The 1,153,433-nt window shown below is 40.4% G+C and overlaps 22 protein-coding genes and 1 pseudogene across 28 annotated transcripts; 14 read left to right on the top strand and 9 right to left on the bottom strand.

Annotated features, from left to right (window-relative positions):
- The first annotated feature begins 6,556 nt into the window (after positions 1-6,556).
- srd5a2b (steroid-5-alpha-reductase, alpha polypeptide 2b) lies at positions 6,557-9,812 on the top strand. Its single transcript, XM_084736321.1, has 5 exons — positions 6,557-7,022; positions 8,160-8,323; positions 9,111-9,212; positions 9,295-9,445; positions 9,562-9,812. The coding sequence occupies exons 1-5, from the start codon at positions 6,607-6,609 to the stop codon at positions 9,626-9,628; spliced, it is 900 nt and encodes a 299-aa protein (XP_084592447.1). The 5' UTR covers positions 6,557-6,606; the 3' UTR covers positions 9,629-9,812.
- Positions 9,813-9,880: 68 nt separating this feature from the next.
- mkks (MKKS centrosomal shuttling protein) lies at positions 9,881-13,469 on the bottom strand. The gene is made up of 4 exons (XM_084736320.1): positions 12,321-13,469; positions 11,252-11,436; positions 10,866-10,976; positions 9,881-10,772 (listed from the first exon to the last, which is right to left on the bottom strand). The coding sequence occupies exons 1-4, from the start codon at positions 13,291-13,293 to the stop codon at positions 10,344-10,346; spliced, it is 1,698 nt and encodes a 565-aa protein (XP_084592446.1). The 5' UTR covers positions 13,294-13,469; the 3' UTR covers positions 9,881-10,343.
- Positions 13,470-15,345: 1,876 nt separating this feature from the next.
- Positions 15,346-63,153, top strand: slx4ip (SLX4 interacting protein). The gene is made up of 7 exons (XM_084735886.1): positions 15,346-15,432; positions 24,937-25,026; positions 25,734-25,860; positions 44,281-44,358; positions 46,782-46,870; positions 61,308-61,414; positions 61,510-63,153. Exons 1-7 carry the CDS (start codon positions 15,406-15,408, stop codon positions 62,252-62,254), a joined length of 1,263 nt encoding a protein of 420 aa, XP_084592012.1. The 5' UTR covers positions 15,346-15,405; the 3' UTR covers positions 62,255-63,153.
- A 2,089-nt stretch (positions 63,154-65,242) lies between these two features.
- Positions 65,243-102,134, bottom strand: jag1b (jagged canonical Notch ligand 1b). Its single transcript, XM_084736567.1, has 26 exons — positions 101,786-102,134; positions 101,202-101,507; positions 91,592-91,643; positions 88,341-88,595; positions 87,230-87,290; positions 84,596-84,726; positions 84,379-84,498; positions 81,919-82,032; positions 80,797-80,910; positions 80,591-80,704; positions 80,110-80,156; positions 79,462-79,635; positions 78,868-79,018; positions 76,695-76,859; positions 76,491-76,604; positions 76,239-76,352; positions 75,943-76,056; positions 74,919-75,035; positions 74,173-74,200; positions 72,936-73,021; positions 72,232-72,345; positions 72,024-72,133; positions 69,514-69,753; positions 68,768-68,899; positions 68,415-68,556; positions 65,243-67,167 (listed from the first exon to the last, which is right to left on the bottom strand). The coding sequence occupies exons 1-26, from the start codon at positions 101,840-101,842 to the stop codon at positions 66,692-66,694; spliced, it is 3,648 nt and encodes a 1,215-aa protein (XP_084592693.1). The 5' UTR covers positions 101,843-102,134; the 3' UTR covers positions 65,243-66,691.
- Positions 102,135-201,017: 98,883 nt separating this feature from the next.
- LOC146315186 (uncharacterized) lies at positions 201,018-217,911 on the top strand. Its single transcript, XM_084736631.1, has 16 exons — positions 201,018-201,912; positions 203,448-203,498; positions 205,402-205,502; positions 205,781-205,910; positions 206,246-206,295; positions 207,422-207,527; positions 208,747-208,905; positions 209,001-209,118; positions 209,196-209,257; positions 209,370-209,495; positions 209,594-209,688; positions 210,287-210,448; positions 210,545-210,741; positions 211,092-211,221; positions 214,652-214,845; positions 216,387-217,911. The coding sequence occupies exons 1-16, from the start codon at positions 201,048-201,050 to the stop codon at positions 216,628-216,630; spliced, it is 2,790 nt and encodes a 929-aa protein (XP_084592757.1). The 5' UTR covers positions 201,018-201,047; the 3' UTR covers positions 216,631-217,911.
- A 37,341-nt stretch (positions 217,912-255,252) lies between these two features.
- On the top strand, positions 255,253-263,077 carry btbd3b (BTB (POZ) domain containing 3b). Its single transcript, XM_084736122.1, has 4 exons — positions 255,253-256,239; positions 257,886-257,976; positions 259,926-260,044; positions 260,687-263,077. Exons 1-4 carry the CDS (start codon positions 255,929-255,931, stop codon positions 261,717-261,719), a joined length of 1,554 nt encoding a protein of 517 aa, XP_084592248.1. The 5' UTR covers positions 255,253-255,928; the 3' UTR covers positions 261,720-263,077.
- A 67,663-nt stretch (positions 263,078-330,740) lies between these two features.
- sptlc3 (serine palmitoyltransferase, long chain base subunit 3) lies at positions 330,741-360,428 on the top strand. 2 transcript variants are annotated; one of them, XM_084735631.1, is made up of 12 exons: positions 330,756-331,054; positions 333,522-333,713; positions 335,521-335,675; positions 337,730-337,878; positions 342,871-342,995; positions 345,004-345,097; positions 349,356-349,461; positions 350,705-350,924; positions 355,671-355,797; positions 358,124-358,259; positions 359,801-359,930; positions 360,052-360,428. In XM_084735631.1, exons 1-12 carry the CDS (start codon positions 330,953-330,955, stop codon positions 360,163-360,165), a joined length of 1,650 nt encoding a protein of 549 aa, XP_084591757.1. In that variant the 5' UTR covers positions 330,756-330,952; the 3' UTR covers positions 360,166-360,428. The 2 variants fall into 2 exon arrangements, with proteins under 2 accessions (XP_084591758.1, XP_084591757.1); XM_084735632.1 differs by lacking the exon at positions 358,124-358,259 and having other exon boundaries at positions 330,741-331,054.
- A 7,378-nt stretch (positions 360,429-367,806) lies between these two features.
- Positions 367,807-384,787, top strand: ism1 (isthmin 1). 2 transcript variants are annotated; one of them, XM_084736250.1, is made up of 6 exons: positions 367,807-368,807; positions 377,387-377,602; positions 379,646-379,916; positions 381,475-381,618; positions 382,815-382,904; positions 383,331-384,787. In XM_084736250.1, the coding sequence occupies exons 1-6, from the start codon at positions 368,670-368,672 to the stop codon at positions 383,846-383,848; spliced, it is 1,377 nt and encodes a 458-aa protein (XP_084592376.1). In that variant the 5' UTR covers positions 367,807-368,669; the 3' UTR covers positions 383,849-384,787. The 2 variants fall into 2 exon arrangements, with proteins under 2 accessions (XP_084592376.1, XP_084592375.1); XM_084736249.1 differs by having other exon boundaries at positions 367,808-368,807; positions 377,384-377,602.
- A 6,479-nt stretch (positions 384,788-391,266) lies between these two features.
- tasp1 (taspase, threonine aspartase, 1) lies at positions 391,267-420,744 on the bottom strand. The gene is made up of 14 exons (XM_084736340.1): positions 420,576-420,744; positions 418,573-418,780; positions 418,400-418,467; positions 416,872-416,940; positions 415,650-415,770; positions 414,828-414,912; positions 414,662-414,741; positions 414,456-414,562; positions 411,641-411,760; positions 410,459-410,537; positions 404,760-404,870; positions 402,859-402,966; positions 401,700-401,773; positions 391,267-393,386 (listed from the first exon to the last, which is right to left on the bottom strand). The coding sequence occupies exons 2-14, from the start codon at positions 418,733-418,735 to the stop codon at positions 393,294-393,296; spliced, it is 1,278 nt and encodes a 425-aa protein (XP_084592466.1). The 5' UTR covers positions 418,736-418,780; positions 420,576-420,744; the 3' UTR covers positions 391,267-393,293.
- Positions 420,745-432,345: 11,601 nt separating this feature from the next.
- macrod2 (mono-ADP ribosylhydrolase 2) lies at positions 432,346-983,383 on the top strand. The gene is made up of 19 exons (XM_084735639.1): positions 432,346-432,554; positions 438,164-438,265; positions 440,986-441,099; positions 586,284-586,313; positions 651,093-651,209; positions 803,032-803,153; positions 840,043-840,073; positions 855,434-855,507; positions 935,077-935,155; positions 945,083-945,121; positions 946,842-946,901; positions 955,242-955,280; positions 955,706-955,750; positions 956,053-956,061; positions 957,759-957,905; positions 959,410-959,478; positions 978,111-978,149; positions 979,126-979,197; positions 982,034-983,383. The coding sequence occupies exons 1-19, from the start codon at positions 432,518-432,520 to the stop codon at positions 982,054-982,056; spliced, it is 1,248 nt and encodes a 415-aa protein (XP_084591765.1). The 5' UTR covers positions 432,346-432,517; the 3' UTR covers positions 982,057-983,383.
- flrt3 (fibronectin leucine rich transmembrane 3) lies at positions 525,456-535,791 on the bottom strand. The gene is made up of 3 exons (XM_084735623.1): positions 535,521-535,791; positions 529,622-530,341; positions 525,456-528,643 (listed from the first exon to the last, which is right to left on the bottom strand). Exon 3 carries the CDS (start codon positions 528,599-528,601, stop codon positions 526,649-526,651), a length of 1,953 nt encoding a protein of 650 aa, XP_084591749.1. The 5' UTR covers positions 528,602-528,643; positions 529,622-530,341; positions 535,521-535,791; the 3' UTR covers positions 525,456-526,648.
- On the top strand, positions 710,705-710,850 carry LOC146315180 (5.8S ribosomal RNA; annotated as a pseudogene).
- A 39,071-nt stretch (positions 983,384-1,022,454) lies between the features above and the next one.
- kif16bb (kinesin family member 16Bb) lies at positions 1,022,455-1,064,006 on the bottom strand (the record flags this gene model as incomplete). Its single annotated transcript, XM_084736535.1, is given in 24 exon segments — positions 1,022,455-1,023,450; positions 1,023,453-1,023,725; positions 1,023,728-1,025,198; positions 1,027,281-1,027,371; positions 1,028,189-1,028,362; positions 1,033,683-1,033,771; positions 1,038,556-1,038,638; positions 1,039,987-1,040,124; positions 1,040,229-1,040,280; positions 1,041,323-1,041,442; positions 1,055,408-1,055,467; positions 1,055,546-1,055,577; positions 1,055,580-1,055,601; positions 1,055,701-1,055,849; positions 1,055,852-1,055,866; positions 1,056,057-1,056,185; positions 1,057,244-1,057,409; positions 1,057,715-1,057,857; positions 1,058,305-1,058,420; positions 1,062,263-1,062,360; positions 1,063,364-1,063,480; positions 1,063,620-1,063,730; positions 1,063,814-1,063,877; positions 1,063,960-1,064,006. Coding segments are annotated over 24 exon segments (4,278 nt in total), but the record flags the coding sequence as incomplete, so codon positions are not given.
- Positions 1,064,007-1,065,269: 1,263 nt separating this feature from the next.
- Positions 1,065,270-1,070,258, top strand: mad2l1bp (MAD2L1 binding protein). Its single transcript, XM_084735995.1, has 3 exons — positions 1,065,270-1,065,699; positions 1,066,787-1,067,091; positions 1,068,496-1,070,258. The coding sequence occupies exons 1-3, from the start codon at positions 1,065,285-1,065,287 to the stop codon at positions 1,069,021-1,069,023; spliced, it is 1,248 nt and encodes a 415-aa protein (XP_084592121.1). The 5' UTR covers positions 1,065,270-1,065,284; the 3' UTR covers positions 1,069,024-1,070,258.
- On the bottom strand, positions 1,069,962-1,075,416 carry ephx5 (epoxide hydrolase 5). Its single transcript, XM_084735994.1, has 9 exons — positions 1,075,090-1,075,416; positions 1,074,760-1,074,973; positions 1,073,742-1,073,922; positions 1,073,441-1,073,650; positions 1,072,625-1,072,754; positions 1,071,439-1,071,653; positions 1,071,129-1,071,237; positions 1,070,883-1,071,008; positions 1,069,962-1,070,490 (listed from the first exon to the last, which is right to left on the bottom strand). Exons 1-9 carry the CDS (start codon positions 1,075,110-1,075,112, stop codon positions 1,070,289-1,070,291), a joined length of 1,410 nt encoding a protein of 469 aa, XP_084592120.1. The 5' UTR covers positions 1,075,113-1,075,416; the 3' UTR covers positions 1,069,962-1,070,288.
- A 1,082-nt stretch (positions 1,075,417-1,076,498) lies between these two features.
- Positions 1,076,499-1,079,005, top strand: cst3 (cystatin C (amyloid angiopathy and cerebral hemorrhage)). The gene is made up of 3 exons (XM_084736314.1): positions 1,076,499-1,076,778; positions 1,077,999-1,078,109; positions 1,078,608-1,079,005. Exons 1-3 carry the CDS (start codon positions 1,076,581-1,076,583, stop codon positions 1,078,683-1,078,685), a joined length of 387 nt encoding a protein of 128 aa, XP_084592440.1. The 5' UTR covers positions 1,076,499-1,076,580; the 3' UTR covers positions 1,078,686-1,079,005.
- A 1,623-nt stretch (positions 1,079,006-1,080,628) lies between these two features.
- On the top strand, positions 1,080,629-1,084,511 carry LOC146315174 (glycine N-acyltransferase-like protein 3). The gene is made up of 5 exons (XM_084735912.1): positions 1,080,629-1,081,071; positions 1,081,184-1,081,291; positions 1,081,393-1,081,513; positions 1,083,575-1,083,707; positions 1,083,819-1,084,511. The coding sequence occupies exons 1-5, from the start codon at positions 1,080,997-1,080,999 to the stop codon at positions 1,084,216-1,084,218; spliced, it is 837 nt and encodes a 278-aa protein (XP_084592038.1). The 5' UTR covers positions 1,080,629-1,080,996; the 3' UTR covers positions 1,084,219-1,084,511.
- An 805-nt stretch (positions 1,084,512-1,085,316) lies between these two features.
- On the top strand, positions 1,085,317-1,088,208 carry LOC146315173 (glycine N-acyltransferase). The gene is made up of 5 exons (XM_084735911.1): positions 1,085,317-1,085,494; positions 1,085,680-1,085,793; positions 1,085,889-1,085,997; positions 1,087,576-1,087,702; positions 1,087,809-1,088,208. Exons 1-5 carry the CDS (start codon positions 1,085,423-1,085,425, stop codon positions 1,088,206-1,088,208), a joined length of 822 nt encoding a protein of 273 aa, XP_084592037.1. The 5' UTR covers positions 1,085,317-1,085,422.
- Positions 1,088,197-1,092,248, bottom strand: mgme1 (mitochondrial genome maintenance exonuclease 1). The gene is made up of 5 exons (XM_084735910.1): positions 1,091,552-1,092,248; positions 1,090,060-1,090,297; positions 1,089,840-1,089,972; positions 1,089,610-1,089,740; positions 1,088,197-1,088,478 (listed from the first exon to the last, which is right to left on the bottom strand). Exons 1-5 carry the CDS (start codon positions 1,092,060-1,092,062, stop codon positions 1,088,454-1,088,456), a joined length of 1,038 nt encoding a protein of 345 aa, XP_084592036.1. The 5' UTR covers positions 1,092,063-1,092,248; the 3' UTR covers positions 1,088,197-1,088,453.
- A 737-nt stretch (positions 1,092,249-1,092,985) lies between these two features.
- snx5 (sorting nexin 5) lies at positions 1,092,986-1,104,111 on the top strand. Its single transcript, XM_084735938.1, has 13 exons — positions 1,092,986-1,093,146; positions 1,095,045-1,095,149; positions 1,095,269-1,095,379; positions 1,095,818-1,095,939; positions 1,096,073-1,096,196; positions 1,096,596-1,096,691; positions 1,096,793-1,096,898; positions 1,096,995-1,097,070; positions 1,097,256-1,097,295; positions 1,097,405-1,097,491; positions 1,099,593-1,099,752; positions 1,099,869-1,099,954; positions 1,102,527-1,104,111. Exons 1-13 carry the CDS (start codon positions 1,093,111-1,093,113, stop codon positions 1,102,575-1,102,577), a joined length of 1,200 nt encoding a protein of 399 aa, XP_084592064.1. The 5' UTR covers positions 1,092,986-1,093,110; the 3' UTR covers positions 1,102,578-1,104,111.
- A 6,335-nt stretch (positions 1,104,112-1,110,446) lies between these two features.
- Positions 1,110,447-1,132,830, top strand: rrbp1a (ribosome binding protein 1a). Of its 5 annotated transcripts, none has more exons than XM_084735573.1 (27): positions 1,110,447-1,110,642; positions 1,115,042-1,115,987; positions 1,117,885-1,118,039; positions 1,118,142-1,118,264; positions 1,120,315-1,120,467; positions 1,120,651-1,120,769; positions 1,121,501-1,121,654; positions 1,123,098-1,123,236; positions 1,124,049-1,124,230; positions 1,124,339-1,124,373; positions 1,124,462-1,124,537; positions 1,126,521-1,126,558; positions 1,126,669-1,126,750; positions 1,126,860-1,126,897; positions 1,126,996-1,127,074; positions 1,127,166-1,127,255; positions 1,127,350-1,127,445; positions 1,127,788-1,127,877; positions 1,128,088-1,128,180; positions 1,128,273-1,128,323; positions 1,128,416-1,128,496; positions 1,129,063-1,129,146; positions 1,129,394-1,129,471; positions 1,130,936-1,131,019; positions 1,131,145-1,131,243; positions 1,132,066-1,132,209; positions 1,132,302-1,132,830. In XM_084735573.1, the coding sequence occupies exons 2-27, from the start codon at positions 1,115,060-1,115,062 to the stop codon at positions 1,132,338-1,132,340; spliced, it is 3,330 nt and encodes a 1,109-aa protein (XP_084591699.1). In that variant the 5' UTR covers positions 1,110,447-1,110,642; positions 1,115,042-1,115,059; the 3' UTR covers positions 1,132,341-1,132,830. The 5 variants fall into 5 exon arrangements, with proteins under 5 accessions (XP_084591699.1, XP_084591698.1, XP_084591697.1 ...); XM_084735572.1 differs by having other exon boundaries at positions 1,127,163-1,127,255; XM_084735571.1 differs by having other exon boundaries at positions 1,126,857-1,126,897.
- A 3,175-nt stretch (positions 1,132,831-1,136,005) lies between these two features.
- cfl1l (cofilin 1 (non-muscle), like) lies at positions 1,136,006-1,139,739 on the bottom strand. The gene is made up of 4 exons (XM_084736335.1): positions 1,139,585-1,139,739; positions 1,137,100-1,137,386; positions 1,136,873-1,136,949; positions 1,136,006-1,136,754 (listed from the first exon to the last, which is right to left on the bottom strand). Exons 1-4 carry the CDS (start codon positions 1,139,585-1,139,587, stop codon positions 1,136,624-1,136,626), a joined length of 498 nt encoding a protein of 165 aa, XP_084592461.1. The 5' UTR covers positions 1,139,588-1,139,739; the 3' UTR covers positions 1,136,006-1,136,623.
- Positions 1,139,740-1,144,761: 5,022 nt separating this feature from the next.
- Positions 1,144,762-1,153,204, bottom strand: LOC146315168 (calpain-2 catalytic subunit-like). Its single transcript, XM_084735317.1, has 21 exons — positions 1,152,889-1,153,204; positions 1,152,066-1,152,135; positions 1,151,355-1,151,473; positions 1,151,004-1,151,137; positions 1,150,743-1,150,911; positions 1,150,561-1,150,644; positions 1,150,207-1,150,292; positions 1,149,239-1,149,313; positions 1,148,243-1,148,403; positions 1,147,935-1,148,104; positions 1,147,004-1,147,015; positions 1,146,646-1,146,857; positions 1,146,506-1,146,542; positions 1,146,344-1,146,409; positions 1,146,187-1,146,244; positions 1,146,009-1,146,073; positions 1,145,639-1,145,707; positions 1,145,463-1,145,541; positions 1,145,213-1,145,329; positions 1,145,066-1,145,124; positions 1,144,762-1,144,977 (listed from the first exon to the last, which is right to left on the bottom strand). The coding sequence occupies exons 1-21, from the start codon at positions 1,153,123-1,153,125 to the stop codon at positions 1,144,954-1,144,956; spliced, it is 2,103 nt and encodes a 700-aa protein (XP_084591443.1). The 5' UTR covers positions 1,153,126-1,153,204; the 3' UTR covers positions 1,144,762-1,144,953.
- Positions 1,153,205-1,153,433: the final 229 nt, after the last annotated feature.

Here is a 1,153,433-nt window from a genome sequence, read left to right as displayed (position 1 = left end):
TCAGCAACCGTTTGTAAAATTGTTTTAACAGTCCATAAAACAGAAACAAACTTAAAGTGCACCTGTAGACTGCAGCCATTGTCCAATAAGTCCCGTCAGGTGTGAACTAGTTGAATGCCTTGACTAATTAATCCAGAGACAAAGAAGAAAACACAGCTGCCACAATTCTGCAACGCTCTTTTCTTGAATGTTTATTCACCTGTTCATTTTCACCAGAATAGCATGGCAGCAGGGTAAACACTCTACTGTTATACTCATAGGTATCTTCGGCAAGGGGGATATGGAAGAAGTACCTTCAATACTACACGTGTGAATGTATAATTAAAATAATGGTTACAGTGCTATAAATGATAACCTTAATTCTGTAAGTCCAAATTCAAAAGTTTCAAATTCTGTTGTGGAATTATTACTGCTGAAATATGCTGCATACTGCACATAGTAAAGTATGAAAGCTTAAAAAGGAACACAAAATCAGCACAGTGAGTTAATACAAATAACCCAAAAATATAATGTGTACAGTAACCACGGTAACACCCGCAGCAGGAAAGAGGAACACTGTTGTTACATTTAGAAAGCGAGGAACATCTGATGAAAATAAAAGTCATTGTAAGAAGTGTAATGGCATTATTAAGTACTACTCGGTATCAGCAAGTACACACGTGTAAGTACTCGTACTCGGTCTGGAAAAAGTGGTATCGGTGCATCCCTAGCTACAGAAATGTAATCAAAGCTGGATATTGTGTAAATTACTCCCAACACTGACACCTCTAGTCTTTGTTTACACTGCCACCTTGAATCTGTAGTCGATGAATTATCAGTATAGGAGACCCGAGTGAAGATTTCTTGTTCGCTTGACTTTTTTGTTACACACTCAGTTCTGTAAGAGCAGCGAAGCTTTTGTTTTGGCCTGAACAAAGTGGCGAAGTGGTAGAAAAGGACTGGTTGAATTGTAGGAACTGTTATTGTATCTGTTTACTAGGTAGTAATTTACATGTTTGATTTAAGAATGCCAAAAATTTATCGGGAAGATCCGAGTTCTTCATCTTTATTTGAGGTTTCTGTGTTGCAGTTTTGTTGCCTCAGCGTATTGAGTTTACTTCAGAATTACTCCAGAGGCAGTAGCTAAAACACGTAATAGATGGCCTGAGTTTTAAGATCAGCACAATGTCATAATGCTTTGCTCGAAGGTTTACTAATCTAGCCAGAAAAGTGACAGTTGTTGCTCCCCGCACATTTTATTGGATCTGATTCTGTAAAAACAAAAAAAAAAGAATTTGTATTTTGAAACGTCAAGCATGAGGATCACAATTATTACGAAAAAAAGATAGTTTGTAGTGTGATGTAGACCTGCTGCCTGAAATATTCCTAATATTTCCATAGATTTACAAGCTGCATACAGAAGCTGATTCATAGTGGCAGTAAAGGCTTTCATTGACAATATGATATAGGCAGCACAATGTCTGCTGTCCTGTCGTTTGATATTTCAATATCACTGACTGACTTTTGCTGCTGAAGTCAAGTATTCCCACTTAAACGATGCAGTCCTCTTAACATCCCTCTTGGCACCATAAGAGGCGTCGCACTTAGCATTAAGCTACAATGTCTGGTTGAACCAAGTGGGCACAGACTGACGTTAATTTAAGGGAAACTAGTAAAGCATGACACACTGTGCTATTGTGCCTTTTATCACTGTTGCACATATACATTGAAAGCGTATTCTCACTTTTAGTCTTATTTTAGAATGTGTTCTTTGAGTTTTCTTTTTGTTTTTTTTCCCCCCACATGTATCCTTCCCCTTTTGCCTAGTGCCCAACAGTGTCTCCAGCTCACCTAGCACTCCAGGAGTGTGTGACCTGTCCCCTCCCTCATCATCTGTTGGTCTGAAATGGCACCAACTGTTATCTCCTTTCTCCAGCAGGGAGTGGTGTTCTGTTTTCTCCACCTCACCTCATTCCTGTAGAGAGACAAAGGCTGAACCTCAACACTGTTCGTTTTCTGTTAATGGATCTTTGTTTGTCTTTTAGAAATTGTTTTTGTATTATTTTTTTTCTTGCTTAGAGAAAAGGAACTTACACGTCACAAACCTAAAAAAAATATACTACTTAACTACTCCCTAAATGGAGTTATTTTTATCTCAGGTTCCACTGACAAAGCATCCCAAAAGGCTCTTCAGATGAGGCCGTGGATTCATGTTACAAAACAAGTAAAATGTACTGAAAAGCATGTCTGCTCTGGTGTCTTGTTCTTCAAGTATTTACAACCACACAGAAAACTTTTGACTTGGTGTATGCATTTCATTTTTTAATCACTGGATTTAATGAATATTTTTTTATTCCTCCAAAGCTGCACTGGATTAGTAGCCTGTTTTAATTTTAGCAATGCATAAGATGAAGCGTTTTTCAGCACAGACTGTCTACTAATGTAGACATCCCAGGTGTAATTATTTAGCTAATCATTATTTTCATTGTCGATTAATCTGCAGATTAATTTCATGATCGACTTAATCGTTTAGTCTATAAAATTATAAAAATAATTGTGACAGTTGCTCTTAACAGTTTTCAAGAGCCCAAATTGCTTTTTCCCATTCAATCAAAAGTCTAAAACCCAAAAAGTCTTTATTTACTGTCATAAATTAAAAATAAAATCAGCACATTCTCACGTTAAGATGCAGCAACCTGCAAATGTTTGATATTTTCTCTTGCAAAATGACTGAAACGATTAATGGATCATCAAAACAGTTGGTAACTAATCTTTCTAGAGCTGCAATGATTCATCGATTAGTATTTTGATAAGCTATTAATCGGTTTGAGTAATTGTTTTTCTGGTTTCTTTAGTCTTTTGTGACAGTAAACTATATGTTTGGGTTTTGGAAAAAGAAGACATAATCTTGGGCTTTGAGAAACACTGATTGACTTTTTTTTTCCTACCATTTTCTAACACTTTATGGACCAAACAATTAATCGATTAAATAATCAACAGATTGACTGTAAGTGAAAATAATTGTTAGTTGCAGACCTAAATCTTTTTTTTTAATTCTTTAGATCAGCTAATCGATTGATCTGTAATGAATTCTGTCTTCATTAAGTGTCACTTCACAGTGGAGACATTTAGAAATGTGACCAGCAGAGAGATCCAGGTGGTTTGAGTTAAATAGTAAAATTAACTTACTGTTTTTTTTTATTTCAGGAACTAAAAACTGTCCAGATAGTATTAAATATATATGTGTATGTATATACATTCAGTTTCTAGTTTATTAGGTACACCTAAAAGTAATGCAGTCTAATACAACAATCCTGTGATCAATTCTACCTTCATGAATGAATTATCCAGAGATGTGTTTCTGTCATTTAATCTACTCTCGTAGATTTTGATTGCGTGGACAAAATAATTGTTAAACACAATACAATTCAGCAGCACCACAAACTTTATCCTCTAAAATGATGAGAAAGTTGAGTCAACACCTCTGTAAAAACAGAGAATTAAATTCAAAGTGAAATATAAAAGTAAAAAGGTAATATTGCACCTGATAATGAACTCTTATTTTGCACATATTAGACCTAATATTGTACATGATATTAATACTGAAAAGTAAAGTTCATGAAGGGAGGATTTATTGCAGGAATCAGAAATACTTCATTGATTCCAGGGAGAGAATAGTCATATTACTGATGCACCCGTCTACAGTGTAAGAATATAGCATAGAGAAATTATAAGAAAATAAAAAGAATGTAAAAATATGTACATTCTACTACAATATATAACAGATAATATAGCAATAATGTGACAAAATATATACAATTAAGAAGTACATAAAAATGTACCTTATTCTCCAGTGTGTAACAGAAATATAGAAAAAACAGAAATGAAATAAATGTAGGAATTACGTACAAAATGTGAATCATGCTACAATATATAGCGGTGTAAATAATACTGTATGTATTGCACAGATGAATTAGTATTTCTCTGTTCAGTTATTGCACAGAATTATTGTAAAGTCAGTCAGTAGTGCAGAGTTGAGGTATAAATAGAGAATAAATTGAGGTTATTGTTGCTGACATACTTAATAAACTGGCAACAGAGTGTGCTTGTGTGTATTTACACAAAACTACCACAGATGTTGTTACTTCACCTACTTTATTTCCAGCCTTTCAACCAACCACTACTGATGTCTAATTAAAAACAGGATAATAGACTTTGTTAATAAAGCGTATCTACGGCTGCTGCCACTTGATTAATGGATTTGGATGCAGGGAAAACATGCTTGAGGATATACGATAAGGCCAGCCAAATACTGCTGCCTACCAAATGTCCTCAGCTGATGTTAAAAGGACACGTCACCCCAAAATCAGAATTACATATTTTTCCTCTTACCTGTAGTGCTGTTCGTCCATCTAGATAGTTTTGGTGTGAGCTGTTGAGGTTTGGAGATATCTGCCATAGAGATGGTCATGATTTCATGTAAGAGACATTGCTTTTCTTTTTCTTTTTCCTTTTGGTACTTTGTGCACTACAAGTGCCACCTAGTTCCATTACATCAGAGAGGAGACCGACATCTTCAAATTTCAGTAACTCACACCAAAACTATTTATCTTTGATTTTGGAGCGAACTGTCCCTTTAAGAAACAGCTTAGCTAACAAAGCATGTTGGTGACTTGTAGAGTGAATGTATGTCAAACACAGTAGTAATTCACTTCTCATAGCAGGGCTCTACTTGATGCTTATTTTAATTATCCATTGATCTGTCAATCGTTTTCTCGATTAATCCATTAATTGTTTTGTCCGTAAAATGTCAGAAAATGGTGAAAAATGTTGATCAGTGTTCGCCCGACTAAAGAAACCAGAAAACATTCACATCTGAAAAACTGAAATCAGAGACTTTGGACATTTTTTCTTTAAAAACTGAGTCACAACGATTAATCGATTATCAAAGTAGTTGTGACATCTTTCACATTATGCATATTCACATGTCTCAGATTACAGACTCTCCCAGAGATAAGTATCAAATTATTGCAGACACTAAATAAGGCTCCAGCAATAATCAGTTTCAGGATACAGCAATTACTATTTTAAGATCCTATCAGCTGCTGTGTAATTTCAGGGTCATTTAAGGTGAGTCAGTGCTCAGATTGGGAAATTACACTTCTCATCTACAGTTACACTATGTTTTTGGCCTGTGTTTGATTTTGGCACTCCTCCTTTTCCTATTAAGACTGAAACTGCTGGGCTGAATGTTTAGATCATATTAATTACACCAATTGCAATATAATTATAAAGTTAACTGGATTATACAACCCCAATTCCAAAAAAGTTGGGACGCTGTGTAAAACATAAACACTTCAATTGAAGACAGAACAAAGACGAGATACTTAAAGGTAAAACTATGAAAGTTTGTTTTTTTGTGAATATGCACTCATTCTCAAACTGAAAGCTGTGACAGGAGCAATGAAAGACTGGGACACCCAGTCTTTGGACACCTGGGACACCTGTTGGGAACATTGAACAGGTAAACAGGTTAACTGGTAACAGGTGACAGTATCATAAAAAGGCTCAACCTCGATAGGCTTGATGGGATGAGGTGAAAAACTGTGTGGCCAAATAGTCACATAATATCATTAAAACACTTAGAGGATCCAGAGAAATCTATGTATGTAAGAAGCAAAGCTGAAAACCAGCATTCAGTGTCTGTGACCTTTGACCCCTCAGGCAGCACTGCATCAAAAACTGACATGATTTTACTGACAAGATATTAGTACATGGGCTCAGGAACACTGGAAAACTTTTGATGGTTAACACAGTTTATCACCTTATCTACAAATGCAAGTTAAGACTCTACCCTGCAAAGTGAAAATCATACATCAACGTGCAGACGTCTCTGAGCCTGAACTCACCTGAGATGAACGGACGAGTCAACATTTCAGATTATTTTCAGAAATCACTAAAGTGTCCTCTGGGCTAAAGACAACAAGGACCATCCAGATTGTTACCAGCGCTAACTTCAAAAGCCAGCATCTGTGATGGTATGGGGGTGTGTTAGTGCCCATGGCATCATTGGTAACTGTCACAGTGATGCTGAAAGATACACACAGGTTTTGGAGCAACATATACTGCCGTCCAGATGATGTCCCTTCTTATTTCAGCGAGACAATAGCAAGACACTCTGCACGTGTTCCTGAAACTATACATATGTATTAATAACGTAAACAGTGTTTGAGCTGCATCTGGACGTTGATGATAAGTTATGGTGGGTTTGGTCAGTTGCCTCGGCCCGTCTCTAAACCTCTCACTTATTCCACCCACTCGTCTGGAGAAGCTCAAAGCCAATTTGCAAATTTGCTCACACATTTAAGAAAATGTTACAGATATTAAAAAAAAGCTGCGTAATTTGAGATTTGGTTGCTGTGTGTCTGTAAACCAGATGGGCAGACGGAGGAGCCTCTCTGATTGACGTCAGACCAACACAGATTTTCAGCAGCTGACTTCATGCAGATTTTTAATGCAGTTCTCTTCACTGCTACTGTAGCTTTGAGAAATTCAGTGCTGTGCATTCCAAGGTGGAGCAGTTAATCATATCCTCACCTCCAGCGATGTTTGTACCCACATTGAAAAATGGAGCACTCTCATGTTGCAGCAGCCTGGCACACCTCTCTTTGCTTTGGGAGGAGACAGAGAGCCTATTTACATCCATTTAACTATTTAGTTCATAAGAGGACAAGATCACTGCAGCACCCAGAGACGCAGACCTGCGACATGCGCTGCTGTGGGGACTTGGTCAACTATCTCAGCTGTGGGATGATCCTGACAGGACTGGGGCACCTGGTCCATCACAGTAAGGTTCAGCTCTCCTATGGGCGCCACATGGGACTCTCTCCTCCGGTTCGGACCGTCCCCGCCAGACTAGCCTGGTTCCTCCAGGAGATGCCAGCTCTCCTGATCCCCCTTCTTCTAATGCTCACCTCGCACAAACCCTCCAATCTGGGAAAATACCTGCTGCTTGGGACCTTTTGTGTGCACTACTTTCAAAGGTAAATACAGAGAGAGAAGTCAGGTTTTTGGTCATATAATGTGAGGAGAAGATGAAAATGTAGTTAAAGATGTACAGAAGGAAGGTAGACACCCCCAATCATTCAAAATACATGCAACTATATAAGATTAACCTGTCAGCAGGATAGATTTCTCACATTTAATTTGTTTTTTTGATAAGATTTATGGTTTTTCACCATTTTTTCTTATATATTTTTTTTCTTATATCTATAGTGTTACATCTCACATTTCTTATATTGCCTTATTTTGTTTTATTGCCTCGTTTTACTCATCCTGTTTGTGTGCAGTATGGACGTCTGACAGCATAAGGATTAATGTATTTATCAGGGATCCACACTCCTGGAAATAAGGGTTCCAGAATTTCCCTGACGGGTTGAGGTTCTAACCAGGACCATTTGCTTTTGAAGATCCCTTTTTTAAGAAACATTTTCTCAAGGATTCTTTAAGTCTAACGCTTCCATTAGGAACCCCCTTTTATCCATAGAACCCTTTTTGGAAGTAAGAGTTCTTCAGGGATTATTGAAAACCTTGAAAAACCTTGAAAACTGAAACTCTTTCATGAAGGTTTGTGTGCTCCGTAATATGAAAGGGTTCTCAGTATAACCCCCTGTAGTCTCCCATGGAGACAAGCCAAAGAACCTTACATGGTTCTAATTAGCACCTGTATTTTTAAGAGTGTAGTTGCATTCATTACAGAAGAAAAACAGGACTTTCAAGCAAAAAATGTGCTTTTATCATCTTTTTTTAATCATAATTTTGCCATTGTACTAATAGACACTAGATGCACAACATGTGTTCAGACACTTTGTAAGCGAAAGTAGGAGCCAAATTACACACTTTCAGATGGAGACACTGAAAAAGTGGTTTTGGAAAGCAGATATCCTGCTGCTATAATCTGATGGCTGAAAACACTGTTAGGAATGCACTGGTAACCAAACCTCCCATGAAGAATGGAGCTTAATGGCGCCTTTTTATTCTCTGCACTCATGCTAAATCATTTGTACAAAACCTCTCTGCCTGGTCGTGTGAAACATGTTATTTCCATGTACCAACAGGGATAAAAATGCACTATTATCTCTTGCAAACTGCTGTATCTACTATTTCTTCACCAAACACAGGACATTTGTCTATTCACTGCTGACCAGAGGAGGGCCGTACCCACTGGGTGTGATGGTGTCAGCAGGTTTCTTCTGCTCTCTCAATGGTTTCCTGCAGGGACACTACCTGCTGCATTGTGCCCAATTTGACGATGAATGGTCAGCTGGCTATCGCTATAACACTGGTGGGAACTGTTTATTTTTTGCATCAAAACGTTCGATTTTTAAAACGTAAAAGGCCAAGATTGGGTTGCACCAACAAGGACTTAACCCAACCTCACTTTAAATCATCACAACTTCTAAGCTAGCTTAAAATGAATAAAGTTTAAATTTAAACCTATGAAGTTTTTTTTTTTTTTTTTTTTTTACTTTTTAGCTAGCTAGGAAAGAATGTAGCAGTTTGTTAACTTTTAAACCAGCTAGCAAACATTCTGTTTTTTGTTTTTTACTTTATAGCTAGCCAACAAACAGTGCAGTGTTTTAGAAATATTTTAGTTGGCTAGCAAATATTGTAGCATTTTTCTAACTTTTCAGCTAGCTAATAAACAATGCAATGTTTTATTAACTTTTTGGCTAGCTAGGAAACAATGCAATGTTTTTTTTAAAAACATAGCACCCAAAAGTTAGCAGTTTCCCCCGTCCTTAATGCTTACTTAGTCGTGACAGCACTTGAATTTATTTTTAATATATTAATTTATTTTAATTTGGGTAAGCAAGCATTTCTATATTTATTAAACTCTATTTAATTTAGGTTTACATTACTATACTTTGTTTAACTAAACTGAGATTAATTTTAATTGTGCAACAGAGATTTAGTTTTAAATCTGAATTCACTCATTTTAAACCAAGTTTTGCTAAACTCTGATTAGAACTAATCTTAGATTAATTTATCTTTGTAGGTGTAACCCAGTCCTGAATTGTATAATTTCATATGCCTCATACCTTGAATTTATTTAAGATGTTTGTTTCTAGGTTTACTTCTGTTTTATACTGGAATGACCATCAATATACATAGTGACTATATTCTACGTAATTTGAGGAAACCAGGAGAAGTAATTTACAGGATTCCTACGGGTAAGAAACTGAGATTGCACTGAAATAACCTCTCTCAAACTGTGTGCTTGTAGTAGCATGTGGTTTTCTTAATCTCCTGCAGGAGGTCTGTTTGAATATGTGTCTGGTGCCAACTACTTAGGAGAGATAGTGGAGTGGTTCGGCTATGCTGTAGCCACCTGGTCCCTCCCTGCACTCTCCTTCGCCGTGTTTACCTTGTGTTTTATCGGACCAAGAGCGTATTACCATCACAGGTACTTGTAAGATGTTAATGAATAGCAAAACAGTCCTGACAAGGAACTTGATTTTACCAACATTACCATCTGCCATGTCTGAGTAGCATATGTTATGTTCTGCTCCTCTGTTACAGGTTCTACAGAGAGAAATTTCCAGACTATCCCAAGTTACGAAAGGCTTTGATTCCATTCATTTTCTGAGAGAAAAAGCGCTTTGCTGACATCTTGTAAGACCAGACAATAACGGAACCAACACTAGAAGAGAAGCACAGGAACCTGCACTACACTTGTTGTGATTTTGTTTTTGTTTTGTTGACTGTTATAACAGATTCATTGTTTAACCCTGTCTATACAAACTACTATGGAATAAACTTGCAAAAAGACACTGATGTGTGACAAGAAATAAAAGTTGTTGGGTTTTTTTTGCAAATACTAAACTACAACAACTACAACTTATATGCAACCTGTTCAGATTTCAACAGACATAGTTTGTTCTAAAACAATGTGAACAACAGGATGATGGATAAGAGCAGCCTATCCAGTTGTTTTGCTCCTGTGTCCTTCCACCCCTATTTGGGTGAAAACAACCACTCCGATCGGTCAGTACAAGTCCTGAGGTCTTTGTCAGTTTAAACAAATAAAATAATAAAACCATACTGCTTTTGAGCTGTTAGGAGCCCGAATCCTCCGGCCAGTCTGGTGAACAATTATGCTATGTCTTTGATTATCACCAATCAGCACCGTTACATTGAAAAAGACAAAGAAGTAGGAGTTGATTAGTGTCCTTTCAGTTCAAGTGGAAGAATGTCCCCACCAAGTGCCTGAAGTCAATATAACTTCTGAAAAATAAAAACGGGATTCATTCCTCATTTTGAAACCAAACCAGAGTTCCACGCTGGATAACATGCCTTTTCTGCTAATTCATATCTTGAATTACATATCGCACATCCAGTGCAAGATTAGCAGTTTCTACAGCAACTTGCAAGGCATTGAGTTTAGCCGTGAAGGAGTCAAGCACACGTGGTTGCAGAGTCGTGTCTGTAAGCAGTGGTGCAGGAGAGAACTGTGGGGATTTAGTGTTTAGATAAGTCCATGTCTTATTTGGGCCGCTTTGCACCAAACCACAGCCACAGACACTCGAGCTATCCTCCATGTGTTCTTTCATGACATCTGCGGGGAGAGTCCAGTGGTGAGCGTGAGTCAGGTCCATTAAAGAGTTCCCACCGTCATGCTCCAGCGCTGCAGCCACAGACTCCAGAGAGCGGCAGAACCCCTCCACGCCACGAAGATACTCTGTCTGTGAGCACCCTAACATCGCTACTGTCTCTGTCACTTCATTCACACTCTAAAAATACAGCACAATCAAAGCTTGTTTTAATGTCAAGGTATGTGGAATCAACAATAATGAACTGGATTAAAACTTAACACTGGCTCTCACCTTGTGCCTGATGTAAGCAGACAAGTGGGTCTCGGTGCACCCACCTCCGAGCAAGGCAGATGGTTCCCTCAGGGTGAGCCGCAACACATGTTCTGCCTTCTGACACGCCACCTTTAACAGACACACAGACGGAAATGAACACGTCAGTTCATCTGTCATTCCAAGCTGATGTCTGTGTGAAAAAAGAGTTAAAAGTTTTTTTAAAAAATAACTGATGCCAGTTGAAGGATGCAGAAAGGAGAAGTAAATCTCTCCCCCTGGCTGTGTTTGTGAAGCACTCTAGCTTTATGGAGCCATATATTATTTAGCATATTTATGCTTTACAGAATGAAGTGAAACCCCCTGAGGTCAACAGAACAGTCCCAACACGCCTCACTTTATCTTACCTTCAGCTCGTTTAACATCGTCTCGTTCCTGTGGCAGACAATCATCGTACAGATCGCTGACTCCTCAGCAGGAGGGTGTAAATGCAGCATTGTCTTGGATCCAAACCGCCTAATACTGAGATCCCTCACCTTCCCATAGGCCTTTACTGGGATTGTGGTATGTAATGTGGCCACAGGCTGAGCACCTATTTGTTAAAGAGGACAGAAGTGAAAGAGGGGGACAAGGATTAGATTTATTCAATCTAGAGATGCACAATTAATATTATCGAAATCGAAATATAGTCAAGCGCAATATCTAAACAGTTTTTGAGTGAAGATGAAAGATGCAAAAATGATCATAAGTTTTTACCATATTGTGCAGCATTAGTACATTCACAATTTCACATCAAAAAGAAATTGCAAACCTCCATGAAAGCATTTACTGCAAGTCTTAATGCATTTACATACATTCCAGTATTCTAACCCACAATATTCTTTTTTTTTTTTAAGCGGCTTCTCTGGCTGTATCACGACATTTTATAATATTGAAAGTACCGAAACTATTCTAAAATTATCTGTGCTCATTCAAGACCAGGAGTTCAGTTCAGTCTTTGTTGTCCTGCCTAAAATGTGGCTTGTAGCATCACAATAACAGACACTGTTAGATGACTTTTTTCTGTACCAGCACTGTTTGCAGGTTGTACTACATGATTGTTGTAGCCAAAGAATTAATTCAGAATTCATAACAATATTATCACAATATCTTTAGAGAATTAGAAAAAAACAAATGAATGCTATCAGTCAGATTTATCTTTAACTTTGTTTATTGTGCATCTTTTTTGGCAAATGAATTACACTCAAAATATGAGCTTAGGCAGGACTACAACCATAAATTTACAAAAGCGTACAAAAAGTGCGATTACATTTAATGAATAGGGAAAGGGTGTGTGTATAGGGGGCTTTGGGGGAGACAGATGAAGTCTATTATCTTATTTAAAAGTCCTGTGGTATCTAAAGGCTTGTCTAAATTATTTAAAATTTGAAATAATGGATCCACCCTGGATTTAAGTCATTTAAGACAGAGGCCTACCTGTCAGCTGGGTGAGTGGCTCCATGAGAGTGATTCCCAGTCTCTCGATCACAATGACACCATGACTCCTCAGGTATTGCTGTAGGACTGGGTGTATGACCCTCTGGCACACAAACAGCTTCACCCCATCTTTAACCACCTGTTTGCCGAGCTCCAGGAGTCCATCCAGGATCTGTGAGTCTGTGTCTACACCTGGGTGCACCTCAATCATCCCATCTCCTAGTTCGGAAAGGTCCCCAGCAAGAGATGCACTGAACAACGCCATCTGCAGTGGATCTGAATGCAGGTTCTCCACCTTGACATCAGGCAGGTCCAGCAGTAAACCTGGAAACACTGCAGAGTTCAGCACAGAGTGGCCTTCAACAGAGACAGTGACTGTTCTGCCCAGTCTGACTGTACCTGGGCTGTTACAGGGGACAGAAAGCAGAAAAGCTTGTACTGCCAACCTGCTGATGTGCAGTGCCTCCGCCTCTGTGAGCACACATGCTGGTTTGCTGGAGATAATACTGTGAGCCAGTCTGATCAAGTTCTGGCTGCTGCAAAAGTCCAGCTTCACTTTGCAGCCACAGTCCTCTTGTTGTAGGTAAGTGGTGCACACACCCAGTAGGTGCTTGTTCACTCTGATGGCCACGTTTCCTCTGAGACCAGACTGCTTGGCTTGCTCAATGAGGGACAAACAAAGAATGGCAGCAAACAAACCGCAGTCACTGAAGCGAGAAACGTGGTTGAGGATGGAGGTTTTGATCAGATTGATGAACGGCTGTGAGGAGGAGATGGCTGGAAGGAGAACTGAGGAGGTCGAGGTGGTTATAACCTGCCCCCCAATGTTGTTATGAACTTGTTTTAGTCGACCTGTCGGACCAAAGCAAGATCTGAGTAGCTGCAAGAGCAAATGAAGCTTGTTACAAATATCAGTGTTGTCCAGAGGTAGATCCGTGCAAACGGATGGAGACTTCTTGACGTGTCGAGACATCCTGAAAACAGGCTGTCGACAGCCAAACGTGACAGAAGTCGCTTTGTTAAAGGTTAAATAGTGAGGCTACATTTTGACCGGTGGCAGTAAAACGACTTACAAACGACTGTGGTGTCATTTAGACTGTTTGTTTAGCGAAATGTAATAGAAAACGTTACCTCGCTGCTTCCATGTTAAGCACACGATTGGATAGTGGGATCAATACCATTGCCTGACAAAAAATCAACAAATTCTCGATGCAGCTTTTATCATAGTGAACTAAAAATAATCAAACATTACTTGTTTTATATCATAATGGATATTGCTTGATTACAATAAATTCTGAATAAAATTTGCCGAAGTATAATGTCGAAATTGACACAGGCTTTTCCAATATGCAACTCGTTTCCATGGTAGCGGTAACAGCGTCGGGTCCTAGTGGGGTCCTATTCTATAAACAGTCACATTCTCTCAGTGGTCCATAGAAATAAGCTGCTGTCACGACAGAAAATCAACAGAAAACTCAATAAGTCTACAACCCTTGTACTGAGATGAACAATCACTTTGCTACCGTATTTTACGTAAAAAAAAATCATCCGCTGAAACCTCTGACTCTTTGACGTTATTGGCCGTGTCTAGAGAGGAACCCTTAATTTGCGCAACCCTCGCGAGATTTGTACGCGTTTTAACGCAAGATCAGGTAGTTTAGGGACAAACATGGTTTGAGTTAAAACGTTTAATCTCGCGAGATCTTTCGCGGGTCTGGGGTTCTCTTCTTCACGCAACCGGTGTGATCATACTGCAAACTGGATGTGACGTCAGTTCCTGGCGTCTCATCGTTTTGACAAAAATTCAAAATTGTTGGCGGTACAGAATCTTGTTAATTTTAATGTACTGAACGTTACATAACGTTATATCAACCGACTTTGCTTTTTTGCACTTTTGAAGAGCCATTAACGTGTTATTTGCTAGTGGTGGCTAAACGTTAGAGCCATCGTGTTGTTTCTTTGAACGCTAATCATTCGTCTTGTTAACACAGCTGTTCAAATTAATTGAACCGACAGCCAGCTGGATAAACCCGTACGTTACACAAACCAAGCTAAGTTAGTTAATTAATAGTAGTTAATTGTTCAACGGCTTTAGCTTTAATGTGCATTATTGTGTTCAGGGGAATGCTTATAGGAAATTAAGAAGAAGAAGACAAGAAAGTAAATATTGTGTAAGTAATAACAAACGTACCAAGGTAATGTCAACAGATGAATGAGGTCACTGTACACTTCCTTAAAGGGATTGTTCACACTAATTCAAAAATTCTAATTTCCCTGATACCCGTAGTGCTTTTTATTTATCTAGTTTGTTTCTGAATGCTGAGTTTTGGGGATACTGGCCACAGAGATGTCTGCCTAAAGTAATAATTTAAGTCTTTTTTTTAAAATGACAATTTGGACTGGACAATATATTGATATCGTGATACAAGACTTTATATTATCTTATACTTGGATATGTGATAAGATATAAATTGTGTTGTCTTTTCCTGGTTTTAAAGGCTGCATTACCTTTACCCACTTAGTCATTATATCCACATCACTGATGATTATTTATCAAAAATATTAGTAGTTTGAGTTCTTCAGATCCTGTCAATGAAATACAATGACTATGATTCTTAAAATCTGAAGTGGTAGTACTGATCATCAGGAATTTTATTGTGAAGCCAATTATAGTTTCAGCCCTGTTTTGTTCATATTGCCCAGCCCTACTTTATGTCATGTTAAATCAACTCAATCAACTTTTTTGAGAATCAGTGCTATTGTATTTTGGAGAAAATGTGTTTATCAAGATTTGTATGATATGGTATAGCCTAAAAATGCTGAGATATAAATTCTAAGTCATATTGCTCGGTCCTACTCCAAAGCAATGTCTCTTTCCAAAAATCATGCCCTGCTCTGAGCACCACAAACAAGCTGGACAAGACAGCTAGAGTAATTTTCTTCAGAAGGTGGTAAAGAAAGCCAGCCAGGATTAGCTACACATTATCTACCATGTTTGATCATTGTAGCGTGTGTTTGGCCACCCTGTAATCCATGCTTGTGCACTTGTTTCAGGTGAAACTTGCTGACTGCTGTGTTCACTACAATGGCTCCTCTCAAATTTGTTATTAAGGTGAGTGAAAAAGAATGATCAAGTATACAGAAACTTACAGTGCAGCGTTGTGTTATAAAAAATACTTAAATAGCAATGTCTTCTTTTAAAATATTCAATATTGTTTCCAACAGCAATTTAAACTTTTGGTGGTACATTAGTTTTTTTGAACCTACTTTTTGAATAAAGCTGAGCATGAACATATAGAGGAAACTGCAGGTAAGAGTTAAAAAAATTCAGATTTATTAAATATTTTGAAAAAAGCATATAGAAGTAGTAAGTTTAGATTTGTGATAATATATTATAGCTCTGCTGTGATTCATCAGTTATTAAATTAATCTCCAACAACTTAATAATCGATTTATCAGTTTGAGTCATTTTTAAGGAAAAAAGTCAAAATTCTGATTCCAGCTTCTTTAATGTGAATATTTTCTGGATTCTTGACTCCTCTATGACAGTAAACTGATTATCTTTGGGTTGTGGGCAAAACAAGACATTTGAGCTCGTCCTCTTGGGCTCTGGGAAACACTGATACATGTTTTTCACCATTCTCTGACATTTTATGAACTTAACAACTAACAATTACTCAATTAATCTTGAAAAGAGTCATCAGATTAATCGATAATAAAAATAATCTCAGTCAGTTCTGTACCTGTTTTACATTGTAAAAGCAGGTATCACAAAAAACTGATGACCAAAAGTAAAAAGTTATCATCTGAACCCATGATGGCCACGTTGTGAACATATACGAATGTCATGTGTTGGAAAATCTTTTGTTTCTGAGCAAAGGAGTTCTTGGGTGCTTTTCACAGGCCACAAAGCCTCATAATTACTTTAAACAAAATGTTTCCCCTCACAAAATGCATACTAGATACTAAAGAATGAGTGACTGAATCTGCATTTGATTAAAGCTTTTCAGCTTTTGTCAGTGTTCATGATAAACAACTATGTTTGTGTTATTGCCAAACAGTAGAACTGCTACAGACACTACTTCCAGAAAGTGGCTAGAGTTATTATGGTCTGTGCTAAACCACTGAGAAGCTGTTGTGCCGTAGGGGAAAATATGCAATACAAGGGAATACAGTATGCATGAGACATCTTCAGAGTATTCACTGCTCTGTTCCTCTCTGCGACAGATTCTTTGGCCACTAGGGGGAAGTACAGATACACGTTTGAACTCTTTTGCTTCCACATTCTGATGTTGTTATTCATCCCTTAGCGCAGATTATTCAGAGTTTCTGGTCACCTTTTGCAAATCTCAACTGACTGCCTCCCTGAGAGCCTTTTGTTAATGGGCAGAGCCATACAGAGGAAACTCATTCTATTAAAAAGCCAAGCTGTTCATCCTCAGTCTGATGCTCTGTCAGGAATAATGCACATCAGATGTTTTTGTTAAGTGCAGGAAAAGCCACTGGTTTCTCTTTTGTTGATGTTTCATTTATTGAGAGTTTTGGACGAGGGCTGCAGACATTCGCACTGATCTCTCACATCCTCCGTAATGCCATGTGTGCCTAGTTGACCAGATATTGCATTCACTCCCTTTATTTGTTTCATATGCATGCCTGCGTACAGGCTACCCCACCACCACTCCCCTCAGTTGGTTGTGGGAGAGTAAAACCCTGGAGGTTCACGGAAGGTTCCTTCCCACTGGGCACATAATGATACTGTTGTGTTACTCTGCCTGAGAAAATGCACACAGCCTCTACCAGGCTTAACCAGCTAACCACAAACAAGTATGTTAGAAGGGATCAGTCCAAACAATAGCATTCAAGGCGCTACCCTGGGCTCCTTTGTCACAAAATGAACGCCACTGCCACCATGATTTCTAATGAACGAATTAACTCTAATTAAAGTTACAAAGGAGTTTTTAACTACTTATGAAACAGTCTCAATTTATTACTGATGCCTCCATATGACCTACATAAGTTAATGAAACCATCCAATGGAAGACTATTTCTGTACAGTTATATTTAATTCCTGCCACTAGGTTGGATTCTTCTTGAGATTCATTTTATTTTTGATGTTATGTACAGACCCACGCAGAATCTGAACCGTCAAAAATTGGTGACATCTCAGCAGATTTTTCTCAGGTGATTTTATTTTTAAAGTTATATGCAGGACCACATGGAATTTTGACGACATTTACACAGATTTTCCGCAGATTTTTCACTGATTTTAAATAAATAGACATGCTCAGCTCAGTGTTATCAAGCACATTACCTTTTATTTATGTGTTAATTTATTTGTTTTTGTACTGTATATGTTGAAGTGGTGATTGTTGTGGGATGAATGATTAATGGTTAAAGGTTCTGCAAATGACCTGTTTGTGGTAATTTTTGGTTGTTTTGATGTATTGTATGCTTATGTTTGCTCAAAAACGATCTCTGTTATGAATATTGTCTGTCACAGTCTAAGCAAAAAATTTCTGCAGATTTTCTTTCTTGGTCATGACTGAAAAAAAAAATAGTTTGGGCTTGATATGTTGTTGTTATTGCTGTGGAAACACTACCGCTTTTGTCCACAAGGGCCTCCAAAATCAACTTCCCTATAGTAGCTTTAAAGAAATCTGAACAGAGGCATTGTTTTCCTAAATGCACGCTGTAAACTCTGCCTGCCAGCTTGCACAGAGGGCGAGGATTATTGAAGCAATTATGAATTACGTTCCTGGATTCACCACGCCATGTTTAGTAGGCCATTCAGCAGCCTGTTTTATGATTCTTTCTCCTAAGATCTTTTCAAAGCAGCTCCCTTTCTGTTCTGTGGAACTGCAGGAGGTGCTGGTATGCTCCTTCTTAAATGGGCTTAGACTATATAGTGACCTGCCACTTCTCAGACCTCCCGAAAAGGGCCTGCAGGCTAAAACACTGATCCACTGAAGCTGCTCACTGTCTGCCAGGACATTACCGCTGCAGAGCCCTGCAATCTGCCTTCTATTAGCAATATGCACTGCTGACTTTCTAACCATCTAATGTCGTCGGTTGAGACAGAGTTTTTTGGGGAATTAAAGATTGAGGTATCACAGAGCAATGTAATGTCAGAGGTTTATGTGCTGTTTAGTGTTGTTGTCACTGTGCAGATGAGCTCATATCAGACCACACATCATCATTTGTACATGCAGTCTGAAACATTTTGACATTTTCCAACTTCTTTCAGAAGACAAAATGACAAGGGTAAGAAAAAAGCTCCCTTTCATCTCAGCGCTACAGAATTCACATTTGCTAATGAGGCCAAACACTCCTCAGCCTGCTGTTTCTCTCTATCTACCAACTTCTCAAGGATGTGTCTGCCTGAGTTTTGTTTGCTGAGTGTTACCTGGAGATATTCCTGTCTGTTCTTGCTGCTGGAATTCCACTCTTGGGTTGTGTCTCTTTTTATCATCAAATAAAGAGGACTCAGGTGTGCTAACATTCACCTGAATGAAGGGAGCTTTGCACACAAAACACTTCCGCGCACTATCTGTAAATAACATTCGCCTCAATTATAATCACGTCTCAAGCTTCGCCGCTCAGTCTCTGGCAGTTTGAAGAATTGGAGGAGAAACATTTTTTTTAAAGGGGGAAACCCAGGTGACTCACAGCACAGAAAGAACTGGGAATGAGGCAAATAAAGCCTGAGAGCGAGGTTGTCACACCCACAGATCTAAAGAGCTCCCCTGGGTGCTCTGCAGACTTGCAGAAAGTCAGAAAAAGAGAGAGACAAAGGGAGAGTGGGAGAGATGCAAGTTTTATTGAGTGAGACCGCATCTGCTGCCCCTTCTCTCCCAATGTAAACATCTGCGGCTGGTTAGTGTTAGCCTCTGAGCTAAGTGCAGTCCGAGAGGGTCTGGTTCTTATACGGCGCGATAGCAATGGCAAAGGGCAGCGAGGTGGGGAGGCGGGTGAAGCTGCTCGAGGAGTTTTGGGCCCGGTGCCCAACTCAGAGCAGCACAGGCGGGAGGATGGAGAGCCGGGTCTGGGAGAGAGATAAGGGAAGGTAGAGAGTGTTTTGGGAACTGAGAGTGATATAGACCAGAGCCCCGAAGACTAGAAAGGGAAAGGAGCCGTCAGAGAGTTTGAGTCAGGATTTGTTTATTTACAGACAGAAAATATGAAGGAATTTTCTCATGTTTTGCTGTGGACTGTGTGGCCAGCCTCGGTCTCAAATGTTTCTAATGTTTTTTTTTTTTTTTTTGTCTTTGTTAACTCTTTTATTCCTGCGGGTCATGGATATCAGATTGGCAGTGGGGAGAATTAGGATAGAGAAGTTGAGCTTAGCCTGCAGGAAGACTCAGTCCCATTCATTCACTGTGTGACAGAACACAAAAGATGGCACAATAAAGGATTTGGTATTAAGTAGCGCTCCTTGCCGCCTCTCTTTCAGCACTGAGCCTCTGTTCATGACGCTAAAAAGCCCGAGCAAGACACAGAACAAAGCGGTGCTGGCCCACTTTAGTATGTATGAAAAGAGTAACTTCCTCTAGAACTTGGCCCTTTATCAAACCTTTCTTTCCAACAACAGCGACAGTTGCTCAGAGTATTGCCTTAAATGTGTCAAAGCAAAGTACACAAAATAGGATCGCTCATGAATATGTCAGGTTCATTAATTCCTATAGGGCCCTGCGAATGATACTGGTGAGATTGTGTTACAGAGATAGTTATATGTGGTTGGAAATCTGAGTGATATGTTGCTGAAAAATCTGTCACGATAAAATATTTAATTTCAGTTGATATTGTTGTTACGTCTCGCTCCTTTAATCATAACATAATTCAAGTGGTTGGTGAGAAAACTAGACTTCTGTTCCTCCTCTTGTTTTCAGGCTTTAGAAAATCCAGCCCATGACACACACAGTTTGATAAGATAGTTGATTGTTGAGTATTTCATGACCTGCACGCTTAAATCGCGGCCTGTTTCGAGCCATTTAACCACTGTTCCTGCAAGGCTAAGCTTATATACATTAGTCAAGTATAACTGAGCATATGATCAAATCTTTGACTTTATGAATGAATGTCATTATGTTAAGAATATTACACGGCAGTCAGTCCACATGAGCGTCCTCTCTCTTTGTCTCTGTCATTCTCTCATTGTTGCGACTGCGAGTCTGCATCGCACTATTTTAATCAAAACAACTGTGAAAAGACACCTCACTGCAAAAGCTGTGGTCTGTCAGGGACCGTTTGCTTTGGTGATGATTCAATTTTCAATCGCTTAGAAAAACAAATTATGTGAACTGAATATTTTATGTCCTCATCTGGAGGAAAAAAGCAGTGCACCTTTAATGACCAATTTTTAATAAATGCCAGGAGAAAAAGCTTGAATTTTACTACTTTTTTTTAGATTTTAATCATCTCACTTTGAATCTAACCACTTTATTTATCAATGCACACATACTCCCACGTTGATGGCACAACACACCTGTTAAATGATTTGCTGTTTGCGTGTCACTCAAAGCACGCTCCATTATCAAGGGATACGATTGGCTGTTTTTGAAACAGGTTGTATTCGTAAGGTGCTTTCATGGCGTCGGTTTGCATTTACTGTGTTTAAGTGAAACTACTGAACGTTTTATTGCATAATTTCTTGTTGCTATTGATGAAATGTCAAATGCTGAACTGCAGTTTTAGGCATATGTGGTAGCATTTGCTAAGAGGACTGTTTCAAAGTTGTTTATCTTATTTTTGGCTCACTGTATTTTTAGGTACTTTGCTCAGTGTTCTTGTGGTCTGTAGTATTACTGCATCTACATAGTAGGCTGCTTGCAGAGATCTCTCTAAAGAGGGGCCGTAGCTGGGCTCTAAGGGGGGATACATGGAGGTCATAGTTCATGACAGAGTTCAGCTTAGAGATCCACAGGTCACTCTTTGTGCTGGGACTTGACAAATTTAGACCACATGATGTGATTGTAGTCAGAGCCTTTGTGTAAAATTAGATTCCGCTGCTTTTTTTTTTTTTTTTTGTCTTATCTGCCACACTCAACACAAACATCCTTTGTAAAAGCTCTGATAGCTGCACCTCAACACTGCAGCCTTGACTCAGAGATTGACACTTCAGCAGGAAATTTGCGTCTCCACCCAACTGCCAGTTTTGCAGAGTGAATTAATTGTCTTCTTATTAGTGTGATTGCATTAGTTTGCATTCCTGACGAAATTCCCCCGTTTCTGAGAAGGCCAGGGAATCACATGGTGTTTTTGTGTAAGGGGCAGACCAATGTTTAAATCATTAATGTCCAGTTCCCAGTTGAGTCTTGTCTGCTGCTCTAATGTGATAAAAGGAAGTTAGTCTAAGGCTTGCTAGATGTCTGGCGTTAAGCCCAAAACAGAGACTCAATCAGAAGCTCAGTTCAGGGGATTCACCCCGCTGTGTCTCTCCATAAGGACTGAGCAACTCCCTATACTGCTCTCTTTGTTCCAGGATATTGATCAAATTAATCTTGTGTCCCTCTTTAGAGCATTAGCTTGTAATTTTGAGCCATGCACCCTGGAAGATTGATCTTGTGGTCCCTGACAGGATTTACACGCATAAAGAAAGAACATTAGAAACACCTCTCATTATATAGCAGTCCAGTGCCACACCAGCATTAACTATGACATCATAAATCACCATGAAATAAATGAAAGTTTAACAGTATGTGTTTTCCAGGATGTACTGCAGGGCCATCAAACCCGATTATAATAGTTCCTGTACCCTAAGGTTGTCAAGAGTATCAAAAAACTTTCCTGATACCACATGTTTAAAAAGATGAAATATACAAAAAAAAGTGCTTGTTTAAAGCAAAGTAAAATACGAAAACCCATCCAGCATGTGTCAAGTCCAACCCCAAGAAACCACCGTGGGGCTCGTCTACCAGTCCATCCCTGTGTTTTGATTGACAAGGTCTGACCTCCTGTTGCTAGGCTTTCCCACACACTGGTAATTGTTGGAGGCAGTCAGCTGAGGCCACCAGTCATCCGTGGACCGCTGAGAGACAAAGGGCAGAGGATGGAGAGAATACTGATCTGCAGGGACGAGCTGATACTGACAGGCAACGTGCACACATTTTATACATGAGGGGCTTGCGATAAGGGGGGGGCTCTGATCTGGTCCACAGCATTCTTGTCTTTGTGAAAGCGTGTTTTTGTTGAAGTACTTTTGTTCATATTTTTGTGAAGGTTGAGCAGAGAATTTTCTATTTGTGGTCATCACAGCTTGATGTTTGGACTTTTTTTACTGTCCTGTTTTAACATTTTGAGTTGGGCTGCACAGTTAATTGAAATATTATCAAAATAAAAATCTGGCCAAGTCGCAGAGGCTGATGAAGGAAAATATGTGACAAAACATTGAGGTCTTTAAGAACCGCAGAGATGCCTGGCTTACAAATATTGTTCACCAGATGTATATAACCTGATAACTATTTTTCTTGATTAATCAGCTGGTTATTTGGTCAATAAAATGTCAGAAAATTATGAAATACATGGACCGATGTTTCCCAAATCCCAAGATTATGTCTTGTTTTGTCCTCAAATATATTCAGTTTACTGTCATAGAGGAGTCAATGAACCAGAAAATATTCACATTAAAGATGCTGGAATCACAGAAATTTGTCCATTTTTTTTCTTTTTAACTACTGGGTAAAGGCAAAGAATAGAACAGCTGGAACAGTCTGGTTAGACAAGTTTACAAGTTCTGCAGAAGAACAGAACAGACTGTGACTGAAATTGATTTAAGAATTTACTGATTGGTCATATGGGGGCGCCCTCTCCTCCAGTTGGCCTGCAAGTTAGAAGTAAGCAAGCAACTTCACTTCCAGCATTATTTGCAGGAAGACAGCAGAGAAAAGAAAAATGCTCTCATGTGAAACTTGATTTGCCAAGAGCCAGTTTTTAACCCTTTAATGTCATTTGATGGTTCCTGGCCCAACTTCAGTTTCATAACAGTGTATAAAATGTTCTCAGTCTCCTTCTTTGACCAAGAAGATAACCCAACTACCCAGTTTGAAGAAGCAGAGTGGCACCAGTATGGAACTAAGCTCTGTGTCCAGGGTAATCAGCAAAAGGTATTATAGCCACTTATAAAAGGTGCACCTAAAAATCAATATAAATTTAATTGTATTATATATTTAGAATACTTTCACTATTTTGCTTTACTGTGAGGCAACCTTTTCTAGCAGGAAACCACTGTTATATATAAGGCAAATATTGCTCTCTCCAAACCAACCAACCTCCATAGGTGAAATCACTAATTTGTTGACATTGATTATTTTCAGATGGATCTTTTTAAAGTGGCTAAAATACCTTTGGTTGCTGACCCTACATACAGCAGTTCATTGCTGAGCTTCTGTGCTGGTGCCCCTCTCTGCATCTCCAAACTGGAGGCGTGCCGGCTGGCATCTACTACTGGTTATGCATTGATAAGTGCCTTGTTCAACCCCGCATCAAATAATCCGAACTATCCCTTTAAACAAGAGGAGGAGACAGCTGAAGAGAGTTTGGAGTTGGGAAGTGTAGGCTTGTGTCTAGAATTAGGACCTAAGCAGTGGGGGCCTTCCCCTGCACACCCTGTTAATTCATTCTCTCGCGTCATCCTGAGAGCGAGGCTCGAGGAACATCCCTCAAGTCTGGGTTGTAGTCGAGTTTAGTCATTCTGTCTGCGATACTTCAGCCCAGGGGACAAGCTTGGCCCAAAACAAAGCTTTTAGTGTGCATAAGTATTCCCTGTTACTAAATGAATAACCTCTCAAATCTGTGCCTGGTTTTGTCTTCATGTGTTTTTGCTACCCCGTTCAGTTCAGTGCTTTTCGCTGCATTATCACTCCGGGCTTTGGGGCAGTACTTGTTGCTCCTCTGTGTCGTGTTGTGGGTGGTCTCAGTCCATCCATTACTTCCTTGTCCAGGGAGAGGCGAAGTTCACACGAGACCCACATCCATTTGCTCTCTGCAGCGGGCAGCTTTTGCACTCATGTGTAAACCATAATCAGGCTAGCCTGAGAAAGATGTAACAGCAACTTAACCAGCCGCGGCATTTCTGGCCTCCCTGTCCCTTGTAGCTTATTGTCATTGACACGATGACGTAGTGCTGCAGGAATCCACTCTGCAGCCCTCTGCTCAGTTTTCTTTCTACAGCACTCTAAAGATAGTGTGCAGAAAAGTGCAGAAACACTGAGTGCTTTAGGGTAGGTCTACAGAGTTTTATCACCACTCTGATACAAAGTAGGATAATCCTCATTTATGTGGTGCATCTTGAGACTTTACTGTGTGCAGCCTGTGTGACCCGAGGCTGTGGCTGCATTGCAAAGCTTATAGAACAAGAAAATAGTTTTTTACGCTGAGATAGGGGAAATTTGAGGAGACAGACAGGGCTGTACTTTTTGTGTAAAGAGATTGGTAAAGAGATGGCTAGACAGAGAATCAGGAGGGAGGGAGCTGCCGAGAGAGGCCTGGGGTGATGTTTGAGGACACAGGGGGTCGTTGTGGTTTGTCTCGCTGTCAATCACCCACACTCTGATTTCCTTTGTTGTCTGTGAGCTCAATGGCCCTCAGCAACCTGTGGCTGTCCTTCCTCTTTGTGTTACAGTGTGGGAACTTTGCCGTGCTGGTGGATCTCCACGTTCTGCCCCTGGGCGGCCGAGCGGACGCCAGCTGGTTTACTACGGACCACATCGAGGTACAGACACAGGGAGAAGGGCGTGGGGTGTGAATAAGTGTGTGAGCAGTGAATATATGGCTTCTGTTCGGCTGGGGGCCTTTTCAAAAGCGAGCAGCAGCGTGGAATCTGAAATGACTTTGAGCCTTCTGTCCATTCTTCTCAGGGGTTTTCATTGTTGCATCTCTCCACCTAGCCACCTGTGGAGTTGCCTTACTGGCCTTTCACTTGAGACTGCTACTGTCCTGTTGAACGCCTGAGTTCTAGGGGTACCACAGTTTCAATATTAAATCAGTTGAAATGAGAGGAATAGAATTTAAATCAAAATCAGAATTGCAATTCTGTATTTATTTGTGTATTTTTAACAATTTTACTGATTTCTCATTAAACCCACCATGCATTTGTTTGCAGCTTATTTTGGAATTCAAAGTATACACAAGCATAAAACAGCTGCATTATTCAAATAATTACAATTATAAAAGGGTAGCCATCCCACCCCAACCCACCGACTACCCTGAAGTCTAAACCTTCACAAGGATGATTGTCATTTTATCTAAAATAACATACTGTAAATTCTTTCTCCTCACAAAAAATTAACACGATATCCAAAATCTAGGAATAATAATATCAATATATTGCCCGGCTGTAGTTGGGAGGTGTCTCATAGTGTCCTCTCAGCAGCTGGACAGCATGTTGCTGTACTGAAATATCTGCACGCTGTTTTGTAGGAGGTTACAGCCCTGGTTCGAGATGCTGTGGACCAGAGGGTGAAGCAGTACACAGAGTTCATTCACAATAGAAGACAACCCAAACAGAAGAAGACGCTGGAACCTGCTTCAGCCTTTTCTGTGCAAGGTAACTGCACCCCCATCTTGTGTGAGTTCAGAGTTTGAGGTCCTTCTTTCGGAGATCCATAAATGAAAGGGCATCAGCAGTTCTCATTAGGGAACCTGCTAAAGCAGAGGAATGAATGCTGTTAATGCCACCTGAGGGTCACGCCGTCACTGTAATAAAGACGAAATGGTGCGGTATGAAAATGGCTTAAAAAAAAAAGAAGTCTCGTCCCAGTAAGGTGAGCGATGACTGCAGTGGGAGGAGGGGGTCAAGGGGAAGATATACAGCCAATATGCCTGATAGTAGGTAACAGCCAGTTTAATTTAATGAGGATAGACTTTGTGTCAGTTTAGAATTATATTATAATTTGAAATTTAGTCAAACAAGATCATGTCAGCATAATTTTTCAAACTCCAAATGTCTTCAGACTGATGAAATATATAGTCATTAGTGAAAAAACTTAGATAAGTTTAGATAACAGCAGACTAATTGCTCATGATTCATACATGTCTGGACCACTCATAAATTGTATTCATATCTGAAAGAAAATTCAAAATATGGGAAAACTGATGAATGCAACAAGTTCTCCTAAATCACTCGCATGTAATACTTATGAACAAATCTTTTCTTACATGAGGCCCATTACTTCTTCATATGTTTACCTGGAGCATCACTTTAAGTTGTTATTTAATGAATCCAAACTATATTTATTCTGTTTTGATTTGACTGTTGCTCATGCCTCTGGAATGCAGTCATCTTTTTGTCTTCCCTTCCCTTTTCCTCGTCTTAGGTGTGTCCATCATTAGCTCTTGAATAAGTAAAATTGTTTACTTTGGCTGTGAACTCAAAACCATTATTTATCGTCTTGGACCGCAGTGCAGAGATACGGCCATGAGCGTAGAGGTGGGACACTGAGGTCTGAGGAGGATGGGAACGGAGTTATAAAACAGTCTAAAAAGTACTGCATGGCTACCTTTTTGAGGAGAGTGTGGGAGGAAAGACAACAGAACCAGTTAGGACACGGTGGCGCTCTACGCCCAGGGTGTGACCTGGAGGCAAGAGCTGATAGGAGTTTTTATATTGTGTTGCACTGTTTAACTTGGCACAAAATGTCCACTAAGTTCATTAAAATGGCTAATGTTTGTTGACCTGTTTAATGGTGCTGGCACACCTGTGTTTATCTGTACTTTTAGCTAACTGGATGACACCAAAATCAGTTGCCCTGACACATCCACGTCCACATCCACATACATCCATATACACGGAGAGAAAAATCAATAAATTATGTGCCAGTGTAAATAAGCCAATTCAGTTCACTCCTGTTTATCCAATGCAAGTACATTCCTCCAGCCACCCACACGCATGCCTTTGAAGCAGCGTAAGCCTAGCTTCAGAGGAACCCCCAGCTGCGTGTTGTAAGGCAGACAGGTTTGTCACAGGTAGCAGTTAAGGGCAGTTAAACTGGGCTCACTCAGCGGGGCAGGCCTGACTGTGAGAGTGGGATTACAGGGCAGTCGGCCCCATAAAGTTTCTCCTGTGGCTGCAGCTCTGCCTCTCACGCTACTCCCCTCCACTTTAGTCGTCTCGTCCACTAAAACTGCACGTCGTCAGGGCTTGAAATTAACTTTTCTCCCAAGTGTCCCGCGACCGTCCCGAATTCTACTTTGAGCTGTCCCAGACTTAACAACCATTGTCCCAAATTGAGGTTTTTTTTTCTCCTACATAATAGATATAGTTTAATGACTTTGTTTTTTTACTTCGCTGACTCAATCTCGCCCACCATGGAAGTGGTCCTAATAAAACATTTAAAATCACTTTGAGTGTTTGTTGACAGTCATTATTATCTTAATCATTGGTTGAGTTATGTTTCTAGTTTATTTCTTTTTGATCAGTAAGTGCATCACTGCCAAATGCAGTGCTAATTAGGGGTGTAAAAATATCGATTCACTTGCATGTTGCAATGTTATGTTTTGAGATACTGTACAGATTCTCAAAACACTGTATACCTTAATACATGCAATGATCCGTGGCAGTAGTTCTTTCTGACTTGTGTTAAAGTGTTGTTATAAATCAGTGCCAAAAAATATCACTTCTTGATATTATGATCACCTGCAACAATTTTGTAAGACCGGGCTGTATGTTTCTTATTGTTGAATCAACTGGATGGTGACACGTAGTGGATGTAAACGGGTGCATCTTGTTTTACGTTTTAAACTTGTATTGAATCTTGTATCTTGAATTTTGGTGAGGATGGCTGAGCGCGAGCGACTGAAGATAGCTGGCACCCCCTTGCTTTGAAACTAGCATATAGAAGCACTTTGGCCTCTCTGAAATTGAAGGGAAAAGGCACCTGGACAAGAGCCACAGTATATGCATGTTGTATTTAACTAAACTAATTATGGATGAAAAACGATATGTTTTAAAAGTAGGACATATGCATAACCGTTTCATAATTGCATGGTACATCAGAATCAAATTGTGAGGTGCCAAGTGATTCCCAGCCCTACTTAAATGCCCGTACACAACAGAACCAGTGAGAATTAGAGGGAGCGACAGTGTGTTGCAGAGAGATATCCTCCCCCTGGGCTAGGTGTGAACAGGCTGACAGTGTAAAGTTACTGAAAAGCCTGTCTCATATTGCCCATGACAGACTGAGGAGAGACAGACATCTCTAATGATGGAGATCACAGACTGAGGCTCCACACACACACACTTGCATGCACACATTCGCTCCACTGTGTGAACAAGGGGACTATCAGTATTTCAGCAGTGAAATATGCATGTAAAAATGATTAAGCTCCTCGCCAAAAAGAATGTAACCAGTGGAACATGACTCCACACCATATCGGAGAATTTCCCCCCTCTCAGAACATGAAAAGGTATAGCGCCTAAAACAGGCCTACACAGCTCATGTGCTCTTGTCCTATTAAAGGTCTTAAGTGAGTGTAATGACATTCTTGGTCTTTTCATTGTCCCATGTGAGGGAGGCGGCAGAGCAGTAAAGGTGGAGACTGCGGCTGTGAGAAGTAAGCAGGCAGGCAGGAGCCATAAAAAGGGGAGGACAGACTATAGGCTTAAGGAGGGAAGTCCACCAAACCTCAGGGTGGGTATTAAGTATAGGGGTCGTCTATTCTGCAAGCAGGTCAAACGCTAACCTGCTAATCCTCACAGGACTCTCAGACTGTCCATAGCAGGGAGTGGAAGCTGGTTTTCTGCGTCTATCTGTTTGACCTATTTGCATCTGTGTGCGTCTTTGTACAGCATTGTATTCATGGTTAGTATGGGTCCTGGAAATCCTTGAAAACACTTGAATTTTGATATGATGGTTTCAAGGTTTGAATAGTGCTTGAATTTCAGATAAGGTGCCTGAAAGCGGTTGATATTGGGTTTGCATGACTTTTATTATAAATTGCTATCTGTCTGAATAATTCACTTTTTAAATAAAGAAATGAAATAAGTTGTAGAGAGCCGAATTATTTTGTCTTCCGCACAAAAAGAAGACAACTCTGCTCAAACTTCACTTGCCACTGAGTCTGCAACATAAAAGATATTGTTAAGCTGTAGTTAGGAATTTTCAGTTAGGCTAAAGTTATGCTAAACTTGGCTATAACTTTGTGTAGCTGGCAGATTCACAGGCTATATCAATTTTGTGGAGGTTTTGAAGCTTTGAAGAATTTGATCATGAAACGTCAATTTTTTTCAATTTTTTTTTTTTCTAAATGAGGTGAAATAACCATTTTGAGTAGATATTTGTTAAGTAGATTTAAATTAGGGGTGGGGCAAAAAAAATTGATTTTCTCAAGTATCGCGATTATTAACGCGCTTAATCCTTTAGCTCCATGCTAACACATAATGGAAATTCCCGTTGATGCGCTAATGCACTAATTATCTTAACAAACCCATCCATTTTACTTAACATGCTTAACATAGAACAATATTCGAGCTCGTACTTTGAGGCGTAAATTTAAAAAAAATTTTGAACTAACTGCTGGTGCTGCTAACTAGCTGCTGCTGATGTGCAATCTCTAGAAATGTATGATTCCGCTTTTTCCTGTCTCATGTTAAATAAACAAACAAAAGTCGCAATTAACTCTAACGAATCACAATACTTGTAGAATCACAGTACTTGCTTGAATTTGACTTTGGAAGGTGTAGGAACCCTACCCGTTACTTGAGAGCCGAATTAAGCTGGATATCCTGGAGGGAGACGTGTATGTGCTTGAACACGTGCATGTTGTTGCATATAGAGAAAGGTGTCGGGCCGGGTGTAGCACTGATGTCTGGGCCAAGAATAGGCGGATGGAGTGTGGTGCTATGTGTGGGATGGTATGGGAGGGGGATTGTGGGTCTTGTATGAGGCGGTGTTTGAGCTGGTGCCAGTGTGAAATCACAGGGGCTTCCGCCAACAGACAGCAGTAAGAACAGCGTAACAGCCTCAGCTGTTGGCACTTCAAATGAGCCATCAACAGCTTTTAACATTCCAAGGTCCTTCAGTGCAAGTGTTTGTATCTGAGTTATCTCTATGGGTTTATGTATTTATGTATGTATGCTGTGTTGGGTGCACATGTGTGTGTATATAGCACCCAGTGAACATGTCAGAGCAGGGCTTATCCCATGTCTTCTGCCAACATAAATCCAAGCCATTTCTTCCAATCTCAGCTGCAGAGGCCGATTTCCAACTGTCAGCCCCTGCCCCCCCCCCCCCCCCCTCTCTTTTTTTTTATTTTTTATCCCGGCTACTTGAGACTTCATGATTAGCTCATAGTGATGTGATTTATTTATGTTTTTAGAGAGATGAACAGAGGGAACTTTTCCCACCAAACATCTTGGCGCTGGACAAGCAAAATGGACATGCTAGACTTTAGAAGCCCAGGGAAGGGGAGCTTGGGAGAGGCCTCATGCATTCTCCCTGGTAGACCGTGTTGAACACACCCACATTTCTCAGAGTAATTACAGATTGAAAATGAGTGCATAATGGCTTCTCTGTGCGTGGAGGAATACATTTTTGTCATTTGATATGATATTTGAGTAACTGAGCTGCTCTGTGACAGCAAGAGTGTCACAGTTGTCTTCATGAAGATGACACTTCTTTGCAGAAAAACTGCTCATCTCAGACATGGACATGGTCCTTTTTGACAACACAACATGCTATACACTCTTAGAAATAAAGGTGCTAACCAGAACCATAAAGGGTTCTTTGGTTTGTCCCATTAGGATCATTGTTTTGGTTTCTGGTAGTGTTTCACCCAGAACCCCCTATGGGCTCTTTTGCACCAAATAAGCTCTGGTTCTTGTACCGGTTCCACTCACGTTTCTTGGAAACGTGGTGCTTTCTTGTGGCCCAGCTTGGTTGTCAACAAAAACCTTTTATTCTTTTGGTTTGAGCTGGGAACCAACTTTACAGGTTCTGATTTTATTTTTGATGAAAATGGCCACCAAAAAGCAAAATTAGGTGCTTGAATGTGTGTTGGTGAAAAAGGCTCTACAGAGAACCCTACTGTGGTATAATGGTTCCACTAAGAACTCCGGTCTGGGTGTTCTATCCAGAACCTTTCCACCCTCTATGGGTGCTAACAAGAACCCACCCAGGGGATTCCATCAAGAATCCTTTTTATATTATAGCAGTTTGATTTAGAACACTCCCAGTGGGTTCTATGGAGACCCCTTTTATATTCCTGGGGTTTTTTATCTAAAACCTACTCAGGGGGTTCTACTGGAAAACCCTTTGATATTACAAGGGTTTTATCTAAAACCCACCCATGGCCTTCGTCTGAGAACCCTTTTAATTACAAGGGAGTAATGTTGAACCCATCCAGGGTGTTCTACTGAGAACCTTTTTTATAGTATAAAAGTTTGGTCTAGAACCCACTCAGGGAGTTCTGCCAAGAATACTTCATATTCCTGGGGTTTTAGCTAGAACCTGCATGGGTGTTCCACTGAGAAACCTTTAAATATTCCAAGGGTTTAATGTTGAACCTAACCTGGGGGTTCTACCAAGAACTCTTTTATATTATGGTACAAAGGACCCTTGACGAAAGAGTTCTTCAAGGATTTCAACAATAGCTTAAGAACTCTGTCTTCCAAAAAGGATTGTTAATGGAACCCTCGGTCTTACAAGGAACCCTGGATAAACCCTTCCTTCAAAAGAGGGTTCTTCACAAGCACATAGTTTTTAGTGGAACGTCAGCCCTTAAGACAGAACCTCTTTGGAGCTCTCATTTATAAGAGTGTACAGACTGGTCATGAGATTGTTTGCCAGACATTACTAATACACTTGTACTTTTTGCATTAGATTAGATTGTGTTTACTTAAACTACTGATTGTGTGCTATCTTGATTTTCATTTGCTCTTAGTCGTGTATTGTTTTACCTTCAGGGGATATTGATGTTGTACTCCATAATGGTGTATATATTTGTGTGTGTGTGTGTGTGTGTAGAGTGTAAACTGAGAAGGCCCATTTTACACGGATTTAGTTAACATGCCATTTCAAACTGCCAAAGCACATTACCAGATGTCTTACGCCTACGATTAGCATTGATACAGACACATTGATCTCTCCATGCGAGGCAGAGCTCTGGTGTGGTTCAGCTTGGTGTTTCAGAGTCTTCCTACCAGTCCGGGGAGTTAGAGGAGCCTTGGCAAAGTGGTACCTAGAATCCATGGCAGAGCTGGTTCCTTCTTCCTCTCCCTGCACAGGTGCCAGGGCTTAGGGGGAGGGAACACCTGCCAGCCTGTTTCCCCATGGCCACGGCAGGCTGGAGAGGCATTTTCCCAGGCTCCCCAGATGAATGGTCACTAATAGCCGTGGGAGAGGGCTTTGCGAGTGCTGCACAGTGTACCACTGACTCCTCTTGGCAGCCCTATGAAGGGGGCTTAAGGCAGCCTGGCCACGGCCATTGCGGGAAAAGCACAAGTGTTGCTGGATAGCTTTACTGTTGGAGAATGTGTTTACGAATGACCATCTCCCTCCCAGCGAAGAATGTGGAGGATGTGTAGAGACCAAAAGGGAGATGGTTAATTTTTGTACTGCGCAGTCATAGATTTAGTTTGTTTGGATTCTCTGGCTCTTTGAAGTCCTACGGTCTCAGGCTGAAACAGTTTTGGAAAACTGTTCTTTCAAAATGTGACTTTCATGTATCACTGATTCTTGAGAATTGGGACAAAACCATATTTTGAGGGGGTTCTGAGTTTTATTATGCTGGGAAAATACATTTCAAAAGATCAAACTTTGGGATATTAAACCTTGTAAAGGGCCAACCTCCTTATTTAAATTATGTTTTTTATTAAATGTACATGTCAGTGAGTTGACAAAATGTTGCATTTTTTCATTTAACAGCATTGTCGCAGTGAGTAGCTGTTTTATATTTTAAAGTTGCTAAGAGTTCTCTTAATGCTAATCAAGATAGACATTTTTAAGCCATAATTCTTATTTAATTTTGATTTAGAAGGTCTACAGACTTGACATGTTATGCTTTAGACACAACTGATAGCAATATTATTTAATGAATTAGTTGAAAAATAGACCAGTGCTTGAGCAATATTCCTGCCTTTTTTAGACCAGGAAGTGAGACATGTGTCTTTGCCTGATAAAATCATGTTTTTGTAAAAATCTGATGGAGTTGATGGAAATCTGGGACACGATTTTAAAGGGCCAACATTTTCATAAAAAAAAAAAAAGATTTTCAAGCAAAGATGATTATAATAGCACATTTTTATACCTACCGTTATATACTATAACGTGTGCTGGGAGTCCATTATAGGGAGAATGAACACATGCCAACCTATCAGCCTCCTACTGAGTCAACTCACAGCACTTTTCTGAAGACACAGAAGCATTTTTGTGGTGACAACCTGTATTAACCCACCATGTTTCTCTTCAGTGCTACCACCGCTATTACTATTTACAGTATGTGAGTGGCTGCTATGTGGAGACTGGTCTGTAAATAGAGAGGCATGCCTGTGGCAGAGTTACCTGCCCTGCTCTGTGTTACTGGGCGTGAGGCAGGCCTGGATTAAGGCGAGGGGGAAACGGAGACCTGTGACAGGAACAAAGGAATTCCAAGGCCCAGGCTGGAAATGGATCCTGATCAGAGTAGCCACTCCAGCCAGCCTGCCCCTCTCTCTGCTCACCCTCCCTCCCCTGGCCCCTGCTGGGCAACCCCCTTCCCCCTGGTGCTTTGTGGTGTTGCTGTGGCTCTTTAAATCCTTCCTGAAAGCCCCTGGCCTTACTCAGCAGCAGCACATAGGACTGTCTGACTCCACTGTTAACCCCCCTCCCTATGACTGCACACATACACACAGTTTCATTCTTTTTCTTTTCATTTATGCACTCTCTCCTCTCCTTGCCTTGCCAGTGCCCTCCACGTCTGCTCCTCTCTCCTCTCCTCATGTCGTCTCTTTATGTTTTCTCACTTTCTCTCCTTCTCCGTCTCCGCAGGGTCAGCTGCAGTCTCTTAGGACACAACCGCAATCCCCGCCATAGCTGTCACACCACACTCTTTTCCCATATAATTAGGGCCTGAGCCTGAGCCTGAGCACGGATCGCATTCATGTGACTGTTCCCCTTTACCACAATCTGGTCTGGGAGATGGCACACACTCTCTTGAACTCATGCTAAGTGTTCAGCCTGACCAGAACGCCTTGTTGTAGGAATTACTGAAACGTTTCGGAGGATGTCGTTGTTTTTCTCTGCTCTTTGCTTTAAGAAGTGGGCCTGTGTCATGTGCTCTTGTGAGGTTTTTCCTGTGGACAGATGTCATTGACTACATTTACATGCACAAAAATATTGTTTTTTGCCCTTATTTCCCCTTAAAAAGCAATTTCCCCGCTATTGTACCAAGAACCCTATTTATACGCATCTAATATAATTACATATGCCCATTGTCTTATATTTCATATCCAAGACATACCAAAGCATATTCAAAAACCTGTTGATTTCCAGTTTCTTCATAATGTTTAAAAGTATGCATGCATGTCTACCTCAGCCTTGCATGCTGTTGGCTAGTTGGTTTGTTTACAATGCACTGAGCTGACCGTAAAAAGGCAAGAGGCTGTGTGTCGCAAACTGCGGTAAAAAACCCCAAATGAGACACATATTTTGAATGCGCTGTACACTTCCAAAGAATGCTCCTAAAACCCAAATAATATCAGCATATTCAAAATGTTTTATTGAAAAATGCAGTGTTCAGAACAAGGTCAAATGTAAGATGTTTACACGATTCTCCAGATCCCAGGTTCAATTTAACTTTCATTTTTAATGTCACGCTTTGATCCTACCTTTGATTTAAACTTTTTTTTTTTTTTCAAGTCTGACAGCCATGCCATTGTGAGACTATCGAGTCTTGATTTGTAAAGATCTACAGTTCACTGGTTTTATGTCCTGACAACTGTCATTTGCATCTTTAAAAGCCTTTCAAATTGCTGGTGCCAGGCTGTTGCTGCAGTCACAGAAAAATTCTTCAGGCTATAAGGGGTAATTAAGTTTCATGAGTCAGGTGTAATGTGGCTAGATAAGCATATAATGATAGTAACTGAGAGGTCGTGTATTGTGTTCGCTGTTACAGAAGAGAAATAAAAAGTCCCTGTTCATGCAATGTGTGCAAGTGAAAACACTGCGACTAACGGCTGGATAACTGTAGTGACGGTGGACAGCAAAGGGTCACTCAAAGACATGGGTACATCTCTGACATGTGTGAAAAGAGCAGCTTTGATGTATTGTTTTGTTTCTTCAGATATATGCTGGATAGGGGTGACACAATTCCCCAAACCCAAAATATGATTTGACATTTGATTGAATTTTTTTTTTTTTTTTACTGCTGACTGACTATGCCATTGGTAGAATATAAAATTTTGGTTTTATGCCATGAAAACTGCCATATACATTTACAAGTGCAGCTGCAGTCTACCAGTAAGCTCTGCTGCGTTGTCTTTAAACCTTTATTTTGTTTTTTCTTCGGACACTTGCCAGACACGAAGGGGGGGCTGGAAAAAAACAGCCTGGGTGAATCACAGATCCTGCTTTTGATTTCAATCCGTTTTCGATTTAGGTCATTTAGATCAATTTTAATGTTGAAATTATGATATTCTTTTTGCATGACCTGTATCAAATTCAGAATATTGTCACATTTGGAATAAAAAAGGGATGTTAACATACATTTAAACAAAGTTATAGTAGCAAAATTTCCCTGTGTTGCCAGGAAAGGCTGATCTAGGATCGCCAGTGTGTTACATCGCTCAAACATTTTTTTGAAATGCTGAAATAAAATTCAGAACTTCAGTCAATTCAACACAGATTTTTCCCCTTTTTCTCACAGCCTTGACCGCCAGTTATCATTACTCACTAGTACCAAAACCTAGATAGCATCGCCATGTGTGCCATGGTTCATCTATTTGGATCTATAAACACAGGCAAGCAGATTTGCAGAGACAGCCTGCTTCCAATGAGACCTTAATCTGAGTTTTAAAGGCCAGCACCGTGCATAACTCAAGTCCACAAACTACTTTTCACAACATTAATCCAAAGCAGCTTAATGCAAAATAAGCAGTTTGCATCGTCCTCACTCTGAATGCTCTTTTAATACAAACAGTGGCAGCACTTAGAGAGATTTGTGGCCTCTTGGGCTAATTAAGCTATAATGATGATTAACTATGACATTTTGTATTGTGACTGCATTTCTCTCATCAGATTATGTTTCTGAGAACTGGATTTTTTTCCCCTGATAATTGTTCTGCGCTCCAAAATGCTCCCCACCACTTTAGTCACATGCTGCATTATGGGTTGGCCTGAGCTACCATGCTGCGGCGTATTTTGTAACTGCGATGAAGGGGTCACCCAAATGTTAAATTGAACACTCATGTGCAAATATTGTTTCAGGTGGACGTTGTGCGGGATGATAAGGCACAGTGCTCCGCTACGGCCGTAGTTACAGTTACACACAGAGAGTGATGTCCTTCCAGGAAAGCCCCCACTTACATATGGGTAACTTCCTCATGCGCTCTCATCCTTCACCACTCCACCCCTCTCTCTCGCTCTAAGCCCCAACTCTCCACCCACACTTGAGGACAGAGGGAGGGGGTCCACATCAAAGCAGAGATGTCAAAAGAGCAGGATTCTCAGGCACTGATGTCTGACTGTCCTGCTGATTCAACTCCTGTTCATAAAGGGGTTGCGTGGGAATGGCAGTTCTCCTGACATACAGTCACTACGTTTACATGCTCACTAGAAACATGGTTAATAGGATAAATTGGGTTACGGCAGGAAATCGGAGAATGCCTTTACGTGCACTGCAATAACCAAGTTACTGTTAAAATCTGCGTTTACATGCAGCTGGTGGGTAATCGGGTTTCTCTCCCTCTCAGTGCCATGTTTTTGAAGCAGTGCTGGCATAATGTAAGTGTATTAATGATACATAATACTGCAGCCTGGAGAGTGTTTTTCATTTTTAGTGGAAACGTTTGAACTATGGACTATTTTTTCCCTTATTGTGCACATAAGCCTGATTTAAAAAAAAAAAATCTTCCATTTATCTGTGGAAACTGCCTCATTTAGACTTATTTATTATCCTTTTAACTTTAGTCAGGCTTTGGATTTAACTACTTACATACAAGGATGGATTGCATACAAGTTATGATCTTATCTTCCATCTGAGTATCGGTACTCGATACCTTTAAAGTATCAAATAAAATAATGCAGTATCAAGTTGTATGGAGACTGCTCCAGTCAAATGGCTGATATCTCCAAAACTCACATAGAAACAATCAATATATTTTGTATTTTCAGGTGAACTGTCCCTTTGAAAGCCCTGGAACAGCTGTGGTCAACCTGATGCAGGGCTGCCCAATGGGGTCTGCAAGCCAAAGCTGGCCTGCCATAACTTTCGATTTGGCTCAGGAGATGTTTCTGGCAAAAAAAACCCCCAAAAGAATTTAAAACAGTTATGTAATGGAATCAGTGTGCAGAGTGATGGGGAGCTTAAATCACGCTGAAGGGTTTATTTGGTTATAATGATGCATTAGTTGTACATCATCTTGCTTATTGCTTGGCTCTTACTAAAATCAATAATTTGACACAAAATATAGATTAAAAAATTATTTTATAAATTTAAAAAAATGTTTTTATTGCTTTCACTGAATTCCTCAGAGTCTATGGGCAAACTGTGTCCATAGCCGTGGTCAGTTATTCATAGCAGTGGTCTACTATTCAGAAATAACAAACCATAGCATGCCATAATTGACCAATCAAATAAAATAAAAAATACTGTTAACACTGGTTTATTTTTATGAGGTACAAATGATATTTAAATATGTAGGATCCCTTATTATTATGTATTTTTCATAATCTGAGTATGACGGCAGAGTGACACTTTACACACATTGACAATTAAGGGAACTTGGCATCCTGGTACCATTTTGCATCTTAACAATAAAATACAAAATAATACAATATGGTTGTATTTTCAATGCATGCCCCCCCCCCACTGAAATTTCAGATTTGCCCCTCCAAGGGAAAAATTTTGGGCGCCCCTGGCCTGATGAATGGCCAGGACCTGCCAGGATTTTCATATCAGAGCAGAAATTCTTATGTATTCCTGCAGGAGTCACGACAGCATGGACTGCCAGGAATGCGGATGGCGAGAAGAAGTCGGGTGTGTTTTCTATGGCTGTTTTAATGATCTCCTCAGGATATGACTGAAGTTAATGAAGTCTGTTCCATGGGGGCTTACCTTTGACCCTGGTGTGAATGCCTCTCACCTCTGTCTCTTCCATTTTACAGTCCCAGTCACTCTGGATGCCTTTTCGTTTGTTGACTTTTCTTTCCTCTCATTGTTTTCCCAGGAAGCGGTGAAAGCTGCAGGGATATGTGTGTGTGTGTGCGTGCATCTGTGTGTGTCTCTAAAGTACAGTATTGTAGCCTTGGCACCAGACCTGTGGAGTCTGTGTCTTTTTTCTGCAGTTGTCCTGCGGTATGTTACAAGATGTAAAGGGCTCCATACAAGCCGTTATAATATTATCTACCACATTTCTAAAAACATGGCATGCTGGCTTGTTTACTGTTTGATTTGACCTGTCATAATATTGTTGTGCATCGGGTTTCAAAACAATTAAGCAAGACCATCTTCCCTTGTATGAAGTACAAATTAAACTCTTTAAAGTCTCCTCTCTGCAGATTGGGGTATTGCACCACTGTGGGCTGCAGTTGCCACAGAAAGGGGCCACTCATTCCCAGAGGAGGCACTAGCAAACTGTTTGTGAGAGAGAAACATGAATGTAAGCTTAGCACGAGAGAACCCGGGCAGAGGGCCAAGAGCAACTCTGCGCTGTGCAGGACGTTATAAAGTTGGAGCAACAGCTGATGTCTCGGGCCACGGCGTTGCACTGGTTCCCAACTCTGTGTCCAGACGTCCCTGTCAAACTTGTCCTGGGAATTGGCAAGCTCAAGCCACCAGGGAAAGCAATGAGAATAGTTGCAGAGTTAGACATGAGGCTAAAGAGTCTAACGAACTAAATCAAAGCTTCTAAAAACATAGAGAGCCATCAATGTGCAATGAAAGATGCTTTCTTCCTCGTCCCTCCTGGACCCAGAATGGGCAGAGAAAACAAAACAGAGATACAGATCTGCATTCCTCTCTCGGTAGACATCCAGAATGAGTGATGGATCATCACCGCTTTGCTATTTAAAAAATAACAGAATATTTGATTTTTTTCCAATAAAGGAATGCTGCTGCTGTTAACTATGAACATGCTCAACATATCATACTGCGTGTTAATACAGTTTCCCTTTGAGATTAATAAATCACTCTATTTAAAATGGGTTGCTGTATCCAGTATGATTTATGTACAGTAAGCATTGAAGAGACAGACCCTCAAGGACCCCCAGCTCCAAAGACAGTCTCACATTAAAGGGATAGTTTGGAGCTTTTGAAGTGGAATTGTATGAAGTACTTATCCATAGTCGGTGTATTACCTGCAGTAGATGCCAGCTGGCATGCCTCCAGTTTAGAGATGCAGAGAGGAGCACCAGCACAGAAGCTAAGCACTGAACTGCTGTGGACTGGGTCAGGAACAAAGTGTGTTTTAACCACTTTAAAAAAGGCCCACTGAAAAAAGTCTAGCAGTTTAAGTGTGCTCTATATTTAGAATATTTTCACCGCAGAGAGAAAGTCTTTCTTGACGGGAAACTGTCGTTACATAAGCCAAATATCGCTCTCTCCAGACTCCTTTGACAAAAACAGCAATTTTACCTTGGATAACTCAGGGGTTGCACTTCTACCACTGTCTTGATCTGCTGTTTTGTTTTGTTATTGTGTGAATTTGGTGAATCAGAACTAATCTTTTAAACCACCGAAGTCATGAAATATCACACACAAACTAACAGATCGAGGCACCGGTAGACAAGCAACTCCTGTGTGCTGCAAGGTAAATTGTCCATAAGAATTTTGACAGTGACACATTTTTGTTTTTTTTTGTGTTGTAAGTGGTCGTGTTCACTTGCTAACGATTGAACTTAAGCCCTCAAACAACCAAAAACTAAAGATGACTGCATTAGAGGCTGAGAGGAGCACTGTGTGGGACCTTATCAAGTTGATGTCAGTGGTGTTTACCCTTCAGGTATTCATTGACTGCAGAGGATTTGCAACCAAAGTATGAAACTTTTTACTCAATATAGGTTTGTTTATTTGTTCAACTACATTAAAGTCTACAAGTTCTACACAGTGAATCAAAAATAGATGTTAAGACCCTCAAATTAAAACTGAAACTTGGCATTTAGCCAGTTTTCCTCCAAATTTAATGTGACGTAGTACAGAGATAACAGAGTAAAACAGAGAAACAGAGAAAATGTGTCATTAAACTTACAAACTTTGCCGTATTTGTAGTTACCCGACCCCTTGGTTGACAAAAAAAGATGAAAAATGATTCCTGTAAATCCCAATTTATCATTCTCATGCCTAAAGCTGTGACAAGGCCGCTCTCTTGGCCCCGTTGCTGCAGGACAGGGATTCCCAATCTGAAGCCCCTAGAGCCTTACTGGTTTTACATCTTCAGAGCTGCATACATGCTGTGAGTTAGTGTCCTACTTGTAAGTCAGATTAGATGGATAGAATGAAAAATAGTAGGGCAGAGAAACAATCACTGACACTGACCTAAAAAGAAGCTGGTAAGATGAGCTTCTTTCCTGCAGGGACTTATACCCTGAAGAATTTTGGCAAAGACCCCCACAATAAATTTGATCATACATATAGATCGACTTGATCTGATTCCATAAATGTGTATTTCATGAGTTGATTTAGTTTTAATGTTTATTCATTTTATTGGATAAATAATATTATTGTTATTCGCGGTCAGAGCCTCAAAGTCATGGAACGAGCTGCCTGAGCTGCCTCTTCTTAAAACATACTTTAATCTCATGGCCTTTCCTGATTTTACTTGATTTCAATTGACACTAATTTTATCTGTTTTATTTGCTTTGATTTTCACTGACGGACCCTGTTTGCTCGTTTTATTAGCTTGTGTTTCATTATCTGTCCTTTTGCAAGTTTTATTTGTTGGCTTGGATGTTGTTTTTATGATCTGCTTGTTATGAAGTTGCTGCCTTGTGTGAAGCACATGCGATTAGAAAAGTGATTTATGATGAAGATTATTGCTACTATTATTATTAATGCTTGTTTATTAATTGGCCCCTGGCCTGTCATTTTGCAAAGGTGGCCCCTGGCTAAAGTAAGTTGAGTAGCTCTGCTCTAGACGTGCATGGGAAGTGCACATGCAAGAATTATCAGTTGATGTCAACTCTCACACAAAATGAATGTTAATTCCTGGTAAATCTCTTTTTTACTATGCAGATTAGAGAGAGATTTTAGAGAGATTTTAATGTATTTTCATAAATCTTGACTAAGCTGTCTTAACGTTGTCTAATCTGAATTTTGCCGGAGGCTAAATTTCTCTTTAATAGCTTTTGAGGATCAGACGCATTCCCATATGTGCTAAACTGACAAGTGTTTTAGCCTGTCACCTAGGCAACAATTATACCCTGTGATCCTCAGAAAAATATTGATTGTAATTTCTTAGTATCATGGTAACAAACAGGTATCCATATTTCAAAAGCTGTAACAACCCATTGATTTCTCACTTTAGTTTTATTTGCACTGGATTTAACTTTTAATTGTAGGGATTTATTCTGAGTTGACTGAGCTTGGTTTGTGTGACAGAGCGCTGATGGACTGTTTTATTAATTTATTCCTTCATTTATTTATGTATGTTTTGTGTATTTTTGCCAGTGTAAACAGTGTTTGCTAAAGTAGTGAACCTGGCTGCTAATTCAGCCACAAGACCAGAGAAAAAGAAAGCAGAGGTGGTGCCATTAATCACTGGCCAGTGGACTTAAGCCTATACCTGTGGCAGTTTTGTGGCAAACTGTCTCTCTAATTGCATGTCATTATCCAAAGAATCACAAGACTGCTCCTTTTTGAAGACGATAATTAGACGCTTTGAGTCGGTGCTGAGATGACATCAGCTGAACAGAGAAAGGGGGATGTTCACAACAGCCCACTCCCACTTGTGTGTGGGCCAATGTTGTTAACATGCCATGTGCTGTATGTTCATGCTGGTGCAGTGTGGAGCATATTTGTCCTAGGTGTAGGTCAGCTTTTAGAGGAGACCTGTCTACGTTTTATTGATGAGTGTCTCTCAGTGTTGTTGCCGACGGGTGAAAACCTCCCGTCTTCCAAAATGTCAGCTTTTAGAGACAAAACACTTATCTTTATCTTGATGACAGTGCATATCTGACATTATCCAGGGAGTTCTGAAGGTGCCTTGAGTGAAAGAGGTTAAACTATAGAAAACATATAATCCTTAAATTGGAGTTAAAATGCAAAAAAATCCCCATAGTTAGCAGTTAATGAGGTTTTCACACGGCAAGAGCTACATGAGAATGCCAAATAAGGATAAGAAATAATAGAGATGTGCTGGTAAAATGAAGCAGGGTATAATTTTACGGTCACTGCATCAAGGAGAGGAAAAGTGTACGAAGTAGGTTTCAGAGGGTGAGCATGCTCTGTTAGCTTCCCAGCACTGTTGTCCTGTTTACAAAGAACAACTGGATAGCGTGTTAGCCAGGCCCTTGCTTTAAGTCAACAAATTCCTACCAGATTAGGCAACAGGCCACTGTTTCTGCCCAGCACATCTTACATACCATGACAAACATTCCATGACAAATAGAGCAGAGGCCCGGGCCATGGTTTCTCTGAGTGTGCCAAACTGGGAGGTCACTTAAATTAAAAAGAGAGAACAGTTTCTCACACCATGAATGAGCTGGCTGGTTTTGTAGTATGCTGGCCCTCAGACTGACCGTAAGATTATGGTTTAGAAGGAAATTGATGGGATTTTTTTTTAAGCATATAGAGCCAACAGTGATGTGTAGAAATGGGTTGTGTTTTTTTGTTGGTTTAAAGGAAGAGGAGCTGCTGTGTTCCTACAAGTTTCAACTTTAAAGGTCCAGTGTGTAAGAATTAGGTGGATTTATTGGCAGAAAATGGCAGAAATGGAGTATAATAATCACAAATATGGTTTCATTATTGTGTAATAATTGTATCATGTATAATCTCCTGGAAATAAGAGTTGTTGTGTTTTTGCTACAGAATAATAATAATAACAATAATAATGAGAATAGTGATACATTTTATTTATATAGCACCTAAATGAAATGCAGCCCAAAGTGCTTCACAAGAAAAGGAAAAAGAAAGAAAAAACACTTAAAAATACATAAAATATATAAGAGCACACAGAGTTACATGAAGCATTAAAACATGCAAATTTGTTAAAGTGGTCACATGTAAGATAAAAGATATATAAAATATTAAAAGACTAAGGGCCAAGGCAAAAATAAATAAATAAAAGGATACAACAAATGAAAGAAGATCAGATGAGAATTAAATAGAATAGTTGCATAAAATAAATAAAGCGCGGTAAAACAGACAGACTAAAAGTCTCAGACAAAAATACACAAAATACAACTGCACACCTTCTGAATTGAATTCTCACTCTCTTACTGAACTGAGACGAGCTGACTTGCCTTGTTCACTCGTTGAAGAACACACTTCATTCAAACTTGGCAAAGAAACAAAATTAAACTCACCTTAACAATCTTGGCCAGTCTTTCCACTGTTCCAGTAGTCACCAACTCTGGTTAGGTCAGAATAAATCCTTAATTCACAGAATTAGACATAAAAATATTCTGGCTAGTCTAGCCTGCTTCTACAGTATGTGATGGAAGTAGCGCCAGTTGTGAAATGAAGCACTTCATATTGGATCAAAAATATTTGCATAGTTTGTCCTTTGATTAACCACTTTATGTCACTAAAGAATATATGCATGACCAAAAACGATTTCTGCTCGATTTCTGCTCTTTCACTGTTAAATGTTTTGTTTTGTTTTGTTTTTTTTTTATAGGGAAATCCTTCAGCCTAGTCGCCAATTTTCTGAAGCGGCACGTCAACCTCAGATGTATTGCCAAGCAGCTCTACGGGGGTATGTAACCTACATGTTTATAATAAATCAATTCCCAGTTAAATGAATCAGAAATAGACATCTCAATGACTCATGCTCAGCCAAATTTCCCACAGAAGGAGCAAGTCATCTGTGGTCTGCATGTTGATTTTTCTCCCCCTCACTTGTTTTTATGTCCTGTCCCTACCTGCTCGGGGTGTTGTTGAGAACAGGCGGCCATTAAGTGGTTCCCTTGAGAGGCTACTGAGAGTGGGAGAGAGAAAGATTGGAGGGCCGTCTATGGAGGGCAGTGAGAATCTATCTCCATGGCCCATCTAGCGCCTGTGACCCTTGGCCACCTTTTCATGGGACCAACATGGCTCTCTTCCTGTCAGTAAAGTTAATATCTGCTCCCTCGGGGCTTGGATGTTAAGGCAGCACTGACCTGCTGCAGACTGAGATGACGGCTTCTCTCAGCAGGTCCGTTACACATCAAATTAGAGCCAGTCTGCTGAGGTCAAAGGGTGTGTAATTTGGTCCACTGAATTACCTGTACATAGTAATTAGGCCATGTAAAAATACCAATTAGCTATAAAACAAATTGTTACAAGTCTTTATTCTGATTGGTTAATTATATATTGCAAAATGGCAAGTTTTTTTAGTCCTGTTAGAGAGAATATGGGGTTAAATATTAGACTGTTAATATGTTTAGTCAGATCTCCCAACAGCACAAAACTATTAAAAGGAACAAACAACTTAGTAACAGGTTTTCTGTTGTCAGTGAGGCAAAAACAGTAATGGTTGACATTACAGGAACAGGGTTTATTTAATTTGGTGGATAAATGTGCTTAGCAAATTTCACGGTAGTCTGTTTGGTAGATTATGAGACATAATTTGTGTAAACTTCAAATTTTGACCTGGCTGGGGTGGCTCGAGTGAACATCTTGTAGAACAACAAAAGGGCTCATCCCCTGCAAAGCATGACTTTGCTCGCTAAAATTAATTGCAATCTTTATGTCAGAGTTTTATGCCTCTTTAAAGGAACAGTTCGTAAGATTTACAGGGATTTATCGGTAGAATATTGCATAAATGTAATATGATATTCAGAAGTATATTTTCATCAGTGTGTAATCATCTGATAATAAGAGAGTAGAATGAGATGTTTATGTCTACAGAGGGAGTGGGTCCTCTTTAACATCCACCATGTTGTACCACAATGTTCCTAAATCGATTCATTCTTTCTATAATTAGCCAGTGGTCATATGATTAACTAGTACATAGTCCATTAGCCCTATGCTAACACATAATGGGAATTCCCTTTAAGGCGCTAGCAGCAAGCAAAAATTGCAGTAAATTATAATATTGAATCACAATACTCGAAGAAGTGCAAATATTTAAACATCGAATTGGCACCCAAGTATCGTGATAGTATAAAATCGGGAGATAAGTGTATCGTCCCAGCTCTAGTTTCTGTAGGAACAAACACTGGCTCTAGATATGGCCTTTTCGCAGCCACCAAGGTATTTGCAGTCTGCAAGCTCACTGCTAGGTGCTACTTAATAAACACTCCTCCTTTAAGTGTAAATGTTGGCTTAATAGTGGCCTGAGGATTAATCCCCATAGACCAAGAGTTTCTACAGCAAATTTCTTGTTAATCTGGTGAGTAGTTGTTGAGAAACCAATCACATGATCACCCTTAGTCAGCTTTGTTACACACTCCACACAAGCTATGCGTACATTAATGCAAGCATGTGATATATGCTAATTTTGTGCCTGCTTGACGAAAGTGTGTTCAGCTGTGTTTATAAACCACAAATCCACACCGCTGAAGCAAAACCAATGTTTTTAAAAAATGCCCACTGAGGGAGGAATCTGAGCTTTTACGGACTCAGTTCAACACTACTGTAAAAACCTTTACACAATGTGGTGGCTAAGTGGATCAAGTGTGCAAGATGAATATTTTGTCAGTGCTTCTGTTTAGTTACTTCATCATTATTTTCTGTGGTATCAGTATGGCAATGCAGAAGATAGAGTAATAGAGTGGATTTCCATTGCTATGAAAGTTGTATACATACAGGAGGCTCTGTGCAGAAACAACCATAGGTCATCAGATACTGGCCAGCAGTGGAGGTCATTCAGATTTATTATTATAATACATGTAATAGTATTGTTTTTGTCAATGGTCTTTGCCTTTGAAGCCGATGAAACGGCCATATGACTCCCAGAGGCCATCGTTAACATAAAACTTTCTAATATTTCATGCTGCTAACGCGGCTCATAAAGCTCAGCAATTATCTGTGAACTGCCATTTTCTCCCCGGTTTGAGGGATAGTAAATACTTGGTGCTTGTAGATGTAAATTCAGACCTCCACCACAATTCCCTCTGTCTGACTTTGACTCACAATTAGAGGTGAGCCCACGTTATTAACTAGCATGGTCTGTGTTGTTTCTTTGCCTGCCTTCAGATTTGCGTGTGTTTCCTGAACGCTGTGTTGTGTGTGTGAGCTGTCCAGAGGATGCCTCAGCACACCATGGAAACCCGAGCCTGGCCGCGGTGAGTGCTGTTTATACTCCTCTATTTCCTCTTCCAGTCGCCTGGCAAAAAGTCCTGCATGGGTCTGTGTGTTATTATAGGGATGTGTTGCCAAATTGTGCTCTCACTTTATACTATATGCTGATCCTCTATACATGAGGGACTGGGGGGGGGGGGCAGCTCTTAACCTGCCAGGTTTTTCAGAGACAGTGTGGGGCATCGCAGGGGGTTGGGGGTCCCAATCGGCAGAGTCACCCTTTCTTTGAAAAGTTTTTACTCCCACATTCTATCAATTCACCACTGCTGCAAGTTCTTCTTCGTCAGACTCAAACATGGGATTTTTGTAAACCTCAACATTAATGGGTAGTCAGAAATATTTCCAAAACTGATGTTGTATATTTTAGTTCTTGAGAAAGTCTAGATACTTGCAGAATTTTCACACACACATGATCTGTTTTGGAAAAATGTGGCAGGGAACAGGAAAAACAGCATTTTGTGGCACTAAAGTCATTGTCAGAACATAATATAGTCTCTATTTGATTTTACTCTGTAACCACTAAATTAAAGGGATAGTTTGGATCATTTGAAGTGGGGTTGTATGAGGTACTTCTCAATAATCAGATGGCTACAGTGGATGGTGGTCGGCACGCCCCCCAGATTGGAGAAGCAATAGGACTCTTAGTGGAGATAGTTAAGCAATGTATTAGTTTGGACAGGGTCAGCAGCAAAACTTATCTTAGCCACCTACAAAAAGGCCCACTTAAAAAAATCAACACAAGTTTAAATGTTCACTATATTCAGAATATTATCACCACTTTACCTTGCGGTCAGTTGGCTTTTTCTAATGGGAAACGGCCGTTATATAAACCAAATATCGCTCTCACAAAACCAACTCCATTGGTGAAATCATTTATTTTATCTTGCAGAAAAGAGGAGCTGCTGGTCTATCTCTGCCTTGATCAGTTAGTTTGTTTATGTTATTGTGTGAATTCAGTGAGTCTGAACTAACCTTTTAATACACCAAATTGATACAGTATCACAAACAAACTTACCGATCAAGGCCGTGGTAGACAAGCAATCCCTGCGTTGAGCAAGAGAGAGCAATACTAGGGTACACTTTGTGTAAGTACATTGCTTATCTTCCATACTGGTGGTGTGTGAATGATCAGTACTTAAATACTTTATCAATGCCACGTTTAAATACAATGAATAATGCACTAATCATTTTTGATAGTATTGCAAGTGCCAAATCTATAAAAAAAGATCTAAGTGCTCATTCAAGACCTCAGCTCAGTCTTGTTTTTTCTGCCTGAAATTTGGCTTGCAGCATAACAAAAACAGAGTCAGTTTTTTCTGGACTTTTCTGCTTGTTTAAAAAAAAAAAAATTATACTAGTTTGTGTGCCTAGAACATTTTTCTTTTTGCCATGGTATTGAAAGAGGTATTTATTATAATTTTTTATTTTAGTGCTGTATTGAAGTTTAACATTCTGCTGTTGTGACAACCTGCCAACCTGAATTTCAGCATACAAACCCCACTTCAAATAATTCCAACTACCCCTTTAATATATCATATTTTCAATGATACATTTACATTCATGGTTTAAAAGGGCTGCAACAACACTCCTCATCGTTCTGTTACACATACCTTGCTTGGGTTTTTAAGGAGTATTCAGTTAATGTGATTGTCTTCAGTTAAACGTCATGTGCCATGATTGATTGGACTCGGATAAAGTTGTGTTCAGTGGGTATTTCCCAGTGAGAGTCCGTGCCGTGTATATTATGTTGTACGCTCGCCCATGTCATGAGACCTACTACTGTAGTTCTTTTTTGCTCATTCACATTACAGACAGCTATCCTTTGGTCAACGCTCATTTGATCCCAAACTCCCCAGAGTATTCTGGGAAATGGTGGTGGAGCCTCTCACCTTGGCACTCACATCAAGGACAGACATCTCTCCCATCACATCCCATGATCAGTGGCCTGCTGTTTTTCTATGGGGTTTTTGCTATTGTTTCCCTTTGAAACGTCTCTGCACTCTCCACAGTTTGGCTTCCAATGAAAGCAGTGATTGTAATATTTTTAGTGGAGCAACACAGTCGTCAGTGAAAAGTTCAGATTGTGTAACCAATTTTCCAGTTCAAGGAGGCATTGCTGTCGATTGCGTTCCTCTCCTCAGGATGTGGTTCTCTGGGCTCATACAGTACAAGCAGAGGGAATTGGAGGGTGGGAGTCTTGTGGTGGAGCTCTCACTAGCCCAACCTCGAGCGTGGTTTGTAAGGGAAAGATACCAGACAGCAAGGCTAAAGTTTTTCACATGACAAAAACAATTATTTGTTTACGTCCCTCTCTCTGTTTTAATTTGTCACAAAGGGAGCGTTTTCAAGAAAATGTTGCCAAAGCTGGAACTCTAAATGAAAAAAGTTTATGCTGTGAGTCACATTTGATGTAAAGCATATTAATGCTGCTGTCTAAAAGTAATGGAGTTCTGTGTCAAACTTGGTCATGTGTTCTCGAAGGGGTCTTTTATCCCACAACTCTTGACAGCACGAGCCTGGCAGTCCCAAAAAAAATGCCACGTTTCCCCTGTATTTAGGGAGGTTTCGGTTTTTGTTGTTAGGATTCAGTTTGTGTGACTTGTTGAACAAAAATCCTAACCGCAGTGGAAATGTAGACTCATCAAATTAGCACTTCTCACAAGGTCAGGGGGTTATGTTATGAAGGGAACCAAGGTGACATCATGGTTGGCCTTTTGTCTTGTGAAAGCCAACGTCTCTCTCCCACACTCGAGCGTGTTGTATGTCTCCTGTACACTGAGCACTTTTATTAGTCATATTTTCAGCTGTGGTTCGGTTTGAAGAGGAGATGGTGAAATTTAGTCATTTCCAGGAGGGTAGACGGAACTAGGATACCAATATTTATTGATTTTTGGTACTCGGGCTACAGTTTGTAGATGTTTTGTGCAGGTTTACCACATCTTAGGCTGTATGAAACAGTATTAAGGGGAACTAAAACACATTGCAATCATAATTTTCTCAACAATGGCTCAAATGGCTGTGTAATGTGGAAGGGGGCTGCTTATAGTGACAAACCCACTGAGCATTACCATTCTCCTCAACTTAATCAAGTCTTGGTCTATGCAGTGTCTTTCAGCACATTGGGCCTCATGCAGGAACCCCTCATACAAACAGATTTGTTCTTAAGTGGTTTCTACAGGTGATTTGGGAGAACCTGTTGCATTCGCCAATTTTCTTGTATTTTTGTATTGTTGGGGAGTTAATTATATTAATTTACAAGCCAAGTAAGTCACTCAGATAAGCAGAGATGTATCATTTACGCAGTTATCTGAAGTGTTTGCTGTATTTGATGTGGCATGTTCGTGCAAACCCTTAATAAGACAAAAGAAAGAGAAATTTATAATAAGATGCAAAGACAATTTTATTGTTTTGGTTCAGTCTTACAACTCTTATCAGCACCATTTCCAGCAGCTGTGAGCATCTGTTTTTAGCAAAAAGCTCTGAAAAACCCACTTGACACTACTTGCCCAGCACCAAAAAGCAGACAGATAAATTTAGTGACCAGCTCTGTGAACATATTGGGCCGTCTAGCAACAAAGACACCAGATACTGTAGATAATGAAGGTATCAAGGTTAACCACACCTTTAAGCAGACTGAAGCAAATTTAAATTGATTTTTAAAGTAGGGGTAGTTATGAAAAACAATCCAGTTAGTATGATATGCTTTCCAATCCTACTGGAAGACAGGAAGGCGCTGGAGTGAAAAGCCTGCTGCACAAATTGTTCTATCAGAAAGCACAATACTGGATTTTTGCCAATATCCGACATGGTGATAATTCCCAACTCATTTTGTTAGATTACTATGCCTGATATAACCACATATTTTTTCTACCTAATTGCAGAGAGCATCAAGTCCCTGCTGTCGTGTTATTGACATATTATATGCCGACTCCTTTTATGATGGCCCACTGGCAAATGCAGGCATAAAATACAATGCTTCTCAAAATGTGCACATTCACTGGGCAACATAAGAAAGTTACTGTACCCGTTTCTTTTTGTGCTTCACAAATTTGTTGTATTGATCGGAACAACAGCTCTTAAAACGGACAGTTAAATTTGTAGTGTTGATGGAATATGGCTCTTCCTCACATGAGCGAAGCAAATAGCAACTTTGCTATCCGTTTCGGACACCTCAAAAAACCTCCACACTGCAGAAATTCATTGTCATAATGTCCTTACATCAGCAGAAATGTTCATTTCTGTCTGATAAGATGTTTTATTTTAAAGCTTTTATTGGTCAACACCAATGATGTGTCAATATTATCATGCTTCCCTTGGTTGTACACAGTGTGAAAGAAATGGTCATGTAAATGATACAAAAGAGAGAAAAGAGAGGTTAAGAGAAAAGTATAAACCCTGTTTCTTTTCTTTCCCTCGCAACCTAACCTAGTACTGCATGAAATCAGCGTGATTGTTGGATTTTAAAAGGTTACAGAAATGGTTGGCTTCAATGCCTGACTTGTTTTTGACATGTGGGAGGGAAATATAAAAAGAAGCCATTGTTGCTGTTCACTGCACTATGTCTCCATGTCATGTTTACTGTTTTCTTTTTAAACATGACTGAAGTCACAGAGATGTGGCGCTGAGACAAAAACCCTTTTAGACCTAGCACCGATATCATCATCCGTTACAATGTGTCACTGCGGACATAGTTGTTTGGTTAACATCAATCAACCCTATTGGAAACTAATGTGGGAGAGAGTTTCAGATCCTGTTCGACCATCAGACAAGTGCTTTGGTTTGGGGTTGGTTGGTTTGGTTTGGTGCATACTGACGCCATGATTATCATGTCAGTAGTTGTAGACATCCTCCACATCCTTGGGGGCAACATAACTGTGTGATTTTTGATCTATTAAGAGACTGATGTATACTCCTGATACCTGATGAAGTCTCAGTTCTGTTACAACCTATAAATGTTGAACTGACTGTTGCTCAGCAGGGGAGGGCCATTGAAATAACTACGTTTTTATGAGGCCGTGGGAAGCAAACAAAAGGCATCTCAAAATTGTCATTTGTTCCCTTGACATTTGAAGTTTAAGTCTCATAAAAAGTTGCTCCTATTGTGAGTCAGCACCAACAGTGAGGAGGGCAGCATGGGAAGGAAGAGCTAGTGTTTAGGATTGTGGCCGTTGTTTTCTAGTCAGGCACAGAGTGGGCAGCTGAGGTGAGTGGCGTGCTGGGCCGCAGAAGTTTGGATCAAAGGCAGAGCAGATGTGTTTCCAGTCCCCCCCTCTTCTGAGCCCTGGACGAGCCTGTGTGTTTACTCATGACCTCAGCGCGCCTCTGTTCTTCACAGCTCGCAACAGCTAGCAGCAGTGCTTTCCCAAGCGTCCAGTGTCTGCTGAACTCCTCTCCACCAAGGCCCAATACACGTCTGTGATCTTTTAACAACACACGATCACTCCATCCTGTCCAAAGCCGCTCTCATTGATTTGCACGAAGTGAGTCTAAACTGTTAACAGCTTGTCTTAATCCTCACACATGGGTGGATCCAAAAACCTTTGTCATTGTTCAGGGATCAGAACTGTCCTCTATTTTAGACAAGTATGTGCCCATGCATGTTTGTTGACTTTGTTGCAGGGAAGATGTGGTGAGCTTAGACAAACAGGGCATGTTTCCTCTGTGGGAGCAGGGTGGGTGGGTGGAACTTGTGGACTAGTTTCACGAACATCTCTGCAGGAGGTATTTCTACCCTGACAGTGAAATATTGTTGTTGTTTCTTGGTGCCAGTTTAAGGATTTTGTATACTTAGCTGTGCCATCACAAAGCTCTTCAAAGGCTCTTTAGTGGAAAGAATAATTCCATTTTTATAACCCGAATAGTTTTAGGGATTCAAGCATTTCAAGTGGTATAAATCATTATTTTGAGACAGATGAGTGAATCACTGGCTTTGTAAGATGACATCTAGCTGGTTTTGTGTGTGTTAGGTGAGGTACAAAGACAGAGTAACCCAAGAACAAACAATCTGGCTTCCACTGTGGCAGATCACAAGCAAGTTGATGGTTGATCGGAGCTTTCCATGCTGGCATGTTTTCTGATTTGTCATCTTGGGGTTTTTTCCTGGTAATTTTCATGTTTCAACTTCAGCTACAGTTTGCAATGTCTCCATGATGGCTTGAGAACGGTCTGTGACCTCTTTGCCCTTAAAAATCCTTGCAAAACCCGTTGGATAAACTAAAAATTGCACGGTCTGCAAAAAAGCCTGTTATTCTTGGTTCCTGAAAAACTGAATGTTTTTACCCAGTGAAATTGTTATTGTATTGTACAGATGAATGACCAAGGGCATTCATGTAGATTATATAGAGTGAAGCTCTACTGTATGTCAACATAGCATGATACTAAATAAGCAAGTCTTTGGATAGCAAGAGGGGTTTTGTCATCCAGTGCAGCTGTGGAGTATTTTAGACTATTTGGCCATATCAGTGCATTACTTTCAAGTGCAGCTGCATTAGAAGATAACCAGCATAATCTTCCTATCTGTGTCTCTACCTTATCTTTAGATGGCAGAAGAGAAACTGTTCATTCCCTGTATTTTATGGAGCCTGTAGTTGGTTATCTTTTTGAAGTTGTTTCCAGGAGTCATCCAGAGTTGGGGCAAGTTATGAGAACCTATACTGGTATCCTTTTAAACCAAATGATTCATTCTCCCTGCTCTGCTGCCCTTTTGCCAGGCTTATCTCTGTAATCTGACATCCAGATGTGCTGTCTTGTTGCAGCTCCCGTGGTGGAGCCGTGTTGTTTTGGAGGCTCCGGGGCCGGGGAGGGCACTGTTGGTCTGCGCTACAGAACGTGTTGCATCACAAGAAGTGTTTTGCAGCCTTGTGTGGGGGCGAACAGACTGGCTGGCGGCGGGGGGGTTAATTCCTTGCTGCAGAGGGAGAGGTGGTGGCGGTGGCGACGGCGGGTAGAGGTTCTTATTTACCACCGTCCCTCCCTCCTGTTTCGTGGGACGCTCTCCAGCTATTGGGAGTTTGCATCATTCCGAACAAGATTAAGCCACCTCGGTTCCCACACAATACTTACTGTTTTATCCACAGAGCTTGTGATATTTCCAATGTTGTTCATGCACCATCTCACTCTCTCCCTACTGCTCCATCTTTGACCCCTCTACTTTCTTCTCTAGTTGCTAAATGCAGAAAGGCAGTAGGTGGACAGCACTTGGACAGAAACAGTGCATTTTGCTTAAGTGATAAACTGAAAATGTTAACAATCAGTTAATTGATTAAACAGACATCCAAAAAATGAGTACTGCAGTCCAAATAGCGAGTTGGAGCCATAGACTGTATATTAAATAGGTTAAAATGCTATATATTTATACGATCTATGGTTGAAGCGAGTTTTCCCCCCGCCTTCTCCTCCCCAGACACGAGGAAGGTCTGCAGGAGCTTTACAGGAGCACAGGATGCACACAGCAGCGTAAATTGACAATAACAAGCAAGAACGAGTCCTACACTGTAAGATGATCAGCTGTTTATAACTGTCAGTTGTCTGTCAATATAAAGTTAAGCCTCTTACCCTGAAAACAAAAGCCTGCTGCTCTGAAAATACACACAGTCAGTGACTGCCTGCCAGACGCCTTTAACACATCACTCAGTTTAACCATTATAAACATCTACAGCTTCTAAGCATTGTTAATGATTTTTTACAACATACACATAGACAGTTACTCGTTTGGTAAACATTCTGCATCAATTTGAACTGTAATTTACATGAAAAAAAAAAAAAGTTAATCCAATGAAGTTATCTCAATTTAACGTTTCTTAATCTCTTATGACATATCGTGATAAATTTATGATTTATTACAGATTTCTCCTTTAATCATTACTACCCAATAAAATACAAAATGCCCATTATTTTCTCAGTTTGTTTTATTTAAACAGCTCCAGCAACACATTAAATACGTGGAACATTCATTCATGAAGTAAATGAATTATTATCAAACAATTTAAAGAGACTAATTAAACAATGAGCCTCTTGTCTGTCCTTTTCCAATAAAAGGCTCAAACAGTGTCAAATGGGGTGCCATTTCTGTACTACCAAGGCAGTGCGCAAATCATGCGTTATTGGTTAATGAATTTTAATTGGTTAAAGTTATTACAAGGAACAAGGTTTCAACTGTTTCCTCTGCAGTAACAACCAATTATAACATCAAAAATGAAATTCTCTAAATAAAAATCTCCTGCTTCCTTTTACCTGTCTGATGTTCTTCTCTCTGTAACTCTGTAACACTGTGAAAATGTAAATACAGGATTGTTTCATCTGATATCAAGGACACTCCGACCCCGTGGCAGACATTAAGAATTACTGTCACTGTCTGCTATTCCAGCAGATGGTCTTGTTTGCTTTTGTAGCTCATATGGAGGCATCAGTGTTAAATTTAGACTTTAATAAGCAGTTAAAAGCTCTTTGTTATAGCTTTAAATTCTTGAATGGCAAATAATGGATTAAGGATAAATCAATAGCATCCCAAACAAAGACTTTGTCATGCCATGGAAATTTAAAAATAAAGGCATATCTTAAAGATGAATATATGGATAAATGTTTGCACTTTGCATCAGTGATATTGGATTTATATTGATATATTGATCCAGATTAGGGATGCAAATGTTGTGCATTTTCCTGAACCAATAGTTAAAAATATTAATTGCGTAATCAATTAATGCAGTTACTATAATTTCTACACTATTGATTAGTTATGGATTAATACATTTTAATCTGTTAAATTCTTGAAGTCGAGCAATCAGTTAAAGATCAATCATTAACATCCCTAATCCAGATTGATCATTACACCGCTTGTCACCAGCACATCAAATTGTTCAGTTATCAGTGAATTATCCGAACATCTAATTAATGGATTGGCACAGTTTTTGTTGTGTCATGGTTCCCAGAGGACCGATCTCACTGACTTTGTTATCCTCTTACTTTTCCTCTCGCGCCACCCTGAAGTTGACATTCAAGCTTTAGAGTGAAATGTCTCAACATCTATGGGATGGATTGCCATGAAACTTGATACACACATTCCTGTCCCCCTCAGAATGAACTTTAGTAACTTTTTCAGAGTTTGCATCATTCCGTACAAGATTAGGCCACGTCGGTTCCCACACAGTACTTACTGTTGTATCCACAGAGACTGTCATAATACTAGTGTTGCTCATGCGCTGTCTCGCTCTCTTTCTCTCCCCCCTCTCCATCTTTAATCCCTCTTCTTTCTTCTCCAGTTGCTATATACAGAATGTCCAACCCCTGGACCCCTGCTGATAATAATTCATGCACCATCTCTCTCTCTCTCTGTCTGACTTTCTATCTATCTTTCTGCTTCTACTTGCTATGTATATCCAACCTCTTCCTCTTCCTTCATGCTTCTTCCTCTCCATCAATCTGTTCTTTCACTCTCTCGATCTTTTGAAGTTGTGCCGACAGGAACAGAAAGGCACTAAACTTTCCCAGAGAACCTCCCATTGGCTTCTTGTTGATTTTTCTTTCAAGTTCATTTTCAAACAGCATTTATTCATATTAAACAGTCGAGAATACATATCAAGGCATTACGATGCAAATGATGGCACCCACATCTTTCTCAGAATTGTTGTTGTTGGGGGTGGGTGTGAGAGTGCGTAGGCAAAGGAAAATTTGCATGTGTGTCACTGTCCCAAATCCAAAGCTGCAGTTGTAGCTCTGGATATGAGCGTAAGTACTGAACCTCTGCCCACATTCGAGCATGACTCCATCTCTAAACAAAGGGCAGACTGTGGAGGACTTCCTGTGTGAGGATTCTTGCATTTGTGGGCAAGCTGGAGAGACTGAGGTCAGGCGATATTACTCTGGGGGGTGCCTCTTCTTTTGTTGTCCTCCCCTCTCTAAACGCTTTCTATTCTGTAGTATCTTGTCCCTTGTTTCTTGTCGTCTCCGCCTACTTCCCTGTTGCCCGGCCTCCTTATTCACTCCCCTCCCTACGTCTGGCCTCTTTATTCCGTCCACCACAGACCAGAGTGCAGTTGCTAGGTCTCAACACCCAGTACAAAGCCACAATGCCCCAGCTTGCCCCTGCAGCTTGGGACAATTACTTCTTCCCCCTTGTGTGTCGGGTCATATGTTGTCACTGGTATCGTGACATGTGGGAGAGGACATTAATGATTTTTGCTCTGTGTTCGCAGTGACTGGTGGATGCCAGAGCTCACCACATTGGCTTTCCCCGTCTTAGAGTGCACATTGATCATTTTACCAACCAGTTTATGGAATAGTAATGATCTGAGAAATGGCTGATATTAAATAAACATAGTGGCCACAACCTCAGATTTTCCAAGATTTTACTTCTTTCTGGTTGTTTTTTCCCACTGCAAGAGTGTTTTTAGCCATGCTTAGCAGCCTGACTCTGTGGATGGCAGTGTTAGTCTGATTGCCATGAAATTTGGTACAGGGTAGTGATAGACCGACTCATTCATGTGGAAAAGATTGGTTTATCACTAGTCTGTATCTTGCATTTTCAGATAAATGAAGAAATTTAGGCAAACGTTTACAGTGGGATGCATGAGATTTCCAGTCACCGTCGTCTTTTCTAAATGTTAACATGTTTCACCCATGTTAAATGACAGCAAATCTGATGTAAAACTGATACTGGCTAGTGTTAAACATGTATTATGTTATAATGTTTAGAATCATGCAGATTAATTATGTCACTGCTGACATACTCTGCCCATGGGCTGAGCAATCAATCGAAATTTTACCGTAATTGCAACATGCCCTACTGCAATTTTCAAATCACAGGAGGTGCAATACTTTTCAAAGTAAAAATATGCTGTGAAGATTTCTGCAGACTTTCAGGTAAAGATCCCCACAAAAATCACACCATGATCATTTTAAAATGATTTTGTTTGGGTTTTTTGAAGTGAGATATGAGGTACTCATCTATTGTCACTGTTTTATCTACAGTAGATGCAGTCGACGCCCCCAGTTTGAAGAAGCTGCAGGACCACTGGTATAAGAAGTAATGTAATTCTGTACAGGATCAGCAGCAGAACATATTTTAGCTACCTAAAAAAAGGCAGACCTAACAAAATCAATATTAGTATACACTGTATTTAGAATATTTTCACTGCTTTACCTTGCTGTCAGAGAATCTGATGTTATATAAGCTAAATTTCACTCTCTCCAAAGCCACCAGACTCTTTTGGCAAAAACAATAATTTAACCTTGCAGAACACAAGAGTTTGTGGTCTTGATTGGTTAGTTTGTTTGTGTAACTGTGTGACTTTGTTTTTTTAGAGGATTAGTTCAGATTTACTTAAGTCACACAAAAATAGAAACAAACTAACTGATTGAAGAAGGAGTAGACCAGCAACTCTCATGTTCTGCAACGTAAAATTACTGTTTTTGTCAAAGCAGGCTGGTGGCTGTAGAGACAGCGATATAACTTGAGTTTCCTGTCAGAAATTGGCTGTCTGACAGCAAGGTAAAGCAGTGAAAATATTCTAAATAAAGCATACTCTTAAACTGATATTGTTTTTTTCAGCTGGGCCTCTTTTTTTAAGTGGCTAAAATACATTTTGTTGTTGGCCCTGTCTGCAGCAGTACAGTGCATAGCTTCCATGATGGTTCTCCTCTTTTTTCTTCTCCAAACTGGGGCGTGTTGACTGACAGCTACTGTTGTTAATACACTGACTATGAATAAGCACCTCATACAGCTCCACTTTGGATAATCTAAACTATCCCTTTAATTTTTCACCTAGTCCCATTATCCATCCAAAATATTGATGTCCTCCAAGCGGAGCGGTGCCCAAGTACAGCCTCACAGATTTTAGTCTAGTTTTATTAGTTTACAGTGTGTTACTCAGATCATGAATCTCTTCATCTGAATGCTGCTTATCCTGGTTAAACGAGTACACTTACCTCGACTCAATCTCTAATCCAGACGCGCTCTGATATTCTCTCGCCAACTTTTTTTTTCATGCAATTAATTTACAAAAAATTGACAGGCTCTCAACATTTAAGTTCTGCTCAATTTACCACCAGCGTCTCTTGTTCTCTCATAAATCCAGAGTCTGTCTGAGGTCAGCCAGGGAAAAGACCTGTGATTAACCTTCATTAGTGGCCTGTTGAGGGCACATGTTGGTGAGATCCAATCTTCAGCCTGTTCCCTGCTCTGCCTCAGAGGGTCCCCTTAGTATGTGGTTTTATTGAACTTTCAACCCACAGTCAACCATTTTAGCCAACAAAAATGTGCATTTTACAGAGTTGTCACAATACCAGAACTTTAAACTTTGATACAATACTAGAATAAAAATTGATACTCAATACTCCTTTGATAAAATGGCCAAAGGAAAAAAAGTCCTCGTAATACAAAACAGGATTTTTGTTTTTTCTTTTTTTTTTTTTTTATGTCAACAACCTGCAGACAGTGCTGGTTCAGAAAAAGTCACTGAACACTGTCTAGTTTTGCTGTGCTGCAAGTCAAATATCAGGCAGGACAGTAAAGACTGAACTCAACTAATGTCTTGAATGAGCACTTAAATTATCTTTCATAGCTTCAGTACTTTCTATACCATAATTTACAGGTATTGCATTATTTTAAACGTGTATAGTAGCACATGGAGTAATGGTTTGACTCGATTCATTATTCATACATGAAGCCATACAGTTTCAAAATTAAGTAGTTATTGTGAGTGAAGCGACACTGTCTGCATTTAAGTCAGTGTAAATGCTTCTACAGTCTACTAACCATGAGGCTACTTCCATTATATTGTTTTTATCTTACAAACTTAAGTTCCAAAAAAGTTGGGACACGTAAGACATAAATAAAAATATAATACAATCATATGCAAATCTTTTTCTACTTGTATTAAGTTGGCTACAGTATGAAGACAAAATATTTAAAACTGCTAAAATTACACTCATTCTGAATTTGATGCCTGCAACACGTTTCCAAAAAAGTTGGGCGGGGGGCAACAAAACACCTGGAAATTTAACTAGTAACAGGTGACAGTGTCATGATGGGCTGTTAATGAGGGATCCTCAAAAGGCTCAGTCATTTGCAAGCATGGATGGGGTGATGTCCGCCGCTTTGTGAAAAGCTGCATGGGCAGTTTAACATTTCTCAACATAATTGCAAGGAATTTCACCATCTACAGTTCATAATATGAGTGAAAGATTCAGAAAACCCAGAGAAATCTCTGCATGTAAGAGGCAAGACTAAAAACCAACATAGAATACCTGTGACCTGTGACCTGTCAGGCAGGACTGCGTCAAAAACTGACATGATTGCATAAAGATATTACTACATGGGCTCTGAAACACAGCTGTTTTTGGAAACGATGGACGTTGTGTCCTCCAGGCTAAAGAAGAAAAGGATCATCCAGATTGTTATCAGTGCACAAGCCAGCATCTGTGATGGTATGAGGGTGTGTTAGTCACATCTATGAAAGCACAATAAATACTCAAAGATACATGCAGGTTTTGGAGATTAGGTACTTGACTGGCCTGCCTGCAGTCCAGACCTGTCTTTCACCCAAAAAAATGCAGTGCATTATAAAGCGCAAAATACGACAGAGACCCCGGACTGTTGAGCAGCTGAAGTCGTATATCAAGTAAGACAGGAAATAATTTCACTTTCAAAACTCCACAATTCATCAAATTCAGAATGTGTGCATATTTACAAAAAACAGTAATTAGTTTGAACATTAAATATCTTGTCTTTGTGCTTTAGGTTGACAATTATTCGCAAATTGTGTTTTATTTATGTTTACGCAGTGTCACAACTTTTTGAAATTGGGGTTTGTATCACCTTTTCTTTGTAATTTTTCCATTCACGTGTCTCGGTCATATTTTTCCTCTACTTTCCTCCATCATCGTATTAATGATCCTTCTTTAATCGCTGTTTTAACTTGTCAACATGGTTTCACCGTTTAGTAATTCTGCCTCAGCCTGCAGGCACTCCAAGCCTCAGACAGCAAAGACTACGAAAAGACACGTCACACCATGACAAGCCGATGATTGTTTTCTGAAGCCTTTGAGGTGGTTGCTTTGGACAGTATTAAGTGGGGGACTAATTCTTCATGCCAGCTGGGGTGTTACTAAGTGTCTCTTAAGGCATTAAAGAGAACATTCCTCTTGTGCTGTATCATAGATCAAATAGTGAGGCGACAACACTATTTGAAATTCAGGAGGCTCAGAAGATTATAAACTTATATAAACTCTACTTGTTTATCACTTTGGATTATTTTGTCTTTTATTTGTATTCATGATATTATCATTTTCACAGCAGTCTAGTTAATGTTTTTTAATTTCTGACAATGCCAAAAGATGACAGCAGTCTGCTGTGCGGCCAAACCTTTCCAGGGGATGCCAGGAATAATATTTTTTGTTTACACCGATTCTGTTTGTCCTCTCTAGACTGAGCGGAGTGAACAAAGCAGATCGGAATATTTTTCCAGAGTGGGAGAAACCCAAGAGCCTTTAAACAGCCCCACAAAGACAAAGAAGACTGTGCTTCAAAAGATGTGAGTATGATCTAATGTAGAACTTTCCAACCCCGCCAGTCAGAGAGGACACTCGAGTATCTGTTCATATCCTCTCATCCTTTTAACTTTTTCAGAGCCAAACAAGCCGGTGTCCAGCGAGAGATTGACCAGAGAGCCTGTCTCAAAAATCAAAGCGAGGATCTTAGAGCTGGAGAGTCGGAACCAAGACCGGAAGAGACCAGCTCTGGACAGACGGTCCTCCCAGAGGCAGACCACAAGGTGCCTTCCCCCAACGCCTTAAAGGAAGCCGTCACTCAGATTGCCACTACTCGAAAGCAGGAGCAGCAGCCTGAGAGCAGCCCTCCAGACGGCATCAACCCAAATGGGGCCTCATCGGTTTTCTGCCAACATGAATTCAGCCAGGAGACGAGCAAGAGCAAGAGGTGCAAGCCGAGCGACGCAGGGGAAGACCCTCACCCGCAGAGGGCCAAGAGGACGTGCCTTGGAGGACCTCCAGCCGCAACGCAAACTCACTCCACCGAGTGCTGCACACAAACATCCAAGCATGACCTTCCTCCTCTGCCGCCCCTTCCTCCAGCCGAAGCCAAGGCAGAGTCCAAGGCTTTCCCAGTCTCCGAGTGCAAGAAAACCACACTGGAAGTAGAGCTGCTTACTCTAGGGAAACGGGCCCAGAGGCTCCCCCTCACAAGCAATAACACGGCACAGACAAACCAAAACAGGCTGGCCGCAAGTCTGAGGGGCCTATCTGTCAAGCCTGCATCCTCAGGCTCCTCTATTAGTTCCAGATCCACACTCGGAGAGGAGGGGAGTGAATATGTGCCCAGAACCTCGAGATTACGACGACTGAAGAGGTCCTGAGGGGGAGAGACGGGCTACAGTAAAGATGCTTGACGCCACAGAGATAGAGATGATATTGTGTTGGGCTACATGTTTACCCCATGCGGACTCCTCAGATGACACGTGTCACATTTTACTACGCCGTCTATTCTTTTCACATGTGCTTCGCATATACATACACTGCACAAACACACACACATCAAATGATGAACAAATTATGGCAATTGATACATGAGCGTTTGAATTACGCTTTGTCAAATACTTGAAACAGACTTTGCCTCCACCCATAAGTAGTGGTGGTCAAGAGAGGCTCGCAAATGAAAGTCAAAAACCTTTAATTGGAGTTTAGATTTGGTTTTGTGTTAAAGATTGGGGATTTCAGACAGGCAGGAGCCATGCAGTACGTCATGGCTCTCAGTCTGAAATACTGGCTCCTACGTGTCTGAAAACTGTCCAGTTTCCCCCGCCGAAGCTCTGCTGTGATTGATTGCTGTTTCCAGATTTATTTCATCACCCCTTTTCTCAAAAATGTACTCTTGTAGTTAGATTTCATTCATATACAATTTGCTCAGTGCGAAGTTGCAAAGCACCTGAAATGTATCTTTAAATTCGAGGGTATTATGCAGCTTTTATGTTGAACCTGAACCAAATATGTGTGGGTGTAAGAGCGGTATTGAAATATTAGTGGTTTTATTTGGACGTCTACAGTATCACAGGTTAAAATGTAGCTGCTGTCGTCGCCCCAACACTCGACAGGGCTGTTCATATCATTCAGCTGGCCACGACCCAGAGAGAACAGGGCAACTACAGGCCAACAGTCCCTCAAACCCCCACGTAAAATGAATATATTACTTATTTTTATCTTACTGGAAAGACATTTTACGATATAAATAAATTTGTTTTTCCCGGGGGAGAAAAAATCTCTCTGAATCTTTGTGGAAATATGTAAATAGGCTGATAATTTTCGGGGATCAGCCAGCATGAAATAACATGTAGACCCCTGCACATTGTTTTGCTCACACTCGGTCCAGACTGGCTGATGCTCGTGGCAATCTGACAACGAAATTCTGTCCAACAACAGTGATGTTAGCCCTGAAATGATTTCTGTATCCTGGGGGACCCAGTCATTTAACAGGCTGTGGGAGGGGGGGGCATTAAGTCTGTGAACTTTATATCATGAGAGAGACAAGTACGCAGGTCATGTGACTTCAAGCCAACATTCAAAAATATGCTCATACCGTAATTTGTATCCAAAATACAAAATGGCAGCGGACATCGACAGAGACACACTGGCCATGATGTAAGCATAGTTACTTATTCATGTTTTGTTTTAGAGTTTCACAACTTTGATAATCAGGAATTTAATATCCGTATCCAGGAGGAAACACTGTCCAGATAAGGGAATAAAACAGGAATAATCACCTATTTTCAGGCGGCCAAAATTGATATTGCAAAATAATATAACAGAAAGCAGACAACCTATGCAGTATTAATGTTTAATCCCTAAACATGTATTCTATCCATTTCATAGTCATTGTTTACTCAAAGCTAGTAACAAGAATGCCAAATGTCATTGCTCAGTGCTCGTGTTACTTCTTGTGTTTGCACACCGACTGAGCCAAGAAATTTGGAGGAAAGTTCATCTGAGTTCGTGATAGCAAATGCCAAATAAGATGCTTAATGGTGTGTAGGTGTTTTCGTGACCTCACTGGGCGTGACACTGCCAGTCATTTTACTGGAACAGGAAAAAGGACTGTCTGGAATCTGTTCCAGCGGTGCCTTGACCTTCTCCACAACTTTAGTGAGAACGAAATGCAAAGTTAAGCTAATCTGTCCTTTGCAAAACCGTTTGTATGCAAACTGAATGACCCCAAACCAACCAGGAGCTCTATCCAGGTAGTTTGCTGTGCCCCGTTTTAGAAACTGAAAACCAAAGTTAATACTTAACCATCCAGAGAAAAACTGTCAAAACTGCCCTAAAGAGGTTGCCTCAAATGTGTCCTTTACCATAATGTTTACAAATATATTACAATAATATTCAAAATAACTTTCCTTAATCTTTTATCTACATTGTTTATTCTTAAATGTGTATTGATTAATTCACCAATGTACACATTTTTGCGTAATCACTGTTCGAAACACCTCTTTTTTCATTAGCTTCCATTGTCACGTGTAGAGGAACTACAGAAAGATGGTAGAATCAAAACAGGAAAAACAGTGCGTTTATGTGGTGTTGAAGTAATCGGATAAAAGATTTTCAGACGGGGATAATTCACGCACCCTCAAGTCAGAAGAGCAAGTATATAACCTATAACCTTAAAATCTACCTGTAGTGGCATCCATGTTGTTTCCACTTAACCTGTGCAATGTATCTCAGGAGATGAGGCTAAATTGGAAACTAAAGGTCATATTTAAAAATAATAAATTATTTTGACAGGTAGCAATTAATTTCCCTAAATGTTAAAATGTGCTTGCCCATTTAAGGGTTAATAATCCAGTGCTCGTTCCCATTCTCTGTCAGTATCAGAGGGTGTAACCCGAGAAGACGAGCAGAAGCCAACTCTGTTCTTATCAAGACGACGACAATATGGTGGATTAGTGAAACTGACCCAACTGTTTAAGTCCTAATAAGTTTAAGGTGGTAATAATCTTGGCTTTAATCCTTTTAAACAGATTCTGCAGGGGAGTAAGTCTTAAAATCAGCTCCACTCTGCAACTTCTCAGGCCTAGCTTGAAAGGTTTTAGTTAAGCTTTAGTTAAACCAGACCAACAAGACCGACATTGTGTGAGGATCATGAGGAGCGAGGGTATTTTTGTCTCCGGGATTTGACTTAATACGAGGATGGCTTGCTACAACGTAATTAGCTGTAAACACATTTGGACAGAGACCTTGCTCAAGTCTATGATGTCTCTCCAGCAGCGGTTCCCACGCCAGCTGCATGAGAAACCTTTCATATGCTCTGACATGTTTGGCTTGATGCATCACAGACAGACGCGTCACTCGCTCTCTCCAGAACAAAGACAACTTTAATTCTCTTTTCATACAAAATATTTAATAAATATGACTTTCAAAAATATATTGCCAGATCAACACATAATTCTCAAGTTCATAACACAAAGTCAAAAAATAGGACAAAATGTTGCCATGATCTCAAAGGGTTAACAAATGAGATAAAACATGTTTGTCTTTAAGAGCCTCATTTTTTTTTAAAAAGAAACAAATGTGCACAGAAACAAAGCAGATTCTTGCCAAGCAAGGCAGTGTATTTGTTCTGATTCTACAGTGTTCCCATCGCCCCCCTACTGTTCAAGTACTCGTGGTCTAGCTTATGATATTACGCTGACTAAAGCAGATGGGAATTCTGGTGTGTCATGTCGATGCGACTTGCCTTGCAAGTTGGTGGACTTTGACAGCCTTTTGAAACGTGTCAATGGGTTAAACTGGAGCTGCTGAAGGATATTTTGTTTTGTTCCCTTAAGTATTAATCCATTAGTGGCAAGCAATATGTCTGCCACCATGTCCGTCCCTTGCAGCAGCCGTGATCTTTTGTTGTCCTAACCTCACTTGCCTTCAATCAAGGTCCTGGCAACAAATAATGAAATGTCAAATGTGTGGAAAAAAAAAACAAAAGAAAAAGTCTTTCTTTCAGGCGAAAAAGTGCCCATCCTTTGTCTTCTTTGAAATTTTGGCTTTTATAGAATGCGTTGAAAAAAAAATTAAGTCATTGAAAGAAATGGTAGGCTTCCACAGCTATCAAAACCTTCAAACTAGACAGAACATATAAATAAAAAGGAATGATATCTTAAGGCTCTTGATTATTAAGTTAATAAATCAAATATACACAATGATTAATAAAAAAATGTACATATCTACATGTTCTAAATCGACACATAAATTCTTCATATTGGCAGCAACTGCTGACATTGAACCCTCCCGTCCCCCGCCCACACCCCCCCCAAAAATAAAAATAAATAATAAAGTTGATCTTTTTTTTTCTCATTTGACAGTTGCTGAAGTCTAAAGCTGAAAAGGCACTTTCTCCAAACGGAACTAGAAAGAATTCAAACACATACTAAAAGTAATTAGCTCTAGTGTTGAACACGTCGGGTAGTTTTTAGTCATTGTACAACAATTACACCAGGAGCCCCTTCCATGTGTCCACTAAATTAAAAAAAAAAAAAACAAGGGAAGTGAAATGCAGAGGAGGACACTTTTGCCACTAGTCCTACAGTGAAATGTATACCAGTGCCTTGTGTTTCCAGCCAACCAAAGCAACTGTCACTGCCAGTGTAAGCCAGCTTGTCAAAACTTAAATTAACACGGGGAATATCTGAAAATACTGTGGGGTCACGTCTGACATGACAGTTTACTAACTACTCATGCCAAGGCTCCCCCGTTTCACCCACCACCGGGGTGTGAAGGCATAAGGCTTGGTTGCACAGCAACACAGCTGTCTGCTATACAATGTAGTCCATCCTGTTTATGCTGTTTGCTGTCTCCAAGTCTCTGTTGTCCTGTTTATTAGTCCAATTAGGGTTTTTGGATGTGGAGTTGGGATTGGAGATGGGCGTCTTCTCGTCCCTCTCCACCAGTGTGTATGCTGGCTGTTTGGCAAAGCGGCCCTTCTGTAAGTGCCTCTCCTTGTCGTCCTCATCCCCCTCGGGATGATTTGTCCTTATTTTGGCAATGATGGAGTTCTTGTTTTCGTAGTCTTTGATGGCCACCGTGAGGCCCACGTGCTTCTCTATAGGGTTCTTGATCTGGTTGAGCTGCTCCCGCACGTTGTTGGTTGTGTTGTCCTCCGAGCCGGTGGCCGACGTCCCGTTGTGGTTGCTCTGTTTCCGCCGGCGGCGCATGCACCACAGCAAGATGGAGACCAGCACAAGGACCCAGATTACTATAAAAATGGAGCTGAGAAGTGGCACTAGGTAGTCTGGTGGCAGAGAAGAGGAGGAACATGGGTCAGAGAGATACAGCAAATGTAAAAGAATCAGTTAAAGCTACTACAAGGAACCCCAGTGAACAAAAGTGGTAGTGTTTCTACCACAAAAACCACAAATTATAACAACAAGAGTAAAATTATCTAAATAAAAATCTCCTCCTGCTTCTTTTTAACTGGCTAACCTACAACTTACTATAACTGTGGCTGTAAATACAGGCTTATTTCATTTGATTTCTTGGAGAATCCAACCTGGTATCAGGCTTTAAAAGAGCAATATGTAGCAATTGCAATGATGAGTCCTAAGCTGTACGCTGTTCACCTGAAAACAAAAGTTCCCTGGTCAGAGAAAACACTGGAGTTTTGGTTCAAAACTCATGTTATTCATTAAACATCTACTCCTAAAACAAGATAATTGATATTTTGTTATGACTTGTGTCATTCGGCAGACTACTGGGCAATAATTTGAATTATAATTAACGTGAAACAGGCAACAAGCACAGGTCATTCTGGCCTGGAATAAAAAATTCAAAGGAGGGCACCATGGCTGCAGCTCTGATGTCATTATCTTTGTCATTTTCCGATTTATTACTGCAAATATGACAGATTTCTCCTTAAGAATAACTATTTAGAAATAGCAAATCATCTTGTAAATGGTCTTGTTTGCTTATGTAGGTCATATAAAGACATCAGTAAAGACATCAGTAATAAACTGACAGTTTCATAACCAGTTAAAAACTTCTTGTAGTAGCTCTAAACAATACACAAAAGCAAGGTTGCTAAATCATTAGCATGCTTTTGCCAGTGCAACCTGACCTCTGAGCCCTGAACAGGGGAGGAGGCTGCTTCTATTTGGCCGCGGCGGCAGTCTGCTGTCACTGCGTTGATGAATGGTGGACACATGCGGGAGTCTTACTAGTCCAGCCAGTCACAGGACGAGCCAATCTAAAGCCATGTAGCCAAGCGGCTCTGCTCTTTCCATTGAAATGTTGGCTAGATTCTTTTTAAGCTCCATTACAATCGCGATGATGAGATGGCAGACCGGGGTGGCCCGAGTTACGTGGGAGGTTAGGAATTATTTCACACATCCACGATTTTCTTTGGTAAGCGGCACTGTTGTCATACTCAGTGCTTGGCTCTTATCACATTTTCAAACCAAAAGAACAAAAAAGATTTCAAAACATGCAAGTGTGTGCAAGTCTGGAAAAATTTCACGGGCAAAGTGTGGAGGCGGTTCATACCAGGTTTGCTGGGGCTTGGCACGCGCGCCTCTATGATGGCAGCGATGATGGTGTTGTTCTCGTTGCGTTTGCTGACCAGGTCAATTATCCTGTCTGTGATCTCTTTAATCGGGCTCCGGTCCAAGCGATGATCCTCAGTAGACTGCAAGTGACAAGAAGACAGTAACGTTTGAATTTTTGTCTCCCTTGATTGTGTGTACTTGCTGTCAAGTGATGACAAAGCAACCAAACATAACTCCTTGCTCATCCCATTAGAACATGTCTTAAGGCTATAAAGCAAAGGTTTTTTTTTAGCATGCATTAATAGAGGCAGACAAACATATGGCAGACTGGGAGTGGGAGGAAGTACTTACGATGCAGACGTGGATCTCATTGCTGTTTGAGAATGAGGGGTCACAGGTTATGGACACAGAATGCTCCAAGGAGAAATTCTTCACTACGTACAAGCGCCTCAGCTGCTTGCACACATCCTCCACAGTCAAGCCCTGCACACGAAGAAGAAGAAAAGAAATGTTAATGCACATGGAAAAAAGAAAGCGGGCAATCAGGAAGAAAAAGGAAGCGCTGGGACTGCGTTGGCAGTAGGTTCAACATGCTATCTGGTTGGGATCCACCTCATTTAGATTAAAGACCACAGGCTCATATGCTTGTCACTATCTGCTGTCATGCTTGTTAGGGAACTGGCGAGTGATGATCCTATGTGGTGACAGAGTCGCCAGTGGTCCTGTTCAGCTCGGATCCATATGATCCTGAAATTAATCTTGCAGTGCGGTCGGGTTAAGAAGGGATTGGCATGAGCTGCAAAGTCCTGAATGCTTGATTCTCATGAAGACAAAAAAAAATTTGGATGCAGTCAACAAAAACAGAGAGGAGAGAAAAATATTCCCACAGTTTTTCCTCCTGGAACATTTGGATACGTGACTGAATTGTCTTAAGACTAGAAAGCCTTCTGGCCAGGACGGATGGCGGAGCACTTCTGAAAACCTGATCTTTCACAGTTTGCTGCTCCCTTTCATTTAAGAGTGGTGGTGGTGGAGGAGAGGCATGAAAAATGACCCTTTAATTCAATCTGTCTCTCCCTGGTGCCTAGGTAACTTACTCGAGGCATGGTCTCCTTGTTGAAGGTGAAGGTGATGTTGGCGCAGCTGTTGTCCTGGTAACTGCAGCTGGGGTGGCATTTGGTGGGAGGCGGGGGAGGGTTGGAGCGCCAGCACTCGCCGAGGCCGGTGCAAGACTTGACGAAGCAGTGGCTCTCCCTGATGGGGATGCAGCTCTGGCCTGAAGGACACCCACCACGACCTTTGGCACCCAGGTGGCAGGATGTAGGACCACAACGCATCTGGAGAGGAAAAACATGAGGGGAAACAGTGTTGACATGATGGCATGCACTTTTCTTTGACGCTACTACAAGAATCTTTCATATTGTGTTGATTTTGGAGGCACTGGTGGACAAAAGTGGTTGTGGTTCCTTCACCATGACCACAAAACATAAAATTGTCAAAAGAAAAATCTCTTTCTAATGTATTGCTAACGTACTATTCACTGTGCTACTCAACTTTACCTGGGAAAACAGTTTCATCTGATTTCATGGAGAACAAGTCTTAACGTCTGTCTGTCCATCAGTTTTGGCCCAGACTGAAGTATCTCAAAAACTACTGCGTGGGTTAACATGAAACTTTGTACAGGCGGTCAGAATTCCCAGAATAAGCATGGGTTGCCAGTGACATTCAGTAGACATTCATGTCCCCCTCAGGATGCAATAAATTCAAATTTCACTTAATGACCAAATAATCTCCAAAACTAATGGCCGCCCCGTCATCTTCTGTTGTGCATAAACATGGAAACCTGCTAAACATCAGCATGTTGGCAATGTCTTTGTCAGTCCCTCTAGGAAGTTGGGATGTTGCAATCGCAACGATTCACAAATTGAGTCTCAGGACAAATTTGCAAGGTCGTGCAGAATTCACTATCACTGAAACTTTTCCACAGACTTGACCAATCATAGCAGTTCCCTGTGCAAACATTCGTGTACATCATCTGTTTTAGTATTAATCTTGTATTTGTCTTTTCTTTTTTTTTTTTGAAAAGAACAGGTTTGTCATTGTTACTGACATTTATCAATGCTAATCTGTGCACTTATATCATTTATAATTTTGTGCTTGCTTTTTTGACTTTGTTTGAGCTCCAAAAAGATTTTGCTTCTTTGTGAAATACTATAATAAATTTTTTACTTATTCTTTAATCAGAGTTTCTGATTACATATGAAAATTTTGCCAAACTCTGGCACACAAATGTCACTTTTATGGTCCTGACTGAAATGCCCCTGTAGCACTGAACACCAGAGATTTAATGCCCATCTCTAAACAGGACTGTAAACAGATTAGAAAAATCGAATCAATGGCACCGGTTTTCCCAGTCAGGCATAATAGTGGCTCTGTATAGATTCATTTCTATTGCATGTCAAGATATGCTTCTGTAATATGCAGGAAACACACGAGCCACTGTTAGCAAAGGTACGTTGAAACCCACATAATTTTGTTCCCATATCAGACCATGTTAACATGCTACCTTACAAGCCAGTGATCATTTTCACCCCATGATGCATTTCCCTCCTGAGGGGAGCGGGATCAGTGAGGCACCATTGTTCATCAGGTGGTGAGACGAGCAGGAGAGTGATAGCACTACTTCAGGCCTCTGCTGTACATCATCCAATCTTTACCCACTGGAACTTTGGGAAATTCTGAACTGGCATCTGACACCTATTTCTAAACAGTGGCTTTGTGTTTCTTTTCAAAACAAACTGCATCATCTCTGCATGGAATTTGACACTCCCAAACCAACACCACCCTGTGTGTGAGACTGTTGTCTTGTGGCCCGACGTGGCACTACCTGCAATCTCTAATGACAAGGAAGTTTAACCACCCACAGAATCTTTCAGTCTGTAACCATTTACTGCATGGCTCACCTCCACAGCCCTAAACAATGACATCATGTGCTTCACGGCTGCACAGAACCCCCGCAAATACTTCACCTAGACATCGTTTGTACATATAGACTGGGTTGCACCAACAACGATGAATTTATTCCAAGATTAGTTCTAGTCAGAGTTTAGCAAAACTAACTAAAATGAGCAAATCCAGATTTAAAGTTTAGCAGGGCTCTGTTGCGCAATTAAAAACTAATCTCAGTTTAGTATCTCTATTTGATCTACCTAAGCAAAACAGGCGTTGGCATTAACTTTTGGCTGCTCTGTATTCCTTAACAAAACACTCCACTGTTTGCTAGCTAGCAAAGAAAATATTAAACTTATAATTACTTGACATCTATTTAAAAAGTCAACTTAACATTGTTTGTCAGCTAGCTAAAAACTTATTTGGCTCTCATGATGGCTCAGCAGAGAAGCTCTCATTTCTCCTCCTTTGAGAAAAACTTTTTGGTTGACTTAAGAGAGACTGCCTGGCAGCAACTGACAGACACATTTAATGGATCTGATGATTGAACGGCATCATAAAACTCATCGAGTTTTGCTCAGTCCATCTCAGCCGAGGCAGCCCTTGTTGGTGCAACCCAGCCTTAGTGCGTATGCAGAATTAGTTTGTTTAAATTTACCTTTGTGCACACAACTTTTCCATTCGAACAGTGGCAAGTGTTGCAGTCTTCGTCCCATTTTGCTCCATCAGGGGTGACGTGTCCATTGACAGAGCAGGGTTTTCTTGTCACTGTGTGAAACACAACCACAGTGTTAGAAATATAACACAAAAGGTGTGGGGTTTTTTTAACGTGGATTTGTCCTTTATGATCTAGTCAAGACTTGTACCTTCTTGACAGTGGGGACCGGTCCTGTCTGGTGGACACAGGCAACGATACGCGTTGATCTCATCCACACAGGTGGAGCCAAAGGCACAGGGAGAGGACTGGCACTCATTAATATCTGTCACAGAGGAGAGGGGAGAGAGGTAAGAAACGGCTCCCTTTTGGGATAAAGAGCACAGCCAGACAGCACACAAATATTGGGTTAAGCAGTCGGCACACAAATCTAATTCCTAAGCTAAATTCACTGAGGTCATGTGTCATTTGAACAGTACATACACATACACGCCAGTTAATAAAAACAAGCAAACATGCTTTAAATCAGCCCTGGACGTTTTTGCCCCATGCAGCTTTATTAAAGGCAGCATCATTAGCAGGTATGCAGGAGCTAAGGGCTGGACTTAGCAGAACAAAGGGTTTGCAATGGGAAAGAATGTGGCCATCTGAAAGCCTTTAAGAGGGAAAACAATCTGTGTAATCAGTGTCAGAGAGCATGGCTGATTAGCTGTTGGCCTGCTAAGCCGGTTTCCCCCGGGGACAGCAGCAAGGCCCGGTGGAGTGACACCGAAATGGCTCGGCCTGGCCTGCAGCCCAACGCACAGATAATTGGCCGGCTAGACCTTCCATTTGGAGCGACTGCGACTGTCCCGCGGCCGGGGCCCGACTCAAACAGGGATCAGGGAGGAGCGGGGAGGCAGGGTTAATACTCACTGATCCGACAGTCTGGACCAGCGAAGCCTGGGGCGCACTCGCAGCGGTACCAGTTATCCCCGTCGACGCAGGTTCCGCTGTTGTAGCTGCAGAAAAAAAAAAAGGTTCACTTTGTATTTCAGCATCCCCACCCTCAGGCTTGTTTCACAGACGCTGCTTTACTATGAAACCATTTCAGACTCGAATTTTCTCTCCAGTCAACATAATTTCTTAAAGGTAATTAAAGGGGAATTACAAAACAAATATATTAAATTTTTAATCAGATGACGGCACTGGATGAAAAGTTAAGGCATAGTTAGTATTATTTGAAGTGGGGTTATATGATTTATGATAGTCAGTGTATTACCTCTACTGTGTACGGCCCAGAAGCAGGAGTACCAGCGCAGAAGCTAAGCTGTATGTACGTTAAGTGTATGCTATATTTAAGATACTTTCACGACTTTTACTTAGCCATCAGCCTCATCTGACAGCAAACTGCTAGTACATGAGCCAAATATTGTTCTCTTCAAACTAACCAAACTCCATAGGCAAAATCAGTCATTTTACCTCATAGAATACAAAAAAGTTGCTGGTCTACCGCTGCCTCAACTGATTAGTTTGTTTGTGTTCTTGTGTGACTTCTGTGTTTTAAAAGGTTAGCTTGGATTCTCCAAAGTCACACAGTAACCAAAAAAAACAAATCAATCTGGGCAGTGATACACCAGCAACTCCCATTTTCTGTAGGTAAAATGACTGATTTCACCTATGGAGTTTGGTTGATTTGGCTTATCTAATATCACTGGAAAAGGCTGACAGCCAAGTAAAGCACTGAAAATATTCTGAATTAGTGTAAACTTAAACTGATAATGATTTCTTTTAGGTGAACCTTTTTGAAGTGGCTAAGATATGTTTTGCTGTTGGAGCGTGCCAAACATCAATAATACACTGACTATCGATACAACCCCACACCACATTGTCTGACTATTCCTTTAGGGCAATCAGACCTGTTTCTTTTTATTGGTGCATGACTTTGGGAGTTAGCTCCAGTGGTGTGTGGTTAAATAAGAGACGTGCCAGGGAGTTCACAAAAGAGTGTTAACTGATTGCATCCTAGGAATGACGGGGATGGGTGTACGCCTGGTTCTCAGCAGAGACATGGCGAGAGAGAGAAAGCCTGCAGGTGAGAAACTACCGACGAAGGAGGAGCGCCTTGTTTACATCTGTCTAAATCTACAGGAAATGTTTGGCTTCCACTTACCATGGGTGGGGACTGCAGTCGTTGGTATCTGAAAGAGAGAAAAAAAATCAGGGAAAGGAGGAGGGAGACAGAAAGTAGTGAGTGTGTTGTTTTTTTCTTCTCTTTAATGTATGACTGTTTAGCGCACATGACAGCAAAGAGCACGTCTGAGCTTGCGTGTGCAGAGGCGTGTTGGGCTGGACGCCGCACCGCCTGATTACTCTGCCTTATTAACAACATAGAGCAAACAATCAAAATTGAGTTCAAGTACCCCAACCACCATCACCACCGACAACACCTCCACACCCAGATTCCCACCCCGGCTGTTTCTCCCTCCCTTTACAAAAGTCGGGGAATTTATGTTTTGGAGAACATGCATACAGGGAAGCCAGGGAAATGGAGGAGGGCTGCAGAACAAGCCGACATGTCACTGTTTGGACAGGAATGCAGCGACGAGAGGGGAGAGAGGGGTGTGTGTTGGACAAGGAGGAGGAGGGTGGGGGGGAGAAACATCTGTCTCCACTTTCCTGAGCCCCTTTCTCCCTCCTCCTCCTCCTCTTTCTCCTCTCATGGCCGGCAGCAGCCCGGGAGAGAGGAAAGAGATTTAAAAAAAGAAAAAAGGTAGAGATCAAGAGGGGATGGGAGAGTCTGATTTAATCAGATGCAGGACTTCACCTCTGCACTGGGTAGCAGGAGGTTTATCATCATTTAACAGCAATAACTGTCCATCTTTATCCCATCCACATTCCCCTTTAAAGAACACTTACTCTGCGTGCATGTGGGACCCTCCCAGCCCTCTTTGCAGACGCAGGTGAACGACTCCCCGGTCACCACACAGGTACCTCCGTTCTCACACGGGTTTGGAAGGCAACTTGAGTTTTTGGCTGAGGAGGAGAGAAACACAAAGAGAAGTTTTGTCAACAAGTTTTCCCACCCATTCTTGAGAACTGGGACAAATCATGTCCTGCCAAAAAAAACCCTTAAAAAAACATTACTACTTACACTCTTAATTCCAGGGGTGAACATTTATTCTTTTGCTTTAATTTTTTTTTCTAAAGTAGAAAACCCCCGTGTCCCAGACAAGAATTCATAACTTCGAAAAATTTTAAAATCAGTTAAAAGCGTGAATACTGCTTAAACATGGGTAAACTTTCTATTTTTAAATAAAGTCATTAAATATTAAATCATGCTATCAGATGTGTCATAACATGTAAACTTTGTTAAAAATGAGAGAAGAGAGCTGATGTCAACAAAAATCACTAGGACGTTGGCCTGCTACAAGGTTTTAATAGCAAAGAGTTTGAGCTTTTAAAGTATATTTTCTGAACATAATTGAGTAAAAATCAAAACCCTTAAAAATACTTTTTTCCCAAATTCTCAAGAATGATAGAAGATTATCAGTTAAATCAGCGCTTTTGAACCTTAAATCGTCACACAAAACTGCTGTTGGTTTGTCTTTTTTCCACCAGGTTTCCGTTTTCTCTGAGGGAATCTGCATTCCACGTCTTTGAAGTGTATTGTCAGTGCAATCAGGGATTTTAAGCGGATATCTGTCAGCACTCACATGAGAGGGAGAAATGGGCGAGGAGCAAGACGGGTGAGGGGGGAGCGTTGACAGAGTGAAGGGATAAAAACTGTTTGTGGATCTCGTGGATCTGACAGATCTGATTAATATTGGAGACGAGACGGAGCTCTCCCACTCAGAAATCTTCTCTGTGGTGTGTGTGTGTGTGTGTGTGTGTGTGTGTGTGTCAGACATGAAACCAAACCGCCGTGACTGTGTTGACTCACCTATATTGCATGTCGTACCCTCCCAGCCTGGGGAACACTTGCACTGGAACGTGTCGCCCTCGTCGTGGCAGGTGCCTCCGTTGTTGCATGTGGCTTCATCACACTGACTTTCACCTGAAGGGAGCATTTAAAGTCTTAAAACTTTGCTTTTAAAGCTGTGAATTCACGTGAATCTGACTAAACACACACGTATTGTATAGAAGATGGGGTTAATTATGTACAGCCATAAGCACATACCATGAGCTTGCACAGGCAGACTACATGGGTGTGGAAAAAAACAAAAATAGGGCTCTTACGGGAGTGGCACGTCTTTCCCTTCCAGCCATTCTTGCACTCGCAAAAGAAATCAGTCACCAGGTCTCGACATGTCCCTCCATTATGACAGGGGTTGGTGCTGCAGTCGTCGATGTCTGATGGAAACATCGGACAGGAGTGTGATTTATGGGCTGTACATCCAACACATCATCAAACAGACTATTTTATGATGAACAGTCCCATGAAGGAGGCATAGGTTTGTTTTAGGTCACAGGACAAATAGTCCTACTCACTGATCTCGCAGTGGTCGCCCTCCCAACCGTCGCCACAGATGCACTGGTACACGCTCACTTTGTCGATGCAGGTGCCTCCGTTCCGGCACGGATTACTCTCGCAGTCGTTGATGTCTGATTTTTTTAAAACACAAGTGAAAGATCAGATAAATGGGAGATTGAGAATGTTTTTTGTGATTTGTATTCTGTTCTGCGGGGTCTTACTCTCGTGACAGTAGGTGCCTCTGAAGCCCTCCTGGCACTCGCAGCTGAATTGGCCCCCAGCCTGGCTCCGGCAGCGGCCGTGAGGTCCACACACATTCGATGAAATGTAGCGCTCTCCTCCTGGTGTGCTGTTTGACGCCACGGCAACAGTACAGCTGTCAATCACTGTGAAGAAAGTGAAAGAGTATTTAGAAAGTGAAAGAGGCCTGTTTGAACAACCATTTGTTCCAAATCATTGAAATGCGGTTTGTAACAAGGGGGGAATTTAGTTTAGCAAGTTCTACTGTGCCACAAAAAGAGGAAGACGAGGACCGACTGTACCACGTGCTCAGAGCAAGTACACCCTGTGTTCGGGCAAGTGTAATGCCTCATACAACTGTCCAATCAGGTAAGTGAAAAATTAATGTCATGTCTTTATCTACTTTCCCGTGTTTCAGACTATATTGGCAGCTCTGATCCCAAATGTGCTGTGCAGTGGAATAACAACCATTGTTTTTGGCTCACGATGTTCCTCCAGCCACCTAAAACTGTCCAGTGTTTCTGTTACATTTATTGCCGCCGCCGCTGCTGCTCCTCCAGACTTTTATGAAATGCCATTAAGTTGTAATTGTACGACTCTGCAGAGCTGTCTGCTTCAATGAACTCATAGCTAGCTAGCTAGCTAGCAACTATGAAGCAATAAAATATCTCACACGAAAACGGGATAGATATGCTTATCCCTCTGAAATCTATTTGGAAGGCCATTTTTGACTTTCCTCCTTCTCAACCGGGTGCTTGTGCTTTAGGTGGTAAAATTAGTTTGTTGAATTGTCTCTTTTGTTGCATCAGTCTTCTTGCACGTCTTGAATATTGCTATGGTTTGTTGTACATCTAACCTTTTGTAACAAACCACTTCCACAAAGTGGTTTGTTGGGTCAAACCCATTACTCAAGTAGACCAGTATCAAGTAGTATCAAAACTTCTCCAGTCAAACAATATCTATATTCAATACTTTTTGTGCAAAAGGGAAAAGCCAGCTAGTCACTGCAAGTGTTCTTTGATTTACTGCAGCATTTAAGCAGCTACAACCCATACACTCCATGATGTGGCAGACTTATAAGTTTAGCATGCTGAGATATGACCAAAATGAAAGAAAAGGTATTATTAGTGTATAATCACCTAAAAATAAGAATTGTGTTTTTGTTACCTTAGATTGAGCCATTTATATCTACAGAGGGAGCAGGTCCTCCTCCATGGAGGCTGCCATGTTGCGCCACCATGTTTCTACAGTAGCCCAACATTTACAAACCAAACACTGGCTCTAAATACAGCCTTTCACGTTTTGCACATGCTCTGCTGCCACCACAGGTTCTCCCAACGCTTTGGAGGGAAGAGTGAGATGAGGTGTTTGCAATCCGCAAGCCCATTGCTACATACAACTAAATTCTAAACAACTGGTCCTTTTAAGGATGGCAGTCTACAGGATAACAAGCTTTACAGATGAAAACGCCAATGAACTGTTTGAAACTTCCCATCCGGTGAGAAAAACAGTATCTTTCTGAATGATAGAAGAAACAGCGATAAGCTGTTCTGCTTTCATAAGCAATTCAGAGTGATCTTTTTCACTATGCTCTGAAATCCCTTCCTTTCCCCCTGTCTGATCAGGTTAGGCGAGTGGGGTGAATTTGCTCCCCTGTAATCACTTAATTCTTGCCAAGAGCAGAGAGAATCTCACCGTCTGGTATCTGACTCCGTGGTTGGTCCACTCACTCAATTACACACACAGAAAAATGTGCACATTCATTGAGGGGGAAAAAGAAGAGGTAGCCCACCAAGTCATTACCAAGAACACACACAGTGCTATCAGCCTGTTGCCAGATTTTCAAGGAACGCAGAGGAGGGGGAGAATCACTGGAAAAGCTTCGCTGAGGAGATGGAGGGGGGCATCCATCAAGGGAGCTACACTCACAAAAAAAAAAAACTGCTCACCTTGGCCAAGAAACTTCAGTGCATGAAACTAAAACATAGGTATTGCCCTCATGGGAAAAATGTGGGCAAAGTGTTCAGGCAAATGGTGAAGACCTGGCCTTATTCAGCATTTTACTGCAGCACGCTACACAGATCACCTTACAGAAACGCTCTGGAAAAAGACAAAGAGCGAGAGGCCTGCGGTTCTTGTCGGCAGGAGACGTACCTTTACATGTGGTGGTGCGACAGTGGTCTTTGAGGTGGGAGCAGTTTTTGCCCTCGTAGTCCTCCGGGCAGGCGCAGAAGTAGTCTGTGGCCAGGTTGAAGCAGGGCGCCCCGTTCTGACACGGGTTGGGAGAGCAGTAATCGATATCCAGCTAGGGCAGAAAGGTATTGAATAGAGAGCGGTGAACCTGATAGCTGACATAGTTTCTGCTACACTAAACAGAGCAAAACCCACAGCATCCTCCCTACAGGCTGTGCCAGGAAACAACACACGCACAGCACTTGGAGGAAGGGGAAAAACAAGGCAGAGACATAGGAGCCGTCCTCTGAGTCTGGGCTTCAGCACTGAGGAATGTATCCCGCTGTAGCCAGGAGCAGCTTCAACAAAGCACTCCCTTTTAAAAAGGAGGACTGTGGAACAACAGCCATTTAAGAGGGTGGGGCAGGAAAACTTTACAACGAACCCAAAGATACAGCACTGCTGGCAGAAAGGGGACTAAGAGGAGGGCAAGGGCTTAAGATGCTAAATGATAGCAGGGAGGATGCACACGTGTGTTTAATTGTGTCTGTGATAACGGTGGGAGAAGTGTCTCACCTGGCAGAGGTTTCCTGAAAAACCAGCCAGACACAGGCACTGGAAGCCGTTCACTTCGTCCTGACAGCGTCCACCATTCAGGCACGGCGAGCTCGCACACTCGTCGATGTCCCTCTCGCAATGCTCGCCGGCGAAGCCAGGCGGGCACACGCAGCGATAGCCGTTCACCAAGTCCTGAGAATGAGAGAAACCGGGGTTAACCTCACGCACCCGCAAATTTGATTAACTGCTCTGACAGGGCGGGGTCCAAACAATAACTGTCAAACCAGCGAGGCTGAGAGGGAGGGGGAAGGGCTGCGACAAGTTTGGAGGAACATTATCACAGCTCTGCAATTATTTCAACACATTTTCCTGGCACGGGCTCAACACAATAATGTTTATGGTAATTCAATCTAGTGTGGTCAAGAAACTTGTGTGTCCCTCCCTTAGAAACCCCTCTGAACCCACTCCCCTCAGATTTGATTTCAGAGAGGAATTCCACAACAATTCCACTGTCGGTTTGGAGAGAACAGTTTACAGCAGCTATTTATATAACCGCTGTAAATGTCTCAGGCTAAGAGAAAAAAAGACAATAAAACAAACAAACAAGCTGGCAAACAAAAGCAGCGATACCAGATAAAGCTGGATGGTTTTTGACCCGACACGTACCTTGCAAGTTCCCCCATTCTGGCACTGCTCCTTGCAGTCGTTTATATCTGCACGAGAAAACAAATCTGAGGATTAATTCTCAACAGCTTGACTAAATAGTCCGTCTTTGAAAACAAGTCTGTGCTTTATGTTTCCCATGCTAGGGGCCTTTAAAAACATTGTCGGAGCTACAGAGCGCTCTGCAAGAGTTGGATAACGGGGCTGCAGAATCAGTGCAACACAGAGTATTGAGCAATCCCGTCTGCTGCCAAGTGAAACTAGTCCTGGGATTGTTTTGAGCCACATCTAATCACCGCGGGCCTTGGCCACACACAGGGCTAATAATGATACAGCAGATTCATTTACACTGCAGGAAAAGGCTGCACTTGTCCAACTGTTTGCTTCACGCCTTCAATTCAGCTTCATTTGTACTGAATGAACACAGACAAAGAAGGAAAGGAGGCAGGCGCTGGACAGCTGCGGCCGACAGCCTTCAACTCACTGCTGTCGCAGTTCTGCCCCGTCCAACCAGGCACGCACTCGCAGAAGTATCCACCAATCAGGTTGCGGCATGAGTTGGCATTGACACAGGGCTTGCTATCGCATTCGTTGGCATCTAGAGAGGGAGAGAAAGGGTTTGTGGCATTTGCACGTGCAGCTGACAGGCGTGAAGTGGTGGTAAAGAGGAAAACGGGCAGTGTGGCTCACCGATCAGACACGTCTTCCCCGTCCACTGTGAAGGACAGTGACACTTGTAACCGTTAACCAGATCCTGGCAGGTGCCTCCGTGATTGCAGGGGTTTGGAGAGCAGTCGTCAATATCTAAGCAGAAGAAGGCAAATCTGGTTATTCAACATCAAGGTTCAAAGTAGATGTTTCTTTTCCAAAAGTCAATTTTTACATGTCCCTGTACAAATTGTGCCATTTATGAGAAGTTATCGAATAATAATAAAGACTTAGGTTAATTGTTATGTTAATCTAGGGCTGCAACATCTATAAAATGTCAGACTCCTGCAGGACGAAGGGAGGAGGACTCTGTTTTTACATGGATGATGCTTTGTGTTCAAACAGTCAATGTTGATGGACAATGTTTCCCAGTTGTTGAACTTTGTGTGTGTGTATGTATATATGCATTTATTTTGTTTTATATTTTTACTGGCTTCTCTTCCATTCTGAATTTAATTAACGGTCTGTATATATGTTTTATTTCCAGTGTATTATGAAAGAACTACAATTCTAATTTTATTGAACAACCCTATGTTGTATAGTGATAATAAATATCCTTGAATCTTTGATGCCACTTTTATAGAGTTGCATTAAGTTCAATACATTTTTTCCTCCAATGACGCATTTAAAAGCAAGACTGATCACTGTGCAGCCTGGTCATATTTATCAAAGCAGACCCAGCTGTGGTGTGTAGACTGACACGGTATCTCCTCTCATAAGAAAAATAGCTACGTCTAAAAGTAATAAGTTGAAATTGTTTCTTTCATCTTATATGGATTAAGTGCAAGTTCTGTACGGATGTGAAACAGTCTTAAAAGTCTTAAATTGAACTTGTTGAAACCTGCAGAAACCCTGTAAAGTTTTATTCACATTTATGCACACACTCTGACGCATTACCCATTTTCCTGGAAGTTACAGCAACTAACAGCAAATGCACCATTACCTTGAATAAATTACTATTTCTCTGCGTTCAAACATTTTTGGAAACATTTGGGATGACGCAAGTACACAGCTCAACAAAATATATAACATATGTCTAGAGTTTTTAGACATTTCAATGCAGAAATTATAGTTTTAATGGGTGCAGGTTGAGTGAAGTCTTACTGATAGTGCAGGAGGGGCCGCTCCAGCCTGGCGCACACTGACATTCGTAGCCTTGACTGGTTTCTGAACAGCTCCCTCCATTAGAGCACGGATTGGACAGACAGGCATGTTCCGCTAGAACGAGAAAGAACATTTTTGAAAATCAGGTCACACACACCCTTGTGAGTCATTTGAAGAGGAAAAATACACCCTTGGATAGACCTTTGGTCAATTTATGACACTTATTTTATGATCAAATTTGTAAAATGTACCGTGTTGGACGAACTTTCGCCTTTTTGGCCGATGACCTGATATTTAGATTGATGCATTTTTGCTTTTGTAGCTGCCATGAGTATATTTCTCTGTGACATCATGTGGTCTACAATTGCTTTATTATTCACAAGAAAACAAATCAGATGCAAAAGCGCATTTCAGCTTCTGACTCTCGTCCCTCGAAAACCTCACTCCTCTGCACAGGACCTCTGTCTGCAAAGCACACACCCAGGGGTCGACTCCTTCCCTCACCCATCACCTACCCCCTCCTCCTCCCCTCATGCCCCAAAAGCCCGCTCAAAGTCCCCCCCATCTCACTCTCATTACCCGGCCGGCAGACCACACTACCAGGAAATCATCTTTCATGCTAAGTTGACCTGACCAACGCACCGTGACTTCCCTCTGACTCCCCGCCATTCTTCTTCTGAGAGGCGGCACAAGATGAGAGACTGGCGGGAGGGCGAGCGGGAGCGGGGGGGGGGGGTCTCCTTTATGGACGAGTTCAGGATGAGTGGGTCCCAAATGAATCAAAAATGAATGATTCACTCATGGTATAACTAGGCAGTTTGAGGTGTTCGGCGGACAGCTCTCGGTGTGGAGGAGGGGGGGAAGAGGATGCAGCGCTGCAACCCCGGGCCTCGGTGTTACAATAGCCTGACGTATCCCCTGGTCGGAGGACCTCCTGTTATGAAGGGCACGGTTTCCTGACATCTCCGCAGTTAAGCTGTCAGCACCCCGCGAGGCTCAGATTTAATGAGGAAAAAAACATCATCTCCACGGTAAGTGTTCGCAGCAGCTGAACCTTCGCACCACACCCATCAGTCTTGAGTGCCGGAGGAGCAGAGGGATGACCGGCGGCCCCTCAACCTCAAACTGGTGGATTACCTGACTTGGGGGCCACTCGCGCTGGAGTGGAAACAGATTATTACCGAGTTACCACCTCCTCTGATTACAAACTCAAGGCACCTCTGACCTCTTGTCTGTAAACTCAGTGAGCCCCAACCCTATTCCACTTGACCCCATGAGATTAAACCATCTTTTAATTTTAATTTTTAACGATCGAAATGAGCTTTTAACGGAAATTAGATAATATTATTTTAACAAATGGGTCCATTTTACTTCACATGCTCAACATAAAACGACACGTGTGTTCAGAGTTTCATGTATAAATTTCCTCTGATTTCACTTTGCTAATTCGATCTGTTACTCTGGCTTCAACACGCCACACTGACCAGCTACAGCAACCTCAAAAGGGTCAAAACTCAAAATGGATTTTAAAAAAAAGTAACATGATAGTGTCAAATCAGGAGATAAGTGTATTGTTCCAGCCCTAATACCATATAGACTATCTTTTAAAAGAAGAAAATGTAAAAAAAAAAAAAAATTGTTCTCAGAGCATAAAAACAGTAATCTGTTGATCTTTACAAACCAAAACTCAATAGTCAAACATTTGACATAGCCATTGGTGCTAAAAAGAAAAAAATGATAAAAATCAAATCAAGACTTTAAAATCAAAAGTCAAATTGAATCTTATGTATTAATAAATAAAAGGAAGGGAATCTTGGAGCTACTTTGCTCCATTTTCGTTGCTAAAAATAATTTTAAAAAATATGATTTAGCCAGAAGAAGCAGCAGGAGACAACATATTCTGACTTTTAGTCCCTCTTATGTGTCAACATCTAAAAAGACTGGTTTCAGCATTCCCCATTATGCAACTCGATCGCCTCCCTACATGGTTAATGTCCACATCTTTCAAACACCACACAACCCCAGTTCATAATGCAGGTTTCAAGCTCAATCCAAGATACCCAGACAACATCATCAGGGTTATTTTCTCAAGACTTTAGAAGCTCCCTACAGAACAACAGAAGACATTAAAGGTAGAATCAGAGGTATTTGCCTGAGGTGTAAAGGCAACAGAAAGATGGTTTATTGTCGTGTCTCATCCCCCAGGACGTCAAATACCAATGTTTTGGGTTGGTAAAGTCTCCTGAGCACAGCAAAATAAGAAAATACAGGCAGAGGGCAGAGTCTCTGCAGATACAGCCACCGCCACACACTTACAGTGGGTCATAAGTGGTGATTAAAAGGGGATATATTTTTATGAATCTGTACATTGTTTAAAGTAAATTGAATCTTATCTGTAAATCAGGGGAGTGGCCCTTTAAAGCTTGCTAGCAAAAAGCTATCTTGCAGAAGATCACTGACCTCTCTCACAGGTGGCACCAGAGTAACCCTCAGCGCAGGTACACTGGTACTTGTCGGGTCCCGTGTTGATGCACGTCCCTCCGTTCAGGCACGGCTGGTGAGTGCCGCAGTAGTTCAGATCTGGGAAGAGGAGCGTTTCACACAGCTTTAGTTTGTTTTCACACAACACGGGCCGCTCCTACGGCCACTGCAACTGAAATCAGAGACGGGAATTAACCTTTATCGCAAAGGTGGCCGCCCCAGTTGGTGTCGCACAGGCACTGCCAGGGCTCTACACAGGTGCCATGTACACAGCCAGGGTGGGGGATGCACTTGTCACAGTACTGGCCCTGCCAGCCATACAGACACCTGCAAGACACACAGAGAGCCATGCTGTCAGCCTCAGAGGTGGGACACATAATCACTCGCTCTTGAGAATTGGGACAAAACTGTATTTTAAAGGGCTGATATGTTATGGCTGAGATACATCTGATAGACTCATTAAATAATATGACTATCAAAAAAATTACCAGTGCTTGAGCAGTATTCCCACCTTTTTTAAAAAACCAGGATGTGAGGCAGGGGTTTAGATTTTTAGGTATGCACAACAATTAAATTAAGAGTATTGGTATTGGTTAGGAAATGATTTGAACCAATTCTCAAGAATGGATGAAATAAAAATAAGCCCAAATATACGAACACATGCGACAGAGACACATGCAGAACATTCAGGCAAATTCACAAAAATCACAGCAAGGTCAGATAATCCCTGTGGTATCTGAAAGTGCTAAAATCCTAATCTTTTGTTTATTCCAAATTCCTTCACAAGCAACACGGCGATAATCTGAACTTAATGAACCACACTCTCACATATACAGCATGGAGCTGCACAAATGAAACAAACAAAGAGGCAGTATTCTCGCCCGCACAACTGGGCTGCGTCTTAAAAGACCACAAATGAATCTTAAGTAGCAGGGTGTTTATGCAACAGCTTTTAAACAATACTTGGGGACAGGGAAACAGAGGAGTATTTAGCATTTTACCAAACAGAAAAAAACAAAACACTAAATTACAGTTCCATTGGGACCTTTAGCACAGCTAACATTAGCATGCGGCCAGACGCTCCCTTTAACAACTCTGTGCCTGTGGCTTGGCAGTAGCGGCAGAGAGGAGTGTTCAGCCCTCCTCTCGGCTGTTACACTGCAGCTCATCCTGGTTCCCATGAGTCAGGAGTCAGGCTCGTGCCCCAAGGCTGAGGAGGGGAACGACACAGCTTGGCTGACCACTGAAATGTCCAGGTCCATAATTACACTGATAATGCTGCCCCTTTTTCTTCCTGGGCTCCATAATTAAGACGGCAATCCAGCCTGACTGATAAGTCCCCTCTTTAAAAGGTGGCGAGGTGGCAATACAGTTGCTGCTGTGGAGTCTAGCGACAGGAAACGCAGTGTCCCTCTGGGGGAGCGGCGCGCTGATTAGCCCCAAGAAACGGACGGACTGTAAAAATAAACGCGGTGGTTAAGTAAACCTCAGTCTGTGATTAAAGAGGCTATTCTTAAAAGTGTGCTAATCCTCTCCATGAGAAGCAGAGCAGGATTCCCCAGCAGGATCCCAAATCATTTACAGTTATTACACAGCCAAATTACTAGGGAATGTGACATTACATTGTGCAGCACTGCTGATGCACATAAGGATCGTAACCCTGTTAAGAAGCTGCATGTTGTGGCTGCACAGTTTTCAAACCAATTGTCTACTGTGGCAATCCTGGTCCACAGGTGCACTGTTATTACTCTGTTGGTAACAATGAAAGCTGAGGGTATCATTAAAAACTCCACTGCTAGAAGAAAATCCCACGGTGCGTCATTAGCCGTGGCTTTGCTGACATGAAGTTAGTGACAAGGAGGCTGCCCTAGCCTGCAGCCAGTGTTGCTATGTACTGCTGTTGTTGAACTCTGCAGCAGCCCAATGATGGGAAACTACTCACTAACTACAACAGTAGTAGAGCTTGCTGGGAGAGTTTGTTGGCAGAGCGCACGTAAAACAAGTTAAACCCAGAGCTTTAAATATAGCCACACCTGTACAGAGACTAAAGCAATTGAACCTCTTGTTCTGCCAGTGGCCACACAAGCTCTTACAAGAAACCTGATGATGTCAAAAGCTTGGGAAAAACAACAAAGCTGCAGCACAAAATGAACAAACCTGATCGTCCCTGCGCTTGATTTGCAGCCAAATCAGACAACTAAGAAAGCAACCAATGCCTGCGCTGTGGGAAGAGTTGGGCAGTGCAGCGGAGGGCCTCCTCCTCCTCCTCCTCCTCCAGGATGAGAAGGAGATACAACTGTTGCTGCACACAATGCCCTAGTTCTGATATCCATCTACGCCTGGCTTTTCCTCTGGCTGTGTGCATAAACAGCATTAGGAAGCCATTAGCTACACAAACAATACACTTTGAGGCTCATCCGAACGTTACACATGATTGGACTGATAAGGCTCGACTCATTAGAGGGAAACACATAAGGCTATATTTCCAACATGGAGTCTTGGCAGTCGAGCCGCTCCTTCTCTCAGACTGGCAGCTCCGGTCCAAAGCTCCACGAGAGATTTGCAGCTCAGCCTGCGTTTCTGCTAAAGCCCGGGTACTGATAGTCTCTTGGCCGGAGCACCAGGCACGTACAGGGGGAGATCCATGCCATGACAGACAGAACTGGTGCTTGGACACAATCCCTACATATCGGACTGATCTGCACCACATGCTTCTGGCAACGGCCTCCTTGAAAAGTAAAGGCACTTGAACAAACCACGTTTGACATTTTACACAGTAAAAATTCAGTAAAACCATAATGAATCACACAGAGCAGCCTGGGTCACTTACTTGCATCCTCCTGGCTCCTTACATGATCCATGTTCAGTGCTGCAGCCTTGTCGACAAATAGCTAGAAGAGGAGGTAGAAGAAAAATTACTGCCTGGTGACAAGATTCAAACTTAGCTCCATTTTTTAAGCATGTTTTAATTATAGCAATAAACAGGGTTGGGAGGGCAACTTTAAAAATCTATTCTGACACAATTACCTGTTAAAAAATCTTGTCAATAACCTTATTCAACTATCACAATATCACAGTAATTTATTTGATTACTTTAGCGCAATATAATATTTTCTGTTTGGTGCAGGTTTATTAATTCCTTCCTTTGTTATGGACGAATTAACGTTTAGATCAACAGCAGTAATTGTGCACATTTAAATATACTTTACTAAGTAATGTTGTGCTATTCACACTTAACACTCACCAGCTACAGTCCAAAATATTTTTCAGTAATAGTAATGACGGTTAGGTAGCTAATTAGATTACTGTGTACCTAAAGTTTACGGTTGGTGCGTGTAGCTCACATTACCTAATGTACACATGGTAGTGTATCATTTTTTTATTTAAAAATGTATTTTAAGATTGTAATCCTGTTAATTATCCCTATTTATTACTAAACAGACCTGTAAAACAGTTACATTTTTCTGTATCCTAATTATATAGTCCCATTATATGTAATCATTTACTAACTAAGCCTAGTAGTAAATGATGCAATTGCGACCCTCTGACATTTTAACCTGCGAGGATGAATACTACCATCGACAATCAAACTTGACCTGCCATATAACACAATAATAAGAATAAGAAACTGTCTACTGCCCAGGCTTATTTCCTGGTAATAAAAGTTTACTCCTGGTCATATAGGCAATGAAAAGCTTCATTTGACTGGAAAAGGAAGGGGAAAATTCAGTGAGAGTGCAGACAACAAAGTCCTCCATTCAATGCAAACCACGCAGCAGACAGCGTATCAGCATGAATCACAGATTACAGTCTGGCTGTGAGCTTTAGAGGACTCATTCACAGCCATAAAATAGTAATCCAAGTGTCTTAAACTGCTGTCTTGATCAGTATTTCCATTTTGAAATGATGTCATCCATCACTGTATTTGAGCAGGGCCTCACCTGTGTTGCAGTCAGGTCCAGACCAGCCTTCCAGACAGGTCTTGTTTCCATTGTAGTCGCATGTGTAATGCCCGAAGAACTCGTCCCGGGGCCGACAGAACTTGTTGCAGCCGAATCCGTAATAGTGCTCATCGCAGCTGACCCGAATCTGGTACTCGAACTGGGCCACAGGGCCGTTGTGAGTCAGCTTCTGCCAGTGCGGGCTGGGGTTGATCATGCCGGAATGAGAGGCTTTCTCTATCAACCCATCTGCACCTAAAATGTCAATTCACACAAAGACCGCAGAATTCTTGTTAAAAAATCCAATGTAGAGTTCAAATGTTTAAGCCAGAGAGAGAGAAAAGTGGAATGTACATTATGCACTTGGGAGTTGCAATGTTCTCCGTGATCACACAGTGGGAACCCAAAAATGCCCCAAAAATTTGGACACAAATTGCAGAAGATCTCTTAGATAGCAGATTATATGTAATTAAAGCAACTATGTGTGCTGGAGAGGAGGAAAAGTACAAGGAGGAAATGCAGAAAAAAGGAAAAGGCTGCCTGTAATGAGCACTCTTAACTGCTTTTTTTCTCACGCTCCCTCTCCAACTCTCCCTGGTTGGTTTCTGATTCTCAGGTTTACAGCTTGAGGATATTACTGGTCTCAGATGCTGCCCTCTGCATCTGCTCAGGCGAGGACAGAACCGCAGCCGCCATAAATTACAGCGTGAGGACACCGATGCCACAGTCACTGCTGGGAAGCCTGCCAGTGTGCCATCAGCACTTTTTTCTCACATACATTCTTGTGCTAACAGCAGTCAAAAAGAGGTCTTGAGTCAACTCGTTTTCACACAATTACAAGCATCTATGTGTACTTCAGATGGAGAGCCCAGCCAATGTTTTGATTATGCAATACTTAAAGGAGAAATCTGTAATATATTTACTGTAATAAATCATAAAATTACTATGATATGTCATCAGAAATTAAGGAAACATGCTAAGTTGAAATACTCGCAACTCTGACAACAACGCTACAGCTGGTGGTGAAATTTCCATATCCAATTAGACTTGACCCATTTGGCAAACATTCAGCATCTGTTTATGAGTCATAAAAAAATAATCAAGAATCTTTTAGAAGGAGTAAACATTTATCAGGGATGTATGTTAAAGGAGTTTGGCAAGCAGACTGCTGGCAGTCACTGAACTCAAACTCCTTAGTCTGTATTTTCGGAGCAGTGGGCTTTTGTTTTCAGGATAGCAGGCTTAACCTTACTTTGGCAGAGATTTAACACTTATAAACAGTTACAGCTATGACTGTATCCTGGCTTGTTATTGTCAAATTATAATATTGCACTCCTGCAGCCTGCCTGAGCTTCCTCGACTCTAAGGGAGCACAAGGTAGGGGGAAATAACTTGCTTCAGCCATTAACTGTATTTAATATTCAGGGACTCCTGTACTCCTTTAATGAGACTTAAAGGGACAGTTCACCCCAAATCTCCATCTCCAAAACTCTGCAACTCACACCAAAACAATCCAGATGGATAAACAGCGCTACTGGCCAGTAGAAAAATACATATTTTTGATTTTGGGGTGAACTGTCCCTTTAAGAGCACAGAGACTTAAACCCAGAAACCAATTTATTTTCATGTCAAACATTAGGGGGTCACGGCTCTGTCAAATGAGCAAGGACTGACCTGTGATGACACCCAGCGCAAACACACTCAAAGTGAGCAAACACCTCCAGACACTACACTGTACACATACATTAACACCACTCATTCACTCGCACACGAAGCCCTCGCTACTCCATATCTAAATCTTCCACCTGGGAGAGAATGAAAAATATGTCACAGCTGTTATTTACTGCACTCACATGAGCAGAGGTGGCTGACCGCTGGGTGAATCGCTCCTCTGTGTAGTATGATGCAATGTGGGGGGACAGCCTGCTGTCATTTATTTACTGTGCTGTGGTGTGTATAGGGGGGGTGGGGGCGTCGCACTGAATTCACAGTGCCCGGTAACATTTCACAGTGGTCTGGAATCCAGAGCTTAGCCGTGTGGCATTTCTCTACCGACCGCCGGCCTGCAGTGTCAGGAGTAGCACATCCTCGCTACCTGCTGCCTGGCTCGGAGATAAACATAAATCAGACGAGCTTTATAAAGCTGAGAAAGGTCATCTTGGAGCACCAAATTCACTTTGTGTGAAATCTGAACTTTTGAGCTGTAAGAAAAAGAGCCACTTTGTCCAATTTGAAAACAATATTGCAACCAAATTTATTTAAAACTAATATCAAGCTTTTAAGTTTGATTAGGACAGAGTTGCTGTTTAAGTATTAGCTGTGCCATATGAAGCTTTCAGCACTGTGAGCTCGTCTGGTAGAGCTCAGAGGGGCTTAACCAGCGTCGACTGTGTACATTCAGGCGGCTTTTCACACCAATGCCCTAATAGCTCTCTGGGGAGCGGCAAATACAGCAGAAAAGACAGAAACCTTGTTGACCTCAAGCAGACCTGCATAAACAAGCATGGGATAAGACCCTCCCCTGCAGCTGGAATCGCCACGCTGTCGCCAATCTGACCGCCCTCTAACAGGAATCCCAAATCTGGCAACCTGGAGTTTAGATTCAGCATGTTAGCACGGGAGGAACGTCCACAGTCCTCAGTGTACAGCCCACCTGTGCCAGAGGTAACGTTAACCTCATGGCTCAGAGGACCCCCCCACACACACACACACACATACATACATTATGGCTGCAGGCTGGACGCAGCGCTGGGCCGGGCTGGGCTGGGGCGGTCAGATGAACTCTGTGTTTCACGCCTCAGTGACAGTGAGACAGTGTGACCCCGACCCTGGCTGGCAGCACCTGCCATCAGTCATCGGCCAAATGAAAACATTTTCATAGGGGGGGAAGCGCGGCCCCCTCTGTACTCATCCCCTCCTCTACCTCGCTAAACTTCCTTCTCTCTGTCTGCACCTCCCCACCCCCCTCAACTCCCCGCCGTCTGTCCTGTCCCCGCTTCTTCTTCTTCTTCCCTGTCCTGCTCTCCCGCCTTACAGGCACCTGTCAACACACTTTCTTAGCAGACGCACACCCAGCGGACCATGTGGAAGGGGCAGGGAGTTCAGGGAGAATAAACTTCCTTTCCTGACCTTCAACACAACTCCTCCCAGACACTGCCGCGAGGGAGGGAGGGAGGAAGGGAGGAAGAAGGATAGACAGAAAAGAGAAGGGGAAGGGAAGATGGAGATGCCAGACAAGGACGAATACTCACCACCGGTTTCATTGTTCAAGTCCAAGGCTTCCACTATCAAAGTGTAGGACCTCTGAGGAAGACAAGATAGAGAAAAAAAAAGGAGCATTAGCCAAGAGGAGGACCCATCAGGAAATCACTGTACCATAAAACAAAATTAGAAACATTAACATTTAATGATTAAGTGACAAATGTTTTGAAAAACTGGACAGTTGATATACTTTTGTTTGTTAGTTACCATACAAAGTAACTTGTGCCTGCATGATGTTTGTCCCTTTAACAAACATCACATGGCTCAAATAAACAAATGAACATATTTCCTTTTCTAAATTTATCATTTTCAATACTTCAAGTTAAAAAAAAAACCCAAAAAAACCAAAAAAACTGACTTTCCGGTTTCCCACGACCTCGCCAGCCTTGCCAATGAAGTTTCATCTCCCTCTCATTGAGTGAGCTCAAAACGAGGCAGAGTTCAGAAGCTGCTCGCTGTTAAAACTTATAACAATGGTCCCGTTGGTCTGATTAAGACAGGATAAGCTCAGAGGTCTCTGCATCACAACGATTAGGATGACAGACACATGGGCAGTGATCTGGCAAAGCTGGACACCCGAACAGCAGGAGGGTGTCTGAGGGACCAAAAACCAGCCAGATACAGCAGGGCTGCACAGGACAGACTTGAATAATGACTAAAATAAAGTCAAAATTTTAAGTAATGGCACATAGAGAAGGATACCTCACCCTACAGTGCCTAAAATATGGCTTAATCTCAGCCACGGCAACCTTGCTCTCTCTACAAACATTTTTCCATGTTTACAAAATGTGGCGAGAGAAGTCAGGGGGTGATTTCCAGTGTTCTGAGAAAGCACACGGTCAGTGGTTTCGCAATGTATATGAGATTAGGGCCTCAACTAACAATTAGTTTCATTGTCAATTATTTTCACAAGGAATCGATTAGTTGTTTCTTCTTTAAATCATCAGATATTGATGAAAATTGTTTCCCCAAAACCCAAAATGATGTCCTCAAATGTCTTCTTTTACGGTTACAAATGAGTAAAGAAAATATAAAATAAAATATGTACATTTAGGAAGCTGGAATCAGAGAATGTTATCCTTTTTTTCTGAAGAAAAAACTCAAAGCAATTAATCCATTATCAAAATAGAGGCCAATTAATTCAATAGTTGATTAATAATCGATTAATTGTTGCAGCCCTAGACTAGAATAAGTCAAAACCTTAAAATAAGGGCACATAAAAAAGGATACCTCATCCTGTAAAGCCTAAAATGTCTTCATCTCCGTCACGGTAACTTTGTTCTCTTTAGAAACATTTTTCCACATGTTTATAAAATGTGGCAAAAGAAGTCAGTGGATGATTTCCAGTGTTCTGAGAAAGCACACAGTCAGTTCTGTTTTGCAATATATATGGGATTTTCAATTTTATGTCGATTCATATAGTAATTATTTATGCAAAAATTGCAGAAAATGCTGCTTTCCTGCTTTTCTCTGTTTATGAACATATTGAACTGAATATCTTTGGATTTTGACAAGACAAAACTCCATTACCTTGGACTTGAAAAGACTGTTATACACATTTTTCACTGACACTGCAACCCTAGACTAAACATGACAATTAACTTTAGTCCTTGATGTTATTTGATAACCACTAATAACAATAATACATTTCTGACCCACTTATCCGATCAGGCAAGTAAAAAGATATTAATGTTGGACCTTGTATAGTTTAGGGCTGCAACTAAGAATTATTTTCATTGTTGATTCATCTGTTGTTTATTTTCTCAATTAGTCAATTAGTTGTTTGTTCTATAAAATGTCACAAAGTGGTGAAAAATGTCAGTTTTTCCAAAACTCCAAGGATATTCAGTTTACTGTCACAGAGAAGTAGAGAAACCAAGAAATAGTCACATTAAGAAGCTGGCATGAGAGAATTATGACTTTATTTTCAAAGTAGTTGGCAATTAATTTAAAAACTCGATTAATGATTGCAAATCTATACAAGATTTTCAATTTTATGCTAATATATAAACCTTTCTAGTGCCATTAAAGCTGTGAACAATCCAAAGTCAAGTGCTGAAGGACACTGCTTTTCAGGCAAAGTCAACACAGGCAGAAAAATGTGTCTGTAAAAGTATATGTGATGGATGGAGAGGCAGGAAAAATCGCATGGAAGGAGAGACCGAGAGAGGGTGAATGAGTGCTACACTCTGGAGGGCCTGTCTTGATTTCAGCACTCCCCGAAAAACGCTTTGTCCGATTCAGGGTCGGTAGCGCTCACACCGATATCAGCTTACACATTCACACTGGCCTGTGCCACAGTCATGAGGGAGCAAACAATGTGTCTGCGAGAGAGCGCGCATGACAGACTCAGAGAGAAAGTATGCGATTGTGAGAAAGTGTAGTCCACTTACAGTGCCCGAGCATCCACTAGAAACACCTACTTGTTATATTCACACACACGCTTGCCCCTCGCAGCGCTGCGAGGAGGCATTTCAGACATTCTGTGGCCCTCTTTCTGCTGCCGCGCTGACTTCACGGTAAACAAACCCGCTTGAAGGAAACCCCCTGTTCACTTTCCATAGAAAGAAAAAGGGTATGATATGACTCACTCCTTTTTTTTTTCATGGCTTCACCTTGTTTTGTCAGCCGTTCAACTTTCCATCATTCCAGGAGACATTTGTCTCATCCTGTGCCAACGTTTCGCTGCAATCAGGGCAGCTATTATTTGGAATGCTGGTCTCATCTGCAACACAGGGTTTTACAGTACATACTGACTCACAACTGGCTGCAATCACCTGACACAGAACTTGAGTAGGTGAGTCAGTGGTAATGTGATACCTAATCATCTACCACTGTGACCAATCCTAACAACAGAGCTGCAACAATTAGGAAATTAATTCATAAGCTGATCAAAAGATAATTAGCTGCCAACTCTTGATATTTGATTATTGTTTTTATTTTTTAAGCAAAAATGTCAAATATTTGCTGGTTCCAGCTTATTAAATGCGAGGATTTGTCGATTTTCTTTGTCATTTAGGACAGTAAATTAAGACTCTTTGGGATTCGGACCGCTGGTTGGACAAAAGAAGCAATCTGAGGACGTCATTTTAGGCTCTGGGAAATTGCGATGAGCATTTTTCACAATACTGTTGGAAATCATTGACAGATTAATCAATAATGAAAATAATTGTTTGTCGCAGCACCAATTAAGACTAAGAACAGGAGTTCTCTGGGCTCTGTTAAACATCAAGCAGGATCATGTAGAGCTGCAACAATTAATCGATTATTAAATTATTGATAACTGGTGAATCGTTTGAGTGATTTTTAAGAAAAAAAAAAGGTCAGTAAAATGATTGTAGGCAAAACAAGACATTTGAGCGCCCCATCTTGGGCTTTGGGAAACCCTGACATTATATAGACCAAAACTAATCGACTAATCTAGAAAATAATCAACACATTAATCAACTATGAAAATTAGGGTTAACTGCAGCCAAAACATGATACTAGGGTCGCAACTAATGATTATTTACCTTACAGATTATTTTCATTTGCCTGTGTTTGGTCTTTAAAATGTCAGAAAAAGGTGAAAAATGTTGATAGTAATGTCTTGTTTGTCCACACGCTAAAGATATTCAGTTTACTGTCAGAGGACTAAAGAAACCAGAAAATATCAATGTTTAAAAACCTCACTGTTGAGAAATTGAAACCAGAAAATTTGGGTATTTTTTCCTTAAAAAAAAAAAAAGACTAAAAATGATTAATCAACTATCAAAACAGTTGATTACTTTAATAGTTGACAACTTATCACTGTTACAGCTCTAATCATGTTATTGCTTTGATGTTCACCTCGTGTTGCTAAAGGGCTTTAGTGTTAAATTCCCCTTTGTGGGAGTCATTTTCCCAGCCTGTGCAGCTGCACCTGAATGCATCATTCCAGTGTCTGCACTCCCACCTCCATGCCTACACAGACTTCTGACACATTTTTTGGGTCGGGACAAAACTATCTAAAGAAGACAACCCAAAACACAACCCACATACTGAATGAGACAGTGCGGTAAACCTGGTGAGGTCATCCTAAAAACGGGAACCCAAACGCGACATGAACACACATGAATCGAGTAGGATGAAATTTTAATATTAGTCAGCATTGCAACATTAAATTGACGCGGTTGTGACTAATAGGAGAAGCTGCGAATAAGAGAAAAAAAATCTTGTATTACAATTTGAATTTTACCACACTTAAGTCACCCTTCAGTGACCCTGCAAACTATCCGAACATTTTGAACATTATCACTTTACAGGCAGTTAAGAGGAACAATGGATCCCTGCCAAATAAAAACATCAACCAGCCCGGTTCACCTGCTTCACCGTGAAACTTCCCACAGCGTGCACAGGGGAAAGAAACAAATCATTAAATCACTGTGTGGATTCTTGTCAGGAGGAATAAAGTTTAATAGGTTACTGGCTGATTCCTTTCAAGGCAAATCTAAGGGAACATATCAACACACCCATATCTTGCACGAATTGGGCTTGCCTCAACATGGTAGCTATTGCAGCAGTGTGATCATCATCACCATGGACTGATTGTGTATTAGCACTACATAAACACAATCAAGGCCCACACCATAAAAACACATAGTAGCTTTAGATAACAATGTTTACTATTCGCCTACTTGTCTGAAAGTTGCATTGAGTTCACGTCTTAAGATCTACCGGCTTTATTTTATCCAAAAACAATTTCATAATGGTTTGATCTAACAAGTAGCCTCGCCATTATTGAGATAGTTTAGTTCCAGACCAAATAACTGCTTCCAGAAAGTGAGATACTGCCTGACTCCTCATTCACTAACACTCCATAACTCCCCGGCGGTTATCAGCTTGGAACCGTCTGCCACTGCCAGGTTCACTTTTCCCAGGCTCCCAGCTGACTCACAAATTCTCTTTGAACTACAGCGCGCACACACACATACACACACACGCGCACACACGTCCAAGTGCAATAAGTGTGGCCATATGTCTTCTTATCTTTCCTGGCCAAGCAGACACTGTCCAACAGACGAGCAACATAAGCGATAAAGATCATTCCAGTTCGAATCACAATCACTTGCCAAAGAACACTACTGAATCCTCTCAGTAGGGGAATTTTCCCAATACTCATCCCACACTCAACTGAAAATGGAGCCATCTGATGCGCCATTACGGTCTAATAAAATAAAAAGAGGTATGTTCCACGGAATAACAGGCAAAAGTCAAAGGTCTAAACAAAGGCAAGGCCCGTCAGATTAGGCTGATCTAGGCTTGCACTCAGCAGCACAGAGGAAATGTCAACAGTCCAGTCAAAGGGATGTTGACCTTCTGTATCAGTTTTCCTGAGTCAATCACTTCTATGGTATCAAACTGAGATCTAAACCAATGATTGGGACTGCTAAGTAGCACACCCTGTTTTGCCATGGCTCAAGCATGAAAAGACAACTCTCATAACCACTTTCAAAGCTGCACTGATGGACCAGGAAGGAAGGACTGTTTGCCAAGAGATTTTCATCATCAACAAGAGCTATTGTATGATCAACAGTTTATTAAATATACTGTAAAGAGGTATGACAGGCAGAGGATACAGCAGAAACTCACCCCGATTAAAGAATTTTCTCCTTTTGCCAACAAAAACAAGATACACGGCAAACAGATTTTGGATCCCTCGCAAGGCAAACAAGATCAAAACATGAACCCGGCACAGGAACGAACGTCACATCAAGCATTTAACTAAACAAGCAGACAGTCATCTGTCTTTTGCAGGGGTCACTAACCATTAAAGGAAACAAAAACAGGGCACAGGTGATCCAAATTAAATGTATTTGAGATGCATGTGGTGCTTGAAACAACTCTGATAAGCTGCAAAACCATTATGTAACGTCACACTGCAAAGTACGCTGAGAAAACCCGTGTTAAAGTAGAGGACAGGGTGAGGTGGAAAGAAAAAATGGAAAGAACACATTTCTTTTCCCTCTTTCACTTGAGTAATTTGCACTTAACTGCCACATCAGAGCAGACTATATAAAACAAACATGTCATTACTCCCACAGCCGCTGGCAGCGTTTTGCCCTCAGGACTGCTGACTATTGTTCTGCGACTCACCTGATCCCAGTTCTCAGACAGCTCCGACTTGTCAACAGTCGATCACAGTCGTGCCAACAGGTCTAAGAGGACACACCAGCGTGACTTAAGTGAAAGATGGGGGAAAATTAGGCTTAGAAATATGGGCGAAATTAGATTACTTGGGAAAGGACCATGTTGACATGCGAGCAGATAAGTGCTTCTAAGGGATCGACCCAATCCAATTTTTTTAAAAATGGTCTTGTCTTCTTTCCTTGTGTGCAACATGGATAAATATGCTGAGGTGGCCACAGTCAGCCTGAGAGAGCCAACTTCATCACTGCTGAGTCTACTACAACTGCTTCCTGTTGCTTGCCCTGCACTGGCATTACAGCTGCACTGCCTCTATTATGCTCTGTAATCCTCACTGTAGTCACTGAGGGCACACCATTGTCCCTGCTTGATACACTGTGAGGGCCCTCACTTCTCTGTGGAATAAAAGCATGCAGACGCAGACATGGGTGCATCGACACGGGGGGCTCTCTAAAACACTGACACCGCTATCGTTAAAGATGTCCAGCCCGACGGCATTCAGCTGGACGCCTGGCTCTTGCCCCTACCTGATCTGAGCACATGTGTGTAGCCTCATTAAGTGCAGCAGTTACTGTGGGTGGCAAGGTTAAAGCGATGAAATGCCTGGGGTCCAACCGAGCGTGACTTAAACAAAGCCCTTGGCCTGGACAAGAGGCCAACTTCATGCAGCTCACAAGAGAGGATGAAGGGGAGGTGGGTGGGGGGGCTTCGTGAACTCAGAGTACCCAACAACCCAATTGCACCACACTGCCATCTGTCCACAACAGCCAATCAACTGATGAAAAGGACAAAGAGTGATATCATACCTAACCTGACGATTGTGAATGTGCACTGAAGTAAAGCACTTGAAGTGAAGGATAAGAGAAGCTAACGAGCTCGTCTCAAATCTCACCGTGGGCGCTCAAAACTCCTGTTTTCTACAAAAATAAATTCATCCACACGTGAGATTTCTTAATTGAAACACAGACACAACAAAATGGAAATAACCTCATCGTTTACTGCAAGTTTCTACTGGTAAGGTAATCCCCTAGTTTTGGTACTTCAATGCAACTCCTGCCAAGAATATGTCAAGAATATCCTCCATTAAGGACATATAGGCCATTTAATATTTCATCAACATGTCAGAAAAGAAAATAAGTAAAGCAAGCCAAGTTTAGAGCTGCTATAATTAGTTGATTGAAAGAAAAGTAGATGCCAACTTTTTTAATAATTTAAGTAATTAGTTAAGTAATAAGTAATAAGTAATAATAAGTTCAAGTAATTTTTCAAGCCATTTTGCAAGCAAAAATGTCAAATTATTGCTGGTTCCAGCTTCTTAAATGTAAGGATTTGCTGCTTTACTTAATCATTTATGATCACAAACGAAGAGATTTTGGGTTTTGGACTGTTGGTTGGATAAATTTGACAATATTAAACATGTCACTTTGGACATTTTTCACAATTTTCAACATTTTACAAACTAATCATGCAAATAATCTACAGATTCATCATCGGTTGCAGCCATGACTGAGTCCTCAACCTTCAAATGGCAATAGGTTTAATTTCAATGTCAGCAAGCCCTGTTTTTAAGCAAGGGTGATTTTCAACCAGTAAGATGAAACTAATCTGGCTCAGAGTGTTCATGCCAACTTAGTGCTGCCATAGCGTGAAAATAAACAGAAACCTTTGTCTTTTAAAAAAAGGTGTGAGGCGCCAGTGTCTAAGTGGAGAGCAAATAAAAAATACTGACCATATCAAATTGCATGCTACCCTGCTGAGAACATTGTTTCACTGGCTGTGGGATCATAAGGAAAACACAAATCTAAATGATCTGTTCTGCCTTTCAGGTAACACACATAATAAAAATGAAAGGAAATCGCACAACATCTTCCAGTTCTTTCACTTATTCAGGCTGTCTGAGGCCACCGCTGTGTACAATGCTTGAAATTACAACAAGAACTTCCATCAGGATCGAGGTAAAAATAGCCTTGATGTAATTGGACACACACATACCAGCGGACTGTGCCTTTCACCCATCAGGCACAGTGGAGGAGTTTGCGGGCCAAGCTGTGGGGCCAGTCAGTCTGTGCTGCACAGTCCTGCTTTTTTCACTACATCGAAATGTGCTCCAGCATGGCAAATCATATCTCTCACAGAGCTACAACACTCCCACAGGCCTGTCAGGCCCATTTATTTACTCTGCGAAGAAGAGCTGACACTTGAGGAAACCAGAAAGTAGGTTTTCACTCTGAAGTTACTGTACTGTGCAACATGAGCAGCTGCCAGCCAGGGGGGCAGAGGAGGGGAAAATCTGGGAGAGTGCCGCTCACCCCCAGCTTTTCATCTCTCAACTTTTTATTTGTTGGATCAAGCCAGCCAGACATGGGAAAAATATTTATGAGAAACACTTCATGAATGCATCGTAAAAAAGTCAATTCCAACTGGATTATAGTAGATAATATAGTTTTAAAGAGGAGTACATTAAAACTCTGGGATCTTTGTCTTAAACTATGCAATTTTTATTCATAATAACGGGGGTCTACTGTTTCTTTTAACTGTAGATCATAATTTGCCCTCTTTTTCAGATTTACCACTGAACCCTGAGGTTTTATGATGTTCTAATGCAGGGGTTTGCAAACCTTTTCATGTCGAGCACATCAGACCACCCCCAATCTGAGATGATTTCATCTTCAGGAATCCCCTCTGAGTATTTTTTTAATGTTTAGATTTAAAGATAATAACGTCTTCTTGGTCAATCAATGATCAAACTGGGATCACATTGCTTCCCTTGTTGCTTCAGCGTCCAAAAAATGTGATAAAAGTTAAAATATTATATTCTAATTTTGGTGGGGACCCTCTACAACCCACTGAAGTACTTCTGTTGGTGCCCCTGACCCCGGTTTGAGAACTGCTATGCAAAGCAATTTAGGTTTAAAGATAATTTTAGGTTTTAGGATAATAAAATCTTCATGGTCAATTATCAAACTAGGATCACTTTAAATTACAGTCAAAACAGCCAACCCTACTTATTCCCCTGTTCCAGCTTCCAAAAATAGACTAAAAGTTTAAATATTCTTTTGCCTGGGACCCCTTACCAGCCATTCAAGGACCCCTGTTGGTCCCCGAACCCTAGTTTGAAAACCACTGTTCTAATGCAAATCAGGTTAAACGTTATTTAGACAGAACAGACAGGTCTGCTGAAGAAAAATACCCGCACCTGGTTAATGGGCGCAGATAATGAGGAGACCAGGGGGTCCTTCCTCTGAAGGATAATTCAATCGACTCATTCTTTGTTTGTTGTGTTTTCTATCCACTTTTTGGGGAGTGAGAATGACTGACGGACAGTAATTGCGCAGAATTGCCCTGCAAACAGACATTTTCTCCCCCTTTATTTGCGCGTCGGGAAACACAGACTTTTTTTTTTTTTCTTTTAGTTTTTCGAAGACTCCAACTCACCGGCCAGGCAAAACTGAAGGGCAAAACTATCCTGGATTTGTCATTCCTGACAGAGCTCTTGAAAGAAAAGGTATTCCCTCCGAGGACAGGCGTAGTTCCCATTCCGAAGCTGCAGGGCCCTGCAGCAGAAACCCTCGACTGGTATTCCTTCAGGCAAACTTTAAAAAACGTATCGCACTCGTCCCGTGTGCACTTTCTATCCGCCGTGCTCCTTGTGCCGTCACAACACATGCCGTTCAGCAGCTCTCCGTTCACATTGTGCATCGATAAGATTTGCAACTCGAATTGTCCAGACCCCTCTGACACCTGTTGGAGACAGAACAGTGAGTGCAATGGAAAACTTTGACCTCATTATATCAGAAAAGTTGCTACATTTTATACAACTAAGTTTTTTTTAAAGAAGAAGACGATGTAACACTAAACATTACATTGTTACATTAGTTGCACTTGCAGCAGGGTAGGTGGACACAGTGTTGCATGAGGCACGGTTACATGTAATGTTAGCATGGCCGCGCACATATTAACGCAATCAAAGTGAATCCAAACAGCTGAACTGAGTGACCCTTGCCCGCTCAAAGTCATACCTTCGTGAGAAAGCAGAGTAAAAAGGCAGCAACGACTGAGCCCCGTCTCAAAATCATGCCTCCGGACTGCTGTTGCCACTCGTTTGTACTAGTCGTCTGGCCGACACACGGCACCAGAGCTCTCCTCTGGTTTAAACATGCACGAGTGGGAAACAACACTTTGTTGAGCGGAGCACAAGTTCCACATTCATAGAAGAAGACCTCTTCCTTGTATGTCCCTCAGCCTCTGCGAGCTCTTCTTCCTTTATCCGACAGTTTCCACTTGTTGAGGAAAAGTTTTCACACAGTGGCCATGCGGCAGCCGAGCCCACTGCTCACTGACTGACTGACTGACTGACTGACTGCTGGCCCGAGCTGGAGCCGAGCTGCACAAGTTCAACAGGGAGGGAGTGTCTGCAGAGCCTCCATATTCATGAGGCAGGGCGCAGAGAGCCCGCCCCCTCACATTATGAGGATAATCATACACTCACAGATTGTTTCTCTGGCAGCAGGGATGTGGTGGAAAATAAGAGTGGAAATTATCTATGACCTGCAGTCATATTGATAATCATAAGTCATCACGACCACAAACCTAAACATAAATGAATTATATTCTCAGACGAGAATCAATTTATACCTCTGTATCCTCTTACATCCTGCGTTAACTGCAGTGCATACTGCACTCACCACAATTTAGACTATTACTTTACCTCATAAAGATTTATGTCAGCCTAAAAGGTGGGTAGACCGAGTTTAACTGGTTTTGCTCTCCTCTAAAGTGGTGGTTTTCAAACTGGGGTCCGGGACTAACGGGGTTTATATGGGTCCCCAGCAAACAAAGCAATAGAATACTTTAATTTTTATGACGGACGTTGGAACTAGAGGGCAACATCTACATCAGTCTAGATCAGTATCAGTATATATGTTGTCCAATACACTGTAAAAAAAAAACAAAAAAACACTTAAATTTAACATAAATATACAAGTTCTACTTATTCAAGTTAATTAAAAATATTTAGTATTTCTTTCCAAAACTCTTCAGAATTTATAAACAGGAGTTCTTCTAAGTTTTGACTTGAAATGATGAGTTGAATAAATGTGTTACAGAGTTCAATATTAAGAAACACAATCAGCATGTAAGCAGACTTCCCAGCATGCATTGTTTGAGTTAAAACTCTTCTGAGACCCTTCTTTTACGTAGTTTGAAGAACACATATATAATGAAAACTTTTTGTCTCTAATACACCTTAAGTTAGGTCATGGTTGAATGTTTTCATGATAATGAAAACACTGCAAAAAAAAAAAAATTCTGAATTCAGCTCCTGCCTCATTACGCTTAAAATTTAATAAATTTGAATTCTTTGTCTGAAATGATGAAATGACCCCTCAAAATGTAAAAGGACATCGAGAGAGAGAGAGAGAGAGAGAGAGAGAGAGAGAGAGAGAGAGATACATCCTGCACAAGTGTGTGATAAAACATTTTGGCTGTTTTGAGTTTTGAGTTATTTATAGTGATCTAATTTGATCATTGATTGACTATGAAGACTTTATTATCTTAAAAATTGGGGGTCCATGTTCTAATGTGCATCTATTTTGGGGGTCTTTGACATGAGCAAGTTTGGGAATCCCTGCACTAAATCCAGAGGTGGCAAAAGTATGCACAATCTTTACTCAAGTGGCAGTACAGATACTTGACTCTGGTAGAAGTACATTTCTGTGCAAACCTCACATTTTCTCCATGCTTGAGTGTCCATGTTTCATCTTGTTAATCTGTTATGTCATTTTTTTGTCTTGTTGCATCTGTTGTGCATGATATGCACTGATTGATACACCAAGGAACTGTCTTTTCTGTGTGTTACTGTTCCAGATATTGAGGTTGAAATCAGTCTTGATGTTGGGAAGGCAGCGTACAGTGATACAAAATTACAATAATCAACAATTTCACTCAAATGCATCAACACTAAAATAACAAGCCTGTTTTGAAAATGTAAGACAGAGAGAGTTCAAATATTTGTGTTAAAATGTAGGAAGTAAGAGTAAAAATAAATACTCTAGCAACGTACAGATACCAGAAAATTCTTCTTAAGCACAGTAACCAAGTATTTGTACCACTTCTGACTAAATCATCTGGATTGCAAAGCGAGCATCAAGGCCAGCAGCTGAGTTCAGGGTGTTTTGTTAAATGCACGGTATGTCAGACATCTTTCCTCAAGCCTTGACTAAAGAACATTGAATTCCATAGTAGTTGCTCAATATCTGCACATTTAAAAAAACAGTAATAATAATTTTTGGAATTTAAATAAGCTCTTGAATGTGAACCCAAACAACATGATGTTTTCAGGAGTGCACACAACAGTGCCCCAGAGTGGCAGACCTGCAGCTTTTATGCCTGCCTGAGGAATGTCACACATTTTAAATGACTTGCAATCTAAGGCCGTTTCAAACAATCAACCTCCAGTTTACAGCCAAACATAATGCCTGCATGGATATTAGTCTGAATGAAACCCCCGCTAACCGCATTTATAGCTCAAACACCGAGGAATACACTGAAATGATTGCTGAAATTTCCTCAAGTGTCCTTTTTGGTGTCGAAGGGCAATTGCAGCCTCTGCGAGACGGTAATCTGTGAACTGGATCAGTGACTACACACACACACACACACACACATACAGCCGCACACAAACATTCATATGAGAGGATGGGAACCCCCTCTGCCCCTGTGGTTAGTGATTTGTGTGGACCAATTACACAGGTCAGTCAATGGGTCACAATCAAGGAAACACAGTTGGGAACTGCGGCATTGCACAGAGAGGAGCGTATCAATCAGTAACCATGTAACGTTTTACCATCACACTTTATAGTCCTTTATCAGGGTGTCACACGTCTCTCCTGTATGTTTGTAGCTGATAAGCACACAGGTCTGGTATTTATTTATTTTTTTTTTGTTTTCATCAGAATCCATACAATGACCCAAGGTCTAGTTCACTGTTTTCACTGAAGCTTACAACAGCTTATCTTATCTGTAGATGCCAAGATGCGCATGGCAACTTCTGCAGGGATTTGTCCTCGGATATTTGTCTTCAAACACCTTGTTTGGGGTGAAATGTATTTACATCAAAAGAGTGAAGCGTAGACCATCTTAAATGGCCACTGTCACTATTCAGATGTTGCGTTTCCTGTGGTTGAACTTCAAGATGAAAGGTACGGCTTCCTCCCCGTCCTCCTCCCTCGCTGGACTGATAGACATCTCAGGTTACAGGCCTCATTGAAATGCTTTCTCAGGGTAATTAGGGTTAATTGGAGAAGTTTTTAACCCTAGGGAGATTTTTTTTTTCTTGCCTTGATGGGAGCAGCCAAAATTGGGTCTAGAGAGGGTGGATGGTTTGAGGGGGGGATGTGTGACGGGAACCCGTCCGCCGTGCCCCCATGACCTGCCCAGAGGTGATGCTTGTGTTGGGATGATGACAGGGACAGGGCTGGGAGAGAGCGGTGGTGGCACTCAACATCAGTGGGAAAAAAAAGACCACGAGACATCCTGTATAATCCTTTTGGATTAAAGTTCCAGTGTGTAAGATTTACAGGGATTTATTGGCAGAATATGGCAGAAATAGAATATAATATTCACATGCTGTCATTAGTGTGTAATAACCTGAAAATAAGAATCACTGTGTTTATGTTACCTTAAAATGAACAGAGAGAGATATATATTCATAGTCGCCACATTAGCCTTTGGACCATACCTCAACGCTATTTTTGTTTGGTCAAGACTGACCAAGATCTAGAAAAGAGTAAGAGAGGTTTTTTTTTTTTCTAACTTACTCCACAAACATCATAATTTGTTTACTATAACACCACTCATTGAAATCGGTTGAGAAACAAATGTTATAGTGTTTTTTATCTAGAAAAAACACAGCTCGCTGAAGGCACAGCGGTCAATGTGGTGTCTATGTATACATGTCTGTTGTTGAGCGGGTCGTCTTTCAAGGAGGCCGCCATGTTGCACCGACATGTTTCTGTTAGGGATGCATCCAAATCATTATTCAGGAAAGCAAAAATAATGTGATGGAAACATCCTTTTCCTGTCCAAAGTTGCTTGTTATTATTCAGGAAAAATAATTTCCAAAGTGTAACATTAAGAACACATAAATACATTTTTACACAATAATTATTTTTACATTATTATATACTGTAATATTAACATAAGTAGTAATAGTCTAGTGCTGAAATGCAGTATGATATGAGGATGTATAAATATATTTCATAATTAATTATATGCCAAATTATATATTAAATAATTTTTGATGCTTTGCAGGCACAACAATAGGCATTTAATGCAACTTTCTGTATAAGCCATACCCACTTCTGGTCATCTATCTGAATACAGATACAGGTACAGATAATGACGTCTCCATTCACCTCTAGCTTCTAAAGTAGCCCAGAACAGTAAAACCAAACACTGGCTCTGGATTGGGCCTCTGTAGGTTCTCCTGCATGCTGGGATGGGCAGGGCAAGACGAGGTGTTTGCAACCTACAAGCTCACCGTTAGATGCCCCTAAATCCTGCACACCGGACCTTTAAGATATTGGACTGCAAAATGAAAGCTTTTGTTTACACATTCACAGAAAACGTGCAAAATGTACATAATCAGTTTTTAAAAAGTGTCCTTTCTTAAGCTGATGTTCTATGTTTGCTGTATTTTTGGAAAAACTAAATTTTGCAGAAAGAAGCAGCTAAAGAGGGATGCCTCCTTGCTTTATCCAGCTCTTCCACTTGACTGCCGGTTTGCCCGTCTGTCATACAGCTAATAGGTATCCGAGCAGCGTGTTCACTGTTCCTTGTAAGCATGGTCTGTAGTCGTCATGGAGCACAGACAGGGTTTCTCCTCTGAGGCCATGGTGCTAATCTCCTGCAGCCTTAATGTGATTATGGTAATGATCACACAAATGACCCCTGGGCTTTGGGGGATCCGTGGTTCACACATCCTCGCACAGCGGCTGCACAGGCGCCGTGACTCCACTGGCCCGCATACGAGACCACCAGACTGAGCCAGTCCTGGTGGCCTGCCCCTGTTCTTCTGTCCTCGCCGGGCTCGGAAGAGTAGAGTGAATGACCAAATAAATTCCAGCCGGCAACAAAAGAGCTGAACAGCCATGAGAGAGATGGATATCTTTTGTTGTCTGACACTCAATGCCGTATTCCAATCCAATTACCTCAGCCTTTTGCAACCCCTCCTATCGCAGTGTATGGCATTGAAGCCTGCCTGAATTCAGACTCGGACCCCTAACAAGAATGTGGTGGATTAGGTGCTTAGTGAGCATTCCCTTCCCCCCTACCTTTACTAAAAATCTGTGGTGCACTCTCTCCTAAAAAGATTTACAACCACCGGCTTTCTATTTTAAATTTTATCCCATTTACTTTAATGTCATTATTGTCTGGCAAGTGCTGCGATTGGTTAGCTGGGCTGCTTGTGTGTTCTCTGACATCTCTCTGCATCCAGTAGAGACTGTTGATAGAGAAGACAACATGAAGCAAGTAAAAGGACAGATCTGTAATACATTTACTGTAATAAGTCATAAAATGACCGTGTAATCAGAGATTAAAGAAACATGCTAAGTTGAAATTCTTTGACAACAACAGCTGCAGTGTTCTCCTTTGAAATTTCTTTCGTTGTGTTATTGTTCGGCCATTTCACATTAATTAGAGCTCAAATTAATGCAGAGAGTTTGCCAAATGAGTAACTGTCTGTCTATGAGTCATAGCAAATCACTAATAATCTTTAGAAGGAGTAGAGGTTTATAACAGTTAAACTGAGCAATATGTTAATGGAGTCTAGCAGGCAGTGAGACAGGCAGCCACTGAAGTTAAACTCCAAATTGTGTATTTTCAGAACAGTGGGGTTTTGGTTTCAGGATGACATGCTTAGCTTTACACTGACAGACAACTGATGGTTATAAATGGCTGATCAACTTACAGCGTAGGACTCATCATCATTTGTTATTGTCAAATTACGATGCATGCTCATCCTTTCCTTTTCCATTCCTGCTGTGTTTCTGCATACCGCTGTCTGACTACAAGGTAGGTGGCTAAAATATGTTTTCATGCTGACCCCTGCCACAGCAGTACATTGCTTAGCTTCCTACATCGGTACTCCCTTCTGCTTTTCCAACCGCCATATTGTAGGTAGTACACTGACTACGGATAAGTGCTTCAGACAATCCCGCTTCAAATCATCTGAACTAACCCTTTAAAACTAGCTCCTCGACCGACTCCATCAGCACAATGCTGCATCGATGCATTGTCATGTATTAGAGAATATCAGTCACAGGGGCAGAAGGAGTACTTTAACTTTTCATACTTTTATCCTTTAATTGTAATAGAGTATTTTTATAATGTAGCACTGATAGTTTTGCTTGAGGATCTGCGCACTTCTTCCTCCACAAATGCTGAGCAGATACACAGTGCATTTTGTCATCTAATAAAGCTTTTTCCAGTGAAAACTCCACCCTTGCTACATTTGCATTTAATAAAGTGAATAAAGGAATATGAACTCATTGAAAAACTGAGTATAAACTATAAAAATCACTTGAAGTTTACAATGAATGCACAACACGGCCCAGTAATCTCCAGCTTAATGGTATTAATGCGGTTCTATGACAATCAATAGCTAAACTGATGAATTATATATAGTTGAAGCATCAAGAAAGCATCAAGAAATACAGTGAGTAAGTGAATTTCTATGGCAAAGTCCGTCTATGTGCGTGACAAATGTGCGAGGTGAAGAAGTGCATCTGACAGGGAGAGCCTGACGTGAGAGTTTAGTCCACTGAAGAGTGAAAAGGGAGGATGTGTCTGTAGTGTTTGGCCCATTTAAGAGTATCACAGTGTTTACATGGTGTGTTTATGGGAGCTGCTTTTACAGAACGTGTCACAGATGGTATCAGCATTCGTCGCTCAGATAAATATTATTTTCCACTGTTAAAGGTGGCCGCTTTGTTATTTTCAACGTTTATTCGAGAGCCCGTTCTGTGAGGTGATGGTGTTTTGATGTCTGGCTGTGTATGTGGTGAGTACCTCAGTGCGGTTAGTGTGCAGGGAGTCCAGCTGCTCCGTGGAGGTTAAGTAAAAATTGGATTATAGAGGGTTAGGTTGAGAGCATGGGTTTTGATTTTCATTGGTTCAAACTGCGCCTAATTGCTGTGGTGATGCTGTGGGTGACTCATTTATGTCATGTTTATTCTAGTTGTCTTGCTTTCATTTTTTTTTTCTTCCCGAAGCGGTGCTGAGCATGTCAGTGACACGCAAGGGAAGTACAGGGGTTTTACTTTGCGTGCGCATCCCTGGATCAGCACTCCGCACGAGCACACACGTATCAGGTTAAGAACCTGTGAATGGATCATCAGTCTGTGTGTGTCCTCCTCAGCGCACATCCTTAATGGCCAGGGAGGTGTTTGATCCTCTGAGGGGAGGGGAGGCCAAACAAATCAGATTATCCCTGCTTAGGCTAGTAACCTACTACTCACCAGCGTAGCGTTTCCACCTGGCTAACAATACCGGGGCTCATACTGCTGAGCTGACCCTTGTGATCATGTGATTAAGTGATTTCTGTGTGAGTGCGTAATACCGTATGTCATAGCGCGGCTGATCCACTGTGGAGAGTCAACCCTGCATTTGATAAGATAAGAATACATGACTATATCTACTATACCCAGGGGTGGAAGTAACTAATTACAACTACTCAAAAGAATGTAATCAAGTCCTTTTTTTGGCGTACTTGTAAGTTTGGTAGTTTACTGGTGCTGTATGTATTTTTTCAAATCTGCAATTTTACTGTCAGTAAGTAATCTACTTAGTCACTTAGGCTACAAACAGGTCAGTGAAAGCCATGACATACAGGTGGAAAATATTTTAATGTATCTGGCTGCTATGATAAAACTAAAGGACACCATCTATTTAAAAAACTGCTTGATAATAAGCTGGAATGCAGAGGAACGCTTACGGCTCAAATCATTGATCAGTGTGACAGTGTCTCAGGTGGGAGGTTGCAAACTATTCAGGCAGGAAGATTAGATCCTTTGCCCTTCATCACATCATCCGAGGTGGTCTCTCAAAGTTAGGAGGGCCTGTGTGTGTGTGTGTGTGTGTGTGTGTGTGCGTGCGTGTGCGTTGCCCTCAGGATCAGTGAGTCAGAACAGTGCTCTCTTCAAACAGGATATTGGCCCTCACTTGAGGTGAGTGCGGCTCATTACCTGAACATCCTATCTGGAGGAGGTGACACTGATAAAACTCTTCCTCTCTGTTGTTTCTGTTGTTTGTCGATCACATTACACTCTGGATCATGTAAGTGTGTTTCAGAGGAAAGAAGGAAAAGACAATTATTCATCTTGATGCAAACTCTCAGAAAAACAACCTGTAGACATGTCGAGAGGGACTTGATGTACATGAGCAGAGGCGGCAAAACTACACACATTTTTTCACTCAGGAAGAAGTACAGATAATTGTGTAAAAAACAATTTTTTGTCTTTGTGTTGCATTCAACTGAATATAGATCAAAAGGTTTTTGCAAATCATTGCATTCTGTTTTTAATTACCTTTTAAATCAAATCTTAAATCATTTTTGTCTTCTTACACCTTTTATGTCTCACTTTTACGTCAGTTTGTCTTGTTATGTCTTTGTCCTGTTTTGCCTGTTTGGTTTTGTTACGTCTTTTTGTCTTGACACATCTTTTAAGTCATTCGTGTCTTATTACGTTTTTTAAGTCAGTTTCGTCTTGTTGCATCTGTTGTAAGTGATATGCACTGATGGATACACCACCTTTTCTATGCATTATCGTTGCATCCATTTAGGCTGAAATCAGTTTTGATGTTGAGAAAGTGGTGCACAATGATGAAAAATAAAATAATCAATGATTTCCCTCAAATGCATTAAAACTAAAGTAACTAGCCTGTTTTGAAAATGTTTGGTGTGGAGAGTACAGATATTTGTGTTCAAATGTAGGGAGTAACAGTAAAAAGTTGTCTGATAAGTGAATACTCATGTAAAGTACAGATACTTGAATCAGTATAGTAACAAACTATTTGTACTTAGTTACTTCCAACCTCTGTAAGTAAGCCCAGTCAAAACGACATCCATTTGCCAGCCTTGAGGGAAAATATTGATGCTGGCAAAGTCTCGACGTCCCTTGCACCATGACATAGCGGTTTTTCCATGACACATTTGATGATTGCTTCCAAATGGGCCTGTCAGTTTTAATACAGGCGACCCCTGCATTTCACTTTCCTCTAAAGTAAACAAAATCCACCGGCTCTCCCACACACACCCACACACACACACACACACACACACACACACACACACACACACACACACGTATAGAATGTGTGATCACACACCAGGAATGAGTCTTGAGATAGAGCAGGCATTCGCGAGCTGATCTATGTTTTCATGTTCAATCTTCTGACTCTTGAGTGAGCCAGTTTGAATTGATGTTGTTTTTGTAGGTTTTGCAGATTGAAAGCCACAATGTTGTTTCAGGATGTGAGTCCATGATATGACATTAAAAAGTAGTATGTGGTGCGAGGAAGTAAAAATATGACCAATACAAGATTTAAATCCAATCGAAGAAGCCTGTCAGAATGTTTACTTTACACTTTTCCTCACAGCAATTAATTAAAACACAGTCCAAGTGAGCTCTGTTAATCTTAAATGACAATAAACTCATTCCTTGTCATGTCTAGTGCTGGGCGTAGACCCAATGCCAACATTTAGTGAGTCAATATACTGACAATTAGATTATACAGTGTCAACTAACAAGGGAAGGACAATATTCAGTTTGTTTATAGACGTGTGTCAGAGTGCGCTGCAGGAAAAGTGGAGCGGTCACAAAGAACATGGAGATATGTGGGAACAACTCACTCACAGGACACATGGCAAAGCTGAATAATGGACGGGTCCACTTCACCGGAGCGTGTCAACTACCTGTTAATGTTAAACTAATGAGCCCGCTTTCATTCCCATTGTGAATGTCCAGCTGGTTTAAAAGGTCTGACGCACGATGTAAATCACTGCGTACGGGTGTAAAAAGTAGAACAGAGCTGACTCTTTCTTTATGAGTTTTGATCGTCAGTTTCTTTTGTCTCAACTTTTCTGTACTGAAACACTCATCTACCATAACTTTCAAGAAATTGTTTGACATTTTGGGAAATACGTCTGATCTCTTTCTTGGCAGAAGTTAGATGAAAACACTCATGTATTTTGCTAAAAAAAAAAAAAAAAAGTCTGATCTAGTAGCTTAACTTTGTATAAAACAAGGGAAAACAGGTCTGTCCAAAGAGGAAAAAATCTGCCTGTCAAACTGTCAGTTTTACATTTGTCTTTATGTAGAGATTAAACAAATGATAGCAAATGGCTAAAGGGCTCCACAACAAGAACAAAAACTAACAATAACAGTATGAGCATCCACACCGATGAATGATAACGTTCTGTAAACTGTATACTGTGCAGAGAAACAAAGAGAAAACCAGAAGGATATGGGTTCATGAAATTCTTCAAAGACCAGAGAAGTTAGGAGAATTATGGGAGTTGAGAGTTGAGACAAATTTTGTTTGTAGCTTTTGTATGAGTCAACATCAATTTGAATTTTTTTTTTGATATCTTAGTAATGATCAAAGACAGCAACAGTACAGAGACCCCATCAGTGCTGAAGACCATTTGGCAGTATGTCTCAGGTAAAATGACATTTTTTAACTGCAACTAGCAGCTCTGCAGGTCGCTACGTTGGTCAGATGGACCACAAAAATTTTCCACCCCTTTGGTGGTCAGGTGTGTATTTGTGTGTGTGTGTGTGTGTGTGTGTGTGTGTGTGTGTGTGTGAAGGTGTGCGTTTGTGTTCATGCTAACTGGATAAAAGAGGGTGTGACACATAACTTCCAAACGGATTCACAGGCTCGCACAAGATTGAATGGACAGGTTGGTCGTGAGCCAAAGGACAGCTGATCCGCTGCTCATGCTAGCTGCCAAAAGGGGGCGTGGCAATGGGTGTGGCCTATAACAAAAAGTTGCATAACTTTTGTTTATGTAATGTAAGTTTTTTTGTAAGTTTTTTTTGTTTTGCAATTACTTTTTAGCTGCAAAAAAAAAACCTCTTTCATAACATAAATTTGCAGGCCGGAAAACCAAAACAATAACTGATAATTATTGATAATAATAGTGATAAATTATCTGTGGCTTCATCTCTACAGGCAACACCTTCATGTACAGGTAGTCATGGGATGCACTGTCAGTATAAATATTGACTGTAACTGCTTTAAATGTTTTGTTTGAGCAGTCATTTACACAGCTGGCAAAATCTGCTTCCCAAAATGTTCTGAGAACATTTGTTTTTGGTTCTGAGTATATTGATTGAAAGTGCACAACGTTACCTGGATTTTAAAACAAGTTCTTCTGTTGTAATACCAACATTATTGGTACGTTATTAGATTGTTCTTGGAATGTTAGCTACATGTTCCAGGAAGGTTACTCAAACATTTCTCATTAACATTCCCTTAAAGTTATAATTATAAGTTTGCCTTATAAAACTAACATTATGATAATGTTTCCACAATGTTCTGGGAGGACTGGTTGAATATTCAGGAAAGGTTAATTGCTGGAACAAACCTGAAAGTAATGTTGTGGTTATATTCCCAGAATGTTCTCCTCTGCCAAAAACATTATTTCATGTGGTTATTAGAACATTTTGGGAACATTAATTCCACATAAACATTTGTGCTACGTTCTTAGAGAGTTGTGGGAAGATTATCAAATAGAAACCTATAAAGAACGTTCTGGTAATGATAAGGGAACGTTAATCTGCAGCTCGGGGAGTGTGTTTGTGTTTCTACTTTCAGGATACTGTGACCATAGTTCCCCGATGTACTAATAAAACTATTAATACAATTCTAATCTGGTTTTAGTATGACACCAGGCCAATAAGGAAAAACTGATTTTAATTTGATTTTACATTGTGTCAACAGATGGGAGCGCGCTATTACACAAACTGAATAAAGGGCAGCCTCGTCCAAGTTTTGCAATACCAACATCTGACTGTTCATTTTTTTGACTTCAGCTGACAGACTCAGACTTTTTATGCTGTTACCATATCCTGTACAATAGACAAATTTTATATTTTTCAGACAGTTTGTGAAGACAAAGAAAATGTCACGCTTCTGTTATGTCTGTACAATAGGAGCCATGACACACGATCAATGGTAAACCTCAGTATGGTTAAATTTCACTGTGGCTTAATGGGCAACAGGAGGGTTTTATTGCCATCTCTTTTTTTTCTTGGCCATGACTCTCAAAATGCTGTGTGAAGTAGTCATAAAGCTGTCAGTAGGAGCAATATTTTCCACACTGCATGATGACAAATAGCATGTAGGCAATGCATGTGTGGGTGTCGTATACAGACAACATACTGAAATGTGTAATATTACAGTTTGGCTCACTGAGTTGTAGTCTGAAGGCTGCTATTAGGAGAAAATAACAAATAACTATCTGGTTAGACTATCTGGAGTATTATATTATGGCAGTTTTCTTTCTTTTCTTTCTTTCTTCTTTTTGTTTTCAGGATAACAGGCTTAGCTTTATACTGACAGACATTTAACAGTTATAAACAGCTGATCAACTGACAGTGTGGGACTTGCCATTGCTCATTATTGTCAATTTACAATATTGTGCTCGTCTTGTGTTCCTGCAGTGTTCCTGCAGCCTGCCTGAGCTTCTTCATGCTTGAAGAGGAGGGAACGGGGGGAAACAACTTGCTTCAACCATAAATATATACAGTCTATTGCTCCAACTCACTATTTGGACTGCAAAATCACACAATTGCTACATGTTGTTTCTTTAAACTAATCGTCAGCATTGCACAAAAGACAAGTCTATCTTGTTCCCACTTCTTCTTTAATTCTACATTTTTCTTGGAAATGTTGTTCAACTGTCATTTTTTTCAAGATAAAATACGACCAGTGTGTTTATGCTCAAGAAACCCTCGATGTTTCTGCAGTTGGCTACATAACTTTGTTTCCTACATCACGTGAAGGCAGGGAAATTCTGTGCACAACGGCGCTGCATCCAAGACATCATGAAAAGTGAGAAATGGGAATGTTCAGGCTCATAATTTCCTTCTTCCTCTAACTCAGAGCATTCCAGTGGTTGAAGTGGGAATAAAATAGACACTTAGGAAAAATGCTGCATTTGTTTGGCTGCTTTTAGAGTGTACAGGTACCCATATCCTGCGCTATTAAGTATCTTGAATTAAGCCAAGTATATAAAGCTGAAAGTGTCTAACAATCTGAAATAGGTTGCTGTTTGTTCGTTTATAGCACCATCAAGCTAAACATGCAATCAGCTTTAAGTGTGAGAACAAGTCTTGCCTTTTGAACTCAGGTCAGAAAGATGAAACCTCTACATGGTTGGCAGACTCACAGTCCTTTGAAGAGGTGTCAGTTTGCAACAAACTGGCATCTCTGCCTGGTTCTGTCCTCTTGTGGATACTCCACACTTAACGGTCCAAAAATACTGAAGCAAAGTGTTCCAATTAGCAGCAAACAAGACTGGGAATAAACTTATTAAAATAGTGATCAGCAAAGATAATAGTCAACAAGGCAAAATGTGGCAAAGGTGCACATGTAAATAGAATGAGTCAAAGTTTTAAAGGGATATTTCAAGTTATTTGAAGTGGACTTGTATGAGGTACTAATCATTAGTCACTGTGTTTGCTACAGTTTAGTTTGGTGAAGCAGACAGGAGCACCGAGAAGCTGAGCAATGTACAACTGTGGTTGTGTTTCATCCCTCCAAATAATCAACATCCTTTTAAGAGTACACTATATTTAGAATATTTTCACCTCTTTACTTTGCAGACAGGATTTTCTGATTTGCTCTCTTCAAACTAACCAAACTCCATAGGCAAATTCACTAATTTTACTTTGCATGATGCAGGGGGTTGCTGGTCTACTGCTGCTGCTATTTGTGTTACTGTGTCACTTATGTGACTCTGAACTGATCTTTTTAAAACACAAAGTCACATGACAACACTAACAAAGCAACAGATCGAGGCAGCTGTAGACCAGCAACTTCCGTGCTCTGCATGGTAAAATAGCTGATATTCCCTGTGGAGTCTGGTAGGTTTGGAAAAAGTGATATCTGGCTTATATAAAGGCTGTCTGATGGCGAAGAAAATATTCTCAATACAGCATACACTTAAACTGATATTGATTTTTTTAGTTGGCTAAAATACCTCTTTTTAGATTAAACTTTCAAGTGAAAATAGTTTTGGAAAGAGGAGCTGAAAGATGAGGGCTGTAGATCAGAAGGAGGACGACGCATGGAGGAGCTTCAGAAATCATTCATCAGAATAAATGACTGTTGACTAGGCTTGGCTGCTTTGTTGCCTTACAATGATGAGATATATTGCTCTCTTAATATATTGCATATGTTGTTGTCATACACAACAGTACTGTATACATAAATATGCGAGTGATGTTGAAGATGACTGTAACCTTGCCTTGCTGCACGCTGTCTGGGGCCGGCTATAGGCTGGCAGCAGCAGCAGACAGTGTTTTGACATGAGGGTGCCTGTCTGTCACTGGCTGAGTCGACTTGCGCTGAAAGAGAGCGAACCGCTGGCAAGTCTCACAGGATCAGTGAATCGAGGTCGGCGCGGCAGAAGGGGCCCAGTGTTTTCTTAATTCACTGACAGACACAGCTAACTCTGTTTATGATGACGGCTAAACAAAAACAGTCTGGAAGCCATGGACTCTGAGCATTGTTTTAATTAGTTTTATTTGATAATGTTTTTCATTCTGAGCTAATCAGAATCCCTGAACGCGTTTTAATGTGGTGTGCAAATGCTTGAACGTCTCATCTCCCTCGGTGCATTATGCTGTATGTAAATCAAGGGGAAAAAAGAAAGGGGGATCTTTTGTGTCAGCACATCTGACATTCCTTTGTGCTAAGTTAAAGGCTTGTCTTGTGAAATCATGCTTCACTGCTATTGTGGACTTGTGGTTTGTGCGCGTTCATTATGAGGAGCTTACGAGTGACATTATGTTAGTTCTTAGGGTTGAAAGTGAGAGGCTGTGCTCATTAGCAGGGTCTGAATGAGTCCTAGTCTGTCAGGTCTATAACTATCATCCACCACAATAATGTCTGCTATGCAAAAAGTAAATTAATGAAGGACAGCATGAACATTTAGTCATGGTTACTGGACTCTACTAACAAGTTTCCTTGCCAACTCATAAAAAACGCTAAAAACTTCATATTAATTCTGGCTCAATTAATACGGAGTGCATTCACGTTAACCAGCAATCATTACGCTCCAGTGATCTAAAGGCCATTGTCACACAGGCACTTGAAGAAGTCTTTTGTGTAACAGAAGAATGGCAGAGTGACCCCCGGCAGTGCAGAGCAAGGCCAGGGAGACATTTTCTTCAGCCCCACCGCCCGCTCCTCTCAGCAGCCCGGAGTACAATTTCAGGGTCCGAGTGGCCCTGAGTGTTGCTGAGTGATCGGCAGAGAGAGGAGACCCTAAACCCAATAGCTTTGATGATTGAAACAAAACACAGAGTCCCCCCGAGACTACAGACCTGCAGGTCTGTGACTAAGCATGCGGTCATGCATGTATGAGGGCTGCAGCTCCCTCAAAGTTTAAGTATTCCTGCTTCTTTTCTTACTGTATGTGTTTAGTCTACATGTGTGTACATTAACAACTCACTCCCAAAGCTACAGAAACAATACAGGCTCTAATATAGAGTCCACTGTCATCAATCAACACGTGTTGCAGCAGCTTCACTGATGGCACGCCGATGACCAGACAGTCCTGACAATGACAGTGATTCTGTGAGGTCAAAGGTGCATCTGCCGGGTCACAGTTCTTTGACCTTTTATGAAATAAAAAGACATTTCTGTGTATCAGCTTCATCTCTCCCATTCACAGGGAGTAAAGCACATTCAGAGGCAGCCCCATCTTCTACATAACACATCTGTATACAGCAAATTGCTCTGCCAAGTACGTTTTGGAGGACATTGGATCAGATTCACCAGTAACATTTTTCCAACCCAGAGAGTATGATGTTCTTATACTGCAAAGATTGTAAGGAGGTGGTACAATCTAACACACTCATCACTGGCATTGGAAACCCGTGTTCCAAGTGTTGTTAGGTTAAAGCTATTTAACTTTTTCAGCCATGCACCTGCTTCTACATTCCAACCAGGTTGACACAGCCCTAATCCCCCACACCTTAACCTATTCAAAGCCACACTGAATGCAGGTCATTCATAAATTGCAGTAGTTTGAACTAAACTGCAAAAAAAGTTGCACATAATCTGACATGCAAAGAACAAGGAAAAGGACAAGTGCATATCAGAAACAGATACAGTAGGCTCTCACACAGATTGAAGACAGAGAGAAAATGACACCATTAACACAGCCATTACATTTTTCCTCTCATGCACCTCCTACAGGCAGCTGGTGCTCCTCACTTTGGGAAACTTGTAGAAGGGAAAACAAATGAAATAAGTGCTGCAGGCTTGTTATGAACCAAGATTATTAGAATGAACTAAAATGAAACTAAATAAATCTAGGTGTTTAAAAAAAACACTTTACATAACTGAAAATGAAAACTAGACTTCAGGAAAAATAACTGAAACAACACTGTGAACTTAAACAACTGAAAGTAACACAGACAAGTGGTAAGCAGCAACAGACTGTCATGATGTACCAGAGATGCAGAGAAAATACTTTTCTTGGTTTTGTTGCTACTCCTTCTGAATATTTAACAGTATGTTTGATGCATTTTTTTGGCTTGTGAAATATTTGTTTACCCAACACATGGATGTGGACAATATTTCCAATATTTTGAGGCACAAACCATGTCCTGTGGGTGTGTTTCCTATAGGTGTGGTGACCAGCAGTCAGATGGGTTGTGGCTATTGAGGCTAGTGGCCACAGAGTTGGGAAATTGGAGCACAATAACACATGCAGAAAGTAGTACGATGTTTAAAAAAAAAAAAAGAAAAGGCAAAGATTAGCATGTCTTTATACTTCAGCCTTCAGGCTGTATGCTGATTCAACGCTGACAGCTTATCAAGATAAGTGGTGTGTTGTGTTGGGGGGGGTGATGTAACGATAATAACGTTAAGGATCTTGCTGACTCACAGTGAAAAGCTGGATATTCTTTATACTAAAGCAATCTCTCAGTTTCTCACAGAAACTTGTCACTTGTTACCAATGTTTTTTGTACTTTTGGGTAATTTAAGATGGTAAAAAGACACAAACAACAGCTACCCTGTGTCACTGACAAATGTCGGTTTCTTCCAAAATGTATTTGATCATTACAAAATGATTTATGTGACTGTTTTATAATCTGCCGCAACTATATTTAAGGTTTGGTGGAAAAAAAACCTTCCTGGTCATGTTTAAAAGCAGAATTACTATACAAGAACTACTACTACAAAAAAAAGTTGAGACAACTCTAATTTTCAAGGCTTTTAAGTTTTGAAATAAACTTTTAAAAAAGTTTTGCTGACCTATAATCTTAAGTTGAGATAATTTATTTTTTCTTCTTTAGATAAATTTCAAAAATTGGTCACAGTGTGCTGTGAACCTTATTTGTCATTGTTTGTTTGCCTTAACATTAAATCGTTTTAATTGAAAATATTAAAATGTTAGCCATTATTCACTTTCATTTCAATGAGTTTACTCGTTTATTTTTAAAATGACATTTTTATGGTTTCTAAAACTCAAAGATTCAAGTTGATCTAACAAAGAAAAGTTAATTATCTCAACAAAAGATAAGTAGTGGGTAAAACCTTTTCAAAACTTAAGAGTTTGAGGTGGGCTCAAAACTCTGCCTTGAAATTTTGCATTTTCTCACCTTTTTGTTTTTATAGTGCAGCTTAGGTAAAATTGACTGATGGCAGTCAGTCAGAAATTTCAAAAATTTTGTGTTGGAACAGCTTGCACATACAGGGGCAATATGGTTACAAAACAAAACAAAATGCAAACTATTTTTTAAACAGTTTTCAAGGTTTTTTTTTAAGATAACACTGATTAAACTTGTATTTTTTTGTAGATTGCAGCTCTTTAAAATGGTTGCAGTCTATATTCTGTGTAATTAAATGACAAATGTTCAACAACAAAGGCTCAGCAGATCAGAATCTCTTTGAACGTGGCTTTTGCCTTAAAAAAGAAAATAATTCTGTGAGCCTTTCAACTCTGCTGCACGCTCCACGTCCTCAGGATGTGTGTGAGAGAGAAAACATCGGCCGGTCGCATGTTCCAGGTTCATGGGATGTGTTTAAATCTGCTGTTGCTCAATCAAAGAGCAGATAGCGGCTCCTTCTCATTTTATTACCCTTTAGAAACATACTCAGAGTATTATGTTATCAAACTGGGGAAAGGGAGGGAGCGCACAGACAGCTGAACAAAGGCAACGCAAACAGCTGTGCCAGTGCAAACAGCAGTCAGATTATTTGTGAGTGAAAAGTTAGGCAGGCCTCCCTAACATAATACTGCCATCAAATCATAACAGCCCTAAAGTGCCGTTCAGCTGCGTCTGTTTGTAGATTTGGTGTTTTTGTTTTGTCTGAACATTTTTCGAGAGTTGACAGTTGTATTAAGTTGAGATCGGTCATTAATCCAGATTTCCTTGGTATCAAACCCTGATTAGTTCAATATCCCACTCAGCTGAATGACAATGGCTTTGCCTCATGTCTGCTCGACTGCACTCAGAGGACGGTTCTCAGACTGGTTTCTCACTTGAGGTGGCTGGCTGCAGTAGGAGGACCAGTGTTGATACAGCTGATCTCTGTTATTCCAAGTGAAATATATGGCCCTGTTTGTTTTCAGAGATAGACCCAACGCTTTGCTTCAAGTTCATATTTATCTATCGAGGGAAATATGTCAGTGCAGATCCAGATTTTGCTTTTTACACAGACTCTTCTCCTCATTATGCTACTGGAGAGGAATAAACCTGCCTGTTACTTTATTACATACACTGACATATGATCCAAAAGTTGGCCAATGTGTCACATATGTTAAAGGAGCTATATGTAAGATTTTTAGTTTAAAACACTCAAAAATTAAAGCTACTCAAAGGAGTTTTTAAGTGGTTATGAAACAGCCTCAATTTAATACTGGTGTCTCTACAGTATATGACCTATATAAGCAAACAAGACCATCCACAAGAAGATTGGATGTCACCAACTAACTGAGCTAACCATAGATGTATTAGGAGAACTGGATACAGTGTTGGAGGCAGACATCCCTTCATTTCTATAAGAGCTGGTCAATGGTGCATGAAGCCAAGTTCAGTGTCAGAGCAAAGCAAGTGCAGTAGAAACCAGTTTAGCATGATAAAATGATTTAATCACGTGGCTCTTCTGGACTTTCCATATGTTACTGGACCAAAGGAATCAAATTCTAATAGTGAAAAGTCATTTCATGGTGGTTACAATGCTGTATATGCTATAGTTACCTCTTTCACAATGTAAGTCTATGGGGAAAAAGTCTTTTTGGGCTGCGCTGCTTCATGTGACATCATTACATGGTTTGGTCACTATGTTAAATTGGTTTTAAAATACACGTGAAATTTCCCTCCCTGGGGGCTTGAAGCTAACTAGCCAATGACAGCTGAGTTAGCAGCCGTTAGCAGTCACTTTATCTTATCTTCCTAGCGATATGCTGCCATCTATTTGTTTAGAGTATGAATTCAGCAGGTGGCCAATTCTTACATATAGCTCCTTCAATGGAAAGGACTGTATGTCAGATTCTGTTTAAACTGTTCTCACCTTTCTTCACATCCTTTAATCCCTAAAAATAGAGTAGAAGAACTACACTAACATACTATCGTGCCCCTGTGAACCACATATGATGAGAGGTAGTGGATTTTATGAGCCATGTTTCAACAGACATGAACATTGTTGCCTACAGCGTTCTGGGCCTTTTAGAAATGACACCCCTCAACACCCCGAAGGTGTTGAAAGAGCGCCAGTAACAGTGGATAGCAGTAATTTTAGAATTGCGTGCAAGAGACAATACCTCGTGGAGCTGCTGCACACCCATGTGATGGATTTCCCCTAAAGAAAGTTTGATTGGTATCTATCGGAGAAAAACATGAAAATGACTAAGAGCATTGTTCGATCCTCTTGGCAGGAATTCGAGGTAATGCTCTCTGTTGGACAACTCTCAGCAGACTAATGTTACAACCAGAGAAAGCTTTGCTATGGAGCACCGTGAGATGCATTTTGATGCGACAGTAATCCAAGAATTATGGAAACGCTATTGGTCTAAAATTTCTTGGGACAAATTAGTCTTTCATACACTCTCACACCATGAGGTTTGGACACTCTTAACAATATTCAGGTTAGACTTTGCAGCATTTGGTTGAAGTAATGATATTACCTCAGTGGTGCATGAGGCAATACAGTATTCCTCTACGTCTTTGGAGGGAAGGGGAAGTCCCCACGTCTGTGTGCTGTTTGACTGGACTGCTTGTGTAATGCAGCCCTGGGATTAGGTGGAGCAGCCTCACAGCAGCAAACCCTCCCTCACACTGATCTGTCTGGACCCACACAAGCGAATGGTTGGATCAGAACCACAGCTGGCCTCCGTCTGTCCACTGTGTCAGACCATTCATATACTAGTCCTAAAGCTGGAACATGCAGATTTTTTTGTAAAAACGTAAAGTCTTTATAAATGAACACATAAACAGGATTTACAATATATGATCAACCCTTGCCAAATAAGTATAAGAGGACATGTGTTTGCCATTTGATTTATGATCAGTGGCTATGTTTGGTCCTCATGCTGGAAGTGTAACATTCTCATACCTTTGAGAATTTGTCTTCACAATAAAACATGTCATCGCAGTGCTATTTCTCGCAAAATGACAATGCAAATTAGCTGATTATGAACATAATTTTTAGGAGACGGAGTTGACGTTAATGTGCCATGCCTCCGTGACTGTGTGTGTACATTTCTAACTCCCCTGTCGGTCATAAAAAACAGTGAGTTTCCACCTGTTTTATGAGCATTTTAAATTTTGTGTAAGAAAATCTGACTGCAAATGCCAGTCAGGTTGTGAGGACAAAAAGTTTGCATAAATTAAATTTGCAAAAACAAAGATTTGCAGAAATACGTGCAGAATGTGAGTCAAGAGAGAGTGAGGGTGCATTTGTCACTGTTTTTTATGTTATTGAGTAAAGTATATAAAACATAAAGTAACATAAAGTAAATATGGAGAGAATAACACATACCCTGGATGTTTATGAAGCAATCTAGAAACCATTTAATGACTTTATTATTTTTTTTTAAAAAAAGGAGATAGAAGAGCTTCTAGAGGAGGAAAACTTGGAACAGGATACTTGGCACTGGCAGACCCCACAAGGAGAAGGATGCATATTTTTTAAAAGTTGAAGAAATGTTGGAACTTTTGCCTCTGTATATATTTTCTTGTATGCTTTATCTTGATTTGTGTTCTGAATGCAAGAGAGATGCTAAGACAGAGTAAAAGTGGATGTGGGTGGAGATACGGGGGAAAGTAAAAGTTTTTACTTTAAGTAAAAACTTGCAGTAAACTTATCTCTCTTCAAAGTGCTCACTGCTAAAGAAAGCTCTGGCTCCACGTGTTATTGTTCTTCTATAGTGGGAAAAAAAATGCTCTTGATAGTTTGTATTTCTCTGAACTGATCACAGTCATCTTGGGCAGAGCTTAGCCCAGGACGCAGCGATGGTGCCACTACCGAAGAAGAGTCTGGGGAACTTTTTTGGTGAGATATTTGCAAGTTGGAAGTTGAGCCCTGGAATTAAAATGTTTAAATCACTGCAAAGGAAAAGGTAACAGCTGCTAGCTGTTACATTCGTACCATTAGCTTCCCAGGTGCTAATTTACCAGTTTCAACGTGTGGGTTGCTGTCTCAGAGGTTGTTTTTGTGTCCCGAGGACTGCAAATGCAGATGCCAATGGAAAAAAGTCGTGCAAGGGCAGGCTTATACCTTGAGTTGAGTCAGACTACAATGTAATATATTGTATAATAATGCGAATAACATATATGCAATAAAAATCAACAGACATGGTTCAAGAAAAGACAAGCTTGGGAAAGTTATTCAGGAAGTGTAATAAGTTACGTTTTACGTATTACTCCTTTAAAAAGTAGTAATATTACTTCATTACTTGGTATCAACAGTAATTTGTCACATTACTCGATATATTTCTATATTACTTTTGTACTTTGTTGGCGGCCTTGTTGCACTCCAAAGCTGAACTGCTGATCCGGTGAATTCTTTACTCTACTTGGAAAGCTTTTGTTGTTCGCTGGATAGATGTCGGCTGCGGTGGAAACAAAGCTCTGAATGTGGCCTTCGAATCAGTTCCCATTTCCACAGATTTTCTCTTTCGAGGAGCCAAACAAACTCAAAATAATGGCAATACTTCCACCTGTGGAAAGTACGCCTCCCTCTCCCTCATCCTCCATCCTTTGTTTGGCTTTTTGGCTGCAGCTGACGTGACCTGCCCTGACCTGCCGCATGTACAAGTCACGGGACAGTTTATCTAGGTCAAAAAGTTACTCAGTAACTCAGCGTTACTGAAAATAGTGACTGTAATATAATTACTGCTTTGGAAATTGTAATCTCTTACTCAACTTGCTACTGGAAAAAGTAATGCTATTAAAATAAATAATAGGAGAAAAGGTTCGGATAGTAAATAGTGAACTTGCAAAAGCAAAGATTTACAGAGCTGCAAGACTTTCAATCTCTCTGTTTTTTTTTTTAGCTCTGAATGTTTAACATAAGTTGATGGATTTTTTTGGCTTGTGAAATATTTGTTTACCCAACACATGGATGTGGACAATATTTTCAATATTTTGAGGCACAAACCATGTCCTGTGGGTGTGTTTCCTATAGGTGTGGTGACCAGCAGTCAGATGGGTTGTGGCTATTGAGGCTACTGGCCACAGAGTTGGGAAATTAGAGCACAACACATGCATAGAGCAGTATGAAGCAAAAAAAAAAAAAATGAGCAAAGACTGACACATCTTCACCTCAGCGTCACGCTGATTCAAACTTGACAGCTTATCAAGATAAGTGGTTTCTTAGGGTGGGAAAGAGGAGGAGGAGAGCTAATGATTACTTAGATGAGGATCTTGAACATTCTTATGTCTCACTAAGCATTCTAGCTTATCGTTGCCTTTCCCACAAATGAAGTAATTTGCTATCAGTGCTTTTGTACATTACTTTACATGCTTTGGTAATTTAACACAGAAAAAAAACAGCTACTCTAACTGTATCAAAGGCCATACGTAGACATTTTTGTGGACTGACTCTCCAGACTTGCTCCTCACAGAATGTGCCCGGGCCTCACCATATCAAATCTAATATGACACGGAGCACTAATTTGGTTAAAATGAATTACAACGCTTCATTGCATCAAAGCGTCAGAATAATATCAGTGGCAGAAAAACAACTCACTGTGTAATATGTCAACATTAAATCATTAGACAGATGTTGAGGGTGGCAGTTTAAATGCACAGTTAAAACATGATTAATGCTGGGACGTGACAGAATGAGAATTAATGAGCAATCCAATCATATAAGCGGTTAAACAAACTGCCAGAGATAGAAAACACCCCTCATTTAGTGTTGAAAGACAGCAGCAAATATGTGACAACCCCCTCCCTTCTTAGCCATCTGCACTGCTATCTTGCAACATCTCAATGGAAAACTAATCAAGCTATAATTTACAAATGTATAATTGTGTTTAAAAAAAACTGTTTGGCTAATTACAAAAGAAACAATTAGTCTGTGAGACAAAGTAGTGGGTAGGAGAAAACTATGCAAGCTTCTTGATGAAAAGCTTCATTATTTGATTGTTTATACCACACCACTGTGACTTGTCACTTACTTTAGTGTGATACTGAAAGCGGCGAGGGCTGCCCCACTAACTCTGCACCAATCAGCTGTATGTAACATGGTGGAAATTGGCTGTATATTATCAAAAGATTACAATCTAAGCAGTGCGGTGTGTGCATGTAATTCATGCCATATCCTGCGAGGGCCCGGGGTTACAGGCAGACTAAGCTACATGAGTGTGACTTCAATCACAGCGAGGCCCCGACAGGATAAAGAGGAACATTCGCTGCTGGCAGCAGTCGATCATGAATGACTTTAGTTTAGATGGAAATGGAACAGCGGTTATTGAGAAAATGTGTTAGTCACAGTTGGTGGAGTTTTGGGTTTGAGGGGCGTTTTTGATTAAGAAATCACATTTTTATTTGACATTTCAGTATTGTAGTGACATGATGAGTTTATCAAACATCGGAAGCTGTGTTTACATGGACAATACTTCTGCAATTCTGATTAGAAACTCCGGCTTAACTGTTTACATGGCTGAATGAAGTGATCTGATGATACATGCTGTGTTTACATGCCCAAACTGGTTCTGCCCGCTGTGAAGCATCTGATCTCCCGGATATACAACACAAGAAGAAGTGGTTCTGTGTTGCCAACTGCCGATAAATGAAGAAGAACCCTGCGTTTCATTAATAGTTCCACTTCCCCTCATTCATTCACCCTCAGCCCTTGGTATGACGTACCAGCGTGCGTTGCCAAAAGGCCTCTTGGGGATTTTAATGGAATGTGCTTGCCTTTGTTCAGTGCTTTAGCTTAGCACTACACTTCTTTTTATTAATCATCAGAAATACTTGCAGACTCATTTCAATGAGGCAAACGTGTCTTCTGCACTTGCTGATATGCTGCATCGGTTTCACAAATGGAATCACATTTATGATGGCGGTGGGGACTGTCCGAGGGCAAGTGGTGAGGGGAAGTGAACGAGGGCATGTTGGACAACACATGAAACGCAGCGGAAGAAGAAGAAGAAGAAGTAGTAGAACAAGAAAAGGAAGTGTTCCTGCCCCGGTATTCACCAGGGACCAGCTCTGTGTTGCCACCGCAATGTTTCTGTCCCTCCTGAAAACTCGTTGGTGACATGTCACCTACACCAACATGGGACAGACGTGCTGAAAGAATATCTTTATTCCAACTTTATTCTTTTTTTCCAGAGAAACCATCAGAGTAAGGTTTTACATGGTTATTATTTTCCTTTTGATCAGATTATCAAAGGTTTACACCACCACTCTCAGTAGTTGCATTTCATGAAACCTAATATTCTGAAAAGTTCCTTATAAACACTTCAGCCAGAATAAACAGGCCCAAACTGATACTGAAATTTCAATCTGTTGCAGATGTGTAGTTTAAACCTTTTCATAAACAAATAAAAAGAATAATTGTACCATGTGAACGACTTAACTTGGCAACTTTGTGACGCAAATGGGGTCTTCCAAGTTAAAGTGGATCTGTGTTGGTTTGTTTTTGACACAAACCCTTAAAGAAATTAACAATAATAGACAGTCAGACTTTAGGAAAATAAGAAATAGCAATCTTTTCAAATAATCCACAAAAAAGCTGGGATTGACCAAAGTGCGGCACAATTTAAAAACCACTGGAACATGCTGAAGCCCTCTTTTTACAAGGCTAAATCCCAAATCAACAAAAGTGGATCCGATTATGACGTATTCATTAATTCTGCAAGTCACACAGCTGTTCCAATTAAATGTGTGGGCCTCTGTTAACACCAGACTGTATTAGATCACATCCTGTGTAAACAGTCGACCTGAAATTTGAAATTGGAATGATTTCATTCAGAATAATAGAAAGTGTGTGTTTAACTCCAGCCATTAAGACTGAAAATTCATTACGGCCAAATCGGATCAGTCTCTTCTGGTTGAGGTGTTTACATGAAGCACTTTTATTCTGATCGGACTGTTATTCTGATTGTAAAGGGTTCGTGTAAACGTAGCTAGTGAGAGCAGGGGAGTGACTATTGGGATGATGGATTGTGTGTGTGGCACACAGCTGGTTCGTGTGCTTCCTCTGAGACGGCAGTGGCAGCCTCTCTGGGGTGTTTAGTGTCCTTGGAAAGGCTCACATGGACTCCCACATTCAGGCCCAGGCTTTAGTCCCAGCATGCAGCGGTGTGGAGTGACAGATTGAAACGTTGAGGGAAGTGTTTAACCCCTACCACCCCTCCAATCAGCCAACTTGTGTCCCATTTCCTAAAAGATCTTGAGAACATATTTATTGGAGAGGAGCTTTATTTGGGCATGAAAGAATGAGATCAGTCTGTCCTCACTAAAGCTCCATCACAGTGCAAAGGAAGACATGCTGTTAAACCTCTGGTTTGGGTTAGTAAAAAGGAGTCAGACTTAAACTGGTTTAACCTGCTGCAGGTGTAGCAGAATTCATTTAAATGTTGAACTGAAATTTTAATTCTCCTCACTTTGTGTGTCAGACAATATAAGCACTAATAGTAGTACAGCTATTGTTTCCCATGGCAGTGGCTGACTGACATCTGGGGGCTAGCATTGTGAGGAGACACGCTGTCAACATCTGTGCTGCTCTATTGTCTGGAGGCCCTCACACTGATATCCTGTGAATGCTGATACAAGGCATTTTTCTCCCTTTTCTCCCCAAAAAGTACACTTACTGATGACTATCGACTGTCTCTCTATCAACAGTCAACATTTTTATTTAAGTTAAAGTTCGTATTCCAGCTGCAAAATGGAAGCTAGTTTGTAGGGGTGGGTGAAAAAATTTATCCTTAGAAGTATCGTGATTCTTTTTTTACAATCCAAAAATCGATTTTTCAAATTTCTGAGTAGGTTTTTTCATATATACAGATATAAATAACTAGTGCCAGTCTGTTAGCTGGATGCTAGCACATGATGGGAATTCCCATTGATGCACTGATGGAAATTAGCATAATGATCACAGCGATACTATCTTAATAAACGCACTTTACTTCACATGGTTAACATAAAACAACCTGTCCACTCATTTGTTAAGGGATGTATTTCCTCAGCTCAATGAAAACAGACTCATAGTCCACACACTGAAGAGCTACAGCAACCTCAGAGGGTCAAAACTCCAACTGAGGAGGGTGAGGGATGTTAATTTAAATGCTGACATTTGTGCATTTTGCAGGATCAAATTTTGCATAACATCGTATTATTTTGTCATGGTCACACATCACAAATTTTGTGTCTGCAGTTACAGAAAACATGGAGGGACCGGTGAACATTCTCTCTTTCATGGATCCAGACAATATGTTTCATGAATGTGCTAAAGGACTGCATGCATGCAACATGCTCATGTTTTTGGTGAATGTCTCAGGCAATTAATTTAAAAAAAAAGTGTGAGCCAGACTCACACCAGAGAGAGAGCTCAAGAGAAAGAGTGCATATGGATGAGCGAGAGAGAGGGAGCGTGTGAATAGAGACACAAGTGCCATCATGATATACAGCCTTTCTTTGATCATGAAACTGAATGTTATGCTCTACAGCTTTGTAGAGCTCTGTGGTTTATCAGTGAAGTGTATGAACTACACTACAGACTGGAGTCTCTGATAACAGTAAGAAACAGCCAGATAGATCTGTGTTATATCATCTCATCTATGAAACATCTGTATCCTCACTGCACTGCATTAACAACAAGATGTAAGTTGTGGAGATCTATTGGCAGAATATGGCAGAAATGGTATGTTTTCATTAGTGTATAGTCACCTGAAAATAAGAATGGTTGTTTCTACAGTAGCCCAAAATGGACAAACCAAACACTGGCTCGAGATGCCTTTCGCATTTTGCCTGTGTTTCGCTGCTGCTGTAGGTTCTCTTACATGCTTGGAAGGGGAGGGTGAGACGAGGTGTTGAGATGCACTAAATCCTACAAACTGGTCCTTTAATTTCAGTTCAGCTTTAAAGAAACTTCACTTTTGTTGCTTAACAAAAGGGGATAAAGATAAAACTACATCTTTCACCTGATCTCAGAGTTGCCACTGACAACAGTAAGGAGGAAACACAGTGGTGTTCAGGGATAATGACCCTTTTCTCTACAGGTTCTCCAACCTCTTAAAGGCTCCCAAGCTGCCAATCAGCACCTGATTAACACCAAAGGCCTCCCCTTTCCCTTCCCCGCTTTCATCTCTACAGTGATCTACCCTCTCAGTGAAATGGAGACTGCGGACTTGTCAAAACTGAGTCTGTGGACAGTCTGTGTCTTGTTATTAGCACCTCAACAGGTTTTACCAAAGCCAAGAAGGAACAAAACTTGGACGTGCTCAGTCATCTATGTGTTCTTTTTCTTCTCCATTCAAAGCTTAGAGCGGCAAGGAAATGATCATTATGCTTGATCATAACCCCATCGTGGCTCTTTTGAAAAATGTTCAAACCAGCTCTTAAATTTGGTTATTTTCTTGGACCTTTCTACCTACTCGACATGATTGCTTTGAACTTGAATGTCAGAAAAGGAGAAATTCAATCTGACCCACTCAAATGCTTTTCACTGACAACTGAAGAAAATCCTCCCAGGTTAACGATAGGTCAGCGCTGAATGGAGGACTTAGGCCTATACATTTACCGAGTCCCAAGAGACGAGCTATCTGATGGTCCATCTGGTTAGTCAGTATAATAGTACTGGGTCACAGGTGAGCCACAGATGGTGGAAGTATGTGTATCAGTGTGTCTAAATCTTAATGGCCCCAGTGATTCATAAACTACTGTTGGAGTGCTGTAGGGTTATATTTCAACAAAAAGGGCGGCTTACAGTATTTTACTTGTTTTTTTAGCTTCACTTGGACCATACATTATTTAAAATTACACCAGGGTTACTGATAATTTTTATTTATAGTCTTTGCGCAGGAGAAGCAAGTAAAGCACATAATCAGATTGAGATGAAGGACATAATATGATAAATAAAACTATAACCTATAACCCAAAACATAGGGTTGATTTGAGTCAGAGCCTTTTGTCTGATCTCAAAGCAGAGAGATTTTCAGGCTTTCTGATGCCTTTTTATCTATTTCACTTTGTCACAAACAAAGCCTGCTAGATAACCTTTGCCCTTGTCATCTGTAACACTCTGTATGATACTTCTTCCAAAGTTGCACCAAAATAATACTTAGAGCAAGACGATAACTTCTGTTGAAAATTAGACACAAGTGACAATTCTAGGATAATGTTAAAACCTATTGCAACAGTGGAGAAAAGTCAGACACTAAAGTTTGCTAACATTAACTAACATCAGCCTCTAATTAATTATGCTACTGGTCATGTTAGACTAGTTAAGGCTGTGGTCACCTGGTGTGTATTATACAGAAGTAGGAGTAAATCAAACATGTACAAGTTTCAAGCAAGTCCCAAGTTACTGTGGTGAGAATCAAGCAAATGAAAGTCAGTGCTCAGGTCAAGTCACAAGTCAACTCATATTAAATTCTGATGATGAGACAGAAGAAAAGAGGGTGAGATGGCTTATAATGAAAAGATGTTAGCTTTCTAGCTAACCTTTTACCAGCCAATAAGTTAGATAAGGACACATTCATGTGCCTTTCTTTAATGGTTTTGTAGTAAGGCACTGGAAAATGGAGTGTGGGGTTTGAGCAAAAGCGCAGTAGACCCTGAGAAGATTGATAAATGCAGTCTGACCAGCAGGATGCATCGCAGCGGACACCCCAGGAGGAGAGGAGGAGAGTGGGGATAAGAGCCATGCTACAGGCGGGACTTAAGGCAGAGAAAGAGGTACAATGGCTCGTCATGAAAAGACATTAGCCTTTTAGTTAACATTTGACGTGCCAATAAGGTAGCTAAAAGGACTCCTCACCTCATTTTATTGTTTTTGGATTAATGTTAGCCCTCTTTGTGATAGCTGCTCTGCTGGTCTGCTGCATCCTAGTAGTTTGTGTGCATTGCAGGAGAAAACACCCAATCATGTTTCAAAGGCTACATGTAACTTCTCTCTATATCAAGTCAAGAATATCAAGTCAAAGTCATGTCAAATTGTTCATCAGTGTTAATCAAGCAAGTCACAAGTCCTCAAATTTGCGACTCAAGTCTGACTTAAGTTAGGTCACATGACTTAAGTGCTCTTCCTCTGATATTATATTAAGCAAGGGTGCATATGAATTCAACTTTTTCATCTGTCAGAGGAGGACTGTGTTGTTTCTTCTTTCTTTATTTTATACAGTCTTGCTTTCAAGCTAAGAAACAACGGATCACTATTGATATTGCACTACGATCAAACTTCAGTTGTTTAAGATTAAGATTAATTACAGGTTTGTTTATGCAGCTCCACTGACATCCAAAGTTAGAAACAGAAAGTTTTGCAGAAAGAAGTCATGTTTTGTCTGCTGTCTACATTGTAGTATTTCCATGTGTGACGTCTACTTCAAAAAAACCTCTTAAAAGTACGTGCAAGGATGTAGGAACACGCGGAAAAACACACAAACTGACTGATATTTCTGATGACAGGGCACTTTCTGTAGGTTTGCCACATTCTGGTCTATTAGGAGCATGTTTATTTGACTCCAGCTCAACAACACATGCATATAGTATTTTATTACTAAAGCATCGCCATAGGACTTTCAGGGGGGATTTGGGTTGTGCTTTCAGGAAAACACAACCACTTATTAAAGTCTAGACGCAACATAAAACCATCAGAAGTCCTGGTGTAAGCACTCACAGGCTCTCATGGACAGAACTGTCAGTGTCTGCTCAACCACGCTGGTTTTCTGCCGCTGTCTGTGCAGTGTTAGGAGAGATTTAGTGCTAACATCAGTATGTTGATTGTAATGTACTGTATGGTGACAGAGTAAAAAAGCACAAACAAAACAAAGCTCTTGGTGGTCTTATCCACCAGTTCATGATAGAGGATTTAAGACACAAAACAAAAGCAAATGCAGAAACATAAGTCAATTTTTCTTGAAGATTACCCACGTAGATTTGTAATATTTACAACTCTAACTGATTTTTTGTAACTAATGGCTTCCTTCGCAGCAGAGCCAAGACATTCCACAATATCCAGAGGTCTCCCACCTGCAGCACAGTGAAGATATCCAAACTAGATTTACAAGCTCTGAAATTGTGTTCTGGTGGCTGAACCTGCATGCAGAAGAAAATAAACCTGCGGGCAAGACTCAGGGGAGCAAGAAATTTTTGGTTTTAAAACAATTTCCTGTCCCACCATGTCCTACAGGTAAGTACACGGACAGCTATGTCATACACGCAAGGGATTCTCTCATAAAGATAAGCCCACGAGTTTAAACAGATCATCCTAATATCATTAGAATTAGTGAGGAAAGGAGGAACTTAGTTTTGAGTCTCAGCTGAGGGATGCAGTCGTTCATTTGTGAGCTGCTTATGCAACCAAAACACTGAGGTGTCCTTATTGGTGATGCCAGCACATTGCAACCTAAGGGTCACTTTACAAAAGAGCAAAGAGATTATACTTATATATACACTGAAAGTGATCACAGGACAGAATCATTCCTGTACAAATGTTGTTTAAATAAACTGTTCATAGTAATCAAGTAGTGAGGTTGCAGTGTTCACTTTTCATACATGACAACATGGACAAAATAAAAATAAAAATACAATAATTCACTTTTTTCCATGATACTTGCTTCACAGTAGCCTGTCTGCTTTTGGATGGCTACCTGAGGCTGGTGCTGCATGCACATTAAAATCGTGATATGAAAAAGAAATTAATTTTCTCTTAATGAAAATTTAAACCTCCTTGACACTTGAAGCTTAAGTACCGGCCCAAACGCAATCTTTGTTTTCAGTTTTCAGCACTGATCCAGAATGAAAACCTGTGGAATTTAAAATAAACACGCAATACATTAAAGCGATCTAAAATAACTTAAAATATTTGGTAGATTTTGGTAGAAACCTTTGAATTTTAGGTTTTATTTCATTACCTAGTGTGAACATTTTTTGGAAAAGTCAGCCACCATAAAATTTCGCACACATGGCTAGTAAAAGGCAAGGTTTGTTGTGGAACAGAGAAAATTTGCAAAACCATTTGTCATTCATATCCCAACAATAACCACTTCAATACATAACGAAACAAACAGATTAATGAAAAACTGAGAAGGTGCTTGATAACATTCTGTGTTTAAAAGCGGCATCTATTTGTTTAAATTCTGCAAAAAAAACACGTTATGCCCCCTTTCAGCGGGCCGTTGGTGAGGGAAAAATAGCAAAGCTGTCCCTTTGATTACTTAATATAAAGATAACGTGACAGCTCCCCAAACGTGAAGCCAAACATCTCGATAATCCCCTTATGGCTGGCTGCATTATAGGTCCTAAACCCCGCCCCTTTCATGTTAGTAGATTGGACGTGGGCCAAACCAAAACACAAAAGTACATGTCAAATATGGTTTCTGTCATTTTAGGAAGTTCTTATCACATTGATGTATGTTCAAGAGTTATTTTTTTTGGTTAGTCTTGGTTTTAAAAGCAGGTTTCATGTAATGATTGACATCTGAGCCCTGCACACGTCTGAGTTGGACAGTTGTTGCTCCAACCCTGATGATTACTGTGCAGACTCTGGCTCCAGATGATGTCACCAGAGTAAGATGGCAGTGCTCATGTCCGGGATATTTTGGCTTTATTTTTGTACAGTGGGAGGAAATGGAGACACATTGTCCATCTTTATTTGAAGTCAACGGTATGAGTCTTGTCATTTTGCACTATGACTCACCATGGCGGTAACCACAACTTGGTGACCTTTAACAAAAGAGAGGAGAAGCTCTGAGGGCTTTTGGCTCAGCCTCGGCCAGTATCTTGACATTCAAAGAGAAATCATGAGCACTTTTGGAATGAAAGCATTTCTCTAATCTTTTAGCGAGACATTGAGATAGAGAACATAGCAAGGTGAAAGGACTGGGGCTGCCTGTGTCTGTGCACAGGAACAGGTCTCAGGAGTCCGGAGGTCTGGCCCACTCTTCAAATGGCACAGTGTTTGTTGGGGAATGTGCAATTATGGAGGCCAGGCCTTTGATCCAGGTTTTCCATCAGGGCTAAATTGTCCTCACATTGAGCGCTGCAGTGTATCCTTGGGCACTCCTTTATATTCTGCTGCTCTTTCATGTGCACCCCTCTGGAACTCAAAGCATCCCCTCTTGAAAAGTGAGCTTTGGCCTGTCCATGCTCCAGTGCAGGACGAAAAGGAAAAAAAGTCCAGTGTGTCTGTGTGTGTGTGTGTGTGCAACTGACCAAACAGTATGTAAGAAGTCATCTTACAGAAAGAGTTCAGAGTTTGTTTGTGTAAGAGGCGAGTTGTGCGGTAAACCAGGATATAAAAGTGCTGGTGTATATGGACGTGTTTGGATGGGTTGAATTTCATATTGCGTGTGTTTAAGTGTGTGGAAGAAGTGTTTGTGACAGGAAGTTTGTGTGCCTGCGCTTGCGTGTGTTTGAGTCCGCGATTGTGATTCTTTCCACATGCTTCCATGTGTTATCTGTGCTCCTCATAATAACTACCACCTCTGTCAGATTAACCAGAGGGACTTTCTTTCTGCTTTCTTTCTTTTTTCTTCTAGATAGCGACCTCAGTTACTCCTTTTTCTCTTAACATCAAGGTCCAGTACTTCTTAAACTTTTCTTTAAAGGATTTCTTCATACACTTCATGTGAGCAAACGCAGAGGCCCTGCGGTCACCTCAGATCATTAGATTGGTTCCATAACAAGATGGAGATTATGTACTGTAACTCTCTGCGTGTCCTCATGTGACTTGTACAGGCAGTTCACTCCACAATCAAAATGCATATTTTTCCTCTTACCTGTAGGGCTGTTTACCCCTCTAGATTGTTTTGGTATGAGCTGCCAAGTTTTAGGAGATATCGGCCATAGAGACGTCTGCTTTCTCTCCAATATAATTGAACTAGATGGCAGTCAGCTTGGGGTGCTCATGTAGAATCTTTCTTTTTAGTACAAATTCCCAAAACATTGCAGAATGCAATTATTTGCAAATCCTTTTTGACTTGTATTCAGTTGAATACAGTACAAAGACAAGATATGAAATGTTCAAACTGTCATGCTGTCAAAATTTGGGACAGCGGCAACAAATTGGATCATGGGTAAGTATCAAATCTGTGACGGCACCATTGATGCTGAAAGGTACATACAGCTTTGAGAGCAACATATGCTTTGTCAGAGATGTCCCTGCTTATTTTAGCATGACACATTCTACATGTTACAACAACATGGCTTCGTAGTAAAAGAGTTCAGGTACTAGACTGACCTGCCTGCAGTCCAGACCTGTCTCCCATTGATACTATGTGGCGCATTATGAAGCACAAAATACGAGACCCTGGACTGTTGAGCACCTTAAGTCTTACACAGGGCCCTACTTTTTTGAACTGGGGGAGTTTGTAGAGAGAAAGTAGTTCCAGTAGATTTCTACATGAAACTGCACACAACAATTTTTTATGGATTATCTTGAGTAAAAGGGTCATAATTTTTCAAAAGAGACATCGCTGTTGAGTTATTTTTCAACACAAGCCAGTGCCATCTAGTGCCATTTTATTATAGGTAAGTCAGACATCTCTACAGCCAATTTAAACTTGGCAACTCGCACAAAAACAATCTAGATGCATAAACGGCATTACAGGTAAGAGGAATAACATGTACTTTTGATTTTAAGGTGAACTGTCCCTTTAATCGTCCAACATGACAGTACAAGTAAGGCTCTATAATGATCAACTGGAAAGTGATACCAGATGTTTTGTAAGGAAGTAAAATAACATTGCCAACAGAGGTGTTTCACAGGAATGTTCTATGTGAAGCCTTCCTGTGAATTTTCAGTGTTTTCATTTACAGTCACAATCATCTGCAGTCTAAACTTGTTGTAACTGTGTGTGCATTGGAGTACTCCACTCTGAAACACTCATCAGCCGAGGAATTAAAATATTTCTTTGGCCCAGCGAGCCCATAATTCAGAGTTTTACTATTTTAAGTCTTAAGTTTGACATTGACATTCATGGTCCCCAGTGGATTAATATGAGGGCTGTACCCAAATCAGAATTTTGTCAGTTAAATCAGATTTAGCTGTTTAACACAAATATTCAACAGTTCCTTTCTTTTTTTCAGTTCAAGTCACAATAAACTACTATATCAGCTAATTTTGTCAGATATACAATTACTGTATTTGTACTAAAATTTAAACTGTGCAAAACACGATCATTAATTCATTAAAAAACGGTTGGTAATTTTTCCATTACAACGAGCCCACAATGAAACCTTGTTTGAGAACAGCCAATCACATCACGCCACACTGATCAAGCAGTGACACAGTGTGTAGATCTTGTTTTGACAGCTAATAACTGAAGGAGTGATTGTGTAATGGGCTGTGATTGACTGTGTGAAGCGATACACGGGTGCCGCCCTCTTCAGACGACAGACCTTCCATGTAATATGGTGGACATGGCATAGTTTTGCCATTCGAAACAACCATGTATCATGGTCCCTTCCTAAGTTGTTTCAGTATATATGATAGTTTTTGTTACAGTCGCAGTCCATCTGGTGCAACTCATGTCAGCCTACATATGTATCTCTTACCAGTAAGACTTAGTTTTGCCTTTCTTTATCATCTTAGGTGTGAAAACATCCATCCTCGTGCTCTTAGTTCAGGTAGCCTATAAAAGCCCAGTGCACCACCAAATGTGCAGGTGTCGCTCTTTTTCCTGTGCTTCTATCACTCTTCTCCACTTCCATCACAATTAGTTTTGTGGTTTGTGGTGATTTTGAGACTTGTTTGTAAAGTTAACAGCCTGCTGTGCTGTTGCATTGCTCTGCGTACAATGATGCAGCTAAAAAACAAGAGAAGAGAAAACAAGAAACTTGTTTACCGGCCACTCGTTTCACTTTTTCTCACCAGTGCATGGTGTCACGTGGATGTTTTATATAAGTGCACCACCTATTACATGAAAAAAGATTGCCTTTATTTACAATTTGAAATGTTAAAGAAACAGTATTCTTAGTAATAAAGCTTTACATGAGGCACCTGTTTGTCTGAGGTATTATAGAACGTTATCCTCTACATTTTCATTGTGGAATCAATGGCGCACAAAACCTGTCATTATTACAAAACAAGACTGAAAATCACGTGCAAAAGAAAAAAGAGCTTTTATGATGTTTTTCAATAGGAGTGTAATATAGATGCCTGCAAGGTTCAAATGTGACAAGCTCCTACTTGACATGGACATAAAAGACTTATGCCGACATTCAGACTGCTTATATCTGCAATTTTATAGATGAGCGCATTGTGCACCAGAGGTGCGGCTTCTTGGTTTGTGATCACAGTTTCTAGTGATTAAAAGTCTTTCTGTGTCCCACTGTTATCTGTCAATTTTCTCCTCATCTGCTGATTCTTTGCAAGTCTTAACAATGAAATGACAGATAAGTAATGGTGTCTAAAATTTAGCAAAAAGACCTGCTCAGGAACGCACAGCGCAACAGGAGGTTTGGTGAAATTACCAGGTTTCATATTTCATCTACTTCCTGTGGTTAAGGTAATAGCTTAATCCCACAGCCCCCCACACAGTATCAGCCTTCTGCACCCCGACCCCAACCAGTTCAACTGCTCTCGCAGTTTGGAAGACCTCAGCTGTTGAGCGGTGTTGAGCCGCTGTGTTAAATAGCTGCAGGAATGTGTTTTAAGTGGTCTCTGCGTTTTGGATGAGGCGAGGCCAGGCTCCGCACTTAAAACCCCCTCTTCCCTCTCCGCTGGCGAGGGGCCAGGCTCTGCTGCAGGGTGGTGGGTCCCCTCTGAAGGTGATGGTGTGAGAGTGTGTGTGCATTACGAGCATGTTGGTGGGGGCGAGCATTCGTTAGTGGCTCCCACTGTGGTGGGGAGAGCTCTGACGTGATGTCTCCTGTCTCTGAGACTTCACAGCCTTCGCACTAGTGTTCACTGTCACTCAACTCCAAAATAAACATGTATCTTCTACATACCCAGAGACCACGGGTAACCTGCACCATGTCTTAGAATATCCACTTGGCCCTTTAATAGATTTTTACTGTGTTTTATCCACCGCCAGACGCTTGTTACACTCTCCACTTCTGCAGGAGTCAAGATGAAGAACTTTGTTTTATCTCTCAGGGGAATAAGCCACTATGACTGGGTTGCACTGGCAAAGATTAATTTAAACTAAAATTAGTTATGACGAGAGTCAACGCGACAATTAATGTCGCTCGTTATAACGAGAGTCAAGAGCAAAACTAGGTTCAAAATAAGCAGGTTTAAAATTGAGCAGAGCACTGTTGCACAATTCAAAACTTATCTCAGTTCAGTAAATGCAAGTTTAGTGATTGAAACCAAAAATTAATCAGTTTGTTATGAGTTTAATCAATATGGATACCCACATAAAAAAAGCTTACCTTATCACAATGTTGCATTGTTTGCTAGCTAGCTAAAAAAAACAAATATTACAATGTTTATGTAATGATGGGTCAGCAGAGCAGCTCTGAGTTTACCTTTAAGAAAAAGTTGACTTAATTATCATATAAACAAGAGCCAGCTGAGTCTGTTTCCCTCAACTTAAACTTGATTGTTTTGCTCAAACTTTCTCAAAAAGTATAACCTGCTCAAGTTTAAGTTCAAAGTTAGTACTGGATCACAGAGTTTTGGTGCAACAGAATTACATTTAATCTAGGTTTAATCTAGATTTAAAGAGGTGTTTGATTTAATCTTTTTTAATTTTAAGCTACTTTAAAAGTTTGGTGCAACAAAATTGAACATTAAACCGTGGTTTAATCGGGTTTCTATTAAATCCTTGTTGGTGCAACCCAGCCTACGAGTAAAAAATAAAAAATGAATGAACTGGATATCCCTTTCGTCAAACAAACTCCAGACAGCCTCATCTTGTTTGAATTTACCGACGCAGCCACACAGACCAAAAGAGCTCCTCGATGCCTTTGGTGTTGTGCTGAAAGTTTCAGGACGGGTGAGTAGAAAGAGATATTTCAATCCTATGAGACATAGTCCCCTCTGATAAAAATGTACTACCACAGACAAAGGGAGGCGCTTGGTAGAATTAGATCGGACTGGGACTGGTGCCGATGAGAGCTTGGCTGGCTGCCCCGGAAAGCCACACATGAGCGTATTTAATTGCCAGACAGACCAGAATAATTCTTCCATAATCTGAATTTATACAGTCACTTGAGTGAGGCCATAACACGCTGACAGTGTGTGTTGGGTATCAAGACAGAGTGCCTGGCACACATCAGTCGAGGCAGAGAAAGAGGGAGACGGATAATGTGGGTATTGTCGAGACGAAGGGCCCCATCACTGTACCAGCGACCGTAATGGCTGTGAACAAGCACTCCTTCAGAGCCGACCTTCCACGTCTCCGTCAGACAGCGGCAGGGAGACATAAAAACGGCCCTCAGCCCTTGACAGAGCACACTTGTCTGGAGACGGCTTTTCAATCCGGTTATCTCGTGAAATGCAGACATGCGAAGGCCTCTCTGTGCCCTGCAGAGTCAGTGGTAGGAGGGAGAGCGGCCTCGCTTCCTCTCAAGGGTCTTCGGAGTGCCACATTCATTAGAGACCTCCTGTCATGAAAAGAGGATAGACAAGTGTGTGTGGGGGTGATTTCTCAGTGCATGTTCGGGCATGTGTGCATCTGCCTGCTGAGGTGCCAACATCTTCAGTGAATGATAGATACCTCCAGTAAGGTCAACACTTCCCCCCTCCTTCCAAGCGTCCCTGTGTTTTTCCTTGACCCCTCCAAGAGGTCGTCTTGCCTTGTTGCATCTGTCCCACTCTGGAGACACTCAAGGAGAGCGGGCGCATTTTAAAAGGCAGAGTGCAAGGCTGGGCTTCTCCTCCAGTTGTAGATCTTTCGTGCCTGCGTGGCCACGGCCTTGAAGAGCCGTGAAGGATTATTCTGTGTGGTCCAAACTTTCCCTGATGGCACGTCTGTCAATGCAACATTTCCTCTCGGTTCCTTGAAGTGCATTGAGACGAGAATCTCGGGGCAAAATTTTAAAACAATTTTAAACTAATGCTTGGCTAAAGGCATGTGTTCCTCATTTAGACTCAGTGATATTCAGTGATAGTCAAAATCCCACCTGCTGGCACTTCCGAAACCCTGAAAGACTTCTTTGAGGGCCTTGGAAACATTCTTACTTCCTTTAAAGCTTTGGTTATTTGCATAAAGAGCTGCAGGAGGACATTTATATCTAACAGTAAACACAATTATTTAATCATTCCTAGTTTAGTTTGTTATGAATTTCATTTCAAGCTGGTTGGAAAGCAAAATGCCTCAAACATAGCATAGATTACTGCAATTAGATTTCACATTTTTGTCATGCATCTGCCTTTTTTCCGATTCTCTCTAGTCAAAATAAATTTGTTTGATATAATTTTGCCAGCTATCTTCCAAATGCAATTTCACTGATCTTTTGCTGCTCTACAGTGCAATCGAGAGTTCTGAATCTGTGGGTAAATCTTGTCATCTGGAAAGTACATAATAGAGGTCCATCTGCAGGTCCATCTGCTATCTACATCCAGCCTCATGCACGACATTAGATACTATCTTCCGGATGAGCTGGATGTGTTTTGGGTTTAAAGGCAATCTGATGATTTTTTGACTTACTGAATGTATTCTCTCCTTGACCAGGGGGTATGTTTTCATCCATCCCTCTTTTCCGTGTGATGAAGGGTTTGGCCCCGAGTGAGCAGTTAGACGTTTAGCTGAAGGCGGTGTGCGGAGTCTACAGCCCATGTGTTCAACTGAAGGTGAAGGATAAACAAGCATGCATGTACCTTCCCCCTCATACACTTTCAGTACTAATCTGTCCCCTGAGTATCAGTCCTAATCAGAGTTTACTACCTCAGCTTGCCCATCAGTAACATAATCCCATCCACGATCACAACTAATTGAAGGTGGGTGACCAGAAGGGAATCTGACACTCAGCTTTTCCAATAGAAATTCATTTAGCCTACCATCAAGCGATTTACCCTTCACTAAGCCCCGCCCTCCTTAGTTACTGTTGCTATGCAACCTGCTAAAACAACCTGAAACACAGATGCTCCATCTACCAGATTTATTGAACATTTTCGGGCATGTTTGATCCACCAGAGCCAGAGGATGGTGACAGGATGTTTTTTTTCCCTTCTGTGTCGGGTTCTTGGAACTCAAGTGAGCTGAAGTGAGCTGAAGTGAGCTGCTGGGCTGATTTGGACTGAGAAAGTCGCTGATGTACTTTTTGTAACTGACTGATACTGACAGTGAGGGTAGGGGGGTAGGGGTCGTTTGTGTGGTGCTTCATGGGGCTTATATAGTGTTGGGGGAACCATGGCTCCAACATGTCACCGAGCCAGCCTTCAAAAAAATCCTGAACACAGAAATCATGAACATATAGTCTACCTGTCTACTTCCCCTTTTCTTCTACAAGACAATTACATCAAAAACACTCTAAAGGTGTATTAAATATGTAAAGTTACATACATGGTGTAATATTAATATTAAAAGACTGATGCTAAAGCCAGCTTACAACAACCACTGGTTGGCTGGGGAAATACAACATGTACTGTATATGTATGTGATAGATGACAGAAATACACTCATTAACATGTGAATATGAGGCGCAAGGATTAGATTAAGTGCTGCAGACCTTGAGATGGTCACTGAGCCAGACCAGTCACCCGAGGAGGAGAACCAGGATGAGAGCTAAGCTAACCATACCCAGACCTAAGAGATGTATTGTCATCTTTTAATCTGCACCAGCCCACATCGTCCTCCTCAGACTCTCCACAAATTCAATCCCAATGTATCCCCTTCAATAAGCCATGAGTTTGGCAAATGCAGCAATGTCTGTTGGCTGGGGGTAACATTACTGCAGGTGGTAAGCTAGCATTAGTTAGCTGGAAATGCTAAGGTTTGCAGCATATGTCATGTTTGCACTTGTGTTTTACATTTCTGAAGGACTACAAAAAAGACACCACCATCCTGACTTAGAGTCCCATGCACACCGCTTCAGCATGTAGAGAAATGCAAAGCTTGACAGGCCTGCGGTGCCCTAATTATGGTTGCTAATTTACGATTGGATAGTTGCTGTTCGCAGGAGGGTCTTGGCAAAGGGTCAGTTGCATAATAAGAAACACAACCCTGACAGCTCAATAACAAATTCAATTGCAAGCTCTGCATTGCCAAACTCTAATGATACAACTCTGAACATATCAAGTATACCAGATATTCTTATTATTCTATTATTGTGGTTAGCCATGAAATTGCAAACTGTTTCACAGAATGTTCCAGGGTTGTACAACTACATGATAAATGTGGCTGACACATACAATAGCTTGGCTCTTGGAAACTTCCATGCAACATCAAGCAGAAACTTGAGGCCTCGGTCGTGCAGCGGTGGGCTGGACGCTGTAGAGGAACCCCCTGCTTGGAAGAAATTAAGGCTGAAGAGATGCGCTCTAAATCATCTGTCTGTGGCCTCGGCATTAGCAACGATAGCCTCTCAGTGTCCTGACCCTCTCATCTGTGCAGAAATGTTTCTGACTTTCTTTCTCAAGCTAATAATAACACAGAGAGATTTTTCTTTCCTGTATTTGGGCTGTGCCATGAGGCTGCGTGTAGAGTGCATGAGTCAGCATAAGTATTAATGTCGCTCGATGGTAGAAGGATCTCCAAATAGAGAATCAAAATCTCATCTACCGTGAGACTAATAGCCTCCATTTGATTTGTTGAATTCAAAGACAGCCGAGACAAGAAACGACAGCGCATAGAGGAAGAAATAACACATAAAGGATTGAGGAATGTTTTAATTACAGTAATTTGGATGAGGAATTACATGTGGCTACTGCGCTCTGGGTGAAATGTATTGTATGCACTCCATGGCTAGGCTGTCATTAGTGAATGTGTGGGAGGACCTTCACAGCACGGAGCTGACCTCACACTGTAATCAAATGGATCCATAGGTTAATAAATATTCACTGCCTCTGAGCAAAACAAAGGCGGTTTGCAAGCTTGTAAAGCCACCTCTAAATCCTTACTTTATCATTATGGAAACTGTTTGGTTTCTTCTGCTGTAATAGCGGTGCCACAGGCTTTTACAGCACCACTGTGTTGTATGTGGCAGTGTCAAAGTTTAAAAACGGTCACAGGATGTCAGGCTGTGAGAAATCTGCGTATGAGCGAATACTTGAAAGCAAAGCAGGGTGCTGTGGTTCACAAAACTACATATTGTGATAGAGATTGAGAGAATGAGGACACGAGCGAGGAAATGGGAAAGAGGAGGGGAGAGTTCAACAGAGGGAGTTAGTGGGGAGGGCAGAGGGAGGGATAAAAGCAGGAGGCCCAGACAGGCTAGAACAAGAAAGCAAAGAAAAATATCTAATTGGAATCAAGTGTCCTGACAGAGTGCGTGGGCGACTGAATTCCGCAAAGCGTGCTGCTTTTCCACTTGCAAAAAAAAAAAAGAAGTACAAGAGTGTAAGAGGGAAAGGAGGAAAAAAAATAAATTGAAAATCCCCTTGCATTTGAGTAATTTTATTTCTGGGCGGGTTTGGTTAAGACAAATGATAGAAGGGTGTGGAGGTCGGCCACAACAGCATTTCCATTTCAAACTCCTTTTTGCTAACAGGCGTTAGCGGTGTCTAATGCCTGTGTGGTTGGCTTTCAGACAGAGGAAATGCTACCCGATGACAAACTGAAACCACTAATTAAATTTCCAATTTCTAATGAACCCTAATTGGTAATGAGGGTATGGAGCGTGTGTTTCTGTAAGTGTCTAGAAGTGTGTTCCTGTGAGGAAGGATGGAAAGGGTCAAAGGGCACCGCTGCCTTTTAAGGTTTCAGTTTCAGAGATTTTCTGATTATATACTTGCTGCTACTCATCATGACAAAAGATGAAGAGGTTTCTTTTGTAAAGTTATTCCTGGACACATTTTTGAAATAAATTTGTAACTGCATGTGGGAGACAAAAAATAATGACAAAAAAGAAGCAGTGCGCCAGAACATCGATATTGAGCCATAAAGGGCCATCCGCACCAAGAACTATAACTTTAAAAATAACTATAAATATATCGTTTTAAGAATCATTCTAACCCAATTGGATGGAGGACTCCACACCACAACAATAAAGCTGCGGTCCGTACTCCACCATTCACTTGATTTAGAACGATATTTAATGCTATATTTATAGTTATTGTCATGGTTATAGTTTTTGGTGTGGACAGCGCATAACTCCTCGCACACTAAACTACTTTCTTAAAGGAACAGACCAACATTTTCGTAAATATCCTTGTTTGGCTTCTTTTCAAGAGTTAGACGAGAAGATTGATACAACTGCCATATCTGTACGGTAAAAATACGAACCTAGTGTAATTAATGTTATACTTTGTTTGTCCAATCTGTGCAAAAACCAAATGTGAAGACAACACTTTGTGGTGTCCTGGAGTCTTCGCCACAGCGGCACTCTCAGAGAGTGTTTTCTCTGATTCTATATTTGCTGCTGCTCGTCTGGACAAAAGCTGAAGAGGTTTGAGTTGTAGTATTATTCCTGAACCCATATATCCTTGGAGTAAATTCGTAGCTGCATGTGGGAGACACTATTTAAACCAGCTGAGCCAGAACATACAACGCACTGAGCCATAACTCCTTGCACACCAATATATTTACTTAAATGAATAAAACAACATTTTAGGAAATGCCCTTATTAGCTTTCTTTTCAAGAGTTAGACTGGAAGATGATACTACTGCCAGATCTGTGCGCTAAAAAAGAAGCTAATGCTAGCAGCATCAGTAGCTTAGCTTACTAAAAAGACTGGAAACGAGGGAAACAGCTGGCCAGGTAACAGCCAACCAGCATCTCTGAAGCTCGCTAATTGGGAAACTGAAGGGGTCAGTCATAACATTTTGGAAATGTCAGTATCTCTGTCTGGTTCGGTCATTTGATATTAACAATAAGACAAACTGGACAGGACTGTAAAAACAGCAGGAAAGACAGGCAGCCAACATAAATCATTGGATGACCTTTACAGAACAGCTGTACATAAGAAAGCTTTGTCCGTCATTGGTGACACTAAACACCCCCTGCACACTAAGCATGTGTCGCTCCCTTTAGGGCGACGCTGGCAAACGAAAAGATCTATAAGGGATCTTTTGTTCCTATAGAACAACACATTTCATGAACAAGCTGCATTAATCTGCACATTTATGTGCTGAATGTGCAACAACGAGTATTGTACAAATGAGATGAGATTTGTGGTATTATTGTAATGTGATGATTTTATTGTATGTGGTGTGACCAAGGTGATGATCTGGCCTCAAGTGGACAATAAAGTTGTATGTATATTCTGTTATTGTTATTGTTTAATCTGTGCAAAAACCAAAGAAATTATCTGGCACAGAGCCCTCTGGATAACAAAAGCAAGATATGCTAATTAGAAAGTTTTAGAAGTGCTGGTGGGGTTTTAACTGTTAGGGCACTGTCAAGCTAGCTGTTTCCCTTTTTTTTGTCTTTATGCTAAGCTCAGCTACCCAGCTGCTGGTGCTAACATCATAGTTATTGTGCAGACATGACAGAGGTATCAGTGTTCTCATCTAACTCTTGGCTAGAAAGCCTATGAGTGTATCTCCCTTAATGTCAAACCATTTATTATTTATAAGTCATGGTGAATGAATGTTTAGGGTGTTTTCACACACACGGTCTGGTTCCTGTTCACGCTGACATTTTACAAACCAACCAAGAGGAGGAAACATGAAGTTGTACAGACTGACAGGTAGCTCACTGATTGGACAGTTACTGCGATTGTCATCCTGCATCATCAGGACCCACGTGGAGAAATATAATTCTGGTGACTGACAGAGGTTTATACAGCATTCTCATACTTTTGATCTGAATATTTATGTCCTTTGGTGTCACAAAGAGCTCACAATGAAATAACCACTCATAAGCATTATTTGTGTTATTAGACTACAAATGAATCACACCTTATGAATAATAACAAACAGGTAAAGACAGGAAGAAAAGGTGGTGTCTTCTACAGTAATGATTAAGTGATAATTACTGTGGGATAGCTGTCACATATTCTTTAGTCAAGTAGAAGTGCAGATATTTGTGTAAAAAAAAGTCAGGTAAAAGAAGAAATGCTGATTCAGCTTGTTTTGTCATGTGAACAATGTTTTTGTCTTGTTATGTCTGGGTTCATCATTTTGGCCTTGTTATGTCTGTCATGTTTGATATGTGCTAATGGATACGCAAAGAAATCAACTTTTTTTTAATGTGTGTTTTGTGTTTTGGGAGGGCGACATGCAGTGACACAAAATAAAAATAATCAATAACTCCCCTTAAGTTACTGAAAGAGAATAGTTCTCTTCTGTAAGGGGTAGAAAGTACAGATATTTGTGTTTGTGTATATATAGGAAATAAAGTAAAAAGGGTTTATTAACATGCTCATAACAAAATACAGTAATAAACTCTACTTAAGTACAGTAACTGAGTATTTGCACTTAATTACTTCCCTCCTCTGTGTAAGATCGCCTCCTGAACAGATTTCACGATCAGCTCATGGATTTATTAGTGGCTAAAACCACACATCAGCTATTATAAAATCATGTGGTTGGTTCGTTTGCTTTCACAACACAAATGTTATTTGATTCACACCAGGGTCGGACAGGCAGCTTTCACACCGGCCCAAACAAACTGCACTAACCGGGCAAATGCACCGGGGGTTCATTTAATCAAACCTGAACAGGTTAGGGCAATGTGTGCGTGCATATAGATGGTCATTGCTGAGCGTATGATCCGTCATGGCACATTCATAGGTCTTCGCACATTCAAGGTTCTGAGCTGCACACCACGGGTGTGGAAGTGATACGTCATTGAAAAAGGAACGATCTCCTCTCTGTCCGCTGACCTTTGTTTGTCCAAGGTAAAACTTGCAGTTTGCGTCCAAGTCCCAATGAGGGACTTGGGGGGGCGCAGACACTCTGCCTGACCACCAGGCAGAACCACAGGATATAACTTTACACATGACATATCACAAAGGAAGCCAGCCAGATTTGAGCATGATATGCACGCCAGTGTTTTTCTTTTTTTCTCCGGGTTTCTGTTATAACTGCTGAAAATCAATCCGTGGATGTTTTCCCATCATGCTGTACTGTACTGTTGTTCCTGCTGTGTGGGCTTCCCCTTCAGAGTCCTCTGGTGGAGCAGCGTGGTTCTCTGGTTTTGGAGTCCAGACACAATGCTCTCTCTCTTTGTCTCTTACTCTGTTTCTCTCTTGAACACAAAGCTCCTTGAGAGGGAAGTTTGTGTTCTACTTTGGTGGCTTGCTGCGCCCCCCAATAACACATGTAGTACAGATGAGAGTGGAGAAAGAGAAGGGTGGGTGGGACTTTATTATATTGTGTACCCAAAGACCCCCCCCAAAGCAACACAGGGCCACCCGGGCAAACGCCAACAGCAAGGTGCCAGAAACTGACAGTACTGATTCAACTTCTTTATGCAAGTAAAAGCGGAAAAGTACAGGCTCTGAAATGTACTCCAAGTATAAAAGTAAAAAGTCGCCTCCTGAAGATCATTTCTACCAGCTGTTTCTCCTTCAGCCTTCCTTTCTTTTTTGTGTCATTATGTCTTTTACTTCTTGTTATGTCTTTTTTTGTCTTGATGTTTTTTGTTCTTTCTTTATTTGTCTTCTCACATCTTGTTACATCTTTTTTGTCTCATGTCATTTTGTCATGTTGTTTTTTTATCTTAATCTTTTTACCTCTTTTACATCTTTTTAAAATGTTTTTTGTTGTGTTACATATTGTTACATGTTTCACATTGTTCTGTCTGTTACATCTTGCTATGTCTATTTTGTCTCATGACTTTTTTGTCTCATTACATCTTTTATGTCATGTTATGTTTTTTGTCTTTTTTCTATCTTTTTTTTTGACATTTTTTAACCTCTTTTACATTTTCTTTTCTTTTTTGGTTTTCATCTTATTTAGTTTTTGCTTTGTTACTTCTTTTACATCTTGTTACATTTTTCATGTTATCTTATTACCTCTTTTCATTTTGTAGCATTATTTATTTGTCTTGTTATGTCTTGTTACATCTCTTTAGTCTCCTTCTGTCTTTTATGTCTTGTTACTTTAACGTAAAAAACTTCAGTAACAGGCCTGTTTTGAAAATGTAAAGAGTAGAAAGTAAATATAAAAAGAAAATAGAAATAGAAAAATAAACACTAAAGTAAAATACAAATACCTGAAAACTACGGAAGTACAGTAATAAAGTATTTGTACTTTGTTACCTCTCACCGCTGATTATCTGTGTCAACGTCAGATAAGTTTTAGCTTTTAAACACCATGAAAATAAGGAGCAGTCTTTGAGTTCTAAATTTACCATATAATGTGTGAAATTCAGTATAATGACAGCCGACTGTATTCTCTGGTTATGCTATGTGTTAATTAGTCCCCCTTCTGATGAGGGGCTTAGCTGCTGTAATTAGTGGTTAGGAGCAGAGCAGAGACATTGTTAGTTCGGGGTGACGTTGGCGCAGTTGGAGTTACGTCTGTAACCATAAAACATTCCAAACAAATAGGGCTCACAGTGACTTTTTCCCACATATTTCCTAAATGGAACACCAGGTTTTCGCCCCTCCGCGTACACCTGTGACAGGGGGAGCGATCGGGGACCACTTTGAGAGTGTAATTGAAAACCTAAGGCTCTCTCTGCTGTGGACACGCTATTTGAGGCTCACAGGGCACAGAGGGAAACTTAACTCCAGTTATTGTTCGCTGTATAACCATAATCAAGGGAACACCCTTTCTCACTATAAAGTCAAAAATAGTGGCATGAAGTGAGAGTCCTCTGCTGATAAAATGCATTATGTGCAATATAGAGTTATTTGTGGACCTTGTGGTGAGTCTGGAAAAGACAAGGAATGGAAATGTAGTGTATTAGTGCAGCTCTGTGGGGCCGCTTGTGCTCCAGTCGCAGACAGGAGGACATTTTTCATTAGAGATGGTGTTGCCACTGCATTGTTCTGCAGCGTATCTGCACTTGACATTCAACTCTGGCCGTGAGGCAGGGTTTACCTCCCTCTCTCTCAAAGAATCTCAGCCGAAACGCTCTCATCCTGACGCACCCCTTAAAGCATAAACACCACCGGATTCCAGGCTGATAGCGAGACAGCACTTCTGAAAAGGCCGTCCTTCACAGGTCATTCATCCTGTTCAGTCAAAGGCCGAAGCAAAACCTTTGGAGGCCAGCTGTAGGTCATGTAACTTCAGAAAGAAAAAGATGTCTAACAGTTCATTCAATTGCATATTGCTTATTTTGTCAAATATTATACTGCATCAGAGTGAAGTAAAATAAATATTCTGTTTTATATATGATTAGAGTTATTTGTGATTTCATTCGGTCTCTGAACACCTGAAGATTTTATTCTTATAAGCCAAAAACATTTTCTGGATAAATAAATTATTTGCAAAAATGGCAATTTACACACAGACCTACTATATTTATGAATGAAATTGTAGACTGAAAAAAAAATCTTGTTTATAATACAGCTCATGTTTTCATTTGCTCTGGCAGAAACATCTGACCCCCTTCCATTCAGACAAAAATCAACCAGCCTCGAATCCAGATCAACCGCATCTATTTAATTAATAAGGAGTGAGTTCTATGCAATGATTGACAGAGGAGCATCATCGGTCTAGATTTGAAAAGCCGCTTGTCACACATTTCGCTGCTCTGATTGATTGTAGGTCTGTACAATTACAACCAGTCAGGTCTGCCTAGAAGAATGCCTCAGGCTCCTGAACCTCAGATCAAACTGAGAATCAAATATGAATTCAGATTCTGTGACTACATTGCCTATTTCTTGCCTCAGATATTTTCAGAAACATATATTGTGCCGTTTAGCCTATGCATGAAGTGGCATGATTCCAGACAATGCAATAACTTTTTAAAGCCGTGTAAAACTGTGCCACTAAATCCCACACAGTGGTCCATTAAGCCATTCAGGTAAAAATAAATAAATAAATAAAAACTGCCATCAAGGTAGTTATTTCATGCATTACTCAGTGTTTCATGCCCGTGGTAAATATTATTTAGGCCACCTGAAGTGTGCCCTCAGGACACACACAGCAGTGCACACCGGCTCCATACAGTCTAACAAATGTCACCTATCCTGTGGCAACATGTCATTGACCAGCCCATGATGCTACACTGACAAAGAGAATTACACGCCAACGTGTGAGGTGTTCAAACGTGTTGCTGTTGAACAAAGAAACATTCATTCATTCCTCAGAATACCTTTGTCACTTACGTCTTAAAATTAACTTTGACCCTAATCCCTCTCCTGTAGTACGTCATTCTCAATTCTATTGGCTTATTATGGTGTTTTTTTGGCATCTGAAATTCCTAAATATGTGTATTACAATTTAAAGCTGCTTCTAGACAAACTTTTATAGACTACACCTTTCTGATGGGAAATCCTTTAGTGGTATTAAACAAAGTGACTTCTGGGCCAGTTGCATAAGGTGTTGTAGTCAGGATCACCTAAATCAAGACCAAGTCAATACCAAGACCAGAGTGTATCGAGCCAGAGTCAAGACCAAGACTTTGATGGTCTGAGACCAAGTCAAGACCAAGGCTGCAGCCTGTAATGTTGATGTAACATAACTTAATACACATTAGCAACACAGTGTTATGTGGCCTTTCTCATCATTGCTTATCACAAACAAAAACATAACTTAGCTAGCTGCAGAATTTCTTTATTTTCTCAGACTGTGAAGTGGGCACAGAGGGAGGACAGCCGGTAACAGCAACAACAACTTCAAATCAGTAATATGTAAAGGTATTGGTTGCACTTGAAGCAGGAAATTTTTACATCCAATCACATTGCTGATTTGAACTAATAAACTGCACAGAGAATGCACAGACAGACAGATATCCACGCAGATTTGGTCTTCACAGATGTTGAAACAAAATCCAGAGTCCTCTTTGTCCGAGACAAGACCGTGTGAAAATGCAGTCGAGACTTTTTATTAAACCATCCACTTTACTACGATGCTGCAAGTGTAAACTGATTGGTAGAGCTGTTGCACAGTCTAATCTACATATTTCCTACATATAAAAACACAGTTATGGCATGTTGTCAATTGATAATCTAACAGTAACTAACTTTATGGAAGCTCAACTATATTTTTATGAACAGAAACTTTTCAAACCAACCCTTCAACATTTCACACAACTTTGTCCAAGCATATTAAACAGTCATGCATCACCTCTTGCAAACTGTGAACCAGGCTGCACTCATCATGCCATGGCACATAAACAAGTATAATGTTTGTTTTCTGACCTCTGAGAGGAGAGCTCTCAGTGTCTGTTACTGTAACTAATGGCAAAGAACTCGCGCTGCCTAGCCCCTAACCCTGTCCAGATGGGACGTCTGAACATCGGTTTGGAAAAGTTAAAAATAGTCCACAAAGTAACACTTCATCTATCACTCTCAGCCCCGTGGCAACCAGCTGAAAGAGAACAAACCACGTCACTTTTTCTCAACAACGAAGGAGATGCTGGAAGAGCTCTGACATTTACAGAGATGTTGTTTTCTTTTTTGTGGAGCAAAGAAAAGAAATACTTCAAACTTTTAATTCAGACCATCCCTCTTTTAAAATGTCAGACTCAAGCATGTAGAAACATAGAGGCGTTTGTTCCAGTGCAGCGCAGCGGACTAATTCATTAAATTCAACATGGAACAGGGATTATTTTTCTTTGTCGTTAACACTAACAGCTTGTAGGGTGAAGCACTGCTGCCAAGCTGATTATATTTAAGTAACTGTTAAATTACATGATATTCTGAAAGGGAAAATGAATCAGGAGTGGTTTTATCCTCAAGCAGAGGGGCTGTGCACACGGGAGTTTCACAGAGGCTCTGGTTTAGCTCAGGTGTGATGTGCCTCAGGCCCAGAAGTATTTTCAACAATGTGCATGTCGTGACATATTTTTGGTGCTCGGCTGGTTGGTTCTACATGCAAAACGGCTGCTGCAGGTGCGTGTGTGTTTCACGTGTGGGTGTGTTTTAACGTGTTATCTTGCAAGCGAGAGCGAGGGAAGAGAAAAAGGAAGTGAGAGGGGGAAAAGCGCGAGTTGGATGGAGCTCAACACGGTTCACCACAGATGGTTATTGTTTAGAATTCCAGGGTCATGATCTCATGCTGCGCTCTCCCTCTATCTCACAGACCCTGTAGGCTATGAATTAATCAAACGAAACACAAGCCTTGATATTGTAAGTACTCTCCTATCAGATTACAGACTACAGCGCCTGTCAACAGAAATCGGATTACTCCAGCAATAGGCAGAGACACTTGTGATTACAGTTGTAGCCAGCAGCGCTAAGAAGGCAAGCCTCGCCAAAGTTCAGGAACTAATCTTTTATGCATCTGCAAGCGTCTCACCTCCAGTCTATGTGACAGAGGTAGACTTCCTTCTCTTTCTACTGTGTTTACTTTGCTGTTAACCGGGGGGGGGGGGGGGGGGTTGGGTGGATATCCTGTCGATGCACAGTCTCTTTCTTCTTTCTCTGTCTCCTCAGCCAATCACGGTGAGGATGTCAGCAGGAGAAGCCTCTGATAGATAAGGCTCCCCCAAAAAAGCCTCTTTGTTTGCACAAGACGCCCGGCAAAAAAGCCTTTGATGGGATGAAGTGTCCCTCCCATTGCCCACCGCCTCACACCTCCCATTATCTCCGTCTCCTCCTCCCCGTGTGTGATCCCGACGCGGGACTGAAGCATTTAGCTGCTGTCAGTCAGCGAGAACAGCGCTGCGGAAGAGGACGTAGAGGAGCTGTCTTGGTTGACTGCTGGCAAACGAGCCACAGAGGCCCCATTACTTTCCCTGCTTGTCAGGAAGGAGTTAACCCCAGGGGGGGAGGCCAAACATTAGGCTCAATGGTAACTGAGTGTGTAATTAATGCCGCAATGTGTCCAGTCCCCAGGACCTTCGCAACCTCGGGACCCTTTCTCAGACTCTGGAAGAGAAGGAGAGGTCAGCAGGAGGAGAGGGGGGCATCCGGGCCCCCCCCCCTTATGCCACTGCATCTGTCCAGAGTAGGGATATAGTCTCCACCGGGGCCTCGGGCGAATGACCCTTGTCAGCCATGAAGTTATGGGAGACAACAGATTGGTCTCCGATGACGGATGTGTGGAAGGAAAGGACATTTCATAGTCTCGTGATTTACACAGACTTCTTCCTAAAACGATTGATGTATGGCAGAAAAGAGATTTAATAGCTTGACCACTGTGTAATTGACCCAATTAACTCCCTTTGGTAATTGTTTTCTTGTTGCTGCTTGTGAAACAATTTTCAAATTCCAGTTGCTGTATTATTTATGTCAGTGTTTAATGAGCCTTGTAAGGAACAAGCGCCATTTTAAGAATGTCCGGTTGCAGTATGAATGATGGATCCTTATAAAAAGTTTGGCACAATTGCTGAGGGTAACAAATGAGTTTGGATCTCCATACACTTTTGATCTTAAAATAACAGACAGCCAATCACTGCACCAACAATCAGGATCAATGTTTTTCTTATTTTCTTGCCCTACTTAAAAAAATGCAAACTACTGAGGAGAGTGTGCAGATAGCTGATGGGTGTTATGTCTTTGGAAATGGTTCTGTTTAAATGTCTTATTGATGAATGCCCTTACAGCTAACACTGATGTTATCAAGGCTCATATTTAGTTTGGCATCTTGCACAGATTCCTAGACTTCTTACTTGTTCGCTTTTTTGGCCAAATCCTACATTTCTGGGCCAGCTAGCCATGTCAGAGTAAAGCGCAGCCCCATGGAGGCTGTGAGAGCATTTCTGAATTGTATAAATAAATATGGACATTCATAGAGTTACACTCGATCTGGGAAATATTGCTGTCCACCATGTCATTCCATGTTTGTTTCAGATGCTGGTAACTGGTGATTAAGTGCATTTTTGGCCCCGACCGAGATCAGCCAGCCAGTAAACAATAGTGTGATTGGTTGCTTTGTCGGAGTTCGGAGTAAACAAATAACACGCTTTAGTAAGAGATTCGAGCCAGAAAGGAAACTGGCAACCACGGCTTCGAGTCTTGAAGTCAGATGGCCTCCTATGTAGCTCTCCCCACCAGGAATCTTGATGACCAAAAGCCATCTAACTCTCTTGTCAATGGTGGTGAGAGCCGCTCCACCACATGTGAGCATTCCTGGGGCACCACGGCCTCGCCACAAGCTCATATTTATCGTGTGTGGTTAAAACGCCACAGAGGAGCCCACAGCCAACACATAGCTCGATGAACACACACACACACACACGCTGTATACTGTCTGGCCTCGCTCTGCTATGTCTGTCCAGATCCTCTCCTCTGTAATATAGACAGAATCAGCAATATTGTCAATGTCAGCAGTCCGACTCCTGTAAAACAAGTCTGCGAAGACGCCTGGCAGCCGTTAAGTCACGACATGAGCGGCCTCCCATCAAGAGCCGTGTACTGTAACTTGCTCAAAGGGTGACCTACCTGGCTGGCACGGGGTAATTACTGCCCTTCTAAGTCTTTTGTATTTTAATTAACCCAAAGTTAATGGAGTTTAATCACTAACACCGAAAAAGTTCCCTGTCTTTACAACGCATGGAGTGTGTATTATACGAGATATAACGACTGTTAGATAGGTTGTCTGTGACACACACAGGCCATTAGCAGCCAGTAAGAAGTGCGGGGAGTCCTTCCTCTGGGCCCTTTGATTGTGGACTGTCTTAGTAGTTTTAGTGGTGCTCGGCTATTATCATCCTCCAAGGTAACATGCAATGGTGCTTTTATGTCTTCCCTGAACTTTGGACCCAGCTGGATGTGTTTAGAACTGTTATAATGTAACAGAGGTTCAAAAGATTTCACTACCTTCCATTTAGCTCTCCTGCTGACACTGTTGGGCCACTTTAATATGCTTCCACACAGAGTCTGGATCTCATCAAGGCCATATGAGGGAAGGGGGAAAGGTGGGTGGGTTGACAGAGGGGGCTGGCTTTACAGGGAGAATCAATGTGATAAAGTACGGATCCATTAGCCGCAGTGGTGGTGAAGCCTGACAGACACAACTGGTCTGTGGGCTGATTAGAACAAGTCTAGAGGGCGGCATCACGTGAGCGGCGTTATGTTGTGATAATTGCTATCAAATGTGGCACAGTCCTTTGTTTTGACTGCATTTGAGCAGTTTACTTGCGCTTTTAAAAGGATTGTTTGGATTATTTGAATTGGGGTTGTATTTCAGTCGGGCATCTTATAAAATATAAAGAGTGCTCGGGTTTGTTCAGGGTTTGTTATCACTAGTAGAATCAACTTTGAATAAAATGCTTAAAAAATTAATGCTGTGATATTTTTGGCACAGACTATAACAGTGTAAAGTATCAACAAATGTCACAAATTAAGACTGAACCCGCTCATTGTATCTGGTGCCGTATTTTGGTTCCCATCATGTAATGATTTTTGCAGAATACATTGATTTGACCACTAGTTATGTCGTTTGATGAAAGAATGTGACTTTCTCACATATTTTAAATGCTTTGTGAGTGTTGGAGCATTTTGCAAAACAAAATCAGTCATTTTGACCAGCGACTTGCGGTTTAGGCCTGTGTGTGAACTGTTTTGCAAATGTAACTTCTGAAGTGTGTTCGAATGAGAAAATATGTACCTACAGTAGAAGCTGGTCAGCACGCTCTCAGTTAGGACAAACAGAGAGGAGCACCAACATGAAAGTTAAGCAATGTACTCACGTGGACAGGGTCAGGAACAAAAGGTATTTTAGCCACTTAATAAAGGTCCACCTAAAGAAAAAAATAACATCAGATTATATGTAAACTATATTTAGAATATTTTCACTGCTTAATCTTGCCATCAGAGAGACTTTTCTGGTGTGAAACTGTCATTACTTGCCAAATATGACTCTTTCCAAACCAACCAAACTCCAGTTTGTGTTACCGTGTGACTTTGGTATTTCTAAACTATTCTTTTAAAATACCAAAGATGAAATGACTGATTTCGCTCATGGCTTGTTTGTCCACAGCAGTACATTGCTCAGCTTCCTACACTGCTACTCCTGCTGCTTCTCCAGCTGGAGGCGTGTCGACCACCATCTACTGTAATTAATACACTGACCACACCTCATACCACCCAACTTCAAACTATCCCTTTAAGGTGTGATATGTGATGACGGTAACATTTGGAGTTGCTTGAAAGGAAGGCAATATCAAAAACTACACTTTCACAGTTTCATGATACCTCACAGCCCCCCGACTCTACTGCACCAGAGTGTCAGCCCAGGCATGAGTACAGAGTATTTTCCTAGGCTATGGCGTCACTTTCCCCTGGCCTCTCTGGAGAGTGTGGTGGGACGCTGTAAAACTTTACTGAGGGGAGTAGTGCGACATGGGAGTGTCTCACCTCCATTAAAGTCCTTGCCAGGGTGCTGTGGCATTTAAACACTCATAAATAAATAACGGTGAGATCTACAAACCCCTAACACGGAGATCCCCACTCTGAGGAGGAACAGCAGGGGGGGGACCACGACAGAGAGGGAAGGGTCAGTGGAGGCGTACTGGTCTGATACCAAACTAAATGACTCCCAAAAAAACTTTACAGTAACCACTAATACCCACTGGCCCTCTGTAGTCGCACAGAGCCTCAGCCAACCCTCCGCTCCCTGGGAGAACGAGGCCACCAATATAGTCATCATAACCAGGGTGTTTTTCTTACTCTTGTTTTACAGGCGAGGGGTTAAGTCACCAGCATCTGGAGGCCCATGCTGCAATTGAGGGGAGGTCAGCGCAGGAGCATGCTTTTTCAATACTGTGAATTAAATTGCTGAACCAAATAGAAATGTTGGAGTGGGTGAGGGCAGCTAGCACAATGTAAATTTCAGTCAGGTATGACATTAATAGCCTATATCCCGCTCTTGGCAGTTTGTGCATTTTGTTGGGAAAGTGATGAGTGTGTGGTGGGGAGCCGCGGATTAATCTGCTGGCAGGATTGAAATAGAGAGTGAGAGGCAGAATTGGGAGCGAGTGGCAGAAAGCTGTTAGCAGCAGAGCCGGCTGACATCACCCGAGCTGATACAATCAAAGTTCTGGTTGTAAACGAGCCCTCCAGTCCAGAGCGGAGGGGCTGGGCTATGTCAGCCTCCTGAGGTAATGCACACTGCTGTGAGTCCTGCTTGCTCTGCATGGGGAGGATTTGGAGGGATTTTGGGTGGGCCTTTCGACGCGGCGTCCCTCTGGTTGGTGTCTAGATGGACAGCGCTGGTGAAGTGAGATTGATATGTGGGTTGGAGCCTGACAGTTAGCAGGATGAGGAATGAAGATAAACCTCTGCAGCAGCCAGGGATTTTAAATGGATACACACAGATATTGCTTTCACACCAAAAGTTGTGCATATATGCAGTTTTTTCTCAACCGCAGGTAAATCCAGAAAACCTGGAAAGCTGAGACTCGACTCACGTGCAGGAGAGCGGAGAGAAAGATGTTTTTAAAAGTGTCTGTGTTCAGCTGTCAGTACTTTTATAGGTCTTCACCGATTCTCTGTGGTATGAAGTTTCTCTCTGCATCGCTGTTTGTAATTTCAGGTAATCTGCTTTATTTACTGTTTCATGTTTGCTTTCAGCTGACAGGAGCCGTGTTAAGTTACTGCTGATAAAAAACAAACTTTTACTGATTTTACTATTGTTCTTTGAGACCACAAAATAACAGGGGACTTTTATTATGGAGAATTTTTAGGAAATAAGATGTCGATCCACCGTTCAGATGCTGGACTAAAGAAGAGCATGTAGTAGCTGAATATAGATCTTTAAGTAGGTGCAAACTCTGCTGTGCTGGGCTGCAGCACTGACTCAAACCGAGTCAAGTAAAGCAGGACATTGCATTGATTGCCTCCACTGGAAAGGGCTCAAAAATTAGCGTGTCCATTTCCATCACTGCCAATCGAACCTGGAGCCGATAAATATCCGTGACCACTGCAGAGTCATTTGACCCGGGACTGAATGCCGACTGTACCCTTTCCCACTGAAGACAAAAGCCAGATGTTAGAGGGTGTTAGTGGGGTTTTCTGTCCAGTGTAAAAGGGGCTAGAGAGACTGAGAGCGAACAGGACAAGAGCTAGAGCATGGTGTGTGTTTACCCAGGTGTGTGTTGCAGCTTGCCAGCTGCTGTGGAACAATATTGAAAGCAGAGTGAAAGCTAAGCTGTATGCACAAACCTGAGCGAGAAGAGCGTGTCCTTTACAAAAATGGCTTGGTTTATTATTTTCTGAAGTTAAATCAAGGCTTGGCTCTCCATCAGAAACATGCTTTCCTTACAACCCCTGCTCCGCATTCCCATACTCCTACCTTTCCTTATCTCAGTAAGGGAAATTTTCCGCAATTGAGATGATTTAGATATGCATGTTAGGAAAGGAATTGCAGTAAATTCTGCATGAAACTGAGTGCAGGCTGCTTTCGAAGTATTCACAGGAGAGACATAACTGAGTTGTAATTTCAATTAATCCAAGCAGTTTGGCCCTTCATTTTAAAAAATGTTCCAGCCGTGTTATACTTTTCCACAGAACATGTATTAACACTTAAAGTTGTTCATTGAGTTAAATAGGACCAGAAATGCAGAGGTGGTTTTGCAGAAAAGTTTCTGGCTTGCCTACTTAGTGTATATCTGTAACACTGTGGATTCATATTCCCAACCCCAAATTTTCACTCTGCATGAGAGAAGTATTGCAACAGCTATTGGCAAAAGGGCCCGACTACAAGCTCTTTTTTCACTTCAGTGTATAAAAGTATTAGTATGGTCGGCATGCCAGGAAAAGTAAATCCTCCAGAGCTCTGTGCATGCACATACAAGCGTGTGCGTGCACATTTGCACATGCACAAGTGTGTACTTATATATGTGTGTGTGCAGACGCAGACAAAATCAATCTCATCAATTCAGTGGGGTATTTCCAGCAAGCCCACTGCTTCTAATTACAATAGACCTTGCAGTCATTGTCTATTTTCTCTTTCTTTCATTTGTCTGCCATCAGCTTCATATGGTTGTAGTTTGCATTAATTCATATGTGGTCCACATTTGTGTTTGTAACCTCAGTAGTTTAATCTCAGCCCAATCACAACAGAAAGGTATGTTCCGGATGCCTCTAAGAGCCATCCCACCCCTGCCCTCTGGATATAGAGAACTAGCTATATTTTCACATCCCTATGCAATAATAGTATAATCATCAGCACTCCATGCTAGAATACAAACACACCCACACTGTTTTTCTGATATATATTTGGGCACAACAGAACTAAAATAGTTTAAAGACACAGACATAATCTATTTGTGTTAAAAGAATGTTTTGCATTGCAGAGTTTGAAAGCTGGAAGAAGATCATACCATCTACATTCAAAATGACCTTTACATTTAAAACAAACTTCAGTGCAGGCAGTTTATTTGGAAAAATGTGACTTTATGAGTATTGCATATAGACAATCAACAAAAGTATAGATGCAGCACTTCTTCTATGTGCACAAGAGGTTTATTTCTCTCATACTGTGTTCACAAATCTGTTAAAATCCTCAAAATGTGCAGTTTTATTTTAAAAAAAAAAAGACATTTATTAGAGACTGAGCTTTAGCTGTTTCATATTTTCTCACATGAGGGCAAAGTCATGGCTCGCCCTGCTGTGCTTCTAACTGACTAAAATTCATTGCCTCCAGTGGCTGGGTTGATTAGTTTTAGATATAAGGTTAGATAATTTTGACTTTGCCTTCCTGGAAAATACATTTGGTATCTATATGCCTATTTGAAATAGACATTTCTGAGCCTAAGAAATGTCACCTGTCCAAGTCACACCTGTGCAATAATCATGGTGTTTAATCAGCATCTCTGTCAGGTGGATGGATTATCTTGGTGAAAGAGCAGTGCTTAGTTACATGTATTTTAACAAAGAGAAATAAACCTTTTGTCGTCACAGAGAAGTCTTAGATCTTTTATTTCAACTCATGAAAAATGGGAGCAAAAACAAAAGTGTGTTTCATTTATGTTTTTGCTGAGCGGAGTGCGGCGTATAGTATGTCTTCTACATCCCTGCATGCAGTATGTGAGGTCCGACTGTCCTTGTTCTACTGTATGTCTGTCAGTATGTTCTGTTAAACTCTGTATATTGTCCATCTGCCTCTGCAGTAATAGCGCCAAGACAAATTCCTATGCATTTATTTTCCTTGGCAATTAAAGTGTCTTTGCTTCTTTATTCAGAAAGTGGTAGTCATTTGCAGCCCAAGCCAAAAATGGAATTAATACTCTGGCCAACAATTGAATTTGACAAAGAAAAGAAAATGCAATATCTGTATGATTAGCGGGCTTGTAGGGAGTCAGTTCATTTTATTGCTCTCCTAATGAGGGCCAATCAGGGCAATAATGAGAGCTGGAGCTGGTGTGGTGCCACATGCTGCAAATGTGACAAATTGGCTCTTGTAGTCGGTGCGGTTTTCCACAGAGATGATCTGACTTGACATTTGAGAGGGTATTCCTCCTCTGGCAGGGATTGTGGAAGATAATGACTGCCATATTACATCAACATAGTGCCATGCCAACAGTTCAACTGATGACACATCCCATGATGCAAAGCTTTAATGCGCTTCCCGTCAATGGCTGTCATACGGCTCTCAATATTAGTTATTTCTCAGGCTGTGCTGTTAACAGATAGTTGCACAATGATTCTATTTTAAAGTGCACAGAGGGAGCTCTAAAGGGATTACAGAGACTTTATTATATATTTCATGTCTATTTAATTTGTCTTTATTAAAACATGTATCAATATTAATGTGTCAGCCTTATAAATCTCCTATGACACGTCTGCATCAAGTTACCTCATGTGTGGTCCAGAATGAGAAAGGAACCATCAGCAAAAAGAGACCCAAGAGATCTCACATTTATCTAAACACAGATCCACGTTCTCGAGAGAAGAATTCGTCAATCTGTTTCATAGCCCAATTTTATGACTTAGTATAAGGTAAAGTATTTTTGAGTAAGGTAAATAAATTACATGCTTGAAACAAGAATCTTTCCTTTCATTTATCGCTACATCACAATCCCGGATTTGCACTGATTGAGAGTCCTTCCAGTGGAGAAAACACAATAAAGTGCCCTCTCGAGTGCCCTCCGAGAGAAAACATAATAAGTTATGATAATAAAGTAATAACATAGTTGGTCTGCCACAGTGGAGCACAGTGATTATTCCCTATTACAATACTACAAAGTCCTTGCTAGATAAAAACGTTTTGTGTGTAGTAACTGCACTGCTGTGATGCTGGTAAACAGAATCTGAACTGAAGAGAGTTTATTTGAGGTCTTTTTCCAGCCTAGAGGAACTGCGCAAAAGAAGATTATTCTATTTACTTGACCACATTAATCATCCCTGTGCCCTTGTTGGACTTCTTCTGCTGGAAAACTCCTGGAGTCTGTCGATCAGCATGTTGCTTCCTCTCGTGAGCCAGACCGCCATATGTTGTTTACTATTGTTAGAGCAAAAATATCCCTCAAACTCCGCGGTGAGTTGTTAAACAGTTATCCTGACTTTTCAAGAGTGAGTAAAAATCAAAAAGCAAATCCCTGTTCACTTTATGCCTGCCTGTTTTTTTTATTGGATATTACCCTGGATTGTCAGGTGTGGGTGGGCTTGGCTGTTCTTCAGCCTATTAGCTTCAAGCCACAGACTCCCATCTTGCCAGTTTATAAGTCACAGCCAGCCAAGACAAGGTGGTGGTCTAGATTTCCAGAAATCAAAGCAGATTGTTGTAAATCGTGATCATCACTTCCTTTCTGCATCCAAGGAAAGCAGTTTGGAGGTGGTGGGAGATTATTCTACCAGACGCTGGTGTAATGTAGTATGTTTGGCTTTACCTATCCATCTGGAACACATTACACAACACACAAGGTACACACTGTCATGGCAACATGGGCTACATGGTCCAAGGACCACAGCCAGATCATCAAGGTCGACGCTCAAAGAAAACCACTGATGTCACCCTCAAAGTGTCGAACATGGATGCCAGGTACATTTTAGATTAGTGAGAGGATCAACACTTGTGCAGATGCTCATACAGTGAGAATGCAAGAAAGAAGAAATGGCATCAATTCAATATCAGTATCAGGGCCAAGTATTGATGTAAGGCTTTCATTGGGTATCGGACCCAAACATTAGTCCATATTTAAATCTCCACAGTATCTCATCTTGCCTTGCACTAAGCAGTGCAAACTGAGGCTTAGTAGCACTTTCCACTTTCACTCTGCATTTGCATAATCCAAGGGAAACTTTCCAAACTATGGTGCTATGACACATTTGGATTAAAGAAAAGTACTGTATGAGCTACCTCACTCAGAGTGTAACAATAAACCACCACAAAAATCACAATTACCAACATAAGCCACCATACAACACCATGAACAAACAAATTACAAATGCATGGAAAAAAAACAGTACAAACGCTAACAAACAGTAACATTTCCATTTTGGAACATAAAATAGTAAGCTTAAGTTCTCAGCAATGAATCATGGGATAGTTATGTAAATCAGCTGCACAAGTGGATGCCACAAGCCAGAATACCGCAGCACCCCACAATGGTTGAAAGGCACCATTACACAAGTTACAGTACACAAACTGTACAAACTTTCCAGACTGATGTTCATTTTCAGCCTCATCCACTGCTACTACTACTACTACTACTACTACTACTAATAATAATAATAATAATAATAATAATAATAATAATAATAAATAATTATAAACATCAAGAAAAAAAGAGAGCTGGGGTCGTTACACCATCGTATCGCCAAATATCCAAATTTAAATATTCGAATGGGATCCGAACCGAAGAAAGTGGATTGGTACTCTACAAGAAAGTACTGCAAAGCTGCACACAGCAAAGACTGGCTCTCTTAGCTCAGTGGCTGTGGTGAGTGGACTCCCTGCTGGGTACTGTTGGGAAGGGGCCACTCTGTGGTTAATTAGCGGGCAGTGATTTGGCCCCAAGAGGGCCAGTTCGGCCCACCAGTGAGCTCACTTCCCCTCGTCTTCACACTCACATGCACGGCCGCTCCCCAGCTATGAGTCAGCCCACGAAGAGTCAGAGAGCAAGAGGCAGAGCGAGAGACAGGAAGTCATTTTACCCACATCGGGCCCATCTCCAGTCTCATCGCCTGCCAACTCTGAGTAGTGTGATTACAGGCGAAACTGATTAAAACAAAACAACTTAGACTCGTACCCCCCTACTCCTCCACACGTATACAGTACACACACACACACACACACACACACACACACACACACACACACACAGTCAGGAGAAACAGGATGTTAGCAGGATCCTGGACGTGATCTTTTTAGACTCTAATGGCATCCTGATGGAACACAGGTGCCTCCTGAGAGTTGCAGCACTCACACTGAATACACATGAGATGACTCAGTGCCCGCTTTCCTGGTTTAATCATTTAATGATTATTATGTATTTAGGTATTTCCTCATGCTCATGCTTTGGTACCACTCAGGAGCTCCAGCCTGGTCTCTTACAGACGGAGTTAAAAGACTTGATAATAAAGTGATGAGAAAGCAGGTCTCCGTGGCAGCCACATAAACATGCCTCTGACTTTTAAAGGATTTTCCCTGAGACATCGGATGCAGGTGCTCTGCAGAGATCAAAGAGGCCAAGTAAAACCTCCTTAGTTTGAGAACTCCAAGAGAGCTGATTTATTCAGCCAGTCCCACTGTAAAAAAAAATGCCCTGTAGTTTGGTTGAGAACCTTGAGCTAATGATGTTGTATTTACATCAGAGCAGTTAAACAGGATGATGCATTTTCTTTCACTGTAATGGGAAACAAATTCCCACGCGGGAATCTGCCGGTCACCTGTGTTGGGTTTCTAATTTTTAATAGCTGTAATTTTGGGCGTTAGATCTGATACCTTGTTGTCTTACATTTTCTTTGAAAAACACAGTGCATCATGGCACACATGGCTTTAATTATGGGTTATGCGGTACTTAGAGCATGCATCAATATACTACAGTACCTATCATTGCCATGTGCTCAAGACCGGGGAATTTTGCATTTTGGAAAGTAAATGGAATGCACTCAGTGAACGCAAAAATGTCACACACTTCTTTTTTCATTATGTCTCCAATGACCCCACCACACCAGCTACAGTATGTTGTTTTTAATATGGCATTTTAGCTTACACTGTAGAGAGGGGAATTGGGTCAGAAATGGACCGTTTCCAAAACGCAGCGAACATTTGCTGTTCGCTCATCAAATCCACCAAACATGTGAGTCCAACCCAGGGCAGTGAACCAGTGAGGGTGAGGAAACCATCCGGCAAACAAATAAGGCTTTCACTGTAAGAGCCTCGCCATTGCCATGGGAACTGTGTGTTTTACTGCGCAAATCAAACATAATAAAGTATAATAAAGTGGGTTAACACAAGTGTGCAGTACTGAAGGAGAGCAGAGTGCATCAGAGAAGGGCAGAGAAGGGGCAAGGAGAGCCAAACAGGTTTGGGTTTAACCACAATGACACATTAAGTTCACACAGGGTTTGTCGCACTGAAAACACAATGCGGAGGTGAAAGAATGTCAATACAAGCAAAAATCCTTGTGCAGGTGCTACTTTCGCATAAACATGTACACATCCAACTTGCTAGGCAGTTGCATCTATGTTGAAATCCTGCATTGTGTACGCTGCTTCTCGAAAACCTTCCGACTAATGTTGCATGAGAAGTTAGACTCTGACGCCAACGCTGTAATCAAAAGGACCCTAAAGGAAATTAATCACATAATAATGATCATCTGTTATGCAGTCCCATCCCTCGGGTGATACTGCCATGCCAGTAGTGACTTCTGGTTTTGGCAAAAGTTGATGCAATCATTTTTGACCTGTCACTACATGCTAGATTTTCCACTGAATCAGTGGATTTACTGTCTCGTTGTATCGTAAGCAGCAGGAGGCTGAAAATGATGGGAGAGTTTAGGTTCAAGCCATGGTGGCACTGCTCAATCTACGTTTGACCGCATTCTCAGAAATAAGGGTCCCAAAGGGTTCTACCCGGAACCATTTGCTGAAGAAAGGGTTCATTATGTTACAGGGGCTTCATTAAGACCCATGTCAGCATTTTCAAAGGATTTTTGAAATCATTGAACTCTTACATCAAGGGTTCTTTCTACCATAAAACAAGAAGGTTCTCAGTAGAACCCCCTGGGTGGGTTATAGATGAAACCATTGGAATATCAAAAGCTTCTTGACAGACAGACTTGCTGCACTATTTTTTTTTTGTCATTTTGAGTCCAATTCAAACTCTGAAGTTTTGAAAAAAGTTTTTTCCAACTACTCATCTTAAGTTGATATAATTAATATTTCTTAATGGAAGAAAAGCAGACATGGGGGGTACACAGAACCCTGTACATAGACCCCCCTACATGGAACCCTGCGCTCCCTAGACATGGAAAGAATAATACCAGCTTAAGAGTCCAGGGCAGTGACACCCTAAAAGTCACGGTGATGTTGATCGTCACCTCTAATATTTCACTGTTGACTTCTCTACATAGTATATTTTTACATTGTGATGTCCTTATGTCTGCTTTTTCCATTTGTGTGTGTTTTTAGCAAACTGCTCATTCACAAAATGTCTGTTTAAAGCTAACGTTCAGAGCTCCCTGAAATATTCTAAACAATGTCTCTCATTCTGTACTGAAGAGAAATCCTCTCACTGTAATGTTAAGCAGCTTTTTGAACTGGGATTTATCCTCTTGGTATGTTTATTCCAAGTGCTTGGAGTTGGCTTCCGTGTACACAGTTCCTCTATGAGCATCTGTCAAAGTGGCCATAAATAACATTTATTCAGTGCTGAAACAGATTTTCCTCCTGGAGGCCTCTAGTAGAGATAAATGTCTTACAAAAACTCTGAAGCAGTGACATGTATGAACACAAATGTGAACAAACACACGGTATGCGCACACACACACACACACACACACACGTACCTTTACTTTCACCTGTGTGATCTCCACCCAACACTCACACATTTCACTCAGTGTGCTCACAAATCTAGATACACCCTTCTTCGCATATCTGTATTGTAGCGATAATGGAGCTGGACAGATTCCAGACACTCCTTCAACAATGCTTGATATTGTACTCAGCACTACTATAGAGAGCAGTTGAGAGCATGAGGATCTAAACAGTGCAAACATAAATGAGATCAGTCCCTATGGATGACATGCACACAGTCATTATAGAGCTTATGGGTTACAGCTTCAGCTTTGTTCCCTTGTCATGGTGTTTTAAGGCTGAAATCCTCAAGACCGTGAGCTGTGTCTTCTTACGAGGCCTCTTCACCTTCAAACATCACCCTGTCCTATATCACGTCAACATACCACATCTAATGGTCACCACAGGGATGAGTGGATTTTCTGCCTGGTTTGTCCCCAATGCAGCCTCCTGTAACTGCTCGTATCCCCGCTGAGTGAATGTTTCACAGACATCCTCAAAGGGAGTTGACACAGGACGACACAGAGCTCGCAGCACAACACGAACTGTTTTACAGTGAAGGGGCGAACCAGAGGTGAAGCACTTCTCAGAGAAACGGGGGTAAACAGGGGACACAAAGCAGCAGCTAGCAACGCAAATATTGTGGCGAGGAGGAGAGGAGGCTCACAGGATCATTACCTGCAAGGATTGAACTTCTTGTTTTGACACGCACAGTACAGAAAGGAGTACTGGTGACATGAGGGCAATGGTGAAGGCCGGAGTGATTGAGCACCTCCAACTTTGTACAGTCACCTGAGTATACATGCAAAGCCTTCTGCGGAGTGTGCAGTAGTCTTTTATTTACGGCCTTTTGTCTGTCTTTTTTTCTTAATGGTCACATTGTACAGGTTCATGAAGATTTTGTCTTTGCAGCAGATACTCCTGTATCTCTTTCCAGACAGCAGCACCGTGAACAGACTGTGGCTGCGCTCGGTGTCTTTTAATATCCTCTGGGCTCTGCACAGGCACCTCACCTCCCCGATATCGCTGATGCTCGGTCCTGGACCGCGCACATCCCGTGCCAGTTTTTTATGTTTCAGGTACTTTTACTGCTCCTCTGTAGAAGTTAACAAGGAATTTTGCCTTTTCTTTAACAAATACGGCCGTTTCTAAGCCTTCTTTACCAGGGTGGAGATGTTATTTCCATGGCAGGTTCTCTGTGATATAAATTCACAGGAACCTAAAACTGTTCACCTGCTCCATCTCAGCTCAGCGGGTGTAAACAGGGGTGTTTGTCTTTGCCTCCTGACTCTGAAAATCAACAATCAGCTCCTTGGTTTTGCTGATGTTGAGTTTGTGAGCTGATCTCACTTCCCCACTCCGTATGTATGCTTTTTTTTTTTAAGCTCATGAGCAGGATGCACACTTGTACGTCTTCTGACTGCTCCACTGTATATGCAAAAAAAAACATGTTTGCAAAATGCACAGTTGTTAACATGCTGGGTTAAATGCACCCAATGCTTTTTACACAAAGGAAGAATTAACTTCATGCATAACATTTGTCCAATTTACAAAATGGCTCACATAATTAAGAATTTGTCGTAGACAGCGCTTCACAATGACTGTTACGTTTCCCATCACTCAGCAACTGTCAGAATTATGTGATTTACGGGAGTCTGGGGATACTGAGGTTAATTTCGTGTTTACAAACATCCGCTGCTTATCCTTGCAAGGCAAGAGAGGCCAGACGCTTAATCTGCATTACATTGAACCAAACAATGTACTTACAGGACGTCAGCTGAGTAGGCGGTCTTTCAATGTGGCCCAGGACTCATTGCATACACCCTGCTGAAAGAATGTGGTCACATGCGGGCCAGACCACCTCTGAATGTGGTCTGAGTAATCAGATCTCTATGTGTCCTCAATGTGTCTTGGGTGCATTAACCCTCAATTCATCACTCATCTGTATCTTCCATATGCTTGATAACTGCCAGTTGTGATACACCATGTAACTACTGTGATACTCCTGCCATATTTATCATAGTTAGATATATAATATAGTGCAATTAAGTTGTTAATGTACCTTTTATGCTGTCACACAAACAGCAGCACTTAAATCTGTACCATATGTGACAGACATATAATCTCAGCAGCAACAACACAGTACACAGTCGAAAATACTGAACCTACAGTGTTATATTTGTATAGTATGTACAGCCAAATGTTTCTTCATACTGTACATTGAGTATATATTCCTGCACACTAATGGTGTCCTGTCCTGTGCCATGTGCAGCCAAATGCTGTAAGTTGTTGTAATGCCAAATGTAAGCACACACACAGTAGATGGCAAATAAACAGCGTTAGGAGTCTGTGTTTAATTCGATGTGTATCTAATCAACCAACAAGAACATATTTAAGTGACAAATCTCAAGTTTTGAAATGGTTCGCCTCTCATTCCTGCATTCCCTGCAGCTATCCAACTGAGGCTGGTGAGGGGGCTGAGGCAAGAAAATTCAAAATGTAAAGTTTTACGGAAATATATTTTGTCTCCTGAATCAGCTTCATTGTAATGCATTTCTTTGACACCGGTGAAGTGAAAACATCAGAGTTTCACACAGTCAGAGAAAGTAAAAGTGTGTGTCCTCCTATAGTCCAGTGCACCACGGAGCGTCTCTCTCCGGGCTTCTGCAGTTGCTGTCATGTGTCACATACCCAGTACACTTTGCGCTCCTACACACGGGGAATTAAGGATTTATTTCAACCAAAGTTGGCAATTGTTGGAACAGTGAGTTTTATGAAGCTGAATGAAGCTGGCAAGGATGATGTTTAAATGACAGTTTTTCAAAGGTTAGTCTGGTTAGTTTGAGGGGTTTCCATCTGATTCAGTCTTCCACTTTCAGGGGGCAGCCCTAATGTTTAGTCTCTAGTTTTCTAATTAGCACTTATTTCATTCCACCATTGGTAATAGCCTTGGTGCCCTATATTTAGGCTTAATTTGAGGCCTGCATGTGCATCTGCTATTATATATGTATGTGTGTGTAGGTGTGTCTTAGCACCCAAGTCACATTGCTTGTAAACGTGTTCTTGGCGCATGTAAATGATTCTGGTTCTGTCTCTACTGGATTGCCTTTATTATGTTTTGTAACCAGATTACAGTAATCCAGTTACGTTAACTTCACAGCTCTGAGAATAAGAATAAAGGAGACTTTATGGCCTGAATGACCAGCAGCCTCAAATGGGACGTAACGACACACACTCGGGCTTGTTTCTCGCGAGTTGTGAAACACACACAGACCCAGAGGATGCAGAGTATAGGCTTAATATCCAAAGAGACTGGGTTTGGCTACAGCCACTAATTTGTACTATAGTGGTCATTAGTGAGAGACAGCAGCCAGCTGTGGTGTACTGCTGCTTATCTGGAGGTAATGAGAGGTAACATGGGTGTAATGTGGTTCCATGCGCACATATTTGTCTCCCTATCCAGAATGTCTCTTGACTCTCCCTCTTTCTCCTTGTCAAATAAATCCTCTGTGGCTGTTTTGAAAAATCCCTCCACCTTTTTTTTTTTCTATGCCAAACATTCTTTCACCCTCTCTTTCTCCTAGTCCTCATTAAAACTTGCGAAAAAGAAAAAGCGCGTTCAGTGCGAGCTCAGGGGGCCCCCCGGCTCAGTTGTGGTGAGGGAATTGTAACGGTTAATGGAGGGAGGTCTCACCCGGGGAGAGAAGACACCCACATTCAACACACACACACACACAGATCAGAGAGCAACAATGTTTTCGTGTGATGTCAAAGGCGGCAGATGAACAGAGCGTGTCTGGAGGAGCAGCGGCGGCCGGGACTCCTGATGGGACTCAGGTGATGGAGGGGAGAAGGAAGAGTGGAATAGCCCAAGGAGACATGGCGCTTGTCTGGCCTGTTTCCCGGCCTCCCGTGTTGGAGCATGAAAAGGAGCAGGTCGTTTACACCCCAGTGAAAAAAAGCCACCATAGCCACAGCAGCACCTGGATGTTATTTGGGCTAATGGACTCGGGGCTTACTCAATAGTAATCAACTTGGGGGGGCTTGTCGCTTTGTTTCACGCGCCACCTTTCTCCAGCACTCCCTCTCTTTGTCTTACACAATGTTTTTTCTCCTACCTGCTCCTAATGGCTCCCTCCCTGTCCTTATCTCTCCCCACCCTCTCCTTTCTCCCTCTCGTGTGTTTATTTTATTTTTGCGGAGAGCTGTGTTATGACAAAGACTTCACTCCCCGGATGTATGCAGTCAGAGCTTGTGTCATGCCCTTATGAGGTATGGGGGCCCTCATGAGCTCTGCCAGCCCCACCCGGCCTGCCCTTCCCAGGCAGAAAGGGCCGGGAGGAGGGGCTGGAGCAGGGTGGAGGGGGTGACTCCTGCCCACACCCTGTCCTGTCCTGCCCGGCGTTGATGGAAACTTCACACACAACCACACAAACAGATATACACTCTAAGAAATAAGGGCACCAAAAAGGTTCTTCCTGAAGGGCTGAGGTGTTACCCAGAACCATTTTACTCTGAAGAACCCTTTGTTGAAGAAAGGGTTCATCAAAGGTTCTTTGTAAGACTGAAGGTTCCATTGAGAAAAGTTCTTAAAAGAAAGTTCCTCAAGGATTGTTGAAATCCTTGAAGAAATTTTTCATCAAGGGTTTGTCAAGGGTACCATAATATAAAAGGGTTCTCTGTAGAACAACCTGGATGCATTCTAGATAAAACCTTTGGAATATTTAATGGTTCTTGGTATAATGTTCTGGATGGGTTCTAGATAAAACCTCTGGAATATTAAATGATTCTTGATATAATACTCTGGATGGGTTCTAAAAAAAACATTTGGAAAAGTTTCTCAGAAGAACTTCCTGAGTGGGTTTTAAGTAAAAGTTTTAAAATGAAAAAAGTTCTTGGTAGAATCCCCTGGGTGGGTTCTAGAATAAACCTATGGAAGAAAGAAAGGTTCTCTGTAGAAACCTTCAAATGGGTTCTAGGTAAAACCTTTGGAATATGAAAGGTTTCTCTGTAGAACCCCCGGGGTGTTTTTTTGTTAGCATCCAGAAGGTGGAAGTGTTCTTGATAGAACTATTATAGGGGGTTCTGGGTGAAACCATTGCACCAAAGGTTCTCTGTAGAACCTTTCATAGGTTTTTCTTTGGGGGGGGAGACCTTTCACATATGGTTCTAGGTATAAGCCTTTGTGTTGAGCCCTAGGTAGAACCCTCTGAAAGCGTTCCAAGTAGAACCTTAATATAAAGCAAAAAGGAGGAGCAACCAAAAACAGTTTTCCTATTTTCCTATGAGGACAAGCCGTAAAACCCTTTATTGTTCTAGTTATTTCTAAGAGTGTTGGATAGCTGTATTTGCCCAGCAGGATTAGTTTTTCTTCTTCTTCTTCTTCTTCTCCTTCTTCTTCTTCTTCTTCTTTTGTTCTCATGGACAGTTGAAAATGCTGACATGAGACTTCCTGGCACGGTCCATTTTCCTGTCTCGCTGCTATTACCTCATTCATACAAGTTTCAGGATTGTTTACCATCCATCACGCAGTCCTGGAGGGCTAAAACCTTTAGCTGAAGTCATGTAAGGCTCGATAGCTGCATAGCACAGTTTATCATGCAGCAGACTCATTTATCCTCTGCTGGCTCTTTTCATTCACATCACCAGAGGGTTGGTTTTGAGTGAGAACGCATGCCTCTGCTGTGGAGTGTTTTCTATTACAGCATTTCACTCTCGATGTCTATCTCTTTCATCCTCCTTGACAAAAATGACAAACACATTTCTTTGTTCACCATGAAATTCGCTTCATTTGTCATATCATGTAAGAATCTCTCACCCCGAGACAAAGAGCAGAGTCAAGGGGGATTTCTGGTCCTTGCAAACAGCAACTTATGAATGGATTCATGTGGAAAGTTGAGGTGAAATAATAATATATTAAATCCCCCAAATTATGCAGTAAAAATATTTTGTTTCTCACGTCTTCCTCGCTTTACTGGCGAGACAACTGGTTGATCTTAAAACCAAAGATGCCACCCAAGACATACCACTTGACATGGACTCTGCAGAGAGCTGTTTAAGAGGAAAGAAATGGGACTGTACATGAAAAATAAACCCAGTATGATAAAAGTTGTCAAATGTGTTTCCATGCGTCTCATCTTCTCTCCCCTTTGCTTAAATGTGAAAAAGCCCTCAGCAAAATGTTACATTTCATCATTTTTCCATTCTTTAATTTTCACCACAAAGCCTGACATGTTTTAAGAGGTGCAACCTAATATTGCCTGAACTCCAGGACCTACCACAAAGATCTCTGGGTAAATGGGAGGGAAGGAAGTGCACAGACAGGAGGACGGGCGTGGATGGAAAAGTGCGCAGCGACTTGGCTGCAGCACACCCTTAAGTAACAACACATGGCAGTGGAGGAATTCCACATTCGCGGACACTCTACATGAGCAAGGATGGGAAAGGCTGTCCGGCTGCTCACACCGACCGGTTCCGAATGGGAAGCTGATAAGGCTCTGCCATACCTAATTCCTTTCCATGTTCTCATCCTGGGTAGGCATCACAATGGGCATGATTCATGGGGGTAATTCCGCCAGCTACTGACTTGGCTCCTGCCTGCATTTGGGAAGAATGTGACCTCACAATACGCCTCTTTCAGGCCCATCCCTGTCTGACTTCGACCAGCCTCTCCTTGAAGCCCTCTTCTGTTAGAGACTGCAGACAGGGGACAAGGGAATGCAGCAGGAAGGCAAGGAAGAGAGGCTAAGTTGAGGGGGGGGGGGGGGATCTTGCAAACACACTCCTCCTTCTCCATCTTCTCTCTTCCTACATCACTCTCTCCCTCCCGGTCTAATAACTAAATGATGTACAGTAAGGAGGGGAATTTAAAACAATGAACTTGAAACTCAACCACCGTGACGACCACAGAGACAAGCCCTGATTGCACGGGGGGAAGTTGTAGGTGTGATGCCTGTTTCATGTTTCCATATGTCAGCCGCAAGGACTACCACAAGTCTAGCCTAAGTGATGATCTGAACAAGAACACGTGACGCAAAGCAGTGTTTTGTAACATGAGACCTCCAAAGCCCCCCTCCTCTATCTAGTGCTTAAACAAACTGCAATCATCGTGGGTAATTATTTAGCTGTATTAGGCCATTTGAAGCTCGGTTAATTCCTGGTTACATTCCATCTGTCACAGACACAAAGGCTCTTGTCTTTATCTGCAGTCAGTGCTGAAATATAAATTACACCACGGAGTGGCTCAGGCAAAAGTAAGCTTACAATGGATGGAACATAAAAGTGTATAATCACAATCACTGCCAATAGCGAGTTAAGAAAACATGTGGTCTACAAAGGCTTTAAAAAATGATGAAGATATAATAATTTTCTATAATAATACAGCCAGAGCATTGTTCATTTTTTAACAAGATTAAGTGAGCAGCCGGAGGACCTGTGAAGCTGAACAAGGTATGCATTTGTCTTTTAAATGTATCAAGACTTTAGGGCCAAATATGAGGCAATCACAGGCAATTTAAACTGAATAAAGGAGTGCAAGAATCTTAAAGGGACACTCCACCCCATAATCAAAAATGCATATTTGTGCTCTTACCTGTAATGCTATTTATCCATCTAGATTGTTTTGGTGTGAGTTGCAGAGTTTTGGATGTCTGCCTTCTCTCCAGTATAATGGAACAAGATAGCCCTGGGCTTGTAATGCTCGAAATACATTTGAAAAACTCAACAATAACGTCTCTTTCCAGAAATAATGACCCAGTTACTCAAGATAATCCACAGACCCTGTTTTGAGCAGTTTCATGTACAACCCAATTTCCAAAAAAGCTGAGACACTGTGTGTCACATCTGTGACGGCCCTATTAAAGCTGAATGGTGCATACAGGTTTTGGAGCAACATAAGCTGCTATCCACAAGCCTCGTGTCCACGAGTAGATGTGTGCTTCCTTTTGCATGGTAAGATGACTGGTAGTAGTTCCTACATGAAACTTCTCACAGGAGGATCCACAAAAATCTAGAAGGATTATCCTGATTAAATGGGTTGTGATTTCTGGAAAGAGACGTTGCTTTTGAGTTCTTTAAATGTATTTTTGGTGCCAGTTCCATTATATTTGAGAGAAGGCAGACATCTCCACAGCCAATATCTCCAAAGATTGGCAACTCACACCAAAATAATCTCAAGCAATAAATACAGGCCAGAAGAAAAATAGGTATTTTTAATTTTGGGTGAACTGTCCCTTTAAATAATGAACATTGTATCCTCTAATGTAGAATGTATGCAATTTGCAAGCCCTCGGGCATAACTGCAGTCATCAACGGCTTTTTCTTGGATCTAGATCCCAGAAATATGAGTTACTCTACCTCTTTAAAAAAGTTCAGAGAAAATAGAATGATGCCTCCGTGGTCCAATAAATCTCTGTTTTATTCAAGCAATTCACCCCTTCCCCATTTAACTTCGCTACAGAGGAAAATGTCTTCGCAGACCTGCACCATCATCAAACGCTGAACACACACGATCATAAACACATACAATCTGGCACGAGTGACGCTGGCACACACACTCTCACACCACACACATAAAAAGGGCGTTGACACGTACACGTTCGTAAGCAGAGGTGGTTTTGTCATGTCACCCTCCTTAACATCCTGCAGCAGTCCGCCTCATAGGAGGAGAAAATATGGTGTGATGTCACCTCTGGCATGGCCCCGGTGTCTGCAAACTTTTCATGCGCCGCCAAACGAATGAGAGGCAGACATTACTCAGAATAAAAGTGGAGACTATCTGTTCTCCACAGTTAAAGCTGGTATTTGTTAGCGTGGCTCACTGCCAGAGCCGGGCCACTGTCTGTTGACTGCAGATCAACACACAGTGCAGATCAGATCGCTTAGACTCCGCAAAACATCCTCAGTATGTAGCTGTGCCACTCGCAAGTCTTCCCTCCGTCACTCTTACTGGCCGGGTCGCGCTGCTGCCGCTGCTCCACCAGCTCCACTGGCACTGTTAAAGCAGCCCGGCGGCACCGTCTGAAAACCACCAAGTGGGGTTAGTCATAATAGAGCTTCATCTGGCCATCAATCTTCATGCTCTCCCCCTGTTAGCGGCACGGACCGCGTCTTGTGTTGCAGTTAAAAGCCTTGGCACCGCTCTGCCAGGCCTGTGATAAATTGATTGCTCTATGAAGCCTGTGTTTGGAGATCCCGATCCATCCTCGCTGTTTGTCGCTGTGCATTAGCAGCGAACGAGGGGATTCCTGAACCCTGACTCATAAGCTCGCTGGGCAAGCACCTTTCACATGAAATTTAGCAAGGAACAGGCGACTGGAAATGTAAATTACAGCCCGATTTAGAGTGTTTGATATATTTTCCAAAAGTTTGAGTGAAAAACAAAAGCCAGAGGAATTTTGGGCAAACAGTGTGTCAGCAGTTACAAGAAATAGACTATTGAAGGACCAATAAAATAATAGATTTTGGGCAATTTATCAAATGCACGCACTCCCTGCTTTTCATCACTGGGAGAAGCAAAGGAGAACGCTCACCCAAGTCTGCTCCTTTCTCTTGTTTCTGAAATCGGTTTTCTTCCAACTAATCTTCCCCCACAAAGTAAATCTTTTTATTTGGCAAAAATAAACCCAAGTCGACACAAAAAATATGGTGGTGACATTATGCTTGCCTCAGTTCTTTGATAATACATGTAGGGCCATCCAAAGTGTCACCACTGTTTTCTGTGTGTGAACGCTGTTTATTGGTTTTCTTTTATCAGTAAAACGACACAGACAAACAGTGTTCCCCTCCCCACAACCCACTTTCCTTGACCCTTCTCAGCATGCAGAAACTAATTATTACACTTACAATGACTAACAAAAGATGAATGTGTGACATAAACCCCCAAAAGCACAGCAGTATCAAAATAAGTATACCAACAAAGACAAAAAATAAGGTAAAGAATAGATGAAAATTGTGTCTGCACTCCAGGTAATACTCTTAATGTCATTCTTGTCTCAAAGGTGATTATGTGGATCACTTTATAAGAAACTATAACATTTCTGCCTTTTGCAGAGCTCTGTAAAGAAGCCAAACACTTGAAAACTTTGCAAAAACAAGAACTCAAGTAGGGTGGAATCACCTTAATTACAGATAACCGTCCTCAGCTTACGGTAAGGAAGTGAACACACACCTTTGTTTATCTGTGATGAAATGACAGATAGCCTGCAGAGAATATTCCCAGCCCGTATCTCTGAAGTGAGATCTCAAACCACTACATAAATATTATATTTTAATAAGTACACCAGGAAGTAAATAAAAGTAGCTTATCTTTTTACCGTGCATAATTTGGTCTGCAATTTTCTGTTATCAAGTTACACTAATGAGCATGAGTGTTTTGTACACAGCTCTCATGAGCTTGAATATTTAGTAGTAGAAGCTTTGAAGCATGACATACTGTTTGCACGTTATTAAACTCGCTAGCGTTTAACACAACAGACATGCTTCATGCTTCATGCTTCCTGCTCTCTGTCAGCTCAGTATCAGCACGGTACTTCAGACCGCTGCACTGTGCACTGTTAGCTTGTCCGTAAATATTTGCTGCTAACTAGTGCTATTTGAAAGCCATGATGTTGATCTTAGCTTCAGCCATGATGCTGCTTTGAACGGAGTGATGTGGAGGCGTGGCTCCGTGACGAGACCTCAACGGATAATGAATGCAGAATATTTAAGTGTAATGATTTTTCTCTAAAAAGTCAGAGTAAAATGCTGCTGTTGCTGCATTAAAACTTCTCTGATAAGAAAAATTTATCCAAAAAACTACTGTAACAGAGTAAATGTAACTTGTTACTACACACCTTATATGAGGCCTAACATAAAATCACTTAACAGTGGGGAAATACATTTGTATTTCTGGGGTTTCAAGAACACATTGTGTCTATTGCTCAATATGTAAGTTATCCTCTCTAATACCATACATGATGCCATGTCATGAATCTTTTATTTGATACTTGGACTTGTTTGTTTTCTTCCAATAAAGATTTGGCTTGCAAGATGTTTTTAATATACACAATCACATGAAGCTTTTATTTTTCACTTAAACATCTGACTTTAAACCGGCAGTGCTCCATTATCCTCAACAAATATCTCAGTTCAGTGTTCCAGGAATGCCTTCAAATCTCGATCAGATATCACTGTTATCTCACCCGTTCTTATTGCTGTATCAACATTGCTATTCCAGCTGACTGGTCTATTGAACTATGAAGTCAAATAACAGAACAGAAGAGTGCTTTTTTTTCCCTCATGAGAAAGTACACTGATCCCGTGGGTAGGACAGAGTTGACACTCAGCTAAATCCATTCAGTGTTTCTATTTTGGTGCGACGTCTAGACATAAAAACATTTTACTAGGGACTAAAAGCCACAGCCGGGTTCTGCAAAGCTGGACTTGACTTGGACCGGCCAGAAAACGCTGAACCACGGTACATGTCGGATAAAGCAAGTGTGTGCTATTGAGTTCCTGCCAAGCACCTTGCAGGGTGTATGTTCTACCTCCAGAGATAATATATAGATGATGAAGTCATGTGTTTGCCTCCTTTAATGCCTTTGTGCTGGAGAAAAGATTGTCTGCAGTCATAAAATGTTTATATAAGTGTCTTTTATGGGATGTTCCTCGTATACATAATTGTTCGCAGCATCATAAAAAACAAGGCCGACAAAGTGCAAATTAAGAGGTTTGTGGGGGTACTGACCACCTATTTTCCACACTCCGAGTCACAACATCTGTAAACAAAGTAAAAGTCTTCAACCATCAACACACACCCATGAGTGTGACCACAGATGAGGTCATTCTCGGGTAATGAACAGTTAGAGCGCGGAACAAAAGCTGTGTATTCAATTAAAAATGGGGCTGCTTATTATTTTCATTTAAAACTTTTGTCCCCTTCAAATTTATTATTGGTACAATAAAGAAAATATGCCAGGACTCCCACAAATAACAAAATTATAGTAATTTAACTTCAAAATGTAGCTTATGTGAAATACATGGAATGTCTCATACTTGTGATACACAAACATTTTCCCATTACAGAAAAACCTTTACACTATTAAAAGCTCATCTCTCAGTGATGATGAAATAGTCTGGGTGCTTTTTTCTGCAGCTTTTGTGAATCATCGGTACGATTATGCCGACTGCATCACTTCCCTTTTGGGGCTTCCTCTGTTTCCTGCAGCTGCTGAGTGAATCTCAAACGTCAGCATCCTCTGATCTTCCACTGTACACTTCCCCATACATGCATTCATAAAGTGGCACCATTCATGCCTGATGGGGCCACGATGGACGGAGGAGTATTGGACACGTCAGGCCCTCAGTGTGCTTCAAATTAAGTACTTGTCGATTGTGTCAGGTGCTTAATTTGAAGCATACAGTGTGAGATAGCATCTTCATTTGTACCATTCCTTGTATCAAGATGCAAAAAAAGCTCTTATAGAGAGATTCTGCCTTTGAATGTGCCCATTTAGAAGCAAAACCCTTCTGCTCTTAGACATTATCAGAAAACCTGCCATGTAAAAATAGCTTGTTTTAAAGGGATAGTTCACCCAAAAATGAAAATTCAGTTATCTACTCACCCTCATGCTGATTGAGGTTCATGTTTATTTTTTTAGTCCACAAAACACTGCTGGAGTTTCACAAGAAACGAGTGTTACAGAATCTCCCAAACGATGGAAGTGAATGTTGATCAGTTTTCAAATGGAAAAAAACAACAGCATAAAAACATGCTGCTCATCTGGTGTAATCCAAGTCTCCTAAAGCCCCAACATGCCAAGTTGAATTAAAAGGCATCATTTATACCATGTTTTAGGCTAAATCTTCACTGTAGAAATTCAGAGGATCACCAAAGTCATTAAGATACATAATTTGGATATGAGGCAGTTTTCAGCTGCTGTGAGTAACAAGTATTCCATATACTGATTTACAAAAAAATCTTACATTTTGTTGAATCCTGTTGTTTCATTGTTTAGTAGGGGCTACCAAAGTCAATGTCCAAACTCAGGACCTGAAAATTAAACAAATTATTTCCAGGTCTACTGCTGTGCTCAACATGAAAGACACTGACTGATTTCTTTCCTCCAGGAGGACAAATTCTATTTTCTTCTAATCTTGGGGAAGCATGTTGGTCTGAGCACCCTGGTCCAGCACAACAAAAACCACTGAAAAGCCCGCCTTGATTAAAAAGACGACTAAATTAAGCCACAAGAGTCAGCAGGAAGAAAGGACCTCCATTAGCCTCCACTGTAGCCGCTGATGATTGATATGATAGCAAGCCCATTCAAACGGCAAATTTTACACATGATTGAGGCTCTATTGGATGTAATGAAATGGCCTTCCTGAATATTGCACTTGAGTGACTGTGTGACCACCAGCACAATAGCTGCTATTATAGTTTTGGGCCCTCAACCCATTTTTCATTGTACCAGGTCCACCGTGTTATTATTGCAGAACTCGGAGTGAACCCGCGGCTTTGGTTTCTTGCTGTTACGGATGTGACCGTTCTCTCCACCGGGAGCAATTCACAGAGTGTTAATTGACCACCGCAATCACTCAGCAGATTTATGGAAAGTCTGAGGGGTCACAGGAGACTTCCAGGGGAGGCCGTCCAGGGAGCAGAGCCGGCCCCGGAGCTGCGGCTGGGGAATTTCTGGCCTTTGTAACAACACTACAGGTTCATAAACTCTACCTTCCTACAATGACCTCAGAGGAAACGGAGATTATATAGAAAAATGATATTTAAATGGGCCATAAAGGAAAATGAAATCATCTTGTGGGTGTGTTGATTAACATGTAATCGCACTCTAATAATTCTACAGCAAAGACCAGGATGCAGAAATGTGAAAAACAAACACTGTACTCACATCTTTTTCACATACAGGCATGACCCAGATGTGTAGTCTTCACTGAGGGGTGGGCTGCTGACAGACTGGGCGTGGGCACTGGGGTCCATCTGGCCGACTATAATCAGCTTTAAACAACAGACCTACAGACGGAGAAATGATACAAAGCGCATGTGTAAAGACAGATTCAGCTGTTAGCTACAGTAGCTAGCACCTACTATTTTTATTAACATGCACTGACTTGTGAATAAACAGTGTATACATATGATACAGTGGACTGATGGGTATCGCCTCAGAGTCATGAGATAATGATAATGGTTTTGATCATTGTTTATCCTTCGGTGCGGTGCCTGTGTCAGTATGTCGAAGTATTAGTTTGAACGAATGTGCATGCGGCCCTGCATCTGGACACTCTTAATGCTGTTTAATCCCTTTTCTGTCAGCCAGCCAGGCTTGTCCTCATGCCAACGCACAACCTACAGTGTGTCACTTATCTTCAAACACAGAAAGTGAGGGCTGAATAATGTCTTCAGTTTAACTCTACACTCCGGGAACAGTGATTCTCTAAGGCCTTCTTGCATTAAGGTAAGAGAGAAGCTTCTTTTTCACTTTAACGATACATTCGCCTTTTAATCCAGCCTTGAGATGCAGAATTGTTGCATTTGATATGTGCAGAGAGGAGGCAAAAACAATGCAGCCAGTTTTATATGGAGCGGGTGAAGGCAGCACACTTCTCCTTATAATAAGTTGCAAACACTGGCATCATTTTTGCATTTAATGGATCGTTTTTGTGGACAGAATGGTTAGGAAATTGCTGCTACAGTTTAACATGAAGCAGTTGAGAATAATTGCCTCGGGCATGCCAATAATTTTACAGTGATTATGTGATAAGCTGTATCATTTCTTTTGATGAAATGAGTAGCTGCCTTTTGGTGCGTGTTGCCCAGACCTGATGATTTACGAGGGCCATAAGTCTGTGTTTTGCTGCATGGAGCCTGCATGGTGCATGGAGCCTGAATGCCATGCTTGCTTACACAGAAACGCTGCACTAATGGGTTTGTGTTACATTGCTAAATCAAACCTTTATGATCCATTAACCACCAGGCATGGTTTTGCCAGGGTGACCGTGCCAGCTGGCAGAAACTGACGAGCCTGTATCATAAGCGGCCTCTGCCAGCGATAGCTTTACTGAGGTTTGCAGAATTCCCCCCGTTCTCTCAAGCTGATTACATACATGTTGTTTTCTCATTAGCCAAGGCTCCTCGCGGTCCTGTCCCGCGGAAAGGCTTGATGGAATGAAGGTGAACGCAGCGTGCACAATATGTTCGACTTGATGTCTGCAGACAGCTCGGGAAGAGAGACAAGTCTGTGGAGTGGTTTGAGTTTGGGTGGAGACAGCAGCATTTACTGTAGAACTGCAGACAAATATGCATGGACCCCACCCTAGGCGAGTGATCAACTCCTCTGTCATCAGTGTCTTTATCACGCAGACAGAGATTGATATCCGAGGATCAGATTCCTCGGGATTCCTCTTGCGAAAGAAAGTCCCATTTTTCAAACATTTGGAAACCTGGAAGATTTCTGTAGCGCTCTTTGACTGTTTTATTGTGTTATTCATGAAAGCTGGCAGCGCTGTGCAATATCTACACACAAATAAGCTCCCACTTTTCCAAGTTGCCTTTCCTTTTTCGACAGTTGTCAGTGCATGGCTTATTTCTGAAAATGCATAATGAAATTTTTATGACTTTTTTTGCGACCATGCAGTTATGAGGCTCTTATTGTTAAATATTGCAATCCTATTTGCCAAGCTTTTCTCCTGAGTACACTTGTATCTAAGCGCTTTGTGGATGACTAATGTTTCATGGCTCGTGTTTAATGGGTGAGACAGGGGAGGAGAAAAGACAATAGAACTACAAAAGGCATGTATGCAAAGAATGAGAAATTTATAGGATTTTCTTTACATTGTCGTTTATAATCATTTGGATTACATGTAATCCTGTTTCATGTCATCTCTTATTCCCAAATCCTGCTTCTTCCTCTGAAGTGAATGTGATCTACCTACACGCCCAAGGTTTTCAAACTGTTTTATGACCGTGCAGTCGGACGGATGGAGGGGAATTCCGAGTAGATTTTTATCAGATTAAAAACACTGGTGAGCCGGCATAACGGCTGTTACATCTACATGTATTCAATGTGCAGGCGCTGTTATCTAGGTCACAGGTAGATGAGATAGGCAAATCAGAAATTTCCTCCCACTTCAGAACGAGGCACTTTCACTCAGTCGAGATATCAGGAGCAGAGGAGGAGCAGAGGAGGAGCAGAGGGTCGCGGTGGGCATGAGCAATAGAGGGAAAGAGGTTGACAACAATAGTTCAAAGCCTCTCAGTTTGTATTTGATCCATTGTCCCCGCTGGTCTTTAGAGACCACCACCAACAAGGCATCGTCTTACTCAGGTTGACAGGTTTTTGTATGGCTGAGATGCCCTGTGAGATTAAGTTCAGGTGAAGCCCAGAGTCACAGGAGAGTGGGAGGAATGGTATTTCGTCAATGTTTAATGCTTTTCCTGTGAGAGCAGAAGATAGTTTTGTGAGACTGCACTTGTTTAAATGATAGATTTTGAGTTTTATCTGCAACGGAAGCTGTAATTACACACAATGTTTTGTTAGATGGCAAGAAAAAAAAACTGTTTAATGTGAAAAGCCGCCCAGAAAGCCTGATAAGCAAATGGCTGTTTCTTTATCTGATAGGGACTGTAAATCCCTGCTAGAGGATTATCACAATGGCCCATTTTATTCCTCACCAGATTTCCCCCCTGTGTAATTACCATTCTCCTCTATCTCTCTCACAGTGGCAAAATTGATGGGTGGAATATCTTGAGAAATATGTGAGTAAAAGCCAAAGAGGGAAACATCTCAGAGGCACACCGCAATGAATGAGAATTTGGTGGATGCTAATTAAACAATGTCATGATTTATTGCCAGTAACAAAACATTTACTGTTTCGATCCCAAAGGCTTGGCTTCCTGGAAAATGTATCATTTGGTCACAGCTCTGTTAACATCTTTGCCTCAATTTTAGTTGTAACTGAGGCTTTAGGAAGTCAAGACCTCCAATATTATACAGCTTGTATCAGGGGACCTACAACCCCAATTCCATTATTAACGTAAAGAAGAACAAAACACAATGACTTGCAAATAGCTTTTGACCGATATTCAATTGAATATAGTGCAAAGACAAGATACCCAATATTCAAACTGATAAACCTAATTGTTTTTTGTAAATATAGTGATTCTAAATTTGATGCCTACAGTAAATTAAAAAGGGGGCGACAAAAGACTGGGAAAGAATCCTCAAAATACACCTGTTTGACACAAGTAAACAGGTTAATTGTTAACAGCTAACAGTAACATGATTGGTTATGAAAGGGGCATCCTCGAAAGGCTCAGTCATTCACAAGTATGGATGGGGATACCTACAAGGAATTTGTGGATTTAACCATCTACAATCCATAATATCATTGAAAGATTCAGAAAATCCAGAGAAATCTCTGCAAATAAGGGGCAAGGCTGAAAATCAGTAAAGAAAGCGTGTGACCTTTGACACCTCAGGCAGTAATGTAGTAAAACCCCACAAAATTGTATAAAGGATACTACGTGGGCTCAGGAACATTTTGGAAAACCGCTGCCCGTAAACACAGTTTGTCACCGCATCTACAAATGCAAGTTAAGACTCTACCATGCAAAGAGAGAGACATATATCAACATTCAGAAACACTGCAGACGTCTCTGGGGCTCATCTGAGATGGACTGACAGAGAGTGGAAAAGTGTCCTGTGGTCTGAAGAGTCCCCATTTGAGATTGTTTTTGAAAATCATGAATGTTGTGTCCTCCGGTCTAAAGAGAAGAAGGACCATCCAGATTGTTACCAGAGCTAACTTCAAAAGCCACAATCTGTGATGGTATGGGGGGTGTGTTAATGCCCAGGGCATCATGGGTAACTGTCTCATCTGTGAAGGCTCCATTAATGCTGAGGTACACACAGTAGAGTTTTTGGAGCAACATATGCTGCCAACCAGACGTCTTTTTCAAAGAGTCAGGGGTCTGACTGTTGAACACCTGAAGTCATATATCAAGAAGGAATGAGAAAAAAAAATCACTTTCAAAACTTCTAAATTAGTGTCCTCGGTTCACAAACACTTACTGGGTGTTGTTGAAAAAATGGTGATGTATCACAGTGGTAAACATGAGCCTGTCCCAACTTTTTTGGAACCTACTGCAGGCATCAAATACAAAATGAGTGTATATTTACAAAAAACAATCAAATGAATCAGTTTAAACATTTAATATCTTGTCTTTGCACTGTATTCAATTAGATATGGGTTAAAAAGTTTTTGAAAATCCTTGCTTTCTGTTTTTATTACACATCATCAATAAAAACAACTATGAGACAGATTATAGCCTCTAGGTCTCTATTAACAACTTGCCAAGGCTGTGTTTGGATGTTGAGAAACAGTTCAAGATAAGAAAATCAATAAGCAACCACAGAAAGTCAGGCCAGTTTAATAAGCCAAATTAATAACGAGCTGACTGAACTTGTTACTGTTGGTAGCACCTTTGTCTAGTGCCGCATATTTATACTGAAAAGACTTCCTAGAAAGCTTCTCTGCATCAACATGTGCAGAACCCCGGCTTCAGAACACAGGCTTTTGGCCGGCTCATGAATGCACAGGACAGAGATGTTATCCGGCCTAAGGGAGGATGTTTGGGGAGTGGGAGTGGGAGGGCCGTGGGGCTTCAGTGTGCTAATGCAGCTAACAGCCAGGAAGGCAGAGTGTTGACTCTGCAGATTTAAGCCAGCTACTGATGGCTATGGGGCTAAATACTGACCCCATGGACTAATAAAGAAAATCACCTCAGGCACGAGCCGCAGGGGTCAGAGGTAACGGCATGGCTGGGAAAAACACAGGCCGTGGCTTTCGATCACTACGCTGCCTAATTGAAATGACAGTTGAAGACCGGTGGGGGTAACAGTGTTTATTTACTTCTTTGTTACGCGGTGAGCAAGCACAAAGATATGCCTGGCCCGGCCAGGGATGACATCGCTCCCGTATGCTGTCTGGCTCCGGGATCTCTGCGCTAGTACAATAAGGACTTCCTGTCTGCCATCAGATTCCCCTGCATTCCACCCAGGCCCGGGATGAGGCGAGGGGGCTGCTGGGGACAGGGTTTTGTGAAAGGGTATGAGTCCTAATCAAACTGACAATATGGACCCGTTCCCTCCTCTTGACCCCCGAGCTGACCCTCAGTCTGAGCTGCCGTCTGTCAGGGAGCTGGAACAGGCTGCGGTTTGATGAGGCTGTAGAGAGGTTTGGGTTTCCTGTACTTGAACATATGTTTAAAGATGATGATTCAACCCGATTCACAGTGCTGACACCAGCTATTTCTGTGAAAGCTGTACGCGCCATCTTGTTGGAGGGCAGTTACTGTACGGCTTATAATACTAAAGTGAAGTACGACGACAGAGGTGAATAAATATACATTTAATTGGGTCCAGAGTACTAATTTTTTTCATGATTAATATCACTTTTATTATTATTTAACATCTATTTAAGAACCAATGTGTTGCATTTGGTGGCATCTAGCGGTGAGCCTTCAGATTGCAAATACCTTGCCTCAACTTCCCCTTCCAAGTGTGTAGAAGAACAAAGCGGCAGCCTGCAGTGCAGAAAAGTGAAGTCAATGCAGAAGTGCCAAAAACTGCAGCTCCTCAAATGGCCACTTGAGGCTGGCTGCATAAGCGAGTCAATCCCCATAGACTCCCCTATTAATACGCCAAACTCTACAGCAGAAATAAACATGTTTACAGCCTGATACAGAAAAAAAAACGGTTGTGGTCTCTACAGTTTATTTCCCTGTTTATGATAACTGTACTTGGGTGACGTAATGGACGTTACACATTATACTGTCTATGAGGGGAACCTATGGTGGTCGTAAAACTCGCAAAAACCCAAAAGGACGTACGTTTGGTTTGTCGTGTTCACAAAAAAACATCCCACCACCACAACCACACAGCAAAACACAACACAAGGCAGGACCACGCTCTAGTCACAGAAACCAACATTTTCTACAGAGATATAAAATACAAATGACTCATATTTAAGTTATTGTGCAGGCCATGGCTTATTTTAATCAAAAACAGAAACAAAATGGGCTTACAGAAAAGCCTCCAGGCGCTCCAAAGATCTCTAAAAAGGTTTCATGGTGCGTCCATCATTGCACAGCGTCATTTCATTATAGTGACCCACAGAAATATTACATAATAAGACGTATAATTGAACTATATGTATTCTTGTAGTATATGATTATATATTCTTTTAAATGTACCAGCTAATTATCATTAGATGAGGAGAGCTGTTTAGTCAAGTTAAAGTGACTTTTACTGTTTCCTGAAAAATATGCATTATATCACACCGTTCCTAAACATACTAGGCTTGACTTAGTGTTCTTATTCTTATCTTCAGGTGAATATACACTGATAAAAACCTACTTGAATATTACAGTACATTTCTGCCATATTCTGCTGAGAGATCTCACTAAATCTTACACGCTGGACTTTGTGATTTAGTGTGACAAAACTGCATTACAAAAATAGCAATAACATAATAGTACTGGATATTTGAAGACTCAGTTTATAGGAAATATATTTCATATTTACTTTTTAAAATTTTCTTGAAAAGATATTTATTATCAGGACACTGTGACCATGTGGGTAGTCTTTTTTTTCCTAGTGTCATGTCAAAAAATGTCTACCAGTAGCTCCTAATGACCCAAAACTGTATCGCTGATACAACAAACAGTGGAATATAAGACGGCTACACCGAGTAAGAGGCTTAACCCCATATTGCTCTCAATAACAACCAGAGAAAACACAGAAAAGAGGCAAAGGATAAAAAAAGTAAAGAACAACAAATAATGGAAAGTGATACATACAGTAGGCAGATATATTGTGATTATAAGTTCTGTTGAATACACATAAATAAGCCTTCCGGTTGCTTTGACCCCCCTGTAAAACAAAACTCCTGATGTTGCTATTTGAAGAAATGGGGGAAGACAGTATTCAAGCTCTCCTGTTTCAGTGGGGTCAAGGTGAGAGAGCAACCTTCAGCAACCTGAGTACTAAAACAGCCCGCTGCTGTCTAGCGTGACTAGACATGCAGCATTAATGGCCTCCTGAGAGGACCGTCAGCACAGGAGGAAAAGAACACAAATACTCCCCTCTCACACTCCAGCAGCAGCATGGAGGACAGGGGAGATTATACGTCCCTGACAGCAAAATAGAAACACGTGATTTAAAGGATTACAGAAAGATTTTAAAAAAGGGTCAACTGGTCAACTCGTCCTTATATCTTTCTTTCACTAGTAGATCACTGCGTCAGATGCTCCATGCTAACACCTTAGTAGACTTTTTCAATGTGTTATTGGCAACGGGACATGAAAGGGTTAATTCGGATCATTTGATGTGGGTTTTTTGAGGTATTTATCCATAGTCAGTGTCTTATTACAGTGGGGTTTTTTTTCCACAAAAATAATTTAAAAGTATTTACTGTAGTGACATATGGAGTCCCTCAGGGCTCTGTCCTTGGCCCTTTACATATCTCTTTAAATATGTCACCACTTGGCCAAATTAGCTTTATGTGTCTGTACCGGACAATCACTCCCAAATTACAAATCTAGAGGCCTGCTTGTCTACGGTGAAAAAGTGGATGTCATGTGATTTGCTGCTCCTAAATTCTGATAAAACTGCGATGCTGGTCATTGGCCCTCCTTGACGTAGATACACATTTGAACAAGTAACAGTAGCTCTTGGTAACTGTGTGAATCCGAACTATCCCTTTAAAACACTGATGTCACACAATAACACAAACAAACTGACAGATGAAGGCAGCAGCGGACCAGCAAGTCCTGTGCTTTATGAGCTAAAATTACTGCTTTTGCATTTGGAGTTTGGTTGGTTTGGAGAGCGTGCTATTTGGCTGATATAATTCAGGAAAAGCAGTAAAAATACTCTAAATATAACATGCACTTGTTGAATTCTTTTTGTAGGTGGACCCTTTTTAAGTGGCCAAAATTAAGTTTGGCTGTTGACCCTGTCCACTGCAGTATTTAGCTTAGCTTGCACGCTCATGCCCCTCTCTGCTTCTCCTAACTGGGGGCACTCTGATGTCATCTACTGCAGATAATGCACTGATTATCTATAGGAACCTCATACAACCCGACTTCAAATAATCTGAACTATCCCTTTGAGAGCAAATTGTATCTCATGGCGCAACGTACATGGCTGCTGAAAGAAAAGATAAAATTGGTCGTGATGAGTAAATGGTATTTTTAAATGAGTAAACCACCAGACAGAGCATTTACATAGATAGTAATTTCCTGTGCGAAATGACAGGAATGTAATTTCTACAAATAGGACCATTACATGTTCCTCACAGAAACAGCACTTTGTGTCATGCAAATTCTGATAATGGTTAGGGGATGAATAAGCTAGAGGTCATTTCAAAAGTCTATTCAGTGCAGGAAATGAGCAACTATTGTATTCCCTTTTTCTAATTTAGTTCCAGAGAAGGTTCAGGTTTCTGTCCACACTTCATTCAAAGAAATTAAAGGATCACGGCCCCACTTCCTCAAATGTTGGCAATCTGCATGAACATTGGCGTTTGTCACAGGTGACTAATAAGTATACAGTACGTTTGATCCCATTGTGTTCCCAGGTTTTATTGTCAAAGTCATTCTAAGCGCTGAGTGACATTACGTGTGATACTATACTCTCAAAGGTGGCCTTTGTGCCATCCTGCGTCAGCACTGCCAGACCTTCGTAAATAGATTTCTGTGAGTGATGGAGGAAGGAGAGAGAAATGAAGTGTGTGTGTATGCGCCTTTCCTATTCATTTACTTATCAAATCCAGATTTTTCCAGTCTCTGGTTTGTTTTCCATTCTTGAATGGGCTTCCCTCACCCTGAGATATATCCAGATAGGCATGAAAACAGACAAATGTACACACTAAAACAAAGTGTGTGTTGGATGTGATATGCTAATGTGATGTGATGTGTTTAAAAATCAGTTTTAACATCCTCTGGATGTATTTTGTTTGAAAATGTCACATTTTTTCTGGAGCTGATGATTGAAGTAGCTAAAAAGTGACACTTTTCGCTTCCTTCTCATTTCTGTTGAAAGCTGCGTGTGCACAGTATTGATTGGCACTTCCCCCCGCCATGCTAGCTTTATCAGTGTGTCACCATCTTGCTGAGTACGGCTGGACTGGAGAGCCTGGCCAGACCGAACCAAACAGAGCCTCTGAGAATGAAGATGGCCAGTTTGACGACAGGGAATACAGTACTGAGGTGGTCTGTCACTGGGTTTGGCTCCCTAGCATGGTTGAGTCAGCTAATTAGACAGCTAGCTTCATGGCTAACCAAGCTAATTAGCTAATGCCATCTACAGATAACAGCAGACAACAGTTAGCCTACTTTAGCAACACGTAAACTACCTAACCGCTGTCTGTCCATCAGGTAACTCACTAAATCAACTTGGTGCTGTACTCTGTCGTTAAGCTGGCCATATGACATTTAATGACATCTTTATGACAAGCCCAAATGGAACCACTTTAGTTTAAGTCATTAAATTATTCATGACACTGTTACAAAAGCATTTGTCAGTATAATAAACTTAATGACAACTTTATGACAAGTCCAAAATGAATGACATTACTTGACAACAGAGAAAAAAAAAATCATGAAATACTTATAATGTTCTCATGACAGTGTCAAAACCAACCACATAAAGCCAAACGAAGCCAAGTTTTTTTAAGTTCATGTCAAGTTGTCATAACAAAGATATTACTGGCTTGATTGATGTCAAGCTGTCAGAATAAAGACATCAGATACAATGTCAACTTTGCATTAAAGATGACAATTGACCGAATGACAACAACAGTCATAAAAATTCAGAAAGACTCCATTATGTTCATGACAGGTGTCATTACATGGTGATGACAGTGTAACGACAGTCTTATGCACCCTTCACATAAAGTGTAACCTAATCTATATCAGTTAATAAATGTAGATGTTATGGGAATTCATGATGTATTTTTCTAAGTTTGGATCCTGATTTCTCTTTTGGGTCTGGAGCTGAAAAAGTCTGGGAACACCTGCTGTAACATTCAGCACATCACACCAATCAGACAGGTTGGTGGAGAGAAGTGGATAAACAGGATCAAACGTCCTCTGTGACATGGTACATTTATTTTTAGATCTGATTTCGGTTACATGTGAACAAAACAGTGGCAAAGAAAAATCCGCCTGTAGTTCTCTCTTCGCTTTAACTCTGCAAATTCTTCTCTCTTACTGTTGCACACACACATATTTTAATAGCGTTGTTTGTGGTGAGAAATTACCTGCATAACACAAACATAAATTATTTGAATCATATATTCAATACCACTATTTTGCAGCAATTAAAGGAAAAATTCACCGTAAACCGTCCTCTTACATGTAGTGCTATTCATCCATCTAAATAGTTTTGGTGTGAGTTGCAGACTTTTGGAGAGATCGGCCATAGACATGTCTGCCTTCTCTCAAATATAATGGGAGTAAATGACACTCCACTTCTGGTCAAAAGAACAGATTTTGAACTCTCTCTTTCCAGAAATCATAACCCCGTTTGTCAAGATAATCCACAGACCTTGTTGAGAGCAGTTTCACGTAGGAACCACTTCTTTTCTTGAAGTCGTTCTGGTAGATTCTACCGCAGAGATAAGATAGTTCCTACATGAAACTGCTCACAACAAGGTCTGTGGATTAGATCAAGTAACCAGTGCATGATTTCAGGAACGGGACACTGCTGTTGAGTTTTTCGAATATATTTTTTGCTGCTTTGAGGACCACAGTCCAAGGGCCATTTGGTCCCATTATATTTGAGCGAAGACAGGCAGCTCTACAGCCGATATCTGGCAAACTCGGCATCTCCAAAGCAATCCAGATGAATAAAAAGCACAACAGAAAAAAGGAAAATGTATTTTGGATTTTGGGGCAACCTGTCCCTTTAAGGGCACAGATACAAAGCCTTTTACATAAAGGTGACTGCCAATATCTGCAGGCACAGAGGCTGACATTGCAACTGCTCTTTGCCTTTCCTTAAGCACAATCTGCAAACTACTTAACACCAGTCTATGGACATATGGCAGTGATACACTACCAAATGTTGACAATAATGAGCGATGATCTACAATAAGCATTAGACTAAAGACTGTTGCACAGACTGCTGTTTATATGTCAGCCACTGCTTATTACTCAATTTTGGCCTCATGTTAAAGAAATGCCAAAGACAAAGGGAGCTAAACACAGGACAACAGCTGCTTTATAAACCATTGTAAACCTCTTCAAAGTCTTTTAGATAGATGTCTGTTCGAACCCTTTGAATCTTTCTTTACTTCTTTGCTTTTTTAGGATTTCTCCCTGGTCCCATTTGTTTTACTCACGGCTATTTCCAAAAAAATAAACACATTCCCTTCTCACTCAGCCATGGCATGAATCTAACAAGAAATTTAGCCTGTGTTCCCTCAAAAGGGTCACTGCTTTTCCAAAAGATCAGATTTATGTAGCCTTAAATGGAGGCAATTTATTTGCGTTAAAAAACTTGGTCTCCATTCAAATATGGATCTCACTCTGCTCCCATAGTGGCAGCCAGCAGACAAACTCAGACTTGCCTCCAAGTCTTTGTCTTCATAAATTTCTCCCATGAACTGTATAAACTACAAATTAGTCATCTCATGACCCAATCAGAAACAATCACAAACCCTTGTACCTTGTAACTGTTCAGGCGCTTTTTCTTTTAGCTCATGATTCATAGCATGACAGAAGATAATTTCTCCTGACTGACCTACATGCTGACGTGCATAAATGTTGGCCGACCATGTCAATACTTGCTTAACATGAACTGATATGCAGCAAAAGAAGTTAAAGGATGTAAAGCATATTTCCTGCGCGCACAAAAAAAATCACTTTCTCCCCCAAGAATCAAACTGACAAAATGCAGGCAGACAAAGCAAATCTTTTATGGAAGGGGTATGGTGTCAGAAGGAGTTTGCATAAAATATTCTGACGCTTTGGACCTCTGTCATGTCTGTAATGCTATTGACCTGTTGGCAAGCTTCACCTCCTAGTGCTAACACTTCAATGAAAACCTCATGAGGCCACGGTAAATTTGTCCCAAAGAAAAGATGTCCATGAAGAGTGGTGATCGTGGTGAGGCCCGTGACTATTGTTGCCATCTGCTCACTATTTCCCTCTGCAAAGAAGATAATTGAATCTGAAATCACTTTTCTCTCTCAGTTTAAGAGTGAGGGTCATGTCTGTCACTGAAGTCTCCACCACAATGGTTTGGGTCCTTGTTTGTATTCTTTATAGAGCTATTTCCCCTGGCTGCCTCTTGCAACATCTGCCCCCAAAACTCAAGATCAATATGGACCTTCTAATCATCTGCCACACTTAATTAAAACCCCATCGCTGCCTTTATGAGAGGCATCAAAGAGCACCGTACCCAAAAGGGGTCATGCAGATAAGACTTCAATGGTGTGCTTTGCAGGGCCTTTTGCACAATAGAGGTTGCTAAAAAATCTTTAAGCTGGTTTGGTGAAAATAGGTCAGTGTTGGCAGCTGTGGGTAATGTGTTCCAGGCCTGGCCTGTGGTCCAGCATGCTGCTCGCCATATTTAACACCCTTTGTGCCATCCTATCGGCACTAATCTGTCTTTTCACCGAGTGTTAAAATTAATTTGCAGTGATTTCTATGAGGGCACAGGCATCGTTAGGAAACCTCAAAGGGGCTACAAAATGGACAAGTTGCCAATAGTCGGCCTTTGTCCTTGGTCTGCCCCTTTCTAAATACCCATGACAGCAGCTTTGAAATGCCTGTCTGATGAGGCTCAGATGCTCTGGCTGCGGACATCACAGTGACCATACTTGTCTGGCTGTGAAAAACATCTCATGACAAAAGACAAACCCAGAGCTGCAAACAATACCACGGACTGCGTTTCCAAACTGCCCAAGTCAGAGTCCAGCCTGCATTGCTCGGTGATGTATCATGATAATCCTTGCTGGCTCTGAATTTACAGATAAAACTTAATTTGATTTTGCTTTATTTCTTCAAAGCTATCTGAACAGCGCTAGTCCCGGAGGAGAACATCAGTGAAAAGAGATAACCGTATCACTTCAGAGTGCTTGGCATCTACACAACATGGTGTTCCCATGGGAAAATTGTAGACACAACTGTTTAGTTGAAGCCTTCCAGTGGTGCTCATAATGCCATTAATTGTGTGCAGGGAGAGTTGGAGAAAGGGCTAGCCACGGAGAGCCCCGGAGGAAGCCACATCTTGTAAAGCAGGTTTGTTTGAGCTTGCTGCAGTCTACTGTGCAGTCTGGAGTCAGGGCTGCTATAACCCTGCTACACTCTTAGAAACAACACTTCCAAAATAGTTCTTGCCGAAGGGGTGGGGTTTTTGAAGAAAGGGTTCGTCAAGGGTTCTTTGTCAGACTAAGGGTTACATTAAAAACCCTCTTGATCCAAACAACCCTTTTTCATTCTTCAAGGATTGCTGAAGGCATAAGTGTTACAAAATCCTCGCCCTCAAACATTCAAATGTTTACCCATGTTTCAAAGAGTGTTTTTAAATGAAGATGTATCTGGAATCTCCTTAATCAATTCACTACACTTACAATATGGTTCTCTGTAGAACCCTCAGAAGAGGGTTGGTAGGTGTAAAAAAAAGGGCATTTTTTAATTCCCCTGGGTGGGCTCTAGATGAAACTTGTGGAAAGATTCTCAGAAGAACCCTCTGGATGGGTTCTGAATGAAACTCTTGGAATGTAAACTTTTTTTTTTGGTAGAACCACCTGAGTGGGTTCGTGTTGGCACCCTTATAAGGTGGAACAGATCTACATAGGACCCCCAGAGAGACTACTGGGTGGAACATTACACCATAAAAGGTTCTCCATATAACCTCTCATAGGAGGTTCTGGTTGGAACCTTTTACAGATGTTTCTAGACACAACCCTTTATGTTGGGTTCAATGTAGAACACCCTGAAAGGACTCAAATGATTTTCCTATGGGGAAAGGCTGAAGAACCCTATATAGTTCTAGTTAGCACCGTTATTTTTAAGGGTGTTCTCTTACTCACATGTTGTCTTTTATTCTTTCTTGCTCTTTTATCTTTCTTTATTTAATCTTTCTCTCTGTGTTTATCTCTCTCACTCTAAACGGTCTCTCACTGTCTCACCACCGACCATAAAACAAGACGGGGGAATTAATGACACAAACATTTCTGACGTCTGCTGGAGTGTGGGGCCCTTTTCTATGTCAGCCCCACTCTCACTCTATAAAAATAAAACTTAGAAAACTTAAAGAAGAGAGACAGAAGAATCAGAGATGGAGAGAAAAAAGACGAGAGCCAAAGAATAAAAAGTGAGAGGGGGGCAGTTGTGGGTGGGTGTGGTGGGAGAGTTTCTCTCATCAAATTAAACTTCACTCACTGTCAGAGACACACTCAGATTCCAGCGAGCCAATCAGCCAATCTAAGACAAATGATTTTGTTGAGCTTTCCTGCCACACTGGGCGTGGGAACAGCACAGATTCTCATAAAATAAGAGCCTGTAAATTATTCCCCCCCTTCTGCTTCAAAGTCCTGAACAACTAAAAAGGTTTGTGTTTATGTGTGGTGTTGTCTTTGAGCCTGTCGGTCTCGGCTGGTTTCTACTGTGCATGTGCGAGTGTAAACAATATTTGGGCTCTACAGCTGTCCGCTCACGTGCGACAGTCTGAGAGACAGAACACAAAAGGATGTTGTCTTTCATTCTTATAGATAAATAAAACTGTTCAAGGGTCATTTAAACCAGGGGGGTCCTGTTGCGTTACGCTTTTCTCAAGGCGGCGTTTTGATCAAAGCCGTTTGCAGGACCTCTTTCCTCTCCTTTTCCCCCACGCGCCACCCTCCCAGCCTCCCACATCCCACACTTCCAACCCCCAAAACCACGTCTGCCTTGCTGCTGCTAATCATTGGTGGTCTCCTGACTGCCAACAGTAATTGATTAGGGAGCACAGGACTGGCGTTTGAGGCGGGGGTGGAGGGGAAAGTTCAACCCAGAAGTCCTCAAGGTCACTGCCCTCTCCTTTCCCCCCGCCGAACTCCTTTTCTCATGCTATTAGGTATCAGCCACAGGGGAAACTGCAAATATTTGGCACACTTAGTCTGACATCCAAGAGGTTTGGTGGTGGCGAGCACAAACAGGAAGACCTGTGTAAGCAAAATGGACGCATCTGTTTAAAGTGAAACCCGGCGGTGAAAAGGCTCAATTCGTGATGTGTTGATTTATCTGCTGAGTCGGGGGAACTCAACATCCTCGGTTGAATATGCTTATTTTTGTAGACCCCCCTCGCTGCTCTAAGAATGCCGCCGCGTTGTTTGGCCCTCTGCGGTTGCTCAACATCCTCGACGATATAAAGACGGCTCTGAATGTTATTCTGAAGTAATTGCTCCCTCCATTCCTCCTGGTTTCACAGGAAGAGGTGACATTCCTCTGCCCCTGGAAAGTGACTCATGCCGCTGTCTTGTTTAGTAAATGCAATTACTGGCTGGTTGATGCATTCTCCTCTTCTGTGAATTAGAACGGAGAAAAAGCCTCTATTTCTTTCGAGTGTGTGTGTGCGCCTGTGCGAGTTCTCCGTATGGCCAAACAGGGTCACGCTCACCACAGAACCCGGAGTCTCGATGCCTATGGAAACATGACTGTCACAGGAAATGTTCAACATGTTTAACTGCGCTGCAAGCGAGCAAGAGGTGAGAGTGTTTCAGAGAGGAGCCCTCCCAGAGCTGAGGGCTGCTGTTGATGTTGGCTGCACGGCCGTCTGGGGGCCGTCCAGATCCTACCACTCGGAGCATGCTCAGATACTCACGGACCTATGTCTGGACATGTATGCAAACTAGCGCAAATGAAGTCCAGTGATGTAACTTCACGAATGCATAGAGAAAGTCAAACAAACCCGAGAGTCTAAGTTACAAATACAAATAATTAGAATAGTTTAAAATTTACATCGTCACTCAGAGAGTGCAGACTTGTGGGTTCTCATGTCTGTCTCCGTCATCTCTCCCACAAACAGCCCCAGGCTATGGCAGCTGTGAGGCATTCATCTTTGTCTGCTCTGTCACTTACACTGTCTCTCAGCATTTATCATAAGGAACTAATTTTTCATAAATCTGCCAGTAAGGTCGCAGATTTTCAGCTAATTTCAAACATATCCCATATAAAGGAGACGGAACATTAATCCTACATATATCTTTTCGTTCCCCTACCGCTTATGTATATTCAAACAACATGTAAAAAGGATTACGACCAAACTTGATATTCTTGCAAATACCAGATCAAGATATCATGAAAGCTGGCCTCACTCGGCTGCGAATGAAAAGCACTTGTGTGGTTTAACTTTATCCAGACTTGTGAATACCAGAGGAGGTCTTTCTAAGAAGTGGTGGGTTCTGTTTTATGTCCTGTCAGTGCTGTGCATCTGCTCTCTACTGCCCCCCGTTGTTGGCCACGCAGTATTGACCAGCATTATGTCACAGAACCCTACTTTCAAATTCCCCCTTTTAAGAATATTGCACAATGTTTATTCTCAACACTGCAGAATCACACAATTTACATACATTATAGAGATTTTCTCTTGGACACTTGATTCCAAAAATGGTTTGCAGCTGTTTTTAAGTGGAGGGCAGGTTTCCTTTTTCTAATGCATGTCCTCTTTCGCCTCTCCAAATGCTCTGTGGCTCTCAGCTTGTGTCTTGGCCTTTTGGCTTTGCTGTCATGTCACGCTCAAATCTAAGGTAAACTGAACCCAAATAGCTTCTGAGGCCATGTTGTTCACTTCAGATCACCTCTTCTCCCTGTGGAGACCATCATGTGGGTCTCTGAGTGACATGGGTATAAAAGCACTTTTCACTCCAATACAAAGAGTCTCAATAGTCAGCTGGCCTCCCACTGAAATCACCTCGAGGTGCTGTAATTTTGTGCCTAGCAACAAAGTCTCTCTGGAACTTTATTACCTGAAAAGCTCAGGGTATCTAGACAAATACTGTAGAATTAACTACTTTTGCTCATATCTGCTGCCAGTGTGCAGAAATTATACTACTGCGCGCCAACAAATTGTTTAGCCTAATTTGAGAACAGTTACTGTGTCTGAGGTCAGCTTTTATTTGGGAAAAAATAGTCAGTGTTGTTAAATCTCCAATTATGGCAACCTTTGTGGTAGATTTTAATTTAAACATCGAGCTGAGTTTTCCATATGAGTGTGGGTATAATCTAACTCATTGGCACTTAGTTTTATGATAGAAGAAAGCTATGCAGAGGTGGGAAATAACAAAATACTTTGCTGCTGTTCTTAGGTAATCTTCAGGTATCCGTACTTTACCTTTATTTATTTTTCTGACAACTTTTTAGATGACATTTTAACACAAATATCTCTACTTTCTACTCCTTACATTTTCAAAACAGGCTTGCTACTTTTGTTTCAATGCATTTGAGGAGGATTTTTTTTTTTTATTATCTCTATTTTACATCATTGCACACCGCTTTCCCAACATCATGACCGATTTCAACCTAAGTGGATGGGACAATAACACACAAAAAAGATGATTCATTGGTGTTTGTATCAGTGCATTTCATGCATGACAGACTAGGGCTGGGTGTCGGTACTCAATACCTTTAAAGTATCAACTGAAATAACCCAGTACCAAGTAGTATCGTTTGCAGACAATCACCACAAGTGTTCTTTGATTTAATGCAAGGTGTTATTGGCCGGCTACTGCATCTACAGCTACCAGCTCCAAAATTATAATTGAGTAAATTGAGTCTGTATCTGTATCTGTACTTCTACCTGATTTAAGAAAGTCTGTTTTTAGCAAGAGGTTTGAGGATTTGTGTTGTACATTGACTTTAAATTAGGTTAAGTTAATCAGTATTTCATAGACTGCAGCAGGTAAACATCTTGCCTTTTGAAAACTGGTTTATAAACTCAGGAGTTAAATTTCTTAAAACAGAGAAACAAATGCTGATGGGGGTAGAAATGGAAGAGACTGAAGAAAGTCATATTAAAAAAACAAAAACAGAAGCAGCTTCCTTTCACTCCAAAGAGAAACTGCAAGGTGAGAGGCAGACACTGGCGGAGGAGTAATTATTCCCATCACTCTGCTGTCACTTCATGGGCGTGAGAAAAAAAACATGGATATCATCTTTTCATACAAGCCCTCAATGTGGGTGGTGTGGCAAAATGGTTTTAAGCTGAAGCTGGATGACTTATCGTGTAGCAGCAAACAGGACTGGGCCTGTGAAATGAAGGAAATGTCATCTGATGCCATAGGGGTTGTATGAACTAAGCATCCGCCAGCCCATATTCTCACCTGTTTCCATACACACTGTAAAGCCCCGACAGATGACCCACAGAGAAATTGAACACTGAGTTGTAATAAAGTAATCACATTCACGATCATGCAGGGATACATGCACCAATACACACATGCTGTCGGGTCATACAAATGTTTGACAGCAATTTATGTCTCTTATTATTTACATGCTGTAAAAACTTTGTTTTAACTTCAAAAAGTAAGTTGACGGAACTGAAAACATTTGACTGAACTTTTTTCCGTTTCTCAGTTTGAAAAGCCAGTTCTTATCTTAAAATGTATTAGAGACACAGCAAGTTTTCTACGTTTTTTTCAAACTATAAAAAAAAGGTCTCAGGAGTGTTTTAACTTTCAACCAATGCATGCTGGGAAATCTCCTCTGATCATGTTTCTTGAGAAACTTAATTTAATAGTTAAGTTAATTGGACAATCAGTCAACTCATCAATTTAAGTAAAAAGACTTAAAGTTAGAAGAACTCATGTATATGAGTTCTGAACTGGTCTGAAAATAAATACTAGAAATTTTAAGTTCAATCAACTTGAATTAATAAAACTTGCAGTTTTATGTTTAAAGCTACTATAAGGAACTTTCATATTGGGTTGATTTTGGAGGCCCCCGTGGACAAAAGCTGTAATGTTTCTGTCATAGTAACCACAAAATATATGTTAAAGATAAAATAACCTAAAGAAAAATCTCTTCCTGTTTCATTTCAGGGGTTGTGTCCACCAAAGCATTTTTTCCTGTGGCCGGAGTATGTTTTGAATTATCTCAAATGGTAACGACGCAGAAACGCCTGCAGCCTGATGAAGTGCTGAGTGTCTATTCAGAGTCTATATTGCATTTGGTGTTTTTTTCTGGTCACCGAGAGTGGATAAATGTTCAGCTTTGCGCTCGTCACAGTCACTTTTTAATCAGCCATCCAATCACAGTGGAGGAGGGGCGGGACCAACAGGCTGCCACAAACTGTGTGTTGCTGTACTTCTTGAACCGGGCTCCATCTGTCTGTCTACAGCTCTTGAACCAAACAATGGTACTCACCTTTCTGCCTTGACTGGGTTTGCCTTGGCAAATCAGTCCAGCATAGCAGGTATTTAAATATCCGTTTCAAGAGAGCTACTTACTTGAAAGGTAAATCTTATAACAAAAGACAAGCGTAGCTCAAGTTGAGCAACTGTAAAACATTTGCTAAAAACTTTTCAAGAATTTCCAAGAAATTCTTAACAGTAAAAGTCCCTGTTGTTTTGTGATTTAAAAGCTTTTGTGATGAACCAGCAAAATCAGGAAATGTGTTTTCTTCAGTAGTAACTTCACACGACTCCCATACAACCGAAAGCAAACAAACAGTTAAAAAAGCAGATACCTGAAAGTACAAACAGTGATGCAAATTTCTAACCAGATTTCCAGAGATGTTTCCTCACGCTCAAAATCTCATGAACCCACACAGTCCGTCCCCTGTCCCCATTTCTCAGCCTTCCCTTCATCCAAACAGGATTAGAGCAAACTAGTCTAGCATGTGCCAACATTTTTACATTCAGTTCGTGTCGATAAAACAAGCTAGGATTATAGCAAGCAGAGTGTTTCAACTGATCGGGCATTTTTTTGGCCTTTTTTAAACAGTACAATACATATATTTTATTTTGGCAGGGTATTGCTGTCTTATTAGAGCCCTTTGAAACCAGAGCTGTATATACAATGATGCTGCTTAACATATCAAAGCCCCGCATTCATTTCAAGTGTTCACCTGACCCACAGAGCATGAATTGGTCCATTTTTTTCACCCCTTTCCTAAGCAACACGTTGCAGATGAGTGTTTGTGTTGTGTGCAGATGCTGTGGCTTCTATCACAGGGCAGCATTATATCTCAGAGGTGTGGATGGCTGTTTCTCTTCTTTTCAATCTGGAGTTTATCTGATCAAACTGTACAATGATGTATTTAGCAGTATAGCAAGGTAGTTACTGGTATGGCGAGTACAAATGCAGAGAAACGGCTGCCTCGTAGGCGCCCGTGGAGAAAGAGCACTCAACGTCTTTCAAGACGGTTGTTCTGCTGTTCGTGTTTGCGAGGTGAGGAGACGGATCCTCTGCAGGAGCAGGAAAGGAAGATTAATGGGGGCCCTCAGCATCCACACTTGGATCAGCGGGGATCAGGTGAGAAGGAGGCTATCCAGATTACAGTGGAGGATCTGGGGATAGTTAACGCCGGCTTCAGCCTGTTCGAGGAGGAACCCCTGACCCCGAGGAACAGCATGGCCCGCTCAGCAAGCTCTGTGTCTGCCTGCCCCAGGGCTCTGAAAAAGAAACGCCTGAAGCCTCTGTCTTCACTCCCCATACAGCCCCACACCACACCGGCCATCACTTGTACGAGTGGAGAAGATGAAGAAGAAGAGGAGGAAGACCCACTGCTATATGCAAGTGGCACTACTACAGGTAGCACGGCAGCTTCTGGAAGCCTCCTGACACCACCTGTCATCAATCTGATCCCACCCACTCCCTCTGACGTGGCTGACGATGATCAGTTCTTTGACATTAATTCAGAGGAGAGTGTGGCACATACATCCGGAAGTGATGGAAGCTTTGCTGCGGGTGACCAGGAGAGTTTTGAGGAAAAGATGGAGAGCGTGGAGGAAGAGGAGTCAGTGCAGGAGTTCACAAAAGCTGGGAAAAAGGTCAGTGATAGTGCAGCAGAGCCAGAAGAGGGCCTACGTGATCAGTTTGAAGAGAAAAGAGAGGCTGTGCCGACCAAAGAGCGGGATAAAGAGAAAACAAAGCCCAGGTTCTTACGTAGCGCCTACCAGGTGGCTCCTCTCCCTGAATACCCTCAGAAAAGTGAGTTTAACAGTGATAACATCTCAAGTTCTGTTTCACTGAAGCAATACTCAAAGATCTTTTGGGAAATGTGGAAGTTTGCTTGGTTACTAAGAGAGAGATAAGAAGATTCATGTTTAAATAGTTTCTATGGGTTCAATAGCAAGGTAGCTCCATCAGACTCCCTAAAAACTTGTTATTGCACCCGGATGGTGGTGGTTTTCCATGACACAGCAGTGCACATTTCAGCAAACTGTGTGACCGACTCACCCCATGGCCTGTGTTCTGAGTACACATTCAGTTTGTGCACAATTGAGTGTGAGACAGTTAGTCTGGTGCATTTAGTGTACATTACCACTTCTAATTTTTGATGCAAACACTTGAATGTCATGACATGCGTCTCCTATCAATTGCAAAAATCTGAATTATTATGTTTTAATGAAAACGAGAAGCTGGTTTTAGTGTCACAGCATGGGCTAGTGTTATTCCTAAAGCTTGGAAAATTCATCAAACTAGACCTCCACCCCCAAAACACTGTCCAAGAAGCTGAAGCATTGTTTGCCCCAGCAGCAGCGCAGGTCCTAGGGGCTGTGGTGTGAGCAGCCTCACTGTGTCTTGGCTGCTGTAGAGATCCGGAGACTGCTCCACTCACTGTGCCTGGGCTCTGTGGCCAGGTCATGATATTCTCAGACCTGTGGATCTGCAGCTGAGCGGCAATGTTTTCATATTAACACCATCTTCTTCTGCTGCTCAGTTTCAGTGGTTCCCTTCTTCAATTGACAATTTTTTGTCTCCTACTGTCTAAGCAATTGACGAGTTTTCTCGTCAATGACGGGGAAAGAGTTAATCTTGCTTGATCTTGAGGTTATGGCAAAGATTAGGTTAATAAACAGCATTTTAGGTTATGGTTTTGCTGGCCTATCCAAAAAGTGACAAGGTGACCCAATGCAAGCCAATAAGAATGAACATCAGGCACATGACACCTGTTGTGATGCAGGACATACGGTAAAAATACCATGTTTTTAGGGAGTCCCATAGCTCCATGTTTAGCTTGGCTTTGAAAAAACACTAGCAGCAGCTAGCTTAGCTTTTACATACTTAATTGCCAACAAAAGCTGTCCTATTTAGTGGTTGTGTTTTTAACTACTGTAAAAATAGTAAATGAGACATATTGGTTTAACAAGTTGTAAGCAGCAGCTGGTCTCAGTGACTACATACAGTAGCAGTATTAACCTAACTATTGCAGATTATACATTTAAACTAAACAAACCCATTTAATTATTAGTGTATAGCTTGTTAGCTATATTAACGAGGCAAACCTTGAGCTGCTGCAAAGCACAATTCCTACTTTTTATGGAGGATAACTGCTAAGCTAGGCTAAACATGACATTTTTTGCCACTTTGACATGCAATAGGAAAAGTGCAGATGTAAATGATGAAATTAATAATGTCTTAATTCCAAGTATATTTCCCAAAATGTTTGAGTTTTTCTTTCTTTTCTTTTATATTATTAAAAAGAAATTGCTCTCCCAATGGTTGTCTTTTTTCCGTCGCAGGAAGCTTCAACACCGGAATAAATCTCTTGTCATTTACTGAGCACAACCTGGGTGAGTTTTCTTGAGGTAAATTTGCAAAGTATTTCAATCTTTCTCTCTCTCTGTCTTTAGGCTACTCTAGGTGAGAGGTAAATGGCACCAGATGAGGGTTCGTTCCATCCAGCTGTTGAGCTCATGTGTTGCCTCTTCGTTTTGATCTCAGTTCCCCATTCAGATGAAATTGCAGCCATTATGTGACATGGCTACAGTACCTCGAACGCCTCCTTTGGGAGTTGCAGAAGTTCCCCTTTGTTAGAATCCCTTTTTAGCCATTATGTGTGTATTCCCAGTGCGTGGCTGGGCAGGCGGTTCCCAGGTTTTGGGTTCCTGTGACTCAGCATGCTCTCCTCCCTCACTCGTCTCTCAAAGAGCTTAATTTCTTTTCAAACCAGAGGAGGACAATAATACTGGCAACGATAAGCATCGCTTTTGCCTATCCATTACATAAATGTGCTGAAAAGTTTGGACTCTAAAGCTTTGCTTTGTCATTAACCCTCAGTGCGTCTGTGTGTGAGTGGTAGTCAAACTTTGTCATGCAACAAACCTCAATTGCTCAGAGTGTCTCTGTGTGTGCATGCAATGTGTTTGTCTGTATTAACCAGTCAAGGGTGAAGGGACTCACTCATGCTTTGACTTGTTCTGAGTGAGCCAACTCAGACTGGGAACGATGTCCATATCTCCGTTACTGGTGATTTCACCCTTTAAGGCAACATCAGGCTGTGTCCCTAAGCCTGCCCAAAATTTCATGTCCTTCTTTGTTTTGATTGGGCTTTTCCCGGCCGTGTAAAGTCTGAACATCGCTGTGGTAGGGTGGGTGTACTGCTACCCTCCATTAGCGTTCTCAGACAGCTCTCCATCTTGTGTCCCTTCTCCCATGCATGGTGAAAAGAAGTCACTGAGTGAGATTGGGCGTGATTTTCCTCTGGATCTCAAAGACGCTCTGTTGTGTCTGAGGTCAGCTCAAGGAGTGTGCTCCTACATGTCTTCAAGACTCATCGCTGTGCTCACTTGACTGTTCTAGTCAAGACAGTTGTGTTTTGCATTTGCTTAGCTGTAAGCCAGACATTATGATCCTCTGCAGAGTGACTCACAGGCCAGCCAGGTGATGAAGAGAGTGCCAGCTCGCTGCCCCCCTCTTTGTACTCCACTGTCTCTGCCGGACCCAGACAAGATTCCACTGCTGACACACATAAACCAATTACACTGTCTTATCTGATTCTGACTCCATCTAAACTCCCGTCCATGTCAAACCAGCCTTTCAGAGACAGGCCCCTGAAATGAAAAACATGTGTTTAAGAAATTAGGCTGAATTTTTGTTGGGTAAACTATCTGAAAAGACTACTGTTTGTTTGAACTTAAAGGGAGTCTCGATGCTTCAATCTGTGAAGGTATAAAACTTAAAGTAGTTACAACGCAGAACTGCAAACATTCCAACATCTATGACTATCACATCACAGCGCTGTGTTGCATGAGAAAGCCGAGTCCGAGCTTGGATGCCGAATTCTCTGCCTCATTCGTCTTGCTTGTTATGATAGCAGAAAAAAAGATATCTGCTCGCTGACCAAGTGACATTTGGAAAATGTAAGAATATGGGCTTTCTGTGGGAAAGAACTTGGGTTGTCAGAGAAGTATGTCATCAACCAGACGGACATTAGTGTGTCTAATGGGTTGCCAAGCAACCCCATCTAGCTGCGTCCAGTATCAGCACCAGCTAATGTGCTGCAAATAGACCTGGTGACCTGAGTGCCAGAAAAGGGCTGAGAAGGCCTAAAACCAAAAGAATCGAGTGGCTTAAAAGGGTGAAAACAAGGACTCCATTAAATATTTTGTTTCCCAGACGGACAACCTAAAATAGGACCCACTAGAATGTTTTTTTTTCTGAATTTATTAACTTGCTGTTTCTATTACTATGCAGATGACCTGAGCAACAGAGATGTGAGCTGCTCCGACATGCTGAAAGCTGAGCTTTGTCTGCTTCCTCACACCACAAACATGGACAAATTTACTCACCAGCGGGTATGAAGAAGACCATGCAATGAACTGTTTTTCCTCAACAGATTTTCTCATGATCTCCTCGTACTGTACATCACATGCTCCATCTATGGCCAACAGGGCCCACACATGCACCTCTAACGTATTTAAAGGTATCTACAGAGAGTCACCACACATTCCAGGAAGGGCTGTGCTTTATCTGATTTAGACTGCGGCTGTGTATTACAGTAGTGAACATACTGACTGACTGTGAATTGATTAGACCGGGCTGGATGTTAACCGAAAACTGTATTACGTGACAGAAGCCAATAACTCGCTCCAGCAGTCTTGGGGACACACTGACCAGGAGCGCCACTTTCCATGCTTTAATGCAGACAACCTCAGACAACCAGGAAGAGGAGGGGTCGCCACGACAACGACGCATAACTGTTGGTGAGTCTTTAAAAGCATTTATTAAGCAAAAGTTTTATAAACCATCCTTAAAGTTTGGTTTTCTCTTCAACATGCCAAGCACAAAGTAAGTAAGAAGGTTCTGCTGGGTACCAAGCTTGCTCAACTGATATCAGTGCACAGGGCAAAAAAGTGTGGAACTTAGGAAGGGTCAATTATCATTTCATTGTTTGTTGACAGTGAAATAACTATTATCTAAAGTTTAATTAACCATCAATTATCCATTAATGATGATGTGTTTCTAATAGTACTTCTCCGGCTCATACACAATTCAAAAATTACCTTACAAGTCTCTGTTTTTTCTGCCCTTCTTGCAGCATCATATATGCCTCAGTCTACGGATCAGAATGGAAACTTCGCCGAGAAGGTACTGTAAACCATCAAAGCAGGGCCTTCAGGGTGGCATCAGCACACAGCCCAGAGCTGCTGCAATTACAGAATATGCTCTGTTTATATTTCCCAGCTCCCTTGATCTGTCAAAGCAATGACTCTGCAAATAGTCTCAGGATTTTAGTCTTTGTGTCCAGGATTTGCCAAGCAAGATTGCTCGTATCCTTAGCGATCCATGTGTTAGCTGAAACACAGAACGGAAAGATTTTTTTTTATTTGTAAAGGCAAATTGCTCACGTCTTGCACTTATTGTCTCCATGCATTATCAACTGTTTTAGTTTCCTCTGGCCAATTACATACGAGTAATTTATGCAACATGTATTTTGAGCAGTGACGCCTTACAGTGGAGCCCCACACTGGGACCCCCTTTCAGACAAAATGGCTGAAACTGGATTATTTATATGGTTTGGGTAAACTATGATCTAACAGTTTTTTTTTATCTATAAATCTTTCTGTCTTATAACACAATAGTGAAATCCTAAAACAAGGCAAACTCTTACCTCATTTTATCTAATCACTCCACAGTTACCTTGTAAAGCTTCTATTGGCAGCAGCGAACATTGTAGTTTTCTTCCCAGGAACACCATAAACAAAGAATTTGTGACTAAGGCAACGATAACATAGAAACCTGTGTTTAGGTTCTCAACTGAAGTAAACATTTCTTTGTCATTTTTAAACATTTGTTTACAGTCAAACACACAAATGTGTTTGCTTGCTGTAAGATGTCGAAACATGGATATCCGACGCAGTCATAGTTACTCTGTATGAATCAGTGACACGGATAATGACAAAGTGCTTGGGAGTTTAACCAGGTTTTGTCTTGATGCCTCTGTTGTGCCTCCTACTAAATCAGTTTTCACATGCAGATGTTTGAGTCATATTCATATTGAATCATATTTGTGTGTCATGTCTCTCTCGTTGCAGTTCCCAGGCTTTGCTTACTTTATGGATTTAGAAAAAAAAAAAAAAAAAAAAAAATGTCTCACATCTCAAAACAATGGTTTAAAGATTGTGTTGCTTGTGCATAAAGCACTATTACATAATGATATAGGACGTTATATACAGCGGTTTTGCTCAGGTATGTAACATCCCCTTGTTCCCAGGACATGGACAGGCAAGTGGCCAAGTCTCTTGGGGAGCTGAGCACAGAAGAAATCTGCCAGTGGTTTACAAGCATTGGACTGCAGAAATGTCTCCCTTTCATCAGAGGTAAAACACATTCTTCTGACTGTCTCCTCTCCCAGCCCTGTGGTTGCATAATAAAGTTAGACACTGCCAATCTGATTTATCTTTCCCGCAGATCAAACCAAAACAGTTGTTTATGAATGGCAATAAGCTGGGAGGAAATGGAGATGAGGATAATGTAAGATTAAATCTGACATTATTATTGCACAAATCATATTTCTACTGCAACATGCAATAGCTTTATGCAGTTACAAACTTGTCTTGGTATTCTTAAAGGGAAAATTCTGTTCGTGTGTATATTCACTCAGTGTTGATGGCAAATTTAGTCAGTTTAAACAATGAATTCCTCAGTGTGTGCTGTATTGAGCAACAAAGATACGTTCTCTAATTTGCGGAATCATGCCAGCAGTGCCTACATGTACCATGATGCATTGCACTGCATACAGACAGCATTCGGACTCGTCATTTGCTTTTAAACAAAAATGCCTTCTTTTCGTTTGCCAGGTCTTTTTCAAACTATAAAATTTCTCAGATGCCCTAAAGTATGTAGGAGTATGACTAAATGTCGGGGTAACGGAACGAACATCTCTGTGAAGAGCAACTGAAGCTGTCACAACACCTCGAGTGAAATCCCAACCGTGACTTTGGGCATTTTCACTGGCGTAACTCTGCAGCTGTTAAAGAAACACATCATATGATTGTGATATTTATTGAAACTTTTGCAATATCTCCTTGCTTAACCTCTACAAAGCTCCTCTCTGCTCACCGGTGCAGCTCCGTCTCTGTCTGTCTGTGACACAGTGTCTCTGTGTTGATTGGCTGTTACATGTGATTTTTAACCAATCAGACAGTGCTGTGGGTGGGACACTGAGCTTGACTAATAGTATAGCAGTGTATTATACTGTAAAGTGTATAATTATCTATTATAGCATGTACTGTAGTAGGCTTTTGTATTTTAATATACTGTATAGTATTATTTTCATTATTATTATCATGTATTTTCTATTATATATAATTATTATATATGTTTATAGATTTATTATCATTATTATTATATTACATCACTGTGATAATAACTACAGACAGTGAGAGATCAAAGGCAAGTGCATTTTTAAAATAATTTAACTCTAATCCCGCCTCTTTTCTTTCTTGCTGATCCAAAAAACGAGCCGATCCAAAATATATGATCCAAATATTGAATTGTGTGATGTGTTGCATCCCTAACTGAATGTTTCCCTTTCAGAAGCAAAGCTGTGTGGAGCAGACGTGGCTTCAGTGGATGTGAACACTCTGGACATCCTCCATATCACCACACTGGAAGACAGGGAGCAGCTTCTGTCAGCCATTTATAACGAGCTACACCCTCCGAGCACCATCAGCCAGAGAATCGACTCTCTGCTTGGTACACTTTTATCATGACCACAAGACAAACAAACATTTACATGCACTGTTTGCAAATGAATTAAGTCAAGGAGATGCTTTGCTTTTTTTCCACAGAGTCCCTAGGCCCTAATAACGTTGAGACATTCACTGCAACATTGGTGTCAATGAGCAAGTCCAAGTCCTCGCCTCATGTGAGCTGCCTGAGCATGAATCGGCGCTCCCTCAAGCACAGGTACAACCTCTCATATATACAATGAAAACAAACAAAAACAAGCTTCATTTTCACCTCTTGGCCTCTTTCCACTTTAGAAACAACAGCCAAAACAGCACGGTACAGAAGAATACGCAACTAATAGAAATTACTATTAATGGTGAGTCAAGGTTACAGCATATAGTTGATGTGACATATTACTTAAATTGTGGATGAACATGTGAGAATAAATCAGTCGATTTATATGTCTTCTGCTGTGTCATTTATTGCAGCATCAGAGCGGATAGTTCATCTCAGAACCCCGAAGGAAACAACGGTGGGAAAAATCATGGATTCTTGTATCAAAATGTTGGGGATGACAGAAGATAAGAGCCTCTTAATACTGAAAGAAACACAAGGTACGCAACACATGATGCACAGCATATCATGTAGACTTAATCACAATAAACCCCCCACACATTTATTTCACATACTCTACATGTATTCTGATTGGAAGGTTCATCAGAGGAGCTCCCACCAGATCAGCAGATTGGGAGTCTACTGACATCAACATCGGAGAGAAGACAACTGGAGCTGCACTTGTGCAAAAAAGTAACATACATATTAACATTAATGTGAAAAATACCAGGGTTTAACTGATGCATAATCTTTAACAAGATACTGACTGCTACATATGCACACATCATGTGCTGTACATAGGAGACCGAGTACTGTGTATGCACCAAATCAGCCTAAATGCAGGAAGTATTATAGAAATCATAACCAATTTTTAAAAAAGTGTGATGCAGATGTGTCGAGTGAAATAGAGAGAGTGTACAAGTATGGACCAAAGTGTTGTGAGGATATAAAAACATTCTCTGATCATAAACGTTAACCTCTAATTCTGTGGGGTACCAGTGAAGTGTATGAACCGCTCTGCAGACTGGAGTCTCTATTAACAGGGAGAAACACTGGTCTCGTCTCTGAAAAGTCCGTCCCCTATGGAAGATACTGATTAATTAATAATACTAATATTGAATAATTAGTATCTCAAAATATTGAGTTTTTTTCCTAAAACAATATATATATGTCATTTTGAGATACTGACTCATTATATTGAAATGCTGTATCATTATTCTGACATAAGTAAGTCATTATTTTGAGATAGTGCTGCAAGCAAAGACCCTTTTCTTATGCTTTTGCACTGCAGGAGAAGTCATCAGGTACTGCTTCACCAAATAATCAAGACATCAGCAGCTCTGATGAGAACAGCAACACCAACAAAAATGCCCAGGTGAACCAGCCGGCTAAAGAGGAGAGGATCAAGGAGCTAAACCAACAGGTGGACTCACTACAAAATGTCATCCTTCAGGTCAGTATTTCTCTTCAACTACAGCAATGAAGTTACGTCACAGATAAAATTTGCACTGCATTTAGTGAATATAATCATTGCTTTTGACCCCATCAGGTCCAGGAGCTCCACCACGGCCTCGTAGCGTTTTGCTCCGAGTTAAAGAACATGGACGGAGATGTGGACGTAGACAGGCTCGGCTCTGCTGAGCTGAAGCAGCGGCTGGAGTTGGTCCAGAGCCAACTCAACGACAAGAGGCAGAGCCTGCAGGCACTCAGAGACAACATTAACAACTCTGCTGCTCACAAGAAGAAGTAGGTGGACTGCCTCTCTTAATTAGTAGCGTGTTCAACAATGCAGAAAACTTCACAAAGAGAAAATACTGTACATGTCAGAAAATACTGTTTTGTTGTTTTTGTTGCCTAAAGCTACTACAAGATGTTTTTAACTGGTTATGAAACAGTCTTAATTTAATGCTGATGCCTCTGTATGACCTTTATAAGCAAATAAGGCCTTGCACAAGGAAAATAAACAAAAAAACTGGTATGTTTATTTCTCCAGTGAAATTCACATAAAACCCTGGCTATATTTGAACTACATATTTCATAAACTATGAATGCATGTGCATGTGACCTTATCTGTAATGTTGTCTTTTTCCAATCAGGCAGCTGGACGTTCGTCTTTTGGAAAAGATGAAGTTGAACTGCCAAGTGTTTAAGGAAGAAATTTCCATGGTGCATCTCAACCGACAGGTGGCTCACCTCCAAAATGCTTTGCAAGACAGCTACATTAAGGTAATATTCATCAATCAATTCATCAGATTATTAACGCCTGTTGTGTATTATTTGTACTACTGCAAGTACGCAACAGTACTGCAACAAGTTGAAGGCCTGGAGCTCAGTCAGTGGAGTTTAATCAACAGCATGTGAAACATGGTTTCACCAATATGTGGGAACGCTGTATGGTCTGAGTCAGAGAATGTTTTGATTGCTAAAAATAAACAATGAGAAACTGAGATTTGCACCAAAACGACGTTAGTTATCAAGAGAAGCATGTGTGGTATGGGATACTAAAACCAAACTTCAGCTAAAAAGAGAACAGGGTCAAATTTGGACAATAATGTCACAGGAAATGTTATGTCTGTAACCATGTTAGCACACTTGTGAACAGGATAACTGGCCTTTCCTCACTAATGGAAACCATATTGTGATAATAAGAGACCGAGTGGATAAATGAATCTACAGAACATGGGAAGTTCATATATTTATTCATATAATTAGCACACACTTGGAAGGTGGTAACAGCTTCCTGATGTGGTAGGCCATTACTTGACACCATTATGTCCATCATCTTTGATCTGGTCTTCACTGTTCTCCTGAGTGACAACACAATGCTCCATTCAGTCGAGTCTGTTTCGTTAAGCTGTGCAGTTAGTCCCGTCCTGAGAGTGCCTATACAAGGCTGAGTGAAGTCCTTTGGATGAACATGCACTTCTTCCGAGAAAATGATGTTTAGGGCTGACATCCGAGAGCCTGTGACCATACCAACAATGGAATGTGTGTGACAAAAGCCACTGGGAGAGTGCAATGGAGAAATGGGCCAGCGTGTGTAAAACTATCTGCATCTATCCCCGGAGGAGCCCACTTCTTTTTTAATGTGGCTCTTTTATCCCGTTGGAGAAGCCCTAACGAGGTGCCATGAAAGGACACACGCGGCTTCAGCTTTGAAAGGTGCCCCGTGTCACGTTGCCGCCCCGGGGCCACGCTTTTTTAGGTGCTGAGTTTGTGGGAAAAGCAGCAGCGCTAATGTTTATCATATGACCTAATCAGAGTTAACACACAGGTCAGAGCTGAGGAGCAGCCTGGGAAACTGATGGAGCTGCTGCTCTAATAAGGAGCAGACCGCCCCGTGTTTGGTCTTGTAGGCTGCCCCGCATTACAGACAATAAGGAAATATTTCATCATCGGCAGTCTAATCTCCAGGATCTATTGCAACTGGAGAGCATCAATAAAGCAGCCGAGAGGGAAGGAGAAAAAGAAACAGAGGGAGAGAATGGAGGGAGGAGGGGAAGGACAACAAATGGCGGAAATTATTTTAAATAAGCATCTCAAAAACTTCAGACAGACTATTAAGAGGGGAAATTAGAAGAATTACTGTTTCCCCACTTTTTAGTCACACATGTCTGTTGAGGATGGATTGAGTTGTGAGAAAAAATCTGCCACCTCTTTTCCACTGCATGCCCCTGAGCGTCAGAAATGGATAGGGCGCCTCCAGTAATGATACGAGTTGTAGCTGATCAATGTGGTCAGATTGTCTCCCATTACTCTTTCCTCCATTTTCTACCCCAAGGTTGACTGTGTTAAAGATCTCTGCTGTTGGAGCAGCCAAAGCGTCTGCATGCACAATGACAGCACTGAATTCACAACTACTAACACCCATCATTATAAAGGAAATACAATCCTTTCCACTTAGCATCTATGTCTGGCATGTCAGTGAATCATTTCTCACACTGGGTCCTTTCACAGATCATGCTGTAGCCCCCTATGATGGTGACTAGTTATTGTGTTTATTAAATTTGTAACTTATATTCTCTTTTTCTTTTGAGAAAATGCTAGCAGTCCACTGGTTGTCTGGTGTGTATGTGGGATATGTGCCCTGTGTCTGGCCCAGGTAGGTTAGGATTTGATCAGATCTTGCGGATAAACAAGAAGAATATGAAGAGAAAATTCCTTGGGCTCTTGGCATGCGTCCAACACTGAGGCAAACTAAAAGGGAAAATGATGCGCATTAGAGGGTGTTTCTCAAGGGGCTTCGGCTGCGTTTCCGTGAATATATCCTGTCTGGCCTACTTGTCTGAGGAGAGAGAAGCCTTAGCTTTGACCCCTGACCCGGGCAAGGCGGCATCCATTGCTGCAAGGCATTCACATGCCACTCGTGGGGGGGGGAGGGGGGAGTATGCCAAGAGGCTGGATAAGGGAACATTGGAATTCAGTGGTCAGACTCACAAGTTTTTTCTGATCCCTGCAAGCTACTTGTGGCGTGATCTTTTCCAAAGCTAATCATTACATCTTGGTGGTCTTCTGGTTTGACGCAGCCTCAGACTTATCTCTTGGGGACTGACTACGACACTGACTGTCGTAGTGGTATCTGTAATCTTTAAGGTTTCATTCCAAGAAATAAAGATACAATTTTATCTTGAGGAAATGATAACCGGTTAGTTTCATATTTCAGAGGCACTGAGACACATACTGAAAGTTTTAAAGGTCCTTTGACCGCGTGAAAGATTCTTTTGAAGAGGCTACACTCGGGTACTTCTGAATCTATTCTATCTGCCATACAGTAAGGAAAAGTTTTGTATTTTGGAAAATACTCTCATACGTTCAATCGAGACCACTCTCATATCTGTCTGTTAAATTAAGCCAGGAGATGGGTCGTGTCTAGAGAGGAACTCTATATTTGTTAGATTTGTGCAACTCTTACTAGATATGTGAATGCTGTTCCTTTATTGTGCACACCTTTCTGCAGGCTGTAAGCACATCCAAAGTCTTTTATTGTATTTAAACTCAGCAAGACAAGAATATTTTGGAATGTCACAGGGAGCATCTTAGCTTAGTTAGCTTAGCTAAGTATAAAGGCTGGAAATAGGAAATCAGCAAGTCTGGTTCTGTCCGAAGGGGGAATTTTGGCCTACCGGCACCTCGAAACTCACTCATGATCACATTACATCTGTCTGTTTAATCTGAAGCTACAAAAAAAAAAGTTTTACAGGGGCTTTGTGTCACCACTGTGTGGTGGTGGTGATAAACCTACAGGAAGTCACTGCATCCGGCCGAGAAATAGTCTCTAAAACCTTCAGTTTTGATACTGAACAAACAAAACAAGATATAGCATGTTAGACCTTTCCAGTCTTTATGCTAAACTAAGCTAACCTATGTTGTATTTCACAGACAGATATGAGAGTGGTATTGATCTTATTATCTAACTCTCCAAAGAAAATGCATAGGTGTATTCCCCAAAACACTGAGCTATTCACCTAACTTTACTTACTGCAAATATATTTTGGATGAAATGGTATTATATATGGTATGAATATCAGATTTAAGTTAACATTACTTGGACCTATAAAAAATACCTCTCATGTCACATGGTATATTTAGCATGAAGCAGCCTTGCAGACTGATTTAAGCTGTCATTGAAGCAGTCTGTGCCTTTGCATTCATTCAGGAGAAAGAACATAAAAAGAGCCTGGCCATTGGTAGCCTGAGCCAGCTGGTGTCCCTGCAGTCTCCTGCCATGCTGCTGGTTGTTCAGGAGAACCACGGCCCTGACGGCCGCTACGGCTTTATGTGCCGCTACAGGGAAGGCGGCGGACTCATGGTGGTCAAGGTGGACAACTCTCACCTCTGTGTGGGTGACAGGTAAAACATGAACACATACAAATGATGTCTAGACAAAATAATTCAATCAGACTTAATGGCAATTACTTGATTAGTGTTCATCAAGAGTGAGCTTTAGTATCTCACTCATCCCACGCATTTCTTTCATCACTCTTATTTTTCTATGCTTTGTAGCCATGGAGACCATCAGATATTAGCCCCAAAACAAGCAAACACTGTAATTTAATACCTGGACACTGAAGAGAGTGAAAAAGAGCAGATAAAATAGTTTCATATAATTAAGCAATTACCGCATTACAAAAAGTACATACAGTACTTGGATACGCAGCACTCTCAAACACGTGAGTATTCACACTCACAGTGCAGTTGACACCCCTTCTTGAGACGGTCCTGCCAAAGAAAGACAAGTCGGCATGACAGAGCAGAGACACGACCACAGAAGCTGTGAAGTCTTTGAGCTTCACTGTGTGTGTTCACTTATAACAGCCTCTGTGCCAATGCTCTTTACACAGCACATGACAAAACACAAAGCCGTGCTGTTTCCCTGTCAGTTTTATCTGGGTAGCTATAAATAAAAACTAATGAAGGGAATTTCTAATGAGCTCTGTGCAAAGGTGATGTTTTTAATATTTCATGCTCTGTGATTTGTGAAGTTCTTTGATATTATTTGTTGCTCATTATATGAGTATCGCGGAGGCTCTGTCTTTACCTGTAGAGAGACTCCTGCCAAGTAAACATCTGATATTTTGGAGGAGCTGAGAGAGAATTTCCCCGTCAGCTTTTCGGTTATCCAGTTTAAAGGTGGGGTGAGCGATTCCAGAGAAAGACAGTTGATTGTTGAGTCTCATCCCGAGGTTGTCGGATAATGACGCTTTGGGTTGGGTTCATTGTTGTGTGTCATTAGCTGTGTTTACATGGACCATGTTTCATCAGATTAAAATCATTTTGATTAGCAACTTAAACCTAAATGTTCTCATAGACACTAAATAAAGGGTGATTACACACCGTAAAGCATTAATCAGAATATCACTTTTTTGAACTGCATAAACTGGTTCTGGCAACTGTGCATCTGATCTGCTAGAAATATTACAGAAGAAGAAGAGGTAATTGTTATTGTCCTTGCAGGTTATTGTCCTGCCTGACATTTGGCTTGCAGCAAAAGCAGACTGTTCAGTCATTTTTTCTGCACCAGCACTGTGTGTAGATTATTAATTTTAACAGAGAGAGTAAAAAACATATCTTGACTTGTTTTACCTTTTTGCCACGAAAGAGGTTTCAAGAATAGTATTGTTTCAAAGTTTAAAATTAAGATATTGTGACACATGTAAGCATTTTTATTCGGATTGTTTTTGGAATATTAGATTCCAAGTAAATACAGCTATTGTTTTGTTAGGTTCCTCAGCTCAAGCCACCAACCTTTCTAACCTTCAGTCTTTCTAACTGATGACCTGGGAATGACACCTATCTTTCTCCAGAACCCTTCACCCCATCTTTAATACAGTATTCTACTTTTCCTTACTGAGATGATTCTAGACTCAACTGATTGTCTATCTGCCTTGTAGACTGGTGGAGGTGAATGGTGTATCGGTGGTCAACTCCACACAGGAGGAGCTGGCTGACATCCTTCTGCAGGGTCCAAGCGCTCAAATTGTTGTCCTTCGCCAGCCGCCACCCACTGCCACCTCCCAGCAGCACCCTCTGCTCCTGCAGCACATGGTCAACCCCAATCCCATGCAAACAATCTGCCCGGAAAGGGATGCGGTCACCATGGAAACCCCTCCACGAAGGAAGGTGATGGCCATCTGATGATATGAGAGAAATAGACAGCTACAGAGAAGATGTTGGAGATGGAGCAAAGTTTCTCACTTTTTTTTTTTTGTCTTGACCGCAACAGCAGAGCCAGCCCTACAAATGTGACTGAGTAGTTTAGTGATAAAGTTAAACCACTGGTACAGCTGGCTGAGTCTGAGTTTCCCCACCGGCTGTTGCTTTTCCAAAATGAATCAGTGCAATGGCAAATATCAAATCACATTTAACTAGTCTGCTTCAGCTAGAGAACTGCTGGAGAGCTACTGTAAATAACACATGCAAATGACTTAACTACGTTCTGAATATTCGTCTGGTTGGTTTTCAGTCATTGTGCTGCAGCTGCATCTGTACGGTGGTCATAAAACGCAAAATGAGCTGTTTTCATCTTGACGTTTCAATATAATCAAACATGCTTAATACTATCTGATGGCTGCAGCGCACCAAACAGGAAGCAGCAAGCTGGGTAGTTACTATGGTAACAGACAGAAAACCTCCTCAAATACCATCACAGATGCGACAGACATTGAGTTAGCAGTGTTACGAATCAGCGTTTAAAACGGCGTGAATCTCATCCACCAACAAGCACTCATTTTAGTGAGAAATCTTTTTGAAACAGTTCGCTTCTCATTCCCACCGTCTTCTCCCACTACAACACCACAGTTTGTAGAGTTACTTGTTTTTACAGGCACGTAAGAAAATGTTATTATGCCATATTTCTTAAAGGGAATTTGGTGTAAGTTTAATTCAGACAGCTAATATGTATATACTTTTCAATGTTTTGACTACTATAATTAAAATATGTTCTCTTTCAAATCAAATATCCCAAAATATGAGTGGAAAATATTGTACTTAAAAGCTTTTGTGGACTCAAACATGGCTTAACTATGTGATAGACTACTTCAGTACACTTGAACAACAAATGTGACCATATGCGGTCCAGCCATATACTGGGTTTTGACCTGGTTTTCTTAAGTGATGTCTGTAGAATGACCCATAATGTGAAATGCCATGTCATCTTTTGTTAATCGTTTACCTCTTTATGTGAACATGTTTACTGTATCGCTAAAATGTTCTTCATAGATTGTTGCCAAATGCTTTTTAGTTTGAAACGTCAAATAGTACCATGGCTGTGTTTTTATGTTTCGATTTGACTTTATTCTAATGTAAAGCTTCGCCATGTGCACATAACTTTGTTCTTGATGTTTAGTCCATATTGTTTCAATGTATGCACCCATGCAAACCATATTTCCATAAAGAAAAAAACAAAGCACAAACAAAGACTACATTCATTCTTTTTTTGTATTTGGATATCTTCCTGTTTTATATCATATTTGTGGCATGAGGGATAATGAAAAGTAAAAAAAAAAAAAAACAGAGAGATAGATTTGCTCCACTGGATATGTGATAAGCATTTTTTTTTCAGCATCCTGCACAGTATAATTCCTGAGGGTACAACAATGTAAGCTTGATTAGGACTCAGCATGCCTCACCTTTTTAAAGCACAGATAGGACTGGATAGAGTCAGAAAATATGTGACATGGTGAAAAGACACGTCTGAAAGCTTTGTATCCCATCTGCAAGCTTTTTCCTTGCAGATTAGACACTAAGATGGTCTGGAACAGTGTTCAGAGCAGGAGATTTCTTAAAAAATGAGTCACGTCTCCACTTTAAATGTTGTAATGTAATCCACTGTGCTGTAGGAATAAACCCCTGGGCCCGGAAATGCCTCATTTCTCAGCCTTGTTCTCCCTCGTTAAGTGGCAGTGGATCATGCAAGTCTGACAGAAAGACAGCACAAACACTACCAAACCCTGACCCAGACCCCCGGGGTCCAAAGAGCCTGAGAGGAGAAGTGATGAGACCGGTTTCGCTTGTCACTTGATGAGAAAGGTCACAGGTCAGTCACCAATGCATTTGTGAATTAATAGTTTTGCAATCAAAGGCAAATGAGCTCCATATAATCCGAATGATGAGAGAGATGGCATTTTCTGGTTGCCAAACAGGGAGGGAGGGGTGTGATACTGGCAAGCTGGAGATTTGGGAGACTTAGTCGCAGACATGGGAAATTTAAGTCAGCCGTGCCACAACATGTTCATTTACCCACTGACATAGATGAACCATAATGACATACCTCAGGAAGCTTAACAATATGGCGAGAACTTCTCCAAAACCGCAACAACAATGCAATAGCAGGGGTGTAGACACATAGATGGAAGGACACAGAGAGGAAGAGACACAAGAGAGGAAGAGACAGAGAGAAACTGACAATGATGATGATGCTCATTGTCAAAATAAGCATGCAGCAGGGACCGAGGTCAAGCCGGTTTATTCTTCCATCCAGCACAGAGAGAGACAGGCAGAGAAATTCACAGCTCAGTCAAGTAAAGCCACACAGAGACAGAAGGCAGAGGAGAGAATGTGTCATGGCTGCCTTTATGGAAATAAATTAACACTGGAGAAAATGAGACAAAATCCTATAAACACTGCTGCTGGCAAGACTAAAAAGACACTGCGGGATTCCCAGTGACCAACACACCCCAGAACACACACTCGCAGGCTTTGATACTCCGACTATAAACCACTTGCAAGTTGTCAATCTAAAACGCAGAAGAAATCCATTGGCGTTAGTAATTGAAGTGACACCATGAAACCTTCAAATGTTTTCAAAAGATGCTGTCAAGTCGGGAAGACGAACCGCAGGACCCGACACTCTACAGTAGCATCTGCAGCGAGTTTGGACTGTACAGTGGCGCACCGAGGCGCCTCAGGTTGACCCGGCCCGTACCTGACACGCAGTGGCACAGAGCGCCCTACGCTGCATCTGGTTTGCCTTAGCAGCCTCGGCAAAAGCTACATCCAGCACACACTGATAAGCTCTGAGGCCAGCTCCTCCGGTGTGGCTGGATTTCTCTCCCCGGCTTCTCTCGCTCCTCAATCCACCCCCCCCCCCCTCTACCGTCCCTCCCACCTCCTTCAACTCTCTAACCACCCCATGACATTTAAGGGTGCCTGGCATCCGTTTGAAGTGGGAGAGGGGGCATTAGCTCTGGTTTCCTGCCCAAATCCCACACAAGCCAATAAAATGCATGCAGGTCTGAAGCGAACCAAAGGAATTCCTGTCCACTAAACATTAAACAAACAAGATTAACATTCAGCCTTATATCACACTGTACAGCATAAACAATTGTTGCTTCATAAACTACACTATCATCTTCTTTTTCACCCATTCATGAGAATTAGAACAAATCATGTCCTACCAAAAAGGAACTTTAAAAATATAGGATTTATATTTATGAAATATTTATTAAGTGTTCAGGTTCACTTTATTTTATTTTAATTTCTAAACTTTCTCTGTACCAGAAATTAGGTATAAAATGTGCAATTATACTGTACATCATCTTTGTTTTATTTATGAAAATGTTGGCACTTTAAAGTTGCGTCCCACATTTCTGTCAACTCTGTCAGATTCTTACAAAAACATGATTTAATCAGGCATAAAAAAAGTTAAGATGTACCCTAAGGACCCCTGTCTCATCTCCTGGATTAAAAAAAAAGTAGGAATACTGCGCAGGTGCTGGCAAACTTTCTAATTTTCAACAACTTCATTAAATAATATTACTATCAGATGTTTTAAGCATAACGTGTCAACTCTGCAGCCCTTGGTTTAAAAATGTGTATTTTGATTAACATTTAAAGAACTCTGAGCAAAAAAATGGCTGCTCACTGCAACTATGCTGTGCAGTGAACTGTTTAATTTGATTTCTTAAAATATATTTTCCCATCATAATTGAAGAGCAAAAGTCAAACGCCCTAAAAATACGGTTTTGTCTCAAAAATGAATGTTGTATAATAATCCCTTTGTGCGTTTGTGTCTGTCTGCTCCAGAATCTAAATTACAGTTAATGAGGTAGTTAGTGAGATTTTAATTAGAAGATAATCCTCATTAATATACATACATGATCTCACATTTGTATTTTCATGTAGCGTTGTGCTGTAAACCCTTGTGTAGTTAACTCAGCCCTACACCTTCCAGCCTCTTATATTTCAGTAATCACTCAGCAGCGGTGAAAGCCAGGAAGGTCACAGTCAAATCCCAGGGGCTTCTGATTTCATTTTGCTGAGGTGGAAATAGGACTTCTGCCTTTTCCTCTGGCAAATCTCACACTAAGTAGCTGCACAAGGCACTTGAGAAAGTCCCGGGAGATATTTATGTGTTGACCCTCTCCTGGTCAACAGTGCTGTGTTATGTGACCTTTGTCCCTGGTACATTCTCACTGCCGGTGCAGACAGGCTGAGGACGTACTGCCATCTACTGGCCGTCTCACAAACTCCACAGCATTGTCTTGAATTTGTGTACAGATGAGAATGCCTCTTGGGGTTGATTATGAAGTGATTGTGATTAGATCCTATTATTCATACAGAGCAGAGCATGTCTGGATGAATACCCAAGGATGGAAAGAAATCGCATGCTAAAAACTGTAATCAGTGATGTAATCCTGACGAAGATTCATCTGATTAAAACACAAACATTCTTCTTGTCCAGCTACTGGGTCCAAAAACTGTAATTTCTACAAGACATTGTTACACTGTTAAACATCCTTTAAATGTTATAATTTATTACATGATGAAGAGTTTTATTTATCTGTTTTCTCTTGGTTGATTAGATTTTTGTGTCTCATGTTCATATATTCTTCAGTTAAACTCTAGGCAGCTTTCTAGTCAACAATATACCATGCAATCCAAGCTTTTCAAATTGTATTTAAAATAATATAGAACTTTATTAAGCCTGAAGGAAACTGTTGTGCCAGACTGCTACAAAAATTACAGTAACATTAGAATCAATAATAGAGTATTAAATAGAGTGAAATATAAAATATAAAGTGTATTAGGAGTAAATGTAAAGAAATGGTGCCTAATCACATAACAATACAAGTAAAAGTTAGAATACAAAAAGAAGAATATTGCACCATATAACGAACATAAAAATGGTGCATGATATTAAACATCATACTGTACATGAAAATGATAATGAAAAGTAATATTCTACATGATATTAAAACATGATCATTAAACGTAGCATAAAAAATATTTCACATGATACTGGACATGATATTGCCCACGATATTTGAAAAACAATATCGCAAATGATGATTATGCATTATATGTGATCAGAGATGCAATGATTAATTAATTATTAATTGACTCTTAAATTAATCACCAGTTACTTTGATAATTGCTTAATCATTTTGATTCCAATAAGAAATGTCCAATATCTGATTTCACCTTCTAATTTTATTTATATATTTAATTTAATTTATTTATTTATTTTTATTCCTCTATGACAGTAAAAAAAAAAAAAAGTATAGATTATATTTGGGCTGTAGACCAAAAGAAAAAGAATTTTTCACCATTTTCTGACATTATAAGGATGAAATAACTTATCAATTAAGAGAAAATAATGGATTCATCAGTAATGAAAACAGTTGTTAGCTGCAGCCCAATATGTGATGTTGGATATTTGTTTTTACGGGAGTTGTGCTAAACAGCAGTCAGCATTTTGTAATGAGATTATTTTAAATCCTGCTATTAATGTAATTACAGTATCTTCCCCCAGCCCTGTAATACACACATGGCTGATATGCAAATGTGAGCCAGACTCTCTCTTTCATTCATCAGGTTATTTACTGTGTCACATGGTCAGATTGAGAATAAAACAGGGAGAACATGCATGATTGATGACCGCGCCTGGAGGTTAACGTGGGTTTAACTGCCCCAAATTAATGTGCATAGGCTGGATGTGACATCAGGCTACTTTTCAAATGCTGCTGAGAGACATTTTAACACTCTCCACGCCGCTCAATTAAAAGGCTAATGAAAAGACCATTAGGATTAAGTCTAAGGTGTGCTATGGATGAGATAAATATGTTGGTGAAATTGCTTTGCGTAGCCTTGCCAGGAGCCAGCGATTGAGAAAGGTCAGCATAAGGTATTAGTCATTTTCCAATCCATTCTCTCTGAAATATAGAGAGCATAATGGCCCGTGTCTCTGTCCAATAAAAGGTTTAATTAAAGCAAGATGAAAATGGTGATTAGAAAAATCATTGCGAAACACAATCAGCAAAGAGTGGCAGGGATATTTTGGATTTTGTGGTAGAAGCGAAGCGCAGACTACAAAGGAAGAAAAATTCATAACAAAGAGGAAGAAATCAAATGAAAAAAATTAGGTGGATAACACTTCAAAAGGGTTTTAAGCTTCTGATGATCCCTGGCTTTCTCTTTTTTTGATAGCTGGTAGTGGGTTATTTGTGTAATAAAAAGAAAAATCTTCCCACACTCTGAACAACAAGTAGTTCATTTATAAACCTTCGGGCAGTTTCTGGCACTGGAACCGTTCTGGCATTACTTCTGTGCTGTGAGGAGTAGGCTCGTCTAGGAAGGAGGCGGAAAAGCAGCAAAAGAGAAAGTCCAGAAAGGAAAAAATTGAAAATCATATTGTCTGTTGGAGCAAATGCTGTAATCAGCGCATTTCAGACTTTGGAGAAGTAAATGAACAGATGGGGTAATTATGCAAGTCTGAGCTGTGACCTATGATGTGTGCATAAATATAGTAGAGCTCTTTCATTTAGTGTATGACATGCAAATCATTTTGGTACAGTAAACATCTTTAGAAATCCCTTTTATCCACCCAGCTCCTTCTCTCATGAACCGGCTGCTATTAAACTCTAGATGGCAGTGTTAGTCTCAGCATTGTCCCTGCCAAAGAGGCACCGAACGCTCTTCAAAGTCTCTTGGTGAAACCCAACACTTGCAGAAAAAGGATGTTTCGCGAGCATCCACGTTTGAGAGGCTGCCAGGCAAATCCTCAGCTCGGGCTGATTATTTGCTCCTCGACGGTTTGGAAAGTAGGGCAGGGGAGACACCACTAATTCTGTTTTGCAATAAAGGTTTGACACGAGCGACAGACATCAAATGCATCACGCAGAAAGCAACACAAGAAGAACATGCAGATGCAGCATATTCCTTTCGATGCCATGGATGTCACACACAGTATAAAGGCTCATCATCCTCTTGCTCAGCTAATTTATTTTAGAGACGTTGCCATCTAATGGAGCAGCTAAGAGAGTACAGTAAATGCTGTCTGGCTCGTACGTGTGCAACTAAATATGTTGTTGAATCAGACAGCAAAGACTGTGGCTCTTACTAGGGCTGGGCAATATAAAGTTACTATCTCAATATCGAGATATGAGACTAGATATTGTCTTAGATTTTATGTATCGTTATATGGTGATATGGTATAATGCATTACAATAGAGTGAGGTAATTTTCTGAACTTAACAGACTGTGGACATGTATTTAACTTTGTCCATACCCCTACTTTACACACAGGGTAGTTTAATCTGCAGCAATTCATCATACTCTATATAAGATCTATAAGATCCTCACCATTAGAGAATTTCTTGCCTGTTATTATAGATATTATTATTTAAAAGAAATAATCTATATCCACCAGCCTAGGAGCAGATGTGAAGTTGTCATGGAGGACATCTAGATACTTGTTGCTTTCAATACACAATGTAAGAAATGATAAATACAACCATAATTTGCTGCCCAGACATGAAAATAGATTTTATTATGCAGCTCTGGTTGTTTCAAACTGATTTCACAGCCCATTTTACTGCACAGCGTACACTGTGCATCATCCTTCTTCTGAGATAATATTATGTAGTCACACTAACACACTTAAACAAGCGACATGTAGAGGCAGCTTACATCCGATAGCATGCATACACTACACAGTGCTACATCTATGCCTATACAATACATGCTGAGGCACAAACGCACGGACACAAATAAAAGGTTTTATGGAGAGTGGTTGATGGCGAGTGAACAGGCCAGAGGAGATGGAAGAAGCACACCGGGGGGAATGATGAGAGGAAATGATGCGCATGATGAGTGCTGAATGGTTGGCCAGTGGGACAGACCCTGTCAGACTGTCTGCTAAAGGGGTGGAAGACAGAGAGAGAGAGAGAGAGAGATGACTGCAGAGAGGACAAGAAAGAGAGATAGAGCATGAGGAGAAAAATGATGATCGATGTCAAAATACTATTACCCTGTGACAACCAAGGTTTTCCCTGTCGCGTGCTTCGTGACCGGTGCACTTCTCTGTGATTGTGCCGCATGTCTCTGCCAAGCAGCCATCGCCGACCAATGGATGATTACTAACTTGAAGGGTTCAGAGATAGAAAAGCGGGCCAGCGGCATGTTTTATTCAGCTCTTATTACATAAATTCTGTGTTGCAGTTCCGATTCCTCCTTTGCATGAGTATTTTCTGTAGCCCAGAAATGTCTAGGGCTCCTGGTGCTGTATTGAGCGTTGTTTGCTCCTCTTGTCTTCAAGCTTTTCATCTGCAGAGCGGGCCCCTCACACACAGAAACAATGATGACCCAGTTCTGAGTTTGTCTCTGTCTTACAGCCAGTTCTCTTCTGTCCTAATCATAGTCCCTCAGCTCCAAGAGCTGCCGCGCTACCAAGACAGGGGGGAGAGAGAAAGAGAGGGGGAGAGAAAAAGAGAGGGGGGGGGGGGGGGGGGACAAGGAAAGATAAAAAGACAGAGCGAGGCAGAAAGAAAGTCTGCATGAGAGAAAGGAAAGAGCGCTAATCTCCAAGGGGGAAGGAGAGAAAGAATGACAAAATATAAGGATGGATGGATGGATAGATGTGTTCACAGATAGAGAGACAGAGAAAGACAGAGAAGGTTAAACCGCAGCACCTTCTCTGATTCGTTCCCCATGGAGAGCACATCTAAAGGCAGGATTGATTCCATGACAGGTTGCAGGAGAAGGGAAATGGAGGCCCGATGCACCGCGCTCCTTCATCTGCACACATGTCTCTGGGGAGACAGGAAATCAGGTCATTCTGTTCATCATCAGGTGTGACTATACATTTGCTAGCAGGGTTGAGGAACCCTGTTGTGCTTATGTAATAAAATGTTATAGGACCACGCGCTTCCAGTGGCACACCCGAATATCAAATAAGCACATCCGGCTACGCGCTCTGATCGGTATGAGCTGTGAAAAAAAAATAAAGATGTTGGAATGACATAAAAGGTTGAAACGTCATAACCCCACTGATTGAAATCAATGGATTAAGGCTGTTCTTGGAAGCATTTGGTGTGAAAAAAGTGCACACTGAGCAAGCTAATTTCACACTTTTGTATCTCGATAATCTGCTCACACGGGTTACATACTGCAGCAGGTCTTTGCTAATTTCACTGACATTTAACGGGTTTATTTCAAAGAGGCCCGTGAGGAGCAGAACAATGTGGAGCGACACAGGAACACAGAGTCCCAACCCTCTGTAATAATATGCTGTGATGAGTTGAAGTGTTTGGCAAGTGACAAGATGCGACTCAACATGCATAAACACACAACCAATTCCCAATTTGTGTCTCAGAACTTCAAAGTCGAAATGTGTTTGGAAAGTGATGGAACTCTACACTGTGTAATGGGGTTATGGCTCGGTTTTAGGAGTACTTCAACAATTTAGAAATACACTTATTTGCTTTCTTGCCCAGAGTTAGATAGTCCTTTAAATATGAATCCACAACCAGGGGATGGTTAAAGTGGAAACAGACAACTTTCAGCCCCCCACTGTTTTCAAGTGGTTTTACTGATGTGCTGCTCTGGCAAAGACAACAGGTGGTCTGTTCCCAAGTCTATATGTGTTCCCCCTCACCTTAATCTGCTACGCCTAACCACAACCTACCCCTCAACCCGCAGAGGGCAACACCACGGGAGATGCTATCTGACAGAGGGAACACATCGGATCGCTTTCTGTTTCCTCAGAGCCTAGCTTCATGAAGAAATGATCAAACATCGCTTTGGAAGTAAAAGAGAAAAAAGAAGCACGTTCATTCAAGATGTACATTAAAATTGTCACAATTTTACACTGAATTTGCAAACAGGAATAGTAACATTATTGCTTTGCACAAGCAAGTAACAGCAGGGGTTGGTGTCAGGGTGGAGTGGGGAGTAACGTTAGAAGAAAACATCAGGAGAAAAAGTGTGAGTTTGGTCATTCATGTAGCCCAGTGGTGCTCAGAGTGAACTGCGGCGTTATCAAAAACAAAGCAGTGAATCAGAGTAAAAGAAAAGAAAGTTATTTCCTAATTGTTTCACAGCGGTTACGCTCTAAAGCAAAAATAAACACGCCCACACCTCTGTACAACTTTGGATTTTGTGCAAATGCAACTGAAGTGAGCCTTCATCTTGTTGCTGTGTCCTTAGTCTGCTCTGCCTGATTTCTCACCATTATGAGAAATTTTCTTTGCTGAGAGACGTCCACAAGATTATACCAAATTTTCAAACCTTAAGCCTAGATTAAAAACTTGCACTTCTCCTAAATGAGAGGACAACAGATCCTCTCACAGCTAAATATGTATTCATGAGTTAAATGGTAGTGTACTTATAATAAGATAGACCCCACAAACATGTATTTGACACCTGTAAACTGCTTTGGCAATAACATGTTTTTGTTCATGCAAATAAAGTTATTTGAATTCGAGCAGGGAAGAGAGACAGACACAGCCACGTAACTGTAACTCGCTGTGTTTTTGTAGAGCGTGGAGATCATGAACTGTGTGCTGTTATTGGCTGGGGGCTACACACCGCTGCCAAGAGGCTGACGCACAGAGATGTCCTAGACACAGCAAAAAACTATGGGGTCATGAGTGATGATCGAGAAGGATTCTCTTTTATATGAGCCTATGCACTGATTCTTAGGAAGATTCTGCACAACATGCCTTTAACGTAGCTTAGCATAAAGACTGGAAGCAGGGGAAACAGCTAGACTGCTGGGCTAGAAAAATCCACCTTCCAGCGTTTCTAAAGCTCACTAATTAACACGTTGGGTCTCATTTGTTAATCCATACGAAAACAAAAGGGGTTATGTGCTAGTACATTTTTTTGGCTGGGCTCCAGGAAGTCACTGCACTTGGCAAAGAAATAGTCCAACACATAACCCCCCGTAAAAACCCCTCCTTGTCATTATACTCTTATATGCTTTAGGTACAGTTTTGTACTTTGGACACAGCCTTCTGAGCTTTTTATCCCAGCTTCTAGACTTCATGCTAAGCTGAGAATTCCTCTCATCCAACGTTCTAATATGCATATTTCTCAAATGTCATGTCATGTAGCATGGACGACGGTCAGAGAGTAAATGTCATGAATGAAAGGTCCTCTTACATACAAAGACATTGTGTGTACATGCTTGCACTGTACACACGTGAGCTCATGCATGCATCACGTGCAGAATCTGGGAGAGGATTTCCAGGTTAACCCACCAAAAAAAAAAAAAAAAAAAAGCAATACCATTCTGTGACAGTGGCTTCATGTTGATGTCACTCAGGTCTACTGTTGGTGATGCAAATGGACAGGGGAGTAAACACTGGACAAATTGTGCATCCAGCATGAAAACGTCTCCCTCTCCCAGACACCCTTGTCACTGGGGTTAGTGCCAGCTGGGGACTGTAGGGATGGATTTGACCTTGCCTGTCTCCCCTTATCTGGCACATTACCCAGCGAAAGGCTGATATTAGATGATAAAAAAAACGTGGTTTATTGCGGGAAAAAAGAGGAGAATGTGAGTGACTCAATTTGAGAATGTAAGATGTCCTATTTTATACACCTTAAATGTGACAGTAACAGACAGGATGGTTCAAGCAGATGTGAACCTCACACTGCCTCACTGTATCCTGTGCGTCTGGGGGAGGGGGAGGTGTGAAAGAGACAGAGTCAACGGTCAAGGGTGCCAAAGCTGGAGAGGCACAAGAGTTGGCATTGTGCTGGCAAACGAGCTGGTATAGGGGGAGGGGGAATCCTTGCCTGGCAGTGTCTGCCTATCAGAGTAAAGGGACCACATCTCAATGACTCCTAAGCTGTCTGTATTATGCTAAGACATGTATCCTTGAGGGAGCATGGCTTGGAGTTGAAAGTCGCACAAGGACGGAGATTTAGCAGGGCCAACAAGACGATACATGTTCCGGATGACATGCGGTGCTGCATCTGCATAAATTTGTTTGAAAAGCAACATTTATGTTGGTTGATATTATTTCCCCTTATTAACAAATCAATACGAAATGATACTTTTTATGGTGATGCAGTGAAAGGTGGAATTTACTACAATATATGATTCATGATAAACAGAATCGGCAGTGTTTAGATGCATGGTTTAACAGGCTCATAAATATAGACATCTGTGCAATGTTTGTGTTTGCGTTATCTGTGAGTTTAACTGCATGTGTTTCGATTTCTACCCCGTGATATACGTCTCTGACACGAAGAGATGAATTACACCCTCAACTCATTTCCTCCTCCTTCACAACCTTTACACAAGGTGACCTTGAGCGTAACATAATTTACAACTGAATGACATGTTTGCTGTTCATGGGGCTGCCAAGGCGCATCAACAGAGCTTGTGTTGTGACACATTGCTTAGCCGCTCTGTAGCACTAAATGGTACAATTCAATAAGGGGGGAATAGTCTTTGCTTCCATATGCCTTCCATCTGCTTTGCTTACACTGATCCGTTCTTTCTACAATGAGACTGCAAACAGTTATGGCATGTATGGGTGGATAAACAAAGCGCAGATGTCATTTCAGTGTGATAAACAGCCTCCGACTCATCTTCCCGCAAATTGTGAACTGAACTGCCAGAGACCAGAACGAGTGAATGTGGAAACAGTGCTGAAACTGAACCGTGGGTCATCAATAAGGTGCCCGAGGCAAGTAAAATGTCATGTTGGGCTTGTAAATTTAGCAACTAACTTTCCCAACTGAGCAAGTGGCAAAAAATAAACATTGTGATTATCAGTTAATCATTGCATACGAATGCAAAAATGGCAGAAATGCTGTTTTCAGCCTCCGAGATATGGAGATTTCCAGCTTTTCTTTTCACAGTTGGTCCCCAAATCAAAATGACATATTTTTCCCCTGGCCTGTTATTTATCCATCTAGATTGTTTGGTGTGAGATGCAGAGTTTTGGAGATTTTAGCTGTAGAGATGTCTGCATTGTCTCCAATATAATGGCACTATATGGCACTTGTGGTCCTCAAAGCACCAAAAAGTACAAATCTTAAACCACTCTCTGTTTCCAGAGATTATCCACAGACCTTGTTGTGAGCATTTTCACGTAGGAACTACTTTTTCTGCAATTTAATCTACCAGAACTACTTCCAATAGATTCTAATAATTTCTGTAAAGAGACGTTGGTTTTGAATTTTCCAAATGTATTTTGGTGCTTTTTTGGTGCACCACAAGTGCAATTTAGTCCAATTATACTGGAGAGAGGGCAGACATCTCTGTGGCCGATATCTCCAAAACTCTGCAACTCACACCAAACAAATCTAAACGGATGAATAATACTACAAGCTAGAGGAAAAATACACATATTTTTGAGGTGAACTGTCCCTTTAAACTTACTAATCTTTGGTTATGGACTGACAAAACAAGACATTTAAATACATCACCTTGGACTCTGAGAAGCTGAAATGACATGTGGACAAATGGACATTTTTCCATTGAAACTGTAGAATAAACATGACAATTAACTTTAATCTTTGTTGTTATTTAATGACCTGTAATCATTGAGCCAATTTGTATTCAGGAAAGTAGATTTCAGAGAAAAAAACCCCACTAAATTTGAACCCTGAGAAAGAAACACTCCCTAATGATACCTGGCTTTTGATTACCTCCACAATATCTATAGCTCACGTGTGAGATGCACCTCCACCAAGCCTTAACTGGACCTGCCCGGCTCCTCTTGCGGTCGAAATCAATGACAGTATTGGCCGCACCTCGTCATCCTGTCCCCGTGCTCCACCAACCAGTGGCTGATGATGTGAAATATTGATTTGCATGTCCACCCATATCACCAAGCCTCGGCTTTGCTGTCAAGTTCATTTAGAAGAAGAAGCCTTTTTAATGGCCTTTTGATGCCAGGCTTGTGGCAGTAGCCAGAGCAGAGGTACAGAAGGAGGAGGAGGAAGTCCCTGAGGAAGGACGACACAATGCACACAAGAAAAAGAAAAACACACACAAGTAAAAAAAGCACAGTCCTGTTTAGAGATTCTCATTATCTATCACTGGGTTTAAAATCAACAATACACTGTCCTCAGTGGTGTAGGAAGCTGCACACAAATGCTGTATTCAGGGTATGAACCTGCAGTTATTCATGCAAAGGGAATAAGTTGCTTGGTGCATCAAATGAGCTTGTACACTATATTTCCCAATTAGTCATTTCAGCATGAATACACTCTTCTGCTTCATATAAACAGCCAGCAGCCTTGCCTGAACTTGGATACACACACAAACAGGGATACACGCATAAATGGAGACACACAGGCACATACACACACACACACAGAGAGAGGGGGAGAAACACTGGTTTATGAGTTGCTTCAGAGACAGGATGGCCTTTGCAGAAAACATGAGGTAAAAGGTTACTCTCCCGTTACAGAGTGAGGGTCAGTGTTACGTCCCTGGTTCGGTGGTCTATAGACAGATTTCAGGATGAAAAAGAATGCCCCATGAGACCGTGTGAGACATAACGAGGTGACCTTTTCATGTAAAGGATCTAAATGACAAATTGATGTTAATGCCTCGACTCAAAACTCTTCTTCCAAAAGGTTTTCGGCTTCACTTTTCTTAACGCCACAGGGCGACCACTACAGCAGCCCAGGCTGTGAAAGTTTCACACAAATCATTTTGCTGTTGGTAGTTGATGGGTTTGTTTTCCACTCTCCCTCAGTGAATTTTAGAGGTTGCCTCACCCAAGACAGCGACAGTTCATCATGAATCGAGAGAAACCAGTGGCCTTTATTCTCGCTGCCATGGTCCCTGACATCCTCTGAATGGCAGAGTGAAGAAGAAATCTACTAAAACAACAGACAGGGGGTGGGTGGAGGAGACAGGCAGAAAAAAGAAGACAGACAGACACGGTCTAGGGACGGGATGAAGGAGAAAGGCCACATCACCGTCAAAGTAAGACAAAGACTCCAAAAACCACCTTGCGTCAGTGTCCCAGCTCTTGAAAAATACACCGCAACATGAAAGCCGGGGCTTCTCTCTGCTCTCCTGACGAGCTCAGAGAGAGAGAGGTGAGTCACAATATACACTTGAACTGGGAGAGGCCAATTCAAACACAGCCATGCTGGGACAGATAGAGCAGGCGGCATTGTGGGATATATTGATTGTGGGCGAGGAGGAGAGGAGGGGAATGAGTAAGACAGGATTGGTCTCCATTACGCTCTCAGTGTGAAATTCGTAGTCTTTATTGTTATAATGTCATTAGCTCATCCTGTGTCCCACTTCTGAAGATTTGCATCATCCTCCCTAAACCCCTGTTTATTTATTTATTTGCATGGAAAAAATATAGGTCACGCATTCATACAGACCATACATTTTTAATAGTTCTGCAGCTTTAATTCAAATGTCTGCAAGCCGCCCCTGTGAGCCTATCTGCCACAGACGCTGAGTATGAATTAGGCACAAACAACACACACAATGCGCAGCAGTGCAGGGTGTCTTTTCAAAGGCCTGAGGTATTTAGAAATACCCCCGCTAATACGTCGGTGCATTATTAAAAACATCCTCCTCTCAAAACGCATGTTGCGATATTCAAGGTGACGAGAGGACAGAAACCTCTGCTTCTAACTGCGGCTGATTAACAAACCTCGGGTTCCTCTTCCTCATCAGCAGAGACGTGTTGCTTTTAATGTGAGTCGCTATGGATGACAAAAATTAGCAAAAACCCGAGCAAGTTCAACAGACAGGGGCAGCTTTAGTGATTTGGAGGCCCCAGGCAAAGACCAGTGTGAGGCCCTGCTCCAGTTTGCTCGACGCAATCAAAGCTAGTAAACAAAAACTAGAGGCAGCACGTTTCAGTTAACAAGGACAAACCCGACTGAGAATTCTAACAGTTTTAACTGAACAACTTTAATAACCTTTATTCTGTTAGAGGAAGAAGGCAGGAAGTATTTAATTTTTGACAACCCAGTACAGATCTGAACAGAAGGGAAAGACAAACAGCATGCTTGTACATTAAGAATTTTCCCTCTACTTAAAATAATCAACCCTACACACATACTGCTTTTAGCTGCTGTCTTATCTGATATCATCTAAAACTATACAACTCATTAGTGTTCAGCAGTGGTGGAAAGTAAATAAGCACATGTACTCAAGTACTGTAAGTGCACAATGACCTACTTGCACATTACTTGAGTATTTTCAGTTTCTGCTACTTTGTATTTCTACTCTGCTACAGTTCAGAGGGAAATTAAGCACCTTTTTTTTTACAGCAGCTCAGTCTGTAAGGACTTGGCTTGGAAATCGGAGGTACAGATCATGGACTGGTAGCATGAAAGGTGCCAGATCACCTCCTGGGCACTGCTGAGGTGCCTTTGGGCACAGCAACTAACCCCTAACTGCTCGGTGCGCCTGACTACATGTGTATGTGTGCAGCTCCGTCACTCTGACATCTGTCCATTAATGCATGTCTATAGGCCCTGTTTGTGCATGTGTGTTTATTTCGTGCCTGTGAATGTAAAAACTATGTTAAACTACCCAGCAGTTTTCATGTTTTTGAATTGCCGGGATAACTCGTATCTACAGACAGCGACCACTTAGCGGCGCTGCCATTACTGTGGTGACATGCCGTCATGTCTGTCACTCAGTGTCTGCTGGTCGTGTCTAGAAGGGAACCCAAGATTTACGAGACTCACAAGATTTCCTCATGGTTTTGTTTAAAATGATCACTCTCACAAGATCTTTCGCGGGTCTGGCGCTCCCTTCTAGACACCTGCTGTGTCTGCTGTTGCCTGCTGTGACAGGATGGATAATTGGGCTCTCAGTAACTGATGAAGGTTCCTTTTTGCATGGCGATATAAATTTTCTTCACATTTTACATAATAAATGTTAGTTGTGACAATAGCGGAAACAGAGAATGGAAAAATAAAGAAAAGACAGACCACCTCCATCACATTTAAATGACAAGAGGTATTGTATAATATACAAATAAATCTAAAAATTAAATAAATATTTTTATATATTCAAGATTTTGAGGAAAAAAGGTCCTCTCTGCTCTTGATCCACTTCTGGCAAACACCCAGGGAACCTCTGTAGAGTGTGTGGTCTCAGACAAGGACACTTAAGAAAAAGCTTGTGTATTCTGCATTCTGATTCATTCAAAAATGTTTGCCACTGTTGGCTCTTCCCAATTTCCAAGACACCACTGTCAAAAGTAATGTTACATAAGAAGTACATGTAAAAGTAGAAAACTGCTCACTTCTTATGGCAGTTCAAATTGTGTGTGCACATTGTAGGGAGTAGAAATGGAGGCATGTTTACTTCTGATACTTGCCTGAATTTGTGTAAAATTATTAACAACGATGCAACAGATGCATACAGATGTATAACTGCATATAAAGGGAATCAATCTGTATTTTTCACACTGTTAACAGAGACTACAGTCTGCAGTGTAGTTAATGCACGTCACCGATACACCAAAGAATCATGAAGAAATATGAGGCTTTGTGATCAAAAAAGTTTTTATATCACGTCAACACTTCTGTCCATATTCACACACTCTGTCTCTCTTTCACTCAGAAGTACACTTCCCTCATCCATGAGGAAACACAAATTCATGAGGCCCTTTCTGTGGATGAGGACCCCTGCAAATGTCTACCTATGTCATATGGTATAACCACCTATGTCAACAGAAATGTACAGCATCTATGGAGCTTCATCCTGCAAACCAGGCAATAAGCCAGCGATCACATGCAATGAAAAGACATGGGGACAAACACAATTTTGGAACACAACCACAGATTATTTGATCAGTGCTTGTGTTGATCAGTCGAGCTCCATTTCTAGGAGGCACAAGGAAGCCCAGGGGCTGTAACTGGCCTTTTCCTTCCCACACCACGCTCTTTCATTTCCACTCTTCTATCTACCACTGAAGAGAAATGGAGAAAGGGCACTTTGTCTGTGTCTTCGTCGGCAGAAATCGCCACTGTGATTATATGAATCGGACATGGTTGCTCAGTCAAATAAGCACCCTGAAACTGACAAGCTAAGAAAAAATATAAAAAGACAGTGTAGAGGACGTGTTATCTTTGAATGTGACACAAAATTTTATGTTATTAAAATTCTGAAAGTCATAGAGACTTTTTCAGGCACGGGGTCTGCTTACATTTTCTATCTCTGTCATTGAATATGGCCTGAAGAGCAAGAAGCAAAATGCACCAACCAATTTCACGTGGTAGATCAGACACGATAACAGCTGAAGCGTGTGCTACCAGAACAACATTTCGGCAGCATTTTGGTGGAAAGAAAGAAACGCGATTGATATTGTGGTTCCACTGGTTCATTTGAGTCTGATTAGACTGTGATGGGAACCCCTCTGAGAATGAGGGAATATTGTCTTCACTTTTAAGCAAGGTTTCCTCTGGGAGGCAACTAAGCAATAACTGTTTCTTGGATGTTCCAGAGGATAAAACGACAGTGAGAGGAAGACGTTGAGAACTATTTGATTCTCCATTTATTCATTTTCTCAGATCAGCGGTTTGCCACATGATGCTTCATTTCAATTACCACTATTTCCCCCTTATGGTTAAAACCCATTACTTTAAATGTCTGCCAAATTACACCAATTTCTGTTTGTTGCTTTTGATCTCAATGGATCTGAACTGCATCTGTTTAAAACTTGTTTGCTTCAGTGTGTCTATTCTAATCATTGTTGATTGTATTTTACTACAAATCCTGCAATGCATGCAGGTTTTAAAGTCAAATGAAATGCACAACTGCAGTATTTACATTAACAATTCAACAGGTTCTCTCGCATCTTTATGCAGTGAGAGCCACTACTTTTAGACAACCATCATCCAACTGTGTTAAAAAATGCTCCAAATGAAATGTAAGCTGTTAGTTATGCTTGATAAGAGAAAGATAGACACGTTCCTCAGCCGAGCGGAGCCATAGTATTATTTCTTGAATGCATTAAATGGGCAAAATCAATAAATGTCTGCACTGTCAGCCTACCAGACCGGAAAAACACATTTTTTTATTTCACGCTCTGTCTAAAAATGAAATTGCCAAGAGAACAGAATTTAACCATGGTTAAGTTAAGACATTAGAAATGGTAACTTTGACTGTGTGGCCACGCTCTCTGCCCGCCAATCCTCTGATTACAGCCTCCAGCTCGGCTCTTCGAAGCGCATAAGAGGAGAAATATGACCACACAATTTCAGAATTGCAAATGATTACTTAGGCCTTGAAAATTCCTACTATAATAAATTCTAATTTTATCATACTATACACGTGGGCATTTATCTTGAATGTTTCCTAAATATTTCTGGAACAGTAACAGAAGTGTAAATATACATCTGAAAAGGAACTAACCTCCAGAAAAATCATTTATGTGGCATGATGACATAAAAAAATCATCCATCCTACAGTATGTGTTCCAATATTTGTACTTTTTAGCCCCATTGACACTGAAATTATGGTGCTGTCCAGTTCCTCCATCTCATCTGAGCACCAATAACAAACTTTCCCCTTGTTTAACAGTTAAGTTTAAGGTATCTATGGAAACTAATTAGCCACAGCTACAGCTTAATGCTGACAAACCATGCTACCATGCTACAAGTTGTTGTCCAAGCACATTACAAGACAAACATGTTTACAGCTGAGTGCCCAACAGAGCACATTTTCAGACAGTGTCTCCAGTCGCCAGTCCAGATTAAACGGCATTTCAGGAGTATCTAGCTTCCACATCGTGACTTAATTATTTCAGACACAGAACTGGCAGGCAGGACAAAATGTTGGAATGAATCTGATTACGGCGTTGAAAAGTGAGCATGTCTTCGTCTTGAATCTCAGCTCTGTGACACTAAAAGTTCAAGACTGATTTATGGGTGGACGTCATGTCATTATTAGTTTGTTAAACATTTTGTTTAACAGGATTTTGATATAAGAATACAAGGAAACTGATTTTATTGCACATGTTAGGCAGGGATGAGATCTAAATGTTATCATCATCTTTCATTTCATCTCAACTTTAATGGAGAAGACACAGGCCACTAATTCTGACATTAATGTTTGCATATTTTAGCATGACAGCATGCTAAATGCAGGATTCAGTGTTAATGATCTTTTTGCTTGCTCGGTCAGACAAGCAGCTCAGAAATCTAAGTGCTTGAAGTCAATTTTTACTTTCTGTACTTGTGTACAAACTGTGTCATTTGTTAGCGGTTATCAAGTAACAACAAAGAAATAAAGTTAATTGTCATGTTTAATTTAGGGCTGCAATGTTCATAAAATGTCAGAAAACAGATAGAAATGTCCATCCCAGTTTGGTGATGTCTATAAATGGCTTTTGTGGGAAATCTCCATATTTGAGAGACTGAAAACAGCACTGTCTGACATTTTTGCATGAAAAATTACTTAAATGATTAATTGATAATCAAAATAATTCTTTTTTACTACTAGTTAGTTGCTAAATTTACAAGCCCGACATGGCAGTTTACTTGCAAAAGCAGGTGGGCAATTCTTACTGTGGAGTCCTGCTAAATTGCAGGTAATAGCACAACTTTTCTTCTACTCTCAGCCCAAATGTTTCATTTTTTGTCTTACTAGCAGTAAGAATCTAAGTATAGGAGAAGTATGTATCATTTTTCATCCACCCAACACTTTTGTTGAGAATTAATTACCATGTCATAGAGCTCCTACCATTATTATAGACTTATAGTCCTTCCCAAATGGTCGACACATGTATCTACAGCTCATTTCAGTGTCCGTCTTTTAACAGAGTCCACCAGTGGCCAAATAACAATGGTGTCTGTATCATGCTCTCTTAACAGAAAATGCACTGAAACATAAAACACATAGCATCAATACAGTAGCATCTCTTTGCAGTATAATTTGTCTCCCTGCAGCTCTGACAGAGAGCAGCGTGTAACAGAGAACCAGCAGTCAGGAATAGCACTGAGTGTTCTGGTTCAGCGCCTGTGTTATTTATCCAAGAACATATTTTTCTTTCTTCTAGACAACCAGCATTATTTAACCAATGAATCATGTTGTTATCCTTCTTATTCTCAACTTGAAAAAAAATATGCATTTAGGTAGATTTTCTTTTTTGGTTTTCATGCATTGCTCTAACGGCGTGCTGAGTATCCAGTACACGTAGCATCCCAGCTGTTCTAAGAGCAAAATCAGTTTTAGCCAGCTGGGTTCACAATTTGCCGGGTTACAGTATAATGTCATTATATCATAAGTTAGTGGGAGCAGCTGGAGAGGAGACATCAGCAAAAGGGTAGAGGGAGATTGCACAGATGAAACACAACACTGATGCATTGTTGAGTCAGTGCTCTGATTAGGTGTGCTCTCGGTCTGAGAGTAGAAATAAGCATCATCCTGTGAAACTCATTCACTCAAGAAGGTTCTCATACGTCCCTCGCCACAAACCGCTCGCAACTTTCATGTGCAATTGCAAAAGTATGAACAGTGAATTTGAGAAAAGCTGCTTTTTTGTGTGGCCATTCTAAAATTTGTGGTGAAACAATATTTGGTTTGTTTTTTTCTGTTAACTTTTTGTGGAAAATCCCCAATAGTGATCCCTACAATGAGGCTTTGAGGCATTGGTCACAAATATCAAGAGATCTGATACTGCGCAACCCTATTTGAGAATTTTTGGCGTTATTTTAGAGAAAATGTTTACGTCTTTAATGGCCTAGAAAGTCAAGATATTATAAGCCACATCGCGTGGCCCCATTACACGCTTGGAAGGGGAGTTTTTGGTATCTGCAAGCTCACCACTACTTCACACTAAATCCTACACACTGCAAAAAAGGAAGTAATCACATGCTATGTAAAATTTGTGATTCATAATATGGAACACTGGTGTTCATGCAGACTAGATATCATACAGATCTTAAGACATAAGTGTGGGAATTATTGTAAAAGGTGCTGTGTGATACAAACAAGAGGGTGTAAAAACTGTAATTATTTTCATTTTTATTCTACCCTAATTAAAACTGTACCTGTTTTGTTGTTTGTTCAGTTTGTTAAAACACTAATATGTTGGGATGGATGGAATAAACGATATAGAAAGTACACTGGGTATGAATTTTGACTAAATTATTATATTGTGCTGACAGGTAGAGCCTTCACTCTCAAAAAAAGCGTAAACGAAACAACAAGCAGAAAAAGAAAGTGGTTACAAGCGGGGGTTATACATCATATACTCACTTCTTTTGTGTATTATTCCATTTTTGCACATTAAATATTCTTAAAATACCTCAGTGTGAAATATGTCCTAGTAATAAGAGTGCAGTAATAGCTGCCATTGCATTTTTCATACTAGTATTTTACCCCTTCAGAAGCATTTATATTAAAATTTTCAATGAATAAACTGTGAAATCAATTTTAGGCCATACCGCCCAGCTGTGCCAATATGATAACAATTTATCAAATGTTTATGGTCATCATGTCCTTGATGGATCTATATCAGACACTGCTTGTGTCTATTTTAGTGAAATAAGTTGTCCATTAATTCCACAGGTTGTGGGTTGACCAGTATCTGGCTGTAACATCACCACGGCTATTCTGTTTTTCTTACAATTTTACATCAATTCATCATGATTACAGCTCAGAACTGGCAAGGGCAATGATGTATTTCATTTGGTGAATTTTGCGTGTGGGGGAGCCCGCGTGTCAGCATGTGTGACTGCGTGGGCAAGTGTGCATGCGTGTGTATGTTTTCGTCTCAGTGAGCGCTGCAGTGAAACAACGGGGCTGACAAGCGCACCATCGGCCCTTGGTGGCACATCAGGGACAGCTGGATGTTGTCAGGCAGCCATAACGCTGATGGAAATGGGCTGATTGCAGCTCACGGGCCCCTCCCTCTTATAAATCAGCTTCAGAGCACTCAGGGGTGGAATACAGCAGCGACAGGCTGCACCACACCTACTGTACAGAACAAGAAACCCTGCAGCAAACAATGTGTGCAAATGTTTGTTTTACTCTCCTGGCAGATGGATGCCAGTTCCTGCATCAAAGTAGCTTTAGTGGTGCCATAAATATTCTGTAAAAATGCACTTTAAATGTGTTTCTGATAGATGCTTTTAGCACACAATAAATTGTAATTTCTTTAAACACCCAAACAGTTAAAACATAAATAAAATGATATGTTAATATTTTCTGACTCCATACTGAATAGTACGTGTGTTTTAGAGATTAGATGTGAAGTATGTTATTCTTACTTGAAAGAAATGTGAAGCCTATCCTGAGAGATTTATTCTATGACATGTAAAATACAAATTCTTATAGCATGTTATAATATGACAAAAACATTCCACTTTTGTAATAAGTATGTTGCAGCCGTTTTCTGGGTTTGTTGGATGTGAGCTGCCAGGCATTTACACCGCCCACATGGGCCGCACCACTGTCAGACAAATCTGAAATTAGAAAAGCAAAACTGTAGCATGCAGCTCCAAAAGCAGTATCATTCCAATTAGTCAGCTTTGGCTCCTCTTCAGAAAGAAATTAAGATGTGAAAGGTCTGAATACATTGTTTGGACCCATGGTGGCACCGGATTTGATTGACATTAGCACTTTTGAGAATATGATGGTTTTGCCTGAGGGTAACATCACTTGTTATCCAGTGTCCCTAAATCTATTCACAGTCAGGAGCATAAAATAGCATTTTAATGTGCAACGGAGCAGCAACACAAACGTCTCAGCGAGATGCATGCTGTATGAGCAAATACATCCAAACTATTTAATATTTTGCACCAGGTAAAGAGGATGCTGGAATGCATTTGTATTGACTCACTATCTCACTTTCAATCGCATCACAGACAAAAAAAAAAAAAAAAAAAATCTTAATTAAAACAAGCCATAATCCATCATTCACTGCTGACCTTTCAACAAAGTTTACTCAAATTAATTGTGCTGAGAAATTACCAGATGCCCAGGGGGTTAGCACACACAACAAAGCAGGAAAAGCGTAGAATCTTTCAGTTGGCAGTCTAATTGGCACTTTTCATATGTTTGATTTGCATGCATGTAAAGGTTAGTCTCTGATTGTATAGTGACATCCCTGCCTCTGTTGGTCAGGCTTCTAAAAGAATATGCAGACTGCTGTAAAGCGTCAAGAAATATGAGACTTAACTCACCAGAAAAACAACAGCATTGTTTATTTGTCTAAATGCTTGAAAGAACCTGTGATTATCTGACAAGTGCCTCTACAAACTATCACTGATCAGATGCAAAGATACAAACAGTGTTGACCCCAATATTTCCATAACCTTATCACCTAGTTTTAGTGCCTGATTCTGTGATCCTTGAGATGACAGTTCAGAAAACACAATATCATACATCACACAATGCCGTATGGATTCTTTTTGTAGCAACCGTTTAGCTTTCGGAAGACACTGACAAAAGATGTTGTTCTGCCAGTGAGGACAACAGGGAAAACTCTCATTCTGGGTTATTTTGGAAGGCAGCGACAAATGACCTATTTTAGCAATTAGTCTGGAGGACTTGTTGGGAGACTTTCTCCATCTGGGCAGTTGGCCCTCAGGACTTTTTAAGTGTTTCTAATCCTCCTTCCAGTTCTCCACCGACTGTTTGGCTTACAGTAATTCTTCTTTTTACTCAGCCATACACCGCCATCATGACTTTCAACTCAAGCTGACATACTCTTCGACTTTAGTAAATAGGTTAAAAGTTCACTATGCAGGATTTTCCTGAAAAACCATTAAACCCCTCCATCATCTTATGACCCAGTAGAAGTGTCTGGTGGCTGTATCTGCCCAGATTTTCTTATACTCTAAAAATTTAGCAATGTTTGAGATGTCCTGAGCTTCAGTATGTTTTGGCAGTGATGTGTAGCCCCCAGTCAATACAGTATGCAGGTTTTAAAGGGGGCAACCCAGGGTTACCTTGCATTCTCCATCTCTCTCTGCAGCTCTCTATCTGTGAGAGCTGCAGAGAGAGCTACACACTAAGTTGACGATTTGCTTAAACATCGCCACCCTCATTAGTCGCCACCAGAAATTCTAGTCAGTTTAATTATTTAGCAATATTTTATTCATGTACAAAGCAAGTTAACTGTTGCCTCTGTTGCCACACACCACTAGGCAGGGCTGCATCTCCAGCAAACAGCAGCCCTCCTCTCCTCTTGCTAATGCCTGTGCGTTCAGCACTGATATTAACCTGCAAGCAGAGCAGGCTGCTGCACTGCTAATGTTAGCCATGTTGTCTGGCAGCTAATGTCAGCCCCGGGTAAACAATGTTGTTTTATTTTCAGAGTCTGTGATCCTGTGTGGTCTGAAAAATTGACACATTTAGTGAGCTGCTGCCACGCTTTGAAGGATAATGTGTAATGTCTATAATGCACGCTGCAAAGTGCCACACATTTCAGCGATGTTTAAGATTTGTTTGGGATATTGTAGAATGTGATTAACAGCTTCAAACGGCTCTTAATACAGGAAGTATTTTTTTGGACAATGACTATAAATTGTGCTCAATTTTAACTGTTTGACTGAGCAGACTAAGAAGAATTTGAGGACAGAGCACAGAAGGTTCATTTCAGTTGTATTCACGTAAAATTGAGGGTTGATTGGGTTGTGGCTTTAGAATGTAACTGCTATGAAATAAGCAGAAAATAACATTTTATTTCATTGATTCACTGCCACTCCCTCACTTTATTCACTCTCTACCTCTCTTGTTCTTTGAGCTGGGGAGGCGGGGCCAACTTTGCATGGTGCATTTGCAAACAATCCTGCATATTCTAACTTTAATTATAAAGTTCAGTAAAATCAATTGAGCTTGTGTTGCATCTCTCTGTGTCCTTTGGCGAAATTGTCATATAAAGCATGGTTGTCAAGGGAACAAATGTCCTTCTGTCTCAGGTAGCCATTATTTTGTCTTTACCAGGAGCAACAAACCAAAGGCTGTCTTACAGATAACACTGTCTGTGGCTGGATGGAGAGACAAATCAGCAAAACTTCAAAATCATCACAGCAATCTCTACAAAAGGTTTAACGCTTCAATTGTTCAAACCCAGTGAATATAACACATTGCTTGCAGGCTGTCAGGGAACATATTTGATGTCAAGAAACTCCACCACAAAACAAACAGAAACATATACTGAAAATAAAGCCAAATAAAATAAATGTTTCTATATATGGTCAGTTCCCATTTTTGTCATCTATTGCCGAAAATTGAAATGGAATGAAAAGCTTTTAAAAGGTGCCACCACATTATCCTGATTAGCGTCATTTTGTTTGTGTTGCTGATAATAAAATTGGAAAAGGTCATATTTTGCCCCTGTGGGGGCTGGGCGCGGCTTCGGAGAAATCATGAGAAATTAGCAGTGAGAAGGTTAAACCATCCACTCCCATCCCAGCAGTAGGTAATTAGTGTAAATGAATAAATCTAGGTGGTCGTGGCATACACTAGATTCAAATTGCTGTGAAAAATTTAAATGTTAATGCAGTGTCAGAGATTAAACTGAGGGAAGGAGAAGGGAGGAGGTCTGGGGGTAGAAAAGGATTAAGACTGAGCTTTGAAGGGCTTTTCCCATGTGCTCCACAGAACCATATCTCACTTTTTGCTTTTCCACGGCTTTCTATAGGGACTGTTTTCACCCAGTTCAGAAAACCCAATCTCCTTTCTGACCTTCTCTTGCCCGGCAGTTTCTGTTGATTAGCACACATGCACACACACGTACACACACATACACGCCTGAATACAATTTTATGTTGCAGTATGTAACATTGGGGTCCCTTGACAGCATCCACATTGCAACAACCTACAGCATCCGACCACAATGCTGCAGCATCTTATTATTAGCGGCATCACAATGTGAAGTAAATCCAGTAGGGATGTAACAATACCACATTAAAAATAATCCACGATATTCACTGCAATGTTTAAAAAAAAGAAAAATGCTGATTTTATTAAAGCTACTACAAGGAACTTTCATATTTTGCTGATTTTGAAGGACTGTAAGAGAAGACAGTCTGTAGAGAAAACTGTTAGTGTTTCCACCATAATAACCACTAAATATACCATCAAAATAAAATTATGTAAATAAACATTTCTTTTTTTAACTGACTAACATACTGTAACTTTGGCTGAGAAAATGAAAACAGGCTCATTTCATCTGATTTAAAGGAGAATGCAACCCAGTGGCAGTCATTAAAGGGATAGTTCATCCAAAAATGTCAATTTTAATTTGAAATGGGCCTAAACAAATTGTAAAAAAAAGTTTATTTCACAAAATAATTTATAATCATCTACAAATTACCAATATTTATACAGAGTCCTGATGAGAACAAGTCCCTACACATTAAGACCTGGACTAATCAGAGTCACTGGACTCATTTGAAGATGAAACTGGGGGGCGTAATGTTACGTTATTAACATTAATGTTACAAACATTAGGCTGTAATACTGGTTGGGCTCTTAACACCTCTTAGGCGAGCAATGTATTACATTATATGTTGACTTTCTTGTCTTATTTGTTTGTTAATTTGTCAAACTGTAATCAGAAATAGTCCGGTTTTCCAGTGGTTCACAACAGGCTAGAAACTGAACCGACTGTTGGTTATTTGTGCAGTGTTTCAATTGATGTTGCCCAGTAAGAATGCAGAATCTCAAGAGAAGAAGAGCAGAGGAGAAAGTGGTGAAATCGGCTGGAGCATCAAGGCCACTGTGGCCTCGGGGCTTATACATTTTTGAGGGACATGAGGCCAAACTGAGGGGGCACAGCGTCCACAGCCTTCATGGCCTCCATGAAATTCCTGCCGTGGTTAATGCTGTAGATATGTGCTGTCTTTAAACATGTTTACGGTATGTTTACATTTTGCTGTTCTCTGTCAGTCGCTCTTTGTACAAATGGTATGGACATGATCCAGACAGCTGAGGACATCATTACTGTTATCCCACTGCCATCTTCCAGCTTTATTAAGACAGTAAGGAGACATCCCCTCCTTCCTCAACAAAAGGACCCTCATTACAAACTATCTCTATATCTCTTTTCCATCTGTCTGCTCTCCCTCCCTCTCCCTGTCTTTGTTTTCCCCATGCCTGTATGTGCCTGGTCAGCACTCTGCTCCTCTGGGGCTCCTTTGGTGCAGCTTGAACACATAAGGAGTCTGTTTAGATACTCATATACATATTTATCACAATCCAAGACAATACAAGTCCTATGGTAATATGCAGTACAAAAATGTATACGGTGAAGATACAGTAAGGTGTACATTATGACTGTGATTCTTGTGTAAATACAGCAGCTCCTGCATCTGCATGGGATGCAAACATGTTACTGTAAATCACATCACAGGAGGTACCATATGGTCAGATTTTCCAGCATCCGCAGGACTCCTGCCAACACTGAAACAGCTTCGTCAACACCTGCTTTACATATTTTAGTTATAGCAGCGCATGGTACTGTAGTGTGCTGCAGGGACAGACGACCATGTGCCATGCAGGTCTGAGAGCGTGCAGGTCTGAGAGTGTGCATGTCTTCGCTACTAAATTTCAATAACGTTTTCTATAAAAAAGCCCCTGCTGTCTGTTGGACGTCATTCTAATTAGTGGACTCCTCTGCTGTGATGTTTGCTTGGCAAGAAAACCTGCATGTTTTAAACCGTGTCACTGCCTCAAACACTTTACATGTAACAACATAATGACGGACTAGAAATTTTTTAAGCCTGAAGGTGAGCCAGCTGAAGTCCTGGACACCGCCGGCTGTGGGGAGGGTGAGCGTGTGTGTGATGAAAATCATATGCAGATTTAGCATACAGTATAAGCAGGGACGTTGTGATGGGTTTTTGGTATTTGCATTAAAAAGGCAAAAACAAGCAGATTTGTTAAATTATCTGAGAGAAACCACAGAGGCAGAGGGATTGCACTGATTGGAAAAAAAAGATTTGAGAGTAACCAATGCAAGAAAGGGAGGTGTGGAGAATAATTCAGATTTAATCTCACGAAGAATCAAGGTATCAAGGTTAGTTATTATCACGGGTTGCATGACACAAAGAATGTTTTAGTTCCATCATGCTACACACTTTCTAACATATATACAGATAATTAATATCCAAATAGACTAGGATAAAATATATGATGAAATAAAACAAAACCATTTATAACACATGGAACACCCAGGAAATAATTCTATACTGCGTTTTTGGATTTGCATCGAGTTGAATGCAAACAGCAGCAATTAGATGTTGATTACAGTTGGGCAATGTTTACTGAACTGGCACATGATGAAGGCCACAGGGAAACATTGTGATGATGATGATATTATGTTGCGAGCTCTAAAACAGTCCCTGCATGTGTCCAAAGCTTCCTGCTTATTCTTAATCAGCTGCTGATGGGCGTTTACTTTTCAGCTAACCAACCAGATTTAGCCACGATCTTCATCAGACAATCGCGTCGTTGCTGTCAAACTTCAAATCTGTTCTCCTCTCTTCCGCTGTCCGCTGTCATCTCAGCGTGGAATCATTGTGACCCTCCTCCACCCTGTGCACCATCAGTTCTTCATGTCCAGCGCCCTGGTTGAGCTCATCAGAAGTTCACTCCTCATCACATCCAGATCATCAGCTGTCCCTTCATCACCACCGGTGTCTAGGCTCCATTGTGGGGGTTTCCTGTATGAATCTCAGCTTCACTACCCTTTTATACATGATGTCATCACAATGGAGTCTAATCGCCAGAGACTTTCCACATTTCTAATCCTGACTGTGCATTTGTCACATCTCTATGGCAACTCTAAAAGGACACACTACCTCAAAGGTAGAGCACTCAGTGCTTGGTGGCTTTGTCCATCGGCCCGACTCTAGTGATGATGATTATATGGCACAACAGTCTCTGATTTCCTGTTGCCAAGGTGGAGCCACATTTCAGTGGTTTCATTTGGCTGACCGGACATTAGCCAGGAGCAGCCTGGTCCAAGCTGTCTTAACACGGCCCTTGTTTTCGCTCTCCTCCACTCCTCCTGGGGTGGTCCACGGCGGTGCATCCGGCTGATCTGGCTGGGTGGTCGAAAGATGTTACGCGCATTGTTGATGGTCTCAAGGTCTGCTGCTCTTTAATCCAAACCCCGTGCTCCTATTTAACTCCTCTCTTAATTCAGTCAATCGTCCCCACAGCTTTCAAGACTTCCATGGTTAAACCTCTGCTCAAGAAATCCAACCTAGATTACTCAAAGCAATTACAGACCCATGTCTAATCTACCTTTCCTTTGCAAACTTTTAGAAAAATTTGTTTTTAATCAAATACTTGTTCATTTAACCAACAACATCATTTTAAAGAAGCTCCAATCTGGTTATCGAGCAAACCACCACAGCATTCTTTCTTAAACATTTTACTGTTTTGTTGAAATTTTATTCCTGCAAAAATTGTTTTTATTTGTAATTCTATTATTCTTTGTTTTTATTTGTTTTCTGAGTTGAGTTTTCCAAAGCCTACAGGTGCATTTCTGGCATAGGTGATACGTGTTCAGCAATAAACCAGTAAAAACAACAGATTTAAACAGAAATGTAGCAAATGTGAAGGAGCTTCCAGCCGCAGCATCCGCAAAAGCTACAGCGAACTAAAAGTTGTCAAGATAAGAGGCAGCTTATAGGAATACAAAATACCTAAAATTCTCAACTTGAGGACTTCTACTTGAGGCACTTACAATCACATTCAAATGAGGCTAAAATAGACCCTCAGCAAACCATGGCTGCACCTGCATTTCTGTCTGTGGAAAATTGTTCCCTCGACATGGCACCAACTTTGAATAAGCTTCACTGAGAGCTGAATATCTTAAAGCAGCTCTCGCTCTGAGTGTAAAAAAGGACTGGGTAGCTCCCTGTAACTGCCCCCAGCACTCACACTCCAGTGGCATCTCCTTGTGGATGTCTCTGGGAACACAGTACCTGGTCTGACATCAAAACTTAAGTCAACAGAACATCAAGCATTTCCACGGCAGAGCTCTGTTACTGCCTCAGTGATCTATGCAAATGAGATAAGCCGTGTCCAATCTGGATTAGTATTGCAGGACAATCAATGTTGGTTATGTTATTTAGTACATTCCACGTCAGTGATTTTAATGAACGATATGGGCTCATAAAGTAGTACTTTATTGCTCTCGTAAATTAGTGAAGAAGCATATACTCGCAGTCAGACTCCAGAGTAAGTCGACTGCCAAAAGTATTTGAAATTTATGAATCATATATTGATCTGGGTGGTAGTAGAATTAGAAAGAGGATAAGAGAGTCTAGAAACGTTATGTCAATATGTAAAAATCACAAAATATCTTGATCTTCACAGGAATTAACTCACTGAAAATCACAATAAATGTCCACACTGCTGGAGTTTTCTAGTGCCACTAAATGGCATTCAAGGGAGGACTTTTCACACACACACTGCCTACTGAGCAGGTGTGTCTGTCAGGATTTGTCCAAAGTGTTCAAGTTTCCATTTCACCTTTCAAAAATGTCCCCAGACAAATCTCAGCGTATCCCCGTCCCCACCGAGAACTATTCTGCCTCCTACAATGGTTAAAAACAGTATTTAAGTGTAAATATGGCCTTTCCCAGGATATAACCATTGATTTGAATTGATCAAAAAATGCACAGTGATAGTAAGGTCATGATCAGAGAGGCAGCAAGTGGTAACAGTAAAGCTTCAAGATGCAGAACAACTTTTAGTCAGTAATATTTTGCTATAAAAAGCTTCCAAACCCCAACTACCTGTTTTTAAATCACAATCAGAATATTAAGTTTTCACTACACAAATGAAACACTGACATAAACAAAGATATGAGTACTAAACTACTGACACTTTGACTGTCAGATTTACTTTTCACACACAAAGAAAAATCCAAGCAACGAAACTAAAATGTAGAGGAGAGGAGGCTGGGAAATTAACTGGTCAGATGTGAAAAGTAAGTAAATACAAGAAGACAGTCCTGTGTTCTGGACTAGCGTATATTTCTGAGAGAAACACTGTTATGCAATTTAACATGGAGCAGCAGCAGCAGTGGTGTTTGCTCATAACCGTGGTAATTATCTGGGTGAATACAACTGTATCAAGCAAAACTAAAACAGCAGATGCACTTTGAGTAAACATACTATACTGCTTCAGACTTCAGAAAAAAAGCAAGCTGCTACAGTTTACATGCTCTGCCGCATCCCAGAATGCAAAGCACACCTGGCTGCAGGAGCCGTGTTGCTAAAACTTGCGAAGTGCACCAGGTAGTTGGGTCGGATCACGCTCCCACCACAAACTAACCGCCCCAGAGGTCATTTGGGACCAGACCAAGAATACCTCCTCTCAAGTGTCTTGGTGTGGTTGTTTTGACAATTACTCTATGGTCCAATTTAACCAGACTAAAAACCCTTTAAATCCTAATCAGGGAAAGAGGCTGCGTGTGATAACAAAGTTTATCAAATAAGTAAATAAACCTCCAATCCCACAGAATAATGTGGTTAGCTAATTACATGCTGTTTGGTTTTGGAAATAATGCTACATAAGCATTACTACTGTAATAAATTGGGGAAGACATTTTTAATCCATTCCTGTGGTTCCCACGTTGTGGCTGGGCCTCCCTGGGGGTCATAGAGCCACTGCATCCTCCACATCTGTAAAACCCACATCAGTTGCTTCCCCAGTTACTGTTAATGATTAATAATTATTGAAGGGTGTGGGGGCATGAACCTTTTTTCAGCTTCTGAAGGGGGGCATGCCAGAAAAAGTCTGGGAACCACTGCCTTACACATTTGCATTTTTTTTTCTCATTTCAGAGAGGCTATAAAACCCACCAATGTATAATCAACCCTCAGCTCAAACTCATGAACCTCTTTGCAACTGAAAATTGCATTTCTTGTGAATTATCTGTAACAGACCTGTAACACAGTTTGGTTTCAGCTCCTCCTAGTCTGATCCTTCCAGTGTCCCAGCTGCCAACATAAATGTTGTAATCTTTTACTACAAATGTGCAGTTAATAGGTAATAATTAGATGTTATGCACATGGAAACCAAGAATAGGCTTGGCTAACTCCCACGGTCAATGGTTGACACTGATTTTTTTAGGGGGTGTACCAAACTACTCTCAAACAAATGAATCGAATTAACCACAGCACGGTATACGTAATGTGTCTGCAAAAGAGCACATCATGCCACGTGCAAAACATTTAATCACACTGAAAATTATGGATATCAAGTTGACAGCAGCGAGAGGGCGATGAGTGAGCAGTGGCAGAAAGTGTGTGGGAGTCAGCGTGTGAGCATGTGGTGGGCTGGGGTTAGAAGGTCTTCTCTACACTGTCATTACTGTGTCCACGCACTCAGCAGCACGCACTCACACACACACACACACACACACACACACATATGCACAGCTGCAAGATAGATATTTTAGATAGATTAGATACTGCATGTGTGGGGGACGTGCGTCTATTTTAAAACGTTTGCTCTTTTGCATGTAATTCAGAGGAGTTTTGAGGTTCTTGCAGCCCTCCTACCATCTCTGGCTTTTCTGCGCTCTCTAGGCAAGTAAAATTACCCCCATACATCTTCTCACTGTGACACATTGATTGTGAGCAGAAGGAGAGGCTATCATCTCATCTATGGTGTTGTTGTCTTCTCTGGTCAATTGAAGAGTGCTCGGCTATTTGTAGGACAAGACATTCTTAAAAATCATGTTTTTTTTTCTAATTAAATGTTTATCCTGTCATTATTCAAAATTCTTATTCAAATTCTGAAAAGCTGATTATACAGCTGAGACAATTGGCTAAATTTATGCAGTTATGGACAAGCAGAAAAGAAAAATGGAGAAACAGTGCAGCGTCAGAAAAAGAGTTTGGAAAAACTACAAGTTTCAGCCTCATAAACACACATCAATTTGCATACGGACACTTAATTTCACACACACAGTCACACACACATTCACGTGCACACACATAACAAACACTCACACTGTTCTCATGCATGACTGCCGGCTCCCTCCCAGACCCCGCTGACTAACAGTTCTCTTTTTCAGGAGTTCTAAGCTCCGTCTCTGGGCAGACGCCATCACTTCCGCCCCTTCCACCTGTCAGGTGCCCTTGCTTGCTGTAATGGTGGCAGTGTGGGGGGGGGGGGGGGGGGGGGGGGGGGGGTGGACACTGGACGAGATGCTGGATCCTGTCCCTGCCTCTATGTGCCAGGCCTGCATCACAGTTCATTTCCCAGCCTCCTCTCTCCTCCGCTGTGCTCAGCCAAGCCTCTCAGCAGGTGTCTCGCTGCAGAAGAGTTCTGCCACTACACAAGGCCGCATCTCTTTGCCCAAACTCAGAATGGCAAGCAGTCACCTCCACAGCATAACTGACGACCTCTGCATCCAGTGAGTTTTGGAGGAAACTGACTCAGATCTTCCCAACAAACTCCATTAAGATTAAGTCTCTTTTTACTACTCAGGCTTTTAGCACATCATTTTTTTGTTTGTTGTTGCAAAATGAGGAATTACTGAATGGTAAGCACAGGTCAGTAATTATATTGTAATTTACTGCCTGAAAGCCACAACTGCATTTTTTATTCTGTGATTACAAATAATATCTCATTATTCATGAATGAGTAATTTAGGGTGGAATCTTTTTTGACCCAACACTCCTTGAGCTCTTTCTTCGAAATGATAAAACCAAACATATGCTGGTGTGAACAACAGCAAAGATACAGAGTCCAATTTGAGGTACCTGACTACTACGTTTTCTACCTTTTGTGGCCTGCACCAGCTGCAGTTACTTCTTAAAAGATGAAGGTGTCCCGGCATAACTACTTTGAAGATAAAGGTGTTGCAGTGAGTACTGTCATCAAGAAGCAATCAACAAAGGCACAGCTGGACTTCAGCTGCGTTTCAACTTCGCCGTTTGAAGTTAATACGCTGAGGCTGGGGTACTGCCAGACACTGAAATACCAGGGAACTATTTAAACTGTGTACTTGCATCAGAAATTAAAATGACCTAATATTATATCACTATAAAGGCACAGTTTTAGTGCTATTTTCTAAAAATCGTAAAAAAACGACAGTTGAGATTTGCTGAGCTCTATCTTTAAGGAGCAATATGTGACAGAGTCCTAGGCTGCAGGATGATCAGCTGTTTATGACTGTCAATTGTCTCTCAATGTAAAACTAAGCCTGTTATCCTGAAAGCAAAACCCACTGCTCTACACACACACCCTGTTCAGTGACTGACTTCCTTCTGCCTGCCAGACTCCATTAACGTTTTGCTTAATTTAACCATTATAAACACCTACTCCTTCTAAAAGAGTTTTAATGATTTCTTACAACTCATAAACTGACACTTACTCATTTGGGAAACGTTCGGCATAAATTTGAACTCTAATTAATGTGAAACGGGCAAACAATAACACAACTTACAGATCTGAATAGAAATTTCACAGGAGGATACTGCAGCTGTAGCGTTTGTTGTAATTTCTGATATGGTAATTTTAGTATTTATTACAGTAAATACATTACAGATTTCTCCTTTAAAATATTTTTTAGAATGAAGTTATTTAATTTTTGTTTCAGCCTGTGACTGTGTTTCTCTCTACTTTGCTTTCTCATCGGCGGACCAACAGTCTTTGTCGACCACAATGCAGACTGCCGTGCTACTACCGTCGCGCTAATGTTTTCCTTTTCCGAGAAAATGTGTGATTATGTGATGACAAAGTGTGAGACAAAGGTGATGTTGACGCTGTGACAACACCATCATTACTTCCTCCTCTCACTCCTACCTCTGAATGTGTGAATAACGCGATTACATTTTCTGCTGATGAATGGAGAGAAAATGCAATTAAAGAAAGCAGGGAGCCATTCAGGGTGATATATAATGACATCCTATTTATCATATAGGCTGCAGGAGCTTGATGCCAGATAAATCAAAAAACTGTTGGTTTAACATGTGTATTCTGTCAGCAGTTATCATGGTTCCTTCTTAAACCTTGTCATTTTAATTTAGTGGATAGTAATGACACAGAATTGTTGTAGAATAACAGAAAATCACAGTACAAATTATTTCTAAATTAAGGTTTCTTGCAAAGTCAAAAGATGCACAATTATATTGGGACTTTTCCTTTACTATCATCATTGTTGTTATGTCTCTATACTACATTTCTGTCCTGCTGCTTCTAGTGGATGTGGTTACCAAGGTAACATCTCTAGTGGCCTGCAATTTGAGAGTATGGTGCCCTGTAATGTTGGCTCCATGTTACCATAGCAAATTTCTCTGTTCCGCAGCACACACTGTATAAGGGAGCTTAGGGGGCTAATGCTCCTCAGCGCAGCAAACACTAAGACAGTTAATTAGGGTTTATGAAAAAATCAATATTGTGACAGTGGTTCAAGGAAGACATTCTCAATTAAATTTATTCACCTCATCCAGCTCTTTTTGTCACTTTGATTTTCACTCTTACAAATATAATACCATAAGCAAATGAACTGCTATTAATAGTAATAACAGTGCAACTTGGGTCAATACTATTAGCAGTGCAAGGTGCGCAGCTAGCAGCAGTAATATTACTAAATAGAAAAGAAATGCACCAAAAACACCAAATTAGGGTTGCTCTGATTATATAATAAATCAATTATTAAACAACTATTAAATAAACTATTTTGTTAATTAATTTTGAGTCAATTTCTAAATAAAAAATCTTCTAATTTTCTTATTTCAGCTTCTCAAGTTTCTGAATATCTTATGGACAAAACAAGATGTCATCTAGGATTTTCTACACAGTGATCAATATTTTCCACCATTTTCTGACATTTTATAGACCAAACAACTACTCAAATAATGGAGAAAACAATCATTGATTGAGAATGAAGATAATCAGTAGTTGCAGCACTAGCTCTGATACCAAAAGCAGCATCAGTATTGGCCTCAGATACCAACTAAAATCTAGCATCTGTATGGATGACTACACATGTCAATGCACTGATCTGATACAACGCAATTTATTTATCCTCAAAACCGGAACCTGCTTCTATCCAGCAGCATCTCTTGTACCATTTTTTTCTACCCAGGTTCTTGAAGTCATGTTCTCTGGCATTCTTTCTCTGTATATATTTGTTTATTTGTTATAAAGGATTTAACCTGGACAAGGTCATACAACAATGATACAAAACATATCACATCTTACAGAGTGAGTGCTATACAGCTGTTAAAGAAAATGAGTAAATATGTTTTTTAATGCACTGGTATCAGATCAGTGTTCTATACTGGACGATTTGCAAAGCTGAGGTATTAGAATTGGTATCGTGAAGGAAAAAATGGCATTGGAACCAAATTATTATGACATCAAATACGACAACATTTCATAACATTTTAAACCAACCACCACCAAATAGCTAAATCATCCCAAGGCTTTAAATAGTATACCCACTATTCTCAGGCCCAAGTAGACAAGAAGAGCAAAGGAACTGTATGCATTATACATAGTGCAAAGAGTGCATTACATTTATAGCCCCGTGTACTCTCCTGAAGAGATGACTTAACAAGAAAGCTTTAGCACAACTGCATGTTCTTGGTTAGGACTGGAAGCGGTTGGCTTCTCAAAAGAAAGGCACGTCTATGGTTTTCTGCAGCAATTTCACGTTTACAATTCAAAAACTCTGCATTCTTTCATATCTAAAATATTTAAAGATACAGGTATATTCACGCATTGCAATAAAATAAGATAGGGCAGAATTTTATTAATCCTAAAGGAAATTCTTAGAACTGGTGTGAACAATGGAGCCCTGGCTCGCTTCCACCAGGACATGGATCTCAGACAATAAAAAAACACATCATTCTACTGGCCAAACAATTTACTACTCAGATTAAAGACACCTAGAAGAAAGTACAAGATACAGAAAAATATAGAAAGAAGGCGTAGTAAGCTACCTGACCTATCTACCTAACTACCTAATTATGCCTTGTTTTTGTCTAATTTGAAACTAAGAACAGCTTGTTGTGTCTTATTAGTGTACTGTAAAATAAAGTGTGACCTAAAATTCTAGTAGTAAGAGACATTCATTCATTTGGACATTAAAGTTTTGTCCATAAATCAAATGCAGACTTGTGCATCTGTAGTGGTGAAACTTCAGAGGTCAGAAGTCCAATCAAAGCAGCAAAGACCAATGAATTGCAAATTCAACTGTTTGTATACATTTATGAAAAGCTCATTAAAAAAGGAAGTATGGCTGTCAGAGGAAGCATGAATTAAGCAAATTCTGCCCTTAAGAGGAGCATGTAGATTTGCATTGCCCTTTTGAATTATAACATGGAGTCTATATTTACTGTGGTGCAAACCGAATGCTGTGGCTCCAGGTAAAGCAAACACACAAAGCACAACCATAGATGAATATATCATTCTTATGGGGCAAGGCTGTCACTTTAATTGAGACGTTGACTATTGCATATTCAAGTATGTGCTGCACTCAGCCGCTTTAGCCAATCATGAATGCTGTGCACTGCCATTGGCTGAGCTGCAGAGAGAGCTGTGTACTGTGCTCTGAGGGGCGGGCAGGGGGGCTCTCTATCTCCTCTGCGCTCTCCCATTCAACCTCTGTAGTCAGCAGAACGAGAGGCTGAGCGGAGCAGCAGCATCCACGGCTACAGCATCCTGCAGATGACTCTGCTCCATGGAGGAGTGGGAGGGAAGAAAAGAACAAGTGCCGGAGAGAAAAGGCTAGATCCGCAGATGGAGAGAAACTGAAAGGGGAAGAGAGACACAGGAGGAGTGAGAGTGGGAAATGAAAGGAATTGAGTAAACACCGCTGCCTGCCTGAGGACCACTGCAGCTGTACTAAATCTGGGGCTGTCAGGCCAACCCTCAGCAAAGCAGTGAGTGAGAGAGGCGAGGGAGCAGAGGAGGAAAAGAAGTGATTTCAAGAGCTGATCTCATCACTCCACACAAGCAGGGATGGGATCCCCGAGAGCCTCCCCGTCAGCAGATCAAACTTCACACAGGAAAAGTGCCTTCGGATCACCAGTCTGAGTCTTCACAGGAGTGAAGAAAACAGGAAAAACAAGAGAGTTATCCTGTTGGTTCCCGAAAGGTGAAACCAGGTACAGGAACTTTGACTACTGCACTGCTGAGTACAGCCCAGCTGCTGTCCTCTTCCCAAGTCCCCCCTCGGTCCTCCCTCGCACCTGCCTGCTCCTGGTGAATGTCTTCTCTGTGTGCACTCCCACTGCTCGGCAGTTGAACACACTCATGGTCGATGCCAAGGGAAGGAACATGAAATGTCTGACTTTCTTCTTAATGCTTCCCGAGTCGGTGAAAAGCAAGTCAAGTAAGAGCTCCAAGAAAGGGAATGCCAGCGGCGGCTCCAAGCTGCCCCCAGTCTGTTATGAGATAATCACTCTGAGGAGCAAGAAGAAGAAGAAGATGGCAGCGGACATTTTTCCAACCAAAAAGCCGGCATCCACCACCACAGTGCAACAGTACCAGCAGCAGAACCTCAACAACAACAACACCATACAGAACTGTAACTGGCAAGGACTCTACTCCACTATAAGAGAAAGGTAGGTACAAGCAGCAAGCCTCTTTCTGAATCATTTCTGCTGCTCTCAACTGTTTTAATCATCATTACATTCAGGGAAGATGAATTTAAAATTTTAATTAGAACATTTTTAAAAGTTGAATACATAAGAACTGCAAGTTTGACTGTATTTTAATTGCCAGTTTCAAGAACAGAACATAATTTAATTGAAAAAATGTATCTCAAAACATTTACGTAAGGTCATTACTTGTATATTGAGGTCATAGCAACATCAGGGGACTCGCCTTCCTTATGGGGACAAACGCAAGTCCCCTTAAAGCAAATCAGTAAATTTTAGGGAGAAGACTTGGGTTAGGGTTGGGTTTAGGATAAGGAAATTAATGTAAATTAATATAATCCTCTGAAGTGATGGAAATGCCGCTCTGTGTGTGTGTGTGTGTGTGTGTGTGTGTGTGTGTGTGTGTGTGTGTGTGTGTGTGTGTGTGTGTGTGTGTGTGTGTTTATGTGCGTGTGGGTGTGAGTATGGGTGGGTGTTCCCGCTGCCCTGCCCTCAATCTGCTGGGGGTATCTCTGTTTACACCCTCTCCCGCTCTTGCAGACTCTGCCGCTCTGACATAACAGAGGGCGGACAGGCACCGGGTGCGTTTGATATGCACAACAGGCAGAGGCTGCTCTGGAACTAAAAGCAAAATATTTACCTTGGCCTATCAGTAAAAGACCCCAGCTGTCCAGAGCAAAATGTGTGCTTTCCGACCTGGCTTTGTTGTCTCTCCAGAACATCATGGGGCTGTTTACCCACCCCTGTGACATGTTCCACTACTCAATAATATATGAACGCAGCTTTATTGTTGGTCCCATTCTTTCACAGTGGGGATTTTCCATTCAGTGCATTGTCTAGTTAGCCTGGCATCACACATAGATATAAAGAGTTTAAGGTGAAAAATGACTGACTGTTGTTTGTGTTTTATTGTGCAATGCAACATTTTTAAATCAATAAAATATCCTGGTTTGGCCTGAAGCAATTGGAACATTTTATACAATTATAAAACTCTTGTTTTCAAGTTAGCAGAAAACATAAATATACCCATAATTTACTATTTTGGGATGAACATATGCTACAGACTCTGGCCACTCATTAGTGTGAGTTTTATTCTCATAAAATACACATACATGAGTTCATATGCATTGATTCTCCTTCAAATCTGTTATGAGGCACTTACATATTGTTGATTCCGAAGGTCCCTGTGGACAGAGCAGTAGTGTTTACACCTCCACGGCCACAAAATATAACACCAAAAATAAAATTATCTCTATAAAATTCTCCTTCTGCTTCCTTTTAACTGGATTATGCAGCTTTCACTGTAACTTTCCCTGGGAAAAATGTAAACACAGACTCATTTCATCTGATTTCACTGAGAGTCCGACCCAGCGGCAGGCAGCAAGAATAACTATATAACCAATCTTCTTGCGGATGGTCTTGTTTGCTTATGTAGGTCATATAGAAGTGTTAGCATTATACAGAGATGGTTTCATAACCAGTCAAAAACTCCTTGTAGTAGCTTTAATCTAAATTGCATCTTCTCCTCTTCTTCTCTCTTGAAACAAATGTAAAGAGTGACACATACATAATTCATTTTCTCCTGTCTTTTTGTTTCTTTCCCCTTTTAGAAATTCAGTAATGTTCAACAATGAGCTGATGGCAGATGTTCACTTTGTGGTGGGTCAGCCTGGAAGGACCCAGCGGCTGCCAGGACACAGAGTAAGAATTTTCATCAACCATCAAAATCGCAGGGAGGAAATTAACAAACGAGCAATCAGGCCCAGTGTTGTTCATATCATATCAGCATAAAAATAATCTTCCTCGTTGCCAGCGGTAATGGAACTAAAATCCTTTGTGCTCCAGTCTCACTTCCGCACCATGTGTCTTTTCGAGACAGTCCTCAATTATTTATGTAAATGAGGCTGAAGGATGGAGGCACAGAGTGAGCGAAGGAGGAAGGGATATCCTCTTCAGCAGTCATCTCGCACAGAATGGATCGCCTTTGTCTCTGATTTAGCTCAGTTTTTCAGAGAATGCTCTGCAATTACTCAACTTTTTGTCACACACATCCAACGGCACATGGTTACAATGACGAGTTATGGATTAAGGTGCATTCAACTCTGTCTGCCTCTCACATCCTGGAAATACTTCTGTACTCATTCGTTTGATTATCTTTTGAATTTGAATGACAGTACAATGAATCTACTATAAAAAGATATTATTATTATAATTGGGCTCATATTTATCCTGCAGCTGTAACCTGCAGGTCGACATGAATTTTTTGTTTAATCCGCCCTCTGACCTCATTGCCTTCTCAAGATGTTCACATAAATGATTGATTACGGTTTAGAGTTGCCTCGACTATGCGCCTCATCTAAAAGCACATCATTATGTCTACTCTGTTTGAGTATGATTGCAACATTCACATTAAATCTGCTAAGTGATTCTGCAGTCATGAATTTGGCTCGGCTATTCATTCCACATCTAAACTGTCGGATGAACCCTGCATGGGTCATCTTTTTTGTTCTTTATATGGGACCCAAATGTATTATCTATGATTGGTAGCTGCAGAGCACTTTGAGCCTTTATAGAAAGCAGTTATGGAAGGACACTGAGGATGACTTGACTGCACTTTATGCTGGGACATTATGCCAATGGGATATAATGACGTTCAGGGCAGCAATCTTTATTGTGTCCATTTGGCAGGCATTCAGATATGCATCATGATTTAATTTATTAGTTATATCCGTACAAGATGGAAGATGGAGCACACAGTTAAAAGCAGTAATTTATGTGAACATCTGTAAAAGACAATGGGTCAAAAGGTGAGACCAATCTTATTCTAATATGCACTATTTATATACTCGTCTCTAAATCCACATGGTAAATAAGCTGTCTTTGAGCTGACCTCTCTGTATGAAAAAAGTGTGTAACAACAACAACAGCATTGTTTTCAAAAACCCTTATTTGCATGGTTTATTTTAGACTGGGTTCACAGCAATTACCTGAGAGGAAGTCTGTGTGCCTTTTTTGAGAAAATTTATACCACCCACAAACCCACCTACACATACTTTTACTGCGCGTGCACACACACACACACACGTGCACGCACAGACCTAAAACAAAAATGTACTTGAGTATAATTACAGAATTCACAGCCTTGCTCATTACTGAAATTATTAGCAGCATTGTGTTGCGTCTGATTTCATCATAATAAGTTCGGATAAGTCATTAATTTCAGTAAATTGAACTTATTCTGCACTCTGTTCACTTGTGTTATTAGGATTTCTTGTTGTGTGTGTGTTTTTTTTTTTTTTTATCAGAGGCAATCTTATTCATTAGAAATCTGTCTCCCTGCCCTCGGGGGAAATAGCAACTGGCTGAGTTCTGCTCATTATGGGAGAAACTCAACAGGTTCAGTCCCTCCAGTGATTAGAATTGAGGCATTGTTCAATATCCACGAAGAGATTTGTGCTTTTACGTAAAGAGAACTTCATGTGGACTAATTACATTTACTGCAATTCCCATTTCAAATAATCTCTCTCTTTTATCGACTCTCACCGTACTGCACATGTCATGAGGTTTCCAGCGAAATAACAGATGAACTTGGGCTTGTTTTCATTTCTCTTTTCACTCCGTCGCTCTGTTTTCTCTTCTTCTTCCAACAGTATGTTTTGGCTGTGGGCAGCTCAGTGTTCCACGCCATGTTTTATGGCGAACTGGCCGAGAACAAGGATGAAATCCATATTCCAGATGTGGAACCGGCAGCATTTCTGGCTATGTTGAAGTAAGGATTCTCCTCTGTCTGAACTCAACATAGAGTACTTCCTTCAACTGTCCCCGTTCTGTGATCTTGTATTGCCTTCTTTAAACAAATAATGTCATCTTTATGTGCCCAACAGCTATTTCAATTTGATATATTGATGTGATGCACTCACTTATATTGCCAGGCAAATGGAATAAAGTGTTTCTTCCTCTATCTCGGAGATAGATTCTCTACCTATCTGTCTATTTTCATTACGTTCATTTCATTATATTTTCACGATGAATCATTCCATATTGTTCTCTACCTCCTCCTGGCTTTTCCTCCATCACTTTTATTTCTGAGTTTTGTTTTCTGTGTCCTTGCAAGCGAGCTACAGTAGGTGGTAGACGAGGGTGTAGGAGGAATACTATTTGTTGGCTGGTTTGATTAGTTTGCACAGAGATTTCACTGTTTAGAATCTCATTTAATCATTTTTTGACATGGTTTTCAACCACAATCGACCACAAACATCAAATTAAGATATTTTTGTCATATTTATCATGCTCTCCGGCCTGCTTTTACAATATAATTATGTTCTTAACAAACATGTTTACACCATGTTGTTTTACTTGTCTGTTTGATCTGTTGTCTATGAAGCTGAGAGTCACGTTTTTATGTCAACAGGTACATTTACTGTGATGAGATTGACCTGAGTGCTGACACAGTGTTGGCCACTCTTTACGCTGCCAAGAAGTACATTGTCCCTCACCTGGCACGTGCCTGCGTCAACTTCCTGGAGACGAGCCTGAGTGCCAAGAATGCCTGTGTGTTACTCTCCCAGAGCTGCCTGTTCGAGGAGCCAGAGCTGACACAGCGCTGCTGGGAGGTGATTGATGCCCAGGCCGAGCTGGCGTTACGCTCGGAGGGCTTCTGCGACATCGACGCCCAGACCCTGGAGAGTATCCTACAGCGGGAGACACTCAATGCTAAAGAGATAGTGGTATTTGAGGCAGCGCTCAACTGGGCTGAGGCTGAGTGCCAGAGACAGGAGCTCACCTCGTCGACTGATAACAAGCGCAAGGTTTTGGGCAAGGCCATGTACCTGATACGTATCCCCACAATGGCTCTGGATGATTTTGCCAATGGAGCGGCCCAGTCGGGCGTGTTGACGCTTACTGAGACCAATGACATCTTCCTGTGGTACACAGCAGCCAAGAAGCCTGAGCTGGAGTTTGTCAGCCAGCCTAGGAAGGGCCTGACACCCCAGCGCTGCCACAGATTCCAGTCCTGTGCCTACCGAAGCAATCAGTGGCGCTATCGGGGCCGCTGTGACAGTATACAGTTTGCTGTGGATAAAAGAGTTTTCATCGCTGGTTTTGGACTGTATGGATCTAGCTGTGGCTCAGCAGAGTACAGTGCCAAGATTGAGTTGAAACGTCAAGGAGTACTGCTGGGACAAAACCTCAGCAAATACTTCTCTGACGGTTCCAGCAACACCTTCCCAGTATGGTTTGAGTATCCGGTCCAGATCGAGCCCGACACCTTCTACACTGCCAGTGTGGTTCTGGATGGGAACGAGCTGAGCTACTTTGGACAGGAGGGGATGACAGAGGTGCAGTGTGGGAAAGTGACATTTCAGTTCCAGTGCTCCTCGGACAGCACTAACGGCACCGGTGTGCAGGGGGGACAGATTCCTGAGCTCATCTTCTACGCCTGACAACCCCTGCACACACATTTGACTTGATTTTCAGAGCACTTACGGAAAATATCAAATATCACTTTGTGCATAGTGTCACTTTCTGTTATTTATTTTTGTCACAATTGTTAAAAAAAAATCTAATCTCAGACCTCTGAGAGGGTCTTGTGTGTTTTTAATTTCAGTAATTGGTCCACTTGAGTAGGACCAGATTTATGTTTCAAGATGTTGAATTGTCCAAATACACGGATAAACAAAAGACCTAAAAGATTAAAAAATATCTTGCACTAAAAGTGCATGTATATATGAATATATGTAAATTCTGAAATGTATATGATGCCACAATTGTGGCCAATGCTGCCCACAAAGATATCTTATATGATGAATATGCTACAGTATGTTTATTATTTCTATGCTTGCATAGAATGCACATATATAGCAGCAATACTTCACATTCTATATTCTACAATAAGCATTTCATGTCATGACTCAGTGAGGGCCATCAGCATTATTAAGGAAGTGAAAAAGGCTGTATGATACTCAACATCAACATACAGTTTCATTAGGCATTTGTATTCGAGTGGTTTCAATTGAATCTGCAGCTTTTTGATACTTTGAATCTAGTACCGGGGCACTTAAACAGGGCTTGAGGGGTCTTAGATTAGGGAGCACTAGATATAATCAGACACATAACCCCTACAGTATCTCTCTGTAGCATGTTGCTCTGCACCTACACTCATCTCAGTCACTCCAGCAAGGCTTCGTTCAGATCGGTCTGATTTTGTTTACAGTGAAAAATTTACTTTAAGTTATTTCCATTCACCACCACACGGTTGAGTGAAAGATTTCTTTGGTTTCCTACCTAAATCTGTCTGCATTGCAGTTCTTACAGCATGGGCAAAACTGTTCCACTTCATCTGACATGTAGTACTAATTGTTCTGGCGCCTTTGTTTTGTTTACAGCAAAAAGATCAATGATTGATTCAGTGTAAGAAGCTGTTTATCTTATGGACTTTTACTTCTCTTTGTTGAAAACCCTGTGCACTCTGAACCGCTGAGCACTCCCTCCCAATGTGATCATACAGCATCAATATTTGCAGAAGCATACTGTATATGCTACAGAATTGCACTGATGTTGGTTTGTATTTGAATTTGTTATTTTGTTTCGGTTGTTCTTTTTAATGAGGCAGAATTTTTTTTTATTTACTGTGCTACTGAATATTTTTTTCTGGTGTAGGATAAACATCCACAGGCTTGTCTGCTGACGACAATGGATGGACAAACTGGTGTTCATGTCCTGTGTTTACGTGCTACAGTGCTGGGAGACCAACGAATGTGTATGATTGTTGATGATGCAAATAAACAAAACAAGTGGTACATATCGGTCGTACATCCCATCTGTAAAACGTGATAACGCCAAATTCTTTGTCTGAAATTAGGAGATGGGGCCAGATGATGCCCTTCGGCATGGCAGTGATTTACAATGCCAGGAAGAGCTGTCTGTTGATTGATGATCCCTCTCTTCATGCCACTTACACACCCTGCTTTTTGTCTGTCAAACTCAAACACTATTCTGCATCCCACTGAACTACACAACGTTACACCTCCCCCTCCTTCATATGAATTTTAATAGGCTACAACTCTTTAATATGGCTTTTTTATGTGCAGGTGGGAAGACATTGACAGCATGGCAAACAATCTCTACAGTCTTGAATTCTTAAAGAGTGCAATCACAAAGAAAGCCTCCTTGACGTGGCTATCATGTTTTAAAGTTTCAAGAGATAGAGAGTGAATGATACTGTCTAAAAACCCTAAAGTGTGTAATTCCCTGCATGCCACGCTGGCTGTCTGACCCAAGGTCAACTTGATATGTCTGTCTGCTGATAAAAAAAAGGTCACAAAAGAAGATTTCTGCTCCTGTCCATATCTTTTACTAAGAAATACTGTCACAGAATGGCTGCACTTCTGTTGTAGATGAAGTTAAAAATTCCAGTCACAGACAGAATAGCTCACGCACCGACAAAGCACTGGATTAACAAAGACACTTCATATATTTTTTCAGTTTTATAATACTCGAAAATAAAATGAGTCATTTACAGAATCTCAAGACAAATCATATCTCTTTGTGAACTGTATATTCAAAAAGATAATCACTCCTGGGGGCTTATGGCAGGTACTTGATTACCAAGGCATTCAATAACACCAAGACCAAGTTTGACATCGCCAATGAGCATGAAGCCCTTGATGAATTGAACTCAATATGGTGGGGGACTCGGTGCTTCAGCGCGATTTTTCATGATTGTGGCGCTAATGTTGTAAGCAAGATCATTAATTGCACTGGAGGCGGCAGGGGACTGAAACGTGCCAGGAGTCAGGAGCAGGAACACAACACATGTACACACACACACACACACACACACACACACACACACACTTTCATTCCACAAATGCAACTGATATATGGCAGCAAATGTACAATTAAGGTACAGTAGAGATACAGTGACAATACGAAAGAAGTTAAGAACAACTGCATGCAGATGTGTGATAAGGAATTGTGTCACCTCAGAACAACAAAACACAGAATTCTGGAGAGACCTTTCAGGGGTAGACGCTAATAATTAAAGAACTGGCCCTTTATGTTGTATGTTGTATGTAATTTAATTTCTCTTGTTGTTGTTGAGCTATTTCACAGATTTAATTTTTTAATTTTTGAGTCACTGAGCACCTTAGAGATGAGCCAGATGGAGCGGGAGTCATCCTGCATTTTGTCAGCTTTTAGCAATGACTTCATACCGCACTGACTTCATTTATGGACCGGCCCCCGTCAGAAATAAAAATAAAAGTTTGTGGTGTGCACAGAGTGTGCGCCCTGACACATTCTGAGCTCACCACCAGTCCTAGTCTCGCACAGCCAGACTTCTCTCCACAGCGCTCAGCAGTGGAGAAAGGTATGGCTCCCTGCCTTGTTTGCACTTCTTTAAACCAACCACAAATGTCTTGGGCGTTGCTTAGCCCAAGATGCACCGACAGTACTGCGCAAAATGGTGTCAAGGGGGAACATTTTGTGGTAGAACATTTGCACATCAGGAGCTCTGGTATTAAAATGACTACATCCCTGCAAAAGAAAAGGGAACAGCTGTTAGCTTGTTTATGTTGGTACCATTAGTGTCCCAGGCACTAATTTGTCATTTTCAGTGTGTAGGTTGCAACTAGGAGGTTGTTCTTGTTTCCCGGGGTTTTGAAAATGTAAATAGCAGACACGGTGATGCTACTTGAAAGAAGCGACCAATGGCAGGACTTATAACAGCAGTGTTCATCTGGTGAGTCAGACTACACCAGCCCTAACAACTTCTCTAAGGGAAACCCTGCTACATGGAATATTTGGTGGCCACAGAGTAAATGCTTGTGGCCATTCTTAATGTCGAGCCTTGATGTTCCTCATTTAGCTGTCCTGTAATAGGGCTGTCACTTTTTCCAAAAATCAAGTTTGAAAAAAAAAACTTTGAAAAATCAAATTTGAAATGGCAATTCATTCAAATTAATTTCAATACTGTTGAAACATTATTTTCACGATTTTATTAACTTTACATTACAGCAATCCAAGGTAACAGGTGACTGTGCAGATTTGTTGTTGTTGTAGAGACAGCTGGTCTGTACAAAGTCAGCTAACCCTGTTAGTTAGTTTGCCGTCTATGGTGTAAAACCAAAAATACTTCCACACACTGCTTCTCAGATGCTTTGGTGTTGTAACTGTGCGCTCAAGACGGCTTGGCTTGCTAGTGTCCCCCACTTCCATATCAAACAACATAACTAGCTTAGTTTACTGACATGTCAACAGAGCATCTGCTGCATCACAAGGCAAACAACTTCAAACGGTCTGCTGCAAACTTTTTCCCAAACATATAAATGAATGTTCAAATGCCAAATGAGAACTGACAACCCTATCCTGGAACAATCGCTACTAAAGCCTATATCTACCTGCCATTTTTGGTTTGGTTTGTTGGTCACAGTCGGCCCTGAAAGCAGGAGCGCTGCCACAGGCTACCAGCTCACTGCCAGAACTGTGGTGGGAACAGCCCTGTTCGTCACGAGGCACATTACCAAAAACAACTGTTGCATCAGAAGCAAGACAATCAGCAGTTAAGATGACAGCTTTAATCATTTTCTATTACAAAGTAGATATTAGTCTTCCAAAACCTTTTAAGATCACAGACTCATTATGTGGTTAGGCTATACTTACTGCTGTAAAAACACTGTATTTTTTATTTTATGAGAGGTGACAATTATTGAGGCAAACCATTTTAATTCCATGAATGAAATGCAATTAAATCCTGTGGGGCTAAGAATAAAATGCATGATTAAGCATCTAATTATAATTATTTTGTCAGTAAAGGGAAACATAGGCGACAGTGTAATGCTGATAAGGAAGTCAGTGTGGTGATGCAGTATTTTCCTCCAAATACTATAAGTGAATGATAAATATCTCCCGCAGTTTCAAGGATCGCTCACTCACATATACAGTGCTGGCATCCTGTTTGATTTTTCCACTGGAATCTTAATATATAATTCAAAGTGTTTACAGTGTAACATCTGTTTATCAGAGTATAGAAGAGGATGACATGTATTATTCGTCATTAATCATGAATGTGACTGTGAAGTCTGTACGTAACATAGACGAGCCCAGGGGAAGGGGAAAAGGGGAAAAACAGAGTTGGTGAATACCCAGACAGGCTGGGCACATATTGCCCAGGAAAGTCTCACTGAGGGTTTAATTACTGTTCAATACGAATTAAGGATGAAAAGATTCAGTCTGACATGAGGGAGGACTGTGGATTACCACTGATCAACATTCTTAATGCTCTGTAAGATTGATTATCCAGAGTGCAGATAAGTCTGTGAACAGAACCAAAAGGCCCCTCGGTATCTAATAGATGGTGTTGTTTTCTTACTCTATGGTTAACATGCTGCACAATCGATCGCATCACTGAATATTGGGCATATTAATGTGGCGTGGAGTCAAACCAGATAAATATGTCTCTTAAATCCGATCCAATAGTGAGAGGAACCTTGTTCTGTTGTTCCGTCGTATCGAGCGTCAGCCTGTTCACTGCAGGCAATCACATATCCACTCCTGAACATCCTGATAATTTCCATCCTAGCAAAATGTCAATGAATTAATAATGGCCAAAGAGGGGAGAGAAACACAGCTGTGGGTTTAAAGAATTCATCAAAGAAAATAATTTAAAAATATGTTTTTTAATTCAACAAATCTCAAAAGAGTTTGTTTTCCCCTGCCTCCCCTTAAACCATATGTTCTCTCTAAAGGTATGGGCTGGGCGATATGGCTTATAAATAATATCTCCGTAATTTTAGGCTGTGCTGCAATTATGATACATATCTGGTTTCCTCTGAAATAACATGCCAGAAATGTTCAAATAGTGCTAACATATGATGAGCTTATATAATGTGATGCATTGCTGTAAATTAACTACCTGACAATAGAGCTAGAAGACATGGACAAAATCAAGTATCATATTATTTTTGACCACCTCCCCAAATACCTCTATCAATATTGCATCAGTAATGTAAAAACGACTACTGGGCTTTCACAAAATATCAACATAATGAGACTCTTGATGAACAATCAGCAAAAATGTGGATATAAAATGGGTAAAATCAAATAAAAGAACATCTGGAACATCTGGAACATCAGGGCTCAATAATAAGGAGTGCTTACCAGCCCACGACAAGTATAATGCCATGTTGCTCTAGTACATCTAGCAACAAAAGGAGAAATCTGTAATATAATTACTTTACTATAATCTTGTAAAGGCATAGATGTTTATAAAGGTTAAATTAAAGCAGTATGTTAATGGAGTTCAGCCGGCAGTGAGACAGGCAGCCACTCAAAGTCCAAAGTGTGTATAATGGGTGTAGGATAATGGGTTTCACGTTACATTGACAGATAATTAACAGTTATAAACTGCTGATCAGCTTACAGTGTAGGTCTTGTCATCGCTTGTTATTGGCAATGTGCGATATTGCACTCCTGCTGCCTGCCTGAGCTTCCCTGAGTCAGAGGGCGGGAGGGAAACAACTTCAACCATGTATCAAATAGGATTTCAACCTATTTATTATACAGTCCATGGCTCCAACTTTCTATTTGGACTGCAGTATTAATGCACAATTTCCACTTACTACTCCTTTAAACTTTTAAACTATTTTGATAATCCAAAAACATGGCAGACGAGGCTTTTTTGGTTAGCCTTTCAATATGGAGATTTCCTGCTTTTCTCCATTTATTAGTTTTGAACTGGCAAAACAAGACATTTAAAGACATCACCAGGGACTCTGAAAAACTGAGATGGACATTTTTCACTATTTTGTGACATTTTATAGACATTGCAGCCCTACATTAAACATGACAATCAACTTAAACTCTGTGTTGTTATTTGATAACCACTAATAAATGGTCTTATATCACAATATTGATATAATATTGATTTATCTCCCAGCCCTAATCTATGTAACAGTATTCATTGCAGAACTTACATAACAGTACAAAAAATACTGGTACATTCTAAGTGAGAAAACTGCCCAGTAAGTGTTATGAAAGCATCTGGCAAGGGCTGCTGAAGGTTACAATGAATTGCTGTAATCCTGACAGATGTAAGGGTATCTGAGCCCCCCACCTTATTGCACAGCACACTGGCAGCCAGTCAAGCAAGAACAAGGCAGGGGGCGAGAGGAGAATGACAGGGACACAGGCAAGTGGCAAATCTGGCCTGACTAGTATTCAGGTAAAGCAGTCACTCCCTTGATAATTATCACATAGATTATTAGTGGACAGTCTAAGTAGCAATTAATCACACGTGAGAATGGCAAAAGGTCACAAAGTTCAGATGCGACGTGCAGGTGGAGGTAAGGAGAAGACAGGAGTGACTGATGATAGCCACCTTCGCTTCTTTGTCATCTCTGTTCCCCATCCCTGCGGTACTAAAGACCTGCAGAATGTATGGGATATTATTCTCAATAAACTCCTATCTCAGAGCCGTTGCCTCCAGTCGCATGCGGTTGGGATGCACGGCAGGATCGAGCCTGCGATTGTGTGTCTCATTTATCTGTTTATTTATTCATTGGTACAACCAGGCAGAGCTAAATCGTTTCAACAGGCTGGGGCATTGAAAGGCCAGCTTTTATGTTAGATTAGCCTGTTTATAGCGATGTTGCTCAGCTCCAGATGGATCAATATGGCTGGGATTTCTGGAGGTAAGCGCTGCGCGTGTATCAGGTGAATTATGATTGCTGAAAAGAGTGGAAATACGCTTTTGGTGGACAATGGGAGCTGCAGGGCCCATTCAAAGCAGCCAAAAATACAGACAACACGGTGACGGAGCATCGGGCGTACACTGGAAGTAAATTATATTACCTTCAAATGGTGCAGAGGTAAATACCCTGTTTACATAATTGTGTGTTTGTCCTATGAAATACGATCCCAGAAGGTGTATGAATACTGCACTCAGCCAAAAAGTAGTTCTTTCACGCGGCGCTCTGAAAGCTGAATTTGTTGGTGATGCATTATGCTAATGAAGCTATTTATTCCCACAACTATGGTCTCGTATACCTGTCACCCACAGCCATTACGGCAAGGCTTGATCAAAACCTTGAATGTTGGCAGCTTCCCACTGAGAGAGGTGATGAGGGCTGAGCATGCTACTTTTTGTGTGTACTCTAGAGCCTCTATTCATACTGAAGCATGTCCTCTAAGGCAGCTCCATGGCTTTGATAGTATGGAGTGAGAGGGCCCTTCTCTCCCCAGGGTCTGATATAATGAGAGTGAGCTTACTAAACATGATCTGCGGCTCTCTCAAATAAGCTACTTGAAACAGCTCGAGCCTGAAACAGTACAACAAACAGCACTGATTCATTTGTACACATGCACTGGCTCTCTCTCTCACTCTCTGTGAGCTGTATGAAGGGGGGGTTAATGTGTTTTAATGTGTGATAGAGAGTGATACAGAGATGGAGAAAGAGCACACAGAGGCATGGGAGCTTTGTGAGCATCCATTCAGAGCTCAAACACAGGAAATGTGGCTTTCCAGTTAAATTATTTCCTGTAAGCACAAAGAAAATGTGAAGCGACAGATTTTAAAATGATTGCATTCATGATTTGCATTTGTACAAGCATGAATAGAAATGTACTGTATAGTTATTGCCAGAATAATGCTTTAACTGTGCCATTTCTCTTATCCAGTCATTATCCGTTGTAGGATCTTATCACTTGGCAATGGGACAGCCTGGTAATCAACAGAGACATTATACTGGCAACAAGGTATTTCTTTTGTCAAACAAATCAGAAATATCAACTAGACCGGGAGTCAGCACAATTTAACAGCGGTACAGAAATGCATTTCCTGTCCCTGAATACACATTTCCGTGAGTGAATTATATTTGCTGAATGCCCATTTTCTCTCTATTTAACCTTAAAGTGACCAAACATTTTCCCACCCAGGGAATTTCTGTCTGAGTTATTGCACGGAGTATAATAACAGCTATAGTGGAGTGATACTGCGCCTGAGTTCTTTGAAATCCAACAGAGCCCTACCAGCCTGCTTTTGTGGCCTAATTTAAGAAGTAGAGCGCTAGCTCCTGTTCCTCTGCCCTTTTTCTATGTCCTGCTTACCACTGGGAAAACCAAGTAATCAAGGAATCAAGGCAATTTGCACAATACAATAATGCGACAATAAATTTCACTCAAAGATGGTTTCTGTCATTTTTGGTTGCTCTTATCAGGCTGATACTTGTTCAAGTCTGAATAGTTTGGTTTTAATTACTTATTTGATGACTGACAGCTGAGCTCGGCTTGTTATTGAGTCAGCCGGCAGTGTGGTCAGAACTCAAAAGCATGGCTGCAACATTGTTCACCGCTGTGCAGAGTCTGGCGTCACCAGTGCAAGATGGCAGCGCACTTAAACGCAATATTTTGGCTTCAGTTTTGTACCGTGGGAGGAAGTCAAGAAACATTGTCCACCTTTTATGTTCATTGTTGGTGTACACCCAGGAAAAAATTCTATTCCACATTTGTTAAATTTTTGCATCTGGATGAATGTAAATAGCAGCAACAAGATGGTGATGATGACACAGCATCTGGGAAACACATCAATCCATCAACTGTGTCATGAAGCATCATGTATGTAAACACAGTGTTTGCCTCCCCTCTTCCTGCCGGAGTCCTGTGTGTTGCATCCTGTCAGCTCTGAATACTCTCTGTATCCATAATGTTGGGGATCTCTGTAGAACGCGTTAGCATGGGTTTCAGGGTTAGCATGGCTCTTATCCACTCACCTCCTCTCTTCTTCGGGTGTCTGTGGTGATGCGACCAGCTGATCTGACTGCACGTTCAAAAGATGCCGACTGCGTTTGCTGATTGTCTCAGGGTCCGCTGCTCTTTAATCCAAACTCCACGCTTCATTTTCCAACGCTCACGAGTGTATTTTCGTCATAGTTAATGCATTTCACCAATAAAGCCGAAGAAGTAACACTTTGAAAGAAAAAAGCAGCAAAGTTTGAAGGAGCTACCGGCCGCTGCATCTACATGCACAGCCATTTCCATAGCAACATTAGCCAGTTACTGTATCTAATAGTCTGTGCAATTAGCATTGTTCAAAAAGATATTACCTCAGCTATTCTGTCCTTATGCACACTCTAGAAGCTATAGTCACACAATTCATTATAACTTTGCAGCAGAGATTCAATGTTCAATCAAAGAGGGATTGAGAGTAATACACCTGCATTCACAGCAGCCCTGCAACTCTGTAATCTGTCTACATAAACATCCCCACAGCTGCATGATCCCAGCCTAATTGTCAAGCAGATGATGAATCTGATGTTGGTGAAGCAAAGAATCTTTTCTCATCTTACCATTAACTGAGATAATTAGCTGCAGCTGCCTGAACTGTCAGAAAGAAAGCCGGTTTCAAAGTTGCTCTTAAGCATCAGAAGTGGTCTCGGATAAAGGAAAATATCAGTCAAAGTTTAAATGCACAGTAACATGAAATGCTTGCACTTCAGCAGCAAAACATGAGACAGATATCTTGTCTAATTGGCAGGTGAGGGGGAGAAATCAGCGTTCTCTAACTTTATATCATGTCAGAGATTTACAGGAGCTGCCATCAGTGTTCATCTGACCTAACTAAAACTCTTTCTGCCGATGCTTTTTTTGAGTCAAGCCCCAGACTATTCCTTCACTGCCCTCAATAATGGCCTCAATTTAAGCTTTACTGTGCCTTACCTTCCCCTTATTTTCTTTTCCCTTTGAGATACCAAAGCTTTTCTCGCTCTAAGCTGCTGGAAATAATCACAGGACATGAGATGAATAAAAGTGCTGTGTTTTGTGGAAGTTTTCCTGGTCTGACTTTGTGTGTTTTGTATTCTTGTGCATGTATTATACATGCTTTGTACAGAAGAAAGCCAGGTGACAGCTCTGATAAATGCAGCCGCCTATACCGCAGTTCCTACGAAAATAATGAAATCATGTGTGAACGATAGATAAAGACAGCATCAGACTTTTATTTGAAGCAGTCATCCCAAACAGACCTCCTGTCTGTATGACTGTGAGTAATGTGTGTTTACACTAGCAAGCAATCATACATGTACACAGGCGTGGGATGAACATTATAGATTCATTTGAGGGAGGTGGAATGCACACTTCATGTGTTTTTTCACATGGTTGTAAAGGAGGAGGAACACTATACATGACTGTCAATGTGTGGGCAGGTTCAATGGCATTTCCACTCAACCTGTGATGCTGTCATGTGCATCTAGTAGATGGTAGTGGTGGGATGAAAGCTAGAATAACAATGAAGTATATAATTACATTTGTACACCACAGGGTGAAAGCGAGATTTACATTTATGAGAAAGAAACGGGATGAAATCTATGGATTCATTACATTACATTAGTTAACAAAAGAAGAGCACACAGAAAAGCCTACATGTGTGTGATTTGGTTAAACAGATCATGTAATTTTTCCCAGAGACAGAACCTAATACATATTTGGTGAAACAGTAAGATATATAATAGAGATGCACGGACTGCAGTTTTCTTGGCCTGAACGTGATTCACATGATCTCTTGAGAAAAGAGATGCAAACAAACTAGAGACTGACGCAATGCAACAGTTTGCTGTAGTAAAACAACAACATGTTGTTCATTCTTAAGCTAGAACTAAAGGTGAGATTTGAACTATCAGTCTGTGAACAGTAGTATGCTGCTGGCTAACATTAGCCAGAAGGGCTTAAGGTTGATCTGCAACACCGTCAGCTGTCTTCTCGTAGACTTTTTCTCTTCTCTTCTTCCTGTTCTTGCTAACGCCGACTTCACGCAAGCATGTGTCTGTGTTTGGGACCAGCGCTGCTGTGGCTGTGATGTTACTGTCTGTGCGCATGACGTGACCATTGTGCAGAGCATGTGTATGAAGTTGACAGGTACAGAATCGGTCATTGTTCATGGCCAGTCACGCTGAAAAGCGGCTGGATTCTCGTGTTTGTAAACCAAAGCATAAAAGTGAGGGTGATTTTTTAGAAAGGAAATAGGAGAAATCCTTTGGGTTCTCAGAAATGTAATAACAACCAACTAATGGTGCAGCTAATTCCAACAGAATATATTAAACTATCAATTATTATCTTGTCACTCAAGGCAGCACAAAAGCAAGCAGTGCAAAAACAGAATATTCTAGGTTAGTCTAGAGGTTTTCAAAGTGGGAGATAGGGCTTCACGGGGGGAGCTCCAAACTCTTTCAGGGGAGGCTTAGTGAATGAAATGCCTTTGGACAGACCTTTTTTATGTATTTGGTGTAACAATAAAGTGCATAATCATGTTTATAAACCAAAGCGTAAAAGTGAGATTTACATTTTTGAAAAAGAAATAGGATGATTCCTCTGGATTTTCAGAGAGATAACTGCCGTGGAAGATCTTGACCACCCTAAGGCAACAAACGGAGAGATGTAATAACAACCATCTAATGGTGCATCTAATTCCAACATAATATCTTTGGCTATCAATTATTATGTTGTCACCCAAGGCAGCGCTGAAGCAAGAACAGAACATTCAAAAGCATCCGCTGCTAAAATGCTGTTTGCAATTCTTGCAGAATTAGCATTTGTGAAAAAAGGTGGAACAATAGAAGGAAGTTAAGTATGCTCAAAATGTGCAAGGTAAGGAAATGTGCATTGATACTGTAAGCAAGATACTATGTGAATAATTAATATCTTTCATCAAGTACTACTGGGTTCATTTAATAGGCACAGTCTGTAGTTTCTTCTCTTACTCACACAGCCACAGAATTCTCAGTTTACTGGGAAATTGAATGGGTTTGAATATAGGTTTGACTGCTCTGACAACCCCCCTCAGCATCTCCCTGCCCATCCTTCTACTGCATAAAAGAGGCACATGAAATATAAAAAGGCCAAGTACGTCAGCTCAACAAGATTGGAGTGGAGGGGATTTTCCTCCAGCATGCAGCGCTGCACCTCCAGCAGCACTTATGACCACAGGGAGGAGGAGGGGCAGCTGGAATTCCATTTCTCAATGATGAAATTCTTTTCATCATGCCTCCTTTGCATAACAAAGGTGCATAAAATGCATTATATATGGCAAAGTGTAACTGTGAGCCGCCACAAGAAGGCTGTCTTTCCAACGCGGTCCTCTATTTCCAGGAACAGAGGCAAACGCTTCCACACAATATCTGCCATTGCCTTGGAGAGGTTAAAAATATCACCGCCCACCGCCACCTCGACACGACAAGTGTGCACAAGTCACTAATCATACATTTAATGTGATTAGAGTGCTCATGTAATTTCAAAAGTAATTTATCCAATGACTACAATATGTGAGGATTGCAGATACTCTGCCATTTCCTGATGTTATTCATATCTATTTGAATACATCATTTAATTTGCTATATCATTAAAGTCTCATGAACCAATGACTTGTTTCTTTCGACCTCACAGAGAGTTCAGTGAAGCACAGAGAAGGAGCTGTAGGTTTGTAATATTTCATCAGAGGTCTATTATGCTGATAAAAGGGATGGGATGAAAAGAAGGGCCATTACAGCTGAGGATCCATGCCAGGTGTCAGGATAATTTAATCGAGCCACTAAAGACAAAGAGGCGGCCTGAGGGAAGCCTCTCAATAACAGGCCTGACTGCAGATGACAAGTGGCACAGTAACCTGTGATTGAAGGCACAGGCAGGAGGCTTTAGGGCAGCCTCACCCTGCACAAATGACAACACTCGAAGGACTAAGGAGCTCATAGATACACAACATGTTTTTCTGTGGATCATCACAAATAAAAAGTAGAATAATTAGATTTAGAGTAACAGATCTGCATTTGAAAAAGTAGCAAGCGGGACAGTGTTCATTTGTTATTCCCTCTGAAATCAGCGCACGCAGTGTCACAGCTTCTAAACACAGAGAGGAGGCAGTTTGTTTCCATGATAAACATTAGCGGTGTGGGAGGTAGAGCATATGTGCAGGATTTTCTCAGCTCTTGATAATGGAGATAATTCACGTTCTCTGTGCCGTACTGGATTTGTCTGTGGCTGAACCAACTGTGATCAATAGCTTCTGATGTTTCTCTATCTAAGTGTGCATCGCTGCTGTTTAGATCAAGCTGATACCTGATAAGGTCTGAACAGATGAGAGGTGCTCTGCATAATATAGTCTTGGCAAAGGAACACATGCTTGAGATTATTTCAAGTGAGCTTTAATGTGTTTGCTGTGTGCATCATTTAAGATAAAAAAAAAACTATTATACACTATTGTGTAGCTGTTAGTAATAACTGTAGTTAACTGTTAGTAGAGCTACAACGACCAGCTGATTAATTGTTTAGTTTAGTTTAGTTTAATTTTAGTTTCAAAGCGGGAGGCAGCCTCCTCAGGGAGGCTCCAAACTGTTTCAGGGGAGGCTCAGTGAATAGATTTGAAACAATAATATCAAAAGGAGCACAGAGAACAGCCTAAATGTTTGTTATCTGGTTAAACAAATAGTTCAGAGATAGAATATTGTGTATTTTTAACTGTTGTCCCAAAGCCAGACGCTAATAAATGCCTTTGTCCAGACCTTTCCTGTGTATTTGGTGTAGTACTTGTATGAAGTCGACAAGACAAGCAGAACATCTTAGTCAACTTAGTATGTTTCCTCAATCTCTGATGGCACATCATGGTCATTGTATGACAAATTACAGTAAATATACTACAGATTTCTCCTTTAAGTAACAGAATCATAATCCCTTAGACATCTTTGTCTGAAGGGAGGCTCACTGTCTCAGACTTTGAAAACCCCTGGATTAGTTTTGATTGAAAGAAAATTTGTTGCCAATTATTTTGATAACTAATTCAGACATTTTTCAAGCAAAAATATCAAACTCCATTAACATATAAACTTCTCAAATCCAACAACTCTAACTGACGTGAAGCGGGCAAACTAAAACAGTTATTCATGCCCAGAATAGAAATAAGACTTGTTGTCAGAGAAGTCAACATTTCAATTTAGCATGTTTCCTTAATTTGAGATGACATATCATGGGCATCCTTTCATTCTCCTCTCAAATGTGAGGATTTGCTGCTTTCTTTGTCATTTATGATAGTAAATAAAATGTCTTTGGACTGATGGTTGGACAAAAGAAGCAATCTGAATATGTCACTTTGGTGTCTGGGAATGTGTCATCAACATTTTTTGACATTTTACAGACTAAACAATTAATTGTGAAAATAATTAGCAGCAGAGTAATCGCTAATGAAAACAAATTTTAGTTGCTGCTCCAGCTAGTAGGTTAAATTTAAATCTGCTGTTCTATAATGATAGCTATATTAAGAGCTGGCAGAAAAAAATCCAATATTATTTAATTATCAAAGATGCTACTGTTAAATCTGGCTTGGTAGTTTCTGTGAGCTGAATTTCAGCTTTGCCAATACTTTTACTGACTAATGGGTCTATCACAATATAGAAAGTGGAGGTAAGAAGTTATTAAATAAGTATTTGGATATTAAGCTAATGAGAATGATAATAAAATAATAGAATATCTCCATTAATATTAGAAATCTGCATAGGTTACTACAGCTTGGACTACAAGGTCTGAATTATTTCAGTACAAATGTGAAGATTAGGGCTGTTTTGATGTATATTTCAAAAGTATTGCTGTATTTCTGACCTCAAGTGTGTATATCACCAGCACTGTATGTGTGGCTTTAAACTACAACCTAAATCCTGAATCCCCCTCTGGGGGATCAATAAAGGTTTATCTTATCTTAAATCAGCTAACTTGATAAATGTCCTGTTTCCCCCATGTTAGTCAGGTGAGGTCCTCCATGATACACAAACACACCCACTTCGATGGTCACCACCAACAACATGGAGGACAGATCAAAGACCTGCACTACACCTTATTGAAGTTCCATCAATCTGACCTATGAAACCACGTGTGGACGTATTTTTCAGTTTCAGTTTCCCCTGTTCCTTAGTGTTGAATCTCTAAAAGGAATGTGCTGAATGTCTGCAAAGCAACTTTCAAAACTTTGAAGGCACAAATCTGCCTCATTCGCAACTCATCGCAAACTGACGTTTTCTCATGGCCCCTCTGCAACTCACACAGACGTGCACAGTGCCAGACAGCAGCTAAAAGAGACGCGCTGGGCTTTCAAGCGACTTGAAGGAAATCCCCTCTGCGTATGTATGAGACGCACCAGGATTTCAACATAGGGAGAAAGTCTGCATCCGGAGGAGGTGAAGTGGATGGACGGCTTCACCCAGTGTTTGTGTCCGACGTGAAAATCAAACTGTACATATATAATGTTAGGTGTGTCAAATGACTTTGGTCATGTGGCTTCAGTGACGTCACATGACGTACGCAACATAATGCACTTATTGTAATGCCAAAAATGGCGTTACCCTAAATTTACCCAGGTAGTATTTGTGTCTAAACGTACTCAAACTGCATCACAACTTTAATTTTCCTAAAAAAAAATAATGTATAGACTCATATAAACATAATTCCTTCAACCATGACATGTGACCTACTAGAAGTGTGTGGTTGTGTCTGTATCTGAGACCCTGCTGTCTGCCTTTATTTCCTCATTTTGCTGTGTTCGGGACACTCGGGACCAACCCAAAACATCGGTATTTGAAGTCCTGACTTCTTTCTGGTGCATATGGGAATAGCTCAGACGAATCCTACCGCTTCTACCTTTAACCGCATGTTAAAAAGGCTTACTGGCAGCATCTGATACAGCTGCAAAAGGGGCAGCGACAAAACATTTGAAAGTGACGAGTTGGGGTGAGAACACTGCAAACGTAAGAATAAAGCGATTATTTCACATATTCAAGTCTTACTTTTAAATTTTTGTTTTAATGTTTTGATACGTGACGTAATCAAAGCCCATACTAAATGGACACTGCAGCTAAGTATATCTTGATGGAGGAAAGGTCGACTGATCTTGAAAAATCACCGGGCACTAGCAAGAATGGATGTGGACACAGGGAGACACATTACATAAATTATGCTTAAGCAGTGCTCTCCGAGTCATTCAGATATTCAATACAGCACTTCAGGACCTCAAGAAGATTTGCAGGATTAGAGGTTGTAAGCCGGGCCAGCTCGATATATTGATTCCCCCTCACCCCCTCTTCACTGAGAGCTGCATTCAATTTCCCAACAATTAGATGCACCTGAAGGTTAATATGGTGCTTTGTTAATCTGTTGTGTGTTGTGTTGTCTAAAACTAACTCTCTCCCTCTCTGCCTTCCTCTGTTTTGTTCCTCACCGCATATGTTGGTGCCCCTCTGCCAATCTGTTTGGCTGAAAGGGTCAGATTTCTGGCAGGGCACGATCCATACTGGTTTCATGGAGGTCATTTTGTAATTAGTAATGCCCTGATATTAATGCATTAGAGGAGAGGCTGCCTCTCACTGCTAGATAAGTACTCCAGATCATTTCTGGGCAACATTACTGGCTGAGTAAATTAGGTTGGTCCCCATGATGACCTTGTAACCACACTAACTCCTCCCATGACCACAGTATGTTTTTAATAGATCTGCGCGTTATACCCAGTGGCAATTTTGTTTCCATCTATCCCCGCTCGCCGATTTCATATTCTGAGGATGCTGCAGGACTTATGGCCGTGTGAGAATGAAATTTCTCTCATGGGATCTGGGGGTTATTTCTCTGGTGTGACATACATTGGGCTCCAAGAAGTAGAAATGACAGCAGCATTACATGGTTGAAATGAAACCCCCCATAATATTATCCATTTTTATTCATAAGGAGCTATGACATGCCTCTCGTTGGTTTCTGTGTATGAATGCAGAGTGGCGGAGGGGATTTTGTAGCAATTTTCAGTTATAAATCAGTGACAACCGAGAATTATGGGGTCAACAGAAACATAAAGTGGTAGTGCATCCCGCACACGGCTTGGTACAAGGCTCACATGTGTTCATTTTATACTACTACAGCCTCAGCCAGCCCAATGAATTCGTACATCCTAATCTCTGCTGAAAGTGAGCGGCAGAGCGAGGAAGGGGCTGATACTGACCAACGAGGAAGGAGGAGATTAGCTGCAGAGGTTTTTTTGCTGCCGTCTGCTATTTTAGGGGGAAACTAATGGCAGCCGAAAAGGGAAACAATGACTCCAGATCTGGAGTGAAAGTAGCTGAAGCAGACACGGGGAAAAAAGTCCTTCATTCAATGTCTTTGCAGCTGAAAATGTAAGATAATGCTTGTAGTTCCTGTCACAAATGCCCTTCTCTATAATTCTTGCTCTGGATGCATTATCACCATTAAGCCAAGTGCACCTAACTTTTCCATCAAAGAGCCCTTTTCCATCAAAGCTGATATTTTAAGCAGTTGGGACTAAGAGAGTGTAATAACTGGCTGTTTTAAATCTGTTCAGAGACAGTGAAAGGGTTTTACGTGGCAGCTGTGCAGAGGCCACAATCATCTTGAGATTCCATGCTCACTGTGCAAGCTGGGAAATGATGAAGAAATTAGGCCTGATGGAGAATCTGTTATAATCGCTATCAATTTTTTGTTCTTAAAAGCCTCGGTTTCACGGTTGCTGTGGCACGGCTATTTGTCCTCTCTCGTCCTGCTCAAAAATGCACCTTCAGTGTCAAACACTTTGAACGTGTCATTGTAAAGAAGTGAGAGTGCTGCTTACTAGTAGAGCTAGTGTTCATGTTGTTTTTTTTCCTCCTAGAACAACATTAACCTCCACTCCAATCAGTGAAAAGGTGACGGTAAATCCAAACCACTAGTCCCCTCTCCCTGTCAGGTTTCAGTCATTTTCACCTTCACCATCCTCCCCTCAGCACCGGCATATTGTCACCTCTGCTACAGCTGATTCTGCAAAACTGTGAAATTAGATGGAGTGTGAGCATGGTTTTACTGTGTGTCTATGTGGATGTGTGTGTGTGTCTAGCTCTGTGTGCATGTGGTAGTAATCTGCAAAGTGTGTATGTTGCAGTGGACATTACAAACTCAGATGTCTCTTTTCAGTCAATATTTCAATAAGATTGATACCACTGCTTTGCCATTTAAAGGCTGCTGTGCTGAGGTAGCCAATGACTCAGACAAAGAAGGGTAAATCCTGCATGAATGTATGACATCTATATGTTCCCTCAAGGCTACTTATTCACACCATATCCTGCTTTAGCTGACATCACACTGCAGTTTTTACGGAGCAAGATGCATGCAAGGGTTCCCCTTTGGGGAAGTATTTACTGCAGCATATGTTTGTCCATGTGTGCTTCAGGCAGGCAGTAAAGCTACTGTACATCCACAATATGTTTTCTTTTTTAAACATATATACATATTTCTGGGGGGCTTTTATGCCGTTAATCAATAGGTCAGCTGAAGATTTGACAAGAAAGTACAGCACATGGGGCGAACGCTCTATCGATTGAGCTACCAGGCCACCATGTTTTCTTTTTAAAGTGCATACCTTTTGCTACGTTTCCACCTGGTGTCCACACTACCCCGGCATTTCAGAAGACCTAAAATGGAGACGTTTAGAAACACTGCTGGCCTTGTTTTGGATTTAAAAGTCTGGAGTTGTGATTCAGTCTGGACTGGCAGAAATGGAGACTTTTGGAAACAATGGAGCAGACACCTGGGTGCGTCTCCCTTACAGACACTGTGAGGCTAGCTGCTGCTTGTTTGCTTCAGTTCTAACACAGCTTTTTTACATTTAGTTTTAATGTTTTTTTCCATTCTGTGGTGAAGATGAACAATTGACCAAAAACACATCTACAGCTCGACATCACTCTTGGACTTACTGGATCTGATTCCGTCAGTTTTGAGCTGAAGACAGCTGCAGTTTGGACACCACAACACAGCTAATGGAGCTAACTGCTCTTTACGAAGTTAGCATGTTTGCTGTATTACCTGACTGACGAGAAAAGACTCCAGAAAACTGCAAATTCATCTGCACTGTTGTTGTTGTCATATGTGTAAATAATGGACTCATTTTGATGCAGCAATGTTTGAAAGTTTGCTATTATATTTTAGCTGCTAGCTTTGGTTAGCCTGCTGTGCATTCAGCCACTTTCTTTACACACAAACGGACTGAAAATACAGTGATTGAAAAGACAAAAGCTGATGTCATTGCCATTGTTTTGATAAATATGGCATTATCTGAGAGGATTATATGAAGACCAGTCCTGTTTTCTGAATGCTCCCTGTGTACAACAGCACATGTATGCCCAGTGTATATGAATGGTCATGTGATATGCCTTTTTAGGCATGTCAGTATGGATGGAGATTACGCCTGAAACTGTGCCAAAATGCCCGTCTGGACAGAGATCAGTTCTGTTTTAAAAAGCTGCACTAAAACAAAAAGGTAGTAGTGCGGATGTAGCTTCAGACAAAGTCAGTGTAAAGTGAATACAACAAATACCCCTCACCTTCAATTTTACACTAACCTGTAGGACTTTTAATTCAAACCATTAATTCAAACTCACACTGTTCTCCCTCTATTCTCTCCTAACACACCCTCATACTTCCCCCCCTGGTGGCGGACGGAAAAGCAGTTGGGGGTACTGGCTCGGTAATTGGAGAAGCCTTCTGAAACATGCAGATGAAGCGGGGTGAGATGGAGAGGAGTGAAAATGGAAGTGGAAAACGGACCAGATTCCTAATTATCCTCCCCCTTTTCTCCCATTCCTTCTGTCTTGCTCTGACAGGGTTAGCATCGTATAGCGGAGACTCCTTCTGCTTCTCACGTTGGCCTCGGCATAATTAGGTGCAGTGTACGGGGCTGAACAGGGATTGATGATCACATAAAGGCCCGGGTGTGGAGGGGGCTCAGAGGAAAGCTGGGGCTTTGATGGGAGGGTTAAGAGCACTGTCAGCACTTTCACACTTACACATGTTACAAACGAAACACCCTGTCAGCTGACACACAAGCTGCCTTACACGAAATTTGGACACACAGACTCAAATGACATGTGTACAGCGAACTTGCAGTCTGAAACATCAAATGCATTTTTGCATGAAGAGACCTTAAGGTAATCAGAGGCCAGTGCTGTTCAGCGCATTTTCAAAACGGGGGAAAGAATAGGCAGCCACAAATAGCACATAGACATCTGAAATAATATTACTCTTTGCAATGAAAGAGACCCAATTTCAATGAGGTGACATTCATTTCCTTTCAGGTGGTGAGAGGAGGATGAGATAGGCCGTCTGCTTTTTAATATATCTAACAGTGTCAGAGCCCCGGTAGCACACAGCAGAGGCAAGAACATGGGGAGATATACCGTAGTCGACTACATTTTTCAAAGCACCGCACAGAAATTGTTGTCATTTGCATAAACATATAGTCCAATGTGGATGAATATCACATTGCATGTGAGGTGTCTTTGTGAGTGTGTTTTGCTGTTTGTGTGCTTGTCTCAGTGTGTACAAAGGCTACTCATGCATTATGTCTGAGGATGTTAAACTCAGGATGCAAATTTCCTTTTGCCTTAAGAGACAACCATCATATACCAACTGTTGCTACAATTCAGTGAGCCAGGAGGAGATGCAATTTTACTTTTGATTGTGCATAAAAGTGGAGATGCCAAATTGAATCGTGGGCATGAATTACCCAAATAAGAAAAATATACCTATTACGTGAGCAGAGTTCCAGACAGTGAAAATGTAAAGTATATGACCCCTGACTGTGGTATCAAATCTGCTTCAATCCAAACTCTCATTTTTCAGGATGATATTGCTTTTTTTTTTCTTCTACAAATTGAAATGCAGTTTTGTTTTGTCTGCAGATGACTCGACGGTATATACTGCCCTATTTTTTATCATAATGTTTATTTCAATTGCTATGTTTACATACAAAAAAATATTCCAGTTTTTGCCCTTATTCCAGAAAAGATAATATTCCTACAAGGGCTACCACTGACTAAGATATTTTTTCAGTCAAATCAGATTTGGCCATTCAATATGAATATTCAGTTTTAATGTCTTTCTTTATTATTGTTGTGATGTGACACAATAATTCAGTTAAAAAATCAGTGCACCACAGGCTTCTCTCCTGCATGATGCTGAAAGAGGCAGCAGCCACTGTCCAGCTATTGTTGTAACAGTGAAAAGATGAACCAAGACATTTTTGGTGGGTTTTATTTTGGGTAAACAAAACATGTTTTTTTTTTAAAAAGAGTGTCTCTCACTGTAGAAATTCTTTCCATAATGTTGTCAGCGACTGAGAATAATAATCCGAGCCTGTCAGTGGCAAAAAACAAACACAAGCAAACAAGCGTTACCTCCCCTGTGCACTCCGCAGTGCGCTGCAGGTGACGTGGCTGACAGTGCGTGACCTGCGCTCCGTTTCTCACTCTTCTCCGCTTCCATTACAGTGAGTTTTGTTGTTTGTGGTGATTTAGAGACTGTAAAGTTTACAGCCTGTCATACTGTTGCACTGCTCTGCGTACAATGATACAGCTAAAAAAACAAGAGCTGAAACTTGTTCACCAACCAGCCATTTCAACTTCTCTTAGCGCATGCTGTCAGGAGGATTTCTTTTTTAATAAGTGTGCCAGTTAATACAAAAATATTTATGATTCTCTTTATTAATAATTCATTCAAATGTTCTCTCTGTGCATTTTTGTAATCTTCTATTTATTTTATCCTGTTACTGTAATGCACACTGACTGGCAAAGGGGAAAAAAACGCTAAAAAAAATCTCAGTCAACTGAAGGGTCTCCAGCTGATTCAAATCTTTGACTTTCAGGGCGCAACCCTAATTCCTGCTAAGCCATTTACATTACTAATGAATACAAACATTCCACTAATATTCCCATTTACATGCAGCCATGCATATTCCGATTATGGAAAAATGAAACAGCTGGAGCCACAGTATACTTAGAAATAACCTAAAATTCATAATTAAAGATATCCAAATGGAATATGCTGTTTAAATGACATGAAATAATAGTGGAAAATTTGTGCATACATAAAACTACTCACTGCCTCTGTCACTGCAGATATTTTGACAGCCAAAGTTTGGTTTATTTTTTCCCAGGCTATTTCATCTTTCATAAACATAGACACCTCTCTGCAAAAGCTAATTCCCACTGAAATGATGAGAGCAAAAGCTCTGTTGAGCATTCTTCCCGTGGTTAAGCCACCTACCGCAGCAAAAGGAGACTCAGCGCTGCCCCTCTTGCAGGGCGACGGGCTGCTCTTATCACCCCACCACGAGGCCGGAGAGGGGTAATAGGATTGTGGCTCACAGAGAAAGTGCCACGCTCACCAAGCAGGGGAGGGCTGAGGCACAAGTGTGAAGGGCCTCTGCGGCTGTCCAGCATCATGAAAGCAGAGAGGAGCAGGCGGGGAGGATGTGTTCTCCTCGCTCCATAAATAACCCTGCTAAATTGCAGGCTTTGGAGGGTCAGTGGGACACTGGTCTGCCAGTGTATATCTGGAGGCCTGGATATAACCTGTAATCCTGCAGCCCAGAAAACGAACAGCACAGCAGTTACGGCAAAATGTCTTTTCTGCAAAATGGAAGCCTGGGTGTTTATGAGCTTGGAGAGAGCTAGTCAGAGAAAGAAAGAGGAGAGAGCGAGGGAGAGACGAGGCAGGGTGGGGGTGATTTTATAGTTTGTAGTCAGTGTCTGAGTGGTAGACTCCTTCCTTGGCTGGCTGGGTCCCAGCAGCAGCACAGCATTCACTTTGTACTCAGAGGAAGAAGATGAAAGCAGCACTGGGTCAAATTGGGATGGAGAGGGGGGGTTGCGGGGAGGCAGATGCGGAGGGGCTTTATTTGACAGACAGTCGGATCACTTTGGTTTCGGATGCCGGCTGGATGTGACTGTTACCATTCAACTCTCGGGGTTAAGCAAGCATCCAAAGATTAAATACTGACTTTAAAAGTTGCACTGATTCTCTGTGATTATTTGAAAGCAGAATCCTAGGGCATCAAAGTGAAACGATGTTTTTCCGTTCGCCCCTCTGCAGCGCGTTCAGTGCTGCAGGGAAAACCATTCCACCTGTCGGCAGTTAGGTGAGTAGGTGTGTGTTTTTAGTTACATCAGCGCCCTGGCGCTCATGGGAAGGGCAGTAAAAGGCACCGCAGGTGGTGGAAGACCGAGATGGCCGTGCCCGTTGTTTTGATAGAATATAAGTGGCCTGAGGCAGTGAGCAGCAGATGGAGGGCTATAGTGAAGATTTAGGGTTATTATTGAGAGGCAGGCACAGTGTAACACTCACACAGGCATGATGCACACAGGTATGGGCTTGATATCTGTATCAGATTGGTGAGATACGAGTCATGCCCTCCAGGAACGATTACTTTATCTGGGAGGGCCATAAAGCATACAACAGGTAAAGACGGCATAGAGCACGGTAAGAAATATAGCCTACACTAAGATTAAATGTGCAACACATTGGATTTTTCATAAAGTTACTGCAAAGAAAATAATATATGTTCACTCTGCCTTTCTTTATCAGATAAGCAGGATGAGATCCTAATGTGTGGATATGATTGAGAATTTGGCAACCATGCAAACACCAGCATATGGTAGCATGGTCATAGGCACACAAGCAAGGAAGTTTTTTGATTTGGTTGAAGTGGCATCTCATCTGCATGCCATATTACATAATGAGCTGTTGCATTGCCTGTCTTATTTAGCTTGATTGATGGTACTGTTTACTGCTCACGCTCCCATCGGGATGGTTTCATTCATTTCACACACTCTGGATGGTGGCAGTCCACTAGCCGATGCTAAAAAAAAGCTAAAGCAAACGTCTGTCTATTCCCCATCTCTCGAATAAAGGACATTTTTTTTGGTTTTACTGGGCGACAAGACATCTATCTCAAAGAGTGGCTGAAAAAATAGAATTTGGAAACACAGAGAAGACTCGAGCTAAAGGGTTCATCACATTGAGTTTAAGAGTTCAACAGTGTGCATGACCAGGTTTGCAGAGCTGCAGAAACAGCTACAAGCCACAGCAATGAAAGATCACGGGAACAGGTAATCTAAACTGGAGACATTCAGGTTTCTCAGGAACACTGGGCCTCATTAATTAATGTTTTTCTTAATTTTCTCTTATATTTGTTCTTGCACAAACCAGTACTAGGAAAGTACAAAAATCCCTACATGGGATTCATGTGCTGTGGTGTCAACTTTGTCGAGCACATGACACATCCATAGTGTCCACAGCTGTTCGTAGACACATTCTGTTGGGAGTAATCCAGCATTAATACCAGATAAAAGAGTGGACTGGGATAAGCCATACCTATCACCAAACTCACTCTGGTAGCCAGAAAGAAATAGGTGCTGAGTACTTGCAGAAGAGGTAGTTAGATAATTTTCTCTCTGGTCTACATTGAGGTAAAAGTAACGTAAACTTTAAAAAATTTTATTTTATTCATAACTATTGATATTTCACACAATACAAGTTGGCTTTTTGTGCGTGTTGCCTTCTATGTGGCCCACAAATTTCTGAAATTGTTTGCAATACACATAATTTAAAATCAGTTCTGTGCGTAGAAGTGATTCATGCATGAAAACCATTGTCTTCAGATCACCATATTTCTGTGGTCAGATAGTCTCACTGACTGACATGTTTAGAGATGTTTGACAACTGAGGATTACAAGCTGCGTGTACCACTTTAAAGTGACGAAATCCAAAATCCCAAGTAACAGAGCATGGGGATCACCCCTCATGAAATCTGACCTACATGCAATACAACACCTGCCAACCAGCCATCACTACTGAGTTCATCATCTGGAGCTTGTTTCTAATAACCTTTTACCTTTTGATAACTGCTCGCTTGCCATAACTCTTTGATCCGACTGTTTTCTCCATGTCGAGTCTTGCTTTTTGACATACAGTGTTACAGACTGTTTTAACCACACCTGCTGCGCTTCCTGGTCCAATGCAACAAGAAAAGGACCATTAGACTATTTTATACTGCTGAGAACATGTTTCCATCTTTAATTTGACTAAATACAGAATATTGTCATGCAAGAATTTGAGAAATACAGGAAGGCTTCTTTAAAATACACTCACTACTATCATTACTGTAAAATGTGAAGTGGCAATTCAGTGGCAATTACATTTGTAATATATGTCACATCAACATGATGTCGTTTCATTTTTCATCATTTGAAAGGCAACAGCATTTTATTATCAAACCAGAGCTGTGCATCAAACTGGAATCAATCTCAAAATGCACATGCATGAAATTATAGAAGCATTTATGGCTAAACAAGATTGTCAGCCAATGTCACGTGTGTCACGAAGGACACGGCTGCGGTTTTCCCTGCGTTTGCTGTATTCTAATTTATTTCTTGACAGGCTTGATGAGATAAAGTGACGAGTGGTTGGAGGTGGTTGTCAAGAGGAGACAGGATCTTTCTTCTGGCTGCCTTTTGGTGGCTATCAGGGAGCCTGATCTGGCTGAGGGCATGCCTGCCACACGGAGAGGGTCAATAGCCCTCACAGTGCAACAAAACCTGTTTTTGTTCTGTGACTGACACTGATTCGCCACACATACAGTCGCTGTTCGGTGTATAAATGTCTTAATGGGGAAGAAGGTTCCCCTTCTGGTGATGAAAAAAAAATAATAATAATACACAAAGAGCAAGCTGAAAAGGAAATGTATGATATATGAGGTAAAGTGAGAGATAGTATTCAATGTGACAATGGTAGAGGAGGTAATAATAAAAGACACTGATTCAGATGCAGCCTGAGAGCTTTTATCTACTAACAGAAATGACAGGAAGCCCGATACAGTACAGACAGACAAGCCTCATGTATATAATAAGTCATATCAAAAATATGCACTGTTGCTTGGGCTGTGTATTGGCATGAATCTGGCATTACGATACGTACCACGATAAAGAGGTTATAGTTAGGTCTGTCATGATAACTTTAATATCGCTATACCATGGTCAGGTGACGCCTACTGCAGGGTTCATCACCGTCATCAATGCACATTTTACTTTAACTTCATTTTAAGGGTCACTGCTATGAATGCATGTATCATATCATAATATTACAATAGTGTTTTTGAGAAGTGCATCTTACACCCTAACTGCAACCGGTGGAAGTTACAGACTCATGAATTTACAAGCAAGCAAGCCTGCAAAATCAAAATGTGTCAGTGTGTTTTTATATGTATATTTTTGGATGTTAAAATGATAAATAAGCTGTCATGCGGTAGCTACTATCACATGCACATTTTAATATGCAAATATACCCAAGTACACAAGTCTGTCTGAAATTTCCGTTTCTAAATTCTGTTTCTATTTTGCACAGCTTGCAGTTATTGGTGGTCACTTGACAACCAAAAGGGTTTTTCTGTCATCAAAGAATTCTGCTTTCTTTGCACAAAGATCTTCTCTTCCCTGTTAGGGATAAATCCTCTCTTTTCATTTATGTCTCCCAACTTGTCACATGAAAGGCTGTTATATCTTCCTCTTCTAAAGTTTCTTCTGTCTAATGTCTGAAAGATGCACTGGTCTGATCCGTGGGGTTACAGTATGACGTTGATCTCTTTTGTACAATCGAATATTTCCGATTGTGACGTTTCCCTTGATATACTGCATCTTATATTCATTCTCCTCTTCCTCCCACTGGTTTTCTTTTCTTGTCAGTCCCTCTGGTTCTCTCTTCTCTCTTGTGAGCAAGAAGTAGACATACTGTACTTTGTCACTGGGTGAGCTTATGCTTCAAGACACACAATCCTGTTAGGAATTGGCACGGCAACGTCCATTTGATGCCAGTCAAAATATTACAGTCTGTTCGCTGATATAATGAGCAATGGCCGTAATGAGGCTTGTTTATACGTCTACCTGCTGTAGTATGTGTTGGAACAATGCCAGATTGGTTAACCACCCAAATTTGTTTTACAGTTCTGTGTGTGTTTGTGTGTGTGTGTATGCGCGCGTGTGCATGCTTGTTCCTGTTTGAACCTCAGCAGCAAGGCGCGGATGCTATCGTGTCGAAGTGACGGGTTTTACTAATGTGAGCCAACAGTCTGATCAGGATTCAGCAGGTGTTCTGCGTGGAGGAGACTGACGTCTGCTTGGGACCATCCATCAGAGCTAAATGGCAGATGGTCCTCTCTGCGGCCAGGCAGGAAGTGCACTAACACAATCGCTGGAGAAACACAGGGAGCACTCTACCTGCTGATAATCCACTTACGCACAGACAAAGCTGCTTTAATCTGCCCGCTCCTTCCCTGCACACCCCCACGCCACATGACAAGGCCAGGCTCCATGCTGGAGAATCACCATTGATCCACTGCACACATGTACACAGGCTGAGCACTGACAGGCCATGTTATAATGAATCCCTAATCACTCTCATATGTGCGAGGGGGATCACGGGCAATAAATCACTTAAAAATAATCAGAAAATTGCAGCTTTTCTTGTAATAATTTTCTGCAAAACTCAATGTCATCACCTGGTTGAAGTGATGGAGGAACTGAGGGCAGAGACATGTCAGTATTCAATTCATTTTTTTAGTCCAAAATATATTTGTATAGCATCATTTCATGGAAAAGCGGTTCAGGTTAGTAAGGAAGCATAAAAAACGAGTATAAGCAAAAGAAGAAATCAGGTGCAATACATTAATTTTCCATCTGCTGTATTGAAACACAAGACCCAAATATTGAAGATGAGTTAAGCATCACCTTTAGAAGGTTTTGCTTCTCACCATAAAAGTTGCATATTGAGCTGATGCTGATCGTGATTAGCCACGATCGGTGACAGTGCCAGGTGTCCAGTTCCATACCAGTAAAATTAACATGCATGCTCCACAGCCAAATTTAACGGCGCTGGTCAAAAGCACACACACATGCTAGCATCTCGTTTGCATTACGAGGAACAAAAGACTCAAATAACAGGATAAACATCAGCTAGAAGCATACTACTGCTGACAGACAGTTAAAATCTCATCTCATGTTCAGGCTCACGAACAGACATGGCTTTTTGTCAGTGCAAAGCATTACTACAACAACATGTTGCACCACATCAGCTTCTGTTTTGTTTACATATGCTTTCCCATGAGATCATGTAAGATCACGTTCACCATGAGCTTGTAACCAAGTTACAAGAATGTTTGTGTATTCTGTTAATTATAGTTCTTTGAAAGAAAGAAAATCGCAATGGGACAAAATCAGAATTATCGGAATCGACCAAGAAAATTGGAAACTGTGCATCTCTTTTATTTATATTTTACTCACTTTAAGGTGAGTGAACAAGTACACTTCATACAAGCAACCACAAGAACTGTGGAATAGTTCAAACATAAATAAATAAATTTACATTTTATCTATCTTCTTTTCATAATAACAAGCTTATGTTTGCAACTGTGAGCATAAATGTGCATGAATCTATGTGTTCATGCATTCACACAATCACAAAAATTTGACTTCCGTGGCAAATTTCAGCCTCATAGATAACTGTGTGGATGTGTATGTCTGTCTGTGTGTCGTTACGTGTGTGTCTTTCTGCAAAGTTTCTTCATGTTATGTGAAACCATTATAAATTAGGCCATGCCCACACACTGCCACACCCCCTTTGTGTCAGTTAGCATGACCAGTTAATTACCTCTCCCTTGGCTGATGACCAACTTCTCCACTAAATCTTGTGCAAATCTGTGAATCCATTTGGAAGTTGTGTGTCCTTCTGTGATAGGCCAGTCACGTTGCCAAGCCCCATTTTAGCCAATTGGTATGAACACAAACACACCTTCACACACACACACACACATACACACACACACACACACACACACACACACACACACACACACACACACACACACACACACACACACACACACACACTTGAGTTCCTTGAGTTCTCTCTAGACTCTTAGGTCAACAACTGTGGCCACCAAAGGATGAGGAAATTTTTGTGGACCAACAGAGTGAGTTATAGAGCTGCCGGTTGCTAAGAAATTGCTAATCCTGAAACGGAAAAAAAAATCTGTATCCACACACCACAAGCACAACAATGCACACAACACATTACTTACACTACACTGCCATTACAAGAGCAGCCTACTGTACTGTAATGGAGTGTAAATAACAAAATGACACACTATTTGATGAGAAACTGACATGAGCAAAAGCTACAGTCTCTTAGACAACTTTTAAATAATCTTTGAAGTATGATGCATGTGAAAAGCATTAAATTTATTACTTGCATGTTCTCTTTTAATGAGAACAGATTCACACTTGGGTCCAGGATGCTTATTAGAAAAGCCGGACATAGAGCTGGACTCCGATGCGCATCAGGCCAGGACCTTGAAGTCCCACAGGGGGTCATTAGATAAGAAGATGAAGTTTGATTGAGATCTTTTGCCAGCTTGTTCTGGCTGATTGGGATTCATTAAACAACATAGATGTACTGAAGATGAGGAGGGGGATGTTATGTTTATCATTCTGGCACCAGAAAAGGTCTGCTGTGCTGAAACTCTGCCCAGATCAAAATGGATTTATAGCGGGTTTCACTGTTTCTGTATCCCAGGATGCAGAACTCTTCTTGCTCATGAACTCATCTGTTTAACAGTTTGAATAACGAGTTGTCCTCTTTTCTCAAGGCGTGAGCACCGGAGCTCTACGGGGAGGAGGTGTCAGAGCGGAATAAGAGGGAGAGAAGGAATGAACAATTAGTGTGGAGTGGTGGAACAGCTCCACGACGAGGCAGAGGCGAACGAGGAGGGGGAGGGAGCCTTGAAAGAGGCCAGGTGCAATATCGCATCCTTCCTGTCAGAGGGCTTAAAAGGAGAGCGGAGGAAGAGCGTTTAGCTCCGAGGGACGCATGTGGAATGCTGACCACAGGTTGGAAGAATCGACTATTCAGTGTGCGTCTCTTCCATGTGCCCTATCGGGTCGGGGAGGTATCTGCCAAGTAAAAACTGTTGCCAGCATCTTCTGAGGTGCTTGGAATACCGACAAGGAAAATCAGGTCTGGAGGATGAGAGCTGACCTTGATCACAACAACTGTGATACTCTGCTGAGACTGCATGCCAGCCAAAAGAAGCACGAGACACCGCAAATTTGCCACAATTTCCTTTTAATGCTGGATATCATGTTTTTCAAGAGCATACTTCTTCCTCTATTTCTAAATAGAGAAAAATACAATAAAGAATAAAAACACCTACGAAGAGATGAATTGGTAGCGCCAATTTGCATCATACAGTTTGCTTCTATACTGATCTCCCTGCAATAGTCGTTTCTCTGTGCAACCACTGCTGCTTTATTTATACTGTATTTCATAAAAATCAATACAAATTACGTTTCTAGTATGTCAGCAGATATGCTATAAATGTTTTTTCATGCCACTCAATTGATGACGAATTGCTGCTATGTTCTACTACACTACATCTCTGCTCCTACTTCCTGCCAAACTCACATTCAGCTCAGCCTTTCATTTCCAGACCTATCTTGATACAGCATTAGTATCCCTGAGGGAAATGTTTTTGTGGTATTTTATACATTATGTATAGTATGAACTGAATATTTGCGTAAAATATTCAAGGAGAAACTATAAAAATATTGCCTGAGTATCTTTAAACAACTAGCAGCGACTGATACTTGAAATGTGGCAACACGTGAGGATGAGAGGGGAGGGAGTGAGGTAAGTGAATAAAACAGGCATGGATAAAAGGCTTTTTACAGCTGTCCACTTCTGATGAGTCAGACCGGATCTTTTTTTATTAGATATTACTGCCAACTGCCTCATCAGGACAATTGTTTACAGTATCGTATTATTTCTTGTTTTACGCTTTATTCATATATTGTGAAAGAGTAACATGTCCTAATTCAGTTCATATGTTTGGGATTATCAGGCTTCTACATATAAGGTTCTATGATGCATCCGATTTGTATCACAGGACTCAACAATAGGGTGCCAATTCGGTCTACTAAATCTAGCATTTCACTTGTCTGATTGGGCAAGTTCTAAAAAACGATTAAAGGGATAGTCCAGTTTATTTAAAGTGGGGTTGTACGAGGTACTTATCAATAGTCAGTGTACCATCTACATTAGATAGCAAGCAGAGAGGCTCAGCATTGTTCTGCTGCAGACAGGGTCAGCAGAAAAACGTATTTTAGCCACAGAAAAAAAGGCCTACCTAAAAGAAATCAATATCCATTCAAGTACTTTATATTTAGACTATATTCACTGCTTTACCTTGCCGTCAGACAGCCCTTTACTTTGGCACTACATTTGTTCGTACACACAAGAGCGCCTGCCTGTGCTGCCACCGTATTTCACTGCAGATCAGCTGTCTGAGTCAGAAAGCTGCAAGATCAGACTGAAATCAAAGTTTTCTATAGATTTCCAAGATGGTGCATGAGTGTTTTCAGTGTCCTGGTCACCATATATATTTGACTGTGTCAGTTGAGTGATAGCAGCTTTAGACAGCTGTACAGAAGCTGCAAAGAATCTAAAAAACAGCTACTGAACACACTGGTACACAGTGAACAGCATTTCATTGGCGCTGTCACTCATTTTTATTTTCTTGTGTTTGTTGTCTTTTCCAAAAAAGGCTGTAACTCTGACCCAAACGCTGTTCTGTCACAATTAAATATATATTTTTTGCAATACAGACTGAAAAGCACAGTTGTTAATTGGAAACCCGACCAAAACATTCTCCGAGCCGTTTCCGATTCAAATTGTGCTTCACTGGCAGACACTGTAAATCTCTTTCCTATCTACTCTGCAATGACCATGAGTCCAAGTAAAGGCTAAAACCTAATGGTCTTTTAATTTCTGATTGCCTGTCTCTTTGATTGGCCTTAAGTGCTACCCAATCTCCTTTCTGTGGTGATTACTATGGGAACTTGTCAGACTGGTTAATTGGTTCTATTAGTAGACTTTTTTCTTTGAAAGCGCTTCCTGTTTTTCCCGGGGGGCAGCAGGTGTCGAAACAACCGCACTGCAGCCTCTTGTGCCAGAAGGGCCACTCCAAATTACACTCATTAAGGCAATTCAAATATAGGGACACTTACATAATTATGTGCCATTAAAGAACTCAAACAAGTTTGAGATCGGTTTAAAAAGACTGAGTCAAACTTGCTGCCATGTTGGAGTTTTAATTGTACTCTCAAGCTGGGAAAAGATGCAACTTTGTCCCTTGAATGACAAAGGAGCATTTTTGCCTCTTAATCATCGATGTGCTTCAAAATGTCAGTGGCATCTTTTATTTCTGTTCAGAGAGACCACAGCATGTCCTTGCTTGGTCTCTTTTGAGAAGCAAAGCAAAGTCCCTGCTGAGAATTCTTGGTGTTTGTCCATCATTGATTAGGAGGTCTGTTAACAGCATGCACTAACATCTCAACTCTCTGGCGACATGAGTGCCAGGTTCAATAACCACCCTCAGCTCTTATAGCGAGAGTGTCTTTTGCTTGTCACAAGTATGCAAAGAATTGTCTTTCAGTCTTCATTGACATTTGTGTTCCAAAGTCAATATAAGCCACTTATTCACTCAGTCACAAGTACAGAACAGGTCTAGTGGGTAAAAAGAGATATAAAGCAAGGACACAATGTTCTTTCAAACTTTTGTCTTTCGAGGCAGCTGAACAGTTCTTGTCATTTCTAAAAATGCTTTTCTTTCCTAACAATCGAGGGTGAAAAATAGAAAATAGTGGTACTTTCTACAAAAGAAACGTCACTTTCATGGCACAGCAGAAATAACAACAACCGAGCGACAGAATAGTGGTGCCAAGTGCGACAGCTGACTAACCCACACTCTTAGACAGACTTTGTTCTCCTATTGATTAGTTTGGGGACCTTAACCAGTTCACCAATACGGACTGGCGAGGCGGAGGACACGTTCTCGCATCAGACACCGAAGGACACTTGACTCTGGCCTCAGTGTATCTCATTAGTCTACTATTTTGGACAACAAATGTACTGTTTGTGACGCCTCCGGGCGGCCCTGTCCGTCCTTGAAGGACTTTCTCTTCACATTGTTTTAAAGGTACAACGCACTGGAAAGTTTTTGTTAGGATGGATGAACTGTGGCCTATTAATACTCTAAGCAGGTCATACAGACTAATGACCACATTGACTTGAGATGGGACAAAATCACTGCTACTCTAAACCTCTAAGAGCGCCTTTGTCTGAGAAATTAGGACATCATTTGGACATAATGGGTAAAAGAGCTGATGTGCAGAGCCCAATTATGCAGTTGTAGTGACAAAGGGGTTGCATTTTTCTTTTTCTGCAGGTGGAAACAATGCCTTTTAACAATAAATGAAGTATTGCTTGGGTGTTTGCCTCAGTGATGTGCACTAAGTATTGAGGACTTAAGAGAATCAGTGACACGTATGATCCACTACTAAAAGGAAAGTCAAACTGCCCTGTCGATCAAAAACAGCTCATTTTTGTGTTATACAATGGTTCTGCTGTGAATGGCAAATATGTACAACTCAAGTGCCACTTGGATGCCACTGTAACGAGCAGCAAAACATGAAAGACATTTTTTTTCAGCAGCAATTGAGGTATCCACGGATGTTCTTTTGGGCTCTCTAATGAATAAATGGTCGGGCAAATGCCGTTTGACTTGGGAACATGCTGCTACCCGGCTCCAGAGTTAAAAGCCCAAAGTGAGATTAATCGCTGCTGCTGAGGGGGATGATATTCTTTGTTTCTGTTAATTTATGGTCTCTTTACAACCAAGACCCCGAACCAACATCACACCTCTCACATACTGTACATACTCTGACACTAATCATCACCAGCTTCTTAGGCACCTCTTTAGCAAATGTTCACAGCGACAACAAGATGAGTAGGGCATAAACAAAGATATCAGTGCTAATACGCTGTTGCTTCTGTGAAAGTAAAGGTGCTCAAAGCCATTATTCCGTCTTCCTTATTTATTTCTATCTATCTATCCAAGGATAGCGCCACAGGCCACCTAAATTAATGGAAAAACAATACATAAAAGGTATGTTACGCAATGTATGTTACGTGTGTTACGCAACTCGCCACAGTTCTTCTTCAAGACACAATATGTAAGACCTGCCACAAGGGGTCTCTATCACATTAAAACAATAACAAAAGACACAGTTTGATGAGTTCGTGAAGTAACATGGGATCATGGGAGTTGTCATCTTCACTGTCAAACAACCACCATTGCTAATAAAAATTCATCTGACATGACACATTAAAATTTTACCCAAGTTACATTTAGTCACGTTTTCCGACTTTCCTCCTCATTCTCTGTAAGTTATAGCACCTAGCAACTAGCCAAGAACCATGAGCAGGAAATGCACAGTTACCTTGGATAAATCACGGATTTCTCTTGGTTTGAACATTGTTGGAAATATTTGGGACACTTCAAGTACACACCTCAACAACATAAATAACATATGTAGCATTTCATACTGCATTCAAACTGAGAAAGCAAAATATAAAATCCAAACCCACTCAAACGGTCTTTCTTAGTCGTTCTGCTGTTCCAACAATCATCAAGTAAAAATAATTCTTTAATTCACCATGCTAGGGCTCTATAAAAATCAACCTATCTATCTATCTATTTATCTATCTATAGTATCATCTCATTCTGGACTTATCTAACACAAGGTAGGAACCAGCAAATGCTGAAGTAAGACGGAAAGAGACCAGAATAGCATGACAGAAAAGAGTTGTGTATATGGAAGCAGCTTGGCATGAGGAGAGACAGCTTTTAGTCAGGAGGCCCGGCAGAGGATCAAAGTGAACAGCAAGTCCTCTTAGCCAGGTCTGATCGGGGAACAGGATAGTCAAGCACAGCTCTCCCTGCAGTCTGAACATGACTCATGGTATAGTGAATATTTCATAGCAGGCGTCACAGAGCTGACAGTAGTTCTGGCCACAGGGCAGCTCTAATAGACAGAAGAAGAAGTGTGTACAGAGGGGTACTGGGGGGGATGAGGGGTATTAGTATTCACAGGGATGAGTGTGTATCGGATATACACGTGCACACCACATAGAGTTAGACACATACAGCTATCATACCATAGTATATTATGTAGAGTGATTTCATCCAAGTTTCTTTCCCGGCTTTATATGGGAGCGGGGACATTGAGCAGCTTTTTAGACAATATACAAAAATTCCCCTGCAGGCCCATTAAAGAGCTTCTCTTGAAAACATTACTCCTCTTGAAGGCAAAGTACACAGCACAGTGTAACACAAAAACATGCCATATCTATCTGGTTAATAAGGTGCTTGGTTATGTACTATTTCATTGTCACCCACACATTTTTGTTTAACACAGGGCTTACATAACTGCAAAGCATTAAGCCAAACCATTAAATGCATTGTTGATCTTCCAACATTTTTTAGAAGGCAGCATTCAGCGTTGTCTGCTCTATGACAGGCTCTCTGGAGAGGCCGAATCATGTAGTCTTATTATAGAGGAGACAAATCAAGTGTACCAAAACCCTCCCCTCCAGCCCTACTTTCTCAAGGTTATTTTCAAAGATAGCTCATGTCTTGGTATAGTATGTGGGTTGGGCTTTAAGTAAGCCCTGCCACTAGAGACATGGTGTAACCCTATGCAGCAGAAGTGAGAGGGCTTCAGAGGCCACATGAGGGACAGGGGTGTAACTAATTTAAACCCCTGGGAGGCCCCGCACGGGCCCTGGCTTTTGCCCCGGCGGAATAAAAGCATGCGACTTTAGTTCTGGGTGCTTCACACACCGCAAAGACACTGTGGACTCGTGCGTTAGCATTATAGCACTTAAAGGTAATGAGATTGAGGTTTTCTGTATCTAAAGTATGACTGCCCTGACAAACCCTTGAGACAGTGCTGCCCATGTTCTGCCTCGGAGCACAAAACAGACTTACATCATATCAGAATCACCACATTCCACAGTGAAATATGATTATGGACTCCAGAGAGGCATGCTCCTTCTGTCAGTGATATTGTAGCCGTCCGACAGTATATCTCTCAACTAGCTCCACTTCCGCTCGCGGGAAAGAGTGCCACTTTTATAGCTCGCTGAATACAAAGAGATGAATCCCTGCAAACACACTACCCACTCTGATAAAGATGTTCTTATTTACTCAATTCAGGAGCGTGCATCAGCAATATCTCTTAATAAAAACAGTCACATTCTGTATTTCCAAACGTACTGCACTGTGGATGTGGAAGTTAGCAGACTGCTGCAGCTCTGTACAGTTTCCCTTTTGTTGGGAAGCGAGGCATTACTAATATTGATTTCTTTTATTTCATAGTGCAGTATAATGAGCTACCTTCAGTCAAGATCTGTCACCGTGCATTACTGTCCGACCACACCAAATGAAAGCCATGCTGCCTTTCGGGCACTTTAAAATGCAGCGTCTAGATGACTGTATGCAGACAGGCTGGAAAACAGGCACACTGTGCAAACAGCTTGCATTTGTTCATCTCGGCTTCTTCATCTCATATGATCAAGATCTAATATTTATTCTGTGTCATTTGTTCCATACATACATGTATGAGAAGCTATTTTGAGAGGAAAACTGAGATAAAGGATAACTCCTGAGGGTGAGATGTATACGGATGTCCTGTTTCTAATATTATACCACAACTTCAGCTGTGGAACTGAGCCTGACTTCAGTCTTGCTCTGAACACGCAGTATTAGTGATGCAATGTTTAAGTGTATGTCTTTAAACAAGTTAAACAAGTCTTTAAACAAGTTATCATCTTGTTCCCTCATTCATGTTTTGAGCATTAGCATATTTCTCTTCATTAAGTGGATATCATTTTCCTTTCCAAGAAACGACTTCATCATCAGAGACTTGAGAGATGAAATTGGTTGCAAAAGGTGGAGAGACGAATAAATGTGATGAAGAGAAAGGTGTATTCATTAGGACGCCATCAAGGGTGGTGATGCCAGCATCACTTGTGGCACAAGAGTTTAACTTTCGTGAAGATGTTTAAGAGAAGGAAGTTCTCCTGAAAGGTGTGAACACACGAAAACAGATGGTTTCAAAATGTGGAGGCAATGAGCATCTTCAGTGCCTCTGTTACATAACTCTTACATAAAGAACAAAACCAAACTACGCAGCATCTAGATTACAGCAGGGCAGCCCTTCACATCGGCCAATCTCGCCTGAGGCTGAGATCAGGAAACATCCAGATGGTAAGTCTTCCTCTCTCTTTCCTTCTCTATTTCTTCCTACTTCTCTGTTTGACTCCTGACTGCTGTTCTAATCTTATCTGGTCTGTCGTCCTTAATAATAAAGCCAGAGTGAGCTAAAACAGTACAGAAAAGACACAATATAGTAAATGGCAGAAACTTTTTTTTTTAAGGTCAAAACTGAAAAATTATTAGAAGGGAACTCAGGGAGCACAGACTTCCACCGAGGCCAAGTGTCTAGTGTTCTACCATATGCAAAATATGCTAATCCACAATAACCTTTAAATAGTCTTATCGAGCTGGAAAGAAACAGTCATGTCTGAGGTATCTGGGGTTTTTTTGTTTGTTTGTTTGTTTTTTATGTTTTGTCGCAACATACCAGTCACTTTAATTGCAAGTATGACAACCTTAGCTCAAGTTACACCAAGTTTCATGAAAATTGGGACAGTAGTTTTTCCATAATCCTGCTGACAAACAAAGCATAACCTCCTTGGTGGAAATAATAATGCAGCCACCCATTAAAATGTTCTAATTACACGTGACATCATTATTGCTGCTGTATTATATTGAACTGTATTATGAAGTGTAACAACAAATATATATGGCATTGAATGTTAAAACATTGTAATGCAAAAGGATGTATCTGTATTTGTTCCACAACAAACTGAACTGACCAAATTAGACAAACTGACAGAAATGACACTGAACGGATACGTTTGAGGTGCAGTGTGTCTAACAGCAGCTCGGTGGATGATATTGGTGTGTGTAGTACTCGGCCTCGCAGCAGATGCGCTGGCCTCTTCACGTGTATGCACTAAGCAGGAGTAAAGAATCGCCATCCAGGCAGGTAATTGGCTGCTGTTTACATTGCCGTTGGCGTCCCCCTCCTCCCCTGCTTGACACATCTGTAGTGTTCATTAGAGCTGAGGAGCTCTGTGCTACACCGTGTTATCAAATCTGGACTCTCAGGCTGTTCACTTTGCAAGTCGCCAGCTCAGTGCTGAGTGCAGAGTGCTCAGTGCTCATGTTCATGCTGGGAAAATCAAAAAAAAAATTAAATAAATCTGGAAATGCAATAGAAAATGCACCAAGATTGCATTCAAGCTGCAATTCAGACCTTCTTGAATGTAAGATTTGTGTTGAACCTATTCAGGAATAGGTGCTGATGCTGATTTGTTTGTTTGTTTGTTGTTGTTTTTTTTTTAAATATGTTAATGCTTTGGTTGAAATCCACACGGGGGGGTTGGGAACCAGGAGATAGTGGAGAAGCAGAAGAAGAGGGAAGAAAAACAAAGCGTACAAAAATGGAAAATCGGTTTACAGAGGGAGACCTTGGTAAGGCGGGGAAAAGCAGTTTGTAGAGGAAGGCTTACCCCAGGTGCTCAAACGCCAGATGGAGAAACAGCTGAATCAAGTCCAGGGAAATAGACTCGTCATCAGCTCCAGCCTCAGAATCTTCATTAAAACCTTAACCAAAGTGAGATAGGCAAAGTGAGGGAGATGGGTAGATGTAAACACTAAGAGCAGCTCATGAAAGGACAAATTAAAATTCAAAGTGGTTTCACGGCAGAGTGGTTTGACTCTAAAATCCAAGGCTTACTAGATTAAATCACAGAATTATGTGCATGCCAACCTTTCTATTAATTACTGATTTCAGAACATATTCATTATACAACCACAGTCAGTGAGTGTGCAGTAATTCAAGGAGAAAGAGATGAGTGCTCTTTATTATCTTCATCATGGAAGTTAGGATATTGTTCAGCCAATGCATCCCTTAATGAATTACAATATGTATTTCATATCATTAGGGGAATTTGTCACACAGCATTCCCTCTTGCTTCTCTGGCTAAAGCATCATCTGCATTCTCACAGAGGTGGCAGTAATTTGCTTATGAGGAGAGTGATAGAGTTTTGTTTTAATCGTGTTACAATTGGATGCTAAGCAATCTCAGTGTCTGTAGTCGTGTGTGTGTGTGATAGTCTGAGCCATCATTATACTGCTGTTGAACTCTACTTGTAGTTAGACATAAAATGATTTCTTGACACATGTCTTTCCTAATTACTGCCGTTTATCTGAGCCTCCTGTTCTCAGGCTGCTCACTGTGATTATTATCACCACAAAGGTGATGCAAAGGGTATGTAATGCAGACAAGTATTATTAAATATATAATGGCTCATATACAGTCACCTACAGTATGCTTAAAAAGTAGGACACAAGATGGAAATAAAATTATATGAGATGCAAAACAGATCTGTAACTATAGAGTTGTTACTGCAGAGTTGTTATAGAAGCTAAGGAGGCATTGATATTTGAACTTGCTTATATTATTTCTCTGCATGAACAGATTTTTTTCTTTATTCCCATCTAACTGACATCACAATCTGTATATTTATCCTTAATATAAAGTACTGAAACAAACAGCCACACTATTTTTCTCCTCACTAAGGGTCAAGGGGGCATTATGTCTAGCTTCTCAGCTGGGCAGCTGGGTTATCACGACATCTGCGAGAGCCAAGCCTCCCTCTGGAAAGTTTCCCAGAAGTTGGCTCTTGGGCAGGATCAGGCAGTGAAATGGCTGGCCTTGTGCTAGCTGACTGTTTATCTGGCTGGAGGCTAGCAGTCTGGTTGCGTTCTGGCTCTAGAGCAAGGTCTAGCAGAAAGGAGACCAGGGGGCTGAATGATATGGAGCATGAAGACAGGGAGCCTCAACGACTTCCAGAACCTTGCTTTCTTGTAGGGGCGTCTTGAAAGCTAGCCGGATTCCCCAAAAAGTGGACTCCAGGAGTCTGCAGAAGGAAGCAGGAAGCTAGCCAGCTCAGGAACTGGCTGATGGCTGGCAGGCATTCTAGCAGGTCAAACTGAGGCCAGAAAGCTAACAAGCTGGATGCTAGCAGGCCGAGGTTTAGAATGGATGTAGTATGCTGAAAGCTAGCTGGTTGAGAAGTATGCTGGAAGGTAGCTGGTCGGGCTGAAGATGGGAAGCTAGCATTTCTTTTTTTCCCAGATGGATGGTCACTAGGGAACACTGGGAGTTTATCCTCACACTGAAATGACTCCCAGCAAATTGCCATCAACCGAGAGGCCAGTAGATTGACTCACCATCCCGGCCATTAGGATGAACATGATGCTTGAAAGCAGGTAGCTGGCGGGTCTCTGCTGAGTCTGTCACGGAAAGATTGTACCGTCATATCTTCAGTAGACACAAAGACTCAGATGCAGAGACACTCACAGGAAGCAAGGCAGAGTTCAAAACAAAAAGTCTTTACTGAAGGTCCAAAAGTCATACATGGACAGGCAGTCCAAAAGAAGGAGAACAAAGCTGGCAGGGAGTTGGCAAAAAAATCCATAAGGGCAAAGCAAAAAAAAAAAAAGACACAAGAGCAACACCAGGAACTAGGAAACTAAGAACACACAGGGGAACAAAGCAGAAAATCTGGCAGAGGGATACAAACAGGTAGGTATATCCAGGGTTGACAAAGAGGACGATAAGGGGCAGGTGAGGAATTGACAACACGTGAAAACAATCAGAAATCAAAAAGGCAGGCAAAAGAACAAAGGCAGGAAGACAAGACACAGAAACAATTGGGAAAAAAACAACAACTACAAAATAAAACAGGAAATGACAAACAAAAAACCCAAACCATGACATTATATTATTTTAGTGACTGTTATTTTTTTATCATTGTACCCATTATCACAAATAAATGAAATTTGTCTGTCATTCATTTTAAATCACTATTACGTTGCTTGTGGTTACACTCCTCATAGTGGTGATGAACAAGATTAAGTGACTGGATATACAGTTTTTGGAAAATCTTTTGCACTTGCACACACAGTCTTTTAACTCAGAGATTAACAGACATCTGCATTCAGTCTGATAGATTTCACTGAATTGCTGTACATTCTGTTTAAAACATACTGAAAATTCTCCTTTCTAATTCACAATCTTTCCTCTCTAATACGCAAACCTTTACCACTGACAAGAACTACTTTGTCTGATTTACTTCCCCTACACACCTGTCTATCACAGTCCATTGGTATCTGAGCTACCTGGTGGGATATTATTATTAATATATCTTTGATGAGTTACACCTGTAGCTTGTTTTTTTTTTTTTTTTTTTGCTCTATTAAATTACAAACTGACCACTCACTAATTTAAAGGTAAGGCTGTGCAGTTTTAATTGGACACAAACACAGTTTTAGTGTAAACAAACAGGATTTTTGACAAGTCCTTTCGCAGCACACATTTTAAAGCAGTGGACTAATGCCTTCCGACGACAGGCAACACTGGCTTGAGCACGTCTCATTATGTACTGAACAACGGTTCCTTGGCCCACAACAGGTCCCCATATCTTTCCTGTCTCCCTTCAACCTCGCTCCAATTTAAGCAAAATTATATGCAACAGGCCACTGGGAAATTATTTCACTTGTGTCTGTGGGAGAACAACAATGGGCTGTAATAACACATGACCTGCAAGGTGTGCGGTGATGCAGTGTGTGTGTGTGTGTGTGTGTGTGTGTGTGTGTGTGTGTGTGTGTGTGTGTGTGTGTGTGTGTGTGTGTGAGAAAGGGGGGGGGGGGATGAGGGAGATTGGAAAAGAAAAGAATGACATTTTGAAGACATCATGTTGAGTTTTAATTAAAAATAGCCATGTTTTTTTGTTCGCACGTAACGTTTGTCACTAACATGAGGTGTATGCATCTTGAAGGTCTCACAAACACACTGACTGCTTTGCCTACCTCATAAAGCAAAGCCTTTGTTTTTAAATGCGCTTAACTTTGCACTGTTTACAACGACTCATACTCTTCTTCTCTTTTATTGGCGTAATGGTACTTTTGCACGTATTAATGTAACACACTGGTAGAGGACGTGATACAAACAATAAACAAACTATAAATAGACTGCTCCACAGCCTTGGTAGCAGTCAAGATTAATTTAGCCTTAAATAAGCCAAATAAGCTCAAATTAAGAAAATCAGAGGGTAGGTGGAGTAACGCAATGAATGCAGATGCTTCCATACAGCACAAGGGATCCCTGAATGGTTTGATGAGAATATAAATGATGTAAATTGTGTGATTTGGCCTTTGCATTCACCAGATCACAACTCACTAAACGCCCATCATCATCAAAACACCAAATTAAAGATGTAAGAATGGTGCAACATGTCCGTCTTGAACTGCTGCATAAACAGGGCTTCAGACATGTTATTGTGTTCCTTCTTTAGTTTGGCACCCATATTATATTCAACCATATCCAACCAAAAGTCCACCGTTTCCCATTTGGACACTTTTAGAAGACGTTTTAGGTTCCAAAAGATATTTCAGCCAATTTGCGGCTTGTTCTGTCTCTACAAGGACAGTTTACCTGCAAGTCCTGCTCAGATGTTGCTCATTAGTGCTACGAGGCCCCTGAACAGAAACCAGCATACGCTTAATGCCAGAATATTGTTGCTTTCTAACAGAGGTCTGTTTTGCAATGAATACAGACATCTGTAATACAAGTTTAACTTGTGAGGGCTCAAATTCAACCATACATGCTACAGCTCTAATGTCATATGTGGTGTGTGTGTGTATTTTTACCACACCAGTAGATTTCTGAAGCCACATTTGAAGCCGTTCTCTAGACCAAACAATTTATCCCATAACAACTGTGTGTGGGGGGGGGGGTAGTTGAGGAGGAGACATTAAATACTGTCCCTGAAAGTCGGTCCCAGTCTGGCCCCATCATTGCTATGTCAGGGCCTGGACAGCCCCACTCAGGGACCTCTCATTCGTTCTACTGCCTTCCTGATTGCCATGGGAGATTAGCTGACCTCAGGACCTGAGAGGAGCTAGTATTACTCACCTTGACCATGCCCTCTCTGCTCTGCAGGTTTCCAATCAGAACTGGCGCCAAGCTCCTATTCCCCAGCAACCACACTTGGAGGTCATGGTTCTCTGAAACATCTGCTTGTGACAAATAGCTGCTGGAGGGTTGGCCCACAGAGACAAGATGAGAGGGTCTGCGTGATGGAGAGAGGGAGAAAAGGTACAGTATGTGAACAGGACAGGCCCACAGTGTGTGAGAGAGCCCCCAGGCAGGGGAACTATCCTCAAGGCAGCCCTTGTACAAAGCTAAAGAGAGGACACATTGTCATAATTGTAGAATATCACACTGAGCAGTGCTCGCAGGCAGAGTCAAAGTAAAAAGTAAAACACAGGATGCGACTAAAGTTGTGCTTTTTTACTCAATTGCTATAATCATCAAATATTCATTTTATTTTTGGGGATTCAGGCACCAAAAGTTTTTATTCTAAGCCAAAAGATCTACAATTTCAACAACATCAACAAGCGTTGAATATCTTTTCTACGGTCCAACCTCCTGACTCTCTTTGATCATGCATGCATCGTGTGCTCACTCCTGAGAATTTCTGAAACAGTCCTTTCTGATTACCATCTTAGCGTATGTCTTACCTTCAGTTCACCTCAAGACTTTGAGAAAACACACTTAAGGAAGGAAGTAGAGAGAAAGGCAGGGAGTGGAAGAGAGAGTCCAAAGATGTTTTAAACATGAAGGGGTTTTGTTGCCTGTGTTTTGCTCACAGCCATAATTAAATTCTTAATTAGCGAGCCCTCTGGAAGAAATACATGAAGATGAAATTCAATTTAGAGCTCTAACTCATTTGGCCAACAGTAAAGGAGAAGACAGAGGGGAAGAGGCAGGGTAGAGGTAAGGAGGCAAACCCAGAGGCAACACAAGAGCACGTTGTTTTAACTTTATCTTGCTGTGTTAATGCAACTCCTGCAAATATATCTATAGCTACAATATCCTGATGAAGATCTTAGTGGCTTCAACTACAAGACAGGAAGGGGATGTCATTATTTATTTGTTATGCCCTTGGACCTTATTGTTTGAACTGAGGATATGACTGTTATTACAGTGCTGAATGGATGGACTACTTGCTGTGCACCAGTCCTGTCCTGCTGTGCAACCCCAATTCCAAAAAAATGTAAAAATCCAAACATCATCTGGATGGCAGCGTATGGTGCTCCACCTGTATGCACCTTTCAGCATCATGTCACAGATGTGACAGTCACCCATAATGCCATGGGCACTAATACTCCCCCATACCATCACAGATGCTAGCTTTTGAAGTTAACACTGGTAGCAAAGTGGATGTTTTTTTTCCCGCACAGAGGTCACAATGTCCATGATTGCCAAAAACAAAGTTTACTGACAACGGTGTTGTTCTTAAACTGTTGAACTATTTGTCCATGCAGATCATTGCATTCTGTTTTTATTAACACAGCACAACAACATTTTTGGAATCGAGGTTAACTTTATCAGAAAACTAACTTTAGGCAAAAAAAAAAGTAGTAGTCTGAAAAAAGTGCTGCACTTAAAATGTATTCATCACAACTAGGCTGTCATACACGTCTTATGATCCAGATCATCTCTCTCCTGAATCCTCAGAGTTAACCATGCCGTGCCGGACCAGGAAACCATCAAGCTCTACCCACAGGCTGGCCTGATAACTTTAACTCATCGAAGTGGGAAATAGAGAATCCATTTTTTAATATGTCTGCTGAGGTCTTTAGTCATGCCTGGCCTCTCCCTGTGCCTCGCTGGCCTACCCTGGAACAGCTGTGACATAGCTGTGAGGCTCCGAGGAGGAGTGTGGATTTGCCGCAGCCCTTTGATGTGTCAGCAGTGCGTTGGCGGCACACCTCTGTGCAATATTGAAATGTGATGCAATGACGATAGGTAAGGGTGAAGAACTGCCAGCGGCTAATTGAATATGCTCTGCCCTGCATGGTATTCCTTGCCTCTAGGTCCTCGATTCACCCCTTGAAATTGCAGATGTGTTGTGTGTTTGCGTATGTGTGGGTGGATGTGGGTGTGAGGGTGTGTGTGAGTGCATTTGTGCAGATGTGTGTGATTGTACTACAAATGAGTGCATGTTTGCATGTCAGTCTGACTGTGCGGGAGTTCAAGTGCAATGACCAAAACACTAAGTCCAACTGTTCTTTTGACCCGTTTTCATTCTAAAAATAAACTGATATATAAAAATAGACACATTTATTTAGAAAAATCCTCACTCCAGTCAGGATGCGCGACTCCATGAACTGATGGTGAGCTAGAGGGTCAACTCCCAGGTGATCCAGTGAACACGGAGGCAAGCTGACAAATTTACTTATGGTGCGACCTTCTTGGGCACTGCGAAGCTCTGCTGATCTGGAAGTAAGCAGCCGGCATCCTGGGAGAACGGAGGCATCATGGCCGGTGGAGTGGAGCTGAGAGTGAGGGGGATGATTGTGCAGTCAGATCAGCTCTGCGGAGGCGAGGGTTTAGAGGCTTTAACGTGTACGCAGCACATGTAATCCCCGAGCCCCAGGGTAGGACTGTGTGCCAGTAGGATTCTCAGCAGCGCTGCCATGCTGACAAGGACTGAGAAAAGATATTTTATCGTAAGAACATTCACTTATTCAATTCCCCATATTCTAGGGTGTCTTCTTCTTAGTCTCCACAAAGTCCAACAGACTCAGAGTTTTGATGTTTATCTTTCAGCTTTATCATAAAATGCCCCTGGAGGCACAATGTGTCTGCTTGCATCTCAACATATGAGTGGGTTTAATTCATCAAACAAAATCAGGAGATTTAATGATTGTGTTTGGATATCCTGCTACTGCGTAACAGTGTGCAGCTCTGCATGGTTACCTCATCATCTAATCAACTTATTAGACATGCTATTCAAAATATCAGGGGTATTAGATTAGCAATTCTTCATTTCCTCGACAAAACCCGGAAATTCTGATCACTAGATGAGGACACTGATCTTATTGAAGTTTACTGTGTTCTGTGTTCTCCGCCTCCTCTTTCTCCTGTCTCTACCCTTCCCTTTCCTTGGTTCACACCTCCCAGAGGGAGAGTGAGGAAACCACGCATCAGCACTGCCGCATTGTGCAGGAAAAAAACAGGAGAAAAAAGGCTCTTTGCAGAATATTGCTGCCTTGTGATACATAAGCATGGAAAGAGTCATTATTTTGTGCAGTATCTGTGACAAAGTAGGCAATCTGTTTCTTAAACTTGGTGTTTAGAAATATCAGCATCAGGTTGAATATCACAAATAAAAGCTGCAACTTTCAAGATGACATTTTGCACATGAACCAAAAAAAAATCATAATTAGTTTCAGTTCATGAAATGAAGTATAGGAGATCTGATTGCATGAATGTGTTTGTAAAAATCGAAATTTTTCCACCCACTGTTAACAAAATTCTTAAAACTGCGCCAATCAGCCCCCGAGGCTGCATTTTCATTTATTTTAACCTTATTGTGTGAAACTAAATGAGAATTTGAGAGGCCTAATAACAACTAAGAGTGCTTCTTGAAATCTGTGGAATTTAACTTTGGTGAGTATGATTAATCATTGTGTGCAGTTGCTAATTTCCTTTTCAAAGTAGCATTACTTCTCCGCCTGAAAATCAATCAATCCTCATTTCATACCCTTGAATTAATTTTTCCCTTTTCTGACTGAGCAGGCACTTCATGACATACTGTGAGCATGTGAGCAACAGTTAATGTAACTCATAATTTAAGCAATCAGATACATGCGTGAGCTACAAAGAGGATCTTGATCTTCTAAGAGGTCTTCAGAGGAAATCAATCTCATGAGAACGTGAAAAAAGTGAACAACGACTATGACTCTGATCTGATCAGATAGAATGCACATGAGTTAACGTCGGCTTATTATCATAATAACTACAGCATCCATAAGCCATCCTGCAGTTTTGAAGAAAAAACACGTACTGCATTTCCACACTGATATGCATGAACAAATGAACAGTCAAATTAAAGCAGATTATTAGATTAAAGGCAAAGTGTAATCAGGATCTTACGCCTTAGTGAAGAAGGCAGCGTGTGATGTGTGTGTGTTTGTGTGCTCAGTCAGCTCAAATGAAATGAGAGGAGCTGTTTAGCCAAAGGAAAATTGCACCTTATAATGTCTTACAAGTGGCTATGTGAGCAAGAATAAAAAGAGTCTCAGTGTCACGCTGCCACAGAAGCGAAAGCCACTGTTTGGGGCATTAATTGTTTCCCTGCTATTGAGTAAGTGATACTCATCTCAACAAGAACACAAGCTCCTGTTTTCTAGAATATATGTGTTTCTTGTGAAGTACCTGTCAGCCAGGAGACTGCCTTCAGACAAGCTTATTCATTCCATCAGCCGTCTACTACATTTCTCTGAGCGTTCGCCTTGTGTGCCGCCAGCCTGACATGCTGCAGGGAGCCCATGATATCTCCCTCTATTAGGAACCCGACTCGAACATGGGGAGCAGCTCTGTGCTGACACGCAGAGCAGATTGATGGGTGTTGTGCTACTTTTAAATACAATTTTCTGCTGGTTTGAGGGGGTTAATTATATCTAGGTCACTGTTTTTTTGATGAGATCTTAGGATGTGTACCAACCGACACAAGCAAAAAAAAAAGCAGTGTATAAGCAAGAACACAAACACAAAAAAGCATTTGCATGTATGCGTGCATGCGCAGACAACACACACACGCACTGCAGAGTGAATCCACAAATACTATATTCAGAAGCCTCCAGAGCAACTAAGCCACTGGATGGATGCCTGGAAACTGGGTCATCTAAAGCCTTAAATGCAGTCTTCTTTTTTTCAAATTCCAAGTAATTCTTTTAATCTTCAACATCTTGCATTTGCATTTGCGTTAGATGCTAAAGAATATGTTGAGCTGTGTAACAAGCAAAGACTGGCTCAGATTACAGTCTGTGCAGAACTGGTGGCCCCGCAACAGTGACGCACTGTGTGACAGAATATTATTATAAGATCACAATGTACAGTATATCCACTGCAAAATAAAAGACACCTACTGATACGCATAAATCTACACCATCCTCCAAATATTGCAAGGTAAAGCTAAACTATTAAACACTGAGGCAAAAAAACAAGTAAATGCCAATCTTTCAATGTGCTGCTTCTTGCCATCTTAATTTTTCTCAACACCCCTAAACACCTGTACTGTATATTTAATATAATCAGCATACTTGGAGCAGCTTATTTGCAACATGACCAGAATGAATCCCCCTTGTCAACCTGCCTTCCCCCTTCTCCATCCCCTAGTAGCAGTGGGAGTGCAGGTGCAGGGGGGATGTTTAGTTAAATATGTTGGTCTAGTCTGTCTGATTCATTGATCCTTTATCTGACAGAGGTTTGTGCAAGTTACAATCTATGGCCCCGACCATGACACTGAAATATCAGTAGCCTTACGGTGCTGTGTATGGATAAATCCCTGGCGCTGTCCATGGTGCTGAAGTAGCAGTAAGACTTTTTCTCTATTTTCTTTCAGTTTCATCTTGGCTCTTTAATATTCTTTAAACTATATAGAAGTGAAAGAGTCATTCATGAGTCAGTTTGCTAGACGCAGATGAACAAAATGGACCAGGTCCACACCCCCTGTTAATAATAAACGAATTGCCCACTGTACTTGTCCATCTAGACTGTTTTAGTGTGAGTTGCCAAGGTTGGGAGATATCTGCCATAGAGATGTCTTCCTGCTCTTGAATATAATGGAAATACATTTGTAGATGGCACTCGGCTTACTGTCCTCAAAGTGCCAAAAAAAAAAACTACATCTGAAAAATTCAACGGCAATGTCTCTTTTCAGAAATCATGACCTGATTACTCAAGATAATCCCTGAACACTGTCAGCAGTTTCACAAAGGAACTATTTTATTCCAAAACTTTTTATATTCACTTCATGACAAACTTTATTACTATTACCTAGATGGATAAATAGTACACAAGCCAGAGGAAAAATATGTATTTTTGATTTTGAAGTGAACTATCCATTTAAGTCTAGATGTGAGATCTGTTTTCCCACATTCATAAAAAGCAGAACACTGTACTGAACTCTTCCCCATGGCACGCTTCCTTTCTGAACAAACTGAATACATGTATGCCCCACACTGTGTGGTCTCCGCTGTATGATAAATGTGCGGTCCTGCTGTTGTTACACGACAAAACCACATATTTTTTTGAGCTATCGCTGTGATCCTGCACTGATGTCACCAAGATAAATCCAAGTTCATCTCTCACGCTGGGCAAGTGAATTCACATTCTGATTAATGAAAGTCAGTACTTTTATGTTCACTTGAGTCATTTTTAAAGAACGTCTTCCCACTTGCAAGCGGGCAATTTTTAGACATAAGAATAATGAGTACAAAGATCTGTGCTTTAGGGTAGCAAGACACATTGTTCTGGACTGTACCTGATCAAAATAGAAACCATCTATAAAACTTGCGCTGATAGGAAATGCCTTCACCCGTCTAATTGTGGGAGAGGACCGTGGTAAAGGAAAGGTTGTGTGTTAACTTTGAAACAGAGAGCAAGTATTGGATAAGGAAAAGTAAATAAGTGCTATAGGTACTGATTTTTTTAATCTTGTAACCAAGTAATTATCTGATGCCTGGGAAAAAAAGGCCTCAGGGACACCACAAAGTCTGTGGTGTAGTTTGTCACAAGTCCAAATGTTATCAGAACCATTAGTAAATTGGGAGATAACTTTAAGCACAAGCTCTTGTGGATATTGTGATACCATAGAGAGATAGCCAGGAGCTTACTTTGCTGGGAAAACTTAAAATTAGCCAACTTGAAGTGCCTTCTCAATATATAGCACGGGCAGAGTTTGCCAAGGAGCGCATTTACAAACTCTGAGAAAGTGCTTAACTGGCATGAACACCGGAGGAGGTTAATTGGGAGTGCAGACAAATCATTTTGTAGCCTTTAACCACAGTTCGGTCCAAAGAAAACAAAGTGTAAGCACGATTCAGTCATTAGAGAGGTACAGTTGTACACTCACTCTTCCCCTCGCAGAAAAATCATCATAGCATTTAATTTCGCAGCACCGGCGCCCGTTTCCCCAAATACTGATCGCCAACTTCATCAGCTGGAACATCATTATGCAGATACTGTTCCGAATTCCTATCTGCAATTTTCAGACGCACCCTGGAGTGTTGCATTATTAGGCTGCTGCTCTGATTTATTCTCACTGATGCTGTAGATCAATCTAAATGATGCCTTTCATTTCATGGGTTGTTTGGAATGATGCATGTTAGCACTCTTTAATTGAGATGTTCAGCCCCTCCCCAGTGTCCCCTCCTGACATTTACGGGGGGTTTCCGATGAAAAAGAGAATTTGCATATCAAACACTGGTTAAACCATTCTGCTGGGAACGACTTCTTCTCCCATATAGCACAGTTGTTTTCTCTGTTGTTTGTTTATCTATTATTTTGCGCATCATGATTATTTGATTATTTTAAAATGAATGTGTCAGGAATGTTTACAGAGCGAGGGTAGGTGCGAGAGGAGTTAGGAGGATCTGAGAGTTGCTGTTTTGAAGTTCACTAAATATTGGGATACACGTGTTGGGAAGAGGTCTCTACTTGAGTCCAATCATAATATTTGAGAGGGCAGATTACACACCAAAAACACAAATTTCACAGAACAAAAACATCTGGTTATGTCAAACAGCGAAGCGGGCATCTCAGCAAATCCATGAATGTTTCCTGGTGATTAGATTAGAACCAGGGTTGTTCCGACACTGGTATCAGTATCAGATACTACTTAAAATTCTGGTACTGGTATCAGCAAGTATGCCAGTCTATGTATCGATCCGATAACACACAGTTCAGCCCAAAGTCAAAAATACACATTTTTCCCTGGTCTGAAGTGCTATTTATCCATCTATACTGTTTTGGTGTGAGTTGCAGAGTTTTGGAGAGTTCTGCCTTCTCTCAAATATAATAGGACTAAATGGTGGGTTTCATTCCAAAAATCATGATCCGGTTGCTCAAAATAATCGACAGACCTTGTTGTGAGCAGTTTCATGTTGGAAGTACGTTCTTTCTGCAGTAGAATCTACCGCATCTACCTGAGTAGTTCCTACAATGCATGGAGCAGCACAGGACTTGTACCATTTAGTCACACTGTGTTTGAGAGAAGCCAGACATCTTTATACCCAATAACTCTGCAACTCCGCAGCTCACACCAGAAAATTCTAGATGTTATAGATAGCACTACAGGCCAGAGGAAAAATATATATTGATTTTGGGGTGAACTGTCCTTTTAACTCTGGAACTGAACCCTGTTACTAACCAGCAGTGAGCCGCAAGCAATTTTTTCCTCAGGGTTAACAAAGTCATGCTCTTTGGCAGTCATTATCTGTAGGCATTTGTTTAATCAATTATCGCCTGAAAATAATAATGGTTGCGTTTTCATTATCTTAGAATGAGCTGTTTATATCTACAGAGGGACTCTTCCACAGAGTTTGCCATGTTTCTACAGTATCCCAGGACAGCAGTGTTGGGCAAGCTAAGCTACAATAAAATGACAAAAGTAGCTTAACTACATCAAAGCTATTTTCTAAAGTAAAAATAAAGTATCTATGTATCTGTCTGTCTGTGTTTAGTAGTATATTTATTTGCCCCCTCTTGTCCTAGGAGACATCTACACAAATATCAAAATATTTATTTAAATTGACCACAACAATTTGGTTTTGTAGAGAAGTTTGTAAATAAAACAACTGCAGAAATAATATTTCTGAGTAACATAACCCAAAGTTATACTTTTCAGCTTCTCATTTTTCCTACCTCTTTCTGCCTAAATTCCCTTCACACACACACACACACACACACACACACACACACACAGTTTGCTGCCAAAGGACATGTTGCTAGCTAGCGCCATGTTAGCTGTTGGTGTTCGCTGACTGAATTGTGATGATTAGCTTAGCTAGCAATTGTTGTGTTAACTTCGGGAAATACCTGAATGTGTGTCCTTAAATTTGTGTTGGACGTCTTGGATGTTGACAGGAGCTTTTCTGTTGGGGTTGCAAAGCAAACACCGGAACGTGTAACTGTTAGTCGATAAGTAACATGAACTTGTTAAGGTTTGGCCACGGAGATTCACGACACGTACACGTCTCTGCCCCCCCTCCTCTGCCACTGTCTCCTGTCGCGCGCGTTCCATTTCGCCCCGCTGCGACAATTCGCGGCCACCTTTTTCTACACAGTCTATAGCGGGCCTCAGCAGGAGGGCAGGTACGTGACGTCACACGGAAAAGACGCATTTAAGGTTTAGAAATGCGTGGGGAAATGTAGCTTCTGTGGACGCTACCGCGTTAATCGATCACTACAGTAGCTTCACTACTGAAAAGCTCCTGAAGTGGTTTTCCGCGTTCTGTGCAAGTGTCGTGCAAACTGTAGGTTCTCCTGTATGCTTGGAAAGGGAGAGTGAGAGGAAATGTTTGCAATCTGCAAGCTCACCACAAGATGCCACTAAATCCTATGCACTGGTTAAATGTGAATATTTACTGCTTTTTTAGTCCTCTATAACAGTAAACTCGGCATCTTTGAGTTGTGGGAAAAAAACAGGACATTTGAGGACATCATCTTGAGCTTTGGGAAAATACTGATTAACATGTTGCACCATTTTCTGACATTTTATAATCCAAACAACTCATTTGCTTAATCGAGATAATAACTGAAAATGAAAATAATCATTAGTTGCAACCCTTATCACATCCATGCAGGGTTAGTAGCATACAGATCTTTTATTAAATGGTATCAGATGAGTACTCAGTATTGGCCAATATAAGGTTCATGAGGTATCAAAATCATTATCAGCAGGGAAAATGGTATCAGTATCAATCTAATTAGAACTACACCAACCAAAATCTTTTCTCTTACAATAAGAATGCCCCATCACATGTGGCAACATCCCCCTCTCTTCTCCCATCGCCACCACTAGCCTTCATAAATAATTAAAGATTTAATCTGTGATATTTTCAAAGGTCAGAGGCACAACAAAAAGAGAGAAATGCCAGTCCTTCCTCTGCAGGAGCACATTCGGTAATCACTCCACACTGGGTTTATGTTTTCACCTGAAAGCTCTATCAAGTGGGCCAACAGATATGAGGATTGGGGGGGGGCACCACCATAACCAAACAATGTTGAATCCACCATTGTCAAAAAGACACCTCATGAATGTTTCATCCTTTTGTCTGGAACTGGGCAGAAGCGATGTCTGGAGGGGGCGGCCGTTGTGTCCCTGAGACCCGAGCCACTGTGCCTGGTGACAACCCGGGGAGGACAGGCCCACTTAGCCCGGCCACAGGTACGGAGTGAGAGGCCACGCGCACTTTCATGCATAAATGTCTGCTTCATGCATTAAATGGATGTGGTCCCTGATGGATTTCTTCTCCTGATGCATTATCAATGAGAGCCGCTCTCTGCATCACAGCCCCGGCCCAGACAGAGAGGGCTCTATCATCTATTTCCCTCTTCAGTGCTTCTCTCAACTGAGAACCAATGGAAATTTAAAGAGACGCCTCAAGGTGAAGTGAGGCATCATTGAATTGCTTTAGGGTCTTGTATGTTTTGCAATTTGAGAGGGTAAATTATAATTAGAAACACTATCTGCTGCTATCTATCCGTATATCAGCAAGTACAACTGACTGAAGTTGAATCTGACCTTCCAGATCGTATCCTCTTTTTACTGTTTCCCTTTCTTTCATAAGACATATATTATGCTGAAGTTGTGAAGCTGTCAAACTGAGTGGCCAGAGTGGGACTTGATGAATATGTAAGAGCTCTAAAGTAGACGGTTTTTATTAAAATCATATCTATATGCCGTCCACTCTGTTAGTGCGGCTGACTCATCTGCTTGTTCTCCCGCTCAGATTTCAGCTGAGAGCTGAAGGTTTTATCTCGTCATGCCACCCCGGCAGTAAAAACGTAAGACTTCACTGGAGTAAAAGTTTCCCTACACTTCCGTGGCGCTGAAGGTAGCCGCCTCAAGTCTCTCTCTCTCTCTTTCTTTTCCTCTCGCGCACACACTCACACTTCATGACACACTTGACTAATATTCCCTTTGAGCTGTCTGCTCCATATAGCTGGAAGAGTGGGATGCTGTCAGACAGATATGAGAAGCTGATTGTGTTTATCTTGCAGAGAGTGCAAGACTTTGATTTGATTTGATGTTGTTTGTGCCTTTATAGTCAAACATGGCATCAACAAACCGGTGGTGGTTTTGTTTCAGCAATGCAATGTGTTTTCTTCATAAGTTAGGTAATTGTTATCTGCATTAATGTCCACCTGCCAAACCAGCACCTCTCGTCCACACATTTTCTCCGTATTACACTCATAAACCCAGTTATATTTCCAATGTTATAATTTCTTTCTGCCTCTTACTATTGTCTTTTTTTGTTCTTATTTCAAGGTGTTTTATGTCTTGGGAGGATGTGGTGGTAGGTAGGAAAACAGGAGAGAAAAAGGTGTCAGGGGATGCATATTATGGGCCAGACAGTAAAGAAGACACTGTTGCGACAAGACCTCGCCAGCAGTACATCCTGTTGTTCCTGTTCTCTTCACAGTGCCTCTCTCGTTCCTCATCTAAACTTTTTTCACTCTGCCTGAGCTTCTTATTCGCCATTCTAAAAATCTAGCAAACAATTTAGTGTTCTTGAGTGATATCTGGTGGCATAAATGTATTAATTACATGGGTCACGGTGCCTGTAAGAGCTGAACAGGGCCGGAGATCCAATATGAGAGATAAGATGTGAGATCAAAATGTGTGAGTGTGAGAAAGACAAAGCGAAAGTGGGAATCTGTGTTTGCGTGTGTCTGTCTGCATAATTGCATCCCTTATCTGATACTCGCCTACTTGCTGTGGGTCTGAGGGGTGTTTACTTGTCACAGGTTGTCTGGTGTCCTTTGTTTGTAGCACTCACTGTTTTTAATCTCCACTCTGCCTTTGAGTTAGTATGTTTCTGTCAGGCAGCAAACCCAGCTTGGCAGGCCCAAAACAGCCAGCCTTTCCATTAAACATTCATGAACTGCGGTGCAGTGGCACCAATGCAGAAAGGTCATTCAAGACTGATCGGTTTAGTCGAGTATAGCTCGGCGCATCAACACGCCTGCCTATAATAAATAAATGCGTTCCCCACAGGCCTGCACCTGGTAGCCCATTCCCTCCGTAATAGAAAAAGAAAATCTCATTGTTGCGTGTTGTCGCTGCTGAATGTGGTATTGAGGCAAATGATGTGACAGAGCCAAATATAAGCTGCTCACTCCAACCCAGCACCTGTGTTTTTGAATGGTGGGGTCACTGATTGTACCATTAAAGGGGCAGTTAACCCAAAACACAACAGAACTCCTTTTTCCTCTTATATTGAATGCGATCTATCTGTCTGGGTAGTTTTGGAGTGATTTGCTGAGGTTTGGAAATATTGACCATTGTGCAGTTTGGTTTGAACGGACTGATAGGCATTTGGTTTGTGGCAATCAAAGGTCCAGAAATATACATTTAGAAATAGCATTGTCAATGTGTCGTTCCAAATGAAATGACACAATCAGCAGAAATGAGTCACAGACCTCGCTATGAATAGTTTCTTCCCTCTACTCTGGGCTAAACTGCTGGCAATCCTGATTTCATAGTCTCAATTAAAAGATCACAATTAGGTCTGAGTTCTGACAGACATGCATGTTGACTTTTTCTAATTTAATTTCTTTGGTGCTTTGAGTGCCAAAAAGAGCACATTACATTGGGATGAAGTACTTGTGAAGTTACCAGACTCCTCCAAGTCACATTGTGCGTGCGTGAGGTGCGTAATGATGTTCAGCGAATGATGCTGAATGATGCTGAATGATGCTGAATGATGGCTGCAGGCATTTAATGAAGTGAAGGAGAGGACTCTTCCAATGTAGAAGCTAAAAGTGTGAGGGAAAGAGGCAGAAATGGTTCAAATAGGCTTTTAGGATTTGTAATTGACCCAAAACATGACCTGGTCATGTTGCCTTTAGCCTACAGTTCATTATTTCACCTGCAAAACTCTGTGGGTCTTGTAAGTATAAAAGTATGGATGTGCACCAGATGCAAAGTCATTGTGCCAACATCAGCTCTTTGGCTTTGCATCTGCTTAAAAAGAGTCTTTGTGTTTAATGACAGTTCACTCAAAGGAGTATTTTATTTGAAGAGGGATTATATGAGGTACATCAGAGTATTAACTATATTAAATGCCTTTTGTTTGTTTGGAGAAACAGAGAGGAGTAAAAGCACCAAAGCTCAGCAACATATTGTGGTGAGTCAGCAGCAAATTTATTCCATCCACTTAAAAAAGGGTTCACCTAAAAAAAACATTAATATTAATTTGAAGTGTGTGCTAAGGCTGCGCAATTAATCACAATATTGTCAAAATCACAATATGGCAATAGTGCAATATCCAAATCGCAGAACCATAACCAAATCACAACTTTTTTTTACCATCATGTAGCCCTAGCATACATTATATTTAGAATATTTTCACCTTTGAAGAGACGGAAGTCACACAAGAACACTCCCGAGTCTGGTTGGTTTGGAGAGAGGATTATTTGGTTTGTACAACAACAGATTCCTGTCAGAAATGGCTGTCTGATGGTAAAATAAAGCAGTGCAAATATTCTAAATACAGCGTAGCTTAGCACTGATATTGATTTTTTAGGTGCACCATTCCTTAGGTGGATAAAATGCGTTCTGCTGCTGACCCTGTCCACAGTAGTACATTGCTTTGCTTTGCCAACAACCATCTACTGTATGCAATACACTATCGATAAGTACCTCATACAACCCCACTTCTAATAATCTGAACTATCTTTTTAAGTTAAAAAAAGCAAGCAAAAAGCATGGTGCAGATGCAAATGGTTCTGTCAGCCCTTTGGCTTTGCGTCTGCCAGAAAACAGTCTTTGTGTTTAAGGACAGTTCTCTTAAGTACACTGCAGTGGTGCTGTAAAGACAGGATGCTTAAATGGTTATTCACTTTGCATGGTGTCACTGCAGCATTAACCTTATCATTTTATCTTAGGCAGTTGCAGGTTGTTTAAAGCACACAGATGTGACTGAGGCCATTAGAGAGCAATCGCAGGGGATCTGATTCAATGGACTGGGAAGGACTGCTTGAAGGGCCAGCAAAACAAATCACATTACACCTCAATTAACACCAGGGAGGCCTCTGGAGTCCAGTTTCATTCTCAGCGATAAAACTCTGTGTCTCTCGCTAACACACCGTCTGCATGCAAATAATCTACATACTGTACATCCGATGAGAGCAAGAGCAAACAGACTACAGAGGAGAGAGACATTTATTATGTGTATGATCGCAGCCTCAGCTGAGCTAGTTACAGTACAAAGCTGCTGCGTCTCTCTCTGACCCCGCTCGTCTCACTTGGTTAATTATGAAATGCTGCATCTGGCTCAGAGGGCAGCAAGCTGATAAGTCCACCCTGTGGAGCGGCCGGTGTCCCCATCACAAGACAAGGACAGTCCCACAGAGCGCCCACTGTACAGCTCAGGACCAATTACCCACCTGCTGCATGACTGCAGCTCAGGGGTGTCACATCATGCTAATATCAGTCCCATAATTGCCGTTGTTTTCCCAGTTAGAGGGTTATGGAAATGAGATCTTAGCAGGTTTTAAAAGCCACTCAAATTACACCATATAACTGGTTGGCTTTGTTCGGGTCGTTAGATTCAAGAGCAGGAATTACTGAGAGGAGACACTGCCAACAACTAGTATTAAACAGCCATTAAAAAGGGACTAGGAACTTTTGGTAGCATATTAATCTAATTATATGGTAAATTAAGCTTAATTATACCTGTTGAAACTTAGTTTTCCAGCTCTTTGAAATCATTTTTTAACGTGTGTGAGAGAAAGAACAGCTAAAATATTTTTTGTGTGTGTGTGAAATTAAATCATCTTGTCATTTAACTTAGCCTTTTAATGTGAGTGAAATCATCAACTGAAAAGGCACACTGTTATTCCACTGCTCTAGTCTATGTAAAAGAAAGTGGTAAACACACATAACAGTAGGAAGAGCACTTACCATTTCATTACCTGCTTCGTTATCGCTGTCACTATCTGTTTTTCACACTGGTTCAGCAGCGTGCTGGAATAACATGTCTCCCGTTCATTTCACAGTCAATTCTAGAGGGTGCATCCCATTCTGCTCCTCTCTGCCATCATTTCCCTCAGGACGTCACACAAAGATTTCTGAAAAAAAGGGAACAAATCAAGGTCATGGGGATATTAGACATGCTGGAAGGCCAAGACCCGTACTCTATTATGACCATTATGACATTGCTATTGTTACAGGAGAGGCATACTGTCAGACACGATGTGCAAAAGAGAAAAAGATGTCGGTATAAGGCTTGGTCTCACCGGGTTGCTCTCTGAAATTGCCTTGCAAATTAAATGTACAGATGTTCAATAATTAAAGTAGAGTGCTTTGTGTTCAGCAGCAGTTTGGTACCAATCTTATAAGTACAAGAGCTACCTCCAAAAAAGATGTTTTTATGTGGAGATGCATCCTTCACTCTGCTGCCCCCCGACTCTTGTGACTAATCATTCAGCTCCATGCTTCAGCTGGCTTTTGCCTCCAAACATATTAGTGAAGATGATGATGAGTGACAGGGACTTTTACATCTCGCCCCAATTAGTGAGCCACCCTTGTTCCCCCCACAACAGTCGCTATAGGAGGATGGCTGACACATGCCCATCAGTCACCTCTCCTTTTCCACTCCCTCCGCCTGCATGCGACCCTCCCCCCTCGCCTCCAGACACATAGGCCTGTTGCCACCAGTGTCACAGCCAGCCGTCATCAATCTCAGTGTCCCGTTTTTCCTTTTTCAAATGCACACTGAGACTCAGCATGGCCAAATCAAGAGAGTGTAAAACTCACCACATGCCAGAGTCCAATCAGAACTTATCTAATTAAAAATCGCTTTATTCATTAAGTTTTAAAATTAATTCCACCATTGAATAGGTGGAGAAAGTTATGAATAGATGTCAGTCTTAAATGGATTTCATTTGCATGTTTTCTTGCTCTCCTAAAAATAAAACCGCAAAGGACAGACTGAAAACCCCCATGTTTCTGGCATGAAAATAGTTAACACCAGTGCATCAGTACAGGAGGCATCAATACACAATATCAGCAGCTTCAGCCACAAAATATGTGTGTAGTAGTCTGGTAGATATCCATTGCGATGGTAACATGAGCAGACACACTGCAGGAATGCAATTTCTCAGGTCTGAGCAAAAAATCACGGCATTACTCAATAAAATTGGTGGAGGTTTTAGCACCTCAGCTTTTAGCACCAAATCAGAGGCAAGATTTGAAAAATATCACCTAATGGTGTGATTTTGTTCTATGCAGCTGTGACATGAACCACCGTCAACCACTGTGAAGTGATGCGATCACAGTGAATTGAGTGTTTTTTATGGTATTGTGGAAAAGAAAGCTGTTCAGTGAATGTGTTTAACCAATTCAAGGCTTATTTTATTAACTGGCAGCAAGGCCAGTCTCCACTGTGTTTTTCTACAGTCATGCCAGACATTTGAGAAATTCTTAAATGCATCCATTTGTTTTATTGATCTCTCTTTCATAGGGTGAAAGTGAAGCATTAACTTGCTTCTTAGCTCTGGGAGTTTCCTGTATCGACCCGATCTTCTCCAGGAATCTTCCAAAGTGAGAGTGCTGAAGAGTCCAGCCAAGTGAGACACCGGAAAGTCCAGAGACGAGCAGAGGCCTTTAATCCCATGTCTGTGTTAAAGAAATTTGTTGTATATTTACTGTAATAAATCATAAAACGATCCGGACATGTCATCAGAAAGCAAGGAAACAGCTCTAACAACAATGCTGCAGCTGTGGTGTCCCCCTTTGAAATCTATTCCTGGCTGTGATATAACTGTTTTTGTCAGCCCATTACACATTAATTAGATTTCAAATTGATGTCAGTTGTTTGCCAAATAAGTAAGTGTTTATGAGTCATAAGAAATCATTCATGATCTTTTAGAAGGAGTAGATGTTTATAATGGTTAAATTGAGAAATATGTTAATGGAGTCTGGTTGGCTGTGAGACAGGAAGTCACTTAACTCCAAGTCCAGAGTGTGTATTTTCACAGCAGCAGGCTTTTGTTTTCAGGATAACTGGCTTAACTTTACATGGACAGATGACTGGCAGTTACAAACAGCTGATCAACTTACAGTGCAGGACGCATCTCGTACGACTCTTGCAGTACTTCTGCATCCAGCCCAAACGAGTCGGGGGAACAAACACAGATAGAATATCAAACAGGATTCTCAACAAACATTTTGCTTCAACCGTAAACTGTATATTAAAGATTTTAATACACAGTCAATGGCTTCAGCTCACTATTTGGACTGCAGTACTCATTTTTGCATGCATGGTTCCTATATATTGCTCCTATAAACAAAAACTAAATAAATAAAAAAGCAGATCTAGACTTTCTGCTGCATTTGAAGTAAATGAGAGGAGCTGATGTGAGTGGCCTTTACTGCCAGAGCTCCACCTGCTGCGACTGTCTTTATCCTACTAATAATGCATTCACCCAGCACTGGCCTCATCTCCACATTTCAAAAGCTGCAATAATTACTTAGTTGCAGGCCTGCACCTCTGGTTTGCACTTGCGCCCAGTTTTAGGAAACTAAGAGACACGGGTGTCAAGCTCTCTCCCCATGTGTTGCCTCACACAAGGCAGGATAAAACCTGCAGTGCAGTGACAAGGAGTCAAAGCTCTGCATGGCTTATAAGGCTTATTAACATTCCTCTCCAGCTGAAGCTAGAAGAATAACAAATATTGAATGTGACTTTTAAATACAGTAACTGTGATATTCCCATTTGAGGACTGACAGCGTGCTGTAAATGAGTGGAACAGCAGTGTGTCGTAATGTGGATTGATACTCTCATAATAACTGTGCTCGACTAAGCAGGCTTTGAAAAAAAAAGCCCCTTCAGCTATCTGTCTCTCTTTTTATTTCTCTTTCACTTTTCATACTAATGCAAATGTGATTGCACGGCAGACCAGCTCAAAGCACAACCGGTCCCACTTTTCTCATGGACTGACACGCTGATATGCATGGTTTTGAATGAGTGTACGTAATGAGTTTTTCTCTATATGCTTTATCATTGTTTCATATTGTTACATATTGTACACATTGTCACTTTATTTTCATGTTTTAATCTACTTTTGTTGAGCACACAATGCTGGTGTGGGACGAATGGCCCTCTTCCATCCTCTCGATCATTTCATCTCAGTTTCAGAAGCCATGCATTGATTTGAAAAGCGTTTAATTTGCTTTCGGACAACAACGTAAAAACAAATCGATATTTCAAACAAAAGGCGCTGAGACAATCAGCACCTTTTATCATCAGACCCTCTCAGCCTGCAACAAAGCTCAATGGAACATTTTACATCTCAGTCTAATTCAAGTCCTTTAAAATGACCTTTTCAACATAAAGGAAGTACAAAGCGCCAAACATCCTTGTAACAATAAAGTGGAACGCATGCAAGAAAAAAATTCAACAATTCTCTCAGTCAATCAGCTTCTTACATGAAAAACAAGATTGCACACTTATTTGTGAGAACTGGAAACAAATGGAAAGTGAAACATCCACACACTCATTGATCGTGGACATTGTTGATGCTCTAAGCCCTCTGTTCTCCTTTGTTCCTATTTCTTACTTTTTCCAAGATTGTCTATGAATTTTTCTATCTGGAACTCTCTTATTTTCTGCTGTATTAATCCTGCATTCTTTGCAAAAGAATCACTGACCAAACCAGCTGTAATCAGGGTTCCTTTACATTTTCCATTTCAAAATTCTATACTTTCCCAGACTCAAATTTTCTTCTCTTCTCTGTAGAGTTTTCAGATCATATTTGACATTGAGTTTCCTTTTCCCAATTAAATACCTTAGCTTCATATCTGGCATTGTCAAGCCAGGCTTGCAAAACTTGCATTTACCCATCATGGTCGTTTCATCCTACGTGAAAAGTTGGACAGTGTACAAACATTTCTGCCCAAATAGGAGGTGAACCAATCGGTGCTACCTAGACTTGTATTATTTTCTTTTAACATATTGGATAAATAGTATTATATTACTGTTCCTCCATAGTTTTTGTCTTTGTTTTAGAAAAAGGAACTGAAAGTGAGTTGGAAAAAGTTAAATTATTAAGTTTTCACTGTGCAACTTAATCAAATTTAACCATAACCATAAGATATGATCTCCTTCAGCAGAAAAGATAGTACGTCTACTTTTGTGATAACTTCATCACTGCATAACTCAAACAAACAGGGCTTTCCACAGGGATGTGGAGTAGCCGGCATGTGCAGAGAAAACTTTTGGTGGCCTCTGGTTCATTTTAATGCCACCCCTCCATCACTGATTTTAATTATTGTTTAGCTACCTGGTTGTAAACATATAGCGAATTATTCAAAAGAAGATGAGGGGTAATAGTGTGGACATGCTAATATTTAAAATCAAATTCCATACTTTTCCATTCTGTGTAGGAGCCCTGTTAAATATATGTACACTGATATAAAAACATGCAAAAGAACAGTGCTGAACATTGGGGTTTTAGCTAGCACCTTCGTCCACATATTCTCATTTTTTTCTTTTCTTGACATCCCAGCTCCTATAAACTCGTCCTTTTTACAGCAAGAAAATGGCTGTCTGCGCCATCTCATCAGCCGCGTGTCCGTGAGACAACATTTTCTCCACCCTATCCTGAACACGGCAAACTCCAATCTATCCTCCCGGACACATTTGCCCGGTGTGACAATGACTTCAGAGCGGCGCAGTGTGGGAGGAGAGACCATCCGTTAAAATCAGCCGGTGTCGGTCCATACATCAACCACCCTGGAGAGGAGCTCGCTTCCAGGAGGCCCTGCCTCTTCCTGGCTGTCCGGCACCTACCTATCTGGATGGCTGACTGACGACATCAAGGAGATTTAGTGCGGAGTCTCAGTGGGCCTGGTCAGGACAATCCCGTAGATAGGAAACAGTAATTACAGCTGAGGGGGGAGAAGCTCACTGGGAGTACGGAGCCTTGCAGAGATTCAGTGCCATGAGGCCAATAGATTCCTGGGTGCCTGGAACAAATGGTTGCTTCAGCTGTCAGAGCAGAAAAAAGAACTACAGATTTGGGCAAATTTGACTTCAGAGGAGATGATTTACTGGTTTAGCTGTCTGCTTAGTGACATAATTTTACCCAGATGGGAATATTAAGACTTTGAGTTCACATTCTGACTTATGTATGAGCTATTCAACATTAATAACGCTTCAGCAAAGCCCATTTTACTTCCACCGACTATGCTAATAAACTCAGCTACCTATATTATTTCTGCAGCATATGAATATTTCAAATTCTCTCATGGTATTAACAATCTGCTCTTAGAATCAGCACATTAAAGTGATGTTTATAGACCAAGGAGGGGCTGACACAGTGGGGAAGTAGCGAACCTATAAATGCAGGACATACCCTAAGAAGATATTTCTTCTAGCCCTTCAGTGACTCATTCACAATATCTGCAGGACTTAATTAGGGTCAACACAGACAATAAAGGGCCAACGTGACCCACAGAGAGACAGAGATTTACAGCGGGGTCCACACAGCCTCTGGTGATGTCTGCAGCATCATCCATTTCTAAATCTCCCCGCTTCATCTTTATTTCCCCCCCATCTCCCCGTTTCACCCGACAACTCTGTCATTCTCCTCCTCTGTCATTCTGCCGCTCCCTCTTGCTTTAACCTTTCAAGCCACAATCTCACTTTCTCCCACTCTCTCTATAAATATCTGTCTCTGAGTCTGTCGTTTCCCCCCTCTCCCGCTCGCTTCTGAAGAGAACAGGGGAATCTTCCATCCCCTGTGGATGTGAACACCCACACAAGGTTAGGAGTACTGCAGCTGCAGGAGCTAACAGACCAGGGTTTCTACTGTCTCGTGGGACTAATTGAAGATATTTGTACAGTCCGTAGCATTAATAGCCCATGCTGTCAAACGCAAACTCACTCATCTGCTGAAAAAATGAAGAAAATTTTAATTTTAAGATACATAAGGTTCTAACACAAAGCAGTGTTTCAATCCACCCACTCTCGTCCCCAAAATAATAAAGTGAAAGAAGTTTTATATCCTTTTTAGCTCAGTGAAAAACACTCTGTATTCTGATCCCTGACAAAGAAAAAAAATAAAAAACAGCAATAAATGCAGCCATTTTATGCATCAACCTTTTATTATTTTCTCTTGGTGGTCCAAATGGATTGCACGCTTTGTAGAACTATACATAGCCGTGCTTTCAACTCTCCCTCCTGGCAGCTGACACAAACACACAACACATAATATCACGCTGCTGCCATTCCAGCATCAAAATGTAAGGAATTTGAGCCTTTTCTGCTTGTGAGTCTCACATGCTATGAATGTCTGCAAAAGGGCTCAAATATAAAATGTAAATGTGAGACAACACAGTAGATACAAAATTCAATATTCCTCTTTTTAGTGTTTTTTCTTAATGCTGTCTGATGTGGGTATTAAAATGAGGTCAGCCAGGCCTGATGAAGAAATTACATGATTTAATGGCACCCCGGGGGAAGTTTAAATATAGCTCTGCTCTGCATTACAACTGGCCTCCGACAGTAAAGCATGGCAGGAGTTCATCCATAAACACTTAAATCCCGACATAAGCACATAAGTATTAAAGTGAGCAAATAGTACTTGTCAGAGAAGACCTGTCCATCTGCTCATCACCAAGTATTTCATTATAGGGAAAACATGGATGGTGTAGAAAGTGGGGATGGAGCTGTGTGTGTTGTTGTCAGCTGAGGTGCTGTTCCCTGCACTGCCACTAGGTGGAGGGACAATCCATATCTGCTGTAGGCTACTCATCAAAAATCTATTATTTCTGTGAGCACTCTGGACTAATGTTTTACAAGAAAGTGTTTTATTAACTCATATAACTTTGTCTTTAATTTAATAAACATCCAAACATGGAAATACACCCATGAGGCACATAAAAAGAAAATTAAATTAGCAAACCACAGAAAACTGTGAATATAAGTCAATTAAAGATGTGCAAGCAGATCAAATGGATTAGTATTCATCATGTATTTAAGGAAAATCCGTTTTACATGACATTCACATGAAAGCACTGTAGATGAAGACTTCCCACTGGGCGCTCAGGGCAGCTCATTCCCTATATACACCGTTTCACCATTCATTTGTATTCAAGGTAGGAAACCTCTTTCATGGAGGCTTCAAAATAATTTTCCCCATCACATCTTAAAAAGGAAACCTGCGTTTAATAATTTTAAATGCAGAGGAGAGAAACCAGGCTGAGAAATATGGAGATCAATCCTGTTAGGAAATTAAAACATCAATCAATATCAAACAGGAAGCAAAGAAATGAGGTCCAACGCCGAGTCGCACTGAAAGATGCTTGCTGAAGTGTAAAATGCAGAGTTTCCCTCTGGAGGCTAACCTAATTTTGTGATCCTCCTTAAAAGCTGATCAACTTTATTTAAACTCAACCATCAACCATATGATAAAGCACCATGAAAAGGTCAATGCTGGAATCTTCAAATTGCAAATCATAATTGCCTAAATGTGCAAAGTGAATAGAAGAATTTAAAAAAAACATTTGAAAAGTCAAAATGAACAGTGCTTTCCAGATTGACATAGCTAATGAAGCCTGACAGATGTAGGTTACATCTGGTCCCGCTGGTAGAAAGCAATCCTGTAGTGAAAGCAGGGAGGCACCGGCCGCTGTGACAGCTCCATTCAAGACTCCAGGCTGAGCTAAGAGGAGGTGAGAGCCGCGGATACCTTTAATTTACTAAGACTGTGGTGTGCTCCCCTCCATTCAATCATTCTTTCTGTAATAGTTGGATGCAGGCTGACTAATCCAGACTCACGATAGGTCCTCTTCACTCAAACTCTCAGTACCCACGGTCTCCCGGCATTCCTCTGTCAGCCCTCCTAGTTTACCCTCATGCAAATGTCACCCTGCGTTTCACCCCTCCCTCCCTGACAAGAGTCTTGAGTTATTAGACAACACCAACCCTCATCAGTTAGTGTGAAGTGAGGGCAGCTCTGAAGTGATAGCGCATGACACGTGTCATCCCACAGAGAGTGTTTGCAGCCAAAACATCACACAATGCATTCAAAGAGGCCCTGATTCTACCAGCTTTGCAATTCAAATGAAGACTTAAGAACTCCAGACACATGTCAAAGAGAAAGTGCAATTTCCGATTACGGTGGGTTGGGAAAGGAGGAAATGATGTCTGTCAAATGGTGAATGGTTGTGACGGATAGTCTCCTACATATAGTGATAAATGATTTGTGTTAAAATGACATGGAGCAGCATAGCCCAACAGAAAATAAGCAGAGAGTGTATAGCAGATACTGTCATACCAGCGTTTCCTAATCTCACAGCATAATGTTCAGACATGCACTTGCATTCCAAACTTCGAGTTCTCTTAAACATTACCACTTGGTCTGTCTGCTTCAGCTTGTGCACGCCTACCAGGAGACAACCTCTCCAAAACAGCAACAGGGCAATGTCAATAAGTAAAGAAAAACTCTCAGTGGACGTATTGTCATAATACCAGCCATACGATTTACTCTGCACCCACAAACTAAGTGCACCACAAGACCACTGTGTGGGCGTTGACCTTTTACTAACAAACAATCTCTTTGTGTTTGCCCGGAAGGGAAAATATGAACAACGCATCCAGAACCCAAATTGTCAACAGCCCGCATGCAGAAGTAAGTTTATGAGGCTTCTTTGATTCAGCCTATGTCAATAACAATGTATCTGATTTATGACGCTTCAGTAAATCATCAACCAGAAAGACTAACTGCAGTGACTGCAAATTGTAGCACAATTTCCTGCTCTAAAACTTTCTGTGCTCAGCAAAAACAATGGCACAGTAGCTGCAGGGGGGCGGAAAGTGTATCATTAGCCTGAGCTGGACTGATACACATTAATACTTCAAGCTGTAAACTGAAATGTAAACTACTTGGCTGCATATAGTCAGTGTTATGTTGTTTTTTTTACTCATTGTCTAAGTTCCTGTGTTAGAAAGCATCTGCCTTCTTGAGGAGACCTTGAGTCAGATTGATCCACTATCTCAGCTCCAGATGTAGCACAGAAGCTGCCCTCTGACCTGTGAAAGCATGAAGACAGGTTCACTAATATACTGTGCCACAGTATATTACTGTGTACTACAGAGGTGGAAGTAACAAATTACAAATACTCACAGTACTGTAATTAAGTCAAAAATAAAAACGCTGCAGCAGGCACAGATTTGGAGAGGGAGGCGACGGTGACCTTTTTTTGTTGTTGTTTTTTTTACTTGTAGTTGAGTAATATTACAGTAATGTAACAGTATTTCTACCTTTCCACCAGCAATTTTACATCAAATCAAGCACGCATACCCTTAAATTACTCAATCTATACTATGTAATCTAAATGTCAGATTGTGTGAACAGCGTGACTGGGAGGATTATTATTACTCAGTAATCACAGTACTGTGAGTGTCAAACCATGCACACTGCTGCTGCTGCCTTTTGGTGTGTAGTGCTACTGTATCACCACAGGACTGATCGTACTGCACTATGAGAGACATGTGAAAACAAACCCAGGGCAACAAGTTTCCTACGCTCTCAAAACATTCATTATTTAGGTGCCTGAACTAAAATTTGGTGAAAAAAAACCAACATAACTTTTTTTTAAAGTAGGACAAATACCTCAATGTAAAAATACTCTCTTAACTGAAGTTGATGTCTTGTTTTTTAGCAACAGTAAAAATACAGAGTATTATTAGTAAAATGTACTTAAGTGTCAAAAATATTAATTAATGGCCACTGCCAGTAATATATTACTGGACTGATCATACTATAATAAAAGACATCTGAGAATAAATCTAGAGTTTGTCTAGTTTTGTCTAGTTTTCTCCCAAGCCATTCATTATTTAGCTGTCTGGCCTAAAAATTGGTGAAAAAAACAATATGAACTTTACCTTAAGTAAAAGTACAAATATCTCAGTGTAAACGTAATCTTAACTTTCAAGTTAAACTCCAGTTTTCAACATCTTACTGCAGTAAAAGTACATAAGTATTATGCAGAAAAAAGGTGCCTGTGAGTTCTCCATTATTCTATATTATATTATTTACACAGATGTGTTCATCTGTAAATAACATTTTACTGTTGCAGAAGGTCAAGTTGAAGGGAATTCAATTTAAGTACATGCAAGGTAGAAGGCAGAGTAAATATAAATAATCAAATATAGTACTCAAAACTCGACTTAAGTACATTTTTTTAGTAAATGTACTTACTTACTTTTCACTAATAGGAATGTGAGAATACAATCTGGACTTTATATTCTAATTAGAAATTATATCCAAGGAAAAATAATATATTATGATTCAAACTAGATAGTGTGATATGTGGAAAGAGTTTTTTTTTTTTCACAAAGACCTCAACTTTCACTTTTGAATAAAGGGGAAGAGAGAGTTGGCACATTGACACGATATCGAAACAGTGGGTTAACTGAAGTGTGACTGTTTGTGGAGAAGCCTTTATCACAGGCCAGCTTCTCACACACCAACAGATCATGAGAGGCTGAGCCAAAGCGGCAAAAAGGAGGAAGTCACCTTTGTAAAGTTCAGTAAAAGCAGCACCGGTTGTGTTACCTGACAGTCACACAGAGGAGACCGTCGCTGCTGTGCTCGCAGGATCATGGCACGAACTGCGGCCAACGGCGACCTGAAGACACAACTGAACCAGAATGGGCTGAAATGCGAAGATATCAGGAAAAATGGCTTTCACAACAAGAGAGAGGTACGTCTGTCAGCGGCTGGATTTGTCTACCAAAATATTTGTGCACCAAATTATTTCTTGCACCTGCATTTAAGGCTTTGAATCAAGTCTTTCACTACTTTCCGGGAGAGATAATCTTAAATCTGTGTAAAATGTTGTTTTCATGAGGGCGCTTTACCTGAAACCACCTCTGTGACGTAGGCAAACTTGGAGACTCACCTACTGAATATAAATCGCAAAAAAAAAATCACGGCAATACAATATCATACCCACGCTGTCATGGGTAATTTGCGCGTAAATATAATTCTGGCATTGTGTTTTTGCCAACTGTAGGAGCTGTCAAAAAGTTGTACTGTCATTTACAAAGGAGTTGTTTAGTTCCTCTACAAACACCACGGCAAAGGGCAATAAATGAACCACATGACCCCGCCCTGACATTCTTTCTGTTTCTTTGCCTCCCGGCGGGGAGCGAACGAGATCTCTGGATGTTTGTCTGTGCGTCGTAGCTCATGGATAACAACCTAACTAGTACTGATAGGTGAGTGGCTGATTATTAGTTATGACGCAGGTGGTTTGTCTTTGCAAGTTAAATCAGTGGTTTGTTGAGGCTGCGAAGTCATTCTGGTTTTCTTAATATATGAATATCAATAACGACCGCTTAGTGGTAATAAAGAAAATAATACGCCGCTCCAGTTAGTCCAACAACTTCCTGTTAACAACAAACTCTTACTGAAGTGATGGAGTTAAGTTAAAGTGATGCAACTGGAGCTAACTGCAGAATAACAGTTCTGCATGATGTATTTGAATTCCAGGTATTGAAGCTGCAGGTGTCCTTAATCTATTAATCTGTGGATTATTTTCCTGATTCATTGATTAATAGTTGTTTGCCTATAAAATGTCAGAAAATGGTGAAAATGATCAAGATGACAAATGTTTTGTTTTGTCCACAAAATGTATACAAATTATTTTTTATAGAGGAGTAAAGAAAACAGAAAATATTCTCATTTAAGTCGCTGGAATCAGAGAATTTTGATTGTTTTTTCTTAAAAAAAATGCTCAAGTCAGTTAATCGATTATGAAAATAGTTGCAGATTCATTTAGTAATCGGGTAATACTAGATTATTTGATTGATTGTTGCAGCTCTAAGTGGGTATAAAAGTTTGATTTTAGATCTGATTGATTATATAGCTAACAGTTAGCATCACTGCATCAGTTTTTATGAGGTATCAAAACCCCAGCTAGTTACTTTTAAAATATGTTACATCAAAATAATACTGTCCACCACACTACAGCACAACACTGAAACATTTACCACCTTTTTAAAGATGTTTACACAATCTTCAAAGACCCCTATGTAAAAACTGACTAATGTATATATATTAATGAATATATTCCATCTACTGCACAAAAAAGTTTAGTTGTGTCCAGATGGGAATGTGGAACCTCAGAGCTACAACCATTTATACAGATGTTCACTAGCTCTGCGACTGCAAACATCTGCACCTCAGTCTTTAGAAATGAACTCTGTTGAATGGGGTAATGTAGGGATTTTTGTAAACTCTTTCACAAGTTGAATAATTTCAACATTTATGTCCGGAGTTGCATTTGACTGATTGATTAGTTGACCAAAAGAAAATCTGTTTCCAACTATTTTGATAATTGTTTTATCATCTTAGTAATTTTTCAAGCAAAACTTCAAATGTTTGCTGGTTCCAGCTTCTTAAATGTAATACTATACTGCTTTTCTTGTCATTTATGACAGTAAATGAAGAGTCTTTAGTTTCTGATTGTTGGTTGAACAAAAGATGCAATTTGAAGATGCCCCTGTGGGTTCTGGGAAACAGTGATGAGCGTTTTTCTTTTTTTATAGACTAAACAATTAATCACCCTAATCATGAAAGTAATCTGCAGATAAATCAGTAATGAAAATAATCATCAGCTGCAGCCTAATAAAGTCCTTCCACAATTAAAAATGATTGTGCAGTGCAATCTCTGTAACTTAACAGTAATATTTTTTGCATTTTGACATTTTAATCATGCTCCTGAAAACCTCTCAACACTGTAATCCCTTTAAACTTCTTTTAAACTGTTTTTTTACAGTAATAAATTTAGAAAATACAACAATTGGCTTTTCATCAAGTACAGGCATATCAATTATGTTAGTTTATATACACAGAATCAGCATATGCACAAAATTACCTCTTTAAGTTAATCATATGAATGTTAACAATGCAAAATGACAATGTTTTTGCAGCTTTTATTGGGTGTGACATTGTTATTGATAGTCCTCCAGTTTTTCCTGCTTCAGCGTTGTTAGTGACTTTTGTAAGTGCGCCAGTAGGCCGCTGTGTCTCCTTTTAATTTAGATTAATCGGTGTGTCAACTACAATAAATTGTTTGAAATCAAGCCACTTTTATTCAAACGGTACTGCTCTCTCTTGTCTTGTCTGCAATGTAAGACAGCTTATGTGGGCCTCTTGTTGTATAGAAAAATGGCCCAGGGACTGGCGTCGCCTCCAGGCAGCACAGGCAGGAGTCCTTTGAACAGGCGCCCATGTACGTGGCTGTCATGACATACCTGGGCTTTGGCATTGTCACGCTGTTTGGCTACCTCAGAGATTTCCTCAGAGCTGTGGGCTTAGAGAAGTGCCACCTCGCCCGGGAAAGAGAGGAACAGAAGGTAGGTAAAACATGCAATCAGCACAACCACAGGCATATTTTCGCACACACACACACGCTGCAGACACACACACACACACACACACACACACACACACACACACACACACATGCACCCAGACAGTTGGAATATAGGAGCATGTATGCCTTGGGTGTCAACAGATTTTGTTTCCCCCTAATTATTTCAATTTTTGCTCTTAAGCTCTCTCTCAGCCTTCTTCCTGCATGTTCCTCTGCACTATAATGTTGCCATGGGTGAGACAGGACACCACAGAGAATATCCGCTGAAGACCTAATTAAATCTCAGAGGATTCAACTTCTTCCTTTGTTACTGTGCTTTAGATTCCAGATAAGGGCCTGCCACATAAGAGCCATTATATTACCATAGATTTGATTTCTTAAATTCGAAAATTGTGGTTAACGTGAGTTTGAACGAGTTAATGATTCAGTTTTTTTTTTGTGGCTCATATTAACAAAAGCTATAACCATATAAAAACAAATGTCATGGCCATGTTTTGTTGTTATCTCGGTGAGGCAGTGTGTCCGTAGGCAGAGACAATAAAGCAGTCTCTGGGAAGAAAAACCAGGCACTCTGCTCCCTATGTTTGTCATTTACTGTATGACATAAAGGGAAGAGGAGCTTTACAGTATGTGGGTTCTGTCGTGATGGTGGTTTCAATGGCGCAGACACACAGAGACGGGAGTAATGAAGGCAAAGGCTCAAATAATCTTGGTAAATAGCGTTGTCAGGGGACACAGGTGGATACAATATAATGAATGCCTGTATGGTTGTAGAGGGTTAGGGCATCAAACATGAATCATTTACTACACACCGCCTGGAGGAACCTCTGCTTGCCTGGCACACTACATCGAGAAGGTGGGCAAGAGAATGTATCTGGTCTTGATGTAGATATAGTTTGGTTGACACAATATGCCCCCTGCCCCATGTTTCTGCTCCAACAGAGCCCCATCCTGATACCAGTATTACCTAAACAGTTACATATTTAAATAAGGGTTGCACAATATGATTTTTTACCAATACAGATAAAAGATAATTACCTGCTACTGTATTTTATGCACATCTGAAGGAAAGAAAGGCCAAGATCAGCCTTGATATTTATTGTGCATCTCTACTACAAATAAATTTAATGTGAGAGAAATCATAGGCGAGACACATAAAAAAAGAGAGCTAAAAGAGATGCAAGAGTCATATTTTCTGCCCTGTGAATAAGTATATATTCTGTGGAGCTGCAATAGTAGCAGAAGGTGCTATGGGTGAGTCCAGAACATCAGAAAATCTTTTAAATATTAACTTCCAGAAACTATTTTGTTTTTGACAAAACAGAAGTGAGTGTGTCTGGTGCTTGCTTGCTTCACTCACACATACAGTACGATCAGCACAAGGTGTGACCTAAGCTTTAAATCAGGAGTTGTGAAACAAAAGAGGAATGTATCCTATCTAAAACATCATCAAGAAACTTTGCAACCAAAATTTCCTCCCACTGATTCCTCAACAATGTCAAGGGTTCGAGGTTACATATGTGTATTTATAATCTCAATTTTCAAATAAAAAATGCAGAGCCATATGTTTTTGAGCGAGATTACTAAGAAGTTGCTTTAATTTAGTTCAACGATAGCAATCTCTTTGTTTGGACATGGCTTGTTTGTTTTGTTTCAGAGCTTGTGTAGCTTTCAGTTTGACCCGCATGATCAGAATTCGAGAAGTCACTTTTCCTGCTCTTATTGCCACAACGCTCTGTGACATCCTGCTCTCAACGTACTGTGAAAACGTCTCTCTTTGCTTTCAGGATTTTATACCTCTATATCAAGATTTCGAGAACTTTTACACTCGAAATCTGTACATGAGGGTACGAGATAACTGGAACCGTCCCATATGCAGCCTGCCGGGACCTGTCTTTGACCTGATGGAGAGGGTGTCTGATGACTACAACTGGACTTTCAGGTACTTTAATCCAATCATTTATGATGTAGATGAGATAAACTCTAGGCTCAAAGATCTACAAATGTTTTTCCACCTCAAGACAGGCCAGCAAGTGTTTTTGAACAGAATTATCTCACTTCTGCGGTTAGAAGCTGTACCACCAAGATTTAAATGAGCTACAACTGTGCACCCAGAAATGAGTATTGCAGTCCAGATAGCAAGTTGGAGCCATAGATGGTATATTAAATAGGTTGAAGTCCTATTTAATATACAGTCGTTCAGTCAGTAGTTGAGGTGAGTTGCTTCCCCTGCCTCCTCCTCCTAAAATTCAAGGAAGCTCAGGCAGGCTGCAGGAGCACAATAAAAGTGCAATATTGTAATTTGACAATAACAAGCGGCGCTGAGTCTTACACTATAAGTTGATCAGCTCTTTTTTAGTCCACAAAACACTGCTGGAGTTTCACAGGAAAACTGTGTTGCAGAATCTCCCAAACAGTGAAAGTGGAGGATGACCGGTTTTCAAACATGAAAAAACAACAGAATAAAAACATAAAATGCCTCCATACTGCTCGTCTGCTGTAATCTAAGTCTCCAAAAGCCCCAACATGCCAAGCTGACTGAAAAAAATGTTATTTTTACCATGTTTTTAGCCTGTAGATCCTTAGCTTGGAGCCATGTTCTTGTGCACATGCACACTGTCTGAACTGGATGTGTGTGGTGTGACGGCGTGCAAACGACATGTCGGGGGTTTAGGAGACTTGGATTATGCCAGATGTGCAGTATGGAGACATTTGATGTTTTTTTTCCAGTTGTCTTTTTAAGTCTGAAAACTGGTTACCATTCACTTCCATTGTGGATTAACAAAGTAAACCCTCGATCGGCACAAGGGTGAGTATATAATGGCTGAATTTTCATTTTGGGGTGAACCTTTAAGCCTGTTATCCTGAAAACGAAAGTACACTGCTCTGAAAAATACACACTCTGGAGTGGAGTGCAGTGATTTCTCGCCAGACTCCATTAACACATTGTTCAATTTAACTGTTATAAACAACTACTCCTTCTAAGAGATTATTAGTGATTACAAATGACTCATTAACAGGCACTCAGTCGAACATTCAGCAATAATTTAAACTCAAAATAGTGTGAAACGGGCAAACGAGAAGGAGGACACAGCTGTAGGGTTGTTGTCAGAGAAGTCAGCATTTCAATTAAGTATGTTTCCTTAATCCCAATTTAAAAAATGTTGCAGATTTCTCCTTTAATTGACTAGAAAAAGCTCTTCCTCTATGAGCTGCTGGGGAACTAAAGCACATGGGTGTGCGTCATCAGCAAGGGTATGTGAGTCCTGACTGAATACAGCTGAGAAGTTTCTGTGCTGCACAAGGACATAGACTATATTCAGGGGATATATTATGAATAGGAATATTAACAGAGCCATGGGGAGGGGAAATGACACGATGAATCTGCAAAGAGGGGGAGGCGTGGATTACATGTTTAAAGAGGTTTAATGTGACTAGAAAAAGTAGAAATGGGGCAGTCGGCTTGTCTTTTGTGGTGACGTGTGGTGAATGCGTAAATATGGGGATGGGTTTTATAGCGGGGTGCAGGTTTTACATGAGCAGTGAGGAGAAGTAGGTCAGTTGGAGTGGAGCAGTTCTTTTAAAATACTGATGTACAGTGAGTGGCCATGTGAACTTGGTGGCAACTTGCCTTGTATCACACTCGCAGTTTGTTCTCTATGGAATTCAATGTGTAATTGCATATTAATGGGCAGCATGATCTCTTGATTCAGGCTAAAATTAGTTGTGAATATTTTATTAAATGCTTAAAAAATGTCCAAGGAAACAGGAATAACAAATGCTGCTCACACGTGCAGTCACTGCTGTTTACCTTAAGTAAACACTGTTATAATTGTCCCTCCTGAACAGAACTCCACCGGTGAAAAACAGGTTTATGTGTAGCAATTATGCTTAATTGAATGTTGATTACTTTTTATAATATGTAATTAATTCTCAAGTGTATTTGTCGACAAAAATAGAAAGCCCAAGTGATTCCAAATGTTTACATGATTGCAGGTTAACTGGGAAGACGATACACAATGTCATCAACATGGGCTCTTACAACTACCTCGGCTTCGCTGAGAACGACGCTGATTTCCTGAAAACAGTGGCAGACAAAACACGCCAGTATGGGGTTGGTGTTTGCAGCACAAGGCAGGAAATAGGTGAGTCTGTGGTCAATCTGCAGTTTCACAGATTGAAAAAAAAAAGCTGTGTGCTACTTGTCCTCTTAAAGGGACAGTTCAACCCAAAATCAAAAACTTGTCTGCCTTCTCTTGAACACAGTGGAATTAGATGGCACTTGGCTTGTGGAGCTCAAAGCAGCAAAAAAATTGATTTAAAAAACCAAAACAGCATTGTCACTTTCCAGAAATCATGACCTGGGTACTCAAGTGAACTCCGGTGTCCACCTATTCATGGATGAGAGCTTTTACCTCAGCCTCAGGAGGAAGGCATTAGTGTTTACGCCCCCCACAAGTCTCTCATCCATGAGTAGATGCACGCCTCCTTCTGTGCAGTGATACGATGGCAGACGGTAGAAAGAAAGTAGGTCCTACATGAAACTGCTCCAGGGGCGTTTCTAGTGGGGAAGCCTGGGGGTGCACTGGAATCTAAACAGCCACCCCAAGTTCACAAGTATTTTTGAACGTACATTCCTATCTTTTGCATGTAGCTGACTTTTAATTCAGTAGGTTAATCGTACGATCGATATTCGGATAAACAGCACTAAGAGGAAAGAGGAAAATATGTATTTTTGTATGAATGAAAGCTGGTTTGAACAAGGGCATTGATTTTATCTTGAGAAGAAATGTCAAGGTAAATCAAGCCTCCAAGTTTATCTGTGATATGAAATCATATAAAGTACAATCACAGTGAAATGTGGTGGCGTCTCTTTTACTTCCTCTTGCAGTGCTCCAAATTTCTTACATGTGCATCTATTTTAAAAGTCTCTGGCAGACCCTGATGACACTGAATAGGTTTAATATCAAACTGGAAATAAAACTCCATCTCCCTCATCACATATGCCATCATTTATTATCTTTCTCGTGAATTATACTGCCCGCGTGTTTAATTATCTTTCGGTGGCTGCAATGTAATATGAATTATTCACCCTTTGTTGAATAATGTACCGTTTGGGCTCAAGCTGAGATCATTACATACTGGTTCACGCTGAGGAGTGGGAGAAATGATATCATAGTGGGAAGTAACATTATGAAACACCCTGGACATTAAGCTGGATGCGGGAGGAATATATGTGATGGAGCAGCAAGGATCAGAAAGTGGGATCTGTGGCTTCAGATGAATTTTAAATGGTGTTTCATCCTCTGAACTTCAGCCAGTAAGTGACTGCGCGGGCCGGGATCACATGTTCTGGCATAGAAATGCTTATTGGCTAAAACCATAAACATTAAGGTGCTCAGGGAATAGGCCAGACTTAAAAAAGTTTACCAAAGAAAAGTAAGTTCTTTTCTCTCAGTCAACGATGTTAAGTTTATGGCACTTCTGACACCACTGTGCTGTATATCTCCTGAGAGCAGGCTAGCAGAAAGTGAGCTGACATACAAGCTCGGAGCGGGCTGAGTTGCTGCGTAGCGTTGCATGATATCAGCAGTTTGACAAGAACAGAGAAAACTGAAGGAATTAAAGGGCATGTGATCGTTAGCTATATGTATGTCAGAATGCAAGAACATGCCACACACACACACACACACACACACACACACACAAACACACTCTTCCACACCATCCATTATTCATTTATGTGATTTATTTATATGTTTATATCTCTTTCAAAATGGGACTGTTTTTCCTTGGGTTTGTAATCTGTGTTTCAGCCGGCTCACCGAGAGGGTTAAGGAATAACAAGCATTTCTCCCATGAGACCTTATTAAGCATCAATTATTAAAGACCCCAGTATCTCTGTAGCAGCAGTGACTCCGCCATCACCAGCGTTTTTAGTTCACATGCAGCGATTCGTATTGATGATATGGAGAAAATCTTCAAAATGAAAATGTTCCTGGATGAGGTTTAAGTGAATTTACCAGCACTCTATTTATTCATACGATTCATCTAATCTCTCCTTCTACATTAAAGCTGCTACAAGGAACTTTTATATTCTGTTGATTTTGGAGGCCCCTGTGAGAAAAGCTGTAGTGTTTCCACCATAATAACCACAAAATATAATGTCAAAAATAAAATAAGAATAAAAATCTTCCTGCTTCTTTTTAACAGGCTAACAGACTACTCACTATAACTCTGCCTGGAAAATGTAAACAGGCTCGTTTCATCTGATTTCAAGGAGAATCCGACCTGGCAAGTATTAAGAATAACTATACAAAAATAGCTAATCTTCTCACTGATGGTCTTATTTGCTGACGTAGGTCATATACAGGCATCAGTCATAAATTTAGACTCTTTCATAACCAGTTAAAAACTCCATGTAGCAGCTTTAAATACATACTATTGTCACGTTCAGTTCAGTTGAGTTCAAAAGTCACCGAAAATGATAAATCATTCTCCCACAAATAAGTAAATGCATGCAAGTGCACAGAGAGGGCAATTTCAGGTATTTTTTTATTGTTGTGAATGTAGATACAAAGTGCACTGAAAGCACGCCCTGTGAATAAACAGACGTGTCAAACATTCATGGATTTGTATTAATGGATAGCTCGCTGTTCCTGCTTTTCCTGCAATCATTAACATATAGTAAATTAGATAATGATGTCATTCAAATAAAAAAAAACTCAAATGACCAAGCTACCAAGCGCATAGTAGAAAGAATGTCATAATGTGTAGACTAATCAATGTAATAGGGCTGTTTTCTATGTTAAAATGAAGACATAAATGCTGCTCTTGTCTGTTGAGACTCCAGGCGAAGCTGGTGATAGAAATGATTAACTCTTCCAGGCAGGGTTTTTTGGCTTTGAAGATAGAGAGTTTCAAGAGGAAAATAGTGGTTTAAATAAGGGTTTAACTTAGAGATGTTCAAGCACAGTCTTTATTGTCTTTCCACAGTAATGATTAGCAACCTTGGCAATCGATAAAGAGCTTTTTTTTTTGTCAACAAGCGTTGGCAGAAAGGTGACCATGGTGATTCAGAGGGCAGTTGACCAAGTTTAAGGAGATGCATATGACAGTGAAGGCATCATTTTATTTCAGCTCACTCAGGTACGCAGCGTGCGTGAGATCTAATAAGAGCTCCGCTCTCTTTTACCTGAAGAGTATTCAGACTCAGAGTGGTGTTATGAGGTTAGCATATCAATAAGGAGGAGGCAGGGCATCTCTATGAAGCCACAGCTAAGTAAAATGTTCTATACAGAGAGCAAATGCCGATGCACTCTGATCAAAAAAAGCTGAACATGCCAGCAGGGGCTGTGAGGCTGAGTGGTTGAGGAAATGTGTGAATCGATTTGACTTGGCGCAAGGCCTGATGGAAAGCACTGCATGGGAATCACCATAAAGACAGAGCTGCTTCACTGTATTATGGTTTTATACACATCAGTCGATACTCATTTTCCGGTCCTTCCTCAAACATTCAGTCCGTTTGAACTTTTTAATGCCTGCTCTCTGTGGTTACTGATAGTTATTGATTATGACCACAGTGATTAGTATCCCACATACATGCAATTAATGCACAGTTTTTGCGTTTTCTCATGAGGGGTGCCTTAATGATTAATATCTTAAAACCAGACTTCAACTTTATTTGCATTGCTGATATTGATTGAATTAATATATATTTTCATCTTGTAGTGTTTTTTCCAAAGTGCTAGACAAAGTATGCTTTCATAGACATCTTTTAACTGAGTTTTACTGTATTTCTGTTGTGACGTTCCCAGTTTTATCTTTACAGTAACAGCCTCTAAAATACTGAGATTGAATGGGGTGAATTATTAAAGTACTCATTATTGTCTACAGTGGGGATTATGCGATTGCTTGTATGTGCGTGTGTGCCTGCATACATGCATGATCATTTGACCCACAGCTTGTCCGCAGCCAATCTTGAATACTACTGGACCAATCAGCCATATTTTGTGCACATTCATGATTGTATACTGAAAGGCCTCTGTGATTCACAATTTTCTGAAGACCTCAAATAAACTTTTTCTACGGCCCCATGCTGGCCACAGGCATCAGCCTGTGTTTTCAGGTCATCCCATTCTTGTGAATGCAATATCTCAAGAACGCCTGGAGGGAATTTCTTCAAACTTGACACAAATGTCAACTTTGACTCAAGGATGAACTAATCAGATTTTGATAGTCAACGGTCAAGGTCGCAGTTACACATTTTTAGCCATAATATAAGAATTCATATGCTAATTATGACAAAATTTTACACACATATCAAATAAAATAATAAAATGACGAGGTGATGACATTTTATATCCAAAAAGTCAAAGTTCAGCTTTACTGTGACAACATAATGTTCCGTAATTGAATAATGTTATACTCCATTTCTGCCATTTTATCCCTGAAAATCCTACGCACTGGACCTTTAACTCTCTCATAACTGTACAGGGTCATAAATGTATTGAACACATACGTTATAGTATATTTCTACCTTATATATTACATTTCCCAGGGACAGCAGAAATAAAATACACTATATGAGCCTTTCTCTGCCTACCTCTCTCCCTGTAGCTCACAATTACAACAGTAATTGTTTTTATATCAGCTGACCACAAGGGCAGTATTGAAAGCTCCCGAGAGATACCCAAAAACCCAACTTTTATTGCACAAAATAGAAAAACACCATGTCAGTTGACAGATTACAATCTGATCTATTTTCTAAACGAATTCTGGTCCCCACCTGTCACATCGGGTTATAACAAACTGCCTCGGCCCCAAAATGTGCTGCAGAACCATTTTAGACCTTTCACTTGCCTTGATATTACCTGGGATGAAAAGGGGTAGTTGAACTAAATTACAAATTTGCCACATCTTGAATTTTTATAAATCCCTAGAGAGTGTAGGGTGCTGATACATTTGGGGCTGGAAGTCCAGGCTTTTGGACCCTGGTCTCTTGTTTTTTATTAATCTCTGTCAAAACGTGTGATTGGATGACAAAGACCAGAGAACCCGTGGGCAGAAGGAGTCCCAGACAAACCTGCAGATACAGTGATTCTGTCATGGTGAGTTTTGTGATTTCTGACTCGTAGGTAACCTGGGCATCCATGAGGAGCTGGAGCAACTTGTGGCCAGTTTCCTTGGAGTGGAGTCCACCATGGCTTTCGGGATGGGTTTCGCCACCAACTCAATGAACATCCCAGCAATTGTTGGCAAGGTTCGTGATTTTACACACTGAATGCAGGCTTCATAAGGGACCTTGAAAACTTACATTTTAATATTGTGTTTCCAATGTATGTAAAGCTCTTGGGTTCTGAATCAAGTGCTTGAAACTGCTGGAAATTGTAATCCCATTACTTTCATAATAAATTGCTAACTGACTGAACAGCTTGCTTTTTAGGTTAGATTAAGTAAGTCAGATATTAGTGCAGCCAGTTTTATAGGATGCCAAGTCACCCTTTTGCAGATTTCTATCACAAAACATAGCGTTGGTCATTTGAAGCACATTATGAAGGACTGAAACAATCTTGTTGAGTATATATAAATTGAATGGACTTGCATTTATATAGTGCTTTTATAGTATATTGACTGCTCAAAGTGCTTTTACAACTACATGTCACATCCACCTGTTCACTCAAACAATCACACACACATTCACACAACAGTGCAAGAAACATCAGGGCAATTTGGGGTTCAGTATCTTCTATTTTCCCTCTCTACCTCCTGCACCACAGCTGGCCAAATATGTAATATATAATAGGTAATTTACTGTAAGTGCAAGGTGCTGGAAAGGCTTGAAAATGCACCTTCTTAAAAAGTGCTTGAACTGACTTGGGAAAGGTGTGGGAACCCTGTAAATGCCACACACTGTATGTAGGAAATCCTACTGTATATGGGTGTAATTTTCACAGCGCAGCAGAAATTAATCTAATTAGCCCCAGCTTTTGTTCCTTTCTTGCATATGGCCTAAATTAATGAATAACAGTCAACTAAACTCAGCTGCGAACAACTCCCGACCCACCCCCATTAATTAAAATCATAATTAAACATTACAGTAGCCAGGAGGACGAGGCTGTGGGCATAGCTGCTTTCAGACACATAGACAAGGACGGGCAGGTTTTGTTAAGAGCACCACTCAAGGGTATGATTACCCATACTCTGGCCTGTTGGCCCACCAGCCTGGCTCACACAGACAGCCGTGGGTTACCAGGGGCAACACACAGCATGAATATCTGTGATTGGACTGGACAGGAAGGAAGGGGAGGTTGACTGTTTAAGTGATGAGGACGGGGTCGTTTATGCGGACCAAGAGGTGCAGCAGCCCCTTAGGCCGAAGTCCCCACAGTAACCCTGCAGGGGCTGGGGGTCAAACCGCACTGCCAACTGTATCCTACAGGGACGGGCTGTGCCAGCACACTGCCGTGCTGCGCAGGCAGAACTACATTAGAGTGACAGCTGCTGGTAGACAAGGGACCAGGCCAGCTGGACCCCCGGCCAAACCTAGTGTATCTGTCACTGAGACGGTGTCAACATACCCTCTACAAGAGTTCATTCAAACTAATGCAGTCAAATGCTTAGAGCTTCAGTGTTAAATATGCTAATGTACTGGAGAGAATTTTGTGGAAAGGCTGAATTAATTTGCATACTGATTTGTATATGAAGTGCCATATTCTCCATTATGAAAATTGTGAGGTGTCTGTAGGTAGAAACGTCATGAAAGAAGTGAAAAATGACTAACATGTGCAGTACATACAGCTATTATCATACACAGAGGCTCTAGATAGACATGATCATGATTGAGGCATGGGTCGGGGCAGGGCAAAAGGAGTGGGCTGACATGTTACTGGCCTCGAGCAACTATTACTATAGAGAACATTCTGCAAGGACACAAAACAAAGCAAGTAATCGTATGTCGAAATGCATAAAAAACAAGCTCTTTCTATGTCTCAGTAAACAGATAAAATTGTATAGGTGAGTGGCATATATTGTTTTTCTGATGATAGTATTCACTGTTTACAAGCTAATTAGATTCTTCTGAACCTATGGGAAAATCTAATTTGTATAGACCATTAAATCCAAAACACAATCATATATTCTCTATGCACATTTCATAATTGAATGTGGATTATTGTGGAAATTGTTTGATTTCACAAATGCAGGAACATGTTATGGAGCTGTTGCACTGGAAATTTGAATAAAGCTCTTTTCTCTCTGCTGATTTCCAGGGTTGCTTGATACTGAGCGATGAACTCAATCACACATCTCTCATCTTAGGGGCCAGACTGTCAGGAGCAACTATCCGTGTCTTCAAACACAACAGTAAGTCCAGTAACTTTCTTGTTCGTTCATAAGTCGTAGCACCTCTGCCTCACAACAACACAGTACACTGTACTCTCCTTCCCCTCCAAGCATGTAGGAGACCTATGGTGTCTGGCAAAGTTGTGCAAAACACAAAAGGCTATCCAGTCTTTGGTTTAATCTTTTCTGGGCTACTGTGAAAACATGGCAGTGCAACGTGACGGCCTCCAAGAAAAAGGACTAGTGTCCTCTGTAGATATAAGCAACTCATTCACACAACTGGAATCCATGGGTCACGGATGCAACGTGTCACAAAGGCGGAGTGGAGAACGGTTTTTGCTGGCTACACTTTTTCCATACATGCACCGACCTGGTTTGACTCGACACGTCAGCAGAGACTTGCTTCGCTATTACAGGTTATAGAAGTTATTCACAAAAAATATGTTATTTTGTTATTCAGTTTTCATTATGAAGCAGCAAAGTCAGAAAATGATGGGTTTTCATCATCAGTAATTTAGTCATATATAACGAACATGAAACAGTAAAATAAAGCAGATACCTGAAAGTACAAGCAACAACACAGGAAAAAAACTTCAACTAAACTTCAAACCACAGAGATTCAGTTATAGGCTACAAAAATACTGAGAGCTGAGCACACAGAGACTTTTAAAAAACTCTTTTCTGTCTGCTGTCCTGCACAAAATGAGTTCAGTCTCACAGCACTGTTGTTTGAGGGAGAGAAAGGGGGCACGTCTCGGCAAGGCTTAATGTGTTAAAAGTGGTAATGGAAATGCAAATCAGTGCTGCATGGTTTTAGCCAAAAGTAACAATGGAAAAGCCCCAGCAGACTGTTTCTGTAGCGTGTGGGTGCATGCCAGCCGAGTTTTGTGAGGATATTTTTCCACATAGATGATCAGCTTCACTGTGTGCATACTGAGTTTTGCCAAGTGATAATACAGTTGGCTATGCAGGGTTTGGAAGCGTAGGCTACTACTGGTAAATTATCATCCTAATTATCTACACCGTTTTAAGTGCAGCATCATTAACGTGCAATGTAAAAACACCCACAAAACTTCTCAGCTGTGTTGCATTACCTCTGGTCTACAATGTACAAGTGTATCTTTTATTTCTTTTAAACAGATTGTACTTGTTTTTTACAGAAAAAAAATAGACCAGCCGCACCAAAATAGAAATGCTTGCACAGTTGCACGTGGCCTCAGCTGATTATAATGGACATACTCTGTAGCAGGCATGCTACAGACATTTCGCACCACGTCTGTGTCCCATGTGTTTTGGCCGTAAAGTGACAAAGACACAACAATTCTTACTTTCAGGTGATTATACACTAACTAGTTTATTAGTTGTTTATTAGTTATTAGGATTCCCATTAGCAAACGCCATGACGCCAGCAAGTCTTCTAATGTCCACTAATGAAGACATACGTATGAACAGTATTTTCCTTCCGTAATCTTCCAATAAATACCCCCAAATCTTAAACACAAGTTATAAGCAATGACATCTGTGGTGTTCCAGTTTGTCAACATCTTCACGTTCATTGCCTCTCCCAGTGAAACTTTGTTGATCGCACTGCCATCCTGTAGATTATCTGCTGATGACGTTTGAATTCCTGTTTGTTCAGCCACCACTGCTCACATTAGCCAGTTTTTCTTGTATTCATTCCAAACTGTTGCTGCGGTGAGAGACACATTACTTTCTGTGCAGTACAGGATTTGCCTTCGGAAAGACCTACTTAACATTCAGTGTTTAGAGCAGCAAATGTAAAAGCTTTAATGAAATGGGTTCAGTTTACAGCCACGACTGTGTTTTATCCAGCAGCAGCGCAGCAAAGCAGTTTATTTATATGAAAATGTCATCTCACTTAACCAGTCTTTTCTCTGTTATATTGTCAAATTACATATTGTCAATAGATGATAAGGGAGGATTATTAAGCATGAATGATACAACATTCATCGCGCTGGCAGTGGAAACATCCACTGCTCTTTCAGGAGAGACAGGACAAATGAGCCGGTCCTCTGGCAGCAAATGTGTCCTGACAGGTACAAGCAGAGTCAGTTATGGGTTCTCCAAGCAGATCCCAGAGGCCTGTCTAAAGGCAAAGAGCCCTCAGGCCTGAATGCCTGACCCCTCCCTGTCTCTATACCACCAGTGCCAGCCACTCATGAACTCTTTTATTAGCGTAAAGCCAATATTTACTTAGAGGGTTACACCAATCAACTCAACCACAACAGCAGATAAGTTTAAGAATAGTATCAGTGCAAAGTCTGCCTAAAATGTCTGACATCCCTTGTTTATGGTACTTAAAATGTTTGCGTGGTGTGTCTTTGACACAGATGGAGTTTCATACCGCAGACTTGATAAACTGGTTTGTCCAGTCTTGCATTAAGGCTTGTTTGTATGGACTACTTCAATTAGTCACTGACAAAAGAAGGCTCCTTTTGAAGGCTGCCACTCTTATTCTTTCAATAATGAAATGTATTTATTAGAAGGTTAATCGAGTAGCGTTTGTGCAGCCCGAGGGTCAGTGTAAAGATAAAAACAGGCCATGGATGTTCACAAATGTCTGCACGTGTCTCATCCTCCTCCGCACAGTGACGCAGTATCTCATATCAGGCCGTGGCTTATCTTAAATCAGTGCTTAACTGTGAAATAATCATCCCCTCCTTCTCGTCTGCACTCACAGCAAGCCGCTGTGGCTTGCTCCCTCCCTGCCTGCCTCTCTCAGTGTTGATACTGGTAACACTGGGTGTACTCTGCTCTGTTGATCTTAAGGAAGTGGTTTTTATCAGAAGAGCATCTGCTGCCTCTTAAGTAGACCCGTTTTTGTGCTGAGGCAGCGATATTGATCATCTATGACAGATTATTAGCTATGACAGGTTGACTCCCTGCTCAGCTGGAAATTGGCTGGATTGCAGTCATACTTTGAATAACGCTGCTTATTAACTACAGCTATTCAATACTGCCATCTGCTGGTGTGCAGGATTAATAGTGTCAACATTACCTGTTATGAACTCTAAATGCCACTGGGAAACTGTTTTGCTAAAGCCAAAATTTCAATCATGATTTTAAGCAACCGTGCAGCCTGCACTGAAGAGATCTTTGGCCAAGCCCACATTTAGCTCGGTTAGTAATCCTCTCTGATACAAACATTGCAGGTGTTCATTATACTGCAAAGGTATTTCCTATGTAGAGTTTGTGGAAGGTGTTTCTGGCTGATAAAGTAGTGCCTTGTGTATTCTGTGAACTGCCCTGCCCTGTGGAAATTATGACTCTACTTACTGTTGTTTGCTTTTAGTTGGTCTTCTTTGCAAGTTATGGTCTGAGTATTGCTGCATCTTATATACTGTATAGTTTATACATATAGAGAGTTTGGGTGTATGTGATTTTATACACAAGCCTAAACTACTATTGCAAACATTTTCTATGTGCTAAATTCTTTGTTTTTGCCTTAAAGGTCCAGTGTGTAAGATTTGCAAGGATTTACTGACAGAATATGGCAGAAAAATTGAATACAATCTTGATAAGCGTGTTTCCATTTGTGCACAATCACCAGAAAATAAGAACTGTTTTGTTTTTGTCAACTTAGAAAAGTTGTTCTCAATCAGCGGGAGATCATTTCTGGAGAATAAAATTAAATAACATAACATGGCAAGCAGCATGGAATGAGAGTCAGGAAGCAGTTCTCAGTGATGTTGGCCTATAAGATATTCAACATCAGGGTCAAGCACCCAAAAATATGCAAGAAATCCAAGAAATATAACAGCCGCTGCACTAATTAGGACTCAACAATAAGGATTTCCCACTTGCCCAGGGCAAGTAAAATGCCATGTCAGGCTAGAAAATCTTACTCAACTGGGCAACTAGTTAAAAAAAAACTGACTGGGTAAATGAAGAAAATTATTAACTTTGAAGCCTCTTTGAATGTTTTTCGAGGTTTGTAAAGAGCTTGGAATTTGGATAAGGTGCTTGAAACGGCTTGAAATTGCATTTGCATCACTTTCATAATAAATCACTACCTGACTGAGTAGTTCACTTTTTAAATAAAGAAATAGAATAAGTCAGATATTGTCAGACGAGTTTTGAATTTCGTGCTTCTTTCGTGTTTCTTTTACACACTTAGAAGGAGAGAGTGAGACGACATGTTTGCAATCCTCCAGCTCACCGCTAGATACCTAAGGACCGTTAATAAGGTTTGAATTTAGATTAGATTACTGTGTCCTCGCCCACGTTTTAACTCCCTTTGTGTGTGTTTGCGTGTCAGACATGCAGAGTTTGGAGAAGATGCTGAGAGAGGCGATTTGCTCAGGGCAGCCACGGACCCACAGGCCCTGGAAGAAGATCCTCATCATGGTGGAAGGCATCTACAGGTCAGCACACAAACACACTCACGCACACATTGTTGTAATCACTCTCTCACACGCACATATCTCTGGTCAGTTGAGTTGTTGTATCAGTCTCTGTCAGAATGGGCTTCCAGGTGCTCAGACTCAGGTGGGATTCTTCATTCGTAACCTGAGGAGAGCTTCCAGCCTGTGTTTAGCAGTTTCTGTAATAGTCTCTTTTCCAATTGCTTCCCTCTCTACCCTTGAATAATAGATAGTGTGTGTGTGCGTGTGTGTGTCTGTGTACGGTTGGGTACTGTTTGATTACTGGAGAGAGGAGAAAGGTATTGTGTGTCTCTCCCGGCAGTGAGCTATCCCGAGTCTTAGTGACCCTCTCCATCTGCTCATTAGCTCCAAATCAAGGCCAAATGGAGCCACAGAGATTGACTTGGCTACACCCCCAGCTCCAACTGTTTATCACGGCCATTTTCTTTTCTCCTTTCTTCCCTCTTTCTGCCCTCAATCGCGCCCTGCATTGCAGCCCCTCTGAACCAAAATATGTCTTTTTCATTGGGCTTTTAGTCAACATGTAATTTTTCCTCAACACATTTATTCACAGTCAGTCAGCTGAGAAGTTTACTGCATTGCTTTATGACAGTCCTTGACAATCCTTGAACATGGTCATCAGTTGGTATTAATTAACCATTAGCTCCACAACAATGCTGGTAGTTTGAGAGACAGCTTAATTGCGCATCATTGTGCTGCCTTTATCAGGCAATAATGCCTAATGTGAGGCTCAGACATTAAAGAAATGCCTCCCTGTAACATCAAAAGGCTGGGATAAAGAGTAAGCAAGCTTTAGCTACATCCTGGGCCCGCCTTTGATGTCCACATCGGTCCTGGTGAAACCCTGTCTTATGTCATTTGGGCTGCAGACGTTGTCAGCCATAGCGAGGATAGCAGGTCTGGGATTGCTCTATTCCCCAGTCATACACTCACTCATGCTGTCTATTTGTAGCCTTAAAAGGCTCACATCAGACGGGCGGAAGAGATGGGAGAGAGGTGGGAGTAAAGTGAAAGAGGCCAGCAGAAAGATTCTTGGAAGATTGGGACTTGTCAAATTATGTAATATGCATTTACAGATGTACAGATTCTCTGCAGTGGATAAAGAGAGGTCAGGGTCAGATTCTTTTTCCTTTTGTACTCAATTACTTTAACAGCTTGGTTCCTAATTAATGAAATGTGTTGTTCGGCTATGTTCTTCGTTTGTGTGATTCTTTGTCATTAGCATGGAGGGCTCCGTGGTGCGACTTCCAGAGATCATCGCGCTGAAGAAGAAGTATAAGGCGTATCTGTACCTGGACGAGGCCCACAGCATCGGAGCAGTGGGGCCGTCAGGGAGGGGTGTGACCGAGCTGTTTGATGTGAACCCAGCTGACGTGGATGTAATGATGGGCACCTTCACCAAGAGCTTTGGGGCTGCTGGAGGCTATATCGCAGGGAAAAAGGTTCCAGTGGATCTTTGAACTTTCTGTTTCAACTTTCTCTGCTTTCATTTGATCATCTGTAGTTAATATTCATATACCTTACAATAGTTTTGTCATTATGAATATATCCAAGTATCCGAAATTCAGAGAGCCCAGTGTATAAGATTTACAGGATTTCTTTTAGCAGAATATGGTAGAAATGTAGTAAAGTATGTTTTCATTAGTGTACAATCACCTGAAAATAAGAATTGTTGCGTTTTTGTTACCTTTGAATGAGCTGTCTACAGAGGCTGGTCCTTGAAAGTAGAAACGTGGCGGTGCAACATGGCAACCCCATTTTTAGCTTAAAACGAAAGCACAATTCTTACTTTCATTTGAGCATACACTAACAAAATACTTCTGAATATTATATTCCATTTCTGCCATGTTCTGCCAGATAAATCCCTGTATATGGACCTTTAATTTTTCCACACATTTATTTTTAAGTTAGGCCTACTCAGGACACTCTGACACCTAAAGGTCATTGGTTTTGGTGGATAGTTTGCAGTATAAAGTGAGTAAAAAATGGCACCAAATTTGTTATCGTCGCTCAGACATCATATGTACACATGGTCGCCAAATGTGGTTGCAGTAGCACAAAGCATTCAGGAGATGCGTCATTTGTGTGATATAAGCCCTGCTCACAGCGTTTGAGCAGACTTTGATGGCCACGTACAGCAAAAAAAAAAAAAGACATATGGAATATCAAAAAAGTTTCCAGTGTGGTCCAGAGATATTCTGTACCAAATGCATATGGCTTATAAAGATAGATTTGTCTAATTTGGACCAATTTATTTTGACCAGTACAGCAGATGTGATAGGATTTACAATACTACAGAGAATGATCATTTTTCCTGATTATTCTTATTTTCATTGAAAAATATATTAAAATGATAATGGCTTGATTTTGTGGGCCAGGGCAGGATATTTCTGCAGCAGTATTTCATTTAAATGTAATTTTATATAATAGTATATATAATAAGTTGACACACATTTTGCCTTTAACAAAAAAATTGCACCCCCTGCGACTTGAAAATTGCAGTAGGCAACTGTTGTTCAGCCCAAACCCACAGAATCCAGGTGAAGAATAATTGTTTCTGCGACTTACAGTTCAAAACTTGTTTGCCGGCGTGTGAAGTTTGTTGTTGTAGCTCTACTACAAGAAGAGATTTAATACTGTGCTCCCTTGTTTCCTCAGCAGTACACACAATAGCGTGAAGTTGATCTGATGAACAGCTGTCGAGACAATGGAAGGACAAACATATAGACAAAGCCTCCCTTTTTCATAGTTAGATATAATTAGATAGATGGTCAGATGAAATGCATAGTCAGCGTAGAAGTTTCAGCTTTGATTAAGAGGAACTGAGCGTCGGAGGAGACGTGAGGGGAGTTATGATATGAAACAGCAGCCTGTTCTGGCACATCAGCTAACAGAAAAGACAGTGCAATCTTTTTGTAATCTTATTTTCAAACCAAAACAGAAGTATGTTGTTACACTTCTTAACAGCCCTGCCTTTCTTAAATTATAGTACCATCCATCATCACTGTTTCCATTTCTCTCAATATCACCAGGACTGAACTCATAAAGACTGCAGTAGACCTGTTGATTTTCCAGTCAGGCAGAAACTAGTCTGGTTGCTATGCAAAAATAATCCTCCTGGACCCAAACAGCATCAAGATAGATTTCAAGATATATGTGGGTGGGATTAATCACACAGCGACTTTTCCAATAGCCTTGGGTGTGTTACTGTTCTCAGAAAATCAAATAACTGAGCAGACTTTCTGACACTTTCCTGACACTGGCATTTTCTCCTGTAACAACATAAACCCGTTAAAACACACCATATAAAGTATTTTCAAGAACTATTTTACCCAGGTCTGTTTTTAAAGATGTAAGGGACTCCCCACCTCCCTCGGAGCTCTCATGTGTCCAACAAATGTTCCCCAGGCTGTGACTCCGGGCCTTTGTAATTCCTTTTTACTCCGTTAAAAAGTACACTTTAGTACATAACCGCACCGCTTTTGTAGGAGTTGATTAGAAACCAACAGAGGAAACGGACATGTTGCTTGAATTAGGTATTCAGAGAGGGACCCTTCCTGCCATCGCCTCGTGTTGGCGGCTCAGCCCTGCTCTGCCATAATAAGAAGGTAAAGCTGGCAGAGGGCCAGCCCCTTCTTGTGGCAGGCGTTGGAACTGCGCTCCAGATTTAACAGGATGACTTTTAACAAGCACGATGATGTTTGAAGTATGAACACTCGGCCTTGTTTGACAGCTGGCTGTAGTAAACTCCTGAAAGACACAGGCGGGAAAAGAGAGAGAAAGCCTTTAGATTTGACGTATTTGTTGTTGTGGTGAAATCCCCCAAATCCTACATTAAGTGGATTTGGGCCGACCGACAAAAGACTCTGCAGATGGTTTCTGGAAAACAGTCATGTTATAGCTATTTTATGAGCGTACCAAAAATAAATACCCCAATAAATACACTCCACGCTCCTTCTAATTCACTTCAAGCTTGCGTGAAGGAGGCTTCATTCATTAACTCTTTTATTCAAAGACTGGATCTCACTGAAGTTAGAGTATTAAATGCATCCGCTGAAGAACCGAGTATGCACAAGTGCATGTGCTGCTCTGGCACCGCTCCTGCTCTGTGGCATTGTGGACGAGTATCACCATCATCAGTTTTGCGGCCTCCGTGTGGCTGAGGGAACACTCTGAGCTGTCACTCCACGCCGCAGACGTGAGATGGATTTCGGACATGTTCTCTTAACTGGTTTATCTTGGTCGCACTAAAATCCTGCGGGGCCCTAAAGCGGTGAAAATCCCCTGCCTTAAACGAAAACAGATGTCAGGTTGTTTCAAGGTTCTTATCCTACGTTTGAGCATTTCCCCTAAAATCCCTTCCCCTCGTGTGTGTGTGAGGAAGCCGCAGCCGCCGCCCAGTGGGGACAGATGGCGGTGAGTGGAAATGGTGGCCAGACAGCATCTCCGGCTACGTGTCATCACCCCGCACCCGCTGGCCACCACGCAGCCACCGAGCAGCAGCAGCCCATCACAGCTCCAGGCCCGCTCCCAACCTCAGACCACTTACACACACACGTGCTCCAGGGACCCATGACCGAATCGGTTTCCTGAAATCCTGCTCTTCTCCTGACAAGCACGAGCAGAATTAATCTCCTGCTGACATTTAGGAATAATGAGCACGACAGTCTTCATTCTGGCTCGTTTCAGCGTTGGTTCTTTCTCAAATTAGTGCTCTGGCTCACTCAGAGCGGAGAGCAGGAAAGGATCCAGAGCTGTTTCACAGGCAATGCCAAGACAGTCATAGTGACAGAGAGATGAGTCGAGGTATTTTAATTGATTCTCAGGTGTTGACTATACGTGAGCTCGCTCTAGTGGTGCTAAAATAAAAGTGCAGAGCCACGTTTCTGACATTAATGCTTTATTTCTGTAGATACATACGCAATGAGATTTTCTCATTGTTTTAACAAAAATAGATTATAAATATACTGTAGAATAAAAAAGGAGGAAGGTCCAAGACAAAAGCCTTCATTCAGATGGTTATTTCATCACGAAATTCAAAAAATAAATTCTGAGGCTGTGCAATATTTTGATAAATCGATATCATGATATGAGACTAGATATGGTCTGAGATTTTATACTGTGTTTAAAGGCTGCATTAAAGTAAAGTGATTTTATGAACTTACCAGGCTGGTCTAGCTGCTCTATTATTAGTCATTATATCCACATTACTGATGATTATGAAAAAGTATTTTGCAAAAGCACCAACAATCATCTGAACAATATTGTCAAAAACATTGGATATTTGATTTTGTCCGTATCACCATAGCTCCTTGCTCTACTTCAGATACTGCTGGGGAGTTTAAACTACAGAAGTTCATCATATTCTACAAGATCGGAACAATTTGACAATTTAAAGCATGTTATTTTAGAAAGAATGTATATATCAAGCCCAATTTGAAATCTGCAAATCCTCTCGATCTTCTCAACTGTGATCAGCACACAAGACTAATCCTACCAATGATGAGATATATGATAGATTTCTGTGTTAATGTGATAGAGACTTATAAAATTTAAACTTAAAAATCTCTCAAGGCCCACCTGCTGGGTCTTCATGGCTCACACTGTGGAAATCACTAATGTAGACAAAGCTTGTACATGTTAAAATGGAGGTAGGTCACAACCCACGTGTAGCGGCACAAAGAGCTTTCTTCAGGGCGTAGCGCTCAACACACAGTTTCCTCTTTAGTAGATACGGGGTGATTGCAAACACCTGAACCTGAAGCCAGTGAACTCACAATGAAAAATACAAAGTCTGACCACTAAATGTATACAAAAAAAGAAGAAAAAATAATGAGAATTAAAAAGGAAAACATCGATGTACAAACCACAGTAAAGAAAAACTCATACAGTACATAATAACAACAAATAACCACCAACACAAAATAAAACGGGCTGAAAAGTGTGACTGAAATATTTGATAAGGAGCAGTAGACTTACAGGATAACAGCTCAAGAGGAACAATGAAATTTGGTGTATATAAAAAGTTTCTCAGTGCATTATTTATTTCAGTTGATCACCACCAACTTAAATTATCTCTCTGATGGTTTATTTGCTTTCATCTGGATCGCTGTTATGTACATAATAAAAATGTATACTCTGTTGTATCTCTGCTGATTTTCTGTGTGACACTGTGTCCTGTATTACAGGAACTGGTGGACTACCTGCGCAGTCATTCTCACAGTGCAGTGTACGCCTCGGCCATGTCCCCTCCTGTCACCGAGCAGATCATACGTGCCATGAGGTGCATCATGGGAAAAGACGGGAGCACAGAGGGTGAGTGTCTGAGCTCACCGGGGCTCCCTCCAGTGAATGTCACCCTCAATCTCAGTTTTATTATTCACACACTCGCAAAACCCGGTGCTCTCTATGCAGACAAATATTATGTCTGGCTTATAAAACTTTTTACACCTTTATATAATTTTTATAGCAACAATAGCAAACAGAGTCCAGAGGACAGTACCAATGTTAACATTAGGAGTAAGTCCAGACCTGTGGGGAAAGACAAACAGCTGCTTGGTCAGAAAATGTGGTAGCAATTACCGGGGTCTGCAGTGGTAGAAGGAAGAGGGAGGACGTGCAGTCCCTGAGCACACGTGACCCCAACATGGAGGAAATCATTTTCATGTGTGTGTTGTGAGGAACTCTGTACCTCTGAAAAGTTTCTGCTTTAATGGCATCAGACACAAGGGCAGGGAAGTAGTCATTACCAGACCAGTCGCAGTACTGCCAGAGCAATTCTTCTTGAGTTATTGTAGTCGAAGCTCTGCGAGAAGTTGTAAGTGAAGGAGTTTTAGTACATGTATTGCTGGAGGTAGTAACGGTACAGTAAGTAAAGGGAAGATACTTACACATACTCAGGGCAAGTAAAATGCCATTCCAGTCAACTAAATCTGGCAAATAACTTACACAAGTAGGCAAATGTTAAAATTTTCATTTATTATCATATTAAACTGAACATATTTGGGTTTTAGACTGGGGTTTTCACTATTTTCAGCCCTAGATTAAAGATGAAAATTAACTTTAGTCTTTGTTGTTACTTGATAATCACTAATAAATAAAATAAACTGTACAGTAACAAGCAAAAATTGACTTTCTGACCCACTTGTCTGACTGGGCAAGTGAAAAAAAAAGAAATTACATTGAACACTTTGGTTAAAATCGGTCTGGATGTTGGGAAGGCAACACACGATGATGCAAAATAAAAATTGATTCATCTCCAATGCATTAAAACTGAAGTAACGAGCCTGTTTTAAAATGTAACAAGTAGAAAGTAAAGATATTTTGCTTAAAACAGAGAGAGTAGAAGTAAAAAGTCATCAGAATAAATACTCAAGTAAAGTTCAGATAGCTGAAAACTCTTTTTCTGCTTTGGTCTAATAACAAAGTGCAGTAGGATATTTGTTCTTGGTCTCTGTAAATTGCTGTAATTGGTTAATCACTCAACAGATTAAAGTCTGGTGTCTTCTGGCTGAAGTATATTGCAGTTTCACGCAGAGATGAGTAAGTTTCTCATCTGGCTCTGAACCAGACATGCTTTGCATCTGACGTAGCCCGGTGAAATAGCTGTTGTGGAAAAATCAGTCTTGACCTGTCTTTTGGAGGCGGGGGAGCGCAGCAAACAGTGCAGTCTTTCAAAACATCAGCTCTAATGTCCTTCACGGCGCTATAAAAGCCCACTGTGACGAGAAACGTCACATACTTTTTGCATAATATGCCTGATAAGTTTTCCTCTGTCCCGCTCATCTTTCTCGCTGATGTTGAATTTCGCACTTTAAAGCAAACTGGTAACAAACAGCTCTGAAATGGGGAAAAAAACCTCACCTAGTCATATGATTTCTGTGGCTGGCAGCAGGTTTTTGACCTCCGTGCCCTCTATCTGAGCAGAGAGGAACAATTTACAAAATGGGGCCTGTGCTTTTTGGCAGATGCCCGAATGTTATGTTTTTTTTTTTTTTTCCCTCTCCCTCTCTCTCTGCTGAGATAAGGGGATTTAAAGTGCTCTCTTACATCCCCATGAAAGAACTGCCAATCTGTTCCCAGGTAATCAGAGGGAAACAGAGCTGTGTTCCAAGGCTGGGCCATGCCAAACTCTGCAGCAGCCGCACAGCACCAGGCTCCCCAGTGATTCACATCATTTGGAAACACAAGGGGTTAGCGGGGCAGGCCGACTCTGCAGCCTTTGATTTGTTTTCTAATACGTTCATGTGAAATACATGTGATACTTAAGCATTATTTGTATTCCGCTTCAGTCATGGCTACGCTCCAGTGGCGGTCCACAGTCACTCATTTTGTGCGAAATCCATCGTATCCAATTTGCAAACCCTCATTTTGGCAACGTGTGAGCGCAGATACCAAAACTGAACCATCTGCTGCTGCAGCTGAGTTGCAATCACGGGCAAGTTCATAGCGGAGGCTGGAACGGCCCAGATGGAGGCGCAGGACTCGGGATGAGATGGCATTGCGGAGAGCTTGCACTACATTAGCTACTACTGACAGGTGATGTCGCTCCCTGCAGGGGACAGTGGAAATATGGTGAAAAAAAGCAGTGAGTCGGTGCTTTACTCATGTACATCTGGTGGTGTCCTTGTTTTAATTGGAGGCATCAGACGGATCCGCCAACTGGCAGAGAACACCAGATACTTCAGGGCCAGACTGAAGGAGATGGGCTTCATCATCTACGGCAATGATGACTCACCTGTGGTTCCAATCCTGCTCTATATGCCAGGCAAAGTGGTGTAAGTGCACTTCAACTCTCAACAAAAACACTTGACTCTTTAACAGTTAGATTACCAGTTCATTCTTTGTGCACTGGCTAAATTTGAAACAGTAAATATTAACCTCACTCTGCTTTGTCATCAGTTCACTATGTCTCATCTCTAAGTGATTTGGATGGCTGCCATAATAAACACTCCGAAGTTTCCATGAATCATTAGTGTAGACTGTGTCTGTGTAGACTGGGTTTCTGTAACCACTTAAGAGACAACATCATGTATTGATTAGCTATAACCCAGGATTGCTTAAGCCACTCAGGTATAATCAATTGGGTGTAAAGTGTCTTTCAATGCTAATCACTGTTAATATCCATGAAAAGGCTGTACTTTTAGATTTTACTTATCTTGGTCTTATCCTTGAAAATCATGTTGAAAAACTGAAATTTCCAGAACAATAATAATGTTGTTTTTTTAATGATTTTTTTTTTTAGTCTTGCACAATAACAACACCAAAGTGCATTTATTGGGCTTTTCATAACAATTGTATGAAATGAATGTATCTGTAGCTGCTCTACTATATATTTAAGGAGAAATCTGTGATATATTTACTGTAATAAATCATAAAATGACCATGATATGACAACAACAATGCTGCAGCTATTCCAGCCTGTAACTTGTGTTGTTGTTTGCTCATTAATTATAGTTAAATTAATGCCGGATGTTCACTGAATGAGTTAGTGCCTGTGTATGAGTCGTATCAAATCATTAATTACCTTGTAGAGGGAGTAGATGTTTATTAGTGTTAAATTGAGCAACATGTCACTGAGCTCAAACTCCAGAGTGTGTACTTTCAGAGCAGTGGGCTTTTGTTCACAGGATAATTGGCTTAGCTTTACATTGACAGACAGCTGCCAGACATGTTTGGAGTGCAATTAATAGATATTGCTCCTTTGAATTTACTTTGATTGTTTTTGTTATAGTTTTTGAACCGCCATTTTCCTAACGGCTTATAGTAGATCTTAAAGATGCTGTGTTAGATGGAGGTTCTGCACAAGCATTTGTACAGAGCGCTGCACACATATCAATAATCATCTCAAATATACAAAACTGAGAACATCTGCTGTGCAGCAGATTCACTAAATCATCTTTAGAGCACATTTTAAGGTTTGAATTCTCCAAGCTGTCCACTTGGCCACAAAATGAAGAGTTATTCACTGCCTCATTAAAGTAAAATGTCATCAGAGATACGCCGCTTCCAGCCCCTTAAAATTGTTAGCTATGTGCTCTTTTTAATTGATCATGCTTTGCAGAGATTATCACATAATTCAGGATTTGGAGGGGCTCGAAAGAGCAGCGTTTCTCATGAGTTTTAATGAGATGAGGCAAAGCAGCAAATGCTTCATCATTATGCGGCGGTTTGTGGGGTCACTGCACATTTTGGAGACTTCAAACCTTAAAAATGTGAGGCGTATGGGGGATAAGTTGTTGTGCAGTTTTACATTTTGTAGGTTGCTCTCTGCACTAGAATTTATACACACTGATCATTGTTTTTTGTTCCCGGCCAGGGCTTTCTCTCGAGAAATGCTGGAGAGGAAAATTGGTGTTGTGGTGGTCGGCTTTCCAGCCACGCCGATTACGGAGGCCCGAGCTCGCTTCTGTGTGTCTGCAGCGCACACCAGAGCCATGCTGGATGAGGTACACACACACACACACACACACACACACACACACACACAAATTTACCAACATGAAATTTTTCTCTCAGGGTTTAGAGTGTGTCTTTTTTCACCTGAATCAAATATTCTCGTGTCCTCAGGTGCTGCACCATCTAAACGAGGTGGGAGACGCTCTCTGTCTGAAGTTCTCACGGCGGAAATATTCTCCTCGCCCTGACCTCAGTGATGAGACAGACTTTGAGCTGGACAGCTGATATGACCCCATGACACCTTCGTTTCACAGTGTGAAGACTAAGTCTAAGCGTCCACGCTGCGGCAGACACGTAAACGCTGAATGTAGAGTAACACCCAGCAGAGGAGAGACCAAATGTTTGACAGCTGCCACTTTTTATATGTTTGTAAAACATTGTGATTTTACGGCACTCTTATTTGTTATTTGTTAACTCTTTTAATATTTCTGAATACATTTATTTGGTGGTATGTACATTAAATGATTGCACAAGTACTGTGTAAAATATCTTAAGCTTATTCGATGGAGACAGATCACACCCAGGTTTGAAGTTCAGCTTCACTGCACTCACATTTGAAGACAGTTTTAAATTTACAGATCAAAAGAGTCTTTTTACACAGTTATTCTAATTACTTCTGTCTATATTTAGACGTTGAAAACTTTTATGGAAGCATTTTTTGCTTCTCATAAATTAATAACAGCCACCGTTTATTAAAAATGATGGTGGTATTTCTTATTGGAGTCCCATTAACTTCCTTAAGATGAAGTTATAAGCGTGGAAATGGTATTTGTAGTTTGAAATGTTTTCCTCTGTATGTGTTGCTGCATTGCTAAAAATTTGACTCTGGTGATTTTTATTTTATTTTGTTCCAATGAAATGCAAATACCCTCGCAAATAAACTTCCTGAATGTGTTTAGGAGTAGAAAAGTTGATTGATTACCCAAATGACAGGCTTCTAATTGTCCCAAACCCTCCCTTCAGGAAGCGCGTTCATTTCCTGACACATGATTATTTACACTACTCACGGCTGAACTGAATGAGCAAAAGATGCGTTCCAAAGTGAACTGTTTTTATAAAAATCTCCTTGGTGTAACACCACTTTCATCTCCACAGTAAATGATAACCTGCCTGCAAATAATAGATCATGCAGCAATTACTTCTTTGACATGCCGTTAAATCTCAACAAGCCCCACGCGGGACGAAAAAGGTGTTATGGCTTGTTTTGTGGCGAGACTGCTCACATTCACCAAGTCCTAACAGCTTAATTGTTGATGTTTTAAAGACCTGCTGTTCTTTTTCACACAGAGACTGCGTAAGACTCGAGAAGGTAAGCATGCAGAGTATGCAGCACCTGAGCCAACAGAAACCTAACCTAGCAATTAGCGCTGAACTCTAAATTCTCGTGGTATGGGGTAATCATTTGATTAACTCAGGAAGGATTATAGATGGATGATAAATGTGTTTTCACAATGTGTCAGATTGGGTCTAGTTGACACTTGTTTGGCCCCAGGAGGTTACTATGTTTGTGTTTTTTTTCGTCCCCATAAACAACCCGGTGATAACATTTTACAAGACAGTCCTTGGGAAAAACACGCTGGATGAACTGCAGACACAGACGGAAAAAGGGTTAAGAAAAGTTAAAAAGAAAAACTCATTTTCCCCTAAAGGAGAAATCTATGCTCTATACTAGATCGCTTTGTTCTGTAAGTGAATATTCACATCTGGCTCCTATAGCCAGAAACAATAGAAAACAGTTTGGTTAATCCTCAAATCTGTGATGTCATACCAATGTACTGTTCCACAAAGATCTGGAGGAGACGGGGGGGAAAGGTGGCCTCAAATGTTGAACTGGGGTGCACGCCGCTGACGTCCTCGAGATCTCTGTTATTAATTTGTGTTTACTTTCACCTTTAGTCTAAATGTGAACGTTGTTAAATGCATTGTGGGTTTATGGCAGAAGACAGATGTGTGCAAAAAAAATCTTGAATTCGTTCTCAGATAAAACCCAGGATCCCCTGTGATTACAGAGAGAAACAAACGCTTAACTTGTTGAGATTTGAGATCAACAGTTTAAAACAGTTGCACGGCAGGAAAATGCTTGTTGAGAATGAAATTAAGAAAATATCAAATATGTGGTTCACTATTCAGACTCAACATTGTTCAACTGAGTCTTATTAGGCCTAAAAAGAGCCTTATTGTGAAGTGCAAAGCAGAGCGTGCTGAAAATGCCAAGGAAAACCATGTTGCCAAACCCTGTGTGAATCTGGTCATTTTATACATTGAAGGTACCTAAAGGGGTTATAACTGGTTATGAAACGTTGTACTGATGCCTTACATGACCTCCATAAGTTTACGAGATGGCTATTTCTGTATAGTTGTTCTTAATGGCCGCCACCAGGTTGGATTCTCCATGAAATTAGAGCAGTGAGTAGTACGTTAGCCAGTTAAAATGAAGAAGAAAGAGATTTTTAGTTACATAATTTTAGTTTTGACGTTGTGTCTTATGATTATTTTAGTGAAAATACCACTGCTTTTGTCTACAGGGACCTACAGGGACCTTTCATTTTTGACGTTATATTTTGTGGTCATGGCAGAAGAAACACTGTCGCTTTTGTCCACAGGGGCCTCCAAAATGAACACAATATGCAAATTCATTGTAGTGGCTTCACCAGGTACAAAGAAATACAATGAACATTAGGGACTCATTTTGAACCGAACCGAAGATTGAGCTGAATTGAATTTTCCAGATGATGCCCTCAAGTTGCACCTAATTTTCTGCAGGTTTAAGAACATCGGGAGGTCTTGAGTCATAGAGGTGATTTGGGGGCAAATGGTGACTTCGACTCCAACAATATTCCTCTACATGTTAATAAGGATGCAACGGCAGCACTGTCCTTTGTCTTCTTCCTGATTATTTGATGACACTCCACAAATTGTCGTCATGTGACATGTTACATCTGCTGCAGGTATCTGTGACACCGGAGTCTTCGATCGGTAAAATAGATGCGATGGAGAAGCTTAAATTGTATCAGACTGAGCCTGAAACAAGACGTTCTCTCATTCGCTCAAATAAACACACCGGCCCGGTCATTTTCATTTTGCCAAGTTTATCTTCCCAGTTTTATTTTATATATTGGTTGTTATTTTTAAACTGCTTTTTGCTTTAGTCAGTATTCAGACTTGATATGGTTCCGCTGATTTAAGTCTTATATAAGCTGATAAACCTGGTTATTTAACTGCTAATTTTTGGAAAAGAAAGCTCAAAATGTTTTTTATAAGATACAAAACTGAAAATTTGGTCAAGTATATCTTTATCCGTATAAATTCTTCATATTATTCTTATTATCCTTCTTCATTATTAACTATTTCATCGGTCTTTGAAGAAATAATTTGAAAGACAAAACATAACTTTATATTTTCATAATCAGAGGAATCAGGTTTACAGCTGAGTAGGTTTTCACATACGAGGAGTTTGGTGCAGTAAACAGTAAACATAGTAAGTGGAAAATATAAAGAAAGATCAAACACAAATACTGTAAGTCAATAAGCACAAATAAAAAATAGAGATTTGACAGTAAAATAGAAAAATATTATTAAAATATGTATTCAAAAAGGGAGAAGGAAGCACTGCATCACTCTGATGGCAGCTGAAAGTACAAAAAGACAACAAGGTGCAGAAAGTCTTGCTTAATATTAAGTCATTCAGACAAACATGGAAAAAAAACTGAGGTGAGATGAAACTAACTGTATTCTTTGAGCACAGGCAAACAAACAGACCAACATGTGTTGACTCCAGGTCTTCATCAGGCTCTGAATTCACTGAATGAATAAATTTATCTGGTTATTTCACCGGATGACGGGCTGCCTCAGCTTTTTGTTTGTTTTGTTTTCCATGGCTGTCTGCACGACCTAAAGATAGAACTGTTTGAAAACGCACAAGGATGTCAAAAACCGACGTTCTGGTGTGTTAAAGTGTCCCAATCACAGCACGATAGTGAGAAAAATAAGGAAATACAGGCCGAGGGCAGGGTCAGATACACCAGTGCTGCATTTTATGCCTTCAATATTTGGCAAGACTCCCTGAATCTTCTGGTCTTTTTTCAAAAATTATGAATAAATATGACAATATGTTACTTAAATGCTCTGTCAATCAGAAAAGACACACACCAGGAAATGAAAAATAAGCATTTAAATGTAAGACAAATGATCAAACACTGAAATATGACTCACTATCTTGTTTTGAAGAGTGATAGTTTGGTTTGACAGACTGTTGATATAAAGTTTGCTGAAATATGATGACACTCTTCAACACATTCACTCCTCAAAGGTACGGTGTTGTCTGAACAAGTCAATCAGACAAACAAACATATAGAAAGACTTTTAATGTTTTTAAAATTTCAAATGGAATAATTTGTAAACTGGTGAGGCAGTTTAATATTTTCCATCAGTACTGCAATAAATTTTGCTCAAATGTTAATCTACAACTCTCTTTTTTCATTTCTTCCCATTACGGTGCAGCGTTGCTTGAAGGTAACACACCCTAAAATGCACCCTGAAAAATCATTTTTGAAAATTTCCTTTAAAATCTATTTTCTTGGTCTAATTTATGACAAAAGCCACTGCACAGTTGTACAGTATATTGTGCAGGAATGTTCAAATCATTTGCCAGGGATGGATGGATTCTGATAAATTATGAAAGACACGGTCATCAAAATTTGCGTGGATCTCCTCCAGAGGTGTCCACGTCTGGCCAAAGAAGCAAAATGTCAAATTATGGTAATACACACTGACTGTCGGGCGAGGTGGGAAGCACGTGTCCTGCCAAACCTCCCTCCAGTCACGTCTAACTGCCCTCGGTTTCAGCAGAAGTGGCAAATGGTCGGCGCTGGCATTCAAAACATCTGTGCAAGCAGACTACTGGTGGCAAGGCCCCAGAGACCTGCCTGCCTGCACCAGCCTCTTTTGAACTGCAGATCCAAATACACTGCACTTATTGGAATGGCATGTAGCTGCTATTCTGAAGGGGGATCCTCTGCTACGCCTTTGATGTCCACCACTGTGTCCAAAGCAGGCAAGCCATTCTCCCTGCTCTCTGTTTTCCATTTAGACAGAGATTTTTCTATTCTGGAAAGGGATTTTTGAAGTGAAGCAGACAAAGAACAGATTTACATGGTTTAGACAGCCATGCTCTGCCTGGAGTAGACTGTAACTGAACACTGCACTAAAGCTGTATACTGGGAGCTACTTCTTAACAGAGGACATAATGAATAGTCTATTTCATTAGCGCAGAGGATGCCCAGGAGCGTTAACTTGTATATTTCAGCTTAATTCAGACATTTGATCAGCCTCATCAGTGTGTGATTGAACATTATTCAGGATATACGGGTATTAGATCCTTCATCAAAGGTGCTGAATTACTTCATGCCACTCATCTGCTGCCACTGGATTTATTTCAGATAAAAAAAAAAAAAAGTAAGCTGCCTCTCTGACCGCATTGACTCACTGTGCTTTCTTGCACACATGGGCATCAGATGGGCACATTGGAGTCATGTCTCAGCTGAAGTTAAGTTCAGGGCTGGAGTTTACCAAACTTCTCAGAATTACTCCAAGGGATCGTGGACAGTGAAAGATGTTGTTTTCAAACTAGGATGGAAACCAGCAGGAGTGGGTTGTGAGGGAAAAGAGAAATAGAACATTTTAACTTTTAACTAATTTTAACATTTAAAATAGGAATGACAAGGGAAGAAATAGGGTTTGATTATTGATTAACTATGAAGATGACTATACTCAGAGGGGATTCCTTGAGACAAAAATCCTCTTAAAATGGGGGTCTGTGGTTAAATGGGCGTCTATTGTGGAGGTCCCTGACATGAAACCCCTTGTTAACGACACCCACAGTTATAAAATGAAATTAATCATGACCCTTTGTGGGCTTTCTTTGGCTTGTACTCAGCATTTTTTGTTGATTGGGCTGACAGAAAGATGTGATACAGGAAAATTTAAATCCAACGAAGAAAATAACATCACTCATATCACATCCCAACTTGTTCATTTTTAAGTTTCGTTTTTAAAGCAGTCTAAATATGGTAGATAGTGGTGGAAGAAGCACTCAGATCGTTCACCAAAGTAAAAGCAGGAATACCACAGTGTAAAAGTTCAAGGATTCAAAGTTTTTACTGTCAAATGCAAAAATAAACAAGTTATCAGTGCCATGAAATGTCTCTCTACCTCGTGCAGTCAATGATTCTATTTAAAAATATAGAAAGTATAGTAGAAACTTAAGCTTCAGAAACAAACAAGATGACTGAGGCAGACAGGGTGATAAACAATACAACACAATGACTTGTAGTATAAGACAGTATGTGCAGTATAAAAATGATATGTAAGTCTGTGCAAAGGTGAGTAATGTCAGTAACATGATAATAAATTATAAGCTGTGCTAAAGACAGTACAAAATAGTTTGTGCAGTATAAAAAAAATATAGAATAGTTAATACTTTGTTGCAAATAAAAGCCCACCATTCAAACTTTTACTCCGGTAAAAGTTCAGAGGTTTTAGCATCAAAAATTACTTTTTTTATCACTAAAATACTTATTACTAAAATACTTAAGTTACCAGACGTTAAAGTACTCATTATGCAGAATAGTTCATTTAAGAATAATGTATATTAAAGCTTACTGGATTGTAATCACAGACAGATCAATGAACATGTCACTTTAATGTTGCATCTGGTAAAGGTGGGGACTAATTTTTAATTACTTTATATATTGCTGTGGACTTTAATCTAATATAACATATTTCACTTGTTGATGATATTTAGTACTAATAATCTGAATCTGTGAAGTAACTAACAACTAAATTGATCAAATAAATACAATGGAGTAAAAAGTACATTATTTCCCTCTGAATTGTAGTGGAGTAGAAGTATGAAGTGACATACTTCAAAATTGCAGGCTACTTAAATAGAGCACTCGAGTAAATGTACTTGTGTAGTTACTTTCTACCACTGGTAGCAATCGACTTTGGGACATTATTTGGAACTGCTGCTGCTGCTGTTTTGTCCTGGTCCTGGTGGAGCTGTGCGTTACGGACCATTTGGTCATAACATCAAGGATGTGTGCGCACAACCGAATGATCAATGCATGTTGATACTGCGGATTTGAATTTATCACCAACTAATCTTTCAAAGTGATTTTATGGGAACTGCTATGACAGTAACCAGGTAATGAGAGCTTGTTAATCATTACCAGCCACATCATCTTTCCACTTGTGCCCAAACTGACTTCAAAGGTAACAGATGATTAAATGATAAGATGCAGGTCTGTTCCTTCACTGTCGCCCTGCTAAAGCAGCAGCATCCTTTGCCTGGTGAGTAATTTGACACAGAGACCTGTCTTCACTGTCCTTTGATGCGGACAATAAAACGCCTCAAGAGGTCTAATCACATTACGCACCATTTGTCTTGCTTAAGTGAAGTGTTGCGGCACCTTCCGCAGCGGCGTTTTAATCACAATTGACTGAGACGAGGCTGCTGCTGCTGCTGGACACATGTCAACAGGAGAGACAGGCAGACCTCCTGTAAAGCGCCTCCGGGTGTCCTCTTCCTCTGCGCTGCGCTGCGCCTCGACGCGCCCGTGTGCCCTGTGCGCCTCCGGGGACCACCAGGGTTACTGAAAATTGTTTCAGGGAGTCCTTATGATCCCATCCCAAATAATAAAGTGTGTAGGTAGAAGTTAACCAACAATCCCTGTTGAAATTGGTGAATTGTATAAATTTTGCCATAAAGTTCTCAGAGGTATTTTGCTGTTTTTGAAGATAAATGTGTCATTTTGATTCTTTGACAAGAAAGGACTTCAAAGTATCTCATCTGAGGTATAATCTACTTTAATAACACTAAGACTGACCACAGTTTGGGGAGGACTGAAAGAGTTAACCAGGGGGAGGGCGCCTGCACAGGGGCGTATAGTATAAAACCACCTCAAGAGCGCACAACAGGAGCAGCGTGTCTCACTGAGTCGTAGTTTGATGTGTTTGACTTGTTTCCTCCTGCAGGACTCGTTAGAGACGCGTCTTCACTTTGGTGGACTCACGCTCCGCAGCAGAATGGATGAAGACTGTCTTTGAAGCTCCACCGTGAAGTCTGAACTGAAAAGAGATTTATTTTTTTTTAACTACCTGGACTTTTTTTTTTCTCCAGAGGTAGTGTCGTCGAACAACGCGTTGGACGGCGCAGAATGAGGACAAAACAAGACGTAAAGCGTAAAGCTGCTGAAGTGGACGTGAGGAAAAAAGAAGTGTGAGGCTGAGAATGTGGCGGGGACACCGCGGAGCTGCAACTTTCCTGAAGCTGGAGGTTTGAAGAGGGCGCAACAAGAGCGGAAAGTGTTCATGCTGCCCGGCAGTACTTACTACTTCATTAATTGTCAGATCAGCGCATTGACTCTTATCATATCTGGTTTAAAATCAAACTATATGAGCAATCAGTAAAATTTGGGAAAATCCCACAGTTTGCAAATAACTCCCACTGGATCCAAATTCATCTCCAGCACTTTTTCCAAATTATTCGTCTGCCCCCCTCCGATCCTTTTCCCTTCGTTTTTGCAATTCTGATTCCCGAAGTGGCTCCGAAGTGGTGTTGCGGCTCCTCGTCCCCGGCGGATCCGGAGATTGGAGTCTCTGCACCGGGAGGAGGCGGAGTCGGAGCTCCGGCCACACCGCAGGCTCCCAAGAGCGGCCGCGTCAAGAGGATGGTGCGTCTGGCGGCCGAACTGCTGCTCCTCCTGGGACTACTTCTCCTCACCTTGCACATCACGGTGCTGCGGAGCAGTCCGCTGCCGCAGGGAAATGTCAATGTGAGCCTGGATCAGGACACAGCACTTACAGAGGTGAGTCAGGAGGAAATCTGTCAGTAAAGAGGCGCTTTGATGCAAAATCTGAGGGGTCTTATTGGTCCCAGATGGGTTTGATAAAAAGCTCTGGTAAAATAAAGTCTCCACTCTCAGTGGGCCCTGTGAGTCTGTAGGGATTGTTGACATACACACGGATGTGGACTCCCTAGGGTGTCCCCCCCAGGAGTGGCAGGGAGCCAGCAGAGGGATGGAGGATGAGGCAGGGTCAGAGATCAGCCCCCTGCGACAGACGCACCTCCCTATTGTTGGGGGTTAAATGCTAGCTGCAGGCACTTCTCTGTCATCATTGGCTCATCACTGTCATCCAAGCTTTCAGTTGATGAGGTGGGGGGGTCAGAGCTGAACCCCTCAAGGTGCCCCCCCACCCCCTCCACCAGCACACATGTCCCCAGAGTTGTGTTTGGAGAAGAGTCTGGCATCAAATTGACTTGCCCTGCTCCAGATCAAGCCTTAAGCCCAGCTTGTTGTATTTGATCCTACACTGCTGCACATGAAAAGTTCACATATTAAAGGAGCAATACGTAACATTTGAAAGAAAAATGGTGCACAGCAGTGGAGCCTTACACTGCAGTCCTACACTGTAAGTTGATCAGCTGTTTATAACTGTTAAAATTGCCCAAAACAAAAGCCCAATGCTCTGAAAATACACACTCTGAAGTTTGACTTCAGTGACTGCCTGTCTCACTGCCTGCCAGATTTCTTACAGCTCATAAACAGACACTTTCTGATTTTGGCAAACATTCGGCATTAATTTGAACTTAATTTACATGAAACAGGCAAACATTTCAAATAAATCTAATTAAAATAGACATTTCAAACGACACCACGGCTGTAACATTGTTGTCAGATGAGCGAGTATTTCAGTTTAACATGTTTCCTTGAGCTTTGATGACATGTCATGGTCATTTTAGGATTTACTACACTAAATATGTTACAGGTTTCTCTTTTAATTAATTAATCATAATAATAAAGATGTTGGAAATATTGATGTAACCTGGTAAAAATGCAGTTTTGATGATACTTTTCAAGGTAGTGGTCCAGTTGAGAGCGTGCCTCAACAAAATCTCACAAGGAGGGAGACATTTGTCAACATGACACCACTTAAGACAGGTTTAAAAGTTTAACAGCCCATTTTAACATCAGCATAAAGCACACAGACTCCAGCAGAGCCCCAAGTCCTGACTCGAGGGTTAAGACGGGTCTGGGATCAACAGGCCTTTTTAGAGCGTGTTAAGCATCCTTCAGCTGCTTTTTGGTGTATATTTAGCATGCTACTGAAATACTTTCGTCATGTCCTGGTGATAAATGGGTATTTATGCCTGCTGGAATGGTGTCCCTTCATAAATTCTTTATTAGAGCTTGTGGGAGATGAATGGAAAGAATTTTTTAGTTCAACAGAGCATGGTGAGGGTAATTTCTCTTATCTGCACCATCGCTGTGTCCGAACCTGTGTATATGCAACAGCAGTCCTGTGTTCAGTTGGATATTAGGGCATGCAAAGCTGAGGAAATATTCCAGGAATTTATCGAATATTTGTCAAACAGCCAAATGTTGGATCAGATGAGCGGAGTTGAGGAGCAGAAGGGAGTTTCTCCTGAGTGAAAAATACTAAACACATGCCAGCCATTCCAGCTTCAACATCCCTTTTGTCACAAATTTACATAAAGATTCTGGCTTGTGATGAAAGAGCCCAACGTCGCTGCTCCTGCCCCATGTTGAGAAAAGCGCTGAAAGTTTTTTTTTTCTTTTTCTCATGAATGCTCCGACTATGTGTGGACATGCTTCACCGGTCCGCCACTGAAGACGGTGATGTCATCTTTCGGCCGGGCTTGTCACGGCCCAGGGGGTGTATTGTCATGCCAAGGTGTCATATTTAAAACGCCATTCACGGAAACACAAATGACAGGATGCGGCTCTGTGCACCTGTAGTGGAGAGAGAAAACGCTGTGGTCCAGGGCACATCGTCATCATCACTGACCCAGGAAGACACATTCATCCACTGTGGCAGTGTGAAGTTAGCACAAACAGTATCTGTGAGCTAAGAAGATACACTGTACTTAATAATTACTTGATTTTCTGCCTTTTAAAGAGATAGTTTGGATTACCAGGCAACAGCAAAATGCATTTTAGCCACTTAAAAACTCCCACATCAAAACAAATCAATATCAAGTTTAAGTTTATGCTATATTTAGAATATTTTCACAGCTTTAACTTGGTGTTGGACAATGTTTTCTGATGGGAAACCACTCTTATACAAGCCCCAAATCACTTTTTCCAAAGTTCCAAAGTTGTTCATCTTCCGCTTCATGGATCTGTTGTATGACTTTGGTCAATCCGAGCTAACATTTTAAAACACCAAAGTCACACAATAACACAACCAAACTAACCAATTAAGCCAGTGGTAGACCAGCGACTCCCATGTTCTTTGGGGTAAAATGAGTGATTTTGCCACTGGAGTTTGGTTGGTTTGGAGAGAGCAAATTTACATCATCACAGATGTTTCCAACATGACCAATTCCATCAAAGTCCGTAATGTATTCGAGATGACATTGCGACTTCTACCAGCCGCTAGTTGCTATAACTTTCAAGAAAACACGAGATACGTTGGACATGTAAGAGTGAGGATGGAAGTCAGCCGTTGTGACTACACATATCACCTCGTCCATGAACATGATTTCTGCCTGAGTCATGTCAGACAGATTTTAATTGGCAATAGAGGATGTTTAGAAATGACAACAACAACTCCCATGATCCTTCTGTTTTTTAAGTCGTTAAAATAATGCAATTTTGTTGCTGACCCTGTCCATAGCAGTACATTGCTTAGCTTCCTCCTCTGGTACTCCTGCTGCTTCTCCAAACTGGTGGCATGCAGACGTCCATCTACTGTAGATAACACGCTATTGATAACCAAATAATTCAAACTATCCTTTTAACCTTATTTTCTTCTTTTATTTTCAAGATTAACTCATTTGTGAGTTCATAACTTCTTTATAGAACGTATCCTCTTAGTTTGATCCTGTAAATAAACACATACACACACCCAGTATGAGGCGTGTGACAGGGGAAGGGTAGTTTTCTCTTCCACCTACATAAGTGTAGTGCTGAAAAGCATCTGGCACAATGTGCACTGCCTTCATTTCCTGCCAGCCTCCCCGGGGGAAGGACCCCTGAGTTGCTCCCAATTGAAAATGGAGTCATGCCCCTTTAAGCAGCCCTCACAAAGTGAAAAAGGGGGAAGCGGGAAAAGAAGAGGAGATACTGTGGGGAGGGAGAGGGGGGGTGGCTTGTGTGTGTGTGCAAGTGTTCATTCATGGCTTTTGAGAGTGGGGGGTGACATCCTGGGAGGCCCCAGATGAACTGAGGAATGGTGTGTCACTTTTGATCTCCAAATTAAAGCGTGTTCCTCATCGAGGAAGATCGCAGATGAGCGATAGCGACTGTAAAGCGGCCTCGCCACCAAAGGGGAACACTGCTGGTTTTTAAATATTTAAATGTGTTACTCCTGTGCACGGTCACAGCCTGGGCTCTATTAGAGGAAAATAAGGAAACCGCATGTTTTTCTCATTAGGTTGTGTTAAAAAGCTCCAAGGAGAGTCATCTGGAAAAGACAAAGAGAGGTGTTTATGTTGACGTGATCAAGAATTGATGGACTTTACACAACTGATGCACAACTGCCATTCCTTTGTGATGACTAACTGCCATGTTGTGCGTTCTTTCCATCATTTTCAAGTCTACCGATTCTCTGAAATCACTCTGCTGAAATACCGATTGAGACAGGAAACATTTTGTTATTTGGATGTATAAGATTTCATGGTTTGTCCTTCAAACCGCTGAGCTCCCAGATGGAAATGTAGATTTAGTGAAATCTCAGTGCTTTATGGGGAAAGGCAGCTTAGATCTCCCTGCTTCTGTCCAAGTGATGGACTGTTTTCAGCAGCTCCATCTCACAATTTCCCTGTTGTCAGTTCAGCTCAAGGCTTTAATCAACAGCATTATATTTAAGGCTGACATTTGTCCATGTTTTGGCAAGACTTTGGTGTATTTACTACAGCATCTGTCTTGCGAGACAGGTTTGAGTGCTCAAAGGCTGAGAATGAAAATGTTTATTTAAAATAAAATACTTACTTTCAGTGAAGTAAAAGATTGTAAAGTATCTGTGAGGAAAACAACAAAAATTGTCATGTGCAAGACAAATATAATTGGATTCTGCACACTGTCAGGCTCCAAATAAATATTTAAATGATCTTTTATGACAGTGCCTGAGGGAGATGTTGTTGATCAAAATGTTGCGTTTAATGAGAATGTCCTAAAAGTGATTTAAGATATTTATTTGGAGCCTAACAGTGTGCAGACTTTTCTCCTGTGTATTCCTATGTTTGCAATAACACATTTCCCACAGCTGCATCAGTTTGTAGTGATTTTAAAAAATCTGTTCATGGTGGTGAAACAGATTTGTACAATAAACAAATCTGCAGCACACCAGAAACTCACTGAAAAAGAAGTTTTAGGTGGTTAAAGTGATTAATGGAAGATTTGGGGAATCAGCTTGGTTCATGTTGCTTTCCTGTGTTGTTTTCTGGATCCTTATCAGTTTGATGCCATGTTATTTCTTCTGGTTTTATTCAAAGTTGCAGCACTTCTGCAATATATCTACTTCTGATTTAAAGCAATATTACAATGGTTGATCATCAGTCGGCCCAACCCTGGTTTTCTAAAAGCTGCTGGTTGCTGTAACTTGTGCAAAAACACGGGATACATCAGATACATCAAAGAGCGAGGAAGGAAGTCTGCGAATGTGACTAAACATAACTTTAATGCATTACCTCGCCCATGAACGTGATTTCTGCCTGAGTCACATCACATGGTTTTTCATCTGCAATAGTGATCATTTTACAGTTAAGACAGCAACCCCATGCTACATCATTCATTGCTTTAATATGAGAGAGACCCCAATCAGCAGAATTACATATTGTGTTTTAAAAAATAATCACCAATCCTCCCTTTTGTTGCATTCTTACCCTTCTGTCTGCAAGACAATCAATAGCCTGAACATAAAATCGCATTAGCACTAAGCTACCAATATTTGCTCATAAACTGATAAACAGTCTGTTTACATGCAGGCTTCCCATATTGAGCCGAACATCATCATCATTGTCAAGTGTTGCCCTGGGATCAGAGGGCTTTGAAGTTTGACTTTAAATAAACCAAATTTGTCAGGATTAGATAATCTGCCTGCCATGTGTAATACAGCATAATATGACACAACAGAAGATTCAGATGGGATTGGACTGGATAAAGGAGGATTAATCTGCCGGCAAATACTGGGACTGGGTTTCCAGACCTGACAGTCTGCGAATTCTGAGACTCTGAGGAGGCATCTGCTTTCTTTTAATAGACCAACTCATGAAAAAAAAAGTAGTAAGTCATACCTTAAGCAGCCGAGCATTTATGGATACATTTGCTTAAATGACAGGTGTTGTGAATGAAAACGCCTCACGGTCTTGTGATGGGAAATATGATATATGATTGTTTCATAGTTTCATAAAACAATAATGTCTGGACTGAAGAGCAGCTGCAGTTAGATGCTAATATAATCCATTAAAAATGACACTGTATCGATATCAGCGCTCTTTTTGTCTTGATGTTTATGATAAATCATTATTAATTACAATTATTATCATTAATGGTGATAGAAGTAAGCTTACATGGGGCCAGAACTGAATATAATGGGACTAAATGGCACTCAACTAGCATAATACTATCTATATTATAGAAGGCAGACATCTCTATATCAATATCTCCAAAACTCTGCAACTCACATCGAAAGAAACTACATGAATAAATAGCACTACTTGATTTGGGGATGAACCGTCCCTTTAAATTTGCTATTTTATGTTCCAAAATGCAAATATTACTGTTTGTTTGTGTTAATAATGTGTTCGTCATTCATCTAAAATTTGTTTTTAACATGGTGGTTTATGCTGTAATTGCTTATTGTTGCTGGTTTATTGTTACACCATGAGTGAGGGGGCTAGTACATTTCTCCAGCTGTATTGCTGCTTAGAAAAATTCATTCGTGTTTACAAATGGAAATCATGTGGTGGTCAAAACAAGTGGCTAAAAAGAGCATTGTAGGAATTAGAATGGTATGAGGACAATGTCGCTGGTTTGATGCGCATCTTGATATTGGATAGGACTGGGCCCATCTCTATTCTACACTGTGACTGAAACTGTACGTGTTGTGCAGGGCCTGATCCCTAAGCGGAGCTCAATTACTGCCACTGAGTGACTTCTGAGAGCTGAGAACTTGAAAGACAGGGTTATCACGTGGGCATCTCAAAGCTTAAGTACTTGTGATAGAACCAAAGAGGGTCCTCTGATGTTCACATCAAGGGTCGATAGCTGATGCGCAGACTAGGCTGTACTGAGCCCTCAGCTGTAATTGTTTGGTTATGGAAAAGACGTTTGAGGTTTTTAATTGAAATCTGCTTTTTCAGAATCTTTTCGCCTCAAATTTTATGATTTTGAACATAAATTCTCAGAAAAACTCATCATTTTATCTACAGTAAAACCTCTCCTGCCTCTTATTATTTGGTGGCCACAGGCAAAATGCAGAACCACCTACTCCTCTTCCTCCAAATTATGGCCAATTGTATAATCATTGTAATTATGGCAGTAGCTCACAATAAGATATGTAATGTGAAAGTTGTAAATTCTTTGAAATGTATTGCATTATCATATTAACTCCCATCTGGTCGGCTGTGGTGGTGAATTAAGAAGAGTAACGCTAAGTGGATTTGCGGTCGCTGTCCCCTCTGTGGTTGAATTTAAGTTACATGTACATTTATAATCCTTCCTCCCTCACTGTGCAGCTCCATTTACAGCGTCTATATTGTCCCAGAGTGCACCTTGGCTGGACACAAACAGCTCCACTGGGGGCTTTTATGCCCACCACAATGTGGCTGAGCTGACACTTTGTCTGTGACTGGCCACCGCAACCGTACAGCACCGCTGCCATATTCTCAGGCCTCGGCCCGGCCACAAAAACACAGGGGAGGAAGAAATGGGACATGAAAAAAGAAAACAAGGAACGTGATTGATGGCTCTCTTTGATCTTATTTTCTGCCACCCCAGAATGGATGATTGCTGACTACTTATAGCTGTCTGTCCAATTGAGGAATAATTGTTCCTTCTGTGCATACCTGACAGGAGACATATGCCGTAACTGTCCTTTTGGGACGAATTTACAACTCCCTCTGTCAGAAAACCAAATGTTTTTCTGTCTTCAAGAAGGCAGATGTAATTATTTTGCAATGTTTGTTTAGGTTTTTCTGTATAGCTCCAGTGCAAAAAAGCCTTACATCGCTCTTTTCTCCCAGCCAACATGCTAAAAATGTCCACATCATATTACTATGGTAAAGCAGCAGCTCATTCTGTCAGTTAAAAATGGAAAAACATACAGTCTAACTGTGACACTGGCTCTGAATGCGTGCTCGAGACAGATTATATTTTGGTGGAAGCAGACAGAACTCAGCGTGATGTTTGTCCCACGGTTTCAGCGGCTCCTTCTCTCTGGGCACCAAGTAGTCAGGAGTCCAGGATTTATGACAGAGGTCACGGCCACATGAACCTGTGTCGACATGAGAGATCAATCTAATGCTGCTGAGTGTGCAGACTCTGTAGATGCCAAGTTACAGACAGGGCCCTTAGTCTTAAAGGGATACTTTGGATTATTTGAGGTTGGGTTGTATGAGGTACTTATTTATAGTCAGTGTATTAGCTACAGTAGATGCTGGTCAGAAGCAGAGAGGTGCCAGCATGAATGCAAAGCAAGAACTGCTGTGGAAGGGGTCGGCAACAAAAGGCATTTTAGCCACAAAAATCTGTATTAGTTTAAGTGCAGGCTATATTTAGAATATTTTCAAGGCTTTACTTTATCATCAGACAGCCTTTTCTGATGGGAAACCACCACAACTGAGCCAAATACAGCCAAATGTTGTTCTCCCCAAACCAACCAAACTCCACTGGCAAAATCAGTGATTTTACCTCACAGATCACAGGAGTTGGTCTACCGCTGCCTCGATCTTTTAGTTTGTTTGTGGTATTGTGTGACTTTGGTGAATCAGAACTATCCTTTAAAACACAAAAGTGACACAATAACAAAAACAAAGGAACCCATCAAGACAATAGTAGACTAGGAACTCCCATGTCGTGAAATTACTGATTTCATCAGTGGAGTTTGGTTGGTTTTTGAGAGGGCAATATTTGGCTTGTATGATGGTGGTTTCCTGTCAGGAAAAGGCTGTGTGGTGGCAAAGTAAAGCAGTGGTTAAAGTGGTTAAGGGGTTAAAATACCTTTTGTTGCTGAACCTGTCCACTACAGTACATTGCTAAGTTTCCATGCTGACTCCCCTCTGCTTCTCTAAACTGGGGACATGCTGACAGGGCATCTACTGTACAAAATACACGAACTATCAATAAGTACCAATAGTCTTATATTGTGAACATTCAAACCAATGATAAATTCATATTGTGTTTTTTTTTCTCCTCAGCAGAACAATATAAATGCAAAAAGCAGCTCCTCTGCCCAGCTGGCTCCTGAAGACCGCAGGTCTGGTCCAGAGCACCGGTTGACCCACCGGCCTGCCACCCTCCCCTGGCCACAAGGCAGCAACGTACACAGGGACGGCCCCGGAGCTTTCCTCCTGGATCTGCACAACTTCCCCGACCTCTCCAATGCCGATATCAATGGCCAGAATCCCAACATACAGGTGATCATGTGTGTCTGTGCACCTGTCCGCGTGCTTTGATGCTTTCACCCACTCGTAAGACATGACTACTCAAGCACACAGGACAGGAAGAGCAAACAGGAAGAGGGAGAATAGTTTGGTGCACATCACTACCCCCTTTTTCTCCCCTTTCCTTCCTCCCCTGTCCCCCTTTCACACTTCCTGGCTCGTAGTGAAGCTTAAGATAGACACTGAGGTCTTGTGTCCATCATAATGACAGCTGAAAGGCAGACGCTAACCAGCAATGCTTCCCGACTAACCCATGTGCAGGAAGACAGACGGCAGCTTATGTAAATGTGCGGCGAGCCCCTTGCCCAGAAGTCCCCCAGTAGTGCAGATGGTCGAGTAACCGCTGCCATGTTTAAATCATTCTCCTGTCTAATCCAGCGCGGGGGTCCTTCCATTTCTGAGAGCATCGCTGCTAAATCCGAGCACGAACAAAGTGTATTAACATCTCAAGATGTGGGAAGAGAGCAGAGCAACCAATTGAGCAAGGGCGTGAGGCTGTGGGAGAAGGCGGGGGAGGCGGACGGGGGTGTCTTTGATCCTGGGATTCATCTGGCTTTCATGGTCTGGAGGAGGCTGAGTAGCCCTTTGAACTTTGTGTTTAGGTGGAGAGAGCCTGAGAGGTGGGAGGGTGACTGTGGGGCAGGGGTGATGGTCCCCCCTCATCTGGGAGGCACATGTGTTAGGACAGAAGGGGGGGCAGCATATCGTGTGTGTGTGTAGCGGTTTCAGAGTGTGTCACCTCACCGCAATCGATCGATTCGACCGTTCTGACCAAAAATGCCCTAAAAGTCTCGTCTTTGACGAACAGTGGGCCTTGTGCAAGAACCACTTGTAGGAACAGATTTGTTGTACGAGTGATTTGGGAAAACTTGCCGCTTTCATCAATTTTCTCATGACTTTTCGTGAATTTTCTCAAACACAATTTACAAGTGGTCCAGACCTCTCATAGTAGTCCTGCAATCAGTCTGTTTTTCACTAATGGATTGTATATTTCCTTACGTTGAAGAAATTATGAATTATAATGTAAGAATAGGATGACCAGATGAAAATTGGGACAGGAGAGTCTGATGTGGACGTGTCATGTCAGAGGGATTGAAATGTAGAGAATAATTTAGAGTGACATCAGACTGTAACTGATAATTTGTAATTACAGCATAGTGGCTGTGTTTACAAGACAAGACATTTTAAGTGACTTTTCAGCAGATAAGATCGTCATTAAGCGAGTGAAAAAACATCAGTAATACTGAAGGCAAACAGGACTTTTTGAATAAACCAAAGCAGGAATTATAGCCTACAGAAGTGGTTTGATCAGAATATTTTCACAAATTCATATGTTGCTCTTATCTTTTACTGTGACGATTAACTTCCATCTCCATCATGAACTTCCTCATCGATCGCCTCACTATGGAGAAATGTTTTTTCATATTGAACCATCTCTTCTTTATTTCAGTGACAGAACAAACCTCAGGCAACACAGCATTCACAACATTTCACTAATTCCACTGCTGACGCTGTTAAAACGATAGACTTTCATTTGTGGATCTCTGAAAGAATGACTTTCATCTCTGAACTCATAAAGTTGTTCTCTTTAATCTGATGCTTGAATGATGAATGAACACTTCATGATATATGGAGCAAGACGCGTAGCCTTATATTGTATAATTGGGGTGTTAATTACAATTCTCGTAGTCACGTGCAGTCAAATATGCACACTATGCACATAATTTACACACTTATCTGAAGTTAGGAACGATGCTGAATCTGATGTGACACACTTGTTCAAAGTCACTGTACAAAAAAATAAGACAAAGTTAAAGGTAGAGTAAGTTGGATCCTTCAGTTGCTGTTTATGAAAAAAAGAAGGAATGGGCAGAGGGCGGAGTCTCTGCAGATGCAGGCGCCACCAGATGTGAGCGATGATAGAGAGGAATTGTTTTTGAATGAGTCTAAACATTGTTTTTGGAGGGGAAATCCCGCATATTTTGACTTTAAATTGCCTTCTGTTCTTTAATCCAGGTGACCATTGAAGTTGTGGACGGACTGGAGGGCCACGAGCCAGAGAAAGGCCTCCGTAAGGAAAGCAAACCCAACTGGGCTTCTCCTAACTGGAGAAACTGGTGGCCTCACTCTTCTTCATCCTCCTCCTCTTCCTCCACCACTCATCAAACAGAGGAGCACGACCGCTCCTACGGCAGCAACGGCGAGGACAGCAACTTCCTCAGGCCGCCGGCAGACTGGGACAGGAGAGGAGGCACCGGGGGAGGAAGCAAGGCTCAAACTGAATATGGTGAGAGTGACAGTCACACAGGAGGGTGTGGGTTTGTGTGGAAATGAGCGCACAATGCACACTGCAGAATACTTAGCCGGGTCCACAGGCTCTTATTTGAGCGCCGGTCTCCAGCGTTTCCACAGATGGCCATAGTCTGATGTGGAATCTGTAATTTGCAGATTTGCTGATTTAAACTGTCACCATAATAAGTGCAGTCATCCCGGGCGAGCCTCTGGGAGCCCCTGATTGAAGCCTTTAACACTCTTTTACGAGATGGATTCCTCTGTGGCGTGGAGCTCGCTACGTGACACAGTTTAAACGCCTCACTACATCAAAGTTGAGCAGCAGGAATGGGGCCAGAAGCACTGTTTGGCTGCCACACCATTCTCACAACGCTCTCCAAAAGTAACCCCACAGATAAATCTGCCGTGGAAGAATTTACACTCGCTGTCATACAGTATGCGTCCGGCCCGTGTTGTAACATGCCCAAACCAACATGGTCGGGCAGGAATGCGTGCGCTGTGGTAAATATCATTTTATCCACTTGCACTGCAGCGGTGAGGAGGGCGATTTTATCATCCTTTTTCTGTCAAACCATAGGCCATGTTTAATGCTTCTGGTTTATCACTGTGGTCAGCTCTTATTATGGATAAGGAAATATTTTATCATCATTACTGTCCTGGTTTGAGACCTAATAATCATAATTGTGGACAGGCAGGGAGGGTCGTCCATCACAGGCCACTGATAGTACGCAGTTGTCTCATCTGTGGGCTGAGGGCAGGTTATTATCAAGTTTTCTAAATTCTCAGTCTGAGCTGCCACCAGCTCTTTGGCCTTAGTAAGCTACGGAGGAGGGAGGGGAGCAGCGCTAGATGGCTATCTGGCCTGCTTGTAATGAGGGGCAGATGGCAGCAGAAGGGGCAGAGGGAGGGGTGTATAGGAAGGTTTGGAGTCTGGCCAGAAATACTTCCATCCCAACATGCCCACATTAATTCTCCTCATTGATGGAGTGCTGCTTTCAAGATGTGTGTGTTTGCATGAGGTAGTCGTAGAGTCGAGTGTAACCGTTTCCATGTAGACCCATTACACTGATCTGCTCAATGATAATTGGAGTTAAAGAGGATTTCTTGCCATTTCACTTCCCATTTTCAAACCGATGAATCACAGATAGAGCAGCTGAACGGTGTCCAGTGCAACTGTGTCAGGAAAAAAAGTTCTATTTGTATATTCCCTGTCTGATCCCCTGTTGCTTTGTTGGAATTTGCAAAGTGCTTCCCTGTTACTTCGCTAACCGAACACACACACCGCGCCCTTCGCCTTGGACTTTTTGGTTCAACAGCTCCGCGTTTGCATGTACAACATCATGTATGCATGTGTGCGTGTGTGTGCAGACAGGCTTTCGTGGTATCTGCTTTGAGGGGCAAAGTCAAAGAGAACTTTGAGCTCCCCCACTTCCCCTTTCATGTCCTCCCCCCCACTTATTATTAGTGAGGCATGCTAACAGGCCTGAGTAAGTTCAGCATGTGGCCTGCATCAGAGCTGACGATCTCCCTCTGCTTCTTTCTCTCTGATCCAGACTACATGGACGGAGAGGGAGACTGGAGTAACTGGACCGCATGCAGTGTCACCTGTGGGAATGGCAACCAGAAGAGAACCAGGTCGTGTGGTTATGCCTGCACAGCCACCGAGTCCAGAACATGTGACATGCCCAGCTGCCCAGGTAAAGATCACCTCACAAAAAAAATTAAAAGGGACAGTCTGGATTATTTGATGCCAGATTGTATGAGGTACTTATCGACAGTTAGCGTATTATCCTCACGCCCCCAGTTTGGAGAGACAGAGAAGAGTACCAGCACAGAAGCTAATGGATGTACTGCTGTGGACAGGATCAGCAACAAACTGTATTTTAGCTACTTAAATGTCCAGCTTTTATTGGCAAAATATGGCAGAAATGCAATCTAGTATTCTTGAGGATGTTTTCATTGATATATAATCACCTGAAAGTGGGCACAGGTCCTCATATTGCACCGCCACGTCTCTACAGTAGCCCAGAGCAGACAAACTAAATATATCCTCTAGATATGGCCTTTCGCACGAGCTTCAGAGTCACCACAGATTACACATACAGTGTTTGCAATCTGTAAGATCACTGGGAGATGCCACTAAATCCTACACACTGGTCCACCTAAAACAATCACAATCTGTTTAATTGTACACTATATTTAGAGTGTTTTCACCATTTCACTTTGCCATCAGACAGCCTTTTCTGACAGGAAACTTATATAAGCTGAATATCACTCTTCCCAAACCAACCAAACTCCATAGGCAAAATCTGTAATTTTAACTCACAGAACACAGGAGTTCCTGGTCTACCATTATCTCAATCAGTGAGTTTGTTTGTGTTATTGTGTGATTTCAGTATTTTAAAAGGATGGTTCATATTAATTAAACTCACACAATAACACAAGCTAAGCAACTGATCAAGGCTGCAGGAGACCAGTAACTCCAAAGTTTGGTTGGGTTGGAAAGAGTGATATTTAGCTTGTATAACTGCGGTATCCTGTGGGAAAAGGCTGTCTGACACCAAGGTTAAGTGGTTAAAATATTCCACATATAGCGTACACTTTTTTAGGTGGACCTTTTTCTGGCTAAAATCCTTTTTTTTTTCGCTGATCCTGTCCACTGCAGTACATTATTTAGCTTCCATGCTGGTGCTCCTCTCTGCTTCTTCAATCTGTCAGCGTGCCACCCACCATCTACTGCAGCTAATACACTGACTATGGATAAATACCTCATACAACCCCACATCAAATAATCCAAACTACACCTTTAATGGATAGCTTGTAAGTGCTTGTGTTGATTTAGTAGTCTTTCATCTTTTGATCCACCTTTCACTGTGCATTCATCTCTCTAAAGGTATTGAAGATGCCTTCAAGACAGCAGCTACTGAAGTGAGCCTGTTAGCCGGAACAGATGAGTTCAATGCCACGGAGCTCTTTGGTGTCGGTAAGATTCTGCCTACTCTTGTCTTACTGCAGACTATCCTTCATTCAGATGTCCTTACACTGTCAAAGACAGTTCATCCGTCTGACAGCGGCGTTCCTTCACACACCGAGCAGCATTCCTCATACTCGGGCTGCACTCCATTACTGTGCAGAGAGGAGAATGTGCAGCAGGGCAGGAAGAGCACAGTTTGCCCACTCCCTCTCTGCCTGTCTGTTCTTAATCAACCCAACAAAAACACACCTTCATGTTTAATATTACTTCTGGTTTGATTTTCTAATGTTGCTTACTTTTGCACTTACCTTATTATATTTCTTTTGTTGTTTTTCTTATGTTACTGTAGTTTTTAAAGAAATCTGGCTCGATGATTTCTTTTGGGATTAATACAGTTCTATCTTATCTCATTGAATCTCATCTCATTTCCTTCAGACACGGACAGCTGTGAGCGATGGATGAACTGCAAGAGCGACTTTTTGAAGAAGTACATGACCAAGGTGGCGAATGACCTTCCCAGCTGCCCTTGCTCTTACCCGACTGAGGTGGCGTACAGCACGGCGGACGTACACGACGCCCCCACACGCCGAGACTTCCGTTGGAAGGACGCCAGCGGGCCGAAAGAGAAGCTGGAGATCTACAAGCCCACCGCCCGTTACTGCATCCGCTCCATGCTGACGCTGGAGTCCACCACGCTGGCGGCGCAGCACTGCTGCTACGACGACAACATGAAGCTCATCACTCGCGGCAAAGGCGCCGGCACGCCCAACCTCATCAGCACAGAGTTCTCCGCCGACCTGCACTACAAGGTGGACATCTTGCCCTGGATCATCTGCAAAGGAGACTGGAGCCGCTACAACCAGGCCAGGCCGCCAAACAACGGGCAAAAGTGTCCCGACAACCCTCAGGACGAGGACTACTACAAACAGTTTGAAGAAGCACGGGAATTCTAGCCTGCTGTACAATGAACGGACAAAAAAACACTGCTTAAATATTCAGCTAAACCTCAGAAATGGTGCTGAAACCATTTTTCATTCTGTTTTAGGTCAAATAACACATGAACTTTTAGGCTCTGAGGAACGAGACTTACTGCTCTTTTGAACCAAGAGGAATAAAAATCCAACAGAGTCAGAACGCACAAGGAACTTTTCTTGACTTCACCAAAACCAGGCACAAAACTTTTCTCTGTTTTTTAATATTTTTTTATACAAAATATGCCTCTGGATTAAAAAAAAAAAGAATGAAAATTGTGCCAGTAATTGTGTCACCGATCGTAACTCAAGATTTGGACGCTAAAGGGAGAACTGAGTTTATATTCTTAAAAGGGAAATTTATTATTCTAGGAATCTTCGTTTAGATTGTGTCCATGTTCGTCTCCATAGATTGTTTATGTTTGGTGAATCTGAGAAGCCTGTGGTAATAGAATAATGAGATTCTTCAGGAATGTGTCTGGGGGTTTGGAGAGAGGAGGGGGAGAGAGAGCAGGGTTATCCGGTTTTCTCCCATTTTTGTCATTCACAATATCCAGGTTCTCATGTAAGCTTGTGAGTTTATTTAGCATGCACATTTTTTTTTATTTTCACCATTAATTTACAACCATGTCCCTTGTGTCTCTGAGGCAGATCTTCATTGTAAAAAGCCTGCATTATTTTTGTAAAGTATTTATTAAGTTGTAGCTGCGTCTGAGTTGGGTGTCTTTGATTGTGGTTTCTGATTCACATATGGCTGAATGCTAACTTGAGATTCCTCTCTGGCTCAAACTTTGTCATCGATGTGCTTAACCGTTTCTCAAGTTAGGATTAAACCGTAATAGAGCGTAAAGAATGTGTGAATTCAAGTGTATGGAAAGATGTTTGAGATATAAATCTATGAATAAATTTTTAAAAAGTCAATGAATGTGTTGCTAGGAAAACAATGTTTGCGTGTCTGATCTACATCATAAATATCACTCAAAGGTGTAAATTAAAGGGATAGTGCATATTATTTAATGTGGCGTTGTATGAGGTACTTATCCAAAAACAGTGTGCTACCTACAGTAGATGCCAGCTGGGGAGCAGGGAGGAGCTTCAGTATGGAAGCTAAAACAAACTGCTGTGGACATAAATGCAATAAAATGTATTTTAACCACCTAAAAAACAATATCAGTTTAAGTGTACACTATATTTAGAATATTTTCAAAGCTTTACTTTACCATCAGACAGCCTTTTCATACAGGAAAACATTGTTATACAAGCCAAACTTTGCTCTCTCCAGGTCAACAAAACTCCATGGGCGAAATCAGTAGTTTTACTTTGCAGAACAAAGGAGTTGTTGGTCTACCACTGCCTCAATCTGTTACTGTCTGGCTTCATTGGGTCCAAACAAGAGGTATAATATTGATATTGAATGGATTCTGAAAACACTGATGTGATAAATGCAAAGATTTTGTGGGAGTTGTTCATTTTGTGTTGTATTTAAACCCTGAACGTCAGGTAGCAGTGCTGTTATTCATCTTCACTATGGACGTAACAATACCAAAAACTATGCTTAAAAAAATCCATAACATATTTATCAGATTTAAAAAAGAAAAAAAATGACAACTTGAAAAAAATTACCTTTATAAAATAATAACTGATGTGTACAGCATTTTTTGTTTGTACAAAATTAGTTTTTCTTTTGGACTCAAAGTGCTTCTGCTTTCCTTTTTTGATAAAATAAAATAAAAGTAGCAGCTATGACCTAAGCATGTGCAAAAAAAATGACACAACATAACACAAACTAACAGACTGAGACAGCGGCAGAACAGCAACTACCATGTAGGTAAACTTGATTTCATCCATGGAGTTTGGTTGGTTTGGACACAGCGATATTTGGCTTATATAATGACAGTTTCCCCTCAGAAAAGGCTCTCTGGCCTTTTTGTTTTGTTGTGTTTTGTTGCCGACCCTGTCCACAGCAGTATGTTGCTTAGCTTCGGTGCAGGTGCCTCTCTAAACTGGGGTCGTGCCAGTCTCCATCTACTGTAGTTGATGCAGTGACCATCGATACCTCATACAACCCCACTTCAAACAACCCAAACTATCCCTTGAAAGTTTCGCCGGCTGCTATTAGATTTCTCTCCTGCTGTCAGAGGAAATTCATCTGCAGGAAGAAATCTCATCTCATCAATTAAACTCCTCCAGCAGGCTTAAGCCAGTGCACAAGACTTCCATTAGTTCCATCCAGTGTGGCTCTCGGGCCAGGCCTTTTGATGGGATTGTGATATTTCTTCAGAGGAGGCAAGGAGGGTAAGGTTCCCTTGAATGTGACTCAAATTCTTTGTCTTTGGCATGTATCCTCACATTCCTGAGTAATTTCTCAGTGTACACTCACACACACTCTCTCACACACACACACACAATCAATGCTGCCTGTCCATAGCAAGGACCTCTGACCATTCCCTCTCTGCTGAGTGCTGCAGTCATTGTCACACAGAGAAAGCCATTCATGGCGCTCTCATTCCTGCAGTCTTGTGTGCGGCACAGCTGGGCCGGGTGCAGGGCTCGTCTTTATAATGCAGCAGGCCCCAGCACGTTCCATACCCCTGAGGCGCTACTTGCAACCGCCTAGCTGCTTCACTATTCATACAAAATTCCTCCGCATGCGTCCTTCGACCCATTTATCCCAAACAGCCTTTTATCAACAACCCGCCCTCAAATACTCGCTGTAAATCGCACAGATACACTCTTTTAAAGCGTGGACACAGTTCTCCCTCTGTACTATCAGACCCACAGTGTGTAAAAGTTCTCTCTTTTAAACTCTCCTGTCCTTCTCTTCAGTAAAAGCATGGTTGGAGGGTAAGATTACAGTAACCGGCATGGATCGTTATCTTAGCAGACCGTCTGCTGAACAGGCCATGAAGATCAAAGTGAGGTGTTCGTCTTTATTTCGAGACATTAGGGCCAAGCTCAAATTGATGACATACCTCCACACCCCCCCCCTGCCTCCACCCTCCGCCCCCAGTATCTCTTCTCCAGACAGGCTCCACGTGTCTTGAGAGCAGGCAATTACTCGTACACCCTCCTCACTTTTCATCTCTCGTTTCTTCTCCCCTCTCCTACAAACACAACCTGATTCCTGTGCCGAGGGAGGCGCAGGTAGGAATCCAAAGATTTAGGGGCCGAGTGAAACTGGTGTGAAAATGGATGAGAGGGCAGATGTACCATAGACCAGCGAGCACGGAGTACGGAGAAAACTTGTGGGGCGTCAGTGAGGCCTCGCTTTTGTGTTACTATTTCCAGGCCTTCCACTCTGGTATGTTTCAAAGGATGCAAAGCACCATATTAGTGGTATATTGTCAAGGATTCGAAAGGGCTCATTAAGCATCACCAAGATATGATTGTTGGTATTTTGCCTCTATTTTTGTTATGAGAAGGAAATTATGTACAATGTGCTTACACTGTTTTAGACCCAGTTTGACAGGGCTGCCTCTGGGGTTTCTCAGTAGATCTCCACAACTGTGGGAATAAGAAAACAAGAGGAGTCAAAAAGAAGAAGAAAGCAGTGGAAACTTGGATGTTGTCATAGATGAACAGAAAGCTCAGCTGCTCTCTGACACTTTTCTCTAGAAATATTTCACGTTAAAACAAGTCCAGGTGGTTTGTTGTCCATGCTGGAGTGCACCGTAGAGCTTCTAGTAGGTAAATAACCGTGGTGCATGGCGGCAATCAGGCATCTCTTTGTTTTGTGGTGTGTTGCAGATGTGGCAGAACCATTTTTAGCCTCACTTTCTTTCACTCACTCCCTCGCTCTGCTACTTTATGGGTGGTGTAGCACAATGCAGGAAGTGTCTGCACCGCAATACCGCAGGGCCCTAACAGCACGGCAAACCTAATTAAAAGGTTTTCTTTGGTCTTCTAATCTGGAGTAGCTGACCTGGACCAGGAAGTTGCTTATCTTGCCGCTCTACCTACCCCGCCCGCTCAACCTTCGCCTACTGGCAAAACAGGAGCAGGGACTGCCGGTGCTCACCCCTGCCATAGGCGTGCATCTTTGGCACAGCAAGTCAAGGGAGGAATGGGTGGTGGGGATGGGGGGGGTGAACATGTGCCTGGGTGTACAGCTGAACAAACAGGTCAAGTAGCTGTGGAACATCTGAAAGGGCAGAGTGCCTTACTTAACCCCTGCTGCCTGAACATCGCTGAGATGCTGCACGGATCTGCAGCCACACCATCTATGGCAGAACATTTTGCTCTAAAATTCATATTATTGGATTTTAACCCTAAAGACCTGCAGAAAACCTGTTGTTAGATGGGTATAGTGGCTTGAGTGGCACCTGCTCCTGCCTCATGTTTAGTTCAAACAAAATAACATGTACCCGCTCATAAATCTACACACAGAAAGCTGTTGGACAAATTAGGACAACAGAGGGGGAAAAAACCCTGTTTTGCCCCCTCATAAAAGAGTTATTATATTCAGTCATGCTTTTCATTGAGCTAAACGTATGACTAATGTACCACCACATGTTTTATATGCCCTGCTAGCATCGCATGCTAGTATAGGCTTTGCAAATTGAGTTTTAAAGAGGCATACTTTATTTACAGTTCCAAGGATCATTAGATAGCATAGACAAATAATTAGGGATGCATGATAGAGGGTGACACAGGAATGGGTTTTCACTCCATCCCCACAAAAACAATCTGGTTCTGTCCCAGAAAAATGATTCCCATCCCGTCTGTTCCCATCAACCCGCAGTCCATACACATCACAGACTGGTCAGCCACTGCAGAACTGCATATTTATATATAAAAAAACTGATCTATTGCCATTATGAGTCCCGTCCCGACCGCCACCGTTGACTTTCTCCCTGTCCCATCTCATCCCAGTCCTGTGATGAATAATGAAACCGACTCCCATCCCACGGAATCCCAAACTTCTAATGCCTATATCCAATATTTTCTGACTAATGTCGGGTGATTACAGATAGCGTTATATGCACATATTTTTAAGACCTAACTGCAGGGAACATCAAGTCTCTCCTTATTATGCCAACTGTTATCATGATGGCCCACTGACAAATAAAGACATAAAATGCAATGATTTTCAAAATGTGCAGAATCACTTGGCAAAATAAGAAAGCTGCTGATGACACAAATTTCTCATTATGATTGCTATTACGGCTCTTAAGATGGGAAGTTAAATTTTTAGGGATTTGGCTTTGCCTCACATGACGGATGCTGAGCAATCATTACAAATAGCAACTCTGCTATCCATTTCAGACATTTCAAAAAACCTCCACACCATATACACAGTCACGTCACATGCACCTCAGTAACCTGCAATCTTATCAGCCGGTAATATTGGCTTGAAATGTTCATTTCTGGAGTATGATGTTCAATTTTAAAGCCACTATGAGCTGATACATAATGAATGATATAAAATAAAAATATTATCCATCCACCATGCACACTCTAAAGATCACTGAGTTTATCATGAGGAATAAAGCAAACAAAAGAGGCTGGAGGCAATAAATCACTATGATACCACTGAAATGCTCAACTAGCTCAGCGCTCTAACAGTGAACTTTACAAGAGAGGATCCTGATCATCAAGGTGAGAAACGTCTGGCTCTTCTGACTCCTCAGGGTCAATTCCAGCCTGGTCTGACAGAGGCAGCCCCACACACTGTCTGATTTTAACCCTGTGAGTGTTGATGTGAGACACTGGCACAGAAGGGCTGTAGTGGTGTCAAGGGGTTTGGCGGCCCTTAGGTGCTGAGGGAGGGAAGGGGGGGGTCAGCATGAGCACGGAAGCTGCACGGCCGTGATTCACTGTGACAGCAGCGCCTGGCATGTGAGGACAGCAGGCCATGCGGGCAAGGCTGCTGCCTTTGATCTTTATTTGCTCCACCGTCTGTTTTGCATTTAAGAGCCTTGCTGAGCGCGAGGCATTGGATACACCTTGAATGGCTCAGGACCCCGTCCACTTTTTAAAGACCCAGGATCCTTTTTCAAAGCTGAGGGGATCCACGACAGAGAGGGATGATGTTTGAAGGGGAAGGATCTGCGCTGAATAGGGCCGAGGGTCTCCCAGCAACACAGATTAGCTCTGATGAAAAGAGAGCGCTCCGTAATAACACATGATAATGGAGAATGGTGTGAGGGTGGGTGAGGGGGAAGGTAACATACATCTCCTTTTAGACGGACCCTCAAGATCAAACTGGGGTCAGGAGGCTGCAGAACAAAAACAAACATGCACGGCACCTCCCCGACCAACCTTCTGCTGCTCCTCCTGACCTGTCAAATACATTCTGACGTCAAAAGACCGTGACATCTTACACCTGAGAGGCGAACGGGCTGGATATCATCAATATGTGGTCCTATCCCACAAGCAGGCATGATGCACTGACAGGGAGGCATCTTTCTCTCTTCAAACGGCGAATATATTTATCCTCTGCAACATCTCTATTGCACATTCCTCTCAGACACTACAGTGGCCACGATCCAGAGCCGGCAGCTGTACAGTACTTGCTCTGGAGAATGATACAATTGATATAAATAAACGTCCTCCACAAACATATATTCATGAGGAATCAAATCAACACAACGCAGAAAAAAAAGGTCGCATTTTATTTTACAGTACGCTAATAAGACAAGCTGTACTTTGCATTAAATTAAAAAAAAACTATGTTCTGTATTAGACCATTTATTAGACTCTACTAGAATTTAATTTTGGATACGTCAAGACAACTGTACTGTAAACTAAAGTGCAATGTTTCCTGTTGCCTCTTACTAAACTTAGAGGGTAATTTCGGACACATTACAACATAACTGCAAATCTACCCTTGCAAATAAAGTCTAATAAGGGTAATACTGTCAAATGTGAAACATTATTTCTAGTTTTTGTCTGATTTGATACAAAGAATGATTTGTTAGATATTATTAGGTTTGTAGAATAAAGTGCGACCAAAAAAACCCAATGGAGAAATTGAGAAACACAGGAAAATGGAAAATTTTGGTTGCGTAATCCACGCTTTTCAAATATGAAGAAAAGCTGAAGTGTCAAAAAAAACAAACAGTGGCTCAGAAAGGGAACATCTTGTGTGTTTGTTTGACTGTGTGGGAGGATCGCACAGAACACAAATTTAACAGTCATCAAGATTCCTTGACAAACACAGACTTCAATATTTCCTCTCTCATGTTGAAATGCTTCAGCACGCTCACAAGCCTGTCTGCAGAATTCTTTTCCCACTCCAGTTACCGTCCAGCATGTAATTTATTCCCAGACTATACATTTTTGGCTGTCCACAGTTCAGATGATGATATTTATGCTGTCTGTTAGGGCTGTTAGCAATGTATGTCTTTTTCTGAAAAAAAAAAAAAAAAAGTTAAACAGACCAAAGATAGATGCAGAAATGTAGCAACATAGATTTTATTTACTTTTTGAGCACTGTGGAGAGCTGTGCACATATTACCATTTCAATAGCTTATACCATTTTATATTAGATGCAATTTCAAGTAAAGAATAAACAACCTCTGTTATGGTTTTGTTGAGACTGGAATTCTTAGTAGTAACTGAGTGAAACAGTAAAACCAGAGAAACTGATTATCCCAACAGAATTCTCAATTTAGACTCTTTCAAGTACATTTCTTAACAGCACCATTTCAGGGGCTTGATGCATACAAATGAGTTTTTAGCTGTCCTTTTTTTCAGCAAGAAAATACACGTCTCTGTCAATGTGACTATAGAAATATAAATTGTGATTTTTAAATGAGGACTAACAGTCATGTTTGGCGGAGGGGTCAAATGCTGCTACCTGAGCACTATATATGTATCAGCATCACTCTGGAAGTGCATAGCTTCCTGCTTATAGAGGGTAGGTGCTGACGTCACTTTCCCACCGGGACACACCCCCTGAGTGGGACTGAGTGGCAAAACATCCTGCAAAAAGGCTGCCTTTAGTAGGGAAAACTGTGAAACCAGGAGTCAAACAAACAATTATCTGCTTAAATTAAAGGCAGCTGGACTCCAAAGTGATGCTTACAACTTAACAAAGGCACAGCGGTTCATCGACATTGTGATGTGGCTAGAAGTCTGGTTTCCTGACATTTATATATGCCAGATTTTGATGCTGGGTAAATACAGAAAGCAAAAAAGGCATACAAAAGCTTTGACTCCTGGTCATAATGTTACTCCAAGACAGGATTTGTTGGTGAAATTAAAGTGACAAGGACACCACCGGATATTCTGTTTAGATGTAGACAGGACTGTACAGATCTTTATATTTTCATTAATTACTGGAGACATGTTTGCATGCAGCAGCATTGATTGAGTAATATTAGTCGATACAATATTTAACTTAGGGTTACAATTTTGTCCTTTGGTAAGTTGTGAGGATCACTGTCGAGTCACTTTAATTTACACAGATAATCAACTGTTTTACTCCTGGTTTTGCAGTTTCCCCTCCTAAATGCAGCCATGTTGCAGAATGTTTTGCCACTCTGTCAGACTGAGGGAGTGTACCCTGGTGGGAAAGTGACATCAGTGCATACCCTCTACTGATCAACTCTACCTCTGTCAGACAAAGTGGCTTACTGTAGATTTTGTACATGCAATAGCTATGTATTCACATTTTAAAACAATCAAAAGCAAAGCATTTCTATGGCTGAAATGATTATAAAATTCATCATGATCTAAGATGCACATTATGCTACATTATACAGTATGCTGGAGGATTAATAACAATATGTGTGCACGAGTACATGAACGTTGATCTGTATGTGTTAACACTGTAAATAGCTTTTATCATCACTGTTCAACTCTCACAGCTATAAATGCTTCATTCGTAACAATTATCTTGAGTAGCAGGCATTCCACAAGGTGCAATCTGACATCTTTTTAAACTCGAAAAGTATTTCAAGAACAAAATAAGGTCTTGCATTTAAAATTCCTAAACGTTTCGAAAATAGTCACATCTGTTCAACGATACAAAACGACATGAACATCCACCCTGTTTTCCTAAATCATAGCTTATATACAAAAGGAAGTACGCCACTTTTAGTTGGAAAAGAGTAACAAAGAATAAATGGTACATCAAGGCAATGGTGCATCAAGTCTAATCCAGGTGACACTGGAGAGCTTGGGGGGGTAAATTGGCATAGAGTACATGCTGGAGGCAGACAGTGGCAAAGGGAAGTCCTGTAAGTGCACTAAGTAGAAGCTAACACCCCTCCCTCCTTCCTGGGCACCTGTTAAAACAGCTAAAGCTTATTACTTCTGGCATCACAAAGGTGGTGGGAAGGTGTGTGTAGAGTGTGTGTGTGTGTGTGTGTGTGTGTGTGTGTGTGTGTGTGTGTGTGTGTGTGTGTGTGTGTGTATTTTGGTGGAGGGGTTCATATCAGAGTATTGCTAAAGAAGCCCAGAAGGAGGACGAAGGCGGCTCTCACTCCACTACGCTCATCAGTCGACACACACCTCCCTCGATGGCCAAACACTGTCCAGGAACAGTACCGGGTGGTAATCTGGATATGTGTGTCTGCAGGCAACAAAAGAACAAACAGACGCGATGAGAAAATCATCGAAGGAAAGATACACACACTGAAGCAGGGCTACATGGGGAAAAGGAAATGCTGACAGGGTGTTGAGTTCTTAGATTCCTGTAAAAATTTCCATAAGTGGAGCAAGAATTAAAGTGGAAAGAGTAAACTTTTCAGCTCTCCCCCAAGCATTTTCAAGTGGTGTTATTGTTTCTGCCTCGGTCGCAAAGACAGCACCTATACACAACAACATATCGCTTTCTGATTCCTCAGAGCCTACCTCCTTGAAGAAATGATCTACACAGAAGACAGAAGAAAGAAGCATGTTCACTGAAGATGTAAACTGAAAGCTAATCTAATGCTGCTGGTGCTTTGCATAGTAAAAACAGAGAGTTTGGCATCTGGGTGGAGCAGCAGCAGTAACATTAGGAGAAAAGGCACAAAGTTGTTAATTAATTTAGTTGATAATGGGGACGTAATTTTTCTGGGAAAAATCATTCTCATGATGTTACCTTAAATTTTGTTAAAAGTTGAACCAGGTTTAGCTTTAGTGTCAGCATTTTCACTGGACCCATTTTGCTGCAGGCCTTTGCATTTGGACCCTCGCTGTGCCAACATTGTGCTCTCATTGACATGATCGAAGAGGCCATGTTTTTTCTTGCTAATATTAGCTTAACCCAGCCCTACACTCCTACTGTTACTCTTTAAATTTAGCTGTTCTAAAACTGAACTTCCTTGTGCTAGCATACCCCTCGAGGAAGATCTGACAGCACAGCTACAAAGTCAAACATTAATTTTTGGTCTAAAGTGTTCTGGAGCCAGGAACAGTCATGAACAACTGAATGCTCAAACATGACCAGTACAGAAAGTCCCAACAACCCACTCTTTAGGCTGTGGTCAGACAGCCTCTTCCTCCCAATAAACCTCATTCAGATTTCTATTTTGTTGCCAGTGGTTTAAGTGATGGTTTGTATTATTTGAACTGAGGTTGCATGAGGTTCAGTTTACGTGTACACTATATTAAGAACACTGTCACCGCTTTACCTTGCCGTCAGACAGCCTTTTCTGACGGGAAACCACAGTTCTATAAAACAAATATCGCTCTCTAAAAACTAACCAGACTCCTTTTAACAAAAACAGTAATTTGACCCTGTAGAACATAGGAGTTGTTGGTCTACCACTGCCTCGATCAGATACTTTGTTTGTATTAGTATGTAATTTTGGTGAATCTCAACAAAAATTTTAAAACACCAAAGTTACACAACAATATAAAGTAGCTATCAGATCGAAGCAGTGGCAGACCAGTGGCTCCATTGCTCTCTGGGGTAAAATTGCTGTTTTTCCTTAAGGGGTGTGGTGGCTTTGGAGAGAGTGATATTTGGCTTACATAATGGCAGGTTTCCAATGGAAAAGGCTGTCTGATGGCAAGGTGATGCAGTACCAGACTATACCCGGAGCCATTGTGCCTTGACAACGCTCAGCTCCTCAGATTGATAAGTGTGGATTTAGTGTTAAAACCATTTAAATATAATTTTAATAACTCAGTGTAACAGATGAGGGTGATAACTACAGTGCAACAAGAAATTTCAGTGCTTAAGAACACACATAGGGTCACTACTGTTGCATCATGAGCACGTACCCCTGAAGGCCGAAGATGCCATGTGAGTATTTATAGAGAGACAGGGTAAGTAGATAAAGGGAACAGACTGCTAGTGTTTTGTGTTTGAGCAGAGACACAGAGGAGGAGGGAAGGGGCAAACACAGCTGTGAAGACAGGAGTGATACTTCAACCAGGGGATCAAAGGTGACCGACTCTCTCTGTGCCAATAACGGCTGTCATCCTCCTTCCTGTCTCTCTCTCCCTCCACAGAGGGTAACACTGGCTCCAGCCTTGGAGGGGAAAGAGTCCATCCACTTATTGACCAGGCCGCTGAATTGGCCTGACATCACTCCTCAAGTCGCAGGCGCCTTCGTCTCTACTGGACTTCTTTTTTGTGTAGGCTTGGACTACGGCCCCTGGCACCCCGAGGGCAACTGTCACTACAATGGGACAACAGCCAGACAAGGCCATGCACACATGGCAACACTCTCAGGGGCTATTATGTCTCCAGGACTCCTTTCACTGGGTTCATCTTCTCCCCTTCATCTTCTAAAAATGAGGTTAAAGAGAGGCCTACTAGTTTAAACTGTTTTGAGTGAAGGTGCATAGCTGAGTCATAATCAACTAATGGTGACATGCTAAATGTTCTCCTTTTGATGTCTGCATGTCAGAGGGAAAGAGCTTTGCAATGTTCTTTTAAATCCCTACCACATTGAGTACACAGCTGAAAATACACTACTGGGCACAATTAAGTGGCTAGCTGTATGACTTCATATATTTTGCAAGAAACACATGTCTGACAATGACACCAATGTGTCCTGACCCTCACCCCTACATAAAACCTTGCTTCATATGTTAAGCCCTTAATTTTTACTTCAGTCTGGCAGAATGGACAACATGAGTGAGTAAGCGGGAAGAGTAAGAGGCTCTCTAAAGCAAACAAGTGAGTAATTACACCACCGCCGTGCTAAGAGCATGCGTGCTTTTCACAAGCTAAGGAGCAGCTTCTTAAGTTCAGGTTACAGGGACACAGTGGTGAGGACGAGAAGCGTTTCAGGCTCAGAAGTCACACAACAGATGTCCTAACACGTCTGTGACATCAAGTCTGGTTAGCGCCAGACCAACAATGCTGCAGCCTTATGTGTAAACACTAAATTACGAATTCACATTCACAGTTTTTGTGTCTATGTCGTGCCAACGTTTACCACCGCCACTCTGCTTTTATAGTTTAATTATTAGTCTGCTGCAGGTATTTGATTCACAATAAGAGAAGCTTTTAAATCGTCTGGTGATTCAGCTCCATTAGCAATATAATACAGTACAGTATCAAATAGAGCTGCAATGATTAATCGATTAATCAATTTTGATCCCAAAACTCTCTGATTTTAGTTTCTCAAATTAGTTTGTCCAGTTTACATGTTTGATGAATTCTTGCGGTGGAATCCATGTTTACAGAAGCAGCGGAAACTACTTATAAAGTCGCCAGGGATGAAAGCAAACAAATGTAGAATTATACAATAGCTGGGCTAAATAGGCGGAAAAAAATTGACACGCACAAAAACCTACAGTGAGCCCGTTGTCAGCTTGATACTCAGTGACTGAAGTGACCACATGACAGGAGTACGGCTGAGTCAAAACATAATGTCAAAAACACAGTTCCATTGTATCTGCCGGGGAAAAACAACATTCTTTGGTGATATGAATGCGTTTAGGAGCTAAAGAAGCCGCACATTAACACCACAGTGTAGGCCAACAGATAAATTTAGCTCTATGACTATGCCGCTGTTTTTGTGTTGTGGTTTTCACATTCTTTTCTTTCAAAATAAAAAAAAACAATCATATGCTATTTATTCTCCTTGCAAGATGGAAAATAAAACCAAAATGCGCCATAATAAAAGACAGTTGTCATGTAATACACAAAGCAGACAATAACCAGGAGGCCTGAATTGCATGCCCTTTTGATTTTCTCTGGCCTTACACAATTTGAGCAGCAAAAGCTTTATAGTGGTAATGATGTCCAGGAGGAGGGAACTGAGCCATGGTGGTGGTGCTGTGGATCCTACACTCCTCTTTCATCTGTCCAATCATGAGAAACAATAAAACAATAGTCTAACTGTTTCAGAAGCGCCGCCACTGGCCTGTCCGCGTAGCTTTGTGCAGCTCTGTAAAACACGGCTCGATGTTCTGATGTCCTGTCCAGTGCAAACACAGGTGAGCGTTTGAATAAAACCAGATGCTCTCCCCGCGCAGCACTGCTCCTTTATAGCTATTTTACAGTCTAATGTCAAAAGGATTAGGATACAGACTCAACTTTCCCCAGAAACAACATCTGATCGAAAAGTAAGGAAAAAAAAAACAGAGGAGCTGCCAGCAGAGTGTCTGAGAACTGGCCTGACATCCAACACATTTTGGATTGAGCTATAGCGTGCTTCACTGTTCTCCTGGGTTTAACAAACTGCCATTTGTCAGACAAAATATACAAGTCCAGATCTGAGGAGTGAGACACTGTGAAAGAGAAGGAGACTACAATATAAATCCAGTCTGACCTCTGTCCTAAATACTCCTGCTACTGTGTATCAGCCCTTTCATGCCCTTATCACAGAAAAGCAGTGGAAGATGGACTCTGACTGGCTGGTTAGAAACGCCCAGTGGGATGCTAATAGGAATGGGAGGAATGTCTGTGGAATAGCAGCTGAGGTTGTGGATGGCTCTGGCTTTATATGCAACTCAAAATGTGCCTGTGCTCAAATCAGGATGAATTATTCAAGTAAGCTATTTAAAGCGCAATGGAAACACTAGTTCTTATCAAGTTTTCTTCAGCAAGAAGTTATGACAACACCGTCATGGATGCCCGTCCTGCTGTCGCTTTTTGATTGAGTTGTGTTTGGTGAAAATTGGGGTGAAAAGTGAGATTACGGAAGCACTTTTTCTACCACTTTAGGATATGAATTATTTATTTCTACTAAACGCTTGCTGTTGAGTTCAATTGTTACTTTTGTTTGGGCTTATTTTATTTTTCTATATTCCATTTATTTCTCTTCGCATGTTTGAAATAAAATCTAAATCCTCTCCCCGTGCTACGGTGCGAGAAGGCAGGACGACAAACACTTTTCAGGAGGACTGAAGTTAAAGGGTATTTGTCTGCATTATTTGAAGTGAAGATGTATGCGGTACTTTTCCATACTCAGTCTGTTAGCTGCAGTTGATGTCAATCGGTACGTCCCCGTTTTTAGAAGCAGAGAGGAGCACCAGCATGGAAGCTAAGTAGTGATCTGCTGTGGTCCGGGTCAGCCACAAAAGGGATTTTAGCCACGTAAGAAAAAGGGCCACCTAAAAAAAATTTTGCCTTGCAGAACACGGGAGTTGCCGGTCTACTGCTGCTTAGTTAGTTTGTTTGTGTTACTGTGTGACTTTGGTTAATCCAAACTAACGTAGAAGTTACACAATAACAATCAAACTAGCAGACAGGTTGTCGTAGACCAGTTAATCCTGTGCTCTGCAAAGTAAAATTACTGTTTTTTTTCGCCTGTGGAGTTTGGTTGGTTTGGAGAGAGAAATATTTGGCTTGTATAACAGTAGTTTCTCATTGGAAAATTTGTCTGACAGCAATGTCAAGCTGTGAAAACATTCCTAATATAGTGTACACTCAAACTGCTATTGATTTTTTTGGGTGGTTAAAATCTGTTTTGTTGCTGAGCCCTGTCCGCAACAGTATTTTGCTAAGCTTCACTGTGGGTGCCTTTCTCTCCTTGTTCTATCTGGGCGCGTGAGAAAACAGATGCTCCGTGTGGCAGACCCTCAATCGTCAATATGTTGGCAGCGAGCGGGTGGGTAACTCCGGGCCCAGCTGGGAAGCATCGGGTGAAACCTTGTTTTGCACCCAGCGTGGAGCCATGAAGGACAGAACAGCCAGCTCCTCTGGTATGCAGATGGTGAGAGCAACGGAGGCACATGGGAGCTCTGAAGCCTCGGCCCCACAGCTAGCTGCTCAGGGGAGCCGTGTGAGGTTTACTGGAGCAGCTGTGTTCTTGGTTGCACTCTCCAATATCACTGTGTCACCAATGCCCCGACGAGTGGAAGTTGGATACCAACTCCCAGAAGATCTAGAAACCACTACTGACAGATGATATTCCCAGCTCTGCACCCAGTGACCACATTAACTTTATAAAGAACATTTCACATGCCTAAATTAATTAAATGATTATAAGGCACCTGGTTCACTGAAGTTCATCAGAAAGTAGTTTTAAGACAGTAAGGACACTGTAGAGAATTTTATGTAATATACCGATATAATATCAATATCATGACATGAAACTAGATATGGTCTTAGATTTTGGATTTGGTATAATGTGATATGGCACAAGTGCTGCATTTTCCTGGTTTTTAAGGCTGCATTATAGTAAAGTGATGTAATTTTCTTACCAGATTGCTCAAGCTGTTCAGTTATTTGTTTTGCCCACTTAGCCATTATATCCACTTTACTTATGATTATTTATCAAACATCTCACTGGGTTAATATATTGTGAAATTACCAATAGACATGTTTTGGGAAAGTCACAGCTACTGGAAGACAATCGGAGACAGCATGGAAAAAAATGACAAATCAAGATTAACTTTTGTTTTCGGGTGTTATACTCGGGTAAGATGCCAACACAACAACTTTTGCTTTCAGATTCAAAACTTTTGGAAACGATGGAGAGCTTCTACACACAAATTTGTTTCTTTTATTAATCTGTTTGTCTACATATTAAGTCTATAATGTGAGATATTTTGCACCTGCTGACTTTTTACTTGAATAAAAAGGAAATTTCTAAAAAAAAAAAAAAAGAAAACATATAACTCAATTTCGACACTGAGATGTTTTTTATAAGCCATATCGCCCAGCCCTACCTTAAACTATAGGTACACTGTAACAATGTAAACAAAACAAAAACTTCCAAACAAAAGCAAAGTTTAAAGATCGAAAGTGCCCCTGAACTGCACACAGTTCACTGTTCCCTGTGCTCTGCTCACCTCTTTACGTTGGCACAGGCGTGAAAGGGGAGCTTGCATGCTCACATTCCACCACAAAGCCCAATACACAGAGCACATCTGACAAATATGCAGATTGATACTGATATCCCCAGCGGTGCGTGACTTTCAGTACAGTTTATGGTACTTTAGGACCAGGTAGGGCCAGAGACGGGGAGTGAGGAGAGAGACAGACCAAGAGACAGGGAACAGGGACAGGGTAGAGGGGGTGGGGAGGCGGCACGGAGGGCAAACACTTTGAAATCTGAACCAGGCTTGAACAACAGTGCCCTCTCTTTATACAGAGTGACAGAGATACATTAGCCAAACAAATCAGTCTGAGCTGAGACCCCATTTAGAGCCAGGAGACCACAGCATTAAGTCCTGTTGCTTAAGACGACCCACTGACTGATTCAAGTCACACAATTTATGTTCTTCAGAGTTTTGCTCCTGGAGGAGGATCACAGACCCAGCTTCTAACACTCATGATAGAGTCGTCTGTAAAGTTGAAACTGTGATGTCTACTTTAAGAGTTCTGCAACAATCTTCAGTTCCATGATGCTAAAGCCAAGGTCACCAGCCGACTGCATACCAAGCTCAGGTGGTGCAGGGGCAAAATTCTTGCCTACAACCGCAGGGACCTGGGGTTCAGCTTGATTGTACCTTCCACAAAACCTTCAGTGTTTGCAGGAAGGAAGTCAGAGAGGGATTCTGTACTTTTGTACTGGTTGGGAATGAGGAGAGGGACCAGTTAGAGATGGCGTGGACCTGTGCATTATAACAGAGACACTCAGCGCCAGTCAACACGTGAAACAAGTCCTCTGCTGTTTTTTAAGCACACGTAGAGCTCATCTTTATAATCACCGCATGAATTAAAAGCTTTTCATGTGGTCTTCGATGAAAAAACATGCTACTTCCTTACTGTCTGTCTTGCCTGCCTGTCTTTCTCCCTCTCTGTAGATACAACTGAAAAATATATGGAATAAATTTATAATTTCAAAAAGTACAACCACCAACAGCACTGATGCTATTTCTGATGAAAATTGTGGATGGGCAGATTTTCATATTTCATCGAGGGGGGTGATGAGGAGCAGGAAGAGGAGCAGAGAAACGAAGTCGAAGTCCTGTTTGGTGTGATCTTAATTGCTGCCTCTGAGGTTTACTAGGTGCAGAGGAGAAACAAAGGCACTCAGATTAATAAAGTAAACTCTTTTTTTAAACTGTGCCCAGTGTGTCTCCCTGAATCCCAGAGGTTCCTCTCAGTTTACTGGTAATGTTGAGAAAGTACAAAAATTACAAGTGATATTCTTCATTCATATATCAAATGGACAGTGTGTCAGCCACTGTTTTGATACTGGACCAGATAAAAAGGATATTTATGGCCTGAGACAGATGCGCCGATCAATATATCATCATGAGTCCTAATACAACAAATTAAGAGGGATGAATGTTTTCAATTTTTTTTTTTCTAGTTAACTAATTCATTTACATAATACAATAAAACACAAAAAGATCTGATTAAATTTAAAGAAAGTGTCACTGGTCAGAGAAGCAAGAGTTTATGAACCTGCATCCATGCCTGTACTGTCTTAAAGTTTTGTTAATGTAATAAAGATTGTTACATTTCTATATAACCAAATGTAGGTGTGTTTGAAACTCATGCCAAGACATTCTGCTTTGTCAAGCTGACTGGGAAACTCACCTTTGCTTTGCTATCTTGGGCAGACATGTAGCCAACACACATGCTCTCTGTGGTGTGACTCCATAGGAACTCCACTGTGAAAATAAACAGATAAAGAGGTAAATTACAGAGTGAACAGGGGAAAATCAACACATGTATGTAAAGATAATACCATAAATACAAAGAGCATCTGGACGGAGTGAACAGACCGTTGTTAAAGTGACTAAATTGAGCAAAAATCAACAGTATTTCCGTCTGCCAGAGGAAAAAAAATTGGCAGGTGACTCAGCGAGCTAAACTGCGGTAAATTCTGAGCATGCATCATGAAAATATACGACCTGCAGTTGTGACATAACTGCAGAGGAAGGTAGGACTTGTGATTTAGAGTAGAAACTCAATTACAGCACCCAAAGGATGTGGTTGACACGGTGTTTATTTTTGTAATCAACACAGGGCCCTTTGCAGTCCGCAGTAATCTGAGGTAGTCCACATAATGCACAAGGGCTACGGTCCATAAACAGCATCAAACAGGGCCTGTGCATCACTGTGTAAAGTGATACTTTGGGATATATTATTATTCAAGCAGTCATAAAGAAATAGCACTTCACTAGTCATTTGCCAATCATCGTCAATTTGAAATCATCCCCTTCTACGCTGGAGAAACATCTGCTCTGATTTGTCAGTGAACTTGAACTCATCGTTTGGCATCTTTGAAACTGAGAGTTCAACATACAGCATGTTAAAACTGACACAGAGGTCAAACAGCAACATTAAAACCTAGTAGTAAATCAAACAGATCTCTGATTAAGTCAAATTCCGTGATGATAGCTTTGTAAAAGGAAGGATCATTTGCGGAAGCTCCAGGTAGAAAAACCAGATCCCCCAACGCAATCAGCAAAACTGGGCAGTATTTACAGGGCCTCCACTTGTCAGAAGATTAGCTGTTGATTCCATAGTGGGAGGTCTGCGTTTGAATCCGAGATGAAGGGTGTGAAACCAGAGCCTGATTGTTCGAGTTAAAACACAGACCACCCGCGAGGAAAGCCACAGTGCCTCCTCCCCTCTCCTCCATATCTATCTGACGATGGATTTTTAAATATTAACAGCCAAATCTTTGCCTACTGTAAGCTGTAGCGTGGAGGTCTGAGTGTGATCAGGCTTGAAATTATTCATGTCTTACCCAGTATACCCTGAATATTTTGAGATGGCGGAGCTTCCACACATCTGCAGCAGCGCAGGACAATAACTCCACCCAAAACACGATCTTCGCTGGCCAGAAAGGGTGAACCTGGACGCACAAAAAAAAACACAACACTTGAGATGATTAAATGAGGCGTAAACATTGTAAAAATGGCAGGTTTCTCTGCAATCAATAAAGTCTTTTGTATGCTTTCGGTTCTCCACCCTAACACATCGAACCAAGGATAACACATGAAAAGACCAGACAAAAAAACACAGCCCTTTTAATCGAATTACGGTGATCTATGAGAAAAAAATCCTCCCATTCAAGTTGTTCGCCTTTCTGGCCAAGTTAAACAACTGAAAGCAATTATTCTGTCCGGATGTATTTATTTTATTTAGTAAAAATATTTCACTCCATTTGTATGGGCAGGGTTTTAGCACATAATAGCTTAATGACAGGTAGTGTCATTTTTAACTCCCCACATTGTACACACACTATTTCATTCAAAGAAAACATCCAGCTACATAACTCTCAAGGACCTTTGAGCTTACAAGAAACCAAACATGAAAATCAATGGTGTGGTATGAGAACCTTTCCTGCTCCCTGACTAAACTTCAGAAGAGGCTTGAATGAGGTGTTGTGTTTACAAAAAAAAAAACTTGGATTGGCTGATTAGTGTGGGGCAATAAAGGAAAAAAAAAGCTTGGTTTGGAAAAGAACGAACTATAAACAGCTACAGCGTGTCTTGAAATGTCTCAACACATCAACAAGTAAAGGGAAAAAAACGGGACCAACTGGTGCATTTGATGGAAATATTGTTGTGTCTGCATGCCATTGTTTCTTTGTTGCATTTCACACCAATTTTGGTTCCATGCTGTAATGTTTCCTTCACTCTATAAAATATTTTTTTTCATGCAGCTTGGACAACATTCACACAAAATGCTGGTATTTGTTCTACATTTTAAAAAGGCTTTTAAATTTCTTTTGATAAACCTTCCATAATACGCATCAGCAGTTCAGTTATTGCCTTAATGTCCACCATGATTTTACCAATACCAATAAAAGAAGAATAAACTAATTGGATTAAGCTAATTTGGAGTGTAGATCTTTGTGTTTGCATGTGTTTGGCAGGTGCATCTATACAATGAGATCTAAAAATACTAACAGTGTTGTCATTAAGGATAGTCTATTTAGAGAGTCTTACAAATGTATCATGGAAGTTGAGTGAGAGGCTGCCACATCACAGACACTGTCATCATTGCTCTTGCTAAAGAAGGATTTATGGAGCTTTGTTAAACTTAATATGCATCTTGAAAGGAAAAAAAACAGAAGAATTAACTTCAAATTGACTTCATTCAGCCCGTCCAAATGTCTCCGTGTTACAGATGTCCATGACAAAGCCGAACTGGGACGGACTTCTAAAGGGAGGCCAAAACAAGGCAGAAACCACCACGTTTCCACATGTCCTTTCTTCCTGTGCTCCGTCTTCTCTGAGCAATCCCAGTGGTCATTCACAGGCGCAGCAAACAGAGTTAACAAGACTTTCTAAAACTGACCACTTCTGAGAATATGGCCAAAAAATTACATCTTCACATGAACTTTCAACAAAACAATTATGTCTTCCAAAATCGTCTGTGGCTGTCAGCTATGATGTGTGGAACATTTGAAGAGGCTGTTTAAGCAGTGAAAGGGATCCATAAATCACAAAGCTGTCTGTTCTGATTCTATTATTTCCAGTGTTTTCCAGTCGTTAGCTCAGTTCTTATGTTATGCAACATCTGTTTGTTAGTTTAATTCTTTTCGTGCATAATTGTGGTTTTTTCGAACACGTTCTTGGCTGACAAATCAAATGTGTGTATGGAAAGGAGTGGGAATCAGGCATCGTGTGGGTGACTCACTGATGAACTTGTTTTGCATAGCCTCCAGCAGCGCTTGGTGGGCATCTTCAGACTGCATGGCAGCAGAGCATTCCCGTGCCAGCATGGTGCGAATCAGATGCTCTCCACAGCCTGGCAAAAGACACAGAGACACAGAACTGAACCTGTTTGCAAGCCTTCAATCAAATTTTGGTCTCAAGAGTTGACTTTGAGAAACTTGTAGCACATGTAGAGCAAACACTTGCACTCAAGAATTCAAAGCGCACTAAATAAATCTGACTTTTTAAACATTAGTTGTGTATGGTATTAATCACATCTTGATGTTAAGTGAATTTTAAAGAGATCAGTATGTTTAAGTATTTCCTGATTGCCATGTGTAATACACTTTGCTTTGATATTGAAAACTGAAAAAAATCACATTTTTCCAATATATCTGATTATTAAGTTACGTAATGGAAAATATTGCCAAATTAAAGGATTTTCAGCTCTCACGAAAGATTTATTGCTACTGCAGTTATTTTAGCAACTTTAACCTTCATTATTTCAGATAAAGACGACAGCACAGAGCGGCTGCCAAGTACAGCTGCCTTGCTCAAGGGCACACTGACAGTAATTGGTGAAGGAAGGTTTGTGTTTCTCATTCAGTTTCCCCCTGCCCAAATTCCCAGCTGGTCTGGGAATTTGAAAGAGCAACCACCCAGTATTAATTCCACTTCTGTAAACTCTGAACTGAGCTAAACTACAGTATGAGCATGCATACTCGCAACCTGCATCACCATTACACATTCGTGCATTCATTTTATGTTAATAGGTTTTAAATGGACATGTTATCAAAATGTGTAGTTTTAGAAACATCATGTTCCCAGTTAGGCTTAAACAGCTTAAGTTATCTAAACTTAAATGTGGAGAGTAAACAAGAAGGAACTACTTTTATTATACCTCCAAGGCTGGGTTGCACCAACAAGATTTAGTTTTTAAACCAGATTAAATTAATCGTTTAACTTTAAATTATGCTGCATCACACTCTAAACCTTGCTTGAAGGTTAACAAAAATTGAATTTAAGATTCTAATCAGTTTAGTTTTTACTCTATTATTATTAATTATCTATTAAATCTAATTCTGTTGTCCAATTAAACTGTGATTCAGTATTAACTTTAAACTTACCCTTGAAGAGGTTTAACTTTTAAAATAGCTGCCGTTTTTGAGATGGGTTGAGAAAAATAATTCTCTGATGATCTGTCATGAATAGGCTAACTAGGCTTTATTAACTTTCGAACTACCTAGCAAACAATGCAATTTATTTTAATATATTCATTTTAATTGAACAGAACTCTGCTTAATTTTAAATCTGGATTTGCTCATTTTAAACCTAGATTTGCTAAACTCTGATTAGAATTATTTTTAGATTAAATTAATCATTGTTGGTACAACCCAGTCTCAGTATGGAGATATAGATGACTGCATGCCAAATGTAAAACTAACAATTTTATCTGTGTCCACAGAATTAAAACTGCATTAAGTTGTGTGTTAAAAGGTGTGTGTGTGTCTGCGAACATTTGATCCTCAGAATTAATTCAAATAAAATCAGAGAGGTGCCAGCAGGGTGTGCTCCAGTTGGCTTCAATTAGCACCTGAATCTGTCTGATGCTATTCATTAATGCAGCATGTGGTATGTAGGAAAGTCCAGGGAGAGAAACAAAGCATTTTGTGAAGCATTTAAGCAAACCAGGAACCATAAAAAACGCGGGCAGCCTGTACAAATGTCTCACCTTAACCTCTATCACTTCCAAGTCAAAACATAGCAGGTGTGCTTTTTTTATATCTTGGATAATATGTTACTTACTGAGACTAACAATAAATCCAATACCTTGCTATTGCTTAGGAAAATACAGATATTGAAAGCATGCTTACAATATGGTCTTTCTCAAATGTAAAAGTCCGCCTGTACTTGGGGAAAAAGACAAGGAATTTAAAAGTGAAAACAAAATACATCTGGCAAAAGCTCCCGTGAAAACCCATAAAGACTTAAGAATATAGCCGTGTTGTTTCTGTAAACACAAATGAAGGCCCCATAAAATATCAGGTAACTACAACAAAACTGAATGCAGGTCGGTTACTGTGGAGACCAGATGCCTGGAGCGATGTGAAGCTCTTTTTTTTTAACAAGAGCAGAACTTCAGATTGGCCAGGTACTGTGCCTTTTGTAATGTGTTTACCATAAACCGCTCTGTCCCAGGGGACCTTGATATCATGGCAGCACAAGCACGGCTGAAGTGGAGCTGCAGCGAGAGGCCCAGGCTAAAGCAGCAACTCAACGAAAGAGAAATGCAAGAAACAGAGGCACGGTATGTGACAGCCAACAGCGGCGAGAGTAAACAGTGATGTTTGTGAGCTGTTCTCTCGCTGGCCACAGGACAGTAAAGGCCAGGCGAAGCAGTCAACACACATAAAACAAGGAGCCACATGAGCCGCACATAACACAACACATTAGAATGGAGGGGGTGGGAAGGGAGGGAGGGGAGGAGGGAGGGGAGGAGGGAGGGAGGGAGGGTGGAAGGGTGGATGAATGAACGTGGTGGTCAGGTGAAGGGAAGAAAGAGTGACATATAGGGTGAGGATCATACTCCTCGTGACCAACTGAAAATGACTGTTTTTCTGTTTCTTTTGATGGGAATGCCTTTCATGTTAGGAAATTAAAAACAGGTGTTGTACTGGAACACACATTATGCGCTCCATACCCATAAGGAAACATCAAAGGCAAAGCCACAATATGGGAAAACAGGATGAGGTGAAAATACATACAGAGCAAACGTCTACACTTCATCTACTGGGATAACTCATGAACAGGAGACTAATACCAAGACAGGGGGGACAGTCACACATTAAAGGCAAAATCTATAATATATTTACTGGAATAAATCATAATATGACCACAATATGTCATCAGAGATCAAGGAAACATGCCAAGTTGAAATTCCTACTTCTCTGACAATGCTAAAGCCGCGGTGTCCTCCCTTGAAATGTCTATTTCGGCCCACGACTTGTGGTACTGTTTGCCTGTTTCATGTTGATATAGTTCAAATTAATGCTGAATGTTTGCCAAATGAATTAGTGTCTGTTTATGAGTTGTGTGACTGAACTCCAACTCCAGAGTGGGTATTTTCAGGGCAGTGGGCTTTTGTTTTAAAGATAACGGGCTCAACTATACAATGACAGTTATAAACAGCGAATCAACTTACAGTGTAGGAGTCGTTGTTATTTATTATTGTCAAATTACAATGTTGTGCTCGTCTTGCACTCCTGTAGTATTCCTGCAAACCTGCCTGATCTTCAGGAAACAAGTCAATTTAACCATAGGCGGCATATTAAATTAGATTTCAGCATATTTAATATATTGTCTATGGCTCAAGTATGCTATTTGGACTGCAGAAACTTTTTTTTGGGGCAAAAAACCCAGTTCACTTCCATTCTGTGTGAGCAAAGGGACAAATACAACATTTGTTTCCCATAGAAATGCAAATTTGCATCTTTGCTTAATGGGGAATTCAAGCATGGTGAACTTTGACTGGTGAAGTTGCAGACCCAACCAATAGCAAAGAAGTGCGTGTGGTTGACCCCACTTGGCTTCATCCTGCACTGACCACATTCAGCATGACAAGATATGAATTTCACCCCAGCAGGCTTGCACATGTGTGACCGTGCACTTCCACTACTTTTTTCATGTAATGCACAACAAATCAGTTGAAATGGGTGAGACTACTTATCAACCCCGAGCTCCAGACCACAAGGAAGTTACAGACCTTTACCACCAAACTAGCATCTTGTGAGCGTAGATTCAAATTTAGAGAACATAGTTACAGGCACTATTAACATCTGAGGCTATGCCGAACACGGTCAACATTCCTGCCTACAATCCTTTGCAGCATGTCATTCCCCTACTCTCCCCCCATTTCCTGTCGTATCTTCAGCTGTCCTATAAATTAAAAGCTCCAAAAATATTTTTAAAAAGTAGGAATAAAACATGGTGATGCTATATCTATGCGATATGCGATCTATAAAGGAGATTTGTTTTAATGTTTTGTTATAAATAAATAAGCCATGAATGTTTAAATTGCCATTGAAAGACATTTTTGGGGCCTTGTAGATAGCAGATACTACATATATTGGCTCCTTCATAATTGTAGCTATAATTACAGTACAAAGCGCTAAGAATTGTTTTATATAAAAATAATAATAGTGTCAGTGTAACTGTCTTTGTTGTTACACTGCCCTAAATTCCTCTCTCACTGCTGGTGATGATGTATTCAGACAAGCTTTAGCGGTGCAAAATGGAGGCTATCTCAGTGGTCCAAGTACATTTGACTCAAGCTTCAGCCTGTCTGATCAAATCAGCTCGTCTGCACTGACATGCATTAGTCTACACATCCACATCAAAAGGCTTTAATGTCCCCCAGAAGCTATGTCACAGACGTACACACATGTTAAAGCAGTAACATAGCCTCTCTACTTCACATTTGAAACCATAAAGCTCACAACCAGCAAAGCTGCCTTCAGCTAAAAGAGGTATGCCCTCTCATGTTTGGAAACGCTAAGGCATGGTTGTATACGTTGTATAAATATGTTCAAGAAGAATGCAGCTTGTTTTGAAAAGGCAGATTGGTCCTGAAAGGAAGGGATGTCTTTGTCCAATTGACTCCCTGTGTTAGTTAAGAGTCAGTGCTTCAGGAGATACCCTCCCTGCTCCTGTGTGCCGACAGCAGAGGATAGGGGGTTACTTTAGTTTCTCTACATGCAGACTTGAGATGAAAGCTGAAGCATTTTTGATCACAGAATTCACAAGGTTCTTCTTGCCATTAATGGAAAGGTAACTTGCCTTTCAGTAGATGTGCAATAATTGTCTACATTAATGTAACTGGATGGATATTGGTCTTTAAGTATTAAAATCTCCTCTGATAGAGCAATGCTGAAAAAGTAAAAGCAAATGTAAAACCTCTGTAAAGACAGTTTAAATCAACCATATGTTGTGAGTGTAGATTCAAATTTAGAGAACATAGTTCAAGCACCATTCAGTTTATGTTTTTCATTTAGTTGCATTGTTGGATGCATTTTTTGCGTCAAATGTCCAAAACTTTCTTTTGTCTATTGTAGTTGTGAATTTATGAAGACATTTGTGGGTGATCTTTGTTTGGCTGATGAAAAAAAGACCAGCCGACTTATCAAACAACATACTGGATATGCATAATTCTTCATTTTTTAACATAAACATAGAATACTTATTGTAAGGGGACGTGAATTTTAAACAGTGAAAGTCACTTATACTGTACCAGTAAAGTTACGATCTAGATAACTGCACTTGAAGTTTATAAATGTACCGTTTTCCCGCTGCACCCCGTCCATCATATCTACAGCAGGTGTCCCATGTCAAATGTCACTGCAAATCCGAAGAGCTCTACAATGCACCTGGCATGCAGCTGACTAACAAAGAGCGGAGAGAGTGATGACTCAATCAGCTGAGGAAGTGACTGATGAGAATCACTCAGCGGGAATGGTTGGAGGTCATCGGAAAGTATTATCAAGCTTTTTGAAGCTTGACTCACTGAGGCTCACATCAGATATCTGTTTCTGATTCATATTATCTCCAAAACACAAGGCAGGCTGGTGGTAAACATGAAAAGAGGGAGGAAAAGAAGTAGGTTATGGCGAGCGTGCTGTGGTATACCTGAGGTACTCACTGCTGTAGAGTAAGGGTTCATATTACAGGCATTTTCAGCCCAGCAGCCACATCCATAATGAGCAGCCTGAGAAAAAAAAAGAGAGGAAAAGAGGATTTCTTAGATCCAAACAAGTTTTGCTGTTGTTTTAGTTCTAATATTTCTGTTTTGGAAGTGCTGAAATATATCATAAATTCTCAAGTAACAGCTTTGACTAAAGTATGTTCATAGCCAAATAAAAGGATTTGAAACTTACACCACAGGCTCGGGTGGTCATCTCAGCCTAATTTACTTTTCCACATCATTAACTACACGAGAACAGTGCGCCACAGTCCCCGCTCTAATGCTCTGCGCTTTGAGCTTTTAACAGTAATAGTGTTAATAAGGTCAAGGTAGTAAATCCCACTGATTCATTCATTCTGTTCAGGCTTCATTGTTAAATTGTTGGTTTTTTTTCCCTATTAAGTTGCTGTTAATGCAAACTTAAACCTTCCAGTAGCTGTCTCAAAGTTAAAGTCTTCCAGCATAGTCTATTGAACATTTCTGGGACCAAGTAATGGCATTTTCTATGAACTTTTATGATTTAAATATCATCTATAGGGCCAGTGGATAAAATTCAACTTGGCTGCTAAGAGTTGTATGCTGGGCAGTTTGTATAATTAGCATAATTAGCTCATTATCAGGTAAAATAGAGATGAAAATAAAAAAATGTCTCAGATTTCCTGGAGTAAGTTCATTTTAATAATAACAAACTGCATAGTGCATATACAATACAGTATGAGAAACCTTTTTAACCCTATTCTCAGGCTCTTATTAGAATATTAATCATTAATAACAACATCACGTTTAATGAAAAAAAGCTTCACTTGAAATTAGTTTTTACAAGGATGGTGGTACTTACTATTATGTTACTGCAATACCAAATCCATGAAAGTAAAAAATTAATAATAGCCTAAAACAAGCAAAAACCTATCTTTGCATCAAGGAGGTTAAATTATGCCTGCAGTTGCAATCATAGCTATTCATGTTGGCTAACTAACTGCAAGCAATAACAAAAAACAGAAGCTTTTTGTAATGACAAACACCAGGTAGCTTATTTAAGTTCAACCTTTACTGGAGTCACATTAAAATGTATTATTTAAAGATGTTTTGCGGATAAGACTTGGACAGAGAAAAAAGGGCCCGAGTACCTGGCCGACTCTGCCGGGATGTTTCATGGCCAGGCCTCCGCTGGACACCGCTGCAGCTACATTCCCCTCCAGGTCTACCACCACGGCTCCCACCGTGTCGAGGCACCCTGAACCATTTTCCTGCATCACAGCAAGGAGAGGAGTCACATTAACAGAAAATAACAAATATAATCAAATAGACATTTTCAAATGAGAGTTATTCTCAGGTACGGATTTCAGGCAACATAAAGGAGGAGAAATGTAAAACTTTCACATTCTGAAGCAGAGACATCATCTTTGACTGAGGACATTTCCAAAATTAAAAATGCACTGCATGAATTTATGAATCACTCTTCCTTGCCCTTCACATTTCATTAAAAATGTGGTGCTGTGATTATAATCAGCTCTTTTCCTTCCCTGATTGCAGTTTGCTTTGGAAGTGGCTTGTTTGCGATCCATCATGACTCAGACTGCATGATAAATAGAGTTCTACAGGGTAGATGTGCAAAATGGCATCATGATACATGATCAGAGCTATACTCCTACCAGAAACTGAAAATCTTCATTGAACCCTGGACTAAAAAGCCAGAGCACAAAAAGGCAACAGTGTTTCTCATCTGTCTTATGCGCTCCTAAATCAGCCCTGTCTCCAGGCTTTTGAGGCCAAAAAGAACCAGAGCCAGCTATTTCAAAAGCTACAAAGACCATCCTGTCATTCCTTATCATTGTCCTTGACTGAAAATAAAAATCCACAGTAAATAATGAATGTAAACTTGAGGGCATCTGTGGAATTATATTGATATTATTTAGATTTTCCCTAAACAACACTGCAACTATACACCGTCATGAGACAGGTGCCTAAATTGCACTGAAAAAAAAAAGAACAGAAAGATTTTATTACTTGGCAAAAAGACAAAGGCATAAAAAGAACATTGTGTATGAAAATTAAAACCAGACCTACTTGCTGCAATAACACTTTATGTTGTACCCACAAGTCAGTAATAGCCATTCTTGATACAAAAGAGGTTATTTCCTGTTAATTGGCTTTATATGTCAATGGAAGAGTAAAAGACAAAGACAAGGTTGATGCCAAATTCCTGTAAAATACTGTAAAACTCTGAACAAGGCGTGCATGTGAACGGTCACAGTGCGAGTGTCGGGTATGTCCAAATCAGAGGTAGCTCAACTGGAAATGGTCACATATTAATCCCTAATAGGTCAAGCAGTTTTGTGTAAACACATGAGAGACAGATGAGAGCAGAGGGCAACTCAAACCTGAAACTCTCATTAGGCTAACAAGCAATTTGACACGAAAATCAATCATTTAACCATATATCACACTCCCGAGTCAACAAACAGTCAGTCTTAGTGGTTACTCTTTCCTTTTATGGATATATCATTAATATTGAGGACTGATGTGACTGAACTAAATAAACAGTAATGCTGTTCAAAAACCGGACCAATGAAGCATACTGGGCTATGGCCGTTTACAAGCTTTGCTCCATTTAACAAAATTCACATCCGAACTAAAATAAACTCTCCCACCCTCTGCCTCCTCCGTGCTGCTGCCGCGGCCACCGACTTTGACTGAGTCTGCTCTCAGCTGCTTTCAACTCAGCTCATCATCAGGCCTTTCTCCAGTTGTGCTGCTCAGGGCACTGAACCGTTTGCACCAGCTCTTGTCAACACTTAAACCGTTTCTTGGAACTCTCTCCAAAACCTGGCAATGTCGTTTCCTCCGCCGACAATGCGAGATCCTTACTGGCAGAATATATCTTGACGTCTCAGTTGTGGAGAGTTGTTAAATGTCTTCTTTGAACAAAATACAATATTCTACTTGATGTTTCCCAGATTTTTTAAAATTCAGTTTGATTCCACACATCCCCATGCATAACTGCTCACTAAGAATCTGCAGAGTGGCCTGTAAGAGTGATAAAACGGACTATAGGACCACACTAATTTCATCACTAATAGCAGCTTCAGTAGAAGTTATGTAGTTTCATTTGAATTCTGAGTAAGAAATGTGTGACTCTAGTACTTTCTACGAAGGAGAAACACATGCTCTTATAGTTTCTACTGCTGCCCCCCGGTGCCTGCATTATAAGTCTTCAGCTTGAAGTCTGATTTTATATGTCAGATGTCTGAAATGTTAACGCCTTGGTTTCTTCCCAACACACTATCCATCCTGGTGTTTGCTGCATTATCTTCACTGCACTGTTCATTCTGTTCCTTTCTAAACCCAGCGACAAGTGTTTTCTGTGGACCTTGCCTCGTCTTCATTAACTTATTTGACAACACCTCTTGCTGTTGCTAAACAGAGTGAAATCCTACTTAATACACAATCTATGGTTGAACCCCCTCCTCCCCAGACTCGGGGAAGCAGGACCAAAAGACATGTGCAACATCATAAACTGACAATAACAAACAAGGATGAGTCAGCTGTTTATAACTGTCAGTTGTCTGTCAATGTAAAGTTAAGCCTGTTACCCTGAAAACAAAAACTCACTGCTCCGAAAACGCACCGTTGGAGTTTGAATTCAGTTACTGTCTGTCTCACTATAAACATCTACTCCTTCTAAAAGATTATTACTGATTTCTCGTGGCTCTTAAACAGACACTTACTGATTAAATTTTGAAATAAGAATACTAAATATCAGGAATTTTATCGTATTTTATTACAAAACCGGTAATCGGTTCACTTGGCCCATAGGCAGTTGGCTGTGTATCCTACTACAAATTATCACAAAGGGACGGGTCTATTCTGATTCATGTGGTGCAGCTGAGATGGAAGACACACTTGATGGCATCTGATTTCAACTGATAACACAGTACTCACATTTTCACTTGATTGTCGTCTTTTCTTTGCCTGATTATGCCCAGTCTCCATTTTTTCTGCCAGCTCCATCTTTCGCTTGTTCCTCTTGTACGCAGATAAACTGAACTCTGTGTGTAAAAACATTGTGTGTTTTGATTCAGATTTACAGGTACACAAAATGAATTTCTCAGATGAAGCGATTTCCGAAACGGTGCAATAAAACTCACTGGTGGCCATTTTCTCTGAGGGGCATGGTGGTATTCCATGGCTGACTGCCCAGTCATGCGCTCCTCGCCCCACTAAAAAGCTGACAAAAGAAAAAAAAAAATTGCTATGCATGAAAGGTGATGTGGTCACATTAATACAACATTAATTAATAAGCATAATAATCACCAGGGGGGTATTCTGCCAGCTGATAGTTTCCCTTTCTGTGCTTCACTCAGTAGACGATTTGCAGCTAAGACTGGGTTCCTAATACCTGAAGGAAAAGTCAGAATTAATGTTATAAAGTAATACTTTAGATAGATTAAAATGGGTAAAAAACTTTGTAGCACAGGTGAACTGAATACAGTTTTTGTTTTTGTAATATCTATTGGCTTTATTTGTGCAGTAATATCTGTTTTGTTCACTTCAAACGGCAATCCATCTTATTGGGTTTGCTATGTAATGTTGTGCATTTTCATTATCTTGCACAGTTTCTTGTACACATGAATGCTGGTTTGCTTTTGGCCTATTTAAACACGTCTTAAACCTTCTGAAAAACACGGGTTGGCAGGTATACTTTTTACACGTAAGCCAACAAAGTTTCATTCATCATGTACAAATTATGTGGCTAACTGTTACATGATGCAGACTTGGTAATAAAAACAATCTGTTGTCTTTTGGACTAAATGATTATGTGCCAGTTTCACCCCCGGGCTATTTGGAATAAATCGTGAGTTCTTTAACATAAAATTGCTTTTGTTGAAAGCCTTCTAGGAAAACTCTCTGTGAGTATGCTGATGTGTACATAATAACATTTCTTGGTTGTTCTCCAGGTAGAAAGTGGGTGGTCTCCCATTGTAAGCACTTAATGATGCTAATTCCCTGTAGTAATCTCTGTCTAAAAAAAAACAAACAAACTCTGAGATGGTAGAAAATTAATCAGGTGACTGAGAGTTAGAGCAACAACAACAGAGCAGCACACGATAAATATCAACATGTGTAGTCACTCACCACTAATAGCCCCTACAGCACCATAATGCAGCGACTTCCCATCCATGATGCTCGCATCACATTCAATTTCCCCTGACAAATTAAGGTTGGAGCCCATGCCCGCGTTTGTAAAAGGAGAGTCCTGAGAACAATTAAAAACAAGGAGAGTCTTGAGTAAAGCGAGGTTTGTGATGAACTATTGTCACTGCTAATATGCTGAAGGAAAGTCAGTCTTTTTTTTTTAGTTTAACTAAGACAAAGGGAACACTCTTTCTTGAGGTCCTACTATGTCCTAATATGTACTGTAGATCTATATTTCACATGAGCAACTTATATAACTGCCTTACTGAATGCACTTGTACTACATTTGTTGTTATAATAATAATAATAATAATAATAATAATAACAACAGCACAAAACACTACTTTTGAAACAGCTCTATCAAAAGAAAACTATTATTATCTCCATAACACAACAACAATCAGATCCTGAAACATTTATGTTGTTGTCGTTACGTATTTTTTCTACCTGGGACAATAATCTTGACATGATATTCGCATGAATATTCAAAACAGAATTGGCTTTTGTCACATGAGTCCTTTACAGCTGTGTGTTTATTTGCTTGTTGCTGCTGGCTTTGGCTTATGTCTTACTTAATATATAGGAGGCTGTTAATTGTTGAGCAAGTTCGTGTCTTTGTTTCTCAATATCTCTTGCGCTATGCCTCATGCTTTGGCAGCTTTCTTAATTAAACAAACGGTGGCTTTCTGTGTTCAAACCATGTCAGTAACTGTGGAGACTCTAATTTCAAAGGGGTAATAACGGTGACAATAACTTTCTATGACTTGTATTTATGTATACAATAAATTGCTGTTCTAATCTAGCTTTAAAAACAGAGTGCTTGCTGCAGTGCAGTATAGTTTCTGTACATTTTTGCAGCTGCAGAGAGCTCATCAGAAACATTGTTCTTTATTCCAACCCTGCCCTGAGGAAAATCAGCCCTTACATCATCCGACAGGATGTACGTACACGCATCAGAGTCTGGAGCAGAATAAAGCTGTTTTGGATAAACACATACACATGTCACATTAACTTTCTTATCCTCATAGGTTTTTTGGATGTTGTTTTTACAAGTCCAATCTGGGCCATAATTGTCTTCTATGTTATGTATGTGGGATGTTATTAAAACTAAGGTGGTAAAGGTTGACTTTAAATAATCAAACATGGATCATGATCAACAAACCTCAAGTTCAACCAGTGCTGCAGCCACTGCCTCCACTGCAAGCGCCCCAGCTTTGAGACGGTCCACCGCCTGGAAAAGATGGACAGTGACACCTTGTTGAAAGCAAAGCAGCTTTCCAGTCAAAGTACCAAATTCAGGTTTTTTTCACTTCAGCCTTTGTACAATGTTTTCATTATATTCCTTCTTTGAACAGCATGAGAAGATATGGACAGAAATTAATTAGATGTACTCTCTTCATGCACTTATTTTGTTTTCTGGCCCCTACATAATCACACTACAGTGAGCAGAACATGTACATGTCCAGCTAACTAACCAACACTCATAATAGGAGAAAAAAATAGATTAAAGACAGAAGAAAAACATGCAATTATTATCCTGAATTGAAACATTAAAGTCCAGTGTGTTGAGATTTACAGGGATTTATTGGCAGAATATGGCAGAAATGGAAAATAATATCTTTAAGTATGTTTTCATTAGTGTATAATCACCTGAAAATAAGATTTGTTGTGTTTCCGTTAACTTAGAATGAGGCATATGAAAGACTGCTGGCATAAAAGCAAAACACCTCTTCTAAAATTGAGCTGTTTGGCGAAAGTGAAGTACAGCATTCAGCAGAAACTGGGCACAGCTCATCACCCACCTAAAACCATTCCTATTGTAAAGCAAGGGTGGTGGCTGCACCATGACATCCGAAGGATATAAGGAACGTGTGGGTATGAAGAGAACAATGAATGAAACTTAATACAAGGATATTCTTGAGAAAAACCTGCTTTGGAAAGCCAAAGAACAAAGACTTCCCTTCCAACAGCAAAATGATCTTAATAAAGCCAAATGAAAACTGGAATGACTTCAAAACAAGCACTTTAAAGTGCTTCAGTGGTACTGCCAAAACACAGATTCAAATCCCACTGAAACTATATGGACTGACAGCTGTTCACAGATGCTCTCCATTCAACCTGAGCAAAGTTGAGCAAACTTCTGAGAAAGTGCATGAGAAAATCACAATATCTTACTGATCAATCTGGTCCAGATGAGTTTTTAAGACGTTTGCTAAACATTATGCAACAGGTCAGGTGGCCTAATAGAAAAATGAGGTTGCTCCATATATTTTCTTAAGACAGTAGATTCACTGATAGAACAAGAGCAGAAAGCATTTGCATGCAAATATGTAGAAGAGGGAAGTTTTGTAGAGTCAGAGAAAGGAAACTGTTAACTATTAGAATGACTGACAAAAAACAGTTACTTCTGATAGATATGGGGGTTTCAGGAGAATACTTTGGTGTTATCAATAAACAAAGTTTCTATATTTTCAACTAAAATTTCATAATGAATGCCCTGAAATGTTACTTCTATTGATGATCAATGTCAATTTGCTCTCTTATTCTGTATTCAGAAAATATCTAATACATTAAAATGCCAAATCCTCTTGACTGAAATCATACGATTGCAACATCCCAAGGTTATGTTGCTTTTTTGCACATACATACACATACAGTTTCCTATAGTAGAACTTATTAAGTAAACTTACTCGCTGGCAGGCTCTTTTGCACACATGCTTGTACTCCTTGGCCTTAGATTCAGAATGGTATCCTGCTCCTGAAAGCAAAAAATAGGGAAAAAATGTGTTTGACTATTCATAAACTGATGACTGTTTCTACAAAGCTCTTAATTCTACATGGTAATCATGGTGTCTGTACATACCTGCATGCACTAAAACAAATCCACCAACAAGTTTTGGCTTTTGATTTTTGCTTGAGTCCTGTTTTTTGGACCACGAGTTGGCCAGAGGAGAGGAGGGTTGCTGCTCTTCAGCAGAATTCATTACACTTTCCATAACCCCTGCATAACTCAACAAGCCTATCATGGCCTATTAGACAGTGGTGGTGAGGAAATCATTTTCATGGCACATCTGTGACAGAAAAAGAAATACAAATATTACCATACAGGGACAATACAGGTGAACAATAAATATCGGGGCTGATAAACTATCATCTGATCACAGGAAATTTATATTATAATCTATTATTCCAATAGTTAACTTATAGCCAATAAATATTGGCTACAGAATATCTAATCTGACAGATTAGACAAAGCATTTAATTCAAATAAAAACAAGTCTCTTTGTGAAGTTTTTGATGTACTTCTGGCAAGAAGTAAATCCAAAATAAATACATTCGAAAAATCTGAACTAATGATTTCGTTGTCAATAAATCTGTCCATCATTCAATTGTTTAATCGATTAGTTGTGTAATTGATGATTGTTTTCCAAAGCCAGAGGTGACGTCTTCAAATGTCTTATTTTGTTCACAACCCAGAGATATTCAGTTTACTGTCAAAGAGGACTTATAAATCAGAAAATATTCACATTCAAGAAACTGGAATCAGAGAATCAGTATCAGAGGCTTTTTTCTTCAAAAAATTACTCAAAATAATTAACAAAATAGGTGGTGATTAATTTAATAGTTGACAACTAATTGATTAATCAACTCATCATTGCCGCTATAGTCAGAGCTGTTCATTATTTTTTGTTGCAATAGGGATGTCAGCTCAATTTAGTCTGGTAAGAACAAGGGATGTGCCATAATGTATTGTTCATGATATGTTATTAGAATTTTTTCATGATGAAAAAAAGAAAAAATCTGATCATGATCATGGCAATGTTATGGTGGAAGAGTTAGTTCGAAACAGGGAGGCAAATTCAGAAGCGTGGAAGCAGTTTGGTTGCGAAAAATCAGATGTACAATAAACCAGCATAATATGTAAGAAGTGCAAGAATGCTGTAACAGCAAAAGGGGGCAATACAACAAATTAAATTCACCACCTCAAACAGAAACTTGTCAGAGCTATGAAATATTAAATCATCTATCTTTGCTCACTACAGCTTAGCCTTACTTACCCACAGATGTCCTTAAACTACAGGCTATATTAACCTCTTAGTACATTACAACTATGTGAAATTATCTTATAGAAGCATGTAGTTATTGGTTATTAGTATCGGCTGAGACAAAATCCTTAATGTGCATCTCTAAATACAGGATAAGATGAGATGTTGCTGATGGACACTACAGAGGCAAAGAACCTCTTGCAAAGCAACATGGTAGTTCTCAGCAAAGTACCACTGAGACCACAGAGACACCGGCACAAAGTGGGCAGTGGACAGGTTTTCACTGCAGCAGCAGCAGCAGCTGATTTCTCTAACAATTAATTATGTGGTTGAATGGATGAATCTGCAAATTCTCAGTCTTGACAACACACAGCCTCCTTGAGTTGCTACTCAGCTCTTCACTTACCCTGCACTACAATTATTACATTTATTGCAACTACTAACTCAGGTACAAAGACCATGTAACTAAAATCTACCTTGTAGCTAACGCTATCTAAAAACATGTTATTCATAGTCCTGATCCACAAGACTACAAATCACAGCTTGCACACAAAATTAAGGTATCACCCATCACGTTAACCTAAATGGACGTTATCAACTTTCCAAATAATGTTGTTAATGTATCGTTACGCATGTCAGTTTAAAGTGTGCATTATTAAACAAGCGTTGATTGCTAAATAATACATATGTTTAATTGATAGAAAGGGAGAGTTCATTAAAGGCAAGTTACTTATCTTAAGTCAAGCTAACAGTCTTGTGTTGTCGTTAGCTTGTTAGCTAACAGCTCGCTAACACAACAACCAAAACAATCTGAACTTACAGTTTTCACTCCTCTCCTACCAGCGACACACGTGCCTGCTGACCACGACGTTACCTGACATGTGTCCTATACACATGAACGGTAACTCTAACTGAGACAAACTTTGCTGCCACACACTTTCACTCCTCTCTGCTAACTGTGCTAGCTAGGTAGCTGTAGCATACAAAAGTACTTCCTGGTTCAGATACACGTTGCTAAGGAAGTGCCTTCAGTGCAAACACTGGTACACGTGGGTGAAGCCGCACAAAATAAAACCGCTAAAGGGATCAAATGCAGCTGCACATCCTGTGTTCTTTTCTTGTTGACATGCATAAATAAAAAATATACACAAAAAATGAAAAATATGTAATTATGAATCTGAAACATGACGAAGAAATCTGTATTTTTGAAGTTAATATTACAATTTGCACCTGAAAAGTCATCATCAGTGCATATCTGATATAGTCGAGTGAACATGAAAATGAAAATAACACGTTTTTTAAATAATCAAATTTATTTATTTTAATTAATTGACATTTACATTTTAATATTACAATACAGTGATAGTACAGCTCAAGATTTTAGATTATGACTGTAAAGTTACAACAGATGAGCAAACCTCAACTGAAGACCTACTTATTCAGGTAAGCATTTAGTTAATGTAGTGCATTTCTACATAATTCTACTGTCAATTTTACTTGTGCATGTCTTTGCCTTTAGTTGGATTTTTTTTTTTTTTTCATGATTAAAGAAAAAATTCTCCTGTTTTTAATGCTACACGGCTGATTTTTAATATTTCACTCTATTTTATAAATTTAGTTTTTTCTTTGCCATGTTTTGACCTCCATATTATTATTATTATTATTATTATTATATTATTATTATTATTATTATTATTATTATTATTATTATTATTATTATTATTATTATCCTTGTTGGTTGGTGATCAATAATTTTCAGGGCATCCTTTGAGGTCTCATATGCACTTGCAGATGACATTGTTAATTAAATTTTAATATGCTTTAAAGGAACAGTTCACCCCAAAATCAAAAATCCAATTTTTTTGTTGTGCTATTTATTCATCTAGATAATTTAAGTGTGAGCCGTCGTGTTTTGGAGAGATCAGCCATAGAGATGTTTGCCTACATTAAAAAAAATTCAAAACTTTCTCTAGAAATCATGACCTGGTAAACCATGATAATCTGCAGACCTTCCTGTGAGCAGTTTCATGTAGGAACGAGGTAACTGGGTCATGTACCACCTTTATGTGGTGGAAAAATAACTGAGAAAAATAAGACCTGACTGCAAAAATTGAGATGGACAAAACTAAATGTATGGTTGGTATAATTTCTCTAATGTATGTAGGTCTTATAGATTTTATTTAAGACTGTTTCATAACCAGTTACAAACTCTTTGTTGTAGCTTTAATGTTGGTTACGCATTGTCCTTGTTCACATAAAAAACAAAATGACAATGAAGACATGAAATATTTGACAAAACATGAAAAAAGACACTTGCTCAGTTGCTGAAAGACTTGGTCCTTTTAGTGACTGCCTGTGTAAAAGATTTCTTTATTTGTCTCAGTGCAATAAGGATAAATTGAGGCTGGTAAAATTTAACTTATCATCATGGTTGTCAGCCAGCATACTACACTGACTTGTCCGTCTGGTTTGTGAAATTAAGAGACGTTGCATTGATTTAATTGTGTTTAAATTGCATTACACAGTTGTCAGTTAAGCTAACTGGCCAAATAATTTCTAATATAGTCCCGATGGCAGCTGCACAATTTTCTCAAACACACTGTAGTCTTTTTTTTTTTTTACACTGCAGATGCTTTGTCTTGTCAGAGCAGGAAACACACAGGTCTAACTCATTCTCTTAATGATAGCTCAGCTCCATTAGGCTGTCATTAATGTTAATAATTACACCTATGTTTTTCCCCTGTGACATGCCAAACTGTCTGCAGACTTACTGGCTATTGACTGTGAGGAAACTGGTGTCCCTTGTCCGTCTGTAATAAATATCTCGCTTTGTGGGTTTCAACGTCACTGAAAAATGGTGAGAACAAAAACACGCTCTTTGTCTTGGAGTCTGATGTGGTAACACAAAAAAAACTACATGTTTTAAATAAAGAAAATTGCTCTCTTATCATGTATCTAGATGGCTCCAAAGTCAAAGACTTACCATATAACTGTGACATCCCGTGTTTAAGTCTGGCAGTGGAGATTTGTTGGGTGGCATCCCTCTGTCTCCCTTTGTCCCTTTGTTTCTTGTCCCTCAGTGCTGATAAACTGTCAAATAAAAGGCAAAAGTGCAGAGAAATGGTCCCTACAATAGTGAGAGTGTTTGAAAAGAAGAAAAATATCCAAAGTAAGGCACCAGCAGCCTTTTGACACTGTTATATTATCTATTCAAATTTATCCATTCTTTCCAGCAAGCCACGCTCTCATATTGTCTGTTATCAGAAAGCTCATTTGCACCAGTTTATTGCTGCATCTGACATTATGATAATGCCCTTCTTTGGTTGTGTTTTGCTTCACATTCTTGGATAAATCGCACATTGTGTGTCAGATTAGATAACTGAGAACTTTTAATCAGAGGCCATCATTCGCTGGGGAGATATTTTTAGTGCAAGTTTAGGTCCCGCAGCTGCGAATCGAGTCCACAGTAATCGCTTCGCCTTCTCCGGAACAATAGTGAGGAGGTATAGGGAAAAGAAGAGGATGTGCTTTTCTCAAGATATGGCCAGTCTGACAATTTTGTGCTGAGCCTGTCGGGCAGCTGATAATTAAACCCCGAAGAGAAACATTCAGTTCTTGCCTCAGTGTGAAGAATGACTCAGTGTTGCTTTAGACACAGACAAATACACAGCCTTAGTGGCTATGATTAGCTCTTTAGAAAAGTTTATAAGCCAGCCCCTGCCGTGCAGTTAGAACTCTCTCACCATTTACTGCGAAGGATATGATGCGTTCTCAACATTGTTGGACATAGGCAAAGATTATTGCTCCTTCTAATACAAAAAATACTGTTTGAACAAACCAAAAATCTTTCACTGACATCATCTATAACAAAGTGCAGGGAAGATTTATTTATCATTACAATACAAGGATATGTGGCAACATTGAAATGTAGTTCTCTTTTTGCTGCTCACAAAAAAAAAGTTTATTTATAATGCAATAGATTGGTTGAATAGGTAACTAGTATAGTGCAGATCTCCACCAGACAACCCAGAAAGTATATCTGGATGTAACCCCAACATTTTCATTAGTAACAGTGATTGAGTCACAGTAACAGATTACAAATACATTTATTTTGTAATTTAATTACAAGTATGTATCTACTGCTGCTGGTATCATATTAGACTTTTGTGTGAAATTTTGTCATAATTGAAGGATGAATTCCTGAGTTATGGCCAAAAATGTGTTTTCTGATGCCACATCCTTTTATCTTTGGCCACCAAAATCTAATCAGTTCCTCTTTGAGTCTAAGTGGACATGTGTACCAAATTTGGAGAAATTCCCCTGGAGTGTGGGATAGACATGAGGTAAGAGTGAACTTGACCTTTGACCTTTATCAGTGGACGCTTTCTAAGTTTGATGAAGTTCCCTTGTTCTTGAGATATCACATTTTACAACACACCCAGGACCGTAGCTCTTCTTTTTCTTCTTCTTCTTCTCCAGGAGGAGATTTTTATTCAGATACATTTATTTTTGATGTAATATTTTGTATTGGAGGTGCAGTATTTGTCCACAGGGGCCTTCAAAATAAACAAAACAGAAAAGTTCCTTGTAGTGGGAAATGCAGCCGTTTCTGAGCCTTGTTTACCAGGGTGGAGATGGGTGATGTCCATGACAGCTTCTCTGTGATGTTGATTCTCAGGATCCTAAAACTGTTCAGCTGCTCCACCTCAGCTCCACTGATGTAGACAGGGGTGTGCGTCTTTGCCTCCTTTCTCCGAAAATCAACAACAGTGGTTTTGCTGAGGTTGAGAAGTAGGTTGCTTTCGTGCACCACTCTGCAAACGTTGATTTCCTCCTAACATGTGGTCTCAATAAACTAATAAACTAAAAAGTAAAAGTAAAGGACATATCCTGCTCATAACCCTGAATTCAACCAATATCATCGCTGATCTGAAACAGGCGCTTTTATGTTTACTGCCCAAACAGAAGTTGTATGGGTGGACCAAAACAAGCACATTCTTTAATCATAATGAGCAGCGTAATGTTGTTTTCTTTGGATCAAGTCAGCAGAGATGAAAGAGTGCCATTGAGCAATTAATAGAAAAAGAGAGCGAGAGCGCTGGGGCCGGGATGCAGAGTGCTGAAGAGGATCCAGCTCGCCTTCAGGGGGTGACTTTAATATCACATGCCATCAAATCTCTGTGTAAACTTCTTCTTGCTGTTGTTGATGGTGTGCAGAGGAAAACTGCCAGTCCAGTTTAAATAGATGTGCTATCTGTCATGACCACACAGACCGCAGACATGAGTCATTCAAGGCCTTCTCCGCTTTTCATCTTGAGACAAATTCACACTTGCACAGGCTATTTGTGAGCCAAAGTGAGCTGTACTGTAGCTATAAAACTGCCCCAGCATAACCTTAACATCAAATATCTGAACATTTTATTTTTAGAGTGCTACATACACCCTTAGAAAGAGAGGAGTTCTTCCTGAAGGGCCGAGGTTCTGAATAAAGGGTTTGTCAGAACAAAATTTTGCAGCAACGGAATTAAATTTAATCTACGTTTAGTGTCAAAGCTTAACTCAAGTTTAAGGAGAGGTTTAAATTTAATCTTTCTTAATTTTATTCTACTTTAAAAGTTTTGTACAACAATTTAAAGTTAATCCTTGTTGCTGCAATCCAGCCATAGAGTTATAGTATATACAAAAATTATTGCACTGGAAAAAAGGAAATGTAGCAAGACATCAACGGTAAATGAGCAGAATTACCCTGCAGAAAAAACTGTTGATACATAGAAGCCATAACGGTTTGGATCACTTCTGTGCATAATGCTTTGAACATTTGAACATGCTGAACATCTATCCACACTAAATCTATTCGGCTTGAGTTCAGCCAGCGATCAGGAAGGAATTCCTGCTGCTTTGAGCGGGCAGAGAGCAGGCACGCTCTGGTGTGAAGAGACATGCTGGATGGGGGCTTTATTAAATAGAGTAAAATAAACAGAGGGAGCCGCTGAAACACATTTTGCCAAAGCTACAACCCACAGGAATCCTGCAGGAAAAGAATACTCACAGTGTGATGCTTTTTTAATCCAACCCCAAACCCATTTTAAGGCTGCAGACTAAACAATGTACCACTCAGTAAACCACTATATTCACTTCAGTACATCACAATGCCTCTCATGACAAATTGCTCTTACAGTTGAATTACAGGCCGGAGGAGACTGTGATCTACAGTAAAACAATGCTTGAAATCATGAATAAAACAGGTGCCACAGGCAGGAATGAGAAATTAGAAATTAGAATATAAGACCATAATGTCTAATTCAGAGTTACGGGACAGTAGCCTGTGCACTTTAAACATGTTGTACTTCTGCAAAGTTTCAGAAATAAAGGTTCTGGTCTGAGTCTTCATCACAAATTCAAAAATTTCCTAATCTTTTTTAAATCATATTTACGCACGAGGGCAGTGAAATATAATGTGAAATGAACTATTACCACACTAAAACATGAAATATGGTGGCAACAAATTACTGTGCCAGTTTCATTTCATTAAAAACAACTTTTCCAGCATTTTACAAACCCAAATAAACATAGTGCTCATAAGATGTATAGAGGTGTGTATCAGAGTAAGTCTGTGCACAAACGAGCTTGTCTCTACGGCACTTCTCTGGGTTCCTTTCGTCTGAATAGCGAGCTGCTGGTCACATCTGTAGAGCAGATGAGCATAATACATGACAGGACACAATAGATGATATGGGCAGACAAATGTTTGATTGAGAAGGTTGAAAAGAACCCACACAAACCACAGAACTATAGTGTTTTCATGTTCAGGGTAGGCACTGCGTCAAAGTCAGCGCTCAGAGATCAGAGTGCAGAGTCTCTGACAGTGCGCTGCAAAAATATTTCCAGCTCTACTGATTATACATTAAAACTATTTTGCAAACTATTCTTACACATGTATGTGAAAGAACAGCAATGTGTTTACGTGTGCGTGTGCAGTTAAGCAGAGGAACTGTTTTTCTTTGCTCTGGAGGCTCAACACTCACTCAACACTCACTCAACACGTGTCATTTACTCATCATTAACTAATCCATGATGAGGAGTTTGCCTTCCCCACGACAGGAAAGTGACGTATGCGGCTTCCATTACATTTTTTCAGAAGCTGAGCAGAGCAGACTCATCTCCTCCACCCAATGCCACAGAAATACTCATATTCTGTGTATTTTAGATTTTCATGCTCAGGTAATTGCCCCTAACAAGTTTGCAACTTGCCTTGCTGTGACCCTAACCTTAAAATTGTTGTTGTGTAATTGTTTCGATCCCAGCAACGTGGGGACAATATTGATGATGATTTTGGCCCGTAGCGCCTGACGTGACTATTATTGCGTGACTTTAATAATTGTCAGTAATCACACAAAATGTGAATTTAGTTTACATCTATAGTCTTGAGCTATCAATAGACCTTTTTAAACTGCAGTCATATTGATATTAAAATGGTTTAGATAACAGTCAATAAGCACAGGTGTCACCAATGATAGTAATCACGGTCCTGTTCCATTTAGTGTAGCAGAGCCTTTTCAACAAGCCAACATGAATGATAGCAGCATCCTAACCTGAATAGACAGGAGCTAATTAGTATCATTGGTAACACCTGTGTTTATCCTGCTATTTCACATCAAAATGGCTGCTGTGAAAAAGGTATTTTAATTTACTAAACCTTCTATCTAATCTAAACTAACTGTCATTTGGAGTCGACTGAGGACAGACATGATGATCTAATCCCTTGACAGAAATGTACCAAACCAAACAGGCACTAAAAACCCATCAAAGGACTTATGGATATTGACATAAGAACACATATAAACAACAATTTCCATCATTATAATTCCTGTAGCCCCTGGCTCACTTTAAGTCAGGGGTAATTTTGTGCGTTTCTCTGCAGATAATTGCGTTGCTGGCTGTAATTACGTTGCTATGATCACAAGTGGGATATGAAAAACATACATATCAGGCCAACAAGAGATTAGACGATGCAGCGCTCTCGCTCGTGACTTGTAGGTAAAGCCGCCGGCTTAATCTCCTTGTGCTGTAACCATGACAATAACAATTGCCTACGCAGTCTTACACAAATAGATCCTTCCCTGTTTGGAGTGTACAGCTTGCCCTGCAGAATCAACTGTTCACCCAGAACAGCCAGCCAAGTTTGATCTTTTTGCTGCTCGTCAGACATCATGTTGTCTGCATTACACTTGTTGAGCAATGACTGAACCACAACGATCCAATGAAAATAAACAGAATCCAGCAAATATGATATATGAAATTACGTTAAATCATCCTCCATTAAAACAAACAAACAAACAAAAAACAGACAACATGGTATCTGTCTTTAAACGATATGATAGTGACTGAACCAGGGAATCAACAATCCAATTTCTTTAAGGCCCTGCTCACCCATGCAGATGTTTTTAATCACCCTGACTGAAATAATGTGATGTCACAAAACTCTGCGGACCAATCAGAATGATGACCAGTGTATTCTGTCCTGCTTTAACAGGGACAACAAACAGGAGAGCGAGGCAGCTGCTAATGAATCGTCAGTTCAGTCCCAAGAAGACAGTGTGGACTGTGTTTGTATATACCACTTACATTACTTCTTTTTTGCAGACTGATGCTGCAAAACCCTGGGGACACATACAGTACATGAGAGAGAGAGAGAACATTTTGAATAATGCTTTGAAGAAAGTGGATAACAAAGAGTCAGTATATTTTTTTTTTGGCATCCCATTACTCCTGTTTTCTACTTATTGCCAAAGACGTGTAAAAAATTTGGAAAGTCCTCCCAGTGGACCTACTGCAGCAAGTAACAATTCACTGTCCGAGCCTTTAAAGGCTGTGTAATAACACCGCCATCATTTGTAGTGGACACTGAAGATGTTTTGAAACAGGTGGTGGACATCACTATGCCTGATAACTTATTTTTTAGTATCTTTTTATGTGGAGAGTTTATGTAGTCAGATTCCTCATGATGATGGATTAGAAGCTGTGAACTTTTACCTCAAATTGCAGAAAAATGCACTCCCAGTGTCGCCTAAAATCTAATGTTTACTTGCAGTCTCAAGAGACGACTATGAGGTCACTATCTGCTCTTAACTACGCCGATTAGACAGACATATATTGAACAACACCCCCTTGAGGTGCTGGGCATAAGACTGTCATTAGAAACAGGAACATGGATTTTGCCATTGCTATAGAAAAACTTCCCTTAAATTTATCTGCATCGAAAGAGTACGACCCAGTCCAAAAAATGGGGTAATTTCATTAACCAGCGCTTAAGCATTTTGGCTTCATTAATTGAATATACCTATATACATCTGTGGGTTTAATCAGACAGGTTTTGAGTTGTTTTCTGTGATTTATATAAAGACAACATGAAGAAGCCACAGGTGAACCACATTGTTCACTCTTAATAAAGTCCCAGTTTTGTTTATTGTGATATTTCTCCTAAGATGGTCCCAAGATCAACCAGCACCTGATCCCTTATACTGGCTGCGCAGTTCTCTTTTGGGATAGTTTGACCCAAAATCAAAAATACACATTTTTTTCCTCTGGCCTATAGTGCATTTTATCCATCTAGATTTCTTTGGTGTGAGCATCAGAGTTTTGGGGATATTGTCTGTAGGGATTTCTGTGTTCTCTCCAGTATACTGTGACTAAATGGCACTTGGCTTGTGGTGCTCAAAGCACCAAAAACTACACTTGAAAAGTTCAAAACCTGTGTCTGTTTCCAAAAATCATGACCCGGTTACTGAAGATAATCCACAGACCTCGCTGTGAGCAGTTTCATGTAGGAGCTACTTTCGTTGTACAGAAAAAAGAAAATAGACACTGGTTGTGCGTCTTTGCTTTGAGAACTGCAAGCTGTGTGCCATTTAGTCCCAGAAGAGAAGAGAAGGTAGACAGCTCACGCCAAAACAATCTAGATGTATAAATTGCTCTACAGGCCAGGGGGGAAATCAGTATTTTTGATTTTGGGGTGAGCTGTCCCTTCCTTTATTGAAAGGTCAGAATGAAGGTCAGAGGTCAGGGCAACCTGCTTTGAATTTTGCATCCTTCACAAATACACTACACCGCAGCGAAGCCTTGCTGACAAAGAGGTTTTGAACCTCTCAAACTCACTCTTGAGTGTTCTGGTTGAAGTCCAGTCTCCTTAATCTTCAAAGACAATTGAAAGAAGAAAAAACTGCATATTAAAGCAGGAATGGCTAAAAACAACATTCCCTACATGCTTTAGTGAAATATCTGCAAGTCTTTGTAAGGTCAGTTCAGAATCACAAGCCTCTTTCCAGACTTTACTGAGAATCGAAACAGAAACACCCTGAGTGTGCTGCTGCTGCTGCTTATAATGTTGCAAGGTTGACATCTAGTGGTTTACTTTGAATAGTACAGCCACTTTATATAAATCTTATCTTTGTTTAAATATTGGGTGAAGGAAGATACTTTAAATTGCTATTATCATTGACTCTGGCTGGGGAGGTCCTGCTGCAGTTTCAAACAGAACAGACATTGATGCAATATTCTAACATTTTGTAAATCCATATTAGGTAGTTAGAGGGGAAACTAATTATGATATTACAAGGACAAATTATGAATTTCTGTGCCAGATGTGTGCGATGATTACTTTGTCTTAATTTCCTAAAAGGGGCAGCAGCTCAATTAGATAAAGATCTTTAATTTGACTGTAATATGAGACATCTGGTGAACACAGGGAGAGCATTTTGCCACATTGCTCCTGAGAAGAGTGAATCCTTTGCAATGGAACAGGAACACAGCTTCCACCTATACTGTCAGTTTGCTGTTAAGGTTATTAATGCATTTATGCAGGCATGTTTACGGAGCTGCAACGGCTGAACTGCTGACACGCAAACTGGATCTATTTCAATAAAATAATAAACCCCAGTTTAAAAAAAAAATCTGGATCTGGATCAGAGTACAGCTTGGATGAAAGATTTTTTTTCCACTCTCAGATAATGTCAGTGGTTTCAGGAGCAGATGGGTCTGGACCAGAGCAGAGCGAACACAACAGATGACAGACGGTGGTCTCTGGAACCAGCCTCTCACATATGACAGCCTGACTTACTGGTCTGATCTGGTCTATCCTGTCCTCTGTCATAAACAAGGGCAGGTTACCATGCTTCTGTGTTCATTTGTGCGTTCAGTGACAGTTATTTAAGTCACATAATAATAATTATGTCAGATACTGGCCAAAATTATCCTTAAAATGGTCCGCATGTTGCTAAGACCCAACAATGACACAACATGCATATCATATATTATAAGCCAGAGTCACAGCAAGGCAGGAGCAGTTACCTCGTCATGAAAATCTGAGATATGAAAGTTTTTATAAATAATGAGAAGTTTAGTCATGATCAGTCAAGAGGTGCTACTAAGGCCAATAACTCTTTAGGGCTAATCTTCTATTGAAGGTTGATTTATGGCCATTTCTGGATCCAAATTTAAGTGCGTAATAAGGAGAATAATCTAATGTTGGACTACAGTACAAATATAGCCCACTGTTATTACACATTATATCACTGTACGCACCAGCATCCTACACTTTTCACTGCAATGGGATCAAAAAATTAACAAAGCCCTGCATTGAAAATGTTGCTTGAGCAAAAATATGGAAGTATAATTAGGAAAATGTACTTAACGTACTAAAAATCTAATAGCTCCTGTGACTGTTATAGTATTATGTATTATATCATTCAATTATTACTATTCATGCATTAATGTATAAGCCGGATTTTAGTGTTGTAGGAAGTGCTGGAGGTCATTTGAACTATTTTGTAACTAATTATTATTTTCATGGATGATTGATCTGCTGATCATTTCCTTCATTAATCAGTTGTTTGGTTTGTAAAAATTTTCACAGACATACAAACAAACATATTTGAAGACAAATGTTGTATTTTTTAATTTTTTACTCCACTACGTTTATTTGACAACTTTAGCCCACTAGTTACATTGCAGATTCAGACTATTAATATGAAATGAAAATCAAATAATAATTATTGATGTATTTATAATAAAAAAGCTACCCAACAGCATATACAGTAATTAAAAATAGTCCCTCCTTTACCAGCTGCAACATACATTCATAATTAGGCTATTATTCTGAAATGATCCTGTACTTTAACTATTTTTTTTTATAATACTTTTGTACTTTTACTCAAGTAAGGTTTGAATGCAGGACTTTGTACTTGTAGCAGTATTTTTACACTGTGATATTGTTATTTCTACTTGGGTAAAATACTTCTTACATCAAGTAAAGTTGCATGAAAAGTATCTCAAATCTCTACTTGAGTAAAAGTACTTAGTTACATCCCACCACTGATGAAAGTGGACTCTACTCTCATCTGTTTGCATCCCAGTGGCCCAGGCACCTCACACGCCAGGAGGCTGACCCGCCGCAAACAACCTACTCTGCCTCCGCGGTGCGTGAACCTCCTCTGATTGACGCGTCAGCCCCACCAATCACGCGCCGACTTCCGCCTTTCCGCCAGCCAATCACTCGGCCGGGATTCGTACACATAATTTACGGCGCAATCACGGTAGGTTGAGCCGCCAGAGGTCCATAGAAATTTGACAGCTTCACAGGTGAGACAACCCGTCCAGAGGCTGTTTCACTTTACATTTCAGTTTTTTCCCGGAACACTATTCACTGTGAGCCTGGGGTTGCCACAGTCAAAAAACAACCATTCGAAGTCAAATCATTCCGGCAGCATGAGCAAAAAGAAAAAGGACTGGAAGACTGAAAAAGGTAAGGCTTGTTTTGGGGGGAATCAGGCTATCATCATCTCCATGGCAGACAGCATGAATTCTAACCATGCCTGGAGATTGACAGCCACTCTGCGTGTCTTCTCCGTGATGCTGCGATACTTCTTCATCTAGACTGTTCTTTAATCCCACACGGTGACTGTACAGATGTTATAATGATGTTGCGCCTCTGTTTGGCTGCCGTAATGCATGTTTGACATTCGCAACAACACTGTTCATATATAGTGCCTCTTGACTGCTTATTAGCTTACGTTTCCGCTTGTCGCTGATTTTTCCAGAGTCCTTATTTACCTGTTGAAGTGCTCCTAACTAAAATATCCCACCTTCCACCTGTGTGATACCCAGGCAGTAGCTCGCTGAGTTTCAAACCTGCAAACACATCCCTGTAGCCAAGTCACACCAAACAAAAGAAACGGAGTGTCTAATAGTTTAAAACGTGGTTATTAATTATTCATCAGAGGATAAACATGACTTCTTGTCTGTTTCAAACGCACAGTGGACGATGCGCAAGATGCTAGCAAAGGAAACTTGTTTAATTGACTCCAAGTGGTTTCATTTTCAGGCACATGTAGCGGGACTGACCTGTTGTGCACAAACAGGAAAGGCATGTTATGTGGTTATTAAAGGAGAGCTTTTGCATGGTCGACATTTTCACTTTCATTAGCAGGCAGGCTGCAGCACAGGTGCAATATACTCTTTTCACAGCGGCCATACTGATATCAAACAGTAGGGTAAACACAGGTGTTACCAATGACACTAATTAAGGTCCTGTTATATTTAGTCTAGCAGAGTCTTTCCGGTGAGGCAGCAGCACAATAGCAGCACCCTGACTCTGTTTGACCTGCATGGAACAGAACCTTTTAAGGCAAGATATAAAGGATTTAATATATAGATTCATATAAACATAAGCTCTCTAAATAATCACTTATGACAAGGGCTGCATGATATGGCAAAAAAAAAAAAAAAAGCGATTATTTTTGACAGGTATTGGGATTTCGGCATGATTCATGAGTAATTGGAAATGCATCATAATTTTTATTTTCACTAAAAAAATCCCCATTAATATCACGATGAGACGATCTTACTTTATCAGAAAGTTGCATCTTATGTGATTTGGATGTTGCACTCGGCCATACTGTGATTTTTATAATATTTCTAGTAGTTGTGCAGCTCTATATATGACCCTGCCCTCTGCCTGTATTTTCATTATTTTTGCTGTACTTGGGACAATTCTGCACAGTTTGGCAGTGGTGCATGGCCCCCCAGCCAAATACAGCATGCAGGTTTTCGGGACTCTATAAAAACATAATGACCTGCCGTTAAATTGCATTCTCAGTCCCTTTCCTCTGCTCTCTGCCTGTGAGAACTGCAGAAAGAGTTTTACACACATACACACACACAGGCAGAGCAGGCTGAGGATTGCTTTGGGTGTGTTCACACAAATACAGCATTGTACAAAGATGTACGTTTGTTTATTTGTGTTTTAAAACGTAACAGTGGTCAAACAATCAGAAAACAATTTCTCTGAGTCGCTGCTTTGCTCTCATGTGCCTCTTGTTTGTTGAGGAGGAGCCAACTTTAAATGGTGCATTTACAAACAGTCCTGAATGTTTTGCTTTTAATTAGTTTCACTGGTAATACCTGTGTTTACCTTACTATTTCATGTAATTAATTAGTGGTGGCTACATTCAGTTTATCCCATTCTTTGGGGCGAAGTAGTTAGCAACAGAAGAGGGGTTGTATGTGACTGTATTTCTCATCATGTGATAAAGACTGATGTGGGCTACTGGCTCCAGCCTTCACCTCTGTTCAGCAGGAACTGGGCCCAATTAATGGAGTGAAACAAGGATTGTTAGTAATCATTTTTGACATTGTTTTTGGATGGATTTTTTTGGTGAAAAATGGCAGTTCAGTCGGTGTCGTGAGCCAAGCCCGCTGACTCACGACTAATTCTTTGGAGTGTATGGGAAAATTCTCATAATGGTTATTAAAATTCTCTGAGTAAAGGTAATAATTAATCTTAGCCAGCTGTCTCCAGTTGGAGCAGGTAGCAGCACGGAATAAACATCAAAGTAAATCAGATTTCATATTCCGAGCGTATACCCCTCTTGTTCAAATTGCTTTAAGAGGAGATCAAGGCAAGTCGAAATGTGAAAGAAACTCTGAAACTTAAGGAATTTAATGTGATTATTTTTTAAATAGTATTTTGACCCAGACGTCTTTATGGGCTGGGTAAAATTATAACGTGTAGTGCTACCAACAAAGTAGAGTTGTTGTAAGGGGGCTTTCACATTAGGAACCCAGGTCCCGATCTGAGTACGCTTGATCCCAAAGTCCAGTTTGTTTGCTTAGTGAAACCGGGGACGTGGACCGCTGTCTTGCGACCGGCAGGTTTCTCTAAACCGCAACAACATAAACAAATGTTATGCAGGTGATGATGCAAGTGTGGTGGAGTACTGAACATTACTAATGTGGAAGCTGACTGACGTGGGAGTGGAGAGTGGGGCAATAGTGCTCAGGCACTGTACGAAGACATTGTACCTAATGTAAAAACACCCTAAGTCCTGTTTGCACCTTTGTTTTGTTCTCGGCAAAGACTAGTTTTAAAACTGGCAAAAACATGCTGAATGTTTTCCAGGATGTAGACTATTCTGAAGTTGGAAAACTTCCTTAAACAAAATTAACTAAATAAGGAAACATGAAACAAGAATATAAATAGTATTAAAGACTATACAAAATGAGATTTTATGTGACAGGCAGTCGCATCTCCTTTAGTTTTGTTATCACTAGAATTTGGTTCAGCGATGTTTGCAGCATTACAGTGACTGGCCTTCCCATCCAGAACTCATCAAGTCAAGATATGGGGCTCAGCATCAGCAGTGCCGTGGCTCCTGTAACACAATCTTGTAGACACTCATATTTAATAAAGCACATTTTGTGCCCATCCTGCTCTCTTGGCATCTAAGCTAAGATTTGAGATTCTTCAGTGACTAAAAGTTCAGCAGAGTGACGAAGCGCTTTAGTGTAGTCCAGAGAGCTTTGTTGTGTTCCACCTCAGAACAGCCTTTTTATTCATCCATGTAGAATAAAAGCAGCCTTGGGAATGACAGGGGTGGGCAAGAAGGAGAGAAAATACACAAGGGACGGAAGGGATACCCCTACTGCAGAAATACCTTTAATGTAAGCCTGACCTACTGTGGGATGTTGCCAAAAGATGACTTCTGGAACCTTGCCTTTCTTACCAAAATATTGGCCCCTACTGCGTCAATATTTTTGACTTTCATTTGCATTAGTCTCATATCTCATAGTCCCTCTCAAGAAATAGTACAGAGTCCCTATGATGCAGGGTGTTGTTATATGCTAAGCATTAAAGCCTAGACCTCAACATTTTGTTATAAAAAGAGCTAAATACAGGAAACTATTGTTATGCTTTTGTGTAGTTAAAAGTCATATCACCACTAGTTTGCTTAAACTGTTTTAAAGTGGTGTTGTTTTAATTGACCCAAGTCCCCACTGTGTACACTGGGGTATTTGCTGCATGTGGCAAAGATTTTCCCAGTGAAGCATAATTAAGATGAAACTTGTTTTGCAGAACAGCCCAGTGCTGTCTGGAAAAAAACAGTAGAAAGTTGAGGCCTCTTTTGAAGTCAGCGGAGATAAACATGAAGACACAAGCTGTGAGGGCCCCAGAGTGGTACAGCAGTACAAAGGTTAACAAGCAGCTGTGTGATGCTCTAATGTAAGACAATTATTTTGGGAATTTATTGTAAAACCAAACAAACAAAAATAAACAAAAAGTACTGGCACTGAGGGAGCAAAGTTGACACCAGCCACCATCCAAATGCTGGTAGCCAAGTGGCTTGTAGATTAACTTCACTCCCCAGAAAAAACAAAACAAAACAAAGGTAAGATATGCTTGGCTGTTAAAATGTGATTATTAACCAGTCATGGGCACAAAATTTTGCACTCTGGATGAAATGATATTCTGTTTCATAATATACTGCGATAAATTCCTGACAATTAGTGATACCGGTTCAAATTTCAATAATCATAAAAACTGTGTTTGATTACAGCGCCTTGAAAAACTTACATTAAATATTGTCCAGCATCAACAAAAATCTCCCAGACGCAAGCTTTTTCATTTAAAATTGAGCAGCAGCAGCAGCCTGCTCTGCTTGCAGGTTGATGTCCTTATCTGTGCTGAATGTGGTTACACATTGCTCTAGTCAAGTGGTTATATTCCAGTGTAGTCTGACACAGTCTATGTTCAATCTTACTTTGAGTTTCTAGATCAAAACACTGCCAAACTGTGCAGTTTATGAGTTGTCATCAGTCCCGCTTCGCTGATAACAACATCTGGGGCTGGGTGGACCATAGGGGCATTTGCACTGGACGAGAGGGGCTGCTGTCGGACGGGGCCGCAGCCCTGACAGGCGGCTGCATTACACCTTAGAGGCAACAGTGATCTGGCATCGTACATGAATAATGATTATAATATGAAATTTGGTAAAAGGTTTCCAGTGTTTGTTTCAGCGTTTTATGAACAGTATCAGCACATTTTAACAACACCGTGATAATACTGATAACTGTCATAGTTTTGGTCACTATTATCATGATATGAAATTTTTATACCTTTTATATTGTAGGATTTTAAATGTTTAAGTTTTAAATAAGTGCATATACAGTCCCAGTAGCCTGTACAATTTAAGGTTGTGGGCAAACTATTAATAACAGTCACATAAGAGTTTTTGTGGGGGCAGAGCAGAACAAGAACAGAGCCACAGCAAACAGGACAAACAGTTCAGAGTGCAATGAAGCTTAGGCAACAGGGTGACATCAGCTGAAGGCCATGGAGACACAAAAGTATGCACTTTTTCATTCCAGCCGATCCACACAAAACAGCCAGTTTTACTAATTAACACTCACCACCAAAGAAGACGGACTAATGAGTGAAATCAGCTGGTGGTGAGGTGTCTGATTGGAACAAGAACCTGCATTGTTTTGGGTCTACATGGCTCATAGCTGAGAACCACTGACGTATTAAGAGGAGAGGAGAGGACCGCCATTCAATCCCAGTACTTGTGTTCAGATGTCTTGGATGGCAGGCAGCTACCCGACTCAAGTGTGTTTAAGCAAGACTCAGAAGCTCCAGGGGTGATCTGTTACTGCTGATCCTGCACTGTGACCCTGCAAGCTAAAAGAGGATTTTAATGCATGATCACATTGTTAAAGATCACATCATCAGGGATCACATTTTTCATAGTTTAGAGAGCCAGGGAGGTGTGGAGGGAGCAGGACACGACTGATGATGGTGATAGCAGCACCAGCTGAGCAGTGGAGGAGGAGTCTTGTCATGAACCAACCTCAAGCGTCTGCTGCCGACCGTTATGGGTGCTGGTCACTGGGACATAATTTGGTGTGAGATTAAGGGAAGAAAACGAAGGAGGTTTAACCGAAAAGTTTGTGGCTTTCACTGGAAATGAATGTTCCACTTATCTGTGCCAGTATACAGTTTATTCTTCGTTATCTCTTGTATTCTTCAAAACGACACATTTAATTCACTCTGAAATGTATTGTTATTCTCTTCCACAGACAGACTGCTCCGTCTCGAACGGGAGGACAGACGTAAGGAGTATCGTCGTCAAGACTTCATATCTCTGGACAAGATCCCAACCTGGAGAGAGGAGAACAGATGTAAGAGAGACAGCTTTTTGTTTGAGGCGCTGCATGGCTTTTAAGTTGCATATGGCTTATAAACTGAATAACAATTTTTTATGCAGCTTCAATGATTCTAGTGTCTACATTAGTTTTATGATTCATCTTTAATATTTTGCCAATTCTTGTGCATTTAGTCACACTTTCACTTGCATGAAAATATGGAGACAGCACTATAATTCTGCATATACTGTATGTACTGTACATGCATTTGCAAGTTTGCTGGTGCTTATATTATATTGGTAAAGTTTTCCTAAAGTTGCAACTAGGTTATAGTGTATTTTATCAAACATTCAGTGAAAATACATCAAATGCTTTTGGCTCCTCTTTTTGCTGATATTCGAACCAACATTCTGATGATGAACTTTCCTTTATAGGTGAGATAAAAATAACAGTAAGCATCTTTAATATGAATTCTCAGGATGAAGACCTAAACCACACCTGTACATGTATCAACAGAGACTTAAATATCAGTGTTTCTTGTGCTATTAAAGTAAGCTTTTTTTTAAAAGACATATTATTTGAAGATGATTTGCTAATGTTTGTAAAACAATAAACAATTTGGCACGATATTCATTAAACCAATATTGCCTCCTAAATTTATTGCAGAGCATAGCCTAAACTTTGAAAACCAAACCAATGAAAACTGAAGTCTTGTAGGTTTAAGTATGTTGGGGCTATTAGTTTAAAAAAATACTGACTGTATTCTTAAATAGTTTTGATTATTTATTTTAAGTCACAGCTAGTGAAGCATAAGTTATTCTCCTTTGAAGTAAGTTGTTAAAGTACTTCTGCAGTACCCACTTTGAGATCATCCATCAGCATTATGACTTGTGCCACAACAGTGTTGCAGGTCTCTTCATGAACAATAAACAAACCTCATTTGATTTGAAATTAGGACTGGGCAATGCATTGATATTGTGATATGAGACTAAATATCTTTGATTTTGGATGTTGTTGGGCCCGCATTGTGCTGTGGCATAAGTTTTGTCTTTTTCTGGTTTAGAGCTGTAGTGAGTAGAAAGCCTAGAAAAAACAGCTGATTGTTGAGTCTCATCTCAAGGACATGAGTTAGGTTTTGTTTTCTCCGTCCTGAGCCTCTCCTACCAGCTTCATGCACACATGCAACAGTTTTCTGGGGCAAACGTAAGCTAGCACGGACTGTGTTTGTGTATTAGCCTCTGATAGAAGTCACCGGAGAAGTCCATTCTTTCCTTTATATCACCCTCATGTATGTCCCCCTTTGCCCCTTTTGTACTCTCACAAAGCGACTTTCAAATACAGTCCTCCTCCAGCCAGCAGGCAACATGGACAGAGAGGCTAATTCGCTTACTGTAAACAGCATGTTTAGCTCTTCTGTGGTTGCTGCTGCATACAGGTTTACAGGCAAGTGTGAAGATAAATGAATATTTAACATCCAGAAGTTTAAAAAACCAATGCTGAGTTCTCGTCTGACCGGTCTGTGCATCCATTATTTTTTTGTGGATCGAGGGGTCGGGGGAATGAAAATATTAGTCAAAAATGAATCACTTTCTTTTTGTGATCAGTTCTTCATTGAATTGGACACATGTAGATCATACACAAAACATGAAAAACAAGAGTTTTCATTCCTAACAACTGTTTAGCACAAACTATATACAATTCACCATAGCCTTGCAAAAAAAGAAACTGAAAAGAAAAAGAAGAAAAAGCACAGAAAAACAACAACACAAAAACAACAACAACAAAATTCCTTTTTTCCCAATTAGTGGCATGTTTTTGTCATTAGATTCTGCAGGATATTTTACACATTTCTGCCTTTAAATAAAATGTTTTAATTAAGTAATTTGGTATAACATAAAAAATAAAGTTACTAATGAGAGTAATAATTGAAAGTTTGATGTACAGTTTGTGTAGTTGGCTTGACATGTAATATGAGTACTATGATGTGTACCTAATGTTGCATGTAGGTCATGTGCAGAAAAGAAGGAAGTAATGTATTCAAGCAAGAAGCTGTTAACTTTAAAACTTACAGTAGTTTATTGTTGTGGCACTTTGTGTGACACTGATATAAAACCAACTAAGTCTACAGTTGATGTTCAGTGAACTGAGGTAGAATGGCAACTTGTTTAGGAGTGTTGGGTGATGTGCACACATCTGCTATCGTATTTTTTCTCTACATTAATTTAAACAAGGTATAATAACATTTTATGGCAGTTTCGGGGGCCCCGTAGCTGAGGTATTTTCCTTAAGAACCAAAATGAAACCGGACTGCTGATTCACAGCTTCAAGATTATAACCATTTATTGGCTCAGCTCTTAGAGGAAGTACAAATCTCTACAAATAGCCATGGATAAACTGGTCTGGCTTGTTATCCACAGAGCATACTGCTTCCTAAAAAATATTAAGAAATTACATCACACATATACAAGAAGGAAGATATACAAATGACTATGTAAATGTATGCAAATTCACAGGGAATATGCATGTAAAAACACTCTCAGGAGTCCTGATAGTACAGTGTTGTTTATTTTTATGTTGCATAGGAATAATGAATGAATTGTTTCTTGATGACTTCATCTCATAATTGTCATCACATTTAACTGAAGATGTTGTGATTTCAAGTACATTTCAGAACCATTCCTGAACTTGCTCTGTCCCTGTTCAGATAAACGAATAATGTGTGTATTTGTTAAGTAAGTTATCTATTTTTATTTCAGCTAATGAGAAAGAAGAAGGGAAGGAGCTGACAGGTGGAGGAGGGCTGAGTGATAAAGTATCCCTCTACAAAGGAGACATTACTGTCTTGGAGGTGGACGCCATCGTCAATGCTGGTAAGGATCTGATCTGCCTTTTGAGCTTATTTGGGAGCTGCTGGATAATGTTTGCGGCTTAAAGGCAGCTCAGTTTTTTAAATTGTCCTTGGCTGCCCTCTGCTGTTAAGATTCAGAAAGTGCTAGTTCTCAGGGAATTGCACAAGTGATGGGTGTGATCGAGGCAAACTGATGATCTGCTCTTGTTGATCTGACTTCCTACTGGCTGAAATACAGTGAAATTTTAGATTAGGTTCTTACTTAACTATTAAATGCAATTCTAGCTCTTTTTCATTACTCGTGCCAGTGTGAAATGGTTAACGACAGAATAAATGTTCATTTCTCGGGCAGGTAGTCATTTCATTTGACATGGATGTGGCATGTGTGTGCTGTAATGATTAGTGGTCCAGAATTTAATGTTGCTGTAGGGGAAACTTGGCAGAGATTTGTATAGTGAGTGAAAGGGAGCATGTAGAGAGAAGAAGGTTAGCAGAAATGCCTTTTTTTTCAGATATTTGCGCTGCTGTTACGTAATTTTCTGCAGTCACAACCTACACACTCAGTCAGAGGTGTTAGAAGATTGCTTTACCTGTTGCTCCTGCAGCTGATGCTGTGGATCATTTTTGCTGTTATTCAGTTGATAGACCCACACCATAGCTGCATGCTGCATGCACGTGTGGTCTGCTTGGGCTTGATACAGTTTCATAACTTTTCCTTCCTCATTCAGTGTTTCAACACACACACACACACACACACACACACACACACACACACTACAGTCTACTAAGCAGTGTGCATCTCGTGTGAAATTAATACTCTTAATTTATGCGAGATTAATAGATGTGAAAAACAGACTGCTCAGTTGGATAAGGCTAATGAATTTAATCTATTATGTAAATATGGATCCTGATGAGGATAAGGTGACATGACATTCTGAATCATCATCAGCATCATGTAAAAGACAAAGATGCACACCTACTGTAAGAGAGACCTGAAACACACTAAAATGCCTGAAGTCTAAATGTTGCTTCATCATTTTTCTGCATGTGTGAATTGCTTCGTTGCATGCTATTTAAATATATTCAAGCTATATGCAGGTAGAGATTAAGTTAGGATTAGTATTTTATTTATGGTAAGAGTCAATGAGACCGCCTACTGGTGTTATATAGTATATATCACTTTTGTAGTATTGATTGAGAAGCATGAAACCCTCTTTAATGTGAATCTATGTCCTTTAGAGGCAATATCTTAAACAAAGCAAGGTTAAGGCCGTGGGTAAAGTAAGCGGTCTTTCTATTAAATGACGAGAGGAATGGGGAGCATGAGAAATGAGTTTCATGAGGGAGCTTTTCGTGTTTTTGTTTTAAACTGTTGAATGCTATTGTAGCAAAGGCGGGCAGTTTAGTCCGGCAGTTAATCCTGCCAGACGTCCTGGCTGTGATTGAGCTACATGTTGGCTAGGAGGCAATTCATTCTGTTTAGCAGGCTGTCAGAGGGTCTGAGAGGTTGAGGGAATTGCTGGAGCCTTTTATAATTTTCAGAAGGTCTCAGCAGTTGGCCCACTGCGACTCTATTCATACTGCAGCAGGACTAGTAGTCTTGGTACCGGTGGTTGCACTGATAGTGGTGGACTGTGTTTAACAATAGTGTTATCCTGTGAATGTAATGTTCCAGGCAATGTATTTTTGTCATTGTTAACAAAGGACTTTCATTTTACAGTATGCTTTTGTGTTATATAAATAATGGTTCCAAACATGCCCAGGCTGTAGTGGCTCTTGTCCAAATTTTGGTGAGTAACACAGTTCTTAGCATGTGAACAAACAATACAGATGTTGGGCAGTTTACCTTGATAAGATCTTTGGATAGTTTGTTCAACTTCTTGCCTTTCAGCTATTCACTGCTTCCAATCTCTAACCTGCAGTGCTTCCATTTTCTCATGGTGTTTTTCATGTAGACTTGGCACCAGTAGACAGCTGTCCGTGAAGTGTGGGACTTTTTGAGCGCCGTGAAAGTAGTATTATGAAGGTTAATAAACAGTCTGAATGTCTTTTTCTCATGTGAGTCAAAAATGAAATGCAGGGATATTAATTATGTAGCTTATATGATTACTTGTGACAAAAAACTTGATTGATTGCAGTTAAATGTGAAGATTGGTGTGTAAAATGTGTGGAAAATCGTTTGTTTAGGTGCAGTGGATTATTTGCAAATGCCATTACAAGCTCTAGGTGGAGTGAGAAGAAGCAGATTTTTTCACATATTATCTGTCTCATGTATGTTTTATAAAAGTTAGCGTACTGAACCTTTAATGCTATTTATTGTACCCTTCTGTGTGTTCAGTTGACACAGTACACCCACGCTCACAGGAACAGGATGTCTGTATAATTCTGTGCCGTCCTCCAGAGACTGTTAGGTCCTGCAGTTGAACTAGACAACTGGGCACGACAATAAGGATTGCCTGCTTGCCCGGGCAAGTAAAACGCCATGTCAGCCTGGTAACCTCTGCAAGCTGTTTAGCGATTTGGTTTAGTTAAGCGCATTTTATTTAATTCAAAATTGGCACAAACTTTTGTTTTCAGCCTTTCAAATATGGAGATTTGCTGCTTTTCTTACCACCATCATATTGAAGTGAATATCTTTTGGATTTTGGACTGACAAAACAAGACATTTACACACATCACCTTGGACTTTGAGGAACTCGGATGGACATTTTTCACCATTTTCTGACATTTTATAGATGTTGCAGCCCTAGATTAAACATGAATAAACATAAATTAAATTCTGACCAACTTCAGTTCTAGTTTAACTGCCAATCTCCTTATCTTTAATACTACATGAGCATTATGGTTTTCTAAATGCATTAACTCCAGTTCATGGGAATGAACAATGACTCTGATGTCAACTTTTCAGGAGCTATGTAAAGCTGCACTATTTCTGCTGTAGCTTGTTTGCAGCTGACGTGTGTTGTTTTTATTTTAAAGCATAACATTTTGAATTTACTGTAGTTTATAAGCCAAAGGCACATTGGAAATTTGTGCAACAAGGTTTTGTCATGACAGCAGCAATATGTGGGTTGCAAAGGAAAAATGTCTGTAATTTCAGAGAACACGGGCCAGCTTGGTACTGCTGTTATGGTGGCTGCCTATAGCTTTTAGAGGGTGTCAAGTTGCTTTATGTCCTCCATTAAAGTTTAATTATTAGGCTCATTGAGTTTTTAATTCTTCCTTAATTCTGTTTGGCTGGAGGTGGGACAGGAGGTGCTCAAACTGTCACCTGGGTGAGAGCCTGGGGAGAGTGGGACCGGAGGGGCTGCGGTGACAACGGGTAAACTGCAGGTGTGGAGGGCAGGATGGCTGTAACATGACAAGGTGGGCTGCAGCGTCCAGCCTCGGCAGACGGCCAACATCAGCCTATTCTTTACAGTGAGCTTGCATTGGCCTTCTAGTGCTCTGCTTAAAATGTTGTTAGACTCATACTCCCTGTAACAATCTTCCAACTGTTTTCAAGCAATGGAAGCGACAGGGAGGCATGTGTATGACAACCTCTTCAATAGTGGATCTCATTTTTTACTCGGCACACTGTCTACATTTTATTTTGGGTGCAAAGAGTGCAGACTGTTTTGTCCTGGGTATTGATTCCCTGTGTATGGACGACTTTCTGCCCAGACTCCTGTAGTGCACTTTTCTCTCTGTACAGCAGCTGTAGAGCATTCAGTATACAAACAACGATGCTGTGTTGCTCCGTAATTTTGACAAATGCCCAACAATTTCTCTCATCCTATTGTCGCCAGTGTCTTTGGCATATATCTTTACATCTGTGTGAGACAATGATGGATGGAAGGAAGAGATGATTGCAGTTAATCAAGGCATGTTTTATAGAAAATTGCAGGGTTGACTTAAAGTTACAAGAATGCTTAAACTGGGTTTTAGATTTAATGCATGTCATTGCTGTTGCTTTTACATTGCAAACACAAGATTATGTCTTCCATTTTTCTCCTTGTCTTTGTGCATGGAGTTCATGCAAGTGTCACCATCCCTCTCTCACCAGAATGAGGTCGTAAAGATAGCTGTGCGAAGTGGAAAGGACTTCTCTTATCATGATGACTGCGGTAATTATGCACAGGGGTTGACTCCTAATCCATTACCCGCTGTAAACCTTTCCCATCTTTCTGTATTAGATCATTTTTTACAGGAGCCAATTTAGTGTGCACAGGGAATCTGGTTATGAACGCTATAAAGAACCTGAAGGGGTTGGGATGAGTGCGAGAAAAGCAATTGGTATTCAGTTGTATGGAGCTGCTCGTACTGCAGTCATCACAGGTTTGATGAGAGCGGTGACCCTCAGAGGGCAGAATACTACGATCCTGGGAAGATTGACTTTTATAAGTTTTTTTGATATGCAGTAGAATCAAACATTGTTTGCCTGTGGGGTTGCTTGGCACGTTGTTTACCTTCATGGTCATTCACGCATAATGTACAGTGCAAAAAGGCCACATGCCCTGGTCTATACTGAATGGAATACAATATTTTTTTTTGTGCTCAGAGCAAGATGTATGTCACGTAGAGGTGGGACTGGTTTTTGGGTAATGGCAGTCATCATAATATTTAGATTAAATCCTGACCAGTTTCCTAGCCATTGATGGACTCTCAGAATTCCCAGGGGTTATGCCAGGTAAAAGTTAAAGAAAACAAAACTAGTTTCAAAACCACTTATTTTTAGGGATATAACAATATATTGAATATTACAATGCTGCAAAAATATTATTGTACCATAATAGTTTTTTGTATCATTGCATCTAATTTAACATTGTTGAAAAAGGTTCTTGAACTAAAGTTATTTTCACAGTATTTAATTATTAGTGTAAATGAAACTGGAACATGACCTGGATTGTGTTATTTCTGCTATTTCAGTTGATATTTGAATAAAAAGAACAAATGAAAAAATATTATTAGAATAAAAAAGTCCACAATTTGTATCATTCAACATTATTGATGTTGTTATGAAAAACAGCAGCTACAAGCAACCTACCTTCCTGCTTACTGCTGTGTTCCAGTCAAAGTCAGAGGTCGGAATTTTCCAGTTGAGATGTCCAACTTCTGTTCCTGGTGCACGACGCCAAAAGTGAAGAAAAAACATGGCAGACTGTGACAAATTTCTTTGGCAAGTGCACACACACACACACAAAGGAACTATCAGCTGTGCATGCTCCCTGCATATAAACAAAACAGAGGGGGACCATCCTGCTTCCTAATAACGGTGGTGACATATTTTGATACCAACTTACATGCAGAATAGGTAGTACTGTGTCTTATTATTATTATTATTATTTATTTATTTTTATTGATGTATTTTGAAAGACACATTCAACCATTGCGCAGCTTCTTTTCCTTACAAACTGTTACTTTGTTTTTTTTTATTGACCATGCAGAACAGTAAGAAACACAAAACAAAAAGAAAATAGCCTGGTAATTACTTCATATGACTAGACACCATTGATATCCTTGATAAATATAATTAAAGTACCAGAATATCAATAACAGCAACTTGTACAAACACAAACAGACAACATAAAAACAATTCATTAAAAAAACAAAACAAAAACAACAACCACCAAACCACAGCTCAAAAAACAAAAGGGATCCTTTTGACAAGCTGTAGTAATATGTATTATTCAATTAATTTCAGACAAATATAATTTACTTTGCCTTTTAGTTATTTGCCATTGTTTGATTTACCATTAAGCCCTTTTCCTGCAAATTGGGGCTGGTTCTGGAACTGGTTCTGCACACGATTCTTGGAAGTTTGAGGCTAGGTTGTGAACCAGCCTGCGTTTCCACCAGTTTTGAACTGAGGCATTGTAATTAAGGATCATCGTCAATAGAGGGCGCTGCACAATGCACAGCAACCTGTATATTCTGACATGCTCACTTTGGTTCCCAATGAAAACCTGATATTTTTCTTTCCAGCTGGAAATCAACTGTTTGAGCTGTTGTTGGTGGAAAAAGCCTAAATGTGCACCTTCATGGTTGCTGCCATTGTTGTGTGACAACTTTTTATTTATAGAATTTATATGTAGATGGATTTGTTCCAAGTTTACAATTAGTAACTCCAAGTTTGTGTGGCGCTCAGTTGTACTTTTTTTAGTAGGAGGTTGTAAATTTTGGGGTTCGGTGTTATCTGGAATGCAGCATTAGCAACGTGGTAGATTTTTAATTGTAAGACAGGAGCTCTTTTTGTGTCTCTGAGGGTTAGGAAAGTGCGTGGTGGTAGTGGTTCATCCGTTTCTGCTTATTGAAAACCTCAGTCGTTGTGGCAGCACAGCAACAGTGCAGGATAATGGTGTGTAATGTCCAGAGAATATTATATGCTTCTCTGAGTCACAAGCCTTAATGGAGAGCACTGCCTTATTTATTAGGGAATGACTCTCTGAGTGCTCTGGTAATATTTTAGCCTGCAAAGCAGAAGGCTTTCCAGAATGAAAAGTAGATGTGGCATTTTTATTCTCTCGCTGAGCTCTTGGTATATAGACAGACTCTAAACAGACAGACTTTTCATTGTCACGCTTCCCAACTTTAGAGTTATTTTAAAGGTCTAGTTGTAGTATATGACAACACATTCGCCTTTTATACTCTGTGAAAGCCAATACTCTCTTGTGAAAATATATTTGCTGTCCAAATCTTTCTTTTATTGCATCTGTCTAAAATGTTTTTGGGACATTACATTGCACTGTTATGGAATGGAGACTTTTTTTTTTAGTTGTTACTGAGTATTTTGTCTGAACAGCACAGATAGTCTGTGGCATGAAAAGCTAAAGAAAGGCGTCAGATTTACAATTCACTTTTTACTTTTCCATTTCCCTTAATGATTGATAAAGCCTATGGCTTTTGGTTTTGCTTTCCACTGTTCCGGGATCTTGTCAGCATAGACTCTTCATTAGATTTTCTGTCAGGCCATGGATGTGCTGCACAACACACACAGCCCCTGGAGAGTCTGGCTCGATGGGTTTATCTGTCTCTGCAGATTCACACCCTGTGCCATAACCTCCCTGAGTGATGCAGCCATGCTCCCAGCAATATGTCTGCAAATCAGGGTCTCTCTCTCTCTCTCTCTCTCTCTCTCTCTCTCTCTCTCTCTCTCTTCTCTCTCTCTTCTCTCTTGCACCGTGCTGCCACTTGCATATACATACATGCAAGTACAAAATGATAGTGACACACAGACACAAATGCACACAGTACATTAAAAAACCATGGCATGCGACTGGTAACTTCTTGAGCAAACTTGTGATTGTTGCACTGTCACACCAAGAATGAAAATCAATGCCTCTGGCTGAGAGAACTTGCTGCTCTGTTGAACAGTGAAATGACTCCAGTGAGTGGGTTGCATTGGGTCCTGCACTAAAAGGTCCAGTTAATCGTATCAGCTCTGAGAGAGATACAGCACAAGGACAGGGTTTTCCCTGCCATCAGGGTGTAAATGTGAGCCTAGGTGACAAACCAGCTGGTGAGCTTCCCCTCCTTCTGATTTCAGCTCGATTTCTCTCCTCCCGGTGTCCAGATTGTGAGAAGCCTTCACAGCCTGCCTCAGTGTTTGGTCAACGTCAACATTGTTTACCTAATCTTCGTGGCCCACAAGGTGCCAACATGGCCAGATAGAAATAATTTTTCACGAGGTGTGGCTAATGGAAAGTAATCATGGGAATCTGTGCTGTCAGTGTGTATCCGGCCGGCACTTAGAGAAATGTCTCCCATTGCTTGGACTGCTAATGGTCTATGACCGTATTGAGTGTTGGGGGAAAATGTGCCTCTCCTTCCTTCCCAGTCACACATTTGGTGGCCGAGCCCACACCTTCTTCTCCCTCTTTAACACTAACACTTGAAAACACAAACACCACACACACACTCAAAGCGATGTTTAGGCCATGAAACTGATGCTGTGTCTTTGGAGACAGTTGCTGGGGCTCACGAAGAGGTCCGTCATTCAGGTCAGGTCCTCACTTGTCACCCTGTGGACAGACAACTCAAGTTATCGCTTTCAAGGTCAGAAAGTCATTGTTTGTATCCCTGTGTTTCTTCCTACCCGCTTCCTCTTGCGTCTGTTCCACTCACCCCCCTCCCTGTCCTGGAAAAAAAAAAAAATTCAAAACACCCTGCCTTATGCTGCACAAACGCCAGATCTCATCCATCAGGCTTGTTAGTAATTGAGAAGGTATTCAGACGGTACCATAGGGAAAGAGTCTCTCACCACCTTCTGTTTCTCTTTTACTTTGTCTCACACAAGTGAGGTGAAAGTCTTGGATAACGGCAATAACCATAGACCATAGAGGTCATTTAAAGAGCATGGACTGGAAAATAAGTAGTATAAAACAAATATATGCATTATTTCTATTAATGTATAAAATGTAACCTCATAAGTTTATCATTATTGGTTTAAGGATGTTCATAACAAAAACATACAACAACATAAATGCTGTCTGAGTCGATTCTTCGAGAAGGCCTGCCTGTGTGTGTGTGTGTGTTTGTGTGTGTGGCAAGGGTAGATGAATAAAATGTTTGCTGCAGAATAAAGCAGGCAACGCTTTCATTTAACAGATAACAGCAGGCAGACAGGCAGATGAATGGATCCAGTACTCGTGCAGGCTGTATATCTGTTGACCTGTAGGGGGCACTGTGGCTCTACCTAAGTATCGCAGATTTCTCTGATAGCAGAGTAAGTTTGAGAAGTGGGATGACTGGGCTGCTTCTGCATTTCAGATGGATAAATCTCTTTTTTCTGCTTCCCCTTCACAGATGTTTCTTTAGAGCTGTTTGAGGTGACAACTGGAAATTCCAAGGCATCTTACATATTTCTGCTGCTCCAACTGCCTTGAAAAACGTCCAATATTGTGCTGTTTTTGGAAATTGAAACAACATTTTGGAACAAAATGAAATGGTTTAAAAACAGAAGAGATGCTGATTTTGGAGCCCGGTACAAGGTTTCATATGTTGCACTATATAAGTACAGAGGAAGTAAGAGCGAGGCTGTGCACTTCTTTTTTAGCTGTGGTGGAGATGAGCACGTTCACAGTTGTGTAGTTGTATGCACAAAAGAGGGGCTGAGTTCTTTCATCTGTAAGAGAATGTAGGGAGATGCTGGGTGAGACTCTTTACTGGCAGAGTGAAGCACGGGTGAAAGGAGAGGGTTGGTGAAATCAACCCCTGACTGCTGACTGTTTCTCTGCACAATCCCCAGGCAGCGTGCCCTGCATGGTCGCCAGCAGGCGATTCACTGGCCTTCACAATGCCCCTCTTTGAACACCAGTTCATTCTCCCTGCTTCTGTTCCCCCCCGTGTTTTCCTCAGTTCCCTCATTCTAGTTTCAGTTTGTTTCAGTTAATCTCTAGTCCTGTGCATACTGTAAAGCTTTGCAGAGACAAACAAATGCAAGCTGTGTACACCGAGAGCCCAGAAAACTGTGCACCTTAGCAGAAATACTGATGAGCTACTTGGTTACAGGCCTGCAGTGGCGAGGTTTTCTATAATGGCTTCCTATGTATAATGGCTAGGTAATGGTAATGGTGTAGATAATGAGCAACATAATGTTACAAGTAAGTAAAGGAATATAAAACACATTTTGGTGAGGGTATTTTCTTTGAGGGATGTCATTTTCTTTCATCAGACACTCCATTTGATAATTTAATACTCCTGCTTCACAGTCCTCCACAGTCCGTTTTCTTTAGAGGGGATGCAGTTGTTAAAATAAATTCCTGCTATCCAGAATAGTAGTTGTGTTACAGCATTATCTAATGCAGCGTTACTGTGACTAAATCGCGGTCAGAATTTCACCTAAAACATCAGCACTTAATAGGGATATGAAAGTGTCCTTCCCATTATTTCTCTGTTTGCTAAACAGAAAAATCACTCCATATAAGAGAGTCCTATAAGTGACTGAACTGAAAGGCTGTGATGTTTGCTGCGTAGCTTTAAATGAGAATACAATTCTTATAACCCAAGGCAGTTCATTCAATATTTCTGAGCATGTACAAGTTTCTCTCTAAAGCTGAGGAACGAGAGGCAGCGTTCATAACAACAGCTCTCAACTTGCCACTTTGAATGCATGTTAAAATAGCTGATGTTTTCCTCCTACATGTAAAAGTTTTACAAGGTTTGCTTCTAACTAAGAAATTAGGGAGTAAATATTAGAGGAAGTGCCATTTCACTCCCAAACTTCAAAAATATTTCTCTCAGAGAACTTTATAAGAGAGATAGCTGGAAATACTCAAGCATGTACAGTGCTTAACATTTCAGCAGTGCCACAATTATGATGCTCAAAAGCCTTAATTTAATGTAGTTAATTAGGGAGAATCATACCAATGTGTTTATATTCTCAAATCCAAGATTTATCTGCCTCATAAATCTAAATTGAGCAAAAATGTTCAGTTAGCAGCAATCTTTTCTTTCATTATTTTAAGACTTAATCAAGCAGTTTAACAACTGATCATTTATCCAAAGTATTATCTTTTTTTGAAACGAGTAATTTTGTTGTTTAAACTGTAAAGCTTAGTTAGTCACACAGTGATTATGGATATTGATAGAACGTAGGTTGTCAGCTGTCACCTGCAGGCTGACTCATATATCATTTGCTGCTTTCATGCTTGTTATAAGCAGATGTGCTAAGATTGTGGATATTTACCTTCTTCATTTATCCAGTATGTATCATAAAACAATGCCACACACCACAGCATTTATAGCCTATAATTTGCAAAGTAGGTCCTGACATGGGCCTTTTTAAATACATAAAGCTCAACACTAAATATACCAGAGACAGTATAAAAAAATACTAACTCAACAGTAGTAGAGACAGAACAATACAAGACACAAACTACAATACAATAAAGCACCATTAATGCATTAGCACCCAATTAAACAGCTGCATTAATATCAAGAAGATGAGTTTCAAGTGTACATTCAGAACAAAACATCTTAAATTTTAAAAAGTATATTCTTGTGTGTATGGTTATTTATTTATTTTTTTTAAGGTTGCAGTAGGCATTTTAGTATTTCACTTACTTTCGTAATCTTAAAGGGGCAATCCATTTAAAGAAATCAGTCAAGTTAGACACATTATTTATAATTCATTGTAAATCATATACTGTATCTTATCATATATGCTTATTGAAATTAATAGTCTTGTAAGTTGGCTGTGTATAAAGAACAGGAAGGAAAAAATAATAATAGTTTTAAAAGTAATATTTATATTTTTTCACTTTCTGCTGGCAGTTTATATGCTGCTTTGTCTGCTAAAATAATGGTTTCATTTTTAAACATTAGTCATCCTTTACATTTTTTAGCCTCTTAAAAGTTCAACTATGTAGCTACTTTTATAAGACCTTAAAATAAACTCAACATACTCTTGGTGTCTGCTGCTAGATAAAATATGCTATCAGACAGCCATCAGCAATCTGTTAAAATGTGAAGCCTATTGTGCCAGAAGTGTCTATGGACACAGAATATTTTTAGACTGTTTATACCCAAATTATGTTTTATGGCAGCACTAGCAGCAGTGAACCAGAAAACATACACATTATCGTAGAAAATCACCCCAAGGTACTATCAGAGAAAACTTTTCCATCTTCTATAATGAACCTGGTTCATAACTGCGGCCTTTCCTACATTAAAACAAATAAGGTATAAAGTCAAAAGACTTTTGAAACCTTGCAAAAATACAAAAGGTATTGGCAAGGAAAATTTGTTATAATGCTTTTAAAGGTAGTTGACAATGACTGTAATGGTCCTGACCTTAAAGAGCACTGTTGAATGCTTGCTAATAGAAATCAGACTGTCCGAAAGAAAAGATGCTGAGAGTTGGGTTTTTTACAAGGATGTGTTTAAGGGAAGTAGGGCTGGGTATCCTTTAAAAATTTACAATACAAGGACCAGTGCCAGAGATGTTCACTTGATTCCTTTTTTCTTTCCTCATTTGTTACCCATCATGTGAATGGAAGCATTCCTGAAATAATCCTTCTGCATTTTTTGCATTTATTTTCATCAGATGCCACAGGTGTGCAGTATAGCTATACTTTTGCTACAGTGCCCTTGAGGCAAATGGTTGTTTTTTTCTTAATCTGGTTAGGAAAAGCATGATATGCAGGTATCATTAGACTGGAGAATTTTGATGCTACTTGGTACTGAATGCCATGAAAGTGTCAACCAAATAACTGATACCCAGTCCTAATGTGAACTAAACAATTCTTGATCTTATCCTGTCTTATGAAGTTCCTTATTAGTAACAGAGAGATGGATGAGTTGCAGAAATAGAAGCATTTTCTCATACTGTTTTTACACCAAATGTGGCTAAACCCGCTAAAAACAGGTGATTGAGTCTTTTCCCGCTGGCAGTAGATGAGTTTGCCTTACTGCTTTTTCCTGATGTGGGCTGGAAAACTGACATTCAACACGTGTGCTGACAGAAAGATGTTTTTAAAAGTCTCTGTGTTCAGCTCGCAGTACTTTTGTAGCTTCTAACTGAATCTCTGTGGTGTAAAGTTCAGTTTTCCTCCTGTGTCGTTGTTTATACTTTTAGATATCAGCTTTATTTGACTGTTTCATGTGCAATTTAAACTGATAGGAGTTGTGTTAAGTTACTGCTGATAAAAACCCAACATTTCCTGATTTTGCTACTTCATAATAAAAGCTTTTAGAAAACAAAATAATTAGTTTTTTTTTTTTTGCAAATAATTTATATATAATAAAATGTTTATCCACAGTTTTAGAGCTGCTTGACTTAAGACAAGCTCATCATTGGTCACCTTCAAGAGGATGTGAACTCTGCTGTGCTGTCAAACTGAGCAAAAGATGGAGATGGATACAGGTAGAGGTGACAAGCCTTCATTGTCTCTGTCAAAAAAGGGATGAAAATCCGCTTGTCTGCCCGGCTGTCATGTGTCCATCACTGCTGATTGTAGCTGGAACCGATAAATGCCTGTGACTACAGCAGAGTCATTTGACCAGGGAACAAATACCCTTTCCCACTGAAGACAAAAGCCAGATGTTAGTGGCTGTTAGTGGGTTTTTTGTCTAGTGTAAAAGGGGCTTTACTCTCTCCGTGTCACAGCAATTTGTGTTGTCTTTACATAACTTTGAAACATGCAGTTACAAGTTATGGTGCTGGAGAATTGGTAATATGTCATTGTGATGAACTGACCTGTGATGGTGTTTTAATTGAACACGCTCTTATCTATTGTACGGTCATAATGAAAATACTCTCTCGGCAAATGCACTGAACTCCAGCAATCAGCAGCCGCTCTCAGGGGCTACGTGGCTGCACAGTTGTTGCCCTTGTGTATGGTAATGAAGCACTGACTGGACGTCCTGATGAAATGGATTTCCCTTCTGTTGACACAAGTGATTGTGTGGTTACTGTAGGGCTTAGGGAATGTGGACTCATTATAGACAAAGACCTTCGTTCAGCGGAATGGTAATAGAAACGACGCTAGGTTCTGTTGGCTATGATGAACGGTAAGCTTTATGTGAAATGTCTGGGAGATATGAGTCTATTAGGCATGATGGAGTTATTATTTTGAAAGGTCTTACAGCTTACAAGCCAGTGTTTGATGTAACTACCCTGCAAACAATGGGTACTAATGAACTCCATCAGTTTTCCAAAAGCAGAACCCATTTGGGCTCATTTATGACGAAATGATCCCAACACTGTTTATTGCGGACTTTGTTAGGAGAAGGTTCTGTATACCGAAGAATTTTATTTCGTCAGTTGGCCATTTAAGACTGTTATTAGCGTAACGAGCCGTTGCAGAATGAGAATATTCAGTCAGATGCTTGACATTTCATACTGTGTAACAAACCCCCCAGAAGAGCAAAGCGATTTTAGGTTGACCCGAGAAGTTAGATTAGATTTTATTTCCATAACAGGGTGCTGCGTGAGAAGAAATTTCCAATAAGAGGAGAACAGGACGAGACTGAAAAGAGGACGCTCATATCTTGAGTGCCAGTGAGTGAAGAGGTGGTTAATGCAGCGGGGTTCAGAGGGTTGCTTATATAGAGTAGTTATAGACAAGCTGATGATTTGTTGTGATGTACAGGGGGGGAGCAGCGAGACCTGAGGTAGTGCGACCTCAAACAAACTGCATTTGTTTAACCTCGCTCAGCTGTGGCGCTATAATGGGATGATGGCTTCTGCCATTAGCATGATGAAATGGACAAATAAGTGACTTTAGTGAAACCCACTCAAGTAAGGGGCTGCAATTTGATTGGCCTTTGATGCTTCAGTTGGCTATGGAAACAATTTAATCTCTTTAATAGAATCTTTGTCCCCCGTCCATGCACAAACAAAGCAGATTAAGGTCCCCAAAAAGGCGAAGACTGCACAGTCTTTGTGATGAAACTGAATTCCCGATACTGTGGGTGGCATTGGGGTTTTTGTCTGCTGTGTGTAGACACAGGCGAGGAACTCCCTCAACACAGAGCCAAAGCTGCTCAGTTGTACTTATCTTGTTTTATTCAATTTATTTAACCGGGGTTAAGATCTTGGATCTCTTTAATCTGGCTGGGTATCATTTAAAAAATTATGACACCAGTAGCAATACCAGTGCCCCTAAAGTGATACCAGTACTAGGGATGTTCGTGATTAATCAATTAATTGTTTTTTGATACCCACCAGTTGAATGGAAGTGTTCCTGAAATAATCCTTCAGCATTTTATGCATTTGCATTTGCAGTATAGATAATATTGCAATTAGCAAGTCCTGTTTACAAGGGACCCCATCAGGTTAACAGTAGCCCATAATATATCACATAAAGTAACAGAGAGAATGACGAGATAGACGGCATAAAATACATAAAACCTACAATACATTTATACGCAGATAAATTGATGCATATTACCTTGTCTGCAGAGCGGTGAAATCTCCCTGAACTAAAAGTTATATCTAGGTTACCGCATTATTGTGTTGTGCTTCAGCACGATGGTGAAGCTAATTATATCTCAAGTGGCTGAAACTCAGACTGTTGTAAATAGTAAGCCCTGAGACGTTTCTCCACGGTCCTTTCTTTGATATGAGCACTAAGGCGGCGATTCTTCATCTGCCTTTTCTTGCCTCTCTTGCCATTAGTAGGTGTTGATTGATTTGTAAGAACATAATTTGCTGTGGATGAACGTGTAAGACGAAAACATAGAGTATAGAAGAAAGTCTTTTGTTTCTTAGCTCAGTTTTTTTTTGGTCATGGGTTGTGCCACTTAGACAACATGAAGACAAGGTGCGGAGACACTGTATATTAATAGGTATGGTTTGAATAGATGCTAGGTGAGAGGGGAGAATAGGATAGGAAGATAGGAAGAAGTTATGACAGGCAGGAGACTCAGCGGAGGATGTTGTGTACTCTCAGCAGATTTAATTTCTCATGTTCCCTGGATAATCAGGCACCACATGGACATCCTCCAGCCACCACAGTCCCCCATGGGGCTGCGCCGCGTCGTTGATGAAACACATCACATTACAGTTGATACAGGTGCGGTTATCATGTCGTAGTGGGTGTCTTGACGAGTGGCAGAAAAGACGGAAGAAGTTACCTCTTCACTGTATTCTAAAGGCCTTGCAAACTTGTGACCAGTAAACATAATTACCCCTTTAATTACCCCTTTAATCACAGGATATTTATTCAGAATATACAGTAAGCACAGAGGGGAGATGTTCAGATGCTGCTGGCTCATACATATATTTTTGCTTGTTAATTAAAAGGAAAACCAATGTGACTCTCACAGCCTCAAAACGCATTGATTATATATGTTGATGTATTCAGATTACATGCAAGTATATCTGCAGGTTAGTAAGAATTTTGATCGACTGAAGTGACTCAGTGATTGTGCCATCAGCTGCAAATATTTCTAGCTTTTTACAACTTACTCTGTAGCTCACAACAAAAATTCACAGTTGACATTTTAAGTTGTTTCCTATGTGCTCATCTGTCCTTCTTCACTTCTGCTCCTTTTTGCAAAGTTTTCTTTGGTTGCACAACAATGAAGAGTAGAGTCATGAGTGATCTACCGGCTAAAAATCCTTATTGTCAAAGCAAAAAAGAAATGACAAAGCAGTATTATTATTTTATCTTTTAATTTCATGATATAGGCTATTGCCTCTTCAGTAAACATTTTATTGGATCTCTGCTCTAATAAGCTTCTTTGAATGTCTCTGGTGTTTTTAAGTGCGACTTTATTGTTTATGTCTGAACTGTAGCTCAGGGGAGTTGCAGGGCTGAGAGGGTGACAAATGGTATAAAACAACTATAAAACAATGCATTCAGTGTCTAATTGCTCATTCAGTCATTTGAATGGAAGACTTAAGTGACAAAATAACCAGGCTAATTCTAATTTTGGATAGGTACAATAAGATGCACTTATTTCTGGCACTCTTTCCACATTTATAGCTGTAGGTTAGGGCACAGGCGTTTAATTAGTCATACAGTTATTCATCACTGCATCCACAATTCATACAAAATTCCACTAAGCCGACAAAAAAACTTATCACAGTTTATGCCTGGGAGAGTATATCATAACCCTTTTCATGGAATTTCATGGATTCGAAGCAAAAAGCAATTATTTTACCTCCTCTGTAAAATATCACATTTTACTACTGACTAGTCTTTGTTAATCTCTGTTAATGTTGATGAATTGCAAATTGAAATCTAACCATTGAAACAATACAAATCACAGAGCAGTTTGTTCTACCCATTTTGTGTTAAGCAAATAAACTTTTCTGAGCTTACCATCTGATGCAAGGCATTGCACGCAGTTACAGAACAGGTAAACATATTTAGGAGACTTTATCAAACTTGACTGCCCTTTGAGCTTCAATATTGCAAAGTAGTGACTCTGACACCCTCCCTCCTTCTCTTCCTCTATTCTTCTTGAGGTGGTCCCCTCTACACAGAGAGAACTACCCGTCACACACTGAGAGCCTCTCCAACACAGAGGGCAATATTAGTGTGTGTGTGTGTGTGTGTTAGTGAGAAAGTCACAGTGCAATGAATGATCACATAGGTTACCTAAGTCATGGAGTCAGTTTCCTCTTTACAGTTTTACATCAGAAAGAATCGAAAAGAGTAGCTCTGCTAATCCTAATCTGGCACTGTTGTTATGGTATTTGAATGAATTAAATTATATTCAGACACCTTTCTAATATCATGTCAACTAATGCATGTAAATGTGCATGGACAAAACACTACAAACACTTTTTAATATAAAGCAAAGCAGTATAAAAGCACCTAGAACTATATCTACATGACACACTGTCAACAAAAACTCTCCATTAAGTTTCACAATGGTTTTTATTGCATGGCTGTTTTATTAGATTTAATTAGATTTAAGATTTCTTAAAGCTGCTACAACGAACTTTCATATTTTTATTTTTCATTTTTGAGGCCTTTGTGAATGAAAGTGGCAGTTTTTCCATCAGTATAACCATAAAATATAATGTTAAAAATAATATGATCGAAATATAAATCTCCTCTTGCTTCTTTTTCACTGGCTAAGGCACTGCTCACTGTAACTATTGCCTGGAAAAATGTAAACACAGGCTCATTTTCATCTGATTTCACAGAGAATCCTACAAGGTGGCAGGTATCAAGAATAACTATATTAAATAAACAGCCGATCTTCTCGCTGATGGTCTCATTTGCTCATGTAGGACCTATAGAGGCATCAGTAATAAAATGAGACAGTTTCATAACCGGCCAAAACCCGTTGTAGCAGCTTTAACTTAGCTTTGTGTAGATATTAGGGCTGTGATTGTATGGATCTTTTTTCTTCTGCAACATATTCAAGCAGGAGGGTGGTTTTCCACTACTGCTTAATGTTTTATTGGACTTTATTTAAGCATACTGTCATAAGTGTTGCATAGCTCCTTTGTGCAGCATGCAAGTGAGTGAAAGCGAACAGCAGACTGAGAGTGACGGTGATGCCCACAGCGGAGCAGAAAGCTGTCACTCTGGCTGTAAATGTACAGCAAAGGTCACAGTGTATCAGTTCATAAATGCTGCAGCTTCTCAAGACCATGAAATGTCTTGTGTGTTTTTTCTCAACATCTGGAAAAGGGAAGGAGGTTAGAGCTGAAGTAAGCTGAACAGTCGAGGCTAAGATTAGGCTAATGCTAACGATAGTGTTGTACCTTTGCAACGTCAACTCAAGCGTGATTGTATCCCTTGCAGAAGCTTTTAGTCCAGCGTTTAAGCGCAGGAGACGTGGTAAAATAAATCTGCAATTATAAATCCAACACTGAATATCTTCTGTGATTATTTATCAAATTTCCGTGTTGAAAACTTTGCTGATCGATTGATGCATTAATAGATCCATAACCTCAGTATTTGTATTTGATTTCACTGCAGCATTGTTAGAGTAATGTGGATATCGTAACATGTGATAATCGTGTGTTTTACATCATACAGTTAACATTAGCAGCTTCACAGGGTAAAGTCCTGCTACACAGCTACACAGTGATTTCCATTTAAAAGACAACTCAATTAACTGTGGGCCAATTAATGCTGCCCTTGCTGCTGAAATTAGTGAAGAGGCATGTCAGCGCAGGCTGGCAGGATGGAAGGAGAAGCAGAAGGTCAGGCGGTATTTTCATTGATGGTTTTGTCCCGCGTGACGCTTTGTCCATTGATTATTTGTAAGCAGGATGTGTTGAAAGAGGAATCTAAAATCAAGCAAAATTAGACTTGAAAAAGACAAAGTCTTGTGTCTGTGATACAAAAAGGCAATTGTAGCTTGGAGTTCGGTTAATCTCTAAAATAAAATAGGCTCTGCCTCAGACAGCACACAACCCTTGGGGTGCAAACACCATGTATTTTTTACCATTAATAAATTGTAACTTTATCTGTATTCTAGGTGTGTGAAGAAGCAGGATTCCACAGTTCGCCTGAGGCAGCTGCTAACTTAAACACAACTCTTCTGTGGGATTCTGTTTTGGGATTTGCAAGTATGAAAAACCTGTGAAGTGGATTTTGTGTCATGGGACACAGCAACTTTTTGGTATTCCTCTGATCTTTTAAATTCTTTATTAAAAACAACCTCGCCGTAAGAAGTTAAGTTTGACTGACTGGGCGGGCCATCCCCCAAATGAGAGGGCTGGCTTTGGGGGACTTAAACTCTGTGTATGATGAAGTAGACCTGAAACACAACAGTCAGAGATGAGAGGCAAGTTGAGGCTGTCAGCTGGCAGACAATTGATGTGATTCAAAACAATGAGTTAAGTCCATGTTCCTCTGTGACAAGTCAGCACAGCCTAGATTCAAAATGTGAAATAAAGTTAGAGTTGTAGGATGCTATCGTTAAGGGCAGAGAGGAGCAGGGCACCATTGTTTTGGAACAGATACTGTTAACACTTGCTGTGAGCCACAATAAGGCCATTTTAATTCAAGTTTTTTTTTTATCCTAACTGTCTTGGAACAGACTTTGTCTCCTTAAGAAGCAAGCTCTAAACAAACAAATAAACTATGTCCAACAGAGGGAGGGCAAAATTATGTTTACCCATCCTCAGACAATTTGGCTACCCCAAATGAAGATTTTTCGTTGTTGTTTTGTCAGACTCGGAAAGTTGGCATCAAATCGTCAATCATTTGTTTAGCGGAGTCCTTTCAAGCTGTGCAAACACACCCAGTGCCACTTTGTAGTTGCGACCAGGGAGATCTTGTGTTTGTCCCAAAAATCTATGTGTGTACGTTTCAGGTTTGGAAGTGTTAAGAAGCCAAGTGAAGCATCATGGCATGAGAAGAGCATTGCCTCCCTCTGAGAGCTTCATTATGGTAAACTAGGTTTAGGCTTTCACTCTAAACACCAGCTGGCGTCTCAATCACTACCGTCTGCTGTGGTATGTCAACATATTTAGATGTTAACACTTTCTTATACAACAGTTTCTTTCCTTTTTTGTCGCCAAGATGGCAAAAACCTGGTATAGAGTATGGAATTTAATCAGCTTTACAGGTATTTTGCATTCTGAGAGATGTTAGTTTTGTATACTGCCGAATTGTTAGACGATTCAGCTTGACAACAGTCTGTTAGGAGATGCAGTCAATGTCAACAGAACACAGACAAGGATGAGTAATTGATTATTTCTCTACAACTTTGTCTAATGAGTTACTATTGAATTTCCTCAAAACTCCAGACAGCACTGTTGACTATATTGACAGTATTACTGATGTTGTTAATGCCTGAATCTGCTCAATTACTCCTGCATTGTGAAGGCAATTATCTTGTATGTCATCGAAAGCAAGGCGTAGCAAAATCCAATTTCATTTGATATCCCTCATTTATTCATGGTTTTTGAGTCAGTTAAGGTCAGACAGACCTCAGTCTGCGCTGTGCCTGCCGCAAGACTGAGATTTGTCTGTTTGTTTTCATTTGACCCACGGCCTTTGAAGCTGCAATGCAGTCATGAAATGAGCAGTGGTGAAAGAAGAAGGGATGCTCCTGGTGACTAATTTCCCTCTCAATTAAATGCAAAATTGAATTTAGACTAGTCTAACAGTAAATAAACACTCAGAAGGCAGTTAAAATTGAGAAAATTTATTAATTAATAATGTTAAACACTTTCCAAAAAAAAAAACTGTATTAAGGGCCGTTTGAAGCCGTTAATCACAGTCTACAATTGCCAAATTGTATTTTAAATGTCACTGAAATGCGTGCCACTTTGTACTGTGCAATAAAAGCACTGCACATTAACCTACAAAACATGACAACTCACTAAATGCTTCACCTTTTCAGACTGAAGAGGATCACAGTCTCTGCAGCTAAACAGCATTGTTTACCTGGAGCTGATGTTAGCTGTCAGCCTGCTACACAGTGTGGCTAACGTTAGCAGTGCTAACAGCAACAGCTGCTCTCCTTGCAGGTTAATGTCCATGTCTGTGCTGAATGTGGTCACGTTGCTCCAGTCGAGCGATTTGTAGATTTAAACACTGCCAAACTGTGCTGGTTTCACGAGCTGTCAACTGTCCATCTTTGCTTATAAAAAAACTTCCGGGGTTGCCTGAGCCATCGGGACATACATGCTTACGGTGTATGGCAGGAGGGGCTGCTGTCTGATGGGCCCGCAGCCCCGACTAGTGGCGGGTGGCTGCATAACATCTTAGAGGCTACAGTTAACTGGCATTGTGCATGAATAAAATATTGATAAATAGTTTAACCGACTAGTATTTCTGGTGCCGACAACATTTAATTGTGTACTCGACACATCCCTAGAAAGAGGCACTCTAATGTTTATTGAATCTGCAGAATACAGTAGTGCTGTTGTTGGATTAAAAACTCCACTTCCATCTCATATCCTGCTTTCTTGAATGCCCCCATGATGATGGGTGCAATCTTTTGCTGATAGTCTTATAATTTAAGGTAATTTTCAATTGCAATATTTCTCAACAAAACTTTCTCAAACTTTTTTTTTAATTTAGCTGCTGGCTTGTTTATTCCCCTCTTGTTTCCTAAAGGGAACGGGGATGTTTTCAGAGGTAAGGCAGTGTTTCATATATGAGTAGCCTGGATGGAGTTTTGTTTTCACTTTCGTCTTCACTTCTCAAATCTGTGTTTGCTCCTTTCCTCAGCGAAGAATGTGCTAAAGAGCCTTGTCCTTGTCTGAGACATGTTCATTGTATGGTGTTATGTGTGTGGAGGGTGAAGAAACATGTGCACACATTGTTTCTCAGGCTTGTTCCCAGGTTCCTGCAACCAGAGGGTTGATGGAGAGATCTTGAAAACCCGTGTGCTTGGAGATTAATCATCATAAAAGACAACAGGCCTGTGCTTTATACTGCCAAATGGTTCATGGGAGAATGCACCACACCTGCCTGCATTCGCTGGCTGCGTGTTTTATTAACTTCTTTTCCTCTCCCCCACCAAAACATTTGTAAAAACAAGCTTTGTGGGTTAAAAGTTAAGCTAAAAATCAAAACAAAGGAATATGTTGGCATCTCACGGCGTCTCAGAGGCCAAGGAGCACACATCACACATGCACATGCATTGTATTGTGCATAGGCAAGCATTAGGGTCAGGTCTGGGCTTCATTAGGGAAATGCACTCAATTGCAATTAGCGGTAAACATATTCTTCCGTGCACTTACCCTTTGATTGCATTGTTATTGCACAAAGGCAAGATAGATGGCTGTAAATTTGACGCTGTGTACTTTTTCAATTAGCAAAGTTTTCTGGGTCTGTGACTATGTGTCCCACGGGCACGGTACGTGAAGCACACAACCTGAATAGAGCAAAGTTAGGTTTGAATTCATTAACAATTAGCCTAACTAAGAGCACATTGGATGTTACAAATGAAGATTGGATAGTACAAATGGAGGATTTTGTGGTTTTCGCCCAGTCTTTTTAGTACCAAATTCACAAACTCGCTATATAACCAGCCTTCAGGCCCGAATAATTTAATATAGAGGCTTGTCCTTCAAGAGACTGCAGCGTGGTGGCAAATCTATTTTTGACAAATGTGACATAATTATTTAATCTTCCAGAGCATGGGAAGCAAAAAGCATTCAATATGAAGCATTTTTCAGCAGTGGCAGCGCTAATAAAACCATTTGTTGTAGTAGCGGTGGCGCGACAGGAGATTTTACCCATTCATTTGTACATTTATGACTGTGAGGCAGTGTCCTCCCAGTCAGGGCCACAGCAATAGGCCAGGAGGCGGAAGATGAATACCTGATAGCTACACTCCCTAGACATTACTAAATGAGCAAACTGGCAGTTTACAGCTACCTCTCAACGTAACCTGCATGTTTTATAGATGAGAAGAATCTGACTAACTGTCAGAGAATGAAAGCACCTCTCAGGATGGTGCCATAATGGCCTCTCAGTAAAATGAGACAGGGCTTTATGGGTGTTTATCATTGCACATTTCACCAACTTTCTTTTACAGCCCAAAAGGAGATGGCAACAAAGCTTGGGTGAATGTTGAAGCTTTTATTTCATTAGCCAATATGTCAAATTGATCAGAGAGCATGAGGAATGTTCCGGTGTTTTATTATTCAGGCAGCAATTAAATCGAGAGCACTACTGTAAAAAGATCAAGTAAATACCTACTGGTGTCTACTAACTGCTCCATTCCCGGAGGATTTTTAATGTTATGCTGGTTTCAATGCTGTTTACGTGTTCATGATGGGAAGCCTTGGTGCCTTTCTGTTTATATTGTGTTCATCCACCCTGTCACTCCTCTCTTGACTTTACTTTGCATTTACTAGTGATGAGCAGCAATATTAGTCTGCAAGTGGCATTGGGTTTTAAAAGGTGATGTTAATAAAATTGTTTTTAGACTAAATTCAAACAGTAATTCAGTAATTGAATTGAATTTGCATGTCAAATATGCAGATTTTGTACCTGAACAGTTTTGTTGTTGAAGTGGAAAAATAGAAAATGCATCAGACCTTGAGGAAAAAAAAACTCTGAAGAGCTTTGTCAATCGAATTAATTTTTTTATGGGTTTCAGTATAATGTAATGGAACTGGATAAGAAAAATAAGACACTTAAGGCATTTTTTTTTTAAATCTACTGGAGAGATTTAACCTCAGATACTAGACCTTTCTGTCTAGAAACATTGCAGAAATGGTCCAAAGGTTACAGGAGAAGTGGTCACAAGTTGTCAGCCAAATCATAAGGTTTCACTACATTTTTCTTTTTACCACTGAAAGGTCGTTAGGAGCTCGAATGCCTGCAAAGTGCTGACTTAGCTTTGAGTGGACAAAGATGGACAATTTGCATGTCAAACATGCAGATATTGTCCCTGTACTGCTGTCTTATGGAGGTAGGAAACGGCATCAAACCTTGAGACAAATCTTTGAAGAGCCCTGTCAGTAACAGACTAATTAAAACTAAGGTTTTCAAGACAGTGGTATTGAACTGAAGATGAAAAATTAGGCTCTCAAAGCATTATTTCATAATTCACCATAAAAACTTAACCTCACATATTGACCCTTTCTGCCGAGAAACGATGCAGGAAGGACCCAAACGTTACATCAGACACAGTCATAGGTTTCCAGCCAAACCACAATGTTTCACTACATTTTTCTCCTTACCACCGGGAGGTCATCAGGAGCTCATATGCCTCAGAAGTGCTGAATTAGCTTTGAGTGGACAAAGATGGAGACTTGCAAGGAATTAGCAAGCAGGTAGAACAAAAGGGCTTACTTGGAAGCTAACAGGGCTCATCAGTTTTCCCAATTAGTTGGCTGCTAGGAAACGGCAATGGAAACGACTTTGGCAAAGAGGTTTTATTACAGTGACTTCGATGGCCAAGAATGTGGAGTCTTTAGAATTCATATATTATCAGATTCTGGTGCAATAAAAGTATAATCAGTAATTAGGTTGATGGTATTACTGTACTCCTGCAAAAATCAGGTACTGTGTGCATGCAAGAGGAAGTATGGTCAATACAACTCAGACGTTGTGCAAATTGTAAATAAAAACAGAATGCATCGATTTGCAAATCATCTTCAACTTGCATTCAATTGAATACAGTACAAAGACAAGATAATCAATGTTCAAACTGATGAACCTTATTGTTTTTTGTAAATATACAATCATTCTGAATTTGATGCCAGCAATAAGTTTGAAGTTCACCTCTTTGTGAAAAACTGTGTGGGCAAATAGTCCATGTGCTGCCATCCAGACAACGTCTTTTTCAGAGACGTCCCTGCTTATTTCAGCAAGATGATGCCAGGACACCCTCTGCATGTGCTAACAGCGTGGCTTTGTAGTGAAAGATTTCAGAAAAGAGACTGACCTGCCGGCAGTCCGGACCTGTCTCCCAGTGAAGCTGTGTAGTGCATTTTGAAGCAGGAAATACAACAGCACAGACTGTTGAGCACCTGAAGTCATACATCAAGCAAGAAAAAGAAAGAATGTTGCTTTCAAAACCTCAAATAAGTGTCCTCGGTTCCCAAACATTTACTGACTGCTGGTACCATAAAAGGTGATGTATCGGTGGTAAACATGCTCCTGTCCCAGCTTTTTTTGAAACATGTTGCAGGCATCATCAAATTCAGAATGAGTGTATATTTACAAAAAACAATAAAGTTTATCAGTTTGAACATTCAATATCTTACCTTTGTACTATTATCTATTGACTATAGGTTGCAAAGTTCTTGCAAATCATTGCTTCCTTCTATTATTATTTACATTTTACACAGCATAACAACTTTTTTGGAATTGAGGTTGTAATTGCTAATGTCATATACTTCTTTTCTATAAATTTCTATTTCAGGGCTTAACTCTGCCTTCTAAGATTTATCTGTTTTCTTTCTTCTTTTTAGAGGTCCTCACTATTATAAATGACTGACTTTTTAAGCAGTACGGTCAGCCCAGCATCTGTCTTCTAGTGCCAGTGGGAGTGTCGTGCGTGAAGACTGAGATTTGGATCGACATCAGTCCTAAACCGTTGTCTTGGAGTCAGTTGTGAGAGGGCAGGTGTCACACGCCTGTGATGCAGACCAGGCACCGGTGGGAGAAAGACGAGAGCTGTTGGCCCTCTTATTGCCTTACAAATGCCTCAGGCCATCAAGCAAACATGCGCCCCAGCCCTCCCCTTCGCAGTAACTCAATCGCTCTCTCCACACCACCCTTCAATGTCTCAACACCTTTCCAAGGTTGAAAAATGCCTCACACCAGTTAGCTCCCCAGGATGTTGACCCGGCAGTGCAGGTCGTCACTCTGAGACAAAGAGATTCCTATCAGCCCCGGTCGCCCTCTCCTCACACACCTTCATCCCCTGCCCCTCACACAGTGAGCGAAGACTTCTCTGAAACCTAATATCAGTGATATCATCAAGGTGCTTCTTTACCCCTCTCCCAGGATTGAGAGAAGTGTTGAGAAAAAAATACAATCAGGCACTTGGCTGACGGAGGGCGCCTCCAGGGAGTGTTGGTCAGTTTGGTGCCATTAAGCAATGTGTAATACAAGACTGAGAGAGAGACAGGCAGACAGAGACAGGGAGAGAAGCAGGGGGATAATTGTGAATGAAGAGGTTAATGCTCCATAACTCATTTTCCTCTTTTCTCCCCCCCAGTAATTCACCAGCATGGAGAAATTACAAGCTGTCCTCCTTCTAAATCCATTACAATTTCTCATTGAAACTGTTTTGCATTTTTAGTGTAATTCTTAGCCTTACCACTCTATTTTAAAGCAAAAAAAGGCGAGAGTTTCCCAAAGTGAATTAGGTGAAGTCGTGTATATTTTACAAAAAGCATATGTCCTTCATTGGTGGCTATCTTTTTTTTTGGGAAGCCTGTAAGGATCCATTTAAAACTTACAGTATTCCTGTTCTCCTGTAGCAAAGTTAAATATTACCATCGAATATTACAATAGCAAACAAACTGTGCTGATCATAAAACCCAGCAGTAATTGGGCTAAAGTGTTTACACGCCTCAATATACCAGATAATACCCCAGCACTTATGTTCAGCCTTCTAGCAACTGGGATATGATCTTAACTGGGTTATTATGAACAGGACATGATAGTTGGCATACGTGAGCATCCTAAATATTCTAGAAACTCTGCCTTGCATGTAAATGTATCCACCAAAGCCTCAGTTAAATTGCATATTTACAAGGATTTTTCCCCAGTGGTGCCACTCAGACGAAATTATTGCAGTTGGATTACTGTTGTACACGATTAAGAAAAATATGTGTGGATATAGAAAATCTTGTGCTGATGATAGCCTGATAAGTACGATTGCTACTCTGAAAGAAAAATAGCTGGTGGTCCATTGGTAAATGGAGACAGTCCTCTGTCCTTTATAGTAATCTCACTCTGTTTTGCATGGGTAGCAAAGGAAAATGCAATTTGCCATTCACTTTAATGAAGATAAGATGTGCAGGCTACCTGCCACGGACAGGCACATTTCTCTCTTTGTTTTAACATTACACTTTCATCTCCTTGCACCAATTAAAATTGCAGTTTGCTTCTTTAGTGATGCAGATTATATGATCAGGTTAATAGTAGGAGAATGTGCAGAAACGAGGCAAATATTAAAACAATATTTGTCCTCTGATGCATCCGTCTGCCTCCACTGTGCATTACCTCTACAGAATATGCACATTTATATTCAGTCCCTCAGAGTGTATTCATAAAGTTTTCATGAGGGGTGAATTAATTTGATCCCTGAATGCTTAGCTATTACAACTCATATTGTGGCTGTCAACATGCATCGAAAGCCTGGACAGAGGAGATGTCTAAGAACCCAGGCAACCTCATTACAAACCACTGAGAGCTCCATTCAGAGATATTGTTTTTATTGCAGTCATTCTCAGTCGCAGTATGAGATCCATATATATGTGTGTGTGTGTGTGTGTGTATATGTATGTATATATGTATGTGTGTGTGTGTGTATATATGTATGTATATATGTATGTGTGTGTGTGTGTGTGTGTGTGTGTGTGTATATTACAGAATGCACCAAAATATTAAAAATTAATTGATAATAAATCTTCTAAATAATCAACTAGTGGCTCGTTGTGACATCAAAAGGAACTCTTTTTTTTTTTTTCATCTCTGTTCACAATCACTCACCTAATCTGATGAGCACTGTCTTCCCAGTCAGTCAGCCAAGCTCACAGATTGTGTGCTCAATATCCACTCTGCTTATCAACTAATCACAACAGAGTGCTATAATCAAATAATCAATGAGCCATTTGACCAGAGTCAATATTCCACCATCCAAAGCTGCCAATTTAGGTTTCCATTTATCAGCCTGATGTGACGCTTAGGTCAATAGAACATCCTTTCATACTATCCAGCCTAATTATATGATCAGTTTTCTTTAATCTAGCTATGTCTTCTGAACAGATTACAGTCATTATATTACCACTTTGTTCTCTGGAGAGCTAGGAAAATGGACAGTGTGTAAAAATTGACAGACTACCATTTACCCCTGAGGATCAGTGTAATGTATTGTGGATGAGCAGCAGAATGAGCATCTACATAGCTGGCATTTAGCTGTCACACTTATCTAGTGTGACATACAGCGAGGAAAACAACAGCATAAGCTCAAACGGCTTGTTTGGCAACATCATGGGCAGTGCAGTATTATTAGAGAGGAACGGTCAAAGTCATAGCCTGCAAACTACAGATCAGACAAATATACTGGTGTTGCAATATTCATGTATAATGGTACAGGGGGAATAAATAAACGCAGGGTAGAATAGTGATATTATTTCTTTTATCTTTATGGATGGAGAGAAAAGTTGCAAAGGACATCAAACACAATGCATATTATGTCCATAGGCTGTTGTGAAATTGAGGAAAAATAGCAGGCTCCCCGTCTCTAACAGCTAGCCTCAGCTGTCTTTTCGCATGGCAGGTCTTGACATTGGGGTGCCTCCACTCCCTCATAATGAACACGGCTGTCTTCTTTGGTCGTGGGCCAGAGGTGGTGTGGTGTGGATAGAGAGCCGGTTTCATTAGCAGCGGTGAATAGCCAAATTTCAGGTCTCTGATGGACTGTGACATGGTAGGCCACATTTTCTTTTTGGGCAGCGCAGGGACTGAACTCTGTGGAACTAAGCCGCTGTCAGTCCAGATGGGGTCTGGCCACAGCAGATTACCACTCCTTCACTGGACTGCTATTGGCTCTGCAAAATTATTCAGGAAAGTAATACAGTGTAATCCCTCACTTCACCACGACATTTGCCGTTCATGGCACACAATCCCTTTGACACCTGTCAACAGTCCCCTAAACACGACACTGTTGTACAGAATGCAGCTTTAAAGATGGATGTGGTTTTTCTGTTGTTTGAATGGCAGCATAAGAAGAGACAGAAAGTGGTAATGATTAATACCATTTTCATATATTTTATAACAACAAGGCCTTTTAAATTTCTGGACAGGTATTAATAGACCTGTGAGAGTATAAAAGACACGCTCAAATTACTTTCCACCAGTCATCCTCCCATAACAGCGACAAGGATAATAAAAAACAGCCCTGGAAATAAGACTCAGATGTTCATCATAATAACCAGTGCACAGTCTTATTAGAAAAATCTCTTATTTCATAAAATATTTTAATGAAGTTAGGGTTTTATCAGAGGGATAGTCTGAGGCACTGAATCTACTAGCTATTACCTTTTCTTCTGGGTTTATTCAGCCTTCCCACATGCATGTTCCACCAAAAATATCCAGTTGGAATTACTTGTGAGATTAGAGGGAAGGATAATTTTTTACATCATTACATCATTATCCAACAAAGATGTTTTCTTAAGGCTGCAGAATATGATGTGTATTTTGACACACTTTTTGACCTTAAAGGGATAGTTCACCCAAAAATTAAATTCTGTCATTATCTACTCACCCTCATGCTGATTGTAAGTCAGGTTTAGTTTTTTTTAGGTCACAAAAAACATTGTTGCAGAATCTCCCAGACAGTTTAACTGAACGGTTGCCAGTTTTCAAACTACTGAAAAAAAGCCCCATAAATTACCTCCCTACTGCTTGTGTGGTGTCTCCTAAAGCCCTGACATGCCATTCATTTGCACGTGAACGTGGCTCAGAGCTAAGGCTTCTACAAACATGGTGTAAATGACGTCTTGCAAGTCATCTTGGCATGTTGAGGCTTTAGGAGACTTTGATTACACCAGATGAGCAGTGTGAAGGCATTTTAAGTTTTATTTATTGCGATTTTGATCAAAGTTTGCTCAGTTGAACAGTCCTGTTCTGCAGGACAAAGTTGCTGCACCCTGGACTCCGGCTTTGGCTTGAAGATAGGCCTGGTTATGTGAGAATATCTAAGGCTTTGGTTCACAACCTCTGGTCCCGCTCTGCTCTGAGGTCCTCAAAATTAGATTTGCATGTGTTAACTAAAATCACTACTTATGCAAAAGTCTGCATATAAAAAGATGCATTTATTTGTTGTCAGTTAAAAATAGTTGGTTGCTTTGTGGGCGGCTTAGTAGACCACAACTCTGTGACCTCTCCAGCTCTGTGATAATGAATCATTCTTGTTCTTTTGGTAAAGATGAGTATATAAGAAGCTCTGATGGGTTGTTAACAGAAAAATAGTCAGCTTTCCTTAGATACAAGTAGGGGTCTAAGGGACGACACAAAAACCGGAATGTTGAGAAATATTTTCTAGCTTGGGTAGATGCACTGGAAAGCCCCTCAGGTTGAGTGGCTCATCCGGGAAATTCCCATTACAGATGGCCTGTCCATCCCTATTCAGTACAAAGTGAAACAAGAATTTCGAGACATATGGCTCATCTCTAGTAAATGCACTAAGCAAAGATTGAAGCATGAGCTAGACAAGCCTCACTGTCCCCTGAGTGGGCGCTGTTGTTTGGTTTTCTTCTTGTCACCAAACACATCCAGACAGTGGAGGAGTGTCTGGGGTTAAGCTCTTCAAAACAGATGGCTAAAATCTGCTCAACTCTCGGGGTTAAATACCCTCTTTATTTCCTCAGGTACCCTAAGTGGTATTTGTGTTTTACAGAAAGCTAGTGACTTTAGGGTCAAACTATAGATGAGATGGGTGTTGGTAAATACTTTGACGCTTCAAGTTAATCTCGGCATTTACCTCCACATCTCCTTGTTCCCGGAGCCATATGGCCAGGGAGAAGCATCTGAACTAAATCCACAAGAATAAGTGTGAGGATGCCTTGTACCCTGAATAAATACCACCCATAATCTTGTGGAAATAGAAAGCACTGACCACGTCTTTAGGGAATTGTGGGAAAGCATCTCTTCTTTACAGAGAAGGGGAGCATGGAAGGGTGAGCAGCTCAGAGAGCCAGAATAGGAACTAGTTAAGGGGGTTAGTGCACAAGGGAGGAGGGAAGTCATGGAGGGCGTAGATGGACTTTTACACAGCCTGGGCTTAAAGAAAAGAACCTGGAGGATTTCAAAGAGGCTCCTCCACATTGAGCGGTTCAGTGCCTCTCACTGCATCTCCTTGTCATTCACACAGCAGAGCAACTCGATGGACAGCTGGGCTTCGGCTCAACCAGTAGCTGGGAATGAGATGGGCTGTGAAAGCGATGGGCTGAGTCAGAGTCGTGCCGCGGCACAGGGAAGAAAAGGAGGACAAGTAGAAGAATCAGAGGATTTGTTAGAGTGGCCATTAGGCTCCATTGAACTTTTAGTTTGTCAATAAGCATGATTACTGACTGAGATATGACAGGGCTGTGACCTCCTCAAACTCCTTGTCTCTTACAGGATACACAGCAGTGCATACTCAAAAACTCTTGTTTGACTTTCTTGTCAATTAAATGAAAATTTTAATTTGCAAGTTTGAAAACACTCGGAAAACAATTCAAAATTTAGCACAGTTCATTCATTGATAAGGTTTTAATATCATCTGAAAAATTTAAATTGTTAATGACATTCTTCAGTAAACAAATCGCATCTTAAATGTCAGTGAAATGTGACATTTTGCATGCATTATTAGATTATTATTATTATTATAACATTTCACATTGTTCTACAAAACATTACAACAGCTCACTAAATGTGTTATATAGGTATGTAAAAGATTAATCATGAATTGATTAATTACCATTAAGAATTTAACCAATTCAAAAGTTAAGAACTGATAGAAATGACAGTTTGTGCCTCATTTGACATTATTTTGTCTGGCAGAGGCATTCGTTGAATAAGGAAACTTAAACTTAAAAAAGAAAAGGAAAGGAGAAGACGATCGATTGTTAGAATTTTCAAGTACTGAGGAAAATGCACAAATTTTGCAAAGTTATTTCAGACCGAACAAGATCACAGCATCCATGGGTGACCAGTGTCATATAGGACATTGTTTACCTGCAGATAATGTTAGCTGCTACATTAGCAGTGCTAACATCAGCAGCCTGCTCTCCTACGCTTTGCACCAGTGAAATTATACGCCTGTTCATTCGGACACAGCCGACATACGACTTTATTTTCATTTTGTTCTAGATCAAAATACTGCTAAACTGCAGTGGTTTTACAAGATGTCACTTTTGTCCCCCTTTCCACCTTGCTGGATTACAAAATCCAGACATTACCGCAGGGAGAGGTGGGCTGCCTTCTGCCAGGGCTGCAGCTCTGACGAGTTGCTGGAAGCTTCACAACATATCAGAGGAAACTGTTGATGGCGTTTTATATTAATAAGATATTAATATATAGTTTAACTTAATAGTATTTCTGTTTCTGACAAGCAAAGGTAGTAACATTTAATCATTTAGTCAACTAACCATGCACATCCCCAGTTTTAAAGGAAAACTTTGTCTCTTTTCATGTGGATGTCCAGTCAGTGTTGATAGTTGAAGCAATAAATTCTTCAGTGAGTGCTATTTGACCAAGAAAACTGATTTTGTCTGCTGCAAAATCTGTTGTTTATCCTTGCATCTAGTAATGTCACTGGATGCAGGAAGAACGACAGGCTATTTCACCTTGGATTTCTAGTTTCCTCCTCTGGGGATGTGCTAGATGAGTATTTTTGTCATCTTTTGCTGTGTTCTGGCCAGCAAAGTAATAGCTATAGGCTAGGGTGGTGATTACATGGCAACTTGGTCGTGGGTATCAGAAGTTTGCAATGCATCATGGTACATGTAGAGACTGCAGGCACTGCTCTGCGAGCAGGACAACTCAGATTTCTTGGCCAAGATAGCACACATCAAAGAATTTTCTGTTTAAGTCAACATTTAGTTTTCACCCTTATGTTAAAAGCAGGTAGGTTTGCTGAGCTCTAGTTGTCTTCTAGCAACACCTTGCTCCTCTTTTGCACAGCCGCACACAATCACACCAGGAAGCATCAAAGTAAAACCAGTGTTTGTATGTCCTACTGTAATTTTGTGCATTTTCCTTAACCAATAAGTTAAGGAAATGTTTTCTAATGTTCAGTAAACAGTAGAAAAAGTAGTGGTAATTCTTGGCTTTATTGCACCAGTCTTGGATCAACACAGTTAGTATTTGGGCATGAACCTGTTTCTTCAACTTGTAAGCAAACCACTGAATTTCATCTTAATATGTGGAAAGGTCTTCATGCTGTTTGTAGTTCCAACTTGCTCTATAGTTTCATCATCATAAATGTCCCTGTGTTTGTGTTTGTGTGTGTCTATGCATGCGTCTGTGTGTTCGCTGTACCCCTCTGTCACAATTTGTCCATCACTTATGTCAGAAGTGTTCAGTGGGAAGTGTGTGTGAGGAGGGCGATGCTAATGTTTATCCCCCTGATCAAAGCAGACCCGAGAGAGGGCGATGTGAATGATGCAGGAGAGTAATCTGTCACGGAACATACATCATGTCCAATGTGGTCCTGACGAATGTCAGACTGGCACAGCTCGAGAGGGAAAAGTAAAAGGTTGTCAGGAAAGGTCCCTGCCCGGTGAATTAAATAAATGTTTCATGAATTTTAAACAGCTTGCTGTTTGTCCGCCTGCAGTTTTAAAAGACCAAAGGTTTAAGAAAAAAAACAGAGTACAGGCTGATAGAAGGAATCTGCATATATTTGCATTCATTTCGAAACACGTTAATTTGCCTCCTTCTTTTAGAGGTGCATTTACAGTGTTCGTGTCTCTTGTGCTTCTTTCTCCACTGTGCCTCTATATTTGAACAAAATAGTCTTTCTAGCATGCAATTTTCCTCTCTTAATCTTAGATCTTTTAATGTATTTAGAAAATGAAATCACTCTCCACTCTGTCTTTTATTTGGCTGTTTTTTGTTTTTTTTTTTGAAAAAATGAAGTTATCTCTTTCTGGCAAGGTAAAATCCTGGTTTGGTCATGGAAGAGGTGCACAGTTCTAGCGGCAATTAAATTTGTTTTATTCTGCCTCAGTCTTTTTAATTGCTTTATTTATTATGTTTTGTAAAATCAGATTCAGCCATTATAAGAAATAAACTGTAATTCGTTTCAGTTGATAATTGCAAATCTGCTCGGATCTTTAATCTGGAACAATTATTGTCCCGTTCCTTGGGTTACCATACGGACTCATTAAATGTCAAAGAAACAGATGCTACTGAACTTTACGCTTCATGCTCATACCCAGGGCCTCCTCCATCTTGCTTATACTGGCTTAAAAAAATTCATGTTGCTTCTTGCCATCTCACCTTTAGTGAGGAATTCAAGCTCTGTGACCTAATTTAGTTTGAAACATTGCCTGTCTATAGCCTGTTCTTTCCCATTTAAGGGAGGCTCTATTCTTGGAAACTTGGTGTAGCCATTAATTTACTTTCTTAATGGTGAGGTCTAATTAGATAATTTATAATTTTTGTAAAAATACTTAATTAACCTAACTAGAACGATTAGCTAGTGAGTAGGGAGGCCTGGGTTCATATCAGTGGGTGTTGGCTGTGCTGAAGCATCCCTGAATAAGACACTAAATCTATAGAAGCCATAAAGATGCTGTTTTTCATGCCTTCTCATTGGATTGGAGAGTCAAAACCTGAATTACTAAAAAGCTAAACTAAATCATAACATGTACATAACACTTATGTGAGAACACACGTCATTATATATGTAAAGACAGTATATGATTTGGTGCTGAAGATGCCAAAAGCTCCTCTTCATGTTCCTTTTAGTAGTCAGATAGATGGACGGGTGTGACCGTGGTGACAGCAGCGTGGGGGAGGTCGACGCAGGGTTTATACTGATTGCTCCTTGATTAAAAGATCTGCAGCAGGTGCAGATGAGAGCGCTCATTTTCTGCTTTCTTGAGTCCTCCCAGAAGCGGTTTAAATCATTAATAGCTATATTTACATGCACAGAGAATTCAGATCTTTAATGTGTTACTTTAGTGACATAGTCTTTGGTCTACACTTGTAAACATGTGAGTGGTGCGACTCGATCTGAGCTGAAGGAATATTTTTGTATTTATTGCACATCCAGAAAGACTTCATATACTGCTCTACACGACTGAAGAATTAATACTCTTTTGAGTTTGGGGGCAGATAAAACAGTAAACATCCCCATATTGGCACTGGTTACTGGCATTGGAAGCTCTGCAAAAAGTTAAGAAAACTTATAATTTCAAGGCAGCTGCCTTCATGAGATTTTCAAGTTTTTAATCAAACTCATTGAAATAAATTACGTTTTACAACCTATAATCTTTTGTTGAGATAATTTACTTTTCTTGTTTAGATAAACTTGAATCGTTGTCTTTTGAACGAAGTTACACTTCAAAAGTCGTTCAAAGTGAACTGTGAACCTGATTCGTCAGTATTTGGGTACTTAAAGATTAAACGGTTGTAATTAAAAATATTAGATTATAAAAATACAATTGGAGAATCTAAAGCTCCAGTTTCCCTAAAGAAGAAAAGTAAATTTACCTTAACAGGACATTATTAGTTGGTAAAACTTTTTCAAAAATAAAGTTTGAGTTGGGGTCAAAAATAAAAATACTATTGAAGTAAGTTCCCTTGAAATTTTGCAACTTTTTCATTTTTATGCTAAAAATAATGCACAATATTAATTTATTAGCAAATCAGCACAGTGTTTCCCCGACCACTACCAACTACTTGTTATTATTATTGTTAACCCAGTGAGACAGAGGCCTCATTTTTGATGGTGGCCTGGTTATATACAATACATTTTAAATTATGAAAAGATAAGAAAAACAATGAAACATCAATACATGAACCCCCACCATCAGTAGCAGCATGTCGTTCAATAATTCCAGTTAAAAGATAGTTAAAAACCTACATAAAACATTCACTCAACGTCAAACTCATTACAAATCTTTGAATGTGTCCAAGGACATGAGGGCATATAACTCCTCCTGAAGCTTATTCTTGGCTCTAGGCACACAATAGCTGAAGGCAGTTTTTCCCAGTTCAGTTTTGACTTGTGGCACCTCAAGGACTAACCAGTCCTGAGATCTCGTCTGGTAGAGATTAGAGCGTCATGTAATGAGGGATGTCAGATAACTGGGCAGCTTGAAAATGATTTGGTTTATAAGCGTACACAAGTAAATGCTGCCTTCTCCTATCAGCCAGGGATGGCCAGTTAATTAATAGGTGATATGTTAAGTACACAGGTGTGTGTGTGTGGGGCATTAAGGTTGGGTATATATGTGGTTTTGGGAGTAATCTGCAATCGAGCTATTCTGTTGTGTAGATATGAGGATATGTTGAAATTCTTTATTTCAGTTTACCAAACTAAAACAGGATTAATTGCCACGTTAACTCAGTAAAACACTTCCCTCAAAATTCAACAAACAAAAACAAATTAAAACTCACCAAAACAGTCTTGGTCAGTCTTTCCACTGTTCCCACAATCACCAGCTCTGGTTTGGTCAAAATAAATCCTTAATTCACAGAGTTATATATGAAAATATTCTGGCTCTACAGGCTGTTTTCCTCCCACTCGTTTCCTGGGCTCAGTGGGCGTGTACTGCGCCACAGCTGAGCAGTGGCTCTCCCTCATTCAGACCATTAATTTAACAAAATAAAATGTCAGAAATCGCCCCCAAAAATCATCTGGCAGTTTGCTGAATTCATATATAGCCAATATATTTATCAAATCGTCCTACCTTACTACTTGTCCTCAAAAATATGAAAATTTGTGAAATGTTTAATTCAGAATCTAATCGGGCCAAAAAGCCTGGCTTCTTCTGTCGTCTTATTAAGTTTAATGTAACTTGTGTCGCACTTCTTGTCAACATTACTGTAGCTCAAGTTTGTCATGTTATAACACCATGCAACACTACAGGATATGCGAGTACAGAATTTCACAAATGACAGTGATACAGCAAAATGTAATCATGGCACGAAAATGATTGATTGCAGAGGGAGAAATCAGTTGTCATGTTAATCGGTTACCATGACTAAGCATTTAGTATCAGAGGTACAACATTTTTATTTCCATTATCTGTAATGGCTCAGAAATATTCATGTGCATGGCGTACGAGAATTGACCTTCTGCCCTTTGCTAAGTTCGTTCATCAGATGAAATTGAACATTAACTCAGCTTTGTAATGACATAAAATTGAAACTAAAATTGCTTCATATGAGCTCATGCTGTAGGTTGGTTTTTGCACTGGATTTAATCGTTATGTCTTTTCCTCTGCCCGCGGGACAAAGGATAAGACTGAGTCGGCCACATTGAACCCTGACACATCTTACTCTTATTGGGTAATGGCTTGAGACAGGTCTTATTGACCTGCCTGAGTGATGCAGCTCCACGAGGTTTTCATTACAAATCTTCCAGCTTACTAAACGGTCTTTTATATTAGCCGGGACTCCACCTCTATTTGAGAGACATTCTCGTAATAACTATTTGAGGGGAAATAACATTGCTTTATTGAACCACGGGTTAATTCAGTAGCCGAGTGTTGACAGAACCTGTAACTCCTGTGTCTGCTGATGACCCGAATATGCTTTAATGCCATCCGCTGTGAGTATTCATGTTGTACAAGAAGTAGCGAACCATTTTGTTGGTCTTTTGACTGCATGATTTCTGTTGTACATTACACATTATTAGATTGACTCAGTTTGTGTTCCACTTCGTATTCTCAGATGGATACCTGGGAAGGCAAACTTGTAGGGACTCAATAAGTTTCAATTCAGCTTTTGCTCCGAGAGATGTGATGAAATATGATGTGATACATTACAGCATGATTTAGTTAAAGGCGTCCCGGGCGTCCTGAGCGACCTGCACTCACATGCTGTTTTTCAAATGATTCCACTGTCAAATTGGCTCGCCCAGGAGTCACAAAAGACAACATTACTGTCAGGACCAGCCGAGTTCAGTGCCCTGCTATGTCCAAAATAGTGAGCAAACCAATTTACTATCCATCTGTTTTGTTACTGGCCTTGTTTAGCATTTTATTTTGTTTCAAATTATACGGTGAAAAAGCCAGTAACCTTTGACAACACCATGCACTTTGTTGTTGTGATTTGTGCTACCAATTCAACAGGGGACTTTTTAGAGCATCTGTTTAAATGCTAGGGGTGGGAGAAAGAAAAAAGTATATTCTCTTAAGTATTGTGATTCTTACTTTTATGATTCCTGAATTGATTTTTTTTAAGTGCTGAATCGCTTTTAAATATATAATTTGTCAGTTAGCTCGATGCTAATGTATAATGGGAATTCCTATTGACCTGCTAACTGAAATTAGCATTGAGATTGGCTCCATTATACTTCACATCCTTTCAGGCATACATTTCCTCTGATCTGTGGAAACAAACTAATAGCTGCTCAAATCACATTGCTTACTCAATCTGTCTGGCTTCAATATTCTGCACTGACCAACTACAGCAACATCAGAGGGTCAAAACTCAAAATTCACATTTTCAAAGTTAATTAATTAACTTAATTTAAATGCTCCTTTGGTTGCCTGCAGTTGTCAGGGGCTCTATTTATTTTCATGACACTAGCTTGATAAGCAGCAACAGTTAAATATAGCTGTTCACTTCAAAAAGTATTTTATTTACTGCTTTTATAAGCAGAATAAAAACAATGCTGCTCAAATAAACCTAAAAAAACAGGACTTATGCTATACAGTCTCTAGAAATCTATGATTCAAATCTCTCCCATGGCCTAGTGTTTGAATATCAAATAAAAATTGCAATAAATCGTAATATTGAAGCACAATGCTCAAGAAATGCAATACATATCAAATTGGCACACAAGTATCCTGATAGTATTGAATCAGGCGATAAATGGTCCCAGTCCTATTAAATGCACTGGTACTGATTAGGTCTACAATAAATTTAGCTCTTCAACATTAAATTTTACTTGTGAATTTAGTGCCGACACATTATTCCATTTGTAATTTTCTTTGCATGTTTGCTTCCAATGTTTAGCAGTCGATTTTAAAGCTGTGAGATAACCGCACTGCGTATATTTACTCTCAAATGACTCTGGCATCACCACTCGATTTCAAAATTTTGAAACAGAAAATATGTGCCTTTGCAGAGTTCAGTTCAAGGAGATGCCAGAGATGAAAGTGAAGTGACTTGTGGGGGCTTATGGTATAGAAACATCACAGATGTGAGAGAGGATAATAGTGGAGTGCAGGCGGAGTGCAAGTGTGCGTGTGAGAGACTGCCAAATAGAGCGGAGGCGGAGGGGGGGGGGGGGGGATTACAACCAAATGCACAGTTCAATAATGTCTGCTGTAGTGCCAGTAAGGTTGATAAGCTACTAGCCATGTGACTTCAATTTTATTCGCTTTTGACATGACTTTTTTTTGTCTGGTGCATTACACCAAGACTGACAGTAATGTTTGATATTTCAGCAGTGAAGCAGTCAGACAAGGGAACGTCTTGTAATATGAGCAAGCATGACCATCTTAATAAAAATACCACTATTTGCTTTAATTGATATGAGCTATTTCTGATATATATTTACTTAAACAAACTGAAAAACAATACCTACCTACCTCTTCCTTTCATCTCTGAAGTTTTTCGTCAGTCTGCTGCATAGTAACACCATTAACCTTTTGCCAGACTCATCTGTAGGTTTGTCCATTTAAATTCACGTTGTGCATATGATCATTGTTCATACTCACAATTACACTGAAATTTATGCAAAGAGTTAGTGCCTCAAGCACCGGAATAATATTAAATTCTCAAATGACCTGTGCAGTCACATTTTTAATTTAATTGCTTTGTATCAGTAACAAAGTACCTTCAAACATATGCACAGCTTTGTGGAACTTGTTTTCTCTTAAGTAACCGCATTTTGATAGACGGACAGATGGTCTGTTCGCCAGTATTACTGCAGGATGGGTGAAGTTCTGCTGCCCTAATTTAATTCCCCATAGTGTTTTTTTAGAGCCATTAAAAGAAATCAACCATTAATCAGGCATTTGTATCTCTGTAACAGAAAAGAAGTAAGTGAGAGAGATATAACACATCTAAAAATATAATCTTAAGACACATCTACAATGGCCTACCTGAAGTTAACTGTTTAAAGTCTGTGAAGGGAATATAGAAGATTATAGACGTAGTAAACAGTACTTTTTTTTACGGTACTTAACTCTCTCTGTAATAACAGTAATGTCATTTTTGTTGAAAAAAAAAATAATCTGTCCTTGCAACCTGCAGCCTTTCAGTCTGAGCCCAGGGCATTTAGCACTGAATTTAGGTTTCAGAGGGGGCACATTATATCATTCTTGTTATGATGTTGTCATTACTACAGCACCATAGTGATTCATACTGTAATACTTAAACATTAGCAATTCACAAATATTGGTTTTATACTAAGGTTGTGGGCATACTAATAAATCTATCTATTTAAATGCACTAAATAGCATGTTGGTAAGGTATTTTGGATGCAGCCGGTGGCTGTCTATATCTACTTGATTCCCCTTTAAAATGAAGTCATTCTGCAGCTATCATTTAAAGCTATAATATGTAACATTTCCGCATTAAAATGTCTTAAACGCTGGACATTCGTTACATATTTTGACGAGTTTTGTTCTTACATTATCCAAAATGTTTTAAACAATGGTCAAACCCAGATACATCTGTCATTTATTGTGTGTTTCCTACTAACCACTAGATGCTATAACTTATAGGGGAACACAGGATATGTGGGATACATCAGTGTGAGTGATGAAAGAAGTCGGCGAACATGACTAAAGTGAACATGAATTAAACTTTAATACATTACCTTGTCTTTGCCCAGGGCCTTTAATACTGTTGTCTGGGTCTTGGGGGATGTACGTGATATCCTTCCTTTTATGTTATTGTCATAACTGATTTGCTTCATGCTGTAATATTTCCCCATCAGTAGTATGCAACTCTTAAATACTGATTTCTCACTTAGGTTTTGGGCATACTTAGAAATCCCACCATCTGTCTGTCTGTCATCTGTCTACCCAACAAGCTATTTAATCACCTGAAAATGCTGATGAAGTTGTTGATGTCTCACTTGAAGTTTTGTTGTCCGTGGAGGATTAAGTTGCACTGTTTCGCTGCAGGCATGCTAACATTACCCTCAGCTGCTGATGGGGACTTGTCTTTAAGGCTGTGGAAAAACAGTGCATTATTTAGCTTTTAGATGTACTGTATTTTGTGTGGTTAGACTCCCTCACTCAGATGCACTCCTAGATATCAAAATTTGGCACCAGTTGATTTAATCGGTACTCGATTTAATCGCTAGTACTGACGTAATTTGGTTGGTACCCTTAAAAGTACAGAGTTCGTCACCCAACTCCATATGAAAGTACGCTTTTGCATGAGTTACAGTGGCACTGATACAGTTATGGGTTGTAACCTAGAGCACAGTGTGAAAAGACAGGAAACTGCAGTCATAGAGTTTTTCTCGGAAAGAACTGGTACAACAGGAGGCAGTGTTTTAAGGCACATTTGGTAATAAAGGCAAAAGGAGACAGCAGGTGTTAATGAGACAGAAATGTGTCTTGTCTCTTCTGCCTCTCAGCACCGTAATTGTAGGAGGCCTTTTGTTGACAATCCCTGGAGGAAAATTGCAGGCACTCTCTGACGCCTGAGCAGTCTGATCCTATTACCTGACTCCATGCTAACATCAGCTTCAATCTGCAGGTAGAGCACTACCACATACGAGTCTCATTCTACTGCTCTTTTGTCTGAAAGGCCTGATTTTCTCTGCAGAGGAATAAGAATAGCCTGCTGTTAAAATCTACAACCTACAAAACCTGTAGTTCCAGACGTTTTACATCATCTGGCATCATTAGTTGATTTCTTGTGCATGTTTTGCACCTGTTAAACTCAGGTAATAATTCATGCATTTCCCTTACCCCAAAATTTTACCTAATTGCTAACATTTGCCAAGTGTGTGTTTTTAATGATGGCAAAAACCAAACCATTTTTACACACAGATAAAAATAAGCTATGTAAAAACATGTTGGTCATTAGGCCTGGGAGAGGTTTCTAAATACAATCTCAATATGCTCAAACTGGTCAATATGGGCAAAATCAAATATCATAATATTTTAAACAATAATATTGTCAGGATGACTATTGGCACTAAAGTAGCAAAACAGTAACACAAGATTTTTGATAAAAATAGTTAGTAATATGGATATAATGACTAATTGGGTAACAGCAAATTTAGTTAAGTAAAGTAAGTTAAGTAAGTAAGTTTAGTAAAGTTAATATACAATAAAATCCTTAAGAGCTAAAAATTTGGATGATACTAGGGATGAAACCAAGTAAATCATGACTTAAAACAATTTCCAAAGATATGAAACCATAAAATAACAATAAAAAAGGTAAAATTAATTAAAAGTAAGTTCATAAAAGTACGTTTTGAGCCGTTTCCTAAAACTCTCAGCTGAATTTGCTTGTCTGATATGTGGTGGGAGTTTGTTTCACAGAAAGCTGCTTCATCATATATGTTTGTCATTCCAGTCATTTTTAGCGTTAATGCTGCCTTTAAAAACAAGAAAAGACAACACAACACAGCCAGGTCAACATATTGTACCCTGTATGACTGTATATCTCACAATAAAGTTAATCTATACCTTTTAGTCACAATATAACAATATCCAAAAGTTTTTATCTAGTCACTTATCACAATATTGATGTAATATAGATATTATCCAGATCTATTAAGTCATGTTTAAATTCAAAAGCAGGTGTCTGATAACTTATAGTCCACATGATTTCTAGTTTCTCAATAGAATGTAGGTAGGTACAGCAAACCTATGAAAGTGTTTAGCTTTTGGTTAACAAAAACACGCAAAGATTATTTAGCTGTGTGCGTTACAGACGGCACCTTTTGATGATCCCTTCTCGTGCCTTTTTGTCTACTTCATATTTGTTGGATGGGAAAGTCAGAAAAGTTGCTCAGTTGCAGAACCGTATAACTGCGAGTTAGATGACAGTTTCTCCTCATTTTCTTCCCAAGCTGTCACATTTGATTTGTCAGAATACTCAGGGAAAAAAAAAAACCCTCAAAACACTCTTTTGCTCATGTTATGTAAAGCTTATATAAGAGAGCGATGGAAGAGGCTTGTCTGAGTAGGTGACTCTGCTGTGGGATAGAGAACAATTTAAATGTCCCTCCTCATGACTCTTCCAAATCCCTCCATTAATCATGAGCTCCCGTCATATGAAATATTAAATGTGAATGTAGTTCTGAGTGTTAGAGCAGAACTACCCGGCTTTCCCTGGGCCCCTCTCCTTTGTTATCTGGTGCTTACTAGGCACAGACGTCCGAGATGGTTCGAGACAAATGGACCAAGTGGGAGGCCAAGTAATCAGCCGTGAATTTCAGGTTTGAAAGAGTGAGCTCTAATTAAATTTGACTTGGCCTGATAAGAAGTTTAAGTTCAAGGTTAGCATGAAGAATGAATGGTGTAAAAATAAAAACTCAATTTCTCCCCCAAAGCCAAAGGCAGATTTTAATACAACTGTTATGGGTGTGAAAGAGCATTTTTCTTCTTATCCTATTAAATATTTTCAGAAGTGGTAATAATAGCAATGTGATGAACTAGATCTGATTGATGCTAAATCTCGTTTTAAGCATATTGTCGCTAAGCTGCCTTCTGTGGGCCGTGTGTACACATGCAAAGGCCTACTCAGCCAAGAGACAAATAACGGCGTTGCGGTTATTAGACAGACAATGTGGTGTGTGTCATGTGAAAATGCATTTCTCAGATTGGTTGTCTTGGAAATATATGGCTTCTTTCTCTCTGTGCAGCGATGAGTCAGTTAGAACCGTAATGAAGTTATTTTTCCACAGAGTGAGAAATGGGAGAAAGAAAGGGAAATCAATAGTGATATCTTGAAGCTAGAGTCTGCCATCTAATCTCTCAGTGGTACTGGAAGTGCTTCATTTGGCCTTTTTGATGCTTCCCCACCCACACTCTGCTCACAAAAACACCTACTCCCCAGTGTTTCTTATAAGTAAACATGCATAAATGGACCTCCTACAAGCTCAAAATATCAGCTTACCCATGCAGTAGAAATTTAGGGAAGTGCAGACAAGTTTCAAATGGAGGTCCTGTAAAAATTCAACACAGATTGGGTGCTAAAATATGAATTCTTTTTTTCCCCCTTCGTTAATCATATTTTATTTATTTGCAGTGTTTCCACTTTACCCATTTTTGTGGCTTCCTGCAAAATAACTTATGTCGTATTATCAAAGGATTTTTACACATTCAGGAAAAGGGTGTAGAGAAGTTTGACGGCTGTGGTAAGTGACCTGGCATAAACATGTAGGTCCTGTCTTCTGTGTGTTGATTAACCCCTTCTCACACATATTACTGGCTGCTTGTGAAGAACAGGCATCCGCACGGCTCTGGTTACAGCACGGAGCTAGCTGAGGAATGTAAATCAGGAGTAATGGATGAGGGCCCATAAAAGCACCTGCACATGTGATGTTAATGCTCTGCTTCACATGATCCAGCATCTGAAAGGGTGAATCTAAAGGCCATGAATAAATCACGCTTTCTGGCAAGAAGATCTTTTGCTTTTCACGTTTGCTGGCCTTTTTCATTGCAAGAATGGGCAGAGTTGTTTTGGTTCTCTGCCTTCACACAAACCATATAGCGGAACCGCAGTCTTGGGGTGAGTGTCTGGTTCGAGCTGAGGCGGGCGGCCAGCATCAGTGTAGCCTTCAGGTAATATGACACGAAAAACTAGCAGATTCTTTCTTAATCTTTGTGGCAGGGGTGGTTGTGGTGTTGGAAGACATCAATGGCTGTATCATAATCAGAAAGCTTCCTGAGCTCTTCAAGAGCTTATTGCCACTTGAGCACTTCTACCTCTGAACTTCACTCCAAAGCTGAAAACACTACAACCATAGCGCAGCGGTGCATCATCTGGTGCTCGTAACACAAATACCAGCCATAGTATTTTTTCTCTTTGGTCCTCATCTGAAGAGCTTCCCACTTATCAGATAATGTCTTTTTTTAATATCATTTTTATAATGTGTGGGTATAGTGTGCATCGTAGAGGTGTTGTTCTTTTTCTACCTCAAAGTTTCATCTTGTACACTGCGACAACTACAAGACATGTATCGACTGATGAGGAGAAGTAAAGGTATGGTTGGATGGCAAAGCTTTGAAAAGAACCCTGCTTTTCTGATACGCCGTCACTGGAAAATGGTTTGTTCCTTTGTAGACTCACAATCCAGTCTCTAAATGCTTTGTTCAATAAAGACTGAGGACGGTCTCCCATCTTCCATTTCTAAAACTGGGTGGAAACTAAACTACAAGAGTGCACTCAGTAGAGTGCAGACCCTGTCAGGCAGAAAGACGGTGAAGCACCTACTGCAGTACCACTACAACTGTCAGAGTCAACCAGTATAGATTTGCAAAGTTCTGCCAACATTAACATGACAAAAAATTTCAACCTGACACAGTTGTTTATCACCAGTTAAGAAGTCAGCTGTCAGGGGTCGTATAAAACAGAGCAGCTGAAAAATAAAAGTACTGTGTCACAGTTGTATGTCTCCACCAACCAGTCAAGTAGCAGTTTGTCCATGTCTGTCATGACTCATATAATTAATGTAGTAAAGTCTGAAGGAATTTAATATGGAACTTGCCACTATATTGACCTGAACTTTGTCATAATTAGCATAATATGAATTCTTGAGTTATGGCCAAAAAGGTATTAAGTGATGTCACAGTGACCTTGGCTTTTGACCTTTGACCACCAAAATCTAATCAGTTCATCCTTGAGTCTAAATGTTTATTTGTTCCAAGTTTAAAGAAATTCCTTCAAGGCATCTGTGAGATATTGCATTCACAAGAATGCGATGACCTGAACACACAAAGCTTTAGGCCACCAGTGCCTCCTGTGTGAAGCCATAAAAAAGATTTTTCAAGAATTCTGAATCACAGAGGTCCTTCAGCAGACAATCAGAGATGTGCACAAAAATCCCAAACAAACTGAGCAGTCCAGTAGTGTGCAAGATTAGCTGCAGACAAGCTTTGGGTTGATCACTCATGCATGCAAGCGATTGCATGAAACCTCCATTGTGGCACCAGTCCAAAGTCTAGTCCAAGCCCTTCATATTGGTGGTGGGTTGGGGGGGGGTGGGGGGTGGGGGGGGGGGGTGATATGCAGAAGTACTGAGGAGACCAGCGGGAGAACATCATTTCCGGTAAGGCGTAGCCTTGAAAAAATAAAAGGGTAGGCGTACGTTTGTTAGCGGCTGTTCTCACCGCTGCTCAGGCAGCTATCCTGCATTTAGAAATCCCCAGACGATGTGTAGGCGGGGAGATCTCTGATTGTCTCGTATCATAAGACTAGTTCCTTTGTGGTGTGGTGTGGCCACTTGGCCAATATGTGTCTTGCCTATTAGCGATGTGTGGGTTTACATGAATAAAAATAAATGCTGCTTAAACTAAAGGTTGTGTGTTCAGGATTTGCTATCATGTCCATCTATAGCCTTTAGTAGAAAGAGAAGTGACAGAGTAACACACAAAGATGTCCTAAAGTAAGCAATTAAACATTTTATTGTCTCTGTTAGTCTTAATCAAACTGTCCTAAGCTCTGTGCAAACACAGTGAGCAATTGTTTGCTCACCTTCCTGCTGTTTTTAGTGGTCATAATTCACCCTCAGTCCAAACCCCTTCTACTGTCACAACAGTTTTGGATGTACATTCCTCTCTCTGCAGGAAATACCCCTCTTAACAGATACTGTGAGACACGAACAGGAAACACAAAAGAAAACACTCCTGGAGACAAAAGTCACCGCAGATAATGTCCCTGAGGGGCTCACAACAGAGAGACCATTTACTTATTTTCAGATCGAATGGTAAAGATCATGTAGCAGCCACATCAGAGTCTCTCTTTCAGTGTTGGACGCCAAATACAAATTGGACAATTCGGTCTCTCAGTATATTAGGGACACAGTTAAGAGTTCTCACTCAATGTGAGGCGCTTTTGATTGCTATGTAATTAGTTGAATCCAATGTTCCGTTTTGTGCATCTTGATAGAGCCAACAATCAAGAAACAACCTTTGGCAAAAATGTTATTCATAGACCTAGAGAAAGGGCAACTTTTAATTGTTTTCCCCACCTTATGTTTATCATTATTCTCCACAAGGTGTTATTCATCCGAGTCGGTCGACTCTTGTTGTCTCTTGTTTCTCACCTTATGTCTGTTATTTTCAATCTAACAAGAAAGACACATCTTCGAGCCAACTGGAAGGTGTCGGTGGACAAGGAGGATTTTATCTGCCATGATATACTGAACCGAACTAGAATTGTGTGACTAATTGCTTGGCAAACAATCTACGTTCAGACAGTGACAGTTGGTGTCCACTCATTCATCAGAGGGAGAGCGGCACGAGTGAATGATATCAGCCGAAGCAGGATTACTCGGCTCAGAAGGGGCGTACTCCAATCTGAACAAAGGCGGCCTCCTCATTACTGATTAGGTCCACAAGCTGTCAACTCAGTGTTGTTCTTCGTGGGGTAATGTTCATGTCAGGGTCAGACTAATATCTTTGCTATTTATCCAGTGACAGTTTAATTTCTTAACTACGCTTAATGGAAATATCATAATGTTTAATCGATTATTCAGTGCAAAGTGCTACTGTTATTCAAACACAGCCAAATTAAATCCTATTATAATTACTGAAATGAAAAAGGAACTGAACAATCAGCTTGAAGGTTTTGCTCTGGCAGTAACTGCCTGTGGAAACTTATTAAAGGATAATTTCAGTATTTTTAACCCTGGGCTCTACTTTTTTTTAACTTATTTTGGCATCTAAATGACTAAATAGGACCAAACAGTTTTAGAATAAATCACCTCAGCCAGCAGCTGGGGCAAATTCATCCATCAAATTATGTCCACTAAAAGTGCTTGTTTATCCCACTCCAGAGATATACCTTTTCAGACAGCCTTTTCTGATGCAGAACTGAGGCTGTAACATCACTCTCCTTAAAGCCAGCAGACTCCTTGGACAAATATTATTTCACAGAACGCAGGAGTTGCTGGTCTTCTGCTGCTTTGATCGATTAGTTTGTTGTTTGTGGTTATGTTGATGTGTGTCTTTGGTGTTTTCAAGGGTTAGTTATTATCCAAAATAACATGTTAGGACTGTCTGAAAAGGTCTCTCTCTGGGAATCCTTTCCATAATGTTGTCAGGCGCTTAGAATAATAATAGTCTGAGCCTGTTGGTGGCAAAAAACAAGCACTTTTAGTGGCTCACATACTTTGATGGGTCCATTTGCCACCAGGGATTATGTTGCAGCCATTGCAGCCCATGTGGCGGCGGCCAGCTGAGGCGATCTACCGGACCAAACCTTTTTGTACCTGTTCCAGATTTTACATGAACCATGACTAGATGACGTGTGACCACAAAAAGTAACTCTGTGGCCACCAAGTTTGATCCCCTGGCAACATGGCAGTTACACAAACATCCTGATACCTTTTCAGCATTCTGTAAAAACAGCAGCTTGTTGTTGTAAAGTTCTACACAGAGCCGAAGGGATCTCTGTAGAATCCCCTGGCTGGGTTCTACATTAAACCCTTGGAATATAAATAGGTTGTCAGGTTGGTTCTCTCTTAACATCCTTTAGAAGGTGGGAAGATTCTTGATAGAACCCTGAGAAAGGGTTCTGAGTGGAACCGTTGCACCGTAGAAGGATTCGCTTTTAGAACTTCTCATTGGGGTTTTGGGCGAAACCTTTCACAGATGGTTCTAGGTGTAACCCTTTATGTTTGTTTCTAGGCAGAAACACAAAAGGTGGATTATGAAAAAACAAAAATGGCAAGGATATGAATCATCTAAGGATGTTATGTGAAGTGGTGTGTGGCGCCAGTTTCCTCGTGTCTAGCAAAGAAGTCTAGCTTGTTTTTCATGGGAAAGAATTTCTTCAGGAAACATCATATCGCGATTCATGAGAAAAGCGGAACACAAGTGCCTCAGTTAAGGAAAGCTGTTTAAATTTGGCCCACAAGCAGCAAACTTCGGCCACCAAATTTCGTGACTTCGTGGCCAATGGGGCCAGTACTTAAAAATATTAGCTTCTATCCCTGCGTAGTAGTTTAGACCCCAAAATATGTAAAATAAGGGCCCAGGTTTAAAAATACCAGAAAAACCCTTTGACGCATTTAGAGGAGGAAAGGCTGTCAGATTTTTCTGTACCTGTCGTATCCGGCTCAACTTTACTGAGCCTGCCCTTTCTCTCAAACTATCAGGGCTTGTTTTCAAATCTTAGAGACATTTCAGTGGCAGAGGAGCTCTTACCCACTCTGTATGTCAAGGTGACGTAGCCAAGCATCAAGCAGAGGAAATGAATAGAGTGTAGAGCTGAATACTGCACATTACTATGTGCCGGTCTTCAGTTAAATCTCCACGCCCAAGGGAAGATTTCAGACACTCAGAGTGAAGTGAAGTCCTCTGCCTCTCTTCATCCCCCCTCCCCAGCTCCCTTCCTTTGCGTTTTCACTCACTCCACCTCTTCCCTTCTCTTCTCTGGTTGCTTGGTCTCACAAAGTCCACAGATTCAGGTCAGGGGGAGCTGACAGTCTGCCTTTAGCAGCTATTAAAGTAAAGTTCAGCAGATAAAAGCCTCCAAGGATAGCCATCCATCAGGGAAGGTAAAAGTGGGAAAAGTCAGTTTTGGACTCTCATTAGAAACGTGGTCTTGGCGTTTAGGAAAAATAGAATTTTTCAGTTTAACTGCTTTGACCCCCAGAGTTTTAATACTTAAAGCTTTAAAACCCATGTTTCTCCCACCACCTCAAACCCAGTGGACTATACATTTGAATGTCATTATGGTCCGATCCACTGAGCTCCACGTCTCTGTCTCTGAGGGGCTATATGCCTTAGCCAGGGTTCTTGAGGACTTTTCCTCTCTACCCATGGGACCCAGGTGACTCCTTCTTTTCCTTCAGGCCACATGTTAACTCAGCTTCTCTATCTGACTAAACTCAATTTCCTCCTCCACTGCCTCGAACTGCATCATCAGAATAGGGCGCAGTAGAGCCAGAGCGTATTCCCAATGGCCAGATTTGCATACGTGCCACTGTACAAAAATCCACTCTCTCCGAGTTTCAGAGAGAGGGGCCTGTACCTCTGAGTCTTTCATTCCACTAAGCTGTCTTTTTTCCCGTCCTCCTTCATTTCCCACGTCTACAGATTTATCTTATGGGGAGCAGATTGTGCGTGAACTTTCATTTATATGTTTTTATATCTGAAGCCAATTCATGGCTGCGCTGCAATGACCGCCATAACAGGAAGGAGACGGGCAAGCAAACAGCAAAACAGGATGTAAGCCAATATGAGTATACAGTTTTTACAGGTGCCGCGTTAGAGTGAGAATGTCTGCTGGCCACTTGCCTGGGAAAATACCAATTAACAGCTGCTTTGTTTGTGCTCAAAGTGGCTAAAGTCGCAAGCATTTTATGGAACAAAAGAAGGCCAGGTCACTACCAAAAGCAGAGACTTACACTAATTCCTGTAACGTTTTGTAAATCCAAGCTGCACACACAGTGGAGCTGCTCTGACAGCCAAAACCTAAACAAATCAACTTAATCCCCATTGATCATTACAGTAAAGTCTGTTTTAATATGATTTTGATGTGCAGGAAATGACCAGCATTAGACTGACAGCCTTTTCTGTTGCTAATGCCTTGTAAAGGCATTTGCACTTGATTGTTGTTTTGATCCTCTCACCTCTACTGCATGAGACTAATGTAATTTCAAAAGGAGGATGCCTTTCCAAGAGGCAAAGAGGCATCCTTTGAGGCAAAATAAAATTTGATAGAGCATAAAGGGTAATGCGATTTCCGCTAAGGAGCTATCAATTTTGTTCATCTCTTTGGAGTGCTGGTAGCTCTGAGCATCTTTGCAATGGGTGAAGGAAGCACAGATCTCCAAATAAACATGCATACATCGCGTTTGTGACAGAGCAGGGTGTCTGTGGGAAGCGGCGAGTATCAAGATGAGCACATGAGTGATGTTTGCGGCCTTTGGTGCCAGACCTCACAGAGTGAATGTATATATCTGTATGCAGAAAGTAGAGAAGAAGGGGGGGCAGTGACAGGATATGGAGATGGGACGGTAGCAATGGGATCAGTCTTTGACTGCCTCACAGACACAAAAACACACAATGCTTGCTGCATGGGTGGCAGTCCCAGGCGCACTCATATTTTTACAGCTGGGCCCACATCCCATGGCTCCCATAGATGCTTCAAAGCACTTTTCAAAGCCTCCGTTGAGGAAACAGTTGCATGTTTCACCAAAGGCATCCTATACAAACTGCGGCTGGATGTGTATTATTTTCACTGTTAATTGCTGAATATGGATCAAGACTATATAAAAAAAATCCTGTCTATTGAGTGAAACAAAGGCTTGATTGATATAGAACTGGCTATAGGATATTTTATTTAGTTACATTTCAAATTGCTTGGCAATGCAACTCGGAAGGACATATTTGAGCTTGGACTTGCTCATTGATTCCGCTGAATAATTATGCTGCATCAGGCTCTGTGTGTTTCCTGATATCTGACCGTGGGTGTATACCTGGATGTGGCCTGTTGTATTTAACAAACTCCCAGGCTCTCTCCCTCAGCGGGATTTGAGTGCAGGCAGGGGAGACCGAGATATGAGCTCATAAGAGATTAAAGTTTAGTATATTTGATTGTTTCTCTTGTGTGGTGGGGCTTTTACAAAGGGTCCGGCCAGACGAGTTCAGTCTGAATTAGCCTTAGCAGGAGGGAGAGAAGGGGCGCTGAGAGGGGCCGCAGCTAATCCCAGGATATTGAGCAGGATTCCTAGGATGAAGCTGCGCTCCTTTGCTTTCCCAAGTGTGACGATGGGGAGTGTTGGGGGATGAGGGAAGAGGGAGGATTTGGGGTCTCTTTCTCTCCTCAGTCCCTATTGTGAGGAGAGTTTTCACAGTTTAGGGGCACAGTGTCTGGGATTCTCTGTCCACTGAAGTGAGTCTTTTTTTGGGGGGGAAACGTCCAGGCAGCGCCGGCCTCTGAGGATTAGGCCCACTGGGATAATCAGGATCAGTTCACAGTGTCCTCGAAGGGGGTCTTAGTCTATGTCCAACAGAGTAGGAGAAGGGACGCCACTGTCCTGTGTAGTTGCTGGCTCTGCCCACATCCCCCTCAGACCCTAATGACATCTGCTTCTCTCCTCTCCCCTTTTCTGCGTCCATCTCCTCTGAAATCAAGTCTGGTTTGGATCCATAATATTAGTGCTGTCTTCCAGTGAATCTGATAAAATTACATGGTAAAGTATATTAAAGAGGTATTTTTCTAGGCCTGCACAATTAATTAATCGAAATGTTATTAAGATGGCAATGTGGCCGAGTGCAATACCCAAATCGGAGAAGCTGTGATTAATTTTTTTTGATAAAGGACAAATGTAAAAAAACAGCGTTATAATGAAGCACTGCGGTGCTGCAGGGATGCCCTGGCCTACAAATCTTGTTCTCCAAACAAGTTTATTTTGTACAGACGAGGGATGTCACAATGTTAAATAACAAATTGAAAATCAATCAAAATGAGCTTACAGTCCCAGAAATCGTAATCAAAGGCAGAATCTCTCTGAGTGTAGCTCACCAGCTGTTATTATCACACTTGATGCCATTTAGACCATCTTTTTGAAAACGAGAATCATGAATGTCAGGGAATAAAACCAATGATCTGTTGATCTTTATAAATCAAAAATCAAAAACGGTTTAAAATCGAATAGAATTGAATTGTGCTTTTGGAGGACCATGACACTCCTTGTGCGCAACATATTGTGATTTCGATAATATTTTGATTAACTGTGCAGCCTTAATTCCCTCTAATTGTGAATCATACCCCAACTGCAACATCTGTGAAAATAATAATGATGATGATTTTTCATCATATAGTGCAGCAGAAAAATGCTATTTTTTTTTGTCACCTGAATTCAAATTTCAAACTTTTTTTTTTTTTAAACATAAGTACAGGATTTTTACCTTTTTATTTAGAAAAAGAACAAGAAATCCATGTCATCTGTTTAGAACAATAGTCTTTGAAGTTCAGAATTGAATATCCTGTCCTCTCCTCTAATTATGATTACACATGTTATGTTCCTCTGGGACTTCTGTGTTGTATACACTCGTGCTGTCTGGGCTGAAAAAGAGTTGCATGAGTAAAGGATCCCATTTTGTTAGCAGCCACATCTGCTTTTCATATTTATCCATACCTTTTTATGTCCCCTGTGACAAACTCTACCCAAACAAAAGCCCGGGAAATGGGTGGAACTGAACAAGACAGTCACTGAGTGTATACAATAAATGGAACGCTGACGCAAACGGATACCCAGGTGGTGCAACCATTCTCCCTTCATGTAGCACACGCAGCTAGAAATAAAGCAGGAAAGTACACCTTTTTGTATGGCACCATTGTTTTTTTGTTCTAACCCGAACTTTAAACACGCACACACCTTCTCATGGAGTGGGAAAAATCTCATGTTTTCACCGGCAGTCTGTTACATTACGTTAACAATTTTGTTTTCGCTGAGACAAGCAGCAGGCTCCGCTCTTTGAATGTGTCGTCCTCAATTATATCTACAGTAAGACCCTCCGCAAATGTTGCTCGCCTTGTGCTGTTACCAAGATACGAGTGCTAACAGATGCAAGTATGCGGGTGAGCTGGTGAGCAGCTCCAGCACGCGCACAGACAGAGCAGTTCGCTGCACAAAGGCCAACAAATAAGTGCTTTCATATCTACCCTCCCCCTCCTCTTTGGGACAGTTGAGGGGTTGAATGGAAAGCAGGGTTGCGGGTGTGGGGGGTCACTGGGTAGTATAGGGAAACCAGTGTTTGGAACATTGTGTTGTTGGATTTCATGGCTCTGTGTTCATCTTCCCTCTTTGGCTGCATGTCTGTCATGATGAAATCAAGTTGTCCGTGAAATCTTGTTTATCTGTTTTACATCTTTGTCAGCAGTCAGTTGCCACCATTATTCAGTGTTAATCATCTTTCAAAACTCAGGGAGTTGACATCTTCATGCACAAATGTGTTGTTTCTGACTGAGGGTGACAACAATCACACTGTGTGGCATTTTGTTGTTGTTCTTATGACACCAATTTATGTAGCAACTAGGGCTGCATGATATTAACAGATTTCATGATTAGTGGGAATGATCATTTTTGCAACACAATTTTCATGTTCAGTGAAAAAAAACTTGTAAAATCATGACAATCAGACATTTGTTGGGGTTTGTATCAAACAGACATGTTTTCTTACATCTGGGGAGGAAGATTTGTAAACCAGAGCATCTCTGCAGCGCTACAATGCTTCATTATAATCCTGTTATGTCACATTTTATCTTTATGAAAAAAAAAAAACCCAAAAAACCCTGCAGCTTCTGTGATTTGGCAGCATTGGGTCAGATATCTCTTAAATGTTACTGAATTCAAATTACATGGCAGTTTTTGTAATTAATAAGTAATCCACTGGATTGCAAAAAACTGTGATATAATCTGAATACTTTCGGATTACTTTAAAATCACACATTGGAAATATTGTACCTTATAATAAAATGAAAACAAAACAACACAGCCACAAACATTCATTTTTCTCTCCAAGCATCTAAATCTCAATCAGCAATTTAAATCAAAATAAAATGCACTCACAAAGACATGTTTCTTTCATTATTTTCTGTTTTATTGGCCAATCGTGCAGGGACTTAATTGATGAGAGACTTAATTGATGTCAGTCTGTAAACTACTATAAACAGAAGAGACGATGACAGTAATTTTGTTTTATTTTCCTGACACTCTTAAGGTGGCAGGAGGATTTATCTGTTGTTCTATCTTGTTTGTTTTTTGCTTTGCCTTATTTGAAACTGTAAAACATGTAAAATGTTGTAAATTTTGGATACTGTATTTGTATCTAGGTCTCCAGTAATAACACTACATAAAAGAGACAAAATCATGTATCACAATTGACATAATTTAAGGATATATCTAAAATATAATCAAGTAATCCTTGATTAGCCAGCCATTACTAGCCAACCCTGCAATATTGCAGCAGTGATGATTATTTTATTGATGTTGTAGCTCAGTTTGGATTTTTACTATGACAACTTGAAATCAGGCATTTTACTTTCACCTTATCAGACTTTCGATACGGTTACTGTGTGTGTAGAAGATTTATTTGACATAATAATCTTCTAAATTGTTCTGATGTGATTTTGTCAATGGAAGAATAAAACAATCCCACTTGAGTATCTGATGCATTGAGAGACTTTAAAATGTTGTTTTAAATGGCTTTAAGCAGAAAGTGAATCACATGAGTGCGCTACTTGTTGCGAGTGTCAAATGTTTGTGCTGCATTTTTTTTGCCAAAATGTTGCAACGGTACATCTTGTGGTGTAATATCTTAGCAGTATAGCTACCCTTTGGGACAGGTGTAACAATATAAGCAGAAATGGCAGCATGCTATTAGTCTTATGCTCTTCTGGCAGGCACTCTGTCTCAATAGACCCCACTGCAGTCAGACAGTGTAGCTTATGCAGCATTGAGAAAAGGGTTGGCGCTCCCCTAACACACAACATCTATTCTATTCCCTCTGCTTCACAAGACCAGACCCACTTACTGGGGGTTGTCAGACTCACAACTCAGAGCATTGCAGTTTTTAAATGCGGTACTTTTTCATACTTTTGGGTAATTTCATGATAAACAACACTGCCAAGGTCATTAAAGTGAAACATTACATGTATAATGTATTACTTCTTTTCAGCCGTAATAAATTGAATTACATTAACCACATTGCTCCTTGGGAAAAGTACTTGCTTCTTTACTTTTTTCCTGCTGATAGAAAATTTAAAATAATGTCACATATCCGCGCCCTTCAATTGTTACCACTTCTGTCACTGTCATTTCTTGTCCTTTTCATCTCACTGTCTCTCATGTCGTACATGTATCCTCTCTGCTCTCGCTGTTTGTGCATGTTTAAACAGGAATAAGATGAAAGGGAAGAACAGGCTAAATGAAAGTATTTTTGATAGTACGATAACAAGAGCCATGTGTAAAATTTTAATCTACAGGCCAAGTAATGGGGCTTTGATATTAGTTGGCCTCTAACTGTAATGCGATTTTGCTGCTGAAATTCAAACAGTAATGCCTTTCATTATTCCACTACAGGAAAGTAATTTAATTACATGTTCTTCTTTGTGTCTTGTTACTCCTCTGCTCTGCTAATAACTCTCATCATCGGGACACACGAATCGTATATCTTCTCTTCCTTCGTTCCCACGAAGGACGACGAGATTTCATATTTTTTATGTAACATATTCCCCAAATAATATCCCTCATTCTTGAGAAATGAGACAAAATTTAATTTTGAGAGAGTTTTGATTTTTGCTCTGCAATTATGCTGGGAAAATATACTTTATAAGATCGAACTTTTCACTATTTAACCTTTTAATCGACAGAATAGACCATCAGACAGAAAATGTGATGGACAGAATTGCGAAAATGTTGCCAAAATTTCTTCATTGCACAGCGTAGATGTAATGATTAGCCATTTTACCATGCCATATTTTACTAGGTTGCCCGGAGTCCTCTTAATGCTAATCAAAATCAAAAATTTTTTTTTAAAACCATAATTCTCATTTAGCTTTGATTTAGAGGGACTTTAGAGTTTTAAACCAGCGGGACAGGGAAGCTCAGGGTATAGCTAATGCTTTTTATGCAGAGCTAAAAACTATTTTAAAAATTACTAGAGCAGATTTTTATAGCTGTGTTGTAGAAGGTATTGTTAGATTTAGATAATAAAATTTAAAGGCTTTTAATACATTTTTAATTTGTTCAAAGTTGTGAATTCTTCTTAAGGAAAAGGGTGTTTTCTGTCAGACAGCAAGTTTAGAAATAAAAAGAAGTAAAGCAAACCAAAACATCTCATAAATTACATATATTCTATATGTATAGAAGACATTCTCACAAAATGGAACTAGAGTGTTTGTATAAATATTTTTTTTGTGCCTGTTGTCAAGAATGGGTGATATATTTTTAATTACTGTTTGCGGTGTCGAGCTCCTCTCTTGGGTACGCTGTAGGCAGCAGCATACATTTCATCTTGTAAAAGTAGTTTTGGTTTGTCGTTCCCGTCCTTTCTCCCTCAGTGGAAATAAGAGAGAGGAGCAGCTTCGGTGCTGGCTGGCCTGTGATGCACAGCTGCTGTACTGCCGCTTTATTAATGGGATTCAGGAGCTCATCTGAGCGTTCCGATAATGGAACAATGGAGGACCCCGCTTTGACAATCCTTCATCTCTGAGATGCTACAATTGATCACCAATTCAATTGCTAACTGTAGAAAATTGAATTTCTAGCCCTAACATTGTTCGTTAACCACGGTGCCGATGAGATGGCCATCCAGATTAATGATAATGGGAGGCAGAGATGGCTTCTGAGACGGCCTGTGAATTTGATTAGCTCCAGACGGCTGTGGAGACAAAGAGCAGCCAGTCAGACTCTTATGTGGAAGTACTTAATGAAAACCCTGCATGGAAGGTAATTGGGAAATGTTTGTCTGGCTGCACGCTTCTCGACTTACTGTACTCAGTCTTTAAACTTATCTCTGTCTTCAATCTCACGCTCACTGTTGCTTTTACACACACACACACACACACACACACACACAGTCATAGACGCACACTTTGTATTAATTTCCTCTAATAACATTATCTTGCTCATCGAAAGTAAAGAAGCTGCTATAAAAAACATCACCACGTAAACAAAATGCGTCTGTTTTGAAGCCCTGTTGATAGGTTTAGCTTTCATGCTCACTGGCCAGATTATTTATGGTTCTCTCTAAATAGATCCCACCGTATAAAGAGTTCATCTTTTACAAACTTAGCTTGGTTTTTCAAGCTTCTTAAATAGGGGCTATACAAATAAAATGTTTTCATATGTGCCAGGAAAAACAGCTGACAGCATTACTCTTGTTCCCAAACAAAAATCATATTTGGAGCATTTTGGAACTGTGTGTTTTCCTACATTCTTCCACACCACTGCAGTTTTTCTCTGTCTTAGCAGCAGCTAATTTGCCCTGCAGTGCAGTCCTTGTCTTTGCTAACCCCCACTGTTTGCCTGGAGAAAAACATGTTCCTCCTCCGAAGAACATGGAGTCATGCCAGTTGCATCCTATCACCTGACAAACGTGTGTGTTGTCTCTTGTATTGAGGGGTTATACAGTGTGGGTCCGCATTGAGTCGTCTGAATCAGGGGTTTCAGAACTCTTTCCTGGTAAGGACCCCCACAGTAGAAGCACATCAGATCACAGACCCCCAAGTTTGAGAGGATTTGTCCTCAGGCATCCCCTCTAAATATTTGTCATACTTTTAGGTTTGAAGGCAATGAAGTCTTCACAGTCAATCAATGATCAGAGATCACTGCAACTTTCAACTTTCAGAAAATATGATATAAAGCAAATTTGTCATACCCCCTTTTGCCCGGGAACCCCTATAACCAACTGAAGTGCTGCTGTTTGTACCATGACCCCAGTTTGAAAACCAATAAACCAAAGATATCTGTATCATCTCTCATAGCAGCGACCATCAAATATTGCGTATTTTTGTGTGGGGAAAAAAAGACGTAAAGGACCAGTGTGTAGAATTTAGTTGCATCTAGAGGTCAGCTTGCAGACTGCAAACACCTCATATCACTCTCCCCTTGCAAGCATATAGGAGAACCTACGGTGAATGCAGAACTCGTGAAAAATGCAAAAGGTCCAAACCTGAGCCACTGTCTGGTTTGTCCATTCTGGGCTACTGTAGAAACATGGCGGCGTCTGCGGAGGGGGACCTGCGCCCTCTGTAGATATAAACGACTTATTCAAAGGTAACAAACACACAATTCTTATTTTTAGGTGATTATAAACTATAAATTGTAATGGAAACATACTTATGAGTATTAGATTCCATTTCTGCCATGTTAAATCCCTGAAAATGTTACACACTAGTGCTTTAACAAATTTCTCTATCAAAATATTTAATTATGTGTTTTTTGTTTATCACCTAATCGATTAAACAGCATATCCTTGCAGCTCTATTTGCAGCAGAATTGAAGCTGGAATAAATTCTTCATTGAGCGCATTTCTTCATGCTGATTTTTAAAAATATTTGCTAATTTCTGTGTTTCTCATGTAATACTTGATTATTTTAATTAATATAATCTTTTGTCCAACCTTTTTCTTAGACTCATAAACAAAAAGCACTTAAGAGTGTTTTCCCCCACTGCTTGACAACTTGTTTTGTTAAGTTGCACTTAAAACAAGTGGGGTCTGTCTTATTGTTCTTTTGAATTTTATTAGCGTTTGTGTACAACACAAAAAGAGTGACTCATGTCCGCGTAGCGCTCACCAGGTCTCCTTGACAGTCCTACTCATGTGTCTCAGCACTCACTGTTCTCCCCTGGTGTCAGCGGTGCAAGTCAAACACTGCCAATTAAGCAGTGGTAGAAATGGCTCATATTCCCTTCCCCTCTCATCAAAATGAGACTGACTCATTTAGACTGCTGAATGGAAGGATAGTGTTTAATATGGTAATTTCTACCACTCCGTTTGACAGGGCAGAGCAGATATCCCCAGTGTTTTGATGTGATCTCAGTAGAGTGTCATTTCATGGTTATATTTGGGGCGAAGTGGCTATGAAGAAGAAGGGCTTCTCTTGCATCTAAAAGACAAAATCAAATGTCTATACATAATTTATGTGCATTCATACCAAACACCCCATAAAGCGTGATGACATTGAACGTACTGCAGCAGAGATAAACAAGTTCACGGCCATGACTGGTACATGTTTCTTTGACCCTCGATTATTAGAAAGACAGGAGAATCTCAGGATTGGAGATTAATTGTCTTGTTTAATTACACCTTAGTGATTAGAGGAGGGAGGAAGTGAAATCCCTGCTGCTGAATCTGTATAATGCATGCTCCCTCAAAGTCAAAGCCTGCATTTTCAAGGATACCGTCCTCCTAAATCTGCACTTAATTGACAGACAAGGCTGCAGTCAGCACCTCTGAGAAGCACGCAAGTGTGACATGTAAGATTGGGTTCGTTTACATGACTGTGTGTTAATTAGGCCTGCGTGATATAGCTGAAAAATTTATCACAATAGTGAAGTTTCATATCAATAATTACTGGTCTTGTTGGATGAGACTGACGACATGCTGTGTAGTCCAAACGGTGGAAGGTGATTAAATGTTTGTCGTGTCACCAGTCTTGGTGGGAAAGTTTTCCTGCTCAGTTTACACACGACACTGGTGTCCATCCATTTTCTTCTGCTTATCTGGAGCCAAGTCGTGATGGCAGCGGGGTAAGCAGGGTGATCCAGACGCTGTTTGATGAGTTGTTTCTTCCTTTTGGGGCGATTTTTATCGTTTTATTTTGCCTATTTAATGATCTGCATGAGTGACAGCCGTTGCTTCAGGGGCAGAGTACAAAACCCACTGAGCCGGAGCTGGAGAGGAAACCGGCATGTGGAGCCAGAATATTTCCACATTTAACTTGGATATGTGGATTGAATTTGACCAAACCAGAGTTGCTATAACAGTGGAAAGACTGTTTCGGTTTAGCTTTATTTTTCTGAGTTTGAATTAAGTGTTTTTTAAGGAGTTAACAAGGCGATTAAAGCATGTTCTAGTTAGGTAAAAGAGAAGGTGATCTGTTTTATTTTTCTACATTTTGTGAGTTCTTGTTGTTGTGTATTTATTGGACAGATATATTTAGGATCTGCGGTTGCTGGGGCGACGGTTTGCAGTTTGAAAGTTTAAAATTAGCCTAATGCAACTCTGAGCTTCCCCTGGATTTCTGAACTCCTATCCCCCCGATGGTCATCCGACTTTAAAAAACACAAAGGAACAACACGCCTGTTAAATGATTTCCTATTGGCGCGTCGCTGGTAGCATGCTTCATTATCAAGGGATATGACAGGCTGTTTATGAGCCAGAGTGTATTCATTATGTGCTTTCATGGTGGTTTGCATTTTAGGCATTAAGGTGAAACTATGGAACAGTTTCTCAAACTATTTTCTTGTTGCTTTTGATGATGTGCCTGTCACTGATACATATCACTATGTTTTATCGTCTGGGCCCAGTTTTCATTTTGTGTGCTGATGGTTCAGATGAGATGCAGAGAGAGATGAAGGGGGTGGAGGAGGGAGGGGTGCAGCTGCTGATGGACCCCCTATTGGTGATGAATGCCTGTAGATAAATGGGCTTTCTCTACTGAGTGGGATTCTCTCACCTCAAGATGGGACACTCTGTACATTGTTGCTGTTCTCTTTGTTACATGCGTGTCCAGTTCCTCTGTTAGAGGCTGCATACCAGCTGTGGTTTGACCATCGGGTCATTCGACTCCAGGGGAACAACCAGGGGATGTGTATCCTTACCGTTTCTAAAGAAAAAGTGTCCTGCGGTTTGGAGAGAAAGTGTTCAACTACTTTGTTGTCAAGGCACAATACATGTTGAGCGTCTTCTCTAAGCTCATGAATAGTGTTCTAGAGCCAAAAATTGATTAGAAACCTGTTACATTTTGGGTGCAAAAGGCAGCCAAGGTTAATTTACTGGATGAGGAGGCCGTTATAACCCTCCCTTTAGCGTGTCTCTTCATTGGCCTATTTTAAATCCCCCCTGAAAACAGGAGTTAATTAGGAACGCCAACAGAAGAGAAATCCAAGGCAAGACACCAGCTTTTATTTTAGACTGAAAAAGCACAAATGCATCCACACTCAATTACTTGCCAATACATTTTTGAAGTGCTTGCCTTGGACAGTGTATTTTTGTGCTAATTCATTTACATGGGGCAATATTATTAAAAAGTAAACACAATAGAAGCTCTTTGTGAGGTTAAACCTGCCTCTAATTAACAAAAAGCGAATTTGAAACGCGAATTAGTCTATGAAAGGGAGCTTGTTAATGAAGTGTGTGAACAGAATGAAAGAAGAAAGCGTGCGGCCTACCCTGCTGGAGAAAGGTTAATGACTGTATGGAGCAGACCAGGAGTGTCTTTCCTCTTGCTGTGCTCTGGGTCCTGATCCTCTGGGTCTTCCTGCTTGTTGGACCTTTGTTCTGCAGAAAATGCCATAGTTTCAAAACACCACATGTCCAATTACACTGCTATCATCATAATATTAATAATGTGGCTTCATTATTAAATTATATATTTCTCGAGCTTTCAGTTTTTATATGCATTTCAGTAGCAGAAAGGGTCATATACTGCTCAGAGTGATACCCTGGCATGCTTGCATTGCTAGTTTTTACTTTCAGGGTGCAGAACTACAAAAGGAATGCACATATGTCTTTAGATATGCTGAAACAGCTTCCCCAAGGACAAAACCTCATACTGTATGTTGTTAGTCATGCTGGTAATGTGGCTCCAGGGATGGCAAACTTGGTCAGTCAGTCCACCACTTTGGTTTGTGCTGAAATATCTCAGCCAGTATTGCATCTGTATTGCAGCATCCTCCAAACTTTTTTCATACATTCATCGTCTCCAGAAGATGATTCCTAACAACTCTGCAAGCAAGTTAACAAGTTAACATTAAGTTTATTTTTTTGTGAAATGTCTCAAATAATTGGATGGCTCTCCATGAAATTTGGGTCAGACAATCATGCCCTTGCGGGTTTAGGATAGAACAGTGTTTGGGGTTACCATGACTACGTGATGAAAGTCATGTGATGAACGTCGGTCCATTTCTGGACTTTCTCCCTCTTTATACTTCATCAGCTGCAGCCGCAGCATCTTATATAGCTGTGGATGGGTTTACACTGAAGTCAGATGAAAAGGCTGCTGCGTCAGTTTCAGTCGTGTCTGCCGTGTCAAAGTGTCTCAAGTTTGTCCTTGGACTCATCATCATCAGCCCGCAACAGTTAGTCAGCTTGAAAACTTGAGAGCTGATGCTGACATTATTGATATTTCTTATATTGTTCAGCCCTAAATTAGCATATAGCTCAAAGCACTGTGGTACAGCCTTACTGAGCCGCTAGCATTGCTGTAGGCTCATAATTTTGTTTTGTATATGAACCTCTGATTAAAAAATGAAATACGACAGAAGCCTTTACCTGTGACTGTTCGAGACAAACCCAAACAGCTGTCGCCAGCTCTGGACATGCTCCCGTACACATCACTACATCATTCTTGCTTCACATCCTCACGTTCACCTCATGAAGCAAGAATGATTTGGCACAGTCTCATTTCCATGAGTTCATTATGCACATTATAGCACATAACAAATTGTTATTAGGTAAACTGGATTTTCAGAAATATGAAAGGCTTTGTTATGTGCATAAATGAATTACCTAATGGTCCTTGTAGATATGAAAATGCCATGTCTGTCACAATAAAACAGTGCATGAGGCAAACTGTGGTAATGCCACTGCTCCCCAGTCTCCTTCTAATACTTCGGCTTCTAATATTAGATTGTAAAGGGTAAAAGGCTCTTAGAGGAAAACAAAACGAAATCATTAAGACTATTGGTAAGACCCAGGGGATGTTTAGATTTGTAGCTGCATATGAATGGTGTCCTTGTAAATTATGTTTTTGCTGTCACCTGGAGAGACTAATTCAGTGACTAAGAAAGGGAAACAAGGGACCATTTTACTGTTAATATTTTTTTATGTTTTGCTGATGGCAAGATAGGTCCTGCAATTACCATAAATAAAAAAAAACTACTGTCATGGTTCACGTGTCAACCTATTCCCCTTCCACTGCATTAATTCCACATTTCTTATGAAGTTGTTACAGTCACTGTTTTTTAATGAATGCTCACTGTCAAAACTTTGCTCATTTGACTCCACCACACTGTCTGAAGTCATGCCGATTGATTTTAATTGTCCCTGACTTGGAGATGGAGCTGAACACAGACAAAGTATTGGATTTTCATCCTTCATTTCAAACAATATAGAGCCACTGGGGTGTAGTTTTCATTAGGATGGTGATTGATTAAGGCCAGGTGTCACAGCATAAGTGAGGATTTTAGTTGAACTTGTCTAAATGTTTGCATATTTTACTAATTTGATTTAACACCCAGCGCTTTATGTAATTAAAATATGATGATAATATAATTATAATGGCCTTCATGTATAATATTTCTTCACATCCAAATTACAGAAATATATTACGCAGTTTGTACACCAAAGTTAGCACACATATGCAGGTTTTTTTTTTAAACACAGGTAAGCCTGCTGAAAAAAAAGCTACTGACAACTTTCCCCTTGTCAGTAGACCTGTTTGCCTTCCTGTTTTTTTCTGTTGTGCACTGGAAAGCTGAGACAGAGCTCATGTGTGCAGGAGAGCAGAGAGAAAGCAGTTAGTAAAAGCGTCTGTGTGTTCAGCCCCTAGTACTTTTGTAGCTTCTAACTGAATCTTTGGTTTGAAGTTTAAGTTCCCTGGACTGGTGTTTGCACGTTCAGGTATCTGCTTTAGTTTAGTTAGTCTGCTTTAGTTTCATGTTCGCATTCAGCAGCTTACCGCTGATGAAAACCCAATATATCCTGTCTTAGGGCATTAAATTGATCGCAACTGGACTGGTAAAATTGTCTTGGAAGACGTTTCGCCTCTCATCCGAGCAGGCTTCAGCCTGGATATGACCTGGATGAATGAGAATATTCACAGGCACCAATATATCCTGATTTTGCTGCTTCATATAAAAGCTTTTAGATGACAAAATAACAGGGGAGCTTAATTGTAAAAAGATCTAGGAAGAAAGATGTCTATCAGCTGTTCGGCCACTGGACTGAATACAAGTGCTTCATTAGTAAATACACAGAATGAGTGAAGCCAAGCCAGTGCATGTGCATAGAGTTACTGGTGTAGCGACAACCATTCATAGCTTTTGCTGAAAAGGAGTGAAAATTAGCGAATCTGCCCTGGTGTCATATTTAAAACATGCCAATTGTACCCTTCTCCACTGAAGACAAAACTGAGTTGTGGGTGTCAGTGTTTTTTTTCCCCAGTGTAAAAGGGGCTTTAGAATTTCGCTATGCACCTTTTGCACCTCTGCTTAAGTGTTACTCATTGCATATTTTTACATCTCTGATAATTTAGTGGAAAAATGTAGGCAATGAAATACTTTGCATTTTATCCACACATACAGATGCTGAATCTGGCTCTCAGAGAAGGTACAGAAACTTTCTACCTCTTAAATCCAAGCTCCCCCTTTGTTTAGTAATGGTTAGGAACTGATTTAGTAGGCTAATAAATCCAAAAACAATTTTACAAGAGGCAATGCAGGGGAAAAAAAATTCACACTGTTAAAAAAAAAAAAAAATCCCAGACATTCAGGAAGTTAACTTATGACAAAATAGTCTGTTTCTGTAATACACTCCTAACAGAAGCAGGGCCGCTGTTGTTTTTTACTGCACATTTGCCAGCAGGCCCGAATATTCCAATTTAACAGATGTCAGTACAAGACATTCTTGGCCATTCTTATAATCTCCTGATGATAGATTAGTCCTTTACTGGTATTTCACAAATTTTTGTCTTGTTTCACATCTTACTTCCAAAGCCTCTTTTGGATCTTATCCATGTAAAGAATTTTTGAAGTCTTCATTTTGGCAACTTATAGCCCTGAGCTTAGTTTCTTTGTCAGTGGGTTTGATGTGCATAGCCACTGACTGGAGACTTTGCCTTTACCGCTGTGGATATTGTATCACACACTGATGTGATAGCAATGCTTTCAGATGAGGAATACTCTCTTTAGTTGAAGAGATGATTCAAGGGTTTTTGAGTCCATCAAAGAGCCCTTTAAAGACAAGATTTCATCTTGAGAGATTGGAACAATCTCCTCTTTGTATTTGTTAGAACAGCTTTTGTGGCGGGGTATTAACCATAACTGTTAAAACTGCATGCATGCTATTCCCACACGCTCAAATGTTATGCATAAAAGAAGCCACAGTGTTAGAGGGAACACCTGTAAAGCTTCGCTCTGGATCCTTTCTTCCTCCTCTCTCCAGCTGGCCTTGATGCTCTTGCTGAGGCCAGGCACACTCTCACCCCGGCTTTCCATGTTGGCAGGGACTTTCTTGCCTCTTTCAGGAGAACACACTCACAAACTCTGGCTGCTGGGGCTCAAGGCTTCTGAGGTTTCACTTGCATCTTGGCCCACCTCCTCATCAACCCCTTTGCAAACCAAAATAGACTCCATATTTCATCCCGACCAATCCAGCAAGAATGTAAATAAAGAACAAAAGTTGCCTGTTCTACACATATCAGAGGGCCTCTTCGGGAATAGAGCTTTCTTAAAACTGATCCTGCTGCCGGCCTGACCCCGGCCGTTTCTCTCCACTCCATTTTCTAAAGCAACAGTGCAGGGCAGTGCGCCACAGTGTCTGTGCTGCCCTTATCTCGCATTGGCAGACACTGGGTCTCCCCGTAGTCTGGATTTCCGTCTGAGCCTGAGCTCCTGTGGCCTGGCTGTTCCTCTCTCATCTGCATGGCCATCTCCTCCTTCAATCCGCCTCAAACTAATTGACTTTAATTTGTCTTTTTTGCCCTCCTACGGTGAAGTGTACCTTCTGAATTCATCGGTCGTAGCAAGTGTCAATTAAAAAGGCATCACCCAATAAAATTTGTGAACAACGGATGTTAATTAATATCAGAGGTTTATGGCGCGTGGTACAGGTCCCGGCATGGCTCTAAGCACTTGATAACCATTTGGCCATGCAGTCTGAGTGCCATTTTGGAGGCTGAGACTAATGAAGCTTGTCGGCTAAAATGAAGCCAGACTGTGAAATGGCCTCATCAGGTACATTATCTTAACACAATCAGAGCATTAGCACCTTCATTTGGACACAGTCTCACTTTCATTTTTTGAATGCCATCAAAATCACAGGACACATCATTAATAATGAGAATATAAAAAAATGGCTAATCAAATTTGTGTAGAACATCATCCAAAAATGTAATGTGGGCTGAGTGCTTACTGTGTCATATAATAAATTACATGGATTTTTTTTGTTTTTTTACAGATACTTGCTACTCCTTCATTACTTTATTTTCTGCTTAGTGTCCGAGAGTTGAGTAAAACTTTAAAGGAGCACTTTTTACCAGTTTGTTTCAGTTTTTAAGACTTAAGGCCTTTCACGCAACAACAGCGATGTGAATAGACGGCACAAAATTGGAGAAATTTCAACGTGGTTGACTCTTAATGTCAAGCATACAATTATGACGCCTCAAAAGAACTCGCACTGCCAGAAAATAGACGTAATGAACATCAAGCGAACATGACCTGGGTGTCCTTTTACTTAATGGAAAAAAAAGGTACATCCAGTATTGAGAAAAAGAAAAGAAAGCTGAAAGGATGCATTTCAGGAGCACTGCTGCAACAGGTGGCACCAAGCTTGAAGTAGCAGAAGAGTCATTTCAGAGAGCTGATTGACCCACAGCAGCGGCTAGCTGTAAGGAAGGGGTATCATGTGATTTGGAAACAGTTCCAGGTGTGTGCAGTGCACTTTTGATTCCTTCACACTTGCTTGGGGTCACCCAGTTTGTTTTATGGCAACTGTTGAAGCTTGATATACAAACCGTTGTCGTACTGTAGCTCATTTGCTATTCCTCACGTTATCTCTGTAATTATTTTTCTTTTTATCCCTAATAAAATGGAGTTTCATGAAACAAGCGATCTGCCATGTCGTATGTTTTGAACGTGACTTTGTAAACAACATGCGATACTCACACATTTTGGAAGTGAAACTTTGTGAAATCAAACTCCGTCCAAAAAACATAAAAGCCACCGTGTCGCTCGTTGATGTGAAAGCTTGCATTGGCTGCGTAAAGGTTCAAAAAATATTATTAATGTGTGAATTAATCACGTGAAAATAAAAAGCATCTGGTGTGAAAAGGCCTTAAGACTGCCAAACTGGCAAAGGACAGGACAGACTCGACATGTCAGATTTCCTTAAAGTCTGATTGCTGATTGCCCCTGTGGCCACCAAGTTTTATCCACATGTGAAATAGCAATGTTATCAAGTGCTCATGATGCCCCTGCAGGCCTCATGGAACCTGTATTTTGCTCTGGTCTGCCATATTACAACACCCCCTAGTTTTAAAGCCCCAACATAAAAAATATATACTATTACTGGAACAATTCACAAAGCCATTCATAATATTATAAGAAACATAATGCCCATGTAGAAAAGTGTTAAGTGTTAGTTTTAACCTCGGTATAGAATTACTGCCAACAGTTGACATGCTTGAAAGTGAAAGGGCTCGACAAAGAAGTCATTTAGAGAATTAAATCTTCAGCTTGTGTTGAATAACTGATGAATTTGCATGTAACCACCTAGACAATATAACAGCCTTTTTCTTTTCATTTTGCTTTAGCAACACAGCCTTGAAACACCACGCTAATATTAACACACTTTAACAGTTAAGTCAAAAATACACACTCATTCAAGAATAATGGGCACTGCATTGTTCATTCACAATAAATACCAGAGCGTGTGTGTTCGTGTGCTTCTGCAGCAAGGCCAAGATGAGAAATTTTTTATCAAAATTATCCATGAAAGGAAAATATCTGCAATCACTGTAGCTTTCTAGCAATTTGTAGTATTTTGCCTGCTGCCAGTTTTAATTTTGATTATTTCCAGTTTTGAGTTTGTACAGGTGCAGTTGGTGCTATAGACATGTTCAAATAACACACCTTAATAGTGAATACGGCTGCGGTAATTTTATGTTTCATTATACTTGGATTATTATGATGAATTATGAATCAGTCACGGAGGGTATAATGAGTAATTTCATTCACGGTGCACAATGTCATCCATAGAAACAAGGTCAACTGCTTCTCTTAGCTCAGAGTTCTGTTCATTCTTCAGCAAAAGTTGATCTCAGCAGCTTCTTGAATAGGTCACAACGCGGACGAATAATAGAGGGATAAAAGAATAAACCGGGAATTTGCCATTTAGGTGAAGTCCTAGCGGTAAGATAAACCCTTGGAGTTTAATGTCTTGCCAGCTTAACATTTTGAAGTGTGTATGCCTGCAGGGTGAAACAAGAGTGACCACCTCCAGGGACATGTGGTTTTGTATTCACTAGTCCCTGATTTGATGTATCAGACGTGGCTTCTTGGGTACGCCACCATGTGTGCTGCCTCAAGTTCATATTAATACTGCAATGCATTATTTTCTTTATCAATGGGGTTCATGTTTGTAATAGTATCCATATTGTTGCTTCCCTTTCTGTGTGTGGCTGCCTCCATGCTGTTCACTTCTGTTAACATCTTTTGTCATCCTCTCACCCTAGCTGAGTGTGTACTCACTTGTGTGTTTTCACACAAACACACTCACGTACACAAACATCCCTCGGTGGGTTGTGCACTGTCTCTCTCTTTGACAGGTAAGAGTCAGGAGGGGAGGCTGTACGGAGTTGTAAAACTAAATTGTCTCTATTTTGATACTCAGATTTTCTTCTCCCGGTTGTTCTTTTCCTTCCTTTCTTGGTGTGCAGTTCGCATGTCCGTGTCTGTAATATTTACACTCAGCCGAAAATGGAAAGAAACACCACTCTGTACTATTTTGTTTTGAATAGATAGACAGAAGGCTGTGGCTTTTAACAACTGACGAAGTGTGGAGTCTTTATGACTGTGATGATCACATCGTGTCATTACCAGATGGGTAGTTAGCAAACTGCCAGGCTGTTAGAAATATCAAGTAAAGTGTAATATAATGTCATAATGTAATTCGTGATTCTCCAAATCCATGATTCAGTTTGCCTTTGCATTTTAAGGTCACAATTTGATTCGATTTTCCATTTAAACGTTTTTTGTTTTTTTTTAACACTGCTATGCAAATGTTAGAGCACAGTCTTGATTTGTAACCATATGATTTGTTGTGAATGATATGGATTTTTGAGACTGATTTAGATGCCGATTTTAGAGTGAAGAATGTTACATATTACTGGCACAGTGGCCGTTACAGGGAAGGTTTGAACTGGAATGAAAATAGAATAAACTTTTGTAGAAGGTATGCAAAGATACTCAGAGACCAGAGCCTTCTCAAACAATAAGTATCAGAGAATATTTAAGTTAAATATTCTTTAACATGTTAGGAGTCAGAGCACACTCTGCTGAACATCATTTCTAAATCACCCCAATCATCATTTTCTGCATTGCAACTTAGCTGTTACAGACTCATATCAGGCTGATATTGGACGAGCTGTCGGGCTCTAGTAGAGACTAATAATGTTAGTGAGCATACATGATACAAACTCATCTTGATTAATGTGAACCACCAACATAGGCCTGGAGTTTAACGCAGGCTGTCATGTTATTATTGGAGTTAGATGTTTTCCTCAAGTCTTAAGTCAGCCTTGGCACTTGTGCTCAAGTTGGCATAACCTCTTTGGTTTTACTCTATCTTTTTTGTGTGGTTGATGGTCTGTCACTCCGTCTGTCCTTGTTTCCCTTTCTGACAATTGTTTCTTTTCTCTTCTAATCTCCTCTCTGTAGATCTTTTGCGTCGTGTCTCCCTTTCTCTGTTCTTCTGTAGCTCAGAATGCCGCCATGATCGTGTGCTGGTAGTATGAAAGAAGCACTCTGACTGTATTGTAAACTCAAGCACTTGAGCCTTCGAACAAAAGATGCCTTTACCACAGACATTCCTCCGTGTCTCTCTCATTTCACAACAGCTAAGCGAGGAACCTTGCTCCTTTTCAGCAGCCTCTGTGATCCGCTATAAACTTGCTAATTGCTGTCTCTTAAATGACAGGCATCCAATGAGGCCCATTGTCTTGGTTGAGTATCCAGTCGATACTTGAGCCATTTATTCTGCTGATTGGCAGTCTTGAGCGATATTGCCTTGTGCCCTGTCATATTGATGTATTTTTCTGTTATAATCACTGGCCTTATTGCATATGACCCATGTATATTTCAATCTAAGACTGAAAGACAGACATTATGCAGCCTTGGAGGCCAAAGGGACAGACGTAATACATTTGAGTGCTGGACGTGCTTAAGAGAAAAACAGCAACAGCATTCGTGCAGTCAATTTCAATCATGCTGTTGACGAGCAGAGAGTGAAGTTTTATATTTTTGCTCATACGCCCTTTTGTATGGCTCGTTCTGTCTGTTGGCACAGTAGCCGATGTCCTGTTGACCTTACACTGTGTCCATATGTACTGTGAAACTTTGCAATTTCTAATTTCTTCACACTGATAAATATGTCACCAAGACAAATTCTTCTGCATTTATTGCATTTATCGATTAAAGCAAATCTCATTTTGACTCAGAAATACGATTTTCTCATCGGGACATGGTCTCACTGTTCACCTTCACAGTGTTTAGTATTCGAGCTGGACGTGATTAAGCATGGACAATCCGGCCCACAATGAGTTTCACCGCCATCGTGTGCAGTCACCCACCCCGGCCCACTCCGGGGCATGAAACAATGGCGGTCACATTAAAGGTTTCAATTAATCACCCTCAAAGAAGATTTACATTTCTCAAGGATTTCTTTAGATGGTGTAAATGTACGACCGACTTTATATTCAAATCACACTTGGTGTGAAATGTGAGCTCAAATGGTCATTGAAATGACAAATTTCACAAAGCAAAGAAACCAATGGTGATAATACATCTTCTACGCTCTGTCAAATACACATTAAAGCTGCTCAAATTAACTGCACCTCAGGACAAGACCAGAAGTCAGAGAAACGAGCAGGCAATCTAAGCAAACCGCCAACCGGTACATTTTTACCCTGTAATAGAAGAGGCTCAAACATAAGTAAATGTTTGGTTTTATTGTACTCATTAAATATTCATAACATTTACCGGAGTCAACTGAGGCCATGTGTTTCTCCGTTTCTGGCCATGCGGGTCGGATTTGTGGTGACAGACGGTGGCTTTGTGTGGTTAGGGAGTTGGCGGGTGACCCCACATGGAGCACCTGTCCAAGAGTAGACCTGCTGCTCGCTGTGTTGTGCCTTTTGGTGGGTTTGGCATTAACCCCACTGTCATGTTCCTCCTCCTCACCACCCTCTCACCCCCAGACCTAAGTCATACATAACCTGCCAGATCCAGTCTGTCATCACAGGATTAATTAAAACGCTGCACAGCAAAAGCACTGGATCCCTTTGGGGCTGTGGTATATGCATGAATGACATACGCACGTGTAAGCCCCCCCAACGCACACGCACACAGTCCTGTCTGACATATTGCCAGGTGGTTTTGTTTGGTCACCTCAGGGGACATAAAACCAGATGATCACCCCTAGTGATGGATGGACAGATCTCACCTCTTTTTTTTTCATGTGTTGTCCAATAATGCATTGGCCATATTTGTAATGAGAGACATTACTTATGCCTGACTAAGAGAATTTGCCCAAAACTATGACCATCTGGCTCACGCTGATGATTTGCATTTGCATGGTTTTTTCTTGCAGTGACAACTATGTCATCAGAAGTTCCAAATTACCGACTTTCATTGTCCTTTTTATTCATGCCTCTCTCACAAGGCGCACTATTCATTTGAAGGGATTCAAATAAATTTAGAAGAAAAGGGGGGTTACTTATTTATCCCAGACCTCAGTGATGCCCTGGCAGAGAGACAATAGAGGAGAGGGATACTAAATGAATTCTGTTGTCCTGTGTGCTATCCCTGGCTATCAACATAATTTGGTTAGTGACCTGGTAACGGCAAATGTGTGGGGACCTCTTCATTCAAGTCCATTGGGGCTCCCGGGGCAAGACTCCATGTTCCAGGGCTCAGCCCCCTTCCATTGCGACCCTGCCCTCGTGTCATGTATGCGCACAACCAAGCGACCGGGTGATTAATGACCAAGCTCGTGGTGCCATTGACAACTTCTGGTGACTCCACACAAAAGCCATCACCCTTGTCACATTAGCACCAGTCTGGGAACATTTGGTCGTATGCTGCTGCACTGAAACACAGGGAATATGTGCTGGACAGATGTATGTATACAGAGCATGTTGCTCAGTATCGTCCATGTCCCGTATTGTGATAGGCCAGATATTGTCTTAGACTTTGGGTATCATTATATTGTGACATTGTGAAGTATTGTCTTAGTGAAGTGATATTAAAAGTTTTAACTTACCAAACTGGACACATCATACATGTTTGTGTTAGATCGACCTGAACTGTGGTGACGCAACGGAGCCATGGTCCTCTAACGCTAAAGCCCCTTGAACTGACTCATAAACAACACAACGCATGTTTCTGTGGTGTCCCAACCTCAGAACACACATTTATTATTGATTTACACAGGCTCTGATATTATGGTATTGTCGCAAATATTGAGAAATATTGATATAGAGATATTTGGTCAAAAAATATATGGCTGCAACGAATGGTTATTTGTATTGATGATTAATCTGCTGGTTATTTTATCTATCGATACTTGTTTGGTCTATAAAATGTCAGAAAAGGGTGAAATAGGTTGATCACTGCCCAAGGTGCAGTCCTCAAAGATATTCAGTTTACTGTACTGGAGTAAAAAAAACAGAAAATATTCACATTTAAGAAGCTGGAATCAGACGTTTTGGACATTGTGTTCCTTTAAAAATCACTTGACTTAAGTCTTCTGCGGCGGTCGTGGATTCAGTTCCAGCCTGTGACCCTTTTGCTGCATGTCGTCGTCCTATTCTCTTTCCCCGTTTCCTGTCAAATCTTCAGCTTCACTGTCTGAATAAAGGCATAGAAATATTTTATTTTGTCCCTTCGTTGAGTAGTTTGATCAACAGTTATGCATCATATTCTCTAAGGTCATCATATGTTTTCACTATTTGAAAATTTCCAGTTTGCATACCCTAAAAATATTAAGGTATTATTTATAAACCATATGGCTCAGCCCTACATCTTCTCATTATTTCAGTTTTTCTTATATTTCCCTTAAACGCTCCAAGTTTTGGTTGGCCCCTGCACCACATACAGTAGAATCCCTTCATATTAACATCATCTGCTCAGCGTGCATTTCCCAGCATCTCCTGATTTCATTAGTGCGCTACCTCCATCAATGTATGTCTTCTTCGTCAGTTGTGTCTCCAGCTAATAATAATCCACCATAATTAGAAAATGAAGAATGGGCCTGCCAGCATTCCCAGCAGTGTTTTCTGAAACTGGAAACTTTCCTCTTCTGCCTAAGTTTTTGTTTAAATGAAATGTCTGCATATTAAAGGGGATGAATAATTAGTAGCCTTAAAGCTCCTGATTATATTAAATTTTCATCTGACTCCTGGAGAGCTTTAATTTGTGAGGTGTGCACAATCTTTGGTTTATTGGCTGGTAAGGGGAACAGTCTCACAAGTGGAGGAAAAAAAAGTGGATGTCATTTATTGAGTGTGATTATTTTTCCCAGATGAAATAACTGCCAAACTGAGATCACATACGTGCGCATGCTACTTTCCAAACTTCCACAGTGCGTTCAGATCTATCTGCCTTCTACAGGAAGGCAGTGAAGTGTGAATTAATAAGCCCCATTGCTGTCTTCCTCTTCTGCAGTATCCTGTTTTCACCATAGCTATCACCTTTAATAAGAATTGTTGTTAATGACATCTGTGGCTGGGGTGTAACCTTTAGCACTCCAACCCGCTTGCTGTATGTCTCACTCTCACAACACTAAGAACAAGTGGGATGTCTTTGAATATTTCCCCAGACATTTTTATTTTACTTTTCTACCTCACTACAAATGCACTCACTGAATCTACAATTAAAGTCCTTAAAAAGTGGAGGCATACTGTAAGTGCTAGAATCTGAAAACTCTGCATATGGCTGACACATACAGATGTCAGCTGGCTGCTCTGCCTGGTTCTAAAGAGAATGTTAAATATGTTTAACAGATTGTAAATTGTGCTTGCATCATATGCTGCTACATTTTTTACACAAAATCATGTATTTTTCAGGACTATAGTGCTTCCACCTGTTATGCTCAACAGCCAAAAGCTACACCTCGGTGAACCATTCTGACAGCTATCTTGGTAGCAGCTGAAAAACACATTGGACTTACCTGAAAAATAAAGATCAATCCTAACAATCGGTGCAACCGTTAGATCATTATTGCAATATTCTTTCAAATAATTTTTAGAAAACAACCAAGAAAAACTCCAGCATTGCTGATCCTAGACATTATAATTAAATATTCAGTATAACTATATAAGTAGTGTATAGACTTGTTAATTGACTATTAAATTAAACACCGACTATTCTGATAAAAATTGATCAACATTTTTAACCATGTATGGATATTTTAGAGACCAAAGATCTAATCAACAGATTGATTGACAGTTTAAGTTGCAGCCCTGTAGCTTATACTGTGAATAAAGGGGCTGCAACTATCTGTTATTGCCATTATAGTTTAATCTGTTATATAATCGATTAATTAATTGATAAACTCCCAGCAAAGACGGCTTACAATTGTTTTATTTGGTCCAAAAGATAAGACATTTTTAAAGGGATCCCACATCATCAAAAATACATGAAATGATTTTAGAAAGAGACACTGGTTTTGAAATTTTTCAAATGCATTTTTTTTTTAGCTTCGAGCACCACAAGCCCAGTGTCATTTAGTTCCTTTATAATGGAGAGAAGTCAGACATCTCTATAAGGGTGATATCTCAGAAAAATCTGCAGTTGACATCAAAATTATCTACGTTGATGAACAGCACTACTGGCTGGGGGAAAAATATGTATTTTGATAATGGGGTGGACTGTTCCTTTAATGGTCAAAAAAGCAGATGGAACTAGACAATATTTGACCTTTTTTGCTTAATAAATAACTAAAATGACTAATTGATTAGGAAAATTGTTGACTAATTATTGCAACAAGTTAATAGTTTCATACTTTTACTTTTATAGCTTTATAATTTGTTACTTGATAATAGTTTCAGTGTATCGTTGCAACAAAAGGGATTACTAAGCATCCCAAGAAATAAGTGGAAAGTTAGATATGGTGGCATTGCCAGATGTTAGCTTAAGCTGCGTGAGTGTCATAGTAGGCAGCACACACACACACATCACCCTGTTAACTTGAGCAGGTTTTAAAGCAGCGGCAGGCTTAGGATTACAGTGGCTTAGATCCTTTGACCTCTCCCTCCCACCAGCCCAGTGTATCACTCGATTGAAATAGATTCAGCAGACTTTTATTCAAAAACAAAAGAATTTGGCCTCATCCTTCTTCTCCCACCCCCTGCCCTTTTCCTTCCTTTTGGATTCTCAGATTCCTTGAAATGAAAAATGATTCTCTCTTTCTTGGTATTTTGTACAACAGACGGTCCCATTTTGCTCCCCCCCCTCAATGGGGAGGAAATGAGTTGTGGGAGCAGATTCCTCTCACACAGAGATCTCGGTAATCGTGTGGCTGCGTGTCACCAGCACACCACAGTGACAGCAGCTTTTAATTAATCCCACATCCCACCACCCTGTCCTGCCCATTGGTGGCTTCTCCCCCAAACTTTCTACTCCGAACTTTCTTCTGTGTGTGTTTGACTGTGTGTGTCTGGATTCGGGGGTGGTGGTTCCTCTCACCACAGTCTCTCAGCCCGCTGCAGTGTTGTGTGCATAACTCGTATAGTTACAGGATGACACTGCTGTCACTTTTCCACACTTCTGAAAGCGGGAGACAGCCCACTAACTGCGTTCACGTGTTTAAACTCTCCACTGTCAGCTCCAACAACCATCTCCAAGAGTTTGGTAGCTGTGTCTGAAACAATGCGAGTACACCGAGTCCACATGAAATGTTAACAACCCATTGTGGTGGTTGGCCCGCTCTGGGTCAGGGATGGTACCCCTTTGGTGCACTGCAGTGATCTTATGTCGAGGTGCTTGAGGACAGCAAAATAATGAGGCCTTGAAGTGTCTGCGTTCTCCTTCTGGTGCCCTGATGAATGGTGACAGGTTGTATTTACAATCCTAAAAGGTGCTGACACTGCTGAATTCTGCACCTCTTGGAGAAGTACCAAAACATTGCTACCCTTGAGCAAATGTCTATGTGTTAGCTGCGGCTGAGATGTGGTGGAGTCGCTGTCTAAGTGAATGAGGGGCACGATAGACTTCTCTAGAGAGATGGACTGAGCTCTCGCCTGAAGGTCAGACTGTCAAAAGGGTAATATCAGACCTGCTGAGGTGCTGAGGTGAGTTCTGCCCTGCACAGGCTACATCCACACTGCTACATTTTTGTTTAAAAGCTGCATTTTTTGCATCTCCATCCAGATAAGCGTTTTGGCAGTGTTTCCAAAATAATCTCTGTCCATACTACAATGCCTGAAAATATATATTACATGACCCATTCATGTACACGAGCCATGTTGTGGTGTCCACACAGCGGATGTTAGTGCCTCAAAACTGCCAGAACCCGACACAGGAAATCGATGAGTGATGCTGAATTGTAGATATGTTGTTGGAGGGTTGTTCAGCTTCACTGCAGAATGGATGAATGTCTGTTTTCTTGGTAAAACACAAGCAAGGTTGACGTTGGCTGTTGACTCGGCTGACAGTCCAGGACGGTGTCATCGAGGCACAGATTAAAGATCAGTTACGAACTAGACATCCAGAGACTTGAACTTAAAATAAATGTAAGTTACATCAGTGTTATTTAGTACACTTAGTTTAGACAGTGCTGTTTGATAGTCAGCATTAAAACGTTTCCTGTCATTACTGATGAGCTGATTATGCAAGCTTGCTGCGTTTTCTGTGTTTCCCCCCTGAAAGCCAAAGCGAATAAGACAGCTGCAGATGAACACTGCAGATATGAACCTTGGCTTTCTATTCAGTATGACTCGGCTGTAGCAAGCATTAGGTTAGCAAAGTGGGCTAAACTTGCATGCGATTAGGCTGTCAACATCTGAAAATAATGAGCTGCAGACAGAGCCACATTGGCATGCAAATATTGTACTGACATTTAAAGCTGGCTTAACATAAATGAGAGAAGAGAATGGATCGAAGAGCAGCTTTGGCCTCCCACTGCAGAGCTGCAGATCTACTGGGGGTAATGGACAAGTTGGACCCCTCAGAACCTTTAGGAATGAAATAATTATTCCCCTGCATCAGACTTCTTGGACAAATGGGACTGAGGGTCGATTAAGTTCTAAGGGGAACGTGGTGTTGATCTCATAAAGGGCATCAGGAGATGTATGGCCTCTTACAAGATCATTTAAACCACTTAATGGAGGACAGGAATTAATGGCTGCCATAGAGGAGAGTCAATTATATGGATATTTTCATAACATATTGTGTATAATTCATAGTGTAATTGCACAGACACCAATCAGGCCCTCTGCTTTTGTTTTGGTTATAGCCTGTTTTAAATGAGGTTATTGACTCTGTATTTTGGGGTATAGAATAAGTTGCAGCCTTCATACAGTGATATAGATGCGTTGTCATTGTCTGCCATTGTGGGGTGGCACAGTCTTGATGGCAGTGGCTCTTGTTAATTTGTATTAATGTCAGATAATTTAGAGTTGCGATGGATGTATGTGCACGCCTTGTGCTCTCAGGCAAAAAATTGGATTCATTAAGAAGACGGAGGAGCTGGTTAGGTTTTTTGGCCCCGTGGTTTCAGGTCACTGAGTAATGTGAAGAGATGGAGAGGGTCTTGGCCTGGAGGATGGGGGGAGCTGGTCAGAGACAGAGTGGAGAGGACAACACCCCCACACAGGAGCACATCACTCACACTGACATGTCTCTCACCGGACACGCTGTTTTCGCCCCTCCGCTCTTTTACAGCGAGAACAGACTGTGCTTGTGACTGAGAGCGACAAAGTCACATGACAGACTTGGGACAACTGTGAGGAAGGGAGTAGGTGGCTTTAGGTTATTCTGCTTGCATGCATATCAATCAGTGAGATCTGTTTTGTGTTCATTAGATGTGTGAACAATGTGCACCGGTTCACATGACAGCACAAGTAATCATAACTACTGTAACATTCATAATTACACATTAATAGACAAAGCAGTCTCATTCATGCAGACATTCGCTTGGGTTAGCATGAGGCTCTCATTGTCAGACGCAATCAGGAATGGGTGATGAAGATGGCTTGAAAATCAAAAACATCCTGCCTCTTTTGTTTAAGACTCAGGTTATCAGTTTTCATGGCCTTTTGTTCAGTGTAACATGTACAGGAATGTGGAGGATCCCCTCCTCAATCTGCAGCTCTCTGTCTGTCTGTGACCACACAAAAGTTAATATAGTTAACTAAAACTAAACTAAAAGGTAAAACTAAGTTAACTAAACTTAGTTGACTGAAATAAAAATAAAGACTACACTTTAGGAAAAAACTAAAGTGATATTAAACACTGAAACAATATTGTGCACTTACAAAACAAACTAAAATAAAATAGAAATAGGCAGGAATTGTCTTTAGTTTTTGGAAATGTGGTCAAATTTTTGAACACAACAAGCATGAGGAGACATTTATGCATGTGTTCATTGAGACAAGGATATGTATGTGACTGTGAGTCAATTGTCTTCACAAAGTGTTGTGTCTGTATTGTAATACCTTTTCTGAAAATATTCTAAAATGTTGCTCCTGACAGATAATTCACATATAATAATAATAAAAAAACGGAAAGTAATAAAAACTAAACTAAAACTTAACGTTTTAAACAATAAAAAACTTAACTGAAAGGTGCAAACTCACTCTGGAAACAAAAATGAAATAAAAATAAAAACTAATACAAAATACAAACTATATCCAGGGAGTCAGATTACTTTAAAAAGTAGTCAGTTACTGAACGCAAATTACATGGCAATATTTATAATTACTAACATAATCTTTGGATTGAAAAAAAAATGAATTTTATCTGATTCTGAATACTTTCAGATTATTCCAAAAACATTAGAAATATCTTGCCTTATAATAATAAATGCTACCAAAACCTGAGTTCCACAAATATTATTTTTTCTCATTTAACATTTCAAAACATTTCCCCTGCAAATAAATAAAAGGCTTTTTTTTTTTTTTTACATCAGGTTCTTTTTTCTCCTGTCAGATCTGCCTTCATCTAGAATTCCTGCATGTCAGATGCTCTTCTTATGAGTTAATAGATTATTAGTGAACATGAAAACAGTACCTTAAATTTATAATTGTCATGTTTTAAAGATGTAATAAAAAATGTAATCCTTGACAATGTAACTAGAATTTAATGGCATATCTTTAAAATCTAATCTGTTTGTAGTCGCTTATGTTTTTTATAATCTGATTGCATCATCCCAATTACATGTAATCTGTGCCAGAGGGTAAATGTGGAGTTCTTCATGACCGTAAACTGTTAGCATTTATTTTCTTTTTTTTATACACCATAAACATGAACACACACACACACACACACACACACTATATGCAAATTTTACACACTGGCAAAAGTGCAAACTTTGTGGGAGGCCCTGAGCCTTGGTTTGGCTTCTGACCTCAGCACCGCTCTGCTCAGCATTTAGAGGCCATTAAATCATGGGTTTGTTGGGTCTGTTTGATGTGCAAGCTGTGTGCAGCAGGATGTGAGGGAGAGGGAACAGCAAGCACCCCTTTTATTTTTGTTTTGAGTGTGTGGTTGGTTTTGGCTTACCAGCCCATGTGTCGATGAAGCACACTTTACGAGCGAGAGTTTAAAAACAAGGGGCTTTTATTCTGTATTAAACTCCGTTTCTGTTTTAGAACAAAACATTCAATATGCTTTTAGGATTTATAAGACTTCTTCTTCGACTGTACACCATTATGTAGTATGCGACCAGAATATTTAAAGTCCCCCTCCACTCACAAAATGTGTTTTCCTATTTGTTCCTGCTGCTGGATGTTTGAGCTTCACTGTGCAGAATGATGTATGTGCAGGAAGCTGTTCATATTCGTCTGCTGAAAGTGGAAATTTAGTCACTGAAATCTGATTTTACATGGTGGGCCTACAAGTGTTGCAGGCTTGTGACAGCTAGTGTGTGTTGAGGCTGTCAGTGCACATACACTGGGAATGTCCAGCAGAAACTTTATAAATGAACAAAATTTGTAGGGTTTTCCAATAACAATACTAGTAATACTAATACTAGATTCCTCAGACACTGCCGGTATGTGAGTCAATGCATCAGTTTGACACCATGTAATTTATTAACCCTGAAATGGGACCCTGCTACTTCCCAGCAGAGTCCTGTGCACCTTTTTTGCCCTGCAGGATGATGAAGTCATGTTCTGTGCTCTTTTTTCTTCTGTATGCATTTGTTCATGTGTTACAAAAGATTCAACCTAAGCCCGGTCAAACAATAATGATCAGTCACTGATCTTCTCAATTAATCAATGAATTGTTTGGGCTTAGACATTGTCAGGAAATGGTGAAAAATGTGGACTGCTGTTTCTCAAAGCCTAAAGAGGGATCCTCAAGTGTTTTGTTTTGCCCAAAAACCAAAGATATTCAGTTTACTGTCATGAAGAAATAAACAAACCAAATTACTGACATTTAAGAAGCTGGAAGCAGAGACATTTTTTTTCTTAAATAATTACTCACTTGATTTATCAGTTTCCAAAACAGTCGGCATTCATTTAATAATAGATTCGTAATTGATTAATTGTTGCAGCTCTAATCCATACATGGTTAGTGCACAGCTATTCAAAAAAAAAGTTTACACATATATATATATATTTAATGTTTGGTATCATTAAGAAGAAAATGGTATCACATTTGGAACATATCTAAAAATTTGCAGTCTGTAATTGGAAATGAGGCAGAAGGACTAGATGCATTTTTACTGATTTTAATGTGGAAATTATACTTTTTTTGTGGAATAATCTTATAAGACACACATTATTGTTCCAAGCAGACTATTTGTATATATGTCTAAGGTTTTAATGCATGTCTGGAGGGGATCTTTAACTTTTATAATTCATAATGCTGACACATGGCTGTTCATTTGTGTTACCCTTATGTAACAAGCAATTGCTCTCATTTTGTGTAGTTTATTAAAACAACCAGGCTGAGCGTGCCTAATCATGTTGATAAACCATATCACTTGAAAATGGCACACAAATAAAACTCCTGTCCTCTCTGTATCAGCTTGGCTTAACCTTATGTTGTGAGCCTCTGCATGGTTCTTAGGGTAATTAAGTCATTAGTTAAACATCTGACCTTTTGTTTGTAGTGTTTTTTCCCGTTATTTTTCAAGCGTCCCTGCTAAAAATGCCCAGTAATGAATGCCAGGAGGTCTCTCCTGAGCGGAGCGTCCCTGTGGTGGACAGGTTGCCTGTCCGAGTCCCTGATGACTGGCTATGTTTTGCGGGCACTGATATGCATCCATTTTTCATCTGCTGAGATCCTTGAACTGAGTCTGACCTTACCTCGCTGACCTCTAATCAGTCAAAGGGTCACCCCGGCCTGCGTTTTTTTTTTGATCCCGCTAATGGTGCTGATGGAGAAGGACCATGCCCAGTTTTTGGCGACGGTGAGGTCATCCGGGGGTGCTTTGATACGAGCATCTATAGGAATGCAAATGTGACCGTCTGCCTGACCAGTACATTACAATAAGAATAACAGCAGCCCGGGGCAGACAGTGCAGCTGCCCCCATTAGTTTTATTCTCTGGGTTACATAAAAGACAAACATAATTAGGTTCTGTGTGTGTCACACAGGAGACAAATGCATGTGGCATCTTGTGTTGTTTAAAGACTTGTCTGACCTCAGTGAAAACATGAGAGTGATTAAAGAATTGTTTAAAGGGGCAGATGAGTCAAGGGTCATGAGTGATAAGTGAGGTCACACGGGGTCGTCAGCAGTCTGGTTCATTAATTTTACCTCATACTTGGGTTCAGCCAAAATGCACAAAGCTGCTCTGGTTAATGTATTATTTTTAGTGAAAGTCACAACAATAGCATGCTCCTTTCACCATTTGGCCAAACTGTAATTTATCACACAGGTGAGAGAAAATGTGAGAGCCGCTTTCTCATTCTCCGAGCTCTAAAGTGGTCAGCATACTTCAGTTACTTCAAACCCATGTGAGTAATTTACTTAATTCCAAAAGCTAATCAATAACACATAAAAGGCTGCTGTTTTAGCTCAAGAAATTGCAGTGATCTCATCGATGTGCTATGTTTGGAGTCTCTCTGGCTCAAAAATAAGACTTTTTAAGCGGCTCTTGCAATTACTAGACATATGGACGCTCTGCTCAAACAATAGAGTGCTTTTCCATTTCTCAACATTTGTAGAGCTGCCTCATTCATCAGCGAGAAGCTGATGCTGTGAAGCCAGCTGAGATCTCTGCTTACACATTTTCAGCTAGGCCGAGAAAATCCCACGGCTTTTTATTTGGTTTAATTTACCTAAAAACAGTTCATAACACGTTTTATTATTTCCTTTGTGATTCTGTATAAATTCACACTGGAAAATATGATAAATGTTATCTCCGATGAGGACGCTTTGCTCTCGTAAGTGTCATAAAAGAAAAATTACCTACTTTCCAAGGTTTTATCACATACTTTTCTGTACTCAAAAAAGATAGGACTAAGGCTGAAGAGTCGAAGACCAGCATTCATATGGAAACTATTACTATTCAGTATCTAAAAGTAGCCTGTCTGTTTACTTTAATTCCAAGTTAATGTGATATATATTTAGTGTAAAGGGCAGGGTTAGTGTATACTTAAGGTTTGGATAGCTCATGCAGCTTTTAGCGGCTCCCCTTACTGTAATTAAAGCTTTCACTGTGTTAAGAGGTTGTGGGTGTTTGAATGTGGGTCTGTCATATTTTTTGTGATACATACTGAATACTTGTGTGCTTTTGTGTGAGAGTATGGTCAGTCTAGTGAGTAAAATCTGAAATGCATTAACTTTGTGTAAGCTTTCACAAGGTAGTCTGCTGCATGCATTTGTAAAATGGGATAATAGACTATTTTACTGCTTTTGCATGTGTACCTTTTCATGGGCCCTTGCCCGGGTGAGCTGCAACCATGTCATTAAGTGTGCTGCCTGGAGCCCGGAGCAGTGTATATATACACACTGTCCTCTGCAGGGACGGGCATCCCCATCAGGGTCTGCCTGTACCACCCCTCCATATGGTGGCTCGTCATTAATTTTCCGTTGCCCGGGTGCCTGGGAGGTTCATCAAACCCTAGAGTCCAATCTCTCCACAGCCCTGTTTCTACTCTACTGTGACATTTCTCTCTCTGGCCAATCGGATAAGTCACACATGGCTTCACCACACGAAAGAACAGCAGCAGCCTCAAGCAGATGTTGCTCTGCTGACTGCCCGTGGAGTGGAAAACTGGGTTTCAAGAACAGTACCCGAGTTATTGTTAAAGAGTTCACTGTGTCTTGGAGGGGCCGATGTGGTTTTAAGGCTATGAGTCAAGATCTTTGTGAAGCATAAAAAAGCGATAGATTAGTTTTTTCATTTCCAACGGCTTTTAGATTGTGTGGCTAGACGGTAATTTGAGATATGAATGAATAAAACAGCTCCCCTGTAGCCTTCTTTTTTACTCCGGGCCAGTTCACAATTATACAAAGATAGAATTCTCTTGAGTAGAAAACAATTAATTGAGCAATCACAGAAAAGTATAGCATGTGTGATAAGAGTAATTGAACAGGACAATAAAAAACAAAGCATTATTTTGAATGGGGTTTGTTGTACTCAAGGTAAGGAAGAGCAAGGTTATTTTTGTTCACTTTTATTCTGTAATATGACCAATATTTTTCATATTCAAGTGTGTATGAAAAAAAGTCACTGGTTTCTTAAAAAGCTAAATACAATAAGCATTGGATCAAGGCACATACAAGACTGGCCAAAGGGCATACAATGCACTTTGGTTTTCAATTGTTAAGAACAGTTAACTTCAAATTGTGGAAACATAAAAGTGTGTTCATTTGGAAAATAATACAAAATAATACTCATAACAAGAAGTTGCTGCCACTGTGGTAATTCTAATGAAAGCCAACACGTCTTGTCTTTTTGGCCTGGTGACTAGAATGACGTATGGTACATGGTACTAAAGAATGCCGCCATTGTCGTTCGGCCATTGTTGGCTTGTACAAATAGAGATAGTGGGGGGTCCTCTGTGTCAGCCTGTCCAGTCTACTTGTTTTGAGGAGCAGAGAGCTCCTTAAGGTCGGTGTGCTTTATCTGCCCTGTGCTGTGGCCTACAATCCTATCAGAAACACCGGAACCCTGCTTGGGTTGCTTTGCTGTGTTTCTTCTTCTTGCAAACAGAAAAAAAAAATCACACACGGAACAAAGCAGAGAAATAAAGCATGGCACCTCATCTTTAGTTATTTGAACTCCATACCAGGTGAACACGAGAGCAAGACTCTTGGTCCGTAGTAATGTGGAGACAGCTACTGACTGCTCATTCGTTTAGAGGGCAACACGCCTGCTTTGCGAATTAGTTGATCAGCTGTGCCTTAGTTTACTTCATGTAATTTTTTTGCCTTTTTGTTTTTCAGACAGCCACAAAGTTAAAAGAATGACCTGTGCTTATACTACAAGGTTTTCTAAGGTCTGATTGTTCAACACAGCAATGAAAACCCACTTTCACAGTTGACAAGTCATCATATCTCAGTAGAACACAGAGTTTCTTTTAGTTGGTCGATAACCTTAAGCAAAGGAAATACAGTACAAATTACTACAAATCCCTAAAATATAGAATTGCAGTTAGTTACAATACCCACTGATGGTTCAGTGATGGCCTGCAACTGGAACGTTCTCCGTCTTCATAAAATGTCCTTAAATATAAATTATATGGCAAATGTACAGAACATTGCTTCCTTAGTCTTATAGATCCAGTGTTTTGTAAAAGTCTTGCCACTCTGTTTAAGTCGCGCACTCTTCACGAATGGCCATGCGCAATATCATGAATGGGAATGGTCTGAATCTGGTATTCCACTGTCTCTGTAGCTCCTGTTGTTAAGACTGTTCTCGCTATGTGGGCTTTTGTATAAACTCAGGCCATTAGGTGGGAAAATCGTGTGTATCACAAACTCCTCCTTGGACACAGGCAGGTGATTTATAGGTATCATTTGAAAAGAAGTCTCTCGTATTTCTAGGATGGAGTTGTCCTTCTTAGTGCCAGCCTCAGCATAGTCGTCCTTTCTCCGACGGCCTTTGTTGTAGGTGCAGTTCCTGGAAAAAAGTGAACCGTTCCTGTGGACATACCAACACACCAGAGCCAACATGATTATTGCCAAAAGAGCCACGGCCCCTCCAATGATAGCAGCCAAAGGCAGACTGGAATTTTTGTAAGGCTCTTTCTCCTGCTCTCTGTTTAAAGTTGTGGTTGGGTTGTATGATTTGTGAGAACCAGTCTCTGTCTCTATGCAAACAGGGGTCTCGTCTGACAGGTAAATGTTGCTGGTCTCCATGGGAACCATGCATATCCTATAGGAAGACTCTGGCTCCAGTGCAGTGAGCAGGTACTCCTTCCTCTCCCCCTGCACAATGGTTTCAGTGATGGAGCCAAAGGCAGGGCTGTGTCCCAGCTTTAGCCAGCTGAGCCGCAGGGCAGTCATGGGCTGTGACACCCTCCACGATATGTGTATTGTATCTGCACTACTTGACTTCACGCTGATGGTGATGATCTTTCTGCCTGAAGACGTGGTAGTGCTGTGGTAATTCTTACCGATGTCAGGCCCTTTTACTACAGGCCTTTTAGTCACAAACAAGGGCCACTGGGGCTGTGAGGGGCGCAAAGTGTTGGAGACTGTGCTTGTCTCATACGTGGGCATGAGTTCTGAATCTGTGCAGTCAAACATGTCTGTAGTTAGGTCTTTAATCGCCATGCCTTTGACCTTATCAGGACCCTGGCACATGAAGCCACGTACATTCACTTTAGACGGCAACGACCGCAGCCAATCACGCACCCATTTCATCCGGCAAGTGCATTGCCAGGGGTTGTTGCGTAGCAGGAGCTGTGTGAGATTGTCCAGATCTTCAAATACACCCTGAGGGAGGCTGCTCAGGTTGTTGCCAGACAGGTCCAGGCGATACAGCTGCCTAAGGAAGGCAAAAGCCCCAGGCGGCACCCGATTAATGTGATTCTCTTGTAGCTGCAGCTTCTCCAAACTGGTGCCTGGCAAGTTGGCTGGCGGTGATGTCAAGGAGTTTCTCACTAGCGAGAGCTCAGTCAGGTTCATCAGGTTGATGAAAGCCATCTCCCCAATCCCACGGTTGTTGAGCAGGTTACCATCCAGGATTAGTCGCTTAAGGTTGATGAGATCTTGCAGCGACTGCTCTGAGATGGAGGAGATGCGGTTGTCATCAAAGCGCAGCTCCTCGATGCTCATGGGTAGGCCTGAAGGGATGGTGCTGAGGTGGTTTCTGGAGAGAAAAAGCAGTCTGAGGTGATTACTGTCCCTGAAGGCCCCCTCCTCTATGCTGACTGCTGATACTGAGTTATCATCCAGGTGCAGTTCTTCAATGTAGGGAATTTGGGCTAAAGAGGCATGGGTAATCATCCGAATGTTGTTCTCCTGCAGGTGGAGCTCTTTTAGCCCAAGCGGAAGGTTAGTGGGGAACTCATCCAGATTGTTGCAGTAAAGGTAGATCTTCTCCACATTTGAGAGCCTGCGGAGCTCTGCAGGAATGCCTGAACTCTTGATGCGATTGTTTTGCAGAAAGAGCACTGTAGCGTCCTGGGGTAGGCCAGTGGGGATGGAAGTCAGTCCACGGTCATTACAGTAGATGAAGGTCCCATCACAGCGGCAGGCTGAGGGACATGAGGCGGAGGTCACCAAGGGGTTAGCAAGACCCAGCAGCAGCCCGATCCTGATGAGGAAGAGGATAAAGGCCTTGCATTGACGCACCATCTTGAAGCTGTGTTGCCTGGCAGTCTAATCACTCAAGAGCCCCTGGAGAGAAGACACAAGGGTACATTTAATGCACAAGGCCTTTAAAGGAGAGCCAAATTCCTGTTCTCATAATTGCTGGGTGTTTGAAATGCTGCCTGCAGCACTTTCTAGATTAAACAACTGCTGAAAGAATCAGTTTGAATTCCTCCTATTAAACTGATATGAATTGATTATTAGGCCAGACAGTGAAAATAAAGAGAAACTTTTTTACAATAAACATCGATAGATTTCTTAGGGTTAGAAATTTAAAAAGTAACTGCATTCGAAATTGAACTGCTTTCTGTTTTCTTATTTTTGATAAGAAATGTTCCAACTTGTGAGCTCTGTGAATTGAATCCCTGTTCCTCGGCTTTTTGGCCCTCACTTGTGAAATGTAATAGCTTTCCCTAGTTGTTTTACACGTTTCTGTATCTCAAGGCTGCCTTTCATCGCTACAGACCACGAGGGTGAACAAAGTCAGGCTTTGTTGATGAACTGTTGTGGAACCGACATACTCTTAAGTCCTGTTAGATCATTACCCATGCCTTTCACCATTCAAATTCTGGGGTTTAACTGGCTCCTTACAAGGTAGGGAAGAAATCTCCCTCCTCACAGAAAAGAGGTTTTATAAAAGTCTTCAGCACATTAAGATTAAAGCTTGTTTTTGAGTTTCTTAGAAGTTACAAGATGAAATTTGTTATTTATCCTTGCACAAAATTAGGTTAATGATCTTTTTTATCTTAATTTGCAAAAATATAGATTACATTTCATACTTAATATAGCCTTGAAATGAACAAAACTGTGGTGCAAAGCAGAAGGTGCCAACCAGCTGTCTGTCTCTTTTACTATCGATGTGTAGTTACCTTTTAATTAGGCTAATTCTGATTTATTGCTTTAATTATGCATTCCTGTCATGACCTCTCTTCCTGCACGTCTCATTAGAAATCGTGGTGTGGTCAGTGAAGTGGAAAGAAGCAAAGCCATCCGTATTTGTCATACCTGATTTATACGATGTGGTAAATCCTTTCCAGCCACCAAAAATCCAATCAAGATTTCCTCTTGAATTTGCTCTTATCCTTTCTGAAAGGAAAAGTTTGTCCGAGGGGTTTCGGGTGATATCCTGACCTGGTCAGTGTTTGCTGAGCTGATCCTTGTTTGGACGATGACCTCCTCTGTGTTGTCAGAGGCTCATGCTTTCAATGCCTTTACCATGGCAGATAAGCCTGTAGAAAAAGCATCCCCTCTCACTGACAAAGCGTGCGCTCTCAGGTAATATTAAAAATCCTAATGGGTGTTGAAATTGTCGAGCTCAACAGCCATAACTGCAAATTAGATTTTTTGGGTGTTGTATAGTGATCCGTGCGTAGGACAGGGTGAGCTTTCGCAAGGGCTCCTCTTTATGATCAGGCCCGACAAGCATGATGAGTTGACACAAAGCTGGTCTGAGCCATGCCAATCCCCTGTGCCACAGGCTCAATCCAGGCCTGTTCACTTGTGTACTCCAGTTCTTCAGGTAACCCAGAATCCTCTGCTCCCTTGTCGAGCCTGTGTGCACATTAATCCAGGGCTCTGGTCCCTTTTTCCGAAGCAGATAACCAATGTTCTCCTTTCCTCTACGGAGCAAAACGGGGCGAGGTGCTTATCCTTGTGGACCCAGCCTCCCTCATGCATCTGCAGCTTGACTCATACTGTTGGCCTCCTCACACCTGGGACGATGCTCTGAAAAATAACAGAAGACAAACATATTTAGTGCTCACATTCAGTCTGTTTTAAGGCAACAAAGAAGAAAGTAATCTTTCAGGCTTGATAAAAGACATCAAAAGAAATCTAATTAAGTTCAGGAATGTCTTTGATAATGAACTCCGACCTCCTTTACATTTTAATTCTTATTTAGAAATTCTTCTGGCCTATAATTTAGCCTGTTGACCTTTTACATCCCGTTACTCTAATAGATGACATTTCTTTTCTCTGGTGATACAAGAAAGAATGCCTGTGCATACGAAAGACAACAGAGATCTAGACCCCAACACAATGGCTGAGGGTGGAGCCCCTATGCCCTTCTCAGTCCAGTTCACTGCTTAACTGAGGTTTTGCTGTTTTACAAGAGAGCCAGTCCCTGCGATTAAAAAATGCAGTCTCTGCTGGTTTAAAAACAAGACCAGTCCAGATTCCACCCATGAGAGGAAAGCCGGGATCCAGCCGGTGTTGAATTACGTTGTTAAAAAGCACTCATGACAAATGAGGGCCATTTGAATTTTGTATGGAGAAGAGGGTGGCCGTTGCATCCATCCCTGTCACTGCGGCCTCCTCTCTGTGACCCCTCACCCCCACCCGTCGTCTCTTCACACTCTATGAATGCCGTTTCTGTTTGTAAAAATAGAATTTCCTTTGCCAAAGAAAATGTTATGTTTCCTCCTGCAACACAATAGCTTGCCGTTCTTGTATGTAAACGTCCATGTGACCTGCCGGCAGCCACCGTTAGCTGTGAAACATGTGAAGGTAAATTAGGAACAAGAGGCCCGGCCATTTAACAGTTGTAGCCCATGACAAGGAGAAGATTAGGGAACTGAGAGGCTTGTAACTCGATTACAACTCCTGAGATGCTGTCTAATAATAATGCCCCCCCTTCCTTCTGTTCCATCTAAACACGGCCCCTCAGTCCAGTATTACGTTAGTAGTAGATTAGAGTCTGGGGAAAAAGCACCAGATGTGACCTCTACTAACTTCTGGAATAAAGGAGACTGACAAGGGAAAAAAAAAAAGATGAAATTCAGTAATGGAGTTTTAGAAAATGGTGGGATGATAGAGGGATATGTGCTGTCTGTCTGTTGGAATGAACTTTTAATGCAGCACTTAGTCAAGCTATTTCAATTTTAAATAGCCCTTTTCACCTCATTTTGTAAAGTTCTCCATCGTCTGAATATTGTTAAGTATGTAGTCTTCATTTGAATCCTTGAATTCTTAGCATTACATAAAAGAAAGTAATAGGCTCTGCATTTCTGTCTTATCACGGGGACCCGGCAGAGACCTATCTGCACTCGGAATAATAGGCTTTTAGGGCTGTAAGACGGGATGATTTTCTGCATAAATAGGCCCCTGCATGATATGGCACAACATTTCTAGTTAGTTTGCCTTTCTGTGGTCACTACATCTCTGTTACCTGCTGAGATAACAGGGTCTGACTCTGTGTCCACTGGAAGGGGCAAGGGACGTGATTATTTGTGTATGAACGCTGGTGTAAATATCGTCAGAAAGAACAAAAGCATACTGCAGCATAATGTATCCTAGGCCTCAGTGTGATATTATATTGTGGGCAATTTATCGGGCGCCTCCTTTGAACCATGCACATCTTGCTAACTTTACGAGGAGCATAGTCAGGCCTAGATGCCTGGCTGTTTTTTCTTTCTCCTTTTCTTTTTCCACGCTCATCAGATTTCAGGAGAGTGGCCCCTCTCCATTGTTCGCTACAAGGCAAGCATGTGGACCTTGTAGCCTCAACAGAGGGGGTTTACGTATTAAAACATTTTATTCAGGCAATTTGAAAATTCCTCTAATTTACACAGCTAATTTTGTAAGCCTCTTCCATTGAATTTACTAATAACACATACTCACGCCAATGTACACAGCCACACACACACACGCTATGTTCCTGTGCACACAATCATTTCGAGAGCAACGGAGGCCGAGTTTAACATTTTTAGTGATGGATGTCTTTCTCCATCGTTGTAATAGGCTCTGCCGGCCGACAGGAGATTTCTCGAGCAGTCAAAGTGGCTTCTGCTTCATTTAATCCGAACTGGCAAAGTTAAATTGAGCATCCTGGTAAAATTGTGTGTGTGTATACAGCCAGTTACCTTTCAGTGGAGAGCGTGGGAGGCTCACACAAAGCTGGACACTGATAGCCATTGTGAGCTCAACACGCATAAATGCACATTAGTCTGCAATAACAGAGCCCAAGACTTTGTGCCCTCTAGTCATACACTGCACAAGAAAGGCTTTGGAAAAAACTCAAATAGAAACAATTTCATGCCTGTCAAAAGTATTGCAGATTATAATGACTTTTAGTTCCGTAAAATACAGAATAATATTACAGAGGCTGCATTTAGAGGGGGAAAGAGCTGTAGAAGTAGTAATGGCTGGCTGTTAAATTATTCATGAGCCCCTGAAATTAATTTTGAACCACAGTAGAGCTCTCCATTGGGAAATCAATGTTGTTTGTATCTGCTGTTGATTATTCATTCTAATTCATAATATAGTTTTGAATTATGATTGATTGCACACAGGATCATTATTTTGGGTTATATCTTTTTCAGATTTTGGACCCGAAAATGTGCTTTCTTTGCAGCGTTGCTGGGCAGTTGATAGGTTTGAAGCAAACACTTTAATATTACTGAAAAAGGTGAATGATTGTTTGATTATGCAGATAAATATACTTATTCTAGTGAAGGACAGTTGAGGTGAGCAGAATACAAGCAAAATGTAGTGTCCAAATCTATTGTACTTTTGTTTCATGAGTCTCTGCTCTTATCCAAGGTGAGTTTTTGTCAATTTTTGTGTGCCATGAAACCTTGTGTGCATCATTAATTTACATATTAGTAAGTTGTACGTTAAGACGCCGGGCAGCGGCCCGCTGTGGTGCACAGACACAATGGAACATTCATGGTCACATCTGAATTCACAGAGACACAGAACACGTTTCAGATTTGGTATGTGGCCTCCTGGCGCTGTCTTTAGATGGGCTGAACAGATGATACTTTTGCTGGGCCATTAAGAGCACAGAGAGGCCTGGGACACACGGGGGTCTCTCTTTTGTAACAGCCTGAAAGGAGAGATCTGTAGCAGCTGCAGTGGTTTTTCCCCACATGGGGGTGGTAGGCACTGCAAAATGAAACGTGTGTGTGTGTGCGTATGTGACAAGCAAACACCAAAACACCAAATACTCATGTTAAGTTCACACACAGGAGCCCATCTCAGCACAGGCCAGACACCTACCTACAATACAGACATTTGTTAACCTCCCTGCTGGCCCATTTACAGTTTTTCCTGAGTCATATCGTTTGCAAAGGTTTCTCCTGCAATATTTATGCTTTGCAGCCATGTTTACACCTCCGTTTCAGTAACCAATGTGAAACGATTCGCCTCTTAAAGCTCAGAATAGATGGTAAGAAAGAGATCCCACTCTGTGGCTAAATAAATTATGAAAAGAACTGAATTAGGCCTCCTCAGAGTACAGTGTTGAATCTGAAATATGTCTCGGTAGTTATGAAAGTCTTCTTATTACTTTTCCCCCCTAACACAGTCATTCATATTTGATGCTTTTAACTTTTCTGGGGAATAGAAGATTCTGTCTGTAGTGACCTGGTTAGTTGTTAATCTGTGATGTGAATTCCCTCTGAAAGCAATTGACTGGGGACTTTTGCCTCAGGCAGTCATCACTGAAGACAATTGGGTCTGTCCTCATGTCTACCATGTTTAACAGGCTATTTATTTCTGTCTCTCAAACACGCCTAACAACAAAGAGCTACCATTACATTGCCTGACAATTGAAGTCAAGTTTGCTTCCACTATTAGCAGGATGCTGTAGCCTATAAATACATAAGCTATCAGTCATTGTTTAAAGCCTGGATGACCTTATCATCTCATGAAGATAAAAGGGGATGTTAAATTGGATTAACAACTGGCAATGTCCTGGTGTTGCCAAGAAGACATGCAGCTTAGATACACTGCATGGCCACTTTATTGCGCTGGTGTAAAGGGATAAATATAGAGAGAAACGAGCATTAGAATAGAGAACCTGCTGTCAGTCGGCCACATGAGCAGAAACCGCGTTTATTTCTGCAGGCTGATTAATACGACAGTCATATCAGAGCTGCAGCTGCACGTAAATGTCACATACTTGTTTTGAGGCGCTGTTAATGTAACGTTACAGTGTGTTATCTGGTGCGTATGAAACTTCGATGCATTTATTTTGTGCATTTTATTTTAGGGGACCCTCATGACTGCGCCCTAAAGCTCTCACAGCGTCTGATGTTTTGTTAAGGGGAGGGGGGGGTGCGTCCGTATTATCTGCAGACAAGCTTACAGTTGCACAGTAAATTTCAATGCAGGATATGAATAGGAGCTGGTCCGAGTCGTCCAGACAGTGATGCCGCGGAGACGCATTTAGCGGAGTTTCTCCAGCTGCCCCCTTCATGTCCAACTCCGCGGGATGTGCACTGCAATTTTCAGCTGCACGCCGGGGTGTCTTCTCGGGCTGCGACACCGAGACTAAATCACACAGTCTTCCTAATCCTATCAAGTTTGCGTATTCACCGCTGACTATTTCTCAGAGCCCGAAATAAGGAACGAGGAGATTTTTTAGACGCCCCTGTTGCTCTCTTAAGTGTATTTCACATGTTTTGGAGCAGTGGGGCTGAATGTGATCGAGGAGCCAATTCAGCGTGTCGCAACAAGAAATCCATCTCCTCATACAGACAGAGTGGAAATAACGGGGGAGATGTGGCATTTGTGGTTTGTGTTAGATTCACGCAGAATAAAAGAGGGACGCAGCAGAGGATCGAAGCAGCAAGTTGCAGGCATGAGAGGAGCTCGAGATGACGAGATAGATGAATTGTCTGTGCGTAAAACTAACGGAAGAGCTTAATTTGGATGTTTGGAGAAAAAGTGCGCTGACGTTTTTTTTTTTTTATTACTATCTCGTAGAGAAGCACAATATTTTTCCGCCTGGACTGAGAATTTAAAAAATAAAGGAGAGGTAAATAAAAAAAGAGGGCATCTAATTAGATACAAGCAACTCCTGAGGATTCCGCATGACTTTGAGTTCCTTTTGCCAAAAAGAAGATCCAAAAAAAGATGAAAAGGATGCATTCCCAACCGGACCAGCAAAAAACACACTTACCTCTATAATCAACCAAAAAAATGGAAAGTAACAGGTATCCTCTTTAAAATGGGGGTTCACAACGGGGGAAAAAATAATCCAATCCAGGCTATGAGGATTTAAATTCAGATCCAAAAAAAGAGAAACTCCTCTCACTCACAAGGCTAGAGCTATCTGGAGTTTATCTGTAGCAGCACTGCTATGTTTACTGGTGCCCCCACACACACATACACATCTGTAGGCTGTGCAAAGAAATAGGTGCACGGGTAGATCTCAATACTAATGTGGAGTTGTGTTTGCCCCTAGCTTCAGTACAGCACTGATGTCATCTGGAGGAGGGGCCTCTCTCTCACTCTCTTTCTCTCCCTCTCTCTCGCTGTGTTTGGGAGATGTATGTGAAAGATGCAGTGTTGGATGGATACACTAGGGGGAGTGGAGGAAAGGGGAAAGGCACTCACATCCTTGTCAGATGTGTGCACTTAAGAGGAGCGAGCAGGCACTGGTCGGAAAGCAATGCTCACTGGCAGGAAAAGAGAGGAAAACCGTAGAAATGTACAGTGTGTGTGTGTGTGTGTGTGTGTGTGTGTGTGTGTGAGAGAGAGAGAGAGAGAGAGAGAGAGAGAGAAAGAGAGAATGGGAGATATACAGAACCTTTTACTTGCAGCGGTTTGTTTAAGGTGGTATTGTGGTTTTGTTAACACTATTTACATTCTTATTTGCATATTTGTTTGAGATCTCTCAGAAAAAAATTTGCACCTATATTGAGTTGATTACAAGACAAAGACAAGATATTTAATGTTCAAACCAAGCAACTTTGTTGTAAACTTTTTGTAAATATACTTTACTTCTTAAGTTGATGCTCATGCAACGTGTTCCAAAATTGGTGGGATATCAGCATTTTTACAACTGTGATACAACCTTTTCTTTTAACAACGCTCTGTAAGCGTTGGAAACTGACAACACTTGTTCAAGTTTAGAAAGAGAAATTCATCATCATTCTGACTTTATATATGACGTCAGTGGTTCAGGGTCTCAAATTATTGCATTCTGTTTTTATTTACGTTTGCTATTTTCATGCTTTTTATGTAAAGAAAATGTGTTTTCTTTTCCAAAAGAGAGAAATGTTTCACAATAGTAAACCCAAAATATTTTGTCCAAGCAAGTGTAAAAATTCTAATCTAAAAAAAATCTAAAATGCCAAAAAAACATTGCCTTTTACTGTGTGAAGCACATACCAGACACGCATTTGTTTAAAAATGTTGACAGGAGATGAATATTTGATGATGTTGTCACAGTGAGGCAGAATAATTTATAGACTAACAAGAATGTAGATTGTGTTCATTCCTAATGTGTCTTCCTGTGTGTGTAGCTGTGCACTTAAATTTGTACATACTAGAGCCCGACTGATATATTGGTTGATCAGTATTATCCGCCCATTATTGGCATATCACAGCTATATTGCTATTGGCATACATGTTGTCTGATATGGGCCTATACAAAAACTTCCTAACAGAATATTCATTGCAAAAAATGTGTGTTTATGCATAGATTCTATAATCTGTATGAAGAATATTGAAATATTGATACTGGAAATTTTTTACGCCCATATATCAGTATCAACACAAATCCAGTATTGGCCCGGGTATATCAGTAAATCAGTATCTGGCCCTGGCACATACAGCATGTGTGTTGATGCAGGACTGACATGTGAGTTGCTCTGACACACATGAACTATTCTGACTTTTGCACCTCCTGCTTTCTGTTTGACCCTCTTTGATTCCATGTTTAAATGAAGCCAAACAGTGGGTTTGCTCCCTTCCAGGCCCACAGCAGCAGCGAGTCACCCTGTTAGTCAAAGGGCTGACCCAGCCAACACTCTCCCCTGCCCTGCGTCATCTCCAGTGTCTCCCCCTCCGGCTACCCGACAAGGCAGACACCACAACCCTGGTGCACTGAGCTGCAGTGGACCGGCTCTGTTCATCTGTTGTTGAATATCTGCTTCCTGTCGATGCCAGTGGCTCACCGATTAGATCTGTGTGACGTCTGCAGCTGCCTGTGTAATGTGCTTGAGACTCCTCTCTTGCATGTCATTCACTAAATGCTACTTTTTGTTAATTACCTCAAGCCTATTATGCTATTCAGTTGTGAATGCCTGGAGGGTCTGCATTCATTTTCAGTAAACAAACAGGTTTGTTAGAGAGGTGCTATTCACTCATTTTGGGGATACTAAAATATGTAGCTGAAATTCATCATGTTTTCTGTTTATCAAGAGGGTGCAGCTGCCCAGTGGTGATTAATGACAGTTAGAAAAGTAAAAGAACAAATTCTCAGTAAACTAGCATTAGAGACCCAATAATATTTTTCTTAGAGCAGGTGAATGTAAGAGCCACACTGCAATATTCTGCAAACGACCCCTGTTTACACAAAGTGATAGAATTTAACATGCTTAAAGTTCCCATGAAACGGCTAGCAGAGTGCTTAATGCTTACATGTTTCCTGTAGACCAAAAAAAGGCAGCTAGGGAGGACTTGTCATGGCCATCGATTGGCATTTACAGTAGCCAGTAGTGCTGAAAGTTCATTATGACCCTTGCCACGCAGCTAAAGTGGTCCATGGATGTCGAGACCAACTGAGGCCATTTTGACAACACAGAACAGGCTACAGTAGTGAGTTGATTTTTGCCAGGTTTGGGTCCTGTTACCCCAGGCTGTGTCATAGCCCACTGAGCTAACTTTGGTTAGCTTCTTTAGCAACAAGTAAAGCTATCTTTCCCAACATGAAACTCCGTAAATGACAATGTTACTGTACCCCCTGTCAAACTCTGACTCAGTTCCATGGCTAGTTAATATCAGCTAACAGTCACGGTTAGCTTCTTTGGCATGAGTATGCAGCTAAAGTGTAAAGAGAGTTGAAGCTCAGCAGCTGGAGGAAATCAGAGGGTAGACCAGAAAATATTTTCTCCATAAAATATGATCCACTTTCACCTAAATCAGCGAATAAACTTTTAAACTTGTGCTTTTGTACAGTGACTCCCGGCCCCCAGAAACACTTCTGTCTGCCCTGAAGCATGAATGTATTCTCCTTCCCCGCTCCGGTGGTGCCATAAGTGAGAAAGCTCTTTATTGGATGCAAATTTCGTGTACGCCTCTGATTGCAGAATGAGTCATCAACATTTTTTTAATCATTCTCCAGGAAAAGACAAATCGTGAAGTACCATTAAAAACACTCAGATATCTGCAAAACAACTTTCTTTGTCATTGCCAGTGCAGATACTTGGCGTATGGGTCAAATGTAGCGCAATGCACACGTGATAAAAACACTTGAACTTTTCACTTCACTGGAAGTTTAAAGAAAATGCTGCTCGTGGATGTAACCTGCTGACACACAGACAACAACACAACTCGTTTAATATCCCCTGTTACACTCCATTTCTGTTTCTGTTGTCTGTTCTCCCATTGTCTGCTCATGAGCTGATAGGGACCTCTACTCCGAGCAATTGTTATTGCCTCATTAGGATGGTGCGCACTACACAAGAGTGACTGTCTAAGTGTCTGACCACCGCTGACATCCCATGCCCAGTTATTTTGCCTGGACGGAACGTGTTCCAACTCTGGCCTGAACACATCGGCACACGGTTGAACCGTGATTGCCATCTTAACTGGAGTGGCTAATTGAACAGACACTTAAGCCTGGAGCATCTGCCAAAACTACTTAGACCTCTAGTGGAGTTTTTCGGATTTGTTTGCTTTCCAGCTGAAGTGGCTCTCGCTGTTGTTTGAAACACAATGGGACTTTTTGACAAATGTAAATTGTCGTCCTGTATGCTGTTTATTTGCAGGCAAAGCATTCTGAAATAAACTTTCCATTGTGTCATGAAGTTTCCACTGAGGCTGAATGTTCTGCTGCTTTGCTAATGAGCTTAACTATCTTATCATATTAGTCCAGGTGAGAGGTGAGAAAAGGTCAATCTCGGACATCCTGGCTTGATCCTTGTCTTCCCTTCAGGGGAAGAGAGCAGAGAAGCCTGTGCCTGACCTCACCGTGGCTTCCTCTGCTAAATCGACTGCAGACACATCTGTCAGCGGCTGTTGATTGACCCCCTCTCAGACGTACAAAGAGCCCCACTGGAGGACCAGGGTGTTGGGTTTCTGTTATCTCAAGACCTGCAGAAATCTCCTGCGCTGTTCATTTTTTTGAAGGGGTTGGATACCCGTTGTCTGCCCAAAGATGCACTCCAGTCTGTCTGGCCAATTTCAGTGTGTTTAGACAACAGGCAGGTTCTTTCCTACTCTGCTGTGTGTGCTTTCAAAGATAGCTAAATATATTAAGCCACTTGACTTTGTTAAGTGATATCTAAAGTAGCTTTTGCCTCTGGTGGCAACAAAACAACTGTTAAGTGTGTGCTTGGACTTGTTGTATATCAGATGGTCATGTCTGTCATGGTCAACATTCGTCAGATAATTGATTTACTCTTTTTGCTCTGGTGGTCAATAGATAGATAGGGCTTGCAGTTGGCAGAGTGCGGTGCCCTACTTTCTGGACTGTATGCCAAAACTTGCACACACAGTCTGATTGGTGCAATGTAAGCTAGGTTTTATGGATTTTATTTTATCTCCTTCAATTTTCCGTTTATCTGTCACTTAAGCTTAGTGTGTGTTCAGTGAAAGGCTTGTGTGAAATACAATAGGCCCCAAAACTGCTCAGGGGCTCGCAGGGGAAAAATGGAGACTGATTTCCCCTCATGTCTGCTTCCTTTCTCTGACTGGAATTCATTATTGATAGATTTTCCGTGTTCTTAACCAATGCCAAATAAAGGGGAACATGTAAAAAGGCTGCTGCCAAAACCCCCCGCTTTGTTTTTCATTTACCTTCTGCTTTATTTGCATATTCATCCTCTACAGGCAATCAGCAGCGATCTTTGCTGTGGGCCTTTCATCTCCGCTCTGCCATCCTGACAGGCAGCTTTTCAGTATCACAACAGTTTAACTAGGATTTGTGGATGAGAGGTGCTGTTGGTTATTCACATTTTTTGATTTGCAGAGGGTGTAATGTGTGTGACAGGGATAGAAAGAGGGTTTATGGAAATAAAATATAAATCAGCGGATGGGTAAATATGTAGACAGATGTTGTATTTCATTAGTGTGACTGTGTATGGATGTAAATGCAGGCATCATGGTATTACTCAAAATGGTTGGCAGGAGAAAGCTTTGACTGATGGAGCTTGTGAGATCTTTATGCATATGAATGCAGATGTCAGTTACATGAGGCAGGGCCCTACCACTGCTATTAAACGATGCAGTAAGGTAAAAGACTTTTCTGATGCAGATTCCAGATGTTAACCCATTCATCTCTTGGGACTAGGATGCAACCCAGAGAAAGGAAAGCGCCAACAACAACAGAGACTAAAGGGGCCGACATCCTGCTGCTCAGGCAAGTCCAGGGGCCTCGGTCAGTAGTCATTTAGGCCTTGTGTTTGTGAGAGAATGACAAGCCATGCAAAAAGCCCCGTCGGCTGTTTTTCCCCTCGTCTTTTGTTTTCTTTGGTTGTTTGTGCTTGCTGTTGTGTTGTCTGTAGAGACAGAGGAACTCAGGGATGAGCGAGTTCCATAAAAAAAGGTAGAGGGGGGTAGGAGCTGACTTGCCAACCTTAGGACCTCCCATAGGTTAATGACCCCAAACACAAAGCTCTGTGATCAGATTAGATAGAGCACCCCCACACCCCGCTGCACTAATCAGCACAATAAAGGAGATAAAAGATAGAATTACCATACAGTGTTTTCACAGTCCAGCATACATCTCTAATGTAGCTAATTGAAGCCCTTCTCTCTTGCTTTGTAACCGGTTTACTATCCATGCACTAAATCTGTAATTAGCCAACTTAGCATCTTTTCTCCTGCTGTAGTTAAATGGTAGCATTTATCTTTACAATGGACTCTGTATGCTTGTGTAAGCGCCGACAGGACCTTAAAGACAAACGGGCAGCTTTCTGGCAGCACATTCCTTCAGTATACGGGTGAATTTAGCGCTTTTGGTCCTTCAAGATTAGGAGTTTGAGTGTCTTATGAAAGGGTCAGTCAGGGTTTACAGCTGTAAGGAGAGGAAGTCAGGGCTAATGTTATCTAGTGAAACAAACCAAGTCTTTGCTGCTCTAGATAAGATAAGATAGAATATATAAGACCTCAAGGTCTGTAATGGCCCTGTTGATTGGAACATGCACAGGAAGTACTGTTCACAGGGAACAGTATTTTGGGTAAAGACGCGGGGGGAGCACTAAAGACAGGACGTCTTGTCACACAGAGCTGCCATCATCGTGATCAAAGTGTTCACTTATCTGTGCCAAACACTAACTCTGACTTTGTTTTCTCTATGATCTGGATGACTTTGTTTACTCTCGCGAGTCATATCTAAAAATTACCCCTTTTAATGATTTCTTAACTCTGTTTTTTTCCCACTGCTGAACACAATAAATAACTGCTAGGAAAGTTCAAAAGCAATAAGAGATGTTTACATGTTCCTTGTGTGTTCTTTAGAGTAAACCCTCTAACATCAGCACACTCAACTCTGAACTGATGCTTCAATCACTTGCTTAAAATACATCCTCATTATCCCGGTCCACACATAATGTGGTTGTTAAGAATAGTGTGATTTAGTTTGTGTCATTTTGTTGTCATCTGTCAATGCTGGGTAGAGTTATGTTGACATTTTGTCATTGTGGTGGCGGTGGTGAGAAGCATCTTAAGTTCAAAGTATTGTGAATAATAAAGGAATTGGAGCCACTTAATTGGGATTAAACTCTGACTGAAGGTGTTTTCAGGTAACACCTCCAACCACCCCAACAACAGGGAGGTGTCTACACCTCAGCGTCTGACACCAGTTCTTCGGCACTCATCCTAAGTGACTCGAATATCGGATTTCTTATTCCTCTGCAGCTGGGAGCCACATTCAAAGAAGCCTGTAGAAAGTGATGACGGGGGAATAAAAGGACCGGTTGAGTCAAGGGGACATTTATGACTTTCCTGAAAGAAGCACTCGTAGACTGCCGACCCCCCTATTAGTGCAAGAGTGCGAGGTGCTTGTGGTGGAGTTGTGAATGACACGTTTTGGGTAAAACTAGGAGTAACTGGAGTAGACCCTCTTTATCCCACTCTGTTGCTGGGGTGTTTCTGAGGTTAACCATCTGCAGGAAAAGGTGTATATGTGTGGCGGTGTGTATTACATCGGTGGTGATGGTGATGAGGGGAGGATTCAGTGGACTGGAGGTGTTTATGTTTATCTTCTACATGTGCATAAAATCAGGGAACCAAGGACGAATGACAAGTGATAATTACATTATATGAAGACAAAACAGTTTGAGCACAATTAGCTGATAATAAACCTGATCAGCCAACGTCTGTAACCAGTTCAAATACACATTATTATACTGTAAACCATTAATTAAAACAACAATTAACCACAGTCAACATCAGACAACCTTATAATACTTTAGTAGTTATTTCAGCAGTTCTTAAATATATAGTATTAGCAGTTTGAATCAATAAAACCTAAGCTCCCTGCATTTTCCAGGGAAAATTATTTGCCAAACTCCCTTTTATACATATGTCATATCAACAGTTTCTTACATGTTGGCAAAAACTCTTCACTCTAGAAACACAAGATAAAAGGCGTCCTATGTTGACAGTCTTCTTTAGAAAGATTTTTAAAAATATTTTCATGCCTCAAACCCCTCACCAGCCTCCACTTGTCAGCTGTGCTATTTTAGTGGGAGAAGACACTGAATCATTAAAAAAAAAGAAAAAACTATAAAAACGTGCTGGTTGGTGAATCAGACACATGCCAAATTAAAAGTCTTGTGATTACCAAAGTAACTAGTTTGCTGCTTCCTGTTTGGTGCTGGTAAAGTAGCAGCCTTTCAGATCTCACAACAAGTTATAAAGTCTGTGTATGTTCGTAGTTAGCCAACACTATACAGCAATATCCTGGTAACATCAAGACACATATAGGCTACTTACTGCTTTGCACAAACTTTTAATGGTTACCTAGTGTTAGCTACCAGGTTAGCTGTTAATGTTTACACATATTTTAGGGAGTGGAAGAAGTGAGAGAGTGAGTCTGTTTATTTGCTGCTGCATCACATGTAGTTTAAAACGAGGAAATCTACAACTTTCTTTAATTTAAGGACTCAATAGCCAGTTCATAAATGTGCATGGAAAACCAGCCGTGTAGGTTTTTAATTTTAGAAGGGTCTGTGGTTTAATTCCTGCCTTGTACTTGTCAGTGTCATTAATATTTTTATAGTTGATAACATCCTTCATCTACATGTGCATAAAGTCAGTGAGACTTATTTTTGTCAGTGTCATTAACAGCCTCTTCCTAGTTACTGCCATGCAAACTGATTAATTCAAAGTATAATTAGTGGAATGAAGTTGTATGTAATATATCAGTTTTGTTAAAAATAGTTTACATAAATACCTTAATGACAAAAGTGACACTTCCCCCGCTCGTTTGAAAATTCTCCAAAACCCCTTTTGGAGGAGAAATGGAAGAAAGCCTTGGGAAAAGATCACACAAGGTCTTACCTTGCTTCAGGGCTGATAGGTGTCTGTTGCACAGCATGACAAAAGCAGATCGTTGATATAAATTAAACATGACAACAAAAAGTGTGCTTGAATAGACATGGTTATAGTATTTTTCTGCTTACATGTATAATTCAGTGATAATCACTATTAAACATTTTTATTGCTTGTGAAAGCAGGTTCATGTTGAAATTTTGAAGTCTTTGAAGTATGTCTGTGCTAACAGAGACAGAAGCAGAAAAAGATTTTTAGTGTATTTTAAGGTAAGGGCTCTGGGTCCTGGAGTAATGCTTTTCTTCTTACAAATCATAGCCTTAAAATACACCTTTCCATGCTCCAATTTCACAAATGAACAATAAAGACAAAGCTGTGACATTTCACAGGCCAGTAAGAACTGCTCTAAGCTGACCCATCAAAGACGACCAGTAAAAGGTAGAGGAAGTCAACCAGCAAATCGCCGATAGAGGAGATGAGTAGATGTGTTGGGTAAATAGAAGGAGTGCCATTATAACCAACATCAATCACGCGGGCAATAACAGAGCTGTGAATTTATACGCAGCGATTGGGAAAAACACCGGGGGCAGGAGCTGCCAGACTTTGGCAGCCGCTGATGCTGTCTCGGTGTTGGTGTGAAAATGGCTGTGATTTGAGATGGAAATGGTTCTTTCTCTGGGTGGTGTTATCGGTGAACAGTTCTTGTGGTGAATGAATCGTAGCTGCTTGCATCAAGTTTGTGCATACCATTGCAATAGGCTCTCGGAAAAGAAAAGCCTTCTCCTCTCTGTAAAGGTCACTGTTAATGCGGAAAATACCAGCATTTCCTATTTGGAAACATTCGTCACTGTGACTGTATCATTTGAAAAAGCTATTCTTTCTATACCCATTTAAGCAGTTTACAAAAGACATTTCCACATATTTTTTATGACCATGTGTGCAGCTTATAATGCATTTTTGCATGGGCTGGGGTTCTGCATAAAATCTTTTATATACTTTAATATACTGTAACTGATAATATAAACAGCTACAGAGCATAGGTAGGTTTGCTGTTCCCCGACTGTGCTACAGCTTCTAACCTGCAACGCATGCTGAGTTATTATTTTTATCTACTGCAGTGTTTCAACTATGTTCTCTTATTGTGCTTGTGAATTGTTTTGCATTTAATTCTCTTCACTTTCTCTGTTTTTATCTATCACTTTCTCTCTGCTGTTCCAGTGACCCAATTCCACCACTGTGATCATTAAAATTTCATTATCATTATTATCATAAGCAGAAGCATGTCTCTTATTCATGCCTATTACCTGTGTGTCTGCCATGGGAAGCCTTAACTGTGAGCAGATATGTACCCCACATGATTTGCTTTTGCTCTTTCAGTGTTGCATGTTGAGTTTTGAGCAGGAATTCCTTTGCATAGTTTGTAAAAGTTGAGCCAGAATTCTGCCAAATACATTAAAGTTCTGTGTGCGCTGCAGCAGCAGCCGCCCCCAGCTCTCTCAGGATAGGGAAACCCCAGTGGAGGCTCCATTTAACCCCTAAGGATTAGTGCTCATGCCTACTTTAGCATTGGTAAAAGGGAAAACGTCTCAGCACATTGAGTCAATAGGGACTCAGACCCACTCTACTGGCTTCCCACACAAAAACGGACAAAGAAAAAAAAAGTGAAGCTCCAGCTCCGATTTAAATAGGGCTCGATGTTTGCCCAGCGCGCTTTACCATTTGCCCTTCCGCTGCCTTCACAGTACATTACCAGACCAAAAATACGAGGCCGTAATCTCAACAACATATTCTAAGCGAGTACTTTTGAGCTGGCCTTGAATATTTTGTCTGCATCGGTTAGTCCACTTAAAACGGAAGGAAGATTTCTAATTGTGTGTTGTTTTTTCATACCAGCAGAGTGCAGAAATGGACACATTCTAGTTGTACTTGCTCAGTAGTGTGTTTAGACAGTGTTTATCCTCTGCCTTTTTTAATCCTGTATGCTGAGCTGACTCGCCTCTGCTTGGAAAGGAGCCCGGCTGTGTTTCTTTATGAGCTTGTTTTTTTTTTTTGTCTCCTTCTCTCTGCCTCCTGAATTCGCATTCTCCTCACAGGTCTTAATACTGTATCAGAGGACGTAGTTGTCCCCGTGTGGAGGTTGGTGGAGGGAGAGAGAGAGAGAGAGAGAGAGAGACAGCGCGGTGCTGTGTCGAAGGGCGTGGCCTCTCTCACAGGGGTCCCTGGCAGAGTCGAGGCTCTGTCTGTTGACTTTAGTTCTCCGTTGACATTCCCTTGTGTTTGTCTAGGCTTTCATCATGGCTCCGTTCAAACAAGCACCAGCAACTGATAAAACACATGCTCTCACTAACTCACAGTGAAGCGCACACTCACAGACACACATTGTGACACATGGTCAGACTTCTATTTGACTTCATAGCAACAGGTGATGAGGTTGTAGCTATAGAAGATGTATTGTGGGAGTGTACTTGTAAAAATGATTGGACTTTTAAGTTTGAGTGCAATAACAGCTGTTCATATCGTAGAGTGATATATCTCTTGCTGCCAGAATACAGTAGCTCGATGTGTCTGTTTGATAAGTTGATTCTGGAGAGTACTGGAGTAAAATATCAGAGGACTGGTTATGTCTTTCATTCTCAAGGAGGGAAAGAAAAGCAGCTGTGTTTTTACATATGGCTCCGTTACTCTGCCTTGTACATTCTTTTCAGTCTGAGCTGAGGGGCTGGAGCCAACCGACAGAAATTTATCTGCCAGTCAAGCAGGAAGAGTGTCTTCTCCTGGTGTGGATTGCCGTCTGTTCACTTGCGTTGATGGCTTCCCAGCCCGCCAAATTTCACGCCTGCACCGGCGCCTCGGAGGTTCAGTAGGAGGAGGAGCAGAGGAACACAGGGTGTTGAGTCTGTAGCAGTAGGGGTTGCAGGCCGAGAGTGACGTTGTAGCTGCAGAAAGGGAGAGTGTTATCATCCCAGTGTGGCTGCGACATAGAGAAGGGAGGGTTTTTTCAAGAAGCCAGGTGCAACCTACACCTGCGTGTGTTCCTTCCACCTTGCTTAATTAGAGTTCAGTATCCTCCTAATGAATATTCTTGCTCTTGTATCTTTTGTGTTTGTGTATGTGCATGTGCGTGTGGGTGGGAGCCGATGGGCTCAACAGGGAATTATCTGGCGTTCCCTGGAGAAGCCCTCTTCCTCCTCTCTGTTTATCCACAAGAGCATACTCTCTTCCGAGTTAGCTGCACTGACTCAACAGCTCATTTCTGATCTCCTGATCTATTGTTAAAATGGAATCTGTGTGAAAGCGTCTGAATGTTTCCTTTTGATCATAATATTCTTGTTTAAATGCCAATGTATTTTCAGACTCCACTGAGTTAGTAATTAATGCCTTGCATAAGTGAGCTACAGTTGCGTAGTCAAAGTGCTTTCGCTGTTGTTTTCTGTGCCAGCAGGAGATTCTCATCCCTGCATAAGCACAAGTGCAGGGAGAGAAACAGTTCTTTTCTGTCACTGGGTCTGTCAGCGGGTTGGCGGAGATCAGTCACGTCATTCGTCAGATCAGAAGCTGAATGTGTCAGGAGTAATAGAAGAGTATTCATTTTTCCCCTTACTGTAGTGTAACAGCGCTGTGTGTGATGTGCAGTCATCTGCTGGGTTATAATTGGGGCTAAGGCTGCTGAACCTCTGTCTGCTTCCTCTGAATGCAGTGACATGGACTCCTCCACGGAGACTCAGTGTGTGATTTTTCCCATAGTCTGACAGGCATTTGAGGCTTCTCACATATCCAGCCGTCAGTTTACCTGAGCCACTCTTTATGTCTGTTTTTGTCAGTGTGAGACTTGTGTATGACTGTGGGGATACAAGTGTCAAGCATCGGTTTATGGCACATAAGGTCTGCTAGGTGCTCTGCTCATGATGTCAGTAAGCTACAACAAAAGAAAAGTTTTCTTTGAATGGCTCCACTGCTCACATTCAGTAGAAGCAACATGAGGTTATCAAACCAAAGAAGTTCTTTTATTACTTTTCATGCAACCAGTCTGCCCCTGCACCCTCTACCTCTGATTGCTGCCATTACCACCCACATCACATGGCCATCTGACCTCGCCCCCTCCATGTTTAACAAACTCTCTGCCTTTGTTCATTCAGCCATGTTCCCATGGTGACCGGGCTGAGTCACCCCAAACAGCATGGACATGCAGCCGCTGAGGGCCTGGCTGGTCTAGCAAAAGTCAAAAGTGGTTTCACAATATTCTTGGGAAACGGTGTCGTTTTAATGCACTGAGGATGAGACACATCAAAGCCTCATAGCACAGTCAAACAGTACCAAGCGCACTTTGAGATATCCCTCTGCATTTGATTGCTGTCTGGAGACCAATACCATGGTCAGCTTTGTTGTGAGAGAAAGAATAGCAAAAACCAGTTGTGTTTATGGTCTGCCCAGTGAGCAATTGCCAAGCTGTTTGCTTAGAAATGTCCCTACTTCTCTCTGAGCCAGGATTTCTTTGGTCATTTGAATGGTGCCTCATGGAATATGAAACAGGTCACACCATGAATTTAGAGCCCCACTGGCTCATCTATTTACCCACTGCCAGTGGGCCCTTTCAGTCATACTGAAGCACACACCAGTCTGAATTTCTCTCAAGCTGGAGCTCCCTCTGCCCAAAGAGGTGTTAGCTGAGACTGAGGACCTGTCAGGGGAGCGCACTGTCACTGTAAAGACAGTGTGCTGCCCTGACAGGTCATACATACACTGGCCACAATGCCAGAAAGGAATGCCAGTAACACACAGGCAAGCTACAGCAGCTGGGTTAGCCAGCTAGCTTAACACTTTGCGAAGCAGTCTAATCACTGAAATGAGTCCTTACTAATTACCGTGGTGCATTAAACACACTTAACGTCAACTAGACAAAGCAACACCATTAACAGCTGAGAGAGAATCAAGTTAATGTGCATCATGAATCTGACAGCACATCATCAATGACTTGTGCACTTAACGACAGCAGAAACATAGCAGAGAATGAGGGGATATACAAGGACGTGGAAACAGGTCTATCAAACATCCCCCTCACACCAACTGTTTCTGATATCCATAGATGAGTTGAGAGTGATTATAACATGCCAGATGTAATGTTATGTGTCAAGGCTGGCTTGGTTTAGCCATGTTAAGCTTAGTTTAAGCACCCTCATGTCAGGCTTTGATTAGCCTACAAAAGAGTTGTCAAAGTCATGGGCCCTGGGCTTGAACCAGCCTGCCAGAGTTGTCCAGTGCAGCCCTCTGGATCACTTTTCTAGTAAACAGAAATTGTTGAGATATTGTTGAGATTGCACCCATTTTCCTCAGACATCTCAGGCTTTAAAAAGGGGAAAAAGTTGAATATATTGTCATTTAAAGGTTACTACGCAATAGTTTGACTAGTCCAGCCTACTTGAGATCAAATTGGACAAATTGGGCTGTATGTAGCCCATGAATTAACATGAGTTTGAGCAGGCACTTTCAATTCATAATTGTAGTGACTGTCGTTCAGCTTAGTATTCATAACACACATAGACAGCGGGGGCCAGTAACCGGTGTATACCTGAACACCGTGTTACATTGGTAACACCTTATACTGCAGCAATCCTAATGCCAGACAGGGAAAGGATAATTTGAGCACGTACAATTCTGCTTCATGTTTGACGAAGACCTTGAATCTGTTTTTGTAAAAGTCATGCCAGCAGTCTCACTTGCAAGGACCTTTCCACTTCAGCACAGCACAAGCTTGAATTGAATGTCGCCACATTAATACAAAGGCTACAGCATGTACAAGGCTAAATCCACAGATGAGAGAGATATTAAAAGGGCTATCTTTGCCTTCTCTCCACACAGCACTGTCATAAAGTCTCATTTGTTATCATTTGGAAATAAAGCCAGTTTAATAAAGCATGAAATACTGTAAATGAGCCAATTTGAAGTTGTAAAGGAGACATTCTTCTCGCACCAGGTGAACCTATTTTTAAAAAAATGTGTTTTGATGAAACCTTTCACATTAATCATTAGCCAAGTTCCCCTAATTTTTCAACTTTTGTTCATGCCAGCTGCTTTTCGGATAAAACTCCAGCAGAGCGCTTTGCATACAGTGTATGAGCAAATACAGAAATTCACCTGGAGCCATAAATTATATTTGAGCACTTTGTAAAACAGGCAGCAGAAGTGGAACTGTCATAACTAATAAATGTTGAAATTGATGAGAAAATGTTTAGGGGGAAGTCTACTTGGTTGTGTACAGTGTGAGGAGGGCGAGCCTCCTGCAGCGCTGACTTTGATCAGTTTGTTCAGCTGCAAAATAACTTCTCAAATCCATCACTGTGTGCATGCACTGCAGCACTGTAACATCCAGAAATGTTATGAATTCCACATCTGAAAAGGGCTGTGGGGGTTACAGTTATGTTTTCATCTCTCTCAAACTAACTCATTAACCAGTGTTGGGTTTTGGACAGCATGAGTAGCTGTCAACAGTGAATAAAGCTAAAGACATATTTGTATGGCATGGCAAATATTTAAACTACAAATATTTATACATTTACTTTGAGTGAGTTATTCATTTGTCTGTGTAACAACCACAGTCAACAATATAAATAATCATTAATTAGAGCCTTCAATATTCTATATTTTACTCTGCTCAGGTTAAGTAATTAATCAGGCTACTGCTCAAAATTGTGCTGTTTCTCCCTTCCGAGCAAACAAAACCCTGATTAAAGATCTCAGTTGGAGAATTTTCTGCGCTTTAATGTTAAGTTATTTATATATTTGCCATTTAATAATGTTTAAAGACAATTCTGAATTGATTCAATAGTCAATTAGATTTGATGCTACTGAACCCCAAGCCTAACAGTCTCTGTTGCTTTCAAATGCACTGAATTAATTGACAGCATGATGGCTTTTACTATAGGAAAATGATTTTGCATGATGTGCTCTGAGATATACAGCCTAACTATGCTGAGAGACCATTTAGTGTTCAACAGTCTTTCCAATTTTACACTTTTGATTGTGTTGCTCGTCCGCTTTAATTCCACCAGGTTTCACATGGAAATTGCAAAAGAGACCGTTTTTCTCGTTAGCTTGTTGGAGTTTGTGCACCACTAAACTAGTTGCTTGTTTGCGGCGCTTCTGCAGGTGTGTCTTTGGCTTCACGGTGGCCGTGGTGAGATTGGCTGTGTGACTGTAATTACTAATTTAGCTAAAGTGCGGGGAAAACAAACAGAGCAGGAAAAGCTGGAATGATCAGACGATAGCTCCCTCCAGCTGCCTCCCTCTCTAATCTGCTCAGGTAATTCTCCTCAAACCCATTGATTCCATGCAAGCGATTGAATTTCAATGCATCCCTGATGAGATGGGGAGAAAAGACAACCTACCTGAGCACTCAAATGGATTGGCAAGCAGATGCTCGGTCAAAGTGACAGGTGATAAGTGCTTTGGCAAGCTTTAAGTGAAATCTTTATGCATTTCTTGCTGTATGGAGCCGCGCTGTCACTGCCCATCTTTCATATGGTCCCTCTCATTTGCAGTCCCTCTCGGAGCGTTTTCTCAGCTGCAGAGCGAGCCTCCCTCCCAGTCTGATAAGCACCTGTGACCTTTCAAATGAAGTGTTCTGTTTATTTAAGTGACTGCTTCACAACTGTCTACTTCACAAGATGGTGCATAGAGAAATAAAATAAGCAACTCCCCTACCTCTGGTACTTCATCAGCACTGACCCCACTGGCCCCATATGCTAATGTCTTGTTGAAATGGACTTTTAATCTATACTTTTCAGCAAACATAATAATTCCAATCAAAGGCAGTAGCAGGCATTTGTTGTCATACAGAATGTAAAAAGTAAAGTGCAGTTGGATACAAGTTTCTGTGTTGGTGCCAAAGGTTTGCCTGGGTCAAGACCTTTGAATCCTCCCACTCCACGGAGTTGTCTGATTCTCTGCTCTGCCGTTGTGACACTGTAACAGCGATTTCCTCAAGTAAAAAAATAAATGACCAATGAGCGTTGTGTGGGGGGATGATCACTAGCCAATCAGTGCGCTGTCAAGCCGTGTACCAGCACCAAGGAGAAGTCGTAAGCAAACGGCCTTGAAAGCAGCATCAATCTTTTCCACAGTGGTCACTATTAAGACAACTAAAGAAGAGAGGTGTGTAGATAAGCTCAGGCTGCAGCATTACAGTTACTGAAAGTCTTTGTGTTGTGTTTGCTGTCACAGAAAAGAAATAAAAGTGCCTGTTTATGTCAGGTGTTCATGCAGCAACAGAGCTAGCAGTTTACTGAATTAGCAGCTACAAGCTAACTTCATGTCGGCTTGCAAACAAAAGAAAATGTGATCAATCCAGCACTTGGGACAAAAGCTGAAAAGTTATCTAGCTTATGCTTATGCATCGTAGTTTTCCCCCTCCTTGCCTCCGCCTGCGAATTCCTGCTCGTCCTTTAGACTTTACGTTGTTTCCTGTCAGATTTTTATCTCCTCTCTCTACTCTAGGAAAGTTTACAGGCGTCTCTTTTATAATGGTGACTTAAGGGGAAAAGACTTTTTGGTTCGGAATTTTGCTGCTGCAATGCTGCAAGTGGCCACTGGAAAAATCGAGACCGATTTAGGTGCAGGCAATGTCAGACTGCATATGGAAATGCAGTGTAACGAATTGACAGTTCAGTCTGGTATAAGGCTAGCCAGAGGTGAATATGAAAAGAAATGTGCTGTTGATCCTGTTCAATTTAAAAATCAGAAAGCTTATTGAACTTTACTTCATGTATCAACTACTAAGCTTTTTTTCTGTACCCTCAGAAGCCAGCAACCTTAATTTGTAGCTGCCCTGACTTGTATTTACTGTAAGAGGTAAATGTAGTCCTTTATCACTGTAGCAGCACAGCTTTACTGCTTGTGCATGCACTATACAGTATTCTCCGCACTCTGCCTCAGGATTCAGTGCGGAACAGGCTGCGTTTTATCGTAAAGGCTGCATCCATTTTATTAGAATGCAGAGCACCCGCCAAATTTTACACCTCTTATGGAACAGTGGTCAGTTAAGATAACACTTTGTCTGAGGAAAAAATAGAAAAAAACCCAATACACATTTACTTATTGGCACCCTGACTTTAATCTTTGAAGTGTAATGTGCTGTAGTGTATGTACTCAAACAACCACACGTCTAATAAACAATCCTCTCCCTGTCTCCTTTGACCATTACTATTCCTTTTATCTGTGTTTTCCCTGGTAGTGGTAATAGTGTAGTGTTCCAAATAACACCCCTCTCAGAAAGCTCATTTTGCATTATTTAATCACCTTTCTCCCTGTATTTGCCATGGCACCAGCAGGCTATGCAGCACATACAGAGCAGCTTAAGATGCTTTGGCCCCACATTTAGCCTGTTGTGTATAGTAATGTGAAGCCCCCTTAATTGGAGTCCAGGGGAGAATCTCTGGGAGCGCTCTCTAAGTACTGCCCCACGATTGTCTGCAGGTCAGAGGTCAGCGTGCAGATTTGCATGAAGCTCCATGCCAGAGAGAGCGTTTAAGCCGAGCGTTTCATTTAAAGCTGCAGCAGAAGCAGTTGGAATGCGGCGCAATATCTCCTCATTCCCTTCACGAAAATGGCCTCGGCCACCTTCATTTATTTCCCTCCTCACTTCATCTTACTGTATGCGTTTTCATCTGGTTGGATCGGGGGCGGTTCTTTCACGGGGGTCTCCACTTGCATGCACAATCACATCATAACAAATCTCTGCGAAATGGACAACTCAAGGCGCTGTCTCAACATATGAAATTGATGGCAATCAGTAAATTGCGGTCTTAAGTGCAATGGCAGTGCATTAGTAATGGGTTGTGATCATAACCAGAGAGCTGTGGATCAGAGTAGCTAAGCCTATTGTCTCTAAGGACAAAGCCGAGCTGGAGCAGGCATGAGTGACTATTCTAACTCCTTTCACCTCAGCTCACAAAGTTGAATTTTCCTGACTCAAGGGTCTAATCCCCCTTTTTCCCAGTGTAGTTCTCGCTCAGTCAGCCATCAGGCCTGCTCTTTTTTTTTTCTTTTTCTTTGGACACTCTGGCTTGCATAGCATCATTAGCTGGGGCTCAGTCCTACCCCGTCTTTAGCCCCCCCTGTGAAGTCCCTGTTGCTCTTTTTTAGGAACGGTCACCATTTCCAATAGCATTAAGTCTTTGGCTGTTGGACTGTAAAACTCTAATACCAGCATCTTAAGGAGTTTTTAATCCTCTTGAGCAAAGACCCATAAAACATGGTGATGAGACAGCCCGTGCGCGTGTCCACACAATTGCCTACAATCCTCTACTGTAGCAGCACAATTATTAAGAGTGAATAAAAACTACTACTTCTCACTTATTCAGAATTAATACATGAGGCAGATACATTAACACTGCTGTTTAATAAGGCGGGGTGATATGGACTAAATCAAATGTCACAATGGTTTTGACCAGATACCTTGATAGTAATAAAAACAGTCATTGCAACAATATTGCAGGGATGACTGTTGGTGCTTTCACAAAATATCAACACAAAATCAGATGTTTATATAGCTGATATTTAACATCTAATATACACCAATACTGATATATCAATAGAGCTGGATAGGCCAATATCAGCTGATAATTTATTGGCTCTGATATTTATTGTGCATCCCTATCCAAAATCTAAGACAAAATCTAGTCTTATCTTTTAAAATAAACGCCAGTATGAAATTGTCATTTTCATGTTGTGATTATACACTCTTCATAGCATTGAGCAGAGATTGAGTCATGATAATGTGAATATATATAGAGAGAGCATGTAAAGTTTTGCACAGTGTTCATACTTCTTGAGTAAATCCAGTAAAAATCAATAATCGGAAATTTAAAACCCAGCCGGGCTGTAGGTTCCCTACAGCTGAACAAATTAGGTGGTGAAACCTAACGGACATAAACGTGTGTCGTGTCTAAATTAGGCTATTTGTTGCTTTTCGGTGACAACGGATACAATCTGACTGGCAAGCATTTTAGCTTCTATAAGTTGAAAGGAAAAGGGACCACACTGTATGAAAGATGTGTCTAACTAAACTAATTATGGATCAGTTTTAAACGTAGCAAGTAGTCACACAGTGAGAAAAAATAAAGTGAAAATTTTGATGCATTGATAAGTAATATAAAATATATGAGATTGCATGATGCTAATGATAACCATGACATGCAGACTGAATGGAAAATTCAAATGTTTGATTAGAAAAAAATACAGTATCTATCTTGGTCTGTTCTGGATTTGTCTAAGCAGCTATAATATTCTTTACAGCAGAAAGGCAGGAGCTCTCAGAGGGCATTAATGCTAAATAGAAATTGGATTTAACAGCAACACATAGATGTTCTTTCAGGACGATTAGGGCCGCAGCCAGGCATGGTGTCCTTCTACACTCGCCTGTTTAGTGCGCGATTAAGCCACTCAGAACCTGCACATTCACGTTCGCTTCCTCCGCCAGAGTGTTTTTTTGGAATACCTCTTCTGCCTTTACTAAGAGGTGGAGGTCATTAAGGAGCATGTTGCTATCCAAATGAGAGTGGAAATGAAAAAGTGCAGTGCAGAACACACAATAGCTCCTCAGAGTTTAGAGCTGCTTCTCTTGAATTATCAGATTTAGGCACTTTGCAAAGTGATACTCTTAAAAGTTCAAGAGACACATTTTTGTTTCAAGTAACAAAGTAGTCATTCATTTGTTAATGGTTACTCTCATTCTCTTTGGTTTGTTCTTCTTCCTTCTGGATTCTTGTTTTTTTCAGTAAAAATCTGCATGGAGACTTGTGCTATAACTGCAACAGTTTTTACTGCTGCCAAGAGCTCTTATGTTAATACTGTTTTTAGCAGTTTTCATCAGGTGAAGAGAGTGTCGCCACATATTTGCAACATTTTCACATCTGTTAAGGACTTTAACAATGAAGGTGATGCACTTACAATGAGCCGAGCTGTAAATAGCCTGCCCATATTGGAGGTGGAACAAACGTCCTGTTGTACTAATTCACAATCTGGCCTAAAGCATTATTTATGTAATGTAATCATTTGAGAAACAAGGACATGGAGCCACGTGGGTGGGCGACTGCAGAGCTGTGTTAGCAGCACAAATAATCAAAAGAATATGGCAGAAGTTATTTGTTCATTAGCTGGTCATTTTGAAAAATCAATGCAGTGTTTTAAAAATGAGATGTGGCAAGTGCATTATCAACAGACAGGAAATTAGACAGCATGCAGCAGCATATTGATCGATGGAGAATACTTTTTATAGCCAATTCCTTTTAATCACAAGAGGAGTCTAGTTATTTAGTGATATAGTCTGATGTATTGACATATGTATAACATTATGCATTTTAGGGTTATCACAATTCTCCAAAGCCATGATTCGATAAGGTTTTCCATTTTAACTTTTTTTTTTATTTTTGCTCTGATGGATTTGTCATTGTTAGACTGTGGAGTTTTGATTTGTAAAGTTCAACAGATCATTTACCATGACAACTGTCATTTAAATTTTCAAATTCTTCCTTAAAAAGATGCAGTGAGGTTGTCTGGTAGCTCAGTTGGCCCACGGCCCTTTGCTGCATGTCACTACCCCGTTGTCCCCCCCTTTTTTTCTGTCATATCTTCAGCTGTTGTGTTGATTAAAGGCATAAAAGCCCCCGGCACAATCTGTATGTGAATAACAAAAAGGATGCAGCAAGTATGCAGGGGTAGAGAGAAAAAAATAGCAGTTTGATTTTTGCAGTCGAAAGCTCATTCCAATTGATTTTTGATTTAATATTGAAATTGTGATACCCTAATGTATAAAAATAGGGCTGTTACAGTATGGATTTTTTCTGACTGTGGTGAACATTAACATATGATATGATATATTATCGTACATATAACTGTTATTTATTATATTATATGGCATTTAAGTTTTTTTAAATACTTATACACCTGTGAGCACAATTAAAAAACACATTCTTTTGTATCATATTGTAATTATGTGTTTGCCACATCACATCCTGTTCCCATCAAAGTCCCATTCATTTGGACGGAATAGGAAACGCAGTGCAACTGCAACTGTTTATCCAACAGCTGATGTGTTTATCGCTGCATGGGAAATCCTGGCTCCACGGTATCACTTCCATCTAAATGGAACCATCTGCATATAGAAATACTGCTAACAACAACACTATTGCTGGTACAACAAAGTTGATAGATCGTACAGTCCCACAATTTGCCTTTGCAAATCACAAATATGTCTTTATGCATACAGAAAGCTGCTGTGGACTGTTTATTCAAAAGTGTATAGAGGTTTCTTATTGCCAGAGTAACCACCCTTCTGCCTTTCTATAATAAAGACATGACATAAAGTAAACAATCACGCTAGACTCAATTTCCTTCCTGCTTTGCATTGAGGATCTGCTAAGGCCTAATTTCCAAAATTTATAGAACAGGATCCCGCAGAGGGCCGATAATATGATTCAGTAGTTAAGTTTCCCTCACTGAGTAGAGTAGAAGCGGGCACCTCGCCTGCCTATCTCACTCCTGTGCCTGTGATGGAAAACAATTTACGTGCTGGATTTTACCCCGACGCTTTCAAGCACAAACCCTGCTCCATCTCCAAATAGACCTTGAGCTAGTGTGTATTTTGAAAATTGAACCTGATGCAGCCAGATGAAGGGGGGAACAAGAAGGGGAGTGAAAATACCTCCAATGTTGCCCCACTTTGTCAAAATTCCATCACGATCTTAAGAGGCAATTAATCTCAGTGGAAATAATTGAGCTTGTTTTGCCAAAAATACTCAAGTAGGACTTGAGAGATGACACAGCTTGCTGGAGATAATGTTCCACAGAGTAGGGTAAACATGGAGGCTGATGGCTTGTGCAGTCATTAATTAGGCAAGGAGTTGTTATTTCTCAAAAGCAGAAGGCATCCGATTTATTTAAATCCTTAAGTTAAACTCCAGAGATTTCAACATATCAAACAAAGTGGCATGACTTTGTTGGTTTTCAGCATCTGATAATGGCCATCTCATAAGTACAGAAAAGAGTGACGTAACTTTCTTAGCTTAACATTTAATCCATTTTCAGCTGATTTTATGTCTACATATAACATCTGGCAGTCATCCAGAATTCATTGAACTGTAGTTACTGTACGCATGTAACTGTCTGGCATCGGCTTTTGTTTCACTCGCACGACCTGAAGCAATATTTTTTTGCTGATTGACTTTAACTCATAGTATTTCAGCTGTGTAAGATGTTGCCAGAGGAACATGAGAAGTAGGAGGCAGACTGAGGAGGCTTAGCTGAAGGTCTCATAGGTGGACATTTATTTAAACATGCTTCCAGGAAATGTGTGTGGTCAAGTCCAGTGTAGTTTGAGGGCATGGCGTACCAGGAAACATGATCTAGTTGTAGATCTTGTGGAGATTTCTGCTGTTCTAGAGGACAAAATTATTGGATTTACTTGTTTTAGTTGTAGTGAGTGTTAGACTGAGACCAGGATCAACTGACAGTGTAATGAAGTGACTACACATAAAGTTTGCTGACTAAAAAAGTAGATGCAGAGTTAAGTTACTCTTTTAACTTTAGTTGTGACACAGACCTCATCCTTTGCTAAAAGGCCTTAAGTAAATGCTTTACTCTGCATCACATGGTTTTTCAGGGCTGTTTTCTATGCATTAGTTGGGAAAGTAATGCATATTGTTAACCTGAGCCCTGCTGAGGGCAAGATGGAGATGGCTGCAAACTGTAAAATGCTGTGCGGAGATGTGATCTTTCTAGGTTAACCACATACGTAGATCTGACCCCTGGTTCTCTGCCAAATGTGTTGGAGTCGCGTTGTAAGTCTGTAAACCATGAAAAATCTGGAAATAACTATTCACAGTACATCTGTGATAATGCCAACTCAACAGGGTGCTTGATTCTGTGTAAATAGTTATTCAGTTATTACTGCTGTTAATGAGCACAGTTTTACCAAAGTTGGGAAAAAAATGTTAGCAGAGAGATAATGATCTGCTGATATTCAGGATTCTTGAGTTTCTACACACTACCTTTATTGACTTGGTGTCAGCTGCACCAATTCTGAGGAGCTACACTTTATTTTTTTACTCCTCTCTTAAATACACAAAATACAGTGTTTGGTACATTGCCCCCATGTTCAGAAGCTGAGATGTTGAGTTTCAAAAAGCAGAGAGTAACTATCAGAAGTTTTTGTACATTTTAATAACAATATATTTCAGGCACTGCATGTTGGGCAATATGTTGCCATATTTCCCATTTTAAACATATACCAGTTTTACACCAAAATAAGTGTGTATATGTAGGTTTTCTTTAAATTTGGGTAAAGCTGGTATATGTGAGAAATTGACTCCTTTCCTTTGCCAGCAGACAAGTTGCCCCTCTTTTTTTTTCTGATGCTTCACTGGAAAACTGAATTTCGTGTGTGCAGGAAAACACAAAGAAGGATGTTTTTAGCTTCTAACTGAATCTCTGTGGTTTGAAGTTTAGCTTCTCTCATGCATCACTGCTTGTGCTTTCAGGTCTCTGCTTAATTTTACTGTTTTCATGTTAGCTTTCAGCTGGGTAGAAGACATACTTAGTTACTGCCCATGAAAATTCAGCATTTCCTGATTTTGCTGGTTCATGATAAAAGCTTTTACAGAGCAACATAACAGGGGACTTTTACTGTGAAGAATTTATAGGAAACGCTTGTGAAGGAAGAGTTGCAGTAGTTGCAGACTGAGGCGACAAATCTTGCACTGCATTGCATCAGAAAAAGAAAATAGTGTGTCCACCGGGGTGTCATGTTTCTATCACTGCTGATCAAAGCTGAAGCCAAACTGTGACTACAATAGTCATTTGATTTGAATGGTGATTGTACTCTTTCCTATTGAAGATAAAAACCATATATCAGTGGGTGTTTTTTTTCCAGTATAAAAGGGGCCATATAATGCATGGCTATAGTGACCAGGACAAATTGAATGCTGCACTCAACTCTTTCACTCCTTCAGCCTCCAAAATTATTAACTGGATATTATTTATTTGACTGCATCCACAGTGTATTTTAAATCATGCATTTTTGAGTTTAATATGTAGGCCATGAATCAGGGCCAAACATATGGAAATTGCAGGTTTGTATACATGATAAACTTGATTACCAATACTTCTTTCCTAATCTGGGCTGCCTGAAAGCTGCTGAGTAGGCACACTGACCAGCTGCTTCCTGCTATTGTTTTTTGATGAGTCTGTACATGTGTACAGCCATGATAAATCACGCCCATCCTTTTGATAATCGCCTTTGCCCACTTACTTGAAGTACAGGCACCTATGAAGAAAATTATTTTTCAGCATGTATAGCTCAAACTCAAATTACTTTTCTGCATTGTTTTGCTGTTCTTGCTGCTTCGTAAATGAAACCGCATGATGTGACGAAGCAGACAGACTCTGTAGGTCGTTGTGCGTTCACGGAGCTGATGGAGGATAGATTTCTTTTCAAGTCAAATGAAATTGATTCATCTTGGTGTCACAGCTGTTCCATCTACCCAAGGTGGAAATAATAATAAAAGACAGTTAAACGGAAAGGATGCAGCCCAAACACATGCAAAAAGTGCAACCAATCACATGAAATTGCTGGTGCACTGGGAGCTGATGGGTGACAATCAGAATCAGGTTTATTGGTCACATAAGAGGAATTTGCTTTTTTGTTTGCATGCTTGACAATAAACATAGTAAGTTGAAAAACATAAAGAATATAGATACAGCTGAAAAGTAAGTACTCGCTTCTTAGTGTCTGTGCATATTGTGGCAATTAAAGCTCACAGCAGGGCCTCCTTTTCTTACAAATCTACCATCTTACCTGTGAGAATACACCAGATTAGATTTCAATTTACAGTAACTTAACTTGTGCCAATTCAAACCCACTTTAAAGAGACTACTATTTTAGCTAATTACAGGACAGATCCTCAGAGAGTCTAGCGAACAGGTAATATATCACAATCCAAAATACTGCAATAATAATATTGCTGTTTGATTTGCTTTTCCTGGCGGGAGAACACATTGTGCTCTCAGTCGCGTTGAGATTGTGTGTGTTGGGATGCCAGACGCTAACTCGTAGCGCCACACTCCATCAAAGAGTAGTTGGATGTGTTTAGGGGAAGGAGTTTTCGGGGAGGTAGATGGGGATTTGGGAGTGTCTTGAAAATACAATTTGCAGGCAGAGTTTGTGCCAAAGCAGAGCAAGGGCTGGAAAGTGAGTTTTAAAAAGGCCAATAGTCTCTGCAGGTAGAAAAGTAATCATTTGTCATTCATATTGATCAGCAACTCCATCAAAACCCTAAAAATACTATCAGATATTAGATGCTGCAAAAAAATATTTTTATTGCCCTCATACATATGAAAGAAGTCCTATAAAAGTCATCTGTAATTGCACTATTCTGATGTTCAAGGCATAGTTCAGATTATTTGAAATGGGGTTGTATGAGGTTCCTCTCCTCACTGGAGGTGTGTCAACTGCCAGCTGTAATACACTGACTGTGTATAGGGACCTCATACAGTCTGCCCCCCCAATCAGATAATGTGAACTATGCCACATCTGACAAAAACTGTTCTACTCACAAAGGCACATGGCTGGATACTTGATTAGAAAATGACCTCATGGAGACATGACATAATCAGTGTTTACAGCTCAGTTTTGACAGGAGTGATGAACATCCATGGGCATACTTCCCGTTGAAAGCCACTGAACTATGGCATTATCTGATCAGATTTGCCGAACTGAACATCCTTCCTCTGTCTTCCTAAACAAATAACTGTCATTTGGTTTCTTACCGGACCTCCTCTCCTCTCACTTGGCAGCCCATTTCCTGGCTGCATGCACTGCTGTTTCCTGTTCTCTGAATCAGAACGAACAGTGAAGTGTTTCTGTTGGAGCGGGTATAAAGAGATCTGAAGCTACAGCCTACCGGCTCTCAGGAGTTAAACAAGTAAAATCAAATCATAGCTAAGTTCATTTTAATAGCTCTGGGAATCACACACGCAATTAACTTGGGCTTTGTGTTCGGTCATTCCCGCACCTTTCTTTGGTTTGCATTAAAGTGTCTACCCTTAGGTGGCTCCAGCATTTATACAACCTCACCACGTATTATTTACATGTCGAAATCAATTCATTATATACACCATACCCCATGTTATTACCACCCAAAGCTCTCAAAAATACTGTAATCATCTAATTCAATCAGCCTTCACTGTGATTTGGACAATGAAATGTTTCAAGCCAGACGTGTTTATTATATCTACTGAATAACAGCACTTTGATTTAATGTTTTGAGAACAGTAGCTGTTTTTTTGTTTTTTTTTTCTTCCAGATATTGATGTTTGCTGAGCCTTTTGCACCTCCTGTGGTTTCAGAGTTAAGCATTTCCAATTTCAGTTTGATACCTAATATATCACATACATTTCAATGAGGAACTTTTAACGGCAAAATCAATAAACTGTAACCTTCCGAATAGTCTCGTTGATCTCAAACCGAGTTTAATAAACATTTAAAGTCAAAGGCGTGTCCTGACTTGAACAGAACAATGCGAGCGTCAGTCGGTCGTGTGAGTCGGGGAGTGTTGCTCCAGCGCTCCAGATGGGGTTGTATCTGCTGTTAGCGGGCTCGGAGGCACGAGGCCTGTGTGCAGCCTAAACAGATGCTGCTCTTTAAATGAGACTTCTGACATTAACAGCGGTTAGTGCACTCCTGCGAGGCCTCCCTTTACAGCTGTTCTGAGGCCATTTCGTCTTTTAATTGGGATGGGAGAGATCATAGATTACATTAGTCGAGCAGGAGACACTGCGGGCCAATGGGCTCCCACAATGGGACCCCTCCCTTTTTTCTCGTCCTCTGGGCTGCTAGCTTGAATGTAGCCTCCTGCTTAATCAGCCTCCCATACGGAGCATTGGCCCTCACAGACCAACCCAACTATTAGTGTGCTTTATCAGAGGGTTTTGCAGAGGCAGCCTGTCTATTAGCTCTCTGTGTGTGTTGGCAATGGGAGAACACATGCTTTTTTAAAAACATATTGGAAGCAGCTCTTTATTTCCTCCATATTTCTGTTGCAATATGCCCCCCTCCAAAAGAGAAAATGCATAAATACATGTAATTTTTCTCAGAGCTACTATGCCGTCTGTCTAGACTGGGTGGCTGTAACCAATACCTGCTGTCTGGCCTGCAGTGACATATTATATATTTGCAGGAGACAATCCCTGTATTTATGTATGAGTTAAATATGCCCAGGAGACACCACTGGAGATTACATATCTGCAACCGGAGTGCTAGAAAAGATTGACATACGGCTGTTAACTCGATTCAAACTTGATTAGGCCAAATTGAAGGATGAATGCTCCCTCTCTTTGAGCAAGTAGGGGGAGGGAAGGCAAAGAGAGGTATTGACAGGGTATCAGTGCTCCCTGAGCAGGCCGCGGAGCTTGAAGAGTGTGTTTTTATACCTCAAAGGCTTCAGGGAAATGGGTCAGACTTTGTAACTAGAACATGCAGTATATCCACTGAGGTTGTAGAGTGAATGTTGTTAGATAAAAAAGAAAAAAAAAAAAAAAGAACATGTCAAAATATCCAGTCCTATCAGTCAAGAGTGCTCTCCCAGTTCTCTTTCACGTGGCTCCAGTCCCCGCACACGCTCTCCCCGCCTAACAGACGTACCAGCACACCAGAGGGCAGTGCATGTGGGCTGATCCATTTCATTTAAGCGCAGAGCACTTGGAGAGGTTAATCCTGCGCTACTTGGCATTGCTCTTAAGTTTCCGTGTCTCCTGTTTGTCATGTGGTTGTAGAGCTGCCCCCTGAGAGTCGAAGATTTGAATCATCAGTCAGAGACCCAACAGTCCACTTCAAGTTGAGCAGTCTTTTTTTTTTTTTTATTGCACACGCATAACATTTCATTGCGAGATTGTAAATAAGGGGAATCATATTTAGCTGGCGAACTTATTAAAAAAATCCATATGACAAGATTCGAGGTGTCACGATTCGATATGACTTGGGATTAGTGTTGTCACAATGTTGGAATATTTCTTATTTCAGTACTAAAATATTAATATTCAATAACATTTTCAATACCACAGGGAAAATTGTCTCATCATTTTGACATAAAGTTTTAGTTTTTCATTAAACGATAAATATAAGAAGGCTAAAACATGGCAAGACGTTCAGTTAGAGCAAATGAGACAAGTGACAAGAAGAAGCAGCAGAGTGTGTGTGTGTGTGTGTGTGTGTGTGTGTGTGTCTGTCAACTCGCTGTCAGTGTTGATACTGCAAAAATGAGCATCGAAAGCATTTTTAAATATTCAGTATCAATATTTTGGTATTTTTGGCGAGCCTACTAGGCCTACCTACTAGGTCACAATTCATTTTTTCAATTGAAAAATTTTAATTTTGATGGTTATGCCATCGTGAGAATGTAGTCTTGATTTGTGAAGATCAGATCATTGGTTTTATGCGCTGACTGCTGTCATTTACATGTTCAAATGTGTTTTTTATAAAGATCTAACTGGTATCGAGTGTGATATAATGGCAGGAAAGATACGCTGTGTCATCTTTGAAGTGTTGTTTATTTTCCTCAGGCATGCGTTGGATGCTACATGTAGGCTGGGGTGTTGAGAAAAACAAATACTGGGAGAATTGCAGATTCTGTATTTCAATTTGATTCTCATTTAGATCAATTTTTGATTTAATATTTAAATTGTGACACCGTTAAACAAAGTGTACTGGTGAAACAAGGGGTTGGTTCTAGTTGCACCAGTGTACACAGAGCAATGCAGCAGCATGGCAGACTGTAAACTTTACAAACTGAGTCTCCAAATCACCACAAACACCAAAACTAATTGATGTAAGTGGAGACTGAAGCGGCGCACAGGTGACATGCTTCAGTGGCTTACACACTGTCAGCAGCCCAGGAGATGCTATTTGAATTATATGAGTGGCAGACTGCACACTTTTACTGTTTCTGACTGTGTAAAAATATATTTCAACATCGCAGATTATGAAGAAATGCATGAAAACCTAAGTCTTACTTGTAAAACATACTTATATAGGCTGATATAGGAATTTAGTGTGGTGCTAAAGTGCACAAAAAGAAAACAAACCATCAAATCTTTGTATTGAACAGACAGACATGAGTCGGGCACAGCCCTTGTGCTCTCTTTTTCTCTCTGTGCCTCTCTTTCGTGAGGCTTTGTCTGAGGGACTGACAAAACCAACCACAAAAATAACTTGTTACAGCCCTAATGGTTCGTGTATATCACTTTATCACACAGCCTCTATTCCTTCAGTATGCGCAGCTCGCCGGGCCTGCATCGTGTTTTAGCGATCCTGCTTCATCCTGCATCAGATCTCATTAAAGATGGAAGTGAAGATTAAACCACATCCTCCTTTGCACACTGCGGCACTGGGCAGGAGGCATCCACTTTCCTTGTATGACTCATAAATAAGATTGAACAGCCAGTTCCTGCAGTGGCAAAAATAATGCTTGTTTGCCACACCAGTGATTGGGTTATTTCAAGCTGACAGATGCTCTGGACACTGTTATCTGGACTTTTCTGCAGCAGCTCAGGAATTTAGTAGATTTTTCAGAGAGACATCGAATGAATCATGTTAGGATATAAGCTTGTGGTGGGAATTTAATGAAAAATGTATTTGAAAGGTTTTCAAGTGGTACCGTACATATTGCACCACATCTCTAACTCATTCTGGCCTGGGGCTAATTAAGTGTGTTTCTTTTCTGCTGCCTTATGTTTTTTAATAAATTCTACTTTTTCAATCTAAATTCATATAATGCCAAATATCCTGTCTGGCTGATTAATAAAAATGTGATTTTGCTGTGTGACACAGACTTGTGCGGGTTTGTCAGATAGCGCTCCTCTGTATGAGACTGGAATTATGTTTCTTTTGTGTTTCTGTGTAGCAGAAGGGGAGATAAGCCAATTAAACGCTTTGGAGGGTTGAAACTGTAGTCCAGCTTCATAAATGATGAACACTGCGAGAGCTCGCACTGGTCCTTTACTGGTGGCTCCTCAGTAATTAGAACTTCCATTAATGATCACAAAGTCCCTCTTCTTTGAAGTGGTGCCTTAATCCAGACAGTGTCACATTCTTTCAGTGTACTCAGGGAGAAAGCTCAAAGACACTAATCTGATGCCAAATCTGAATTTAGCAGTGTGACCGTTATTATGCTGTAAAGAGATGCCTCCGTCTTGGCGTTTAATTAAAAAGATTGAAAGAATTTGGCTCTGCTTTCAGTAATCTTATCAGAGTTTCTTAATATTTTGTGTCTTCCATTTGTAACCGAATTCTTCATGTTACAACGTGAAATCTGTGTGCGGTAATTGCATCCTTGGTCTTATCGTCATCTTAACTTTTTCCAGATTTTTAACCGGTGCCAACTTTGACACTTTGAGACAAATCGAAAACCCACTGATGGACGCCGCTTTACTCAGAGTCGGTCTACCTGTGCAGCTGCCGATTCTATTTAGGTCATTCATCCATCTCAACCTCCTAACTGAATTGCATTTTAATCATGTGCACTTTTAGCCATCTGTGGCTGCAGTTGTCTCTCTTCTCCACAATGCACTCACATTTACTATTTGGAGAAACATAGATGGGGTCCTTTTTGCTCTCCAACTTGTGGTTGAGGTAACCTTGGAATACAGATAAATCTCTGCCACTAATAGAGGTCACAGAGACATTTCCATCCTTCAGCTCTCCAAAAAAGATCTCTCACGTAAATGTTTCACAATTAGATTGTATTTGTCAAACATGAGACTGGCTGACCTGCAAGATCTTTTTAGCAATTTGTCATGTCTGCCTCCTGCCCTATGAGCAGGTAAACACACACACACAAAAAAAAAGGCAGCGCGAGAAGTGCCGCGTGGTTGTGTTTCGGGACTTGGGACCTGTCCCTGCTCATACTCCATGATTGGTTGGTGACAGGAAAGACTAGCTGAGGTTAATTCTGGAAAAAGGATATATCACAGCAGCGTGGCACCCAATGCATTTCAAATGATGTGTCCTTGGGATGCAAGGTTACTGCTGAGTCCTTCTTCTCCAGCTAGAAGCAGCCTGTGTAACTATAGGTATTATTGAATCGGCCCGACAACAAAAAGGTCCTGTTGACTAGTACGGACTGTGTGGTTACACAGAGGGTCTGCCTGCCCTCTGACATTATTGTTGGGACGAATTTTCTTAAGATCATTTCCTTGTAGTGACTCAGCTTATTAAGACTGCCGCTACAACAGCTTTTGTGTCCCTTACAACAGCATTAGAGCAGGAGTCTTAATCCCCTTTTACACTGCACAAAAATCCGCTAACATTTGTCTTTTTTGTCTTCAGTGGGAAAGCGTACAATCTGTGACAATAACCACGATCATGTGATGCCCACCGTGGGTTGTAGCTTATTATTGTCATCACCACAAATTTTATTTTGAAGGGTCATTCCACTAAAAAAAATGTGTTTCAGATCAGCGCATGGGTCTGTTAATACATGGCCAATCAGAAACACAACCGCTGATCGGTTGACAAGTCAGGAATGGAGCCCCTGGTTGGTTAAAAGACTCGACCGAAGGCATCATGGGATTGCCAGTGGATGGCTAACAACGTGCTAACAAAAACAGCAAATATTTTCAGCTTGGAAAAATAATTTTCAGAAGAAGTGCTGGATTTACCATCATGGATTTAGTGTACAAAGTCTCCCAAAAGACACTTCAGATGATTTCACTGCACCTAACTTTGTTGGCACAAAACTAACCCCTTTCATTAGGGCGACATGGTGGTACAGTGGTTAGCACTGCGTCTGACAGCAAGAAGGTTGAAACTGGTCTTTCTGTGTGGAGATTGCATGGTCTCCCTGTGCTTTGCGTGGGTTTCCTCCTGGTGCTTCAGATTCAACATGTGTGCTGGTTCAGTGCTGTTGGCCCCTGGGCACCACACAGTGACTGCACACCGCTCCTGATACCATGATAGGTTGAATGCCGAGACCAAATCTGACTGTATAATTGTATATGTCACAGTAAAAGTGACCTTTACTTTCTTGAGCAGATGGGAAATAACAACTGAGGTAAATAGAATAAGGTGATAACAATGAGATGATAATTTTCTTGGTCTTGATAAGCTGCAGCGTTCATTAAGTTACACACTGTCACCTGTGCTGTACATTTGCTGCCGGATTCACAGCTTATTGCTCCACTATGAGCAGCACCTCAGAAGAAAACAGCAAAAACCAGAAAGGCAAGCTATAAGTTGCAGCAGGGTTAGCCTGCATATAATACCGTATTAGGGACAGCTGGTTGATTAAGTGACAAACAACACTGAGGCTCAGACTGCGTCTTCAGCCACATTGGATAGTGGGAAATGGTAGAGTGGTGCAGTAACTACTAGCATGATTGATCTTGGGTATTATGATTATGACAGTATTACCTTTATGTAGCTGACGTGTCTCACAGCCCACCAAAAAGTTAGTTTCCAGATTACACAATCATATCCTTCATGCCTCCTTTTTCATTTCACTCAAGCTGTCTTAAAGCTGGTTTTACCTGCCTGTGAAATGTCACTGCCTTTTTTGATCTTCCAGTATTAAAGTGAGTATGTGTATGTGTGTGTTACATTGGATAACAAAATTATATGTCTTACAAGGTCTTTTTTTTACCTTGTAAGTTGTTGGAGAGAAAAAAGACTTGGCACAGTGCAGGCTATTCTTATAGAGTTCTTCTCAGCAAAACAGGAGAATTAATCCTCTGCTTCTGTCAGTTTTTCTTCTTCCATTTTTGGCCTCCCAATCTGAATTACAAACAAATCCTGTACACCTCTCTCAGCTGTTATTTTATCACTTCTTGTTTGATTTAATGCAGAATTCCTCTACAGGCTGTCTGCAGCTTTCATTTCATCCTCTCCCCCAATCTGCTGCTTTTTTTGGGCCAGATTCAGGTTTCTTCTTCGTTCCCGAGCTCCCACCTGCTAGACATTTTTGTTAGCATAGTGTAAGGGTGGATTTATATTATTTTACACGGGGTTCTGTGTTTTCAGGAAATGTCCAGCCAAAGCCATTGAAATTGAGTCAAGTTAATGTTGGGTTATTCATGCTGATTTCACGTTGCATACTGTTCCTTACTCTTGTAATAAATGGAAAAATGGCAAAGGAAACATAAAGGTAGCGAGTTAAATAAATCTGCGAGGGGTGCCTCCCCCGTGTTTTCTTCTCCTTTAACTTTCAGCTCTATAGTCAGCCTCGCAGTATGTGTGCCTCAAGAAACCTCATTTTCTTCAGCATGTGTAAAAGCCACATAAATTGGCTCTCCAGAAGTGACAGGCCCTTCACTGTGTAACCGGTGTGCTGGCATGATTTAGTGTTTGATTGGTGTTTTGGAGCTGCCAAAGTGAAGCAGCTCTCTGTTCACTGCTCCACCTCCTATTGTAGAGGCTCTAACACAGGAACACTAAAGCTGACAGTCTCATGTTAAACTGGTTTGGTTTGGCCAGTAGGACCGCAGGGTTTGCTTCTCGTTATTACCCACATTCTTTCGCTGCTCACCTCTAATAGCAGATGTGAACTGTTGAGTTAGTGCTATTTTAGAAGGACACTTTGGAGTCTTGTACCGCACCTTCCTGAGAAAACTCCTGTCATCTGTCAGCGCTGGCACCTTTACTTAAACCTCCTCGATGGGAATGCCAGTAGCTCTCACAGGCGTTTTTAAAAAACCAGCAGGAAGCCCTAAAGTCACACTAATGCGAACTCATTTATTTTCCACACACTCGTAAAAGTACATCCTTTTCATCAGTGCATCAGTGGGAGGAAAATCTTGTGTAAATCTTGGCTTTAGCAGCACACAAGCCAACATCAAGACGGCTACACTGCATGTGTGTCGGGGTTCAGCAATGAAATAAAAGCTTGGAGGCAAGCCAATTAACGGCTGCAATTAAGCAGCACTGCAAAGTTCAGCAGGAGGACGGCGATATCATTTAGAGAGATATAACCATTGTCAATCTATTCTCCTAGTTAAGTATCCCCATGATAACTATTTCACTCTCTCAGCCTGCAACATGTCTGTCAATTATTTAGTTTGATGTGGTTGATTATGTGTCCCATTCTCCTGTGTATGTTAGGGGACGACTTTGTGCTGCAAAAACAGACGCAAGCTGATGTTCTGAAGCAAGATGCAATATGTGTATAAAAGGGTCATGGTAGGCTAACTGACTTTATCCAGTGAAAATGATGTGTAGTTAACAAGTTCCTTGTCACGCCTATAGTTTCTTAGAGTCTGATGAGTACTTTCAGTGGATGATTTCAGTGGATAACGGGAGACTTTGCATTATTATGTGGCTAATATCCTCTGATGAGTTAGAGAGGTTCTATTAAGCCAAACCGTGTCCTCTGTTTAAATATCATTAAAGGGTAGTCAAAGAAGGACTTCAGACTAGATGATGAGGCAAAGAGAGTTTCTACAACAGGATGAGCGTCAGCTGGGCAGGATGTTTTCAGCCCAGCGAGAGGTATGGGGCTGTAAACTTGATTTGAGCCGACTGATGGATTGTATCGCTTCAGCTGACGTAAACAAATGATTACCCGAGCTGAGCACAAAGAACTACAGTGCTCACAACAGGGAAAGATGGTGGGAAAAAAAAAGATGAAGCTTTTAATTCTTCTTTTCTCTTCATCTTGCCAATTCACTGTTTTATTCAGATTTATTTGGTGACACTGCCAAGAGGAAAACACTCTGCCTGTCTGATTGTATAATTCTCATAGTGTCAGCAGTGTGTTTTACTATTTCATAGGACGCCTGTTTGAAACCCCCTTGAAAAAGCAATTGAAACAGGTTGTCTTTTTGTTTTGTTGTAACAAAAGGCTGCAGATACCAGTGAGCGGGAAATTATCCTGTGGGATTCTGTGTGAATGTGTTTGTGGAGTAAAAAAAAACAAAACAGATGCTTATTTGAAGATGCACTGAAGTGAACATGGTGTGATCCATAGGTGCTACAAAAGGAAGGAGCTCAAAACAATATTACGCTATTATTGTTGCAGACCATGACATTTCTGTTGTTCAAAAGGCGGGAGCTGTGAGGTATTTATGTATGTGAAACCCCTCTTTTGCTGTTAGTGTTGTAGTACTTACAAGCTGCTATATCTAACAGGGAGATAACAGAGTGTGATATCAATGCACAGTTGTCAGTCCAGTCCCTTCTTTTTTGAGCTACAATGACGGTAGGGCAGGAAAGTAATAACCCTAACAGCTCTGACTTGCATTCAAAAGCCTGTTTGTACTGTAAGACTGCACTGTTTCTGTTGCCTAAAACTGTGGCGTGTGATTGGTACAACTGTGAGCTGAGCTGGCACAATGGAAGACATTGTCTTTGAGGTGCAAAACTGCTTTATTTCCATTACAAAGTATGGGGAATAAATAACTGTCTCAAAGTAAATACTTCCCATTATGATCAAACCATTACAACTGTCGCTATTAATGTTAATACAGGTATGATTATTTATGAGATCGTCTCTCATCCAAGAAGGACTGGCTTATCTTTGTGAGAGCTTTCATCATGTACTTCAGTAGACCGAACTGACGTGTCTCCATTTAGACTCTGTTGCACTTGATTTAGGAGCTTCAGTTTCTGTGTAGTTAAGCAAAAGGAATGTCTGATATTTCTGCGCCCCACGCCTGCAACAGTCATGGCCGGAGGTATTATTTTTTTGGGCCGTCTGTCCATCTGTCCTTTGTCAACTCTATATATTAAAAATGCCTTGAGGGAATCGCTCGGCACAAATGACCGCCCAGACTCAATGATTACATGTTGAAGGTCAAAGTTCAATTTCACTGTGACCTCAACTGTCCAGTTCTTGTGATCGTGACATCTCAGGAACACCTGGAGGGAAACAGTCCACTTGAGCTGTGTTTCATTAGCAGTTCAACATGTTCCCGCCTCCATCATAGCGTCTAAAGAAATTGATGCGAACATGGAGGGCTGAGAGAGAGAGCCAGCAACGATGCATTGCAGTCATGCATTTGGAGCAAAAAAAAAAAAAAAACATATTTATTTACGTATTTACCAGTGACAATGTCTTTTAATCAACATTTCAATTATAGCAGTTGCAACTAACTACTTTTTTCACAGCTGATAATCAGTCGATTATTTTTTTTTTATTTATCGATTAACAGTTGTCTGCTCAAGAAAATGTTAGCGTAAATGTATATACTGTATTAAATCAGTCTCCTGTGATTGAGACCATTTATATTGCTATGATTTACAAAAAGAAAGTAACGATTTTCACCTCGCCGATTAACTGCCTCTTTGAATCAACACACAATCCGTTTTAGCCTCCACGCTCAATAAGCAGAAAAAGAGATGCCTCCTTGGAAATGTTCTTTCACCATGGCAACGTAAATAATATGGCGCGTCTCTTCTGGACTTTAACAAGCCTGATTGCTGTTGGCGCTCTAGGGAGATGAGTCTCTGTGACATGAAGCGAGTTCTGCTGGAGCCAGGGCTCTCTTCACACATCACCTCAACAATTACACCGCTGTGATCAAATAGACGCTGGTGGGAATGGATTCTCTTAAGTGCCGGTTAAGTGCATTTTACTAAGGAAGTAAGAGAAGTTAAAATACATTTAGTGTTAAAAAAGACAATGCACTCCTCCGTAATGCAATGTTCTGCACTTAAGCGGTATAGAGTCTAACTCTGACTGTATATACCTTGGCCTGGCTATCAAGGGCAAGGCCCTCAGTTTCACGCTTCTATTTTCTGCAAAGAGAAAGCAGTGATATGTAAGGAAGTCGATTCAGAAACCACACTTCACTTGCTGAGGATCTCCAATTTAATGCTGCCCTGGCTCTTCCGTCTGGAGAAATCCCAGCCATGTTATTTTGGATATAGTGAGGGGAACTGTCTGGCCGCCCAGCGGGTACCTAGCTGGGGGTAGTGGACTGTGAAGGCCCTGAGGAGCCATGCGGGTCTTTACCATACCAGCAGGCCTGATCACCAGTAAGGAAGAGGCTACATTAATGCGAGGCCGATAAATCCAGAAATGTGACTGGATAAATCCATAATATGCAGCTGCTGGCCCAAATCCTGCCAGAGCTCCGCAGTGACACTGGGCCCTGTGAAGTTTGCAGATAACCTATTTCATCTCAACTAGAAAATGATAGTGCCTCTTCAAAGTTGGCACACACACGCACAGGGCTGGCGAATATCAGTTGAAATATCTTGCTGGGTTATATAACACTTTGCTTATTAAAACTACATTTTGTCCGGTGAACACAGTTTAATGTTGATATAGCCTGGCTTCATTTTTTAATGGATTTTTTTTTTAAAGCGTGCATTAGTCACAGAAATGTCTCATGTATTGTTGGTGTTCTGCAGGGTCGCCGGAGGCCTGTGAGCAATGAGGTGCGTGGAGATGTCAAGACATACATTAAAATATAACATGCTGTGTGTCATTAACTTGTTTAATTTGTGTATTTAGTAGACATTATTTAATATTAGTTGGTAATTGGGGTGGGAAACATTAAGATTCACTGCTGAATTATTTTTTGGTGTGTGCGTCTGCTGGTGAGTTATGCCTGTTTTTGTTATGGAATAAAAAAAATATTGATGAATCAATTTTATATATATATATATATATATATATATATATATATATATATATAGATAAATAGATAACTACTGCTTAGTCCATTAGCTCGAAGCTAAGACATAATGGGAATTACCATTAATGTGCTAAATGTAGCCCTTTGTACTTCAAAAAGTATATATATTTTATTCCATTTTACATTTTATTCACCACTTTCATCTGAAGTCAAGTACAGGGTTTTGAAAAGACGGTTTTCAAGTTCAGTTTTAAATGTGAAGGATGTCAAGTTAAAGGCTCACAGCTGTGCTGCGTGCAGGCTTCAGGTGCTCTGTTCATATTGGCGTGTATTTCATCTTACTGTGTTTATTATTTTGTTATGGCACCAACTTTCTAAGCAGGAACAGGTAAATGTAAGTTTACTTTAAAAAAAAGTATTTTATTCACCACTTTTATATTTAGTATAGCAATGATGCTGCTGAAATAAGACCCAGAACAACTGACTGACATGTGCGTTGTTTTTGCAAATATGAATCATAATACACACTTCCTAGAAGTGTATGGCAAAATTTTTCCCCATAGTCTGTTATTAAAAAGCAAACAAAAGTTGTAGTAAATCATAATATCAAATTGCAATATTTAAAAATCACAGTAAATATCAAATTTGCATCCAAGTATCGTGATATTGAATTGGTAGATAAATGTATCATTCCAGCTTTAGTTGTTAAGTTAAAGATGTCTTCTTCTGTTTTTTTTTTTCTTCTTCTTCTTCTTATTGTTGTTATTATTGTTACTATTATCATGTGGAACTCAGTTTCACCTTCTCCGAAATGTTCTAAATTCAGCTATAGTCCTGCTGTAAAATGTGGCTGAAATATAATAGAAAAAATGAATAATAGAAGATGTTGTTTTTCTTGGATTGTGCTTGTGGTTTCTCACAAACCGCAGACTTTTTTTTTCTCTTGTTGTGACAACCAGAGTGCAGCTGTGATTAAAATAGTGGGAAGAGATAGAAACAACTTCATCTAATGAACCCTGATCTCTCCACTGCCCCCCCTGCATCATGCCGTCAGAGCCCTCGCAGCGAGTCTTTCTCATTCATGTTAATAGGCTGCGTCTTTAGCGTTCATAACAATTATTAAATAACACTTCAGATGTTGGGAAGTTGTTTTCTGTGTCTAACTTTGGTGGCATTGACTTTCCCTTGGTGTCAACTTCAGAAGAAATACAAACTTGCGCTTTGCAGAGCCCACCTACAGCTTTATTTTCTTGTAATTTCTCCAAGCTCCCTTCTCAGGATTGGGGGTTGAGCAGATGCAGGTAGATGTATATTTATGAGGGGGATGTGTATTTCAGGGAGAAGCAGTGTTGTGAAGGGTGACCTTGTTAGATAAAAGGAGGGCTCGGAAGCCAAATGATGAAAGAGAATGGGATCATCCTGGGCTCATTAATGTGGATTTGAAGGTCAGGTAATTATAACAATAGACGTGTGGGCTGGCTTTGGCATCTGGTATTGTTGCTTTGTTATGAAGGTGACAAGCCTGCGGAGGAAAGGGATTAATCACTGTGACACCAGCGTGTTGTCACATTGATACATTCAGACATCATAACACTACTGGTGTAGTTCTAAAAAGAAGGTGCAAAAACAACATAATTTCCACCATCTGTGGTATGTGACAAGTACTGTAAAGAATATGAATCGGTTTAAGAAGCTACCTACGGTCGCCTGATATCGTAATGAGTCTTTCAGAGTAAAATCCAACCCAAAAAAGACGCAACGTCATAGTTACTCCAGTGATTTTGAAAAGTTAAGCCTTGGTTTTTGACACATGAGCAAGTCTCTTCCAAAGGTGGTGGCGCTGCAGCTTCACGCAACATCAAATCCATATTGCTGAGGTTGGTATGGTAACCAATCTATGCAGCAATGAAGGTAACCACAGAATCACACAGCTATAGACTGCATGTTTTTGAGCCAGATGTGCTTTTAATATCTTGAGCTGAAAATACAGTGTGGCAGAAAGTTCAGCCCATCATCCTACCTAATGGAAATTTTGTTTGTGCTGAACACTGACACAGTATCAATACACATGAGAAATGAGACTGGCTTTATGTTACCTGCACCAAATCAATTTAATATAACAACCCAATGAATGGCAAACAAGGTCTGCAACAAGGTCCTCTTAAAATTTTACAAAGCAGAAAAAAACCCTGTAACATACTGTAAGCTGACGTGGAGGACAGGGGATATAAGGCTGGCTGTTTTAAATTGAATTTCTCATGAAAAGGTTTGTGTGTCACGGCAGAGGCGGGCACGACTTTCAAGCGTTTCATAACAAGGAGTTTTCACAGAGTGAAAGTGCAATTAAACAAAACTATGCAAACACAAACCAATCACATGTAAGTTTCCTACCCACCCTGCACACTGCACTTACTAAGACCAACTGAAGCACTTCTTTTTTGGCTACAAACCTGCCCTTTTACCTGTGCCAAACTCTGTTTGTTTTGAGTAGACTTTCATATTTATGCTTTCACACTTTGGACCGTGAAGTAAGATGAGTTTGGCACCCTTGATCTAGACACATACAGCCCAGTTTGATTTCAAGTTGGCTGAAAACAACACCTCCAAACTGGTTCCTTTTTTTTTTGCTGATTTGAAGTACAAGTACAATCTGAAAATGTTCATAATCAATGAATGATAATCAATGAATCTTATACACAAGTAAATTATTTTACAAATTGTAAATGTTAAAATTTATTCATTTTAAAAAAAAAATCATTACACAGTCCGGTTGGTGTCCACATCTGATCTAAAAGTAAAAGTTTACCTCTTATTATCAAGTCAGTTTTTCTAATGCCACACTTCAAGGACTCTCTTTAATCCATTGACGAGAATTAGGTCTCTGAATATCCTTCCATTTTAAAGCAATTAGCCATTTGGCTTGTATCAGACAGAAGTTAATTAGTTTGCGTTTTCTTACATTTACAGAAAAATCTTCAGGGTACACGTGCAATAAACATATTTTAGCTTCGACGGGAATAACACTTTCTGTCAATTTATAAATCAGCTCAAGAACTCTGAAGTGTTTGAAACTCCCACATACGATGAAACAGGGTACCAGTTTCTTCATTGTATTTAGTGGAAATGTCAGGAATACTGGAATTAAAATGGTGCAAATTAACAGGAGTAATGTAAGTCCTGAGGAGCCATTTTTACTGCAGCAGTTTACGTCTGATATTTACAGTTTGGGTTAGAGCCAGAGGACGTCTTATCTAGAACAGTGTTTTTTTCCAGGCATTCCCTCTACTTTGTAGTAATTGTGGCACCACACAACACCAACTAAAGTGGAAGCTAATGAGGAAGAAGGTTATTGCCTCCTTTACAAAGCATTCACAAATTCAAGATTTTGGCAGTGCTTTTGCAAAAGGGCTCCACCACTATTGTTTTAAGATAGAAGTCTAATACAGGTTATTTTATTCCAAAGCTGCTGATTGACAGGTCTTCATATATGTAGGATTCAGGTTAATGTTTTTATTTTCACTTGACCAGTGAGGCCAGTGGATCAGAAATCTATTTGATCAAAGTAAATTTTTACTTGCCCCTATACAATTTGTGTTATTAATTAGCTGTTATGAAATAACAACAATGACTAATGTTAATTGACTTGTTTAATTCAGGCCTGCAATGTCTATAAAATAGCAGAAAATAGTCCCAGGTGATGTCTTTAAATATCTAATTTTTTCAGTCTAAAACCCAAAGTTATTCAGTTTCATATGATAATAAACAAAGAAAAACAGGGCATCTCCATCTTTGAGAGGCAAAAAACAGAATTTTCTACCATTTTGCATGAAAATTTGCTTTAATGATTATCAAAAAAGTAACAGTATCATAATAGTCTAAATCTTATTTACCATTTCCCCAGTCAGGCAAGTAAGTTGCTAAATTTACTAGACCGACGTGGCAATTTACTTCTCCTGCTGGTAAGTGGGCAGTGCTTATTCTTGAGCCCTGATATGACTGAAATAAATATTGTTTTTTAGACAACTGTATTCAAGTCTGGAATTAGTAAGTTTTTACTCTTTGCAAAGTCATCCAGTGGGCCGGATTGGACCCTTTGGTGTGCTGGTTCTGGCTGGTGGGCCATACATTTGACAGCCCTAGTCTAGATTCATGTGGGCAGCTTCACATCAGTGTTTTTCTTGTGTATGTTATTGCTCTCACAGTTTCCCTCACCAATCAGTCTTATCAAAAGTATGTGGTTAATATTTCAGTCAATATTTTGACATTTCTTGAGATAATGCTCTGATAGGTGTTGATGTTGGTATTAATTTGTCCATATTGCACACTCTTGTGTGGAGTAGAAGCTTGGTTACTTGTTTCAGTCACAGTTGCATCATTTTGAGTCCCCTGCATTTTATTCCACATGAAGCATGAGCCAGGCTTTAGGCTTTGTGTGTGTGTGTGTGTGTGTGTGTGTCTGTGTGTCCGTGTGAACGTGCTGCTGGGATCCTGCCACCTCTGCCACAAGTTTGTCTGGCTCAGTCAGGCTCCTCAGGGACCACTAGAAGCTATAAAGAACAAAAATGCCAACCAGTATTATCAGGCGAGGCAGCATGTGTGGTGTAGCATGCATTTTTAATGTGCCACAAATAAGAAATACCACTGTTGCCTCTGCTCTCTCATCCCACAACTGTTGGCTCGTTTAAGTTTTATTTCTATTTGTGCGAATTTCGGCAGCTACTAAAAGAAAAAAGGGCCCACGTCATTAAAGGTTCGAATTGCCTCAATTCAACACAGAGCTCCACCGACATGGGTATGGGTTGCTCCAGATATTAAATCCTAGTAGTGCACGCACATGCACGTGTGTGCTTGTGCATGCGATTGTGTGTTTGTGTGTACAGGCCCAGTAGCAATGCCTGTTAGGAAGATTGGTGGAGTGGAAAAGTGTCTGCGTGTGGAGCAGCACATTATTCCTCTCAAAAAGAATTTGCCAAAGTCCTTCACTCCGCTGACTCTTTGAACATCGGCAGTGTCTGAGCTGACATGTGAGACATCAGAACACTATGAGGAGGAACATTTAATGACCATCTAAGTGTCAGCCGAGTCTACAAATGATCGGCTTTTTGTTTCTCTGATCTATTTTTTTCATCATTGTAGGCCATCCATTTGCAGTTCATTGTGTAGTGGATGCTAATTTGTGCCTGTCAAATTAGCTGTGAATATGATTTCTAATTAAAGCAGAAGAATGGAGAAGAAAGTGATGTGACTCGCGGTTACAAAGAGCAGCTCTATTGACCTAGTTTGTGCTTTTATCTGGGACAGTTTGTGTGTTTGGAATCACGTTTGCTAAAATCAGAATTCCTCTCTTGTGGACAGGTAAGACACGCTTCAAAAGCAGCAGGGAGTGATATTGAAATCTGCTGATAGGAAGCAGTGTACAGTTATAGAACATAGCAAAGAGCGTCCCTATCGCAGTTAATTTGACTCAGATATATTTACTGAAAATCCTTCTATAATGCCAGTAAGATTTGCAGACGCTGATAGGATGGTAGCATTATATTGCAGTGGCGGCACGGTTGAAAAATAGCGCCAAGATATTATTTTTTTGATTCAGCAGCCAATCTATTTGCAACACAGCAGGTAACCTGAACCATAAAACTTTTTTTTTTATTAGTTTCTGTACCCCACCTTTTATACCAGAGTCACAGCAGAGTACACTATTAACCTCTGAGCTTATTGAGAAGTGTGCAAGGGGCTGCTGAGGATAAGGCAAGTGTGTATTTGACGGAGCATATTTAAAGGGTTCAGTTAAGGTGGCAGAGACCGGAAGGTAGACAGTGGATCTGTTTACTGCCTTGAGGTTTTGTGGTTATGCGCTAGCACTTCCCATTTAACGGCATGATCTAGGGCTCTGCTGACGACACGCCACACATGCAGCCCAGATCCACGCCTCGCTGCCCTCTGCATGCACACAGGACTCACACACACCGAAGAGCACACGAGACATTTTTATAAATGCTCTGCAAATATGTGGACACAGTGAGACAAGGGGGTAGTTTCAACATTTCTTTTTCTCTCTGTTTTTGTCTGCTTCTTGACGCAGTGCCACGATCCATAAACCGTGCCTGTCACACGCTCCGGCTTGGCTTCTGTTATCAATATTTCCTTGCTGCGAAAATAAACAGCGGCTGCCCCACCGCATTGTCATTGGTTGAGGGATAAATGAGGTTGCTGTGGGGGTTAGGAGTTCAAAGGGCAGACAGGAAGTGGGTGCTCCCACGGTGACAGTTCAGGCATGTGTTTGATGGGCCGGCCTAACGCCGTGGACCAGAAGTTCCTAATGACCTGCCATCTCCAGGCAGTCTGGGGAGCGCTTCCACTGAGATTTATGACCCATGTTGTGGTTACCACCGGGATGACTCTCAGCAGCCCTCCTGACGAACTCCAAGTCCGAGCCTACTCCTTTGGCTTCACTCTTTCCTCTCGTTAACTGGGTCATTGCAGACCTTCAAGGCTTATCTTTACTGCTACAAGAAACATTCAGGTGGTTTTTTGAATCATTAAAGCTCAAAGATCACTGCGGTAGTTTGTCTAATGTGATGGGATCCTTGTAGTTGCTTCAGAGATGGAGATGTGGTCCGCTCTGCCCTTGAGGAAAAATTGATCTACGATATTCTCTAGAGGGCACACGCCAGCGGATGCTAAAAAGGATGGCAAAGTCAAAAACCCATTAAACATGCATTCAAAGAGACAACTCCACATGTACGCGCTCAGCCACTGTAGAAGAAACAGATAATGGTCTTCTGATAATACTAATTGTTGGCTCTCCCACTGCTTCCCTGAAGGCAGAAATGTGTTGATCCACCACAAGATAGCCAGACCGAGCCGAGGGCAGGCACAAACAGCAAGGAGAGCTAGTTTATAATTAATACACACACTATAAAATATGCATTATGGGGTGGATGTGGCCAAATATGGATTTCTGCTTTGATTTTCACTCAGGATAATTGAAGCACTTCTCAGGCAAGTCATACTGAATAAGGGACAAGCTCACAGACTTTGGTGCCAAGAGTGTAGGGAGGGCGTCTCTGCTGTAGGTTAGCGTCTCTACCAGCTGTTTCTTATTTGTCTCATGCTCCGAGACGGATTGTTAAAGCAAGTCCCCATCCATTTTGGGATTTTTAATGTCTCCCTTGATATGTATCGCTGTGGGCTGAGCTCACTGACTCTGTAGGTTACGGATATTTTGTGTGCACAAGCAGCACAGTGTGCTTTAAGATAAACTGCCAAAACATGCTTCATGACATTTTGATCATTAAAAGGAGAGGATGCAGGGAAGAGGGAAAATGAAAAGGCATAAAGCAGCATTTTTACCCCTCCCCACTTCCATATTTATCAAACCCGCTGCAGAGATGAGATGGTTGTCGAACGCTCTTCGTCTCCCAGTGGGCTATTGCCGTGATCCCACCGAGTCACATGTGGTTAGAAAGCATCGAATGTCTCAACCCCCAGACTACCCCTGTTCACTACTACCACTACCCCACCTCACACACACACACACACACACACACACACACACACACACACACACACACACACACACACACACACACACACACAACCACCCAGAGGAGAGTTGTGTCAGACTGATTAGCAACCACATCTCCAATCTCTGATTAGGTGTGGAGTAAATGAAGCACCCCCCTCAGGTATGCATTTCCATAATGTCAGGTAATTAAACCCCAGTGTTTTAATAGCTCAGGAATAGGAAGACTCCCCAGGAGACTAGACAATGATGATAGACTTTTCTGAAAACTAGCATACTATTAGCTTGCTTTTAACTGGCACTGAAACTATTACTTTCATTGTGCAGATAATAGATAAACCACAACAAGCTGAACAAATTTACATGATAAGAAAAGTTGCAGGCATTTCTTTTGCTGCATGTTTCTGAGCATTTACCCTAAAGTCAAAGGTATCTCTAGTAAGAAAACGAGGATGAGAAGTGTTAAGATTTTATTCATACCAATGCCATTATTGATTCTGCTTATTGGTCCCATTCTTTATTGATTCCTGATCAATCTTCTGTGTGTGGGGAAAAAAGTAAGCGTTCACAGGTTTTCATTGTCAACACAACAGCTTTATTATCTCTGAGTCTGAACACAGTGTAGAACCACTGTTTAGTGGTTTTCTGTCTTTAGCCATTGTTGTTTTAATTAATGTTTGTAGTGACTGACTGTCTGTTTCTGTTTTTTTGTTAATTTCTGTGGTTGTATTAGAGATTTTTATCCCTTAGAAGCCTAATCAGGGACAAGACTGCAAATTAGCTACAGCTGGAGGTCCTACATACATGGCATTGGTTATTTTTTTCTTTTTTTTACTTAAATATAACAATGCTTGAATAAATAAATTTGTAGAAAACTGTAGAAAAAAAGCATGCATGTGACCCAGGTGTGCAGAAGCTCCACTGTAATGCTGCAGCGGTCTGCCTGTCAGCATCTAAAACAAATGAAATGAGAAAACATTTTTTGCAGAATTTTTCATCATGCTTTTTAGAAAAAAAAATAGTTAAACCTTCTTGCATGGCGCTAATGTTACCAGAACATTTATAACATAGGATATTTACCCTCGTAGCAGACTTAAGGCAAAAATCTGGCATATTATTATATATATTCTAATGCATTGTGATACTGTCGTGTAAAGTCTAATTTTAGGAAAACTGCCATAGTATAAAAACACACCATATGCATGAAATCTGATTTGAAAATGTTATGCAATCAGAACAGTAAAGATAGATAACAACTCAGCTATCTAACAGACACAACACAAGATGAACCACTGCATATATCATGATATCACACTGGTGTTTTGAGAATCGGTACAGTATCACAAAACACAATACATCGTGATATTCAGGTTTAGCAGTATTTTCTTAGACTCCTGAATGGAAGTGCTGCTCACTTGAGAAGCTGTGTTACTCCAGCTCAGAGTGTCAAATCCAGCTGGAATTGTTGTCATCTTTCTCTGTGAAATGAAGCCAAGCTTTGGACCGTTTCTTCCTCTCCTCCATGACTCCCTCTTTTTGCAAGTTTCCAGCAGTGTGGATGCATGAGTTTGATATCATTGTTTTGAACTGTCAGGAAAAACAAATCAAGAACGCCAGCATTGTTAAAAGGAGGGAAGAATGATAAGCCCGGAGGCATTCAATTACGACTGATTGGACAATTTGGAACCAGTTCTTAACCGGGACCATTTCTCACTTCTTATGTCTAGAAATAAAGGCTTTAAAAATAAACCACAGTTTTACATGCTTCTGAAATATGGACGGGAAAGTTTCTGTTCTGGAAATGCACATTTGAGTTGTGTGCTTGCTGTTGATAGCTGACAGATTCCAGAGCTAAACAAAGGCTGGGAGAGCACAAGCATCTTTTTCATCACAGAAAAACCTGGAGAGGTGCTATTGTAAACATGACAGTGGATTGTCAGTACATCCCTGTTTGAGTTGTTGTTTCTTGTGTGTGTATGTTATGCTCATACAGTATGCACACACACACACACACACACACACACACACACACACACACACACACACACACACACACATACACACGTAACAAAAGCTCTTTGATGAGACAAATTCTGCAGTGGGAGAGCTTTCTTTGTCCCTGTGCCCACTCGTATGTGCGGTGCTCAATGAGAACAATGCGCAGCCATAATGGTGCCACAGAAAGGTGTGGAAACTGAGTGAACTCCAGAAGTCCCCTTACACATAATCAGGGAAAAAATAATAACAGCCACAGGACCGGGCTATGATTGGAGAGCTCTTCCCGACACCACATGTTCATTATCTGTTGCTTGTGCACCAAAACGTTTTTGAGAAATAATAAGCTTTTAATGGGGTAGTGTTCACTGCTAATGATAGCCACTGCTGTAGCTGGAGCTGAAGATCATTAAAGGCATGTTGCAGTGTATGATTTTTCCAATGCCCGCTGTATGAACTGCACTTCAAACGCATAGGCTACCTTCTTTCAGTAACACCCAAATTAACAGATGTACTTTAAATCCTCTCTAATCTTTCTCCTCTCATGTGCAACGGATGTCTCTAACTGACAGCAAAATGAAAATGAGTTCATTTTTAATGATACACTCTCCACTTAGATAGCATTCTGACGTTACCTTCTGTTGAACCACTAACGGTTCAGGTTGGAGATTCACATGAACAACGAGGGGCTCGGTCATACTGCGAGTGTTTCTCGATCTGTCTTAAAGCTGACGTCAGAATGACAGTGAGCTTAAGCTTTGCTCTGACAGCACTCTGCACGCCTCATTTTTACCACATGGTACGGCACAGTTTGACCTAACTCGCTCTTTTTTGGTTTTCCATTGGCTTAAGTTGTGGCTAGTACCTGGTAACTTTCTTTTCTAATGATTTCCTTTTGATACTACCTAATAAAACTATTAATTTTCCCCAAATAAATATCAAAAACTTGTCTCATCAAAGGTACTACAAGGAACCAGTCTTCTCCCAAATGGTCTTGTTTCCTTATTTGGGTCATATAGAGTCATCAATATTAAATTGAGACTGCTTCATAACCAGCGAAGAACTCTCTGTGGTAGGTTTAGTATTTTATTCAATCATCATTCTGAGAAAGAAACACATTAAACACATTAAAATAATTTTCACTCCATTTAAAATAACCTATTTGTCAGATGACTGATCAGAAAAATACTGGACCTCAAATTCAAAAGCATTGCTGTGACACATAAATGAATTTAATCGCTGTACCAACCCTTTTCCTTGGACTGGAGAATCTGTATTTTCAAGTGCTTGACTTCAAACTTAAACTGATTAAATATGACACAGATTTATTTCCTCACTGGAGTAATATGGAGTTAAGATTGATGTATTTTTGCATCAGTGTGGGGCAAGGAAAATAACCGAAAGGCTTTACAGACTGTAACAACAGTCTTTAACATTAGTTTTACCCATTTTCTCAGTCATACATGGCTGATAAAGTAAACTAAAAATATAAAATGGCCAAATACTAACATTAAATGACACGTGGCGTTAACAGCAATGGTGAAGAAATTATATTCAACATTGGGTGATGAGGAAATATGTAGAAACTAGAAAGACACTCAGTGTGTTGATAATCCTAATGTATCATGTCTGGGTGGGGAGAAGAAGTAAACAGGACGGTGCTGTTGCTGCTGATCTTACAAAGTGCTCTGGTGCTTTCACTTCAAGTGTTCTTGCAGAGCAGTTGCAGCCCACCGCTGAGATAACATTCAGCTATGTCCAATTTGCAGAGCTTAGAAAATACCACGTTGTTCGGTGTCTGTCTAAAGTACTCGTGTACAAATGATCTTGGACAAGGATTTTTAGCTGCAGCTTGTTCTTGAGGGGGAATCCATGCTTTGACTGGGTACAACAATCGCACATGGTATGCATATATACGTCAGCAAATCGGTAACAAGTGTTGTCATGATAACGGAAAGGTTTGTGTGTGTCAGCTCGCTGTCAGGGAGAAGAAAGACTGAGAGAGTGCAGCTGGTTCCAGAGTACGGATGCTGCAAAAAATGAGTATTGAGAGTATATCAAATTGTCAGCACTGATATTTATCACGTTACCCGAAACTGGTACTTTTTGTTTTTTGGTATCACTTTGGTCAAAGTTCCAAGCAAGCTGAGCACATACTGAAAGTGGGAGTGAATACGCTGCAGGCCACTGATTGATCAGAGAGAATAATCATTGAAATTGAAAAAAAAAAGAGTTGGTTCAAGCTGCGCTGTACCATGCAGTGAAAACGAGGCGTGAGAACATGTTTTAAAATCACAGTTCCTGCACTGAAGAGCTCCTCTCAACATGTCCAACGATTTGTGCTCCATTAAGAAACGACCCACAAATCCACGGTGAAAACCTGTATTTCCCCGTTACAATTGTCTGAAACTCCAGGCCACTGTTAATTGCTTTTAATGAACCACATGTTTTATTGAGCATAACCTCTGTCATGCTGCCAAGGAAGAAATCTGCCAAGAAGTGTATATCGAAATTAGCTTCTGCCTGACTCACATGTTTGTTGCCAACTCGCTAATTTAATGTTCAAAGAAAGACACTGCTACACACAGTGATCACTTTGTGTCTATTGGAGACTATTGGATGACATTCTTGTTACCTTTGGATGACTGTTGGTGTTGTTTGAAGCTGCCATTAAAATTCAAAATCTTGTATTGCCAGCTATTGAAATGTGTGATTACGGGTTATACTGAGAAAGCGAGACCAAAAAAAAAAAAAAAGAAGAAGTAAAATAACCACATAATCATTCAAGCCAATTTCAGGCTCTCCTTGGCTCTTCTTGCCAACTGGTTTTCTTTTGAGGGCTGTGAAAATAAACTGAATGTTTTCATGAATTATTCTGAGCTGTTGTCAATCTCAGTGAAATTTTTAATTTGTAGTTTTGTTGATTAGATTATTTTAATGAGTTTAGATAGTCAAATAGGTGTAAAATTATTCTTGCAGAGCAGTTGAATAATCCAAACTTTAATGTCAAAATATTGCTGACTCTAGTGAATGATCCATATTTGAAGCTTACTGACTCATTGTTTTTTCCTCTCTTTTCAGCAAACTCCACTCTTCTGGGAGGAGGAGGAGGTAAGTGAACACCTTTGTTTTTCATTATATCATCTTGTTGTTTGCTGCTATGGTATTAAAGCAATTAAAGTTGCTCTCGTCAGATCCAGAATATTGACACCTCTGTATTCCACTGTGGATTCGTGGCAGACTTTGGTGTCTGTTTCGTTCCGAGCGTCTGTGTTAAATGCGGCTGAATGCAAGGCCAAAACATTAGAGCACAGTGCGGAGAAACCTTGCGCCGCGCCACACCGAGAAACGGCCATTACTTTAGTGGCCTGCCGAAGAACATTATCATCAAAGCAGCGGAGGAAATCTGAGGCAGCCGAGCGTGGTGTGGGAATAATGGGTAGGGAACTCCAGGAGAATGCTGCAGCCCGATCGTGCTGTTCGTCTTTTCTGAAATTTGACTTTTATTGTGACATGATTGAAATAATCATTCTTGGCCACAGCACGATGAGGTTCGGGTAAAAAGCACCCAGTCAGATCTGGAATGTTAATTTTTAGTCCGAAGGGGAATTTTTGATGATACGTTGGAATTGTATGACAGTGAAATAAGGTCACTGCTTCAGCCTGTATCTGTTTATCCATCTGTGTTGGTTGTCACTTTCATTGTGTCACTGTGTTCTGACAGCCTTCAGTTGTAAATACAGTAGTGATCCCAACAAGGACATTATGCATTATGTGCTTCTTATCCATCTGATACTGTATCTCTCATTTATCTGATATAATCTATACATCCAGTCAAGTCAAATTTTATTTAAATGTAGCGGTATCACAAATCACAATTTGTCTCGGGGGGGCACACTGTACACTTTTCTTTAAACCCTTGATTTGGATAAGGAAGAACTCCCCCTAAAAAATGGAATAAACCTCAGTGAGAGCCACTGAAGGGATGCTTCTCTCAGGATGTGCAGACATGCAATAGATCACAATTATTCAGCTACTTTTTTTATTTAGAAGAGCCAGATTTGAAAAAAGGTAAAGTGCCAAGGGGCCGGATGTTTATATTTGCTATGTATGACCTGTAAACTTAGGAATTTAAATGTATAAAACAATGCATTTGGAAAAAGTTGGAAAAGAAATATTATGTACAAAGGTTCAGGAAAAAAAACAATGCACCTTTGAAATCCTAGATTAGAAGTAGCCAGGTTTGGCTCAGATACAAGTTACATGGCAGTTTTTAGAATTAAACTGAATATTTTTGGATAAATTCAAAATCAAGCCTTAAAAAACATCTAATACTAAACATTTTCAGTGCCAATAAAAAGCGTTTTTACATCAGTCTCTTTTTGTGGAGAGGTTGTCTAAGGATCCTTGAATGTCAGATGTCCTTTTTAGGATTTATATCACTGGTTATCATTAAGCATTATTTAAAAATGCATTGCAGTGTTTAAATATTCTACTGTATATTGTTACCTGTCAGACATTTCCTCCAAATTACTTAGTCCTTCTATAGAGTAGTTTTAGACATTGATTTAACAAAAAGGCAGCATTTTAGGGCAGAATTACAAACTTTGCAGGATAGCACTTCTTTCTGTGTTTATTTATTTATTCATTAGGATTTGAACACCTGGCATGAGATATGAGTCATCGGAGACGAGGGATGTGCACAAAGCAACATCAAAGCTGCAGCATAGTTAACTGCTCAGTGTGCACGGTGTCCATTAGGGCGCACGCAGAGCTGTTGAAAATCTTATTCACACCTAATCATACGGCCTGGAGTGGCCCTCATCTCGTCTAATACATGGTTAAGATTGCAAACTTTCCAGCCGTTGTTGCGTCGCGGTTCAGCATCCCAATCTGTGTTGGTGACATGGAGAGGCCCTCAACGCACAACCATCTGAAGAACTTCTGTGATTGAGATCAGAGGTCACGAACACGCGTCTCCGTAAGCGCACCGAGCCTCGTAAAGCAGGGTATACCGTCTCCCTGATTGGTGTCTTTCTGTGCTGCAGTCGGCTCTCAGTATTCATTTGCCACGTACAGAGAAACAATAGAAGCAATTTTCTTTGCCATTATGTTTTCATTATTGTTATTTTGTGGCAAATCACCTTTTCACAGTTCTCCGAGTCTCAGAACACGCAGTCTTGTTGATTGATCCAGGGTCTTCTTCAGCTAATAATAGGCGTTAAGGTATTACAGATCGCTCGGTTTCAACACGGCAGCAGTGAAATATGAAGTCGAATGTGCGGCTGTCAATGCTGAAACATGAGATCTTATGTGTCGATTAATGTCATACTTGGCGAGAAAACATTTCAGTTGATTGTGACCTGCAGCTGTGCTTATTAACTCCAGAGGAATTCTAATTGTAGCTAGTGCCGTTTTTTGAGAGCAAAGCCTCCTTTCATTCTTAATTGACTTCCAGCGATGCTATTCCTGCCAAGTTACTGGCACAAGATACAAGGTCAATTAACTGTAAAACGCTAAGACTCACACTTTCTCGTGTTAATAATGACCACAACAGGTCCGTGTTATTTTATTGTTTCTCATGTGTGCATTCCTGTGAAGCTTGTTTTTGTTGCTTCGGCCAAGTAGATGATTATAACCAGGGAGAGATTACCATTATCTACCAGAGAGCTGAAAATGTTATTTTTTTCCTCCAAAACAAAGCTCAACACCGTTTGTCTTTTATCTGCACGAGGCCAGGAGGGGTTTTATCTTCCAGTGTCTTTATCACTAGAAGGTGGCTGCTAAACCTGCAAAACTGCTCTCTCTGTTCTCACCCTGGCCCTCCTTCCACTTCTATCATTTGGCATGTGAAGACCTCCTGCCTTGGTGGCAGTGAGGATCGATGTGAAAAGGAGATGTGCTCTCATACAGGGCCGGCCTTATCTCCCAGCTGTCTTCTCGGGGCTCTGCGGAGGGGCGGCTTCACAACAGGATGATCCATCATGCTGGCCTCATGCACCTGAGCCATGTTTAGTTCTCGCTGCTCTGGAGGTGAGCCATCTCGCCAGTGTGTGAAAACCGGACACGAAGTTTTTACTTTACGTATGAAAAGTTAGTTTACCACCTACACACTTTTAGAAGTTCTCCCGGCTTTATTCTTTAGGAATTTTTGCTCCTCCACTATATGTGTAGGTATCTTTTAAGAGAAAAGTTTCACCTCTCTGTGTCATATCATTAAAGGAGCAAGATATAGCAATTGCACATGCAAAACTGAGTATTTAATGTACGATCTACGGTTGAAGCGAGTCGTTTCCCCCATCCCCTCCTCTTCAGATGATATTATGAGTCATGTTCACAAAAGCTCATTACGTCTGTCAGTTGAGTGCATCATTTCTGTACTACATATAAAAGTGGTTAAAAAAAAAGTTGTTCCTGCTCATCAAGGTGGTACCATAAAAAAATGAATTAGACCAAAATGAGTAGAGCCACTGAAAATGTACACAGCACAGATGTGAGCCTTTAAATTAACATCCTTCACATATGAAATTTTGAGTTTAAGTTTTAATCTTTTGAGGTTGCTGTTGCTGTGAGTTTTGAAGGCAGAGTAGCAGACTGAGTTAGCAGCCATTAGTTCATTATCATTAGTTCGTTGCATGTGAAGTAGACATGGATCAGTTCAAATAATATTGCAGTAATCATGACGTTAACTTCTGTTAGCACATTAAGAGGAAATTCCCATTATGTTTAGCATCGAGCTAACAGACTAAGGGCAAGTTATTTATGTATAAACAATTAATTCAGAAGTCATTAAAAAAAGAATAAGAGGATTGTTTTCTTTTTGTCTCACCCCTACCATACTGTACATAACTAATTCAACTGCTAAAAGCTAAGCCGGTTATCCTGAAAACAAAAGTCCACTGCTCTGAAAACACACAATTTAACTGTTATAAACATATACTCCTTCTAAAAGATCATTAATCATTTCTAATGACTCATAAACTGACACTAACTCATTCTGCGAACCTGTGGCGAAGGTGGGGACACAGGAGCGAGTTTTTCAACTTAACGTGTTTCCTTGATCTCTGATGACATATTGTGGTAATTAAATGATTTATTACAGTAAATATATTACAGATTTCTCCTTTAATTCAAGTTTAATATGTTGGCCACAGCTAAGCCTTGTGCTGTTTTCTTGGCTTGCAGCCAGAGCAGTGTGAATAAGTGAAAATACAGCTCTGGGTGAGATTTGTCCTGCGCCCAAAAACCACATTATTATATCCCTAGCATTAGTTATGGAGACAAAAAAACTCGAGAAAAGATTCTTATGCCCTGATGCTCTATTAAATCCTTAGAAATCACTGATGGGAATTCCCTCTGGGTTGTGTGTCTTCCCTATTATGTACACAATGGGGTTAACCAAAATAGCACTGTTATCTACGGTAGACATGTTGGTCTCACTGGGATTCCATACGTACATAGAGGGAAATAACAATGATCTCTGATAATGGCACGCTAAACGAGGCCTCTGTGAATAGAGGGTAATTATGAATGGTACCAGGTTGCTCGTGTGATGTGTGTCACAGCATGGCTGGATGCTGGCACAGTCCCAAAAGAACAGACCTAATGTAAACATCATGTTGTCTATCTCTCCTTTACCCCCCCCTCCACCCACCACCCCGTTTTCACACACACACACACACACACGCTCTTAAACACACACAAAAACACAAGGATGTGAGCGCACACTGAGCCATGTAATGATACCATGAAGCCCTGTGTAGCCAGAGAGAGGGAGCTCCTCTCGCCTTTGATGTCTCCATCCAGGAGGGGAATTGGCTCATTAGCATTCTAACCAGAACCGTTGCCCATTTAGCAGTAGGCTTTAACTAGACCACCCAAACAAATCGTTCTTCTCAGGTTGGGCCTCCGTTCTCGGCTCCAGTCGAGCAGCGGGGCACATGCATGGTTGTTTTGTACGTCCTGACTCGGGCTAATTTGGCCACGGGCTGCTAACGCTCACTGAACTCACCAGCTTTTGTCATTGCTTACATAACATAGGCTGCAGCGCTGCGTGCCCCCGGCTCCCCTCCCTCGTAAGTTTCCTAAACAGTGGCGTGAGTCATGGCGAGTACCAACACATCCTAATATATGGGATTAATTACGCTTGCTGTGATTATGCTTGGCTGTGGCGGTGCTCATGTGGTTGTTTGCCTTCCTCCTCTGCTGCTAGAGATGTCACCGGATGTAGACTCACAATGACATGACAAGGCAGTTCTCATTGGCTCTGCTGAGAAAATGGTTTGTAGACAAAGGCCTGTAAATTACTAATCTAATTAACAGAAGCAGTATATGTCCTGCCTCTGACCTTTGGGTGAAATGTGAGAACTTATAATAAATTTGTCTGACCACAGAAGCACAACAACAGGATTGCAATTTCAGTAGAACAACGCAGCAGTGATTAAAGCTTGACCAATACTGGATTTCTGTGTCAAAAATGTTATCAGTGCACTGAAACAATAAGCGTTCACTGCTATTTTTAACAATTATATATAACTATGATTAAAAACAAACCCTGCCAATGTATGATTTTCTCATGATTTAGTTTTGTCTGCCTTGTTAGTCTAGAAATAATGGTAATTATGGCCTTTTTGATATAGTTTTGTTTGGCGGAGCCCCTCGTTGAATAAGGAAAGGCGAATAAGAACAGCCATTTGGGCCAGAGCCTTATTGTTTTATCATTATGTTCATTTAAGTTATTTGTTCTTCATGAATTAATGTTTCAAAGGACTAATGTGTTGCTAGAATCATTTGAATAAATGTTAAAGTCACTACAAGGAACTATAGTGTTTATCATGGAGCCCCCTGCTGACAAAAGTGGTAGTGTTTCCTCTGCCACAACCACAAAATATAATATCAAAAATAAAATTATTTAGTTAAAAATCTTTTTTAACTGGCTAACGTACTGCTCACGGTAACTTTGCTTGGAAAAATGTAAACACATGCGCGTTTCATCTGATTTCAGGGAAAATCCGACCCAGTGGCCGATATAAAGAATAACTATATAAAAAATAGTCAGTTTTATAGTGAATGGCCTTGTTTGGTCCTTGTAGGTCATAAAGAGGCATCAGAATTAAATTGAAACAGTTTCATGACCAGTTAAAAACTCCCCTTAGTAGCTTTAAACTGAGAAAAAGCAATGTGTTTTGTATCTTAGTTATTAATAATTACTCAATTATCAATTGTTAATGTGTTCCAACTGTTTGTTAAGGAAAATGCACAAGATTTACAGCCCTACTGCCCAGTAACTGCAGGACTGGCTCTTGCAACAGACTGCTCCAACATGCTTAAGAAAAGAAAATGTATCCAGTTTCGGACATGTTTGGATAATCCTTTATCAAGATTCCTAAGTGCTTCACTGTGCTTATCTCTATCTCCATTCGTTATGCAAAGAGCTCTGTTTTCTTTTCCTGTCACCTCCAGGTGAACCATTATCCTCTGTCTGGGTCCTGCCCGAGGCTTGTTTATTGAGCAGATTGGAGGGGACCTGTGCAGGGGGGGAGGGGTATAGGTCGAGATACAGAACGGTGTTGTGTGACGCTTTGAGCTGGATGTCCTCGTGTCCCTGTCGCAAAGCATCTCACTCGCACCCTGGAAGCCAGAGAACTCCCCTATATGATTAATCACTCAAAGATGACGTATTATTCTCATAACTCATAAATTGCACACTATGCTTGACTGATGGTCCTCGGTTCACAGATGGTAGTAACAGCCATTAGCATAACTTATGACAGAGATAGTGTATTTCCCCGTGGAGTAGCCTAAATAATGTAAAATGATAAATTGAATGCAAGGATTCCTCAGTCAGCACCGTACCCTCGGGATTTACTTATCTCCTCATATTTAGTGGGCAGTTAGTTACACTCTGATCTAGGTCCACCTTGTATTTGTGCTATAATGTTCCACGTGCTTTTTTTAAAAGTGTGTTTGAGACAGCGCTGATATAAATGCATGTCTGTCCTCCTCTCTGGGATAAGCCCTGCAGTTAAGAACTATTTACGAGGCAAGCTCGCAGCATAAAGACATTTGTTTTCTCTTTCTTCGTCTTCGTCTAAGTATATATACCCGTCATCCCAGTAAGCACCTGGCTTTCTATTTTGTACTCTTGGTCCTTGCTTTTCATAGCACCGTCCAAATAAGGGAGTGCCCTCTTGCACAGGCTTGAGCCAGTGATATTCATTTAAATAATTAAACTTTAAAAAAAAAAGCTTATTTGAATTGGCCTAAGCAGAGAAGTCATTTTGTAAATTGCACTTACTTAGTCAAATTATAAAACAACTTTACGCTACACATCCCAAGTATAATGCACTTCTAAGTGAGTTTGTGCATTAACATTGTACTGTACGCGACCACCCAAGTGTTGCTTTGCTTTTATTAAAAGTGTAACCCAGTGTACTCACTGCATAATAAGCAAGGGAACCACAGCGCTCCACTTAACCCCATTGACAAGGAGTGTATCAACAACGTGTTTTCTGTATTTTACAGGAAGAGTATGATCTATAATATCTGTATCTAATCACTTGCATTTAATTATTTTTAATGGAAGGTTTGCTCTGACAATATATTAGGGATGTAATGTTACTAAAAACAAACGGTACAATAACAGCATGATTAGAGTTGCAATCTTTGTGCATTTTCCAATAGTTGAAAACGCCAACAACTGATTAATCGATGAATCATTAATGAGGTACAAAAAGCATGTTTTTTTTTTTTCCTATTTTCATTTTTTTTTTCTCTTTTTAAGTTTCCTTATTCAACAAATGCAACAAATGTAATCGACTACTTTGTAAAGTCCATGATATAATTTCTCGCAATTTTTAAAAAAAACTTGAAGTGCTTTTGCTTTCTGTCTTTAATAAAATAAAATAAAAGTAGCCAGCCATGACCTAAACATGTGCAAAAAATTGGCATGAATTGTCTTTGCCATTGAATGATTGAATCAGTGTACAATAGCAAAACAAAAACAATGCAGTAGTCCGTAACAGTCTTTATATAGAATGAAATAAAAATAATAAAATAGTTAACCATGTAATATAATGATAGATATTGTCACAGTCTGGTATCATACTGAGACATATTTTATTGCGATATTCGATATATTCTGACATCCCTTCTATATATACAATCATGTCAAGCACAGTGACATCTCAGTGGAAACATCAGTCATTACATTAAAAACAACCCTGTCAGATCATTTCACCCACTTATTACAGAGATGACGTAATCTAGAGGGCATCCACTGAAATTAGCATCGTGTGGACTGCAGTTCGCGGTACCCGAATAGTGATGAAAATTACATTTCAGTGTGAAAGCCCTCTCTAATGCCATCTCTGGCTCCCTCCTGCCACCATGGAGAACAGTCACCATGAACCCCCCCCCCCCCCTCCTCCTGCTCCCCCTCCAATCAGCAATGATGGATGGACTAATTGATAGAGAATGATTGGGCCATTCATTTTAGCCTACAACAGTGGGTTCCATATTTAGGATTAGCTTTGCATTATAATGGGAAGGGAAGAAGAAATGGTCAGGGAGTCACTGAACACTAGAGGGAAAGAGGGACAGTGCTAAGAAGAGTTATAAAAAAAAAAAATGTAGAGACAATAGGAGGGGGAGAAAAACAGAGCGATACGGCAAGAACAGTGGTAACAGGACTGGTCAGTTGTGTAATGCTAAGCTTATGAGACATAAGAAAGTGCTCCAGGGGATTTATGAAGAGGTGTGCATCTGCGAATAAGAGCAAGCGAGAGGGGCATATAGCCGCCACGTGTCCTGGTATCCCTCTCTTAGCCTATGAATCATTCATCTCTGTCCCCATGTATAAATCAAGCTGCCGGCCGTCGCCCGCGGCAGTCATGTCATTAGCTAGTTGACGGCATCACTTGATCTCTGGCACCGCAGTGCGGGTGAGGGAAAGGACCTAACTTTAAACAGCACACATATCAGCATATCAAACTGTTATGAAGCTTTCTGTGTCTGGCTGTGGAGTAGCCAGGTTCGTGCAGCTAACCAGGACCACACAGAGTCACACTCGTTCAAAGACAAGTTTCTCTTCTGACGCTCGTAGTTGCACTTTGCTGTCAAATTGAGTTTCCTGGGAACTACTCTACAGCATCTCTATTCGTAAAGTAGAACTTTCAGAAACTGTTGTGAAAACTTGTGACATGTAAAACCTGAATAAAACAGAATGCAGTGACTTTCTAAAACTTTTTAACCTCTGCTCAATCTAATACAGAACAAAGACAAGATATTTAATATTCAAACAGGTTAACTTATTCTGAATCTGATGCATGCTGCATGTTCCAAAAAAAACGGGGACAGGGTCATGTTTACCACTGTGATACATCACCTTTTCTTTTAACAACACTCTGAGGAACTGAGGACACTAATTGTTGAAGTTTTCTAATTAAAATTCCTCCTCATTCTTGCTTGATATACAAGTGCTCAATAGTCCAGGGTCTCTGTTATCGCATTCGTAATGCACCGCACATTTTCAATGGTAGACAGGTCTGGACTGCAGGAAGGCCAGTCTAGTACCTGAACTCTTTTTTTCATGAAGCCACGCCGCTGTAACTGGTTGCAGAATGTGTTTTGGCCTCGCTGAAATAAGCAGCAACATCCCTGAAAAAGATGTTGTCTGGATGGCAGTATATGTTGCTCCAAAACCTGTATGTACCAGAATGATCCACACATGTGTTTTTGGAGCATTTAACAAGCATTTCCCAGCTTTCCCTTGTTTTTATTTGTGTTGTACATACATATGTTGTGCGGTTGTACAGTCACCTTAGCAACTTAGTGTTTTAGTTTGTTGTTGATTGGACTTGACAGCTGGATTTACCTGCATGTGTAAAACAGGACAAACATTTTTTTTAAACTGTCAGTTGAATGAATTGGTGACACTGCACATGTGCTTTTGATTTTTGAAAACATAAGTTGACTATAAGGCTATTGTTACAGGTTAAATGTGCATTTTTTTTTTCTTTTTCTTAAGCCTTAAAGAGTATTGAAACAAGAAGTTTTCTGGCTGTCTTGGCTCACAGTGGATTTAAAAATATGAGGGGAAATGGGGTGTATCTCTGTGATGAGAACTGCACCAGAGATTCTCAGTACCTTACCCTACCTATTCAGTATAATTTTCACACTCACACACTGCCTTTCGCCACTGAGGGGTCATTTGAGGTGTAGGACTTCACTCCTCCAGAATCTCTCCCATCGTATATTGAACCAGGGGACTGAGAAAGTCTGGAGCCTTATCAGTTTGAAATGCTAGCTCTGCCAGCTGCAGCTCAAAACCTCAAGGTAGTGGCCAAGCCTGGAGGCAGCTGAGGCTAGGGAGCCTCTGAGTGCTGTTACACTTTGGCTTACAGTCTTGTTAAAGTACTAAATGTTTAAAATTATCCTAAAACTGTTGTATAAGCAATTCTCACTGTTTTGAATGTCCTCATATGTGCATTTGTGCAGATATATTTCTGCTTTTCATAGTTTGCCTGCGAGGAAACAACACAAGCATACAGCAGGCCGTCTCGTCCTCTCAGAATCATTTAGTTGAAAATAAATATATGTGATATGGTAGTTGGGTCCTCTTCTTCCCTCAGGGTTGCTGCTGTAAACATATCGCAGCTGCTTGTTTTCCTTTGTGTTCGACCTCTGCAGCCTCTCTCTCAGAGGAGACGAAGGTGGCCTTTGACTTCAGTCAGGGGACATGAAGAATGATATTCTGCAGTCCCTCAGCATATTGTGCCCCTTATTTATATTTCAACCACTTAGTAATTCACATGCTTTTGTACAACAAAGGACTTGCACCCCAGTGTTAGGATGGTCCTCCTTATTCTGTCTCCCCTTATTGCGTACAGAGTGAGAAAACCACCACAGGGCCTGGAGAAGCAGGCAAGAAAGTGTCAATTTAGTTCTCTTTCACATTGCATCACACACAACCCGCCCCCCCCCCCCCCCCCCCCCCCTCCCCCCTCCCCCGCACCCCCAAACTCCCCTCTGTGCACCAGCATTTCTGGGTCAGTTGTTGAGCTTTTAGACAACTCAAAGCATTACCAACCCCAATGTCAGAGCACATTTGTGTCCTGCACGGCTTTATTGTGGCTGTTTTTCGGGGTAGATCCCGCGCTCGGTCTGTCCATTTTCTTTTGCATGCATGTGTCTGTGTGTATTATGTGTGTGCATCCGTGTGACTGCGTGCTTGCATGCCAGTGTGTCTGTCTGAATTTGCAAGTGTGTGCGAGTGTGCTTCTGTGTGTGTGTGTGTGTGTGTGTGAGAGAGAGAGTGTGATTCTTATTCCGGGATAACTGGATGCTGAGCTGTCTTGTCAGTTGACTCAGTGGTCAGTTTTGGTCCCGCTGCCCCCAGCAATGCAGGATGGAGTGATGAGATCTGACAGACGGGGACAGTTCTTAGCAGGGCACTACCCCATCCCATAGTCTCACCAATCACGGCAAGGCTACTACAAGGACATCGCAGGAGGCTCGGAGAGCTCAGCCACATGCTCACAAATGATTCAGATGTGATGGTTGACATGCCAATACACCAATCATATGAAACCCTATTATTTTCAGAATGTTTCCTCAGATTGCACGCTGGAGAAATCCTGCAAAGTATATTATTAGGAAGACAGGACACTACCAATAACACAGCTGGGATGACAGGTAAACAGAAATTGAGAAATACACATTCAGCCATTTAAGAAAATCAGGTTTTCTGATGTACTTCCTGAACCGAGCACAGAGGCGGAGATGTTTAGAATCAAAACTACTGGTTGTGTTTACTTTGCTTTGAAGTTTAATAGAATTTCATTCCTTAACACAGGAGGTCCCTGCATGCCATCTGCTCTCTATATCTAACAGTGGTGAAGGTAATTGAGGAGCCAGTGCAGATCAATGGAAGAAATTAGCAGGACATTGCCATTAAGGAAGGCCATTTAATCAATAAACAGCTACCAGGCCAGGCAGAATAACCTTGTCCTAGCAGCCATTTAGTTTAGACAAACTAATAGTTTTACTGTTTTTAATTGTGGATACTGTATATACTACTCACACATATAATTGGTATTTCAAGTACTCTGCTCACAGAATTTTTTCACACATGCAGGCCTTACTATACCGTGAGAATCAAGTCAGGATCCGAATGCGTCCTTTCACACGTGCAGAACGCACTGGAAGTTTGTCCGCGTCAGACGTGGTCACACATGTCTGTACGCCATTGAGCGTACAGGAGGAGGAGGAGGAGGAGGAGGAGGAGGAGGACTCATTCGTAATGACAGTTTTTGCTTTGAAATCGATATAAACTGAGGCTCAAAATGAACTAACTGTGATGGAAGTGGAGAAGAGTAAGAGAGAGAACAATATTAGACTCATCTAGGCTGATATTGTATGAAAACAAAACCGTCAATGAATCAATTAATATACAGGCGAGCAGCTGCACACCGCCTGACGTCAGCAGCATGTCACTGGGTTCTTCAGGACACTGGCCTGCTCTATTCACACATGTGGCTCACCCAGACTTTGGATTAGGGAGTTGGCAGGGTTAAGTCCAGGCCAACTAATGCAGACATTTGTGTTCACATTTCCAGGTCCTCCGAGCAGTAATTGGAGAGTTGCAGTGCATGTGTGAAAGGGATTTTGGTGTCCAGCTGCAGTTTTGAAAATTTGAGACCACACGCAATTGGTGAGAGGGAAGCCGCACAGACTGTTAACACCAAATAGTTTTATTTAAGCACAACAGTTACTAAATTAGTCTCCATCTTGAGATATAAATGTACCATGTACCATTCTGGTATGCTGACCATAACTGCCTCACAGATCTTTACTTACTGCTTGCTTTGCAGCGGAGGTACACATGCACACTGCAGGGCTCTTGGGGCTTTGTGCATTGCCATAATTCCACTAACCACTACGCCTCACAAAGGCATAAATGAACAAGCATACAGAGAGCTGATTGCTCTCAAGTACTTAATGTTTACAGTACTGTTTGGGCGGCATATAGATCTGAGGTTTGAGTATGTGACAGTGCACAGATAATAATGGGTCTTTGAACTAGCTGTGAGCATAGACGCAGGAGAATATTCATGTGAGCATATCTGAAGAGCTGGTTGTTTGTGATTAGTGGCACTTCTTTGACACTTTCTGCTCAGAGACTGACCTGCTACAGTGGCCTTTTGCCAACTAGTAACAAACTGTCAAGCTTTCTGCATCTCTCATGGGGCAGTCTAGTTAGCTGTGTCTGACAGGCCGCTTGCCTACAAGTGAGGTTTGAGCCCAGGGAGGGCAGAGCAAGCTCCAGAGAAAAGCTGTCATCTTTTTGTCAGACCACAGGGAAGAGGAGGAGTTTGTCTCTCCCTCTCTTCCTCTGTCTCTTTCTCCCACTCTCTATCTATCTTTCTCTCTGTGTCAGCCTGTTCCCCTGGTGCAGATCTTCACTTTCCCAGTGCCTGTTATGCTTCTCTCAGCCTGGCTGTGCAGAATAAACAGGCGGGTGTCAGAGGATGAAACTCTCAGGCGTCCCTTAGGAGCCGGGCCTGTCGTTGCGTTAACCCCCTCGCTGTTGCCTCCTGAGGGCCACAGCAGCCATCCCCGTATGCTAGCTGAGAGTGACATCGAGACAGCCAGCTGGACTGAGGTGGAAGACGCTCCATGTGTCCTTCCTTAGGGAGAGATGAGCGTTTATACCGCAGGGATGATGCCCACCACTCCACCTAATCCTCTTTTCCCAGACACTTCATTATCACCCGCACACTGCCGCCACGGTATGTGTGTGCCGACAGACCTCTGAGGATAGCCACAGAATCTCATGTAAAGATAGATAGTGAGAGAGAGAGAGAGAGAGAGAGAGAGAGAGAGAGAGAGGAACGAGGTAGAAGAAGAAGGAAAGAGGTGAGGAAAAATGAGGGAGGAGGAAGGTGGTATGAAGAATGACAGAGGGATTCGCAGAGTAAAAACTGTGGTGGAGGTGGAGAACAGATGTCAGACGTAGTGGGTGGTAGTGAGAGGAAAACAGTTTGCGTAATGTCTTCTCATTTTCCTTTGCATATTCATGTATTTTCACTACAGAAGCAAGTAGCAGGCAAAACTGAAACGGAGTCAAGGGAAATCATGTCCTCTCTTCATCAAACACCACACTTTATTAAATATAATGTACAGACTGTTTTCTTGATTGACTGGCTGAACAGTTAAATAATGAGCATGTTTTGTAAGTTGAAAAATAACAGCAGTTTTAGTCAAAATATACTAACATGCCATGCAGGAGAGATGTCACAATTTCAATTCTGAATGGAAATTTAATCAAAATGAGCTTTCTATTTCAATATGGAAATCAAATTTAAATTAAAAGCAGGATCAGCACTTCTCCCAGTATTTTTCTTTTTCTTTTTTTTTTTTTTTGCAGGTTGACCCGGTGGCAGACATTAAGAATAACAATGTTGAAACAGCCAATCTTCTCTCCGATGGTCTTGTTTGTGATTGAAGGTCTAATGGCATCAGTAATAAATTAAGATTGTTTCATAACAAGGCTGTAGTCAAGCAAAGAAAATCTTCTACTCGACCGACTTTTCAACCAATCGATTGGTTGATGGAGGGAAAAAAGAGCACATTATTTGTAGATTAATTAAATCAGCCACAGTGCACTGAGTGCACTCTACCTGGCAGCCTTAAATGGTGCTAATCAAAGTTTTCACAGCGTTGCCAAGCAAATGAATTCCTGCAGTTGGAACATTTCATTTTCACATGTAGCTGTATTGTTACCTTCAGGGCAAATAAATTAAACGTTACATACAGCAGCAATGAGGATCACAGAGCAAAAACAGCCGGCTTCCATACAACACCACAGCCAACGCAGCTCGCTGCAGCATAAACCCCCACAAAAAAGCAACGTGAAAACATTAAAGAATGAAATGAATAAACACTTACAGCATCTGACCTACTATTCCAACTGTTTAGTTGGCTTTAAAATGACGTTTACCACCCAAAAATAAAAAATACCTGTTTTTTCCTCTGGCCTGCAATGCTGTTTATCCATCTATATTGTGACTTGCCTAGCTTTGGCTATATTGGCCATATAGATTTCTGCTTTCCCTCAAATATAAGGGAACTAAATGGCACAAGTCCTGTCTCGCTCCAAGCACCAAAAAACATTCAACAAACATTCAGAAAATTCTAAACAAGTGTCAGCTTGGCAGCAGAATCAACTGGAACAACTTTCTTCTAGAAAGAAAGTAGTTCCTACATGAAACTTCTCTCAAGGTCTTTAGTCGCATTATATAGGAAAAAAGGCTGATATGGCTGATATCTCTGAAACTCCGCAAGTCACACCAAAAAAAATCTAGATGGATAAACAGAAGTACAGGCCAGGGGAAAAATATGTATTTTTGATTTTGAGGTGAACTTGCCCAGCAACATCACCCCAGCTCGGTATTTATCCATCACTGAGCTTAAGATTTTGTCTGGCAGACGTTCATTCATAAAAGTGGATGTCAGGTGGAGTAAAATCCACACACACACTTTGTCAACAAAAAATCAACTTTTTATACTCTCAGCTTCTCTGTCTTCTGAGGCTGGGGGCCCGTGCAGTGATTTGTGCTGCTTCCTCGGCATGGTGTCAGATAGTTTGGACCAAGTAAATGTTCAGTAAATAGCCTGTCACTCAGTAAAATACAGCAGGTCCACACAAGTCCCGCCCCACAAAAAAAATGGCTTAATAATCACTTGTCCCACCAATGAGAATTTGGTTGGGCAAGAGGAACCAATCGACCAACTGACTAGGAAGTGTCAGCTCTAAAAACAAATGTCAATTTTAGTTTAAACGTGTCTACTAAACATGCCATCTGTGTTTAGAATCACGTGCATTCAGGTTTTCAGTTTACACAAACAAATTAGCATCTGTGCATGCGTTCCTTTCTGTGTTGCATGTGGCATGTGCAGAGGTGTCTGCTGGGAAGAAGATTTATTTCTGAGTGGGAGAGTGCAGCAAAGCTATTTGAGCCCACGGAAACATGTTGGCTCTCCACTGTGAGACTCGCATTAGCACATGCCATAATTGATGGAGGAGCATACTTAGCAGTAATAATGGGCATTATAGGGGGTGGTATCAAGACATTATTTTCAGAAAGCTCTAATTAAGCTTTCTGCTGTGGCTTTGGCGTAGCACTGACTGTCCAGTATCATCGGGAATGATTTCTAAGCTTCCTATAAACACGCCGCTTGCCAATCAGTTTGTTCTGGGCCTCCCATGCGCAGGAAAAATAAACAAGTTCATCAAACAGTGAGAGACAGAGCTCCTCTCCACTGACTCCAGTCCTGGCCCTGATGAAACAGCAATCAGCTCAGTACCATAGGGAGCCATTGTGTTTACAGTCGGTGGGTGGATAGACTGCTGCTAGCTAGGGGAGATTAGACCTTTGAGACCAGCTGGGACATTCCCAACACCAGCCAGCCCTACTTGTGAAATTGCAAACAAGACCCTTTTCCCGTCCCCTCAACCTCCACGGCTGTTGGAGCGATCGACGCCACACTGACACTTTCTCGACGCTCTTCAATCAGCAGAGCGTTGGGGGAGTCTGAATGCACGTGGGGGCGTGTGACTGCGTTGGTGGTGGGGGCACGACGAGTTACACACAGCTGTGGTGCTGATCTCTGATTGTATCTAAAGTGTGTGTTTGACCCTCCCAGAAGGTCAAGATGTGAATGGGTTTGGGGTAAAGGGGCAGATGAAACAGTTGATCTTGATGTAGGTGTGGACAGGATATTGATATTGTATCAATATTATGATATTGTCTTAGATTTTGTACCTCGTTTTAAAGGCTGCATTACAGTAAAGTAATGTAATTTTCTGAACTTAGCAGACTGTTCTAGTTGTTCTTTTATTTGTTTTTACCCGCTTAGTCATTGTGTTAATATTTTGTGAAAATACGAAACGTCATCCCTACAACATTGGCACAATATTGGAATATTTGGTCAAAAACATTTAATTTTGGCCATATCACGCAGCCCAAATGCATCATTTTCTATAAGATCATTCTGTTTGCACTATTTGAGAATTTCTGGTAAGTTTAACAATTACTGAGATATCATTTAGAAGTCATATTGCCCAGTGTGACACCATTTCTCCAGCAGCTTTGCCTTCACCTCCCAAGTTCACCTCCTCCCTTATCAGTTGTTTGAAATTTAGCTTCTTCTTCTTTTTCTTCAAAATAAGTTTCCTCGCCAACAATGCCCCAAAGATTAGGCACACGCGCTTTTCCACAGTAGCTGTTTTCCTTCACAGTGCTCTGTGCGCCACATAAAAAGGTAAGCCTGAAGGAAATACTGCAGGATGGAGTGTGAATGTGAGCCTCAGCTGACAGCCCCTGGAACGTGTTTCTCCCCCTTGGTGGGCAGCGGAGAAAACCTCACCAAGCGTGACAATAACAGAATGCCAAAACATGGATTGGGCCAAATGAGCTGTGAACGCAAACAAAGTAGCGAATTTGTTCTGTGGCGTTTGGGGTGGACATGTGTCCCCTCAGCATGTTAAATACTGCACACAGCCTCACTGACAGGCAGGCAGGCAGAGCAAAAGGAAGAATAATTAAGGAGAGATAAAAGACAAGACAGAAAGACAGAAAGTAAAGAGAGCAAAACAAAACAATGATGACGATGTCAGCCCAAGGATGTGTATGTTAATTGTTCTAGCACTGCAGTGCTTGAAAGCGTTTGTGTGGGTACGTTATTTGTCTGGAGCCCACCTGAGATTTGTCATGCCTTATGGTAAATTTTTGAAGCGTGAGCTACGCCGGTGGAATGGTTGTTCTGTTTTGTCTTCCCCCTGAGAATCTGTCTTTTTTTGGTCTCTTTATAACTTCTTATTAAAAGAGCAATGAGTAGCAATTATGTGTGGAAAAAATAAGTACTGCAGTCCAAATAGCGAGTTGGAGCCATAGACGGTGTTTTTGTTCACATCCAATCTCTTGCATCAAGACCTGCACTTTCCAAATAATAAAACCCAACAGGGCTAATGCAAAATGTTAGCCCAGCCACACTTAAAAGAGCCAACTCTTTGATTTTGCACAATTTAAAGCTAAAGGCATCAATCTGGAGCATTTGAGAATCAAATTAAGCAGCTATCTAAGAGGAACTTTGTGATCTTGTAAACAGTTTAATTGGTTGTATATGAGTGGTGATGATAAAAAAAAGTCACACCCACAAGCATGGTAAACAAGACCAGGCCTGGGTGCAAAAGCATTGTTTGGGGTTAGCAAAACCATCTCCACTCGCTGCATGGCTTAGGCTCCCATGGAAGTGAGTTGTTTCCCCCCTGCCCCCTCCTCCCCAAACTCAGAGAAGCTCACACAAGATGCAGGAACACCACAGGAGCACCGCAGGAGCACCGCAGGAGAACAGGATGCGCACAACATCGTAAATTCACAATAGCAAGTGACGACGAGCCCTTGCCTGCAAGTAGATCAGCTGTTTATAACTGTCAATTATCTGTCAGTGTAAAGTCAAGCTTGTTATCCTGACAACAAAAGCCCACTGCTCTGAAAAGACACACTCTGGACTTCCAAGTTAAGTGGCTGCCTGTCTTACTGCCTGCCAGACTCCATGAACGTATTGCTCCTTCTACAAGATTAGTAATGATTTCTTACGACTCATAAACATACAGTGCACTCTTTCAGCGAGTATTCAGCATTAATTTGAACTCTAATTAACTTGAAACAAGCAAACAAGAATAGTTATTCCAGCCCAGATTAGAGATTTCAAAGGGAGACTTAACATGTTTCCTTGATCTCTGATGACATATTGTGGTCATACTCTAAAGATATTACAGATTTCTCCTTTAATTCATGAGCATTTAATAGAGGTTCGCGTCTGATTTATCTCTGGGTGTCTCCGTTTCTATGTGCTTTGTGTGTTATTCCTGGACCAGGCTGAACTGTCTCTGCAATCCGAGTCTGGCGCAGCTGTTAAATGTTTTATTTACTGAGCCTTGATGAGATAAGAGCCGAGTGTTTTGGAATGTCTGTCTGAGGACATCAGCATGCCTCTCCGTGTGTGTATGCTGCTTTTAAGTGCTGATTGGTCATTTGGCATCCATCCCCCAACACCTAAATGGACTCTTAGAGCAACTCAGGAAGGCCATAAACATAAGCAGCCGATGGCAGGGCTAGTCTGAAACAAACAAAAAGAAAAAAATCCTAATAATACACAACTCTTTTGAATCGTTCCACTGGGCTGTTCTACAAATGGATTTTCAAACTTTTAAGTGTGTTGCTGTTTAGCTAGGAGCTTCGCAGTTTGCAGGTCTGGACCGTCGCATGTGTTACGTTGTTTTACTCCCTCTCTTCCTCCATGTGAGACTAAGGCAGACCAGTTAAGGAATCAAAAGGGCCAAACTGCATGGAAAATGGATCTGTGCTGGGTGGCTTGTTAATTCCCCGGCGTGCCTCCTGAGGTGAATCGCTCTCGATGCGGACGCTGCCTTTGATCATTCACAAAGCATGTCGCAGCAAGGTCTGCACCGGCACCCAACAGATGGTCATTAAATCATGCGTTTTATTTTACTGGAGCTTTTTACATTCCTGCAAGATCTGTGTGCTTTTATTGCTGCCATTTAGGATGGCTTCCATGCTGATTAGAAACATGCCGAGGCTTTTTGTGAGTATGCCAATAGCCCTGATGGAAAAACAATGTGCACACTAACATTGCATCAATTCTAACTCAACAATGTTTCCCCTTTGTGTGATTTATTTTACTCTCAGAGCGCACAGAGGCGTAGGTGTTCGACAGGATTAGCCTGTGAATTTTTATTGATCACCAGAGGTACTCTAGTATGAGTTCTTAACATTTTTTTCCTTCAGTATGTGTGGTAGTGTGTTTAAGGTGTATACTAGTGTGAAGTGCAGCTCTGAGGAGGGTCACGGCTTCACCGCAAAATCGAACCCCACAGAACCTAGTTCATCATCTGGGCAATAATGGCAGATTTCTCACCTCCAGTCAACTGTGCTCCACAAGCTTGTTAATCTTAATGTCAGTCAGCGTCATGGACACAGCAATGCCTAATTACCTTTGCATGATTGGCTACTGAGCAGAATAGGAAATCCAACCTAATGATATATGTCATCTGGTAGCCATTTAAATCTCTGGCCTCTGCCGGCTACCTCAGTAAGGCAAGAAACAAATGATCAAATCTCCTCAAGCTGACCATGGTCTGTAAGCATAGTGGAAAGCTAGAAAGTACAACTAGGTCAATTATAGGAGATAATAAAAGAATTTTAATACAGACACTTATTGTATTATCTGCAAACTGAGCCGGTGGTTTTGCGGTTTAGTGGGATTTAGTGTTGTATAAGATCAAACTTGGTATTTCTAATGGATTTCTTCAAAATAGCTGTTTATCTCAGCATATAAAGAAAATTTGTTTTCTCCTGCTTCTCAGTGTCATGGCAGAGCAGGATTGTTGGTTTCTCCTTTTCAGACACCTATTCACTTTGTTAAAAGAAGCTATTTGAAATGTTTTGCATCGGCTGCGTGTAAGCACGGTTTATAACCATCTGTTCATATTCATGTTCATCTAAAGGAAGATACATGTGTACCTCCCTCCTTTAACCCGCTCCAGTTTGAATATGCATTCATTTGCATCAAAAGTAAATCTTTATTGCAGTTCAATCTCCAGCAAATGAAATGTTCTGAAGCAAACACCCACACAAACTCCCACGTCAGATCATATTGTTGTTATTTTGTAGCCAGAATTGAGCTGCACCATACATCCTTTGCGACTCCTTTTTATATTAACGGGTTAGATGAGGGACAAAGGCTCTGTATTATATCGGCATGGAGGCCAAAGTTCCTGACATGGCAATTTGCTGTCTTTTTTTTTTGGGTGAGTGGCGACAATAGGCCGCTGTAGACTCATTCGGGTCCCCGTGTACCGCAGTGTGAAAGTAGCTTGGCTTTTTGCCCCCAGGGTCAGTGCAGGGATCTCAAACACCACGACTGATGAGCACTAATCTGGCCTCCTCGGCAAACACAAGCCTTTCTCTGTAACCTTCAAGCCGTGAAACACAATTTACAGAGGTGGCGGGGGGTCGAAAGGACCATGATGTCAACAAGCAAACGGGGGAGGGGTTTCACAGTGTACACAAGACACAGTCAGGGCATTTACATGCACCGTGGCAATCTAATGACTCCCTGCTTTCAGCGGTAATCTGATTTTAAAAATGTCAATGTAAATGACATACCCTTTTTTCTTATTTTTTGTGTTCAGGTCTGCGTGACTAACTTGGATGTACTGTAGGACGAGGCGATATATTGATATTATATCAGTTTTGTGACGTGACACTAGATATCATCTTCGATTTTAGGTATTGTTATATCATGCTATGGCATTAAAGGTTTAAAGGCTGCATTACAGTAAAGTCATTTAATTTTTTTAACTTACCAGACTGTCTTAGCTGTTCTATTGTTTGCCTTTACCCCTTCAGTCATTATATCCACATTACTGATGGTTATTTATCAGAAATGTCATTGTATTAATATTTCAATATATGCACAATATCCATAAATGTCAGTCCCGAGGTGTTTGGTCAGAAATATTGGGCTGCAACTCATGATTATTTTCATTGTTCATTCATTTGTTGAATATTTCCTTGACTAATAGATAGTTGTTTGGTCTATAAAATGTCACAGAAACGGTGAAAAAATGCTGATCATTGTTTCCCAAAGACCAAGATGACGTCCTCAAATGTCTTGTTTTGTCCAGAACCCAAAGATATTCAGTTTACTGTTGTAGAAGACTAAAGAACCCAGAAAATATTCACATTTAAGAAACTGGAATCAGAGAATTTGGTCATTTTTTTCTTTAAAAAAATGACTGAAAATGATCAGTCAATCAATCGATCAATCTGTTAATAATTACAGCTTTAATTTTGTCCCCATCGGCCAGCTCTATCAGCACGTTTGCACCATGTAAGAATTTACAGTATGTTATTTTAGATAAAATGTGTATATGGAGATATATATTGTATATCATGACATAGCGAAAAAATATCAAGACATTGATATTATCTTGATTTGATAGTATATTGATTTGTAATACATTTGTGAATATATTAGATTATTGTTGGACAAACCTGCTTATTTGAAAAGAAGCTTTGTAGCAGATCTCTCATAGTATCCTGTTTGGCAATAATCATTTAGCAGTTATCTGTAATTTGCAAAAGTGGTTGCTGATAGGAGAATAAAATGTAGTTGTTACAGAAGAGAGTAACATAAAAAACATGTTTAATCTCATAAAGTCCAGTACAACACCATTGCATTACACTGTAAGACATTTCTAATACTCTCCCCCTCCACATGCACAAATGAGGGTGGGCAAAACTTTATAAACACCTTCAGCATACCTTGAGGTAAAATGCAATTCTATACATCCCCATGGTAGTGTAAGTTTCACATGTATTATTTATTGCAGGTGGTATAGATTGTATCCCCTGCGAGCGGTATATACTACATGCTATATATGGATTTTGTTTTGCATTGTCAAGTAAAATAACAAATAAATATATTGTCAGAATACAGAAACAGACTGAAAACACTCCAGATGTTCTGTAATAAAACTTTCCCCCCAAATATCTGTTAATTAGAGTAATATATGCAACCTCTGTAAATATATATTATTCAAATGCAAACTATCAGTTGTTTGGAGAACCTTTAAAGGACCAATATGTTGCAGTTGGCCATGCAAAAATGAGTACAGCAGTCCAAATAGCAAATTGGAGCCGTAGACTGCATTTCAAAGAGTTTGAAGTCCTGTTTATTATATAGTCTATAGTTAAAGCTGTAGTAGCTCAGCTGTATATAACTGTCAGTTGTTAGCTGTTTGTGATCTACACCTTTTACAAGATTACTGGTTATTTTTTGCGACTTATAAACAGACACGCATTCTGCGAACATTCTGCATTGCTTTGAACTTTAATAAACGTGAAATAGGCAAACTAAAACCGTTATTCTGGTCAGGAATAGACATGTCAAAGGGGGACACCGCAGCTGCAGTGTTGTAAGCAACTGAAAATGGGGTTATTTTATGTTTTATTACATTAAATATAATAAAGATTCTCCTTTAATTAAAGATAAAATGTTCATGTTCTGGGTTTTGCTATTGTGGTTCAAACAGATAATCTTCAGCATGCTATCAGAGGTTAATCCTGACCAGGCCTGATTTGTCTTTTTTGTCGTAACCATGTGGTGAAAGCTTTATGTTAACTCCTCATTTGATATTCATGGAAACGTCTGCACCTGTATATATCTGTTAGGAGCAGCACTCCCTTCATGCAGCTAATACTGAAGTTGATTAAAGAATTTAAATGGTCCATTTAACCCCTAACGCAAGCGAGGCCTACCTGTGTGATTGTACCATTACTTTGCAGTAATTCCTGCAGGCAGCAGCTCGAATTGATCCCCTCTCAGCCATCAGGAAGTTTTAGTGCTGCTATGTGTGCGCACAAAGCCCAGTTTAATAAAGCTAGCCGGTCACGAGCCGTTAAAGCAGAGGAGAACAATAAATAAACAGACCCGCTCTGTCCTGCTTTACTCCTGCCTCCCACTTCCTCCTCCGCCCCACACCTCTGACCAACCACGTGGTGGATGCAGAGCGTCCAGCATCTCGTCATGGCTGACTTAGAGCTGGAGGCAGGCACCGGACCCGTAAGTGCTGGCGTTCAGATAGCACAGCAGGGTGCTCACCCTTTAAGAGGACTTGATTGTCTCCCTCGGGAAACAGACACACATCATATTATAATAAAATGTTGTTTTTTTTTTTATCTATAATGACATGCTGCATAGAACATCGATGTTCTTATTATTATGCATAAGCAGGGTGGTAGGAATGTTTTACGAGACTGCCGCCACAACACAGGCCATCAGCAAGGCAGATTGATGTTGAGGGGCCTGGCCGATGGAGATAGAGTTTATCTGCTGCAGGCTGGGATATGAAATCTAATCACACGAGTGCCAGGTGAGGAAGTGCAGCCACAGATGAGCCGCTAACGCACACCATCACACTTGTATTCAACAAATGGCGAGGAATTTCTCTCTGCAGGGTTGAGACAGGCGATAAGACAGCCTCAGACAAGGACTCTCTCGCTCCATAGATCTGTCTGTCAGGGAGAGCAAAGAGAAATTGAATGAAAGAGGACGGTGAGAGAAAGCATTAGAGAGAGGGGAGGAATGAGAGGTTGTTAGCTATGAAAAATGTGAAAGAATTATATGAAATAAAAGAGACAGCGGCCCCAAATAATGAACCTCATTGGCCTGTTTCTTTCATTGTTGATTCTCCGCACGGTGATTGGAATCCTGACCTTTTTTCTCTTTGTGGTCAGCGAGTGGCTTCCGAAATCACAACACTATGCGGGATAAGTGAGAGTTATCAAACCATTTTCATTTTTGAATAATGGATTTTTGTTTTAATTACATCTTCCCCACAAACACAAAGCCCCTACCTCTCCTCTATATCTATGCGTTAACCCAAGGTTCACCCACAGCTCCACTAGCAGTGCAGCTGGCTGGGCTTCAGTCCTGTGCACTTCAGTTGTATTGACAGACACTACAAATGAGATTTTAGTGCTCTTCAATCTCAAGCACTAGTCTAGCCTACTCTTATATTATTTGAATCAAACAATGGGAACAATCTGTTTTTTACATCACCTGCATGCTGTGCTACATTTTTATTTATAAGTCAATACAACATCGTAACTGAGATATTTTTTAAGGGATATCCCACTACAGCTCATAGTCCTTTCGCTCTTGAGTTGGAGTCTGTCAGTCAGTGCTCTTTTTCAAATCCAAACTGATCAAGGCTCATCACTCACAGGAGTTTACACTAGTTTTTGCTAACCCTCTATGTAGTGTTCTTCTTCAATTTTGAAGCTTCTGACAGCTGTAGAAGCAGCACTAGACTGCAACAGCTGGGTTATGGTGCACTGACGCTCCCCTGCTGAGACACACACACACACACACACACAGATCCTCTCTGAGCCGCTAGCGTTAGCTCAGCTAGCTACAACACAGGCTAAACAGAGAAGCTCTTTCAAAACAGGCCACAAATTCACTTCGAGCAACCGTCAAAGGTCTAGCGGACTATCAAATGATTTGATTGTTAAATTCATCGCGTACTATTTTGATAATTGATAAATTGGTTTGAGTAACTTTTGAAGAAAAAAATAGTCCCTCTAAATGTGATAATTTTCTGTTTCCTTTCTCCTGTACAACAGTAAACAGTAAACAAAACATCTGAGGATGTCATCTTCATCTCGATCAACATTTTTCAGCATTACAGGTAATTGATAAGTCAAGAAAATAATCAACAGATTAACTGACAGTGAAAATAATAGTTAGTTGCAGCCCTAATAACAGTAACAGCCCGTGTTTGACAGCTACACTCAGTGTTCGGGCTGTCTCTCTGCTCTGGTGTCACATTTTTCAAAGTGATACAGTAGGTGGAGTAGACTCAGACCTGGAGGGCTGTTACACTTTAATTGTGCAGCCGTATTTTGGATTTTTGATGTTAGTTGATGGGTACCTGACTGGTAAATATATTAGCCCATGAACAGAAACTCAGGCAGGGGGTCTTGTGGTTGATCTTGCAGGCAGCAGGCTGCACACAGGCATAGACATACACACAGAGGTGATTTTTGTTTTGTATTCCCCCCCATTTTTACCACCCAAATTAGAAATGGAGGACTGCAGCCCTCGTGGCCACTAAAACTCCCACTGTCGGCCTGTGCCATATGTAGACCGCCACATGTTTTCCTCTGGTATACATGTAGCTGCCAGCTGCTTCAGCTGTACCAGGAGGGTGTATCACGTTCAAAAAGGTTCACGCCACACTCTCAAGATCCCATCACACTCTGCACGGGGGCCCTGACCAGCCAGTGGGAGATACAGTGCAGTGCCAAGGACATGATCCCTCTCTGGCTTCCCACCCACAAATACTGCCAACTGTGTTCAACGGAGCGCCCAGCCAAGCCAGAGGCAACAAACACAAAGTTTTAATCCCCGATTCCCCCGTCAAATCTTCCCGTGTCTTAAAACTTTGTTATTTTTTAGCAAGCCAGTTCATTACCACATACTGCAGTTACTTTTATACTTTATAGTGAGCCCTGACAGGATGTTTTGGATGGTAAAAAAACATTTTGTAGCTCAAAACGTTTTTGTGCTGTTTGTCATTTGTGGCTGATGAGATAATTTGAACATCACTTAACAAAAGACTGCCCATCTGTGTTCTTTGAATAAAGAGACATGATTAATGGTCCGTAATGAAAAACTAAAGTAAAATCAGACCTTTGAACTGCCCCTTTAACCAGTTATATACAATTGAAGATGGTTTGATAATGCAATATGCTGTTGTATGAAATGTGCAGCATGTATACCCAACAACAACAAAAAGAGCACATTCTCATATATTGGTGCAGTAAATCACTTTCAAGTAGTCCTCCATAATTTGATTGGAGCATGGAGTTACCTCATTATTCTGAATTGTAAATGTGCCTGAAGATTACAAGATTACAAATATTAAAATATGCAGTAAACCAGCATCTCTTTATGTTTTGGACACATATTATCTGCTGTATTTTAAAAATCCTCTTTATTGTAATGTTAGAACACCAGTATATACAGAGGCATATGAAAAGCTCAGGAGTAGCCCTTATCAAACACACTGTACTTGTTTTCAATAAGCGCATTTCTCACTGAGGTCTCCATTTAACAAGTTCTGAATCTTATCCAAGGAATATTATAGTAGGACTATTTATAGTTGGACTGCAAGGATATTAAAATGCTGCAAAGCACTTATATAAGATGAAACTGGGTGAAAAAAACACTAATGGCCAAGGACAGTGGTTTTTCAAAATCTAAATTTTGTACCGGTCGGTTAAAAAGTTTGCTACCAAGCAGCAGACATGTTATGTAACAAACTCAGACTACTCATTTAATGACAGGGTAATCGTTTCGACAGGACTTTCAGATCAAGCAGGACGGGAAAGGGCTATAAAGCTGAGAGAGATGATCAGCAAATGGAAAACATCAGCTTTACAAAGTCACTATTTTAATTCCTCCACAAATCTTATACATGCGGTTGTAACAGGACAAGTGGCGTCTGTCTTTAAAGTAAAGAATGCAACTAAAATAATTATTTAAAGTTCGAAAAATCTGAATTTCAGTGCAGCATGTTTCATGATGAAAATATGCCGTCTTCAGGCTTCTTATAAACAGGGTTGCGTGACATTTTCTCATGTCTTCTCTGCTCTTTTTCCCACTGCCACCGAGCAGTGCAGCAACAAGACAAGAAGCAGAAACTGAATGGTCCTCTATGTCTTCAAAGTGCTGATTGGCTCACAGTTGGAACCTTATAGAACCAAGTTTGACTTTGTGGATAGAATCTTTTTGTTTTCTAAATAAAAAGTCTGAAAATGCATTTAACTTGAAAAACACCAGACATAATAAGTTGACAGAATAATGTGAATGACTCAGTTTTGCCAAAAATGTCAGAAGGACAATATGCACACTAATTTAGGACTGTCCCATTTGTCAAAAGTTACTGTACATAGAGTTTACAAAGCGAGGGAGTGTTAGAGGGCGTGAGAGTGGCGGTGACCTCTTGACCTGATAAGAGACAGAGCCATCAGATCTCTCTAGGGGAAGGCCTGCTGGACACATCTCTCTCTCTCCACTGCCTGTTCAGCATTCCTGGCCTTCACGGCCCATCCACACATCCTCCGGGCTCCCGCTGAAGTGATGACCCCGGAGCCGGGGTGCTGCGCCATCCATTTGCCAACAGGGAGATTGTTTTTCAGCCCTTGAAATTTTAGCCAGGGAAGATCAATGTTGCAGCTGGTCTGAGAGATCCCAGCTCAGGGCACAGAGGGCCAAGAAGGGGGGTGAGGTCAGGGTCTTCTTCCAGGCTCCCTGTGGTGTGTTTACGGAAAGACAGGACACTCTGAAATCACTCTCTTCACTGACAGCCAGGGTTTAGTCTTCAACCACGGCCTGATAAGGCCAACAGCTCTGGTTGATATTATTAGTTCCTTCTAGTCAGGCAAGGCCGCTTGGCCTTTGGTGTTGTCATTTTTTAACGCACATGGGTCAAATGCCAGGGCAGCAAGGCCATTAAATAAAACACTGATTTTAAGTCTATGGTCATAATGGATTCAATTTAAGGGTCTAGGATGATTTTATTTTTATTCAATTTTTTTGCTGATTTGTTAACACTAACTACAGGGACACTGGAAGTCAGCCAGAGGTCAGTCTATATGACGCACTAATTAGTGTGCAATATATAATGAGTTAGTTTCTTGAAATAATGAGAAGTTTCTCATAGGCCTTGGTGATGTGGCTGAAAAGCGTGAAGTTATTATTATCGCATGTTGACAGGGCAACCAAACAACACACCTGTTAAATTAATGTTTTTTGTGTGGCAGCTATGGATATGGTAGGTTGTCTATGAGCCAGGGTGGGAGCATGCATGGGGTTTGTCTGTTGGATGACTGGCTGTTTGTGCGTAACTTTTTTTTTAAGTTTTCATTTAGATTTCTCATTATATACAATAAAGGCTTTCCACAGTAACAAAACAATGATGCACAAAACAAAAATCAAAGATGGACCAGTAGACAGAACAAAACCAGACTTACACAAACACCCATCTACTGCACATAAATACATAAGCTCAACATCTGTGCAACAGCTTCATCTTCCCCAACAAAATGATCCCTCAGATTGTGGCCAGTAATCATTTCCTAGGTGTCATTATTGTCTACTTATCCTGCATTGTAACAACACCACAAAAAAATTAAAAATAAATAAATAAAGGACATAAAACAAAACAAAACCTCAAACCAAGTCCAACTCTTGTTTCTTCCTCTCTGTATGCACATAATGCTTGCAATATTTCTCCCCATAAGATTTCAAACTGAGTTAATTTGTTCTTTTCCATGGCTGTTGTCTTTTCCTCATTACATGTTTTAATGGTGGGTTGCATATAATTGAAACTATTAAACATTTTATCAAACTACTTGTGTTAATCACCGATAGATATCGCTATTGTTTTATCGCCCAGGCCTTGTTTCTCATTATTCTGAGATACTAAGTCATTATTTTGAGAACGTTTGTCATTATAATCACTTATATTATTGGTGGTAATGGGCTTCCATATAGAGACACAGCAGATTCAGAGGATGCGAGGAGATGAAGAGGAGTAACGATGATCTAGCTGTTTGTCCAGTCTGCAGTCTAAACCACAGAATTGTAGAGCGACATTAGGTTTCATGATCAAAGAAAGTTTATATCATGTCTGTGCACCCTCTCACTCTTTCTTTGTCGCAGTTAAATATCCTGGTTTTCCAGTGGTTCATACAAGGTTTCAGGTCTAACTCACCACTGGTTACGTGTGCAGCGTTTCACTTGATGTTGTCTAATCAGAATCTCAATAAAAGGCACTGGTGTCAGTTTTTTGACGGGAATAGGGCCAATGTGAGGGCGCACTCATGCCCTGCTTCAAGCCATCAACTGTTAGCTGCAAACACTGGCACATGACCAACTCGGATGACGTCTCTGACCACCCAACTGTCCTGCCTTGCAATAAACAATTTAATATAAAGATTTTTTAACATTGCTTAGGCTGGCCAATTCCCAAGCACTGTCCTCCCCTTCTCATTAACTAATTTGTGTAGTCAGAGGGGATGAAATTGAAGAATCTGCCTTTGCTGTACCATCTTTCTTTCCCATTCCACACCCATCCCCCCACATGTGCTCTTATACACACACGCACATAGGCACACACACACACACGCACACACGCACACACACACACACACATTTTTTCTGCCTCAACAAAACTGGACTGAAGCAGAGCGATTTCATGCTTTCAGCTTAGTAATGGCATTATGCAAAATACCATTACCCTGGAAAGGACACTCCAATGTGTGGAAGCAGGTCAAGTGCTCATTTTAAAAGGGGGAATCTGTAGAGTTGTACAAAACAACACAAACAGCCATGTCTTCCTTACTCTCGGCTTTAAGAGCCATTTAAGAGGGAGACATTTTAGCTGGAATGACGGTCAGCAAAAGGTTTCTTGTAACTAATGGTCATTGTTAGTTTTGTTTAAGAAGCACACTAGACTGAAACATTTAGAGCGCCCATACAATATTTCCCTTTCTTCTTTCACACTCCTCCCTTCTCTCTGTCTCACACTCTCAGCGGGTAAAGGTGCTGTCGAGATTTTGGTGAATATGGCATAATGGAAGCTCTTTGTTTGCTCAGGTGCCGATCCTTCACAATGGGTGGATAATGGAGGAACACTTTAGGCACAGATGTTCCCTCTTCATCACACTCCTCGGTGTGACCCTCTTAGAAAGCAAAGGGAGGGACACAGCGCAAGATCACTTTAACCAGCTAGTCTGTTGTCAATCCCTTTTCGCTAAAATGAGCTGTTTACATCTGCAAACTTTATTCTGATGAGTTATTTACATTTCCAGAAGGACCCGGGGACCTTAAAATGGTCGTGTTGACGGCACGAATTTGAATAAATCAATCAGCCTTTGTTTGCCACAGTAAATGAAAGGTATCCTCACAGCTCAATAAATGTTCAATAACATAAACATAAACATATACAGCCACAGGCCTGGACAGCAGCAAACCCAGAGGCGTATTTTTAGGTTGCTGCATGGCACACTTTTCCAGGAGTGTTTATTAGTTATGGGTCACCTTGAAGGCAGAAAAGTGGATGGAGGGCAATCAATAGCTAAGCCAATAAGGAAGCAAGAGGCTAAGGTTAAGAGGGTAATCCTTGATGGTAAAGCAGGAAATCTATAAAATAAATGATTTCTCCACTCCTGCAGGGTGGAGGAGGCTGTTTATTGGAACAACTTCGGGCACACACACTGGGCTACACCAAAGTGAAAAAGAAATAGACAAAAGCTTTGCAATTCAACCTCGATACACGGCAATTTGCAGGAAGCAATACAAAAACCATCACACCATGTCTTTCCAAGTCCTTCACAAAAATTTCAGCAACAGCCGGTCAGATAGTTGGAACTGGAGGGAGGTTTGATGTAAGAGACCTTGCCTGTGATTCTGGAGGTAACGATTTCAAGCTGCCTCACCTCAGTAGATTTTTACACAACAGAAGCAACAAAAAAAATGTTTTTCTGTTTTTGAAAACATTGACCCTGATCTACCGCTTAACTTGATCTCCAGCCACAGTTTTTGTAAATTAATAAATGTTTGCTAGGGGGGTCGCTCGTAGCGATGAACCTGCGGAGAATTAGCGAACTCCAGCTCATTGATTACCTGTCTGGAACCACAACTTTGCTGTTTTGGTTCACTCTCAGTCTCGCTGCTCTCGTAGTGTCGTTTCCAGCCACAGCGGGCAGCTGTTTCCAGAGAGAAAGCTCTAAAAGATCAGCACCAAACACTAGCTGGTGAGCATAGTGGTGCAAAATATTTCCCTCAGGATGTGGCGGAAACCAAAAACAGAGGAACTGAAGGAGAGTGATTACTGGACTGGAAACATGACTCCAAATGACTGAATGATGCTCTCAAAATCCCAATGTATAAACAAGAAACTTTGCTAACAAGTTCACCAAATCAACAGCCAACAGTTACATCATATTCTCCATGTCTTTCCTTTGCTCTTTATCTGTGAGAGCTGCAAAAAGAGATATACACATATACTCACACTGTAGAGCAGACACTGTAGTCACACAAAATCCAGCATTGCCATTACTTTAATCATTAATCAATTATCAAAATAGTTTAAGTCCTTTTTATCAGTTGCTAGATTTACTAGCCCAACATGGCATTTTACTTCCCTTGAGCAAGTTGGCAATCCTTATGATTAAGCCCTGCATGTACTTTCCTGTTTAGCTCTGATAATATGTTTCATCTTCACATTCATGATGTGGTTTTTGATTCCCACTTTAGGCACTGTGCTAAATAAATATACAGTATGACCGCACAGAAATGTAATCAAGCATCCACCCAGTAGCACCCATGCAACGAACCAATAAAATACCATTCGTGTGCTGCTGGCCTTTCTCAGTCCGTCAGGGAATGTCACAACGCTGCTCCTCTAACCTTGAGACTGCTCCTCCCATGCTAGAAAAGTGCTTTCCAGTGCTTTTAAGCCCCTGTGAGCACTAGTTTTTATGAGCTTGCTATTAATGCCAGCATGAGTACATGTTTTACTGACAATTATCAGCATCTGCCTCTACCTATTTAGCTAAGTGATGATGTGTGTTACACAACACAGTCTTAAATGTCTCCTGTCGAAAAGTGAGGTGTCTTCTTTTTTCTTTTCTTTTTTTTTTTTTTTTGTTTGGTACTGATGTTGTTATACTGAGTTTTTAATTGAGCAGCAGGGATGAGGCACTAATGGTTTTTTCAGCGGCATACGTTAAGTGTCTCAGTATTTGAAGTCTGACCTGTCAGTGAAAGCAACAGGGCAACATTTTCCTCTGTAAATAATTAACATCGCCATTCTCCCTTTCGCTCTGCTTTATGCATATTGATACAGGCAATTTGTTCCCTCATCTAAGCACTCAGGTTTCTTCAGTTAGAGAAACACATGGTATACTCAATGCATAATGGCCACGGCAACAGCTTGTTAGAGGAGCCACAGAACCCGTTTCTCCTCTTTTTTCTTACACGACACGTTTGCAAACAGCCTGTGACATGCAGATATTGCAGCCTTCATCACACCGCAGTCTCGAAATAACATTTTTCACTGTATCCCGACTGGTGTTGTAGTAACAATATTGATTGACGACAGCATGACTAAAAACGATGTGTTTTCAAGTACACAGGGAGACATCATGAGTCACAGCAGCTCACGGCTTGTTGAATAATTGAAGTGCTACAAAGAATGACATACCTGGACATATCAACACACTAGAAACAGGATAAAGGTCCAAGACATCAGAAGTGATTCATTTCCTGTGATAGGGATGCACACATGTGCTCTACAACACTTTTTTTTTATCTTATCCTGTCAAAATCCTACAATGGCACTCAGTTACTTGTGCCAACCACATATCCTATAAATGAAAGAAATCATCAAATAGTACCAGCGTGCTGGCATGGATTTCATGTCTCTGGATAGTAATTAACAACTCTGAAATTACAACTGTGGCACAAAAGAACTGCAGCTTTCTTCTGTCTCTGTCAGAGGAGGGTGTCACACACTAGACAAGCCTTGTCTTGCTGTCGTTTAAAAAAGAAAAAGGAAAAATTCCTGTCTTCCCATCCAGTCGCATGTGTTTTCCGTTTTACTTCTAGAGCGGTGTTTTGTTGAGCTGGCCGAGTGGCCGGCCTGTAGCTGACTGTCAGCTCGTGTCAGTGGCAGCATCAGTGAGTGGCTGGGTGTCTTTTCGTGCTCCAGTCGGCTCACTGTCTGCGACGGTTGCTTCCACTCCACAAAGCCTAAGCTCTCAAACATCCCATTAGCACCTGCTAAGTCAACCTGAAACTTTTTGAGGCCAGTCTGACTTTGTGCATGTAATTAAGCTCTCTTTTGCTGTTAAAACCCAAAGACCTCTTATTCCCCGTAAAGGCAATTGGCTAGGTCATAGAAGATTACTGACTTAACTTTCTCTCTCATTCATTAGCAAAGCTATTCAAATGAAACAATGCCTCAGACTTGAGGCTGACACTTCTTCTGATTTTGTTTTCCTGCTCACTCCATGTATAGAAATTAAATTCAGTGTTGAAGTTATTTTAACATACTCTCTATGGTATGCTATCTACTCTTTTATAGCTTGTTTTATAGCTCTGTTTGAATGCAAACGCTGTGAACAGATGTTGTGTAGACTTGTTTACTGTTATCTTTTAGCTACTTTGCAGTGCTGTGGTGGAACACATTCCTCTCTGCAGGCCTTAGGGATTTGTACCTGTCAAATCAGCTTCTCCATCAATTGATAAAATGATAATACGCAAGGCTGTGGTACTAGTCATTTATACTGCATGAGATATGCAGGATCTGAATTTTTAAGTGTTTTACTGAAACTGAAATGATAAATTAGTACTTGAAAACCCAGTTTGTGAGGTAGATTGCCCTCATTAGATAATAACAGACAGATAGGTAAGTGTTCAACACCGTTGTTTAATTGCTAAAATTATCCTAAAATGAAATTTAGAATAGAGCCTGATCGACATGGGTTTTTTTGAGAGTGATGGCGATTTAAGAGGAGACAAATTACAGATGATAGTAAATTTTTGAACTGGAATAAAAATAGACCTTTACTCAGTGGATTGTGCACTGAAATTACTGTGCAAAGCTTAGAAGGCTGTTGTCTTAAACAGATTACTTAATATTATATATTTTATTTAACATGTTATATAATTTAACATATAGATATGCGTACAAATTGTAGAGAGGAACAGGAAATAGGCTTTATTTATATTGCACTCTTCAAAACAGCAGTTGCAAAGTGTTTCACAGTTAATAAAGCAAGTAAATTAAAACAAACAATAAAAGCAATACAACAAGAAAAATAGTGCAAGTAAACAGAATACACAGTAAACAGCATTGATAACGGATACAGATACTGGACCATAAAAGAAGTGTAACAAAACAATTAAAAGAGATAAAACCAGCCAAGCTGCAAACTTATAAAAAGATCAGCATATACAAGTGGATTCTTAAAAGTTTTTTAAAATGTGGCACAAATTCAGCTGACCTGACAGTGAAGGGTGGGCAGTTCCATAGTGTCGGAGCCAAATAGCTCGCTAAACATCAACAAATAGCTAAAGAACCATCAGTATTGTTCAGTGTCAGTCTATGGCTTAATATTTTAATACTGTCAGTCAATTTGGGTCAAGCTGTAAAACAAGAAGCAGCTTCTCAGCAGTTACATCTGCCAGGGGGCTCCTTTAAGTCCTCATAAATGTTCTCCGTGGTACTAAATATAAATCACCCCAAGCACCATTTTCTGTATTATATGTTCTGCAAAAATATACGTCAATACAGATCATCAACAGGCTCATATCAGGCAAATGTCAGGCTCTAATTATTACATTATATTAAATTGTTGCTGGATGATTTCGTTCACAAAAGTGGCTGCTGTAGAGGACTGTGAGAATTTAACATTTTTGCATGTTTTATCTTCATTAGCTGCTCAATTTATTGAAAGAAGATTCCTGTTTGCATGCACACACGGCTTTTACTTCCACCCTATCTCTCCTAGTTGTGCAAGCTTCAGACTACCAGGCTTTGGATTTTACAGAATATCCTCGCGAGCGATGGAGAGAACCACCAATCTACTTGTCATGGCTAATTTTCCTCTCATTTCTATCTGATTGAAAAAAAAAATGCTTGCCAGATGCGAGCAGTCTTTTGACACATGATTTCAAATGATGCTAAATGGCCTCATGGGCTGATGTGTGCAGGGGTTAAACAGGGTTGTCCTGATCAACCTCTGACACCGGGGTCATACATAAGGTTGTGCTCCAGGCACGGCTCCATTGAGAAGGGTCATTGAAAGGGTCATCCTCTCTCCCTCTTTACTTCTATCCAATTAAAGCATCAGCAGCTGAATCAGTCCCGGGTGTTCATTGGAACATTAATTGTGTTCATTGATTGGCATGTCGTTCAACTAAGTGTCCACAGAGCGCCACACAATGACAGGGTTGTTTTCTCATCTCGACCAACACTCATCCAGTTGTCAGCTCTGACGTAAAGGCTTGTAACATGGGTACTTGAAAGCATGTGCTCAAAATCAGGTGCACAGTGAACTATGAGGACGCACTCATCTATTCTGTGTATTCTGTGTAATATTAGGTTTCATCCTGGCTGGGATACTTTCTTCAGTCCAGGTGAGTGGTTGTCTGGCATCACTTTGGAGTGATTGCCAATCATCCACTCGATTTACAGGCCATGGGGGAGTCGCAACCTGTTATTGTACCCCTCACTGGAGCACATAGTGGGATTTAAAAAAAACAAACAAACAAATAGGAAGCATAGTGTTAGCACTTAGTTTAATCATTTTTTAAAAATAGGAGTGCAAATATATTTTAAAATTGAATTAGTGACCTGTGCACTTCTCTCCACGCTCCTCAAATTTTCATTTTTTGTTAATTTAACATGAGCTGATAGTGTAGGATCCATTTTTTTTTTGTTTGTTTCACTAAAGAACTACAAGGCGTCACTTTTTCAGTCATAAATGACACATTACGTTTTTTGAGACATGCATTGAACTGCAAGTCAACTTAGCAAGGAAGTGACATGCTGACAATTTATTGTGAAGAGCTGCAATGGTTAATCACTTATGAAGACATTATTGCATTTTTTGTTTTGAGTATTTGTTTAGAAAAAAAGGTCTAAATTCTCTGATTACTGTGTCTTAAATGTACACATTTTTGGTTTCTTCATTCCTTCATGGCAGTAAACTGAATATCTTTGTGTTGTGTGCAAAACAAGATGTTTGAGGAAGTCATCTTGTGCTTTGCGAAACCCTGATCAATATTTTTTTTACCATTTTATAGACCAAACAACTGTTATTGGAAGTGCACTGGATCAAGTCTGTCCATAAAGGCATCCAGTGAGCCCAACTATATGTCTGAAAGCTAAACAGTATGCAGAGGAGGTGAACTAAGATGACATTAAAATCAGAGCGGTAAAGGTTTTGCATACTAACGACACAGTGGTTGCAGTGTGACATTACACAGGATATTACTGGTGTATCTCATTGTTCATGCAGATGGCTTTCAGCTTGTTTTCACTTACACTTCTCGAGCTTATTAAAATGCGCAATTACCATGTATTTTAGAGTAGCCTATACACCCAAGCTTTTAAATGCAACTTCACAAAGACTGTTCTGTTTCAGAACTGGGACAACACCCCCACCCATTTGAAAATCTAATTAAACTAAACTAGTTTTTATCTGTTCTAAATGACTTCAGAGAACCCATTCATTATGCCTGCCCTCCAGTCCTGTCACAAATATACTCCAATATTACATTTATTTAATAAATAGGTTACTAAATGCTTTTTTCCCTTCTCTTCCTTTTTGTTGTCTTCTCTTGTGTATGCTTTTATTGCACTGAATAACATATTTCAGCCTTTATAAGCACATGGGACGTGGGGACTCTTTACCCTTGATGTCACCGTTTTTTATTGAACCTTTTAATCTAGCTTGTTGTGAGGCCACCAATCCAATAACACATTTCACCTTAACCACCAGATATGATGAAAGTATAACCAAGTGATCAATGAAGGGATTTACACTTTGCCTCCCCTTTTTTTCTTCTGCACTGCAACCATAGCAACAGGACCAGGATAAATCTACTACTTAGTGAAACGACACAAGAATCACCCTTGGATTTGATCATCTGCTTTGCTCCATTCCTCCATTTCCCCTCCGCCAAGCTTCAGCAGAAATGATCTGAGAGACAGATAGGAGAAAAGGAGAAATGAATCGCTCGCCTCATACCTGGTTTTAGTAAATGCAATGTGAATGGAAATGGAGATGATTACCATTTAGCCTGTAACCAGGAAGCCTGGCTCATCTTTTGCTCTGCTGAGATGGAGAAAGATGTGCACATCATTTCTCAGAATAGAAATATTACAGTGGGGGCTCAGTGGCAGGTGTTTCAACTTTGTTGTGATGCTCTGCATATTATTTGAGTGGCAGACACACGTAAACTCCCATGACGCAATTGGTGTGATGTTCACGCAAGGCTCGATTTTCAAAAAAACATAAAGTTCACTTTCTGCAGAGCTGAAATATCAGCATTGTTCAGTTTTTGAAGAGCCAAACGTTTGTTGGTTCGACTCTCCTCGTGTGTCTCCTTTGTGTCAGGTTTGTGCATGAAAGACATTAACCCAGAATGTCAGAATCAGTTTTACTGCCAAGCAAGTTTTCACATACAAGGAATTTCTTGTGGCATAGAGGTGCATAACAACTCTTTAAATAAAGATTAAAGCGAGTAGAGTAGAAGTGAAGTAAAGTAGAAGTGTTATATACCTGTATGGACGGTGTATCATAGAAATAACTTTTTTTTATTTGGAGGTAATAAAATATTATTAAAGGTCTTTCAATTTAGGGTGGTTAAAAAGCTTGAGGTTTTAGCCTCCACACTTAAAGTATCTTGAAGATGTTTAGTGAGCTTCTTGTAACGAACTTCAAAATGCGGACAAGCTCTAACAACCTCGTCCCTTATGTTACCATAGGTGGATCTCACAAGGATTGGTCATACACTGCCTGTTACAGTGGACAACCTCTGAAAAAGAAATCAGGGTTTAGAGCACCCTCCTTTCCTCTGATTGAATTGAACTGGTGGTGTTCCTGTCTTCCATCACACCGCTGCTCTGGGGATCCCCGTCTAATTAGAGCGATGGCGATGAGATGGCCATGGCACCTGACAGAGAGGGATGGCTACTCGGGAAAAAAGTGATCATTTCAACACTGACTGCTCACAGTCAGGCTGTTCTGCAGTGCTGCTGCACTGGCCACACACTGTTGATTGATTTGCATTGCAGATTGCATAGACTTGGAAAGGACCTGGCCAGCTTTCCAGGCTGTCTTAAACCCAGCATAATCCCTGGCTGGCGGCCCAGTGTGTTGCTAACCCTTTCATTAATATGGGAGTGCCGGTATACCTGGCCACCGCACAAACATTTGAGGCAGCTTCAAATGAAGTGCATTGGCTGTGGCGTCTCACTGGTAAATGGACTGCTGACCAGCCGCTGACATTTGTTCTCTCTGTTTGGCTTTTTATCTCCACAGTAACCGTTCTGTTGCAACTTGCCCAGAGTTTTCCTTTTCCTAAACACAAAATTATATGGAGGAAGGCATTGTTATTGGCTATGACCTCACAGTTCAACTTGTTCTGATGTATTTCTACTACTTGCACTGTTACTACTACTATTTACAAAAGCAGCATTCATGAGAAATAAAATTATTCTACACTCAGTTATCAGTCAGGCACGCTCTGAATGTACAACATCGGCTTACATAGTTGGATCAAAAGCAGTAATAATGTGAATATTAAAGGAGAAATCTGTAATATATTTACTGTAATGAATCAGAAAATGACCATGATATGTCATCAGAGATAAGAGAAACATGTTGAGTTGAAATACTTGCTTCTCTGACATCAACACTGCAGCTGTGGTGTCCCGCTTTGAAATTTCTATTCTGGGCTGCAATAACTGATTTAGTTTGCCTGATTTCATGTTTATTAGGGTTCAGATTGATGCCAAATGTTCACTGAATGAGTAAGTGTCTGTTTATGAGTCGCAAGAAATCATTAATAATCTCATAGAAAGCCGTAGATGTTTATAATAATTAAATTAAACAGTATGTTAATGGAGTCTTGCAGTCAGTGAGACAGGCAGCTACTCAACTCAAAGTTCAAAGTGTGTATTTTTTAGTAGCAGTGGGATTTGGTTTTCACGATAATAGACTTACTGTTGCATTGACAAACAATGGATCGACGTACAGTGTAGGACTTATTATTATACAATATTGCATGCTTCCTGCGCTCTTGCAGTGTTCCTGCAGCCTACAGAGTTACCCAGAGTCTGGAGACGAGTGCACAGGGGAAAACAACTCTCTTCAACCATAGGTCCTATACAGTAATCGATAGGATTTCAACCTATTTAATATTTACAGTCTTTGGCTCCAACTTGCTATTTGGACTGCAGCCTTCATTATTTGCATGCACAATTGTTAGCACAAAAACAACATCAGATACAACAACACTGTGGAAACACAACGCAGCGAGTTGCAAATTAAAGTGTAGGAGTGAGAAAACAAAAATGTTATTTACAGTTTGTGATGAGTAAAAGTATTTGAGGCAGTCGTCTTTAGGGTCGGTTTGTGTGGAGTTGTGAGGCGCTCCAGAGCCGGGGTTTCCAGAGCAGAAGGTTGATAAACTCATTGCACTCAGAAGGGCCATAGGGATGAATGAGGCCAGCTGAGGAGGAGTGTAGAGGGCAGGTAGGATGAATCCCCAGAGGACGCATGGTTGGATCGACAGTCTCTATATAGTTGGTGTACAGTAAGAACAAGAATAATGTACTCATTCATTTTGTGGTTTCAATACCCAGAATTTATCTGTGTATATACACATTATACTCTTCATTTTAGCAGTTTCCAACTCCACATTCATCTCACAACTGATATGGAACATCTTTGGAGCAGTGGACAAAGATTATTAATCAGTTATTAAATTAATCGGCTGCTATTTTGTTAATCAATTAATTGTTTTCAGTAACATTTTTAGTTAAAGAAGTGAAAATTGTCTGGTTTCTTTGCTCAACTGAACATCTTTGGGATCTTTTGTGGACAAAACAAGAAATTTGAGGCCGTCACTTTAGGATTGTGCAATGGTGAAATTTTATTCTGCCTCCTCAGAAAATATTGAGCTCTTCAAGCACCACCTTTCTTTAGGGCCGTTTGGTGCCAGCACGTGCTGTGGAGTAGCCACTAGCCACTTGCGCTTCTTAAGTTGCCACGAGCATGAGGTCCACTTCATTTTTTATTTTAATGATTGCTCAAATTAGTCTTCTCCTGATCTGCACCTCTCTTTGTCAGAGTTCCCTGTTGGAGCCACGATTGCAGTGTTTTTTCCATTTTCATTTTTTTTTCACCTCTCCTCACTGTCTTGCCATCACAGTTTATCATAGATGATGTGTCCATGCTGCGTACATGATTGTGACTACACAGCAGGCTGATACTGAAATAAAACTGTCAGGAAGTGCAGGAAAGACAAACTGTATTTAAATCAAATTTCAGTGATCTCATTTTATATGTTTTCATTTGAAATTTTGTGGTATTTTGGTAGTAGTATATGTTTTAAATTTAATTTATTTCATTTAAAAATATCTGACATTCCTCTGTTTACCACTAGGGACAGCTTATGTACCATCAGTGGTACTTGCACCACAGTTTGAGAACCTATGCTATAGGGCATAAATGCAGATATCAGTGCTGTGTTTTCTTCTGTATGCAGGATATATTTGTATATAGACATTTCTTTAAAAAAAAAAAACCCAGTTCCAATAGACAGTTTATTTGTATTAATTTGTAATAATGGGGACTGCTGGGGAAAGAAATACAAAAGGAATATTAGACAAATAAAAGATGGTGACACTTCAAATGTTTTATTTGCATCTTTGAGCACTGTATGTAAAGCATGCTGTCATCTTTGAGCACTGAAGTTAATTTCATGTGCTATTTTTGTGCAGCTTTTAAAGTTAATTATTCTTTCCCTTACAGAAAGAAATATAAAGCAGATAACAAACAACTCAGATATGTCTGATGGTCACAGCATTAAAATGCAAAATTCCAAGGAGTGTTGGTCCTTATTCAACAATCATTCAAAACTTTTTCATACAATGAGTAATTCTGTGCCTGACTCTTTTCATGTCAGTAATGGGGTAGGCGAGATGAGACATTAGTGCAAAAGGTAAACTTTGACATGTGCGGGTGGTAAAATGCTTGTTTTTCTTTTTTTTTTGCAAAACTTTTGGGAATGTCATAATTAATCATTTTTAAACATGCATATGTGTTCGTGCTCCACAGCAGCTGAGCATGTATATTTTCTATATGGTTTTGGCTTTGATATCAGATTCAGTGCCAAAAAACACCCACTCACTTCACATGTACTCTGCTGATGTGCAGGCCCGGCTGTTCTCACTGCATGACCCAGTTCACTGTTTACCTGTGTTCCAACCATAGAACGAGCACTATGGAAAGACAGTCGCTTGTAGTGATCCTTTGTGGGTGTTGTTTTGTGTGCCAAGATCTTATTATGCTAGTCTTATTTTCAGCAGCATTAAATGTGCCCATATATCAGAGTGATAAATAACCTAATGTATGAAAGTATGTGCAGACTGAATAAGCTAGAAAACAACATAACAGATGTATTGATAAATCCTACCAAAAGCTGCAAAGGTTTACTTAAGAGATTTTGAAACACTGAGGCAAGACTCTATTTGTGCATATTTTGATTTTAATATGATTTTCAACACAACATTGCCAGCTTAGGGACAGTTTCTCAGCTTTTTGTGTTATTTTTACCATTCCCTACTCCTCTGTGTTGTTTTAGAGTGTAAATATTTTGAAAATGTCACTGTATAAATACTAGAAATTGCTCCCAGAAATGAAAACTGCACTGATTTTGAGCCATAACTGTGTAAAATTGAGGTTTATTTTCTGTCTAATTTCACGGACTAAAGCCGGCCGAAGTGTCTTGCTTTGGTATGCACATTGGCTTGAATGGGTTGTGTGATTACCAGAAGGCAAGTCTTAACATAACAGCAGAGGAGCTTAATATCAGCGTTCTAGTGCTACCGCAAAGTGCTATTGTTGGGCTCTCGTTCACACTGACTAATTAACTTTACAGCTGACATCTCTGGAGTCGGTGCCATGGTGAACTGAGTGAGACTGAGACAGCTCAGGGTGTGTGGAAAAGTGCAAACAGATCCACTTTTAATGTCCTTGCAGGGGTTCAAGGTTTATCTTCATATGTGCACATCCAGATCTCTGCTTGATGTTTTATTCATGCTGTACTGAGAGCTGCAACGATTAATCGATTATTATTCTACCGTTGAATTAACTGCAGACTATTTTGATAATCAGTTAATCATTTGTAGTCATCTGTTAATAGAAAATGTCCAAATTCTCTGATTTCAGCTTCTCAAATGTGAATATTCCCTGGTTTCTTTAGTCCTTTATGGCAGGGAACTGAATATTTTCAGGTTGAGGTCAAAAGAAGACATATGAAGACGTCACCTTGGTCAATATTTTTCACTATTTTCTGAAAATTTACGGAGAAAACAACTAAATGATTCAGCGAGAAAATAACTGACAGATCAAGAATTGTGAGATATCTCAAAGATGCACTACCATGCAAATATGGCTGGGTGATATGACTTATAAATAATATCTAAATATTTTTTAGGATAAGCTGAGATATACAATATAAACACACTAATAAAATTCCAGTTGTGATATTAAATCTCATATAATATCGATAAATTGCCCAGCCCTACATGTGATGAGTAGCGCGAGTGAAAAGTTGACCTCTTTGTGTTTGAGTCGGGCTCAGTTTTTGTGCATTGAAGAGCAGCTGGTGGCAGAGTCTCATAGTGCAACTTTATTTGGGTATGACCAACAGGTTTTCGTGATTTTCTGATTAGCAGTGTTTGTGTAGCCGAGGTGCACCTGCGGCGCTGTCGGAAGGAGAGCTTGGAGACGTAGGAAGAAAATATCAGTTGGTCTTGGTGCCCGGCAGCAATTATGGCCAATCAAATTACACCCTGACACTTCCTTCAAAAGCAGGGGACTCACCCCGTGCTACTTTATTTATATTAATACTCCCCTCAGCCGCACTCACCACCAATTTTCTGTCATGGCGAGCCAAAAAAGCATTAAATGATACAGATGTGAAAAATAACTTGCCGAACTAAAATTACAGCTTTACTGTCAAAGACTATGACTCATAATAGTAAGTGACCTAGTGCATATTATATCTGAACAACAGTTTGCAGTATTTTTCCTTGAATACTAGACTATTTTGTGAGAGAACCCACACTCAAACTACCCTCCCCAAGGAGAGAGAAAAGAGCCAAACCTCTGGTCTCTGTCTGTGAGCTGCACCGGCACTTCCAGTGTGATTGGTGTTTACCGAGGTTGTGCCAGGTCTCTGTGCCGGCCAGCTTTGTGTTTGCCCCTTTCTCTATTGACTAAGTCCCCAGGTGTCTGCTAAATGCCAAATGCATGGGAAAGGCTGGTTGACTTTGCATTAAGAAGAGCAGTGCACTATGCTACAGAGTACTACATGTGCATTTCACTGAGGGTTTACATAATAGCAGGACACTTAGATGCTTCTACCATTTTTAACCCAGGTATAAATAGATGATTGACTCTTTTCCCATTGTCAGTAGATGAGTTTGCCTTTCAGTTTTCTTGATGTGTCGCTTTGGAAGCTGAGATTCAACTCATGTCTGTGCTGGAGACCAGAGAGGAGGACGTTTTTAAAAGTCTGCGTGTTTTCTGCTCTCAGTATTTTTGTAGGTTCTGGCTGAATCTCTGTGGGTTGAGGTTTAGTTTCTCTCCTGTGTCATTGTTTGTACTTTAAGGTTTCACTTTATTTTATGTGCTTTCAGCTGGATAGCAGTCTTGTCAAGTCGCTGCTAATGAAAACACAACATTTTGTGATTTGACTGCTAAATTGTAAAAACTTTTAGATTCAAGCAGGTGCAAACTCCGCTGTGCTGTCATGACGCCCCAAGTTGAACTGAGTCAGGCCAAGCAGCACATGCTTATGGATGGAAAAGGGGCAAAAGAGTCACCGTACCCTTTCTTATTGAAGACAAAAGCCAGCTGTTAGTGGGCTTTTTTGTCCAGTTTAAAAGTAGCTTTAGAGTTGCAAATGCAGATGGATAAAGTTTCAAATCTTTTTCCGGTGTTATTTTGAAGTATATGTGATGCATTTAATACTAGCTTGGAGGCTGTGTGTGCATTTGTTATCTGCGAGAGGAAACATTAATGCAAGGTGTAAAGCCTGTGCGATCTGAATATTATTCAGTCTGCCAGATCACTTCCAGAGTTTGTCTGGTTTGCATTGCACTAGGATCCCAGCCAGGTGTAAATTCAGTCTTGCGCAGAGTGTTTGTCTTGTGCATAACATATCATGACTCATTGTGTTGTTTGCCATCCACTCAGCTACTGTGTACAGATGAAATCCAGCACAGTTTTCTCCCACTAACTCTTGTTGTTATTGTACATGTTGTTTCCTGCAATGGGAAAATGGAAGTAATGAGTAATGTTTTTCCGTCTTGTATTCAAATTAAGTTCAGTCTGGTCGTAGTGTCAGCGTTGCCTGCTCCTCCTCACCACATCCCACGTACTTGCCCATGTTTAAGTTAAGCATGACCAAGTCCAATTTGGGCATCAGATCAAGCGGCTACGGCAGCAAATGCAAAATATCAGATGGCAATGCACAGAGATGATCATGACTTGATCGTTAGCCAAACACTGCATTTGGACACACATTATATCGCAATGCCAAATCTAAATGGTGCCAAACCCATCTTGTATGTCCCCCAGACATACATTGAGTAAATAAATTGGCAGTCTTCAATTCTGGCTTCTGGTTGGATTGCACCCAACTTGCATGATAAACTTTTTTTGTCCACTGCCCCAATTTCTAGTGAATATTTCAATTTTACCAGCCACCCCATAGATTACTTTTGTTGTTTTGGCTGTTGAGTGAAGCTAATCTACCAGCCACTTGCATATTTCACCAGCATTTGACTTGTGGCTGGTGCTAATTTTACACCACGCTCACCAGAGATCTTATGAGCAGAAACCTCTTCACTCTGGCAACTTTCCAACCAACCTTCTTATAGAATTGTTCAATTCACTGCAAAAGACAAAGAAAAAGCAATGTAAAAACACTTGTTTACCCACGCTGAGGTTAAGCAGTTCATCACCGCTTTCAGTTTCCCTTTTTTTCCATCCCTTGCGTGTGTGTCATATTTTTAAGGTACATTCAGCCTTGATATGCAAAATAATCTGATTTTAATAATATCATAATCTCCTCTTTAATGGAATCAGCAATTATGCCATAAATGGATTTAATATATCCTGTCTTTGTATAAGACATGAAAAATGGATCATAACCTGCTTAAGAGGCTGTAAGAAAATCATCAGATTAGCTCCAAAACAAAGAATGTAGCCCGCTGTTCTTTTAACATCCATCACCGCTGCTCCGCCGCTTGGATGACATATATGCTGACCTGCGAGATTTAAAGGCAGAATTGATAACTAATATTCTCAGAGGTGACAGTGCACTGTATTGTAAGTCCACATATCATCTCTGGAAGGTCAATGGCTTCCATCACAGCTTCAATAACTGATATCTGGCTCTGCCAGCTTGTGATACAGAAAGTGGTGCATGATGGTGTTTTTTTTTTTTCATTAAAATGTGCGATGTTTAAATGTAGCAACAACTCCTTTTTAATCCCCAAACCATAAAGTTTTGACACTGAAATGTTATGTACTTTTTATTATTTTAACTTTTCTCTAGATTGATGTGAAGTACATGTACTCAAACTGAGTGGAAAATCAGAAATGATGTTGACTCATCGTGCCCCCCCCCCCCCCCTTATACAGTAAAATGTTTTGCCAGGACAATGCCTTTTGCCTCCAAATGACCATATCCAGTGCTGTCTCTGTTCTTGCTGGTGTACATCATAAAAACGTTTTGGGTCGCGTTCATGGGGGGTTTAAAATTAATGGGCTTTGAGCCAAGCTGTGAACAAGCAGCTATCTGAATGCTGTCACCATAGAGGCCATTATAGTGTTCCATTTGAATTATAAAACCTCCCCAGAGCGAGGTGGGTGCTGCATGGGTGCGTGACAGCCCACCGGATAGCTAGAGATAGGTCCCTTCAGTGAAATGCTTGAATGGGGAGGTGACCAGGCATTTCCCTCGTTATTAGACGTGTCACTGTCACTCACACCGGCGTGAGTGACAGAAGACCCTATTACCCTCCCAGATTCACCTCCATCCTTCAGAGATAGGCCCGAGACAAAGAAAACGCTCCAATGGTCACATTATCATACACACGCCCATGAATGTTTGTCCAGGGTTCAGTGTTAATATCTTTTCTCACTTGCCCAGTTGGGTTAGTGCTACACGCCATGTTAGTTGTAGTTCTCTTACAAACTACTTACAAAAAAACCTACACAAAAACTGAAGCAAATGGGTGGAAAAATAATAAATCATAAAATAAAACAATTTTTCGTTGTGAAATGCTGAGGATGAATTTAAGAGTGTTGCAGCCAAAGAGGAACAACAGAGGTACAGTTTATTTTTTAGCACCTAAGTAATAAAGTATTGAAACCTTGGTGCCACTCTGTTCTTTTGTGGTTGGTAGGAGTCTTTATTTTTTAGATAAAAATTGTTAACGTTAAAAATGTCCCACTTTTGTGTGCGTGCCATCCCTGCAGAAGTCAGTGCCCCACTTGAGCCAACCCCAGTCCAGAACAAAGCCTGGACATGCCCCTTGGGTTGCAATGTCTACAAAATATCAGCAAGTACTGAAAAATGTCCGTCCCAATTTTTCAAAATCCAAAGTGAGGTCGTTGTTCTGTCAGTTTTGAACTCAAAGATATTCAGTTTAATATAATAATAAACAAAGACAAGCTGGGAGGCCGAAAATGCCATTTTGCATGATAAATTACTTTAACTATTACTCGATTATCAAAAAAGTTTAATAGTTAAGTCTTTTTTTTTTTTAACCACCTGCCCGGGTGGGTAAGGGAGTTGCCAGATTTTCTTGCCTATTGTGGCACTTTACTTGGCCCAGGCAAGCAGGCAACCCTTATTGTTTTGGGTATGTGATAGTATCTCATACCCACAAATGTGATTGTATGTATTAATTCATAACAAAATAATGGTTTTGATTAAGAAGATCTTTGCCACAGTTCTGAGAAAAGTCCCCTTTTGAAATAGCCGGTAAGTATGTTAAAGCCGGTGCTCCCCAGAGGAAAATTATCTACTTAATTAAAAGGACCAGCAGGAAAGGCCTGGAATCATGACGGTATAATTATAAAAGACCCATTTCTGTTAATCCTTGGCTCTGCAGCAAGGAGCCTCGCATGGTGGAGCCAGGCCATGGCCACTAGTTAAGCACTGAGACCACACAGGGCTTTTACAAGTAGAGGCAGTGGGAGGACGGCGGGCCTTTAACTGAGGATGTGGGGAGCCGAGAGCGAGCCCAGAGGTCTACTAGAGGCTTTTTACTGCAACGGAGCCTGGGGAGAAAAGCACAGCAAGATCGTTTATGAAGGACAAGGAGTCAAGAGGCAAATCATAGGCATGTTTATAAGTGAAGTCTTTGAATAGTGTGCCAAGAGTTGATGCATTGTTTGACCCATAGAGGAGCAGAGCTGTAGTGCTGCAGTCGTGGTTGTTGTAGATCAAAGCAAATATTCTTGTTTATCACCCAGCATTAGAGCTAATCTGAATCATCAGTGAATTGTCAGAATGTATCAGATTTGGTTAGCGGTTATGATCAAACATTTTACTGGAGATACTTCCCAACGAGTAATCATGGCAGTGCATTAGTGCTGAGCTCTGTGCTTGTGTGGAGGTGGGCTCTGCGTTGTGCCGGTTCGTCTCAGTGCCGGGGCCTTTGATTTGTGTCTCACAGCTGGGCCTGGGGAAGACGTTTCAGTGGGCAGCTGCGGACGCTTAATCTCCCCTGCGCTGACACAGGCTCAATTAGTAGATAGCACACTTTGGGATTCTGCAAGAAAGTTGTCAGGGCCCCGTCAGATAAATCACTGGAGAGGATTCCACGCTGCTCTGGCCCCAGTGGCCTGTTTCTCTTTGTTTGCTTACTTTGAGTTACAGAAGGATAATGATTTTATAGCAGCCAGGCACACTGGGGCTTTTTTTGACAAGTGCTTTGATTACCCTGAATTATGAGTTCCAGTGAAGGGAGTCTCCATAATTATGTATTTGTTTTTCATGCAAAAGCAATCAGTGTAATTGTTGAGAAACACTTGAGAACTTAATGCATTTTGAATTCAAACTTTAATACAGTAATTTTAGACTTTCATACCTCTGAAGTTAACATATAAATCTGTGGAGATCACAAAATCCACTCACTCCTAAAACACCTTTCGTTGAGGATCATAAAAGATAAATAATCATTTTGTACCCACCAGCAGTTCTCTCTGACTTTATTCAATTTTGCTCCTTTTAATCATCTTGTTTACAATTTCACCATAATGGAAAATGGATAATCACCTGGAGAACTGTGGTAATCTCCTTTGAAAGAAAAGAAAAACACTTGCTTATGATTGTATTGATTACGAAGCTTAACCTTAATTCTTTGGGCTTCTTTCCTTTTCAGGCAGACATCACACTGATGTATATGATGAAACACTTACTCTTATTTAACTTTAGCACATCTTCAAATCCAGCTTTTTTCCTCGCTAGCTATGCAGAAAATGAGTGTAAGCATTAAGCTACATGGAAAAACTAAATTAAAATGAGAAAGTATACAGAGAAAACATTAGTCCACAGCTTGAAGTATATTTTATGATATTCTAATGTCTGATTGCTGTCAGTGAACACACAGCATGTCTTATTTAATGCAATACTTTTTTAGCATGACTTCTGTTTTTTTAGCCCTCGGTACATGAAAGGATTTATTTTCTGCTCCACAGTGGGATTGATATTGCCTCTCTTTCTTGTATAATGTATGTCATAATGTATTTATGTGTCTGTCTTCTATCTTAAAAATGTATAACCTTGATATTGCAGAGTTATTTAACTTTCCAGAAGCCAAATTGCACTACCCTAATTAATATAGCTCTTGCACTGAATTAGCTCCTATCACAGACTGGTATATTAGACTGTGTCTTGTTACAATAAGCTCCTGAACCACAGTTATCTCATCACTGTAGGAATTCAGTAAAGGCAGCCAAGTGACCCGTCATCCAAAGGTATGAGAGAAGTACAGTCTTGTTGCCAACACAACAACAAGAAAAAACAAGAAGAAATGCTGGATGTAAACGTTAATAAAGCAAGGATAACTCAACCATGACACTAATTTTCCACTGCTTTGAATAGCAGAAATTAACAGTTAGGCACCATTTGTTGGCTACTACCACAGGCACGTCAAATAGGGATTCACAATATTGGATTTTTATGGATACTTAATATTTTCCAACTCATTTTGACCGATTGCCAATGCCGATGTGTGCAAATATATACTTTTGCCTAATTTCAGAGACCATCAAGTCTCTCCTGTAGTGGAATTGACTCTTATCATGAGGCAGATGCAGTGATAAAACAATGCTTTTGTCTTTTTGCTGGGGTCTGTTTCTCTTTGTTTCTCGCAGATTTGTCAAAATGATTGGGATAATGGCTCTTAAACAAAAGGTGGGCTTTGAAGGTGGTGTGTGCGCCATTTACCTTGACTAGAGGTCGCAGTGGACCAAAACCACTGCATGCTTTGTTTACTCAATAAAAATGGGACAAAAAACTAAACACACTGCTCTGCCACAGAGTTTGGACAGTTGCAAAAATATGTGTATTATCTCCAGTCAGTTCCACAGCCTCTCCAGCGTGATGGTGAGGACCCTTGAGTGGTCCTGAAGTATCTAACCTCACGTTTCCAGTCAAACTCCCTCCACATCGAACTGTGTGTGATCGGATTCATATGTTATAGATTTTTATCCACACATTTTATGATAAGGGAGCAGGTTGTTGGTTGACAGCAGTGAGGAGAGTAACTAGAGTGTGAGCTTGGATATTAATGCTGTAGGCTAGTCTATAATTAGTTTCAGTGCCAACAAGTCAAGAGGAAATAGCGCTGTTATAAAAAAGCTATTTGGTTTTAATGTTGCCAATATGTTTGGTTCAACAGCAATAGAAATTTCGCTAAAACGCCTGGATTCCCAGGTCCTGATATAAACCATGATTGTTCCAGTTCTGTAGTCCTGCATAATGTTTTTGTAGTCTTTTATTTTCTTCACTTGAACATGAATTCAAAAACAGCCTCTGCTTTCACAGGTAAAATAAGGTTAATGATCAAGAAAAGCAAAACTGCGATGACCTTTTAATTCTATAGCTCTCTGTGGTTTTGACATGCCTCGTGCTACTTTACAAATGTTAATGTATTGTACGAGGCTGTAGGCTTTGCTGAAGAAGCGCCTTGCACCAGCAAACCCAAAGAACCATGCATAATAGCAACAGCTGTTCATGCATTTTAATCCAAAGCAGTGGCCTTTCATTGAATGGCTCCATCTTTCTTCATTTCCGCAATTACAGACTTGCCAGAGAGTTTGGCCTGAAGATCCAAGAGGCTGAAGCAGCAGCCATGCTTGCTTTCCCTCCTCACCAGCCTTAGAGCTCGCAATTCAGATTGCTCAATAATTACATGCATTTGTCTCGTCCTGTCTGCTGCTGTGGCTTCTTAGAGCAGCGTATGCGTCGAACAAAGTGCTTCTGTTCCAACTTTCACCTCTAGCCAGTTTGTTCTTGGAAAAGCCATCCTTTACCATCCTGCAGCAGGCTCTCCTGGGTGACTCAAAGATGAACTTTGTGCTGGGAAGTAATTTATGATGAAATTGTCCGGGATCCGCTCTGGGGGTTGTGTTTTCTCGACATGTTTTCTCAACATTAGTGTGTCCCTTATTAACCCAACTTCTCAAAGAGGGCAATTTCTTCAGGAGGCGACATTTAATTATGTCTGGATGAAAATGTGTGTGTGTTGTATTGATTCCAAATAGTCCCTTGTCTGAGGAGAGCCAGCCGCATTTTGTTAAGGAAGAAAAAAGATGTGTCTGACTGATTCAGGTTTCTGTCATTAAAATAATGCTAATATCGCTCTAAAACATGAAGGACTCCATGAGGCAATCGTGGGGGGAGTAGAAGGTCTCTATTAATGTTAAACATGATGTATCTAATCAATAATTCACATCTGGCTCTGACTCTTGATCTACTCCAAGGGGAGACCTTACTGGTCAGCAGCGGGGGACTTTCCTTTGAAATTAGAAAAAAAAAAAAAACATATTTCATGTTATCATCTCTTGCAGCTGATTCGCTCCTCACCCACTGAGCTAGGTGGCGAGCTTATTGATAGGAGACGCTTTCTGGTGTTGGTGGGTTACATGTTGACTACCTTTGTATCAGAGATGCACGGCTGTGGTAAAACCCCCACTATGAGAGCGCTTTGATGTCAGGATCCCTCGCAGGGAGGAATTAACTGCATGTCATGTTGTTCTTGTTAATAATGCTTCAAGTTGTTCAGAAATGCTTTGATTCCTCCCAGGAGCCCAAAGAACCAATGCGTTTAAGTCTGTAAACAGTTTGACTCATAAACAATTATTACATGCAGGACATGAATGAGAAATGGTAATTTTTGTTTACATTATGGTGTGAAGCCACATTTACAGGAGTCTCAGTAACTGAGGTTCTTCTACGCGCATATGAAATACACTAATGCACAGGCACAAGTGTGTATTCACCAACTCAAACGCACAGATTGGTTTTGCTGGGAGAGGAAGATCTGGGAGTCTCTCATGCCGTATCCTCTCCCGACACTCTCCTTCGGGTTCTTTCTTTTTCCGGCGGCAGTGATGGTAAAACTGGGGTGCCAAAGGTAATCTAGCCTAGGAGACGAGGCGATAATAGCCACATTGACAGAGTTCTTGTTTATAATAAGAGACTGGATGAGGAGTCAAAGGTGAAAAATGAGTGTGATATTGAAGGAGGGAGAGGAAGCTGTAAGAGGAGGTTTGTGTTTATCTGTGATTATTAGGGCACCTCACGCCCAGAAATGAAAGAGAGTCTTGAGACCTAGATAGAGTAGAAGACAGGTAGATAGAGTTAGGGGTGGGCGATGTGACCCTAAAGTAATACCACGATATTTCAGGGGATGTAATGATATTTTTAACAATATGACAAAATACTGTTAAATATTTTTGGTTTAGAACTCACAATAGCTGTCGAGCTCTCCTCCTGGGGATTTTTGGCTCTCCTCACATGTTTCTGCTTGAAGTGGTAAGATTATTTTGTTGTCACAGTATTCCTCCACTTCTTAAATATATTGAACATATTAAAGTAGTTTATTGTAAACCTGATCTTTTGTAACAAAATCACGTCCACAGTACTGAGGACACTTCCCTTTTTGTAACTAACTCCTGTACCTGCCATTATCATGATTTGAATTCATATTGTTCCAATATTGCCATTACCACAATGTGAATTTATGATTTTTTAATATTGCCATTATCATGTTTTTTATCATAAAAGATATACCAGTATATCATGAATGATATGTCACACCCCTAGATAGGATTTCATCACCAGTGTTGCCAGGCTGGGTGGTTTTCTGCCTAACTGGGCTGTTTTGTGTGAGATAAAATGTGTTTAGGCAGGTGGGCTGGTTTTACATTAAACATTACAGAACATTAAAAAATATACTAACCCTTACTCAACTTTGATATGGAATCATTTTTATTTATTCTGCCGTGAGAAGATAAGAGTTACCGTTATTACCACTCACCCTGCCTTACTTACATATGAGGTGTGATATTTTTGCAGATCTATATTTTCATTGTAACAGAAACCTCTGTGCTTGCAACATAACTGAAAACATTACTTGTCTGGCTTTTTTATTGCATGGTATTGTGTGCACTTCTGACTTTCTCCCTCTCCATCTTCAAGTGTGTGTGTGTCTAGTGGGATACACTGTAAGTTGGCATACTGTCAAGGTTTGTTGTTGTTTACGTAGTTAGATAAAATCTATTTTTTTTATTATTTAAGCTGTGTCTTTATTTTTTTAAGGCAGAGGGCAGAAATGGAAAAATGTTCATAGTTGTACTGTAGCCTCCTGTCTGCATTCTGTGCTCTTGAATTGTTTTTTTTAAGCATGTCATAATGAAAAATTGTGACATCGGGCAGCAAACACCTGCAAGCAAGCAGCTGTGGTCATGATCTGTGATATGGGGACGATGTCCCCGTTCAAATGACAGGAATGGTGTCTTGAAAGAAGTTGGTCATGGTGGCAGCTTGATGATATGCTGGGGCCCTTTTGCTGGACGCCTGCATGTCCAAAGAACCAGTCATTTCATTATAACAACAAATTGGAGGGTCACAAGGAGAAATTTATTTGTATTTTGCTTTTCACAGACATGGGTCTGTTTGACAAAAGCTTTCAACAATATGCCAAAGAAAAAAAATCAATTAATGAAGTGACCACTGCTGTCACGTGATGAAAATGTACAAAGACTAAAACACAATACATAATGAACAAGGCTCAGTACACAGTAAGAAAACACTAAGTGCATAAAATGCAGACTGGGTCCATGCAGGTTACCCAGTCGCCTGTCTAAAAAGGTATCTCTTTAGCTGCTTTTTAAGAGAGTCCACAGAATCAGCAGACCGCAAGAGTGCAGGCGGAGCGTTCCATAATTTAGGCGCTATGGCCTCAAAAGCTGGGTCACCACAGGTCTTAAGGCGAGAGCGTGGGACGGCAAATTTAGTTTGTTAGACCTAAGAGGGCGAGCTGATGTGTAGGGTTGAAGTAGTTCAACAACATGTGCACTTAAAAGACAACACAGAGTAGCTAACCAGCTATTATATCACACTTGATAGCATACAGGCTGTCTGTTCAAAGAAGAATTTAAAAATGTCAGTGACAGTTATCAGGGAATAGAACCAATGATCTGTTTATCTTTATCAAGACTTGATACTCCTGCTAAATGATATGTTTAAATCGGTAAGTCGAATTAAATTATGACTTTAAAATCCAAAGTGGATTTGGAGGATCGTGACACTGCTGACAACAATGCAGCTCAGCCAGAAGCAGACAACGTAGTGCATGCATGTCATTTTGGGTCTGTACAGTTCCACAGTACTGTGAGGAAATACAAATCATTATAGCTAAGGCATGCAAACTACAAAAGAGACCTGGAAATCACACTGGGCAGCTTGTCACACCTAATTTGGATAATCCTTTGTTGATACTCCATGTCCTATCAACTCAGTACAATTTCTCACTTGAAAGTCTGTGGACTTTATGGTGAAACTCAGATCGTCAATGCCGGGGCTCATTTTAGACTTGGATTCGAAATGGGGTCAAGTTTATTAGTTACACTAGGGCAAAAACATGTTTAAGCGTTTATTTAACAATTTCCCCCTGGGGATCAATAAAGTATTTCTCACTCTGATGTGATTATTTAATAGCCACAGTGAGGCGACTCAGTTCTGGACTAACCCAGAGTTGCTGTTAAGACAAATGAGCAGTGCCCCTGTCATGTGAAGAATGCAGACAGTACACTTCAGTTTCTTTAGGACAGAGTGACTCCGTTCCCTCAGACAGGGAACGCTGCAAAAACAAGACAGAGGAGTTAAAACAACATCTTTAAACACGATGGCCGGTGCCGTCACTATTGTCCCAGAGGGTTCAGCACGGCTGGAGTTTGGCACCGACTTGTCCGCAGCTGTCAGACTTCAGGTTTCCAACGACGCTGTCACATAAGCTGCGGTAACCTAACCTGGCATTCCTTTACGGCCCTGGGAACAACAGCAGGAAGAATCTGTGCTCCACAAACCCAACTCTAGTTTTTAAAGCGGTTTTAAATTGTATACACACAGTCATGACATTATTACACCAGCGTTTTGACCTTTTAAAGTATTCTTATGAATGGATAAATAATTTATTTTCCTCACTAAACATATCTGCGAGCATGATCAACAGATCAACATGTGGCATAAAATGCAGTGTAAAAAGGGTAACTTGGTGCCATGGTAACGTTAGTGCAACTTACTTTTAAATGGTTGGAAATGATCAGAAGTGCTGTGGTAGTCTGAAAGTAACTCTGACTAACACATGATCTGAGAATTAGTGTCAGCAGGAGGTGGAAAGTTGCTGTGAATGTTGCCATGAGCTCTGTTTATAACCAGCTGCAATAAGCCTCGCCCTGTTAGTCTAATATATTAGTGATATTATAAAAGAAACATTAATAGGAAGAGTGAAAAAGAGTTTGTTGAACTGAAAAAAAACATTTGTTATAATAAACCGGGCTTAGTTAAAGTAAGTTAATGTAGGCTACATTAATTAGTGCAACTTTTTTTTAAACAATTTTTATAGTTGTTATAGTGACAGTAAATTAAGCAAAAAGTGCCTTAATAAGTGTGAAAGAAATCTGACGGAATGAACCCTGACCCACTGAACCTAAAATACAAAATAAATAAATATCATTATTTGCAAATGTTTTTAAAGGCGACGTGAACTGGCTCAGAGGCATTTGACTTGGCCACCTTGTAGCGTAAAATTTGAAAGATGCAAATTTCCTCACTGACTCTGTGATTAAATGTCTCAGCGCCTACTTTAAAGCATGTTGCCCGGTTTTCTACACAATACAGCACCACTTAAAACACTGTAAAAGGCCAACACCACACATTTAGCTTCTATCTCACCACCTGCGGGTGAATGTAATGAAGTAAATTTACTCAAATACTGCAGCTATTTAGGTACTTGTGCATCCATTTTATGCTACTTTATGCTTCTACTCCACTACATATCAGAGGCTTTCGACTCCGCTCCATTTATCTGACAGATGTAATTACAAGTTACTGACAGGGAGCATTTTTCTGCACAATGACTAATTTTACTTTTCATTCTTTAAGTACATTTAGCTGGTAGTTATTGCATACTTTACTCCAGTAGGGTTTGAATGCAGGATTGTTATTTGTAGTGAAGGACCTGAATATTTCTTCTACCACTGTTCACCCCTGTAACTACCCTCTGAAGTTCACCTGCTCTCAGTATGTAGTGTTTCTTGCCCAGCTGCTGCTGGGATACGCTGCTGCTCTGTTTTTTTTTTTTGTTTTTTTTTTTTTACAGAGAGAACATCGTCCTCCTCTGATTGTTGTTGAATTATGATGTCGGGCTGATCAGGTTTAGGCTCTCTGACTTTGAGCTTCTCTTACAATGTTCTCCTCTCAAAAGACATTATTTTTAAACACTTAACTGAGTCTCCATTCTAGCTACAACTCCACGATCAGAAACATCCCATTCTTGTGCTTTAAAGGTCAGCTGGACCATGAGCCTTTCGCTCTGCACACAGAGGCTGGTGGTGTGTAAATCAGCGGTATTCAGATAAATGCTGTGCATCCCTGCAAGCTCCTGTCGCTTATATTGAGAGGAACAAACTGTGCATGTGCAACTTATAATGAGAATCAGTGGGTAAAGAAAGTGAGCCTCAAGCTGCAAATATCCTAAAAATCCTATCAGTATCTTCAGACAACAATAAATAAGCATTTTACTGCAGATTATATATTTTATTCACTAATTCCACAATATTAATTTTGCTCATTCTAAGAAATATACAGTATAAATTTCAAAGTAATTAGGTCTGATTCACTGAAGTTCTCGGATGTGAGGAGAGGTGGAGCAGCGTGTTAGCACCTTCTGTTTGCCAGACGCCCCTCACTTAAAATTAAAGCCATGAATTTCTGTGGGTTATCTAAGAAGTGTGAACTGTTCAGTGCACGTAATTTTTTTTTAGGGGTTTGTTTTTTTTTTTTGCTGCTTTGCAAGTGGTGAAATGCAACCTAATTAAAATCACCTCTGAGAGTTGATTTTTAGGTCAAATAGTTTTTTCTCTTAATCATTAATTTTAAACACACACCTGCTTGTCACTCAAACGTAGACACATTTACAGCTGGGAGATGTGCAGTACGATCCGTGCCTTGCTTAAGGGCACCTTCCTGTTACCACTTCATGTTTCTTAGTGCTTGTCTGCATATTCAAGCTTTAATCTGCATGTCCAGGTTTCTTAATAAGCCTCAAACTGCTCTCTTATCGATTTGGCCCACAGTATAGCCTGAAACTGTAACCTGCTGGGTTTCTTTACGCCATTTCAGAGAAACGCTTCCAATCTTTTCTGACATATTTGTCAATTTAGCTGAACTATAATAATAATAACAACAGGGTTTCCGCTTTGTTGTCGTAGAACCCGTGATTGTTGTGTCATTTATTCTGGTTCCTGCTTGCATAGTGGTGTCAGGGGAATTGTGAGTCATGTAAAGCCTGAGGTATTTTATGTCACTTTGGAGAGTAACATCTGTGACTATCTGCCTGGCATTCTATTAGTCCAAATCCCTTGTTTATCTTGGTATTATAGGTAAAATGGAGATTATTATCCCTTTCCTGGGAACTCAGTTACAGTAGAGAGCGATCTCTGGATCCCGTTGCATCCAAAATTGCCGTGATTAGGACACATAATCCAGCATCACAAGGGAGTAACCACAATGGCTCGAACATATTCCACCTGACATTTAGTTCAGCCAGATCTCTGATTGGCACTTGATTAGCAACTAATCCATGTCATTATCTCCTTGAGTGAAATTAGTTGAGTAGAAAATGGTGTCGTAAATCACAGAGGTGGAATCGTGGAGGGGCTTTGATCAGTGTACAGCTCTGAAAAGCGCAGCGAGGGGAGAGGAAATATGTTGTTGCCATGGATACTACAAAAATAGGTAAGAGGGAATATATGGCTTAATAGTTTCAGGAATATGTCGGGTTTTGTGTGGAAACTGCAACTCGTCTCCCGCTGCGAGAGAGGATTGATAAAAGTTTTAGTTCCTATCGGCCGACCTGCCCGCAAGAAATGTTGGCGTTTGAGATCTCAGCGGATCAGCACGTAATGCCCTCGTAGGCAAGAGGTTGAAGTTTAGGTCTGCCTCGATATCTATTCCCCTCTGTTAGAAAGATTATGGACAGATATTCAGACTTCCTGCCAGGTAGAATCCAGCTCACCCCCCCCTCCTCCCTCCTGCCCACTACGCACTGCCTCCTCTGGCTCCAGTCCTGAACCTAACCCTCAGAGGAGTGGAAAATAATTAGGAGAGAAAATTGCAGCTGACACTATTTCTGAAAAGCAGGGTATTGTAATGAGAGCAGAGCAGGTATTCATTGTGTCTGAGGGAGCGATTGAAAGCCCTTGGTTTTCGGGCTGCCCAGGGAGAGTAAGCAGAGCTTTGCTGAGTCCCTTAATGCATGTGGGAACGGAGCCTTGAGAGGACGAGGCAGAGGTGTCTCCAACAATGGCAGGAGCCAAGGTTACAGCTGAGTAACTAATTCAAACTGCTCTAGACTGACACACACACTCACGCGCGCGAACACTCGTCTCCTTTGTCTCTCTCAATATGGCTCCCCCTCTGTCTCTTGCTCTCTCCTTGTTCCCATTATGAGTTCAGAGGGATGCCGTCCAGCCACCGCTCAAAGTTATCTTCATTAGCTGCGCGGACTTGCTGGAGTGGCTGCTCGGGGAAGCTTTCTCTGAGCAAGGCACTCAGAGAAGATGAATAAATGTTTTGTCCCACATAGGCCCAGCCTAAAGCAGTGGCAGGCTGCAAGGAGAGATAGATGAGGTATTAACTGTTATATTTTTCAACAAGGGGCTGAGGAAGCCCAGCAGTGGGGTGGACAGAAGCAGATGCTGCCGTCTGAATATTAAGCCTGTTAAATGAAATGTCCTCCATAAAGAAGTCTTAACAGGAGTTGAAATATAACGCTGGGCAGCGCTGATTGTGCATCACGTAGCCGGGCACGTGTGCATCTTTTGGCTTCAGCTGGGAGATGAGAGAGGGAGGTCGCTTTGATCACCTCTCAGAGCTGTGATGCAGGTGCATCATCAGGATGGGCACACTGCTTTTTCTTTTTAGCATCTGAATGTGATTATTGCCTCTAATTAAAGTGGAGAAGGGAAACAGATATAATGGCATTCAGTGATCCTATTGAAACTACTCAAACACATGGTGCTATGGATAATAGCAGAGCTGCAGACTAGAGCTGGATGTCTTAAACATAATATCCCAACAGTTTTAGGCTATTCAACAATCTGCAATTCCTCTCTTGACATACACATTTTCTCTAAAATAATTTAACTAAAATGCCCAACAGTATATAAAGTAGCTAAAATAAGCACAACCACAAACATCTAGAGCAGTAAAATGCAACATATACATTAATGCAGTGGTAATATTGAGTAATTCTTTTACCGTAGTAAAGTTTAGACTGTAGAACTTTTGCTTGTAGTGGAGTATTTTCAACGAGGGGTATTAGTACTTTTGCCTTTTAAAAAAGGTGGGCTTGTGTGTAACATGTGACGGAGGTCTAGAGGAGTTGGATAGTTAGCCACTACATGTCTAAAGACAGTTAAAACTGCCTAAAACTGAAGGTTTATATGTTTTGGAGCTGGAGGCTGCAAACCCAGCCCTACATTAGACACATGAAATGTACTTACTATAGATTTTGACTCTGTAACTGCAAAATTTCAGTTGAATAATGTTGACCTGATAATTGAATTAAAATCGCAGACAATCCAGATATGAAACTTGTAATCAAAATGTGCAAAATAGAGAATTGTTTATGATTGTCGAAGCCTCTGTGTCTTCATGGGAGACTGAGATGACATGTCCTCCTTTCTGAAGTGAATGTAAATGCCATTCTTAGTTAATGAGAATCTGAGGCTGCCTTTGTACTGTTGCAGGCATCCATAATGTAGAAATCTGCAGGGAATAATACTGAAATCCCACTTAAATGAGAAAATAAATTAATGGCCAAATTGCATGTGGGTCACATCTCCACTTGTGGGAACTCAGATCTGCTTTTAGTTGCCTAAATAACAGACACGGAAAAATGTAGTCACAATCGAGTCTGCAATTAAATTTGAAATAACAAAGTACATCTTGAACCCTTTTTGTCTCGCTATGCTTCCCTTCTCTTTCTCAAACACACAGTATTACATACACATTCTACCCACGATGCATCTGCGGTACTCCACCCATTCCGTGAAGCAGTCTGAGTAAAGCAGGTAAATTAAATCTGTAGCGGCAGCATCCAAGATTCTGGCAATCAGCCAGATCAGTTCAGCATCTTCCTCTCCAGTTACGGGCACCCTGAACAAATCTCCAGGCTTGTAGGCAGCTGCTGACACTAGAGGCACAGTGACACACTCGGTAGCATCAGAAAAAGAGTTTTCACACTCACTGTAGCTTACGCAACCATGAACAGGTGGAGCTGCGAAATGGAAGCTGAAAGTATTATCTGCAATCTTATTCTTCGGCTACTGAGATGAAACACAGAACCCAGAATGCTGTTGCTCGCTGGGTTCCCAAGGTGCTCATAGGTAAGAGATCAGCCATACCTGGTAGTGATGAGGAGGAAGTGTCTGGGGAGTGTGGACTCCTGTGGGAACACTGCAAACTGGAGGGAGGGCATTATTAAATTTAACCCGGCTGGCTTTATATGACCATGAAAAGATAGACCCAGTGTACTTTACACCTGTTCAAGAAAATATTTTCCTGCTCTTGGACTGTCCATTCTACCTGATTTCAGGCTATACCAACATGTTTTTTATTCAAGGGAACGTGTTGTGGGGTGTCTGGGTGTCGAGGTCCACTGCTTTAATCTAGTCCCTGGGTGTCCTTTCCCCATGTTAATGAGTGTATTTCTATCCTCTATTGTATACGTATTCGTCTCGTATTTCACCATCTGACCAATAAGGACAACATTTTTAGCCCCACTGTGAAATTTAAAGTTGTTTTTTTTTTACTTTTCCCAAGTGCTTTTTTTTAACAGAGCAAGGAATTTTCAACATAGCATTTCTAAACATAATAGTTTTCTTTAGAGAGCATAATTTGTTTCTATTTGCACACAATAAGAAAATAAGAATAAGAAAAAGCTAAAATTACCAGGGTCAGTATTATCAGCCCACTTAAGAACTGACCTTTTTTATTGAGCCATAGCACAAACCACTAGTGTGCAATGATGTGCTTTAACTTTGTAATTCTCAAAGCTTGTAAAATCAAGTTAAAACTGAGATTATCTTCCAATTTACACACAGTATAAAAACTTCACTAAGGGTTTGAGCTGTCACTTGAGAAAGCATCATGCCAAAAACAAAAGAAATCAGTTCAGACTTGAGAAAATTGTTGATGCTCACAAAGCGGGAAAAGGATATACAAAGTTACGACAGTGTTTCCAAGTGTCAAGAACTGGAGTGGGAAGTATCATCGAGAAATTCAAAGAGAGCCACACAGCACAGAACAAGCCTGGCAGAGGTAGGAAGAGAAAGATTTCAAAGACACTGGAAAGAAAACTAGTGAGAGATGTGTCAAAAACCCACAGAACTGCCAACACCAGTGAATGACTTAGCCAAGCCGGGAATTGTAGTCTCAAAGAAGACAATCACTAGAGCCCTGCACAGGAATGGACTGCGAGGTTGAACACCAAGAAAAACTCCACTTCTGCAGAAGAGACACCTTCAAGCCAGACTGAAGTATGCTAAGGACAAGCTGGAGGAAGATTATGCACACAGGAAGCGTGTCCTTTGGCCAAATGAGACGAAACTAGAGCTCTTTGGTAATAGAGATGTTGCTTATGTTTGGAGAAAGAAGGGAGAGGCGTATAACCCAAAGAACACCGTCCCCACAGTGAGACACGGTGGTGGGAGTATTATGCTGTGGGGATTCTTCAGTCCGTCTGGAACTGGGAATCTCGTCAAGGTGGAAGGAATCCTGAAGAAAGAAGGATATGTGAAGGTTTTAAAAGAAAACCTCAAGCAGTCAGCAGCTTGGGTCCAAAACTGGGTCTGGGTCGTCGCTTTGTCTTCCACACCAAAGTGAACGTTGCTGACTGGCCTGCACAAAGCCCTGACTTGAATCCCATTGAAAATCTGTGGGGTGAACTGAAAACAAAGGTCCATGTAAGAAGACCATCAAATCTGGAGGAGCTTGAGAGATTCGCCAAAGAAGAACGGACTGGGATTCCTCAGGAGACGTGTCTGAGACTTGTTGAAAACTGACTATTAGGATCTGTTTAACGGCACTTTGGAAATACTTAAAAAAAATGAAATTTTCATAGGGGGGCTACTAATTTCATCCTCATCTACACCTGAAGGACAGCTCACAAGCCTTGTTGAAAGACTCAATCTAATGCACTGCATTTAACAAGCAGTTCAGTCAGCTAGATCAGCCAATAAAATGACTGAATGAGGATCTTTGAGCAATTAGCACTTGAAGGTTTTCATCTGTGGCAAAGACGTTACGTGATGCGCAACCTTCAGTGCCCATTTTTTTCTTAAAGACCTTGTTTTAGTGATGAAAATGTCTTAAAATTCATACAAGATGTGCATACTCATTGAATGAAACTGCTGGAAGATAGTTTGCAAAATGTTTTTAAACTGCAAAAACCCACAGTACAACTTATGGCTTCATCATAGCCCTTATATGAACTTAACTTATTTTTCTGTTCCATATGACATTGGGAAGGGAAAACTATATTTATACGATATATCCAGAGGCATGAAAGTTACTATCAAAATGCTTTTAATGCTTACATTAATGCTAGATTACATTATAACAAATATACTGTATGTATTATGCATATTATGTAAAAACTATATATAAAACAAGACAGCAATAAAAGGAAGAATTAATGAAGAATTAGAGATTTTAATTAAAACATTTCAGCTTATATTAGAACTTCACATGAAGGGTCATAAAAACTTAATAACGCTGAGTCCTGGGGAAAGTCTGATCAATTCACCCTAATAGGCAAACACTGAACACTGTTGGTAGGAATAGAGACATTAAAAATATTGACTGGCCTGTCACTGCTGCAGATGCAACATCAGGTGAACACATTTAGGGACTTAAATCTTATTAATTCAGGGCTGTAAGAAAGCACAATAGAAAAAGGCAGCTTGACTTTATGTGTACATAAATGAGAAGCATGCTTATAGAGCTTTCAGTTCAGCCCGTGAATTTAAGTAATTCATGTTTGTGAGATGCTGTGGAGCAATTATGATGCAAATAAGTGTGGCTGATGATCATGGACAATCTTGTTTGCACAGTGGATATTATGAAAATGCCAAGCCTACAGCCTGCACTACATCCGCTCCGTGCTGTGTTAAGTAGCTTTCATTGTCACCAGAGCGATACCTCCTCATATCCACATCACTGTCAGACTCGTGTTACTTTTTCGAAAAGCCATCAGGATTCGTCTCTGTCAACTGCCTGTCCCTCAGTCCATTAAAGATGATTGATAGAGCTAGAAAATCTTCCGCCCAGCTGTTGTCGTTGACTCATCCCTGAGAAATTGAAAGGAGCTCAGAAAAGGACCGTCCCTCATCAAAAGACCTTTTGTCTGTGTTGACGATGTGAAGTATAGTACATTTCTGAAGATAGTGTACAACCAATCTGCAGCCCTTTTTTCACAGTTCTTTTTTTTCTTGGCACTGTATGGGAATAATTATTACATTACAGATGAAGATAGTGATTAAAGTCACATTTTGTCTTTTATCAGGAATATAAATTCAGATATTTTCCCTTTTTATCTGCCCTTCAGTTCAGAATATGTAAACGGTTATCCTGCTAGCTATCTTAACTCTCTATCGTTTTAGCTTTGAAGGATAAAACTTGAGTGAGAGACTTATTCTCTCCATCGGCCGAGTCTTTACAAAGCGAAACCAAAGAAAAGACACGTCTGTTAGTCCAACTGCCGCTGCTACTGTTATCCTCTAATGGCTTGTGAGGATTTTTACAGGACAACTTGAGGAGGATTTTATGATGTTTCAGTGTGATTGATAACATGCTCTTGGAGGGATGTCAGGCTTTCAGAGACGGATAATGTGGATTTCTATCTCTCTGCCTTCTTGTGTAAGACATGCCATCAATCAAGTGTATCGCGGCCTTAACCCGGTAAAATTAAAACCTTAGGGGGGCGGGGGGGGGCCCGGGGTCTCTGTAGAACCAGGACACACACACATCAACAGGGAGCGCGACAGAATCAGAACACATATCCACATCATAACAGGCTCACCACAGAGAACGGGACAGATATAAGATTCCCACCACAGGGCAGAAAATACAGTTAATGATCCGACTGTATATCGCTGTTGACAGTGGAGAGGGATTACGGGAAGAACAGTCTCATTTTCACTGTGTGTGGACGCGTTATTAGATCCTGGCCCAGCTAATTTCATTCCTAAGCTCGTCAATATTTACCAGCAACAGGCTCAGCACACTATGGCGGCCCCAAACTCCCTACAGAGAGGAGAAACAGAGCTAGGGAGACAATTTGAGTACGTAGAGAAAATCAAACTCATGTACATAATTCTCAGCTTGTTCTTGGTCCTGTTCCTGTAAACGCTTGTTTGTTTTGACATGATAAAGCACACAAACCGCTAATTAGCCCTGCTGGTTTGAGACGTATCATGAGTCATATGTTTCTCCTCAGGTAAGCCTTCAATTCTCTTTGTATGTCTGTTTGTGTTTCAGTCGATGGCTGCATACACAAAGCGGCAGGGTCCTGTCTGTATGATGAGTGCCACTCACTAAATGGCTGTGAAACCGGCAAAGCCAAGATCACCTGCGGCTACGATCTCCCTGCAAGATGTGAGTATCAGTAATTAATATGTTTTTTTTCCTTTGTTGGGTAATGTGTGCACCAGTGCCTTGCAGGAATATTCTCTAATCAAAATTGCTGCCATTGAGGGCTGCATCACCTGACCATTAGTGAACATGAAGATTTAGTGGTAAACATTAGAGCAGTGAAACATTGCACAATCCAACATTAATCTATATTGTTTTTACAAAATAGCCTCATTTATTCAAACCTAAGGCTCCTGAAGCAGCTGGTGAACGGCACTGACATTGTACTGATGCAGAAAATCACTGGCACTGAAAAAAATATGCAGTTTTTGCGTAGCTGCTGGATTTTGCAATTCATGTGTGCACATGCATGATACTTTGAATCAATGTCATAGTCTCTAAGAACTTTGAAAAAACATGATCATATTGAATGAAAGGCATAGCCACTACATTGCTATTGTATAAACACTGTGATATGAGACTAGAAATCGTTATATTATGATATGGCATAAGTGTTGTTTTTTCCTGGTTTTAAAGGCTGCGTTAAAGTGAAATTGTGTTTTTTTTTGAACTCACCAGACTGTTCTAGCTGTTCCATTATTTTCCTTTACCCACTCAGTAATTATTTCCACATTACTGATGATTATTTATCAAAAATCTCATTCATATTTTGTGAAAGCACCAACAGTCTTTGCCACAGTATTGTCAGTCGCAATATTGGTATGAAAAATAACAGGATATTTGATTTTGTCCATATAACCCAGCCAAACTTTGGATTAATATTACTGCTACACTATTGTTGCATTTTACTGCTGTAGATATTTAAGATTGGATGTGTAAAATTTCAGTTACCTCACCTACTAGGGGTGGGAACATCTTGTTGGTACTCATGATTCGATTCTGACTCAGAGGGCTACAAAGCAATGATGACGTGATTCTTGATGCATCTTGATGCTTCAAAATTTCAAGCTTTTAGGCCAGGGGATGCTGCAGGGATTGCATCCATCTACAGCTGCTCACGCTCAGCCATCCTTACCAAAACTCAAGAAGCAGCATGTCATAACATATGTGTAGAAGTAAACATGACGCACATGCTACATTAAGGTATGGAAATCTTTTTGCATGTCCATATTCTTGGTTGTATTCCACTGAAATACAATATGAAACATCTGGCCATTGAATGGTCTGCAGCCTTTTTATTTTCAAAAAGTTAACTGCATTAATTAATGAGTTAATCAATTTGAAAGCATTCTACAGTCTCATGTCCGTATGAGAATAACAAAACGAGGGGATCGGGGAGTGCTTCGCTGTGTTAATGTTACGTCTTCAGCGGTGGAGAGCAGCCCCTGTGCTGCACCGTTATCCATCGCTGTCCAAAACGCAGAGCAGGTGCAAGACTTCTGAGGTGAACCGACTGACCAGAGGGTGATTTTCTTCACCAGTGTTGGTTGAAGTTGTTTGATGCTGCAGTGTGTTGGTCAGCTGCTCTGCAGATGACCACTACACCAGTCCGTTAACATCTTAATGTTAGTCTCTAGGTCATTGCGTCCAAAATATTAACAACACACTTCACGTTTGTGTTGCAAACACAATTATTAAGATTAATTTATTATTTAGCATGTGTGGTGTAAACTGTCTGTGTACTGCGTCGCCCTCGCTCTGTCAACATCATATTATCAGGTAACATTTAGAAAATTTATTTTTGAAGTTTGTAAATCGATTCATCATCTTCCACGTCTGCATCGTGATGCATTTAAGAATCAAGTTTTTAATGTTGGGTAGTTTAATCTTCAGCAATGCATCATATTCTGTAAGATCATCATATGTTTGTATTCTATATTGAGATATATATCATCTGTGACAGCATAAAGCTATTATTTCTGAGTTATATTGTGCAGCCCTATTGCATACTCTACTCTACATAACTCTACACACACATGCCCACTCATATATATATATACATATTTATATGCACTTAGATACCTGCACATAATGGCTGGGGTCATTAGCTTCCAATACAAAACCAGAGTGGGATTCTTTTGATGTCCAAAATAAAAACACTTTAATCATAATTTATTAGTTTTGGAAACTCATTTGTAATAAATGGGGATTTGTTATTTGGAGGATAATTAATATGATTGGTGCTCGTTGTAAGGCTGGATGGGAGTGTCATCTGCACACAAACAAAGACATTAAGGGAGCTATTAGTTGCTTAATTTGATTGATTTTTCATCCCTGATTTATTCTGTTAACGGATCACATAACTCTTACTGTCATGCCATAAGTGATCAGAAGTGGGACTGCACTGTTGCCTTTGTTTTTATCTCCATCACTGATGTAATGTTTTCTTATCAGGCCTCCTAAAGTTTGTGGTTTGTGCATGTGTGTCACCTCCTCTCAGAACTTTCATGATCCAAATTTTCCGAGCTAATTTCTTTTGATACTTGTCAGTAATACACGTGTCACTTCCCTTGCAAACTCGAAATGGAAAACACGATGTGATGGAAGAAATGTCACTTGGTGTAATTCGGTCGAGACAAACGTCCCAGCAGTCCTAACCTAACCCTGAAGGATTTCCATGAGACAGCCAAGAGAAGACATTGAGGCCCAGATGAAATTAGGTTGTGTTAATACGGTATGTCGTAAAGATGTCAAACAAATGGAGCAGATAAACTGTGAGTCAGTCTTGTGGGCAGCCAGTTCAAGTGTGTGCACGGCCAAAACAGGGTGCACCATGACAATTTAATAACCTGCGGTGTCACCTGGGAGCAATCACACTGCCAGTGGGTGCTGTTATTGTAATTATCTCTGGGCAAAACACCTTCTCTGTGCTGATAACTCGTAATAGATTGTGTAGTTCTTTACTGGGAACAGTCAGTTCTTTCTTGAACGTGATGTTATTTCATATTAGAGCTATCTTTACTTCCAGCCGGTATCATCTTCTTATCTTCCAACTCTGATCACTGTCACCATCAGAGTTGTCTCTCTCTCCCGTCTGCTTTTGGAAACTGACAACCGCTTGACTTTTCTTTGTGAGCGCTCAGCTCTGACAAGAGATCTCACTCGTTCCCAAAGTCTATCCACTGTTCGGATTTTGTTCTTTTTCCATTAATTTTCGTCTCTGACTTATTTGTTCCACCTACACACACATTATAAAGCTGCCGTGACTGCAAACAGCAATCTATTCGGTTTATGAAATCTCAAATAATAGTCTGTCCACCCCCTCGCGAATGAACAAAGTAAACAAACAAGACAATGCACAGTTTTCACATTTTTGAATTTCCCTAAATTCTGGGATGTAACATGTAGGCGTAGCAAGAAAGCCCTCAGTGAAATGGCAGTGTATATTAGATTAATTGAAAGTTAATGTTATGTTAATGGGCCGCTGTGGCAAAGCTAAATGCATACAATGATTAAAATTGACATAAAATTAATTTTAATATTTGTATAATCAAATAATTAACTTGAGCAAACAGTCTTGCGTAATTATTCAGAGTAGATGGATCATCAGGATAATTGACAGTGGTGGCTATTGAAACTATGAAAAAGTAGTGTTATGTTCATACTAAGCAATTAAAAAAGCTAAACACCAGCTTTTTCTACTCATAAAGAGAAACTGAATATGTGTTTGAGAGGAAAAACAGCCCAAATGAGAGCTACGCTGAGAGCCGGCTGTGGAGTTAGTTTTCACATCTCATTGTCTCGTCTGTCAAAAGAGTTAGACAACTGAAATATTATTACCGTCGTGGTGGGTGTCTGGAAAATAAAGCATTTGTTGATGTTGTTTGTGCTTTTACAGATTGATTTCTGGAGCCTGTCAAACGTCGCATTCAATGACTTTTAAATTGTTAAACAATACTATCAGATGTTGAGGTGTCAGCATTCAATTGGTGAGACAAATAACGCATGAGGACCAGCTTGGTGTCGGCCGGGAAGTGTTAGCACTAAATCTCCACCCTGTAAAAGAGTGTGAACACTACTGTAACTTTATAATAACCATTATTAATAAATTGTAAATTTATAATAAAAGTTATTTCACTGTTGATAAACAATGAAATATTCATTAATTATGGTTACTAATTGTAACTAGTTTTTCAATACAAAATAATTAGTCAATGGATTATATATTATACCAAGGTCAAGGTCAAGTTTATTTATATAGCAGATTTAAAACAACCAACCATAGCTGATTAGAGACAATCACAATTACATTCTGATTAAATTAGCAAGTTTGTTACACACATTATAGCATTTTATATACTCTCACGAGTATTTGTTTATGACTACCAAATGGTTTTTAAACCTCTGAGAAATCCTTTGTTAATAATCAGTTTATAAACTGTCTATAAACACTATATAGATGGCTATTATAAAGTTGCAGCTGATGATTAAAATACCTCATGTACTTGCATGCATAAGTTACATGTAACGTACTAACTGAAAGTATGATATTTTCCTAAACCTACCAAGTACTTTTTGTGCCTTTTATTTTTGAAGTCTGCAGGGATGTTGTGTATTTTTTATTGCTAAATTGACCACAGAGCTCTGCACGGACACAACTGACACTAGAGGGGTATCTACAGCATCATAGTTTGAATCTCACAGGGCCACAGAACACATTATCAGGATGGTTATTGTAAAGTTTATGATGGTCATAAAAACTTTGCAGTTGCCTAATAAATACTTTATAAAGCACATATGAACATTATTTGATTGTTAAAGCCAAAATAAGTATTAACTGGATATTAATTAACAATCAATTTACCATTTATCAGTGATGATTATCATAAAGTGTTCCCCTCAGCTTCATAAATACAGTTTTACATTTTCAACAGCATAGAGGATACATATTTTAAAATCTGTGCCATTAAATAAATCCAAGTCTGCAGGCCTCTGTGTACTGTACACATGTGGACTCACAGTCTCATTGCATGCAGAATCGCTTCTGCTGACGCATATCTGCAGATGGTGGCTCGTCTACGCTTCCAAGAGTGAGAAGAACACAGACAGATGGGCCATTTACCGTTTACATCTTGGCAAAGCCCAGTATTTCCAACTTGGGCATTCTCTTCCCAGTTTTGCCTGCACACTGGGCCGCTTTTCACAATTTTCTATAAACACATAAATCTCTCAGAGGATTGAACTCTTCTTTGGGGACCCCCTCTCTCTGAAATCCATTCTACTGCATATAATTGGAAATAAGTAAATCTAAACCCAGAATAATGCAGAGCAAACTGTAAATCACTTTGCTTTTAATTAAATTTTTAGGGATTTAGGCTTGGCTTCAAACTGAACCCCCAGCAGTCATCTCATGACTTTGCCAACAATGCATGGAAATAAGCCATCCATCATACGATGAATTTAGCCATTTCTCTTGATCTCACAGCATTTTTGGAGTCTCAAGTGTTACTTGAATATATCACTCGCAGTGTTTTGTGTTTTGTTCCACAAATGATTGTGCTGGTCAATTTTGTTATTTGTTTAAGAAATGGAGAAATTGCAATTCGACCGTGATGCTCAAAATAACTGGTGAAGCAATAAAGCGTTTCCTCGTGTCCTGGAAAACTACTTATTGCCCGCAGGGAGAAGAACAGTTGATCTGAAATCAGAGTTGTCCTTGTTTGGAGACTTGATGTGCTGAGGCAATGGAAAATGACCGGGCTAACCCACCGCATCTCAGCCTTTTTTTTTTTCTTCTTCCTCAAGACAAGAAAATTGCTCTCCATTACATCCCACTAAGCAGTTTAGGCTGTGAATCCCAGTGGCAAATGAGCCTTTCCTTTAAGAGGGCCAAGCACATGTGGGACTGATTATTATGGGGCTGGCCCAGGATTATTAATCAATGACAGTAATTACCCACCTACCATAGCGGAAAGACTCCAAAAAAAAAAATTGTCTGTTACATCAATATGACAAGGAAATTGTCTATTTGCCCTCATGTTAGACAAGTTACTCATCTGTTCGTAGATTAATGATCAAATGAAAATATGATGTCAAGTGTAACAAGCTAAGTCACATATTTATGACTAAACTACTGAGGATGTGTCGCAACATTATCAGTGATTGTTCCATTAAGTCAAGTTTAAGTATCCACTATTCTTAAAAAGTGACCAAGTTATTATGTTTGGATGTCTTTTAAAGGGACAGTTCACCCTAAAATCAAAAATATTCATTTTTTTCTCCGTCCTGTAGTGCTAGTTATCCACCTAGATTGTTTTGGTGTGAGCTTGTGGTGCTTTAAGTGCCAAAAAAAACTCCAAAACATTTGAAAATTATGCCAAATAGTAAAGGAGGCTATGTTTTGGGCCACAAAGATAAGTAATAGATGTGTTTGGTCCACTTCAGCTGTGAAAATAAGATCATTTGAAAGGTTGAAGTGTAAAAGAAACTTTGTAGATTGCGCTCATTCTGGTGTTCAGATGTCGACTTGGATTGAAGTTTATTTTCCGTCTAAGGGTGAGCAGTATTTCCTCTAAATTCCAGAGGCCATCTACAGCACATATGCTTGTCGCTTTACCACCTGCGGTTGTTTTGCACCACTTAAGCTGCTGAAATCTTTATACAGTAATGGGGCTCATTATACTGTGTGCATCCTTGTCCTCTGTTGACACAGACATCATTAAGTCACCTGTGAATTTTGGCTTTAGGATAGTTTTTTTGTAAGTGTTGTAAAGTGCATTGGGAGTGTTGTGTCTGAAAAGAGACTTTAATATAAATGGCTTTTAAAAAAGCATCTTTATAACTCTCACCTGATGAGATGCACTGAATGAGTTGAAGTCTGTCCAGTACCTTTGCTGGCACAGTTACCTCTGTCTGTGTGCACAAAAAAAACAAAACATTTTGGATGGTGATTTCATTTGCGTCGATTCCATTTTGTGTTTTCTGGCCAGAAATTTGAGAACATTTAGTAAACAGGGAAAATCGATTGTTGATATTGTGAAATGACTGCATCCAAAATTTTTCTGAAGCGAAAGAAAGTAGAACGAAAAGAATCCTTCAGAGGATTTTTCACATAATCATCCTGCATATTAACATTGATTTGGTGGAAACTTTATTTATTGGATGATACTAAACGCAGCTCTGATTGTACACAATATATATAAAAGCTTCATTATATCCATGATGGAAACTGACTGCAGCTTTAATCTTCTCCAAACAAATCTAAGCAGATTGGCAGCTGCTTAATTAGAGTAAATATATGAAAATGACTTAAATAACTTTATTTCCTCCTATAAATTATTGCATTATTATTCTTCTTGATCTTGTTTACTGTACATAGTAAAACACTATTTACCCTGTGTGACAAGGTGTTATTGTAATTTAAATGTGTGACACATCTGAGGATGATCTGCACTGACTTAACTCTACAACAGAGCTGTCTGAGCCTCATCATTAATATGCTGGTCCACAAGTTCACACTAATAACGTTTAGCAAAGACCTCACGGGTTAATCTGCACTTGCACATTTCAGCCCTGGCTGTCACAGCAGACCTAGAAGGTATTTAGAGTTCAAACCAGAGGTCTGCTTGAGAAAGTTAATGTCCCAGAGGAACCTTTAGATAGACGTCGGGTGTTTTCACTCTCCAGTTTCATCTAAAATCTTTTACCCAGTTTTGTTTTTCTCCCTAGGGCTACATTAGATTGACAGTTCAAAACGTTTGTACTGTTTATTGTTTTGCTTCTCTCCCCCCATCCATTATTCTCTGAGCTCTAAGTATATGCTTTAAATAATGAATCCTATTTATACAAGAAATAAAGGCCAACATTTTGTTTTATCATGTTGCTGTCATAAGAGTGGCCTGTTTCTATTTTAATCTTTGTTAATTATATGTGAAAAATTTGTTTCTTGAGGTTCAACCATACTGTTACAAGGAAGAACGAGCTCTGCTGTTACATGTATGGAACAGTTTGTACTGTGTGCACTGTAGGAATACTGTATTCATGTTTTATCTATAAATTGAGCCTAATCTCATTGAGCAGATAAACAGTTTGGTGTGCTATTTTCCTAACTGGTCCCTCCAGAGAAATAGCGCTCATTGCGATTCATACAGAACTGCTTTTCACTCTGACTTATCTGTTGTAAGGTTATAGATTTCAGCCTTTGGAGTATTGCCTCCATCCAGCCCACTCTGATAGTGTAGAGACACAAGCTTATCCATGCGCCATCGAGACGCTGGCAGACCTTTGATTATACTCTAATCTAAAACTGGATGCTAACTGTTTTGAGCACACTCAGCCGGCTCTCTGTCTCTACAATGACCGGGCACTTCTACACACTTCTCCAGTGAGCGCTCAAGTTTCGGTAGAACAACACACGGCTCTGCCAATTTATTTTTTGCTTGCTGCTGCCGCAAACGCCCGCTGGCCTCCTGTATTCAGTGAATTTATACGTTGTCTACCATTGTAACCATGGGTGTGTTCCCTTCACTGACAGTGTCTCTGCTTATCCTTGTGCACACTGTGAACACCATCGATTCGCGTTTCCACCCAAAGTACAAAAAGTTCCTGTACTTTTGGAAAGTACTTGGAAAGCAGGGACTTTCTTGAGGTAAGATAATGTTGCCGGAACCATAATTTAGACCCTGGTACCGGTGGTGGAAACATACTGAGTTCCTCCAAAGGTTCCTAGACCCTTGAGAACATTCCCGTGGTGCAACACAGCTGTTGTAACTTGCGGCAGTTCAGTCATCTTTTAAGGACCTTATTACCTTAAAGAAAAACTTAACAGTTATTGGAAGCACATTAATATAAAGTGTTACTGAATTTTGTTAATTTAGTTCAACACAGTATAACCCAACACTTTTAGTCTTGCTCAAAACACAGGAATAAAACTCCCAACATTACAAAAACAAATACTCAGACTTATCAGCATGATGGATGATGTAGACTTAGAAATTAACTCGGTACAAACCCGCTTCACACCTCCTGTTCCTGTCTGAACCTGCTGTTTCTTCATCATCCCTGGAGTCAGAATCCTGGTCAGAGTCACTGTTAATCACCTTGGTGCTGTATTCCTGGACTTCAAACCTGCCGCCGTTAGTCTCGGAGGCCGTGTCCTCACTAAGAGCAACAATCCCCCGACACTTTGGTCCCCAGCCTGATGGCGAGGAGCAGCTTCCAAATGGAGTTTGAGGTGTTTTTTTTTTTGTGTTTTTCTTTTCTGCAGCTAACAGATAATGAAAACTTGGCCGCCTGAAGCGTCTCACAGTTTAATTGACTATTATGGTGCAGGCTTACTGTAACATATATACTCTTTGTGTATTATGTATATTTCAAGTGACAGTATATGTGCCAATATTATAGACTACACAGTGGCTTCAGGTTTCTTTAGATATTTTACATAAGCTGCTGAAGCACTCATCTGCTCATCGCTCCATCATTTGCAAGTCTCACTAAGCTAAAATGAAGGTTATCAGTGTAATCAATCAAGGTCATGCAAATCCACTCATAACAAGTGATGTATTAGTGAATCTGTATCAGGAAACTTCATGCCATTAGATTTTTCTGCTTTCATAATTTCACTGAGCAGCAGACTACTTAACATTTCCAAGGATATGATCTTGAGACATCATCACATCATAATTCTTTAACATAATAACTCTTGAACTAAATGAACAAGTGCATTTTTAATATTCCTATTTCTGGTTTTCTTATTTATAAATTATTGTGATCTGTGTATAGCATGACAGCTACGTAGTATGACAGGCATAGGCGCGCACCTTACAGCCACACACCCAGAGCTGTGGTTGCTCAGGCTTTGTGGTAGAACTGTAACTGTAACAAAAACTGTATTTTTGGTTGCGAGCTTCAGTGGAACTTACTGTACCGTAGTTAGACAAAACACCTTTGGGAGATGCACCCCAGTTCAGTTCAGCTCCTTCTTTATCTGCTGCTCCCTTTCAGTGCAAAGTCTCTGGTGTTTACTGTAACTGCACCTGTGCTAATAATACTAATCATCAGCCGGTGATAAATTCTTCTCCCTGATAGCGTGAGGAATCTTTCCCATGGCCTATTTAATCTGGGAGACCAGGCCGTCTGTTCCGTCTCTCTCCACTCAGCAAACACAGATAAATCACAGTAAAGTACCCACTATTAGTAAGTGACATATAGCCCATTCTGATTAAATTACCCCCGAGAACATTATCATTCTGCTGAGCTTGTTTATCGAAGCAGTCTCTGCCCCATCACATACAGCGGGGCTGACACTTTCAGACGGCCATTGGATCGCCCGTAATTTGTTAATTTGGGTACAACTTGTTGTTTACAGTTTGGACTTTATTGTGTTAATGCGTTTTTTTAGGTGTCCTGCAGCCAGGGTGCAAAATTAGCACCAGCCACCAGCAAAGTGCCGGTAAAATATATAAGTGACTGATAAATTTGCTTCACTCACCAGCCAAAGAATAATGGGAATCTACTTAGTGGCTGGTAAAGATTTGAACATTCACCAGCCATTTAATTAACTAGAAAGCCTTACAGGGTCTGTATGAAACCTAGAAATGTTGTTTCCTGTGAACTTTTTAGGCCTTATGGATTAAATTTAGCTGGGTTGCTAGGAGTTGCATGTTGGGCAATTTGAGTAATTAGCTTAATGTGCCAATTAACTGCCAAAAACATTGAAATGGTTATGATTTTGCTTCTTGTTTACTAGAATGGTGGTCTAAGAGTCCATGTTTGTAATGTCCAGAAATTTAAAAAAGATTTAATGAACAGTGATCTGCAGTCTGTCCTCCATTCTTCCACTGGCATTACCTGATCAGCCAGTGGTTTTCAAATAGTGGTCCGGAGACCCCCAGGGGTCTGTGGCACTCTGCCAGGGGGGTCTGTGAAATCTTTTCAGACTCAATTATTTAAATTATCATGACGTATAAAAAAGGCTTCATTATAGCCTGAATTTATTGTATAATTAGACAAACAGTTTCCTTTCCAAAAACAATTTATACGTTATTTTCCATTATTCACATTTTATATATATTAATTTTTTTATTGTATAAAAAGTAATCAGAATCAACATTTTATTTATGCACTAACAGTGAAATACACTCAATGCAATACAATGTATGTGTTTGTATATTATGGGTATTTATAAATGAATAAACTCTCATATCATGATTATTTATATTTCTTAAATTAAAGAATCTGAAAACTTTTAATTGACCCCCTACCAGCGTGCTACAGACCCCTGGGGGTCCCAAGAACCACTATTTGAGAACCATAGGCATAGCAAGTGATGTCATTGGGAGAATGCAGGGGGACGGAGGACTGTACATCATAGCTCATAAACTTTTTTATTACATTTCTGGATATCACAAACATAGACTTGGACTCTCAGAACAACTTTCTAGTTTAAAGAATCAAAATCAAAGCTTTTTCCAGTTTTGGCAATTCATCAGCTCGTTATACTAATTACTCAAGTTGCCCAGTAATGCAACCCTGAGCAACTAAGTCCACTAGGCCTACACATGACATTCAATTATAAAAGTTCACAGGAAACAAGAAAAGAAGAAACTTCCAGCAGACTAATTTGACAGGTGGACAAAGTTGATCCCTGCCTGCAGCATTAGCAACAGATTTGCAATCGAAGAGCGAAAAAGTCAATCAGATAGGTGGAGATTCTTCTGAAAGTCTTCTGTCTGTGACTGTTTATTCTCACATATCGCGCTTCAGTATTTTAAGAACTATGAAAACACCTTTTGTTTTTAATGATGACCACTGTACATCTTTGACTTTATCTGCTGTATTTTTAAAGGGTCCCATAATCCCAGGGGTTTGTTGAATTTTCTCAGGCCACAGAAGGACTGTAATCCTTTAAAGCTGAAATATGAAAATAACACATTTTTAGGAGATTTTCCTGCAACAGAAGTGCATTGTTATCATTGTTAGCCTTGCTTTTTTTATAAATGAAATGGCTAACATGGCAGACGGCTGAACAGACTGTATTTTATCTCCACATAATGGATCAAATAGACACAGTGTGACTGTTTCAAGGTGGATTTTTTTCCCCCTTGTTTTGTATTCAAGGCCAGAGTGAAAGAAATCCTTTGTTGCAGTAGATAAATTAGTGGGGCTTAACTCAACCCTGGTGGCCATCAGAGTCGTAACCACCAGACACGGTGCTAAGTCAACATCTTCTATACTGCTCACTGTTAGCACTCACATCATAAATGTCACTTCATCACTTCAAGCGCACTTCATTTACCAGACAGGGTTCTACTTAAGACTTTCTCAGACGGTTTAGATTGTTTTAGTGTTTTTGTCTGGTACCTCAATCACTCAGTCTGTCTGTCAGATATTATGGTATTAGGTAGTAATAGTGTTGAATATAAAAGTTGTACTTTTTGTTGTAGTAGTAGTGGAAGTGCTGTTTAAATAATGATAATGTTTCATGTTTAGCATTAAACTTGCAAATCATAGAATAAAACAAAAAATTAAATCAAGGAAGGATTTCTCAAATACACTTTTTAGTAAAGTAATAACCCTTTCATGCATAAAAGATAATCGTCAGACCTTGCTGTTGGGATGAAATTTTAAGCTGTTTGTGATTATAATCTCCAGAATTTCAAGATGAATTAATGATTGCATAAATTGAGTATGAAAAGGAGGATCGGACATCAAGGAGAGGCCAGATGTTTTTTAGCATTATTTATGAGAGAAAAAGTGCCGCTGCTTCTCCAGACTAATCAGCTCACTCTCTGGCTCCTCATTGGCTGTGATGTGTGAACTCTCAAGGAACAGAACAAACCTAATTTCATTGCTCGTCTGTAAAGGCCCAAGAAGCCCTCTAAGTCCCTCTCTTTTCAGATATTTGTGTTTCCTTTGTTGGCTGGCCTGTCAGTCTTACAGGCCTCTTGAGGACTGGAGTAATTTGGTAATTTTGCCTAAACGGTGATACTGTAATTATGTGGCATCAGCTGCCTAGCTGTCAGTGAGACGGCCAGCGGTCATTCATCACCAGGAAACTAGAGGGGGGGGAGCTGGCATCTTGACTGATCGGGTAAACACTAGTAGAAAAGAAAGTGTGGTGGTCTCACCCAAAAAATGGCTGAAAATAGGAGGTGAGAGGCCTTTGGAGTAATGGGGTGCAGGAGCAGCTTCAGTCTGTGTGGCGGGTTGGTTGTTTGGCTGAGGATGGGGGGGGCGGGGGGGCAGCAAGGCATGCCTGAGCCCCAGAGTGACAGTGATGCATCAGGAGGGGGCCTGTGGGTGGCAGATGAAGTGGGACCACTGGAAGGTCAGGTTTGAAGTGGAATGTGGCAGCAGCTCTAATGCAGTCCTGCCTTCCCATCTGTCCGTGAGTAAGCCTGGCCTAATGAAGGCTGTCGTTATAAAGGACTCATCACCCAGTGGTGGCATGTTCACACACACACACACACGCACGCACACACAGAAACACAGAAACATCACTACTGAAGCGTTGCGGCTGCCAAAGTCTGTTACCTTTTTTTGTATTATTTTTAATGTTGAATAGTAAAAGTAACATGACGTCCTGTGGTTGGGGATCACATCACAGATTTACCTTAGATTATGGTGAAATAATCTACAGGTCTGCCTCCAGAAGTTTGATCAGTAAACTTGACGTCATCAGCCATACCGCCATTAGTTTTGTCACTTGTGCCCCTTTTCGATACTCATCGTTGTAACCCCCGCCCCAATTTATGCATTTTACGTTCTTTTCATTAACGTGGTTACCTCAAAAGTCTGCACCTCCTTTGGCCCTTTCTCATTCCAGTCACATGTGACGGAAGAAAGAGCTGCAAAAGAAGCTGCAAAAAAGAAAAACACTCCATTCTGTTTCCCACATTCAATAACCAGTGGTGGAAAAAGTACTGAAAATCTGTACTCAAGTACAAGTAGTGTTACATTGTTAAAATATTACTCAATTACAAGTAAAAGTACTGGTGTTAGAAATATACTTAAGTAAAAGTACAAAGTGTGAGTATTAGTTACTTTACTTTTAACCATGTTGGCACCGTCACCTCTCCAAATTAGGGTTGCAAATTTTGTGCAGTCTAAGTTTAAGTTTCCTTATTCAACAAATGGCTCTGCCAGACAAAATAATGTCAAATTAGGTGCAAATTACTGCCAAGACTATTGATTAAATATCTATGAATACTCTTCTAAATGGTTATATTAATCAGTCAAAAAATTACTTAATTACAGTAATTTGAGTATTTGTAATTAGTTACTTCCACCCCTGTCAGTGACTCATCATAGATAATTGTCTCTGATCACTGCAGCTGCTTCTTAATTTGCTTCTCAGGATCACTGTTGTTGTATTTACTGTATATATTGTGATGTTTTAATTTTGTATGAGATTGTTTTCTTGTTCTAGACACATCTATATTTTATTGTCTTGTATCGACTTGCCTCCTTCTGCTGCCTTTTGGCCTGGTTGTCATTATAAATGAGAATTGTTTCTCAATAAAATTATCTGGTTAAATTAAGGTCAGATAAATAAAATAAATTGCAAAATACCTCATCTGAATTAAGGGCCTTTTGGGTCATTTTTATACCTTATTTTCAGCAGTGCTTTCCTTAAATTATACAACTGAAGAATCTGGGGAAATGAATTGTCACCCAGGTTGAAACACAAGAACAACAGTTCAGTCAGGAGCACTTTGATCAGAGATTTAACCATTTATTGCCACAAATGGAGATATGGTTTTGCTTGGTGCTGAAGGCTTCACTCTAAAGATGCTCCCTGGATTAGCCAAGCAGCATGCTAATCCAAAAACAGGCAGCATAATGCAAAGCCCGTCCCAAGTGTATACAAGAGTGGGAAGACATGAATATCATTTTATCTTTGAGCCGTGTTAAGACTCTGAACAAGAAAGGTGGAGGCTGGGGAGGTGGGGACAAATCTTTGCAAGCAGAAGCAGCTGCGGTGAGTGTGACAGCACTGCTGTAGCAGTGAGGATCAAATTTAAATGGACCGCCTTGTTGTGAGAATGGACTTGGATTGGTGTGAGAATATTTAGATAGTGATTCAATCAGGCGGCTGTCAGCTGATAACAGCTAGAACACGTGAAGCAATCGCGGAGAATAAAACAGAACAGATATGATAGCGTAGTCGTTCCATACTTGGCTAGAACGTCTGACAAACTAGACTAAAGTAGACTAAAAACTATTGATAATTTGACTTGTTCCCATGCTTCAAAGCCTCAGTTTTTTTGTAAAGAGAATGACTGAAGTGGGTCTTTCTTCCTGCTGCCCACACTTGCATCATCAGGTGAATCATTTTGAAGACATCAGGGGTTCTGAATAGAGCCTTCCTAGGAAATGCAGTGTATTGACAAGTGTAATGCTTCATCTTGACACCGGGACAACTAGATAGAGCTGAGGGTGAAATTTAACCAATCTGAAATTGATGCTTGTGGTAAAAAATGTTGCTTGAGAACTTACAAAAACATGTTTTAGCAAAGTAAGGTATAATTTTCATTTGGGTGCTAAAATTTGTTGAAAAACAAATACCTCATATCTAACTTGTGCTTTTATCTTAACATGATATGATGCGATTTACAATATAAATCTCTTTGTATTGTATATTTGATGTTTTCAAACATTTCCACACAATTTCTAATCTAATTTTAGTAATTTGCTAAAATAAATGGTTTCTAAAAGCTCCCCAGAAAGTGACATTTGATGGGGTTCATACCAAACAAACATGTTTTCATAAATCTGGAGAGCAAGATCTGTTGTCCAGCGCCTCTCCACAGCACTACAGAACATTATTATAAAGGTGTATTGTATGTATGTGTATATTTGTTTAATTGTGCACTCCTATGCAGTGTTTGTGTATTTCATCTTACATGTCTGTGTTTATTACGTCAAATAAGACAAAAGAAAATACCGTGTACACTTCAACCTTCAAGAGATATTTCATTTTTATTTGACATTTCTGCCGCTATTTATCGCCTCATAGGAGCTCCTGAGCAATCTGACCTTAACTCGATCAATAGTAAAGTCTTTCACAAATGGCTGCTGAGTAATGTGACTGGATGTGAAGTCCAGTATAGGAAGACACAGAGTGAAGCTGAACATAGGAATTATTTTCCTTGTTAGGTGAGGAGCTTGTTTTCTGTTGTTTGTTTTTTTTTTTGTTTTGTTTTGTTTTTTTTGTGTGTAACACTTACACTGATCCTCCTCAATATCTAGCTGTCTTTATTCAGATTTAATTATATGCTCCATTTTAGAGATTGACTGTCTCTCTACAACAACAGCACCGTGGTATTAAGCAGGGCTTCAGGCTTCCTGATACTGTGACTAAGACCAACACACAACACTGCCACTCATTCCCCAGGGACAATAGTGCACGGTTTATGGGTAACACTGGCATGTCTCCTCAGTCGACAGTGGTGTTGTCTCGGGAAGAAAAGCAAAGTTTTAATCTGATGGCTTTGTTTACCTCTCATCCAAGACTAAGGATAAAAACTAATTAAGAACAGACTCCTGTAGTGCCATTTTCACAGCTAATTATGCATGAATACAGCCTGCCTAAATAGTTGCTCCCTAGTCTTTGATGTTCTTTTCACTAAATTGCTATGGTTACTTCCGCTCATTAGGCTTTTAAGATTGTAAACGTTGACAGGTTTTGTCCTTTTTTTTTTTTTTTTTCCTCACTTCACATCCCAGAATCCGTCTCTGGAAGACATGAGGGGACGGAGCCATCGGTAGCCAGTTAGTAAAGTACTACGCTACTTCGTTCTTAAATAATGTCATGTGACCCATGTGTATATCCCAGGTTGCCATTCTTAGGTTTAATACTGTGGATTTAGACCTGCACTGTGGTCCTTAAAAACCATTAACCTCCCCATAAAAGTGCATATGGCTCCCTATAAACCCTAATGGGGAATGAGACCAATACACGGGAGCCTATGTGTGCTTTCAGGGGCACCGCTTTTGAAAAATACGGAAATGAGACGCCATAAAAAGGCAAATAAAAGTTCTTTTTGATAACATTATGGTGTCGGTGTGGAGGGGTTCCCAGATTTGTGTGTACCTTGGTTTAAGTGCTGTCTCGATCAATATGTTCCCAGGAAATTAAAGTTTGTATACCTGTGGAAGATTTTATGGCCCGAGGCTGCTGGAATTTCTAACCTTTAATTCATTTCTTTTTATTTCGCTGACCCCTATTATTGGCCACACCACACTGAATAAAACATTTTACATCTGTACAGCTTTATGTCTTGAAGCAGTTTGGTTTTCATAGTAATTAAGTAATTCGCCTGTGTGATAATTTAGCGCTGCACCTTACCACAAAGCAGCATGGGGGAAACTAATCAGACATGATGGGGAGGTTTTACGGTAGAATGGTGTAGTGTAAATGTGCAATATCATACTCTCTCATTTAGTGTTCAAGATACATTAGATTTGAAAGATATTATATAATCACACTTAAAAACAGTCGAGGGAAAACTGAGAAAATAGTAATTTTTGAAATAGCTTCTACCCAATTAAACATGTAATTGTTTCTTTATGGTATCACACATATTTTATTTTATTTTTTATTCTATTTTGCAGTAACTTTAAACAGACTATTGACTGTAGTAAAGCTGGACATGTTTGCTTTTACGTTTTTATGACATATGTTGGCCCGAGGTGCCGGTGTTCCTGCCATCATGCTGCCTCTGTTTCCCAGGTTGTTTTAAAGGCATTGCAAGGTGAGAAATGGCTCTGTGGCAAGTAGTTTTATGGTGATCACCTTGAGTCGTTTCTCTGGCCAGGAGACCAGTGAGTGTAATGGATCTGCTGGGAGCCCTCAGTATGGATTTATGAAAGTGCAGGGCTGGAGGGAAAGATCGGTCACCTGCCTCTGTTTTCCGCAGACCAAGAGACACCAATGAATAACGTCAGGGAGCTAATCCAAGGCGACAGGCTTTTGACAAACAATACACAGAGACTGTTTCTGGCAGTTCTTACTGATCCACAAAGTTTACTTATCCAGCACTTCTAGCAACTTTTAAAAGTCCAAGCGATGAGATATTGTTTAATTTTTAATTGGGGGAAAAAAGCCACTGCTAGTGCGGCATTGCCTGAGAAGTTATCTCTCTATGAAAGTTTCCAAATAATTGCCGCACACAGGCACACATACACACATACACACACAATTCGGCATGTTATGCAGCATGTGGCTGTGCACCGTAGGGGACCAGGACGTGTCGGTAAAGGTCCCCTCCATGTGCGTGGTGGTTAGGTTGGCAGGGCAAGCAGGGGAGCGTCCGGATCAAGTTTCCCCCTCCTGCTGTCTAATTATTGACCCATCTGGTATTGTCTTTTCAATTGTTTCAATTATGATGGCACTGGTGTTGCTCAGCACCCTGGCGTCAAGGCATGCATAATTCATGTGCAACACCCTGGACTCCACTCAGAGCTGTGGGTTTGAGCTGAATGTCAATACCGCCTCATGCCCCCCGTGGAGCAGAGGGTTGTCTGTATTGACAGCAAGGCAGATAAGGAGAGCAAAAGCAAGTGCTGCCAAAGACAGTGGATAGTGATGCTATCATGGAACGACGGGTGAAAAGAATTTCTGTGTGCGTGCGTGTGTGTCATCGAGAAGTGAGCTGTCTTCACAGCTTGTGCTTGCTGTCGCCTGATATGTGACCTCATTACTGTCACCCCCAGACCTTAGAATCAATAGTGTTCAATTACTCATGAACCACGACACGGCGCTGCTTACTAGGTAATCAGAGACAACCGATAGTTAACTCTCGCATCTGAGGTTTGACTTCAGCACAGAGTCCTGCATGGGTCCAGTCTTGCAAACCTGCACCCGCAAAGCTGAATACAAGAGCTGATCCCGCAATTATCTCCAAGTCAAAGCCACACCCACCTGGAACAGTGAATATAAGTCCAGTGACACCTGTGATTAAACACTTCTCAACTGGCGCAGAACCTGTGCTCCTGCAGCTCTGTGTTTCCATAGAAACGACGAGCCTAGCTTACGGCTATCAAAAGCTAAAAATCTGTATACAAGCAGCAAAGCCACTGACAATATTATTCTCATAGTGCACCAAAACATCTGAGATTTAGCCTTCGATGATGAATTATCCACATGTTGGTTTTCTCCACTGGCAATGTTTGCACTTTATTTCATCAGTTTTAGCCAGCAGCTAGTCTTCGTCGCTGTCAAATCAAACAGTAACAACCCATTGTTTGGAGTCAAAGGTTGTGTCGTAGACTTTTACAATAAAATCCTGATGTCACTGTATTAGTGGATATAAATGTCAAAAACACTACAAAATCATTGTAATTTCTCCAAAAAACATATCATTGTATTGTATGTGTTCTGTTATTGCTTTCACCTGCTGCCTGCCTGCAATTAGTTCAGTTTTAGCTGCGCCCACACTCATGAATTTATAGAAAAATATTTTTCACCCTTTGGATATCTGCAGGTACCTGACTCGGTGCAGGACTCTGCATCAGCACCCAAATCACAGCTTCCATCACGGCTCTGTACAGAGGCAGGGAAAAGCTAAAAGTCAATCAAGAGGAAAGAGTTCAGGGAGTGTGACTGTTCATTAACGGGTGTGAAGATGAAAGAGAGAAGGGGTCACATTTTTTGACACCCCGCAGTAATGGAGGTGCTTCTGGGAAGGCAGTACATGACATCCGTGAAATGTGTCATTACTAGATGCCACTGGCAATTGTTTACCCACAGATTGGAGCTCAGCAGATGATCAAAAGAACCTCATATTGTTCACAGTGGCAGCGTTATCCACCACAGTCTTCTGACAAGACATTTTGTTATGACACATGAGACGGCGGAAAAAATTTATGTTAATGCAGCCGGCGTGAGCGCTCAAGAGTACCAACACCATCTGTATTGCTTTTAAAATATTATTTAACAGATTAGAATTGTGAGCTTGTTATTTTTGTTTTTTTATTCCCAGTTGAATTCGAGGTTTATTTGCATATCCATTTTTCTTTTCCATCATCATGGTCATGAACGACTCATTGATTCAGTGCTTGTGGACCCATGTGACTCATTCAGTATTCATGCAGTGACCTCACACAACAGCTCACCTTCAATTGCAGAGGTGCTCTCGTTCACACTGGCCTACTGGCCTTCAACTCTGTCTCGGGTCTCCCTGCAGTCATGTGCACGGAATAAGCTGTCAGAGCCATAACAAGACAGAGATTTCACTTTGCTAAATGCATCTCTGAAGACCTCAGCCTGCAAGAGCTAAATGATGCCCCTGCCTTTAGGGGAAAACTCCACGCTGGGAATATTAACCCCCTGCACCTCATTCAAGGACATTTGTTTAAGTGAAAAATTCAATTTTCTTGTGTGTTGACATCAACAGACATGAGTGATAATGGAAATGAGGAATGCAAATTCAGCTTATATTAAAAGGTTCCTGCTGTTATGAAAGATGGAACAAATGTTGCGAGATTTTAAAACAATAGCCAGTTTTCATTTCCTGTAGGAGCAGAGCCTAGCTGACACCAATTGTATGACTGATTAACTAATGAATTTTATTGATGCAATATGTTAATTTAAAATGGATAATGTGCAAATTACCGTCAGTTTTTTTGCTGTTTGTCATGCAAGCTGCCCATCATGTCCACTGGACCTTTGTGACCACTGTTTTACACGCATGTCAGGGACCTTGTTGCTCTGAATTAAACCTCTCCGATGGCTCTTGCTCCCGAGCTGTTGGCTTAGGAAGAAGCTGCCTGAGACACTCTGCTCTGGGCAGAGGCATTTTGTGTAGTGTACTGTCCAAAAAACACTTTAGTTTGATAAGTGAGAGGACCTAGCCTGCAACACTGCCATGACAAGGAGATGGGTTAGAAAGACAATATTTATCTTTGGTGCTTTGATTTAACGCTGCTGGACACCTCACAGAACTAAAGTGGGTCTTTTTTTGTGCAGGTCTTTGCGCAGTTGACATTAGCAGGGTTTGGCTGGAAATCCTTGAAACAGGTGTCCTGGTAGCTCAAGTGGTAGAGCCCTCGCTCCATATGCAAGGGCTAAGAGTCCTCAGCAGCGGCCATGTTTTTGATTCCAGCCTGCAGACCTTTGCTAATTTAAAAAAAAAAAAATCCTTGGAAACATTTAAATATTTATGTGATGTTGTAAAGGTTTGAAAAGATCTCAAATAAAGTTAAATTGCATCGGCATAAAATGAAATAAGTCTGACATTGGCTCAGCCGGGTTATATGGCACGGCAAGTCGACTTATACTCAGATGACACATTTTGAAACATGAAACTTTGCTGTGTTTTCCTTTGATTTTCCATCCCACAAGGAGTTCTTAACTGGTAATGAAACAGTCTCAATTCTCTGTGAAATCACATGAAACAACTCTGTGTTGTGTGCTTTTTCCCAGGCAAAGTTACAGTGAGTGGTTTATTAGCTAGTTCCAGTGATGCAGGAAGAGATTTTTATCATTATTTTGTTTTTGACATTATTATGGTGGAGACATTGCTGCTTTTGTCCAAAGGGGCCTCCATCAACAATATATTGAAGTTCCTTGTAGTAGCTTTAATATGATGAAGAACTTAAATAATCATTTTGAGTATATGTTTATAAACATGTCATTTACCACAGATGTAAGATTGAAGATGAATTTGACTTTGGAAAAGGTGTAAGAACCCTGCATTCCACAAATGGACGATGGGGACAGAGGGACAAAAACTTTGTCCTTTAATTTAATTATGAAAAAAAAAGATGAGAAGTGTGCCCATCTTGGACTTGTGTTCATCTTCGCTAATTAGACTCAGAAGAATGTATTTGAGATGTTGCGTGAAATTTTTAATATCTGTCAACTCAGACGAAAGAATCCTTTTCTCCTCTTTTGACACTGGTCTGTGGGACGTTAAGATCAGAGCTTTGTCTTTTGATTTGTTCTCACTGATGTTTGGTAGTTTTGATGTTGGCAAAAGCTGATGGGCATGAATTTTTCAAAATGAAGCTGACTGTCAGTCTGTTTATTCTCTGACTCAAAAGGTTTGTCCTGTTCTATGAATTCTAACAAGGGAGGCATATTTTTATCTGTACCTGTGTCTGAAAAATTCTCTGTGATATTTACAGTAGAATGTCTCTAGCCGGTGTTTTTTCGTAGATATGTGAATGGCACATACTTTAGTCTGTGTGACATTTACTGCATGGATGGTGTGTACATGGAAGAAATGACAGGAAAGCATCTTGTCTATGAAAGGAAGCTTCTGAGAAGACCCACCAGTGAAGACTCTAATAAGCTTTACCTCAGTAGTTACTCATGACAGGAAGGCTCAGACACACCACAGGAAGGCAGAAATAGCTAAAATATGGAGACAAGACAACCATTCCTCAAACCATTGTGCTCACTCCTGTGAAAACATTATTTTTCTGTTGATGTAGGACACAGAGCCAGGCTGTTGTCACCCTCTCCTGGCATGGCGACACACGCGCAGCTGCACACCCCACCCCTCCGCTCATCCGCCTCCTGCTCCGGGGCCATCGATCGGGAGCTGTCACGCTCTCGGGGGGGGTTGTATGGGCTTCTTCCCTGGCACAGCGATGCCCTTCCTAGGTAGAGTCGCAGAGCGGCAGGGGGGCTCGGGGAATGGAGGTTGCAGTGGGTTGTAAAGGTGGGAAGGGGAGCGTGGTGGGGGCGGTGGAGTTGCGTGGCGAGCAGCTGCTTTCCTATGGATCACTTCATTAATATCCCAGGGCAGAAATTTGAGGGGCCGCTGCAGACTAATTAGCCCTGTCTGACCCTCCCGTCTCAGAGAGGTCGCTCCTTTCCAGTTCCTGCAGAAACAATCCAAAGCCAAGTAACCCCCCACTGCCTACCCAACACCCATCCACCGTCACTGTCAGGTCTTTTTTTTTTTTTTTTAAACGGTGCAGAAGCAGAAAAGTCTACCCAGCCGTTGTCTACTGCATCACAACTTGTTGAAAGTTGAACCATTGGAGACTCGTATAATGCTGTTAAAGCAATAGTTTGGATTATTTGAAGTAGGGTTGTATGAGGTGCTTATCAGTAGTCGGTGCATTATCTACAGTTGGTGCAAGACGGCACACCACCTGTTAGGAGAAGGATCAGCAACAAAAGGTATTTCAGTCACTTAAAAAAGGTCCACCTAAAAAAATCAGTATTGGTTTATGTGTAAACTATATTTACAATATTTTTGCCACTTTGTCTTGCCTTCAGACAGCCTTTTCTGACAGGAAACAGCTGTTATACAAGCCAATTATCGCTCTCTTCAGATTTACCACACTCCATAGGTGAAATCAGTAATTTTACCACACACAACATGGGAGTTGCTTCTCTACTTCTGCCTCGATCTGTCAGTCTGTTTGTGTTGTTGTGTGACTTTGGTGAATTCAAATTATCCTTTTAAAACAGTAAAGACAAACAATAACACAAATAAACCAACAGATCAATGCAGTGGTAAAACAGCAACTACTGTGTTCTGTGAGGTAAAATCACTTATTTCACCTATGGAGTTTGGTTGGTATAAATATTGCATATTATTACTTTAAACTGATATTTTTAAGTGTCTGAAATACCTTTTGTTGCTGCCCCCGTCCACAGCAGTTCATTGCTCAGCCGCCATGCTGTGTTCCCTCTCCGCTTCTCCTAACTGGAGGCGTGACCGCATTTTCTGCAGCTAACACACTGACTATTGATCAGTAGCTCATACAACCCCACATCAAATAATCTGAACTATCCCTGTAAACCGTCCCATGTCATTGCGTTCCAGTCTTTATCCATCACTGTGGGTGTGTTTGCGTAATGAGAGGTGTCTGTGACTTCCAGGGGGCAGCAGGGACAGTGTCGCACAATGGGAGCAGTGTGTGCGTGTTCGGTGCCAGGAGACAAGGAGCCATCCCTCATTAGTATCACCTGTTTTCCCAGATGGCAGGGTCAAAGTAAGAGGGAAGCTTGATGAAAGGACTCGTCCTGCAGGGTGACACTCATTCTGCCACGCGGCACTCACTGCAGCTCCCGAAGCCAAGTTCCCAGCTCTCACAGGTGATACCAGGGCTTTAGTGGGATTCGCAGTCTGAGAAAGAGAGGTTCATGTTCTCAATCCTGCTGTACAGCCATGTACCCACCCTGCAACCTGATGAGCTTAACAAGAGAGATACAGAGAAGAGGAGAAAAGTTAACTCAAGAAGGTGACATTTCAACTTGTTACTTGAAAAGCTAAAAAAGGATTGCAATTACTTTGACACCTGCTATTCTCAAACACAACTTTACTTCTCACCTAAAATATTTCCCTCCAACACGCTGTAATGATTTTCAATGGCTCATTAGAGTGGAACCTGGGTCCAACAAAAAGCCAGGAAGCCCTGTGTCATCGCGGCTCAACACTGCGAACGAAGGCGGAAGCCATCTCTGCCACGGCCTGCAAGGCAGCGGCAGCTTCTGCGAGACAGAAAGGATAATGAGTGCTTTCACATTTTACCTTGAAAACTCACCAAATGGCCCTTATACCAATTAAGAGCTTGTTTTTCAGTGGAGTGGCCATTATCAAATCTGACCTTCCAATTATTTTTCTCATTTTCCTCCTGATTCTGTCACCCCGGTGTGCCTGGTCGTCCCTCAGAGCCTCAGAGGATGAACAAGGAATGGTTAATGGTCCTCCAAGCTGAGATCCAAAGACCAGAGACACTGCTGCCATAATGCCACTGTGTCTCTGCCTTGTTATTTTTATTTTCTCACTATTTTCAATTGAAAAAACACACTTGACTTATCTTTTTACACACCCAGTACTGTTTGATTGAATTTTTTATCCGTTCTTTGATTATTTTTAGTATGCTGAGCTTAAAGGAGCAATATGTAGCAATTGCGTGTCCAAAAATGAGTACTGCAAGCCAAATAGCAGTTCGAACCGTAGAGTGTATAGGCTGAACCCCTATTTAGGAAAACTGCAGGAGTGCAAGATTGTGATTTGACAATAACAAGCAAAGACGAGCCCATTACCCTGAAAACAATAACCCAAAGCTCCGAAATTGCACATTAGCACTGTCACAGAAGCGAATCTTCCAATTTAGCCTGTTTTCTTAAAAATTTTTGGAAAAGCTGCAGTCCAAGTGAAATATGTAGCACTCATATAACAGTTGGAAACTTTTGAAACTTTGAAATGGCTTCAGTTTGTGCTGAATTAAGGATTAGTGGACAGCGAAATGTAAGAGAACAGGCCGTTTGTTTGTTTTAAGATCCGTGTATTTCTTTTGCCTTTCATGAATGTGTCTGGAGTCCTGCTGGTGTGCTCACCTGATGGTGACGGTTGTTGAACAGCTGCAGCAGGGTCACAAATCCTCCTATCTGTCATTGGATACTCCTCAGCCCCCATAGCTCACCCCAGACACACACACATACACACACACACACACTGAATAACGCATGTGACTCCACATGTTGCCGGTGATGGGGAGCAGGCTTGGAAAGATAAAACTGTTTATAGTAAACAGGGTTAAAGACTTGAGGGTTAAATGCAAGCAGTGCAGGGATTTCAGTTATTTGGCAAAGCTTTTGCTGCTTAAAGATTCGTTTTGATTCAATAACGCACTGATCATAGCAGGATGTCGCGCTGAGGGTTTGATGTCACCTTTTCATCTCTGGTTACCACTTCTGCCAATCTTATAATGACATCCCCACTTATTTGATTATTTATTTGTTCATTTTAGAATCTTGAAAAACAGGAATAGAAATTTTACCCCTCGCAAGATAGAAAATATCCCAGCCACCCCCTCATATATGTAGATTTTTTAAACTTGTACTGCGTTTTGTAGAACAACACAAGAGAAATGTATTAGAAAGACAAAAATGTGTGCAACAATGGTACAACGTGGCAGCCTCTGTGGAAGGACCCATACTGTCTGTCATGGCTCATTCTGAGGTAACAAGAAACACAACACTTCTTATTTTCATTTGTTGAAACTCTAATGAAAACATGCTTACAAATGTTATATCCAATTTCTGCCATATCCTGCTAATATAGGTCCCTAAATCTTAGACATGGAATTAAATAATCTGAAAACTTTTTAGGGAGCCGCCATCCTTTGTCAGGGTTAATCTTATTTTATTCTTCATCATTATTATTCTCCTTCAGACTCATTCAAACTCCAGTGATACACTTGAAGAATCTGAAGTGTATAGAGTTGTGATAATATGAGGCTTGATATATAATAACATTCATTTAGAATGAGATAAATAATGATTAAATGCCATCACAAAATGAAATTTATGATATTTAAAGATAAACTGAATACCAAAAAAAAAAAAAAAAAGAACCAAACCGTGAGGTGAAAACAGTTGAAAAAAAGCTGTGAGAATTTTCCAGTAAATGACCATAAGCCAATAATGACTAGTTTTTCTTTTCAAAAGCTGCAATTAAAACCAACCACAAAGACTCTTACAAAGCCACGCTAACCATCCCCTGTTTAATTCAGATTTAGACACGGGACTTTTAAACTGTTCTATCACCCCGTGCTGTGAAATAAAATCGTAAATTCGAACTCAGATGAACACTTGACCCATGGCTGTGTTTCTAATGCTTCAGAGGTCATCAGAGTTCCACTACAAGAGAAGGCATTGTTTAATTCATCATCCCTGGATCATTGTTTCTGTCAGACTGCAAGTAATGACTCCATTAGCATTTTCAGCAGAGCAGCGGATACAACCTGGGATCAAAGGCAATAAATGCTTAAAACCAACTATTATGTGCAACATTGTAGACATTCAGACTAAACGGTATGGCTAAAGTTTCACAGAAATAAACTTTTAGTATCACTGAATATTAATATCCATAAAACAGAATGGCAAAAGGGTGTAATTAGCTTTGCTTTGTATCCATTCATATCAGGATTCATAAACAAACCACAAAACACTAAGCATCATTTTGGGTAAAAATCCTACCATATTCTTAGCTGTAGAGTGTTCATTGAATATATATTATGCAACACAGAAGTCCATAGTAAGAGATCAGTAAGAGGGCCAGCTTATCATCTGTCTTTTAGGCTTTTATGGCCAGATTTCACGAGGCGTGGCTGCGTCACATGAGCCAAGGCTGATCGCTGGCATTCTACACAATGCTTGCGATTCCATCAGCGCCTCAGTGCGTCCCAGAAGCAGCTCTGTCCGAGTCTATTTTTGACAGATGCTGCATCAATCTGCACAGAGCCGATCAAGCTGGGCAGGAACAGAAAAAGCAGAGAGAATCCGGTGGATTTTCAAAATAAAACACCCTGCGCAGACTTGCGTTCATGAAGACAGATAAAAAATAAAATAAAAAAATTGACTGCATAACCCACTCATCCAGGATAGAAGCACAAAAACTAAGGAAAGAGAACCAGATCAGCCAAGCTGACATAATCAGGCAGGCAAAATGCTGCGCTGCTGAAAAGCCTCTGAAATGCTGCTGGTGGGGACATGCAGCTGTGTGCAGGACGGATCAATCCTGTGGCGCAGACGTGCCGGTTATTTCACGTAGCTCTCACCAACGACTAAAAACCAGCCTGACATTAAATCTCGTCTGGCGGCTTCTTGCCCCTTTCCGTTGCCTCCTCCCTCTGGCAGTCCAAAGCTCCTGTGCTACCCATGTAAACACCAACTCTGCCCCAGTGCTCTAACAGCCACGTCCGGGCAGTATGGCTAAGCTTCTTTACTCTCCACCAGGAAGCTCACCAAGCAATGAGGAAGAGCAGCCGGAGGACTTCAGAGGGAACCCCAGAAAACATTTTGTCTGTAACACATGATCCTGTTTTACTAAAATCAGTGACATAGTTGGTGGTGTGTGACTTAGTGCTGTAAAGCTTTACACATTTGTCCTGACACAGCCAGAAAAGATTCAGGGCACAGAGTGGGAATGACAGAGGCACCATTCAAACTATTACACGTCCATGCAAAATAATTTGAAGCTGCTATGTTTAAGCAGAATAGTGACATAATATTGTCGGGGATCAGTGACTCAGTCAGTGTTTTCATGTTGTCCTGCCGGTCATATTTTTTTCTTTACAGAAGAGGGTTAATGTTGTCTCATCCTCAACATTTTTCTACTTCCAGATAAAATCAGCATTTATATTTTATATTCGCAGCCCTGAAAAAAAGATTACACTTGTTTTCAGCACCTTCACTTGAACCTGTCTGTCATGGGAAATCTGAGAGCACAGAGTCGGGGCAGGTCATGGAATTAAAGAAACAGTCAAGATATTTCAATACTCTTTAATATGAAAGAACTGTTTTAGACTATACTTATTGGAAAAGACTGAAGCCGCTGCGGGTGAGATGAGGGCACACGGGTCTGATTGTGGTGTGGGGGATGAGCGGGAGATTAAATGAAAAGATCTGAGAGTACTGTCAGACATGTATACTTGAAGAAGTACCTAGAGGTATTTATATCGATTTCTTTCAGAGTAAACCCAGCCGTCTCATTGTTCATGGCTGCTTGGACTGATTGCGAGACAGTGAAGGGAATTTAGAATGAGCGATGTTTCTGTTTTTGTTGATCAAGAGGACAGCTTTAATAAGAACCGGACTCTGTGTGTTCATTTGTTTACGTCAGCCTTTCTGCCGTGTGTGTTCCTCATGGAAATTACAGTATATAAAGACACTTCACTCAACCCACCAATGCCTCCATGTGAACAGGAAACATGCTTGCACTGTATATACCAAACAACCTTAAAGAATTGCAGACGCTGGTCAACAGCACTTGTTTGTAGTAGGTATAGCCGAACACATGCAAAATGCAGGCAAAGATAATGTACGTCAGATGGATGAAAAACAGCAGCTGAGCTTGTTCTGTTCTGTTTTAAAGGAGGTAATACACTAGCCGCTCTTTGTAAACCATTGCATGTGAACCATCTGCTGTAGGAAAGGTACCAGGCAAGAAAAATAATCATCCTAGTTGGAAGGAGGTTCGTCGCACTCACAATCTATTTGCTTATTTTTGTTTCGCTTTTGCATTTGACAAAACCCCAGTGCATTATTTTTGATTAACACTTGAAATATTTAAAGCTGAGCGCCCAGATTCGGGCAGCTTTATAATTCTGTTGCATATGCAACAGACTTCCAATTCAGTGGAGTACATTATGAAACAGATGGTCCCTTAGCAACCAGACACTTTGATGTTAGATGATGTCTGGTCTCTGACTAGCTATGTCATTTCAATGAATCTACTGATGTGAAATGCACCAGGGCCTCCGTAACTACCTCATTCAGACGGATTGTACCTTCTTTTTGACTGAGCGAAGAAGTCGCTCCTAGCCAGAGAATAGATGTGCACACTGCATATAATTAGTCTTACAGTATGAGTGTGTATTCACAGGCAGGATTGCTCATTTCCTGGCACCTGAGGATGAATTTAACAAATGAGGTCATAAATGTTAAGAGTTGTAGTTCTACAGTTGTGGTGATTCAGCGATGCATTATGGTGATTCTGGTTTTATGGGAAACGGAAAACGCAGAGAACATGATGCGCTGTAGGAAAGTAAAAGTAGAGGTACTGACTCAACTTCTGTACTCAAGTAGCATGAAGAAGTACAGGCTCTGAAATGTACTCAAAGTATAAAAGTATACCCTCTGAAAGAGATTCTGTGTACAGCTAAACGAACCTCACCTTCTCTCCGTGGTTGAGTCTCCCTGTCCGTCTGTTTCATCTTGTTCCATCTTGTTCCATCTTTTACCTTGTTTGCATCTTGTTAAATTTTTGTAGCCTTATGACGTCTTTGCGTCTTTTTTTTTGGCTTATTGTGTCTTAAGTCTTTTGCATAATTCTTCGTCTTGTTGCATGTTTTCCCTGTCTTTCTATTTTACTTTTACTTGACAGAACACCAGTACACCATAGTTAAACAAAACCTCAAACAAACATCATATCAAACAAAGCAAAAGGGGGAATAACAGATTTAAGTCTACAAACACAAATATTTCTTCCCTTAGATTAACCCAGGCTGCACACATTATGGCTCCAACATGAGACATAGTCATGTACAAAACAGCACTCCATTACAAAAAAAGGGGAAAAAAATGGCCAAGAGTGTACCAGTTACATCTGAATCTACCAGTTCATTATACTGGGTGCCAGTACAAATTTAGTCAGACATGTACTCTATTAAGGCTAGAAAGGAGCCCCAGCCATTTTTCTCATCAGCTCAATCCATTCCTTAAAAGGGCATGAGCTGGACGATTTCCATTGTTTTCATCTTGTCACGTCCGTCGTGCATGATATGCACCACTGAATACGGCAAGGAATCGTCTTTTCCGTGTGTTTTGTCCAATCCATTTAGGCTGAAATCAGTTTTGATGCTGGGAAGGCAAAATAAAAATAATCAATGATTCCAGTCAAATGCATGAAAACTGACGTAACAATCCTGTTTGGAAACTGTAAGGAGTATAAAGTACAGATATTTGTCTTTAAATATAGGGAGTAAAGGTAAGAAAGTCGTCATGAAGATAAATACTCAAGTACAGATATCTGAATATTCTACAGTAACAGTAACAAAGTATTTGTACCTCTAGTTATTTTAGTATCTGCATTTCACAGTATTGTGCAGCATTGTTCCAAGATAGTGCCTATTGAGAACATGTCAATATTTTTCCATCCAACAAAAGGCGTTTCAGGCATGTTTTCAATGTGATTATTTAAAAGACAGATAATAAAATAGCAAAGCGATACTCAGTATGGATTTTTAACAAGAGACTATTTTTACTTGTGATATGCATCCAAGCGGATATATTGTGCCATCGAACTGGCCAGCAGCCACCGCGGAGGAATCGTTCCAAGGTGAAATCCTCCTGGCGGCCCTCAGTTTGTCACGTATTTAGCGCTGACAACATTACCCCCTTTAGTAAACCAGTGTGGATGGAGATCAACGTTATTGCTGGTCAAAGCACTTCTCGAGAACTTTTATTTCATTTCCGTTCAGTTTTATTGTGTTATCGATGGAATTATATGAAAGCAATATCTCTCCCTGACTCCTTGTGCGGTCTTTGTGAAAGATGAGATTTTGGCATTAAACCCACCTGTTTCGCCTCGAGTCAGCACGTGCGCTGTGTGGGTGTGCGCTCTGTCTGTGTAAGCGCACACATTCGTATATATTTGTATGTGTTAGTAGACATTAGAGCAGGCATGAGTGTGAAATTGACCTCAGCCCCTGGGAGATCAGTGTGGATTATTTGCCCCTGGAGAGATGGAGTGGCCACCCACATATCAGCCAACTTCAGTGAGTGTATTTTAGTTGACAACAAAATTAGCTGTTTAGTTCCAGTCTCTGACTCAACACATCCACTTTAGCCTTACCTTATTATTGTTTTGGGATTGCTATTGTTAGAAGGGCTGATTTGTTTAGACTATTTTTTTCCCTCTTTTTTTTCATGTGTTTATTTTTGGATTGTATTTTTTCCTACCTCTTCTCTCCTCACAGGCTTTGATGCATTGTTTTTCAATTACCTCCATTAATGAGACAATTGTAAGCTGCTAAAATTGCATCAAAAAGAGCAGGAGAACAGAATTTGAAGTGCGAATAATAACTCACATGCCCGGTCACTCCCACGGCGTACACCTATTCATAAAGAAAACCAATCCTGTATAGACGCACAAAGAAACGAGCAGGTTGAATCAGGAACGTCCTTGTATAGAAAAAGCTGTTCATGCCTCATCAGACATGCAAAAGAAACAGCTGCTTATTGACCCTGGCCTGGTTGCCTTTGCTTTCTCACCGTTATGTTGCACCGGCTCAAGGTAGAACTACTTTATCTGTCGCAGACAAAAGTGACATCAAATGGATTTCTTTCATGTATTAGCAGACAGCCTCAATCTGGATTGACAGATGGTGGATGGCTTGATTACACGTTTGAAGTACTTTCTAAGTGGAATTAAAGGAATACTGTCTCATCTGCGACTTCTCCCCTCTACGCAAAAGGTCTCCAGTTTCGAGGCCTTTGAAGATGGTCAGAATGATCAATGCACTGCAGTCAAATATCCCTGTTGTCGCTATTTATTGTTGTTGACATGCATTGTTACTGTGCAAGCTCTCTCTTGATTAGGTTTAAGTTGAGGTATCAGCGTGTCAAGGTAGTGGATTAGCGGTAAAGTCAGTGTGTTACATCACAGGAGATAATCGGAGGTGTTTGTGTTTCTTCTGTGTTGATTGCATGTGATATTTATCAGCTGTTAATGAGATGTGTTGACCTTTCATTAATCCCTGAAATTAAAACATTTTACCTCAAGTGGTCGGTGTGGCATTAAGCAAATCATTGCAGTTTTGATGTTAATTAATTAATTCAAAAGTGCTTTTATGGAATAGTTATACTGAATTGGTGAGGTAGCGTTTCACCAGTCAACAGTTCTAGGTAGTGATTTAATAATTCATCAACTGGAATATGCCTGAAGCAGGGTTAAATTTTCATTTAGAGGGTATTCATGTTCGCTTTATATTTATTTGCGTGTCTCTGCACACCTACATGTGTGCGTGCTCACAATACGAATGCAGGGCGCGTGTGATTTTAAAAATCCATTGCATTTTGATTTCTTATGACTTATGTGTGAATGTATTCATGCATAAGTGTTTGAGATTGTTCCATCAGTTCCATTCTGCACATTTCTCTCTCTGTTTAATTTGGTAGCCACTCTGAATTAACCGGATTTTCTGCAGTGTTCGTTGAATTTCTTTTGCTGTCTTTCACTGCAGTGTGAACAAAAAAAAGAAGAAGAAGAAAACAATCCAACTTTGTATTTGTCACTGTAGAGCTCAACAGTGACTGTCTGATTCTTCAGAGTGCTCCGGTTCCGGAAATGAGTTTCCTGTTGATTTACTCAATTGAAGTTTCAGAGGATCCTTATATGAAGAGTTTTAAGCCTGGAACTATGAGATGAATCATGAACATTTGTTTCAGTATAAAACAAAGCAAAAAAAATTGGAAAACAGAGAGCACAACTGTGTGTACATAATTATTTTAAGAGTAACGGAACTACTCGTCCTATAATACATTATAAATGATATTGCTTCTTAATTTTAACTTTTGTCACTAGTATAGTGTTTATATTGTTTTGTGTTTTTTTCAATATTTTGGGCTTTTATGCCTTTCATTTATAGGACAGCTGAAGTTATTAAGAGAGTGGGGGGATGACATGCAGCAAAGGGACGTAGGCGGGAGTCAAACCTCATGTTAGCTAATGTTAGCCGTCTATCTGCTACAAGAAAACTAAAGAAGGAAGAGACATTACATCACTGCCAGACTTTAGGGCAGGCTCTATTGAAACTTACCACTGTTATTCTTTAGGATTGTGGGTAGTGTAGTACTTCTCCCTGACACTGCGATATCATACAGACTTGTACCTTCTACCATTGTTTCACTCTCTCATAGCTCGTGGTAAATCTACCTTGAATGGTTACGACATTATGACTAATAATCTAAATCCTATTTTCAGACAATGATTGGGATTTTTTTACTTCCCTCCTTCTTCGTTTTTGGTTCACGTCTGGCCCTGGCAATTTATCGAAATTCTCAATTCTGGAGTTTTCATCTGCATCACCTCGGAAGTTACATAATAGTTCATCATTGTCAGGCCTGGAGTATCATCACCAATAGGAGAAGGCATTCAGTTCACCATATTTCCGGTAGATTGCCGCGAAGATGATATATTTTTCATCAGCAGCTCTCACGGAGCATATTAAGGCAGTATCCCTGAGGGATGGAATCGCTTATTTCTCTGATGCTATTTTGAACACAGTAGGATTGGACACGTGGCATGTTGCTGGTTAAAGAGGCGGATTACCCGTGGAGGTATTTCTGTGTTGATTTCTCCTCCATGAGAAGCCATTAGCCTCCGGGGGCAGCGGCGAGGTCTGCCCATTATTCAGGGACAAGGTGGTGGAAATGGAGAGGGATAAGACACAATGTGCTCAGGGCCAAGCCGCTCACTCCCCTGACCTGCTTCTCAGATGGCTTTTCCACACTCTCATAAAAGCCATTGCGCTGCATTTTAAAGAATAATAGAATTGCTGCCTCCTCCCCGAGAAACTATTTTAGCTTTGTAATTCCTTGGCACCGGGGCATTTCTTTGAAGGTGACTTCACAGTAAGTTTTCTTTTTACACCTCAGAAATGCCTATAAGAAAAATCAAATGATGCCTTAAACAAGGGCAGTGTGAACATTGCTGCTTTTGTCGCAACATCAAGCTATGTGAATAAGGCTGTGGAGGAAACGAATTGCGTCAATGTCTTTGAAAAGCAGAGGTCTGTGAGGGGCATGTAGAGGAGTTCTGCATCTCTGTGATGCTTTCAGCACTATTACACTTGAACTCTGCGTTGCAATATCCTGTGTGCTTTAACACCTTTAATTCATGGCATCTGAACCTATCAAGGTACAAGAAAGAAGGTTCATTTATTCATCATTCTATAACACAGGGTTGTAAAAGGAAATGAAAGCTGGAATCCCTTGGTGCTACTTCTTAAACAAAACTCATATGAACAGATGACTAAATAATGAGTCATAAAAACAAACTGCTAATAAATCTAGCATTTATCGTTCTTTTTGGAGGTGCAAAAGTAACACATTTTTCCATGTTTCATATTTTCAAGTAAAGCAAAACAAAACATGCACAACAGACAGAACAATAGATACTTTAATGATGATGCAGACAGGTTTGCAAAATCTTTTAGCACACCCAGAATGTGATGGTGATGAGGGTGATTCAGGCTAACAGAATCCTTCAGCAAGGCCTAAAGAGTTGTGAATGCAATCCTTTTGTTTAGTATTCGAAACTGAGATGAAACTACAAAATTTTCAGAACTTCAAAGATGGAAATTTGTGGACTCGGTTCATTACCAACCCCTAAGACATCTGAGAGGGTTTCTTTGAGATTTTTGTCAGGTTAATTGAGAATTATGGCGGTTTAGGTGAAGCAAGGCTTCAGAGCACCAGGTTACATTCAGAAATGTCACATCAGAGCAACACACTACCATTTTCTGCATCTTGATTGTGTTACTGATCAGTGACTATACATAATACAGGGGCTGGACATTATGTTAAAAATTTAAAACTGACAATTGCTGATATATTTGCACAGTTATGTGTGTCATTAATCCCTGCGCCCCTCTTCACAAAATGTCAAGGAAGGATATATTCTCATTTATTTTCCTTATTAAGTCACCCTCAAAATAAAAGTTTCTCTCTTGCACAGAACTAAAATGAGCTTTAATTGCCTTTTTAACTTTGTAAAACACACTTCATTCAAACTCTACGGAAAGAGACTTAACTAAACTCACCAAAACCACTGAATAACAATCACCAGCTCTGGTTTGGTTGAAATAAATCCATATTTCACCACGTTAGATGTGAAAATAGTCTGGCTGTAAAGGCTGTTTTCCTCTCACCCGTCCTCTGGCTCAGTCGGTGTGTGCTGCAACACATGCAGACCATTAAATAAAAAAAAAAAAACAGATATATTTGTCCAAATGCCTAACTCCACTAAGTCAAAAAAATCTTACAACATATTACAAACCATATGAGTCATTGCTGTGTCAAGTGACTCACTAAAAGTCATGCATGTTGTGTACTTTTTATGATTGATTACTGTGTTACAGGCTGCTCTGTGTGTACAATGTTTGGTCACATCAGAAAAACCCATATCTCATATGACTGTTTGACCTCAGTTTGAACAGTATATAGCCTACAGCCACATAAACTGTGTGAGCCATCCCTGTTGGGAAGAATAGCGTTTGGTCTTTGCCTTTTTCATGGCATCATCCGCCGCTGTCTGCTGACCTGAACTGGCCTGCACATCAGAATTTTGGGATTGCTTTGGCACAGGAGAGTTGTTGTGTTTTTTTTTGTGAGAGAGTTGACAGTTCATTTTATTGTCACCACAGGACTGTGTGAGGGAGAGTGTTTCGAGAGCTCTGACCACACTAACCGTCACTGCTAACAGGTAGATGGCTGTCTGCACAGTATAGCAGGTGCTACATGTTGTTAAAACCTGATTGTTGTGATACTGTGGCTCTGCTGTCTGACACACTTTCTCACGCACACTTTTTCTTAAGCTGGTTGTTTCCCTTCTGGTAATTGATATTTAAGAAATTAAAGGGATATCTAAAAATGCAGACATATTTGAGAGTCACGCTGGTGTGTCTGTGCACCACCTCTCAAAATCTGATAAATTGCAGTATTTACGGGCCGTGTGAAGAATTCTGCAAGGATTCTCACACCTGAGTGAGAGATCGCCCGCTGGGTTGAATGCATTGTCAAGTGCAGGTTGGTCTTGACCAGTTCTTGGCCACTGAGATATATTTTCTTATTTATTGAGAAATGATTGCAAAATCCTTGCCCCCTTAAGCTGCAAGTGTCGGATATGGAGCTTAGGCAAATATCACCTGCTGCTTTCCCTCCTTCTTTCTATTCTAAGTAGCACACTCACTGTGTTTATAACAGAAAACACACCACTCTTTTTTTCCACTCTAATACCAGGGGACCCTGAAATTGCTCTTATTAATCAGAGCAGTGATAATGAGCAGTGAATAATAACCATGGGTGGAGGCCTACTGAATGCAATGAGATGGAAAAAAAGGGGGAAAAAAATACCCCACTCCCCTAGAGAGGTGTTTATTTGAGATTTGAGGATTTGAATGTTTCTGCGGTTGTCCCTAGAGACTCAGTGTGGGTATTTCTGCCACTGACCTTATCCCTCACAAGTGTAGTACCAGCTGCCATTCCCCTCCTCCCCCACTCCTCCCTCCTTTTGCATCTTCTGCAAAGCAATTTCCTTACTCCGGCTCTGAAGAAGTAAGTTAAAGGGTTTTACAGTAAGACTCTTCATGCCTTTGACCTTTCAGTTAAGCCTATGTCACGGAAGACCTGAAAGGCATGGTGTGTATTTAAAAAAAGTCAATATCGTATGGTAACTGTCCTGAGTATATCTTACATAGGACAGATATCATATGATATTCAAGTTTCCATTACAGGATTTGGGCTGGTAAGAATTTCATAATGTTAAAATGAGAAAATCAAGAACTATCTGATCAAAGAATCAGTAAGAAAAAAAAGTGCCAAACCCAATAGATGACAGATTTTAATATTTTGTTCTAATTCATTCACTGCTCAAAAAAATTCAGTAACTAAATACCTATGTTTCAAATCGATCAGCTGTAGCCTGTCCATTTATTGCATATTGTACAAACCCCATTTCTGAAAGGTACATACAGGTTTTGGGGCACCATATGATGCCACCCACACAGCATGTTTTCCAGGGATGCCCCCTCCTTATTTCAGCAAGACGATGCCAAGACACATTCTGCACGTATTCAACATTCAACAGCGGCTTCGTTGAAAAACAGTCCAGGTACCACTAGACTGCCCTGTCAGCAGTCCAGACCTGTCTGCCACTGAAAATGTGTGATGCATTATGAAGCTCAGAATATCAGAAAAGAGACCCTGGACTTCTGAGCATCTGAAGTCATATATCAGGCAATCATGCAAAAGAATTTTGCTGTCAGAACTTTAGTGACAATTAGTGTCCTCACTTCCCAAACCCTTACTGAGTATTACATGTCCCTGTCCCAACTTTTTTAGAACATGTTGCAGGCATCAAATTCAGAATAAAAAACAAACAAACAATAAAGTTAATCAGTTTGCACCTGTTCTGTATTTTTTCTCACTTTGCATTTTTTCGCATTTTGAGACTGGCAGGAATGAGCCATGCCTCTCTTTTTACTGGTTTGATCAACAATATGGCCTGATGTCCAGTGTGCAACCCCTGCCCATGAACTGTTAACCAAACTTTGGCCCCGACCAACACAAGTTGCTCTCATGCCAGATATCTTTACTGAGGGATTCATCGATGCAGAGTTTACTTGGCTTCAGGGTTGTGAGGCACAGTGTGGAATAACGATGCTACTTATGGATGATGTTCCAACTCCTGAGGGTTCAAAGCAAAACACATGATCCTGTCTTTATCTCCCAATGTGAGTGGGTGAGTGGACTTTTTTGCAGCTCACCCCCTTTTTTTTTTACCTCTATTGTGAAAGAACAGACATCAAAATAAAGCAAGTGCTGCCCACAATATGTGTTTTCACATGCTGGGAATGAGAGGGGCAGAAAGACAGTCATCCACTGTTCTTGTCTAAACCATTATTGCAGACCTTTGCCCGGGCTTACCTCCAATCTCCTTCAGACTGAGCTCTAGAGATGGTAATTGTTATAATAGCCACTTTGAGCAACAGCAGTACTGAACTACTTTCTCATCAACTAAATATTCTGCTTTCTTCTACATAAAGGGAATCATAAACCATACAGGCAGAAAATGATCTGTTATCTCTCTGTAAAATTAGTTTTTGATTGAACTCGCCATTCATACATGCTGTATACTTGATGCCCGCCCTTTTTTAGTTACATCTGTGCAATCTAATCTTTAAGAAGCTCATAATGTTTAGTTTTTTACATTGTCATAAATGTATATGTTTATTATTTACAAACATTATTCTTTACTGGATTGGACACGGCAAGTCAAACCATGCTGCTCTGATTTGCATTTCCATTACCACTTTTGAGGCACTGAGCCGTGCCGAGTCGCACCCAAGATTGATCTTCTCTGGAGTGGGGCCAAAGCGTGCCCCAACCCGCCCTCAAGCTGGCTGTGTTGACGTCTCGCCAACTATGGTCAACCTATAAGGACGACCCCTCTTCCTTCCCCTCAAACAGGCCTGTGACTGAACTTGCGTGCAGGAGAACAGAGAGAAAGATGTTTTTAAAAGCTCCCTTTGTGTTCAGCTCTCAGTACTTTTGTAGCTTCTAACTGAATCCCTGTGGTTTAAAGTTTAGTTTGTCTCCTGTGTTTGTGTTAGTACTTTCAGGTATCTGCTTTATTTTAATGTTCCATGTTTTGTCCCAGCTGTATAGGAGTCATGTTAAATTACTGTTGATGAAAACCCAACATTTCCAGATTTTGCTGCTTCATAATAAAAGCATAAACTAGCAAGATGACAGGGGATTTTTATTGTGAAGAATTTGTAGGAAACAGTGTTTATCCACTGTTTTACAGCTGCTCGACCCAAGCTTAGGTGGTCTTCAGTTACAGACACTCCTTGAAGCGGGTAGCCCTGTTGTAATGGAGATGCAAATCCCTGCCGTGCAGGGCTGATGTGCCAAGTCAAATCAAGACCAGACAAGCCAAGCCAGCGCATAGACAGGGGTATTAGTAGGCTGTTGTGGCACTAACCTGTTGCACAGACTTGTACTTCATCCTCCTGTTGCTTTGAGACACAAATTCAACACCATTCTTATGAAGATGGAGGGCTTGACAGCCAAAACATCTGGATCATCCCCCAGTGGTTGGCTGCAGTATAGGACATGGGCCAAAAATGTCAAAGTCAAGGTCAAATAGGTTTTCTCAAAGATGGTTTCTGTAATTTTAGGTAGTTGTTATCATGCAGATGTTCGTTAAAGTGTTAATTTTTCAGATTAGTTTGGTTTTAATTAGTTATTTGATGCCATAAAAAACTGGGTGTCATGTCATGATTGACAGCTGAGCGCCGCTCACGTCTGAGTCGGGCTTTTGCCTTTTTTAAAAAATCTGTAAAGTGCCTTCTAAATCCGTAATTGCAATCATCTATTTCTGTTTCTTATTCATTGCAGCCAATTTTGTTTGCTTTAGTCAAAGGCATTTCTAGTTACCGTTGGCTCCTTTGTAATGCACCCCCACTGGTGTGAAGTGTGAAGAAGTAAACAAAACAAAGCTGCTGTCAGCACGCACAAAGTTATATGTGGCAGCATATGTGCTTCTTGTTCAGTCAGTGGAGTGCGACTAGTAACACATAAACACACAGACACACTCACACACACACACACACACACACTGTTGCTACTCTGACTGTATTTTCATCTTAAATAGGGGTATTTTATGGGTCTTATTAACATTTTTGTACAATTTTATATTTTCTTCTCTATTGTTTCCATGTTAAGCATTTATTTTGGCATGAGTTCTTGTGTTTTTTTCTTCTTGAGTACATTATCACTGCAAATAAACTAGAAATGGAGAAATGTGTGATTCATATGCTCATTCCCTTTATCTTCTCCTCATCCAATCTCCTGCCTTGATCTGCTGTCACCTAAACAGCCTCATTCCGATGACTGTGATGATGAGGTTTAGTGAACTGTACTTGCTCTGTGCAGCTCTGTCTTTATTCTGGCAGCTTGTTTATTTTTTTTGATAGCACATGATTAAATTTAGCTCAGGTTTTGCACCAAGGCTCCCTCCTTTCACCTTTTTTCACCAAGAGCCGGGGAGCGTGTGAGGCTTTTTTAGATGCAAGCTGTGATTGATGAGCTTTTGATTGGAATCGTGAATGAGACACTTTCATTACTGTCTGTCGAAGTGCATCCTGTTAGGGGCAGTAAAGTCTATGGGTGTCTGTGAGTGTGTGTCTGTACGTGCCACGCTTGTGTGAGTTGTGAGCGAGAGAGAATGGCATCACTCGATGATGAGACCCACTTAATGACATTTCTCATTTGGCTTCTACCAAAGCCACGACTGCACAGAGCCTAGGGATCTGGAGGCCCAGATCACTTCTGTAAATTAAGCGTCTGATGACTGAGTTCTGACTAGCTTTTCCTCTCACTCATATAGACAGAAATTTGGCCAATAATCTCCCCTTCACTCACATTGAATGAAACCATTAGTTGAAAATCATACACACAGCAGGTGGATGGGTGGAGACTGAGTCTGTGTGCTGGACATGTGGATGTGAATGAACAATGAGTCGCAGATTGCATGAAGGGTATTGTCAAGTAGCAACAGCAGGAGTAGATAAAGTTGTCTTCACGTGCTGTTGCCTTTGTTATGCTAGCAATTCATTTTTCACTTAATAATTAAAGTCCAGTGAGTTCATTATGACCCACAGGGAAACTTTAAGAAGTGTAACTTCAGCAGTCAAGTTGCATGACTGAAAGAAAGAGAAGATATTTTAATAAGATGACTTACTTTTTCAGGTCTAATTTGATTATGCTTTGTAATTAAATTAAGCTACAATGCAAAGGTCCCTTGATATACCTCTCAGTTTGTGTAAGGGATTTATTATGCCTCTTGCTGTGATCAATTAGGTTGTCAAGACAAGTTTTATGAGATGTGCTCACCTCATAATCACCACAACGGGAAACAGTTTGCATCTGCTCACTCATCTAGTCAGAGACCAGTTGCTGGTTAGCAATGACACACATGCGTTGCAGGAAAACTATTGATTGTTTTCCACCTTTTTAATAGTAGTGGTGCCAGATTTATTTGCAAAATAGCACTCATCATTTCCTCATATTGAGGAAGCGTGACAGGCCATTTTGCTCCTGGCAGCGTCCCTATTTCATGTCACATTATTTCGTGTTTTGTTCGGGTCACCTTGGCACTAAACAGGGAAGCAGTGCCTGCAGCAGCTGTGATTAGAAAAATGTTTATCAGCAAATGATGTTTCTTCAACAGAAACAAACGGCACATCGCGATTACTGCTCAATTAGTGGGAGCCAACTCATTTATTTTCAGGTTTAGCCCGAGGGTCTTTTCTTCGTGTAAGTCGCTTATTAAAAAAAAGAGAACAAAAGGCTACAACTCCAGTGTAAAAAGACAATCAGTGTGTCCCAACTCTATGTTATAAACTAATACTATAAAGTGTCATCACGCTTTGTGCTTATCTCTGTTTCGGCAGTTAGTGTCCAAGAAATTAACCTACAACCTGCCAATTTGTACCAACGGGAAATGATGCAATGATGTGCTGCCGAACTTCGTACCAAACAAAACACAGATTTTATTGAAAAATTACCACAATATAATTACTTGTCCTGCATCAGTTGGAGGATTTAACCAAGTAATTTAGTTTATTTGCTGATACACTAGCTAAGTTAGCTGCCAAGTTGAATTTAGCACTATTGTTTTCTACTTTTCCTTCGTTGCCCGGCAATTTAGGTAGAAATTTTGGCACTTTAGCATGTACTTAGTTTTCTTTTTTCCAGTGCCAAAATAAGTACACAAAACACGGTTAATATTTGAGTACGGTATACAATAAAATCATGTTGCAATTATTTTTGACAGATGTTGCAATTGTGATATGATTCAGACTAGTGAGAGTGATCAGTTTTGCGTCACAATTTTTAATTTTCACTGAAAAAGAATCGTGATTATGTAACATTTGTCAGGGTCTGCACCAAACAATGTTTTCTTACATCTGGACCACAAGATTTGTAGGCCAGGGCATCTCTGCAGCACCACAGTACTTCATTATACAGATGTTTGATCACACAATTTTCCTTTATCTATAAATTGCAGCTTCTGCGATTTGGATCCTGCATCTTGCAGTTTCGATAATATTTTGATTAACTGTGCAGACCTGCTGAAAATACAACACAGCTGCCAGTCACTGTGCAGTGCATCGACATGCAAACATGAAGTAAAAAATATTCTGATTCTCAATTGTGCTGTGAGAATTGACTGATAGAGACAGTCAGTCGCTCAGTTAATAATCGTCACAGTCTGATGTGACTTATCTCTGTTTTGCAAACCAACTAATCTTTTGTTCAGAAGTGGAGAAAACAGTGGAAGCGTATCTGTGCCTTTTGAGTTTAGGCAGTATTTAGGAGTTGGTTTGAAGCCTGTGTGAGCATCTTAGCACCCGCTTTTCATAGCGCTCCAATCAACAGAAGATTGCACAGCTCAAAGGCACAATGCCCTCATTGCTAAATGATACCTGCAGCATGATTGGATCTGTTGATTTAGATTAGACTAATACTACGGTTCAGATTACACACAAATTTGCAGTCAAACACATTCAAGCACACACACCCGGCTCCACCCAGAGTAATTCCTGTGAAAATTAAACGGTACAGTATGACTGACATTTTCAGCTCGACATTCCCTTGGCCTGCTCTCATCCTGTTTCATCGATTAGCTTTTCCAGAGCTTCCTCTTCTGTGTTTTTTTTTTGTACTGAAGCTCAGAGCACTTTGCATGTGTGAAACAACATGCATTATGTGCACAGGATACGTGAACCTGGCCTCCAGCCATGTTTTTTCTGTATTGGATACAGGTGTTTTTGTGGGTGTTTTCGGTGATTCATTTTGTCAAAGGGTGCAGTGTGCGACCTGCATCTGTGTCTGCAGAACACAAGCAGCGTCCCAGTGGTTCTCTCATCCCTGCCTGCTCTCTGCACGGAAAAATGAAAGCACATCTCTCCTGTTATCACTCCACAATGACAGAGCACCAGGTAATCCCTGTTCATGAATGCTAGATCCCCTTGCGTCATGTGCATAAAAATGATTTCATTCCCCATTTTTCCTCTCCCTTTCTCCTCTGATGAGTTGTATGACTGCAGGCTTCTGTGTGTGCCTCTTGTCATGTTGGAGTGATGCAATTAGGTTTGGTATTCTCTGCGGTCTCTGTTCTTTTGCAGGAGAGGATTGCTTATAAAATACCTGTCTGTGCAAGCCGCTCGCTCTGTCTAATGAGCTGACACCAGTGTTGGTCTTGGATAGGTGACATTTTTAGTAAAGCAGACATCTCAGAAAAGAGTATTTGCATCTCTTTTAATAAAAATATAGAGTTAAACAGAGTTTGAATGTTTGGTTTGGGTTGGATGGATAGCAGATAATAACAAGACCACTTTTGCTTTATACAGCTGCTCCTATAAACTCCACTAAGGGCTCAGCATAGCTCTTTTTTCCCTTTCCCTGCTCCCTTCCTTAACAATGTGTGTGTGGAAGGCTCCAACAGTAGTCTTATCAGAAGCATCCTGCCAGAGGAGGTCAAGGCTGAGGGCAGAGTGTCAGAGTTTAACTAGCTCATGTCCTAATGGGTCTTCTCTGCGACTTGACCTTAGAGTTTTGGTGTGTTTAGCATTCCCCGCATGTTGGGGTAGCAAATCCACCTCGGGAGCCAAAAAGCAGTGCCGTTAAAAAGACAGAGTGCTCTGTCGGAGCGCTGCAGGGTCACCAACTACATCAGTGTGCAGAGATTAGACGCTTGCAGATTACTCTGAAAATGGCTGATGACAAGTCATCAGTCCTGACAAATAATGGTATAAAGACTGAAAGACAACTCTTTTTTAGTGTCTGCAGAGGTTTTAAGTTCACCTGTGCAGTGGTTTTGTGGAACAAAGTGTTGTTTCTTTACTGATCTGTTGCACAACAGCAACATGACTTGAGTTGTCACACTCCACCTGAACTGGCAAGAACAAACATTGCCTTTTTTCCCTTACCAAGTGGTGATATATTAAACAAGGAGACCAGCGTTTGTGCCCCTGCTGATGTTTCTGTATGACTCTAATTCTTCAGATCTACAGGAGGTTGGTACCCACTGTGAACTCTCTCATGCATGTGAGCTTTCTGTCGCATGTGTCCTCTGCCTCCCTCTTCCCTATTTCCCCTTTCTATCAATCTCTCGAGATTGATCTTTCTCTCTTGACCTGCATGTGGGCACCATCTTTCTCTTGCTCCATCACACTCGTCTATAGATGTGTTGCATTGTGTGGTCAGATGAGTCATCAAGATCTTATCATGTATCCTATTGTGCTCTCTGAGTCATCAGTCTCTTGCATGAATAGGTACAATTATCGGTCACAGTTATTTCATAGTACAATAATGAGACATAACAAGCCATACTTTGTATCAAACTAGACAAAAACTAGGCATAATATGTTCTTTATTAGACGGTAAACAGACACAACTATACCCTAATTAGACCCGCTACACCCGATGATAGACTAGTAAGACATCACAAGCCGTACTTTGTATCAAATTAGACGAAAACTAGAAATAATATGTTCTTTATTAGACATTAAGCAAATACAACAATACCCCAATTAGACCCCATACACCCAATGCTACATTTATAAGATACATCAAGCTGTACTTTGTGCTAAATTAGACAAAAAACAGAAAAATGTTCTGCATTAGACAGTAGTTATACCCTAATAAGACACTATACATCTAATGGTACACTTATAAAACACTAATAAAACATAACAAGCCATAGACAAAAACTAAAAATATTATGTCCATTACTTGACAGCATTAGGCCCTTTATTAGACCCTTATTAGACTTTCTTAGTGGGTAATTAGAGAAACATTACAAGAAAACTGTACTGTGAAATCACTTATCTGCTGCTTAAAAAAAAAAAAAATCTGTGAACCGGGTCTACCAAGTAAAGGCCAGAATTATAGAGGTAGAGGAATATTTTGTCCCTGGGTGACTGCACAGACTCAAAAACATGTCTGCTAGGTCAATTCTCCTGTCAGTGCCTGTGACCAAGGTGCTGACTTAGATCTGTAGTTGGTCTCTGGGCGCTGCACAGTGGCTGCCCACTGCTCCTAATTCTTGGATGGGTTAAATGCAGAGACTGAATCTGACTCTATAAATGTGTGGTTGCACATGTCTCGATACTGTAATACTGTAGGCAGATAATGTGATTTAATCAAAGAAGATGGCATTGGTCTGGTTACTATGCCAGTTTTATGGGACCAGCCAAAGAAGGTGTGTCTGAAGTAGCAGATATGTGATTTAATATGTCCGTAATTACCTTCTAATGAAGTGTAATTAAGGTGTAACCGTGGAGAATAATACACTTTAGTTTACAGTTGTAATGTGTCCCAAATGACTCTCTAAGATAAGGGCATTGCACTGTCTATTAAAGAACATATTATTACTAGTTTTTGACTAATATGATACAGTTTGTTAGTGTACTGTTAAGTGTGTGGTGTCCAGTTGTGGTATAGCTGTGTTTCTTTACTGTGTACTAAAGAATATATATATAGTTTTTGCCTAATTTAATACAAAGTATGGCTTGTTATGTCTTATCATTGTAAAATAAAGTGCAACCAAATTGCTTAGAGTGAATTAACACAAATATAGTATCAGTACCCTCTGTATCATCTTACTTTTCATCTTTTATTTGAGTTTTTTCCTGTTTCTGAGCTACAATTTAATAACCTGTTTCACTTCATTGTTATAAAGATGCTTCTTTCCTCCCCAAATAAGAAATAAAGCCATCATATCTCCTAAGCTGGCTTATTCTTACTATCTGGCAACACGGGGTCTTGCTCCAAAACCCTCCCTAAGATAGTGTTGATTCCCCAAATCCTCTAAACGATATCCTCTCGACCGGCCCTTTCACAACCTTTTCCTACTGGTCAGCACATTGCTCTTTGCCCAGAGTGGAAGAAGCCATTCTGCCGGCTGTCACCCCACAGACAGATTCTGTGCGGCTCTTGTCGGGATGATGGATCTGGAGTAGTCAAAGAGTGCTGACTCCTCACTGACCGCCTCTCCCTCACCAACACGTGTCGACTCCTTAGCCCACCACCAAGGGCCGCCATGATGGATAGGGCATCCATCGCTCAGTCTAGCCCGCCTCCCTCCCCCTCCTTCACCCTGCGGGGCCTTTGTCAGTCAGGCCTCCGGTGGCAGCTCACGGCTTGACACGGCGGAAAAAAGACAGGCAGGTAAACACGGCAGCCATACTGTTCTCGGCTTTCCCGCTGTCATCATTCTGAGGTCATTTACAGTTTACCAGCAGGTTCAGAGAGAGGGTTGCAGATGCCTGGTGATGGTTGCGTTTTTTTCTTCTCTTTTCTAGTGCGGATCTTTCTTTAACTTTCTAAAGATAAGACTCTTGAAAGGGTTTCTATTAGTTTTATGGTATGGCTCTGATTAATACCATGTTTAGATAGGAGAAGGCTTAATGAATTTCATAGTGCATCTGAGGTCTTCTGCCCTCTTTGTGCTCTTAATTATTTAAACTGAGCTCAGTCCTAACATCAGTCCTGTTAGGACCAAGTTCTTTTCTTTAATGTCTCTTACCCTAACCCACCCAACAACACATCAAACACTCTGGATTTCTTTTGTTTTGTCCACTGGCTTGAAACCACGCCAGATGGTAAATTGATTCAGGTTGTTTCAGTTTCCATCAGGAAAGTCAGTAGAGGCAAAACACAAAGAGAGGCCTGGATGAAACAAACCTTGAGCAATTAAGTGCTGCTGGTGGCCCGATAAGCTTGTTGAAGTGGCTGATTTCCATTGGAATTGGAAAAGACCAGCAGCTATCACCGTGTTTGTATCAACTAAGCAGATAATTTGTGTATTTTTCCTCACAGGCTGTTGCTAAGAGGAACTTCTATACAATAAGCTGGTCTCTTTTAGCCTGTCTATCAGTGTAATCTACATTAGCACTCATGAATATGAGCAGCATAGTTCACTGATCTCTGCAGTGAGGACCCACAGTAAATCTGGCCTCTTCTGTCTGGACTGTTCTCATATTTCCTGTCTGTTCTGTGTTTTCCTCTCACATGTTTATGCATGTGTTTAAGTATCAGGTAGAAAAGGTATACTAGGATTGGGTGGGAGAGTGTTACCATCACATGGTGTTTGTGTGAACAGGTGAGGCTGCAAACTCGTTTTTGCATGATTCTTTACATGCTACAGCCAGACTTAAGACCTGGCACCCTAATAAAGGATTTAATTAGAGATGAAACGGTATGAAAATTTCAGGAACATAGTGTCCAAAGTGATCACCGTTTTCAGTATTAACACAGTTTTGTTAGAGTGTGTCGAATGTGTGATGTCAGTCTTTTCACTGGTGCAAAACAAACCCGGGGTGTTGCTGCACCTGCATCAGGGAGACTGTTGCTAACTATGGTTGATGCTGGACAGTATTTAGCACAAGTTTTTCAAAACGTGGTAATCAAACAAAGTTTTAATGATCATTAAAGCTTGAAATGGTAATACTAATCATTGGGAATTTTTTCTTGGTTCATCCTGAAACCAGTAATTCTTTCATCCCTAGATTTAGCCTCTGGTTATGTTTGTGTGTGTGTGCACATATTATGTATTTGCATGTGTGTTTGTGGGATTTGCACTCTGTTTTGTCTCAGTCATACCACATGACTTTGGAAGATAATGGTCTGACCATTAATTTAGCCATACTTGGGCCTGTAATGACCACTGGATGTTTGGGAGATATATACTGAACAATGAAAGGATCAGACTCAATCCTCTGCCAGATCAGACTCTGCAGCTTTTTAATGAATCTTATACGAATTTGAGATACGTCCCATTTACTGTGTATTAATAAGATGGTAGCATAAAACAGAATGTCCTCGTTCCTCCAGGGTGTCTCACCAGGAGATGTTATTCTGCCGAGGCAAGGTAATTCTCACTTGCAGCACATCCAGTCTCTCGGTTTAATGCAGGCAGCAGCCTGTCACATTGGCTGTTGATCACTCAGGACTTCTTACCCCTCTGAAACAATTAATGTGGAAGTTAAAGTGACACTTAATTGGTCTGTTACCAATTTATGGCAGTCAGCGTCAATTACCAGGCAAGAATCAAGACTGACTGGTGCTGTCTTTGATTTTTCAAAACGTGACATAAAAGTGAAACAGCCAATGACTGCTGCATTTGCGATTTTTTCTGAGAGACCCAATCTCAGTCCAGTAGACGTTTAAGCCCGAGAATTATTACCATAGATAGTCGATATCTTGCAATAAACATTACAATACTTAGGTGGAAATAGCTGTCATACAGACAAAATTATGCCCTCAGTGTTGTAGTTATGCGGGAATAAATCAGGTTTCAGTCTGGGCTTAGTTTTTGTGGTCAAAGTGTGGTCAGTTAAAGCTACTACGAGGAGTTTTTAACTGGCTATGACTCAGACTCAGCTTATCTACATAAGTTAACCAAACTCTCCCCAAGAAGATCGGCTCTTTCTGTATTGTTTTTCTTAATGCTGAACTAGGATTAAACAACCCTGTTTTTACATTTTTCCAGTCAAAGATACAGTGAATAGAACATTAGCCAGTTAAAATAAAGTGGGAGGAGCTTTTTAGTTAGATAATTTTATTTTTGTTGTTATATTCTGTTGTTATTACAGTGCAAACTGACCTCCTTTGTACACATTGGTCTCCACAATCTGTAAATTATAAAAGTTTCTTGCAGTAGCTTTAACTATAAATACTGATATATCTGTACCTGGTCTGCAGGCGCTGCTCTTCTTCAGTACACACTCGCTGTTTTACTGCATAGCTCACAAGTTTGCTCTACAGTGAAGTCAGTGACAAAATTCAGTAAAAATGATGATGGCAAAATGAACATTATGCAGCGGTTTGGAATAATAATAAGTTTTATCAGAAGAAGTAGGAAATAAACCTTGTAATGTTTAAGTCACCAGTAAAAAAAAAAAGTAAACCGTGAAAATCTGTGAGTCTTTTACATTAAGAGTTTTTCTTTTCTGGGTTACCAGGCCATAGTAAATCTCGCCTGAAGCTCTGCGAGGAGGAGGAGGATGTAAAAAGAGATAATGATCGGCAGGGAGAGATAGCATGAGAGAGGGAGGGGGTTTGCACACTCATCACTGCTTTTTAAAAATAACACTTTAACCAGCGCATACTTAATTAGAAAGAATTCTAAGTTAAGAGCCAAAAACGTATTGATGCAGTTTGAAGGAATGGCCCTGCTGCGTGGCAAGGAGGAAGAACATGAGGTTTACCTTATTTATTGACTGCAATTGTCCATGAGATGTCGGTTGGTGAAAAGAGATTCTGGGTTTTCTCTCTGAATAGACGCCCCTTCAGTTTTCATATTGAGTAAATTACTCCCTCTTTAAACTAGACAATTCCACCAAGTGTTTTTATGGAAAAGGCAACCCATTTAATAGCAGATAAAAACGAGCCCTTCAAATCGATGTTGTTTTCACTGCAGCCATGTGAAAATTGAGCGAAACCCTGTTGATGATAGCCATAAATAAATAAATAAATAAATGAAACATTTTGTTTCTTTTGCTTAGGCTTTATTTTTGGGCTTAGTGCTACCTTTGAGAAAAACCAAACCAAACCAAAACCAAATGTTTTTATATAAAAGGAGTAACTTATCTATATTAAAGGAGAAATCTGTAATATACATTACTTTAATAAGTCATAAAATGGCCACGATTTGTCATCAGAAATTGAGGAAGCATACAAAGTTAAAATACTTTTTTTCACTGACAACATCACTACGGCCAGCGTGTTCTGTTTTGAAATTTCCATCCCAGGCCTCAATTGTTTGCCTGTTTCATGTTAATTAGAGTTAAAATTAACGCCAAATGTTCGCCAAATGATTAAGTGTCTCTTTATGAGTCATGAGAAATCATTAATAATTGTTTAGAAGGAGTTATAACGGTTAAATTAAGCAAAATGTTAATGGAATTTTGCAGGTAGCGAATTCCAGAGCGTGATATTCAGATCAGTGAGCTTTTGTTTTCAGGTTAACGGGGTTAGGTTTACATTGAAGGAGAATTTACCATCATAGACAGCTGATCAACTCACAGCGGAGGACTCGTCCTTGCTTGTTGTTGTCACTTTACAATGTTGCACTCGTCTTGCTCTCCTGCAGCGTTCCTGCAGCCTGCCTGAGCATTCCTGAGTCTGGGGAGGAGGGGGCGGGGAGAAACAATTTGCTTCAATCATAGATTGTATATTAAATAGGGACTGAAGCTTTTTAATATACAGTCCGTGACTCCAACTCACTATCTGGACTGCAGTGCTCATTTTATCACATTCAGTTGCTACGTATTGCTTCTTTAAAGAAAATTGATGCAGCGAAAAAGCACACCCAAGCAGGTAATATATTGACAGAAAAATCTAATTTAAAACTTTTTAATGAAATCTGTTTTCTACAAAAAATGTTTTTAATTTTTTTTTTTTTTTGCAGTTGCCCTGGTTGTTCCAATCAGAGAAGGTAACATTGGAAGTTGAAAAAGTCTATGAAGTGTGTAATGAGGTGACACCTGATATTCTCCTGGGTCTGTGTTGCATCGGGCTGTAAGGCCTCCATCTGTCAGGGGCAACCAGTGGCTAATCTCCCCCTGCACACTAGGAACTGATCCCACTCACCTCCAACCTGAATTATTCATTATTCACACACAGACTTTAGCCCACACTGAACTCTATTTAGTCGGAGAGGAAAATGTCCTGTTCGGCTAGACAAACAGGAAGGCTTACTTAAGTGTGAGGTAGCAGTTTTGGCTGTCTCTGTCTCGCTGCACTTCTTTACCTCTCTTTGATAATTCACACCTTCTGCTGCTCCTTTGTGCTGTTCAGATGACTAAGTGGGGAAATGGGCTGTGGAAAATAATCATCAATGCAGCTGGCCCGCTGACAAGAGAGGACCATTTTCTCTTTGGCTCTCAAGGAAAGGAACATCCATTCAAACGATTCATTGTGGTCTTTATTCATTACATGTCTCTTTCTGTGATTGTTTAGATTTCTAAAGATATGAGTTTTTTCTGCATCTTTGGTAATTTTATACATAATCTTTTTACAAAATATTAAAAGAGCAATATGTAGCAATTGTGTGTCCATAAATGAGTACTGCAGTCCAAACAGCAAGTTTGAGCCATGGACTGTATGTTAAATAGGTTGTGTCCCTATTTAATACACGATCTATGGTTGAAGAAAGTTGTTTTCCCCAGCCTCCTCCTCCTCCAGGAGCTCAGACAGGCTGCAGGAACACTGAAGGAGCACAAGACGAGCACAACATTGTAATTTGACAACAACATGCGAGGAAAAGTCCTCCACTGTAAGTTGATCAGCTGTCAGTTGTCTGTCAATGTAAAGTGAAGCCTGTTATTGTGAAAACAAAAGCCCACTGCTCCAAAAATGCAAACTCTGGAGATAGAGTTTAGAGGCTACCTGTCTTACTAGCTGCCAAACTTCATTAACATATTGCTCAGTTCAACAATTATAAACATCTACTCCTTGTAAAAAGTATTTAATTATTTCTTACAAGTCATAATATTTATTCCCTGACTATTCAGCATTCATTTTAACTCTTAATTAACAAGAAACTGACTAACTTAAACAGTGATTCTGGACCTGAATAGAAATTTCAAAGGAGGACTCTGCAGTTATAGGGTTGTCGTCAGAGTAGCAAATATTTCAACTTTGCATGTTTACTTAATCTCTAATCACATATTACAGTAAAAATATCCCAGATTTCTCCTTTAACATAATGAGATTTTTAATAAATAATCATTGGTTATGTGGTAATGTCTCAGTGGGTAAATATAGCTAGACATTACATCACTTTTAATGCAGCACTTTTATATATTATGATATAAAACTACCTGAAATCTAAGACAATATCTTGATCTATATCAGTATACTGCTCAGCCTTAGTAGTTGTCGTGTTTCATATCTTATTCAAAGAAATGTAGAATTCATTAATAGTTTCATGCATGAATCACAGAAAAAAAAAAAATAATTAAAAATAGATGCTGCCAGCCATGAAAAATCCTAATTGCTGTATTTAGTTACTCTGGCTTACAATATCATGCATTCTCTTGCTCTCCTGGATTTCTCCCTCCAGCACTTCATGAGAATTTCCACATGAATATACATCTTCGTCATATTTCAGAGCCAGGTCCCTTAGCTGGTGGTTGGACAGTGGTGTTGAGGGTGTTCTGGAACCACGGTTTATTTTTCAGTTATTCTGCTGCTGCTGAGGCTGTTCGCTACCAGAAACAAAAGGAGCAATTTAAAATGATAATGAAGCGTTTATTGTCTTATGGGGATGGGAAATGTGGCGTGTGGCACGCGCTGGCTCGTAAATCTCTGGATGTCACCCGCGGCGTGTAGATGGATCTCCTCTCCTGTGGTTGTCTCCAGACCCATAGAGCGCAGCTTCGGCAGACTAATGAACACGGAGAGCCTTGAGAATGGTAAACAAGTGCCTGATTAATTGGCCCTCTGCTTCCATTATTTTAGCAGTGGAATACAAAATGTCCTACAATGGAATGTTTCTGATCAGTTTTCATTTTTTTGTATTGCGGTATCAGCTGTGTGGCCACTCAGTGAAGAATAGTGTGTCCCAGTACGCTCTGTCCCGCTCAAAGACTAGAAAATACACTCAAACTATTGCAACTTAATTACATTACAAGAGCAGTCTTGGCATTTTAAACTGCATGAAATTTAGCCCATTTAGAAAAATAGGCAATCTCAGAAAACAGCCAACTGATTGTAGTTCATTCATCAGGAGTCCTTTAATCTGCGCCAGCTTTTTTTTTTTTTTTTATTCAAAGGCAGCACTTGTTACTAAATTAAGGCATGAAGAAACATTTGAACCCTGAAACGTCCACCGCAGTTATTTAGGATATCAGTCAAACACAGCAACTTTGAGACAGCCGATCAAAAGATGAACCACATTCGATGTCTCTGGCCGTCAGAAATCTTTTTGGATCATGATTTATTGAATTATCTTCTGATTTTTGTCTCATGAAAATTGTTATGTAACCATCTTCTTGCCCAAAAAAAAAAATCCACACTCTTCCGTGTAGTTTCTACATGCCAGGCCCTGTTTACATACTCAGCAGTTGGTAAACTCGCATATTCCTCACAGACACCCACGTCTTGCTCCCTTATCAGTAATTTGAATGAGTTTGGAAACAGCGATTTCAGGAGTGAAGATTGTGAGCGCCTGCAAAGGCCCCGCTGCCTCCAATCCTGCTTTAGTTTACTGAAATTTTAAAAAGGCCCAAAGAGCTCGAGCTCTTGGCTGTCTCTCCCCACACTGCTTGCTGAATCATTGAGGGGCCATTGGATTATCAATGCATGAGAAAGTCCTCAGTACCAGCACTTTAGAGAAAGCCTTAAAAAAAAAAGAAAAAAAAAGCAAACATTCAACATCCAAACAAGTAAGACTCCACTGAATGTGTCTCCAAGAATATGAGTGTACTTCTGTGAGCTTTAAGGGTGCTTCTGTGTCACAGTGATCTGACAGCTCCTGTCAGCGTGAAGCCTACAGCGCACACATTCTTCCAGTGTCATTGCTTGGGAGTGCCTCTTTATTGTATTCGTCCTTGACTGTTGTTTTTCTTTTCTTTTTTTTTTTTTTAACATCACGTCTCAGTTTACTAGAATCGCTGTTTAGTTTAACTCATTCTCTTTGGTAATAATGTGAGTGTTTTTGCAGACGCACGAGGTGAATTGACTTGAACTTTCATTAGCTGCCCGCTCGGCTGCAACAGGTGGTCGGAGCTGACCTTTCTGCGCGGCCTTAAAAAATGTTATGTCTTCATTTCTGATTGAAGGAGAACGTGAGCCCCTCCAGATAGATCATTTTTCAGCTTTATAGCTTGACACTCTAGAAAGTGAGTAATACTCTGGCATATGGACATGATAACTCTGAATCTTTTTTTTTTCTCTTTCAACAAAAGCAGCTGGACCATTGTAAATACTTAACAGGTTGTCTGTGGTACAAAGGATGGATGTTGAAAGGAAGAATGATCAAAATGCAGGCTTGCGTTCAAACCTCTCATATTAATTTTGGCAAGAATATTCTGGCACACAGGAGACATTGTGTTTTGAATGTGCTGATCCCCCTCCTCAGCAATATTACACACTGCTACAAAAATCCACACGTTTCAAAAAAAATCACACTATTGCTCAAATTTTCCACGTCTGTCATTTATTTGTGTACACATTGGGCTGTAAATGTCACTCAGAATCACGCTGCGTTTTTTTTGGTTAGTCATTTCATTTTTGCATGAATAATATGCTATTTTCTGACATATTTTCCATTTATTTGAGATGTTTTTATAATAAACATTTAAACTTATGATCGATAGTTGGTAAAGCAAGAGTGCATCTGTAAGTCCTGTCAGTTTGTTTGCGAAGACCGTTGGGCTTCTTTTGATTATCAGGAGCCTCGTGCATTCGAAGAATGAACATGCTTTGGGGCTTAACAAGATGCTTTTCACCACAGTGATCCACTGTGGCATGAAGCCTGCATTTTTATCTCATATACCTCACACTGCAGCTGCACTGGTACATCAAAATCACAGCAGACATGCTATGTATATCAAATGTATCCAGCATACCCTAATGATAAAATCATAAATCTCCTCAGGCTTGTAGATAGCCTAGTTAAGCAGCAGTTTGAATTCATTTTATCTTGGGACCCATCCCTCTTCAACCTACCTTGCAGTGTCTCTATTATGCTGAAGACTGCCTTGTTCACAGCGAGTTAAACATATTGTAAAACAGTGATTATTTTGTGAACTCCTGGTGATTCTGTGAGGTTGAAAGATCTTCTGGGTATACCACACTGCTCAACAAAGGCGCCGGAACAAGGACTTTTTGAATATGTATGGTTGTTCTGTTGGGATTACTCTTATCTTTTGTTGAACCACTGAAACATATTCCTCGGGGGACCTGTCTTTTCATGATCAGAACCAGCATCTGAACACGGCGCTGAATGGGAAGGTGAAGTCTGACTGTAATGCAGCATTATTGTAGCAGGTGTCTTGAATTTCAGTTCTTGGCAAACACAGTCTCGACTGCTGAGCACCTCTGATGGATGAAGAACAGAGGGCTGGCTTTCTCTCTCGCTTCCTGTGAGTTTGGAAGCAATGTTTGTAGTGCTAATAAGGACACTCCAAAGAATGGATTTTTAGCATTTTTAATGGGAGAAACAATCCATTGTGTGGAGAATTTGATGAATCAATTTAGTTAGCTTTTTTGCATGTTAGTATTAACTGTGTGAAACTTGTGTTTTCTGGCAGACACATGCAGTATGTGACTTTGTTGAGTGTTAAATATATGACCTTATTAACTCTTATCTCATTCCTCTGCTCATGCACAAGCTTTAGTGCAGCAGAGATAATCGGCCTTGTCTGATTTGGAAGCGCAGCGATTGATTGGTGCTGTGTTTTATTCAGTGTTTTTGCACCTCGGGCCATGTCTCTCCCGTTATGCTGTGGGATTCAGCAGCCCAGGCTGAGTATCATTATTCAGTTCTATATTAAGACTATTGATTATACTGTAACTGTGGTAGTGAGGCCGGAGCAAGTGACTGGCTGGTGATATTATTGTTTAGAATTATACAAGTCTAGTTTGTTAGCAAGTCACAAACCTCCATAGTGCTCCAGTTTTATATAAATTACATTTATGTGACAGTACTAGACGTATAACAACACCAAAAACTCACTGCATGACTACACCACGATTAGAAGTCCATGATACCATATTTATCACCAAACAAAGAATAAAGACACCCTAAAGGACAGTGTGTAGGATTTAGTTGTGTCTACTAGTGAGATTGTAGATCGCAACTAACTCACCTCACCCTCTACTTCCAAGGGTGTAGGAGAACCTACAGTTGCCACGAGACTCGCAAAAGTAAACGTAAAAGCTCTGAAGTAGCGGGAAATGCTAATGCTAACACTAGCGTTAAAGCTTTACAACGTCATCTCTGGTGCAGTTATCCCTTTCAGAGGCTTTGCAATCAACCCTTGACCTGCAGTGTCTTCATGGTGAGACATGGTAAAATAAATCCAACACTGTAAATCTGTGTGGTTATTTATCAATTTTTCCATGTATAAAACAGTTGTTGTTGTTGTTGTTAACCAGCCACTGGCAATCCCAAAATGCCTTGGGATTAACTGCTGTAATGCGGTTATTGTTGTAGTCCTACCATTTTATACACGTATACAGTAATGTTGCAGTTTTCTCCAGTCTTTCCCTCTCAAACCGCTATGAACGAGCCAAATAACGCCACCGTTTTATGTAACTGCTGTAACCTGTATGGAATATTGTGCATTGACAGCGATGCCTTGTCCGTCTGTGCCGAACAGATGCCGATATTCCCTGCAGCCCTGTTGATTATGACTGGTATCATAGTAATTGAGTTGCTGTCACACTGTTGTGCCTGTGCTGAACTTCCCGGCCTGAGTTGAGTCCGCCTCTGTCACACAGCCTTGGGCAGGAGGGGGGTGACAACTGACAGAAAGGACAGAGAAACAACGGCGGCACATCAAACAGCACCAATTAGGCTCGTTTGAAACATTTATGATGCCCGTTGTTTTCTCGGAAAGCTGGAGGGGGAAAAAAAAAGTCCACAATAAACACTTCACGTCCTCTTCACTGTAATTTCTTCTTCTGCAAGTTTAACCTGGCTGCTGCTTCCAGGAGAGGCCTGGACAGAAATGTCATCCACTACATTTATGCTGCTCCTCCCTCTTGTCCCTTGAACAGGTGCCTGTGAGTGCGTGAGTCACCCCTCTTGTGTGCTACAACAAATTTTGAGGAGGGAGCAATGGCTGTTAAGAGCTTCACAAACATATGCAATGCAATTATGCTCAATTATGGGTGATCAACATTTGCATAATCTTTATCCCAGCTACTCCTTAAGAACCAATCAGATGTTGTTTTTCAGCACGAGAGTCACATGAATAATTTATATCAGCAAAATATATCTATTCTGTGGGTCTCACTGATCTCAGTGGCTATTCAGCCTCCTCAGTTATCTATCATTTATGATGGAGAGAGTTAGGAAGGCTCCCTGATTGAGCTAATGAATGCAAATGCAGCGCGAGACTAGCATGGGTCAGTGGCCGCATTCCCTCCTCCCCCATACGTGTTTTCCTCACTATCAATTCACTCCAAGCCCATAAACAAATGTGGCATGTCATTTACTGTGGCCGTGAAACGATTAATTTTCATAAAGAAGGGAAGAAATGGCCATCTCTTAGGTACTCGGGGCACCTGGTTGTGTTTTGACAGTGACGATAAGCGTACATGGCAGCTCAATTACGTTCTCAACACTCGTTTTCTGTTTTATTTAGGTGATGGGAATCCTCTTCGTGAGTGACCCTCGTGGTTAAATACATGGAAGGCGGCGTTTATGGTAGCACCTGTGCTATTGCCGGTTTCCTTCGGCACCCTAGTGTGTCACGTGGTACTGTGCTGTTCGCCTACATACATGAAGAACATCTTTAAGGAATGGAGGACAGATGCACATGCTGCACTGCAGGATGCTTCATGAATATATGCTGTCATGCATCTGTTTATGTATTTGCCAGGCTCGCAGAGGAGTAGACAGAATCACGGCTCCAGGAATTCTTTCACTTTTTATTTTTAAATACATCAGCAAAAAAAATCTAATAAATTATTAGTTAAGTATATTGCATGTCAGCTAAATGTCAATAAGTTATGCTGTTTGAATTATATGCCATATATTTATGTACCATCAAACTTTTTCTGACGTCAAATTAATTTCCTATTAGGTTAAACAATGTCAGAGAATTAGTTAATTCATTTTCAGTGACAATAACATGAATTAAGACAAACAAATACTTCACTTAGACTTAGAGAAGAGTCTTTGCTCCAGGAATTATGATTAGTTGTTAATCTTTTCAGACCTTTAAAATAGTATAATGCATGTCAGTTAAATGTCTTCAAATGACTTCATATTTTCACACGCAGCATCAGATTCTCTTTAGCTTCACTTTACAGCAAAAGTTTCTGCTAAAGTCGTTTTGCTTTCATGTATTAAAACCTTTTTTCTTTTCAACATGAGACTTTAGATATTAAGTATGCACTGCTGTTCAGTTTGTTTTATTTGTCTACATGGGATATATCTGCAGTTGCTGTTATTAGTCTTCTAAAAGTTTTGTATTGTCTCTGCTTTTTTTGTACTTTTATAAAGCAACTTCAATGGCAGCAGACACTTTAAACCAAAAATCGATGCTCTTATTGTTTGTTCTACACCATCACAGTGAACAGGAAGCATCAGTTACTGTAAAATCTGTTCTTGATCTCGGTCACAGGTGAAAAAGAAATTATATTTCTCATCTTTATCAACACTGATTGGTAGTTGAGTTTGTGAGCGGCGCTGAATAAGAGACTCCCAGGATTCCCCCCAAAGCTGTTAGACTTTTTTGACGTGGGCCCAGTGTGGATCAGCGACAGACTGATGGCAGCATTCAGGATAAAGGCAGGGCCGTATAGTTTCTGTGACAACATAATCACTGCCAGCATTGCAGAATTGAGAAAAGCCATAACCCAGATTTCATAGGACCTTACATTAATAACAATGACGACGAAGACGACAAGATTTTCCAAACAACAGTTTACAAAGTGCTTTGACAGACAAAGCAAAAGTAGGATACCTCAGAAGCAACATAACAGAAAGCCAAACAGTGACACCAAACAAAAGTAAAACAAAGTTGAGCTAAAATCGAGGCAAAAGTAAACAAACAGAAAAACTCACAAAAAAAAACTGCAGAAAAAGACAGAAAAATAAAAGACATAAGCACAGTAAAAACAAGAAAAATGTGTCAACTTAAATAAATAGAAATTAAAAAATAAAAATAAAAATGTGTATTTACAATCAAGTTAGTCCTAAAAGCTGCCTGGAGATTTGAAAATATTACTACGTGATTTGTTTTTATAAACAAGCCATTTATTTAATATAATTAATTTTCTAAAAAAATCATCAACTAGAGTTTTACAAAGAATCTGACAGACATGCTTTTTTTCAGCAACAACAAAAAGAAATTATATTGTGACTTTTTCGACTTGTGAAATTATCTTTTAAATTTTCAAATGTCACGCATGTGTAATTAATGGCACAATTAATTCATTCATGTGTCTCTCATCTGTTTTCTACCGTGCATATTTTTTCCAAAATAAGGTCCTCTCTGTAGTGCATTCACATTTTAATCAACATTACATCTTTTAAAACATTTTATCCACGTTATCAAGTTGTCTACCTACCTTCTCTGGTCTAAACCAAACAAAACCTGACAACTCGTCGGATCGCTTGACTCGTGCGTCGATGAAGAACACGGCTGGCTGCGAGAACTAATGCGAGTTGGAGGACACATTGACCATCGACACTCCGAATGCACCTTGCCTGCCTGAGGGTCGCTTTGGCAACATTTGGAAATGCCCACGTCACCACGGCAGGGGCAGTCGCAAGCATCGGTTGCCTTCATCTCCCCCGAGTGTAGCTGTCCAACCATTACGTGTTTCCAACTGAAAACGTTTTACAAATACATCACTTGAAAATAAAATTCCCCAATGCCAAGGCCGCGTAGGGGGTCAGCTCAGGTCCGGTGGGCCACCAGGCTTGCAATGTGGAGGAAACCCTAGTTTGTGTTAGGTGATTTTTCCAGTTTTGCAACAAGTGAAACGTATAAGTTCTTTTTCATATGCTTTATTTGTCTTCTTTAAACTTTGGCTCTTTGTTCGGTATTGTATTGCCCTCAGTGTCAAACAACACAGAGGCTGAATCAAAGCTTAGAAACATGGATTGACCCAGGTCTTGTTGTAAAATTGCATCTGAGATTCTAAAGTCTCAGTGGAATTTGGTCAGAGAGGTAAGACCCGGACCTGACCATTACCGCTCCTGATGTTGTCATCACAGTAATATGTCTCGGATGATCATCATGGTTTCTGAGGTATTATCCGCTGTCCTTCATCTGGATCTTTGATTTTGATCAAAGGAATGATGATGATGAGCATCAAAAGCTTTGTCTGGTGCAGAAAATATCTTGTGGCTCTTAATGGACAGTGTCTTTTCAGTGCACAGCAGTGACTGGTTTTATTGTTCCTGCTTGTTTTTAGAAAGGACACATAATGGACAACTCGTGGACATTATTCCTTCACTCTACACTGCAGCGCTTTTATGCACCATATTCATATATTTTAGCCAGAGCTGAAACACCCGCTCCTAAATACAAAGACTGAGTGACATTATCTGCTGGCAGTGGTTATATCCTTTTTTCATCCCAAGCTTCCACAGCTTTGACAGCACAAAGCACCCCCACTCCACACACACACAAAAAAACACACACATACACACCACCACCTCCTTTTCCACACGTCCAAATGTGAAGCTCGACTACCAGGGTTGTCAACTATTGCCAACATGGCCCTACTTTTTTTTTTCCCCTCAGCAGGCAGCCATCAGAGTCTGTTCTGACAGCTCCGCTTTTGATATTTATATTTCCACAGAATTTTAATTACTTTGTGCTTCAGCTTTCATGTCTCTCCATTGTTAGCGTGCCCATGGCCACGTGCAGTTGTGTTGTTTTACAATGTGGCTCACAGATATTGACTTTTTCATTCCTCGACACATGCGTCCCCCTCTAAGTGTTTTCATCGGGGCATTAGCATGTTGTGTTCAGCTGGCTAACAGAGCGATGCACACTATACCATAGATACAACACGCACAGCTTGCTCTTTGACATTTTTTTGCTTTTATCCATTTCCTGTCTCTGGCTGGCACGCATGTAGAGGCTGCTTCCTCTGCAGGTGAAGTACAGACACTGTTTGGAGCAGCAGTACATCTGATTTCACGTCTATTGTTATTTATTTATTCAGCTTTGTTGGCTTTTTTTGGTCAGGGTCTGACTTAGAACTTTGGATATGCATTATTGCTTTAAGAAAGGGATAATCCACAACAAGGTTTACATTGAATGCGCAATGCAAAGAGGCAAAAAACATCCGGCTAGAAGCGGAGTGTGGTTCTTTGAGTGTGTCATACTGTATTGCATCTATGAGTGCATTGTGTAATCCTTTAACACATGTCTCAGAATGGATTATCCTGCTTACACCCTGGTCACTTGGCCAAAAAAAAGGACCTTACTTTTGCTTTTCAACATTTTAAACTTGGAAGGTTATGAAACAAATGCTCCTGATTTCAAAGCTTTAAATGCTACTGCTTTTTTTTTTTTTTTTTTAAACACTATTTCATTTTCGATCATAGCCTTGAGCTGCAGGAGAGGGAAAGAAACAACCAACAACAAAAATAAATTAATAATATAGAATATATAAAAAGGAACTATGGTCCCTTACAATATCGTACAAAGGACACATCTGCACTCACTATCCCTCAGTGATTATTATGTATAAGCAAATCCACTTATGATATTTGTTACATGGAAATGTCAGGAACCCTCCCATCCGTTTGCTGACTGTTTTATCATGTTGCCATGGTTACATGTGATGATTAGTACTTTCATGGGGGATATATGAATTTAAAAGAGTGATTAAACTTAAGCCAACCCCAATGTTAAGCGATTACACCCACCAGCCAGTCAAACTCAAGAATAAAGCAAGCTCATGGTTTTTAGCTGGATTGCCTTCTGCTTTAACTGACCACAGCAATGATACCACAGTTTTTCACTGGGATGTTGGCCAGGTTTTGTGTTTTTTTTTTTTTTTTTGTGCCCCGGCCAACTGACCCTGACAGAAACTTGTCTCGGTGAGATCCTGTCTCAGTGTGATGTTGCTCACTGATACAGGGTTGTGAAGTAGTACAGATAGTAATGGCAGTGCTTTCGTGTTTTTAACCACTGACAGTAAAGTTCTAGGGCACAGATGCATAAGCTACACTATATCAGTAGAGTTGGGTGTTGTTTTATTGTTGGTGATTAAGTTCTAAACCTGATTAAATCATGGTTTAACTTTAAATTATGTAAATGAATACAAAATACTGCCCTAATGTAATGCTTAACAGTAACAGAGTTTGTATTCTTGTGCTCCAATCTCAAGCTTTAAACCTCAGCTTTTTAGCTAATCATCAGCAAACATGTCGTATCTAGTGTTTCATATCTATGTTCCCACCTCCGTGGCCACACTGCCGACTGATGAGCTCGTGTTTATGGTAGCTACTAGCTAATGGCAGGTTAACAACACGTCACCTGCTGCAGCGAGAGCGAGTGCTGGGTAATGTACGTAGGCATGTTCAGTGATGTGTCTGTAACATCTACAAAATAAGGAAATGATATCAATTAGCAGCTCAGGTGGACTGGTGGCGCCGAAATGAGGCACTCTATCGAAGATTCCTGCAGCAGGACACTGTGGGCAGATGACTAATATGCCTTCTGGCTGAACTGGTCTCTATTGCTGCTGAAGTCTTTATTAATCATGACCTGATGACAGGGTTGTGCAGAAAATGAAAGTGTGCTGGATAGAGTTCCAGTTTAAATAGCACTGAGTTAAATAAAACAAAAAAGGAGAATTACTTCCAAGGGAAAACCTCTATTAGCATTTACATAATTTCACAGGTCACGTGAAAAATAAACAGTGAGGTAGAAACAAGAATAGTAACGCAATCAAGACTACAGATTGCCTGCTTTCAACAGAAACGCGGCTCCATGGAAAACCGAACAGTCTGCTGATAGTTTTCCCGTGGGAGGCAGCCTGAGCTCGCAGGAGGAACATTTCACTGCGTCTGAGGAAAGGATTGAGTTCGGCCATGAGGGGAAGCGTGGTGAGAGTCTGTGTCCGAGCTGCCACAAACAATGTACTCTGACATGACAGACCTGATACTATGCACGCCTAACCCGAGTGCCCATTACGTCCACCCACGGGGTTGTCAGGAAATTTAGTATCTAAAAACAAACCATCGCATCATGACTGACCGACAAGCTTATCATATATCTAAACTCTGCATATAATTAGATAAATACTGTTTTGAAAGCTTTAACACAGCTCAAACCACATGCATGTATTGAGTAGAAAAACACAAACAGAAAACATTCCTCTATATTTTTACACTGTATAATAGGCACTTTGAAAGCCAAAGAAATGTGTTTAAATGAAAAATGCCACTCACAATTTTCACTCATAATTACTTAATGCTCTCTCTTTCTCTAAATATATGTGTGTATATATTTGATTGATTCTCAGAGGATTATGGATGTGTCAGGCTAAACTGCTACAAAAATGTCACAATGGTGCTAGAAATCTGTAGCTTAAAGGTTTACAAACTGGAATTTACAAAGAACAAAAGCCAGGTAACAAAACATGCAAATCTTAGTGGATTAACTGGAATCATGAAGTGGTTTCTCACAGGACTGCAGTATAGAGGTACATAGCCGGGACTGATGTGCTTCGAAAGTGTTACTTCAATTATGTTTGTTTTTCACTCATTAGTAAAGTGTAAAGATTGATCACATCAGCACACAGGCAGTCGAGCGGGGGGGGGGGGGGGGAATTCATAAATTGGCTTGTTGTGATTACAGTTGGCTGCAATTATTGAAAACACGGAGATGAATTCAACAAACTGTAAACTGCGTAACAACAGTTAAGTGAAGCAATCAAAATCTGAAATTGAAGTCCCCTTTTCATATGTAACCAGTATTTTGTTATACTTACCTTGTTCCCTTGGTTATAATGTACTTTTTTTTTTTTTTATGACAGCGTGATCTGTACAGATATATTCTGTATGATGTGTGTTAAATCTGTAGAGGTTTTCTCAAACAACTCAAATTAAAGAATGACAATTACTATTTTAAAGGCAAATCATGCAGGATTTTCTGAAAAGATAATCCCTCTCAATCATCACCCACGACCCACCAGGAGTGTGTTTGCTCCTGCATCCACAGAGGCCTTCTCAAACGTTCTTATTTTCTCTTTATTTTGCTGTGCTCGGGACGCTTTACCAATGAAAAACGTCTGTATTTGATGTCCTGGGAATAAGACTCAACAATCAACTAACTGACAAATTCTACTGATTCTACCTTTAAGTTTTTAATATATTGTCTGTATTGCAACTGCCTGAGATGTAGGCACCGCTATGGCATCATTATTTTGTCTCTCAGGCCAACCGCTAACATTAGCGACACAGAAATTTAGTTAGCTAGCCAACCTGTTAATACTACTACTGAGAAATATTTTAGGACTGTTGGTGGTAACACTGATGTCGGTGTGTATGTGGAGAGATTTATGGCAGTTTACTTGAAGTTTGAATGTGAAGTGTGAACTAAACACTTACTTATGTACTTTTTTACTTAACAAACTACATTTAAATGTGTATAATCATTCATCTAAACATGCATTCACAGATAACAAAGGAAGGAATGTATCAAAATACATTTTTAAAGTAACCCTCCAACCCTAAATATATGGTTTTGCACTCAACTTGTTGCAAAATGTTTAAAATAGCAATAACATTATGACTTTTGTATTGTGATGGTACTGTATCTCAGGGCCTGTGTTGATTCTCACCCCTGTGTCAGTGTGAGGAGAACAAGATGGCTGCCTCAGTCATCGTTTTTGCACCATGCAGAGAGGAGAGCTCTATTACTGCTTTAGCATGAGAGGTATAAGTGAAGCCATTTTCTCTTTCCCTGACAACTTAAGCAGAAACATTAAAGATTCATTAACTACTGTCAACGTGCAGCTTATTTTAGAGTGGCACTCTGATGTCTCCCAATACAGCTTCATCCTGAAATGAATTCATATCCTTCTTTGTTCGTCAGCACCGTGGATTGAAGTATATACTGTACAGTATCATACAGAGAACAGCATCCACTCTGCAGTGTGATGAAACGCTAATCAATCAGTGTATCAAGTCCATTTATACTGCACATACAGATGATGTGCAGATCCATATACCTTTTAAATGTTCAAAACTTTTTTCAAATTTGTCCTTGTGATACTATATGTCTGCTCTTTAACTGACTAGAGCAGTTTGATACCTGTGCATTTTGATAAGAGGATCTCTTTGATAGGAGCTGTGTGCAGAAACAAAACACCCCTGTTGTTGCATCTCAGAAATCTCGTGTCCTTCAAGAGTTATTTAAAAATTCGAAGCATGCATAAGCCCCTGTTTTTAATCACAGATGAGAACTTTCTGTTTGATTCATGCAACCAGCTACAGTCAGGATCTTCTCATTATTCAGACAAATGAGGATTTGGATTTATTTATTTATTTATTATTTTTTTTATTTTACTGGCAGTGTTACCAATATCCAGCCTTGATCCTCTCTTTCAAAGCCTTAACTCGCCTTTTCTTCTGCTTTTGTCCCTCGCATGGGTAATTAGTGAAACTTTTTTTTCATTTTTATAGTTGTGTTGTAAATCAGAAACTGCCTTTTATATCGCGCAATTAATTAAAATTTACTTGAAACGGATGCAGTTTAGATCCAAGTGCCGTGTTCACAGAACGTCCTTATTCCATTATTTGAGATGAAATTTTCATTTTCTAAGAAGTTTGTCTGACTCAGGGAACGAAAAAAGCTGAAAAAATACACATAAAGAAGAGCTGACTAATAGCTCCACACCTCACAGTTTTAGTTCGTTTTATTAAAGTCTTGTTTTGTAACAGCGAGCCGCTCTTTTCTCCTCCATTTCTATGGAAAGCAGCGATCTCCTAGACACCTCACTCAGAGACCACTAAAACACAATGTGGAAAAGGAAACATGGAAAGACTTTTGTGGCAAAACATCTCATCAGCTGTTCGCTGTCATCCAAGTGATTTTGCATCTGGGGCCTCTCGGGTGCGCAGGAGAACACACTTTGCATTATTTAGATGGGCAATCACTCAGAAATCCCTGTGTGTTCGGCCCAGCAGAGGAGCACGGGTCTAAAAATATCACCCCGGCAATGTGTGATTTTCTGTGTCATATCAATGGGACCTCCAGGAATGTACATTTGTCTCGGAAGCCATATTTCAATGTGAAGGTGGCAAAGGGATAAATGTCTGTATGTTGTGTGCGAGAGGATTCGTGCTGTAGGTTTCCTCAGGAGGTGTCCTAGATTCCCCACTCTACTGCAGTCGTTTGTTTGATGGACGGAGAGACAATTATCCGTGAAAGAATTGTCAAAATCGCTGACGCTGATAGACAGAATCATTCGTGCCAGGTCAGCATTATCATACGATCGTCGCAGACAATCACTCAGTCTTCTGTGATGTTGAATAAAGCTGAAAAATGGCGTCCTAAATATGTAAGCGCAAGATAATTTTGGAAAAGTATGCACCACAGCTAAATGTCAGGAGCTGCATATTCACTCAAGAATTTATTATCCTCATCAGCATCATCATCACAAAATCATTTTCCTGGCATATTTGAATGCACTTGTGTCGCAAGTACTAATAACTTGGCAGGGTAAGTCCCACAAGTCGACCAGAATTCATGATTTTTTTTTCCAGTGACATCTGTAATTCATTAACATAGAGATGCTCTAATCCAAACCCCTCTGGAATTAAAGCTGTTTGAGCTGGATCAGTTCAAGTGAATAGCTGCTAATATCATGTATCAACAAAAAAAAACAACAAAAAAAACAAAACAAAAAAAACCTCCAGCTTTCACACACAAAATGAAAAACGGGGTAAATGTTTGCATGTTTGTGCCTGTTTGGTCAATCATTCAAAATATTTAAAAGCACACTTCTTTTCCAAAGCAGAGATGGTAATTAGTCACTTTTTGAAAAACAAAAAACTTTGGTCCTTAAAAGCTGAAATTTTGGAAAACATTTTATATTCAAATGAGGATAAACTGGAGAATGGCAACCAAAATTATAATATGAATTTCTTCCCAAGTTTTCAGTGAAAGTGACATGGGAGGATGAACAGAGCCTATTCAAGCAGAAGTGTGCGTGGGTTTAGAAAGAGGCATGTAGCCCCATCTGAGTTGTGTTTTTTCCACAGATAACAAGCTCCACAGCCGTGAGGACCACATCTCCAGACACTGTGGAGGCTTTCAAAGAGCAACCATCTCCTTCCCCCCCTGAGCCCAATCTGGCCTTAGTCGTAAAGACATGTTTGAGCAGCGTACCCTCTGGCGTGTCCCCCGCTGCTTCAGCCCCCCTGGTATCTTGATGGAGCCGTAGCCACTGCCTTCCACTTCAATGTTTGAAAATAAAGAGGGGAGAATGCAAAGGGAATGACTGTGTATGGAGAGTGGAAAAGAAACATAAAATGAGCAACAGTCAGACGGAGGGAGAGAGAGAGAGAGAGAGAGAGCGCGAGAGAGAGAGTTGAAGTAAACAACATCATTATGACTCCTTCGGCTCTGGCCTTGTGAACTGGTCCAAAGCGTTTGTGCAGATGGTTGTTATGCTTGCTGCTGTAGTGTTTAGACAAGGTAATTATGGCGCACAGCTACAAACTTAGCCAAGCAGTCTCCCACATAGTGCGCGGCCTTGATGAAGGCAGACTTAGAAGGAGAAACACCAGCATTCACGCATGTTCTAGTTTACAATCATGTTTAATGCCTGAGCAGCATGATGGTACAAATTAACATGTTTCGGTGCAGAGCCGTCATCAGCGATGTGGGCTGAGGCGAGTCGATTTCTTCTTCTCTGCATCTTCTGCTGCTCCAGTTTTTATAGCATCCTTATCTGTGATTTATCATCAACACCAGTCTGCTGATACATATACACTGACAACACAAACAAATAGCAAAGGGGTCTGTCTACAGAGCTTTCAGCCGCAGAGAAACACATGCTTTTAAATTTCTCCGACAGAAGTGGGACTGGGAAAATGCTGCAGCAACTTTATACAAAAATGACAACAATCCTCAGAGAGGTTAGAGTGCAGAGGCAGTGAGGAGCAACGCCCTCGGAGCAAGAAGGGCTTTGGTGCCTGTGTCAGAAGTAATTTCACAGATATGGGGGAAGAGAAATAACCAGATAAAAGAAGTGTTATTAAAAGAAATATTTTAAGTTTCCTCTGTGCTGTACAAAATGCAAAATTACAGGTCAGTCTAGAGCACTTTTACTATGAAGCCATGCTGTTGTAACACGTGCAGAATGTGTGTGTGGCGACATATGTTACTCCAAAATCTGTATGTGCCTTTCAGCCTCCGCAGATGTGGTGATTAGCCGTAATGCTATGCTATGCTATAACACACCCCCATACCGTCACACATGGCGACTTTAGCCAGTTAACAGCACTGGATGGTCTTTTTCCACTTCAGCCCAGTGGTCATGATGTCCATAATTTCTGAAAACAGTTTTAAATGACCACAGCACACTTTTCCAGTCTTTGTCAGTCCATCTGAGATGAGCTCAGGCCCACAGAAGTCTGCAGTGTTTCTTGATGATGTTGATATATGGCTTTCACTTTGCATGGTAGAGTTTTAACTTGCATTTATAGGTGCAGCCATAAACTGTTTACTGGCAAACGTTTTCCAAAGTGTTCCATGTAGTATCCTTTTCACAGTCATATTGGTTTTTAATGCAGCACTGCCTGAGGACTCAAAGGTCACAGCCAGTGTTGGTTTTCTTCCTTGTCCCCTACATGCAGAGGTGATTGAAGGGATGCAGAAGTGATTTTCATATAATTGCATCCTGTTGTGTTTATGTTTTACACAATGTCCCAACTTTAAACTGGGGCTATAAAATTTAGCCCCAGCAAAATGCTATTTTACAGCTGTTCTGCGCTGTGCTGATGTAGCTTGTTGTTTCACCAGGGGAAGATTTGGCACATGCAACAGAACCCCAATATCTCACTCGGGACCACACTAAGAACTTCTTACGTCCATGGGTCACAATTACCATCCTAACACTCCTCCAGCCCCTTGGCGTGGGTGGGCCAGTTTAATGTGACTTTTTAATTAACTCAGACATTTCATGGCTCTGCATAACATTTCGGGTACGCTGTTTCAGGGCGCATCTTGGCGCCACTTTCTTACCCCTCGGCCGCCAGGCAGATGGTCAGTTATTAGCAGTAATTAAAAGTCCATCATTGATCATGGTTTGTAATTGTATTTAATTTGAAATGTATTAATGATTAAAAGCCTCAGCTGCATGGTGTGAATGGTAATGTGGATGGGGACCAACAGAGGGATACACAGTGTCGGTGGAAACATCTCATAGGGCTCACCCTCTCTGTTACCAGCAGACTATTCCAATTACATCTGCAGGTAGTCCTGCACAGCATTAGCTCTGTTTCAAAGACGGCAATACTCATTAGCTAAAACTCGTTTCATCACTCCTCATTTGTTTATTTGTGTAGCTCATTTGGAATTAAGGTGGTAAACACATTGTAAACAAAGCTAATATCATTTGGAGGCAAACTGCATGCAATGACATTTTCTGGATCTAATGAAGACAAAATGGTGTCTTTGTTGTGGAGGGGTTCTTGAGGGAGCTGCGAGACCTTACAGAGAATAAAGTAGGTCAGCCGGCTGACATAGGGTGCCTGTGGACATGTTCTTTATGCTGCTCCTGCTTTGCACACAGCAGCCTCGCACAGAGAGGAAGAAACCATAGTTAACATTGTTAACAGCTTGTCATTAGAGGAAAACAGCCCGGAGGTATTTATTTGATCATCTGAGTGGTTCTTGTCCGTCACATTGTGGAGTAAAATGGATATTAAGACAATGTGTTGAATCTGTGACAGTGCAGTGTGTGCCTGGGTATTATTGTGCTGGCATGCTTCCTGGCATCCAAGCTGATGTAACGCTGTGCAGAGAATGCACATGATTTCCATCTGATTGTATGTCATGTACAATAGCTTGAAACATGTCACAGGAGAGCATAAAGTAAAGACGGGATCCTCTCTTAAAGTTCTCGATATAATTATTCCTGGTCGCCAATTTTCTGATTATTTGTATCCTAGAGGCTGTTGTTTATTTTTAATGCAAATTTTATTTTCATCAGTGCTTGGGCAAGACATCGGCTCAGATTATTCCAGGAGGTCTTACTCTGTCTTACAGAAAAAAGATAAAAAAACAAATATATTTGATTTGACCTTGTGGTCTTTCCTTTTCTTCCCAAGAATATTTTTATTGAGTTACAAACAAATGCACAAAATATTCACTTATGTGTGCTGCACAGCAGATATGCCATTTTTAAACAAATTTACACAAGTATAAAGTCTTGTGTATATAATATACACAAATTTAAAGAATGCACAGTAGCTATGTCGGTCTTTAAAAAAAGCCCACGTTGTGCAATATTGTCCCACTCATCCCTCAACCTCACTAGCTTCCATCTACAAGCCAGAATACCATATTTAAAAAGATATTTCATCCCTGGAGTTTTACAGGAAGGTGCTGGGTGTCGGGTTTTGTATTTAAAGAAGAAGAAAGGACAATGAATAAATGAAAACAAAAGGAGGGAGGTTTTGAAAATGATACATTCATATGGACAATATTACTGACAGAAATAAGCAGGCAGGCAAAAGAACAAACGAGTGTGAGAAAATACGTCTTTAGTCTTACTGCAGAGCATTTCAGGCAAGGTCTCCATATCTAGTCGAACTCATGTGATGGCTGTTATAAACACAGTCTGTTCAGCAGAGTGAAATATTCTCAGAGGACTGAAATATGTACGAATCAGACAGCAAACTAACTTTTAACTACCTTAGACCTCATTATTATTTGTTACACGTTGCAGAAGTTTAAGCTGTAAGTCAAAAGACTGAAGAATCTACAACAAAATGTGTGTGGTTGCCACTGCCAGCGGGAGGTTTCATGAACGGGGCTCATTCTAAGAAGAGGCAGATTGACAGCTACTGTTAATGACAGGAAATCTCTCCCACTGCTCAGGCTCTTGTTTATTGATTTGTTGTCAAGAATATTATAAAGGAATCTGCAAAATCCTAGTGTTATTGTTGACCGCACGCTATGAGTGACAGTCAATTAAAATAGGAACGGGTTCCTTGGAGCGACACTATCCAGATGAAGGCTCTGTGTGCCAGAAGCAGCGGTCTCTAGAGTTAACAACAAAACGGATTCTTGGACTCTCTCTGAAACTGTTAGAAGAAAAGAGCTTAATTCCTCAGTTGCTGAAATATGGGAAATTTATATATTTGTTCTTATAATTTTGTGTTAATGCCTGTGCCTTGACTAATTTTCCACTGGAGGATTGGTTAAGAAACACTTGTTTCATGATATTGTAATTTTCTCCTATTATTTATATCCTGGTAAACACTCTCAGTGTTACATTAATGCACCCTGGGCTCAAGCCAAAGTTTAGATTTAGATACATATACAGTAGATCATAACTCATATTGATTATGTATTTTAATATCAGGTCATACACAAATCAAAGCTGCCGTGCAATGATTACCTTGTTATCTTCGACAGGTGTCAGGCCTGCAGCTTGTCCACAGCTAATCTTGCACTTTATTTGTGCACATTTGTAAATGTATGCTGAAGGATCTCTGTGATTCTCAATTTTTGAAAAGCCTTGAAAAACCTTTTTTCTTTTTTTTATGGCTCCTTGCCGGCAACAGCTGCGGCCAGAGGCATTATGTTTTTAGTTCATCCATTCTTGTAAAAGTGATATCTTCTTGAGGGAACTTGGCACAAATGTCCACTTGCGCTCAAGGATGAACCGATTAGATTTTGATGGTCAAAGGTCGCAGTGACCTCACAAAACACATTTTTGGCCGTAACACAAGAATTCAGATGGTGATTACAAAGGGGTTATGGCTGATATATTATTATCTGGTTGCCTGGTGAGATCTGCACTCAACTGAGAGATGTTTTTGCAGTTTTATAGAAAGACAAAGAGCTGGTCTGTGGCAGTTTTTTTTTTAATATATATAGTTTTTCACATTCAAATTAAGACAAAAAATCACTAACATACTATGTACACCATACATGCTGTTAGATAAGACTGATCTTCACAAAACAAAGCAAACATGTAGAAAGAAATCAAAGACAAACAGATCAACACAGGTGGGTGGATGGTAGGTTGTTGTGGGGTGTAGATCATTTACAATACAATTCAATCATAGAGCACATTTTCCAGATGTGATTTCCATGGTCACCTGTTCAAGTGACAGTGAATCCACCACCAGTCATTTAACCAATTATCAATACTAAAGCAGTTTGTTTTGTGTGATTTCCAATTCGCAGGATAATACGTTTAACTTCCTTGTGCCTGAATTAGTTTTATTATCAAATAGGCTTTCACACTCAGTTTGCTTCAGTACATCGGTGTATAAAAATAAACATAGTACGAGAGCGCATAAACAAAGATTAAAGCAAGTACTGCAAATCAAGAAGCACAGAAAACTTGTAATAACTTGGAAAAAATGTTATAAAAACAATAAGTACAGTATGACCGTTATTAACACCGACTGTCGACTTTCACACTCTTCAAATGCTCAGCGGAGTTTGGTGGAGGGAGTGAAGTATCCTTTCACCCTTGTGGATTTCCGAGGAGAGGGAAGGCGAACGTAATGCAAGCCTTTTCTCGTCCTCTGATATCTCTAACAGCCACATGTTTGTATTGAAAATTATTCGGAATTTTTTTTCTCACCCCCCTCACTCGAAACACTTGCTTCTGAAAAGCAGCAATCCCCTTTACAGCCCGCTTCTCCACAGTGCAGCACTAGTGCTTTTGTGTGTCGATAAGAGTTTGTGAGTGCACGCGTCTTTGATCTGCCCTACCGGAGAAGATGTTGACGTTTTAGCGGGGAGATGCCGGTGTTTACTGTTGAGCTTAGATATCGCAGCCCCCTGCGTACTCCACATTGAGCGGCTCTGTGTGCTGCTGTGCCGTGGTTAGCCCTTTTTCAAGCGTGCCTCCAAATTCGGTCGACTAGCTTGTTCTGTTTAAAGAGAGGGCTTTAAACACAGGCAGGCAGATCACTAGAATAAAATGATTCAATGCAGAGTAATACCCCTTGGTAATTGAAAAGTGATGAGCCCTTACCGTGGGGCTCTGCAAGGATGCTGGTCAGTGAACTTTGAAAGCAGACACACACACGAACACACACACAAGTCCTCATTTCACATTTGGATTTAATGAATATCAGTTTACACATTGTTTTCCATAATCATTCAGAAAGAAATGCATTTGTTTTTTATTTATTTTCACTTGCTTGATGTAAAGTAATTGACAAATTGTGACACTAAAGCAAACATTAATGATTCTGAGTGCAAGTCATTTTGTATGCCAGCGAAAGAACAAGAATCCTTCTTAGTGGGCAGTGAGAAGAACAACAGGAGCTCACAGAGACCCTTGTGGGGGTGCTGGGGGAATAATTCCTGGCATTTTGATTTGACTGCCGTCTGATGCTATTTGAATATGACAACCCTTTCACCCACTGACTCGCAGGGGTTATACTATATTGATCCCCATTGATGATTACCTTGTGTTCCCTCTGCTTTGCACCATGTGACCTTTGGACGACTCAGGCACACACAAAGACAAAGGGCACGTCACGGCAAATGAGATATAGATTCTTTGCAAATGTGCAAGGCATGGCATGGATTATTGCAGAGTTGTGGATCATTGTTGTTATAGTTCTCATGTCCATTTTTGTGGGAAGATTACTGACCACCAGCGAATGTGACCTTCACGAGGATTACAGAATGAGGGGGATCAATTCCAACAGTTTGACAAGTCAGTTGGCTTATCATGATTAATATAGCCTTGTGCCGACAGCGAGATATGTGGCATCTCAAAAGCTCTCATTACAGTCATGTCAAGGTCCCTTTGAACTTACCAACAGGTAAATAATGTTTGATTCGACGTAGACACCATGTCCCACCTTGACCCTTTAACTACTGCCATCAATTAGTGGTGGGAGTCGTACCCCTCGTGTTTGGCACTCTATTTTCCTGCCGAGTTTTACAGATAAAGAGAGGATGCAGCAAACTTCCGTAGTGCTCATTTTTGCTGTGCCCATGATAATCATTGCAAAGAAGCCTCAGTAGTTAAAAAGTGTGCCCATCTGGTGAAGAAACTGGGACAAAGTGTACTTTAGAGGGAACAGAGGATAACTCTCCTGGCCTTTAGGGCTGGAGCTGGGGAGAACCAAGTGCTCTGAAATAGTTAGGTAAAGATGCTTATTTTTTCATTCTTTTTTTTATTTTTAGATATTCCTTGGGGGAGTTGCATTTGTGTGGCTGCAAAGGTCATCAATTTAAGTTTCATCTTTCACTTGTTAATGAATGCTGGCACCGCGAAGAGAGCCGTAGCTTTGCATATCTCTGGTCACAGTGCCGGATTCAGGCTGTCTGAGGGGCAGGGACAAAAACAGATAAAAAGGGCACCACCTTTACACAACGGGGTACCAGCGTGACAAAAGTTGAAATGCATATTTGATGAACCACTTCCAGTCCCTGCTTTATATGTGACTTCAACAACTACTACACCTCTGTAATGAATCACGCTTGGAACTATTTACTCATTTAAAGACATGTAAAGGCAATTTTTTTTTTTTAATTTAGAGCAGCCTATATGGCATTGCATTATGTTTTCTCCACTAGGACACCCCAGAGATCACTTTATCATATTTTATCTATTATACAGGCATTCAAGGCATTTTTGAGTCGATATTTTCAACATGCACACCCGTGTCTGTTCAGAGTGCAGAAACCCTTCTTCTTGAGAGGCTGTATAGGGTCTCATAGGATGTCAACATTGCTCAATACTAATGACGCGCTTGCATCAGGAGAGAAGTTCACAAATTGGCTTTTCAACTTCTAGCCCAGTCCTGAACTCCCCCTCTTCCCTGCCCAATCTCCCAGGATTTGGGCCATCCCAGCTCAAGCGTTCAGAGCATCATTATTCTCGCATCTCTTATCTAGAGATGGGATCAATAAATCTATGGATCCTGCCCCGACTGGACTCTGGTGTCCACTGGCCTCTTATTTTTCCTCTTGTCAATCCACGAGAACACTTATCTGCTGGAACACGCTGATGCATTGTGTGACGCCTTGGCGAATGTTCATTAAGTTGTTTTTCAATGAGAAGCAGGGATCAATAGCGGACCGTGGTGATTCATGCATACCCACCCCTATGCATCTGTGCTGATCTCTCCTAAGGATTAGCATGCCGGAAGACACAGATAATATGAAGGAGTCAATTAGCAGCTCATGAAATATGAATGATTATGCAGGTAAAAGCAAAAATTGCTCTCAGAATTTTTTCCACTTGCAATTAAAAGTTTCTCATTTAAAGGCATGGGTAGAGCTACAGTGATCATCTTGCAGTTACAATTTAAAAAGTGTTAGTATCAATGAATAATGTATCTTCGTGTGTTATAAATGGGATAACCCTTTGGAACACATGAATTTTCTTTGTTGTATCTGGCTTGTTATAAGTAATATATGCACCTAAACAATACTCAACGTTAGCTGCTATCAAATGTCTACACAGAAATGTCATGGACAGCTAATTCAAGTCTTGGCAGACTTAAACAGGGCTGTTTCCTCTTGTGTACGTTAGAAACATAGCGCACACCCATGGGGCTTTAAATACCCACATCCTGCATTTTTTCTTCTTTTCAAAATTACTTTTAAAACGTTACCAGGGTGAACCAATCAATATGTTGCCAGGACTAAGCTCAGGGTTGTTGGTTTTTAGGATGCTGTCTGAAAATCCACAATTGGCAGAAACATATGCTTTTTTTTCTGTCAAACAAAAAGAACATACTGTACGCCTGTGTACATGCGTTCTGTTCACACTGACTCACCTGTATAATGCATACATTGCCAGGAGGAATACTGTTCTGTCATCAAAGGAAATGCCATTACAGCTTCATTACATCAGCTTCAAGATGCACTTCTTTTAACCTCCCACAGGCAGTCTTGTCACTCGGCACAAACACTATAAACATCCAGATAGAAGTCTTTCAAGCTATGGCCAGCAGGTAGAAAAATCTTCTGTCAGTTGTTACACATGGCATTTTGAGTTAGCACAAGTTTGAAATACTTGAAATCAAAATTGTAATCAGAAATGAATGAATTTAGCAGCAAGCTGGTTACACGTCTCCACATCTATGGGCGTCATTGCAATTGTAAATGAAAATGAGCAGTAAAGTATCCAGAACTACATTGTGAATCAGCTTAATTGTTGCATTCATGACAAATCGCTAAAATTTATTACACTAATAAGCCATGATTTTATATTGCTTTTTTTATGGTAGATGATTTGACAGCTATTATATGTATGTTTTATTGTTGCTGAGTCACTTTTGTTAACAATTCCTCACATTATCCATGCTGATTTGATTGGGAGCTTGTTAGAAAAAGAATATGGAGTTGTTTTTTCACAATTATTTGACTTTGGCTCATATAATTTCACACTCGGCACAAGTATGCACATGGCGTACATGGTTGGAAATGCCCTCATTATGGAGCGAAGCCAGTTGCAATATGTGTATTTTTCAGAGAGGACGGTTTACTCCATCTGTCAAATGGTATAAATCTGGGACATACTGCCTGAATCACGGTCTGAGGTGCGTTCCATGTCAGTGTGAGGTGGAGAGTTTGAATCAGGCCATGGACCTTTGGCATATGCCATCCCACTCTCTCCTTCCCCACGTTTCCTGTCCCTCATCACTGTCAGCCCAGGCAAAATGCCATGAAAATCATCCTCGAAAAACGAAATGTAATGAATCTGAGTAACATTAGTAATGTCTGTCATATCAAATTTGTGTTGTTTATTGTTCCTCGGGATTTGTACTCGACTTGTAGACTTGAATTCAGTTTAGGTCATGATGAAATTGTCAGTCTGATGAATAGGTCTGTGGGAATACTTTTAGAAAACGTTTAGGTGTCTTTCTTATACAAGAAAATATAAACTTGTTACTTGTTTTCACAGTCATTTCAGCATATTTCTGTCTCCTTTTATACTGGAAATACATCTAGGTATATTAGTAGTTTAGTATATTGCAGCTGTTACTGTACAGGCGTATAAGTAAAACCACAGCTGCTGGAAAATGTTGTAGCTTGGATGTGGAAGGAGATTTAGTTCAAGCTTAGATATAAACATTTCTTTAATGTCTGCAATCTCATATTTCTTAGAGAGGACATGTTTTTACTGTATTTGTTTTCAGTGAAAATTAAAGGGATAGTATGGATTATTTAACGTGGGTTTGTATGAGTTATGTATCAATAGTTAGTGTATTACCTACAATTGATGGTAGTTTGGAGAAGCAGAGAGAAGTAACAGGGGAGCAGTAAGCATATTTAAAAAACTTAAAAATGTCCAGAATCAATATAGTTTTAAGTGCTTGCTATATTTTGAAAATGTGCTTTACTTTGCCATCTGACGGCCTTTTCGCTCTCTCTAAACCAACCAAACTCCATAGGTGAAATCAGTCAATTTACCTCGCAGAACATAAGAGTTGCTGGTCTACCATTAAGTCGATCTGTTAGATTGTTTGTATTAACGTGTGACTTTGGTGTTTTAAAATGTTAGTTTGGAGTCACCGCAGTCACACAGTAACAACAACAAACTACCGAATCAAGGCAGAAGTAGACCAGCAGCTCCCACATTCTGCACAGTAAAATTACTGATTTCTCCCATGGAGTTTGGTTGGTTTGGAGAGGGCAACATTTAGATTTTTATGGTGGGTTTTCATTGGAAAAAGCAGTCTGACCTCAAAGTAAAGTAAAATATCTTTTGTTGCTGACTCCACCCCAGCAGTTAACTGGGTTTCTGACTGGCATTTACTGTAGGTAACATGCAATAAGTATCTCATACAACCCCACATCACATAATCTAAACTACCCCTTTAATTTATTTTGTGTAATAGTAATTCTCACCAGAAATGTGCCTCAGGTGCAGCTGGACTTTGTAATTTTATCAAGCAGAAATGTTCTTGTTTTGCTCCTCACTCAACCCTGGAGCTGGACTGTGACGTGATAGGCCAGGAAGGTGGTGATGTATGGCGTCAGTGAGGCAGCTGGAACAGATGGGCCGTCAGTACAGTACAGTGGACCAATGAAGTGGGGATCCACAGATTGATCTTTGTTGATACATTGGCGTGGAACTTCTTAATCTAGTGTAACTGATGACAGAGGACGCCGTCCTCAGCTGCTCCCTCCCAGGGGCTTATCATTCTCTCCTTCGCTGTATCAATCACCTCAGAGTCGGGCCATTTGGTCATGCTACATAGCCTTAGCCATACCTCCCATGGTGTCTCCAAATGTACTACATTACACTGCATGTGGTCTTCCACATAAATCCCATATCCCTCCTCGAGTTGGTGGGTTTAAATCTATGAGTTTTCATGCTGAATAGGACACATGACAGAATGGCAAAGTGGGAAGAAAGAGACCAGCAGGTGGAAGTTAAAAAAAAGTTCACAGTTAATATTAGTTTCACTTGTAACCCCTCCAAACAGTGAAGATGAAGGATAACCCATTGTCTGATCGGCTCTGCTGTGGTCGTGTTTCCTATTCATGCGCTAATTTGTACATCCCATTTACCTCTGGCTCGCTCCAGCAGGAACAGGAAATGATCGACCTCCCGCTGCTAACCCTGTGGGACACTGCTGACCACAGCACTCAGCACTAACCAGCATCACAAAGGCATCATTACAAACAGCATATGTGTGACTGATGGAGACCAACTGCCTTTGCTCAAAAGAGACATCAGCATCGACAACAGAGAGCACCTTTGAAGCAGCATTGTAGTCATGTGACAGTTGCAGAGGCTCTCGGGGCGAGCTGAAAATTCTCTTAAGTGAAAGGGATGAAAAGGGGGGTGATTGAATGCTGTCAGAGAGAAGGAGATAGACTGGCAGTATGATCTAATGCTCTGTCAATTTATGGATCTGGCTTTAATGGAAAAGCTTGATTTTTTTTTTCATCTCACAGTCAGGGTTACCATGCAAATAGCTGTTTTTAACTGTGATTACATTTATGTATCGGTGGCATTTTTATGTGTTGCAGAGCAAAGGGAGGGTCTTCAATATGGAGTCTAACCTTTGAATGAGAACCCTCTTGGCTTTGCAGGTGCAGATTTACGAGGTTTCTCACGAATCTTGTTCATCATGAGCAGATATTGGTTCTCAGAGCGAGCCGGCCTTTTGGCCAGCGGCTTTAGAGGGCCGTCATTCTGTAAATAATTTGCAGAGGCTGACATCTGATTAAATGTATTATTATCAGGCCAGTCTCTGGTTACCAGGAATAAGGTGTTCATTTTAGATGTTTGTCTGTATTCATTAAATCGTCTTTATAAATTAAAAATAATGCCTGCAGTACTAAATATTGATGAATTAGTGCAGAAATGTTCAGCTTGTTCATTTGTATGGGCCCTTTGTTTGAACTTGCTTGTGTCTGCTCTTGCAAAAACACAATGCTATTAAAAAAATTAATATTTTGTCTCAGTGCAGTGTCCTGGCCTCAATCAATGAGGTCTTTTTCTGGAATCACTCAGCGTATTGGAAATGTCAAATCCATCTTGGCGGCCTCTGTAATGAGGAGAGGGGTGCTGGCTTTAAGTCATTCATTTTGTTTTATTGACCATTGGATTCCATAAGGAAAATCACACACTGAGGCCTCAGTCACATGTTAATGAAAACACGGTGGACCTTGAATATATTGCTAGAGGTCCTTCCAGAGTCAGAGCCATAGTGCATATTTGGACATGGCTGAGCTAAATCACATCAACGGCGATGTCATGCACCGGCCGTATAAAGCTGGTTTTGCACAGAAATAAGTTGAATGTGTCCCCGCTGCAATTTTCCTCTTGGATTCCTGTTCTGGTGTAACCATTTCGCTGTTGCTGAGCCACTGCTGGGACCTGAATCCACACTGCCTCATGCTGTGTTTAAATCACAGAGCCAACATGTTAATATGAGAAATCTAAGAACAATTGAGTGGCACTGAAGCATCTCTGCTCTATTTCCTGAGGGGATTCTGTGAGGGGGAAAAAAGGGCGATATAAGTTGTGGTTGTACTTTATTTTAAAGTACACTAAAAATTTGTAACAAGGTGTATGTTGTATTTAATCAGACAAAAATAGAAATAATATATTCTTAATTAGTCAGTAAACAAATACAGCTATACCCTAATTAGATGCCATACACCCAACGGTACACTAATAAGATTTAACAAGCTGTACTTTGTATCAAATTAAACAAAAACTAGATATAATATGTTCTTTATTAGCCAGTAGTTATACCCCAATAGACACAATATACCCTATGGTACACTAACAAGTCATAACAAGCTGTATTTTGCATCAAATTAGACAAAAACAAGAAATGACATGTTGTTCTTTAGGTAGACCCTTCATTAGATCCTTATTTGACTTTATACTGTAAAATAAAAGGTTTGAGACGGCTCAAAATGTTTGAGTTAAGTTTTGTAATCTATAATCCTTAGTTGAGATGATTTACTTTTCTTCTTTAGATAAACTTAAAGTTTTACAAACTTTAACTTTTAGCAGTCGACCTTATTTGTCATTATTTCTGTGCCTGAAAATTAAATCTTTTATTGAAAATATTAACCATTATTCAGTTTATTAGAGCTCAAAACTCAAAAGTTTATTTCTGACAGTTAGACACTCATTGGACTTTTTCGGGGGGTAATAAGGGACACATAATGTCTAATAAGGGTCTAACAATGGGAAAAATACTCTTTGTCTAATAAAGACCACATTATTTCTAGTTTCCGTGTAATTTGATACCAAATACAACTTGTTATATCTTATTAGTGTACTTAAAATGAAGTGTGACTTAAGCTATTATTACCTGGTGAGAACTGATTACAGTCTGGTTCGCAGTAGATATCAATGCAGCTAAACCAGTTTCTTTGATGTCCTTAATATAGTTGTGGAGTTGAGCACTCATTCAACAAAGAAGCTCGATTATCAGCAATCCACATATGGGCCTTCTCTCCACAGTGGCATGATAAAAGGTAAATATGCTCAAGTGCCCCCTGGGCCAAGGACTGCGCTGGGCCAAGGGGTACACTTTCTAAAGCGCACTGTTGGACCAGCATATGGTTTTGACATGTGGAGAAACGGAAAGCTGTGCACACAATGAAAGAGGCGGGTAATTTCATTTGCAATTGGACGTAACACTTTGCAACAAGATACATGGGCAGAGAGGGGTTTGAGTGTGTATTCAGCAATAATCCTGGAGAGGGGGAGGGCAAGAGGACTCAAGCTGTGCAATTACCAAAAGAAAGAAGCAACACAGGACTCTTCACATATGCGCAGAACAGCACAGTTATTTCTTAATTTCCTAATTCAGCACAACAAGCAGACTCAAAATGCCCTGAAAGAAGGCTCTCCGTCTGTTTGAATCATTGCCGTATGTGCTCGTCACTCTGTGATGCTTCCAGCTGCATGCCAGAGAGATGATTTGATATGCTGTATGTGCAGCATGTTGACTGAGTCCTGATTCATTTAGTGCAAATCACACTTTTCTTTCAGGGAAGTTGGTGTAGTTTTTACTGCACAGGCAGCTATATGTCAGGTATACAACTGTGTTGTCATTTGCCTCTTCCAGTGACCCTCTTTTCTGTAGCCTGAAGCGATACCCAGGCTGTCCCTTAGATTTGTTTTTGCCACAAAGGAGTCCAGTCAGGAACCTGGGGCCCGGAGGGGAAGCAGGCAGCGAGGCCTAATGATGAGAGGAGGGGATTTGTGGCCACAGTGTCAACCCTACCCTCCGTAACACACACATGCACGCATCCCTATGTAGCAGCACGGTGACAGCGGGGGAAGGCCCTGGAGTGTCAACCCAGTTGTCTCTGAAGTCTGTCTACAGAACCGTGGATATTGTATGCAGGTCAACATGGCGGCTGCAGTCTCACTCATGACGCATGCTCTTCATAAATCAAAACTGAATCTGAGTAGAAGACAGTGTTTAGAAAATGAGACAGGAGCTGCATCAAAATGTCTTCACCATTTACTACATACGGTAGTCAAATATTTAAAGTAATAAACATTATAAAAAATAAAATTGTACTATATAACATACAAAATGAAACTAAGTGATTTTGTTGCTTCTGAAATAGGATTTTATTCAATCAAGAGAATCAGCCAAGTAAACACAGGAGTGAACAATTTCCAGGATTCTGCCAAATAACACACAGCTCTGTGGCTTCAGCTCCTGGCTGTGTTTGTTTGCCTATTTTTGACACAGACAGAAAGATAGTGAGGAATTTTTGTAGTGTTAAAGTAGCCAGGCAATGTTTCTCTAGGTTTATATTGAAGAACTGACACAATACTGGAAATCTACAATTAATACTAGGGCCTGACCGATACTGGATTTTTCAGGTGAATGCCGACACCTATATTAAGTATCAACAAAATGCCGATATTGAGAATATAATATATACACAGACACATATTTTTGTGTGATGAAGATATGTAATTGAGAGGATATTTTACAGTTTAACATAAACTTCTTTGTCCAAAATGATCATTTTGGCACTGAAACGGTAAATTTGAACCTGTATTCTTAATAATTCTAGATAACTATAAATAAAAAAGACAAGTAGAGCAAAAATATATGTATATATTTTACCCTTGAATTAAGGAAAAGGCTCAAATATGCATAAAATGCTGCCCATAAAGCAAACAAACAGTCGAGGTCTAATTAATACCCTCTAAATTAGAGCTGCACAATATGGCAAAAAAAAAAAAAAAAATCATGTTGCAATTATTTTGACTGTAATTGTGATTGTGATGTGTCATGCAGTGAGTGGGAATCATCTTTTTTTCATCACAATTTTCATTTTTGCTGAAAAAAACTATTAAAATTACGATGATGTGATATTTGTTGGGCTCTGTACCAAAAACAAACTTTTTTTTTTAGCTCAGCGCATCACTGCAACACTGCTACACATTTATCCTTTATCAGAAAATTGCAGGGTTCTGCAGTGTGGATATTGTACTTGGCCACATTTCAGTTTCAATAAAATTGTGATTAATTGAGCAACGCTACCACTAAATATTTCATTTATTGAGGCAGATTTTATTGCCTTGAGCAACTGTCCAGGCTGCTCGCAGGACACCTTTGCGTGGCCAATATTTATTTGTTGCCCAAATTAAACTGTGCAGAAAAAAGTCATACTTAAAAAAAATCTTAAGATCTTTAATATTACATATATATATTATGACACAATAACTCAAAATGAGGTGAACGATGCAACTTTACCTTATCTTAAATTTATCTTGTCAATAAACAGAGAAAAATCATCATGTCTATAAAATGACGATTTATTTAGTCAGGGCATAGTAAAGCTTCGGCAGGAGATGTTTTCTTATGGAATATATAGTCATAAAATCGACATAGCAACATGAGTAATTCGTATGTTAATCTTGTCTTGCCAAGAGGCAGGGCCAGTTCATACTGTATATAATAAAATTTTATAGGGCGTTTCATCAACCTCTCTCTCTGGGTTTAGATATTACCTGTGTGGCACATGTGAGCTAGATGTGTAGTTTTTTTCTTTGCATGACTGAACTCCTTTGTTTAGAAATTAAAATGATCTGTCCTGTGTAAATGCTATTTCCGATGCTCATCAGTTATTCTCATATTTCCGTGATTAAATTGAGCGCTGCTTTTCCTCTGCAGTGGGTTTGTACTCGTTAACAGGCAGGGACATGTGAGAATTCTTTGTTTCACATTACTGTCACTCTTATTCCTCCAGGCAGCTTGACAGCATCTTAGTGTCAGGATTTCGAGAGTCCCTGGCTTTTAACCATCTTAGCTGACAATACCTCCGTTTCTTGACAGCTTAAATTCATCCATTCTGCTGCCATGTGACAACAGGAATTTTCTCCTGCCTGCGCTCTCCGCTCTTCACTTTCCTCTGCTTTTCTTCTCTTACATCATTATGCCTTTCTGTATTCCACAATCAATTATCTTTAATGGCATTTGATGGGCAAAATGAGACATGTCGGAAAATGTTGAGTCACTTCCAGTTTTTGGTGTCATTTCATCTTCCTGCTGCAAACTGGAAAGAGTTCAAGTTTCTACTGTCACCGAGAAGGGACAAGGCGGGATTTGGAGGATGGCAGGCGTAGCAGCATTATTATGATTAAAGCCTTTACAGAAGCTGTCCTGCCTATCTGTGGACTAGAGTCTTAATATAGGCTCTGGCTGTTGGTATTGTGTTTGCACAAAAGGACTCACTTGGCACCTGAAACAAATGGACACTGCTGGTAATGTGTAATGGTGAGAAAATATTCTGCTGCTCCCTCTTTTCACCTCGGCTCGGTTCAGCCGCCGACACTTTCCTGTCCATCACTAAATGCTCAGAGGCTCGCTTTCTTTCCCCGCTCCTGCAGGTGTGTAATATTCACTGATAGCACGGAAATAGTATTTTGAATATAGGCTACAAAATGGAATTTCATGCGGTGTCAATATTGCTTTTCTGGTGCAGAGGAGAGAGTGCGAGCTTCCCTGCAGATCCACGTCTAATTGGCTCGCTCCATACTTTGTCGATTCCTGTCCTGTGGCTCTTCTTCAGTGCCCATTCACACCTTTTCCCCAGCATCCCCGCAGGTGGAGTGTGAAATCCATTTGTTTCAAGGCAGGAACCAAAGCACTCTCTGCCCGGTGACAGACCATTTTGTCTGCGGCTGCAGACAGTTCCTATTGAGCTAAACAGGTATAACTCAACGGTATAAGTCAGGCGGCTAATAGTGAGTCATTAGAGGAACTTCAACCTGAACCCAAAGCGAGTGTTTCTGCCTTGGTGCAGCGGCCACCCATTGTTCCACGTAGTTCCGGTGATAAGCAGACAATTAGTAGTTCGACTAAGCATCAGCAGGGGTCATGAATCATGAAGTCGCATCATGTCGACCTGCTTCTACCTGGGTGGTACAAAATTAACCCCTGAAGAAGCCCCTCTAACAGCAGTGCTTTCAGTGTGTGCTGCAGCTTTTTAGGAGCTTCACCACTAGAACTGACATAAATAGGTCTTTACCCAACAGTGAAGAAGGGGCACTTAAGCGGTGTTCTGTTCTTATGGCATGGTTAATGACTGACCTTTTGAAAGTGTGTACAGGGATAGCCCTGAGAAATGAGTCTGCCATCCAGAACCACCGATAACCTGCCAGCTGACCTTGACTGCAGGTAAACACCAGGTTTGTTTGTGACTCTCTGAAACAGCCACGACCATTAGCATGTTCTGAGTGCATTTGGGATCTGTCATTCCTCAGAGGCTCTGGGTGAAGATTTAGTGCCCAGTGCCACAAAGTTTACTTCTTGACTGAGGAATAGTACAGGCCTAATGAGAATGAGGAATTCAAAATGCTAAATCACCACAGTTAGGGCACCACCTGTCTCTGGTGTGCCCTGGTAATTATCCTGCATCACTACTTTCTCATTTCTGCCCACCGAGATGACATTAGCATAGAACAGGAATGGCTCTGCATACGCTAGATGAGGCGCTTGGCTGATTGCATGCCTGTCCTGACCCCCATGTCCAACACACAACCAGTGGAAGCTCTCCAGATCGTAATGAACCCATAGGATGTTTTCTGGCTTCTCACAAATAAACAAAGGGCTCAAATGTTAGACTTTGTATAAATTAGCATTAATGACTTCATTATGTTTCTGGACACTGTTCTGTTCTCACAATCAGCACTTCATTAAGTGGTGTTGGACACTTAATTGAAGTTCCTGTTCTGTTTAAAAGGTAGTTTGACAAGTTGCACAAGTGAACACCTGGCTCCATTTAAGCAGACAGAACGGATGAATGTTTATGAGCACCATGTGTCAAACTTAATCTGCTTGAACCGAGCTAAAGTCTTTTAGCTGAATTTAAATCGTGTTTTGTGATCTTACAATATTTTTTATGTTGACTTTAGCATCAGGTGTGTGTGTGTAGGTGTGTGTGTGTTGTGCTCTTTAAGTAGCCTAAGGCACAGTGAGTTGTTTGAGGACTGACTAAGATTACAGATCAGATTTGCCATCTTTGAAATAAAACAAATTTAAAGGAACAATATGTAGCAATCCCACCTCCCAAAATGAGTACAGCAGTTCAAATAGCAATATGAAATAGGTTGAATCCCAGAGTGGTATGAGATCTATGGTTGAGGTGAGTTGTTTGCCCTCAGGATCAAGGAAGCTCAGGCAGGCTGCAGGAGTGTAAGACAAGCACAATATTGTAATTTGACAATAAAAAGCAATGACACATCCTACACTTTAGCTGTTAATAACTGTCAGTTGTCTGTCAATGCAAAGTTAAGCCTGTTATCCTGAAAACAAAAAAAAATACACACTCTGGAGTTTGAGTTCAGTGACTGCCTGTCTCACTGCCTGCCAGACCCAATTAACATATTGCTCAATTACAAGCATATCTAAAAGATTATTGACGATTTCTCACAACTCATAAGTAGACAAGTACTCATTTTGTGAACATCTGGCATCAATTTGAACTCTAATTAACGTGAAACAGGCAAACATTCCAGCCCGTTATGCAAATTTCAAAGTAGGTCACAGCGGCTGTAGCATTGTTGTCCGAGTAGCAAGTATTTCAGTTTAGCACGTTTCTTTCTTTCTGATTTCTGATGACATATCAGAGTCATTTTATGATTTATCACAGTGAATTGTTACAGGTTTTTGAAAATACATGTTCTGGAGTTTGAGTTCAGTGGCTGCCTGCTTTCTGTCTGCCAGACTCCATTAACATTTTGCTTAATTTAACTGTAATGAGCATCTGCTCCTTCTAAAAGGTTTCTTGTGACTCATAAACAGACACTTACTCATTCAAGCATATTCTGTAGTGTTGTTTGTCAGAGTAGTGAGTATTTCAAATTAACATGTTTCCTGAATTTCTGATGACACATGGTAATTTTATGACTTATTGCACTAAATTTATTACAGATTTCACCTATGAACTTGTGTCATGATCTTGCATAAAATTAACCTTTTGTATCCACTGCTCAGTACTGTTACATCATATATGTCTAGACATGTGTGTCTTGACTGTCTTACTTAGTATAGAAAAATTGATGAATAAAGAATGGTGCAGACAGGCTTAGGGATTATTGTTGAAGATATTAATTCAGAGCTGACTGCCTGTTTCGCAGCCTGCCAGTGCTGTTGGCATTAGCTGTCCACATTAGGAAGTTGTCAATCTCGAACCACTGCGAAACAAATCACCTTGTGATGGTGAGACAGCGGAGGAGTGAGGTGCAGATGAGACAGCTGATTATAGGAGCACCTGTGATCAGAATACATTATTTGACAGGATTTATAAATAGTGCAGTGAGCGGTGACACAGTACAGCACAGCGTCACGTGTCTAAAATAAAGTGATGGAAAAGCTTTTAAGGTCTTACTCTAAGGTCGGGTCTTCTAAAATCAGCCAGCGTGTATGTAAAGTAACATAATTTTCTCTCTTTTTGTTCCAATTCATTGCAAAGTCATTATTAAAATTTCATGACACCATGCACACATTTACATGTTTGGCTGCTGTCAGCAGATTGCTCAGTATTAAAAAAGAACAAAGAGAAAAAGACACTGTTGCTATGGCACTGCGACAGGAGCAAGACGATTAATATGTGTCTGTTATTATTTATCCAGTGTTGACTCTGAATGAATTATCTGGACGTTTTTTCGGCCTCTTTAGTCTTTCCTGGGCCTGAGTTCTGTCAGACGGGCCTCAGGGACTTGGACCTAATAGCCTTTATCGATTCAGGCACTTGCCGTATGAAAACCTGCTTTTCCCAGGTCTCATTTTAATGTGGCTTTTGCACCTATGCCCACCAAACTGTCAATTGGTTTCTGCCTCTTTATGGAGCTGTAGGGGTGAGTTAGTTAATGATATCACCACAGTGTGAAGATTAGAACTCAATTATCTGCCTGTGCCATGGACCTGGGTTCTGGCCCAACATATTAATCATATTTCTTGATAGAGTTGCAGTAAGGTGGAAAAGAAGCTCCACTTTAAAAAGGAACTACCGTGCAGGGAAGAGAAGAAAACCTTTGCAGTTTTCTTTTTTTTTCTGCAGCATTTAGAATATTTTCTCAATGCAAAACACAATGTTGCATACATACTGCCATTCATTAGTTCTTCAGCTCTGTTCTTTGCAGTTTAGGCTCTAGGATCAAAAGCTTTCAATTATTGTAAGTCTTCTCAAAAACCTATGTGAACTAATTGAGCCCTGTAGTCCAGATATGAAGTTCCATTTTAATATTCAAATCACTAAACTGTCCTGAGGCTCCTCATATTGTTCATTCACGTTGGAGTTATGCTTTGAAAAAGAGTCTGAGAATAGAAATGCATTACTTTTCAAAGCAAGCTTAAAAAGCCCTTGCTCAGACAGACTAAATGGTAACATTTGAGCTGTGCTGAATACCAGGGGATGCAGTCATTGTGGACGTTCTCCCCTGAACACTGCAAGAGGAAAATGTATTTTTTAACCAGTCATTTTCAGTTAGACTACTTTTGACTTCCAAAAGTATCTTTTCTTTTTTTTTTTTCACCAAAAGATAAATCTCTGCTTTTGGGGTGAAATAATTGTATCTATTTTCAATACAAATCAAGTTTTTTAAGAATTCTACAGACTGAAATGTCATTTTCTTGATGCAAATGCAGCAATGTGCCTTATCCTGTCTAGCTTCAAGATATTTGCTCTCATTTGTTTAAAAAAAAAAAGAAAAAAACAACAACTTAATCCTGCAAAACTGGGAACTAGTGGAATTAGCTCACCACAGTGGAAAAAAATTCAGAGACAATTCAGTTTAATGGCAGAATATTGCGTTACATGGCTTGTTGTGATGTTTTTTGCATTTAATCCTGACTGAAACAATAATAAGCCAAGATTAAAAAAAAAATAGGAATTTTGTGTTATTGCACCATTTAAGTACCAAACATGGCAGATATTGATGTAAGACAGTGCTCTACATACACTTTTATCTATACAAAGTCAAGGGTTCTTTGTCAGACTAGGGTTTCCATTAAGAACCCTCTTCATTCAGAGAACCCTTTTTGAAAAACATAATTTAGTCAAAGGTTCTTTGTGCCATAATACAAAAATGTTAAAATGGAGAACATCCTGAGAATGTAGAGGGGTAGGTTTCAGTCGACCCCCTGGATGGGTTTTACATGAGACCACTGGAATATTAAAGGGTTTTTGGTAGAACCCCCTGGGTGGGTGCTTGTTAGAGCCTGTTGAAAGTGGAAAGATTCGGAGCAGAACCCCAGAGAGAGTTGCTGAATTTCTTGAGGAACTCTTTCAGCAAGGCTCCTTACTAGGGCTGGGTTGGTTTGGCCTAAAACGTATATCACGGTGTAATTTAAAGCATGGACAGTAACGGTATACATATCACGGTTTGTTTTTCTTTAAATTTCAGTCTGAATTCTTCTGCTGGGGTAAAGTACTGGTATGACTGGCTGCATAACAGCTACTGCAGTCTGAACTGTATTATTAGGACATATGTCACATAGTACAGATGTATTCTGAAAACATTTCATGTGCAAACCTTGAATAAGATTAGCATTAAATACAAAATCTTTTCTCAAGTGTATCAAGTACTATCACCACTAATAGCCACTGCCTTCTGACATGATTTACAGATTATTGTTTTCCATAGATAATAGAATTTAAAATTTGACAAAACTTTGATGTTATTGGTTCCTTTTGTCTGTGCTTTTAATGTTTCGTTGTCACTTTATCTTATCATGGGCTCTGTCACAGTGTAGACGGCATCCATACTGAAGGGTAAACTTGTACCAGTGTACGTTCTATACCATTTATACCTTTCACGTCCACTTTGTCACATAATGTGAAGGGTTCTGAGTAGAACCCCCTGGGTGAGTTCTAGATAAAACACTTTTCTTGGGTAGGTTAGAACCTCTCACAAGGGGTTCTGAGTGAAACTTTTAGCAGATGGTTCAAGGTATAACCCTTTATGTTGGGTTCTAGTTAGAACTTGTTTCAAGTGTAACCTGTATAAAAAGGTTCTACCAGAAACCAAAAAGAGTTCTCCTATAGGGGCAAGCCGAAGAACCCCTTATGGTTCTGTTTAGCACCTTTATTTCTAAAAGTGTACAGGAGAGTTTTGTGTCAGTTTGAAGGGAAGCACGGTACCAAATAAATGTTACCCTGTTTTATAAAGTTGCTTTATTTCTGCAGAACTTTATGAAATAACAAACACTTTTTATGGTGGAGTAAACAGATGCAACAGAAGCACACAAACTTTTTCTATCAATATTGGGATTTCTAATCTAGCTCCATTGCTGTCTTTCTAATTCCAACTCTCCAGATGCCTTTGTTTAGCATGCACCTTGTTTTTTTTCTTTAATCATGACGGATCATGAAGAGAACCTTGATATCTTCTGAAGGTCAGTGGCAGTCTGCACTCCGAGTCTGCCTAATAGAGGTATGTTTCATCAGAGGACTCCTGTGCTTCCTGCGAGGCACATACAAGATGCACTTTTGATGTGGTTTTCTTTTGAGAAAAATACAAGACTGGTGATAGTAATGACATCGCCCGCAGTCCGCAGCAGACGCTGATTGAAGAGTCTATTTTGGCTTCAGGAGTTCTGTCAGTGGGACGCACGCTCCTGGAGCAGGTCGCTGTGATCTTTCTGGCACCCACTGGAGCTCACAAACAGGCCTCCCCCCCCTCCCATCCCTCCACCACATGTCCTGATAGAGGGATGTGAGTCCCCAAGAGAGGCTTCATCCCAGCCAGACGCCAGCCAACGCTGCCTCCTACTGCTGCAGCACCTTCATTAACATACTGACAGAGCTGACAGGGATAAGAGAGCTTTATAAAGCAATCGCCCTACTCTAGACACTAACAGAATTGCTTCGTTGAGCCTCAACACTTCCAGTATTGCATTACACTTTTTTTTGATGTTTTCTTTCTAATGTGTCCACCCTGCCTCCCTTCCTCTCTGGCAGTGATGAGATCAGACAGCAAAATCAATAAAGAAAACATTGTGGTTTGACAGTGACATGAAAAACACAAACTCATGCGCGTCCGCAAAAGTGCCAGTTGTCAGAAGAGCTTTGGTTGATAAAGTAGCTGATTTTTATTTGTTTTTTTGGAAGAGCGAGTATTATTTGGCCAATCACAGTGGCTAGATTGGTTGCAGATCATCAAAGATGTTTATGTCAAATAGGGATTGATAATATTTCAGATGCAATACAAGAAAAAAACGTTCCTTCCCTCAAATATATGGGACTAAATGGCTTAGGGTGCTAAAAGCACCAAAAAGGGCATTTGAGAAACTCAACAGCAATGTCTTTTTCCAAAAAAATCATGGCCGTATTACTCAAGATAATCCACAGAGCTTGTTGTGAGCAGTGTCCTGTAGTTTTAGTAGATAGTACTGTAGAAAGAAAGTAGTTGCTAAATGAAACTAAAAGGTGTCTGCAAATACACATTACAATGGTTACAGCATATTATTCACAGATAAATCAGCCTGTTCGTTAAAAAACAAACAAACCCAAAAGCATTTAATTTACACAGCAAAAACAAAATAATCATGAATCCTTGTGCAATCATGTGAGCTAGCTAACCTACTAAATCACTGAGTGGCACACATCCATAACAGCCAACTTGTTAGCTACTTATTGTTGTAACATACCGGGCAATTAGCTGTATGATTATCCCAAATGTACAGATGCTCTCATGAATCACAATGGATCATTTTATAACTTCATGAGCAAGAGACCGACAAACGCTTCACCTCAGAAACCACCAGTGAAAGTACAGAGGGTGCAGCTAATGCAGCTAACATTAGCGATGCACAAAAATATTCAATGCTATGTGGAATAAGGAGTCTGCTCTGTCTCTCTGACAGTTAAGGGGTCCATGGCATGAAAAACATTGAAAGCCGTCTGCTCCATACCATTCATTCTTTATGTGTGTGTACAGATTGTTTGTTTGTGCCCCTGCCAGATTGTTTTTTTCCAAAGTAACACACACAGAACCAAACTGCTCCGTCTGATTACCATTTTTGCCTTGTTCTAACAGGTGTGCAGTGTACTGCAGTATTACCAACAAAGAAAGTAAAAGCTCCCCACCCACGCAACAGGGTGACTTTCAGCCCCATGTTGCTTTGAAGTTGGATTCAAAGCATAAAACACAGAGGTTGGGAAAAGATAAGGGAGTGATTTCCCCTATTTCTTTTTCCCAACCATCCTCTCCCTTTGTGAGAGAGTGCAAGTTCACTCTCTTTGTGGTCAGTTCACTTTTCATCACAAAGCCACTCTTGCCTCTCTCATCTGCCAGTGCAAAAATATGGATTTTTACCAGCGGCATAGTATGCGTTTTGATTTGAAATTTGGTAACATTTTTTTTATTTTATGACCAACTTTTTATTGAGGGTTTGATAACTGTTCTCACAATTGCTTTTATTTGAATAGAACCGCACGGATGACTGGCTTTTTTTCAAATCAAGTGCCACACACCGGCCTTAACACATTGTCCAGCTCGAATTCTGTCTGACCATCAAGCACTCACATGGCGGTGGTTTATATTCAGCCGAGGGGCTGAGTGCCTCTGTGTCAGAAGGTGAGGACAGTAAGAGGTTTGTCAGGAGGAGAGCACTTGTAAATAATTTAACTAGTCGGGGAGTAAAGGGTCATGGCTCCTGCATATAGTGGAAGGTTCTGCAGGCACTGCTAGGGCTGCATGCAGTGTGCATACCTCTATACCTGTCTGAGACACCTAGACTTACAATTATTTCTCACAGGCACAAACTCATGCACAGATTTGTGGTTAAAGGTAACACTTAACGATAGTTAATGGAGCTAATGCATTATAAGATGCTTATTACATTAATATGTGTTAATAAAACTATGGAAGTGTTAATAATAACATAATAAACATGTTTATTGTTAGATTATAAGCATTTATAATAAGTTATGTTATAAAATAACAATAAGAAAGTTATAATTGGTCAGAATAGCATTATAAACACATTTGAGTTTAACTAAGATACCTATTCTGTCATTGTTAAACCTTTACTAGGCTTCTGTTGTTGCTTTATTAAGATTTCTACATACCTTATTGTGCATTTATTAGCAGTTCGTAGCAGAGGGGAAAAAAAATCCTGAAAATAGTAATAGCAATGAAAAATAATAATAACGTTTAGTCTTGCCGATTGTGGCCAACCTCTGACAACCCCAAACCTGAGTGAACTTCTGTACTTTTGTAGCTTCTAACTGAATCTCTGTGGTTTGAAGTTTAGTTTCTCTCCCTGTTGCCGTTTTTTACATTCAGGGATCTGTTTTATTTTACCGTTTCATGTTCAGATTCAGCTGTATAAGTTACGTTAATGCTGATTTCCTTTAGCTGCTTCGGAATAAAAGCTTTTGAATAACAAAATAAGGATTCTAATTTAAAGAATTTATAGGAAATCAAGTGTTTGTTTGCTGCTTTACAGCCACTTGACTCAAGCTAAGCTCGCTTTCAGTCAAAGACGCACCTTCGAGGGGATAGCATGCAAATTCTTGCTATGCTCGGCTGGAAAAGGGGTGCGATAAGTCATCCTGAAAGGAAAGCTCGCACAAACTAAATGATGTGCAGCATTTTGCCTGCTGCATCCAGTTCCTAATGATGCAAAAGTACTGATGTTTCCATTATCCGAGTAATTACTTTAGATATACAGATTTAATAAACATACTGCTGGTGTGTTAGAGTGTTGCAGAAAGCCTTTTGAAAGCTATTATTAGACATCTATAGTCTACATTAGTGGCATCTGTTATTCCCATGCTCTCTTGCTACTATCTGTGCAGGCTAATAAATCACATAGCAGTCTACAGCAGCGTGCCACAGGCGGGGGTATAACAACACCAGTGTTGATACAGACACACCTATGTAGCGAGCCCCAGCTCCCTATGATCTCTTTCATTTCACTCCAAACCTCTACCCTGCAGCACTCAGGCTTACACAGAGGACACTATCAAAGCATCAGGCACAAAAAAAAGGGAGACGAACGCAAGCACATATATTTAGGAAATGCTGCAGTGTTCAGAGCTGTGGCAAATTGGTATTGTTACAGTTCCTCATTTTAGTCTGCTCTGCTGCACTGTGCCATTGCATTACCCTGGTGGACTTTGATGGTGGAAAAGAAAGGATGAGGCTAGGATTAGTTTAATGCTACTAATTAACAAAAGACAGAGGAGAGGAACATGCTATCTGGTGCTGGATGTCATGCAGACCTTCAGCACCCTCAGCTGCTGTTAATTACCTCTGGCGTTCCACTATCTCTCCCAGGAATGGACAGGGCTTGCATCTCTTGAGCTGCTGCCTGCATGGTCATTAGAAAGAATAGATTTAGCCCAGCCAACTGGTAGCACATGTGCTGTTTTTCCTGTTGGCTGTCAGGATTAAGGCAAGTGTCAGTTCTATGGCAAACAGTGCAAAAAGTGAAAAAAAAAAAAATCCCCCTGATGTGCATTTCTTTTTTTTATTATATGATTTTATTTCCACATTTCAGATTTTTTAATGTGTTAGTAATACACTCATGTGAAGCCATTCTGACAGAGAATGTCTCCACATTATTCTGAACTTCACTATTTTAGTGCCAGGCATGACAATTAGTCCATCTCTTATCAACGTCCCTCACATTTATTAAATGGATGATCTATCAAGTGCTTGATATCCAATTAAGATAGCTATTGTATGGGGCTTATCTGAAGAATAGCGTTAAGAAGTCAGCCTCTCCACTGTACAACAAGTGGAAACGGCAACAGACTGTGTGTATTGTCCAGCAGAGCTAAGTTTAGTCTTTGTTCTGCTGTGTTAGAGGCTGTAATGCTACAGTACTTCTTCTCTCCTGCTGTTTGAGTGAATGAGACCTACATTTCCTCCATGTAACCTAAACAAATGGTAAATGGACTTACATTTATATAATGCTTTTCTAGTCCATCGACTACTCAGAACACTTTTATAACAACTAGTCATAGTAACCGATTCGCTCACATAATCACAGACGCATCCACACACTGATGGAGCCGCCATCAGAGGCAATTTGAGATTCAACATGTGGCTGGAGGAGCTGGGAACTGAACCGCCGATCTTCTAGTGGTGGGCAATCTGCTCTACCTACAGTTAGCCTTTCCAACAGTTTTGTTTAACAGGGATTCAGTCAGGTCTTCTACAAGTACTGCAATTTCTCTAACTTAGACAAGCCTTTTTGTCTAATTTTTACATATTTATATTAAAGTTTATTAATATGGACCGTCCCTGAGAAATAAAGCAAGCTAAGAAATGACTTCAGCTGTGAAGAAACTGGTATAAACCACCAAGTGTGAGCCTCATGGTGATTTTTAAAGCAATATTTGCCTTTTTATTTACTTTTAATTTAACTTAACTTATTTGACTTATTCTTGATTTCCCCCTCTGGTCCTGCTTCTGTTTGAGTTTTCTTTATTAGTTATTCCCAGTTTGGGAACAACTAATAAAGAAATGTATGCAAGAGTGTGTGTGTGTGTGTGTGTGTGTGTGTGTGTGTGTGTGTGTGTGTGTGTGTGTGTGTGTGTGTGTGTCACCACTTTAAGGGCTGGTTGTAGGAAGCTGTGTGTAGGTGTATGTATGCACATTAGTATGTATGTCTAGTTGTATATCTTGGCACATGTATTCATTTGCATTTTGATAGTGACTTGTATCCTTCTTGTGGGTCAGTTATTTTATGTTACACTTTACTGAGCAGTCCTTGTAAATGCAGTGAGTTTAATGAGTTCAACTTTATTACTTTTATTTACTGCTGCATTACTGCTGTGTTGTGTGTTTACACCTCTTCAAACAAAAGAAGGAAATCAAAGCAACTTAGCGGCTTTTTTTCTGAAGTTTTCCTAAAAATGTAATCATTAGATTCGTTAACATTATCCCCTTTAATCACCACTTATACTCACAAGAAGAGTGTGTTGGTGTCTGTATCTGCAAAAACCCTGCGCTCTGCCTCTATATCTCATTATTTTGCTGTGCTTTGGACATTTTGCAAACCCAAAACATCGGTATTTGACATCTAGGGAATGAGATTCAGCAATAAACAATCTTTCCGGTGCATTTATGAACAGCTTGGACAAATCCTATCGTCCTGCTTTTTTTTCCAGTAGCTTGAGACTTTTTCCTTGGTAGGATGCTTTTTGTTTTTCCTTGTTTGACGTTTCTTCTTGGCTGCTGTTGTGATCAGTTGGGATCTCAAGTTTGAATCTGAAATTTCTCTTGCATTTGTTTAAATACTATTTCTATTCACGCACCTTTTTTGGTCCCCTGGAAACTAATGATAATGATATTCCAGCTGTCCAGTTAAATCAAATGTGTTATTTGGCATTCACTGACAGGCTTTTTAATAATACAAAACAAAAATGATCAACTTTAATATTCAGGGAAGACATTTAGCTAACATTTTATTTATTGGGCAGTGGTAAGGGATAATGGATAAGGGGGCACTGGCCCAAACAATATTAAGAACCAGTGTACGAAGTGCTCACACAGATTAAAAAACAACCCTGGAGAATGCTTCTATATAACTATAACAATAATATGACACAAATATGCTCCAATTTGTATCTTTTCTAGCATGTATTGCCATCAACCGGATGTAAATTACCAGTAGCTGTTAATAGCAACCATATTGTTTGAGACTTTAAAATAGAGTGTGTTAATTGGTGGTTGAGGCATTTGCATCTGTCTCTAAGCCTCATCTGTTGTGCCAGGAACAGGAGCATCTGACTTTAAATAATTAGAGCAAAACTCTCTAATCGCCACCTTCAGAAGTTTTCGTTAAAGGTGTAAACCATCTTTGGCAGCACCACGCCAGTGTTTCACAGCTTTGACTCATATTTCTGTGGCGATGAATTCTCTGCATGCTGACCTCTAGAGAATACCGTGTGGCCAGAGGGCCTAATCCAGTTACAATGTGCACACCAACCGTACTTTATCACAGGCAACAGTATCTAGCTCTCCTCAGGCTGGGAGACCACACTCTTGAGAAAAGATACCTCCGAGCCCCACTGTAGTCTTGGATCACGTTGTCCTAATCCATTCCAAAGCGTAACAACTACATCCTCGGAAAACAAAACTTGCCCTTGGCCAGAGCTGAGGGGTAGCTCGCACCTGTCTTCTTGCTGGGGTCTCTTTTCTCGCGTGTTTCCAGGAGGGAGAACTAAGTAAACAAAATGCATGCTGCTTTTCCTTGAGTCTGCCTGCAGAATGGATTCAATCCCTGTTTCTTGCCCATGAGAGAACCACAGAAACCAATGTAAATTATTTTAGGTAGGCTTTTAAAGTTAAAATAAATACGCTTTAATGGATTTAAAAAATACTTTTTGTTATTTCATAACAATGAAGAACCCACAGTTATACCTAGCAAAGGTCTGCTATACAGAAATAAGAATGCTGTAATCGACCAATCAGAATCAAGTACCTTAGAAAGCCATGTAATAAAATACATTAGCAATGCCCCAAACCCGTTTTCCCGTTTAGAATTAAATTTTTTATATGAATAAAGTTATTCTTGCTTGCTTTCTTTTATGCTGCACAAATTGTGGTTAAAGCAGTTTTTAAAGGAGTTTTTAACTGGTTATGAAACTCAATTTAATACTGATTCCTCTATATGACCTTCATTATTAAACAAGACCAGGCTGCCACCCGGTATGATTCTCTTGAATTCATATTAAACAAGCTTGTGTGGAGGAGGAGAACTTTATTTACGTAACTTTATTTTTTATGTTATTTTGTGGTTATTACTATAGAGATGTATGTCAACAAGGGCCTCCCAAATCAACAAAATACGAAATTCCTTGTTGTAGCTTTAAGAGAATGATAAGTACTCAGTGTACTGTACAACTATCATAATACCATCAGTCCTCCATTGCTGAACTGTTTGCTATGTTCATATTGATCACCCTTCAACTTATCGATTTGTTATTATTGAATGTTCCTGCCAGTGTACCACAGACATCAGTGTGCACGAGTCCCCAGTCCCTATTTAAAACCGAGGCTGGTTTCAGGTGACAGGAAACGAAGGGCAAAAAGTCTGATTATTCCTCCATCTGTGTTGAATTTAACGCTTATCACGGTGGACGTTGATCTCAGTGTCTGTGCAGGCCAGACTTTGCAGGGTAGATGGTACTCAATCAGATAGGCTCATTTTGGGATTTGTTTTTCCTCCCCCGGGCATCTGGTGCCAATTTTCAGAAGGGTTTGGACCAAAATTGTGGCTGGAATGTGGATCATCATTCACTGCACTTATCTGGCCAGTCATGTCCTAAAAATAAAAAAAACAACCTGTACAGTAAACGCAGAAACATTTCCCTCCTGAGCTTGTTTAAAGCATTGCCGTAATGTTGGTTCACAGATTCGCCTAATAACCACTCACATCCCACCTTTCCTCGTTTTATAGTAAACACAGAGACAACAGAGGACAGTATCATGAGAAAAACACCCTCCTCCACATTCTTCTTCAGCACCACTAATGTTTGTCCTTCTGTTTTTTTTTTTCATGCTGTCATCCCTTTGGCCCAATCAACCGTGTCTGCTATAACACCATACAGGTAAGTCATGCACTGGCTGCAGTGTTTCTGTCTGTATTTTTAATTTCACATGAAAATTATCTGAGGAACAGCTCATATCCTCTAGCTGTCTGTAGTAGGTTGAAGCAATCACTTCTGTTGCCTCCTTGTGGCTCCTTTTTATCGATTGGGTGTCTGTATGATTCCCTGCTCTGCTCTCAGAAATTACCTGTGCTAGAAGATACAGATAAATTAAAGGCCAGGCTTTTTAAAGTAATGCAATTGCAAGGGAAAAAAGGGCTGCTGAGAATCTGAAAGAGTCCAAGTCTCTCCTCTCCTCTCCTCTCCTCTCCTCTCCTCTCCTCTCCTCTCCTCTCCTCTCCTCTTTTTCTGCTCCAGTGAAGTTTTGTAATTAGATTGTCACAGCGCAGACTGCTCTTGGGCTCGCGACTGTTTTATATTCAGATGACTCAAATGATTTGTCTCATGATTTCATTGTCACTGTTTACTTGACTTTGACTATGTTGATGTGACAGTGTTGTGGCTCAGGAGGTAAGAAAGGCTTTGGGGAAGTGCAAATCAGAGAAAAATAAACAGTGTTTACACGAGAGTGCTCCTGATGAATAATTAGTCCTTTTTGTGTTCTTGGAAGATAATCCAATTAGAGTATCCAATAATGATTAACTCACTGTATATTAATCAGTTGCTGACACAATGACACTCCAATTCTTAGAGTGATTGCCAGCGGGTCTCATAACGCCGTGATATGAAAGGTTGTGCAAGAGCATTTAAGGGATAGTTTGGATGAAAGAGGAAAAGTTGACTAGCTAAAGGGGTAGTCTGGATTATTTGAAGTGGGGCTGTATGAGGAATTTAGCAATTGTTAGCGTATAGATGGCACGTCGGCATGTTCCCAGTTTGGGGAAGCAGCAGGAGTAATGGTGTAGGAAGCTAAACAATGTACTGCTGTGGACTGGGTCAGCAGGAAAATAGGTTTTAGCAAATTAAAGAAAGGCTCACCTAAAAAAAAGCTATGCTTAGAATATTTTTCACAGCTTTACTTTGCTGTCAGACAACCTTTGCAATTGGAGACAGACAAATATTGCTCTCTACAAACCAACCACACTCCGTAAAGAGAAATCAGCAGTTTTACCTCACTGAACATGGGAGTTGCTCGTCTACCTCTGCCTCAGTTGGTTAGTCTGTTTGTTTCCTGCCTCTTAATGCACCAGTGAAATAGAGTTAATTTTAACAGGATTTTTTAAATTTAGGTTTAGTCTTAGTCATTTTTTTGAAAATGTTACTGACTTTGAGTCACATTTTAGTTGTTTGTTCCCATTTTGATTTAGTCTAGAGTTATTTTTTATTTTATATAATTTTTGACAGAAGTTTTCAAATAGCTCAGATTTTACTGACCTTAAAACACTATTTGTGTGTGGAACGTAAAGCCGAAATGCATCGAGTAAGCTATATTCTGAAAAATACCCATGTACGTGCAGACAAGGCCTAAGACAGTGGAACTTTTAAAAAGAGTTACTATCATCCCAAGCCTCCCCTATTATATAAGAATGAATGCTGATGCGTCATTATTAGTTAGCAGACACTGATAATATTTATTACTTGATAAAACAGAATTTTTCACATTTTTCACAGACTTTTTAAACTGTGTTGTTAAGCAGCTGCTTCCCCAAATTAGGGACGTGTCGACCGCCATCTACTGTAGGTAATACACTGATTATGGATAAGTACCTCATATAACCCAACTTCAAATAATCTGAACTATCCCTTCAACTAATCATTTCAAGAAGTATGAGTCAGTTTTTAATCTTTCATGTGCATTCGACTAAATGTCCTTACTTGTACATCCATGCTCATGTAATATTGTGTTGGAGGAGCATCAGAAGCAGGAAGTCCTCCAGGGGACGGTCAGAAATAGAATTTATGAGATGTGAATATCGTGGGAAAGATCTCGATGTTTTAACCATCCCGCTGTCCAAAGCCCCCAATGCCGCTTCCATTCCCACATTTAATTGCTGCCGACAGTACTTACAGAAAAGTCCTGTGTAAAGTGGTCTGGCTGCTGTACAAGCGTGTTTGCTAAAGCCTGGCCAGATCTGTGCTGTGGTTCAGAGGAGTGGGCCAAAACCAACAGATGGGTAGAGCAGAGGAAACGCGGCTGCAGTGTTTGTCCTGAACACCATGCCGAGCGGGTGTCCCTCCTCAGAGACTGACCACTTGGCCCCACGTCCACTGGGCCACTGCCAGGAGAGACAGACAAAGAGGAAGAGAATGGCGAGTAACGGGAAAGAAAGAGGAGAGGCGATCTCAGGTCTCAGCTTAGTCAGATAACCTCACGGCTGACCTCTCTGACTGTCCATACCTGCAGAAATATGCACATAAACGCTCGCATTGAGTCAAACGAGGTTTAGATTTTGCCCAGCAGTGTTTTCTCACTGATGTCATAATGCATCTTCGGAGATGCAGCCTCCTTAGTGTGCGTCATTCTTGTTCCACCTACCACGGCCTACTGTTAGCCAAAGTCTGCAGGTCGATGCTGAGCCAGGGGCATGCTGCCCTCTCAGCGTGTGGGTGGAAGTAGTGCAAGGGGAGCGCTAATGCTTAATATGAGCTGCCTCCCTTCTCCCTGTAAACAGGATATAATATCTGCTCTTCATTAATGATGCAGGGCCCAGCCCCACGCAGCTGAATGCATTAGAGCTTTAATCAGCAGATATGATTGCTTTGTACTCCGTCTGACTGCACTAGGGGTCCTCGTGGGGGTTTGGTGGCGGTTTATGACAACTAGCTGTCGACAGAAGAAAAGAGGAATGAAGAGAAATAAAAAGGTTTAATGATATTCAATCCGACAGTGCCTTAGAATGGTTTTAAAGGGATGCAGAGTATAATCTTGTTCTTTTTTTTCCTCCCATAACTTTTGGATTTTGGAGGCGAGGCTGTGAAGAATTGCTTAGTCGGGGCTACCGTCTGTTTATTCTCTTCGCTGGTAGGTGCTCCGCGAGTTTGGCCTGAGAAACGCAGAATCATTCCAACAGAAACACAAACATGACAGAAAGAGTGAGAGGACCCCGAGTGGTGCCCTCAAAAACTCTTCCCAACTTGTCCAAGTGGCTCTGTCCTGCTTGATTTACAAACCATATTGGTCCCCCTTCTTCTTTTTCCTGCCATTAATTTTCATGCCAAAATAATCAAACGCAAATATTTCACAGCAGCGCCCTGGGAGCAGCCTTGTCAGTGATTAGAGACAGTTTCTGGGATGTTAAGAAACCAACAAGGGACAGGATTTTTTTCCCTTTTGGGACTCATCTGGTTCCCACTGTTACTCTTGTACGGCATGCGCACTAGAGACTTACTTTGATGTGTTTTTTTTTTTTTGGCCAAAATGTGCCCCAGCTGTCTTCGCTGCATATATTATACAAGCTCTGTATCATATGTTCTCTCCTGCATTTGAGGCTTTATTACCCCTTGTTACAAGCATTTACATCAGTTTCCAGATTTCTTTATATGTGAGAAGGTGATAAAATGGAACAGGTAAAAAAAAACCCTCTGCCACCCAAGCAGTAGTGTGACACATGACCACCCAACACCTCATGTCATTGTTTAAGGGATAATTTGGATGAAAGAAACAAATTAAAATTTCGAGGCAGCAGTAGATTGGCAACTCCAGTGATCTGCAAGATAAATTTATTGATTTTGCCAGTGGAGTTTGGTTGGTTTGACGAGAGCAATATCTGGCTCATATGAAGGCGGTTTCCTGTCCGATGACAAGGTAAAGCGGTGAAAATATTAAAAATATAGCGTACACTTAAAATGATATTTATCTGTTTGGATGGTCCTTTTTTGAGTGGTTACATTTATTATTTTCCATGCTGGTACTCCTCTCTGTTTCTCCAAACTGTTGGCATTCTGAGCAGCTTCTTTTCATCTTTTTTATAATACTTAACTAAATGTCCTTGCTTGTACATCCATGCTCGTGTCATGTTACCTTAGAGGAGGCAAAATGTGCCCCAGCTGTCTTTGCTGCAAGTATTTTATATACTATATCATGTGTTCTCTCCAGGATTTTAAGTATTATTATCCCCTGTTGCAAGGTTTGGCATCAGTTGCCAGATCTCCTTACATGTGAGAAGGCAATAAAATGCATTTGGTCAAAAAAACAAACAAAAAAAAATCTCTTGGCTTCAGGCACCAATATAACACTCCACCACCCAACACCTCATGTGGTTGTTTTCATTGCCTGCCTGGTAACTGCAGAGGTAACAACTGACTGTCAGATGCTTCCGAGTAACTGCTCAAGTGTTCTCTGAAACAAGGAAATCAACATTTTACTAGACTTAAGTGGGTCTATTCTGAAGTGCAATTTATTCTGATACCAGTAAGGAGTTTTCATTCCATGACTGTAACACACATCTTGCTATAATTGGGTTGTGCAGACGAACCACTAAAGATTGCATAAATTGCTCTCACTCTGCCTGTTTATTTAAATAGACTTGTGCTTTCATTTTTACTACCATTTACCCCTCTGCTGTGGAGGAAGTAAGGCGAGTTGTATTCAGCAGACATGTCCATTTACAAAAGTTATCTGCATGATACTTGCAAATGAGAATTTAAATGTTTGATTCCAAATCAGGCAGGAAATTATTTTTATGGCGTGTCCATCCTCAGACACAATGGAGAATGAAAACTGCGATGCTGCCAGTGATAGTTGAAAATGTCACACACACAACACTTGCTTTGCTCATGTGGTCCACACTATTATGCTAGAGTTAAATTGTTTTTATTGAGCTGTGGTTGCTTAAATGGCGGTCATTTGCAGTGTTTTCTTGACTCCCTTGCAGTGGTAGTTTTGGCTTGTATGAATGAATGAATCTGCCATCTGCTGAGTGTGCGGGGGTGCTCTCATTGTCATCATTCTTGAATCTCAGTCAAAGGACCGGTTACGCAAGCGTTTGGGCACACTTGTGTCCTGGAGTGAGAAAACACTGAAACAGTGAGCTGAGTCAGAAACTCTCTGACCAGATTGGGGTCTGAAGCTCCGCTCTGAGGTGAAGGATCAGAGCTGCCAAGTGTGGAGCCTGTCTGTCCTAACACAGATCAACCTCGCCTTAACCCTGCCAGTACATCGTCTCCCTCTTTCAGATTGTCTTCACACCTCCCTCTGTTTCTAAACCAGTTCAGTGGAAATACATTTCTATGACTTAAAATGTTTCTAATTCTGTATATATTTGTTTATTATGAAATTCTTCTTCTTCAATATAATATAAAGTCTGATTTACATGTTCTGAATACTTTAACTCATGAAATTTGTATCATGACTGTGGCCAGTGGTACTGAAATCTGTACTCAAGTACAAGCACTGTAACATTACTGGAATATTACTGAATAACAAGTAAAAGTACTGCTGTTAGAGAAAGATTTAAGAAACTACTCTTCTCAAAAACTAGTCAGTTCTTCTTTCACCCAGGAGATCGGGGTTCATGTCCCATGTGAAACCAAAACATTATTAAAAGTTGTAAGGTACACATAATTAGTTTTGTCACATAACTTTTGTTTTATGACTCGCTTCAGTGACGCCATGCAACATATGTAACATAGATATTGTATGTTGTTATTCTAATGCTGCCCAAGTAGTTTTTGTGCTGAAACCAAACCAAACTGCAACAGTTTTACGGCGCTAATCATGTGTTAAAAGTGGTTTTCTGTCTGCGTCTGATACAATAACTTAAGGGCATCTTGTGCTTCAGTATCAGACACCAAGGTTGTTTTTTGGGGTGCTTTTCGTCCGTATGTCATGGTATTTTATTGGTCTGTTGGCAATCAGATACCCCTGTTGGCTGCAAAATTGCAAATGAAAGGTTTAGGTCTTAATTCAAACTATATTCAGTACTTAGTTATGTTTTTATAAGTAACTAACTAGATTAGATAGTGTCATGCATACATCAGTATAAGTAAATTGCGGACTTGAAAATATACTCATAAATACTTCATTACAGTAATATGAGTATTTATAATCAGTTACTTCCACCCCTGACTGTGGTTATTGATGAAGTATATTATACTGCACATATAAGGCTATTACCAGACTAGATAGACTAGAAAAGCTCTCATGTAGAGTTTATTAAAAAGGTGTCAAGGTGCCACTCAAAATGCATTTGTTAACATTTCTGTATCTGAAAAGTCTCACACTTATTCTAAAGTGGTATTAGAATGCGAAGCACCTAAAAAAAAATCCCATTATGACTAAGGAAAGAAAAGCAAAGGTGACTAACTTCAATCAAAGTAAAAATATCCACAGTTGCTGCTAGTAGAAACATATTTTTCTATCAAAAATCTGTCACAAATGGCACATTCCAAAGGGGGAAAAAATTAGCATTCTGTGCCTAAGTGCTTTTTATTAAAGCGTGACTTTTGGTAAAAAATCAGCTATTCATTTTCTGAGAGAAACCTTTTATTTTACTTTCTTATGTTTTAAAATCAAATTCTGAAGGGAAGTCTGGGCCATTTTACCACAGTGGGATTCTGATAAACCAACCTATCACCTGTAAAAGGATTTTGTAACAGCTGGAGATGTAATTGTGTCCAGAGGGTGTGATTGTGTATTTGTTTTATCTGGAGGTATCAGATGGCTCGCAGTGTATAATTTCAATCAGCTCCGTAAACTGACAGGATCTGTTTTCCATCTGCCTCTCCATCAGTACTTCTCACCTACTGTAGATAACAATATTTACCATTAGCATACTTCAGTGCTGACAGCCTCCGCTGTAGCCGAACGTGTCGCATGTGCTGCACTGTGGCTATCAAGCTTTTTAAATCCCTGTGACATCATGTAATTTTTGCAAATTATTTTTTCATTTGATAAGGAATTAATGATGCCGCTGTATCATTATAATTGAGGGCATTGACAAAAACGTACCCACAGCATGGAGAAAAGAAGAACGGTGCTTTGTATTTACGCCGCCCCAACCTGAGGCATTTGCGATAAGGTACAGGATGTCCTTTCTTTGACGCTTTTTAGAATGAAAATTATTCAGCGCGGCTGTTTTGATTCACTGCACAGGTTTTTTTTATCCAGGTCAAGAAGCTGGATGGGTCAAGACACAGATGTACCCTTCTCTATTGTGTAGGACACACTTCTTATTGAGATATCACCCACACGTGAGGTAATAGCCCCTCAAGGCTCCCCTCTTAAACCTTCCTGCTGTCAAGCCCATGGCTTTAATAGCACTTCTCGACAAGATTCATAAAACACCTATGAAGTTTTTTTCATTGGCACCATTATTTTGTGGTGTCCTGACCTCACCGAGCTTGTCCTTTTTTACATGGACACTGCAGGTATGAGGTGTACTGTAAAATTTAAGTGCATTAATGACTCCTTCTGTACCTAGCAAGGTAGAATTAATTTCACTCACACACTTAGCGCATTGACTTAGCTCAGTGATGTCAGTTAGCCCTTTGCAGAGGTGGCAATTTGCCTGGTAAAATAAAACTGTGTTTGTTTAAGAGCTCATCAGGGATTATTGGCTGTTATTATGTCAGTGGAAATCATCAGCCTGGTGTGGAAATGGCCTAAATGGATTTTGTGCATTAGCCATCATGAGGGATTTATGTAGCTGATATTTGATAGGTATGGCCAACATCATTTTAGGCGCACTTTATTTTACAGTACATTAATAAGACATAACAAGCCACACTTTGGATCAAATTTGACAAAAACTAGAAATGATATGTTCTTTATTAGATAGCATTAGACCCTTTTTTTTTTAGACACTTCAGATTTCCTCAGGGAGTGATTAGGGGTGACACATTTCAACAAGCCTGTATTGTAAACTAAAGTGTGTCATCTCCCACTGTTAGACCCTCGTTAGATTTTCTTAAAGAGTACATATCTGTTACTTGAGACACACCTCCACTGGTCCCATGCAGTTGACAAAGTAGGCAAGACTAAAGCCTACTTCTTCGATCAAATCACATTATCTGCCCACAGTCTTGTAATACATCTGTGCAGTCACCCACAGTGAAACTGTTCCACTACCTCTGAATTTTTTGCCCTGTAGTTGTAGATCTGGTTCTGTTGCAGTGTGTCCCTAATTACCCTCCATAAAAGTCTAATAAGCATCTAATGGTGGGAAACAAAACACTATAGTTTACAGTACAGTTGTGATGTGTCCCTAATTACACTTTAATAAAGTCTAATAAGGGTCTGACAGTGGGCACTTTAGTATACAGTACTGTTCTGTTGTAATCAGGCCTGTAGTTACCACTGAGGACACTGAGGTCACATCCTCTGTATTTTTCTGGATCTTTTTAAAAACCTGTTAATGTTTATGTTTCATAAAATGTTCAATTAAAGTGTCAAACTGCTTAGTTGTATGGTGTCTTTTGAATAAAAATAGGCATGCATCAACTCGGCAGCAAAGCTGAACACCTCTGCATTACATATTATGTATTGTTTTGGTATGTATTTAATTTAAAGAGATTTTTAAAACAAGACAGCACATTTTACACAGTCATTTTTAACTGTTATGTTATGTGAAACATTTAGATTATGGCTTATTGTTTGGATGAACTTAAGTAATGAGTCTTAAAACACCAGACAGGTAATTTAAGGCAAAACCTGAAAGATACTGCAGTTTTTTTGACAGCAAAACTGATTTCGGTGCGATAAGAGACTGAACTGATGAAGAGTATTTTCAAAAATGGCCATATTTGTGACTTGTGTTGGATTGTAGTCCAGTTTTCATCTACCCTTTGTGTTGGGACTGTCATTATTTCTGAAGTGGTTATTGTTTCTCTCAAAATGCATCAAAAATGCTTAATTCTATAATATAATCTTCTATAATCTTAAACTTTCTTAGGGAGGCTTCCCCCCTACTCCTCCTTTCTGGGACTCATGACCTCAGTATTTCTAAAATTCTGGCTACAGCTCGGTTGTAATGTGTCCCTAATTACACGTTAATAAAGTCTAATAAGGGTCTAACAGTCGGAAATAATGCTCTTAGTTTGCAGTAAAGTTCTGCTATAATGTGTCACTAATTTCCCTCTAATATAGCCTAATAAAGGCTCTAATATCGTCTGATGAAGAAAATATTATTCCTAGTTTTTGTCTAGTTTAATATTTTTTACTAGTGTACTGTAAAATAAAGTGTAACCATAAATTTAACCAAAGATTTACTCTGTTTATACGAGAGCTGCCTGCAAGAGTTCAGATAACAGTTAACATGGAAATCCCTCACTTACCCATGATCCCTATCTCCCTTGTTTTTGTTGTATCTAAGCAGTCTTGTTGCAGACAGGGATGGGCTGACACTGTTTGTTGTCATGAAAGCATCTTATTAGTTGTGACAGCTTGGGTCTGTCTATGTATGTGATGGTGATTTGGCCCGGGGAGGATGCAGTGTCTGCTGACTGCACATCCCATTCTTTATCGTAGTACCATCCCCTTCTTTATTGCTAGATGTCCGTCCATTCCTGAATGTGATGTGACATTCCTAACGTGAGGGCATAAGAGCTGCTCTCCGGGTGGAAAAAACTAATGGATGAGCTCTATAAGCCCCCACAAAAAAAAAGGCACAGCGCCTGCACATTATCCAGCATGGCGCGAGTGTGGCTCAAACTGTTTTCTGCTACAGGTGGAAGGTAGATGTTATTGAAGGCTGTAATACTGAAATAGGTTTCATTGTATATGCCTGTGGCGTCTTCTCGCACCCTGCCAATCAAACTGAAGGAAACATGCTCCTAAATGGCGCTTAGTGCTTCAACTGCATGGGTCACTAATAACAGGCTTTTATGAGTGGGTGCAGGGCCATTGTAGCGCCCTGCCCTCCCTGTAATTCACCCACAGAGGTCCAGCAGAGAGCTGCCTCCTTCCTTCATGGCATCAGAACTTTGACTGACAGAGAGATGTACTGATGTGGAGGTATGGCGAGAATAAACAGGCGCAGCTCACTGAACACTTGAAACCATACAGGGCTTTCCTGCCCTCGGGACACGGGCTGTTTCCACATACAGAGGAATGAATGTCAATCAGGCAATTTAAAAATCCAGAGTATTAAAAAATGCCTTTGGAGACCCCCTTCTCCTTTTTGCTATAATGCAAGCACACAAACACACACTATCACTGTCTTTCTGTGACACACACACACACACACACACACACACACACACACACACACACACACACACACACACACACAGAGCATTGTACAGTGCAGTATTTTATTTATTTATGTTTATGAGACTCCTCTGTCTTCCTGAATGCTAAATGTAGATAAGCTAATTTTCCTGAGCCGATTATCAGCTTCAGAAACAAGTGGGCAGACCACAGCGAACATTCAAACGGAGAATAAATTGAAAGAGCAGTAGAGAGGGGAAAGAGGACTGTTTAGTTCCCCTCCTACGTAGCTGGAAATGGATCTCAGCAGTGGCATTTCTCTCCGGCTCAGTCCTGAGATCCCCCCCGGCTTTAAGAGACGCTGCTGTTTGCCACACTAAATGCCCAGTAATTCATTTGTCCTGTAACTCAATAGGAACGCAGCAGATATGATGGCTTTTAGAGAATTTTCAGTGTAAACAAAAGGAAAGTCGTCTCTCTGTGGGGATTTTTGGGGGTAACCTCAGCTGCTTGGATCAACAGTCAGTTCTTCTGCATGCTTTATGCTACTGGATCGGTACTATGTTTATGAATGTAAACCATTAGACTGTTGTTGCTGAGCTAATGTTTTTATAGATTGTGTACAGTACAATTTCCAGTCCGTGGAGTCTAAAGCTTGTAAGGCAGCATAAGAATATTTCCCCAAAACTCAGTTTATTAGATTAGGTGTGAATGAAATGTTAGACTTCACATTGACTGTTTTTATATTTAGTCTGTTGAAAGGCTTCAGTGCTCCTGGACAACTTATCTGTCATTAAGCCCATCTTTGTGCTGCTCCTCCTGAACTTTGTGGTAGTTTTTCTCATCATGTAAGATAAGCACTCTAATCCCAACACATCTTTACACCTAAACAACACAATAGGTTGATTGTTAATTACCAGTGGAAAGTATCGGTAAGTCACATGACACTACACCTTTGGTTTATGTTGTAAAACAGTTGGTTAGGTTTAGGCAATAAAACGTAGCTGAGTTTACAAAAAGATCATAGTCACAATAACTACATTAGGTCTGTCACATGACAGAAATGACATCACACGCGTGATGGATGTGACACCATGGTCATGTCCATAAAGAAATTTTAAGTAACTCTGCGTTTACCTTTCAACTCACACAGGACCTTGGTCTGCTGGGTGAAAGTCCTCCATCCATCCACCCCACCTCCTCCAAATGCTGATCTTCTCAGTCTTATACTTCTGTCATACTTACTATGTCCACTAGGTGTCGCCGCCTAACAATAAATGGACATATCAATTGGAATTAGCTGCTTGCACTTTTGCCTAGCATGCACTTTTTTTTGGTGAGGACAGGCAGGTAATGTCATTTTTACACCTGCTAAACCCTCTAAACATAGACAATTGACTGTTTTTTCCATTGTCAATTGCCCGTTGTAGTTTTTTTTTTTTTTACTTTATTAGCTTCTACAAGTTTAAGTTATTTGTTTGTACTGTTGCACGTTCAGCTATATTAGTTATGTTAACTGCTGATGAAAATGAAAAACATTTCCTGATTGTGCCGCTAAAGAATCAGAAATCACTTTTAGATGACAAAATAACAAGGGACTTTTATTTTGAAGAATTTATAGGAAATAAAATGTCCATCTGCCATTCAGACGCTTGACTAAAGACGAGCAGCCATCAGGTTAATACAGACCTTCAGCAGGGTGCAAACTCTGCAAACAAGTCAAGTCAAGCAGCACATGTATGAAAATGGTGCAAAATAGACAACGTGCCTCTGCCAAAAAGGGGCAAAGTCATTTGACCTGGCAGTGAGTGCAACTGTATACCCTTTCCCACTGAAGACAAAAGCAGTGGGTGTTAGTGTTTTTTTCCAGTGTAAAAGAGGCTTAATATATCTCTATATATATTGTCTGAAGGTCATCATGACCTTCAACTACTTTTGCACGGCAGGTATTCAAATCTATGCAGCATGGACACAAATATGACTGAAAATGGCTCTCCTGTTTTCCTGTCACGGCAAGGGTATGCCTGACGATGGCTTCATCCAGGGGACATTTACATTAGTAAATAGCACAAAACTGACAGGCGCTTCTATAAATGAGCGAGTGTGCTGTCCTATCAAACGGTGGGATGGCCACTGGTGGAGAAATGGGACGTGTTAGGGGCATATGAACTGTATATGCTTGCTGACAATGATGAATGTTGGCTCCAAAATACAGTATAAGTGATTTCCCCCGCTTTATTTATTTATATATTCACTGAAATTGGGGCTGTTTTTTTGACCAATCTGATTAGGAGGCTCCGGTATGGAGAAAGGAGAGAAAGCTGCAGCGAAGGACACTCACCCCATGTGATAGGTCTTTTACAAATGGATATTGGCTTCCATCAGAGTGTCTCTAACAGCACTGGTAAAGTGTAAACAGTGACCCTCTGCACCACCTGGCTAACTCCTCCAGAGTTATTACATGGAAAATGTGGAGTGTGGAGACTCTGTGTTAAACTGCTCAGGCTCACAGTGAGCAGAATGATAACTAAATGCAGAGAGGCTCTTTTTCTACACGTGCAAAGACATTTCTCATGAATCTATGACATTATAGATCATTAATTAGTGTAAAGATATCCAGACTCATTTCCGTTTTCATAACCATTCTCTGCTAGAAACAGCCTTCTACTGTGACTGAAGGCTGTCCTCCAGTTGTTCTCATGCAGGCGGCATCCATATGAACAGCATACATTTTAGGAGCCGTGGTACAAAACCTGTAAAGTCGCCTCTTTACTTCATAAAAGTGTTTTATAGGCCCTGATGTTTTAATGGTGTTTACAAGGTTTAGATTAATGCAAGCATTCTGTCAGAGACACATGACCGGCACTGCTGAGCCTTTGCAATCTGGCGCTCAACTTTCCTCCACCCTGTTTTATGCCTTGGTAAAACGTAGCAATTATTCACATATTGCGCGGTTTGAAAGAGTTTGCAGCCAAGGCAGAGTAGTGAGGAAGCTGTGGTATGATACATGGGGGTGTGATGAGTTGCAGTATGTTTCCTCCACAGTCTATTATCATTCGTGTTCCATGGAGGCGTGTTATTTGCTCGTTAAACTGACGGCAAAAAGGTTTCGGTCTCCCCTTGGAATTCCACAGTGCATCATGTGTGTTGTATTTGTAAGGGAATAATTATGAGCAATTAAGTTTTCTTCTCTTTTATTGGTTTGTTTGTTTTGCCTTTGAGTTCATAGGAAACAAATCATAACTTTGCATGTCATTTTCACTGATAAATGCTGAAGTGATCCAATAAATCTACAATGTAAATGCGTTTAAAATTAACTAGAGCTGTTGTGTGCAGGATTTTCTCTTAAAATTATTGATGATTATTGAAAAGCGATCATTATGTAACAACCTTTGTGACTAGTCAAAGAAGAGCCACATGGGGCGATCAAAGAGATGCAGCTGTAGGTTCAATTTTATTATCCCTGCCAGGCGTAAGCCTGGAGGGCTTCTGTTTCTCATTGAAAATTATTCACTGGAATCATACATAGTGATAACTTTCATCTTGCCAAAAAATACAGTCAATACCTTTAAAAAAAAAACTCTTTTGAAATTACAGGTCAATATAATTATAAGTTACATATTAAATTCCTTCAAAGTCTACATTATATTAGTCTGGACAGACATGGGTGCAAAGTGCAGCTTGGTGGAGACATACAATTGTAAGGTAGTAATTCTGTTTTTTGTGAGCTCTGTTTTCTGCAGAGGTCATGTTCATGCACCCTGCTGCCCTCCTGTAGTTTTTAGTATTAGTACTTTTTCAGGCCAAAGTAATCACTTATTGGCCCTGCAATTTATGATATTTCCTGGCAATCAAGCATCATGCATGTTGTGTCACAGAGGTTGCCAAAGTCACTCCCTAATTGGTAAACACATAGAAATTGGTGTCTTCAATTGTGCATCAATATGGAAAAATCATTGAAAACACAACTAAAATAGCTAAGAGCTCTGCAGTTTACAAGACAAACTAAACCCCAGCACAGACCTGTCCACAGACAAATATCCTTTGAATTCCTCCTGATTTTGTAGGCAAAACAACTTCAAGGCCAGGCGTCTTTATGCCTCCAGGCTTTGTTTAATATAAGGGTCTCTCCTCTCTGTCTGGCATCTTAGATTGTCCCAGTCAGCATCTGTTTTACCTTAATGACACCTGACTGTCCAGTTTGTCTGAATGACTAACTCTGATTGATTTTACTACTGTATTTCGGGATATTACTTCCTGCTGGTTTTGCAGCTCTCCTACTTTAATCTGTCCAGGTGATGGTTAGGTGGGTAGAAAGGTTGTAGTATCACATGAAGAAGTCAATGCAATACATTTTATATTTGAAAAATCGAAATTTGTTTTAATTTATTTGAGCTAATATTCATTAAGCCTGCTAGCTTTTTCAAGCATAATGCTGCATTTCTGCATTAAAAAGGCTAAAAAAGCTAGACATATTTCGTTGAGTACTTCCATTATCCCAACTCTTATCAACAATGGTCAAAGCCAGACACATCTGTAGTTTATTGAAGGTTACTGTCCGTTTCTTATGAGCCACTAGTTGATACAACTTTCAGGAGGACAAAGGATACGGTGAATAAGTCAGAGAATGAGGAAGGAAGTTGGTGAACGTGGCTAAACATACGGTGAATAAAATTTAATACATTACCTCGTCCAGTTATGCTTGAGTCATGTCAGATAGATTTTCATCTGCAATGGTTGTTGTTTCACAATGAAGACAACCACTCCCATGATCCCACGCTGCCTCAGATGTAATCAAACTACGTGTTTTGTTGCTGTTTTAAAGGTGAGAGAGACCCCTAGTGGCAGAACATACGTATTGCGTATTTAATAATTCTGTCAGAGTTGATGTGCCTGCTTTGGGGGCTAAAATGTAAAAAAAATTATATGGCTGCTGTTTTAATCTTTCTCACCTGTCTCGATCCTGTCCTCTTGTTGTGTTGTATTAATGTGTCTGTTTGTGGTGGGTGTCACCAGTGGCCTGTTCATCCTTTAGCAGAAGCTGACATTAGGCCCCGTGTTTATATACATCCAAAATGCTGTCAGTCACTGCGATGATGTGTTGCTCTGCTCTGAGGAGCTGCCATGGAGCATATCCATCCTAGGTATGGGGCTCCATACCTGGGATGGATATGCTCCGTGGGCCCAGTCCATTAACACATCCACCACTGACCCATAAATCACTGTCCAAGGCCTCCTCAGACAGCCCCAGCCTGTTGGAACATTCTGGCCTCCTCCACTATTCACATATGAACCACTGCAAATAAATCAGATCCGTCTCTCCAACAACTTTCATTCCTTTTCCTGTCCTCCAATTTATCTCCTCTCCTCATCTCTTCTGACTGGCAGATTTTCATTTTCCCACTATACATGATTAAAGTCTCCTACTTAAAAAGTGTATTAAAAAGTGTATTTTTTTACTTTATAATTTTGCTCTGCACTCTGCTTGGCTTGCAGGTAATAACATTATATATTGTGCTGGGGGAGGCAAATAGAGAGATGAAGTCCCTGCACTTCTCCTGTCCTCTGTGGGACCTTACTTCGTAAAAAAATATGAATGGTACTCAGTGGAAAGAGACAAATAATTTTTATACTGTTTGAAGTGTGCCAGAAATTACACAAAGGATGATTTTAAAAAATAATTGAACAAGTCAAAAAAGTCACAGATTGTTGTAGGTTTGTCGTAGTTTAGTTTTGTGTAAAACAGCTCAATGAACTGCATCTTTCATCTTGTGCAGTAAAAGTCACGGACACCAACATCACTGTCCCTGGTAGTGTTATCTTACCTGATGTGTTTTATTCAGCGACTCCTGGTCCTTTTACCAGCCGGAAAGTGAAAGATTGAGCAAGACTCGTTCAAGTTGTCTTTAATAGTCTTAATAAATAGTCTTAATAAATCATTAATGATATTATAAGCCATAGATTTACGGTGTATTGAGCAATATGTCAGCAGAGTCTGGCAGGCAGTCACTGAACTCAAAGTGTATTTTCAGAGCAGTGATGTCAGTATAACGGGTTTGCTTACAGTGTAGGACTCATCGTTGCTTGTTATTGGCAAATCGTGATGTTGTGCTTGTCCTGCGGGAGCTCCTGCGGGAGCTCCTGCAGCCTGCAGAGCTTCCCCAAGTCTTGGGAGGTATATTAAATAGGATCAAGTCAGCCTATTTAATATGACTCCAACTTGCTATTTGGACTGCTGTCATCATTTTGCACAAACTGACAGTTTTTATATATTGCTCATTTAAATTGATAAACATATGTGTAATTCATGACACAATTCAAACAGGATAAAAAATGTAAAGGGAAGGGACTTTGGCTCTATATGCCATAGCTGGTATAAAAAAAAACAACAACTCTGACCTTCCCTTTAATCAAATCATTCCTAAAGTTGAATATTGCAAACATGCAAGCCACGTACAAGAACGTGGTTTGCTAAGAAAAGTGTGGGGCTAATAAGCGTGATTGGCTTTTTGTGGCGCACAGACCATGGTCTCATTGAGGTCAGAAGTGAGAATACGAAGTGACTCCAGCATCTCTGCTCTGGCCTGTGCAAGGAAAGCAGGATGCAGTTAATTACCGAACGAGCCTCGGTGTCAGCACGTCTCGTGAAGTGCTACACGTGCGGTTCTCAGACGCTGAAACTGCCGAACACTCTTGCATTCATGAGGAGGTAGTCAGCCAGCCGTCCCCGAAGTCTGCTCTCCCTGTCAAAGAAATGGAGTCGTTGTGGTCTGCGTGATGAAGCTTTATCCTATCCCCTCGACAAATTAACTCATTAATGATTGATTTAGATTGAACATGTATGAAGAAACCATTCATCTATTCATGGAATCTCATTTGTCCTGTTTTATGGGGTGATGCTTTTGACACGAAGTAGCGGAATGGAAAAACCCAATTGTCCTCGGAAAGATAGTTTTTTATTAATGCCTTTCTCTCCATCTGCCTTACAATTCTCCTACACAAAGAATTCATTTTAAACGATGATGGGCCCTGATTAAAACTATTCTTGTACTTAAATTGAAATGCAAGATATGCTATTTTATGTGATTAGCATTTTTACATGCAGGTCTGTGAACCCCGACTTAGCCAAAGTTCTTTTATTCACTCCATTGTTACTCCTGCAACAATGTGATATTTTTTGCATATCTCATACCCTTGGCATGGAATGTGGGACAGTGAATGTTAGCACCAAGAATGTGAAAGTACTGCGGTAGAAAATGTTTCTTGATAGCAAAGCACGGGAGTTTTCCTCAGCCCCTTCTGGAGTGTTGCGAATGCCAGCAGGAAGAACATTGGATGAAGAAGAAAAAGAGACACAAGAAGAAGCGAGAGCGGGCATGGAGGGGAAGTGATGGAGAGGAGGGGGTATGAAGACTGAAAGAAAAGATGCCAGCTCATTAAACATGTACAGTTGAGACACAGGGAATGAAGAAAGGGATAAGAACAGGGGGAAAGAAAAGTTTTTTTTTCTTTCCTAGGCTTGGAAGGAGCCAGCCTGGGCTTGGCCGTACCCTGTTGGCCTCATGCAGAGCAACAATTCTCCTTTCTGTCAACACGAGTCCGCAGCATGTCATCACTGATAAACCCTCAGTGAAAACGAATACAGTCCAGTTCACAGGAAAAATAGATAATGTGGTGGAGGCAAGATCAGAGAAGAAAAGTCTCAGATTTAGAGTGTTTTCATGTGGTGGTGCTGATTACTTTTCTCCTCTCATGTGTTTCTAAAACATACATTAACAAGAAATGCTGAAGCATGTTGGATGTGGTCTTTAATGGAGAGGACCCCATTATTTCTTGCTACAGAGGCAACGTGAGATAATATCAGCTATTACATTTTCTCAGAAGTCATAGAGGCCTCTGCACAAAGAGAAGTGCCTCCTTTTCGCAGGCTGTGAGTGTGTCTGTAAGGGCGTTATTGTGCCGTCTTGGTCTTCACAGCAGTAGAAATAGCAGATGGGAAAGCTACATAAAAAGATTTAGTTTGTGTGGAAGTGACAAGATTTAAAATAGTTTAGTAATTCTTTTAGTTTGTTAATAGTAATTTTCTATGTCTTTCATTTATCCTCCTTCACTGTTAATGTATCAGTGTAGTATTAGTGTTATGTGTTCTCTGATGGTTTGCAAGGACAAGTTAATCATTATAATTTTGAGGATTTAAGCTTGATGGGTCTGACAGTCTGAAGCCTGTTTAATGGCTTATTCAGAGAATGGAACAGGATCCTTTTGAAGCAAAATGTGTTCTCATAAGTCTGTGAAATAACTGCCCTGATAGGACTGTAATTACATTACGAAGCCATTATCAGTTGGCAGGTTTCCTAAGCAACTGTCCAATGATATGATCCACTATGTTGCCCCGTATTACACTGAGCGCAATGCCGTGTGGAATAAAGTGTGGCAAACATTACATCACCGACCTGCACGGATGAGTGTTACGTTCTCCTCAGACCGGTGTTACGAGGATCAAATGTTGTCAGCAGTAATTAATGTTATAAAGGTTTGATGTCGTTAAGGTATCCTCAAAGCACTTTTCTGTTTACAGTAACGAGATCAGTGAATGCCTCTGCATACTGGAAGTAGTGACGTCAGGTGTAAACAGAAAACCTGGTGTTAGTTTTGGGTTTTGGTTGGCTCCTTTTCAGTGTTGGAAGGGTTACTTTTGAAATGTATTCCACTACAGATTGCTGAATATGCCCTGAAATGTAATTTGTAATATATTCTGTATCCCTTTTTGAGAACCGCCGACAAACAACGCTAATGTTTTCTGGATAAACGGAGGTGCTGCCATCCAGAATACAATGTGAATCGCGTCAAATAAATTAATCGGATCTGTGGCTAATTAGCAATATGGATCAGCCATTTGGCTAGTTGGTCAAAGCAACAAGCAATACAAGTCAAATTTTACTGATATTACAGATGAAAATCTGCTTCGTTAGACCCTCGTTAGCAAGACAGAGCCCACTACCCTGCCAAAAAAGAACTTATAGTTATTTCAAAGTGCTTCTTCAAATTAGACGTGAAGTCTTTTAATATAGAAAGCAGTTTGTTGATGGCCAGCAGAAGTTGCACTGCACTATAATGTTGTGACCCTCTTCACCATGTGTGTAGATAAAATGTAGTTTCCTGTGTATTTTTATTACAGTAGGTGTAGTAGTTTTGTACTATAAGACACATAAGACACAATTTAAATCTAAACCAGGGATTGGAACTGTTTTACCATAAATACATTATGACTTTCAGCCTACTGGTGTCCTGCTGCGTACAGCTGGCGCCCTTTTTGTTGTTTTCACCCCTGCTTCTGCGTCTGCCACTGCTTACGCGGAGATTTCATGGATTTTCTGCACGCTTCTTTGTGTGCTTGCCGTTTGATGGACAGGGTGTTTTCCTGCCTTTCACCTATTTCATATTGAGTTAAGACTCAGGTCTCCCTTGACCCGTGATCTGCGAGTTGCTGCCATGTTGACTGCCTGCTATCATCTGTATCTGCATTCCTTGGCGTCTCCCTCCTCTGGTGCTGTTTCTGTAGTTATCATAATGAAGGAATGAGCAGGAGATAGGATTCCTTGTATCCTCGTTTAAGCATGATATGCGGCTGCGAGGGCTGAAGAATGTGTGTTCGAATGAGTTTTGACATTCACTTTGCTGCATGTCCAAACTGGTAGCACAGTGCATTATTCACTCATAATGCACTCTTTGTGTAATGCTAATGCCTTCTCCCTGTTCCAAATGCCAATGACATCTTAGCACACTTGTCACAGAAAAACCCAATTGAATGCCAGTCTACTTGCCTCACACTCAATGGCAGTCAAAAAGCTGTTGCTCTCTGGCAGAAAGAGTGTTGTTCATAACCTTAATGCGAATGTGTTGCTCTTTTTTTGTGTATTTGGGAGGAAAACACCAAAGATGAAATATCCGTAAACATTCCTGGATGCACTCTCCTAGAGAAGTAAACATCCTTCACTATACACTATCTTCACGTGAATTTCTGTGGAACATCTTTTGAGAGTGTCCCGTATAATTTATCTTTATGCGTTCCCGCATGCGAGGCAGAATACAGCATCAGTGCCTTTCATTCCATCTGGGGCAGTTCCCGAGTAAGAAATGTTAACCACGGGACATAAAGTTTCACTCCTGACTGATTGCTAGGTCAATGACAGCAATGCAGGGAGCAGCAAACAGATGCTCGGTCCAGAGAGGTAGCCAAGGATTTAGTGACCAAAAAATACTGGGATCTCACATTGTGAGGAAAAGACTTGCTCTCACATTATCAGCATTCACATTACAGGCTCATTAACAAGAATAATGGAGCTCAATAAAAGCAATCAGGCTCTGAAATAAACTACAATTAAACAACCTTATTTTTCCCCATTAGAGGAGGAGCACCCCTCTGGGCTGAAGAAGAAGGACATTGCTTCAGTCTTTCTCCATCTGCTGCAGACAGACATTATTACTGAGCGCTCGTGACAGCCGCATACTGTAAACATCAGACGAAGACAAACAGGACAAAGAGGATTTTTGAGTGTTCCTGTTGTTTGAAGGCTTCATAATGCTTCTGCCATGCTAAACAAACACATCCCAAAGCTTTTAATGTCTAGTTACGCTGCACAAACACATTGTGTACTGTTGTCTTTCTGCAGAGTATCATTCCCTCCATAAATCCATCCAAAGCCCCAGCATGAAGTGCGGACTGTAGTGCGCAAACATGTCGCGGGGCTTTGCTTTCGGATCCGCAGCGCCAGGAAAGGCCTGTCTGCTTAGGGGGTATAATTTAATTGAGGGATTAGCATTAGTGTGCAGGGTATAATATACTTCTTTCAGCACCTGCCATTTAACCTTGCTGGTGGTGAGCAGGACTTGCAGGAACAGAGAGAGGGGTTAGCTTTAATCGTCAACATGCTGGAGCCCTGAACGGTGGCTGGGGGTTTCAGGCCCCCCTTATTGATTCCAACAGATGGCAGAACCAGAGAGAGAGTTTTTCCGCTGACTCGATGCCCAGATGAACAGCAGTGGAGAGCTTGCCATGGCTTCATTAAATATTCACTCGCAGCGACAACATACCAAACATTAAGCACACACAGACAAGACACAAAAGAACCACAATAGAAGTGCCACTGTGCAGATATCTGAACAGAGCATAAAGCCACATCCAAGGAGAAAGACATTTACCTCATTCCCATGCCTTTTGAAATATTGAACAGTCAGCAACAATGGCTTCCATAGCTCAGTAAGCTTGATAATACGAGCCGGAATTGTATTAATTATTCATTCTGAACTTATTGGTTAATTTTTTTCTTTCAGAATACTTTCTCAGTTTCTACTTGGGAAGGATCATACATTTGCCACCATATCCCTAACAATTATCATTATTAATCAGTCTTTCAATCATGCTGTTTCGGAGAAACTGTAATTTAGCACTTCATAAAGCACCGATGGAACGAGTTCTGATGAGTCTTGGGAGACTTTGTTGTTGTGTAGTCTTCGCTGTGAGCTGCTCTGCATGCAAAACACTCATATGCACTTGGACCACCTGAGGATTTGTTTATGTTAGCAATTAACTGGAGGAAAGATGATTGTTGGGCAGGTCAGGAAAATAATTACAGGGCTTAGGCAATGTCAGGCGTCACATTAGGCCACATCAAGACCTGTCTCTGCTGTCCAGAATTAAGTATGAAAACATGCAAATGAGGCTTCAGTGCTTTGCAGGGATGCACTTCCTGTAGCACAGCAATAACAAGCTCATTGAGATGCAGTGCCACTAGTGTGTGATAGCTGCTATTTATTCTTGCAAAATGCCTATTTTAATATGTACTGATATCTCCACACCTGCTTCTTCTGAGACAACGAAATGTTGTTAAGGCATAAAAAGGTTTAAATGACAGTTATTATTGAAAATTTTGAGGTTTATTGGAGTTCAAAGAAGCAGAGTTTACTGTGGTGGGATTGGCACAAATCCTTGACGACATGTGCTGGTGGTTAAGTGATGAGAGGAGGTGAAATGAGTCGTTGGTGAACACGTTTCTTGTTTTTTCGCTGTGTCATTGTACACAGAGCAAAGCGGAGTCATGATGCACCGTTAGCCACTGCAGTGAAACAGTGGAGCGTACAGGGCAGGTAGCACTTTGTTTTTTGCTTGTTTTTGCTGGCTCAGATTATTATTATAAAAGTCTGACGACATTATGGAAGATATCGCTACAGTGAGACTTTTCTTTAAAGAGTAAGATATATTTTATTTAACCAGAAACAGCTTTGCCAAACTGTAGTATCATCATCATCATCATCATCATCATCATCATTTCCATTCAAACTTAACAGAAACTAAATAAAACTCACCAAAAACATCTTGGTTTGTCTTTCCACTGTTCCAGCTCTGGTTTGGTCAAAATAAATTGTTCATTTACAGTGTTACGCAGCACGGAGCAAGGTAGGCGATGACGGACAGCGGCTACAGCAGCAAAACGCTCAGCAGGGCACCAAACTGATAACTGAACTATAGGAGGCCACAGCGAAAATCTGATGTTTTCAAATCACAGATCACAAAGAAAAGGACATCAAGAAAGAACAGAAATCTTATTGGTAAAACGCACTCGTGGGCTGATACAAGCATTCAGTCTGGTGCACTGTACTGATAAAAAAGAGGGAATCATCAAATATTTGTATTGAACAGTCGGGGACAGCCCCAATATTAGCACTGTGGTTTAGCTGTTTGATTCCTGCTGCGGCCGTGCATGTTAAGTATTCATGCACTAACAGTTTAATAAATCCACCAAATTACATACGAGGTACCCGAGTAGGCTGTCCCACAGATGATATGACTACTTTTAACAGTAAAGAGCTGCGTGTCCTTGAACCAAGGTCTCTGTTCAGTGATCTCATGGGGACAGGAAGATGTAAAGTTGAAATTTTACGGGTTGTGTTTTGTAATGCCCTTTATTTGGCAGATGCGGCTAAACAGAGCCCGAAGCTAATTTAATTGTGCATATCTGCTCGTGCTTGATTTTCGATGTGCGTTTGAGAGAAAGAGAGGAGGAGCGGGAGAGAGAGCTTTAGGAGACACAAGCTTTGTAAACACGTACAGCTGGATCCTCTTAAAGCAGGCCCCGTGGCTGTCCCCTCTTCTTCTCTGTGTGTAAGCTATCATGTACTTCTGTCATGATAGGGGGGCAATGAAACGCAGGGCTCAAACAGCAGTTATTAGTTATGTTCCACAGTTTCCTGTCTTTCTTGATCTCTGTTTCTGTCTTTCTTTCCCTCACTGTTTCCTATTTGCTATATTTTGTTTGGCTGAGAGGAAACCTTCATCTGAAAATCTTTATACACAATTATACACTATTGTGGTTGCTGCTGAACATGGTTAGTATCTGTTTTGGTTTCTGTTTTCCTTAAGTATATTTTGTTTCTCCTTAAAGTCATTGTGCTGAAGGAGCGAAGAATAGCCCCACAAATCAATGTCTCATACAGAAATGTCCAGTCAATGGTTATTGTTTGATTTTCATTATTTTTAGTTGTATCTCTCTGTGTTTAGTCAACCACACGACTTTGTCATGCTGTACTGGATTCTGTACAAGCAGCCGCGGTCTTAGGGTAGCGCTCGTCTCTATCTCTTCCTCTTTGTTTGGATGTCTCCCTCTCCAGGATCACCAGACTGTGCAGCATAAATCTGATTGGCAATGCATCACTGCGGCAATGTGTTTTTCTTTCACGCAGAGATACTAAGTGTAAACTGCTAACAGAGACACGCTGAAATGGCAAATGTGAGGAAAGAGATGAAAAGAGATGTTACTATTAGCGGGGACGCTTTGGAAACAGTTTCTCCATTCACCGTAGTCAAATATTGGATGGTAACTTTTTTCAAAGCTTTTTCCGTGTTGTGAGGCAGGACTGACGCAAGATTTACTCAGGAAGTCTGTTCAAAGACCTTAAAGGTCAGAAGTGTAAGCACTGTTTCCGCTGTGCCATAGTATGACACATTTTAATAGCTTCTAGTTGGTCTTTTTTAAAGCTCTACGGTCTGGTCTGGGAAGTTCTGTGAGAAAAAACCCTTTCACATTAGAGTTATTTGATTAAAAGTTAAAATCCCAAATGGACTCCAAATGAGGCTTTAAATAGAATTTAAAGTTTATCAGCCATGAGGACATCTTTAAAAAATATTCTTACATTTAGTTTCGAGAAAACTTTCAGTGTTTACACCAAAAAATGTAAATGTTAAAGGACAAGTGTGTGAAACACACTAAACTCCATATCTAGAGCAAATGTTTGTTTTGTTCATTCAGGGCGATTATTTTCATTGTCAATTAATCTGTCGACCATTTTCTCAGTTAATCGATTAATTAATCCTGTCACAGTCTTGCCAGTTAAAAAAAAAAGGTCTGAACACAAATGTCTGTGTGATCCACATGTTTGGATCTTTCACATAATGATTATTTACATTATTGATCTGTCAATCATTTTCTCCAATAATAAATTAGTTGTTTGATCAGAAAATGTCGATCAGTGTTTCCTTAAGTCCAAGATGCCATCCTCCAAAATTCAACCCAAAGATATTTACTTTACTGTCAGAGAGGAGTAAATAAACCAGAGAATATTCACATTTAAGAAGTTGAATGATTTTTATTTTCAGGTGATTACACACTAATGAATTAATATTTAGAAGTCTGTCCTCTTTGTTTTGTACTTCATTTTTAAGATCAAATTGTATAATTGTACACTTGAACGACTGCTTGCCATTAGACTTTTGCTTTCAGAGATAGTTATTTATTACTAAAACCAATTTTTATGCAATATGATAACAACTAGATACATTCATATAGTCTTATATTCGCAACTGGCCCTTTGAGGGCAAATATTTTGCTGAATTTGTCTGGGATGAAATTGAGTTTGACACCCCTGCCTTAGATCTGATACACTGGAGCTTTAAAGATAGCAGGTAATTTATTTACTCTGTCTTATTTGTACTTTATTTACCTCCACCGCCTCAGACAATAATTGATTATTGTTGAAATGTTTATTTTCTTCACTATGGCCCATTTATTATTAAATTTGTATTTACATGGGCTAAAATCACAAATTTGCCATACAGTCTGCATAACATATGGCAGCTTCTATCTTTAGCGGCTGGATTGTGTATGCTGCAGTGACTCTAGCAGATTTTGTCTTGCAGAGATGTCCTCTGTTAAGGCTACTCTGAGCTCGTCCATGAGAGATATTCTCCTGGGCAATTAGGCTCCCAGCAGAACCCAACAGAGCTACTTTTTTGCATGGGATACAATTGTCTAACACTTCTTCTTTTTTTTTTTTTATCCTGGCTTAAATAGAGAGATGGTGTCCTCTTTTTCAACGCTTCATTTGTCCTAATGCTCTTTTAAATGGGCTCCGGCTATAGAGATGGACAAGTATTCTTGTGGAACTGCTATGTGCGATAAGTAGCCTCTCATTTGACCGCCCTTGCAGGCCAATTATAAAGCTGTAACAGGGCAACACCTCCTCAGTCTTTCTGTTATTGAACCTCTCTGGTCTCTCCCTCAGTTTCTCTTTTTGTCTCTGTCATTTTCCTCCCGTCCTTTCCCTCTCTGTCTTTCTCCCTCTCCCCCTGCGGCAAAGAGTGGAGAGGGCAGGCGTGGTGATGGCCAGCCCTAGTGTCCTTTAGTGTCCGATAACAGAGCCTTCCCATCAGCCGCCTGCCTCAGCCAAGCAAGGCCTGGCTAATGGATTTGGCTGGCAGGCATACATCCCCTCATCCCAATTCAGCCACCCTGCTCTCTCCCACACCTCTCAATTATTCAGACTCCACTTCTATGCAAATGGTTTCCTATTGAGGAAAAACCTGCCATCATTTTCATCTGGTTGTTATGTGTGCTGATGCGTGGGACTCCGGAGACTTGTCGGCTGTGACATATGGTATGGCTGGTGAGATGGAGCATGCTGCCTGCTTGCCGATCCCTCATCTCCTTCTAGGCGAAGCTCCATCAGACCTGAACCATTAGAGGCTGATCTATCGGAGCGGCGTTCACAAGTGGTAACACTTTCTAGCAGTTCCCTAGCAACCGCCGCAAGCGCTGGTCTCTTTCACTGTAATGCTCAGTTGCTTAGCTACAGAGACTGACAAAACTACACATGGCTGATCTCCCCATGGAGTCAAGGGCCAAAAACCGGTGGTATCATTCAGAAATTGGATCAATGAATAGAAGCACACAGGAATAGAAGTCACAACACGCCATTCTCCAGCTGTCTGGATATCACAAACAACACGTTGGATATGGTCCATGCCAGCAACCCTCTCATACCTCCGTGTTGCAGTGTATTAACCCAACACCTGACATTTGAATTGAAATGATTACAGAGATGGTGGGAAGCTAGCATGCGCTTGATTGCGTTTGCGGGTGTGTTGCTCCTTGGAGTCAGAGGGTGAATCAAGGGCAGTGGGTGAAGGTTTCGTAGGACTGTGTAATTAAGGCACATAAAAACAGCCAGCCTCCCCAGCAGCAGGAAGGTGTGCTGCTGATTTAGCCCTTCCCCTCCATGCTAGCCACCTGTTAAAGGATTTATTTCCCAGGTCAGTGGTGGGCGCCTGCCACCATCAGGCAACCTGCCTCTTCGCTTGGCACAGTGGGAGGCCAGCAGGAGAGAGGGGGAAGGAAGGAGAATGCTAACCGTATGGCAAGAAAACCTAAAGCAGTAACCTCTGTTTCCCCGTTTTCTCATTTGGGGCTGCGACTTCCAGTGAGGGCACGCTTAGGAAAACAAACACTTTTTTTCTTGAGGTGTTGAAAGTTCTAGGAAATATATCGTTTCCCACTGCTCTTTTCCGAGTGCGTGGAGAGCAATGTGCAAGAGAAACTTCCTCCTTAAGTCATCGGGGAGGCATTGTGCCCTTCCAGTAGCCTACCTCAGCAATGTCACACCCCACCTTAGCAGATGCTTAAAGAAAACACCAGCAAGCGCATTTACCCCCATTTTACACTCTCATATTTCATTTTCACGTCCACTGAGGTTACCTTTCCATTTTCTTCTCCACTGCAGATACTGCAAGGTGAAAATGGTATGTTATCTGTTTATTTATGAGAGCTGCAGTAAGGGCAACGTGTTTACCATAGCCACAGATCTGTGTGTATTCTGAAGACGTCTCGGAGGTAATTTCATGAATCTGTAGTTAGGTTTATGCTAACAAGGCTGGGGTAGACACACCCCCAGATGGCGGCACGTCTCCCGCCCCCCTGAGAGGCAGGCACTGCTGGGCAAAACCAGGCAGTGGCAGGGCCTGCTACAGCCAAAAATAATTAAGCACGCTGTCACAGGCTTTTTGCTGTATCCGCACAAAATTTTCATCCAAGTCTCAACATGGGAGAAAGGCCCCTGCCTCCAGTCTTCTCTCACACACACTCATACACAAACACCCGCACACACACACACTGCAGCACTCCCTGTTTACACATGATGTCACTGCCAGAACAGAAGAAGTAGTCTTTGATCAAATGTCTCAGAGGAACAGCACTTTGTAAACAACCAATAAGATTAGATCTACATAAGGCTGTAATTCCTCATTTGTTATTGTATACTTAATCAGACACTGCATAATAAAATAAATTATATTTATACTTGTTCAACCTGCGAGTGCTGAACCTTGACTACAATTCATACAGTATTAATACACAATACACACGATTATATGTACAGTAGCTTCTTTGCACCTACATACAATTCTGAATGAATGATTATGCTGTATTGTGCAGCAACAATACAGTGCATGAGGTATGAGTCCCATTCTTAGCTGTATGTTGGCAGACTGTGATATCTGTGGCCACTGTTTCTATGACAACATGGTAATCAGTGTGAGATAGATCATGCAGTTTAATGCTAAGCAGGTTTACACTGACATATATACATTTTTATTTCTTGATCCACATATGCACATTATTAACTATGATTAGTTTGATGTTTGAAATAAGTAATGGTAGCAGAGGAAAGAGGACGCTGCTGTATCTGCCTCCATACTGAACAGTAAGAAGTGTTTGCAGATTTATCTTCATTGTTTACGTTGGATATTTTAAAGGCAGTGCAGTATCATACATATTCCATGGTACCATCAAAAGTGCCTCAGGCCAGCTTTCACAGTATTTTAATGATGCATGTGCAATAGTATGTTTTAGCACCATCTGCATGTCTCTTTGGAGGCCTGCTATATTTGCAGATCTAGAAACGCTCATCCATCCTGTCATCTCCTCCAAACTTGACTATTGCAACTCACACTCAGGCAAAACATCCAAATGCTGCAACTCATTCAACATCTACTAAGTGATGAGACTACATAACAGCAATCCTTGCTTCGCTCCACTGATTTCTTGCAGGTTTTATCATTTATTATAAAGGTAGAATTGTCCGAACTGTTCGTAAATGCACCAGAAAGATAGCTGATTGTTGTGTCTCAATCCCAGGATGTCAAGTAATGACAATTGGGATGGTGAAGTTGTCCCAAGCACATCAAAAATAATGAGGGACACAGGAGGAGGGCAGAGTCTCTGCAGATGTAGCCACCACCACGCACGTGTAGTGGGTCATAGTGGGGCTCACTTTTAAAGCCTTGCAGGGTCAGACTCCATGTCTGTGATCTGCTAACTCTCTCTGAGCCCGATCACTGCCAAAGACCGCTCCCTAGCTGGACTCAAAGCAAACATCAGGTTGTTTGAGTTTTTCTCAATTAAGATGTCCTAACCTGCTCCAGTTTAACAGGATAAATAATATGCTTGCTTGAAAAAAAAAAAAGCTCTGTTTTTATTTTAGTTTTCTTGCACTTGCTTCCCCACCAATGTTTTACTTTATTTATCATTTTATTTTATTTATTTATATATAAGAATCACAAACTATGCTGCTGCAAATCGCACAGATGTGGAACTGCCTGCCTCCATATCTTATGCCTTTTTCATAACTGCTGGTAGATAGTTGATTTTTATGTCTTTTTATTAACTTTAAGACTTTGTTTTTATTGTAAAGTGGTTGGTAATTGGCAGACACTGAGCACTATAAAAAGAAATGTTTTGGCTCAACAACAACAACAACAAAAAAAAAAAAATGCAAAAGTTTGCATCAGTCTTTTTGGATTATGACAACTTCTGAGTTCAACCAAAAAACTACATTGAGTCAGGAGAGTTAGCTTTTCCTCTATGATCAAAAGCAATCAATACTTGATTACTCAATAATTGGAAGCATAAACACAAGTTTTTAAAGTGAGCATTTCTAAAAAAAAAAAGCTAGAATTGTGAACAGGTCTTTCAGTAAACAGTTATGGAGGCAATTTCTTCAAGTTACTACAATTTCAATTTAGTCCTAAATCAATTATACACAGTATTAAATTGATTCAGTTACCATTATTATGGCAACACAACTCATCAAAATAATGTTTGCAGCTTAAAAGGTTTATCAAAATCAATCAATTAGAATGTTTATCTTACAACAATGCATTTAATTAAGTGGTAGCAAATGGTCCCCTGAATGACTTTTAGACTGCAAGATAACTTGGCAGCTCAGTTGGTAGAGCGTTCGCCTGAAGTGCTGAAGTTGTGAATCCTTTGCAGCAGCCGTGGGTTCACTCTCTGCATGTCATTCCCCCACTCTCTCTTCAGCTGTTCTATAAATTAAAGACTTAAAAGCCCCAAAATATATGTATAAAAAAGGTCTAATTTGTGCTGTCGTATATGCAGAGCGATGATGAAGCAAAGACAGCGAGTGAAACCCAAAATATTCCTCATAGGTAGACAGATGCTTCAACAGCCTGAGCGTTGGGATATGCTTCAGATATCCCACGGACAATTTACACCGCCAGTAACTCTTAGAGATTAATGAAGTTATCAGTGTATCCATATCTTACCGCTTGCATCATCTTTACCTCACCTTTACCGAGTTATATAATTGTCAGCTGTGGGGCTTTGGAGTGTAAAACTCATCTGTTTCTGTCATTTATCCTGAAGTGTAGAGGCAGACCGACAGCAACCTCGAATTGCTGTCCATCCTTTAGATTCTCTCTGTCTCACCAGTCAGGTGTGGAGAACTATTTTCAGCTCCGTCTGAGCGGCAGCACTGATGTGTGCAATGTTTTTCACCTGCTCTTCATCATTTCATTTCATATCCTGAGCGAGTTTGCTTTGAAGAAGTGCTATCTGGCTGATGTGTCTGTGTGTTTTTTGGCTGCTTTGGGGTGGATTTAAAGAGGTTGTTTTTATTTTTTTTGTCTCTCTGCTAAAAGAGAATCCTCTCGGCTTTTACAAGCCTTCTGTTCCACACGGTCTGACTGCCCAGACGTGCCTGAATGGAAAACAGTGTTTGTTCGGCTGTTCTTTGATACCTGAAACAAAATAACGGTTTTTATAAACTTCTGTGGTACTGTTTGGAAGGAAAAGTTTTTGATAACATGAATTTCAATTGATTCTCTATGGATAACTGCTATGTATAACTGTATAACCTGGATGATTTTGTGAGTTTTATGCATCTCTTTCATTTTTTTTCCCTCTTTTCATTTCTCTGTACTTCTCTCCACTCATGGCTCCTTACATCGGGCTAAAAACTGAAATCAGATGGTGAGGCATATTTTAAAGGTCACTATCGTAGCAGTAGGCATCTGCTGGATCTGGCAGAAAGGGAGATCTGCTTGTGTGCTTGCAGGCTAAATGATTTCTCTTAGCTGGGGTGAAACTGATGGCTGATTGCTCAGCTCACCTTGTGCAACTTGGAGGTAAGAAACATTTCTCCTTGGTCCTACTGTGTGCATCCAGCGGTCCCACGGTAATTTCTCCGGCTCTCCAGTGTATGCGTCAGCTAAAAGAGCCTGCTGGTGCCATTTATTGTGCACAGCTAACAAGTCCTCCTACCCCTGACCTGCACTCTGCTTGTGCAGAGACCACACATTGAAGCTCTTCTGCCACGTCAATCTAGCATAGTACCCCAAATTATCTCATTAAGCCCACATTTTTGTGAAAGTAAGATAAATGTTCATGCAGCATGTGGCTCTGATTGCCAAAACACTCTGAAGAACAAGAGACTGTTGTGCACAAGGCTGGACTGCTATGAATTATGGCATTTGGGGGAGGGAATGGGGATAACCTCCCGTCCATCATGCTGCACTTGGGCCAACACCGCTCGTAGTACTTGTGTTTGACCCAGCGATACAGGGCCTCCTGTGTTTGTTGAACATATGGAAACATCAGCCTGTGCCATCAAAAGCTCGCCCGAAAGTGCACTGTGCCATTAGTAACATTAATGCAGGCCTGCTGAGAGATCTAGCAGCACTCCTGTTATCTCCTGTTTGCTTTCATTATCTGATGACTCTGACCGGTTCAGCTGGAGGGCCAACAAGTTGGCGCCCAGCTTCTATTCACCAAAGATGGGACTTTCCATTTTACATCTGAACCTCTCATCCAAACTCGCTTTTTGTGTTAAGTAAAAGTAAAAAAAAAAATTGTTAACCCTTTCTGATGACACGACAAGATATCTAAAACCGCTCCTAGGAATTGGAAAAAGAACATTAATTATCCATTGTTTAAAACAGTCACTTCAGCATTTTTGAAAAGCCGGTGCAGAGCAGTGGCAAGGTCAAACTCTGAGTTTAGTATAGCGCTCAGAAACACACCCCATAAATGTATGTATTTCAGCATTTCCCATGCCACTAAAAGGCAAGAGTTTATATGTGCTCTACTAAAGGCTTCTCCCTGGTGAGGCATTTCTGTCGGGGGTAACAAAGTGAGCGTATGCACAGCGTGGCACAGCCCTCAGTGCAGAAATGGCTGCATCTGTGATAAATACACACGGCAAACAAATTGCAGTAAAGCAGGTGGGGAGCCGACCGATGCTATGCATGACCTTGTATTTTCTCAACATAAACCTTCGCTAAATTCAGCAGTTCAGACGATTTCATTTACAACACCGCTGAGAGACAGATAGACACGGAGATACAGGTAGAATTGTAGAGAAGGAGAGATTGACACAGGCAAAGAGAAAAAGACGAAAAGGAAGGAGAATTGAAAAAGAGACAGCACTGGGCCCGGTTCCAACACAGCAGCACCTAATGAGATTTTACTATACCATCAATCCCAGGCATCAGCACCCAGTGCACGTGCACAGTACTCACTGTGTGGTAACTTCAACTGTATTTCAACATGTTTGATCTGTGCAGCGCCATGTGGCCAAGTGTTCTTCTATGAGTAATGTATTCCCATAAGAGCATGTTTCTTATAGCTTTCGGTCGTGTTGCACAAGCCGGCGTTCAGCACACTGTGTATGTGTGTTCTCGCTTCTTTGAAGTATTATGTGGCAGGTGTACCACTGCTAGGTAGGCGCCTTCTTTTTGTCGAGTCTCCCTCCCTGGAGGAGTTCGGTCACAGTTCCTCTTCATCCACATGGGGCCCTGAAACTGTCTCTGTGGGTGTGTGGAGGGAGGGGTGAGGAAGGCTGAGAAGAGAGAGGAGTGTGAGAATGACCTCTATTTATTTCGAAGGGGCCCTCTCACAGAACTTGTCAGCGTTGCCTCACACTGATGGGCAAGTTTTGACGCTGCTGCAGATAATCTATCTGTGTATGTGAGTGAGAGCAAGGTGGAGTGTATCTTACAGGAGCCAGGTCCAGTGAGGCTGCACTGGCTGGATGGGTCCTTGTCACAGCTTTCTCAGTGGAGGTACCTGAAACAGGCACAGATAAGAGCCTGCTCTGGTGGCCCTCACAGATGGAGCTGTAATGGGGCCATACCCCAGTTCCACCGTCTCAAGTCTCTGGGAAAAATAGAACCTCCGTAGTCATTCGTCTGTCATTACAGGGAGGTCGTGTTCTGAACTAGCAAAGTGGCCACAGGTGATGCAGGAAAAGATATAAGATTTGTTTGAATGCGGCTGTTGTGGTGGGAAAGCAATAGTGGCTTGATGGCTTGTTGTGCTGCATTCCTGCAAGAAGTAGCCAGGCCAGGTTCTGTCAGTACAGGGTGTGCAAGGTTGTCGTATCTGTGTTTGCACAAGATTCTTCTTATTTATATTTTCCAAAAAAAATTGAATACGGTTGAGCAAGCTTGGAACCTTGGTCAGCTTTCTCCTTTCCATTTCGTGTCCTTACATAGGCTATGTGCTACGCTTGTCAATGGTAGAAAGACATCCAAATTTTGAAGATGATTAAGAGATGTTGCTGGGGAGCCTACAAAAGTGACATACATTCACATTATATGTCGCTTTTACAGGGACAGAAGAAAGTTGGCTGATCTGCCGAGCTGCTCAACTGTCACTGGAGCACAGAGCAAATAGGAAAAGGACTTAAATTATTTTTACAATCAATCATTGTGTGTATAAAATATAAAAAATCGCTCATCACAGTTTCCCAGAGTCCAAAATTACCTCTTTATTTTCTTTTTATTTCAAAACTCAGACTCTTCCTTTACTATCAACTCCTTCATATAATGGAACTAGAAAATGTTTGACATTTCGGCTTGAAAAATTGCTGAAACAATGACTCGATTATCAAAATAGTTAGCTACTATATTTCTTTTCAATTGACTAATTGATTAAAAGACTAATTATTGCAGCTCTGAACCCGTGAATTACAAATTTTTATAAATTTAGCACCAGCATAAATTTGTTTCAGCACAGCACAGTCATATAATTACGTTTACAGTTCAAAAAAAGTGTGGAGTATCTCTTAATGTGTCACGAAATTGGTTTGTCAGAATTAGATAATGCACACAAAATACGTATGTAGCTACCGTGTGATTACCTTTAGGAAAACAGCAAACATGGAACTGATTATCTGCACCGAATCCCTCGGGCCCACATTACCCAGGCAGCTGGTTCAGTTGTGAGGAAGATAGTTTGTTGTGATTAGTCTTGTAATTAAACTGCAATGGCTATGAATACATGAGTAATGAGTGGCACCGTGGATGTGAAGGGAGTTGATAAGTGGGCTGTCTATTTGCTGGAGTTTTGGGCCGAGTGGAACCTAAGCTTCAACCGTTCCTGCCAGACAGAGTGCAGGAAATATGAAAAGAGCTGACCCATCTTATTTTGGCTGAACAGTTACTCCCAAAGGTCAGTGCTTAAATTTTATTTTATTTTATTTTGCATTTTATTGTGGAAGGGACACATTTTGATAGTTCCAATATCTGTCAATACATGAATACAGCATCTTCTAAAAGATGTGTGCCTCTCCTTTCCTTGCTGATGCACACAAAACTAATATAAAGTATAAGAAGGATATTTATTTATTCAGAGAAGACACAGAAGTACTTTCCGGAAAATGGATGGATTAAATAACCATTTCACATTCACATGAAGACAGGCCTCAGTCCAGCCCCAGGGAGAGAGCAGCTCTTTCAGCATGAGATGATGCAGCCCCCTGCAGTTTTTTTCTCATTGCAGCCTTGTGAATGTCAGCATGTTAGCAACTGTCTGACAATTTTTTTGATATGTAGTAACAAGATTTTCAAAGGGCCTTGTGGCATTATCATATTACTTTGAACTCCAAAAATGAGAGAGAGCAAAAAAATAAAAGAAGGGTCCTCCTTCTCTGTGCTTCAGGGCCACTCTCGCGTCTATACTCACCATGATTGTAGCGTTCATCATTCATTTGAAAGAGCAAAAGGTCAAAAGTTATTATCTGATTAACAAAAATATTTATTTTGCTCTGGGCTGTAATATAAAGCAAAGTCCTTTAGAAGCAAGTGGGGGTATGCAGACAGACAAAGTTGAAAGCACCAAAGACACCAAAAGCTAGTGGAGCATTTTGATCACATCCAGCTCCATTTTATATGCAGAACAAAGTTCTCATTAGAAATATACGCTTAGTCATTTTGTGTTATTAAACTGTGTAGATGCTCACTCCAGCCTAGATAGTAGCTTTGTTTTAGTTTTATTTTGGCACATTATCCTACATTTCATCAACACATGGTGAATATGCCAAGTGTATTAATCAGTACAATGTTGAAATATCAAGTCAAGGATTTAAGTGTTCGTGTTAAACATGCTGTTCTTTGTTATTTGAGTGGCAGTGGCTACTGTAGCATTTTCCCTATAATTGCGATGGGCCCGGTGGGCCCATGGACCAATTGGGACCCTCACCAGGCCAAAAAAACGTTTCTTTTTTTCCAAAAAACAAAACAAAAAAAAACAGAAAATATCCACACATCATCTGTATTTGTGGGAGCTCAAGTGAAGTTAGCAGAGATGCAGGATATGGATTTTTTTTTTCAGCTGATACTGATAACTGATAATTACCTGCTTCTCAGGGTCGATAAGAAAACCATTATTTCACATTACAACAAACTGACTGTAAAATTATCGTGTATTGTTAATGTGTCTGCACTTCGCAGGTAGGACATTGTTCTTTATTTTAAAATGTAGTTCATGCACAGCTGAGGGTAAGAAAGGCTCAGACGTGGTGAGCAAAGATGGATGATTTAATATTCCACAGCTCTGACTGAACCAAGTCTGACTGACATAACTGTTACGAAGAACAGTTCTACCTCTTTAAATGTTTATTTTGTTTTTCCAGTGAAGTTCATCCAGAAACTTCTGAAATATACTGTGGATTTAAGAAAGTATTTGCCCAAGAATTCAAATGAAATGCTTTGACAATCTGTCATATCAGATATTAGTATAGCCAGTGTTTATTGGCTAATATACGCAAATACAGATACAGTGCGACGAATTATCAGTGCTGAAATTTGTCATGCATCCCTAAAAGTTGGCATAAACATTGTTGACACTGATTTCTCCTGTTGACATCAGTCTAGCTGAAGGCAAACATCAAAAATATGGAGAGGTTGAAGAACCCCAAATATAAATAGCTCATGCCTGTACCAGACTATCCATGTTAGGTTCCAGTTTGTTGATCTCACATCATTTTAAAAAACAAACTGCAGACCACCTGCTGCACCATCTGACCGAAGCGGATCACATCAATATGCCATCCTGCCTGAAAAGAACACGTTCTTGCAGAAATAGGGACAGTAACTGGGACTTCATGGTTTTGGGGGAGAATCAAGGATTAGAGCAAAACTCCTTCATGCAGCTTGATTCATTTAAATTTAAATTATATAAAACTATTTGTTTAGATTTTAAAAGGCTTCATAGTTCATTGAATAGTAACTGTTGCTTACCAAAACATGTGTGTATGCTTGACGTCTACATTCTACATTCTACAAACAAATCTTTTTTTCTTTTTTTTTAATTTAAAATTGTCCATTGTTTGCATTTTTTTTCTAGCTTGCAGTGAAACCAGAAATATATAATTTTGCCTGCATGCACTTGTGTATGTGATGCATACAAATCAGGGATGCACTCATAAAAACATTTCAACACAGTGCTACTAGTGATCAAAAGCTCCACAGAGTACCTTTAAATCTAAAATGTTTTTTTAAGCTCTGATCTAACAATCTAAATATATATAAATCTTTGTCTCACCAGTCTAGCACTGTGGAAACCAACTGTCTATAATCCAAGGGACATTCATGAGGGGGGCTCTGGTATGTTATCTATCTTTTCCCTGGCTGAAAAAAAAAAGAGAACCTCTGCCTTAACGAATTAACAAAACTGGCATCTTGATTGTTCTCTGGTCTCCTGTCTGCTGAATGAAATACTGAACTAGAACTAGTGCCACACAATACTACTTATTCCCATCTGCAAACCCGTACTTATCCAAACACAGACTTGAATGCGGCTTTGTAATTAATGTCATTAGGATAATTTGGAAAGCGTGTGGCACATGTTGCTGGAATGAGAGCGTGCTTAATTTCTCCACCCGCAGTGTCTTTCTCCATCAAATCCACGTCGGGCGCATATGTCTTAATTGAAATGACGGGTAATAGCATCTGTGAAGGCCACATCACTTTCAGTCTCGCTGCAGCTGTGCCTCCACAACTCTGTGTATGTGTGTGTACTACTGTGTGTATGTGTGTGTGTGTGTGTGGGTAAACCTTACTGACATTTGAAAGATTCATGAAGCTCAACTCACCAGCTCAAGGACCTGCTTGCACAGACCCCCATAGAATTATGATGTACTGCCCCGGCTGTTTGGTGCCCTAATCAGAGAAATGATGAGATGCAGTTGAAGTCAGGTAACAACATCACAGTCTAATGTTAAGTGGCAGAGATGAAAGACTATACTGAACCTGTAAAGGGGTTTGTTTTGTACATTTAATACAAAACAAACAGGGCTTTAAAAGCAGGTTGCTTTGTTTTTTTTAACCAGGATGCTTTTAAAGCGCTGTCATAACAGGGCACCTTGCTGCAGGGGAACCGGCAAGTGAACAATAAAGATTGTAGGTCCCGTCTGTATGTGACTGTCTGTATATAGATTTCATCCGCTGAATTCAAATTTAGGCAACCAGCCTGTTTTGACAGCCCCATTGGAGTCATCAACAGGACATCTCATAGGTGTTTCTGAGGGGGTTCATGTCGTATAAGGAAAATCAAAATTGTATTTTTCCTCGCAACATGACTGTGGTTGATGCTGCCCAGCAGGGCTGCTTCCTGCAACACACAACAGTGTCAGTGCATGCTGGTTCTGAGCTCCGTCACCACATAGCCGTGTCACACATGCAGAGACACTACAAACAATTGGAGACTTGTGGATGAAGAGTTAGTGAGATGCCATGGTTGTAGTTGACGTGACAGCAGAGCTAAAACAGATTGCATTCTCCTCTGTCAGCTATTGAAACGAATATCCTCCTATTCTCTTATAAGTTTAGCTTATCTTATCTTATGTTATTACATTACAGAGTCCCAATGTTGAGAAACAAAGGTTTCGATCAATGATGACATGATTGATTTGTCTTCGGCCATGCTTTAAGTGTTGTTTCAAAAATCCTGAAGCTTGTATATTCTCTGATATGGATGGGAATTGAGTTGCATTTACCTGCTGCTCTGACTGACAATGCTGATTGTCTGATAGCAGAGCAGTCACTTCTGACTGATGCCCTGGCCTGCAGACTGAAGTGGTGGTGGAGCAAGATCATGAAGGAGTTTAGACATCAGATTAGGGATGTTACTTGTGACTAATTACCCTGTTGATTAAAATAAAACTGTAATTTAAACTAGTCAACTAGTCTAAAGGTAAGAAACAGTTAGAATTTATCATAATTTATTGATTGCTAATACTAAGCATTGTCCGAAAACATATTGTATGCATTAAGAGCCATTTTGAGATGAAATAACATTCTTCAATAACCAAATTGTATTTTAAATGCCACTGAAATGCACAATGCAAATTTGCAATATGAATACTGCAAATTACCCTACAAAACATGGCAACAGCTGGATAAATGTGTAACTCTTCAATCTGAGCAGGATCACGGAATCTGCAGGTAAAGAATGTTAGCATTTGAGCTGATGTTGGTAGCCAGCCTGCCGCAAAGTGTAGCTAACGTTAGCAGTGTTTTAGCATGTTAGCAGAAGAAGCCTGCTCTCCTTGCAGGTTAATGTCCACATGCCTGTGCCTGCCAAACCGTGCTGTTTATGAGCTGTCGTCTGTCCCTTTGCTTTGCTGATATAAACACCCAGAACATCTGGCCATTAGCGCTGGAAGAGGGGCTGCCTCTGTTGGAGCTGCAGCCCCTGCTGGTGGTGGACGGTACTGCTGCATCTTAGAGGCAACAGTTATATGTTTTTAGTGCTGTCACACCTACAGATTTGAAGGAAAATCATCAAATCCATAAATAGCTTAGCAGCAGCTTTAGCTAGCCAAATTTTAGACATATTAGACATCAACCATCTATGACCCATCTGGTGACCTTTTCATGTGATTCTTAAAATTTAAGTTAGAATAAATGATGCCCATACTTAAAGTTGTAAACAGTATTTATTACTTCTCCTTTAACTAGGATGTCAGGTTGATATGTGTCACTTCTCTTGATAGAAAAATACATGCCCACAGTTTATAGTTTATAGTATAGTATATTTTACAGTTTATATAGGTCATGTGTGTCCGTGTGCAAGTCTTTTGTATTTTAAAACACAATATGTATCTCTATGTTCTTTCACACGCATGTAATTTATCACATCACCTCACACAGAACAATATATATTGCATTCATTCATGCACTTTGCTACATGTCAAATTGTGTTGTCTTGGCGTAGTACAAATTGTGGGTGCGTGACTCATTTTGTGCACCCTCAGTCTCGCCTCATGCATAACAAAACTACTCTCATATTCACAATTTATTCAAAACATTCAGAAAGCGCTTTGAAAAACTGGGAAAAGAGCAAGCAGCAGAACTCGCAAGCGCTGTTGAGAGCAGTGTCACCTGGCAGCTCATTCAAGCTTAGAGGAATGTTAAAGAAAGCCCAGAGCAGTGGAAACAGCTGGCAGAGCTGCTCAGTGACTTTCTCCCTCTGTCTTCACTCTGGGCCCGTCGTCCCTGTAGACGCTACCAGGGCCATTCTTACAGCGTGTGTACAGCAAAACAATCATCACATCCCCAATGTGCTTGTCCTTCAGTGTGGGGCCAATGCATACTCTGTCTCTCTCTCACACACACACTCACACACACACACCTAACCTTCTGTTCAGTACAGTAAAGCAGTAAAAATGTGTGCCAGCAGGCTGAGAGATGGCTTCCCAATTAAGTGGTCTTTTCTTTCACTGGAAGAGCTTCTTGACATTTGAAGGCGGCGTTGACTGTATTGTACTGTACTGCACGCATGTGTGGATGTCTGTGTATGTGCCTGTCTGTAATATGACTGTGGAAGATTGAAAATTTTCTTCATAACTCAGGTGGCAGGTGTAATGATTGACAGTATGGAGAAGTGCGGAAAAGTTTCATGAAAATGTCATGCTTCTGAGTCACTCAAAGGGTCGCCAACTGTCACAACAGAAATGGCACAGAAAGGGCCTCAGCATTGTGAACATCACAAGTGATTCATTTATTATATACACCTCGGTCTTTCTTTGAAATTTCTAGTCTGGAGTAACTATTTTAGTTTGCCTGTTTCACGTTTATTAGAGTTCAAAGTAATGCTGAATGAGTAAGTGTCTGTTTATGAGTCATAAAAAATCATTAGAGGAGCAATATGTAAGCAGTTGCACATGCACAAATTTGTTCTTTGGTCCAAATAGCAAGTTGGAACCATAAACTGTGTGTTAAATAGGTTGAAATCCTATTTAATAAATAATCTATTATTGAAGTGAGTGAAATATGTTACTAGAGTCTGGCAGGCTGCAAGACAGGCAAGACAGGCAGCCACTAAACTCCAACTCCAGAGTGTATTTTCACAACTGCAGGCTTTCGTTTTCAGGATAACAGGCTTCGCTTTACATTGACAGACAATGGACAGTTACAGTGCAGGACATGTCGTCACTTGTTATTGTCACTTTATAATGTTGCGCTCGTCTTGCACTCGTGTCGTGTCCCTGCAGCATCTTCATGTCTAGAGAGGAGGAGGCGGGGGAAACGACTTGCTTCAACCATAGATTATCCATTAAATAGAGATTCAGTCTATTTAATATACAATCAAAGGCCCAAACTTTGACTGCAGCATTAATTTTTTGACACCCAGTTGCCACATATTTCTCCTTTAAAAAATTGATGTTTCACAATCAGCAAAAACATTCCTGTGATATTGCACGTGTGCATGATGCTCTGTCATCATCCTTTGTAACTGCGCCGTCTCTTGCTCTTTACCCCTTAGTCTGTTTAAGTGTGACGGAATCTCAATGACACTCACAATGGAAAAGCTCTTTGAAAGCCAAGTGTATGAATAATCACTGAGACACCCTTAATCCATTTTTTAAAGAAGGGAAATATTAATGCACTAACAACTGTATCCGCTCGACATGCGGCAGATGATTCCAGGTCTGCAAAAAAGCCCCCCCTCCCTTTCAGACAGGAGCTTCAGCGAGCGTTGGGGGATCACTCTGCACTCTCTGTCACCATGACAACGCCAGTTCCATGTCCGAGTGGGTGTACACACTTCATTTAGTAATCCTCGGCGACCAACACGGGAACAGCTGTGTGCATGCTGAGAGGGTCCGGGCTAGCAATCACGTCAAAATACACTTAATTACTGGAAATGTGGTCACTCTTGTGGGTATTATTTGAGTGGCAGCGGCTGGCATCTGTACAGTACACAGTTCATTCAGTTTCACCGGATTGGCACACTCATAGTGGCTGTTGTTTGCCTTGAACAGTAAGCTCACTGAGGTATGTTGGAGATGGGAGATACAAATACACTATTATTATATACACTCACTCACAATTACCTGTCTATTACCACTGAGCCATCAAGAGCCACCAGGGAGTCATGTTAACCTGCCTTAAACACAGAGGTTTCAATTCTGTCACCCACAGAAACACACACGCACACACACCTACTCTTCACGATAAGACCCAGCCGTCTCCCCCCGTCTTATCTTTTCATTAAAATTTGAGCACAAGTGTGTCAGCGTCTTATTTGTCTTTTTAAACCTGGCTCAGTCGTTTCAGTGGTTAAAAGCAAAGTTACGTCATTTAGTGGAAGAAAATGTTACCACTGATTAAAGAGGAGGATTCTTTTTTTTAAATTTGGATTGTAAGAGTTACTTATCTATAGCCAGTGTTCATCTGCACTAGTTGTCCGCTGACGTGTCCCTTGTTTAAAGAAGTAGAGAGGAGTCCTGTCATGGAAGTTCAGCATTGTACTGCTGCAGACTGGGTCAGCAGACAAACATATTTAGTCATCTAAACAAAAGTATACCTAAAAATATTAATATCAGTTGATGTGTGCGCTATATTTAAGCTATTTTCACCACTGTACCTTGCCGTCAGACAGCCCCTTACTTTGGCACTACATTTTGTCAACAGTAATATTTTGCATAAGAGCACCTGCCTGTGCTGCGCTCAGTATTTTGCCGCAGATCAGCTGTTTGTTTGTTTGTTGTGAAAGTTGCAAGATCAGACCGAACTCAAACTGTACTTTTTCTAAACAAGGTGCGTTCACGTGTTTTTATGGTCAGTTCAAGCAGACGAGCGTCCTGGTCACCATGTATATTTCGCTGTGTTTCGTTGAGTGGTTCTGGCCTCAGAAGCTGTAGATTGGTGCGGCTCCACATTTACAGTGATTATTTTTCTGTAGAGATAGTCTGCAAAAGTTCTTCCTCTGTATGCTCTTATTCATAAAGATATCCTCTCATCTCCACAGTGAATGGTGTTTTGTTGTTGCTGTCAGCATCACTCATCTTTATTTTGGTTGTTGTTGTCGTCTGTTCCATAAACAACTGTAACTCTGACCCAAACAGCTGATCTGCAGTGTAATACAGTGTGTAGCAGAGGCAGGTGCAGTTATATATAGAACACTTTATTTGATGGGGTGTGCATAAGACTGTCATTAAACTGTCATTAACATGAACATTAACATGAAGCTATGAATGTTTATAACTGTTGTCATTTATTTTCTTTTGGTCGGTTATGTCAAAAGATCAAATTGTTTGTGATCTCTTTGTCGTGACAACTTGACATTATCAAAACTGTTAACCTGTTGCATTATAACTTGCATTATAACCTTTGACTAATACAAATGAACTCAATGACATCTGTATGAGAAGTCCAACAATTTCATAACTTCACTTGAAGTGATGGAAGATATTCATAACTCACTTTTAATAGTCTCATGACAGCCAGTGTCAAAACCAACCACATATGACAGCCTTATGTCATTTGAAAACATAAAGCTAAACTGCTTCTGTAAGTTTGATAACGTCAAGTTGTCATAACGAAGGCATCTCAGACAGACATGTCAGCTTTGCATTAAACATAACATAATTGACTGAATGACACTTAATGACAACATTCAGACATTCCCAGATCATAACAGATGTCATGACATGGTTATGACAGTCTTCTGCACATCCTTCAAATATGGTGTTATATGACGGGGGTAAAAACCATTGTTGTGTCGACATCGTCTGCAGCAATACAGTGCTGAGCGTCTCCTGTCTGCTTCTCCTCATACGACCCCACGAAAAACAATCTGCACCATCGTTTTAACCCTGTCCAACCTCATTCCTCTTTTTCTCTTTGACTATTCCTACTGTCTTATATTCTTATGTTATACAGTTGGTGAAGAGAAACCTAACCAGGGCGTGGAATAGCTCTGTAGATCTACACTACGGTTGGAGCACCTTGTGTTTACGCAGGTGGATCCTCACCTGCCAGACTCTGTAACATGCCGAGTGCCACTGTGACACTCTGACAGTGAGTTACATGTAGAGATGAAGGAATGGGAAACGCTGGAGAGCCTTTTCAAGCGAGATGCCGTCTCCTTCTTTCTCTTTTTTTTTTTTTCATGGCCCATTGAACGCTTTGAAGAGACGGCTTCATGATTGACAAAAGATAGACTTGTCCTCTCAGTTCACAATGACTGGCACTTATTTGCTGTCATGTTAAGATGTGTGGAAGCAGTCATTAATTCAAACCAGCATGCACAGAAAACTTAAAGGGTTGATGCTTTATTTTGACTGGTTGGCTTTGCTAAACAATGTTCAACAAGAACATGAAATTATAGAGAGCTGAGGTTACTGTATATGGCGTTAATGAAAGTTGCTTAATACCATACTATTACTTTTGCGATTTCTACTATTACTGCTGTCCTTAAACTTTCTTTGTGTTTCATGTAGGCGGCAGTTAGAATAAATGTACTGAAGTGTATAGATTTTCTTATGTAAACTGACAGAAAACTGCTTGTAAAGCGCAGATCTGTCCATCAGCTGTTCAAAGAGACAGTTCACCCCAGAATCAAGAATACATATCAGAGTAAGACATAACAGTAATACCTTTTCCGTGGCCTGTAGTGCTGTTTATCCATCTAGATAGCTTTGGTGTGAGCTGTCAACTTTTGGAAGTAACTCCTTTCTTTAAACATAATGAAACTCCACAAAGTTTCAAGGCAGCTTACTGCAATTTTTTGTTGAGTTTTGAGCCCTACTCAAACTTTTACATTTTTAAATAAATTAAAACTGAAGTTGTATAATATTTAGTTGAGATAATTTTCTTTTCTTCTTCAGATAAACTTGAACCTTTGAGACATAGAAACTCAAAAAATTGGTGACAGTGAACCTGTGATTTTGATTTCGTCATTATTTGGGTGCCTGAAAATTAAGTGCTTTTAATTGTAAGTATTGAGATATTAACCCTTATTCACTTTTACTTCAATGATTTTCTACAGTTATTTTTTAAAGACTTGTTAAGATTCAAAGATTCAAGTTAATCTTAAGAAAAAAGGAAATTCTTTCAACAAAAGATTGGTCAAATTTTTTAATTGAGCTCAGAACAACAGTAAGTAGCCTTGAAATGAAAGTTTTCTCAACTTTTTTTTTTTTTTTTTCACGGTACAGATTGTGGTGGTTTTGGCTTTTGGCGCTTTGAGCATCACAAGCCGAGTATCATTTAGTTGAATTACATTGAAGAGAAGGCAGACATCTTTACAGCCTTCATCTCCAAAACTCTGCAACTCGTATCAAAGCAATCTGGCTTTGAAAATAGCACCCCAGACCAAGGGAAAAATATGTATTTCTAATCTTGAGACGAACTGTTCATTTAAAGAGTAAATACCTGCTGCAACATCACAGATTAGGGTATGGCTAAAAGTTAAACATTTCTTGAAAAGTTCCAACCCATAGAGAGCAGTAACACTGATAGATTTCTCTGCTGTGGGTTTCATTGTTGAATTACCCTTTAAATGATACACTCACAACTGCTCTTCTGTGTTTTGTTTTCCTTTATGTTTTGTTTATGACTTTGTGGGAAAAAAATAAAAATAAAAAAAAATTCAATATTCATGGCACACAGACGAGACATTTCAGCGAGTGCTGTGTTACTTTATTGATCTCCTTTCTTCAATTTGCTCTGATGCACGAGGCTATAAAGTCTGTATAGATCAAGTCTTATAACATAAGACAGGCTGTTGTTGCACAACACCAAGCATCTTCTCCCAGATTTAAGAAATCACGTTTTCATGCTATAGCCAGCTGTGTGTCCTGGCTTTTGTGTGTTTGTGTGTCACTCCATTCTGGGAAGGACTGTGACCTTTATATACATTATTATTATTAATGCACTATAATATGAGAGTTGCATGTGCTCCTTTGGATATGCGCCATGCATCTGTTGTCTCATCCCTTCCAAATTCACCATTGTGCACTTTTAAGGGGAGGGGCCAGAGTTTCAACAGGCATAAAGGGAAAGGGGTGAAATTCTCAAGGGTCAAGAGAGGGTCCAGGAAAAAGGCTGCAATGCCCAAAGGGCGCTCTGTTCTTGTTTTCATAATGGCCGCGGTGCTCTTTGTGACAGTGCTTTGTTATGCAAAAAACTTTTTTTTCTTAATTAGGAAACTATTTTTGACAAAACTTTAAATTACTTCGGCACTTTCATTGTGCTGATCCACCCTTAATAAAGTTGGTGCATTAGATAATCAGTGAGCTACTTCTTGACTTTGAAATCATCTGATCACCACAGTGAAATCAGGAGTGCAGCACATAAAATTCAGTCGCTGATTTCCAGCATCAGTCATTGAACTTTATGCAGACACTTCATTTTACCAGCGAGGCCCTCATGAACTAATAACCCCACGGTCCACTCGCCATACAAAATCTGGCTTCACCCATAAAAATAGTGGCTGATTTAAATTCAATTTTGGCTGAATTTCTTAATGGGCTGTAAGTCATTATGTGCTTTGTTGATTCTTAAGCGTGGAAGATAATTGCCATGGGCAGCACGGAAGCGGTTTGATTATTGTCTGCTGGCTCTTGTGAATTATAATAGATCTGAATGAGGCTCACATATCCACATATCGCTTTGGCACTAACAGTTGTAACCAATTCAGGCAAGAATGGAGTCATTCAGGAGCACCGACACCACAGTAAACCTGTATTTTTTTCATTTTTAGCCTTTTGGAATTGTGATTATGTGGAATGCTAAAGCAGCCTCAAAGTCAGTCCAGGCGAGTAAAAATGAAAGATTGATTAGGCTGTGAAGTGCCGGTCCTTCTCTGAAATAGCACTGCACTTCTCTTCTAAATGAAGTCTAGATATTTCAAAAGATTTTTTAGCTGCTAAGAAAGTGGCGTCTTTGAAGTGAGCGTGTCCCCTTGGTAGTTATTCAGCTGAGGAATATTTTAGTAGGCTTGTCTTAAGATGTTCACACACACACGCTCCACAGTTTGTGTGCGAAGGGGTCATTTCATGTCCAGTGCATCCTGAGCAGAGCGGGCTTACTGAAAATCACTTGCCACGAGCGATGTCTCCATCAGGATGTGTTTGTTTTATTTTTTATTTTTTGTTCTTGATCTAAGACTCTTGCTATCAAGAATGTCAATATTGAGTCTGCATCTGATATTTATGTTTCCTTACATAATGCAGCTGCACAGTGAGGCTCATGCAGTTTAGAGGAATATGTCAAGATATGTTTGACGTCTGGATAAATCTGCATTAAGAAAATATATCCTGAATCACAGTTCTCTTTTAAGGCAGTTGTGTGTAATTTTCAGAAAAATCTTTGTTATAAATGACACTACTGGCCTTTAAGTGAACGGCAGGCGGCATCCTGTGGCTCACACTCTGTAGGCGTGAGCGAGGATCCTGGGTATCAGCTAAAACAGGGATGTGACATACACAAGGCTAAAGGTGACGATGATGTAAGTAAAGTTAGACTTGTGTTATGGTGGCTGCTCGACTTTTGTTGACGTCAGTGTTGGTGCTGCGGAGGAGCTAAAGAGAATCAAGGCACTCAGGAGTGCACATAAATGTCACATTCTTCAGATTTTTCTTTTCCATAGAAATCAAGGCTCAGTCTTTTATAGGCAACCAAGAGAGTTTTTATGTTATGCTACAATTCATCTAGACCCTGTGTTCAATACCAGTAAAATGCTCTATATAGTAGTTTTAATGGTTTCCTATAGTGTGTGGCAGAGGTGGGAGTAAGTCACACTTATGTGAGTCAGGCAAGTTTCAAGTTGCTATGGTTATAATCTTGGGATCGTTAGAGTTGCATACAGGAGCGGGATTCATGAGCATGCAGCTGTGTTAGCTAGTAACATGTCCACATAGTTGAACTGGCTATTTCACATTCACGTGCCCTTGTGTTGAGCTTTCTATGTCTGGGACAGGAATGTAATGTCCTCTTTTCCTCTCCAGCACGAACAAAATTGCTCATTTTAATAGCAGTTTTAAAACACCAGTGACACTTTGGGGTGTCACTGGCTTTGCAAGAACCAATTAACATCTATTGAAATGTGTCTTGATCAGTCCTACACTCAATTAATGCAGTTTTGCCTCATTATAGTAGGTAGTTCAGGCCTTAGAACTGGATCAACTATCAATTCTCTCAATAGTATCAACTATATAATACTCTGTATTCGCATAAACTATAATTTCTGTGTAAGCTTGCTGACTAAACCAAAATATTTCTTACTACTACAGCTCTTTCTTACTGTCATCAATGTTATGACTGCTGTTTTCTCGGTAGCTTACTTTTTTTTTTTATTAGAGTTTAGAGAACAACACAGTCACTTCTTGAATTCAAATTCTCTCTGGTTTAAATGAAGTTCAGTCTTATATGAGAAGTGCACTTGAGAATTATGTCTTGCACTTCTGTTGCTAGTATTGTACTTTGTAGCTGTAAACATTTAAGACCATCCTCGCCTTTATACTTGCCCCATTAATCTCCAGGGTCCCTGCTGTTACAGAAACATGACACTCTCCCCAACATACTAAAGGAGCTGACAACTCACCCACTCTGGTGCTGAGGGCATTCAGACAAACGCTATGCACATTCTATATTATCATCTGTATAATTACATCCAGTGATTTTGCAGAGATTTTGTAACAACAGTAGCAACACTATAAGTTACCTCCATACATATGCATGAAGCTGATTTGAGTCGATGTGACCAAATAATGTGTTGCCACAACAGTCCCGAACAAAACAGCAGCTTGTTAGGTGTTTCCCCATTTTAGTGCTTTTTTATTGACTTGCAGGAATTGATGGGAGAAATGTGTGCTAATCGTGGCACATTACAGGTCTCCAGCAGGCAGGCATAATGCATGCACTCTGGCACATTTCCTACATTTAGGATGCAAAAGACAAACCAGACTGTCAACAGTTTTAAAGACTCCAATGCATCCTTGTTAGAATAGTTTGCTGTTAGTAGCAAACTTGCTCGTGCTGGGCGGTCACGGTAACAGAGAGGGTAAACATTGAGACGTATGCTGAGGAAAATAAATTCTTCATGTTTCACCTGTGGTTTGTGTTGTTGGATGCACAATGCAATATAAAGTGTGTAGCCTTAGTCAATATCATCACAGCACAGTAGACGATATCAGTCAATCAATATCTTGTTACGGTTCTTAACTCGGTCCTAATTATTCTGGAGGTTAAAACAATTATCCTTTAACTCATAAAAAGAATAAATCAGTAGGATTGTTTTTCTGTTGTTGTGGTTTTTTTTGGTTTGTTTGTGTTACTTTGCAGAGCCTATGGGCTCATGTGGACTGAAAGCACGGTTTGAATGGCAATCATCAGTCTTTGTGTTTCTGACCTTGTAGCCCCGAGCAAGAGACCGACCGCAATGAACAATTCCAGTTGAGATATTGTGAGGAAAAACCTGCTTAAAAAAAACAGCTGGGAACGGAAGCTCATTAACTACTTGTGGTATTGGCAAGGCGGGGGTCTTGGAGGAGGTGTGTGCGGTGAGGATTTTGTGGTATGTGATAAGGAAGAGTTCCGTTCAATTCCTTAATGACTTATTTTGTATGCTCAGAGCAAACTATATGCTCGGCTGTCTCTGGTAATTTAGCCTCTGTAGTTCCGTTCTGTTTCTTTACAGGTAAATGTTGGGATAATTGGCTTTTTATTAAAGTGAAGCGAAGGTCAGGGCTGCAGAGTTTTACTTTGGTGTGAAGAGTTGAAGTTTTCTGATTGACTGATTAATTTCCCTTAAGCATACTAAACAAAAGCATCCCTTTAGTTAATTTCATCAGAGGGTTTCTCTTGAGTCTCTTTTTTTTCCTCAGGGTTCCTCTGGAAAAGTGTTGAATTTATATTTGAATTTTAGTCATTTCCTGGTCTTTATAAGTATGGTTGAAAATAGTCCCCAGGCCCTTCCCCCTATTGTTTTCTAAAATTCAGAAAGAAAGGAGTGAAAAATGAAAGTGAAAATGCAATTATTAAATATTTTACAGCTAATGTTTTGCTCTTATTTATGATACAAGAGGAGTAAAAAATACAAGTTTAGGTAGCACTGGTTAGTTTTGCAGTTGTCCAGCTTTCTGCGTATATGATGCAGCGTCCACAGTCGGTAAATGATTCAACGGCTGGTTTGACAGTCTCTTATATAAAGCCTGATTGGCTACTGATGTAAGAATGGGGGGGGGGGGGGGGTGTCAAATATGGTCTGGAAAATCTATGGAGAAGTCTGGAAAAGTAGAAGTTTGAAGTGCAAAATGTGTAGGAACCATGTTTTCTGCATCCGTTGTCAAACCCCCTGCAACTGAGCCTAATCCCTCCGAAGCACAAGAGGACAGCTAGTAATCTTTTCAACCCCGCTAAGATAGAGATTTATGTGCCTGTTGTACGAAGGCTGCCCAGAGATAATGGTATACATGTGTCGGTATGTGCTTCTGATACGCTGAAATGTGTCTGTCAGCTAATGGATGCAAATAATGATAGAAGCTGAGGGCTCTAGCAGGAGAAAAACAACAATGATGATAAAGACCCATGTTAGATGGATTATCTGCCAGAGTTTTTCAAACTCTTTTTTGCAAAGAGCATCTTTGTATAATTTATGGATTGAAAAACACTGCGGTCATAAATAACCATTTCCTGAAACTTCAAATAAGTGTTTTCATGTGCTTAGAGGAAGTCTTAACCTTTTTTCAAGAGTATCTTCACGGTTAAATTGCCCGCAGCTGATGCACTTCACTGACATGCCTCAATTTATTAATATTACTTTACTAATCATGATTATTATTTGTATTTCAGTGTGCATGCAGAAGACCGGACCTTTTTCACTCCCAGCTCGAAATTACGATTCAATAAAGTCACCATAATTTTACAGCAGCTTAATGGCCTGTAACATCTCATTGCAATCAAAATCATTGAATTTTATTGGATTTTCGAGAATGACTGTGCCTTTTCCTTTAAACAAAACAAATAACTTCAGTTCCTCCAAGACCAAGGGTAGAGAGGTCATGTGTGTTTACAGAGATACAGAAGCAGCTGCCAGAGTGTTTTAGAGCCCGACAGCAACTAACTGTCCTTCCTGTAATATCCCTCCTTAGCTACAAAAGTGAAATACGTCTTTCACCTCACACAAACACAGCTGTATAAATATTTATTTGATGTGGAAGTGTTGAGGATATGTGCGGAGACATCGGTACTGGTGAGATAAGAACTGTTTAAATTTTCATGAATTCACCAGTAGTATGTTTTTTGGCGCTCGCCCGCACTCTAATTGGCATGTTGTCGTTCTTGTAGTGAAGAACTTCATGAATTATGCACGAAAAACAACTTACCACGTGTCCCATTATAACCACATTGTGCTATGCAATTTTTGGCCTGCTATTCTGGAAAAAGACAATACTTCAGACAGCTCCATTCTCATTACAGCCCAACCTCAGCTTAGCTGGGGATCACCCAGAGCCCCTGTTTCTTACCTCTCCCAACAACAAAATCTCACCTCTTAAGCAACACCCATGAAAGTCTCTTGATTATAGTGGTTCCCCGTGCATTTTATCATCCTGACCTATTAAACAAGCAGACATACAACTGAGAACTAAATTTAATCTGTAAATGATTTATGGTCAAGTGCAGTAGTATTTTAGCTACATTTATTCAGTGAGGAAGTGAGGCTAAATGTTTCACATTATGTAAGTAAATGGTGAGGTTAGGTGTGAGAAAACACATGAGGTGACTGCATTTTAAAACACAGGCTGATGCTGCTGTATTTTCCCTGCCTGCCCTCACCTGAACCAGGTTTGAATTCTCAGTATTCATACTTAAACAGGGTTTAATATTTTAGTGCACAGAAATGGGGACCTGATGCGTTAAATTGCAAATGTATGAGTCAAAGTTGATCCATATTTAATGGGCCATGAGTTCAGATTTACCAGCCAATACTGCCGAATGGAGTGGAAGGCTGCTATTTTGCAGGCTGACACAGTCTGCTTTTGAATAAACAGGAAAATATTCATCAATCACGTTTTCATGGATTAAAATCTTGATTAAATCTTTTAGGAATTAGCGGGTGTATAGATTTTTTTATACAACCCCAGTTTAAAAAAGTTTGGTTGTTGTGTAAAATGTCAATAAAACCAGAATACAGTGATTTGCAAAACCTTTTCAAAACTTTTCCTATATTCAGTTAAACACAAGACAAAATATTTAATGCTCAAACTGATTATCTGTTGTTTTTTGTAAATATACACTCATTCTTAATTTGATGCCTGCAAAATCTTCCAAAAAAGTTGGAACAGGAGCGTGTTTACAACTGTAATGCATCACCTTTTCTTTTAACAGCACTCAGTAAGCATTTGGAAACTGAGGACACAAGTGGTTGAAGCTTCGAAAGCGAAATTCTTTCCCATTCTGCTTGATGTACAACTTCAGGTGCCCCACAGTTCGGGGTCTCTGTTGAATTTAGTGCTTTTACTGCTTTTGCTACTGAAGCCACGCTGTCGTAACACATGCAGAATCTGTCTTGGCATCGTCTTGCTGAAATAAGCAGAGACTTCTTTGAAGAAGAAGTTGTCTGGATGGCAACATTTTGCTCCAAAACCTGTATTTACCTCTCAGTATTAGTGGGGCCTTCATAGATGTGACAGTTACCCATTACCTATGACACTAACACACTCCCATAGATCACACATGCAGGCTTTTGAAGTTACTGCTGGTAACAATCTGGATGGTCCCTTTCCTCTTTAGCCCGGAGCTATGATTTCCGAAAACAATTTGAAATGTGGACTCGTCAGACCACAGCACCCTTTGCCGCTTTCCGCCAGTCCATCTCAGATGAGCTCGAGCCCAGAGAAGTTGGCAGTGTTTCTGAATGTTGTTGATATTTGGCTTTCGGTTTGCGTGGTAGAATCTTAACATGCATGCCTTTTAGCAGAATCCCTGTATGTCCAAAACAGTTGCTTTTCAGGAAATTGTATTTAGAAATGTTTTTAAGCTAATAAAATGCTGCTTTGTCAAAATTCAATCTTTTTAATACTTTTCAGCAGTTAGATATTTGTAAAATTCACAGACAGACATACAGGGCGACAAATAGCGTTGATTTTCAAGGTTTACTGACATTGGCTTTCCAAAGTGCTCTGGAGCCTGTTTTTATTTGTTTTACCAAATGTCCCAATTTTTTTTTCGAATTGAAGTTGGATTTTTTTTGTGCATACAGAGAAGTAATTTTTATTCATCAGGCACATTTTACTGTGTCTTTGAAATCCTTGCAGTTAGTCTGCATAAATGTGACACCTGTGGTTCACCTCTCTTGAATTCTCTCTGGGTGATGCAGAGTTCCTTCTTGTATATTGATGTTGACCTGTCCTGTCCAACGTTGAGAAGGCCAAGGGTAGTCAGGCAGAATGCAGAAGATTATGTTTCTGTCAACCCACTGCTTAGATTCTCTTATTTTCCTGTCATCACTCCTATGATTCAATTAAGAAGCCGCATTCCCTCGTCTGGCCAGGCCAGACAAGGAGACCAGTGATTGACAGGTAAAGACATTACTATGCGAAGGGGAAGAGAGTACAGGGAGAGATATGAATATTTGAGTAGATGGCATAAAAGAATCTTGTAATTGATTTTCTATCTAAGCTGCCGTTTCATTTACTGAATAAATGCATTCATTTCAGGCAGTGGGTTGTTCATCCCGTCTCCATTGTCTCATTGTGAAGACAAATTTGATCGTATTTTGTGTTTGGTGGAGATTTTGCAGATTCTAAAAAACTTTTTTGCTTGACTGCTCAGCTGCATGGCAGACAGCTAAAAGGTTTTGTACTTATCCTTGCACTACATGGCAATACTAGAAATACTGCCAACCATGTAACCTTGCAAGAAGCAGGCCGTGCTGGAATGAGCTCTGTGTGTTGTCCCTCTCCCAACAGATGTGATCCACACCGTGGGCCCGGTGGCCAGAGGTCACGTGGGCCACACCGAGACCAATGACCTCACCTCCTGCTACCAGAACTCCCTCGGGCTGATGAAGGAGCGAGGCTTGAGTACTGTGGTGAGTACAGTGCACGCCACCACACTCACACTCACTCACTCCGAGGAGAAATTTGTCTCTGTTCTGTGCGGCTTGAAAGAAATAAATTATATGCTTCTGTGTTTTTGGTTTGACAGTGAGTAAGCCTTCAGTGAGAAAAGCTGCGTTTGAAAATTTTAGGAAATTTGGAAAAGGTACAAGAACAAAAGGATTTAGCATCTTTCATTTTCGATACAGTTCTGAAAAGCCTTAATCTTCTTTATTTAAACAAAAGCAACAGAGAACACAACAAAATGGTAATGTTTCATGTTTGTCAAATGAAAGCTTTTCATGTAGACTACTTTGGCTTGTGATTAAATGAAAGGCAGGCCTTTGTATCCCACTCTTCATATTGCCACTGCAAATAACTGCGTGGTTTTTCCTTTGTCATTGTTTGGGAAGCTACTTTCACATTGGAAAACTATGACCTACCTTAAATTCTCCAAAGGGTTTTGACCTAGATTTATCTTTTTTTTTTTTTTTTGTTTCCAAGAAATTAAATATCTAGCACCCAAACAGTAAAATTCAGATGTCTGTGCCACCTCTCCAAGAAGGATTTTATCCTTTAAAACACCGAAAAAGCACAAGGTTTAGTGTCCTGAATGTGTCTTAATCATAGGGGCTTTAGATGAGACAATGCCCACACAATCCACAGCTGGCAGCAGCCGATCATTCACACAGCTTCTAGTCTTGTCTAGACCGTATGTTTCTGTCTGGTCCACGTGATATATGGATTTGCCCTGCCCACAGAGGGTAAACAAATCAGTATCACACCAAATAGCCACAAATCACATTTTCTGCACCATCCTACTGCCCTGCAGCCTCATCAGAGGCCAATCAATGGAAGTACTTACCAACAGAGAGAGGAGACATAGATGAGTGCCAGTGTGTTTCATTAAAGATGATTGTGACAAATTCCTGCTCTGTTGATGACTTATTGTGAGTGCGGCAGACACCTCTAGGTAGCAATTAAATGGATTGTGAAGCCAAATGACTGAAGTTGTTATGGTAAGTGTTTTGAAGTTCTATCAAAATCAGCAGCATGCCTGCTTATCTTTAAACTTCTCTAATGACAGAAGCATCCACTAAGATATGATGAGCCACAAGCATGACATTATATCAGAATGTCATTTACACAATAGAATGATTTACTCCATGGGCAGAGGGAAGGCGTGCTCTACAGCACGCAGCCCTTCAGGCCTCAACGAAAGAACTACCGCCGGCTTGTCTGCTTTCACCCACAAATACTCCAATCCTTGTTTTGTTTCTGGCACATTCCAGAGATTTATTTAGTTTAGGCCTATCTCTTGATTTATTTATCCAATAATCCATATATTTATAAGAAACAGAGTTTCTGTTTTCACTGGGAGCTGCCTGGATCCTGTCTAATGTATTTATACAGCTGCTCCGTGTTGAACAGGCCTTCAGTGAAAACAGTGGTGTTCTGTGATTGACTGGCCTTGTAGGATGAGCCCAGTCATTACATTATCTTAGCCACAGTCCATTTCGTCTCTCCTTGCTGCAAGGACAACAGAAAGCCTTTTTACCAAAAGCGAGGGAAATTGCTGTTTCTTGGAGCAAGGATGTGGCCTTGATTTAGTTTTACTCAGGCCCGCCTTGATATGCAAGAGTTACTTGAAGAGAGGCTCTGAGGGTCCTCTGGTCCTAATGCTTTGTTAACAGACAGTCTTCACTGGTGCACACCACAGTGAGTCCAAGTTTTTGGTTAGCTGATCAGCACTAAGCTCATTTTGACTCATCTGAAAGGGTCTCACTCTGAGCTTTGCCGTGTGAGAGAAACAAGAGATCCCACCGGAGACAGGCACCCCGCCAAGTGGGTCTATAAAGTGGGCAAAAAAGGGGAGGGGAGGGGGGCGCTACGTTTGGGAATCCTAGACGGCTGGCTCCCTAATGGGGATTCCAGGGCATTACAAAGGAATAGGAGTCAAAACAAAGCCTAACACAAAATAAACTTGAGCATGAAAGATTAAAAAGAAGCAGAGCTCGATAGTTAATCCCTGTTTCTTAGAGCTCAAAGCCAGCCTTTAGGCTACGAATCAGTACAGCTACCACAGTCGTCTCATCGAAAATCTTTTTGTGACTGTAACATGTCAAGACAGGGAGTTTACAGTGAATATCACTGAATTTCAGAACAGAAAATGCATTTCCTTTTCCTTAGGGCAGCTCAGTGTGTATGACTGAACGTTTACTACAGTAGTATCCCCAGAAGTCAGAAATTAGATGGAAGAGGTTTTTTCCTGTCCCTAAGTGATCAGCATCTCGCTGATTTACAGCTCTACTGGGACGGAACTGGGGAAGATGGAAAAAGTGACTGTGAGGCGACCTGAGGCAATTCCTGGCTGAGTTTAGGGGTTGTTTCTAAGTTTCTTGGCTGTATTCTTAACCGTACTATAAAATAAAACTAATTTGGAAGTAACAGCCTGAATGAATAAGTCCATAAAGTCCTTGCAGCTCAGACAGTGCATTCGCGAGGGCATTAAAATAAGATCCTTCTGTCTTTGTTTTATTTTGAGAGATAATTCGGTAAATTTGCAAAGTTATGTAAAATGTCCCAAGCCAGAGAAAAACATTTTTAATTTATTTTTTTTATAAAGCTTAAGGTGTTCAGCATTATGTGTTGCATAAAATAATCACCTCCACAAAAATTCCACTAGCTTATTTTTATCTAAAGCTTAAAACCCGTGCTGGAAACTTTGCCAAGCCCATATTGGCTGAAATGTAAAGGCACATTTTGTTTATGTGACCATCCCTGCCTGACAGGACAAACTGTAAGTACAGGATGCGATTCTAAGCCTTACTGATGGCCTTCAGATGAAAAATGACGATCAACCTGAGCCAAGAAACCTGCCGTTTAACCCCCACACAGAAGCTGAAAGCTATCTGGAACGGTTCAGGCTTTCACACCCTCACTCTGTCTTAGTCTCTGGATGAATATCTGATGGCTGGATGGCCTACTGAGTTGTGTTTGTGAAATCATTTGGCTGCAGCACAAGCTGGAAAATGATAGTGTGCATTAGTGCCCATGTGTCTTTAACGTGAATGTGCCTGTTTTGCTGCAACGTTCTTTGCTCATATCCTCTCAGCCTACAAGACTCTTATGCTTCAGTGCATTTTTCTTTTTATTTCGTGGGTGGTGTTTTTTTTTATTTCGTTTTTGCTGCGGCTGAAAGAGCAGCAGGCTGTCACAGCTCCCTGGGCTCTGACTGACCACAGCCCACAGCCAGGTTGCCAGCGTTGCCGGCTGGGCTTTGCAACATCACACAGGGGAGCCGTGGGAGCTGTGCAGCCTGTGAGTGGAGTTGCAGCTCTGGGCTGATGAGCGGCACATTGTGAAACAGCCCCCTCCTCTGCCCAGTGCTTGTTACACTACAGTATGTTGTCTGCTTCTTAAGGAGGCTCAGGTGAGGAAATATAGCTAGAAATATGGATTTTTGGTGGATTGATTCCAGACATGAATTGTGATAATAACACTGCCTCGCTGGTCGATAGGAGTGAAGATGCTCCGACAGGCTATCAATATTTGCTTGAGCCAGGACATATTAAATAGGTCTCATCATGGCTGCTCTGATATACGGAGTGAGCCATGTTATTATGGTCTATTTGGAAACAGCTGCGATTGTTGGAGAAATTTGCTACTCAGCAGTACCACACTATTGTTTTCACAGAATTTTCAGGCGGAGAAAAGATTTTCTATAATTTGTTTGTGTGTTAAGGTATCATGCAGTGCATAAAACATGCAGATTTTTAACCACTTACTGAGACCTGCCAATCACATTATCTACTAACTGAAAGAATAATTTGTTGCAATCAAGATAAGCTTTTTATATCTGGTGAAAGAAGACTCGTTCACCTGTGTGTGTGTGTGTGTGTGTGTGTGTGTGTGTGTGTGTGTGTGTGTGTGTGTGCATTTTAACAATGCATTTGTGTGTACTGTATCTGTGTACAGTCAGACCCTGGGGGACCTTCTCTCCAAAGAGCTGGAAAGCCATACACTACACGGAACTGAGGAGACAGTTAATGCGGGTCCCCTGTCTTGGTTAGTCATGGAAGGCTGCTCAGATTCTTCCCTGGAAGCAAGCATAGCATCTGTCAGGCGGAAACAGACAGAGTGTGTGGAGGGGGACGCCACCATCTGGAAGCCATTCAGCCTTAGACTCTGTTTCGTTTTAGAGGCGTATTAAACACCCCTTAGACTGTGACCTTTAGAATAAAAGAAAAGCCATGTTTACCCAAAACATCATTATTGTTTCATTTTATTTAGCTGTCCTTCTCAGTCTTTGGAGAGTGTTCTGTTGAGACAAAATAAGTAGGACTGCAGTCTTGATGGGACACGGCGTGACGAAACAGCTAGCATTTTAGTTGTTGACTAATGATCTCGTGGGCAAGCGAGCCTCCTTTTTGTTCCTAATTTGACGTTGACAGGCCACAATTTGATGTTTTCCGAAAGTAGCTGTCATTAAGCTATTTCTGGCAGCATGCGGCGGGCTGGCAGCTGTCAGTGCGGACAGTGACAGGGTCCGAGACTGCATTTAGTGGCCTCGTCTCTGACTCCCAGGCGGCCTTGGAAGTGTTTTGTAGTCATAACACACTGGCTTCGAGGAGATCCAGCAGGGAAGCCACAAATTGCCCGTTGAGAAAAATGCTGAAAGCCAAGTGGATTGGAGATGAATGGTGTAGAATGATAGGATTAGCCACCCTTCTCTGTGGGCTCATTCCAAGGCTGCAAGGAGCATTTGATCCCATTCATTTTTCCCAAAATGCATTCTTGCAAACAATATCTTACAGTGATACATCAGCATGCGTGCCCTGCTCGAAGATGACAGCTGATAGCCCCGACTAGATAAACTGTTTGACATCACCAGGACCGCAAGCAAAGAACAAACAAACACTGAATGAATGGGATAAGTGAGCATGCCCCCAAGGTGTCTTCAGGATAGACAACACGCTGGGGTTTGGAGGGCATGTTGACTTTAACCTCATCGTAGATTCTGTTTTGGCCAACCAGGTTTAAAAGCTTCTCCTCTATTCTGGAATAATGTGAAATACGCTGTAAATAACTTTTACTGTTCCACCTTTATTAATGTAGGTCACTGGTGATATTTGAAAATGTGTTTTTTACTGCTGTATTTAAGTGCACTGGAGGGTCTTTGTCATTATTTATGTTTCCAAATACTACCATATCAAACTTAACGACTTTGTACTCCGCCCTATTCCATTTTGGTCTGCCGACTCCCCCGGTGATTAATTAATTTTCGTTTATGCACTGAACAGATCGTGCTCAAACTTTTCTTCTATCCGCCTCTCTCCCCTTTCTCGTAAATTATTGTCCGTGAGTGCAAGCGACTCCAGATTTAATTATATAATGGCTGATAGAAGTATAGAGGCTCAATTGTGCACATGCTTGGCTTCCGATCATAGCAAAGTAAACTGTGCCATTAATTGGGATAGAAGAATGAGAGGTTTACTGCTGATCTGCTTGCACAGCGCAGCTGGTCTTTGTGTCTATATCAGCCAGTATTCCATGTAGTTCATACTTTGAATTCCTCCGCAATAGAATGTAAGCTCATTTTCTTTATGACAATATTTGGAGAGCTTAATTTGCAGATGAACTGTGGACTCTGTACGGACCTTCACAGCCAGATCCAATTATGAAGCACAGTTTTCAAAGAGGAAAAAGGCGATTTCACTGATGCTCCCCACAGACCATGTATGTTGTTCGTGTATTTCTAATATTCTTAGTTTTTGGCAGTCTGCACACCTCTTCCATGTACCTCTGACTGCTGCACTATGTGGCATGCAAAGATAAAGCCCAGTATATCACAGAAGAAAGAAAGAGACAAGACTAAAACTACTTGCAGACAGGATTTCTTGCAGACATCAGATGAATATGTTTCTCTTTGACCATCTTTTTTTGTCTCAGATGTAAAACTGAGCATATTGGCCTTTCCCTATGCAAGCAGTTATACTTTTAAATTAAGCTTTGCCAGTCGACATTTTCAGTTTGGTCTGCCGAGGGCTGGGCATCAAGAACCAATTCCAAATAAGAATCAATTCCAAAATTGGTATTCCAAAGGAATCATTAAGGGATAATGTACAGTGAGCAGACCATTAATGAACAATAAATCCTGGCAGTGTGATGCAGGCCTCAGTAATGACCTGCTCACTGTACATTATCCCATTTATTACATGGTTACTTTCAAAAAATCAATAATATTTATTTTAAAATAATTTTATTCCTTTTCCAGAGCCTACTACCGGTGCTGTGCCCATAGCAGCAGTCTACTCTTCTTAATAACAGTCTGTTATACAGAAACAACAGACCTTAGAATGCTGTAATTGACCAATCAGAACTGAATGTTTAACCAAGCTGTATCACCAGAAAAGAGAGCAGCGCTTAGCTCAGCTCAGCTCAGCTCAGTATTTCCTCTGAAAACAGTTGTCTGTGTTTCTACACGGGAGGACAATCAAAGAATCAGAATCAAGAATTGTTAAGAACTAAAATTTATAAGCAGATTTAGAATCAGAATTGTTAACATCAAAATGATACCCAAGCCTAGTTCTATTTGGATGTCATGCTTTACTCCATTTGTTCGACACTGGCTCAAATGAGGAAAAAAAATCCAGCACAGTATGTGCCACAGAGGATTTCACAGGGTGTCTCCCAATCAGCAATTAGCCACAATACGAGATTATAACCCAGCCCCCAGTGTGGCCAGTCAGCCAGTCATTGCTCGTAGCCCACTTCCACATACAGTACCTGCATGCATCTCCAAAGGTTAATTAGACTGAAGCTTTCCAAAGGTCACGCCACCATTTAAATTAGCCATTGCTATTTGTCTGATCCGAATCATTGGCAACACTGGGCCAATTAGATCCAATTACACTGATAGTGGTTGTGGTGGTCTGCCACCTAGTTTAAGTTAATGGCCATCGGAACCCCAATTACCCCAGTGCCCTGATTCACGAGGAGGCAACCACAGCAGGAGGAGCTTCAGGTCTGAGTAAAGGGGACAGACCTGTCACATCACCTTCCCTTGACATTCCCTTCACTCCAGGGAAGACTGTGCAACTTTATGTGAGGTGAAATATTAGGATATGTAAAATGTGACATTTCCACACATCTCGAGAGGGGTAATCACAGTTGATGGGGATTGAAGAGGTAATCTCCAGAGTGTCTATGTGGAGAGAGCTGATGCGAGCCTGCAAGCGTCTTGATTACAAGCACAGGAAGCCCATAGCAATCATGGGAAAGACGAGACCCTGTCTCCTACAAAGGCTACTCCACCTAGATGTTCTGTGAGGAAAATGGCAGCGGCGCTGTTCTAGATTAATGTGCTCTGACAATAATAAAGGCTCTTCAAATAATTTAAGTACTAAAGCACAGTCAAGCAGTATAAGGCTCAGACTCAGCACTCAGGCTGGTTTCACTTCATGTTTTTCTCTGCTGCTGTACCTGGCTGTGAGGAGCTCCTGGAGACGGTCTCCTGAATTTCTATGAGGCTCATATCCCTCTGCGGTACCATCTGAGAATAGAAGCGACAGCTCGTACCCAACTGAGGGACTGTCGGAGGAAGTCGTTGATTAAACAGATGCCGTTTCTGCCGTACGCCATGAGACAAGAACACCACAATAAGCATGCATTAATTAAACATACCTGAAGAACTTGGGCAATACAGGAGAACAAAAAGCATTTCTGTCTATCTTTGTCACTGCCTCACAACGGGAATGAGAACGTGACTCTTTTTTCACCTCTGGTTTGAGTTACAGAGAATACAAACGGGAGAAAAGCTCAGGGATCTACCCACTGAAAGAATACCGTTGTTAATTCTGATTAGGAACATCTCATTCAGTTAAACCGCACTGTTGTCAGTCGCGACAATGCTTATTTTTCAAAGGAAGTCTCGAGTCATTTACCTGAGGAATCCTACTTTTGAATCACATTGTTTTCGACAAGAGAAAAACTTGAGAGGAAACAGTACATGGACAGTGGTATCTTGTTTGCTTTGAAGCCTCCTCAGCTAAACCAGTACAAATCTCAACAAGTTAAGTTAAGCGAAATTTCATTTAGATAGCCCAAAATCACACACCACAGATTTCCTAATGGGGCTTTACAATCTATGACACCCTGTTGTCCTTAGACCCTCCAAACCCTCAACAGAAATAACCTCCTCCTCGCTACATATGAAAGATGTTTTCTTCCTCTAGGAGGCTTCCATCTGTTCGGAGTTGTGCTCGAGTCTGGAACACTAGTGTCATCAAACATTTCCTCCACCACTTGTTAAAAGCTTCTCCGTTCTGATCAAAGGAGCTGAGCAGGAAAGGAGGATGTGAAATACATTACATGCAAAGCAGGCCTCTCTCACAGCCCAACAGTTGCTTCTCAACTGAGTAAATCTCAGCAATCTCGCACAGATACTGTAACAGATTGCTGTTCATCGGCAGCGGACCTTGGTGGAATGAGTTCTTGTTTACATCATTATGGTTAATTACCATGCAGAATCAGTCCAGCTAACAGCGCCTGTACTGTATGCGTGTGTGCGTGTTTGTGTCAGTGAAGTCGGACAGAGCTGTCACAGTCTCAGTAATCTCATCCCTAATGCAACCCCATCCTGAGGTAACGCCTCTCGCTGCTCTGGTGTGTTTGGTCATGATCTCTTTGAGTCTGTGCCAGTGGGCGCACTCTTAGAAATAAAAGCGCTAACTAGAACCATGTGGTTCTTTGGCTTGGCCTCGTAGGAGACCCATTTTTGGTTCTTTTATAAAGGACCCATCTGGAATCCTTTCAGCTAGAGATATAAGGAAATATCAATACACTTGTGTATCACAATGTTATGTTTTGTGATACTGTATTGATTCTTCAAACACTCTATCATGGTATTGTGGTGCATATAAAGATTTGTGGCTGTGGTTCATTTTGTGTCATGTTTAAACCCGCAATAGCAGTGTTTATATCTATCTTCATTGGTTGCCTGCATAAAAAAAGTAGTCTTTAAGCTTTTTAACTCAGGCTTTATGCATATGGTGGTATGTCCTTTATACTATGAACATTTTCTTAATACTATATTTATTAAATAGCAATATATCGCCTTGCTTACAGTATTGCAGTGTATTGCAGTATGTTGAGTTGTGGCCCCTATATTGTGTATTGCATCACCAGATTCTTGCCACTAGTCAGCCCTAACTAGAACACAACATGAAGGGTTGTATTTAGAACCATCTGTGAGGGGGTTCTACAGAGAACCATTCTATGGAGTAATGGTTCCACCCCGAGCCCTCTCTCTCTTTCCACCTTCTTATGGTGCTAGCAAAAACCCACCTAGGGGGTTGTACTCAGAACCCTTTTATGTTCCAGTGGTTTCATCTAGAACCTACTCAGGGTATTTTAAGGGTTTCAGCGGAGGGTTCTACAGAGAAGAAATTTTTTATCTAGAATCTACCCATGGAGGTTCACCAAGAACCTGCTAATATCCCAAAGGTTTCATCCAGAACCCACACAGTGGGATCTAAAAGGATGTTAGCTAAAACCCTCTTCTGATGGTTCTATGAAGAACCACATTGAATTTTATGTATGAGGCAAAAATATCAATGATGGCAGAACACAAGTAAATTAAAATGATTAAGGTGATTTCAAATACACCTACCTTTAAAAATTCCATTGGGACACGGTTGAGTTTGAATATTTAATATTTATATATATATATTAATATATATAATATTTGAGGGTGAGGATCATTTAATGCCAAGCTTTCCTTCCTTTCTTTTCTTTCTTTAAAAAGGGTTCTTTGCATGAAAAGAGAGCTACATGCTGGGATCAAACCCATGACCATTGCAGAGGACCCGGCCTCTGTAGGGGCCCACGTGCCACCAACCGAAATACCAGAACACTGTGAAAACGGTTCTTAATGGAGCCCTTAATCTTACAAAGAACCCTTGCTACAAAGAAGGCTTCATCAGAAGCAAACGGTTCTGGGTGGAACCACAGCCCTTCAGGAAGAACCATTTTGAAACCTGCATTTTTAAGAGTGTGTCACTATCCAAACTGTGTATATAACCAGGGAAACCCCTTTGTATTTAGTCATGTACAAATCATTTAGTCATCTTCTACCTCCAACTGGCTCACAAATCTTGGTGACACACTGCGCTGCAATTGTGATACGCATGGCAACATTTTCAATTTAACACTCTCACAGATGGATATTTTAATTATTATTGAGTGAATAGTAATGAGAATGCTGAATCTGTGCTTTCCTTTTAATGCACTTAATTAAAGTTATAAGGCGAGACGTTTAACATGAGTCTGGATCAGAAAATAAGCCCCTTGGACAGTTAATGTATCAAGAAAGAAGCAAGATGATAGAGGGAGCATGTGATGAATTAGCTGTAATCGGGTTAGTAGCTCCACCACAGACGCGAGTTTTAGTTTTGCTCCAGTGTTGAATCAAGGTCCTTGGCCTCAAAGCTCTTTCTCGCGTCTTTCATTTGTGGCTTTTATGAAGCCAGGTGTTGAACCCAGTGTCGACCTTGCCAGGGCCATGTCCATGAAACTGGAATTTCCTGGTCTATCACAGGGTTCCATTTCAACAAGCTCGCACCCAATTATCCTTCAATCATAGTCCCCGGTCTTACAGATGTGTTTGGTCGGAGTACAAGGTCTCTCTATCGTGGTTTGACACACAGGGGACGTTCTGTCTCGCTCTGGCTGTACACATGAAACATTTTCAAGGGAAGGAATCAGACGGCACCTCAGATAAAGATGAATGTCACCCAAGAATTATTTATTTGGTTATTTGTAGCTTTTACACTGAATAAGTAGCAATTATGAGCACGGCACCGAACACGAAGATCCAGCAGGGTATATTACATTAGCACCTTTAGACATACAAATTAGTAGTCTGTCAGGCTGCTAAAGGGTGTGTTAACTGTTCCACTGCTTCTTAAGTTGTTTTTCTCCTAATGGCTTGTTTATGCAATAGAAATAAAGGAATAAAAACTGTGAGATCTGCTCATTATTATATGTACTGATATTAAATGCTACCTTGTAATTAATTCAAGGTAGTTGTTTCTTTTACACAAGTGTTTAAAAAGTCTCTGAAGAAGACGGAAATGTTGGAATGAGAAACAGATCGTGAAATTTTGGTTGTTTATTAAAGACATTTTGTGAGTGTTGTGGAGGAAACTGTAAGCTGAGGAGCCGTAGGTGTGACAGGAGAACCTTGACATGGAGGAGATATCAGTCCCTAACAACTAGACATCACCAAGAAAAATAAGTCTTACTGTGGTCTGTATTATGCAATCTTTTCTGTGTTTGCATGAGCGAGTAAGTGTGTGTCTGCAGCTAATCTCGAATACACAGATCGAAGTCACAGTGACCTCATACCTGTCCTGTTCTCGTGAAGGGCGATATCTCAGGAACACCTGTAGGGAATCTCTTCAAACTTGGTTTAAGTGTCCTCTTGGACAAGAATAAATTAAACATACTTTTGGCCATAACTGATTCTGACAAAATTACACACATCTTATTGGATAAAATTATGAGATTTTATATCCAAAAGGTGAAAGTAATTTCACCTTCACTGTGACATCGTAGTGTTGAGCTCTCCATCAGTCCTCTGTACTCTGTAATAGTCTCTGAGTGAAGACAACATGTTTCTAACTTTAAATTATTCACTGGAAATCTTTAATTAAACTCCTTCTAAGTTGCAGGTCATCAAAGTAAACTTGACTGCTGGATGGAGACAGACAACTGTGAGGCAGTGATTTTTTTTTTTTTGACTGCTGTGTTTTATACGACTGTTGTCATCTGACTTTTCACGTTTCTTAACCGGACACTAGGGGCCACAAGTTATCAATGGCTGTTTCAGTTTGAAATCTTGTTGTGGTGGCTTTGCAGTAGGTGCTTCACCATCTGTTGCCTGACAGGGATCTGCACTCTACTGAGTGCACTCTTCTAGTTTCACCTGTAGTAAGTTGGGATGGTCTTAAACTTTACCTTGTAGTTGACATTTTGTTCTCTCTAACTTACTTTGGCTCTGTTTTTCTTTCTTTTTCAAGTTATTTCTTGTCAAGCACAAACTGGGACTTGAATCCTAATGCCACACACATAGCTGTTGTCTCTGCTCTGAGATTATTTACAGTTACTTACTGCAGGTTGTCTTCAGATTTTTCATAGCACGCCTTTTTCTAACCTTAAAACATACTGTGCACAGCTCTTTCCTGTGTTTTGTTAATGCACTGGTTCCCAATGCATTAACTCTTTTTATCAAAGAGAATGCATAAGGCAGAGAACTGACAGCTATTGGGAGCCCTGGGAATGTTTGTAGTTCTTTGTGTGGTTCAGAAGTGCACAACAACATGTCTACATCCAGGATATGTATAAAGTAAGAAATGAATATTTATAATAGTCCCCATCTGCTTGGCACATATTTATGATCAGCATTGTTTGTTTTGATGACAGCAAACTGGGAACAGTGCATGTTGTGTTGACCAATTGGCCAGCCCATATTTATGCATATTTATAAGAACATCGGGACAGACTCGAGACAAAATTCTTAAGTCTTAAGTTTCATCCACAAACGCACAGAAGTTACAAGTCTTGCCCCCTCATCATTTTGTTATCAAAAGCGCAGCAGTCCTCCCGCAGGCTCAGGTGAATGATTGTGTGCATTGGCAGACACGCCAATGTTTATGCTCTCCTACATAATTCTTTAATCACGGCGCTATTACCCCACACATACACCCAGTTTAGTGCCATTATTATCTCCCAAGGTCACAGCTAACGAGGGCTGACGCACTGTGCCTGGCCCGAGCTGATTGACTCGCAATTTTAAACTGGCTCAATCTAGGCCTACTCAGCAATTCAGGAGGCAATGCAGCACCTTGCACAGGTTTATGAGAGAAATATATTAGCTCTCACACTCTGCAGGATTGTCTTGCTTTGATGCTAGAGATTGCCACAGAGGTGTAAATATGTATTTCTGCCCCGGCAGAAATGTTTTATCCCGTCTACTGGCAGTGACATTTGTGTTCTGACTGAGAATTCAAATTTGCTTTCCAGTATTAATTTACAGGTTAATAAAATTTTGAGAACATTTGTTGTTGACCCTGCACTTAACTTTTACTTGAATGATCTGCAGTGTGCAAGAAACAGGCCATTTTTCTGTGTGCATGTATTCTTCTTATTTTTTCTCAGATTTAATTTGTGATAGAGAAAGCAGCTTAATATCGGACACCTGATTTTGAATGTGTGTCCTCGAGTTACACCCCCACCTTCCACATTCTCTCCTGTTCCGAGTTAATTAAAAATTATACGACATGTTAGCATTAAATCATTATGAAGTAGGCCTACTGAAGTAATCATTTCATGGGGTAATTTAGCGGATTAAACATTTCTTTCATTGTCAGCCGGTGACCTTGATATCGTAAATGTCACAGTCCTCTTTTATGAATGATGCCGCAACTGTCAGGACCATAGAGCAGATTTAAATTTAAATCAGCTATTACTGTACCTACATCCACCTTTTTTTTTCATTTCACATACAGATGAATGTAGAAAGCCCAAAGGTTTAGTCACCATGCCATATGCTGAATGAAGTGCCTGCCGGAGCGAACACAGGGGTGAATCTTGTTTCATGGTTTGACTTTTTTTTTTGCACACAGCCTGGGATGCCAGATAACCTCCAAATCTCTCTCAGCTTTAATATCTAATGTCACATCCATAAACCCCTGGTAATGACAATATGCATGGAATCAAATCTGGGACTCTTTATCGGTAAGGTGTTAGTCCCCTCACAGGAGAGCAAAGAGCGAGAGATGAACATGGAACTAAATACGTTTGTATACAATTACTTTTTGGATATGTAGTAGAATACCAAAAGCAAAGTAACACTTTATAATATCCATCATTATTAAACAGTAAACTGATAGCCGGGTAGCTGGGTATCATTTAAAGACTTTCAATATTGGTACCTTGGCTACGATCCCAGTTTCTTAAGTTTTTTTTGATACCAAATCTGTTTTAACAAAAACCTTTACCAAAATTAATGATCTCCATCTCTGTGCGTAACATTACATTAGACAGACAATCACCAACGTTAGGGCTCAGTGACACTGAAGAGATTCATCGAAATTTGGAATTAAACAATAAGGCATTTTTTTTGAATATTGAAGCCATTCTGTCTGTGCCATAAAAGTGTCAAAGTTTGATACCCAGCGCTACGTTTATACGTCTATATAAACCATTTAAACAATGATAAAGTTTTTTAAGCATCAGTTGCAACTTTACAACCTAGACAATCTGTTCTCATGAAGAATGTTAATAATAAATCAATAATCAATTAATCACCATTAAGAATTTAACCATATTAATCAATAATGTTTGTTTTGTGTACCATTTCTCTGGCGCTCACAGGTATTTTCATGATTTGGTTTGGTCTGCCGTGTTATGCCAGAGATATACTTTTAATTATGCGTTCGCTTTCACACCATGCACATCATGGCTGTGTGTCCTGCGTCCGTTTGGGACGATGGTTGTACACATCCTCAGGAATTAATGCTACACAAACATTTGGTTGAACAGCAAGTATATTTTCAGCCTTAGTCTAAAAATGGCAGTAATTGAGCCCCATATGACATTGCTTTGAACCATTTTGAATGAGGACAGAAGGACAAGAACAGACATTTCGAGTGAAAGCATTATTGTTTAATTATTCTGTTTGTTTAAATTGTTTGTGCTTTATGGATTCATTTTTCACATCACTAATGTGCTGCTAGAACTGCTTAAATAAAACACAGAGAAAAGGAAGTTAAGAATTAATTGATTAATTGATTGTTAACAAGTTCAGCTATCAATTAAGGAAGATGCACAAAATTTGCAACCCCAGTTCTCATTCCCAGTTTGTTTGATACAGCAGTTTGGTCAGTGGCCCCACGCTTCAAACCATGACGCTGTAGTTACCCCTTCAACGATAGTTCTGCATGTGCAGGACTCTGTCTGGATAGACTTTCAAAATACAGGCACAAAAACAACTTCTTCTTCTAACAACTTTGGGTTAAAATATGTACGTTACTTATAAGTTCATGGATATAAAGGATGTAAGGTACAATCATCAGTTACAACCTCATTATAGCTTCCAAACTAATAGGTTTACAAATGATTTGGGAATCATTAACAAATACTTAAATGTACTCCAAGGAGTTTTTAACTGGTTATGAAACAGTCTCCTTTTATTACTGATGCATCTTAAGGAGGTGATTCTTCTTGAAATCTGATGAAATGAGCCTGTATTTTCTGTGGTTAATATGGTGGAAACATGCTGCTTTTGTCCACAGGGGCCTCAAAAATCAATACAACATGAAAGTTCCTTGTGTGCTACAATAAACTGTTAATTTACTTATTTAATCAGAATGTAAAGGTGATCATCTCTCTTCACTTATGATACATTATATAATTTATAAACAAATTACTTCATATTAAACCAAGTAATTATAAAATAATATTATAGATACAGCAGATTTATATAGCATACTAATCATTAGTCAGCATAATTATCATTTCAGTGTTTGCTAACAGTGAAATAACTATGAACTAAAGTTTAATTAACTATCAGTTTGCCATTTATTATAGTTTGCTATTTATTATAAGGTGTTATAGACTATTATTTTGGTGTTTTCCATCGGACTCACACAGCGAAGTCACTGAGGAATTAAAAGAGCAAGTGCTCTACAATGTTTCCCATCCAGTGGTGCAGCAGAGGCTCTATTATGAAATTGGAGGGAAGTGATTTGATATAAATACACACATTGGATCACTTTGGCTTAATCAAGGCCATCACGGCTCCAAATTCCTAATGCGAGGAATTATTGGCTCCCCACCTGAGCCCAGTCCTGCAAGAGTCCTTGGCTCTTCCAGAAGGAGGCTGAGTCATAAGGAAATGTGTATGTGTTTGGCATAGAGCACCGTGAGGCATAATGATGATGACCTACATGATGGTCTCTTATCCAATCATAATTACGATGCACACTATAAATACCAATCAGGCCTCTCTGGGTTGTTTTGTCCTCGTATTACATTATTAATAAAGTTATAGAAAAACATACCATAGCCTGGTCTAGTGAGACGTCTCCTGACTGACAGAATTGTTTGGTTACATTATTTATTGCAGTAGAATATGAATCCTCAGTCCCATAAAGTGATGCAGTACATTTTTGCTCCAAAAACATGTGATGTATTTGGTGCAGAGAAAATGGTTTTCCAGTTTTAGTAACTAATTAATGCTTTATCAATATTCATGATGAACTCCACATTTAGAAAACCGTAATTAGCTGTATTATCCTCTGGCCATTTGTGAAAAAGTTATCCATATAGTTCAAATCAAACCACAGCAACAACTCTAGTTTCTGACCAAGCGGTACACTCTCCAGTTACATATTACCTCGCAGGGAAAATAGATACCATTCTGCAGGCATGTGGCACATGACGGCACCACTTCAAGCCTGCACTTAGTCTGCATAGGGGACACAAAGAGCTGCATGGACGGTGTCATAATTCACGGGAGCCACCTGGTGATTCCCTCAGTCACCTTCCTGTTTCCTCTCAGCCAGCTGCTCCCTGTACGCCCAATCAATCTGCGGTGCCACAGTGCTCCCGCAATTCACCGTGACCTTGAGTGGCATGTCCCCTCTCTTTCGTTTGGGATGTCGGTGGGCTTTGGGTCCCTCCTCATTCCTCCTCATTTACAGATGCACCTGTGCTCAGACCACGATAGCATCACTTTGCGGTGCAGCCCTGGGGTTTGACTGTATTTAACAAAAACCTCATATACACATAGACTGTAGCAGACATGCTGTTTGTTACTTCTGCCTTCTGTTGCATTAACAAAGGTTTATCTGCTAATTTCTGTGGTTGTGCAAATTCTCTCTTAATATGAGTAAAAGATTAAAAAGACAGCTTCTAGATGTTTTGGCAATATCCCTAGTTTCTCTGTGTTTGGTTATTGATTCTCTTCTTTTTTGCAGTAGGTGGTTACATGTGGAAATGAAAAAACATAATTGTGTTCAACTGAGCCTTCATTTAATAATAATAACTCTTTTGCAGAAAGATAAGCAATTATACAGCTACTTCCAGGGCTCAACCAGGGGCAAATAAAATGTCAGGCAAATAAATCTGGCAACACACTTGGCAAACTGGGCAAGTGGTAAAAGAAAATAGAGATTTCAACCTCTAAAATGTGGAGATTTTCTTTTCTTATCTATATTAAACTGAGACAAAACGAGATTTAAAAAACTGGGATGGTAATTTTTCACTTTTTCTTTGAGATTTTGCTGCCCCAGATTAAACATGACAGTTAACCCTAAACTTCTTTTGTTGGTATTTAATAACCACTATTAAAACAATTTGTACAGTAGATTTCTGACTCCTCTGCCCAACCGTGCAAGTGAAAAAGAGTACCATTATCCAAAAAAGTACCCCAAAAAAGAGCACAGTTTCTATCTAGTGCTTAGATTCTCTGTGAGTCTGTTTCTTTTTTGTTTGTTTTTTTTGTTTTTTTGTTGAATTGTAGAGGAGGTGTTGTTCTGCTTGGTTGGCCATAGACATGTATTGTCTGGGCCAGGCCAGGGTGGCAGAGTGGCTCCCGTCATGGCCCCAGTGTGACAGAGCTGTCTCTACATGAAGGTGACCCTCTCCCCAGATCCTCCACTCTGCCCAGGCTGCCTGTCAGGTCCTACAGGCGACATGGTCTATTAAGCACCTTAATGATGACCACAGCCTCTTGCACTCACACAGCAGACCCTTACTCCTTCATATATCTGTGCATATTTTAAATGAGGAACGTATGCATGAATATAACTTTTCTCTGTGCCGCTATCCTCACACAGAGGAGTCTAACTTGTACCCAGCTAGTGTCTGAGGGGAGATTTTGATTAGGCCTGGACACTTGGTGAAATAAATCTCCTCTGGGATTTAAAGGTGTATACTTTGAACAGGCAATCCTTCAGAAGGCTTTTAAACTCAATAAATCCACTGACGCCCCAATGTTTCAAAACAGTGCTTTTACAGCCTCATACTTTATATCCATATCCTGCACTGTGGTGTAAAAGTGACAGGACTGCTTGAAGATGGCAACAAGCCTTGGGGAGCACTCTTACCACCACTTTCACATCTGTTGATCCCCCATATCCCTGTACCTGCCATGAATAAGGGAAGTTTGCTACGTGACGAGGCAGGTGTATTACGCACTCTCCCCTTGAGGTTGGCAAGAAGAGACCACGAGGTTCAGATGGCAGCTGCTGGGCTCGGTGTGTGCACATCTTCAGACAAGTGAAAATGTGGGGACGGGGGATAAGATTAGGTCTCCCAGTGCACCCTCGCCGCAGTTCATCCCATCGTAATTACCTTCATGCAGTGTTTACATCCGGTGACCACCGGGAGTCTGTGTCCCCCTGATTCTCAAGCAGGGTGGATTAAGAGCAGGAGTGAACAGGGCAACACTGCCACCTTGGTGATGTTGTAGTTCCAGAAATCTTAATGTGCAAACCACCACCAGTGAAATTCAGTGTCTCAGTTATTCATTTCTACAGTCAAATAATAATCGTATATACTGCAGCTTAAACAAACACATAGAGGACAATGTTTTCTGTGGCATCAGGTGTACATTTCTGTGTAATTTCATATGCATCCTGGTATTCTTGAATATTATTGGCTTTATATCTTGGTAATGCACATTTCTTTGTTTTCCTGTAAAAAAAAAAAAAGATGTTTTGGATAAAATGAAGGATCAAGTGCTACTCAAAGGTTTGATAAAGGTTTCTATGCTTTGGATTGCGTTGATCATTGATTTTTTTGTTGATTGGTTTGATCTAAGCCACCAACCCAAAGCATCCACTTGAAAACTTAGGAATGAGACTCAGCAATCAACTACCTTTCTCCAAGATGGACTACCCTAAATTTAAGCTACGTGACTCGTTTAAAAAGTGATTGGACCAAAGGGTGCAGATCTCATTATAATTTAGGTGAGGACAGTGGTGAATCCTGACAACTGTGCTGCTATAATGCATAAAGTTGGCAATTTGCAGGTCGGCTTGAGTTTGGGTCCTTGATTAATATATTTTTGCAGGTCAGGCAGTGTGGATTGGCTCTAATAACAAGTTGTGTGGGCGCAGGTCTTAAGAAACCCTGAAACACACATCACTGCTTGTAGTTTGTGCTTATTAAACCACTTTTTACTACAAGAGATGTAGAAAAACAGGTTGTTGTTTTTCAGCTTCACTTCCTATGTTACCTTATTCTGTTTACTGTTGTTCATTATTAGAAGGCAGGTCGGCTCAATTTATGTGACTTAAAGATGTTAAAATACCCTCTGCTCCTGAGTGGAAGGACTATTAAAACAGTTTTATGGAAGGGCCATATTTTTTCACATTAAAAACTTAAGACTCTTTTCTGATTCACTTCTGTCTGCAGGGACAATCAACACAAGTCATTTACTCCGTAACATCATTATGTAACCTGTGATGAAATCTTTGCCACAGACGTGCATGCATCGACTGGCCGGCACTTTTACAGCACCTGTTTTCACCCAGTGAGAGAAAAGTGGCGGTTCAGACCATTGAGCAGGATGGATAGGGGGGCTGTGTTTATATGGATCCTTGAATGGACCACTTTCAGAAACCTGGAAAAGTCCATATCAGAATTTTATGAATACAGCAATAGAAACTCAGCTATTGTGGTATATAAACACTCTATCCAGGTTTCTGATTGTTCTCTGCCATGTTTGCAGGCGTCATCAATTCAAGTGAGCCAATAAAATGAAAAATATAAAGGAAAATGATATAATAAAAAAAACTAATGTTGAAATGAAAGGAAAGCCTGACTTTAGTAATGCAAAATCATAAATTTTTATTGCCGCCCTTGTTTTCCATTAGCGATGATCAGATGGAGGAGGTAAATGGAACAGTTCAGACAGCCAGAAACCAAACTGTGATTATTCAAAACTGTTTAACTTGGTCATATCAGAAATAAGTGGCTGGATATTGTTGCAATCACATATACTGGGGTTTCTCATGTTCCATGTTAATGCCATATCCCAAATAAAATCAAAACCAGATCAAAACTTACAATTGCGACACTAATGTGAATGACATGAATGAAAGCAGAGCCCACATGGAATCAAATGAATCTTTGTATTTTCAATGTTTAGTTTAATAATTGCCTTTAAAGTTACAGAGGAGCGTTATTTAGACTAAAAAAGATCCCCCAAATAAGCATCCTTTTTTAACCAAGCATTTGTTTTTGTGACTTTCCCTGTCACCTTACATCAAATATGCCTGCATCATCGCATTCATATTCAGTCTGTACTAATTCTGATTTGTGAGACAGTCGTGCTTTTATGTAGCTTCATAACAAGCAAGGCTAAGAGATCATCAAAGAAAAGCACAAAGACAACTGAAATTCACATTCACATTGTCACCTTTCAGGAGCCTTTTCATATGGAGACAAAGACATACGTGGCCCTTTGTTTTTGCCGTAGGTGTGAATATTATTAGATCTACCGTGAGTGCAATAAATGCGAGTAGGTGCAGTAGCCTTTGCCCATGAGACAATAAAATACATATGGAAATGAGCCGACAGCATGACTAATAGCTTGCAGTTTGAACCACGGGCCCATCTCAGCGAAATGCCTGTTCTCTTTAAGTGAGCCATTATACAGTTATCAATGAGCCTGCCTCGCCTTTGATCTCTCTTTTAAGAGTTGAGGATTTTAGAGCCAAAGAAAGAAACACCTCAGAGAAGCCATTGGTTTGCATGCTGTCTACCGCCATGCCCAAAATGAGGATAAAACGAATACAAAGGAAGCTGTCACTCGCCGTGTCCCTCCTGTCCCTAATCCCTCCACTCCTGAGTCTGTGCCTGCCGCACCATCATCAGAAGCTCAGATCAAAGTGTAAGAGAATGGCCCACAGGTCTGCACAGAGGGGGAGCCGACCTCCTCAGAGCTTACTACGTCCTTGGACCAAAGTCCTTTTAAAGGATGGACATATTCATCGAAAACCGATTCTGTGCAGTGTGCCTAAATTGAGCTTTACTTTGGATCAGCGATCTTGCTTTGTGGACATTCCCTGAGGCGGTCATCGTATCTGAAGCCTCGGTTGCATAAAGACAATTTAGTCCTCTCATTTGAAAGCCCTTATGTTCATACAGCTGGAATAAACTCCCGTCAAAAACGTGCATTATTGTGTGTACAGTATGTGTTTGCATTCATGCCCACGGTGCTGCAAGCTTAAATCTTTATTACTTAAAGCACACCAGACCAGCATATACTGTAAATTGAAAAATAGTGTTTTCTCACGCTAATACGACACAGGCCTTGACCTCTCATCCCGCTACTGTTAATTAGTTTTGGTTGCTCTTACCTCTGGGCAAGCTCAGATTTATGGCTTTATGTTGTGGGGAGCTTTAAAGTGAAAGTGTTCAGTTGGGGCCTGGTCTGCCCACGCACTACATGGATAAACAGGCTTTCATACTCTGAATCAAAGCTCCGCCATACATGTCGATTCCTTAACTGCATGTATTTATGCTGTGTGATACTGAACTTTACAGAAAAAGGACTCAGATAAGCTAATGGATTTTGACATTAAAAGGGGCAGTTCACCCCAAAATCTAAATGTGTTTGCTCTCACCTAGGGATGTAAAGGAATTAAGACTTTTCTATCACATATAATACCTATCTAACAGTCCACACCTTTGGTAAGCTTGACCAGATTTCTGTGAATGTCGACTCGTTGTATCCAGCAATAACTCATATGAGACTGTAACAGGCATGAGCTCGATCCAGTCCTTATAATTAGGTATTCTTATGTTTTTCCTGTTCTGTATAATAATCCTGGCTGCAATAAGGCAGTCAAGACGTAACCCAAACTATGCTTTTGTAAGTCTGGCTGGTAGAACAGGTTTCTTTCCAAGAAGACAAAGCCATGGTACCCTTGGCACATAAAGGCTGATCTAACCACTCTTCAATTGTCCCAGCCACTCGGGACCGAAATGGGAAAATCAACATGTAGTCCCACATTAGGTGTAGAAAAGAACTTAGAGTTCTTACATTTCCAGCACTCATTACTTTACTGCTGGAATTGTTTAAATGAAACTTAAAATGTGGAAAAAGATGTGGATTGTTAACTCTCATTAATTATTAATGATTAATTGCTTAATGGATCATTCAAGTTTTCAACTATTGGTTAAGAAAAAGACAGAATTTGCAACCCTCCTCTGGCCCATAGTGCTATTTATCCATCTGCTTTGTTTTGGTGTGAGTTGCCAAGTTTTGAGATGTCTGCCTACTCTTGAATGTAATGGAACTAAATGTCACTCAGGTTGTAGTGCTAAAAGCGCCAAAAAAAGTTTTTAATACAATATTAGCAGCAACATCTCTGCCAGAAAATACATCCTACATGAAACTGCTCACAGCAAGGTCTGTGGATTATCTTGAGTAACCAGGTCATGATTTCTGGAAAGAGACATCGTTGTTTAGTTTTTTTAATTTATTTTTTTCAGTGCTTTGAGAACCGCAAGCCGAGTGCCATTTAGTTCTATTATATTCAAAAGAAGGCAGACATCTCTATATCTGCAAAACTCTGCCGCTCACAACAAAACAATCTAGATGGATAAATAGAGCTATAAGCCCGAGGAAAAATATGCATTAGTGTTGTAATGATAAGCTAGTCTTGCTATTGTCTGACTTTTTTGTGCTGTGGGCTGTAACTTATGTGTATTTTTATTATTTATTAATCAGGCAGTAACTTTCTCGATTAATTGATTAATTGTTTGGTTTGCTAAAATGTCAGAAAACGGTGAAAAATGACAATCAAGCCCAAGATGACTCAGCTGTCTTGTTTCGTCCATAATCCAAAGATATTCAGTTACTGTCACAGAGGAGGAAAGAAACAAGTAAATATTCAGAATTAAGACACTGAAATCAGAGAATTTGGACATTTTTATTTCAGTTAATTGTTGCAGCTTTAGTGCTTTGCAGTGGGTCCCTATATATTTTAATACAGTACCATCTATAAAATGAGTCATTCAAAGTTTAAAGGGATACTCAGACATTTTAGGATTATTTGCTGACTTATAGAGCATTACATAAGAAGATCAATATCAATTTCATCCCTGCACTTTCAGTACAGAGATAGATCAGTCACGTGTTTAGCCTACCCTAGCACAAACACGGGCAGCAGAGGAAAATAGAGCTAGCCTCCAACAGAATAAAAAGCCTTCCAGTTATCCAGGGTGATCTGTCTGCCTACAGTAGCTGCACTATTTTTTTCCTCGTGCTCATTCATCTCACCCCAGTCTACCTTGGCTCATAAACATGCTGCAGCCTGCCTTTTATTCCCCCACAACATTGCATCACCGGAGTTCACACAGGCTATGTATCACTGGAGTTGTGCATATGGGATGAGCTATCATCAGTGTTGCGGAACTGAGTGCGATGAAGGCAATCGCAGAGCACCCTGAGCTTCCGTTAACAAAGAGTTCATTAAGTCCATTAAATTCCCAGTTGACAAAAACATCCCAAGCTTCAAGTCTTGGAGTAATTATTCCTAAAGCACAAGGCCAATGAAGAAATCAGAAGAAACAGACTCACCCAGTGGTATACTGTATGTTTTGCCTTACAGTATACAGGAAAAAGACAAACATTCACTCTTCTAATTGGAAAATGTGTTCCTATGATTCAATAATAATTATCTACTTACCACGCTTCCAAAGGGTCACTGCTACACCAGCACAGAGAGCGCAATTCGATTTGGAGTTAATGAGGTTGGGTCTCTTAACAAATGTTAGTTTTTATGTTGTATGCAGTGCTTTGGGAAATGCGGTTATGGCCTATTTTATCATCTGTTATGATTCTGTGCAGATCTCCCATCTACATTCATTCGGGTAATATATAACTTAGTGTTTCCATTTTATACAATGAGACACTAAATAAATAATTCAGTCATAAATAAGATATGGAGTCTCTTCGTTAACTGCAAGGAAGCAATCATGTGTAATTCCTGAAGATTATTTTTCTGAAAACAAACATCTTATTAGAGTATCTGCAGAACATCCATGTTATCATCTTGTTTGTGGCGGTTGTGCTGATAAAATACAACCTTGAACCAGATCTGGACTGCAGGCAGGCCAGTCTAGTATCTGAACTCTTTTACTACGAAGCCACGCTGTTGTAACTCATGCAGAATATGTCTTATTATTTGCTGAAATCAGCCTTCAGTAAAAGCCTTCACAGATGTGACCATTACCCATGATGCCATGGGCACTAACACACCCCCATAACATCACAGATACTGGCTTTTGAAGTTAGTGACATTTAGAATCTTTAAAGAGGCCACGACATCCTTGATTTCCGAAAAACAATCTGAAATGACTCTTCAGGCCACTGCACACTTTTCTACTTTGCGTCAGTCGATCTCGCATAAGCTCGGGCCCAGAGACGTCAGTATTGTTGCTGCATGTTGATGATATTCGGCTTTTGCTTTGCATGGTAGAGTCTTAACTTGCAATGTTTTTACCAGCATTTTACACATCATCCCAACTTTATTGGAACTGGGTTTGTACAAACAAACGTTATCCATTTACAGTATGTGCAGAAAATCAGTGTTACCATCTTGTATATGGCTGTTGTGCTGACAAAATGTGACTTTGTCACTGTGCAGTCAGTCAACCTTCAAAGGCTGTGTACAGGGAATGGCCTTAAGGCTGCTGGGAGTTCATATCTATTGGGGTTTGTGCATGTCCTTTATTCTGGTGACCACTGGGCCGCAGCTAAGAATAATCTCTACTTCCACATCAGTCGTATTAATTCTAGCCCCTCTGTTGACCACATGCTACTGTGCTGCCCTTTCTCTGTTTTACCTTGTTCCACTGACTCCTTTATAACCCCTGAACAACAGCCCTTTGCCCGCTACATGTAGTGCCAAAATATTAGCACGCCCCTAACCACACAGTAACTCACCAATAAACCCTTAATGCTATAAATAATGCAGGGCGACGCTCAGTAGCTCGGTTCAAACCACTTTGGTCAGCTTGGGGATGCTAGCAAGGCTTTTGTCACTGAATACAGCCTGAGTACAGCCAGGCTTTTATTTTCTGCAGGTTTTCCAGTGGTAGTCATTTGTATGCAATATGCAGCAGACCTGATGTTTGTCTCACACTGGTCCTGCCACAAAGACAGAGGCCATGCAGCGAGTCACTTGTCTTCATGTGTATGCTGTTCTGTCACCTCAAAATTCAGAGTGGGGTTTTGACTTTGAAGCCCCTTTGATATGGTGCTTTTGAAATATTGAAGGGCGCCTTGAAAGGAAAAAAAAAAGTTTAATTAGTAGCCTTACGATGGAAGGGTACCATAGGCTGGCTTTCACATTGCAAGACCAGAAACCCCTTTTTTTCCCTTCTCTGATTAAATGTGCAGCTGAAGTTGATTTATGAATGGAAATTAAAGAAATGTCTTATGAAAAATGCCCCCCCTAATTATTATTTTACTATTCATTTAGATCAACCACTTGGGAATCATCTGCTCTTGTGGTACAAATCATGAGCTACATTTTAGGATTACTGATAGCTCTAAACTCCCCGCTCCATATGCTCCAAACTAATCTCTTCTGAGACAGTTTGACATGGGGTATGGATGTTTGAGAATCCACATATGCCCTGGTTTTACCTTCCATAGAGGGATATATGGCTTGGCTTGTCTCTTTTGCTTCATTTTATCTGCAGCATTTCAGAGGCTTTCTCCTCATGAAACAGCAGTTTGATAGATTTAGACAGAATCCTCCTATTGCCTGCTTTGATCATTTTCTTTATGCCCACCTGTAATTTAGGCCTCCAAAATGCAAATGACTGCTAATGCTACACACCATGCACACCATGATCTACATTTCTTAAGCATTCATTGGAATAATCACAAGCTTCAGAGGCCCTGAGGCATATTGAAAGATGTCTTCTATACCGAGTTCTGAGGTTCAAATATTCAAAAAATCAAACATTTTGCTCGGAATTACCACAGATACATTTTCCCTTCATTTATCGCTTTCTTTGTTTCCATCTCGGGATTCAATATAAATCCCTCCTACAGTTTATAATGCCATGGCTCTTGTGACAAATACAATAAAAATTTCATAACACCATTATAATCATGACAGGGGTAGGATTTTAATTGACGTAAAGTTCAAGGCCTTCAAGGCAGCGAATGTTAAATAATTGTAAAATAATAGCCAGTTGAATAAAAGCTGAGGCTGTGGTCTGTCGGAATAAATAAAGTCTGGTCACCAATAAAGAAAAGAAGGAAAAATTATACAAAATTTATAATAATGGTAAATTTTGCAGCATAATCTCCACCAATGCAACATTGTAGTCATTCTATACTTTCTACTTTATATGTTTTTAGTAGAAGCATTGCTCTTGATCAATAGTCACAGACGCCTTTATTGATACTCGAGACCTCCTAAAAACACCCCGACAGCTAAATTTTAGCTGCTCTTTGGAAAAATCTTTAAAATTTTGTCACTTGCAATTAGTGCATATGCCCTTACATTGCCATTGGTTGTTTCTTGTAAGGCCTCCTTCATTGGGTGGCACTTTTACAAATGGTCCACCATCCAAATATTGTGTACTTTGGAAATATTAATGTTAAAACATGCAAACCCAATACACACCGAGTGGGAAAAATATGTCAAAGAGAAAGAGAAAGTAAAGTGCATTACTTGCTAACTGTGGATTCACTTAAAAGTTGAATCAGAGTAACAATTAAAAAGTAGAAATCTTGAATATTGTGTATTGATTCTTGAAGATAACACTGGGTCATTATGTACGGGGACCCCCCTGATTGCAACCTGGTATTTTGCACGCTGCTGAGGAGTAAATCTCATCATTACCACTGAGCCATTAAGCCAGATTTTAAGGTCATGACACGATTCCATTTTTCGATTACATATTTTTCTGTTTTGCAGTTACAGGTATACCATTGTTTGATTTGTAACGATCAACAGGTCCTTGGTTTCATGCTCGGACAACTGTCATTTACATTAGTAAAGTCATTCTGATAATAAGTGTGATATAACCTACGCTGTGTCGTCTGTTAAGTGTTGCTTTTGGTCGTCAGGAAAATTAAAATTTTAACACCCCTAATCTGACTTGTCTTCTATTTAGCATAGAGAAAATCTGAAGTCTCACTCAGCCAGTACCATAAATGATGCCCAGTCATTCCCTTCTTCTTTAGGCAGACTACTGTTAGTTAATAATGTTCTTTTTAACAGTTATTTATATCTTATATTGTGTAGTGATATTCCACCAGGGTCTTCATTTTAGTCCAGTTATCCAGGTTGAGTACAGTGTGCTGCTGCTTCCAGGTCTTGAACAGTTTCCTCCTTAGAGGAAAGTAATTGTACCCTAATGTGTAGTGGAATTTTATTCTTGTTAAAATGAATTGCTCAGGATCCGTCAGTCAAGATATTGCTACTGATATCAAACATTTTGAAGCGATACCCAGCCCTAATGAGGGGAAAATAGCCAAAAAGGTCTGTCTCCTAGAGTTGTGGTAAGTAAAGACCCCGGCCACTATTATTTAGATTTGACTCTATTTCATCACGATCCCTCCTCTGACAACAAAGCCACAGGTCTATTACCCCAACTGTCAGTCTGAGGCTCTGTCCAGTCCACAGGATTTCGGATCAGCCTGCAGACATGTCTTGATTTCACCCACCACAAGCAGACTAATCTAATCAATAAGTTATATTTTAAAGAACAGAAAATATCTGACTAGAGGATTGCCTGCAGCCGTACAGAGTGCTGGTCCAGTCGAATAGCAGGAATATATTTTGCTATTGAGTTTACCTGACATGTCCCTCGCCTACTCATTTGAATTCTGTCAATCACGAGCGGGTCATTCAGAGGTCAGTCAGTTTGTCTCACCGATGTGAATTCCTTTCTTTTGTCTTTGCCTCTCTCGTGCTCAGTGGTCAGTGATATAATTTCAGCTGATACTGAGCAGGAGTCCTCATACATAAACATGAGGAGACGTCTGGTTGCATGTGCCCTCAGTTCAGAGTACTATCATTTTTATGCTGCTCTAAATGCTCCCTCTTTAACACAGAGGAAATCAGTGTCACGGGCGGACCTCTGTGGAAAATCATGCAGATATGAATCATAAAAGAGGGCGATTTCCTGGGCTGTATTTGAACATTCAGTGTACTTGTTTTGCAATATATATTATTCATGTTAAAGTTTTTCAGGGACTTAAGAGTTTTATTTTAAAAGTAGCTTTCTAGTTCCCACTGTAATGACCATATTGTATTAAAAAATAAGCTTCTTAGTGTACCTGTGCACTGTAGCTTTGGGCTTCAGGGTGAACTGTGCTTGATCAACCATACAGCTGGTCATGGACCAATGAGTCGAGCAGCCATCAGTTCAGTATCTGCTTGTATTTGCTCCACTGCTCTGCCCTATCCACAGGCTGCAATATTTACACCTTTTCTTTGCCCATTCATCTCACCTCTGTCATGTGCTTGGCTGACGGACAGGCTGCGGCCTGTTCTTCCTTCCCCTGCAACACTGCATTCATTGCATGTGCAGATTGGATCAACGCTGTGTAACTGAGTGTGATGATCGCAATCATAGAAGCAATCACAGAGTTTCATTATAGTCCAGCTACTTTATCTATCTTTGGTCCAATCTCAATGTTTGTACTTGTAGTTTCACAAATTTGTATTTCTGATAAGTCAGTAAGGACTCAGGGCTGTCCCATTGTTTAAGTAATGAGTGTTTAAAGGCTCATTTGCTTTATGTGGGAAAATAGATTTGTCTGTTTCTGACGATGTAACAGTCCCTGCCCACAGAAACATACTTATGAATATTATCTTCTATTTCCCTGTTAATCTTACACACTGGACCTTTTACACATCATCATACTTAAAAAAAAAAAAAAAGTTGTTTATCAAATTGTGTACAAAGCCTAGTTAACAAGCATGGAAAACTCAGATAATCCTTATAATCCTTTATTTTGGATTAGAATAACCCAATAAACCTCACACTGTATTTATTAAAGAGCAGGTTAAGTTTGCAGGTATATTTCAATATTAAATATTTTACTGTGAGGTTTGGAACGTCTTACCACTTTCACTGTTTGTTTCCGCTGCTGCTACAGCCTCACACTTGCACAGCACGATAGATGCAAGTTGGTGTCAACAAAACCATTGTGGTAAGCACTATTTACAGTTTCTGTAGTCTGGTTTGTCATTTCTTCCTTCTGTATCAGACGTTACCTACCGCTGCTCAGGGAAAGGATTTACTTGTTGGTGGCTTATTTTCATACTTTATTGCTGGCAGGACCCTAGAGGAGGACAGGAATGTTCTGTTCTGGTTTATTCATAACAACACGGATCCTCCATCACAAAATTGCGACGGTGTGTGCAAACAGCTTATCTTTAATAAGCTGTTTTGCAGAGTATCGTGGCCAGCGAGTTACTCCCTGGATGTAAACATAGCCAACGATGCCGAGTCCTTAATGGACACTCAGATATGACTGTGATAATAGTTACACTTGATCACAGCAGATATGAAAAACGGGTGGTGGGACTCGGGCCATTAGGTTCCAGGTTTGTCACCCTCTGCATTTCTCCATCCTCCATTTAGCATAATGACACTCAAACAATCAGCGCTAACATTAGAATTCGGCGTGTGGTATTATGCAGAATAAAAGGGTGTTAATGTGTCATATTTGAATATCCTGATCTGTAACCATGACATGCTCTCCTCAGCAGCAGCAGGTAGCTGATTCAGACAGAGAGACCAGGCATGACCTACATGCTTAAAGAATTACAGCAGTCAACAAAGAGGATTCACTTGGATTCATGTTCTGATACTCTGATGTAAGCCCACACTGTGGCAACAGTGGTGAATAATAACATACTTGCGGTCGCATTTGCACAAGGTCTCCCCTTGCCGCTGTGATTTATAAGCATAGCTTCCATCTGCAAACAGGCTAGGAGGCTTCAAGCTATGGGGGCAGCACCCTGGGTCCAGTGCTATTTACTCAGCCAGCCGAGACGAGGTGCTCCCCCGGCAGGATCCTGCAGTCACAGTGCCCATGCATGGCTCTCTTACCTTTACCTGCCTGCTCGTGGCGACTCCGTGGCGCCTGCAGCATGGGAAGGTGACAGCTACAGCAGGGCCGCCACATTTTGCCACAGGTTGAGCCGTCTTCACTGTGTCATTTCCTGCTGCTTAACAAATGACGGAAAGCTGCAGGCTCTCGTGCTCTCAGTGGAATAATAGTGACTTAGTTTTATGAGCACTGTCTTTGCAAAATTCTACTCACACTTTGAAGTTAATGAATCATTGTTATAATAAGCTACAGTTTTATCAGTTAAAAAAAATCACCTCTTTATGTAAATATCACAGTAAGTGCATGTGAATTATAATTAACATTAATGTAACGGAGTTAAAGGTTTTCCAACAATAATCACTGTTGCCACTCTGTGCAGTTCTTAATGCACTGTGAGCTGAATAAGTGTGCAGAGATGCTGAGAGGAAAGGTGCTCCACTTTAAAGTGATGTGATAGATTAGGGAGGAGCCGCGGCAACAGAATAATTTCCCTGGTGACCAATTTCTGAACACTCCCTAAGCAAAGAAAATCAGCAACAAGCCAACATGTCAGCCACGGCCTCATGCCAAGGTGCAGGCGAACGTGCTGACTCACTTCTAATGAGCAGCCAGAGATGGAAATAATAACCTAAACCAGGAATCATAGGTCATGACTGCTTATATACTGCTGACTGTCCTAATTAACATTGGACCTGATGCACCGTAGGCATGTACACTAACAACTATCAAAATAGCTGCTACGGTGGCCCAGTGTTGATGGGGACGAAGAAGAAAAATAGGCTATGCTTTGCTCCGCTTGCAGTGCCGAACGCTGTGGCTGCTTCTGAAATCTGCTGTAGCTTTTTCTCGCAGTCAGTTGTAGTTTTCTTGGTGCACATGCTGTTGAAACAAATTATAGGACACTAGAAATCGTTTGTCTTAAGTGTTAAAACTAAAGTCCCTTTAGGTTTAATTTTAGGTTTATTTTTTTCACACATATAAATAGAAAAAAAAAACACATGAAAAAGTAACGTAAAAGTATGTATAGAAAGACTTAAATGAAAAGCACACCCAAGAGATATACAAAAGTTAAAATACAAACAATACAAAATCACCAATACATATTAAATATTAGCGATAGTTTGTACTAATAAGTTGGAAATGTATTTGCCCATATAATATTACAGTATGTTAAATAAGGATAATTTTAAAGGAAATTATAATGTATTGTAATGTAATATAATACAAAGAAACATGCACTGTGTACAAACCTAACCAACGTTTTAGAATCTATAGTCAAGTTAATTTTACATAAAATTCCTGGTATTTATTTTCAGGACACATAATTTGTAAACATGAGTTCTTCTAACTTCTAAGTCTATTGACTTGAAATGATTGATAAATTTACTGTACAGAGTTCAGTGCAATCCAAATTTATTTATAGAGCAACAATTGACCAGTGCACAAATTAAAAAATAAAACACAGTAAAATACAATACAAACATAAAACTATACACAGTGCAACTCTCACAGGGAGTTAAAAGTTAAATAAAAACGTGATTTAAGACAGGATTTGAGTTTGGAGGCTGCAACTGCAAAGGCACCATCTCCTCTGCCTCAGCCTAGACTGAGGAATCACAAGGAGTGAGTGATCAGCTGACCTGAATGTACGGCTGTAAAAGGTCATACGAGATACGTTCACAGATGCGTTTGAACTAGCCCGTGTAATGATTTAGAAGTAGACGGAAAAATCTTAAAATAATCCTAAAACGTATCAAGAGGCGATGAAGGGAGGCCGGTATGGAGGAAATGTGTTTATGTGTTAGAAGACGAGCTGACGCACTGTGGACCCGCTGTAGGCGTGAAAGGGAGACCTGGGTAACACCAACAGAAAGTGCATTACAGTAATCAAGTCTGGCTGTGATAAAAGCATGTATGACCCGTTCAAAATAGCTAAAAAATAAAAGAGACTTGACCTCAGATAAAAGCCTCAGCTGGAAAAAGCTCAATTTTATCACAGAGTTTATTTGCTTGTCTAGTTCAAAATCACTATCCATTATCAATCAACAGGATCAGCATATTAGCAGACTTCCCAGCATGCAACTCTCCTGAGACCATTCTTATATATATATGTCTCTAATACATTTCAAGATAAGTCATGGTTGTTGTTTCACAGTAATAAAAATATTGTGAACCGTGATGAGGATTAATTGTCTTGGAGCCAGGTTCAATCCTCAAAATTCTAGAAATGCAAATATTAAGGTCATACAAAGATAAAACTTGGCGGCAAGTGACAAAAGAGGAACAAAGCAAAATATTCTATTTTCAAATGTAGCCACGATATCCCCAAAAAGACAACAAAAAACATAAGAGAAAATGATTTTCTTTCCATCTTCTTGTGGTGAATATCAATTCTTCACTTAAGGCCTTAAACATTCCAAGTTTATAGGCTTCAATTTGAGCCCAATATGACCTTTTTATCTTCAAAATTACTCTTGCTATGGCGGAAAATCTTCACTATACCTCTAATCAGAGACAACTGAATCGGAAATCAAATTGAAATTGTATTAAGTCACAACCCCCTTGCACTTAAAATGTATTAAATTCACTGGGAGCAGTTTCACATATTGTCTTTGTGCCAACTGTGGAACAAAGTAGCTCCAACAGGAGCAGCTGCAGCTGTAAGATCTTAATACTCTTAAAACTGAGAAAATGGCAAAGGAAATTTATTGTTTTGTTTGTTAGTGTGACTAAAGGGTTTGAATTAGTTTGAATTATTACAAAATTCTATAAACTTGTCTTTTGAAATTCAGGAAACCTAACTTAAAGCTCCTCCAGGTAGTTTTTTAACTTGTTAGGAAACCGTCTCAGTTTAATACTGATGTCTCTGTATGACCCACATAAGCAAAGAATGAGTGTGAAGGTCAGCTGTTTCTATATCGCTGCCACTGGATTGGATTCTCCTTGAAATCAGATTAATTGAGCCCATTTTTACATTTTTAGCCAGTTAATCTCCAGGAGGTGATTTTTATTTAGATTGTTTTATTTTTGATGTTATATTTTGGGGTTATTATGGTGGAAACACTTCTGCTTTTGTCCACAGGGGTCTCTAAAATCCACACATAATGAACATTCATTATAGTGGTTTTAAATTACCTTAAGATTTTAATACAGGTGGTCACTAAGTATTTTTTTTTACAGTGCACTGCAGTAAACAGGTACTGATGTTCTCCTCTTGTTCACCTTTGCATTTGGAAAGTTCTATTTAACAGCCAAAGCTTTTAATGATTTTAACAAAACTTGAGTCTTATGCACGATCTTGAGCATGTTGACATTTACAGATATTGATTATCAGTAAGATTTATCATTACTGTGTAATTTATTGCCCGGTGTGTGGCTGATTTATGGATGAGAAGGAGACGCATCTGCCAAAATGCTCTCCAGGCTTCACGGTTTTATTGGATATATACGTCTCTTCACTTTTTGCAGTAACGGTCCTTTAAACAACTAAGTGACGTCTGCGTGTGCCACAAAGACGTCAGATCTTTACAGCATCCCGTTAAGTGATTACCTCATGCATTTTCACGCCGCAAAGATCAATACCCTGTAATGGATCAGCCGGGGAACTAATAAAGAAGATTTTAATTGATTATTCTGACGGTATGTCTTTGCCTCAGCCTGTGATGTGTGTTAAGGTTTAGTTGCCATCAGAGCAGAAGTTCAAGTTGAAGAGACTGACATCACGGCCTTTCAGCTGAGAGGCGATAACAAGGCTTCTGGCTCGGGAGCCGTTTGGCAGCCAAGGCTGGTTGGAGACATTGACAGGAAATAACGCTCATCTCGCCTGAAGATTAAATTAATTTAACTTCCTTCTTATTATTACACAGCTTCAAATAGATTTCTCCTGCTGAAGTAAATTTCGATTCCTGATTGCATTGGCTGTTGCCAAATGTAAAACTGAGATAATTTAGAGAGTAGCTAAAAGTATTGAGATTTTCACTGCTCTAAATGCCAAGATGGTGCATTGATTGTAAGTACACCTGTGTGAAGCTCTGCATTTCATTTGTGCAGTTGTTTGGACATCCTCTGGGCTTTTAAATACAAATTAGTTTAAATCTAAAATCCAATTTGCGCACCGCTGTTATTTCTTACTGGCTCTTTTCTCTCTGTTGGATGTTTGACCATTTTGGTGTCCTTACTCTCAGTGTGCCTCTCTGTATGTGCCATGGGCAGAGCTTGGCACAGGACTAAAAATGGCCATGCTTTTCCACGCTTCATCATCTGTGGTTTGTGTCAGACCCAGACAGTCATCTGGAAAGGTCAGCGCTTCGGTAAAAGATTTAAATCACCCCACAGAAGAAAGATTCACCTTGACAGGCGGAACCTGAAAACTGGTAAATAAGAACACAAACAGAGACTCATTCCTCTTCGCTCAAAGCAAGGACAAATGGACCGTTGCATTTCAAAGTGGGTGTCATAGGTTGTGTTGCTTAAGAGGAATCAAATCTTTTTAATCAACTGTTGGCTTTCTCAATATGTGAATTATGCTTATTTCCTCTCTCAGTTGAAAGACCTGCAAATTCGAACTCTGCCTGCTTGTGTAATCATTATATGAGGAGACTTTTATTTGCTCTCTTTCTCTTTCAGATCTATTAATTGTGTTTTTAAGTCTAAAATGAAGTGATCTTGGCACGGCTGCTAGCGACAGCGTGTTTCTAAATACAACTTGACAGGGTCACTGTGGCAAAACAAACTGTTGGGTTTAGTTTTGGCACGGGGAGAATTTGACATATGGTTGTAATTCTTTGATGAATCTCTGTAGTGTTTTGTTGTTCTATATTCATCCAGTTGTGAGCTGCTAGTGGAAATGTTTTCCTTTTTTTTTTCTTTTTTTTTACATTTGTCATCTTATTATATTAATGTTGTGGCCACGCCTTTTGATGAATGCAGGGACTAAAGCACGTATTCAGCTGCTTTTGAGGACAAATGGGACCTTTGAAAAAATCCTTTCTCTTTACTGTTTATTAATATACTTAAAAAGATGAATGTGAAATAGGGAAGCTTACAGCGAGGCCTATGTATCATAATATATTTGCTCACAGAAGTAAAGAATAATGAAACTATTTTCAGCAATAAAGCCATGCTTGAATAATATGTCTGCTGCAAAGTGCTACAAAGCAAGGACTATTACAAGGTGGTTACTTTTTATAATCTTTTTGGAAAAGACAGCCATAAATATATGCAGGTTTTTGCTCTTTAGCTTATGAAAATATTCAAAATATGTATTCTGATTCTCTGCATGTCTGTTTTGTTTTTTGTCCCCACACTTTAGTGACTGGTGGGATGTTATTGATTCCTCATATTGATCCAAATGTAGCAAGAGTGACTTTGTGATTTTGTTTTTAGCTTTCCTGTTATTTGAGTCAAATGCACTGAAAAGCGGCGTGCTGTGATGTCCTTGTTGTTATTCAGACACAGCTGGGTCACTGTTGGCAGTTTGCATCTCAACCTTCCTCAGAATTAAATCTCTCTAGCCATCTATTTAGCTATCAAATTTAAATTAAAGGCATGCACCAATAGGATGAGACAAACTTTTGTATGTGAAGCCACCTCAGTTCTCAAGTTCCACAAACATCTGTGGAAGAGGAGGTCTGTGTGTAAGTTTGGGCTGTAGGCGACAGACAGGATCAATCGACCTCATTTGGATATTCATGTGCTGAAGATTATTAAGCAGCGAGTAAGCTCCACGTGTACCTATGAATTCACATGAGCCTGATCCACCGTACCCTCGAGCAACATATGCAAACTACGTCTGTTATGGGCATTAAGTATGGGTATTGAGTACTAATAGGCTGTCACAATCATCGGTGCAACAGTACAGGGTAGAATATTGCCTCTTTAACACGGCAGCGTGATTGTGAAAATCCATCTAATATATGTGTCCAGGAGGAATTTAATGTGCCTGTTTATGGAAGTTGAGAGAAAAATACAGGAAAGTGCTGTATATTTGTGAATATTTGGGTAGCTTGTTCGCTACATTCGTTGGGTCCTTAGGACAGACAACAGGCTTAGGAAGTTTCTGTAACGAGGCACCTAGTTTGGAATTAATGGCAACTCTGCAGTTTTAACACCTTGCAAAGTCATCCAGTGGTCCTGATTGGACCCTTTAGGGGGCTGGTTCTGGTCCACAGGTCGTATGTTTGACACCTGTGATATGGAGTAAAGGACTAGGGAATGCACTATTCCCAGAACCTGTCAGTGACAGGTTCCCACAAATAGAGTAACACAAGTCTCTGTGTGTGTGTGTGTTTGGGAACAATACAGTTCTACATAAGCATTGCAGGGATTCTGGCAAGTGATATTGTAAATTGCTCCTCTTGGGAGTGAACAAGGGAAGCAGTAGAGGTAAACAGCAAACATAGGAAGGTAAACAGTGGGCGTCCTACAGTTTAATACAGATATATGTAATGATGCAATGTTTACTTGTTGATGTTTCAGTTTTTATCCTGGCTTGTTAACACAAATTCTGAGTTTAGTGTGTTTTACAATGAAAGGAAAAGAAGTAAAAGACTGACAAGTAAAAGCTAATTGGCTTTCAACATCTTGGGCAGGAGCGATTTTACCTCAGTTGTAGTTCATCTAGTGCTTAATGAGATTGATGCTACTCATTTGTTAAATCTATGTGAACACGTTTTGACTTTTATTTCTCTTGTTTCTCTGCACAGGCCTTCCCATGTATATCCACAGGCATCTATGGTAAGTTTAATCCTTCTTATTTTGTTTGGCTTACTTTAACCTTGTGTTTTGTCTTTTGCGTTATACACACACGTAACATCCTGCGCACATTAACACCGTGTACCGGCCTCGTGTTTATTCTATATTAATACTATATTACTATATAAGGCTTTGTCTTTGAAGAAGAATGCAGTTGAAACAGACCAACAAGTTCACCTTACACCATGTTGCACAAAGACGCAACCTAGTGAAAGGTGAACAAACTGTAGACCCTGAGCAATGCTTGTGCTCCCTCATGGGAGCAGGCCTGATATGCAGAGAGGCATCGCAGGCAAACAGCGAGTGTGCTCATTAGACTTAAACAAAGTCACATTGAAAACATGCCAAACTTGTTGATGTAAACAGGCTTTGAAGTTATGGTGGCAAAAAAGATGCTAGGTGTGAGAAACTACACAGTTTATATAGTATAATATGGTGCATTCCTTCTGCTGAGGAGACGTAATTATCTTCTCGGCGTTCTGACATACTGTATACAGTGTATGCCCTGCATTGAATTTGCATAAAGGCTCTAATAATCCCAGTGGGTGCCAAATACGTGAGGATTAATTAACATGCTAATTTTCATTTGCTATCACTACCAACAAGTCAGCAGCAACGTGGTTCTATAAAAGCAGTCACAACTCTGGTAAACTTATGAATAATTTCAAATTACTTAAATGCTTATTTTGTGTATCACGGTGCTTTTGTTTTTGTTTAAATAAAGGCCAGTATGAGCCAGACACACATGAGCAGGTATCTGTGATTGTTTAAGCATCTTATGAGAGTTGTTAGGTGCTCTGATCACAAATAACAGCCAAGGATATTAAGACCTTTTTACAAGACCAGGTGCTCCCTATGGTGCAAACACTGTTCTCATATATGTGCAGAATAATGTTAACACCCCGGGCCCAGTGCAAAAGAAATTCAGAAGCGGTTTCATACGCACCAAAGTGAACTCATAACCTGTCCGTGGCCTCCTTAGTTATCTAAACCAAATATTAATCCTTCATGGGTTTACATCTCTATCATCACTGAAAGAACTGGAGGCTTTACTTTGAAAAGAATGATGTAATCCACATCTAAAAAATTTCAGGGTAGAAAACCAAGGAGGATTGAAGCTGTTCTGAAGAATAAATATGCCCTTATTCTGTTTAGATGCTCAACAATTAATATATTTCTGTTTTTCTCTTTTTTGTCCAAGCCGTGTTTGCTTCTAAGCTATATTTTCTCTGCTGCGGATACAAGCTTTATATCAGACATTACATTTTTTGATATGTTCCACTCGTGTCATTGTGTTGAGGTTTTGTTCTAAACAAGGTTGGCAACCTTTCAACAAATAGCTAATTTACTAAACCTACTGCAAATTACAGTTATGGCTGAAATTTTTGCATCGCAGCGTGTTTTCAGTTTACACTTATGGTGTAAATGAGGACAGCTGAGTTACTTGAATGCAGTGCTGCTAATTAAGACCTGATGCTGCGCTGGTTAACTGTACATGCAGACATTTGCAGCTGAGTAGCAAAATGCAAGTGAAGCATCACCTGTCATTGTTCTTCTTCTTCTTTTTTTTTTTTTTTTTTTTTTACAAGTATCACACTTGCTGAAAAAGGATCTTTCTTAGGGTACAAACACTCCAAGTGCACTGCCAAACACAATATATTGGTTTGAGAAGCAAACGCCATATTTTGGAAATGCAAAAATGCACTTCTTTTTTCAGTAAATGGGAGGTTGAACGGCTGTGGCTCAGGAGGTAGAACCACAGGGTTGGCTGTTTGGTCCCCAGCGTTTTGATCCCTGGCTCCTCCTGTCCAGGTGGCAAAGTTACCTTGAACAAGACACTGAACTCTGAGTTGCTCCCGATGGACAGCGCCTTTCATGGCAGCTCCACAGCCATCGGTGTGTGAATGTGAGTGTGAATGGGTGAAAAGCTTGTAAAGCGCTGTGTCCATTAGGGTAGAAAAGCACTATATAAATGCAGTCCATTTACCAAATGTAGTTCAATTAATAACACACTCATGACTGCAAGCATGAGGTAGGAACTTAGAAGCCCCTAAATCTCAGTACTGGTGGCATACATGAAAACAGACCTGTCAGATTTGTAAAAAATCCTATTAGATGCGTTTTTTATATAGGTGTAAGTTTTTCTCATGTCTACCTGGGTTTAAAGAATTTAAAGACACTTTAAAGCAATTATAAATGTGTGGGGAGGCAATCATTTGTCGCTTCATGGGGCTTATACAGTGTTGGGGGACCATGGCTTTTAGGTCCGCCCAAGAAATCCTGAACATTTTAACCGTCTAAGTCCAGGATTCTGTACTACTAATAATCTTTTCATGTGTTTTCAGCAACTGACATGTATAATGTATTTTGAAGAAAAAGCTTTTTTTTACATGGACTTTAAGACATTTAATGTCAGCCACAGGGAAACATCAAAACAGCCTCTTTTCACACATGTGAATTACTGACTGTTTTTCCCCTAAGAAGTCATAAGAACATGATGCAATTTCCTTCCAAAGCCATCAGTCTTCCTCCTTTATCAACCTTGTATTCTAACTAACTGGCAGCTGTCACCAAGCTGCACACTGAAACACTAAGGATCCAAACACATCCTGCAAATCACTGATTATTGGGTCTGACAAACTGATGGTGTGCTCATTAAACCAGCCAGAAACACACAGCAACAGGCTTGCTTGTTTTGTTTTTTTTCGTTCCTAACCAGTTTCGGGGTGAAAAAAGGGCATCTTCCATGTTATTAAAACGCAATGTGCTGATCTGATTTCGCTACGATTAGAGACATAGCTGAGATGCACTCACTGGATTTAAAAAATGAATACCTAATTATGGTGCAGTTGTTTGGAGTTCAGCAAGCTGCCCATTTATTTTACAGCGATTGAAAAATCAGACAGCTGCAGGCTATATGTAAATGCCCAGTCTGCACAGTCAAATATCTACCATGCATGTGAATGGGTAGTAGATATTCCGAGTGGTCAAGCATCCTGATACACAGCATAGCATACACTTTTAAGTGCAGCCCAGCGTGTGCACTAAAGAGAGCTTTCGTGCTTATAAATCACTAGATGTTTATAATTATACTCCATGCTGGATAGAACTCATCCCTCCTGGGATATTTGAACATTTTCCACCCATCACTTCTGCGATTCGCACAGTTTACTGCACAACAACTCCTCATCATTTCCTCTCACCAGTTCTCTCAGCAATATTGTCTGTTTTCTGCCACCTGTCTGTGCACGCATCTCAAAATGGTTATTACTGAAGTGTTAATGATAAGAAGGGCTAAAGTTGTAATTTCTTTCTCACTCTTTTTCTCTCATTCCCTCCCTCCCGCTCCCTGCGTGTCCCTCCCTTGCTGGTTATTTCCCAGCACATTTTACAGTCAGTGATGATAAGTTCAGCAGTCATTTCTGTAAAATTCATTCCCTCTTCTCATATTTTCTTGTCAAAAACTTTAGTGTGGCCCCGAAGTAATTATGTGAACGTGTTAGTTACTCGTTAGTGCCTGAAAAACAGCCGCAAATCCTCAGTGAACTTGTAAGTCCATGACTCATATTCTGACTTGTTAACTACTTTGGCAAATCCTCAGTAAATTAACTCAAATGATTGACAGAACAAAAGTATTGCTTTTAGAATATGAAAAATTGAGACGGTGATAACACATTTGCTTTACTTTTTGAATTAAAGAAATCATAGAACAGAACTCCCCCACAGTCTCGCTTGCTGCTGAATTATTTTATTAGATCGAAACCTTCTGTCAGTCTGACCTTTAAACAGGGATGTTGGCACCATCAAGCCACTTCCATTTTTATATACCTACATAGGATTTGCCTCAATAATCCATCAGTACTCAGCCCATCATCAGTCAAACAATAGTATTTAAAATATTCAAAATCACACAATTCCAACATGTATGTGCCCTGAGATGCTCCCAAAAGTCCAAAAATTCACAAGTAAAAAGGGCAAAGCAAAAAAAAAATCATTAAACTATAAACATACTTTGAGTATATCCATTAAATAATCACTAGTCAAGGATGTTTAAAATTGAATAAATGCCATTTCATCAATGAATTATTACACAAACGTCCATATCATTGAAATAGTGACAAACATGATTGAGATCAGGCATAAAATATTTCAGTGAATAACTCAGTCGATGCATATTATCCAACAATTAATGATTTAGTGAATGTCCAACTCCAGAATACATTTAATTTAATCAATTACAGCATTTGTTATTTCTGTATAACAGACTGTTGCTGTGGATGCGGTTCTGATTCTGGAGGTGCAATAAATCTGTAAAATCATTTTGAAATTAATATTTTGTGTGAAACTTGATTTTTTGGGGGTAAGTAAAAAGGAAAGTAATGTACAGTGAGCAGGTCATTATGGCAATATAAACCCTGACAGAGTGATGCAGAAGCCAAATTCAAAGCAGAGGGGTCTTGAATCACCCAGATTGGGTGCTATACAGAAATAACAAAATTTAGAATTTACCAATCAGAATTGAGTATTTAACAAATTATGCAAAATATATCTGGACCACCTTGCCTAGAATGACTGACCTTTTAGAAAATACAAGATTTTTCTAAATGAAATAAAAAAATAAAATGAAGAAAAGTCAGAAAATTGATAGAGACATCGATTTTCCAAATAGATATGTGGCATTTTAAAGCAGCTCTGTGATCGTGACACATAGGCGAGTCGAACACATGCAGCAGGGAGAGGCTTTGTACAGTACGCTGCTGACGAGGGCACTACATACTGCTCTATTTCTTGTGCGAGCCCGTCATAGCACTCCACCAGCAGCCCCTCACATCAAACGGGTAGGTTGTGCAGAGCCAAGCATGCAGCAGAGGGGGGGAATTAAACAGCCTATTCAATAAATAAACAGCTTAGCGCTTCCCATAACTGCATCACTATAGAACAATACAACTGATTAAGACTGAAGATCTTCACACAGCAGAGGGCAAATAGAGGAGGGACTTTCAAAAGGAACTACAGTATAGTACAGTGCTGTGATGTTATTTTCTAAGACCCCTCCCTGTGCCCCCTGAGAACTGCCATGTTCTGAAAGAGGCCCTGCTCTCTTGTCAGGCGTTTTGACATTTTCTGTACATTTTAGATAACCTTTAAGGTCAACTTCCATTTCAGCAATCTAAACAAAAGCTTTTTAGTGTGAAAGGCACATCTTCCAGATCTCTCTCTATCTGTGTCTCATTCTGTCTCCCTCTGTGTCTGCAGAATACACAAAGCTATAGTTTTATATATGTGCACACGGTCACGCACCCAGGTATTTAACGTATGCACACGTGCTTGACCCATTTTTACGCTTGAGTTGTAGTCGAAAAACAAATCCTGTGCCGCCAACATTGTGACAGAGAGGAATCAGGAACAAGTTATCCAAGGCCTTTGTGGTGAGAAAAACAGATTTGTCAGGAAAGCTAATGCTAATTGACACTCTGTTTCACGCCTCCATATTCCAGGAGACTCAGTCACAATTGACAGATGATGGCAGAACAGGGAGGTTGGGTGTAGCAGGGGTGCGCAGGGGGTACCTTAGACGCTCGGAAAGAAAAATGAGGGCTCACACTGCGCTGACAGTCCAATCCCTCAGTCCGGCCCATTAGCCACAACAGAATTTCTGCACGGATAGTGTGTCGGAGGTACCACCCATAAACAAACTGGTGCCCACCATGGGCCACGAGGTCACCCAGCATGATAGAGGTTATTAAGTGCTGCTCCTGTTTGCACATCAATCACAGCCATGCGACCTGGGTTTAAATGGATTATTCCTTCCAAGGAGGAGACACCTCTCAATGTCTCACAAGATCAGTGCCAAGAGTCCAACTACCTAGACTTAGAGAGGTCATTTTCTGTTTTTGTATCCCTGTCTCACCTGTCTTTCCTCCAATACATTCTCTTGTCTCTTATAGTCCTTCTCCCTCACACGTTGTTACTCATTTATTGTTTATACACCAAAATTAGCATGTATATGTAGATTATTTAAATACAGTTAATATGTTGATTGAGAATAATGCTACTCTCATTACTTAATAAGACAAAATGCATTGGAGACTGGAAGACATACATGCATTTAACTTGCAGGACAGACAGTGGGTGTTTGCAGTACATGGTGTAATTTGAAACTTGTGTGAGTAAAATTTGTGTAGCAACTGACAAGCAGACTCAAAATTAAATGATTCATTTGTAATCATAATTTTGACTCGGTTCTTGATGCCCAACCCTACCCATTACCGAGGGCCAGTTGTTCTCTTTCCCACTGACAACAAAAGCCAGATGTTATTGGTGTCAGTGGGGTTTTTTTTTTGTCCAGTGTAAAAGGGGCTTTAGACAGGAATATGAATGCTCACACACAAGCAGAGATACTTGCTCAAGCAAAGCCACATGCATAAAATTCCAATTCCAAGATGCATTGTGGACCATTTAGCCTTGTGGAGATCACTTCTAAGCTGAAAGAGCACTTTCCAGTAGCCTTGTAATGAGCTGTACAGTTTAGGAGGCACCTGCTAAGATCAATCTTATCACACAGCGGAGGGCTCACTGGCACAATGCGAAAGCAAGGACATGAACATTAAGTCTACTACTAACCTGACAGATGCCATCCCACGCAAATGCATTTATAACCCTATCAAAACAATCAGAGGCCCTCTTCTTAGGACAAATATCTGCCTGTTTACTGCTCACCCTCCACCTTTGGCTCATCTGTCTCTGTGACTGATCTGAGGATTGTTGACAGAGGAGTTTTAGCTCTGACTGGTGGCTGTGGGAGATATGCGGATGTAATCCACCCGAGCTCTACTGGTATGTCCGTGCTGCCATTCTACTGTACTGTCCAGATCAAAGTTGTCAAGCAGCTAAGAGTTTTTTTTTCCTCCAGCCAGCATCGTGCTCTGGCTCTCTTCATCCCCGTCTAGGATTAGGAAGGTTGGAGACGTACATGGCACCTTATCTCTCGGCAGCGATGGCTTGCTGCTAGCTTGCCAGAGATGGCCTGGGTGCATTCCCCCTTCTCTTAAAACCCAGGGTTTACTACAGGGAGCTTAGCCCAGCTGGGTTGGGAATTTCAAGGTACATAGGAGCAACGTGCTGTATCAGTGGGTAGCAGAGTGTGCGCTCAGTGGGAACAGCAGCTTCGTAGCCCATTTAACTGAGTCACACAGTGTGCATTGTACTCAACACTAGCCTTGCTCTACCATTTTCATGGATGATAAGCCAAATGTAAAAATACCTCCCACCCACAGGACAATAGATTTAGGCCTTTGAGAAACTTGGTTGAGCATTAAACTTTTGCATATCATCATACACTCTTCAGGATGTTTTTAAAAAGCAAAATGTCAGGTGTTAATTTTAGCATGTAGGACAAAGCATGCCATCACCTATATGGAATGTTTCCAAGGAAGGTCATCATCTGTTGTGCCACGGAGGCTGCTCTCTTTCTTCCTGCCTCTTTTTCTGCCTGTCTTCCTCACATAGCACCCTCCCATCCCTCTTTGTCTCTGTCTCCTTCTGTGGGCTGCAAAGTCGGTCATGGTCACAGCCCTGCCGTGTCCCAGTGTTGGTGTAGAGAAGAGCTCCGGGCCATTTGACACCCACGCTTTGGCGTCTAGAGTCCTGGGGCGCTCCTCTGTCCTCCACCCCGGGTCACCTCACCTCTCCTCTGGGCCCTGATGGGGTGACAACCCACCCCCACCCCCCTCACTTTCCAGATGAACACACAGGACTGCTGCCCTCAACTAGAGCAGCCCTCAACGGTGCCACACTTAATGATTTCCTCCTGCTTCCCAAACCACGATCAACTAATCTACTTTGTATTATATTGTGCTTAACTGATTCCACCCTGCCTGTCTGTTATAACAAGTGTCTTTTGAGGCAGCAGTCAGATGGTCTGTGCCCTACTTTGTTCATTAAAGTTCCCATGAAACAGCTAGCAGAGTGCTTATTAGATACGTGTTTCTTGTAAGAAAAAAAAAAAAAAAAAAAAAGGAACTTGCTGCGGGCATTCGTTGGCGTTTACAGTAGCTAATTGTGCTTTACTATTCCCTAAAGACAGGGAAGAGACTGCAATATGGAGGTGGTGTTCTTGCTGGGTTTAGTTCTCAGCACCCTGTTTTAGTCGAGTTAAAGTATGTTAGCAAACAGCTATCTGCCGTTAGTTTGGTTTGCCCCAAACTATAAGCCAAAACCAGCAATAACACCAACTCTGTGCTGTATTCCCTGTCAGATTCAGAAGCTGTGTTTGTCCTGATGATGCTTCTGAGTCTGGTTCTGTTGCCAGCTAACAGAAGCTAAAAGTTAGCTTAGTTAATAATAACCTAAAGCCATCGGCCCATCAGGAAACTCTGCAATTAAATAACCGCGAGTTGAAGCTGAGCAGCCGGAGGACATCAGAAGGGAACCAGAAAATATTTTCTCCATAATCACCCGAATCAGTGGATAAAGTTACACAGTTGTGCTTTAGTACAGTGAGGCTTGGCACCCAGAAACACTCCACTCGCCTCTGGTGAATGGATATATTTGTCTTCCATGCTCCGCTGCATCATGAGCGAGAATTATTGGATGCAAATTTAGTGTACGTCCCCGAGTGAAGGATGAGTCATCAACTGTTTTAAATTATTTTCCAGAAAAAGATAAACTCTGAAATGCTGTTAAAAATATCCTAGAATATCTGCAAAATGATTTATTTGTCAATGATAGGCCAGTTACTAATGCATGGTTAATGTATAGCACAATACATATGTGATAGAAACACTTTTTACTTCATGGGAACTTTAGGAATATGGGAATATTTTAAAGATGCAACATTTTTTTTTTTTTTTTTTTTTTTTAAAAAGCAGGCTTTGTGTAAAAAAAAAAAGAGGCAAAATCTTTGTTAAAGACTTTCCAAAAACAGATAAACATTGGCATTTTTGTTGTTGCCAGTTGTTTTTCTGCAGAAGATTTCCTATGTTTACCACTATTTCAACACCTGTGGTGAATTTACGAGCGCCAGATACCTCAGCCTCAGGCTATATGCTGCTTCAAGGTAGACAGCTCATCAAAATGAATGACGAGTGTTGAGACGTGAACTTGACCAAGTACAACTGAGGGAAAGCAGAATGGGACCAACAATACGATTCTTGCCTCAAGGGGAGAAAAGCTGCACTTTGTATTTTTCGAGAATTCAGTCGGCATTTGTTTGGCAAACGTAGACCACATACCCTCACAAAAAAAAGGTACGTCTTCAAAACAAAACAACACTGGAAATTCTATAGGCCTAAAATAACAGCAGGTTGTGGTCTCCTTGTTACATTATAAGCTCACTCAGGAAAAACAAAACTGGTGTGGTCTGCAGTATGTGCCTACCCATATATTTGCAAACAAAGAATGGGAATGTATCATAGCACAGACATGAATTAGACTCACCTCTGCTCACTTTATCAGGTGATGCAGCTACTTCTCACTCCTTCTCGCAAGATAAAAACACCTTAGCTACACAAGTTTGTTGTGAAAGTTAACTCTGTAAATTTAGGATATGAAAGAGTGCGGTGCTGGCAAAAGAGAGAGCAATGGCTTGCTTGTTCTTAAAGCAAAAATTCCCCCTAAGGCAGAGTGCACATTTATATTATTTCCCCCACGTTCCAGTTCAGTGGATATTTTTGAACATGAACTTTTCATTCTAACTTTCAGAGCCAAGGCCGAGCTCTTTGTGATGTAAACTGAGAGCTGTGTCTATGAACCGAGTCACTCTATGTAGTTTTGAGTTTTAACATTCAAAGCGGTGGCTTTCCTCTGGTCTGGTTTCTAGTTTTGTACAAAATTCATAAAACCACATTCCTTAAAAGTCACCCAGGGTCCTGCACAAGTGCTCATAAAGGTGTTTTACATATGTCTAAGAGAGGGGCCAGAGACTCTGTCTCCCGGTTGCATCAGAGATTAGACCGGGCTCTCTTTTTCTTCATATTAACAAAGGTCCTACATGCTGAAGATCATAGGAATAAAATATGTGAATTCTGTTTTAAGATGAATCTCCCCTTTGGCAGAACACACTGGACTGACATAGAGACATGGATAAAATTGTACCTTTAACTTTAAAGGAAATTAAACTAAGTCATCTTTCTCATATGTTTTCATCATGCTTTTTAATTGTTGCTTAAAGGAGCAATATGTAGCAATTGTGCATGCAAAAATTAGTACAGGAGACCAAGTAGTGAGTTGCCACCGTAGACCGTACATTAAATATTAAAATTGTATTTAATATGCAGTCTATGCCCAGACTCGGGGAAGCTCAGGCGAGCTGCAGGAGCTCCACAGGAGCTTCGCAGGAGTGCAGGATGTGGGTAACATCGTAAACTGACAATAACACTCTAAGTTGATCAGCTGTTTATAACTGTCAGCTGTCTGTCAATGTTAATTTAAGCCTGTGATCCTGGAAACAAAAGCCCACTGTTGAAAACACATGCTCCGGGCTTTGAGTTAAGTGAATGTCTGCCACGCTCAATTAACGTATTACTCAATTAACTGTTATAAACATCTACTTCTTCTTCAAGATTGTTGATGATTTCTCAAGACTCATAAACAAACACTTACTCAGCATTAATTTCAACTATATTTACCATGAAACAGGCACAAAAAAAGTTATTCCTGACTCAGGATAAAAATTTCAAGAGGATATACATAATCAAATATTTCAACTTAACATGCGTCTTTGATTTCTGATGACATTTCATAGTCATTTTATGATTTATGACATTAAATGTATTACATATTTCTTCTTCAAAATTAGTCAAAGCAATGAAATAATTGCAGAAAAACTGCCCTGTAGTCTTTTCAGGTTATATTCTGTAATTATCTAACTTCATTCTCCCTGCATGGTCCAAAGTCCAAATTTGTTGTGGTCACTGAACCCATAAGTACCATCGCTGTCAACATCACTGGATGTTCTATGCAAATGTTACGTAAGCTTGCCAAGCCACCGTAACTCTTTGTTCACATGGCACGTGCCATAGTGCCCCCCCCACCCCTCTCAGTCTGGATGCTGTGTTCTGCCTGGTGATGAAGTAGAGGAGCCTTCAGCAGAAATAACACTGCACCACCTGAGTCCTCATCAGCGGCGCTGCGCTGCACATATCCCATCAGTGCGCCTCACTAAGACAAATCTCCCTGAGCCGGCCATATTCCCAGCATAGGGGAGAGACGAGCCGAGCCAAGCAGCACAGGGACCCTGGAGGGCCCACCATCACTGCGCCTGACGCCAGCTCTCCACCTCCTGACAGATTAGCTTTCAGTGAACCCTCCACATAGCAAATGGAGCAAAAGAGAATGAGAAGGAGGTGTTGAGTGGAGAAGGTGTAGAAGTAAAACACTGAACTTTTTCATTTTGTGTGCACTTGAGCATATAAAAGAGTCAGCTCTCTCAATCCTTTTCTGAACATCATTTTTTGAGCACCCATGAGTGGATTTTGTCAACTGCACTACCCACGGTGACTCCCGTGGCGGAGCGAGGTGACGGAAGTGATGATTGAGGCCATTTTGTTGTATCTGATTTTCAGCGTTTAAACATACTTGGCCCGATGGACAGGGACAGAGAGGCAAAGAGAGGAGAGGTGAGGAGAGGTTAAGGTAGTGGATACTGTGAAGGAGACGAATGATGAGAGAGAGCTGCCGATGCACTCGAATTGCCGCTGTTGACCTCGGTGTTGCCGAGCAGAGTTCTCCTGGCAGACTGCCCCCAGCTGTACTGACCCCTTTTTCCAGCCTTCCATCTAACACTCTTTCTGTCATCTCTTTGCCATCGTTTGTTTGCATCACTTTGCTTTCTTGTTATCGTTCTCACTGGTTCTATATCTCACCTCTGTTCAACCCTCTCTCTATCCTCTCCAGCTCTGCTATGATTAATAGGTATAGCTCTCAAATCAATAGAGCATTTGTAGAAACTCCACATTGAATAGATTAAGTGTACTCAATGCAGTCCACCCACTGCCGGTGACCAGAATGATCACAACATCCTGTTACTATGATTAAGACGTGTTTTTTTGCTCAAAATTAACATATTGGCATTGTAAGAGCACAAAGTAGCTCTGTACTTTTTATGATAATTTACTAATTTGTTTCATTAGTTTGTGTGCTTACTTCTCTGACACCTCTCCCGAAGTGTGTGCTCTTTCTAAACAGCTGGTCCTGTCTCTGTGGATGTATTTTTCGCAGCTTTCTCGTCATCCGCACATCTGTTTGCCTACCTTACTTGATGTGCGAGTGAGAGTGTTGCTGCACATGTGTGGAGACGGATTTCAAAAAAGGAAACATCACCAGACAAAGTGATATCACCGAAAAGGTTAAGTGTGTTTGGGAGACAGTCAGGTGACCTGCTAACTGATTTGGCATGCTGCATTAGGTTCTGAGCGCACAGCTCTGGGGGCAGCTTTTGAAGGGCAGGAGCTGTGAACGGGCCATGCACCGTCTGCAGACAGCGCCTAACAGAGCCATAGGAGCAGTCTGGCTGTCACTGCCGACTCGTATTCAGCTCACATCTTGCTCCACCCAGGGCTTGAGCAGGAGCTCTGCTAAGGCTCGGCAGCACTTCAGCCCCTCTCTTCTTCTCCTCAGCGTAGCTCCTGTCAGGCTGAGGAGGGGGAGGAGAAGAAAAACAGAAAGAAAGGGAGAGAGACATCAACAGTAGTCAGATAGGTGAGACTGGTGAGGATAATACATACAGTATATCTTGGCTGTCAGGGCAGTTGATTCAGAGCATTTAAAGGATAGTTATTGAGAGGCTTCGACGGCAGGTGGTCTGAGTGAGAGATGAGAGAATTCAGGAAAGACTGGATCTTTGTGGCTTTTCATTTTTCTTTACATCCGTCTTTAAAGGGTAGAGGTTGTTGCTTGTAAGCCTGTTTCATAGGTCATAGAATGTTATAGTCGTGGCAATGACCCGGGAAAAGAAAAATATTTGAGAATGTGACCCACGCAATAACCAACAGGTTACAACTGTGGCATGGCCTTTGTATCAGTTGATGTGGGTTGAAATTGAGGTCTTGACCTCTGTCGTTAGAGGAAGACAGTGCCTGCTGCAAACCGTGGTCTCTTATGGAGGTGAGGGCTTATAATGAGGAACAGCGTCTAGCTTTAAATACTGAGCCGGGGTCACCAAGACTGAAAAAACTGGTCTGTGTTTGTTTGTTGGCTTCTGGCCTCAACTTTGCATAGGGCTTATAGTGTAAAGGTTGTGTTTGCAAGGCAGCTGCAGAGCAGCTCAGGATCTGTACAGAGGCTTTAGAGTAAGAATGGTTTTGTTGGGTTTTGCGAAAATCCCAGCAGACCAAACTCAAATATAATTACTTTGAAATGAAGACAACTGAAACACTACTATGTGACAGGGCAGCAGATTGTCAGTGCTTTCAGTAATGGCGTATATACTCTTCAGCTGTAGCAAGGCTGACCCCAGGGCTTTTTTAGTCAATAGCTCACTCTAAGTGTTGAGTCTTGGAAGTTCTTTACAAAGGCAGCAAATGATCTTGAGTCCAGAATCCAGTCGAGTCTTCCCTTAGCTGACCTTATTAAATATTCACCAAATTACAGTCTGTGTGTTTGTGATTGATACATCGTGTTAAAGCTGTTCTTGAGCAGACACGACTGTTGTGATTCATGTGGTATTTAGCCACGTTGCTTCACACTACAGGATTTTGCCCTTGCTCACAGGTTTTTGGAAATCACCGACAAAAAACCCCCACGTCGTAGGCAAATTGGCGCATGCACCCGTGAGCAAAGATCACCATGTGTGAAGTGTTAAAAGATGCAGTCGGTGCCTCGCAGATATCCCGAAAGATGTCAAGCAGGTTTAATATCTGATCGCATGTGGGCCAGCTTGAGAAGCCATGCAACAGCTACAGTGAAAGCAGACAGCCTGAGTGAGGAAACGAGCCGAGCAGCAGCCAGAAAAACCCAGATACAGAACTGCTACAACTTTTATATAGGATATATATATATAGTATTTCTACCTAAAAATGAGCAAAAAGTTATTATAAAGTAGTAGTAGTCGCTATAAAGTAATAAAGTACAAACAAGCTGTAGCCCCAGTAACTATGTGAGACAACACATGCTGCACCTCTACCATGTTTTTTCGTGACAAAAACTAGTTTCATACAACCAGAAGCGGTTGCAGTACACCGCTGCTAAAATAAAACTTTTTTTAAGAGAGGAGAGGAAAGGAGAAGGCTGAGTCTGATCTCCTTTGACACTACCGCTACACTATTTTGTGCTATGCATGCTTCATGTCCAGGATAATTAACACATTTGTAAGTAAAAAATACAAACAGAGAGGAAAGGGGCTCCATCATCACTGTAGAAACTTTAATTTGGTCCACGGATGCTTCATATGCAGTACCAGTCAAAAGTTTGGACATGCTTCTTCTTTAATGTGTTTTCTTTAATTTTTTATAAGAAATGGTTCCAACAGTGTGCAAAGCTGTCAGCAAAGCAGAATCAAAGAACTGAAACCTTTTGCACACTTGTAGTTCGACAGGTGTGTGTGAAAACACCATAGGTCGACAATAAAAAGCAAAAAGACTCTTGCACACTGTTTTCCGCACTTGCAATCAAAGACAGCGATGTTGTTGAATCTTTGATTGCAAGTGTTGAAGACAGCGTGCGAGAGTCTTTTATATCTTAGATTCTTAAAAAACCAAAACTTTTGTCTTGTTTTCCATAAAATATCAGTAACTTGCTGGTGAAATATCTTGTAATATGTGAATCCCTGTCTCTGATCAGTCATATAGTGTGAAAAGCACAACAATTTCAAGACCCACAATCACAAGACAAAGTGTTGCTTAGTGTTAACGGCACAGCGATCTGAAGACTTTAAAAGCTCTGTCGTGCGACCAAAGCTTTAGCCACACTAGCTTTACTACATGTTTGTTCTGACAAGCTGATAAAGTAGGCTGTTGTGAATGATCACACATCTAAGTGTAATTTTTCCCATAAAGACAAAACATTAATCAATTTTACTTGTTTTGGCGATAAGTGAGGGTGTGATTACAAATCTCTACATATGTAGTTTGCACCTACACGTTGTACCCCAGAAATATGTCTGTGGGTGTGTGTTTTCTCCCCATCACTGTGCATCTGGCAACACGTCTACGGCAGTTTATCAGACATCTGGTCTCATCTACCAGAGACGAGCAGCTTGTGCTGCTTTCCATTGATTTAGGAGAAATGCTGTTACCTGTGGAGATATCGGTTTGTCTGTCTGTTCGCCTGTCTGTTTCTGTATCCCTCTTGCATCTGCATGTTGGATACAACTGGTATTGACACTGTTTTTTTTTTCTCTCCTAGGCTTTCCCAATGAGCCTGCAGCTGACATCGCTCTGAGCACAGTCAAGAACTGGATCGAAGAGAATCCTGATAAGGTAGGACATGCCAGAGTGATGCATATTTCAAACAAATACCTGTCAGTCTCTCCATTTGCGCAGGCACCGTGTATTTCATGCTTTTGTTGATTTGCTGTGAGTGGAGATGATTGGACCACCGCAGAAACACAGAACACTGATTCTCATGCATCTCTGTATCAGACAGACATCTTATCCACCTTCCTCGCTTGATCAACCCCTTAGTTTGTGGTCTGCATGCATATCAAATTAAAAGCCAGTCTGAGACTAATCAGGCCTTAAATGGTCTGTTGACTGTTTAATTGGTCTATTCTGGGGAGAGCTATTAAACCCAGAAGAACATAAACACATCAGATGAAATCATCTGAAATTGGTTTTTGTATTAGATGTATTATAATTATGCATCCCAAGGACTGAAAGCTCAAATAGTCTGTAAATACCCGGTTACTTATCTGCTGTATCACCACAATTTCTTTGATAGAAAACATACATAAACACAGTCATCTGGAAAGCATGAGGAATGGTATAATCTGACAAACAGAGGATCATCTTCAATTTTAGTTATTAGGTGAGAAGCAAAATAGTCATCATCTGAAATGACCATTGCAAAGAGAGGTAATATATCCATCTCCCCTGTGGGAAACTGAAATGGAGTTGGACATTTTAATTTCAAAGACATTTTGGCTGAAGATTGAGCTGCATGCCTCAGTCAGGACTGCAGAGAAGCCATCATCACTGTTTTATTATCCAGACAGTGAGAAAAACAATCACTGGTGTGCTAGTTTACAAAGCTGCTACTTTATACTGATTTCTAAACACGATAATGTCAGTTTAGAACTCATTATCAAGAATTAATCTCGAGCTGTTAAAATTATGTAATTGTTTGCTCTTCACCCAGTGTCGAAACCTTATGTGACCTGTAATGTGTCAGCACTAATTGACCCTTCCTACGTTCTGCCCCCTGGAACCTCTGTCAACTTTCTCCTTTTCCATTTCATTTTCCAGCATGCTGTTTGCCAGGTTTGTCTATGTTGAAAAGAAACCAGATTTGAAAGACGTTGACCGAGGTTTGACGAGGTACTAAGATTCAGGGCTCAGCAATAAGAATCGCCCACTTGCCCAGGGCAAACAAAAGGCCATATCGGGCCAGTAAATCTGGCAACTCACTTGCCCGACCTATGAAACTACTTTGATGATCAATTGATTGTTAAAGTAATTTTTCATGCAAAAATAGAAGAAAATGCTGTCAGCCCCTCAAATATGTAGATTTCTTTCTTTTCTCTGTTTATTATCATATTAAACTGAATATCTTTGGGTTTTGGTCAGACAAAAAAAGACATTTAAAGCCTTGGACTTGGAAAACAAGGACATTTTTTACTATTTATGGCATTTTATAGGCATTGCAGCTCTAGATTAAACATGATAATTATTTTTAGTCTCTGTTTTTATTTGATGAGCACTAATAAAGAAAACAATTTGTGCAGGGGCAAGTAAAAATAGATTTCAGACAAATAAATTTTTACATTGAACCCTGAGATTGCTCAACTATTACTGGAGCACAAACCAAAAAGGGACAAGGCTTACAAAGAGTCAATTAACCATGTCAAAGTCCTGGCAAAGAAATTTAATATACAGATGTGAAACTAAAGCTAGGACCAATTTTAATATAAGCAATTGTGAGGCGGCGACACAAGGCTTCTACAGCAGCATTATTACATGTTATATATTTTCATTAAAAGTTGCTGACGACAGCATTGCACCCAGTTGTCAGGAGGCTGTTTAAGGCTATACAGCGCATTTATCAGTTTGTGAGTCAGTGAGTGATGGTAACCTTCGGGGGTCATCTCTGTTTACTGTGCCACTGTTTATATCTGTCACTGTGGATTGAGGTGTTTTATAAAGCTCACAGCTTGATGTGCTACAACATCCCTCAGCTGGTGTTATGGATGTTGTGAAAAGACAGCCAAATGATTCCGAGCTGCCGGATTACTTTGCAGCTGATGTGCTATGTTTGCGGCACTTATTCTCTCTACCTGATGATTGCTGTAACATGTACTCGGGGAATCCATCAACACTCTGGCGTAAAGAAGGTTTTATACAGCTTATTGCCGACTGTAAATAACGACGTAATGTGCAAAGCTGACTTTTGTGGCGGTGTTGTTCCACAGCCACGACTGCTACTTGCCGTACGGAGGCATGCACTGCTGCACATGAGAGACAATTTTGTGATGCCTTGACTGATAGCTATCTCTGGTGTGGGTAGATCAAGTAGAAAATATTACAATTCAAGGAGTGAGGGGTAGATGTCTACGGAGGATTCCCTGAACGCTGTTTGGCAAAGCTCCACGAGCATGAGCCGTGGATCTTCAACTCTAACTAGACCAAGAGTGAGTAAGCTTTTAACGAGATCAGAGAGAATAAAGTGATACATTTTACCCAGAAGCGCAGCAGTGTTTCCCTCACATTGGAAACTCTTCCAATCAAACCACAGAACAACATGCACTGAAACAGGATGTCTTCCCTCCCGATTTCAATTCATTTACCAATGCTCGGTGCTAAGTTACTCTTGGTGCATCACGAAACAGATTTTTAAAAATGATGCATGATGTAAAATGATAAGCTTTTCAAGTAATCATGCCAGGTTAGAGAATTTAAGACTACTGGATTTTCAAAAATCCGTGGAACAGCATGTATTTTCTCTAGCGTTTAAGTGTTAACATGCTTTGGCTGATAATTTCTTTAGCGGCATTTACCCAGTTGACACACCCTGTGTCAACCTGATTGATAACTGACATGACTCTGTTTCAGGCTTTGTGTCAAGTCATGAGAAAATTAAGAGCTGAAAGTTGTTTACTGCATGTCTCATACTATAATCAGATTTGAAATTGGACCAGGTAAGGCTAAATGCTTGGGTCCCATTATGTTTTCCAGCTAAGAAAGGTCAATTGTAGGTCGTCTGCAGGCATCCGCTTGCCAAAAAATATGTACTTTGTTATTTTCATGCTTTGAAGGTCACCACAATGCAGGAAACAAATTTATGAAACTCATATTTTTTTACATCTACCAAGTATGGCCAACAGCAGGGCATCAACTGTGTGGTTTTGAAAAAGATTTACCAACTACTAATCTATTGTTCTTTAGACAAACTTGAATCTTTGAGTTTTAGAAACCCCAAAAATCTATATTTAGATTTATTAAAACTAAAATTTTCAAGTTGATCTAAACAAGAAAGATAAATAACTCAGCTAAAACCTATTATAGTTTATTTCAAAAATAGAAATTTGAGTTGGGCTCTAATTAAAAAAATCTTTTGCAGTAAATCACCTTGCAATTTTAAGTTGTATCAGCTTCTTCTCTTTTTTTTACTGTGAAAAAAAGAAAAATATTTGGAGGTGTTGTTATTTATAGGTTGTTATGCAGTGGTTTCTCTGGTCTAGCCCACTTGAGATCAAATTGCGCTGTATGTGGGCCATGAACAAAAATGAGTTTGACTCCCCTGCCTAACAGTCAATAAAACCATTGTGAATAAACCCTTGAAGGTTTCCATGCACACTGTTGTTTTGTTCATTTTCTCAATCTCTCCTCAAAGGCAGACACAAAGAGATGAGTTGTTGTATACTATACCATCAAAAGGCTCACAAACGTTCAGCGTCGCTACAGTAGCTCATATCACAGATTGCACACAGCTTTCCAAAGATAGAGCGAGAACGAGAGGTTTGAATCCCAGTTTATCATGCATGGAACAATAGGACTAGATTGCTCCGCTCGCTTGTTCACCTCCAGCTCTGCGCGCCCAGAGGATCCTGTGTTGTGGGCGTCCACAGAGACGAGTCATTTCAGGGCCGTGATAAGGGCTCTGCTTTGGGGAAGATACTGCGGTATTGTGGCTGAATTTCAGTACAATAGGCTGGCTGAGGATCTAACACACTGGGGTGGCAGAGTACAGGCCACAGCCCCCCACCGCAACCCCCTCCACGGGCGCGCACGCTCTGACGTGATAGCATTGTCAGTGTATGTCCAGCTGTTTATGTCTGTTACTCACAGTGGTGAAAAGTAACTGAATACTTTTACTCAACTACTGAGGAGTATTTGCATTTTCCTCTACTTTATATTTGTACTCCACTACATTTCTGAGGTAAATAGAGGGCTTTTTATTCCACTACAGTACATTTATTTGGTAACTTTTGTAACTGGTTGCAGATTCAGATTAATAATACAAAATATAATGAACAAATAATGGTGTGCTTATTATAATATAAGATAAAAGTTTATTCATCCTCAGGGAAAAATTCTTAAGCGACACATAAGTATAAAATGAGCCCCACCTTTACCAGCTGCATTAAAGTGATCTTCACAATAATGTGTCAGTATTTGCAGGGACAGCTTGGGACTGGTAAAGTTTATGTTACACTTATTTTAAAAGCCTTCTCAGCTGCTAAGATTGTCATTAAGCCGCAGGAGCTACAAACACATTTCATTTAGATGGACCTATTTTTAATCACAAATTCCTCCCATAGTGTCAGCTGCAGTCTCTGTCATCTGATTTAAAACAGGCTGAATGATCGTCAACAACCTGTTATTTATGATAGCCAAATCAGTGCAGTAGACAAGTGAAAACACATCAATAATACTCTCACATATTTTACAAGAACAAACAGGACATTTTTAAACACTAAAAGCTGAAATTATAGCCAACATAACTGATTTGATCAGAATAATTTCACAGATTCATATGTTGTTCATATTATCTGTGACTATAACTGTTAATTGTCGGGAGAAAAAGGACAGGCTTCGAGAATTGGGACAACTGCTTGTAATTTGGGACTGTCCTTAATTTTCAGGACGTCAGAGTCAGTGGGTAGGTGCAAGCAGAAGTGACCTGCCAGATCAATTTACATTTTTCTGAAACTGTCCATGCTGCATATCGAGTACTTTTACTGTCAGTACTTTAAGTATAGTTTTATGCTTTTACTTTTGCACATTCACTTTACATTTTACTTGTATTGCTACAGTTACTTAAAGCTAGTACAAGGAGTTTTTAACTACTTATTAAAATAGTTTGAACTTAATATTGATGCTTCCATATGACCAATATAACTTAGCGTGACAATCAGCTAGAGGATTGACTATTTCTATTTAGCTAATTTTATTGTCTGCCACCAGTTAAATTCTCCATGAAATCAGATGAGATGAGCCTGTGTTTACATTTTCCCAGCCAAAGTTACAGTTAGTAATATGTTAGCCAGTTAAAAAGAAGCTAATTATATTTTTGATGTTATAATTTGTGGTTATTATTATGGTGTAAACCCTACCGGTTTCGTCCACAGAGGCCTCCAAAACAAACAAAATAAGAACATTTTGTAATAGTTTTAATAAGATTTTGAATGTTTGACTTTAACTTGTAACAGATTATTTTCTCACTGCAGTGTTGCTATATTTATTTAAAGATTTGAGTTCTTCTTCCACCGTCGGTTATCCAGTTGAGATATGAATCTGGCAGCATGTAGTCACACACACAACAACTGGACAGTAATTGTCCACTGATTGAAATGTGCACACAAGAGGGTCTAAGGACTGAAGACACTGTTACATCAAATAGTGAAGGACTTTGTGTGCATACAGTGAGTCTGTGTGTGCGTTTGTGTGTGTGTGTGTGCAAGACAGGGAGAGAGGACAGACTTTAAAAAAAAGAGGACACTGCGTGATTGATTAGCAGTGAGTTTATCTCCCAGGCCAGCACACTGTAGCCCTGATGCACTCACCAGCACACAAAGGGCCCCAGTGCCAGCGTGAAATTCACTCTTAAAAGCACCTAGACTTCCATTGTGGGAGAATAAACAGCCTCGCCGTGGTCAGGGAGAGCACATCCTTTAATCTAGAGAGACTCGAGTGCAAGAATGATCCTTCAGATCACAATAGATGAAAGAATAAGGGAGGTCAGCCTCTACTTCCCTGTATCCACAGGAATAAATGAAATAGAATATGTGGGTATGTGTAAACAACAGACCAGAAGGCTCTAATCTCTTCAAAAATGCATAAGGGGTTGCAGACATAGAGGCAGTGACAGCCCAACACAACCAGTCCTCCATATGGTATTGGAGCAGTTTCCTCCTGCTCACTGCACACACGCCCCTCCACTCATCTGGCTTTGGTTTATTTCTCATTTTCAGATCTAATTTGGTTTAATTCAGGCTTACATGGGTTTAATCTGCAGATGAAAAATGTGGTCTGACACTTTATTTGGCTGCCACGGATGTGCTCTGGATGGCCAAGCTTTTTAATGAAGCTTTTCAAGGGCCCAGCAGCCCGGCATTACTGACACAGTCTGAACACTTGAGACAGATTGGGAGTCTGTAATAAGCTCTGCTGCGCTGTGCCGCTCAGGACAAAATTGATGTGTAGAGATTTCACCTTTCAACATCACTCTGGTATGGGCCTTAGTATTAAGCACTCCACTGTGCCGACGACGCTCCCAAAACAGGTGTTTACATCCCTTTTCCCTTTTCTGTGAATGATCTGTTTACCTTAGTAGCATTTGTCATTTAAGACACCTGATAATAAATTCCATTTCAAGCCAGGGATGGTGACTTAACAATGATTTGTTACAAATGTCAAGTGGCTATTAGGAATAAATACAGTATGGTGTATGTTTTGTATGATTGTGTTTTTCTGCGTGAATAGATATCACTTCAGGAGGCTGTCTGGGTTTTGGCAGATGGAGCCGTAACATGACAATATTGAGGCATTCATTGTCATTCAGCTGAATAAGATTGATGGTTGCTGTTATCGTGGCTATATTGTGTGGTTCACCTTTAAAAAGTGTGAATTACATTTTTGAGCATTGTGACCAGCTTTATCTAACAGGCGTGGTAAGCAGACAGTAAACTGCATACGTATGTGCTCCCCGTGCTTGTTTATCACCCTCTATACAGAGTGGTTAAAATGATGATGAATTGCCACAGAGAACACAAAGAGAATACAGAGTGCATGTCCTGTCCCCTTTTTCCAACTAGCCTCTCTTCCATTAGCCTTGTCTGGACGGTGTATTTTTAATAGAGTGTCTTTCTAAAAGGCTGAAATGCGATAATGCATCTTAAAGTGGTATCTTTTACTGTAAGGGACAATGCAGTTTGAACATCCACACGTCATAATCGTGGATGTATGTGAACAGCCCACTCGAGTTTCAACATGTCCTCATATACAGCGTTTCTGGTCTGAGGTTCTCACACAGTTAGACAAGATCTTTAATGCTCCTTACAGCTGGGGGCTAAGACACGTGTGCTGGGCATTAATGATGAGCTCCCACAGAATATTCGATTTGCTGCATATTCTGCTGCACCGTGACTTAAATGCCTTCCTGGAATGAATGGCAGTCACTTCCGACTAGACAACTGGCAGTCGTCATTTTCAGCTGTAACGCTTTCAGGAGCAATTTTGGAGCAATTGCGTGTGCCAGAATGAGTACAGGAATCCAGATAGTGAGCTGGAGCCATAGACGGTACATTAAATAGGTTGAAATCCTATTTAGTATGCCATCCCCCGGACGCAGGGAAGCTTGGGCAGGCTGCAGGAAAGCTGCAGGAGCACAAGACAAGCTTAACATTGTAAATTGACAAGTGATGACAAGTCCTCCAGTGTAAGTTGATCAATTCAGCGGTTTATAACTGTCAGTTGTCTGTCAATGTAAAGTTAAACACACTGGTCTGACCTATAGCTCCTGCTTACTGAATGTGCTGTGCTGCTTTTTTAGCATCTTGGATGAACCACCCAACAGTGACATCTCACCACCGGTCAGACTAACTCATCCTGAAATATCTCTGAAACCGGGGTCTATCCATGGGGAGCTCATGGAGCAAACACTGGTACTTGCACACTTGTGTCCTCGCTTGGTTTATTTTGTGTAAACAGCTTCGGTGTCCATGTTTGGCTTGCAGTTTACGGTGCAAAGGTTGATTGTATTAATTTGTTTGCAGCAGGTAGAGACTGAATGAGGAGAGGGAGCGGTGGTAGTGTGAAAAAACAGTTAATCTGAGAAATAAATGTTGTTTTCTGATTTTATTACAGCGGTTATTTTCAAAGCTCAAATAAAACTCCCCTCACACCACCACGCAACTCCGTGCTAATTGCCTCAACACCTGATTTTGTCTGAATACAGCCTAACTGCTAGGTTTGTGTGAACTCAAGCTGTCATTTTCTTGGCTCAACAGGTAAATTAGGTCTCCAACCTGAGCTGGTGAAAGTGTTGTTATTACTGTGATATGAAAGCATTAAACAGGCATTTTAGATGGGTGAGATGTGCACACTTTGAAACAAAATCATGGAAGAAGAAAACATTCAACATTTTGCTGCCATTAAATTGTTTATATTTTCCTCTTCCCTTCCTCTTTTGTGTCAAAAAAGTTCAGTAAAAATAGTCAGGTAATGAAGAAATCATTGCTTTATCGTGGTTAAAATGACGATGTGTGTAAATTTCACTCTTTAGTGCGGCAGTAGATGTCAATTTAGATTAAAGTATGGCCCGAAAACCTCAGCTTGGAGTGAAGAAACAAGCCCTTCAATTTGAGAACAGAGAGCCGCTGAAACAGAGGCTAACACTAAGTGGGGTGGTACTTCAGCTCTCTGTTGCTGCATTACTCCTTCATGGTGTTTTTATTGTCTACTATCCAGTGAAAAGACTTCGCCAAGTGTCGCATCTGCAGCCGAGGGAGGCACGAATTTGCTCCGCGCATGCCTCGAGGACGCTGATGTGCCGCTGATGGTTTGTGCAACTGGCATGGTGTTCAAAGCCAGCACTGGGCTTTTGAAGTCAGTGTCTAGCCCCTTTGAGTCGTTTGCTGTGACTGAGAGCATCAGGGAGATATGGCCTGATCAGAAGCTGAGAGCATGACTAAACACTCAACTCTGTATCCACATACTGTACCGTCTCATGTGGAAGGAGATGCGCAGTTTGACCTGAGAGAGCTGTACTCTCTTTTCTGCCTCTTTGTCAAACACCTGCAGGTTTGGCTGCAGACATGCTTTAGAGAGAGTGTGTGAATGCCTTATTAGTTTTCTCTGTCAGAGAATTACTTTTCTGGCACCAGTGTTAATGCATGCCATGTAGTCTAATACATTAGTGGCAGTCATTTGGCCCAAGGCAGTAGAATGGGGATTTTATGGCTTTTATGATCTGAGGATTTTATTATCTGGCTCACTCTGGATAATATGATGTGTGCTCTTTGATTCCCCTGACCTCAGGTTGGTGTCGTTAAATACTTCTAGTTTCAGTGTTTAAATAGATTTAAGATGATATGGATCCAATTTCTGAATTGACACTGGTGAAAGTTATTTCTTAAATGTTCTACTTTTTGCACTTTATGTTATCTTTGGAGGGGAAAGCAGTTTTCATTAAACGCTCGTGCTGTCAAAGATAAAGAAAAGTTTATCACGAGCAGCAAATGCTACAGTATTTCCAATGTTTATCTGAATTGTTTGATTGACGCTCTTGCCTTCAGAGAGAAATCCTCTCTGCACGACTGGGGATTAAGTCTATCATCTCTCTATCTTGTCCAAAGACCAAGGTGTTGCTTTACTTCTGGTAATTGCAGAATGATCACCCTGTTCTCTAATGTAAGGCGACTTTATGTCTGAATTGAATATTCTGTTGATGCTCCATCCCTACTCAGAATGACAAGAATTAATAAAGGAATAAATAAAACTGATTACATCTCTGTCTCAGAGATGGTTGAAAACTAAAATAAAGCTTTGAATGTAATCACTATGGCTGTTATTGAGGATTACAAAGCCAACTAGAAAAGTGCACTTGGGAGAGTGTGGATCCCCACTGGGATACAGATGGTGAAGCACCTACTGCAAACTGCCAGCAGAGATTTGCAAAGTTCTGCAAACATGAATATGACCCCGTTGTCCTGACAGCTGAAACAAGACTTCAGGCTGAAGCAGTTGTTCATCACTTGCGGCTGGTTAAGAGGAGTGAGACGTCAGCTGTCAATGGTTGTATAAAACAGACCAGTCAAGAAATAGAATTACTGCCTGACAGTTGTATCCCTGCGCTGCCAGTCAAGTTGTACTTTACATCCATGTCTGTCCAGACTCATTTAATTAATATAGTGAAGTTATTTAAAATGGAACTTACTGCTATATTGACCCATAACTTTGAAGGAACTTTTCTTCTGAAGGAAGCTTTTGGATATAAATATCACCACCTCATCATTTTATCTTATTAGATACTTCATCATAATTAGCATATGAGCTCTTGAAGTTTGAAGAAATTCCCTGAAAGCCCTCATGAGATACAGCGTTCACATGAATTGGATTGCTTGAAAACATAATGCCAGTAGCCTGGTGTGGAGCGATTAAAAAGATTTTTCAAGAAATTTGAATCACAGAGGTCCTTCAGCATACGGTCATGAATGTGCACCAGAAAATATTAGGCTGATTCGTCCAGTCATGTGCAATATTAACTGCAGACAAAATGCAGGTCCACTGATCATGCACAGACACGCTGACTCACGCACACATGGAAGCAATTGCATAATCTCTAACACACACGATGGAAAAAAAATGCATGCAAAATATCTCTTTACAGGTAACACAGACCACAGTAAAACTTTTTTTCTTGGCGATTTCTAGTTGTTAGGGACTGATATCTCCTCTGTATCCATGTGCTCTTGTACACATGCACTGAGCCCACCAATAAATACGGCCCACTTCATTCTAACACATGAACACTGAGATATGATGCCCTCTGAGTTCAGCTCTCTCCGTTCGTGCAGATAGTGTAGTCCCACCTCCATGCTTACTGTGCTGGAACAAGCTATCTTAATGACATGCTAATTGATTTAGTGTAGCACAGATAGCGGTAGGCTGGCACACCGTGATAAAGCAAGAGTGGGTCGAGCTATTGGTTCAGAAGAGGACAGGAGACTCATCAAACTCCAACTTGCTCATTCACTCTATTTGAACACAATTTTACACCGCAGTACCCCACACTGAAGCGTGGAGGCCTTTACTGTGGAGGTGTTGTCTGTGTGTGTGTGTGTCTTTGTGTGCGTGTGTGTTCAGACTGCTTAGTGCACGCTCTTGTAAGTACGGTACATGACCCAGTAAGCTAATTTTAAGACTGCCGCAAGTTCAGACAACACACAAAAAAAACCCCTCTGCCGTGTTGTCACAAGAACGCTCATCAAAGCCATTAATTATGTAGTCTATCTATGGCCTGCAGAAACAGATAGTGGAAGAAAAACATTATGACCACTTCACTGTCCTCTCACTCACTCAAACTGATATCAAGCCATAAAGTCTGGGACACACAAATAACCTTGGTTAGCATTGCCAGTGTAATGAACTGCTCATTGGCGGGTACAGCAAAAGAAAAACGTTCACAGTGATTTGTGAAGTGAATATGTTCAGATATGAATATATCACTTATACAAGAATATTAAGTTGTCTTTCAATAGCAGTCAGCCACATGATTTTGAGATCATTTACATTTATTCTACAGCTTAATGACCAGAGAAAGAAGCTCATTAGCTAAATAGTTTGCTGCAGCTTTACTTTTTTACAGTCATCAGATTCCCATGCTTTCTTGTTTTCTGGCCAGTGTATTATTTTCCACAAACAAAGGCTCTGCCTGGCATCCGTAAAATGAATGAGAGGTTGAATGTAGTCCCAGGATTCTAATTCTCTACAAGTTCCTATTTGACAAATTACAGAAAGAAATATCTCCAAAATAAAACTGAGGATTGGTTGCATCCACCATTTTGGCAATATACTACATGGGGCAATACACAGTTACATAATGAAAAGGCAAGAGCAGCAACAAAATGCTCGACCTCCTTGTTCAAATACAGCTGCATGAGGCTACTACTCAGGCAGTGGCAGCCTCTTTCACCCAGCACAGTCGGTCATTATCAGCCACCCCATCAACAAGCTTGCTTACAGTGTGAATATTAGGCTCCAGTGCTACAGGCTACAGTGCATCTGTTTCTGTATGTGGCGCACATATGCAGGACTTCCCGGTGCTACCGATGTTGAAGGGTTGAGGCTCGATTCAGAGAGGAGGGGCGGAGACCACCGCAGTGATTACTTTAGCTGTTGCTGTGTGATTGCACAGTCTCTGGCATGTGATTAGGGGGAATGGGCCGTATCTCTCACCATCTCAAAGGGGGATCAAATCAGCCTCAAAGCCTGGCTTCAGGCGGTGGTGCATTTGAAAGTCAATGTTTTATTTCTAAGCATAAATTACTTGATCAGGGCATTTTTTTGCCCAAGGTTGTATTCAGAAGTAAGGGTTGCCACAGTTAAAAGGGGTAAAAGAGGCTCTAGTGTTTGCATATGTTATGTCACACATGTCCCGATCAAGTGGATGTTTTATTTCTGCATTAAATTTTTGTGTATGCCCTTAGCAGGGCTGAGAGGGTTACTTTAAAAATGTATTCCAATACAAATACTAATTACTTGCTCAAAATATGGTAACCTAATCCAAAAATCACAGTATAAAAGTAACTTAACGTTTTTACTTTCTGTTACTTTTGGTTTACCTCAATTCCAAATATGGTTGTTTAGCATAATATAATATTTATGTTTGTTGTAGGTTTATTAATTGTTGCTCAGCTATTCCTTCCTTTGTTATGCATGAATGCATCATTACATTATTATTTATGTGCGACCTGAAACGGAAAGCAGAGTGATATTTGCTATTTGCTTCCTGTAAAAAGAGAGGGAGGAGGGGGCTTTCATTAATGCTACAGCCCCCAGCCATGCAGCTCAGCAGCAGTCTATTGACTGACTCTTTGCAGTCTGGGAGCTCCCAGTGAACATGGAGATACTGAGATTGAATACAGCCTCCAAACGGGAACACAGTGCAAAGATAATTTTCTTGTTGGGTTTGGCTTTTGGCACTCCAGGGCTGAGCCAGGTAACTTAGCTGCATGGCTAACCAAGGCATGGGCAGTTAGCAATTAGCTACTTTAGCAATGGATAAAGCCATATTTGTATAACTGTAAATGACCTCAGTTCTGTATTCCCTGTCATCTCGGAGGTTGTATTTGGTCCTGGTCCAGCTGTGTTCACTGGGAGGCTGCTGAGGCTTCTGTCGCCTGCTAAGAACAGCTAAGTTAGCAGTAAGTACGACCCAGAGTTGAAGCTGAGCAGCTGGATGATATCAAAGGAAACACCAAACAGCATTTTCTCCAGTAAAATATGATCCAGTTTCATCCAAATCAGTGAATAAAGTCATTATGTTGTGTTTTTGTACAAGTACAAGCTAACCAATAAATCTTAGCCTTAGCTCTGAATCGCTAATCTTGGAAGACTGATTGACAGATTTATGACATATTATTGGTCAAAACTGGTTGATTCTAGTTTACATTAGCACCCATCATATTTTGTTTTACAGGAAGAAAACATTTTCCACGATTTTGATATTAACAAATGGATTTAAGTAAACTTTAAGCAGTAGTAGTAGTATTGCCAGGTTAGCTAGCTAACTGAATTTCTGTGTAGCTAATATTAGCGGTGGGTCGCGATTCTTTTTTTAAAATTGAAATTCTCATAAAATGTTTTGTGTATACACTGCACATGGTAGCATCGCGCTTTATTTTAAAATACATTTAAATATTGTAATGCTGATAACATTCCCCGTTTTTATGCAATGTGTCTTTTTTTTGTGACTGTAATGGAATACAGTTACTTTATTTGTGTCCTAATTATGTAACTCTGATATATGTAGTCCATAAATCCCCAAGCCTGGCTCTTACTCACTTGCTAGAAATTCCATTCATAAATCTCCATTTAATGATATGATAAGCTATCAAACTTCACCAGAGTCTTTGTAGAAACCAGCAGTGTACTGAAAAATGAAATGAAGATGCTCATATCTCCAGTGAAGCCCAATTGATTCGCTGAACCATAAAAGGGTATAAATGCTCTTCAAAGTTGTGTTAAAGGTTGAAGCTGTGGTTCAGTTCGAGTCATGCTGAGTTCTGAAGAGCTAATCCCCCATGCAGTTTGCCTTTTCAAATTGAGCTTTCTATTGAGCTGCAGGAAGAGAGATGTTGAGAGCTGTGGGCCAATGTTCGTCATTACCAGGTGTGATTATCTGCAGCAGTCTTCGCCTTACTGACCCGATGTGTAGCAGGCCTTTAAATTATGTCATTGTTTGACTGTTACCTTTACTGACACATGATCTTCACAGTGCTGATTGACAAGGGCGTCTGTCTCTGTGGGACACAGGCAGCAAGGCTAGCGCAGTAGGAGTGGTACATGCTGTAACTCAACGGGGCTTCGGAGATAAGGCCGGGCGCTGGGGTCAGCTTACGTGGTGCAGGAGGGTGATGGATAGAACAGGAGGCGTTCGCTGTGTAAAGGCTGTAGGGCTCAAATTTGGATAGCAGATGCTTTATCGTATAACACCTCTACTCACGATTCTTGTCATCTAAACTTGTGCTCGCTTCGTAAACTTCAGTGAAAAAGAAAACCGCATCTTTACAGCCTGATTCATGATATCACCTGCTGTATGAAAAGTTCTTAAAGGGACAGTTCACCCCAGAAACCAAGGGCCCTTTAAGTCCCCCAGACTTACTTCAGCGATTTTCAATTAAAGGAGACCACAAAATAATTGCGATGGGACCAAAACTTTCCTGCTTATGTAATTATATGTTTATCTGCTTTAACCAAGATTGTATTTATTCTGAAAAATTGCATGAATTATCTGTGAAACTGCAGTATCTGCACACATGCCCCAGTTTGTTTTCAACCCCATCATGCCATAACATTTACCCTATATAAAAACAATGGATTAGGCCCTGTGATGTCAGAATTGAAGAAGTAACATCCCACACATCTTTTAAATAACATGCTGCAAAGAAAGACAAGAATCAGTATCTTTTCTTAGCTCTATTGTTTTTGTTGTCAGATTGAGAATGTCAGGCCCAACATTTCAACTCTGCTGTATGAATAAATGATTGAAAACAGTTCTTTAGGAAAATTTAAAATTAGTGTTGCAAAATATTAAATTTTTGTGATGTCCTAAATCCCATGTGATGTCTGCCTTCTCTCATATGTAAGGGGGGCGAAATGGCACTCAGCTCCTGATGCTCAAAGCATCAAAAAATGCATTTGAAAAACTTCAACACCAGTGTCTGTTTCCTAAAATCATGACCCGGTTACTCAAAATAATCCACAGACCTTGTTTAGAGCAGTTTCATGTAGGAACTATTCCGACAGATTCTGCTGCAGAAAGAAAGTAGTTCTGGTAGATTCTAGCGAAGAACAAAAGCAGTCTCTGCATGAAGCTTCACACAATAATGTCTGTGAATTATTTTTGAGTAGGTGAGCATGTCGTCTGGAAAGATGTGTTGCTGGTCAGTTTGAAGATGAAGATGAAGTTCAGACAAGACGACAGAAAAGACGCTACAAAACAGGATGCAGAATGTCAGTGTAAATATGATATAAATCAGATATACTGTATATGACGATATATAAAGACAATAAAAACAATTAAATAAAGGATTAATAAGAAAACTAGAATAAAAATAAAATATAAGAACAGTAAAGCAATAAAAACAATAAAAAAGACAGTAAAAAGAAGACATGACATAAAAGCAAGTCAATAAAAATGAATGTGAAGAAGTAATTTAAAAGATATTACTGATTCTGCGAGCCGTATCTCCTCAGGCAGGTCGTTCTAAAGTCGAGGGGCCCTGAAGGAAAAGGCACCTTTAGGTCACCTTTAGATTTAAGCCTAGACTCTGGAACAGCCAGGAGGGCCCCGTCTGAGGATCTAAGGCTGCGTACTGCCTCATAAGGGGTCAACATTTTAACTACGTAGCTTGGGGCTAGACCTTAGACGGGCTTTAAAAGGGATCAGTAAAATCTTAAACTCAATTCTAAAGTGCACGGTCCATTATACTCTATATGGCCGATATCTCCAAAAACTCAGTTACTCACATCATCGTCTTATTCTGTCCTCATATTGCATTCAGGCTCCCTGCCTTGCTTTGCCTGTCAAAGTACTTGTTCTATGTAAATAAAGTTTGCTACAATAAGTCAGAAGTTATTATCATATCTCTACGGCCATTATCTCCAAATCGAGGCCACTCACATTAAAATAATCTAGATGAATGAGTAACACTACATACCAGAGGAAAAATATGTATTTTTGATTTGGGGGGTGAACTGTCCCTTTCAGAGCTTTTTCATCCTCGTGAATTGTAATATTAATTGTACAGATGAGCTCAGGTTGTCGGAGATGACAAAGCCTAGAGACAACCGAGCGTGTTTACGCCGCATTACTATGCAAATGCAAAAATAAATAAGCAAAGCGGCTTACTTTTTCTGATGTTTATAACGGCTGTGTATGTTAACAATGTGACCCGAGCTTGAACCTTCGTCAGAGCTGTCTCCTTTTCGCTTTGTGCAACGTTTGCCGGACTGGACGCTATCTGCTGGCCCGCTGCATCCCCAGGCTGTCTGAAGTAATCAAAGGAGGGCAGCATTAATTGCTTGACCCTGGCAGGAAGCCAGGTGGTCTGGGATGGGTCATCACCTGCCCGGGGAAAGGTCACTTCTCATCCTCTCATCCCCTCATTGTCCATCCTCCTCCTCCTTTCACCTTCTGCCACAAACCAAGCACCAGGAAGTCGTGGTCCGCTCTCTCGAGGGGTGCTGCAAAGTCACCCCAGCCAAATGCCCGTCTTATTTTCCAAGCAGCAACGCATCTAACCTCAAAGAGTAATAACATTCTATTTAAAATAATAGCCGGCACTGGAATTGGGCCTGCCCGCTTTCCATAAACCTATTTCAGACAATGGTCCCATTCCTATTACACAATGTCTGTCTCTATACCCCGGCATAAACATCTTAGAAGGTGCTGTTCCAGGAAGGGCAGGGGTTTGTCTGACTTATGGCTGATACATTCATCAAGCCCGTGCCAAGCCAATATCACACTGTCAGAAGGGAGCATGTGGCATTCTATCACCATGAGAGGCTGTGACAGAACAAGTCCTTTTCCATTACACTCTCTCAGGGCAATCTCTGATATTGGCTCTCTGCTCCTCCGTAATGCTGTTTATTTCAGTTGTTTGCACTGGTGGATTCCGTATTGCCGGGTTTCCCTCCCTGGACCTTAATCAGCGCGAACCTAACTGAATTTGCGCATTACTGTGTCAGTAATGCATCGAAGACTGTGGAACCGTGAGCCCTACCTGTGTAACGTATTTACCGTTAAGCCTATATTTCAGCGTAGAATGTTTTAATGGGGTAATAAACTTTATTTCAATTTTAAATCGATAAACAAGTCTGCATAAATCCTGCACACTCACCTGCCTTCTCATTACAGGCACGCTGCAGTGCACGGCTCAAGGTTTTCCGATCTGTAAACGGACTAAATTCCTCTTTCTCATTTAATGGGCTGACAAAGGTTTCTTCCTCCTTACCCCAGACATATTAAAGAGAGCATTTGATGCGCCCAGCCTCTGCTATCACTCTGTATTCTCTGTGTTTCCTATTTTTTATTCAGCGCAGGCCGTTAAGAAGCTGTCGTCCTGTAGAGTGGTCCCTAGTACACTCCTGTGTTCTCCTCGCCTGGAGCACTGAATTACTATTTATGTGCTGAACTTTGACAGTACACCAGAGTCTGTCCCTGCTCAACCAGCATAGCTAAAGCAGTGTTGCTATGAAGTTCTACTTGTCTTCTGCTTTTGTGACTTCATCTCGGCTGAGCAAAAGGTGGGACGGAGCGGAGCAAGGTCGGGGAAAGTGCATGAAGACTGTATGCTTATCAGAGGCCGCAGGTTGCAGAAACATCAGAGCGAAGACAAAAAATATCCAATTTTTGATGCGCTCCCGACTTTCTCCCAATTTCTTTTCTAAGCTTAGAGAATCTGATGTCCTGCACCAGCTTGTTTCCTCAACTGAAACAAATCAATGGGATTTGTTCCTGTTTTTTAATCACTGTTAACAGTCTCTCCTGAGTGCTGAAATGAAAATGTACCCCTTCATGAAGTCATCGGATTAGATTTGTTCACAGTTATGGGATAAAAAAGCACTCTCACTCTGTAATGTGAACACCACAGATAGAGTTTTTCATAAAAGCTTTGATGGACATCAAATCTAATCTCAAGGATACAGAGCCAAAGTATTCTGGCAAATCTGGTACGATTTTCTTTCTTTGATGCACAGTAATTCTGCTTTCTCGTCTGAAGAGGGCAAACCTCAAACTGAGCAGACAGGATTTTCTCAAAGAATGAGGTTATGCTGCAGACATTCGTTCTCCAATGGGAGCTATTGATTATCTCGCATGTCTGTCTAGCTGTGGGAGTTTTTAGCACTTTCAAGCCAGAGTTTTCAGAGTTTGTCCTTACTCGTAAAACCCAGAAAATTTGTGTTGTAAGTTAAGTGTCGAATGCCTTTTCCTTATTGCTGCAGGCCATTAATGCAAGATGGCACATGGCCATATTTTTATCTGACTGTCAAATAAATTTTGAAAATGTCACAAAAAATAGAATGTAAATGAGATTAATTCCCCTCAGCTGCATTAAAGAGAATAAAAGGGCCCTTTAAACATGAGAAATCACAACCTTTGTGAAAATGGCAGGCTTTGAAGAAAATATATTCTATTAATTGCACTGGGGAAGCTTTTAATGAAGTTTGAATGCGTATTCATTTACATTCGTCCCATCAGAATTCCTGAAGACACTTTGTATCTATTGTGCATTGTGATTTTATTTTTTAATTATGATCATGACTATAAGTATTACTTCCTTTGAAAAAATCTGAAGGATTATTTTGCCCCTTTTGGAAGAGCAGTCACAGGAGTGAGGCAGAAAATTACATATTCTGTGATCATTGTTTTGCTGAAAATTGCTGGACTGCATGTGAGGAGACAGGATTGTGCTGCACTGCGGGAACAGAATAACAAGCTTTAGATAAAGCAGGTTCATCACAACGAACAAAGAGGGAAAAAAGGACTCCGCTGAGCCAAATTGGATAATGACTTATCTTGAATATACTGATAATCATACTGATACTGAGAATATAAATTATTAACTCATTAGTAACTGCTGTACCTGTAGCTACAAACCTATTGTCAAGCTGGTATGCAGATAAAGTAACGGCAGCAGTTATCAATGCGACTGATATCAATTTAGAGAAGTGTGATCGACCATATGCCCGGTGTGGTGACAACACCTGTGCTGTTGTTTGCGAGGGCGGATATTTCACTTCACAGGTGCGATTCCTGAGGGAGACACCAAAAGTGCCGCCCAAAGCACTGTTTTATTAATGTATGTAGAGGAAACCTTTATTACTACTGTGTACTGGATGGTAAGGGTCGTACCAGTATGTTCAGATGTTTAAAATAATAATATTAATTGTAATAAAATAGCATCCACTGAAAATTGTTATTTTCAGTAGCGGGAGTGAAGCAGCAGCCGTTGAGTGGACTAAAGCAAATATATAAATAATTAGATTCAGTTTTCCTGACGAAGCAAATCAGCAAAGTTTTGCTGTGAATGTGAAAAAATCCAGAATGCTATGAAGGCTGCTAATATAATATTTTAACAGTGTTTGTTGTGATTGTGTCTTTATATTTTGTTTATTTCTTGCCGTTTTAAATGCAGCAAGAAAAAAAGAATATAAGTAGCACCTAACTATATGGGTAAGGTAATCTTAAATATTATATTATAGAAATATTACTGTTAAGTCTACAAATGTATTTATTTACTACTTATGTATTTATCATTTATGTGTTTAACTCAACAGAAGCTAATTGTTATTTATATTTAATTTATATTTATATCTGTGCAATATATATATCTAACATGATAATTTGTGCAATAATTCAACTCTTAAATACTCCATGTAATTAATAATTCAATAATGTAATACACTGGTGTTATTACTGCATTTATTTATTCATACTGTGCATTTAAACCAGCCTATGCTCTTATTTATAATACTCTTGAATCCTAACACACTTATCCCCCATCTGAAGCATTATTGTTGTTTTACACTCGTCTCGTGTTGACAGCTGATGGACCAAACCACTGCCATCTTAGTAAACTTAAAAACACATTGTTTTACAGTGTTTACAGTGATACGTTGACGGGGACACTGTCTGTTTTTCCCAGAAAGGGGGGCCTGGACCCCCCTGTTCCCCCTATTATTTTTGCCCTTGGCTGTTTGTGAGCATCCTGCTCTAATGGCTTCTTAAAGCAAACTTGTGAAATACTGTATGAGGTTTCGCTTAGTGTGGCTTCTGGCAGGGAGGCTGGTTGCAGTCTGTGCAGCAGTTCAAAGCGTAACAATTATTAAATATGCTGTCAGCTCGGCTCTCACGCTCTCAGCCGAGCTCTTGGTCTGAAATGTTGTCCTATATATCATAAAACAAGGCGGGATGTAATGAAGATAGACAGGCCGTCTGAGCCATGACCTTCACAACACCCAGAGTACACTGGAGCTCGCTCCACTCTCCAAACGCTGTATTTAGAGGAGTCCTTCTCTCCGAATCTGACACATCCTCTTTGCATCTGGTATCTTCAGATGTTTTTTTCAGAGCATGCTGTTTATGTAACACCGGCTCTAGACTGTAGAGAAACAATTTACACAAGCCTTGTTAAAAAAAACTACAATCCAAAATAATTACCCACTTTTTGTCTGCCGCTGTCAATGCAAACTGAATGACATTAAAGTATGAGCGCTGGGTAGCTTCAGCGCAGGCACTTTTCATCCTCGTCTCACAGACAGATTGAGAGAGGATCTCTGGACGGCTTTGAGCTTTTTTACCGTTTGAGTTCTCTCAACACGACCCGATAAGACCCCATTCATCCTCTCTCCCGTCATCAACCAGCCGGGGGTTGGACCACAACCAAGTTCAGCCTGTCACATCATCACTGAGGCTTCAGACGTCCTATTGTCTGAACACGCCGCTGACAGAGCGCTCAGTGGCAGCTCGCGGTCTGCCTTTAGCCGGGAGATGATTTCTTAATGGAGCTAAACAACGACGTCTTTCAAGGGTACATTTGAGAACGGCCTGTGCCTGCATGTACAGGAAGTGCATGTTTGTGTGCCGGGGCTTGTTTATGTACAATACTGCAGGATTCTGCTGTGGCACATTACATGGTACACTCTTAGATGTAAAGGTTCTAACTAGAACCATAAAGGGTTCTTCTGTGTGTCCCCATAGGAGCACCCTTTTTGGTTCCTGGTAAAATCTTTTATAAAGTTTCCACTTACAAGCCTTTCAGAGAGTTCGACCTAGCACCCAACAGAAAGGGTTACACCCTAGAACCATCTGTGAAAGGACCCCCTATGATATAATGGTTCTACCCAGAACCCTCTCTGAAGCTGCTATCAAGAATCTTTCCGCCTTCTGATGGTGCTAACAAGTACCCAGCCAGAGGGTTCCACTGAGAATCATATTATACTCCAAGCGTTTCATCTAGAATCCACCCAGAAGGTTCTTTTGAGAACCCTGTAATATCAAGAGTCCATGCGGTGGGTTTTACCAAGAACACGTTTATATTCCAATGATTTTATCCTTCGGGGTGTTCTGCTGAGAACCCTTTAATATTTCAAGGGTTTTATCAAGAGTCCACTCAGCATGTTATGTTGGTGGAAAAGACCTGTATGAGAGGTTCTATGAAGAACCCTTCTATGGTATAGTGGTTCCACCCAGAGCCTTCGCTGGGGGTTCAGATGTCCAGAACCTTTCCACCTTGTAAGGGTTTCATCTAGAACCCAACCAGGGTGTTCAATCGAGAACCTTTTTTATATTTCAAGGGATTTATCTACAACCCAGCCAAGGAGTCCTACCAAGAACACTTTTTAAAGAATGACAACAGAACCCCTGTCAAAAGAGTTCTTCAAGGATCTCAACAATCTTTGTAGATCCCTTTCTTCCAAATAGGTTCTTTAAATTAAAGGGTACTTCATAGAACCCTTAGTCCTACAAAGAACAATTGATGAACGCTTTCTTCAAAGAAGGGTTCTTCAGAAGCAAATAGTTCTGGGTAGAACCTGAGCCCAACGCTTTTGGAACTGTCATTTCTAAGAGTGTATTTATTCATATCCATTTGCAGTCGGAGTCGATTCTAAATTGGTTCAAGCTAGCGTTGCTTCAATTTGAGTCATAGAAATGATCATTTTCTCCGGGCGCACGGTGTTCCTCTTACTGGAGGCCTAAGAGGGCTGCGTCATCCGACAGCTTTGTGGTTTCTTCTGACCGAACAGACTTATTTATGTCTCTTCATCTTCTCTGAAGGCCCATGCCACAAACCACAGAGGCTGCACAGCTCTTGACAGGGTATCACACTACAAAGCCCCCACACTCATTTTTGACTGGCAGCAACCAATCTCACGATTTTTGTGTTTCTGCCGCCATGAAATTTAGCTGTTAGCAGGTTCGTGACATGTTTGATGTAGGGATTTTATGGTTCATTATGAGCCTGCAAATAGTCAGGACAAATATTCCAGTCTGTGCATTTACACAATTTAGTAATGGCTCTACACAGGTGATATTTCTGTCTAATTTGACTTTGATCTTAATTTTAGTTTGTGTTTTCTTATAATGCCTCATTTACAGCAGTGAGAGAAACAGTAGCATTTAAATTTTTTGCTGCATCATAGTATTTTACTGCCATAAGGTATGATTCTGTTTGTAGATACAGTAAGACAGTGATCATCAACCGGAGTCCTGCGGGCCGCATCTGGCCCGTCACAGCTTCCCATCCGGCCCCCAGAATGGCCACTGGTGAAAGTACTACAGTATTTATATACTAGCAGTATTAAGAACTGGTGAATTTCCCAGCTGTATTAAGTTACTGCTAATGCAAAACAAAAATTTCCTACTGCTGCAGCGTCACATTAAAACCATTTAACTGGTGAAACACCAGATAACTCTTATTTTAAGATGTCAGTCACAGGAAGTGCAATGTCTGTGGCAGTAAGCGTAACTTTACCATGATAGTTAATCAAAAGTGCTTCTAAAAAATAAAACAATGGTTCTTTTCTGCATTTTTTGACAGCGGAATCAGCTTGAAATATTGAAGGAAGTAACAGAACAAGAAGTAGCAGCTACAGTGAGTTTTTATATTAAGAGCTGCAGAGGACAGGCTGGACACCATGATCATGGTTGCAAAACCAGTTAAGGTTGATTAATATTTCCTACTAATCAGGACTGCATTAGCCAATAAAAATAACATTAATTTTGTAAGAAATGGAAAATATCAAACAGAAATTGGAACATTAGGCCTAAATATTTCTAAATACAATTTAAAAGCCCCTTGATAAATGCAGTTGATGGCCCCTGCAGTAAGTTTTACCTGATAAGGGTATCAAAGTCTAATATTTCAGACAAAACATTGGATTTGTTAAAAAGATTTCCATGGTCCACTCCTAATCGTGTCACAAAATGGACCCAGATGGCACACTGAATTTGTCTTGTAGTCATACCTCAGTCCACCATTCATCTTAGGTTTGCAATTCCAGGAGGGGTTTGAGGAGAAAATTAAAAAGAAAATTAAAAGAATTTCAATTAAGTGATTTGCTGAATTGGAGGGAAAATGGCAGTGATGTGGAAAAGGCTTTTAATCTTGGTGAGCCACCTCTTGTTCCATTAAGCTCATATCCCCTGCTTATCTCACTAATCATTCCTCCCAATGCCAGCAGTCTTGGCGATTTTTAATGAACCCATTATGTCCTGATTCAGTCCACCAGGACTGGCAGGCACACCATACGCTCATGAAGTGGGCTGGAAACAATCAAAGTACAATCAGGCCCTTGTGATGATGCTGCAGCCCAGTTAGAGACGGAGAAAAATTGCTCAGAAAATGCCCAACGTGGCTTCTGGGAGGTCAAAAAGCCTGCAGCAGGGACAGAAAAATAAATACTGTGCTAAAAAAAAAACTGTCGAGTTTCTCTGCCTGCGAGAGGAGGCATGGCCTCAGAGTCATCTGTGTCAAGCTGTTTGCATCATTACATTGTTGTTACTGGAAGACTGTCAGTGCTAAAGAGGCATCGGTTATTCATCTGTATTAGTGAAAAAGACACGACTGTTGGAGAGCAGCTCAGAAGCACACAGATAAACTCAAACTCTTCAGAGGAACACCAGTACTACCTTTATAACAGGGTGGGAGGGTTGCTTTAAATAAGGATTCTGATACAGTAACTTATTACCTGTAAAAATGTAGTCAGTCAGTAATCTAATCCAAGTAACCTGAAAGCTTTCCATTCCATTGGATTACCAAAATATGAATATGAAATTGTCAGCTAACATTAGCAATTGGTAGGGCTGGGTATCCGTGCTCAATATCTTTGAGGTATCGAATAAATAATCCATAGCGTCGAAACTTCTCAAGTTCTCAGATATCTGCATTTGAACCCTCTTGTATGCAGATCTAGAAAAAAATGACTATTTGTATGGTTTTTCCACCAAACTTCAACATAAAGTGTTGAACTTTTTAAATGATACGCAGCCCTAGTTGTGTTGTGAAGTGCTGTAATGTGTGTCCGCTGCATGATAGTTCAGTATTTCAAACTATATTTTAAAATATTAGTCCTATCCCCGTTTCTGAAATCCTAACAATTCTGTGTATTTCTCTAACTGTAATGGATTAAAATGACCCTTTTTAGCCTAATTACATAATCCTGTTACTGCCCAAGCCTGTTTACAACAATAGTTTAGTGCATCATATAAACAGGACAGGATGGATGGATGGAAATGGAAAGAAGTGGCTGCTGTTGCTGTTTCACAGTCAGTATAAAGTCCTTACTGTACCAGTCATTTTCTCCATTCCCACCTCTGTGCACAGTCTGATCTGCTGTTCTCATGTGGAGCTCTGTGCTGCTGTGTGGGCCAGCACACTTCAGCCTCACCGCCTGCAGTAAAAAGCTAAAAACATTCTTTGTTTTATTCATACAGCTCTCGTCTCTGCAGACAGCCTGCGTGTGAATTTTCTTTGTAGCATGTTGTGGTTTGGATGCGCATTCAACATGTCTGATTCCCTCCTCTGATTTCAATAGATAAGTATGGCAAACTTCAAAAGGCTTTAGACGGCGCACACTGTCTTAACCAGCACGAGGCCAGGACACACAGCAGCTCCTTTTTGGTTTTAGGGCTCAATAATTAAGGAGGTGTTTTATGAAAATAAAGGCTGTATTTTATTCAGGTCACACAGGAGAAGATAAAGCAGTCTGTGTGATGACTCAAAGCAAGTGTTCTCACCTCATGAACTTTCTGCAGCTATTTTAATATCAGAGTGTGTATATGTGTGCGTGCACACTATGTAGCCCTTATAACATATTAATTTATGGCAGCTCTTCTGCTAAAGATGCCTTTAATTGTGTGTGTGTGTGTGTGTGTGTGTGTGTGTGTGTGTGTGTGCTTACTCTTGGGATGACCGTGAACTAAAGTAGACCAAAAGAAGTAGTTTGACCCTTTGCTCTGTTTTATTTTGAGTTATAAAATGTTTAATGTTTGATCCAAAAAAAGACTTCAATTAAAAGATTCTGGTCAAGGTCAAGAGAAATTATAATTTGCAACCATTGCTTTTTTTTTTCCTCTGGCACATCAACTGTGTTAAAGAGTCTAAAGTCCAACGCTTTAACATGATAGATAAATATGTTCTGCAGAGCCATGCTTAACCTCTTTGGCTTTTTCACTGTTATGAGGATTTTAAGATTAATTCTGTCTGTGTGGGTGGTAGCAAAAATAGTCAAATACTGTTAATTAACTAACATTACAGCAATAAATCATTTGTATTTGTGCAGTGGCATAAAAATTGACACTACAGACAGTGCAGTTGCATCGGGGCCAATGCAGTGGGGGGTGCTCACTTAGAGAGAACAAAATTATATCCTTATTCTACATTAACCAGTGGTTTTTCTGGCAGGTCCCCTTCAGAAGCTGAAAAAAGTTCATGCCCCCCTACCCTACATTTTTTTTTTATATCAGTCATTAACAATGACAGGGGAAGCAACTGATAAAAAGGATTCCAGTTTAACTTTAGTGAAATAAAGGTTAGCATGATAGCATCAATAAACTCATTCCAAAACAAAACAAACAGATGTTTAAAATAAATGAATAATGTCTTGTTTTCTAAGGGATTTGTGTCATAAACAGATATTTGAATATGATTACTAGGTAAAATATATATATTGATGTTGCAGTTTGCATGTTTTCCCTGCAATTGTGTGGTGCCTCTGGGTGCTCCGGTTCCCCCCTGTCAAGAACATATATTCTAGGTTAATTCTCCAGTCAGTACCACTGACCAAGGAGCTGGTTTCAAACTGCTGCACAGCTCGCTGCCCGCTGCTTCTAACACCAGGATGGTTTGAATGCAGACACTGAATCTCACTGTACGTTGTACTTTGTGCAATTATATATGGTGATTGTAAAGTTGACCTTTACCTCAGCTAATTTAGATGCAAAAATCTGTCAAGACTGACAGGCGGAGCAGTGCAGAAGTTCGGTCGGCGTCAACACTGTTATCAGTGGTATGTCAACAATCATGCAGCAACTAATGTTAGGATAGCAACATGTGTCAAGAGACTAGCTTGCCCATCATAACTACCCCACACTACTGTATTAGTGTAACACTCTAATAACTCCTTAGTGCTTATTGCATCACACAAATCTACTTTTCTACTGCAAGCAACCATGAAGAAAAAAACCTTTTGAAAGCCTGTGAAACCAAGGAAATGTGTTCTTGGATCAACATTACTTAAAATATCAACTTTATATTATCAATAATATTGTCTCTATTGTTTTTAGAATATTATAATCATTAGTTTCAAGCGCACTAAGCAGCTCACTTTTAATTGTGAGCTTTTTATTCTGCAACTGTGCTCACACTGTGGGTGTTTCGAGAGCTTTTAAGATACAAATATTTTCTTTGCATTCGACACTGAGGTAAAGGGGTTTGTATAAACGTAGAGATTTTATTACTAAATGGACATACCAGGGCAGGGTTCAGCAGTCTTTGCTTTCAAAAGAGACAATTTTGGCCAAAAAAAGAAAAAAATATGCCTGGGGCTGCAATTATTAATTTTTCTATTTAGAGGAAAAGGAAAAAATATTAATTTTTTTTAAATCGGTGTATAGGCAACACATTTATACAACTGGACAATACAAGAATCACTTCAGTCCTTCAACAGTCGTAAATGAACATTTAAATTCAATAAAATAACCATTATTCATTTCTGTATCATTTTTGTTTAATCCACAGAGAGTGACTGGAAAGGGGCAAAAGAGGCTCCACAGCCACAGGTTGCTGACCCCTAAACTAGGGCAACCATAGTTTTATGGAGCTGGAACAGTTGAAGTCAAAGGTGACTGGATTTAGGTCTTTGAGTGTCCAATATTTTGCTCTCTCACTGTTTTCATAGTTGCTGTTCCACATGAAAACCTTTTTCCTCTTGATTAAAATGACTTGAGACCACATTACATAGGCTGATGTATTTGTGGATTCAAAAATCGTCTCTGATCATCTGCATTCGACAAGGCCATTAAATTGCTGCAGATGTTTAAAAATAATCGTGCGTACAGTGTTCCAGCATGGGGTGCCACGGAGGGGTTATTTGCTGTGTCACATATCGAGACTGATATGGTTTTGGAGCTGTGATAAGACGTGGTGCTGTGCCTTTTGTCATTATTCACGCTTCCCAATCGATTCTCCACTATCCCATCCAATCGGGTAACTTGACTTTTATTCATAATTAAAGCTATCTAGATGCAAATCAGGCAAAGTCAGAGGGCATATTGTGCTATATGCATATCTCACCAGCCAGGGATGCATCATTTTTTAATTTTTGAGGCAAATGCAAAGTAACAGAACATAAACATGCCCACACACACACATGCACTCCAAGTCCATTTACCTTATTGTCAAGAGATCAGACAATCGTAATGCTAATTAAGACTTAATGTAAGTCGTTGTTAATGATCACTTTTTTATGCTAATGCTCCATTTTTCTTTCACATTTCCATGTTAAGTAGTGTTCATTTAAACATCCTGTCAGTAATTTTATAGGTGTTTCAAGTTGTTTATCTGTTTATCGACCCACAGCTCCATAAGGTAAATATTATTAATGTTAAGTGTGTCCCTCTCCTGCTTCTGGTAATGACTGTGATTTTATCTCACCAACCTATGTTCAACTCTACTGGCATTCAATAACTAGTGACTCTGATGTTGCTATTTTTGTCTTGTACCGGGGCCGGCTGGTGCCAGAAACACTCTATGGTTGTTAGGGCCCCATCCCTGCTGCTCCCTTCCTCCTTTACATTTTTCCTGTATTTACAGTGTCTTTTATTTAGACTCCGGATAAGCAACATGTGAAATGCTTTGCACATAACCAGTGGTGCGTTAGATTTCAAACCCGGTATGAACTGCTGGAAAAGTGTTACAGAGAGAGCAAGAGAGACAGAAAGTTATCATGCAGACAAGCGAGAGAAGGGGAGCGAAATATGAACGGAGGTGTCAGTGACATCACATAAATTTTGTTTGATCGTAACGCTTAATGTTACTCTACAATTCTGTGGTTTACACTGCAAACTAGAGTCTCTGTGACAAACAGCTAGATCTGCTTTATATGATGGTCTACTTCATTGCACTGTTGTTCTTGCATCATCTCTCTATCGAAGTCCATTAACACCAATGTGATGGGGGAAAGTAGGTCCTGTCAGTGATTATGATAAAGGAAATCTCAAAATAATGACTAAGTATCTCAAAGTAATGTCTGAGTATCTCAAAATGATGACCTGGTATTTCAAAATAATAAGAACCTTCCTCAAAATAATGACCTAAATAGCCTAGCTCATTATTTTAAGATAGTAACTCAGTATTTTGAAAAGGTTTCTCATTATTTTGAGATAGTAAGTCATTAGTTTGAGAAAGTATGAGTTCGATAACATGCAAAAGAAGCAGCTTTCCATCTTTTAAATACTGCATTATAAAGACTCAAATACAGCAGGTATGTGCATGAACAGACATGAAGACACAAAATGTATTTTTGCTGGAAGGAGAGCCCGCATTATTGTTGTAGAGATTCATGACTCTGCAGTGCACTGAAGAATGAACAAGACCCACCAAGCAGCTCAGTGTGATTGGCAAGTAATGACCCCCTATGCCAAATCATGCAGTTGTGCCAATCCCAAATGTGATTGATTATTTTGACAAGTGCATCTTCTTCCCACTGTTTCACGCTGAGAATTTTCTCACTGCCTAATGGATAATAAGACACTTGCACCATGGTATATGTTCTAGTTTTGAAACAAACACAAGCTCTATGTCAATGCATTTTTCTCACATGAGGCCACCTGGCTGTTCAGTTACGTTACACCTTGTGAAACTTCCACATCAGTGATATTGCTGTTTACAGCAATATTGAACAACACAAAGCTGCCGCACTCGCATTATAGAAAAGTAAGGAGGCCACTTATGATATTTTAAAACTTTAATTTGATACTTTCATATTTTTACGTGAAAGCCAATCTTGTAATGAAGAGAAAAGTAATTGATTTTCCTGCTCCTGGTCTAATAATGCAGTCTAGGGAACAGTATCGTGGAACCTTTGAGACCTCTCCAGTGTTCACAGTCCAATATAGTGGCTATGTTACCTGAATAAGAGTTTATTGTGTGATCTGTATCTTCCCTTGTGTGTGAGTGTGTGTGTGCATCTTTTCTGTTTTTATTTGTGTGTCTGCCTTATCAAGTGTTTACTGTCTGCTGTATCCATATTAATTTTTGGTAGCTGTTATTGCAGCTCATTTGAGATTGAGTGTGGCAGGAAAGGAGGTGCAGGAGGCAGTTTCTGTGTGTTTGTGTGTGTGTGTAGCTCTCATATCAAGCTCTGTCTGCTCATAGCACACACACATCATTAGAAGCACCCAAACAGCACAACATGAGTGCAGAAAGACAGTCATTAAGCGTGAGACATGAATGGATTAATGAGTCACTTTCTTTGCAGTTGTGGTGTCCTAATTATTGGTGTTGGTTTGAAACCTGTCCTCACTCAAAACCTCTGCCTCGTCTGCTTTTATGTTTGACAGCAGCGTTAGTTACTGTGTTTACCTATGTTGTATTTAAAGGGTTCACCCCAAAATCTAAAATATATATTTTCCTCTGACCTGTAATGTTATTTATCCATCCTGATAGTTTTTGTGTGAGTTGCTGAGTTTTGGAGATATCAGCCATAAAGATGTCTGGCCTCTCCAGAATGTAATGGGACTGAATAGCACTCGGCCTGTGGTGCTCAAAGCGCCAGAAATAATAAATGAATATGTTTTAAAAACTCAAAAGCAATGTCTCTATCCAGAATGCATGACCTGGTTACTCAAGGACCTTGTTGTGGGCAGTTTTATACAGGAACTACTTTCTATCGTACAGTAGAATCTACTGGAACTTTTTTCTTTCTACGGTAGAATCTACCACAACTATTTTTCTTTTTACAGTAGAATCTGCAGGAACTACTTTATTTCTACAGTAAAATCTACTGGAGCTATTTCTACGGTAGAATTTACAGGAACTACTTTCTTTCTACAGCAGACTCTACAGGAACTACTTTATATCAACAATCCAAGCTACAGGAACTACTTTCTGCCTACAGTAGGATCTACTGGAGCTACTTTCTTTCTACATCAGAATCTACAGGAACTACTTTCTTTCTACAGTAGACTCTACAGGAACTACTTTTGTTCCACTGTAGAATCTACTGGAACTTCTTTTTTTTCTACGGTAGAATCTACCACAACTATTTTTCTTTCTACAGTAGAATCTGCAGGAAATACTTTGTTTTTTCAGAGAAATCAACTGGAACTACTTTATTTCTACAGCAGAATCTCCCAGAACTACATTATAGCAGGGAGACCCCCCCCCCCCCACTCTGCTCCTGAACTAAATAACACTAACATATATTGGCCAAAGGTGATGTGGGGTTTTTATATTTAGATATCAGTATAATATTTTGTCCAAACTGGCTTACAAACATCAAATAAACTTATCTCATATTCTATGTGTGTATTATTCAGTATTCTAGTTTGCCAAATTTCCCAAGCTTTACTTTTTTAAACTCAGTCCAACTTTTTTGTGTACTCTGATTGAGACAGTCATGGAGCTCACCCATGAGCTTCCTGAAGAGTGCACTGCTACGTCCTGCTAAACCATTCCCACCTGAGTGAAATACCAAGTTTTTGCGTGGTCCCAGATGGCCCGCCCTGCCGTACTCTCTCTTCCCTGCCAGCGCCTGCAGCCGTTTTAGCTTTCGCTTGGCTTTTTTGTTATATTTTTATTTATTTCACAACACTTTACACAACATTATACACACACACACACGCACACACACACACACATATTTACCTCTCAGTTTATTTTCTTTACTACCATAAATAACTTTTTTTTACTCTCAGCATTTGTGTTTCCATTTCCCATTTCTGACACGGCCCACGGGCAGGGTTATGACACGTGCACGTGCACTCAGCCACATTTGACAGGGTAACAAGAATACAATATGCTCCAGCAGGCAGCAAATACAGCACTCTTCCTTTTGTTCATTTTAAAGAAACAGTATGCGCTTGTTACAGTTTGATTTCTGTCTACACCACGTCAGTTTATTTGCCACCGTGCCAAACTAGTGTGAAGAAACGTTCTAAAAGGTCTCTGACCTGAGATGAATTGCTATGAGGGCCTAAATTAACAAGGCAAAGGTTAATGTTATTGTAATTATCAGTGTGGAGTCTTACGGGAGATGATTTCCTCATCACTGAAGAGGCTGTGTGATCACATCTAATGCATTAGACTAATAATTAGATTCAAACGCTGCCTTTTTCATACTTTATTACAACCAGTGCCGCCCAGTTTGTCATTGCCATGCCTATTCCAGGGGTCAAAGAAGTCAACGGCTAGCTAAATGGGAATTGAGTAATGACAGACACATCAACACAGACGCACCAACATGCATGCAGAAGCGCCGTGCTTACTTAACAGTGTCCCTGCAGCTTGTTGAGTCACACGTAATTATCATGCATGGTTTGTCTCATCAGGCCAAGGTGTCGAGGTGTAAAAATGGCCCTGGGTGAGTCACAGCAGAGAGGCTGAGACTTCCCATTTGCCCCAGGGGAGATGGAGAGGAACTAGAATTACTGTCCAACATAATACATCATCTTGTTATGTTTACAGCCACAAGCAGTGCGCACGGTTTAGGGACAAGCCTGCCTCACATTCAGGAGTATAATGGTATATTCTTGGACATATGTGTCACTGCAAAGAATTTATGGGCCGGAGTTCTTTTAAAGGTAGCTGTACGAGATGGAATTACACCTCGATATTTATTTGACAGTCTTTGGCCAAGCCAATCTTTTCTGTGGCAGGAACAATAGCAGTGGTACACATACATCAGGCTCTGGATAGGAGTGTGACTGGCCCCTCTGGCACTGCTCTCTGTGCCGCTGACTGCAGCCAGATGGGCACTATGTGTTCGTCAGGAGTTTCCGTGTCAGATAGTGGTGCTGTCAGGCAGACTTACCCTGACTGGCTGGCTCGCAGTGTGTTTGCCGCAGATGCCCTGACTGGTGCGTCCATCACGGCCTCCCCTCCCCGTGGGGCAACTTAAAATGCAGACTCTGCAGAAAAGAAGCCCCGCTGTGATCCAGAGCTCCAGACAGAAGCAGCTGTGATGAATGAGGCCTGAGGGCCCGAGACCTCAGTAGTGACCAAGACCAGAGACTTTGCTCTGGACCTGCTGCTGGGATTCTGGGACCTGCCTAAAAATGTATGAAATGCATGTGAGTGTGTGTCTGTCAGAAGTGGGAAGTAGTGAAGTACAAATACTTTTCAAATACTTATATACTTTATACAATAACTTTTTCAAGCTGGTAACATAAGAAAATAATAAATATGTTAAGCTAAAATGAAAAGAGCCCCTTAAAACTGCACACTGCACAAACGTGAGCCTGTAAATCAACATCCTTCACATATAAAACTGAACTTGAAAACTGTCCTTTCAAAGCCCTGAACTTGACTGCTGTCCTCTCCTGGCAGGCGATGTCTCTTCCAAGTATTAGCTGTATTTCCCGTTGGGAATTTAGAGTTTGGGTTTTAACCCTTTTCGACAGCTGCTATTAGTTTGTTTCCAAAGATCATAGAAAATGTATGCCTTAAAGGCTGAGCACCCATGTTGTTTTATGTTAAGCATATGTAAGTAAGTAAAATGGATCCGTTTGTTAAGATATTACCACAATGCTAATTTCTGTTAGCACATAAATGGGAATTTCCTTTATGTGCTAGCATCGAGCTCACTGAGTAAGCACTAGTTATGTATATATATCACTTCAGCAATCCAAAAATGGATTCAGACTTGACTTTTATACTTTGAGTACAGGGCCTTTACTTTTTCACTTTTACTTGAGTAAATAGGTTAAATCGGTACTTCTACAATATTTTTAAACAAGTATCTTTACTTCTACTTCTAGAAAGTGTGTATTTTTGCCCCCTCTGATGTCTGTGTTTGTAAATTCAAATCAGCATGTCACTTATGTGTGATGGAGTGTCAGAAAATGTGTGGTAATGTTGCTATTAGACCAACAATCCTATTAAGAGGCGTCTCACCAAGCATCTATCAGTGCAGTAGCTCGGAGCTGCTGAGCTGAATTTATTGGTTCATAATTCAGTGGAGGTGGTACACCACTATAGTGAAAATAATCTCATACACTGTTTTAATTTGCCTCACGCTGGGATTTGTCACTGTTACAGATGATGCTGTGTGAAACCACCAGAGTCTTGTTAGGTAGAGTTGTGTGAGGGCTGACATGATTTGCATTATTCAGAGCAAGCTGCATAAGTGTGTGTTAGCTCCTGTCACTCCACAAGGGCCCAAGGTGCTCTCCCACAGTGCACAGGGAGCTCCCCATGCAGAGCCTCCATGAAGGCCTTCTCCGCTCTGGTAGACAATTAGAGACGGCTACTGTTGCCCATGGAAGGAAAAGATCAATTCCCCTGCTTCTTTCAGGCCCTTCACCGTGGCATTGAAATGCTGGATAGAGGAGAACTCTCATGAGTGAATCCTGCCCTCGGCACTGCTTTAATTTCTATTTTCCCTCATCATAAGGAGTGATTTCCACCTGCTTATTTAGGGTCTATTTAATAACATAAGTGATGCAAACTGCAGAGGGCAATTGTTTCATCACTTTCACCATTAAATATTTCTTCCAAAGGAGAAAATTCACAGGAAAAGCACTTCATCGTCATCAGCCGCTGTCTTTTCCAACCGAATCACTGCATTAGCATGACATTAGCAGCCCTCAGTGCTCAGTTTTCCTCACGTGAAAGACAAAGCTGTGACAGACGAAAGAGTCGGCGGAGCTGCAAGCTGCCAGTGAAAGCTGTGCGATTAACCAATCCCAGCTTCTCAGCAGCATGACCCCGAAGTCAGCGGTGGCCCCGGGGCTGATCAGACCCAAGTTAGTCCCAAGATTGCGACAGAAGGTGCTGCCTCTGCCTTGCTGCGCGTCTAGCCATTCACACCATCCTCTGCTCCACCTGTTCACACGCCTGGCCATAGCAGGAACATATGCCAAATCACATCCCTGCAAATTTGGTGAGAAACTGAACCACTCAGGAGGTGTGTGTGTGTGTTTATATATGTGAGAGAAATCTTGGGCTGGTTCCTTTTCCACTGTGACACTTACCCACTTAGCGTGACTAAATTAAAACTGGAACCAGGGCGGAGAGCCCTCTTTGATGTGGCTCACAATTGATAGTCATAATTACAACAACTAGAAATCAATTAACGTAAATGAAAGTGATTTGTTGCTACCTTTGCCTCACTAATTGCATTGTTAAAAGGCGAGGATCCAGCCAACATAAGCATTAACCCCTCTTTGAAGAAAATCTATATAACTATCAGAGGAAATGGGTTAAAGCAAACATGTCTTTCATCAATAGTGTGGCGTCAGCTTTTTTCGTTCCGTGCCTTTTAGCAGAAGCATCTGTGTATAGACTCTCCAAGGATGTACCAACAGCTGCTAGTGACTCATTCGCTGTTTTGAGCTCGTGTTTGGTGTGAAACATCCCTTGACGTCTGTTGCTGTGTATTTAGACCAAACACTAAGAGCTGACCAAGGTCATTCCCATGTCTCTAAAACTCCTTTCGCACTTCTCTGCACTCTAGATATTACCTGCAGGAGCTGTGTGTGAACCTAAATGTTCATATGAGTTGTCCATGACTTTACCCTGTAAGCTCCCTCGTCCATAGTCTGAGTGTACTACATGTGTTAATAGAGCAGGTCTATGTCCAAATGAGTAAGTGCGGCTGAAGATGATGTTGCACGGTGTGTAACTGCTTTCTACTCTTTTCTGCTTGCCTGTGCATTGCTTTCAAGACTATCTGCCAATCACGTTGCAAAAATGGCTTTGCCACTTGTCCAAGATACATTTAGTGTTGGTTGAAACTGAAAGGTGAGAAAACGTCTTTTTATATTGTTGAAAAGACAGCTACTCTCAGTGAGATTTTTTTTTGTTGAAAAGACATTTAAAATACAAAAATGTTGTGAAAAGATGTTCAGAACTGGTTCAGAAATGAACGTTTTTTTTTCACTGACTATTTAAAGACGTTGATTGAACATTTGGACCATATTTCACTGGGATTTCTCGGTTGAAAGAAAAATATTTGCCACAAGTTAGTCTCAAAAATCAATATCTGGGGTGAAAGTCTGAAGGTCACACCACTGAGCCACCGTTCAATAGTGTCTTTATATTACATCTTGGTGCAGACTCCTTCAGAATAGTTGAAGTTGTCACCAGTAGTACATCACATGTACATTAGGCTACAGCAAGAACCGCAATTTTCTTGTTTTGCATTAAGAACTTCTCCCATTGTAATGGTCTGAAGCTTCTTCTTAGCAGCACACTGTCTATATAGTTCCTATTTATGATATTTTATATGGGCACAAATATGTTGCCATTAACATCTATGTGAGGACTAGATTTCACTTATGAGTGAAATATGACTTTGGAGAATTACCTTCACACTAATCAATCATGTCTGTCTTTCCACCTACAACTGAACAAATTACCAAAATTATTAAACACATTTGCATTTTGTGACAGAATGGTGTTTAGCCAGTCGAAAAGATGGTAAAAAGATGAATATCGATCAGTTTTCAAAAGAAATCAACTTTGACATCTCGGTTGGTGCTCACTCACATTAGTCTTAAATTTTTTCACATTTTGTGGTGAAAACACTAAAATACAGTCGGACAAAGCAAAAGTGTTTGACAAAGCGACTCTCCTGCCAGGCAGACTGGAGTTGCACTGCTCTCCGTTTGTATCACCCTCCTCCGCCTCCACTACAGTTTGTCAGTTGAGGCTAGGTTTGTATTAATCAACACAAAAACAGTCATCATTATGGATGAGTCCTCCTGAACACTCTACAGGCGCCACCCCTGGCCTTAACCATATGATGTTATTTCAGACATATGAGAACATGTCTGACGTGGACAATCTGCTGTTGTGTTGTGTGCGAAAGGGCACATTTGGATGATGTCCCAGCCTGATTCTCAGGACATTGTTCGCAGTTCATATGTGAAAACAGCGTAAGAGTATAGAGCATGTTTATGTGTATTATTACCAGGGGTGTCATGGTTCTCCAAATCCACAATTTGATTTGATTTTTGATTTTAGGGTCACAGTTTGTTTCCATTCTTCTGTTTAAACATGTCTTAAGCACTGATGTCTATTACGTTGCTAAATTATTGAGTCTTGATTTTTAAAGATCAACAGATCATTGGGTTTATGCTCCAACAACAGCCATTTACATTTTATATGGTATCAAGTGTGAATTAGCAGCCGGTAAACTACATGGTGTTGTCTTTGAAGTGCTTTTTTTGCCTTCAGGGTGCAGAGAGAGCAAATGCTGGGAGAATTGCATTTCTACCTTTGATTCTGATTCATGTTTGCTCATTTCACTTGATTTTGATTTAATATTGAAATTGTAGCACTCCTAATGATTACACAGCTTTAATTTACATGATCAACCTGTCATTGACGTCATTGTTAGCTCTTGCCTTTTCAGTAACTTCCTCAGTCTACATCTGAGTCTCTCACCCTGACACAAGAGGGGGAAAAAAAAGAGGCCTTGAAGCAATGCAGTTTCTAATTATGCCACTAATCGAATGTCACTCTGGAAAGCCACAAGGAGCTGGATGGATTAAATTGTCCGGGACACAGGTGAGACTGAGATAAAGAGAGGATGGCTACCATGACAGCAGGACCTGCAGGCGCGCTCTTTTCCTGTCCTTTACTGTTATTCATACTGTCTCCAGTCCAGAGGTCAGAATAAAGCTACCTGGATGCCATTAGTTTACACGTAGAATACACCCGGAACAACATGCTGAAACTAAAATCCCACACTGAAGCTTTTCCCTTTTCTTGCACTCCACTCAGCTCACCTCATCTGGCCTTGGTGCTTCATTCAAAACAGTCTCACATTGTTATTGACTGTAGAAATTAAGAACTCAAGGATAATGAATGATTTTATAATAGACTTCGTATCCAAAAAAAGATTCTTCTTTGATTGTTATGAATGTTTTGTCTGTTTAAAATAAAACAAAATAAGGTACAGTAAGGTTTAATGAGAAATAGAACAAAAGCAATTAGATCCTCAACTTTTGCAAGGACGCAAAATATCACAACATATCACTACAACAAAGATAAAAGCAGAATCTGACAAATACTGGCAATATTTATTTATTTTCTTAGTTTCCATTTCAGAAAAAAAGATACATATTCAACAAAGTTCTCAAATTTGCGACAGAGTTTGTTGCTACACAGTTTTTGTAGTGCATATAGTTGTGAGTAGGGCTGCCCTTTGACCTCTCAATCGACTGAGATTCTTGCAGTCGAGCATTTTTCTCTCTTTGTCAGTCAGTGTGCATTACAGTAACAGAATAAACAAGACAAAAGCTTACAAAATGCACATTTCTATGAGGAAATATAAATGCCCTTATCCATGTTTCCTCAATAATATTTATATTAGCTGGCGCATTTATTAGAAACTCTCTGAAAACTCTAACAGCAGGCGCTGGTGGTTAGGTGGCCTGGTAACAAGTTCAGCTCTTGTTTTGTACGCAGAGCAATGCAACAACATGGCAGGCTGTAAACTTTACAAACCAAGTCTCAAAATAACCACAAGCAATGAATCTAATTATGATGGAAGCGGGGAAGAGTGATAGAAATGGAGCTCATGCAATGCACGGTCAGTGCACCGTGTCACATATGACAAAGAACAGCTTTGAAACGCGACTCTTACTGGTAAAACAGTCGTGCAGACTGATGGAGGAGTTTAGTGTGTCAAACTCAACTGAAAAAAAAAAGAACAAATCATTGAATATTCATATTGTTCAGCGAAATCTGATGCAAATGAAAAAAGATCTTAGTTGTGGATAGTCCTAGTTGTTAGGAACTCATAATGGTAGCTGTAAAGCGGTATTTGTACAGCATTGAGAAAAATTAATCATTCTGAGGTGAATGTGACAACCTACTGTATGATGAATTGGATTTGCAGTCATGTTTCCCTGCCAACCGTGGTGTGTGTGTGTGTGTGTGTGTGCGTGTGTGTGTCTTAAGTCCTGTTTAGAATACAGCATACACTACATTACTGTATCTCATGTACTGCATAAGCGTGCATTATATTATGCACAGGTTTACCAGCCACTTCTCTTTGAATATGAACAGAACACGCCTGTAGACATGACTTTACAATGATGTCATTTTACGCAGCTGCTTTGACAAAAAGCCAGCCTGATTTCCATTCCACCTTCACTTCATTTAATGGGCAAATTGGGCGAAATGGAATATATCGAAGGCAGTCATTGAGTTGAATGTCAAGAGTGACAAATGTGATTTAAAATATCATCTCCCACTTTCATCACGGTAAATGCTTTTTCCCGTGAATGTCATTTTATTCCCAAAGTTTGCCTTTTGCTCGGAGTGGCTTGACCAAAGCGATACATTTTGCACTGTTGTTGTTTTCCTCAGTGACGCGTTTGGTTCCTTGGCACAGACTGTTAATGTAATGTCAGTTCAGCCGCCTTGGGAGCTGAGCCACTCCATCAGCCAGTACGTTCCTCCCTGAGCCGGAGAGTCTGTTCAGTCGGCTTCCAGCGTTACTGCTGATAACTGTATCAGAGCCACAAGAACTGCTTAATCACGGCAATATCAGAGATAGAGTGACAGGCGACATCTTTCACTGCCCCCCTTTACAGCTACATAATGTCTGATATAGAGTAGACAAGTCTCATCTGCAGCAGCTGACAGGACACAGTTGTTTTTCCTTTTCCATTTCGATACATGAAATCATAACTGCCAAAAACATCCACAAAAAAACACTTTGGTTCGTAATGATATTGTAGAAGAAAACTGATTTTTTTCTCCAAGCACATCCAAGCCATACCCAATGCATTATGAGTTTGTTTTCTAGCTCAGTCATGGTAAAATATAGAGGTATGTTGAACAAACTTTGACCAGAAAATGCCTTTCAATGGCAATAGACAGAAATCTCAAGTGCAAATTTCTGGAGAAACTTAATATGTGACCACTGACCACAAACCGTAGAGTTTGCTCTAGTTATGTAAAGCACAGAGATATTAGAAACAATAAAGGAGAGAAAAGGCTTTTAACTGAGAACTGTTATATAACCCTAACAGTATCATTGGAGCTGACCCACAGCAGTAATTCTTCAACCTTCTCAGCTACAAGACATTTACAAGTAAACTGTGTCTCCAGTTCAAACCTGATATTCTGAGCACAGAGAATATTTAGCTGTTTCAGTCCAATAAAATGCTCAACACAGAAAAAGGGTCTCGTTCAAATAATGTGCAAATCTCTATAACATTTTTGCTGCATTAGCTTATTTCAAACTTATTCAAAGTATGTATTTAATTACTTATGAGTATTTTGTCATTTGTATTTTGCTTGGCAGGAAAAAAATAAGATGTGATTTGTAGAAAAATACTTCATACTTGTATTTGTGTATTGAAGATGTATAGTACCCTGCAGCAGAATCTACTTCTTTCTATTAGAAAAGAAAGTAGTTCCTAAATGAAACTGCCCAGAACAGGGCCTACCAGGTCATAATATCTGCAAAGAGATGCTAGGTTTTGAATTTTTCAAATGTGTTTTTTTGGCGTGTTGAGCACCACAATGTGCAATTTACCTCCATTATATTGGAGAGAAGGCAGACATCTCTATGGCTGATATCTTCATAACTCTGCAACACACACCAAAAAAATCTTGATGGATAAAAAGCAAATATGATTTTGTGGTGAACTGTCCCTTTAAAGTAATATACTGTGAACAGTTAAGTAAGACAGGGTATGAGCCATGCAAGTTCAACTATTCTTCTTTCCGCTGGCTAAAATCAGCACTGAACTCCTCATCTCTGGCCTCCTTCCATGTTAGCAGTTAGGCATGAGTGGCCTCTTTGGCTTCAGCACAGTTACAGAGGAGTTTGTACCACAGCGATCAAGGGACCAGCAACTCAGTCCTGCTGCGGTGCCCAGGGCGACATGGCAGTGATGACAGCCCCCTCAGCAGCAGCAGCCCAGCTGGGAACCAGTCTGCCCCGCCATGCCCTGGACAACCCGTACTAGTGGTCGGCACTGGCCTCACCCTCAGCCGGGAAGGAGGGAAAAGAAAGAGGCTCCTCAGGCAGGATGAGCTCTGAGGAGCATGTGGTGAAAAGTGGGGCAACTTGGTCACATCTGCAAGAGCCAGTCTGCCTACTGATGTCTCATGTTTATCCTCTCCTGCAGTGCGATTGCAGCTCAGTATCAGGGCGAAAACTTGAATAAACAAATAGATAAAACGGCAGGTGTTCAGTTCCAATTTGTGAAGAAAATTCAGGGACATCAGGCTAATCTCGCAGCGCTCCAGCTCTGTGAAATCACAATGCTCTCATCACCACTTCACCGATTCAAATGTGCGGAGGAAAAGGTAGGGATGATTCATCCCTGTTGTGCAATGTTGTTGTCGTCCTCTGGTGGGCGGTCCTGTCAGAGGGCTGTAAATCTGTGACAGCAGGGAAGGTTATTTGTTTGGATTTTGTTCAGGCTGACCAGCCAGGCCTCTGGACTGTCCTTGGGTGCTGATGTGTTTCTGAATGGTGGACGCTGTATTGACAAAGTGCTGCGACCAGGGCAAAAAGGAGTAAATCAGGAGGTCACCCTCACTGTGAGAGGACACTAGACCACTGCCTTGTGGGGGGGGGGACACACTCCGATGAGCCTTTTTTGGGAAGGTTCAATTCAGCTGTAATTTTCTTGCTATAGTCAGTTTATTTGCGGTGGCTTTTGTGTTTGGCTTCTTGTACAAAGTGGAGTAAAGATCACAGCCTGCAGACAAATAGAAAATCAAACATCTACAATGAAACACATTATTGTGAAGTGTGTGCGCACATAAAAGTGTTTTGATCCTTTGTGTCTGTCACATACACACAAATACACACACACGCGATCGCACTGACACACACACAGACACACATATATAAAAACACAACCATCCTACAGAGAGGGAATTGCGCGCTGTCACAGTCACAGCCCCATGAAGGTCAGGGAAAATGGCACAGATGGCCTTTTGCACTAAATCAGCAACTTTTCCAAAGTGTGGTCAAACACTCACACACGGACTTGATTCACACACTAACCCATTTACACTTTGTTCCCCCGACGTCATGTACAGCCGTACACATACATCAAGAGTGCCTGACATACACACACGCACCCGGCATTACAGCACTCGGCTCTCTAAACCCCATCACGATTGTATAATCACAAAAACACCAACCGTTTTCACTAGACAGCATTGGAAAAGTTAAAATAGAATTTATTTTAAAAATTACAGAGAGAAAATTAATCTATTATGGATTATATTGACATTGCAAATCACGATTGCTTTTAGTTGAAAGTTTGTACTTGAAGAATTTGAAGAGTTATTCTTTTTTTTTTAAACTATTGTGGGATGAATTTGAAAAACCCTTACCAAAATCCTTCATCTAAGGCCATAGATAATTCTTCTTTTACATTCACAGCTGTCCGCTAAATTTCTAAAGATAAAAATTAAATTGAAGGCAGGACACGTCAAACAGTTTACGCATGGCGGTCAGACTATATTGAAGCCATTCCATCCCATTTGAAAATTTACTGTGAGATATGAAAGTGGATTAATCAAGAAAATGTGTTATTGGTCAATAATAATGATTAGAATAAGGCCAGAGATGTACTTGTTCTTTAACCTTGTTTGCACACATGTAATGGTAATTTCTGAGGACGTGTACAACCGTTGCCCCAGTGGACGCAGGACAGGGGGGAGGACATGGGAGAGGAACTGGCCACCCATGAAATCTGATTGGCCACCCCGTTATCCTCATGTACGATTGGTTATCTGTCCAGTAAGAGGTGGGATCTTAGTTTGAACCAGCTGTTTAATGCATATTTATAAATGTGCATTGTTTTCTTTTGTATGTAGCCCACTTTCAATGTCTTATGAGGTTAATTTACTTAAATAATGAATCATAAAAATGTAATAATTTTCATGATGAAGTGTGAAGGATGAATTTTGAAGTCTCTCAGCTTGAGGAGAGAGGTACAAAGGAGGTACAATTTCTTTTTAAGGACTTAATGAATAAAGTATGAAAGCTTAAAATTCAATTTTTATGGTGTTTTGCGATTGGTAGGATGGGAGGCAGCCATGATGTGTATGTGTATGATGGATAGTCTAACAGTACAAAACAAGAAAAACAACATTTATAAATATATGTGATATAAGTATTACTATCTTGAAGTGCATATTTTCATTATAGGGAGAATGTAAAAGACAGTCTAATAAAAACAATCTGGCAAGTTATAAATTTATATGTTTGTTTTTTTTTGTTTTGTTTCTTTCTTGAATCCAATAATACAGTGTTTTGTGTCATTTATTTTTACCTGCGTGGAGTACAGCTTCATCACAGGCAATGACAGGTAACGTGTGAATCACAAAGAAAACTAAAAAACAACAAAATTAGCATTTTAATACACATGTGAATTATGAGTCAAAAGTTTCTCTGTGTTTTCCGTATTGTCATGCTGCGTGTCAAGCGTCGCCCATCTGGCACGTAATTAGGATTAAACAAACCAAAAAATCATGAGTGCTATTTTACCTGCGCCTGATTGTCACTCCATTAACAAAATGATGTGGGTGTAAGTAATCGACCTGCTTTGATTCAAGCGTGCTGAGGTCCTGCGAGGCCCGCAGGTGAGGATGCGGTTGAGTGCTGGTGTCAGGGGAGGAAGCGTCATGGCGTCGTGGTGGTGAAGTGAGGTGAAGAAATAGAGTGTGACTGGGCGGATATGACAGAAAGTCTAACTGTCACCTGGGGTCCCCGAGGCCCAGCTGCTCCACAGCCGGAGTTTAGAGGAGAGAAACAGTCATTAACCCTGTCACATTGATTCAGCTCTGTTAGCTTGTTTCTTCTGACCCATACTGTGGAATAAAGCAACTGAAGGGCTGTAATGATATCCTTTTTGCTATTGTTGCAGTGTCTACTCTCTTTTTGCTCAGCTTGCTTGTTTATTGTGTCGTCAAAAGCCCAATATATGGTGTTTTGTTATTACTGTGACATATTTGATTTTCTCTTCCCTGCATGGCTGCTCAACTGCCTTTTGATTTTCTGACACCTGGGATTGTTAGGAAATACTGATAGAAACCAGTGTTGTGTGATAATGAACGAATCTGCTGTCATTCAACGTTAGATCTTTCCACTTTTGTCATATTGTATGTCAGTCAGGGTGTGTGCAGACACACACATTTGCTCTTCCTGTCTCCGACTCTATTCTTGTATTTTCAGGACGCTCTCGATTCTTTCTACCTCTCCGACTCTGTCCGCATGCTGTTTGTTCATCAGACAAACCATCTGCTGAAGTTGTGTGTTTTTCTCTGCATGCAGTCCCCTTGGCACACTGCTTCACATGGCGGTGCTCTACCAATTATCTGATGCGTGCGGGACGCCCAGCGTGAGCCGCTGCCCACTGCACAGGCATGAAGTCTGTGTGTTCGCACCAGGTAGCCTCTCTGCACGTCGCCGGATAATGGGGAGTGCGCGAGAGAGAGTCCTCTCTTCAGCTCTCCTCATCATTCATTTGGCGAGCTGATTAGCTCCTCTCTGTGACCAGCAATAATCTACAGTTCTCTGTATTTCATGGCCCATTTCAGAATTAGTGCATCTTTATATGTTCGAGCCAATCTACATTTGCAGCAGTGTTTGTACTGTGAAATAGGCGTTGTGTTTTTGTGCAGTGTACCATGTAAAACATTAAGGCGGAAGCTGTGAGCGGCTGTAATTACACTCATTCCTTGTTGTTTTATTGTGTAACATTTGGGTAGCTTCAGTAATATTCTATCAGAGGAAATGAGGCTGAATTTAATGAGAATAAAGAATGTCAGAACATGACCACTAAATTTTATTCAAATTATGATTCATAGTAAATAACAGGGGTGAAAGTAACTAATTACCGATGCTCAAATTACTATAATTATGTCATTTTTGAGGGGGTACTTTTAGGAGTATTTTAGTCTGTAATTTTAATCATATTTAAAGTGACAACAATGAAACTGTCATTTAATGATGCCTCTGTGTGACCTCAACAAAGTCAACAAAACAATCTGCGAGAAGATTAGCTATTTCTACAGACGAGGACGAAATTATTAGCCCCCCTATGAAAATTTTAGTTTTTAAAAGTATTTCGCAGGTGCTGTTAAACAGAGCAAGGAATTTTTAACACAGTTTTCCCAAACATCCTAGTTTTATTTTGGATGCTTATATTATTTTACTTTCCACACAGAAACAAAATTATTTCACAAAAACCAAAAACTACCGGGGTCAAAATTATTACCCCCCCTGATGCTAATAGTCAGTTGTGTATCATTTTTGATGGATAACAGCCTGCGGTCGTTTGTTGTCTCAGACACGTCTCCTGAGGAATCCCAGTCCGTTCTTCTTTGGCGAATCTCTCAAGCTCCTCCAGATTTGATGGTCTTCTTACATGGACCTTGGTCTTCAGTTCACCCCACAGATTTTCAGTGGGATTCAAGTCAGGGCTTTGTGCAGGCCAGTCAATACCATTTCACTGTGGGGACGGTGTTCTTTGGGTTATACGCCTCTCCCTTCTTTCTCCAAACATAAGCAACATCTCTATGGCCAAAGAGCTCTAGTTTCGTCTCATCAACCAAAGGACACGCTTCCTGTGTGCATAATCTTCCTCCGGCTTGTCCTTAGCATACTTCAGTCTGGCTTGAAGGTGTCTCTTCTGCAGAAGTGGAGTTTTTCTTGGTGTTCAACCTCGCAGTCCATTCCTGTGCAGGGCTCTAGTGATTGTCTTCTTCCCAGCTTGGTTAAGTCATTCACTGGTGTCTTGGCAGTTGTTCTGTGTTTTTTTTTTGACACATCTCTCACTAGTTTTCTTTCCAGAGTCTTTGAAATCTTTCGCTTTCTACCTCTGCCAGGCTTGTTCTGTACTGTGTCGCTCTCTTTGAATTTCTCGATGATACTTCCCACTCCAGTTCTTGACACTTGGAAACGTTGTGATAACTTTGTATATTCTTCTCTCGCTTTATGAGTGTCAACAATTTTTTTCTCAAGTCTAAATTTCTTCTGATTTCTTTTGTTTTTTGCATGATGCTTTCTCAATTGACAGCTCAAACCCTTACTGAAGTTTTCATACTGTGTGTAAATAGGACAATAATCTCAGTTTTAACTTGATTTTACAAGCTTTGACAAGCACAGCATTGCACAACAGTGGTTTGTGCTATGGCTTAATAAAAAAGGTCAGTTCTTAAGGGGGCTGATAATACTGACCCTGGTAATTTTTGTTTTTTACTGAAATAATTTTGTTATTGTGTGCAAATAGAAACAATTTATGCTCTCTAAAGAAAATGTTTAGAAATGCTATGTTGAAAATTCCTTGCTCTGTTAAAAAAGCATTTGGGAATTTAAAAAAAAAAAAACTAAACTAAATTTCATAGTGGGGCTAATAATTTTGTCCTCATCTGTATATAGTTGTTCTTAATATCTGCCAAAAGGTTGAATTCTAAGAGAAATCAAATAAAATCAGCCTAACAGGGAACAAGGAAGAAGACGTAGATTTTTATTTAGGTAATTTAATTTTTGATGTTATATTTTGTCGGTATGTTGGAGGAATCAATGCTGCTTTTGTCCACAGGGGGCTCCAGAGTCAACACAATGTGAAAGTTACTTGTAGTGACTTTAAGAAAAAGGATCAAATATATACAGAATGCCGCCTATAGATCTAACAAATAAAAACAATCTCTTATGTTCTGTTTTTTAAAGTTTTTACATAAGTGCATACTGGACAACATGTATGCTGATACCCATACAAATATTTGGCCAGTAATATCTGTCGATTGATTCATCAGTCGGGCTCAAATATCAGTGATGCAGCAGTACTTATACTTGAGTACAGATTTCCAGTACTCTTTCCACCACTGGTAAATAGTGACGTGTCTGGCTCTCTAGCATACCCAGAACCCATAGACAAAAACAATTAATTTCCTCATAAAGAATTCATATGCAGCGTTTAGATCTTTCTGTCTGTGACAGCAGTCATGCGGCGCAGCAGACTTTCACAGACTCCTTTGTGTCAGAAGATGAAAAACATCTCCTCTTCATCATCTTTGGCAACACTTTCTTATGCCCTCTGTATATCAGTCACCTCCTTTTTTTTCCCCTTCCTCCAACCCAACCCTTATCAATTCTTCATCTAAATTGATTTAGATTTTTCTTTAAAGTCGTCAGAATGTGTTCTGTCAAGTCTGTCGCATTGCATGTCAGTAATACTTTTTGGATTGATCTTTTATTTAGTAATAATTGGGAGAATTGAGCGGGGAGATAAGCGTGGCTGTGTTTTTCTGAGGCTTTATCTGGCGTGCGGTGCGACCCAGTCAGCGCACATGTGGTAAGAGTTAGAGGAGTGAACCCGTGTAGCCTACTGAACACTGACTGAAACATACAAGTGTTCCTGCAGGGGATGGAGGGGGGGGGGTATTAGAAAAAAGCCTGAAATTGAGAAATGTGATACGGGGAGCTCTGTGGAAGAAAAACAAAGTTATTTAAGCCGCGAGCCTTTCCTCTTATTAAAATAGTATCAAGCTTTTATTGAATTCAACATGTTTATGGTGGGGGCAACGTTAACGGCCTGTGCGAGTGTGGATGTAGCCGCTCAGATAGTCATCTTTGTTCACATTTTCATGCAAAACGTGACTTACCTTGTGTGGGTGTGCATTTATGACTTTGCCCTTGTCTGAATGTGTTTGAGCATATGTTAGCCAAGTTTGTTTTTTCCCCCCCGTGCAGAAGGCTTTCCAGTGCAGTGTTCCTGTTATTTGTTGGCATTTTTGAAGGTGTTATCAGCGAGCCCTTTCTTTGGCACTCCATTACATTCTCACTCTGTATCTAATAATCTTGTCATTTTCCACCACATTTCCTCTACTAAGCAGTCAATTAGTGATGCAATACTTAGCCGCCTTCAAAATCCTCTGAAAATTGTGTCTAAAAAGGTTAATGTAATTTCAAAAGCATAAAGTGGATGGAATAGCCTGGATGTGAGTGTGTCTTATTCATTAGAATTCATCTCTGCAGCGACTATCCCAGACTGGAATCTGATGGAAAACAGCCATTGAAAGAGTCAAAGTAGTGTGAACTAGATAGCATTTGCCCTATGCATAATTTATATCCAGAGAAACAGTGATGTGGTCATTAAAAATATATGGATTTAAACTGTGGATTGTAAAACTGCATGTAGCAGTGCTTCAGCTAACCCGTGTTCTGGCACCATCTCATCTTGTCAGGATGTGCTGTTGTTGCAGCAGAGCCCGAGCGGCTGCATTATGTTCTTCGCGGTTTATGTGACATTTATCAACATCATATCTGACAATAAAAGCCGAAATGTTATCAGGATTTATAATTGAAAGGTTATGAGGTAACACACAAGAGAACCCATGTCTCATATCTTATTTGGAAGTATCTATCGACTGTGTGATATCCCTGCTCTGGCTGTTACAGTTTACAGTAAAAAGCTTCGGCTCCCTGTAGGCTCAGTGTCTGTATTTGTTATTTTTAAATTGGCACGGTTGCTTTAACCTGGAGAGACCGTGCATTCAGCTGCCATGAAGAAAGACGTTTATTCTTTTCTATTACAGCAGCCTGATTTTGAACTCTACAGTATTAACACTAGAACTACTTGAATTTTAGAACTAGTAGAATATCGATAACAGTTATACAGAGGTTAACTCCCTCTTTCCTCTGTGCCCTGTGAGACATAACTTTGGAAAAAATAGGAACAGTAGTCAGTGAAGAGAGAGAGAGGAATTATTTTATGTTCCGATTTGAATTGTGCTATGATTTACACACATGATGTTTCTCAATTTAAAATCTAATTTTACAAGACAAGAAAGTCATAGCTTGTGGTAAGTTTGTCATTGTTTAGTTTAGTTTTGTGTGATACAGCTCAGTGAACTACATATTTCATCTTGCACAATATGTGACACAAACACCATCATCGCTGTCCCCGGTAACATTTTCTTACCCAGAGTGTTCAGCAACTCCATGTCCTTTTAAGAAGAGAAGAGAAAGAACACGCAAGATCTGAAAACACACAGGCATCATTGCTTCAGTGGCTAACGACACATTACGTTTCTTCAGCCTTATACATAAACAGTTGATATACACATTTTTCTCAAAAAATAACATACTGTAAATCCTCAAATAGTGCAAATACATGATAGTCTTATAAAATGTAGGAATGACTGCTGGTACTTTCACAAAATACTAGCTCAGTGACATTTTTGATAAATACTGATCAGTAATGTGGATATAATGATTAAGTGGTTAAAGGCAAATAAACTAGAACAGTCTAGTAAGTTTAGAAAATTACATCACTTTCCTGTAAAGCAGGAGAAGACTTATGCCACATTATGATATAATGATATCAAAAAAGATTATATGTAGTCTCATATCCCAATATCCATATAATATCAATATACTGTATTGCCCAGCCCTAAATAGACATGCAATAAAAGTTGCTAAAGCCTGACAATCAAGTCAAGTCAAATTTTACTTATATACCCTAATATAACAAATCACAGTTTGTGTGTGACACTCCCTGTACTGTAAACTGTCTAAAGAGTAAAGAAAAACTCCCCCAAAAATCCTTCTAACTGTGAAAAAAGATGGAAGAAACCTCATGGAGACTCACAGAAGAGAACTCATCCTCCCAGGATGGACAGGCCTGCAATAGATGTTGAATGTACAGAACAGAAGAGCAAAATCACAAAAAATACAGTATTTGAACACAGAGAATTATATATGTCATTCTCTGTCTTGCTGACATTTTGTTCTGATAATATTTTTCAAGCTTTCATACTTATTTGTTCTTTTGCTCAGGTAAAGCTAGGTTTTTCAAAGTGTCAAAAACAACTGGAAAGAAAATTGCTAGGCAACACTGACGCACATCTTCAACAGCAGGAATTAAATAATACAGTGTTTATTGTGTGGTCAATATGACAACTGTGGCCATTCAAGGTAGAAATACCGTATAGAAAAAAGCTCTTTTGTGTTTTCTTATTTATTAAAATAACAATGTTAGAATACAATATGCACACATTTAGAAAACGTTAGGTGCATATTGTTACCTGGGTTTTATTTCAACAAAGGTACATTGCCAAATTTGAAAAGTTAACCTGCAGCATGGATTCAGCTTCCTGAAGAGAGACATTTATTCTTTTCCATTGCAGCAGCTGATTTTGTACTCTTAAAAAAAAATGCTGGCAGATTCTGTGATGTCAAGAATGTCAATCAGAGTTTTCAAGTAGTCTAGATTGTCAGATATGGAGCGACCTGTCACACAGGATCAACTGCTACATTCAGAAACCAAACATAGGTTGTAATTATTCAAGTCCTACGCGGTGACACCCTGCACCATTCCAGTCACTTCATTTTGTCCAAGAGCACTTATGAGAGTTCATATAGAGAGCACTTGTTTAAATGTTTTTCAGATGGCGCCTGCACTCTTCAAGAGGTTAACTTTCAAACTGAGTTTAAAAAAACTGTACGCCGAGGTTGTTTTCACAGAAATCCATACTGTACCTCTCAGCGCAAGACTCACGAGCTGAGCTGAATGAACAAAACCACATGAGCTGCCAGCTGCACATATTTACATCAGGTTTCCCCCCAAAAAATTCACTTCTAAGGACTGCGCTCGCGGCCATCTCTCAGGGAACCGGATTGTGATTCGTGGCGTGCAGGAGGGATCTAAAGGACAACTAAAACATTTCAGTTCCAGACCTGATAGCAGAGCAAGAGCCAGAATCTCCCCTTAATCTTTGGAGTCACTGGTTTATGTCTGAATGTGACAGGTCACAAAGCCTGGGCCCAGGCTGATTCACTGCATCCAGCTCATGTTATCATCTGTATTGATTCATCTCCAATCTGTGTCTTTGTACTCCTCCTGAAAGCCCATTGGCTCAAGGGTACAACCTATTATCCACTGCTAGCAGGAGAGTAAATATTTCCATCCTCCAGGCTCACATGTATATCCAAACAGTCCAGATAAAGGCATAACATTTGTGATAGGTTTATATAGCTTCAGACCAGAACTGATAATAAAACAAACTTGCATTTGCCGCGTTCTGAATTCATCTTGAACCTTTGACTCATTGTAGCCCTCCTCCTACCTGCGTCGCTGGAGAAGAGCGATAAGATGTCTCATTTCCGTTTGCCTTTCAGCGTTATTCATGGTTATGGAGGTGTTTTGTAGGTTTGTTTCCAATGCATCGTCATTATGTCTGTGCTAAAAGCTTTAGCGCCACACGCCCTGATAGGAGAAAGAAAGTTTTTTGTTAACATTTTATTTGAAGGGGTTTGCATGAGACTGTCGTTACTAGGGGTGTAAGAAAATATCGATACACATGAGTATCGCAGTATTGTTTTGTGATGCTGTATCAAGTCTCAAAAACCTGTATTGTGATATCATGATACATGAAAGACTTGTAGCAGAGATTCATTTTGTGTTGTGTTTAAACCTCCCACCATTACAAAGCATCGTTGTTTTCTATCTTTACTGATCTGTATGAAAAAGTAAACTTTAAAATCAAAGTTTATGCATATAGTGATGTGTTCTTGATACAGTTTTTCTAAAGTATCACTTTGTTTACACTCCCTAGGCATTATACTGTCATAACCATGCACCTGTCATGAACATGTCACGCTTATCAGACTATGGATGGTTAGCTCCTCGGCTAACTGAGATAACTGACTGTCTGTTACAGGTAACAGCAGACAGCGGTTAGCCTACTTAAACAACAGGTAAAAAAGCTAGCTGCTGTCTATCTGTTAGCTAACTCTTTAAGCTAAATCACATTCATTCTGTACTCTGTTGTCAAAGTGGCCTACTAACATTTAATGACATCTTTATGACAAGTCCAAAATGTATGACTTTACCTGAGGTCAAAGAAAATATTCATGACACACTCAAAACCAGCCATATATGACAGTATAATGTCATGTTATAACATAATCTTAAGCAGCTGCATTAAGTCTAATAATGTCAAGTTGTCATGACAAAGACATTAACAGGTTAAGTTGTCTTGGTTAAGGTGAAGTTGGCCTTATTAATGTCAAGTTGTTATAACAAAAGCATCTCAAATAATGTCACCTTCACATTAAATATAACATAATTGATCATTGACATTGACCATTGACAATTTAAATGACATAAACAGTCATAAAGACTCTTTTATGTTCATGACAGGTGTCATGGCATGGTTTTGACAGTGTAACAACAGTCCCATCCCTTGAAATAAAAGCGTGACCAGATTTTCTAGTCTTTTTGCTGTCATCTCTTCAACTCTACAGACGGATAATTGCTTACTTGAATTATTCAAATAGCAGGATATTAGACAACACACCACTTAAGTCAATGAATCAGTTCATTACATCAGACGTGTCGACCACATGTGAATAGAGTCTGTGTCATGGATAGCAATTAGCCCAGTAACCTGGTTGGTTAGGGTTAGGGTGAGGGGCACGGCTGGTGCTGGAGGGATGGGTATGACGCAGATGTTTCCCTGACTGGATAACAGGGACGCCGAGTTTCTGGTTTGAAAGACTCGTGCTAATGAGTTCCCTGATGTACTTGGGTCCAAGCAGATGAAAGTGGTGACACCTCAGGTTGTCCTGCTGTGGCAGAAGCCCAGATTCAGACTGGCAGAGTTTTATTTTTCAGTTCTCTGCATATTGAGCGATGTTCAGCTTATTAGTATTTTTTCTCACATTGAAGAGGAACATCAAAAAGTAGCCCCCATTTTGATCTCATGCCGACTGCAGCGAGTTGTTGAAGCAGGCGCAGGGGAGTTGCTCTCTCCTCAACAGAGCAATAAAGACCCGTGTTACATCCACGAGTCAGATAAACTGATACGAGCCCATCTGAGATAAATTAGTCACAAAATTAACCCATTTATGGTTCACAGTGGATTTGTGATTGATGTGATCCCAGGTCCGACCTCTGACCCCCTAAGCCTGAAGCTGTTGTGGGGACTGTAGATAGGACGTCAGGCAGCCAATCAGTGGGAGAGAGCCTGCATCAGCCCCAGCCTGGCTCACCTCATGCTGAAGCAGCATGATGGTGCTTTTATTAGCTTTTAACGGATTATAATTGTCTGCTAAGTACTCGTCTGTCCGTCACACAGATGGAAGTTGAACCTTAATCCTCATTCTGGAAGCTTTCCTGCAGTTTTAGGTGAGGAGGTTTTCATGCACGTTTTTCTTGTCTTTTCACGAAACTTCCAAATCCTCTTTTCCCTCCCAAAGCCTCTGGGAGTCCAGCAAATGTCTCCTGACACCTGGATAGCTGGGCATTTTTATAACAGGCCATAACCCGGGATGTTTTAATGACACTGTCCAAAGCACATCAGCCATCGACTTTGAAAATGTCTTACAGATGTGTGATATTTTTTTTTCCCGGGAATGTTGGCAAGCAATCCCACTAAGCGCCAAGGCTGAACAACTCTGAAGTGTAAAGCATGTGAGACGATTTATTATTCCTACAAAACACACACAGCCTCACATATGGGCTCGTAGCCTTGTGCCGATGGGACATCCACAGCTCTTTACGCTTAATCTGAGCCTCTCATATAAACCAGCTAATTAGAATTAGTTTGACTACACTTAAGCTCGTGAAAAGCATATCATGGACGTTTATCCAATGCTTAATTGACACCGTAAAAGAAATACATATTCATAAACACACACCACTGACTGCGCAATGCTGCCTCATACAGAATGTCAAATTTAATTGGGGCGTGCTGAAAGATAGATGTGCCGGCTGATTTGAAATATAGTATATCCAACGTAGCTTCATTCATTCATATTCATACAGTTGCCACAGATTACTAAACTCTGCCAATTACAGCATGCAACCGAGGAAAGATGAATTTCAATAAGTAAAAAAAATGTAAATCTGTGTTATCATTCTAGCTAGTGACACTGATACTGCTTCAGCGCTAATGCATTTTCATGTTAATGAAAAAATGTCAGATTACAAACACAGCCCCCCGCTGTGCCGACTGTATGTAACATGGCAGAGGTTACTTTTATCCTTCTCCTGTTGGTTTTACAAATACCACCTCACCCACTTCTTTGTCAACTTTGTGTCTTTCATAGGTGTTTTACTTCTTCAAAGTGAACGTTCTGAAGAAAACAAGGTTGTTTTTTTTTTGAATCTCTGCAAAGCAGCGCGGAGGACGACGTGAGACGTTGTGTTTGTAGTTTTTAAGATCAGCAAGAAACTAAATTCCTTCCTGATGGTTACCCTCCTGTTCACAAAAACTCAGTTTCATTTTGCAATAGACTGATGCTACAAAAACAAGAGGACTTCAACATGTCAGACTGAATCTTAATTAGAAAAAAAAATACAGTGAAAAACAAAGGGATGTTATCCACAAAAACCCATTAAAGCTCAATCATACGAAATAAGCAAGTGGCAGAAATGAAAGTGCTGTCAGGCTCAGAGCCTTATCTGAGTAAGTGAAAGCAGGAGAGATATACCTCTGGGGTCTGTGTTCCCCCTGTGCTGCTGTGATCTTTTCTTAGCTGCTTTTTCAATATGTCTTGGTGATAAAAGAGTGACCTGTGCTCTTCCTGTGTGCGCAGCATGGGCCACGACGGCAAAGCTGGCTGTTGACCCCGCCGACCTGCGGGCACCGCCAAGCAGGAAGTGAAATCTCTATTTGAAATTCTCACATCCTGCCCATCTGTGTCGATTTGTAAATGCACCTAACCCCACCCAGCCATCTTTACACCTCCATATCAACACCTCCACCCCTCCGACTCCCCACCAGACAGGCAGCCGTCGGCCAAAACAAGGCGAGAGCCCAGCACGGATGCAGCACATGAATTAAAGATTCAGTGGCAGGACACGGGACGGCGTGTTACCGCTGTGTGTGCACTATTGTCAACACGTGCCTGTGTATGTTTAGGTCGCAAAGACAGTAGGACACTGTATGTCAGAACAGAGTCACAGTCACATCCCTGTGGAGGGAGACGTATCACAGCACACCACTGTTACTCTGAGCTATAAATATCTGATAAAGAGTCGCACTGGCGTCATTTCATGCCCGTTGGAGTTCCACTGTTTATTTAACCTACTTAGGTTTTCTAGAAACCTCTATTTTTAATCATTAAATTGGAATAGCATTGTGTCCCTGTCTTGGAAGAATTAACAATAAGATTGGAGTTGAGATGAGCAGATGAGATAGGGCGGCCAAAACAAAACCATTCCAGGAGAGAAAGGATATCAGACTTGAGCTGCGTGTGTGTGTGTGTGGAAATAATTCCATTTTCCCAGCAAGATAAAGCGCTACAGTGTTTAGAGTACAAATGTGTCATAGCCCTCTCATTAGCTTGCCATGGTTCCAGTAAGTATCTTAATTAGATTATTGCAGGAATTATGGGGAACTTGTGGCTCTGTTAGCCTTGGGCTTCTTTACTCTTGGTCACAGAATGTTTCCATCTAATTGGTTTGTTTTGTCGCTAAATCAGAGCTGCCCGATATGATATGGCCTCTTCTGTGGTCAACTGAAGCCTGAAAAACACGACATATTTTCTCTTTTAACTGTTTTGTTTGCTTATATGACAGCACTACTACTGTGGCTTTATTGCACCGCATCCAGAATTGGCAGAAAACCATATTTGTTATTATTTTCAGGCTGGAGGCTGACGGGAGAGATGATTACCGCACATGTCAGGATAGATAATTCTTGCCTACAATTCCTTGTTGTCTTTGCTTTACAATCTTTTGTGAAGCACCTGTTATTCCAAAGGCCCTCATCTGCCATCCTGACAGCTCCAGTCGTGACGGCTGAAAGGCCGTGCTGCTAGTGCGGACACTCAGGTTAACCCTTCATGCTCAGGCCTTAATTCTGACTTGAGCAACCTTTCTTTCAGCGCTCCATTAGTATTTATTTAATGCAGGTTTTCAAGGTCCAGTGTCTAACATTTGCAGGGATTTATTGGCCGAATATGGCAGAAATGGACTATAACATTCATAAGTATGTTTTCATTACTGTGTAATCACCTGAAAACATGAACTGTTGTGTTTTTTATTACCTTCTACTGAGGGTGCGAGTCCTTTTTCATGGAGGCTGCCGTGTTGCAATGCCATGTTTCTACAGTAGTCCAGAATGGATCAACCGAGATCTAGATAGATTTAGATAGATTTTTTGTGTTTTGCTGCCACTGTACGTTCTTCTACATGCTTGGAAGTGAGAGTGAGACCTCAGAGACAGGAAGGATTTCTAAATCGAAGCGGAGGATCTGGAGGTTTTATAGATTTTGTTTCCTTTATTCTAGTGACCTTTAAAGAATGAAAATAACAAAATAATAAATAAACCTTCAACTGACATTTATTCACTGGAAAACAAAATTAGACTAAATCATTTAGCCTTTCAAATAGAGTTACAGTAAAAACTTTTACTTTCGGCTTCTTTTATAGAAAAAATGTGCCCCTTTCCTTTCCATAAGAAACGGGAATTCTTCATTCCAGGGCATCTGAATTTGCTTGAAAATTACTTTCTTGTTGTATTCTCCACTTCTCTCCATCTGGCTCTCACTGAGGAGACAGAGGAGGACAAGGTTCAAGCTTGTATGTATTAAGGAGAACTGGATGCAGCCATACAGCGGGCGCGAGCAGCTCGACATGACTTTTAGGTGTAGCTGTAGAGTTGTAGGGTCTATACATGCTGTACAGTGCCAGAAATTTCTCAGAAATTGGAAGAACTGTGGGAGATTTGTGATGCCAGGAGAGGTAATGAAAAACAGGAGCCTCCTTGGAAAATCAGGAGGGCTGAGATGCCACTAAATACTACAAACTGTTCCTTTAAGATATGTTTCTGTAGAGTGAGGATGTATGATTTCTACCAGATTGTTTAAGGTGTAATTTAAAATATCAGTTTTAGAGATTCAACATTTACATTTATGAGTTTTAGAGAGAAACAGTTCCAAATGCAGATGTAATGAACAGTGACAGTTCCAAAAAACTGACACAGCTCCATCGTGATCAGAGCCCAACCTCGGCCTGCACCGGCTCAGTCCTGTGTTTCTAACAGCCTGGCTCAGGCATATCACAGACTGATTAAAGTTTCAGTGGTTCCTGAATACCATTTTCACCTCTCAAAGCAGCCAAGCGAAGGGTTTCCTTTTCAGAGACCCCACTGACCGATCGTGCCTAAAAAGCTTTTCAAAGTGCTGAGTGGAGGAGCACTTGAGTTTGAGGAAGGGTCATGTTCTCCATGCAGCAGGTAGAACAGATTGGTGTGGAGAGGGTGGTGATAAATACGGTTCTTTTAATACAATAGCTTTGTAGGTCACTCTGTGGAGAGCCGAGGTGCGCTCACTCAGCCAGCTTCTCCTGCAGAGCCCGCGCAGCCCACAGACACAGGAACATGCAACCTTTAAAGAGGGATTTGAAAAGGTCATAGCACAGGCATGCAGAATAGCAATATAGGACTGCGCTTCCAGAGGTCAGAGGGTCAGGGTGGGCTTTATGCCTCTATGTTCCTCTCCTCCTGGAGAGATGGCTTTGAGGAGTATGGTAAGACTTTAAAGATTCATTAAACATTTAGCAGTGTTTGCCAGTTGAGCAGGGATTCTCAGCCTTTTGTAACTGAAGGCCCTCTTCTAATTGTTAAAAGAAATTCAGGGACCACCTTTCCAAATAAATGAGGGGGAAAAAAGGAGAAAAAATAAACTAGGCTGTGACAGGATTCACCACATTTATTCTAATTGTATATCACAATGACAAAACAGTACTGTAAATGTAAAGTCAGCCATACTTCATCACATGTAATCATTCTCTTCTTTTATTTGAAACTTCCATATAAATAAAAACAGCTGCCTCACGCTTGAATTAAAAATGAAAGAAAAGAAAACTTTCAGCTTTTCATTCTGTGAGAACGGAGGCTACAGGGTTCCAAATGAGAACAGTAATTGCGTTACGGGTTTTGAAGGCCAACGGATGCAAAAAGTTACCAGCCTGGTTGAGATCTCCTGCTCTGTATTTGCAATTTCACTCTGCTCCTTCATGTTTTCTTGCCACTCTCTTCCTCTGTTGGAGGTGCATTACTGCCACCAACTGTTGCTCTCATGTCACATGACAGGATAGTGAGCCATCCTGCCACCCAAATCATGTAACCTTGCGAGGCTGCTGGTCAAATTATCCAACCCTACTCGGTCCACTGGTTGACAATGGCAGTGTACGGTTTGGTCAGTAATCCAGATGTGTGGCCATTATGGAGATACTAGAATGTTAACAACAAAATGGATTACATGCTGAATAGTCAATTCAAGCCGAGTTTAGGATGCCTAAACCACAGAAGAGATCAGAAAATTGTGTGGAAGCTGCTTCTAAGGAAAGGGCACGACATTTTGAAAAAGTAAAGTTAATAGTTGGTGAAGATCCGTACGAGCTTGCTCTTCGTCTTGATTTTGAGTCTGATAGTCTACTAGAACAACTGTTTGGATCAAAATGCTGATCTGTCTTAGACATATAAGCAAGTAAAATTTCCCTCTTAAACCAATTTATTAATGAAGTTAATTGATGAGAAACTAGTTATTCTTATAAGCTCATACTTGATTGACCAGAACTGACCATTTTTAGCAACACTCGCTGCCTTCAAATTGAACTAATAAAATCCGAAATGGGAAGTCGTCCACATGACTCATGAACTCGTAAGCTTTACAAGGTTGTGAATACCACAAGGGGTGTTCATATGAACTCTTCTTGTGAATACGATAAACACGACCCTATTTGCAGGCTGCAGATAATTAGAAACAGTTGGGAGTGCGGACCCGTTGTTTACATTCTGTATCTCCAACATTGCCGACCTCTGGATTTATGGCGTGCTGTGAAAACATACTATACAGCATCTTTGTCGTTTGCATTCAGTTCTGCATCTCCTTGAGAGTTTTTTCCTCTCTGGTGCTGGGGGTTGACCCACTTCTGAGGATCTGGCAACGAGGAGGGAGTGAAAGTCCACCTGGACCTGGTTAGAGGTGTGGTTAAGACAGGCTTACTGGGGGCCGGTCTGTCCCAACACACCACTCTGGTGTTTTTCTTCTTTCCCTGCTCTTCTTTACAGCTCAGATGCTGTTTTAAGTGGCCGTTTGCCACGTTAGGACGAATCACATTTCATTATTTTGCCACTGGTTTATCCATTGCTGGTTACTTATGGATCTCCAGGTATTATATTAGCCCGTGGTTTCCTCTTGATGGAGCAGGGAGGATTTCCTCAAGGCTGAGCTGGTTGGGTCTCCACCACATGACAGAGTGGGTGCTCTCCCTCTTTAGTCCACAGTCCCATGTGACACGGCTGCATGCTTAGCGACTCTCTTCCACTGATCTAATTAGTCCCTCGACACGTCTTTAACGGTCCATATTTATCAGGAACATTAATTAGTACCTAGACTGGATATATTACTTTGAAAATAGTGGATGTCCTTGTTTATTAAAGTATTAACAACAGGGGGGAAATACTCGCTCTTATCCCCTGGCATTAGTCACTTAGTGAGCCTGGTCATTCATCATACCCTTTCTGCACTGTGTTTTCTTCTTCTACTTATCCTTGTTTGTCTTTTTCTAAGTGCACATATAAAGTGATGTTGGATTAGCACTATTAATTACAGGAGCACTCTGTCCCCCGTGTTACACAGTTGTCGCATTAACAAAGTGTCACCCATCTCTTGTGGATAGTCACAGAGGTACAAGGCCGGGAGATAACTAGCTCTTGCTTTGGTTTCAGTCAGGTTTAAGGACGCTTGCAAGAGACAGTGTGGAAAACAGTGCCAGAAACGGGGAGGTTATTGATTTTCTAAGTGACAGCTAGACCGAAACAGATACTGTATTGATTGGAGACTTCCTTGGGATAGTTGCAGAAAGCTGCAGGAGAGTTCGGAGGCTGCGAAACATTAGTCTGTGGAGCTGCGCGGGATGACCGTCCATCATGCGTGACACAGACTACCTCAGCACCCTGGGCTAATGTGGCTGCTGCATAGAAATAAACCATCTTCGTCTCTACAGCTCGTTTCCTTCCAATAAAAGCACCTTGCTATGCTGTAGTTCATGTAGATGATTTTATTTGATCTGCCAACAAGTGAAACGGTTTGATTCATATTCAAGAGTTGAGCACAGAGCTTTCTTCCACTAATCATGCTAATTAGACCCACTTTAGCAATTTTATTGTTACTCTGGGGATCTTTTGAATGCTTTTTTTGTTGTTGTGGATGGTTGTTTGAAGAGTACAGTACTATTTTAAGAACACTTCTCTCTTATGAGCTCTCTGATCAGTCAGACTGAATTATGTCTCCAGCTTCAGTGGCCTCTAAGGCCCTTATAGAGAGGCAAAGTACCTCCCCTTCCAGTGTGGCCCATGGGATTTTACCTCAGAAAAAGTAAGAAGAGCAGTCAACGGTTAGAAACAAATAATTTTTTTGTTCCAGTTTGAATTGTGCCATGAATTACACATTTGATGTTTGTCATTTTAAAAGCTAATTCCATACGTCAAAACATTCACCATTTGTTGTAACACTATTGAAGCGTAAGAAGATGCAGAACTAGACAGACTACACACACAGAAGTGAGGTCATGACTTTCTCCTTCCGTAAGCTAACGTTAGCATATGAAGCTACGATACCTGTGTGTTTTCAGACCAGGTTGTAGTCACACAAGTAAGGGGTTCCACTTAATCTTTTGCTTCCTAGCTCATAAAAGGACCAAGAAAGTCACAGTTTGTGGTAGGTTCGTCATTGCTTAGTTTTGTGCAAAACCTAATGAACTACATCTGTTGTCTTGCATAATATTCTGTATGTCACCAACACCAACATTGCTGTCCCTTAGCTGAGGTGTTTTATCCAGAGACTCTTGGTCCTTTTATCAGCCGAGAAGTGAAAGAACAGGCAAAATCTGTTGCTTGTGTTATTACATCGTGGTACAAAAACACACAGGCATTGAAGCTTCATTGGCTAATGTTAATGTTAGCTAATGTATCTTCACTGTTTTTGTTGGCAAACTGTACATTTACTGCTACTAGACAACTTCACTGATAAACTTAAATTCCTGTGCTCTGATTGCCAACACCTGTCTGAGTGCAGTCAGCTGCGCCTCTTCTTCTCATAGACACCCACTGTGCACACACGCACACATACAGAAACACTGCAGTGCCCATGCATTGTGCTGATGGAAAATAGATCAGGAATATTCACACAAATTGAAGGGAAACTGTAAAAATATTATGGAGCTTTTATAGACACACTTCAGTGAACGCTGTCGTCATGCAAGCGTGATGTTGACATGACGTTTGTGGTCTAGACAAAACAGTTTTATGACAAACTGCATCTTTCTTGATTCGTTATCTTTTAAAGGAAAGGAAGGGACTTCTCCTTCTTCTCCTCTTTCTAAGGATCCCTCCTTGTTTTTGAGTGGCCTCTGGATCAGTAGCGTGAGGCTCTACCCTGAGGTGCAGCACAGCAAACCTGCATAAGGACAGTGACACTAATGTAGACATATTACAGAGAAATCATGCAAATCAGTGAGACTTGGGAGAATTGGCTTCCTCTGCCTTCTCCTGCTGCACTGATACTGAACTGTGTGAGACCGTAGAGGATGACACACTCTCGCCTTCATTTGGCTTCTTCACATATTTAGTCATAGTTTAATTCTAGAGACTTTCTTTACATTAAACTTTGAGTTGAACTCTAAAAACTAAGGTCATGTAGTTCAGTGATGTGTTTTGTTCCCATTAGTTCCATCAACCCCAGACCTTATTTTTTTAAGTTCTGTGGGTTTCTTTTATAACTAGTTAGGAATTCATTTTGAGAGTGCTTTGGTCTTCCCTCTGCATATAACAAAACTGCTCAGATAGCAGGGCTCGGCTAATTAGAAGTCTTCTTCCTCCCACCACAAACACTAATCCTGATTTAGATCATCTTCCTCGTGCATGATTTTTGATCCCCGTTGCACCTAGCATCAACACCAAAAAGGGTAATCAGATTATGTTTGGATAGAGCAAAGACGCAGCAAATCCGAAATGTGAATGAGATGAAGTTTGATCTAGAGGCTGTCAGTGACACATTTGGCTACATTTACACCCGAATTATACTGACAGAATCTCCAAATTACATATAATAGCACATTTGTAGATACAACAGCGTTTTCACTTGTAAATCGAGATGAATACAAGAAGTATGGAGAGTCTTAGAAAGATGACTGGGATGCAGAAGCAAAAAGGACATATGGAATAAATATTAGCAGAGAGACTCTACCTTCAGCAAGCTATGCTTTGTTAAAGGGATAGTTTGAGTTATTTGAAGTGGAGTTGTATGAAGTACTTACTCATAGTTTGTGTATTTCCTACAGTAGATGACAGCTGACATGCCCCCAGTTAGGAGAAGAAGAGAGGAGTACCAGCATGGAAGCTAAGCAATATACTGTTGTGGACAGAGTGAGCAATAAAAGTTTTAAGTGTATACTGTATTTGGAATATTTTCACTGCTTTACTTTCCCATCACACAGCCTTTTCTGATGGGAAACAGCCTTTATTGTTTCTCCAAACCAATTAGTCTATAGGCGAAATCAGTCAACACAGGAGTTGCTGCTTTGCTACATACTGCCTTAATAAGTGAGTTTGTTTGTGTTGTTGTGTGATCTTTAAAAAGATCATTCAGATTCCCAAAATTCAGACAAGACTAATGGAGGCAATGGTAGACTAATGTTAGGCCAGCAGTTCCTGTGTTCTGCAAGGTAAAATGACTGATTTCGCCTATGGAGTTTGATTGTTTTGGAGAGGAAGATGTTTGGATGTTTGCAATTTCCCATCAGAAAACGCTGTCTAACGGCAAAGTAAAGTGCTGAAGATATTTTAAATATAGGGTCCACTTAAACTGATATTGATTTTGTCCTTTTTTAGTGGCTAAAATACCATTTGTTGCTTACCCTGTCTACAGCAGTGCCTTACTTAGTTTCCATACTGGAGCCCCTCTCTGCTTCTCCTAACTGGGGGTGTGCAGACCAGCATCTGCTGTAGGTAAGTACCTCACACAACCCAAGACAATCTGAACTATCCCTTCAAGGGAAAGATATATCAGATGTCAGTGTGTATGCTAGAATAGAATTTTTATTTCAGATTTTCTATAAATGGAGTCCAGATATCCACATGTGAGAAGTGCGTGTTAAGGCCAGCTGTAAAGGTAACCATTGTATCATTACACTAGAACAGACTGTAACCGAGCCTTTGTGTGACTAAATCTACTGTTACACAGCTGTTTGCCATCAAAATGAAGCACCGACTACAGTGGGTGACACTCATTTACACAAATCTCCATGATTTAACTCTCCTTTAGTTGATTAACCTGCTATAAACCTTGTGAACCACTTACATGTACAATATCTAATCAGCCTCCCATCTCCAGAGCAAACACCTTCAGGCATCTCCTATCAGTCTGCCGCTGCTGCTGCCAGTTACAGCAACACAGAGGAAATCAAAACCAGACAATTTTATCCTAATCACTGCATTCAAAGACTCTGATTTGGGAAGTCTCTGTGAGAACTGTATTTTACTTAGAACCCACTTACAACTTCAACATCTGTGCCTGTCTTCTTTGGCTCGTGACTTTGTTTTTATATTGTTTCATTGCCTTTACATTTTGAGTGGTGATACTGTAACACATAATAGTTTCCAGCAAATATTCTGCTACCTTGTCTCTATTTATTAATGATTTATGTTTCGTGTAATGTTCAACTGTTTTCTCTACTTTTATGGTAATCCTAATCCACCGGCCCCTCAAAAAGCATTTTACCTTCTGCCGTTATGTCACTGTGAATAAATAGCCCCGACACTCTACAATTCACGTCGAACGAGAGGTCGTAAATTTGCCCGACGCATCTGACAAAGTCCAGATCAGATCTTCATTCCACTTTGTAAGTTATGTCAAACAGCACCTCTGCTTTGAGGCTCTCTTTCCTGTTTGATGTCGCCCACACAGCCATATGGTATCGCTCTCAGGATCAGTTTTTCTGTTTTTTATTTCCTGCCATTACACTCATCCTCTGTTCTATTCAGCAGTGTGTAAATCTGCCATAGCCTCAGTACCTATCGCAGCGTTTTAAGGTGAAAAGGATCACCTTTTCGTGTAACACATGTTCACTTATGCTTTTCTTTTAATTTTGGCAGGTGTTTCTTTATCCTTTTTTATAGCCCCGTAAGATGCCTGTGCCACAGTGGTTCCCAGCCTTTTTTCTTTGGAGCCTCCCCTACTTTTATCTAAGAAAAGCTGAGCTCCTTCAGCCTGCACACAGGCAAACACACCAAAATGTCAAAAATTAACATCAATTATAAGTATTTCCTTTCTTAGAACCTTTACCCCGGTAAATGTCTCTTTTCTAGTATGAGCTTAACATTTTGTCCTTAAGCAACCTAAAAGAGCAGGGTTACTCACATTCATCTTTACCAGATGAATAATAATGATCAAATAGTTTTCAGCTGCGATTCAGAATGAATAATGTGATAGACAATATTGTATATATTTAAAAAAAAAAAACAGATTGTTTTTGAGCAAAAATAAGCACATAATCCATAAAATGACCTAAATTTACCTGAAGCCTCAAGCAGGGCTGCAACACATATTTAGCAGATTTTAGTAAAGCCTTTAAATTTGATTTAAACAGTTATTGGAAAAGTCAACCAGCAGAAAATGTTGGACACGTGGCCACTAAAATGCAGCGTTCAGTGTGGAGCAGAGAGAGCAAAAATTAATTTGCAAAACCATTAACCATTAATCATTCGTCTCCCAACAGTTATCGCCCCAACACATATATGAATAAGAAAATATATCAATAAATGGTCAAACGGATGGAATGAAATCTGGGGAACATCTGCAGAGTTCTGCAACCACAGATTCTGTGTCGGCCTGATATTAATTTATTACCACAGCTTGAGAGGTCACAGAGGTGTGACCCACAAGTAGCTTACTATTTTTGAGTGAGGAAGTAGTTTTTTATACAGACTTTTGTATCAATTGTGATTTTTGTTAAAGCAACTACAAGGTACTTTTCTGTTTTGTTGATTTTTGAGGCCCCTGTGGAAGGAAGTGGTCGTGTTTCCACCCCCATAATCACAACCTAGAACATCAAAAATAAATTTATTTGAATAAAAATCTCCTCCTGCTTCTTTTTAACTGGCTAGCGTTCTACTCATTGCCTGGGGAAATGTAAACGCAGGCTTGTTTCATCGGATTTCACAAGGAATCTGACTCTTTGGCAGACATTAAAGGGACAGTTCACCCCCAAATCAAACATACATGTTTCCCCTGGCTTGTAGTACTATACAGTATATCCATTTAGATTTTTGGGTGTGTGTTTTGGAAAGAAAGAACTTGAACTATAAAGAAGTTTTTCAAATATAGTTTTTGGTGCCATTTAGTCCCATTATTTTATTGGAGATGGGGCAGAAATCTCTACGGCCATTCTCCAAAACTCAGCAAAACAATCTACATGAATAAACAGCACTACAGGCCAAGGGGAAATGTATATTTTCGAATTTGGGGTGAACTAACCCTTTAAGAAGAAGTATAATGAAATAGTCAATCTTCTTGTCAATGCTCTTGTTTGCTCAGTCATATAGGGGCATCAGAATTGTTTCATAATCAGTTAAAAACTCTTTGTGTTAGCTTTTACATCAGCAAATCTAATTTTGACAACCTCAGGATAAACAAAGCCTTGTGAACTTCCGGTGATCTCAGGAACCCAGGTAGGGAACCGATGCTGTAGACACCTAAAACCTCCAGTAACGTCATCTTATCACAGGAGGGTTTTAGTGATATAATGAGAGGATTTAGATTTTGAGGGTGCCTTTACATGGCTGGCAAATGGCAGACAGGGAAAAAAATCCAAATTTGAAATGGAATAATGAGTACCACTCAGCTGATTGTGTCACTGTTTGGATTTTAAATCAAAAAGGGGGCTTTAATGAACCCTTTCTTCGAGGGTGAGGTTCCAGCTCTAATGCAGACGGTGGATGAGCCAGAGGAAAAGGGAAAAAATATCTCTGCCCGAACATTGTGTTGGCATTTTTTATGGACTGTGTTATAAAAGTAACAAAGGGGTAATAGCTTTCGCCAGAAGAAAGTGCATGTGAAGAAGCAGAGTACTTTCTAATGAGTGTTCCTCCTGACCTTATGGCATTAACCTCCACAGGAAAAAAAACACACCACATGTGGGTTAAACCTTAGAGAACTGTCAAAGTTATTAGCATTTCCGTGTAGCAAAGGATAGCACTGCCCACACACACTCTCACTCATCTGAATTATCATGTTCAAGTGCTGACTGGGTTACAAGGCTGAGGAGCATTATTAATAAGAATGCACAGGACGAAGACACGGCTTGGCAGCTAGCGGCTGTAGCACATGCCGCCGAAGAAGCTCTGACATGTTTGTTAGATAAATTACAGGTCACCGGTGCCTCCTCCGTTCCTCCACAGATCCAGGCTTGTATGTAGTTCAGGCAATTTTGCCATGGGGAGCCATGATTGGATTCCCATTTGTCTGGCAGCTTTTGTGCGATACTCAAACTGGAGAGGACCTGGCTGGATCACACCACATATTTCCTCCCAGGAAACCCCCTCAGAACCAGTCAGGCCCAGACAGGGCAAACATGCAGCTGAAAAGGAGAAGCCGGACGTGCCAAACAAGCACAAAGAGACACACATTGACTACTGCAAATCCTGCATACACTAGAGGGAAACATCAAAAATGATTTATCTGAGAAATAGAGCAGAGACATTTGTATTGTTTTATTTTCCTTAGTGCACATCAGTGGATTTCATTTGTCTGAGACAGTGTTTTTCCCTACACAGTCTCTCCTGCTGGACCTAAAGAGGTCTGCCTGTGTTGTGTGAAAACTGTTTCCATCTGACAAGAAACACACATTGTATAATGACTTCATCAACACGAGTTGGGCATAAAGGGTTCAGCTTAGAGGATGTCTATACCTGGCTGCACGCTCCAGTCTCCGTCACAGACTGGCCTCCTCCCAGACACTGAGCAGGTATTGACTAAATAGAAACAGGAAAAATGAAAATATTAGTGGGTTTGACAACCAAGCAGGATAACCCCCTGCACGATCCTGGAGAGCAGATGAGCAGACACAGAGCCTGACACATCCGCACAAAGCACCAATCCCTCAACTTGACATGTAATACTGCCTATTGGTGGTCAATATGAGAATTGGGAGCACAGCAAAGGAGTCAAAGGCCAGTCGCTGCTTTAAAGGAGCTCAACAGGAGGGATGAACTCTGAGCAGAGGAAGATTGCGAGATCCTGGCAAGCAGAAAATATTGCAGGGCAATTGCAATACCCTTTCTGCTATGATTAGACTTCATTTTAAAGACACTATATATTTAAGCTTCTTGACTTCAGGTCAGGAATTGTCCTTGTTCTCATACCTGTATTGTACTTCTTGTACTGATTCTTACTCTACAGTATGTGCCTTCAGAGTTCAGAGAAGCATGTTAAGTTGAAATACTCCCCTCTGTGACAACAACCCTACAAGTGTGGCATAGATTGTATAATAAATAGGATTTCAACCTATTTAATATATCATCTATGGCTCCAATACGCTATTTGGGCTGTTGTACACATTTTTGCACATGCATTTTCTACGTAATGCTCTTTTAACCTTTATTTAACCAGGAGGTAAAGACTCAATGAGATTTAGAGTCTCTCCTTCAACAGTGTCCTGGCCAAGACACGCAAAAGCACAGATAACACAGCTGCAGACATAAGACAAACATAAAACAGTATAAATTATAGACCCCGACAAAAATGCAAAACTATACAATAACAAAGCCTTACTTAACATCCAGAACATCTACAGCCAGATGCACATCTATTCAAGTCTTTCAGAAACACTTAAAAAGTATGCAATGAGAACAGCTGCTGAAGATTTTGCAACTGATTCCAAGCTGAGGGAGCAGCAGACTTAAATGGCCCCTTTCCCAGTTTAGTATGAACTTTGGGGACAGTTAGCAGATGAGAAGGAAGCAGTCCAAAAACAGACCTGTAAATAAGAATAGGCCAATGCCAAAATCTACATGTGGACGTGTGTGGCAGACCATCCAACCCGTTAATACAAAGAACACTGGTGAGTGAGAGTTTTTAAAATTTGTGATGGATCTCAGTGCTGAATCCAGCATGTATAGGCCTTGTGAAGATGCATGTATGTACAAAACATCTCCATAGTCCAGCGTAGATATAAAGGTGGCACTAATGAGTTTTTTTAGTCTCAAAAGAAAAACAGGGATTGTTTCTAACATAAAAACCCAATTTCATTCTCAGCTTTTTTTGTAATTGCTGAATTCGAAGCTTAAAAGTGAGAGAATCATCGATTATAATCCTGAGATACTCGTTCTGAGAAACAGACTCACTCTCAGAGCTCTGCGGGGTGGTGACAGTTTGGAGATTTGATGGCTTTAATTTTGGATTTGAAAGAATCATGAGTTTAGTTTTGCATCACACAGTGTGTTATAATGCATTGAGGTGGTTTGGTGTAGGTTGGTAGGTTTTTGACCACTGGTAGCGCTGTGGAGCGAAGTCCTGCTCCTTCCAGTGTTCCTGTGGGACCTTACTTTGGAAAAAATATGAACAGTCCTCCAAAGTTTTGTGTCAGAAGTGTAAAATATGGTTCCCCAGGATTATGAAACTGCTGGATGCTAACTTGCAATGCTAGGCATTTAGCAATAATATGGACAGCAGCTGCTTGGCTGATTTGGACAATATTGGTCCGGTTTTTGGGGTCACTGAAGATGCTGAATTTCTGACTTTATCAAGAATCAAAATCACAGTGTGTCTGATGAATTTCCAGTCAATTTATGAACTTTATAAGATGCCGAACTGATTGGATTGAAATCTTAGAATGTTAAATAATTGATGACATGTATTTATTTATATTATATATATTTATATTCATATTTGATAACATTTCAGTTAATTGATCAATTCTGGGGAAATGTGAAAATCCGTTGATAATTTTTTGGGATCGCTGAAAAAACTTCAACTTTGTTATAAATTGTGGGGTGAACATCATTATCTAAATGATGCATAACATGCACATTTTACTGCACAGCACATTACGTTCTGACTCACAATTGGGTACATGGAGGCAACAAAGGGTAGTACTATATCAAACTACAATGATATGTAAATATATGTAAAATATGTTCAACAAGTATTAGGTGATTGTGCTAATTAATGCTAATTATGCTAAATATGTTAATAGTCCAACATATGCAAGTTAGCATCCGACAGTTTCATAATGCTGGGGACCCATATTTTGCATTTCCAGGTTCATAATGGGGCTCTACTGGCTGGTAAACAGACACTGAGGTCTGCTATTTCTAGACTTTTTAGAGGATTTGGTTTTCTGAGCTGTTGAAACAGAAGTTAATTAAGCTCAGAATTCAACATGCTTTTAAGATACTCGGAGACGTGATAAAGGCATCCATTAGTTTATCCAACTCGGAGCAGGAAGGAAAATACCGGATATCTGTTTTTAAGCCAGACAATACTAAATTTGGTCCTCATACATTTCTTGCACATTTGACCAAATTCATATACACACACATGTGCTCTGCCTCATCAGCAGAGGTTGTTGTAGGCCACTGGGCTTCCAGAGGTCAGATCATTACCAATGCAGCCATGGATCATAGATACAGCCCTCATATTAGTCCTTCCTTCATCATTCCCCTCTGACCTCGTCCGCAGCTGCACTACTTCTCATCTTTATGATTAGAAAATGGCCCAATCCTTCACACTCACACTATTCCCTATAGAGCGAACACACGTAGTCCATCATTATAATTATTCGACCATCCATATTAATTGACAAATTTGTCAGCGGAGTCTATTTCACCATTGGTCACATGCCAAAAAGATGCTGTAATAATCTGAACCTCAAATCTCTGGGGACACTGGCAGCGCTGACATTCCTCTTAGATCTCCTCTGAGGTACTTACAAGTCCTCTTGTTGGTGGCAAAGGATTTTCATTACTGTCAATAGTTATGTACTACTAAACATGTAGCTGCAGTCAGGTGATGTCAGTTACTGTTCCTGTGAGAGGTTATTGACATTTTCCTTTACTCTTGCAGTGGTAAAACAGCCACTTTAGAATATTTTCAGCCACCGTGTTTGGTGCTCTTATTGGCAAAATTTACAGGGGAATTTAAAATCCATAAAGCCTGCCCTCCTCTATCAAAAAGACTAAATGTGAAAATAATATAAAATGAAATACAAGGGATGAATTGTGAGCTTTTCCTGCTGAAACCGTGCCTGTCTCTTTTAAAAAAAAAAAAAAAAAGAAAGAAATCAGATAGCACAGTGCTTCTGCTGCTGGCAGCGGGAGCTGGCAGGAACGGCTCAAAGCCTGTGAAAGTCAAATGCTGTCTCTTTCACTTTGAGAGAACAATTTTTGAAAATGTGAGCTAAAATGCAAGATGCCTCAAGCATGCTGTACTCCAATTTTTGTCTACAGTGCCATGCAGCAATTGAGCCTGAATAATACAGTAGGAACTATTTGTTCAGCTCTAATGTGTAAAAAATGTGAGGCACACACAGCATTTGTTGAATTAACATACAAATTGCTGATATATTATCTCATGGATTTTTCCAAATCTAGCAAGACAGCATTTTCCTGTCAGGATGTTTTATATTCTGCACTGCATACGGCTTTAGAAGCTGTATGGTGATGTTTTACACTGATGAAATAACCAGGCAGCTTACCAGAACGTTATCACTTCTATTTAGTCACACTGTGCTGAGCACTCATGCATAATTGTGTACATAAGCATTTACCAAAATCTGTCGTCTGTTTAGCAATATTAAGCTGACTCCATTGACTACCCTATTGCCCTTATCATGATAGAGTAGGGATCTAATGTCAAGCAGCCTTGGAAAGTAAGAATTTTAGCTCAGCATTTTCTTCCAGGCTTTGGTCGTAACCATGCCTCCTCAAAGCCCAATGTCAGGCTTCTCCTTTGATGTATGGATGGAGGCGTTTTGTTCAAAGGGATAACCTTTTCTGGGCACTTCTTTGAAATGATAATTCGCCAGCTTGCTGCAGGTGGAGCTGCAGCTCTCTCGGCAGACAGGGTCAATCAAAGTCAAATGGAGGAGCTGCTCACAGCTTCACCCGAGCAGCCGGTGCCAGTGTCTGGCTGCCACTGTCAGCCCTGCCACCAACATAATCCCTACCGCTGGTAAAGGGAGTGGACACAAGGGATGTCTGGGTGATGAGCAGATTTTATGCAGTAACATGACTGAGTGGTTGTGCAGTCATGGCCATGAAGGATCTAGGAATGTTTATGTGTCATAACAGTGGTGGTTTCAGGCTGTCTGAGGGGCAGGGGCAAAAAAATAAAAAATAAATCAAAAAGGAAGCAGCTGTTGGCGGTGGGGCACCAGCACAACAAAAGTCATGATGCATTCAAATCCCTACTTTAGATCTGAACAAGAACAATGTCAACTCTGCAAGAGAAACACCACGCAACATGTTTTGTCCACTAGAAGGGCACCGTAGAGAGGGCACTTCACTACATTTTGTCCACGAGAAAGGCACCTTAGCAGATGCTTTTTCATGCCTTGTCCACTGGAAAGTCTTTGGAAGGTTTTATCACATTTTATCCACAAGACAGGCATCTTAGAGCGCGCTTAATCATATTTTTTCCACTGCAGTACACTCCAGATGGCAGTTTATCACATTTTATCTACCACAGAGACATCCAAAAGAGCACTTTTGTGTCATTTTTTTGAACATAGAGGCATGAAGGGGCCGATGTGTTTTAGTGTTTACACAGCTCTGACTATAGATGGCCGTCAGACCCCAGCTGAATTTTTCTATGCTTTTCCAGGCTGCAGCCTCTGTGTACCAGTGGTGAGGGGGGACGCAGGTGTGTGTAATTACATCAGTAATAAGGCCTGGATATGGTCCACCTGCCTCAAAGTGAACCCTCTATCCAATCCAGCGCTGCTGACAACAAAGGAGACAAGCGCACGCTGATTATGGCTTTGATGATGCAGCTAGAAGGCTGTGTTTTATGGGGAGATATTTCTGGCTCCTGAATAATTTGTTGGAATTATTCAATCTCTCGAACAATGACATGTACTATCAGTGTATGATCACATATACAACACACGTGTTATGTCAGAGATAAATAAATCATAAACAAACACAATATGATTCACTGCGTACGTGAGAGCTTATGATATATTGCATGGGTGTCTAGGTACTGTTAAAAGTGGGGGTGCAGGATTAATATGAACATTTTCATTAAGACCTTATAGTGCCATTCTTTGCAATATATAGCCTTCTATCTTAGCCATTAAAGCCGCTCTTTTATTACAAAGCCCAGTTTAAATTGTGCTGTTATATTTAAAAATATTAGTTTTTCATTGCCTTCTGCAATTTCAGCAGTGAGCGCCAGATAAATGCACACAGAGAACAAACTGCTGTCAGAAACTGAGTACCATTAGCTCATAATTAGCCTGATAAGCCATCATCAGTAATCAGTACATGTATTATTATACCATTAATCAAACCAACTAACTAACAGTAATCAACGTCAGATAACCTTATCATCTTTTAGCAGTTACCTTGTGTTTCTATGGTCATGACAAAACCTAAAAAAATATACATATTAGCAGCTTGAATTAAACTAAACTCGCTGCGCTTACTGGGAAAAATATTATACCAAACTCCCATTACAAAATATGAAATATTAACAATTTCATGCATGTCAGTAAAAACACATAACTATATCACTACCAGCCCCCGTTATTCAGCTGCGCTATTTCAGTGGGAGATGACTAAGGGAACGCAAAGTGAACATTTTCAAAAATTAAGATTTCTAAATAAAATATTTGCTGGTTGGTGGATCAGACACATATCAAATTAAACAACAGCTCCTAACACTGTTAAGTCACCATCTATCATGTGCATGTGTACAGACAGTTGATTGCAGAATGTTTTGATTTTTTTTTCTGTGGCTGCAAAGATTTTAAAATGGCATAGCTCAAATCCTGAAAAATAGCAAAGTTGTTTGATTAAAAAGTGAGGACACAAAAGCACACATTTGCTCCACCAAGTCTAATAGTGGGGGTGCAGCTGCTCAGTTTGCTCCACTGTTCAAACGCCTATTTTATACTGTATGCATAGTTCATCATGCCCAGCTACCATGATGGATTGGTGACCTGCCCAGGTTCTCTTCCATCCAGTGCATGCTGGTGTTTACTCACTTCGACCTTGAGCATAAGCAAATAAAGCAAATGAATGAATGATTTCAGCCAGTGTTAATACTGTATATCAGTCTCCTGTCGCTGTTGTCCATCTGGATGCAGCCATTCAGGATCCTGCATGAGCCGATGCCTCAGTAACGAGGCAGCACAGACACACATAGTCACTGATCTCCCATGGGTTTGGGCTCCAGCTGGAGCAGACATGCTAGGGCAACCTGTCCCTATTATTGTTTGTGACAGAATCAAGAAGGAAATGCAAGTAGCAAAAGTGCGTGCGTTGTGCCTGCACGTCAGACTCTGCTGGCAGTGCCCCCAATGTAATTATGGGCATGGGTGGCCAGCTATGACAGCTCATCTGTTAGCCAGGCAGTAGGAGTCTGGGGCACCTGGTGAGCCCTGCACCAAAATGATGAGCCACAGATACACACAAATTAAAAATCACCTACAATATTTCATGAAACAAGAGATTTGAGTAAAGGATACTTTCATAATGCTTCATGCAACCCAACTGGCAGAGCTGCCACTTGTTTCTTTGCATTTCATGAGCCATGCAAATGAGCTACAAAGGCGTAGGTTGCACCCCTGGCATTATCATTTTAATTAGTCTCATCTGATCATATATTCAGAACTCAATTACAACTAAGAGGCATTGGTTTTGAATTGATTAGGCTCAATGAACAAAGTGTTCTGCAGAGGGTTTAAATGAAATGATTGAAATGAGATCTTTAGCCTGCATCATTTAATACTTTACTGTACAGCGTAAGCATTGACAAATAATGTCTGCATCACAAATGGATGTCTTTATGGTGTAATAGAAAATAAAGTATCCCCTCACCACCCTGTTTAAACTCAGCTGAGTGGCTCAGCTTCCTGTCAAGCTTTCACTTTTGTTTTCCTGGGACTCATCAGGGAGGAAATAATTAATTGGAAATATTTCAAAATATCACTTTGACTTAAAATTAATTAAAGGATTATCTGAAAAATGCTGTTTACGCATTTTGATGTTCCTTTTTTGTGGAAAGTCCACCGAATTCTTGGCTTTACCCCGAGTTGGCTGGATCCTCACTAAATACAGCTCGAAGAGCGGCGGGTCAAGCCAACTGCGTGGTCTCGCACCTTATTGTGCAGAACACATTTCTGTCAGGAGGACCATCCTTCCCATATGCAACCAGGGGACCCAATCATATTGTGCTCACCCTTTGGCAAAGGCCCTCCAATCAGGGATGAGTAATGACTAGGCAGGCTAGCATGCCGTGATCCCAGCTTTCTAATTAGTCTTCCATTAACTTTTTCAACCTTGGCGGCTGCGGGGTGCACACTCAACACACACAGACACACATACATACATACACACACCTCACAGCTTCAGATGTTAGTTAAGTTTATTTTATTTGACATTGCATTGGAATGGCAACATACAATTATGCACAAGTGTTCGTAGCGAAATGTTAACACCGCTGTGCTTCCTCCAAAATCTAAAAAGGAGTGTTTAGTAACATCTTCTACTCAACAGTGCTTATTTAAATCATGTTTAATCTCACCCCAATTAGCCAAAAGAGTAAGTTTTTACCTGCGGTTTTATATAGTACACTTTTAAATATAGTAGCACTCATACAGTATTATGCTTCTTTCATTTTTTCTTTTGTTTTGTATGTGTAATCATGCATAAAGACATAAACATTATGCAGGCATGAAATATAGTGATTTTGTTTTTATTATTAATTCACATGATAGCAAACACTGTCTTTTAAATGGTATATAATTAAAAACTGGTGCGTGTGATTTTGATTCAGACTGCTACTCAGGAAAATGTTCTCCAACTATTCATGGATTCGTCTTCTATGACTATTCAGTACTGTATGTGTGCATGGAGGAGATAAGCCGTCTCCGGTTGACTTTGAACGACCAAGCTGTTTTAAGTCCAGACTGGTGGAATTTACTTTTACAAAGGAAAAGTCGCAGATCACCTTCTCTGTTGTATTTCATTCATTTTATACTGTTAAGAAGCCACTGCCAACGGTGTTTGTTTGGATACAGACAGAATGTCAATGTTCTACACTGCCATTTCTGGTTTCTATTTGGCATCCTGGTCGGGCTGATATCTGTCAAAGACCATACGATGTGTTTCTGATCTGTAGCATAAAAGAACTTTCCCAAGCCTGCTGCAGAATGTGGACATTCTTTAACAGAAACTACACAAAGAGATTGACAGAGAGGGAGAGGGAGACACAGAGAAGAGTCTACATGACAAGGATGCTAAGATTTTCCATTTTGTTTGGTTTTGTTTTTTGCACAGCTCAGAGTAATATTTCTCCTTTCCTTTATCACATCAAACACAACATAAGAGAAATGTAATCAACTTCAGTGGCGTCTGCGTGTGTGTCCATATGTGCACGCAACTGCATTTCTCCGTGGTTCAATGCATGAATTCATGATTCATCCTGTTTCACAGTGGGCAGTCCGTTTTAGAATGGAGCTCCATAAAAGAGTAATGGAAATTCCTGGGGAGCCGCTGTCCTGTGGCCTTCCAGCACCCAGTGGTATGCACTATCTTGGCGCATTATCACTTTTGGCACAATCTGTTTGTCAGCGAGCCCACAACTTCAAAGGAGACTTAAAGCTTTCTTTCATTTTCTGTCTGGGTTGAGGGGTTGAGGGGTTGAGAGAGTGAGTCTACATTTTATGAACAAAGCCCCCCCAAGACATCTAGCAAAATAAAATGTTACCATCCTGGATGCAGCTCCTAACATTTACTCCAAAGCACCGATCATAAACTATTAATAGATATATGTCTGTATGAGCACCAGAAGGGTGCCTCTTTGAATCGGATCCTTGTGTTGGGCAGGTCAGGAATGGGGCTAAAGCTGGTGAGCTCCCTTTCTTCCTCCATAACATCAGTATCCTGCATGCTAGAGGGATAGGGGGTGGATAGCCACCATTATGGCTGTTGTGTAAAATTGCCATTATTCAGTCAAGCGATTATCTGCTGCTGCGGTGCGTAATGCATCTCTGTGACTGTGACTGATGCTTGCCCATCTGAGACTCCGCTGGAGAAGGGTGAAAGTGAAAGAGGTGACCTCTTTCTCTGCAATCTTTGTATGACTTGTGTCAGACACATTATCACAGTATGGAAAATGTACTGTCTGTGGATTGCTTTATGTCAGTGTTTAAAAACCAAATGTTGTCCTGCTGCTTACAGTCGAATTATAAGAGACAGAGTTTGTGAAATGTCAAATTGTTGATTGAATAAGTGACATGTTTATACATTATGTGCAATTATTTTGCAGATATTTCAGCTACTGAAAATCACAAAGTACAAATACTTTGTTACTGTACATTTTTCAGGTATCTGTACTTCACTTGACGAGTTATTTTTCTGACTACTCTTTACATTTTAACACAAATAACTTTACTGTCTACTCCTTACATATTTCAAACCAGGCTCATTACCTTAGTGCCAGTGCATTTGATGGGAATAATTGATTATTTTTATTTTATATCATTGTGCGCTGCCTTCCCAACATCAAGACTGAGTTCAGCCTAAATTAATGGGACAGTTACACACAATAAAGATGATTCCTTGGTGTGTCCATCAATGCATATCATATGCAGTCATGACAGACGGGACAAGACAAAAATTATTTAACAAAAAAAAAACGTATAACAAGGGATACCAAGAAGAAAACTGCATGGAAGTTGTAACAGTATTAAAATGACAAACGACATAACAAGACAGAAACAACATAACAAAACATAACAAGACAAAAATTATATAAGAGATACAACAAGACAACAACAATCAAACAAAAAATGCATGACAAAAAGACACAATAAGGCGAAAATGGTTAGCTTTGCACAGAAACAGCTGGTAGAAATGTCCTTCAGAGGGCTTACTCAAGTATCTGTGCTTCTACTTGAGTACAGAATATGTGTACTTTTGCCACCTCTGCTGGAAGTACCAGACACCATGATGCTCTCCAACTTTATCATCCCGTACTGCAACAGAGCCGCAATCATCCAAGTATTCAGGAATTATTTTCCCCGAGTGTGAAAACAAAATCTGATTTGTACTGAGCCAACAAATGGAAGTAAAATAACTCAAATATGCTGGAAGTTAATTAATATGCAACAATTTGTCATTACAAACTCCTTGGCAGGTCTGAGAGCCAGTGAGCTCGTTCAGAGTTTTGTTCTACATGACTGTTTGTTCTGTTCATCAAACAGAGAGGAGCCTTTCTGCTTTCTAATTTGTTCCCCTTGTCCATGCTGGCGGGAGGTGTAATAAGTTATCAATAACACCCCATTTACACCTGGTATTAAAATGGGATCCGTATCCAGACACATTATCCAGATAAAGAAAAAAGAAATGAATGTAAGAAAAAGGTGTAAATGTGTTGTGATTTGAATATGATCAGCTCTTCTTGATCACATCTGGAGGTAGTTTGGCTCCCGTTGTGTTTTTATCTTAGGGAGATGTAAACACAATCCATACAACATCCTGCCATCTGTACACAGCATAACATTGATATATTTGTTTTTAGCGTAGTTCTAGGTTGTTTTTTCTAAAATTTTGAGAACAAACAAGTGAATAGGCTGAAAGAGACACACATCTAATTACTGACTAAATGTCTATTTTGTGCCATGACAGTAAGTTTGAGCGATATAGCCAGGGGTGGGAGGGTTACTTTAAAAATATATTCTGCAACGGTGTGTGCTGCACTCATCTGTACTGCTGAGTACAAACTGACACAATGTTTTTACACAAAGGAAGGGATAACTTAACGTCCTACATTCGCTGAATTTACAAGAGGGGACAAATAATTAAGATTTTGTCACTGACAGCCTTTCAGAAAGTACAGAAAGTTTCCCCCAATTCAACTACTCACAGAAATCTAGGATTTTTAAAGGAAGTCTGGGGCTGATTTGCCACCACCTCAAATAAATCACACACATTTTTTGCTCTGGAGGACAGAGATCCGATCGCAATGAGGATAACAAGAACACATTTTAAAAAACCAAGTGTAAACGCAAAGGCAACATCGGATCATTTATTATCCAGATAGCATATCCAGATAGGGATCCTATTATCATACAAGGTGCAAATGGGGTGTCTAATTCAGCTCTTTATCATCATCTTATGGCAGCCATTTCTGCACTGCATCAACAGCAAACCTAAACCTAACTGTGCAGGTGACGTTAGCCACAAGGTTGGTTATCTGTACCAAGAATATAATGTCAGCACTGTGGCTGTGTTCCCTGAGTGTGAAGCTACATCTTTTAAATAATGCACAAACGATTCCACTGGTTTTGCAGAAGCTAAGTGCAGAGTAAACAGTAGGTAGTTTCGGGTGTCTGGGAGCATCGGGAGCAAATACAGAAATCATCCATAGTGATTAGAAAGTTTAAAAGCTCATCGGGGAAACAGAGGAGTAACACCCACTGAGCTGTTAAAGTTGTGCTGTGCACAGAGCCGCTGAAATATCACTGATCACTTTTATTTACCTTTTCTCACAAACACACTGTTCCGCAGTGACTTTTACTTTGTCTTAGCAGCAGCTCGTCCCCTTGGAATTATAAGGTTCTATCTGACATTTTTGTCAAAATTGAGCTATTCACATGTTGTTATTCTGTATCCTGTTTTTTTTAAGTTGTATGCAATTTTGGGACTTTTATGTAAAACCAAAAAGGTTCTATCTGCAAAGTCAGACTCCACCTCTACTTTCCATGTGTTCCACAAAAAAAAACAATTACGAATTTGATAGGATTTAAATATTGCAGATTCATGTATCAAAGAAATATTTGCAAAAACACTAAGAACACAGGTAGAACCTTATATTTCAAAGGGGATATACAGTTTATAGATTTCTTTTCAGAGTTGTTAATAAGTGAACCATCTGTCACCTCTGCATCTGTCTATGATCAACATAAAACACATGTACAGTTGTTATTTAGCGTCAGCCACTTAACTGTGCCAGAGTTGTGACTGACTTAATTTAATGTTACACAGCTGCACCCAGGGTAAGAAAAAGAGCAAGTGGCGAGAGGTAATTTCTGTGTTGTTCACAATTATTGAACAGCATTCAAATAATCACAATGACAATTTCCTGTTTTCTATTAAAGGTTTTCAATTTCACAAATAGTCTTTTCATAACATTTGTTTGAGGTTCATTATCAAGTGCACTTATTCAACGTTGTTTTTCTTTCCAACGTTTAATTATTGCTTTATGATTGGTAGATGAGTGGTAGAGTGAAATAATTCATTTGCCATTTTCTGTTGTAATTTTCAATTTGGGTGAAAGTATTCTCCCCTGCTCATCTTTAATGTTGCAATTTCACGTCGTTGCACTTTGTGTGATACCGAGGCGTATTGCCCCGCTCTAACCAACACACCCATTCAATAATCCTTATTCTGATGTAATGTGCTGTAATAGTCTCTAAAAGCTGTCTCAGTGGGTCTAGTTTGGGTGGTCTTGGGTGGTAACTAATTAGATTTCTGAATGGCTCTGATTGTCTCCTGCTGATGCAGACTACTTACTACCGTCAGATCTAAACGTGTCCAGTTAGTTTTCCTGTCATGTAATCCACCGGAGAGAATTTCTTTTTTTTTTTTTGCTGTAAGCTTGTACACTTATTGCTCCTCATCTCTGTGTCTCTCTGTGCAGATCACACGGGTCATTTTCTGTGTCTTCCTTGAGACCGACTTTGCCATCTACAAGAAGAAAATGTCTATCATGTTCCAAGGTATGTGTGTTTACTTCCAATTGACTGGGCTGCATATCATTAATACTATATCATTACTCTTCATCTGTTGCCCATTGATGTTTTGATTTGAACCAGCTAATGGACTGATTAATGATTAATATGCTGTGTTTTTCCAAGCTCTCCTTTCAAAGATTTTGTGTAATATGTGATGTCACCACCTAGCTAATTGACCATCTGTATAGATCCAAGCAGCTTTGATACCTTGTGTACCCGAGGAAACATCTGCAGCAAGAGATATCTTGTTCCTGGAAGCAGTAGCATAAAGACCTGTCAGGCTTGGGTGACACCTTTAAATATAAACAAATTCAATGCACCCGCGCGGCCTTTTGGGAGATTAACAGTGAGAATTTATGCTGACAGTTCGTAAAACAAGTGTCAGGTTCTCTGTGGATTGCCTTAATAGGATTTGAATAGTTAGACTTCTTGTCAGTGAACCAGCAGGCTGATATTTTACATAATTGTTGATATTCTGATGAGACTTTAATGTCAGATTTGATTGACTGTAATAACGGTCCTCGGCAGTGAATGTCTCCCCGCAAGAACCAAAAAATTCAGGGATGCATAGCAACCGCTGATCGTCCTTGGTTACTGCTCCTCAATTCTGTATGTGAAATAAACAAACATCCATTATCTTCTGCTCCCACTCTCTTTTCTGTCTCTCTTTCAATTCCCTCCCCCCTTTCATGCCATCATCTTTTCTCGGGGGCCAGGAGCAGTCACCGGCTCTGATGGGGGCTCCACGGAGGATTGGGTTTAATAGCTGGGGAGCTGAAAGAGGCTGGCTGGCTTCGCCAGCCTAGCATTACCTCCCTTTTACCTCACTTTTCCCTTCCCACCTCCCCAACGGAATACCAGCTCTCAGGCCTTCATCTCGCTGCTCCCAGATGGAGAGTGTTTTGTTCCCCCTGCGCTCCCGTCATCTGTCCCGCTCCCCGCCCAGACTCTTCCCTGAAAGATTACATTCTGGGGAGAGACCTTAATTATATTGCCTGCCCCCATGCACCCAGCGCCCGTCTCATCATATTAGTGCTCTGAGATGAGAATCTGGAGCTGTTGTTCTCCAGTTATCACTCTCGCCATTTACAAGTGCTGTCAGTGGATAAATGCCCTATATCTGTCCATGACAGGGAGCAGAGAGGACACTAAACAACAGGCTGTGTGTGTGTGTGTGTCACAAAGCAAAATCAGAAAAGTTTAGAGACCTACATTATTCATAGATAACTCTTTAAAAAACTATTGTTTACCAGCATGCAATGAGTTGCTAATGAGGGAGGCAGAGGTCAGTCTTGGATTAAATGCGGGGTTATTCTACAAGACTACCACAGCACACACCGGGATGCCAGCTCAAGTGCGTTTTCTCATCGGTGTCTCGCCTGTCATGTGCACTTTGACATCTGGGGTTAAGACCACCTTTATCACTGCTCCTTGTGTATGTGTGGGCTAGAGTGGATGTCAGTCCCATTATAGACCCTTTTTGGGCCGACGTAATGATTATGTCACCGTTACAGCTGGAGGCAAAACAAAACAAAAACTGGGGGACACAGTAAAATAGTGCCAGGCGTAGTAGAGCCACAGTGGAAGTAGAAATTCAGAAAACCGAAGTTTTATCACATACCAAAACAAAGCAAGTTAAACATGAAAAGACGAAAGCTGTGTGTGAGCCATGACAAAAACCAAAATGTCAAGAAAGGAAATATTTGTACACATATTTTCCTTATTAAACAGAAAAATACAGCTGACAACCTTCTGAATTTAAGTTTACTGAACTACAGTGAGACGAGCTACATTCACCTCGTTCACTCTGTAAAACACACTTCATTTAAATTTGACAGACAGACACAAAATAAAACTCTCCAAAACCATCTTGCCCAGTCTTTTCCACTGTTCCAGCAATCACCAACTCTGGTTTGGTGGAAAAAAAAATCTTTAATTCGCCCTGTTCAATGTGAAAACAGTCTGGCTCTAGAGGCTGTTTTCATCTCACTCGTCATCCCGGCTCATTGCGCTGTCCTCCGGCCAACAGCAGCACCCTGAGCCAAAAGCAGCACCTGTCACTCTGCAGACCATTAACTTAAAACAACAAAAAGTAACCAAAAAAAAAAAAAAAAAAAAGGATGATGCACTCTTGTCCATCTTGTCCATCTACTGAGTGATCATGTACCGGTCACTAGGTCTGCTCCTGTTGGTTAATGTGAAGTTTTTCAAGTAACACTTGCAATCCTGGAAAGTAACTGGCTATACATACTCAGAGAAACTCAGATTTTCTTCGGTCATTTTTAAAGTCTGTAGGAAAAAGAGAGTTTTTCTTCTAAATACATTATACATGTTGGAACATAGTTGCTGAAAACATATGAAAACACTGAGAACTATGTAGTTAACACAGTTATTGTTGCTGTACAGTATCTTACAGAAAGAAGCCAACAAATCTAGCCAGCGTTTGCTAATGTGTTTAAGCTCCACCTGCAAAAAAACATCATGTTTACATACAGAAAAAGAGGCTGTAAACCAAGTGGCTAAACATATATGACATTTCCACTCAGGGTCAAGGAAGACATGTATTTTTTTTTTCTTATGTCACCACACTCACCTACACGTGATCTGATCTTCCAACTCGTGCTCCTTCAGAGCCTTTATGGAAAACAACAGCTCTTATAAGATGTTCCACATTGAGGAACTCAAAGATAACGTAATTACTGGTGCTGTGATTGTAGACTAGACATTCATGGAAGGGAGTGAGTTCAAATGTTTCATCCAGCCAGGCTGCACCATGTAGATGTGTTTAACAGTAGCTGATAAGTGTGCTTTAAAGAAAGAAATGCTGATTGGTAGGATTGCACCATGTAGGGAATGCATAACCCCGTAGTGTGAAAAGACTTGCATTTAGCCTGCGCAGAATGGCAGTAGTGAATCAGAGGCTGTGAATTAGCTCTGCAGGTGTGCTCGAGCGCTTTCAGAACATCCCATCATCCTCACTGCCAGAGACAGACAGTCAGGTAGATCTTGCGGCACCACTGAATGCATCACACAGCGGCCTGAGACCATTCTGTCTCCTGCAACATCCTCTCACTTTCAATAACCCTCTGTCATGTCGACCCTCCATATCCTCGCTCCCACTCGTCTTCACTAATTCTCACTTATACCTCTCGTTGTTCCCATGCTACTTGCCCAATACCTCATCCCTCCACTCTCTATTATTCTTCCTCATTATATCAAGGAGGAGCTTCTCCGCCGCCTCCTCTATCAGCAAGCTGTTATGGAGCTGTTGTGAATAGTGGCCTTGATCTTTCTGTAATTTGTATGTGTGTGAGTGTGTGGTCGTGTGAAACTCAGGGATCTTCCCTGTGACATCAGTTTCAAGCATGTCTGGAGCTCCGAGCAGGCACAATAGATTTTTTATTGAAGTCTTACTATTCTCATTTTTCATCGTATAGCTGCTCTTCTCATATTCGAGCAATCTGTCAAGTGACAATGACTGGAGCAGGAACGTGTAAACAGGACATTTGCATACAGGAAATTGCTTTATTACAATGTGCATTCCCACAAGCTGTCACTGTGAGAGAGCCAAAATATGGTTACATCTCTGCAGGAGGAGAAAACTGAAAAATAGCCTTTGCTGACAAGAATACTCATGCACACCTGCATACAGGCACATAATGCAGCCACAGCATGTAAATCAGGAGGGTACACCTAGTCAGGTATCAAATATTGGAAGATTTGAACATCACAGTGAAAAATTACAACAAATGCCTGCAGATTTTCTTTGCAGTGGTATGTGTTCAAACAGATTTGCCAGAAGAGCTAGCATTTGATGAGTAATGATTGATGAGTTCTCACAAACAGACAAAGGTCTTTTTATGTAGCGCCAGCACAAGGAGCACTTCAGTTGTTTAGAGTCATATGTTTTGTAAAGGAGGCCTCTCAAACACACAAATACTGAAATATGCAAATAGACCAACAAGCTAATACACACAGCGACAATACGTAAAGCTATTGCCTCTGTAGTACCATTCAACATCCATTACCCACCTCCCCAACTGAGCTCATAACCAGCGATATAATGACCTATTCATTACTTTGGAAAGCCATAAACTGTAAACATCTCAAAGGTGCTGTGACAGGACCATCAGTGTTTGCATTGTTTGAAGAAATGCACCCACGTAGTATTATTGAAGTTTTGAGAGTGAAATTCTTTCTCATTCTTTATTGATATACCTCAGGTGCTCAACAGTCTGGGTGCTTTGTTGTCATATTTTGTGCTTTATAATGCACCACACATTTTTAATAGGAGACAGGTCTGGACTGCAGGCAGGTCAATCTAGTACCTGAACTCTTTAACTATGAAGTCACGCTGTTGTAACACCTGCAGAATCTGTCATGGCATTGTCTTGTTGAAATAAGCAGGGATATCACCCAAAAAAAATGCCTGGATGGCAGCATATGTTGCTCCAAAACCTGCGTGTGCCTTACGACATCAGTGGTGCCTTCACAGATGTGACAGTTACCCATGATGCCATGGGCACCCACACACCCCCACATCATCACAGATGCTGGCTTTTGAAGTTAGTGCTGTTGTGCTCAGTTGTTCACACGTTTTGTAAAGGAAGCCTGTCAAACACATAAATACTGAAATATGCAAATAGACAAACAAGCAAATACACACAGCAGCTACATGTGAAGCTGTTGCCTCAGTGGCACCATTCAACATCCATTACACTCCTCCCCAACTGAGCTCATAATCAGTGAAATAATGACCTATTCATTACTTTCAAAAGCCATAAACTGTAAACATCTCAAAGGTGCTGTGACAGGATCATTTGTGTTTACAATGTTTGAAGGAATACACACACCCAGAAACGACAACCAGAAATGATCGTGGTTAGAAAAATAGAATATGACGTAAGTATCGCCATTAATTGATTATCATATAGAGCTTAATCAATGTAATTAATCACATGACATGATTCCATTAAGTATTCAAATTGGCCCATGGATCGTGATTGACCACATGCTTGCCTTGGCACGTATTATTTTCAAGCATGGAAGCAGTCAGGCAGCTGTGGTTGTAGAGAGTAAAAGCATGTTGAAATTGATTCTGGGTACACTCCGCCACTAATATGATCCGGGTGGCTGCCTACAAGCTGGGCTCCATCTCCTCTCCTCCTCAATCAGCCACAGTGCTGACAATATTAACACAGCCCACAGATCTGCAGGGGCTGCTGCATTCTCTCCCAGCTGTTTGACCGACTTTCCAATTGACATTTATTTACATGGCTCCTAATACACTCCATACTCCCAGCCCCGCAACCCACACACCTACCACCAAAGTGTCCATATTTGAAACATCCCCTCAAACCCCCACTGCTTTGGAAGAAGTAAAGCTGCGGTATATGCAGACGCTTCTATCACACATAGGTAATTTGCGGACAGAGGATATGAAGGGCTACTGGAACCCTGTGAGGGGTGAAAATGAAGTCTTTGTTGGTTTCACGAGGCTATCCCTCGAGGCGGGGAGATGAGGAGACCATGGTGTGTTAGTGATGTGATTTCCAGAGAGCACAGTGGCTCAGAGTCTCTCAGACAGCTTTGGCTGATATGAGGATTCAGTTTAGCTCATGTTCCCATGTTTGTGCATAAATCACTGACATGTAGAAAATGTCCAAACGCATAATCCTGACTACCTGCTTATCAACATGTACAGCGTGTACAGTATTGGCTAGACATGGTTGCTTTTTGATCATTTAGAGCAGAGGCTCTCAACCTTTTGTACCATAAGGCCCACTTCTGTTTGTTAAAAAAAAAATCCAAGGACTGGTGTCCCAAATAAATGACTCAGGGTCGTATTTCCTCACCAGTCACTTTGGAGCATTTACTGGTGCAGGGTTGTCTCTCACACGGCAAAACATGTTTGTCTCTACTTTATGTTGTGTTGTGATTGACATGGTGATATGCACATGTAAGTGGTCTTTGAAATTATGCATTTTATTTATATTTTTTAAAATGTATGTGCATTCTTGACCACATTAAGATAAAAAAAAAAATGACTAGCCTTTTAAATTACATGTACCAATTTAGCAGTACTTCAGTATCTGCAGCCCCAGAGTTGGGTCAGAATCCTTTGAAATGTAGTCAGTTACTGCATGCAAATCATATGTCAGTGTTTCTAATTTATAATGTGAACCATTGGACCACCAAAAAAGTAACCTAATCTCAATACTTCTGGGTTTATTTTGGATTACGTCAAAATCAAATATTGAAAATATTGCTCCTTACACCAAAAATAAAAATGGAATTTAAACATCTCAAAACACATTCAGTACAAATAAAATGTATTTTTTGCTTTTTTTCTCCTTCCAGGTCCGCCACAAAGTCAAACACTTGTCTAAGAAACCCTCTATGTCAGACCTGCTTTTCATGAGTTAATAGAGTTTTGATTGACATTCAAAACAGTTTTATGATTTTAAAATGGCCATATTTTACAAACATATTTAAGTAAGCCTTGGCAATGTAATCACACATTTTTCAAATGTAATCTGGGGTGATTTTAGTTACTTATTTTTTCAATCTCAGTAATACAGATTACATGTCATCCATAAATACCCAACCCTTCTGATGGCGTGCCCCACTGGTTTAGAATAGAGCATTTAAAAGGGAAGAACTTGCTTTTCTGTAACACAGTTGGGTTTAAATCCACAACTATTCCACCGTGAGTGAAAAATGCAACTTAGAAGAATAGTTTTTCCACTTTCTTGTCAAGATTTTTATGAAAAGGTCAATACATCTTTCCAAGAGTTAGATGAGAGGCTCAATACCATTCTCATATCTGTCACCTAAAATGAAGCTGGTGCTGGGAGATAGTTAACTTGGCTTAGCATAAAGTCTTGCAGCAACCAGCCTCTCTCCAAACTAAAAACAAACTCTAAAGCTCATAATTAACATGTCATATCTCCTTTATTTAATTAATCAGAAGTATAAAAACAATTTATAGTGCTGCACTATTTGCTGCAGGCACAATTGCTTCAGACCACCTAAAGCACTATGACTTCCTGGAGTTTTGTCAATGATGTAAGGTTGCTGGGCAACCACTTTAAAAGCAAGGTCATATAACATTTTAGTTAGTGAGCTTTTGCGCTATGGGACGGTTTATGTTTTTGTTACCTTTGGACAGAGCCAGGGTAGCCAATTCCCCAATGCTTCCAGTCTTCATGCTAAGCTAAACTACCCAGCTCCTGGCTCTAGTTTCATATTTAGAGCACAGAAATGAAAGTGGTATTGATCGTTTTCTCTAACGCTTTAAAAGAAAGCGAATATGAAGAAGAAAGCATAATTTCCCCAAATGTCAGCTGAGCAGTTAATATTTTCTTATCTGTTTCATACTATAATAGTTTTGCTCATTCAAAGATCAATCAAACCATCTAGTGAGAATCTCTTGAGTGAGTCTACTCATGCAGTTGTTTTTAGCCTGAGAAACAGAGAGGGACTGTAATAAAAGTGTCATATATTGATATTCTAGGATCTTATGCTTTACCTGTGTTGACAGCAGTGTTGAGCAGGAGTAATAATGTTATAGCATGTGGCAGTGGCTGCAGACAACCCATGTTTCCGTTCTTGCACTATTGTTATACTGTATCAGTGGGCTTTCCATTGTTTCCCCAAGCAGGGTTAGATTAATGCACTGTAGCCTTAGATTCAGTGTTATACAAAAGAAAAGTCTGTCGCTGCATCCACAGGGAGCTCTGATGGTTACACTTCTACAGAACAGATGACAACAGCCTTTCATCAAAGCTATCGTTTGCTCTTGCTTGTTAACCACAGTGCAATCATTGCTCAGTCTCATGCACAGCCATAAGCAAACATATATCTATGTGGCCATACATGTGCCCTCTCAAATACTGCATAATCTATTCATATGAACCGTGCACATTAAAACTCAAGCACTAACATGCTATATATACATAGACTCAAAGAAACCTGAGGCATGCTGAGTGTGTTTGTAGGATGGGAGCCGAGAGCCATGAGCAAGCATCCACAGTTCCTCTGTCCCCGTCTTTCACTCTCAGCAGTTCCTCCTGAAGTAGCATCCAACTCCCCCCTCTCATCTCCCACCGTGCAACTCAACTCATCCACCCAGAAACACCCCTAGTTCACTCAGTCTGTCTCACACAATAGAAGTATAGAGAAAAGAACAGAAAATCAAAGGGATTTTTTTAAGGCATAGTTGTCCACCCAAGCCTGCAGTCCTTGTAATTTGAGGAAATGGGAGGTTTTTGTGTCATTTATGCTGAGCCTACCAGTATAGATTTAATTGAAAAAGAATGTCTTGTGAATGTGCCCCCCCTCCCCACACACACCCATGTACACAGTCATTTGGTGTAATAACTCACTAGATCCAAGGCCGTCTGGTGGGGGAATTGAGGGAGGCTGTGAAGGTTTGTTGGTAAGATTTTGGAGCATGGCAGCTGGCGTGGAAGAAAGAGGTGAAACAACCAGCTTTTGGACATATGAATGGGAGAAGTAGATGGATCGGATTTCAGTCACGTTCTGAGGAAACACTGCAGATCCTACCCTCCAGTTCCAAAAAAGCTGGGCCACTGTTTAAAACCTAAATAAAAACAGAATGCAATAATTTTCAAATCATGTTTGACATGCACTCATTTTGAATTTCATGCCTGCAGGTGAATTGGTAACAGGTTACAATGTCATGATTGGGTATTAAGGTGGCATCTTCAAAACGTTCACAAGCAAGGATTGGGCGAAGTTTACCAGTTCATCATGTTCAACATTTCTCCATTGATCCTGATTCAGAAATCTCTGGACACAAGGCCCTTGACCTTTGATTCCTCAGGTGGCGCTGCATCAAAAACAGACATGACTTTATCCAGTATATTGCTACATTGCCTCAGGAACTTGAAAGACTGTTGTAAACACAGTTCATCGTTGAATCGACAAATACAAGTTCACATGCTACCATGCGAAACGAAAGCTATATATCAACAATATCCAGAAATGCCGCCGACTCCTCTGGGCCTGAGCTGGCCTGAGAGGTCTGACCAGTCCACATTTCTATTCTTTCTTTTTTTTGTAACTTGTGCACATTGTATCCTCTGGGCTAAAGAGGAAAAGGACCATCCAGATTGTTACCAACACAAAATTCAAAAGCCAGCATCTGTGATGGTATGGGGGGGTATGTGCATGCATGGTTAACTTTTACATCTGTGAAGGCACTATTGCTAAAAGGCACATGCAGGTTTTGAAGTAACATATGCTGCCAGATGTCCAGATGTCTTTGTCAGGGATGTCCCTGCTTGCTCCGGCACCACAAGGCCAAGACACATTGTGCAAGTGTTACAGCTGTGTGGCTTCATAGGAAAAGAGAGTCGATACTAAACTGGCCTGTCTGCAGTCCAGACCTGTCTCCCATTGAAAATATGTGGCACATTAAGAGGTGCAAAATATGACAACAGAGACTGCAGACTGTTGAGCCACTGAAGTCGTATATCAAGCAAGAATGGGAGAGAGTTTTGCTTTCAAAAGTGTACCAAACACTTACTGAGTGTTGCTCAAAGACAAGGTGATGCATCACTGTGGTGTATATATCCTCAAAAAATAGTAAAGCTTATCAGTGTGAAAATTAAGAAATCTTATGTTTGTATTGTATTCAGTTCAGTAGCTTGATTTGCAAACCATTGCATTCTGTTTTCACTTATGTTTCACAAAGTGTCCCAACTGTTTTGAAATCTGGGTTGTATTTTCATTTGTTGACTGGTTTAAGCAGGCAGGGTATGCAGCAGTATGACATCAAAATACTGTGCCACATTACAATCAAGGAGACAGCTTATGATGACTTGCTGTATCGTACATTATAAAATAGCATGGTTTGACACGCTGTCTTTTCCCCCCTTCTGCCAGACAATGACATGGAGGTTACAGAGGAGCAGCTGAAGGGAGGTGAGTGACAGAATATTTCATGGTTGCCTTTTCACCTTAACACCTCCATTAAAGCACACAGAGGCTGAGTGAGTGGCGTAGCTTCAACTCATGACAGTGATTTGCTAGTTTTTATGCAGCAGATGAAATTGAATGTTTATTCATTTGGTGACAAGTTGAATCCAAGGCCTGACACATCGCAGTTAAAAATACTTCGTGTCAGGTACATTACATTACAAGAGCTTATTTCCACAGCTAATTCCCAACACCATTCTCTTCATCCGGCTTATGGGCACAATGCCTTCAGACCACCTAAAGCGAGTGACAAAGGAACAGCAGAGCAACATCCCTCCGCAGCGTGCGCCAGGCGATAGCACAAACACAACTGTCAGCGCATAATGCTTTTATCACAGCACCATCTTGGCACGTGGCCTGTAACTCGCAGATACTGCTTATCAGGATAAACTATTGACATTTGTCTGTGCACTGATGTCCTGAATAAGCAATGGCATGAACAGAAAGCCTCGCCGAAGTGTGTATATTGTTTGAATAGCAGGAACAATGGATCCAATAGAGTTTAGCAGCAGTTAACTTTTTTTCTCCTTGGTAGACAAAAAAAAAAAAAAAAATCATTTTTATGAAATGTTTGATGAAATGTACTGCCTCTAGCAGATTTCTCCAAGGAACAGCAGGTCTTAGAAAGCACCTGATGGCAAATTTTCTTTACGAGTACGAGGGGCTTGCCAGCTCTAACTGCCGTGTCCCTCGAAGACGTCATAGTGCACGTGCAACCAACTAAGCAGAGAGCAATGTTAGTTTTACTGTCTGTCGAAGGAAACGTTCAGATTACCGGAGATGTAGAACCCTGGGTGCTATCAAAATGTTTTTCTTCCCAAAGTCACCTCCGTGATTTGCCAATTACACGCATCTGTGTTTTCAATGAGATTCCATTTTGGGTGAACATAAAAGGGCTGTTTTATAAGTGCACTGTAAAATGTGATATTCCAGAGTGAAACAATGTGCACGTAATGGCTAAATCATAAAGACTTGGCTGGGAGGAACTGCATTTGAGAGTTTGTCCTATTGTTAGCGCCTGAGCGACCACGTTGTTTTCTGCCATGTCCTCACCAGCTATTTTACACTGGGTACTGTATAATAACATAGCACCAGACCATATCAAGCCAACTGTAATAACCCCTGATAATTCCTAGCTCCGTTGTATCATCATGCCAGCCCTGCCCTGGTCCAGTTTGGCCTTGTTTGATGGGCCTCTGCACCAGTGCCAAGGACTGGCCTTTTATTCTGCTCCATCAGCCAGAGTTTGAATCAGCGCAGGCTGGAGCCTATTCAAAGGTTCGAATGACTGCCATTCTCACATGGTATGGTGCTTTTGTCCCAGGCTGTGCTCTGGAGTTGGTCTCAAAGCCTCGCATTCTTCCCTGCTCCCCCACAGGAGTCATTTTTTTGTCAGGCAGGTATAAAACAAAATGGTGTAAGAGCCATTGAGTTCTCTGACAGGCTCTTGTAGTGTGGTGGTCAGCTGAGACTGAATGGCCAAGTTAGAATAATCACTGCGAACGATGAGCGCGGCTTGCCAAAAGCCATATTTACTCCCACCGACTCTCATCTAACAGTTCAAATTGACAAGATGTCACGCCCTTCACATCGTGATGGTGTTGTCGGGGTAACGATGTGTCACTCCCACGTCTGTAAATCACCATTTATTTTTGTTCAATTGTAGATAACACACCGCCATCTAAGAAATCCACAACCGAGGAAGAAAGTGAAGACAGCAACAGAGGTATGTCTGTTTGTTTGGATGCATGTATATATACATATATATATAGAATTTTTTAATTCTAATTAGAGGAGAAACCTGTAATATATTTACTGCAATAAATCATAAAATGACCATGATAGTTGAAATATGTGCTTCTCTGACAGCAACACTACAGCCATGGTGTCTTCTTTGAAATTTCTTTTCCAGGCCCCTAACTTTTGTTATTGTTTGGCCGTTTCACGTTAATTAGAGTTCAAATTAATGCCGACTGTTTACCAAAGGAGTTAGTGTCTGTTTATGAGTCAAAAGAAGTCATTAATTATCTCTAAGAAGGGGTAGATGGTTATAACAGTTAAATTGAGCAATATGTTAATGGAGTCTGGCCAACAGTAAGCAGGCAGTCATTCTACTCAAACTTCTCTGAGTGTATTTTTGGAGCAGTGGGCTTTTGTTTTCAGGATAACGAGCTTTCCTTTACATTGACAGACAACTGACAGTTATAAAGAGTTGATCAACTTAAAGTGGAGGACTTGTCGTCACTTGTTCTTGTCAAATTACAATGTTGCCCTCGACTTGTACTCCTGCAGTGTTCCTGCAACCTGCTTGAGCTTCCTCAAGTCTAGGGAGGAGAAGGGAGGGGGAACCTGTTTAATGCACAGTCTATGGTCCCAACTTCCTGTTTGGGCTGCTGTGCTCATTTTTGCATGCACATTTGTTGCATATTGCTCCTTTAATAATAACTGCATGTTTTGGACATGCCAAGTAACATTACCGGTACAGGAAACACTGTACATTGATATGTGTTTATGTAATAATTTGTTTTGTGGCTACGGAGTAGTGGAGTGTGTTCTTGGTCAGTAATCTCTTGCTCTCCGGTGCCAAGTTCCTCTTTGGGGAAATGAATACAAGATGAAGCTTGGTCTTTTTAAAAAGAATGTTTTCTTGGAGGCAAACTTGTTTAAGAAGCCATTATCTGGCTATTCTGCAGTTTCAGCCCCTTTGGATGTGTAATATTGAAACAGTTATAGGCTTCTCCGATACGATGGACCAAAGATAATTAGATTCTTACACTGGAGGGTGTTAGTAGGCAATTAAAATCGTACACCATCCATTTGTCTTCAAGCCTTAAGGTTGCAGGGAATTTTTGAAGATAGCAGACATGGTTGTTTTCTTTGGGGAAACGGTTCCTCTCGCTGATTGTGAGAGGCTCGACTAGATAGCGCAGACACTTCAAGGGCGTCAATACGTTCTGTTGTTAAACAAAGCACAATAAGTCATTTCTCCCGGCCTATTCAACATACCTTTTCTGTAATCCACAGCAGTAATTCAATATGATTCACAAATTCAATCACCGGCATTAGGAGGGCATAAGTATTTTGTAATAATCTTTATAAATCCTAATTTATCAGGCCCGGCAGCTTAATAGTAACTAATCCATTCACAAAAGGCCTTGGCACAGCTTTCTAGCATGGGAACACTCAGTCCTTGAGACAACCTCTCTCACAGGAAGGGAATGAAATGATTTTGTACTGCCTGCACTGTAAAGGTTAGGTCTGGTTCGATGTAGCACATAGGAAGGATTAATCATCGGAAACACTCAGATGTCAAGATAGTACAAAGCAGAGGAAATGTGAGCTGCAAAAACCGACTGTAAGCTATGCGAGACAGACATTATGAGATGCTTGAGATTCTCATACCACCTCTTCACACCTGTGTAAGGTCTTCATTCAATAGAAACACGCTATATTTCACCGTCTTGTCTATAGAGCCAGCAAAGCAGGTCACCTATTCGGTATAGTCAATATGTGGAGCACTTTTTAGAATAAATTACGCTCTGCAGCAGAGTTGGTTGAGTGTGTCTGTCAATATGCTTCAGTGTGATCCATCACATCCATCACACTCCTCGGGGGATTCACTCTCCCCCAGTCCACGGGTCAGGCATGAGGGGCTTTTAGCCACGGCACTGATGAAGAGAAAACATTAAGGCTTTCTCTGCTGTTTTTCTGTGATAAATACACTGGTTAGTGGACTGCAGGTAATTATAGGGCTGCTCTGTCCCACACACAACCTCTTCTTCGTTTACAGTTGTTTTGTCACTGCAGGAGCAAAATGCTTTTTTAGCCTCTGAGGACTGAAGAAAGAAAACAGCAAAAAAAAAAAAAGCACACAGTGGGCACAAACAAACACTCAACTATAAAAAAAAAACATCATCCAAACAATGCAGCTTATCTGTCCTCTTCTGATTATAAGGCATCAAAAAACATTTACATACATACAAACATACTGTATATATTTGTTTATGTTTATTATGTTATTTAATCTTTTTTTGTCATCTTTAATTCACTATTTATTGCTTTTATCACTTTATTTCTTGTGATCTTTTCTCAGCACTTGATGTCTCATAAATTGTTATTGAATGCCCTACTTTCATAATCTTTTTAATGTTAAAGTGCTATATAAACTACGTTCTAATTATATTTACTTAAAGATCAACACAACAGGGGAGCTGTTCAGATTTGATAAGCAGCATTTCAACTCTTCTTCAAAAGAAGCCAACACACGATCCCTCGTCAACTACAAATAACCCTGAAGTGTATTTGCAAAAAAAGGGTCACAGATTAACTGTGTGTGTGTGTGCATGTGCGTGAGATGAGCTATGTTGTGATGTAATCCACATGAAACAGAAGCACAGCATGCAAATGCTGCGAGCCATAGAAAGAAAAAAGAGACAGAGTGGGAGGGAGGGGGTGAGACACGGAGACGAACGCTGGCACAGAGGTTCAGGGCGGAGTGTAGCCTCTTCAGAGCACACCTGACTTGGCAGGCAGCCCCACAGTGTCTATTATTTGATATCAGATTGGTATTAGTGAGATTAGTGGATGTCACAGGGCACAGTAAAATGTGAACATTGAGCCAGAAATCAATGCCTGGCTGGGTCTGTTTGCCTGGCATGCCTGAGCTTTCTGGGAAAGACCCGAGGAGGAGACGGGGAGATGGTGAGAGATGGCACAGAGCATGGACGGACATGCAGATTAATAACACAATGTGCGGACAGACAGTAAGCCTTTCCATGGGATGCCATCTTTTGCAACAGTGGTTCTCAACCTTCTGAAGTCGTGACTAGGGCTGGCTATTGGTACTCAGTAACTTAAAGGAATCGACTGGAAAAAAAACCTAGTACCAAGTAGAAACTTCTCCAGTCAAAAAATACCTGCATGCAACCCTTTTGGTACCCAGACCTAGAACAAAAAGATATATGTTTTTGCTCACAGCCAGACACAGCAAACGTTATTATGATTAACGAAGTATTCCATTGGTATTGGTTTCACTTTAAGGGTACTGGTATTGGTACTGGTGTCACAATTTTTTAAACAATACCCAGCCCTAGTCATGACCCACAAGAAAAATCAGGTTTGTGTTTGTTATCCCCACACCCTATCTGCCCAAGACTGTCCAGGAAATACTGTATAATACATGAAAGCTAACAAATAAAGCCATATCACATGAGAGGGAGTGCTGTTGTACTGAATATCAGCACAAAGCAGCCAGCAGCGTGCTGATATTTAGTACAACAGCACAACCTCAAGTGTGATATTGCTTTTAAGCAATAACAGATGATTTCTTTGTTTATTTACTAACTTTTTGGCTCCACCAACACAAATAGTTCTGCCACTGAACTGGACTGTTGCCAAGCAATTACTCTGACTCACTGGAAGCACACTGGTGATATAAGCCTGCCTTCAGTTGCTCGGTTTCAGTTGAGGTCACGGCATCCACTATCTATGTTTTCAAAGCCCCCAAGAAATAACTACAACCTCCAAGATAGCGACCTACACTCTCAAAATGGCAAATTAGCATCTTGGTTGCTAATGGTCCAAATGTAAACAAGCTAGCAGCTATTACTGTTTCTTTTAAAGGGATTTAGACATTTTAATGCCAGGGCTCGCCTCCCTAATGTCCCACCTAAAAAGTTCCCCCGGTGCCATTTTGCGGGGAACCCCATCACTGCATCCTTAGCATAACTCCGCCCAAGATGATTGTGGGAAATTTTCCTTTTGTGTACATTTATAGTTTTTCATTAACATTGCTTGAGGCCAGCTTTGTCTTACATATTTTTGAGTGCTTGTTCCTTATGTTGAATGTCTTTAAGGGGCTGAATGCCATTCAGAGCTGCCTCCTGGCTCTGATGCTCGCCACAATATATTCTTTTATTTTATTTTCCACAATCATATCGTGACCTGCAAAAATTATTTCATGACCCTCTTGGGGGTCCTGACCCCCATGTTGAGAACCAATGTTTTACACTTTGGCACCCCGTCAAGTTTCTCTCACAAACGCACCTCATTTGCACACACACATTTCACATGCAAACGGTCTTTGAATTATAACCGTTGGTCATCTCAGAACCCTTTTTCCTTTACACATGTCTCATGAATTTTTCAAGTTCCTCCTTTTTTTTTAAATCTTTTTTGTCCTTTGCTCCAGTCGGCTTTAATGGAAGCAATAAGAGACAGGGATGGGAAAGGAGACAGAGCGTAGAGGGATGTGTGAGTGAGTGTGTGTGCAAGTTAACTTCACTTCTCTGTTCACTCCTGAATATGAGATGCTACCTTTACTTCCAAGGAAATATGGTCTGTAGTTGATGTTTACACAACGGACGTGCAACTAGGACACACAGAGAGGGTTGCATATCACCATCTAAATTGTTTATGCCCTTGTGATACTGTACCCCTGAATCTGATGTTGGCATAAATAAATCATTTAAGTGTGTGAGACTAACATCTTATTCAAAAAAAAAACAAACTCTACAGCGCTCATTCAACACAAGTGCAGGTAAGTGCTTAAAATCGCTTTTTAGCCACCATATTCCTGAGTGGAATTCATGGGACTATTGTCACTAAAAGTCTTGAGGTGTGGACTTTGGCTGCAGCCCTTCTGTGTGAAGTATGTCAGACCCTGATTCACAGTGAGGACAGTTTAGCACAGGGAGTGTTGCGTAAGAAAGCTGTGACAATGCTGCCACCTGCTGTTTGGAGCACATGACTGAGCTGGAGGTGCTTGTTGGGGTTTTTTGTGGAGAGACAGTGTTCTAATTGAACTTAACTTAGAGCCATTATAAATCACATCTGCCCTACATAGCATCTTTTGTTGTCTAGTTTGTGTGTGTGTTCATCCACAATCTGTCCCTTAGCATCCTTTATCACAAATTGAATACCGTTCCATTCAATAAGCCGAATGCGAATGATCAAATAACAGGGAGGAAATTACATCCAGCCTTTTGTCGTATCTGATATATTGTTGTTTGGGATCACTTTAGACAGATACAACAGCCATGCATAATTTTTAAATGCAGAAGAAAGGTTTAGGGTGACCTCATGGCCAGTGATGGATTCATCTTAACCTGCTTTTCCCAATGAAGTGTTCGTTTCAGCCCCCTGTCTGAGGCTCTGTCTCAAAATGCCAGTCATGATTAATAGAAAGGATTGCCATCTACTGTGTGTCACCAGCGTTCTGCGTGATGGACAGAGGCACTTGAGACAAACATGCAGCACTGGTAGAACTGGCCTTTTCCCCATTTAATAGAGGCTGGCATTTTTATTGTTCTGAGTGCAGGGCAAAATTGCATAGATATGAAAAAATGGTTTCTCTCTACAGCTTGTTAAAAAAGCAATTATAGAGACTGCACAATAGCCATTGTGGAGCATGTTCTCTTATTGGTGTCATGGCTTTCATTTACTCAATTTGTCCCAAATGTCATTGGTTTATGTGTGTGTCTTTGTGTGTGTGCAAGAATGTGTGAGAGCAAGAAAAGGGGTAAGGAGGGTGGGGGTAACAGATATGATGCAGGGATTAAAGTTTTATTATGTCACTACTAATATCTAGCTTTTAGGAATACAAAAAATGCAATTGCTGTTGCAGAGTAGGTAGGCAGATGTAGTCATGGAAAGTACATATCATACATTTTCAAACTGGGGTCCGGGGACCAACAGGGGTCACTGAGTTTGTTGAAGGGGGTCCCCAGCAACAGGATGAATAGAATATTTTAAGTTTCATCACATTTTTTGAAAGTTGGAACAACAAGAGAAAAGATATGGTTGGCAATTTTGATTGATTAAATTCAATTCAGTTTTATAATATTGTACTGATATATTCACTTCACTAATCTATGCTGGCTGCAGTTTCATTTAGGTTAGGTTTATGACCAAATAACAGCAAAGCTGAAATTGATTCTCTTCAGCCTAAGCTGTACTTTGTGTTCAATGCAAATTAGCTGACATTAGCATGCTAAAGCACACACACTTCAGTGGTAAGCATGGTAAACATTGTAATGTTACCTGATAACATCAGCATGTAACATTGTCACTGTATGCATGTTACCATGCTAATTTTACCCACTAGCATGGCTGTTGACTTAGTCTGGTTTAAGTACCTACCGCTCCACATGGGATCCACACTAAACTCAAAATTTTCCCCTCTTTTGAATTCCTCTTCTGTTTCTAGATGCTGCTGGAAATGAAGACGTGGAGATGGCGAGTCAAAATCCAGGTAGAATTACATGTCAAGGCTCCCACATGGACAGGGGTTGTGATTACGTGGTATTGTCAGTGTGCAGGAAGGAGTGCACATTGATCTGACCCACTATCTCTAGGGGAGATGGGACTTGTACGAGCTGACCGACGTGCAGCTCATTGCTCAGGGTTTCTCTTCAGGCCAGTTGGATTAAAGATCTAACCAGTCTAATCAGTATTGCTAGCAGCAGACAAATAACTAGTATACAACACTCTAAATGCATCTGGGTGACTAGACCCTGAGACTCTGGTTGTTTTGCTGATACACATAACTGCAGTGATGAACATGGTAAACATTGTAATGTTATCTGATAACATCAGCATGTAATCATTGTCACTGTTTGCATGTTACCCAGCTAATGTTAGCATTTAGCTCAAAGCACCATTGTGCATAATTACAGCCTGACAAAGCTATAAGCATAGCTGTAGACTCACTGGTTCTATAAGTACTGACTGCACATGAGATTTCCTTCATTGTAACCAGATATACTAAAACAATTATAAGTTTGTAAGCTTTCTACAACCGAATCTCAAAGCTGGCTTTGTAAAAAGCTTGCAATGCTAATGAATTAAAACTGGGCTAGGCAGTTTATTTTGGGCATCATTGTGCAAAAGTTCCATAATAAATGTTATGCATGATGTAATTCAAGTGGTCTGGCTCAACTTAAATGGTTTCCCCTCTTTTGATTTCCTCTTCTGTTTTTAGATGCTGTGGAAAATGAAGACGTGGATATGCCGAGTCAAAACCCAGGTATATGCAAGTCAGAGCTTTAGCATGGACTGGGGTGTGATTACGTGTTATTGTCAGTGTGCAACAAGGAGTGCACATTGATGGAACTCTTATCTCTAGAGGAGATGGGACTTGTGTGAGCCTGTGACAAGAGACTTTGGCCAATTGCAGGTCGGTAAGGTAGTTTATTGTTGAGTGTCATTCCCAAAACGTTGGTATTTCCCGACCTAGGAATGAGACTCAACAATCGACCATCTGCGAGCCACCAATCAAGAGTGTCATATGATATACCATAACAATGGTAAGTTTGTAAGACTTCTACAACTGAAGAGCAAAGCTGGCTATGTCAAAAGATAGCAAAGCTAACAAATTACAACTGGGATAGGCAGTTTAATTGTGGTATCATTTAAGCATAACTGAATTCAAGTGTTCTGAGAGAAAACCACACTCCTCTTGGTTCTGTTTTCAAGCTGTAGAAAGTCTATCCTGTGACTAGAGACTTTGTCCAGTCACAGGGTGGTAAGGCAGCTGGTGTAAATGCTAAACTAAATACTAAAATAGTGAACTTCACAGGTGTTGTTAGATTGAACTGCACATTTGACAGTACTAACATATTTTACATATGCTTAGATTGTGGCGTCTCATTCCCAAAACATCACTATCTCACAACCTGGTAATGAAACTCGACAATCAACCATCTTCGAGCCACCAATCTTAAGGGATCGGTAATTTGACCACCCGGGACTCAAAAATCTATCTTTCTCCAGAATTGCTATTGCACCCTTAACTGTGATATTTCAGACAAAATACCGAGTTGTTCAGTTGTTATTAGCAAGTGCAGAAATAGGTTTCCTTTACAATAATCTAGAGAGCATATGACAGAAGACCCCATTATCCACCTTCCATGTAAAAACAGGAGCTGGTTGGATAAATCATTCGACTAGAGATGAACAGTTTGTGATCATTAGTATGACTCGAAGCTTTGTTTTTCAAAATGAACGGCTGACATTATTCCCACTCATGCATGTGTTTGCCTGATGATTCCTTTCCCTCCCGTTTCAGGTAAAGGCGAAACAGGTGATGAAGAAGAGGGTGACAATGGTAATGTAGCTCTACGGACCATTAACACGTGTTCTGAGCCCCTCGGCTCTACCAGTGCTTCTTGATGTCATTTGTCATCAAAAATTGAATTTTCTATTCGCTTCAGTTCAGTCTTTCCATCCTGTGTGCCACCACTCTAACAAAAAAAAAAAGTTCTCTTATCACAGACGCTTGGAACAAAGAAATCCCTCAATTATGTATGGCTTTAGAAGTGACATTCTTTTTCCCTTCTTTTTTGTCACTTAATTTATGCATGTCTTTGTGGTTCCATTGCTCTCATACTGCAGTACAAAGACAAAGCTACACAAAGAGATGGAATGAAAAGGCTGTGTGAGGTGATATCGAAAGCCAAGTCAATTCAACTGCAGGCACTAGCACTGAACTCAAATGTTTTCCACTCTTTTGAATTCATCCTCTGTTTCTAGATGCCGCAGGAAATGAAGACGTGGAGATGGCGAGTCAAAACCAAGGTATAGTTGCAAGTCAAGGCTCCGGCATGGACGGGGGGGTCGTGATTACGTGGTGTTGTCAGTGTGCAGGAAGGAGCGCACATTGATCTGACTCCTATCTCTCGAGGAGATGGGACTTGTACGTGCAGCTCATTGCTCAGGTTTTCACTTCAGCTCAGTTTGATTAAAGATCTAACCTGATCAGTCTTGTTAGCGGTAGAGGAATAACAGGTATACAACGCTCTAAATGCATCTGGATGAACAGACCCCGAGACTCTGATGTGTTTTGTCGTGCTGACAGCGAGAGCCTTAAGTGAATTAAGAGTGCGTGTGTGTGTGTGTGTGTGTTAGAAAGGGGCAGCCATTAACTTTGAGCCAGAACCATTTCTCTTTCTCCGAATATCCTCTGCTGCTGCTATATAATTAAGATTCTGCATTTGCATACTGGCAGCGAGCAGCTCCTCGCCTCGCCTCTCCTCTGTTTTTGTTTTATTCAAATCCCATCCCATTGACAAAGATTTGACAGATAGAGCCTCTCTGAACATGAATTTTGTAGATATTCTATGAGAGAATTATAGCAAATTCAGCCCCGGGATGCTATCCAAGACCTGAGATATGTAATTACTTTCTCGTGAGACACAAACAGAGAGGTAGGAGCGAGGAGGAGCAAGGATATACAGTTTAAAACAACACCTGCAGGATAATTCAGCCAAAAATGCAGCAGTTGCATCATTCTTGGCAATGTGTGTGGTTGGGTGTGTGTGTGTGTGTCTGTTTTGCAGGTGAAAAGCAGAGACCACAGATCGATATGCTGTTCAATTATGTGGTCTTGTTTATTTTGTAAAATATAGCCTTTGTGCACAGACCTTTTAGCACATTTATTTACCTTGAGTATTCTGTTACCTCCTCATTTTGCTCTGTATTTACACACTAATTTTGTCTTTTAACTACAACCCCAATTCCAAAACAGTTCAGACGTTGTATAAATGTAAATAAGACAGAATGCAACAGAACTTTTTGACCTATGTTCAGTTGAATACAAGATAGTTCATATTCACAATGATTAACCTGATTGTTTTTATTAATATACACTGATTTCACTCACATTTGATGCCTTTAACATGTTCCAAAAAAGTTTGGGCAGGGCACTTTACCACATCACTTTTTCTTCTAACAACACGGAGTGTTTGGGAACTACAACAGTTTTCCAAATTAATCAAAATTCCCTGAATCTTTTAATGATATTATAGATTATAGATGGCAAAATTCATAAATTCCTGCAGTTTCCTGGTAAGAAACGTTGTTTTTTTGCCGGCAGTTTTTATAAAGTGGTGACCTTCACCCGATCCATGCTTGTGAACGACTGAGCCTTTCAGTGAAGCCACTTTTCAAACACAATCATGTTACAGTCACCTGTTACCAGTTCACCTGTTTACTTGTTGAATGTTCCAAACAGGTGTTTTTTGAGCATTCAGTGACTTTTCCAGCGTTTTGTTGGTCATGTCCCAACTTTTTTGGAACATGGTGCAGACATCAAATTCAGAACAAGTGTACATTTCCAAAAAAAAGCAAAGTTTATCAGTTTGAACATTAAATATCTAGTCTTATATACCGACAGGAGTAGGGCTTTGCCAGCCAACTTTAGAAACTGTGCAAACAAAGCGATCGAGGGACAAGCTTTATACCCTGAGCTGCCTCAAACACAAGTATTGTCAACCAACTGCTTAAATTTACATTTAAACTAGCTTAAACAGCCTAAAGCAAGCACTTCTTCTTCAGAAACATGTCTTTTTTTAGTTTCTGACAGTTGGTTTTTGCTTCTTTCCTGTCAACCTCCTCCTTTCAAACTGGAAAAGAAAAACCTGTTGATGTGAAAACGTTTTGAGAGATTTCTGTCAGCGGTAATGATGTATGGGCTTGTTTTCTGCCATGTGTTACAGGATTTAATGTGAAGGCTTTGACTCTGTGTGCCTAAATTAATCCTCCAAAACTTACTACTTTTTACATTTCAATGTTTGTGTTCCTCCAGATGAGAATTCAGGAAGCGAGGAGCCGAATGAAGAGACTGATAATGAAACAAAAAGCCAGGACAAAGATGAAGATAAAGGCGTTGAGGGCAAGGACAAAGAAGAGGAAGACAAAGCTGTTGACAACAAAACTAAAGACGAAGACAAAGGTATGTGAATAGATAGCATTCATAAACATTCAAAATTTAATCAGCAACTTTTTGTATTGTGATAACAAACAATGAGGCGCACAAGTTGTCAGACACATATTAAATACCAGACTGTAAAAGGCTCAGGTGATTGTCTGATTTCCTCACAGGAATTGTATTTTGTCACCGTGTGCAGCAACATGTCCACAGGGCACCGAGGCAGGCACATGAAAAAAGTCTGTCCAATGCACAAAACACTGATGGCTGACATAATAACAGCATAACAAAATGGAAACGTAGATGTTTACATTTTTGGTTTACCGGCCGTCTAAAATTACATGGTTGGGAGATGGAACACTGGAGATTCACAACGAGGCTGTTCCACGCTCAAGTGTTTTTATTTGTTCCCGTCTGCGTTTTTATCTATGCAAATGTATGCCGTGGCACAAGAATAAGCAGAACCGAGCGAGGAGGAATCGGGGCTCAGTTTGAATTCTGTATTACAGATTGGACTTGGAATATTTTATCACTGGAGGCCACAGCACAGCCACACCAGGGTTAGGAGGGTTACTTTAAAAATGTATTCTGATACAGTTTTACTAATTACCTGTTCAAACATCGAAGTATCACAATATGAAAGGAATGTAATTTGATTACTTTCTGGTACGTTTGGATTAATACTGAATATGGTGAAACTTTTTAACCTGAAATAATGGTCATTGTTATGTGTGAATACACGTTTAGATAAAAACGGTAATTATGCACAGTTAAATGTACTTTACTAAGTTATGTTTTTCACACTTCACACTCAAACTTATTCACATACACCAGCAGTGACTGGGATGGTGTGAAAATGTTTTTAGCAGTAGTGGTAATATTGACTGGTTAGTTAGCTAACTGGATGTCTGCGTAGCGAACGTTAGCAGATGGTCTGTGTATCTTAAGTTAAAAATTTGTTCTGTGTAGCTAACATTAGTGGTCGGTCTTACCTGTCTCTTTAAATTAGATGTTGAGACAAGATACTGGTGAAATTTCCACCTAATTAAAGCTTCTTTTTTTTTTTTTCAAGAGTTAATGAATCGGCAACTGTCAGATTAGCTGTTTTCCCTCAGACCAGATGGTGTTAAGAGACTTGTGAAGTGTTGTGATGTGTGCACTCTGCACATGATAGTAAAGTATATCGTTCTTTACTTTAAAATGTGTTTTAAAATTTGCAATCCTGCTCATCTTTTACTGAACGTCACTGTAATCTGATTGTCTTATTTTTTTTCTAACTGTAATGGAATACAGTTACCTTTTTTTTTGTAACCTTACAGAATCCCGTTACATGTAATCCATTACTCCCCAAGCCTGTCCCACACACTGAGGACACCATACAAACACATTCACACAAAGCTGATCTGATTGAAGACATGACAGTTCATGCTGCAGACATGTGGGTGCCACCACCTGTCTGCAAAAACACTGACATGCTGTGAACGTGTAGTGTAACAAACATCACAGCTTTGCTTCCTCTTGCCCGCAGAGGAAGAGCCGGCTGCTGCCGCCAAGACAGAAGACGGCGGCACAGCCACGTCCACTGTGGAGAAGGAAGGTAAGATCTGATTTGTTTGGATTTGATTTGTTTTGACCCGATTGAAAGTCTGATTCACTGACTTTCTGTCAATGTGATTTTCCCGTCCAGTCTGGTGTATTTGTATACTTGTGTATTGAATTAGTATGGTCAGCGTTGTTTTTGTTGTCTGCTGTTTGTCAAACTAGTTTTCTTCTAGAATCAATCTCAGCCTATCTAAAATCTACTCCATCACCGTGTAACATCACTTTGTACAGAAAGTACCAGGCATTGCAGCGAATCTCAGGTGGCATAAATCATCTCTGGAAGCCATGATGGAGGCACAGTCTCAAAATTTAAGACCTATATGGAATAGGTACTGTTCTTTTACAGACAGATTACCACGGGGAACTGATTATTTTACCAGTTGTGTGAATGATTTATTTATGAATTTTGCATTTGAAGTCAATGTCGAGATCCGATGAACAATCGATCAATTGTTGTCTTGTTGTTAGAGAGTAACTGTATTCAGACCAACAGTCCCACTTGCTCTGCAACTGATGGTGACAACGTGATTTTCCCGCATCTCGGACATGGGTTCAGCTCGCCAAACCCACTTTACTGCATGACTCACCGCTTCACTTTCATACAGGACCCGTTATTACACAAGGTCAAAGGGGCACGTACACATACAGAAACAGAATGACAATATAAAAAAATAAAACATGGAGTTATGAGAGAAAAAGAGGAGAGAGAGAGAAAAAGAAAAGCAGTAAATAAATAAATGAATGAATGAATAACTCTAAAAATAAAAACTTTCTTGTCATTACCCTTCCACAACCATGTCATGTCATATGAAAGTTTATGACTGTTGCCATTAAGTGTCCTTTTTAATACAAAGTTGACATCGTTTGAGATGTCTTTGTTATTACAACTTGACATTAACAAAGACAAAAATGTCTGTTGTTTTAACACTACATCATGCTGTCATATTGGGTTGGTTTCAACACTGGCCATCATGTGACTATTATAAGGGCGTCATGAATGCCCACAACTAAAGTGGTACCATTTGGACTTGTTATAAAGATGATTAAATGTTATAAGGCCAGATTAAATGTTATAAGGCCAGTGATGTACCAAGGGGAGATACCTGATGGACAGCTAATAATTAGCTAATTTACTTGTTGCTAAAGTGGGCTAACAGTCTTATTTATTTTTATTTTATTTTATGGATTTATTTCTCAGTGACAGTGCATTTTAATAAACATCTCTGCAAATCTGCCAGAATTAGCCAGAAGGCCGGTTTTAAAGTTGGGAACCTAAAATCGATATATAAATTAAGAAACAATTATCGTGGTGTAAAGGCATGTTAATTACAGTGAAAGCAGACGGACAGATACAAGCAGAAAACAGTCATAGTCAGGCAGCAATAAAAGGAGTGCAAATACAGTTCAAAAAGGCAGAAACAAACACAACAACAACACAAGCACCAAATGATGTGCATATGTAAATGATGTCATATTAAAACATAAAGCTAAACAGTGTCTTTAAGCATGATAATGTCAAGCTGTCATAACAAAGTCCTTTTTGTCTTTATTAATGTCAAGTTGTCATTACAAAGACATCTCAAACAATGTCAGCTTTGCATTACAATTGACATAATTGACACTTAAATGAGAAATGACACTGAATTAAAACAGTCATAAATTTTCATGACTCCTTCATGTTAATGACAGGTGTCATGTCATGACAGTCTTATACACACCCCTTTGAATAAAGTGTTACCCTACCATTTTATTCCTGTCAAAATCTAGTTTGGAGTTTAGTGCATCTGATTGGCACAACAGCTGGCTTAAAATAACAAGTTGCGAGGATTAGTAGTGGCTGTTTGTGCTCTAAAACAGCTGCTTTGTATAGAATAAAGCGGGCAATTTTCTGTATTTTTCTTATTGTCAACAAATCTTTTGAAAAGTGTTGCGTTCGAATCCAAACAACCACAAAACAGAGCATATTCCTCTGTGCCAAAGACCGCGATTGTTTACTATTCAAAACATATCAATACTCGTAAGCCATTACGCTGCGTGACCTGTTCCTTCATGAACAAGTTTATTCAGAGTCAATTCCAGACACACCATGGTGCTGCTGTAAATACTCATTAGAGCTCCAAACGTATGTTAATCCACATCTGAAAATAGACCTCAACAAATACTATTGTTCAAGTGACATTTACTGAAAACTAAAGTGCCCAGTTGTTTCTTGTGTCAAACTCGAGGCTCGCAGGCCAAATCCGACTTGGCGCTTTATTTTATGCAGCCTGAGAGCTTGCAAAGAATCTAAATTAAGCAATGCAAATCTAAAGTGCAATATGGAGGTACAGAGTCCATAAACTAAATTAATGTCCCAGAATGTGTCCTGATTTTGTCATCCGGGAACAGTGGGCGTCTCCTAGATATCAGTTAAGGCCGGTTCGGCATCTCGATATCATGCAGTGGTTTCCAGCAGTGGCCCTTTAGCCAGGTGGCTGTAGGTAGTGACATTAATAATAGCAGCCTGGCAAAATGCAGTCATTTAATTTTTAGCAGCACCTGTTCGCTAAAAATGAATTTCCATTTTCTCGTTGACCAGATGAGATAATCTATCTTTATTTATCTCCATTTTTCAACCGACTTACTAACTCTGGCTAAAGTTGTCACTGATTAAGAATGTTCTCTGGCGGATCCAAGGGTTGGATTTGTGGACCTCAGCCGCCTCTCTCCCACCACTGCACTAACACAAAGGCCTGAGTCACTCTCCCACCTCCATTTCACTTTCTCTTTGACTGACATTCAATTAATTTAGGGTGAGAGTGAACATTCCAGATAGATCTATCTGAGATAGCCTTCTCCATCCTCTCTGAAAAGCCATTGGAATACGTCCTACAAACACTGCAGGCTTTCCATCACTGGAAAGCTTCACTCCAGCCTGTTGATTGTGTCTTGCCTGAGCCCCGCCAGTGTCTGTCACTGTCTGGGGTTACCACGGGCTGTGTGCCGTGCAGTGGCACTGTCAAGCAGTAAACAGTGGTGTCATTCCTGATTGCGGGCAGATTGCATTTTGCACAGAGGAGCGGGGCCTTGGACGCGGCGCGGACCAAAACTGTCTCGGATATTGAATCTCGCAGTCCAACACAGCCTGGCTTATCCGTGCGTAACCAGCTATTCACAGGACAAGACCAAAATGATTCCCGAGCCAATACCCTTTATTAAAAATAATAACTGTAATCAGGCTACCTGCTCATGGCCATAGAGGTTAAATCTGCCTCATTGAAAGGAGTAATAAAATGGCTTATAATGAAGGGAGGAATGAGTAATGAATCAAACAATTTGAGGACAGCTGAATATGAGGTTGCTACACACACGTGTGCATACACCTACTCATGAGTCAGAGTGTGTGTGTGCGAGACAGTGTCATATATTTGCAATCAAGTTGTAATTTGAGAGCACAAAAACTCAGAAATGGTGATATTATATGTTTTGTATTCATTCTTCTCACATACCCTGTTTGCTAGCTGATGTTTAGACAGAACCAGGAGAGAAGCCCACCCTGATTCCATACAAGATAGAAGATTGTTAAAGGGACACGTCACCCCAATATCAAAAATACAAATTCTTCATGTCACATGTAGTGCTATTTATCCTTCTGGATGTCAAGGTGACAGTGCAACCCCAGACATCACCATTTTTGAAATGAGCCAATTTTGCCAACTTGCGAACAGTTGCCAGAAAGAAAGATAAATCTCACGCTCTTGAACACAAGGGCCGGGAAAAGCCATTTGGAAAGAGGAAATGTGCTGCGTCTTGCAGTCCTCTCTCTTTGATCCTACAGAAAATGCTGTTAGAGTAAAGCCCTCTAATTTGTCGTTAGGTTAATTGTTCCGTCATGTGCATTGATGCTCTCTGTGCAGCATCTATAGTATTGTGGCTAACATCGGACCAACTATACTGCACCTGTGGCTTTGAATGTATTTGATTTCAAAATTTCCAGCTTCTGGTACCATTTAAATGTCATCGTAGCAGGTTATTTGTTTTTTGCATTTTGTTTTTTTCTACTGAAAGGGCACCCTAGAGGGTACTTTATCATGTTTTGTCCACTGGAAGGGCAATTCTTCACATCTGGTCCACTGGACAGACATCTTAGAGGGCATTTTATCACGTTTTATGTATAATAGGAGCAACCAAGAGGGCAGCATTTTTTCAAACACGCAGGGCTAAATATTAGTGACCCCACATTGCAGGATACAATGTCGCTGCAGCCTTCTTCAGCACCATTCTTTGCATCTGCACATTTACATCCACGCGCTCGCAGTTGTCAGCAACGTCTGTTGACGCCCTGCTGTTCTCACATAGCTCTACATTGCACATATAGAAGTGTGTATCACAGCTACGGATCTCAGTCCCAGCTCAGTCACACCAAATAATACAAGGCTAAAGAAAACATCTTCATGTTTAATTCATTTTCACTCATCATTATAACTTGTTAATATAGTAATTTATTCAGGCTACACACATTACCTTACATGTGATAAGGATGTAGGATACTGCGCAGGTCATTTACTGATGTCTTATCACTTCAAAACTGAGCCATCTGTTGTTTACATTTCAGGTCTGTTCATATAAAAATGCAGTTTTGTTTAAGCGTTTAGTCCTGTTGTTCTTAGCTTTACAAATTATTTCAGCTTAATACAATATTAAGCAACCAAGAGCTGTAAGATCCAAACAATATACAGCACATATTAAATTCTGGGGATTTTCTGTAGCTCTCTAGAATATCCGTGTGGAGTAAAAGACATGTAAGGAGGCAGGCAGAGGAGAGATTTTGTGTTTTAAATCAGGCTGCGTGCACCACTATATGAATCATATGTATTAGATATCTGCCTGCACAAGCAATGAGATTCTTAGGCTGATATCCGGGATGTTATAAAACACCCTCCCAAATTGAATCAGAATCCAAGCGTCCTTTATTTATGAATATTCATAACACACTTTAAAATGGAAATGGAGGCTATATTGTTATTGTGTTTGAAAGATCTATCCGGCAAGCCTTGTTCTGGTGACTTGTGAGAGTGGGCACCCGCTTCAGTAAGCTCATGGAACACCCATAAATTAAAATAAGACTGTCTTTGCCTAAAGCTAGGAATAAATAAATCTGAGTTGTGAACAGAAATTGTTTTTCCTTCATGCAGTGTGATTCTCCTACAGGAGTCGATAGCTATTGTCTTAGCTCCAAAGGTAAGATTTAATGGCTGCACAGACTCAATGCCACAGAGTAAACAGTGGCTCATCCTTCTTTGCAATCAAACTTTGAGCAAGTTTCGCCTGTAAAACATTTGCATGTCATGCAACACAAACCTGAATAGGGTTTATTGTGTGCAAGACTGTGCTGTGATAGTGTTTCCTATTACACTGCCAGCCAGTTTAGTAAGTGCTTATCATCGACAGCCTTTTTTTAAAAAGCGCTGTTCCTGTAATTCTGCTTTTGAATATATGCCTGAATGTAAAGCGTGGACAACCTCACAATCAAGGGAGCTTGAATCTTCAATGCGGTCCTTATATTTTCCTGCCTTTGTCAAAGCCGGGCCTCTGCTAGAGGCTGAGCGTGGCATGAAAGCAGCTTGTTGACTATGGAAACTACACAGAATACTTGAGAAGGGTGGTCTCTACCTGAGCATGGCTGGGTGCAGACAAGGCGGGTGAGTAGGGGACAGGCTGTAATGACATACTAAAGCCAGGCAGGAGGAATCCTGCGGGGTAGATACAGAGAAAGAGGATGGGGAGACAGACAGACCCAGCAGGCCACCACAACAATCTGAGTCTCAACACAGCAGAGAGACAAGGCACCATTACATCAGCCCAGAGGCTGTTGGAGCTGACATTCCCACTGCTCATCTCTCCTTTGATTTTTCTTTGTTTCCTTTTCTCTCCTTAGACCTGTTATGTTGTTAAAAAAACATCACAGCAACTCAAGTAAACTTCAGTTCATCCTCATTATCCTTAAGTTTTTACTAGTTTGTGGTGACTTTATTGTCTTGATTTCATGATTCTGTCTCCAAATGTCCCCCCACTTTGGTGGCCAGCATATGTTAAGTATAGATGGCTATGGCTGCTTTATTTAGCGCTGTGACTCTGCCACAACTGAGTAGCAGAAAGCCCAGCTGCATCCACAAGTGCCATATGGTGTCCAAAAAACACATGCACATCATGTACCCACCTCTCTCCCTTGTAAGAGCCACAAACAATAAAAAAAATGCATAAAAATGGAGGCGCAACAAATCCCCTTCTAAAAACTGTCATGAGAATTGATTTTATTCTCTTGTTTGCAAGTGTTATTTGGGGGATGCTATTGATTTCTATGTATTTTACTCCCCCAGTGGTACGGCTTGAGTGTAACAAAACAACAAACCGGCACAAATGGCTCCTCTGAAAACCAGCAGACTTGCCATTGGCAATATGAAGGTCTACACAAAACAATCACAGCACAGTGACCCTGTGTGGTCGCTCTTTTATTTTAAAACATCAAGTACAAAGAGTGGAATTTCTGAGTAATCCATCGCAAATCAAAAGAGATTTTTCCTTCCTCTTTTTAGCAGCTTGAATAATTTATCGCTGAATTCATTGGTATATTCCTCTCAGAATTTGTTGTTGCCAAAGTGCGTTTTGCATTTATGTTCCTTTGTCTTACAATAGCGAAAAGGATTTGAAGCTTTGCTTAATTGGTTGTTTTGTGCCCTTTTGTCTTGGTCTTTTTGTGAACAATGGGATACTGGTGATGTAAATCTAATTCTGGAGAGCAGTGTGGTCTTTCCTGTGGCTAAGAGTTGTCAGCACACAATTAACTTTTGGCATAACATTGTATACTGCAACGCAGAGTGGCTCCTCAGGGAGCAAGCTGCCACTGGCTGAAGACATTAGGCCATGCTTGTGTTTTATAGCTTCTCAGACTGACTCTGAAAGTCCAGGAGCAGCAGCCGCACCAATCACAGCCCTGCTGAGGCATTGTGACGAGACTCCCCACAGTCTTATCTTTATCCGTATTAACGCAGCTTTTATTGTTGAGTTCCATTTGGCTCTGCCGCTCATTCTTAAACTCCATCCGACTCCTTGTTTTGACTTATTTTGTTGATTTTGGGTCACTGGATTTCCTGGTGATTTCGATGTGAAAAAGTTTCACTTTTTAAAATAATGGCATTTCTTCACAGCACAACAGCAACCTCCATCACCTTGTTGTATCTTCCCATTGATGACAAGCCCATGATTGAGGTCTTTTAGCTGGAGATGGAGAATAGACCAACAATGTGCACAATGTCCGTAATGGTGGTCACCTCTGGCCCAGAAGGCAGCTTCAAAGAGAGGGGGCCTCTTCTAACAGGCTGCACGGGACACACTTTTTCTGACCTCCTTTGAAGCTGCTCTTTTGATCATGTCTCTTATACTGTCTCCACCCCTCTGTTTGGTTCACAAAAATGGCAAATGAATCAACTCTGAGCAGAGTGAGAATTTGTCAGCCGGCAGAGATGCGACAAATGCGTGTTTGAAAAGTCGAGGAACATATTTTAGTCTCTGTCGCGCACACACACCCTTTAAAAACACACACATACACATAAAGACGCTGTTTGAGTGATGAATGATCTCTGCATGGGTTGTCTGTCTCCTGGAGGCAGTGAGGAAGATTTGATGGTGGAGCTGTTTCAGTTTCAAACTGAGAAAAGCCGAGTGAGACACTGACATCCATGGTCTTTGAGACTCAAACACGACAGTTTGGATTTAAAGTCTTTGACCCTTTGGATTGCAAATGTCACTGCGTGCTTAACTCCCTAGTATTTTTCCGATATTGAGCCCTTTCTCTCATAGCTTCAAGTTCACTCAGAGTGCACACGGGATATGATGCAATAAGATACAACACAGTGTGTTATTAGAGCTGCAATAGTTAGTTGGAAAACAAATAATAGCAGCTGTTTTTAAAGCAACAAATTGGCAAATATTCAGTCATTCCACCTTCTCAAATGTAATAATTTGCAGCTTTATCTTATTTTAACATCATAGTAAACAGAATAATTGCAGGTTTGCACTGTTTGTGGGACAAAACAAGCAATTTGCCTATGTCACTATGAGCTTTGGGAAAGTACAAAAGTTGGGGGGGGGGGGGGGGTTGTATTTTATTTTCTGACATTTCATATACCAGTACAGGTGCAGTGAGCGATTCTGGAGAAAGATAGTAAACTTTTAAGTCTCATTCCCAGGTCATCAAATAGTAGGGTTTTCCCAGTACTAATATTAGTATTGGAAAATGCCTCCTATACACACACATATATATATATATATATATATATATATATATATATATATATATATATATATATATATGCAAATATCTTATTGAATCTCCCAGTGATGTATTTCTGACATCTGTCACTTTTTAAAAAATTGGCACTGACACTTTAACAGCGCTTGTTTTTCACCCAAAATGTGGCGTGGGCGGGGAAAGTTAGGTATGGCTGCTCTCATCCGTCCACAAAATCGCTTACTTCACTGACCTGTGACTGACACGTCTAGTTTTCTCTCACTCCACTTGAATTACATTATGCTGGAAGGTTATTATTGAATTTTTGCCCAATGACTCCAAAAAATGAACCGTCTACCACAGTTTTAATTGCAAAAATAATGGGCTAATTAATCAAAAATGAAAATAAGTTAGTTTTTCATATGATACAGTTCATTATATTATGTCATGTTATGATAATGCTGTCATTAGGAAGTCAGAAATGTAATACCTGATGCAACATCTTAATTTGCTATTTGCTGTATCTCTATCAGTCGCTCATTGTGCTGCTGACACATTATAGTCTATTATACTTTCTGCTTCTACCCATCAAGCTGCTCTCTCGCTGACCTTTCGGTTATGGACAGCTGCTCTTCCAGGGCTCCTGGTTTTCACTGCCGTCTGGACGAGCTCTTTGATTTTATCGACCAGTCTGATCCATGATCTCCTGTGGAAAACCTTGAGCCGCCCGGAGGAGACATCACTTCATAACTGCAAATCAGTCACCCGGCCCGAGCCGTGTCCGCGGCGATGCGCAAACATCCGGGCCTTTCCTCTATAAACATGCTGCTCCTACACCTCCCTCAGCCGTGGCGTGCCCCATTTTAATGTATCGCGGGGGTTAGCCACGTCGCCCGGTGTCAGATTTACCAGTCCCCTTGCAAGGCTGCCTGTCTGTACCTTGATATAGTGAACCACAATAGGTATTGAAGACAGAGGTGAGCCGCTTCCTGCAGCAAGCCCGCTAGCGGCGCGGGGAGAGTCTAAAGATTATGTAAAGTAATTCAGCGAGTGATGAGAGAGGAGCAGGCCACCACTGACAGCAGGTTTAGCAGGTATGTAGGTCACACAGGGGGAGGCCTCTTTTGCATTTTTTCCCTTCCATGTCTATTTTTGTGTTGTCTCCCGCTCTCACGTCTTCACTTAATCAGTTATTCACTTCCTCCTTTCATCTCAAGATATCTTAGTGTTTGCGCTCTGCTTTTTATCTCCTTTTTTGTCTGCTGACAGACCGCTGTGGCTGTCTCACACTACCTTGGACAAAGTGGGGAATAGAAAAAGAGTTAAAACAGAGATCAAGAATGAGAGACTTTGCCAGTGGAGACAGCGTTTTTACTGGTTTTCCTGTTTCCTTTAACCCTTGCTGTGACTTATCAAAGGTTTTGCCAGTGGTCATTTTCCCTTCAGTTTTTGCAGCATATGTTGTCAACTGTGCCCCCGTCTTTTCTGTTGCCATCTCTCCCTGCCTTCTAATCATCTTCAATGTCTCTGAGTTGTAGCTTAACCCCAAAGCAGATGGTGTCCTGTTCTCTTTTCAGTCACTCAGAGCACTCTGCGTTTTCTCATCTTGTCAAGCATGGCGCAGGCCTGTGTAATGAGCTCAGGCCTTTTCAGTCTGTTTAGAAGAGCCTGACCCAAGCCGTAGCCGCCCCACTACAGCCGCCACTGCGAGGTTACCGAAACCCGCAGGGGAGCACAATGCTACTTAGTGTCCACAACCCCGCAACCTTTTCTTAGGGAGAAGAAAGGCGGAATATTAATGAAGACTCTTGGCTTTTCGGGAGGATGGAAGTAGAGAGGGGCGGTCATAGTGTTTATTGAGCAGGCTTGTTTTCGTCTCCCTAGCCTGCAGGTCACAGCTCAGTGCTCTTTAATTGGCTCAGATTGTCAGACACTGTTCCATCTCATAGCAAAGAAAACTCCGGCTATCAAACGGTAACAAAATCCCCTTTTTCCTGTTTTGAGAGTGGCAGGTCATGCAGCTAAGCTATTTCCACAAGCCTGCGCTGCAAACTTAACATTAACATATGAAAATGGGCTGCTTTCCACATTTACCAGCTCATTAGTTCTTTTGGTTGGGCACTTGTTGAGGTCCACCCACTCTTGTTTTGCTCGAGCAGGGAGATGTCTTTAATTATCTTTGCAGTAGACATACCAGGCCTGAAGCTATTAGCCCATGTAAAGTTCAATGAGGGGCTCTTTGATACTTGTTTAATATACATAGGCAAATGCAGACCAGGCCCAAGTCCCTCATAGACCACCCAGTTTACATACTGAAATTAATTCTGCTCTCATCTCCTGAAAGGAAAGGAGCCTCTCAACAGATACTGGTATTGACCTTGACATTTTCCCTATCTTATTCTCTCAAGATGAAATGCTATTGAGCAAGCAGCAGCCCTTCTGCTTCACAAAAGCAGCAGGAACCAAAGACCTTTACCAGATATTTGATCAACTCAAGCAAAATAGGAATACTTTATAGAATCAGTGAAAGCGATTCAGTCAGTAAGGGTTTCTTGATTGTGTTTAATTTGGGAATACAAATTGTCTTTTTTTCACCAAGAGATACTGAGTCGGGTTTAAACTTGGGAAACGGGATTCCCAGGAATGCACCAAACCCTTTTCTGTTTCCCAGGAAAGCAGGAAAAACATTTTTGTTAAATATTTAAAAAGTTATGGGAACATAGTTAGAAAGTAAATGGGCCTAGTTTAATTTCTTAAAACATATTCAACAGCTGTGTGTGTGAGCCTGTGGAGCACACAGAGAACTTTAATTAATGATTATCAAGCACAAAGCGCCACGACTTCAAACTCCTCTGACCATTAATGCAATTAGTACAGTAACTTGTGGCTCTATCATCTGAATTAGACTAACACAACACAATGTCTGCCAGCAGCTTTGTGTGGAAATACAAAATGTTAGACAGTGAGGATGCAAAGTGTGTGCCGCTCTCTGTGAACGAGGGATAAAATGTGCTGTACTGGGGTTCAACGAGCAGTTTGCTGCAACATATAAAATCTCAGACCGAACTCGGAGTGAAAGCCCGAAGGGTGCAAGAACACTGGATTCATACTTCATCTAAAACACTTCTCTGACTGAGATGGCTGCATATGACAGATTTACCTTCAGCGGTTGGCTGTGGCGAAATGCGGGTCTTACTGAAGAAAGACAGCCTGAAGAATCCATCTGAAATCTCACACCAAGTGAATGAGAGCTTTTTTAGAGCTTTGCTTTTTAACTTTGAGTGATCACTGCCTTTATTTGGCCGACTATATCTGACAACGCGGCATGCGCGGTGAGAGCCTTCTGCTTGAGCCACACAGCAGTCACCTCTGAGCACAAACAGAATATGGAGTCTGTCTCAGCTACGTAGAATAACTTTGAAAACACCAAACTCCAAAACGCTTCCCTGGGCGAAATACTGGCAGAGATGGCTGCATATGATGGATTTACCTTCAACAGTTGGCTGCTGTGAAATGTGACTCTCATGGAAGTGAGATGGCCAGAATCTCCCGGAGAATCCATCTGAAATCTCACACCAATTGAGTGAGAGTTTCTTTAGAGCTTTGCTTTTTAACTTTGAGTGATCACTGACTTTATCAGGCTGAATATATCTGACAATGCGGCGTGCACACTGAGAGCTCTCTGCTTGAATCATGCAGCAGTCGCCTTTTCAATGTGAACAGAATATGGAATCTGTCTCAGCTCAATATCATGACTTTGAAAAAACACCAAAATAACTACTTTAATGAATTTTATAATATGAAGAATCGTAAAATATCACATCCATCTAGCTGTTCAGGCAGTGACAGATGGCAGGCAATAAACTTGGCATTTCATCCGTGCAGCTGTAGCAAAGTTCAAGCTGCATGCACAGTTTGTATTATGTTCATTTTAAAGTTGACTAATGTTGAAATGGATTTTTCTGCTCTATGAAACATTGATACCGCCAAATAATACACTGAAGTGGTCAGGTCTAGAGCTGACATTTCTCCTTGTTAGATAAAGTGTTGCATGAAATATGACCAAGGTGTTTTGATGGTAGCCGAAATTATACCTTAAAAACAAGATAATTTCCTGGGATTCAAGGGAAAATGTTCTTCTTTTCACAGAATAGAAAATGTCTGATTTTCTGGAAGAATATTAATCCGTAATGCTGCAGAACTGCTGGCTAGTGAGAGAACAGTTTTAATGTAGTGTTTTTCAGTAGTGCCCAGACTGAGATTGTGATGGGTCGTGTCCATTGTTTGAGTGGGAGCAGCTGGACACCTGTGTGAGCTGGCTGGGATCAAAGCTCCAGGACCTGTTCAGACACAGCAGAGCAGCTCGCCACGCCACGGTCTGGGGATCAAATGAACAGAAAGAAATCCTCCTGGGGAACCGACACTGTCGGGCACAGACACTTCTACACCTCCACACCTCCATTGATTTTTGTTCTTTCACCGCTCAAGAAAAAGGGACTTGAATAAAAGACAGTGCGGTGTCCTGCGGCTGACGGACGAACGGAACCTCCTGTTCCGCCCAAGGCTTCTGTCTGGAACATTAAGCAGAGACGCTTCCCGTGCTGCCGCGTGGGTGACCTGCAGGGACTGCCTCCCCCTGTGGGCTGACTGAGATAGAATGACAAGAACATTAAAGGTGGCGTGGAAGCAGAACTGCTGCTGATCGTGACAAAACACGCTATGAGGACAATGCAAAATAATAAGAAAATGTGTCATACAAACGCGAATCTGATATCTATTTCATTTATTTATAAGATGCTTTAAAATCTTAACTTGCCACTGCTTTCCACTCCGAATGCATTTGCTATCACGATTGGATATTGTGGTGCAGTTCACTAATGCTGACCAACAAAACGCTAACTACCTCTTGTCTAATAAATGAATGCAAGGTGGGGGGATGTAATTTTCTGCTTGTCTGCATACGAGGGTGACTTATGCCCAACTCTCTTCCTTCCTCTCCCTTCTCTCATGTGTGCAGATGTGAGCACACACACACACACATTTTTCCTCTTCCCTCTTGAGCTACTGAGGGGTTTTCTCTGAACTTCTGAAAGGCTGAAGTGACAAGAAAAGTTAAAGTAGTTTGGCAAATGTTTTGAATGTTTTTGATCTCTGGTGTGACCTGTGTTCACTTGTAAATTAATCTGTCATGAAACCTTTACTGAAACACTGTGATAACAAAGAGATAAACAGATTACGGCTCTAATATGTGTAAAAAATGCAGATCAGATACCCTTTTAAAACCTCATTACCAGACATCCTTGCTGAGGTTGCCTGTCTTCATGGAGAAATATCATGCATGTTTTAGTGTAAGCTCATTTCACATACAGGGAAAATTTATAACAACCTATATATATATATATGTATGTATATATGTATATATTTATATATCATATAATTCAACTATCCTGATTGCTTAAAACAGTATCTTGTTCCTTAGACATCAAATTATTCACCAAGCTTTCACTGTTCTTTTTCTTTAGTTATCTTATGAGTAGTCTTTGCTCCTCTTTCTTTTGATTGGTTCTAGTCTAAGGTTGATTTTGTTGTCTGTCTTCTTGTCTGTGGTTGTTGTACTGTTCTGTTCTCCATTTGTAAACCCTTTGAAAACGAGATGATACATCTCAAGGGGTTTAACCTGAGATAGTAAAATTTCTATATATTCAGAGAAATCTGCGCTTCCAGTTTCCCACCTCGAGACCCAGTAACATTTCAGGGAAGATGTCGGTACGGCTGTGTTGTGAACAGCAGCAATATTGCAGGGGACAACCGCATAAAGGGTTATGTCGGATAAAGCACGCTTTCACAGGCGAGCGAATCAATCACAGGATGCCAACAACACCTTGCTCTTTTAATATCTCAGTTGTGGTTTCTGATTCAGGTAAATCACAAAAAGACTGGTGTTTTCTGCACAATGCAAGCTGGTTATATTTGTGTCTGACTTGATCCCAACTTACTCTGCTCTCATGCACATGTGGGCCTCACAAAAACCTCACTAATAACCGTTTTGTTTGCCCGTTCCATCTTAATTAGAGCTCCATTTAATGCCAAATGTTTGCCACATGAGTAAGTGTCTGATGAGGGTCATCAGAAACCATTAATAATCTTTTAGAAGATGTTTATCTGTTTGTCTGGCAGGCAGTGAGACAGTGAACTCTGGACACTGAACTCCAACTTCAGGCTGTGTATTTTTGGAGCAGCTGGCTTTTGTTTTCAGGACAACTAGCATAACTTTACACTGACAGACAATTGACAGATTTTAACAGCTGATCAACTTACAGTGGACTCATCTCCGCTTGTTAATGTCTCACCTTGTGGGGGACAACTTGCTTCAACCATAGATTGGATATTAAATAGGATTTCAGCCTATTTAATGTACAGTCTATGGCTCGAACTCCCTAAATTCATTTTGGAATGGTCAGTTGTGACATATTGCTCCTTTAACAGTAGAAGTATTAGTCTTATATTGTGTAATGAAGGTTTAATCAGTTAACAAGCATTAATTGTGTGGTGGATGATAATAATAAAGGTTCTTTATATAGCACTTATCAAAACAAGCAGTTACAAAGTGCTTTACAAGGCAGACATGAAAAGAACAAAGGAGTAGAGAGAAAGAACAGTAGGAGGGATCGCTTTTGCTTCAGCTTCATCAGCAATCATTAAACGCATGCTTTATTTCTTCAGCTATAACTATCCGAGCATGGTCTGCAAAGAGAAGAATCTAACTGGAAGTAAATATTTCTGTCACTTCCTGTATATTCTCCGAAGGCTGCTGGAAACTGTCCGACTTGACTGCAGCTTTCTGTCGCTGCCTCCTGCTGCAGCAGCCTGATCTCGTCCATGTTACTGACGGCTATGCCACTGTTAGATGATCTAGTCTTGATTTGTAAAGATCAACACATCATTGGTTTTATGCCCTGACAACTGTTATTTACATTTTCAAATTCGTCCTGACGAAGACTGTCTTTCTGGTATCAAGTGTGGCTGCTAAGAGGAGTACAGTCGGTAGAATCGCAGGTTCAGCCTTTGATTTCAGTTCTTGAAATTGAACATTTGATCGATTTTTTTTTACTGAATATTGAATTGTGACTGGCCTTGCCCCTTCTTCTGTTGATTTTTATGGTGGTTGGCATCCATAAGTGTTGACGGCATTTGATGGACTCTCTCTTGGCCTGTCTATTCCTATGGCTGCATGTGTGAATAAACGATAGCGGCGCCTGAAGGTTATTCCAGTAATTTACTGGAAACTGTGTGTGAAAGAGGCTGCAGAAACAATTATGTTTGAGATCCCCAAAGTATTTTGTGCCCTCTTTCTCTACACCCCCTACAATAACTCATACGGTATACAAATTCTGTTGCCATGCACACTGGTAATTAACATTCCAAAATGGAGGATGGGACACACTGTCAAGGACCCCTCAGGGTCCTTAGTTCCAGCTTGAAGAAGTACTGGTGTAAGCTGTCTAGTTTCCTGCTGAGGGAGTCAATTCGGTCTACTGTTTTTCTCTTTTCCTTATCAGCCCTCTGTGGACTGTGCCTCTCCTTCACTAGAACCTTGACAGAGGCCCGTTTTTCTCTCTCCCCCATCTTGTTTATGTGTTTACCACAGTGCACTCACATCCCCCTAAATGATAGCCCCTCCACTGTCAGCACACAGGAGTCAAATTAGAGAGCGAGACAGACCGGCGGTGCTGTTCCCTCTGAGCTTCGGGCAGGCAAGGGGAGGCAGAGGGGCTGCAATCAATTGAAATTCCGAGGTTTTAGCTTTGTCTTGATCAGTGCTGTATATTAGAGGAAGATGATGCTACTCTGGCACCCAGGCTGTGTTGTTATTACCTGAGAGGAAGAAAGACAGGAGCATCTGGAACAAGGCCAGTGCTTCAGTGAGCTCCTACTGCCTGCTGCACACAGGCATGCTACGCTAGTTCGTAAAGAAAGGCAAACATGATGGAGGCTCGGTTCCAACACGAGTCACAACATCAGGCACATTCCACATGTCCCTCCATCAGCCGTAATATCCGTTAAGTGATCGTGCAGGAAAGTGTTAATCCGTAGCATATCATTGCATGCATGTGCATAAATTATCATATCACTAGTAACACCATACGCCAGCCGGTAAAACACGTGGTACAATGTGTGTTTCCTGTCAATTTATGTCATTACAGAGAAAATTTGAATCTGGTGGTAAATCTGTGTAGTTCTTGCACATGCATTATGAACGCAACTCGACTCAGCTTTATATAAATAAATGAGAAACACCAAGGATAAAAATAATGTAAAAAAACCCCCCAGTGTTTGAAGCTTAAAAAATGAAGGTTATAACATTACTCCCAATTAATAATTAAAAGCCAGATTAAAAAGGTAGGTCTTTATTTTGTTTTTATAGTGAACAATACACATTATCCCGCAAAACATGACAACTCACTAAATGAGTTATCTTTTCAGACTGAGCTCTTTACCCAAAGCTAACGTTAAGCTGCCACAGACAGATGGCAAGCGGCTGCGCAACACTTAACTGGCGCTGTAAATTAAAGAAGCAATATGTAGCTATTTTGAGCTCAAAAATTAGTACTGCAGTCCAAATATATTAAACAGATTGAAAACCTGTTAGGTTGAAAACTCAGGCAGGCTGCAAAACTATGAAAACGAGGTCCAAGTTGCAAATAATCAGAATTATCCTTTCAAGAGTTTTGCATAACAGAACATAAGGTTATTTCATCCCCTGGACAGTTCCAAGCCTCATATCAAAAAGTAAAAACAAAAAAAAAGTGTGTGTGAGATTGGTGCTTCATCATTCCTGCGTTTCAACAGTCATAGAGTCCTGACTCAGGCTGGAGAAATTTCATTCCAACGTGTTGCAACCGATTCAATCAGTTTGACTTCACGTTGAAAAAGTAGTGTGATGCATGTGTTCAGTAGCTGGTACCCTGCAGGTCCAAACTGCCAGCAAAGCAAAGGTGGTATGTAATAGCCAAGCTGTCTACATGCTGCAACCTGGCACATGTATCCAAACCTGCAATTACAACCAAGGGATTGACTGACCTTGACAGAAGACTTGTTACTGTAAGCATACAGAACACTGAACCCACTTTGGATTCGACACGTTCTTCTATCACGCCTAAGCAGTTGTATTTGTTTACATCATCGCCGGACTGCCTGGGGAGAACGGTTATTTTTGTGGCGTGCTTTGTTTGGAAGGTTGTTGTTCCAAAGGGGGGAAGCAGCGAGGTTTGCTTAGGGAGTGACAAAGAAGGAGCTGTGTGACTACAGATGTAACAGGGAGGATAGGGGGGGGGGGAGGATGTGCGTGGGAGAGGGTGGGCGGGGAGAGGGGGGGTCTCAGGCTGCCTTACAGGGATGGCAGTCTGTAATTAATTTTGCATGCATGTCTTTCTCCCTTCCCGCATTTGTTTTGTTATTTTTTGAAGTATAACTCTTTAGGAAGGAGCTGAATTTCCAGGGATGAGACTCACAACAAATGTAAATGTGAGGCCATGAGTGTGAAGTTGCTCTTAAATTCCTCGACTGTTTTGCGGATTATCTACTTTTTTGAGCACAAAGTTATTTGAAAAAAATACCAGGAATGTTTTTTTTTTTTTAAAGCACTAACGTTTTATATTAAGGTACTTGTAATAGTGTTTGTTGATAGGTAATAAGATCCTTATAAGATGCTTATTAACATCAAGAGGCATTAATAAGACTATAGAAGTCTTAATAATAGCATAATGCCCATGTTTATAGTTATTACATTTATGTCTCATAAGAAACTTGTTGACAGTTTGTAGACTGCTTAAAATGTTGATAAGAGCCTTATAAGTTTCTTATAATTGTTTATAATAACAAATTTATTGTGTTTAACTGAACTGCCTATTATATCATTGTTAAGCTTTTGCTAAGGTTTTGTTTTGCTGCTTTATTAAGATTTTGTCACACTTTATTATGCATTTATTTTCCATTTGCATTGTTCACACTTTAGCTCCTGCCCCCCCCCCCCCCAAAAAAAAAATGCATAGTTAACTCTTAATAAGTATATAACAAATGATTAATTAAACTGGACATTGAACCAGTACCCTCAAAATGAGTAGTTAACTGCTTTTAAATGTTAATAAGCATGTTTTAAGGGCCTTATTACCTATTAACTAACGCTTATTACAAGCACTTTAATATAAAGTGTAGCAAAGTGTAAAAAAAGGCAGAATAATCTTGCATACACGATTATTTATAATAACACCTAAGCTTTTAATGAAGTGCGTCTGCATGCATTAATTGAGGTTTAAGGTCAGTAATATGTCTATATCTGTATGTCCTCTATTTTCCAGATGTCCCTGAGATCAAAGACACTGGCACCAGCAATGGAGGTGGGTGAACATCATGTTTTTCCCTCATGAAATACCCACTCTTGATACTCTGAGGCATAAAAAAAAAATCCTGCCACTTAAAGGAATGGTTATGATTATTTGAAGCGGGCTTGTATGAGATACTAAGCTATCTTTAGAGTATTTTCACGGCTTTACAAGGCCGTCAGACAGACTTTTCAGATGAGAAACTACTGTTGCGTGAGCAAAATATCGCTCTCTCCAAACACACTCCATGTGTGAAATCAAGTCATTTTACCTTGCAGAACTTGGGAGTTGCAAAGTTGTTTGACTTTGGTGAATCCTAACTAACAGTGTTCTGCAAGGTAAAATGACAGTAGTTGCTGGTTGAGGGAGAGTTAGCAATATAAAAAGGCTGTCTGATGGCAATGTAAAGCAGTTAAATTCTTCTAAATATTGTGTACCCTTCAATATATATTGATTTTCTTAACCCTTTTCTAAGCAGGTAAAATACCTTCGGTTGCTGACACTGTCCACAGCAGTACATTGTTCAGCTTCCAGGCTCCTCTGTTTCTCCAAAAAGTATCTCATGCAACCCAACATTAAGTAATCCATACTATCCTTTTAAGCGAAGACTCTCTCCTGTCTGCTGCCTTCCTCCTTTTCTTGCTTTCCTGCTACTCACAGATGTATATTTCTGTCAGCATACCTGCCTACATTCATAAAATATCACAGGACATATTGGTGTTCCAAGTCTGTATGGGAGGCTGTTAAATTTCTGCGCATCCACATCCAGTTTAGTCCTGATGCCAGAAAGTTCTCCTTAGCTGCACTGTAACTATGAACCCACTCAGCTTGATTCACAGGCTCGGCAGGGCAGAGAGATTGTTATTGGTAAATGGATGCTTTTCTGCACAGGATGAGGGGCAACAGATTGCTTGGTTATCATCTCCTCTCCTCAAATTTTCCACTCTTTTCCTCTCTATTCTTTTCATTTCTCTCCCCTGCTCTTGTCTAGAAGAGATGAAAGCTCTTGTCGAGAGCTCAGAAGAACCTGATTCAATTCCAAACGACAGCATTCAGTCCAAAGGTAAGGGCGTGGGAGAAGCATTCACAGTCGCTGCTCACTGGCACGCTCTTATCTCGCACACGTCTCTATTTATAAGCGGATTCTTATTAGTGGCCACAGCTGCCGAATTAAAATTCACTTCATCCGGTGAATCCTCAGCACTGTGCAGCCAAGTGTTACCCAGCTTCACCCCGCTTGTCTCCGTTTTTCCCCCACGTCTGTCTCCATCTCCTCCACTCTGTGGGGGCAGGCGGCAGGCGGGCGGTTTGCACGTGCTCCTCCAGGGCCAAATGCATTTGTAAATCCTCTCTACCCATTTCAAGTCCTCAGCTATGACCCTGATATTTAGGTATAAACGTGTCAGCACGTCTTTGGAGATTGAGTGTGATGAATTACCTGCAAACTCCACTATCAGACATTTAATAAATCAAGTGTGCAATGCATATTATTTTAACACGCGGCCAACACAAACTGTAGGGGCAATAATCATGCCAGTAAATCATATTTGATAAGGATACCACACTGTTGTTATTCTGGGGTCTCTGTTGAGATTTAGGGTAATAAGACAGCATGTAATTTGAATGTAGACATCTGTGGAGAGTGCTGCAAATTTCTATGTCTGCATTTGTTCTGTGTGTGGCTCTATAGAGTTGTTGAGCCAAAGAATGGGATTCAGATTTGGGCATCGAACACTTTGCAGGTAGAAAAAAAAAAATTCATTAAGCAACTGTTGTGAACAGATTGTCAGGGTTGAATAAATAGGACAGGCTAGCAGCATATGAAATAACTTGGCAGAGACAAACGGGTTGGTGTAGAAAAGAGAGAGCTTAAACAATGCCAGACAAAACGCCGGAGAAGAAAAAAGCTTGTTGTCTGACAAGCGTGCGGATCAGGATGGGACGGTGTGTAAGGGAGCAAGATAGCACATATTGTGTAGTTAAAATTACCCGGAGTACGGTTATCAAACCACATGACACTGGGCAATCACAGCAGACTGCCCTGTGGTGATTGCCAGACCAAGATATCTTGCTTTGGACCAAATATCAACTGATTAGATTGAATGAAATGTAGTAAAGACATTGCCGTTCCCTAGCGAATTACTCCTAATGATTCTGGGTGGCCCTCCTGAACTTTGGTGCCACTATCAGTCAAATTTAACAAGTTTTTGGTCCTGAAAGTTAGAAAGAAAGAGTGTCCTGAAAACCAATCACTGGACTTTCATGTTTTGGCTCAGAACTTTCCTCTGTTGCCAGCTTCACAACGATATTCAAGTTATTGACTGAAGCTAATGTTACTCTCAGGCAAAAAGGACAACACTGCATATTTCCTAGTCTATGGACAGATTATTAAGAAATATCATGCCTCCAATGAGGAAAAAAATATTTTAAAGGTCCCTACTTTTATTTCATTAGTTTTCTCATACCAGCCATGGACACCAGCACCTCTATTCACCCTTGCTCTAAGGCCTTGTCCACATCTACATGGGTATTTTCAAAAACGAAGGATCTTGTCGTCACCTGAGGCTGCACATCAAAGTAAAACAACCCTGAGCTAAATCCGCAGATTACATCGACAGAAAGGGGACACTTTCTGAGCTAAATTGCTGTCCTTCTGTCACCGTTTAATGGTGCAGCAGGATACAGAGTATTGTAAATTGGTTCCATAATAACATAATAGGTCCACAATATAGAGAAAAGGTGATTTTGCTGTAAAGGTAATGCAATTCAAATGCAGTTTAAAGAATAGCCCAGCTAAAAGAGTACATGATATTGTGGAGTGGCCGAGTTTGCACATTGAGAGAATGGATGTTATAAAACATATATTTGGAAAGACACAGATGGATATTGAAAGTACAATGATGGAAAAAGAGATAAAAACACATACTGTGAATAATATTTTATTAAAATAGCATTATCTGGGAGGATACTATAAACAGCAGTCACGTTTCTCTGCCTCATCAGTCAGCTTCTTGTTATTAAAAGGGTAGGTGGTAACAATTTTTTAATACCATCCTGACATTTTACCGAGGCATACAGTATTCTGGCAGTATGTGTGTAAAACTTGTGTGAAACAGCTCACCTCAACTGTACTCCAATGTACTGTAGTGCTTCCTTAAAGTAGGCAGAGCTGGTCATCACAGCAGGAACAACACGCACAGGAGCTCTGCTTCGGTCTTGAGAAGCTGCAACCTTTATTCACTGTCAAACTCAAACTCACACTGTACGTTTACTGCCAGACAGACAGCTTCACCGCTCACCTCAGTACAACAGTACAGTCTGTCGGGATTTCTTAATACCCTGGTATACCGTAATATCTTTATACCGTCCAAGCCTAGTATGCTTAAATTGAGCTAGATAACTTTTGATGTGGTCACTGTCTACAAAAGTACATTTCTTAGCTTTCTACATGGGGGCTCTGCTGCTTCTACTGAACAAAACAGGGGCAGGTTAACCACCATTAGCTGTAGGCAGTACAACTCCACTTCAAAACAACCCAAACTGTCCCTTTAAGATGTTCAGGTTGCTACTAGATATGACAAATAAAAGCCGCAAAGAACTAGAACTAGGGGATATTTGACAGTTTTCCCTGAAAAAAATTCTTAACCTACAACTATTGTTATAATTGGTTGTTTTTGTTGAACAACAGAATGGTTAAACTGACAAATCGTTGCAGCTCTAGTTCCATTCATCCCTCTCATTTTGTAGTGTGCAATTCATATTTCAGCCTAGCAGAGATTGTTAATAATTAGAAATCTCTACGGCATGAGAGCCAGCAGTGAACAGCCGTATTAAAGATGCAGGATTGACCACCGCGTGTGAAAACCAGTAATAAGATTGTGAATTTGTTTTCTATCCAGACACCGGTGAGAAGAAAGATTGACCAGCTGAGGGACGGACAATCAACCTCATCTGACAGCCAGCAAACTGTGCGAAGCCACCCACACTGGTGTCAGACTGGCCCATGTCAGTATGGGCTCTGACACTGGCCCAGGACAACCAGTTACTCACAAGATGCTCACATACCCTACTTTATTTAGCCTTTCCCTTCTTTGTTATGAAACTACTCATCCCTCAAGTATGTATGTACTGTATGTATATGTATGTATGTACAAAACCTTACTATAGGACTTGAACATATCAACCAGAAAAGAAGATGAGCCATACCTCACTGTGTGTTAGAGTCATACATCATTTTGCCAGCTGAGTGCGACGAGATAAACCAGGTTCAAGTCTCTTTATTTGATCTATGCCCACTGTGAGAGCATGGTGAAGCTGTCAGAGGACAACAGCCACAGCTCCTACATGTTGACACTCCGGGTTGGGTGATGTTTAACATCTGCAATCCTTTTGTTCTTACAACCCAAATACCGCCGCCACGGTCGCGATGACATTCAACTGTGGACTACCTGACAACATCCTTGCGTTTGTAGGCGTCTTTTGGAGTGCAACACACCGACACCTGCCATGTCTCCTCACACACTCGTGCAGCTCAAGCGCCATTGTTTAGTCAAATCAGCCAATACCTTGATTCAGACCACAGTCTGTAAGGCGGCGTGTCACTCCCCGGCCTTTTATCTATGAACATCGCTGATCACGATCACTGATCTCCGCCGCTGCCGTAACTGCAGATTAACTCGTACTACCAGGAAACTCTTCATCAACGCCCATGCGCACTAAAGAGGATGTGAGTGTCTTTTAACAAATCAATTAGTTATTTTCCCCCCTTTTTTTCGTTGCCGTTTCCAGTGCATGCCAGAAAATTGCTTTGAACTTCAACAACAGGAATTACGGTCCTCTTCGCTTTCGCTTGTCTCCTTACCAGATTGTCTCTAATTGTATTGAAAGAATCTGCCTTATTTCATATCAGACTACAAAATCACAATCACAGACCTAAAGGAGGTGGTCCAAGTATGAATTCTTGGTTGTGTATTGCTTGCAGATGATTTGTAATTTTAAGTACATCATGTAATGGCTAATACCTGTTGTTTAATGGTTTCTTGTTTTCTCCTCAGTTGATTTAAAAAATGGTTTTGGTTTCTTTTTAAATGTTGGTATAATTCATTAATTACTTTCAGTGGTGCCATACTAAAGATCAGATGAATTACAGTTCTATGAAATGATGCCTTCATACTTTGATGTTTGCTTTGCTAAACTATAACAGAAACAACTAATAAAGATTAAGGTGGAAGCCATGTCTCAGCTTTTAATGTACCTGGTCATGAGTCTTGTTTTTGCCTCTTCTCATGATGACATTAGCCAGTGTGTTGTTGTGTTCTGCGAGCAGCTGGTGCAGTTTGCTCGCAGATCATAAAGATGCAGCCACCTCAAATTTCCAACACGTCCTCGTACCTACACGACAGAAAAGGTTAAATGTCAGTTACTCCCAAAACAAGACGTGTTATGGGTGGAGAAACTCACATGACATTACACGCATGGTTTACATTGTAAAACGTCACAGTTTGGTTATATTTAGGTGGAAAAACTACTCAGTTACAGTTAGGAAAAGATTGTGGTTTGGTTTAAAACAACTTATATTACATCTGTCATGTGACAGAAGTGACATCACTCATGCGATGACCTTGTGACATTACATATGTTGTTTACATTGTAACAGTCAAAGTTTGGTTAGATTTAAGCACAAATACTAATTGGTCTCATTTAGGCAATAAAAGTACCTGGTCAGGGTTAGGAAAAGATCATAGTTTGGGTTAAAATAGCTACATCATGAATGTCATGTAACAGACATGACATCACTGACATCAACAGACTGACAACGATGGAAGTGACGCAATGGACGTCACATCCAGAACAACATTTTTAAGTCACTCAAAACGAGTTCTTAAACTGTGTTTACTTTATATTTCACACAGGACTCAAACCCCACCTCATCCAAATGCAGACTTCCTGCTCTTTATACTTCTGGAATAAGCTGCTTCGTTTGCAACCAATATGCACTTTTTTCTGGTGAGGACGGGCTGCAAATTTCTCCTCCCAACTGAAAACCTTCCAGCTGCCAGCCGGCTAGTCATGCAATATTATTTTAGATTAAGTTATTATAATGAGCTCCAGTGTTGCCTGCTGCAAAATTAAAGTGATAAACACATTAATGCATTAATAGTTATAATTTAAGATTAACAATATACATAATTCTTAAATGGGTTATTCTGCATTAGTGTCTTTACTTTTGTGGTACTTTTTGTACTGCTTTTATTCAAACAAAGGAAATAATGTACATCTTCCACCTGTGCTAATTTTACATTACACCTTAATGACTTTAAAGTACAGAATAGCATTATTATTCTAATCAAACTCTCAGTACTTAATTTAGTGATTCTAGGTGGCTGCATCTGTCAAATTGAACAACTGTAACAGAGCGATCGGTCGTGTGTCTGTGGGACAGAAACAATTAGTCTAGTCCTGTGATCTCCAGCACTCTGCCTCTCTGGCCCTCAGGCTCTCTCCTGTATCAAATGAGGAGAGATATCTGGCTGACCCTCTCACCCCAAAGCCTTCCCTCCATCTGAGAAACTCACTAATGGCCAGAGACCTCACAAGGAGTTTGTTATCAAAGACTCTGCAGCTCTCCAGAGCTGAACTTCTCCATCAATCACCTCTCTTATCTGTAAACAAAATGCTATCTTGGCAACTTTTCAAATCTTTGCTAAAGGTTTACTTATGTGTATAACTCCTAAAGTCATCCTTCATGAGCTGGACTGTTGGGACCACAAACCTTCTGTACATATTTGAGCAGTTTATCAAAGCCCATGTATAAAACTTGAAAAGTGGTGACTTTGGTACTCCCAGTGGCTGTGTTAAAAAACAACAGGTCACACTTTATAGTACACCATTGAGATGTTACAAGCTATACTAAATGAGACAAAACTAGGAATAATCTGTTCTTTATTAGATGGTATTAATCATTATTATCAGATCCTTATTAGACTTTCTTAGAGGGTAATTAGGGAAACCATAGAACAGAGCTGTACAGTAAACTAAAGTGTTCTTTCCCACTCTTACACCCTTATTAGACTTTAGTTTACAGTACAGTTCTGTTCTATGATTTCCCTAATTACCCTCTATAAAGTGTATTGTTTCCCCAATGTTAGAATGTTTGAATTTTCCCCACTTCTGTTAAGAGGAAACAGTTTTTCTCTAATTTGACACAAAGAACAGCTTGTTACATCTTATTTTGTACAAATGAAGTGTGCACTCATTTCCACAATCGCATTGTTCAACAAATAAAAACTTCAGCCATCAGATTACAGCTGAAATCAAACCAGCAGACGAGCTGAACCCTTTAAAAACCCAAACCGTTACACCGACACACAGATTTTTTTGAGTCTTAATGGCCAGAAAGGAGCACATAAGGTCTGGTGTGCATATTGAGGCAACACACTGGGTAATATAATGTAGGCTATGATTAAAGCTGCGTTTCCTAGGCGACTGCTGAACCCCTGCAAGGACACGAAAACCTGCATGTTCATGATTGTCACTCACAGAACATCTCACTAGTTTGCCTTTTGCTTAATGTTTTCAGCCAGCTGTGCATGTGATGTCAGCTGATTCCTGGTGTAAATATCAGACATTATCCTGTGATGATGGGTAGTGACCAGATTAGAAGAAGAACTATTAGAAACCATCAGTAACATTTACTGTATGCTTTAATCTGGTCTAGCGATTTAGCATTGTACTGTTACAACACTGTCCAATGCCGAATGGACAGTTTTATAAAAAAAATAATTTTAAAAAGATAAACATTTACACAGCATAACCAGACATTTCAGCTTTTCTGTTCCATGCATTCTTTGTCAAAACCTTGTACCTAAATTACCCACAGTGCAACTCAAGCGACAAGCTTTGAACCTCTTCCTTCAAACAGAGATGAAGAGCAGTCTTCAGCCACAACCCACGCTGACTTCAAGCAACTTAACAACTCTTTTCACATATGCAGTAGTGACTGCCCATGCTGCTGCTGCCGCAGGCCCATTATTTTGAGAACCCAATAACCTGAAAAGTCTGAAGCCCAATTGTCCAACAGACCGTTATCCTGAAAACAAAAACCGGCTGCTCCACAGGCCCAATTTTCTGGTGTCCCTGGAGTTTTCTGCCTTAAAAGACAAATCCATCTGCATTTTTTTTTCTGGATTTTTCAAATGAAACCCCTCCTCACCATCAAATCTAGAGAGTTTATTCATAGCAACTTGATCATGCAGAAACCTACATCATTTCACATGAGAAAGTGTTTTAGGAAGGAGTTGGGAAAGGGACATAAGCTGCAGAACAATGGAAAAACCTCAAAATAAAAATTAACGAGGCCACTCTTAAATGTCTTAGTGTATTTTGGCATGCAAACATCAGACAACCTTCATCATCATGGTGACAGTAATAAACATATTTAGTAGGAAAAACAGCACTAAGTATCCTGCTCTTTCAAGCATCAATCAAATACAGGAACGTGGTGTTTTCAGCATCATCCTGTCAAGAACAATATTCAGCCATTGCGATCATTTTTGGATATCGTAATGGCAAAAAAAAAGCACCAACAACAGGTTTTTCATCTGTTGCTGTGGAAAAAAAACAATGAAAAACAAGTTTCTCATTGCTTTAGCAGCTACCATGTTTACGTTCCATTAACTTGTCGCATGCCAAGCGGATGTCAGGAGTGATTGTCCCTGGAACGGAGACGGTTTAAATTTTAATGACTTCATTTAAATGTTGCATGTCAGAGCGGAGGGTTCCCTGAACTTGAGCAGTAGGTAATGTCAAGGGAAACAGCTTCATCGCGCAGGCTTGCTGCTACACACCGGCTCCTTGGCATACAAAACACTTCAGGGCTAAAATAACAAACCGCCTATTCCACAAAAAACAGCCTGCCGTGCCAGTTTACACCTAACAATGTTGGATTTTCTGGCTTGCGTCACAGAGCTGTGAGGCTGAAATTGTTCACTGACATTGTTAACAGCTCTGCAAAACCATCTCGCAGGCGCTGTATCTGTATCTACACATTAAAATAAACACACGACAGAGTATTTATGCATGTGATTGACCTGTAAGGTTGCCATGTTTTTGTCAGTTTCATATCTGACAGGTCTTATCAAGCGGGTGTGGGCCGATATGAAGTGATGTGCTCCGTTTATTCCATTTCCAGATGAAAGCTCTGTGGACCTTTTCTTATATAAACATGCATTACCATGTTCTCTGTGCTTCATTCAGCTTTCCCACCGCTCTTCTGATGCCAACTCCTCCCACTTTCTTCCACCCTCCCACCACACTGCGGCGACCCGGCGCCACACTGGCTGTTAACACATCACAAACAAATTGGAGAGAAATAATTCCAGCTCTAAAGCTTTAAATCCCAGCACTAGATAAGCTGTTTTTATCTGAAGTACAGTGTTTGTCCTTCATGAAAATTCATCGCCCCCACAAGAGGCAAAGGCAACACTATAGGTGAACTAAGCCGAGATAAACACTCTAATTGGGATGAAAATTGACGCCATTCATTATGGATGCCTGTCTTCAAAGGCAGCGAGAGCCACTGAAATGTTGAAAGGAAATTGACTTGCAGCGTTGCTAGTTTGCTTTGAACAAGTGAGAATACGTCGATTAAACTCCAGCAGCACAAGACGGTTATGCAGATTACATTTGTTGTCTGACTAAAAAAGCACGTTTGTCTCATGCTGATGGCCCCTGATGACAAGAGAACAGAAGAGAGTGAGGATTAATAAACTAATTCCATCTCTCCCGCTCTCTGTTGTTGCTCTAATTATCAACTTGATAATGTGCATATTCAGGTAATATGGCAAATATGCGCTGTTATTACAGTTATAGTACACATATAGCCTGACTGAAACTGTTTAATGTGAACACACAATGTAAATTTATCCATTTTAATTGAGAATGTGCTTCTTTTTTTTTTCATCCCCTGAGCAGTAAATCAGAGTTTAGGAGAGCAGATCTCTGGTGCCTTTTCCCATCAGCTTGCTCAGAATAACTTAGTGATAATTCACAAGAGCAGCATCCACACCTGAATTCATTTCACTGCTGGTCTCAGAACAAAACACGGCTCGCTTCAGTGTAAAAATAAGAAATTTCAATGGGTCATGAAACTAATGTGCGCGCAGCGGCTGTGCAGCAGTAAACTTATTTTGCTGCTTTATGGGTCAAACCGCTCACCACCAAGACTGATAAAGAGCAGCCAGGACCAATATAAGGTCCTGTTTTTAATTTAATTGGAGACCCATCAACAATATGTGTTGATAAACCTCAGTTAAATTGGCATCATTAGCTCTGAATTGTCCTCATTATCCACTAGGTCAAAGCGTTTATGTTGGTGAACAAGCCTCCATTTGGATTACGTCTAAATAGATGCATCCAGTGTGTTTGTGAGCAGCATCCCCTTTTTTGGGGGAGAGATAAATTGAAACAAGAGATTTAAATGATAACATCTCTTTATAGAACACTAATAAACTGAGTGCAGTTGGGAAAGGCATGATGACTCAATGTGTTGCTCCCCTTGTTAACGAATTTACTTCAGAAGTCATTAAAAATGTTCTGTTCCTGTTTTTCTAACAGGGAAAAAACACCCAGAAAGCCTAATGAAAGAAAATGAAAAGCAATGGCTCTAAAATGCTCCATAATTAAATTGGACATTAATAAATGCATTAGCCTTATTTAGCTGTAACTTTGTAAGACATTTGCTCATGCTGATGTTCTCTAACTCATTAAAGCAAAATGTCACCTGGGTTGTAGATTCCAGAGATTCTGAGAATGAATCAGCAAAGCATTTAAAGATCAAGAACTTGCTGTGGGGAGGGTTCAGGGTTTCTCTCGGAGCCCTGCTGCTTTTCACCCCAGACATCTGATGTGCGTGCACTTAAGTGCAAAACCCTGAACAGGATGGAAAACTAGCAGAACAGCAGGGAAGTTGGGGTCAAATGTAAAAATGTTTTTCAAAATCATCTTTTTAAAAAAAACCAGTAGGAGACTGCTTGTAATAAATGGCAGATTTCTTGCACAAATATATTTTCCATTTTGACAGTTTGCATATACAACTCACTTTCTATAAAAGTTGGGACATAAACACAAACAGAATGCATTGATTTGCAAATACTTTTTGACTTGTATTCAATTGAATGCATTACAAAGACAATATATTAATTCTGAATCTGATGCCTGCAGCACATTTCAAAAAAAGCTGGGACAGAGCAACAACACACTGGGAAAGTTCTGAAATGCTCAAAAAACACCTGTTTGAGCATTCAACAGGTAAACGGTTAGGTGGTAACAGGTGATAGTATCATGACTGTGCATTAAAGGGGCATCATTGAAAGCCTCAGTCGTTCACAAGCAAGGATGGGGTGAGGCTCCAACAGTTAAAGAACATTTCTCAACACAAAACTGCAGGGATTTCACCATCTACAATCCATAACATCATTAAAAGATTCAGAGAATCTGGTGAAATAAAAGGGGCAAGACTGAAAACCAACATGAAGTGCCTGTGACCTTTGACCTTTGCATTAAAAACCATTGTCAGTAAAGAGAGTTTGTTGTTGCATCTATACACACGAGTTAAGACTCAAAGTGACAGCCATATATCAGCAACATCTAGTAACTCTTCAAACAGATTTCTCTCATCTGAGATGGACTCACACAAAATGTTTAAGTGGTCTGATGAGTCCACATGTCAAACTGCTTTTAGGAAGCATCGACGTGACCTCTGGGCTAAAGAGGAAAAGGACCATCCAGATTGTTACCACTGCTAAGTTCAAAAACTAGCATCTGTGATGGTATAGGATTGTGTTCATGCTCATGGCATCATGGTAACTGTCACATCTATGAAGGCGCCATTAATGATGAAAGGCTCATATGGATTTTGGAGCAACATATGCTGCCATCCAGACGACGTCTTTTTCAGACACGTCCCTGCTTATTTCAGCAAGACACATTCTGCATTAAAACAGTGTGGCTTTGGATTAAAAGAGTTCAGGTACTAGACTGACCCGCCTGCAGTCCAGACCACTGAAAATATGTGGTGCACTATGAAGCACAAAATACAACAGAAACCTGAAGTCGTATATCAAGCAAGAATGAGTAAGAATTTCACTTTTAAAACTTCAACAATTAGTGTCCTCAGTTCTCAAACGCTCACTGAGTGTTGAAAAGGTGATGTAACACAGTGGTAAACATGCCTCCTCCCAACTTTTTTTGAAATGTGCTGCAGGAAGTTAATCAATTTGAACATTAAATATCTTGTCTTTGTTCTGTATTCAATTGAATATAGGCTGATCATTGCTTTCTGTTTTTATTTACATTTCACACAACATCCCAACTTTTATGGAAAAGCAAATTCTTAAAATGGAATATGTTTTTGTAAAATTGCTGGATTCAACATGGTAACACATATTGCTGAGTACAATTTTAATTAGACCACTATTTGCTGTCAAATGATGCTTAAGTGTGTAATTTCTCACTGGTGGCTCTCTGACTCAGTGATGATACTGTTGAAAGAGATGCCAACAGTTTGGGTATGTTACCACTTGAGAAATAGTTAATTAACAAGTTTATTAATTACTTATCTAAGACATAGACTCTTCTTTAATGCCTCCTTTTGCACTTCGTCATGAAGCTGAAAATATAGAGTTTTACAGTGTCACTCATGGTACTATATGGCACAAGCTACATGCATCAGCTGACTAATTCCCAAATTTTAGCAAACCTACTCTGTTATCACAGCCAGATCTCTCTAAACCACTTATCTCTGCACACTGATATTTGCATGTACTTTGACACGCTCATGTCTGTCAAAGGGCAGCAGCAACACCACTCGTCATCCACTCAGCAGAGTGACTCGACTGAGGGCTTCACCTGTGATCACACAGCAGCAGTTAAAATATGTTGCCAGCCCTTTATTCACTCTTACAGGCTCTGCTCTCCAGTGGGTCTGTGTGAAGTCAGAGGGCGAATCAAGTTAACATCTTAATCTAAGGAGGAGTTTAACCTTCCCTCCAACATATCATAAATGCAGGTCTTTTTCATCCCTGTTGATAGTTACATAATTCACACTGACAGTTCAAACACCGAGCTACCAAATCTGCGCTGACTTTATTCAGACCCCAAAAGTCAACAGCAAGGCCTCAGACCTGAATCAAACTGACCTACAACATTTACTGTCTCAGCCGGGCATCTCAGGAGAGCCGGCGCTTCGGTACGAAGTTGTAGCCAAAATTCGAAAAACACTCATTTTTCTGCAGTGCTGTAGGTCCCGGGGATGAAATTCTTCTTGACCAGATGGGGACAACATATGTGCCTGAGAGTTCGAGTCTGCCATTAAAATGCCAAAGGAAGAGGAAGAATATATCTTCTATCAGAAGTTGCTCATTATTACTTGGAAAAAGTTTAGTGCACCAGATTTAATTCACCAGGATTATTCCCTTCAACTCAAATGTATTTATATATATTTGCATTTCTTTACTCTCGAGTTTTTATTTCCCCTGCAAAACAGAATCTTTCAATTTATAAAAATGTTCCCTTCAGGTTCTAATTTATTTAATATCCTCCAGTTAAAGGTGAGGTGATGGTCAGATTCAGACAGTTCATAAAGTTTAGTTTAGCTAAAAAAATAAGAGATGAAAAACACAGTATGAGGATGTGGAGAAATATTTCATTATTAATTCTATACCAATATTAAATAATATTGGTGCTTTATAGGAAGAACAATTGCATTTTCAGTGAATATTAGGTTAGAAGATAAACCATTTCTTCTAATTAACATTTAATTTTGCTGTGTAAACCACGCCCACTTCTGGTCTTCTATCCAAATACAGATACAGATACAGAGACAGATAATGACATCTCTTTGCACCTCTAAACAACAGCACATTGAAGACAGCGACACGTGCAGCTGCAGCAACAGCTGTGCCTCAACTTGTTTAAAAGGAAAACAGTAAGAGTTGTATATGGAAGTACTGTGCGTTTGAGTAGGATCATAAATTTGCAAAACCAGTACGCCATCGATCTACGGTGCCAATGAAAGGAGGAAACAGTGTGGCCAACCACTTTCCACGACATTTGTAATGGCTGAACATACTCACGCAATGTAACCACAGCTCGCAGCATTAGGCTACCATCCTGTCTTCTTACTGTTACCGTTCAGTCTGTGTGATCTGTCATCAAAATACAACATTAGCATTTTAAAGAAATAAAAACTAATGGCCTGTCATCATGTCACCAGGGTGAAAGTTAACTTTTTTGCTAAGGGCTACATGTTTAGTGAATGTTCAAATTTTACCACCCACTCAATAGATTAGCATTGTGTTTTTTTTGGCCGGTGAGTGAATCAAATCTACCAGCATTTGGCAGAATCTTATTTTGTACCCTGAGTGTTGATAGTTAATTTAAATTACTGCTGTAGTTCATCAACATTCAAAGTTTAGCAGCATATTCAAGTTTTGGATTCAAATACTTTCCAGGTGTGAGCAACAGGCGTCCCTGATGGTGATTTGCATAATGTTTAGTAATATCCCCCTCAGTCTTTTGTCCTATAAACTCAGAAATGTTTTATTTCAGGACATCATCTTAATTTTATTACCGTTTTTGTTTTTTACTGTCTGATCAAATTGGGTATCGAGAATCATGACATTTACATCCCTAATCTCTTTTTCCATCTGTGCGTTTGTGTGCACAGTTGTTGCCAGAAAAGTAAAGCCAAAGAGAAACACAGTGTGAGCAGACGTTTATACGATATAGTCTCGTCACTTGGATCAGTTTGTCATCTCTGGTCACCTACGAGATGCGGCACATATGTGTTTTGGTGCCCTCGAGTTCTGTTTTTTTTTTTTTTGGCAAATTAAAACCAGAGTTACCCGCGGCATCATGGCAGATTTAACGCCATCAAGTTGGCAACAGCATCTTCCACTTAGTGTTTCTCAACTGTCACAAGTAAGAGAAAAAAAAAAAGATTTTAATTTGCCAAAACTCCAGAATTTGCCAGAAAACCATCAGGGAACAGCTCATATTTTCCTGAGCTCCATGAAAATGATGCTGCGGTATTTTCAGTTAAATTAATTTTGCAGTATCGTCAGTATATTTTATGTACCGCACTAAAACGCTGTAACCTATGAAACCTTGTGATGCACAACTCTCAGCAGAGAGGCTACTTTGTTTTTGAGTTTGTCCAGAAGAGTGAAGATGGCGTCAGTGTTGTGTTAATATTATGCGTCTTGTTGCAGAAAGACAAACTCGCAGCACTAATCAACAAAATGACTCAGTGTCTTAGGAGCTATTCAAATTAATCCTGGCAGCAGCCGCAGCCTCTGCTTGTGTGATTAACCTAACCACTCCAGGCAACTTCTTGGCCACCGTCACTAATCACTGTTGCCAGAAAAGTTGCCACCACAAACTTACAATGACAAATGTGATGAAATTCCTGCATGCCGTGCTATAAAGTCTACTGTTGGGTTGCTGCTGATTGTTGACAATGCTGTGAAGAATTACATTTCCTTGATTATTTTCCCAAACAAATTTGAGATCACATCTTCACGAGAAAACAGATAAGCTTGATTGCTTTTGCATTTCAGCATCTTGCCTGTCAGCACTGTCGGAGTCTTTGGGGTCCTCCAGTGCTTCTGAGAACTGTTGCTGTAGCAACAAGCCGGAGAAAGTGAGGCCCCGTGTGTATCCAGAATCAGGTGAGGTGAGTTTAACCATCCCAGTGAGCACCAGCTGGGATTTAAGCGTTTTTACCTGGTTGATATTTGGTCTGAACGTCTAAGACGAAACACTAATTAGTCCATTCATCCTGATTATTTGTTTAGTTGCATGTTGAAAGAGCAATGATACTGATTAGTCTGAGAGCAATTTTTCTGAAGTCATATTTCACTGGTAAGTGAAATGTTGTCAACAAAGACAATTAAAGGAGCAATATGTAGCAACTGCGTGTCCAAAAATGAGCACATTGTTCAATTTAACCGTTATAAAGATCTACTATTTCTTGAAGATTATTAATGATTTCTTACGACTTATAAACAGACACTTATTCATTCAGCAAACATTCATTTGAACTCTAATTAATGTGAAACGGGCAAACAAAAACAGTTATACCAGTTCTGATTAGAAATTTTTAAGGAGGACAACACGGCTGTAGTGTTATCATGGTCATTTTGTGATTTATTACAGTTAGATTTCTCCTTTAAGAGAAATTAAGATGAAAGATAGTTTAAATGCATTTAATAATCCATATAAAATGCCACAAATACAAACTATACAGGCCGCAGAAAGCTTCCAGGACAGTGTAATGAGAGAATTTCTCAAAGTGAAATTGCGCTCCAAGTTGCATGCACAAGTGCGTAGGCATACTGGTTACTGCTTCAACTATTCTGAAGATATATGCACCACAACAAGTTAAAAACAGCAACAAAGATGCTTCATTTGCTAGGAAGACGTGGTGGTTGAGTGGGTTGAACTCAGGACCTTCACCTGTAGGGCGACTAGACATCCTGCAAAGTTCAGGACAGAATTATAAGCAATTCAAATCCTGAATCCTGTCCTGTTTGTCTTGAAAATTAACCATTGTAGTAATAGATAATATAAGCAACATATGACTGTGAAAATATTCTGTTTAAATCAGTTATGTAGATTATAATTCCTGCTTCAAGTTGTTAAAATTGTCCTGTTCTGAGTAATACTGATGTGTGTTTCACTTGTGCATTGCACTGATTAGTCCTTCATAAATAACAGATTGTTGATATCATTCAACCTGTTTTAAACCAGATGATGGAGAGTGCAGCTGCCACTCGGGGGTGAAATTTGTAATGAAAATATCTAACAAATGTGTTTTTAAGCTCCTACAGTTTAATGACAATCTTATCTGCAGAGGAGACGTTTAAAATGACAATAACATCCCAGTCATCTGTGCACGGTTCGTGTGTCTTACAAACAGAGCCACTTTGCTTACCGATAATCACAATTACAGTCTGAAGTTGCTCTAAATTCTTCTACGTTTTAATCATTAGGTCCTGAAACGCTGACCCCCCTACACTCCCTGTCCTGAACTTCACCCATTCTCATCTGGTCGCCATGCCTTCATCCCAGCACGTGTGATTCAAGACGTGTGTTGCAAAAAGTTTTTTTGGCTTTTAAGTGAGACATCTGGATATAGTTTCTTAATGAGGCTCCAGAATAATGATTGACTATTATTTTCAGATTGCAGAGAATAAAAACGGCACTATTGCAAACCCCAGTGAATTATGGTCTGAATGTGAACATCCAATAAATGTCTTCAAATAAAAACTTTAACTTTCTGAACATCTTTTCACTGGTGACCAAATGTCTTTTCAATGGAAAAATACTCATTTGGGTTGGATAGAGAAAAGCGAGCGGGCCATCCCAACCACTGTGTCCAATTTAGCTCAGCCCATTTGCCAAGAAAATGTAGGAAAGGTTAGGATGAGTCGATTTAATAATAAGTTATTTTTCATCAAACACGGCTGTGGTGGCCTACACACATTTCACAGGTGAGCTACAGCGTGGTCATGATCCTCCAACTGATCCTGGTAATAGTACCTGCTGGTTGGTGGTCGATCTTATTAACTATGCTGATTTGCCCGTTGAGAAAGGCACAATAGGGGTATCAGACCATTAGGTGGTAAGGTGACATGCTCCTCTCAGAATCCTCCGTCTGCACACCACCTTTCCATATTACATGGGTGCCATTAAATTCATTTTCTCACCAGGGAAAGCCTTCAGTTAACGATGAGGAGCGGCCATCAAGGGTGGTAAGCATTTGTTGGAGTGTACATGGTGTGACCCTTTGGGGCATGCTGTATGTGTATTTATTAATTCACAGATAAGGGTGGAGCGCGGCGCTCCTTCCCACCAGGATTCATTATTTTCTGTTCCGAACTCCTGCTGGTTATGTTAATGTATCACGAATTTCCATAACAAAATAGGCATCAAGGTAGGCAGGAAAATCACTTCAACACAGCATGCAATTTAAATGTGCCATTTCGCAACCAATCATTCAGCGATGAAGTGTGGATGGTTACAGAGAGACACGCTAGTCAACTCTGCAAGCTACTGCAGGGCAGGTGGAGGGTAAAGGACAACATGACAGTGTCCTGTTGTTTGACCAGCATTAGTCCCTTTGTCCTCTTTACACTCCTCAATTCTCATTGAGCTGAATACCTTACAATATATTCCTCACCAGTCATTAAAACAGGATTTTCACTTATTGTTTACTATGACAGTAATGAGAAAACAATCCAGAATGCAGAACACGGGCGATGATTTATTTTGATGATGCATAGCTGCATGAACGCCATTGATAAATATGACTCATTTAGCATCATTGTCAATTCGCCCGAGTCTGCTGGAGAGGTGCTAACAATTCAAACGAGCTGATAGAGATGATTAAAATGACACCAAACACGACTTTTTAGGCTTTCCTGTCACAGAACGCCACAGCTTCTCTGCGAGATGCAACTCACAAAACACCTCACACTGCAACACACAGGGAGATTTTCTCATTCACTGTTAATTGGCTCATTTATTCCTGCGTGCAGTGCAAAAAAAAGAGGAGCAGAGATTAAGCAAACTTGCCTAACAAAGTTTTAGAGCATGTCTGAGGCGAGCTGTCTGAATTGGAACAGACACTGACATTAATGGAGAGAGGCTAGAGCGTCTGCAGACAGTCCATGCCACCCGTCCCTCTTGTCTCCAGGCTAAACGTCTCTTGTCACAGCTGACAACTTCTGCAATTGATTAAGTCAGTCTTGCTGACAGAAAGACACAAGGTCACGATTATGATGAATGCTCTGTTGATTCTTTAGATATTATGGAATGAGAAAAAAAGAATAATTAACTTTCTTTGTTGAGCGTGTAATAATTGGATTGGTCAGCAATAAAACTGTTGGTTCATAGTAAATTCAAAAATTAATTTCTGTGACAGTCACTTGGATGAATCTCAAAGAAGTCGCTGAACATTGCAACAACTTTTCCAACTGGCTGCAGCAAAAGGAATGAAAATTCAATTTCTGGGGCTGAATCAGTTTATTCATGGCACCGTTCCACTGTGCATCTATCAGTTCACCAATCTATTAATGTAGCCTGTCAGATCTAAGCTTAGGTCCTTCTCACCTTCAGCGTCTGTGCGCCTCCATATCTCCCATCTCTCCAGCTCTTCACGGCTCAGTACTCTCTGCTCTAATATATATGACCGATCCTTTCAGAAGCCAATTCAGAAGCTAACCACCACATTCCGGACTTCTATCAGGCCCTGATAACGTGAGGTTTGACCATCTGTCAGCACTGTGACTGTTGGCTATAAACTTCACGCTCTGTCTTTTTATTCATCTGTTTCTCAGAGCAGAGATGCAGCCAGCGCCTCAGAGCCAGAGGCAGAATCAGAGAGGAGAGAGAAATCAATTACTGCCTTTGCCTCCGCCTAAAACAAGCCGTGTCGGAGACCATCTACAAAAGGAGGACAAAAGGGGCCGGTGGCCCCTCAAACTCCCAAACCTCAGGAGACGGGGCGGAGAGCATCCTGTCACGAGCACTGACACGCAGCCATCACTGCCACCAGCAGCAAAATAGGCCCCTGTCACACCTCAAAATGGGATCCAGCCACTTCATGTGCAATCAGGCCTACATCAGTGATTGATGACCACAAAATGGAATATGAGGGAAGACAGCAGAGAAGTAGCTAAGGCAGAAAAGTGAAACCATTTTGAGTGGTAACCTTTAGAAAGCCCATGCAATTTAGAATCCCTAATAGTATAACAGTGAATCCAAACTTCTTGTGATTGAAACATGTGAGTTGGACTATAAACTGCTACTATATAGGTATGAAAGTAATACGCTGCTGGAACAAGAGAAATCAGTGATCAATGGTGTGTTTGAGAGAGAAATCTGTGATGTATTTACTGTAATAAATAATGAAATGACCATGATATATCATCAGGGATTAAAGAAACATGTTAAGTTAGAATACTCACTCTCTGACAGAAACTGTGTCCACTATTCTGGGACAGAAGAACTGTTTTTGTTTTGAATTAGAATTCAAATGCTGCTGAATGTTCGCCCAACGTTGTTTATGAAACGTAAGAAGTTTTTAATAATCTTGCAGAGGGAGTAGATGTTTAACAGCTTTGTTGTCAGGACAACAGGCTTACAACTGGTTCACACTACATGCTTGAGCAGCAGGCGTGCATACCTGTTGGTTTTCATTTTGGCGCCTACATTAACAGGTCAAAGCAGCCGCAAAGCTCACATGTGCAACGCTGCTCATGCGTGGCTGCATCTAGACATCTAGGTGTCGCCTGTTTTCTATGTGATGCATGCAGCAACATGACACCTTTCACTACAGTTTCTGTGTGTGTAGCTGTAGAATATGTCACAGACATGAAAAACTCTGGTGCAGGGCAGTAGGAAAAAAACAATCGGCTCAATGAAGAAAGACAGGTGTGTCAGCTGCAGCCCTTCAGCAATGTAGCTGTCACACACAGGTACATGCACGTACTGAGTCAGCCATTAGTTTTACATTGACAATTATAAACAGCCAATCAACTTACAAGTGTAGGACTCGTCCTCTCTTGTGACTCTTGTTACACTCCTGCAGTGGTCCTGCAGCCTGCCTGAGGTTCCTTAAGTCCGAGGAGGAGGGTGCGGAGGAAACAACTCGCTTCTACCATAGATTGTATATTAAATAGGATTTCAACCTATTCAATATACCATCTGTGGCTCCAGCTCACTATTTGGACTGCAGTACTTAGTTTTGCACACACAGTCACTACATATTGCTCCTTTAATCATCTAAGATCAATCACATTTACTGAGAATGATCATCTCTCACAACTGTAGCATCTTTCTCTTTTCTGCTTCAGTTTCCACTCAGTTGTAACGACATACAGCTAAACTTCTAAAGCAAGCTTTGACATTTCATTTGAGTGCTTTTTAATGTGATATGGAGATTGAATTGTATAAAGACCTTATGTCTCTGCATGTACCTGAACTGCAGGTGAGGTGCTGAAACAAACTAAAAGCCATTAGAGAAAGAGAAAATGACTTCAAATTGCTTACATTTTTCGCTGAAAAGAATCTTTAAAACTCACAAAATGACTTTGGGCTGTCACTATTTACTGAAAGACCTTTCGATACCATATTTCAGTGAGTGATAATAAACACTAAGTGAGTGAATATGTGGCTGAGTGACCACAGTCTCATATTCAATAGAGAAGGGCAGACGCAGGCAGACCTGTCTGTCCAGAGGAGACAGACTGTGCCTTCACTGTGATGAATGAATTACATGTAGAAATCACATAAATATCAGAGCTGAGTTATTTCCGAAATTTGAAGAATATTGCCCAAATTTCCAAGTTTAACTGAAAGGGAGAAATTGCCCTTCATTCTGGGGGCAAAAGAATGAACATGCAGTGCCAAATACATCACTTCATGTCACAGGAAAAAATATAAAACCAGTGGGAGACAAATATATAGAAATGTAGAAAGATAAATTGTACTGTACTGCCACCATATCCATTTAGTTGCTTGTTTATTGCTGTTATCAGATTAGTGGTTGCTCCTATTGAGATATCCCCATAGAGACAAGACCACCATTATCTTTCCCAAAGCCATACGGGCTATAAAGTCATAACAGTCTGCTCACTACTGTCAGCTGCGTGTTTGACCAGGTTGCACAGGCCTAGGGAATATTATTTTTTATTGTATTTTACACACATTCATACTTCATTATTTAATTTTATTGGGTGTGGATTATTTTTGGGGCACTTTTTTTTGCCTTTATTCATAGGACAGCTGAGGATATGACGGGAAGGGGGGCAGAGAGAAGGGACGACATGCAGCAAATGGGCCGCAGGTGGGGAGTCGAGCCGGCAGCCACTGGAGAGGACTGATGGCCTCGGTACATGGTGTGCACGCTCTACCAACTGAGCTACAGGGGTGCCCCTTTTGTTGCATATTTATTAAAATGTAAACTGTTTTTATCAGCACAGTTTGTGGGTCGGGGCTATTCATTTTCACTGTAGTGTCTGCTGCATGTCATAAAGAAGTTTCTTTGATCCTTGAGTTGATTTAATTTAAAACCTTAATTACTATTACTACTAATTATTATTATTGTTCATTTTCTTTAATACTGGCACATGTGAAAATCTCATGTCAATAAAGCCTAATGAATTGGACTGAATATTAAGACAGAATGAAGAACCACCTCATTAATACAAGAAATACATACTGAAAAAGTTAAAAGGGATCCTCAAAATCCAGAATACACAATTTTCACCTGGTCTGTAGTGCTATTTGTCCATCTAAATAAGTTTGGTGTGAGCTGCAGAGTTTTGGAGATATCATCCATAGGCATGTCTGCCTTCTCTTAACACAATGGTACAAAATGGCACTTGGCTTGTGGTGCTCAAAGCACCAAAGAAATACATTTGAAAACTTCAAAACCAGTGTCTCTGTCCAAAAATCATGAGCTGGTTACTCAAGGTAATCCCCAGACCTTGTTGTGAGCAGTTTAATGTAGAGACTACTTTCTTTCTAGTAAAGAGAAAGTAGTTCTAGTATATTCTACTGCAGATGAACAGTAGTTTCTTCATGAAACTGCTAACAAGGTCTGTGGATTATCTTCAGTATACAGGTCAGGATATTTGGAAAAGGATTTTTGGTCTTTGAGCATCACAAGCCAGGTGTCCTTTAGTCCCATTATATTATAAAACTCTGCAACAACTAGATGGATAAATAGCACGACAGGTCCTTGGAAATATGTGTATTTTTGATTTTTGGGTGAACTGCCCTTCGAATACTGAATATCTTCAGTTACCAGGTAGCCCTGATTGCTGCAGACATGTTGATTGATACCTAATTCCTCCAACCACCTTGTCTATAAAGCCAGAATGGGCCTTGACAGTGTCCTCACTATCATCCAGCCACTGAGATATGAACTCAATAACACAGCGCTTTATTTTCTGCAGCCATTTGGTCCAAACCAGCTGGTGAAGCCAGAGACAAAACGCAGCATCTGGCAGGGGAGACTGTGGACCCCTCGCCACAGAGTGCAAGTGCGCGTCTGTCTGTCTGTCTGTTTAGGTATGTGTCGATGCAGTAGCGTGGATGTGCGTGCGTGGTGTCTGCGGCGAGGAGAAGAGTCACAAATCGCTGCTTCCATCTGAGCGCCAGGGACAGTGTGCCCATCAGCCTGGCATGATTATGGGCGTGAGAGAGGCTCTGATTGTGGGATGCTGGAGCGTGAAGCCACTGGAGGGGAACAGAGGGGGACGTGGCAGGGCCGGAGAGGAGGGATGGAAGAATGGAGGGGGAAGCCCAGCTGGCGGCTGCTTCTAATTGGGCTGAGCAGGTTTCCATGGCTGACCAGACCCATATGCAGTGCGGATCTAAAGAGAGAGCGAGGGCCACAAGCAAAGTAGCAGGGCAGGCCAGGCTGCAGGGGTGGAGGAAGAGGAGGGGGGGTGTAAGGCGGGCGAGAGGCTGGTCACACTCCAGCAGTCACAGCCTCTTTGTGACAGGGGGCAGAGAGAGCCAGCTGTCACCCCCTGACAGGAACACACACACACACACACTCCTCCATGTGTACTGATAACACAGGCTCTGAACACACAAAAACAGACGCATAACAAAAAAACACTTCTGAAACAACTACTTTAATCAAGGCATCCAACACTCACTGAGGGAGGGAAGGAATCGGCCCCCCCCAAAAAAAAAAAAAAAAAAAAAAACAGAACAAAAAGGGACCTGATGAGAAGAACCAGGGGGTGTGAGTGTATTTCATTCTTCCTGCTGGATATTTACTGCGTGCCACTGGAAACAATTAGAAGTGATTAAAACGGAGGTGAACTGACAAGGGGAGTGTGAATCCACCCACCACCACCCCAGCAACCCCCCACCACGCCTGTTAGATGGGGGTGTTAGTGCGTGTCGTGCTCAGGGGGCGAATCGATTCACTTCACACTCTCGGCACCATTAATTAATGATCTGTTCTCTGTATTGTACAGTGACTGGCTGTCACGCTGTACTTTCTTTCCCCAACTTCACTCCGTTCGTACTCGCCTAACTCTCCCGAGGCCCTCTCATACTCTCGTCCTCTTTTCTCCTCACAAAGACATAACACAACAACACAGCTGCACTTAAACATAAACGCTGACACAACCAATAAATGTACCAATAAGGATTATAATATTGAAACAGAATATATGTTTGCATGGAACATAAATTCTTGGAGCGTCATTCATAGGCCTTTGTTTTTATTTATTCATTCCCTTTACAACCCAGCAGATGTCTGGAGGGCAGACCACAATCCTGTTTATGAGAAAAGGGAGAGGGAGAAGAGAAAGGTAGGAAGTCAAACCTGATGCACAACCCATGGCTCACTGCTGCCCCCTACTGTAGTAACAATAGTACTCTAGGCACAATGCACTACTCAGCTTCCTCCTAACAGAAGCTTTAACCCTGTCATTAGGACAAAAAGTGCCTCCTAAAGGGGCAATATGTTGCATTTGTGCATCCAAGTGAGTACAGCAGTTCAAATAGTGAGTTGCAGCATAAACTGCATATTAAAGAGGTTGAAATCCTATTTAATATACAACATTTTCTTTAAAATCATCTTTAAGATCATCACTTATGACCTACTAAGTGTGTGGTGGCCTGCACTTCCTTATTTTTCTCAGTATTTTGCTCTGTTTAGGATGCTTTACCAACACTAAACATCAGTATTTGACATCCTGCCATCATTCTGGTGCACTGATGAACAGTTCATAAAAATCCTACTAATTCAACCTTAATATACAGTCTATGGTTGAAGCAGGTCGTTTCCCCCTGCCCCCTCCTCCCAAGACTCAGGGAAGCTCTGGCAGGCTGCAGGAGTGCTGCAGGAGTGGAATACAGGTGGAACATTTCAGTTCAACAATAACAAGCGAGGACGAGTCCGAGGACGAGACGACTCCACTGTACGTTAATCAGCCATTAATAAATATCAGCTGTCTGAGCCTGTAAGCCACTTATCCTGGAACAAACAAAACCATACTGCTTGAAAATGATGCACCCTGGAGTTCGAGTTCAGTGACTTCCTGCCTTCTGCCAGCCAGACTCCATTGACATATTGCTCATTTTTTCCATTATAAACAAATAGTTCCTCTAAAAGATTATTGGTGATTTTTTACGACTCATAAACAGACACTTACTCATTCTGTGAACGTTCTGCATTATTTTTAACTCTCATGCTTCCTTAATTTCTGATGACATATCATGGTCTTTTTATGATTCATTACAGTGAATATATTACAGATTTCTCTCTTAATATTACTATTATTACATTCTGAACTTTGATTTCTCTGTGCGCAAATGTGTCGACACTTTTTGGGTGTGCACCAAATTCTGAGAATATGCATTGTTACACTAGTCCTTGGTCTAATGTTTGTTCTGCTAGTTTGACATTTTCATGGGGATTTTAAATGTTAATAAACCCCTGAAAATGTTAAACTGTTACATGAGACGTTTAATTATGTGATACACCTGTATTACATTACATTCGTGCCCACTCGCGCGGACATGTCGGTGCAGGCGGGGAGTTAGAATGATTGGAGTGACTGCAGGAGTCTCCAGGGGTCTGAGAGAGACAGTAAACTAAGCCACGAGAAAAATCAGATCACCTTGAATTTGCATAAACAGTCTTCAAATGGCTGCGCAGAGGGTATAAGTGTTAGCCATCCAAGCCTGAATAACTCCCATCCGCGGATTAGTATTGAGTTCACCCAGGTCATTTAACACTTAAGACAGTCTCCAGGGAGCCTATTCATGTTGGACAAATTGTTTTGCCTTTACGGCAGCTCTGCACTGCACAGGGGTGTTAGTGGAGTTCTGAGGAGTAATTTGCCGCCTGTAGTGAGGGACACTCTGCACCCTGTTCCTTCCGTTCAGAAAGCGAGGCCAAAAATACTAAATGGCAAAAGGAACAACATCCGCACCAATTACATGGAAATAGTCCCCGTCTAGGTTAAGGTCCCGAGGATGGGCTAAAGACCCGAGGAATAATGAGCGAGTACTCTCCGTTTCCTCCGTTTTGCTTAAAGCAGAACAGGCATCTCGGATGAAATATGGAGCAGAGAACTTTGTGAACTTGCTCTGAAATACGGAAACTTTGCAAAGGTGGACAAAAATTGTCAAGTTATATGAAGGGAATCAGGAGGTTATCAAGAAACTCAGAGAGTGCATGTGTGACCTCGAGAAAAATTGCTTTTGTTGGCTGGGAGTCAGTCTGACTTTGTGACACTGAAGAAGAGAGAAGGAGCAGACGTCCACACAGCATCCTGCCAAGTGGGATTCACATCCTCCATGTTCAACGTGATACACTTATTTACACGCGTGAAGGACATCTGAGAGTGCAAAAAGAAGCTACACAGTCAGATGTGTGTTATCCTATTTCTCTGCTTTTCAGTGACTCCCATAAGACTCACTTGAATCAGGTGAGCCAACACTGCTTGTGGTCCAAAGCAGCGATTATTATCCCTGCAGAAAAGCAATTGGAGCAAAATGCATCCCCAACTGAATACAGTCTGACTGTGAAATAGATTTGTTGATAACTAATTATGCATTTCCCATGCAATTTATAACACGGCAATGTCTCCAGTAACACTTAACTTCTGGAGCTTGATTAATGGCACCATGCTGGAAGCTGGAAGTCGAGAAATAGGAGGTGTGGAGAAGGAGCTCACATCGCCAGCATCAGCAGTCTGGACCCGCTCCTTCTGTCACCGCTCTCACCCGCTTCCCATAAAAGTAAAATGCAGCACGTTTGGAAAACAGCCTTGTCCTGGTTGTCGGAAGGCTTGTCGTAAATATCGTGTTTGTCAAGCCCCAGAGGAGAAAGCTTTGGTGATAGCACTCATCACCACCATGGCACTTCATCTGCTGGTGCCAGCCACACTTACTGCGAAGGGTTGTTTCATGGAGCGCAAATTTGGTGCACTGCAAGGTGATAATCATTTATTTGCAGTCTTACTTACAGATAATCATCTACCACTTCAGTCCTGCTGCACAGATAATTGTCTACTACTTCAGTCCTGCTGCACAGATAATCATCAAAACCCCCCACAAAGTTAGGACATTGTGTAAAACACGGATAAAAACAGATTACAGTGTTTTGCAAATAATTTCTGACTTGTATTCGATTGAATATGGTACAAAGGCAAGATATTTAATGTTCAAACTAAGAAACTTGATTGCTGTAAATATAAAATCATTCTGAATTTGATGTCTGTGACACGTTCGCAAGTTGGGACAGGGGCAACAAAAGACAGGGAAAGATGTGAAATAATTAAAAAGCATTCGACAGGTGAACATGTTAATCAGTAGCAGGTGACGGTATCCTGACTGGGTATTTATGGGCCATCCTCAAAAGGCTCAGTTGCTCACAAACATGGATGGGGTGAGATATATCACTCTGTGGGCAAATAATGCAACAGTTTAAGAATAACATTTCCCAACACAATACTGCAAGAATCTACAATATATAATATTATTGAGAGATTCAGAAAATACAGAGAAATCTCTGTATGCATGGGGCAAGGCTGAAAATATTGAACTCCCATGACCGCTGACCCCTCAGGCGATGCTGCATTAAAAGCCCACATAATTGTATAAAGGATACCACATGGCCTCAGGAACACTTTGGAAATCTGTTGTCAGTTTGTTGCTGCATCTACGAATGTAAGTTAAGACTCTACCATGACAAAGACAAAGACATATATCAACAACATCAAGAAACACTGCAGACGTCTCTGGAGCTCATCTGAGATGGACTGACAGAGTGGAAGTGTGTGCTGTGGTCTGATGAGTCCACAGTTCAGACTATTTTCAAAAATGATGAAAGCTGTGTCCTCTGGACTAAAGAGGAAAAGGACCATCCAGATTGTTACCAGCTCTATCTTCAAAAGCCAGCATCTGTGATGGTATGGGGGTGTGTTAGTGCCCGTGGCATCATGGGTATCTGTCACATCTGTGAAGGCCACATTAATGCTGAAAGGTACATACAGGTTTTGGAGCAACATATGCTGCCATCCAGACAATGTCTTTTTCAGAGATATCCTTGCTTCCAGCAAGACAATGGAAAAACAGCGTGGCTTCATGGTAAAAGAGTTCAGGAACTAGACTGACCTGCCGGCAGTCCAGACCTGCCTCCTGCTGAAAAAGTGTGGTGCATTATGAAGCATAAAACACAGCAGAGACCCCGCACTGTTGAGCACCTGAAGGCACACATCAAGCAAGAATGAGGAGGAATTTCTCAAAACTTCAACAATTAGTGTCCTCAGCTCCCAAACCATACTGAGTGTTTAAAGAAAAGGTGATGTATCACAGTTTTAAACATGTCCAAACACCTGTATTCAATGTGTAATATAGGTTGCAAAGTTTTTACAAATCATTGCTTTCTGTTTTTATTCATATTTCACATGTCACAGCTTTTGGAAGTGTATTACTTCAGTCCTTCAGCACTAATAAACATCTACTACTGCACAAACGACAATGGTACACCAGCAGAGCTTTGATAGGGTTGCTGATCAATAGTAATTATGAATGATTTCATGCTGTCACAAGTCACTTTGTAATTCTGCTTTGGCACAAAAGTTCCGACTGATTCACCTGCTCAGTGATGGAGGTCGGTGCTACAGAACAAGCAAGCACTTAACATCACAAGGCATTTTGTTGAGCAAAATGACAAAGCACTATTATTAAAGTAAATTGCATTTGTGATACACGAGTTCTATTTCTGTTGGATCTCTAATTAAGTAGCTCACTCATTTCGAACGTGAATATATGGCTTTATTATTTGTTTCAATTACAAACCTCTATAAGCAATGGCAGAGATTTATCAGCTTTGTTGTAATTTGTTGGTTGGTGGTCGATTGCTTGAAGACCCGTAATGATTTTTTCATAAATAATTCTTTTTTCTTGCATACTGTTGGAACTGTAGCTCAGCTCAGGTACATGACTGAGTGCACAACTCCTGATTTAAATCACATTATTGAACAATATCAGACTATTGATGTTCCTTCTCCATCAGCATATATACAGTAGGGAGTTCACTTTTTGTCATTTTCACAGAATTAAAGGTGCATGATACACCAAGTAGTTCCCACCAAGCAATCTGATTGGTCAACAAGACATTTACACTGTGCTCAAATCAGCACACCGTGCTCATCACTAAAAATATTACTCTACCCAGAGGGGCGATATTTTTAAAACGCTTTTATGCATGAAAATAAATCACAAACCACAATGGGCCTATAGACTACTGACCTCCTGTCAGGATATTTCTTGCAGCTGTTATAGGAGCAATATGTAGAAATTGCTCATCCAAAAGTGAGTACTACAGTCGGAATAATGAGTTAGAGCCATATAGAAAGTATATGAAATAGGCGAATTTCTATCCAATATAGCTTAGACACGTTGCAGGAACACTGCAGGATCGCAAGAGGAGTACAACATTAAAATTTGACAATGAAAAGTGAGGACGAGTCCTATACTGCAAGTTGATCAACTGCTTATAACCGTCCATGTCAAAGTAATCCAGTTATCCTGAAAACAAAAACACACTGCTCTGATCATACACACTTTATAGTAGGAATGCATTTTTTTAAATTTAGATCAGTCAGCTCGTCTAACAGTAAGTAAAGTCTCAGAGAGCAGTTAAATTTGAGCACAGTTTATTAGGTGATAATGTTGAAGCCTATCTGAAAAAATGCTGTGTGTAGTGAGAGTGCTTTGAAACTATTAATCACATTCGACAAATTGTATTTTAAATGCTGTTGATGTGTGTTGCACTTTGCATTATGAACACTGCACTTTATCCTTTAAAACATTAAGTCACTAAATGATTAAAGTTTTCAGACTGAACAGGATCACAGTGTCTGTGGGTAAACAGCATTGTGTGCCTGGAGCTGACATTAGCTGCCAAACAGTGTGGCTAAGCGCTAACAGCAGCAGACTGCTCTGCTTGCAGGTTGATGTCCATGTTCAAAGTAACATAACATAATTAAATGGATTGATGCAAAATATTTTATGGAAAATGACTGATTGACTTTTGGATTTTACAATGCTCTGTTCCAAAGCCAGGAGCAGAGGTCTATTTTTCGGTCAGACCATTTCATTCACATTATGCTTAAAGGTTATTATGGAACGTTTGCACATTCACATCAAAAATAAACTGCCTACCCCAGCTTTAATCACACACACTGAATCAGCATTACTGTGGCGATGGCACAACAATTTGCCTCTGAATGAAGTGAGAAGGTGAAACCCAGCTGCCACTGAACAAAAATATGTCAGTCTTTCTGAATGAACCATGCTGACAAGAAGCAACATCTTCTGACTATCAAACATACTCACAGTCCACAAGTTCCTCAGCCTGTTTACAGTGAGCAGACTTTTTGACTGGACATCCGTAAATAAAATCCAGCGACTGAGATTACAAAATGCTAACATATTTATGCTGGTACCAACCACACAAAAAGGCATGTCCCACAAAAAGAACTTGAATATATTAACACTTCAAAGATGTTTTTTTTTTTTTGGTTACGCATTGTATAATCATTGTAAACCACTATCATTCAGTTTTTATGTACAGAATGTGCTGTCTTTAACTCCTTTACAAGTTTATTTTGTAGAAATATGTGGAAAGCTTTCCAGCTCAGCTCTACTCATGAATATTTGAAGTTCTATCTCTTTCTCCAACTTTTATGAGAGACTTAAGAAAATCATGTGAAAGCACATCCACTCAGAGCAGCTACTCATCTGAGCGACCTGCTCAGCGGCACCTCCATCTCATTTTATTACAACATAATCAGACGTACTTGAGGTCTCAAGGGGCTGCAGTACCCTGCCAGTAGCACAAATATGAACTGGGCTGCTTTTTTCAAAGTGTTAGCTTGTGAGCTGCACATTCAATTTATGAATAAAAAATAAAAAATTAAACAAAAGCAACCACATAGGCAAGTTGAAAGCTAATTAGCAACGGGTGTCACGGAAAAAAAACTTTTTATGTGGACTTTTAAAACTAAATGAAGTAACTTAACAGAGTTGAGCCCTCGAGCAATGTTAAACAGAAATATGGTTGAATGTCTCAACTAAACTTAGTCAAAGTTCTGTTATGAAGAATACTCTTGAATAACTTCTTTTTATCTCCAATCTAGTCTTTCCCTTCTTTTCCCTGTTATTTCATCAGAACATCTTCATATCATCAAATCAAATCAAGATCAAAACTGTCATCCCTATTACCCACAGGGGCCAGTCATTTATTTGTGGGCTTTTTATTGAACCAACGAGCAGCTTCCAGGTAACATCATCTCACAGTCACCCCATCTGACGCCAGCACCCAATCACCACGGCCTGCAGCGAGACTCCATCCACAATCAGTGCAGTAATGCGTCCAACAGATCAAGGCATTTTCCCCTATAATCAGTCTACAGCTAACTCCACCAGTACTGCCCTGATAAACACTTTCCAACAGCCATTTTCACAGAAATCAAAATGAAATCCTGTCTTCATTCGCCTGCCAATTTTCCACACGTACAATATCATCATCATCATCATAGAAAGTTCTGGAGTTCAACTTGAAATGGAGACTTTAACAACAAAGTTCAGACAATCCAGTGAGGCATTATTATTTATACAGCACATTTCAAATATGAAAAAACTAGTGTCACAATGCTTACAAGCTGCTGGGTTGCAAAACAATTTTAAAAAACGGTTTGAGACTTCTCCAAAGAGAAAAGGACAGTAAAGGAAGACATCTGTGGCTTCAAGTCATCCACAGGATGAAAATGGCAAATTGTGGGACCCGGCCAGTCAATACATGCACGTCTGAGGCAAACACTTCATCACAGGTTAGTTAATGATGTTGCTGAGTAAATGACGAGTGCTGATTGTGCCTGTAGATCAAAGCAAGTCAGTCTTAGTAATGGTGTTTACTGCGAAAAAACTGACTCTACCATAAAACACATGCTTTGAGAATGGAGTTTGATTTAACAGTCTGCCAGACTTGAAAGACCGCCAGGAGCAGTGTGTGTTTTAACGTTGATATTTCCCAGAAATTGAGCTGACCAAGCCTCTAATATTGAACCTTGTACAGAGCGTTAAGTAACATAGGAAGTGGAGATAAAACTGACCCGTTTTCTACGTCTTTTCGTCCGTAGTAAACACAAATGTCTATCTAAATAGAGACAACAGTTTCACTTCACCACAGCAATGCAATTAATATACAACATTAGTCATGTTGGACAGACTACCAAAACAGCAAAATAAAGTATCTTAAGGACATAAAAAGTGACAGATCTCAGAAATAAAGTAGCTGTGTATCTCTGGTTCATCCACTTTGATGGAAGCAAACTAAAATGACAATCTTAAACCTCTCTTTTCTTAATTTTTTCCTATAATAATAATGCCGACTGGCCAAAGGATTTCCTGACGGCTAAAAAGCATTACACTATTCTTTGAATTTGCATTTACCGTCAGTCAAATTAGAGGGGCTGTTTTCACCGAAAAAAGGACGTGACATGATGCGAGGGCAGATCACCCAAATAGGCTGCTCTCATCGATCAGACTTTAAAAAAATGAGCGAGGACTGGAGCTAATCTGGAGGAGGTTCTGGAGGCCGCTATGGACAAAAGCGGCATCGTCTTCACTGTAATAACCACAACATATAAATTCATAAATACAATAATTTAATAAAAATCTCCTCCTGCTTCTTTTTAACTGCCTAATGTATGCTTAAACTTAAATGAAGACAGTTTCATTTCCAGTTAAAACTCCTTGTAGTAGCTTTAAAACTAACTGACATCTAATAACATTATGCAATATCAATAACAATGGGAGACAATGGGAGCGTGTGTCCAAACTTTTGACTGGTGCTGTATATGCCCAAGAAATCCTCAGCTTTTAAAAAACTGCGCCCATTTCTTTACTTCAACTTCTAAAATCTTAAAGTATTCATATCCTGTGCAGATACCAGAATTGTCACTGGACTGTTAGCGATAGCAGAAAGGCAGCCTCTTATGGAGGTGCCGGGTACAGTCACGATCAACAGATGGCGAGCGCTGCCTCTTCCCCCCCCTAGGGCAACAGTAAAATTGAGCTTGTGAAATCTGTCACAATCCATGGTGGTAAATGTCTCGCAGTTCCTACAAATGCTAATGAAGCTCATGTGAGGTCCAAAAACTGAGCAGGGGTGGGCAGGGAGAGATGGAGTCCAATTTAAAAATGACACTGTGTGACAATCTCATCCTTCTAGAGGGCAGAGAGTTTTCGTTGGCCCGCGGACAGACATTCACAAATGAGCGCCGCTCAAAGATGCCAGTGACATTCAGGTCGCCATTGTGTCCGTCTCCTTTGAGACTCCCCCCCAACACGTTCCATCAGAGGCCTGGATAAAGCCTGCCATTCCTGGCAAACACCAGCCTTCATTAGATGGGAACACAGTGATGGAGTTAATTGCGTTCTGCTGCTTTTGAGTGAAATGATTTTAAAACAGTGGGGATGCACATACTGGACATTTAAAAGACCTCCACTCTGCTGGAATTTAACTTGAAAAAGTGCCCTTGACATAAAGGCTTTGATGTGACTTTGGTTTTCATGTACTAATGAACATATCCAGAAGCCCCGCTGCTTCATATCACATATACACACATTACACTCTGCAATAAGCAGCACCAATGCTTCTGCCACTAGAAAGTTTCAGATCTGTGCAGAAGAGTTGATTCATATCTGTAAATAAAAGCAACATACAGCAAGCGTGTGAACTGCAAATGCGATGTCCTTCAGTGATTAAATAACAATGATGCAAAGTCCGACATGGAATCCAGTATGTCTGTGTGTCCCTGCTAGGCTCTGACTATGAGGTGAATACACCTTCTACTGACAATCCAACCTGCATCGCACACCAGCAGGGACTTAGAGTATTTACTTACATATATCAAATTCATGGGTTGGAGCAAATCATCTCCTCTCATGAAATGTTATGTAGTGTGATAAGCAGATGACCATTAGTGCATGGGTATATGAGTTTAATTGGGTAATAGGAGCACGAGTGTAGCAGCGGCACAGACCATAGAACAGGAGCTCAGCAGTTTAAATGTAATTTATGTATGTGGACCTTTCATGAGTGAGTGTGACAAAAACCATACAGTACATCAGAAAAAGTAAGTACAAAAAGTAATCAGGTGACAGACAACAATACATTAATCTCTTGTGTGATTTCAATGTAAACTCATCCATGAGTTATAAGATGCCTCAGGCTGTTGACCTGGTAGAAAGGAGGACAAGTCTGCATCTGGAGGAGGTGAGGTGCATGGAGGGATCAAACAAACACTTTGAGGACTTTGACCCAGGAGACTGGAGTTTGTGTCCCAAGGGAATCTAAAACATTATTAAAAGTTGTAAGGTGCATAACGTTATGCGCATTATGTGACTTTCATGGCACAAGTCACCTCAGTGAGTTGTAAATGCGTTGGAAACATTTGAAAGCGTTTATACACCGTTAAACAAAGCTGGAACATCTTCCAACATGCAATCACTGAAATGTTTGAATGATTCATAAACATAAACTGATCATGTCAGAGAAAGAATGAAGAGCTGTCTTTCTGTGTAACCTTTGCTCTCGCATAGCTCACTTTATGATTCCACTACACTTTGCACAGCCTGAAAGACCATCATGCAAAGATCAGCAGACCAGGGTGGACAAACTAAATACCGGCTCTGGATATGGCCTTTCGTGTTTTGTGCATTTTGTTTCACGGCCACCGCAGGTTCACCTACACACTTGGAAGGTGACGGTGAGACGGCGTGTTTGCGACCTGCAAGCTCACCTCTAGATGCCACAAAATCCTCCACACTAGTCCTTTGATAGCATTAGATGTTTTAATTCCAGTCATGCAATTGTGAGTACAGACTCACCGGCATGACTTACTGAGCGCTTCTTTGAACTGAGCCATTGTGAATGTTATTCTGTGTACCTGGTAGGCATTTTTTTTTAATGGGGGGGATGGCACAAAAGGAGCAGCCTAGTGATGAGAAGTGTTATTTTTTCAAGTAACCCATTATGTATGCTATATAGTTGAGAGAATAATATAGATCCAAGATGAAACTGACAGAAGGAAACAGAGAAAAGGCACCCTTTCAAATCTGTTTGCTCCTTCAGCACCATAGACAGCACCACGGACTCATCAATACACAGCACGGCAGCACACTAACACACAGTTCGGCTACTGATATTCCATAAACATGGTTGGGGCCAGAGATTCTAACTTGCACAAACCTCTGTCAGATAAAGGATTAATGAGAGAGGCAGACAGGACTAACTTATTCAAATAAAGAGCCCCTCTGCCCCTGCTCTCCCTCTAGGTAAAGGGAGCATGGAAAGGAGATGTATTTTCGTCATTTTGTTGACAGTTGAGATGGCGTCCTCCCTCATATCACCTACCGCGTGCACCTATACTTTTCTTTGAAGTAAAAAAAAAAAAGGTCTAAAATTGACTTAAGACACACACTGTCATCCTGTGCTGTCAGTGTCACAAAAGAAAAAAAAAGCTACTGAGAAAATGTTCTTTATTCATCCCAGAAGGCGCTAAAAGTACCAAGAGAAGCTCATTAACACTGAGAAGAACATTAGCATTGAGATATCTGGCTACAAGCACCTCAAGCTCGCTGCTAACGGTTTAAGCACACCATGGAGTCAAGAATAAACATGTTAGCACAAGCAGCAAGTGGTGCAGTGGTCCCCTGACATCACTGTGGAGAAAAAAAAACATACAGCTGTGGTCACACATCACAAAATTTCTGCCTCCAAAGTGCATTTGTGGCCTGAAGGTGATTCGATGGATGGCAGAAATAACACCTGGAGCAGCTGCTGGGCAGGTAGCTAACACACAAATCTCCACAACATGACTGGACTGTTTGCAGCCAAGCATGCTAATAGCAGTAGTAGTTTGTGCAGTGCTTGCAGAGAGAGAAAAGTGGCTTAAATACAGAGCAAGTTTTTGAATAATGTGCTAAAGATCAGATGCAGCTTGTAGACTTTGTCATGATTAAAGCAGTGCACATCTGTCTGAGCTAGTTTAGAGTGTTAATCTTCCATAAGACCAAGTCAAAAACTACAAAATCACATCATATATATGTCTAATTTCAACCTAGCTGCACAATTTTGCATGATTATGCTGAGCCAATGGTGGAAATTACAGGGGGGATGAACTGGTATGGACCTCAATATATCATCTTAAACTTAATAATATGATTTTAAATATAAGGAAGCACTTGTGCTACTTATAGACAAAAAATGTGTTTTTAAGTTGAGAAAGGGTTTGCCAGGTTTTTGCAGGGGAGGCTGCCACTCCACACTCACCAAGTTTGAAAAAAAAAAAAAGATAGGCGCAGCCAGAAATACTTAGTTTTGGCTGTGTGTAATGGCAAGATGGCAACCTCAGGGTCCGCCAAACAGCGGCTCCCCTGAGAAGAGCAGCAGCACACCGTTCAAACTACATCTGATAACCTGCTGTATGAGCTCCGCCGCTGGCTGTTTGGTTTACAAACCAACCACAAGAAAAGCAGATACAAACCAGAGCTACACATACTGAAACTATTAATTCATTCCAGATTAAATTTGTACTAACGTTTGCCATGGAAATTCATTAAATTCAGTGCCAGACGTGGTCATTTTTAGCTGCTTTTACAGCTGTAAATTCTGATTGGCTGTCATGTGCTGCATCATGTGGAAGTGGGTGCAGTTTCATCCAAACTGAGACGGAAAAATCAACAGACACATCCCGACACACATTGGGCTTCAGTACGAGATGAGCATCTGTGTAGAAAATGGTGTCTGACCTCCACATTTACTACTTTACTACCACTCAATAGAATAAAACATGTTCACTACATTACCTCGCCGGCGAATCTTGTGTGTCAACGCAGGTCGCCATATCGGTCGGGAGCAGCTGCATGTATGCCTATGGAGACATTATGATTAAAATCATTAGAACTTGCTGAATTTTACACCTTACAAGCAGTTTGTTTGTCAGGTATGTATTTATGAGATAGGATACATTAAAAATTTTGGTTTTCATATGAAAATACCTCGTTTTGTAGATGCTAACAATTATATTTCTATAATTTGACATTTAACATAACTTACACTATGTAATTAGGTGCTAAGTATATTCTTATTTTTCTTGCTGCATATGAGATGGCTGACATGATGTGATTTTGTTTATAATTTTGGCGATAAATGAAGACTTAATTAATAAAAGAAGACATAATTATGACAAGCATATGTTAAAATATTAAGTACGTTTCTGGCAGGCTTCACAGTCTTCTGGTCTTTTACACATTAACAGCAACACACTAGAGATCTGCTTCTTCAGGAAAACTGAATCTAATTAAGCTTTAGTTCAGTCTTACCACTGTAAATAACCCACATGCTGCCTGTGTGTGTCTATTTGTCAGCCAGCCAGGTCAGTTAAAATGGCAGAGAAGAGAAAACAGACATCAGATAATTTTTCAGCAGACTGAAACACCAAATAAGTAGACAGACCCCAGTGTTATCAAAGACAGTTTGATAAATTCTTAATAAGAAAGGAATGAAATGTTTATGGAACTGTGTCATAATGGTGTCATTAGGAAACACAGAGGACAGAGCGGGGCACAGAGAGGCAGAGACAGACAGAGGCTCAGGTACATTTATTGAGTTTTTGTTTATCAGTGTTATGAAATAAAGAGCCATCTGTTATTTAGACTTATAAATAAAAATAAAGACAGTCTTGCTGTTGTGCTGAATTGTGTTGTGGGTGGTTCTGTGCTTGAAAAACTCCTTATACTTCTATATTATTATTACTATGAATATAATTATTTCAACCTATTATTTTAACCTTTACTTGGATCCCATTGAGATTCAAGTGAGAACAGGCCAAGAGATTTAGCAACAAAAACACAAAGTTTCAGAGAGAAACACAAAGGGAGACAAAATACAATAAAGAAGCACTGAAACTGGCATTAGAAGAGAACTTTCTAGGAGTCAGTTGTGCAACCAGGGGAAGCTAAAAACATTGACATCTCAGTAATCTGCCTCTAGGTCTCTCTAAAAGCATTTAACAAGACCGGTTCCTTCTGTTTCAAGTCAGTCTGCAACAAATTCCACGCCAAGGGTGCAGAATACCTAGAAGCCCTTTTCCAGTTTCTGTGTGGGCGTTTTGGGAACACAATGAATGCCATCCTGTATCAACCATATGAAGACACTGACCAGAGGAGTGCATGGACAAGAGTTCACCATAGTCCGTCACAGGTAAGGTTCTGCAAGGTTCTGCAAGGTTTTGCGTTTTTAACATGGTTAGAAAAACTTGTTTTGAAAATACCCAGTTTTAGTCTCAGCTGAAGGAGTCATCAAGCAAAACACCCAGGTGTTTGTAAGAGACGATGTCTATCTAGTTTCTAGACTAGCCAGACTCCAAAAAGATATTAACTATTATAATTAACTATTATAAACATCTGCTCCTTCTGCAGGATTATTAATGATTTCTTACAACTCATAAACAGACACTCATTCAGTCTTAATTTGAATTCTAATTAATGTAAAACAGGCAAACAAAGACGTTAAAAGTTACTCTTTGTCAAAGGGGACACAGCAGCTGCAGCGTTGCTGTCAGAGAAACAAGTATTTCAATATATACAGTTCAACATAATAAGATTCCCTGATCTCTGATGATAAATCATCTTATGATTTATTACAGTAAATATATTGCAGATTTCTCCTTTAATACAACAGTAATTTGGGTGGCACCTTGAGTTTAACCAAGAAAGATCTGAAAAAATAAAAAAGTAACGTACGTGCATTATACCTGGCGTGAATATGTGCAACAATAACAAATTTACAGATGACTACACAACTTTGTGCATCAGTGTCAACAGTGTGAGGCTGTTTGTTCAGGTTGAAATAAGTGCCAAATTGTTGGTTTCCAAACTGGAAAGAGCATTTTCAAATTACAGCAAATGCACTTCAGTATTGGGGCCCAAGGTTTTACAAATTGCCTTTATCCACACACTGGTTTGTCTCTGCAATATAGGGCAAACCCCCACCAGCATTATAAATGTTCTGTGCTGATCTGCTGGCCTCTTTTCCAAAGGCCCTGTATTAATACCAGGTTAAATTGGGAAGCCAGCTTCTTTGAAAGATTAGTTCTCGGCTTAACAAGATGTTTTTTATTCTAGAGCTAAATCTAATTTGTAACCAGGAAACCAACTCTCCAGGCGCAGGAAACAATAAAGTACATGTGGTGCTTTTAAGTTTGCAAGTCCAAAACTGATTAATTATAAAACATAATATAAACATCATCAGAACCAATTCGCAGCTACACAGTACATCGTGGATTTCAAAACCTCTGAAGAAAACGTATAAGTGAATCATTGAATTTTTGTGGCTACTATGGGCAGGTTGAATGGGAGAGATCGACACAAAAAAGGTTTAGCCCATCAACAGCTAAGCAGTGAGAGAAGTGACTAGATCACGTTCGCATGCTTCCAAAGGAGGAGGTAAACAAATTATCCTGTTATGTGCTGTCAATGACGGTGCGTATTAGGGCCAGAGAACCCAGTGGGAAATCACACAGAGTAATGATTAGAGATTCAGAGCCCGCCGGTCGGTACGGGGATCTGCTGCTTGAGAGGGAGCACTTCCCCTTAACCAGTCTGGGCTCATGTCTATTTCAGACAAAACCCAGTCAGGATAAGCAGATAGCAGCGTTTTGCCATTTTAGGAGAAAAATGAATTCATAAAGTTTGTTTTACGCCCTCTAATTCTCTAAGGCAGAAAGGTTACAAAGATGTCAGCCAGGTGCCTCAGGAAGGAACAAACTCACCAGTCGACATTCAATATGCCATGCAGTAAATTCTCCAAATCCATGGTTAGATTTGACTTTCAATTTAAAGGAGAAATCTGTAATAAATTTTGTGCAATAAAATCATAAAATGACCATGATATACGTCATCAGAGATTAAGGAAACATGCCAAACTGAAATATTCGTATCTCTGACAACACTACAGCTGATAACAGGATTAGCCTTACACTGACAGATAATTGAGCAGCTGATCTACTTACAGCTTAGGATTTATCATCACCTGTTATTGTCAAATTAAATGTTACGCTCATATTTGCCAACCTGCCCGATTTTCCCTGGAGACTCCTGTTATTTTAATTGCTGTCTCCCTATTCCCTCTCAGGAGTACAATTCTTGTGTGATTTCTTCTGATATGTGACAAATTTTCGCACCTTTTTCCCCCCATTACATTACGGTACCGCTGGGATAACACCTTCGACTGTTTCTACCACAACAATCCAGCAACACTAAACCAAACCTCCTGGAAAGAGGAGCTCCCATTTCTCAAGTAAAGTTTTAAAGGAAAGGGACATGCATTTTGTAAAATCTGCTTTGTCAATTTTCTTTTAGGGGCTAGTTTATGCCAGAGATTTATATATATCTGAAAGTATGAAATGTCATCCAGTTTTTCACTGTTATAAAAATGCCAGAACACAGTATAAAAGATGACGCCTCCCAACACATCCAATATGAGGTCCATGCTTACATAAACAAAACAAAAAACGTACATGTGGCAGGAACTAAAGGGAAAAAAGTAAATTCCAGAGGGTGGTCAGATATCCAGTCCTATATGCAAGAGGTTAGTGGTCATGATGAAGGGAATAGAGAGGAAGGAATAGAGAAATAGGAGTAACATATGAGAGAATAGTTTTATTAAAATTATCAGTGAAACCCCTAATACCGTAATTAATTTTCTCTAAGTGAAGGAAGGATGTGGTCTTTCAGGCTTTTGAGTTTCCAATAAATTAAAATATGCCTGCTTTCTACAAGAGAGGCAAATACAATAATATCACTCTCCTTTTGAGTGAAACAGGTAAATTCATCAGGGACACTGAAAATAGAGCTCAAGCGGCTCGGGACCACAGGTCTACTGACGGCTTTTGAGAGAGAATCATATAAACGGGACCAGAATGAGCTCAGCCTTGGACAGGAGAAAAAACTTGTATGCTTAACTTCACCATGACTGAAATGATTCCACTGACAACAGGCAAAGATAGAAGCGCGTCAATAAGAGAATCGGGTAGTTGACAGGGAAAGTTGGAGAGGCTGCCGCAGGCGAAGTCTCAGATTCCAAATCTCTGAATAAATGAGATTGTGAGAGGTCACATTTAGCCTTAAAAATTGTGTAAAGCAGCAATAAATGTGAGTTTGTCACGCCACAGAAATGTGGCGTTAACCACCCAGGTAAATTTGAATGGTTAAAAAAACTATTAAGTATATAAAATTAGGCCTCAAATTCCTGAAATGCTGGGGGGGGGTGTCCGCTCTGCTGTCTCAGCGTCAAACAACTACGACCTGAAAGATGGACGATCCATCTAACAGCTTTACTGGACGTGTCCAGACATGTTTGAGCCACAAGAGCCAGAGGACAGTGACAGGATGGTCATTTTTTTCCTGTGTTGGGTTGTTAGAAGTGGGTTGAAGTGAAGTGCTGGGCTGATTTGGACTGAAAGAGTCTATGAAGGTAAGTTCATAACTGACCATCAGGAAGGGTGAGCAGACGGGGAGGCAGCATCATTCATGTGTCTGTTCATGAGGTTTATGTAGCAACTATGTTCAAACATGTTGAGAAGAAAGACGTTTTTCCTTTACATGATCTTCAAACCCATCAAAAACGTTGTTTGAAGTGGGCCAGATCTTTCTCTTTCCTCCAGCAGAAGACAGGGTCGAGTGCTGAGGGCAAAAATAGATGGTTGTCACAGATAAACAGAGGGGAGGAAGAAGCGATTTTAAAGTGGCATCTTAACTGCCTCCTAATCTGTTCAGCAGATAGGTGTATTTAGCAGGGTGTGAATTTAGGGGGGTGCAGATTGGAGGTGATGAAGAGGTAGAGCTGCGAGAGCAAGCTTCCTGATTTTCAGTTTAATATTGAAATTGTGACGCCCCTGGCATGCAGGGCTGCAGGGCTCAATGGCCTGTGGTCACATACTAAAGTTACCCTGTGGCCACCAAATACTCCATGTAGCAGGCCGCCTGTAGCCATCCAGTTTTATCCCTATACTGTAGTCTTTACCAACACATTTCAGTTCCACTAACATCCCAATTCCTTCAAACCTGTTAGTACAACATTCTACAAAAACAGAGAACAGTATTTGTCACCAGCAATATGTCAGGAATACTTAAGTACGGGTTCACTAAGCCTACTCAAATGCAATTTGTCCCGTTTTTCATGCACATCCTACTTTTAATGCATCACACTCACTTGAAACGAAATAAGAAATAATTAAACCAATTAAACACTGTGAAACAGATTTAGTGGAGAAGTATTAAATCAGAATGACAGGCAAGCTGTCCGTCAATCAATGTCACTGTTTTGTCACTGTCATTTTTTTTACCGACAAGTAACTTTAGCTCAAGTCCACCTGTAAAAAGAGAGAAGCTGTCTAAAGCTAAATGGCAGATGAATAGATCAGTCCTGTCAGTGGGAGCGAGTACAAGGCAAAGACAAACTGTGCAGTTTGTCACAGAACATTTTCTGTCACCTATGGTAGACTGTCTTACCTGGAGCCTGGTACAAGGGTACAGGCCCAGACTGTAGTTATTTTAACAGAACAAATATTATGCCCAAGGTCTATGATCGGACGTTTGAATCCTAAATATAACTAAAGCAACTGTGCTTTACTCATATTGATCCCGTTTCCTTTACATTCATGTTGAGAGTAGCAGAGAACTTTGAAATTGATGCATAAAAAGCACAAACTGGTGCATAAAAATTCACCAGAATGCACGAAATAAAATGTTTGACACTCGAAATCTCATGAGGGAGGATCTCCAGTGTCCTCGCTTGATTTCTGGGGTCGCTGGCAAGGTGTCCCTTATTTTTCCACACTGAAGGTGGCAACCCTACGTGAGTAGAGTAGTGAACTGTTTGTTGTCTTGTTTTTCCTCTGAAACAGCGTCTTCAGGACAAACCACATCATATTTCAGGGGAAAGTGGGCAACACAAGTGTTACAGTTGAAGAAGGCTGTATTAAGTCGTGTTAAATTGCCTTTTCTTCATTGTTTTTTAATGAGTTTACATTTGGGTCACCAAAAATATACTTGGGGCTGTGGCACCAATGCTTAAGACTATTAGTGCCTATACCTGGCATGGCTAGATCAATCACTGATACCTCTCAAACACTAATAATCAATGTGTTATGACACTGGATGACCTGTTGAACCCTCCATTTCCAAATTCTGCCACTATCTACGGTCTTATCCGCTGAAGGACAGCCTCTCATTTGCATGCATATAATATTAAACTAGCCTCACTTCAATGTATCAGTTTCTGATTTGTCTGCCTTTTGTGTTTTATTTTCCACAGGAAGGCATGATGCACGGTAGATGGTCTGAATGCCAATTAACCATCTCAAGCAAAAGGGAGAAAAACAACGCTTTCACAGCCCTGAGCCTTCATCCTGGCTCAAGCCTCACCGCTACGAGGGTGTGATGGGTTTCTCCATTCAAGGCCAAATCTCCATCCTTCATGCTGGAGCAGACAAGAGGACTGATTGCACTATATTGCCCCTGTAATTTTCCATGCTGGATGGGGTCACTCAGTCAAGAAAAGGAGCAGACAGTATTTGGCTCCGACTCTTGAGATGTGAATCAGACTCAAGTTCTCGCTCAGAGATGCAGCACGATCAACCTATTCTAAATTTAAAGCAATTCTCGTACAATGAACAAGCTGTGTCCTGGAGTGGACAGTGTTGACCGGCTCCAATGAGCAATTGTGCGGGTAGTAACTGTGTAGTGGAGGATCACCTTGACCTCAGACACCAAGATATCTTTGCAGAGGCGAGTTTGACGATAAGAGTGGAATACAGATTCGAAGCAGACTGTGAGGAAGAGGCTGAACGTAAAAAAAAAAAAAGGAGCTTTGCCAAATCTAGGAGGGCAGAAAGAGAAAGAAAGCCTGACTGAGATGATAGGAAGACAAAATATTAGACATTAGAGAAAGCAGTGAAATGCATCAGACTCTGAATTCTTTGTTTTCCCAAGTTAAAAAGCTCAACTATCAGAGCTTATCCACATTCTGAGTGATAAACAGAACTCCAGAGCAGCAGTGGATTTAGCCTCCCTTTATTTTACAAACACATTTCAGTTGATCTATTTTTATATAAAATATTTGACACTGGCAGCAACATGACATACACACAACTTAAGTTACCGGGACAGGAAGATAATTTGGTCAGACTGGTCATCTAAAATCCTTTAAAAAGAATTACAAAGCTTATGAAACAAATTAAACTGATATTAACATGTTTTTAATCCTCAGTGATGAACCTTCAACCCCTAATTATTTAAAACATCCCACATTAAGCTGACAACCTCTGACAAAAATAATAATGCCGAGGTGGTGTTTAGAGAACAATAACAATGAAAGAACAAAGAAATTCAAGTGCTTTAAAGATAAAAGCTTCAATTGCTAAAGCCACGCAATATTAAAATGACAAAAAACTTCTAGAAAAATGCGAAAATTTCAAAATAGGTCACAGTTTTCATTGTCACTTAGCAGTGAAGCTGTCCTTTGCACTGTCTGGTTGGGGTGCACTTTTGCCATTTCTCCCTGTGAGTGAGAGTTTTCAAGCTGGGCTGTTCATTACTGGCTGTTCAGTCCTTGATCAGACATTTGACAAGTGATTAATCAGGCAGGCGGCCTCAGAGGAGCAACTGAAAGTTAATTTCCACACTTCTGCATGCGGAGATGAATTTGAAGCATGTGCAGGCGGGGTAGCTGCCTTAGTCACGCTTTCAGGGTGACCCCTGCCCCTCACATTTGAAAGGATTACATCCAGTCTGACAGCTCCACGCTTGTCTTCATCATGCACCAGCATGCAGCGCACATCAGAGCGCTGACGAAGAGTTAACTCGTGGAAATGAGGGCGGCGAGGCGCTGTGGTGACGGAGCGTGGAGGTGGGTGAAAGACAGCATCCTCCTGCACCAGGCCAAGGTGGGTATCTGTGAGCAAAAGCTGTGCTAGTGGTTCAGTGCGTGTACCAGGGCTGATGCACACCCTTACACCTGTGTAGAGGAGTACCTGCACTTCTCCCAGAGTGACTGCCTCTTGATCCATGTTGGAATAAAGAAGGTAAACCAGATCAGCAAGACTCTTCTGAAACTGGCAGCAAACCCTTAACGAGCATCCAACAGAAGGTCAGGTATGCAGGTCTGCCAGTCCAAAGACATATTCATCAAGTCTCCATGGAGCAGAGGGTGATGAGAGACCCTGTCATCCCCATGGCAGATGATACCAAGTATCGTCCTGTACAGCTCTTTGGTAAGGTTTTGGCTGTAGGTATAGACACCTAGGATGCTCTCCTCTGTAGTGCCCATCAAACGCAGACTGTGGCCTGCTAAGCTTATCTGCACCTCCTTCAGCTGTACCAAAGGGGGGTGATGGAACAAAACCAGGAGCCCGTCTCCAACAGGATCAGGAGGGCGGGACAGGGCTCGGGTTGGCTGCATTTAGCAACTTTCACCCAGTAGAGAGCTACGATCTTCTGGGAGGTGAGCACTGAGGTGGAGATGATTGACTGTAAAGCGTCTAAGAAGTCTAGTGATGGCAGAGTTTGCAGGTTCAAAAGGGAATCAGGAAATTCTATCAGTGTTTGATGAAGGATTTGGACATCTGCTCTGTTCTGTACAGTCATAGGGTTCTCCATTGTCTGATCTTTGTCTTCAGTTGTATGAGAATCCTCTATAATTAGTTTGTCTTCTTGTTTTACAGAAATATCAGCCATGTCTTGCTCTTGTGGCAACTGCAGATGAGCAATACTCTTATTTCTTATCCAAATATCATCATTTGGTGATTTGTCTCCTTGTTTAGCAGGAATATCAGCTACGTCATGCTCCTGTGGTGACCGAAGAGCCAGGATGCCCTTATTCCTTGCCCAGATATCGCCGTGTGGTAATTCTTCTGCCTTGCTAAAGGTTTGTCTTGTTGTCAGGACTGGGAGTCGTGTGGTGTCTGGATTAAAGCAGCCCTGAATCATCTGAGCTGCCTCCTCGGGCTGGAGGTTTTGAGTTATGCCCATCTGGATGAGAGGTAGTTCTTTCACTGTGAAAGTGTTACTATCCTTGAGCAGAGAGAAGACAAAACTCCCTTTAACCATGGAGACGACTTGGCTGGCCTTTACCACAGAGAGAACTTTACTTGCCCCGACCAGAGAGACAACATGACTGGACCAGCGGGCCCCGACAGGCTGTAGTCCCTCCTCCCTGATTTGCTGCAACACCGTGGAAGAGCTCCAAAGGAGACGCCCTGCATCCTGGATGATCCAAGAAACTCTGCTGACCAAAGAGCCCAGCCGTGAGCTTTGAACCATCTCTGCCACGGACACCCCCGGGATCTCCTCCAAACCTCCAGATTCATCCATCTCTCCGCAGCCCAACTGGCCCTTGAAAGTAGATTCCTCCGGTGGACAGCACGCTGCCTGACTGCTGAGATTCTTTTTGTCGAGCTGAGAATGAGCGCCGGTCTGTGGGAGGACAGACGCGGAGCTCGTTCCTCCGCAGCTCTGCAGGTGGGACACGCCGCCTAATGAGCTCCCACCAGAGCCAGGTCTCCCCCTGTAGCAGTCAGCCACGACACCTTGGATCTCGTTAGCATTCCCTTCTGGCTGCGTGCCACATCCATCACCCGGGCCCAGGACACTTGTCTGCTGGAGGCTGGCATCCCCTGACCAAACCTCCTCTGCCTTATAACTTGCAGCTCCAGCAGCACTCTGAGCTTTCCTCCACGGCCACTCAGACATGAGCCTCGGCCCTGATTTATGACACGAGTCCCTCTCCTGCTCCTGGCCATCCCTGGTGTTTACCCCACCCTGTAGTGCGTCTCCATCCAGCTCAAAACTAGTGTGAGGGACAGGATATTTTCCAGGCATGGCCTAGTTTATATTGCACAGGTGGATGAGACAAGGGGAAACAAAGAGGAAATAAAACTCTGAAAGATTTTATGCAAAGCAATTCAAAAGGCCTGTTTGTTTTATGCATTTTGCTACAAAATAATTACTGCCATAGCTGAGAAGGAACTAAAATAACCATTGCACCCAGCCTCCTTTAAAACATATATTTATTTATGTATTCAATTATATTTGAATACATAAATACATGCACAGGAAAATGGAGAGAGGAATAACAAGGTACATGTACAAACAGAGATATTTTCAAAAGTGCTCTCGTTGCAATGTGCTTTCACAAAATGAGTGTCATTTTCTTTGAAACCCCTACAGGAAAGTGTAATAGGGTTTAAATATGTGCATAATAAACAAACACAACAAGCCCAGGGAAAAAAGTATTTCATGCCTCATAAAAATCTGTATTGGGTCTGACTGGAATGTGGGGTAGGTATTGACATTTGCTCTGCTTTGCAAAGACAAAAGGGACTAGCACTTCAGCTGCACAGTGGAAATATAGTGGCTCGATAAACAAGAACTGCAGAACAAAATCTCAATATTGTGTTTTAGCTTTATTCAATTTCTTAAAAACAAATTAAAAATCACAGTTAATCCCATGTAAAAACTGGGGTGTTGCAATACACTTGTGCTGACGATAACTGTGACATTTAAAGCTACTACAAGGAACTTTATGTTGTTGATTTTGTAGGACCATGAAGAGATAACATTTTTAATATTTATTCTGTGGTAATAACCACATCAAATATCAACAAATAAAATAACCTCCATATAAATCTCCTGTTTCTTTTTAACTGCACTGTGACTTTGCCTCTGAAAATGTAAACACAAGCTCGTTTAATCTGATTTCACAGAGATTCTGATCATTATGAAGAACTATTCTAAAATAGCCGATCTTCTCATGGATGGTCTTGTTTGCTTATGCAGGTCATATAAAGGCATCAGTATTAAACGGACTGTTTTATAACCAGTTGAAAACTCCTTGCAGTAGCTTTAAAATATGAAATGCTGATATCGTGTTAATAACATGTACATGATATCGATTATATTGATGAAAATAGTGTAAATAATACAACACTCCTTTAACATAAAATATGCTCTTGAGTAATTGCAGTTTCTTTCTGTTTCTCTCTGTGTCCCCCCTCAACGCCTTCCACACACACATTATTAAGTCCACCTCCCTGTCCTCATATTTTCAGTGTGGATCATTTACCAAAAAGGAAACAAAACACACCACAAACAAAGTTAAAGATAAATTTGAGTAAAATCTTCTTTTCAATTTTCAATAAATATTGTGGCCAAAATAATTCATGATAACAAATTTCACCATTTGTGTGTGTGATAATCTGATATTATGACAGCACTGATCGTCCCTCCAGAAAACTGCAACGTTGTGATCACAACTATTAACGCAAATTCAAACAATTCCTGTGAAGTCTGCGCGACCGTGCGAATTTTACAAATCACTGCAGCTTCCCGCAAGTTCCAGTCACGGCAGTTCCCCACGCACACGTCATACGTCTCAAAGAACTGCCTCAATGTTTTATTGCTTTTTGTGGATTTTTATTTTGTCATGGGTACTGAAAAGAACTTTTCTTTTCATTATTGACATTTATCAGTGCTCTCTGCTGTTTTTTTTTATTTTATCATTTTCTGCTGTTTTGAGTTTGAGCTCCAAAAAGATTTTGCTTCTTTGTGGAACACTCCCCAGGTACACCTTATTCAAAAATAAAGCATATTTTCTTAGAATGTTTGTAATCCTGAGGCTTTTTGGTGGGGTTACTCGGATCACTCAGAACAGAGCGTGGTTTTATTCTCCCTGCAACAAGTTTCCTTTGTTTTTTATTGAATCATACAAAAAAAGTTTGTTTTTCTTGGCTATTTTCATTTGCTTCCACAATTTCAATGATTTAAAAAAATGCCTAAAAAAAGCTATCAGGCATTTTAGGCCACAACAACTCCCAAAATAAGGGCTGTGAAATCCAGGAGGGAATGACTATAATATTTAATCAAGGGTGTGGTTTAGAATTGTAGAAAAAAGGTATGAATACATACTGTAGTCATGAGCGTCTCCGCTGTGGCAAAGGTAAGACAGCTGCTTGGCACTTTGGTCTCATTTGTCTCTGCAGCCAAAACATCCATCTGGCTAAACAAGGACAGTGAAGATACAAGAATGAAATAATACATTTCACATTCTATCAGAAAACAAAAATTGTGTCTTGCGCACAATACAGCTGGGTTTATATGCTTATACATGCTGCCAGGCTCTTTGTTTTCAAAAGCAAATTTAATTATCTGCTGCGGTGTGACACTGGAGACTTCAAACTGTTTGCAGGCAAAAGACAAGACTGCAATAACCCCCCCAACCCGCCCCCCTCTTCACAAAAACCATCCATTAGATTTGAAAAGCAAACAGCCCAAATGGCTGGATGAGATTAGAGCCACTCTACTAGCTGTGAAATTAAATAGAATCTGTGCATGTTGATTTGAGGATTTACATACAATACTCAGCACTCTGGAGGGGGGAGCAGAAACCAAATATACAGCTCAGAATGATTTCTGACAGTAAACAGCAGCTTTGGCGGAGCTTTGTGTGCTGCGGCAGGTTGACGAGGGGGAAAGCGGGAGCACCAAAGCATTGACAACATCAACCAGAGGAGCACAGCGCAGGTCCTCGTGACGATTAAAGGATTTTTTTGCAGATCCTGAGGATCAGCACCGAGGATGTCCTGTACTCAGCACTTGTTTGTCTACTCACATGAATAAATGGAGGAACACTGATCGGGGATTCTCAGTCTAAGAAGCTGACCACATTTTCTGGATACCATTTCTTTCAGTCACACTCAGTGCTCGCATGCAGAGGTTTACACTGCTCTCGCTGTGCAATGACTGAACAAAACTGGCACACAAACACCGGATTCATTAACACCACAGAGAGCACAGTTCGCCTCCCCCTAACTTACCCGTTGTCAGCCTCTTCCATCTCCACTCCCGTTGTCTTCTCCTCTGCTCTCTGTTGATGGGGAGCCCCACTGTTTTCCTTTGAAAGTCTTTTGATGTCCTGGTTGCTTCTGTTCAGGCTTCCTTGAACCTGCTGCAGTTCCACCTCCTGCTGGTTGAGCTTCTCTTCCATGTTCCTAGTCATCACATCATACATGTATGCAGATTTTATGAGATATGCCGCGCATGTGATATGAAAAGTCCTACATCCTTTCATAAACATTTCACAACATATTTTCAAAGACACCCAGTTCATTTTGTGGCCGTTTTATGAAACCCCAGCAAAGACATGAGAGAGAACAACCAGGGACTAAAAAGAACATCTTTTAAACTAAAGTAACACACAAAAGAAGGAAAAACACACATCACAGCCTTCAGAGCCGGATAGGTATGCAGGTAAGATTGTTCCAGCTGCACTGAAGGCAGTGGTAGGCGACATTAAGTGGCACAGGAGCTCCCAGAGTGATGAACGTTAACCAGTGTAAAAACACTATTTCAGGAGGTTCAAGCTCCTAATAACAGCCTGTCTGTGGTCAGAGGAGGACTTTCAGGAGGGCTGTCAGACGACGGACTTTCAGAGCTAAGGTGGCCATTAAAAGCCGCACGGGTCAAACAGCAGCTGGCCCGCTCCATCACCGGGAGCTCTCAGAGTGCAGACTGGCTCGGCCTGAAAGAGCTGCATTTCAATTTGGCTTCAACATACTGTCTCTGTTACAGTCCATTTAAGGTAACAAGTGGGACTTGTGGACAGTCGTGAATTCAAACACAAAACAAAAGCCTGTGACCAAGACAGACAAACAATCCGTCTTTTGCATTTCCAGACCTGGTCTCAAGCAGTGGGTCTTAAACTTTTTACATCGTCTACCACATTTAGAATATAAAATAAGACTCTCCAACTACCACAATTATGACTCACTATGAATCAGAAACAGAAATAGTTTACTGATCCGCAGGGGGAAATTGTTCATGTTACAGATGCTCCAAAACAGAAAAACAGATTGTATAGAGCATTTAGACAAAAATATAAAGGTGGAGGTTTATTTCTAAGAATATTATGTTATGTTGGCAGTGTTTTATTGTCATCACATTTTAGCTCATAATCACGGATGACATATGTGCACAAAATGCATGAACATGACTACATACTGTAGAAGGCTGATAGTAAAACAAAAAAATAGTACAGGAAAGAAAACTTATTTCAAATTACATTTCAGTGATCTCATTTAAGTATTTTCAATTAAATTTTGTAGTATTCTGAATAGATTTATGCGTGTGAGACCGTGTGGATGTGGAGAAGAACACAGGATGATAATTAGCATTCGATCCTGACCATTGCTGTCGGATTTAAACAATCTGTGAATTTATAGCTGCTGTGCCTCATACGTAAATGCCCTTAGTATCTATCTTTATTCCCTGTTTCAGCCACTTGCAACCCATCTGCTATTAATCAGAAGATATTTTTATGACTCATTAATTAACTGCTGTGCCCCATGCTGTGCATCTTTCTTTAAGTAGCAGGAAAATACTGTGTCACTGACTTTAGACCAGGTTTTTGTTGGTCAGTGGTGCAGTCGCTTTCTGCTGCCTCAAGATAGCAAGGCGTCAGGAATTGCACCTACATACACAACACCTAATTTTAAGATCAACACACTCAGTAGGTGCACAGATGGACATGAGTACATTTGCTACGTACAGAAGTTTACATCGTTCTGTTGTGTATGAGTTCATGACAGTCCACAAGGGAGGTGATGCGATGGCGGCAAGATGCGCACGACATTTTGGCCCGAGCTCTGTGCCACTCGGTTCTAATTATTTGTTTATTCTGAGAAGAACTGTGCAAAAACAGACACTCCATCTGCGCCCAGTGAGCACCCAAGATGGCAACCAGGCTGAGTCTGATATCTCCAATGACCTCGACGCAGCCTTCACTGAAGCCTTTAATGCAATGATTGTACTCCAGTCCCACTTCTTACTTTAAATGGGCACTGTGAATCAGAAAATACCAGTGATAGCTGCACTGTCCATCACTTTGCACCTGGAAAAAGACATAGTCCTAAAGGACTAGATAAGAAAATCTGCATTCAGCTTACATAAATGTACTTTTAACATTGCATACATTAAAAACAGTGACTGAAAGATGTGGATAAATACAAATATGTGAAGTGATCCCATGCTGCAAGAAGCAGGTTAGACCTTTTTTTCCAATACACTTAGCTTCTTTCAGTCAGAGCTCTCAAGTGAGAGAAAGTCTGTGATCCAACTTATCTGGTCAATAATGGGCAGGTTACTTTTGTTGCGATGGAGCATCCCCTCAAGCAGCTGCGGGTCAATTCATTGATATCTTGTGTCACTCCCAGAGCTGAACGGATATCCACGGCCACCGTTTGAATCTAAATTATTTGCTCTTATTTACCACTAAGGGTTATTTCCGCGATGATTGGGCAAACCGACAGATCAATTCTGTCCTTGCTGCGAGGGAGTTTATGCAACGCGAACAACAAGCAGAACAAGGATGGAATACATATCTAAGCGATAAAATGAAAAAGATCTTGCCCTCACTGCACGTCTTTGGTGCTTGAACAGATGATGGTTCTGCTTGCTGGGTGAGAGGTGGTAAATTGAACGCACCTTTTAATTTTTTATGATGTTTGTGCAGAAAAAAATTGAAACCCACAGAGGAATCAAATAATCAAAGTGTATTTTACAATGTGCTGCCATATTCGCCTCCGTGTATTTTAGGTTTTCTTTACTGTAAAAAAACAGTTCACAGTCCTGCTGCTAATCTGCCACTAACACCTACAGACTTCAATCAAGCTGTCCAAGCCTCCGTCCAACACGACTCCTACTGACAGCCATTCTTCTCCATCCTCCGCCCACTCTGTAATACCGCTTTCACACACAAACCAAGTGTTTCTGATGCAGTGTAATTCACCATAATCACAACGGTGCCCATTTTCCTCTGATGTCATGCTCGGGGATGTGAAGCTGAATTGCTGCACCGCAGTGTTGAAGGTCGAATGAACATAGAGAAGCTGACAAAATGTTATCAGCTCAGATTACATAGCACTTTAGCAGTTTGTGTTTTGTGTGGCGGCGATGCCAGTAGCATTAGCTAGGAAGTGTTTGAATGCTAACATTAGCTGTTGTCACATGGTGGCTCGTGGGTTATCAAATATGTTATTTTAGCTTAAAACATGGCTTTTCAGTTGCTGATAGATTGAGAAGCAATGGACTTACAACCTAGAACATAACAGTGTGACATTTTAGCTTCCCACACTGAGCGTCTGCCGAGTGAATATGGTGAATGAGGACAGTAGCCAGTGTAACCTTGCAGTAATAGCCACATGTATGTATTCACCCTTTCATATCCAAGCACTGCCAGCAGATCAGGAACAGAGACAGGTGTTGGACTGAAGGCAGCATGAATCACCTGAGCAGAAAGCGCAGTTTTTTGGGGATACTGCACTGTGAGGGAAATTATATGTCAGACAGCTCCACATGCTGTAAAACATCACGGTTACCAGATCATGAGAGACTGGAGGGGTGTCTCAAATTGCTCACTTCTTCATTGGGCGGTGAATCACTAGAAACTGAATTGGATTTTTGGGCACTAATGCCGTGAACACTGGGACACTGACAGATCAATGACCTGCCACACTGATCCAAGGAAGTGGCAGGGTACAATGATCAGACACATTAACATAGTATTTCTCAGAGTTTGGTTGGCTACGGTGTCAACGAAATAATAGAGGTGGTGAAGTTTGATTCAGGTTAGCTAAGGAGCCCAACACTAACAAAATATTTGCTGCTACTGTCAGGGTTTAATTTCATTATAGTGCATTTTAAATCATCCCAGTGGAACACTTTTAGAAAAAACATTAAAGCAATCTTGGTGAATTGCCCCTTGGGTATGAAGTGTTTTTAAATTGAAATGAATTGTCACATAGAGGTTTTAACTGATCTACATCCCAAATCAATGCATCTGAATCTAAAGCACTGGCTATTAGAGTTTAATTATTAGTATTATTAAATTAGAGTACACAAAGTTCGATTATGAGAACAGATACATCTTTTATGCCCACTATAAAGCATTTTTAACAATAAAATTAAATTTAAAGGCACAATATGTAAGACCCTACCTGTCAAAAATAAGCAAGTTGGGGGCATAAATGGTACATTAAATAGGCTGAACCCCTATTTAACATACAATATAAAGTTGAAGTGAGTTGTTTCCCCCCACCCCCTTTTCTTCAGATTCGAGGAAGCTCAGGCAGGAGTGCAAGACAAGCACAACATTGTAACTTGACAATAACTATAAGAGGCTACGAGTCCTACACCATATCACGTTGATCAGCTACAGTATAGCTCAATTTAACCGTTATAAACATCCACTCCTTCTAAAAGATGGTCATTCATAATGTCTTTCCAACAGCGCCCACACATCCCAGCTGCAATATGCAGTCTAATGTATTGATGATCTGAGCACTTCCATTAAGTATTCCCACTGGTATTCACTCACACATTTTCTCACGCAGTGAAAAAGAAATTCACAGCTGACAATGTCGTGATGCATAGAGGACACTGACAGCGCACAGCCAGAGAGACATGACAGACATGACAGCAGTGGCAAGTTATTCAACCGAACCATAGGCAGTGAGTGAGGTTTTTAGGCTAATATGCCAATGCAAAATAATAAATGTAACTGTAATAAATGTAAGGTGCCAGAAGATGAAATGGTTATTTTCTCTAATAACAAAACTTAATTTGGTGGCACAATAACAGCTTCAGAACAAAAACTGTGGCCTCATTGTTGCTAATTACAATACGGGACACTCGTCTTCTGTGAACATGTAACAATTCAACAGCCAAAGAAGAAATAATAAAATGAGCAGAGCAAGAACCCTTCTGGGCATGTGGAATGAACTTGGCTAAATGCGGACTTGGAATTGGGACGGTACTTGGGCCACGGCTGATGACATTTCAACAAGAACGCGGATCGAGAAAGGCCTAATGTGAGAAGGATCGTCTGGAAGTGCAGCGAGGCACAAGAGGAATGATGTCACTCGCAATCAGTGCCTTTTTTATTTTTTATGCCGCATTCTGCGAATTTTCCGGGGAGCTGAACTTCAAGTGCACTGTGCAGATTTTTGGGACACGAGGCAGTTCACCACCTTCAGAAGCAGAGGCCGTTTTGTGACACGTGGCTGGGCTGTAGGATACGTGCCTGCTGCGATTTGCACTGGCTCAGCATGAAGCGCTTTCAGAACGGTTTTTTGCATGTTCCCACCTCTCCTCACAGAAACGCCGCCATGATTTATGGCTTTGATTTGGTTCACCGTGCCTGACGAATGCTGCTCAATAAGCGGGCACGCTGCGGAGATTGAGGTGGAGTGGGTTCAGTTATGCTTGGGTCACAGAGTGTAGAGAGCTGTTACAATATGTCTGCATAAGTCTCACCCTGGATTCTGCTGCATCATCTTGGACAGATTTTCGGTAGATTTGGACGTGTCAGTCAAGGGGAGGCGGAAGGCAGACAGCAGCCGGCTCTGCAGACAACAGAATGAGACGGCACTGTGAAATGAAAATCTGTCGGAGTGGAGGAAATGAGTGACAGCTGCCTACGGTAGATTTAATAGGTTTAATTATAGTATATACTGTATGTTTTCAGTATTCATGTCACAGAACACAAGAGAACAGACAGAAGAGCTTCGACAACATAAAGCCAACAGCTGGTAATGTGGCAAGCAGTTTGATTAAAAAGTTATTTATTTTTTCTCCATTCAGAACATGTAATTTCATATTTGGTTTTATATATTATCAGTATTGCATGTATTGATCACTGTTGATGCAGCGAGTGACAAAAAAGAGGAACACAGATACACAGATCAGCTGTGTGGGCTGATTATCAGTCGATCTCAGAGATGAGAAGTAACTAAGAACAAACACTTTACTTATTTCCGGTATCTGTCTTTGAATTGAGCTTGTCTGTCAACTTTTTACTTTTAGTCCCTTCATTTTAACACAAATACCTGTACTTTCTACTCCTTACATTTTAAAAACAGGTTCGTTACTTCAGTTTTTAGCAAGACGAAAACGACATAACAAGATGCAACAAGACAAAAACTGCGTAAAAGATGCCTAAAATGATGTTACAAGATGAACATGACAAGACAAAAACAACATAAAAAGGTGTACCAAGATGAATACAGCATTAGACAATTTAACGAGATGAAAACAAATAAATGACATGACAAGACAAATATGATGTAAAAGGTGTAACCAGACAAACAATATAAGATGTGACAAAAAGAAAACAACAAAAAGACGTTACAAGACGAAAAAAGGTGTAACAAGACAAAGATGACCTAACAAGATTTGACAAGAACTAAGACAAAAGCAAAAAAAAAGAAGAGATGTGACAAACGAAAATGACATAAGATATAACACACACTGCTGTATTCATACTGTTCATGCTTTAAGACTTAAGCTGTTCTTTTAACACTACAAAACCCTAATTGTTAAATCAACTGTAAGAATAAGTTAAAGAGGTTAAAAATGTAAAAGATTAAGAATGTATTTGGTTAAAAATAAATGTAATAATTTAATGTCATTCCATATAATTTAGTTAAGACAATAAGTTAAATAATTTGCAAGGTGTTAAGAAATACATGCGATAACTGTGGTGCTGAAAATATATTTTGTTTGTAATATGTGACTCGGTACAGAGGGAAGTGAGAGCTGCATGTGGTTGCCTTCCTTCATCCTTTTCCCTCACTGTTCCCCTTTATTTAAGGGCACAACTGTAAATCAAAGCCCTTGCAAAAAGGAGTGTAACCAGCATGAAACCATCACACATCCAGAAAATAAAAAGCGTTGTACATTTTGACTGGCAAGAGAGCAGCTGTAATGTACAGCCGGGTCCATTATTGCAGTTTTTAAAGTTTATCTTTAGTCCTGCTCTCCGTTTGATTTCCACATTATCACAGTGAAACTAAGAGTGAATGTCACACAATGTGCTGCTATTTTAAAAGCCACTTCCTTACACAACAGTTGGACACATTCAGGGTGAGTTGGCACATATTCAGACAGAGCGAATGTGGAACTCTTGAGACCATCTCATTTGGAATCGATGTTAAAAATGAATGGCAGAGGCTCTTCTCGGAACCACAGCGGGGCCTGGATGTCTGCACTTTGCTTGGCTGTAATAATGTGCAATTTTCAATAATGCAGAGAGCAGAAAGCTGTCAAAAACCAGAGGTACAGCTGTGTCTATAAAATGGTGTGCGAATCCATTTCGCAACATCAAATAAAGCACAGGAGGAAGTGCTTCAAAGGGGACTCAATTTGAAGTCACGGGCTTTACAGTCTATTAAGTGATCAAGTCATTTTCTTTTATATTCAAAAATAACTTTATTCAACTCAAAACTAATAGCAGAGCAGAACTTCATTTTAAAATATGACAGGTGTGAATACTATAGCAATATCATCAACTTCTGCAATTACCAATGCTCGTTCATTGCTTATGTTTACAAGTGTTCACCCCGTTCGTCTGTTTTCATTCGCCCTCTGACAAACAATAACCCACATTTCATGAGTTTTTCACTCTGCTATATGAGCGGTGAAGCACCCAGGCAGCAGTATTTGTATGCACAGTGTCTACCATCTCAGGAAGGGAAGCCTGCAGCTCTTTGAGAGTGTCAACACGACTCTTGCTTCACTAGCGCTCTTCTCACTGGAGAGCAGTTGGCCTGAGCAGATTTAAACTGATCTAACTGCACTTTTCTTGCATCCTTCCTCTAATTGCAGTTTTCAGTAAATATGGTGGGTTTCTCCAGAAGTTGGCAGACAAGCTTTGAGCAGATTTTCATTTTGATTTCAGAGCAGTGGACAAACACTGCACAACACACCATGTAGTATTACAGTACATGATGAAGCTGCTGCTTCGAAATTGACCAACCAGCAGAGTGTAAGAACAGACTGTTATTTTGTTCTAACCTAACATACTGGTAAGGCTGGATCGTGCCAAATAGTGAGCCCACAATGATGTATGAAAATGGTATGTGTTACAACTTGTTTACAAGATTTATTGATGATTATAAAGTGTTTACAACCCAATAAACCTATTAAAAAAAACATTTATAAGGTTAGTCTTATTGTAAAGTGGTACCACAGCTTCTAAAGACAAATGGATGCAAACACGGTGATTTAGATGTAGAGACTTCTTTCTCCAGATGTAATAAAATCCTAATTACATCTCTTGTTCAGTTTTGTAAAACAAATCGTCAAGTCAAAAGCGGTGAATACTTTTCATCGGCACAGTTCATAAACAGACGAGACGTTTCATTGTTTAAGCCGCATTAGTACAAATTTATTGACCAATACTACATTAATCTCCCTGTATCTCTGTCGATGTGGACAGATAGGAAGGGAAAATAAGACATGTGAAATATTTTATAATATTTATATTGATGTGCAGTGATAATCTGCAGGAGGTTAGCGTTTCCTCTGAGGAGACATCAGAGTATTCTCTGGTTGAGATAATCACCAGCGGCACACAGTGATACTACTGACACCACAGCAAACTGCAGACAAAACTTCCCATTTTCAAGTTTAAACATTTTGACATTTTCAGCCATTATTGACTAAATTTAAAATTATTTGCTCCTGCCTAAAGCATAAACCTTTATCAGACTTTATTCTTACACCCACTCAAGTTTATGCACCTCAAACTTCTTAGCAATACTTAAACATTAACAAAATTATTGGAGAGGAACACTGGTTGCGGCTCCCCCAAGAGAAAAAGGTGCGTTCACACAATACTTCTTTAAAAAAACACATGAAAGTGATTGAAAGCCAAGAGGGAGCTGTTGCAAGCTGGACGAAAAGCAGCCAGTCTTGAAAAGCAGCTGCACCTGGCCTCCTTTCAGAAAGAGCAGAAAGCTTTTCTAAGGTTGAAAACGGTTCAGCATTGTGGACACATTGCTCATGAGTTGCAGGCCTGCCGCTATTTTGTGAGCCAATTAATGAGAACGAAGTTTCATGCTAAACAGGCAAAAAAAAAAAAAAAACAAGCAGTGGGAGCTGAAAAAGCGGGCAGCAGTTCTTATACTGATCAGGAAGAATCTGCATGGATCACACCGGTGGTGTTTTTGTGGAGTTTCTGATGTGGAGTGAAGTGTGACTGAGAGTTCAACATGAGCAAGGTTTGCTGAAGGAAGCAGGTATTACAGCTGGTAGTTATGGAAACAAAGTGCATGATGCTGACTTGCTTTTACAAAATAAAAAAAGCAGTTAAAGCAGCATATTTTCTGAGACAGTCTCCCCTCAGCTTTACAAACCAGAATAACACAAACCCCAATTCCAAAAACACTGCATAAAAAGTAAACAAGAATAGAATGCAACAATTTGAAAATTCCTTTTCAACTTATATTCAATTGAATAAAGTGCAATTGCAAGATATTTTATGTGGATATTTAATGTTCAAACTTTATTTTTTGTGACATACACCAATTCTGAATTTTATGCCTGCAACAACTTTCAAATAAGGTGAGACAGGAGCAACAAAACTCTGGGAACTGGGACGCCTCTTTGGAACATATGACAGATAAACAGGTTGACTGATAATAGCTGATAGTTTGATTGGGTGTGAAAAGGACGTCCTCAAAAGGCTCAGTTGTTCACAAGCAAGAGCCAAGCAAGGTTCACCACTTTGTGGGAGAAGTTTAGAGTTTAAGAACAACATTCCTCAACAAACAATCACAAGGAATTTAAGGATTTAACCATCTGTGAAGGCGTCATTAATGCTGAAAGGTACGTACAGGTTTTGGAGCGACATATGCTGCCATCCAGACGATGTCTATTCTCAGCAACATCGTGGCTTTGTAGTAAAAGAGTTCAGGTAGTACACTGTCCTGCCTGCAGTCCAGACCTGTCTCCCACAATACTGAGCACCTTAAGTCTTACATCAAGCAAGAATGGGAGAGAATTTCACTTCTAAAACTTCAATAATTAGTGTCTACAGGTCCAACATGCTTCCCGGATGTTGTTGTAGTGATGTATCACAGTGATAAACATGCTCCCCTACCAACTTTTTTGGAAAGTGTTGCAGGCATCAAATTTAGAATGAGTGTATATTTACAAAAACAACAAACTCAATCGGTTTGAACATCAAATATCTTGTCTTTGTACTGTATTCAATTGAAGATGGGTCAAAAAGTATTTTAGCATTGCATTCTGTTCTTATTTATGTTTTGCACAACGTCCCAACTATTTTGGAATTGTGTTTTTATAAGAACACTGTAGAGCTTGTCTGTGTTGGTGTGTGGTGTACCTGGTGTTTCTTTCTGAGCTGGGCAGCTTCATTTGGGTGGTTAAAACGAAGTACAGTTCCTCTTCCCAGCTGTATAGTGGCACCTAGAGGAAGAAGGGGGAAGAGGCAAAGCATGAAAAAAAAATGGCACATCATCGACTCACTTACCAGTTTAAACTTAACAATTTGGTAGAAATGTTCCTCAAGCCACTGAAATATGTATTATATAATGAGAAATCCTGGCAGAGTGTGAAAATGATATGTTCCAGGGCAGATGCAAGTGACAGTAATAGCGCCGAAACCTGGCAGACACCGGGGCGGCACAGTATCTACAATGCATAAAAAAAAAAAGGTGAGGAGCTGAAGACTTTGGCCATGGGAATCTTTCTGTCTGCACTGAAGGTGGGCGAAGAATTGACAAAATGCACAAGAGTTCTCCAACATTTTCCTCTGCTGAGGGAAAAATGAACGAATTGCCATGAACACCACAATCCCCAATGTGATTGGCAGTGACCTCGACCAGGGATGATTTAAAATGTTCCATGGAAACTTGAGAGGTCTTGTAAAGCTATAGAATTGAAGCGATATTAGGACTTATATATCAGACTCATGCTCATATGGCCACAACCACAGATTTTCCCGAGGTCTCCTCTCCATTCCCGGCATCCTCCTCTTTCGGCAAATACACAGCAAATACTAATCTTGCTACTACTAATGACTTCTGACGAGTGACAAAGCACCTGAGAGTGCAGCCCATGATGGATTCCAGCTGCTGTTGGACTGAAAATTACTATCATTTGTTCAAGAAAATAGCTTCAGATGCAGCCGTTTCTGAAGGGGATATTGGATAAATTGAAATGGTTATAAAAGAGACTAGCGTAGCCAGGGCCTGCGCTGCCTGGTCCTGTGTGCCTGTGTGTTTTTATCTCTGGAAAGCAAAGCAGTGTGGATAAGGAGGCGGTAAGCGGGGGAAAGCTCCCAGCCCCAGCTAGCAGGGTCTGCTCAGGGAGGCAGGAGTTTCAGCTCCGCTTGGCTCTGTCCTTTGAAAGGTTAATGCTCCGGCCCACTTCAAACCTGTCGGCCCTATCAACTCCATCTGCCAATTAAATGGAGGGCCTGGGGCTTTGTCTGGAGCTTTGTCCGGGGCCTCTCGCCCTTCAAAATGTTTAGTAAGAGAAATGGCATCTGCCCTGTAGAGAGTTGTGTTCACAATCCACTCATGCCCTGAGTGCGCTGCCGCAGGGGAGCCAGGCACATAAAGCGGATTTCATTTGCAGATGTGATGCAGTGATCTCATATAACTGCATTCAAAATGAATGAAAGTGTTATTGCCTCCCACTAGCCAAATAATTGTGAATCTGAGAGAGAAATCTTCATTATTACAGACAAGCTGCCTCCCCCCCCGTTCATTAAAGAATATCAGGAGCACATTAGCTTTGCAGAAATGCTCACCCTGAGTCAGCTGGCAGGGATCAGTTACCACAGAGCCGTTGACTGAACACAGTGCACCATCCTGAGGGATCAGAGTCACGTTCCCAGCACGGTTCTCAAGCGCACAGTGTTCGCCGAGGAGGCCAGGCCCATGGAGCACTACAATACAATTAAATATGAAAGCATAAAAAGGAGTGCTGCCTATTTTCAGTCCAAATGGATAACACAGCGGCGGGGAAAATAGATTCATAACCTTGACTCACCAATACCGTGTCTGCATGATGCTTCGTCAGTCCCCATCAGGATTCTGTCTTCCTGCAGTGAAGATTAAAGGTCATGAAATCTGTTGTTAGCAATTAACAAAAGCACTGGACCTTGGGAGGTAGTGATTTCTGAGAAAAATATAGAGACAAATCCCAGGTTCCAAAAAAAGTTGGGACGTGTGTAAAACTGTTGTAACACTTGCAGAACGCAGTTTGGTTTATTGAAATAAGCCGGGACGTCCCTGAAAAAGACGTTGTCTGGATGTTATCGTGTGTTGCTCCAAAACCTGCATCTGCCTTTCAACAACAATGGTGCCTTCAAAGATATGCAAGTTACCCATGATGCCATGGGCACTAACACACCTTCATACCACCACAGGTGCTGGCTTTTGAATTTATCGCTGGTAATAACATGGATAGTCCTTTTCCTCTTTAACCCGGAGGACACAACATCCACAATTTCTAAAAACAATCTGAAATGTGGACTCATCAGACCACAGCACACTTTTCCACTTTGCATCAGTCAGATGAGCTCAGGTCCAGACAAGTCAGCAGCGTTTCTGGTGGTAAATTGTTTGTTTGGGTTAAGAAATGGGAGGACGAGGTCCATCAGTTTTATCGAAAAATTCATAATCATCCAATTTTTGGAGCAGTTTTCACAGGATGGTGACAATTTGTAGATATAGCAACAAACTGTTTACCACCAACAGTTTTCCAAAGTGTTTCTGAGCCCATGTACCAATATCTTTTATTCAAGGTCACAGGCAGTTGGGTTTTCTCCAGATTATCTGAATCTTTTACTAGTATTATGAATTGTAGAAGGTGAAATTCCTTAAATCCTTTGCAATTGTGTATTAAAAAATTTACCCATGCAGTTTTTCACAATTTGATGAACCTCACACCATCCTTGCTTGCGAATGCCTGAACCTTTCGAGGACGCCCCTTTAATACCCAATCATGATACTGTCACTTGCCAACTGCCAACATTAAAGTTTATCGGTTTTGAACAGTATTCAGTTTACATTGCATTTGTTTTACACGTCTCAGCTTGTTTTAGAATTGGGGTTTGTGTAAAGTTCACTTGATCTATTTACTTTCAAATAATACAGGATGACTCCAGTGCTGAGCAGGTCTTCATCAATCCCTATCAGATGTGGTAACTGGCAGTCCAGGACCACTCGCCTCCCCTCCGTCCTCAGAGCCACGGTCTCCTCCTATAGGACACGAGAGAATATACTATCAGAGAACAAACTCATTCACTGCCCTGTAGCTGGAATGGCACACAATATGAAATAAAAATGCTGACAGACATTTAATGGCAACCAGCACAAAACTGAATTCTTTATGACTGCTCTTCCTTGCCTGAAGGCCAGGCAGAGTAACGGCGTTCCAACCATGTGTCGCCATGAAGCAGCAGAGTGGCTAACGGCAAGAGAGACGCCATAAATCATTCAGATTATCGTGGCGAGAGTCAAACTGTACATTGTGTTCAGCGAGCGAAACAGACGCAGTGCCACCGCCCCCGCTCACACACACACACACAGGTGGGTTGTATACCATGCACCATTGCCTTTATTGATACATAGCTACCAACACTGTATGTTGCCATTAAAATACTCTCACGCTTGTAAAGTATGTCAACTTTAGATAAGAGCAACAAACTTCAGCTTGTTCCGTGTCATTTACAACGTGCCTGAAATGAGTATGAATTCCTGCGCCATGCAGGTTCACATGGAGGGGAAAGCATGTCATGGCTTCAAGGCAAACTGTGCAGGATTTTCCAAAGAAATAAAGTGTAGACTCCTAAAAAGTAATCCCTTAAATTATCACTTAGACACAGTAGAAGTGTTTGGTGGTGTCTGTATCTGCAGAGACCCTGACCTCTGCCTGTATATTTTTATTTTCTCATTATTTTCCTGCGTACGTGAGGCTTTACCAACCCAAAGCGTCTGTATTTGACACCCTGAGACCTGCACTATAAAGCAAGTTCAGCATGCCCAGGGGGTATATTTTGGTTATCTGGCTACCTAACAAAAGTAATCAGGCTGAGCAGTCACATGACAGTGGTTATCAACTCTGGAAGTTAACCTAGAGATTTCCAATCTAGTCATGAATGTGTTTACATAAACAGGTGTTTGCAACATTTGATAAATCTCAAGATGGACAAGTCTTCTGGCAGCAAAGTGGCATATTTTACAAATGAAGAATTAGCTATAAATTCTTCATAGTTGTCTGATATTAAACACATAATCCAGGCTAAAAGCAACACAGCTGCAGCTGCCACATGCAGGAAGGACAGCTGGAAAAACAAATCACAGACTGTCAGTAATTATGATAATAATACACATTTTTTCAGAGTGCTTTTCAACTAATACTAAAAGACACTTTATGTGAGTTAAAATGATCAGAAAACAACACACTGAAAATGAATAACACAAAATATTAATCACAATTAAAAGCAGTTCAAGGCAAGTTAGTTAATAGATTTATAATATCACAGCTCCGTCATTAGAGAACAAATAGATCCGACTACAATCACATTCTGTTAAATTAATGCATTGCTTATTCTTATGGCAGAGGAGACAATTTTAGTTTTAAAAGATATGAGTTATCATAAATGCTTTTTTTTAAATTATACTAGTTAATTTCTTAAAAACTGTGATATTAATCATTCATGTTCACACCCCAGGCGGCGTCCAATGGACTTGAAATACTAGAAATACTGTAGAAATACAGTGACAGTTCATCATCCAAGAATTCAACATCTAATTTAAAGAAATAGGAAATACAGGAAAGACCAACTGCTAGCATGTTAGCTACCCAGACCGCCCGTTAACGTTAATAATCCTCCCAACCATGATTAACACACGTACTTCAACATTACAGTTACATCACAACTCAAAAGGCTGGACAGATATTAACGCATAAATCTGATGTGCATGTCCAGGAAGCCCTGCTAAATACGTACTTAATGGTGTTACAGCACCTCTCCACAGAAATGCGATAAGAGGTAGAAAAATTGATTTAATCCTTGAAAGCCATTTCTAAAGTACAGGAAGGCTACACTTAAACCTCTGATCTGCTCCATACACCGCTTCACTGCCTCCGACAATTGTTGCCAAGGTAATGTAAAATCATGAGTCACACTACCTTACAGCATGTGTCTGTCAAGGGACGATATTCATTAAACTATGTATAAAATGTCATTTAGTGTTATTTCATTTCTAACGACTAAAAGGAGGTGTGAGTTAAGCTTTACAGGAAAAAAAAGACAGGACAGGCTGCAGAGTTTCTTGAGCAGTTAATTTGCCAATTATTCAACAAGAAATGAAACACTTAGCCTCGAATGACCCGCAAGGTTCAGAAGACACACTGAATTAAGCCATAAAGGGAAACTTAACTCTCTAGGCAAGTGTTTAAGGCCGCTAACCTTTTCCTCGCAGGGCAATGGCTGTGGTTCAATGACCCGGAGTCTACCCAAGTATGAGTGGCCCTATCAGAAGTATTCTTCTGCTAAGCTGGTGGACTAATGCCTCACATTGCCATGGATTATCATAAGTACCTCCCCAAGAGGCAGAGCAGAAAATCTCACATATGGAGGATTCGGAGGCAACACTCTGCATAAACTAGTTTCCCCTGTCTCTTTCAACCTCCTCCTCCTGCTCGCTCTCGTATAGACTGGACCGTGAAGTGCGAGACGTGTCCTCCGCCAGCACCGCCTCGCTCATTGCCAGTTGTGAGACGGGAGAAATCCTTTCTTCTAATGAAGAAGGAGAGGCATCGACCCCAGCCCCTGCACTTAATTAAAAGGGATTCTTCACAGACTTCATTAGAGGTGAGGAGCAGCCTGGCAGATTAATGCACTGTGTCACGTTTCTCAGACAACAGGAACAGATGAGATCCTCTTATTTTCTCCTCACATACCAGAGAAAGTTGCTCCCCACCACGCCCAGTCAGTCAGTCAGTCAGTCAGTCAGTCAATCCGTCCATGTGGTATGAGTACAAAAAAAAAAAAAAAAAAGAAGTCTGCTTTCAGATTGAGGCAGCTGGCGAACATACTGTAATTAACTATGGCCTGGACCAGCAGCCAGGCTCGGGCAGCATTTAGGCTTCCATTAAAAGCCATCATCTGTGGTTGGGCAGAATTTTTAATGGATTTTTTCCCAGCGTTTTGACAGTTCAGGTTCCCGACTTGGTTAATATGCATTTCAAAACACTGCCACACAAGGCCGAGCAATCATTCTTTCCTGGATGCCCATCAGCCTTCTGAAGTGGAGCAACTTGCCAACAGAGCAGATAAGCAGGTACTGGATCCAGAACAAGAATATACTTCTGCATTCGAATCGCTCGGTTACATTAAAAGGTTAATTTCCTTGAAAGAGCTGCGTTTACGTCCCAGATTGCTTCTATTTAGAACAGTTAAAATGAATAATGCATACAAAGGGAAAGGCAATTACATGGCCCGTGTTCAAAACGAAGACATGATGCTTTTTTTTTTTGTCTGAAGTGATTGGTTATATTCCATTATGTGAACTCACAGAAAAGAACTGGCATCTTATTAGCAGCCGTTCCTGTTTTTTACCCATCCCTGCTTGTTATTTGTGTGTGTTTGTGTGTGCGCAACATGTAAAAACAGAATCTCAACCAGAAAGATGCTGTTCTGGTTGTAATATGAATGTGCTGTGTAATTAGCTTGATATGCACTCCAGCCACCATGTTGCCATACATGGAACTTGTAGTTAAAAAGACTTTTGGGCATAGTTGCAAACTTTGAGGCCTCAAAAATAAGGATTTCAACATAAAAAAAAAAAAAATCTAATATTCAGAAATTTTGTTTCTTGCATTCTGGTGACTTTTAAAGCACTGTGACACCATTTTCATGTGGAATAATATCTTGAGCAATTTTACTTTTAATTCTCAGGGAAGAGTGCAAAATAATTCATCCCTCTAGCGAGAACCTGTCTGAATCTCTGGCATTATCTCGTATTCATTAGTTTCTTTTATTCATTTAGTTTTAGCGTCAGCCCCTAACAGAAAATTGGTTGAAAACAGATTGTGATGATGAAAAGAAAAAAGGAAATCGGGAGAAAATGAGAATCAGGAGAATCATGATTCTGGGAGGAAACGGGGAGAGGGCAATGAAAAATGTGAATCTCTTAGGAAACTTTGCGAGTATGCGTCTAGGCTCCCCACAGATATACAAACATAGATATCTCATTGGCTGCTTCTGTACACATTAGGTCGGCATATATAGGTACTTCACCAACACGTCATGGCCACAGCCCCTTTTGGAGGATAGAAAACCAAAGATCCCTTAGACATGTTGAGTTAAACAAACCTTTGTTTTATAGACACATCAAACAATTATTTTGTGACTTTATCTGAACCTAATAGTTTGTGATACCTTAAAAAAAAAATTAAGGTTGATCAGTAAGTCATCATGCTCCCTCAGTCTTGACTTGTCCGAGTGAATCAATGCGCCAACAGTGGCCAGACACAGTTAATACTGAATTAGCAGGTTTCGTTATTTACAGACAACGCTTGGACTGAGATTTAGTTGGAGACGACAGCCGACTCTGCTATATAGTCCAGGCTTTTACCCAAACGTTTGGGTTGACCTCGCACAAATGGCACCATAAACAAACTCGATTGATTTTGTGTCAAAGTCTTCTGAATGAGAGAAAAAAAAAAGTTTAAAGGAATCATATGGAGGGAAAGTTTTGAAAATCGCCTGAATATGATCCTACCAAGAAGGACTCTTTGTGAGAAAAAAAAAAAAAAAAGACATGAACCTCACACAAACTACAACAATCTGACAAATATTGAATTATAAAAAGTTCTGATAGAGCAAAGTGGTGATGGTACCTGGTTCCTTTATCATCATGAACAATATTACTTTTTTGATATTTTTACATCAACATCTCATGCAATCTAACTTTTTATTACTTCTAAATATCATTGCCAATTTACTTTTCAATGTACTTTACTTGTCTAACTTCTATTAGGCACTGTTTTTTTTGCATTTACTCCTTAAACACTAAATATTTCACCATTATTTCATAAAGTATTTGTGACTGCCAAAGAGACAAGTCAACATAAATGTTGGTAATGATGAACATATACTTAAACATATCAGCTTTTCAGTAAAAACTGTTTCATTAAAGAAAGATATTGCAGAAAAACAACCTCAGTAGGTTATTTTGACCCACTGACGCATCTAAGTGGGAACAATTTCATTTGTCACAGTCACTTTTCTGCATCCAGTTCCATGCGTCATGTACAGGCACAGTTTGTGGTTGATTGTGGGCAGCAGCGAACCCTTTGTACGGACATCAGACAAGAAGATATGCATTAATTAGTTTTTAACATGGCGGCAAAGGGAAATTGTGGCATCACCAGTTTCAGCATTTTCCAATACTTTCCCCTAATTGGATTCCTTCAGACTTTTAATATGTCATAAGTGAAATATTTCTGAGGAAATACATGTGTTTGAAATAATACTGCTATCAGATGCTTCTCAACCATACCACGTCAACTCTGTAGCCCTTCTAATTTAAAACTAAATAAGAATTATGGTTTAAATACATGCATTTTGCAACATTAAGCAACTTTAAAAAATAAAATGGTTACTCACTACAACCATGCCGTGAAATGGAAAAACTGCAGCAGTTTGTCATTTTCATAAGACGTCAACTCTGTCATATTTTTCATCTGACAGAGCTGACGTCTACATTTAATAAAAAATGAAATCACTAGGAGGTTGGCCCGTTACAGGGTTTAAAAGCCTAATGTTTGATCGTTTAAAATATATTTTCCAGAATAATTGAAGAGTAAAAATCAAAATTCCCTTAAAATACAGTTTTGCCCCAAGTCTCAAGAATCACTGATTAATAATTGAATCAATTCTTGAAACAAAATAAAACTATTCTTACTCCCAGGACTCTGGTTAAGAGAAGAAGGTCTATATATTTCATCCATACACATGGAATAACAAGTTTTATGAAAATTGGTTCAGCATCAATCAATCTGCATCCATGAATGCATACTGCACTCTTTACTAGTGGATCTTGACCTCTCCAATATGGCAGACGCGCGTCAAATCATGAATGTGTTCTCTGCATTTCTATATCCGTGTCTCCCAATCAGTCAACAAACTTTCCTGCTGCATGTCTCATTACAACTCGTCAGTCAGTGTCAGTTTGTCATTATGCATGGGTGGACAATATAAGCCAACATCACAGATTCTTATCATTTGTGTCATTCGTTTAAAAAAAACATGAAAATTAACTGTTATCTTACTGATATGTAAAGTACAGTTGACTTTAGGGCCCCAGCAAGGAGATTAATGGGCATGACTGACACATGTGTTCGCCATGTGTGTTTCAAACACGGTCGAATAATAAGTCACAAATTAAATTAGGAAAAAGAACATTAATCTAGTTTGGAGCTTTTCTGGCATGTGAAGAATTAAAGCCAAGCTGCTGATATGAATATGTAAAGGTCATGAAACGCCATAATGACTAACTATGATGTATAACTGCTGACAGAACAAGATAAATTGACATTAAACAGAGCCAGACTCAGAGTATTCAGGGCCTAAGTTGCGTCTTTGTGCTGATTGTAGCATGTTTGGGAAATACAAAGACTGCTAGGATCAAAGAAACTCTGCGGTTCGTTTTAGTGTACTGAAATGAAGGTTCCTCCCACCACGCTGTGTTACAAGAGGACCTGAAAGGGGACTCGCAAATCTGTGTGTGTGTGTGTGTGTGTGTGTGTGTGTGTGTGTGTGTGTGTGTGTGTGTGTGTACACTGTATATATACCCCTGCAGTAGAACAACATTTCACTTTACCCTCTTCCTGCCTTTTTTGTTCTCTCAATCTGTTGCCGTCTCTGTCTGGTAAGAGGCTGCCGTGGAATCCATCTCATATTAATTACTTTCTCTTTCCCACATGCCCTGTAACCAATCTGGGAAGCTGACGATGAATAACTTTGCATTCTAAATCTGCTTTGAATACAGAATTCGAAATTCTGTTTACACCGCTCTTGGTCAACTCGTCTCCTTACGGCCCAAGAAGAAATTTTCATCTAGCTCTCAGCAACGGCATCGACTGAATTAAACACAAAGTATATATGAGACTTGAGGACTGGGAGAAGATTGCTCTTAATTTAAAAAGTATGTGCTACAACAGTTAAAGGGACAGATCATCCTAAAATCTAAAATACTCAAAGAGCTGAAAAACTATGTTTGAAAAATTCAAAAACAATGGACCTCATGCGAGAACATTTTTGTATTCTTATCTTAAATTTCTTACTTTTTTTCATAGGAAGGGCTTGTAAGAACATGACACATTAGATTCAGCAAAGGCTTGTAACTTCTGGGCATATTTGAGTACATTAACACCCCAATAGCATCATATGAGGCTACATTTCCTGCTCCATATGTCAGGAAGTGTCCATGCATGAAAATAGCATCAAACAGTAAAAAGACCAACTTTACATGTTCGTAGTTCGACGTCCTGCTTTCAGAGATCCATAAAGGAAAATCTGTCATTTTAACAGCGTAAACAATGGAATTAAGGGACCTACTAAAGCAAGGAATGGAAAATCAAGTGCTGATACTATCGTGTTGCATGAGGGTTGGGCTTACACTGAAATTAAGATGAAATGTCTCAATATGAAAATGTCTCAAACCGAGCGATGACTCCAACAGGAAAAGGGGTCGAAGGGGGAAGTTTCCATCACGGAGACAGAGGACAGAATAAGCGAGGATGTTCTCCTGGACAGCGATTTCATTAACCTGCATGTGAAGATATACGGTCAATAAACCTGACAGTAGGTAATAATACAAAACTGAATGACTGATGATAGGCTTAATATGTAAATTTACAATGAAATTATAATTTGAAAAGCAGGCAAACAGGATGATGTCAACATAACTGTGAAGTGTAATTTATTTGTCAAAATCAGTGTCTTCAAACTAATGAAATATACAGTCATTAGTGAAAAACTTTGGTTGTCATAACGGCAGACTCACTACGCAACTCCTACGACAGGTCTGGACCTCGTAAAGAAAATTCAAAATATGAGAAAATTGGTGAATGCGACAAGTTCCCCTAAATCACTGGTGCGAACCACTTAACAAATCTATTTTTATGGGAGGTTCTTGCATGAGGCCCAATATTTCTTTCCAGAAATCATGACCCAGTTACTCAAGAATATCCACAGAAGTTGTGGTGAGCAGTTTCGTGAAGGAACTTTTAGTGAAGTCTATCAGAACTACTTTCCTTCTGCAACAGAATGCACTGGAACTATTTTCTTTCTACTGGAAAGAAAGAAACTGCTCAGAACAAGTTCTGTGGAATATCTTGAATAACTGGGTCATGATTTCTGGAGAGAGACATTGCTTTGTTTTGTTTTGTTTTTCAAATATATTTTTTTTTAGATTCAAAAGAAGAGGGACATGTCTGCAGCTGATATCGTCATAACTCTGCAGCTTACACCAAAAAATGTGGATGGATTAATAGGACCTCAGGTAAAAGAAAAAAATATGCATTTTAAAAATGGAGGCTGAGCCATTTCTTTTTAAAACGGTGAAGGCCATTTGGTAAAAAAAAAAAAAAAAAAAGAAAAGAAAAGAAAAGAATAAATTCCTCCAATGCAATTAGGCTTTTATTTGTCAAGTACGTGTGCTGAATTTTGAAACTGGGGCTGGATGTGCTTCTCTGTACCGAACCGAGCTGGAGACACCACCTGTAATGTCTGTGCAGCATACCATGCAGGATCCCCACTTATCATTTTTCACCCAGGCAGAATGCAAATGCACAGGAAGACAAATGTCAAATCCATAAAGTCATCCATCAAACACTTAGAGTTTCGGCAACACCAGTGCGCCTGCCGGTCAACAGTACAGTGGCCTTTTCGCCTCGGTGTCACGTTGCATCATGCATCATAACAGGTGCTTCTACATGGACGGGCGCAGCTCTAAATAAGGCCAGCAGAGATGGATGATGTGGCCCCGGAGCATAAAGTCATCACCATTCGAACACGCAAACCGATTTACAACACTGTATCTTTAATTAATATGCCGGACAGTCAGAAATGAAAGTGCCATATGTCAATAATCAAGACCTCTTAATTAGGAGCAGTGACAGCTGCTAATGAGTTCCAATACACTGTCATGAATAAAAGGCTGTCGAGCCACTAAATGTCACCTGCTAACCACCAGACAGAATTAGAATGATAATTACATGGCAGGCATTCATGTGTAGGGGATTCAAAATCCTTAATGCAAGGTCCTCTTAAATGTGTAGCTTCACAAAAGCAATCTGATCTCTCACTGTGGTGTTCTGGTGCAGGATCACTCGTGTGTGCTGCAAGTTAAAAATGCATAAATCTATAGAGGGGATGCATTGACGTTCCCACTGGAATGAAGCATCCTGCAACATGGCTGCCTTTACTAGGGGGAAACTGCAAATGAATGGATTATCTGCATAAATTAAAGGAAGACTCGACAGTGATCGTTCTAATTTAACGAAGACATCGGTTCATTGACATGTGGCCAGGAATGGGGTTTCCTTACATTTATATGGGCCCGATTTTGACGCTGGGGAAACAGACAAAGCAGAGAAGGTATACAAATGTGATCGTTTGGTCGTGACATTACTTCAAGGCGAGATATGTTGGCAAAATTAAAGTCCTATCATCAAGAACATCAATACTCTTATGACTAAAAAGGCCATGTCACCCACCCCTAGTGGTGAAGGTAGCTCACTGCGACTTCACTACCGCCTCTTAAAGACATACTGACAGATTACAAAAGAAAACACTCCCCTCTTCTCCAGAAGAATTTACAATTTCATTTAGCAGACTCCTTTATCCAGAGTGATGTACATCTGAGAGCTGATACAACACAAATAAGGATATTAAGAAGGTACAGGACAATCAAAAGAAAAACGGCAAGATTTAAAAACAGCTTTTTTGCAAAAGCTGTGACCTCTGTTTTTCTTTTCCACAACCAAAGACTTAAAAAGACTGAGTTGTATGCACTACACGCTTTGCTAGGGAATGAGAACGTGGCATCACTGACAGCGAGTCAGCCATTGTTTGGAGGACAGTGAACTCTGTTACCACTTATTTAGCTAGGTAGCCTCAACCTCTTCAGCTCTGTGTTTAACGCAGTTTACCTTCAGTTGCTGTACAGAGGGCTGTAACAGCAAATCGCACCAGCAGCAAACAATTTAAAAAAATTAAATCCCGGGATACTTTTCATTCTTTCCCAGCGTGGAAACTAATGCCTTAACCAGTGAATTAACCAACATTACTAATAGACTCTCAAAGGTGCGGGTGGCAGCTGAAGGAGGAGGTAAAGTTTGCGCACAGTTATAACAGATCAAGTAACTTTACACAACTTAATGGTGCGTCTCCTCTCCTCTCTTCATTAATTAGTTATCAGATCCTGTGTTGTTTTGCTGAACATTCTTACTGACAGTCAGGGCACAAAATTAGCACCAACACAATGATGGTAAAAACTGCAAGTGGCTGGTAGATTTGCTTCACTCTGCAGCCAAAAAAGCAAACATAACCTCATGTGTATTTCCAGGGCTGACACAGTGTTGTGGAGATAACAGTGTCTGGATATGCCAGACTAGGTCTCCTAATTAACAAGGATCAATATCATTAACTAACTCCAGTTTTGTAATATATCGCCTCTTTGCCTCCGCTGAGAGCTTCTCTTAATAAGCATTTGACTTCACCCTGTACTTTATTCATTTCTGATGGTGAATGAAGGACAGATGACAGATGAAAAATCACCTGGTAAGATTGACAGACAATGACAACTATGTACGCTGTCCTCCAAAGATGGCGGCGCCGCCTCAGAATGTTAGTGTACAGTCTTGCACAAAACATCCCATATATGGCTCATGTTCGAAAAAATTATGAAAAAGTGCTGCTGTGGATGCCCCTATGGCAGATAAAATGTGATAAGGTGCCCTTCCAGATGAGAAAGCGCAGTGCAGTGAGCTATAGGCTGCCCTACATGCTAGTAAATTATTTGGCTTCTACCTGCCTTTGATGGTTAACAGTTCCCGTACGTTTTTATTACAGCGAGGCAATAGCTGGTGTACTTTAAGTCACATAATAAAACCACTTTAATCCAAACCACTACCATAGACTTAACTATACACAGTACATACTTTGCTACATATTGCACAAAATAAATATTGCCACTTGTGGACTCGAGGTAGGTCAGGGGGCGGAGTGAAGAAAATGTGGTAAAGTGCCCTCTGGGGTGTCCTTCCAGTGGACAAAACATGCTGAAGTGCCCTCTAGGATGTCCTCCAAAGCAGAAAACACGTTCAAGTTTCCTCTAGGATGGCCCTCCAGTGGAGAACAATGTACTACATAAGGTCTGTACGTGCCTGTAATAATTACATAGTTCCCTGGGTGTTTTTATTACAGAGATTCAGTAGCTGTTGTACTTGAAGTCACATAATAAATTTTTTAAATCCTAACTAGGGTGCCCTTTTTGTTGTTTCTGCCCCTGCCCCTCGGACAGCCTGAGTCTACCACTGCATACTGCACATACTGCAGTTTTGCACCAACATCCTATATACTGTTACCTTCCCATCATCACTTTGTGTGCCGCATAAAAGCAATTAAGATAATAAACAATATATACAAAGATAAGCATCAAAAACAAGACAGAATAGATCTGTATTGTCACTGTGCTCAGAGAACAATGAGAATTTATCTATATTCAGACATCTCTCAAAGGCCACAATTCAACAACAGTTTAAACCAACGCAAATCTGCTACTGCTAGCACGTATGATGGAGACAAGAAGTCACCTCACACTTTTTTATGACTGACACGCTGCACTGTTTGCTGCATAATGCAACAGGCTACTTGGCAGAATACAATGAGCCCCGAACAGATGACATTTGGTGTTATTTGGGAGGTTGGGCACAAATTCAGCAGAGGAAAAGTGTTCAGTGTAAACTCTGGGTTGGCAAACGGTGGCTTTTTTTTTTTGTTTGTTGCAGCTTGAGGTCTTGCACGGATGCTGCCACCCTGTCCCAGCCTCAGAGAAACCATATTGGGCTGAAGGAGAAGACACGTCTGTTCTCCTCCTCTTTGACAGACTCCCAAAACACCGTTGCACACTAACTTTTATGATCATTACAAGAACTCTGTGTTTTTTTGGATGCCATTTAAACCTAAATAGATGGAAAATTAAAATTTAAATGCCAGGTTGACTCTACTCTCATTACCCTTTCTACTCCATGAAGTGGCTGCGGCTGTTCACAAGACTTGCAGTGACACCAGCTGGCAGGATGTCTTTACTGCAACGAGCAACATCTCAAACCTGCTGCTGGGAGTTTGCTGCTTTGTTGACTGTGTGCAGGTTTGCTCTATTAATTTTAACACCAGCAGTATTTTATTTGACTTATATATATCCTTCTCTACCAATCTTCACATGGCATCATCATCCTTCGCCAAATACAATGTTGGACATGAAATACTAATCTGTTATGACATGACTAAATTGAAAATGAGGGCATGAGACACAAGGTAGGCAACAAGAACCTAAACAACACATAACCAAGCAAATCACTGCCTGTCTGGAAACAACACAACTCCACAAAATATAACTGTGAACGAAGGTACCTCACTATGTTTACCCACTTCTGCACCAAAGAAAAATAACTTTTAGATGCCAATGTTTTACTGCAAGTCTTTGGAGGTCTTTTTAATTCTATTTCACTGAATGAAAGCCGGAAAACTGGATCAATTCATCAAGCAATTCTTTCATGTAACTGTCTCGTTATCCTCTAGCTCATGTCCAAGAATCAAACATAGAGCACCGGGCGTTTGTGAGTCAAATGTTAAATTGGGCCCAGGATATTTATACAAACGCTCACTTGGCCTCTTCATCAGTGTGTTGTCAGGATAGTTTATTTTAACACTCCTTTTAACTCTTATTGCTTCTGAACAAAAGTGTTGTGGAGGTGGCAGCATGAGGCCACCAGGCACATGTAGGGCCATCTGACAAAGCCAGAAAAACATCACTGTTATATAACAAAATAAAAAGGCACACTCTGTGCACTGTAAGAATAAACTATTTGTTTTAACTTAAAAAGTAAGTGTCCGGGTTGCCTTAAAATTTTAAGTTGACTGAATTTGAAAAGGCATGTTGAGGTAATTCTGTAATGATTAAAAACAAAAAAACTTTTCTAGTCAAATAAACTGCTATTAATTCACTTTTCCATAAGAAAACATGTTCAGTAAGCCCAAGATATTAAGTTGAACCAACAACTCTTCAGGCACACTCAAACATTTCTAACATTTATTACAATTTTTTAACTTTTAATTAAAGTTACTACAAGGAACTTTCATATTGTTTTGATTTTAGAGGCCCCTGTGGACAAAAGCAGTGTTTCCCCCATAGTAACCACAAAATCTAACATCAAAAGTAAAATGATCTAAATAAAAATCTCCTGCTTCTTTACAACTCTTAAATGATGCATGATGGGAAGTCTGCTAATATTGGTGATCATGTTTCTTTAGAAACTTAATTTAATGAGTTGATTGAACTCTGTAGAAACTCATCATTTCAAGTAAAAATACATCAAGTTAGAGGAACTCATGAGCCCTGAAGTTTTGGAAATAAAATACCAGAAACTTTAATTTAAATTAAAGTGTGCACTGCACTCGAGGTCTGAGCTTAATTCCACCTGGTGTACACTTTTTAAAAATGCATGTGTCTGCAGGGAAGAGTCAGCACATAGCCGTAGCCCTGCTATTGCAGTCTGGTGCTGCTTCTACAAAAAGTGCAAAAAGTGCCAAAATGGAAAAATACTAAGTAGAGGGTTAGCAAAAAATAGGTTTAACAGGCTCCCACTCAAGGGTGAGGTCTTAAGGAGAAGGGCCACTGTGTTTAATCACAGTACATTAATATAATTTAGTTTCCAGCTCTAAAAAGATGTTTAAGTGTGCAGTACCTCTTCAACTTTAATAAAACTTGTATATTTACGTTAATGAGAAAAGACTTGTTGATTCCGCTTAAGTCCTGTGTGATTTTTGTACAGCGCGCAATGGATTTTTTTTGTGTGGAAGGCAATGTCAGGTTTTACTACATTCAAAAGCTGTTTAAATACATGAATGCACACTGTTGTACCTGCAGAATACTCTGAGTCTCGCCCCATTTGCTGGTCCACTCCTTGGTCAGCAGTAGAACCTGGGGGGGTAACAGCAGGTGTATTATTCAGGGAACATCAAAAGCACCCCTGTTTTCCATTGGCAGAGGATGACTCACCTTTTCCTCATTCTGATGCAGCTCCCTCTCCAGGAAGACGGCTCCCCACGGGAAACCTGGAGTAATAGTGAAAAGACAGCTCAGCCTACAATATACAACTGAATAAAGACTGTCAACACACATATTGTATCCTCAAGCCTGAACATATGCGCGACCTGATTGGCTTCTTCTAGCAGTCTTTGGAGCCTGGCAACCTCTGCCTGCAGCTCTCTGATCACCTTCACGCCGCCATCTTTGTTCACCGTGGGAGAGTTGACGATGTTTTTAGCTCGGCTGGCGTAGTGCAAAGTGCTGAGGGTCTCACATCGGCGGGAGAAACGGCTGCCGTGAGAGGTCACCGGGGAGGAATGCGCACATGGATGAAAACATCATAAACAAACATGATTGTGTGATTAACATTATCTTGTTCCATTTTCCAAAACATTTCCAAGGGCTGTAAGAATAAAAAGGGTGACGCACACTTTCTGGAAATGCCTGAGGGGTCAGCAGAGTTATGATTTCCAGTACCTACTTGCTATCATAGTAGTCACAGAGTTTCCACCCAGGCTGTCTTTTAGTAGCCATGTCAGCACAGAGTCTCTGTAAGGAATGAAGATCTGCTTCTTCTTTTTTGTTGACTGTTCTCCCACGCTGAGGTCAGCTGGGGGGGTCACAGAGAGAAAACACTGACTCAGAGGAACCGGAAAGTTCCAGTAACAAATGAATGTTTTCAACCTAAAGCTCTGTTGGGAGACAAAAGGGTCATTGCAGTGAAAGTTTAATTCAAGCCATAATTTTATCAGAACAGAAGTCAATGTATTCCATAAAGGGGCGTTATGTAACAACTGTGCATCCAAATATGAGTAGTGCAGTCTCAATAGCAAGTTGAAGCAATAGATGGTATATTAAATTAGGTTGAAATCATATTTAATATACAGTCTATGGTTGCAGAAATTTGTTTCCCCTTGCTTCCTTCTCCCCATATTTGAGGAAGCTCAGGCAGACAGCAGGAACACAAGACGAGCGCAACATTGATCAGCTGTTTATAACTGTCAATGTAAAGTTAAGCAGCGTTGCTGGGAGAGAAGCAAATTTAGCACATTTTCCTTAATCTCTCTAGACATATCATGGTCATTTTTGTGATTTATTACAGTAAGCATATTACAGTTTTTTCATTTAAAATTATGAAAAGCAAAGCAACACCAAATTGCAAAATCAAAGTGCTGCAAAACAGGAACTTACTAGAAAAGTAATGCATATAGCATTTTATTTTGAAAGAGTTGGAGTGACTCCACAGTGAACAAAATTACTGTCCTCACATAGAAAACAGTCATTCACCACGGTTACATGATATGGGGTAAAAAGTGATCATTTTGACAGATATTGTGATTGGGCAATGATGTGCATGATGTGACATTTGTGGGGGTCTGTACCGAATGAAAATGTTTTCTTGCATCTAGAGAACAAGATTTGTAGGTGTGGGCATCTCTGCAGCAGTTCAGTACTTCATCATAATGCTATATTGTTATTTATTTTTCCTTTATCAAAAAAGTGAAGCTTCTGTGATTTGGATATTGCTTTTGATCATATAGTGGTGTCGATAATATTTAAATTACTTGTGCTGCCCTGTCTTTCATGTTCTTTTTTTTTTTTTTTTTTTTGAGCTGACTGGCTCAATACAAGAAAAAGATGTTGTGTCAAAGTGTTCCAGGCACTTACCCAGAGCTGAGATCACACTGCCCAAGGTGACCAGGGATTTGTTAATGTTGGCACCTTCCTTCAGCCTGGTGCCGCTGGTGGTGGCGTTGGCTCTCTCGCTGCCTGCCAGGTCAACCAGGTGGATCTTACTCACTGTCTCACGTGGCAACTCTGCATCAAACCAAGCCTGTGGCAGGCAAAAAAAAAACATTACTGAGAAATCTTCTTTGAGTTCAAAAGAGGAAACATCACAAAGGAATACTTTTGGTGGTATCATGACAAGTGTTTTTAGGATGGGGGGAAAAAAAAGAAAAAGCCTTTGAAGATGAAAAAAACATGTTAAAAATGATCATTACACAAAATGCATAAACAAGGCTAATTGGAGCTCTTGAGGGATGGTCTTCACCAACATCTGAAGAGTTTTGAGGTAAACTTTAAAACAGGCGACATGAAACACAGCAAGAGGGATGTATTTAAAGCACCGCGGTTCACCTCGGTGAATCTGATGGTGAAAACGGCGTGGGAGCGGCTGCTGGAGTTATTCATGCCTGTGCTGGCTGTGGTGCGGTTGGTATTGCCGAGACTGATCAGGTCCTCCATGTCACCGTGGTTGTGTACCAAGTGTTTGGACAGATCTAGACACAAATTTTTTTTCTGTATTAGATTGTCTGCATTTCACTGAACCACAAAACTTTTGGGACGTTGTGTAAAAAGTAAATAAAAACAGAGCGCAATGATGTGCAAAACTTTTTTGACCTATACTCAATTGAATACAGTACAACGCCGAGATGTTTAATGTTCAAACTGTTAGATAGCACGGTATGGGGGCGTGTTAGTGCCTGTGGCATCATGGGCAACGGTCACATCTGTGAAGGCTCCATTAATGCTGAAAGGTACATACAGGTCAAAAATTATTTGCAAATCATTGCATTCTGTTTTAATTCATGTTTTACAGTGTCAAACTTTTTGGGATTTGGGGTTGTATGTTTTTTTTCTCTGTATTAAATTTTCTGGATTTTATACAGACTCAGCTGGGAAGGACACGGGGTGGATGGAAAAAAAGAAAAAGAAAATAGTCTTACTCTCTACATAGGGTCCATCCCTGGGGTGTTCTCTCACTCTCAGGCCTCCACCATCTGTGTGTGCAGTTTTCTTCCTGAGAAGGTCCTGCACTCGTTCATTATAGATCTCCAAATAGCTGGTGCCAAGACAAACACAAAAGCAAAATTCGATCCAAAATTGCACACAAAGGCACAAATTAATGAAGGGTTTTTGTGTTGATATGTGAATGGCACATCACCAAATGAGAACAAAACAAGTTCCTATTCACTGTCTACTATGAAAAAGAGATGCACAGTAGGTTTAAAGCCAAATTATTGTGCATTCATTGTTCCGCTAGCATTGGCACTGAATAAACAAACATATGCAAAGTAGGTTTCGGCAGAGCACTTCAATCAATACTGCGGTGGGTGTGTGCAAGAAGCAAAAGGACAACTCTGAGTGGCTGATTCAAAAACAATGCAAGGCATGGAGCAATTAGGCTTTATGAGACCGTGACAGTAATGAAATGGCATAAGACCATATCCTGTGGATGTAGCCATGCATGTTGTTTTCTTGCACAGCGTGGAGAAATCAAATGGGTTACAATATTAGATGCTTTCTAAATGACTAGAGGCATTATCACAATAAGAAAACAGGGAGGATTATTAAGCCAGTTACATACAACTTCCATTGCTCCTTACCAATACAAAATGTATGATGTCTTACAATGTAGGGATGAATGTGAAGCTTCCCGCACAACAAAAACAAAAAACAGTCTGAGGTTTCACTCATGGGAAAGCAACAGAGGTCAACTCCGTCAGATTTTTACAAAAAAGCCGCTAGAAAACTTTCTATTTTTCAACACATATATTAAGTAATATTGCTATCAGTTTAAAATAACATGTCAACTCCACAGCTCATTTAAATCAAAGCTAAATACTGTTGAAAAATAAATGTGTAATTTTTGTGCATCCAGCTGAAACGTGCTGAGGGAGCTGCTAGGGGGCGCAGTCGAGCCATTTTGCCGCACCCAGGGGTGAGACCCGAATCAAACGAAAAGTTTCAATGCAACTGACATGTGCGCCAAGTTTCCAAGCATGTTCAGATCCTCAAAAATTTAATTTACTTAAAAAAAACATAAGTGGCGCAATTTCAGTCAGGCACTAATAATACCATATCCTGTCAAGCATTTGAAAACACTAAATTTCTGTGTTTTTCATGTTGTCTGCAAGAAAAAGGCGTGTCTTGCAACACTGCCAGTGATAATTTAATATCATTGATGATTACACTTTTCTACCAAAAATTACAGCACAAATGTGTTATTTGCGAGAACTCATTCCTCTGCCATTTTCAAGCCATTCAACATTTCTAAAAGAAGGCCTCGTAGAGCCAAAAAGACTTTAATTCCAGAGTTGAATTAAACCCAAAATAATGTGCCAGCAGCACACATGATACCAAATGGCAAAATAATGGCTTCACAGTAGCTTGATAGGCTTAAAATCCCCCATTTTATCTCGTAGTATCATCATTTAGGAGCAGAGCCAGGACATGTAACCATGAAACAGATACTGTGATGAGACGAGATTATCATCTTGGGGTTTGATTATTATTCGATTACAGTAATAAAACCTTAATGCTGTCTTTTTTTTCCCCCTGGTTTTAAAGCACTGCATTACTGTTAGATCATACCATTTTCTGAAGTTATATGACTGCTCCAGCTAAGTGCAAATGAACAATGAATCCCTTGACCATCATATTAATATTAAGACCATACCACTGGCCGCTAGGTTTAATATTGCATTAAGTACCAACATATAATTGATAAGAGGTTTAGGGCTTTACTTTTTAGGTGGTAAAATATTAATGTTTAGCAGCCCTGCAAAATACTGTGGACTTCAAGGTGCAAAACACATATGAAAAGAAAAAAACTGGGACTAAGATTCTTCTCTGGTTAATGAGTTCTTTGTCATGCTCCGTCTTTCTTAATGCTGACTGGAGGCGTGAGTCACTGTCAGCTCAAGTACAAAGTAGCACATGGTGCACTTGTTTTTTCCCTTCTGTGCTCTCCATTTGGTTCGTCACGATGCCTTTGGCTGCACTCGTGAAATGTACCGCAGGTGTCTGTCATTTTGATATAATGGTGATTCACAATAGCATTGTGTGTTTAAGAGGCAAACCGAGGTCTTACTGCTGTGCTGACATGAATGCTGATGATGCACCGTGTCTATATGTCGCTTCCTGTTACAGCTTGCTCTCTCTCTGCTCTTTAATTGCAACAAATCAACCTGGCAGTCTCGATCCCACATGCATTCTTTGGGGGGAAGCCGCCGAGGCATACTATTTCACAAGATGTACAAATTTTAACATATTTTATTACATTATGATGAGTAAAATGGATATAGTGGTGCTAAAAGGCTCGCAGCAGTCTCCTCACCCTTACATTAAAAGACCTGTTGAGGAAATTAAAGACCAGTGTGGGATCTTGGAGACCAGCACCAATTTTAAAGGGAAAAAAATTCACTGATTACCGATGTGGTGGCCAATGTAGTACATTTGAGCGTGACTAAAAATAGACCTTCTCTATGTGGATTTTGCATCAATATGACAATGCAAAAGTAATCAGAAAGCCGTTTGCTTAAACAAATAACTGTATTATAGAATATAATAGAATATGAAACAGTCTTTAAGCCTTTATAAGACCATTCTGTATAGGCATTTCTGATGGCTGCTACCACGTCGGATTCTCCTCGAAATCAAATTAAATAAGCTTGTGTTTGCATTTTTCCAGACAAAGTTACAGTGAGTCAAATGTTGGCCAGTTAAAATGAAGCAGGAGAAGATTTTTCTTCAGATCGTTTTGTTTTTGATGTTATAATTTGTGGTTATGGCGGTGGAAACGCTACCACTTTTGTCCACGGGGGGCTCTAAAATCAAAATCAATAAAATATGAAAGTTCATTGTACTAGCTTTAACATCTTACATAATTTAACATTTACATATGCCAAGCTATTGTAGAAAGGAGCACTGAAAACAAAGATTTAATAAATAGCTAAAGAAGCATCAGTGCTGTTGAGCATGAGTCAGTTACTGAATATTTTAAGACCATCAGTCAGAGGCAGGTTGTAAAACAAGACGCAGCCTCTGAGCATTTACACCTGCCAGGGAGATCCTTTTAAGTCTGCACCGGCAGTGTTGGTTCAATCCTTCTTCATACCGGATTATTTTTTTATATTTAGAATTAGATTAAGCAAATAACTCAGAGCAACAAGGGGCCTTGACTTCAACCATTATTTAAATGTGCATCTTTTTCTTTTTTTTTATAGCCTACTTTTTTACAAGGCTAATTTAGCCTACTTAATAAATTATTTAAATACATTATAAAAATAAAAGTATTTTTTATGATGGAGTGTTTAGGATGAATTTAGGATTCTCGCAGCCTGCAGACAGATGTACAATGGAGGTTCAATTTCCTACTGAGAACTTAAAGAATAAAGTGTGTCAGCTTTAAATTATAAATTTTAAACACAGGAATAAGAAACTGTAAGAGACGCTTATGTTAAGTCAGTATGAGAAATGGTACATCCATGTGCATATGTGAGTGCACGCTGTATGCCTCCCCTGCTTAAGTCAGGGCGACACTTGGGCCACCCCTATCAAAAGAGTCTGGACACGCTCCTGTCCCAAAAGCCCATGGTTTTTTTGTTCCACAACCCAACGATATTCTCTTTACCGTCATGGAGGACTAAAGAAACCAGAAAATATTCACATTTGAGATGCTGAAGTCAGAGAATTTGGATTTTTTCTTTAAAAAAAGACAAAAAGCCACTAATCATTATAAAAATAGCTGTCAATTATTAAATTAATTGCTAACTAGTGAATTAATGGACTAACCCTTGTAGCTTCAGTTTAATGATGGATTAAATGTACAGGATTGTAACAGCCCTGCAGCATGACTTCAAGATAAAAAGAAGCATCACTTTATGCATGATGGTCTCTTACCTGACCTCCGGACAGAACGACACTGCGTCACTCTCTCTTCTCTGAGATATCTCGCAGAACAAGCCTTCACAGATCCGAGGGATTAAACCTTTATCATCCTGACACACCAAAAGAAGAAAATGACACATTGAGAACTCTTTTTTTTTTTTTACAAAATGATAGTGCTACTCATACATAGTGTACTTTTAAATGACAATTTCATTTTGCTCCTATTATGTTCTCTTAATTTAGGTGTCTGTGCCGTGCCGTGGCTACAACTCAGCACATGCAAAGACTGCTGAACAACACAAACAACAGCTCATCTGATATGGAGTTACTGAAGCATAAAAGCAATTCCACTCTGAGCTGCATGCCCTCTTGTTTTAATTACAAAGTAACAGATAGTAAGCATTAAGAGCCATATATAATTATCTGGGATGTTGACAGCAACTCTGCTGATGACCTTGCACAAGTCTCCCGGTAGACAAGCAGAAACCTCACTGGTGATGTGAAATTTCCATTGCTGTGCAAAGGTGAGGAGAGAAAAGCTGTGGGCTGCTGCCCTCATCACATTTTCTGATTAGTGGGGAGAAACATGGAGATAAATGGAGAGAAAGGGAGGGACGTCTGATGAGGCTGCCATCAGTCAGTTTCTAATGTGGTGAGGAGTCACGGCTACAGTATGTGCACACCAGGTTAGTACTGCTGGGCTATTCTGCAAAGTAAGCTTTACAGCGTTGTTGATACTGTGACATCCTGGGTGTCCCTGATGACTGAGGGGCTAATTTATATTTATACAATTTAAATTTTTGGGGTGGTTTCAAAAACTCAGAGATTCAAGTTTATGTAGAGAAGAAAAGTCAACTATCTCAACAAAAATTAGAACTTGACAAAACTTTCTTCAGTTCATTTCAAAAGTTAAGAGTTTGAGTTTCAATCGACACACAAAAATCTAGTGCCTTGAAATAGTGAGTTTCCTCAACTTATTTTTATGGAAAAAAGCACAGAGAGAGGAGAGGTCTTAGGAGAGTTTTAGCTTTCAAACAATGCATTGTATTTAGAAACTTTTTTTTTTTACATTTCTCTCAAGACAGAGTGCAGAGAGAGCCGAGAAGGCCTTACCATGTCACCCATCATGGTGTAAGATTTCCCAGAGCCGGTTTGAGCGTAGGCAAACACGCAGGCGTCAAAACCCTCAAATGCAGCTTTCAGGACATCAGAACCCAAGTCATGAAAAATCTAAAGCAGTGGAGAAAAAGAATAGGTAAAATAATGGTTAAATAAAAACTGACAGCATAACATAAAACAAACACCATGATTTTCACCTGGGTTACTATAATTAAATAAAATGTTTAAAGTGACAAGCAGAAGAACATACCCTTTCCTGGGATACAAATGTGTGGTTTCTTCTGTCAGTTGAATCATATGAGAAGTCATAAGAAAAAGTCCTCCCTTTGCCCTTCAGCTTGTCCCCTCCAACAGGTGAAGGCTAAAGTGTCAAATGCACAACACAAAAACTTGTAAAAACAAACTGTAAAATGCATCGTAGTGTTGCTACTTTTATTTTGTGGCCACATGGATAGTTGTGGTGTTTCCCGTCATATGGATTATGACCTTTGAAGATAACTGCTTTTCTCTGCGGAAGAGTGAAGCGTAGTGACTTTTGTTTTCATGTTTTGAAAAGCTTGGAGAAAATATAAAGCAATCTCTCTGCCTACCTCTTGTTCAATGGACGGACTCGGACCGCTACACGCACTGAAGCCAATATTAATCAAAATCAGACAGCAGCCACTTCTCGCAGCCTGTTTTCTCCTTCTTTTGAAAGAGAAGTCTGACATCAATGCAGCGTATTTCACACCTAATTATCACACCTGGGGCCTGTCCTCGTTTTCTCCACGCACTACACAGACTATAGCCACCGGCGTGGATCAATACACTGTACCCTAAACAAAAGTTTTCTTTTTAACTCATGCCCTTTTGTTATTCAGCACTCAGCTGATAATGATTTTGTCTTCTCTGAGTCTTGACATAGCAGTGATTTAACTCAGGGTATCTTCTGCGAGGTGAAATTACAGGCAAATTTTGTCAATTTAATAACAGAACTGGCTAAATATAAAATGCATAATCAATAAGCCCACTGTATGACATTAAAGTTAAATTGTAGTTAAATTGTATCTAATGTGTCCACTTAATGTTAATTTGAACCATTGGCGTATATATATGACTTATTTCTTTCTATATCTTATTTTGATGTTTTATTTATTTTAATTTCATTCACTTTATTTTAATAATCAATTATTTCTTAAATTATGTCAGTGATTCGAATGTCTAAGAATGTTTGAGACCCTCCCGAAAAACCGACAGCACGGCAGGACTTCAACGCAGCGCCGGAAAGTGACGTTCGTGGGTGTCGGTCAAACCGATTTTAGGCCGGCAAATGATAATTTAAATGATCATAAAAAAGTTGTGGAAGCTTTTGATCTTCATTATTACATTACTGAAACATATCTTTAGTGGTAAAAACTGCTGTCGCGGTCGGAGCTGTCACAAAATTACATAATAAAGCGTTTAATTCAAAATCTCAACTGAAATGACAATTCTTGTCGCCAGTGACGTTCAAAATCCAACTGTGTCTAAAAATGTTGTCTCGCATATAAACCAAGCCTTCAGGTCTCCAACAATAAACGTCATTTGATGTATTTATTAGCATAAAATAGCCGGACGACCAGATTTTTTAACATGAAGCATGTTTTTCGAATCTTTTCATGTAACCTGAATGCAGCATAGCTGGTGGTGTCTAGAAGGGAACCCCAGACCCGCGAAAGATCTCGCGAGAGTCCAAATTTTCAAGACACGATCTTTCCGTCCCTTCAACTAAATGTTTTCCCTAAACCTACTAAGACTTTTAAAAAGAGCGTTGTTAAGTTGTCGGCTATAGCTGGTTTGTTCAATGTGCACAATCATGACACAACGCGTTCAAAACTCGCGAGAGCTTCGCGAATAAACGGTTGCCTTCTAGACACGACCTGCACTGCTGTCGATCATGTTTCCCATGATGCAGTGCGGGAAAGACCCGGCGGGGACATTCAAAACTATGGCAGAAAACCTAAATATTTTTAAACCAACATCAAACTCAGAAGACTCGGAAAGTAAGTCGATCATTGACAGCGAGGGCGATGAGGTAAAGAGGCGCCTTTCATTCTCGTCAGAAAAAGACATTAGCACACTAGAGGAGTCAAATATGACATGTAAAGTCTTAACGTTACAAAGTGTTTCCGACGACTCAACTTCATGGCGACCTGCGGAAATCGCCCAACAACTCTCGACACAGGCCGTCAACACACGTTTAAAGGCGAAAACCGGCTCCGCTGAACATCGGCTGAATTCAAAACAGCAGTGTGTGAACAACACAGAAGACAAGGAAAACACCGCTGTGCCGTCCGCCACCATCACTACAGGTAGGTAACCTCACCGGGGAGAGTTCCCATGTTACTGCATCACAGCAACGTTTCTCATTTCTGTCACGTTTCTCAGCTCCAGCCCGGTGCTTTAGTGTAGAACGGACAGGCTGTCAAATCAGCTCAATATAAAAACACTAAATGTTCATTTTGATAGTGAGTACTATAATTATTGTAATACACGGTACTTTGTGTATCACTTAATTAAACTTTAGAAGGGCTGTGGGTGAAGAAGAGTACGAGGAGAGCTTCGACTGTTTCCACTTTAATGTCCGGAGGAACGTAGGACAACTCAATACTGACAACCAATGTGACATTTCACATCTAACATATCACTCCGCCAATCTTGATCACAACTCATATTACCTGCACATAAGGTGCGCCACATTATATAGGTCCAGATTAACTTTAACATCAGAATACAACTGTAATTACAATTAAGCAAATTATATGGACACAAAATAATGAACAGTGAAAAATAAGAGAATCTACTGAATATATCCTCACAAAATAAATCTCATCTTACATTATGATTATTATTTGCTGGGATTATGGGGTGGGAGGTATATACAGTATAAAGATGTGCAGTTTAATATTTACATTCCCTTCCTTTGTTTGAGAAGTAACTACTGTAAGGCACCGTAAATTAATAAATAAAGACTGGATTAAAATATACCGCACTATATTAAGTAGTTAATATCGGCCCCACCTTGACAAGAAAATTCTGCTTACATATCAACAAAAATCAATTATTATAAATATATGATAACCTGAACTTTGAAAAGGACCATTCTGAATTATGAGTACTTTTTTGATGCCTTAAGTATATTTTGCTGATGTACTTCTGAATGCAGGACTCTTACTGTTTTACTGAGTATTTGCTATTTATACTCAAATAAAGGATCTGGTTAATTCTTCCACCGCAGCCAGAGAGTAGCTATATTTTTCATTTAGAGTGGAAGTGGGAACAATTGCTTTATTAGAAGTCTGGCCTTGCTAGATTTCATTAACATTTAACTAGCTGAAATTGAGCCGGACGGGTCCATTGCTCACCCTAATGACATTACTCTGGTCCTTATTTGGACAGAAAACACCCAAGAAGAGGGCACGTCTGGTCAGAGAAGTTTGCAAGATTCCAGCGTGACTGCCAGTAAACAACAACAACAACAACAACAACAACACAGTAACACAGAGGCCAGTGATGCTGAGGTGGTGAGAAGAGCGCAGGAGGAAGGCCGTGTGAACGTGGTCTTCCCCGGCACCGTTACTCAGGAAGGCTGCTGCCGCTTCGTCAGTGACATCCTCAAGTGCATTCTGTATCAGAGACAGCAGCTACCCATGACATATGACCAGCTGGTCTACTCCCAGAAGAAACAGCAAGACTCAGTGCAGGTGAATAGAGACAAATTAACATAGTACACATAAACTGATCATAAATTATGTTATGGATCTGAGCAATATTACATGAGAGCTTTATCTTCATTATTAGCACAACAGTGGTGCGGTCAGGATCAAGGCTCTTGTGCCACGGTCCATAATCATCACTGAAGTGCTAATAGTGATTGTAAAGCTCACCTTCTCATGTAATATTGTGATTACAAAACAGCTTACCAACTAAATAAAATATGTCATTAAAATGTATTCATGTTGTGGGGAAATTTGCTCTCAAAATTAAAAAAAATAATTAACCTTAACTAATGAATTTTACCTTTGTGTCCCTGGAAACACATGAGGTAACTGGAAAACAGTTACATCAGTAGAACTTCCATGTAATGAAACCTAGTTTACTATTCCAGCAAGTAGGCCGACCCTCAGTAATGACCCAGCAACAGAGACGACTTCTAGTCCCTGTTGAGTCAGCAGTCAGCTTGAGCTAACGGTAATGCTTTTTAGGGATCATGGAATTTCCCAAACACCACACATACAAACACAAAACTGCTTTGTTAGTCTCTGTCTTGTTGTAATTAAGATATCTGAAGTTTCCATGGTCAGATTTGGCTGCTGTGTCACAGGCTGACTGCGACACAGCTGATGGAGGATGCAGAACATTTCCAAAATTCACATATTCCATATTTGTTGCCGTCTAAGCCTTTCAAAAACAACATTTTCACTGTGGTCACAAAAATGTTTGTTATTTTAACAGCTGTAAGACATATTCTAACAGGATGTTATAGTCTATATTGGCCCAGTGTAATTCGATTTCTTTTTTTCATGAATTAAAACATTTGAAAAACATCCCCTCTCTGGGCAGAGTAAGATGTGCACAGTTTGTATGTTCACTGTTATGACAAAAAAGTTGAGAAAACTCAAAATTTCAAAGCAACTTATTGCCGTAATTCTATGAGGTTTGAGCACAATTTAAGTTTTACAAGCACTAATCTTTTGTTGAGATAATTTAATTTTCTTCTTTAGATCAACTTGAATCTTTGAGTTCAAGAAACCCCCAAGAAATTGTATGTCAAACATTACTGAGTAAATTTATTGAAGTGAAAGTGAATAATATTTTCAGTTACAACCATTTAATTTTCAGGCACCAATTTTTGAAATACATTTTTATTTTGTGTTTCTAAAACTCAAAGATTCAAGTTGATCTAAAGAAAAGTAACAACTGAACATTAAAGCTCGACAAATTTTTTAAAGGCTATTTCAAAACATAAAAGAGCTTGAGTTGAGCTGCTATAAGTTGCTTTGAAATTCTGAGTTTAAACATTTTAAATATCAAACTGACCAATCAAATTGCACGGTTGGAAATACGAGTTGTATTATTGAGTTTAACTGAAAGTTTTTGGTTTTCAGGATAAAGACTTGGTGAGTCGGAAACCGGCACAGTCTGCAGGCATGGACTCACGCAAGTGTCAGCAGACCCTTCAGGAGCTGGAGGAGGTGCTGCAGCAGCTGGAGGTGCTGTTTTCCCTCAGCAGGGTGCCCCGCGTGCTGCTGCTGCTGGGCGGCTCCGTCGTCCTCCCTAAAGAGCTGTACGAGATCAACATGGAGGCTCTGGTGGTGGCCGGTGGAGATCAGTGTCTGCGGGTGTCCTCGTGCTTACGGCAGCTCTTTCGCACCCTTTTCGTGGCCGACCTTTTGTCTGACACCAGACCCGTCCGTTTGATGCCCACCACGGTGCTGGTGCTGGCTCACAGGGATTGTGGCGTAGATTGGTTCCGCCCTAAACTGCAATTTAAAGTGCCAACTCGTGTAAAGCACCAAATTATTGCTCTGTCTACTGATCGCGGCACCTGTAAGGAACCAAGGGCGGAGGAGTCAGACTGGCAGGATTATGTGTGGTTTCAGGCGCCCATGACTATCAAGGGATTTGGCAAATGACTCAAAAAGTTGGGGGGTGCATAGCATAGACATTGGAGCTCTCTTTCTAGAGCCTGTATACTTAAAATAAAATTTTAATGGTGGTTCAAGTGAATTTTTAACCTAAATTTTGAGCTGAGGTGTCCATATTTTAATGAATTATGTGTTTATTTGTTTTCTACTTATTATAATGGGGTTTATTGACACCAGCAGTATGAATGAAAGCTGCCCATCGGGGTACTTTCTTCCAGCGTTATGTCTTCACCCCTTTTTTGGATGAAACAACCACTCTAATTTGAATTGCAGTTCAGACAGGTCGTTGGCAGTTTAGACACATTAAATAAGAAAACTGTATCACCGTTAAGCTATTAGGAGCCCAAATCCTCTGGACAGTCAGGTGAGCAACTATGCCATGTCTTTACTGATCAACGATCTGTATTGTTGCACAGATTAAATAAATAAATAGGGGCCCTTTCAGTCTGCTGCCATCAAAGCGAATGAACCTGTCATACAACTACATTGCTGAATTTCCTGGCAATATATTTCAGACATCTGTCACTTTTTATATCATAAAGACAGTTTATTTAGCTGTTTGGGGACTGTTGAACCAAACTCCATTCAAAAAACAGGTGTTTTAAGGCAGACCCAATTTTTTCACTGCAAAAAACTTGACTTCCACCATCATGAAGACTCCTCTCTGATTCACTTTGATCTACAGACACAATCGGCACACATCATTTACTCAGTAGCATCATTAAATAGCATCTGATGAAGAGTTTGTCACAGACACACTTGTACACCGACTGGCTGTTTTTACAGTGCCTGTTTTCATCCAAAAGGGGGGTGTGGTTGTGGGACGTTACGTATGGCTGCTTAGCCCTTTTTTAAAGTCTTCTGAAATACTGAGTGAATGCATTCTTGAGCTTTTGTTGGCATGTAATTAAATCTGTTTGAGGACATTGTGTATTAATGTTTATATTTATGATGAATGTTTGACATGTTTTTGCATAAAATACCACAAACTTTTAGGGACATTAAACACAGAACAATACATGTAATATTGGTGCAATACATTTTTAATCCGCATAACTTGAAAGGTTTGATGCATTATATTGTTTTTTTCTTAAATTCAAGTCTTCTGGATAAATTGGACTGCCAGTATCATCTGCATAAATGTTTACATTTATTAAAACATGAAAATTATCTTCACAGTGCTGAAAATACAACAACAATAATAAAGAACAGATGTACCACGATTGCTTTGGTCTGAGAGTGAATCAATGGGTTCAGAGCTTCTCCACTTTTTCCACAAACTGGACGATGTCGTTGGCCAGCAGCTGGGGCTCCTCAAACGCAGCGAAGTGACCACCTCGAGGCATGAAAGTGTAGGAGTGGATGTTTCGGTACCGATTTTGTGCCCACGATTTGGGGACGTGCATCAGCTCCCCAGGGAAGGCGGCAACTCCAGTGGGCACAAAGATCCCAGTCCTAAAACAAAAGACAAAACTTTATAACAGAGTTTGAACATGACAGGATCACAACGTTGTCAGATCAAATTAACATTATTTTTAGAAAGTTGCATTAACTGAAGTCTGACTTGGGGAAAAATTGTATTGATCATTCTGTAACAACAACTGAACCAATCATGAAAACTGCTTGCACTTTTTTGCCAGTATGGATGTGAACTAGATCTTAAACTGCACTCATAATGTTGTTAAAAAGTCTTTGTTCAAATGTGAGATATTCTGGTTCTGTGTCATGTTGTGTTAGCCTAATGAACTAAACTAACATTAACTGTGCTGGCCTTAAATTAAACTTGTTGAAACCTTCAGAGACCGTGAAGATAAAAGTTTTGACAGTATGATGGGTTGGGCACATACTTTGCATCCACCCTTTTGTCAGGATTGCTCTTTAAGTTCTCCTTGTAGAAGCGCATGGAGGAGACTATGGATCCTGTGGTCCAGTAGATCATGATATTCGTCAAGAGGTCATCCAGGCTGAACTTCCTGTACAAATGCAGCCACTTATAAGTAATCACAGCCAAAAACAATCACAGAAAGCTTGCTGAATCTATCGCCATAGGATAAATATATATGGTGAAAATAATAAAAAGGAGAAACCTGTACCTCTCCAGCCCCCCATCTGCCAGATCTTTGTTCTTCAGATCGGTCCAGGTGGAGAACTTCTCCAGAATGTAGGCCGCCAAGCCTACAGGAGAGTCATTCACTCCGCAGCCTGTGCGAGCAAATTAAGATATATTGAAGGGACAGTTCAGGTTATTTGAAGTGGGGTTGCAGGAGGTATTTAGATGCAGTGTATTAGTAGATGGCAGTGGAAAAGCCTCAATCAGTTAGTTTGTTTGTGTTCTTCTGTGACATCTTTCCTGTCAACAATGTCAATACGATCATTTGAATCTGTGAGTCTGTTTGTCCTCACCTGCGGTGTCTGGTTTAGTGGCCTGGATGTGAAAGTAGCCTGTTTCCTTCAGGATCCCCCAAACATTCTTCTCAAAAAAAGGAAACAACCGGCGAACGTCTTCACGACTAAATCCCACCAGGAAGGGCAGATAAGGACCGATCAAGAGGGACAACAGCACTTTGAAGCCTCTATTTGTTAAATCAAGCATGTTTAAGTGCAGTCCTTTCACGCACCTGGAAAAGACGGATTACAAAACCGATTACTAAAATAATGTAAATTTTACCTAAGATTGTGGGCCAACATTTTTTGTATTAAATGTCAATTCATAGCTATAACTGCAAGTTTTTTTATCGTCCTTTTTTGGTACCACTTTACACTAAGACTACCCTTATAAATAATTTCTAAGTGGTTTATGATTAGGTTATTAATTAGGCTGCCAACGCCTTATTAACCATTACAAGACAAAACAGACAGAGATGGAGACGTGACTGCAGAGAAAATGTGAGGCTCAGTAGGCTTTGCACAAAAACAGCTGGCAGGACCGTCAGAGAGCGACTTTTTACTTGTATAATTTGAGTACATTTCAGAGCCTGTGCTTTTCCCTTTTACTTTAGTAAAGAGGGTGAATAAGTACTTCTGCTTTTACCAGAGTCTTTTTTTTTGTATCTGTACTTCTACTTAAGTACAGAATTTTCTTTTTGTCTGGTTTTCACTTTCAATAAGTGGACGGTTTGACACAATTTGTCTTTTCATGCTCACTACAGGTTTTTGAACAGGTTCTTCTTGCCCTTGCTGTTGTCTTGTCTCAGTCACACCCGTCCCAGAGTTTTCAATTCCATTCCAGGTTTTTCTGAGTGCCATGAAGTTAGTTAGTGACCTTGACTCTTGACTTAGTTAGCCTCAGACTAACTGTAATTGTTTTTTAATTATCTCTAAAGTCTTTAAAGCCTAATAATAAACCATCTATAAGGCTAGTATTATTGTAAAGTGGTATCTGCTTGCTTTTAGGGAAAATATAATTTATTTGCTCCAGTCTCCAGGAATCTGTAGTGTCATCAGTTTTTGGTCATTATCCACTCTGCACACTATGAGCATTGTTTCACAACTGAGTCACAATGTTCCATTTTTAAAAAAACAAGCGGGCGGTGGAAATTCCACCGCGGTGATAAGTTGTGGCATGTATTTGTTTGTTTTGCTGTCTTACTGAGGCTTCATCTGTGCCATGTTGGTGGTGACGAGGGAGCCCCAGTCTCCACCCTGCAGGTAGAACTGGGAGAACCCCAAACGCTCCATCAGTGTCAGGAAAATACGGGCGGCGGCGAGACTGTCAAATCCTGAAAAGACGCAGGAAGCACATGTGTAAACATCTGCCGCTGTGCATTTATTTAGAGTCATCTGTGACACTTTATTTGCAGGGGTGTGCGTAAGACTCATTTTTAATGCAAGGTTGGCATTATTTGAGATACATTTGTTATAACAACTTGACATTACCAAACTTAAACAAACTCTTTAGCTTTATTTTTTTTAAGATGACGTTAAACTGTTATGTGTCATAAATATTTTTCATCGACCCAAACTAAAATGGTACATTTTGGACTTGTCATAAAGATGTCATTAAATGTCATAGAGCCAGTTTGACAACAGAGTAAAATGCCAAGGTGATTTAGTTAGCATAGTTAGCTGATAGACAGCTTTTCCTCATTTTCTGACATATTTTGGACCAAACAACTAATTGATTAATGGAAAAAATGATAAATGCTTTAATGGATAATGAAAATAATTGTTACAGGAAAGACTTGAAAAATAGGTTCAGCAAACGTATGTCTGTGTCCACGTTTGGACCTATTTTTTAACTAACTATTAAATAAATGACTGATCGATTAATCAAGAAAAGGATCGACAGATTAATCGATAATGAAGATAATCGTCAGTGCAACCCAACATGATGTGGTTATGACAGTGTAATCGTAGCACAGTCCTATGCACACCCTTTCAAATTATGTATTACCAAATTGTTTACCTTGTTTGTGAGGGGCATCAGAGAAACCGTAGCCGGGGATCGACGGGCATATGACCTCAAACACAAGACCATCCTGGTTCTCTGTGAGAAGTGGCAGGATCTTGTAGAACTCATAGAAGGAACCAGGCCAGCCGTGAACAAGCATAAGAGGCAGAACCCTCTGGTTCGCGCGGTGCGGCGGCCGCACGTGGATGAAGTGCACATCCAGCCCTGCATTGAAGCAAGAACAAGTGTGAGAAATGAAAAAAAAAGTGGGCAAATATCCAAATTATTATAGATTACAACGGAGGGCTGTGTGAACCTTCTATTTTAGTTTTGAAGTGTGGATACTTGTTAAGCACCGCCACCTGCTTCTTCCAGTCAAACTCATGTCTCCAGTAGGAAACCACTTTCTTGAGATGAGTGGAATTGAAGCCGTACTGGAAGCAGCTGTCCTCTAAAGGATCAGCGTAACGGGTTCTGTCAATACGCTCATGAAGGTCCTGTTGAATAAGAACACTGTTGATTACTTTACATAAACATGTTACTGTTTTTTATTGATATTTTTAACTTTTGCAAAAAGTTTTACAGACTTTTTTCACAGCAGCCATTTTGACATGACATAGGGCAGGGTAAACACAGGTGTTATTACTTTACGATACACCTTTTTACAGCAAGTCTGTGTCACAAATGTTTAGAAAGCTCAGTCATAAAATAACTGATTGTGTTAAATTGGCATATGATATTCTCCAATACCAATTGCAGAATTGAATCAAATCAAAGTTATACCGCGACAGACTTTGTGATATCGACAAATATTTTATTGTTGTCCAGATTTACACTCCTATCTTTATCCCTTACTTATTCTTCTCAACCATCTGGCAACCTTTAGAAATTATCTTTTGACCCCCTTAAGGGTCCCTACCCCCAGGTTGAGAACATTGGTATAAGGAAAACACTACCATATGCATAAAATCTGAGATTAATCAAATGTTACTCTACTGATAATAAATAAAGGGTTGCAGTCTGATTCATTGTGCTCCAGTGTTTTTGAATCAATCTTCAAAAATGTCCCTGTTGAAAAGGTTATTTTTATGCAAACAGAACAGTAATCATTGCACGTTAATATCCAGTGAAACACAACACAAACTGAAGCACTGCGACACATGAACGTTTGCATGTATCATGATGTCACAATACAGTGTTTGTGAGAATCTATACAGTATAAAAAAAAAAATATAACATTGCAATACTAAAGTGTATTGATATTTTCTTTACACCCCTAATTTAATATAAAAATGGCTGCTGTGGAATATGTCTATTATTAAAGCTCAACTTACCTCAATCTCTTCATCTGAAGTTTGCACTTTAAATGGATATATTTTATCATCCTCGGACAGTGGCTTCTCTCCTGCTCCCCACCATCCCTCACCAAGAGGAATACTTCTCACTTGTCTTCTTTTGTGCGCCAGGTATGCCAGTATTCCGCCTGCTACCACAGCAGAACCTATTACAAGCCGCTGTTGGACAACATCCAGGCCAAAGAAAGTTTCTCTGCAAAGTGTGGAAACGCATGAAACCTAACTGGGTAATAATTATAGCTCTAGTCTCATTACAAATGTTTTTTATCTCTATAAAAATGTGAGTGCAAGTGGTAAAATCTTACTTACTTCAAAACCTGCAGTCTTTGCATTGTGTAGTTCCAAAGCGAGCGCACACAGGTGATTTTTTTTTTTTTTTTTTACTGCACTAGGACACAGGTCAAAAAAGTGTCATTTCCTGTAGACAGGAAGGTGTATACAAGTACGCCCAAATCCAGCCACCAGGCATTTCTACATACCTTGTTTGCCTCCTTTTAAGTGTGCCTTAAGATATTAGAATTTCTGCAGTAAGTAAGGAGCAACTGCGGGATTTGCCGGTACGTAAAACGAACCTACGTACGACTATCCCAAATCATATAGACGTTTACGTAGACGCCGTATTGACCGCCTCGGCTTGTTGCTTCGTTACGTCAACGTCGCCGCCATATTGGACAGGGCAAGACTGAGCTGTGAGTAAATCCATATAAACGGTGGAGCTGCCATTTTCTGGATGAAAGCAGCATGTTTATTTCTCAGCAGATTTCAGTGAGTTGTGTAAGTGTTTATTTATTTACATGGTGTAAGATAAAAAAAAAAAAAAGTTCTCAGTCTTTAAAACTTACACCGTATTGCTCTTGATCATTTAACTGTAACAAAACTTAGTGAAATTCATTGAGTTTTTTTTAATTCTTCAAACAAGCAATTTACAAACATTAAGGCAAATATCAAGGATTTATCATCCTCCAGGATGAAGTGAACAGACAGCACAAGAGATACAAAACACATGGCCAAAAAAAAAGTAATAAAATAAACCAAGCATAATAAAATGTAAACTAACCATAAATTGGAGCATTAAATGTAAAATAACCAAAAATCAAAAACATAAATAAGGACTGATTGAGCACTTGTTTTAAAAACATTCATTTCCAATTAGTCGACAGAGATCTTTGGCACATTTGGAATTTATGAATTTAAGGGATTTAACACAGTGTTGAATTTCATTAAAGTAGCCAATGGAGATGGGTGGGGTTTAATAAGTTTAGCCTTGTGAATAAAAAATGTAGTAAAGTTAAGAAAAATAAAATGTAGTAAAACATTGATCATCAGGTTCATTTTTTTATCTGCTAATGACAGACCAAAAAAAGATACTATTCTAATCTTAAACAGGCATTGTTGTTGTTTTTTTCTACTTTACTATTCATTAAATTGCCTCCAGAACAACTGTGCATGAGTGCAGGAAATAAAAAAGATGTTATATTGCTTCAGTATCACCATTACACAAAGCGCATACGTTACAGTGCATTTTATCCAGAAAAAACGGCAGCTCCTTCGTTTATTTGTATTCGTTCATAAACCGGTCCAAAATGGCGGCGCTATTGACGTACGAGCCAAAGACCAGTGCGACGTCTACGTACATACGTCTATGCCAAATCAGATGGTTTGCGGTGCAGAGATTGTTGATTGGCTGCGAGATGCGCCACTCCCAGTGCACTGAACAGCCATGACGTTATTGTTTATATAATAGGGAGGTAACGTCGGACTGTTGTTTTGCGGTATTGAATTTGTACTGAGAGAAACGAGATGTGGAAGATCGTCTTTACCGTTCTTGCGGCGGTTGTCGCCGTCGGGTTGGGCGGTTTAGTGGGGGGCTTCAGTGATGTTTCTATCGATGAAAGAGGGGCTCAAGATGCCCTGAATTTCGCCGTGGTCCAACACAACAAAGGCACCAACGACTTGTACCTGAGCCAAGTTGCGGAGGTGGTGAAGGTTCAGAGGCAGGTTAGTAACATTTAGCATTAATTTGGATTTGCTAATGTTTACAGACTATTTTAGAATGGATGAACGGAAAACCACTCAAATAGTGAAGCCAAGATAATCCAGGCGATAAACAGGCCGCACTGTTTGCTTGTTTCAGCCACTAGTTACCCTGACTCAACTCAAAGTCAAACTAATGTCACTATATCATGTCTGTAAGTATATACGGTCATTTATCTGTTTATATATATCGTGTACATTGATTCTAAAGGCAATTTAGGGTTTTCTTCAGTTTGGGCCTTTGAATACAAACGCCTTAATCCAGGGACTTTCAAAGTCTGGGACTGTCCCTCCCCCCTCAGACAAAGGGAAAACATAAAGAAACCTACTAATCTGAGTCAGGGGTCAATAACCTGCAGCTTTCCAGTGGCTCCCTGTCGCTTTGGCAGACAATTATATGGAAACGAATTAAGTATTTTTCTTTAACATTTAGGATTTAATTTATCATGGTTGTAGGTCTATGAAGAAGTTGAAACAACCCAAAATTTCAAGGCAACGCACTTAAATAGGTTTTTTGAGTTTTCTGCCTCACAGCAGCTCTTAGGTTTTGAAAAAAAAAAAGTTTTACCAACTACTAATCTTTTGTTGAGATAATTTACTTTTCTTCTTTGGTTAAACTTCTGGGCTTTAGAAATCTCAAAAAAATGTTTTGGGAGTTAGCACAACTCTATGTTATTTGGATGCTGGGAACATGAATTAAAAAAGATAATAATGTCAGTGTTTTGATTTCGCATTGTCCTGAAATCTCCTGTAGGATTATTACGGTGATTTCTCACGATCTGGATTCTCACGGCCCACTAGAGCTGTAGACTATGATGTGTTGGCCAGGACATGTCTGCAACACAGCAGTATTTTTAAGGAGTTTGTAACTGGTTATGAAACATAATACTGATGCTTCTGTATGACCTACGTAAGCAAATGAGATCATTAGCAAGAAGATTGGATGTTTCTGCATAGTTGTTCTTCGTGTCTGCCACCGGGTCGAATTCTCCTTGAAGTCAGATGAAACGAGTCCATGTTTGCATTTTTCCAGACGACGAGTTAATCGGAGTAGTATGTTAGCTAGTTCAATTTGATTTTTGATGTTATATTTTGCGGTCATTACAGTGGAAACACTACTGCTCGGTAAAAATGTTCATTAAATCGTTCAGCCCTGTGACCCACGCACTTCTCCTTTTCAACAGGTGGTTGCTGGCATGAAATACAAAATAACTGTGAGAATGGGGAGGACCTCCTGCAGAAAGGGCAGTGAAACTGAAGTGTGTCCCATCCACCAAGACGAAGCAATGGCTCGGGTAAAGACTTCATTATTGAGAGGCTACAGCTTAAGATTCTGGGGACAAAAAAACATTTGTTTTTGCGACTGGGAAGGAAGTTATACAGTATAGTCATACATACCGCAAACTATCAGATTGTGAAACAATTGTATACTTCCCCTCTTTGAACCATGCATTTTTGTTTGTTGCTGTTGCCATAGAGGGAAAGTAGAGTAGAGGGAATCAAGAGGAACTGGCAAGCAGCTTGTACTGTACCAATAGCACCGTACCAAACTAAGATCTTCTTACACGATCATGAATCATAGTCATTTATTTGGTGATAATAATGATCCTTAAAATATTAAAGCATAGTAATTTTAACCAGATGACTAGGTTGAACAAATAATGGAAATGCTCTAAGAGAAGACATTAAAAACAAAAAGAATGCTATGTTAATGTTTGACTATGACATAATCTTAAAGCTTGAATTTGCTGCTTTATTGATGATATGTTTCTTCTGAACTTTTTCATCCTCAGCCCTACCAGTGCACATTTACAGTGTGGAGCCGCCCATGGTTGAATGAAATGGAGTTGCAGAAACAGGAATGCTCCTAGACGGAGAACTACGCAGGAAATCTTCAGTGTTTGCATCACTTGCAGAATAATCTTCATACAGAGTGATTTCCTGTAAACGAAATACATAAGTGTTACCATTTCTATTTTCTGCCTATGCTACTGCACTGTATACCAGAATGAATTTGATGCTGTATCGTGATGTAGAGGAGAATAGACTTTTAGACGAGCAACTTTTTAATGCATCCTCACTAAGCCTAGCAAATAACAAATGATTGTTTGCTGAACTGTTGATTAGCTTACTAAGAACCACTCGCTGTTTTTACAGGGAAATCTGTATTAAAGTAGCATTTGAATTTTAATGAATGTGTCCGTTTTATTTTTTGGAAAGAGTTAAGAAAAGGTTGTTTTGTAGGGTTTTTGTAAGCATTCCTATCTGTCATCTGACATCGGGGTATGTATCATGTGATGTAATATGCAGTATAAAAGCCCACTTCAGGCAATGTGATTTAAAAAAAAATAAGATCCTTTAAGTTGGGGAATAGTGAACTTTCCAGGGGGCAAAAAATAAACAAATTAATTGTATTTATCAGACTGAATAAAACAAAAGGCCAGTAGCTCATCTTTCTTTTAAATACTTTTATTTCAAATTAAGTGGCAAATAATTTAACTTAACTAAATAAACTTGATATAAAGACTGTCACTAGGCCTATATGACAGATAAATCAGATATTTTTCTGCATTTCAGAGCTGCAACTGCACTTTAGTCGGAAACGCTCAGGTTACATTTGAAAGAGTTTATTCAACATTAAGAACAGGTGGAAACTCTTCCATCATGCAGTCACTCAGTTTCTCAAAATAATGACTTAGTATCTCAAAGTAATACTGTAATTATGGTCAAGCCAGTAAGGCCTCTATGAACTGAATGGAGAAACTTTCTCAAACTATTGACTTGGTATCCCGTAGTACTGATTTAGTATGTAAAAAATAATGATTTGCTATCATAATAATGGGAAACTTTCTCAAAATGACTTAAATAATACTTTTTTTTTTGAGATTCTCAGTCATTTTTTGAAAGTGTCTACTACTAAGTACTAAGTCATTCACATTTAATAATGGAAAAGTAGTAAGGTCCAAGCTGAGATCAGTCACACATTATATGATCAAAAAGTAGCAGGAAGGAGAAATTTTCTGGATGTGTTCATGGATGCTATTTTGATAATTATTTGATTAATAAAAAGTGGATGTTTGTATTGCCACAGAACTACATAATCACCCATAAAGCTTTTTTTTTTATTTACCATCAGCTTAAGCTTTTTCTTTGCAGACACCAGTTTTCTATTTTATTATTTTTCAGAAAGGGTTTAAAGAACTTTTGTGTTTCTGTGCTTTCAGCATTCCTATCTGTCATCTGACATTAAGGTTTGCATCATGTGAAAAGTGTAATTTAGGAAGGAAAAACTGCTTTTTGATGAATAATTATGAAAGCCAGTGATAAACAAGCACACACCCTAACTCACCATAATGACAAATAATGTGAAAAAATAGTGACTTTGTATCTCAAAATTATGAGAAACTTAATGACTCAGTGTCTAAAAATTTCTTTGTATCTCAAAAATAATGACGTCAAAATGAAACATTTTCAAAATAAATCTGAGATAAAAGCCGTTTCAGATACTAAGTAATTATTCTGAGATGCTGAGTCAATATTTGAGATAAATCATACATTTAATGATCAAAACGTAGCAAGAAGGAGAAAAACACCCTTTTTTTTGGATGTGTTCAGGATGTTTTATTTAGATATTTATGTGATGCAGTAACAGTCAAAGTTTGGACACATCTTCTCATTCAATGTTTTATCCTTATTTTTATTTCTAGGATTCATACTGGAGACATAAAAACTATGAAATATGTAATTATGTATTAGGTAACAAAAGAATGAAAGCAAGGAAAATACATTCTCTCTTCTCTCTACTGCATTACAAAGAAAGATTTAATCACAACGTCGTTATTAAATATGATTGGAAATAATGACAGCGTGCGAGACCTCTGATATTTTAGATTCTTCAAAGTAGTCACATTTTGCTTTGATGACAGCTTAGATTTTAAAGCTTTTCTTTAAAAAAGAAAGAGAAAAAAGAAAGGAAAAAAGGCGAATGGGCAGCGCCTGCAACTTCTGACTTGTATCGTCAAATAAAGCTTTTATTTTTAAAAGTCAGACAGGAAGTAGCTCAGCGTCCGGACATGACCTGAAGTGACTGTATTCGGTGATTTATAACCTGTTTTGGAGGATCGTGTTTTAAACAAACAGGCGAGGTGAAGTGCAATGTAATGGAAATTTTGCCACCCAAACATGAAGGTCCTGAATAAAGACGAACTAAAGAGAGCTGAAGAAGTTCTGCTAAAACTTCTTCCGAAGAGTTTGAAGGTACTGTAGACATCTGCAAGATATTAAAAACATATCCTCAGTATGTTAACATATAAACATAATGTAGTTCTTCTTATCAGCTACTGTAGCGCTATATATTTTATATTTTTAGGTATACGGTTACCTGTATGGAATTAACAGGAACAAACCAACTACACTGGAGGTAATTGTTGATAAGTGGCCAGACTTCAGTGTAATCATGTGCCGACCTGACCCCAAGGTGAGTTCACGTCCATCTGGAGAGTTAGAAACTGTAGCTTTACCAGATTGCATGACACTAAGTACATTTTGATTTTTCTTTTTTCTTTGTTTACTTCACAGAATAAGCGCGCCCTGGAGTTAGTGAAAAAGTTGAGCTACTTCAGCACAGATGAACAGAGTTTAAGGAAAATGCTGACAGAGGAGAATGCAGTTGACTGGAGCACTCATTTCATGTTTGCAGGTAAGTTTAGGGCACTGATTGACACCTATACGGGTTAATTGCTGCTGTTTGTAACTCAGTGGTGTAATACAAATACATTAAAATGTACTGTACTGTACTGTTCTGAGCTTTTAAGATTTTACACATGAAACATACAGGATGATGAACTCATGTATTAATATTTTTTCAGTGAATTATTCACAGCTCGTATGCTGCACAACCAATCTCTGTACCTCGGTGTATGTACAAAGGTCATCATGTTGTTTTTACAGTAGCCCAGAACAGACAAAACAAACAGTCGTCATCTGCACCCTCACCACTGGATGCCATTAAATCGTACACACTGGTCCTTAAATGCATAACTATTAATGTGATTTAATAAATGGCTTTGTTGAACACTTTATTCTGATTGGTCAGTTGTGATATTTTAATGTATAATGTCTATTATTTCTGAATAGCAGACTGCTGCTATGGACATATGACTGACTATAGACTCCGGAGAACTTAGTGGACACAATAAAATAATTTTAAAATCAGGAAAAAACATTTTTAAATCAATATTTAATGTCAGATGATTTATCTTCTAGTAAGTGGTCATGTAATAAGTGGGTCATTATTGCAAAATAAACCCAATAAGGGTGATGAATCACCCTGAATTATATTATCATTTGTATATAAATAAAAATTGCCTCCTGATTATTTTTAACTGGTTAACATACTTGGGGAAACTGGAGGCTTGTTTCATCTGATTTCACGGAGAATCCGACCCAGTGGCAGACAGAATAACTATGTAGAAACAGCTGATCTTCTTGTGAACGGTCCTTAATTTACTAAGGTCATATAATGACTGTTACATAAATTGAATTGAAATCTTTATTTGTCATTACACAAGTGCAACGAAATGACCTTTGGTTACGACCCGTCCCAGAGGACACAGAAGCACAAAGACAGTACGAATAATTGACATGGGAGGACAGGGACAGGAGGACCACGATGCAGCCGATCCTGGCGCTCCGCTTACTTAGATGAAAAACAAATGAAAACGGGAGGGGAGGAAGAGGGGAAAAAAAAGGCAAATCCCAAACTATGCACCTGTTGAGGGGGGACACAGTGTGAGATTTGGAATAAAAAAACACCTCAGCACAAGCAACAGTTAAGACATTATAACAAGACTCGGACACCTGCACATGTGGGTGGGGGGGGGGTCACAGCACAGCTCTTACACAGAGCGCTGCCCTCAACCTTCGCCTACTACGCCGCATGGGGGAGGGAGGGGGTGAGGGGCCAAGGAAGGCGTTGAGTTAAGGGTAAGGGTGAATGTCCCAGAAGGAGGTTGGGGTTGGAGCATCTTGTCTGCAGAAACATCCAGGAGAGTGGAGAGAAAAGCGTCCTTGAGAAGGCCGTTATGTCTGGGAGCCAATGGAGATAACAGACGGGCCGACACTGGAATTTTCCTGTCTGCCCTTGAGTCTCTCTGAGTCTCTTGGTGGCTTGCTTCAATATGTCCGAATTGGTGGCCAGATTCAGCCGAACCGAGCTGACAGCTTCTCCAAGTTGGTACCCATCTCGCGAAGGAGCTCAGGAAACGCATCCAGTTTGCGATTGAGCTCACAAATCGCTTGAGTTTGAGTGCTGGCAGCCCTGCACATTCCCTCGTTCAAGGCGAGCAGCTTGTCAGTTGCCGCCTGTGTCTTTCTATTTTTGCAATAAGTCAGGAAGCTGCTAAGACCAATCAGCAGAAAGCCTAAAATCATAAATCCAATTATGTATGCGTCTTCAACATCCTCCACGGACAGGACAGACAGACACACAATCCTCCACTTCTCCCAGGAGTCCATCGTGTAACCGGCTGCGAACGTTCCGTCGGGGCAGGCGGGTTCTCCTTTACCTATCTTCATTGTGGAGAAAATTTGGTCGATTGCATTGAGAGACCAGCTGACCAGATCCATAACCTGGTAAAACCTCCTTAGAGTAGCTTTAACTATTTTAATTAAATAATTAAAAGATGTGAATACCTCCTCTATGATGATGAAAAGGAAAAATAACAATGATATTAATGCCTGAATTGGTTTTATCCTGCAGGTTCTGACTTTTCCCATGTCCCCATGCTCAGAGAAGTGTCCTCTGACAGAGAAGTCAACAACAGAATCTTTACTTCAGTGCATCTTCTCTGTTTGCCAGACATCAGCCTCCTGCACGCACCAGCAGTTGACAGGTATCATCAGATAACTAAACACACCATTACATATTTCATCTAAATCTGCATCAGAGAAAAGTAAACTTTCTCCGTTCACATGAAAGGTTATCATGATCTTTTTCTCCACAGTGAACTGGAATCAAGGATTTCAACTCTTAATCTTTCCCATGTCGACTTGGTGAACAAAACCTGGAAGTTTGGAGGGGACGAGAAGGGTTACAGGAATATTACAAACTTCATCAGCAACTTCCCGACATGCTGCATCACTGACGGCCAGGGTCAGCCACTGTCCTGGATTCTGGTGTACGATTACTGTGCCATGGGCCTTTTGTACACTCTGCCGGAGCACAGGAGCAAAGGCTACGCCAAAGTGCTGGTCAGCATCCTGGCCAAGCGACTCCACGCTGAGGGCTACCCGGTGTTCTGCTACATAGAGGAGGAGAACGAGGTCTCCTACAGGCTGTTTACAGGCCTGGGCTTCACTGAGGATCCCTCATACAGGGCAGTGTGGCTTGAGTGCGACATTTGATTTTTCAACCATTGTGATCTCCAACAATTCTTTGAATTCACACTTGAAATTTTAAAAGGGAAACTTTGCTTGTAAAGTAACTGTAATTATTCCTTGTTATATGTTATAATCCTGAAGGGGTTTACTTTGCACTTATTACCTGCTCACTGTACATTATCATGCTTATCACATGGTTGCTTACCTCCTAAAATCCATAATCTGATACAAGATATAAATTTGAAAATGATTTTATAGATTTAAAAACAAAATCTGTTGCTATTTAACAAAGCTGTGTAATAAAGACATTTAATACACACATTGTTTTATTCCTGTTTCAAAGAGAGTAGCTTTTCACATTACTGTCAAAGCTTCAAGAGGTTTCCACACTTCTGAAACAAGCTTTAAAGAGGCAATATATCCTTTTAGTACCCAGGTTTACTCTCCTAGAAATCTTTTGAAGAACATTTTTTTGAGGAAAGGGTTTGTCAAGGATTCTGTAGAATAAGGGATCTATTAAGAATCCTTTTCATCCAAAGAACCATTTTTGGAAGAAAGAGTTCTTCCAGGATTGTTGAAATCCTGGGAGAACTCTTTTTTTCAAGGGTTTGTCAAGGGTTTTTTGTGCCATAAGAAAAGGTAAAGAACCACTGCCATAGCGAATTTATTTATTTATTTATTATGATAAATTTAATTTCATTTATCATTGTGTTACCCAATAAGAACAGGTACAAAAAATAAATTTAAAATTATATGTTTCTTATTATATTTATTATATCTTAATACTATATTATTTGCTTATTTTGTAAATCAAATTCTTCTGTAATGCTAAACAGCTCTACTGCATACTAGACAGAAATGTGCAGGTTTTTCGTATCTAGAAGGGAACCCCAGACCTGCGAAAAAGCTCTCGCGAGGGTTATCATGCTAACCCAAACCATGACTTTTTCCAAACTTTCACCAAGTGATCCTCGTCCGTAAGCCTATGAAAATCTTAGCCGCAGAGTTAAACATTATAAACATGATTCATATGTGCAAGCGGCATGTTTAAATTTTAAAACGCGTACAAATCTCGCGAGAGTTTCGCAAACCAAGCGTTCCCTTGGCCAACAAAACCAGCCGGAAGCGTTCCCTCAGACTCGCATGCAAACTTTCAACACTGTAGTCCGGACCGCGGTACATTTTTTCGTTATTAGACTAGAAAAATAATACTAGATATAAACATACCATGGAAATTACCGGAGAGCAGCTGAAAAGTGCTGAATCATTGCTGGGAAGATATTTACCTCAGTCACTACCGGTGCGTTCAGTCAGCTCTACTTTCACTTACTCTTGCAATCTCTTTTAGGACGATGTTGAATAATATTTTCTTATTTTTGTTTGTTCGTTTTTCTTAACAACATCATTGAATACATTCACTGCCTTAATAACTGATCAAACCGTTTTGGGGATTACAATTAAACGATTTATTTATTTATTTTTAAGGTTTATGGCACTTTGGTGCTCAGAAACAGATCAATCAGATCAGACCCTGTAAAGTTTTTCGTGGACAAGTGGCCAGATTTCAGTGTCATTGTCTGTAAACCACAATGTGAACAAGTACTAATCTATGTGTTAAATATACAGTATGTATATGTTTTTTTTTTTTTATATTTTTCTGCAATGCATATACAGGCTCTTTATTTTTCTTACAGAAGGGTGATCTCTTCAAAGACACCGTGGTTTTTGCAAAAGATGAAGTTATTCTAGCTGAAATCATGACAAAGTCGTCTGTCATTGATTGGACCAGATACCTTTGTCTTGGTAAAACTTGTGTTCTTTTCAGTCTCGAGTAATATTTATCTTTCATTCTGTACTGTAAGCAGGGGGTCCCAGCAGGTTGCAAAAAAGACATTTTTAGAACAGGTCAGCCTTTTTTTTAGTTTTTGAGATAACAGCTAAAACGCAATGTTTCAATATTTGCTTGAGGTCAACAGTCCACCTGCTACCAAAAAAAGTTGCCACTAAACATTAACTTAGTTCTGCAGGCAATTAACACTGCATTAACACCAGTGAGAGTGAATAATTTATTGATCTATAACACTTAAGCATGATAAGTTTTAGAAGGATTGTGAAATTTTTAATTTGTTGTAATATGCAATGCCCACTTTAATCACTTATTGTCAAAATTCATGCATCAATTGGGGTCTGACTCGAGCTTGTGCAAAACAATTTTTGTACAAATACATGCAGCCAGTTAATGAGATTTAAACTTTTTGCATTTGTGTATTCAGTAACTGACTACAAGTACCATGTTCCTACATTTTTCAATGACATGACACATTACTTTTGCACCGCTGTCTTTAAACTATACATTTCTCTTAGAGTTTTATTATCCAAGCTTTAATTGCATTCAAAGTCCTTCCATTGTTATGGCTTATCATTTAGTTATCTGACAGAGAGATGGCACAATTTTCTGCTATATTTCCACACCACAAAAAGTTATGAGTACAAAGTACCTTAATACCATTTCAGTATCTGAATGATTAAATGGCCCCCGTCAGACTGAAGTGCTAGTAAAGCTACACAGCAGTGATTTGGGGCAAGAATTCTGAGGAGAAGAAGATGGAGGAAGTAGAGGAAGATGAATAAAGGAAGAGAAGAAGACAAATGAGAAAAAAGGAGAAATAAATGAATCTGTCTACCTGGACAATAATTATATAAAATGAAAATTATGAAAATGACCAATGAAAATTGAAATGTTTTTTTAAAAATAAACATTTTCTTATCATTTCCATATTTGGTTAAAGCAGCAAAGAGCCACTCCCAACCCTGCACCTGTGCATGTTTCAGATGTTTCCTTCTTCCAACACACCTGATTCAAATGATCATAATAACAACTTATTCATTTGAATCAGATGTGTTTCTGCAGGGAAACATCTAAAACATTTTTGGTGAATGTTGCAAAGTGATGGCACGCACCGGCTAATTTTTAAGAATTTTCCAAGTTTTTAACCTCAACTTTAGACAGTTGTTGTAGCATCACCATCTCCACACGACCCCACAATAGTTTCACGAGCGGATTCATATCAAAAGAGAGCAGACTCTGTCTATTCCAATATGCCTATGTAAAAATATCCAAAATATCTGAGCAACTTTGTGACATTTCTTTATCTTCAAAACACATCCACATGGTTATAATCACTTCTGATAAAAGGAATCACTGGAATCTTTAATCCTGTTTAAATAATATATTTTCCCAGAAATAAAATAAAATACAAATCCCAAATTCACGTTCACACATTTATCATTATTATTATAATTATTATAATTATTATAATTATTATTATTATTATTATTATTGTTTAGTAAAAAAAAATAACTGCATTACTTCTGTCCAAGGAATGGATTATGCCCACACTGAAACAGTCAAAGCAGTGACGACAGAAAAAGATGCGCCCAGCAGACAAGTGTCATTGTGTCACATGATGATACTGGAGGATGTGTCCAAACTTCCCTCAGTAGACAGGTAGAGCTTATACATGTCGTAATATAAGTGTCCAGTGTGTGACAACATCATTATGTTAGGTTTTAATAATTCATTAATAACAGGTTTCTGCTCTGTTTTTCATCAGCTCAGAGATCTCGGTCGGCTCTCTGGATGTATCGCACGTCGGTTTGGTGAATAAGACCTGGAAGTTTGCGAAGAACGACGAGGCCGTCAGGATGATCCGGAACATGCTCGCAAACTTCCCCTCATGCTGCGCGCTGGATGCAGAAGCGAAGCCTGTGTCCTGGATCCTGACCTACTCGTCAGGTGCCATGGGGATGCTGTACACCCTGCCAGAGCACAGGGGGAAAGGCTACGCCAAAGTCGTGGTCAGCGCCATGGCCAGGAAACTCCACGCTCAGGGTCACCCAGTGTTCTGCTTCATTGAGGAGGAGAACAAGGTCTCCTACAGGCTCTTTACAAAAATGGGCTTCACTGAAGTTCCCAAATTTAGAATGACTTGGCATGAAATCAATGATCTTTAAATGCCTCAAAGAAGGGCGATACATATTTGTAAAATATTCTAATGAACTGAATTGTTGTGAGCTATTTAATGTGCTTTTGAAGCACAGAAAAAACCTGAGTTGAACTGAAAGTGCTTGTCAGAAATTAGGGTGGAAAGGCTCGTGCCACTGCATTGGAACGTGTCGTATTTTCAGTCCAGGTTCAGTTGCCTCAAACTAACATAACCTGCTTCATGGACATGCCCGTGCAGATCACATATTTCATCTCAAGCACTTGATGCATGGCTGGATCTGAAAAGAACAGAAAAAAATCTTTTGATGCACATATTAATTAACATATGTTTAGAAAATAACAGGAGTCTTTAGTCATCAGATTTTATTTTTTTTAATTAAAAGGAAAACTCAGCACTTTTCATGTGGATGTCGAGTCAGTGTTGATGGGAAATGTAGTTCACTGAAGCAATAAATTCGTCAGTGTGCCACAGACCAGGGATGGATCAATTCCATTTTTACATGTCCGATACTGATATCGATACCACAGCCTTGAGTATTTGGCGATACAGATACCAAGCTGACACCGTCTTTTTCCTTCTCATGAACAACTAAGCTGTTAAATATACATTTTGGCTCATTTATACAATACTATTTCTTCTTTATATTTAAAAACATCTTCACACAGAGAACTTTTAGCAGCGTTTGTGATTGGTCAGCAACATTCAGACATTCATTAAATTGCCTTCTGCTCTTTTGCCTTTGGAGCTTAAAAAAACACTCCACGCAGCAGTGATGATGCACTGCTGCTGCTGAAGTAATGGATGATAGTTTCGGCTACTGGATCATTTTGGATTTCTTTTCCTTCGATATCCGATCCAGTGACTTTGGCCAGTATTAGACTGATACCAGTACTGAATATCAGATCGGCTCATCCCTACTATAGACCCTTTTTTGGCTGATGTCATGATTACATCACAGTTTTAGCTGTAGGCAAACACCAGAAAAAAAACAGTTTGCAAACAACGTAGTGAACCTGAATTCATGTTTGTCTCTTTTACTCTCTCTTTAACTCTGTAAAACATACATCTTGTCCAGTCTTTCCACTGCTTCAGCAAACATCAGCTCTGGTTTGGTTAATATTAATCCTTAATTCACTGTGTTTGATGTAAAAACTGTCTGGTTATACAGGCTGCTTTACTCTCGCTCATCCTCTGGCCAACAGCAGCATCCTGAGCCAGCATGTTGACGTTTTAGCGGGTTGAAAAGAGGTCATTCAGCCTGAATATCAACCATTTTTCTAACCAGGAATCAACTCTGAAATCCTGACTGGTGCTCACTGGGTAATGACGACACAATCAAACAGCATGGATATGATTTTATTTATGAATAAAATCTATGATTTATTAAAAAACTGTGTGAGTGCTTTACCTCTGTTCTGTGAACTGCTCCAGACGAACCAACCAGGTGTTCCAGTACTCCAACATCAGCTCGGAGCTCAGCTTATGAGCGTGAGCAGGTGAGCCATCCTTATAGGCTACGACAATCAGTCCATTTTCAACCTGCAGTGTGAAAAGATCAATGAGGTTAACAGTGGAATACAGCAAACATGAGATATTTACTATAAATATATAACCTGTAACTTGTGTAACTGTCTGTACCTGGTATTTGTAGTTGCCATCACTGTTCAGAGCTCCAGCGTAGGCTGCCACCTGAACAGGGTTGTCATATGTGTTGCTCAGGAATGGTTTGGGCTTCTCTGAAGTCTTCCAGTCAATAACACACAGCACACCCCTGCAGATAAAAAATGAACTGTAAGCATAAATGAAGGTGGTGAGAAAAAAAATCCAGTCTGGTTAGTCCGCAATTCTGAATGTTTACCTGTAGCGAGCGACACAATCAACGATCCCCACATAGTTGAGCGCGTCGTGTGTCACAGTGCTCTCAATGGCTCTCACTGCTCTGACGTCCTCCAGGACGTGAGAGATGCTCTCCATGTATCCCTGAACCTCCGCTGGGTACTCTGGTGTCTCTGAAGGATTTCTGTTCTTCCATGTTTCTCCTGACGTCAGAGCGTCCTCCACAGCTAAATGGAACAGCTTCCCTTGTCTGAATAAATCTGATTGAACACAACAACTGTCGGTTACTTTTCAGTTTGTCCTCCAGCTTCTAAAAATAGCCACATTATAGATACCACACCACACTAACATACCATATGACAAACATTTGATCATGTAGTAGGAATGGACAATATTGACAAAATCATATTCACTGTATCTTTGACCAAATACACAAAAATTGTGTTAATTCTGTTGGGGTGACTATTGGTGCTTTCACAAAATATTAAGACAATTAGATTTTTTTTTTTTATAAATAATCATCACTAATCATGGCTTAACAATAAGGACTGTCTGCTTGCTTCACTTTTTTCTGTTTATTGTCATATTAAACTGGTTATCTTTGGGTTTTACGCTGACAAAACAAACATTTGTTCTGACATTTTATCGAGGCTGCAGCCCTAGATTTAAAATGACGATCAACTTTAGTTTTTGTTATTTTATAAACACTAATAAATGGAACAATTTGTACAGGGGAAAGTAAAATTGTCTTTGGGCAATAACATGTTTGACACACTTGGGAAAAGTAAAAAAAAAAAAAACTTGAATAGGGATGCACAATGTGATTTTTTTTCAGCCAATACCAATAACTACCTGTTTCTCATAGCTAATACCAATAAAATAACTCATATTTTCACATTTTTTATTTTAAGATGTTCATTTAACCTGTACTTTATGCACACCTAAAGGTAAGAATGGAGAGGTGAGCAGAGATTGATAATTTAATTTTAATTTTCCACAGCTCTGACTTGACAAAATCTAATTGGCATCACTATTACAACAATAACAAAGAACAGTTCTTGAAATGTTCAGTCAGTTTTTCAAAGTTCATCCAAAAAAAAGCATACCTTAGATTTTGTAGAGCATGTTGTCTAAAAATTCTAATTAAATTCTAGCTGATATTTATCATCTAATATAAACAAATTTAGCTTGATAGGTTAATATGGGCTGATCATTTATCCAATCGTGTATCCCTAAATTTGAACCCTGGGAATGGATTCAATAGGTAAAGGTAAATACTGGAAAAACTAGAACAGTCTGGTGAGTTCAGAAAATTGCTTCACTTTTCCATAAAACAGCTTTTAAAACCGTGAAAAGGCAACATTTATGCCATATCGTGATATAGCGATATCCAAAATCTAAGACTATATCTTGCCTTATATCACAATATTGGTATAATATCGATTTATCGCCCAGACCCACACCTCACCGATTCGATAGCAGGTTACATTATTGTTATACTGTTACAAACTCACTCTGACTGTACTGTTTGAAGCCTTCCTCTCCCAGCTCTGCGATCATCTTCCTCTTCCACCTCTCCAGGTAGAAGATCTGATCAGGGGAAAGTGTCTGCTGAAGGATGCGGGTCACACTCGGTGCTGAAGACTTCCCCCGGTTTAAAGCAATCCGGGATGGAGGTCCTGACTCTGGCTCCTCTGTTTCTAAAACCTCCTCGCAGTGCGAAAAGGGATGAAGAGTTTTAGGTGTCCTCATAGTTGGTCCTGATGAGGGCGTCTTAGCCTTGACAACAGGTCCGTACATGTGCTCGTCCTCCACTTGGAGGGTCTCCGGGGTTTGGGAGCTGACCCTCGATGACATGACAGACTTCACCAGAAATGAGTAGCGCTCACTGTCCACAGAGCTGTACGGGCTGGGTCTCTTTCGGGAGTTTAGGCAATGACAAGCAGAAAAGTTGTTCACAGAGAGGGAGGTGCATTGAGGGACAATGATGCCTCCAATGGACACCACGCGTTTAAAAGCGAACATTCTGGGGACTTTTACACAAAAAGCTTGGATGACTGTAATGTATCAACTGTCAAACTACATGTACATAAAACGGTTTCAATGATTTCACCGTATATTGAAGAGTTATGTCCTCAATTTGGTGACGGTACTTGCCCCAACATGCTCCAAAGAACTCGGCGGACGAAAAACAAGTGTTTCTAAACGGCGCGCCTCTACTGACGCACAAACTTCCGTAGCTAGAGACGTATCTGGAAGGGAACGCCAGATTGGCGAAAGATCTCGTGAGAGCGATCATTTTAACCCAAAACATTATCTTTCTTTAACCCTAATCAAATGTGTTTATGTCCCTAAACACATTCACATTTTAACCACAGCGTTGACACGTAACTTATATGTACAACGTGCAAAATAAAGAAACAAGTGTACAAAATCTCGCGAGAGTTGTACAAATTTTTGGTTGCTTTCTAAACACGGGCCGTAGCAGGCATTTCCGGGCCATTTTTTCTTATTTCAAGAGCCTTTAATTTCGAATAGTGTTAGGTGTCGTTATGGTGTCTATCCCTTATTGATCGGAAATGTTTCATTTTTAATTTTAAAAAAACTTCCGGGTTGTTTTTGGTTTTGTTTGTGACGATAGAAAATACATTACCCACAATGTGCAGTGTATCATTGAAATACATCCGTGTGTTTATTGACTCGGTTGTAGTCATTCGAGTTACTTCCATTTATTTTTTCTGCTTATTATACTTCGTCTGTTGGTTAGACAATGATAACGAAATGCAGTATTGTTGTCCACTGCATAAAACTATTGTTAAAAAATGTATAACTACAGTTACAGAAAGGTGGTATGATTGACTCGGATATAAACCAATCATAGCATTGGTAAATTCAATATTGTCCAATCACATTCACTTTAAGGCTGGAATTGGTTTTTCACTGGATTGGGGCGACAAAAAACGATTTGACAGCTCGTCAGGCAGCGGCTAGCGGAGGGAGAGCTTCCTGCACATAGTTTTGTTATTTGGATTGTTGGCCTATTTTTGACACTTCTATCAATTTCAGTACCATCATGACATCCACTATAGACGAAAGCAATAAGGAAAAGGTAAGTTTAATGGGCTCTGGCATGTGAAAAAGTCACCTCCGGTTGCATTTAGGACTGTTAGCTAGGTTAACTGGCTAAGTTATTACCGCTAACTTGTACTGTTTTCTGTCTACACAACGCTAGCTTCTGGCTAAAGCTAGCTAACGTTTAATCGATAACGCTACCAATAAGTGGGTTACGGTTATTGAGAGTGTCAATCTGTGTGTATGCAGAAAAGTGTTGCTAATTTGCTAATGTTGCCTAACTTGCTAAACGTGTTAAAACATGCAACGGTTAATTGTTAACTGCACTTTAACGTTGTAGTAAACGTTAAAGTTACAGGAAAGTAACATACCTCTTAATGACATTAGCCTAACTAAGGTATTTCTTTTTCACTCCATTAAACTACTATACTGCAGAAATGTGGACCACTCTGGCCTGTGGCAACTCAGTGGAGTACAAGATGTGAGCTTGTCCAAAGCAAAATAAAATTTTCAGCAATAAAATCACCAAGATTTTGCCAGAAATTCCTTACAGTTGGGCAATGGCAAAATAAAGCTTTAGCTGGATAAAATTTATGATGTATTGTGTTGTATTGACTATAAGTGGGTAAAGACAAATAACAGAATAGCAGAACAGTTTGGTAAATTAAGCATATTACGTCACTTTACTGTAATGCAGCCTTTAAAACCAGGAAAAGACAACTCATATTTCATTTCATGATATAACTATCTATCATGAAAATCTATTATGATAATCTTATTAAGATAATGGCAAAAAATCCATAATCATAAATGTATTTAAAGCTAGGAAGCCATGCTGTGTCCTCTGTAGTAAAGAATTCAAGCAATACATTTATTCACTCCACAACTCAAAAAGCAATTAATACTATAACAACTGTACAAAGTTTTGTACATGTAAGTGTTTCATGTTTCTGTATGTCGTGAATGTGAGAAATTAGCATTCTGGCAGGTGTCTAGCTAACTCTTTCATGGCAGGTTCCTTTTTTATGATGTGTTTACTCAACTTTATGGTGATTTTGGATGGAGGATGTAGTTTGCCATGCTGTTGAATTATATTGTGCTGAGAAGAGTTTCTAATATTTTGTCCATCTCATCTATAAATCAGGTTCGATTACAATCTACAGCCTCAATAATGACCACAAAAACAACAGTAACTGAACATTATATCCTTCATGATAGGTGCACCCAATAAACTTGAGTGTAAGGTGTATTCTTTAACCAGCATGAGAGTAAATAGTGAAGGCTATGTTTATTCATATTGGCATAACAAAGCAGATCTACAAAGGTGTGGAAGTAAGAGCAGGACTGGACTCTGTGTCTGTTGTCAGATCCAAAACTAATTGCCTCCAGACTTTTTTACCCAACACTTCAAGCTCTAAACTCATGGAAGAATGATTTGCAGCACTAGACTTTTGTGCTTCTCTGAATTTCTGAGGGTCCCTGTACACTTGAGGAAAAAAGTGTCTTCATGAGCTCTGTGGATTGAGACTGTTCCTGGTTTCACATGTTTTTCTTTTGTGTATCTTGACCTCACTGTGAGGGCTCTCCTCTCAACATCGTAGCTGCTAACTGAACTGTTATTGTCAAGCTAGAGGAGACTCCAGACACTGATGATTTGTATTGCTGGCTTAGTTATGAACATTGACTGATGAATTACAGTTATTGGAGTTACTGAACCAGTATTCAAAATGCAACAGTTATGAGCTGTGCTTAATTAATGTTTCTGCTACATGCAGAATAGCTTCTTACAGTTATAACATCAGAGGCAAACTGTTGGATCAAAACAAAATAAAGTGAATAATATGGAGGTTATGATGAAGTCATAAGATGAGAAGATATCACAGAAAATCAGCTGGCTACATTTTTTGGTTACCGTAATGTTTTCTTTCTCCTTAGATTCGCTCAGTGTCTGTGGATCTAAACAATGATGCCTCTCTTCTCATTGACATTCCTGATGCACTCTGTGAAAGAGACAAAGTCAAGTTTACTGTCCATACAAAGGTACACACATGTTTTTCCAACACACTAACTTGCTTCTAACCGTTAAGACATTGTATAAGAGTATTTGCTGATAATGTTGTTGTCTTTACAAACTACTATAATATTACGTCTCTTCCCAGACCACACTTAGCTCTTTCCAGAAGCCGGAATTCTCTGTTCCCAGGCAGCATGAAGACTTCATCTGGTTACATGACACTCTGGTTGAGACAGAGGACTATGCTGGACTTATAGTGAGTTGGGCTTCTTGCAAACATTATTCTCATTAGGGATATGATGATCAATCATTAATAGATTAACTGCCATTAAGAATTTACCTGATTAAAAATGTATAAATCTAGAAATGGAAATAAGTGGGCCTCATTTGACATTGTTTTTTTGCTGGCAGGGATATTTGTTGAATAAGTAAACTCAACTATCAGTTAGGGAAAATGCACAAAATTTCCAACCTTAATTCAGACAACTAGACAGTATTATCTTTATTATTGCCACTTTTCTTTGGTGCCTGTGTACTCAGTTTAAATTTGTGTTTGTTGTTATGTGCAGATTCCTAAAGAACACTTATCCGTTGAAAAATATTTTCACAAAATTGTATTGTATATTACACATTAAGACAATTTTACCGGTCATGAATTTTTAAGTAGTTTATTTCCTGCTTTATTCATTCATAGATTCCTCCAGCGCCTCCAAAGCCTGACTTTGAGAGCCCGAGAGAGAAGATGCACAAACTAGGCGAAGGTGAAGCCACTATGACCAAGGATGAGTACACTAAAATGAAGCAGGAGCTGGAGGCGTGAGTGTGACACTCAAACAAAACAGTCCACATTGTATTATATCCTTTGGACAGTGTCACGTTAGATCCTTTACAAAAGCTTCTTTCTGTGTCCATTATCTTTGTCATATGTGCTCTTTTCTTTTATTTACAGTGAATACCTGGCTGTCTTCAAGAAAACTGTCCAAGTGCATGAAGTCTTCCTGCAGAGATTGTCCTCTCACCCCATTTTAAGCAAAGACAGAAACTTCCAGATTTTCTTAGAGTATGACCAGGATGTGAGTTTCTCATAATGCTGACTTCCTTTCCCGAGTTGTCAGTTGGAAAGAGAGGAAGTAGTGTTTACTGGAGACGTGTGACACATGGCTTACATCCTGCTGTGATCAGCAGTTATGCTTATCTGTGTAGTCTTTGTCAGTTACTGGCTGTAGTGTTTGCTAACAGAGCGTAGCTAAAAGTTAAACACTTTATATAGTCAGGTACTAGTCTGATAAAGGAGCGTAGGCTGCATGTTTTTGTGGTCACATAATGATACAAAAAATGAACTATTGGTACAGTCACAGAGCTTACTTCAGTTCCTTCTTAGTTCCCACAGGGTCATATAATAAGCTTTAACAAATAAATCATATTCCTCTCACAGATTTAATATGTGTCCTTTTTAATTTCTGACATTATAGCTCAGTGTGAGAAGAAAGAATGCCAAGGAAATGTTTGGAGGATTCTTTAAAAACATGGTGAAATCAGCTGATGAGGTCCTTATCTCAGGAATAAAGGTGAGGCTTCTGCATACAGAATGTACATGACAGCATTACAAATGCAGTGCCATAACCACATCCCCATTTACCTTCTGTCTGTGTGTTTGTTACCTCCACAGGAAGTCGATGACTTTTTCGAGCAGGAGAAGACATTCCTGCTCGACTACTACAGCAAGATAAAAGACTCCACTGCCAAAGCAGAGAAGATGACCCGTGCACACAAAAGTATTAGATGGTTTTAACATTACTGTCATATTAAAGAGGAATAAATGAATTTATGTTTGGAATTTGCTTAGTTTTGATCGCTGTTTTCTGTTACAGATATTGCGGATGATTACATTCACGTCTCTGCCACTCTGAGCAGTCTCTCTGCTGATGATAGTACAGCAAATAAGAAGTGAGTGCAATGTGTAATTTAATGATTTTTATTTAGAGGCATATGTGGTGCAACAAATCAGAGCTTTGACAGTTTTAAACAGCTAGCTTGTGGTGGTATTTACTGCTAATTGTATAAAGATACATCTTAATAAAAGACACCACTGCAGAGTTTTATCATGTTATAGCTTTACATTTTTTTCTCAGGCACCTGGAGAAGTTGTCAGACCTGTTTGAGAAGCTGAGAGTAAGTAGAACTTCAGTTACCAACAAACTGAGGCACCTCTGTAAATATTTGTCCTGATGTGTAAATACATCACGGTAACTACTTGATGTTTTTATTTGTGTCCCCACAGAAAGTGGAGGCAAGAGTAGCATCTGACCAGGAGCTGAAACTCACAGAGCTGCTGAGATATTACATGAGAGACATCCAGGCCGCCAAGGTGAGACATGTTTATCTTCTGTCTTCACACAAGATGCACAGATTCACAGCAGACTCCCTATGCAGTATGGAAAAGTATGGAATTAGATTTTCAGTTTCCCACTGTGTGAAACAGTGCAGCCCACAGCGAGCTTGATGTTGTTAAAAGCAAGGCAAGAAGTACAGCATCTGACTAAACACACACACATAGAGCTCCCTTTATGTTTAGTGCCTTACAACTGAACAAAATCCAGACATCCATGACCAGATTAGTTTGAAAGAAAGTGTGGCAATTACTTTATGTAGCATCACAAATAGCCAAATATTAATGTGCTATGCAGTGATGTAGTTATCATAAAAGTAAACAGACTGACCTTTGTCTGTGAGAAAACCATAGGCATTCCTTTATGGCTGTGTTCATCATCATTTCTGTGGACACAGTGAATAAACAAGACTAAACAGACACTGTGAAAATTAAATCATTTAACTTTATTCAACTAGTTTTCAGCCCTTATTTATGAAAGAGACTAAATAATATCAGAATCAGAAATGCTTTATAGATCCCTGGGTGAAATTGTTCAAACATGTAAATACATATGTGCATTATACTAATGTATACAACAATATAGGGGAAATATTATAATATTATTAATATTATTTATTTAACATTGTAAATGGACAATTGACTGCAAAATCAGTAATACAAAAGTTTCCTTTTAACTGTAGTGCTATTTATCCATCTAGGTAGTTGCAGTGTGAGTTGCAGAGTTTTGGAAATATTGACTGTAGAGATGTCTGCCTTCTCTCAAATATAATGAAACTAAATTACACTCAGCCTCAGGTGCTTTAAGTTTCAAAAATATACATTTGACACATACAACACCATTGTCTCTTTCCAGAAATCATGACCTGGTTACTCAAAATAATCCACAGACCTTGTTGTTAGCAGTTTTATGTAGGAACTATTTTCTTCTGTGTGGAAAGAAAGTAGTTCTGGCAGATTTTACCATAGAAAGAAAATAGTTCCTACATGAAACTGCTCACAACAAGGTTTGTGGATTATCCTTAGTAACCAGGTCATGATTTCTGGAAAGAAACGTTGCTGTTGATTTTTTTTTTTTTTATTTACTTTTGGCGCTTTGAGCACCACAAGCCAAGTGCATGTACTTCCATTGTATTGGAGAGAAGGCAGACATCACTAGAGCCAATATCTCCAAAACTCAGTGACTCGCACCAAAACTATCCAGATGGATAGCACTACAGGTAATAAGAAAAATATGTATTTATGATTTGGGGTGAACTGTCCCTTTAAGGTAATATGCTACAACTATAGTTTCTGCGTTGAAGTAGTCAATTTGTTTGAACTACAGTACTTAGCTACAATCTTCTGGCAATTATTTGGCAGCAAAGTAGCATTCGTGGTCAGAATGTAACTCCCATGTTAAAAGCTGGATTTTAAATCCATTTATTTATATAATAAACGTCTGACTAAGTTTCACAATTTGAGTCAAAATTTTGTATGAACACTGAACTGTGTTTCTTGTTCATGAAGAATCTGTGCATCATTTGTTGTTTTCATATTCAATTGGGAATTCAATTTCAGAAAATTAAAAAACATTCATTATTCATCGATGAATCCAACTTAATGCCACCCATTCCAACCAGCCAGAACAATACAAAACAAACAAACACTCTGCTGAGTAACAGAAACCAGGACTCAGTTTTAATCCTTATTGTCCTTTATAAGCAAATCTTGATGGAGATTTAAGGCTAATTATGTAGAGAAAATAATATGCATGACCCAGGGCAGCAAAGCAGACAGTTTGCAATCAAAGTGCAATATGTTCATATTTTTATTGTATTCAGCATGAGGTCCAATTAAGTATCTATTCAGATTTAAATTATAGCATTGCAAGAGCATTAATAAGCCCTGTAAGTGCATGTTTTTCTTGATAATTATAATTGTCTGCTCTTAAAATCTATTTTTTGCAAACATAAAATTAGATTCTGAATCACCAGATGCTGAGCTTAATGGATTATTAGAGCATAAATGAAGTTCACTTTATTTAGTTTTTCTTTTTCATTCTTTTATTTCTCACGTTGTATTTTCTGGAACATTTCAGGACCTTCTATACAGGCGAGCTCGGGCGTTAGCTGACTACGAGAACTCCAACAAGGCTTTGGACAAGGCTCGGCTGAAGAGCAAGGACATTCCCCAGGCAGAGGAGCACCAGCAGCACTGCCTGCAGAAATTTGACAAGCTCTCGGAGTCTGGAAAGAAAGGTTTGTGTATCCATGCGTACGAGATGCAGGCTCTGTCTGTACTTATTTCTCTGTGTGTATAATGGTATGACTATGCAAGCCATTTTTTTTTTAACTGGACAATGTTATCTTCATAGAACTCACCAGTTTCAAGGGCAGGCGTGTTGTGGCCTTCAGGAAGAACCTCATAGAGATGGCTGAGCTTGAGATAAAACATGCCAAGGTGAGCTGCACAATACAGCTGGCTGCTAATGCTAATGCTCAAACCGATCAGCTTTATTTTTTTGTAAATATACACTTATTCTCAATTTGATGCCTGCAACATTTTCCAAAAAAGTTGGGACAGGGGCGTGTTTACCACTGTGACACATCACCTTTTCTTTTAACAACACTCTGTATGTGTTTGGGACCTGAGGACACAAATTGACACAAGTTTTGAAAGTGAAATTCTTCCTCATCCTTGCTATATGATTTCAACTACTCAGCAGTCCAGGGTCTCAATTTTGTGCTTCATGGTGCTGAGACAGATCTGGACTGCAGCAGGTCAGTCTAGTACCTGAACTCTTTTACTATGAAGACACACTGTTGTAACGTGCAGAATGTGTCTTGGCTTTGTCTTGCTGATTTAAGCAGGGATGTCTCTGAAAAAGACATCTGGACGGCAGCTTATGTTGCTTCAAAACTTGTATGCGTCTTTCAGCATTAATGGGGCCTTCACAGATGTGACAGTTACCCATGATGCCATGGGCACAAACACACCCCCATACCATCACAGATGTTAGCTCTTGAAGGTAGCACTGGTAACAATTTGGATGGTTGATTTTTATCTTTAGTCCCGAGGACAAGACGTCGATGAGTTCTGAAAATAATCTGAAATGTGGACTCATCAGACCACAGCACACTTTTCCACTTTGCATCAGTCCGTCTCAGATGAGCTCCAGAGACGTCTGCAGTGTTTCTGGATGATTCTCTGAATCTTGTAGATGGAGACATCCATCCTTGCATTTTGTGTTGAGAAATGTTAATAATAGTTCATAATACATTCTGACACTTTATTTTGTATTTCACACAACCGTATCACACTTTTCTTGCATGTAAGAAGGACCTTAAGTATGAATGATGTGTTAATACTCTCACTGCCAGTTTATGTGTGGGAAATGTTTGTACATCTGGCCCCAGATGTTTTTGCATCTGTTGGTTCACAACAATTTTGCAATTGGTTGAGTTTATAACAACTTAAACCTGCTGTGTTGAATTTTACCTGCAAAAAGAAGATTTTTTTATTGCATTTGCCATCTACACTGGTCTGTTGTTTTCTAGCTGGTCAGCATTGGTGTGGTTTGGCTTCAACATTTAGTCATTTGTTGAAGTGAGATATTTAAGTGGCAAGGTGCGGTTTGAAACCACACAAAATGCTGCCAGTGTGTTAGTGGAAGTTGTAAACATCAGATTATGTACAACTCAATTTTCACACACCTCCTGTCTCTACTTGTTACACTGCTTACACACTGAGTAGACAAACTTACCCTTGAATCTTCTAAGAGATAAAATTATAAATCACAGTAAAGGACATTAAATTAGAGGAGAAATCCAAATTGATTTATTGTTTTAGCTACCTGTTATCCATATCTGTGTATACATGATTATCATATTGTCCAAGTTTATAATAATCATCAGTTCCAATCTTTATCATTTCAGTGAATTTCCGCCAGTTTTATTTTATTGAGTTATTTATTCGTATCCCCATTGGCCTCTACCAAGTTACCAACTACTTCCCATCACTGTTTAACAGAGATGGAAAGTAACTAAGTACAAATACTTCATTATTAAACTTAAGTACATTTTTCAGGTGTCTGTATTTTACATGAGTATTTCTTCTATGACAACTTTCTACATTTACCCCCTACATTTGACCCCAAATATCTGTACTCTCTACTCCTTTCACTTTTACTTGAGTAAAGAAGTTGAATTAGTACTTCTACTTTTTAAAGTCTTTTTTCTGCTGCATTTTAAATGTAGGCCTAATCTAAAGGATGTGCTTTGTCAGATTCTCACTTTATGATCAGAGGTCTATAAGTAAACAATATCTTATCTGTTTGATCCATATTTTCACCTTCAGTTCCTTACACCTGCATTTTATTCCCGTCAGGTTACAGCTCATGAATATATTTTAAAATTAGATGTAACATAACAGTCAGATTCCAGCACTTTATTCTCCATTAAGGAAAATCATGTCTGGTAACTAATGAATCAGTAGACTACGCTGAATGAAATGTAATAGTGTTAACTTCTTGTCTCTTTTCTCTACTCCTCTTTTGTCATTATCCGCATGGCACACATTCATATGTCTAGCTCTGCTAGATAAAATGGACACTCTGCCTCTTATTCACCTGTTGCCATGGTGAATCATAGAATCTGAGCTCCATTGATGATGATGGCTTTCATGCAAGCACTGAACTTCGAGTAGATTGAACTAATTCTGATCAGCCGTTCTGAGTTTCTCATCTCATGTAAGAGAGTCCAGGATTAGAGTCAGATTTTGTTAAACCTGCATTCTGAAACAGGCCCCTGGACACAGTGACAGTGTTTACGGTCCATGACATCCTTGTGTCTTTTTCAAAATCACCCAGCAAGCTTATTGGCTTACTAATAATCAGATTAATGGTTTGAGCAGGTTTTTGCAAATGCGTGCATTATTTTAACTGGGATATGAATCTGCGTTCAAATGTTTTATTTGTTGAGATATTGACTCCGTTCATCAGGAATATTAACACTGTTTTCTCCTGTCTTCACAGAACAATGTGACTCTATTGCAGGGATGCATCGACCTGCTCAAGAACAACTGACATGTTTTCAAGTATTCCTGTCCCACCATCACCAAGTGACCAGTCATAGCAAATGGAAACCTGGCGTCCCCGGGGCCTTGCATGGACGTGAATCTAAGCCCTATTTCTGCTCCCATCCATGGGTCTGATGCCACTTTAAAAGCCCTGCGTGTTGTTCGCAGAATGTCTTCATGTTTACAGAGTCCCCGTCTGCTGGTCCATGGTCCATCCTTTTCCATTATTTATGGAGGTCTAACTCAATGTGAATGCCTTCTGAGAATGAGGCTGCCAACATTAAGGTCTTCCATTCCTGTGCAGCACAAATAGAGCTGATTTAATTATGTTTCCCTAATTTCTTGTTTACTTATTTTTACATTATGCACATAATATAAAATTTGCCTTTTTGATCTTATTTCTGCCTCCATAAATTCTGAATCTAACCTCCTCTCATGCACACTTTTAAATATCTTTTTTGAAAGGCTGCAAGAGTGTTACCCGCATTGCCATAACCTACGCTTTATGCTTCGTATGCTTAATCTGTTGGTATGCTTTTTTGTTTGCTAATGGGACCGTTTTACAGAAGCAAAACTAGTGCCTGAAAAAAAAAACATCTTCATACTCTGCATTCCCGGGCTCTGACATTAGGAGTATAACCAAACCAACCCTTTAGTTTGGACACTCATGATTGACTTAAAAGATAAGATCTATCATCTTCAGGTTTACTAAAATAGCTGCTCTTCACCTCAGGAATGGACGAGTTGGATCGGTCCCCACATTCTTGTTAGTTAGAAGCGTCAGCAGATCCCACAGTTATCAAAGGTGCACATTAGTTTTGCAAATACGGATGAACCATAGACGATTTCAGGAAAAGAGTTGTGAGGAAAATAAAGGGCCATCCACATCAAGATCTGTAAAAAATATAGTTGTAAAAATCTTTCAAACCCAAGTGAATGGAGGAGTCCAGGCTGCAGCTTTATAGCTGAGGTGTGACCTCCTCCATCCGCTTGAGTTGGAACAGTATTTTCATAGTTATAGTTCTTGGTGTGGATGGACCTTAAGTGAGCTATTTGAGCACCTAGCATTTTTATCAAAGCAAAATCAACATTGGTAATGACTGCATTTTGGTTTTATTTGCACTCATAACACCCTGGCACTACATGCAGTATCACCTCTGCAGCTTCTGCCCATTCACTCGTTCCTTTTCAGTGTGTAATTATTGTTGTTTTTTTCTCTATTTTGCCCTAAATTCCCCCCCTTTTTTTCAGTGGGGTCTCATGTAACAGACCTGACATATTTACCAGATCTTCTAAACAGTTTGTATATTTTAAACAGTTATAAAGAAAAAGATGCACTAAGAGGATGAAAAATACTAAAATACAATCATGACCAGGCTCAGCGGAGTGTTAAAATGCATTATAGTTTTATAAGAAATTGAATGTATTTCTAATGGATTCAAACTGTGTGAATTCCTTTACACGATGCTTTTCTTACAGAACATTAGCATTTTATAAATTTGTAATAATGGCATTGAATAAATCCTACAGTACTTTCCCAATCTGTGCCATTCTGTATTTGTCTGGAGGGTTTCTTTATTCTTTTTACTCCCAACAAGTTCTCTGTTGTATGAAAATACATTGAATATGGGACCGTATTCACAGATTCTGCAACACTGTCTTCCTGTCAAACTCCAGCAGTGTTTTGTGGACTAAAAAAAACAAACCTGACCTTAAATCATCATGAAAGTTGGTCGATAATGTCTGCATTTTCATTTTTGGGTGAGCTATTCCTTTAAGACGCTTTCTCCTAAAGTGCTAAGATGCTTCGTGAATAATTTTTGACTTCATCTACTCTTAACTTAAAGGGAAAATTCATGGAAAACATCCACACTCTTACAATTTTTCCTAAGGATGTCATCACTAGGAGCAACCCTTTGTTCTAGGAAGCTTTGTGATTATGGCCCCTGGGATTTGAGAAACATGGATCACCATTTTTCATAGTTATATATTTTATGGACCAAACAACTAATCAAGAAAATAATCAAAAATTAAATATCAGTTAGTTGCAGCCCAAATTACAGCACTTTCACAGTCTCATATTGCAACAGTTTACTTGATTTCCACTGGATGTTTGTGCATTGAAGGCTCACAAAAGGACAGTCATGAACACAGTGGGCTTCAACCCTTAATGTCAAATATATTAAGTACTAAAAGATATGAACAAGTAAATATAATAGCTATCAGGCTACTGCACAAGTAGGCCTGTTTTCAAACATTTTGTACGCTATTTTTAAAGCACGGCTTACAATTTATTCAAGAAATGTTCTTTACATGAATTACTCATCTTAGAGACTAAATTCTACCAATTTTGTCTATTTTATTGCCATTATCAACAGTGCATTTAGATAAAGGTTTCAGTCCCTTCCTTGCTCTGAGAAGTTTCCTAAACACTCCTAAACCAGGACTCCTTGCAATAAACTTTTCAGCTAAGTTAGGAGCTCTCTGTGTTGTCAGTAATGTTTTCAGAATATTTGTGAATACATTCCCAGGATTTTAAAGAGTCCTCCACTAATACCACTAGGTGGCAGTGTGCATCTTGTAACTGCATCCTGTTTGCACTGGTTTTATGGCGTGGGCCCTTGAATTTAAACACAGCTGTACGCATGTTTGTGTTAAATCCATTGACCACAGTGGATCCTGGGATGGGACCGTGTGGTGTATTAGGTAACCTGTGAGGAAATGCCAGAGCGCTCATGGGAATCACCACCACCAAAATGCACATAAAGTCCTACTTTTTTTAGCAGCACTAAGCAACATGACATAAACAAATAATATACACTCATATTTTTTGGGTGTATCAGTCATCCAGCAACACTTTCTGCTCATGTAGGAGTATCATGTATCTTTATCTACAAACTCCAGTTCTGAAAAAGTTGGACCACTGTGTAAAACATAAATAAAAACAGAATGAATGATTTGCAAATCCTGTTCAACTCGTATTAAAGGGGCATCCTCAAAAGGCTCAGTCATTCTCAAGCATGTACGTGGTGAGATTCACCACTTCGTGAGAAACTGTGTGGACAAATAGTCCAAGAACAAAGTTTGTCAACACAGAAGTGAAGGAATTTACTTCCATAATATCATTAAAAGATTCAGAGAATCCAGAGAAACCTCTGCATGTACGGGGGAAGGCTGAAAACCAACAATGAATGCCTGTGACCTTTGACCCCTCAGGCAGCACTGCATGAAAACTGCATCAAACTCACATAATTGTATAGACGATACCACATGGGCTCAGGAACAAGTGAATATAAGTCAAAAAGTATATGCAATCTGTTTTTATTTATGTTTTGCATTACTTTTTTGGAATATAAAGACAGATAGCATTGTCATACATATGGAAATGTTTTTAAGCAACAATTGTTTTGCATTACGACACACTGTGTACAAGTAATTCCACAAGTTATAACAATCATACATGTAGACAGAGTTTACCTGTCCGTGATGGTTCTGTCAATATTGACAGGGGTGCAGTCACACTGACTTTTTAGCTTCCAATCCACTGATTGGATGACACCGCTGACTACAGCCAATGAGATGGTAACACATTTTGCAGTACAAACAGGTTCGTTTGCCAACTGGGATCAGAGCAAACAGCATTTGAAAGCATGGCATTAAAGAATCATTGCTCCTTTCGGAACATGAAGAGGAATAAGTAATATAAGGCCCTGACATTACCCGAATGTGTCTGTTTTAAGACGTTATAATCTAGGTATTTACTTACAGAGTGCTTATTTCACCTCATCCTCTGCAGTTTGTGATCTGAGAATATCAGTGTGAAACAGAAAAGTGTCAGTCCTAAATGTGGTCTTTTTCATGTGTAGCTGCTATGATAAAGAATTTCCTCAGTTCTCGCTCTATAATCACAGAAGTAAAACTTCTGAGGCGATGATGTACTGTGCAAAATTTGTCTTTGCTGGTGTAAAGGAACAAATCTTCTGCTTCAAAGACTTATTTTGCTGATTTTATGAATTTCCTTATCTCCCCTTAGGCAGGCTTGGATAATTTGCAGCCTCTAAGTGTGTGATAAGCAGCGAGATTTTGCACATTTCCAGAGCTTTTGGAGACATTATCAGTGATTAGCCGTTAATAATTAATTCAACACCGTCTTTATGATCCCTTTTTTTTTTACTATCATGTCAGAAACCTCAGTTGCACACACGCACACTGCTTGTAGACAACCAGGCCCAGGAATTTGAGAATGCATAATGGAAAGTTTTAACAAAAAGGACAGTCTTTTGCATGCTTTGGTTAAGGTCACGGATTAGTTGAACTGCAAAGAACTGACAGGCCAACATCTTACTTCATGCAGACTGAGCCTGTGAGAGCACCTGCCTCGTGTCCCACAGCTCTGCACTGTTCAACTGAAAAGTCATGATAAATACAGACAGAAGCCTCAGAGCAGGACTGGAGGCATGAAGCATGAAGACCTCTTCAAACAGAAACCGTGACCTCTGAGGGGGCTCATATGAAAAAGTGCACCTGCAGAGTTTGCTGATGTAACATTACTGCCTGCGCTTCCTTAGTGAAACAGAACAGTGTGCTCATTCCTGGTGTCCATCACATAAAATTTGCACACAGCTACAGGTTTATAAAATCCTCACTCCTTATTGTTCTGCCTCCTGAGTTGCACTGAGACTGTGAGCTCATACAGTTTACCACCCTTCCTGCCTGGAGACCCACAACACAAGCTGCTCATACAATATTCTTTTTATTTAACGTGACACTGAATTGCACATTGCAAGTTCAAACCAAAGCAAAGCTATAACCACTAAGGCTGCATCACACCAAAACACGTTTTTAAACCTGATTAAATCATGGTTTAACTTTAAATTATGTTGCCCTAAACTTTAAAACTAGCTTAAAATTAAGAAAGATTTAATATATTACCTGTCTTTAAAGCTCTGTTTTGTTTTACTCTAAACCTATATATTATATTAAATCCTGTTGCTTAAAACTCCAATTTAAAATGTGATCAAGTATTAACTTTAAACTTGAACTTGAGGACATTTAACTTTTAAAATGACTCATTACTCATGTTAAACCCAGTTTTGCAAAATTTTATCTAAATTAATGTTGCAACACAGTTTAAATGTCCTCAATTCCTGTGAAAGTTTGGCACTGAAAGTTTCACTTTTAATTTATCCACCAATGTCAGGGCAATTGTGTCATTAACACAACGCTAAAAAGCTGAAAGGACCAAAGGCCAAACCTTGTCTAGGTCAGTGTGCCCTGTCCTGATGGCTTTCATGCACACAATACAAACACAATGACATCTGAAATTCTATGTAATTAACATGCACAGACCAACAAGACAAGTATTTCAAATACTTTCAGAATCATTACATTTCATAGCAGTTTATGCAGTGTTGTTTAGATAAAGGCATTTTATTATCTTGATGGTCACAAATACAAGAGAAAGACAAGCTTAGAGAGCAAATTCTAAACTTTCAGTTGCTGACAGAAAGCAGGTGTCAGTGTGAGAAAAGGGAGTGAAAATGACTCTGGTTCATATGCATGGGACAAAACCAGTGGCCAGATAAAGCTGTGGTTAGTGGTTTGTAAACAGCAAGGCAGTTGCCTATACAGATACATATATATATATATATATACATATGAATATATCAGCAGTCAACTGTGTCGGGGATCACAGTTGAGTGGAACTTGTTTGTTGTGTATTTGTGTAATTATAGTGCAGTACATTTGAAACCATGCTTGGTTATGTTTACTGCAAATGAAGATTATTGGCCTATTGTCTTTTTTTCTGAGGTAATACTGTAAGTATTGTGACGTCAACACAATTTTCTTTACAGTATGTAGTGACGGCTGACAAGGACAGTCTGTGACGACACTTCAGCAACAAGTGCCTCCACTTAACAAAGTGTTTTATTGAGCGGTTGGAGAAGAGGTTGTCTCAAGGATGTCTGTAAAAACAGTTTTCAACTGTCTGACCTGGGGTGTGGATGGAGAAATGTTTCATTATTAGAGCAGTGGAGCTAAACATTTCATTTAACCTGTACGTCATACTTAATTAATCATTTACACAGGCACACAGTTTAATCCTTCACATTGTGTTAATGCATCACATTAATATTATGTCATAATAATCTCCCTGTGCTAGTTTTTTGGGCGTTATAATAATAGCGGGTGTGGTAATCCCCCTATCATAATTGAACGTCACTAGTGCTAATAATGTTATCCTGCAGGTGTGACTAATGATAATAACTTCTGGGAGGCCTGTAGCCTCGCTTGAAGGGTTTATTTTTTATTTGTGAAAAGATCCTGATGCTCCGGTCTGTCTAGTTGTGGAAAAACAGAATTGACAGTGTAGAGAACTGTAAAGAAAATAGAAGACCTGCTCTCAACAAATTACTTCAGAGATACACGATGCTTTAAATAAATAGGGGAGACTGGAAAACATAAAATTAAACCAGACAAACTGCCAGTCTTTCCCTACTCATTGCAATGAATGCCCCCCTAAAACTGTGTAACCGAGTGTTGTTCAAAACCACAGAACTGTGGGCCTATTTTAAATCCAATATAAAACTTTCCTAAGATGCCAAATATGTCAGGCTGAATTTTGTGTAATATCTTGTGATGAGAATTTTCTCTCATACATATAACCAGACAGTGTAATTGAGCAGCCTCATAAAAGGGAAACCGTGGGTGAAAACTGTATGTTTTATGCAAATAAAACTACTACTGTTACTACTCCCTGTAGGCAGGGTTGCCAGGTCTGTGTGACAGAACCAGCCACTCAAAACCAGCCCCAACTCACCAGCCCAACAATGAATAAAACCAGCACAAAAACCACCCCAATATCAGTACCCAAAGTATGCCTATACAAAACCACATGCACTGTTTTTAAAGTCTAAAAGCATTGCTAGTGTAATGTATTGTCTGTAATGTCTACAAAAGTATCACCGTATATATTAAGTATGCCAGCATTAAAGGGAATTATCCCCAAACAATTCTTTAACCCCGGTCCTAAAACAGCCTCGTGTAATAACATACAGCAGATTATAATAAATAAAATATAGCTGTGAACACAAACTAACCTGTTGCTTTGTCTTTTCAGCTTCTCTGGTATTTCTTCATCTTCTCTTCCTTCTTGCCTGCCTGGACAACATAAATGTACTGTTTTTTACTTCTTATGTATTTACTGCAGTCAGTGCAATACCTTATTGCGACCCAGACATCTCATTTTGCTTCATTATATTATATATTTCAATAAAAATGTGTGCGTGCATGTGTGTGCTGATCTGGCCTGGAGTCAGTTTGATTGGGTTTGGGTACATAATATACAACATACCATTTAGTTCCAAATAATAATCAGATAAAAGATATTATTAATGTAATTTGCATACAAAAGAGTCCTGCCCAACCCTCTGACAAAAGTTTTTACCCGCAACAACACTTCAAAAGTAGCCCGATTCCGCAGGGAGCCGCGGACCTGGCAACCGTGGCAATAGGCTATATATATATATATATATACATGCACTGCGTAAAAAATGCATTGATGTGTACGAAGTTTAACGTCTGTCAAAATATCTTAAAAATACTGACATGAAAGGTCTGTAGCCTCCTTGAAAAGATTTACTTCAGCACTTTACTTGAGTAAATGTACTTAGTTACATTCCATTTCAAACAAAACCACTTTTGTTTCACTGGAAACGGCCGACTAAATGAGCCTTTTCATATGAGCAGTGGAAAAACTACACCTCCCAGCATGCTCATTTCCGGCTTGAGTACACTCCAGCCAATCAGAAGCCGTCTGGGTTTATGGCAGCTATCTGGGGCACGGGGCCAGCACGTCTAGCCAGCTCGAAGTGCCACGACTTCACAGTAGACCACGGATTCTCCAGCGGAGTGAGAGGGGGAGAGTACTGGAAAAAAAAGAAGCTAGTTAGCTAGATAGCTGGATAAAATAGGTAGCTTTGCACAGAAGTCACTGAATCAACAACTCAAAGCTTTTTTGCCCTCTCTCCGTTCCCTTTGAAGCAGGCAGACGTAGCTCCATCAGCAGCGAGGTAAGTGTGGGAATCTTGGAATTTTTTATTCATTGAGCCAACGTTAGCTAGCTTGGAAAGCTAACTCCTGAGCTAACTACTAGTACAGAAATGCAGCGATCAAAAGTTAGCTAAAATTATTATAGGGTTTTGTCCTCTGTAGCCGTTTAGTTTACAGTTTTATTATCGCTTTTGGAGCCCAGTTTTCTAACGTAAAGCGACACTTTATATTGTAGCATAATGTGCAGGAAGATAGCCAAGTTCATTGATTCATACTAGTATTAGCTACAGTGCTAGCTTTCAACTAATGATTGAAAGCATATGACATAAAAATACTCGCATGATTACACGTTTTATGTTATGTAATGCATGTTTGAATGGATAATGTTAATTATATAAGATGTTCCTAATTGTATCATAAATCTACGAGGCCCTTGTGGTCTCAGTATGGTCATTTTAATATCAGTTTGTTATAAACTAAAGCTATAAACTATTTGGAAGTTCTTGCAAGTCAATGCGGTTGTGTTTTAAAGCATGGATAAAAAGTTGGACAGTTGGTACAAAAAGTTCTTATCCATACAGTATGTCTGAAACCAGGCGAAATGAAAGAAGAGTGTTGTTTTTAAAGTAAAGAAAACATATGCATTTACATATTTAATTTCCATGCCTTGATAAAGTTAATAGATTTTTATTTTAGTTGAAGATTATTCTCCACACTAATGCACCCCCTGTCCTGTAGATAGTCCACTGCTCATGAATGAGAGCCAGATATGTTTGAATGGATAATGTAGGGTGTCCTCAATGTTTAATAAATCTTCAAGGCCTTTTCATTTGTGGTCTCTGTATGATCATTAGTTTGATATGGGAAAAAAAACGATCTTGCAAGTCGATGCATTTGTGTTTAAACGTATGGATAAAAAGTTGGTGAGCTGGTACAAAAAGTTCTTATCCTTACAGTATGTCTGAAACCTAAAGTGATAGAAGACAAGTACAGACTTTAAAAATGAAAAGGAAATACATATTTCACTTCAGCTGATAGATTTTTATTGTAGGTGAAGATTTTTCTATGCACTGATGCACAGCCTGTTCTGTAAATTAGTCTGTTGCCCACAAATTAAAGCCAGATTTGATTTAATAACGTTAATTATGTATAGTCTCTTTAATGTTTCAGAAATCTTCTAGGCCTTTTTCAGTCATGGTGTCAGTATGACACATTTTTCTATTAGTGTGATATTAACTGTCTTGGAAGTTCTTGCAAGTCAGAGCCTTTCTGTTAAAATATGGATAAAAAGTTGGTGATGTGGTACAAAAAATTCTTATCCTTACAGTATGTCTGCAACCAAAACTAATGGAAGAGAAGTGCTGTCTATAAAGGAGGGGAAAACATATATGCATTTCCATATTTCACCTCTATGGCTTAATAAAGTTAATAGATTTTCAATTTAGCTGACAATTATTCTATACACTAATGCACCCCCTGTCCAGTAGATAGCCAATTGTGCATGAATGAAAGGCAGCTATTAGACTTGGAGAGTATAAATTTCCACATTAAATTTCATCTTATAATCCTATCTCTTAAGGACCGTGAGCTGCACTTTTATCTTCAAAAAGTTTGCTTGAAGTCACCTTTTCCAGTTTAATCTGAGTGGAAATGCACGGACATGTGGCAGCACAGTCACTCCCCTTTCGCCTCCAGCTTTTAGACCCTGCAATGAACGAGGACTCTGGACTTTTCGTAAAGTTGCTCAGCAGTTTTCCTCTGCCATGCCTCTGTGTTGATTTGTTTTAAAACAATAAACATCTACGTGGTCCCTTTTTTGAATTTATATATTTTCTGATATGATAACAGCTGTAATATAAACAAGGATATGAACTGATAGTGCTGCAAGAATACATCAAAGACAGGGGGTTTAGTGTCCATACGCTGCCATCTACCCTCAGCCAACTTTCCTTCCCTGCAGGCTAAACTTTCTGGTTTGTGACAACCCCTTTAAGAGCCTTAAAGGGATAGTTGAAAGATCCTTTAAGGGATGTTTTTTTGTTACAGGGCAGGAAATTAACACTTGCCATCAGCCAGCTGCTGGAAATTTGGCCATTGCTGGCAACTTTGTGCACTTTTGTCTGAAACTCTTGTGGTCTCATGGGTTCTTCTTTCCCTGCCTTAGTGTCATATTTAGGTTGTTTAAGTATAGCGCTGATAATTTTAGCATAATAATGTATATCATAGTATAATGTGTAGGCCTAATAGTTGCTCAAGCAATTCACCAACAAAGGATAACTTTGTGTTAATAGTTGATTATGATATAAATTAGCAGTTAAGGTTGTCAAAAGTATCAATATTTAAGTACTTTTTCAGTAGCGGCTGTTTAAAATGATACAGTATCTGTTAAATATTGTATACAAAGTACAAAAACTAAAAAAAAAAAAAGATTTAAGTGCTCATGCGAGACCTCAGTTCACTTTAGTTTTTTACTGCTCCGGTACCAACACTGAGTAAAAGTTGTTAATTTAAAAAAAAGAAAAATTTATATACTATTTTGTGTGCCGGCGACCTTTTTTCTTTTTGTCATGGTATCACAAGAGTTATCAAATGTTTATTTTTTTTTAGTAATATTGTAACGAATTTTAAAATTCTGGTGTCATGACTATTCTAGTCGCAGTTCTCATATTTGCGATAAAATGATCTTTATTATTATTATTATTATTATTATTAACTGTAATGCTTACTCCTCACACACAAACTGATATTTAAGTGTTTGATTTTGTTTCTTGAAAATATTTTGTGTATTTCTTGTTGTATAACGCAGAAGGATATTGGTTATTAATAACAAATCAATTAACTGCCTTTAAGAATTGAACTGATTGGAAAATGTATGAATTGCATTTTAGTTTATCTTTTGCCACCTACAACTGCAGTGCAACAATCCTGCATTATCATTTTTATGTGCAAAGAAAAAATAAGACACTTTTAATACCAAATACTGTGAATAAGACATTTCAACTTTTGAATCTTACTTTTGGGGATTTTTTCCCGAGGGGATTGTCTTTGTTGTGTGTTTTGGGGGAGGGGGTTCTTAGCCTAGTGCTAATATTTAATTGTATTTACTTTGGCTTTGTGTGTTTCAGTGTTTGTGCTTCATTCAGAGAGCTCAGTGCTGGACTTCAGAAATGAAGCAGCAGTGTATGAGATTTAACCATGAGGGTGAATTTGAGCTGGATGAACACATGAAAGGATATGTGGCGAGTGGTTTTTGAGGAGTCGTTTTTGTCTGTGACACAGTTTGGTGATAAGATTTTGTGGTCTGCTTTATGTAGCCAGCCTCAAGCTAAACATTTAAGGGGGTAACAGTGACACCTTGAGGCTTTTGAAGGTAAAGGCTGCAGTTGTTTTCCATACGCCATTAATCACAATTCATCTCACTGACTGCTCTGTTAATACAACTGCTGTCGCTCCACTTTTATTTTGCCTATGTCCAGAGAAATACTGTTGTTAGATGTTAGAGTTGTTAGATGTTTGGCTCACCTATGAACTAGTATATGAATGAACTTCCCCCCCCTCATAGAAATTGTTTGTCTTTGGTTGTCAGCAGCAGAGTGTTTCAAAGTAGGAGGCCAACCTCCCCCACAGACGCTCCAAACAGTTTCAAGGGAGGCTCAGTGACTGGAACAGGGCTGCAACTAAGATTATTTTCATTACTGAACTCATAATAAATATAAAAAACATAAAAAAAAATCATAATGACTAATTGTTTCAAAACAATTGGCAACTAATTAAATAGTTAATAAATGATTGACTAATTGTTACAGATTTTATTATTACTTGAGTTATCAAAAGGTGATCATGTATAAGAGCTTAAATGTGTGTGATATTATTAAATATAGTACATAGATACAGTATTTTGGGAGTAATTTTACGTTTTTTCCAGCTTCCTGGAGACAGGCATTTTTTCTGTATTTGGCACAGTCTGAAGTTATGTAAAACCACGTTATTAGGCAACTTTGGCTCAAATAACATAATCATGATCCCACAGGCATCCAGGTACTGAGTGAAACTACGCAAGTAAACTGGTGGTGGTGGGGGGGGGGGGCTACTTCAATACCATCAAGTATCAAAAAATGCCTTGTAAGGCTGCACCTAACGAGGAGTAAAGAAACCAGAAAATATTCACATTTAAGAAGCTGGAACAGACTTTGAAAACCCCTGGTCTACACACTACACAAGTTAGTAGTTTCAGGATCAGAATCAGAAACATTTTATTGATCCACAGGGGGAATTTGTTCATGTTGCATCCATTGAAGACTAGAAAAATATATAGCAAAGAGAACATACAAGGAAATATAAAATAAGTAAATAAAAATATGCACAATCTGTCTCTTTAAGTTGTTAACTGTGTTGACAAGTCTCTCGCTCTCGTTTCAGGTTAACTGAAATTCAACAATGGATATCTACGACCCCCAGACCCTTGGGATAATGGTGTTTGGTGGATTCATGGTGATCTCTGCTCTCGGGATCGCTCTTGTCTCCACCTTCTCCATGAAGGAGACCTCTTACGAGGAGGCCCTTGCGAAACAGCGCAGAGAGTTGGGTAAGACGCAGTCTGGTCGCTCTGAGAAAAAGAAGAAGGACAAGGTATCTGAGAAGAAGAACCGTGGAAAGAAAAAAGAGGAAAAGCCCAATGGAAAGATCCCGGAGCCTGAAAAAAATCAAGAGGAAGTTGAAGCTGAAACAGTCATCGAGGCTGCTGCTGCCCCAGTTGTAGCTGCTGCTCCTGCCCCTGCCCCCGAGCCTGCCCCAGCTGTAGAGGTAAAACCAGCTGCAGCGCCAGTAGACGCCCAGCCCAAGGCTGCTGAACCAAGCCCCGCTGTCGCTGAGCCCTCACCTGCACCCTCACCTAAAGAGAAGAAGAAGAAGAAGGTGGCTAAAGTCGAGCCTGCCTCCACCCAGGCTGCTCCAGTCGTGGCCGCCTCTGCACCAGTCAAGTCCTCCGCAGCCCCTGCATCAACCCAGGCCCCCGTGTCTGCCCCGACTAAAGCAACCACTACATCCTCTGCACCTGCTCCAACCAAGGCCGCCCCTGCATCAGCTAAATCTGCCCCAGCACCGGCATCAGTTAAGGCTGCCTCTGCCCCTGCATCAGCCAAATCTGCCCCCGCTCAAACCAAATCTGCCCCTGCCTCAGCCAAGTCTGCTGCAGCCCCGGCCAAGTCTTCACCAGCTCCTTCCAAGGCCTCCCCAGTGCTGGAGGCTGTCACCAAAGAAGTCCCAGTGATGGCGGTGCCCCCGGTGGGATCTCAGCAGGCTCCCGCTGCGGCAGGAAAAACACAAGAGCCTAAGAAGAAGGCCTCCAAGAAGAAGGCTGAGCCCGGTAAGACAGAAGCTGTAGAGAAAACTACTGAGCATTTTGCAGTTATAACGGTACATTTTATTTTATTTTTTAAACTGTTATCTAATTTTATCTTATATTGCTCCTATAGGATAGCTTTGCAGTGGTTATCAATGATGACGCTGTTCCCAAAATGTAAAAACCTCTCCTCAACACAACACTGGAAGAGAATAATACAGTTTATCAGAACAGGTCTGCAGTGTGCTTGACCAAGGCTATAAAGGCTATGACTTAACATGACTTAATGTGTAGTTCCTTTTTCTTTATCAAACATCTCTTTGTCTTTTACAAGAAATGAGACAATAAGTCTTAATGTCAGCTCAAGTCAGCTTTCCTTATATAGCACCTTTCATACACTCATGCAGCCCAAAGGTCTACACATAGAAAAATGAACCACACAGGCAGGAAACAGACAAAAAATGACTAATAAAAAATTGATGAAATCCTTCAAATTACACATATTTAAAAAGATACTGAGAAGAGCTCAGAAAATAAATAAATTAATAAACAATACAAAATAGCCCCATTAGCAGCCGGATTAGTTCATTGTTCCATCCATCAATTTGTTTGTCATTATCCTCCAGGAAATTTTAAAAAAGATTTGACGTTTTCCAAAACTGATCAAGTTTTGTGTGAAAAAGCTTATCTTTTCAAGAAGGAAATAAAAACTCATTCCTTTCAGCCTTTGGGAAATTCCACAGGTTGTTTCTTTCACAACCCGGTAATGTACTGTTTGGCCTGCAAACAAACAAACGTTGAGCAGGGACCTTAACATTGTTTGCAGTTACAGAGTCATCGGGATAAATAATCAGTCTAATCTACGTAATTTAGGATGAAGAGGCACGTTTTTACCAATGTGTAGTTGGTGCAGTTTCAAGCGTGGCCACTAATTTCTAATTTCAGTATTCTTACACTGATTTATGAGGTTTTTGAAACAAATAATTTAACTTAATTTTTAAAATACTCATAAAAGATGCCTGTTTGATTTTGGCTAAAGCTGGCTCCACAGTAGAGGTTAAATGGGCAGATTTTTGGGCCCAGTCGGCCCAAATTCTGTATCCTAAATATCAAGCATGTTTGATATTTACAGCCTGAAATGTGTGAAAGGAACAGCAATGTAATATTGAGGAGATTGCTGCAATAGCCGACATGAGCGGGCTGACTGGTGTGTGTTACCAATCGGATGTTGCGTACTTGTGCAGAACTCACTCACTCTTACCCACAAATTCGCCTTTGTACGTCAAGGATCAAAGCCACTGTAGTCTTATCAGTACCTTGAGAACCATCATTGTTAAAATTAGCCTTTTCCTCAGATTATAAAAGGCAGGAACTACATTAGCCAAAACATTGGTGATGCATAGACTTGAATGTTTGGAGGTGGAGGCATGTCTGTACAGTTAAGTCGCACACGCCCACACTCACAATCTAAGGCAGTAATACCCTGTCAGTGCTGATGGACTTATAGCTGCGTATCTCTGGAAAGTAGTGCCAATGGCAGTTGTGGGTAATGTCTGGCACTCAGCTCTGGAGGGCATAGAGCACGCCAGCTTGTCCAAACACCGCTGCCCTGTTTTGTTAGCTGACAAAGGCTCTCAGTGCCCTGACAATGGCTAGGGAGGGGGGTGGGGTTCTCCCTTGCCTGAGGCTTGTCTCCGCCTGGTGCCACAGTGCCCCATCATTTTGCCATCCGAAGCTGCCCAGGGCCCCAGACCCAAAGGACAAGTCTCAACCTTGTCCTTTTCCTGAGGCAGTGTGGGAATTCAGACCTCACTATGATGCCCTAATGAGCTAAACTGTTGTTATTTTGATTCTAAACATGAAATAAATCCTGAATTCCTCATCTTGTGTCTTAATAAAATGATTGTGTTTGGCTCTTTAGTTGCAGCGGTGGACTCTCCTGATGCTCCGCTCTACCTGCCCTACAAGGCTCTGGTGTCCACCATCAGTAGCATGGTGTTCAGTGAGGGAGAGGCTCACAGGCTCATCGAGATCCTGTCTGAGAAAGCCGGCATCATTCAGGACACCTGGCACACGGTACCTGACACAACAATGAACAGAAAAGACACCTGTTAGACAAGTTCACTGAAGGCGTGTAAGACTTAAACTCATTTTTGCTGTCTTTCTGTGCATTTTCAGGCCACTCAGAAAGGAGACCCGGTGGCCATACTGAAGAAGCAACTGGAGGAGAGGGAGAAACAGCTGGCAGCAGAACAAGAGGACGCTTCGGCAGCGAAGAACCGTCTCAGAGAGCTCACCAAGGTTAGACTTGCAGTCTCTCAGGTCAATAAAGCCAATATTCTCGCCAGAACACATCATCTTGCATATAGCCACGCTGGCAACCCTGTGAGACTCTAATACTCATTAAACAAAAATGGTGGATGGATGAAAGCCTGTATCTTCTTTATGAAAATCTTTTGTAGATCATTTGGAGGCAAAAAGTGTAGCTTGGCCTGAAGGTGGCAGCAGAGGCACATTGTTACCTAAAAGAAAAGGATTAAAGGGAAGATTCATTGTCGATGGTAAATGTAGTCAACTGAAGCAATAAATTCCTCAGTGTGTGCTGTATTGACCAGGTGAGCTGAGTTCTCATGGAGCCGTGCAGCAGAGTCTACATGCTCCAGGATGCAGTGACGCCCACACCCAACAAGCTATGTATCACCACCCTAGCCTATAGCTATTACTTTGTTGGCCAGAACGTAGCATTAGGTGACACAGATACTCATTTAGCACGCCCTCTGGCTACTAAGAGGCAGAGACTAGAAATCCAAGCTGAAATATCCTGTAGTCCTTCCTGAAAACCAACTACATCACCGTAACATCACTGGATGCAGGAAGAACTCGGCATTCACAGGAATTTATTGACTACACTGACCATAAAAACTGACTTGACGTCCACATGAAAAGTGCTGAATCTTCCCTTTAACTCTCTGGCGAACATGAATGTCTTCTGACATTTGGGTTGAGGTCTGTCTTTTGTCCTGAAGGTGGCACTAGAGGAAAGCAAACAAGGTGACCCCAATACATGAGCCACATCTGTCTAGGAGCATAAAAGGCTCACTCAGTTTCATGGTAATTCAATCTATTACAGGCAGGTGTAACATGATAAATGTTACACATCTCGTGTAGTATCTGTGTCAGCCTTTGAATGGCGGTACAACAGGTTAAAGTCCCTCTCGGCAGTCTGACCTGTACATTTTTAGATAACCTTTATACAAAGAAAGCACTAAGGAAAGGTCAGGATGTTATCATATTGTTAAGTTTTATACTTCTGCTCACTGCGATTATCATCTGCAACTTTCACAGAAAAAACTACCTTATACTTTCACATTTTCTTGTGCTGAACTAAGTGTTTTGTCATTTTTGTGGCACTGCACTAAAATCAAGTCATCTTTATTAGAATAGCACAAAGAAATCATTGTGCTTCAAAATAAAATAAACGATACATCCTACATGACAAACATAAAATAGCATATAAGATAGGAAAGTATAAACTATGTAGAAACAACTAAGACGAGATAAAAACATTATAGCTGCAACATTAAATTGATTATTAAATTAATCGCCCACTATTTTGATAACGACTAATTGTTTTGAGTCATTTGTACAAGAAAAAAAAATTCTCTGACTAAATTTTTCTTAAATGGGAATATTATCTGGTTTCTTTACTTGAATATATTTGACCTGTGAGCAAAACAAGACATGTGAGGACGTCATCTTGGGCTTTGGGAAACACTGATCAATATTTTTCACCATATTCTGACATTTTATGGACCAAACAACTAATCAGTTAAGTAAGAAAATAATGGAGCCCAAGCCCAACTATATTGTGTGCTTACAAAACTTATACAGGAAATGTTAGATTTTTACTCTTTACCCCCCCATATCCTAATAAAACTAACACAGTAAAAAAAAAAAACAATAAAAACTAAACTTCAGTGAGCAAACCCCCTCTGGAAACTTAACTAAAACTAAACTGAATCTAACAAACAAAACAAATCTAACAAAATTTACGATCAAAATAAAAATTAATGGACAACTATATTATACAACAATTATATTTAACCATTTTCTGATATTTTAAAGACCAAACAACTTATCAATTAAATGGGAAAATAATCAACAATTTAATCAGCAGTGAAAATATCATTAGTTGCAGCCCTAAAAAAACAAACAAGATCAGAAAGTCAAACGCCACATGTTTTAACTGAACTTCATGACAGTAGTTGTGGAGATATTTTGCTCTGCAAAGCTTTCTGTTCTTTTGCAACAGACACATTACAGTGATTCTAACTGTGTTCTCCGTTAACAGGAGCTGTCTGCTGAGAAGTCCAAGGTAGCCAGCGTGGAGACGAGGCTGAGTTCCCAGCTGAGTAAGAGGGAGCAAGAAATGGTCGCTCTGCAGGCTCGCATGCAGGCCAGTTATCAGGACCACGTAGCCCAGACCCAGGCGCTCAATGCAAAGGTCAGTTTTTGTACACAGATATTACAATTACTTTAGTTTGCATTTCATTGCCCTACTGGTGATCTCTCTGCTAATTAACATGTGAAATTGAGTTGTCTTGAGACTGATTTAAAGCAGATGTCCAAAGAGTGAGAGTCCAGCATGGCTGGTTAATTTTAAAAAATGTCTTAAATAACTTCACAGATCCTCAGCCTGCAGGACCAGCTGGAAAAAGGCCCCAATGCACAGCTGGCCCGTCTCCAGCAGGAGAACTCCATCCTCCGTGATGCCCTCAACCAAGCCACCAGTCAGGCTGAGAGCAAGTGAGTGTTTCCCTCTAACAGTAAACAAGAAGCAGTGATCCATCATGACATGCATCATACCTCTTCATTGTGATGCTAAATAGGGCTGCAACTAACAATTATCTTCATCTCATAAAGGACTGAAGATATCAGAAAATATTCACCTTTGAGAAGCTGAAATCCAAATTATCTGTACTTTTATTCTTAAAAATTACTCAAATTGATTATCAAAATAATTGACATTTAATCAGTAGTTAACAACTAACCAATTAATCGACTAACTATTGCAGCTCTAATGCTAATTAAAGCTACTACAAGGGTCTTTCAACTGCATATGAAACAGTTTCAGTTTAATATTGGTGCCTCTATATGATCTACATAAACAAACAAGACCATCTGGGTCAGATTCTCAAAAATCACATGAAACGAGCCTGTGTTTACATTTTCCAAGGCCAAGTTACAGTGAGTAGTATGTTAGTCAATTAAAAAGAAGCAGGAGAGGATTTTTGTTTAGATAGTTTTATTTTTGATATTGTATTTTGTGGTTATAATGGTGGGAAAAGCTCCAGCTTTTGCCCACAGGAGCCTCCAAAATAAACAGACTATAAAAAGTCCTTGTGGTGGCGTTAAAGTGATTATTTGAGTACAGTTCGTACAAATTCAAAGGCATGTTCGTACCAGACTTGAATGTTGACTCATATTTGACTCTTTTTCCCTGTGTCTCTGTCTATTTTTTTTTTCTCTGCCCTCAGACAAAATGCCGAGCTGGCTAAGCTGCGTCAGGAATGCGCGAAGTTAACCAAGGAACTTGGAGAGAAGACAGAAAGTCTGCTCGCTGATGAACACATCAGGAAAGGGCTGGAGGCCAAGGTCTCCGCTACTGAGAAGCAGCTCTCCGTGCTGCAGGTTGGCCTGGCCTGTGGGAACTCCACATCATCTCTATTATACATGACAGTGAACGTGATCAAGTCATGCAAACAAATTTATTCTGTATATTTGTATTTGTGAATTTCTTGTTGGAGAAGCCAGTTAGAGTATCCACAAAATACAGGCCTAGACGTTTCCCACCTACCCACCAACCCTCTAATGTTATGGGAGGTTTAATTGCCTTGTAATCATAGAGCCCAGGGCTGAGCTGGAATGCAGCCATACAATAATGGGGCTGCAGGGAAAATGCTTCTCAGCACCAGCTGGAATGTGTGCATGTCCGAGCGCCTCTCCTCTCCTCTCCTCTATGAGGGGCTGTAAAAGAGCAGGAACGGCCTGATGCTAATTATGACGAGTGGCTATCAGACAGCACATCCCTGTCCTTCATTATCTGTTAATTCTCATGTTTACATCTATATATACACACACACTATCAGCCTACGCAATCTGATGGAATGCTGTTGGTCCGAACTATTACAGGTTACGTGAAAGAAGTGAGTCATCGCTTCCTGACAGTGAAGTGTTTTAGTTTAATCATTTACTAACATCCCTCATGGGCAGCTAAAGGTCTTTAAACATCTTAAGCAATACCTCAGGTCATCAGTCAATATACACTTGATAATGTACACTCAAATGATGCAATGATTTTCTGTTTTTTTTTTTCCTGATTTGAGATGTTTTTTTCTGAAACTTGTATCAGTTGCTGTGTTCAGTCAACTATCAGCTGCTTTGACCGAGTCTGTCGTGGAGGCACAAACGGGCTAATGGTCTCAAAATCCCCTCAAGTTCAAAGCATTTCCTACACGACACTTCCTTAAAAAGTCCAAACAAATTGTTTGACATGCTGTTAAAATGGCTGTTTTATGCAGTGTCAAGCCTGAGTTTCCACAGGTCCTTAAAACATCTTAAAAAGTCTTGAAATGTCTTCAGTATGATTTTGCAGGTCTTAAAGGAGACATATACTTATTTTTGGGCCAGTGTTTTTATTTTGCCATTTTTGCAGCTTCTTTATTCATCATCTGTCTTAAACACTGGTTTCTGTTAATTTTTATAAAAATAACATTAACGTCAGTCTCACTTTTTTATTTTATGGCCAATATGGAGGTGGGATATGTCTGAAATTGTATTTTAAACATCTCAAAAGGGTCTTAAAGTCTTGAAAATTAACTTGTTGAAACCTGCAAAGACCCTGGAAGTCTAAGGACATTCTGATTGTCCCATAGCAGGATTATCTGTCAATATTCTATTATATTTATCTCCGAATGTGTGGAAATGTGATATGTTAAGGATATTAAACAGAAATGTGACACATTCCTCATGTACCGATGTTACCTTGTGAACCAATGCTGCCGAGTAGAATAATTTTGTGATGCGTTGCTGCCCCCTGCTGTTTGATTCATGTCGATCAATTTCTGTTGCCAGGCCAGCCATTCGGAGAGCGAGCAGGCGCTGCAGAGGAGACTGGAGGAGGTGTGCGAGGAGCTCAGAACAGCACAGAGCAGAAACAGCGGCCTGCAGGCCTCTCTGGAGAAGACCCAGCAGGACAGCAGCACACTGTCAGGTCAGAGAGCAGAGGAACAGGGTCTTAATGGTTACCAGATGTTGAGGCATAATGCTTAAACTCTGGAGCTTTGGGAATATGGGACCAGGGGTTATAGAACAGAATTTAAAATGAAAAATAAAATATGGAATAAAACTTTGGGTATCTCATGATCCGATGCAGGTTCTTTGGGTTTAGATTCAGTTTTTAATTGGATGAATTGAAAAGGAGGCACAATTTTCAGTCTCTTGCTCCAGCTCAACCAAAATACAATATGAAACATATCTGGCAATTAAATAGATCACAGCCTTTTTATTTTTAAAAAGCTAACTGCCGTAATTAATTAATTAATTATTTTGAAAGCCATCACTGTCTTAAGATGCAGGGTGGACAAAGGATTTTTGAGGTGAAACGGACTTAACAGAGAATTATTTCTCTCACCACAGGCTTGGTTTAGGTTGTTTAATGAGGCGGTGTGTGTTGATCTCGTTTGTTACCGCTGATTACTGCTTTTCTTCATTATTGTTAGTGTTTAGGTGATGGCATTGAAAGTATTTGCTTTATGTTCATCTTGCAAAGGTGATTATTTGGACATTCATTCAAAACATGCTTGCAACTGCTGCCTTCTGTAAAGATGAAAACTCCCGCATTGTTCTGGTAATCAACTAACATTTAGAAAATCAATTTTTCACATTTGTGAATCAACACAGAATCTTCCACATCTCCACTGCAGTGCATCTAAGAATCAATTTTTTGCTCCAGCCCTATTACAGGTTGAATTGGGAGCGATAAGTGTGAGTGCTGTGTTTTGATCGTGGCTTTTGTCCCTGCAGAGTTTCAGTCATGTATTGGACGATTGGAGGCTGACCTCAGGGAGCGCTCTGCTCAGGTGGACGCTCTCACTGCCCAGCTGGAGGAGACACAGGCAGAGAAAAGCCAGCTTGTACAGCAGGCGGCTTCCATCAACGCACTGCTGGAGGCCAGTCAGACCAAAAAGGAGGAGGATAACGATCAGGTAGGACAGACTTTGTCAGTTTGATTGTTTCTTATTTTTTGTGAGGCAGCGAGATGCCTGACCACACATGCTAACCCCTGAGGATGTTTCTCACATCTGATTCTGCAGGTGAATGCTGCAGAACTGGAACAGCTGAAGCTCAGGTAAGACTTTTAGCATCCTCTCTTCAGCGCTAACGTCAGACTCATAGCTGTCATGCGTATTGATTGAAATACTTTGCCCTGTCTGCAGCCTTCAGGAGAGAGACAGCCAGTTGAGCACACTTCAGGAAGAACTGAAGCAGCTGCAGGCGAAGCAGGAAGCTGCTGTAAGTCTTACAAACATCTGTTGTCAGAAGGGACTCCCTTAAAACTGGGTATTTCACCCAGGGGCCATACCTTATGTCCTGTAAACACCTGAAATGTAAAGAGGTGTTTTCAAGGTTTGAAAAGGGCTTGGATTTTGGATCAAGTGCTTGAAATTACAGTGGCATTATTGTCATAATAACTCATCACCTTCACTTTTTGGACAGAGAAATAATATAAAACTTGGATTAGCCAAGTTATGTAGGATGCCAAGTCTGTTTACAGCACAGTAACATGTAATTTAGTGTGGAAAAAGGTGTGAATAATCATTTTGAGTGTATGTACCTAAATATGTAGGTTATCACAGCTATGAGGTGCTTAAAAAGAGCTTGAATTTGTCTTGGAAAAGTTGTAGGAACCCTGTACACAGAGTTTTGTGTACCTGATGTGCGTCCTTGTTGGGTTGCAGTGGGTCGTCACATCACTTTTTGGATAAGATTGTAACTGACTCTAACTTCAAATGGAGATGATTTTATTATTTTTTTTTTTTTGTGATCGATATATTTATATACGTTTTAAAAAATTTTGCTCCTTGACAAACCTTAGATTTTCCTACCTTTTACCTCAGATTCTGAAATTGAACATTATAATGTTATACTGGAAATATGCACAACTAAATAGTGCAAGAATATCTTGTAAATTATGTCCATCAACAAAATTATACTGTTAGCTTGTATCTTGCAGCCTGAACAGGCTTACAAGGCAGACTTTTAATATCCATGCATGTAGGTGAGAAACCAAGTATACAAATTATTTGAAAACATGAGTAGCGTACTCTGTTTGCGTTCATGCTTGACCTTCATTAAATAAATAGATCTCGTGAGTTTGTGTGTACTCAGAGCAAGGGCCTAGACTGTCAGAGCTTGCCCAAACATGCACTGCTACATTCTACAAAACCACACCCAATCCAGGTGGAATAAAACATTTTTAGGAAGTTCGGCTGTCAGAAATATTACCAAATGGGACTCCCTAAAAACTTGCTATTTCACCCTGATGGGTGTGGTTTTGTAGGACGTAGCAATGCACGCTTCAGTGAGTTCTGTGACTGGCTCAGCCTGTGCTCTGAATACACAAAGATAGTTGGACTGAGTCAAAATATAGACTTCTTTTATTTCTAAAGGTTGGAAAATTAGGCGGCTCAGTCGATAGTGCATGCACACCATGTACTGAGGCTGAGTCTCCTGCAGCGGACGTGGGATCAATGCCACCCTGCTGCCCTTCGCTACGTGTAGTCCCCCCCACTCTCTCTCTCTTCCCATTCCCTGTCATATCATTAGCTTTCCTATCAATAAAGCCATAAAAAGGGCAAAAAGTAAATAAATAAACAGAAGCAAAGCTTGGAAAATGATGCAAACTGGACTTAATAATACATGCGTACAATATGAGATCACTTTCTGATTTTTGTAAGTTGTTCAGCTCAGATACCACACTGATATCAGAATACAGACACCACATCTGAGTAGATTTTTGTTGTTGGACATAATTTCACCCATCTTGTCAATATATTTTAGGATTATTGAGTCAATTTTTGAATTTATCAACAGTCAGGGAAAAGTCATTTGAAAATCGGCAGGGAAGTTGAGTTGTTGCAGTCGTGTTAATTGTACAAGGAGTAAACATTTAAGTGTATCTACATGAATAAAAGATCACAAAAAATAAAAAAAATTATCTCTGCTTGAAGTTGCAGTGGGTTTAGTCGGGTTAAGGCAGAAATTAGGTTACCAACAACAACTTTTTAGGTTATGGTTTTGCAAGAGATGAAATGAAATGATGAAATGAAGAGTGAGCATCAGGCACACAACACTCGTCGACGTAAGGCACCGTCCCTTGGTGGAAAATCAAGTTTTTAGGGAGTACTTTTATTAAAGAAGACATTTTTTTCTTAAATTCACACAAAGATGTGGACTGTAGCACTTCTAATCACAAACAATCTGCTCTTCTAACAGGAGAACACTATTGCTGAACTAGAGCAAAGAAATAAGAGGTATTGTGCTTTTTAATGTCCGTCTATTTAATTCAAAGCTTACAGATCTTCCAGACCTGTTGTTTGTTTTCGGCATAATTTTTATATAATCTAAATTGTCTGTCTCTTAGTGAGGACACCAGCCTCATCACATCACTTCAGGATGAACTTAAAAACCTCAAAGAAGAAATGGCAGCGCTGAACAGCACACCAGTAAGCAGCGTTACCCCTTCATGTGTTGCATGATTCTGCTGCCAGAGTTTCCCTGCAGAGCCAAACATTATCTCGGTGACTCATTTGCATGTCCACTCTGTTTCAGCAGTCAGATAGCTCCGCAGATCTCGGACTACTACAGAACAGGTAAATGAGCCCCGGCATGTGAACAAAAGGTCAGTTTCACATCTTGTTAGGCCTTTTATAGATCTCTGTATTGACTGTTGTTTTGGTTTTTTGGCTAGTCTGACTGAGAAGGATGCCCTTGTCACATCACTACAAGAGGAGCTGAGAGAAGCGAGAGAAAAGACGACCAGCGATGCAGTAAGGCTCTCGTTACACACTAGTCGCTTATCAGTTGGGACAGCGTTGCTCTTAATCACCTTCCTCATTATGTCATCCATTGTTTCAGCAGAACGTTGTGGCAGAACTGGCAGCTCTTCAAACTGAAACCAAAGAAGCTCTACAGACGCTCTTCCCACAGATACCAGTGGAGACAGAGCAGGTAGGAAAAGAGGACTGACTGATTTATTTATTTATTTATTTTTTTGGTAATGTGTGCATGAGTTACATTTATATCTGCTTTTCTCCTCCCTTAGTCCAACTGGTTACAAGTATTCACACAGAAAGCTCAGGAGGCTCTCAGCCAGCAGAGCCAACAGAGCCAGGAGTCTCAGTCGAGCACAGAGCTGCCTGTAAGTCACAGTTTTATACAGTTAAAAGGACAGTTCACCCCTGAAATCTCTTTCTAGAAATCATGACCTGGTCACTCAAGGTAGCAGTTTCACATAGAAACTACTTTTTTCCATAATACAACCCAAACTGTGGGTTTTGTGATCTTTTGCACCCATATGCTGGAGAGAAGTCAGACATTTCTATGGCCAATATCTCCAAAACACAGCAACTCACACCAAATGGCACTACAGGCCAGTGGAAAAATATATCTGTTTGGTTTCAAGGTGAACTGTTGCTTTAACCACATACCAGTTTGAATTAGTCCTGCAGGAGACAGTCTGATTGTGTTTCCTTTGTCTCAGGAGTTGCTGGAGAAACTGAAGGAGGCTGAGGAGAGCCACAGCACACTGCAGGCCGAGTGTGAACAGTACAGGACAGTCCTGGCTGAAACAGTAAGTGACTGACGTAAATACATAAATAAATATGCATACTTTATTTGTATAGCACCTTTAAACAAGGCAATTGAAAGTGCTTTACATAAAACAGGAACAAGAATCAAGACAATGTGTAGATTAAATAGCCTATTTAATATACTGTCTATGACTCCAGCTCGCTGCACAAATGTGCCGCATATCCTTTAATCTGATTCCTTTCTCTTTTAGGAAGGAATGCTGAAACATCTGCAGAAGAGCGTGGAGGAAGAAGAGCTGGTATGGAAGTCCAAGATGGCTGACACAGAGGAACAGCTGAGGGTGGTAAGTTATAATACCTCATCGAAATCACTGACATTTTCTCCCCACTTCCTTATTGTCAAAACCTCACAATAGTTTCTTTCACACACTCCCAGGCTTTGGAGAAGGCCAGCACACTGGAGGCAGAGAACCAAAGTGTAGAACAGGTGGGGATTTTTCCAGACTCGTTTGAGTTAAGCTAACAAGTCAGAAATGTGCGTGTCATGTAAAACTGTTTATGTTTTGGTTCTCTGCGCAGTTGAAAGAGCAGATGATGCTTCTGGAAGCTCAGCTCGAGAAGCAGTCAGACAACCAGGGAGTCTCAGAGGAGTTGGAGCAGGTACAGATCACAGCAACCTCACTGGAACCGGCACCGCTGTTTTCATTTTATTTATTTTATTTATAAGCATTTCTGTAAATATGCTGCTGTTTGCCAACTGGATAGTTTTAAACTGCATTCCTTTGGAGGGATGTTGAAACCAGTAAGATGATAAAATTCACAGAATTCCACCATAAAGACAGCAACAAGAAAAGTATTCTCAAGACAAAACACAACAGAGCAACAAGAAACAGAAGAACGTCAGTACAATAACTGCAACAACAAACACCAAATAGTCATGCTAGCAAAACACAGCTGAGCACAATCATGTTTTGTTCATGCATGTCATTATGTTGATCTTGATAAAATGTAAAAAGATGTGGTTGTGGTTAAATATTTTAATTTTTATGTGCAAGTTTTCCTATTGAGGAGGTGAACTTGCATAATACTTTAAAATTTCTTCTTGGGGTCAGAAATATTTTTACATAAGGGCATGGGAAAAGTTTGGTTTTTGGGTGATCTGTTCCTTTAAAGGTATCAACCTAAAACCTGTCTAACATCTGTTCGTTTCTGTGCCGTGTACTCAGCTGAAGCTGCAGCTGTCGGAGTGTCAGAGCCAGCTGGATTTGGCCCAGAAGGAGGCCCAGGCACACAAGGAGGAGCTTGCACAGGTGACTTGACTCACTTAACCTGCTTTCCCATCCTCTAAGTCAACATTTACACACAGACACGTAGCAGTGAAACTGAGGTGAGAGGGCGACGCATTATTTATGAGATGTCACATGTCGAGGAATTTCGGCAAATGCCTCCGTTACCTACTCGGACGAGAAGGTAAGGTGTCAGGTGGCGTGTGACACAAAGGGCATTCATAGATGGGAGGTTATGTAACTGGTGACTATCGACGGCTTACTGTTGCAGGTCAGAGAGCAGCTGAGCGAGATCACGGTGCGGGCTCAACAAGAACAGAACGGCCCGGCTGACGCTACACCCAGTCAGGTCAGGGTGCGAAGGTCACAGGGGCACCCTTCACTTCCTGTCAGAGAGTACTGGACAGCGACGAGGACATTTCACCCGCAGTCTTGTGTCTTACTGTTTCATTACCTCTCAGATGGGTTCAATTTATGAGGAAATCCCCCAAATAGATTATTCTTTCTGATTTGGCTCACAGCATGTTGCTAAGCGTTCTAAATAAAGGATGTGGCCCCGGTACACGGATACAGGCCAACAGATGACTGACGATAAAGAGAGGTTGTATTTCCAGTCTGTCCAGTACTCCTCTGACACAGCGGCTGTTTACGCTAACCACTGTTTGCACTGACTGAGTGGACGTGACTCTAACCACCGCTTTCTCTCACCTTTTTCTGCATGCTCACTTCTCCTTTGTTTACAGATGTTTGGTTGTAAGTTTCTTAACAGCAAAAGTTTTGTGTTTGACTTTAGCCCTTTTTCACCTGAAATAGTCTGCAGCAGAGTTATGATAGTTTTGTATTTTTCATTGGTTTTTATTTTTGATCTGAATTTTTGTTTTAGTTTAGATTCTAGAGGGGATTTGATCATTTAAGTTTAGTTTTTATTGTTTAAAAATGTTAAATTTCTGTTCACTACGGTATTGATGTATTTTTTTTTTTTAATTAAGAGTAGTATTTATTAGGAACAAGATTTAAGGAGTTTAGTAATGTAGAAATCCCAGCCTCAATAAACGTCCACCAATGCCTCCTCATACTAATTATATTTCCTGTATATTTTGCAAGTACACGATACTGTATGGCTGCAGTTATCGATTTAATTGTCAGTTAATCTGTTTATTATTTTCTCAATTAATTAATTGGCTGTTTCATAAGATGTCAGAAAACTATTTAAAAATTATGTTTGGTGTTTCCCAAAGCCCAATATTCCCAAAGCTCAAATGTCCTGTTTTGTCCACAACCCAAAGATATTCAGTTTGCTGTTGTAGAGGAGTAAAAAAAACAGAAAATATTCACATTTAAGCAGAGAATTTTTTGACTTTTTTTAATTAAAAAGGATTCAAATTGTTTAATGAATTATCAGAATATTTGTCATTTAATTTAATTATCGACTTTTAATGATTATTGCAGCTCTACAATATTGTTTTAGTTAGTTTTTTCTAGAGTCTAATTTTTATTTTGGTGAACTAAAATGTTTTTTCACACCTGTTTTTAGTTTTAGTTGACTCTGTTAACCTTTGTCTGCAAGGCAACTAACTTGGCACACAGGTCGAGCAGCTTTTGTGTGTGTGTGTGTGTGTGTGTGTGTGTGTGTGTGTGTGTGTGTGTGTGTGTGTGTGTGTGTGTTTTTGTGTGTGTGTGTGTGTGTGTGTGGTGCTGCTGCTGCTGCTTTGGCAGAAGAATGTTTGCATACACGCATGTATGTGTTGGCCATTTGTCTGTGTGCGTACTTATATTCATTGTGTGTGTGTGTGCCACTTTCGTTTGCTGTCAGGTCCAGAACGAGTTGAGTCAGACGACTGAGAAGCTGCTTGGGGAGGTGGCTCAGAGGCAGCAGCTCTCGGAAGAGTTTGAGCAGGTAGCAGCAGTGTTTTTTGTTGTGTCTTGTTGCACCGGGGGGGCTCCCAGTAGATAACATCACTTTGTGTGTGTGTGTGTGTGTGTGTGTGTGTGTGTGTGTGTGTGTGTGTTGTGAATCTCCAGGCCCAGAAGACTGTCACAGAACTTCAGGCTCAGCTCGATCTTCTGAAGGATTCTGCAGAGTCACCACAGGCTGACACAGAAGATGTTGCTCAGCTCAAGGTGCAGTAACAACTGATGCCCAGAATACAAATGTTAACTGTGATCACGCAAAGGACAGTATACATGCAGGAAGAAAAATGGGTGGAGTGCAGCACAGGGTCAAAGAAGTAGCACTGGCAATGCAAAAGATGTAAAAAACAAAACCAAGACAAAAACAGCTGTACTAAATCACACAGCTGTTTTAAGTCTAAAATAGCATTACAATATATATAAATAGTACCTTGAGGTATAATATAACACAATACATCATAAAAAAAACACATTTGAGCAGTAATTCAGAGGATTTTTTTAAAGCTTATTCTTGTGATCATCATTCTTATTTTTACAACAGCAGAGTTTCTTGCAAGTTGATTTTTAATTTAAGCAGTTTTGTTTTTATTTCAAAATATCCTTTCTCAAAGTCTGTCTTTACCTCACATCATTTTATTTCCTCATGCGACAGTTATATTTCATAATAACACTCAGCTGTTGCTTCCGTTTGAATTCGGGGGACGGTAATTTACTTAACGGTCTCCTCCCTGTTTTTCGTGATTGAAAGATTAAGACTTCATGATTAAAGGTGTAATAATGAAATACAGTGGGAAATGGCAGTGTAAAATATTCAAGCTTTAAAAAAAGACTTAGATTTAAGATTTAATATTAATAATAAGATGAATTTTATGTGATGGTATTAATTTAAAATGCTTTTTTTGTCCTAATTCTCAAGAATAGGTGATTTATTTCATGCTTTATTTACTTGATATTGAACACTTTGGGTCTTCACATCGAGTGCCGTTTTGGCTTGGCGCATTAAAGTAACGTTTGCTGCTCCCGTTGGCACAGGAGCGCCTGGAGAAGGAGAAGAAGCTGTCCAAAGACCTGGGCCAGGCAGCCACCAAGCTCCAGCAGCTTCTCAAATCCACTCAGGAGCAGCTGACCAAAGAGAGAGACACAGTGAGAACACTACAGGAGCACCTGGAAGGAAAGGTGAGACCACAAGTACACACACGCCTCTGAGCTCAAATTGTTTGAGTGTGCTTGTCAGTTTTGACAACATCTTTTTCCCCTCTGTTTTCAAGGGAGAGTACGTGGAGCTGAAGGAAGGAACGTCCGTCTGAGAGGAAGTTCACTGCCGACACTACAAAAAAAAAAAAAAACTGCCAAATATGCCTTATGATTACCATAGTTATGCATTCCAAAACTATTTCTTTCGTGTACTGTAGTCGATTGCATTCGTTGCAACTGTAGGAATCAAATGTTTGATAAGAACATTTCAAAGTAAGATTAGAGGAGAGGATCCTGCTACAATCTTTATTGAAACCCACATTCCATCAACAATTCTGGCTATGTCAGAAGTTATTTATCCCCTGCCTTATATTCCAAACATTTCCCCATAGTTCAGTGTTAAAAAGGGAAACCGATTGTACGTCAAACGTACATCAACCTGTGCAATTACTTTGTATGTCTTTTCTATGTGGTTGAATGATGGGAACATTTTACGGTTCAATGTTTCATGACCTTTAGGGCCTGCTTTCCTCTGTAGCTGGCTGCCAAATAACATGCATCAGATTTGTATGAATGAATAAACTACAGTGTAGCTCTATGTAACTCTTGTCTGTGTCACGGTTTCTGTAAAGGTGCTGTCAGGACTGGACGGTATGTCAGTATTACAGATATGAGATGAGATATTAGGGATGTAGCGACACCAAAAAGTCAAGGTTTGATAATGCCTCATAAAAAGTCTTTATTAAGATATTTGCCTTGATATTAAAAAAACAAAGAAAAACGATGGCTTGAAAAAATGTCCTTTTATAAAACAATAAATCTGAGTTGTGCAACATTTTTTTGGTTTGTATAAAATTTGCTTTTCCAAAAGTAGCCAGTCATGATGTGCAAAAACTAATCATGAATGTTTGAATAATACACAATAATAAAATGATTAACCATGTAATATACTAGATATCCTAACAGTGTGATACGGTATCAAGACATTTTTTGATATATTGTTACATCCCTACTAGATATCATATTGATATGATATTTTGGATATCATATCACAATGTGACATTAGTGTTGTCTTTTCCTGGTTTTAAAGGCTGTAGAGTAAAGTGATATGATTTTCTGAACTTACCAGAGAGTTCTAGCTGATCTATTAATCACCGTTACTGACTTGGCCATTAATCTTTTGAAAGCACCAATAGTCATCCCTACAGTATAGTATTTGATAAAATCAGACTTTGTTCTTATTTCCCAGCCTTGGATGAAATGGATGCAGCCAGGAAGCAAAGTTAAAAGTTGGCTACTGTGTGAATGTTATCCAAAAAAGTCAGGACGCTGTGTAAATATAAACAGAATGCGATGATTTGCGGATCCTTTTTGACTTGCTGAGCTCATCTGAGAGCAGAAGTGTGCCGTGTCCTAATGAGTACACAGTATAATGTAACAAAAAAACATAACAAGCCACCCATGACATAATAAGAAGGAAACGAAGTAAAAAGGTGTAATGACAAGAACAAGATAAAAGACAGAACAGGACATAAGACGAAAACATGGTAAAAAAAAAAAAAAAAGGGGTGACTTATTACTTTTATACTTTATTTAACCTGTACTTTTTCAGTTTTACTTGAGTAAAGAAGCTGAATCAGTACTTCTACTTTAAGTCAAGTATCTGTACTTTTTACTTGAGTAAAGAATGTGTGTACTTTTGCTATGTCTGTTTTTTGGAACACTTTGCTTGCACCAAATTCAAAATGAGTTAAGGCCTATTTACAAAAAACAAGTTAATCAGTTTTAACATTAATTATCTTGTCTTTGTGCTGCATTTAGTTGAATATGGGTCAAAAAGTATTTGCAGATCTTTGCATCATATTTTTATGTACACAACGTCCAAACTTTTTGTGGGAACTGGGGTTTGTACAGTACCTGTACGTCTGCTCTGTAACCATGACACTAAAACATTGCTCGGGTAAAAATCTGTACACAAAGGCCAGTCATAAATCTGAAGTGCAGACAACAGTTTCTAACAGGAAGTATTGCCACACAGCAACATCCTCACAGTATATCATCATACACAGCTACATCAAAATGGGGGTTATTATAAACCCCACCTGTGGCACAGTAACAGCTCCAGTCTCTTTGTTAGCCTTTACAAACATGTTCTAGTGGCGCTGCGTTGCTTAAAGCTTTGCACACAGTAAGGTTCAGGTTGCAGCAATGGTTACAGGCACAAGGAAGTAGCTTACATTACAAGATGGAGTTGGTTTGCGGGCTTTTCAATCGCCATGTATGGTTGTGTTTCGAGCATGATGTGTATCTGTCATCGTGCCCCTCCCTCCCCCCGCAACACACCCACCGTTTTATAGAAAAGAGAAAAAAAAGGGACAAAGATGCGCACAATTCAAACTTTAATGTATTTAGACCGCGCTGGACTGCGCCGTCACGTTTCACGAACATTGTTACAATTTCACGAGCCCGGTTTGACACCAGTGTTGCAACGTCAGAGGCGGAAGCGGTGCGCGCGAAGGGCGGGAACGACCTTCGTGAAATCAGCGCGCGTGCTCAACTGGTTTTTCCGCATCTGGCAGGAAGTAGAGTCTGAAAACCATTTTCATTCAAACTGTTAGTGGTAATGCTGGCTGTGTGGCAAGTGTAGTGTAAGGCTTAAGTATAAAATCAGTTTTATTTCTGGTATTTATATGTCAGTAGGTCCTTAGATATTTTGTCTGCAAACTCACCTTGTTGTCCTTGTGGCTGCACAGAGTGAATATGGATAAATGTAAAATAAATTAAAAAAATTCAGATTTTATGCAACTGCAAAGTTCAATTAGGCTACAATTAAAAACTAAAGCTACCCAGTATTTGTTTAAAAAAAAAACAAAACAAAAAAACTCTGTTACTGTGATTCTTTCAACTGCAGTATTTAAGTATCTGCCTCTGTTTTTTTTATGTCGGCCTACATGTATGAATTTGTATATTTATGCCTTAGAATTTATATACTCCACAGCGTCCAACACGCAAGACTGTGGCAGGACTCTGTTTTTACATGGATGTTTCAGCCAGCTGTTTTATGAATATATTTATATATATAATATATATATACAGGAGTGTATAATGAGATTTTACTTGAAGTTCCCTTTATGCTGCTCGCACACAAAAAAAATCTATACAGCAAAGAGGTAAATATGTGATACATAATAAATAAAATAATACATCATAAAACATTTTACTTCTTAGAGTCTATTCTGATGTGTGTGCATGCATACGCACGTACCTCATGCCAGCCCTTCTTGTGTCATTGCTCCATGTGAGCCACTGCAGTCAAAAACATCTGGACACACCTCTGTCTAACATACTTCCAATATGCAAGTTTTATACAGTGCTGTGTTTAACTCAAACTACACCTCAGAACCTGCGTTGAACCCAGTTCATCTGGCCTTTTGAGTCTGACACTAACAGTGCAGAGACCAGCCCCCAGCTACCTTTTAATTATAGCCATTGCCTTTTGAAAGGGTTCATTTTTATCTAAACACTAGACAGCACAGCAAACATGGGTAGAAACATTTTGTTGATAATGAAAATAAGCCTAAAGGCAAACTTGAGTGGACGACAAAAGAGATGAGTGTTAATTCACCTTATTTATTTTTTGCACTGTAAGCACCTTTCCTTTGAACACTCATGTCTTAAGTAAAGCAGCATGTCACCTCTTTTTGTGGCTTTCTAGCCAAGCCAAATTGGTGCGCGGGTATCTCCTTTGCCGCCCAAAAGAAAAACACCACACACTTGCTCAGCTGGTTGCATTGAATTTATTTGATGATACACGAACAGTGCAACAGCTGCTGCATTTTGAGTAACACTTTGTTCTGTTCTTTGTAAAAGTTGTCCTTTTCTTTGAATCCATCAAAGTGTAACAGTCTAAAACAGATTTATGTCAAAGTTACAGACCCTGCCATATTGACCTAGTAAACTCTACTATTGGGATATTTTACAGGACAGTTGAACACAGTGAACAATCTATAAAGGATGACAAATGGTGTATCCTATACTGGAGTATGCTGGGATTCAAACAGTATGTCTGTACATAAAAAAACACCAAATAACTGATTTGAGAAACTGTACCAAGATTCAAGTGGCAGGCAATAGTATCATTAATATATGGAAATGTCAAAGAATGAATAAAATTACATCTGAATAAGACACAGCCAAAGTGGTGTGACTGGTTGGTTTATTAGGGCACAAAAAAATCAGAGGTTTGAGTTACAGGAATCTAATCCCACCCAGAGCCCAACCCTTCCCTTTAAGCTTTGCTGAACCGATCCAAAAAACAAGTCCACTTGGAAGCTTTGCCATTATCCCATCAAATCCCCTTAAATTGACCATGTTATGAAATAGGGGAAAAGACTGTTTAATCATGGTGCTCACCACCACAACAGCTGAGGCCCTCAAGGGTGATTATGTTTTTTCCCAGTTTTTCTGCAAGACATCCCCTGCTGGCCATATCTCCACCATCATTCATCTGCAGCTTATGTTTGATACCTGTTGAAAACATAACAGATACTTGAAAAAACAGAACATCATTCAATTTGACTTGCAATGCTTACAAAAGTCTGATGTGATTAAAAGAAACAAAGTTTATAAAGTGGGGAAAAAATACCTGACAAGCACTTGGACAGAGAATCGTTTGAGGCAGCGTAGCACATTTTATCTTTGATTTTTGCAGTGTCGGGACACCTGATCGGAAGAGAAATCATTATCTCAAGAGTCCCAGAACATAAGCATTCATACACATGAATAGGTATCCTCAGAATAAGATTAGTTTTGAAACGTATGAGAATTTTATGACAATTATATTGCTAGTCCCTACAGTCTGCATGGACTTACCACAGTATATAGACCAGGTCCTCTTTGCAGCTTGTTTCCTTGGTTGCATAGTGGCAGTCGTACAGTATGTAGCGGCAGCAATCAGCTTTCATTATGTCCTTGAGAACCTTGAAGGGATCCAAGCCCTCCAAGTCTTTTTCAGTGTAGATTTTCTCTACGTCAATGCAATCATTCTGGATGGACAATACCACAATCCTCATACGTTCTGAGGGATCAGCATTGTTTTTCAAGACTTTTATGTCATTGATGAGTCCTTTCACCTTGTCACAGACTTGAACTCCAGACGCCTGTTTTGAGAAAACACAAAATATTGCATGTCATTACTGTCAAATCAGTCAAACCTATCGTCTAGACCAGTAGGTTGGGTCACAGAACATTTTGTCAGGGTCCCCAAATAATTAAAATACTATAGAGTAAATTATGCAAATTTAAGATTTAAATCTGCAGTACACCTTTTATTAAGCATTTCAAATGTGTCTAATGTTTTACTTATGAGAGGAAAAAGCAAAAGCCTTTTAATTCCACTTAAATGCACTTATTTTATCTCATTTATGAAGCAGGCTAAAATGTTCTATGAAAAAACAATGAGATGGCCTGTTAACTCAGACTAAATGCATCTATTTCTCATTTCTTAAGTTTTAAAATGTGCATATGTTTGCAATAAAGCATCAAGATGATATATGATGATGCAGAAATGGCAGTGAAAATGGTTAGGAATGTTAATTTATGCACGAATGAACTCTTCCCAGAACTGACTGATGAGGATTACTGTGAACTGGGTTGTGACAGTTTGTCATTTTTTAAGAAGTGGGTCCCCAGAGATTAAAAAAAAAAAAAAAAGTTTGGGAAACAGTGCACTAGATTGATAGATATACTCTCTGGTAGGGGCGTCAAGATTCTCCATGATTTGACATTAAATTTTAAGGTCATAATTAGATTTTTCAAATTAAATATGTTTTCTAGCACTGACAGTTCTGCCATCATTATCGACCGTCAACTAAAGATCACAGATGATTGGTTTAATCCTCTGATAACCGTCATTTACATTTCCAAATTCTTCTTTAAATACAGTCTCTATATTATCGAAAAGCTACGCTGCATCATATTTGAAGTGTTCGTTTTTTTTTTTTCCTTTTTTGTTTGGACTTGCACCGGATGACCACAAGTAGGCGGGGGGTGGAGGCCAAAAAAAATAAAAATAAAATAAAATAAAATAACTATAGAGAGAATCATTGATTCTGTCTTTGAATTTCGATCAATTTAATCTGGAAATTGTGACACCCCTACTCTTTGGAGGGTTTTACCCTGCAGGTTGTAGATAATGTTGATGAGCTTATCAATTCAGAATGTATCTAATGTTCCACCCATTTTAAGTTACATAATACCTTATGACTGAACATAAGAGACGCACAGGCAAAAAAATGCAGGTTGCTTTTGTAAGATTTTGTATTTTGATTAAAGAACCATATGTCTTAAGAGTAGATATAAATAAAACAATTTAAGCCAGTTTAGTGTGCAAATTTACTCTACGACAAAGTTGAGAAAACTCTACATGTGTTTTGCCAACCTCTAATCCTTTTTTAAAATATATTTTCCTTCTCTTCTTTAGAACGACTTGAATCTTTGAGTTTTAGAAAGCTCCCAAAATATTGTTTTTCAAAAATTGATTTGGGTGCTTTAAAATTAAACGGTTGCAACTGAAAGTATAAAAATATTACTTATTATTCACTTTCACACCAACGAGTTTACTCAAAAACGTACTTTTTTAAAACTTAAGAGCTCTTGTTGGGCTCAAAACTAAAAAAAAAAAAAAGCTTTTTCATTTTTACAGTGTTCTTGTAAAATAAAAAGAATGATAGAAGACGATCACTGTATGCTCACTTTGGGCCTCAGCTGACATTTAAGCAGATGTTACCAACTTTGGTTTTGACACAGAAAGCAGAACTAAAAAGATGAAGAAACAGGAAGTTCTTCAAAACTAGACATGGGAGAGAAGTGTTAACGCTATTTAAGCAATTCAGTGTGCAAATATTCTGCCAGCTTTTTTAGCAGGAACATGCCGTGGGTGTAGTCTGCCCAATGAATTTTCATGGCTTTGGCTCTGTCACATTCCAGTCATTGTGGAACAAGTTAGCACAAGAAAGACCGCCCCAAGGGATTCTCTCAGAACAAGTTTGAAGCACGAACAAAGCTCCCTCCATTTTGGAGGCAAAACCACACCTTGAACAAGCCCTTTCACACACACACACTAAACCCTCTCTTTAGCAAGCATTTCCTCAAAGAAACATCCACTGAAAGCTCACACCCTGAACATATATTGACAACCAGGCTTCACTGAGTTTAAACATTTTTAAAATATAAGGTTAAAATGAGGATATGACACTTGAAAGTTTCACCAGTTCTATATTACAGGTCCTGTGACGTACACAAATCACAAAGAAGTTGTTAACTGACAGTGCACGCCAGATAAAGTCTTTGTACTCACCATTTTGCTCCTGATGTGAAGGAAACAAGCAGCAGAGAAAAATGGCAGCAGCAGTCAAAAATGCTGAAGGGTCATAAGGAAGGAAAGCAGGTTGACTCATAGAGGAGGAGCCGGGGTAAATGAGCACACCTCCAACTGTAGGCCCACCCCATCCCTCTTCCCAGGTGTGACACAGTTTCAGCTGCAACCTCAGGATTTGAATTTAATCACATTAACATCTGAAGCCCAAATCACAATAGATTTATGTGCTTCATTGTGTGGCTAAACACACATTTTGTCACCCTTCCCGATGTCTTACGTTTGGTAGAGGCAGAGATTTTCCTTTTTAGGTAAAGCCTCAGGTGAGCTCAAGACACTCATGGGAGGGAGCGGCACTTTACACCCTTATATGGAGAACAAACCTGTCCACATTTTTAACTCATCTGCTGCTGAGATGCAGTTCAGTGGCCTTATTAGGTAAAAGACAGGATGAGTGCACAGATACATGTCAAAAGGATCCTTTCTATCTACCTATGAGGTGAGATGTTTTGCCATGCATCCAATTCCAACAGTCATAGTCAAGACTTAGACTTGCGAAAACATGATTAAGTGTCAATCCTTTCTTGCACTAAACACATTTTAGATTTTATACATATATATTCAGGACAAGTGTAGATTTGGATTTGATTTTCTGTGAAGGCTGATGAGTCAGCCAATGAGTCTTTATATGAGTCACAAAAAGTGACTCTGGCTCAGTGAATGTCTCAGAGGCCCCAATAAAGTCACACATCAAAGGGACATAATCATACATAGGCTTGGGGTGTAATAGATTACATGTAATGGGATTATGTAATTATTATATATATATTTAAAAGTAGCTGTTCCATTACAGTTGCAAAGAAATAAGATGTGATCAGATTACAGTTACATTTAAAACAGTTAATCTGACAGCTGCCAATTCATTATCTCTTGAAAAAAATGCTCTACTTAGGTGGAAATCTTGTCTCAACATCTAATTTAAATAAACATTTACAGGTAGGACCAACCGCTAACATTAGCTACACAGACCAACAGCTAATGTTAGGTACACAGGCCAACCACTAACTTGAGCCAAAGAGTCCATCTGCTATGTACACATATGAACTGCTAACTTTAGCTGCACAGGCCAACAGCTAACTGCTAACTTTAGCTGCACAGGCCAACCACTAACTAAAACTGTTAAGGTACATAATGTTATGTGCATCATGTGACTTGCATCCTGCCTAACTGACGTCATGTGACGTACATAAAATACTTATTTTAACCCAAAACACTGATCTTTTCCTAAACCTAAACAAGTAGTTTTGGTGCTTAAACACAACGTTAAAAACCACATGTTAAAAAGGCTCTCTGGCTTTGTTTCATACAGCCATTAAATAGTACCTTGTGCATCAGTCTGAGACGCTGATAGGCGTGACAAAGCAGCGTCAGTATTTGACATGCTGGGATAAGAAGGGGCTGAATTTCCTGTGATGTTACACCATACCACACCTTTTCCAGTACATCTACTCAAGCACTGTGCTTAAATACAACTTTGTGGTACTTGTACTTCACTGATTTCCATTTTCCTTTGCTTTATCCTTCTGCTCACAACAGTTCTGAAGCAAATAATTTACTTTTTACTCCTTCACCGTATTAATGTAGTATTTGTATTGAATAGTAGAGATCTAGTATTCAACAAGTAAAATCTGAGCTTGTTCTCTCTCTGTGTTAAATAAATAAATATTCATTCTGCTCTTCTGCTAAATACATTTTATATTTTAGTTAGATGTTTTTACACTCTTAGAAATAAAAGTTCTAACTGGAACCATAAAGGGTCCATTTGGAACCCTCTCAGAGAGTTTTACTTAGAACCCAACAGGTTCCACCCAGAATGGGAGGTTCTACAGAGAACCCTTCAATGGTATAATGATTCCACCCAGAACCTTCTCTGAAGATCCTATGGAGAACCTTTCCTCCTTCTAACTTTGCCAACAAGAACCCGCTCAAGGGTATTAAGTATAACCCAAGGGTTTTATCTAGTACACACTCTGTGGTTCTACCAGAAATGTTTTTAGACTCTAAGGGTTTTTATCTAGAACCGACTAATACTCCCAGGGTTTTATCCAGTACACATTGAGGGGGTTCTACAGAAACTTACTCATATTCCAATGATTTTACCTAGAATCCACCCAGAGGGTTCTAAAGAGATCATTGTACAAGTAGTCATTGACAAACCCTTGATGAAATAAGTCTTCAAAGATTTCAACTCTGTTTTCTAAAAACTGTTCTTTGGATGAAAAGGGTTCCAATTTAGAAACCTTTTCTTCAAAAAAGGGTCTTCCAGAAGCAAATGGTTCTGGGTAGAACCTTAGCCTTTCAGGAAGAACCCTTTTGGAATTGTTTCTAAGAGTGTAGAGATGTGATGTTGTCTGCTGAATGAAAAATCTTCACCAATGACAAAGAAAGTCATTTCCCGTGTAAACTACAGAATGGGCTTATTGGCAAACGAGAGAATGATAATCTATTTTCGATGATACACATATTTTAGGTCCTTCATTTGAAACTCTCTCTTTTGCTTCATAATAAATCTTTCCCCCACAGTGGCTGTTTTTAAATAGCCTACAGATACTGTGCCTCAGTGTCTCAGTGGCTTTGCTTCCTCTGTGTGGATTAGTGGTTTACAGAGTCAGAGTCCCGCCCCATATCCGGACTAGCCTCTCTGCTCCAAAAAGCAGGGTGCTGAAATGTCAGCACATGTCATAGCTTGCCAGCACAGGAATCTGTGACTTGTACAGAAAATCAGAAACACACAGTATATGTCTGATTAACCAAAGTATGATAGATTGTGCTGCAGAATGTTTTTTTTTTCAGGTTTCTCATAACTGTAGCAAGGCCTGCCTACCAGAGCTAATGCCACCCAGCAGCAGCAACTTTTTCTAAGTGGCAAAAAAAGGGGAAATACAACCCTGAACCACACAGAGCAGGAAATGGTTGCTGCATAACTCTTTCAGTTGAAAACTTCATGCTGCTGCAAGCACATTGCAAGTTTGGCCACAGCCCAGTCAGTGACGTCAAAGCAGCAAAACTCAAAATCTGTGAGAACTCTGACATCTACTGGTCAATCACTGACACTGACTTTGATATCTGTGTTAAAGTTATGTAACACTTGGTCACTCCAAGGACCGGTTCAGGTATCAATGGAGAGTTAAAGTTGAGCTTCAAAACGGTTAAAGACAGATAACGAATATGAAATATATGAGTTATCTTAAGACACTGGAAGGAAGAAAATACTCCAGAACTGAAAAACATCTGTTAATACAATGGTGGAAATAGCATCTTATGACTGTTTTCCTAGGAGAATAAGTGTTAATCACTTGTTGGGGTCAGTTTAGGGCCTACATTAAAATTGAAACTAGGTGTAAACAGACATAAATCTGCTCTATAACTGCGTGATCCTGTAGTATAGATTATTCTCAACCACTTGCCTGTGGCTTACTCTGCCTTGCAAACGAAAAAGGTCCAGAATTAAAAAAAAAAGACTCTAAAGTTGCAGGCAGATAATTTTACAGCCTTATATTATATTGTTAATCATGACCCCTGATTTGACCTTTGACCCTTATTTTGGAATTTACTGTATTCTGCCTTTGCAGAACTTAGCAAAAAAAAAAATTGGATCATACTAAAGAAAAAGACATTAACTTCCATCTTATCACTGTAGCTTTAAAAAGCAGTATAATGACAAATATGATAAAACCCTCGGTCTGATGATTATAGAAGAGAGGTAGCTGTATTCCATTACAGTTACAGATAAAAAGACATAATCAGATTACAGACTCATTTAGTAAAAATTAGGGCTGCACAATTTATCGCAGGAGGTGCAATATTTGTTACAGGAAAAATGTGTGTCTCTCAAACTTGATGTTGATGTCCTGTCCTGCAAATAAGATTCTACAGACCTAAAAAAAAAAAAAACTAATAATGAGAATTTCTTCAGTTTCACTCAAGGGTGCTCCGGCCCTAATATTAGCTGAATATGCCTCACACATGTACCTGAGCCTACCTAAGTCCTCCTGGCTTCTGATTGGTTAGTTCAGTCACATGTGCATCATAACCAGGAAGTGTTGTTGTAGTGAAGCTGCTGAAGTGTGGGGAACAGTAAATGAAAGTTATCTGTCATCATCCTGCTTTTTCTTCTCAATAAGAGTAATCAAACCAGCACACATGCTACTGTGTGAAATGTTTATGAGTGTAAATGTTAGAAGTGACAAATGGAAGCTAACCCCTTTTACTTTTGATGCTTCCTAAATGTTATTGGGGCTTTGGACTGCAACCACATGTGTGTTTAAAGCCTCTGTCCAGTCTGCACAAGATGGACTTTGTCATTCCTCTAATGTTGTGTCATTTGAAGTTTCTCCCTCGTTTATATCGGGTAATATAAAAACATGTTTCACCATTTCCTGTAGTCCACATCTACCTGCAGCAGAAAAATTAAATCTCATTTTGCGAGTTTTCCTTCACAGCTGCATCGCTCTTTTTACAGTGTTTCTCCAACACACTTTGTTTGAAATTTGTTGGTGTTCTCTCAGTGTATTTTATTGTCCAGGTTTGAAACCTTAGACGATGATCTGTAAACTGGTGCACATGTTTTGCGTGTTTGTGAGTCACATGATTTCTGCCACCATCTGCGCACTAGTTTGTCACCAGTATGTTGAGGCCTATGTCGACCATACGATGCCTCCATGCTGCTTGTCCGATGTAATCCAAGTCTCCTAAAGCCACGACATGTTGTCCACTTGGGCATGCACACCATTACATCACACACACCCAGTTCAATAGTGAACGTGCGCACATGAACGTGACTCCAAAATAAGCACACAGTGAAGATTTAGGCTAAAACCATGGTCTAAATTACATCTTTCAAATCAACATAGCATGCTGGGGCTTTGGGAGAGAGTCCATAAACTACATGTCCCAGAATGCAGACTTTGTTATTAACACACCAAACACATTTGGCACTGTATGTCAATATATGCTAGCATCTCAGTATCATAAATTGTAGCCTGTTTCCAGTGGTGGCACGCTAGCCGATCGGTCTTAATGTGATGATGCTGATGTGGCCTGGGATGAAACAAAATGAATATCATGTTTCATCATGTGAATACTGAATAAACAGGTACTTATTTGTGGGACATTGTAGCTTTATTATGTTTGTGGATAATCAAATTTATAGACATTATTTTCCCTCAACATCAGTAACCGCTGATTAAATTGCACACAAGACACAAATGGGCATTCAGTATAAAACACAGCATATTCAGATGTGGTCACTCTTCGTCAGAAGTCTTCAGCTGTTGGCAGTCAGAGCTCCTCTACAACATCACCAGATTCAGCCACTGTGGATGAAAAACACAAACACAAGTCACTGCGCGGTCCATAAACCAAATTCCTTTTTTATTTCTGTGTCATTATCTCCGCTCTTACCTTCAGAAGACCCAACTCTATCTGACCATCCTCGTCCTCGTCCAGGTTCTTGAAGGCATCTGTTGTCGTTAAAAGAAAACATCAGAACTCTGCATTATGTCCACATGGCTGTAGGATAAAAATGTGGTCATAGTGACAAAAACTCACTGAAGAGTGTCTCTAAGCGGACCAGGCAGCACACAAAGTTGTCAAAGTCGATGGTGAGGCTCTGCTCACTGTAGCGGGCCACAATTATCTGATGCAGAGGGTTGTTGAGAGAGAAGCCTGCCAAAATGCAAAAAGGTAGCATAGAGAGAACAGCACTCAATGCAGAAAAACACAATAATCTAACCAGCATCCTCTGAGAGTGAAAAGAAATATGAAAAAATTTATAAAATTTGTAAAATAGACTTCTCACCAGCAGCTTCAACAGCCATCCGCATCTCAGAGGCGCTCATACAGCCGCTTTGGTCTGCGTCTCTCTCTTTGTACAGATCCTAATGGAGGGCCCAACAACTTAATGTCACCACTCTATTTATACATTATGTTATACATGGTATGTTAATGTTAATACAAAAAAAATAAGGGACGTACCAGGAACTTCTCAATCTTTGTCCACAGGATCTTAAATTCTACCAGTCCCAGCTTGCCGCTTCCATCTTTCTTTAAAAAGGATATGTCAAGGAAAACTGTGACATGCTCCCTGTTGCTGGTTAGTCAGTTAAAACAAGATGTGCGCCCAAACGTTGTTTAGTCATCTAGATCGCCCCCTGGTGGCGGGCTGCATTACGGGTCATAATTCTGTGTCCCCAGTGTTAATAGATAGGACATGGGCCAAAATAAAAGTCCACGTCAAAATTATTTTCCCAAAGATGATTTCTGTCACTTTTCGGTGGTTCTGTTACGACTGTTAAGAGGTTAATAGTACTGTGGATTTCTCCTGACATATTAGGAATAAGGATACGTCCAGCAGATTGATCATGTTGCGACAAGTCGCCAGGCTAAACCCATCGGTTTTGATGTCATCTCCTGAAAATGAATGAAACACAGAGACACATTCCTGTGAGTATCAGGTGCACATAAATGCACATGCAATATTACTGAACTTGCATGAAAAAGGAGAAAGAAACAACTTCTCTTACTCCTCTTCACCACTCGGTTGAGGATTTTCTGCAACTCGAATGCAGAAATCTCCACATCCTAAGAAACATTATGACACAGACAGTCAGTAGATCAGTAGATCATAAGAACATTCATTTAAAACCATAAGATTATGTTTAAAGTCTTAAGGATACTTACATGACCGGCAAGCTGTCCAAACAGTCTCTTGAATCTGTCACTGATGTCATCTTCATCAATATCAATCTAGAGATGACAAAGTGGACATTTTTTCCTCTTTGTTTAAATATTAATATCACTTTTAACATTAAAAAGCACATTTATCCAGAGATATGATGTTACCTTCTCAACGTGGCAGTCTACAGGATCATCAATCTCCCTAAGTGCAGCAAGAAATCACAGTTATATGATCATTTTGAATGCTAGGATTATTTATATTATTTGTCATTATGAAATTGCACTTATTTGTGTGGGGTGCATACACAAAATCAGCTTCTTTCTCAGTGAAAACCCGCAAATAGAAGTCTCCGTTCTTGTTGGGCTCAAACGTGGAGGGGACGATGAGGTACTCTCCAGGCGGGAGAGTGATGTGGTTGCACACCTCTCGCAGGTTGATGAAGGTCTCGGAGCGTGCTGCTGAACAGTTGCGCAGGAAGAAGTTCCTCTTCAGGTGCACTTGTCTTTGGCCAGAGTACTGGGAAAATGACACACACGGTCACATGAAGGCGCTCTACACCTTCCCTCTGACCTCTCACTGTTTTATATTGTGGAAATATCTGCAGTTTGAGGTCATTTTAAGGACAGAAAGTTCATAAGGTGTCTTTGTGTCTGTGGACATACCTCCTCAGGCAGCTAGAAAAACACAAAAACAAATCAAATGTCAGAATATGTTCAGAAGGTACAAATACAATCTCTACCGACACACGTATTATTGCTTACATTATCATCAGAGATGGGCAGTATTTCAGTTTAATTTATTTGAAATATTCATTTAATTTTGAGTATTTTGTAATCAAATCAGATGCACTTTGTGACATTCTTTATTACTTGTTTTTTATGAATTTGAAATACTTAAAATACGTGACTGAATATGTGAATTTATTCTCAAATAAAACACATTTTTGTCCCCAGGTTTTTAGAGGTAACAGCGGCAGAAATAACTGCCTTCTCTCCAATATATTGGGAATTGCAAAGAACCCTTGATGAACTGTTTCTTCAAAACAGGAAGGTTCTAGGTAGATGGATAAACGCACCCTGGAACTGTATTTACTTACGTTTTCTTATGTTAAACACGTGCAACAATGTTTAGTGAAATGTCGCCGTTTGGTTAGATTTACCCACTAAAACTACTTGGTTGGTTTGAAGAGAGGTCGCGGTTTGGGTAAAAATAAGAATGTGATGTTTCATTTGTGACATCACTTACAAATGTAACTTAAAACTTGAAATAATCAACGCTGACTTTTGGTTTCACTCAGGACAAGAATTCCAGGTAACCACCTAACAATAACCATAAATAAGTTGTTTGCACACATGACCTACTGAATATGGATGTTTTACTGGTGAGGACGAGCTGAAACCTCCCATCATGCACCCCTGAATCTGCAGCCTCCCACCTCCAAGACATCCTGATTGGCCACTTCAAATCTCTTAAGTGGGAAATTACCCGAGCTCATCTTTTCAGTTGTATTTTGTATTTTATTTAACTAAATTTGATGATTGTTTTATGTATTTGTGCCCATCTCTGACTGTCATCTCAAAGGCAGCCTCTTACATTATAGATGGCAAAACCGATGGTCTCCATGTCTTGCCCCATCTTCTTCATGCGGCGCCTGTTCCTCTGCATCAAGCCCACGATCATGGTGCAGAGCTCGTCACCGTCATCAGGGTCGTCATCCACCTCGTCCAGCTTGATGACAAACTGAGGATTCATCCAGAAGCTGTCTAGGAGGGGAAGTGAGAGTTAGCAGGGAGCTGATCAACGGCATCATACAGCAGTGAAGACACACTCCATGTTTGGTTTATCACATGTGCACCAGTGCTGGAATCAAATCTGGAGGAAGGCTGTGAAACTGCTCGTACTTGGATAGTTTCTGCAGCCGCCGGCCGACACGCCCCTTCTCCACGTGTCCTCAAACTCTGACTCCGCCCATTTCTTGTACTCGTCACTTGTGAGAGCGTCAGGGGTGAGGTTACAGATCTCAAGGCGAGAATATTGACGCAGGAAGTCGGAAAATGACATCCTGTCAACGGAACAGTGAAAGAAAAATAAAAAACAAATCAGAGCATTTCCTTTAAATGTTCTATTCTTCTCACTGTGGTGTCAGTGCAGAAGCAGTACACTAACTAGAACCGTAAAGGGTTCTTCAACTTGTTCCCATCAGAGAACCCTTTTTTTCCTGGTAGGACCTTTCATAAAGGTTCCCCTTTGAACCATTTCAGATAGTTCTATTTAGATGCCAACATAAAGGGTTATACCTAGAACCATCTGTGAAAGGTTTTACCCAGAACCCCCTATGTATGAGAGGTTCTACAGAGAACTATGGCATTCTATGGTGAAATAGATCCACCCAGAACCCTCTCTGAGGGTTTGAACCACCTTCTAAGGGTGCTAACAAGAAGCTACACAGGAGGTTCTACTGAGAACCTATTTATGTTCAAAGGGTTTTATCAAGAACACACTAAAGGAGTTCTGTTAAGAGTGTTTTTATATTCCAGTGCCTTTATCCAGAACCCACCCAGGGGGTTATATCAAGAACTCTTTTATTATTCAAGTGTTTTATCTAGAACACAGAAGGGGTTCTGCCAGGAACCTTTCATAGTCCAATGGTTTTATCTAAAACCCATCCAGGGGGTTCTACCAAGAACCCGTATATTAAAGTACACATAACCCTTAACGAAAGGGCTCTTTAGATGGAAAGGGTTGTTAATGCAGCCCGTAATCTTTACAGAGAACCATCCTTGAGAAGCCTTTTCTTCAAAGAAGGGTTCTTCAGAGGCAAATGGTTCTGGGTAGAACCTCATATTTCAGCCCTGTGCAGCCAGAAGAAGAAGAAAAGTAGCATCAGTGAGTTTTACCAGAACTCTCCGTCCTCACAGTGGTTGGCCAGTCTTGCCCGGTCATCATCGCTCACATATCTCCACTCAGACGACCTAAAAAAGGTTCCAAAAGGTTCTTAGTTAGAAACAGACAGTGTGATGATGAGGTTAAAACATGGAAGACATAAACTGTAGGCCTGCTTCTAACTCCACCTACACCTCGAGCACCAGAATAAGCTTTTAAACCAGCCTTTTATTGTCTTACTACATACAGGATTTACCAGATGGGTGTGTGTGTCTCTCTGTGTTATATGCCTGACAAAAAACAAATGCACATTTACACCAACCCTCGTCAAAACAAATGATGTAGATGTTTCAATAAGGCTGGGTTCTCCTATGAGAAACACAAAGCGGAGGTGTAACTGGGAAGGTCCATTTATGAGAAGCAGTCACAAGGTTGGAGGGTCAACATCACATGTGCACAAATATTTTCCGTAGCTGTAGCAGTTAAGAACATTAAATACCATGTTCTCCCAATTATAAATGATAGCAAGCAAAGAATAAATAAACAAATAAATAAATGGTCATGTATTTATGCTTACAATAAGTCTCTCTTTTGCCAGTTTTAAATATTAGCAACTCATTAATAAGATTAATAGGCAGTAACTGGATTTCGCCAAATAGTGAGCCCACATCAGTGTATGATTATTATGATTTTTAAAGTATAAAATACATAATGACTTATATTTTGGGGGCTTTATTTAGATACGACAGCTGAAGGTACAATAGGAAAGGGAGCGAGATAGTGGGTTGGTCAGGGTGGGGAACATGCAGCAAAGGGCCACAGCTGGAATTGAACCCACCACATTCCCTGAGGATCATGAACATCTGTACAAATTTTAATGCCAATCCATCCAGTAGCTGTTGAGATAAGAGCCACATGCTGCTAACTTGGCTAAAGGATAGAGCGGTAATCAGTAAACTACTAGAGCTAATTATGTACTCACTTGTCACTCCAGGCTCCAGTCCACTCCACCTGACCCCAGGGGTTTCTAACCCTGATCAGCTCCACCATGTTTCCTCTATACTCCACCTGACACAGAATAAAGTGTCAGTTGACCCTTCCTTAGTCCCACCCTTTTTTATTCTGATGTAGATTAGCTAGCTAATAAGCTTACATTGTCCTAACACAAAAGGAGATCCTAGAAACAATATAAATGTAATTTTGAAAAAGGTAAAAATAGCCAACAAATCACACCACAGGTAACTAAACTGTCACTCTTACAGTATGCAGCGTACCTGGTAGCTACGCTCTCAATTGTACCTGAATGATCTGGAAACAGACACAAACATTTCCTCACCACGTCTGCTCCTGTCACCGAGTAGGCATGGCCCTTCACCAGCTTGCGATACGTGACGGCTTCTGAGTCAGCCGCGCTGGTAATCTGGAATGGAGAAGAAAAGCTTGTGAGGTAAAAAGTACCAGATGCCGCACAGATACCAACCTCACTGCAAGAGAGTGAAACATGAAGCTCAAACAAACATCAATGGAGCATCCCAGCAGAGAGCCTCTGTCCAAGGCCTTCCTGATGATTTTGAAGAGGTGGGGGTCTGGGTTGCTCAGGTCGTGCCTCTCAGCAATGCCTCCAGTGAAGTCCTCGAAACCTTCAGTGGTGGAGCCTCCAGAAAGAGCCTCGTAGCATCCATTCACCCTAAAGGGAAAATTAAGTTACTGAATGACCAGACCATAAAACAAGATACTGAAACAAACAGAACGGTATCCAGATGTTGCATTCTTCCATACTTGGCGTAGGCTTTCTCCAGCAGCGCGCTCCAAAACTCTGAACCCTCTGCTGAATGAACAAACAGCAGCTCTCCATCTCTGGTCGGCAAGCGGTCATCAACCACCACGTCCACCCACTCACCAAACTGCCAGAACTGAGAGCCACAAAGAAGACACAGTAAGTAAAATAAATGCTGTACTCAAGATCATCTTGGTCTTGAGACCAGTCTTGAGTTTTTGAAGGTCTCGGTTTCGTACCTGACTGCATTTCTCTTGTCTCAAACTTCCACATTTGCTTCACTTTTCAGACCCAGAGGCTCTTTCTGCTACTTTTTTTTCTACTGTCTATGGGTGCGAGCCAGTATACTGTACCTCAAAGTGAAAGATGCCAGCGTAGTTCTCTTCAAAGCTTTGGTCGTGGGGGACAACACGAGACAGAACCTGTTTGTTGAGAGTCAAGGAGGCGATAGCTGCCAGGAGCCAGCAGTCACCTGAATACAAGTTCACAGTGTTAGAAGAAAAGCGACTCCTCCTGTGGGAAATCTCATACAACACCGTTTTAGCTGTGACACATCTCCAAAACATACAAGGCATGCAGTTTGTTTGCACACACACCTCAGTCATGTCAAGTCATGGCCATTGTCTGGCCTTTAACTGCTCATCAGCTGCAAACAGCTCAGTCCCTCCCACATATGTGGGCTAGACTGGGTGTAGACAGAGAAGACTGAAGGTGTTGTTACAACACAGCTCGTACGAAATGACAGCTGATCTCAGTGCGTAGGTATGTACATGCAGTTACGAGGGTTGGATTTAATTTCTGTGGTATGAAGTTGCAGAAAAAACTGGCAAACATTTATTAACATGAGCAGAGTTACATTACAGTCACTTCATTTACATCTGCTAAATGTCCTGGTCAAAGATAAGCATGCGAAATCATTCATTCAAATTGTTCAGAATGGAAATGTATGTGCACTTTGTAAAATCAAAATACGTATGAATATGGTTTTGGCCTTGGGTGACATTTTTGGAAGAATGCTTTAATGTGTGTGTGTGTTTGTGTGTGTGCGTGTGTGTGTTTCTCACCAAGTGCTCCTTGACAAATATCAGTCCTGGTAGCATTTTCAACTATGAATTGTGGATTGTTGACCAATTCCTGAAAGAAAAAAAAGAGTGAAAGACTCAAATGTTAATGCATCCTCACATCAGCTTTTTCTGTTTAGTCTCTGATGTTGTATCCACTCTCATTTGGATGATTATGTTTGGCTGGGTATCAAAATGACTCACATATACTGAATAAAATGTAAATGTGGAGTCCTGATACATGGCAGGAAAACAGCATCCACTTTATATGCAGACTCACTGCAAATGCATTTAACCACATCCATACTGAGTCTGTAATATTGCAAGCATTACAATAAAACTGCATGAACCGTTTGTTTATGTTGTGAAACAGTGTGCTGGTTGAAAATAAAACCTTGAAAATATGGTGTGTGCTGGACAAGCAGGAACAAGCCTCCATCAAACAGCAGCAATCATCTAATAATTATAAAGTGTGCAGTTTATTGAGTGATTTCTCATGGGGAAAAGAGAATATGATAAAACATTACAAATAGGTCCTAAATAGACCATATTCCTATTTAATATACAGTCTACAGTTGAAGTGAGTTTTTTCCTCTTGCTCCCCAGACATGTGGAAGCTCAGGCAGGCTGCAAGAACACTGAACAGGAGCACGAGACGAGCATAACATCTCTGATTACATATCATGGTTTCATGATTCATTACAGTAAATATGTTACAGATTCCTCCTTTAATCCTTTGTTGTTGTATAGACCAGGGGTTGTATTTTGTCATGTTAAATAATTGCAGCCACCAGCCTGTGCTTGCAGCAGATGTTCATCTACCCACCGCTGGTCTTTTCCAGGTGACGCCCCGCACTTTGTAGGAGTTTGGTCCCAGTTCGTTGTAGCCCAGGGATGAGGGCAGAGGCTCAAAGCAGTCATCCTCAAACAGCCGTCCTGTCTCCAGGCAGTGTGCCCTCAGCGATTCATAGTCCTGGTTGAGGTATTTCACCGCGTGAGAGTTGGTTCCAATCCCATGTGATTTGTCTCGGTTGTGCTGAAGTTTACTTGCCATTCCTGCCATTTTAAAAGACAGTAAGACCTTCTTTCTGTGTGTCTATGACTGTCTCTGTGTGTGTGTGTGTGTGTGTGGTTAAACTGGCTCTGTGTCGTTCTGTATATGCAGCTCAACTGACTCCACACCCTTTATTGTTCATACCAGACTGCAAACCAGCTCCAGCTCACCTGTTTCATCCAGCCTGCTCTACATCTTGCTCTTATTAGTGGTCCATGATCAGTCCAGATGTGGCCCACATGGATGAACGGGTGAAATCACATCAATATTTTCTCACCAACAATCATAAACAACGAAAAAAATGTCTATGGAAGCTT

This window comes from Lutjanus erythropterus, chromosome 14 (assembly GCF_056507025.1).
Source record: "Lutjanus erythropterus isolate fLutEry1 chromosome 14, fLutEry1.hap2, whole genome shotgun sequence".
Classification (NCBI taxonomy): domain Eukaryota; kingdom Metazoa; phylum Chordata; class Actinopteri; order Lutjaniformes; family Lutjanidae; genus Lutjanus; species Lutjanus erythropterus.
This window is presented reverse-complemented; position numbering and strand designations above follow the sequence as displayed.

What these genes read in the sequence shown, in the direction of transcription:
- srd5a2b (XM_084736321.1), top strand. Translation starts at nt 6,607, where the DNA reads ATGGAGCACTCTCATGTTGCAGCAGCCTGGCACACCTCTCTTTGCTTT. An exon ending in TGGCTATCGCTATAACACTG is followed by an intron (nt 8,324 to 9,110) that starts GTGGGAACTGTT and finishes GTTTGTTTCTAG; the next exon opens with GTTTACTTCTGTTTTATACT. An exon ending in AGAGCGTATTACCATCACAG is followed by an intron (nt 9,446 to 9,561) that starts GTACTTGTAAGA and finishes CCTCTGTTACAG; the next exon opens with GTTCTACAGAGAGAAATTTC.
- mkks (XM_084736320.1), bottom strand. Translation starts at nt 13,293, where the DNA reads ATGTCTCGACACGTCAAGAAGTCTCCATCCGTTTGCACGGATCTACCT. An exon ending in GCCACTCACCCAGCTGACAG is followed by an intron (nt 11,437 to 12,320) that starts GTAGGCCTCTGT and finishes TTTAACAAATAG; the next exon opens with GTGCTCAGCCTGTGGCCACA. An exon ending in CGATGTTAAACGAGCTGAAG is followed by an intron (nt 10,977 to 11,251) that starts GTAAGATAAAGT and finishes TGTCTGTTAAAG; the next exon opens with GTGGCGTGTCAGAAGGCAGA.
- slx4ip (XM_084735886.1), top strand. Translation starts at nt 15,406, where the DNA reads ATGGCTCCTCTCAAATTTGTTATTAAG. An exon ending in CTCTCAAATTTGTTATTAAG is followed by an intron (nt 15,433 to 24,936) that starts GTGAGTGAAAAA and finishes TTTGTGTTACAG; the next exon opens with TGTGGGAACTTTGCCGTGCT. An exon ending in GAAACCCGAGCCTGGCCGCG is followed by an intron (nt 46,871 to 61,307) that starts GTGAGTGCTGTT and finishes TGTCCTCTCTAG; the next exon opens with ACTGAGCGGAGTGAACAAAG.
- jag1b (XM_084736567.1), bottom strand. Translation starts at nt 101,842, where the DNA reads ATGATTTTGAGACGGGGCTCAGTCGTTGCTGCCTTTTTACTCTGCTTT. An exon ending in AGGCACCTACTGTCACGAGA is followed by an intron (nt 76,605 to 76,694) that starts GTAAGACCCCGC and finishes TAAAAAAATCAG; the next exon opens with ACATCAACGACTGCGAGAGT. An exon ending in GGGCGACCACTGCGAGATCA is followed by an intron (nt 76,353 to 76,490) that starts GTGAGTAGGACT and finishes TGTTTCCATCAG; the next exon opens with ACATCGACGACTGCAGCACC.
- LOC146315186 (XM_084736631.1), top strand. Translation starts at nt 201,048, where the DNA reads ATGGCGAGTACAAATGCAGAGAAACGGCTGCCTCGTAGGCGCCCGTGG. An exon ending in AGCTGCACTTGTGCAAAAAA is followed by an intron (nt 209,689 to 210,286) that starts GTAACATACATA and finishes TTTGCACTGCAG; the next exon opens with GAGAAGTCATCAGGTACTGC. An exon ending in TGCAAGACAGCTACATTAAG is followed by an intron (nt 211,222 to 214,651) that starts GTAATATTCATC and finishes GCATTCATTCAG; the next exon opens with GAGAAAGAACATAAAAAGAG.
- btbd3b (XM_084736122.1), top strand. Translation starts at nt 255,929, where the DNA reads ATGGTCGATGCCAAGGGAAGGAACATGAAATGTCTGACTTTCTTCTTA. An exon ending in TACTCCACTATAAGAGAAAG is followed by an intron (nt 256,240 to 257,885) that starts GTAGGTACAAGC and finishes TTCCCCTTTTAG; the next exon opens with AAATTCAGTAATGTTCAACA. An exon ending in GCATTTCTGGCTATGTTGAA is followed by an intron (nt 260,045 to 260,686) that starts GTAAGGATTCTC and finishes TTATGTCAACAG; the next exon opens with GTACATTTACTGTGATGAGA.
- sptlc3 (XM_084735631.1), top strand. Translation starts at nt 330,953, where the DNA reads ATGGCACGAACTGCGGCCAACGGCGACCTGAAGACACAACTGAACCAG. An exon ending in CAGCACAAGGCAGGAAATAG is followed by an intron (nt 337,879 to 342,870) that starts GTGAGTCTGTGG and finishes TCTGACTCGTAG; the next exon opens with GTAACCTGGGCATCCATGAG. An exon ending in ATGGTGGAAGGCATCTACAG is followed by an intron (nt 349,462 to 350,704) that starts GTCAGCACACAA and finishes CTTTGTCATTAG; the next exon opens with CATGGAGGGCTCCGTGGTGC.
- ism1 (XM_084736249.1), top strand. Translation starts at nt 368,670, where the DNA reads ATGGTGCGTCTGGCGGCCGAACTGCTGCTCCTCCTGGGACTACTTCTC. An exon ending in TGACATGCCCAGCTGCCCAG is followed by an intron (nt 381,619 to 382,814) that starts GTAAAGATCACC and finishes ATCTCTCTAAAG; the next exon opens with GTATTGAAGATGCCTTCAAG. An exon ending in CACGGAGCTCTTTGGTGTCG is followed by an intron (nt 382,905 to 383,330) that starts GTAAGATTCTGC and finishes CATTTCCTTCAG; the next exon opens with ACACGGACAGCTGTGAGCGA.
- tasp1 (XM_084736340.1), bottom strand. Translation starts at nt 418,735, where the DNA reads ATGATAGGCTTGTTGAGTTATGCAGGGGTTATGGAAAGTGTAATGAAT. An exon ending in ATTTGTTTTAGTGCATGCAG is followed by an intron (nt 418,468 to 418,572) that starts GTATGTACAGAC and finishes TTTTGCTTTCAG; the next exon opens with GAGCAGGATACCATTCTGAA. An exon ending in ATCCCGGCAGAGTCGGCCAG is followed by an intron (nt 410,538 to 411,640) that starts GTACTCGGGCCC and finishes TTTTTTTCTCAG; the next exon opens with GCTGCTCATTATGGATGTGG.
- macrod2 (XM_084735639.1), top strand. Translation starts at nt 432,518, where the DNA reads ATGAGCAAAAAGAAAAAGGACTGGAAGACTGAAAAAG. An exon ending in TCTTCTGGGAGGAGGAGGAG is followed by an intron (nt 586,314 to 651,092) that starts GTAAGTGAACAC and finishes TTTGTGTTTCAG; the next exon opens with TCGATGGCTGCATACACAAA. An exon ending in CTACGATCTCCCTGCAAGAT is followed by an intron (nt 651,210 to 803,031) that starts GTGAGTATCAGT and finishes CTCTCCCAACAG; the next exon opens with ATGTGATCCACACCGTGGGC.
- flrt3 (XM_084735623.1), bottom strand. Translation starts at nt 528,601, where the DNA reads ATGGTGCGTCAATGCAAGGCCTTTATCCTCTTCCTCATCAGGATCGGG.
- mad2l1bp (XM_084735995.1), top strand. Translation starts at nt 1,065,285, where the DNA reads ATGTTTCCCATGATGCAGTGCGGGAAAGACCCGGCGGGGACATTCAAA. An exon ending in GTCCGCCACCATCACTACAG is followed by an intron (nt 1,065,700 to 1,066,786) that starts GTAGGTAACCTC and finishes TTATTTGGACAG; the next exon opens with AAAACACCCAAGAAGAGGGC. An exon ending in AACAGCAAGACTCAGTGCAG is followed by an intron (nt 1,067,092 to 1,068,495) that starts GTGAATAGAGAC and finishes TTTGGTTTTCAG; the next exon opens with GATAAAGACTTGGTGAGTCG.
- ephx5 (XM_084735994.1), bottom strand. Translation starts at nt 1,075,112, where the DNA reads ATGCAAAGACTGCAGGTTTTGAA. An exon ending in CTTCAGATGAAGAGATTGAG is followed by an intron (nt 1,073,923 to 1,074,759) that starts GTAAGTTGAGCT and finishes CTTATTCAACAG; the next exon opens with GACCTTCATGAGCGTATTGA. An exon ending in TGATGCCCCTCACAAACAAG is followed by an intron (nt 1,072,755 to 1,073,440) that starts GTAAACAATTTG and finishes GCGTCTTTTCAG; the next exon opens with GATTTGACAGTCTCGCCGCC.
- cst3 (XM_084736314.1), top strand. Translation starts at nt 1,076,581, where the DNA reads ATGTGGAAGATCGTCTTTACCGTTCTTGCGGCGGTTGTCGCCGTCGGG. An exon ending in TGGTGAAGGTTCAGAGGCAG is followed by an intron (nt 1,076,779 to 1,077,998) that starts GTTAGTAACATT and finishes CCTTTTCAACAG; the next exon opens with GTGGTTGCTGGCATGAAATA. An exon ending in AAGACGAAGCAATGGCTCGG is followed by an intron (nt 1,078,110 to 1,078,607) that starts GTAAAGACTTCA and finishes TTTCATCCTCAG; the next exon opens with CCCTACCAGTGCACATTTAC.
- LOC146315174 (XM_084735912.1), top strand. Translation starts at nt 1,080,997, where the DNA reads ATGAAGGTCCTGAATAAAGACGAACTAAAGAGAGCTGAAGAAGTTCTG. An exon ending in CACTCATTTCATGTTTGCAG is followed by an intron (nt 1,081,514 to 1,083,574) that starts GTAAGTTTAGGG and finishes TTTATCCTGCAG; the next exon opens with GTTCTGACTTTTCCCATGTC. An exon ending in CACGCACCAGCAGTTGACAG is followed by an intron (nt 1,083,708 to 1,083,818) that starts GTATCATCAGAT and finishes TTTTCTCCACAG; the next exon opens with TGAACTGGAATCAAGGATTT.
- LOC146315173 (XM_084735911.1), top strand. Translation starts at nt 1,085,423, where the DNA reads ATGGAAATTACCGGAGAGCAGCTGAAAAGTGCTGAATCATTGCTGGGA. An exon ending in ATTTACCTCAGTCACTACCG is followed by an intron (nt 1,085,495 to 1,085,679) that starts GTGCGTTCAGTC and finishes TTTATTTTTAAG; the next exon opens with GTTTATGGCACTTTGGTGCT. An exon ending in AAACTTCCCTCAGTAGACAG is followed by an intron (nt 1,087,703 to 1,087,808) that starts GTAGAGCTTATA and finishes GTTTTTCATCAG; the next exon opens with CTCAGAGATCTCGGTCGGCT.
- mgme1 (XM_084735910.1), bottom strand. Translation starts at nt 1,092,062, where the DNA reads ATGTTCGCTTTTAAACGCGTGGTGTCCATTGGAGGCATCATTGTCCCT. An exon ending in CTTCAAACAGTACAGTCAGA is followed by an intron (nt 1,090,298 to 1,091,551) that starts GTGAGTTTGTAA and finishes GTGTTCAATCAG; the next exon opens with ATTTATTCAGACAAGGGAAG. An exon ending in ATGGCAACTACAAATACCAG is followed by an intron (nt 1,089,741 to 1,089,839) that starts GTACAGACAGTT and finishes TTCACACTGCAG; the next exon opens with GTTGAAAATGGACTGATTGT.
- snx5 (XM_084735938.1), top strand. Translation starts at nt 1,093,111, where the DNA reads ATGACATCCACTATAGACGAAAGCAATAAGGAAAAG. An exon ending in TCTTAGAGTATGACCAGGAT is followed by an intron (nt 1,096,197 to 1,096,595) that starts GTGAGTTTCTCA and finishes CTGACATTATAG; the next exon opens with CTCAGTGTGAGAAGAAAGAA. An exon ending in TCCTTATCTCAGGAATAAAG is followed by an intron (nt 1,096,692 to 1,096,792) that starts GTGAGGCTTCTG and finishes TTACCTCCACAG; the next exon opens with GAAGTCGATGACTTTTTCGA.
- rrbp1a (XM_084735570.1), top strand. Translation starts at nt 1,115,060, where the DNA reads ATGGATATCTACGACCCCCAGACCCTTGGGATAATGGTGTTTGGTGGA. An exon ending in CTGGAACAGCTGAAGCTCAG is followed by an intron (nt 1,124,374 to 1,124,461) that starts GTAAGACTTTTA and finishes CCCTGTCTGCAG; the next exon opens with CCTTCAGGAGAGAGACAGCC. An exon ending in AGGCGAAGCAGGAAGCTGCT is followed by an intron (nt 1,124,538 to 1,126,520) that starts GTAAGTCTTACA and finishes CTCTTCTAACAG; the next exon opens with GAGAACACTATTGCTGAACT.
- cfl1l (XM_084736335.1), bottom strand. An exon ending in GACCTGGTCTATATACTGTG is followed by an intron (nt 1,136,950 to 1,137,099) that starts GTAAGTCCATGC and finishes TCTTCCGATCAG; the next exon opens with GTGTCCCGACACTGCAAAAA. An exon ending in TCTGTCCAAGTGCTTGTCAG is followed by an intron (nt 1,136,755 to 1,136,872) that starts GTATTTTTTCCC and finishes TGTTTTCAACAG; the next exon opens with GTATCAAACATAAGCTGCAG.
- LOC146315168 (XM_084735317.1), bottom strand. Translation starts at nt 1,153,125, where the DNA reads ATGGCAGGAATGGCAAGTAAACTTCAGCACAACCGAGACAAATCACAT. An exon ending in GAGAAAGAAGCTGATTTTGT is followed by an intron (nt 1,146,543 to 1,146,645) that starts GTATGCACCCCA and finishes TGCTGCACTTAG; the next exon opens with GGAGATTGATGATCCTGTAG. An exon ending in TTGGACAGCTTGCCGGTCAT is followed by an intron (nt 1,146,245 to 1,146,343) that starts GTAAGTATCCTT and finishes AATGTTTCTTAG; the next exon opens with GATGTGGAGATTTCTGCATT.